The sequence below is a fragment of the Lissotriton helveticus genome, chromosome 7, assembly GCF_964261635.1.
Source record: "Lissotriton helveticus chromosome 7, aLisHel1.1, whole genome shotgun sequence".
Lineage (NCBI taxonomy): Eukaryota > Metazoa > Chordata > Amphibia > Caudata > Salamandridae > Lissotriton > Lissotriton helveticus.
The window spans coordinates 669,363,707-670,517,139 of NC_136068.1; the positions used below are offsets into that span (position 1 = coordinate 669,363,707).

The 1,153,433-nt window shown below is 44.6% G+C and overlaps 1 protein-coding gene across 1 annotated transcript; it reads right to left on the bottom strand.

Annotated features, from left to right (window-relative positions):
- Positions 1-329,673: 329,673 nt before the first annotated feature.
- Positions 329,674-899,481, bottom strand: HTR4 (5-hydroxytryptamine receptor 4). The gene is made up of 5 exons (XM_078652966.1): positions 899,399-899,481; positions 611,060-611,185; positions 597,750-597,950; positions 387,771-387,924; positions 329,674-330,246 (listed from the first exon to the last, which is right to left on the bottom strand). The coding sequence occupies exons 1-5, from the start codon at positions 899,422-899,424 to the stop codon at positions 329,674-329,676; spliced, it is 1,080 nt and encodes a 359-aa protein (XP_078509092.1). The 5' UTR covers positions 899,425-899,481.
- Positions 899,482-1,153,433: the final 253,952 nt, after the last annotated feature.

The window sequence follows — 1,153,433 nt, forward strand, 5'->3', positions numbered from 1 at the left end:
AAGAATCTTGGAGTCTAAATATATAATAGACTTTGAGACTCTTATGCCGGTAGGCCTGAATTCCAGTGAGGAACTAGCAGTTCATCTTGGATAAAGTGTATGATAGTATGTCAGTAACATGAAGTAGTGGTCCGTTGGAGACTCCTTGTACATAATTATCAAGTATAATGTTTTAATTGTATGATATATTTAAGAGTTTTATCCTTTTTGCAAATATTGTTTTGCACTTGTACTTAGAGCACGTTTTTCATTTTTTCTTTTTTTCGGACTTCGAATCAGGTTTCTGATAAGAAATAATGTTGTTAAGAACGTCAACCCGGATCTTCTGATACATGGAAAATCTGTATTGAATATGAAACAATATGTAATGTACATTTAAATTATGGAGGCTAAACAGCAATCAAATGTAATAATATGTGATACTATTTATGCCCACTTGGGCGAGACACATAGATATTGATATTGTTTAAATCAATGAATTATACATTTATCGGATTCATTTCAAAGATATAACAACATTAGCCACTACAAGATGGCGATTATATGTTTTAATCTCTTGAAACCGTGTGAGTCCTATGTTTATGTCTATCACTGGGTGTATGTAAACGGAAGTACGATGTGTAAGCCTCACCGTGACCAAGCCTTACGGCGAAACGCGTCGGTTTGTGACCATTTGTTGCAAATAAAGTTATTTTGAAGCATCCCGGAGTGTCCCAATTACTTTCTGAACTTAGGAAGTTTGGTTCGAGATATATATATATATATATATATATTCAAAATCAATTTCGCCGATCTCCCAGCCACTCAATGGCGGCGGGCTCGAGCGAGGGCGATCCTCCGAAAATGTTATTAGTGCGCAAACCTTTCAAATCCAGAAAAGGAGCAGACTCAAGCCCAGCTTCGTGGTGCACGAAGATTTTATTCACAAGAAAATTGTCAAAACACCCGACGCGCTTCGTTCGGTGCAGCCGCACCTTGGTCACGGGTCCATATGTATATATATATATATAAATATATATATATAAATTTGTGTGTGTGTCTATAAATATTTATATAAAGTGAGGTGACTCTCCTCCATTGCTCCATTGCAGAGGAGCCGTCCCTGCTCACATACCCATGCACAAACCCATAAAAGTATTCACACAACAACTCACTCACTCATAGAGCCACTCACACAACAATTCTCTCACCCATACAGCCACTCAAGTAGCCACACAATCACTCACTTAACCAAACATCCACTCAAACAGCCACTCACTTACCCATACACCCACTTACACACCTAATCACTCACTCATACAGCCATTTCAGACACCCACTCACTCAGGGGCACAAGTTACAGCTAGCTTAGCTAACTATAACTGCTGAATTTTAAAGGTTTTGTACGAGTAAAACCTGAGCCTAACTATACCCTCTCTGTCACCTTTGTTTTTTCTGTGAATGCCAAAGGTTTTTTTTAATTCCAATTCTTACTATAATGTCCCTGTAACCAATGGGTTTTCCAGTAAATTTCCATGTTTTTTAAGTAATAGTCGTGTTTGCAGAGTAGTGGCAAAAGGGGGCTGGGCCTCCCACCAGCACTCAGAAATCCAGCTGTGTAGGACTTACAGGAGGTACCAGGAGGGCTTCTTGGCCCCCAACGTCCCTCAGGAGTAAAGTAAACTTCATCCCTCAACCAGTAGGGCACCAGAAGGTGCGTTTGCAGAGTGGTGCAGAAAGGGAGTGTGGCCGCCAAGGACCTCTTAGCCATCCTATTTTGTGGGACTTACTGGAGGTAACAGGAGGGGTAGTTGGCCCCCAAGGACATCCTTGTGAATCAGGTTCTAAACCTTCTCACTGATCGGCAAGACAATCAGTTATTCTCTAGGTAAGAGATTTCAGCAAAATTGGCTAAACTGTTGTGCCTTGTATCTTGTAAGAGAGCTTCTGATGTCAGAACTTTGGATCACAGCGAGAGTTTTCATCCCAGAGAGAGTTACCTTTACTATATCTAGAAGAAATAAAACGAATACCAGGTTGGAAATGTATCCAATGTTTGAGGGTCATCCCCAGTTTATTGTGGTGCAATGCCTTAAAGTATACGAGGAGACAATGGCAGAGGTAAGGCCGCAATTGTTATTTGCGATCAAGAAACAGTTCAAGGCTGTTTCGTCTCTTTCCATTGCCAGGCAGATAAGATTAATTATGGTAGAGGCTGAGATCAATACTCCCCATTTTGGAGCCCACTTGACCAGGGGCGCAATGACATCGAAGGTCATTCAGGTAGTTGGCAGGCTGAAAGATATTATGGATGTGGTGGATTGGTCTTCAGAATCCATGTTCAAAACGTTTTATTTCAGTTCAACTCGATAAAAAAAACCAGGGTAGCAAATCATTTTAAAGTACTTTGTCACTATTTGAGAGCTCGGAAAATATGTCCTCATTTTTGTTTTTTAGAGCACTAACCATAATTTCTATGGGAACAAGATCCCTTTAATTTTATAATTTCTAATGGAAATGCTTTGGGTATTACAGTTTCGATTACATCAAGATGGTGTCAGGCATGCCGCACATTGGAAATAATTATAGAATGTTAGGAATCCAGTTGTTCATTCGAGTACTGTGGGGAGGCAGATGTCAGGCACAAAGACTCAGATAATTGAGGGCCACTCTGGGCAGACAGGAGGGCCAGTGGCAATACATTGTACCATGGAGGACACATGAAAGGGGAGTAGAGGCAACAAACTAACCATGCAGGACAAGCAAGAGAGGCTGTTGCATTATAAAAGACCATTGAGGGCAGAAGAAATAGGCAGTGGCAGTACAAACACATACAAACTGACCTGATTAAGGCAGTCGACTCCTGATGTTTTTAAGGCCAAAAGGGATTCCTTTTAATCTGTCTCCTGCCTAAAATCTCATCTTTTTCAATGTAAGTCAATGAGAAAAATAAATTCCCCAGGTTTGTTCCAAAATCTCCCTCTTACCAAGTTCAAAATGTTGGCAAGTATGGTACAATGGATCACGTAGGGCAGAAGGAATGAGGCAGGGACATGGACTTGGATAACAGAGGTCAAGAGGTAGATGGGCAGGGGCACCAAAGTGACCTTACAGGGCAGGTGTCAGGGGTTGCAGCAGCACAATACACCACACAGGGCAAGAGGGATGGCAGAGCAGCACAACAGACCATAGAAAGCAATAGATAGGGGACAGGGCCATGCACATGGAGAATAGAGAGCCGAGGGAAAGGAGGCAAGCGCAGCAAGCTGACCATACCAGACAGACAGGAGGGACAGTTGCACCATAACCAACTAAGGAGGGCAGGAGGGAGGGGGTAGGGTCCCGATAATGGACCATAGAAGGCAGGAGGTAGGGGATAGGGACCTGCACATGGAAAATGGAGGGCAGGGGAAAGGGGCAAGTTTGGAGCTGCAAGCTGACAATGGAGGGCATGCAGGATGGGTACTGGAAGCACATCATGGAGGGCAACATTGAGACTATGATGGCATACACACAGACAATGGAGTGAAGGTGAGAGGGTGGGAGGGGGTCAGGTGCAGCAAGCTGACCACACAGGGCAGGTAGGAGGGGATGTGGAACCACAGAAGGCCATGCATGGCATGTGGGAGGGTTAGCGGCAGCACAACTGCCACAGTCGGCAAGCGGTAGGGGGCAGTGGCATGCACAAAGATCCATGGAGGATGGATGGGATGGGTAGGGGCTGGACATAGGCAAGAGAGCGGAAGGAAAGGGGCTTCACAACAAACCACGTGGGGTATGCAAGAGAAGCAGTTGCAGCACAACAGAGCATGTAGGCCAGAAGGCAGTGGCAGCAAAATGAACCATGGAAGACAGGAGGGAGGGGATTGGGACATGGAACTCGGACAGGCAGTGTGGAGGTGGCAGAGACAGGCGGCAGTCCTCTGACCATGCTAGGCAGGTGGGAGGGGTAGTAGCAGCTTGACAGACCACTCATAGTCAATAGGAGTGGCAGTGGCAGATCCATGGAACATGTGAGCAAAAAGGAAGGAGGAGGGGCAAGAACACAGACATCAGAGGGCAGGCAAAGGAGTGTAGGGGCAGCAAGCTAAGCACAGAGGTAAAGCAGAAGGGCAATGAGGAGTGGGCAGGGACATCAAGCTAAATGGAGGTCAGTAGCAACACATCAAACATTGTAAGGCAGGAGGGTGGGGGATGGTGCATGGACAGATGATATGGAGGAGGTGGTTGGGGCAGCAAGCTAACTGTTCATGGTAGACAGGAAGGGTAGTGGCAGAACAACTGCCACACAAGTATGTAATGAGGGTACAGGGGTATGGACTAGCAGGTTTGGGTGGGGTAAGCACAATGACAGGCCAGGACCAGCGTTTAACACCCCACAGATGCAGTGCAATTGGTATGTTACTTAATGTTAAACAAAAAAACTAAAAATTTACTGAAAAAGCAAAGGTTACAGGGACGTTATAACTAAGAAAAAGAATTAAAAAACAACCTTAGAAATTCACAAAAAAAAACTAAAGTTACCGTAACGTTATAGTTAGGTTTAGATTTTACACCAACAAAACCAAAGAAATTCAGCTGTTAGAGTTATTTCAAGTAACTATAATGTATGCCCTAAGGCAGTGTTTCCCAAACTGTGGTCTGCGGACCCCCAGGGGTCCGTGACACATTCCCAGGGGGTCCGCAAGCAGCAGTTTTAAAAGCACTTAAAAGTTCCTTGTATAATCTGTTGTTTTTGGGCAACAATTAAAGTGTCAAGATAACTCCAGTGATTAATGTACCTGCTGGGGAGAGATGCCGGTTTTGTTCAGTAGCAGGTTTAACTCATCTAAGATAGCTCAGAGGGTTAATATGCCTGCTGCAAAGAACGTGTACCATGCATGTAAAAAAAACAGTTGTATATGTGCATAACTCAGTGGGTTAATGCTTTTGTCACAGAGATTCGTATGTTATTGTGCAGTCTATCAGTTACAATCATAATTCAGCACCTTCAGCTATGACCTGCCATCAAACAGCAGCATGCAGACTGCATGGTACATGTTGGTATGCTATCTTTTTCCCCCAGCATTTCACAATTCTCTCATTGCCAAAAAGGTTTGTTTGGGTAGAATTACATTGGTATAATTAAAGTAAAAACTAACCACTATGTTACATTCTGAATCAAGATTTTGTGCTTTTCCAGACCAAGCACTCTGAAAAAATGCTCACCTGTATGGATGACATGTGAATGTCTCCTTTGCATTATGTAACAAAACATTTTCTATACACTGATTTACACACGTACGATTTATTGTCACTGTATGTGTGTGATATAAAGTGCTCTGACACCTACACTTGTATGAGAGATGCTATAAAACAAATGAAATACATGTGACAGCGGGGCTATTGAGAGAAGAGAGGCACTGTTGGAGGGTGATAGTGAGGATTCATAGAAGAGCCCCAAAAAGATTGTTCTATTGGTGCATAGTGAGGTCATCATTTACTATGCTTTAAAAGCAAATACAATTCAATATATAATGACAAATGTGTTGCAGAATGCACCATTTTCCCCCAAATTTTCTTGGTGGGGGCGCCCCTCAAGGTTTGCTTTGCAGTAGCAAGGCTCACTCACTGCACTCAGGGGCTGATTAGGATGGCGGATGGATCGCCACCGCCATGCAGGCGGTGGCGATCCGCCCGACATCCGTGACCGTCCGCCACCTATTTCCCCCCCGCCATATTACAATGGCGGGGGGACCACGGCAGACAGAAACACCGTCCGCCGCTTTTCCGCCCCAGGGTTCATATGGCTGGCGGTGTCTTCCAGACACCGTCAGCCATATTAGGATGGCCTCATGCAGATGCCTTTCCCGCCACGGAAAGGCATGCGGTCTTTACTTTGGGGGCCCCCTGCGGGCCCCCATGGTGAAAGCGAGAGGGGGGGTGGACATGGGGGGTACCTGTGGTACCCCCCTGCATTTGCATACACAAAGCGGCAGGCACCGCGCGGTGCCTGCCACTTTGTGTATGCAAATGCATGCCTGCATTTTTAACGTTGCGGCGGGCGGTGTTTTCAGCACCACCCGCTGCAATGTTAAAAATGCATGATGCGCCCGCCAGTGTGGCGGGCGCATCATAATTGGCATGGCGGGACCGCCGCTCACGTGGCAGACGGTCCTGTTTTCCACAGAGATGGCGGGCGGGCAAAGTCCGTCCGCCATCCTAATCAGCCCCTTAGTACTGGGACTGGCCTGACAACATTTGCCAGGGCTGCATTGGATTTCCAGTCTAGCCCTGGCAGGAGCCTCATTCTACGAATTAGAACCAAATATTGAAAAGATAGTCGCCGAGGTGCAGCACTAATCATTCCATTAAATGTTTTCGATTTTGCTAATTCTTTCTATATACAATATTAAGATCTTTAGAGATTCGAGTATTTGTTTGGTGTGCACAAGTGTGTTTTCTTTTTTCAAACTACTGTTTTAATGTTTGAAATTTAAATCGTACAAATTGTTTGGGGGTCCTCGGCTTCCAGTAGTGACTCAATAGGGGTCCTCAGGAGTAAAAAGTTTGGGAACCACTGCCCTAAGGTAACTATAACTCGCACAAGTACATCCCAAAGTGCTGAATTCCTGGTTGCTCCCCTTGGAAAGTGTGACATGACCCACAGGGCCGTTGACTGACATGCCCGGAAAGAGGGCCCAGTGTGGCTCCAGTGTCTTTGGCCTGTTTTATTATCACTTGGAATCGAGCGTGGGAATTGTAGGGGTCAGAACTCTGCCAATTTCATTTGGGAATCTTTGAGCATTTTCTCACCACTGCAACATAGAAGGTTATTTTTATGAATGCTACGCTCCTGGCCTCTGCCTTGACCTGAGTACTTAGAGGAGACTGGTCTCCAAACTGCTTCTCTTTTCTAAGAGATGTCTTTAGTGGTGAATCTGTAGATCAGCAGGTGGTCTCGCTGTATGATGTCTTTATGAATGGGACACGCAGGGCCGGATTGGGAATACAAACCAGCCTTGGCAATTCTGCCGGACCGGTCCCTGGGGGGTGGGGATGGGTTGGGGGGAGAGGTTAGTGCTAGCGAGAAGCAGCGCTTCTTACGCTTTAAAACTGCTGCTGGTTTTGTTACACTGGGTTCATATTGCAGCAGTGCTGCAAAACTGGCCCCCAGAAACAAAACCGGCCCCCACCCTTCCGGCCCACCGGGAAAACGCCTTGTAATCAACGAACTATTGTCCGATTTCCCTATTGCCATGGATAAGCAAAATTGCGGAAAAATGCGTAAACCACTCCCTCACAAATTTCCTGGAAACGAACAATTTACTGGATGTATCACAGACTGGATTCCGTCCCATGCACGGAACAGAATCTGCGCTCCTCGCTGTGATGGAGGGAGCAAGAATGATTGTGGATCAGGGTGGCACTGCGGCCATTATTTTATTGCACCTCAGTGCCGCTTTTGACACCGTAAACCACAACATTTTATTGCACAGAATCCTAGAACTAGGAAATACCTCCAAAGCAGCAGCCTGGCTCCAGTCATTTCTCTTAGATCGCTCGTTCCTGGTATGTAAGGGAAATGTCACCTCATCCAGTAAACCACTCAGTTGTGGGGTTCCTCAGGGCTCCTCCCTGAGCCCCACACTGTTCAATATATATATGCGCCCCCTTGCTGAGATAGTTCGCCCTTTTGGCGTACAAATTGTGTCCTACGCTGATGATACTCAGCTGGTGGTAACCCTGAATCATCCCTCCTCTCAATCAAGTGATTTAAGGGGATGTATGGAGGCAATATGTGTTTGGATGACCCAGTCTTATCTCAAATTAAACGGAGATAAGACAGAGCTAATGGTACTGGGTAACCCCCTACAGAAATCCATTGACTCCATATGGCCACCAGCTCTAGGCCCGGCACCTCCAGCAAAAAATACCATCAAGAGCCTAGGAATCTGGCTGGATAGTACACTGACTTTCAGCTACCAGGCGACCAAACTATCTTTCACCTGCATGGGCATCCTGAGACTTATTCGGAAGATCCTTCTGCTCTTACCGTTCAAAGCCAGACATTTCATGGTTCAGGGCCTAATCCTTTCCCGGCTTGATTTCGGGAATGCCCTCTACCTAGGAGCCCCTCAACTAACCCTAAAAAAGCTCCAGCTGATTCAAAATTGTGCAGCCCGAACTCTGCTGTGCATCCCCCGCCGCCAATCCGTGAAATCTGAACTTAAACATCTCCACTGGTTACCAGTGAGGGAAAGAATCAACTTCAAAAGCATGTGTATTGCCCACCGTGCCTACTGGAGGAAAGGAGCAAGTCTTAACCACACTCTGATCACCCCCTATCTTCCTAACGGACAGCTTAGATCAGCCCATACTTTTCAAGCCACCATTCCCAGGATCAGAAGAGAGAGGAGTGGATGTTTTCAGTAAATGCGGCAAAATTCTGGAACTCCCTCCCAATCTCCCTCCGATCGGAACCCAACCATCTGCTCTTCCTGAAAAAATTAAAAACCCTTCTTTTTAGCAGATAAACCAGACCCCGCCACAGACATCTGTGAAACAGTAATTTTCTCTAGCGCTAGGACTCCTGTGGGTAGCTATCGCCCTATACAAATACTAATCCAATCCAATCCAATCCTAATCCTGTGCTGCTGCCTCGAGAGGATGGCGGTACAGGGGAACACAATGAAAGAGCACAAGATGATGAAGAATGGAACATAGAGAGAAGAAGAGCATGAATGAGGAGGAAGAGAATAGGAAGAAAGGAGAAAGAGAGAGAGAGAGTCATTAGAGGAAGACAGTGAAATGCAATGAATGAGTAAAGTAGGAGCCGATGATGACACCAAGGTCAAAGATTTAAGAGGAGGAAAGTGAGCAGTACATAATGAGAGAGGACGGCATTAGAGAGAACAGGTAAGAGAGAAAAAGGCTACTATTAAAGAAAGAGGAGAGAGGGGTGGGGAACGAGATATGTGGGTAAGCTTCAAGGATAGAGGGAAGGGTAATAAGAGAGAGGAACAGAGTCGAAGAGCAAGAGTGAAGAAAGAGGTGAAATGGGAGGCGTTGATGAAGAGTACAAATCGAGGAGAAGAAAACTAAAGAGAACAAAATAGGAGAGAATAAAGACGTAAAGGGAAAGGGGGTGAGAATAAGGAATAATGATAGACAGAGGAAGTTAACGAGAGTGAGAGCAGATACGGCGAGAGCTTCACTATGAGACAGATAAGCCGATGGACGGAACAGAGACACATGGCCGCCTTTAGAGGACCTCACCTCTTCCTGGACCTGGCTCAGGTAAATGTGAGACCCCGCTCTGTCCATCGTCGTCCCAAACGATGACTGAGTCAGGGGGAGGTCTAATCTAGTAATTGTAGGTCATTACCCCATGCCAAAGATGGGGGTATGCCGTATGTCTCAATGATCAAGAGACAGAATACCCTGGCAGGATTACCAAATGAAAACATTGATCCATACAAGTTATTGATGGGAATCCATAATGGGGTTTGATTAGCAATTACAGGTGGCCCTTTTCTTGGCGATCTGGTCTGTTGTTCATAACTGTTAGCCACTTCTTTATCTTGATGTACTTTTTAGACATGAAGGTATTTTGAAAGATATTCAGATCAGGTTTCTGATTTAGACCTCTAAGTTTGTTTGTTGTTCATGTTGTTCCTTCAGGGGGATAGAACTTAGACGGGTCTTTAAATGTCCCTTTAGCCCTCCGATACCGTTTTGTTAGTTATACGCCTTTAGAGTTTGGCAGATGCAGGACACCTGCCAAATATTGGTGGATGGCCTGCCCAACTTATTTTGAATGTATCAAAACTTAGTAAATGGTCTTTCTGCCTTATTTAGAAAGTATCCATACATCCACTCTAAATAGGGCAGAAGGGGCATCCATCTTACTTTGGAAGATAGCCTCCATCCATCAAACTCCAAATGACCTCATAGACGTAAAATAAATGCATCACTAGCAAGTTTAACATCACATTCACTATTACTGTGCAGTGTGGGTCCTTCTATCACTAATGGCTATTTACATCACTCACATGTAAGCATTAACTGTATATGAGGCAGTCCACTGGTGCAAGGTTTGCTAATGAGTGTGGAGACTTCCCCATAACAAGCATTTACAATGCAACGGTTTCGCCTTTGGAGAAGTTTACATTGCCAATAGTTTAACCTCTCGCAAATGTGAGAACTATTGTACCCTACGGACGACCTCAGCAGACAGCAATTACTACCACACACACACACACACACACACAGACCCAGCCCCACACACCCAGAGCCAGCCACACCCAAAGCCCCCCCCCCACACACACACACTGGAGCAGTCACACACACACACACACACTGGAGCAGTCACACACACACTGGAGCAGTCACACACACACTGGAGCAGTCACACACACACACACTGGAGCAGTCACACACACACACACACACACACACACACTGGAGCAGTCACACACACACACACACTGGAGCAGTCACATATACACACACACACACACACACTCTGGAGCAGTCACATACACACGCACATACTCTGGAGCAGTCACATACACACACACCCAGGAGCAGTCACACACACACACCCCCAGGAGCAGTCACACACACACACACCCAGGAGCAGTCACACACACACACACACACCCAGGAGCAGTCACACACACACACACCCAGGAGCAGTCACACACACACACAGGCGAAACCTAAAAACCTCCCGCCCATGCTCATTACTTGATAAACAGTACCACCTCCGCCCTCCTACTTGCATTGACAGAATATCACGATATATTTTTTCATACCATGTTACATGTATCCCCAAGTTTTGGTTCATCCACATGAATCTCGTGAACCTACCAGGCACTTTAAGAGAACGGATTTACACCGGACACCAGGGTTGGGGGGAGATTCATTTCTATTTAAAGGAGTCCGGAGCACCAACCCAGCAGTATTTCTTCCTCCTGTGACTGCCTGTTTACACCCCGAGGCTCGTGCTACGGTGAGAACACAGGGCAGCACATAGTATTAAACCTAGGCAGTGCACACTTAAAAAACGCCAGAATAAGGGACACCGGGCCTTTAAATTCATACCAGTTTCTTGCACATTTCTGTATACAATTCCATACAAGTAAGGCAAGAAAATGCCCACGCATGGGAATTTTGAAGGTCTGGTTTGATTACAAACGCATCTAAGTGCTGCACATAAAAATAACGTTTCAGTAAGACTCGGAAAACAACGAGGGGACCAGGAGATCTGAAAAACAGGCATGTTAAACGTTAATAAAAACAGAATGCACAAGTTCCAATAGCTTTACCATCTAAGACTGGCCAAAAGACAGTCACCCGAGAAATCCCCAGAGAGACCTGCTTCAAAGGAGGATGAAAACACAGCACAGCAGCGAGGGAAGCGGGCAACACTCCCACTGGGGGAGGCAGCCTCTGGAGTAAAAAAAAAAGTGAGGACAAATTCAGACGCTATGTTTTCAAGTAGTTTGAAAACTGATACTAAAAGGTCCTGTCGTGCATTTTCTGAGCACCAGAATTTCCCTTAAACCAGCTACCAACACTAGCCTCCCCGTTACAGAAATGTGCTTTGAGGGGAAAAAACGAACAGACAAAACATTTTGCACTGCCCACACATCCGAACACAGAATCAACTTCTTACATTAGAAAGCAAAGAGCACAAAAGGTAAGGCAGTTTTAGACAGCTCCGAGCAACTCTCTCCATAAACGTGAATCAGACTGGAGACCACTGTTTTGTAAGTGTCCAGCAACAACTGGCCGTGGGTGAAAAACTGTCCATTGAATAGGTGCAACCAGTTCGCCGCACATAAACCGCATGTGCTGCTTTAAGACTTCCACCCAAACGAAACCTACAAACTAAAGATGGTCTTAATTAACAAGAATCACCAATTACAAACACATTTCTTAGATTGGAAGTTACCATTAGTTTGTCATTTCCCATGTTCTTGTGTAGTGCTACCCATGTTAGTACACTCCTCCTTTGCATCACCAGAGGTACAGGCGAAAACAAAGACACGGACAGCGGGCGGAAGGGGGGCAAAGACACGGACAGCGGGCGGGAGGGGGGTGAAAAAGACACGGACAGCGGGCGGGAGGGGGGTGAAAAAGACACAGACAGCGGGCGGGAGGGGGGTGAAAAAGACACGGACAGTGGGCGGGAGGGGGGTGAAAAAGACACGGACAGCGGGCAGGAGGGGGGTGAAAAAGACACGGACAGCAGGCTGATTATGGTTTTTTTTTTTTTTCGATGGTGCAAAATGTTAGCTTTATTTCAGAAATGCTGAAATGTTTGCTGCTTTATGATGCTTGCCATCCCTGAAGATAGCGCAGAGAGGGCCAAGGCAGACTTTGACAGCGCTACTCGAATCTACACCTAAATGTGGGTTTGATTTGAACAAATGCACCGGATAAACCGGTCGAAGCATAGACACAGCTCTTCGTATCCTTCCAGAAAACGCGGCCTCATTTCTACCGTCCCAGCTGCTCACAAAAGCTCCCCCGAAGCAAACAAAAGTGAGGGCAGATTAGGGAAATCTGATGGCGTTATCTGTCCGGTGGGCCCGCAGACCTCATAAGAAACGGTAAAAGTCCTTTCCAGCCGGAGGATTACACACAATTAGCCCGGGCAGCCTCCAAGTAGATAGGGCAGCTGTCTAGGAGGCAGTAAACCAGTAATTTGGTTAGGGCGATAAGAATTGGCCTCCATTTATTTGGCATAAAACGTGTTAGCCCCAAATTTATTGCGCATTTATCCCTCACTCATCTCTCGACCCACTTATTCCCCAATCAGTCAATTCAATGGGGAATCGCTCCCCAACAAAGGGGGCTCGATGCACAACTGTCGCAGGCTGATTATATGGAGGAGCTGCGGACCTGCGCGGGAGCTCCAAGCGCCCTCCCTGTGAGGCGGGAGAGCCCGGCCCGCCCTCTGCAGGGAGCGGGGGCTGGAGAGGCCGTTGCCGTTTGAAAAAGAGCGGGCTCCCAGCCCGCCTTTGTCATGGGATGGCTCAACAGCTGCCGCCGGTGCACAGACCACAGTCAAACACACGCACACGCCTCCCTTCCCGGCCCCCACTTGTGACCGCAGCCCGCCTAACCCTCTCGTTCCGTGCCCCCTCCCAGTATGAACAGAAACCTCGGACATGTTTTAATGGAGCCCACACACGTTAACGGCCTCACCGGCACCACCCCGCTGTGTGTGGCCGCCTGCAACACCGTAACACTGTCCACGTCTGGCGCCCAAGGCACCTCCCTTCCCAATATGAACAGGAGCCTCGGACATGTTTTAATGGAGCCAACACCCGTTAACGGCCTCTCCGCGCTGTGTGTGGCCTGTCCGCACCCCAGTAGCACTGTCCACGTCTCGCGCTTTAGGCACCTCCCTTCCCGGCCCCCACTTGTGACCGCGGTTCACCTATCCCCCTCGTTCGGTGCCCCCTCCCAAATCTGAGCAGAAGGCTCCGAAATGTTTTAATGGAGCCAACACGTTAACGGCCTCACCCCGCTGCGTTTGGCCGCCTGCGACCTCATAACACTGCCCACATCTCACGCCCGGCTGGGGCAAGCCTGCAAAATGTGTCCCCCCGCCCCCCTAATTTAAAAATATATATGTATATATTGTTTGAAAAAAGAGCGCGCTCCCTGCCCACATCATTGTCAGGGGCTCCCGATCGGACTCAGCAGCTGCCGCCGGTGCACTGATCACAGTCAAACACACACACTCCTCCCTTCCAGGCCCCCCACTTGTCACCGCGGCCCGCCTAACCCTCGCGTTCGGTGCCCGCTCGGCTGGGGCAAGTCTGCAAAATGTGTCCCATAAAATTAAAATGCTATACGTATATATATATAAAACGAAACAAAAAAAACATTAATATGGTCGGCCTCATGCTAGGCTTTGGGACGTGGCAACACGTATGTGTACGGCCGAGAGCTTGGGCATGCCCTCCCCTACGAAGCTACGGTGCGGGCGCTGCCGCATCGATGAAGCCGCCAGAGTAACACCTCGGCACGGATACGCTCTTTGATGGAGTCTGTGGATGGCCCTGAAAGAGCCTTTGCCAGGCGAAAACAAAGACACGGAGAGCGGGCGGGAGGGGGCGAAAAGAAAGACACGGACGGCGGGTGGGAGGGGGGCAAAGACACGGACAGCGGGCGGGAGGGGGGCAAAGACACGGACAGTGGGCGGGAGGGGGGTGAAAAAGACACGGACAGCAGGCGGGAGGGTGGTGAAAAAGACACGGACAGCAGGCAGGAGGGGGCACAACTTACCTCATGAAGGGGAGAACAAACAAACAAGTCAGGTCCCGGGCCGGCAGCCAATCACAGCGCGGCCCGGGAATGATGTCACGGGGGTGTCCCGCCAGCAGATTCGGGGGCGTGTTTTTCGCGCTCTCCCCTTCCCATTGGCTGGAAGGTAAAATTCCAGCCAATGGGAAGAGGAGTGGGCGGTACTTAAAAAAAGACACAGAAACGCCCCCGAATCGCGTTTTCACGAGAAAGCGTGATTGACAGCCTCTGTCTCCCAATGGCTAGCGTCCATTTATGGAGCTAGCCAATTGGAAACAGAGGCGGTCCAAACATCCCTACTGAAGACAAAAGTTTTCGATCTGGGAGTGGCACTACGTGCCCCTCGCCAGGTCGAAACCTAAAAACGGAGTTGCTGCAAGACTTTTGAAAAAAAACCTTCGTCATCACTTGTTGTGACTATACAGTGCTCTCCTGACCACGGTTTTAAATTTCTTTCCTTCAGTTGTTAAAACTCCGAGCACTTCCTCGAAGAGTGAACTAATATACTTAAGGTTGCACATTGTCATTTTTATTTCATAGACTTTCGATGCACTCTATGGAAGATTATTTTTCCATTTGATTTTTTTTTATCACTTTTAATGGGCGTCTGCAAACGTACGTCTTTTAAAGGTAGCCTGTGTGTGCAACAAACCTCACACCTGGACTTCCAGGTGTTTTACAAAATTCCAACTTCCTTGAAAATATACCGATGCGATCTGCAAAGTACTATAAATATGAAAACAAGATAGGAGACCTAGATAATGACGACTGGAGAGAGGCATGCAGAGCCCCATGGGAACTGGCATTACTGCGCGACTCCGTATCATACAGATCAGCTACCTTCATGCAACCTATCTATCCCCATCACATATACAGCAGATGTTTCCTGATGCCCATTCTCTATGTGCGCGCTGTAGACGACCAGCTGCGGATCTCTTCCATATAGCATGGGACTGATCCGGGTTTAGACCCCTCTGGGATGGGGTGGAACGGGAGATTGCGGAGGTCCTGGGACACCCGATCGAGTTAACTCCCAAGATAGCATTGCTGGGACTGGTAGAGGAGCTGGGAGACTCCCGTGCTGAGTGAACCTTCATGGGCGTGGCCAGGCGGGCAACTAGAGCCAAATTTCGGGGGGAGCTGAAAAATATTTGAGGGGGGCTAATTCTTCCAACCACAGACAAAGTGGCTGTAAGAATGAGCGAACATACAACAAAAGCCTCATTTACAAGTAATGATCTTTTAAAGACCTGTTAAGTACTCGGGTACGGCTGCAATTAGATGCTCGCCAGCCCGCAAAGACATGTCAGCCCGGGCTGACAAACACGACGGGGGGCTGAAGCCCCGTGAGCCCAATGGGTGTTGCGCGCCTGGGCGTGGCCTGCCTAGTGTCCAAGCAAGACATAGCGCATCTTTTGAAACAGCCCTCGCTTCCCTCGTTATCCACCTGGCGCACTGGAGCCGACTGGTGTGCGCAGCAAGAAAAACCCATAAATTGGGCTCATGGATGTCCTCAAAAGCATGAGAAAGTGTGTGGGAAGCGGTAGGTTTACCACGGTCTATCTTTGTAAGTGGGTTGGCCCTTGCTTGGGCTGCTATCAATGTTATTGCGGATCTGAACAGTCACATCTTCTCTTTTTCTCCCTTCACAATACCTGTAATGTATGGCTGATACTTGCTGTATCTATAAACAAAATAAAGTTGATTAAAAAAATATATGAAAACAAGAAGAAAAAGATAAAAAGGGTGAAAATAATTAAAAGACTGAGATATTTGATAGTAGGTGCTTCAAACTGCTGGTACTAGAACGACTTTCTTCTGAGAACTGTGCATGGTTTTGCATGATTTAGTAAATAGAAAGTAAAGTAAAGCAGCGCATAGCAAAGCTTTGAGTTACTTTGCATGGGTAGGCATTGCATGGGTGGTGCATAGGCTTTCCCCTGCATCCAACTATGTATTTTTATGTAAACCCATATGTACAAATACTTGGAAATCTGAGTTTGCACCAAAATGGTGGTCCTACCTGACAGAGGCGAAACAAGGTGAAACATTTAATTCTCATTGTTAGTTATTCATTCCATGTGTGCTTGAAACTAAGGATTGTTTTTGTGAAGTAAGTTACGCCTTTCTACACAAAAACAATCCTGCCTGTAATGCAGGCGTCCCTGAAATATGGTGTAAGTGTGTCTGCGTTGGTGCTAGAAATCATATAGTTCGCCAACGCAAGGAGAGAGCAGACATGCTCCAAATCTTTGTAATAAGGAGCATCTCTGCTAGCTCCCTTTCATGCAACGCAATGCTGCACATTCCCTCCTTATGCTCAACCTTCCAGCCCTTAAGCCAGGTCATGTTGGTGTTGGGCTCCAGCATGTTGTCCCCATGCCAGCCAGAGATTGGCACAAATGTCACTGTAGCTGGAATGTAACTGATTTTCTTAATGTAGTTGCTGACTTCCTTGGTGATTTCTTCAAAACGCTTCTGACTGTAGGGGGGCCCTGTGAAGTCCATCTTGTTCATACCGATGATCAGTTGCTTAACCCCCAGGGTGTAGGCCAGAAAGGCATGCTTGCATGTCTGTTCGTTCTTGGAAATACCAGCTTCAAACTCACCCATGCCACCAGCAACAATCAGCACCACACAGCCAGCCTGTGAGGAGCCAGTGATCATGTTCTTGATTAAATCTTTGTGCCCAGGGGCATCAATGATAGTAATGTAATACTTGGGAGTCTCAAACTTCCAGAGGGAGATGCCGATGGTGATACCACATTCCCTCTCCACCTTGAGTTTGTCTAGTCCCCAAGAGTACTTGAAAGATCCTTTGCCTAACTTGTCTGCCTCCTTCTTGAACTTCTCGATGGATCTCTTATAGATGCCTCTCACTTGTAGATGAGGTTTCCGGTGATGGTTGAGTTGCCGCAGTCCTCATGGCCGATAATCATGATGTCAATGTGGATCTTTTCCTTTCCCATTACGGCAGAGCACTGTGCTGGTGTCTCCTGTACCAAGCTGCACTGCTCTCAGGTATGGTGGCACCACGGGCATATGTGCAATGGTCATTTTTTAAACATTTTATTTTATACATTTCCAGGATGACAGACTCCCATTTTGTAGTGTTAAATTAAAAACATAAAATAATGTGCAAATGCACAATGAAGAGAAAAGAGCAGCCAGCAGCAAATTGTAGTTACTGAGCCCGCCGGCAAAAAATACAAATAAAAAAGAAGAAACACGTGAAGGAGAGGGGCAGGTGAGCAAAACAGTAGCTGAGTGTGAGGTAGGAGCCAGGCAATGCTGCATAATTGCGGGGACAATGGACAAATGAAAGGGCTGGGGAAGAAACAGGGGAAAACAGAGGATCCTAGGAAATAAGTGCAAAAGAAATCTGAGCTGGAGAGGGAGGTGTGGGGGAAGACACAGGTAAACTGCCGGGAGGAACACAGAGACCACTGGGTGGTGGGCATGTGACATTGGGAGCAGCAAACTTGGGAGAGAGAAAGAAAACACATGCTCTACCAAGGAGTATAGAAAGAAAAAAGTAGTTCCCTGATGTCATCTGTGGAAGAATACAGGCCATAAAATTATGAGTCTGCCAGAATCGTGCTGCCACAGGAGTGGCGGTCCACCATTTTCCCGATTACGACTTTGTAAGTTGTATCAACCGTGGACCGCCAGCTGCGCCAGGGAACAGTCATTCTCTGGCGGTGATGTAGAAGCGTCCCGCTCAGCAGATTTTGAGTTCCTGGACCACCAGCCTTTCATGGAGGGGCCCCGCCATTAAAAGGCAGGCGGTGCATGATCATGTTAAGCCCCCATGTCCCCTCCACCATGTGGATACTTTCAGGGGGGCACAACATGTGCCCCCTCTCTGTATTCCCCCCAGTTCCAGCACGGCTTGGACATCACCATCTATGCTGTGCTGGAACGTTTTGGCCATTCCCATTGCTGTGCCTATTTTCAAGGCACCGCCATGGGAAAGGCCAAAGGACCACCAATAGTATTCAGAGTTGTAATTTTACAGCTGAAAATACGGGCGGCTGTCCATGCCCCAAACATGTAATCAGACCATATGCTCTGTGTGGGGGGTGGGGGGTAGTCAAACAGAGGCAACGCTATGAAATAGGAAGCAAGGAAGTAAGAGTGACAAACAAGCCAAGCAATGATAAGAATGGGCTGACCTAAAGCCCTCTTAAAGTATTAGTATTGTATACAAAAGTCTTTCGCAATAAAAGACAGCTAAAGCTATTATTAGGTGAGACCCAGAAACAAAGTCCCATATGTCACCACCAACAGCCAGACCTGCTGCCCTTTAGAAAGTAGGGCAAGGCTTTTGTGTTTTCTGAAATAATCTGCTAGCCTTCACAGAACAACTTAAGAACCGTTTGTTCTCCCCAAAACCTACAGTTACCTCAGAGGGGATTTTGAGCTAAATAAATGTACACAGCTTCATCTCCTCACTGTCGCCTTTAATATACGAGTCTAGGGCCCTAATGCTGACCCTCACAAATTATTTGCCTCGTTCTGGTAATTTTTATTTTAATATTTGTGACTTGCAGCAGGGCTCACTAAACATCATCACAACCACCGAAAGCACTTTATATTTGTGAGAGAGAGACAGACAGGTCTTTGTGAAATAATATAGTTTGTGAATTTTACCAAAGTTGAAAAGTGTGTGAAAGAGTTCATTCCACAATTTAGAATGAGTACTCTGAATATTTGGTCACATCTCTATTTATATGTAAAGGTTATTTCCGTCAGTACAGAAGATCAGACCTATTGCTAAGACATGCGAGTACATTTTTGCTACCCTTCTAAAGAGATACTTGGCCACCATCATCCTATAGATGTGGGTCAACAGTTACTTCTGTGCAGTGGTGTTCTGAGCATTTTGTACTCACTGGAATATAGGCTATTCATCTTGGTAGCATGTCCATTTAGTCCAACCGAGCCTACGCTACTACAGAGCTCTGTCGACAAGGATATGCATTGAAATGCCTCTAGCATCTAGAGGTTGGAAACAAATTATTCTGAGATCAACATTCAAGAGTGTTTGCTATTTCACCTTTCACATGTTTACAATGGGGAGAGTGTCCTGTCAGAGCAGGTGGGCCAGGCAACAATTGAACACTGAAGGAAAAGGCTTAGCATCCTTACCACCATTTTGATGAGGTTGAGTGACAGTCATTGGTCAGTAACGTAGCAAGGAAGCCATGGGCCCTGGTGCAAGCAAGGAAAACAAACCCTTTGACTGCTGTTAGCACAGTAAACACAGCATTGTTAGGGCTCAATGGGCCCTTTGGGGATCTGGGCTCCTGTGCCACAGCAACTGCTGCAACAAGTTAGCTATGCCCCTGTCACTGGTTCCCCTCCACTCCTCCATGGGCTGCTTCCTACTGGTATGGCTGCCTTGCTACCACACTTGGTGCCACATATTATTTCAAACAGCGTTTACCTAATTCCGATTCTCTGCGAATTGCAATTAGGTAATCGTTATTTGAATGTATGAAACTCCATGAGATTCATTTAGGGTTTCCTAATGGGTCGCAAATCGACCTCCTCATTAATATTATTGAGGCAGGTCGCAATTTGCGACCCATTAGGAAACCCTAAAAATGCAGGGATGGTCACATGCGTGGCTCAGCAGACCACCATGTCTGTGATTTCTTTGCAATAAAGCAATCATTTTCTTTTTTTAATAGAACCCGTTTTCCTTATATTAAAATGGGTTGCATTTTAAAAACAAAAATGACGTTTTCTTTTCATTTTTTAGGGCAGGCAGTGGTCCATGGAAACATTGTCTGCTCTTAAAAACATTGTGACAAACATTCACAAAGAAGAAGTAGTCCATAGGGGCCCCCTTTCCATTTGCGAATAGGTTACCACTTACATGAAGTAGGTGATAAAATGTGAATGTTTTGCGACCACATTTCAGTCACAAAACATTCCTACATACTGCTGCGATTCAGTATTAGGAAGGGATACCCTAAACACACCCCTTCCTAATATCAAATCGGTATGCTTTCGCAATTTCAAATTGCGTTTCAGCAACATGTTACCGAATCGCAAATTGGAATTCATACATACCAAAAAGCATTTTACCGGTCGCAAACGGCACGTTAAACTATAACCCGGAAGTGCTCGTCACAGCCTGGCCATTTTCTATCCGCATCGCGGCATGACAGATGGCTCACGACTCCATACGTCTTTCCACTTAAGCAATTTTTCAAGAGAAATTTATAGACATAATAAAAGGAAAGAAAACTTCGCCTCTATCATTACATTGAAGCCATCGGTCATCGCCCAATCAGAGTCACAAATCTAGTCACTCAGGATGGCAAGGCCAGTGGATACAGAGACGACGTAGGCAGCTTAAGCGATGCGGAGGAGAGTTATGCCTAATGCGTCCCGATGGGTGGTTTTATGCCCTCATTATAGGTTTTAAAGAGTTCTATTCAAATTGCAGGCTTATTAGAGGGGCATTATTTTTCCATTACTGCTAAACGGATTGGCAGGCCAGCTATCTGCATGCTTTTGAGTCACATCAGCGAGTAAGGCGGCTTAAGCAGGCTTCCTTCTGTGCGCTCCACGCCTCCGTGGACCTAAGAACAATGGATCCCTCTGGCTGTAGTGGAGCAAACAGATATGAGGACCTCGGACAGGAGGAACTAAAACATTATAGCATCGACTAAGCGGCAACTGGTTAAAGTGCTAATATATGCTTTTTAAGCAGTCCTCTATTTTCTTCATTTTACCCCCAATTACTATTTTTTTAAAATCAGATGTTTATTGCCCATAGGATTTTGCGAAATAAAAGGTATCGCCTCATTATTTTGAAAACTGCTTTGCTCCTAAAAAGGTCAATGGGGACCAATTATCTTTTGTTTATGTTGCAAGTGAGTGAGGAGATTTGGGTAGTGTTGCGCTGCAAACTAAAAGGTCTCTCACCTACTGAGGGAGATAAAACTGACGAGCAGCTAAATAGAATTTTTATGAACCTTTTGCAGCCATACCTTTGCTAATTTGCCACCCGGTAAAATGTCTAGTGCTACTGCTACCACTACTCTGCACACCTGTCAGTCTAATTATCTCTCTATAAGTCTAACTGCGTGTGTGTGTCTACATCCATCCATCTTCTCATAGCTTTCTTGAGTGAGCGCTAAACAACAACTCTGCCATAACTTGCACTGGTCAGGTGGACTGCGGCAAGACTCAACATGCCCTCCACCCCGCTTCCCCCTTACCCTTGCAGCGCGTCTCGGATAGCTATATGACTCACTTTCAGACAAGAAGGGCTTAAAGCCTGTCCCCACCCTGTAGAACACCATGGATGGGAAGGCCCTCATCTTATGGACACCTCTTCCATGTTTACACACACCAGATTGAAATATCTCCTCCCTTCGGTACGTAAGCCTCAATCAGATAAATCCACCATCGCAGAGATGATTATGCTCACAAGAATGTAATCTACCAAGAGGCCAAGTCGTTGGGCATCGCTGCACTCCAGAAATCCTCCAAAGATTTTAGGAAACCCAGATCCAAGTAAGAGGTGAGATCTGTGAATACTGGATAGATACACTGTCACATTGAGACATGGGAACAGGGGACACAAAGCAAGTACAGACTGCAGTCTCATGCATCCCTGAGCAGATCACAAGTACAAAGAAACATACCTAATTTAACCTACTGAGATAACTAATTAAACAAGCATTGGTAAAACCAATATAGCTGGCAGTTGAACCCATTGGCTTTGCCAGTGCTTTTTGGAGATGCTGTACAGCATCAGGAAGATCTTGTGCAGTATAGCCAAAAGGAAAAAAAACAAACAAAAGAACAGGCTCGAGGATGCGGCTGCAATAATGTGTCCTTTTGTAGGTGCACACATGAGTGGCGACATTTACACGTGCATGTGTCATCAAGCATGCGCGTGTGCGCCTACAAAATGCCAGAGGGTATTTTTTTTTTATTCACTGATCTGCGAGGGAGATGTTACCCAGATACAGTATTCACAGCCTACAAAGTTTGCCATTAGCCTGATGCAAAAATAGCAAAAGAAATACAAATATTTTTATGAACACGTATTCACTTTATACATTTTGAACATTGTAACATACCTAGAAATGGTAGTTGTCCTGTCATTCTTAACTTTGCCTATCTTAAAAACCAACTGTATAGCAATGCATTTCAGTGGGACATTTGGAACCAAAATCTCTATCTTTTTAATATGCCAATGTTCCTTGAAAAAACGATGAGCAGTGTTTAGTTAAAAAAATAACACACATTTGAAGTAAATGTATTTATTGGTTGCTTTATTTTTGCACTTGCTTTTCTGTCAACAAACCACTTACAAATACACATCAACACATATTTGCTTGTGCCAAACTCTGCCCAACCACCTCTGGAAGCACTCTGGGGGCTTCAAATAAATCCCGCAACAGCAGGAGATGGCTCCAGAGTGAGAATGACATTGTTATGAAGGATCTCTTATAATGCAGCAATGGAGCTGATGACGTCGCAGGACATTGCTCCAGACACCCGGCCTTGTGCAGAAGCCTGGGATTGCCAAGGATGTCCAGACAGAACCACCTAGTCAGTAAATAGTCAACGAGACAAAAACTCTAATGGTGGCAGGGTCTTTTCAGCTCATTCCATCCAGGCTTGATCTTCGTCGTCTCTATCTCCGACTGACATCCAGGCAACGTCAGCTCCTGCAGAGAGCATGGAGTGCAGGATTTCAAGTACATATGGCAGTACCATTTAAAGAGCTATGACACTCATACTGTTTATAGCTGTGAAAATGGCGCTGCCATCTGCACCACCAATGCAGCAGCGACTAACTGGGGTGAGGGCGTGATCTGGAAAGCAGCTCCTTCCCACTGGATTCCCAAGGGGTCAGTTGAAGCAGTGATCCATAGGTAGGACATCCGGCGACCACACCACTGGAAGGTCTGCTGCTAAGGTGTATCAGAGTCACTGTTCAGAAATCAGGCAGGATGTTTTCTAGAGGGACGAGTTTTTTTATCCTCCTCAAATTAAGCAGTGGTAGGCGTAGGCAACTCCTCATTTTTGGTCTCGTCAAAACCCAGAGTCAACCTCACGCTCTTCTTTTTGCTTGATACTCAAGTCCCAAAAATACATGGCATTTCCACTTTTTTCACTGTTAGTAGGTACAGCCTTCAAGCAACTTCGGGGAGCCTCGTCCCCAAAATACCTTCTCATTAACACATGTAGCACATTACAGTATTTTATAGAAGACATATGAAGTAGTGATTTTGACAACATTAAGCAATTGAAATATAAAATAATTGGGTTTCATTTTGCCCCTCCCAAACCCTCAAGTTATTCATTACCAAGAGCATCACTCACTGTCTTTTCTCATTTCTCACATTTGTCCTTTGTTTAAAGTTTCGATTCACAATATTGCTCTATTAAAGGACAAGCACGCACATTTTATCCTAAACATACCAAAAATATTCATAAAATTGGCTCCTTTCAGGATATTGTCTAGCTCTGGATGAAGTGCTCATGTTAAGGTTGTATTGTCTGGGGCAAAGCTCCACACCCCTTTAGACCAGGTTCTTTCCACTTACTAAAAGTAAGAGAGGGCACACTGAAGGGGATTTAGGGGACACTCTGTACACACTTTTCTTCATTGCAATATAATATTTGCTGCACAAAAGGTACATTTAAGTTTAATAGGTGGCTGTTTTTAGGTCAAAACAGGAGCACTGGCCAGATGTTAGGAACTCACACTAGAAGTTTGAAGTGGGCTAGACTTTCTGGCTTCACTATGTCACAAGTGCCTGGAAGAGAGTGGACCACAAGTATGATTGTGAATAGTGGGACTAACAGTACATGACCAATAACTATTTTCTGGCCTAAAGAAGCAGTGCACCAATATCCAATATCCCCCCAATATCCATTATCCTGTTTCTGACGATCCACGCAGAAACAGCTACTTGAGGGACGGCTCCTTCATTTGAGCGGAAAAGCGTCGCCCCAAAAGCCATGGAGCTGAAAATAAAACTGTAATAACATTATTTTATTACTGGTTTATTTTTCAGCAACTAAGTGGCAGGACGGGGCGGGGCCAGCACTGCAGAGTGGCAGCAGCAGGGAGCTTTGCGCTTTAAAATGTGCAGGTCTCTTTGGCCGGCAGTCTTAGGCCAGCCAGCGAGAGATGTGCATTTGAAAGTTCTCTAACCTAGCAGTCTTAGACAGCTGAGTTAGAGGAAGCGCAGGACTCCAATGCTCTTAGTACTGCTGGTAAAGGCCGCTCTATCCACTCCTGGCGCTGCTTTCATGCTATGAAAGTGGTACAAAAGGGGGAGGTGATGGACGGAGCATCTGAACCAATCAAACACTCACACCCAGTCAACAGATCTGGGTTTAATCCATCACCGTTCTTTAGCCCACTCTGCCACCCTAGTTCAGACATGGCACACACAAAGAACGGTGATGGCTGGGTGTGAGTGTTTGATTGGTTCAGATGCTCCGTCCATCACCACCCCCTTTTGTACTGCTTTATGCTGTGAAAGCAGCACCAGGATTGGGTAGTGCAGTTTCCTGCATCAGGAGCTTCCATGAGAGGAGAAGACACTCAAAGGTGGAGGACGACACACTACAAAATAAGGGAAGTTTATTTTAATTATTTATTTTTGTGCCCCGCCACCCTCGGTAAAAGCCAGCCGCCATTGTAATTGATCGTTTTAGCACCACTGTATTGCCACTCTGCAACTTATCCCTCTAGATAGCGCCTTATGTGACTATGCTCACCATTGCCTGGTGGGACCTTACGGCACTGAGCGTCTTTCAACCAAAAGGAGCATATCTAAAGTGAGAAAGACACTGCCACAGACCTCAGATGTCTTCCAAACGTTGTGAGTCTGTAGCAGATGTCAGTGCTTGACATGCCCATTTAGATCAGTCATGTGTTAATGACTACAATAATTTATGTCCATATCATCTTAATATAATTTGTGTGTCTAATTTAACTATATTGTCTGGCTGATATTTATGCTGCGTCCTAACTGATTTGAAGGTATTATTTAATTAGAGTCCCAGACCATCTCATCCTGTCTTGTACTGTGCTGTTCCAACCCCTCTAACATGGTGCCCACAATAGCACCTCACACGTCTTCTTTCAGTAATCAAATTTGGCTCTGAATAGGAAATATTGTTTAACTCTTTCTTGGGCCTCCCCAGCTTGGTTCAGCTCACTTCCACTCCTCGGTCACTGCAACCAACCTGAAGCACATCTACCCTTCCATCAGTGAGGAGCTTCAATCACATGCTGTACCACCAAACACAGGTCTCCTTAATCCTGGCCATCCATATTCTAGGTGTCTGGCTGGACCAAGACCTATCAGTCAAAGTACAAGTCAGAAAAACCACCGCACATTGCTTTGGCTTGCTAAGAATGATTCGCAAAGTTGTGCCGCTATTACAATTTCAAGCTAAGAAAACTCTGGTCCAAGCACTCATCTTAGCAAGAATAGACTATATCAATGCCCTCTACCTGGGCGCCCCCTCCATGTAATCTCAAAATTGCAGACCGTGCAGAATTCCGCTACTAGGCTGCTTACGGGAACTCAGAAACGACGTTCTGCTAAACCGGCACTACGCTTGCTCCATTGGATACAGGTACAGGAAAGAATAAACTTCTGCATCACCCATAAATCCCTAGGTGGGGATGGCCCTCCCAACATTAAACCCTTAATCCGCCCTTACAAGACCTCTAGAAGCCTTCGTCCGGACGAGATGCACCTTGCAATCGTACCAAGGGTAAGAAAGGCCAGCAGTGGAGGTCGACGCTTCTCATATAATGCCTCCAAGCTGTGGAACAGCTTGCCGTTGCAGCTGCGTAGTCAATCCAACCACCTAACTTTCCGTAAACAACTTAAAACTTGGCTCTTTCCTTAGAAGGCAGTCCCCACTCTAGTGACCTCACAGCACTGGGATGCTTCCGGGTAGCCATGCGCTATACAAAAAACCCTTCTATTCTATATTTTCAATGTGGGTCAGAGGCAGAAGGCATACTGGTGTCAAAAACTGCCCTTGCACCACTAATGCATGATTGTTGCATTTGCTACTTTTGTCTACTCTGTGCAGGCCTTTCGTTTACTGAACAGCTCCCGCCTGGTGATGCAGATGGGCTGGGCTCTCCTGAGATGTACACTAGAGACATCTGCTCCTGGTTGTGTCCTACCTTGTGGGTCTCCTGCAACTCCTGGACTCACTGATTCCCCTGCCCCAATGCTACTGTACCACGGTCTTTACTGTTGCTAGTAAGGTACTGCACGATGCACTCAGGGCCACCACACATAAGACTCCTTCAACTGTTGCCTGTGGCCAATGCATCAGGACTTGAGGTGAATGCTCCTACTGAATTAGTCATTCACACATAGACAAATTGCTTCCTGTTTTAGGCCTTAATGTCTAAGCACCACGACTGCTTAACTTCTTAGCTGCACCGAACGTTCCGTGCTAGTGCGGAACGTTCTATTGAGCGGGCAGGGCCGCGTCGGCCAACGGACGAGCGCGGCACTACAAATGTAGTGCACCCTACGGCCGTTGGCTGACAGCAGCAGCTATGAGGTTAAGGTAGATTATAAGCACTGCATTTTAGGCACAACATGGTATCCACTGGTTAGGGCCACAGTTGTATTTAATTAGTGCCACTGTACCCAAATAAACATTAATGTTGGCTAACACTGGTGTGTATGCTGCATGGGGCATCTTCATGGGAGCTGCAAGTCCAGCATCTGATAGGCTGTTTAGTATCAGGCTTACATTTCATGGTCAATCTCTAATGCATGGTTAATGCCAGAGGAGCATTTCTTGGTCCACAGGTGATGAGTGGTTTGGGCATAATATAAATGAACATTTATTAGTTAGTGTCGGAGGGGCATTTAATGTTCCATGTTTGATGCACGGTTTAATAATCAGTGTCTGAGGGGAGCTTTATGCACAGTTCTGGTGAGCATTTCATAGTCAGTGCATAGTATGTATTTTAAAGTCAGCCCCTGATAGACATTTATTGATTTATTTCACATGGGCATTTCATTGTCAGAAGATGGCTGCTGTGTTTATATCAGTGTCTACTCTAATGATCATTTCATCGCCATCATCACATGTGCATTTCATTTGTATGTGAGTTGCGGTTCATGGTATATAATTCAGAAGCCAAACCATAATACAGGATGTAACTATTCATGGTCAACTTTGGTCCAAACTTCATGGACAATATCTGATCCGCATTGCAAGGCCAGTTTCTTCAGGGCCTTTCATGGTCAGTGTGTATTGGTCAAATCCCACCTCCATCCTGAAAGACCAGACGCATTTGTAATTTTCTAATTATGGACACACATCTTTAGTACAGAGATCAGTGGTGAGACACAAAACAATGCCCGCGCCCCCCACAGAATGTGAGGAGGGCCCTCTGAGTCTTCCATATCTCACAGATATTCATTGAACTTGGCATGATTGGGGTGGGAGAGGGGGGCTAAAGTGTTGTGGTGTCAGTGAAGGGCTGGTGGCCCTCCTGCTTCGCTTGTGTTACGCTCTGGTTGGGATTATTTTATGAATGCTGAAAAAAAGTTCAAGCTCATTTAGAACTAAGAGCTGTACTAAAAACAAGTCGAAACTTTTTTTTCCAGCTTTTAATTCTTTTTTATACATATTTTACGAATTTAATATAGAAATTTCATAGCATCTATAAGCCTTTCACTGTTAAATTGTAAAAAAAAGTTACACTTCGGCATGAGAATAAGACATGGTATGCCGAATTGTGAGTTATACAACTTTTAAACTTAAACTGTTCACCTTTTGCTGCTAAATAACTACTATGGAGTTTTCGGTGCGCACAATTTCCCTACCTGAAAAAACACAGGGTCGTCAATGGTATCGATTTACAGAAACATTTTTGCACAGCTTGTATGTTGCCTAAGAGAACTGAGGGGCATATTATCAAGGGGGTTTATCTCCGCTTTTTTGGCTTTAAAAGCCAAGAAAGCGGAGATAAAATTATCTCCCTATTACCTAGCTGTCGCTAACACCAGTTAGCGACAGCTAGTAGGAGATAGCGACCATCTTGGGCCCCACTTGGCATGTCAGTGATATTTATCACTAATGACATGCAAAGTGGGCGTGCCAAGATGTTAGCAACTGGAAACAGTCGCTAACATCGCTATCTCCTATTACCAACTTTTGGAGATATTCGCGCTAAGCGCGAATATCTCCAAAAGCTAACACCTGCCCTGAGCAGTTCTTAGCCATGTTATCCAATGGGAGGTGGATAACATGGCTAAGAGCATTAGCTCGGTAATGCATGAATATCGCTGACTTTTCAGCGATATTCATGCATTGCGGCCGTTTTTTATCGCATTTGCGATAAACCTTGATAATAGCAAGGTTTATCTGCGATAATTTTTTGACGATGCTTAGCGTTAAAAAATTCGTTGCTAAGCATCGTTAGCGATAAATATCGCTTAACGTTGGTAATATGCCCCTGAATGTGTACACACGCAAACAAATCCCTCATATCGTTAAACCTTCCGCGTTCTAATTACTCAGACATGTTGTATTCGGAATGACCCTCACACTCCTTGTATTTTAAATGCTCATTGAAATCTGGCGTGTCCTCAATGCTCAAAGACCACTTACGTTCTGAATGAGCTCACATATCTTTTTTTTCTTAATGTCCACTTGCATTCTTTGTGCTCTGAATGAACACAACACAACTTCTTTCTCTGTTCTAAAACTCCTCTTGTGTTCAGAATGATCACACATTCCATATGTATTTTGAACATGCGTGCACACACACTTTGGGGCGTATTTACTAACACTTTGCACTAGGTTTGTGTCACAAAAATGACACACGCCACTTCTAAATGTTTATATTTCATTTTCTTTGTGCAAAATGTGTTTTGCATTGGAAAGTTGCCTGGAAGTAACGTACGGCAGCGGTTTGCACTGCTTTGCCTTTCTTTACATCAAGGGGCCGTTCCATGGGTGGTACAGGGGAACAGCGTTTACAACGCAACTTTTACAACGAAGTACCTTTACGACGCAACCATTACAACGCAACTTTTACAACAACTTGCGCTGGGGGGCGCTGTAGGATAGGGAATAGTTTTAATTTACTATCCAACACCTTCCCTACTATCCACGGGGACTGGAGTTGGAATAGTAGATTAAACTATTCACTATCCAGTGCCCCCAAACGCAAGTCGTTGTAACGACTTGCGTTGTAAAACTTGCGTCGTAAAGGCATGTGTTGTAAAAGCATGCGTTGTAACGACGTACATCTGTGGTACATAGTCGTTCCCATGCAACTACCTATGGTGTCTGTCTCAAAGCCCTATCTACTAACAATAGCAGACAGGGCTTTGCACCCTAAAATATCACCACCTGCAAGCTAACATTAAAAAAATAAGAAATGCTTCTATTTCTCCTAAATTTTCCTGCTCAGCATGTGTGCTGCACTGTACAGCACACTCCAAAGTAGAAAACGCTTTAAAGTTAGTCTAGCCATAATATTTCGTACTGGAAGGATATATTTGCAGTACAAAACCTATGCTAGACATGAGGCAGGTACCTTTGCACTTTGGTGCAAATTTGTGTGCAAGGCGCTAGGCAGCCTAATTGTGTTCCAGCTCCTGAGAGAGAGCAGGACAGTGCCATATCTTAGTAGATATCACACGTTCCTGCACTCTCACACAATGCAGTGCAGCAACTTTGGTATTGGCTTTGTGCTGTGTGACTTCTTTTTTAAATCTGGGACTTTGTTTTCTGAATGCGCATGTCTGTGTGTGTAAACACACACCTACTGTGAAAAGTTAAGTGGTTTCCCATCAAGAACATCTGCACCCTACAAGTCAACCCAAGTCTGGAGTGAGACCCAAAATCTGCCAACCAAAGAAATGTATTGCTAAAATCCTCCAAGTCTCCAGCCATGGTGAAATCAATGTTTTTCCATAAAGGTCCTGGAGAATCTTTTAACAATGGTTAAAAACATCCTTTTCCTACTTCCCATTTTGGAAAAATTAACATGCACAGGAAAAAGAATATCGGAAGATATGGTGGAGAAATGTATTCTTTCAAATATACAATTGTTTATGAGAGTTTACACGATCAACATATAAAGAGTTTCACATACAAAAAAAATCCACAGTTTAGCAAGCAACATAGTTCCAGGAAGCAGAGACTGTGTCAAAATATGAAGATGGAAGAAGCATGAACATATGGGAGAATCTCCAAGTCCTCTTTGTGCCACTCTCCCCAGGCCAGTTCCTGCCGCCATTTCCTTGTACTGTTCTGGCCACGTTGCTTGGCCCACCCTATCGCAGCGCCCACCTTTCTGCACTTTTCACTTTCCTATCTTGACTTATCAAAAACTTTAAGGAAAGCCAAATCAACTGTAGTAATGGCAATGTGCTCAGCTCTCGGCACACACAATGAAGACAAACTGCAAAGGAGAGTCAGGGAAAGAGCACACACAAATGATGCACAAGAACACACACTGCTACGGAAGAAAAGCACCACTTACAGGGAGTGTTGAGAGCTTACACAGGCACTGGTCTATTGCAGAAGAGCAGGAGAAGCTTGGAGACAGTGGGGCAGCCACTTTACACGTAGAGAGCAGAAGGAGGGTCAAAAGAGAGATAGACATAAGGGAAAGGATGGACGGAGGGAAGGAGGAAAAAAGAAAGAAAACAAACACAGAGAGTTAATAGAAAAGTAGCCTTGAGCTGGCAGGTCATACATGTGCTTAGCACTAGTTACAGTGGGTTCTTTTTTGCTAAGTTATTATGGATGTGGGCCATGCCTACAAACGGTTTTCGTAAAAAGTGTCTGCAGCTTTTAAGTCAACCTTCGATACCTCACTAGGACATAATAATAATGAAATTATTAAATCAAAATTTGAAGCTACAGGAACCACAATGCTTAAAATCTAATCGATGATGTGGCACCCCAATACAAATTCAGAATATGTGACCAGCCTCTAATGTCCTTAATTTGAATTCCTATAACTCTTAACTTCAGTTCTTGCTGACTCCGCTTCAATCCAACATTTCAAATAGATCGCTGGTGCAGTTTCAAGGCCTTGTTTGCATTTTAGATCCACAAAAGAATTCAACACCTAATCAAAGTTCCAATGAATCAAAAATAAAGTTTGAGGCATTAAAAGAAGACAATTCTTTCACTGTAATCCATTACAGTATCTGTTAAATTCCCAATTCAATTCCTGGTAACTTAAATAGATTCAGTTCAAGCTAGCAACCTCACTTTAAATTCTGAAAATTATACTTCATTTTCTAAAATATTCCCCTGCAATCTACAGTCTTCCTTCACATTTTACAAATGTCAATTTTTAGGAAACTAAAAACCTTAATGTGAACTGTGATAGATACATTTAAATACCAAGCTATTTTCATTTTAAATCTAAAATCCTCATGCAGAAATGCAACAGTTATAAGTGCACTCAATATAAAAACGCTCTTTTCAATTTAATAAATTTGTAATGAAACCCATTGACAATTTTTAATTTAACCAAACATCCTATTCCAAACCCTTTTTTCAAGCTAAATTTATTCATCATATATGAGTGCCTAATTTGTGATAAAATAAGTGGCAGGGCCCTAAACAGGAGCCCACTGCAGCTTGCACCACCAATTGCACCACCAATTGCCCCAGCTAGCGCTGCGAATAAAAGTACCAACACAACTACTAACCATCGCACTCCTACAAGTGTGACAGTCCACGCTCTTCCAGGCCGCCCAACACTATAACAATGGCTTAGGCGGTAGATATTAGTTGTGTTTAATGTAAACAGCTGTTGTTGGAATTATCTCTAAATTAGAAAAACAGTGCCATCATGTGGCAGACTATCATAGGTGCCAGTGTTGACAATAAGGTGCCAGTGCTGAGCACCGGAAACCACAGGCACATATTAAGCACACTAATATATAGACATTCCTTTTAATTATAAGAAGTATCTTATCACTGACAACACTAACTTTTATGCTAAATTCAATGGCTTAAATTATATTGAAAAATTATTGCCTTTAATTAGAACCTCAAACTCAATCAAATGTTACAAAGTTGTACATAAGAATTCTAACATTTTCAATAAGCTCAGGAGTCACAGATTTTATCTGATGGTAATAACATTCAAATTAAATACGGTCTAACTAGAATTGAAACTCCCTTAAAATAACTACATTTCCAAACATGCATTGTAATTCTAAAAAACAATCTTAGATTTCGTTGTTGTCTGATTTTTTTTTTACGTAATGTATCAATATACCAAGAAAGCACATTATCATCTGAACTGAACGTGCGCACATGATGATCACACCTCTAAAAAAGAGCTACTCATAAACTTTGTGACAAATCTTTGCATATAGACAGTGGAAAGCCACAATTTTACCATATATAGTAATATCCTACCTTTTAGAGGAAAACTGATCTTTGAATGTTCTCAATTTTAAAACAGGCTGGTGCCCCTGAAAACTAGTGCAGCAGGTGAGTCATCAGTCACACGTCTAAGATGTGATTTAGTCTTCCCTAGCCAGACCATCTTTTTAGAGGCCCCTGCCTGCTGACAAACTGTGGGAATGTCCTGTAGATCAGTCTGCCTGCACTTTATATTGTTCATCGAGGAAAGATGCTTATTAATTATATAAATAATGATATTCTGAGATTTTTACCCAATTAAAAAAACGATTATAGGATGATTGGTATAGTATAAAGGGAAGTTTTTGTAAATTATCGGTACAAGGATTTGGAATGACAAGGGAGAACACCGCTTTTGCACCCTCCCCTTCTGAATCAGTAGTCATTGATAAAGTGCAAATTGTGAGTCAGAAAGGTGTTTGCAATATTGCCCCTGATGCTTAGCTTGGCACAAGGTATGTGATGCTTTGGGAGTAGCGCGGAAGGGCACAGGGTGGAGTGTGAAGGGACACAGGGATCTTGGGGGCCCCTTTCAATGGGTTTCTAGGGGTACACAAGTACAAATAGCATTAGTGAAGCAGGGACTCCTCTAACAGGATGTGTATGGGCTCCTTGTGTCTTGGATCTTGAGGATAGCCTTAGGGGCACAGGGGCTTAAATCCATTCCCAGAATGTATCCACACGTGTGTGGGCCTTCAGACATCCCCTCATAATTTGGAAAGGACACAGCACATATACTACCAAAGAGTCAGGTAAACCTGCTGCTCTTTTGTCCAGTGCTGTAAGATCTTCCTCATATAGGCACACAGCACTAGTGTGCAGTGAACAATACCGCCACTATTTATTTGCTTACACATCATGTGGTAGCCCTTTGAGCCTTGTGCTACCCTTTCCACACATTTTGCTCAAGGTAACTATTAGGCGTGGGCGACATTTTAATTACACTGGAGTAAATGTGGTAATTTTGTGTTACTCTTTTGACACAAAATTACTAGAAATTAAAAATGAAGCCTGTTTGCATAATTATGAGCAATTTGGCACACAAATTGTCTCACAAGTGCACTGGATTATCAAATGTAGTGAGCACAAGTGGCTGCTGCTGTTAGTTTTTAGGTCTTACCTAGGCAGCACTTTCACTGCCTCTTCGAGACAGGCTGTATTCAGGATATGGGCATTAATGAACACCCATCTTTGTAATTGGCTCCTTTTACTGTTCTTTGTAAATGGCTGCTATTCATTGGTTAATATGGTCACTAGTCCCTCCTTTTAACTTTTGTAACCTCCCATAAAGACTGCCCCATTTACATGTGGTGATACTCGTCATGTTATTTCTTAGTGTCTGCGCACTCTTTTTAGGGCTCGGGCTCTGCGTACATTGCGCAGCAGTGTCGCGCAGCTCAGAGTCCTAATTCCAGCGTTTTGAAAATGGACCTTGTTTTTATTTAACCTTGCTCCCTGTGCCTTGCCTACTACAGTTACTTTGAAGGTTGCTTTGTTTGACACTTTATATGTACAAAATGTGCTTGCCCGTACGCTGCGACTTCGGACTTTAACTTTCATTATGTGTGTTCCTTCCTTGTTTGACAAAGTTGCTGAGCTGTTCGCCACCTCCAACCCACACCTCAGAGCCATTGCATCCCAGGAATGCCAGCCCCTGCTTTGTGTGAGCAGCGGTGATGCGAGGGGCCGATTGCCATTACTCCTAGAGCTGGCATCTGTACTTGTTTTCAATTTTTGGATACCGATCCAACTTGATCAACAGAAAAAATAAACGCTTTTTGTCCCGGGGATTCAATGCATTCCATTTCGAAAGTTGTTTTTTGGTAATATATCTGGGATTCCTCTGTAAGCACTATCTCAGAGAGGCATTTCAGGCTGGCTGAGCTAAATCCCGCAGACCCGTCTCCCTGCCTGCTGAGCTTGTGCGTCCCCTCCCAGTCCTCCTCCGCAAAGAGGCTCTGCCTGGCTCAGGGCTGAGCTTCCACTCAAGCTGCCGCCGTCGCCTCCTGCACAGTGTGTTGTGGGAAGGAAGTTGTGTATGCACATGATGTATCATGGTCCTATACTTGCTCCTCAGGACTGTGTTGGTTTTTATTTTGGTGCAGTTCAATACATACATTAAGTGCAGTTATTATTAAGGAGTTGAAGTGTGCCCTAATGATTGTTCAACATGCCAGAGCATAAGGAATTTCATATACCGTAGTGCAGAAACGTGTTGCGCCAAATTAGAATTCCAAGTCCTCAGCCAATCTGGTTCACGGGCCATTATTTTGATGCATGCTTGTTTTGGTGTGTGTCTGGTAGATTGGTTAAACCTGGAAGTTTTGTGGACTTCTGCCATATAAACAACGGCTTGATTGAGTACAGTTATTTTAGATAACGGTACTTGGAAGGGCAGAGTGAAGAGCACCTGTTAAGTGCAGCGCAACTAAACAACTGAACGCCTGTTATTTTACATGACCAAGAAACAGAAATACGCCTGCTGTTTACAATGCTACGGAACGACTGACCCCTGATTTTTACAGCGCAACAGCACAGCACTAAACCGCCTATTTACAGCTATATAACAAGCATTTGCTATGCAATAGTTCTCGCATTACTGAAAGTTTGAGCTATTGGCACTGCATTATTGTTTTCAACGCCAATAGCTCAAACTTTCCGTTATGCAAGCCCTATTGCATGGCAAATGCTTGTTTATTGTAGTTAGCACTATTTGCTTAGTGCAAAATGCATCATCTGGTCCATTTTGGATGCAAGGGTGCATTTTGCGCTTAATAAAGTGGTATATGCTGGGTTACACTCCTCATGTAATTCGATGTAATCTCACAGAATTTTGATGCAATTTTGCATAATTACGATACAGGAAATTATGCAAGTTACACCCACCCCATGTGACAATGTAACATAATTGTATTGTATTGTATTGTAATTGCATTTATATAGCGCTTACTACCCCTGACGAGGCGTCGAAGCGCTTTTTCGGCGGGTAGCACGCTACTCCGGGACCCACAGAGGATTAGTATAGTGAAACATGCAAGTACATTTGTGGGTGATAGGTTAATCAGTTATTTGGATTGGAATGATAGCAGAAGGATAGAGTAGGAAAAAGGTTTGTATTTAATTATCGCTCGCTTGTTGATGCATGCTATTCATGGAGCCTATAGAGGATTAGTGCTGAATTAATATGGTGAAAAATGAGGTAATTTCAGTGGTGGATATTAGTCTGTTACTTGGGGTGAGAAGGATAGCGGATGGATAAAAGGGGAAGAAAGATTTGCATTAATATAGCGCTTGTTACCCCTGATGGGCGTTGAAGCGCTTTTCTGGCGAGTAGCACGCCACTCCGGAACCCATAAAGGATTAGTGTTGAAAATTAGTATAGTATAAATATGAAGTAATTTGAGTAGTAGATATGTTATTCAGTTATTTGGGCAGTATATTAGTATAGTTGAATATGGAATTATACCACACCCCCAATGAACTATGATTCGAGTTGATTTAAAAGTTGTTAGGAGTTTCTAATGGTGTTTATTGGTTTCAGTTCGTATTTTTACATAACTAGGATAGGGTCCTAGCTATTCTTAGTGGAGCAAGTAGTTGTTCCAAGAAGTGTGAAGAACCACTTGCAAGGGAAGCTTGTAATAAAACCGCCTGGGCTGTAAGCCTGCCTGGAAAGTGTTTGTTGCTGCTGCCTGTGCTGTACATGTTCCATTCTGTGAGGGATCCTTACACTGCAACTGCAACTGCTAGTGTTGCACCTGTTCCTTTCCACAAGGAAAACTTACACTACAATTGCTAGTGTTGCACCTGCTCCTTTCTGCAAGGAACACTACAACACTACAACTGTTAGTGTTGCACCTGTTCCTTTCTGCAAGGAATACTTACACTACAACTGCTAGTGTTGCACCTGTTCCTTTCTGCAAAGAATACTTACACTACATCTGCTAGTGTTGCACCTGTTCATTTCTGCAAGGAATACTTACATTACAACTGCTAGTGTTGCACCTGTTCCTTTCTGCAAGGAATACTTACACTACAACTGCTAGTGTTGCACCTGTTTCTTTCTGCAAGGAATACTTACACTACAACTGCTAGTGTTGCACCTGATCCTTTCTGCAAGGAATACTTACACTACAACCGCTAGTGTTGCACCTGTTCCTTTCTGCAAGGAATACTTACACTACAACTGCTAGTGTTGCACCTGTTTCTTTCTGCATGGAATACTTACACTACAACTGCTAGTGTTGCACCTGATCCTTTCTGCAAGGAATACTTACATTACAACTGCTAGTGTTGCACCTGTTTCTTTCTGCAAGGAATACTTACACTACAACTGCTAGTGTTGCACCTGATCCTTTCTGCAAGGAATACTTACATTACAACTGCTAGTGTTGCACCTGTTCCTTTCTGCAAGGAATACTTCCATTACAACTGCTAGTGTTGCACCTGTTCCTTTCTGCAAGGAATACTTACACTGCCACTGCCTGTGCCACATCTGGTTTAACTTTTCAAGAAAGTGTTGGACTGCTGCTGATCGTACTGTACAAAGTTTAACTGCTTCTTCCCATTTTGTAAAAAGTATAATGGCAGCTGCCCCTACGTTTGACTGCTACTGCCCCTGATGTGCCAAGTTTGACTGCTGTGGTCCATGCTAAGGTCACTGCCCATTCTGTGTCCATTTTGACTGCTGATGCCCATACAGTAAGAAGCTGTGAGAAGTTTCACTGCTGCTGCCCGTGCTGTTACAAGCTTGTATGTGACAGAGGTTTTCATTGGCCCTCCGTACATGGTACATTTCTGCAAGTGAGGGCAGCAGCTGCCACTTTGGCCAGAGCCCGTTATGTCAATCCTCACAAATATTTTCCATTACAGGAAAGCCACAACCATTCTTTTGGCTGTGGAACCAGGGCACAAGTCCTAAAAAAAGAAGTGGGGGGGACGATGATGTCACAACAGTAAGTGACATCACGAAAGGTGGCTTGCACCATCAGACTCATTGCCTCCCCTCGCTCATCCCTTAGCTGCAATTGCATCAGAGAAGTCAGCGCGTGAACAGCGTTCTTAATGAGCTCCGATCTCGCCCCAGAGAGGCCAAAGAGTGAATGTGTGGCTCCAGTTATCGAGCTTCTGGTAAAATAAGTGGGGGGACGCCGTCCACCCGCGTGGTACCTCGACTCGAGACCTGTGTGGAACGTTCATGTTTTTCCTGCTGCGCCTGATCCTACTTAGTCGAGTGCTACAAACTCCTAATGTTGCATCTTAATCCTGAAGAATCAAGTTAATAATTTTTTTTCAGTGTGCTTTCCCCATAAAGTGGTCTCTGGTTCCAAGAGAATAGTTGAAAGAAAGTGACAGGTATGGCATTTCACAGAATCGGCACATCCCCCAATCTATTCCACCTACATTCTGGAAACTGAAGCCCTAGTGAATTTGTAATTGGCAGATTTGTAGAGAAAATATATGTTACAAGCAGCATACCGAATGGGTTTAGAAATGAATACTGAGTCACAATGTTTAAGGGGCTTCCTCACAGCGTCCCTTCCATGTTGTGATTCAGAAAGCAATGTATCAATAGTTTGTGACTGGACTTTCTGTCGCAAACCGTTAATAGGTTACCGACTCCTAAAAGAAGGTGGTAACTCATTCGCAATGGAGAAGGGATCTACTTGAGACATCTTGCCATTTGTGAATGTGAAAACAATAGTTTATTTGGTAGTGGGCAGTGGTCCTGGAGACACCAGCCAACTCTCAAACAAGTTTTTCAAAATAAAATGTATTATCTATTTTGTAAATGCAGACCCTTTCCTGTAAGGAAACTGGCCTACATTCATAAAATAATTATGCATGTATGTCTGCTGACCCAATCAGGCAACCATCACTGTGATGGCACACAATTTAAGTAAGTCATAATTTGCGACCTACATCATGAATAGCAATGAGAAAAGTCGAATTGCGACTCATTCCGAATGGGGATTTTGTGAACTGATCTAGTAGTACATAGTTCAGTCTGCAAAATCAGAATCGTGTAATTTGTGAACACTTTTTGCGAATCTATTCTTTGCACCTCTGACTCATAGATATTAAAAGGGTTAAAGCCAGAAACTACCCTTTGTGGAACACCACAGGCAAGTTGATTCCATTTTTAAATGGTCAACTGGGGTTTCCACAAGTACATTGAGTTCAGGCTTTCCGAGTTGGGATTGCTCTGCTCCTGCAGACGGCAAACTCCCACGCCTCACTGCTGTTGCCACACACACAGCTCCATCCTCGAGTCTATTATTAATAGGTCTGAAAACAATATGGTGTCTTCGGAAATGTAAGTCCCGGACCTTTGACTGAGCGAGGCCCGTTGTGTTCCTTGGCACCGCTCAGTCGACTGTGCGTGCCCCCCTGACCCCCCCCCTGTCTCCCAGACTACCCGGGAGAGCTGGGATAAGGGTAATTACTTCTCTTTCTTTTTTATGTCCATCCGAGGATGGTAATAAAACCTCCCTGTACAGACAGAAACTTCCCTTCATGAATTATAAAATGCTTCTCCAGCCTTTCGCCTCCGGCCTGAGCAATAAATATGCAGTGCTTCCTTGTATTGTATTATTCGATTTATTGAGCAATTGAATAAAGTGCAGTTGTAGACACTGTTTATAACAAATTAAAATGGCACAATTTATCTATTTGACCATAAGTTCTCATTATTTTGGTTCATAAATGCAGTTACTTAGAGGGCAGAAGGCCACACCCCAATTACATTTTGTAAACAAGAGAGTAGGAGGAGAAAGGAAAAGGACGAGACAGTGGTATGAAAGTACTTCTATGACAAACTATAATTTGCCAGCTTTCTATTTAATTAACAGAGCAGACCTGAGGTGTAGCTCTCAATACTGCAGCAGGTGCTGGGCCCCTGGGACTCATGGTTAGTTGTAAGGAGCCAGTGCCCCACAGCCATGACTGGTTTTTGCTACCCAACTAGTGGTCATGGGGGCTAAGGCGTAAGAGCGTCACCTCACTGCTTTTCAGCAGTGTAATGAAAAATAAAATGATAATACCTCAATGTTATAATTATTTTATTTTTTCCTCTTGCGGGCATGGCAGCTTTGCGAGGCGGGGCTGCTCGAGTGGTTTTCACTCCCTAAGTGCACATGAACGACTTGGGCCGGCCAAACTTTCATGCGCCTTACCCCTTTAAATATGTCTCAGGTCTGCCAGTGCAGCCTGTGTGTGCTGTTATAAACTGCCATTTTGACCTAACAAAATAAACCTTTTCAAAAGAGCAATGATGAGCGTATGTTCCATACCCTGAGGGGTCTATACAATAATGTCCGCTTGGAAGGTGAAGCATGGCCCTAACAAAAACAACAGTGGGTGAGAGACCTTCGAAAAGAAATCTGTTCCAGTGGAGGTGCATAGGGATTTCTTCTCTTCTGCTCGATCAATGCTTTTTAATTTTATATGGCAGGGACGAAGAGCTATTCTCACCAAAATATTTTTGACTCTCCCCAAAGATGACGGAGGCCTGGCACCGCCAGATTTACTTTCTTATTATGGAGCGCCCCAACTCAGAGTTATATCAGAATGGTCTTTTAGAGAGACTGAGAAACATTGGCTACATATGGTGGTGGGAAGGACAATCTGGGGTGTGCTATGGAAACCTAACAAGCAATGTCTATCTTAGCACACCTACGACCGCTAGTCTTAAAATGTGGGACAAGGTAATTAGACCACACAAATTAACAACTCTTCCCTCCCCATATACATCTATGCATTATAATGTGGCTTTTTCTCCAGCATAATCGCGGGCCACTTTGATAACTGGTGGGAGGGATGCGGTTTAATAATTTCTAACTTATTTCACAGAGGGGACATATTGACATTTGAAAATTGTTGTCGCAATGTTATGTTACCTGCCTCGAAAATCTTCCATTACACTCAGCTGAAACACTGTGTACTGCAACTACAGGTACGACTCGCCACTACTAGAGCCCTGCTCCCCATTGAGTGCTTTGCCCGGATGGCCGGGACCACTAGGGGCTGCATTTCCTTTCTCTACGGCCTCTTACTGTCCACTTCAGGTAACCCTAGTCCACGACATGTCCTCTTCTGGTAACAGACATTAGGGATCATTATAGAGCCCGGGCAATGGCACTCACTTTATCAAGATGTCCATAAATGTAGTCGTACTATAGGATTGAGGGAGGACCATTGCAAACTTCTCTATGATTGGTACATATCTCTGGAAAACTTACATAAGATTTATCCGAACACATCAGTTGGGTGCAGGAGGGACTGTGGGATGTTGGGCGACTTCAGGCACATATGACGGGACTTACCATCTATTCAGCCACTTTTTAATGAAATCTTAGTGCAGATAAAAGGGATTTCAGGCTACCAAATTTCATCAGGGCCTGAATTTGTGCCCTTTGGCTTCCAAGACCCTTCTCTTAAATGACAAACTGTAGGCTCAATGGCTGTGTTTGGGGGCAGCTAAAACAGCCCTGGCCACAGCGTGGAAGAAACCTGAAGCCCCATCTATATCACAATGGCATGCTTGGCTCGGGCAGGCTCTTACAATTCGTGCGTTTGACCAATATTCTGACAGATACTATGAGAGCGTTTGATTATATATGGGTACCCTTGGCTCGTTTTCTCTCACAGGGTCTCCCCCTTTTCTTATCTCCCACCCCAGTATGGATGCTCCATCGGTTTGAGAGAAAATGTACCCCATACTGTCCTTTATGAAGAACATTTCAATATGGTTATGCTAGAATAACTTCTGCTTGTCACACAGCACTCACTTTTGGGTTTCTGTGCTTCCACCACAACCTCCATGCTTACTATGCTGTTTGACATTTCTTCATTTTTGTTCCCAGGTGCTGATAGCCTGAATGTTTTCAATTTATAGGAAAGGTACTTTTATTTTTTAAGACAATAACACAGAAGGGTTGTAAATCTGCCTTGGTATTATATGTACGCCTTTCTGGTGTGTCAACCAATGGTTTCTCCTACACGGGAATGGTCGTTAGCGTTCCGATGAGGGGGGCTGGCAATTTATCATCAATTTCATGATGATGAATGTACCTTATAAAATCAGTAAGGAAAGTCTGAGAAAAATAAATAAATCTATCCTGCAGACATTAGAACCCTTCTCCTTTCTCCCACCCCTCTCCTTTTCCCAGTTTGTCTCCCTCTCTGTGTTTTAATACACCCCATTGACCTATGGATGTAAGTGGGGTGAAGGTTCTGTAATGTTTATATTTCTCAAACCAATAAAACAGATATAAACCTACAAATAAATTTCAATTTATTCCTTGCGGACATGATTGAATCGATACTGCTTGGTATAGTGCATATGCTTCCCTTTGACCTTCTGGAAAAGCATATTTGAAAATGAGCACATGGACTCACAATGCTTCTGACTCCCTTTTTTGATGTAAAATTAACTTTTACCAGGCCCAAACCTTCCTTTTTCATACATTCAAGACATCACAAGGGTAGGCCCGAAACCGCCAGGGTGCAGTGCATTTAAGAAGTGGGGCATGTACTTTTAACTTTGACATTTCTTGCAAGTAAAGAACAATTCGTTTTGCACTACTGCAAGGCCTGCCTCCCCCACAGGATAACTTTAGGTTACCTTATTAGTCACAGTTCTGAAAATGCCACTTTTAGAAAGTTGCCATTTTATGTCACAAACATTTGCTGCATGCAGCCTGTGTCCATGGCCACTTGACTAGGTGCAGATTGCAGTTGGTCTTTTTTATTGCTTCCAGACAGTGAGACAAAAAAGAAATAGGTGTTGGCAGGATGGGCCATCTCTGATTTTGGGGAGTAGCTGTCACCCAACACACTTACACATAACAAAGGCTGTGTCTCAGCACACTCACAAGGGGTTCCACACTAGCCTTTTTTGCCCCTTAACAAACTGGGGTCATGGCAGAGAGGAAGGAAATTCCAAACACCTCTCTGGGTGGAACCCTCAAGAAACTTCTCCTACTTCTAAGCTGGCAGCAAGGAGAAGTGGTGGACCTCAGGCCCACTCTTCAGTACACCTCTGGGCCTGTAAGAAGGACTGCTGTGCTATTCTGCTTAAAGAAGGACTGCTACACTGCTACCCTACCACTTTGCTGCCCTACTGCTGAGTGAGGACTGGACCTGTATCTTGAACCCCGGACCACCAGAGTGACTACAAGGGCTAGTTGGCTGGCCTCCCTATCAGAGCCTCTGAGATAGAAAAGGCTCCAACCACCTCAAACCCAGCACCTGGACTCTGCTGTGAGTCTTGCCTTTCCAGTGGTACCACCCTGGTCTTGGACCCTTGGAAGTAGGCCTCAAGGTGCTCTGCCAGTCCAGCTGTGGACTTTTGAGCAGCATGGCGCATCTCCTCGCAAACCCACATTGTAAATGCTGCTGCACGCCACATCTCTGACCCAGCTCATTACAACTATTGCTGCACAACCCATTTCCACTGCAGGAACTCGCATCACCAGCATCGGTCAATGGCATCCTTGACGATGACACAAGACCTCACATTGCAGCCCCTAGCTTCTTCAAAACTGTTGCTGCACAACACATCCTCAACGCATACTCTAGCAACACTCTTCAACCAGGATTTAAGGTACTTTGTTCAGCAGGCCAAACTTGGTCCTTGTATCTGACCCGAACTTCATCGCGATCAGACTGAACTTGTGACTTTTGTCCTCATACGGCACTACCAGATAAACACAGTTGTCATTTTGTGCTTTTAGGCACTATTTCACTTAATTCTTTGAAATTTCATATTTCCGGGTCTAGTGATTGGATTTTTGGCATTTTGGTGTCAAATTATTTATTGAAGTATGCTCTATTTTTCTAAATTGCTGTGGGATGTATCTTGTGTTGTGTTTTCACTTTATTACTGTTTGAAGTGCTGCATAAATACTTTACAGATTGCCTTCTAAGTTAAGCCTGTCTGCTTTGTGCCAAGCTACCAGAGGGTTGAGCACAGATTAACTTGGGGTTTGCTTGTGTATCACCCTGACTGAGTGTGGGTGCTGCTTGGGTACAGTTTCAGCCCTTCAACCAGTAACACAATTTCCTACAGTTACATAACTCACTCTACAGTAAATTATGTGAATTAGATGAACTTAAATTAGGTACTGCTGTTATTCAGCTAAGCAATACTTAATTTGTATGTTAGTATATGGTCTCATGAAGGTCGACACGTGGAATGTAGCTTCAAAAGAAATGTATTTATATGCAAGAAAATATCCCAGCCATCCAACCATTCCACTGCAGGCACTTTTCTCCACTTCCTGCATTCTAACATTCTTCCCCTCACCAACATTCCACATTCTTAGACATCACATTACCTCCCTTTCTACAATGAAAAAGGATCTTAAATAAAGCTTAATCAAAACTAGACAAATGGAAAAATGTATATAATAGAAAAATTAAACAAAAACTTAATGTCAATGAAACAAGATTTGGAAATAACAGGTAAGCGTTTCCAATTTACACTCCTATCAAGGTTGTTCCCTAGCTTTACTCCAATCCTCTTCAATTTGTCACTTCTGGAGCTTACACCTTGAAACCAGGTAGGGAGAGGTGTGGAGCCAGGGCGACTGATGCTGGAATCTGGGGATCACGGTTTGATTCCCGACTCCAGCGCGGCAGGTTAGCCCAGCACCATGTGACTCTGGGCAATAGCTTGCTTAATCTTCCTAGAGGCCCCCAGCGCCTAGAGACTCTTACGGGTGATTGTTCGTGCTTTACAAATGTGAATTATTAATGTAATGCTCGAACCTTCACTTCTTCTTTTCACTTAACTTCTGCACTCACATTATATATCCATACTTCTTCTTGTTTAAATAATACAACTCTGTTTAGATTTCAACACCTCTTTACTAGACACAGGTTTCTTTATCTAACTAAAATCACCTACTTTAACCCTTATTTCTTTTACACCTTTCCTTGCATCAAACCATTCTTTCCTCTGTTTAGCTTGACCTATTTCTCTCCTTCTCTGCACCTTATACCCTCCATCCACATTCGGAATGTTCTCATTCACACAAGACCAGAGAATTAGCTCTCCTACCCCTATAGAGCAGGAAGGGGGGGTCTCTTTGTAGTTAAATGAGGAGTGAGCCTATACTCCGCAGGTTTTGAATGTGGTCATGGGACTAGATGCTCCACTGGAGGCACAATGGCATATCCTGCATGTGACAGGAGAGGAGACATGGCTAAAATACTCTAAGATATGGCTCATGTGGCTGCTGTGGTAGCGGAAAGGAACATAGCTAAGGCTTGGGGGGTAAACTTTACTCCGAGGGTGGAAGACTGGAAAGTCAATCTGGACTGGTGCAGTAGGGCAGAGAAAGTGGTGTACCAGAGTCGGGGTTGCTCACGCAAGTGGGAAAGGATTTGGGGCTTTTGGGAGGCATAGAGAGGGTACTGAAGTGATACTCTTAAGATTCCGTAGATATTTGTATGGGACGGCGTAGCCTGTTGACTGTGTAATGTGTATCAATCTAACATGAATGACATGTAGCCTTGACCTGGCACTGGAGTTACTCAAATAATGGAACGGTATTGCAATCTTACGTTCATTTCTTGAGCTGTTAAGCATATTGCTGGGAAATGTCCAACCAAACTGAGCAAATGTTAAATAAAAATATATATATTTAAAACAATTGTGCTGGATCGAGATACCTCTCTGCACAATTTGCAATTTGCCTCGATTTGTTTATTGCAAACAGTTCTGTAAATGATGAAACCCTATGTTTTGGGAAACTTGGAACGTACCTGAAACAGGAAGCACTCTAAAAGAGTCAATAAAAGCAATACAGCTGTCTTATAATATGGTTCTCAAACAGCTACTGTTTGTGAAGTATGACACATAAGGACAATGTGGCCCAAAATGGAGGATCTTAACTTTACTGGCTGAAACAGGATAGCCCATATCTTTTCTGCTGTTATCCGAGTTTACAAGTTTTGATAGTCCTGCACATAAAAAGCAGATAGAAAGTACAGCAATATTAATTGCAAAAGGTATGGGGACAGTGTCTCGTGTCCAATGGCACACTGACACAGAGAGTGACAAAGGCACACAAGGTGAACAGCTTGGGAGCGCACACTGCTCAGACTGAACAACAAGAGTCCAGTGATGTGTCTGTTTCCTAATCAATAACCTATTGGATGAGTCAGTCCCTCGGGTAACCACTTTCTGTAGCAGGGGGGAGCAGGCAGAGCTCAGCAGATGCTCACAAGCATGTCCAATCCCCAGCAGTCCACAATTATCTTATGGTGAGTGCTAAAGCAGGTTCAGGCTTTCTTCAGGCTCTCAATAGCAGTGCAGGACTGTTTGCGGCTGGCTGGAGGTTTCCACACTAGACTAAGGCAGTAGCAAAGCATGTAAGAGTTTTGGCAGGGCCTTTTATGTCTCTCAGCCTAGAGGAAGAGGGCAGTGTGTCGCTTCACGCTCTTGATCAAGTAAAGTGGCAACGGTACGAGAACATATCAGTGAGTTTATGGTTATAAAGGTGGACAGAGGGAGAAGCCCAATGCCCCATCAATGTTCAGTGGATCTCGAAAATTAGAATTGCCATCCCATCAGGATATGGTCAAAATTCCTACACTGAGAGGAGTCTGAGATAGAAGGACTACTGTTTACGGGCAGTGGCTTGGGACAAACCCTCCTGAGGTTTCCTAAGCTGGAAGTTATGTGGGTTACCTTCATAAAACCTCAAATTAATGAATTCAGGAAGAAGAATTGGGGGAAGCGGTTGTCCTCTGTGGGTCACACTCATGCTTCATCTGGTCAATGCTATTAACATGTATGATAAATGTTTGCGATCACTTACTGGTGACCATAAAATAGAGTGCACTGTTAATGATCACAAACTCTTTAATCATTACTCAGGGAAACAGCAATCACAACTCGGATTTTACACCGAGTTGCCATTACATCGCATGCATTACAACGCATGCGATGTAACTACGCGTACCATTACTACACGTACCATTACATCACATGCGCTGTTACAACACATGCAATGTAATGCCGATCCACCTCGTTGTGAGGAATCTGGGGCTTTTCCGTTTCCTCACAACGACGTGCACCGCCGTGAAGCAGGAAGCAGGACCCGGGAGCAGAGCTGGAGAGGAACCCCGAGGAAAGAGCGGTAAGGGTGATTGTGCTTGGGGTAGTATAGGGGTGGGAGCAGTGTGGGTAGTGGGTGGTTTAGGATAGTGTTGTAGTGTTTTAGGGTTAGGGGTAGTGTAGGGGTGGGATTAGTGTGGGTAGTGGGTGGATTAGGGTAGTGTTGTAGTGTCGTAATGTTTTAGGGTTAGCGGTAGTGTAGGGATGGGAGTAGTGTGGGTAGTGGGTGGTTTAGGGTAGTGTTGTAGTGTTTGTGTACTGGAGTGTTTTAGGGTTTAGGGTAGTGTTGTAGTGTTTGTGTAGTGTAGTGTTTTAGGGTTTAGGATAGTGTTGCAGTGTAGTGTTTTAGGGTTTAGGGTACTGTTGTAGTGTTTGTGTAGTGTTGTGTTTTAGGGTAGTGTTGTAGTGTAGCATTTTAGGGTTTAGGGTAGTGTTACAGTGTAGTGTTTTAGGGTTTAGGGTAATGTTGTAGTGTTTGTGTAGTGTAGTGTTTTAGGGTAGTGTTGTAGTGTAGTTTTTTGGTGTTTAGGGTATTGTTGTAGTGTTTGTGTAGTGTAGTGTTTTATGGTTTAGGGTAGTGTTGTAGTGTAGTGTTTTAGGGTTTAGGGTAGTGTTGTAATGTTTGTGTAGTGCTTTAGGTTTTAGGGTAGTGTAGTGGTTTAGGGTTTAGTGTAGTGTTGTAGTGTTTGTGTAGTGTAGTGTTTTGGGGTTTAGGGTAGTGTTTGTATAGTGTAGCGTTTTAGGGTTTAGGGTAGTGTTTGTGTAGTGTTTTAGGGTTTAGGGTAGTGTTGTAGTGGTTGTGTAGTGAAGTGTTTAGGGTAGTGTCAGGGGGGTCGAGCAGGGTAGTGAAGTGTTATTGTAGGGATTGGACTGGGGTCGGGGGAGGGTTGTGTAGGGGTAAGGTAGTCACTTACCTTGCAAACATTTACCACAACTATAGCTTTAACATGCATGCCTTTGCGTTGTAATGGTATGCGTGGTAAAAGCATAGTTGTGGTAAAAGTATGCGATGTAACGGCATGTCGTTGTCATTACATTGCGTAGTAATACCTGGGTTGTAATGGCATTCATGGTATTAGTATGCGATGTAATGACATACATCCCATTACTCATGTACGCTAATGTTTGTGAGCCTTTATGTGTGCAATGACCACACATTGGGGCCGATTAGGATGGCGGTTTTTCCGCATCCTCCGGGCCGGCGGAAGTGTCCGCCGGCCTGGAGGATGCGGAAAAACCGAGGCGGAGACTCCAAAGACCCACCGCCAAATTAGGATGGCTGGTGGGTCTGGAATTCCGTCCGCCGCTTTTCCGCCGCGGTCGGCTTCCGACCGCGGCGGAAAAGCTATAACATGGCAGGCGGTGTCTATGAGACACCGTCCGCCATATTATGATGTTGGTGTAAATATGCTTTTCCACGGCGGCTTTTCCGCCATGGAAAAGCATACGGACATTCACTTTGGGGGCCCGTTGCGGGCCCCCTGGGTGAATGGGGGGTGGGGGGTGCACATGGGGGGTACCTATGGTACCACCCTGCATTTGCGTACACAAAGCAGCAGGCACCGTGCGGGGCCTGCCGCTTTGTGCATGTAAATGCAACACATGCATTTTTAACATTGCGGCGGGTGCAGCTTGAAGCTGCACCCACCGCAATGTTAAAAATAGAGGATGTGACCGCCACCCTGGCGGTCACATCCTAATTGCCATGGAGGGACCGCCGCTGCCCATGCGGACGGTCCCTCCTACTCAGGGGTGGCGGACGGACGCAAGTCCGTCCGCCATCCTAATCGGCCCCATAATATGTGAGAATATTATATTTAATAAAAATATATATACAAAAATACACACCTGTTGGTCTTAATCCTCTGGACTTGATCTTATAAAAGAAGACCAATAGGCAGCTCCCTCTGTGCTCCAAGACATATCACAAATTTACAGTCAGCTTCCACCTGCTGGGGCTTGGTTGGAGAAAGCTAAGTTGGGCTATCCCCTTGAAGCTTGGATCAATGGGGTTCTCATGCCACCCAAAGGGTGACTATGAAGACACCAGTACTCAATGTGGGTGGGTACTTAGGGCCCGATTACAACTATGGCGGTCCATTAGACACTCTGTAGTCGTGGTCCCACCAGATGGCATTCCTCCGACCGTATTACAGCTTCCGCTGTTGTACCGCCACAAGACCACTGCAACCGCTGGGGATCCATGTTCCTGCAGCAGTGGTGCAGCGATCACATGGAGTAATATGCTGGTGGTGCCGATGCAGGACATAGCCAAGCATATTACAATTTTCCTCACCGCCCTCTTTATCACGGCGGTGAGTCCGCCATTAGAAGGGTGGCGGTCAGGAAAAGTTAGGGCCCCCTACCCCTCCTGGGCCATGGAGTGCATGCTGGTGGCATATGTTGTGCCTCTACATTTGCACCCCCAGTTCCTGTAAGCTGCAGAATGCAGGACATTGTACATTCCATAGCCTGCAGGCACGGGCTGTGGCGGACTCATGGGGGTGCATGTCTGCCTCAGATATGCACCACCATAACACAACTGCAGCACTGCCTGCCAAACCAGGATTAAACTTGTATCAAGACTATGGGTTTGGTGGAGGACTTCCTGCGGGGGGCTGGCATGAGGGGACCGCAGGAAGACCGCCAAACTTGTAATCAGGCCCTTAGTTATTAGGAAGCTGGAACTCCAACAGATGTCAAAAAGGACAAAACATAACACAACATTAGATACAAAAGAGAAAAACAATGGAGGGGATGCCAGCAGCATAGGTTGATGGGGACTTTCGTACTTACAGAGGGCATCAAGCAACATTTTTTTAGACTAAGGGTTTATTTAAAATGCTACTGAAACATAGTTAATAAATATATATCAATATATTTATTTTCAAAACTATCAAACTATACATCATACATCAAAAATAAAACCTAAATTAGAATTTACCATAGATGGACTGGCCTAGTAAACAAGTCTAACTAAAACTAGACCAACCAATAAAACAAAACTATAAAAAACATTAACCACTAAAAACAAACAAGCAATTAAATCAGCAATTTAAATTGCATATTAATTTAAACAACTAAATACTTCACTAATACAAACATGGCAAGATGAGTTAACTATGCAGGATTCTCACCAGACCATTAAAGAAAAAAATGTACACATAGCAAAAACTACTGGACAAAGTAAGAAAATATTATATGTATAGTAAAACGTAATTGTTATTTAACATGAAGACATAAAACAGCAAATAATTAATAAAACACCCTCTAACTTCTATCTATTTACATAGACTTTCTAAAAGAATAAAATACAACTTGAAAAAGTTATAAACTGCCAGTAAATACCTCCCAAAAAACAACTAAAAGATATAAGAACGTAAGAATACATACATTTATACAAAACTATAAAGTCACCCAAATGCGAGCAAAACTAAACCTAACAACCTCAACCTCTACAAACTACCAAGATTACATTTAAAGTGACACTTATGATTTTCTTTTCATCCAGCAGAAAACAAAGCACCTGCTCCACAGAAGAACACACCCATTGGAAGAGTTGTGAAACCATATGAAACAGCTAACCCGAACATATATGTAGGTATGCAAAACTACTTAGTTGCACTTTTTTATATGAAAATAACAAATATAAAAATTCCAAAATATTATACGTATTTATACTTGTACTCTACTTTAAGGTACAATAACCGAGGCTGCAAAAATTATTACTTCACAGAAAGGAAAGCATTTACTAAATCACATGGTCTACACCTACTGCAAATATAAACTGGAAATGCACTAAATATTAATCTAATGCATGCAATGGGAGGGCAACTAACACTAACTTAGCTAGATGAGAAGCAATATGGGTTTTGCTGAGGTTTGGGCACTACAGATCAGTGGCTATAACTACAGCGTATTCGAAGAAATAAGCCAATGCCAAAGGGGGTTGTAAAAAAAATGGTAACCTGAACTAAACTGTGGTCCATTACGGAGAGACCAGGGTTTGACAAAGCCCTGATTAATTTGGTGCACAGAATGCACAGGAACTCTCCTCTGAGATTAGATCCAATATGGGCACAAGTCAAGGTTGCGAGATGGTTGCCCCTGCTTTTTGTAATACATATTAACTGCCTAGAAAAATTTCTGTGCTCAGGAGGGAAAGAGTTGCCATAGATAAAAGTTACATTAATCCCAGTTCTGCTCTGTGCAGATGATACAGTGCTAGTTTTGAGAACTACAATTGGTTTCCAAACATTTTGGACGGTTTAAAATATTTATGGATGATCTAGGCCTAAAAAACAATCTTAGTAAATCATTTACCATGAAAGTGGGGCCTAAGCATACCAAAACAATGACATTACAATTAGGGTGAACAGAGCTAGCCAAGGTGAAAAGCTTTACATACGTAGGGATTGAGTTTGACTCAAATTTGAGCTACAATCTTTTACATAGATCATGCTCACTTCCGTATGAGAGATCCATTGACTCCATTTTTAACTTTTAAGATGACTAGGTCACAAACCAGCAAGGAAAATTGTCCACTATTTATATTACTAAGTGTCTTGTAATTGCATATTAAAATGCCGGAGTCTGGGGATACAAGAACGCAAATGCTCTCCAGAAAGTGAAAAACAAATTTTTGCACAGATTGTTGTCTGTTCTAGAATATTTGCCCATCTATCACTCTGAGTTTGGCATACATTTTTTGGAGGATAGAATCAAACTCAGCGGCCATACTAGTATTTCCACTCCAATCTAAACCAGTTTGGGGAAGGTGTTGGATACTAGCGGGGTGATGTACTGTTCCCACTCAACCTAAACCAATTTCAGAAAGGTGATGGGCACTAAACGGGTGACAGCTACTATTTTCACTCCAATTTAAACCAATTTGAAGAAGTGTTGGGCACTAAAGAGGTAACATTTACTATTCCCACACCAATCTAAATCAATTTGGGGAAGGAATTGGACACTAAAGGAGAGACAATTACTATTCCCACTGCAATCAAATACAAATTGGAGAAGCTGTTGGACACTAACGGGGTGATATTTACTATACCCTCTCCAATCTAAACCAATATGGGGAAAGTGTTGGACACTAAATGGGTGCCATTTACTATTCTTGCTTCAATCTAAATCATTTGGGGAAGGTGTTGGACACAAGAGGGGTAATATTTACTATTCCAATGTGAATCTAATGCAGTTTGGGGAAGGCATTGGAAACCAAAGGGGTTACATTTACTATTTTGACTCTAATCTTACCTATTTGAGGAAGATGTTGGACATTAAAGGGGTGGCATTGACATTTCCCACTACAACCTAAACACATTTGTGAGAAGGTGCTGGACACACTAAGAGTGTGGCTTTTACTATTCCCACTCCAATCTAAACCAATTTGGGAAGGTGATGGAAACCAAAGGGGTGACTTTTATTTTTCCCACTCTAATCTCAACAACTTTGGGAAGTTGTTGGGCACTAATGAGGTAACATTTACTATTCCCATACCAATCTAAATCAATTTGGGGAAGGTATTGGACACTAAAGAAGAGACGATTACTATTCCCACTGCAATCAAATACAATTTGGAGAAGCTGTTGGACACTAACGGGTGATATTTACTATACCCTCTCCAATCTAAACCAATATGGGGAAAGTGTTGGACACTAAATGGGTGCCATTTACTATTCTTGCTCCAATCTAAATCATTTGGGGAAGGTGTTGGACACAAGAGGGGTAATATTTCCTATTCCAATGTGAATCTAATGCAGTTTGGGGACGGCATTGGAAACCAAAGGGGTTATATTTACTATTTTGACTCTAATCTTACCTATTAGAGGAAGATGTTGGACATTAAAGGGGTGGCATTGACGTTTCCCACTACAACCTAAACACATTTGTGAGAAGGTGCTGGACACACTAAGAGGGTGGCTTTTACTATTCCCACTCCAATCTAAACCACTTTGGGAAGGTGATGGAAACCAAAGGGGTGACTTTTATTTTTCCCACTCTAATCTCAACAACTTTGGGAAGTTGTTAGACACTAAAGGGGTGACATGTAGTATTCCCACTCCAACATAAACCAATTTGATGAAGGTGATGGACACTGAAGGGGTGCCATTTCCTATTACCACTCTAATCTAAATTTGAGTAAGTTGTTGGACACTAAAGGGGTGAAATGTACTATTCACATTGCAATCTAAATCAAACTGGGGAAGGTTTTGGACACTAAAGGACTGTGAAGTACTTTTTCCACTCTAATCTAAGGTTATTTGAAAAAGGAATTGGGCACTATAAAAGTGAAATTTACAAAATCCGGTTAAAAATAAAACATTTTAAATAAGGTAATACAAATTAAACACCTTAAATGCACAATAAATGGTCCATACTCATATACTATAAATGTAAATAAAATGTAATCTAAAAACACACTAACTGAAATTACAAACTTACATATGTACACACATTTAAATAATAAAATATAAAAACATATTTTAATTAGTATTAGTAATTAATATTTGTTTAATGTTTTACTACTATTCCTATATGTAAACTAATAATTCAAAATTAAAACAATCATAAAATATAAAAATATTTCAATACATTTCGTATTTTTAAAATAAGATATATAATTTTGTAATTAAAGTACAATTTTAAAACAAAGAAATTAAAATATTTCTTCAATTTAAAATGCATTTTCACAAAAATGATACAATTTTCTAATTTTACATAAACAGGTTTCTAAATATTTTACTATATTTAAAATGATGTTATATATTTTAGAATTTTACATTATTTCTTTTTTTTAAATATATATTTAATACCATTCATATTTATCTAAGTTATTATAAAATTAATGTTGATTAAAAGTAGTATTGTAACAATAACATATATAAAATAGAAAAAAAGATATGCACATCTTTAAAATAATTAGCATACATTTCTATTTAAAATCTACACTTTTAGAAATCTTCCTTTCCTTATCCCCTAAAACCCCAATATCCCGCTACTATCAAAAAGTATTCAACTATTATTTATATACATAATACAACAACAAAATACAAATTTCAACAATATCATGACTAAAAACAATGATCTTACTAAAAATACAAATAAAAAATAATAAACAGATACCATCAAACACATTACAATAAAATACAGACTAATCAACACCTATAAATGATATTACATACAGTGATATTTTCTACATCTATATTTTTTACGATATTAAAAACAATATTTTTACCTTTGATATACCTGTTAACAATATTTTTTATATTCCGATATTCGTGACACAATATTTTTGGATCACAATATTTCTTCCTGATATTTTGTCCAAAGATCATTCAGGATGTAATGCCCCAATGCATATATTTCCCTGTCCTGTTGTACTAGTATCTGTGTTTTCTACCCAAGTGTCTGTTATTCCATTTTTTTGGCTCCTTTGTCACCCTAGAGAGGTGTATTTCTTCCCAGAACTTCCCTTTTTTAGTGTGACAATGTCCCAATGACTGTGTCTCCCTCTTCTATTTCCTCTTTGTGCCACTGTCTCCAAAGCCCAATCGGGGGCATAACGTTTTCCACTGCAGCTCTGGTGATGCAGGGGAGGAAGCCTTCTGACGATGCACCGTCTGCTTTTTAATCTGTGAGTGGAAGAAATCTTAGGGGCCCCATGTGACAACTCACATTATGAGGTATAGGGAAAGGCAGTAATTTTGAATGAAGCCAATGGCCCTTTTATCTGCATACTCTCACTGTTTATTTACCTTATGTTTCATGTCTGCATATCCTAGAATCTCCCTCTTCTTGTGTCTGTCACCTTTCTCTTTGTCTGTTTCTATGTCCCCAAGTATCTCCGTGCCAGAATCCAAACGTCACTGCGACATGTCACTACCTTTTTTTCCTTGTATCCTTGTAACCCTACAGTGCCTAATTTGAGCAGGTGGTTGACGCAGATCTGACATTTTACGAGGGGAAGAGTGAAAGATTAGACAAAACGGAAAGAAGGAGGAAGAGCTATTCAATACAACAGTCACAAAAGGTGAAAGCAGGAACCTGCAAGAGTGAGATAAAGGGGTGGGGAGAGTTTGAAGGTGATTCAAGACTGTGCAGCTTTTGTATTTGGTCGCTGACATTTAATAGCACTGGACACATGCTTCTAAGTGGAGCGTTGGACACCAGCACCTAATACACATGAAGTACTGTATAATCCCTGTAATAGCTTTTTACATCTCTCTGCTGGGCGTAAAATCCGCTCCGCTCGCGGATTTTTCGGATTTTCGGCAAATCCGCAATCCGCGAACGCTCGCGAATTTGTCGAAAATCCGTGAATCCGCTCGCGGCGGATTTTTTGCTTGGTTGCGGCGCGCGGCGTGGTGCACGGCGTTCACTTTCCGTCATTTTAGCGTTTGCCGAGTTGTTTTTCTTTGCGAGTGACGCGCCATTTTAGATCTTGCTGCGTGTTCCCGCGGGAGTTTGTCGCCCGCGAATACGTACTCGCGGCTTGCCACCTTGCACAGCACACCTCGCGAGAGTTCGCAATTGCGAACATGTAGTTGCGGCGGAAAGGAACAATCTCGCACTTGCGAAATAGAGATTTTGCAATTTCGCACAAGAAAATCACCAGCAAACAGGATAAACCTTCAGAAAATTATGATTTTTATCAGAATCACTCCTCAGGTTGACATTTGCATGGCCTTTTTTTTTGCAAGGAGTCCATTTTGGGGGGGGGGGGGAGGAAGGAAGTGCCCCACAGTCTCCAACTTCCTGTTCCTGTCCAGCAGGCTCCTCCCAGTGCTTTGTCCATCTCCTGGTCACTTTCATTTGGATCTGGAGCTGGAAGGATTACTTTTTGTGGGTGCTGCTGGATATTTGGATTTGAGGCCTTTTTGACTGTCTTTGGATCACTTTTGGATTAGAAATCAACTTTCACAAGTAAGTTTGTTTGGGGCATTACAGTTGCTGCAAGTACAATTTTGGAACTTTTTCAGAAAATTAAATAAATTATATTGTGGGTAGCCACAGTATCCAGTAGGACCAGGGTTGGTTATGGGTGCATGATACAACTGTTTTGTTGAATTTAAACACCATTGAGGCCATGGATGGGCTGGGATTGTGCAGATTTTATTGTTTTTTGTCGTTTTTTTGGGCCTGCTGGTGTGGCCCTTTGCCCAGGGGTGGTGAGTGTTGCATGGGCCTAGTCTTTCTGTGGGGTGTCTTCTTGAATTTAAACATAATTGAGGCCATGGATGGGCTGGGATTGTGCTTATTTTATTGTTTTTTGTCGTTTTTGGGGGGCTGCTGGTGTGGCCTTTTGCTTGCCCAGGGGTGGTGGTGGTGCATGGACTGAGTGTGCCTGTGGTGTTGTCTCACTCTCTTTGATGTAAACATCATGGATGGCATTGGATTGTGGTGATTTCTGGCTGTTTTTCTGTTTTTTGGGGGTGTACTGTTGATGTGGTCTGGCCATGTGGGTGGTGGTGGTGGCCATCTTGAGTGCTGGCTGGTACAGGCAACATGTGCTTGGGGTGTAAGGGGGCCATTTTGAGGAGAGGCAGTGTCTGAGGCCTGCACTTATTTTGCCTACTTTTCATCCCTTATGCCCAGGGGTAGTGAGTGTTGCATGGGCCTAGTGTTTCTGAGGGGTGTCTTCTTGAATTTAAACACCATTGAGGCCATGGATGGGCTGGGATTGTGCAGATTTTATTGTTTTTTGTCGTTTTTTTGGGCCTGCTGGTGTGGCCCTTTGCCCAGGGGTGGTGAGTGTTGCATGGGCCTAGTCTTTCTGTGGGGTGTCTTCTTGAATTTAAACACCATTGAGGCCATGGATGGGCTGGGATTGTGCAGATTTTATTGTTTTTTGTCGTTTTTTTGGGCCTGCTGGTGTGGCCCTTTGCCCAGGGGTGGTGAGTGTTGCATGGGCCTAGTCTTTCTGTGGGGTGTCTTCTTGAATTTAAACATAATTGAGGCCATGGATGGGCTGGGATTGTGCTTATTTTATTGTTTTTTGTCGTTTTTGGGGGGCTGCTGGTGTGGCCTTTTGCTTGCCCAGGGGTGGTGGTGGTGCATGGACTGAGTGTGCCTGTGGTGTTGTCTCACTCTCTTTGATGTAAACATCATGGATGGCATTGGATTGTGGTGATTTCTGGCTGTTTTTCTGTTTTTTGGGGGTGTACTGTTGATGTGGACTGGCCATGTGGGTGGTGGTGGTGGCCATCTTGAGTGCTGGCTGGTACAGGCAACATGTGCTTGGGGTGTAAGGGGGCCATTTTGAGGAGAGGCAGTGTCTGAGGCCTGCACTTATTTTGCCTACTTTTCATCCCTTATGCCCAGGGGTAGTGAGTGTTGCATGGGCCTAGTGTTTCTGAGGGGTGTCTTCTTGAATTTAAACACCATTGAGGCCATGGATGGGCTGGGATTGTGCAGATTTTATTGTTTTTTGTCGTTTTTTTGGGCCTGCTGGTGTGGCCCTTTGCCCAGGGGTGGTGAGTGTTGCATGGGCCTAGTCTTTCTGTGGGGTGTCTTCTTGAATTTAAACACCATTGAGGCCATGGATGGGCTGGGATTGTGCAGATTTTATTGTTTTTTGTCGTTTTTTTGGGCCTGCTGGTGTGGCCCTTTGCCCAGGGGTGGTGAGTGTTGCATGGGCCTAGTCTTTCTGTGGGGTGTCTTCTTGAATTTAAACACCATTGAGGCCATGGATGGGCTGGGATTGTGCAGATTTTATTGTTTTTTGTCGTTTTTTTGGGCCTGCTGGTGTGGCCCTTTGCCCAGGGGTGGTGAGTGTTGCATGGGCCTAGTCTTTCTGTGGGGTGTCTTCTTGAATTTAAACATAATTGAGGCCATGGATGGGCTGGGATTGTGCTTATTTTATTGTTTTTTGTCGTTTTTGGGGGGCTGCTGGTGTGGCCTTTTGCTTGCCCAGGGGTGGTGGTGGTGCATGGACTGAGTGTGCCTGTGGTGTTGTCTCACTCTCTTTGATGTAAACATCATGGATGGCATTGGATTGTGGTGATTTCTGGCTGTTTTTCTGTTTTTTGGGGGTGTACTGTTGATGTGGACTGGCCATGTGGGTGGTGGTGGTGGCCATCTTGAGTGCTGGCTGGTACAGGCAACATGTGCTTGGGGTGTAAGGGGGCCATTTTGAGGAGAGGCAGTGTCTGAGGCCTGCACTTATTTTGCCTACTTTTCATCCCTTATGCCCAGGGGTAGTGAGTGTTGCATACTTGCATGTCCCTAGTCTTTCTGTGGGGTGTCTTCAATGTAAACATCATGGATGGCATGGGATTGTGCTCATTTTTCTGTGTTTTGTCGATTTTTTGGGGTGTATAACTGAACTGATGTTCCTCTGTCTTCCATTGCTTTTAGGTGCACAAGAAGACTCAATAGAACCACCAGTGCCAGGAAGAAGTCCTGCAGCGGTGTGTGCAGCATAACGTCACGCGACGTCACGTCTGGACACAGAACCCTCTGCAACTCGTGCAACTGCTGCCTGCTGACCTGCTCTGAAGAAGATGGCCCCAAAAAAAGTAACCCGTAGCTCCTCTAGCAAGAAAGGTGCCAGTAAGGAGCAGAAGAAGCAAGTTACCAAGGACACTGGTGTGCCGCCCGCCCCTTTTTTTGTGAGTAAAAAAAAAAGTATGCCTGCAGCAGCTGCAGCGGGATCTGCTGGGGACCAAGCTGGCAGCAGCACCCCCGCTCCATTGGGCTCAGTGCCACCACCACCACCACGCCAACTTAAGTCCAAGCCCTTGAGTGCTGCAGAGGCAGCCAGTATACTTCTTCAATCACCATCGACCAGTGATGTTGGCTCATCGCAAGAAAGCAGCAGCAATGTCCCTCAATCAACACAGGTTGTTGTAGCTCATCTGACGAGTGTTGAACAACCACAGCGGCAACAACAATCACATGTGCAAGTACAAGCCCAAGTACATGTGGAAGGAGAGGCAGCGCAAGGAGATGCGCATGCAGAGGTGAATGGAGGGTCACAACAAGTGCCCACAATAGTTGTTCCTCCCGAAGTAGGGGCACATCAGGAAATCGACAATCAAGGCGAGGTATCATTTGAGGAAGCCACTCCTCCTGATGATCCTTCATTGTCTTCCACAACCCTAGCAAGGAAGAGATCAAGGGTGGTGTCTACATCCTCTTCAAGCACACCTCCTTCTGATGATACGGATCAAACTTGGGAACCAGCACCACAGCCGTCTGAGAGTGAGGCACACCATGATCCAACAAAGGTACTTAAGCGTAAAAGGAAGCTCGTCCAAAGTCTCAGACTTATGGAGTGTGATGAGGCTCAACAAGAAGTGGCGGATACTGCTGCTGATGAAGACTCTGCCAACGACGACCCAGTCATCATAAAGGTCACTGCAGCCCCAGCGGGCATGCAGCAAACAGACATTTTGACCCTAGCCCGAAGAGCTGCTGCGCGTGATGATGATGATGATGATGTTGTCGATGAGGAGGCAGTGGAAACACCACAATCATTGGAGTTAAGTAGTACACCAACTCGTCCCGCTTCCATATTTCTTTCTGGCAAGAAGAGACCTGCGTCAACCTCGACCTTAATTAGTGGCGGTGAAAGTGGAAAACGTACAAAAGTTGGCCAATCCAGATCCTCCACTTCATCTGGCATTAGCTTCATGACCACCACCACCACCAGTATCGCCGCCTCCTCCAGGTCCCACAGACACTTCAAGTCCCCAGTTTGGGACTTCTTTACTGTTTGTCCCAAAAATCCAAGGTTTGCCATTTGTACCCTTTGTAAGCTTGCAGTTAGTCGTGGTAAGCCAGGTAGCAACTATGGTACCGGCGGCCAGAGTGGTCATCTTGACAGAAAGCACGGTGTCCAATGGTTTGCGCACCTAGCTGCGATCAAGAAAGGCCAAAATCAAGGAAACGTTGATGTTTCATCTGATGTTGACGAGCAGGAAGAAGACGTGTCAAACACTTCCCTTACACCCAGTACCCCTCTCAGCAGCACACCCAATGTGAGGCACACTAAGAGTGTTGGAGCGAGTGAGACACCAACGCACAAAAGTTCACCAGCGAGCAAAATTGGGTCAACGAAGTCATTATCAGCCCGTAAATGCTTGGTCCAGGCCAACATTAGAACAATGCTTACTTCAGACGTGCCATATGAACGCAACCACCCACTGACGCGTCTGTATAACACTAAGCTGGCTAAAATGCTAGCTGTGGACCTTCTACCTTTTTCTTTTGTAGAAGCGGTAGGTTTTCTTGAATTAGTTGCAACGCTCTGCCCTAAATGGAAGGTTCCGAGCCGGTTCTATTTTGCCAGAGTTGCGGTTCCAGCACTACATGAAGATGTGCTGCAGGCGATTGGGGCAGCTTTGCAGAAGAGTGCTGTTCACACAATACATCTGACAACAGACATGTGGACCAGTGGCCCAGGCGATGATTACATGTGCATCACTGCACACTGGGTCTCTTTTTCAGGTGTTATAGCAAAGCTAAACGCAGGTGTTGACCCGGACCAAGTTTTCAAAGCTGCTCGGAAACATGCAACACTAGCCATGTTTGCCTTGGAGAAAAGTCACACAGCAGAAAACCTTTTGGAAGAGTTTGACAAAAAGGTGTTGTCAATGCTATCCCCCCTAAAACGCAAGATTGGTTATGTTTCCACGGATAATGGCGCCAATGTAGTTAAGGCCATGTCACAGGGTCACCATGTTAGAGTGCCGTGTTTGGCGCACTGTATCAACCTGGTAGTTCAAAAATTCTTGAGTGATAAAGAGAGTCCAGCGTTCGAGGTAATGGCCACCTGCCGCAAAATGTGCAACCATTTCAGCCATTCTTTTAAGGCCCGGAAGCATCTGCGGAGACTGCTACTTCAACGTGGAATGCCAGTGAAAGCACTCATCCAGGAGGTGGCAACACGTTGGAACTCAACCTTCTACATGCTTGAGCGTCTGCATGAGCAGTATACGGTACTCGATCACTATTTCTTGACAGAGGCTACATCTCAGAAGGAGGACCTGCGGATGAGTAAGGCGCAATGGGCCATAGTTAAAAGCCTGACAGACATGCTTCGTCCTTTTGAGTTCTTCACGCGTGCAGTCAGCCAGGAGGACTGTAATTTGGGAAAAGCTATCCCATTGTTGTGCATACTGGAGCACCAACTGATGGCGGTTTCTTCTGAGTTTGAAAAAGATGAAAAAAAAAAAAACCATTTCATTTTGTCTGAGAAATTATTACATCGCCTACGTGGTGATGAACGTCTTAAAAACATCAACTCAGATCAGCATTACATTTGTGCTACTATTCTGGATCCACGCTACAAAAAGGCGCTGGCAGACAACGCATTCTTTCCTTTCGCTGATGCAGATGTTCAAAAGTACAAACATTGGTTAGCCTGGTCAGCCAAGAGGTTTGAAAAAGAACGGCAGGTTATTGAAGGAGAAGCCAGTACATCAGCATCAGCATCAGCAGGCCATCCGCAGTCACAAGAATCCACTTCTGCACCTGTGGCTGGGGCACAAGTGACCTCTCAGCCGTTAAAGACACCGGCAACTGGATCATCTGCACCACACACAATGACAACACTAACAGTGGCTGGGGAGGAGGATTGGCTAAGTTTGATGGGGTATGGTTCTCTAAAAAATGTCACAGGCACAGCAAAAAGTAAGCAAAGTGGAGGAACAGTTGATGACCTTGAGTCGATGGTGCAGGACTATCTGAATGACTCAACAGTGGTCTTTCTTAATGAGGAGCCATTGCAGTATTGGCATGGCAAAAAACAATTGTGGCCACAGCTCTACAACCTGGCTATAAACTATTTGTCTTGCCCACTCGCAAGTGTGTCTTCTGAACGTGTTTTCAGTGCTGCTGGTGGCATTGTAACTGCCAAACGGAGCCGCCTATCGCCCAAAAATGTGGAGCGGCTGACAATGATCAAGATGAATCAGCACCTCATACCACCAGATTACAAAGTGCGAGAAAGCACGCCACATGAAGACGATGAGGACAGCAACGTAGATGAGGGGATTTTTTCTCTGTTCGGTGCCACTGACCTCATCCAGCCTGAATTCGCAGAGTATGATGACGAAATCTTGTTCTTATTCCCTGACACCGAGCCCTGAAAATGAGACAATCAATCAAGAACTTTCTTTTTCGTCCTTATTCACTTTTATTCCTGTGTGCTTTGTGTCTCTCTTTCTTTGTTTTGCACAGTTAATTTAATTCAAACTTTAATCACCTAATCCCAAAAACAAGACCATCATCAGAACTGTCTTCACTTGTTTGCTTATTGATTTGAAGGTGCCGCAGTCTACATTCCTCAGGTTCACAAGTTCTGAAGAACATGCTCCTCTATCCTCCTCCTCCAGACTGCGATTTCCCTCCAAGCAGAGTGCTGGATTACGCACAATGAAGAAAGACTCAGCACTTGTGGGGGTGTTGTACTTCTTTGCGGGTGAGTTGACGGTTTTGGGCCCATTGCTGTGAAGCTCTAATAATGGACAAAAGTGTTTTGGACCAAATATGAGGTGGAAATTTCTTGCCGTTTTTGCTGACTTGCTTGCCTTTGAGGTGCTCTTTGGCGGGGTTCCGGGGGTTTGTGTGTAATTTTTGGTGTCTGTCGAAGCACTGCTGCGACAGTCTAATCTTGATTGCATTTGCTTTTCAGGAAATCCGTGGTGGAAAACAGGAGTTATGATGATTGATGATGACCTAGCTGCACAGCGCGTTACTTTGGACCGAAGGCCGAGAGATATTGTAAGTATGAGATTTAGCTTTTTCGCTGTTTGGGGGTGTTGTCGGGTGTTTTTTTGCGGGTGGGTTGGCGCCGGCGGGTCTTGCCTGGGGCATTCCTGGGAAGGTCTAATACCGGATACAAGTGTTTTGGACAAAATCCATAAGGAACAGCCTTTTTTTTGCCATTTCTTCAGACATCTTGCTCAATGTAGCGTTTTGGGGGGCTTCCTGCTGTTCGTGGGTGGGTTGCGGCCGGGGTCTCTGTCGAAGCACTGCTGCGACAGTCTAATCTTGATTGCATTTGCTTTTCAGGAAATCCGTGGTGGAAAACAGGAGTTATGATGATTGATGATGACCTAGCTGCACAGCGCGTTACTTTGGACCGAAGGCCGAGAGATATTGTAAGTATGAGATTTAGCTTTTTCGCTGTTTGGGGGTGTTGTCGGGTGTTTTTTTGCGGGTGGGTTGGCGCCGGCGGGTCTTGCCTGGGGCATTCCTGGGAAGGTCTAATACCGGATACAAGTGTTTTGGACAAAATCCATAAGGAACAGCCTTTTTTTTGCCATTTCTTCAGACATCTTGCTCAATGTAGCGTTTTGGGGGGCTTCCTGCTGTTCGTGGGTGGGTTGCGGCCGCGGTCTCTGTCGAAGCACTGCTGCGACAGTCTAATCTTGATTGCATTTGCTTTTCAGGAAATCCGTGGTGGAAAACAGGAGTTATGATGATTGATGATGACCTAGCTGCACAGCGCGTTACTTTGGACCGAAGGCCGAGAGATATTGTAAGTATGAGATTTAGCTTTTTCGCTGTTTGGGGGTGTTGTCGGGTGTTTTTTTGCGGGTGGGTTGGCGCCGGCGGGTCTTGCCTGGGGCATTCCTGGGAAGGTCTAATACCGGATACAAGTGTTTTGGACAAAATCCATAAGGAACAGCCTTTTTTTTGCCATTTCTTCAGACATCTTGCTCAATGTAGCGTTTTGGGGGGCTTCCTGCTGTTCGTGGGTGGGTTGCGGCCGGGGTCTCTGTCGAAGCACTGCTGCGACAGTCTAATCTTGATTGCATTTGCTTTTCAGGAAATCCGTGGTGGAAAACAGGAGTTATGATGATTGATGATGATGATGACGACCTAGCTGCACAGCGCCGCGTTTGGACCGAAGGCCGAGAGACATTGTAAGTATGAGATTTAGCTTTTTCGCTGTTTGGTGGTGTTGTGTCGGGTGTTTTTTTGCGGGTGGGTTGGCGGGTCTTGCCTGGGGCATTCCTGGGAAGGTCTAATACCGGCTAGAAGTTAGTTGGACAAAATCCATAAGGAAACACCAGTTTTGGCACTTTTTGTAAGTTAGGGTTCGTTAGGGTTAGCCCTAGCAGCAGGATTGCATGTGTTTAGGGGGGTTCTATTGCAACGCGGTTCTGTTGTTGTAGAGCACTGTTGGAGCGATGCTGGCTATGGATACTTTTGCTTGCAGGCAAGTGGTTTGAATACAATCCACGGTCTGTATTTGGGTCTACTGTTACTTTCAAAGTACGTTTTGTAACCATTTTTCTGCTAGGCATCGTTTTTGGAGATATGATTGGGTTCTTCTACATTTTTGCGACTGGCTTTAGTAAGGGTCTTGGTGGGAGCATTGCTGGGAAGGTCAAATTTTGTTCTAAAACACAGTAGTACACCCACCTTGAGGGGAAAGATCCGCTATAATATTTTGGCCATACTTATTGATCCTTAAAAAGGTGACTCAGACAGAGCACGCAATTTCAAAAATATTGTACTGTCTATTAGGGAAATCAAAGTGTGACTTTTTGAACCACACAGCGTACATACCTTTTATTTATTTATCAGTGGTATTGTAATAGCACTTCCTGTTTTCCGTTCAATAATTACAGGCCGGGTTTCAGTCAACATCCGCCAGGCAGGCAGTGGACAGGGTGTCTCTTCTGTCAGTGGTCACCACCACATTGATGGACGAAGCGTCAGCTGGAATGGAGGAGTGCCGCCAATAAGAGGAATTGTTTGCTGCATGCAACTTACTTACCAATTTCAACAGGACAACTCCAACAACATACGCAATACAGATACAGTATCCATTGTTGTCTTTTATTCTATGAGTGTGACTGCATGTGCTTACCTTTACTTTGTAACCAAAGATTGTCTGTAAACTCTGTATCTTCAATTATTGTTTGTCCATGCTCTGCTTTTTTTTTCTTCTCTCAACAAAACCTACCCAAAAAGAAACCCCCATTCCCATCCATTTTACAAACCCTAACCCTCTTCCCCCGGGCTGTGTTGTTTTGCTTGATGTCTGACTAAAATGACATCAATAATTCCACACACTTGCTGGGGAGGATAAGGTGATAGCAGCAACAGGCTGGTGAAGGAATACGAGGATATCTTCTAGACTTACTCAGCTTCAGTACTATATCTTCTAGTAGTAGTAGCCAATGTCAAATAAATTCAACGCAAGTACTAGTTATACTTGCAATACTTTACCATTTGTTAGGCTACATTATGGCACTGTTCTAGTGTACTGTCACCTGCTATTTTCTCGATCGTACCGTAACCGTTGTAATGCTACAGTAAGGAGTACAAACAAGGTTTCGTTTTCTTTTTTTCCATAGGCATGCAACTGCCACTGTGTCACACCACTAGTAACACCGCAATGAGGAAATGTCACCCGCCCAGGAATGACAACGTTAATCCCCATTTCACCTGGAGCCAGCCCTGGGCCTAGCCCTAATTTCTAACACAAATTACAGGTAAGATAAGCGTTTGGTGGGAGGTAGTATAATGGAGTATTATTTCGGAGTAGACAAGAGTTTGACGGTTGTACTACTAAAGTCCTACGACTGTTCAGGAAAACAAAGTTACTGTTACACCCCCGCCCCCCACCCACCAGACTGAAAAGCAGTAAAAAACAGGTATTGGTCAGATAAAGTAGTTGAAAAATATATTTATTTATCCCTAACAAAATAATCTCCCTCACCCACCCTAACCCCAACGATTGTCTCTGAAACGTCCCAAAACGATCCCAACTCCCAAATCCCACCCCCCAAAAGTCTATAAAAAAAGGGCAAGGGACACTCCACTACTGGAGGGTGCTGGTGCTGGTGCATGATGCGGCATGGGCATCATACTCCTTGCGGAGGGTGGCAAGCTCGGAGCGGAGGCCCTTAACCAAGGTCTTATACCTCAGGACCTCCTGCTCCAGGTTGGACATGCGGACTCGTAGGCGGTGTTGGCGTTCCTTGCAGCTCCTGTGGGGGGCAGCTGGTGTTTCGGGTGCTTGGCGGTGGCGGTCGGCTTTCTTAGCCCGGCTCGGTCCCGCTGGTTTAGTCACGGAGGAGGATGCAGTGGTCACAGTCGAAGATGTTGCCCCGCTCGACTGCGTGTCCTCCTCCTCCTCCAGGGCCACCAGCCGCCGATACTCGGCGACTGTGGCCTCCAGCCTCCGTTGCCGGGCCAATCTAGCCTGCTCCCTCCTTGTTGTTGATTTGGAAGGAGCAACTATATGAAGAAAGAAAGACATAGTCTGTAACCAATGCTCCTTATTAATAACACAAAGTGATTGAGCCGAAAGTTGGGTCACAGAGTACAAGTAGCAAATTGAAAGCACAGTACATAACTATTGAGGACAGTATCTATGTAACCCTCCCACTTCTGCATCCTTGCTCTAACAGTAGTGGTAGTTTAATGAACTAATTCTACGACCACTATGGACTTCCATTACAGTCGACTATGACAGTACACCAGTCTTATTCTTCTTCTTCTCTCTTGTTTAGGGAAATGGGTACGTTATCTTATGCAAGCCGGCAGAATGACATGGACACAGCACAGTGAAGTTGCACCCGAGAAAAAAAGTTGCACACCATGATGATGGAGACAGACTTGCGTTACTGTACCGGTCCAGTACATGCAGGTGGTGAAGCTATTACTTTTCTATTACGGGTGGCACTGAGAATACTCTGTTACAAGGGCTACTGCTTAATTAATTTACCTTTCACCCTACAGTGCAAATGAGTACTAGAAAAGGAAACTGAAGAAGCTAACTAATTTGATTATCTATCACTTCACATGGGACGTATTTAATGACAGATGAGATGACTTTAGGTGCTTTGCTTAATATTGAGTGAACACAGTGATACACCCACACATGAATGACGTACTACAAGTAAACTAAAGTTATTAAGAGAGGTACGGAGTGTCCACCGTAATAACCAGATATATGCTGTGAATGCAAACGCAATACAAAGTACTGCTACTATTCATGGTAGTATTGGACACATTTACAATTTCTTTTCCTTGCCTTCCCTGCACTGGGACGGACGTGCGGGTGCGGTGGTACATGCTCTTCAAGGTAACACTTACTTCACCTGGCGACCATCTACTCTCTCTAGATACACATTTGCTATGTAAGAGTCAGAGAATACCATGCTCCAGGCATCCATTCATTCAAAGTATACGCACACATACAGTTTCTGTTTCACCCACCCAGGCTGCTGTCCTTCCACCCATCCTTGCTTCATCATTGACCCAGCCATGCACCATACCATATTCTTTCCTTCCCAGCCACCTCTGGGTCCAAGCAAACACATATCGTTCTTCTTTGCCAGCCATCATACAAGTTCGCGTCCCACTTACTTACACCCTTCTTTCGCTTTTCGTTCATCCCATCCATCACGTTCGTCTAAGAACTTATTGGGATTCTTCTCACCAAAAACTTCACAGCTAAGTCGAAGTACATTTCGAGGAGGCTACTACCTGGTTGATTTGTAATTGTAATACACCCGTGCAGAAAGCACACTATGCAGTCTTCAATCTCAATAAGTAAGGAATATATAGCTTACCTGTTTCCGCCACCACCGTTTGATCCCCCACAGGAACGGCCACCAGCTCTTCTACCGCCGCATCCTCCCCAGAGGCCTCCGAGTCCAAGTCCAACACATCAGCCACCTCCGCGCTGGCCCCGTCACCAGATGTTACACCTACAAAGTACATTTAAGAAAGTTAGAATACACCACTCACTACTATATAATATTTGGTCTAGGAGAAATGTTAAAAAAACAGAATACAATGTAATAATTTGTGACTGTCTACTCCATAGTAAAAATGTCCCATTTTCCAGGGAAGGCTGTTGTCTTGCTGCACTTTTATGCACAACTGATGAATGCTTGCTTTTGATTTTTAACACGCACCACTTTTTCTCCTAACAGAAAGAAGCTTGACTCCTGAGTCCTAAGAACACGACCAGGATCAAGTTCAAAGTAGGTGAGAGTTCGGCTCGACCACAAGAAATGTGTCCAATTAATCGTCAGCACTAACCACTTTTCCGTTTACAGTTAAATAGTTTTATGACAAAGTAGATTTCAATAAATGTGTTTACTTTTAATAAAGCTTTTACACTTAAATAGACTCTGTGGTTTTTGTTCCTCTAGACTAGAGTGGATGAGCTAAAGGTTTTGGAATTTTTGCAAGCATGAGTGCCTCTGACACTTCTTGACTGTGCTGTGACTCCGTACTACTCTCTTGTCCTGCGTACGATAATCTAGAGATCATTGGGGATCTATAATCGGTGACTTCGGGAGCTGAATGACTCTGCCACACTATCTAGTCAGTAAGGAGACAGTGCATAGAGGTATTGCTGAATATAATGGGAGTCCAATGGAATTGCCAAATGTCCAATCTTAGTTAGCTACACAGACAGACTAATAAGAATAGTCTAGTAATACCACAGGGAGTCATCATATTCGAGGCAGGATAAGAATTTATATCCAGTCTACAAGAAGATCAAAGACGATTTAGAAAAAATCGAATGAGGAACGCTAGGAAAAAATAGGTACTGTTTAGTAAAATGTAAACTTACTGGGGCCAGCAAAGGAGCCCTCGCCTGCCCGATCCTGGCCTGCATCCTCAGCACCCTCCTCCTGTGTCCTCTTGCCCTTGGGGGGAGCTGATGTACAACATGAAAGAAAGAAAAACCATAAAACATGGATGAGATTTTTCAACCAAATCAAACATTTCAAAAGAACAATAACAACATATTTTGGAAAAATAGCAAATAGATAGACAACTATTCCACGGGATCTATCTCATGTGGTATACTACGTTATTCGTATTGCCTGATTTGCGGAACGTTGACTTAGAAAGTTCCTATGTAACTCAATAAACAGACTACTAAAGAGGTTTGCCTAGGCCTGGCACTGCAGGCAGTAGTGCACAACACGTGACAGACAAAGTCCATCCTGCTTGCAGATCAGTGAATACTCAAACTATCAATCCACCCGCCACCACCGCCACTATTTCTTCTGATAGCCATGTGACTGTCTAAAGGAAGGACACTGGACTTCAGTCTGTTGGGGCTGATTTATAAGTCCCTTGCGGAAGTTGCGGCTGATTTTCCTCCATTGTTGCGTGCCTTTTCTGACGCAGCGGCAGAACAAAAGACTCGCCATGGTGTTGGTGCGGCGTATATATTAACAAAAAAAACACATATGGGCATATGGGCGATGCATCCCGTTGTAAAGCCCTGCGCCATCAGGGGGCGTTCCGGCGCAAGGGAGGGCGTACCTGCGCAGGAACGAATCCTAAAAGTGGCTGAGGGAAATCTACAAGATGTCAATCAGTCATTTTTATGACAATGATGCATGACTCAAACCCTGCGCGCTTGAAGCCGACGTACGGCTTGATGCAGCATTGGGGAGATAGGGTACCCCAGAGCATTGCTGGAGCTGCGCCATCGTTGGCACGCAACTCCAGCAATGCGCTGCCTTTACGGCACAGATGCGTAAGGCTTCTGTGACGTTTTGGGCCAATGGGTGGTGGTGGCATGGCACACAATTACTGCCGCATCCCTGCTACTTTGCAGGGATGCGCCGGTAATTGAATATATGACCCTTACTGTCTAGCATTACGCAGTTCTTTTCTTTACAGTACACTGATACATAATTTCTCAGGCCAATGAAATGCTTCTGAACACAACATACAAAACAAAGAAGCATAGTAGCAAGCAAGGCTACTGAGAAGGAGAGCAGTGCACCTGAAAATGAAATGCATAGAAGATTTTGAAATATAATTTACCTCAATGTAATCGGCAGCATTATTGCTCTTGGTAAAGAACAAAGATTTGCAAATAACAGAGCAGGATAAAACAGAGTAGTAAATGTACTACTACTACTACTCACCAAGCCCGGGGACCTCTACGCCGAGCGCGTCCAGCAAGTCCCGCTCCCGGTCCATGACATCGGTCCAGCGGTGGGTGGCCTGGTTATATGTGCGCCGGACCCCAGAGATCTTGTACATGGCCCGGCACACCTTCTCCCACCGCTGGCGGCGCTCCCGGATGCCATAGCCGGTCGCGATCTTGCCGCCTCCCAGGATCGTCTTGGGGAGGCGGCGCTGGACATGGAAGATCAGTGCCGCCACTTCCTCCGCGCTAAAGATCTCCCTCGGGACCACTTGCTCCCCCCTTAAACGCCCGCACGGGAGCCGGGCACGGGGTGCGGGACCCTTCCCCTTCTCAGGGTGCTTCCCGGCTCCCTTTACCATGGTCTGGGCAGAAATAAACTTAAATGATAAAGAAGAAATAGAATAGTGAAGAAGAAAATAAAAGAGTTTAAAAAAGTAGTTTAAAAGTAACTAAAAGCTGCAGAAAACACAAAAATATAGAGCTAGAAAAATAGAGGGTTAGATAATAAGTAAAATTAGATCAAAAAAACTTCAAACAAGCAAAGGATGGCAGAGATTGAGAGAGGATAGAGAAAGCATGCCCAGAACCATAGCAATGAATGAGAAACAAGATGGCCGCGCCCGTTCACGACCGCGTGGGTAAGTTCGCGCGAGATTTTCCTTGCGAGTACGCGCGAACTTGTACTCGCGAGCAGCACACTTTGCGAGATTACACATAGCGGGCGGAAACGGAATTACGTCACGCCAACAAGATGGCCGCGCCCGTGTACGACCGATAGGGTAACTTGGCAAACGAATAGCTAGAAGCGCCTCGCGAACACGCGCAAGATCACGCGAACATACACGTCGCAACAAAAACAATTTTGTATTCGCACGTATTCGCGGCTTCCGAAATCGATCTCGCACGGATTCGCGCCCCAAATAACGCGCGAAATTGCAAAAAAAACGATTTTAGCTAAAATGAAAGCAATGAGCAGGTGCAAAAGTTCAAACTTAACATTAGTAACATTCAAGGTAGTGCTTCCTGATGGGCCCCTCCAGAGTTTGCAACAATTCTATGACCCTGCTATGACCCAAACAGCAGGCTCATAGAATAGCACCATAAAGGTCCTGTAAAAAAAAAATTTCACTGCAACAAAAAGCAAATTACAGATAAGGAAGGAAGCAGGTGCCAGCCAGACTGGAACTTTCAAAATTACTGACACATTAATGAAACACAAATTAATTGATGGCAGTTGAAGAAGGGCAGGTGTGCTAGCTTTTTTCAACCACCATAATCTACAGTAATAAATAAACCTAATAGGTGCCTGTGAGGATGTACTAGAGGGTGGCATGGGTGTCCCAGAGGGTGGCAGTGGTGAAACAGAGGGTGCTGTGAACCTGTGATGATAAACCAGACGTAGAAACAACATAGTCGCGGCCGTTGCAAGCCGAAAAGTAAGTTCGCAATTGCGAACTTGTCCCAAAATCGGCGCGAACACGCGCCAACACAAAAAACGGAAAAATCCGCAAGTCCGCTAGAGTTCGCGGATCTTCGCGGATTGCGAATCCGTAAATACGCAAGTTCGCGGATTGCCAATCCGCAAAATCCGCCCATGCTTACGCTCTCATGTGTCTTTTTCACTTTCCATATCTGTGCCTTTCATGAGTATGTGCTTGTCAATCCAGCAATAGAGGAAATACAAGAAGCCTGGAAGGGTGAAAATCGACAGCGGTTTGCATCAGCTATCTTAACTTGTTAACTTTTTTCCCCTGAAATTTCACATTATATTTATTATGTGTCAAGGTGTGCCCTTATCCGTATATATATCTGCTGCATTGCTGTTTATCAGAGTCCTAGGGCCTATTTACAAGTTTGGCGGTCCATAGGACAGTAAAACAGTGGTGGCAAACGCTGGGGATCCGTGATCCCTCTGTGTTGGCACAGCGGTCTGGGGCATCCATATGCTGGTGGTGCAGCTGCGGCTCGACAAGTATATTATTACTATCCTGACTTCCACACTTTTCATTGCAGTGAATCTGCCATGAAAAGTTTTGTGGTCCGGAAAGTAAGGTGGGCTACAGAGCCCCCTTGTGCCCGGGTGCATGGGGGTGCATGCAGGGGGGTGCATGGCGTTCCCCCTGTGTGCATGCACCCCGTTTCTAGCACAGCATGGAACGGTATACAACCTTTACAACGCAACTTTTACAACGCACTACCATTACAACGAAACTTTTACAACGCAAAATCCATTACAACGCATGCATTTACAACGCAGTCATTACAACGCATGACACTACAACGCACACCACTTCAACGCATGCCATTACAACGCAGTCATTACAACGCATACCATTACAACGCATAACTTACCATCCAACACTTACCCTACTGTTGCACCCCCTGGAGTTAGAATAGTAATTGTTATCCCTACACTATCCAACACTTACCCTACTGTTGCACCCCCTGGAGTTAGAATAGTAATTTTTACCCCTACACTATCCAACACTTACCCTACTGTTGCACCCCCTGGAGTTAGAATAGTAATTTTTACCCCTACACTATCCAACACTTACCTTACATGCAATGTAATGTAATGCGTTGTAATGGTATGCGTTGTAAATGTAGTATGCGTTGTAGTGGAATGCGTTGTAAAGGTAGTTTCAAAGAATTTGTTGTAATGGTATGCATTGTAATGGTGTGCGTTGTAATGGATGTTGCGGTGTAAAAAATGCGTTGTAAAGGTAGGCGTTGTAAAAGTATGCGTTGTAACATCATACATCCGCATGGAACCTGTGTGGCCCTCCCTTGACCCTGCAGTTCACAGGGTCACATATGAGCCTTTGAACTGCACCGCAACAGGACTGCCACGCTGGTCCACTCCAAGACAGCTAAACTCATAATCAGGCTCCTAGTTAGCTGCTGGGATGTATGAGGCCAGACAAACTGAAACCTCTTTGAACATTTTTTGTGGGATCAACCCTCTTACAAGGAGGTTACTAACTGATGGCAGACAATTTAGATTTTTGGTCTTTCAGTGTGATTTTATCTCAGGGGCGGCTACAGCAACATACACACATTTACTTGCCAAGGCTGTAAATGCTGGGACTCTTTCACCAGGCCCCATGTCTCCAGGGGGTGTTGCATGTCCATGATTAATTTGAGCCGGTGGTTGCAGATGAGGACCAACGGCATTAATTTTTCCGGGAATTGGCCCTTAATTCTAATCATAAGAGTTTGAACCAGAACAGGAAAAAGAAAGGCAGAAAATTGGGAAAAGGGAGAAAGACAATGACAGTGACAAAGGGAGGAATTTGAAATTAAAAATAACCCACAAACTTGAAATAAATGGACGGGAAATGTAAGGTAGTGGACAAAAAAGGCACTCCGCAGTGCTAGCCGCGGGCTTCTGAGAAAACCTTTGGGCACTGGCAGTCATCATTTTACAAATTAAGCACTGATATGAGTTTGCAACGTGGTCTGTAGAACAAGGCTCTGTGTTAGAAAATGTTGGCCGGATACTTGCAATCACAACCACCCTCCATTCTTTATTGTGGCTCCTTTTTCTGTGGAAATTAGTAGCGGCTGGTGAGGTTTGTGAGTGGTGATGCTGGGCTTGGTCAGTAGGGGGGGTGTTCGTGATGTTACTCACCATTTTCTGTGCAAATCTTATCAAACAGAAATGGGATAACAAGGCCAAATAATAAGAACACAGGACATGTTTGTATTCAGATAATAGGATGGTAGGGGGTAATAATCACAATGACTCTCTGCCGCCAGAATAATAATAAATTGCAGAATAAAGAAGGCTCGCCCAAATGAAAAACGTAATCAGGGAATCAGTTGCATCTTTTGTGCCTAAAATAGAGATGAGTTTGTTCTTTCTTAGCCATGGGATTTATCGAAGGACAGTCTTTTCTGAGAGAAAGAAACAAATGGGGTTTGATGAAAAAAGATTGAATAATACACTTTCACATATTCAAGAAACTTCAATATACTTCAATATATTTCTCAAATTATAGTTTCCAATCCTTTAAGACCTGCCCTCTTCAGCTTGACCTAGTGCTTTAAATGGGGGCAAAAGGGTGTTTTGATACTATTTTTAAATGCCACCTGATATTATCACACCATTTTTAAATGTTTAAAATGACACCGAATGTGTAATGTCGGATTTCCGATCTACTAATATGCTTGCTTTCATGATAATTGTAATAGAAGGAACATCTGTTCCTTGCAGGAAACGCTAGCTCTGTAGTCTGTAATCGATGTGTAAGGCAATTTAATTGGGAACACTTTAGAACTGATTCACAAAGCTATTTGTGCTTACACGTTTTCACTTGTGACTGCCAGCAATTCTCAGAAGGTGACAAAAACCTTTTTACTTTGACACAATATAGTACCTAAAAAATTATATATTTGAAAGGCTTGTGAGGAGCAAGCAGTTACTCTGAAGAAAGAGTAGTTTGCTGTTAAGCTTTGCGAACACCCAAACGTGAGTTTTTCTTTTGGGGCCCATTGGGGAAAGGGAGGGGGGGGGAGAAAAGCACCGACCCGAGACTCAATGTAGGTGTGATAAAGGCCGCTTTATTGGAAGCAGGTGCATCCTACACAATACCATCCTCGGCCTGCGCCGCACAATCTAAACCTCATAAATACGTAATTTCCTGACTCACACTCACCCCTCCCCTAACTGATTCCCACAGTCCACAAACAATAACAATTAGCATAACATAATAGCATAGCATAATTAGCATAACAATTAGCATAACGTCAATTTGCCTCTCCACCTGGCTAAATACTTTATTGTGCTTGACCTACCCCCCGATAATCCCAAAAGGTTTTCTACTCTTCCCCCATATACTAGGAATAACCGCCCCTACATACAGAATGCACCCCACACCTGCTCCAGCGACATGAGAACCCCCCCACCCAATCATAAAACCCCCTTTGCACCAGCCTCCAACAAAACGTCACCCAAAATCCTACGGAACCCCCCAACTACCCCGAAAAAGAAAACTCCCCCAACAAAGGGGGGGGGCCTGCCCTTGGCCCCCCCCCATAACATGTCCCAGGGAGGGAGGGAGGGGAAAAAATTTCTCTCCGCCACCCCCCGCCCGCCGGCCGAGACACCTCACTCAAAATGGTGTCTCTGCCGCGTGGCCAGGCGGATACAAACCCCCAGCCCAAAAGGAGCCCAACCAAGCCCCGCCCCCAGCCCAAAAACTACCAGAAAAACGCCCAACCCGTCCCCAGGCGGCGCCAACTCCACCCCCCCCCTCTCCCCGGCCCCCAAATTCCCCCGGGCGGGGCAGGCCTCCCTTTGGTCGGCCGCCCCCCCCAGATCCCCCATTGGGGCCCATTGGGGAAAGGGAGGGGGGGGAGAAAAGCACCGACCCGAATTTCTCTCCGCCACCCCCCGCCCGCCGGCCGAGACACCTCACTCAAAATGGTGTCTCTGCCGCGTGGCCAGGCGGATACAAACCCCCAGCCCAAAAGGAGCCCAACCAAGCCCCGCCCCCAGCCCAAAAACTACCGGAAAAACGCCCAACCCGTCCCCAGGCGGCGCCAACTCCACCCCCCCCCTCTCCCCGGCCCCCAAATTCCCCCGGGCGGGGCCGGCCTCCCTTTGGTCGGCCGCCCCCCCAGGTCCCCCATTCTCACACTCTCCCCTTCAACCTCTTTCCTCCATGAAACTAGGCAGAGATTTATTTCTGATTCTAAAAAGAACGGTTCATTTGCCCTAAGGTGCTGAAAACACAACGTCCCGGGTATACTTATTACACACAATTACACCAGCATGAATGTCAGTGCTCAGCCAGGGTCAGCAATTCATAATGCAAAAAGTGTGAAACCAGCCGCGTTCGGTAGTGGGAGTACCTGCCGGGGCGGTGACGTGGGAAGGGGGAGTGGCAGGGTGGGGGTTAGTAATGTATGGATAATGGAGGTTTGCAGGTAAGTAAACATTTAAATAAATCAAACAAATTTCGTTGCGCGCACTGCATTGCATTTGGGGATGCAGTGCGCGCACCAAAATTTGTTTTTACTTATTTAAATGTTTACTTACCTGACAACCTCCATTATCCATACATTACTAACCCCCACCCTGCCCCTCCCACTCCCCACGTCACCGCCCCGACAGGTACTCCCCTACCGACCGTGGCTGTGTGAAACTGGTTAAGTTGGTAAAGTTCCTTCTGTGACTTGCAGAAAATCGTAAATAATTACACCTACGCAAGATTACTGTAGGCCTGACCTGCTTCGACATGTATGACTTCCATTTTTAAAAACATAGTTAAAAATGGACCTGCGTCTTTCCGGCTAATGGTGAACTGCTCAAGTTCACATAAACACCATCAGCACACCGTCATGACGTGCACAAGCCCCACTACTGAAAGCAACCTGCTGTGCCTAAGGGACACGCTACTGCTGGCCATGCAGTAAATCAGACTGCTGCCTCAACCGACAAACGTGCAGTCAGTCTCGCAGTCACGCATCAGTATTCATGAAATGGCGTCCAGAAGAATGACCAGGATTATCAGACGCCCGGGAAGCAGCCTCACTCACTACAGGTCGCGCCTGCGCAGACTCGATCATTGGCTTCCTGCCTGCCACACCCTTTCCCAACTCATCACAGGGTGGGGTACTGCGCCCTGCGCCCTGTAACGAGTTCGGAAAAGGTTGGGTGACAAGGCTCCTCACTCTGTGATTGGCGTGGAGGTTTTGCTATCCCGGGCTTTTATTTAAAACACCAGGGGCAAACTTTACCTCCACGCCATCAGTGGGTGGGAACTGGGCTTTGGAGGAAGGCCTTTGCTGAGCTGATGACCTCGCAGGCTTCAGGGCTGTGAGGTTGTCAGCCCGGCAAACACTTAGACTTCTTTGAGCCTGCCCGGGGAGCTAGCAAGCAATCACGTAATGACTGTGTCCATGGACAAAGCCCGTGTCGACGGTGAGTAAGGAAGACAGTGCTCCGTGTTCAACATAACATGATTAATTAGATTACAAGGGGCATTTGTTAAATGAAAACAAAATGAGCACTCAACATTAATATTGCTGAATGCAACGGGCGTTGAGCCCTGACGCCGGGGACAGAAGCCATCACTGGTGGAAATATATGAGACTTCCAATCCATGTTGCCTGATTTTAAAAGTGCAGCAAGAAACCTTGAAGTTTACCCCGCGAAGCTCATGGAAAGATCAGCACTGAAGATGCTTTTTCAGTTTGATTGGAATTGGATTCTAGCAATATTTTCAAACCAGAAAGAAAGAAAAATTACAAATAATCTCTGAGAGGCCTACCCACTAACGTTTGTGCAGACTCTTGTGGCCTTATGTAAAGAGCAGTAAATTGCTGCTTTGTTTTGGGCAGTATGGCACCATGTACTCACCCACCCCGGTAAGCCAGCATGCAAAAGCGTGCACAACCAAACCAATTGATATCAGGCTCAAGATTAGGGTTATAAGGTGGTGCTTATCTCCATCAAATTGAAGACTGGCTAATTAGGCCTGAAATATGGGATTGGGGATCATGAGACTGGAGAAATATGAGATTGTGGGAGTATGAAGCTGGTGATGCACATGTATTGAGGAGCCTTCGAGACTGTGGGGAAGTCCAGAACACCCTTCCACTGAGCTGGGGCTTGTTTAGCAGGTGTTTACAGCTCAATATGCTCCAAACCCCCTCCACCAATCTTGGTAAAGGAATGAGCAGATTGTGCAACAAAATGGATTGATTGCAGCAGAGGATCAATGCATAAAAATGCGTTTCAACCACCTCTTTATTGAGGAGCCTTACAGTAGGGTTGAGTGATACTGGTGAATGACAGTAATAGGCTACAGAAACTGGTGAGGGCAGATTGGCTTAATGGGACCATGATTACCTGCATGGGGCGGTTTAAGACTGAAGAATGAAAGGCTGGAATGAAACTGTAAGGTTGTACACATCAAGGTTGTACACATAAGAATAGGGGCATGAGATCACCAAGTGAATGAGAAATAGAAAGCAATGAAAACACTGTAAACTAAAAGCAGTCCCTAACTTCCTCTTCAAAAGGGTGTCATTACTTTAAATTGGGCAACCAAGAATTTGTGATATCACGCGGAGCACCCATCTGCCTAGGATGTCACTGTTCCATCTGTGTGCTTTTACAACATTATTAACCACATTTTGGGGTCATTTATTCTCCGTATTACACACTGGAATTTTTACAGCAACATATGGCACATTCCAATGTGAGTCATAGTTATAGAAAGACACCACTTTATGTGGATTTTTAATAGGAACTTTGGCGCAATGTTTATTTTTGACTTTACAAGAGGCACAAACTGTTCCATTTTTATATAAACTCACTCAAGCCCTCAACTGTCGTGCTCGTGGATTATTCTAAGGAATGTATTTATTGTGGGAGGATAAAGCAACCTGCAGGGGAGGGTAGTGTGTCAGATCAGATTTATATTTGTCGTCAGATGTTGAGCTTAGAATGTATAAACCTTTCTTATATATCTTCATAACAAATGAACAGTGATCTATATAGATGGATTGGCAGGTCAGTTGTCATGCTAAATGAATTAATGGGTGTTTTATTGAGCACTTGCATTGCTGACGATCTACTAAGGTGTTAACATGGGTGAAAAGTGTAAGAAAGTGCCCCTTTGTGTATCATCACCCCCCCCCCCCAGTTTTTGCTCAAAATTCTGATGGTCATGGCTTTGACAGTGCACTGGAGCCTGCTGTCGAGGCCCCTGTGCTCACTCCCAAAACTGTTATGTTTGACTTGGTAATACTAAATTGGCAAATACTTTACCCCCTTATAAATCCCTAGCATATGGTAGCAGGGGTACAAAGGGCATAGGTGGTAAAGGGGTCTCCAGTGCAAAAGCACTGTTTTGTGCTACCCTGGGAAAACCAAGCATACTACTGACAGCAGGCCTGCCATTGCATACTGCTGGAGCAGTACAAACTGCTTGTACTCGACGGTGCCCTCGCCATGTGCAGCACAGTCAAATGCACTGCCTATAATATGTGTCAGACACCCATAAGGTGCGCCTCCTCAGCCAAGGCGGCAGGGTGCATTATACTAAAGGTGTGGACATAAAAGTGCAAGCCTATATATCCCTATAGTACCATTCCTCAATGCAAACTACTGTGTTAGAGGTCCATAGGATAACATGGGCTGCCAACCGGGCACTCTCAAGATTGCCAGCTCCATTGTGATACCACTAATACATGTCATGTGTGGTATCAAAAACTATACCTTCTGAACCCTGACATGATCCTCATGTCCTGGGTGATGTGGCATGCACCCGGGTGGAGACATTAGACATTGCCCACCTGGTTGCCCCAGCTTCACTGTGTTATGGCTGATCAGCCCGCACTTTCCCACGCCTGCTGCGGCCAAGACAGGATCCTGACCTCCTCCCAGGCAGTGTGATCACTCCCGGGTTCCGTAACAAAAGCTTGGGCAGGAAGAAGGTCACTCCTCCCTCCTCCCAAGCAGGCTTATGAATTTGGCATATCAAGGCAGTGAGCTTCACAGTTTGCACCACCTCTGATTTGCATCTGGACTGTTCCCCCGAGGAGGACACAGCCCTCCCCTTTCCCCAGGCATGCATGCACCCAGGAAAGGCAGGAAATTAGATATGCAAGAGGCGTACACCCCCAGGAAGGCTGGCCACACCTCTAGGGTGGGCAACCTGATCTGTACACCTAAAATAGATTTCTGCCATCTTTAGGAGGGCAGAGATAGTTGGCTCTTGGTTGAAAAGGTGACATACTTCCCCAGATGTAGTCATCAATGGTGCATTGGCTGCAGCGATTAGCTGCTCATTGGCTACTAGCTCCCAAACCCCTAACTCCACTAAATCTAGAATTTAAGGGACCCCCCCAACACCCGAACCTCAGATCTGAACAACTTACTTCCAGGAAGGACCAAGTGGAGATGATGTCGCCGACAACAGGAATTCGCCCACAGCACCAAAGTAAAAGAGGTATATTCTGTCCCTGTGGCAACAGACCTGGAACTGCATGAATGACCCAGTCCTTGGCCAAAATAAAGCACTCTTAAAGAGAGGGACCCTTGTGGAAGTCAGAAGCACCCTCAGTCTTCCCTTGTCTAGTGGCACTAGTCCCATGCAAACCGCAGGTAAAAACACTTGCTGGATCCAAAGAATCGCTGGCCATTGGGCCCTCCGTGGGATTGCTCAAATCCAGGTGGTCCAATGCATTGCATATTATCACCCAACCCAAAGTTTCAGGCCTCTACGTCACCACCCCGGACCCAGTGAAGTTCAAGAAGCTTTTTGCCTTGCTTACCGCTGCAAAGGCTTGTTGGTCACCAGTCCGATAACCAACCCCCATACCCGACGCTGCATCTACAGGGAACGCCATGCAACCAGCACTCGATGTCAACAGCTGTGTATCTGTTGTGTTTTTCCATTATGTTTCTTGAGCACCGTGTAAGCGGTAAAATCAGCATATGCGCGGCTCCCGTTCAGCTTCAAGGACAGTCAGAGCAACTCTGCACCCAGATTCCATGGGCTTAGTAAAATTGATCTGACTGTTGTAGCCTGGTCATGGGGCCCCGTTGCCTTAACACTGCAGGGGTTCCACGTAACTGACCTGCAAGTGACCAATTGTCACTAGTGGTTTTTAACCATTTACCCCAATGTTATTTTGTCTATATATTTGTCTGCACTGATTTAATATTGCTTAAAAATATCTGCTTATATGTATGCTATTCCATTAATTTTGGTGTCTAAAATAAGATAAAAATACACTCTATTGTATAAATTGGTGTTGAATTTCTCTCAAGTTGTGCCAATTACTTATCATCCATGTTGGTACTCTGAAATGCTTAACACATGTTCCTCTATCAGGACTGAGCTAAGATTTATTATTGTGAATCCACGGTCCATCTTTGGGGTATTGTGATAATATTACACGGTAAGGCTACCCAGCCATACCACATAATATTTCGCTTTCCTACCAAAAGTAATACAAATATGTAAAAAAATGAATTGTGACCATTGGTGGTGGGAGTGTGGGAGTCTGGTGGACGTATAGGAGAGGTAAATGGAAAATGGGTATTTTTAATGCCTAGATAATTTACCAGTAATCCTCTAAATGTGCATTTTCCTTTTTTGTCCCAGGTGTCTTGCCAGCTGATTAGACATTCTGAAGAACTTTAATCCCAGAGAAAGTGAGCCTCAAATCCACTATGCTCCTGGTTATACATTACAATGAAACAATTATGGGTAATGGCTCTAATCAGTAAGGCTGAGCCCACGTAATCCAACAAACAACAACCAATACTGATAGCTCATTCAACTAGAACCGGCAGAAAGGGACATACGAAAACAAATCAATAAGACCCTTAGTGAATTATTTCAACCATTTTGAACTGGATATTCATTTAATCTATTTTCCATAGCAAATGACTCAATAATTACAAGCACGTGCAAAAACGAATTGTCACCAGGATTTTTACAAGACACAGGGGGGTTGACTCAACATCAGTGTAAAACTATCATTGCCATACTACCACACATACTTCCACACACTGCAACTCATGCGTACCATGTGAGACAAAGACAAATACAAACATATACAAACAATGAATATTAAATCTTGCCCATGTCAATGGTGCCAAAATAAATTTGAGCTAATATCAACAAGAATATTTTTTGGGCAAGCCCGAACAGTGTAAAGGTAACAATAATTTTACTACTAACCCTTCCAACAATGTGAAAATATATACACATTCAGAAAATAATTCAAACGGGGAGCAGAAAAAAACTCTTTGATACACTTGTTTGGTAAAGGGAAAAGGTTGGCGCGTTCGAACCCGTGTTTGAGGGGTTCTCCTCAGGACCATAGAGCTTTCATACAGGGAACTAGTCCTCTCTAAAAGGAAAACATCACGCTTTCTCTTCTAGGGCATAATAGGGTAGAAGTGGACAACAACACTGAAGGTTTGTTCTAGTTTATGTATTCAGCACGGATTGTCCATTGGAGTCCGTGGACAATCCGTCCACTTCTACCCTCCTGAATTGTTTCGCACCGTCTTGCTTTAGGCCGGATGTAGCATGGCAGCAAGGCTTATAATCGACCATCCCAGAGGGGGCTCTAGAAGCCTCAGCAGGTCTGACATTTCTGTAAAGGGAACTACATGGTTCCTATTCCTGAATAATTTGTGGATCAAATCTTCTAGATGAGGCCCGAACAGACTACATCACAAAAATGACAACGGAACGCAGCAAATATTTGTAGACCCCCACTTTCCACTCACTAATGCAGATATGTTTATGACCCCCTACCACATCACCTATTGCAACAGAAATAGCTTGGGTGAATCAAAATATGTATCAGTCAAAAACTGCCTGTAATTCCATCCTAGTCTGATGATCTGCACAGTCCCCTGCTGCTCGCATAGCTGACGCTAAAGATAGAAAATCTTGAACCTGGTTCTAGAAACCTAAGGCGAAAAAGTAAATGCACTTGTTGCCAGTATCAGGACAGGCTGTCCACAGAGCTACATCTTTTTCATCCACTGGATTCAGAGGTGTTGCATCTTCCACTACAACAGCTGAACATCCCAATAAATTTGAAGGTACCGGGTCTACGACCAACACCTGTAAAAATCCTACGACCAACACCTGTGAAAAATCCTAATCACCCACAGGATACAGCTCAGTTACAAACTTAGACATAGTCGACGTCTCCATTTCCTTTCATTCTGGATAATTGCCTCCTTTACTACTGGAAGCATTCGAACAGATTAAGGGACAAACTGATGAAAATGACTGAATAAATCTAAACCTGCAATTGATAAGTCTGGAAACTCCACAGACAGTCCGAGGTCTCTCTCATACAATTTAACACCAGCTTCCACTCATCCTAGCCTACCAATACACCCCTTGAATAAAGCAGAACACCACTATCACACACCTCCTCATTATAAGGAGAACCAGGAAGATATAGAAGAGACAGAAGAGCTCGGCAAATCCTGTCTCATAACTCTTTCTATAGCCATCAGGGAAGAAAAAGTCTCAGACTATAATTTTTTAGTGCACTATTCAGACAAGTTTGAAACTCCTAATCCGGCTGTAGCAGGTAAATAGTATTTTGGAGGAACATCACGCACCCTCTATCGAGAGAGCTTCTCCTCCAGCACAGTTCTCGGTGGAAAAACACAAAATTTAAAATTGTGGATCAGTATTCATCTGTCCTTATCCCTTGCTCTCCATCAATTCTGAATCTGTGAGGCCAGACACCCTTGTTGCACACAGAGGACGTCATGCACTGCATAATGCCAGATGTAGTCATGTAGTTACACTGCTCTCCCTGATGCAGCGATCACCACGAAGACCAGAAACAGTGTTGGGTGAGAAATACCAATTACCCCCAGCCACCTGAACTGGAAGGAACCAGGAGCAAAATCAGGCACGAGAAGGTGGTATCATCCTCTCCCTTCACTTAAGTCCTGTCAACAGAACTCTCAGGGGAAGGGGGGAGTGAGTGGGGAGGCTGGAAAAGGAAAGCATTGATACTCTTCGAGCTCAAACAATGAGTCATCACACCACCGATTTTTAAAAACCCGAAAGATAAGGATGGTGGATTGGGTGCTCCATTATGTGGGGATTCCGCACTGGAAAAGCTAAGTAAAGAAACATTTAAAGTAGAAGAGAAAGTCTGTAAAAAAAAGTTTGCCCTTCTCAAAATTAAGGATTGGGACAAGGGAGTGAAATGTGGATATCGTGAGGATTTAGGAGGGATGGAATGGGTGGGCTACCTAACGTAAAGTGTGTTGTCCTTTTTTGAGGGGGTGGGGGATTTCGTTGTTTAAGACAATTTAGACTGTAGGTGTGTCTCACCTCATCAAGGTAGTAAACAACGACAGGAGTATAACCCATATACCAGGTTGAGATCTGGGTGAGTAAATAGTAAGTTGAGACATTGTTGTTAGTTTACTATCACCTCATCAGGAGCATTGAAATCATAAAATAATATTGACCATTAAAGAGAGAATAATTACAAATTGATAAGATATATGCTTCAATTACCGCAGAAGAAATAAATAGAAAATGGTCACAGAAATATTGCAACTATTGAATAATAAAGATAAAAAAAATGGGCCTTTATTCTGACTCCCTCACACCCTCATTTTGACCTCTGAATTGCTCATTTTCGAAACTATTTTCGAAAATGTGCAATTTGCAACAATTGGTCCATCTTTCCATCAAAGAATTTCCTCTTTCAGGATCAGCCAGCTTCCTTTACATAGGAATCTCTAGTTCAAATGTAAGTGTCATTTTCATCAGCGTTGCCATGCACGGTGAGCCAACGGACGATTGTCCGAATATAATTGTCCACGTCGAATTTAATTATTTCATTTATTTATTTGCTTTTTGGTTAATTTATTACTTTTTACCAGCTCTGGGTGACACTTTACTTTTCCTGGGCCGTACTACTGGTGCTGGCCAATTTCAAGAACCTTTTACGTGCCCACTGGCCGGACTAGCCATTCTGCCACTGTGGCAAATTCCCAAATGGCTACATGCCAGGATTAGTTTTAGTTTCTAGCCCGGCCTGCGCGGCCGCCCTGGGTGGGAATTGACTGGCATTGCTCCTGAGAGTGTCGCAGCTTTAGAAATGATACTACAGAACACAGGTGCTTCTTTGGGAAAGCGCGTTTCCGCCATCGACTTCTCCATTAACACAGCACAGCAGAGAAGAAAAGCCTCACAGTGGCACGTAAAGTACCTTCTTTCTCAGGGCCTTGTCTCCGTCACTCCCTCGGGCTGTCAGGGAACCAGCGTAGTTAGAGCGATTTAAAAGTACTACTCTTTAAATCTCACAATCCCCCTGGGAGAACAACCTGTTCTTGCTTTCAGCCCTGTATATTTAGTGGTTCGAGGCAACTGTTTACATAAAGCATCCACACAGGATTAGAAACCGCGGAGAACGACGTCTGAATGAAACATTGCCAGCTAAGTGCTGCCGTCGGCCAACGGTCGTCACGGGCACTACCTCCCCAGTGCTGCGCACGACCGTTGGACGTCCAGTTCAGCACCGGATAATGGACAGCGCAGCACTGGGGAGGTTTGTTTACTAGCTTTAAAGGGGTTAATAGTCGACAGGGCTTGCTCACACCGCTCAGCTGTAAACTCAAATGTAAAGGCGGGAAGAAGAAAATGACATCAGCAGACGCCTGCATGGCAAAGGAGAGCGAACCGCTGGTTCTCGTTAACATTCCACCCTGACACATCTGTGCTGAAGAAGAGCTAATGCAAACACAACAATTGATGGACAGAATGCAGAACAATGTCATACATTCACCTCAGTACAGAGCTCTGGGCCTAAATGCATCGTTATTTTTCTCACCACGCCATAGTGCCCACACCGTCATCCGCGCCCCCCAAACATTTTGCATTTGCCCATATAATGATTACACCGTGCAGGTTTATTTACATACAACAAAAGTATGCAGTTTTGTGGGTTATCTTACGGGCGATCCAGGGCAGGCAGCCCCTCGCTGCCCCGCCCGCCTAATGAGCCAGCCGGCACAGTGGGTCGATGCCTGGACAGTGCAGCACCTTTGTAGATCCCCTTCCGGATCACGTGATACTCCCGCCCTTTTCAAGTGGAGCGTGGCATGGCACACCCCCGGTTGGTCAGGTCCCCAACCGCCAAAAGGACTAACAGGGCGCCGTTGCGGTTTTCCCGGAACCTCCCTGCGGCTCCAGGTCTTTGGCTCTGGCACCCCTACTGTGCCAGGCAGAGGTACCCTTACTGTACCAGTCTGCCGCAGAGGTACCCTTACTGTACCCGTCTGCCTCCAGATCGCCCTGTAACTCCGCCTGCAACATAAAAGAAAACATTAAAACCTCCAAAATTGCACGCCGCCTGCCCAGCTGCTGGGTACGAGGATAGGGTGGGTGCAGTGAGGCAGGAAGGCAGCAGGATGACCAGAAAAGAGGTTGACCTGGAGGCGGCAAGGGCATAAGTACCCCGGCCCGCCCCCAGACGTCCCCTCCCCTGGAAGCACATCACTGGTGCACCCCCACGGGGAGGGGCTGGTGAGGCCGCCGAGTGCCACCCCCTCCTAGGGGACGGGGGGGGGCTCTGACTAGTGGGCACTAGAGGGCTGCCTTGCTGATGTCCCCCTGCGGTGGACGCTGGCAGCTGCATAGTGCCCACACCGTCATCCGCTCTCCCCAAACATTTTGCATTTGCCCATATAATGATTACACCGGACACATTGTTTATGGGAAAAGAACTGCTGCAGGTTTATTTACATACAACAAAAGTATGCAGTTTTGTGGGTTATCTTACTGTCGATCCAGGGCAGGCAGCCCCTCGGTGCCCCGCCCGCCTAATGAGCCAGCCAGCACGGTGAGTCGACACCCGGACAGTGCAGTACCTTTGTAGATCCCCTTCCGGATCACGTGATACCCCCACCCTTTTGAAGCGGAGCGTGGTATGGCACACCCCGGGTTGGTCAGGCCCCCAACCGCCCGAAGGACTAACGGGGTGCCTTCGTGGTTTTCCCAGAACCTCCCTGCGGCTCCAGGTCTTTGGCTCTGGCACCCCTACTGTGCCAGGCAGTGGTACCCTTACTGTACTAGTCTGCCGCAGAGGTACCCTTACTGTACCCGTCTGCCTCCAGATCGCCCTGTAACTCCGCCACAGCTCTGGAGGAGGCTGCCGTCGATGACAGAGCCCCCACCTCCGAGTTTACTACTTACATCCAGCAGCTTCCAGTGCCTCTTGTACATCAAGGAGAAACATATCCATCCCGACTTTTGACAAGTGCACACCGTCTTTTTCATAATAACCTTCCACTCTTGCCTGTATCAGTTCATGCCTGATGAACCCCAAGCCTCTCCGTTCCCGTGAACTTCTGCATGGCCATGTTGACCCTTCTGCGTGAATGCTCTACCGCAGCTATGGACCTGGCCCCCCGCCATTCCCTACGTGGAACAATCTCTGACCACCATAGCTCGCATGGCCCTAATCTATTGCTGATTGTCCCGATATCTGTTTGCATGGCCTGTATAAGTGCCCTCCTCCCCATGGTTACTAAGTCATTGCCACCTAAATGGATAATCAGGACATTGGGAGGGGGTCCCCCTAATGAGAGCTGTTGTTCTAGCCTGCTCCTCGCACTCCTCCATCTCATCCCGGGGAAGCCCTTCCATACAAACTGCGTCCGTGCGAAACCCTGGGTCCAATCCCTGTGCGTTGCCCACTGTGCCAACCTGGCAACGTATGAGTGTCCCAGCAGCCACACCTGACAACCTGGTGAGTAGAAGGGGTGCCATCTTGTCACAACTTGTTTAATTGTTTGAAAACACTGCACACATTACAATTATCGCCATCATTACTAATACTCAACGATACACATATGTACCTTTCATAAGTTCTGTACATTTAGGGACGAATGAAACGCTGAAAACAATTTGATTGCCAGCGCCCCATGCTCTTAACGCCTTCCGGCCACATGCCTGCCTTGAATACAGCCGTGGCCGCGCCAATCATAAACGAGTGACTTGAAAACTCCCTACCCGAACCAGCAAGGCCCGCCCGAGACAAGGCGGCCACCATGATGCGGTCCAGCTGAAACCTAGTCAGGGGCACGAGGGGCGCCCGGTCTGCATGTATGAGGAAGTGCCCGGGGGGCACTGGCCTTATTATCAAGTACTCCCTTATCGTGGTGACAGGGAAGTATCTAGGGTCCCCCAAAGCTTGTAGTACTACTGTCATACCCCGCACTGCCTGGTCTGTTTTTGACCTACGAATACGCAGTACTAGTCTGTCCGTCACACGATCATCCTGGATGGACAGGGCCGCCCCCGATGTATAGTGTGACACAAGTACAGACCTTCGGATAAATTCTGGAGAAGACCCCTGGGCACCCCCTAATGAAAATCATACCAGTCTTCTGCCCATCTACCCTTGTGGTTATCCCTCCTGTCACCTATGAGCTGATGCCAGCAGCTGCCTAAAGCACTTGGGCACACTTGGGGCAAATGTCATGGTAATTTGCGCAACCGCTACGCTTAACACTGCTTCTACTCTCCCCTACAAGCAGTCAGAACCTGGTTGTCACCTTACCCCCCTAGAGCCCTTAACCAGGAACAGCATTCAGGCTCCGCACCCGAAGCACGCCCTGGCTATTCCTGCTTACGTTACCACCTGTCCATCTCAGATTTGTGCCTGTGTATTTGATCCGCTTGTCCTGCAATTTAGAAAAAGGTTAAACTCCAATCCTAGACGTTCTGACTCAGCCCCCACACACTGGCCCCAGTGTGTCCTTCCAGTGTACCAGCTCCCAGCTCTGGCATGCCAGCCAGCCATCTCCTACGGGCGCTATTTGATTTCTAGCACACGCTGCCGCTTTGTGAGAACAATATTGATGCATCTCTTCTAAACAGTACAGTCTTGGCCTCTCCCAGGTCTTTCCACCTGGATTTGTCCATTTAACGCCTTCTTAAACAGGCTTCTTTTCGGAACTGTTTCCTGGGGTCACAGGACAGTCAGGGGCTACTGGACGCCAATTGTGCCGAGTAGATCATTTTACCTGTGGTATCCCGGGGTCACCTTACTGTTGGACCCGGAATTGAGCACACAAGTGCTCCTCATTAGTAACTGGACATTGCTTACCGATAGGAGAACAGCCCAAGGCGTACTCTGGGGGCTAGAAACGCAGAACTCAGCAGGAACAACTGTAAAACTCAGTATCATTACTGTGCTTTTACTTTTAAAAAGAGAAAGTACTTCATTCTACAGACAGCCAGATACTGCACGCAAAGGGATAAATGAGCACAGGGAAAAAGCAAGATATTTAATAAAGGCTTGAAACAATAAATAGACCTCTATCAGCATTATCAAGGGTTCTTCGCATCAGTCACACAGCGCCTAAGGGCTTGGACAACAAGATGTATGTGGTACACCAGGCAAGTGAAGTGTTAGTTAGTGTTATCTTCCCTGAAAGGCTGCTCGGAAGCAGGGACTGCGGTTCCCACAAAGCACAGCTTTAAAACCAAACATTTCTGCAATTGTGTGCTTTTTTGTTGGATGCTGTTTGTGGGCATGAAAGCTTGCATTGAGAGTTTATGGGGCAGAGGGGCTTACCACTGATCCCTGTGGACTGATCCTCCCGTTGGGCGTCAGAGAGATAATGTAGAGTTAGTTTCTTGGTCCCTCTGTACAACCTCCTGAAACTACAGGCTACTAGGGTGAGATCTTCTCTTGCAGACTGGATTTCTTGCTGCAGCTTCTATTGCCCCTTGTCTTCCACAAGAGGTACCGTCCACATTTAAGGCAGAGTCGGACAGCAGTTTTAGGAGAATTCAGGCTTTCAAGTCCCATGCACAGGTCCTTGTCTCCAGACGGCTGGGCTGATAACTCAATGAGGCAGATGCGCTCCTGTCGAATGGATCCCTAGATCGGGAACCCAGGCAGTTCTTCCTTCTAGGCCGTCTCCAGCTCTCCTTGTTCTGCTTCGCTTCAGGTATATCTCTAACTTGAAATGAAGTCTGACAATGATAGAGCTCAGCCTTGGCCAGATAAAAGTCTTCTCTTCCACACTGCTGAGTGGGACCTGGCACTGGTCTTAAGATTCATTGGCACACAGAGTAGTGATTAGTATTTAATATTAACCCAACCAATCAGTTCTCTGCTATTTTCAAATTTCGGTTCCTCCTCTAATCAGATCTTTACAAAAGCCCCTCTCTGGAGCTGATGTGGGTCAGTTCATTACTCTCTGTTAATTGGCTCCAGACTGGTATAGCCTGGTGGTAAAACGCCCATTGGGCTCAAAGGGCTTCAGCACCCCCCTGTCGTCTGTGTCAGCCTGGCTGAGACAGCTTCCTGGTCACACACATAGCCGCACCCAAGTACTTCACAGGTCTTTAACAGACCATTTACGTGCTAACGAGGCTTTGTTGTGTTTTCACCCCTTATTAGAGCCCCTGCGTCTCCACTCTGCATATTGGCGGAAGAATCAGCGCCTCCCCCTAAAAAAATTTTTAGCCCCCCCCCGAAATTTGGCTCTAGTTGCGCCTCTGTGTATAGCCATGTTCTTTTTTAACTAAATGCAGCTGAAAGAGAGAGAAAAGACTGATGGGTTTTGAAGGGTGATCCTTTAAAATAAATGGAAATAAAACATATTTTAAAGTGTAGGTGGTGGGTTAAAGTCTAAGAGAGTCATTTTGTTTGTTTACAAGAGTGAAGGTGAGCCTAAGTAATGGGACAGTCACAAAATATTTTCGGCCTTGCATCGATTTGCCCGAGATACAGAGAAAACTGGAAATGTTCTGCTCATGACATAGTCTTGCACCTCATGAACGAATTTATTCACACTTTTATTGGTCAAACTGCAATATATAACTGGGGACATACTGATTATAACAAAAAATGCCTGCTAAACATCATGCCAGGCCGAAAAAAGGCCAAATGTGGAATAAATGTGCAGCTCTAAGAGCAAACTGGCAAAATGGCGCATTGCGATACATTGACTAAGATAGCAGAGTCCACAAACGGAAACCTTGCTTAAACACATGAGGTGAAGATAAAGGAAGGACTAATGTTATGTTATGTTATGTTAATATAATTTATACCGCGCGCAGCTGCCCCAGCAAAGGGGCGTCCCGGCGCTAAGACAGCCAATAAGCCAGCTACCAGATGGAGTGGAGGGTAGCAGTGGCAGGTACAGAGCAGAAATTAGGGCAGATATTAGATCCTAGGTGGAAAAAGGTGCGTCTTAAGCGCCCTTCTGAACAAAAGAAGGTCGTCGATAGCCCGAATGTGGACTGGTAAAGAGTTCCAGAGCTTCGCTGCTAAGTAGCGGAAGGAGCGCCCTCCGGCTCTGCAGCGTTTAAAGTGTGGGACCGTGACCAGACCTTGACCTTTGGACCTCAAGGAACGTAGAGGGACATAAGGGGTCAGTAGATACTCCAGAATTTTGGGAGTGGACTGTTTAAGGATTTTAAAGGATAGACATAATGTCTTGAACTGTATCCTTTGGGCCGTTGGGAGCCAGTGGAGCTTCCGTATGGTTTCCTTCACTGAACAAAACCTAGGTAGGCCAACCAAGGCTCTGGCTGCAGCATTCTGTATGCGCTGCATCCGGATGATTTCCGCCTGATTTGCCCCCAATAAGAGGGAGCTGGCGTAGTCCAGCCGGGACCCAACGGAAGCTTGGATTATGAGTTGCCTGGTAGGTGCATCCAAGAATTTCAGAATAAGTCTGATGGCTCGTAAAAATGCCGAAGCACGTGGCTGCCACTTTTTTGGTGTGGCTGGAGAAGCTGAGGGTGGAGTCTAACCAAACCCCTAGATTTTTTACCTCTGTCACCGGGATGGGAGTCTTACCCAAAACCGTAGGCCACCACTGATCGCCCCATAGCTCGTCATTCTTACCGACGATCAGGACCTCCGTTTTACTGGCATTCAACTGAAGGCAGTTAGTTGTCATCCAGCCAGCCACTGTGGCCAACCCCTCCCTGAACCTGGAGGCCTCAGAGACAGAGTCCCTGGAGAGTGCCACCGCCAGCTGCGTATCGTCGGCATAGGATATCATAGCCATGCCCCACTGCTTAGCGATAGCAGCTAGCGGTTGCACATACAGATTGAATAGCGTAGGGCTCAGTGAGGACCCCTGAGGCACTCTCTGCTCAATAGGATGGACTTGGGATTGAAACGGAGGGGTGGCTACCCGAAATGATCGACCAGTGAGGAATGATCTAAACCATTCCAGGGCCAGGCCGGTGATCCCTGCCTCTTCCAAGCGACGGAGCAGAAGCGTGTGCGAAACCGTGTCAAATGCGGCACTGAGATCAAGGAGAACCAGTGCCGCCGTTTGACCGGAGTAGAGCACGGAACACAGGTGTTCTATCATCGCGAGGAGGGCAGTATCTGTACTATGGCCTGCCCGAAACCCATTCTGGGAAATATCCAGGATGTTATTAGTCTGGAGATGTTTGGTAAGTATGTTATTAGCATGGGCTTCGGCCACTTTAGCCGCCCAGGGGAGAAGGGAGATTGGGCGGTAGTTCTCGGGCTTACTTGGATCCAGCGTGGGTTTCTTAAGAATCGGGGTGATGGAGGCTTGCTTCCATCTGATGGGCACAATACCTGAGGCAAATGAGGCATTGATAAGCTGCCGCAGAGGAGGCAAGCACAGCACGGCAGAGTCTCTAAACTGTGCCGGCCTAAGCGGATCAGCGGGGGAGCCGGATTTTACCTGAGCCGCTAGTTTGTCAAATTTGGCTTCTGACACCTCGGGGAGAATGGTAAGCTCGGGGTTGGTAAGGGGGCTGGCCATCAGCCATACATTTGAGGGACCAGTGTTCGGGAATGAACGGTAGATGTTGCGGACCTTTTCTAAGAAGAAGGTGGCGAGGTCTTCGCAATGTGACTCTGACGAGACCTCAGACACTGGGACTCTTTTGGCGGTTAGATCTTTAAGAATTTTAAAAATCAACTTGGTCGGATGGGAGCTGCGTTTGATCTCACTGGAGTAATAAGCCGCACGGGCCCTGCAGAATAGAGAGCACAAGAGTGGACAGTAGGTTGACCAAGGAGTTAGCTGCTGACCTGGCTATGATTTTACTGAGGTTGTCTGACCCCATGTACACCTGACCTCCTTGAAAAAAAGTGGAATAATATACTCTTAAGGATACGTAAGTGAACATATATGTATTTTAGGCATGATATGGAGCAGGTTGAGATTAAACCCTGTTACCAATAGGTCAAACATCGATCCCTGCAGTGGAGATACAAATTATTAGCATACATTCTGTTTCTTCAATTGATGTCCACTAACGTGTTTAAGTTCAATACTGCTGGGGCCATAATATACATACAGCACATTTTCCTTGATTGCGCCGGGCGCAGCTTTTAAAAAGTGCTTCCGGCACATTCAAGGAAAATGAGCCGCATTACGGTGAATGCACTGCCCCAGGGCAGCCTGAGGCTGCAATCAGGGGCACACCTTTTAGGTGGCGCAATGTCAGTGTGCCTTCTGAGAGCTTCTTAGCTTCTGATCTTGCGTCTCTAATGCCACGCCCCCATGCAAATAAGGAAACGCCCTCTCGAGGAAGCGCTGGCACTGTATGTGCACCAATGCTTTCAGTATTACAGAAGAGGACGCACAGGCGCCTGCGGCCATTTCTGTCATATCAAAGTGCCGCGGGACAAGCAAACGTCTGTTATGCCCCCCCCAGGGCACTTCTATAATGAGGTTCAAGATAGACATTTTTTATGAGGGAATGTACACAGGTTATAATCTTTCTGCTTTGACTTAGAGGCGCTGGCTCAGGTTGATGATCATAACAATAGACGCTAACAGCCTGATGCTTTTCAGCAGTACTCATCCAAGGTTGCATCCTGAGAAGAGAGGAAGCAGTCTTCATAGGCAAAGATTTGTGGGACAACTGTTTGACTCTGAGGTAAGAGATATTTGGGTCTCATTGTGCGCATTGATTTATGTTTTCTGATGTAGTGACAAGAATACATTCTTGTAGTGTACTAAGTAGGCGATACAGGATTACAAGGTGCAAAATCGTTTACTTTTTTCTCACAAAATAGTATAAAATGTCATCAAAATTTTGCAATATTACATGACATTATACTTTCACAGCAAAAGGTGGGCTGCTGGTACCTCGTGAGAGCTTTTTAAGCAAGCCCTCTGTTCCAAAGAAAAAGTCTAGAGAAATGCTAGTAGAAGACTGGTTCAAGCAGAAAATGCCTGCGAGAAAGACATTTTCTGCTCAATGCAGTCTCCCACTGGTATATCACAGGAGCTTTGTACAAAAAAATGTGTGCTTGCTTAAACACTGGCTTCACAAATGTTGTGCAACACAAAATGTAGGAATGTGGCTAAGTTTGCTGCCATCATTTAAATTGTACCCAGGCCTACCACTGATGAACCATACATCTTGCCTTCAAAGCCCTTTGCCATTGTGTTGTCTATGAACTAGAGATAAGTAAGCAGCATACAAGCAATAATGATGTGAAAACTGTAGGGAACAGATGGAATATTAATGGCAGCATTTGAGAAGTGGCGGATCATTACTGCTGTCTGGGAGTAAATATAGATTGAATGCTGACCCGCACCCTTATCTTGGTTGCCAAGAAACCATCTTCTAAAGTATCTGCCACGACTTAAGGAGATTCAATGAGGATATTCCATACTGCCATTAAGACAGCATGCAATACCAAAAAATAGTGCATGTGCTGATATATGAGGCATCAACTCCATGGCACTTGGAAAAGAATGGATTGAGTCTGAATGGGGAGGAGGTCGTGGAAAAGAGTCCTAACATATAAAAAACCAACTCCTTTCCAACAAATGTGGCTCAAACTAAAGGTGATAACAACCACTGCAATGGCTCTGTATCATACTATCTGTCAGGCAATGAACATTTAGGATACTGAAAAGAAGGCACTATTAGGATGGCTATGAATCAAAAGGTGTGTCAAAAAAACATAGGGAAATTGTGCCTACATGAGCTAGTAGGCCTAACAGAGATGTTTAAAGGCATGGGCAAACCAGACAATCGTCCAGGGACCCCACCTTCCAAGGGTCCACTTGGGAAAGTAAACTTTCTATCTATCTCACCATCGTCTATTTCTACATCTCATCTTCTCTACTCTCTGCCTACCTCTACCACTAAGTCTGTGCCTCTATGCCCAGTGAAAACTCATGGATTTTGAAGCATTGTAAATACATATTGCAATTGTGTTTACGTGAACCCTGTTTTTTAAAGTAAGTTTGTCATCATGTGGGCTTCAATTAGCAGAAAATGGGAAACAAAATTCAAAGTTGTGATGGACAGATGGCCGCAAAATATGTCTTGCCTGGATCAGCCACATAATCTTGAGGCGACACAGAGGCCTTTGGAAGGAAGATTTTATGGACCTGCTAAAGGAAAATAGCTCTAAGTCCTCTGGTTCTTGTTGGCAATGAAAAAATACAGCCATTTCAAAAACAAGAATGTTTAAAGGGTCTTTCAAGAACAAAATGCATATTTAAATTCATCATAGTTTCCCAAGCCAAGCCATCAGGTTCTCTCTCTTGTTAAAATAAATCAAATGCAAGCAGCCATAAATTCACGTTGTTAGACATGGGGAAAAGAGAGCAGATTTGTAAGTTGTGTGTAGATAGACTTTAAAGACAAATACTTATGTTAATCCATTTATAAATCACTGCCGTGATAAATTGATCAAATTTCAGTTCACCTAAATAATTTGACTCAAGGACCCCACTTATGACACTGTTTGCTTCTAAACCTGTATTTTGACGATTTAAAGTGCTGGTGCTAAAGTAATTTTTTCTGTGAATTAAAATCGCACTTTTTCGCTATATTAAAATAGATTTACTTTAAGTAAAAAAGAGAGATTATCTTTGAGGCTTTTAGTCATCTGATTTCCACAGATGGAAATGACTGGGTATTCGTCTAACTAGTGGTAACTGGGACGAGGAAAAGATACAAGGAGTCAATGCTTTGATTTCTTGCTGGTAAGCTTCAGATATACAGTCTTTACATTAATTACTTTACCACATTTGACCTTTACCACACAGGTAAGTACAATGTATATGTTTTTACCTTTACTACACAGGTAAGTATTTTTTTTAAATAACATAACCATGTAATGTTAGTTTTAAAAAAGAGTATAAAGGTGCGGGTAGAGATATAGGGGTTAACAGTGATTTTAGGATCATAGGGTTGGTAGAGGAAAGGGGAGGAAAGGGTAATCTTAGGGTTTAGGGATGAGTAGAGATTAATTGAGGTAAGAGTAGTTTTAGGGTTAAGGGGGAGAGGTAAAGTGTCGTATGGATAATTTAAGGTTTATGGGGTGGTTAGTAGTAATAGGAATCAACTGTAATTTTAGGTTGTAGGACTAGGTTGAGGTAAAGGGAGGGTTCAGTAATTTTAGGGTTTAGATGTGGGTAGAGTAAAAGGGAAGTCTGGACAATCTTTGAAATAAGGGGAGGGAAGAGGTAAAAGGCAGTAATGATGAATTCAGGGTTTATGGGTGGGTAAAGATAAAGGGAGGTAAGGGTAAATTTAGGGTCCAGGGAGGGTAGGAGAAAAGGAAGGTTAGGAGTAATAAAAGGGGGAGGTAATGTCTGATATTCAATCTATCTTCCACACTTCCTTCTCACATTCATTTGTATTGGGAGATATCAGCGGTGGAGACGAGTGTGTACCAGGTGAGGGGTAGATTGTTTTGTATACAAGAGAAGTTTGCATTAAACACACAGTGCTATTTTAGTTACGCCCGTCCAAACATACAATTTGAAGAACATTTTACTGCAGGCTGCGAAGGAAGGAAAAGAGAGAGCATCCTACATCTGGTTGCCAGTTCCGGAGCTCTCAAATTTTTCTGGTCTGTGAATAAATAGCTCACCAGTCTAGGTTTATTTTTTGAATACTGCAAACTGTCATCCTTATTATATAATGAGCTCAACAAGGCTACAAGTCCCATATGCAGAGATAAAACTTGGACTGGCCCTTCTCACACATGAAAATGGAGAACGTAAACATTTTTGGGCCATCTCCTCTCTTCCCGACAACCATCGGTGGGGTTGTAGTCAGTCAAAGGGCACTGCTGGCCCCCTGCAAGGGTGCGGGTGGAAATGGGCTTACTTACCTATACTCCAGTGAGGCCACTTGCGCTGAATCCCCATCCCCTGCTCACTGTTCACACATTAGAGTGCCCATAGCCGACCCAAGTCAGCCTCATAGTCTAATGGACCGGCCCATTGTGGGATGAGGATGGCAATTCCCGCCTCCTGTTGGGAATAGGGGTGACATAGGTCCATTTGCTCACTGGTGCAGGACTCTAGCATGGCCACTAATACCCTTACTGGACAGATTACGATAAGAGGAGTCTGATGACATTTTTCGATTACGTATGGAAAGATTTTATGCACAATTGTTAAATTATTTGATTATGTTTGGAAAGATTTTATGCACAATTGTTAAATTAAGGTTCTGGAGAAATTAGAACCGATTGTGTAGCTAAGACTACCTCAGTCTATTCCCTGTATGGAACAGGTGAACACTTTCTTTTCGACAAATTGGGTGGAAGGAACCTATGAATTGTTGTGAATTTATTGTGATTTGTATATAATTGTTGGATGTGTATATATATATATATTCACTGAAAAAACCATAGGTTATAGACCATATATAGTTAGGAATTAGCATTTAAAAAACCTTATTTTACTCACACAAAACCATTGAAATTCCATATATAGTTAGTTGCACTAACTATATATCGCGCACCCGCAATCCACTGCTGATCATGTCACATATTACATCATTCATGACATGGTCAGTGACATCACTGATGACATCTCAAATGACATCACTGATGACATCACTGATGACAACATCCAGTGACTGTATGTTTCTGTAAAGTTAAAATATGTCTTACATATTGAAGAATGAGTGGATGTATAAGTGTCTGGATGAAGGATTTAGTAGGTGCGTGACTGACTGTATGAGTGAGTGATTAAATGTGTCTCACTGAATGCATGGGTTAGTGACTAAACTGTCTTAATTTGTGCATCATTATGTCTGTTGTTCTGTAAACTGCTGCATGTGTTGATCATTAGCTATACGAGAGGCTATATGTGTTATTAATTGGTTGCCCAAGTATTTCTATGGGAGATTGAGTTTGTGTGGGGGTGGCTGGAAGGTGTGTGACTCTATGCATAGATGTGTGAGCAGTTTATTCACTAGGTGTATGAGTTCAAGAGTGCATGTGGAAACAGCTACATGGGCAGTTGACTGTGTGCATGAGTGTATTGATGAGTGAATGGATATCTCAATGCTACATGTCATAGTAAGTACATATGTAAAACACAGTACATGTGAGAGTTGGCATATATAAATAACTGTGCATGAGAGCCACTGAATGAGTGAGTGGTTGTATCGATCATTGTGAACTTGTATCAGGGATTGTATAAGAGAGTAAATATGTGTTAGTATATGTTTCAATAAGTAAGGTGTGTTTAACTGTATAGTTGAAGAAATGGAGGTGAGATTGTTTCTTTGCATGACTGACTGGGTGTGTGAGTAACTCCATGGATGAGTGGCAGTGTGTGAGTGTCTGTATACACTGAGTGTATCTAAGGTTATATTAGAGTCTGAAGAGGTTTATCGTATTAGCACAAGAATGATGTCAAATGAGATGTCATCAGTGATGTCATCAGTGATGTCATTTGAGATGTCATCAGTGATGTCATCAGTGATGTCACTGACCATGTCATGAATGATGTAATATGTGACATGATCAGCAGTGGATTGCGGGTGCGCGATATATAGTTAGTGCAACTAACTATATATGGAATTTCAATGGTTTTGTGTGAGTAAAATAAGGTTTTTTAAATGCTAATTCCTAACTATATATGGTCTATAACCTATGGTTTTTTCAGTGAATTTTCAAGGTTTTGTAAATGCTAATTCCTAACTATATATGGTCTATAACCTATGTTTTTTTCAGTGAATTTCAATGGTTTTTTAATAGCAAATATCATAAGCTGTCGAATGTCAAGTACGTGGTAAGTGAAAACATTTTCGTGTTTATGCACACTGATCTGCTTTGAATGGTGCCCCCCCCCCTCATTTCTATTAGGAGTACTCTCTCTTTGCAGATAGTGAAAGGTAGTTAACGCAGGCCTTTGCCCCCGTTGTAATCCGTCGTGCCTGCTTCTCTCTCCATTTGATTGATTGTTATCCAAGTATTTACTGTTTTAGAATTAGTTCTCTTTGGTTCATTCTCTATTTACAAACAAACACAGAGTCGCAATACTCTGTTTAGTCTTTGCAGATAACGAAAAATCGTGTAAAAAAAAAGAAAAGGAATCGAGCAAAATCAGTAGGCCACTAATGGGATCTCTTTTTGACCTCGCTAAAATAGAAACATTAGGAACAACCCCTCATGACAAATACAAAACTAGTGAGATGAACTGAACTCCACACAATGATGGCTGCAAAACAGCTCGGCTCCGCCACCCACCCCGCCCAAAATAACGATAAAGAACGGCTGCCATGATTGGTTGCGGAATGACCACGACGGAGCTACGAAATGGTGCTGCTCTCATGCTAACCCCAGCTTCAGTCTGAAACAACCAGAAACACTGTAGACTACCAATTCGATCAGTTCCGGTAGCGCCCCAATGTAACCTGGTAGAGAAGAACTAGCCCTCCCCTCTTTGACTGATGGTTCTTGTTGCCTGTCCCTTCTGTTGTCATTTAACAGAACTATTTAGCCTGCTGAAAGGGGTTGTGTTCCGACCGCTGGTTGGTGGAGACATTTTGACTATATTCTGTACCTGCGTTGTCGCGTAATGCGTCATATGACGCGCCGCGTTAGCGCATCCGGAAGTCATCCGGGGCGCGCAGAGCGTAACGTACGCATAACAAGTCATGTGACTTGTTAATAAAACTTTTCATTGGTTCATTTTACTTTTCTTATTGTAATGATGAAAGGCTTGGTCATATGACCTAAAAATTACGCTTTTCATTACTTCCGAACATTATTTTTTCTTAAATATATGTTATAATGTTCCAGGCTAATGTACTTTCCCGGAAATTTTACAACTGTCCTGCAAGTAAAATATATTCTTTTTTCGAGAAAAAGAGCGTTTCTTCGTCCCATGACGGAGCCGTTGAGCAAAAGAGGGTCGACCTGCTGTCTTAGTCGCCGATACGCCTGAATATGAGATCCTTATCGATCACTTTATGTTGCAGGAATAGAAAACACAACAGCCCTTGACCATTTATCTTTACTGCGTTCCTTCGTATTATACCTTTTACCCTTCATGTAATTGGTCTGCTTTATTTCACTTGCCTTTTAATGATTCTAAAACAGTCACTATTATTAAAAACTTTACCAATGTATATACTACTACCATGTTTTCTTTTAAAAACCTTTATTGTGAAAATTTCATTATACAAATACGAGCCTATAACACGTGTGCCTGCCACAGAGCAAACTGTAATCGTATATGATGAATAGACATTTACACTGTAGAGGAACGTAACGGGCGGGCCATTAGGTTGCAAGAACTAAGGTGTCTAACAGTTACGGAATCGGTGGACGTACATTTTATAATTAAAATACGACAGGGCCAGTTACAATAAAATTATCTAGATATACATTTGCGGGCAAGTACCATGGGTGACGTTAATTCGAACTTTCAACAGTACAGTAATCAATAACACATCAGAACTTAATATCAATAGGGATGTCGAAATATTCAATCAATTCTCGTCCCCGCCCGCCATGTGCTTCAAAACTGCATACGTATCTCGTGATTTCAAGGTTCTGCAACCAGTACACAACAAGGAGTTACGAGTCCCATTTATTCCGGCGCTATTTTGGGCGAGGACGGGCAGGTCCAGGATATAGTCAAAATGTCTCTACCAACCATCGACTATGATGATGTTCATATGCTGTATTTATTAGAGTAACACTCATCTGTCCACATGAAATTAATTTGCCACAATCTAAACATGTCATTTTAATCTTTCCAAAGTTCTTCTAAATATTTGGGACCGTTTCCCTTGCCTCTGAAGCTCTCAGTGCCACTTCTTTGATGAATGTACTAGCAGGTCAGGGGTTCTCCTCCAAATCTCTCTTTTATGCAGCACTATAATTAATTGGTGCCACCTCTCCATATGACGATGCATGGTATAGTTACCACAACTATATTTTTTTTCGGTTCCTCTGGAGAGTTCATCGTGGCAGATGAAGCGTGTAACGCACCGGGCATTTACCTTTTTTTGTATGTACAGGAAAGGAAAAAAAAATCGAGCGTCCGAGTTCTAAGGTGTCCCAGGGCCATTTTAGTGGACCAGGCCCAAATCCAAAGAACAGCCATCTCACAGGCTAATGGGGCGACCCACGCCGAGTTTCAGCATTGTAGGATGACCACACCAGTACAGCAACTTGCTAGACATCACCTCGGTGCCATCAGGATCTCGGCGCCCCACTGCAGATTAAGTGCCTCTCAACTATGAAACCACCACGGTGACATCCGGATCTTGGCGCGTTGTGCTGCCTTCGGCCTATTCGCACATCGGTCCGCTACTGACGCCATCTCACAGGCTAATGGGGCGACCCACGCCGAGTTTCAGCATTGTAGGATGACCACACCAGTACAGCAACCTGCTAGACATCACCTCGGTGCCATCCGAATCTTGGCATCTCAACGCCTACTGGTATCTTCCATACAGAAAATATTGTTACGCTGCCTTTGGCCCCATTCGCACATCAGTCCGCAACTTAGACATCACCTCGGTGCCATCCGGATCTTGGCATCTCAGCGCCTTGTGGTGTCAGTCAGAAAATATTGTTGCGCTGCCTTTGGCCCCATTCGCACATCGGTCCGCTACTGACGCCATCTCACAGGCCAACGGGGCGCCCCACGCCGACTTTCAACATTGTAGGATGGCCATAGAAGTGCGACAACTTACTAGACACCACCTCGGTGCCATCCGGATCTTGGCGCGTTGTGCTGCCTTCGGCCTATTCGCACATCGGTCCGCTACTGACGCCATCTCACAGGCCAACGGGGCGCCCCACGCCGACTTTCAGCATTGTTGGATGGCCACACCAGTGCGGCAACTTACTAGACACCACCTCGGTGCCATCCGGATCTTGGCGCGTTGTGCTGCCTTCGGCCTATTCGCACATCGGTCCGCTACTGACGCCATCTCACAGGCCAACGGGGCGCCCCACGCCGACTTTCAGCATTGTTGGATGGCCACACCAGTGCGGCAACTTACTAGACACCACCTCGGTGCCATCCGGATCTTGGCGCGTTGTGCTGCCTTCGGCCTATTCGCACATCGGTCCGCTACTGACGCAAACTCACAGGCCAACGGGGCGCCCCACGCCGACTTTCAGCATTGTAGGATGGCCACACCAGTGCGGCAACTTGCTACACACCACCTCGGTGCCATCCGGATCTTGGCATCTCAGCGCCTAGTGGTGTCTTCTATTCCGAAAATATTGTTGCGCTGCCTTCGGCCCCATTCACACATCGGTCCGCTACTGACGCCATCTCACAGGCCAACGGGGCGCCCCACGCCGACTTTCAGCATTGTAGGATGGCCACACCAGTGCGGCAACTTACTAGACACCACCTCGGTGCCATCCGGATCTTGGCGCGTTGTGCTGCCTTCGGCCTATTCGCACATCGGTCCGCTACTGACGCAAACTCACAGGCCAACGGGGCGCCCCACGCCGACTTTCAGCATTGTAGGATGGCCACACCAGTGCTGCAACTTGCTGGACACCACCTCGGTGCCATCCGGATCTTGGCGCGTTGTATTGCCTTCGGCCTATTCGCACATCGGTCCGCTACTGAAGCCGCCTCACGTGCCAACGTATTTTCTCCGCATTTTATACCCTATGCCGCATAACAGGTCATGTGACTTGTTTATAAAACTTTTCATTGGTTCATTTTACTTTTGGTTTCCTAATGATGGAAGGCTTGATCATATGACCTAAAAACAACACTTTTCATTGGATGAAAACTTTTTTTTTTTCCTAAACGATGAAAGCCCCACCTTGTTTCTGGATGTTTCAAACTAAACTGGCGTCAGCATGAGAGCACCACCATCTCGTAGCTCCGTCGTGGTCATTCCGCGAGCAATCATGGCAGCCGCTCCCTACCAGAAGCCTGCAGGAGTCGGGGCCCCCAAAACTTTTGATGAATTCTCAAGGCGGAGGGGACGCTTTCGAGAATGGGGTCCAAGACCTAGCAGACAAGCGTCCGATTTCCAAGGTGTCCCAGGGCCATTTCAGTGGACCAGGCCCAAAAAGGAAAGAGCCTGCCGCCATTTTGAGAGTCCTGTGACAGCCGCCTATCGCTGCACCGCAAGAGTGGGCGCAACTCAGCTGAATTGCGGCTTTTGACACAGTGGACCAAAAACGGACGGAATGGCAACTGAAACGGTAAAGGGGCGCCCCACTACAACAGATGACACTCCACCTGGAGAGGCCCGTTCACGCCGCCTCCCCCGGGGCGCCCCACGCCGTTATTCGGAGCAGCATTGTAGGATACCAAAACCAGTGCGGCAACTTACTGGACATCACCTTGGTGCCATCGTTCTGCTGCCTTGGAACTATTCGCACAGCAGTTTGCTACTGATGACCCACCCCCCGCGACGCCCCACGCCGTTATTTGCTGGGTGGCAACTTACTAGACATCACTTTCGTGTCATCTAGATTTCGGCGCGTTCTGCTGCCTTGGAACTATTCGCACAACAGTTTGCTACTGATGACCCACCCCCCGCGACGCCCCACGCCGTTATTTGCTGGGTGGCAACTTACTAGACATCACTTTCGTGTCATCTAGATTTCGGCGCGTTCTGCTGCCTTGGAACTATTCGCACAACAGTTTGCTACTGATGACCCACCCCCCGCGACGCCCCACGCCGGAAATCTGGACGTTGTGCTGCGTTGGGACTATTCGCACAGCCGACCGCTACTTCGTTGTTTTTCCCTAAAAATGTTTATATGTTATTACTATTTTTGTTTTCTTGTATATATTTATAAATTATTAAAGTTTTGTAATCTTACTACTTTGTCGGAGTGCTATATATTTTTAATGTGACACATAATTGTAAAAACTTTGATGTACAAAGAGTCATCCCTGGAATCTTCCGCTTCACGCTCGGTCCCCTCCCCAATCACAATACAGGATGGTTTTCAGATAATAGCAACGCTTCTGCTGTGACGGATCTCATCGAGTGTGGGCCTTGATCTACTATAACTCCTTTGAAGAGGGGTGATTCTTTACAGCTGTGGCCATAAACTACATCTGCAGGGCTAGCTGATAGCCTAGGACCGGCCTGGACAATCGGACACAGAGGAAAAGGAGTGTCAGAGGGTGCGGTAGTGAATAGGGCGAAAGGGAGGTGTCGGGCGGGCACAGGGTGTGATTCTCAGGGAAGAGCAGCGCAGATGGGGGGAGGTTTATTACCCATGCATAAGACAGAGAGCGGGGGTGACCACTGCCTGGGTGAGATGCTTGCGAGGGTGGGGAGCCATGCTAAGGATCGACAGCGTGCACAGAGTGGGTCTGGTCAAGGCATCTAAAATGGCTGCCGTGCACGACAAAAGTGTGGCATTTGAAAAAAGACAAGATGGCGCAGACATGGTGTGATTCTCAGGGAAGAGCAGCGCAGATGGGGGGAGGTTTATTACCCATGCATAAGACAGAGAGCGGGGGTGACCACTGCCTGGGTGAGATGCTTGCGAGGGTGGGGAGCCATGCTAAGGATCGACAGCGTGCACAGAGTGGGTCTGGTCAAGGCATCTAAAATGGCTGCCGTGCACGACAAAAGTGTGGCATTTGAAAAAAGACAAGATGGCGCAGACAATGTTTTTCAACACTTCCTGATTCCCTTCGAATCGAACGTTAACAGACGTTGGGGCATATTACCAAAGTTAAGCGATATTTATCCCTAACGATGCATTGCAAAGATTTTTTTACCGTCAGAAATTATCGCAGATAAACCTTGCTATTATCAAGGTTTATCGCAAATACGATAAAAAACGACCGCAATGCATTAATATCGCTGAAAACTCAGCGATATTCATGCATTACCGAGCTAATGCTCTTAGCCATGTTATCCACCTCCCATTGGATAACATGGCTAAGAACTGCTCAGGGCAGCTGTTACTTTTTGGAGATATTCGCGCTTATCTCGAATATTTCCAAAAGTTGATAATAGGAGATAGCGATGTTAGCGACTGTTTCCAGTCGCTAACATCTTGGCATGCCCACTTTGCATGTCATTAGTGATAAATATCACTCACATGCAAAGTGGGGCCCAAGATGGTCGCTATCTCCTACTAGCCGTCGCTAACTGGTGTTAGCAACAGCTAGGTAATACAGATATAATTTTATCTCCGCGAAGCTGAGCGCTGTTACAGATATATATCTTGTTTTTGAACGTTAATTTCTCAAAATGCACTGAAGCACATATATTGAGACCTAGCAAAGGCACATCGGGCTACCAGTCCCTAATATTTTACCAAGTTTCGTGCAAATCCATTCAGCCGTTCGATTATTATTATTATTTTATTTTTTTGCCCCGCGGGGCCCTTTTAAAACCTCCACATCAAACCTAGGGGGTCAGCGAGGATCTACTATGCCCCCTTATGGTCATTTGCCCCTTCGCTTTCGCCTCCTCTTGTCTCTCGATCCTACCGAGAGACAAGATGGCGGCCGCTACGTACTGTTTGGAATGTTTACAGACACCGGAGAGCCAATCAGCTTCGCTTCGCAAAGCTCCGTAACGCGAAAAGTACGCGAAGCGGTGCGCTGTTACAGATATATCTCTTTTTTTGAACGTTAATTTCTCAAAATCCACTGAAGCACATATATTGAGACCTAGCAAAGGCACATCGGGCTACCAGTTCCTACAATTTTGCCAAGTTTCGTGCAAATCCATTCAGCCGTTCGATTATTATTATTATTTTTTTTTTTGCCCCGCGGGGCCCTTTTAAAACCTCCACATCAAACCTAGGGGGTCAGCGAGGATCTACTATTCCCCCTTATGGTCATTTGCCCCTTCGCTTTGGCCTCCTCTTGTCTCTCGATCCTACCGAGAGACAAGATGGCGGCCGCTACGGACTGTTTGGAATGTTGACAGACGCCGGAGAACCAATCAGCTTCGCTTCACAAAGCTCCGTTGCGCGAAAAGTACGCGGCCTGGAGCGCTGCCCGGTCCGCTGTTACAGATATATATCTTTTTTTAAACGTTAATTTCTCAAAATCCACTGTAGCACATATATTGAGACCTACAAAAGGCACATCGGGCTACCAGTCCCTACAATTTTGCCAAGTTTCGTGCAAATCCATTCAGCCGTTCGGGCTAAAAGTGAGGCCAACCGCCCTATGGAAAACTCAATGTTAAAAACACGTTTTGGGACCCCCCTTTTTTCTCGACCCCCCCTGGACGACCCCCCCCAATTTTCAGGGGCTGCTCAGAAACAAAATGTGCCATTTTCCTGAAAATTTCAGCCAATTCCGTCCACAAACGCCAAAGTTATTAGACATAGAATTTTCAAAAAACCCATAGAGAAAAAATCCTAACTATATATACCTACTGGCGACCGCCAGTAGGTAATATATATATATATATATATATATATATATATATATATATATATATATATATATATATATATAGTTTGATGAAAGAATTTAAAAAATGATGATGAGGTGAATAAAGATTACAATAATTAAATTATGTAATCATATGTTTTTGGTACGTGATTGTTCTTTTGTTAAAATGTAATGTAACTAATGACAGGACTATGTACTGATAATAGAGAAATATACAGCCCCCTATTGAAGAGTGAGATTTATATATTCTTTCCTCCTTGCCACTATCGTTTTTCTTGTTGGACTGCCAATGGCAACCAAATGACACAGACAGTCCCCAAATTAGCCACCACACGCAAAAAACAGCCCGCGGTTGGCACTCAGACACCTGCCAATCACATGGTGACTGACTGCCTGCTTTACCAGTTCTACTCTGTCTGGAAAGGAGGGTGGGCTACTCGTGTTTTTTTGACCAGTGACGGGTGTAAATGCGGTGCCTGACAAACAATGAAGACTCACTTCAAATCAATGACTGTAAGGGGAAACCTTTTGCTCAAAGGAACAAATATTACCTGTGAGCAACTGAGGCGTTTCCTCCTCTTTACTACTCCTCGTCCCAGTCCAAATGTTTGAGGCTTCACCCTCTCGTCAGTGCCCTCACATGCCCAGTAATTTTACTGAGTAGTGCTACTTCCAATTGTGACTTCCCTCAAAGCCTCTGCATGCCTCAAAGCCAGTGCTTTAAATGGGCAGTACTCACCGGTACTGAGTACCGGCACTTCTTCGTTTTTATCACTCTGAGTACAGCACTTCTCTACTGCCTGTCCTGATCTGAGCCCCAGCAGAGCCATTCAGCAGGGCTCATTGAATAATGTCGAGGTGCTTACCATCACACTGTTTTTGACAGAACAGGGTCCATTCAGGTCCTGTGCTGTCAATCAAATTAAGCTTTTACCTTTTGATGTGATTTCTTAACTTTTTTTATTTCTTTCTATATTTTAGTACTCTGTGTAGATCCATAAGGTCGTCTTTTTGACACTTCAGAACTCTATGTGGCCTTGGTGTGCAGTGGACCCAGATGGAAAGGTTCCAAGTGCTTTTTTCTTGGGCTTAGAAGCTTGCAGCTTTGACTCGGCTACGACATGAGTGCCGTAATGAACGACGCATGAGCATCAAGATGAATGTGATGACGTACTAAGGATAATCCCGGCAGATCCACTCAGCCTTTCATCCATCTGAGGTCAATAAAATGAGTACCATTGAGTTAGGTAACAATAAATATCTGTTATTCAGCACCACGAGACCTTTGGGTGAACATGCACTTTACAAATACACATGTTATGTTATGTTATGTTATGTTATAATGCCGCAATATGAAGATGGCAGTAAGTATGGCACCATGATGAGATAATAGCAATTTGCATATGGCCATGTCTGAACTGGGGTGGCAGAGTGGGCTAAAGAACGGTGATGGATCAAACCCAGATCTGTTGACTGGGTGTGAGTGTTTGATTGGTTCTGATGCTCCGTCCATCACCACCCCCTTTTGTACCGAGATAATAGCAGTGACATAGCAAAGGGCGTGTGATCAGATAGCGCTGGATCTGGGGTGACACACCAAAGCTCTGAAACATTGTCCACACCATCCATGAATTCTGGGCCGGCTTTAGGGCAGTGCAACTGGTGCAGCTGCACTGGGCGCTGACCAATGGAGATGGGCGCTGCCCTCAGGCGGGGCGCTGTGTTTAGCAATATACTACCATTGGAGAGATGAGGGGCACTTTTGCCCGGTGGTATTGAGAGAATCCGAGGAGGCGGTCGTGGGGCGTGAGGGGCGCCAAAAGTGATTGTAGCACTGGGCGCCACCAGTGCTAAAACCCGCCCTGATTTGAATTTTACAAGAACCGCGGTCCAGGATGTCACAGTTTAGAAAACTGGATTCTATGAGGGTGCATCTTGTTGGGGTTCTGGTTTGTTTCCACCACTTTTACAAAGTCGTGCTGCCGGTGGGAGAGACAAGGGAGTAGACACCAGTACGTGAGATGAGAAAATAAAACATGTCCCACAATAAACAATGAGACATAGCCGAGCCGACTCAACTATTACCACATAACTTTCTTCCTGGATTTGCCATTTAATATATGTTCTTGCTTTACACCTGTTTATAGGCCTGCCAACGCCACTCCTGGAGTTGCGCTTGCCAACACAACAGTAGGCAAGCTGTGAATCAGCCTTATTTGTGAAGTGTTGGGTCGCACAAATGTTTGGCGTCACCCAGGTGATAATCACAAGCACACTCGAGCAACGCTTGAGTTTATACAAATATTCATCAACATGCAAGGTCAGCTGGCCCGAGCAAGTGCAAACTGGAGAAGTGAAAGGAGCTGGAATGCACTTCACAGAAACCATGACGAGACTCATTCTTTGTTAGCGATGGTGTTAAATTGGGCACAGTTACTGTGAAGTGTGGTACAGTGTGTCCCCCTTCAGACCCCCCAGGATATTGCGACATAGATTTGAAAATTTTGCAGCACAAAAACTGAAATTTTCCGGCATCAATACAGCACTTTATTTAACTTGTAATCATTACTTTTTAGCCTTAAATCAATGGAAACTCTTTTAGTATATTTTATGTTTTATAATATGTAAACGCATACTTCCTGATGAAAGCACAGTAAGAAGCCAGCTTTTCTTCCAAAGACAGTGAACGAACTGGTTCTTTGGCAGGCTCTACCCTGCATGTAAACATGGCTGGTCGATGCTCCAGCTAGGAATCCATTTATAGTTTGAGAGCAAACATTTTCCCCAAAACATTTTTTTAAACTTTGCAGTCACAACTTTTTGAGACAAGTTATTGTACTCCTATTTTGCTTTTGGTACTGAGGCCACTGGCAGCTCTCTCTCTCGCCCTCTCCCCTCTTTCTGTCTCTTTCTCGCTCCTCCTCACCTGCTGAAAACTGTGACTTCAAGAAATGATTCTTACCCTCTTTGTCCTCTCTTTTCCAACATTTGCATCCTGTCAAATGGATCCAAAAAGACAAATGAGAACATATTGCTAAAAAATGTCTTTTTTGGACATTGTTCCCCTTCAAAGTGCAGCCTCTGTACAGATCAAAAAAAGGAACGTTGCTTCCAATTCCTTGGAAGACCTAGGTGCAAAGTGCCTCCCTTACAGCACCAGGATTCAAAACTACCCCTGCATCCCACATTAGTCTTCAAACAATGCCTTTATAACAGGTTGCAGACTGCCCTCATGTCCAAAATCCTTGCCGAAAGACAGCCCCCTTTTTGTTCTTTCAAGCTGAAATATGTTGCATAACAAAGATGCAAATCGCCCCCTTAGTAACATATGCAAATTATAGTGACACAGGTTGTAAACTACTTCCTGGACAGACTGCAAGCTTGTCTTGTCCTCTGACTGCCTCCCTATGATGGAACCTTGCCCATTATCCAGTGCAAACCATCACCCCGTCCGACACATGGTGTGGATTACCCACCTGTACATATCAGCCGCGGCCCGTGGAAGGTGGGGCAGGCAGGCGGCCGGGGCGGGGGAGGGGCACGGTGGGGGTGGTGATAAAGACCGTATTATGGATGATTACAGGTAAGTAAACAATTAAATTAATAAAACGAATTTCGTTTGGTGCCCTGCATCGCATCGTTTGGTGCCCTGCATCGCATTGAGCGCGCTACGAAATTCGTTTTATTAATTTAATTGTTTACTTACCTGTAATCATCCATATTCCGGTGTTTATCACCACCCACCCTGCCCCTCCCCTGCCCCGCCTGCCTGCCCCCACTACAACTCCCTCCACGGGCCGCGGCTGGTACATAATACCTAGTCTCACATCTACTTCACCGGCGCACAACGCCTCTTCCTTTACCGCCCTTCCCTATAGCTGGAGAAAGCCCCAAGTAGGCTGTGTTGCCCTGTCACAGCAATCTGAAACCACTCCGCATTTTATTTATTTATTTTATTTATTATTACATTTCTTAAGCGCACAGCTACCCGTAGGTTTCCCGGCGCTAAGCATATAAAACAGTTATACAAAATGGGGGGGGCGTCTAATCAGCAGTCTTACATATTGAAAAGCCAGGTCTTAATTCCCTTACGGAAAGTCAGGAAGCACATTTCAGAACGCAGAGGGGGGGGTAAAAAGTTCCAAAGAGAGGGAGCAAGCAGAGAAAATGAGCGACCTCCCATTTTTGCTCTCTTGATACGCGGTATCCTGAACTTATTCTGGGTGGAAGACCTAAGTGTGCGAGCTGGAAGATATTGCTGCACCAGAACAGATAGGTAATGTGGAGCTTTTCCGGTCATGATTTTATGCATAAAACATAATGCCTTAAATTTGACCCTGCTCTCGATCCGCAGCCAGTGTAGTTTACGCATGTGGGCCGAGGCTGAGGTTCTGGCGGGTAGGTTACAAATAAGGCGAACCGCCATATTTTGTACTACCTAGTACTTCTTGGTTACCTCCTTGCAGGCACCCAGAAGTAAGATGTTACCATAGTCCAGGCGTGAGATGACAAGAGCCTGGACTACAGTTCTCAGGGTGTCAGCAGGCAGCATCCACGAGATTTTCCTTAGCCACCTGATGATGGTGGTACAGGTGGCGGAGACTTTCACGACGTGTTGCCTGAAGGACAATTGATTGTCCAGGAGGACCCCCAGATTACGAGCAGTAGAAGTTGGAGTGGGAAGAGGGCCCATCTCCGGCGGCCAATGTTGTGGGCCCCAGAGCGGGATGTCAGAGCCAAACAGGAGCAATTCTGTTTTCTCCCCGTTCAGTTTTAATTTGTGCTCAAACATCCATGCCGAAATCTGTTTTAGTCCAGCTTGAAGGGAGGAGAAGGGGAGATGCTTGTTGGTGGAAAGTGAGTAGATGACTTGTGTGTCATCAGCATAGGAATAAATACAGAGTCCTGCCTGTTCCGCCAAAAAAGCAAGAGGTCTCACATATAAATTTAAAAAAAGGGGACTGAGGATAGAACCTTGTGGGACACCGTGAATAGAGGGAAAAGTTGATGAGACAGAAGTAGAGGAAAAAACTTGAAACGTGCGATTAGACAGAAAGTTAGAGATCCAGGCCAGGGCGGAACCATCGACACCCGCCTCTCTCAGGGTGGACAACAAGATGGGATGGGAGACGGTGTCGAATGCGGCACTCAGATCAAGCAAAATGAGTGCCACAGTCTCCCCGTTGACCACCTTTTGCCTGATGGATTCTGACACACCAAGGAGAGTGGTTTCAGTCGAGAAACCGGCCCTGAACCCGGATTGAGAACCATGAAGAAGGTTAGAAGTTTCCACGTAAGAATTAAGCAAAAAGTTAACGTGTTTCTCCAAAATTTTAGAAAAACATGAAAGTAAAGAGATAGGGCGAAAATTAGACGGGTTATTAGGATCTGAGTTGGCCTTTTTTAATAATGGGACCACCATAGCGTGCTTCCATTCGTTGGGAACGATAGCTTCAGTAAGGGAGGCATTCAAAACCTTCAAAATAATAAGGAGTAGGGCTGGGTCCAAAGAGCTCAGGACTTGAGGAGGCATAGGGTCAAGAGGGGAACCAGATTTTATGTCCTGTAAATACTTTTTTAGAAGCGTTGGGGAAATGGGGTCCCAAGCGAGGAGTTGAGGAGGCACGGAAGTAGAACAGGGGGAGGTGACAGGTGGGGGAGTACATGCGGTTGGAACAAGGTGAGTGGACACAGCAGGAGAAGAATTGAAAGTGTCATAGATCTTCTCGATCTTTTCAACAAAGAAATTGGCCAAAACTTCACACTGGGAGGTGTCTAGGCTGGGGGCCTTAGGTACAGTAGATGCACCTGACAGCTCCTTCACAATTTTGAACAGGGCCTTAGGTCTATTCTGCGCCGTAAGGAGCGTGGTGTTCGCAAAGGTAGCTCTGGCACTATCACAAGACGTGTGGTAGGTTTTAAGAGCAGCCTTATATTCTGCTTTCTGACCAGCATCATAGTTGGAGCGCCATATGCGTTCCAGTTCTTTACATTTAGATTTTTCTAAGCGTAGGGCGTCAGTAAACCATGGAGCTGGTGGGTGATGGATATGCGATTTATTTTTTTGCATAGGGAGACAGGAATCCAAGGCAGTTGTCAGCCACCGTTTAACAGAAGGTAGCTCCTTGGTAGACATACTACTGGACAACGGGGGGATTGAATTAGTAAGAAACAGGTTTAGTTTGTCTATATCTAAACGTTTCCAATTCCTACTGGCTTTGTGGGGGAGAGTGGGGGTGGGGGGCTTCAAAGTAGCCATTTCAATAGAGAAATTTACAATAAAATGGTCCGACCAGGGGACCTGCAATGAGGATTGGTAAGAGATGCCAGAAAGGTTAGAGAAAATAGGGTCTAAAAGGTTACCGGCCTTATGAGTGGGGTCAAAATTGTGGAGGTGGAGATCTAAAGCTGCAAGATCCTGTAAAAGACGTGTGGAAGTGGCACACGAAGCAGAGTTAAAATGGATGTTTAGATCACCAACAACCATAAAGTTATTTGATTGTGCAAGGAGTGGGGCAATAAGATCAGGGAAGGAGGAAGCCCAGCTACTCGCTGAGCCAGGCGGACGATAAATCAGCGTGCCGGTTAGAGTAAAGTGCGGGGTGAGTAATAGCTTAAACAAACCAGCTTCGCAGTTAGGGAAATCAAGATCTTCCCATTTACAGGAGAATTCTCTTCTGAAAATGATGGCAATTCCCCCGCCATCTTTGAGAGGCCGGTTTCGCCCAACGTAGGTGTAGTCATTGGGGAGAGCCATGGCGATGTCAGGGCCAGAGCTCTCATTTAACCATGTTTCCGTTATAAACATGGCAGCTGGGCTGACTGTCTGTAGAAGGTCAAAAATGTCTCTCTTGTGTTTAGCGAGAGAACGGCAATTAATACTAATACATTTCAAAGAGGGACCAGGATTGGCTAATTTAAAAGGGAGAATGCTGCGCCGGGAGGGAGGGTTCCAAAAGGTAGAGGACGTAGAGTCTATCCGAGAGGTAGAAGATTCCAATGAAAGGTTGCAGGATGGACAAGAAGTTGGAGCATTGTGACAGTTAAAAACAAAATTCGAAGTGCAGGGAGGTCCCCGCAACCGCAATAGAGCAGTACGGGTATACGTGACATAATTAAGGGCATCGGGACTGGGCCCTGGGCACGTGCTGGCGCGGACGGGCACAGACGGGCTTGACTGCAGACTGCAAACTGCCCCCTCCTCTCGCTAGAGAACAAGCCGCCTCTGTTTCAACATAAAGTGCAAACAGCCACCTTGTCCGACATGAAGTCAAAACTTCTCCGTATTTCCAAACCTGCACACAGTATCAAAAGTGGTAAACTGGCCAGTGAAAAACTGCACAGCCATAACCCTTGACGGAGTGAAAACTGCTCTATTATATTCAACACAAACTGTTCACATCCGCCACCACGACCAGGGAAAGCGGCCGCACCCCCACCACAGCCACAAACTGGACTCCCCATTGGTTGCTACCTGTTGCCATCCCACGACTGCACAGTGCTTACCCCCGTCATACATCTTACCTGGGTGCCGTTTACGGGGGTCCTCCTGCCAGGAAGCAAGCTCTACCGTGCTTGCTTCACTCCATGTCCCGTGTGTCCCAAGCAGCGATAGAAGTGCGTTAAAAACAGTATGGCGCTGCGGTGGGCCTGGATTTTGCTGACCCTTTTGTAAAATGCGCAATGTACCGATTTCATGATTTCTTTGCAAATCACAAAATCCTGGACGGCCTGCCCCTTTGACAATGGTCAGGTGCCTTTGGACTGTTCTGACGGTGAGCTGTTTGGACTTGAAGTTCATTTAAAAAGTAGGGGATTTGTGTTCCAGAGTAAGAAGGGGTGGGGCCCAGGCGCAGTTCGTCCATTGGTGCGTGGGGGCGTAGCCCCCCTGCCCGACGCCGCCCGCACCTCCCTCATGACAATCATGTCAATGAATCAACATGACGTCAGACCGCCGGGCGGGCGTCATGTTGATTCATTGACATGATTGTACAGACGGCAACACAAGTACGCATGCGTGGGGACGGAGGGTGAATTTTTACCCGTGCTCACGCATGCGCACTTGTGTTTTGACGGCGTTGCGCATGCCCATCAGGAGCCCTAATGGGCGTGCTGCGGGCGAGAGGGTACCTGTGCCCCTGGCGCCAGGATTTGCCAGGGGCGCTGTGAGCCTGTGACGTGTGCGGCACCGGCAGCAAGGTAAGAGTGTGTGTTTTTCGGTGTTCCAGTAAACTAGCTTGCACAAATGACTTGAAGTAGTTCAGTGTGTTAAAGCATCTGCTGCAGAAATGTGTGCGTCTATTCCAGGTCACCCGTTTATTCAACGGCATGGGGTTTTGGGAATGTAAAAATTCTCAGAATTTCTATTTTGATAGTTGCAACAACAGCCTTCAACAGATTTCATTTTATAAACATTTTCCAGAAAATGAGTTAACAACTTTGTCACCACAAATATAATGTACTCTTTGAACTAAGGTTATAAAATTTCAAAATGTTAACAAACGGTAGAGGCGGAATAGCATGATATATGCATTTATTATTACATGCATGTTGGTGTATGTTTGTATGTGAATTTGTATAGTACATACCTAGGGCTTACAGGATGGCAAATACATGGGCGGTAGAAGGTGTCCAGCATAAAAAGGTAGGGGTGATGTAATATGTAAACTGGCACATCCTTCAACATCGATCCTAAAGGCTTGTTAGAGTCCATAATTTATTTTTATATTGTCATAAAAATACATGAATGATGGATGGATGCAGGGTGGGTGCATTAATGATTGTTTGGTGGATGGGTGGGTGGATGGGTGCATGGATGGATGCATGCATGATGGGTGGATGGATGCATGAATGATGGATGCAGGATGGATGGGTGGGTGGATGGGTGGATGCATGAATGAATGATGTATGGATGCAGGATGGGTGGATGGATGGGTGGATTCATGAATGATGTATGGATGTATGGATGGATGCATGGATGCATGCATGATGGGTGGATGCATGATAGATGGATGGGTGGATGGATGGATGCATGAATGATGTATGGATTGATGCATGGATGCATGCATGATGGGTGGATGCATGATGGATGGATGGGTGGATGGATGGGTGGATGGATGGATGGGTGGGTGCATGAATGAATGATGTATGGATGCAGGATGGGTGGGTGGATGGATGGGTGGATGCATGAATGATGTATGGATGAATGCATGCATGATGGGTGGATGCATGATGGATGGATGGGTGGATTCATGAATGAATGATGTATGGATGCAGGGTGGGTGGGTGGATGGATGGGTGGATGCATGAATGATGTATGGATGTATGGATGGATGCATGGATGCATGCATGATGGGTGGATGCATGATGGATGGATGGTTGATGGATGGATGGGTGGGTGCATGAATGAATGATGTATGGATGCAGGATGGGTGGGTGGATGTATGGGTGGATGTATGAATGATGTATGGATGCAGGGTGGGTGGGTGGATAGATGGGTGGATGCATGAATAATGTATGGATGGATGCAAGGTGGTTCGGGCTCGCTCGCTGCACTCGATCGCTGCGGTGCAATATGCAAATTAGTTTACGCCCACCACTTTCAAATGTCACCAGCCGCCCCTGGGTGGGGGGGCAGCGAGTGTGGGGACAGGGTCAAAGATGTGGCTGAAAAGAACAAAGGTAAATATACACAGTTTAAATGAAAGATAAACGCAAAGTAAAGTAATATATGGAAATGAATTGTCCTAGTGGTAAGCCTCGGCGGAGTTCGCGGAGGATCTCCGTGAAGTGACAAAAAATTCCACCAAGCTATGTTTAGTTCCAGAACGGTGGAGTGGGTTACCTAGTGCCGTTCGCACTGATCTTTAGTGGTGGGCGTTTGCCCCATACTGTAAAATCTGTGTGAATGGCTTCTTGCACAGTGCAAGAGGACGCTGCTTCTTTCTGCCACTCGAGTGGAAGTTCTCCTCGAGTGCAGCTTCCTCAATGCTGACGCAAGGTTTCTCAATGCGATTGGTAGTGACCATCTGCAATCTCCCGCGTTGGGAAATCTCTCAGGTACGTCTCTAGCGTTGGATTTTCCTCACTTGTGCTTGCCAGGTTATCATTGACAAGCTGAGCTGGAAAAACCTCTGCTCCGCTACACAGTGGAGTTTTTTGGAACTCTGCAAGCTCTGCAGAGCATGGAGTGCAAATACTCAGCGAATGGAGCAGAGTTCACCGCCCAGGTTCACCTTTTAGGAAAGCTCAGTTTGGTAATGTGATCACTTTGGATGTCTCTGTGTGTAATCGAAGTTCCTGATTTCAATCCCTGTTGGTGCACAGTATTAATAGTACTATGAAGGTCCAACCTGTGATAGAAGACACTATGAATATGTAATTTATTAGTTTGAATGTGCATTACAGACAGTATAAGGTTAGGCCTGAGCCAGGGCCGGACTGGCTGTAGCGGGCACCAGGCATTTTCCCGGTAGGCCGCCAAGGTGGGGGCAGGTTTTGGGCCCCTGGTGGGCCGTTTTTTTTGTTACAGGGCCGTTTTTGCAGCATAGCTGCAATACCAGCCCCTGTAACAAAATCGTCCAAAACTGGCACTGGCAAACAGCTCAGCCACACACCTAACCCCCGGGGGTAGGGGATGGAGGGGGAGCAGTCAAGCACTTTGCCAGTGCCGGTTTTAGTTTCCAGTCCGGCCCTGGTCTGAGCGAAATGTAAAATACATTGCATAATTGAGAATTTCACGTTAGCTTGGTACGTAAAATTCCAAAAGTGCTGCATTACTTTTTTTGCATTACTTTTTTTCAGTAATTATGCGATATTTGCACTAAAAGTTTTCTGGGAACTCACAATTCCTTATAAGAATTTACCACTAACGCACAGAAACAACAGGATACAAGCTTCTTTTGTTCACAGTTGTTTTATTAAAAGGCATTCTCAAGCCAAAATTGAGGAGAGAACACATTTTACCCTAAAACATAGCACAAAATGACAGATTGGCATTCATGGAATTTCGCCTTAATTTTACGAAATTATTGAAAAGCAAATTACGCAAACTTCCAACACTCCCACATAACATAGACTGTGCACCACATACCATAGACTTCATTTAAAATATGCAAAACAAAATCAGCGTTGACGTGCTAAAATTGCTTTCAAAAGCTATATTTTTAGTAAACACAATTAAACTGTCCCTAGGGAAAACCTTTTTTTAAAAGCAGGCTTTACAGAACTGGCACCACATTTACTGTACCACTTACAAAAAAGAACTCTCACCATGAAGCCTGAAATGATTCTATCAATTAAAGACTACATAGGCTCCCAAGCAGACTTTAGATTTGCTGATTACTAAATTGCACACATTAGCATTTCTTTCAGATAAGCGGCACCCTGCAGAAGTGTTTGTTCTTTGGCAAATGCAACTCAAGGTCGGCATAAAGTGTACAGAAATGGTTGTAAGTTTTTTAACATAATGTGGCCCGGAAAAGGGCAGCAGTACAAGCTGCAATGGAAAAATGCATTTTGCAAACATCCATGCACCGTGTGGTGCCTGGCACACAGTGTATGAATGTTTACGGGTGCACCCCATGTGCCTCCCTGACTCCATAGTGGAGGTCCCCAAAGTCCCTTTCCGTCTGCCTTTACATGGCGGGGGGACCGCAATTTGAAGGCAGAGGGAAAGGGACATCGTAATACCTATGGCGGTGCCTCCGCAGGCTCTGCCCTCATTGTAGGGATTACGCACCGACCGATGCTCCGATGGACTCCTTGAGCCTGTTGGAGGTATCAGTCAGTCCCTCCGCCTGTTGTGCTCCCTCCGACCACATCGTTATGCGATAGTCGGATCGCAGTGCCAGATGTCGGACGGACCACCACCAATTGCCTGTCGGTGGTGATCCGCCCGACAAGTTTTGTCCTTGTGAGCAAGTTGTCAACACTTTTGTCAAATATGTAAGCAGAACTACTTCTTTATATGTTTTCAAGAAGCACACTATTCTTCACACATCAATAAGCAACACATCGAGAACTAATATTATGAGTAGGGCTCCCGGTTTTATGGTATTTATTTTTTTGTCATTTCCGTCTGTATTTATCCATATTTAATTTTTGGGTATTTTTTCTGTATTTATCCACATTTATTTTTGCCGCAAGCAAAAGACGACGCTACAGCTAGTATTTTTCCACATTTATTTAAATTTACAAGGCACACCTGCGCCTATTTTTATTGGTCAACACAATACATTCATCTGAAAATGTTGCCTTTTTTTTTTTAAGTTTCATATAGCGCGAACTAGACCCGAACTGAATCAGGTATCAGAGCGCTTTACACGAGCACCAGTTATGTTACATGAGGACACACATTCATTTTTTTTTTGCTAGGCACGGGAAGATTAAGTGATTTGCCCAGAATCCCAGGATGTTTTGTTTAACGTCGTTACCGAGACTCGAATCCAGGTCCCCAGGTGTCCAGGGTCTAGGCTGTAAACCTTGGAGGGTCGCCAACTGGCAACAAGGGACATTCTGGGCAGTGACTGTAAAAACTCAGGACAAAGCGTCAAAATTCAGGACCAAAGTTACATTTTATGGACACATCTGAGGAGGTTGCACAGTTCTAAAATAGATGGATGGCAGAAGGACTGGTCAAAACCGGCTTCTGGTCTTTCGTATCTATCACATATAGGAGTATTAATTAAACCTGCACATTTTGTCAGACTTAGCTAAAGATGAAAAAAACGAACAACCAGATGCACCCAGGCATCAGGGACCGGAGCCAGAATTCAGCACTCCTACCAGGAATGATGGCAGCTTTAGTATTTGTGGCACACTGAGCAATGTAACCCATGTTTCTGTATACCAAAAAGTGTTGATTGGTATGAAGCAGACTACCTCCCATAATGCATTAGATTGATAAATCAACGCTCAAGACTAGAGTAACAGATTCTTCGTAAAACGGAACAAAGGCTACATATAGACTATTTAGGGGGAGTAAGCGCTATATAAATACAATTACAATACAATTACATTACATGCGAAAACTGTCGCCTAATGTGCCCGAAGCCCCCGTGGGCGTCCTCATAACCCCCTAAACCGTTGGGCAGGGCACCCACCTTAGTACGGCCAACCCCACATGCCTCCTGCCACAGAGGCATGGCCAACTGTCTGTACCCGGGTCAGGAGGAGGCCACCCCCCATACGGGAAAACACCAGGGTTGCGACCACCTCCGTGACCAGGCTGTGGAGGTGATCAAGTCCTGCACAGGGTTGGGTTGGGCGGGGAGGGACGGACGGACTGGCGCCAAACTCACTGTCAATTGCTGCAGCGGCTTAACCCGTCAGGGGGCACCCATTGACCCCAAGACCAATGAAGACTCGGGCCCCTCATCCCATTATTGCAGAGGCCGCCGCACCCGCCCGTAGGGGGGGGGGAGGCTCAAAGGCCGGCGCCATAACCCACGCGGTGCCAACAGTGGAGGGTGAACTGGTTCTGGGCGCCCCGAAGCGGCCAGGAACCAGCGGAAGCAGGGTGCGCCCCAGCCACCCCGACAGGAAGTGACCTTGTGACCTGGCCCCCCACAAGGGGCGACCAATGAGCAAACTGGCTATGTTTGAACCCCCCAATCAGAGGGGGTTCACCTGAGATCCCCTAGGGGTCTCATGAGCATTTAAGCACCGCCGCTCCCCAGCAGAAGCACAACGTCTTCAGGGAGCTGGGAGAGCGGCGCGACAACGACATCGTCTGAAGAGCTGGGGGAGCGGTGCAACGGAATCGACTGAAGAAAGGCGAGACCCTGTCGGCGAGCTACAGGACGATGAGGAAGTGGAGGAAGTCGAGACCCGGTCGGCGAGCTCCAGGTCGCGGACTAACTGAGAAGCTCGGTACAGCACGACGACCGCACTCCCATCTCCTTGGGTCAGCACAAGAGGCTTGAGGCGTCGAACACGGCAACGAGAGGTAACCCGCCCTTGCTTCTCCCCCCCCACCCAACTAGCGCGCATCGAGCCGCTACGATGAGAGGGGAACCAGGATGGCCAGAGAGCGGAAGAGAAGACGATGAAGTGCAGAGCGACCCCCCAGCGCCCCAGGCATCGATGGAAGAAAACTGTCACGGGTGGCATCCAGATTCCGAGGTGGGCAGCGCGCCGGAAGAGACGACGACGAAGTGCAGAGTGACTCCCCCCGGCTCCCCGGACACCGAGGAAAGAAAAATCTCGGCTTCGGCGACGAACAAGGCGGAGCAGGGCAGCTGTAGTAGCGAGGTAAAGTAGCAAGGAGGGGTTAAACGCTAGCTGCAGTGGGGCATGATTAAGTTGCTGACATGAAAATGCATTCAATTGTTAAAGGCCCCGTCTTCCGTCGCACAATAGGCAGGCAGAATGCAACACGTGCGGAGTCCCATAAGTTAGCCCCTGTGTTTGTTGAAAAGCGCGTCCATTTCAATACACCATCGCCCAGCCCGCCCAATGCAAAGCTTTCTTGTTAGTGCGGATCTTAGTGTCGGCCACAGCCGAGGTGTTGAAAATCCTTTGGTACGATACTTTGTATACTTGGGGGCAAGGTGTTACCAAGTGATCGGGTAAACGGGAGTTATAATTTGTTTCTGGCCGACCGGGCGTGTGTAAATGGCCCGCGTCGGGTAGTATTTGACAAGGCCATCAGACTAGCGGCAAAGTGGTAGTATCTAGGAGCTGGAATTACCAAATGTGCCTTCTGGGTGCTCGTAGCTACGGAAAATGCATACCTAATTAAGGGTCCAGGGTGGCACACACTAAAGTCCGCATTTGCCCCCGGAAACCTCCAGAGGCGTGCCGCCCAAGGGCGGGTTTTATCCGCGAGTTGCCCAGGAAAATACTGGGGGGGATTGGGCAGAAGTGTTGCATCCCGCCGACTTCCCCCGTGTACAAAAAATAAATAAATAAATAAGGGGAAAGGGATGTTGCTTCGCGCGATACAACGGGCGCCCGGCGAGGCTATATGAGACTTAAAATTATTCTCAGCCCAATATATATTGGCGACGGATGGTGGTTGCACCAATTCATAATGTGCCTGTGTTATGCAAGGGTTATTGCAGGACCCGCAGTCTGGCCCTGACATGCTAATGCCATTAGGATAAGGGGGCGGGCCCAAGAGGCGGGACGTGAAGCAATCGGCATCCCGACCCCCACCCAGGCCTCCCCCGGGCCGCGGCAGACTCCGCGGAGCCTGCATTAATGACATTTCGCAGTCCTGTGCCTCGTTCGGGACACTGGTATCAGCCAATCGGAGACGTCCTATTCAGCACTGAAGGCATTATCCAACCCTTGCAGCGTGACTGTGGTATACCCCAATCCGAGATGTCTCATGGAGCAAAATAAATATATGCCCCCTTGGGCATGCAAGGGCAAAACAAACCGCGTTTAACAATTAAAGCACACCGACGATGATTGACCGTGTCCCCGTAGCACACCCAGGCGAAATCGTTCAATTAGAAACAATTTACAAAGGATGCGCTGCTAATAAAAAGGGTTACATGCAGGGTTTCTGAGGAACTTGTTCCTAATATGCAGGCAGTGCACAGAGAAATACAAATGATAGGCGAAAGAAGCACGTACTCAGGGCACAGGGAAATGGTCTAGTGCGGGAGATGAGTTGTAACAAGCACAGCTTCCGTTGTATTAGTAAGTTTTTGGAGATCCAGAGGCGCACGTGAAACCCGTGGCACGGTTGGATCTGTGCTTTGCCCGCTTCAAGTCCAGTTAACTAGTTGCAATTGGTGGCTGCGGCCCCAGTTGTGTCATAGTGTTTAACAGTATGGACAATAAATGAGCTGCGCACAGCGGAAACAGGAAAGAGTTAAGTAAAAAGCAACTGCACTACTTCACTTCAGTACCCCGGATCATGGTGCAGGTGTTTCAGACTGGGTTTGTTTGCTACGTAATTAAGAAACGGATAGCACAAAAACGGGAAATCCATATTTTCCATTGCATGCTGGGACTCGTAGTCCTGTTTATGCCTCTTTGAACAGAGGCCTGCAAATAACGAATTAAAAGGAAATCCTGAGTGAGCTAGTCACACAACAACGAGAGCCTTGACTGAGTGGGGTTGCACTGTAAGTAACTTACCTCTGAACGGCCAGAGGTTTACAATCCTCCTCCAAAGTAACAATTTGCACCAGGGTGCTCCAGGCAAGGGGTGCAAAAACCACCGCGCTCAAGGTTATCAGGTCAACACGTGCCTAGTTCATCCTCACCTCGATTTTGCTTTGCATTCTGGGTTGCCTCACTCCCGCACATCCATCGCTTTATTTATCTACAGACGGGCGTGTGCATTCATGGTAAAAAATGCACATCAAGCACTTGTGAGTATCATCAAAGATTCTGATTAGGGTGAGCCCCCAACATCTGCAATGGGCACCACGTTTACACTCCTCCAGGGAACACCCAGGTTTCCAAATCCTTTTGGGCACAGAACGCGTTGAGAAGTTACCCCCACCTGGCAGAATATCCCCACGCTTACAGACCCGCAATGCCCTTATATGTCAGCGGACGCTGGCCCCCTAAATAAAAAAAAATAAAATAAAAAAAAGGCTCTGGGATTTGCGTGGCAGCTGACTTATTTTGCCAAGTGAAGTTTCTCTTGGGGGGTCAAAATTAGCTTATATGTCCCAAAAAATATAAAACACTGCACTCAAATATCTCACACAATTGAAAAACTATTTTAAACTAGTCCACTGGAATTTCCAACATAATCAAAAAAAAAAAAAAAAGAAAACACGAATATCTACTGAGATGGGTTAAAATGCTACATATGAATTGCATCTAAACAATGGCGTAGAATGTAGCGGGTCTACTTGACCTTACCCAGGGCTCCAACGAGAACTGTGGCCTACCAACCCTCTCAATCCAAAGGGAACGGACATTACTCTACTTGGGTCCGCGAGGGCTTGTCTAAATGCCCGGAGCACGATTCCCGGGTAGCTTTTGAGTGAGCTGCATCCCTGGCACCGCTGTGGGTTATTGTATTGTTTGATCAGCAAAATTGGGAATCAACTAGCCTCGAATAGAGCGAGGGGAGGGCAGGCCTTGCGTGTCCGGGACTGGCTGGCCCCATACAAAGACTGAGGTAGGCACTTCAAGAACGTGAGTGCTTCACGAGCGTGAGCCCCTGATGGGGGACATCTGAGACCTCACCACCTGCATTGATTTTCAGTCCACGCGCCCCGGCGGGAAGCAGTCTGCTCCTACAAAGTTGTTTGTCCGAACAGGTCTATTGATAGTAATGATAAAAAGGGGCAACTGGGACCGGGCAGCAACAAAATGCTTGCAAGCGCTGCCCCTTCTTAAAAAAAAAAAAAAAAAAACGCCGGCCCGAGAGCCGCACACAGCAAAACATGGACCAGAGGAGGGATAACTACAGGTATGTGGACCCTGATTACGGCCTCAGTTGACCGCCTACTCCATTAACCGGTGTGGGTAGGTGTAGGTTTTACCAGTGGTAATCCACCTTCATGCCTTCTGGCCCCCTCACTCATTCAGGATCGGGGCTGCAGCCTCGGCATCGCAGCATGGCATGCCAGAGGAGAGGATCCAGGCCATGGGCAGGTGGCGTTCCAGGGCATACAAGTCATACATACAGCCACATCTTGTATAAAAAAAAAAAAATTAAAAAAAGGGGAGCGACCGCCTTGGGATGCCGCACGGCAGGGTGCTTTGTCCCTCAACCTAACCCGGTGCGCAGCAAGCCACCGGGCCCAAAGCGACGTACATCCGCTGGATAGGTCAACAAGGTATATGAGATGGGAGCAGCTGCTGCCAACGCTGGATAACCTCATGGCAGACTCGGCGTGGCTGCCCGACGTCCTGATCATTCACCTTGGGGGCAACGACCTGACGCGACTGGGGCGCAAGGCAGTGGGGCAGGCCATCCAAAAGGACCTCACCGAGGCGGCGACATGGCTGGGTCCAACGACAGTGGTCTGGTCGGAGATGATCAGCAGGAAGCACTAGAGAGGTGCCGACGCCAACAAGGCGGTCGATAATGCAAGGCGAAAAAATTGAACAGCGCAATGCACAAGTTCTGCTCCACCAATGGCCTGGAATCAATCAGGCACGGCCTCATCCACCCGGACTGCCCAGAGCTGTACGCCCAAGATGGGGTCCATCTCTCTGACAAAGGGATGAAGGTGTTCTGGGATAACTTGTGGGGCGCAATGGCACTCGCAGGTTGTCGTTAAAAAAAAAAAAAAAAAGGAAAGGAGGGGTGGGTAGCCGCGAACCAGAGGCAGGGGGGAGCCGCAGAAAGACGTGAGCCTCCCTGCGGCGTGGCGGAAATCCTACAATGGTTGGCTAACCAAACACACCGGCGGGCGGTGTGTAAGAGGAGGGCCACTCACTTTTGAATGCCGCACGGCAGGGTGACGTGGCCGCACAAAGGAGGGGAGTAACAGGTGGAGACGGCACTCGCGGCCCAGACCCGGCCAGACGGCAGGGCGCAAATGGTAGCGAGCTGGGGACCTAACTCCAGACAGATAAGCTCCCCTCCATGACACGCAGAAGGGCGTGGCCAATCAAAACACCGGAACACCAATAGACTAACTAAGAACTGGTTGTATACAAGTGCCATTTACGAACTGTGGAGTGCACAAAAGGACAGACACCTGTTACCATAAGAGGGTGTCATAAGCTGTAAATGTAATGTGCATGATTGATGAATAGAGTTCGCAAATGGAAGATTGGACAACCAGGATGGTATCAATATGTGTTTTGATATTAATAAATCTGCGGCCAACAATGACCACCAATAAGAACTGCTATTGTTGGCTGACATTATTGTATAATGGGAGAGCAAGATGTATGCAGAATGCAGACCGTTGAGTAAGTATGTGTTGGTGCCCACGGAATAGGCACATGCGAGGGTTATTGCAGAGGCCGCCGCACCCGCCCGTAGGGGGGGGGAGGCTCAAAGGCCGGCGCCATATCCCACGCGGTGCCAACAGTGGAGGGTGAACTGGTTCTGGGCGCCCCGAAGCGGCCAGGAACCAGCGGAAGCAGGGTGCGCCCCAGCCACCCCGACAGGAAGTGACCTTGTGACCTGGCCCCCCACAAGGGGCGACCAATGAGCAAACTGGCTATGTTTGAACCCCCCAATCAGAGGGGGTTCACCTGAGATCCCCTAGGGGTCTCATGAGCATTTAAGCACCGCCGCTCCCCAGCAGAAGCACAACGTCTTCAGGGAGCTGGGAGAGCGGCGCGACAACGACATCGTCTGAAGCCCACCCACCCACACCTAAGGAACAGCCGAGTCGCAGTGCTGGACATTGGGGGAAGGCTTTTGGCGGAAATCCTACAATGGTTGGCTAACCAAACACACCGGCGGGCGGTGTGTAAGAGGAGGGCCACTCACTTTTGAATGCCGCACGGCAGGGTGACGTGGCCGCACAAAGGAGGGGAGTAACAGGTGGAGACGGCACTCGCGGCCCAGACCCGGCCGGACGGCAGGGCGCAAATGGTAGCGAGCTGGGGACCTAACTCCAGACAGATAAGCTCCCCTCCATGACACGCAGAAGGGCGTGGCCAATCAAAACACCGGAACACCAATAGACTAACTAAGAACTGGTTGTATACAAGTGCCATTTACGAACTGTGGAGTGCACAAAAGGACAGACACCTGTTACCATAAGAGGGTGTCATAAGCTGTAAATGTAATGTGCATGATTGATGAAGAGAGTTCGCAAATGGAAGATTGGACAACCAGTATGTTATCAATATGTGTTTTGATATTAATAAATCTGCGGCCAACAATGACCACCAATAAGAACTGCTATTGTTGGCTGACATTATTGTATAATGGGAGAGCAAGATGTATGCAGAATGCAGACCGTTGAGTAAGTATGTGTTGGTGCCCACGGAATAGGCACATGCGAGGGTTATGCAAAGGTGTTGGTTGGGAGGAGGAGGGCATAATTGTGTTTTGCTCCACTGTTCAAAAATAACTAACTGGGCGGGGAGAAAGGGGAGGGGACTAAGAAACATGTATCAAGGGCCCCCTCCCCACCTTCCGACCCTCAAAGCGGCTGCACTTAGCACCTAGTGATACGCTTTAGCATTAGTGAGCGCAGGGAAATGCACCATAATTGTAAGCGATCGCTGGAAAGACAGGGCATTATTCCGAGAGAGAGGAGGAGAGCTCACAGGGAGAGGGTGAGAGAAGGGCAAAGGATTGCGGCAGAGAAAGAAGTAACTGCACAGATGAGGGAAGGGAGACGAGAGCGAGGAGGTGATGCGAGGGTAGAGTGAGAAAGATGAAGGCCGGTAGAAGGGAGAGAAGGAAGAGCGGGAGCCAGGAAGACGGGATGTGCGCAGAGAGGACAGTAATAAGTGAGGGCTGATGGACTACAGGGTGCTAAGGCAGGGGTTACGGCGGGCGGGGCAGTCAAGCAGATCACAAGAGAAATGAAAATAAACACAGGGGATGCGAACGGCTGGTGCTACTACTTCATACGTGGGGTGGGGGAGGGAGTGGGGGAGGGAGGGCAGGAGCTCGAGGCTGCAGAGGGACAGAGAGAGAGGCAGGAGCAGCTTCTAAGGCGGATCGATCTGTGCCCTGAGGCCACATAGAGGACACTGTGACGCTTCGAAACAACCAGGATTGGCTCAGGGGCACTTCAAGACCCTGAACCACAGGACGTCACTGGAAGGAATTCCCAGCATGCGGCAACATTTACTCGTATTTTGCCGTTTTTACATATAAATACAGACAAAGGAAAAATACTTTTCCGTCTGTATTTATATGTAAAATCCGTAAAAACGGAAAACTGGGAGCCCTAATTATGAGCAAAGCGAAACCCAAGTCACAAGAATGTCAACTGAGTGGAAGAAGCAGCAGGGCTATGCTTGGGTGGAAGATATCAGTCATGTCAGCTGCTGCCCGGGAACTCTTATTTCGGGTGGAGAAGCATTGCACAATAAATGAGCTGCCATTCCACTCAAAAAAGCATCCTTAGGGTGGGAGACACTTAGGCGTTCCTCCATGGATGTCGTGTGGAAGTAGCCAGAAGTACCAATGGCAAGCCAAAGTTAGCAGCTGGTTTGGTATCCATGATACTACTCGTCCATCATCTAGTCTCACAGGTGAAGAAGGAAGCCACCTAAACATAAAGTAATCTTCACTTTAAGGACTTGACCTCAACCCATCCCATCAGCGACATATAGAAGGCATTTGTAAGACCACATGCAGTGCTTTAAATGGCCCAGTACGGTCCCGTACTGAGTACCAGAATTTCTCAAGAAAAAGGTACTACTTTTAATTAGAGAGTATCGGCACTTCTCAGAAACAAGCAGGTACTCAGGTACAAAGTACGTGCACTTCTATTGTCCCATTTCAAGCACTGACCACGGGTGCTTAGGAGAGTTAAACCTGAAAAGAGACAATGGTTGAAATGGTGACTGATTTCACTTCTGATGCTCTGTCAATTTGCTGAATCACGTTTATATGTTCTTCATTTAGAAGTTTTACACTTTCAAAATCAAATTGTGCTGAATCCTTGGGCCCTCCACAAATCACACTGGGAGACAGGAGCTGTTCGACTCTGGGGAGCGTTATAAATATTTTTTAGGATTGCTGTTTGGTTTCAGAGCTATAAAATTAAATTCTATAATCTGATTGATGTAATCACTGGAAATGTTATCTGCGATACACATTTGATACGTGATCTGTTGCACCAACTGATTGGCTGTTCATCGTTTTTAACCAAAGCATTTTCATTGATGTCCTCTGTTTTTTTGTACAGCCCTTGTACCCACCCTTCTGTGCTACATTAATTAGTAAAAATGTAATTTATGGAGATTAACTAGGGCTGGGAAGCAGCATCTACAGGCATGATGTCCTATTTTTCCATTTGCAAAAGTAGCCCCAAATTGAACACTGACCTATTGCAAATGGAATAGTATTTTACTAACTGACATAGATACTTACAGGTCGGTTCAGTAAATACCAAATTGCAGGGGGTCACCAAATTACCTGCCTAATTATTTATTAGACAGGTAGCAATTTGCAACCAGCCTATGATTGGCTGCAGTCATAGGGATGGAGGTCTGTAAGGGACAGAAGAGTGCCCTCTTTATGACTGAATTTCAAAACGGAAAACTTTAAAGTAGTCCGTGTTCCTCCAAGGAACAGTTACTGCTTTTTAGGTTTCGCCCTGGCCGTAGCACTGCGAAGCAGTGCTCCGCCCAGGACGAAATCTAATGTTATCTCAGTAGTGGGGACTTGAAACCACCCCTTCTTCCATTGGCTAGCTCCATAAATGGAGGCTAGCCATTGGAAGACAGCAGTGTCAATCACTTTTTCTCGGTCAGAACACGAATCGTGGGCGTTTCTGACTCTTTTTTTAAGTCCCGCCCCTTGTTGCCGTGTGTCCCGGGCCCGCTGTGATTGGCTGCCGGCCCGGGACACCCCCGTGACGTCACTTCCCGGGCCGCGCTGTGATTGGCTGCCGGCCCGGGACCTGACTTGTTTAACATGCAACGCACTGGCAAAATAAACAAAAATCCGTTCAATGAAACCCATATTTTGCTAGCTCCATAGGAGAAGCTTTGACCTCTCCAACAAATTCGAGATAATGGAATCCATGGCTGCCTAACGGTGTTTGGTCATCGAAATATAAATTTAGCACTTAATGTCTAATTATGAAAAGTTATTTGGTCAATGCAACGTTTTCTTCCTCTGTGGAGACAGGTCCGCTGGATTCTCTCTTCACTATCTGAACCCGAAGCTCTGAGGCGTCCCATTTGTATGTGTGGGAATTCGCCCAAGTCCCTTTTCTGTGTCGATGCCACAGACTTGCGATGGCGTCTCCATTAAAATGGCGCGGGGCAGGCCCTACACAGTGTAAGGTCCTTTGGCGGCTGGGCAGGCCCAAGTTTACGTGCGGAAGGGCGCCGTGCTCGGCACGTGACACTAAGGAGTGGGGTTTCGGTTTTCCTCTTCGTCCTTGAGTTTGTTTCGGTAAACTTGTTAATTTAATAGCTGCTTACAGTGTACAGCAAGAAGTTTCGGTATGTTTGGGTGGCGCTGTGAAACTTGTATGCCCATTGTTTGCCGCTTTTTAAGCTTTATTATAGGCAGTAAAACAGTGCAGTGCTTAGAGCTGCAGTCTTGCTTGTGTTCGCAGACATGCAGTTAAATGTTTGTAATGAAAATATACAGTAAACGATCTACTCACACCTGAGATGGGACAACTGCACAAGTCAATTTGGAATTCTAGAGTTATCCACTATTTTCTTTGAAGGTTCGACATTCATTTATCTCAGTAATGAAAATTGCATTTCAAGCAAATTCATATCCTGGTACTTTTTCAAGAAACGTATAACACACCTGAACTTGCTCCGTTCCAGGTGTGAGTAGCTCATCTAGTCTCTTTTTGCTCCTTACATGCTTCTATTTATTTTGGTATTCCAAAGAGCTAAAAGTACAACATTACAAACTTGAAACAATGCATCGTGATTTGCTAACAAAAGGCACAGAATACCTTAAGTTCTCTTTAAATACATGGATTGATTTCTGTTTGTGCACAGCTCCTAAGTTTTCAGATTGCTTATGTGTGACATTTCCATGAACTCAGTGTGCTTATGATGACATTCCATAGCCAAAAGAGTGACGTTTCGAGTGACATGTTAACACGAGTAAACCAAAGTATGATGAAGTCTATGTAAACTGATAAATATCACAAATTACCTCCTGTTGGTCAATGTAAGATCTAGAAAAGACCTTGAAGCTTCTGCAACATTCCTGAAATGGAAGGGCACTAACCTAATTTCCCTTTCTAACATGATTTTATACTGTAAAACAATCTGTCACTGTCTAAGGATAGTGACTACACCTTGAGATCTTTACTGAGAGGGTAGTGAATGTGGAATCCACAGCTTCTCACAATAAGGATATTCATAGCACCCAGAAGCCCTTGCAGAGGGGGACAGCTACAGAAACTAAGGCACATTTCCCAGCCTCAGATGCACCTTGAGGTCTTCATTGAGGAGGCAGAGAGTGAACACAGTCAGCTGCCACTTTCACTGAGGACCATCACTGTACCCTGAAGGCTTATTTAACTAATTTGGTTTCTGTTTACCGTGCACCATATTGTTGGGTCAGTGCCCCAAGAAATGCAAATGGGACCCATGTACCTTCTGAGACCTTTACTCACAAGTGGTCACTGAGCATCACCGCCTGCTGGCAGTTCATTGACACTCTATGCTGCCCTCCTCACTCTGCGCCACCAGTCTCCTACCCACAATTTCCCTTCTAGTCATGCTCATATTAATACTGAGTCTAAATGAATATGCTGCACATGCTGAGAGTTAGTCACTGATGGAACTCTCACTGAATTACAGCAAGCTACAATAATTAAATGTAACTTCTGCACAGAGATGTGAGCCACTGAAGGCTTGAGCCAAGCTCGAACCAGATGCATGGTTCTGGCTCAGTACATGGTTCACCTGCACCCTGAAGCCCAAAACGAACTGTGAGTGGCTCCTGCCTGCAACTCACGTTTTAACTCCATGCACTAAGAATTAAAGACAAAACAATAACATTCTATGTAAAATAGGGGAGAGAAAGGGTACCCACTTAGTGACTGAAAAATATAATGTGAAACAAGAAAAGCTGGGATCAATCCCGGCTTCCCCGCTTGATCAAATTGTGTGGTCTTAAGCAAATATTTTATCTCACTGAACCTCCCTTTTTCTTCTTTATCACATATGAGAACTCCATCAAATATGTGATTTCAGGACATGCGTTGTACAAAAAACTCTTGTGTTTGATTTATTAGAATATAATGTTGCTCTATGTATAATAGGAATCTAAGCCACATGTATGGTGCACATGACAAGTCCCCTATGCAAGTGTGGGTCATTTGTGCCTGCAGGTAACTGAACTCCACAAAGCATCCTAGGATTTTAACAGCCAGCGTGGAGACAGAGCACAGGCTCCTCTTTTGCCCCAAGGCTAAAGGAGGCTGAAATGTTTATGAATTCCCGCAGCCAGTGCCATGCAGGAATGAAGTGACAGAGAGGCTGTGCCCAAACAACAGCCAACACTAAATGTGTAATGACAAAGTGTCAGCATATCCATGACAACTTCACCTTTTCTCGACACAGCAGGCTGCCTGTATTCCCAGGAACTGTAGAATGACAGCTCACACAGGGAATCACAGAGCTGTGCTGCGAGAGTCTCAAGCAATTCCGAGGGGCAGAGAGGAGCTGTAAATGTGTGAAAAACATTTCAGTGTAGTGATGCATTAACCAACATTGACAAGCATTAGTCAGACCTGTCATGCGTAGCACTTGGCAGGACTTTTAGGCTTTTTCTTTGTGTCGTGTGGCAGTCAAAAATTATTGGGCTGCTTCAGGCCACAGTGGTGTTCCACTCCAGCAAGAGACTCTCTTTGGGTTCTCTCAGGACGAGAAATCTAGGTGCTCTCTCAGAGGTTGAAAGGCTTTGTTTCTCATAGTGCAGTATAACATAGTAGATAGCACTAGAGCTTAATCCTGACTTCTGCAGTAATCCTGATTAAGGGCTAGAGGAGAGTTTGCACCATAATTGGAATTAAAAGAAGTGCTCCAAGAGCGTATTTTGACACACAAAAACTTGCTTAAATTTGTGCTATTGAAAAGTCACAAGACTTCAGGTTTTGCAGGGCGGGGAAAACGTGAATAACATGACCTTCGGACACCAAACAGCTAAACTGTCTGCAACATGCTATGGCATTATGAGGATGCTTCATATAGTTCTTCCGCTCCTCCAGTTTCTCGCAAGAAGGATAATGGTCCAGGATCGGATTCTTTCAAGCATGGACTACGGGAATGCCATTTATCTAGGAGCTCCTAAGGCCACGACAACTAGACTACAGATCATTCAGAACTGCGCAGCCCGTTTGCTCCTAGGCCTCCCATATCGGCAATCGGCTAAGCCTGCCTTGAGATCACTACACTGGCTACCAATAGTGGAGAGAATCAAATTCAAAGGACCAACAGATAACAACACCAACAGAGGACTCTGGAGAAAAGTAATCCTGAGTAATCGGATCCCTGAGTATCGTGGTCACAAACTGACACCGAAGGGTAGTGGTGCGTTATGGTGTCCCAGCACTGTCCTTTCAGGAGCACAGTGCAAGGTTTACCATTCATTATTTAAATACAAGTTTTGAGTAATTTCATTCCGATGTTTTGTTTTAAACACGAACATAATGAAAGCAGTGACTTTGTTTGCCTTTTCATTGCACTCAGAATAGTAAAATGTCAATTTTCATTAGCAGGCGGCGTTTAAGTGAGGTATTTTAGTTTTACGGTGCTATTTAAACATGCTATTTCATGTACGTCTGGATGACTTTTGCAGTTGCCTTTTCGACTTCAGACTAACTAGGCGACTGTTTGTATGTAGTTGCCGTAAATTGCACAGTATTTGTGATGTTTGTATATTTAGAAGCACTTTTATGCTTAGGTAATACTTTAATAACGAGAGTGTCAGGACAATTATTTGAGTATACACTTTTATTCATGCGAACTAAGGGTTTTGAAAATCTTTTCCATGTGCAATATGCAGCGATAACAGTTCTTGACTATTTGCATTCTCTTGTCATAAATGCACACACACACACAGTTTGTAACCCCCATCCCCTCCCCAACCCTCGTGGTTACCAGCGTGTCCCCAGAACACCAGATGTGCTGCTGTTTTTCACAGCCGAAACGCATAGTTGTCTTCACCTTTTAATGTCAAATAAATTAACCTCACGCCGCTGCTCTGGTGGCCGTAGGTAACGGTTGTCTGTGTCTATGTACGTCCAGAAAGGGAGGGTTTCGGAGACATTATAAACCATACCACAGTGTCAAAGGCTCTTACACAAATTACGTGTAATGTAGTTTTTATAGCACCGTTTTATTTTTTTATTTTGGAAAAGGTGAGCATGTGTTGTTCTTCAAACATTGGACTGTTTTGGAAAACTGTAAGAGAACTACCAAATTATACAGTTTTGTTTGCTTTAGAAGAGAATGCACTTCTTGATAATGTACTTAACAATGTAGAATTTTAGAAATCCCGTTCTTTGCTTTGTTAAAAACACATTGAGTCTGTACTAAGGTCAGATTGTTGGTGATGCTCTCATCGACGTGCAGCCGGCCACATAAATAAAAAGTTTGTCATTTAAAATGCCAATAGCTCTAACTTTTGCAAAGGCGAGACCGTTGCATTGTAAATGCTTGTTTTTAAAAGTTTACTATTTTGGAAAAGTTCAGAGGGAGCAAGAAATGGTCCACTGATCTGGACCAGTGCCTTCTCCCCACCCACAGCTTCCCTAGACCCCCCACCCCAAAGGCTACCAACATCATTTGCTATGGAGAAGTTGTCCTAAAGAGATCCCTTCACCTGTAGGGGGTCAGTAGTTCAACAATGATTTGCAGATGCAATTGTGTTCATGAACTATTGACACATTCATTTCTGAATGGGAAATTGGTGTGGCACACTTCTTTCATGCTGCCTCCTAAAATGGATTCGAAAGGGATATTAAAAGTCCTTTTACGAGTCTGAAAGAATTTTCTGTTTAATAAAAAGAACTCTTGTACTTAAAGAGAAGTCCTTTAGAGGTCTTCAGCTAAGTGATTTTGCGAATTGTAGAGCGAGTGATCACAAAAGGCTTTGTACATGAGGTCCATAATTCTTTAGAATTAGCAAGCTTAATATGACCAAGAATTTGATTTCACATTATTTCAATTGTTAATAACGCTGTTACTTACTATTTGATATACACAGGCCCGGACTGGCCGTTGTGGGCACCGGGCAATCCCCCGGTCGGCCGCAAGGGTGGGGGCCGGTTTTGGGCCCTGGGGGCCGTTTTTGTTGCAGAGCCGTTTTTGCAGCATAGCTGCAAAATCGGCCCTGTAACAAAATCGGCTGAATAGCGGCCCTGGCAAAGCGCTCGCCCCCCTCCCGCAAGGGGGGGGGGCGGCCGAGCATTTTGCCAGGGCCGGTTTTAGTTCCCAGTCCGGCCCTGGATATACAGGTATATATGATAAACAAACTGGGCTAAATAAGTGAATATTTCAAAATAAAAGTAGGGGGTGTGGTGACTAGTTAAAGTTTTGAAGACGTGGGTAATCCACAAACCATAGCGTGTTAAGAAATGTAGGACTTCCACGTGCAAACCCCTATGCCTCTATGGATCAAGATTTGGGATAAAGAAAGGATTCTCAAACAGTCAAAGCAGATAAAAACATCTGGGGAAAGTGCCCGAATCTTGGAACCCTTTGTCAGCCACACTGCTGTGAGCTTTTGACTCTTAGCGACCTGATCGGTTTTTGAAAGCCTTCAGCCTTCCGTGAACCAAAATGTCTGTAGGGTGGAAAGGCTGAAATGTTTTGGGGCACGGATAAAGGTCAAGATGTAAGGGGCGTCATGAGTCAGGAATGTGATTACCGAGCCTCTGCATGCGCGAGCCTGTGATTAAGGACCCCCCACTATTGATTTCAGGGGCAAACAACCAGCACTTTTCAGGTCAAAGGTCTCCTCAGTCCACCACAAGAGAGCATGGGTGCTGCATGTCGCTGTCAAGATATGTTGTACTCTCTTTGTAATACCTTCTGAGTGCCACAAGGCTAAGTGAATTATTTTGAGACAAGAGGTATGCGGCAAATCAGACCTCGGCGCTGTCTGTCATATTTCCTAGCTGATCGATTACCTGCCAGACTCTGAAGCCCTGTAGCCTACAGAAAGAGCTCCGAAGTCAAGCAATAGATGAACGCTATTCCAAACAAATACATAGCAAGAGAACATAACACCGGGGACAGCATTCTCACCTCCTGGCAGAACGGTTTGTAGCAGACAGAGAACTTTGATTCTTGGGAAAAGTGACTCATCATGCAGGGCCGTCTTAACAGCATTATAGGCCCCCGGGCAAAGCAGTGCACTGGGCCCTGCCTATACAACCACTCACAGGAATAAAAAGTTAGTGTTAAATTCTGGTTTACATGGGGCCCCTGTATGCCACTGCCTAGCGTGCCCATGTGTTTAGCACTGTCATCATGAGCAAGGCTCCCAGTTTTCTGTTTTTACCGATTTTTACAGATAAATACAGACAGAAAACAATGTGTTTCCTGGCTGTATTTATATTTAAATGTAGAAAAATACAGAATATTGTGCTTCTTGGGAGTAACTCTCAATGTTGTCCTTCGTGTATCCCAGGCCAACAACTTAACACACAGTTATCATGGGGATGTAAAAAGACGAGATGTCCTTAATTATAGGCATCGCGAAACAAAAATGTGTACATAATGCTAATATTTACCTATGGGTGTAGTGTTTTGTTATTTTTGCCTGCCTAATTTGTTAAACGTGACAGTCATCAAAGTAACAGGGATTTTTTTATCGGTTAAAATAAATGTGGAAATATACCATTTTACAACTCCATTTGCTCTCAAAACACATACTAAGTGTGGATAAACAACAATACATTGAGTAAAAAATAAATACGGATAAATACAGACGGTAATGTTAAAAAAAAATACCATAAAACCAGGAGCCCTAATCATGAGCTACTTCTCACTGCACAGACTAAGTTAAGCAGGCATTCTGAAGGGCACAGAAACAAGGGCAAACATAATCTACATTACCAGTAACTATACCAGTAACTAACTGAACAAAGCTAAACTGAGAGATGCAGGACATCATCTGCTCAGAAATGCTTATGCTAATATAAAACGCACTGGTCAGGCGACAGGAAATGCATGGATGCATAAGTGAGTTTAGTGGTTCTTTCAGAGCAAATGCTAGTGCCCAGAGACCTGTAGTTATAATGCACTGCAGAACCAAGAGCAGAGCTAGCTAATGCACCAAGAGCATGTTGAACTAGGGAACAGGGGAAATGCACTATAAGCATAAGTGCATAAATGCAGAACACAGGGGTCCAGCTCACACTTCAGTGCCTGAAGTAAGGCACCACGTTATAGAGACTGGCTATTGTGTGAACGCAGCAATGCACGCCCGTACGAGATGAAGAACAGTCCATGGCATGGCCAGGAACAGAGCAGGGATTGCCTGAAATGAAGTGTGGACCCATAACAGAGTGCATGGGGTACAGTGACACAGGATCGACAGTGATAATGCGTTGAGGTCAAAGAGTGGGCAATAGTACACAAAAAAAACACCATAACCTACTAGTCAATCTCACACTTCAGTGCCTGCAGTGAAGTACCAGGTGACCAAGTGCAGAGCTCAGGTGCTACACTGATGGCAACAGAGTGACTATAACATGTGTGTGTCGAGGCCAATGACCATGGTGTAATGTTTACTGAAACATAGTGAGGATGCCTACAAGTCTGAAGTGTGGGTCCAGCAGCCGAGCATAGGATCTAAAGACACACAGGAATGTAGGTCATAAAATAATGCAGAAATCAGGACAGTGTAAATGGAGGCAACATAACAGTGACTATAATAAGGTGTTATTGGACTATGAGATGTTTGGTGAAGCATACTATGTCCCCACTCTTGACCTAAGCCAGGTGACCTTGAGGTTCATTTTGCTACTGCTATGACAATTATTTGACAACAGTTGGCCACTGCCTGAAATATGTTTGGGGTCTTCAGCTCCCTGAAGCACCTAAGTAAGACCAAGAGGCTGCAGAGGAGGTATGGACCACCAGGTAGGGAGAAAATCTTACCTCTGAATAGACAGAACAAAGATGCAGCCTCATGGGGATACGAGCTGAAAGGAAGCGTAGGTGGGAAAGGTGCAAGATATGCCAATGTTCGAAGCAAAAAACAAGTTTACCTGCATGAAAACTCACCATATACTGTAATTAATTGCCATCACTAGGCGTATTGCCTCACCTAATGGATGTTCCTGAGTACAGGACGAGGGCAACCATAGAGAACTGAAGAATACTAACCTTGACCTGCAGATTCATAGTTTCTGGGTGCTTTTGTGGTCTGGTTCTCCCAATTCATACCTTGTGTGACCAAAAACACGAGAAGTACCAGTGGTATCAAAATGTTCTGGCTTTCACTGGTATCTACTGAGATATGGGTCCATTTCCATTGTAGGTGTCCTACACCATAATCAGTTAGGCTCCTGGAATCGGGTGAAATCAGATATCACATTCTCAATCAGAGCAAATCCCTGCAACAATTAATCAACCTATGGTCCACCAATGTTTAATCCTAAAGACCTAGGGGCATATTATCAAGGGGGGTTATCTCCACGTTTTTGGCTTCAAAAGCCAAGAAAGCGGAGATAAAATTATCTCCCTATTACCTAGCTGTCGCTAACACCAGTTAGCGACAGCTAGTAGGAGATAGCGACCATCTTGGGCCCCGCTTTGCATGTCAGTGAAATTTATCACTAATGACGTGCAAAGTGGGCGTGCGCTATCTCCTATTACCAACTTTTGGAGATATTCGCGCTTGGCGCGAATATCTCCAAAAGCTAACACCTGCCCCTGAGCAGTACTTAGCCATGTTATCCAATGGTAGGTGGATAACATGGCTAAGAGCATTAGCTCGGTAATGCATGAATATCGCTGACTTTTCAGCGATATTCATGCATTTCGGCCAATTTTTATCGCTTAGGAGATAAACCTTGATAATAGCAAGGTTCCTAAGCGATAAAAATCGCCGCAGCTCGGTGATAAAAATATTGCCGCTAAGCCAACATAGCGATAATTATCGCTAGTTGTTGGTAATATGCCCCCTAGTTTCACTCAGTCCTGTGTTTAAAATAAATCTGTGTTGCTCTCTGGTCCATATAAACTAACTTTATATCAATCCATTACAACCTTGACAGTAATATTGATTCGTTATTCCTGTGAAGACTCCAATCTCAGGCTTTGGAAAGACTTTTGACCAAAGTCTCTTCAAGGTTTTCCAAATATTTCCCAATAGTCAATATTGCTCTATTCATTTTAATAAATGGTAGCCCAAACCTTTGTGTAAAACCTGTTTGATGTCATAACTTTAGAACTTCGTGCACTAGACCACAGACTTCCGGTTTTCAGTACTGTTCTTCATCTTCAGTATTCTATCTATCTAAGAGAATATTAATAATGCATTCTATTTATAGTGAATTGCTGAAATTGGACTTCGACCGTTATTGATTGTGGTAACCTTGTACTAAGTTTGTATTGAGTGCCAAACTTCACTCCACGCCCCATATGTTAAGCCTTGATTAGTAATCTAAATATACAATTGGAAGGTAGCTATGCAGCCCTGTCTGCTCACTGAAAGCATAGATATGACAGAGCGCAAATTGTTCTGGCATTGTAGGTTTGCATCAAAATCAGGGGAAGTCCGCACCCGGTAATCTTTTATATATGTTAGCATCTGTATTATTAGATCATGTATCGTAATAACGTGTAAAGTGAAGTGATAGAGTTATTTTTGTATAACATGGAGAACCTGTATTGCAATCACATATGATTAGACTTAAACTTGAGATGAAGCATTTTATATGTGACTAATGTACATTATAATTCGTATGCTTATGTAACGCATTGGTTTAAACGTGCTCATTAACAAGAATCACGTATATGTGTGTTTATGAATTATGCGTTGTTTCTTATGTGGCCGATTTCTGTAGGCCTAATGTGCATTTCTCCCTTGCACTCTCTAGTTGGGTTTGCTACAGAATTCATTTGTATGCAGAACCCGTTCTTTCTCACATTTTTCATTGCAGGTGGAGAAATGCATCTTTGTTAGTTTGAATAATATCTTTGTTTTAGGTGTTAGGTTTAGGGAGGAGCAGATACATTGAACGGTGATGCTGATAATTTGGGGTGGTGTTCTTTCTCACCGGAGAGAGCCTGGGAATCGAGGTCATCGAGCCAAAGCTTGGGAGCATCGCTGCTGAATGGAAAGTTACCTACGGGGAGGTGTCCTACGTAGATGGGGTGATGCTGCACTGCCCTCTGGGAGTTTGCATTCAATTCTTGTATCAGCGTTAAGGAGAGAGTCCGGCAACTTCTGCCTTGACTTGACAGAAGAGATCATCTTCGAACGAGCTCTGTAGCTTTAGGCTACCTGACCCATTCAACATGAATGGTCTTCTTAGGAAGCCTTCACGAGCTGACACCTTTTCAGAACTTGCCTTGGGAAATGCTAACTAGGGCTGTTATGTTAGTGGAAGAATAGGGACAGACTAATGCTCTTTATCTATGAACCTCCAGTGAGGGGGACTCTGTATGTCGGAGTGGTAATTTTCTGCGTTCTGATTCTCAAAGTATTTATTTTGTGCCTGCTACACTGCCTTAACTTCACTCACAGATTTGGCTTTCAATTAGTTCCAATGTATTTCTACACCCTCATCTTGAGGTATTTGTATGTCCAGCTGTTCTTGGCTTTGTAATAAACTAACTAAACTTATTTGGGAGTCTGTGATTCTTCGGAGTCTTGGGTCTTTGGATTTGTAATGTGTAATTGGCTAACAAAAACTTTCTCACCTCCGTACTTGCAAGCAGACAAAAAGAACCTTCGGCTAGGTGTTGCATAGGAAGTCTAAAATGTGGAACCAGACTTCTTCAGTACCTATAATTCTGGAGCAATAGGAAGAACGTGCAGGATCACCCTGAAAACTAATAGATGTTCCCTACACATGAATGCCAACGATAATAAAGCCAGGTCCGATAATTGTGGATAGGGGTTGCCATCACCAAGGCATGCCTATAATAAGCTACACGGCACATTAGGGCTAAGCGGTATAAAAACATTGAGACATGGCTCAAATCCGCAAGTGATCAATTCGCCCCTCTTAAGGAAATCAGAATGAAGCGACCTCACGATGCCCAACGTTGGTTCTCCAACGACTTAAATTTTTAAAAACTGGCGGTACGGCAAGCCAAACGCTGATGGAGGCAAGATTACTCCCCGGAAAAAAAGTTCTTTATATAACCCAACTAAAAGAATACAAAAAAGCCATTCTCCAAACTAAAGTAGACTACTTCTCCTTAAAGGTTACTAACTCGGACAATAAGTCCAAAGACATCTTCTCCATAGTGGACAAACTCACCAATCCAGATAGAGTCACTATAAAACTTGTTCCTTCACAGGCCCTATGTGATTCTCTTTATTCATATTTCATAGAGAAAATTGCCTCTATTAAGGCCAGTATCTCTCCTCCTATTTCCACACTGCCATCTCCTGACCTATGCAAAAACCCTTCTTCCCTAAACCAAATCCCTTTAATCTCTAAGGAAAACATTTCAGTCTACTTAAAAGGGTCAGTTCTGGCTCCCCCACTGACTGCTGCCCTCCTCATATCTTACGTGAAGCTTTCTTACTTCCACGGACCCCCCTCTTTACTTCTCAACACTTCCCTTGAACTGAGTATTGTCCCCAGCACCTTCAAAATTGCTGAAATTGGCCCCATCCTGAAGAAACCCAATTTAGAGCCTTTGGTCTTTAGCAATTATTGTCCTATCTCTTTGTTGCCTTACTTAGGCAAAATCTTAGAGGCCCACGTAACAGACTGTCTTTGTTCCTTTATCAAACAATCTCTCTTTCTTGACTCTCTCCAGGCAGGATTCCGACCTGCCCATTCAACCGAGTCAGTTATTCTTGCAGTCATGGACGAGCTCAGAAGGGGAGCTGACAAGGGCCTTACCCAAGCTCTGGTACTCCTTGATCTATCAACCGCATTTGACACGGTCGATCATGGTCTCTTGATCAACCTTGTCGTTAATGCTGGGATCCAGGGCCTGGCACTAAGGTGGATCTCTTCCTATCTCAGCGACAGATTTCAAGCTATTCACCTCGCTCGCTTCTCCTCTTATAAAAAGAAAGTGACTTGTGAGGTTCCCAAAGGATCTTTTTTTAAACATTTTTTATTTATTCATTTATAAAATTTCTAAAGCGCGCAAATACCTTCCGGTGTCTCGGCGCTAGGGTTCGCAGATTTCAGAGGATTCTAACGACAGCTTACTGATTGAAAAGCCAGGTATTGAGATGCTTTCGGAATGATAGTAGTGAGGAGTTGAATTTAATATGGGAAGGGACCTGATTCCATAATTTTGAGGCAGCCACTACAAAACGTTTATCTCCCCATGTTACCTTTTTTGTACATGGAATTTGGAGCTGTTGGGCTGAAGATGAACGTAATGTTCGACTAGGATTATATACTTTAATTGCATTTTTGAAAAAATCTGGTCCATTGTTGTTCAAGGCCTTGTGAATAATACACATGGCCTTAAACTTTATCCGGCTTCTTATCGGTAACCAATGAAGCTCCCGAATGATGGGGGAAATGGATGAGTACTTCGGCGTACCCGTAAGAATCCTTGCAGCCGCGTTTTGAACAAGCTGTAATTTGCTCAAAACTTGCTCCTGTGCGTTAAGCAGTAGGCCATTGCAATAGTCCACCTTAGATAGTACCAGGGTGGACATTAGGGTCTTACCTGCAGTTGGGGGAAGAAATGGAAGCAATTTCTTTACCATTCTTAAGGTAAAGAAGGAGGCTGAGACCACTGCATTGGCATGGCTGACAAAGGTTAGCTTATTATCGAAAAGCACACCCAGGTTTCTCACTTTAGCTACTGGTAGTGGGGGAATTCCCAGTTCCGAAGGCCACCAGACTGGGGACTAAGACGGGGTCAGTTCACCAAATACCATCACCTCCGTCTTGTCAGAATTTAGCTTTAAGCAATTCTGTTTCATCCAGATACTGATGGCCTTCCCTTTCGCCCCTTCTGTTTAACTTATATATTTTGCCTCTGATTCCTTCTTTACGTGGAAAAATGGTCGAAACCTTTAACTATGCTGGCGGACTAAAGCTCGTGTATGACATTAACCCTTACACCTCCTCAGTGTCTAACTTCCAATCCGTCATGAGCTTTATCAGTGACTGGATGAATGACAACCATCTGAAATTAAACCCCGATAAAACTAAGCTCATTCTTACAGGTGGAACTCCAACTTCTGGCCCCCTATACTGGGCAATCCTTCTCTCCCTGGTAGCTCTGTCAAGAGCCTGGGGGTTTCGATCAGTAGCGACTTATCCCTGAAGGCACAAAACAGCGCCGTGGTTTCCTCCTGTTTTTACCATCTCTGTAGAATCCGTAAGATCAGTAGATTCTTGACCACTGAGGCCCTGACTCTGGCTGTGCTAGCACTGGTAATCTCACGTGTCGATTATGCCAATTCACTATATGCTGGCATCCCAGCTTAGCAATTACGTCGCTTACAGTTAGTGCAAAACCAGTCAGCAAGACTGATTGCCCGTCAACCTCTACGACATCATGTCACACCCCTTCTGAAGAGTCCACATTGGCTCCTGGTGGCAAAACGATGCACCTTCAAGCTAGGTTGTACCATCTTTAAAGCCTTAGCCGGGAAAGGACCAGACTTTATCACTTCCAGGATCCAACACTATACTCCATCTCGCAATTTACGCTCCTCTAACTCTAATTTTCTGATCACTCCCTCATTTAAATGTAAAAAACACGGAGGGCTCAGATTTGCAGTTCTGACTCCGCAATTTTGGAACTCGCTCCGCACGAAAGTGAGGCTGGCAACCCCTTATGAGTACTTCAGAAAACTGTTAAAGCCCTTTTTATTTTCTCAGTCATACCAGTAAGCCTATTAACGCTGTGAATGCTGCCTTCTCGACTGACCTCAGCGCCATGAAACCGCCCAGTGTACGTGCGCTTTACAAGCACATTTAGCATAACACATATGTGCAAAATATTGCAAGGGTCAAAAGGTTTATTATATCAACTCTCTGCATATCCATCCCTCTGCTCAGGATTTACATCCAAGGACTAGCTTTCTGCACCAACAAAAATGAACAAACAATGACTTACTGAGCAGCGGATGCAATGGCGCCGAGAAAGCTGTCAGGCCAAGGGGCATGGATTTAAGCTCTCCACGCTGCCATCTCAATGGACTGATGTTCGTAGGTTACTCATATTTATATAACAGGATTATCGTTCCCGTAGATCAAGAAGCAGGACTCACGGAGTGCCTCTAATCTGGTCCCCATGTGTACAATAAGAAGACAATCTCATGGTAATGCCGCGCAATTACAAAGGGATTTCATGGGACATTTTCGCAAGCGTGAGCTCAAACCACCTGATGCTCCAGTACAAAGAGCGATTACACATATTGGAGCACCTGAAAATGCTCACTTCATTTCTCTAAACCTCGACAGAAATAACAATACACACCATTGAAACTTCATCTTTAAAAAAAGTGAATCATCTTCAGAAGAAAATGCAAAGTATACGTCATTTCCGTAGCAAATTGATAGATCTCTTCACAATGTGTAATACTTGTTTCACATGTTTCTAGCAGAAAAGCTTTATAAATGGATTTAGTCACACAATAGACCGATTTCATAAGAGTAGAATTTATTTGTGTTTATATATTTTATTTAGATACTTCACACGTTACCAATGTGTCAACATTTATTTTTTTGCACCATACAACTGATACTCTGTACATATGCTACACCGAATTAAGTCAAATGCAAAGAGTATCTATCAAGTGTTAAGTAAAATAAGGTTACCAAGAAAAATACTAAAATAAATAGTTAATAACACTTTTACCCAATTTATAATGTGAGGCTAGGAGACAAGAGGCAACAAAGACTGCTTGTTCTGTCATTAGGGGGTCGATTATGTTGGCGGTGAATACGCATCCTCCGGGCCGGTGGAAGCCACCACCAGCCCAGGGGATGCGGATTCACCGCCGCGGACGTTGTAAACACCCACCGCAACATTAGGATGCCGGTGGGATCATCAGCGGACGGCAAGTCCGTCCACCGCTGATCCGCGGTGTATGCACGGAAATATGGTGGCGGTGTCTGCAAGACACCGCCAGCCATATTAGGTTTCAGGCAGAAACATGCTTTTCCACTGCGGCTTTTCTGCCGTGAAAAAGCATGTGGTCTTTTGTGTTTGGGGGGGCCGTTGCGGGCCCCCAGGTTGTTGGGGGTTGGGGGGTGCACATGGGGGGTACCTATGGTACCCCCCCTGCTTTGGCATGCAGAAGGTGGCAGGCACCACGCGGTGCCTGCCAAGTTGTGCATGCCAAAGTGAAACATGCATATTTTACATTGCGGCAGGTGCTGCTCAAAGCAGCACCCGCCGCAATGTAAAATATACGGGATGTGACCGCCAGGGTGGCGGTCACATCCTAATTGCTACGGAGGGACCACCGCTGCCCGCCATCCTAATCGACCACTAGGTCGGGACTGGGCAGGGCATGCGCTGCTCTGTGAGGCATGCTGTATACAGGTATGGACTTGAAGCTCCGCCGACTTTCCACCCATATTTTACATTGGCTTGTGTCATTGTCCTTTGTAAACTGTAGCTTTTCATTGGTCAATAGGCTTAGTAGTCTTTCCTTAGTACCGCCTTGTCTCATCTTGTAACCTCCAATAATGACTGGCCGTCTTACGTGTGTTGGTACTCGGTAGGCTTTAATTACAACCTCTGTGTACTATTTTGTTCAATTGTTTTCACCTGCCTGCTGTTGCGGGCAAGACAAGCTCTTTCCTAACTTTTATTTGTTTTTTATAGCATGGCACGACACAGTGGCGGTCGCGTCTTTGGTTTTTATGAGGCACCAAACGTGTCTGCATGTTTTTTAAAAACTATTTATTCACTTTTTTTTGTTGTTGATTACAAGAACCCCACGCCGCACTTTCACTTTAATAGAGGCCATGCCCCTTTCTTTAGAAGAGCAGTGTCTAAAGAAAGGTCCCCAGATGCTATTAAAGTGAAACAGTGGGATGGTGCGCTTTTACAAAAAGAAAGAATTTGTGTGTCCACTTGACAAAAAAATGTTTTTTTTTTAGTAAAAGCACCCCCATACCGTGCACTCACTTTAATGACGGCAGCACCTCTTTCTGTAGATGTGGCTCATTTAAAGAAGGGCTCACTGCCTCTTTTAACATGAAAGCGCAGTATGGGGTGCTTGTAAACTACAAAAAATATTTGCAATGCAATAGGTCTCACGTTTACAGCAATTTAAGCTATTGTCATGTGCAATGCCAATAGCTCAAACTCTCGTAAATGCAAGACCTATTGCATTGCAAATGCTTTTTTTTGAGGTAGCGGAAGGTTTAGATAAAAGGGTCCCTATTCTGGTCAAGACTGTAGGGTAACTTGGCTATTCCTTAGTTGAAATAAAATGTTAGGATTGCCTATGTGGGAGTGGGTGTCTAATAAGGGTGTTGAATTGTAATGCAGGCCACTCACCATTTGATCGATTTGGTAAAATAAGTTAGGGAAATAATGTTTGGGAGATACACAATTGAAGATCTGGTTTTCATTTCACTCTTTTCTTGATATTTTGAATTTTTTGTTTTTAAATCAATGCTATTAACTGCATGTTGTTTGGAACAATCTAGTTGTTGTCAGAGTAGTTATTGTTAACTGAATGTAGCTGCTACTCACTGTTTTTTACACAAATTGTAACAAAGCAAAGATTCAAGTTGTAAAATACTGATAGTGTCCAAAAAAAGATCAGATCCTCCCAGATTTAAAGAGACCCCTTACTAGGTCAGATCAAAGAAATTGAACATCAGGACGATCCAAAGTGTGTATGTATTTTTGAATAAACAGGTGTATTTAGAGCAAAACTAACTAGGAAGCAAAGAAATGCTGGCCCGTGGGAACTTAGGGATTTGAGATAAAGTTGTTTACATTGACAAATGCAAAAAGACAAGTTGATGGACAGAATGCATAACAATGTCATACATACAACCACGTACAGAGATCTGGGCCTAAATCCATTATTTTTTGTTCACCATGCCATTCCAGTTTGAACCCAGCCATATGCAAATCAGTCTTGACCCTGTGGCTCATGGGAACAGTCCAGCCCGAACTGCCAAGCCAGGTCATCCCTGGACTGGAAGCAAGCATCCTAGGACTGGTTTCGGGGTTTCACCCATCATCAGCCAGGATAGCTTGACTCCAGTGGCATGGAGAGCACAGGACCCACTTCTGGGCGTATCTGTCCCACTCGGGGTGACAAATGCAAAAAGACGAGTTGATGGACAGAATGCAGAACAATGTCATACATACACCCGGAACAGAGATCTGGGCCTATATCCATTGTTTTTTTGCTCACAATGCCATTCCAGGTTGAACCCAGCAATATGCAAATCAGTCTTGACCCTGTGCCTCATGGGAACAGTCCAGCCCGAACTGCCAAGCCAGGTCATCCCTGTACTGGAAACAAGCATCCTTGGACCGGTTGCGGGGATTCAACCTCATCAGCCAGGATAGCTCGACTCCAGTGGCACGGAGAGAACGGGACCCATGTCTGGGCATACCTGTCCCACTCGGGGTGACAAATGCAAAAAGACAAGCTGATGGACAGAATTCAGAACAATGTCATACATACACCCCAGTACAGAGATCTGGGCCTAAATCCATTGTTTTTTTGCTCACCATGCCATTGCAGTTTGAACCCAGCCATATGCAAATCAGTCTTCACCCTGTGCCTCATGGGAACAGTCCAGCCCGAACTGCCAAGCCAGGTCCTCCATGGACTGGAAACAAGCATCCTAGGACCGGTTTCAGGGTTTCAGCCCTCATCGGCCAGGATAGCTTGACTCCAGTGGCATGGAGAGCTTGGGACCCACTCGGGCAGTTTGGGCTGGACTGTTCCCATGAGGCACAGGGTCAAGACTGATTTGCATATGGCCAGGTCTAAACTGGGGTTGCATGGTGAGCAAAAGAATGATAGATTTTACCCAGATCTCTTGGCTGGGGGTGAATGTATTGATTTGTTCTGCTTTCCATCATTCAATTTTGTGTCTTTTGCTTCCTCGCCCTAAGTGCACGGATGATGGCCAGACGTGGGTCCCGGGCTTACTTTGCCACTGGAATCAATCTATCCTGGCTGACGAGGGGTGAAACCCCGAAACTGGTCCTAGAATGCTTATTTCCGGTCCATGGAGGACCTGGCTTGGCAGTTCGGGCTGGACTGTTCCCATGAGGCACAGGGTCAAGCCTGATTTGCATATGGCCAGGTCGAAACTGGGCGGCATGGTGAGCAAAAGAATGATGGATTTAACCCACATCTCTTGACTGGGGGTGAATATTTTGATTTGGTCTGCATTCCATCCATCAATTGTGTGTCTTTTGCTTCCTCAACCTAAGTGCGCCGGGGATGCCCAGACGTGAGTCCCGGGCTCACTGTGCCACTGGAATCAAGCTATCCTGGCTGATGAGGAGTGAAACCCCGAAACTGGTCCTAGGATGCTTGTTTCCGGTACAGGGAGAACCTGGCTTGGCAGTTCAGGCTGGACTGTTCCCATGAGGCACAGGGTCAAGCCTGATTTGCATATGGCCAGGTCGAAACTGGGGTGGCATGGTGAGCAAACAAATGATGGATTTAACGCAGATCCCTTGACTGGGGGGTGAATATTTTGATTTGTTCTGCATTCCGTCCATCAATTGTGTGTCTGTTGTTTACATTGAGGCAGGTAGCAGATGAGTTGCTTAATGTGTGGGGGAAGAGGTGTGTTGTCAGCTTGTTTTTGAATTGTGAATTGGTGTAGGGCAGTTCTGAAGTCACTTATCTCTGTAGTTTTTTTTCTTCACCAAGAGAAGCATCTAAAAAGTATTACTGTACTCTCTGGTCTTATGACGTAAATGCTCTCACTCACATTGCTCATCCTGAGTTATAAGACTTCTCTCGTTTCTTCTCACCACTCATACTTCGATTTGCATTTAACAAATGGATCCACCTACTGTTTTAAGCCTGAGGAAGGCCAAATCTGAGCAGAGGTCATAGAGCCAGGCACGGGATGCAGTAATCCCTGTATTAAACGGCAGCCACTGATTTCTTTATAATCAGTGACTTGTTACTCACCAAGTCGCTGATTATAAAGAAAAGACATCAGAGCTCGACTATTATAAGGTTATTCCTGATATCACACTGCCTGCTGCCAGAGCCAGTAGCTGAGCTGAAAAGCAGGTCCTTTCACTGAGCATGCTTTAAGCTACTGTTTAAAGCAACAACCGGAACATTGATTTTTTTTCTTCTGCTCTATTTTAATATCTTACATTGATAAGCAGCGAAAATGTTTTTTTTGCACTCATTAAATAGAAAAAGCTATCATTTTCTTCATGTTTCTATTCTTTACGAGCGACTCCAACTTTTTTTTTTTAACAGACTTGTATTGAACTGTTTCTAATATCTGCAACAAATATTTAACAGGTTTTTGATGTGTTTAATTTTGCACTAGAGATGTTATTTTTATTCTTCGTTTTTGCAAACATGCTTGCTCTTTCACATGAAATAGCTATGCACTGAGGTTTTAAGTGGTTTGTGGGAAAGGTGATGGTGTGACCAAATATTATATGATATAAAGTACACCCTAACATACATAATAAGACTATTGCAAGTCACCTGGGAGTTCCATAACCCTCTATATGGTTATGAAACTTCTCAGTGACTTGCAATATCTTTATAATATAGATCAAAGGTACTTTACTCCTTAAATAAAAGTCCTGCAGAAGCCTCCCTGGAGGAACAGACACAGTATGACACCTCTGAAGGCGAACTAAAGTATACTAAAAGGGATGGATGGAATGCTTGAATTAATCACAGTCACTGGTAATTACTCTGTGCCACATCCCAGTCCAAACTCGACTACAGCAACGCACTCTACACCGAAATAAACAAAACCTCACACGCAAGCTACAGAGCATCTAGAACACCGCCGCAAGGCTGGTCCTCAACCTGCCAAGACACTGCCGCATCTCCCAGCATCTGCGCACACTCCACTGGCTCGCCATCGAAGCTAGAGTCACCTTCAAGATGCTCACCGACTCTCACAAGGCCCTCCATGACACCGGACCAGCATATCTGAACAGCCGACTCAAATTCCACGCACCCTAAAGGACCCTACGATCAGTCCAGCTCTCCTACACCGTGGTCGCTCGCACCGAAAGACCAGATCAGGCGGCCACTCCTTCACCTTCTTCGCAGCCAGAACCTGGAACACCCTCCCTCTCCACCTCAGACAGACAACATCTCTCCCCACCTTCACAAGAATCCTCAAAACCTGGCTCTTCGACAGACCCCCTCCTTGATGGAGTGGAATCTGCGAAACCCCCCTCCCCCAGCACCTTGAGACCCTCACAGGTGAGTAGTGGTGTTTAACAAACACGTGATTGGTTCATTGATTGAGTCCATTGTCATTTTGCCCACCATGCCTCCTCAGTTTGGACCCAGCTATATTTAAATCAGTCTTGACCCTGCTCCAATGGGAACTGTCCAGTCTGAACAATATAAAGGATTGTTCACTTTAAAGAGAGACATACACACTTTCTGTATGAATAGAAAACATGGATAACGTTCATACTGTGATTGCTGCTTCAGGCATGTAAAGCCATGATTTGATTTAATTTATAACATTAGGGTGAACAGTAGGAAATGTAATCACTCTTTTCTGAATCTTGAATACATTTTCTGCATTTTATCCTAATCTATACCTTACTTTTATGAGTAACATGCTTCTGTCATTGTCAATTTGTGCATTCATCTATGGTCAGCAAAGGTTGTACAGTTGTTTATATATACATGTACATGTGTTAGTGTCTCTATATCTATATGTGTGTTATATATATTTTAGTGACAATTGCCATTGTGTAGGTCAGAGTTTCCATAGGAGTAGTATTTTTTGCTTCGCTAATAACGTTGGCGCTGTTTGATGAATCTTCACGAAACATTCCAAAAACAACGTTAATCTAGCTCATCTTCTTTCTGCTTTGGCACAGAAGCAAGGGATCGTGTTGACTGAAGTGCAGATGAGGGAGTTAGCAAGGTAGCAAGGTGGTGGAGGATTGCCATGGAGGAGTGAGTGAAAATGACATGACTCTGAAGGGAGGAGAGGTGAATTAGAATACTGGGGAGGTAGTGACTTGGCCTCCATAGAGGTACAGAAGGCAATCAACAGCTCTGAAAAGGCAAGTGAGGGAGGTACAGGAAATTATGAAGTGGAAATCATTTCAGGAGTGGATGAGAAAACTTCCAAACATATGGTATTTAGCCCATTGGGAGGTCATCTTTTGGACAAATTAATACATTGACATCTTTAAACTATTGCACAGAGAGACTAAGTGCAAAAGGGTTCCAAAGTGTAAGAGAGAGAACTGGCCAAATGGCTGAGGATACAAGTGAACATAGATACATGTACAACAGAGCAGTGCTACAGAAATACGTGGATAAAGTAAAGTCACCTAGCATCAGTTTCAGGGGGGGGTTTCATGGCTCCATTATGACATTGAATTTTGCTCAAGGAAGTGCACAACACCTACTTAGTCTTGAGAGGACTTAGATAACAAGCTGTGGCTACAATTTGTGACCTCAACCAGACTGCTCACAACGGTACACACAGGGAGGAGTTCACTTGCCCAAAATGCCATTTAAATAGAGTCTCAGCTTGAGGAAACTGGTAAGTTAATCCATAATAGGAGTTCAGGCAATTTGAGATCCTGCAAGAAAAACGTACAAGTGGTTGTAGTCAAATTGCAAAAGGAAATGGAAAGCAGCAGGATGGAGAGCCCTTCTAGGGGCCCTCCAATTACAAACTTGTTAATTTTGTGCCTGAGTGTAGTACAGATGAAAGAGTCTCATCCAGGACCTTTCCTGGCCAGAGAGAACGTCCATGAATGATTTCATTGAGAACAGTTCATTATGTCAGAATTAACCAGGTAATTGATTTGGTTCAAAAGTGTGGTGCAGGTTCTGAGATGGGAAAAGCCAATGCAAAGTCAGCATTTCGGTTTCTACCAATTCATCTTGACGACTTTGATTCACTGAGCATTTGAGGGCAATACTGTTGGCATGGCAATGCCAACGGGGTGTTTGGGAGCCTGCACGGTATTCAAAATGTTCAGCACATTTGTAGAGTGGGTGGTAAAACAAGCGTCAGAGTAAACATCTGATACACTTCTTCAATGACTTTTTGATGGTGGGCAGAGCAGTTGCATGGGCGATTGTGAGAGATTGGTAGAAGATAGATACACTGGAGTGGGTGGCTGACCAGTTTGGCATACCATTGGCCATCAAGAAGAAAGAGGACCCGTGCACTTGATTGACATTTTTGGGGGTTAAATAATACTAAGCTGTGATGGGATCATGACAACCTGATGACAAGATGAGGGTATTAACTGGGGTGTTGCAAGTGTGGATTAGAAAAGACACGTACAAGATAGAGAAGGTGCAGGAGGTGCTAGGGAACCTGATCTTTGCATACAGGGTGGTAAACCCCTGTAGGAGTGTGGCCTTTGCCATGAGGGGCGCCATAATATCACACCACAGTGTGAGAGTGACAGGAAGGGCGAGGCAAGATTTGCAGATGTGGTTAACTGTTTTGGAACAATACAACAGAATGTCATTGTGGCTGCAGACTGACCTCACGACATGAAAAGTGAAGATGTTCTCCAACACGGTGGGTGCAGAAGGTTTCGATGTATCTTGGAACGGTCAGTGGTGAGCAGAAAAATGGCCACTGGCTTGGAGGTACAAAAGGCACAGCATAGCCTTCTTGGAGTCTTATTCACTGGTGGTGGCAGTAGGATTGTGGGGGAAGAACTGAGAGATAAAAAAGTGAGATTTGTGATTGGTGATGCCTTAGTGATGTACGTGATCGACAAGATGACAAAGAAAGATAAGTATGGTTTGCACTTGCTAAGAGAGCTGGGGCATACTGAGTTTCCAGGGTCAGGAGCAACAAGAAAGAAAAATCCAAGACTGGGAAAGGAAGAGAGGTGGGTGGACACAGTCAATTTGATGATGGAACAAATTGGGAAGGTGCTGACACCAGTGAATACTGGGTGGAAGATGGTGGGGATCGCATTTTATGGGAAATGTTTTTGGGGTGTGATCCATATCTGGGGGATATGGGAAGGTGGATACTGGAAAGCTGACCCAGAGAAAAGGGGAATAGATTAAGGAAGGCAAGGAAGTTGTTCACGATTTTCAGGGTTTTGGTGGCCCAGACAAGACCTCCATGCCATCCACGAGGGAAGGGTTGCTGTTTGGGGCTGTATTTTTGTTTTTGTTATTTTGGGGCACTTCAGATATTGGAAATTGGTTGGGGCGAAAACGTTATCGGGTTTGAGAGTGAAAGATGTGGTTCCGAACAGAAAGGATAATGTGTTTTCAGCTGCAGTGCAGCAAAACAGGTCAGAAAAGGAAAGATAACTTGGTTTAGCTGTGTAAATCTGGAGGGAAAGGAATTTTGCCCAATGAGGATGATGGATCATTTTTGGGGGGTGAGAGAATATGGGCCGGGCCCATTGTTCATACACAAGGATGACTCAAAGGTTACAGACAGACATGTACTGGAGGTTTCCTGGAAGTTCTTGAGGAGGGGTGAAGGGTGGAACGAGAAGGACTTCTTTGCCCATTTGTACTGAATAGACGTGGCAACTGCAGGGTTTTCAGTGGGGATGAGTGTGGATCAGCGGAAGGGTTTGAGGAGGTGGAAGAGTGACTAGATGTGGGGTTATGTGAGGTCAGCAATGATAGGGGAACCAAGAGGTCTTAACAGATGTACTTTCATATTGCAGGTGCAGATGACAAGACGTGTAGGAAGAGGGAGGTTTGGATATGTGGGCTTTCCATTGTGAGATTGGCGGGAAATATGTGGGAAAATAGTTCTACGGCCAACAGCTGGGAGTGGAGTTTGAAAAGTGATACTAAGTTGGTAGGAATTGAGCGAAATTTCATGGAGTCAGTTCATGCAAATGATGTGGGAATTAATGTCAAAGTGTCAGCTTCCAGATATGGTGTTTTTGAACCTCTGGGATAACAATTTGATTCAGTCTACAGGGTTGAAGGTGATCAAAATGATGAAGAAAGATCTGAGTTTTCTGAAGGAGAGGTAGAAGGGTACAGAGTTGTGTTGAGCACAGCTGGTGCCCTGTAGACTGTGGGGAGAGGCTTGGAAACCCCCAGCAATAGACAAAGCTTGCAAGAAGATTAACAGAAAAATGTTGGGGGTTTGCAAGGTGAAGGGGATGACAGTTATTAACCACTGTGAGATTGTTTATGATTTACCTGTGTTTTTTTGTCATGATGGAGTCCATTTGTCACTGCTTTGCAAAAGACGGTAACTTAAGTAATTGATGGAACAGACAGTTGAATGGATGGCATGAAATGAGCCGGTAGCGGTGGCATAAAGAACAGCTCCGTGGAGGGTTTTTCTGGTGGTGGTGGTGGTCGTGATGCCGACTCAAAGAATGGAGAGATGTAGTCTACATCATGTAGAAGTGAGAAAAAGGGGGACAGAGGAAGGCTGGGTAGAAAGAGAAAGAACAAAGATTCTACAGGAGGGCTTAGTCCAGGAGTGGCAGGCTGACAATTGATACATTGGTGAACAATAGAAAAGAGATCACATGAGCAAGTTAAATCAAAAGTATGTCTAAGGTCAGAATTGTTGGGGAGAAAAGGGGTGGATATGTTTGGAAGAAAACTGTCAGAGGTGGGCGATGGATTAGGAGTAAATGTTTACACGATGTGTAGGGCATAATGGCTTGTGTAGCTCAGTATAGGGTTCTATATGTTAGCCCGACTTGTTCCCAATAAAGCAGACTTTGGGACACCTTGAATGAAGTCTCAGTGATTTCCTCCCAAACAAAGTATGAATGGCAGGGGGCTGGCACAAGGGCCCTCAATGTATGAATATGTATGTATGTAGAGCTATTTGTTTATTTACAAGGGACTTGCAGACAAATACATCTGCAGGCACTCCTAAAAGGGTCTAGCAAGGATTATAAAATTGCCAGTTCCAGACGATTTTATTTGGCAATTTGCCATAACAGTTCATAAAAACATCACAGGCCATTGTTAAAATCAAATATATAAATAGCAATATAGTGCGCACAAAAGGGTATATAAAACCATAAACATACACACAACAATTAAATAATACTTTAAAATAATGATACATAGAGAACAAGAGAGTTAAAATAGGCACAGTGAGTGCTAACTGATAAATCATTAGTACTTAACAGCGCAAGTTGGAGTACTTTTTTGTCTAATCCTCCACATGGCCTGCAGAAACCGAAAAACCGCAAAAACTAAACATCGGCTGGTTTTTGATTTTAAAATTCTCAGTGCCTCTTTACATTTTCTGACCCCTATATATAAAAATACTTTGATATACGAGGCAAAAAAAGTAGAACATTCTGAAATGTTTCTTTTGAGTCAATACAAAATGGGCACTGCTTATCTCTCGCCCCCCCCCCCACCCCCCACCACCACCACCACTGGCTGTAAATGAGGAGAGCTGCAGATAGAACTTCCTGGCAGTTATAGGCTCTATTTCAATCAGGAACCTCTCTTCCTCATATCCATCCTTAAACATTAAGACGGTGAACGTGAGGGGGCCCATACTGGACTAGCCTTTCATTAAGCCCAATAGGCTCTCTTGATTTGCTCTTTAGAGATTGCACAAGCCTTCACAGGGGCCTCCCACAAACGCTTAGGTCCAATATTTGTGAGGGTTGTCTTTACATGCCTAGGCCAAGGTAGGTTACCAGCACCTGGCTTGCGTAACACCTCAGCTAAACATGACTGATAAGAGCACAGCTCTGGTGTAGCCCAGCGCCTCCTCCAGTACAAGTTAGACCTTTCACTGACTCTGTCTGAGATATTTCTTAGTCCCATTTCCTACCTTAGAGGGAGCAGCGGTGTGCTGATAGGGAGACCAGTCAATTGACGCATGAAGCGATTTTCAACTGCACCTAACGTAGACACCTCCCTGTAACCCTACAGCTCTACACCGCACGGGGCTGATCCTAGTGCCTGGCAGTTATAAACTTTAAGTGCCTGTGATATTGGGAGCCCTTGTGCATCTTCACTAGTCCCCCTGATGTTTGCTCTAGCACAATGGGTTTGCCAGTCAAACTTCTCAGTTAAAGTGACACCCAGGTAGTCAAAAGTGTGAACGCGCTCCAAGGGGGACCCTCTCAACATTGGATTTGGGTGAGTGGAACAGCATGGGTTGAAAACCATATATTTGGTTTTAGCGATGTTAATGTCTAAGCTCCTTAGCTTACATAAGCAATCAAATCTGTTGAGAATTCTTTGCAGACCCATAGGCATTTTTGAGAGGAGCAGCATGTCATCAGCGTGCATCAAGAGGACATTCTGGTGTTTTAATGGTGTGGTGCATCAGACTCACGTTTTGGTCCACATAGGCTACAAGGTCATTTACGAATAGCGTAAATAGAGTAGGTGTGAGGACGCATCCCTGCCTGATCCCTCTAATTACTGGGAATTAATTTGTCATTTCCCCCATCTGCCCACATCTACCCCTATCTGCCCACATTTTACATGCCCAAAGTTATTATCATGGAGTCTCATAATCATATGCAAAAGATATTGCGGGACCCGTATATCAGCCAAGATATGCCAAACTGAAGGGCGGGATATAAGGTCAAACGATGTCCATAAGTAAACAAACACCACATAAGATGAGCACCTCTATTAAAATGGTCTTCCAGTGCAACAGCTGGAGATGAAATACCTGAACTCTTGTACTCGTGTGAGGTATCTTTTTATGCTTTGCAAAGCAGGGATAGTTGCAGCTGTTATGAGAAAGCAATTTAATTAACATGCGTGCTACTGGCTTTAAAAACGGCATTGTATGTGTGTTCTTACTGCCTCTTCTGTAATTCTCTGCTAAGGAGCCTTGTCATTCTGTGTGCTGGGTTGAAGTAAAATTGTAGTCTTTTTTCTATTTTAGGGCAAGTTTTTGGCTGTAAAATTATTGTCATTCTACAACAGACCCGATTTAGGAATGATGAACCTGTTTTTTAAGCCAATAATTGCTTTATTTTAGCTGTCTCCAGCCTAAAATTGCCTCTGCATCAGTCTATCCCCCAGATGCATCAAAGTTATGTTTTGCGAGTCCTAAATAGCGAATTTTAAGGAATCGCTATTAAAGACTCGCAAAACGGGATGCATGTAGGAATTGCAATATTATTTGCGATTTTTACTGATTCCTTATTTGCGATTCGCTAATTGCTAATCGCAAATAAGGAATGGCTTCTGAAATGATAATGTTCACTGGTGTTGCGCATACACATGTCCCAAGGACATGTGTGTGTATAACATACAACTTAGAAAAATGCACTAAAGTGCATATTTCTAAGTTTTTGCTATTTACCACGTAGTTTGACTTCCCGGTAAATAGCGGCCCCAGATTGCGAATTCGCAATCTTGGAATGGTTCATGCATTGCATTTAAGGAATTGCGATTCCTTAACCGCATGCGTGCGGGCGGAATTCCGCTCGTACGCTGACTTTTTTAAAAGCGCACTTTAAAAGCGCACTTTACGTGACGAGCTGGGCTCGTCATGAGCGTGCGAGGAGGCTACCTCATGACGAGCCCAGCTCGTCATCAGCGTCGAAGGGGTTAAATGCAATCGCAATTTGAGAACTCGCAATTATTTGCGAATTCTTAAATTACGAGTGCAGGAACCCTTGATGCATCTCAAAGGCCATTTTTGCGGGCGCAAACGGACGAATTTTGCGATTCGCACCGTTTGCGCACGCAAAAATGCTTGATGCATATACCAGTTAGTTAGTGGGGAAAATCACCCGCTTTCCTCTTTTAGAATGTTGGCATGTAGGCAACAGTGCGTCTCGGTGCTCTTTCGCTATCAATCCATCCTACAAGTTTTGCTACAGCTGTTCTGTCGAGCCGGTCGTAAAAAGCGTAGCCATTGAAAATACCAGTGATATAAAACCAGAATCAGGCTGGGAAATGGCGGATTCCACGCGCACGTTCGGCTGGTATAGACTTCTCACGGTCGTGCACCTGTGGAAGGGCGAGATTTTGATCGATACCTTATCACTATTGATCTAAACCCCGATCTGGTCGACTGAACCTTTGTTGCCTGTCATTGAAGGAAGAAAGTGCCTCTCTCCCCAAGTTAGTTCACCCAATAAAGGACCCCGCTCCAAAAGATCACAAACAACTTCTAGCTTTCAAAAGTTTATTGTAAGGATAGGATAAGCTGCAAATACAGACATCTCAGAATGAGATTCACGAGATACACAGGTCCAACTACATACATGTGCTCTCTGAAAGCCCTCAGACGAGCAACGGAAATTACTAACACAAGTTCTAAGAATAATAAAGCTATCAGCATTGACGCATATCTCTCCTTCATTTAAGTTGGAGGAAAACACACAGGTTAGGCTGTCCCTACCCTGCTCTAGATGGTATCCCTACTTAACCAAATCTCAACCTAACAAAGGTGTCAGCAGTGAATGACCCCCAAGGGAAGTCACTCACTCTAAGTCTCTTGGTGAAAACCTATAGTTCTCCAGTCATGACCCCTCTCTGCCTACCCATCCGCTCTCTAAAGGGTCCTCAGGTATCTGCTCTAACTCCACCCAGGGGTGCTGTCCCTAATACAAAACAGTCAACAACATTTGAGACGCCCCTCGTGAGACGCCCCTCACGTGGTGTAGCTTCTGGCTTTTTCCATGCTGCTTTGTATTGGGCCTCATACGTTGGAGTTGACCTTGCTTCTCAGACTCTTCTCCGGCCCGCTGATACCCCTTAAACATTCCAGAACCCTCCTCCATGTCTGGGCCGTCTACTGAACAGACCTCTATTCATATTATTTATAATCGGATCCTCCCTTTCTCTTGCAGACAGACATCTGCAGCCAAGAACCCAACTCTCATAGACTTCCAAAAAGGTTTGCAACATTTCTCGGCCCAGACATGTACGTGTAAATCAATGTTAAAACATTTCAGGCCTACAGCATTTCTCATAATGATTATAGCATTCAACTTCTTCATTAATTAAAGCATGTTAATACTCTTATTCTATTATTCAGTAAACACATCTATAAATCATGGCCCATTAATGCAATGACCAAAACATTAGTTCAATCTATGTCGTGAAAAGAAACACCTTCCCCTTCCCTTCTAGCTCTGGCCCTGAGGCCTACCACATTCTGCGTTTAACCACATGCCATCTTACATTTTAGCAGCTACACGACATGGATTCAGGAATAATCACATCTAATAAAATCATATAGTGTCAAACATTTCTGTATTAGTTCCACTTCTACTTAAATCTCTTCATTAGCTATACATTCAGAATATAATTACAGATACTACTAGCACTCATGGCATTTCTCCTCATGATTTGTGCTTACTACAGGTAAGTGTGATGTACTCATACATTTAGGTCAGTTTGCGCTCTCTCAGTTCCCCCCTTTGATGACCTCTCGGGGTCATCACTAACATTTAAACTGTAGTTATTGCTAGCATAACTTGTCTCTGCGTTTCCAGAGCCCTCAGACTCCTGTACTGATTATCTTGTATGGCAGCCAATCTCTGCAGCTGCTCTCTTTGGGCCCTTTCTGACCTTCTTGCTCTGTACCATTTGAATACCCTCACCAATCCCCACAATATGATCCCACAGATCAATATTATGATGATAGGTTTTAGGATATATCACACAAAGCTTTTGCCTAAGGCGGAAATCCACCCTCCAACTTTACTCATTCCGTGGCCCACCTTTTCCCAGACATTTTCTCTACTCAAGTCTTCGATCTCCTTGTGAATATCAGTTATGTTCCTAATAACTTTCTCAAGGGGCTTTGAATTGTCTGGGATGTAAGTACAACATTCCTGGACCTTCAAAGCCTTACAGACTCCGCCCTCTTTTGCTAGTAGGACATCTAACGCAAGACGGTTCTGAAGAACCATAGCCCTTATCGATTGCATCTCTCCTTCTACCAGCATTAAGGACTGAGCAGTGCTGGCAGACAACCTGTCGACGACTGTTGCCAGTCGTCTAATTTTAACATCATTAAGGATTACTCCCAAAAGAGGGAACATAGCTCCAAAAACATCTCCAACCATTTCTGCATCTCCTATATCTCTCCTTCCCCTCGATGATGTCTTGCCCTCGATGATCACTAAGTCTTGTGCATGATATATTTTGGGGAAGACAATTGCTAGGTAACATGATCCATACCAGTTGTCAGGTAGTCTCACGTAGGCATTTCTTCCACATACAAAATACACATTTGGAATCACTTGCATTCCCTTCAGGAAATCTTTAGTATAGTACTCTATATTGAAAGCATGTTCACAGCTGACTTCTCCCACGTATACATTTTCATAATACGTTTTGGCTCGGTGAAGACATAGCTTTCCTTTCTGCGTCTTATCTAAAGCTATTGGACCACTACTACCCTTTCTCTTGTGTGCCTTCTCTTCCTCGGTCCAATCTGTTTTCCATTGTCCTGATTTTTTCAAAATCTTTTGTCTCCTGTAACGATCATCCACCTGCCCTATGAACTTCTTCTCGACTTCTGACACCTTGCATGTCAGGTTATTTCTACGGGCATGTGAAGTATCTAAGGTAATCCAAGGAATGAAGAACTTAGCCAGTCTGTCTTCACTCTTCCAGTAGTCCCATTTGTTCATCTGCTTATAATTTGGGACTTCTGGCAACACTGAAACATAGTTGGAGAAATAGTATTCAAAACTATCTCTCTCATAAAATATACTAAGCAATAAGCTACATGTAATGCCATATGTCAGCGGGAGGTGATGATATCTAATGCCTTCATCTACAGACGCCGGCAACTGCATGCAGACGTAACAGTCCTTAACCTCCATGGCATCCACGTATTCATATAAGAGTTTAGCATAAGCATTTGACCTAAAGTCTCCTTGGGACTCATCTACGTGTAACCTGCGGGCTTCTGCAGCTAATAACGCTTTCTTTTGAGTGTTTTCCCTTTTCTCACCAGCAACAGTGGGTGTAAGCGTTTCTACAGATTTCACATCAGTTACCTTCGCCTCTTCCTCATGTCCCTTTACATAAGAAATTGTTACCACTAAAGCTATTAATATTATCACTCCTACTATTAGTGTACCTATTATACATTTAGCTCTGCGGTTCTGGGTGCCGGCTTCCATTTCGTCAGACAATATGGCTCTCTCTTATCTTAGCAAAAAGTTCTTTTCTTCTCTTTCCTTTACAGTCTCTTTTTAATCCTTTTGTCTTTAGAATCCACACAACTGGAAGCTGACAACCTTTTTCGCAAAAGTCCTTTAACAGTTCAATAAAGACAACCCTAGCCCTTCTCCATCAACTCAAGGGAAGTTCCCTAATATTCTCTGCTTCCTGGGCGCTAGGTAATCTTCTTTGTTTCTGCTCGCTTTATTTACAAAGTCCTTTAAGCATCTACTATCAGGTTTGTACCTGCAGCTTCGATAGCAAAGTTCAGTATTTCCAAACGAAGATTGTGCTCTTCATGGGCTGTTATCGTTGTACCAAAGTCGGGGAATTGCAATTCTGAAAGAAACATATGTTTTAACTTGCTGAGGCGGGGAGGTCTGGGAAGCATGAATGTTAGTGACCCTTCTTGTTCGACTCCGGGTACCAACAGTCTTATTTCCACGGTGACGATGGGCTCAGAACTGGACACCACCACCGCTCGAATCCTCCCTGTCTCCTGTTTCAAAGACATTTGTCGCCAGATATGTCCACTCAGGTGTGGAGTATCTTCTGTTAGGCACACGCACTCTTCTTGACCTTCTTCGGTCCGGTGCTTCAGCGCCCTGAGCACCTTCTTCCGGGTCTGAATCTTCTGATATCGGAGGAAGGGTTACCTCTGGAGTTGACCTCAGGCTAGAGCTCCTTCTGTGCGGCCAATTAGCTTCTCCACGTGCCCTTCTACTCCTTCTCCTTCTTGTCTGCTCTCGCTCTCTGTCAGACCTGTCAGTGTCTGACTCGTACTCCCAGCTACTTTCTCCTTCTGTAGCTTCGTCTGTTTCGCTGTTGTACTGACCGTCCTCAGCTTGGTCAGACTCGTTCCCTGCTTCCGCTGGCACCTCTTCAGCTTGGCTAGCCCCCTCTATGGCTTCTCGGTCCTCTGCTGGACGTCTATCCGAGAGAGGAGCTGTTTCTTCCCGAGGTGCTGGAACCCTTCGCGTATGTGACGCGTGGATCCAATTGGGCAGGCCTCCCACCTTCACAGCCGTATTCGCGATCAGGATGATCTGGAAGGGCCCACGCCAACGAACATCCAAGCAGCTTCTTCTCACATGTTTTTTCACCAGGACCCAGTCCCCAGGATACAGGTCATGGCACGGGCCCTGGCACGATGGAACCTCGGCAGCCTGCACCTGAAGGGACACAGAATGAATGGCGTCAGACAGCCCCTTACAATAGTCCAGGATCATATCATCTGTGATATTTAACAGTGCAGTCGTTGGGACAGATGGCAGCCTCATTGCTCTCCCCATTAACACCTCATGTGGTGACAACCCCGTTCTTCTGTCTGGGGTACTACGAAGGCTCATGAGGACCAATGGCAGGGCGTCAGGCCAACTCAGGGTCGTTGAGGAGCACACCTTTGCAATTCGGGCTTTGATCGTGCCATTGATCTGCTCCACAATTCCTGAGGCTTCTGGTCGGTAACTACAATGCAACTTCTGATCGATATTCAGAGCTGCACAAATCATCTTCACAAGCTCGCTATTGAAATGCGTTCCCCTATCTGATTCCAAAGAGGCCGGCACCCCGAAGCGCGGAATGAGTTCCCTAAGCAGTAACTTAGCCACTGTGAGGGTGTCGCACCTACGTGTAGGGTATGCCTCAACCCATCTGGAGAACACACAAACAACCACCAGGACATAGCGGAGGCGGTTGCATCTCGGCATTTCAATGAAATCTATCTGCATTCGATTGAATGGACCTCCAGACCTTCCTATGTGACTCAGTGCAACTGGTGTTCTTTTCCCTACGTTCAGCTGCTGACAGGTCACACAACGCTGGCACACTGCTTCTGCTGCTATTCTAAACTTAGGATTGTACCAAGTCTGTCTAAACACTCTCAGCATAGCGTCTCTCCCTAGGTGTACGGGACCATGTATGTGTCTGGCCATTGGACTCACCATCTCATTGGGCAACACTGCTCTGCCGTCTGCTGAGACCCAAAAATGGGACTCACCCACTACACATCCTGCCTTTTCCCATGTTTCTTTTTCAAAATCAGGAGCATTTTCTTGCATGTTTGCCAGTTCGTCCCAAGTATCAACAGTTTCCAATATCATGGCTAATTCAGTCCTTACATTTATTCCACCCACTTCCACCTCTGTGAAAGAGTACCCTTGTTCTGCGCAATACCGCGCGACTTCGTCGGCATATCTATTGCCTTTCGAAACGAAGTCCTCATTTCTGGTATGTGCGGTGCACTTTACAACTGCGATACCTGCTGGACATTGCAACGCCTCTAACAACAGGCGCACAAACTCTCCATTGCGAATGGGAGAGCCTGAAGAGGTCATGAACCCTCTTTGAGACCATAACTGCCCGTAATCATGAACCACCCCATAACCATATTGGCTGTCGGTGTATATGGTGACTCGAATTTGATTGCTTGCCAAGCAAGCACGTGTCAAGGCAATAATCTCGGCTACCTGAGCGGAGTGTACTCCTTCCAGGCACCCAGCTTCTACAACTCCAGTAATTGTACAAACAGCGTAAGCTGCTCTCAACTGCCCAACTTCGTCTCTTACACATGAGCCATCGACAAAGAAAATTTCATCTGGGTCGGTCAGTGGCTCATCTACGATGTCGGGTCTGGGTTTGGTGCATAGTTCAGTCACATCGAGGCAGTCATGGTCTGTACATTCATCATCATCCTCGATATCATTTGGGAGTGGCATCAAGGTGGCAGGGTTCAAAACAGAGCATCTCTTGAGGGTCACATTCTCTGCAGCAAGAATAACTTGCTCATAGCGCGTGAGCCTGCTGTTGGTCAGATGCTGTGTTTTGGTCCTGGTCATCAACAGTTCAACAGAATGGGGCACGCACACCTCTAACGGGTGCCCCATGACGATATTTTCACATCTCTCAATGCTGACACCCGTTGCAGCAACGGATTTGAGACATCCGGGCAACGCTGCGGCTACTGGGTCTAAAGTAGCCGAGAAATAAGCAACTGGTCTACGGGCATTCCCATGGATTTGGACTAACACAGACAACGCGCAACCTTCTCTCTCACAACAGTAAAGAAAAAATGGTTTATTGTAATCAGGCATTCCCAATGCCGGAGCACGACACAGGTCCTCTCGCAGCTGTAAGAATGCCATCAAACAGTCTTTGTCCCATGGTACCGGATCGCTCACCTCCTTATGCGTCAGTTTTTGCAAGGGCTTTGCTTTCAGTGAAAAGTTCGCGATCCACTGTCGGCAATAACCCACCATCCCTAGGAACATCCTGACCTCTCTCTGTGTCTTAGGCGCATTCATTTTCATGATCGCCTCTATCCTGTCTGGTGACACCTTTCGTTTGCCTTTCTCTATTCTGTGTCCCAAGTACTGCACTTCTGTCAGGCAGTACTGCAACTTTCCCGGGGACACCTTGTGCCCATTGGCAGCTAGGTGATTTAACAAAGCGATGGAGTCCTCCCTGCAAGCTTCTTCTGTTTCTGACGCCACGAGGAGGTCGTCTATGTACTGGACCAGAACTGACTTCTGGGGCAGCACTAGACTTTCAAGATTTTTCTTCAAAAGCTGGTTAAAGATCGATGGGCTCTCTGTATACCCCTGAGGAATACGACACCATGTTAGGACGCGACCTTCCAGCTTAAATGCGAAAAGAAAATGGCTTTCTTCGTCCAGAGGGATCGAAAAGAAAGCCTGACAAAGATCAATCACAGTGAACCACTCAGCTTGGAATGGAATCTGAAACAGTATCACTGATGGATTCGGTACCACTGGACAACACGAAACGACTATGTTATTAATCTTTCGAAGGTCCTGCACTATCCGAAATTTCCCATTTGGTTTCTGCAGACCCATAATCGGGGAGTTGCATGGACTACCCACGATTTCTTTCAGTATTCCCTGTTTAATCATGGACTCGATCACGGGCTTTATGCCTGCAATCGTTTCTGGAGTCAATTTATATTGGGGTGTTCTTGGGAACTCAGCATGCGGTTTCACTACAATTTTCACTGGGTCCACCCCTTTGACCAATCCAATCTCTTCCCCAGTGAAGTCCCATACTTCTGGTGCCACTGTCTCTCTCAAGTCCCAGGGGAGCTCATCTACTGTCAAAGTAGGGTACAGCTCCACGCATATTCTTGAGTTTGCAACTTTGAAGTCTGCGTCATCATCATTAGTCAATACCTCCACTCCCTGAGGTGTACAGTATATTGTACAATTCAATTTACACAACAGGTCTCTGCCTAGCAGACACACAGGACTTGAATCGCAAACCACAAACTGGTGCTCATCGCTGTACTTCCCTATTTTCACCTGTACCGGTTCTGTCAATTGGCTGGTTATTCTCCTGTTTGCGACCCCCACCACTTGTATGGTCTCTCCAGACATGGGCAGGTCTGGAACTGCAGCTGATCTGATCGTGGACCTAGTGGCTCCTGTGTCCACCAGAAATGTCGTGGGGCACCCTGCTACTTCTGCTTCGACATAGGGTCCCCTCTGGTCCACCTCCAAGGCTGCCCCGAGGGTGCAGTCTTCTCTTTCCACTCTCTGTCCGGTTAATGGGTCCACATAATAGCACTCTTCTCCTTCTACAAACAGGGGCATCTGTCTATAGGTCTTACCCATAGTCCCTACTCGAGGAGGTTGCGGGAACTGGGCTCGGGGAGGAGCCCCCCCCCCTTTGAGCACCTTTCCCTGGTATGGCGTCACCCCTCTCGTAGGCGCTCTCTGGACCTCTTCCTCCTCTATCTCTTGCTCTCCTATCTCTACATTGTAGGGACACTCGCGTTTCCAATGCCCCACCTCGTTACACTGGTGGCACCTAGTCGTTTTCTTCAGGGCAGCTATGTCTATTCTGGGTCTAAAGGTGGAACTCTCCTCATTGCCCTTGTTCTGACTGTACTGCTTCTTTCCTCCTGTACCTATTCCTTGCTGCTGTTGCTGCTGTCCCCCCTTTCCTGCTGCCTGCATCTGTACCACCATCAACTTTTCTTTTAGTTTCCTAGCCTTGGAGTCTATCTCATCACAGCAGTACCTGGCATACCTCAGTATTTCGTCTAGGGGTTTATTTTGCCAACAAATCGAGTGTTGCTGAATCATTAAACTAATATCCGGTCTCAGTCCCAGGACGAACTTGGACACGAATTGCCCTATGTCTTTTGGATCCATTACATCCAGGCCGCTATACTGTTTAAACGCCTTCAGCAATCTCTCGTAATATTCGTGGACGGTCTCTTTGGGTTCCTGTCTGGTTCGGTCTATTCTGACCCAATCTATGTCTTGCATTGGCACTTTCTCTTTCAGCCAAGTCATCACTCTCTCGAATTTTGCCATCACAATCTCGGACGGCCCATTAGTCTTAGCATCTCTCTCCGGCTCCGTTGTGGGCCACTCAGCGCTAACCTTGCATGCTGTCCACAGATCTCCTGGTACTACAATGTCGAACAGCGTGTTCAGATCTATCCATAGGACCTTTGAGATTTTTACAAATCTCTCGACTTGCTTGTACCACTCCACGGGGTTTTCCCGCAATTTGGGGAAGGAGGTGGTAAAAGCAGCTAAATCTCCCCTACTCCAAGGGACATGCACATAGTTCCCATTGGCGACTTCACGCAAAGGGTATGCTTCTATTCCCTGCAGCCTTCCTGGTGTCATACCAAGCGTGCTTCTCCTGACGGTCCCTTTCTTGGACCACCTCTCTTCCCACTTATCTAGTGCCCTCCATGTCCTTATTCCAGTGACCAGTTCCCTTATGTGCGTTTTCAGCCCGATCGTTCTCCTCTCATCTAGGTCTCGATCTGTATAATGTAGCCTGTGGTTACCCTGTAATGCTTTGGTTCTTGACAGGTCCACCATATATTTGCCTGCTAGTTCGACTAACTTCTCATGGATTGCTCTCGCCTTTCGAGTGATGTCCTTTGCCATATACAGTATTTCATCCTGCTCATACATTTCCATTCTTTCTAAAGGCAGGGTACCATCTATCATGTCATCCAGGTCTGACCTTAAGCTGGCGACATCGAGTCTCTTAGCTTTTATCTCAGCTCGCAATATGTCTTTCGAAGGGGGCTCACTGGTCTCCCTACCATCCCAACTCCGAGCTCTACGTTTGGGCTCGGGAGAGTTAATGAGTGCTCTCCCTTGCTCCCATCTCTCCAGGTCCCATGCTCGGCCATCCGATCTTGGAAGGTGATGGAACACGGGCCTGTTACCCCCACTCTCTCCTGCTTCTCTCCTTTCTCCGTACGCCTCTCTGTTATTTTCCCTCTGGTCGCTACTCTCCCTTTGCCTAGTATCGCTCAGTATCCGATACGATCCTTCCTGGTTCCCCATATTCCCTGGGCTGCGCTCATTTCCGTCATCACAGGGACTATGGTGCGACCTCTCACAACTCCCATTCAGTTCTCTGGTGCCGGGCACACAGTGTGGACACTTAAAGCTGTTTCTGTACTCTTGCGCTCTCCTCTCCCCTTCACTGAGTATTGGGCACGCCACCCCTCCACTCCCGGGGCCCCCGTTTTCCAGGTCTGTTCTATTCCCACTCCGGGCCCAATGGGTGACTCCCCTACTATCTCTCTCTCTACAGTCCCACTCCGGGCTGCTCTCCCCAGCCCCGCAGTGAGTCCGAGCTCGGCTGTCCTGACTTTCCCTTTCAGCTTCTGCAGCTATGATGCTCTTATGAGCCTCCACTGCCTCATCCCACTTCTTCATGTACTCATTTAGCTCTTGAAAGGATTTTCGTCCAGTTCCCCTCAGATCCGCTGGCCATCTAGGGCCCCCGGGATCCCCTCCTGGGTCCCCTGCTGTGTGCATCGGGGTGCTCCACTCTCTCGGTATCGGCATCTGACTTGGGGAATTGATCGTATCGTTCCTCCTTGCCGTCTCTGCTCTTTCTCTGTCCTTCCGTACCCGTTCTTCCCCTCTTGCTCTCTCTTGGTCATATATCGATATTATAGGACCTATGGTAACAGGTACCTGTAGTGCATCTGGTAATCCGTAGGATGTGGCGCACTCCGTTTCCGGCGCTCTTTGTACCACAAACCTCCCGACTACCTGTTGCACCTGACTAGGCTGGGACAGCTCTTTCTTTGCCTCAGGATCCCACTCTGAACTGGGAAGCGGTCCATGCTCCCCTGCATTGCCCCCCTTTTCTCTTTCACTATGCTCGACCTCCCCCCCTGCTCTATTATACGGGGGTGGCCTGTCTGTCAATAATCTGTTTATCAGGCTGTCCTCTGTTTCGCTCTCATCATCTTCTTCTAGGGGGCTTTTATTACCGGGCACCTCTAACACTGGGTATAGTTTATTTACTTCCATGTTATGCACTCTCCATCTTTTAGCATCCGCATCCCACCTGGCATCCTGCACTGCCCTTACCGATCGTTTCACCCTTTCTTGTCGTCTGTTCATATTCTTTTCATGCGCTGCCCTAATCCATGCATCAAGGGCTTCAAACTGGGTCGGTCTAGGCAAGGGTCTCATTGAGGTCATGACTGATTTTAATCGATGTAACACCTCTAATCTGAACGTCCCGTACTTCGGGAACGTCAGTTCCTCATTTCCTTCTGTGATCTTACTCCACTCTGATATCCAAAGGATCGTATGCAGCCCAACATTCACTGCCATGTAACGAGCTGGCGTACCCTCCGGCGGGGCTTCTTCCCCCTCATACGATCCCCGCTTCTCTTTTTTAAACACCGCTCTCAGCCATTTAAAACACTTCATAATTATGCGCACAATATCCAGCCTCGCTACTCTGTTTACTTCCTGATGACAATCCACCAATCCTGTCGCGGCTTTGCTAACTTGGCCTATCGCAGCGCGGTCTTTCTCCGGTCGGCCAATCACAGAGCGACACCTTCTGACGTCTTTGCTAGCTGGCCTATCACAGCGCGGTCTTTCTCCGGTCAGCCAATCACTGCGCGACACTTCCTGACGTCACTTTTCTCCGCTTCGCAGCAGCACCCCTCCTTTCTCAACTCGTCTCCCGGTCATGCATGCGTCCCATTCATACACCGAAAAATGACTACTTCCGACCAAGCGGTCACTTCCCTCGACTGTACGTCCACAGTCTATATGTAATTGTCAACACAACTGACGAAATGTCTATCGTCTCTCTGATAGGTTGCTTACACACACAGTAACCTCCGACCAGCGTCCGTTACTCACGCACTCACTCTTACGTTCCCCCTATCTTGGTCTTTCGGGTGATCAATGGTACCTCATGACCCCCTTCACACTATTTGACAATTACTCTGGGTGTCCGATACACCCGAACCACTTAAGCTCTCCTTGAACTTAAGATTTCCACCGGTTGCGCGCGCTCACAACCTGTTCCACAGTCACTCTACAGACATTCAACTCCGCCAGACATTACAACATAGATACAATACAAAAACACCGCAATCTAACACGCATGACCCTTTATACTCACTCTCGACCGATACTGCTGCTTTTTCTGTCTCACGTCATCCGGATCTTCTTCAGCGGGCGGTTCTTCCGATCATCGATTTCTAGGGGCCTTGGGGTAAGCTATCCTGGCCTAGGTCACCGTCCTCAAGAAGGCAACCATCCTCTATAGCTACCAACTGGAAGGGCGAGATTTTGATCGATACCTTATCACTATTGATCTAAACCCCGATCTGGTCGACTGAACCTTTGTTGCCTGTCATTGAAGGAAGAAAGTGCCTCTCTCCCCAAGTTAGTTCACCCAATAAAGGACCCCGCTCCAAAAGATCACAAACAACTTCTAGCTTTCAAAAGTTTATTGTAAGGATAGGATAAGCTGCAAATACAGACATCTCAGAATGAGATTCACGAGATACACAGGTCCAACTACATACATGTGCTCTCTGAAAGCCCTCAGACGAGCAACGGAAATTACTAACACAAGTTCTAAGAATAATAAAGCTATCAGCATTGACGCATATCTCTCCTTCATTTAAGTTGGAGGAAAACACACAGGTTAGGCTGTCCCTACCCTGCTCTAGATGGTATCCCTACTTAACCAAATCTCAACCTAACAAAGGTGTCAGCAGTGAATGACCCCCAAGGGAAGTCACTCACTCTAAGTCTCTTGGTGAAAACCTATAGTTCTCCAGTCATGACCCCTCTCTGCCTACCCATCCGCTCTCTAAAGGGTCCTCAGGTATCTGCTCTAACTCCACCCAGGGGTGCTGTCCCTAATACAAAACAGTCAACAACATTTGAGACGCCCCTCGTGAGACGCCCCTCACGTGGTGTAGCTTCTGGCTTTTTCCATGCTGCTTTGTATTGGGCCTCATACGTTGGAGTTGACCTTGCTTCTCAGACTCTTCTCCGGCCCGCTGATACCCCTTAAACATTCCAGAACCCTCCTCCATGTCTGGGCCGTCTACTGAACAGACCTCTATTCATATTATTTATAATCGGATCCTCCCTTTCTCTTGCAGACAGACATCTGCAGCCAAGAACCCAACTCTCATAGACTTCCAAAAAGGTTTGCAACATTTCTCGGCCCAGACATGTACGTGTAAATCAATGTTAAAACATTTCAGGCCTACAGCATTTCTCATAATGATTATAGCATTCAACTTCTTCATTAATTAAAGCATGTTAATACTCTTATTCTATTATTCAGTAAACACATCTATAAATCATGGCCCATTAATGCAATGACCAAAACATTAGTTCAATCTATGTCGTGAAAAGAAACACCTTCCCCTTCCCTTCTAGCTCTGGCCCTGAGGCCTACCACATTCTGCGTTTAACCACATGCCATCTTACATTTTAGCAGCTACACGACATGGATTCAGGAATAATCACATCTAATAAAATCATATAGTGTCAAACATTTCTGTATTAGTTCCACTTCTACTTAAATCTCTTCATTAGCTATACATTCAGAATATAATTACAGATACTACTAGCACTCATGGCATTTCTCCTCATGATTTGTGCTTACTACAGGTAAGTGTGATGTACTCATACATTTAGGTCAGTTTGCGCTCTCTCACCTGCCTGGCTGTGACGGGCGGTTAAGGTGCCCCAGAGACCTTCCTATCACGAAGCCGGGGGCAGTGGCTGGGGATCAGTGTGAGGACACATTTTACATGTGTGAACTTTGAAGCAAGCTCAACGCGTAGCCCCCGCGAAGCCACACAGTACGACTGTCAGAAGAGCCATAACGAGGACGGAGATTTCTTCAAACAGCTTGCGCTCCCCGAGCAGCTCGGAGTTTCCGTGCTCTTCTCCCACGTGGGGCGCAGAGTCCCCTCGCCTCAAAGAAATGTTAAAAATACGTCTCTGCTTCGGTTCCTTCATCTTTTTTAACCATTTTATTTCTTGCCTCTGTGTTTCGGGATAACTATAAGGGAAAATTGTGATAATGAAGCAGATTACCTCGCTCAAAAAATAAAATCTCTCTGCGCTGGTGAGAAGCATTTAAGAAGCGAATCCACACTGAGAGAAAACAAGCATTGGCAAAACCAAAGGCTATCCTTCCCGGGGACATATTGGGGTAGATTTATCAAGCCTTTTGCAATTCGCAAAGGCCGAATTTTTGCAAATTTCGCCTTTGCGAATCGCAAAAGGCTTTTTTGCATTTTTTAGAATGTATTAAAAAATCGCAAAATAAGGAATCGCAATAATTTGCGATTCCTTATTTTTCTTAAGCATTTAAGGAATCGCAAATTTTGCCCTATTTGGCATTTGTGAAGGTGGCATGTGACGCAGATACATGACCATAGGGCATGTATGTGCGCCATATGCACACACATGTAAATTTCAGGGGTGCAGCAGGGAGTCTTTGAGACACCCCTGCACCCTTGAAATTATTCTCAATTTGCGAATTCGCAAAATGCGATTCGCAAATTGAGAAATATTTCGCAATCATTCCTATGGGCCTCCTGGCCCATAGGAATGCATGGGAAATTATTCCTTATTTGCAAATTCACAAAGTGCGAATTCGCAAATAAGGAAGAATAAGAAATCGCTAAAAAATAGCAATTTTTTACATACATTCCATTTTGCGAATTCTAAATAGGGATTCCTTAAAAATCGCTATTTAGAAATCGCAAAATGGAATTTTGATACAACTACCCCATTGTCTTTGATAATAGATTCAGCTGTGCTGTACAGCAACCTCGATGCTGTGCAGCATGACTAAAAAAAGAGAAAACAAGCCATTTTGTAGCGCTGTGCGCAAAGCATGCATGAGCCTACAAAATGACATGACCACTTTTTTTTCTTTTTGCTCATCAATCTGAGTTGGATCAGTCAACAAAATGAAACAAGCATCTGCAATGCAACAGGTCTCGCATTTACGAGAGTTTGAGATATTGGTATTGTAAATGACAATGCCTTTTATTTATGTGTTGTTTTTAAAACAGATAAAAGGCATTGTCCTTGACAATGCCAATAGCTGAAACTCTCACAAATGAGAGACCTATTGCATTGCAAATGCCAGCGCCCAAGCTATACATTTTTAAAAAAACCATTAGGAGAGAGCGTTTCTGACAAAGCTATTTGTGAAAATAGTGCTCAGAGTCTGTAATTAAAGCCTACAGAGTAACAACACACTTAAAAGGGGGTGTTGCCATTGGAGGTTACAAAACTAAACAAGGCGGTACTTAGGAGAGACCACTAAGCCTATTGACCAATAAACAGCCACAGTTCACAGTGGACAATGACACAAGCCAATTAAAAATATGGGCGGGGAGTGGGCGGAGCTTCAAGTCCCTACCTGAATACAGCAGGCCTCGCAGAGCAGCGCATGCACTGCCCAGGTTCCACCTAAAAACAAATAGCACAAGCGGTTGGGGAAAAACAACATAGAAGGGAGGTTTGAATCTAGAAGGGCTAGCGTGGGTATGCACCTGGAGGGAGGAAGCAAAGGAGGCAGGCAGAAGCAACACAGGAGCACGGGTGAGAGGAACCAACATAAAGGGCACAGGGATTGAAGCAAAAGGAGGTAGAGAGTGCTGGAAGAGCACACGAGTGAGAAAGCAATGCAGGGACAAGGCACACAAGGTCACGTGCACTATGGAGGGTGTGCAGAGAGAAGCATGCCGGTTGAGAAGGAGTAACATGAACCTGGCAGAAGGGGGAGTACAGGAGAGAGACAGATGGAAAACACATACATTCTTGCGGAGTGCATAAACAAAAAGAAAAAATGAGTGTCTGAAAAGTGAGCTATGGAAGGACACAATAAATGCATCCAAGCTCCAAGCGAGGGACAAAAGCATAAAGAAGAAATAATGCCCACAAAAGTTAAAAAAAAATAAGATAGCAAATGAGAGTGACAATCCCCAAACATTAAAAGCCATAACACTCAAAACGGGCCTCATTAAAGCTACCTTTCTTAAATATAGGCATGAATTTAGGATGGAGGACTTGAAGAAATTCACTGTTGTCTTATATATGTCAATTAACCCCAAGGGAGACTGTCAGTATTATCTGCCACTCGTTAATATTTACCATTGATTTGTTTTGCCAAGGCTGCCTGCATGTATAGCTCACCATCTAGTTGCCATCCCTAAGATAGGGGTTCATCCGCTAGACTCTTCCCCTGTCCCTGTGATGGTCAATCGAAACCAAGCACCCAGCACTTTATGTTGTTTTGTGTCTCTTACAAATGTCTAAGGAGCTACTATCTTATACCTGTTCTCCTGGCTCAGAACATTAGAGAGTTTAATACTGCTGTGAAGTATTTACTTCCCTCCAAGACCCTCATGTTTTTTCCCTGTTGCATTTTATGTAAGAGAGGCCTAAAATCTCAGGTAACGTATGGTGTGCTAACTCTGACTCAGATGTTTTTTAAAATTCTTGTTAAGTATCACATTTTATCCTGTGATTCTTTTATATTGTACTTTTGTGATTTCTATATGTACTTTTATGGCTGTTTTATCTTCTGAATAAAGAATCGTTTCGAGAGTAACAATCAAGCCAACCAATGGTAGCAATTGGTAAGCTCATAGCCTACTATAAGCTCACAATGCATCTCACAACAGACAGTGCATGCACCGTTCAAGAGGCGAGACCTAAAACTGCTTTTCCAACTTTAACTACCAGTGCATGAGGTAATGAAGTTATGCCGTGTTTACACTGGACGTGTTCCTACCATCGGGCACTGTATGGTGATCGATCTTGTGTTTTCACAGTCACAACAAGAGGGTTAAGGCAGTATATGCCTAGTGTTTCTTGTTATAGTCGACTCCACTTGGATAAATTGCCATCACAGTTCAAATATTTTTTTATTGTGCTGGTCATTTACCATTCACATTCTTTTAGTGCTGATTTACTTGTGGTGGACAGCTTCATTCAGTCACAGTTCAGCTCAGACAGAGCCACAAGATTCCAGAACATTTTTAGGTCTGGCTTGACAGTGCAGCTGCTGCTGAACTATTGTTACCAATGCTCAAATAGATACATAGAGTGGGCTTTGGCTCCACCAACAGAAGTAGTTCTATCACCCATCATGCTATTGGCTGTTTGTTGTATTATTCTGCCTTTTAGTACATGCTTCCAATTTAAAATGATCATAAAAAAACCTTGTGTCCGATATGCAATGAAGACAGATAGCAATATTTTTTTTCTGCTTTTATTCCAATTCTAATAAGGCCAACAGGTCTGGCTTTGATGTGCCTAATAATATTTGTGCATTCAAAACATGCAATCAGCATTTGAGCATGCCTGTATTTGCATGCAATAGCACTTAACACCAGAACCATTGTCTTATGCAAATGCATGGATTTTATGATGTCACCACAAATCCAGCATATTTTGTCTCACAAAGGCCTACAAGAGTTTACTGGGTAATTTAAATCACGAAGTGCTGCATTTTCTGTTTACAGTTTTGTTCATGTGGTATCATAATGTTGCTGCTAGAACATCATCTATTGCAAATATTTTGTCAAAAATATTGCTCCATTGGAGTTAATAACAGTAAATCTACACCGATAGGGCAATATTTTTGGAATCAATATTTAGGACACATTATTTATGTCAGCCTATTTCTTTGACTATAGTACTCTGGCATACAACCTTTCAGATTATGAATACAGCACATTTACAATGCAGTGATGCAGAAAGGAAGGCCATCAGCTCAATTTGATTCATAGATTGCATGATTTTATGGCATGTTTGCTTATGGAGAGTCAAAGCTTCCAAGCCACGGTTGCCTAATGATGTAACAGACATTCAGCAAGTTACTTATGGCGAAATAAACACTACAGATATTTAAAGTAATGGTGGCCACAAACGTTCTTAGTTTGGCTTATTGGACTTAAAGCATCCAGTAAAGTTTGGCTCATGGCAGGCGATATACCACTAAAATAGGTTCATAAAAGCCATGAGCTACTGAGACAGTTTGGCTCACTAAAGGTTCCTCTCAGCACAGGGTGGTGCAGACTGGTCTTCAAGTCAGCTTCCATCACAGGTTAGCTCATGATTGGCCTCAGGCTTCCAGCACCTTAGGGTTCATCGAGGTGCATCAGTATAGTGTGGCTCACTGAGGACAATGGATCCTCTCTTCCGAGGGATCCCCCAAATTCCACCTTCCCCACTCCCCCAGCAGAGCCCTTGGGTGTTGTTGGCAGTAGAGGAACCCCAAATGTCCTTGTATTTCCCTTTGATGGATTATAACCCACTGAGACGCTAATAATAAAAACTTCATATTTTGCTACAACCCTTTCTGAATAATGCAAATAGTTTCTTTTAGCAAGTTAGCTGGTGAAAGGTTCCTATCGGAGTAGAAAGCTGCTTTAGCCAGGGCTGGACTGGTAACTACAGCCGGCCCTGGCAAAGTGCTCGGCTGGCCCCCCCTCCCCACTCGGGGGTTTGGAGGTGCCGCGGAGTTCTTTGCCGAGGCCGGTTTTCGGCCGATTTTGGTACAGGTTCGATTTTGCAGCTATGCTGCAAAAACGGCCCCCAGGGGCCCAAAACTGGCCCCCACCCGTGCGGCGCACCGGGGAATTGCCAGGTGCCCGCTATGGCCAGTCCGGCCCTGGCTTTAGCTGCTGTAAATTTGTGAGATTTTCAGTCTTAACTCATAGTTTAAACATTGTTTGCTCTTACTCAACTTTCATGCAACTTTCAGCTTACCTGTGTACACCAATCCTAAGCAAGAAAGCTAGGTCATATATTTTTTCCAGCATAACATTTGTGATAGCAGAAGCCATTCAAGTGAAATTAGTAGAAAAACCCATGGTCGAGTAGCACTAAGACAAAAGTTACACAGAAACAACACATTTGGGTCTGCTTCAGGACAATTACAAACTGATGTCTTGGAACCTCCTCTTCATTTATCATAAATGTCCAATATATTAATTAAGACTGTTAAATAATGAGTCTGGATAATATGCAGGATAGTAGTTAACTGTATCCTTTTTAAGGGCACAAAATAAATCCAGCGTTTGGTCTAGATTACGAATAGGGCCAGAAGGAAAATAGCAAGATCGAGAATGTCAAGTTTGGCAAAGGATCCTGAGCTGCTTTTGATCCAATATCCACAAGCCATACATTAATGACCCAAAGAATCACAATGCAAATTGCAAACAGCAATAAAGAAGAATACAGATCCGCCATTCCGCCATATCCCAAAGCATTGTTAGGAATAAATCAATTGAGAGGGCCAAAACATTGCCTTGCAAGACGTTCAGCTGCAATAGAACATGTAATGGACCATATATCTAAGTCACTAATTACTATACCTACATCTCCATCAGAAGTGTTAGTAATTGTGATGCATATCAATGCCAGAATTAAATGCTTATGTTATGGAAAGGTGTGGGACATCTGTAAGCCAATATTCCATAATAGCCCTTACCTCCAGAGAACATCATGCATTTACAAAGACTTAGGTAACGCTGGATGATCATTAACACAAAGCTTTGATCGATGTAGCATTGATAGGTGTAACAATGGAGATGGTGATTGAATCATGTCAGACATCACCTGTGAAGGATACGCCTCGTAAGGGAGCCATCCAATAAAGGAAGCCAGCATGTGTCTCAAAATGCAAACTGTAATCATTAGGCAAAGCTGCATTCTAGAATCCCCTGTGGTACTGCCCCTGTGTCTCAAGGGCTCAAGGGCTCCTTTACCTGTGTTTCTACAGTTGGATTCTATGTTCTAATTCCATGTTCTCAGAGGTTCTTGTGACAGTGGAGAGCTGGTACTTAATGCGCTAGATCGTGATCGTTGGGCTCCTTACCATAGAGCTTATATAGTTTACCTATCCCACCAGCATGTTGCCAGAGTGCTTTTCCTTGACTTGTTCATTACCACAAGGGTTTCTAGAATGCAGTTTTGCTTGCTTGATAATATCTATTTAGATTTTGAGATGTATTGTGGATTGTTTTTCTGGGTGGCCCCTTTAGGAGTAGGATCCTTCACAGGTGGTGTCTGCTTTGAATGGCTATCTCAATTGTTATAGCTATCAATGCTTTGTGTTAATGATCATCCAGTGTTACCTAAATCTTTGTAAATGTATAATGTTCTCTGGAGGTAAGGGCTATCATGGAATGTTGGCTTACGCACCCTCCATCACATAAGCAGTTCATTCTGGCTTTAATATGCATCATAATGCCTAACATTTATGTTGGAGGTGTAGATATAGTAATTAGAGACTTGTTGAGGGAAGATATATGGCCCATTACATATTTGCAGCTGAACCTCTTTCAAGGTGATGTTTTTTAGTCTTCTCTATTCCCTCGTTTAATTTAGTGCTACCAATGCTTTGGGATATGATGGATTCTGGATCTGCATTATTCTTTATTACTGGGCGCAAGTTGTATTGTGATTCTTTGGGACATGAATGCACGACTTGAGGAGATTGAAACAAAAGCAGATCAGGATCTTTTCCCAAACTTGGACATTCTAGATTTTTGCACTTTCCTTCCTGTCCTACTCGTAGTGTAGACTAAACAGATCTAGAATATTTCCTGATTATTGCCTGTGTTGTGTGTTTCCTATATGGCCCATATTAATTTTCCCTATGTTAGCCTAACTATGCATGTTGTAGGCCACACTAGCTTTGCACACTTTACCAAATATTACATTTGTTTTTGTGTCTCATTGTATTTTCACAAATAGGCAGCACACGTTTTTGCATTTCTTCTCTTCCTGGGATTTAGTCGGAACAGCCCATGCAAGGTCAAACCAAATTGCTGCTTGTTATTCTCTGTGGTCTGACACTAGCACCTAGATGTAATAGAGAAACCCAGCTGCTGTTTTTGAATACACATGTTTTGTCATATAATCCAAGACTTGTAATTTTGAGAATACACAGCGCCGAGACTTGCAGGCAGAGCAAAAGTCCTGAGCCCAAAAGACTGCGTTAGCTGAGATGTAGAACTGCCATCTATCTATGCCAAGGTATGGGGTTTGCCACTAGTCCCACGGATCTATAATCACTGTGTTCATTTTGTGGAGGTGGGTTTAGGCAAATCTGTCAGCTAATATGACAAAGCTTTTCATTGTATATGGTCTTTTAATCATGCTGACAGTATTGACCTGCATAGATTTTCCAACTGTGGTGCAGTTATTGCATATTAGAGCATGACAGTTTCAATATATATTGTAAGATTCCTTCGTGTCTCTTTTAAATTTATTGTGGATAAGTATGAGTGAAAGAACTAAAGGGGATGGCCTGCTACCATGATCCCTGAGAGGGTCAAGAGTGTTGTGTTCTGGGGTGCCAAATCAATTGTCTCTCTGGTAAGCATGGGCGGATTTTGCGGATCCACGATTCACGAATTTGCGAATTCACGGATCGTGGATCCGCAAAATCCGCGGATTTTGCGGATCGGCGGATTTGGGGGCGGGGCTTCCTCGAGTGTGTGGGCGGGGCCAAACGGACGGGGCTTCCATGTGAGCGCACATGCCTCTTGTGTGTATAAAAGGTCAGAGACCGATCAGACTGCAAAGGAGAGGGGGGTGATATGGTCGTGAGAGCCCTTCCAATGATGAAATGACATAGATTCACATGGCCTGCTCTAATCTTTCCCCATGTATTTTTTTCTAGGACCTGCACCCTGATTTCAGGTTTCAAGGGATAGCAAGCTTGGATGTGGAGCACTGGTTGGTTGGCACTACACAAAACTGACACATAAATTGCTTCTTTATTGTTTTTAAATGTGGTTGTTTTCTCATTTCCTATCCTTTCCATGGAGCATTGTGCATTTCAGTAATGGCATGCTGCGGGCACGCTCTGCATTCCACTTCCATGGAATTGCTCATTGGACCTCGGCCCCACCAATAATTTGTTACATATGGCTCCAAATTTAATAGCAAATTAAACCCAGACCTACAGATTTTGCCAATGTTTGTTATTAAAGTGATGAATAGGGGTTGAGACAACCCAGCAGGGGAAGGACCTGTTACCTGCAGATTGGAGACTTCTGATCAGATAAAGTAACACACATAGTTACTCTGCAGAAAAGTGGCTTTCCCATCACATCAGGTTGTATAAAAGGTCAGAGACCGATCAGACGAGTGTGTGGGCGGGGCCAAACGGACGGGGCTTCCATGCGAGCGCACATGCCTCTTGTGTGTATAAAAGGTCAGAGACCGATCAGACGAGTGTGTGGGCGGGGCCAAACGGACGGGGCTTCCATGCGAGCGCACATGCCTCTTGTGTGTATAAAAGGTCAGAGACCGATCAGAGCAGCTTGCGGTTGAGGTTTAATTTTTGTGCCAGGACCGTCGTGCCAGAATGAACCCTGCCCTTCATATTTATTCAAGAAGACACCACCGTTTTGTGCCTGCTGTAAATAATTTACGATGGCGCCGGCAAGCTGCCAGCGCCATCCTGAAAAAGTTACTTAATTAGCTTCAACAGGAAGCTCCAATTGGTAAAATAAAGCAGGCGCTCGAGCCCCTGCTTTATCTTATCTGTTAGAGCTTCCTGTTGAAGCTAATTAAGTAACTATTTGAGGATGGCGCTGGCAGCTTGCCGGCGCCATCGTAAATTAGGCTTGAACTTTTGACCGCGGAATCCGCCGCTCGCGGATTGCGGATTTTCGGTAAATTCGCGAGAGTTCGCGGACCGCGAATTTACCGAAAATCCGCAAAATCCGCGATCGGAGCGGATTTTGCGCTCATGCATACTCTCTGGGAAGGTTAGGTGGGCCTAGTTACTGAAGTTCTGTGGTCCCAAGCATAGTTCTTTTCCTGAGCAGAAGCCATGCAACACCTGTCCTGGATAACTTTAAATCTAAGAGCCTTAATGGCATTGACACTGTACCGCTTATTTTGGAATTTTGGTAATTTAACCCTTTAATTTTTTTTTGTTCATCTACAACTCAGTTATCTAGTGAACCCCATTATTTAATGGCTGTTCTACTCAGCTAATTTAATGTTTGGGAGGTCCTGCACAAAGCAATACATTGCCTCATGACATTGAGGTTTAACGTCATCTCTAATCCAGTTAACTGAGGGAGAAAAGAAGAAAAGAAAGAGGTAAGTTATGAGGTGTCTAAATTTTGGGATAGGGTTTTTGTTGGACATGGCCCTTCTTAGGTGAATTCCCCGAAAACGTTATGCTGTTTGTTCTCCTGGTTTTGGCCAACTTTCTTCTCATGACCTTAGGACTCTGGGCACTTTTCCACTGTACTGCAGCGGGAAAGTGTGTATGCCCTTCCTACACATGCCAGGATAGGGTGCTTGCTTGATTGGTTTTGGTATTGTACCTGTGAGTGCCCTGTAAAAAGATGCACCACATACCCAGGGTGGGTACTATACTGTCTAGTAGGGGGACACAGCACTGACTGTGCCACCCACCAGAATAGTGCTTGTCAAAAATGTCTCATACTGATAGTGGCCTGTCTCAGTCAGTAGCCCACCATGAGAGGACTTTCACTACCACCGCACTGGGGTAAGTAACTGGCAGCGGCGGAAGGTTCCTCTGCGTGTGTACTGATTGGGAAGGGACAAATGCCCATGTGGGGTGCCCCTACCTAGGTGTTGCCTCTCCCCCAGTACAGCGCCGAGCCCTGGTGTGGCTGACTCTCTTCTTGTGGCCTTAGGGCCTGGGGCACTTTCCCATTGTAACACACGTTAGGAAGTGGTACTTACCTGAGGTTTCTAAACATAGGTCAGGTCTGCCATGGGAGACCTGGGTGTGCGCACTCGCCCCATTGGTGGTGGTAAACAGGTGCCCAGCCTACCACTGGTCTGGAGTGCACACTTGCACCTATGATGTTTTAAAACCTATGTTCAACTTGCCATTGCAGCCTGGTGTGAGCTTTGCACCAATGGCGTCCCTAAATCTATGTCCAGCCTGCCAATCGCAGACTTGTGCATGCATGTGCACCCATTGTGTCCCTAATGCACGCCTAGCCTGCCATTGCAGGCTGGTGCACACTTTTTTACTGATGGTGTTCCTAAATATGTGTCCAGCCTTCCATTGCAGGCTGATGTGTGCTTTTCATTGATGGTGTTCCTAAATACGTATCCCGCTTGCCTTTGCAGGCTGGTATGCGCAATTAAACCTCTACTCAGACTGGCCTGTTTAACTAATTATCCCTCCTGAGATGCCCTTTCACTACCACCGAGTCCCCAAAGGGGGTGTCCGAATGGAAGAAGCAAGTGGTAGGTGAAAGGCAGGGCAGGTACACATGTGTGTACTCTGCCCAGGTAGTGAGGAATACCCATGTGTATTTTTACTGCCTATAATTGTTGCTCTTCTCATAGGCTAACATGGGGAACTGGTTGAACTTACTTCAGGCTGCAAAATTGGATTGCTGTGGAGCAGACTCATGTTGTTTCCTATCATTAGATACAAAGTGACAATGCATTTCCGGTGGTTAAGGTGTCTTTTGTCATGATTCGGTTAGAAATGTCACTACTAGGAGGTGGGCATTTCTATGCTCTAAAACACTTTTTGTGCTTTTCTGCTTAGCTCCAGTCCACACTGGAGATTGGAGGAACACATCTGGGAATTCCCCAGCGACAGCTATAAAACACTGGGCATGGAACTGGGAAAACAGACCTCTACCATTTGTGAGCCAGCTCAAAAGATTGGAGGAAGAGGTTTTGACACTTGGCCTCTGGAGCCAGATCTTGGCCCCACTAAAGATTAAAATCTGCATTCCATGGCCTCATGAAAGACAGCACAGAAATTTAGGGGAGAAATATGCGGTTCAAAGGGGAAACAGCCATTACAAGGCAACTGTCACAACGCACTACCATTACAACGAAACTTTTACAACGCAGGTTCCATTACAACGCATGCCATTACAACGCATGCCATTGCAACGCAGATGCTATTACAACGCATGCCATTACAATGTAAGTATGGGTAAGTATTTAAATTCATTTTAACCCCTACACTATCCAACACTTGCCCTACTATTACACCCCCTGGAGTTAGAATAGTAATTTTAACCCCTACACTATCCAACACTTACCCTACTATTACACCCCCCCCTGGAGTTATAATAGTAATTTTAACCCCTACACTATCCAACATTTACACTACTATTACATTCCCATGAATTAAAATTAAAAAAAATACTTACCCATACTTACGTTGTAATGACATGCGTTGTAATAGCATCTGCGTTGTAATGGCATGCGTTGTAATGGCATGCGTTGTAATGGATCCTGCATTGTAAAAGTTTTGTTGTAATGGTATGCATTGTGAATGTATGCGTTGTAACGTCATACATTCGGTTCAAAGAGAGACCTTTTGAAGCACCCCAACTTCACACATACACTACAGTATAACTACAGTTAGTATACTGCAGCAGGGGAGACAGGCTTGTGGGGACGTTGGACCATGGAACTGGAACTGCGCGGTGCACACTACCAGAGGAATCTGTTGTGCACAAGGAGGACTGCTGCCATTAAAGCACCTGTGTGCCCTTCCAGAATAGTGTCTGGCGTGGGATGACTACCTTCAAGACTTTGAGTAACGCTGAAGTAAAGTGTGCTCTGCAAGAACTTGTTGAGCTTGCCCCCTGTTCTTTCAGAGGTCTCAGGGACATCAAAGATCTCCTACGAGGGACCAACACCACCTACCTGTGACAGCTGGAGAGCGGTACCCTCTCAAGTTTCCAGATCTTCTGCTGGATCCCAACTGCTAGCGTGGCATGATTGTGGAACCAAGAATTGTTCATGGAGACCGGATTCCCTTGTGCAGTGCCCCAAAGTCTTCCCTGCATCTAAGGCTCGGGCCTGGGTGGTGAGAGTGATTTACTAGGCTGGGGAAATGCTTCTGAGAAAGAGCGTAAGATGGTCAAGTGGCTGCTTGAACCTCCTGTGCTTCACAGAACTGGGTTGGTGCCAGAAGGCCCTGGTGGACTCTTTGGTGTGGCCAACTATTGCCTTCAGCCTGTTTCTGCTCTGCATCCTGTGGACAAACTTGTTGAGTGACTGCCAAACCCCCTTTGACAACTGCCTCATATTAATCCTGCTACCTACCCCCACCTGCTTCCCTGAAACCCTGACTAAGAGTGACTTCTACCACATGGAGCTTGGTGCCCAGGGGGAGGATGAGGTGTCTCCAATCAGTGGGTGTAGGATAGTTGGGGTGAGTTTGAAGGTTGAAGGACGCTTGGGGCCATGGGGTCTACAGAGTGTAATCAATTGACCTGCTGGATATCATTTGCACCTCATTAGGCTGCTGAGTGTGCACATATGTGAGCACGTTTCGTACGGACTTGCCTGATATCTGTTGTGCCGGGTATCAGTGAGGAGTGAGTGTGGGTATGTGTGGGGTGACAGCCTGGGGACTGCCTGTGATTCACGAAACTGGCTGGCAGTTTGCCTTGCATGCTGACTTCTTGCTAGAGGAGCATTACGTTTAACATTGATTTTACGTGTGCGGCCTCAGACCGCAGTGCTGCTAAAAAGTAGTGTTATTTTGTGCATGTACATATTTCTGATATCGTTGTGACCCGGGGCCCCCGCTAACTATGTGATATTGAATTCTAATAATTGCTAGGCTAGGCCTGGGGTGGACAATGTGTTGCACCGCATAAGGGTGCTGGGGTGTAGAACAAGGTCTTTCCCAAGTGTGCATTTTGCTGATGTCATTCATTCGTACACAGTTGGGCCTAGTACTTACTGCTAGTAATAATTCCAAATGTGGCTGGGGTATTGCCTCAGACAACCAGAAAGTGCTAGTTCCAACAGTTGAGCTCCCACACATACAACTCTGTCTTTCACATGGCACTAGCAACTGAGGACAGAGTAAATGAATACTGTGGGTCAGGATCTTACACTCATTCATTCATACTACAAATAAACTGAGGTTTGTATTTAACAGACCTTCAACTGAATATGTCTTCAACGTACATGTGAGCTAAGGCAAATTACATTATCTTTTTAGGTATCAGATTGTTTTCGCCAGCAGTGAAGCTATGCGTTCAATTGAAGACAGGTACATTAAGCAAGTCAGGATATGAACTGGAAGCATCCACAGTCTGTTACAGAAGGAGTTCTCTTTGCCACCCAAGTAAAAGTTTTTTTGAGGGTGACATGCCTTCTACACTATTGCACAGAACAACCACGGGTTCTTGCTTAGTTGGTAAAAAAACAGGAAAATAAGATCAGGAGTCAAACATTCTGTTAGAAGTCTGCCAAAGACACTGCTGAATCGAATGCTGGGGATGCCAAATACCGAAGTTACCTAGCTTTGATTCCACCTCATGCATCTTTCTTCCACCACATGAAAAGGGGGGGCCCTCGGCCCCCCCGCACGCATGGCGGCGCGGCGACCGTCTCCCCCCCATTCTCCTTGGTTGTCTCTCGGTGGTGGGGGCGGGCCCTGGGGGGCGCGACCCACCACCGATTGGCCGGCGGCCTCCCTGACCCGGATGCCAGGTAAAAGGTCCGGGTCAGGGGGGGCGGGCTATAGGAGGGGCGGGCTGGGGGGGGGGCGTGCCCCCTCCCCGCTTGGCCCCTGGAGAATAAAGAGGTGGGGAGCGCCCAGGAGACCCCCTTGTCCCTGGACGCTCTCCCACAGCACCGTGTGCCCCGCGCTCGGGGCTTCTTTGTTTTGTGTAATCCTCTCTGTTTCTCTCCCTGTGTAGCTCGGATGTCCGGTTTCTCGTGCTCGGACGGGTGCCTGGAGACCGCGAGGAGGACGGAAGACCGGCTGTGCGCCGCACGGGGAGGAATGGTCAGAGGCCCGAATTTCTGCCTGGGAGGAGCGCCGGACCGCGCGACGGATCGGGCCAGCCGTTGTCGGAAGGGATAAGTTAAGTGGGAGTTTAGTTTTCCTATTGAAGTTTTTCGAGGCTGGCTACGTTAAAGAAGGTGTGGGTTGGCGGGAATGCAGCACAGTATGGGTAAGGGTAAATACTAATTGAATGGATGCATCCCGCGCCACCGGTCATCTGAGGGGACGTAGCTCAGTGGTCGAGTGCCTGCCGTGCATGTAGCAAGCCCCAGGCCCGCTTCCCGGTATCTCCGCTTCTTTGTTTGCCTTCTGTGCAAGGCGGGCCCAGTCGATTGTTTGTATTCGCTGTAGGCTTGGTCGTTTTCATGCTGCGGGATAGATCTAACAGACTGATGATCTATGGCGCGAACCCGATGGTTGTGAGTTCGAGCCCCGTGTCAGGTTGTGAAAATATGGTGCACGATGCCTTTACAACAACGATGGTTTTGGGATAAGGAAAGAGTCATGTTGTCAGGGTTTTTTCATTTAAGAAAGTTTTGTGGGTTATGCATCCCGGCGCATTTGATAAGAATTGTTGCTGAAAATATGTCATGGGTCCTGGGAGTACGTTTGTTTTACTCATATACAAGCCCAATGCTGGTGAATTTTTGCAGCAGGAGCACGAGTCCCCTAAGCTAGCCTATTGTTTATCGAAGATTACTTGGTCGTTTTCTAATTCTAAGAGGGTTTGTTTAAAGTCAGGTTTCTTGAAAGGGTTTTGACACCCTCTATGAGTAAATACTGCCTTTTTTCCGCTTGAGCAGCCACCGCACAGAGGGCTGTTTTGACTAATGTGCATGAATATCACCTTGTGCTATATTCAAGGTATGTGACTTGTTTACATCTGTACCTCCGAGCAAGCCACTTCCCCATTTGCCAACTTGTTCCCTGCTAATGGAGAGTTCCCTTGTCTGCGAGGCCTCTAGTATGTCTGGGAAATCCGCAATCGAGATAGTGCCATGTGGTGTTTTTGTGCAAGCCATCTATGATCCCCCCATTTGTTATGTTGAACAGTTTAAGGTGTGTCGCTTTCATGGGGGCCTGTTACTGGGTAGGTCTGACAAGACCCACATCAGCCCCACCCATTCCATCAAGTCCTCCCCAGTCTATCATCCCTCCTAACTTGTTGCATGTAAGATTGCTCCGCTGTTGCTCACTCCAGCATATCCCGGATACAAGCATCTTTGGGTGTCACTTTCTAGCACATCTCACTCTTAGTGGCTGCAAAGCTAACCTGTGGTGGCCATTGAAGTAAAACTGGTTCACCTCACCCAAGATGACCTCCGTGGTCTTTCCAGGGCATCACGAAGCACGTCTGCCAAGCATGCTGCGGGGAGGGAGCATAGCCAGAAACAGATTGAACTGCCTGCATGTTAAGCGATAGGCAGATGTCTTCGTGCCATTGAATGGCACTGCACAGTCCTCGTCATTCGGGTCTATAAATTCACCCTCTGCTGTATGGTATGAGGGGCTGGTAGGCTATACACCAGGTGTCTTATGGGCCCCATCATGGAGGCCCTGACTTGCCCACTAAGGATGGGACGGGGCAGGCAAAGGATAATGGACCATTGACCAGGAATGTAACAACATTAATAATCCCTAGCTAAGTGTCAGAGAATTTCACATGCAAGTTTTGTTTGGCAAAACCTCCAACAGCTGTTCTCTAGGGGGATCAAGATGGAATTCAACTGAGGCAGTTTGATTCCCGATCCACTAAGAGGCTTAATTAAGTCCCTGAAATTGTTCCATCTCTGACATAATTTATATGTATTTACTTGTATAATAAATGCAGCAAAATATTGGTAAAATTGCACCCATCATTAAGTCCCTTATCATGGGAAAGGATATTTATTCCTAGAAGGTCAGTATGAATCTTTAAGTATTAACCTGTTTATATAATGCTAATATAACCATTTCGCTTACAAGCTATCCAGAACCAGGCCGCCCGTCTCATCTTTCATTTGCCCAAAACCCATCACATCACTCCCGTCCTCAAATCCCTTCACTGGTTGCCCATTTTGCAGAGATCTCTGTTTAAACTAGGGTGCCTTGTTTACCGGGCCCTTGATCACTCTGCACCGGCTTTCATCAATTCTTTGATTTCCCGTCACACCCCTGCCCGCACTCTCCGTTCATCATCTTCTGCCCTCCTCACTGTTCCCCGCTTTCACAAATCTCGCACTGGTGGAACCCGTTTCTCTGTTCTTGCCCCCCGGTTCTGGAACTCCCTTCCTCTTTCTATGCGTTCGATCCCTATTTTTTCTCATTTCCGTAAAGCGCTGAAAACTTTTCTGTTTGCCCTGGCCTACCCCTGCTAAACCTCCTGGCCCTGTCTGTTCGGTTCTTCAGAGCTCCCAGCGCCAGGAAGCCGTTTGGCCATCGTGCGCTCTATAAATATTTTTCATTCATTCATTCATTCATTCATTCATTCATTCATTATGTCCCTTGAGCATACGATTCTCTCTGAAGCATTTTATGTGGGTTTGTAATAGGCAGATATTGACTTTTTGTTGCGGTGAACAAGATTTATAGACACTGGGCAAACATTCACTGAGGTGAGACAAAGACTATAGTAACTATTTTTAAATGATAAACATTGTTGCATGCAATGGGATCGTCAAATTTGAGGTTGCTACTGCTCAGTGTGTAGGAAGGAGGAATGTAACCCTACTAAAATGGATAAGGCAAAAAATCCAGGCACAGCACAAGTATGGCTGAATTGTCAAACGATTTAAACCTCAAAGGGCCTGAAATAAGACCAGTAAATAGAGAAATTCTAGCGATCTCTTTAAAATGAATTGCAATTATTACATGCATTGGAATTATCTATCAGCACGTTCTCATCAAAGATATTAGTTAAGATGCCGTAACAGTGGAATAGAAACGTTTCTTCAGTTCCTTTTTCATTGTATGTGAGTTATGTCAGTTGGAGATGACCTCTACAGAACGAAATTACTTTACATCACTTACATTTTGATTGTTTTGTGGAACTTCGAGTAAACAAATCCGTCCTATTCTAGAAATTAAAATGTGATGCACCATCATGTTGTTTTGCAATCACCTAAGAAAACTGCAAAACACTTATTTAAAACCACACCCCTTCATTTGAGTAAATCCATAGGAAGAAAACCATCATGAATCCAAAACATCGATGGGTTGTGCCCTGTTAGAAAAATTATAACTTTCTTGTTATATTACTTTGTGTATATTATTGTGTTACATTGTTTACATTAAGGTGAGTGGGGGGGCACGCTGCTGCCTTTCTAGCCGAAATTAGACTTGTACCTTGAAAGTTTCTTTCACCAGTAACCAGTTTAACACAAATATGGTAAAGTAACACTTCTCCAGTTTTTCAAGCATTTAAGAGTCCAGTCAGCCCAAAACTGTGGCACTTACTCTATCTTAAATTAGCACTGGCAGTATTCACTGTATTCAATGTGACCCGATGAACACAAAGTCACCGATGCTCATCAACTGGATCGCATCCACGTGCTGGGGGGGGACTCATCAATATGGAGCTTGGGCGTTTTAAAATGCTCGGGTTGTACTTGGGTAGAATTCACAAGGCAGACGCAGCTCCCTGATGGGACGGGTCCCCACCATGGGTTGTGAGTTAGCCAAAAGAGGGCACTCAAGACCTCAGGTCATTCAGTTGATGAGTTCAGTTTTGGAAAACTCATTGTCTAAATCAGAGCTCACGCTACATGGGTGACATTACATTTCACCGGGAGAATGAGATGGATGTTGACATTCCTGGGCTGCTTTATTGATGTCCTCAAGCACTTGCAATACTTTATCCAAGCCATGGTTGCTGCTTATTTCTCTTACGCAAGGAACAGCCATTGACATAAGTCATAATTTGGACACTCTAGAACGACTATCACTGATGTCTGCTAGGTGATAGTTAGAACAATCATGGAACCATTCACGAATAGGGTATATCACCTTCTCTTGGGGGCTTCCTGGGGATTAACGACATCTAAGGGTAGGGCTTGACGAGACTGAGAAAGCCAGTTTCCCAGGTCCCATTTTCCTTTGCAAGCCAAAGCGGAAAGCCACACAATGGACTTATTTGAGGGTGGAGGTACTCACCATATGAGGTGCTGTTCACTATTCTAGGGGGGACATGGCACTAGTCCAAACAGTGCACCTGTCCAAACGACCCTTCATGGATGATAGGTTAAAGTCAACATTGTTAGTAAGCTATCCTAGGGTTAGCTGTATTGCGTGCAGCCCTCGGGCTAAGTCCTGAGGGAATATAGAGCAGCTTATTTTACCGGTCTTTAATCTCATGAATGAGTAAATGAAAAAGAACAGGTCTATAACAACAAATATATGTATTTGTTCTAAACACACCCCTTTAGTTCCTTTCCGAGGCTAAAAGCAAGAAATTACAGTCAGTAAACTTATTTAACACACAAGTACATTAGAACAATATACGTTGAGCCTATGATGAGATTTGATGGCGAATAATTAAAGTGTGACAACTTATATAGCACACAGTAATTTAGCACCATATACGTTGAGCGCTAGGGGTGTAACAAAGCCATATATTAGTAATATGGTGGAGGAACCACGAATGGCATTGAGACAGGGCCTAGAGCCTGTAGAAAGACTACTTGGGGTCCTGATAATGATACACACCCTGTGGCTGCACTGTTAAGTAGACTGTCTTGTTGTTACACATGGACCCTATGCATAGAGACGTGGGTGGAAAACCAGGATTAAGAGGCGATGTCCTCGCCTGCAGCTCAACTTTCTTGTGTAGCAATGATTGTGAAAATAGGAAGCCAATTTTACAGCCTACCATGGTTAGGGCGGCGCAGATCCTATGCTTAACGACATAGATGCTGCACTAGCAAACAGACAAACTGAGGCTATGCTTAACATTTACTGTCGACGTGTTAATGTGTAGTGATCAGGCACTAAGATTATCTAAAACTTAGCGACTGATGGTAATGTAAGTCTGACGCGTGTACAACAGTTATGGCCGGAAACACTAATGGTGTGTGTCTATCTTTCCAATTTATGTATGACCGGGTCCATGGTGGATACTTGGAGTGCTCGACATCACAACAGCTGCAACAGGTGGACAGCCCAAGGGATGCTTACGTCAGTCACGGCTGGGTCCATGGCGGATATCTGAGGAGTGCTCCACACCGCAACATCTCCAGCTGGTGGACGTCAAAAGGGAAGCATACGTCGAGAAAGAGGACACCAAGGGCCCAGGTATTGCTGGCTGGTGTAAGTGCTACCCATTCCCTAAGGTGGAAGTGGGAATTTGTCACCCAGGTTTTCTTGGTCTTTTTCTGGTTCTTGCAGTTTCTCAAGCCTGTCACGCAGGGGAGGAACCCATCACCAGAAGGTGTGGAGCTACAATGTGCCAGCACAAGCAACAAGCTGGACGCAGGACAGGGTAGAGTTGGTTTGAGGGTCTGTGCCATGGTCGGATCAGGAACTTCTCTCAGGGACTTTGAGCTCAGCAGCCCGACCTCCTGTCAGTGGTGATACTTCACCTAGGGGGGACTGAATTGGCCAAACTGGGGAGGCGAATACTCATTGAGGAGTTCATCTCCACTGTGGGTGGGTATTCAGGACTTACCCGGGTGGCACAGTAGTAGGGTCTCAACTTATCCCGTGGGGGCGGGGACTCGGTCAGGGCGTTGAATCACTCGATAAAGAGGATCAACACACAGTGGGACAAATTATTTCAAGCCCCCCCCCTCGGTTGCAGATGATCCAACATGGGTGTACTTGATCTACCTGGTGAGGGGAGTCCATTTGACGGACGAAGGAAGGGTCCTCTGGTCTGATGATGTCAGGGCCTGGGTGGAAGGTGTTGCTGAAGTGAGAACTTTCTAGGGTAGGGCTAGGCAGGGGGAGGCCAGATCGTCGGTTAACAATGCTGGCCTGTGGCGGTAAGGTCATTATCGGTGAGCACATATTTGAGGTCTGAGGGGGCGGGCATCATCCTATGGAGGTTCCCGCCCAGGGGGAGGGGCCTGCGGGCCACTCCCAGAACTCCAGGGGCAAGGTAATGGATGCTGCAAAGCAAAGGAGCGCGGGTAGGAGTAGTTCACGCTTTCCTTAGGCTGGTAGCCACCCCGCGCGCGTGGACTCATGACGCCACCGGCGCAGAGTAAGGGCCCTCCTTTAGTGGGTAAATGGAGTTCAGGGCGTAGACCGGGCAATTCCCGGGGTAACACTGCGCATGCGCACGTCTCTAGGGGAGGCGCAGCTTGTAGGACCTGACACCGGTGGTGACCTTGCCATATGGCCAGAAATGTACAAAAATCAAGAGGAGGATGTTAGTCTCGGTTAGGAAACAACATGTATTAGAGTTTTTGTTAAGGTCAGGCTCTCAAACTTGTTGACAATATTTTGTACCTAATGTCCTGCTGATTTTTGTATAAATTGTTGATCATGCAATTAAAACCTTTTTTAATTTCATATCTTAATAAATACGGCCGGGCGACTAGCGCCCGCCTTCCAAAAAGTAAAGAAGTCTCGTGTCCACGTTTCTGGGTGTTGGGTGCCGGTTTGGGGGGGAGGCGGCAGCTAGTCGCTGACCATGTCAGAGTTCCTGACACTTGACACTCATGCTGGTTTGTTTGGATCCTTGTTTTATCCATTTCATGTTGTTTTCCTGTGTTTCTCTTCCCACCATTCTTCCTTTGCTGCCTTTCTCCCTCTTGCTTCAAGTCAAAGTCTAATGATGAGATAGATGTCCTGGTCCTCAAAAGTGAGCGCAGTGGGGCCCCAACTGCAACCACTGGCACAAATTAAGCGCTGAATATTAGACTCACTGCCTTTTTCCTCAAGGAACAAAAAACCAGACAAGTGCCATTTTGGCCACCTAGGTATGTAATCATACCTTAGCAAACTCTTTAAAGGGCACTCTGATAATTCCTGAGGCAAGGTAGAAATGCAGCGGCCTGTGTGTTGATGTTAGCTTGCTGTGTGAGCATATATTATCATCCACTGGAAGTCCGCAAACAAGTCGTCATTCCATTTGGCGAGGCATTTTCTCGTACAAGCTGAATACATGTTGCCATGCAGGAGGCTACACCTCGGGGTTAATGCCTCCATTAAACAAATTAAATTACGCTATTGCTCTGCCAAGTCAGACGGGCATTGCCAGAATCAACACATTGAGCACAAAAACGAAAACACAAGTACCAAATAAGAACACTGCAATTTCCTAGCTGTTTTATTGTCATTGCTGTTTTGTGTGCGGTCGCCAGTAGGTAGGTATATTTAGGACCTAGTTTTGATAGGAAAGATGTTTTTTGTTTTGATAATAACTTTGGTGCTGTTTGGCGAATCTTCATGATATTTTCAAAATGTGCCCAGGGAGGAGGACTTGTGCCCACCTCCCTCACAAAAAATGTGCCCGACCCTGGGAGATAGGGTCCCCGGGTCAATATCATCCTGGGGAGAGGGGCTGCATGGCCCTTCCAGCTGAAATAGGCCCCATAGGATGGTGTCCCTAGGGCCACAAATGGCAGCGGAAGGGGTGTTTATGCTCCTCTCCCCAAAAAAATGCACCTTCTCCCAGGGGGTGTGGTCCCTAGGGCTAAAAGTGTCCCAGGGGGCCTGTGGTTTGGCTGCCCGGGGAGGGGATGGCCACATGCTTTGTGGCCAACTCCCCACTGTGCACAGCAAAAGGCCACGTGCAGCATGAGGTTGGCTGCATGCATGGGGTTAACATCAGGATTATCGTAAGGTAATTAAATATTGCTTTGCGTTAAAAACACCTAGAAATTCACTTGAAAAAAAAAAACAAGTGTCAAAGGGACATTATAGTTGGTAAATAGTATTAAAAAATATAAAAAGTCACAAAAAAATTAAAGGTTACAGGGACATTTTAGTGAGGTTCAGGTTTCACACACACAAACCCATAGAAATTCAGCAGGTATAGTTATACTCATCTCAAGAAACTTTAACTCATGCCCCAAGGTAACTATAACTCAAGCCATCATCATGCAATGCTAATTACCCCACGTATTACATCAGTCATGACATCTTCTATGACATCATTGATAATATCACTGCAACATTTGCAATAATATTATGGTTGAGAAATCTGTGTATGGTGGGGGTACTAGTTGGCATGACGTAGTTTCTTGAAATAACTATAACTTTAATTCCCGAATTTCTATGGTTTTATGTGTGTAAAATCTGAGCCTAACCATAATGTCCCTGTAACCTTGGCTTTGATAGTGAATATATATTTATTAACTGAAAAAAACAAAGCTTACCGGGACGTATACGGTTAGATTCAGATTCACTTGTACAAAACCGAAGAAGTTCAGCAGTTATGGTTACCTGAGCTAACTATAACTTATGCCCCTGCAATGCACTACTTAAGGTTTCACATATTACATCACTCATGACATAGTTAGTGACATCACTGATGACATCTCGAATGGCATCACTGATAACATCACTGATGACATCATCAGTGAGTGTAATTGTTTCCTAAGAGCTTATCAGTGTTAAACATACTTACTGAGCTACTACATACAAAAGTGTAATTAGTATACTAGGTGGACTACTAATGAGTGATACTACTTCTAACATATAATATGTCAGTGGCTCTGTGTCTGAGTGGTTGGATTGGTGAGTGAGCAGGTGTGTCAGTGGCTGTATGGGTGAGTGAGTGACTGTGTGAATGGCTATATGGGTGGGTGAGTAGTTGTGTGAGTGGCTGTATGGGTGAATGAGTAGATATTTGAATGACTGTATGAGTGAGTGAATAGGTGTGTAAGTGGCTGTACAGGTGAGTGAGAGACTGAGTAGGAGATTGGTTAAGTGAGTTGGTGTGTGAGTGGCTGTACTGGAGAGTGAGTGTCTTTGTGAATGGCTGTATGAGTGAGTGAGCTGATGTGTGAGTGCTTGTATGGATGTGTGAATGGGTATGTAAGTGGTTGTGCGGGTGAGCAAGTGAGTGTGTGAGTGGTTGTGTGGGTGAGTGCCTGGCTGTGTTGAGAGGCTCTATGGGTGAGGGAGTGGGTGTGTGAGAGGCTGTATAGGCAAATTTGTGGGTGTGTTTAGCTCTATGAGTGAGTGTGTCACTGTGTGAGTGGCTGTATGGGTGAGCAGCTGTTTGCATGAGTAGTTGCATGGGTGAGTGAGTGGGTGTGTGAGTTGCACTATGGATGAGTGTTTGGTTATGTGAGTACTTGTATGGGTCTGTGAGTGGATATTTTAGTGGTTGTGTGGGTGAGTGAGTGGGTGTATAAGAGGTTGCATGAGTGTGAATATTTCTGTGGATGATCTCATCATTGATGTCATCAGTTATGTCATTTGAGATGTCATAAGTGATGTCACTGACCATGTCATGAGTGATGTATATGTGAGGTAATAAGGAGTGGATTGGGCATAAGTTATAGTTAGCTCAGGTAACTATAACTGCTGAATTTCTATGGTTTTGAAATCTGACCCTAGCTATAACGCCCCTTTAACCTTTGTTTTTTTCAGTGAACTTCCAAGACGTTTTAAATTCTATTTCCTAAATATAAGGTCCCTGTAACCTTTGTTTTTTTCAGTGAGTTTCTAAGTTTTTTAAATTCAATTTTTAATAAATGTAACATCCCTGTAACCTTTGTTTTTATTGTATTTCTAGAGTATTTTTAATGTTTTTTCCTAACTGTAACCTGTAACCTTTGAGAGTGAGTGTGAGTGAGTACATGATTGTCCCAGTGGGTGTGTGAGTGGGCCTGTGAATGTCTGAGTGGTTCCTTGAGTGAGTGCATGAGTGTCTCAGTGGGTGTATGAGTAGGACCTGAATGGGTCTGTGAGTAGATGTGAAAGTGTCTGGGTTTGTGAGTACCTCTGTGAGTGAGTCAGTCAGTCTCAGAGTGAGTGCATGAGTATCTGAGTCAGTGAGTAGGTGAGCGAGAGTATGAGTAATTCTATAAGTGGGTGCATAAGTGTCTGACTGGGTCTCTGAAAGGGGTGTACATGTCAGTTCCTCTGTGAGTGGGTGCATGAGTGTCTGAAAGGGTCTGTGAGTGGCTGTGAGAGTATCTTAGTTGTTCTGTGCGTGGGTGAATGAGTTCCAGAGTGGGTTCTGCTAATTCTCTGCTCATTGCTGCCCTTTTTCTGCTCACTTCTGACCTTTTAGTTTGCCTCTTTCTGCTCGGTTCTGTCCTCTATTGTGCCTCTTTCCGCTCATATATGACTTTTATTTTGCCTCTTTCTGCTCGTTTCTGACCTTTATTTTGCCGCTTGGTGTTAGTTTCTGACCTCTATTTTGCCTCTTTCTGCTTGTTTCAGATCTTTATTTTCCCTCTTTTTGCTCATTGCTGACCTTAATTTTGCCTCTGTCTGCTTGTGTCTGGCTTTTTTTTTCCTTCTATCTGCTGGCCTTTATTTTGCCTCCTTCTGCTCGTTGCTGTCCTCTATTTTGCCTCTTCGTGCTCGCTTCTGATCTCTATTTTACCTCTTTCTACTCATTGCTGGCCTTTATTTTGCCTCTTTCTGCTCATTGCTGATCTCTATTTTGCCTCTTTCTACTCATTTCTGACCTTTCGTTATTGCCTCTTGTTGCTAGTTTCTGACCACTATTGTGTCTCTTTCTACTCGCTTCTGACCTTTATTTTGCCTCTTTCTGCTAATTTCTCACCTTTATTTGAGCTCTTTTTGCTCATTCCTGACCTTAATTTTACCTCTTTGTGCTCTTTCCTGCCCTTTATTTCTTCTCCCTGCTGGCCTTTCTTTTGACTCTTTCAGCTCATATCTGACCTTCATTTTGCCTCTTTCTGCTCGTTTCTGTTCTTTATTCTGCCTCTTTCTGTTCATTATTGATATATATTTTGCCTCTTTCTGCTACTTTCTCGCCTTTATTTTTCCCCTTACCAATCATTTATGTCCTTCTACTTTGCCTCTTTTTGCTCAATTCTCACCTTTATTTTGCCTCTTTATGCTTGTTTCCGGCCTTAAATTTCCCTCTTTGTGCCTTCTGCTGACTGTATTGTGCCTCTTTCTGCTAATTTCTGACCTTTATTTTCCCTGATTCTGCTTGTTGCTGATCTCTATTTTGCCTCTTCCTGCTTGATTCTGACCTCTATTTTGCGTCTTCTGCTCACAGTTGGCCTTTATGTGCCTCTTTCTACTCACTGCTGACCTCTATTTTGCTTCTTTTTGTTAGTTTCTGATCTCTATTTTGCCTCTTTCTGCTCATTTCTGGCATTTACTCTGCCTCTTTCTGCTTGTTTCTCACTTTTATTTTGCTTTTTTCAGCGTATTATTGACCTTTATTTTGTCTCATTGTCTAGTTGCTGAGCTTTATTCTGCCTTTAGCTGCTCGTGTCTGACCTTTATTCTGCCTCTTTCTGCTCGTTTCTGACTTTTATTCCTCTCATCTCTTTTCCCTGAGACTGCAGGGGAAGTTTCAAGGCCCCCACAGTCCCTGCTGGCTTCCCGCCTCCTGTGGGAGCCAGCACTGCTGCTGCATGGAGGAAGCAATCTTTTTATCTCTTTCCCTGCCCGCATGTCTGCGGGCAGGAAAACAGATGAAACCTCCGCTTCCAGAGGGAGGAAGCGCTTTGATAGCTCCCCCTGCTGAAACCGAAGTTTTTGCTCTTGCTTGACAGGAGCTGTCAAAGCTTCTGCCAACTAAAAGTTAATAGCTGTGTCCCGGGTGTGGGCACCCCGGGACATAGCAGGAGCCGGCCCTGGGGGTTTGCGGTCCCCAGAGCCATGTATGGCTCCAGGAGGGAGGCCGTGCGGCCCTCCTCATTCTGTTTGGATGGTCCGCCCTGGGAAGGTGGTGGTCTCCGGAGCTCTATGTGACCCAGGAGGGGGGCCGCACGGCCCCACTCCTCCATTAAAAAAAATATTTGGCCCTGGGGTGGTGGTTGTCCCTGGGCAGCCCCCCCCCCCAATTTTTAACTTAAAGCCCTGAGGAGGTGGTCCTAGGGGCCTGGGTCATCCAAGCAGCTCGTCTGCATTTATATAAAAAAGAGCCTGATGAGGTGGTGGTCCCCGTGCGCACACTCCTTATTTTTTAACATAGTAATGCCCTGGGGATCTGGCCCACCCACAGGCTCTTTACAAAACAAACATGGGAGCCGCATTTGGTTATTGGCTTTTTCCACTGATTCGCTGCTCTGTTGTGTTTCTACAGCAAACATTTTTTTAAAGATACTTTTTAGCCCAGTCAGGCTCACAGGAGGACCCCAGGACCATAGTTAGGGGATCAGGGCACTTTGTTCGGGAACATTTTGTGAAGATTCGTCAAAGGGCACTGAAGACATAGCCGAGTCAAAAAATGCTTTTTCAATGGAGACATGAGTCTAACTATAACTTATATTGGTCACCAGTGGGTAGTTATAGTTAGGATCTAGTTTCCATAGGAAAAGCGTTTTTTCTAATAACTTTGGCATTAAATCTTCACAAAATTTTCAAAATTAGTTTTCCACTCACTTCAGCTGCTGTTTGGAAAGTTTTGTGGTGATTATTCCAGAGGGTCAGAGAAAAAGGGGAGGTCCCAAAATGCATTTCCCGCATGCAATTTCCCATAAGGATTTTAGACACGACTATAACCTCAACCGCAGTATGGAATTACAATAAGCTAGTTTTTGGTCCAGAAAGAGCCCTTTTGTAATTTGGTAGAAATCTGTCCAGGAGTTTTGGAGTTAATAAAGAAAAAATATTTACGGATATATCTAGGGACCCAAATCCTCCACTGACCTGACAGATCTCACGGTGAGATGTAATTGCTGCCAACCCTTCAACGAAGAGGTGTTGGCAGCCATCTTGCAACTTGGACTCAGCCAAGTCTCAATAAAAAAACGGAAAACACATAAGGTGGCAGAGTAATAATACCCTGACCCCTTAGTCCTGGTGATGATGTCCAACTTTCCAACATTTAACAAAAAAAAATCTGCAAATCCATGGCAGACCTGCGGAACTGCGGGATGATTTTGGAAAAAAAGCATGTGTGGTTTCTGGCGCCTCTTTGTACATGACCCCTTAGTGGGATTGGTCCCATGGACTGGATTAATATACATAATTCTGGGAGGAGGACACCCCCCCCCCACCTGTCCGATTTTGGCTCCAGGATACAGTTCCCACGGGCTCAGCCTTAATTTAAAGTGGGAGGGGCACACCACCCCGTCCCAGGCAGATTTTGGATCCAGGGACTGCCAGAGCCTAGCTGTGAAAAGTGAATGAGAGGGGCATGTAGCCCCCCTCCTGGGCTGAGTTTGGTTCCAGGGGACCACCACCCCCCCAGGGCCATACTATGAAAAATGAAGGGGAGGGGGCAAACAGTCCTCCTTGCTGGGCTGTCTTCTGCCCAGGGGACTCCAACCCCCAGGGCCCGGCCTTGCAGACAAATGGGTGGGTGGCTGCACACCCCCCCTTGTGGAGCTGTTAATGGCGCTGCTAATCCGATTGCCCAGGACTGGCTCCAACTATGTCTCGGGGTCCCCATCTACAGGACCAATCGGTTTTCCTGCAGTACTGGCAGGGGAAACTTTTTTTTTGCTTGCTTGGCGGAAGCAATTTCAAACTTTCTGCGAAGCGAGAGAAAAGACTAAGTATTCTCCCAACGGGCGAGAGCATGGAAAATGCTCCCACCCGCGGGGAGCGGACTTTCAACTGTTTCCTTGCCCTCACTGAAGAGGGCAGGGTAACGGATGAAAAAATTGCTCCTGCAAGCAAGGAGCAGCATTTTTAGCTGCTTCCTGTGGGCAGGAGGCAGGGAGGCAGGCTGGGGCCACAGGGGCATTGGAGTTCTTCCACGGACCCCCACAATGTTGAAGTGGGTGCCCTGGGTGTGCTGCTGGGCACCCACCTTTTATTGGTTGGCAGCGGGGATGGAGTCCCTGGGGCCGATATTGGCTCAAAGAGGGTGGCTGTGTGACCCCCTCCCCATGTCAAAAGGTGAAGGACCCCGGGGAATAGTGTCCCCAGGGCAAAATTGGTCCCCGTTATCATACGACTGTGCCCAGGGAGGGGCAACATGCCAGGTCTTGCGGCGAAATCCCTGCCGTGTTCAGTGGCGGTTACTTTTAAAAAACCCTGGACATTCACTGAAAAAAACAAAGGTTACAGGGACATTATAGTTAGGAAATACCTTTAAAAACCATAGAAATTCACTGAAAATAAAGAGTTACAGAGACGTTATAGTTAGGGATTATAATTACAAAAACCTTGCAAAATCACTAAAAACAACAAAGGTTACACAGAGGTTAGTTAGGATCAGATTTTGCACGTACGAAACCATAGGATTTCAGCAGTTATAGTTATACTAATCTCAAGTAACTGTAACTCGTGCCCTACACGTATTACCACATATATTGTATCGGTCATGACATCCTCTATGACATCACTGATAATATCACTGCATCATTTGCAGTAAAGTTAATGATGAGAAACTGTGCCTGGTGGGAATGCAAGCAATAGTTACCTTAGGGCACGAGTTATAGTTAGGGCCCTCACCATGCACTGCTAATTACCTCCCATATTACATCACTCATGACATGTTGTTTGACATCACTGATAATGTGGCTGCAACATCCGAAATGACATCATTGATGACAACACAGTGCAGGGTAGGAGTGTGATTTATAGCTACTTTAGGGCACCACTTACAGTTCCTTAAGATAACTATAACTGGTGAATTTCAGTTGTTTTGTTCATTTAAGACAGTATGTTTAACCTGAAATGTTCACCTAACTATAATAGGTTGAGCAAAGGTAATTTTATTTTGTGCGATTGCACAAAAACATCAGATGTTACATTGTTCAATGAGAGCAGTGTTAGAATCTATACGATGACTGGTGGGGTCTGCCATGTTCCTACACACCTTCAACCCACCCCACCCCAATGGAAGTGCACCATACGTCTACAAAAACTGAACATGCAGCAGATATATATATGTGTGTGTATATGTGTGAGTGTATGTTTATATCAATAAGGGTGACAAACTAATTATTTAGTCGCAATATAGGCCTTTTTGTATTTCTTTGAATTGCCAAATATTTCCAAAGATTGCCGAAAAAATACCTTCCTCAGTTTTACCCATAAGGTATTCCTTTTCCTGAATTCTTTTGTGCATGCATTACTATGGGGGAAATACCTCATAGTGAGTACAGCTCTAAAGTTACAGTGGGGTATATTTTGGTCTTTCCAGGCCTTGGGTTTAGGCAAGGCTTTCAGTAGGTGATGTAGGGGATCTCTAAAAAGTCAAAGAGTCTTGTATGGCGCACATATCACCGTTAGGTCTCAGGGCACTTGCAGACAGGTCGACGCACCAAGGTTCTATATCACATCATTTACGGAACAGCCATGTTTTTAGTACTCTGCGAAAGCAATAGACGAGATGTATAATGGAAGCTTATTCCAGAGATGGGGGGCAAGATAGGAAAAAGGAGCAATCGACATTTCGCATAGTGCGAACCCACAGAGGAGTTAAGAGAAGTTTAGAACTTGATCTCAGAGTTCTAGCAGGCTGGTATTTTTTCAGTTTTTTTCCTAGATAACCAGGCCCTGTGTCATGGATGCTTTTGTGTGTGAGGCACAAAATAAATTTTGTATTGGCCTCTCATCATAATTGGCAGTCAATGAGGGGTTTTAAAGTTGGGACAGGACGGCGATATTGAAGGTAGGTCCAGGACTAATCCAGGTCTTCGTTTATGGAGACCAATAAAGCATTTCCGTAGTCCAAGCAACTAACGATTAGGCCCTGTACAAGTGGCTTCCGGGTTTCAATTGGTAACCATTTGAAGATTTTCCATAATTTCCGTAGAATGCCATAGCAGGTGCCTATTACACGGTAAACATACGCTCTCATAGAGAGCTTGTTGTCGATGGTGATCCCCAAGTTGCACATGGTTTGCTTTGGAAAAGGACAGGGGCCCAGTGTCTGGGGCCACCAGTCACTAGACCATTGATCTTCGGCCCTGCCAAACAGAATGATCTCGGTTTTGCTGTTATTCAACTGTAATTTATTTTGCTCCATCCAGCTGTCAAAGAGGGTCATACAGTTTTTGAACCGGATCACAGTATCTGTGGGGTCCGGGCCAAACGAAATCAGCAACTGGGTATCATCAGCATACAATACTGTCTCGAAACCATAAGACCTGATTATCTTGGCCAGGGGGGGACATAGAGATTAAAGAGCATATGGCTCAAGATAGACCCCTGAGGTACTCCAATACATACTGGTCCGCTGCACGCCGCCATCGAGCCAAGATGCACTGTAGTGAAACGGTCCTTTAGATAGTTATTGAACCAGTCCAGGGCCTTCCCCTGGACCCTCATCTCCCAGAGCCGCTGTAACAAAATGTCATGGGAGATGGTGTCAAAAGTGGCCAACAGGTCCAAAAGAACCAGGATAGCTGATTCCTTTTTATCTAAAGCACACCTGATGTTATCTACCATTTCAACTACCGCTGTATCGGTACTATGTGCCGCTCGGAACCCTGACTGAGATTCTAAAAGGGGTGTGGCCTACATAATCGAGGGCATGGCTTAAACATGTAAAATATATTTATTCTGGCACCTCCCTGAGTTTACTGTTATTGCATTTAGCTGTGGCACAGAGCAAACTGTTGCCCCCCTCGCAGAATGTGGAGAGAGTCCCACGAGTGATCAATATGTAGGAGATATTAATTTTCCTACAGGTGAATAGGGGCCCTCAGATGGGTTGCCCCCTCACCCCCATGCTGCAAGGGCTGCAGTGGGCTGCATTACTTCTCTGGCATCCAGGTATATGACATAGCAAACTTGTCATAAACCTAAATCCAGCCAGAACTATTGGTTTTGCCGGAGGTTGTTAGTAGTTTCAGGTAAATGAGTAACAACAATGATTTTGTTATAGATAATATTGAAAATGTTTCACTTCTGCTATTGAAACACTGTTAATTAAGCATTACACAGCCCTGTGGAAGGAATAGTGGTCTTTAGAGTGACTCAATCACTCCTGTTATGTTCACTTAATTTACACCTTTTTTCTCTCCACATATCACCAATTTGCACACCTTACACCTCTTCTCTTCCCATTTCAGCACCATCTTTTCACTCTCTCCTAAATGCACTTCTTTGCCTCTCCTTTACTTCACCATCACCAAAACACAACGCACACACTCACCTGTAGGCAATGCATTTTCTTTTACTTTCTCTTTGACAATAATTTGGCAACTGTGTACCTTTATTGCACTGAATCACAACTGCAGCTGTAATATATGATCCCGGTTCTATGAATTCTGAAGAGTGGGAAAAGATTGGATGACTTTGTATTTTGGGCATCTTTTGACCCAGTGAGAGCTACTGTGAAAAGCTCACAGCCTTCAGCCTCTATACCAGAGCTCTCAATTGTGGCCCCTTACACACACCTGAAGGCGAACCATTTCAAAGTATACCCTATACAAGGGTAATATGCTACTCAAAATAAAATGCTGAAAGACAACACCCTGGACATAGCTAACACTCTCAGGGAATGCAAGATTGAGTAAAATGTGAAATATAAAAGGAAGCTATATCGCTGATGTGGATTACCTTAAAGATTTTACATTCATGTTTCAGAAATCAATCAGCGTTTTTTTCCAGTCAAGTTTAGGACAGGCAATGGCATAGCTGAGGGGGGGGCAATCCGCCCTGGGCGGCACCCTTTTTGTGGGCGGCGGAGGTTGGCAAGTCGTGTCTGTCAACTACTACCACCCCTGCCCCTCGAACACGTCGTCTGTCGTCCACCACCCTCCCCTCGAACAAGTCGTTCTGTCTGTCAGACGCCAACCCATCCCCTCCCCCTGGAACAAATCGTCTGATGGCCACCACCATCTCCCCCTTGCTCTTACCTGCACCGGGCGACAAACTTAGGGGCCGCCCCGGGTGGCAGTAGGTCTAGCTACGCCACTGATGACAGGAATGTATGCCAGATAGGGTCCTGTTTCATTGTCTGTTTTTAATTACTACTTGATATGAGGCTAAGTGGGACCTGACTTACTAAAAGCCGTGGGTTTAAATTAGATATGAGTTATACTGTCTCTTTTTAGATCTCGCATTTGGCAGCGCATGCGCTGCATGCGCTGTCTCAGCGAGACTTAAAGTAATCTGTATATTGGCTTCATCGCCGTATAATTTCTGCTGCCCCTCGTGATTGGTTTAAGTTTGGCATTGCTGTTGTTTTCTTGATTTCTGTGTACTGTTGGCCCTATGGTCACTTCCGTGCAGTCCCGAGGCAGCGGCGCCTACCTACCGTTTTGCTCCGCTTGCAAATAACTTAATTGTGTGCAGTGTGCTATCTGGTTGGGGGTGTGGCCCCCCTCTTCTCCCTCATTCTGCTCGGCCCCTTGTTTTCTTAGCCAGCCTCCCCCGCCCTACACCGAAATGTGGCTCTAGTTGCACCTCTGACATGAACTGGGCATTATAGCACCTGAGAACAATTAACTTGATTCCACTAAGAGCAGGGCCGTCCACTTTAGACCTAAAAAAGAATGACAGAATGGCATTAAAACAAAATTGACTTCGCGACTTATTTTCGCACTTTTACCTCGGAAGAACTAAGTATTTCCACATCTGCCAATCACATTTTTACCTCGTTTGCCCGAGAGAGCAGGTCCTGCATTTCTGGATGCTGCCTTCTACAAGCAGCCCACCTTGCACCCAGTATCTGGCGTGGTCTTCACCGCCTAATGCAGTGCCTATAGTACACAGAAAGGGATGGGTGGAGTGCTTGAATTAATCAGCCACTGGGGATTACTCTGGCGCGTCCCAGTCTGCCGTTACTCTGCACACCCTGCCACATCCGTGTGTCTGTGACCACAGAGCTCTGGATAGCCTTGCGATCTGCTTCCACTGAACACTCCGACATCAGCCAAAAGCCACACACTACTCGGTTTCATTTTTTCAAGAAAGTAGTGGGTGGGAGGAGGGGACGGGCACTCATAAGTGCAGGGAATGAGAAGTGTATATGCGGTCATGCTACCAGTGCGCAAAAATCCGAATTAACCGCTGGACTAGCAGTTCCCACGCTCAACACATAATTGCCAAAGGGAAAGAGCGTACAGACTAACATAGTAACCATTAAGGTAAATGAATCCTCATAGAGGTCACATTAACCCTCTCTTGGCGGTATAGCAATTACATTGTCTACACTATGTAACAGCTATATACTTGTTATTGATAAAGAGGTGACGTAAGGCGTTGCAAACCAGGTGTTAGGTGTGATATTAGAAAATGACATGAAGTAGCAGCAAAAAGCTCGAATTATCAAACGAGTTTGTGAGTCTTCTGTCTGGACACCCAGTGATATATAGTAGGTATGTCCTGCATGACTGTGAGGCCTTCACAGGGGGATAAGGATAATGCACTACTGTCATTAGAGCTGCTAGAGAGAAAGCAGTCTTGAAGGGTCTTCTGCATTTTGGATCCTTTGTTTTTGTTAAATAGGTTTATTGTGGAGACCTCCATGAGCTGCCTTCTTATCCCTGTCCTGAAGGAAACACGAGGATTTAAAGTTATAGCAGGATAGCATAAAGATTGGAAGGGTAGTACACACCGAAGGTTACAATGATAGTAACAAGACTGCTCTACTGTGGTTTTAAGGCCCAAACTCTGAAATGAAATGTCCCACTGCTAGAGAGAAGCTGTTGCGTTGGTGCCGTTAGATAAGTGGCCTTCACACTTTTTAATGCCCCCTGTGTAAAAAATAAATACATCATTGGGCCCCCACCTCAGCAAAGGTATCACAATTGTATTACATTTGCAATGTTTAATTCTGTCTAAACATGTTTAAACATTGCAGTTAAGTTCTGTTACTCTTTTTAACAAGCATTTGCAATGCAACAGGTCTCGCATTTACGCAAGTTTAAGCTATTGGCATTGTAAACGAAAATGCCTATTTTTTAAACATAAATAAAAGGCATTGTCATTTACAATGCCAATAGCTTGAACTCGCGTAAATGCGAGACCTATTGCATTGCAAATGCTTGTTTAAGACTGTCGTCATCAGCTCTGTATTTTAGATGGGCACGTGTGCAGTTTGTTTTGCCCATCACACTGTGCCATTCTTCAAGCGAGAGGTTTTGTGTGGGTAATCTTTAGCATTGTCTTTTTTGGATTGCCCTTCCAGGATCTTTCTGTGCGGAATAATAAATTCGTTTGCTTGATGAACATGACAAAATGACATTTTGAGACCACACTCGAGTATTTACAAAAAATGACAGCCTGTATCTTTTGACAATGTGTTATTTGCAGACAATCTTACTCTCTTTTTGGGAGAGTTGAGCTTATTTGGCTTAAGTGAGCAAATGCCGAAATATGTGTTTATTTAACTTAAATGAACAGTTTGTACTTAGGGCCAAAATGCTTGCATTTAAGGAAGCTGCGAGTAGATGTTTATAGATAAAAAAAGACTGTATTTTCATAACGTTTTGGAAGCTTATGTGTGGGTGACTATTAACAGAGAGTTGGGAAAACATATTGCGGATGCCTTTCCATAGTGCCGTAGGAGACCTGCTGCTATGAAAGATAATTCATGACTCATAGTGATTACATTTGATCATCTATCATTAGAAACGTTTTATGTCATTCTATGGGATTATCACCAATATTGCTGCCTGCAAACTACATCTGTTAACCTGGTGCATCCGAGCAGATATGCCTGCTGCCCAAATGTATAGGGCTCCATAATCCAAGCCCTAGAGTCTGAACTTCTGGTACCTGTTTAATGTGAGTGACAAGTCTTTCAGCAATGTTCAACTGGCAATAGGGAAATGCATTTTCAAATTATTTGAACTGACTGTGAAACCTATGACTTTGTAACCTAATTTGACGGACATTGTGCTTAGAAATCCAGCCTTTAGCACCATTTTTAGAATTATTGTTGTGGGTAGCGAGGCCCTACACTCATGCAGAATGTTGCGCTTGCTTGGCTCACCACCACAGTAATGGGATATTTTATTGGTGGTCTCTAAGAACGTCTAGATATGTAGACAATTTATGAGCACTTTATACCATAAAATACACAATTTGGCCAAGTTTTCTGAAGATTTTTTCAGGTGGGAAAATCCCATAACTCCTGAAAGGGAATCCGGCCTGCTCGCTTCCATGGACTAATTAAAGCAGATATTAATGCCCATCAACATTCAGGAGCTGCCTGCGAGTACACGCATAAGAACACAAGGTGAGAGAGTGCAGTGTAGAAGAGAGGCTAAACTAGTAGTGTTAAGTGTTGCCACGGGTGAGTGGCAGTGAACTCTTGTTCTGAAATGAGGGCACAGGGGATGGACAGTGCTGTAGGGCAGGGCAAGTTCTGTGAGGAAGGAATTTACAGGTGGGGAGTGGAAGAAAATGGAGGCTTGTGTTGTATAAAAGCAATATATGAGGAAAGTATAGTTACTATGCTTTGCAGAAGGATTCAGACAGTGAAGGAGAGGAGACAGCACTCTTCAGCGGGGGATTAGGATAAAGCATGTGCCCTTAAGTAGGGGTTAAGGTCTTTTTTTCATCTTAAATTCTTAGTTAAAGCATCAGAATCCTAGTTCCTGTCACAGCACCATCCTCATGAACCCAGGGTCTCATGACAGATGAGCCTGGAGAATCTCAGAGAATATGTGAGTAATTTGTCCATTTTAGGATCTTAGATACGTCATCATAGCCCATATCAGAGGTCCATCCTCCCTCCTCCTGCAGTTGGCCCCAGGACACAGGCCCCAACAGTCCACGCATCATAAAATTCTCACAACATCCACACTCAACATTTCACAGCGTGTCCACATAGTCCATGCATTCACAGACACTCACAGTACCTACATCATCCCCTTTCCTTAAACACCGGACGAAACAATCCCACCATGTCTCTTCACCCCGATAGAGAAGAGCTGGGGTTCTGTGAGAGGAGGGAGATCACACACTATTGCTGGAAATAGAGGTGCAAAACCTGGCCAACACGAATATCTCAACTGCAGCATGGAAAAGAGCAGTGAACCGACAGGTAAAGCAAAAATCATTCGCAAGAGATCTCGCTAGTCTGCATCATCACCCAAACCTCTCCTCACTGGATGACTCTTATAAAGTGGGTAAAGCACAGCCCTACTTTGAACAAGCTCTTTCCGTTCAAACCCGAAAAAAGATCACTTACATGAGGCTCCTGGCACTACCCATAGTGGAGTTCAACCCAAGCTGGGCCCGTCCGGACAAATCAGTAGCATGCAGACTTTGTGACTACCACCAGGAATCCTGGTATCACTTGTTGTGTTGCTGCCCAAAGTTAGCTAGAGAGAGGCAACGTTTAGTCATCCCAATTTGCAGAGCTCGGGGCCTCAACCGATGCTGCGAAATTTCGGACTTGTGTTTTTTGTCTACAGCAAGTCAAACAGTAGCATGGCTGGGGAAATTTACAGACCTAATTCGCGCGGGACTGTCCGCAAACGCTGAGCTGCAAAAAGGAAACTGGAGGTCTGGATGGAGGAGAGAGGCGGACACACCTCCAATCTAAAAACATTAATGCACTTTGTTTTTAAACTGCATAGTCATAATATGTCATTTTATGAAGGTTTTACGTTTAACTGATTGGAGGAAAAAGTTTAGGAAATATAACTTACATTTCTTTTTTAGATAATTATTTTTATACAGTTAGCATATTGTAATGGTTTTAAATAATTGAACAATAAACGCTTTTTCAGAGTTTCTGTGAGAGGAGGGTGAACATTCAGTGGGAGCTGCACCGAGGTTCAGGAAGAGACATGGAGGGGGCGGGCAGGGCTCTCTCGAGGAAGGTTGGCTCAATAGTGTGAGACCTTTGTGACGGGAAAGTCAGGAGTGGATTGGGGACTCTGGAATAGGACGTTGAGGCTCTGTAGTAGGACATGTATCAAGAGAATGGGAACCCAGTTCTGGAAGCGGGGCGCTTGCCTGGTGCTAGCAGAAGGTGACCTCGGCATAAACCAATTAATTCTGATTTAAAAATAAGAACACTTATGGTCTTCCTCGCTGGAATATAAGCGCGTGTCAAGCTGTGAATGGAAGAAGGCAAAAACATCACGCACATGTGAATTTATTAGCGAGAGATGGACACGTAAAGTAGAAGGTGGCAGGCTCGATCTGAGCCGTCGCTGTCACAACATAATGTCTGCGTCTATCTCACGCTCCTCCCCAGGGTGCTTTCGGGCCTGCTTGCGCTTTTAGAACCTGTTACTGTCATTTATCTATTTTCCGCGCGAGTACAATCTCTTGCAAGGAATTAGCATATATACCGCTGGCTAAAGAGCTCTGAGGGCTGATGGTGCAAGACAGGAAACTGTGTGGCTCACTGGTTAGGGGAGGCAGACCTGGAAGCAGAGGTCAGCCTGGGACCAGGGTTCAATTCCCGGCTCGGCGGGGTCTTGAGTCCTAAAATGTCCATGGACTCGACAATTCCCGCTCCGGTGCCTACTTGATTCACTGGTTCACACTCTGCGACTCTGGGCAATAGCTTGCTTAATCTCCACAACGGCCCCTCGCGGCGGGATGCCTGGCTTTCACCTTGCGGATACCCTGCCGGGGTTATCTCACAGGGGAATACCAGGACGGGTTCCCTAAGCAAGCGCTTAGAAACCGCTTGGTGATTTGCGCTATATAAATTCCTGTACATTTACATTTACATTTACATTCAACTGATGAACGCGCTCGGACTTTGCGACAAGACCGTCCACTCCAAAGAGACAACAAAAACCTGATTGCTTGCCTCAAAAACTGGAAAACTTGATAAAAATGCTATTTCGAAGCACACACCCTAATAATCATGCTGTGCACGTGTGCAAACTCCCGGGCACGTTTCACTCAAAGAGATCTGATTGGTTGAACACCAGGCCTTTAGAAGAGGACGACAGGCATAGATATACCCTGACATGAAAGGTTGGCAACTTTGTCGTGAAGCGATATCGTGTGCGCTATCCCCTCTCCCTATTAGGGCTGGCGTTAGACTGTTGGACTGGCCTGCCGGGCACTCTGGTACTGTGGCACTGCCAGATTGGCAGCTTGATAATCATGTGTTCTGTTGTACCACCTGAAGAGACATGGCCTGGAGACGAGTGAGAAATGATCCCTAAAATAGCTGTCTCTTCTGACGGGACTGGCTACACACGGACCCTTGTGAAGTTTAGATGGAGGAGACCGTTTTGTAAAATCTGTAATTATATGCGACATTTTCTGTCATACCTTTGCTCTCAGTATGAATCAGCGGACCTTGTTATGTGCGTAGCAACTGTGATTTACATTAAAGCAAAACGGAGGTAAATATTAACATACCCTGTTGTATAAATTCACTGATTAATAGTGAATGTGAAAACCACTGCAGTGAAATAACAGCACAAAATACAGCCCTGAAACGTTTGGTGGTAGTTAATTTTGAATTGTACTGTAGCATTTCCATGGCTCTTTCCGACCTCCTAAGGAGGTCTCAAATTACTTTTAAGACAGTAAGACGAGGAAACACTACTTCACTAGTGCTTGGATGAAAGAGGTACAACATTTATTTGTGCTGAGCTTTGGTGTGTGTGAGATCCAGAGGGTGGGCTCTGGACTGGTGCTGTTCCTAGCGGTGAAGTAAGGTTGCCAGCAGCCCTAATGAAAGCAGTGAAAATGGGCAACTCATTCATTAGTGTGATAGTAAATAGCACATATATATACATACATACATACATATATATATATATATATATATATATATTCACTTAAAAAAACGTAGGTTTTACACACGTTATAGTTAGGAATTAGCATTTAAAAAACCTTTGAAATTCACTGAAAAAAACGTAGGTTGGACACATGTTATAGTTAGCTGGACATTTCACTCATATAAAACCATTGAAATGCCCCCGTTATAGTTAGTTCAGCTAACTATAACTCGCGCGCCCACAATGCACTGCTGATGACGTCACATATTACATCACTCATGACATGGTCAGTGACATCACTCATGACATCACTGATGACATCTCAAATGACATCACTGATGACATCCCTGATGAATTCATCCAGTGAATGGGTGTTTTTCTGAAAATTCAATATGGTTTATATATGTATATCTGAAGGTTGATGGAAGAAGAAATGGGTATATAAGTGTATAAATGGCTGCTTTTTTGGTGAAAAATAGATTGTATAACTGACTGATTAAGTGTATCTTAATGAATACATGGGTTAGTGAGTAATGTTTAAATATATACATTTCTGTATCAGTCTCTCACTGTCTGTATAAGTGGCTGCATGTGTTGGTGAGTAGCTATATGAGTGATACATGAGTGTCTATATAGGTTATTGTTTGTTTGATTATCAGTAGGAGTGTCTGAGTGTTTGAGTGTCTGTATGCTTCGTTGGGAGGTCTTACATAGTGCATAGATGCATGAATGAGTGACTTACTGCTTGTATGTGTTGAAGGCAGCATAAGTGCAGGACTGTATGGGTGGATGAGTGTGTGTGGTGAGTAGCTATATAGGTAATTTTTTTTTTCTGTATGGGTGGATGAGTGTATATATGGGTGTGTTAGTGAATGAATGACTGTTTTAATAGTGTATTTGTGAGTAAGTACATATGTTTTAAACTAGTACGTATGAGTTATGTGTGAGTAACTCTATGGATGAGTGTCGGTGGGTTACAGGATGATCAGGATGTATCAGTGTGTGAGTACATATGATGAGTGAGTACATGTATGAGTGACTGTATATGTCTGTTGATGAATGAGTGGATGAGTGTATAGATCTTGGAATTACTAAATAGGTGTGTTGTAAGTGGCATTGGTATGTCTATTGTATTGAAAATGTTATTTTCTATTTTTGAATGTGTGTAATAAAAGTTATATTAGCGTGAGAGAAGATCTGCCACTCTTCCACAAGGATGATGTCATCAGTGATGTCATTTGAGATGTCATCAGTGATGTCATGAGTGATGTCACTGACCATGTCATGAGTGATGTAATATGTGACGTCATCAGCAGTGCATTGCGGGCGCGCGAGTTATAGTTAGCTGAACTAACTATAACGGGGGAATTTCAATGGTTTTATATGAGTGAAATGTCCAGCTAACTATAACATGTGTCCGACCTACGTTTTTTTCAGTGAATTTCAAAGGTTTTTTAAATGCTAATTCCTAACTATAACGTGTGTAAAACCTACGTTTTTTTCAGTGAATTTCAAAGGTTTTTTAAATGCTAATTCCTAACTAAAACGTGGCTGTAACCTATGGTTTTTTCAGTGAATTTCAATGGTTTTGTAAAGGAAATTTTTTTAAAGTAATAATTGTTATATTTTTTATACTGATTTACTATATTATTATACATTTTTTATTTTTAGATATATTATTTTTTTAATTACATTACATATTTTTAATATAAATTGATAAAAAATGTTTGTACACCTCTCTGCAACGCAGCCCCCTGACGCGTTTGCAGAGGGGGAACTAATTCCCTTGCATACTGGGGGTCCCTGGAGGCCAACTAGCCCACCAGGAACCTCCAGTATTCCCCAGGGGGCTGCATTGCAGAGAGGTGTAATGAGTCCACACCCTTTTTTACACCTCTCTGCAGCGCAGCCCACAGGCGCGTTTGCTGAGGGGGAACTAATTCCCCTTGCATACTGGGGGTCCCTGGGAGGCAACTAGCCCACCAGGAGCCTCCAGTATGCGCCAGGGGGCTGCGTTGCTTTGCCCCGGAGAGCGGCGGTCCCCGGGGCAGTGTGGGGGGGATAGGGCACCCCCCACACTTCTTTATCACTATGCCCCCACAATTTGGTCCCCCTGGGGGGTAGTTGTTAAATAAACATACCAGGTTTTTAAAAAAAAACATTTTTGGCCTTGGGGGCCCAAGGGGGACCCCATGTGCACGCCTAGGGGGTCAGGGAGCTTCTACCCTGCCCCCTTTTTGTGTTCTACACGTTTGTTTTTCTGCTTTCCTGTGCCTCGGTCTACCGAGCACAAGATGGCTGCCAACACTTCCTGGTTTGAAGTGTTGAAAGTCAATGAGCATGCAGCTTGTGCTCGAGAAGTTTTAGAACTCAAAAAGGGGGCAAATCACCCCTTGATTTTTTTTCTGCCTTGTCGGTCCCTGTAGGACCCCCTGAGCAGGCCTAGGGGGTCAGGGTGCTTCTACCATGCCCCCTTTTTAAGTTCTACTCTTTTTAGGTCTCGCCTCTCAATGCGCATGCGCATTGAGCGGAGCGAGACTATAGGGGCTTAAACAGACTTTAACTAACTGGCGATTTGATGCTGTGCCCGTGCGCTTTTAGGTCAATATGCAAGCGCATTGACCTAAAATGCGCGTGCACAGCATCAAATTGTCAGCCATCTGTTGCCCACTTGGTGCCGCTCCACCCCCTGCGGCATCAAAGCCTTTCACGGCCGGCCGGCCGTGCTTTCAGTTTCACGGCCAGCCGGCCGTGTCTCCTTTTCTTTTAACTTGTTTCTTGTTTTCTTTTTTCACCCACCCATTCTCACCTGCCCTCCGCAGCACACAGCATGTTTCCTTTCATCAACCGGGCGCCTGCTGTGTTTTATCTTTTCAAATGGCAGCCGCGCATTTTCTCACAGCTCTCGACAGTGCAGGAGTGGATTTGTGCCCTTCACCCTCCTAGCTGTGTCTCTTCCGGGAACCCAACTGCCTGGCAGCGCACCGCAGCTCCCCTTCCCACTTGCTTTTTAAAGTTTGTTGTTTGTTGCACGGGCTTTAAATATGTAGACACAAAAAAAATTCAACGCTGCCTATGTGGAGCTTACACCGGGAAGGCTTTGGCAAGGGGCTGGGAAGATGGTAAAACTCACTTTCATGCCTGACAAACATGGGGGCTCCATAACAGGGAAGTTTCCAGCAACTGATAACAGACGCAATAACATGGCTATCAAGTCAAGCACAAATACCTCATAAATCATATGCTTGTCTCCAGAAAGTGCATACCTTAGCTGCCCTCGAACCAAGGACTGGTTAGAAAGGTGCAAATAAAAAACGGTTGAGAGATTTTTTTAAAAAGCTTTTTGAAAAGTGAAAAATAACTCTCCCCCTCCCATCTTCCCTCTCTCCTCAACCTCCCCTCCCCCCTCTATTCTCACTCACCCCTCATTCTCTCCCCTTTCTCCCCTCGCCTCTCCCCTCTCACCACTCTCCCCTCCCTCTCTCAAATCCCACTCTCTCCTCACTCACTCCTCTCTCCCCTCTCCTCACTCACCCCTCTCCTCACCCACCCCTCTCCCCATCTCCCCTCTCACCACTCACCACTACACTCCCTCTCCAATCCCTCTCTCTCTCCTCACTCACCCCTCTCTCACCTCTCTCCCCTCTCCTCACTCACCCCTCTCCTCACTCTCTCCAGGCCTGACTCTCTCCTCCCCTCTCACCACTCTCCCCCTTCACCACCACTCTCCCCTCTCAACACCACTCTCCTCACCACTCTCCCCACCACTCTCCCCTCTCACCGCCACTCTCCCCTCTCACCACCACTCTCCCCTCTCACCACCACTCTCCCCTCTCACCACCACTCTCCCCTCACCACCACTCTCCCCTCTCCTCACCACTCTCCCCTCTCCACTCTCCCCTCTCCTCACCACTCTGCCCTCTCACCACTCTGCCCTCTCACCACTCTGCCCTCTCACCCCTCTCACCACTCTACCCTCCCACCACTCTCCCCTCTCACCACTCTCCCCTCACCACTCTCCCCTATAACAACTATCTTCTCTCATCCCACCTCACCAGTATGCACTCTCACCACTCTCTCCTCTCACCATCACTCTCCCCTCCCTTCTCTTTTTCCACTCACTCCTCACTCTCCCATCACTTTCCCCTCCCCCTCTATCCCCACTATACCCTACCTCTCACCACTCTCCTCCCTCTCACCACTCTCCACCCTCTCACCACTCTCCACCCTCTCACCACTCTCCACCCTCTCACCACTCTCCCCTCTCACATTTCTCCTCTCTCCTGTCTCCTCTCTCTCCTCTCTCTCCCCCCTCTCCTCACTCTCCCCTCCCTTCTACCATCTCCCATCTCTCTCCACACTCTTCCTTCTCTCTCCTCTACCCTCTCTCCTCTCTCTCCACACTCTCCTCCCTTTCTCCCCTCTTTCCTCACTCTCCCTTCTCTCCCCTCCCCACTCCCATCTCTCCTCAAGGTACACACGATTGTCAATGAGCACTAACACAGCATCATTTATACCATTTCGGCATTAGTCAACACCACTAGTTTTTCCCTGTTGTTCTCATCTTCATCTCCCCCATGGTTACTCCTTTCCCCGGTCTATCTCCATTGCTCTGCCTTCCACCTCTCATGCTCTCTCCCAAACTCATCTTCTCCCTTTCTATACTCAACTCTCTCCCTTTCTATACTCTCAGACTCCCTCTCCTGCTTCTCTCTCTTGCTTCGCTCTTGGGCTCCCTGTCCGTACTTCTCGCCCCTGATACACTCTGTCTCCCTCTCCATGCTTCTGTCCCATGCTGCACTCTCAGGCTCCCTGTCCGTGCATCTCACCCTTGCTTCATCTTGGGCTCCCTCTCCGTGCTTCTCTTCTTTGCTGCACTCTCTGCTCCCTCTCTGTGCTTCTCTCCCCTGCTGCACTCTCGTGCTCTCGAGAGATGTGGCCTAACGACCAGAGCTGCCATCTAAGTCACGTAAATACAAAACATATTGCATTCCAAATGCTATAGGTGTCATATTTGCGAAAGTTATAACTATTGGCATTGTAAATGACAAAGCTATCCATTTAGCTATTTTAAAAACCAACACATAAATAAAATATTTGTCATTTACAAGACCAATAGCTCCAACTTTTCTAATGCGAGATCTATTGCATTTCCAATGCTTGTTTTTTCTGCTTTCTTGTGCCTCAGAGGCACAAGATGGCTGCCATCCATTTCTGTTTTGGAGTGTTGACAGACAGTGGCAGCCAATCAGCATGAAGCTCGTGCACGGCAAGGTGCGCTCACGGTGCGCGCTTATAGATATATAATTGATTTCAACTTTAATTTTCTCAGGCACTACTGGAGGGATTTACACTATTTAACCAAAAGCGTGATCTGCGTACCAGACTCTACCATTTTGCCAAGTGTAATTCCGTTCAGCGATTCGGGCTGTAGCCGTGTCTAAAGGTCCTATGGAAATTAACAAGTGGAAAACACGTTTTGGGACCCCCCTTTTTTCTCGGCCCCCGCTTGACGAATCTACCCGACACTTTCAGGGAAGGAGCGGAGCGGAGCTGGCCAAAATTTTGGAAAATTACACACAAATTCCTCAACCGACGCCAGAGTTATTCCCAATAGAATGTTGCGGATTTCCTATGGAAACTAGGTCCTAACTATAACTACCTACTGGCGACCGCCAGTAGGTAATATATATATATTTGGTGATATATATATATATATATATATAAACTTTTTATTTTGGCACCAGCATATTCTAAAATCTGCATCCACTTTTGTGCATGACTGCACCTGGACTGTTGTATCTCTCTCTCTCCCTCTCTCTCTCTCTCTCTCTCTCTCTCTCTCTCTCTCTCTACCTCTATATATATATATATATATATATATAGACAAACACCGTTTTTCAAAACACTTACTAGAAAAATATGCAATGATGTACTTAGTAATTTGTGCATTGTATTGTAATGTAAAAATTCACTGAAAAAAACTAAGATTACAGGGACATTACAGTTAGGTTGACATTTCACTAATGTAAAACTAGAGATATTAAACAGTTATAGTTATCTGAGCTAACTACAACTCACGCCCCCGCAATGCACTGCTTATGACCTCACATATTACATCACTCATGACATGGTCAGTGACATCACTCATTTTTTTTTTTTGTAGAGTTTTATATAGCGCGAACTAGACCCGAACCGAATCGGGTATCAGAGCGCTTTACATAGCACCAGTTACGTTACATGAGGACGGACACACATTCATTTCAGGCACGGGGAGATTAAGTGATTTGCCCAGAATCACAGGAGGTTTTGGCGTTGTTACCGAGACTCGAACCCAGATCCCCAGGTCCGAGACTCGAACCCAGATCCCCAGCGCCAACAGTTCCAACGGGAGGACATACACATTACCCATGGGCAGGAAGGTCAAGAAAAAATAAAGAATGAATAGCAACAGTGATTTTGTTGTTTATGTCTTGGCATGTGTTTGTGGCGTACAATATGTGGGAAGCACAATCTTCTCGGTTAAGAAAAGGACTCTGAGCACTTGTGTGTCATAAAGAACAAGGATCCAAGCTGCCCAGTTGCACAGCACTGTCATCAAGTGCACGCATCAACTATTCATGAAATTTAATTTTAAGGACTTGCCAGGTTTTTGCTTAATATGAGAGGAGGCTACAGAGAATGCTCATTGAGAAAATTGGAATCAGAATACATAATCTTGCTCAATAGGAAACACTGAGGAGGCCTCAACCAGGACGAGGAGCTTCATGTGCACATTGGCTAGGAGTCTGGACTGTATGAACCTTTCTGAGAATAGTTTGGCTCCTTGTGTGTGGTATCCTGTTTGTGTGATTTGACCTTTATGAGGACTCTGAATGTTTTTCATTTATGTTCCTACTGTTGCTCTCTTTTTGCCACTAGAGAGATTTTGTTAATTTGTTTTGCTCTGCTAGAATTGCCTTATTTGTATAATTTGTAGTGACAAAGCCCGAGCCGAAGGAATATGTGTAGAGTGTGTTTTTTCTTTTTTTGTGTGTATTTAGTTATTGACATATTTGTTTCTTATGCACATATTTGTGTTTTCGCAGTATGTTTCTGTTTGCAAAGTTAACTATTGCACTAGAGACACATTTACACATTGGAGCCCCTTTAAGCCATTCAGCTAGACTATGCATAGACATTTATTGGTTTTGAGATGTTACCTAACTTGAAAACTCCTTTGTTTATTATACCAGGCTTCAGAATCCTTACTCAATCTCCAACAATAATATCATGTGATTTTGCCTTCCATTCCGTAGTTTTACTGTGTTTCTTTTCCACCTTTCCTGCAACCTTTTTCAAGTCACACTTCTACCCTTCTACCCTTCCACACTTTTTCTTGAACCAAAACGGACATAGGCTAGACACTGGATTCCTGCCTTTAAATAACTTAAATGGACTCACCTCAGTGATACAACTACAGCCTTTCTCTCAACACATTTTTCTAATCACCTGCACATTTATTTGCCTCTACAATTTAACCATTCAAGACACTACCGAGGTAGTGCACGCGACGTCCGCTGAACGTGCGCCGCACTGAAGGGGTTAATATTAGTAGTAGTAGTAGTAGTAGTAGTAGTAGTATCATCCTCGCATTCCAGGAGAACTGGCCCTGTACCCGTTAATTAATGTAGGCAGACTCAAAGGAGGCCCTGCCGGCTAAGCTAGCCTTATTTGATTGCTAAAACCTTAAAACCAGTAAGCCCAGGCTTTTATCCATTTACAGAATTGAGAGAAAAAGGGGTGGCTCCTCCACTAGGGCGGAGGAGCGTTGCCCACTGATTTCTCGCACTGCGTCTCGACCAATCACAATGCCGCCATTGCAGCATTGTGATTAGCTTAGGGGAGGGGAGGGAGGCTGCCTGCTTCCTATTCCTGCTGGAGGCAGGACAGCAAGAGAGGAGCAGAGATTACGTGGGAACGGGCTGGCAAAAGTAAGTTCATTGTTTTTAAATTAAACTCCCCACGCGACCCAGTCCCTGAGGGACCCCCCATGCCCACACCCGCGAGTTATGCAGGCTGCGACTGAAAAGAAAACTTTATGGCTCTTATTGTGAGCAGGGTCGGACTTGCCGTAGCACCCATAGGGAATTTCCCTGGGAGGCTAGAAAGGTGGGGGCTGGTTTTGCAGTGGTGGTGGTCGGTTTTGTTTCTCGTGGCCGGTAGTGCAGCAGTGCTGCAATATTGGCCCCTGTTAACAAAAGCAACAGTGCTTCAATCTTGCACTCCCCTTCCTCCCTCCTGGGTGGCTGGTCCGACAAAGTTGTTGTTGGGTTTCCCTTCAATCGGATTTTGTGTCAAGATACACTACAGGCTGGTATCTCCACACCAACGTCTGCAAATTACAAGTTTTTCCCCAAAATAGGGTCTAAATGCTTGGACCCAGAATTACCAGGTACTTTTATCAGGCAATTTTTCATGATTTTGTTAAAAAAAGAACACTAATAATTTTAGTGCTAGCCGGAGAGCCAGTGGAGGTGTGGGAGTTAGGTGAGTGGGGAATAGGCACAGGGCATTTTTGGACCTGTCCAAAAGAGAGCATTGTCTGCTCCCGTCGAACTGCTGCAGGGGATGGGTGGGGGTGTGGCCAAACTGCTATCTATAGGCCCTGCCCTGCCCTACAGCTACTCTGACAAGCCTGGTTGCCCTGGCTCGGATTTATCAGTCCATTATTTTAGAACCTGATACACACGTGGAATAGTGGCTTGAGGTATTTCACCCGAGTTGTTACTGCAGGTGAAATACCCTAACTCATAATACGGTTCAATATTGATGTTTAGAAGGCAATGTCTTCTATTAGATGACAGCCAGCACTTTCAATGAAGTGAGGCCAATTCTGACCTTTTTGGGGTTAGTACAAATAGTTGTTGTGGGTGGGGCCACAGACCGCACCCCAGTGAAGGTGGTCAGTCTTGCAGCTAGTAATTTCATTTGAGCTTGATTGATTGACTTATGGACCCTTAAACTTTATTCCCTTGGGAATCCGGCGCTGTTTTGATTAGACATTTGGCCATAGATCTAAAAAGAAATCATTCGACTGCATTTTGCGCCAGCTGCAAAAGTGTCACATTTTTGGGCCAGGCCTCAATACTGCAGTCGTCAAGTCATTTTTAGGTCTCGCCTGTCGATGCGCATGCGCATCGAGCAAGCGAGACTATAGGGGCTCATCGACTCTTTATCTAACTTGCAAGGAATCGTGGCGATTCCTTGCAGTGCCCGTGACTTTTAAGCTCAATGCGCATGTGCATTGAGCTTAAAAGCGCGTGCACAGCCGCCCGCATTCCTCCGACACCTTTGAAGTGAAGCTTAGCTTCACTTCAAAGGCCCGGCTTCTTCACACCCACATGCCGCTCTGCCCCGCTCCGCCCCCTCCCCTGAGTCATCCTGCCTGCCCAGACTTCTCCTCCCCCCTACTTACATCCCGCTTTCACTTGTTTTTTGTTCCGACTCGACGTTCCCCCCGCCACGCAATGCCGAGAGCTTGTTTGTTTTAACCAAGAGCACCGAGCAGTGTCCCTTTTTTGTTTGTAAATACCTGATCTACGGCCTAACGATTTTCATGCCTACTTTTCACAAATGCTATATTTCTTTGTAGTCTTCCCGAATATAAATATATGAAAAAAGAAAAAGAATCTCATCCCTCCAATGCATGTGAACGGTGGTAGGGATCGCAGCGATGTTTCTTTCAATGTTTCCCTCGTTGGTGTTTTCAAAAGCTCGTCAGCGGTGCCTTTGTCTGATAAGCAGCTGTTAATGATCACAGAGAAAACCCAGCGATCACGTGACTGTGGCAGATCATTAAGCGGCGTTGCCTTTAGCTCCGCAGTTTAGCCTCTCATCAGTGATGCTCCGAAAACATCTTCGTACTCCACAAAACACACAGTGGGGCTTGAAGTACCACCCGTACTGTAAATAACATAAAACGTGCAGGTGTCTTTCAAGCGACGAGAACCGAAGTTAGCATTGCCACAAAGACAGCCTTCCTTAAAATGATCCAAGCCAGTCCACTACAATGCTGCCGGGTCATAGGTCACCACTATTCAAAGCCCGGTATGTATGCTAGTTTAGTACGCAGATTAAAGCTTGCGATTTGCTCGGTTGGCTGGCCCTCGGCTCCCGTTTCCCACCAGTACCGCTAACCAAAAGGCTCCCCACTGAGTCGCTCTCCTTTTTCGAGGGTCATTGTTTCTGTTACACATACCGTGAATACGTTGAAACACACAAACATGGTAGATATGTTTACTGACCACGAGCAGTTAGAAATAATTTTGCAGAGACCAAGCCTAACGCATTGTGCATGAGAATCACGTAAACTGGGCTAAGAATCAGCTGTCACGCCGAGAAAGTCATTGCAACACACAAAGAACCCTTGAAATACAGTCGCAATGAAACTGAATACAGCATGTTGGCAGGCAGAAGGGCTCATTACTCAGTGTAAAGGCTAATATTACAACCAATCAGAGTGGGCTATGACTTTTGGTAAACGTGCTCTTTCGGGACGTTTCCAGGCTCGACGTCATGGGCAGCTGTCGCTCAGGACAAGGGGCTTGAGTTGTCGGAACTGATGCAGCTCGACCGAGGGTGGCGGGGAAGGGAGGACAGTATAACTTCTCTGCCGCGGCCCCTGTACACTGCAACCAGTCCGCTCCCGGTGAGAGAGACTCGGCCTAACACGTGGCTCCAGCAATGCCCTGGATCATATCTGTTACTTCTGAATGCTTTGTTTCACTTTAAGATAACACAATTTGCCTCTACATGGACATCTGAGAAAATGTTTTTAAACATGAACTTTGGCGACCTTCAATAACAACTGCCATAAGTGAATCATATGCAGTGACATGCACCAGAGTCCAGGCGGCACCTCGGCGGCAGTAGTGTGGCGAGGATGCCATGCCCCCTGATACAAGACAGGCAAACAACACCCCTTTGACTGCTGTTCGTGTTGTAAAACAGCAATTATCTGGGTTTGGGTTAGCTACTCAGGGCTCTGGACCCTGGTGCCACTGCCCCAGCTGTACCAATGGTAGTTACGTCCCTGATGAGCAGCACCCTTGCCCAGGCCAACATTTACTCAGGTTATGTTTCTCCACTATTTTTGTAAGCAGTAAGTTTACTTTTATTACATCTTTGACGGTATTTTAAACTTGCCTTGATTTAATCATTTCATTGATGCCCCTCCTTCTCTTGCCATTAATGTAAAATTTTGTGTGCCATCGCCCCCTGTGACATAATCATATTATGCTAATCAATTCTCGCTCCTACATATTCTCCAAGCTTGTTTTAAGAGCTTCCATTTGCTCCCAGAGACTTTGTGCGCGCGCGCCGCGCTCTCCCTCTGTTGCCACGGGCATTAAACTCACCAGGCATCCCACCCCCTCCCTCTCCATATGGCCGCTCGAGTTCACTTCGGAGTGCTCTCCCCGATAGGCTCTTCCCCACTGCCCCATTTGTCTGTGCCTCGCATCAGACTTCAAAGGCTGCCGCTCCTCCGCCTGACTTCCACTGTACCCTCCCTCTTGCTTCAGGCTCCCTGACCCCACCTTGCTTCCCCCACATGCGGTTCTTGTCTTGATTCTGCCCCACCCATTGACCCCCGATAAAAGCTCCTTAATAACTACCGCACGCCCAGATATCTTTATCTGAGACAGTCCTTCTCCTGGACGACCTCATCCCCCCAACCCAGTCCCCTCCCTCCTTTACCCTGTAATCAGACCCTTTGCTATCTCTACCTCAGCTACGTAAATTGCTGCCCCTGGCGCGCTTTTTCCACCTTCTAACCCTAGTCAGCGTGTAAGTGTTTGCTATTTTGATTTACCAGCCTATCCCAGAAGGCTCGTCCCCTCCACTGAGACCCTGCCCACTGTTACCTGCTTCTTCCACCCCTACGTGCTCCCCGACAACCCCCCCCCCCCCAGCCAGCATTCCTATACCGCCATTCAACCTCCCGCTGTCCGGGACACAATCACCTTACAGGTCCCCCCCCTTGCTCCCGAGCATTACGACACTCCCTCACTCATCCAAATTGGAGCCCCACACCCCTCCGCCCCGTGAAACCGCACACCCTCTGCCCGGTTAACCCAGGTCACTCCATCCATGCCACCTCTGAAGGTGACAATCTGCTCGGCAATACCTGCACCCATCACCCTCAGCCCTCCCCACATCCTCCCTTGCAATACCCCCTTCACCCCTCCCAGACAGCGCCTGCATGTCTCTCGAGTGCCCGGAGACACTGTACCCAACTGGCCTCTGAAGGATAAAGGCATTGGCATGATGACTACCCCCTCCCCCCCCTGCCGCAACGGTCCCCTCTGTCTACAGCATCGCCTCCCCATCCGTCCTGCCGCCAGACCCCTTGCTATCTCCTCCCCAGCTGTCCAACTTATTGCCCCTCCCCCACCGCACACCCAGGTGCGCCTCCGTCCCAACCCCCAATCCGTCTCCTCCATCCTAACCACGAACCTCCAGTGGCAAAACAGCAGAAATGCAGCGCTCCCCCTAACTCAGCAATGAAAACTCCTCGCTGCCTCCTCCCCAGGCTGCCTAAACATGGTGTCGTCCCCCCTTGCACCCTTCCACATGAGCCCCAGGACGATAAACCACACCTAGACCCAAACCCAACCCCACCCCCTCCAAAGACGGCAGCTCCGAACCTAAGCCTCACATCCCCCCAAACCCCACCATCCCCCCACTGTCCTGTTACACCACACCCTATGCTCCTGAACCCCATCTCAGCAGCTGCAACACCGTCCTCCTGTCCGTCTGTACTTTTTTCAAGCCCACAAAAAGATGTTAATATTTCACTTCTGTTCTTGGGTTTTCGTCTCAATAAAATACACTGAACATAATCTTCACAAAAGTTAATTACAAAAACTTACGCTAGTGCCATTATAAAATACAATAACTTTTTTTTAAGTATTAATTATAAAAAAAATAAAAGCCATTGTTATGTGTATTAACAATACATCTAAGTCATGTAAATACAACACATATTGCATTACAAATGCTATAGGTGTCACATTTGCGAAAGTTATAACTATTGGCATTGTAAATGACAAAGCTATTCATTTCGCTATTTTCAAAACCAACACATAAATAAAAAATGTGTCATTTACAATACCAATAGCTCAAACTTTCCTAATGCGAGACCTATTGCATTGCAAATGCTTGTTAAGAGTCAATGACTGTTGCAACTTTATGAGGGAAAGAAAAACACTTAACACAAATAGTTGAACAGCAAATTGAAAAAAACAAGACGGTACGAAATTGAGTAATTGTAATCCCTAATATTCGTGAAAGTTTCACAAACTTGCATAAAATGACTGATGTTGTATTAAATGTGGTTTGCCAGTATGATTCGTGCCTTTTTCTCTGCCCACCAGTGTCGCTGAGGTGACAAGTATGTGGAATTGTGCATAATTCAAAAGTCTTTTCTTTTGCATATTTCACTCACGGAATTAAACTTGTGCCCAGGACTGGTGCCAACACTCTAGTTTGTTGGAGTTGGAGACAGGTGGGTAGTAGCCCTGACCCCCAGGCTAGGTAACAACCACAAAGTCTCATTGCCATCTGTGAATCTTTAACCCGAAGCCCCCCTTGGACATTTCTGACGCTTCTAGGAACTGATTGGTTGTACAGCTTAGTGGCATACAAACTGCGTGTATTCCAAGAATTTCATAACTAAATTTCAATCTGCATTATCGCCAACAAGGCGTGAGCTGTTGTGAGCTGAAACATGTTAAGCTTTGTTGTGAGCTGAAACATGTTAAGCTTTTTCCTTGTTTATTATTGTTTGTTTTTCACAAATAGACACTAATTTAAAAAATCAAAAAGTCATTTAAAATAGCGCTTCAGGAACTGTCTGCGTTTAGTTGCGTGATTTTAGTAGGCCTGGGCGGAGTTCTGCTACATGAAACTATGCAAAGTAACAAAAAATCTCCGCCAAGCTTGGCGGAGTTCCCCGAGCGGCAGAGTGCGTTATCTCACTGTTTGCACTGATTTTAAGCACTGGGTGCCTCATTTATGAGGCCTTGCGTCAGTTTTGCGCTTATGATGCGTCACTTTTTGTGACGCATCGGCAGCGTAAAACATGCCTCCTGTTGCACACTATTTACAAAGTTACGCATCTAAGCAGATGCATCACTTTGTAAACCCCTGCCCTACATTATACCTGTGTCAGGTATAATGTATGCAGAAGGGGCGTTCCCCTGCAAAAAGCCTCGTAATAGTGACGCAGTGAAATCTATGAGATTTCACTGCGTCACTTTTAGGACGCTGTTGCGTCAAAATCTTGCGCCTGCCTCACAGCAGGCGTAAGACTGACGCAAGCCCTTTCACATGGGGCTTTCCCCATGTGAAAGGATGCATTTCTGGAGTTGCGTCACTTTTGTGACACACTTCAGCAATGCGTCACTTTTGTGCTTACAGATACGTCAGAAATACTGACGTATCTGTAACTCCTTGCGCAATGATGCGTCATATTGTAAATATGACGCATCATTGGGGTCGCAAGGAGGGCGCAATGAAAAGTGACGCATCGCTGTTTTCTCGCAGCGATGCGGCACTTTTCATAAATGAGGCCCTGGTTGTTTATCCTGTGTTGAAAAATCCGTGCAAACGGCATCACACGCAAGCAGTGTGCTCCTACCCACTTTCAGTAGATTTTAGTTCATACTGCACCTAAAACACATCTAACTATTTGACTGCCTAAAAAAAAAAATAAGCATTGACTGAAGAAAAGCTACGTTTGTGTACGGAGGAAGCTTGCACTGCTGCTGTATATGTTTATCACTGAGTGTGGAAAGCTTTCACTTCTGCTGTTCGTGCTGCATACTTTCTGTTTGTGGGAAACTTGTTTTGCTGGTCGTCATGCTGTCCTTGTTCAGTGACTGAGGATATCACGCACGACTGCCGCCCTTACTCTCAATGTTCGCGGTGTAAGGTAAGCTTGACTTGCAGCTGTCTGTGTTTGTGATGGAATCTTGTGTTTGTGTTTCACGTGCTGTACCTGTTTGTGGGGGTAAAATTGTACCACACCTGGATGCTACTATTCTATATGTGATGAAAGATCAAAATGGTTTTGTCCGTCCTCCACTTCTACTGTGCACAGGCTGGAAATCTGTCCTGCTGCACAACTGATGTATGCATGTAACGCTTGCAATTCTACTTCCTGTGCTGAAAATATGCCATTTATTTCCGAGGTTAGAGCAATGTATTCTTATTTTGCCAACGTAAAAAATTTATAAAAACAACTTCTTCACAGAATGATACATGACACAGTGCGGTACAAGAAGCCCCAGAATGCTTTTCTGCCTCTAACAAGGTCCAGCTCGCTTGTTCACGGAGTGCAGTAGGTTCCGGAAGCACCTTTGCGCTATTCCCTGTTCACCCAATTACAGATCCTGACAAGGTGCATCGAACTAGGGGAGCCCTGGTGCTGCTCCCCACATGCGGCCAAAATGAAACTCTAATTTCCCAGAAGGCTTGTTTCTGCGTGGTGAGGATGTAGCAATACACATCAGGGCAATGTATCAATTCAAGTTCAAAGATGACTACAGCATGCAAGAAATGCCACACTCCGTAGGCGCGGATACCATTAGTACCCTAGGCAGGGGGGTCTCCAAAGTCGCTCCTGGAGTGCCGGATCCATGCCAGATTTTTAAGATAACTACATTTATCTAAATGGGGATATGCTAAAAATCATCTGGCTTTGGAGAATGGAGGATGAAGGGCAGACCCAAATCCTGATTTGGTCTGCTGACCCTTCATAAGACGTCTCTGTTTGTGGCCAGTGGATCACGCACGAGCAGCAGGGGATCATGAACCCGTGTAACTCATCAATTCAACTGCCAAGGGATGTGAGGAGGAGGCTCCCGATAGCATCAATCTTGAGGTATGTCTGATGCATGGGTGACTCATCCCCTATTAGTGCATACCCACTCACACATTGTATGTCTGGTCTGCAGAGCACAACCTACTATCATTGATGAAGGAGTGCAATTTCAAGTGAAGTTGATGCTGAGATGTTCTTTCCAGGCAGGCAGCCTCCAGTCGCCCACCCTGCACATCCTGGCAATCTCACCCTTTGTAAGTGTCAGTTAATCTCGGTCCCGCCTCCTGCATGGACCATGCCTCCTCACATTCTCTTCCGGTATCTATACATCTGCATTTTCCATCTTTCAAAGTCTTCGTATCTTCCTGCTTCCCCTCACGCATCATCACCTCCCAAAATGTCTTAATGTACACAGTGTTTCTCTCGGTTGGTCATTTGTATCTTATTTTCTTTCTCTCTTGTCGCTCGCTCTTGCAGGCTCTCTCTCTCTCTCTCTCTCTCTCTCTCTCTCGTTCTCGCGCTCACGTCTTCCGGCATTGGCTTTATCTCACTTTTGTAATATACTGTAGTTGCATATATACTGCGCATACAACCCTGTTAAAGGTTGGAGTGTTTTACGGTGGGTAGAAGGCCTTTTTCCCTCTCCGTCACCCTCGCCATCCGTACCTCTCCCCTCGTTCCGTCTCAGTTTCTCCTCCCCATCCATGGCCCCTGTCCCATCCTTACAAGCACTGGCTACCTCGTACACCGGGCTGCCTCGGCCTACATCAGCAGCCCCCGGGATTGGCTAGGGCCACGAGAAGCAGTTACATCTTTTACTAAGTTTATCTACTTTGTGCTATTTTGGGGCAGGAATAAACGTAACTGTAATAATGTAATTTCACCACGCAGACGCTAGATAATTAAGGTAACTTCTTTATTTAACGGAGCGCCGGGAGCTACGTCTGTTCTATCTAGCTGTCGGCGCCGATATGCCAAAATGGCCGCCTTCCGCTTCCCGTTCCCGAACTTCCTGTTCCGGGGACGGAACACTAGACCGCTACCACATATCTCCCCCCTTTATGCAAAACAAACAATAATACAATATAGTCCTTACTTCCAGTTCATGTCATAGTCCTTGAACTTCTCAGGTATCCTTACTTTCATTCCCACTCTGGTTCTCACCATTCCCATACTTCCATCTTCTTCCGGTTCCCTTTTCTCCGACCCCTTTCCTGCATATTCTCTTTCTCTGTCTATCACATCCTCATTGCTTTCTTCCTTGCACTTGCTCCTCGTACTCTCACTCGTACCGTCTTCTCCTTCACTGTCTTCCACTTGCTGCACTCCTTCTCCTACATTCTCGACACACCTTCCGCTACGTTCCCCTTCGCCTTCTTCGCCTACATTCTCTGCTCCTTCATTAGTCTCGTCTCCCCACTTCAGTATTTTGCTGCATTTGGCCATCCTGTCCTGTGACGTCACTTTCCCGTCACTGAGCAGGGCTGACCGGGCATAGGGCTCCACTACTTTCAACGGTGGTGAAAATGTGCTTTCTCCCTTTTTCTTGAGGATGGCCAGTTTCACCCTGACCCAGTCGCCCTTCTCCAGTTCTACTCCTCTTGTGTTACGTCTCTTGTTAAAGTGTGTCGTGTATACTTCTTGTGCCTTCTCCAGATTTTTTCTGACCACAGCTGGTGACCATTTACTCTGCACCACTAATTTCCTCCATGCCATGTTTTGTATTTGTATTTTGTATTTGTGGTATACTTATAGAGCGCAAACCTGTCACCCAAAGGGTATCCTGGCGCTTTGAACCATAGACCAACAGATTACAGCAGCTTAGCCTGTCCTGGGGAAGAGATGAGTTTTTAGCGCCTTCCTGAAGGCTGGGAGATCCTCAAGATTCCTTAGAGATATCGGCAGGGAGTTCCAGAGCTTGGCCGCCGCTACTCTAAAGGATCGGCCGCCCATCCTCACTCTCTGGAAACGCGGAACTACAAGTAGCCTAGAAGAAGAGGAGCGTAAGGCTCGAGATGGAAGGTACCAAGCGAACATCTTCCGCAAAGAGACCGGGCCAAGGCCATGGATAGCCCTGAACACGATGCAAGCTGCTTTATAATGCACGCGTAGATGGACCGGCAACCAGTGAAGTTCCTGTAGCGCTGCCGTGGATGAACTGTAGTAGGGACGTGAGAGGGCGAGTTTGGCAGCTATGTTTTGCACCCTTTGTAGCTTACCCAGTAGTGTTATCGGGGCCTCCAGAAGTCGTCCGTTACAGTAGTCGAGTCGACTTAGGATGGTACTCCGTACTACTTCTGGTCTGGCTTGCTCAGGAAGAAAGGGCAAGACTTTGCGCAGCATGCGAATCAGCATCATGCACGTCGAGGTGACCTTATTTACGTGCAGATCTAACTGCAAGTTGGGCCCGAAGCTAACGCCCAAATTGCGTGCTGATGGTGCAGCTGACACCGTCTCAAAAAAAGACGGGGGCCAGAAGTCATCTGGAAGAGACCGAGGGATTCGGTCGTTGGAACAATATAGGACCTCTGTCTTAGTCCCATTAAACTGCAACGAGTTTAATCGGAGCCATTCCGCTGTGGCCTGCATGCAACGATGGAAAGTTTCCAAAGGGACTGCATCCTGTCCCTCCAGTGAAAAGACCAGCTGGGTATCGTCCGCATAGTTAAATGCGGAGATCCCAAATGATTTAATAAGCTGGACCAGAGGGCGGAGGTAGATATTAAAGAGTATAGGGCTGATGGCAGAGCCCTGAGGTACTCCTTGTCCTACTCTCCGCTCCTCTGAGCTGAAGGGGGGGAGCGATACCCGTTGCTGACGATTGTCCAAGTAGGAGATCAGCCAGTCCCTGGCCTTATCTTTAACCCCGCATTCTTCCAGCCTCCTAATCAAGGTTGGATGGCTGACCGTGTCGAACGCGGCCGACATGTCGAGCAGCACCAAGAAGGCTGCCCGACCACTGTCGACTCGCGTCCGAAGATTGTCTAACACGGTCACTAGCGCAGATTCCGTCCCATGAGCTGGGCGGAAACCAAATTGCGTTTCATCCAGCCAGGTGTTCCCTTCTAAGAAGCCGGACAGAGTGCAGGCCTCTCTTCCTCTCAACACCTTAAATGGGCTGTATCCCGTGCTCCCTGGGGTGATCCGATAAGCCCAGATCATCTTCTCCAATTCCTTCTCCCAGTCCAGACCATCATTGATGGCCGCTTGAATGGTGCCTATGATCACCCGATTGAAGCGTTCCACCTGACCGTTTCCAGCAGGATGGTAGATGGGCGAATGTTTTACTTCTATGCCGTTCCTAGCTGCGAAGGCGGTCCACTTCGCAGAGGTAAATTGTGGCCCATTGTCACACATGATGATTTTTGGGATTCCTTCTCTGACAAACGTGGCACGTAAGAAGCGCACCACTGCTTCAGTGTCCACGTTCTCCATTATCTCCACCTCTGGCCACTTGGAATACTTGTCGATGAGAACTACAGCATATTTCTGTGTTCCTGCTTTGTTGAGGATGGGGCCCATAATGTCCACTGAAACCATTTCCCATGGTCCATCAGGTACTGGGAATTTTCCCAGGGGTGGTCTTAACATGCTCTGCGATTTGTCAGCCTTGGCACATGACTCGCAGCTCCGCACATGTCGTTCGATCTGTGCATCAATGGCTGGCCACCAGTACGCTTGCCTGGCAAGAGCTTTGGTCTTGGTGATGCCCTGGTGTCCCTCGTGCAGTAAAGTCATCAGATGATCCAATATGCCTTGTGGAGGGATCACCTTGTCTCCTCTGAGCAGGAATGTGGGGTTCTCCGCCATCGATAGTTCATCCCTTACTTCCCAGTGCCTCCTCAGTTCTTCCTTGAGGTGTCTCTTTTCCGGCCACCCATGGACCACATATCCCTTGATGGCCTCCAAGTCGATGTCTTCCTTGTATGCTTCCTCCCACTCTTGGGCACTAATCACTTCTTCCGTAACCTGGATGGTGGCTACTACATAACCTTCCCAATTTTGTTTCCCACTGCTATCTGCTTCTTCCATAGCCGCCGCTCTGCTCAGGAAGTCAGCCACTTTGTTCTGCGGCCCTGGAATGTGCTCCACCTCGTACACAAAGTCCAACAGTCTAAGAGTCATCTTAGCAATTCTAGGTGTCGCGTGGGCATGGCCACTTGATGTCAGAACTCGTACCAAGGGCTTGTGGTCCGTTCTCACCAAGAATTTCGCTCCCCACAAGTACTGCCTAAATCTCTCCATAGCCCATACCACTGCCAGCATCTCCTTCTCGATGACACTAAACTTCTCCTCGTTGGACGCAAGCGACCTTGACGCAAAGCTGACCGTCGATGTTTCTCCATTTTCCGATCTCTGCATCAGGACCGCCCCTAGGCCGCGGTCACTGGCATCCGTAGTGAGGATGGACTCCGCACTGGGGTCAAATCCTTTCAGGGGAATGGCGGCACCCATCTCCAGTTTAAGAGCTTCAAATTCCGCCTGTTCCTCCTGGCTCCATAGGAATTTGTTCTTTTCCTTCAACAATTGGCGTAGGAGGTGCGTTTTCGTGGCAAAATGAGGAATTAATTTTACTGTAGTATTCGGCCATTCCCAGAAATGACCGAACATCTTCTTTCTTGTTGGGCGTGGGGGCATCCAGGATTGCTTTCATGTTGGCTCTTTTAGGTTTTATCCCGTTTTCGCTCACCTCATGGCCCAGGTACGTGACGGATTGCACTCCGAACCTGCACTTTGTCCATTCCGCCGTTAAACCATTTTCCTGCAGTGTACATAGCACCTCGTGGAGCTTCTCGTTGTGGTCCTGTTTGGTTCTCCCCATTACCAGGATGTCGTCTTGAAAGAACTGTACGTTCTCCACGTTCTTCAGTAACCTGTGCATCAGCTTCTGAAAGACCGCCGCTGCAGATGCTAGGCCAAACGGCATTCTTACAAACTCATAGCAGCCGAAAGGCGTGATGAAAGACGTGAGATGGCTGCATGATGGATGTAGATTTACTTGGTGGTATGCCGACGACAAGTCCACTGTGGAGAACCATTTGATGTCCTTGGTCTTTGCTAACATCTCATTAATTCGAGGCAGGGGAAATTTGTCGATTACAATGTTTTTGTTCAGTTCCCTTAGATCGACACACAACCGTACTTTACCATTCGGCTTCTGGGCTACCACTAGAGGTGAAAGCCATTCCGCACTCTCTATGGCTCTGATCACTCACTCCTTTTCCAGCCTGTCCAGCTCCGTTTGTACTGCTTCCCTACTGCGGAACGGGATGTTCCTCACCTTGTGCACTACGGGCTTGGCTCCTTCCTTTAGCTTTATGAGGTGTTTGTATTTTGCCAGTTCCCCAATTTGTCCATTGAATACTTTGGGGTATGCTCTCTGCCAGGACTCCACGTCGTCCTTCCCTTCCATGTCCATTAACAGGATTTTCTCAATGCCCCCCGGGTTGAGTTGTATACCCAACGCTCCTTGGTCTTTCCAGCTCAGTACTGAGGGACCTTTCTCAGCAATGTACAGTTTGCAGTTTGCGTGGCGGCCCCTGAACTCGAACAGGAGGGGGCAATACCCCAACATGGGAATTCTTTGTCCCGTATAAGTGACCGGCCTCAAATCCATCGGGTGCAGGTTTTCCTCTAGTTTGGGTGCGAACTTTTCTTCCCACACTTGCCTCTGTATGATGGAGATGGGTGCTCCGCTGTCTGCTATCATTTCCAGTGGTATCCCGCCGATGTGCATATTCAGTCTACGCTTGTCCGTTCCCGCTCCTTCCATTTCCAGCACTTGGACATCAATATAGAGGAACTCTTCTAGGTCTTCAGCGTCTTCATGTTCATCTCCTTGCTCTTGGTCCACTTACCTAACCATCACTCCTTTTGGCTTCCGGCGGCACACCTTCTCATAGTGCCCGAATATGTTGCAATGTGAGCATCTTGCCCTGAACGCAGGGCATGCTTTGTCATTGCCCAGATGTGAAGCACTGCCACACCTATAGCAGCTCGGTTTACCACCTTTATTCGTCCTATTGTCCATCTGAGAGTTGTTGGTGTTGTTGTTGTTGTTGGGTCTTCTACCATCTTGATACCTTTGCATGTCTCTCTGCCTCGGTCATTCTCCTCTCGACGGCGTCATTATCTTGCACACCGTTTGTGTCCCACCTGCTTCCTTCTTGGCTGCTTGTGCACAACGCCTTGATAATTCCGCCTTCTTGACCATTGCCCATATCTCTTTGAGAGGAGCGTCTCCATTTACCCACAGTTTCTCCTGGATGTGGGAGCTGGAAGTGTGCATGATAATTTGGTCTCTAATTAGGTCGTCATGTAGCGTGTCAAACTTGCACGTGAGAGCCAGCTTTTGTAAGGCTACGACGTACTCGTCTACCGTTTCTCCACTCCTCTGCTTCCTTTGAAAGAAGTTGTATCTGTCTATCTCGACGCACACGACCGGCAGGTAGTATGCGTCCAGATCCGCAATGGCGTGATTGAAGACATCTGTATCTGTGGCTCCCCTCTCACCTTTGACTATGGTATCGTATACTCTGATCCCTTACGGGCCCAAGTTGTGCAATAGTATTTTTTTTCTCCTCTTGCTCGAGAATGGAGTGTCGCCTTCCTCTTCCAGGGCTTCGAGATAGTTAAGGAAGTACCTTTTCCAGTCTTCCCATTTCATCTCTGGTTCTCCGAACTTGGTCAGGAATGGCACCAATTGGGTGAGGGAGGAAGAATGGGCTGCCATCTTGGGCGTACCTCTTCGGCTCGCAGGAACTGGGATCGTCCGACCAGGCGGGCTCCCCGGCGTATGCTGCTCTGCTGCGCCCCCTTCACTGCGGTCACTGTCGCTGTTGTCGCCCTTCTCACTCTCCGAGGGACCCGGTAACGCCTGTAGGCTGTTCTCTTTGGGACTGTACGACGAGTCGGGCACCTCTTCCCCCGACCGCTGCTCCGCCAGGTTGCCGGGCACGTTTTCCACACAGCTAGTAAAGGGGTGCACCTCAATGTGGCCCAGCGCCTTCTGCCTACGCCCAGTGCTCCACACTGCACAGGAAAATCACTGCCCTCAGCCTCTCCGCGCAGGCTGGTGTCCCTTGGCTCACTCCAGGGTCTGTTAGGAATCGAGGGATGTGCTTACGTATCCTGTGAGCACAGGCACGTTTTTGCGCTCTTTTCAGGTGACCCTTCGGCTCCTCTGCCACGCTCCGAGTTTCGTCCTGCGTCTTGGGTGTGCATGGGGTCTATAGACCAGCCCTCGTCGCCATTGTAATAATGTAATTTCACCACGCAGATGCTAGATAATTAAGGTAACTTCTTTATTTAACGGAGCGCCGGGAGCTACGTCTGTTCTATCTAGCGGTCGGCGCCGATATGCCAAAATGGCCGCCTTCCGCTTCCCGTTCCCGAACTTCCTGTTCCGGGGACGGAACACTAGACCGCTACCACAGTAACTTGTAGCACATCATGAATCAGCTGTGCTCAACCCAGCAGCCAAGAAACTGACTTGGCAGGAATGTCGTGGGCCTTGGGCTGCATGTGTGTGGGTCCTGGGCCGTTTCATGACCCGTCTGTGCCCTTCTATGTCTGTTTTTAGTGTGAAGTTGCCGAATGAGTCTGGCATCCCAGGCAGGAGAGGATGATTGACACGTGAGTAATCCTCTGAATATGAGGATATATCTCTCAACACACCGTAGACACTGCTGGACACAATACACAATGATTTGCCGCACCAAACTGCTCTGTAATTCCACCATCGGTGTATGCCATCATAGTGTGGGCTATGATTCACCAAAATGACAAGCGAAGGGGATGTGACATCATACATTCTTTGACCTCTGATGGCATCACAAGGTTGACCTTTTATCCTACCCTTAAACCCTCAGGCCCTCAGTGGCCTGCCTGCTGTTTGATGCCCCTGAACCTTACCTTCTTCACCCCTGAAAGAAAAGTGGCAGAGTCAATGCCAGGGAACTGTAGTCGGGGGTAGCATTAGCACGTGTTACTCTGGCTGCCCCTAAATCCCAGAACAAGCCGTGAGACTTGTGCATTATTGAGCATGCAGTGCTGTGTTATTTGGAGTAGTTGTGTTTGGTGCTTCTCTGGAATGTGCAGTGTCCGCTTCTCATTTCCTGAGGGAGTTGACCAGAGGGAACACTGTCCAAAGAAAGTTCAAGATATCCAAATATTTAAGTCATATTAAATAACATTTACTAATGTTTTGTCGTGCTTCAACTCTTGACATTTTGTACGATTTCATCGCTAATGAATTGTGATTTCATGATTTGAGGAAATTAATTTCCTAATTAACATTGTTGTCGCTGATTTTTCCGTTGTTATGGTTCAGGAAGTTGGGAGTCGAGCTGTGTCAGCCTAGAAAGGCACGGAAGGGAGACCTGGGAGTCGAAAAAGATGAATGAACTTGGCCCTCCCGGTGAGAAGTTGAGAGAGGGCGTTGGTCCTTTGATGGCAAAGAGCCACGTGTCTCCAATAATTTATTGATGTATTTATTAAAAAAGATTTTAAAATCAGGACATATGACCACAAGGTAGCTTCACACGTGTTGTGGAAACATTGTTGTGATGGTTAGTGGGATGGTAATTCCTTAGCTGCTGGTTTTCTGGTTGTTATGGGGGTTGAAGACACATTTTTCTTGGAAGTTGACGTCTGGAAACATAGGTGTGCTGGGGTGCTATGGGGCTTGGTCCCCAGGAGAGAAAGATTGGGGATGTTATATTTGTGAAGAGCTAGCAGTCAAAATCTTCTCCAGACAAGAATGTTAGATGCGTGGTCTGTAACCTCATTGTCTGTTCCTGTTTTTAACATGGTCACCAGAAGAATGCTCAAGAGTTAGTCACCATGCGTCTTCCTGTGCACATCTTCAGACTTGGCCACTTCAATAAAGGTTTATTGCTGGAAACATGCTAGCATTTGTTCGGTTTAAGTATGTACTCGCTACCTCATAAAGATGCTTCTCAATCAAGATTCAGAATGACCCATTAGCAGAGAAGTGAAGTGATGTAGCCTGGAGAGTAACACCAAACTTGAAAGCCATTTGTGTTGGTGTGAGCTAAGCTGAAACAGAACCTTCTCTAGAAGGTCCTTTAGACCCTAAGGGCTGCCACCAGCCCCCCAGGTCAGCAGTGGCTAATGGCCATCACTCCCTCATGAAAGAACACCAACTTTATGATGAATCCCCACCTGCCTGGCACATATCTGTCTGCCTTCTGTAGAGCCACTGGTGAGGTGCTTTCACAGAAGGCAGAGTGGTCTGCTCAGTAAGTGCCACATGTTGAACCCCCCTTGCACACATTTTTGTTTCTTGTTTTTCAGAATGCGAAAACCGAAAAGCAGGTCTTGAAAAAAAAAATAAGTGAAGTCAAGCCAAGTCTATTGAATTTGTAGCATGCCTAAACCCCAAAAGTATCCATGTGCCAGATTGGACAGTTTTCAGTCTTTCACTAAACTTTTCAGTACATGAGGATGTGGGTACCTTCAAATGATGGCTATTCCACCACTTCATCCCAAGGACTTGTAGCAGCATTCCATCCAGTGACAACCTCTTATAGCTATAAGTCGCTTACAATGCCGATGTTGTGATCTTAGCATCTTTCAGTGTCATTAGAGATTGGTTCTAGGGATGGTGTGCTGACAAGTGAAGTACCACTAAGAATCAGAATTATTTACTTTGGGAGAATATTCAAAAGCTTGCGCGTCTCTATTGAGAAAGAGCTTCCATCCTGGTGACTCTTTTGATAAGGTGGAATTACAGTGCTTGATGCTGAAAAAATACCCTGAGATGCTAAACCGTCGGTGCCAAGGTAGCAGCAGAAAGGTGGTGGAGTTACAAAAGGTGGTGTCATGAAAAGGGAAGCTGTGCATCAATTCATGTGTTTGTTTTTATGGTTCAAATCTCTTATAGAACACATACACTCACCTACATTCATAGGCCAGTGAGGCGATACATTAGCAACGGGGGGGTACTCACGGGTTGGCGGGAGGAGCGGGGTCGGGAAGGGTGGGAATGGGGAGATCATAAACTTGTAAACAGGGGAAGGAGTGGGGAAGGAAGGAAGAGGGGAAAGGTTGCAGGGCCTCGATATCTCGAAGGGATGTATGACGTTACCACGCATACTTTTACAACGCCTACCTTTACAACGCGGTTTTTACAACGCATACCATTACAACGCATAATGCTTTTAGGCGCTGGATAGTGAATAGTTTAATTTACTATTCCAACTCCAGTCCCCGTGGATAGTAAGGAAGGTTATTGGATAGTAAATTAACCTATTCCCTATCCTAGAGCGCCCCCCAGAGCAATGCGTTGTAATAGTTTGCGTTGTAAAAGTTGCGTTGTAATGGTAGGTCGTTGTAAAAGTTTTCTTGTAAAGGTTGTTTACCATCTCGAAGTGTTGAGTCTCGCCAGTAGTCAGTCTTGAAGCACCCTAAGATAATGGGGGCAGGTAAGTTCTCAATAGTTCTGGTCAAGGAGGTGAATACATGGAACCCACATTTTATTGAAGCGGGCAGTTTGTGTTCTAGTGAGGCGTACGTTTTTCCACAGCAACAATGTCCCACAGTATATGCAGCCAGTCTGAGTGGGTTGGTGAGGTGTCTGTGCCCCATTTAGATGTGATGACTTGCCTTGTACAAGGCCCTTGTCATAGCTTTCCCCCGGTCTGACTGGAGTGGATACGTTAGCTGATTGGGTAGACAGAGGCAGGTGAAGCTTTGTAAATGGGGGATATCCGTTAACAATGTCATCAATGTCTTCAAGTACCTCCTCCCAATTTCTCTTGAGTTTATGGCGTCTCCAGAGGCTGTGAGAGAATGTGCTCATTTGGCCACAGTTGTTTCACTAGCAGGTGCGGTTAGCACTGGAATTCCATTTAACAAGTCAAGCTGGGATATAGTACCAACAGGGAGTTATGCGATTTCTGCACAGGATATTGGCCTTTCCTGGTATATGAAGGTGTGCTTCAGCTCCACTTAGTTGAGCTGGTGATTTAGTATAGTCAGCCTTGGTGTTCATGAAATGACAGATGTAGGACAGCATACATTTATGATCAACCTTAGTAATCAGCCCAGCCATTTTTCCAAATTCATCACTGTTCTGTAGGCATGTGGATGAATTGATGGCTGAGTTACGGAGGGGCAGATTTACAACTTCTGGCGCATCTCTGCTAATCAGCAGGGATGCGCCAGAACAGTTGTGACACACCAAACCACCCGTGCGCCACCACTGATGTGCGGCATTTAAAATGCTGTGCACCGTGGCGCACGGATGGGCAGATGCGTGTCGCATCCCCCTGTGGAAAAGCGGCTCATTGCTGGAGTCGCGTCGCAAGCGCGACGCAGCTCCAGCAAGGCTCGGGGTGCCCTATGCCTAACATGCTGGGTCAATCCTTACGCCTGCTTCAAGCAGGCGCAGGGTTTTGATGCAGCATGGCCGTAAAAGTGACTGAGTGAAATCTTGTAGATTTCACTCAGCCACTTTTCCGAGGCATTCATGCGCCGGAACGCCCCCCCATGCCGTAACGCCCGCATGTGGCACAGGGCTTTACAACGTGATGCATCTCCCAGATGCGTCACGTTGTAAATACCCCGCAGAATGGCGCTGGCTTTGCGCCGCCGCTGCGTCACAAAAGTGATGCAATAGCGGCGCAAATGTGGCATCCAGAGCTTGTAAATCTGCCCCCCAGTGTTTAATGTTGGTGCAGTACCAGTGTTCGGTATTAGGTAGATCCTAACCAGCTTGGAGTCTTGGTAAGTCTTGGAGCCAATGTGGTGGCATAGGTTTCCACCTCTTTTACAGTTGGCTGATTGCCAGGCTCAGAATTCTAACCTCATTTGCATGGGGGAATACGCTGGGTTGCCTACGATGGGCACGAGAGGAGAGACAGGGGTCCGCCTGACCTTTTGTCACCATTAATTTGTCCCATGCTGCTACAGTTGGCCGTATTATGGGTGGTATGTAGACCCCAACTGGTCGATGTTCTTTAGACAGCCATTTGATCTTTCAAATATGGACTCCACTTAGGACTGATCAATGCAACATCAATGTTTCTCTGTAAGTGACCTGCTCCATTCCCCCAAGTACCTACGTTGGGCAGCCTAATAGTAATGAGTAAGATCGGGTATACCAAGGCTGCTGCTGTCTATGGGGAGGTATGCTTGTTTCCTGGCCAGGCAGCGACACTTCCCATACCATATATAGGATTCTATTGTCGTAGGAGTATACCAAGAACGGGGGAGGACCAGTGAGAGGGTCTGCATATTGTAGAGAATCTTGAGTAACAATGTAACTTTTACTGCTACTATTCTTCCCACCCATGAGAGATCTCCAGCTCTGTAGATATTTGTATTCTGTGGTGAGAAGATTCTCATAATTTCTCTCTGCTGTCTCTCGAAGTGTAAGGAAAATTGTGCGGTCCAAGTACGGCACCCCTGCTGTTACCCAGGGGAAAGGGAATTCATGTGCAATGGCAGGCTTTTCCATATGTGATAGGGTTATACTTTGGTCGTGGTTTTTTTGGACGTTCACTTTGAATCCTGAGACATTCCCAAAGGAATTGAGTTGTGTCATCAGTGCTGGGAGTGAGGTCTGGGGCTGTGATAAACATCTCATGACATCATCAGCATAAAGGACCATTTTGTGTTCTTGCCCTCCAAAGGTGGTGCCTCTCACCAAAGCATTCACTTGCTTCCTCTTAGTAGATGACTCCATGTATAGTGAAAAGAGGAGGGGTGACGGTGGCAACCCTGGCGGGTACCTCTACAAAGCAAAAGGGTCGGATGTGAGGTACCCGAGCATTAGGATTAGAATAGGCACTTCATATCCATTTCGAAAAATGAGGTGCCAGCCCTGCATTCCCCATAACCTGACAAAGAAACAAAGAAACACCCAATGCACTCAGTTGAAAGACTTCTCGGAGTCTATGGATAGGAATAATGCCGGGGTACGGGAACAAGAGGCTTTATCGATTAGATGGAGCAGGCGTATGGTGTTGGCACAGCAACCCCTTTCGGAAATGGTCCCAGCTTGATCACAATCAATTAATCCCTGTATAAAGTTGTTCAGGTGGGTCACACTGAAGCCAGTGTTGAGCTAGGTGTCTTCATTTTGTAATGATATGGGTCTGTATGATGAGAAGAGTGGGGGGTCTTTCCAAGCTTAGGGATGACCATAATCAATGCTTTCCTCATCTTGGTTTGGAGGGTCCTGATCTCGCTAAGGGTTATGCAAGCGTGCAAGGATAGGTGTGAGTTGAGGGCCAAAAGATAAAAATCGGTAGTAAATCCATTTGTCCCCGGGGCTGTGCCTGGTTGTGGCCCAGAAATGGCAGCCATCACCTCCTCCACACTAATGTCTGTCTCCAAAAAGAGAGCGCCCCTCTCTAGTAGTGTAGGGTGTTGAGGTAAGGAAATTGCGTGTCTCTCTTAGATCCACTGTGCCCTCCTCATAGATGGTTGCATAAAAATGGTGGAACGCTTGGACGATTATATGGCCCCCCTGTACTCTATGTCCTGCCTTGGATAGGATCTCTGAGACCCTGTTTCTTTGGGGCACATGCATCATTGTAAATTGCATTCGCAAATGGTGCGAATCGCAAAATTCGGCCGTTTGCGAATGCAATTTCAACTTTTGGGATGCATCATCATTTTTGTACTTTTCGCAATGCATTTAAGGAATATCAAATTGAGATTCCTTAAATGCAATGCATCAAACTTAAAAAATTAGCGATTTCGCTAATAAGGGGAGCAAATTACCATGAAGTTGACCTTCATGGTAATTTGCGAAAACTTTGAAAAATGCACTAAAGTGCATTTTTAAAAGTTCCATTCTACACACACACATGCCCTTGGGGCATGTGAGTGTGTAAGATGTACTTATAGGCAGATTTCAGGGGTGCAACAGGGTGTCCTTTGGACACCCCTGCACCCTTGAAATTGCATTCTCAATTTGCGATTCTCTACTGGAGAATCGCAAATTGAGAATGTCTTCCCAATCATTCCTATGGGCCTCTAGGCCCATAGGAATGAATGGGGAGGTATTCCTTTATTGCGATTCTCAATTAGAAAATCGCAATTAAGGAATTTTAAGAAATCGCTATTTTTTTAGCGATTTCTTGATGCATTGCAGTTTGCAATTCCTTAATTGCGATTCCTTATTTTTCGCAATTACGGAATCGCAAAAAGCAATATTCATGCATGTGCCCTTTTGGATATGGGCTCATAGTTTAAGGGCAAGTAGGCGCCTCCCTTCTTCCTGGCGATACAGAATTACTTTTTGGTGCAAATTAGGGCGTATTTAAATGTATGACAGTATTCCGCATGAGTTTAGCACCCAGGCCTTCCAAACTGCATCATTAGAATGAAAGTGTCCTTAGCATGCATTCGTTCAGTAAGCAAGTCATTATAACGACTTGCCTTAGGAGGGTGCTGGATTTTGGAATAGTTGCATTTACTATTCTAACTCCAGTCCGCACAACAGTAGGGAAGGTGTTGGACTTTAAATTCATTACCATTCTATCAATACGCCACCCCCTAGAGCAAGTCGCTGAAACAACTTGTGTGCTCAACGAATGCGTGCTAAAGACACATTTGTTCTATTGCTGGCACTGTGAAGGCACAGTGAGATTCCGGCTTCGTCCTATTGAATGTTTCCTCCGTATTCTGCTCTTTCACAATCTAGGACTTTAAGCTGTTTTCTAGCCTAGGTCAGCTGCCTATGCATGCCTACCCCTTGGTGGGCTTTCTCTAGTGTCCTGATACTGGCCTCTAGGGGCCTCCTCTTGTCTCGTCTCTTCCCATTGAGTTTTGCGGAGATAGCCTTAAGGGTCCCCCCTTAATACCACCTTTAGTGTTTCCTAGAGGAAGGCAATAGAAGGGTTGGTGTGTCATTGGAGTGAAGAAAAAGTTGGATGACTTCCTTAATTACCTTTAGTAGTTGATTCATAAGTTAGTAGTTTATTGTTAAGGCACGATTTTCCCTGTTGCCCCGCTTCTGAAAGGGCCACCGAATGGTCTTGTCTGATCGCTGACCGACCATGGACATTGTTGTAGACTAAATTAAAGTTGCCCCATATCACCACATACTGGTCTAGGGTTGCAGCCACTAGGACCAGTGCTTTAAGAATGAAGGCCTCCTGATGGTCATTAGGAATGTGCAGCATGGCAAGTGTGAAGGTGTAAGTGCCCTTTGAAAGTCGCAGGGAAAGGAGTCTCCCCGGGAGCTCTGCTTGAGTATCTGTGATTTGACCATGGAAGGCGCTGGCCAGCAAAATTGCTACTCCTGCATGCTTGCAGGGCCCTGAGGAGAGATACTGTCCATCAAACCAGCAGGACCGTAGTCTCTTCCAGTGTTTCATATGTAGGTGTGTTTCTTGGAGGAGGGTGATGTCACAATTAGAGTCTCATAATAAAAGAAATAACGGCCAAGTGCTTTTCAGAGTCATTGAGACCTCTAACATTAAGGCTCAGGAATTTCAGCATTTGCAGGTGGTGGAGGCAAACTGCATGTGGGTGGTTGGAAACGCTCAGAGCGGCATGTGTCGTAACAGGGAGTCTCTGCTTTGACATGTGATCGATTGCTAAAAATGGGACCCTGAGGGTAAGGCGGAAACTGCGACAAACTGGGAAGAGGAAGCTAGATGGGTAATTTCGTCCACTATAGTGCCTCAGGGAAATTCAGTACAGTATGGCAGTGAGAGTGAAAAATGAGTTGGATGGGTGGCCCCCCTGGTCGACTCCTAAAAGGAGATGTTTATGTTATCGGTCACATCTGCTGGGCTATGCAGTAGGTGATTTCCAAGGCCCCAGCTTACCATCTTATGGATGCCCTCAGGGGCCATCCACTGTAGGCTGCTCATGGGGGATAGTCCAAGTTCCGGTCTTCGATAGCACAAGCCCACTGAGATCCTGTATGAGAGCTTTGCATTCTCTGCAGCACTCATGTTGGGTTGGTTTGGAAGTGCCTCTTTGTGTGCTCTGTTGGCTGTTTCTGCCAGAACACTTGTGAGTGGGATTGGGTCCCTTAGGGGAGTCTCATTTTCAGATTCTGCCCAACAAGGATTACAGAGGCCTCCTCCATGGTGAAAACATCTCATGTTTCTCTGTCTCAGACAAAAATTAGGCAAAAGGGTTGACAACATTTATACTTGATTCCTCCTTTGCATTAAAAGGTTGTTACGTCCTTGAGGGCATAGCACCAATGTATGGTGTGAAAGCCAAACCTTAAGGCTTTCGAAGGCGATTGCTCCTTGCTCTTTAACCTCCTCCATGAAGGCCTCTTTTATGTGGAAGTTGTGGATGCAGGTGAGGATATCCTTGGAATGTCCTGGTGTGCTGAAGGGGTGATCAGGTCTGTGGGTGTGGCCCAAAATGATCTTTTTGACAGTCAGGACTGGAAGGATGTGGAGGAAAAGTGGACAACATAGGCCTCGAGGTCTCTTGTTGCTGCCTGGAGGGGGAGCCCTATTAATCTGTATGTTAGAGCGGCAGGACCTATTTTCTAAATCCTCAAGATGCATCTGTAGTTCCTCATTCTGTTCCTGCAGTTCCAGCAGTTCACGCTGTTGAGCTTCAACTTCTTTATTTCTTGCCATCCTCCACGGTTTCTAAAATGGCCACCCATTGGTCAAGCTCTGCCACGCCCTGCTTGACATCTTTGATTTCTGAGTCTTCCTCTTCCAGGAGCGAGGTTTTATCCTCACTGATCTTGTTGAAACGGATAGTCATCAATACACGGGTGACAGGAGCGTTGCATCCTCATCCTCTGTGGGAGGGCCAGCTGCTAACAGTGATGTGGGACCCAAGGCAGCCACCTCCCCGGGGATCCAGCTTATTGGAGGTTGCTTTTGTGAGCATTTCTTTCACTGCGGTGTATCATTTGGTTTTATGGGCCACCATCCTGTCCCATGTTGCTTGATCATGGTAAGCGTGGGGAGAGGTTTGACGATATGCAGCAACACTGGTGAGAGATGCTTAAAGTGGATCTTTGAGGGATATCCCTGATTGTGCCCCAGCCATCTGGTGTGGTAATTGCAGAAGGGCCTGTGAGCCTCATGGGGTCTTCTCTGGAAGGTGCTGTTTCTATCTGGGACTTCTCAAGGTTGCAGTGTCAAGGGCTACGTTCAGCATGGGCCTACCCTTTCAGCCCAGTCCTTGGGAATGGTTCTCTATTGCAGCTGCCTAGGAAGTGCAGGAGTGTCCCACCGCCCTCCCCTGACATCTTCAGCACAATTCCGCAGGGTAACCAGACAAGTTTCAGGGTGCGGAGGTAATGGCATGGGCCCCCTGGGCGACGCGGTGGTAGCTTTCATCTCCTGCTCCCCTCCTGACCTCTGGGGTCAGCACGCCCAGGCTGTGTCCCAGCTGGTTGAACTACTCTGCTTACCACCTTCCATGCTGGGCCCTGATGTACTATTATAACGGGCCATTGATCTCAAGATGGTGACCGCATGCCAGGTCGGGCCCACTCTGCGATGGCCCAACTGCCCGGGAAACCATACAGGTCTGGGCTTAAGAGCGGCAATCAGCTGGCTCCACTCTCCCTTTCCAGCAGCCCGTGTGTCAGTAAAAGGCAGTGGGACATGACAGAAGGCTCCTTCTCATTTGTGCGGCCCAAACCTGTCTCTGAACCCGAAGCTCAGGCCCCATAGTGCTCCAAACGCGCCGTTGTTGGCGGACGCGCTAACTCCCGCTTTGTCTCCTCGGGTCGCTCGGGCTCTCTCTGTGGTCCCCCTTCACTGGTAGGGACTGCCCCTTGGGCCGGAGGGCTCAATGTGTACAGCAGGACCGGTATCAGTCGATGCAGGTGAAGGAGCTGCATCAGTACAATCCAACCAGGTCACCGTCTTGGCCACCCCTCCATGTATTTTTTTTTTAGAACTCTGCTGTAAAGAAGTTGGCAAGAAGGACAAATGTGACACTAAGTTGGTTCTGATTTGCTTAAATGGCCACAAATCGTCGGCATTTTAAAATATCATATGGGGATGAGGTCCTTTAAGAGATATTTGTATGCCAAGCAGTTTATAGGGTATATTAGCAGTGGTAAAATAACTTTGGTGGTTAATGCATGTGATGGAGAGGTCTGGGTTTTGTCTGGTCAAAGTTTTGACAGCAGGGTGACCAATCATCCTTAAATTTCACGGACCGTCCGTGATTTGGATCTCACGTCCAGAGTCCATGGTGATCCCTTTTACAGATGCCTTTTGTCCGTAATTTTGGGCATTGCAGGGAGCAACGCTGTTCCCCTGCGAGAAGACTCAGCTCCCTGATGGGGCCGCCTCACACTTCTCCTCTAAGCACAAGAGTAGCCCCACCCCGCCCAATGTCATTCTGTATGCCGGCTGATTGTCACATTCAGAATGACAATGGGCCAGTCTGGACTGTTACAGCATATGGTGTGCCTTCTCCTGCCTCGGTCTAGGGCAGGGCATTCTGTTAGATGGAAGAAATGTACAAAACAAATGCACACAAACGCCCATGCTGCTGTGTGCCAGTTCATGAAAAGAAGCCAGTGACAGAAGTTAAATGAAGAGGTTATGGTTCTTTCACAGTCTCATCAATTCAGATCTTAAGAATTGTCAATGTTATATAAAACGAAGCCATAGTTGCTGCCTTTTTTTTCATGCAACTTACAACCACTGGCAAAGCCAATAGTCATGGCTTGTAGTTATAATGTTACTGGATGCAATGACAGAAGCAGAAAAATACCAGTTGGATGGCACACTATCCTAAGCACAGATTCTTTGCTTAGGTGTTTTAATCCACACCCTTCATTACATCGAACACCCCTTTTGGAGAGACCCCCTAGTTTTTTCATACCACTTATAGCCCCGGAAACAACACCATGTAACTGTCACCTCACGTCCTGGCACTGTGCATCATAACTTCCATGTTTTCAGATTACCTATGTGCAGTAAGTGACCCCACACACAAAAACAGCCAAGGGCTTGCTTTAGTGATTATACTCAACATCAAAGTATCAAATCTAAGAGCCAGACCACTTATGGTCCAACTTATCTTCCTAACCTTAAACACGATCCCAGTGCATTGCAAAAAACGCTGAGACAGTCCAATTCCAAACCAAACAGATCAATAAAGTGAATAAAGTTCCCAAAAGACAGTGTGAACACCATCACGAGAACCCTGGGCGTAGTTCGCGTTGTCGCGCTACGCTTAGCTACGTGAAGTGCACTTTGCACTACGCAAGCTGTTCGCACTGATTACACAGTGCCGGATGCTTGTCCACACTGTGCAGTCATTGCAAACGGCATCTTGCACAGTGCAAGCGGTCTTTTTCTGCTGGCCAAGTAGATTTGTATTCGAGCGGCAGTTTTCTCAACGCGGACTGATAGTTTCTCATCGCGAGCGGTCGCGAGCATACGCTACCACTCGCAGTGAGAAACCTGACCTCCCCACGTTGAGAATCTCGCTGGGAGGTTTTTTTTCGACGCTTGCGATCTGCAACTTGATGTCGCTGATCGAGAACGAGGAAAAAGTCTCGCCGGGATGTCATTTTTCTCGCTCACGGTCGACAACTTGACGTTGAGGACCGCGAGCAATAAAAAAAACGCCTGCTACGCATTTTTACACTGTGCTACGTGCAATTCTCATAGTGCGTATTTGCATAAACTACGCAAACTATGCAAGCATAGCGTAGTCCTTTGCCCAGGGTTACACGAGATGCATCTAGAGCAATAGCTCTCTGCTGCCCCATAATCAATACACTCGCTAGAGCTTCTCCAAAATCAAAGTCCTATGACAAAAGAGGCATCTTACACACATGCAGTAACCCTATACCAGAGATCCTCAATCAAGAGAAAATATATATCAACAAAGTAATATTGAACAGAACATTTTATTTTTTAGCAGAAATATTTTGAAGTACAAAATCACATCAGGCTGTTGTCATTTGTGTCTGCCAAACGAACCCTAAGAACATTACTCACAAACATACTTCAATACAGTTTGGTCTTCCGGTTAAACTCAGTGGCTCCATAAGCAGTCGGTCTCATAATAGCTGGCTGTTGATCGTCCAATGATCAAAACTGAATCAGTTATTCCAATCACCCATATCAGAATCCCTCCCCCCACCCTACCCCACCCCACCCCTTGCTTTAGGAAGTTCTAGATGGGCCTCTTCTGTCTGCAACTCTGCAGACCAAGGCGCAGCTCATAATTAATGTGAAAAGGTGGGTGAGTGAGTAAGTGAAGGGATGGGTGGATGGCTGGATGAATGGATCAGTGAAAGGATGAATGGATGACTGAGTGAAAGGGTGAATGGATTGATAATGAGAGAAAGGATGGATGGATGAGTGAGTGAGTGGAAGGATGGATGAGAGAAAGGGTAAATAGATGGATGTATGGGTGTAAGGGTATATGGATGAGTGAAAGGATGGATGGATGAGTGAAAGGGTGGATGATGGGCGAGTGAATGGGTGGATGGATGAGTGAAATTATGGATCGGTTGATGAATTAATAAGTGAAAGGGTGAATGGATGGATGGATGAGTGAGTGAAAGGGTGGCTGTAAGGATGGATGAGTGAGTGAAAGGGAGGGTAGGTGCACAAAAGGATGGATAGATGAGTGAAAGGGTGGATGGATGAGAGGATCGGTGGATGAGTGATGGGGTCAATGTATGGATTCATGAGTAGATGGATGGGTGGGTGGATGCGTGAAGGGCGGATAAAAGGATGGACAGCTAAGTGAAAGGGGGATGGAAAGAGAAAGGTAGGATGGATGAGTGAAAGTATGGATAAATGATTGACAGGATGGATGGGTGAATGGGTGCATGAGTGAGTGAAAAGAAGGATGTAAATATGGATGAGTGAACGAATGCTTAGATGAGTGAAAGGGAGGGTGGAGAGGTGGGAGAAAGGATGGATGAATGAGTGTAAGGGTGAACGGGTGGAAAGATGAGTGACTGGGTGGATGGATGAGTAAGTGAAAGGATGTCTGGATGGGTGGAAGGGTAAATGGTTGGATGGATGAGTAAAAGGATGGATTGGGTGAAAGGGTGGATGGATGAGTGAAAGGGTGGATGAAGGGGTGGATGAGTGAAATGATGGATGGAAGAATAGATGATGGATAGGTTTGCAAATGGTTAAAAAGGTTTGGATATAGATGGGCATACAGATGGAAGGACAGAATGAATGGTATAGGACTGAATGATGGATGCAAGAATGAATGAATGACAGAATGTAAATGTGAAATGGTGGATATCAGTGGTTTGATGGAAGGATGAATTGCTAGATCCTTGGACAAGAGAGCTCTTCTGTGGAGGGCTGTGATGACTTACTTTGCTTTCTTGGTGCCAGAAGAGCTTTATTTCAAAATGGGAGGTATTTTAATTTTCTGGCTACTCCCTTGCCTATGTGTCACTTTTCTGTATTTACTGTGTGCTTATGTGTGGGATCTATACAACATGCATATGACTTTTTGAGTGACACCCAACTACTACTTGAATATTACACTAGTAATTGTAAATGTTTGCATGTTTTGTTTTAGGTGTAAGGTTTTAGGGAGAGCCTCATAGTGCCATGAGCTGTGCTTGAGATGTATATTGTGTTTGTAGCAATACGCAAGGTGTCAAAAATAAACTATGTAATAGTGTATCAACAGAACCTTCTTTAAGAAAGCTGCATGAAAAAAAAACCTTTGTGACTTCCATCAGCCAGTGAAACTCTCTCTGCAAAGCCCCCATAAACAAAGTCTGGTTCCATATTTAAAGTTCCACCTGCCAAAGCACCCATAATTCGTTCCATTTAGTGGGTTCACCACAGCGATCCTCCCTTTAGTTCACCTATGCGTGCCACTTAACATCTCACAATGGCACTCAGATAGGAGATGCTAGCAACAAAGTCTATCCAAGCAGATCTTCCTGACCACTTCTCTCACCAAACATGCCTGCTCAGGACCATGACTTGTAAACAAAATATCAGACTGGCCAACCCAATGCAGTAACCATATAAATAGATTATTATCATATGAAATACCACAAAAAGACCTGCACAGTTGCTCAAAGCTGCGCACATACTGAAAAACTGTGAAGTGCACGATTGTCTCAACCTTATATAAACTTATTTGGACTTGTACTCGAGTGGTTGTCAATTTACTTACTTATATACTATTGCATGATCTCCTCTGATAAGTCTGTAAAACTTACATTTTGTCCCAAAGTTTTGTCCTGAATTGTGACCTTCTGTCCAGAATTTTTGTCCTAATTTTGACACTTTGTCCTGAATTTTTACACTCATCATCCTGGATTTGAACCCATGCCAGTTGCTCACCCTATTTGACAGTAAAGTAAGCTAATGTGCCTCCTGCAAAGAACATGTAATATGCACACTACAGATTTATTCGTTATGGAGATAACTCAGTTGGTTATGGATTTTGTTACAGAGATCATTTTGTTACTTGTTAATATAGCACAGTGAGCTGTGAAACAGCACGTGAGAGCTGCATACAAATTACAAGGTGTAGGTTTATAACTTAATTATATTTTCTAAAAGAAAAAGGAATCCTTTGTGTAATTATACAATCATATTAGTAATGAAAACCCCAACCACTGCACTAGGTTTTAAATCCTGACTTTGTGTTTCTTGAGACCAAGTATTCCTTACATATAATCAGAGCCACAGGAATTATACAATTTTGAGGCCATGGCATTTTACACATAACTCTAGATTTGCTGTATTTTCCACAAAATCCATCAACTGCTACATGATCTGAAGATTTCAGCAAGAAAAGCTCTTTAAAATCAACTCTTATAGTATAAATAATTAACAATGCTGAGTTTGGGATCCCAGCAAATAGATCAAACGTTACTAAAATGCAGCAACACGTGTTGCAGAGCAAAGCCCTTCGCAAGGGTTGACTGGACAGCTTTCTTCTGCTTATGTCTGTATTTGTATGCTCAAGTGGCACTAATGAGGGGAAATCTTTTCCCAGAAAGTGTTATCATGTATAAAAGTGGCAAAATAATGAGATAGAACTTAAAAAAAATGTGTTGCATTAAGCAACATGATTTGCATTTTCTTGCTGCATAATTTAGTCAGTGCTGCTGCTAAAGTTTGGCCTCACCTGTAGCATAATTCCAATACCCTGGCAAATAATTCCCACCGGTATGGATGATGTATGCCTCCTACATCTTGTAACTCTCTTTATCTTATGTAACATTTCCTATATGTTGATTTACACACATGGTTTAAGGTCTCTATACAATATATGTGTGATGTAAAGTGCTCTGACACCCTACATTGGGATGCATAGCAACATAAAATACATTAAATAAAAATAAAAAACTAGTAAGTGCTATCTGAATCATTATTAGTGTAATTCTGCATACAGACAGAATCTATCTGACATTCGTACAGTGGATGCATGTCTTTTACATATAGGGCTTGAACAGAGTTAAAAATCTCCCTCCAAAACATAATTTATCTTAGCACTTGTAAAGTGATGCCAGGATGAGTGCCTTTGTTTCCATCCATTGCACTGGTATCTAGATGATAGGCTCCATAAATATCCCAGCCATGATCAGATTCACCTGGAAGGAGGGGTGATGGCTGCTTAAGTGAGGCCCTGGTGTTGTGCCCAGCTGGAAGTGAAAACAAGAGACACACCTCATCACCTGAAAGTTGTTACTTTGATTGGAAACCAACCAATGTGCAGGTGCTGATAGATATGTCCAGGTGCCGGCAAATTACACCAGGACTGTGGTAACATGCTCTTATTGCCTTGTATTTCTTCCTTTGTATTCTCTGCCCTACTGCTCAGCCAGATTATGTGATGCCATAGAATGTTTATGTGTGCCTGGTGGAGTGAATACCAGTTGGAGTGTGTGGACTGAGCAGCAGGGATTCTGCTCCCGGTGGGGCTGCTACCTTACTACTTACAATAGCTGTAACCTATGACCCCTACTTGAATCTGAAGACTAAACTTTCATCTTGTTTAATCACCTACATTGGCTTCCCTCATTCTTACAATTCTATGGGGAGAAATTCAACATATTTCAGTGAGGCCAGTTGAGATCTCTGATCTGGATAAATAGTCATTTATGGATCCTGGGTCTAGCTGGATCCTCATTTTCTGTACTATGGGATTATCAGTCAAGGGCCTATCCTTGATATGAAGTGTTTGCTTAGGTTGCATAATCTGAGGTTGGAGAATAAGAGGCATGTTCTCATCTCATGGATCACTCCATGTGCAATACAAAGATCAAGCTGTGCTGTGCAATGACCCCTCATGACAGGGTCCACATTACCAGTTCAAGGTCAGCAGATTATCTGTAAAGTTGTTTGCTGCCTTGTGTTTAGAATGAGAAAAATCACCTGAGGTTCCTCTTCTTTGACTCACTATTGGCTGCTGGCGACAGCCAAGATCTTACCCAAAGCTACTGGTTAGATGTATAAATAACTGATACATTCTGTAAATCTTTCTTGCAAATCTGATACAAGAACATCTTGTGTATAACTAAGAACCATGAAGTATAGTAATAGTAACACCAATTATTTACTGTGCTTAGAAACAGCAGAAGTGTGACATGAAGAGCTAAATGAAAAACAAGCTGTGGTCATTAGTGTTGTCATTGTTAGTACAAGAAGTAGTAGTAGTATCATCATCATATTCTGGTCCTGTACCCTTTAATTAATGTAGGCAGACTCAAAGGAGGGCCTGTCGGATAAGCTGTGCTTATTTGATTGCTAAAACCTTAAAACCAGTAAACCCAGGCTTTTACCAGTTTACAGAATTGACTGAGAGAAAACATGATGGCTCTTATTATGAGTTAGCTGGATTTTGTTGCTTAGATACGGGGGTGGGTTGGAATCTATGTTACTAGCTGGTATCTCCATGCCAAAATCAAACCATTACAAGTTGTTTCCCTGAAACAGGTATAAATGCTTGGACCCGGAGTTATCAGGTGCTTTATCAGGCAAATTTTCATGATTTTGATGAAAAAAGACTGACATTTTAAGTGTCAGTTGGAGTGCCGGTGGGGTTGTGAGAGTTGGGTGAGTGGGGGAACGGTGCAGAGCATACCTGTAAAGGTCCAGGGTGAGCACTGTCTGCTCCTGTCAAGCTGCTTCAGAGGGGTGGATAGAAGTGGGGCCACGGTACGGACTTCAGGCCCTGCCCTGCAGTTACTTTGAAAGGCTGATTTTTCTGGTCCCAGAATGTAGGTCTGGTGTTTTCAGACTCAATAACCCCAGGCACTGGACACACTTAGAATTGCAACTTAAGTTATTTCACCCAGAGTTATTGTTGCAGGTGAAATACCCTAACTCATAGTAAGGGCCTACATAGGTGTTTAGAAGACATGGGCCCACTTACGATTGTCGGGCGGACCGCAAACGACCGACCGTTGGTTGTGGTCCACCCGACATCTGCCCCTGCAGTCTGCCCGCCGCATTAAGATGCAGCAGGTGGAGGGACGGTTTGCTGGTGTTTGAGGGGCTAAAGGAGCCAATCAGAGTTTGAGATTCACAATCTCATAATGATGGCAGAGCCAGCCTCAACTCCACCGTCAGGATTATGATGTTACTTTCCGACAGCCTTTCCATTTCGGCAAGTGACTTTGGGGGCCCCTAGCAGGCCCCCCTGATCCTCCGCTATGGAGACTGGGGGGCATCCCTAAACATCCCTGCACGTGGTGCCTGCCACATGGTGCGGGAATTTTAAAAAACATAACCTTTTCAATGGCAGCTTGTGCTGCAGGTCTTTTCCGTCTGCAGCACAAGCTGTTATTGAAAAATTGATGTTTCCGACTGAGCATAAGGCAGTTGCAAACAAATTGTGCAGTTGGAACCACCGACCTATGGTCCCTCGGAAAGCCAGTGCTGTTTTGATTATAGGCATTCAACCAGAGATCTAAAAAGAACTTATTTCACTGTACTTTGCACCAGCTGCAAACAATGTGGCATACCTTTGGGCAAGGCCTCAATACTGCAGTTGTCAAGTCATTTTGATACATAGTCATTGATTGTTTCAACCTTGTAAGGGAAAGAAAAAAGGCAGGCATAGTTGACCAGTATATTGAAAAAGACAAGACTGGGCCAAATTATGTAATGTTTATTCACTAATATTCATGAAGTTTTGCAAAATTACACAGATTTGCTGATGTAGCATTAAATGTGGTTTGCCGGTTTCATGTGTGACTTTTTCTGTACAAACATCTCATGGGCATGACACGTGAAATTTTGCATAATTCAAAAGTTGGTAATTTTTCATATTTCACCCGCTGAAGTTTTTCTCTGGACTGGTGCCAAAATCCTGGTTTGTGGGGAGTGGAGCAGGTGCTGGTAGTCCGCACCCCCAGGCTAGGTAATAATCACAAAGTGCTCACTGCCATCTGTGACTCTTTCTCCGTGGGTTGTTGATGCTTCTATGAACTGATAGGGAGTTTGTGCTGGTTGTACAGTTTAGGGGCACAAACAGCTGTATTCCAAGAATTTCAAAACTAAGGGGCTCGCTTGGTTAGAGACAAAATTTTACCGCTAAGCTGCGGCGATTTTTATCGCAGATAAACCTTGGTATTACCAAGGTTTATCGCAAATGCGATAAAAAACGTCCGCAATGCATGAATATCGCTGAAAAGTCAGCGATATTCATGCATTACCAAGCTAATGCTCTTAGCCATGTTATCCACCTCCCATTGGATAACATGGCTAAGTACTGCTCAGGGCAGGTGTTAGCTTTTGGAGATATTCGCGCTCAGCGCGAATATCTCCAAAAGTTGGTAATAGGAGATAGCGATGTTAGAGACTGTTTCCAGTCGCTAATATCTTGGCACACCCACTTTGCACATCATTAGTGATAAATATCACTGACATGCAAAGTGGGGCCCAAGATGGTCGCTATCTCCTACTAGCTGTCGCTAACTAGTGTTAGCGACAGATAGGTAATAGGGAGATAATTTTATCTCCGCTTTCTTTGCTTTTAAAGCCAAAAAAGCGGAGATAAACCCCCTTGATAATATTCCCCTCAATTCTATAGCACCCTTTGTTATGAGATGAACCATAAACCATGGTCTTTCTCAGTGATTATAATTGTTAAGGATTTTACAAATAGAAGCTTAGTTAGAAACGAAAAAGTCGAAATACAGTGCTGCAGATACTATCTGTGTATAGTTTATTTATTTATTTATTTATAAAGTTGTATATAGCGCGAACAAGAACCTAAGGTTATCAGAGCGCTTTTAGCTCATATTGCACTTCAACCCAGCGGGCGATGTGTATTAATAAAAGTAGAGGAACTGTGATGCTGTGCACTATGGGGGAGGGCAAGTAAATAACTTTTTTCGGTCTTCAAATATGTACATATAAAACAGCGCACAACTTAATTGTAAAATAAATGCAAGATAAGTTAATCAGTGGAAATTCACTATTGTACTTCATGAAACCTCTGTCAGTTAATCAGGGCCGGCTTTAGGGCAGTGCAACCGTTGCTGCTGCACTGGGATCTGAACTGTGGAGGGGGCTCTGACCTCAGGGTAGGGGGGGGGCAGTGTTTAGCAAGATCTTATGATTGGAGAGATAAGGGGCACTTTTGCTGGTGATAGTGAGAGAATCCAGAGAGGAGGCCATGGGGTTTTGGGGCACCAAAATTGATTGTCGTACCGGGCATCATCAGCGCTAAAGCCGGCCCTGCAGTTAATGCACTGCAGAGGTCTGTGTCTGTAACCAGAGAGCGACGGAATTGAATTCTGGTTGAAGCAGTGTACAATAGTTAGGGGCAAACACAGGCCCCTGCATCACCCCTTTAAAAAGCACAGACTTCGCGCTCTGCTGGTAAACTCCTTTTCAATACCACGCAAAAAGAATAAATCTGAGTCATCAGGAAGTGTCAAGTGATTCCATTAATCAAAACCAATATCAGCTTTTGAGCTCCCTTTACATTTGCAGATTGACCTGTTGTGCACATTTGCATTGCTTTCAGGTAAGCAGGCAACCTGTTAAGAAGGCTTGTTGTCCTATTACTTACTGGTAATCTTCATTACTCCTGGGCCCATTGTCCTCATCCCATTCCTCAACATAGTGGAGATGACCATCTCCGCAACAGAAAAAAAGAACAGGAGCATGCTGGGATACTTAACCCACTCCCTCCCACTGGGAATACATAAGCGGCACCAACTCAGTATGCAGCCTGAAACTACCAAGCCAACAACCAGAAGGCCGGCTGCCACCCAGGAGGGAGGGAGGGAAGGGCGTAAGGAATGGGGTGAGAACAAAGGGACCAGGAGTAATGAAGATTACCGGTAAATAATAGGACATTACCCCCAGGTCCCTCCTGTCCTTGTCCTACTCCTGAACATAGTAGAGAATACCAAAGCAAATAAACCGGCCTTCTGTATACCCACCAACACAAGGGGCACCAGATCGAGAAAAAAAACGGCACCCAACCGAAGCAGAAGGGTGCCCACAAGATATCGCAGGCAGTAGCACACAATCAGGCATGCCCCCAACCAAGCTGACAGAGCCAAGACCCTAAAACAAGCGGGGGATGACCGAGAAAGGACCCGCAGGCAATCCCGACGGAGGCCACACCCAAGCCCCAAGGGAACACCCAGAGGGGCAGAAACAAAGACCCCCCCACCCCAAAACCACCAGGGAAAGGCAGCCCCGGAGAAGCTGAAGCACCCCAATGGAGCCACCCAGCCAGGGAGGAAAACCGACCAGGGAGAAAAACCGCCAAGGGCGAAGCCCACAGCACCAGGCACCACAAAGTAACCGCCCCACCAGGGACAAAACAGGCCAACCCGGCCCAACGCCCCAAAGCGCACAAAAGCAGGCCGCACAGGGTGACACCGCCAAAGGCCCAGGAAGGAACACAGCAGGGGCAAGACAGAGAGCAAACCCCCAGAGCAGCGACCCACAGCCAGACCAACCCACAAACGACCACACCAAAAGGCGAAGGGAAGGAATACAAGACCGAAGAGACACGGCAAGCAAGAGAACAACGAATGACACGACCAACCACAGGACCGACCCCAACACCCCAGGGGAAGCCACCAGTGGAGCCACAAAGACCAAAGTGGGAGGAACCAGACAAGAAAACAGGCACCGACCCAGAGCAGCAACCAGGAAGAAAGGGGCCAAGGAACACAAGCAAGGACCGACCCCCCCCCCCCCCCCCCCCCCCCACCCACCAACAGCTGACCTCTGCAGCAACAAGTAACCGGAGGCACAGAAACCCCACAGAAGGCCCAGGCCAAATGGCATGGAAGACAAGCACCCAACCCCAGCAGAGTCACCGGACAGCTGCAGCAAAGGCGGCCACACTGGGAGAAGAACCCACGGCTCAGGAACCTGCCAAGTGGCCAGGCCTGAGGCAACCCCCTAAAAGCAGGAGACACAGGGACACGAACCCAGGAACCCGACCAATCGAGGCAAGGGAGAGCAACAAAGTGCAAACTGAAACAGACCCCACATAAGATCAGGGCACAATCAAGAGAGAACAACCCAGGGCCGAACACGGAACTAGGGAAACAACACCCTAGACCCGGGAGGAAGGAACCGCTGCCAAACAAGAGCCAACCCACCAGCCAGGAGGACAAAAGAGGACACCAAGGAACGACCCAAGGCAAACCCCAAGAAGGGCAAAACAGGAAGGACCAACAAAGAGGCCAACAGCCCAACAACGCAGGTGGCCCAGAAAGAAACACCCAAGAAGCCAACCAGACAACCAACAGGTCAGCCAGCCAGGAGACCCCCAACCTGGCGCCACTAGAACCCGGAGGGAGAGGTAACGGGTCAACTGACCCAACCATAAAAAAAAAAACAACCAAGAAGGGGCACAGGGAAAGGCACCAGAGCCAGCGACCGACGTGTCACCAAGAGAGGAGAAGCAGCACGAAGACAGGGAGGGAGACCGGCAACCCACAACTGCCAACCCATTCGAAGGACCCAGCGTACCAGCCAGGCGCAAAGGAGCGGCACAGGAAAAGAAACAGGAACAACCCATTATCCAGACCACAAAGGCCAGAACCACCGACCACCAAGAGGCTGAAAAAGAATCCCAAAATGCACCAGAGAACTAGCGGCTAGTAAAGGACCCAGACAGGGACCCAAAGGGGACCCTGAAGCAACCAAGGGCCCCACAGCCAAATAAACCTAACACACCCAAGGCGAGAAGGCACAAGTGACCCCCAAGAACAAGAAAAGGGGAGGCCAAACACAGGGACCGCAAAGGCAAAACCCAATAGAGGCAAAACCCAGGCCCCAACATTACCCTGGAGGGTCCCAGGCACCACCAAACCACAGGAGAGGAGCGTGGAGAAACCAAAGGTGCACAACACACCGAGGGGGCCGGGAACAGACCCAAAAAGGGGAGAATGAACCCCGCAGAGCCAGCAAAGAGCGACAACCAGAGACACCATAGGCCAAAAGCATCCCGCACTGGAGCGGAAAAAAATGAACAAGCCCAAGAACAGGTCCACAAGGGGAAGACCACAGCCCCAGAGACGAGGCTAAGCCAACTGCAAGCACAAAACTGACAAAGAGGAGCGGGGAAGCAGCAACGCGGCCCACCCACACAGGGGAGGCCGACACCAGACCCACAACCGGCAGCCTCACCAACAAACCCACTGGCCAGAACCAAGAGCAGGCATGGCGAGAAGGAAAGAGACCGGCACCCACAAAGCAGGGAAAAAGGCACAGGGCAGCCCGAACCCGCAGACAGGGTGGGGCACAGAAGCAGGGCACCCAAGAAACCATGGAGCCACCCAGGCAGAAGCCACAGAAGACCCACAAAACCTAATCACCACAGGCGGCAAGGGGAGCGGCAGCAGAGAGGCAAAGGACCCCAAAGCACACAAAGCCACAAAAAGAAACACAAGAGGGGAGAAGGAAACCACAACCAGAAACCAAACCCCACCAGCCAACAAAGTTCAACACAACCCAGCACCAGGCAGGAGGCAAGTAGCAACGCCAGCCAGAAAGCTCACCAGGCGCCCCATAAGCACTGCCCCGGAGCCAACAGCCAAGAGGGAGGGTACAACAGCCACCCCACCCCCAATAAAACAACGGAACCCAAGAAACAGGGAAGCCTGAAAACCCCAAGGGCCCGACGCAGGACGCAAGAAGCGACCCAGCCACAGCCGAGAAGGGGCCAAGCAAACACCCCTGGAACAACCCAAGGAGCGCTCAGCAACCGGAAGCCCCCGGCAGGCAGCCAAACAGACCCAAACCAAGTCCGAACCTACCCAAGAAACCGAGAGCAGACACGACCAGGCTCAAGCAGGGAGGAAAGGCAGCAGCCAGGAAAACAAACACTGGGAAGCTCAGAGCACCGGAAAAGCAAAGGGGGGCAGGAAGAAATAAGACACCCTGAGCACGGGCCGAGCAAACACCCCCGGAAGGACGCAAGGAGCGCCCAGCACCGGGAGCCACAAGCAGGCACCCAAACATGCACGCACTGGGCCCAAAACCACAAGAACGGGCAGGACCTAACAGGGCCGACAGGCAGCAGGTGGCCTAAGGAAGAGAAAGGCAGAGCAACAGGCAAACAAAGGTGGACACCCAACCAGGCACCAACCAGGCCCGACCAGGCAGAAGTACAGAGGGCAGGACGGCCGGAGGCCCAGTGGCCAGAGGATCAAACCAGGCCATACCTTGCCCAAAAACAAAAAGCCCACTAGAGCAGACGCACGCACATGGGTACGCGGAAGCCCACAGCACCCGACCAGCCCCAGTACACCCCCAGCAGGGGAGAACAGGGAGCCAAGACCGCAGGCCAGAAAAGCATACAGCACCTGGAAACCCCAGGCATTGACCTATCCAGACACTAACCAGGCCAGACGTCGCTGAACTTCGGAAGACACACGAGAACAGAAGCGTTCAAGGGGGCATGGCCCTGGACACAGTACCAGAGCACAGTACAGGGAAGAAAGAAACAGCACCGTGGTACTTACCAGGGGAACAGGCCAACACCACCACACGGAGACCGTCCCCCAACTGCCCCGCCCAGGCGCCATCCTGCATCAAGCGCCAAACAAGCGGAAAGCCAGGAGGCCTAGACACAACCTGTGGAGGAAGCCCCCAAAGGATCCCCCCCATGCAGCACTGGGAAACAAGGCAGAAACACAGCGCAAAAAGCCACGCAAAGCCCCAAACCAGCACACAGGGACAGGGAGCGCCACAAGCCAGCACAAAAAGCCCCCAACAGGACCCAACCGGCACAGAAAGAGACCAGAGGATGCCGGGTCCCCCCCAACCCAATACATGTATTTCCAGATGAATAGTTGGGTACATGTGCTTGCAGTCGGTATGGTGAGGTGTCGGTCGGATTGCACCTGTAATTTTTCCATAGATACACTGACAAAAACACACCCTCACGCTCTCTCTCATCTCTGTATTGAAAGCCTTAGAAAAAATATTTTACAAAATATTGCGCTGCTCTAAATAAGTACTCCTATTAATCAGTATTCCTCTCCCTTTCCACTGCATCTTAAACCCCTCTCATGCTAATCATATAATGTATTTTACCATTATATGCCAACGTGATGGTTTGGAAATCTGATGTTCACCCAGACCCCAATTTTACTGACCAAGCAATGCTCCTGCCCATCAGTGGCCCTAAGAGGGGCGGGCTAGGCTGCAGCAGATGGACCAAGGGTCCCTCTCATCCAGCTTGAAGTCGGAGAGCCATTTTTAAGTTTTACTGGCCTCTGTTTATTTACTTTGTTCACTGCTTCTCGTGGTTTCTCTTTCATAATAATAAACAGTCACATGGGCTACATAAGGTGTCCAGAGGAGTAGGTTTAAAATAGCAGTGGCCCCGAATGTCAAGTAAACAGCAGGTGTAGTCATCCAGGGACTGACCTGTGTATCATGCCTTTTTATTGCCTACTATTGGTGTGAAATTATGGCAAAGAGACCGACGATGATATTCTGTTAAAAGCTTTTCTTTCCAAAGACAACGAAAAGTGCATGTCACCTTAGAAAAGAAATCTTAACAATAGTATGTATGTGTTTTTATTAATGCAAGGGTAATCATAATACGAGGCACTATTTTGACTTGAACTGTACAAAATATATTTTACATTCTGGCATTGGGTTGTACTTAGTAGACGAAGTATGATGTTACACGTGGGTTAGGAGAGGCCATAATTATAAATAACCTTGAATTTTGTAAAGCGCACAGCTACCTCCGAAGTGGTTTCCCGGCACCGAGGAAGATTAACCACTTAAGCGCGTCGCAAAACCCACCACGGTGCGGACGTTCGACTGCGAGAGCGGGGCCGCATCAGCCAACGGACGTGCGCAGCACTACAGAGGTAGTGCTCGCGACGGCCGTTGGCTGACGGAAGCACACAACGGGTTAAGCGAGCTATTGCCCAGAGTCAGAGGGTGCTGGGCTGTCCTGCCGCCGGCGCCAGGGATCGAACCGTGAACCCCATGGTCCAGAGTCAGGCACCCTGCCCGCTGCACCACACCTCTTTCATGTAATAATTGCATTTGTTTTCAAAATGCAAGTAATGTTTGCATATATTTGGCCCTTTACCTTGAGTACAAATTGGACATGAGGACATGTCTTGTATACCACAGCCACACAAGAATCCAGTAGAAGACTGGTTTGAGAACAAATGTATCTCTACTGTGGTTTTGATGTCCCTGTAAGACTTTTTATGCTTAGATTAGTGCTCTGTGGGTTTAAATTAAGAAAAAATCTCCACTCATGAAATGGCAAGACATTTTGCAAAATGTGCTTAAACACTAAATTTGTGAATTTCACAAGAGTTTCTCTATGTAATGAAAATGTTGACAAGGCCTAATGTGGGTATATGGTCCATTATTGTGCCTTTTGCAGAAATCAGTGTATACCCTACAGGGCACAATTTTTATTTTCAGCAGGGACTTCACAGCCTTTCCTCCTTCTCACATTTATATGATGTGTATCAATGAACAGACTGCAGAACTATGCTGGAGCAAGTTCTACATAAAGCACAAGTCACCATAATTGTGCAATCAAGAAACATGTTTCTGTGGAAGTTGAGGTTGCAAGAGGAACAAAGTACAACACATAACGAGTATTGCAAAGTGAATAGGTCTGGGGTTGAGCGCCAGTCTTTTAACTATGTCAATGGTTGTTTTGTTTTGTCTTTTGTTCGGGTGAAACTTTTCTTTGAGAGAGCTGCTGCACAATCTTTAATATATGTAAATGGCACTGAATGGAAAAACTGTGAAAGAGCGCAGTGCCGATGCTCACAGTTAAGTCAGCCAATGGCTTAAGTGGGCTGACCCATTGCTCTATGCTTTAATGAGAGGAAGAAATGAGAATGAAACAACTGGCTAATAGATGAAGAGAGATGTCTGAACGCCCCAGCAAGTAATTATATTGTATATACATTTTAGCAAAATTGTAAGTTGTTGGCTAATGCTGGACCTAAACAAAAACAGAAAATGTTTCATATGAATTGAAATATATCAGATAAAGTCAATTTTAAAAAGTACATGTTCAAGTCATGTTTTTCTCGTGCACTGAAAATGAGGGCTTCAGAGAGCATTATTATAGGGTATATTCAAAATGATTAGCCTAGAAAATGGTAGCAATTGAAAGAAAACAGGTTGAGAGACAGGGAAGAAAGACAGAAGAGGATGATAGAACAAAGAGTTAAAGATACATAGAAAATATAGAAAGAGACCGAAAGATCGAAAAAGAATGATGAAAGGGATGGGATGTGAAGAAATAAAGAGAGCGAGAGAAAGAAATAAGAGGAGGCATACAGAAGAGAGCAGCCAAGGAGATATAACAGAATATGGTAAAGAGAGGGGAAAAGAGGGTAGAAACAGGTAGGCAAGACACAAAATTATAAGTCGAAGAAAGCGGATATAGAGATACAAAGGGATAGAAATATGGAGGATATGCAGAAAGTGTAAGAGAGTGAGAAAAGGAGAGAGAAAAAGGCAGAGAACAAAAAGGCAGCGGAAAGAAAAAAATATAGAGCTACAAGCAAGGATGTTGGAAAGGAAGAAAAGAATGATGAGAACTACAGCCCAGAGGAAGAGGGACAGAAAGAGTGAAGAGAAAATGAAAGCGGAAGGGGAGGGGAGGGCAGGTGTAAGGGAGAAGCAGTAGTTGAAGGCAAAGGAAAAGAAAGAGGAGGAAGAAAATGAAGGAAAGCAGTATTACGGAAACAGTTTTAGCAAGACAGACTGGCTAGAGGAGCAAGCAATAGTGAGAGACAGGAGGCAGAAAGAAGAGGAGAGACTTCGAACAGAGAGAGAATCAGGCAAAGAGAGTTAGATAATTAATTGAGGGACAGCTCGAGAAGGCAGAAAGAGAAGAAAGAGAATGTCAACGACAAATAGTCTGTCCACCTGGTGATAAAGGGACAGCCTTTTTGCCAAGAGGCACTGCAAACTACACCTCTGGATCTACAATGGGTCAATATTTATTACATACAAAAAGTAAGTATCTTAAAGCTCTGTCAGTATTATACTAGCGAGGTATGCCAAAAGTAGTGTAAAATCAAGCATTTTGAACCAACTATGAAATTTTTTGCTTGGGGAGGATCCTCTAATCACTACTGAGTATTCTTTAACCCCTTTGCCGCGATTTCGCGGCAGTGCCGCACTTCTGCAAAATGGGCGTGGCCGCGTCGGCCGCTGGTCCACGGCAGCACTAGGGAGGTAGTGCTCCCGTCGGCCAACGGCCGACGGGAGCACACAAGGGGTTAAGATCTTATGCTATGATTATTAGATTAGTATTACTGACCAAATTTGCTTCAAAGTGACAATCTTCAACTCTTCTTTGGATAATTTTCTTGAACTGTAAACTTTACCTCAGTTTTATATTCGAAGATCTGTGATTTGTTTTTGAAAGTACATATTATCACTCACACAAAACAACACCAGAGTCACACATTTGGCTTAGCACCTCAGCACAACATCCACGTTGTTACCTGAATACCTTGCCCCACAGCAAGTTAACACATTAGAGACACCCCCTGTAGTCATAACGCACAACAAGGCACCAGAGCCTAAGAGTTGTCGCTTCACCTGCATGTTCTCTCATCATCACTCTTTACAATCATTCTCAATAAGACTGCAATGGATAACCTTGTACCCATGCAGAAGATAACAAATGACAGGGTCTACATCTATACTCATAGGAGGCAGGCTAAATGATGAGGGGTGGGGTGAGAGGAAGGGCTATGTGGAAAGAGGGTGAGCAGGGAGGGGGCTTCTGCACATCCCACAAACCATAACCATATTCTCCCCCCAGCTCTTCCGTGATCGAACCCTCCTCATCTCTCCCCCTCTCCACGCTTCTACTGTTGGCCTTCCCTATCCTCCGCCTAATAGCCCTTCCACACACCTTCCCCTCAGGATCTTATTTTCACTTAATCTATTGGTCCTCATCTCTTCCCCTGCCTATCCATGTCCTTTCAGCACTTTCCAAATGAAATGTTATGAGACCCAGAGAGATAGAAAGAGACAGAGAAACCAAGACAAAAAGAGAGGGAGAGGCCCAGCGAGAGAGAGGGGAGAGAAAGAGATGGAGAAGAGCAAGCGAGATGGGAGTGGTAATGGGGAAGTAGTGCTGATCAAGAGCAGAGGAAACAGGAGGGCAAATTACCATGAAGTTGTACTTCATGGTAATTTGCATGCCTTATTAGCGAATTCGCTATTTTTAAAACTTTCATGCATTGCATTTAAGGAATCTCAATTTGAGATTCCTTAAATGCAAATAATCGCAATTTAGCGATTTCTCAATTTGCGATTTTTGCATTTGGGATGATGCATCCCAAATGCAAAAATACTGGTCGCAAAGGGGCAGATTCTGAGAATCTGCCCCTTTGCAAGCGGATTTTTGTTTGATGCATCTAGCTGCAAGTCTCCTATTTATAGCTATGTCTATTCTTAGAGGAGTTATAACCTCCCAATGGATTAGCCCTGACCCCCCCTACATTTGTTCAATGGAGGGCCCGTTTATTGGCCATACACAACATGGAAATATCTGTCTATAAATTGAAAGGTCGCAGAAAGTGTGATATGGGCCGGAAAATCTGGAGCCCAATCACGGAATGGATTGGTTGGAAACTTTTGTTTTGCTTCTTTTTTCTTGTTTTAAGATAGCCCTGTCTGAATATATATATTTTTTCTCCTCATTCTCTCGTCCTTTCTCGTCGTTTCTTTTTTCTTTTCGGACTCTTAGTATTGCTGTTATGATATGTGTAACACTTTGCTTTGCCATAACTAATGTTTGCATTTAAATTTCAAAGTAATAAAAAAAAATCAAATGTGTATAAGATTTCAAGCTGGAGGCACACACCATATAAAAAACAACAATACTGGATGGAATGTGTATTCTATTGCATGTACTTGGATGATCATTCGCACTGAACAGCAAGGAATGTTTCTCCTTCACTAAGAACATATTCTGAAAATATTGTAAAGGTATTATACGCATGTAAGTGCAGTATGAAATGAAAATGATGTAACAAATTTTGCACAAGCTATGCTACCTGTCGCCACTTTTCCAAAACTCCTTTGGGGTAAGGATGCTCAGATATTCTGCAATACTTCTTAAAGTCATATGCAACCGGACTTCTGTATAATAACACTACTTTAGAATAACAAAACATCACTGATAATTCAAGACAATGCAGCTTGCTGAGTGTCCTTAATGGGAAGCCCAGCACCCTCTGTAAATGTTATCAAGTACTATCAAGTACTGTTTGGCTGAGATCATTCCTGGTGGCCTGGTCTGCTTTACCAATACACAGTTCTCCACATATTGTCCAGGTAATTGACTCGACCCCCCCCCCCCACCCCCGACCATTAAACATTGTCCCAGAACAGTGAAAGAAGGCCCCCAAAGTATTTTTTTCAATTAGGTTCTGAAGATGGCTCCGCCAACACAACAAACCAGAAAAAAACAGCAACACAAAAACTATAATACAACACAATTCTGCACAAAAATGCAATGTCACAAAAACAACAGATCACATCACAAGAAATGCAACCAAACAAATATGCAAACATATTCCTTTCACACATTACTACTTCCACAAACTGCTTTCATATCGCAGGGGTAAAAGGTGTTTGCAGCAAGAATTGCCTTACCTAACCATTGTGGACACGTAACAGTGTCATTCAAAGATGTTTTGTGACCAGGCCACAGAACGCACTTTTCTTTTTAGAACTTTTTTTAGGTCGAGCCTACTGGACTGCTCAAGATGTCTGGTTGGGAAAGACCTATTGTGGACTTTCTATGCACGTACAGGGGTTTACAGCCTCCCATTATTTACCACTGTTTGGCTTTATCATCACTCTCATGTACTTGCTTTTTATTTAAAGGCTTTCCTTGTCCATGTTGTATTTGCTCTTTCCTTGGAGCAAATCTATTTACCATCCTCATGACTGGCTGACTTGTGTCCTTTCACTGCTTACTTTTAGGGAATTACCTTTTTGTTTATTGGTGAAGTACTGCATCGGGGTGCATGTTTTTCCACCTCTCTTGTGTCTCTCTCTCTCTCTCACTTGATAACTCTCTCTATGTACTTCGTCACCTAAACCCCTGTGTTCTGTGTTGCTGTTCCCACATGTATCTATCCCCATGTGTTGCTCTCCCAACCCCCTCTATCCACCTGCTCCTCCTTTCCTCACTACCTCCACCATCCTTTTTTAAAGTAGATTTTTTTTTATTGGAGGGCCACGCAGCAAATTGCTGCCCTTCTGCTGACAAGAGCACTGTTGTACACTTAGAATTTCATTTTTAATTGACCAATCTCTTGCCACCTTTGAGCAGTCAATAAAAAATAAATGAAAATGGCCCCCTAGTCATTCAGTAGATGTGAGATTGTGAGATTATTCATGGGCGTACTATCACATAGGGGCCACAGAGGACTATTTAAAGACCCACAATGCATTACTCCCAAAACATTATAGGTACACCAAATTAATACATGAGATCTAATAAGAGCAGCTCGACATCTAGAATGGTTAGCAAGTCACAAGTCTCTTGATTAGAAAACCATGGGGCTTATTTACAAGCCCCTTGCGCCGCTGGTACGTCGCTTTTTCCCATGTTAAAAGTGGCGCACCAGCGGCGCAAGGGGCTTGTAAAAAAAGCCCCCATATGTTTTTAGGATGAAACCCCTGAATCATTCTTCGGTGACATGCTCATCATGTGGTTCATCATCACACCACTTCCCAAAGGGGTAGCGGTAGAGGCTACAACTCACCAAGAAGTGGAGACGATCACTTTTGGTTTGTCTTTAAGAGATGAACACCAAAGTGAACTATTGGGTATGGGTGAGTATTGGTAGTGTGTAGTGATGGGGAAACATTGTTTACATAACATGCGATACATCGCATGCCATTACAACGTGGTCATTACAATGACAGCGTTGTTATATCCCAAACCATCACAACGCAAGTCGTTACAATGACTTGCAGGAGAGGGCAGAAGGTGTTGGAATTAAAATCCAACACCTTCCTTACTGTTCCACATACTGGAGTTGGAATAGTAAATTATACTATTCCAACATCCAGCGCCCCTACAGAAAGTCGTTGTAACGACTTGCATTGTAACGGTATGCGATGTAACAACGCGGTCGTTGTAACTGCTGCGTTGTAATGGCATGCAATGTAGCGCATTTTATTTATTTATGTATAACGTTTTATATAGCACGGACTAGATCCCGAAGGATATCACGTCGCTTTTCAGTTATAGGGAAAGGTAACAATCAAAACATGAGTCTAACATGTCGAGTATAATAATCATTTAAGCAAATAGTGCACACATAACAACTCAATTATAAGTCCTGAATGGACGAGGAGTGGGCTATATGATGGAGCGTAGTGATATAAGGGGAGTAAGTGAAATAATCATATACAGGAATAATAACCAATACAAAAATTTAAATCTAAACATGAGTGAAATGGGGCTTCTAATAGGCATTAACTCAGGTGGTGAGCATCTAATAGATCATTTATACACCTGGGTGAGCGAAGGATGGGCAAAACGATGTAACATAATGATTTATGGGGAGTAAACACAGTAATCATGTACAGGAATAATAATTAAAACCAAAATAATAATCATATACTGTAATAATAAACAATACTATAGTACGTCCGATGCACTTAGAGCAAAAAAAAAATGCCACTCCTGTTAAGGTAAGAACTTCTTTATGAGGAATCTTTTTGCTTCCAAATAGAAAGCAGCATGCGTTGTAACGTGGCCTATTTGTAGGGAAGGAAAGTGAACAGGCTAAAAATGCCACTCTGTGCTGAATCACAACTTTTTTATTTGTCTAGGAGGATCATATTAAAAAAAACAGGGGCTATAACTTCAACCCATTAGTGACATGTTTCTGCCAGTTCCAAAATCCTACAAAGAGGTTATGGCATCGTAAAGGCCTAAATTAGAATTCTATCACTCAGCAGATAGAAGTGTGTCAGTAAGATGGAAAGAAAAAAAAATATATATATATATATACATATATATATATATATATATATATATATATATATACATATATATATATATATATATATGTATATATATATATATATATATTTTCCAAAAGACACACTTGAGTCCTCGCAATTTACGGGACAGCATGAAGCAAGGACTCTGAATAGCGTGTTCAAAAATATTTAATCAGCAGATAGCAAAACAGAAACAATGTCACTCGACGCGTTTCGGGGCTCCTCCCCTTGCTCACGAATAGTTGACAGAGTAGTAGGTTCAACATAAATAAAGTGAAAGTCACATGGTCAGTGTGGAAAATAAATAAACATAAACAAAATACTAGCGCGATTATACACGCTGCAAAAGTAAAACATGAAATAATCACATGAGGGATAATCAAAATTAATTTTCTCATGTTAATGAAGGGGCAAATGAAAACAATATTCATGATATGCCTTTCTGTGACATAACGAATAGCATGCAATGCAAATAATGAATATAAACAATGGACTTGTAATGACATATGCATCTGATAAACAGCATACATGGCCTGCTGAGTGCTTATGCTTTTTGAAGAAGGCTGCCTTAACCAGAATATGAATACAAATGCCGCCCATGTGGGCAAAATTACTTATTGAAAAGTAAATTAATTTAATTTAATTAAATTGTAAGCAGCCAAAACAGTCACTCTCCCCAGTGGGCTGGTGACTAAAGTTCCTTAAGATTCAGCAAAGTACTGCCCTTGTGGGCTGAATCATTCATGCATGTCGATCAGTCAATAATCGGTTCCCAGTCAGTTCATATTCTTGCTATACATATCTGATACTCTCCTTCAAACAAAATTAGATTCTATATGAATAATCCCTAAAAAAAGAGAGAAAAGAAAGAATGTTTTATGAATAATAACATAACGACCAGTGATACATAAAAAGTTACCTTGTACCCTTCACAACTAATGTGAAAGACAAAGAAGTTAAAAACAAATATGGGCAATATATCCTACCGGAAAGAGGGTCTACTGCTGGACAAAAGAATACAGAAAGCTCAATGAAACTATACTGATCACTTAAATCATCCTAAGTGTACTTCCGTTTCTTCATCGCAATTATGACCCAATAGCACGTCATTTTCAGAGCCATCACAACCAGAATGCTAACTTGCTTAGCTTCTGTGTGTTACGCACAGTCAAATTTGATGAGAGAGGTGGCAATCGGGTACAGAACTTACGAAGACTTGAATCCAAAATGATTATTCAATATCAAACCATGGTCCCAAATGGTCATAATTGCGATGAAGAAATGGAAGTACACTTAGGATGATTTAAGTGATCAGTATAGTTTCATTGAGCTTTCTGTATTCTTTTGTCCAGCAGTAGACCCTCTTTCCGGTAAAATGTTTATGATGTTAATGTATTTAGGATATATTGCCCATATTTGTTTTTAACTTCTTTGTCTTTCACATTAGTTGTGAAGGGTGCAAGGTAACTTTTTATGTATCACTGGTCGTTATGTTATTATTCATAAAACATTCTTTCTTTTCTCTCTTTTTTTAGGGATTATTCATATAGAATCTAATTTTGTTTGAAGGAGAGTATCAGATATGTATAGCAAGAATATGAACTGACTGGGAACCGATTATTGACTGATCGACATGCATGAATGATTCAGCCCACAAGGGCAGTACTTTGCTGAATCTTAAGGAACTTTAGTCACCAGCCAACTGGGTAGAGTGACTGTTTTGGCTGCTTACAATTTAATTAAATTAAATTAATTTACTTTTCAATAAGTAATTTTGCCCACATGGGCGGCATTTGTATTCTTATTCTGGTTAAGGCAGCCTTCTTCAAAAAGCATAAGCACTCAGCAGGCCATGTATGCTGCTTATCAGATGCATATGTCATTACAAGTCCATTGTTTATATTCATTATTTGCATTGCATGCTATTCGTTATGTCACAGAAAGGCATATCATGAATATTGTTTTCATTTGCCCCTTCATTAACATGAGAAAATTAATTTTGATTATCCCTCATGTGATTATTTCATGTTTTACTTTTGCAGCGTGTATAATCGCGCTAGTATTTTGTTTATGTTTATTTATTTTCCACACTGACCATGTGACTTTCACTTTATTTATGTTGAACCTACTACTCTGTCAACTACTCGTGAGCAAGGGGAGGAGCCCCGAAACGCGTCGAGTGACATTGTTTCTGTTTTGCTATCTGCTGATTAAATATTTTTGAACACGCTATTCAGAGTCCTTGCTTCATGCTGTCCCGTAAATTGCGATGACTTAAGTGTGTCTTTTGGAAAATTAATGGGCTCGCTGCCCAGCACGGACCACTGTTGACAGAGGAGGGGTCAAAGCGCAGTGCAGCGTTGGCTGCACGTACATGGATATATATATATATATATATATATATATCCATCAGAAATATACATATACTTACAGTGTATAAATTGTTTTTTTAAAATACAACTGGTATCCCACATTCAATGGGGCTGTGTTCCCCATTGTCATCACCTAATAACCGCATGCGCGCTAGCGGTTTTCCCGCTGCGCGCTGCGTTTTTCAAAAAGCAGCGTTACATGACGAGCTGAGCTCGTCATGAGCGTGCGAGCGGCGCAACTCATGACGAGCTCAGCTCGTCATGAGCGCGGAAGGGGTTAAAAAGCAATATTCAAGATGCAAACAGAAAAGCATTATTTGGTTCACGTTGGTTTTTAAGTCTGCATATCTACGCATCTTTCAACAAGCAATGTCAGCACTAAACAAAAGTCGGTGTTATACCTCACCTCGCCAAACCTCAGGCAGAGTGAAATCTGGGCTTTAAGTGAGTAAAAAGGATTCAAGACTGATCAAATGACATTGTCACCTAAACTTCCATGTAAAGAGTCTATGATTTGTTCTCTGTCAAAAATGCCAAGAGGTATTCAAAAGTTCGACCAATCAAATCATAACAAATAAACAGTGAGATAAAGGGTAAATACTGATGCTGTTCAGCATTACCAAAAAGTATTACCAAAACCAGTAGGTTCCACAACACTTGCTAAGTCTGGCATTAGACAATACCTTTTTGATTTTACTAAAATTATACCTATAACATACTTAAAGGGCTTTCAACCACCCATTTCCATCCATTTGTCTATTAATGAGTCATTAACATATTTCTTCTACTCACTACAGTACAGCATACAGCATGGGTCAGTGGATAAGCCAGCATCCACCATTGGCTCACTTCACAGTGAATATTAACATTCTGCTCTTTCACCAAAGCACACCCACACTCAAAGTAGTTCCCTTCAGGGCCAGGACCTGTTTGTTAATGTGCTTTTTGAGTCCAAAAATATTTTTGGTATTGCCCTTTTTATATTGGCCAGGGCACAGCAGCCACCTCCCCAGCAAAATGTTTTGTAAAAAAAACATGACAAAGCATGCATTGGCGAAGCCAAAAAGCAAACAGCTAACGCTTCGCTAATGCTTGGGTTTCACAGATGCGTGTCTGTCAGTCCTCAGAAAATCCCTTTGGCTTATGAGCACTTATTTACACCACAGAGGCATATTTCGTTTTTGATTTAATGTGCATTGTTTTCATAGTTCGCATTTTGCAAAACAGTTAAACAGGAGTTATGAAGGGTGTTAAAAAAAAGGCACAGGCACTGTTTGTAATTCAAATTCCAGCAATTTAATAGGATTAAAAAAAGAAACAAATGACAGAAATAGAACTCGGAAGGAAGGGAAAAAGAATTTGGACGAAAACATTTACAGAAATCTGAAATGCCGTGTTTTCCGGCTCTTTCAAGCGCCAGCGGGTATCTTTTAGGGACACTAATAAAATATGCAGAGCTAGAACACCAACCAAGCAATGCCCGGGAGCGCGCGCGCAGAGGGAGCTCTCCGAGAGATGCCAGCTCAAAGGGCTGCGCTGAAAGCCCGATTTCCATAGAATCTGATGCATCTGTGATTCGCCAATTAAAATCGCGAACGGGTACAAGATGTTCAGAATCCCCTTGAAACAAAATGTTACCAGCCGCGCGGTTCATTTGTGTCTACCAGCGCACTTGTAGCAGCTCTCAGCTCCATAGATACCAGGGGCAATATTTAGACCCCAGGGGTGTGTGTCGATCTGCGAGTGTAGTCACACGTCTCACCGGGGTTGGACCGTGACTCGGAAGAGCTGTGCAGTGAGAAATCCACTCGTGCAGGGAGGGCTGGTCCAATCTGGGGTCACGCCCATGGTGCCCACCTTCACAGTGGCCTTAGAAAATGTCTTCCTACAGGACATGCAAATAGCAGCATGGCGGCGTGGCTTCAGTCATTCACTTGATGCTGCTTTTAATGATTTTTACATGCTTCAGAAGGTAATGTTTTTAACACCCCATCAACCCTCATCTGTCCCCTCCTTTCTCCCTCTGACAACGCCCTGCTTCAGCCCACCCTCCTGCCATCAACAAAGTGGTACCCAAAGTGGTGATGGAGCGAGCCAAGCTGTGGGTGATGCAGGTGAGCTGGTGGAAGAATGGAGATGCAACTGGCCACGTCACCAGCAACGGCAATATAGTGAGGGCAGGATCCTATTATTGTTACCCTGCTAGATAGGATGGGATGTGTGTCGTAAAAGAGTCACCGTAAATATCGTGGGCTCACCCTCAGTTTACCTCACAGAGTCAGGAGTGACTGTGTGGGGGTGAGGCCACAGGTGTCTTGTAAGTGGTCAGCAAGTAAGGCGGGACCTCTTGTCACCCACACACCCTAAAGAAGGAAAATAAAAAAATAGAAAGTTGTTGTAAGTGCTTTATTCTTCAGTGTTGCATGGTGGAGTTAAAGGTGATCTAAAAGCTTTATACAACAACAAAGGCCTCCAAATGGCGGATGTTGAAGCAAAAATGGAGATTCCTTCGATCACCAGGAGTCATTACGGAATATCAGCGCTCCTTGATCCCTCAAGGGACAGTTCGAATACTGAGCAACGGAGGAGACTGGCCTCTCCGATTGGTAGGAGCCTGACATGAAAGAAAAGATAGGGGTGCACCCTTGGTCAAGTGAATGAGTTTTACAGAAGTTATGTACATTGCTGTTGGGACCACCAACAGGACAGCTCCAGCTTTCTAATGATGCATGCCAGCTGTTGGTGCACTCATCATTGTCACCTTATTTATTTATTTGTGTCTTTTATATTGCGCGCAGCTACCCCAATGGGGTGTCCCGGCGCATGTGCTCAAAGTACTAAATCCTGTCAGGGGACGCAGTTAGCAGAAGAGAAACGTTTTGAGCGCTTTGCGGAACGGAAGTTCCTCCTGGATCTTGCGCAGGGAAATGGGAAGTTTGTTCCACTGGGAGGAGGCACACACTTGAAAAGTTCTGCCCCCAGAACGAGCTTTTTGAAATCTGGGAGAGACCAGTTAAAATTTGGAATTAGAACGGCGATTTCTGACGTTGCTGTAGGGACGGAGGCATGATAATAGATAGGCAGATCCATGTCCTTTTGTGGCCGGATAGGCCAAAGTCAGAGCTTTAAACTCGGCCCTTTTGTGGACAGGCAACCAGTGTAACTTACGACGATAAGGTGTTATATGTTCTCGGAGAGAGATGCCACAAACTAGCCGAACAGCGGCATTTTGAACTATTTGCAACCCATGGCACAGGCTTGTGGTTAATCCAAGGTAAAGACCATTGGCATAGTCCAGATGAGATGTAATTAATGCCTGGACTATTGTTTTTCTAGTATTGCTAGGTAAATAGTTAATGAATTTTTTGATCATCCTGATTTTAGAAAAACAGGCGGCGGAGACTGAGTGAACTTGGTTATGGAAGGAGAGACTAGTGTCCCATCTGACCCCAAGGTTTCTTACTGATTCCCTAGGAGAGGGGGCAAGGCTCAGATCCGCCGGCCACCAGATGTTCGAGTCCAGAGGGGAGGATTGATGAAAAAAAGAACCTCGGTCTTTCCTGCGTTCAATCTCAGGAGGATATTATCCATCCACCGAGCTATATATTGATCTCTCGTATTCGAACTCAACCTATGTAATTAGTAAACTTGCTACACACTTCTATCCACAAAAGAGTAGTCAGTGTCATTTATTGTGCTGTTTGCATGGCATTGTAAGATCGCCTTTTTTCCCCTCCTTCAAGGCGTGGGGCTAGCAATGCTATGTCTGTGTGAATATTTAAATTCTCCCACTGGAGGTAAAGAATGTTACTATCAATCTGCCCTCCTCGCAATAAACTTTAGACTCAGGACGTAAGTTCTGACATTGATTCTGCAAAGTGAAGATAATGTCCAACTTATTGCTCCCAGATACAAACTCAAATCTAGGAACCAGAGCTTTCTCAGTAGCAGGACCTGCATTGTGGAACAGTCACTGTCAACACGCTTTGTGACTCAATATATTTACTACTGCTTTGGCGGCTAGAAACTTCTTTGTTCTAGACCTTCCTATAGGACCAGCTAAGAGCCCTTCACTGAGTTGGCGATAGCCTTGTGTGTCTTTATTCATTCATTCCCCTAGATGCAGTCTACAAGCAGGCATAACCTCTCAGCATTCAAGCCCCCACATTGTGCACTAACCTGAATCTCATCAAGAGCCCAGGGGGAAGCAGGCACACCACACCAGGTTGTTCAGGCGTGTTACAACAGCAAGCCACTATATAGACTGGATGGGCAAACAGGAAGTGAATGCAGTCTACAGGTTAATGTCGGCTTACACAGCCACTTGTCTCTGAAGCAAGCTCCTCTTTTAAGTGATACGTGCCTTTAGTTTCACAGAACTCGGAGATAGTATATTTCGGGTGGAAACTGCAGACTATTTAATTGTTATTCATTGCTGTCCTGGGTTATTTATCTCCCCGTCTCTAATTGTCTCTTTTTATGCAAATATACAAAAAAGGCATTTGAGCACGATTTATCTTAAAACCCACCACACATACCAACTCATTTGACGAGGCTGCCAAGAACACACTGGCTGCTGCTGCACAACTGGGCTCTCGGTTCAAAACGTTCTCACACTCAGCTCGGGGCCCGCGGAAGCCCAGTCCGTGCTCCCAGAGCCATCCGGCGCAACCAAGAGTTGAGCCCTGTGGGCTCTGCGGCGTGGCGGCGAGGAGAGCGTTCCCCGGTGCCATAATAAATAAATTACAGAAGCTGGCTGCAGACTCAATACAGGAATCAGTCCAAAAACTCCTCGGTGCAAAATACACGCAGCTAAACAGCTCGACCTAACACGAAATCTGAAATGAAATGGGCAAGACGTCAACTCTTCATTAAATTGTGTTTCTGACAAGTATATTCTTGTGCTTGATGAAGTTTAATTAAGATGTACACATCCTCTTTCTGTATCTCTTTTTCGTGGTATATATTTATTTGCAGTTACATGGTTTATTAATAGAGTATTCATCATTAAAGTATTCATTTAATTTGTTTTGGGTTCCCTGCCAATTTTAGTTCACTGCCATTGTGCTCTTGTTTGGTCTTCCTCTATTTTTAATTGTGCTCGATTTTCTTTGGCACAAAGGAAAGGACCCCTCACCCCCTTTTTTTTTATAGCTTTCCTTTTCAATTTGAACGAATATCAAGAGACCTACTGTTGAGTAAGAGATTGAGGTGAAAGATTTTACAATCGTATCATGTCTGTGGGTTACTTTACATGTAAAACTACGAAAACTCCTACTTAGTATAATGCCACCACTCCAGATCTTCACACAGAACATTGGGTGAAGCATATTCAGTAACTCAGACTTCATCATACTAAGGCCATAGTTGCCAGTTGCAAAGTTGTCTTGAAAGTCCCCAAATTAGAACCTGATTCCAAAGAATCTTGGACAGAATTAAGAAATAAAGCGGCAGACTGCATGGCGAGTTTTGGTCTAAACATTAACCTTCTTTTTCAGGAAATTATCATGGTTAGAAGGGTGAATTGGGCGGTGCCCACTCAAAAATTAGGTAATGGGTACTGAATCATTATTAATTTTTGGCACCCGGATGTCGTAAAGTCCTCCCTCATTAAGATCCAGTATAAACAACATTATTTGATTAGTCTTGAGGAAAGAGTTTTCACCATACATTAGATTTCTTTTGCAAACCATCAATTGGGAATTTAAGATCATCGGAGAGCTTTGTGGCATCATTACAAACATCATTTCAGCCAGGGCCCTTTAGTTACCTGTTCAAATCGTTATGTCCCCCTTTCAAGCCTCAGTGAACAGGATTGACTTAAGGGAGAGAGTGGTGAAGAAGCTACAATTAGAGACATGAGTAACATCATCATGAGACTAATAACCCTGGGCAGGATAAGAATCAAAATGGTACGACCAGCTCAATAAACATTTGATCTTGGAATATAGCAGGGATTAAACACAAACTTAAAGAATGGTTAAGTAGCATAAAGCCAGTGCAACTGTTGTGCCTTCAGGAAACATGGCATACACAACGTTTCTATAGTGATGGTTTTGATACGATATCCACACCAGCCACACTATCACATGAGCAGGCCAAAGTAGGCCTGGCAATATTCCCCCTTGTACAGCACTGTTCTTCCTCGTTCAACCCAGTCCTGATGATGATCCCTACTCACGCGGATCGATACACCGTCGACTACTCAGACTAATAATAGGCGCAACCCACAATATGGCACACGTTATCAACTAAGCTACATCCTGAACAACTTACCTTGAAACCAATTAAAACCATATTGTTGTATATAAACCAATGTATATTATAGACACCAAGTTTCACTGCGCCTTATAAGCTGATCACTTTGTCACTTGCGTCACCTCCTTGCTCACCGTATGCACTTTTCACGCACCAAGTACAATTTGGGTTGTATCATTTGTTTATCTACAGTGCTGCTACAACTGTACTAAACCCTGTTTCTTTTATATTTGATAAACATGATGCCTCTGGCACTTTCTACGGATGTATTGAGTTTCCTTTTTTCCTTGCAGATAATGCTTTTTGCATATCATGTCTAATTGTTCTATTACTTATACCTGTTAGGATACTACATATATGTTGGCAATATTGATAGCCATAACAGTGCCTGTTCTACTAAGGAAGGCTTATAGAGAATCTCCTTTCTTCCAATTTGTCCTCCTGGGAGCGGGAAACAAGCAATTCTGTACAGTAATAAATTTTTATAATAATATTTTATTTTTAATCCCACCCGATATACAGTTGGTAAAGAACTTCCTGACTTCTCAAAGGGACAGGACCCTGACTGTGTTTATATTTGGATGGGGGATTTTAATACTCGCAAGTGTTGTTACTCAGGGATGAGTGTATGTGTTTTTTTTTTACATCTTAGGGAATAATCAATTTCACTGCCCCCATGATAGATATGGGGAACCTATAAATGAGCTTTTGTGTAAATACAACTTAGATACATTAAAATCGAACGCGGAGGAAGGATACAGATCAAAACCTACCTTTCAGGGAAATGGAAGTTTAACATCTATTGACCATATTATAATGTCATTAAATGGTATAAAGTATTTTTAGAATTTACTAATTTTAGTGAACATGCCTCTCTTACGCTGACTATAAGTATTAAAAAAAGGGATGCGAAGATATATTATTGGCACCCAATATTGCTGTAGCTGGGGAAAATGTTATAAGTATCAAATGGACTGGGATTGATAAAAAATCTCTTTTGGAAAAGGTGGTAAAAGCTAACAGGGAAAGGTTCATTGCTTGTACCAACGTTAAATATCCCCCCAAAATGGTTGTGGCAGCGTTTGGAAAAACCACAATGGCCATAGCCTCTAATCTAAAAAGGGTCAATGAGGATATTAAGAAGCAGAACATAGGATGGTTTGACATGAATGTACCCGCAAACCAAAATAAAAAAATAGCCTCACATTTGATCTTAGACATAGAGCAGAAGTTAAGTGGCTAAGACTATTATATAAACAAGTTTTAAAGCAAAGAAAGAATTATATGCAAGAGCAGAATGGAATATTCTGAATCAGGTGGCAGACGCTAGGGATTCCAAACCAATTCACCTTTCCTGAAAGAAGATTCAGGGGGCTCTAAATGTTTATCGATCTTGAACCTGCTCATCACCCTTCCACTCTGGGTCGCTCTTTTACCCAACCCCTCTCCCCCTTCCATCCCACTCTCCCCAACCTCGCCCTCTTCTTTAGCGCTATTTTCAACTCTCCCTGTCCCTCTACTATTCCTCTTTCCTTACCCCTACCACTTACGTATTGCAATGATTTTTTTGTTGTTTTTTTTATATCTCTTTTAATTTTTCCTGTTCACTTTCAACTGTATATTGTACTTAGTATGTTCTTGTGTTATCACTATGTAAAGCGCTCTGATACTCTCGGGTCCAGCAGCGCGATATAAAACCTTCTAAATAAATAAATAAATAAATAAAGGGTAGAAACACTAATTGCTCCAAGTGAGTTGTGAACACATTTTGAGCAAATCTATAATGTCCCATGTAAAAACGCAGGTGAACCTACCCGTAATGTTTTCATCCCCCTGCAACAGGTTAGACTAGAGGAGGCCTCACCTGCAATATATAAAACCGCATCCGCTAAAGCTCAGGACCCGATGGGATCCTTGTAGATGCATATAAAGAAGATATGATGCTTAACTCCGCTCTGTAATGCTGCTGCCCAAGGATGTGTTTCATGCACATGAACGAACAGCATAATTGTCCCAATCTTCAAAAAAGGTGACAAGGTGGATGTTAAATGCTACCGCCCTGTATCCCTCCTGGATACGTCTGTTCAGATAATGGGGAGAATTGTACTAGAGAGTTTGGAGACATGGGGAGTGGATAGTAATGGTTTAGCAGACTGGCAGTACGGATTTAGGAGGGATATAGGGACCGTGGAACAGTGCATTAACTTAAACCTCCTTGTTGGTAAATATACATTCACTAAGAAGGAACTGCATTGCTGACTTAAGTTGTGCTTTCAAGTATGTCAATTATGCGAAATTATGCGGAACCCTTATTTAAATGAGTGGCTCTATTGATATAATATTCCATAAGTCGCAATTGTAATAATCTCTGAATGCACGAGTAAGATATCGGATTGGAGGTGAATGCACTCCAAGCATTGAGGTTTCTAGGGGCATTAGACAAGGCTGTGTCCTTGCGCCCTTTCTTTTTTCACTGTATATTAATGGGATAGATAATAACTCTACAACAGATGAACACTGATGTCCCAAAGAATTGGCTCCCGCCCAATCCCTCTGCTTCTTTATGTGGATGACCTGGCATTGATACCAAGAACTGCAAACGGTCTACAACAGCTGATCTATGCTTTTGTCGCATACATGTAGCAGAGGGATTTAAAATTACATTTGACAAAAACTTTTGTGATTGTCTGTGGGTGCGGGAAAGCCAAGACAAAGAATCACTTTGTGAGGGACTTTAAGTTGGTTGAAGTTCAAAGAATTACATATTTGGGTGTACTTTATTCTCATAATAGCAACTGGGGCCCCCACATAGAATTGGCAAAACTTAAGCTTATTAGATCTGTGGAGGCCATATTCAGATTTTCTATTAAGATAAGTAATAATCCTACACGTAATATGCAAAAACTATACAATAGTAAGTGTATCTCGGCCGCGTCTTACAGGGCAACAGTGTGGGGCATGGCCGATGATGTCTCTTCATTACAATCCGGTGAAAACCTATTTCTTTGCAGACTGTTGGCAGTACCTAGGTCTGCATCTGTATAGATTACACACAGAGAAACACATGTAACCTATACATATTAGAGAAATAACCTCCTTGTATAATATCTGAAGTAAGAAGGGAACAAAGGGGCATATTATCAAGGCGGGCAATATGAAATTATCGCCGCTTTAGCGCCCGTTTTCATCCGCAAAGCGGCGATAATTTAATCGCCCTATTAGCAAGCTGTTGCTAACAGCTGTTAGCGACAGTTTGTAGGCGATAGCGAGTGGTTTGGGGCCTGCTTTGCATGTCAGCAATATTTATCGCTAATGACATGCAAAGTGGGCGTACCCAACCTGCTAGCGACTGAAAGCAGTTGCTAACATCGCTATCGCCTATTATCAATGCAGGCGTAGCGATTTAAAAATGTGCGCTAAGCGCGAATATCGCTGAATACGAACGCCTCCTCAGACCAGTTCTTAGCCATTATATCCAATGGGAGGTGGATATTCTGGCTAAGTCCCCATTGGCGATAATGCCTGAATATCGCTGGATTTCCAGCGATATTCACGCATTTCGCCGCTATCGCCGGAAATGTTATTGCATTTGAGATAAACGTTGCTAATAGCACGTTATCTCTGCGATAAAATCCTGCGATGCACGGCGATAGAAAACATGTCGCTGAGCTTATTTAGCGATAAATATCGCTAGTTGTTGATAATATGCCCCAAAGTTCACCAGGGGTATTATTGAGGAGTGTTTAGCTCTTAAGAATTATAGAAAAATTCCTTGGGTACCTTACATGGATAAGTTACTCAGAGATTTTGACGAAGATTTATCAGTCAAGAACCCTATTAGCATATTGCAGTATGGAAGAAAAAAAACGGAACATTTTATTTTTGGAGAAACAAGGCCATGCTAGAGAAAGCAGAGAAGCGCAAAAAAGCAAGTGTGCTGAGATATATGACCGGACCAATACACTAAGGTATACAAGTTTTTTACAGATATGGATTTTATTTATTGTCTTAATGTTAGAAACTTTGAGGTGTAATTTATGGAAATATTTTTAACGTTTTAAGAAATGTTTCTAGTTATGTACTTTTATGGACTAAATAAAATTTTATTTTGATTTGCGTTGCACAGTTGTGGGGAATTTTAGCACATGGTAAAATTAAATGCAATTTTCTGTGTGGGGATATTACTCCAGTGCAACGCAATTACAAGTAAAATGCCATGGAATCAGGAGTTATTGTATGGGTTGATTTTCCCAGCCATAAAACCACAGGGAACCCTCTTTCCATGCAGTTTCACTGAATACAATTACTTGCTATGAACAGGTAAGTGCATGCAGGGGTCCGGCATGGTTTGGGGTGAGAGAGAGGTTGGGTAAGTAGGAGAGGGAAGGGGTATCTAGGCCCTACGCCTCTGTTGGCAAGTCCATGCCGTCACGTACAAGCCATAAGTGTAAGACCATTGTGAGACTGAAAGCTCCTAGCTGTGAGAACTATGCAGTGCATCTGCCATTTTTTTTGTTCGGACCCCAAGGAATCTTCAGACTCAAAGTATGAGCCATCAATGGATGTGAACTGCAGAAACCTAGGTTCTGGAGGCAAGCCGCACCCTGGTCCCATATTCCTACAAGCAGTAGGCTCATCCTGGTTCATTTATTGACTGCTTAGTTGGTGAAATATCTATTTTTTGAGTTTAGGGGCAATGTAGGCTACTGTGCCCTCTGTATGATGTCTAATTCTATTGATACTACTAAAAAAGGGAGTGCCCCACATAGTAGACACTCTTCCACCACATAGAATGCATGCTGGAATTTTGCATGAACTGAACCTATAAAGAGTTGTAAGTCAGCAAACATGTTGTCTTTTAGTCAGAACATGATTTATTCCTTAGGACTTCTTTTATTAGTCCCATAATTGGGATTGAGCATTTAAGTTTATCGAGAGAGTGAAATAGTTTATATCCAGCCAAAACTACTACCAAAATCCATATAGATGTCACTTTATCCTGTTTTTTACATAATACAGCCATTTTCAGTCATTTACACACATGTTTTTCTTGCAGATATGGCAACCAAACAAGCTTCTACAAGGCACGTTTTACTTCAGGCAGCTTTCCAAAATGTAATCTCAGTACAGTAAAACATTTTAGCTTTCCAAACGTTTCATATGAATTAAGACCTGTCTCACTAGTCCTGATAGGACAACCTGAGCAGAAATCAAGAAAACCAACCCTAACCACTCTTACATTCACAAACAGGTTTGGAATTAAATAATACCCAGTCATGGTATCATAGACCTGATGCGGCAATACCACTGCACCATCAAAATATTACATTTGTCCAAATGTGAGTGTCTCCATACGATAACATTAAGTGCATACTTTGGCCTATCAGGAAATTTGTTTCAGAGTGACAACCACCAGTTCTTCAGACAACCCTACATAGGCAGGAAAGTGAGAAGCTTTTGTGGGGCTAGGAGCCAATAATTTTGTGCAGCTCTTATTGGTTTACCTTCTAACTTGCAACTTGTAAATAAGGAAAAAAATATGTCAACGAATGGAAACAAACACTATTTGGAGCCAACAAGTGGTTCTTCAGCATTAGCTACATCACGAAGAAAGAGGTCAAGGCTGCTTTTCATTTTGACTAAATAGATTGTACCATGAGTACGGGGCCCACATTAGGTATGACACCTGGGAATTAGAGCCACGTCTGGTCTCCACGTGTGATGACCCTGTACGTAGGTCTTCGAATGACCTGCCAGATCTTCACTCATACGGCCTCCAAACTAGAACTTCACAGCTGACAGGAGGGCTCATTTAGATAAACACACTCTGCTGACATCATCTATGATCTGCAGGCCGCAATTGTGAATTACAGACAGGCCAAGGAAGCTTTCCATTGTTTTATAAAAACCCTTGTTACTTGCAGCACTTTGCAATAAAATGAGTCAGTTGTCTGGCAGCTAGACAGTAATCTTCGATCCACATCTCTCCACTCAATAGAGTTCTTTGTCTACAATAACTAGTACCGCTCCCCCTGAACCGCCTCCCCAAAAATCTAGAGGACTCCTGAGATCTGAACACGGTACCATGGAAACAGCACTTAAAATAGATAAAAAAAAGGACACACATTCGGATACAACAGAGCACTAAAACGTCCTGCCTGTAGACTTTAGACTCATATCAGAATTAAAGGCTTGGTTAAGGAATATTTTGAATACAGGCATTTGCCCTCAATAAAGATAAACTCCTAGCTCTAACCTATTCTGGTTTCCTGACTTTACCTTACATCCCATCTTCCTTCCACTCCCTTCCCCTATCCCCGCCATCTTTACATGGACAGCCATTTTGTTAGTTACAAGTGCTTACAACTGAAATCATTATCTCTGTCTTGTCTCAATGTTTTATAAATTAATGCATAATCAGTGCTGGGCAAAAAATACACCCCACGACTTCCCACATAGCTCTAGGTATAAGACTGGCAACGTTTCACACAACACTAAAAGCCTCATCACAAGTGGCATACAATTCCTAATCGGGCACAAATGGGCGCTTGCCCATAAATCCATATTATAAATGGGGAGGTAATAAATAGATCACATCTGGGGGGGGAATACCATGCATACTAGGTCGCACATAATCGGTAGAGGGATAAATACATGTTATTATTGTATTACATCGCATTGTACGACTTGAGATTGTAATGGTGCAATAGTAAACATCATAAGCAATAGTATTGATATTTACCAAGTGTTCTATTACTTCTAGGAATTGTGTTGCACTGATAAAGAGCAACTACATGTATGATCTCACATTCCACACCGTGACCCATATCACTGTATACCAGCACATACCATACTATCATTCATAACACTAAATGTAAGACTGCAGAGTTCCACACAAAACACTGGTTAGACTGCAGCCCAAGACCTGGGCCCATAGGGGTTGGCAGAAGACTCTTATGAAGGTTGCTTCTGATAGGCTGTAACTATGCCACTTTATTGAAGACAGGAGGCTGAATATGCTGGAACTGGCTCTTTATTTAGACCACATCAGCATCACGGATAAACCGCCAATCAGTCTTTGGCAACTCTGTAACGAACACTGAGCACTCACATGCAACAAGAGGAGCACACACACGGGATACACACGTGAGACTATCAAGGAAATGTATTAGGAACAAATGCTAGAATGAACGATAGGCAAATTAGAGAGAGGTAAGATACATAATAGAAGCAATATTGAACACAACACTTAAAAAGAACACGTCTTCATTTTATTGAATAGACAAACAAGAGCTTGAAGAAACGTATGAAAAACGATTTACACAAGCAGATAATTAGGTCATAAATAGGGATGCAAAGTCCTATAAAAAGTTCAGGTCAACACATTTTCTTGAAATAAGCCTAAGTGATCATGGCTTGTGAGTACTAACAATATCATAGAGATGGAAATTTCTTCACACTCTCAGTTTCCTTCGACTATTTCCTCAAATGAAAAAGATGAAAAGCAATTTACCCAACAATTTAACTCACCCAATTCCTCCTGGCATGAATCACTGAGTAGAAGAGAGTTGGACTGCCTATTTAGCTTCATAACTCTGTTAAGTTTCTCTACCAACTCTCAATCTCAATGAAACATGACCGTGCTACATCAAAGGCTGCATGTGGATTAAAACACATAAAACTTCCCTTATGTAAAAATCTGGGAATCCCCTTTCACAACATCAGGATCATTAGTAACTTATACCATTACACTACGTTTTGAATCTCAATTGTTTTACATTTAGCAGCATATTTACAGAACTGACGCATTGGCATCGATACATCAGATTTCTTGCACCTGCCGCAAATGCCCTAATGATACAATGGATGCACTGTATTTACAATACCATGGTGCAAGGATTCACGGATGTGTCCGAAAATCTGAAGCATCTTTTGGTGCTAAAGTGACACACTGCCGGAGTTGGTCGCAAGACTGACGCATCTCCAGCAGTGAGTCAGAACACAGAGGTGAGTCCCATATTAAAAGCCTTGCATCAATTCTTGAACCTGGTTTGAGAAAGCGTAGGGATTTCAACACAGTCAAGTCATAGACTGATGTCGTGAAATGTGATTTGGGCTCAATGTGTTGGTTTGTAAATATGGAGCAGTATGGAGCACTGATTGCGCCGCCGCTGGGTCAAAATAAATGACAATGCAGTGGCGCTAGTTCCTTGTAAATATACCCCTCAGTGTCTCTCTGACTGTCTCTGCCATCTTGAAATTGATTTGGGAATCTTGTATCTTGTCATCCATGAGAGATTTAACTCAGAAATAGGAACTTGATTCACCAAATTTCAAAAGGAGAAATATTAGTGGTCGAGCTTGTGACAACATGACCGCATATCCATTACAACTAGAAACCTTGAGATGGGTATGCATGTGTGTAATAGCACTTTGCTGAAGAAAGTCTTTTAGAGGTAATAGACAATGGTGGCAAATGCAAACCAACTTTACTAAAACTCTACTTGAGAAAGTCCAAAATGCTACATCTAGGAAAAACCTTGAATTATTGTACCTGCCGTCTTTGGTACTTAAGAGGATAGTATCACCTTCCTCGGGGCAGTAAGACACTCTGTCCATATAAACGCCACCCTTGCTTACTCTTTAACATCTCCTTCCTCAAGAACTTACAAAGTAATATAGCTAAGAAATCTACAGATTATTCTGCCATGGATCAGCCAAGTCTCACTCTGATATCACACATCATCACCAACACCCTCTGACCAGCCGAGTGCCCCTCAAGTCACAGTAAGGTTCCTGTAAACAATCTGAGATCCACAGCTAACACACAAACTTCCTTCAAACAACCCACTGTGATGAATTGACAGCTCTGCCACATGTTGTTAGCATTTCGCCTGCTGAGGTATCCTGCTCCATGAGGGTAAAGATATCCAGTGCCAGCCAAAACTGTGCCTCCAGGATCTAGTGGTTGAAAAAGGAATGTGCCATGGTCTACAGGCAAGGCCAGGGGAGATAGTGGAAACAATGGGGTTTCAAGCAGCAACCGAAGGAGCTGAGCTAAAAGATGGTTCAGACTAGTAAAGGAGGCACCATACGCCTTGTCAACTGTGTTACGCACTTGCTGATGCCATTAGATTAAATACTATCAAAGCCTTTTCGCTTGATTTGGAAATTGATAACATTTTTGGGAAACATTTAGCAACATTGCATAATTCTGAAATATTCCCAATGTTTAAGCAATATTTTATATTCATGTATAAATCTTGTTATTCTGTTGACGAAAAACATCAGCTTAATTTACATTTGCCGTTCTTGTTGAACCCCTGAGTAGCAGCAAAATGGTACTCAGACAAAATATCGAAAATAAAATATCGTAAAGACAAAATATCGAAGTTAAAATATCGAAGGTAAAAAATATTGGGAAGCAAAAATATTGGATACAAAAATATCGTAATAGGTAAGTAAGTATAAATATCGATAATAATAATATCGTATGACAAAATATCGACAATACAAAATATCGTGTAGTAATGGAAATAATAAATAGTATAGGAAAAAATATAATAATTGTACATAAAAAATTGATAAAAAGGTCTATATTAAAAAATTAAAATATATTTAATAATTAAAAAAAAAAAAACATATCTAGTTTTAGGAGCGGGTAATTGGGTTTATAGGGGATAAGGGTGGGGAGTGTATTAAAATGTATGTAAAAATACATAAAATAATAAAAAATATGAAAAAAAAGATACAATTAAAAATAATATTTAAATTATTAATATTAATAAATAATAATAGATATCAAGTTTTAGGAGCGGGTTATTGGGTTTATAGGGGCTAAGGGTGGGAAGTAATTTAAAAATAATTAATAAATTAATATATGTTTGTAAAAAAAAATTATTAATAATTAATTGGTAAATAATTAATATTAATTAGTTAATTAATTAATATAATTCTGTACATTATTTTGTATAATAATTAATTGGTAATTAATGAATATTAATTATTTAATTACTAATTATAATTTTGGACATAATTTTAAATAATAAATAATTGGTAATTAAATAATAATAATTAATTGGTAATTAATTAATATTAATTAGTTAATTAATTAATATACATTTTTACATAATTTTAAATAATAATTAATTTGTAATTAATTAATATTAATTAGTTAATTATATTAATTAGCTTCATTTAGTTAAATATATATTTTTTACTTGTAAATTAATTTGGAAAAAATATTATTAATAATTAAATTTATTTATTTACAGCTAATGTGCTAATATATTTACTTTATTGTTATTGTTAATTAATAATTAATTTGTAATTACATAATAATAATTATTTTTGGGTAAAGGAGTATTGTTAGAGTTCAGGGTCAGTTTTCAGTTTTTGGGTAAAGGGGTATATATAGGGTTCAGGGTCAGTTTTGAGTTTTTGGGTAAAGGGGTATTTTTTGGGTTCAGGGTCAGTTTTCAGTTTTTGGGTAAAGGGGTATTTTTTGGGTTCAGGGTCAGTTTTCAGTTTTTGGGTAAAGGGGTATTTTTTGGGTTCAGGGTCAGTTTTCAGTTTTTGGGTAAAGGGGTATATATAGGGTTCAGGGTCAGTTTTGAGTTTTTGGGTAAAGGGGTATTTTTTGGGTTCAGGGTCAGTTTTCAGTTTTTGGGTAAAGGGGTATTTTTAGGGTTCAGGGTCAGTTTTGGGTTTTTGGGTAAAGGGGTATTTTTAGGGTTCAGGGTCAGTTTTCAGTTTTTGGGTAAAGGGGTATTTTTTGGGTTCAGGGTCAGTTTTCAGTTTTTGGGTAAAGGGGTATTTTTAGGGTTCAGGGTCAGTTTTGGGTTTTTGGGTAAAGGGGTATTTTTAGGGTTCAGGGTCAGTTTTCAGTTTTTGGGTAAAGGGGTATTTTTTGGGTTCAGGGTCAGTTTTCAGTTTTTGGGTAAAGAGGTATTTTTAGGGTTCAGGGTCAGTTTTGGGTTTTTAGGTAAAGGGGTATTTTTTGGGTTCAGGGTCAGTTTTCTGTTTTTGGGTAAAGGGGTATTTTTAGGGTTCAGGGTCAGTTTGGGGTTTTTGGGTAAAGGGGTATTTTTAGGGTTCAGGGTCAGTTTTCAGTTTTTGGGTAAAGGGGTATTGTTTGGGTTCAGGGTCAGTTTTAATTTAATGTACGCTGGATTTGGTATAGTAATAATTAAATTATTAGAGTCCAACATATACTCACATTTAATATACAGTGCAAAATTTCTAATAAGATTGTTACATTATAGTAAGATAATGATACAAATTGTTCAACATGTAGTCAGTAGTAATTACTTTGCTATTGGTTCATTTAAAAAATTAGGTTTGTGATTGGTTAGTTAGTATATTTGAATTTCAGTTGTGATTACTTTGTAATAGAAGTGAAAAAACAAAAAAACAAAAAAAATTATACAAAGTAGTATAGAATATTTTTATATGTGTAGGTGATATAATTATACCAATAGGATATTTTTGACAAATTAATAGTGTGTCTATAGTATCAATTTAAGTATTGTGTGTTTATTTAGATGTGAAAACATATAAAACGTTAATTAATTATGCAAACAGATGCATATAAAAAGTCGATATAGCTGATAATCCGATATTGAAGTGCACGATATTTTTGATGTCGATATTATAGTTAATGTCATTATTTTTTGTAGATAGCGATATTTTTGTTTTCCGATGTTAATGTAGTCGATATAAAAGTAAACGATGTTTTTGTATATCGATATTAAAAAATCGATATTTGTGTACATATCTAGTTAAGTATAGGAAGCCGATATATTTGATTTTGATATTTTTGCTCCGATATTTTTGTACGTCGATATTGTGAATGTCGATATTTTGTCAGACATTCCAGCAAAATATGTGGGATATTGTTAAATGTATAGTAATCCATGCATGAATCTAACTGGAATAAAAGATCCCTCTAAAATCTGAATGTGGATCTCCTTCGTGATTCGACTACAACCTGATAAAGGTACTACTTTGTGTTCTGAATTATCATAGTTGATTGGACCATACCAACGAAAGTGTTCATCTACAAAGAATTAATGGGCAAATGTAAAATCCTCACAGGCCCCATTCACAAAGTTAAATTTACACTTTTGTGTAACTTTATGATTGTTTGCTATTCAGAAAAGTATTTTACTAGTAATATCTTTACAACTTTGGAGTCTCCGCACATAAAAAGTTGGGATTTTCCTATTTTTTTATGTGCTGAAACTCCACAATCCATATCCATACTAATATTATAAAGAGAGAGCCCAAACCTTTGAGGCGGGTAATCTCAGGAACCACAGCACCAATCACAACACCCAATACAGCATTGGAAAGGGCAGTTGCAGCAGAAGGACATAGACTATACAGATGCCCACCATATACATTTGAAAGGTAAAAGAACCTTACCAGCAAAGTAGTCCCTTGTGGGCGTGGGCGTGGCGCGGCATGACGACAAAAAAAAAGCGTTCCTTAAACGTGTGCGTTGTGCTGGGGGCGTGGGCTGGGGGCGTGAACAAGGCCAATGGGCGCGGCAATTGCACGGCACCAAGGGGTGTGGCCAATGGGCATGGCAACCGGCAACAATCGCGCAGCACATCCCCCCAAAAAAACACGTGCCTTGAGGGCGAGTGGAAAACAAATGTGTGTGTTGGGCCGGGGCCGTGGCCAAGGCCAATGGTTGCGGCAATTGTGCAGGAGCAAGGGGCGTGGCCAATGGGCGCGGCAATTTCCAGGGCTTAGGTGGGGGCAGACGCGACTGATCGTGCCTGCGGGAACAATAACTGCACAGTATCCTGCGCACTGTCAGCCAGTCAACTCTCTGCATAAAGGACCGTGCCTGCGGGGACACTAACTGCAGCATCTCCTGCGCGCTGTCACACACTCAACTCTCTGCATAAACGAATTGACACCAGGTGCACAACATCAACCAGGGCTCGTAAGAATTGGGACAGTTTTCGAGGAAAAATGAGAAGTCACGTAGAGCCCAGGAGAATCTATTTATCAATGTCTAATCACTGGCGCCAGCTGATCTCACTGACAGCCTCTGAGATACTTCACTCTGCGAGCCTGACGTTTGCGTCACCCGGAACATCAGGGAGGCGGAAGTGTTTAGCACAGGTGGCTTCCCTAATCCCTATCCAATAAAGGCGACCGCACGGCCCCGCTAATAAGAAGCACTTATGCAAAGTATAACTAAGGCATTCGATTCCAGCTCAGGAGCCTCTCGTCCTCAAGCAGCTGTTTCATCCTTGTGAATAAAGAGAGCTGCAGAAGAAGAGCTTTGGTAGTGCGAGGAAAGGCTGTTGAAGTAGGCCTCAGATGGCCACATCACAAGGCCACGAGGAAGCAAGCGCTTCACGCGCCGTCTCTGTGCGCTTCCAGGGGCTTGAGGTTTGCTTGGGAAATATTGTCAGGATAGGAAACTCGTTAATAGGAGCACTGGAAAAAAATGCTATAGGGTATACTACATAGGTTTCAATAGGAAACCTCTTAATTTATCATATGGGGTACCCCAAGACATATATATATATAGGCAGGGCCACTGGAATTATTCACCAGGAAGGGCCAAATTATGTGGCGGGGTTGACTAAATTATGCAGCAAGAAAGGGCAAATTATGTGGCAAAATGCAGCACATTTTGTGATAGTATCACCTCATTATTTGCTAATTTTTATAACCTATGTTAACACTGTCCGGAGAAAGATTTCACCTTATTAGTACTAGTTTAACACCCAACTCTAGCAATAAACAATTGAAAGCTGACTAGTCCACCTTTCAGAAGGACGTTTCATTGTGCAAGGACATGTGTGGCCATGTTTTTAGTAACGTTTAATCCGTTTGAGCTAGAAACAAAGGGGTATATTATCAAAAACGGCGTTAAAATTATCCCCGGTTTAGCGGCAGAAAACTGCAGCTAAAGCGGCGATAATGGCCTTGATAATATGCCCTGGAGAATTCCAATAGAAGACCATGTTCACACCAGAACATGGACTTCTATTAGAATTCTCAAGGGCATATTATCAAGCCCATTATCGCCGCTTTAGCAGCAGTTTTCTGCCACCAAACCGGCGATAATTTTTAACGCCGTTCTTGATAATATGCCCCGAAATTTTGTTTGGTTGCAATCTTCAGGTTATGCAGCAGATGATGAATTATGTGGCAAATGTGGCAAATCCCAAATTATGCAGAAACCACCAAGGTCGCAGAATCGCATAATTCTAGTTGCTCCACTCATAGAGAAAACATACAATGAATTCTAAAGGAAACCTCATAAGCACTTCAACAAGGAAACTTACAATTACTTTTATAGAGTACCCCACAGATACTGCTCTAGGAAGCCTCTCAAATAGTTACTTCAGGAATTGTATAGGTTGTTTTCATAACAAACTCAAAATATATTTCCAGTGGTGATCCTCTGAATGTGGTCCAAGGTATTCTTTGCATCAAATTTGATACAGGAACTGAAAATAATCTGAAAGATTCTTGGACGGTTTTAAGTTAGTGGGAAAGCTTTTCTAGATTCAGACACTGTGGCAAACCTTTCACGAACGAGACCAAGGCAATCCGGCTGGAAGAGGGAAGAATAGTCTAAAAAGTTACAAACTCTGGGGCATATTATCAAGGGGGTTTATCTCCGCTTTTTTGGCTTTAAAAGCCAAGAAAGCGGAGATAAAATTATCTCCCTATTACCTAGCTGTCGCTAACACCAGTTAGCGACAGCTAGTAGGAGATAGCGACCATGCTGGGCCCCACTTTGCATGTCAGTGACATTTATCACTAATGACATGCAAAGTGGGCGTGCCAAGATGTTAGAGACTGGAAACAGTCGCTAACATCGCTATCTCCTGTTACCAACTTTTGGAGATATTCGCGCTAAGCGCGAATATCTTCAAAAGCTAACACCAGCCCCTGAGCAGTTCTTAGCCATGTTATCCAATGGGAGGTGGATAACATGGCTAAGAGCATTAGCTCGGTAATGCATGAATATCGCTGACTTTTCAGCGATATTCATGCATTGCGGCCGTTTTTTATTGCATTTGCGATAAACCTTGGTAATACCAAGGTTTATCTGCGATAAAAATCGCCGCAGCCCAGCGGTAAAATGTTGTCTCTAACCAAGCAATAGCGATAATTATCGCTATTGCTTGGTAATATGCCCCTCTCTTTGTTGTCCACAGAGAGGGCAAAGCGCCTCATCTGAAGTCATTCAGCAGCACCATAACAATGTGGACATCCATACGCTTATATATAAATAGCAAACTACACGTTAAATTATGCTAAAACTTAGATCTTATAATAATTAGGGTCAAGAAAACTGAAAATGACAAATGTACCAGCATAAGAGGGAGGTATTGCTAAACTGCATGGATAAGGTCAGGCACTCCAGCACTGGGTTAGCACACTGAAGCTGAGAAATGGGGCTGCTTGTTGAGTTTTTTCCTGAGCAAAGAAATTGAGGAATAGGTTTTAGCTGCAGCTGCATGTGTATTCCTACTCCCAAGCCAGAGATCTGCTAAATGGAATCTTCACCCCATGGTGGAATGAACAGTTCACCACTTTACAACTGCTTGAAACCCCAAAACAAGAGAATCTCCTTCCATGTACCCAAGAGAAACCGCTGATCCTCCGACCTCGCCGAAACCCCGCGAATCTGCAGAACCAGAACAGGTGGACGATCCTTCTTCTACTTCACGACCAAGGCCGGGAACGAGCTCCCTATCAACATCAGATGTGCCCCCTCCCTGAACATCTTCAGGAAGACACTCAAGACCTGGCTCTTCGACTGAACGGAGCTGCTTGTCCCGACCACCCCCCAGCACCTTGAGACCCTCACGGTGAGTAGCGCACTTTACAATCCCCTGATTAATTGATTGATTGATGGAAAAGAAGTTCCTGCAATTGTATTCTTCTGCAAAGCCTACAAGTGCAGGACTTTTTCACCTACATTTTATAAAAATATAACAGCTTCGCAAATATTATGAAGAAGGCTATGATTAAAAAAAAAAAGAAATTGACAAAGTGGGCTTAAGCAAAGGCCAACAACTTCAACCCTTCCCACACCATAAAAGGAGGTCATTCCAGCGTGTTATGGTCATGTGTTCATCTAGGGCAGGCTTCTTTAATGATTAGCTCGTGAGCTACTGGAAGCTCTCCATCTACCTGGAAGTAGCTCTCCTGCCTACAGCCTAGTCAATTAAATTAGGTGCTTTTGCTTGTTTGAAATAATATATGTATACCGAAATAGAAAAGCAGGTATTCAAGACTAAAATGTGTGCATTTTAGTAACTTATATGATGATGTGTGCCGAAAACTGGTTGAATTTCCAAAATATTTTTAAAGCTTCTATTTGAGTGATAAAAATCAAAAAGTGTTTGGGAGATTTATTACTAATATTATTAACTTGGTGCTAAGGGCATTGCAGCTATCGTTGTTATGTAATATCCATCTAGAAGCATTCCACATAGACAAAGCATTTTTCCATTACTGTTAGCAAACGTGCCTGATGCACTGAAATGATCACTGCTGGTGATTTTTCAACTGGAAGCCCTAATATCATCTTGTCTGATGTGGTATCTAACAATATTAGTAGCTTGGGATGGTTTTCATTGAACATAAGTAGCTCCTCTTGCAGAAAAGGTTGGAGACCCTGATCTTGCAGATGACTCAGTGGCAAGCACTCCAATGACTTCAGTGTGGAGATATCCTTAGAGACACAAACAGAAGGGGGAATGCACCGAACCAATGGAAGCAGACAGACAGAGACTGCTCTTTCGCAGTACGGACCCTATCATGATCGACCGCACTGCCTCAGCGCAGTCGCGCATCTGCTTTATGCGCCTACAATGTGTAAAGTCAATTCATTTAACCCAATAGAATTAGAGCTTCATTTTCAGGTAGGTCAGCTTGGAAACAGTGAGCAAGGTTGGTTTCCTTGTTACTCTCATTTGCCTGCTTCTTAATTGTGTCACAGCTTCTCAATCATGTTTTTGTCTTCCCTTGAAGCATTGCCTCTTTAAAGTCTCTTTGATTGGCTGGCTTCGTTGCCTCCATTGCTTGCTTTCAAACACCTTTCCCTGGTGTTCATCTCTCCTCTGCACTCTTTCAGCCTGATTCATCATTCTCCCGTTTTGCGAGCCTCTAATAGCGATTCATAACGAATCGCTATTAAGAACTTGCAAAACGGGATTCATGTAGGAATTGCAATAAATATTGCGATTCCTACACATTCCTTATTTGCGATTAGCTAATTGCTAATCGCTAATAAGGAATAACTCCCCATGCATTCCTATGGGCCAAAAGGCCCATAGGAATGAATGGGGAGTATTCCTTATTTGCGATTAGCAATTAGCTAATCGCAAATAAGATAGCGATTTAAAGGGTGCCAGGGGTGTCCAAAGGACACCCTGTAGCACCCCTTAAATGCAAATTGAAACAGGTGTTGCGCACACACATGTCCAAAGGACATGTGTGTGTGTAACATGCAACTTAGAAAAATGCATTTAAATGCATTTTTCTAAGTTTTTGCTATTTACTGAGAGGTCTGACCTCTCGGTAAATAGCGGCCCAAAAATGCAATTCTCGCAATTTTAAAATGCTTCATGAATTGCATTTAAGGAATCTCAAATAGAGATTCCTTAAATTCAATTCTTCGCAAATGTGCGAATTCTTAAATAGCGAATTTTGCATTTGGGATGATGAATCCCAAATGCAAAAATTGCACTCGCAAAAGGCAAGATTCTGAGAATCTTGCCCTTTGCGAGTGCAATTTAGCTTGATGAATCAGGCGGTTTGTTGCTGTTCGCTTCCCGACTGCTTTACCCGGCCTCCTCCCTCTTACATTTGCCTGTGTGCTTCTCTCTATTGTTTCTCCCACTCCCTCCCTCTATGTTGATTCTCCAAACCCCTGTGTTGATTTCGCTTCTGCCTGCCCGGTTGCTTTTGTGTCCCTTCCATCACTCCTCCCTGTTGTTTTTGCATTCCCTCCAATGTTGCTTCAGCATTCTACCCCACCTTCACCTGTGTTGCTTCACCATACACACACCACCTTCCTCCATGTTTTCTGCCATTCTCCCCTACCTCCCTGATTTGCTTTGGCTCATCACCCAACCTTATACAAAACGATTTTGCATATTTTATTTTATTTTTAGTTACCAATCCAATGCAGATCTGTAACTAAAAAGAAAAAAGAAATATCTGCATAATTGTGTAGGCCCATTCATGCATGCACACCTAGGAAATGACGTAGATGGCTGCACCATGAGCTACAGTTTTTTTTGTTGGTAATTTTAGCCATGCTACACAGTATTGCCGATGCTGCCCAGCATGGCTAAAAACCATCAGCAAAGTCAATAGGCAGGAGAGCCAAGACCTTTTGGATTTCCAATTGCTTGTTTTTGAAAAGCATGGGATGCTACTGGTACCTCCATCACTCCCTCCAGCTCCCTGGTATTATTGCAGCAGATACATAGGACTTCAGGAGAGAAGGCGAGAGATAGAGAATAAATGGATGGGAAAAGAAAGAAAAAGAAAAGGAGAGACGGAGACAGAGAAGGGATGGAAAGGGAGAGAGAACAAAGTAGAAGGAGAGGACAGAGAATGTGTGGAAAGAGAAAGAGCATAAAAAGAAGGAGAGAGTTTGAGAATGGATGGAGAGAGAAAAAATATGAGATGATAGGAAATAGAATGTGTCTATGAGAGAGACAGAGAGAGAGGAAGATTGACAAAGAACAAAAGGAGGAGAGAAACCATGGTGGTTTGAACATTTTTCCAGGGCTACATTTGGTACTAAGTCTGGCCCATGCTGGGCAAGACAAAATGAGGATGGAGAGTGCTCAGTGTAGGACAGGAGGGGAGGGCGCAAAAAGGCAGTCCAAAGGCAATGCAGGAGGGCAATACTTCAGAGTTGGCCAGTGATGGGTTACTTGTAGCAGTGGGAAGAAACCGCTGCTGAGCAGTGGCAATCACTTTGCCACTGTGAGTGACCAAATTGGTTTCCTGCACCACTGAAGAGCTACTAACCTGGTATGTTTTTGAATTTTACAAGGTTCACACTTAGAAAAGCGTGACAGATTTAAAAATATTGCAAAGTTGAAAGTTGCAAGACTTCACAATTCTGGGCACACTCACATTAAAGCATTTTATTTAGCCCTAACTCTGTCAGAGCAGCTTTAATAAATAGAAAAGAATGTTAATTTCGATGAGTTTAAGTTAAAATCAGTAAGCCACAATTAGAAATAACAAGGCCTTAAGTTAGCATTACTAGGCTTCATCCTGCGTACATTGACGTCTGTATTAAATCTCACAGAGAAAATTTGAGAACTCTAAAGAGACAAAAATATGCCTGACAGATGCGTCGTCAAATATCTGACAACACTTTTATGAATAAAATCTCACCAACTTGTATAGGCTGCACTCTGTCATTTGACGTAACATTCTATTGCAATTTACTGGATTGCCATTCGAGGAGTTTTGCTTACAGCGGGGCTTGGAGGTCAATGTGTCAAAGACAAAACCAAAGGCCTTTAACACGCATAGGGCCTACAAGGGGGGGGGGGGCGTCTGAATGAATGACAAGCCACTAGAACATGTCAAAGAGTTCACCTACCTAGCGTTAACATTCAGGATAACATAAAATGGGATCATCAGATTGATTTGGCATCCCTCAAACATAGGCAATTGTCGGGGGTGCTACACATGGAACATATCTCCTCACACACTAAGCCCATTAGCCCGGCACTAAAAATGTATAATATGAAAATTATCAGCTCAGCCCTCTACGGTTCTGAACTTTGGGGGTGTGAGAACCTATCTACTCTTAAGTCATCAGAAAATAGGTTCCTGAGGAAAATCACTAGGTTACCACAAAGTACTCCAATGTGTCCGTTATTATACGACCTTGGGAGAAAACCCACTGCAGCTATAGCTAAACTTCGACCCCTCCTGTATTGGCAGAGACTTTGGACTACGCCCGAACTTGCAGGATATGCAACAGTCTTTTTAGATATAATAAGGGCTGACACTTCTCAACATGGTTATGGGCAGTTAGAGACACTTTATCTAGCATGGGTATGATTTCACTATGGATCGATCCTGTAAATTCTAATTTCCCCACAAAGAAGATCCTAAAAGATAAATATTGGGAATGGACCCAGTAAAACACATTTAGATCGTGTGAGCCATCTTCCCTAACTTGCCTTTTTTATCCCGAAGTTGGAGCTATACTGGGACCAAATCACAAAACCACTTGACCGGAAACTGTATTTCCAGTTTAGGGTAGGCACACTGCCATTAAGAGCATTCACTGCTAGATGGAACAAACTTAATGTTGATGTATTCCTAGTATGCAAGTCTAGCAATGAATCTTTGGCTCACTTACTCTTTGTTTGTGCTGGATATGTTGTCCCGCGTTGTGTTTGGCTGTTCCCAATTTGCAAGCTTTTGGGTACAAGAAGGGCTAGCGGAGCTAAAAGAATCCTGCGGACTGACACTTCAGCAACGTTTGCTATAGCCATGACAAAATTCTTAGGGTGATCATGGTCAATATGGTCCAACTCCCTATGCTTAGGCGAGGATAAATGATGAAGTGATTAATTACAACCATTAGATTTTCCGTAGTACATGTTAGATTGATTTCCTATGAATAGGCCAGGATAAATAAGTGAGAAATTGATAAAGTAAATCCAATCAAGTTATTATTGCAGAAGGTGGATCGTATCAAGTGTTAAATTTATCCAAAAATGTGATGCGAATTGTAAATATCCTAAATGTTTTATATTATGTCTTTTGTAATGTGATTTTACTAACTGTTACGACAAGTGTACATATTTTATTTTTTAAAGATTACCTTTGCATGCCCTTCTGTCCAGTTTATACGATATGCTATTGCGGATGTTTTACTTAACTAGTTTTTAATCTGTATTTTTGTAAATGCTTTTATGACTTACTCTGTTGAATAACGCTGTTGGAATGGAATGGTTCTAAACTACTCGAGTCTAGGTGCTTTTACCATAGAGATGGTGTCAGAACATTCCAACTTTTGTTCCACACTATATCTTAACCACTTTCCTCAATATGGGCCCATGGAGAAGGGGCGGCAAGCACCCTCTTCACCCCAAAGATCTGGGAAGTTAAAGGGTGACAAGAAATGATGAGGTGGCCAATCAACCACTGTTACTTCTCATCACATCTTTGGTGCCTGCATAATCACCTTTCTAGCTGAGCCAACAGAGAAAGCTTGCCATCTACCATTACCATCTAACCAACCTCCTAGTGATTTCACTTAGTAGTCTACAAAATCTACCCAGGTCTGGCTCTGGGTTTTATGAGCCCCCTTGAATCTGCTCCTATTCTTCTCAGTAGTCAATCCAAAGCCCTCAATTAGGGTACCCGTCATGAGGTCATAGGATTCTGCTTCTTTCTCATTGAGTGTTAGGAGTCTATCTCTGCACTTCCCTGAGAACATTTACCACAGGATAGCACTCCACAGTTTCCAGTGGACATGTTTACTCAGACAGGCTCTTTCAAAAGCAATGAACCACGTGGTGATATCATCACCCTCAAAGTATTTTGGGACAATCCCTTTGGGGATTTTAGGGTCAAACGAATCTACTTGGTCCCTTTTTATTATGTTGCTGCCACCAGAGATGGGTCTAGGCCCATCTCAGCTTTTTCTTTTTCTATGGCCAGGAGTTTAGCTTCTAAGGTTATCCTCTTGGCCAGTTTCCAAAGATCTGCATCTTCACTATCTACCTCATCTGGGACACTGCTGGGGGTCACTCCCATTAATGTAACTAACTGAGGAGGTAGTGATGGAGTCTGAGTCCCCCTCCTGTACCTCTGGGAACTCATCATCCTCTACCCCAATGGGGGAAACGTTATTTTCCAGGGCCTTGCCATTCTCTGCCAGCCACTGTTGTAGATGGGCTTTTGTGGCTTTAGGACCCATGCCATACATTGTACAGGTCTTTAACACTTTGGGTGCTCTTGACGCGCTCAGCTCGTCATGAGGCACAGTGGCGCTGTGCTCATGATGAACTGAGCTCGTCATGACTGCCGCGGAAAGCACACACGGGGATGATTCCCCTCCTGTGCGGGGCGTTCCATTGAGTGGGCGGAGTCATGATGAGCTCAGCTCGTCATGAGCACAGCGCCACCATGCTGCATGACAAACCGAGCTTGTCACAAGCACCGCGGCGCTGCGCGCAGCCCCCCCCCCCGCATCGCAGGGGAATTACCCCCTCGGCGAAGGGGCTAAGTTGTGAAACTTTCAGATGTGCACAAGGGCCCAGTTTGAGCTCGTGGGAGATCCCTGCCTTCTCAGTCATGGTTTTTAAAGTAGTTGGGGTCTTACTAGAGCCTTAAAAAAATGATAAGGACTGCTAAGGGCCTAGCTACTTTACAGACTTTTCATTTCTAAACAATTGGAGCCTTAACCAAGGACCTAACACTATCAAAAATTGGAAAAATATGTTAACTAAAGACAATTTTGGATTTCCTCTTGTGAAATCACTTATAAATCAAGTGGTACAACAAATGTCGAGTCTTGTACCCTACCGCTGCATCGCCAATATAGAAGCTGCTTCATTATATGATATACCAATAGGTGGCAATATCTTGCTAGGAGTTCAGATATTCCCCCAGAAGTGTACAGTGCTCAATGTAAACCCAAAGTTCTGTATTGTGGTGTAGTTGAGCAGCTTTAGGCCTAGCACAGAGAAGTGGAAGACATTTGTTATGACATTTGTTATGCACACAGTGATTAACAAATGACAATCAAACCAAAAAGGAGATCCACACCAATTTTAGAAAAATAAACTTTAGTTTTATTTTTAGACCAAGATATAAGCTTTGCAATGTTAACCTATGGAAAAGAAACAATGATGCTGTTTTACAGGTAAGTATACAACTTACAGTTCCAGTCTTTAAGGTTTCAGGTCAATACCAGGCAAGGTTCAGATTGGCACCAAAACTGCACCACCAGGAGCACAGGGGCGGCCGGGTGCAGAAGTCAGATTTGAGGTCGGACACCCAATGTTAATCAATTGAGACTGGGGGACTCGAAGTTCCGCTGCTCACAGGTGAGTAAAGCAGTGTCAGGGGTCGATCTAATGAAGTTATGGTAAGTACAGGGGGGCCACAAGGCAGCACCAAACTTACACCCTCAGCAGCACAGGGGCGGGCGGGTGCTGAAATCCAGCACAGCTTTGTTAGCCCAATGCAAACCAATGGAGGAACTCGAGTTTGAAGAGGAGCTTCAGGCTCAGGCAAGGAGGCCAAACAAAGAAAACCCCACAGCTGCCAGGTAAGTATAGATACTGGAGGACGTAGGGACTCCATCAGTTAGGCTCCCCAAGGCACAAGGGCTTCAGGCGCAGTTTTGTCATTAGACATTGGAAATATTCTCAGCGGGCAGTTTGTAGTCAGGGAAGTCTTCGGAGTGAGGCTGCAGGCATCAAGGTGGAGCCTGGGAGGGTTGGTCCCCGGTGGACCCCTGCTCAGAAACGCTGGGGAACCTTTACAGGATGAGTGGGCCACTTGCACTCGGGCCAAGGACATCGGGTGCAGAGGTGGGTCTGGAGGTGAGTTTGCGGTTCCTTAGGGCAGAGTTCTTTTCTTTGTAGATGGTTTCTTCTGGACAGCTGTGCTGTCCATGGGAGATTTTGAGTCTTATTGATTGCATGCAGTCCTCCCAGGACTTTGGAGGTTGCTGGGTCTGCACAAGGAGTCATCTTTTTGTAGCAGAGGAGAAAGGCAGCCGACAGTGCTGGTGTAGAGTCAGTCACAGGTCCTTCTTTTCTTGTGCTGGTGCGGCTCTTCGGTGGGCGGCTTCTTAGGTCATTGCAGATCTGATCTCAGGATCTAGGGGAGCCACCTAAATAGTTCAAGTTCAAGTTCAGAAATTTGTATAGCGCACTACTCACCCAGAGGGTCTCAAGGCGCTAAAAATACTATATTTAGGGGAATTACAAGGGAGTAACCGATAGAGAACAATGGGTTCTTTACCTGGGGTGTCTACACCCACTATTATGCCACCCTCCTTTGGGAATGGGACATAGCCCTAGCCCTGATTAAATCAGTCCCACCATCTACAAGGTGGTGGGCTCTGAAATATTTGCTTTATGTCATCTCCTCCACATGAGGGGTGGAGTTGGCGAAGGGCGGCATGCCTCCTATTCTTCCTACGTTTTCCTGCTGGTTCTCCCGCCAAATTTGGGGCAGCCATCTGCTGCTAGCAACGGAGGCTGGGGTCACATTACAAAGGTGGCAGACCTTTGGAGCTTCCCTCTCGAGCATTGGGCCCATCCTGAGGGAGGAGGTGTGACTCCTCTGCCCAGAATGGGCTTTGTTTCTGGCCTCAGAGAGCAGGGGCTCTCAACCTAGGGGTCAAGAAACATGTTTGGTGGTGGCAGGCTGCCTAAAGCCAGTTATAGACCACACCAGGGTTGGCATCAGTGTGACTTTATTAAGAGGAGTTGTTTGGTACGAATCACTCGTGACTGAGTGAAGCCATCATGGTGCTGGGGAACTCGAGTTGTCGAGTTTCCAGCCTATTTACTCTTTATGGCTTCTCTAGCATTTACAATATTAAGGAAAAGACAAATATTGTATGGGCACATTTGCTCATGCAGGCATGCCCACACCTGAGATATAGTGAACCCTGCCTAAGGAATTGTAAGGCCTGCTAGAGGGGTGACTTACCTATACCTTAGGCAGTGCTGCTTGGCATGGCACATAGGCAGTGTGCCATATCGACTTTGAAGTTTTTCACTGCACCAGGGCATGTAAGTTGCTGTAGCAGTGGCATGGCCTTGGTGAGGGGTCCTTAGGGGCCCCTCTTCACTTCACATGCCCTAGATATCAAGGGTACCATTTACTAAGGACTTACAGGGACTGAAGATGCCAATTGCGGAACAGCTTTAGGGAAGAAGCCCTGGCACAGGCGACCTGGTTGGCAGCGACCTTGGGGGCTAACCCTGTCAAAAGAGGCACTTTCTCACAGTGGCCTTTTGCAAAAAATGTAATGGACTCAAGCTCAAGGAACCAAAAGCTGGGGAGTCAAAAGCAGCCCTGGTAAAAATGCTCAAACCAGCCCAGCTAACTTCCTCTTCTCATTTCCTCTCTCTATCCACCCTCTATCGTTTCCCTCTAATCTCTCCCTTTATCCCTCTCCCTCTCTTTCTATCCCTCTTTCTATCTCCCTTTTGAAGCCCCTTGTGCCCAATGCAATTGATCTCAGAGAGCTGGGGAAAGTGACAGATGCACCACCAGCGGCCCTTGGCTTTCACAACCCGCCTCCAATGTTTCCAGCCCACTGGGGAAAATGGAAAAAAGGCCAGTTTGGTCCTGCCCAGCTCATAGATTCATCACATTGAATTTTGGGAGTCTAGTGGAAAAACAAAACCGTGCAGCCTATCTCGTCATGACAGGCTTACAGGAGAGCAGCCGAGCCTGAAGCAGCACTTTACTGCAGAGTGAAGTCATTTGGCACCAGCCAGACAGCCTTTTGATGTGAAATAATGCACCTGTTTCAATATTACGAGCAGACAATCTAAACGCCTGGGACAATGGTTGTAAAAGCACAGGATTTATTACAGCGCGAGGGAGGAAATCTGGCTGTTGGAATGGAGAAGGGCGAGGAAATGGGGCTGCGGTAAGAGAGGAAGCGAGCTAAATGGAGGAAAGAACAAAGGGCTAAGAGGTGACATTATGGAAGCGAAGATGGTGTAAATTAGGGGATATGCATGAAAGAGAAGTGAGAAGAAGTGATTGTGTGGAGAGACAGGAAGGGGAGGAGGCACGCAGAAGAGAGAAGACGAGGGAAGGGAGGGAAAAGGGGATGATGGAGGGGAATGAGAAAAACAAAAAAAGTGAAGGGATGCATAGGGGAGAGAAAGACATAGTGAAGAAGGAATTGAGCTTAGGGGTAGAGCAGAAGCATTGAGGATAGCGGAGAAGAAGGGCGAGGAAATGGTGTGGGGAGAGAAGAGTAGAAGAAGTAAAGAATGGACCAAGGAAAAGAGTGAAGCAGAGGAGAAGAGAAGAATGGAGAAGGAGAGAGTGGCGACTGCACAGGAAAGAGCAAATAATGAGGTTGATAGTGGGAAATGATGGAAGAATGGAAGATAATAATTGAGAGCAGAATGGAGGAGACGGAAAGAAGTGAAGGAGAGAGAAGAGTGGAAGAACAGGAAATTAGATCTGATGAGGAGAGGGAGGTAGGGAAGAAGGGGAGGAGGGAAAGAAACACGAGAGGCCTGTGCAAGTAAGAGCCGTGGGGTGATAGGACGGGTGGGTGGGGGGGTCGACAGTCTCCGACGAGAGAAAAACAAAGAAAACCACCTACCTTGCGCTCGCCGCTTCGCTGACTCGGTGATGTGGCAAGCGCAAGGTAAGTGGTTTTCTTTGTTTTTTGTTTCTTTTTCCTCCTCTTCGTCGTCTGTCGACTAGCCTCTCCGCCACACCACTGCTCTTACCTGCACAGGGTGCTCCTGGAATGAGCAACAAAGAAGAGAAAGGACGGAAATAAAGGAATTTTATATATAAAGAAGCGAAGAATGTGCCCAGGGACAAGAAAAGTTGAGGCCTGCAGTTTACCGCAAACAGTTTACAGAGTAATTCTGTCACAAGCATTCTCACTCTTTTATGTCCTCTGTAATATGTGGAGAGGCAAGGCAGAGGGTAAAATGGCTGACAGAGGGGAGAAAAAGGCTGGAAAAAAAGAGGAGCAGAGAGAAAGCGAGAAGAGTTATTTTACTTTCATAAAGTGAAAAATAACTAAAATTATATGAGTCATTCTAAAGGAGGAATTCTCTGTACTGATGGGGGACCACCCATCTCTTGGTTATTACTCGTTTGAGGCAGGGCCGGACTGGCCGTAGCGGGCACTGGGCAATCCCCCGGTGCGCTGCACGCGTGGGGGCCAGTTTTGGGCCCCTGGGGGCCGTTTTTGCAGCACAGCTGCAAAATCGGCCCTATAACAAAATCGGCTAAAAACCGGCCGTGGCAAAGAGCTCGGCCGCACCCCCAAGAGGGGAAGGGGGGGGGGGGGGGCGAGCACTTTGCCAGGGCCGGTTTTGGTTCCCAGTCCGGCCCTGGTTTGAGGTCCCCCTGCCTCACTGTACAGGATTCCCTTCTTCTAATATACCTTATGGGTACCACTGACATCACCTCTTCCTTTCTGTCTGACAGCCAACTGTCCCAGGCCCTCAAGAGGGGAACAAGTCTTTTGTCCCTGGCTTAAGTCCTCTCTGGAGGGACCACCTGCTCCTTGAAGTTCTGCCAGGTCAGGCAAATCTTTCAAGGGGATGTATGACGTTACAACGCAGGCTATTACAACGCCTGCCTTTACAACACGGTTTTTACATCGCAATCCATTACAATGCATAGCGCTTTGGGGTGCTGGATAGTGAAAAGTTTAATTTACTATTCCAACACCAGTCCCCGTGGACACTAGGGAAGGTGTTGGATAGTAAATTAAACTTATTCCCTATCCTAGAGCGCCCCCCAGCGCAATGCGTTGTAATGGTTTGTGTTGTAATGACCGCGTTGTAATGGTAGTGCGTTGTAAAAGTTTTGTTGTAAAGGTTGTTCACCCTTTCAAGGAACACTCTCCTGCTCAGAGACCAGGTTTTCCCCTGGGGGTTAGGTTCCTTCTGGTCCTTTGGACTTGTGGAAGTGGCTTTGCCTCTCCTCTTGATACTAGGGAATTGGGCCTTACTTTCAGACACCCTTACTCCCTGACTCTCCCTTAAGGCGTTCTGCGCTTTATGGAGAAACAACCCCACTCAGGGAGACCCAACATTGCTGCATGAGTCGTTTCTTCACTTCTGTCCTGGGCAGATGTTTCTAAGTCATTGCCCAACAGCTATTTTCCTAGGGCCAGTAACCCCTCCTAACTCAAAGTCTACCACAGCTATGGGATGTGACTTTGTTATATTGCCAGAGTTGACTGGTTGATGCACTTCATCAGGGTTGATCTGACCTAGGGAAAGCAGCTTGACCATAAATATCTATGGTGATGGCACCTGTATCCCTTTAGGCCTGGACTTCAGTACCATTGATGTTTGGCCACTACCTCTACTTTACCATACTGGCAGGCCAGTGAGCCAAAGGTTAAATATTCTCCCCACCCAGGGAAACTAGTGTGGCATGGGTGTAACCCCTGCTACTTGAAGCCCCATCCTTACACTGGCAATACCCTTGCAAATATCACCAGTGGGTGATTTTGTTATACATGCAGGATCTCCCCTCCTGTGCCCTGGCTGTATACAGTCATAGCATACCCTTTTAATTGGGATGTGGCTCTGGGCTTCCCACCTTTGGCATATTTTGGGTTCTTTTTGGGCTTCTCTATCTCTTTGAACTTGGTCCCATCTTTCCTCTGGAAGGGGCCTGTCCCACCTTTTGTGTTCTCCACCTTGGGACTTCTTGGACACTCTAGTGCATACCAACTCATCAACTATCTTCCCCAGGTCTCTAGGGCTAGATAGCTCAAAGTCTACCAGATGCTGGTGTAACTTCTCTGAGGTACAATTTGTAAGTAGGTGTTCTTTCTTCACTAAATTGTAAAACCCCTCATAGATATCCACAGCTGACGTCATAGAGGCATCTTTAACATCCACCTATGTCTGTGTTGCACCCTTGTGATGCTCCTGAACCTTTGTCTATACTCCTCTGGGGTAAAACCAAAGAGCTCAATGTGTGCCTTCCTCATATGGGTGTGGGACTCTGCTACCTCATCCTCAATTGTCAGTAGCCCATCTCTCCCTACTGTTGCTATCAGTTCTCACCCTAAGAGCTTTCTCATAGGATGCCAGACACTCATCCATGTCATCCCCCTCTGTGTATTTTGAAACAATGCCCCAGGGTAATCTGGGATCATAGGTACTACCTGTGATTACCTCTGCTTCTCTGTTGCTACCACCATGTTCTTGGGGTTTCCTCCCCAGCTTGACCCTTCTCTATTCCAAGGCCAGCTTCTTTTCTTCCAGGGCCAGATTTCTGTCCTGGATCTTTAGGAGGTTAAGCTGGGCTGTAAGGGTCTGAGGCATCCTCACAGAGGAGGAGCTCCTATCACTTCCAGGCCGGGAGTTAACTCTTAATCAAATTGTTTGGACTCCACTTTCATTGTCCCCATCTTTTTCCACAAAATCTCCATCCTCTTCCTCACTGTTATTAGTGGTGATTTCCTCTTCCAGTTGAACATGGGCCCTCCTGGTTTCTTCCCAAGCTTTAAGGGCTTTCTCAAAATCCTCTTAGGATGCTGTATTTCCTGGGAAATATTTCTATCCCTGCACAATGACCTCAGAGTATTCATCTTGAGTGTGGGCAGGGCAGGAAAAGTCGATTCCCCTGCTCTCCATCTTTGAAGACTTTGTAACACAAACGCTTTGCTATGTGTAACTTTTGTTCTAAGGAACAGATACCCTTGGAATTTCAGAACTTGGCAACTTTGTTAAATTTTTTCTCGATATTGACTTATCAAACTCTTTCGGTAGTGCCTCAAAATAGGGGCAAGCCCCAGAGGGGTGGTGGCCCCCTGGGCCATAAATAGCTGGGTGGAGGGCTGTGCATTGGCGTGGCCCTGGGGCCCATATCGGCCATGGGGAAGGGTGCAGCATGGCATCAAAACTAGGTCCTAACTATCACTACCTACTGGCGGGCCATAGGAAAAGCGTTTTTTGACTTGCCCATAACCTTTGTGCCATTTGACAAATCTTCACAACATTGTCTTTAAAAAAGTGCACCGCTCATTCTAGTTGTGCATGGAAAGTTTTGAGGTGATCCATCAAGTCGGGCTGAGAAAGAGGGCATGATAAAACAAGCATTGGAAATGCAATAGGTCTCGCAGCATTAGAGTTAGTGCTTTTAGAATTGTTTATGGGTTTTTTTTGTAAATCTTTAGCATTTTTGTTTCCTGTAGCCAATGCTAAAGAATTACAAATAAAAAAAGCCATAAACAATTCTAAAAGCTCTAACTCAAATGCTCCGAGACCTATTGCACTGTGTGAGGGTGAGGGGTTGAGGGTGAGAGAGGGTGAGTGAGAGTGAGGGTGAGTGAGAGTGAGGGTGAGGGTGGGTGAGGGTGAGGGAGGGTGAGGGTGAGTGAGAGTGAGGGTGAGTGAGGGTGAGTGAGGGTGAGTGAGAGTGAGTGAGAGTGAGGGTGAGTGAGTGAGAGTGAGGGTGAGTGAGGGTGAGTGTGAGTTAGGGTGAGGGGTTGAGGGTGGGTGAGGGGTTGAGGGTGGGTGAGGGTGAGGGGTTGAGGGTGAGTGAGGGTGAGGGGTTGAGGGTGAGTGAGAGTGAGGGTGAGTGAGGGTGGGTGAGGGTGAGTGAGGGTGAGGGTACACTTAAAACGCTGCTATGGGCACTCGGGGTTAATACCTAGGAGTACTTTCACAATTATGCAAAAACAACTTGTTAGTAAATTAAATGGTCTGGATTCTGCCAAAGTATGCCTGCATGCTGCGTCCCTGAGATATCCAGATTTTTAGGATCTATCTCTCTTTGTCAAAGTTTTTACAGCATTACAGGCAGATTAACCAAGAAACCAGAGATTACAATTGGTTAAGCTTTATCAAAAGAGACAAATTCAGTGAACCTTCTGTGGCGGTACCGCCTGTATAGGACATCGGCGATGTTGACATTGGTGGCATCAAAGATATTACTGCCAAGACATCCACTTCTTCATCTTTATTCTGCACAAGGTGCTATTTAAAGCTTGATTCACAAAGATGTTTCTGCAAGTAAGAGGGTTACCCACTCCTGCCTTAGTCCTGAATATACACTAAAAGACACAGTATGCCCATAGGTCGCAGAGTCTTCAGTAAGCTCTGACAGCATGGTCTTGATGTAACTCCTTACATGGTGAATGTTAAAATGTGTATTTTACTATGTGTGGGCAGTTTTACGTGGACTTGTAGAGCTGCACAATGTATATGCACTTTTAATATTAAATGACAATAGAAGGATGAAAAAAGCTACAACCAAATACTGACAAAACGGTGCAATCTAAATTAACGGGATTACTTCTCCATGTAGAGAGAGTGAGCGGTGAGTAAAATAGTGTTAGCTTCTACTCGAGCATTCTACTGGATCGTCGAAACAGAGAATGATATGTTAGTTTGAGAAGGTTGTGTTATGTTATGTTATACTGCGTGGCGTGGTACGTCACTCCTTGTTATTCAATGGAGGTCTCCTAGAGCATTGTCACATTTTTCTTGTGCTCTCAGGGCTAATGATACAATGGCTGAGATGCTCACCGTATGGTTGGGTCCTTAATCTCTTCCTTGTTCATTATAATTTTGAGAAGTTTTAAGTAAGCAATCTTTACATATTCATGTATATTAAGTTCGGATATTTCTTCTGAAAGTATTTCATATTTTTGAAAAAACGTCTACTCGATGAAAATCTATGTGGCTGAGCTGCACGGTTTTGATTATACAGAAGAACACAAAGGCAGTTTATGAAGCGTACCCTCTAATTGGTGTGCTTCTGCTTGCTGGCGGCAGGGAGCCTAGGAGGTGGGAACTGGGTTACAAGAAAAACCCTGCCGACTGCCCATTATCCTGTCTACACAATTCACGGCAATTTTCTTTTCAGCCGCACATTGAAACTGTTTGCAAACAGCTTCTATCTTTAGAACGGGCTGCTCAACATTTGCCAAATTTACTAGTCTGAGGTTTAAGCAAAAGACTGACCGAAAAAAAACACCCACTGATATTTCAGAACAACAAAATGACTATTGAGCATACTACAATCTATATCAGTCTGTTGTCCGCTCACTATATTTGGCTATGGCAAAATACCCGTTGATGACAGGCACATGAACGGGTAACAACACAAAACAACGACATTCTTCGTGAAAACAGGGCAAAGTTACACTCTGTGATTAAAGGAAATGTAACCGTGTCAATACGGGTAAGTGGCAGAACAAATGGTCGCTAAACACAGGCATACCAGGGATGAGAAGAAGTCGTTCAGAGTGGACCCGCCACCAAACACTGCACGAGGAGCAGCAAAACACAGCCAATGCGTCAGATGCAACTTTAAAAGGGTTTGCAGAAGTTTACGTTCTTTTCTGCACACGGTCAGCCCTTTCGCAAGAACACACACACTGCGCAAGACTCGAAAAAAGAAAAAGAAACTTACATGCATGTGGTAGCCACAGCCATTCTGTTCTCGCGTCAGTGGTGACCGAGTTTAATGTTTAGACAGTGGGAATTTATGTATTTATAACATAAAGTCTTGAAATTACACCCAGGGCACAAGTGCTAAAACAAGACGGAGGGAAGAGAGGGGAGGGGGAGGAGAAATGCGACACGGCGGGAAGGGGAGGGGGCGGAGCGGGTAAACAAAGACGGACGTGCACGCGCTTTTAAGGTCAATGCGCATGCGCATAAGCTCAATGCGCATGCGCATTGACCTTAAAAGTCACGGGCACTGCAAGGAATCGCCACGATTCCTTGCAGTGTGGATAAAGAGTGGATAAGTCGCAATACTCTCGCTTGCTCGATGCGCATGCGCATCGACAGGCGAGACCTAAAAAGTGTGCTTCCCATGTTATTCCCCAGAGAGATTTGAGACATGACTACGGCCCGAACTGCTGGACAGAATTACACCAAATTTGGCAAAAAGGTAGATCTTGGTTCAGAAAGCAACCATTTTGTTATTTAATGTAAATCTGTTCAGTAGTTTGAAAAAAAAAATATGTATTTCCAGGGACGCGAATCCTCCTAATCTCGTGCGGAGATCTGACTGGCTGCTAACAATTCAACCAGGAACTGTTGGCAGTCATCTTGGGACTCTGAAGCAGCAGAGTCCCAAACAAAAAGCTGGAAAAAAAATAGAAGGGGGCAGTGTAGGAATACCCTGTCCCCCTAGGCCTGGTGCTTGGTTTCCCCAGAAAGCCTGCCAAGGCAAATAAGCATTTTTTAATTTTTTATGGTGAAAATCGTGACAGATTCACAAATTTGTGGCAATTTTTGTTAAAAAAACAAGCATGTTTCCCGTGCCTGTTTTCACTTTAGCTCCCAGGTGGGCCAGGTCCCGTGGTTATGATGGTGTTTTCTAAAAAAAAAAAAAAAAAAAAGGAAGAGGCGTACAGAGCACAAGGCTATTTTTAACCCCAGGGACCACCACCTCCCCGGGGCTTTATTTAAATATGGGAGGGGGTCATGCAGATCCCTCTCCATTGAGCTCATTGAGCCCCCTGGACCACCCCCCTGGGGCTTTAAAATAATAGTGCGGGGCATGTGGACTCACCTCCTGGTGGGGCTTTAATATGCGGCAGGGACCACCACTTCCCCGGGGCTAATTAAATGATGTGGGTCTGTGCGACACCCTAGGCCCTGGGGACCATTACCTCCCCTGGGCAGAATACACATTTAAAACTGGGAGGTGGAATGCCATATATGGCCCTGGGGACCACCAACTCCCCGGGCTGGTCCATGCATACTAAACAATGGGGTTGCACTGCCATCCTGCTGGAGCCATTAATGGCCCTGGGGACTGCCACCACCCAGGGCTGGCTCCTGCTATCTCATAAAGTTCCCACCCTCGGGAGATAGCAGATTAACAGCTCCAACCAAGTGAGAGCAAACACTAACCCTGCTCCCAGCAAGCAGGAGCTGTCAAACTGCTCCCACTTGCTGGAAAGTGGAGTTTCCATCTTTTCCCTGCCCGCCATCATGTGGGCAGGGAAACAGGCAAAAGATTGCCCCCACATGTTGGGAGCTGCATATTTAGCAGTTCCCTGCGTGCAGGAGTAATGACAGCTTCCCCAGGAGGAGGGGAGCCAACTAGGGCCGTGAGGGTATTAAAGCTCCCGGTGACCCCCATCAAAGCATACTGGGTGCCCCTGGGGGCGCCCAGGTAGACATGGCAGGGCCTGGGGGATAGGCTTCCTGGGGTCAAAATCAGCCGGGTGAATAGGGCTGCATGGCCCCCCTAACCCACTCAATTTTAGCAGGGCCCTGAGGAATGGGGTCCCCAGGGCTGAAATTGGCCCGGGGAGGGAGGCTGCATTGCCCATTCCCCATTAAAATTTGGGTGGGCCATTCTGGCCCTTATTCTCATTTTATCAATCTTCAATCAGTATCTGTAGAGCGCAGCACTGTCACCCCTGGGGGTATCTGGGCGCTGGAATGCAAGTTCTCTGTCGAAAAGCCAGGTCTTGAGGAAACCGCTGGGAGAGGAAAGAAATGAGCAGAAAAGGCAAAACAGAGGGCAGAGAAGCATGCAAGCAGAAAAGGCAAAACAGAGGTCAGAAAAACAAGCAGAAAAGGCCAAACAGAGGACAGAAACATGAGCATAAAAAGCAAAACAAAGGGCAGAAAAATTAGCAGAAAAGGGGACACAAAGCAGAAGAGGGCAAAACGGAGGGCAGAAAAACTAGCAAAAGAAGGCAAAACAGAGGGAAGAAAAAAAGCAGAAACGGCAAAACAGAGCAAGAAATAAGCAGAGGGGGCACAAACAGAGGTAGACATGCAACAGAGGACAGCGGTCTGCGGGTAAGTTCGGCAGAAGAACTGTTGCAGGGGGAGCTGGCACTAAGACCTGCTACATGGGGTCACCATGTGGCCTCCATTATGTAGGTCCTGGGGTGAGGGCGGGGCACTGGGTGACGGGAGGAGGGAAGCAGTGGGAGGAGAGAAACAGCAAGAAGAGGGCAGAATAATGAGCAGAAAAGACAAAAATGAGGGCAGACAAATTACCTGAAAAGGCAAAACAGAGCATGAAATGAGCAGAGGAGGCACACACCGAGGGCAGCAGGTAGCCAGGCAGTAGAGGGCAATAGATTGCGGTAAAGATGGAAAGGAGAACTGTTGGTGGGGACGGAGCTGGCCCAAGGACCTGCTCAATGGGGTCGTGCTATAGCCTCCATTAAGTAGGTCCTGGGGGGGAAGGCAGGGTGCAGGATGAGTGTAAGGGCAGGAAGAGTGAAGAAACTAGCAGAAAAGGGAAAATTAGAGGGCAGAAAAGGCAAAACAGAGCAGAAGAGGGCTAAACAGAGTGCAGAAAAAAGCAGAAGGACAAAACAGAGAGCAGACAAATGAGCAGAAAATGCAATACAGACGGAATAAAAATGAGCAGAAGAGGGCAAAGCAGAGGGCAGAAATACAACTGGAAAAGGCAAAAGAGAGAGTATAAAACAAACAGAAAAGGCAAAACAGAGGGCAGAAAAACAAGCAGAAAAGGGAAAACAGAGCAGAAGAGGGCAAAATGAGGGCAGAAAAACAAGCAGAAAAAAGAAAACAGACCAGAAGAGGGCAAAACAGAGGAAAGAAAAGCAATGTGAGCAGTGGAGGCAAAACAGAAGGCAGTAGAAAAGGCTAAACAAATGGCAGAAAAATTGCAAAAGCAGCAAAACAGGGCAGAAAACTGAGCTGGAAATGCAAAACAGAGGATGGACAAATGAGCAGAAGAGGCACAAACAGAGGGCAGCAAGCAGACAGGCAGCAGAAGGTAGTGGACTTCAGACAAGCTCAACAGGAGAACTGTTGCAGGGGGGGCTTTCAAAAGGACCTGCTTAATTTTTACAGATATTAAGCCTCATGGGAAACACATATATAAAAATAGCACATGCCCTAATTGATGTTCCACTTCTGTAAAGGACAAATGATCATGACCTGCTGGGCTTGACAAAGACAAACCAAGTGTGTTTTCCTGGCAATTCCACATTGATAGATAATCTTAAGTGCTTGGTGGAAGTGAAAATATTATTAATCTCTTGGAGCCCATGTGTAGTGATTGTGATGACTGTGTTCTCTCTTGTCCTTACCTGGTGAGAGCAGACTCCATGGTTCCCCCTTTAAATGACTATGAGAATACAAATGTGCCAAATCACCTGAAGCTCCACCCATTTGGCTCCACCCCGTCCACCTTGGTAGTATGCATTGGTCCTCCCTCCTTTTGCCAGGATGATAGAAAGCTTAGTAAAACACCCTTCAGCGCATTTCCCGCTGGTTTTGGTGATGCGTTCTTGATGCCAGGGAATATAAGGACATCTCCACCAAACAAAAAAGCACTTACCTCATATAGTTGAGAGGAAGGGCCCTTGTTTGGTGAAGATTTACCTCTTTGAATTCTTGTCGTCTTCTCTATAGGAAGATTCATGTTATCACAAGTTTCTGGATAAGGATGTACGAGGAACAATCACATTGCCAATACGCAGACAAGGCTACTGGTGACATTATCCTGTGCTCTATTATGCAGCTGTAGTGTGGAATGTATACTGGACATTTACCAAAGTAGGTAGCGCTTAGTAATTAACCAGTAGAAAGTACTGCACTTGGGTAGATATTTTGTGCAAAACTGTGGATTTTACTTGGATAAAGGGGCAGGTGTCGTTCCCTTGTGGCCCAGTCACTAACACAGCTACTGAAACACCCCCATAGATACTTAGATAACCACTCCCAAACTCAGGCACTCACACACCCACTGATAGACCCACTCAGATACTGGTATACCACTCACATACCCACTCAGACACTCACACACCCACTCACAGACCCACTAACACACCCACTCCCATACCTACCCAGACACTCTCTCAGGCACTCATAGACCCACTCAGATGCTCATTCACCCACTCACAGACCCACTCAGACATGTGCAACCACTCACAGACCTACCCAGAAACTCATGTACCCCCTTACAAAACCACTCATACTCTCTCACACCCATTCATAGACCTATTCGGAGACTCACGCACTGACTCACAGACCTACTCAGAAACTCACAAACCCACTCACAAACCCACTCACAAACTCAGGCACCCACTTACAGGCCCACTGAGACAACCACTCAGATATTCGCACAGCCACTCACAGACCCGCTGCGACACTCACACACCCACTCATACACCCAGTGAGACACTTATGTAGCCACTCCCAGACCCACTCAGACATTCACCCACCCACTCACACACCAATTGAGACACTCACACACTCACTAAAACACCCAATGAGACACTCATGCACCTACTCACACACTCACTCGCATAGGTTACAGGTTACAGTAAGGAAATAAAATTTTAAAAACCTCAGAAAGTCACTTAAAAACAAAGGTTACAGGGATGTTATAGTTAGCAAATAGCATTAGAAAAACGTAGAAATTCACTGAAAAAAACCAAGGGTTACAGGGAAGTTATAGTTAGGAAATGGAATTAAAAAACCTTAGAATTTCACTGAAAAAAACACAGGTTACAGGGATGTTATAGTTAGGCTCAGATTTCACTGGTGCAAAACCAGTGAAATTCAGAAGTTATAGTTATCTGAGCTAACTATAACTTACGCCCCGCAATGCACTGCTTATCACCTCACATATTACATCACTCATGACATGGTCAGTGACCAGCAGCATATCTGTTCAAGCTTGTCAGTGAAATGCTAGCTCTCCAAGGTCACTATTCATCAGTGACCGAGGACTTGTTTTGATTGCACATGTTCACATTTTTACTTGAATTAATAGTCACAGAAAAATGTACCTGTGCCAGCTCTGAAGTCTGCTGAATTAATAATTGTTACTGCACTACAGTGATCTCAACCTAGCTCCATGCGTCTGTCACATAGTGACAACAGTGAAAAAAGCTAAAAAGAGTAACTGTGCAGAGATGCTACTAGAAGACAATTTCACCTGTGCTTCCATACTTCGACCCTTCACATAGGTGAAACCAATAGATAAATAAAATGCACAACAAAGCAACCATGTCATCCCCTAATCACACAAGAGTGATGAATTGTGTGCACTTTTATCATTTTATATACCCAGCCAAGATGGCAGACATCATTTGCATTGGTAAATGAAGAGGCTATATCACTGGTGTGAAAGTGATTTTTTTACACGCTGTAGTACCCAGCTACAAATGGCAGATGTTGGGCCATGTAAAAAAAATAACTTAAATAATGTCCACAATGCGTTTGTGTAGGAGTGGGTGTGAGGAAAGCAACAGCGGTAAGGGGAGAAGGGGCAAAGAAGAACATGGGTAGGAGAGAAATAAGGAGGGCATAGGACAGGAAAGAGAGAAACATGGACTGTGTGGTGCGTTGTAAGGGAAGTACACAAGAAAGGCAGCTGGGGAAAATGTTCGCTCTTAAGGAGTCTTAACTGAGAAGAAAACGTAATGCAGTGAAAAGTGAGCAGTGGACAGACTCAAGTTATTAGGCATTCTCTAGACAAGGGACACACAAATGAAGAGGAAGGAAAGCCCACACAAGCCAACAAATAAAAAAAGACAAAGAGTGTGACCATGAAACCAACTGACGAGAAGCAAAGGGCAGACTTTAAACTCAGTGCAAGTGGATAATAGGACTTTTTGCAAAAAGACAGCTTGCACTGCCTGGCAGGCAAGCCTTAAGAACGCTTTTAGAAGCTGGCTTGCTTTCTGTTACTGCCAGAACTGAGAGCAGGATTTGCAAGGGACGTCGGGAGCCAAAGGTCAAGACAGGGGAGTCAGCAGCTACCCCCCAGAATCCTTCTTATTGATGGCATTGCTTCTTCCTGCACTGTTGCTGACTCTGTGCTACAAAAAACAGACATCCAAGATTTTATTTCTGAGATTTTGACATAGACCAGCGTAATAAGGCACTTTGCATTGCTACCCCAAAGGAAAGAGCAAAAATGCATTGTACTTAAGCAATATTTGGCATTCCTGTCCTTTCTCCCTGCGCTGGTGCTATTTTGGCAGTCTAGCACCAATGTAGGCACCGTTGCACCATGCTGCAAGGGTGCCACCATTGCATGTAGGATTGTTTTTGTGCAGGAAGGGGCACAATTCTGATCTGTTTTCCTCTTTCTATGTGTGCCTCAGAATGAAAGAGGACAAAAAGGGGAAAAAATAAACATATTTCTCCTTGTTACTCCTCCCGTTAGGAGGCCCATGGGTTTGGTGCCACCACAACGCCCATGGAACGTATCCCAGGTGCAGAGTAGGGTGAGGCAGCGATTTGCACTGTGTTGCCTTACTCATGATTTATGAGGCCACTCAAACCCACGCAGGGTGGCTTTGCTTGGCTTCATAAATCGGATTGAGAGCCCTGCATCACACATGCACCACTTTACATGTTGGAAAAGTGATGCAAGGCTCTCATATATAAGCCCCTCGGTGTTTAACGCGTTCCTGTTTCATTTGCAGAAGTAAAAGTGATGCTCCTCATTTAAAGTGTAATCTGGGTTTTCTTGCCTTTATGGGCTCATAAAATAATATTCAGTTGCAGTTCTTGAAAGTGATAATACAGCTGGCAGCTCCAGGCTTTCTGCGAGCTCCATTACTGATACGTTTTTTCAAGTAATGAGAGCGGGAAACCCCGTTCCCTCTGCACTTTATGATAGAATTGAAATTATCCATGATCATTCACACACTGCACTTTTCTAGCGGCCCGTTATAGACAGCTTACGCCACAAAATCAAGTTTTCAAACTGGTTTCAGCCAGAGTTAAACCCCAGGGTGAGAGCTCCTTCTCCAGAGCAGTAGCCTCCCTTGATTTAAAGTGATCCATGATAGAAATGGTAAACAAGCATGTCCAATGCAATAGGTCTCGCATTTGCGAAACTTTAAGCTATTGGCTTTGTAAATGACAATGCCTTTTATTGATCTGTTTTGATAATTACTATATAAATAAAAAGTATTGTCCTCCACAATGCCAATAGCTCAAACTCTTGTAAATGCAAGACCTATTCTATTTCAAAGAAGCGGCCGCCATTGTGCCGGGCTGCTTGGAAAATAAAAGCGCACATGGCTCCCTGAATCTTGCAGGAAAGCATGTCATGCCTGCAGTAGGAGAAACTCATTGAAGAAAATAGTGCTTACAGACTAAATAAGACATACTGTGTAACAACAGAAGTAAAAGGGCCAGTCCTCATGGGAGGTTACAAATGAAGACAAGGCGATACTAAGGAGGGACAAACAAACCTATTAACGAATCAGAAGGGAGAATTTACAAAGGACATTGACACAAGCCAAGGAAAAATATGGGCGGAGAGTGTGCGGAGGTTCAACTCCATACTCAAATACAGCATGTCTCGCGACCTAAAAATTACCCTGGGAACCCATAAACATGTCGGCATGAGAGGAAGGCTAGACCACAGATAGAGAGCGAACAGAGACTGGCCGAACTGGTCCTGCATAATGAAGTGGGAACAGGGACATATCTAAAGCAGGCAAAGGGACATAGGTTGCCAGCCTTGTGTCATTCGTGGCTCATCGCCGGTCTATCTGGTATTCGATACAGCCGGGAGCAGTATAACTGCAGCTGCTAAGGAGTCAGAGAGGCGACACTGGACTGGGAATGGGTGAGTATATGAACTGAATATGCTATAACCGGAGACTGTTGCAATGCATATGTTTGATGTGAAGGGGGGGTCTAGCCTTGTTGGTTCACATCTCCTCCGAAATTGGGATGGGTGGGCGACGGGCGCTCTGGACTGTTGGGGTGGCGGGTAGTTTGAAGTCCGTCTTGCATGGAGGCAGGGTGGGGGGAGGTTGGGGCAAGTTAAGGGGAGTTTATTATTGTTCACAAGCATCACAATGATCATCATTGCATCACTGAATAGAGCTGTTGCTGAACCCCATCCATTTTGTCTGGTGTACACAAGCCGCTGCTTACAAACACATTTCCTACCAAATATGCACACAGAGCGTCTTCAACTCCTCCGTGCCCTAGAGGTGGTGGGACTAGTGGGAACCCCAAATAACCATAATGGCGGCTACCGTTGCCCCCTGTAACATGAGACTCGAGACAACACTAACCCTACTCTCCTGCAATATCAATGAGCTAGGAGATAAAATTAAGAGGGGGTAGTGCTACAATATATCAAACGACAGGCGGCTGACATGTTTCTACTGCAGGAAACCCTCCTCGTCGGGAGCACCTTCAAGGCGCTTGATAGATTGCGATAAAAACTTGTAGTCCATGCAGGATATACTACTGGTCTAGAGGGGTACTGATACTGGAGAAAAATCTCCCATTTGTTGTAACTCAGATGCACACAGATAACTACGGACAGTTTGCTGGGGTGTCGGGGACCTGGGAGGGTAGACCTATGAAAGTCCTCTCAGTGTATATACCTCCTCCTTTACACAAGTTAGCTTTGCCGGAACTGAGTTGGATGATCCTAGCCTTACCAGAAGGTGAAGTGGTGTTGGTTGGTGACCTTTATGACCAAGATGACAGATACACCCGAGGGGCGCTGCAAGAACACAAAACACACTGGCTGAATTCACGGCTGCACTGGGCCTGACAGATATATGGCAGACGGCTCACCCGCAGTCACGGCAGTATACATACTACTCGGCAGCTCACAAAATTCACTCCCGTATTGATCATATACTAACTCTGGCCGACACTGCACACCACTTCACTGAGATTCAACACTTGGCGAGGGGTATCTCCAACCATGCTCCAGTAAAGGCACGATATGCAGTATATGCTACCCCACCCACAGGATATTTACCATTAACCCACGGTGCTTTCAGATCCCCCATATCAAAGATGCACTGATCAAAGACACAAACTTCTACTTCGCTCAAAAAGTGGGGCCGGTTCAGTCGGCGCAGATTCTGTGGGAGGCCTATTAGGCAGTAATTAAGGGTCAAGCACTGTCACTCACAGTAGGACACAGGAAAGAGAGGGACCGACAACTTAATGAACTGGAGCAGGACATCCTGGCAAGGGAACACACATTAGGGAACAGCCAAGACGAGGCCCAGAATCACATTCTTGAACTTAGACTTAAAGAGTACAGAGACCTAGCCAATGAAACTGGCAAGCTCAAACACCATGCCACTCTGTTCAAAATATAAGAGCAGGGAGACAGAGCCAGTAAACTCGTAGCATGGCTGGAAAGGACTGTAAGGGTGGACCGCTGGATCAGATTAATACACCATCAGAATGGGACCTGTCTGCGTGACACACAACATACAGCAGATGAGTTTGTAGAATATTATACGCAACTTTACTCACCGGTTGCAGCAGTTACTATAGAAGAAGTATGGGAGGAAATAACAGATATACAACTCCCTATTCTAACCCCAGACGACCAGCAACTGCTGGAAGACGATATCACTGTTGAGGAGGTCACAGCCGCCATACTCAGCATACATTCAGGAGAAGCCGGGGGTCCCAATGGTCTCACAATAGAACTCCTCAAAGTAACAGCGTCCAAGGTGGCACCACACCTCCTTGGAATGTACCTTAAGAGCAAATCGATTGGCATGCTCCCCAGAGACCAGATGCTGGCGTCCAGAGCTGTAAAACACAAGGTAGGGAAACCAGCTGAAGTTTTGGCCTCATATCGACTGATATCTTTATTGAATGTTGAAGCTAAAATTCTCGCAAAATTGTTAGCCAATAGATTGCTTCCAGCCATCACAAAGTTGGTTCACCCGAACCAGTCTGGATTCATGCCTGGTCGCAACACCGCTATGAATCTATGCCACCTCAATGGTATATTAGCTAGGAAAAACATAGTTGGAGAGGGTGCGGCCATACTTTCCTTGGACGCACGTATGGCCTTCGATACGGTAGAGTGGCCTTATATGTTTGCTGTCCTTGTGCGTATGGGCCTGGGTAAGGAATATCTCAAGTGGGTCAAACTCCTGTATGCTGGACTGCTGGCTCAGGTGGTGGTGAATGTCCACTTCACCATGCGCCATGGAATGAGACAGGACTTCCCTTTATCTCCTCTGATATTCGCTCTCATCCTGGAACCTCTTGCATGTTGGATATGCTGGGACCCATTGATGCGGGGGCTGAAGTGGGCAAATGAGTGGAAGGACAGAATATCGCTTTATGCGGATGATACCTTGCTCTAAGTTGCCTCCCCAGGCGCCTCAATCAGCAGAGTCCTCCAAATCTGCACTAACCACAGCAAATACTCTGGATACACCATGACCCGGTCTAAGTCAGTGATGGATTTACTACTCAGGCCTGCTCCAGCTCTCCCGGGGACCTGTGAAGCCATGGTGGTAGAGGATGGGCTTAAATACCTAGGTGTGTTCGTGACAATGGATCCCTCGCTTTCTACGAGCTCAAGCTTCCAAGCCCATTGACAAAACTACAAAGCGATGTGCGCCATTGGCGTATGCTGCCGGTGTCACTACTGGGATGCACTACTCTTTTAAAAATGATGGCTCTCCCTCAGCTCCTTTATGCATTGCAAAATACCCCATATTGCATTCCCGACGCGAACTTTACATCGATTGAAGGGGAAATCAAGAATTTGCATTGGAACTGGAAGCCTCCGTCGGTGGTATAATGGGGGAATTTCCCTACCGAACATCTGACGTTATTACTGGGCCCCCCACCTGTCAATAATAAACAAGTGGGTATATGATTTACAACAGGACCCAGGACATAGATGGCTGATGGGCCACAGAGAGTACAGAGAGGCACTATGCTCAAAATTACAGCGTTAACAGCTTACTGGGCCCACTGCTCTAACGGTCGCCATATGGCACACTACCACTACAAGATTTGGCTGGAGAAATAAATTGACACTAATGACACCCCTATGGCATGATTCTATACCTGGCAATTTAAGTAGATGTAAAGGGTTCGATAAATGGGACACCATCGGAATATCACAAGTTAGCGACTTAATAAAGAAAGGTAAACTATTGACCTTTGCAGAACTGCAAATAGAGTACAATCCATCCATAGACGAAACACCCCATGCCTTACTAGACGCAACTAAAGAGTTAGATGGGATTCCAGATCCCATCCCCCTGGAAGACAGATTACTGGCAGATCCCATGCAGAGTAAAGTAATCTCCTCATGTACCGGAAAATAATTAATAACTCACCAGACCTGATGCCCCCCGATACACATGCTGGCAGACTGACCTGGGAGACTTAGAGGAAGAGGACTGGTGTGATGCGCTGTCCTCCCCACGCGAGGTAGTCAATAACATCAAGGCTGTGACTTATACAATTGAAAGTTTTACACTGCACATACATTGCATGCACGACATTGGTCAAGTTGGGCCGCAGTAGTTCGACAGACTGTAGAAGGGAATGGGTGGAGGCGGGTGCGTTCAACCACATACTCTGGGAATGTCCCTTGATACAGAGTTACTGGGAGGCAGTTAACCAAGTAGTGAATGTGGTGAGTGGAATTGCCCTATCCCTATCCCCTAAGACATGTCTCCTCAACATCTGGGACGCCACTGACTTCAACCGTATGGATCAATTGTGGGCAGCCAACGGTTTTACACTTGTAAAGCATAATATTGCTCGTAAATGGGGAGTTCCAGACCTACCAACGATTGTAGAATGGAAACGGGATGTGGATTGGTGTTTGGTGGCAGAGCGAGCAGTCTATACGAATAGAGGTTGCCCCAAAAAATGGGATAAGCCATGGGGAAATGGAATGCATATCGTGGTAACATTTGCACCTCCCCATCAGAACAAAGAAGTGGACCGGATACACGCATGATGATCCTGAATGGGGGAAGGGGAGGGGGGCAATAGATGGGATGTTCAGTATTGAATTGTAATCTCCTGTATTTGATCTGAATTGATGCAGAAGATTGAATTGTACTTTATTTATAACATTAAGAAAAAGAGTTAAAAAAAATAATTTCAAAATACAAATTTAATGACGTACTCCAACTACTTTTTGAAATGCTGACTATTGTACCTGTTAATAAGTAAAGCCATCTACTTGAGCAGGAAGAGAACTTCCAGCAATTCGAGGAAATTCACAAAATGCACGGCAGCAGCCTCTGGAGTTATTGACTAACAATAGCACTTATTGCATTCATATGTACACTTTTGAAGATATGTGATAGTGATAGAAAGGCTGGGCACAGTGCCGAAAGGTCATTCATATATTTCTCCACTGGTCATCTTGGTCGCACGCCAGAGCCATTTTCTCTGATCTGTTATGTTATCTTTGTGTCAAAGCCATGTGATGTCATAGCCATGAAGCCATCAATATGCTAATTGAAGTGTTTTAAACCTTTAACAATCCTGTCTCTTTCCGTTCAGAAATTGTAGGCAGTGAATCTGCTCTGACTTACTTCTTCAATTTGTTACACTAAGACTGTCTCTCCTACGCTGCGAAATGCCCCCTTTGTTCGTCATGTTCACCTCAGCTGCAAATTCTCAAAATGGCAAAATGGCATGGTATCTCAGAAAGCCACTAAGGGTCATGTTATCCGTGGAATAGCATATGGAATTATAGATGAGTAACAGTGAATTACAGGGGTGTTTTTCACCTAGGGGTTCTGAGTGACATCAAACAGACAATGAAAGCGAAGCTCGAGCTGTCTATGATGTCACTCAGAACCCCAAGGTGAAAAACATCCCATCTACTATGTTATGTTACGGTTGACCCCTGATATCATCTTCCCCTGCTTACAACTGATACACATGGACAGAGAGGTCATGGGGGAGCCATACATACCATAACTTCTTCTCCCTGGGCCCTAAACAGAAAAATAAATACCTTACCTGCCATCTTTAACCACCCCCCACCACCTTCTCTGCCTTCCTTTCCCTCACCGGCAGTTCTGCTTTCTGACTTAAGTCAAAGCAGAGAAGCAGTCCTGCAATGACAGGCTCTCTGAGAGACTATCTACTTGTCCTAGAAGGCCTTCATGATATAGCAACAGAGGGTAATGGGGTTTGTTATCAACTCTTGCTACATCATAGCAGTGAGTTACCTGTTGGAGGCTTCCTAAGGAAGCCATGTATAACAACATGGGTCTTCATTTTTCTGACTTTTTAAGAGCTACACAATCATCAGGATCAGGCAGGGAGCAGCTGTCATAGAAACCTGCAGATCCTTCTGGCTTGGAAAAGGGTTTCTGTACATGCCCTTTAGTCATGGTTCACTATGAGATGCCAGAATATCCAATGTGCTTGTAGCTTGGATGTAAAACAGCTCAGATGGCCATGCTTCTTGTGCATCTCTTAAAAACAGAACAGAAGAACAACTAGGATTTTTTGTTACTCTCTGTCTTCTGGTTACTGCCTATCCTGGGTCCCCTGGTGTTGGTTCCTGAGACCACTTATGTCATCCAGTTCCATCTGTTCCATACTGCTATTTGGACTTTTTATTCCCCATGTATTTTATGGTTTGTTCAAATTAACAATAGGAGCCATCTGCATACCATACCAAATCAAGTGCTACTAATTCCTCTCTTTAAAAACCCCGTAGCCCCAGAAATGGGGCCCCTCTTGTCCATTAACCTGAGTATATGAGGGTTGTGACCATGTGTTTTGTTACGCCCTTGTCAGTACTCCGTAGTTGTGGCAAGGGGGTGGAAATGTGTGTAGTAGAAGACAATTCCCAACTCCTATCCAGTAACACCTCTAAGCTCTGGTTTTCACCTGCAGACCATCTTGCCCAGATGACTCCAAGTTTTAGAGATACACTTTTCTAAGCAACTCAGGCCTATTCCCACCCACCACTCCTTCTTACTCTGCTGCCTGGATACAATCTGTAATATTTTCAGACTCGGTAGTTGTCCCCAAAAAAGGGAATCGGAAACATGTAAATCTATTCAAAGCAGCAGAAGAACACTCCATATAAGGATTATTGCTGAAGGCTGCTCCATATACAGAGTTGTTTTTCTCACGCCTGTCTTACATGTGAAATACACAAAGAGAATCTAATCCAAACCAGCCTCTCAACCACTGATGTAGAGGAAAAAGACTTCGGATATGCAACTGGCCTGATCAATTGCCACCAGAAATATGAATGTTGCTTTCATACTGTGCAGCAAGTGGCTGATGATGGTATATATGCCTTAATTTTAGGATATACCCTTGTACTTCAAACCATACTAAGGACATTCCAACCAGCTCAATCTACATGGTCATAAGGGACTTCCTGGATGATGAGATGTTGAGCTACATGCTATATGTCTGTCATAGTCTGGGACAACGTCAAAAGCTGTGCTTGTGATCCAGAGGCTGTTATTTTTTATTTTTTATTCATATAGTGCTTCGTACAACACTTCTGCAAGTAACAGATGTTACTACTACCCAGTTACCGGGTAAAATCAATATCTGAGGCGATGAAGTACTTAAAATACTCAACCTAGTTAACTGCTACATGGAAGTACTGCCACAGTAAAGACAAGCAGCAATCCCAAGGTGCCACAGAAGCTGCATCAAGTGCCTTGAACCAGCCAGATGGCAGTGCTGTTATACCAACAGGAACAAAATATGGTTGTGATGACTCCATGGATTTAATTGAGGTGAACTGTGCGCCAAAGACCCAAGTGAGGTGGCAACAGACTATCATGACTGGGGTGCAGAAACCCCCTCATAACCTTGAACCATGGTGCCACCTGTACCTGCTGCTCTAATCATAGCTGCACCTTTAGCTGTCCCCTAAAAGTGGAAACTGTGCCAGTAATTTGTCTTCCTCGTAACCCAGAGTTAACTTTTTACTTAATGCAGGGTCACCTTTTCCCCCTATTTCTGGTATCTCTATCAATCACCCCGCATGGTGTGCGAAGAGGCCAGACAATGATCAAGACTGAATACTGGAGGAGCGCCTAAGCCATACTAAAGGACCCACAGACAGTGGTCTACTGTACAGACGTGCAGCAATCATAAATTGCCCTATTTTGTAAAAGTCTTAAAATATGCCTTGGGGTGGCATTTAAAACACTATTGTATAAAACAATACTATGATTTTACCATCAAATTGCAACACTATGGGGATCATTCAGACACTAGTCGCTTCTGGTCCTCTAGGGTGATGGAGGCCGTAGCCTCTTGCCAGCCTGCTGGAAGACCAGCTACCCTATTTTGAGTTAATTGCCTGGCTGTGTCATGAAAGGAGCATTCGCTGCAGCGGCTCCGTTCACATGACTGCATGTTAGCCAGGTGGGTGACATGTTTAAAGCAACTTTGTTGTTTAGAGAAAGCAGGCTTCTATTAATGGGGTTTGTTTTCTCAGAACAATAATCAAATGGCCATAATGCACAGTAAGTGTTCTCCCTATGCAAGGGAGCCCTTCTGCCGGTGTCAGTTATGCATCATACGGTGGTCATGGACATGGACAATGGGTGATGATCATCCCACCCTCAATAGAGTAGGACGCTCCTCATTGTGACCTGACTGCCCTATGGTGGACAGGCCGTGAGGTCAGAGGTTTACACAGGGGAATGCAATGGAAGCTCTGTCAGTGTAAACCTGGCACCTTCGATGACTCTAACTAGAGCGGCAAAACTGCATGTTTGGTGGGCATGAGCACAGGCGATTTGGTTCTCCGGCTTTGCCACATTCTAAATAAGGCTTCTGTGATTTTTTGCTACAGTAGATGCTTTATCTCCACAGAACCCCATGTTAAAACTTTCAGAAGGTGTCAGAATCAGTCCTGGTGATCAACTCTCTTGGCATGACATTAGTTCATAATAGCTTGTTGATGGTGTACCAGCAAAGCATACCAAAACCCACAAAGGCGCATGCAGACCATTGAATAGTGTCCTAGTGCTATGGTTGTTTTGCTGAATGGGGATGGTTAGAAATACAAGATTCTCACTGTTATTTTGCATTATTTTCTAGTATTATTGAATTGATCAAATAAAGAGTTATAGTTTCTTTAATGTATACCGCTGGCTGGACGTTTATACTTATAATGTGTATTATATTCAAGTATGTTTGTTGCATGTGACTCATACGTCACTTCCACTGTGTTAAACTTTGAATAATTGATCAAGCAAGGCCTGAACGTCAAGGCAGGCCATCGAAGTTTATGGTACCGCGAGGTGGATCTCTACAGCCTACATAACTATCTCTGCCTTTACTGCTGCTGACATCAACAGAAAGGGAGGATGCCTGGCACAGCCCCTTGCCACCTTTATTTGTCACAATATGAGCAGAGCTGATGGTTAACAGTTGTGGGGACCTGGAGCGCCTTCTGAGCATTGTCCACGTAGTTTGGAGGAATCACTGTCTCAACGCCATGCTCATGCACCCCATCCGTCCATTCTAACGCCTTTAAGAAAACTGGTAGCACATGTGCTTGAAGGCATGTCCAGCTTGGTTCTATCTTCACACAATAAGCTAGTTGTGGCACTTCCACAGGGTCTGCTCTCGAGCCTCCTAGGCAGTGTGCTCATGCACACTCAAAATTCTCTCTTACATGTGATCAATAACACTCCAGACCGATCAGAACAAGTGCCCCTTGGTACTTCCAGACAGCCCACACGTGCTAAGAAAACACATCAATAGCAGAAGCAAGCTATACAAAGCAGTGTAGAATGTGACATCTGGAAAATTGTCCATCCTAAGACCTGTGTCAAATCAGAGCAAGGAAAGATAAGGAGTTCCAAATGTGTGGATGCACACTCACTTAAGCATTCGTTACAGAGTCTTAGGTAGCACCCGTGGTGAGTCAGGCGAATTCTTGAGACAATTAAGTCTTCACTTGAGGCGAAACTAACCTGGAATGACTTCTGATTATCAAGCCCTACAATACGGGATACACCCTAAGAGAAGGTGGGTGGCTTATTGGATGACCATGAGTATTCCCTTAAGGCAACCACCTCTGAATTTACAGTGCAACTCAGCAGACCTGCAGATCCCTAAAAATATTTCATTTTGTACCTTGCAGATGCTGTGTCTCTGTTTATAGCATTGTGTGGAAAGCTCTAACTGTGTGTAGGTCATCTCTGTAATGTAGACATCATAGGATTGATAGGATCCTTTTGCAGCCCACAGCAAATTTACAGTTTGCTATGGGACCTGTTAGTAAATAGTCGCTTCGCAAATTGCATTCATATTCACAAACCAGTCAGTGTGTAAATTGACATTAATGGAGTGCAACTATGAATGGCGCATCTGGCTCGAAACAGTTTGTGTCATGCGATGACATTTATCCCTATAGAAACACGCTTACAGGTTGGAAGGTGTAGGCATATCTGCCACTGTAACAAAATAAATATGAAAATTCAGACAGGATCTTTGGACTGCGAACAGTCTCCATTTTGTACGGGGATTGCTGGGTAGAATAAAAGTAAGGCACGTACACCCACTTGGCCCATCACTGGGTCCATGAGAGGAGATGTTCTAACAGCAATTACAAGCAACACTGAAGTGTGATGCACTGGAATAGTTAGTATACCTAAATATTTATATGTGTTAGGATTAAGGAACCCTTTTAAGCTGATGTTCTTTAATTCATAGAAATGTAATTAGGCTAATTACCATTTCTGAGGATTATTTTTAAAGTAAATTACATTACATTTAATGTTATTCTTTTTTAAATGGAATGAATAATAGCATACATCAATATTTGTATTTGTTATTGTTAGAATGAATGTTAAAGTTAGGTTTAGTTCTGAAGTTAGGTTTAGCATTAGCTTTAACATTAGTGTAAGGTCTAATTTGAGGCTGAGATTAGCAAAGAAGTGTTGAGTTTAAGTAGAAGGTGCCTTAAAGGGGCCATCCAGTCTGATGCTTAATTTTAGCCGTGGTTGCCGGTGGGGGCCACCAGCCCTCATTTTTGGGGAACGGCACTTCTTTTTCTGCATCAGATATTTAGCAAGAGAGGAAAAAACAAAAAAAGCGAAAAGATGGAGGAAGCGAAAGACAGAAAAAGAGTCATAAAATTAGAAAGCAGGCACCTGTAAAAATGAAAACAAGCATTGGCAAAGCCAATAGTTCTCGCCTATGGGATCTTATAAGTTTTTAGCTATGTAACAGTTGTTGTTTTTGCATTAAGGATATTGTTTTGGATACTTAAACAATATTTTGGCTTTTATTGTATATGGAAGTAAGTTGCTTTTGGGATATTATATTTAGTTTGTTATGCAGTATAATTATTTTGTTGCAATATTATGAACTGTTGTATCGTGAAACGTTTGTAATGTCCTAAAGGTGAGACCTATTGGCTATGTGAATGTTTTAGAGAGTGTTTGTAATGAATGGTTTTTGTAATGCTAATTTGAATTGTTATAAATGTGAGAGGTTGGCCTGGTATATGTTGACCATAAATGATAGTGTGCAGTTTGCACTTGTTTAAAGAACCCTTATTGATAAATGTGAGAGGTTGGCCTGGTATATGTTGACCACAAATTATAGTGAGCAGGCCAAGGAGGAGGAAACTGGAGGAGCGAATACAAGAGAGAACGAATGGAAGAAGGAATGGCAGATGGAGCTCAAGTGGGAGAGTGAGTGAGAGAAGAGAGAGCGAGAGGAGAGAGAATGAAGGGGAGAGAGAGAAATAAGAGGAGAGAGTGAATGAAGGCGAGAGAAAAATAGGAAGAGAAAGGGGGAGAGAGAGAGAGAGAGAATTAAGGGGGGAGAGAGAGAGAAGAGAAAAAATGAAAGAGAGAGAGAAAGAGAGAGGGAAGAAGTGATGCGAAAAAAGTAACAGCCAATGGAATTAACTTGTGATAGTAATCTCCAAGAAACAATCCCAAATTAAAGTTGGAAAGTTCCTTAAAACCTTGATATTTTTTTTTCTTAAGAATATTTTATGGATCTACAGTAAATACAGTAAATTGGAAACCCACACAAAATAAACATCAGTAAAAATTGAGTCTATTTGTTTTCATATTTGCTTGTACCTTAAAGTAATCATAGTACGTGAGCAAAGAGTGAAAGATCCGATACTAAAGTGTAAGGGCATTTTGTTACAGCAAGGATCTTCAGTAAATGCAGTAAAAAGGAAACCCACACAAAATAAACATCAGTAAAAATGGCGTCCGTTTGTTGTCATATTTGCGTGTACCTTAAAGTAATCATAGTATGCGAGCAAAGAGTGAAATATTCGATACTAAAGTGTAAGGGCATTTTGTTACAGCGATTTCTTGATTGTATGCCTTAGTAATTTTTAGAGAAATGAGAAGAGCTACTGAAACAAAATATTTCAGAGGGAGAAAGCTTTCATGTGAGAGGCACTTCAAATAATAAAATTTAATTCAAAGCACACGAGTGCTTGTCACAGTAAAAGCAAAACACACTGCTGGCAGTGCAAGTGTGTGTTTGCTGGTCCGGGAGTGGTACGTGCGCAGCCTGCTCTTTCTGGAAGCATATACTCGTTGCATGTGGCACGCTCCTGCTCACTCCCGCAAGGTGGATGCCGCCACAAACACGAGTATGTGCTTCCAAAAAGAGCAGAACGGCGGCTAAAGGTCCTCCGATGCACCGCATGCGCGCCGCGTAGGCGAGACGTAAAGATCCGTGGTTTAAATGTCGGGGAGTTGGGGCTCCCATGGGCCGCCTTTCGGGCGTGGTGGTAGGGCTGGCAGTAAACTATGGAGAGAGACAGAGGGACAGGACAAAAGGGAGTCAGGAGGGCTGGGGTCTCAGCACACTTAGAGGGTCTCAGACAAGGGTGGTGCGAGAGCGGCGGCTGTAAGGTGTCGGACACTACAAAACTCACTGGTCTCTGACAATGGTGGGTTGTGGCACGAAGCGCTACGGTCAATCAAATTAACACCACTAACAGGCAGGGTGGCCCCCTTTCCAAGAGAAAAATGCCGGCCATTAGTAGTTGTTTTAAGATTCTACAAAGGCCTGGATTTGACACTAATTAGAACCTTTAAATGAAATCGCAGGTAATTATTCGTAACTTTCGGCCTTTGTTTACTTTCATTATTATTCAGGGATCGTTAATTGAGCTCCAGAACACTTTTATAAGTCCTTTCTACTTATATTAACTGTTGACGTTTATACAGATAAGGGGGTACGTGTCATTATACATGTGCGCCCATAACGTGTATTCGTAAAGCTCACATTCACCTGTAGGTACCTTTGCACTGAAGAACAGATGTTTATTGTTACCCAACTCAATGGCACTCATTTTATCGACCTCAGATAGATGAAAAGTTGAGTGGACCAGCCGGGATTTGAATTTGTGGCTATGAGGTCAAACACAGGCCCCTACACTGGACCCATTACTCCAACAAGTCACCAGACCCGGCACCCCACAAAGTGAAGTGGGGGAGCGGGTAGGGGGTACTCAGGTGTGGGTGGGGTAGGGGTGGGGGGGCTCAGTGGCAGGGTGAGCAACATGCTGGGTGAGCGAGAAGTAAACAGCGAGAAAGCAACAGGGCTCAGGAGATAGTTTGGCGGGGGAGAAGCGCAAGAGAGGCAGCCTGCAGCACTAAGGAGCCAGCGGCAGGCAGGGCGGGTGTTGGTAACTGGTAAGGGGTGGGACAACCACAAGAGTGAAAGCACTAGAAAACAACCGTAGCGTGACGGAGAGCTTAGGCAACACAAAAGAGGAGTTTCCTAAATGTGAGCAGTGGAAGAACAGAAGACTGCCCATCAGAGAGATGGGAAAGATGCTGTGGCTCAGAGGAAGGACACACAAGATGGACGAGGAAAGCTATCTAATAAGAAGCAAGCAAATGAGAGTAACAACTAAGCCAATCAATGGTAAGCAGTGGGGGGGTATGGAAGTTCTTGGTGCGTCCACAATCACTCTTCTGCAACCAGACAGCTTTCACCGGATGGTACGCTCGGCCTAAAAATGGTCTCTGAGGCTTTGTACATTAAGGCTGTCATTGCATGAAGCCAAATCAGATTTTCTGAATGAATGAAACTAGCACAAGAACTCAAGATATCTCAAGTAACCTCGGATTACTGAAAATCCCTAAGGCGACATCCATCAGAGTAAAGGAAGGGTGGCATGGAGGGCACACAGCCAACTCAGAGTTGGACTTCAAGTCAAAAAATCATGCAGGCTGACTCACTGTGACCCTGGGCAACTTATTCAACTGATACGCCAGCATGGTGGCTCAGTGACCTGAAAAGTTACCTATGAGACATGCAGTGATCAGCGGGAAGCAAGTTCGAATACTGGGCAACAAGGACTCACACTTCAATGTGTACAAAGTGGGAAAAAGAAGTCCTAGTGAATCGGGAAAAAAATATCCTCAGTTATCAAGCAGTGTTTAGCACAATATTAAAAAGTTATGTTCGGGCTATTCTTAAACAGTTATATGAAAGGGCCAATGTAACCAAAGTGACAGCTCTGCTGTCTAAAGGCAACACCCATAAGATGTGTGTAACCAGAAGCACAGTTCTCTGAGAAGCCCAAGATAGAAACTTTTAAGTCTGAGGGATATCTCTGCTGTGCGAGTCCGGGAGTCTGTGCGTTCCATGGGAACTATTTACAAAGGAATTTTTTGGCGGCAAACCTATCTTTATAGTTAAAATTCATTGTTACACCTGCTAGGATTTCACAAGAGGATTTCTGGTAGGTGGACATACATTAATTAGTATGGATTTTTCTGGCGCCATGCAGAGAAATCTGCAGTAGTAAATCCCATACACAGAGTGAGAATTAGGCGTTACAAGGCAGGGTTAGCCTTGTAAGTTTGGGAATAGCCACAAACGTACCTCCTGTCTAGCTCCTTCCCACCCTAGAAATAGTCGAACCTACATCAGCCAAAGGGCTGGAGTAAATCCCCTTTTAGGAACGGATCACCCTCAGAATTTCTGGATGTGTAGGTGAAGGACTTTCTCTAGAAGGAAAAATGTTTTACCCTGTGAACGAAAAAAAAGCAAAGTGCAGCTGTGCAGAGGAACCCATTCTCCCTATGCACAATGTTATGGTATGTAGATGTCCGCAAATGCGGAATGGAAGCCGTGGATTTGTCACATGATATTCCCAGAGGTACGCCTGAAAAACCCGGGCCTGGCACAGCTTTCAGGCATCCACACAATAAAAGTCTCAACACCACAATTCCCTTCCTGTCATCAATGTTTTCTAAAGATCCTGGACTTGGCCGGAGTTAGACAAGCATCAAGTTGAGGCTGTTTTAATGAGTACTTATTCGTGTTACTCTGACGTCTTCTAAGGAGTGGCGAGTTACTGAGCATCACGTCTCATCCCAAACTAAGCACCTCCCCCAAGACAGGGTTCAGGAATCCCAAAGACATGACGGAGCTTGGACTGGGGCCCAGCTGCTGACATCTTTGGCACCTGATTACTTTCTTGGCATGACTGCATGTGAAGCAGCAGCTGAAACCAAAACTGGGCTGGGTTACTCACCGCACGTCAAACCTGCTCACATGGCTGGTGTGTACAGAAAGCCAGAGATCCTAAAATTGTACAACTTTGATGTGAAGAGGTCTACTGAGCAAAAAAACAGCCTTGAGGAGACTCAAATATCCATGAATTGCAGGGAGCGCAGCGTGGACCCTTCCTCGCTATGGACAACAAGCCCGGCTTCAAAAGTGGTGCGCGCGCGAGCGAAAGTAAAAGCAGCACATTTGCACATATGTTAGCAATTAACGAGAGACGTGGTGGGGGAGGGGTGGAGGAGCGTTGAGAAAGCAATCAAGTGAGAGGAAAGCCAGATGGCGCCTGATTGGGCGCTGAAAGCTGGTGGTTGCACGCGTCCACGAGCGCGTGAACGCAACTGCTAGGCAAACCAAAGCTTGTGGTAGCACTTTTTAAAGCCCCTACTAAATGTCTCGCAGGGCAGCGCATGCGCTGACTCAGCGAGATCTAAAAAGGAGCGAGGAGTGCCTTGTTCTAGATTAAAGAGACATGAGGCGAATTCAAGACAAAGCAGTCTCTGTATTGGGCGCATCGACTTTTAAGACTTCTATTTGTACCGGCCTCGAGCTTCTAAGCAGAGGTTTGGGCACAACTACTCATTCTTATACACATTAAGCACTGGTCCATTGAATGATGTCACATTAGTTATCAGAACCCAAGCTGACATAATTAAACAAGCGACATTCTAGAATTCCAATTCTTAGTGATTGTTAGTGATTCAGGGCTGGGCTAACAGAACTATTTTCTCTATGCTGGATGACTCCTTTAAGGTGAGTATATTAGTGTGAGGAATACGTTTTAAATATAGGCAGTTTAAGCAACACATTTAAATTACCAGTATTTAGAAATTCTGGTGGTGACAGTAATGAAATGCATCCACCTGCATCTAATTATAACATATGTTCATAAATAAACAAACCAAAGTGATGCATTTACATGCTAAACACTCAATCTGTTGGTGTCTCTCTAATGAAGTACTTAACATTGTAAGCAACCCCATTGACTTACAGCACCCCTTTATCTACTCTCCAAGCAGCATAGACACCGGGAGCTTCTAACGAGAGACCTCATCATGCCCCGCCAACGACTGCCTTTCCGGGGTGACTTACCTCAGCACGTGTGTGGACCCGTTGATGGTGGTCGTGGAACACGGCACCGTCTGGCCCAGGATGGAAGGCCTCCGGTACCGCTCGTCCCCACAGCACAAGATGATCAGAAAGGCACGTCTGAAGGATTTGTTCAAGAAGGCATAGAGGAAAGGGTTCAATCCCGAGTTGATGTAGCCCAGCCACAGGAAGGCGGTCCACAGCTGCTCGGGCACACTGTAGTTTACGAAGGGGTCCACAACATTGGTGACAAAGAAAGGAGCCCAGCACAGGCAGAAGCAGCCCATGATGATGCACAGGGTCTTGGCAGCTTTGGTTTCAGTCTTCATGCGGTGGGTGTTGTGCTGGTCCGGGAGGTGGTGCCGGTGGTCAGCGGGGGCACCAGCCCGCTGGAGCATGCCGATCTGCAGCGCGTGCTCTCGAGCGGTGATGTAAATGCGGTAGTAGGCCAGCACCATGAGAAAGAATGGAATATAGAAGGCCACAACGGAGCAGGTGATAGCGTAGGGCTTGTTGACCATGAAGACGCAGTTCGTCGAGTTGGACTCGTTGTCATGCTTCCTATTGTTTATCTGGAAAGGAGACAGAACAAAAGGAATTGATATACTCTTTACTTAAGAGAATGATTGATAGTTTTGTTAAGATTAGAATTGGCACTGGAGGGCTTGGCACTGAAGTGGGCACTGGAACGCTGTACTTGAAGGAAATTCACTGTCAAAATCTTATTTATTTTGATCGATTACTCTGTGTATCAGATACAGGTCATGTATATAAAATATAGTTTGCAAAAGCATAACAATATACCAAGGCCTTTGTTATGATAAAGGAACCAAGTAAATCTGGTAATATATCCAAGTAAGTTTATTCTTCAAAGGAAGACCTGAACAGCTTCATACCAGACACAGCTGGACCAACTGCTCACTGATGCACAGGCATGACATCACCTTAGAACCATCTAAGCATCATAAGGATGCAACATTCTAATGAGTGGAACAAGTGATAACATATGAATATAACACATCTCCCCCCTTTATCAATACAACACGTATAACAATGACATGTAATAAATAAAGCTTGAAACAAAGCAAATAAACAAACGAAAAAAATAAAGAAACATAAACATACAAATAAGCAGGTAACCGTATCTCACTAGCATCCCTAAAAAATGCGAGAGGCACCAGACCCATCTCCGTGTCATCACTATCAGATGCAACTGCCTCATCACAAAGCAAAGAGCCACCCTCTTCAATTCCACACTTGCCCATTGGTCAATCTAACCCAATTACCTCCAACAGCTTTCACTTTAAATGGTCCTTTGAACTTGTGTACCAAATTGCAATAACCACCAGGTTTTACTTTTTACCCAATCTCCAATTTTATAAAAACATTTCTCAATCACAGACTGTTTGTCACAGGGTGAATCACCCTTTACAGATTGCTTACGTAACCATGAGGGAAACAGTTATGTTCCTGCCTCGTACTCACCACCCCAAAACTCACCACCGTAGGGCACTAACCACCCTAAATACATCACACTGGGGCATTTACTTCCCTAAAACAAACTGCACAGGATACTCACCACCCCAAAAACTGACCAGCATAGGGCACTCACCACCCTAAAACAAACTGCACAGGGTACTCACCACCCCAAAAACTCAGATAATCACCACCCCAAAAACTGACCAGCACAGGGCACTCACCACCCTAAAACAAACTGCACAGGGTACTCACCACCCCAAAAACTCACCAGCATAGGACACTCACCACCCTAAAACAAACTCCACGGGGTACTCACCACCCCAAAACTCACCACAGTAGGGTACTAACCACCCTAAATACACCGCACTGGGGCACTAACTACCCTCAAACAAACTGCATGGGATACTCACCACCCCAAAAACTCACCAGCATAGGGCACTCACCACCCTAAAACAAACTGCACAGGGTACTCACCACCCCAAAACTCACCACCGTAGAGCACTAAGCACCCTAACTACACCGCACTGGGGCACTAACTGCCCTAAAGCAAACTCCACGGGATACTCACCACCCCAAAAACTCACCAGCATAGGGCACTCACCACCTTAAAACAAACTGCACGGGGTACTCACCACCCCACAACTCACCACCGTAGGGCACTAACCACCCTAAATACACCGCACTGGGGCACTCACCACCCTAAACAAACTGCACGGGGTACTCACCACCCCAAAACTCACCACCATAGGGAACTAACCTCCCTAAATACACCGCACTGGGGCACTTGCTACCCCGCAAACTTATAACCATTCCCAAAACTAAACATAAGCTGCACTTGGGCACTCACCAGCCCACAAACATTTCCCTTTTCTTAATAGCTCCCTCAAACATTCAGTTTTTTGTGTCTTGGTTCAAATACACCACTAAACCTATCCAACACATCATTCAGATTGTCAGCATAACTTGCATTCACACTCATGACTGGACATTCCGCTGTGGGGTCTACTTTAATTGCCAAGTCAAATTGGTGCGGCCACCCTAAAATTGGTGGTCCTTCTTGTGCCACATAAACTTTCCCATGAGTTTCTCTTCCATCAAACCTTATCTTTGCCTCCATGTACCCTACCACGTTAATATCATTCCCTTGATATGATTTAAGTTTCGCATCAGACCCAGATAATGTCCCACTCCCCCATGTCCTATCATAGATTTCTTGTGGTATGATGGTGTATAGTGAACCTGTATCCACCATCAATGAAACAATTTTCTCATTTATCTCAAAATTCGCCTCAGGTCGTATTCTTCTTCTCTCTACACCACCTGCCTCCATCACATCCACATCACCATCAACAACGACAACTCTATAAGTGGGTGTTCAATCCTTCACACATGCCACTTTCTCATACTGTTGTTTGCACATGCGTGCCAAGTGTCCCTTTTTACCACACTTAAGACAATCTTTCCCAACTGCATAACATTGTTTTGAATCCGCCAAGTGGTATGTACTCCCACATCTTATACAATGTTTCTATCCCACCCTCGTCACTAAAATTGTTAAGATAAAGGAACCAAGTAAATCTGGTAATATATCCAAGTAAGTTTATTCTTCAAAGGAAGACCTGAACAGATTCATACCAGACACAGCTGGACCAACTGCTCACTGATGCACAGGCATGACATCACCTTAGAACCATCTAAGGCATCATAAGGATGCAACATTCTAATGAGTGGAACAAGTGATAACATATGAATATAACAGCCTTGTACGTTTTTAACACTGTACCTATTCCCTAGGTCATACAAATACAACAGCATACACATTAATTCATTTTACTGTTTAGTTATTGTGTGCCACACATCATAGTACTACATATTAGTGGATCAGGCCGTGTATCCATCCCAGACTGGTTCTGGGTGCATGTTTACATGCAGCTGAGACTAGATAGCTCATATCATTCTTCCTTCTGAGGGGTTTCACAGCGTGATCTGAGAGTAAGTTGGGGTCTTGTTTATCCTTGTGTGGGTATCCTGGATAGGTGTACCTAACTGTAAAAGGTTTTCTTATTTTTAGGGCTGCAAACCTGGCAAATAATTTAAATGGAGGGTCAATTGAGTTTCAAAAGGGCGTCATCGGTATTCTTATATTGTTCCTACAGTGCTGCTTCCTTTTGAATTTGGACTGATTGATTAGTCGTGTGTTGTAGTGTCTGGAAGGGAAGCAGTAGGTGCAACTGAATGTCACATACCAGAAGAAATTTGTGTCTTTACCACCGAAGGCTTTGTAACTTTATCCTTCATTCCATTGGGAGCCAGTGGAGCTCAATGATGTGTGATCTGGTTTCTTCTGGCTCAGACATCAACTCTCCAACTGGAAGCTCTAGCATAAGGTCTGACTATGTCTTTCCTTGTTGCAGCGGTGAACAGTAACATAAAATAGTTTGTGTGACAGCGCAGGCGCTCTTGTGATTTAGGTTATGTAGCTTGTCTGTAGTAATGGGTGAACGCAGGGAGCCGCCTGAAGTGGAAGCTGCTTTTTACCGTTGCATTGATATCCTGAATTAAAGATCAAACTGAATCAAACTGGCACAACACTTTTTCACCCTGTACACTTGTACAAAGCCTGTGAGAAGCTCCTTCAGCCAGACAGCTGAACTGAAATGACGTCTCTGCTGTCTGATCTATTATCCTGGCCAAACATCCAAACAGACATACATAGTTTTTATTCAATCCAAAATAGATGCTGTGCTTTAGACATCTGGTGATCCTGGTTGGCCCCTATGGAATTTTCTCACATTGGATATTAATCTGATTCTCATCAACAAACATTTAGGATTCTCCCTTGTGCTGTGCAAAGATATGATCTGAAGGCTATTTGTGAATGTTGCCTAGCAAGGAAAGAGGATAGATTTGTGTAGGGCTCTGCATATGGTGATCTTGGTTGCTGAAGTGGTGATGCTGATTCTATCTTGTTGACTTAGGTCTGCTAGGACTGCATAACTGTTTTTGTGATTACAGCTCATGTTTGCAATTAGATCGCTTCGTCAGCTGTATCTTATGCAGAAAAGAAGTCGAGCAAGACATTGACTTCTGACTTATGACAAGACGTGTTTCATTAAGTCAACCTAGTGTCATCTCAATGCTGCTGTCAAGTCTGAATCCTGGCCAGTGATCAGAAATATGATGTGATTCTCAAGGAAGTTACAACGTTGTAGTCTGTCCTTAGATGCTCTCGCTTGGGAGCAATAGGTTGGAGAAGGACACTAATAATTGGTATTCTGTCAGTCTGCTATCATTGTTGTTATTGTGGTGTGACTTTGCTTTATTGAAGGGGACGATCAAGCAGCACTGGTTTATCTGCTGCCACGTGGTAGACTGCTGCTTTGAGTGGAAAGTGATGAAAAGGGATCAGCTGGCAAGCAGCCAGCCTGGTTCTTTCTTTTGCTCTGATAACTTGCAATGACTAGCATGATTGGTATGAATGTAACCAGCGAGCTGTGTGTTATCACTGGTTGATTGGGAAAAATGGGAACACACTCTGGTCGTTCTAAATATCCAAGGGTGTTTAGTAACCATAGGTATGAAGAAGTTGAGGAGTTTGCAGCATTTGGAGGTAGCTGTTAGTACTCTTTTCAGTTTTAAAAACTACATTATTTGATTTGCTTCCTCCAAGACTTTTTGCATAGTAGATTGTTTTAGTATTTTGGATAGCACTTTGATAGCCACACAGGTGGATTTTTTTTATGTACAATGTTTGTTTTGCTCTTTAGGGTGTATAACAAAATATAGAGGTAAAATAATTGCACTAGAGTAATAATGTGTCATAAATATCATCAACAAAAATATTGAATTTATGTTAGAGTGTTCTCGCTGTTCTGTAATTACTTTTCAAATGTATGCTCCCATAGAAACACCATTCTCACAAGAATATCTTATGTCATTATCAATGCCAGCATGACAAAGGCAGTTACCCGCATGCCCCTTCACTTGGGTTGTTGTATCAAGCTGCATGAATAGAGCAAGCTAGTTGCATGCAATACTGACAGTTATTATATATCTCATTATCATGTATAATTACTACTGCATATGCAGTTTATGTAAAATATTAACGCAATAACAATTTAAAATTAAAATAACACATATTTTAATTATTATTGTAAAACAAATAAAAAATGAAAAGAGATTACAATTATAATAACGATGCATAACAAAAACATTTATCACATCTAATAAAAAAATAAAGCCAATACAAAACCCTCAAAATTAAAATACGAATAAAAATTACAAATCATTTATTTTCTTAAATAGTTAAAAATATATATATTAACAGATCGACCTAAGCAATTGTAGGGAAAGTGTTGGTCTTTGCTGGGGTCAAATTTACTATCCCCACTCTAACACAAACACAAGCAGAGAAAATACTGAACTTTGGGGGGGTTAGAATTAGTATTCCCATTCCAATCTGAGCAACAGTAGTGACATTGTTGGATCTTCTTCAGGACGTAGAACTGATCCTAAACTCTCTCGGTTTTTCTGTGATGTTTTCTTTATTAGCAAAGTCTGTGTTGAGGGTATAAACAGGTGGTTTTGCAGAGTCTTTCATTTGGGGAGGATTAGTAAACCAGAGTAACTGCATGTTTGCTGGGGTGAGTTTAAGGTAGGTATTTGTCATCCATGTTTTGATTAGCTTGCGGTAGGTGGTGAGTTGTTGATTAGAGGGACTTTAAGGAAGAGTTGAGTGCCTCTGGCATTGTGATGGATCTTAATATTTTCGGTGAGTGAGGATTCAAGAGATTCCTTGTAGAAACGGAAAATGATGAGAGCGAAGGTGGAACCATGGGAGACTCTGCAGGAAACAGGAAGTTCCTGGTATCTTGCAGCTCTTATCTGCACAAATTATTGGTAGCTGGTGAGGCACAAAGTCTATGGAGGACTATGTAAGAGAAGTCCATGGGCTTTTCCGAGGTGTAAATCATGATTGATTTACTGTTACGAAAACAGTAGAAAGGTATAGCAAGATCATACGGCACTGAAGTTTTTGTCACTACTTATGGGAAAGTATTGCAAACTCATGAAGGAGTGGCTGTCTCCATGCTGCTGTGTGATCTGAAGCTGAGTTTGTTGAATTGTAGAAGATTGTTCTTATTGTTGATCTGCTCCTGGAGTTGTTAAGAGCCTGTTTTCTCTATAATTTTCATTATGAAAGGTAGATGAGATTTGGAGTGGGAGTTGACCATCTGAGTTCGAGGTTAATTTCTTCAGCAGGAACGTATTTGACATGTTTTAGAGCATCAGGGAATTAAGGAATTGGGAACATTGAGGAGGGATCTGAGGGAATCTCCTTCAAGAGCTTTACTGATGGATGACAATAGTATGTCGACGGATGTATGACATTACAACGCATGCTTTTACCACGCATGCTGTTACAACACAAGTATTACAACGCAAACCTTTACAACGCATAGCGCTTTGGGGTGCTGGATAGTGAATAGTTTAATTTACTATTCCAACTCCAGTCCCCGTGGACACTAGGGAAGGTGTTGGATAGTAGATTAAATCTATTCCCTATCCTAGAGCGCCCCCAGCGCAATGCGTTGTAATGGTTTTCGTTGTAAAACCTGCGTTGTAAAAGCACTGCGTTGTAAAAGTTTCGTTGTAAAGGATGTTTCCTTATGTCGACTTAATGTGAGGTGACCTTAAGTATGTTCAGGAGGTCGGTGAGATTCATTTGTAAGAAGAAGTTGAAGCCTGTTCACTTGGGTGTTGTGTAGTGGGGATTGTGAGGTAGTTTTGATATAATATTTATGCTATTGTGCATGACTTCATTTTGTTGGTCTTGTTGGTGAAGAAATGATGACTAACCTTTGACGTGAGGGGTAACTGATAATTCATTGATATTAACCGATGGAGAAGGGGAGCTGGTAGTGAATTGATGCAGTGCTTACTGGCTTACTCTTAACTAAGAACGCCTTGCTTCTGTTAGTTGCTACATTCATGCTAGTTCTGTGAAGGGTAGCTTTGGTAGAGATGATGAGGGCTGAACAACAAAAAGCAAGTTGCTTTGTTTTGGGTAAGGCCAGTTTTTAGAAATTCGCCTATCTCCGTTACTTCTCCTGTCTGTGTGTAAATGAATTGTCAGCGCTGCCTTATATATGTCAAGAAGAGTGTTGACATTTGATGGGTTGTATGCCACTGAACTGTCTCCTGAAATTATGATCTACACATCTGCTGTGACAAAAATATTGACTCATGAAATTTCAACAAGATAAGTTTAAAATTACTATTGTAAGTGTTAAGATGTGTATCAAGGGAGCCGTTTGTAACCTTGGCCATAAGGAAGTGTGGTAGTCTCTGAGGCACCTTGACTGAAATGCATTTGGAGTTGGTGAGAGATGAGATTTCTGCGTTGATGTTCTTGTTGGGTTGGGGTTCTGGAGACCAAATTGAATGAATATGGTTAGACACTAATAGATGGAAGTAGCACACACATGATAGTGCAGATGACTTGCTCACTGTTTGATCACCAAGAGGTGCCAGGACAAGAACGATTTGTGGATGGTGGCTGGTCAGTCTGCTGTATTATGCATGTTGTTTGGCTAATGGATGTAAAGACTGCAGGGAAAAAGATGCCCAAGCTGTGCGTGGAAATGGGTGCAAACTTAGGGGCAGATTTACAAGAAACTGACACATCTGTAGGTATGCGTCAGTTTCCCTGCGCCAGCCTGCAATACCTTGCACTACCATGGATGCGCCACATTTACCATACGGCGCACTATGGCCCAAGGATTGACAGATGTGTCAGAAATTCTGACGCATCTGTTGGCCCAAAAGTCACGCATTGCTGGAGTCGTGTCACAAGCATGACGCAACTCTAGCAATGCATGTTGAGGCCTTCAGCTGGAGTTGTGTCGCAAGCACGATGCAACTCCAACAATGCATGTTGAGGCCCATACTTATTGGTTGCTTCACTCCTTATGCCTGTTCCAAGTTGGCGTAAGGTTTTGACGCAGTGGCATCCTAGAATTAGCGCAGTGAAATCTTGTACTTTTCACAGCCTCACTTTTACGAGGTTTTCCTGCGTGGGAATGCCCACCCTGCAGACATTATAACTGATGCAGGCATATTGCGATGCAGGGCTTTACAACGTGGCACATCTCCTTAGAAGCATCACGTTGTAAATAGGCTACAATGTGGTGCATTGTTTACGCCACCGCTGCATCACAAAAAGTGACGCAACAGCGGTGCAACTGTGTCACAAGAGGCTTGTAAATATGCCCCTAAGCACCTGTAATTAGGAGTACATGTAGATTCTGTCAGGAGGCCAGCAATGCTCTATAAAAGTGACTGCAACATGGAATCTATGAAGCTGTAAGCAGTGATTTCTCAAGTTACTCATCTTGTAGCATGGTAATGAAATGGGATTTTTTGGGAACGTTTATTTATTTTGGATGTACGTTGTTACAACGCAGGTTGTAACAACGCATACCTTTACCACGCGGCCGCTACAACGCAAGTCGTTACCACGACTTGCGTTGGAGGGCGCGGATTTAGGATTCTTATAATTTTATATTCCAACACCAGTCCCCGTGGATACTAGGGAAGGTGTTGGAATATAAATTTATAAAATTCCTTATCCCACAGCGCCCTCCAGCGCAAGTTGTGGTAACGACTTGCGTTGTAACGGCCGCGTGGTAAAGGTACCGCGTAGTAGAAACTTCGTGGTAAACGTTGTTTACCATTTATTTTGACTGGCATGACATTAAAATTTCTATATAAATTTATTCCACAACTGTGAAAGTAAATGAGGTCCAATAAAATCATTTATGTGAAGCAAATAGGCTATTAAACTAATATTCTTGCATATACTGGTGCACTGCAGAGGGCAAAACCATGTTATTAGTATAATGGAATACTGGATACTATGAATAGAAATTAGACATAAACACCATAGATATATTGGCTCCTTTCTGGTAGCAAATGTAAGAAATCAAAGTGTAAGCTTTAAGATACGGTTTGAGAATTGGTACTTGTTACTGTGCGCCAAAGGCATCAACAAACATTGGCAAAGCCAATAGGCCCACCCCCTTTAAAAGGCAACCCATTGGCTTTGTCTGTTCTTTGTTTTGCCACGACACACCTATACAAGCAAAGCAAGGCACCAGTGGTTGTATGTTGATGGGCTTTTCTGGTACAGTGCTGAACCAGCACGTTTTATGTCCCTGGAAGGGTGTAAAGTGAATTAATTTAACCTGATAAATCTCTGAGTTAGTGCAATATTTTCCGATAGTACAGCTCAGAAACAGTAAGCAATGTTTGACTCTTGCTGTGTTATTTGAATATAAAGCACTAACTTTTAAATTTACACATTAAAAAAGACACTCTTCTCTGCCTCACGACAGAAATGTCCATTGATAGGTCCCCTGCTTGTATGCTTGATGACAATGTACTCATGTGATTGATACTAGAACCTGTGTAGGTAGTGGAGTATAAAATTGGCTTTTCTTGGGGAGTTTAACTCGATTGCTGATGCATGGGGACCCCTCATTGTTAATCTCTGTCATTCACTGACTATTAGTCTTTGCAACACGTCAATCACTCAGCTGTAACCTTAAACAGAGTTTTCTTCAAATTATATTTTACATCAACTAAAACGTCTTCTAACTCACTAGCCGTCTATTTTTACAGTTATATTCCTGGCAGTTCGTGATAGAGCACATGTTTAAATTTAGGTTTCCTGGTATTAACAGCAAAAAAGTCTCAATCTAGGCAATTAACCTCGGGACTGGTAGGGCTGATAAATTTCAGAAATGCAGATGGTCGCTTTTGCCTCTTAAAGATACCGTTAGCATAATTCATAAAGATAGAGCCCTCACTGAGAATGATTTGCCGAGTTTCCATGCCGTCAGTATTGGGGAGAGGCTTCCGAAGGTTAGTCCCACCTGGATGAATGTAGATACTTTGCTCACTTTGTCACTGGAACCAAGCTACACCTGACTGAAGAGCCCCAATCAAACCCGGTCTTGGGTTGCTTGTGGTCCAGTTCAGGGAGAACCTGTGCTGGCAGTTTGGGCTGGAATGTTCCTATTGGCGCAGGGTCAAGGCTGATTTGCATATGGCTAGGTCCAATCCAGGGACGGCTTTAGTGCTGGTGGCGCCTGGTGCGACGATCGCTTTTGGTGCCCCGATGCCCGCCTCCTCAGACTCTCTCACTACCACCGTGCAAAAGTGCCTCTCATCTCTCCAATCATAAGATATTGGTAAACACCGCGCCCCTCCACAGGTCAGCACCCAGTGCAGCTTCAGCAGTCGCACTGCCCTAAAGCCAGCCCTGGTCCAATCTAAGGTAGCATGGGGGCAAAAGAATGGTGAGTTGGAATGCTCCCATGAGTGATTGCCAGTGGTTAACTCATTGAAGGCATCCTACCATCACATGTTGAGTGTTTGACAAATTAAAGACTGGTCTATGCCCGTGTTGCCTCCTAACAGAGCAGAGTCCCTGCGAGTCGGCTGCATACATATGAGAGAAACCTGTCAGAATGCATGAAGGTAGACAGTGGCTGACAGAAACGTTGGACAAGATAGTGGTGCTGACAACGCGGAGAAAGTCCAATGCAACCAGAGGTAAAGACACTGTTGGGAGGTGTAAGGTGAACAGGATCCAGGCAAAGGCAGTGCCTGAAACCCTGAGTACATTCAAATTCAGCAGTAGAATAGGGTGTCAAGGTGTCAGCAAGGGCTAATAAATCTAGATGGATCAAGGCTAAGGGCCATATGTATCAAAGCAAAATGGGTTCGCAAACGCCGAAATTAGCAGAATTCCGGCGTTTGCGAACCCATTTTCGCTAAATGGTATGTATGAAACATTTTTGGTGAAAAATAAGGAATCCCTAAATTTGCCATTCCTTATTTTGGGATTGCATTTAAGGAATTGCAAATTTTGCGATTCCTTAAATGCAATGTATCAAGGAAAAAAACATTCAAAAATGCCATTAAGGAATCGCAAATTACCACCAACATCTAGTTGGTGGTAAGTTGCAAATTCTTTTAAAAAAGTATTTTTTTAAACATCAAAAGGTGCCTTGTGACGCTCATACATGCCCTTAGGGCATGTATGTGCGCCATATGCGCACACATGTAATTTTCAGGGGTGCAGCAGGGTGTTCTTGAGACACCCCTGCACCCTAGAAAATATTCACAATTTGCGATTAGCAAATTGCGAATCGCAAATTTCCCCTTCATTCCCATGGGCCTCCTGGCCCATAGAAATGAATGGGAAATTATTCCTTTTTTGTGATTAGCAATTTGCTAATCGCAATTAAGGAATTTTAAGGAATCGCTAAAAAGAAGCGATTTCCTACATACATACCATTTTGCGATTTCTAAATAGCGATTCCTTAAAAATCGCTATTTAGGAATCGCAAAACGGAATGTTAATACATATGGCCCTTAGACTCTTCTGCCATCTGCATCCAACTTGAGCCCATTCTGAACTGTCAGGCCACAGCAGATATCCTTCTCACCGTAATGCCTCAATTCCTTTGTGCCTAACTTTTCCAAAACTACAGGTGTCATAAAGAGAGCCCGAGGGGGCGTGGCTTACGCGCCCAAGCGACATGGCGGCTTTCCCGTGAGCTCCGGAGAGCGGCTAACTACCGAGGGGATTCAAGACGGCTTTCAGCACGTTAGAGGCTGAAATTGTGTCTGCTGATGCGGCGGAACCACTACGGCGACGTTTGCTTATAAGGTGGAGGCTCTAAACGGTGTTTCTGCAGTCCTGTGAGCCCTGTCTCCTATGCCGAGGTCGGGACGCCAGCGGCCGCCATTTTGAGCTGCCGCGAACGCGTCTCTCCTCAGATAAATACCGTTTTCCTCAGGCTGCGCCCAGCACTGGCCCTGCTTTATGCCTCAAATTATTGGCTACCACTCACAAGGTATGGCGTTTTCTAGCTAATGGCTTCTCCCTGTCTAACAAACTTTTTTCAACATGTGGCTTTCTACCTGCTTGAGTAAAGACCGCCATTTCCTGAATTGTGTTGCGCAGGCCTTTTGACTACGTACTTCTTTCACCGCCGCTATGTGGCTCCTCAACATTAGTTCCTGCCACACAGTTTTTTCATGAACGCCTTGCGGTTATTATGCTCTCTCATTTCCTTGTGGATTCCTTCATCTTCTCATTTTGCGGAGTCTGACTGCATTGAATTTTTACATTATACTTCATATGAGGATTACCCTGAGTTTCTGAAGTAGGATATCTGAGTTTACCTTTCATTTCTACCGTTTTTTCTTCACGCTTGGTGACTTTTTTGGAATACTTCTTTGAAATTAATATCCGGTTTTCTTCAAATTCATCTGTGTTCTTGGGTGCCCCTATCTTGGAATAATGACGCACGCACCGGCCAGCTTGAAGTCGTCTAACACAGGGACCACAACCAAGCGCCCCAAGAATGACCCCCCTTCTCCGATTCACACCTCTCCGAATCCTATTCTAGACTCCATCTTAGAGGAAGTTCGGGGGCTACAACCCTTTATGTCTGCTACCAATGAGAAACTCAAGCAGATTGAAGAGAGGTGGGTCGTTATGGAAGGCAAGGTCTTGAATCTGGAACAGCGTGTTAGCGATATTCAGGATGTTTCTACTAAGATACCCCTTCTGGAAAAAAAAATACAGCAGCTCAAACTACACACAGAGGACCTTGAAAATCGTAATCGTAGAAACAACCTACGTATTTACGGAGTTCAGGAGAATCTTGAGGGGGCAGACATGGTGTCTTTCATTCGTCGACTCTTGCATGAACTGCTAGACCTTCAACCTAATGCTCATCCACTAAACATCCAGCGTGCTCACCGTCTTGGTCGTCCTACATCTAATTCCTCAAAACCTCGGGGTATCATCCTTCTTTTCCTCGAGTTCACTGAATTAATGACTGTTCTAAAAGCTGCCAGGCTCAAACGTCGCCTTGTATGGTCGGGTCACAACATCTACATCTCTCAAGACCTGTCAAATGCCACCAATGCTCGACGAAAGGAATTCTTGAATCTCCGCCCTCAGATGAGACAGTTAAACATTCAATATGGAATCCTACACCCGTGCTTATGTAAAATAACTCATAATGGTCGTACTCGTACCTTTGATGATCCCCAGAAGCTGCATGAATATCTGCAATTTGCATCTACTCCCACAATGGATGTTACCACCTGATGCCCCCTATAGGCATCTTTTGTTTTTGCCTTTGCTGACATCTCTTGGTTGTAATGTTGTACTGTTTCTAGCCTCGACATGGTTTCCCTCACTCTGTTGAGCCGTCCCTAGCTATTCTTTATTTCTCTCTTGACGCTCTTGGGATTTCGCCTCTCCTTCGGCGTCTCCTCGCTCCAGATGTATTGGTGTTTGCATTCTTCTCAGATCTGGTATTCTTGCCTTGATCTGTCTTCTTTTTCCTTGTCCTTCTTCTATCTCTTTTCTGTCCTCTTCCCAGTATCTCTTTTTTTGTTCTACAAGTATGTATTTTTGTTCATCATCTTTCTGTCTTCCCTTTTTTTCTTGCTTGTTCTATTCCTTTACTTTTGCTTTCTGTTCCTTGCTAGTTCGTATTTGGCATTCTTTGGCATGTTTTTTCGACCTAATGTCCTTTTCTTGAATGTTCTTTTTCTCTCTAATATTTGTATTTCTTATTTCTTTTATTTTAGTCGACCTCCTGCAGTGTGTTCGCCCCGGATGTTTACCCCCCTCCTCACCTCCCTCCATGTGTAATTTTGTCTCAAGGAACGTTCGTGGTCTGGGTCACCCTGTCAAGCGTCAAAAGGTACTGTCTCATTTATCTAAGCTTAATTCACAGGTTGCCTTCCTTCAAGAGACCCACTGTACGGATTCTGAATCCTCCAAACTCAAGAGACAATGGGTGGGTAAGCATGGGCGTAAAATCCGCTCCGATCGCGGATTTTTCGGATTTTCGGCAAATTCGCAATCCGCGAACTCTCGCGAATTTGACGAAAATCCGTGAATCCGCTCGCGGCGGATTTTTTGCTTGGTTGCGGCGCGCGGCGTGGTGCACGGCGTTCACTTTCCGTCATTTTAGCGTTTGCCGAGTTGTTTTTCTTTGCGAGTGACGCGCCATTTTAGATCTTGCTGCGTGTTCCCGCGGGAGTTTGTCGCCCGCGAATACGTACTCGCGGCTTGCCACCTTGCACAGCACACCTCGCGAGAGTTCGCAATTGCGAACACGTAGTTGCGGCGGAAAGGAACAATCTCGCACTTGCGAAATAGAGATTTTGCAATTTCGCACAAGAAAATCACCAGCAAACAGGATAAACCTTCAGAAAATTATGATTTTTATCAGAATCACTCCTCAGGTTGACATTTGCATGGCCTTTTTTTTTGCAAGGAGTCCATTTTGGGGGGTGGGAGGAAGGAAGTGCCCCACAGTCTCCAACTTCCTGTTCCTGTCCAGCAGGCTCCTCCCAGTGCTTTGTCCATCTCCTGGTCACTTTCATTTGGATCTGGAGCTGGAAGGATTACTTTTTGTGGGTGCTGCTGGATATTTGGATTTGAGGCCTTTTTGACTGTCTTTGGATCACTTTTGGATTAGAAATCAACTTTCACAAGTAAGTTTGTTTGGGGCATTACAGTTGCTGCAAGTACAATTTTGGAACTTTTTCAGAAAATTAAATAAATTATATTGTGGGTAGCCACAGTATCCAGTAGGACCAGGGTTGGTTATGGGTGCATGATACAACTGTTTTGTTGAATTTAAACACCATTGAGGCCATGGATGGGCTGGGATTGTGCAGATTTTATAGTTTTTTGTCGTTTTTTTGGGCCTGCTGGTGGGGCCCTTTGCCCAGGGGTGGTGAGTGTTGCATGGGCCTAGTCTTTCTGTGGGGTGTCTTCTTGAATTTAAACATAATTGAGGCCATGGATGGGCTGGGATTGTGCTTATTTTATTGTTTTTTGTCGTTTTTGGGGGGCTGCTGGTGTGGCCTTTTGCTTGCCCAGGGGTGGTGGTGGTGCATGGACTGAGTGTGCCTGTGGTGTGGTCTCACTCTCTTTGATGTAAACATCATGGATGGCATTGGATTGTGGTGATTTCTGGCTGTTTTTCTGTTTTTTGGGGGTGTACTGTTGATGTGGTCTGGCCATGTGGGTGGTGGTGGTGGCCATCTTGAGTGCTGGCTGGTACAGGCAACATGTGCTTGGGGTGTAAGGGGGCCATTTTGAGGAGAGGCAGTGTCTGAGGCCTGCACTTATTTTGCCTACTTTTCATCCCTTATGCCCAGGGGTAGTGAGTGTTGCATGGGCCTAGTGTTTCTGAGGGGTGTCTTCTTGAATTTAAACACCATTGAGGCCATGGATGGGCTGGGATTGTGCAGATTTTATTGTTTTTTGTCGTTTTTTTGGGCCTGCTGGTGTGGCCCTTTGCCCAGGGGTGGTGAGTGTTGCATGGGCCTAGTCTTTCTGTGGGGTGTCTTCTTGAATTTAAACACCATTGAGGCCATGGATGGGCTGGGATTGTGCAGATTTTATTGGTTTTTGTCGTTTTTTTGGGCCTGCTGGTGTGGCCCTTTGCCCAGGGGTGGTGAGTGTTGCATGGGCCTAGTCTTTCTGTGGGGTGTCTTCTTGAATTTAAACATAATTGAGGCCATGGATGGGCTGGGATTGTGCTAATTTTATTGTTTTTTGTCGTTTTTGGGGGGCTGCTGGTGTGGCCTTTTGCTTGCCCAGGGGTGGTGGTGGTGCATGGACTGAGTGTGCCTGTGGTGTGGTCTCACTCTCTTTGATGTAAACATCATGGATGGCATTGGATTGTGGTGATTTCTGGCTGTTTTTCTGTTTTTTGGGGGTGTACTGTTGATGTGGACTGGCCATGTGGGTGGTGGTGGTGGCCATCTTGAGTGCTGGCTGGTACAGGCAACATGTGCTTGGGGTGTAAGGGGGCCATTTTGAGGAGAGGCAGTGTCTGAGGCCTGCACTTATTTTGCCTACTTTTCATCCCTTATGCCCAGGGGTAGTGAGTGTTGCATGGGCCTAGTGTTTCTGAGGGGTGTCTTCTTGAATTTAAACACCATTGAGGCCATGGATGGGCTGGGATTGTGCAGATTTTATTGTTTTTAGTCGTTTTTCTGGGCCTGCTGGTGTGGCCCTTTGCCCAGGGGTGGTGAGTGTTGCATGGGCCTAGTCTTTCTGTGGGGTGTCTTCTTGAATTTAAACATAATTGAGGCCATGGATGGGTTGGGATTGTGCTTATTTTATTGTTTTTTGTCGTTTTTGGGGGGCTGCTGGTGTGGCCTTTTGCTTGCCCAGGGGTGGTGGTGGTGCATGGACTGAGTGTGCCTGTGGTGTGGTCTCACTCTCTTTGATGTAAACATCATGGATGGCATTGGATTGTGGTGATTTCTGGCTGTTTTTCTGTTTTTTGGGGGTGTACTGTTGATGTGGACTGGCCATGTGGGTGGTGGTGGTGGCCATCTTGAGTGCTGGCTGGTACAGGCAACATGTGCTTGGGGTGTAAGGGGGCCATTTTGAGGAGAGGCAGTGTCTGAGGCCTGCACTTATTTTGCCTACTTTTCATCCCTTATGCCCAGGGGTAGTGAGTGTTGCATGGGCCTAGTGTTTCTGAGGGGTGTCTTCTTGAATTTAAACACCATTGAGGCCATGGATGGGCTGGGATTGTGCAGATTTTATTGTTTTTTGTCGTTTTTTTGGGCCTGCTGGTGTGGCCCTTTGCCCAGGGGTGGTGAGTGTTGCATGGGCCTAGTCTTTCGGTGGGGTGTCTTCTTGAATTTAAACACCATTGAGGCCATGGATGGGCTGGGATTGTGCAGATTTTATTGTTTTTTGTCGTTTTTTTGGGCCTGCTGGTGTGGCCCTTTGCCCAGGGGTGGTGAGTGTTGCATGGGCCTAGTCTTTCTGTGGGGTGTCTTCTTGAATTTAAACATAATTGAGGCCATGGATGGGCTGGGATTGTGCTTATTTTATTGTTTTTTGTCGTTTTTGGGGGGCTGCTGGTGTGGCCTTTTGCTTGCCCAGGGGTGGTGGTGGTGCATGGACTGAGTGTGCCTGTGGTGTGGTCTCACTCTCTTTGATGTAAACATCATGGATGGCATTGGATTGTGGTGATTTCTGGCTGTTTTTCTCTTTTTTGGGGGTGTACTGTTGATGTGGACTGGCCATGTGGGTGGTGGTGGTGGCCATCTTGAGTGCTGGCTGGTACAGGCAACATGTGCTTGGGGTGTAAGGGGGCCATTTTGAGGAGAGGCAGTGTCTGAGGCCTGCACTTATTTTGCCTACTTTTCATCCCTTATGCCCAGGGGTAGTGAGTGTTGCATACTTGCATGTCCCTAGTCTTTCTGTGGGGTGTCTTCAATGTAAACATCATGGATGGCATGGGATTGTGCTAATTTTTCTGTGTTTTGTCGATTTTTTGGGGTGTATAACTGAACTGATGTTCCTCTGTCTTCCATTGCTTTTAGGTGCACAAGAAGACTCAATAGAACCACCAGTGCCAGGAAGAAGTCCTGCAGCGGTGTGTGCAGCATAACGTCACGCGACGTCACGTCACTCTGGACACAGAACCCTCTGCAACTCGTGCAACTGCTGCCTGCTGACCTGCTCTGAAGAAGATGGCCCCAAAAAAAGTAACCCGTAGCTCCTCTAGCAAGAAAGGTGCCAGTAAGGAGCAGAAGAAGCAAGTTACCAAGGACACTGGTGTGCCGCCCGCCCCTTTTTTTGGGAGTAAAAAAAAAAGTATGCCTGCAGCAGCTGCAGCGGGATCTGCTGGGGACCAAGCTGGCAGCAGCACCCCCGCTCCATTGGGCTCAGTGCCACCACCACCACCACGCCAACTTAAGTCCAAGCCCTTGAGTGCTGCAGAGGCAGCCAGTATACTTCTTCAATCACCATCGACCAGTGATGTTGGCTCATCGCAAGAAAGCAGCAGCAATGTCCCTCAATCAACACAGGTTGTTGTAGCTCATCTGACGAGTGTTGAACAACCACAGCCGCAACAACAATCACATGTGCAAGTACAAGCCCAAGTACATGTGGAAGGAGAGGCAGCGCAAGGAGATGCGCAAGCAGAGGTGCATGGAGGGTCACAACAAGTGCCCACAATAGTTGTTCCTCCCGAAGTAGGGGCACATCAGGAAATCGACAATCAAGGCGAGGTATCATTTGAGGAAGCCACTCCTCCTGATGATCCTTCATTGTCTTCCACACCCCTAGCAAGGAAGAGATCAAGGGTGGTGTCTACATCCTCTTCAAGCACACCTCCTTCTGATGATACGGATCAAACTTGGGAACAAACAAAGGTAGTTAAGCGTAAAAGGAAGCTCGTCCAAAGTCTCAGAGTTATGGAGTGTGATGAGTCTCAACAAGAAGTGGCGGATACTGCTGCTGATGAAGACTCTGCCAACGACGACCCAGTCATCATAAAGGTCACTGCAGCCCCAGCGGGCATGCAGCAAACAGACATTTTGACCCTAGCCCGAAGAGCTGCTGAGCGTGATGATGATGTTGTCGATGAGGAGGCAGTGGAAACACCACAATCATTGGAGTTAAGTAGTACACCAACTCGTCCCGCTTCCATATTTCTTTCTGGCAAGAAGAGACCTCCGTCAATCTCGACCTTAATTAGTGGCGGTGAAAGTGCAAAACGTACAAAAGTTGGGCAATCCACATCCCCCACTTCATCTGGCATTAGCTTCATGACCACCACCACCAGTATCGCCGCCTCCTCCATGTCCCACAGACACTTCAAGTCCCCAGTTTGGGACTTCTTTACTGTTTGTCCAAAAAATCCAAAGTTTGCCATTTGTACCATTTGTAAGCAAGCAGTTAGTCGTGGTAAGCCAGGTACCAACTATGGTACCGGAGGCCAGAGAGGTCATCTTAGGAGACAGCACACTGTCAAATGGTTTGCGCACCTAGATGCGATCAAGAAAGGCCAAATTCAAGGAAACGTTGATGTTTCATCTGATGATGACGAGCAGGAAGAAGACGTGTCAAACACTTCCCTTACACCCAGTACCCCTGTCAGCAGCACACCCAATGTGAGGCACACTAAGAGTGTTGGAGCGAGTGAGACACCAACGCACAAAAGTTCACCAGCGAGCAAAATTGGGTCAACGAAGTCATTATCAGCCCGTAAATGCTTGGTCCAGGGCAACATTAGAACAATGCTTACTTCAGACGTGCCATATGAACGCAACCACCCACTGACGCGTCTGTATAACACTAAGCTGGCTAAAATGCTAGCTGTGGACCTTCTACCTTTTTCTTTTGTAGAAGCGGTAGGTTTTCTTGAATTAGTGGCAACGCTCTGCCCTAAATGGAAGGTTCCGAGCCGGTTCTATTTTGCCAGAGTTGCGGTTCCAGCACTACATGAAGATGTGCTGCAGGCGATTGGGGCAGCTTTGCAGAAGAGTGCTGTTCACACAATACATCTGACAACAGACATGTGGACCAGTGGCCCAGGCGATGATTACATGTGCATCACTGCACACTGGGTCTCTTTTTCAGGTGTTATAGCAAAGCTAAACGCAGGTGTTGACCCGGACCAAGTTTTCAAAGCTGCTCGGAAACATGCAACACTAGCCATGTTTGGCTTGGAGAAAAGTCACACAGCAGAAAACCTTTTGGAAGAGTTTGACAAAAAGGTCTTGACAATGCTATCCCCCCTAAAACGCAAGATTGGTTATGTTTCCACGGATAATGGCGCCAATGTAGTTAAGGCCATGTTGAAGGGTGACCATGTTAGAGTGCCGTGTTTGGCGCACTGTATCAACCTGGTAGTTCAAAAATTCTTGAGTGATAAAGAGAGTCCAGCGTTCGAGGTAATGGCCACCTGCCGCAAAATGTGCAACCATTTCAGCCATTCTTTTAAGGCCCGGAAGCATCTGCGGAGACTGCTACTTGAACGTGGAATGCCAGTGAAAGCACTCATCCAGGAGGTGGCAACACGTTGGAACTCAACCTTCTACATGCTTGAGCGTCTGTATGAGCAGTATACGGTACTCGATCACTATTTCTTGACAGAGGCTACATCTCAGAAGGAGGACCTGCGGATGAGTAAGGCGCAATGGGCCATAGTTAAAAGCCTGACAGACATGCTTCGTCCTTTTGAGTTCTTCACGCGTGCAGTCAGCCAGGAGGACTGTAATTTGGGAAAAGCTATCCCATTGTTGTGCATACTGGAGCACCAACTGATGGCGGTTTCTTCTGAGTTTCAAAAAGATGAAAAAAAAAAAACCCATTTCATTTTGTCTGAGAAATTATTACATCGCCTACGTGGTGATGAACGTCTTAAAAACATCAACTCAGATCAGCATTACATTTGTGCTACTATTCTGGATCCACGCTACAAAAAGGCGCTGGCAGACAACGCATTCTTTCCTTTCGCTGATGCAGATGTTCAAAAGTACAAACATTGGTTAGCCTGGTCAGCCAAGAGGTTTGAAAAAGAACGGCAGGTTATTGAAGGAGAAGCCAGTACATCAGCATCAGCATCAGCAGGCCATCCGCAGTCACAAGAATCCACTTCTGCACCTGTGGCTGGGGCACAAGTGACCTCTCAGCCGTTAAAGACACCGGCAACTGGATCATCTGCACCACACACAATGACAACACTAACAGTGGCTGGGGAGGAGGATTGGCTAAGTTTGATGGGGTATGGTTCTCGAAAAAATGTCACAGGCACAGCAAAAAGTAAGCAAAGTGGAGGAACAGTTGATGACCTTGAGTCTGAATGACTATCTGAATGACTCAACAGTGGTCTTTCTTAATGAGGAGCCATTGCAGTATTGGCATGGCAAAAAACAATTGTGGCCACAGCTCTACAACCTGGCTATAAACTATTTGTCTTGCCCACTCGCAAGTGTGTCTTCTGAACGTGTTTTCAGTGCTGCTGGTGGCATTGTAACTCCCAAACGGAGCCGCCTCTCGCCCAAAAATGTGGAGCGGCTGACAATGATCAAGATGAATCAGCACCTCATACCACCAGATTACAAAGTACGAGAAAGCACGCCGCATGAAGACGAGGAGGACAGCAACGTAGATGAGGGGATTTTTTCTCTGTTCGGTGCCACTGACCTCATCCAGCCTGAATTCGAAGAGTATGATGACGAAATCTTGTTCTTATTCCCTGACACCGAGCCCTGAAAATGAGACAATCAATCAAGAACTTTCTTTTTCGTCCTTATTCACTTTTATTCCTGTGTGCTTTGTGTCTCTCTTTCTTTGTTTTGCACAGTTAATTTAATTCAAACTTTAATCACCTAATCCCAAAAACAAGACCATCATCAGAACTGTCTTCACTTGTTTGCTTATTGATTTGAAGGTGCCGCAGTCTACATTCCTCAGGTTCATAAGTTCTGAAGAACATGCTCCTCTATCCTCCTCCTCCAGACTGCGATTTCCCTCCAAGCAGAGTGCTGGATTACGCACAATGAAGAAAGACTCAGCACTTGTGGGGGTGTTGTACTTCTTTGCGGGTGAGTTGACGGTTTTGGGCCCATTGCTGTGAAGCTCTAATAATGGACAAAAGTGTTTTGGACCAAATATGAGGTGGAAATTTCTTGCCGTTTTTGCTGACTTGCTTGCCTTTGAGGTGCTCTTTGGCGGGGTTCCGGGGGTTTGTGTGTAATTTTTGGTGTCTGTCGAAGCACTGCTGCGACAGTCTAATCTTGATTGCATTTGCTTTTCAGGAAATCCGTGGTGGAAAACAGGAGTTATGATGATTGATGATGATGACGACCTAGCTGCACAGCGCCGCGTTTGGACCGAAGGCCGAGAGACATTGTAAGTATGAGATTTAGCTTTTCCGCTGTTTGGGGGTGTTGTGTCGGGTGTTTTTTTGCGGGTGGGTTGGCGGGTCTTGCCTGGGGCATTCCTGGGAAGGTCTAATACCGGATACAAGTGTTTTGGACAAAATCCATAAGGAACAGCCTTTTTTTTGCCATTTCTTCAGACATCTTGCTCAATGTAGCGTTTTGGGGGGCTTCCTGCTGTTCATGGGTGGGTTGCGGCCGGGGTCTCTGTCGAAGCACTGCTGCGACAGTCTAATCTTGATTGCATTTGCTTTTCAGGAAATCCGTGGTGGAAAACAGGAGTTATGATGATTGATGATGACCTAGCTGCACAGCGCGTTACTTTGGACCGAAGGCCGAGAGATATTGTAAGTATGAGATTTAGCTTTTTCGCTGTTTGGGGGTGTTGTCGCGTGTTTTTTTGCGGGTGGGTTGGCGGGTCTTGGCTGGGGCATTCCTGGGAAGGTCTAATGCCGGATAGAAGTGTTTTGGACAAAATCCTTAAGGAAAAGCCTTTTTTTTGCCATTTCTTCAGACATCTTGCTCAATGTAGCGTTTTGGGGGGCTTCCTGCTGTTCGTGGGTGGGTTGCGGCCGGGGTCTCTGTCGAAGCACTGCTGCGACAGTCTAATCTTGATTGCATTTGCTTTTCAGGAAATCCGTGGTGGAAAACAGGAGTTATGATGATTGATGATGATGACGACCTAGCTGCACAGCGCCGCGTTTGGACCGAAGGCCGAGAGACATTGTAAGTATGAGATTTAGCTTTTTCGCTGTTTGGTGGTGTTGTGTCGGGTGTTTTTTTGCGGGTGGGTTGGCGGGTCTTGCCTGGGGCATTCCTGGGAAGGTCTAATACCGGCTAGAAGTTTGTTGGACAAAATCCATAAGGAAACACCAGTTTTGGCACTTTTTGTAAGTTAGGGTTCGTTAGGGTTAGCCCTAGCAGCAGGATTGCATGTGTTTAGGGGGGTTCTATTGCAACGCGGTTCTGTTGTTGTAGAGCACTGTTGGAGCGATGCTGGCTATGGATACTTTTGCTTGCAGGCAAGTGGTTTGAATACAATCCACGGTCTGTATTTGGGTCTACTGTTACTTTCAAAGTACGTTTTGTAACCATTTTTCTGCTAGGCATCGTTTTTGGAGATATGATTGGGTTCTTCTACATTTTTGCGACTGGCTTTAGTAAGGGTCTTGGTGGGAGCATTGCTGGGAAGGTCAAATTTTGTTCTAAAACACAGTAGTACACCCACCTTGAGGGGAAAGATCCGCTATAATATTTTGGCCATACTTATTGATCCTTAAAAAGGTGACTCAGACAGAGCACGCAATTTCAAAAATATTGTACTGTCTATTAGGGAAATCAAAGTGTCACTTTTTGAACCACACAGCGTACATACCTTTTATTTATTTATCAGTGGTATTGTAATAGCACTTCCTGTTTTCCGTTCAATAATTACAGGCCGGGTTTCAGTCAACATCCGCCAGGCAGGCAGTGGACAGGGTGTCTCTTCTGTCAGTGGTCACCACCACATTGATGGACGAAGCGTCAGCTGGAATGGAGGAGTGCCGCCAATAAGAGGAATTGTTTGCTGCATGCAACTTACTTACCAATTTCAACAGGACAACTCCAACAACATACGCAATACAGATACAGTATCCATTGTTGTCTTTTATTCTATGAGTGTGACTGCATGTGCTTACCTTTAGTTTGTAACCAAAGATTGTCTGTAAACTCTGTATCTTCAATTATTGTTTGTCCATGCTCTGCTTTTTTTTTCTTCTCTCAACAAAACCTACCCAAAAAGAAACCCCCATTTCCATCCATTTTACAAACCCTAACCCTCTTCCCCCGGGCTGTGTTGTTTTGCTTGATGTCTGACTAAAATGACATCAATAATTCCACACACTTGCTGGGGAGGATAAGGTGATAGCAGCAACAGGCTGGTGAAGGAATACGAGGATATCTTCTAGACTTACTCAGCTTCAGTACTATATCTTCTAGTAGTAGTAGCCAATGTCAAATAAATTCAACGCAAGTACTAGTTATACTTGCAATACTTTACCATTTGTTAGGCTACATTATGGCACTGTTCTAGTGTACTGTCACCTGCTATTTTCTCGATCGTACCGTAACCGTTGTAATGCTACAGTAAGGAGTACAAACAAGGTTTCGTTTTCTTTTTTTCCATAGGCATGCAACTGCCACTGTGTCACACCACTAGTACCACCGCAATGAGGAAATGTCACCCGCCCAGGAATGACAACGTTAATCCCCATTTCACCTGGAGCCAGCCCTGGGCCTAGCCCTAATTTCTAACACAAATTACAGGTAAGATAAGCGTTTGGTGGGAGGTAGTATAATGGAGTATTATTTCGGAGTAGACAAGAGATTGACGGTTGTACTACTAAAGTCCTACGACTGTTCAGGAAAACAAAGTTACTGTTACACCCCCGCCCCCCACCCACCAGACTGAAAAGCAGTAAAAAACAGGTATGGTCAGATAAAGTTGAAAAATATATTTATTTATCCCTAACAAAATAATCTCCCTCACCCACCCTAACCCCAACGATTGTCTCTGAAACGTCCCAAAACGATCCCAACTCCCAAATCCCACCCCCCAAAAGTCTATAAAAAAAGGGCAAGGGACACTCCACTACTGGAGGGTGCTGGTGCTGGTGCATGATGCGGCATGGGCATCATACTCCTTGCGGAGGGTGGCAAGCTCGGAGCGGAGGCCCTTAACCAAGGTCTTATACCTCAGGACCTCCTGCTCCAGGTTGGACATGCGGACTCGTAGGCGGCGTTGGCGTTCCTTGCAGCTCCTGTGGGGGGCAGCTGGTATTTCGGTTGCTTGGCGGTGGCGGTCGGCTTTCTTAGCCCGGCTCGGTCCCGCTGGCTTAGTCACGGAGGAGGATGCAGTGGTCACAGTCGAAGATGTTGCCCCGCTCGACTGCGTGTCCTCCTCCTCCTCCAGGGCCACCAGCCGCCGATACTCGGCGACTGTGGCCTCCAGCCTCCGTTGCCGGGCCAATCTAGCCTGCTCCCTCCTTGTTGTTGATTTGGAAGGAGCAACTATATGAAGAAAGAAAGACATAGTCTGTAACCAATGCTCCTTATTAATAACACAAAGTGATTGAGCCGAAAGTTGGGTCACAGAGTACAAGTAGCAAATTGAAAGCACAGTACATAACTATTGAGGACAGTATCTATGTAACCTCCCACTTCTGCATCCTTGCTCTAACAGTAGTGGTAGTTTAATGAACTAATTCTACGACCACTATGGACTTCCATTACAGTCGACTATGACAGTACACCAGTCTTATTCTTCTTCTTCTCTCTTGTTTAGGGAAATGGGTACGTTATCTTATGCAAGCCGGCAGAATGACATGGACACAGCACAGTGAAGTTGCACCCGAGAAAAAAAGTTGCACACCATGATGATGGAGACAGACTTGCGTTACTGTACCGGTCCAGTACATGCAGGTGGTGAAGCTATTACTTTTCTATTACGGGTGGCACTGAGAATACTCTGTTACAAGGGCTACTGCTTAATTAATTTACCTTTCACCCTACAGTGCAAATGAGTACTAGAAAAGGAAACTGAAGAAGCTAACTAATTTGATTATCTATCACTTCACATGGGACGTATTTAATGACAGATGAGATGACTTTAGGTGCTTTGCTTAATATTGAGTGAACAGTGATACACCCACACATGAATGACGTACTACAAGTAAACTAAAGTTATTAAGAGAGGTACGGAGTGTCCACCGTAATAACCAGATATATGCTGTGAATGCAAACGCAATACAAAGTACTGCTACTATTCATGGTAGTATTGGACACATTTACAATTTCTTTTCCTTGCCTTCCCTGCACTGGGACGGACGTGCGGGTGCGGTGGTACATGCTCTTCAAGGTAACACTTACTTCACCTGGCGACCATCTACTCTCTCTAGATACACATGTGCTATGTAAGAGTCAGAGAATACCATGCTCCAGGCATCCATTCAGTCAAAGTATACGCACACATACAGTTTCTGTTTCACCCACCCAGGCTGCTGTCCTTCCACCCATCCTTGCTTCATCATTGACCCAGCCATGCACCATACCATATTCTTTCCTTCCCAGCCACCTCTGGGTCCAAGCAAACACATATCGTTCTTCTTTGCCAGCCATCATACAAGTTCGCGTCCCACTTACTTACACCCTTCTTTCGCTTTTCGTTCATCCCATCCATCACGTTCGTCTAAGAACTTATTGGGATTCTTCTCACCAAAAACTTCACAGCTAAGTCGAAGTACATTTCGAGGAGGCTACTACCTGGTTGATTTGTAATTGTAATACACCCGTGCAGAAAGCACACTATGCAGTCTTCAATCTCAATAAGTAAGGAATATATAGCTTACCTGTTTCCGCCACCACCGTTTGATCCCCCACAGGAACGGCCACCAGCTCTTCTAACGCCGCCTCCTCCCCAGAGGCCTCCGAGTCCAAGTCCAACACAGCCACCTCCGCGCTGGCCCCGTCACCAGATGTTACACCTACAAAGTACATTTAAGAATGTTAGAATACACCACTCACTACTATATAATATTTGGTCTAGGAGAAATGTTAAAAAAACAGAATACAATGTAATAATTTGTGACTGTCTACTCCATAGTAAAAATGTCCCATTTTCCAGGGAAGGCTGTTGTCTTGCTGCACTTTTATGCACAACTGATGAATGCTTGCTTTTGATTTTTAACACGCACCACTTTTTCTCCTAACAGACAGAAGCTTGACTCCTGAGTCCTAAGAACACGACCAGGATCAAGTTCAAACTAGGTGAGAGTTCGGCTCGACCACAAGAAATGTGTCCAATTAATCGTCAGCACTAACCACTTTTCCGTTTACAGTTAAATAGTTTTATGACAAAGTAGATTTTAATAAATGTGTTTACTTTTAATAAAGCTTTTACACTTAAATAGACTCTGTGGTTTTTGTTCCTCTAGACTAGAGTGGATGAGCTAAAGGTTTTGGAATTTTTGCAAGCATGAGTGCCTCTGACACTTCTTGACTGTGCTGTGACTCCGTAGTACTACTCTCTTGTCCTGCGTACGATAATCTAGAGATCATTGGGGATCTATAATCGGTGACTTCGGGAGCTGAATGACTCTGCCACACTATCTAGTCAGTAAGGAGACAGTGCATAGAGGTATTGCTGAATATAATGGGAGTCCAATGGAATTGCCAAATGTCCAATCTTAGTTAGCTACACAGACAGACTAATAAGAATAGTCTAGTAATACCACAGGGAGTCATATTCGAGGCAGGATAAGAATTTATATCCAGTCTACAAGAAGATCAAAGACGATTTAGAAAAAATCGAATGAGGAACGCTAGGAAAAAATATGTACTGTTTATTAAAATGTAAACTTACTGGGGCCAGCAAAGGAGCCCTCGCCTGCCCGATCCTGGCCTGCATCCTCAGCACCCTCCTCCTGTGTCCTCTTGCCCTTGGGGGGAGCTGATGTACAACATGAAAGAAAGAAAAACCAGAAAACATGGATGAGATTTTTCAACCAAATCAAACATTTCAAAAGAACAATAACAACATATTTTGGAAAAATAGCAAATAGATAGACAACTATTCCACGGGATCTATCTCATGTGGTATACTACGTTATTCGTATTGCCTGATTTGCGGAACGTTGACTTAGAAAGTTCCTATGTAACTCAATAAACAGACTACTAAAGAGGTTTGCCTAGGCCTGGCACTGCAGGCAGCAGTGCGCAACACGTGACAGACAAAGTCCATCCTGCTTGCAGATCAGTGAATACTCAAACTATCAATCCACCCGCCACCACCGCCACTATTTCTTCTGATAGCCATGTGACTGTCTAAAGGAAGGACTGGACTTCAGTCTGTTGGGGCTGATTTATAAGTCCCTTGCGGAAGTTGCGGCTGATTTTCCTCCATTGTTGCGTGCCTTTTCTGACGCAGCGGCAGAACAAAAGACTCGCCATGGTGTTGGTGCGGCGTATATATTAAAAAAAAAAACACATATGGGCATATGGGCGATGCATCACGTTGTAAAGCCCTGCGCCATCAGGGGGCGTTCCGGCGCAAGGGAGGGCGTACCTGCGCAGGAACGAATCCTAAAAGTGGCTGAGGGAAATCTACAAGATGTCAATCAGTCATTTTTAGGACAATGATGCATGACTCAAACCCTGCGCGCTTGAAGCCGACGTACGGCTTGATGCAGCATTGGGGAGATAGGGTACCCCAGAGCATTGCTGGAGCTGCGCCATCGTTGGCACGCAACTCCAGCAATGCGCTGCCTTTACGGCACAGATGCGTAAGGCTTCTGTGACGTTTTGGGCCAATGGGTGGTGGTGGCATGGCACACAATTACTTCCCCATCCCTGCTACTTTGCAGGGATGCGCCGGTAATTGAAAATATGACCCTTACTGTCTAGCATTACGCAGTTCTTTTCTTTACAGTACACTCATACATAATTTCTCAGGCCAATGAAATGCTTCTGAACACAACATACAAAACAAAGAAGCATAGTAGCAAGCAAGGCTACTGAGAAGGAGAGCAGTGCACCTGAAAATGAAATGCATAGAAGATTTTGAAATATAATTTACCTCAATGTAATCGGCAGCATTATTGCTCTTGGTAAAGAACAAAGATTTGCAAATAACAGAGCAGGATAAAACAGAGTAGTAAATGTACTACTACTACTACTCACCAAGCCCGGGGACCTCTACGCCGAGCGCGTCCAGCAAGTCCCGCTCCCGGTCCATGACATCGGTCCAGCGGTGGGTGGCCTGGTTATATGTGCGCCGGACCCCAGAGATCTTGTACATGGCCCGGCACACCTTCTCCCACCGCTGGCGGCGCTCCCGGATGCCATAGCCGGTCGCGATCTTGCCGCCTCCCAGGATCGTCTTGGGGAGGCGGCGCTGGACGTGGAAGATCAGTGCCGCCACTTCCTCCGCGCTGAAGATCTCCCTCGGGACCACTTGCTCCCCCCTTAAACGCCCGCACGGGAGCCGGGCACGGGGTGCGGGACCCTTCCCCTTCTCAGGGTGCTTCCCGGCTCCCTTTACCATGGTCTGGGCAGAAATAAACTTAAATGATAAAGAAGAAATAGAATAGTGAAGAAGAAAAGAAAAGAGTTTAAAAAAGTAGTTTAAAAGTAAATAAAAGCTGCAGAAAACACAAAAATATAGAGCTAGAAAAATAGAGGGTTAGATAATAAGTAAAATTAGATAAAAAAAACTTCAAACAAGCAAAGGATGGCAGAGATTGAGAGAGGATACAGAAAGCATGCCCAGAACCATAGCAATGAATGAGAAACAAGATGGCCGCGCCCGTTCACGACCGCGTGGGTAAGTTCGCGCGAGATTTTCCTTGCGAGTACGCGCGAAATTGTACTAGCGAGCAGCACACTTTGCGAGATTACACATAGCGGGCGGAAACGGAATTACGTCACGCCAACAAGATGGCCGCGCCCGTGTACGACCGATAGGGTAACTTGGCAAACGAATAGCTAGAAGCGCCTCGCGAACACGCGCAAGATCACGCGAACATACACGTCGCGACAAAAACAATTTTGTATTCGCACGTATTCGCGGCTTCCGAAATCGATCTCGCACGGATTCGCGCCCCAAAAAACGCGCGAAATTGCAAAAAAAACGATTTTAGCTAAAATGAAAGCAATGAGCAGGTGCAAAAGTTCAAACTTAACATTAGTAACATTCAAGGTAGTGCTTCCTGATGGGCCCCTCCAGAGTTTGCAACTATTCTATGACCCTGCTATGACCCAAACAGCAGGCTCATAGAATAGCACCATAAAGGTCCTGTAAAAAAAAAATTTCACTGCAACAAAAAGCAAATTACAGATAAGGAAGGAAGCAGGTGCCAGCCAGACTGGAACTTTCAAAATTACTGACACATTAATGAAACACAAATTAATTGATGGCAGTTGAAGAAGGGCAGGTGTGCTTGCTTTTTTCAACCACCATAATCTACAGTGATAAATAAACCTAATAGGTGCCAGTGAGGATGTACTAGAGGGTGGCATGGGTGTCCCAGAGGGTGGCAGTGGTGAAACAGAGGGTGCTGTGAACCTGTGATGATAAACCAGACGTAGAAACAACATAGTCGCGGCCGTTGCAAGCCGAAAAGTAAGTTCGCAATTGCGAACTTGTCCCAAAATCGGCGCGAACACGCGCCAACACAAAAAACGGAAAAATCCGCAAATCCGCTAGAGTTCGCGGATCTTCGCGGATTGCGAATCCGTAAATCCGCAATTTCGCGTACGCGAGATCCGCTAGATCCGCCCATGCTTATGGGTGGGCCAAGTAGTATATTCTCCGGCTGTGAACAACAAGGGAGGTGTTGCAATTTTATTTCACAAAAGTTTATGTGCCCAAATTCTCTCTTCCAAAGCAGATACTGAAGGTCGCTGGGTTATGGCTAAGGTTATTGTCCAAAACAAAACACTGGTTTTTCTTAACATCTATGGCCCTACTCGCCCCTCTCCTGAATTTTGGAATGAAGTCAAAGTTCTCATTTCCTCTAATGACTGTCCCAATATTGTCATTTCTGGTGATTTTAACCAATGGTTGGATCCCTTCTCTGACAGACTCTCCTCTACTAAATTTCGTCCTGACAAAACCCATAAATCTTTCCAATCTGCCATAGCCTCACGTCCCTTATACGATGTGTGGAAAACTTGCAATCCTGATACTTTGGAATACACGTTTTACTCCAATGTGCATCATACTAGATCCAGGATTGATTATATTTTAGTAAGCAAATCCCTCCTCCCCACATTGCATAAATCTGAAATTGGTTCTATTTTTATCTCTGACCATGCCCCCGTTTTTGCAACCCTTGATCTTACTCTCACCTCTTCCAAATTCAGCTGTTGGAAATTCAATAACTTTCTTCTGTCAGATGCTGTCTTTATGAAGGAAGTTCAGAAATTTATAGCTGAATTTTTTACTTTTAATGTTCCTACGGACACATCAATTCCTAACAATTGGGATGCCTTTAAGGCGGCCTTGAGAGCTTTTACAATCTCATATGTCTCCAAAAAGAAAAAACTTAATACATCTAAATACTCGGAACAACTTACCTCCATTAAGAAGCTGGAACATTTGTATTTCTCATCTAAAGATTCTGACTCCCTTCATAATCTTATAAAAGCGAAATCCGAACTGAATAAAATAGCCACGACTGAAGCATGTAATACTTTATTGAAGATTAAGTCTAAGTTCCATGGAGGTCAGAATAAGGCTGGCAAAATGTTGGCAAACTACCTAAAAATTAAATCTGAACGTAAAGCTGTAGGCCCTATCCTGAATGATTCTACAAACTCATTAGTTACCTCTGACGAGGATATTGCAGAGGTCTTTCATACCTATTATCATAATCTCTATACTGACGATACTCACCCCACTGATCAGAATTTATCCTCTTTTTTTACAGCCTCCCTCCACCCCCTACGCTCCCGGATGAATTTGCACTATAAGAAAAGGATATTACATCCCGAGAACTTCTCCTGGCCATCAACTCCCTCAAAAAATCAAAGGCCCCTGGCCCTGATGGTTTGCCAATTGAGTTTTATTCTGCCCTCCATACTATTTTTGTGCCTAAATTGTTGCAATTGTTTAACTCTTTTATTGCTGATGCTAAGGCCTCTGGATCTTTCTTAGATGCCCTCATTGTCATAATTCCTAAACCAGATAAGGATCATTCCCAATGTAAAAACTATCGCCCTATTTCCTTGATTAACTATGATTTAAAAAATTTCGCTAAAATCCTCGCATCCCGCCTTGACTCTGTCATCCCACTTCTAGTTAAAACGGATCAAGTTGGTTTTGTTAAAGGCCGACTTGCAGCTGATAATGCTCGTATGTTTGCTAATGTCATTTCCCATAGTAAACACTTTAAAGCCCCTCTAGCTGCCTTATCCCTAGATGCGGAAAAGGCTTTCGACCGCATTAACTGGCAATTTATGATTCGTACATTGCATTGGTTTGGTTTTGGTCCCTCTTTTATTTCCATGGTCAAACTCCTCTACTCAGCTCCCCGTGCCAGCATTTTTGTCAATAACCAATTTTCTAGATTCTTTCCATTGGGTAGAGGAACGAGACAAGGGTGTCCCCTGTCCCCGTTACTTTTCATACTCTGCCTTGAACCCTTTCTTGAGCGAATTCGTTCAAATCCCCAGATCACTGGTTTTAAAATTTCCTCTGTTGAAACTAAATTATCTGCCTATGCTGATGATATTTTAGTGTACATGTCTAACCCTGTCACGTCCCTTCCCCCTTTTCTAGAAGAAGTCCTCCTTTACTCCTCAATCTCTGGGTATAAACTCAATTTATCTAAAACTGAAGTACTACCATTAAACTCTATCTGTTACCAATACATGTTTGCCTCTACTGACTTTGCGTGGTGTCCCTCAAAAATTAAATACCTGGGCATTTGGTTCTCTCCCTCCCTTACCGATACTCTTAAAGCCACATTCATGTCCCTTACTCAGAAAGTCCAATCTCTTCTTCAAAGTTGGTCCCCTTTATTCTTATCATGGTGGGGTAGACTCGATACCATCAAAATGATGATTACGCCCCATATATTATATACTGTATCAATGCTTCCCATGAAAATTCCAAATATTTATTTTACCCGCTTAAATTCCATTTGCTCCAAATTTTTATGGAACAACAAGCATCCTCGCATTGCCTTACGTAAGCTTATACGCCCTAAATCGGAAGGCGGGGTTCGCTTCCCTAATTTTAAAGTCTACCACTCAGCCTTCCTCATTAAGCAATCCTTTTCTTTAGCTTTTGATTTTCAGGACACTCCGATCCCTAAATGGGTTACCTTTGAACGATCATTGTTACAAGGCTTTTTATTTCAACATACTATCTTCATGTCTAACTGTTCGTTTTTATCAAAGCACACAGTGTTAAAATATTCACAAACTTTATTGCACGATATATTTGCTAAGGATTTATCTCCACTCCAATGTTTTTTGTCCTCATGTGTCTGGTACAACAAATTTCTCAAATATAAGGGCAGGTCTTTCTATTACAAATACTGGAAAGAAAAGGATATTGTTTTTGTGCATCAGTTCTTTGCCAATAATGCCATTATTTCTTTTCCTGAGTTACAAGTTTTATATAACTTACCATTGTCTTTTTTAAGGAATATTTGATTATTACTACTGCTATCTCTTCATACTTATCAACCTTTCCTTCCTTGTCGCTCTACCTACCTTCTCTCCTTCTTCCACTCTTTATCCTATATTTTCCCTTCAACAACCCAAGGCTGCCCTTGTTTATAGAATATTGTCTTCGAATGTTGTGGAGCGGCCTAAATCAGCTACTGAGCTCGCTTGGGAATCTGATTTGTCTGTCTCCTTATCTGTTGATGAATGGGATGGTATTTGGAGTAAATTGTTTAAGACCTCTGTTGCAGCCCGTATTACCCAATCATTATATTTTATTTACCATAGATCCATTCTCACTCCTCTTAGTATTGCCAAATTCTCACCTTCTTCTTCTACTCTATGCTGGTCATGTTCTTCGCTCCCTGGTACCCTCAAACATCAACTTTATGAATGTCCCCCTGTTTTAGCTTTTTGGAACTCAGTTTGGGATACTTGCATGCGTATATTTCAATGCTCTGTTCCCTTATCGTTCTTGACCGTGTTTTTAGGTTCTGTTTCTGTTGACATTGATATTGCTCCTTCTAGTGTTAGATTACTGGATCTTTTTATTGCGGTTGCATTTAAAGTAATTCTATCTTGTTGGAAGGATAATTCTAAACTATCTGTTCTTACATGGTGGAACTTCATATGCGATGAACATAGGATTGCTATCGCTTCCTCCTCTTCTGTCTCTTCTAAAGTTAAAACCGATCTTCTTTGGCTCCCCTTCTCCACTTATCTTTCATCATCCCCCTCTCTTTCATAGCTGCGCCTATATATATACTGTATCTACCCTCTCTTCTTCTGTCTTCTTCTTTCTTCTTTTCTCTTTTCTCTCTCTCCTCTTTTTTTCCTTTCTTCTTTCTCTCTTATTGCTCTACCTTTCTTTTTCATCTACTCTCTTCCAATGAACCGTTCATTTCATAGTTTTTCCTTTACCTCATTTATTTATCTTGGTTCTAATGTACTATTGTATTACCTTTGTATTACATTTTATTTAAACAAAATAAAAAATTCTTAAACTGAAAAAATAAAAAAAATAAAGAGAGCCCGAGCAATCCATACACATTTTTATTTTTTAACAACGCAGACTACATGGTTTGTTTAATCTCTTTTAGGACCTGTTGTACTTGGCTTCTTTACTACTGTCGATAATATGGGACTGACAGATGGGAAGCATTTTTAACTTCTGGGGCGAGGATGTAGCCTTACAGCTAGAGCGGTCGACCTCGAAGCTGGGGAACCGGTTTCAAGTCTCGGCAACCACGCTGAAGATTCTGTGATTCTGGGCAAATCACTTAATCGACCCGCGCAATAACAAAAATTAATGAGTGCTTGTGTAACGAAACTGGTGCTCATGTAACGCGCTCTGATACCCGATATTTTCGCGCTACATAAAACTCTAAACATAAAACCCAGCTTGCAAGACAAGTATTCAAGGACAGCTTCACTTTACTGTAGAAAATACGTCCTCATGCTGATCTAATCGTTAAGCAGGCTCTATGTATATTCCCCTACCTTTCCACCCTGTGGCAGGTTCTCAAAGTGGGTGCCGAAAACGTGGCATCCTTGATATCAAATGTTACGTGATCCAGTTTGTCCTCAGAAAAACCTGCTAGGTTCTCAGCGTTGGAAAGATAATATTATTTCTCATCCAGAAACCAGAGAGACTGTAATTTCACACACCAGACACAATATCTCTCTGACGGCCCCCTGCAGCTGCAATTTGAAGGGAAAATACTGTTTCCTAGCTCTGTAACTGCTATTTATAAATACTCAATTTTTCTTTGTCTACTGAATTCATGCACTGTTGTTTGTATTGACATCACTTGTTATGCTTCGCTCCACAAGCCTGTTCCCAACCCAGCAAATTCCTTTTCTGTCAGAGAAAGACCTTAAGCCTCTTTGCGATTGCTTCCTATTTTTATGGGCAAAACCATCAAGCATGGAATTGATCTACTAGAGTTCAACTGAATAATCCATCTCACAGTCAAAATGGACCTGTCTTTTAATTTAAGATTGTCAGTAACAGTATTGCAGTCAGTCTTGTGATGCGTACGTAGCTGTAAGTTTTGGATGTAACTGAGGAAAAGTCGTAAAGTACTAGATTACAGCTTATTTATATGATCCCACCAAGTTAAAGAGAAAAGTAAGGAGCATAATCTCACACTAGGTGACAGATGGAACAAATCTAGGGTATGGCTATCTTTTGTTTTGGCCCTACCACCAGTCCTTCAAGTTTAATGGTCCTAGGTTTCCACTCTCAGATGGGCTAATGAGGATGCTTTGACTTGGTTCCTCACCCAAAAATCTCCCTGTCATATATCAGAGCAATTTTTCGCAAAGCTAGCTTGAGAGAGGATGCGGCCTAATGGCTAGAGTCTTTGACCTCGAAGCTGGGGAACAGGGTTTGAGTTTTGGCAGAGACACTCAACCTTCTGAGATTCTGGGCAAATCACTTAATCTCCCTGTGCCTAACAAAAATGAACGTGTCTGTCTGTGATGCAACTGGTGCTCATGTAAAGCACTCTGATACCTTCGGGTCGAGTTTGTAAAGCTCCCTCCACCAAAAGAAAAAGTAGCGTTCCATTAGGCACAGGCTTTCATGCATGTAACATACCTCAAGTTTGCACCGTGAAAGAGTTTGTGTGCATGTAGTATAACCATGAGGGAGCTAGGCCGAAAGCAGGCGTCTGTTAAAGTGAGTTTCTTTGCTCCTCCATTTCTTGCTCAAGGTAAACAGAGTCTGTCTGTATTGAATTATCGCAATTTTTCTGCTGTTCACGTTATAATAGCTAGAAAAGACTTAGGGCCAGATGTACAACCCTTTTTTGCAGCTGCAAACGGGAGATCCTCCCGTCTGCGGCCCCAAAAAAAGGGTAATAGCATTTGCGACTCTTGCAATTAGGAAGGAGCGTCCTTTCCTAATTGCGAGTCAACATGCTATGTCTAGTGTTTTGCTGCCGAATTTGCGGCCTCATAGCACTCGCAGTTTACCACCTACTTCAAGTAGGTGGTAAACCAATCGCAGAGGGGAAGGGGTCCTCAGTGGACCCCTTCCCCTTTGTGAGTATGTGGGAAAATATTTTTTAAGAACAGGCCGTGGTCCCAGAGACCACTGCCTTGCCTTAAAAAAATGTAACTGAAAAGTAAAATATTTCTTTTTAAAATGCATCCCTTTTTCCTTTAAGGAAGACGGGCTGCATTTAAAAATAAGCATTGAAAATGCAATAGGTCTCGCCCTCGTTTAAGTTCAAGCAATTTTGTTTATAAGTAGGTGGCTTTTTTAGCTTTGCTTTTATTAGTGTTTTTTAAACTTTCATGTACATAACATGCATATGTATGCATAAATGTATATATATATATATATATATATATATATATATATATATATATATATATATATATATATATATATATATATATGTGTATGCATGCATTTATATTTGTATTTAAATAGATATGCAGATGTATAAATATATACACATACATATATATAAATGAATATGCATATATATATATATATATATACATATTTTTATATATCTAGAAAATACCCTTCCAGGCATGGAGTAACAAATAAATTATGCAAAAAAGAAACAGAAAACTCTGGGTAGTTCTCAAGTTTAGGTGGAAAGCAGCTCCTGTATAGAGCACTCTCAACACCAGCGACACTCTAGATTTGCTCACCTCAAATTTCTGCTTTTCTATCAAAGTCTTAAAGCATAGGATTAGCACAGTGCTATTCACGCCGAGATAGAAAAGGTCAAAGTCTTTTGCTATTTTTACAGCAAAGTCTTGAAGCATAAGACTAGCACAGTGCTGTCCTTGCCGAGCTGTAAAATGACAAAATACTTTGTCCTTTTCTATCTCAGCGTGGATAGCACTGTGCTAATCCTTCTTTTTTGCATATTTATATATATATGTATATGTGCATATGTGTGCGTAGAGCGGTAGAGAGAGGGAGAGAGAGGTAGAGGTAGAGAGAGGTAGAGAAAGGTAGAGAGGTAGAGAGGTAGAGAGGTAGAAAGTGAGTAGTAGAGAGTGAGTAGTAGAGAGTAGTAGAGAGAGAGTGATAGAGAGTGAGTTGTAGAAAGTGAGTAGTAGAGAGTGAGTAGTAGAGAGTAGTGGAGAGAGAGTAGTAGAGAGTGAGTAGTAGAGAGAGAGAGTAGCACAGAGTAGCAGAGAAAGCAGTGGAGAGTAAGTAGTAGAGAGAGTAGTAGAGAGTGAGTAGTAGAGTGAGTAGTAGAGAGTGAGTAGTAGAGAGTAGTAGAGAGTAGAGTAAAGAGTGAGTAGTAGAGAGTGAGTAGTAGATAGTAAGTAGTGGTGAGTGAGTAGTAGTGAGAGAGAGTAGTAGAGAGTGAGTAGTAGAGAGAGAGTAGTAGAGGGTAAGTAGTAGAGAGTAGTAGTGAGAGAGTAGTAGAGAGTGAGTAGTAGAGAGAAGAGAATGAGTAGTAGAGTGAGTAGTAGAGAGTGAGTAGTAGAGAGTAGTAGAGAGAGTAGTGGAGAGTAGTAGAGAGTGAGTAGTAGAGAGTAGTAGAGAGTGAGTAGTAAAGAGTAGTAGAGAGAGTAGTAGAGAGTAGTAGAGAGTGAGAAGTAGAAAGTGAGTAGTAGACAGTAGTAGAGTGAGTAGTAGAGTAGTAGAGAGTGAGTAGTAGAGAGTAGCAAAGAGAGAGTAGTAGAGATATATTTAACAATGACAATAGTGTTTTTACAGAGAGGTTGTTGTCTATCCTCATAATTCTTACCACTTTCCTATTCATTTTAAATGACTTTAGAACAACAAACGACTTAGGGGCATATTATCAAGGACAGGCGATACATTATCGCCGCTTTTATTGGCAGGAAACTGCCGATAAAGCGGCGATAATGGCCTTGATAATATGCTCTATGAATTCCAATCGAAGCCCATGTTAGATGTGTTCACATTTAACATGGGCTTCGATTGGAATTCATAGAGCATATTATCAAGGCCATTATCGCCGCTTTATCGGCAGTTTCCTGCCGATTAAAGCGGCGATAATGTATCGCCTGCCCTTGATAATATGCTCCTTAATTCCCCTGAACATATTGAACTTGTGATGCAATGAGCTAACTTTTAGTTGTAGCACTAAATTCAAGGAAGAATCTCAGTCCTCAAGGTCTTTTTAAAGCCCTAATGATTTTGAGACCTGCACAGTGCCTTATTCTTGTGCAAGGCCACAATCTTCAGACAGATCCTTCCGCTAACCATCCTGTGAAACAAAATTTGCCAACTATCCCATGACGCCCTCTAGAGGTAAACCAAATGGACTTAAACTGTCTTTGGGCAGATATAGGCGAGTTTACTATTCCTGGTGGAAAGGGACTGTACCCTGAGTTGGAGGAGCCTGACCGAAACTGGTAAAAAAGGGAGTACACTATGTTGGCAGAGCGATGCAGTTTGTGTAGGTACCAGCATCTGAGGTATCAGCTACTCTGCGAGTACTACTCATCTAAAAAAGAGACGGTACGCTATACTAAACTGGATTCTTGTCAAAGGCAGAGCCACTATAATGTACAGTTGCAACCCAGCTGCCAAATACTACATAAGAAAGCACAAGTCGTAAGGTGGATGACTTAATGTTATTGGTCTCAAAAGCATACTCCAAATGAATAAAATATTGTAAAACTTTATAACACTGCAGCAGGTTTCACAAAATTACGTTTTCTATTCCTTTAAACTTTGCATGCATATATTTCTCTGACACGTTTCGGTTCCAACATTGGTAGAAAACTTCACATTTCAAGTGGAGACAACATCTACAAAGGAGAAAAAATACATAAAAAGCTACCGGCTTTGGCAAAGGCAGTCACATGTTTATAATTGCATCGCGATTTCACTTAAAGTGAAAGCGCAATGCAATTATAAACACACACTGCCTTTGCCAAAGGGGAATGATCTCATAAATGTGCGAATTGGCTAATTAGGAGACATTGTCTCCAGCTGCAATTAAAAGATCAAATCCCAGTGGGCGTGGTTTAAAGGAGACAGGGTAGCACCAAGCGCCTATTGACATGCCTACAGTGCAATCATTACACTGCCTTTGGCATAATTTGTGACGCAAAACGAGGCGCACAAATCAAAACTTAAGGCAGAGCTGAGAGGAGGCTTCTGGAATCGTATCGATTCCAAGAATCAATCAATCAATCAATGCATTTATATAGCGCACTACTCACCCAGAGGGTCTCAAGGCGCTAGGGGGGGGGGGTCCGCTACTGCTCGAACAGCCAGGTCTTGAGTTGCTTCCTGAAGGAGAGGTGGTCCTGGGTCAGGCGGAGGTGGTTCGGGAGGGAGTTCCATGTCTTGGCGGCGAGGTAGGAGAAGGACCGTCCCCCTGTGGTGGCTCTTCGGATGCGGGGGACGGCGGCGAGGGCGTGGCTGGTCGATCGAAGCTGGCGTTTGGGAGCGTAGAAGTTGAGGCGGCTGTTGAGGTATCCTGGGCCCTCGTAAGACAAGGCAGCGCATGCGCTGCTACGTCAGGCCGAAACCTAAAAACTGCTTTATTAAAAAAGCAGTCACAGACATGTTGGTCTGCTGATCCCAGCAGGCCACCATCCCTGTGAGAGCTAGCCATTCCTAAAGGGGTCCCAATTTGCGCCTGCCTCATAAACATTATTGAGGCATGCAATTTGCAACCCCATTAGGAATCGTAAACAGTGTCTGAGACCCTGTTGTGTATTTCAATTAGCGAGTCCCAAATGCGACGCAATTTGCGACTAGCTAATTGGCGGGTCGTACATGTGGCCCATATTTTCTTCTCTACTGCATCACTACCATGCAGAATCACAATGATACAACATAAGAGCTCTTGAAAGATTCCTCCTAATAAACTAATAGAAACGTCGTCCATATAACAAATGGAAATCAAAGTGGAAAGCCCCCTCCACCTCCTCTATAGAATTTAATGCACAAAGGGGTATTCCCCTCCCTATCAATGGGGGAGGGCTAGCATTCTGACTGGTTGATGGGGAGAGATGTGAGCAAACGGGAGTCTGATTTGAGGCCTGCAGCCAAAAAGGATTTTAGTGAGTTTTCCATGGCTCAGGAAATATGATAAACTAATACATCTAGCTATCCATCCCGCTAAATATATTTAGAGAGTTGTAGTGTATTCAGAATTCAACCTTCTTAATTCTTGGTTGCTCAGCTATTTATTATTATGATAATTCGTGTTCACCCAATCTGTAAAAGGATAATAATTTATTATACACTATAAAACACAATACACTGTAAAATGCCATTTATTTGTAAAACACAATACACTGTAAAATGCCATTATTTGTGCGAGGATTTTGATCTGGCTCTGCTATATCACATGCAAGAAATTCTGTGACATTTTTTGTCAGACACCTAAAGCTCTTACTTTATATCTATACTACTATTATAAAGAGAGAACTTTGAACCTTTGAGGCGGGTAAACTCAGGAACCACAGCACCAATCCAAACACCCGATACATCGTTGTAATTGTCAGGGTCTGCAGATGGACACAGGCTATATAAAAAAATAAAATATAGGTTCTTTAAAATATTTTTACGATAAAAAAAAAATAGTCCCTTGGACGTAGCGCCGGCCGCAGATTGCTCTGAAAGCTGTCAAGGAGCGAGCAGTGAAATGGATGCAAATAAACGTGCTGATCTGAACTTCGTGTGGCTTTGCTTTAATTTGGGGCTTCCTGTTTAGACTATATGGATATCGGCTGTTTGCCCAGTCGAGAAGCGAGGCCCACCTTACGAAGGGTTCGTGCAGGCTCTGAGAAGGGGCTTGCAAAGACGGAACAAAGACAAGAGCAGCTCGAATGCAGGTGGTGCTGCCTTGAGCACGAATTCACTGCTGCAAAGCGCAATCTGAGGGCTTACAGCGCTTTACTTTACTCCACTTGGTGAATACTTGGTTCCAATTGCAAGGACTGTTGAGTGGCCCCACTGTGGGAAGAGGGCCAGCGTACTACAAGGCACAGAAGGCTTTGCGATTTAGCCACGCCCACTGTGGCAGGTGCCAGTGATTATATGAGCAGACGCGGCCAAAAACTGCTCTTCCAGCCCTTCGTGAACAATGCCTCTGAAGAAAGGATTATTTCCTGAAACGCGTCAGGCTTTACATGTTCAAAGATTGCTCTGAAAGCTGTCAAGGAGCGAGCAGTGAAATGGATGCAAATAAACGTGCTGATCTGAACTTCGTGTGGCTTTAATTTGGGGCTTCCTGTTTAGACTTTATATATATATATATATATATATATATATATATATATATATATATATATATATATATATATATATATATATATACTACTATTATAAAGAGAGAACTTTGAACCTTTGAGGCGGGTAAACTCAGGAACCACAGCACCAATCCAAACACCCGATACATCGTTGTAATTGTCAGGGTCTGCAGATGGACATAGGCTATATAAAAAAATAAAATATACGTTCTTTAAAATATTTACGATTAAAAAAAAGTAGTCCCTTGGAAGTAGCGCCGGCCGCGACGTGCATGCTGACATCAGGAGCGCGGGGAGGAGCGGCGTACAGGAGCGCGAGGAGGAGATAAGGCTTTCGAAGGGCTGAGAAAATCTTGCCAGTTTATTGGTGTGCAGGAACTCTACTGAGTGTGACCCCAACAATCTAGAGATACCGACAACCCAGAACAAGAGTCTTACCACTCAGCTCATAAAAGGCAGGCAAAATATGATGTTTCTATTGAGGAAAATACATCATAACCACAAGATCTACACAACATGAAAAAAACAATTGTGCATCTGGCTCAGATCGTGCATTTCACTGCACGAATATTAAATATTTATGGGCATTTCACTCACTCGTTCCTTGTCTAACATGAAGGTAACAATATCCTCAACTTGTACTTCCTGTCTGTTCTGTCTCTGGAGCTGGTATTCTGGTGGGACAACCTGAGCTACTATTGGCCAAGAGCAGACCAATAAACAGCTGGAGTGATGGCTAAAACAGGAAAAAATTGCATTAGTAAGCTACATCCAGTGTCTGTTTACCCACAGTTCGCACACCGAATGCCATACAGGTTAAGTTAGCAATGTGTTTAGTGTCTTATTATTATTATTTTTTTAATGATGCGACTGCGTCTCTGAAACTGACATCGTTCAAATTGATGGGATACAAATCTCAGATATTCGGGCCCTATGGTGTGTTATGCAACCTCTCTATATATGTGTGCTGTATTGACAGCCATTGACGTCAGAGTTGGCCTGTGTTTTCATCTTGTTTTTTTTACCTTCATCGCTCTTTTGGTTGGTGGTTTCTCATTGCGAAGATGCTGGTCGGAGTGGACTAACACTTTATAAACATTAAACAGGCTTTTGGATCATCAGCCAGTTTCATACATCATCTTTGGTGTAGGGGCTATTTAGCATCTCATGACTGTGAGGTTGAAGATGACAATCGCCATTCACTTATCATTATTGGACCTTTTATGGAAAGTAGATGGTGAGGTCCAGGACGCACTAAGATGGGCTTGACTTCTGCATTTATGTGTCAGGATTACAGTGCAGCAGCAGTGTTGTCCCCCTGTGCAAATGCACACATTTGTTTCTTTTAGTGAGAAAACAAAAACCAGGGTAGCATACTTTAGCTACCATTGATTACCTCCTACTCAAGGAGCCCAAAATATTTGTGCCCATATTATTCATTGTGTCATTGGGGTGCAACACTCGTGTGCACCTGCTCTGTGCGGCCCCGGGGCACATTGGTGTTACAGAGGGGGCCTCAGATGCTTGTGCGTTCCCTTCAGCAATACTGGTTGCGCTGGCACACATGTTGCGCCAGCGCTATCTTCAGAGGGCATTCTCTCATTTGCATGGTGGTGTACCCATGCAAACAAGGGAATCACTATAGCAAATATACAGAAGTTGAAGTTATGCAGTCAATGACAGAAGAAGTGGTCTCCAAAGCAGGAAAAATATTTAGCACACATGGGTTCCCAATTAATTCTGCATTAACAATGGAGCACCATTTCAGGGACACGAAGTGGCCTGTTACCTTCATTCTCTAAACATAAAGTACAGAAGGGTGATGCCTCAGTTGACCACAAGCCAATGGAGAGGTCGAACGCTTCACGCAGACAATAAAACAAAGGGCCATATTATCAAGAAAGGGCGATACATTCTCGCCGCTTTTATCGGCAGGAAACTGCCGCTAAAGCGGCGATAATGAGCTTGATAATATGCCCATGTGAATTCCCATAGAAGCCCAGGTTAACACCAGAACCTGGGCTTCTATGGGAATTCACATGGGCATATTATCAAGCCCATTATCGCCGCTTTAGCTGCAGTTTCCTGCCGATAAAAGCGGCGATAATGTATCGCCGTTTATTGATAATATGGCTCAAAGTCATTTGAATAGCTAAGCTGGAACTAGACATCTCAGAGTGGGCTATTTATAAATTCCTCGGAGATTGACAGAACACCCCAAGTGCCAGGAAGCAAAATTCACCAGCAGTGTTGTTATTTAAGCGGCAGTCTGTTGATACCATTCCCACACATTTGCCTTGGACTCCAACCCTTAACACGCACCGGTCCATAAAAGTAAGGAGAAACCAGTATTATTTAAGAATGGGAAAGAGGCAGGGCGAGGGGATGCCTGTGTCATTATTGGCCAGTCGGGCTTAATGGCCATAAAGTTGATGCCAATTTATAGTCCTGTATGAAACTAAGGAGTTAGGTCCTTGTGGGGCATGGGGTAGGCTGGACTATAATATATCAGAACAACAACAAAAATTGCCTCCACCACACTTACTTATTAAGAGAACTTAATGCAAAGACCAAACCCAAAATGATTAAGTTTGACCCGGTATTTTTATTTATACCCTTCTACTTTAAGATTCTTTCAGGTCTATTTTTCATATTTCAAGCAAAAACAGGGAGAAAAGACTGTACATTCAAGTAATTACATTAATATACAATGCTATTTACAAACATATATTACATTCCAAAAAATTAAATTAAATAAACATCACATATCTCAAATAACAATACATCAAACAAACAAACATACATTTATGAAAGAATCTTAAAGTAGAAGGGTATAAATAAAAATACTGGTTCAAACTTAATCATTTTGAGTTTGGTCTTTGCATTAAGTTCTCTTAATAAGTAAGTGTGGTGGAGGCAATTTTTGTTGTTGTTCCAATTTATAGTCCTGAGCAATCCATGAGGTAGCAGCTTCTCAGAGCAAGCAGCTTCTCAGAGCACCATGGAGCCAACCATGCCTTGCCATCATCGGCCCATTGACCAGTTGGGCATGACTTGTCTGCCCTCTGCCAGTTGCAAAGCTGCTGAGCTCTCTCTCAAGAAATAACCCACAATTATCAAGACCGAATCAAACACTGTCCTGGAGATACAAGGACTTCGAAATGTTAACTACAGAAAGCGGAGTGATATCATTTGTGATTGGTCTACTTTAACCTTCCATGTTTTGGGAGGAATGTTACCGTTACAACCAGTGAGGGGGAAGGGGTGTCCCACTGTTACAGCGGCAAAGAAACTCCGAATAGGAACGAGTTGGTCTCTCCCTAGTGCTCTCGTGTTGAGGATAAATAAACGGCTCATGTGTGTCTGACTCCACACCCTAATTAGCACAGAGACCGCTGTGTGTGCCTTTTGTTCCTGGTACTCCTGCATAGCTGTCAATGTTTCAGATTGCTCTGTGTGACATTTTTATAATTTCAGTGTAATTATGAGTGTAATTATGAGTGACATTTCAACAACTATGAGTGACACTTTCTCGTGAGCAAAATCAAGGAATGAAGATGAGGGAAACATAAGTATCAGAAATTATACCCATTTGTACAAAGAGAAACTCTAAGAAGATCTTAAAATTGCTGGAAAGCACCACAAATGGATGGGTACACACATAGCTAGGGGTCACAAACCGGCCGCAGACTGTAATTTATTTAAAAAAGACACTGAGTAATTGAATAAAAATCAGTTAGCTGATTACAGCACGGCGCCATCCGCTATTACTAGCCTGAGGCTCAGGATAAGATGCAAGGCTAGTCTAAACAATTAACATTACAATACAATGAGGCATGGTTGGGTGGTTAGAGCAAGCCTCAGGAGAAGAGACCGACTGTGCTACACATAGCTTAGTTATGTAGGCTGTATTATTTCAAAAAGACACTGACTAAAAGTAATAATCCTTAAGCTGGGAGTCCAAACCCCCTGCCGGGATCCGGTGAGTCGCCCACGCTATGACCTAAGAGTACTTGTACCAGTGCCTGTCATGCAGCAGGCTGTAAGACTGACTAAAATACACAAGTGGCACAGGATTGTTTACTTTAAGACATTCCAGCTATTTAGCAGAACATGTCCAACCACCTCCAGTCCGGGCCAGTAACCCAAGGTACCGGCTAGAAGGGCATCCTTGTGTCCGATGAAGCACCCCCTGGGAGCTCCTATGCCTGAACCAGCTGCGGGGTATGTTGCATTGCTAAAGAACATGCCTGTGTCGTCAAACTGCTTGCTTCTGCCCACTGGATACCACCAATGTTCCCTCTAATTTCTTTCATCCATGTGCAGCAATAATGGTGCTCTGTGCACTGAAGCTAAGGCTGCATGCACTGAAGACAAGTAAAACCTCAATATGCAAGCATGGGCGGTAATCAAGCTACCAAAATTAGTGGCTTAGTAAGGGTGCCATGGGCCCTAAGGCAAACAAGAAAAAATGCTCCCCTTACATCTGGGTTGGTATTAAAAGACACCCATTACAGGGCGCAGTGGGCTCCTTGCGCCCCTGGCCATGGGTGCCACAGCATCTTGTGCCCTAATTGTACTACTTAAAATTATGCAAGGTCGTGGCCCTTTCCGCATAACTATGGATTTGCCACATGTGCCATATAATCCATCATCTACTGTATAATCTTCAGATTTTATATCCAAAAAATTGTTTCTAGCGTGAATGTATCTAAAGGTACTAAAACCATGACTATCTTTATTGCTGCAAAGTGAAAGACCCTTCACAAAGGTTAAACGGTCATCTTTCTGTTGCCAATTGTATTTGGGTGTTATATGGGTACTAATGAGGTGCAACATTTGCCCAGACAGCGTTAGCATGTATAAAAAGGCCAAAATAATATAGTAATTCTATCACAAAATCTGTCACATTACACCGCATAATTAGCATTTTCTTGCCTTATAATTCAACTCTGAGGCATAATTTGGTCCTCACCTGACGCATAATTCCTGCGGCTCTGACTATGGTGCAGGTGGGCGAGTCGACAAATTAACAGGGAATGCTGAGCCAAGGGCCAGCTCTAGCTCTCAATAATAATAATAATCTTTATTTGGATATAAAAAAAAATATATCCTTAAAAGCGCATCTCAGTAATTCCCACAACTCGGCACGTTATTAAATGAGATAAAGAAACACAGTTTAACAACAATTAATAAATGAGGATCATCCGGATCGCGTCTTTCAATTTCTGTTACATATTAAAGATTAAAACATTGTGTGCAAGGTGATAAAACACATAACATTAGGACAAAAGGGGTTTGTTGCACTAACAGTTAACAACATTCAACTTGTAAAAAACAATCCATATTCGGGAAATTACTACTAGTTACGATAAAATGCAGGCGAATTAGAACAGAACGAACTAGTCAGTAACAGGAATTATGATAAGATACTACCGGTTGTAAACAGTTTTAAAAACTTAAAAGTAAAGTTTTAATTTAAACAGTTAGATAAGGGAAGGAAGCATTAGCTGATCCTTCCGGCATTTGCGTAAAATTACGGTGCGCGTGCCGTATATAGGTTATAAGGCCTATGTTTAAAACTGTGTTTTCAGGGCTCAAAGCTGTCATAATTGCCTTTCTGCAGGTCCAAACACCCAGCCTATTCCACTCTGCTTTAAGTTTGCTTCTGCGTTGGAACATAAGGGCGGGGCATAGGCAGACCACGTGCTCCAATGTTTCAGCTGTCTTAGCGCACCCTCTGCACGTTAAGTCTTCCGTGGTGCGCCGCCAAGGGGGCAGATCTTTTAGGAATCGCCAGTCACCCATTCTAATAGCCATAAAGCTGCGTTTTAAATACAGTGAGTAAGTGCAAGAGAGATAGGTAGCGGGAGATATCCGCCCATAGGAATTCATAACTGCCCATGCATGACTGCGTTTAGAGAAATTAGCTTTGTCGATAATGAGGGAGCTCATTCTGACGCATTTTTTAAAACTGCTTTTAAATGCTGTCATGCTAGTGTTAAGGGCCCATAGGTCACCCGCCGACATTTCGCGGATAGAATCCTTAAAAAGGCGACCATACGAGCCCCCTGGGTTTTTCTGAGTGATATCTAACCAAACTAAAGACTCTAATGTGCCTATATCTGCTTGTCTGAGTTTATTTCAGATTTAAGTATGTGCCGATGTTGGAGGGCTCATAATTTAATAAGCCCAGTTCTAGTCTGATCTGGGCCGCAGAGGCAGTTTTAGGCAAATAGAGGACTTTTTTGTAGATTTTGGTCACAAGTTGATATAAGTTGGTGTTTAGTTTACCCCTAAATATCTCGATGCCATACGCCAGGGTGGGCCCAATTTTGGCTCTCAAAACTTCCAATAAGAATGATAAGGTTGGACCAGATAGGTTTTTTGAGAGCTTGGAGATGGTCACCTGTAAGGTCGTGGCTTTTACTGAGATCTTGTTGCGCTGTTTGGCGAAATTGCCCCTAGAGTCAAAATGGACCCCTAAGTATTTATGTGTACTTCATGTTGCTAGGCTTGTATTGTTGTATGACCACCCACCACCGACGTTGCGTTTCCTTCCAAAGGTTACCACTTGGGTTTTCTTTAAGTTAACCTCAAGTTGGTTCATAGTGGTGTAGCTGTGTAGCTTGTCCAAAAGCCTTTGCAACCCAACCCGTGTAAGGCTAAAAAGAACCAAATCGTCGGCGTATAGAAGATTACTTATTGCCGAACCTCCTACCTTAGGGGGGGTGACTGTTTGTTTCATCCAGTGTAACCGACAAATCAGCTATAAACAGGTTAAAGAGAAGTGGGGCCAGCATGCATCCCTGTTTGACACCTCTGGTTGTCATGATTTTCCGAGAGAGATGCGTGCCAGACCCCAACTTCACTTGTACCCATGTGCGTGAATACAGTTGGATAATCGCCTCCAGGAGTTTTTCAGGGATCCCCCATTTGTTTAGCTTTTCTCATAGTGCTGCCCTAGGAACCCGTTTGAAAGCAGCTTTAAAGTCAACAAAACAACAATACACACCCCTAGATGTTGAAAGTGCTTTGTCGACGATTATGGACAATGTCAGTTAGTTGGTCATAGTACCGGAATTAGCGGTGAAACCAGTTTGATTCATTGGGATCAGGTTGTGCTGCTCTGCCCATGACCTCAGCTCCTTCAAAAGAATTCCTGCATAATGCTTGGCCTCGATGTCTAGGAGGGCAATTAGTCTGTAATTGCTTGGAGAGGCGCGGGAACCTGATTTGTAGATTGGGTGGATTATTGCGCCACTCCAAGTGTCCGGAACTATTGAGGTTCTTAGTGCGAAATTAAAGAGGTTGGTTAAGTGCCCCGACCAAAGAGCTATATTTGATTTAAACAGACTCTGTGGTAAGCCGTTTGGGACCGGAACTCCAACTGATCTTGCTTTTGACACAGCTTTGGTAACCATTTCTTGGGTGATCTGGATATCATCACTGCAGAAGTCTAAACAACCTGTAGGCCTGCTCCAGCTATTACTAGGGGTGGTTTCCGTCTCTTTGGGGGCGCAGATTCTTATAGGCGCTATGCTCTCTGGGGACCTAAAGTGGTCAGTCAGGAAGGCAGCCCAATCGGATTCTTGTATATTTGCCGACCCATAGCTTGATGGACACGAGTTAGGGCGGTTGATTAAGCCCCAGAATTTTCTTGCATTGCGGTTTTTACTCTCCCATAGTAGTTTGCACCAAAATTGATTTTGGTGTGTTCGTTTGTCTTTTTGTACGGCCAGTCTGAATGATTTTTGAGCTGTTTGGTACGCATTCAGGAGCTTGTTATTTCCTGGAGATTTTGTAAGAGACCGCAAGGCGTTGTTTCTGGATTTCTTCAGCACACTTGAATGGTTTGAAAGTGAAAACTGACGGATGGAAGTAGCCTTGTGGGAATGCTGTTTAGCTGGAAAGAGGGTTACCAGTTGTGCACAGAGCATCGTCCATACAGCAGTCGGGGAGGCCACCTGATCTGTTCCACCTGTTATGAGAGCCAAACTTGCCTTCATGATGTTGGGACTTATTTCTTCACTCCATCTTAGGCGCTTCAGATTTTCAGTATAGATTCCTGTGCATGTTGTTAGGGCAGATTTATGGTACTCTGGCTTTATGTTGAGGGTAATGACCTGGGGACGGTAGTCACATTCCGTTCGCGGTTGGATGTTAAAACTGTCCAGGTGTTGGAGCAGGACTAAATTGCAGATGGTATAGTCCAGGTAAGATTGTTTATGGCCATTTGTCCAGGACCATTTTGGAGGAGTATCATCCGTCGATCTTCTGTTCATTACCAGATATCCGGCACTGTAGAATTGCAGCACGCAGAGTTCTCCCAGGCCACAGTGAACTTGATTTGGGGGTTTGGATTGTGCCGCTGCCTCAGTTAATATGAATGGGAAAAGCCGTTCGTATTCTGGCATCCTGGATGTTGGTGTTAAAGTCCCCTGAAACAATGCAGTCCGAATCGGGTTGGTCCACGGCCAGATCCCTCATGATTTTTGTTAGACGTGCCAAATGGACCTTTTTTGTACGCGTGCTTGGATTGATGTAAACATTAAGAAGTATAAGTGAGCGTTGTTTGCACCATGAATTGATTTTGACACCAAGTAGCCAGTCTTCGTCAAAGTTTAGTGGCATGATCGGACCTTTTCAGTTATTTGAGACGTAGATCGACAAGCCCCCTTTAGGGTGTCCGTAGCAGCAGTCTCCGATTCCCGGTTTGCATAGTTCAATAAAGCCAATGACAGGACAACTTTGAGTAGCCCACGTTTCTTGCAGGGCTATTACAGTGTGCCCGCATATGAAGGAGAGCGTCTCCGAGTTGATTATTTTCTGCTGCAGACCGCTGATGTTCAATGAACACAATGTAAAAGTAAAATCTGCCTGGGGGTTTGAGACGATTACCAGTGGGGATGATTGGGGTCTTGCTTGTGCCAATGCTTTACAGTTGTGGTCCACAGGGGGAACTTCATGTGGTCAGTCAGTTTTTTTACTAGACAAGACAGCCGGGAGCCATCCCCAGCCTTGGGTTTTATCAGGGTTGAGGTCACAGTTGGAGGAATTGTATTTAATTCTGTTATTCCTAACGCAGTTTTTAGAATTGAGTACGGCCTGGTTTTGAGTCCAGATCTAGGGCTTTCAGCTTTTGTCAGAGTAACTGGCTGGTTTAGTAACACTGTGGGGTAACCTGGGGTGGAGTAGGGGTAGATTCTGATGCCCCAGTCCCGGAAGGTAGCCTTATGATCCAAAAATACTCCTGCCCAGGAGGCCGACCTAAATGACACCAAGGTTACCTCGGATGGTTGTGTGCCTCTTGGTGGAAGGAATTCGATGGACTCTATGTCGTCCGATGTCAGTGCCTCGAAACCCGAGGTGCCATTCACTAATTTTATTATGTTTGACCTGTTAAGGGTGTCATGCTGACCTTTTGATTTATATTCGGGGGCTAGGAGAATATTGGTGTATTGTAAATCGCGTTTAGTCCCCTTGTTACTTGGGCTTGGGTTGGACTGGGTGGTTTTGTCGATTGAGGAACCTGTATCTGGTCCCCGTTGGGATTGGGGCAGATGTCGAGGGCCTTGCCTCTATGTCTGACTATTTATAAGTGAAGTTGATTTATGATTGTAGTTTGTTTTTGAAAGGATATTTCCAGTGTTAGGTTTTCCCAACCGGGGTGGGATTGATGGCAAGGCTGGTTGAAGTTGTACTGTCATGACTGTAGTCCTCGGTGTGATTGGTTCGTTGGGTTTGGGCCTTAGTTTTTCTATGGCAGGCTGTGGCTCTAATGCCACGGTTTCCGCGGATATGATGTTTGAGTCATGACTACAACCAGTGGTCTGTTGACAGGCACTTGGGGGTAAGTCCCCCTTTGGTTGGCTGTAACTGGAGTTTGTTGAGGTTGGTGATGGTTGTGGAGCGCTTAAGACTTGTTTATTAAATGCCGTTGAGAAGAGAGGAAATAATTTCGGAGGGACGGCTGTTGGGTTTGCTCTTAATTTATTTCTTTGTTTGCGCTGGCGTTTGCGCTCTCTCTTACTGCAAGGTGGCAAGGGGGCAGGCAGTGTTTCGAGGTTGGACAGTGCGGGAGCAGCTAGGCTGACAGACAGCCCTGCCACATTGGGGCCGATGGGGTGTGTTTGCCCACTTGCTGACCAAGTTTTTAGGGCCGATGCTTCGATCGACGCTGATGACATTGGAAGTGGTTGGGGTTGGTGGAGTTTTATTTGGTTGTTGGTCTGACTTGATCGGGGGTCTTGTTCCCCACTCAGCTGAGTCCCAATTGCAGGAGTTGTCGGGAGGTTAACTGATTCTGAGATCAGATTTGAGGGTTTTTGGGGTTGCTGGCGGGAGGTTGCAGATGGGCTGCCTCCCTTCAACAGCTTGACCTCGTTTATTACAGTGGATAGAAAGGCTGGCAGCGAGGAGAGTGAGTCAATGATAGGTGAGCAGCAACAGACCGACTGTACTAGTTTTGAAGATGATTGTGCTCCTGTGATTAAGGTGTTCAATGTATCCAGTTTATTGTCGATCCCTGCTGTGAACAATGCTAAAGTGTTCAGTAGGTCGACCTGCGTGTCTAATTTATCAGAGTGGTAATTTAAGGCAGTCAATCAATCAATCAATCAGAGCATTTGTATAGCGCACTACTCACCCGGAGGGTCTCAAGGCGCTGGGGGGAGGGGGTCCCCTATTGCTCGAACAGCCAGGTCTTGAGCTGCTTCCTGAAGGCGAGGTGGTCCTGGGTGAGGCGGAGGTGGGTCGAAAGGGAGTTCCAAGTCTTGGCGGCCAGGTAGGAGAAGAACCTTCCTCCTGTGGTGGCTCTTCGGATGCGGGGGACGGTGGCGAGGGCGTGGCTGGTCGATCGAAGCTTGCGTTTGGGAGCGTAGAAGTTGAGACGGCTGTTGAGGTATCCAGGTCCTTGGTTGTGTAGGGCTTTGTGTGCGTGGGTGAGGAGCCGGAAGGTGATTCTCTTGTTGACCGGGAGCCAGTGCAGGTCTCTCAGGTGTCCGGAGATGTGGCTGCGGCGGGGGATGTCCAGGATGAGTCGTGCTGAGGTGTTCTGGATCCGCTGGAGTCTCTTCTGGAGTTTGGCGGTGGTTCCGGCGTAGAGGGAGTTGCCGTAGTCCAGACGGCTGGTGACGAGGGCCTGGGTGACCGTCTTCCTGGTCTCGGTGGGGATCCAACGGAAGATCTTACGTAGCATGCGCAGGATGTTGAAGCATGACGAGGAGACGGCGTTGACTTGTCTGGTCATGGAGAGGGAGGAGTCCAGGATGAAGCCCAGGTTGCGTGCGTAGTCTGTGGGTTTGGGTGCGCTGCCCAGGGCAGAGGGCCACCAGGAGTCGTCCCAGGCGGAGGGTGAGGATCCCAGGATGAGGACTTCCGTCTTGTCCGAGTTCAGTTTCAGGCGGCTGTTCGACATCCATGTGGCAACGTCTGTCATCCCTTCGTGCAGGTTGGCTCTGGCGGTGGCGGGGTCGTTAGTGAGGGAGATGATCAGCTGGGTGTCGTCGGCGTAGGAGATGATGTTTAGGTTGTGCTGGCGTGCGATGGCTGCGAGGGGGCTCATGTAGACGTTGAAGAGTGTTGGGCTGAGCGAGGAGCCTTGAGAAACGCCGCAGATGACTTCGGTGGCCTCTGATCTGAACGGGGGGAGGCGGACTCTCTGTGTCCTTCCGGCGAGGAAGGAGGTGATCCACTCCAGTGCCTTCTCCTGGATTCCGATGTTGCTGAGGCGCTGTACTAGGGTACGGTGGCAGACAGTGTCGAAGGCCGCGGAGAGGTCCAGGAGGATGTGGGCCGCTGTTTCTCCGTTGTCGAGCAGGGCTCGGATGTCATCTGTAGCTGTGATCAGGGCGGTCTCGGTGCTGTGGTTGACCCGGCAGCCAGACTGCGAGAGGTCGAGGGAGCCGTTCGTCTCGAGGAAGGCGGCCAGTTGCTTGTTGACGGTCTTCTCGATGACTTTGGCCGGAAACGGGAGCAGCGAGATGGGGCGGTAGTTCTTGAGGTCGGTAGGGTCTGCTGATGGTTTCTTGAGTAGGGCGCTGAGTTCGGCGTGCTTCCAGCTCTCCGGGAAGGTGGCGATGTCGAAGGAGGTGTTGATGATGTCCCGCAGGTGGGGTGTGATGACAGCGTCGGCCTTGTTGAAGACGTGGTGAGGGCAGGGGTCTGTCGGAGATCCGGAGTGGATGGAGTTCATCGTGCGGATGGTGTCTTCGGTGCTGATCGGGGTCCAGGCGCGGAGGGTGGTGGAGGGGGGCGGTGGTTCGGTCGTGGCGTGCATCGGTTGAGTGCTGAAGCTGTAGTGTATGTATTGCAGTAAGTGTCAATTGAAAAGTTTGGAGTAATTGAGGCCAGATACTCGATATTGTAGGGGCTTCTTGAAATAACTTCGATTTTGGAGTAAGATTAGGAGAGTTTTGAGAGTTTTTAAAGAAGAAGGACAGGTCCGCTAAAAGTTGATCATTTGAGTCAGGTTTTTTAGGTGATTTTGGTGAAATTGTTATTGCTGCTGGTGGTGAGAATAAGCATTGTTGGAGACTGGTCGAGTCCAAGCTTCCCTTTGGAGAGCTTGGGATATGTAGTAGGGGGGGCTAAGTATGTCATTATTAAGTGCGTGGTTATTTTGCGCGTGAATTTGTGGGAAGATTAGTTGAAGGTGAGGGACTGGGGTAACCTCCTTTAGCGCTGCAGTGTTTTGAGATGGCAATGTTAATGGGGTCTCTGATTGCAATGGTTGCCATGCTAGGGGGCTTAAATTGTGAGTAGGGCTCGCTGGAGGTGGTTGGGTGGGGCTGGCCTCTTGCTTGTGAATGGCATAAGGAGGAAGAAACTGACTCAATGAGGGTTGATAACTTGGTGGGGGATTTTGAGTGGCCCTCCCACTGCCCTCCCGGGCAGTCATCTGGTCGTTAGATGCAGACCCAAAGATGTAAACTTCCGGAGCTGAAGCAGGCTTTTTAGTTGTTGTTAACAGCGTTTGCGGCAGGAGCATGCTTGTCTTTGCTGGTTGATCTGAGACACAGGGCCTGATTGCCTCTAGAGGTTGAGGGAGAGAGGAAGACTTTGCCATGTCCGGGGCTTTCTTAAAGTAGTCCAAGAGGGTCAAGGGTTTTAGTTCGTCCGGAGCTGGTACACAGGGAAGGAGCGTGCTGCTGATGCTAGTGAATTGCCTTCCATTTGGGGGCGATTTTAGAGCCTTAAGTGTATCCTGGAGGGCCAGAGGGCTCGTATGGTTAGCCAGGGGGCGCTCTTCGTCGGTTGCCGACTGTTTTGATTTCTTCCGTTTTAATGCGGTGGCAGCTTTTCTTATTCTCCCAGATCTCATCACTTCTATTGAAGGACGTGGTTGTTCAGAGCCAGCTGGTGTAGGGACCAATGTAGTGGGACCTTCTTCCAGACCTGCGCTGGGATATTTCTTCTAGGTTCTGGAGAATCGTAAGGGTCGTGAGGAACCCTAATGTCTCTCTGGCGAATTTTCTGATCTTGGGTTGTCTTTGGCTTGTCTTCTCGTGGCTGGAGGTCAGATATCAAATGCTGCTGCTATTGCTGGTGCTTTGCATGAAGGCACCCCACTGCTCACTTGTTCCCTGCCCCGGCCCAATGGCTCGCAGCCACCTGTCCACCGAACCAACCATACCGGAGGCCTAGGATCCGTGCTTTGGCTCAGAGACACACACCCCCAGATGTAACACCTCAGCCAGCCAGATGGGGTCACACGTAGGGCGGGGGGAATACGTGAACCGTCACGGTCTGGTCTCCGCCTCGGGCGGCGGGGCCGGCAGGATGTCAACGAGCCTGGGGAGTCGAGGGGGAGGCGGGGGGAGCAGAACCAAAGCTGGGGGGCTTAGCCAAAGCGCCCTAAGCAGCCAACCGGGAGGGGAGGTAGGTAGCGGCAGGTGGGGGGGTAGACCACGCAGAGCAGAGTGGAGCTGGTGCCCGCTGCCCATTGCACCGGACCAAGCCACGGTAATAACCGGGTGCTCGGTAAATGCCCTCTGTAAGTGACCTGTAGAGAGTAACTTGGGGGCAGGTTAGGTTAAGCAGGCAGGGCGAAGCACCATGCGACCGGGGGGGAGCGAGGTCTTGAGGCCTGGGCTTGGCTCACGACCTATCTGCGGCTATGCTGCGCCGCCGCTCACCAACCCTCGCTTGTCGACTTACTTGGTCTTTGCTTCTCCACACCGCCGTCGCCTCGTCCCTAGGTCCCCAGGTCTGCGGTGGTCCCAGTCCCAGTAGCGTAAAAACGGCACCGGCAGTTCCTTGACCTCCACTTGCTCTGTTTGCTCGGCCCAGCTCCTCCCACCTGCCACCAGCTATGCCTCGCCACGTCAGCACGCCATACACGCTCTGCGTTCTCCTCCGTCAGTCAGTGGTACGGCAGCCTCCTCAGTCAGTGGTACGGCAGCCTCTTAGACAAGCACATCATCTGACAAACCTACAGCTCTAGCTCTTAAGAGCCCATGCACAAGCCGAGTATTGTAAATTTGAGGCATGTCAACCTCGCTATGGTGAGGTGTTCCAAAAATTTAAATGTGGAATAGTTTCACCTTAGTCAGGGGCACTAGAATTATTTGATTCTGTAGCAGTGGCATTTTCCAAATAATTAAGGATTTGCCATATTTGCCATATAATCCATCATCTTCTGCATAATCTGCAGATTTTGACCCCAAAAAATTGTTTTAGGTGCACGCGGAAAGCCTACAGGTCACATAGGATACCATGCCCTGCTAGCTGTCCTGGCTGCAGCTGCCTAAGGCCGACGTGGTTTACGGGGCTCCTTGTGAAATTGCCTTGCCACCCGAGTTCCTGGCTAGACTCAAACTTGCCCTGGTTGTGCTGTAGTGCTGCTCTTATTCTCTCCTATGTGAGCACAAAAATGAAATATGCCTGCCATGATCCCCCAACCAGACCCCCTCTTTACACCTGGCTGTTGCCCTGGCTGGAAATAACCTCTTTATCCATGCTCTACGCTTCCCCCTTTCCTGACTGTGCAAAACTGTGTGCTGCTGCCTGTGCTGGGGAGCCTTGCCCGCCTGCTGCTGTCCTCCTTATTCGGCCTCATGGGAGTCATAACTGTAGTATCCGGCTGGATACATTCCAGTGTTCCACCAGGATGTGACACTCTACACCCACCCACCACTGGCGTCACCAGTCAGGTGACCCTGCTAAGAAAAAGGAGGCGGGCGCACGTGCCCTGGGCCAGTTTACGGTATTATACATCTAGTTGTCCGTGTCCCTTACTACCGTCATGAGGGCCTAAGGCCCAACACCACAATAACGAATGCACCGCTTGCTGCAGCATTACGGAATAAATAAATTGGCGCTCGCCTAAAATTAACTTAATTTGATTGTGTTATTCCGACTGACAACTAGTGGCTGGTTAACTTACAGTGTTCGTTCTGGCCTTCTTCGGCAACCAGGCTGAGGCAGTAGGACTCTGCACCGGTGATGAACAGCCCTCAGCCTCTCACCGTGGTCTCGTGACTGCATGTTGCCTCATGTCGGTCCGCCCGGACTGCCCGGAAACAATATTTGCTGGTGGGCAGCTTGACCATTTAGTTTGTGGGCTGGCCCCACAGCGCGGGCGACCCGGCTGGTCAGGACAGGTCTGAGTGAGGTGTGAACAGAAGTGTGCTGCGGGGCCAAGCACCATAATTCCCGGCCGCCCGCAAACCAGTGAGTGAGACTGAGCAGCCAGGCCAGTAGGCAGCAGAGTGAGTCCCCACAACATTTAATAACTCCAGCGCTCTCTGGAAGCAGGATGTGAGGTCACCTCCTCCTGCTGCTCTACGGCTTATCTGAGACTTCGTCACTCACTGAACCTGGGCTGGCCTATGACATCACTCAGGCTGTCTAGTGACTCAGAGCCCCGCTGCACGCCCGCCCCATGGGAATCAAAAAAGATACATTGTAGCAGCATTGGCTGCCACTCTGTGAGGCTGACTCTGAGCTGCTAGGAAGGCGCTGAAGACTACATGAGCAGCTCGCCCAAGCAATGACACGCACTACCAGCTGCCACACACTGCAGTGCGCTTTCTGTGACAGCGATAAAACTGAGCTTCATGTGTGACAATGCATTTCAGCACGGTGATGCGGAGCACCACACTGAAATGCGTTAGTCTAATGCCTGATGCGTGGTACTTGCCAGGACTGCTCGTTGCTGTCCAAATGACGTATTTACATCGAGACAACTAAAATGCAAATGTAAAAACTACACTGATCATAATTAAGAAAAACATGATAACATGGATCAATGTATAGTGCTATTAAACACATGCTTTTTCGCCAAATCGTTCTCATACCTTTAAATAAAAGTTTGTACTTAGCATTACATTGTGTCACTCATTTTTGCAGGCGTCGTGCTTACCAAGTCGACAATGCCGATGCTGTTCCATCCCTGCATGATGGGGAGGAAGGAGATGAAGGTGGGGATGATCCAGCAACCCCCCAGCATCATAGCAATGCGCATTGGCGTCATTTTATTCCTGTAGACCAGGGGCTGGCAGCAGATGGCATAATACCTGGAGAAGGAAGAGAAAAGATGAAATCTCAGAGTGCAACAGAAGGGGGAACAGAATTTACAGGACCAAAACCGTACCTGGTACAGGGGGTGGTTTTAAATGGCATCTAAATGTATCAAAAGATTGTAGACTTTAAAGGAAGTTAATAAATTAACAACATGACGAGTGTAGTCCTCATACTGTGTACAGAGTCCAGTCCAGTATTGCAGGGGACCCAACATTGTTCACAAATATCACAGTTCACAATCAAGGTAAAAAGTCTGTGAACTATGACAGGGACTCAAATGAGGGTCTACCAGGTTCATAATATGAACTCTGTAATGGGTTTGTGAACTTTGGGACATAGTTTGTGGTGGGTGTGCCTTTGGAGATCCACAAACTAGGTGGTGGGGAAATTTTGCAAACACCAACTGAAAAACTGCTTTTTTTCAACTTTGGGGTGCCCGTGGGTGTCTCCTCATCTATGTACGGGAGCAAGGGTGTGCCCATCTTGTCTCTTTAAATGGCTGTTCAGTAATTTTTCAGGACGAGGAGACTGTCCCAATGTGCTGTGATTGGGGTCTCAGTAGAAAACGTTGCCTGTGGCCAGCCATTAGGAGCGTACAAATCCCAATGACTCAGCTTTGAGTTTGAGATTATACCATGTGTTTTTGTATTATTTATTTATGTTATAAACTTTCCAAGCTCACAATGGTTATATATGGTGGCTGCATTATATACCTACCAAGTAGCAAGGGGAACATGTTGGAGATGATCAATTTTCAGAGCCTATACCAATATATTTATAATTTGTATTTCGTGAAGAATTAAAAGGCTACCTTTATAAAATACTGCATTTCTAAAGCAGAGAAATGCATTGAAGAATAAACAAATAGAAACTAGCGATACACGTGTGCAGCTACAGTGGGAAGGGAGCAATCATGTGAAACATAAACCAGCCTCCAGACACCCCACCATCACCAAGAGCAGATCTTCAAGGAAACAACAAATGCTGGTGCCAGAAAGAGGCATAACCTAGGAAAGCAAGTAACGTGAGCCTGTGAGGTGATGTCATTGTTGGCTATATGGGCAGAAATGAGCATATCTCTACCTCGGGAAACTGTGCGTGTGAAAGCGCCCAGATACCCTTGGGGTGACAGTTGTGCTTTACAAATGCTGTTTGATTGATTGATTGACAAGTCTATTATTGGTTACTACTTAAATGATTATCTACCAGAACACTTCACTCCTCTCCCAGCCCCATGAGAAAAATATAGACCCAGACTTAAGAAAAATTCATGCAACGAAGCACAGCAAGCACAGGGAGAGAGCAGAACAGTGCCAAAGGGAGCAAAACAGCACCAAAGGGAGAAATCAGAACAGTGCTGTGTCTATTAAGCGGCTTGCCTCTTTCCCTGCGCTGGAGCACATTTGGCTGCCATGCGCCAATGCACACACCACTGCGACATAATGCATGGGTGCATGCATTCTCTAAGGAATAGTTTTGTATTGGAAGGGGAGCTGTCCAGTACAAAAACTATCCCGAGCAAGGAGAAGCAGAAAAAAATGCTTGTTGTTACACCTGTCTCAAGGAGGCATACGTTTTTAGCGCAAATCCCTATCAACAAATGTTTATAGATGGAGATTTGCATCAAAACCAGAGCTATCGTGTTCGCATTTTTAAAATAATGGGGTAAAAGTTGGAGTTCTTGGTAAAGTTCATTTCTCACATAGTTGTCATTTCAATCAATGTAGGCTCTGTTCTCTACAAATGTAGATGTCCATGCATCACATTGATTTATGGTCCACAAAAAAGGGACCCAGAAAGAATCAATGATTGATAATTTTTGTGCCAAACCATAAGTCTCTGGGCACAGTGGGATTCACAAGACTAAGTAATGGTGTTCTGGTCTCCCTGAACCTTGTGTGATACAAAGCATGGCCCTTTTTGGTACTTTCCTAGATGCCTTTACACGACACTGTAACACAGTGTACAAAGACATATGAGGATTCGTTAATCTAATTCCCCTTAAACTCCTACTGCACATAACACAATACAAGGGAATGATCTGCCACAGAGGTCCATTTTACGATCGAAGATGGTTAGTTGTACACCTTGCAAATAATAACAAAATGTGGGCTGGGAGTCATAAATCCAATACATCCCATGTGATAATTCCATAGTTTGGCTAAATATTACAAATGATTGAGTCACAAGTAATGGGTGGGGAATGGGGAGTTTGTGATCCTCCAGAAACACATCAGTTTATGGTAAGTCACAAACTCATCTTTGACTGTATCTCACATTAGGAATGGTATATGGTCAAGGTCTTACATCAGTCAAGAGCTGGAGTGAATCCAATGCCAGGACACAAGGGCAATCGAATACCCCCAAACTTGACGTGATTTCTCCATAGGGAAAATATTTTCCTGTTTGGAGTAAAACAAAATGTGCAGTTGTACATAGGCACTTGTATCTTCCATGCAGAATTTTAGTGCAAATTTTGCACTAGGACAACACCGACAGGTAAAAATGGCATATGGTTTCCCAGGGGTAAGTCCGGTGAATTTCCTTTGAAATCTACAGCCATAAGTAGGCCCACACGTGCTATTGTAGATTTACGAATTTCCTTTCAGAAGGGTTTCTTGGATTAGGGGGAATATATGGGTTCAAACTAAAGCGTTTTAGTGTCAAAATAACAAATCGCGTTTTCTTTACGGATATAGAAATCACAGATGAATCGCATATAGGAACCAAACAGCACGCCACAAATGTAAATACCTTTGTAAATGGTGTATCACATCTGGTTATAAAAAATGGTATTTAGATCAGATTCTATTTCTGTCAGAAAGATTTATGTAAAAGTAAATACACAGGGCTCAGTGACTTGCCTCATCCGTTTCCTATGGAAAAGGAATTCAATTAAATCCAGAGCAAATGGCTGTGTTTTATTTTATGAAGTTGAAGGAATGTATTCGTTGTCTGCGTTTCTCTAGATACTGCTTTTCTCTCGGTCTTGCTGTTGCATGTTACTAGGAGCTAAAGGCAGGGAATAATTGCTCGATTGATTGGTTGTTGTCTTACAATTTAGTATTTCATATTGACAAGGCATGCTGGAATAATGTAATTGTTTTAATGTGCTTCTAATTGGATCGGTTGTGACGTGAAAGCTGCACGATTGATGTTCCACGTGTGACCTTGTGCTCCTGCCGTTCTTTCTTCTGCCAGAATGGAAACATACTAACCGAATCCACGTTTTCTTTTGTACGGAATCCTTGGCAGATTTAAATGAATACATTACGGGTTCTAAAGCATTGATTTTATGTTTGAATAAAATGCATAACAGCGTAATTCATTTATGTAGAGAGTTTTGCAGTGGTGTACACGACTCGTAGCAAGCTTCAAAGGCAGGTGATTTTAGCTGAATTGAAAAAAAAAGTCTTAATCCTCTGTTAAAATGTTTATTTAACATCGGTTCGGCATAATTTTAATATTTCTGTGGTTTAAAAAAATGAATATACTAAACCTTATTCTGTTTATTGACAGGGGTAAGGCCTAAAGAAATACTACAGAAAGCAATTATCTGTAGATAGAAACTTACAAATGTAAGTTAGTGAGCATATTAGCAGGTTACCAGTAAGCATGTGCACTTAAATTACGCCTGGACACCAGTCCATAGCGTAATCGAGGTGTATGGACAGCTACTCGCTACTAAACGAATACATCCGGAAAAGGAATGATTTTTAAGGGGTAATTATTTCAAATTTGGAATCCTGTATGCATTTAATCTGAAAGCTTGACTATGATTGCTTGGTGCTAGGTAAGAGCAGCTGCTGTAAATGTTATTTTGAAACACAGCTGTGAAACACAAAGGGGCATATTAGCAAGGAACCTCGTTAAAATGATCGCCGTTTTATCGGCAGGAAACTGCCGATAAAACGGCGATAATGGGCTTGCTAATATGCGTTATAGAATTCCTATGGAATCCCAGGTTAGATGTGCAGGACATCTAACCTGGGAGTCTATAGGAATTCTAAAACGCATATTAGCAAGCCCATTATCGCCGTTTTATCGGCAGTTTCCTGCCGAAAAAACGGCGATAATTTTAACGAGGTTCTTTGCTAATATGCCCCAAAAACTTTTGCATCACGAAAGCAGGCTGAGCGTTGTTAGGGATGGCTCTGAGATAGCGCTCCTGGTGGGCTGGCGCTTGTGTGGCGCTAAGGAATGCAGAGTCCCAGAGCACCCCAAACAGCGTCTGGCTCAACTTTTATGGGTAAAAGCTATTTTGTGCTGAGAGTTGACACTGGCACTGCACCCAAACCCCTCTGCTCCACTCCCTGGTAATGTATACAAATGGTGTGCGTCTGGTCGGGCCAGTGCTAAAGCTTTATGTTTTGTTACAAACAGTGCTTACTTTGTTAAATAAAAAAAAATAAAAAAATGAAGTGCCAGGGTATGGGTGGTGCATCAGCCTGCACCACCCATACCGTGCCAGCACTTGCAATGGCAATACCAACATAACACCTACTCATCGCACTCCTACAAGTGTGACAATTCAGAATATTTCAGGCCACACCAAGCTATAATAATGGCATTAGAGGCTGGTATTATTCATTTTCAATGTGTATTGACTAAATAAACTCAGTTGTTGTGCTCATCTCAAAATTAAAAAAAGACAGTGCCACCATGTGGTGGACTGCCTCTAGAGCTGGAGCTGACAATTAAGTGCCGGTGCCGAGCACCAGAAACCACCAGCACAAATTAAGCACTGGTTAAAAAGCTAGATTTACTATAAACAGCTTGACCTGGCTTAGATTTAAGTCCCAGTGCCAAAAATAGCAGATGGAAGCAAGGGGCCAAGCGGTACATCACCTGATATACCTACTAAAGCACACATCTTCCATGCCTGACTTATGTGATGGTGTCTACTTGTAGACATTTTTACTGGAGGTTGTAACTCTAATTCAAAGCCTAAGCTTGACGGCCCCAGGCTCACATTTGCGCCCCACCGCAAGGCTCTCCATTACACATACTAGTCAGATTTAGAACAAGTGCTGTCTATGATGTTGATCCGCAGATTATCGTCTTGAAATTTGGTGATGTACTACTTTCTGTTCTTTTGTGCAATGAACTAGAGTATACAAAAAGTCCTATTTAGGGATCATCAGCTATCAGCTTGATTCAAATGACAGTGTGCAAGGAACCCACATTTGGGCATACCTGTCACACTTATGGCAACACACGAAAGTATTCAAAAAGTGATAGATGGAATGCTTAAATTAATCTCAGCCACTGAACAGGAACACAAGCAACGTGGACCGGTTTTGACCTTGTTATGGGCACAGCATCCAGGTATAGTTAGATTCCAGTAACACAGTGTGAAACTGGTCATAAGTTGTTGGTGTTCGAGCTCAGGGAGTACCTGGCTTGGCCTTTCAGGCTGGACTGTTCCCTTTGGAGCAGGGTAAAGACTGATTTGCATATGGCTGGGTCCAAACTGAGGTGGCATGATGGCCAAAAAATTGATGGACTGGGATGCGACGCGAGCGATTGCCAGTGTCTGAGATGAATTCAAGCATTTCATCCATCACCTTGTTGTTGTTGCCGTCAGGGCAGGGAAGATATGAATGTTTCTAAGTTTATGTTTGAGGACTACCTCTTTTAATAAATGCCAGAGTATTTGAAGAGTATCATATTTTTTCATGATTGTTGAACAATGTCTTTACAAATGATTCCAATGGATCCTTATTTTGTACATCATGGCACCTCATCTTGTACCCAGCCATATATAAACCAATCTTGAGCCTGCTCCAGTGGGAACTCGCCAGCCCAAACTGCCAGGCAAGGTCCTCCCTAAACCAGAATACAAGCAACATAGGCCCGGTTGTGCTCTAGTTAGGGTTCATCAGCCAGGTATAGCTTGATTCCAGGTACACAGTGTGCACAGGGCCCACATCTGGGCATACCCGTCCCACTTAGGGTTCCTTGTGTTCCACATGTCTCTCACACCTAAATTGTGGGAGATTGAGTCTTAAAGTACAGGGCAGTTATAGGTTTCAGTACACTGAGGTTTGGAACCTAAAAGTAATGAAAGGCACTTGACTCTGCTGGGCTTTTGAACAAGGATTTTGGGGAGTTTTTAGAACATGCCATAAGGGACCAGTACAGGTTCAGCTCATGTTTTCTGGATTTCCGGGTGGGTTTGGAAGGTTAAATATCCAACTCACTGCTAAGCCTGGGCGGAGTTCGCAGAGTTCTGCTATGCAGAACTCTGCAAAGTTAAAAAAAACTTTGACGCACTATGTGGAGCTCCGCAAGCAGCAGAGTGAATTAGATAAATGCTGTTCACAGGGATTTTCAGTGATAGGTGCTTGTCTGCACTGAGCAATCATTGCGAACGGCACCATGCACAGCGCAAGCGGGTGCTGCTTCATTTCTGCCGCTCAAGTAGATTTTTACCCGAGCTGCAGCGTTCTCAACGCGAACAGACAGTTTCTCAACGCGAGCGGTCGCGAGCATACGCAACCACTCGCAATGAGAAATCTGACCACCTGGGTTGAGAAATCTTGCAGAACTCCGCGAACTCTGCCCAGGCTTAGTTCACCGCCCAGACTTACTCACTACTTTGTTGGCTGTTGTGTCGAAGTTACCTTATCCTGCATGGATGATCAAACATGTTAGTTTCTGAATTTACAGTATTCTTTCTTTTTCTTTTGAATATCATTTTCCTCAAAGCAATTGGGTTCTCCCCGACAGAACCACTGCAGCTCATTATATTGAGATTTAACATAGCAGCAGGTACATTTGATGTGAGGCACACCACAGAACCACACGTCTTAATTTTGTCTCGAGCTTAAGATGATCAAGAGGAAGAAACCGGTATACAAAGATGGATGTAACTGGATCTCTAACCTCATACATGAAGAAGCCCCCTCTGGTGTGGTGGTGAACTATATCAGAAGCATCTACACATGTCCTATATGCATGCATATTAACAAATATGAAAAATGTATGTGTATATACAGCACCCTCTTATATGGAGCGTGGATCTTAAGGAAATGTCCTCATAAATATGGTGCTGGGCTGCATATCTTAAACAGCGCAGAAGGCAGACAAATTACTTTGTGAGCCTCAATGATCCTGCATGTTTAAACCATCTTGGCCTAATTTTGGTAAACAGATCAGAGAAGAACACACATATGTAATTGCATGACCACATCACTCTATGTTATTTCAGATACAGTGCCCCACTTACAATATTTGGGAATGTGTCTTATCTGTAAGGTATGGTGTATTCCTGTCCATATCCCTTGTGCCGGCGCATAAACCGCAGCCATGCACCAATGCACGCCCTAGCATAATTTTGCAGGTGTCCCTGCGTTGAGGGGATGATTGTTTTCTGCACAAAAACAATCATTAAAGGAAGTTTCATAGAAAAAGGGGAAAAAAGAGGGGAAATTAAAATATTTATCCTCGTTGCACCTCCTAACTCCTCCCCTGGGAGGCGTAGGATTCTGACTCATTCTGACCGTTTATTGAATCAGTGCATGAGGAAGGGATGAGGAGTTGGTTGGAATCCTTCAGCACAGCTACCTTTTGCAGGACCGGCTTACTACGATCAAGGTCACAGAGGAACACAGTCATGGTTCCAACATCTGTCATCACCCTCACCTTTGCGACCTTTGAAGGAACTTCATTTGACCTCTGCATCAAGTCTCCCTCACCTTCCTCCTGGAGGGACAAGTGATCTTTGAAGAAGTGGTGCCGTGCTGCCACCGGTGGTGTCTCAACATGAATTGAGGGATGCCCGGTACACAAAGGGTGAAGACTCTCCTAGCATTTTCGAACATATCTAATTTATTGTCCAAAATGCACATTTCACTAGCCCCTGTACCCCTGCATCCCACACATTCCGTCACCTGCCTAATCTGCACTTACACATTAATTCTTCAGGGAGCCCACTCTGGAACCCAATAACATTACTGTAGACTCTACGTCAGCCATCTTGCTTACCATTGCTTTCCCATTAGTACCCATAGATGAAGTGGATTTTTCCACTTCCTTTCATAGATTCATTATGGTTTCCTATGATCCTATCATCTCTTTCTGCACCCAGGCCAAGTCACTCACAGTTGCACTATCCCTTGCATCTGCATCTTCTGGATCCTTGCCGCATGGGGCGGAAAGATCCTTCATTACTTGCACCTGCGTTTCCTGGATTCTTTCCACATGTGACAGAAAAAAACCTTCTTTGCCTTCCTCAGAGCCTTTAATCAGTGTTTCACCATTTACAGATAAAGTATTCCCCAGAGTGAACAGAGTTCATCACTCTCTCGCATAATGGGTATCAGGCAAACTGGTCATCTTGCTCTGCACAGTACTCCAGGTTCGCACCTCTGTAGCACCTTCCAGTGTCACAGAGAGTTTCTTCACAGCTTTGGTATCTATCCCGATCTCTTCAGTAATTCCCATTAGCAGTGCAAAGACTCCATGGTGCAGCTAGCCATTTCCATTTCCAAATAGCTTTATTCGAGGTATACTCATAAAAGCACAAAACTAAGTACATTTAAATACAGCATTAAAAATTCCTAAAATAAGTGATTAAAAACAATTGATCACACTTTAAATCACAGAGCAAGTGGAGGAAAGAAAAAAACAATTATACAATTTGCCTTTGGATTATAAAATACATATTTAGAAGTTTAAACCATTTTAAAAATGAGCAGTACATTTAATAATCATGGTCAGAAAGTTACAATTAATATTATCCAAGTTTTACCCAATTTTGGATTTCAGCCTAATAGTCCACACCCATCCTAGGTATTTGGCCACCGCAATAGTAATATCAGGTACAGTGGTTTTACGCATGAGCCTTTCCGCCTCAATGCTCCTATCTGTACCCAATAATTTAGACATGGGGTTAGCCAAACTCGTCTACGGAGTACATAGGCAGGACAAACAAAAAACAGATGGCCAATAGTTTCATTACAACTCCCGCAGGCAGGACAGATGTTATCCCCTGTATGGGTCCACTTTGCCTTGAGAGAGTTTAGAGGTAGTGAGCCTGCCCTAAATTGAAAATAAAGCTTCCTATCTCTAGGACTAGTAATATTATCCCAGTAAAATTCTAGCCTAGGAGTAAATTTTGCTTCTAGGAAGACTCCCGCCATGGAAGGAAGATGGGTCGCTTCTACTCCAAACGTTAGAAGCAGTCCACTCCCAATACTTTTCTTTCATAATGTTTTTGGATGGAAAAGAGGCCTCTTCAGGGTTCTCCCACAGCATTCGCAAACCCAAACCTATCAGGCTATTCCTAATGCCTCTCAGCCAACTGATGTTATGAAAGGCATCAGATTTAATTACATCTAAAAAGCCTAGAGCATATGATGAGAGTTCGGATGGCGTCCACAGCCTGCACCAATATAAAATAGGGCGCAGCTTGGCGACATCGGTAATGGCTTTCCTACCCAAATCATATCTAAGTGGTTCGAGAGGAGTACTTTGTGGGAGACTTGTGATATTGCGGAGGAACTTATTTTCAGATAGTGTTAGGGAGGCTGCCTTCTCAAACCCCCAGAGTTCGGCGCCATAAAGCGCTGAGCTAACAGCATTAAATTCATAAACTTGGAGGACTGGTTTCATAGGTTTAGTTAAAGATTTCTTGTGCTCCAAGCTTATGGCTCCCGCGACTTGCCGATGTTTCAAAGCGACCAAATCAATGTGGCAATCCCACTTGAGGTTCCTCTCTATCTATATACCCTGATAAGTAAAAGATCTGACCTGTTCTAAAGGCTGTTTATTCATAAAAACACTCCCCTCAAAACTTCGATGCGGATTAAAAGCCATAAATTTTGTTTTAGACACGTTGACTTCCAGTCCTCGAGTAGCACAAAAATCTTCAAAAATTGATCAAGCTCGCTGGAGGCCACTTGGAGTCTTAGAAATTATAAGCATGTCATCCGCAAACATTCAAATGGGGATTTTTACACCTGCTAGTGATGGAGCATCTGTGTTCACTGGCAGCAAACGGTCCACTATACCATTAATATACAAAGAGAACAGCGTTGGTGCCATGGCACAGCCCTGCCGGACTCCTCTTTCAACTGGAGACTGGGAGGTAACCCTACCCTGTCCCCCCATTGAATACTAGCATAGTTACCCTCGTGTAGCCTCATTACCAATGTTAAAATTTCAGGAGAAAGACCTAATTCCTTCAATGTTCCCCATAACCGTATACCAGGGACAAGGTCAAAGGCTGCACGTAGGTCAACAAAGGCAGCATAAAGGCTGCCCTTGCCCAATGCCACCGTCTTCCAATATAAGACAATAAAAAGAAAGACCTGGTCAATAGTGCTAGTATACTTGTGAAAACCCGCTTGGAAGGGGGACAGTATACTATTGTCATCAATCCAGTCTAGGATTTTATTCAGGATCAACCTCCCGACAACCTTCTGAATCGTGTCGATTAAGTTGATCAGTCTATAGATTCCCGGTTGGGTTTTATCTCCTTTTTTGTAAACTGAGATTATCACTGCCCCTTTCCAGGAGGACGGGACTGGGGCACCCTGGGCCGTGACATTAGCCATTAACTTAATATATCTGCTCCATCGTTCTTTGTCGTGTAAAAACACATCTGCAGGGACACCATCCGGTCCCGGCGCTCTTCCCCCAGCAACTGCCCTAAGAGCCACTAAAACTTCTTCCAAATTAAACGCCTCATCGATATAAAAAACATAATTAACTCCTTCCAATTGGTCATCTGAAGAGTTACGCGCGTATTGGGGCCTAAAATGTTCGACCCATCCATCCTGAGAAACATGATTTAAAGGCTGAACAGGTGCAGCTAGCACATCTGTCCATGGCCACTGGACAAAAACAGAGCGCGGCATCTGGAGCCTCAGAGCAAAGTGTCTATCTTGGTCACCTCCAAACTCTGCCCCATTGCAACGTCTTTAGACAACACTGTCTCTTAAAACAGACACATAACTCTGTTCTGCTTCAGTGTACCCTCTCATGTTGCAATCAGATGTCTCAGTTTCAAATGCTGTGGCAATAAAATTAACATGTGTGCTAGTATAACACATATATGTGCATTTGTTCTCAAGATATCGCTTGAGTTAGTGATTGAGCTGCAGATAAGCTTATAACTAGAGAGATAAGTGCTGCTCTCTGTTTCAATGCTGTGCTTTGTACAGCTCATGCACTAACTCAGAGAATGTCTGAGTTAAGCGAGTAGGCTTTAGAGAAGGCAATGTCTTAATAAATGTTGCACATCTATGTTCTGAACCAGATATGGACCGTGGGGCTTTATCATGAACATGTTTGATATCTGCAAAAGGCACAGAACAGACATTTGCTGTAAGAAAGTACATCTTTTTGCCTGGTCACTCACATTTTTGTAGACTTATGCTGCTGGTTTTTGGCCGCTGCACACTGGGGCACTCCAGTCCAGTCCTCTGTGTATGTGCTATGACCCCTTTAGCATGACAGAATTGGCTAACTTGTAATTTACATATTTAATTTATATGAAGGCCAGAGTATATAGTGGAGGAAAACACCCCAATGCAATGGGGAGTTATAAGTTATCTGACTGACAAAGAAACATGGCTTCAGGCCTACCTGTGCAGTTGACAGCTATAGCTTTTTAACCTTCAGGCAACTATTTCAAAATAACCTTTTTTGACAGAAAAAAACACTCGTTTAAGTAGTAGATAAGTTACTCCTAAGTGACCTTTTAGTCCACAAGGTAACGTGCATAGTATTTAAAAGTGGTACATGCAAGAATTTAGTCTTGGCATGTCCATACTTCAACAACCATCAAATGTTAATTTCACTTTACAGGGCTGCTCTTAGGGGAAAAAACGTATGCTCAGATACAATTATAATAATGCTCATTTCCCTAAATACATCCAAGGCTGGGAATGTTTTGCGCATGGTTAGGAAGTATCCAGGTGTTAACCCCACCCACTAGCTAATGCATACTTCAAAAGAGGCAACTCACTCAAAGCTTATCAGAACACATTCAGATCTAGGAAGAATCAAAGAGGAATGGACCTGCTACCTATATACTATGTTGAGACCTGAGAGGTTGGACCTTCTCCCACTTACACCCAGAAATGAGAAGTGTCATTTGGCTGATATCCTGTGTGTCTACAGCAGCATAATAAGCAGCAATAGGCTTTTTTCTGGGGGGGCTCAGCTGACCAGTAGCTAAGGAAACTAGCCTGGACGATGCTTGTGACCTCTGCTGGAGTAAATGTAAATTGATACTTGTATAGCGCACTACTCACCTGCAAGGGTCTCAAGGCGATTGTACGAATACCGCTGTGGAACCCATCCTGGCTTTCCCTGTGAGGTGTCCACTCCTGGGCAACCCCAAGGTGGAGGCCAGGCATCCTTAGCGTTGTGGGGGGCGTTGTGGAGATTAAGCAAGCTATTGCCCAGAGTTGCAGAGTGGGACTCCATGATTGGAATAGGCACCGAGGCGAGAATTATCAGGTCCGTGGAATTTTTGAGCTCAAGACCCACCGAGGCGGGGAATTGAACCCTGGTCCCGGGCTAGACCTCTGCATCAGGGTCTGCCGCTCTAACCATTGAGCCACACTTCTCCACTGCCTCCTAAGTTCTATCCCTTAGGTTCAAGGAGCCTTACAAGAGACCAAAAGGAACTGCTCCAGCAAGTCTGAAAAGTTGGTACTTAGAAAACCTTTGTACTTCCAAGTCCTCCAGATTATCAGCTCATCACAGGAGTAAAGATGTTCAAGTTAGAGAAGACTTTGTCAGATAGAGGTTTAGACTTACTCTGCTGGAGGATTTTGAGCTCTATAAAAATGCTAAGTCCAAAGTTAGAAATCTTGGCCAGGTGAAGGCGCAAAAAGTATCCGATCGATTAGAAGATTTTGGAGAGCACGAAATATGAATTTTCCCACTTTGAGCTTTACTCGCCAAAACCAACCACTTTAGTGAGACCTCATCCAATGGCTATATAACTTCAAAAAGACTTCACCAGATACAGCCTGAGCCTCGTCCCGCTGGAGGATTTCAACGTCCATTTCAGAGACAGCGTCTGAAGGTACACACTTTGATCAGGACAACCTGCCTGGGGTGTCCAGCCTCGTTTCCATCACAGTTGGCAGGAAATCGGGCCTAGGTTCTGATTAACTGCAAACAGGGACTTCTGCACATTTTGCCTTAAAACTTAAAAGAAAAAGAAGTATTCCCAGTTTCCCTTGATTATTTTCGTTGCTTTTGTGTCATTTTTCTAAATTGTTCTCTATTTTTCGAAACTAGTTATGGGATTTTTATTGTTTTATGTTTTGACGTTATCTTTGTTTTGGTACTGCTAAATACTTTACACACTTTTCCTTATTTTAAATCTGTCTGCTCTGCACCATAGTGACTTCGGGTTGAGCCAACGTTTAATTATTGAACTACTGTCTTGGCCCTGACAAGATTTTGGATTTAATACTTGAGAAGGACACACATCATCCCGAAATAATAACTTATATGCGTGCATCTACTTACTCAGTAACACAGCAATTCCAAGTAAGAACTGCCAGCAACTCATGCATTACCTCATGCCAAGTAAGTTTATGATAGTTTATGCGCCTAAAGACAGCCCATCAAAAGTGATTAATTGCTCTGTCCTGCACCTGTGCTCCCTGTTTATGACGGTGCTAATGTTTCCTTCGAGTCACACAGTTAAAATGCCATTGAACTAGCCACTCGTATGACTCCATTTTCACTGGTCCAATACCAAAAGGGGCTGATTCTTAGAAGAAAGTGTTCATTCCGGCATTTCCTTAAAGTGAACACCTTCAGAGAGCATTGTCTTTGACGTGGAGTAGCGAACACTACATTTTGTCTAAGGATACAAGGATTGGTAAGGATGTTAACTCAATATCCTTAACACTCAATAGAAGTGAGAACACACAGACAGAGCTTGACATCGAAATATACAAGTGCCGGTTCTCACTATCCCACGTTTGCCACTTCAAGGTGCAAATATTCTCTTATTAAAAATATTGTACCATTACAGAGGAGTGTTGGTGCTCTCCCTATCAAGTTAGAGAAGTGTAGGCATGCATTCTTAAAAGTTCTCAAGGATATATCTCAGCAAGGAATATAAGATTTGACTAGGTAAAACTGACAATTTCTCCCAATTTGACTAATCAGTCATATTTTCTTATCTTTCTTCACCAGATTGCAACTTGCATTTGAATGGCAAGTGGTCGGAATTAAACATAGATCCATTAGTCCAGACCCTCCCTAACCTGTTTATTCCAGAATGAACCAAAGAAGACCAAGAGATAATGAAGCCATTATTGCTTAAACTATCTTATCTAGAACTCAAAACAGAGCACAGAGTTTAAATGAAATTGTGCGGTGTTGCAAGTCTTCCCACATTGCAACTTTGAAAACAGTTTCTGTTTCTTCTGCTGCCTTTCTGACAACTAAGACCAAGGGTGCAATGTCAGGGCAAAGACTACCAAAGGTCAAGCTGGGGAAGCCAGGGACAAGCCAGGGGGATCGGCCTCTGGGCGTGGCTACACATAATGGACGCCCATGGCTAGACTGTGCTTTGGCCTTATGCAGTGCTATGTGTAGTACTGCATTACCCACATATTCTAAGCAGTGCTTTGCCAACCTGTGCTATGTGCAAAGCCATGCTAGTCTATATGGCTCTGATGCGCACAGCCATCACTTTGCAATAAACTGAAAGGATTGGGTACATGTGCTGCTTTCACAGGAACAGCCCGGCTCCCACGCAATGTCTCCGCAGGTTAGCGTCCATCCGCAGGACAGCTTCGACATGTCCCTGGGAATGCGGAGTGCCGCTACAGGCGACAGTGCAGCAAATGACCAATTTGCCTGGTTGTGCTATGCCGGCTAATGGCCCGTCAAGTCATCCTGCTGCACTAATGAATTTGAGCAGAGGTGGGGAGAGAAACCGCACACCTGAGACTAATGCTGCACCTGCCACACATCAAGGATTGCAGGATAATCAGTATGAAGCAATTGCAAAGTGAGCACTTTTTGAAAAGAATAGCTCTAATAACTTGTTATTTATAATATAGCGCTTACTGCAAAAACCACATATGACGGATGGATGCCATTATCCCAATCAATGGGATTCATTTTTTTATTAACCTCTAAATGATGAAAGGCTAAGCTAGGCTCCTTGGAATGTGAAGCTCTGTGACATGTCACACACAGCTCACTGAAACTACTAGTACATTAACTCACGGAGCTATATTTCAGATCTGTGAGCGTTGCCACCTTAGTCAGCGACCTGTAGGCAACAAGACATCCATGTGCTCCACAGATGTGCCTGCTCATGACATATTATACTGAATGTAGGAATACTCGCATTTTTCTGCTGCATAAGTTTGAATACTTTCTACCCAAACACATCTGTGGATTTTTGAGTATTATTTTGCAAAAGCACTGGTTTTTTCTTCATTGGGTAAACCTACCCTGCATTAGGGACACTGGTAATACAAACGTTCGGTATTGTGCTTTGTTGCATAATTCAAACTAGTCGTAGCAGTTACTTTCGGTTGCAGGAGTGTTCTATACGGAAATGGGTTGATTTGTCAGCAAAGCAAGGCCTCTAAATGGCAGCAAGGGCTGTGACCGTCAGTTTAGCCTGGCTCTGGACTGGACCGTACCGGGTCTCCAGAGATACCCGTGCATCTGGAAGGGAAGTCGCCATATTTCTCAAGAGATCTGTCTCTTTAGCACTCACGTTAATGTGTGTCATTCACTCTCTTGCAGGGCATGGCCACTTGTCTACTGGTTTCTCTGGTGTGTGGTTGAAGCTAGGGTGCTCTGACTTCCGGTGCTACTTCACTTTAGGGAAGTACTCCTAAAAAGTCAAGCTCTTCACCCAATGCTCAGCTGGGAGTAGGAGCTCAAATCATCTTCAAACTCCTTACTTACCATCCTACACAAACCCAACCAAGGCGACATCCAATAACATATGAAAGAGGGACTGAACCATTCCCAGAGCCTGCAAAATGAAAATGCACTCCAACCCCTAGGTTTACCGAAGTGCACATACAAGCGTCAAGTGCCTAGCTGTTCCTCAAAGAATCCAAGAGGCTAACCTGCGGTAAACAACTCATGTTTCACCAAAACAACAACCTATCACCTCTTAGAAAACACCTCAACTGTTCTTCTAACAGCGAATATTTTGAAAGAGTGATCCCCAGTTACACATCCCTCATCTAGATTTTGTCAGCAATGTAAACAATTTCGATCAATGTGATATACATGGATTTCTGCCTGATGAAAATAAAGTGATATTATCAAATCAAAAATTGATTATTTCACTTACAAAGAAAACAGTGTCTGTTGGGCCAGCCAAAAAAGCTGACTGCATCTTTAAATTAGGCCGTGCTTAATTCTAATAATTTGTGAATTTCGTGATAAGTGAAATTCTTGAAATCCGCATCACACAATTGTATTCTATTTTCGCGCATTGAGAAACTAGTTTAGCCAGATACTGTCATGCAGGCATTGTAAATCTGTGTCAGAGAGACCTCTGCTTTTTAGTCTCAATGCAGTATCTCCCCTGAATTTTGTATTCAAGGTATGGCATTCGGTGCAATCTTCACTTGTAATACACACAAGCTATATTTTGTGTAATTTTGCATAATTTTCATGAAATTCCGAGAAAAAAGTCGCAATTGTGCCCAGTAATTTAAATCTGGAACACACACACAAAGTCCATGCTGCTGGAAAATATTATGGAAAAATTTTGGTTGCATTAACGCAAATACTAGATCAGGGTATTTACTGAATAGTCTGCCTCGGAGGGGGTTTGGTCCTACTTAAATGCAGCAAGATCCCTATACCTGGGGTGATTGTTACATTACCGAGACATGAGTACACATCACTCAGGTTGTATTCTTTGTTTACATACCGAGGTGGACTCCTGCTATCTATCGCAGTGAGGTATCACTCCTCTAATGTCTAATTGTCCCCATCCACTTTATGGTTCCAAACAGTTAATTAAATACTACTGTCTCAATTCACATAGTGTCCAGTATGATGTTCAACAGATGTCTGCCTTCTACACTGACAACACATCTAACCACACTTCACCACTTGTGCGCACACTTTGAAAGGAAAAAATGTGTGGTGGAAAAGAAGGCACCTCACGGGCGAACACCCTCGGGGATGTTGGCAGATGTTACCAACTCAATGCCCCTTTCTCATCATCGGTTGCCTTCCAATCCAGAAAGAAAACAGAATAGATACAACACATAAACTGAAATGTGTGTAAAGGTGCAACATAAAGAGTATAACAACATTAACTCATACAGGACGGAGTGACATAAAATCGACAGCCACACCCACTCAATAACTTTATTCTTCGTATCAGTGTGAGCTGAAGAGTTAAAACAAAGGTTGGTAGCTTAGTGTCGCCTACCAGTACCTGATACCGACATGTTTCACTGCCCCATTGATTTCGGCAGATTCATCAGGGTATTTAAACACTCGGTCACTGCACCAATTTTTTGCACATCCTTTCTGGACACTATTGCATTGAGACAAAGATAAAAACCAAAAACATGCCCAATAGTCAGTATAAATTCATGGGTCTCCACACTCAAGTAATGGTTAAGCGCATATATCTATACTTATAATTACCCCTGACCAGCATGGACCGCTCATACCGGCTGGCCAAATCACGCTTTGACTCGTTTAAAAACGATTGAAGTAGCAATCTATACAAATGAAAGAAGGGGGAGAAAACAGACATTCTAGAGCTGTCGCGACTTAGACAACAACATTGCACCGCAGTGTCAACTTCAATCATTATGAGGACATGCACGCCGTGACACCCCTACTCGCCCTTTCTGGCCCATAATCCATGGATGCATTGCAACTCTGGACACAATTAAACCTGCCAGACCCTTTAATGCAGGATTGTGCGTCAGTGTCGATTTTCGTCGTTTGCCAGCTCTACTCGCATTGTTGATACACACTCTCAATCGGGCATTGCAACTCAGGAAATGATAACACTCACAGTACTTATACTACAGAATTGAGCGTCAGTGTCGGCTTTTATCATTTACAGGGTATAGGGGCCCACATGACCGTATCACCCCTACTCACGTATTTAGTCAAAAGTGCGCGAGCACACTATCCTCCACACCACATACATCGTAATGCCTGGTTCCCCATTGCCAGTACAAGAGGTCAATTAAAAGTGAATCCCCATCAGCAAGGCTTAATGCTTGTGCAACCGCTTACTCTCCCCCACTCCTCACCGTACACTTGGAAACCGGGACTGTATCTCATCCCAGGAACGCCGCGCCCAAGCCGGCGTTTGTTTTTTATTAACTGCCTGGCGAAGTCCGGTCAGGTGGGCGACCGCGCATGCGCCTAAGCAAGTAATCCAGCCACGGACGGAGGCGCCATATTAGAGCGGTACTAGTCCCGTGTCAAATGCTGGAATTCCATTACCCTGGTGTCCACACATATCTCCCAAGTGCCGGGAAATATTCATGTAACATCACAGTGCTGCCTGACAAATTTTATACATGCCCAAAAAGTTTTTTATATTTTGTTTATTTATTTTTGGATATTCACCGCAGGACCCTCAAAGAGGTCGCCTAAGGAACCATTGCCAATAATAGTGGCGCACCCTATAGAATATACCCGCAGCCACGGTAAGAATAAGCGCCAGACACGCTATGTACAACATCCAGCAGATGGTCAACAGATTGCGATCTACTATGGGACTGTACCAATTACCGCAAGTATCCACCATCGGTGTCTGCAAGTATATCCAGGCACATAATTTAACCAATAAGCTGGAATTTTGAGATGTAACTAGAGCTCATCGGAAAAAGGGGGTGTCATTAGGCACGGTCTAGATGGCCTCTCATTATCTCTCATCGCCCCTTAACATAATCAAGTGCCGAGACAGTTCACTCATGACAGAGCATACCAGGCGCATTATATGGGCAACCTCAAAAAGCCTCTAGTTTGACGGTTGATCAACAAGGAGCACCTCCCAAAAAATGTAAATCATTTATGGTCTATTTCACTCGGTTCCACTCCAGAATTTCATTGAGACCTACGCTATCGCTGCGTTCTCCATGTATCCACCTGGCTTCTTTACTGAGCAACGCTGTTTCCATGTTCTGTGGATTGCCTTTTATCACTTCCAACACAGTCCACGTGAAATCATGTTTTTCTTTGTGGCAATGTTGTACCAACTTTGTAGTCAGTTTGCCCGCCTTGATGGTACTAACATGTTCCTGAATGCGCACCTTGATTTTTCGTGTAGTCAGGCCAAAATATTGGAGACCGCAACAACATAGCAATCTATATACCACATGCGTGGTGTTGCAGTTGCTAAAGTGGTTGAGGAACCACACTCTCCCTGTGTTCAAAGTCACACTGTTGCTTTTTGTGGTGAGGGAACAGACTGAACATGTCCCACAGGGGTGGTGTCCTTTGGGCAAAGTCGACAAATCTCTTTTATGTGGTGCCAGAGTGCGGGTATGGACTAATTTGTCTTTAAGGTTAGTTGCTCTCTTAAAGGCAAACCTTGGTGGTGGCATCCGGAAGTCTTTGGTGGATAGTAAGTCCCAGTGTTTTCTGATGGACTGCCTAATTTTTGTAGCCATGGGGTCGAATGTCATAACCACCGGGAGGCAGTCTCTTTTTTCTTTCCTTGTATGTTCCAGCAAGGCACTCCTCGGTGTATTCAGTGCCCTTTTTCTAGCGTTCTTCACGACTCTACTAGGGTAACTACGCTGCATTAGTTTTTTCGTCAGGTCTTGTGATTGCTCCAGAAACCCACTCGTGCTGGAGCAGTTCCTCCTGTACCTCAAAAATTGGCCCACAGGGAGGTTGTCCCGGAGGGCTCTAGGATGGTACGAATTGTATAATAGGAGTGAATTCCTATCAGTAGGTTTCTGATGTACTCTGGTGTTCAGACCACCCTCCAGTCCAGCTTCAATATCAAGGTCCAAATAGACCGCACTGGTGCGGCTGTAGGTCCACGTGAATTTTAGGCTCTCATCTTGACGATTGAGCCATCCCAGGAACTCCCCTAGGGATTCTTCAGTGCCCGCCCAGATGCAGAGCACATCGTCTATATATCGCTTCCAGAGGCAAATGTGCCGCTGGAAGGGGTTGGTATCAGAATAGACGATGTGCTCCTCAAATCTACCTACATAAATACATGCCAGGCTGGGGGCCATTGTGGCCCCCATCGATGTTCCAGAGGTTTGTAGGTAGATCTGGTCCTTGTATCCGAAATAGTTCCTTGTAAGTGCGAGCTCAACGCATTCCATAATGAATGATTGGGGCGCATCATAGGGCCATTCGAGGTCCCCCAGTGCGCGAGCTGCTGCCACCAGCGTTGCGTCCTGGGGGATGCTCGTGTACAAGGACTCAATATCGATGGTAACAAGGAACTGGTTGTTTGAATCATAATGGGTATTACCCAAAACAGTCAGCACGTCGGTAGTGTCCTTAACAAAGGACTGTTGGTTGATCACCGACTCCCGCAGAAAGAAGTCCGCGAATTGAGACAGCGGCTCCAGCACAGATTGAATCCCCGACACGATAGGCCTGCCGGGCGGGGGGCGGGTCGGCTTGTGAATCTTTGGTAAGATATAGAAGGCTGGAGTCCTGGGGGTGTTGTTCAACAGGAACTCCGCTTCTTTTACTGAGATCCATTTGTTGATGTTGGCTTTGTTGACCATTTCCCTTATGGTAACAAGCAATTGATCTACCGGGTCCTTATTCAGGGGTTTGTAATTGGTACGGACACTCAAAAGGCGGAGCACCTCTGTCTCGTAGTCGTGGGTATTGAGTACCACCACCGCACCCCCTTTGTCGGCTGATTTGATTGTCAACGTAGGATTTTTTTCCAGACTTCTTATTGCCTCCCAATCCTCCTTAGTCATGTTAGAGTGTCGAGAATGTTCCTGGGATTTTTCAAAGTTCTCAATGTCACTCAAGACTCTTTCCTCGAAGACCAACACTTCAGGGCCTACAGCGGATCCAACCGGACAAAAAGTAGATGGTCTCTTCAGATTTGTGCCTCGGAACGCATTGGTATCTTGTTCGTTCTCCTTGTGGGCGAAGAATTTCTTGAGCTTAATTTTCCTAAGCGTTTCATGAAATTCCACGCGACATTTAAACGAGTCGTGTTTGGGGGTGGGTACAAACCCCAGTCCTTTGTTTAGTACCCTTTCTTCACTGGGTGTCAAAATATGATCTGATAAATTGACCACAATGCTCTCGTTTAATTGTCCGTTCGTCCCCGGCTGCGGGTCACTCTGGGTGAGAATGTCTGCCATTGGGGTGTCGAGCTGCCTCTCCCTCGGCCTTGCCCTGTGGCACCCCTCCCCCTGTTGTGGTTGGATCTCTGGCCCTGTTCTAAAAAAGCCCGCAATAGTGTACCCAAATCCTCTGTCTGGCGGTTTTGCTGGTTGAACCGCACCCTACTGTTTTGCTGGGGTTCTTCCTCTTCCTCACTCGAGGTGTTATCGAAGGTCCAATTATTTGGTGTCCGTCTCTGCTGTTGTCTCCCTCCCCTCCCTCTGTGTCGGTTGTTGGTGTTCTGTGGGGCAGGTGTTTGTTGGTAGTATTCTTCCTTCACGTAGGGGAAAGCCCACTCGTGGGTGTATCTTTCTAAGTTTTTTGTCAACCCTTTGATCTTCTGGTTGACCATGTAGTTTTTATAATCAACAAGGTCGTCCTGAATTTTTTGCAGGTGCTCCTTGCTGTCCACCAAGGTGGTGTCCCCTGAGATTTTTTCTTCCAAGTCGAGTATCTCCTTCAGGAGCTCCTCGCTCAGTCGCTGGGCAGTACTAATGATGAGGATGAGCCAATCCCTGGTACACTTATTGGCAATGAAACTCCAATCCGTGCGGAATTTTTCGTCATCCAGGAAAATGCGCGGCTCAATCCTGACTATGAGGCTAGGTGGTGCTACCCCCGCCGTGTAATACTCTGTCATCAATGCACCATGCAATGCTATTCGGACTTGTTTTTTCTTTAGAGTGGATAATTTTTCCCACTCCTCTCTCACGGATACAGATCCCCGTAGTGGGGCCCCTAACATCAACGAAGGGCCTGATAAAATGGCCGAGATCTGCTCCTCCGAGAAGGCCAGACAGTTCTTATCCATTTGTACCGATACTATCAAACAAACCAGAGGATCAGGAGAAACCCAACAGTAATCCCTCTGCGTGCGGAAAAGGGAATTATTCTGTCCCTAGGGATATGAAGAGGTAATTCTGTGTATATGCATCCAAACCCAATCACGGGAAACGGCAAGGCCCAAAGGGCCTGCCTACTGACTGTCTCCAAGGCATGTCTCTGCAAATAAAAAGTTTTAATATTCGGCTCTCACGGCTGGGCCGCCGTTCTACACACGCACTACCACAAGGACCCAAGAGGGATATGGAAAGGTATATCAGGGATCGCCCTCCACTCTGAACAGTCAAACAACAACAAGATCCCTATACCTGGGGTGATTGTTACATTACCGAGACATGAGTACACATCACTCAGGTTGTATTCTTTGTTTACATACCGAGGTGGACTCCTGCTATCTATCGCAGTGTGGTATCACTCCTCTAATGTCTAATTGTCCCCATCCACTTTATGGTTCCAAACAGTTAATTAAATACTACTGTCTCAATTCACATAGTGTCCAGTATGATGTTCAACAGATGTCTGCCTTCTATACTGACAACACATCTAACCACACTTCACCACTTGTGCGCACACTTTGAAAGGAAAAAATGTGTGGTGGAAAAGAAGGCACCTCACGGGCGAACACCCTCGGGGATGTTGGCAGATGTTACCAACTCAATGCCCCTTTCTCATCATCGGTTGCCTTCCAATCCAGAAAGAAAACAGAATAGATACAACACATAAACTGAAATGTGTGTAAAGGTGCAACATAAAGAGTATAACAACATTAACTCATACAGGACGGAGTGACATAAAATCGACAGCCACACCCACTCAATAACTTTATTCTTCGTATCAGTGTGAGCTGAAGAGTTAAAACAAAGGTTGGTAGCTTAGTGTCGCCTACCAGTACCTGATACCGACATGTTTCACTGCCCCATTGATTTCGGCAGATTCATCAGGGTATTTAAACACTCGGTCACTGCACCAATTTTTTGCACATCCTTTCTGGACACTATTGCATTGAGACAAAGATAAAAACCAAAAACATGCCCAATAGTCAGTATAAATTCATGGGTCTCCACACTCAAGTAATGGTTAAGCGCATATATCTATACTTATAATTACCCCTGACCAGCATGGACCGCTCATACCGGCTGGCCGAATCACGCTTTGACTCGTTTAAAAACGATTGAAGTAGCAATCTATACAAATGAAAGAAGGGGGAGAAAACAGACATTCTAGAGCTGTCGCGACTTAGACACCAACATTGCACCGCAGTGTCAACTTCAATCATTATGAGGACATGCACGCCGTGACACCCCTACTCGCCCTTTCTGGCCCATAATCCATGGATGCATTGCAACTCTGGACACAATTAAACCTGCCAGACCCTTTAATGCAGGATTGTGCGTCAGTGTCGATTTTCGTCGTTTGCCAGCTCTACTCGCATTGTTGATACACACTCTCAATCGGGCATTGCAACTCAGGAAATGATAACACTGACAGGCCTTATACTACAGAATTGCGCGTCAGTGTCGGCTTTTATCATTTACAGGGTATAGGGGCCCACATGACCGTATCACCCCTACTCACGTATTTAGTCAAAAGTGCGCGAGCACACTATCCTCCACACCACATACATCGTAATGCCTGGTTCCCCATTGCCAGTACAAGAGGTCAATTAAAAGTGAAAGTGAAAGTGAAAGTGAACTGTCTCGGCACTTGATTATGTTAAGGGGCGATGAGAGATAATGAGAGGCCATCTAGACCGTGCCTAATGACACCCCCTTTTTCCGATGAGCTCTAGTTACATCTCAAAATTCCAGCTTATTGGTTAAATTATGTGCCTGGATATACTTGCAGACACCGATGGTGGATACTTGCGGTAATTGGTACAGTCCCATAGTAGATCGCAATCTGTTGACCATCTGCTGGATGTTTTACATAGCGTGTCTGGCGCTTATTCTTACCATGGCTGCGGGTATATTCTATAGGGTGCGCCACTATTATTGGCAATGGTTCCTTAGGCGACCTCTTTGAGGGTCCTGCGGTGAATATCCAAAAATAAATAAACAAAATATAAAAAACTTTTTGGGCATGTATAAAATTTGTCAGGCAGCACTGTGATGTTACATGAATATTTCCCGGCACTTGGGAGATATGTGTGGACACCAGGGTAATGGAATTCCAGCATTTGACACGGGACTAGTACCGCTCTAATATGGCGCCTCCGTCCGTGGCTGGATTACTTGCTTAGGCGCATGCGCGGTCGCCCACCTGACCGGACTTCGCCAGGCAGTTAATAAAAAACAAACGCCGGCTTGGGCGCGGCGTTCCTGGGATGAGATACAGTCCCGGTTTCCAAGTGTACGGTGAGGAGTGGGGGAGAGTAAGCGGTTGCACAAGCATTAAGCCTTGCTGATGGGGATTCACTTTTAATTGACCTCTTGTACTGGCAATGGGGAACCAGGCATTACGATGTATGTGGTGTGGAGGATAGTGTGCTCGCGCACTTTTGACTAAATACGTGAGTAGGGGTGATACGGTCATGTGGGCCCCTATACCCTGTAAATGATAAAAGCCGACACTGACGCGCAATTCTGTAGTATAAGGCCTGTCAGTGTTATCATTTCCTGAGTTGCAATGCCCGATTGAGAGTGTGTATCAACAATGCGAGTAGAGCTGGCAAACGACGAAAATCGACACTGACGCACAATCCTGCATTAAAGGGTCTGGCAGGTTTAATTGTGTCCAGAGTTGCAATGCATCCATGGATTATGGGCCAGAAAGGGCGAGTAGGGGTGTCACGGCGTGCATGTCCTCATAATGATTGAAGTTGACACTGCGGTGCAATGTTGGTGTCTAAGTCGCGACAGCTCTAGAATGTCTGTTTTCTCCCCCTTCTTTCATTTGTATAGATTGCTACTTCAATCGTTTTTAAACGAGTCAAAGCGTGATTCGGCCAGCCGGTATGAGCGGTCCATGCTGGTCAGGGGTAATTATAAGTATAGATATATGCGCTTAACCATTACTTGAGTGTGGAGACCCATGAATTTATACTGACTATTGGGCATGTTTTTGGTTTTTATCTTTGTCTCAATGCAATAGTGTCCAGAAAGGATGTGCAAAAAATTGGTGCAGTGACCGAGTGTTTAAATACCCTGATGAATCTGCCGAAATCAATGGGGCAGTGAAACATGTCGGTATCAGGTACTGGTAAGCGACACTAAGCTACCAACCTTTGTTTTAACTCTTCAGCTCACACTGATACGAAGAATAAAGTTATTGAGTGGGTGTGGCTGTCGATTTTATGTCACTCCGTCCTGTATGAGTTAATGTTGTTATACTCTTTATGTTGCACCTTTACACACATTTCAGTTTATGTGTTGTATCTATTCTGTTTTCTTTCTGGATTGGAAGGCAACCGATGATGAGAAAGGGGCATTGAGTTGGTAACATCTGCCAACATCCCCGAGGGTGTTCGCCCGTGAGGTGCCTTCTTTTCCACCACACATTTTTTCCTTTCAAAGTGTGCGCACAAGTGGTGAAGTGTGGTTAGATGTGTTGTCAGTATAGAAGGCAGACATCTGTTGAACATCATACTGGACACTATGTGAATTGAGACAGTAGTATTTAATTAACTGTTTGGAACCATAAAGTGGATGGGGACAATTAGACATTAGAGGAGTGATACCTCACTGCGATAGATAGCAGGAGTCCACCTCGGTATGTAAACAAAGAATACAACCTGAGTGATGTGTACTCATGTCTCGGTAATGTAACAATCACCCCAGGTATAGGGATCTTATTGTTGTTTGACTGTTCAGAGTGGAGGGCGATCCCTGATATACCTTTCCATATCCCTCTTGGGTCCTTGTGGTAGTGCCTACTTAAATGCACCCAATGCTTAATTTGGGCCGGTGGTTGCTAGTGGAGACCACCAGCCCTCATTTTTTGGACAGGCACTTATTTTTCCTCATCAGATATTGACCGCGAGCACGATAGAGAAAAAACACACAAAGGAAAGACAGAGTAAGAGAAAGAGGTAAATACGGGCCCAAATGGAGAAAGGAGGAACCTTCAAAAGTGAGATACAGGTACAGCAGTGTCTGATAGTGGATTAAAGATGTCTCAGGTGAGTTCAACACTATAAAGGCTTGGTATTCGCTCCCCGATCTTTAGTAGCAGCGCTGGAGCAGAGATTTGGGCGCCAACACTCGATTATAAATTAATGGCTGAATGCATCTAATTGGCCAAAAAATGCATATATGAAAGATCTAGGAACCCTGTGCTTTCCAGAAGAGCAGTCTTTCTGCAGTGGATGGGAAGGCTGGTCTATGTGAGTACAGACCGCAGAGACATCTTTGACAGTCCAGCAGCCCCACAGAGGAACGGAAGGTCTGGGTCATAGGAGTTTGTCTAGCCTCAGAGGTGTGGGAAATGCATCAGGGCAGTGAGAAGAAATTACCTCAGCTCCTGAGTGGGCTTGAGGCCAACACCATTCCTCCTCCATATCCACGCTGGCTAGAAAGTGCATCACAAACAAACACCCTTTCAGGCCCTACAGACCACAGAGTTAGAGACCTTTACTTCATGTTTCCAGATATTCAATATTTGCCAGTTGCATTTTCTGAGCAGGCTATGCTTGTCCTGGAGTGAGGAAAGTCTGTTCTCACTCTGCGAGTGTCTTTGAAGCCCCTGCCTCCTCCCTTTTTATGTTATGTTATGTTATGTTATAATTGTTTATATAGCGCATGGCTACCCCAGCAACAGGGCGTCCCAGCGCTTACGGACATGCCTAATTGTAGTACGGCCATAATGGAGGTGACAGAGTGCCCAATTATAAGGAAATCCTAAGTAGAAGAAAACAGCCAGGTTTTAATGTGTTTTCGAAAGAGTAGATGGTTAGAGGTAGTGCGCATACTTAAGGGAATAGAGTTCCAAAGTTTTGGGGCAAGAGACCTGAATGACCAGCCCCCCGCTCTGCACCTCCGGATCTTGATGGTACAGGCAAGAGAGAGGTCCGCAGGGCGGAGAGCACGCGACGGGACATAAAAGGAACAGAGTCCCTGCAAGATTTGGGGGCCAAGGCGATAGAGCATTTTGTGAATGAGGCAAAGGGTTTTAAATTGTATGCGTTGTTTAACAGGCAGCCAGTGCAGCCTACGCAGAACCTGGGAGGTGTGACAACGTTTTGGCAGTCCGAACAGAATGCGGGCAGCAGCATTCTGAGCCCTTTGCAGTCTGTTGGTGACTGTCAAGTTGGAACCAAGCATGAGGGCATTGCAATAGTCTAGATGGGATAAGACCATGGCTTGGACGATTGTCTGCCGAATGGAAGGTTCAAAGAAGCCAAGAATAGGTTTAAGAGAGCGTAGGCGGCCATAACAAGTGCCAGCCACTCTTTTAGCATGGGATTCAAAAGTAAGTGAGTTGTCTATAATCACACCCAAATTTTTGACTTCTTTCTTGGGGGTAGGAGGCGGGCCCAGTGTGGAGGGCCACCACTGCTCATCCCACTTCTGAGTATCACTACCAATAAGGAGAACCTCTGTTTTAGTTGAATTCAGCTGGAGGCAGTTCTCTGTAAGCCAGCTGGAAATGGCCAAGATGTCTTCTTCAAATTTGGCTCGGTCCCCCACGGTGTCATTAGAGAAGGTAAAGATTAGTTGCGTATCGTCCGCATAGGAAATTAATTTGATGTTACGTTCCCTGGCCAACATGGCCAAGGGGCGGACGTACACGTTAAACAACGTGGGGCTTAGAGCAGTGCCCTGAGGGACCCCGCAGCTTAGAGGGAAGCTGCTGGATGAGTACGGCGGGGCATGAACCTGGAAGTAACGGTCCGATAGAAAAGACACGAACCTGTCCAGAGCTCTGTCTCCAACCCCTATCTCCCACAGTCTCCTAAGAAGGATCCCATGGGAGACCGTGTCGAACGCCGCACTCAAATCCAGCAGGACCACAGCCTAGGTAATGCCCATGTCCTGTGTCGCCCTTATCTGTTCCGTGATGGCCAGTAGGGCCGATTCCGTGCTATGTTTAGCACGGAATCCGTTCTGAGATTCTTCCAGAATCCCATTAGTCTCCAAAAACCCTGTCAAGATGGAATTCACATGAGCTTCCGCCACTTTAGCCAAGTACGGAAGCAGGGAAATGGGTCGGAAACTTTCTGGCTTGGAAGGGTCCAGGGTGGGTTTCTTTAACAAGGGGACGACCTTGGCATGTTTCCAGGTTTTGGGAATAGTGGCTGACTGGAGAGATCTATTAATCAACTCCCGTCCTTCAGTCATAATGGAATCCTGGAAAGATCTAAAAGTCTCTGGTTTAACCGGGTCTTCAGGGGACCCAGACTTGATTTTTTGAGCCAGGGTTTCCATGTCTGTCTGTGAGATGGGTGGAAAGGTAAGGAGTGAATAGGGGAGGTCCGGGGGGGGGTCTATGTTAGATCTAGAAATCATAGGGGAACCACCAGAATTAAATGAGTTATAGATCCCTTGAACTTTATTAACAAAGAAGCAGGCGAGCTCTTCGCACTGCAAGTCAGACACTATTGTGTTATTATTCCCCTCAGGTGACTTAGTCATCTCATTCACTAGCGCAAAGATAGTTTTAGCGCGATTAGTGCTGGAGTTGATCTGCTCAGTGTAGTAGCTGGCTTTGGTCTTTTTTATAAGTCTATGATAGGCTTTAGTGGCAGTTCTAAAGTTAGTCTTAGTACAAGGGTCATAAGATCGCCTCCAAATGCGCTCAAGTACTTTACATTGCTTTTTTTTTATAGTAAGTGCCTCGCAGTACCAGGGATGGGACTGTTCACGATTTGGCCTCGATATTTTCTTAGGGATAAAGTGATCCAAAGACTTGTTGATCCACTCTCTATAGGCTAATTCAGCCTCCTCCACATTATCAGACCAATCCGGATGGGAATTTATTAGCCTGGCCTCAAACAAGGCACCATCAAGTTTATGCCATGGGCGCCTCCAGAGAGGAGGAGGAAGCTTTTCCCTAGAGCTGGCTGGGATCTTAATATAAATCTGTACCAAAAAATGATCTGTCCAGCTAAGGGGGCAGGGGGTAGAAGCACTGGTTCCCTGGATATTCGAGAACACCGGGTCTAACAGATGGCCTGCCAAATGCGAAGGCCCTTCAACCAGCTGACATAGCTGGCAGGCTTCTAGGTCGCCCAGGAACTTCAGTATAGCCGGGGACTCACAAGACTCAAGATGGAGGTTGAGGTCTCCTAGTATACTGAAGTTAGCTGACTGCAAGATCAGTGCTGAAACAGTTGCAACTAGTGACTCATGGAAAACGCTTGCTGGCCCGGGGGGGCGATATATCAAGAGCCCAGTAGTGGTAAAGGTGTCTGAGACCCTTAACTTAAACAGAGCGCTTTCACAGTTAGTTATATTAGAGGGGGAAAGAGTACAGGAATAGATGGTTTTAAAAATCACCGCCAGTCCCCCGCCCCTCCCTTTGGGTCTGTTCTGAGTTAGAATAGAGTAGCCAGAGGGGAGAGCCAAAGCCGAAATAGCCAGCGAGTCACTAGTTAACCACGTCTCTGTAAGAACCAACAGATCAGGAGAATAGTCTGTGAGGAGCTCATAGACATCCTCGTGGTGTTTTGCTAAAGACCTACAGTTGAGGCTCAATATCTGTAAGTTTGCAGTAATTTTTTCCACTAAGGCCGTAGCCGGAGGAGTGAGGGCGGCCTCAGTGGCCTCAAAGCCACAGTGGTCACATCGCAGATATTGTGAGCCTGGGTTCCAGAGTTGCGCTGCACAGTCCGACTGACCGTGAAGAGCAAGCAGCTCCTCACGGGAGAACGGGCCCATTCCGAAAGTCTATCAGACCAGAATTTCTGGCCACTGGCGACGGACTAGCGCGGACGGGCACAGACGGGCTCGGGCTTGCCTTCGGCGAGCCGTCGGCGACCCGCCGGCGGTCCGCCGCGCGCGTCCGCTACGCGTGGGGAGATGGTGTGCCTAAGAAAGCACCGGTCCCGCCTCTGATGAAAGTGCTACGCCCACAGGGGTCGGGCACAAAGGTCGAAAACGCCCTCCACACAACCGGCACCAGCCGTGGTGGACCGAGGCGAAGACCAATTAAAGGTACAATGCGCTCTTTAGAAATATACTGTTAAAATACACAAAGCTGTATCACACATGAATCACAGTTTTAAAATTGCAGTTTGTAAGGCACACACTTGCCGTTACAGCGCCTATTAGATCAGGCGCGTCTGCAGCACGTGGGGAGATGGTGCCTCTGATGAAAGTGCTACGCCCACAAGGGTCGGGCACAAAGGTCGAAAACGCCCTCCACACAACCGGCACCAGCCGTGGTGGACCGAGGCAAAGACCAATTAAAGGTACAATGCGCTCTTTAGAAATATACTGTTAAAATACACGAAGCTGTATCACACATGAATCACAGTTTTAAAATTGCAGTTTGTAAGGCACACACTCGCCGTTACAGCGCCTGTTAGATCAGGCGCGTGCTTTAACGGTTCTCACTCGGAAATCTGTTTTTTCAGAAAATGTGTAAGGGTGGAACTCTTAAACTGTTGGTTAGAATCGAACCACACAGATTTTTTTAAGTTTTTTTCCTCCAAAAGATCTCTTTGCTCACTTCTGCCTGCTCATGGCCCTGCTTGGCCAGCCGTACCTTAGGTGAGTCCAGTTAGGTATCCTACTGGAAAAGTTCATTAGGGTGGCGGACAGCTCCTTTTATTACAAGACTCATTAGAAAATGTTGCAACATGTTTCTGGGGGCCCCAAAGCTTGCCATGGCTGTCAGTAAGGGAAATTACCCTTAAGGGCTGGCATCTTCAAACTGGCCAGTTGTGATTATAATATTTGGGTATCCCTTGGGAACTAGGTCTTCAAAAGATGGTATCTCTCAACGGCCCTTGATGCCACCATAGGGGCCAAAACATGATATTTTTGGGGTAATATACAAGATAGCCTCAGATGCCTTCAGACACTTCAAAGCCCACTTGGACCGTGACACATCACCCTCCATCCTGGTCTAAAGATGCTTTTACAGGTGGCCAAAGGCAAGAACAGGGTGGAGGAGGGGAAGGCTCCCTGGTGAAGGATGAAGTACCTTTCATTGACTGAAGGAAGCGAAAGACTGCCGGACAGGGTCACAACTCACACGTGCTGGTTTTCAGTATGTTTCCTGAGATGCACCTTAGGCGCTTTGTTTGACTCCTTGCACTGTTTCCCCGCTGCTACCACCAGCCATAGTCTACATATTGCTTGTTTACACCTACTTTGTTAGCAGAAGGGACAGGCAGAAGGACTTTACGAATCGCATGCACTTTTTCTGTTGCACTATTCGTTTTCGACTTAGATGAGGAACAGGCAGCGGTGCATTCACACTCTTACTTCCACTGCTCCGACCAGCACATGCTGCTTTTTCTCCTTGTCTTTCTCAAACTAAACCTACACCACCATTCACATCATACCCCACCTTTACTGTACTCAGCTGCATCCTTCTCCTACTACTCATATATCACCACCTACAACCTTCTCTACCCACACCTCAGGACTTCATACAACTTACAGCATTTGTAATTGACTTTACATTACCTCCACTCTGTGCAGCGCCCTACAACAAATAGAAAAACCCACACCCGAAACACTATACCACCATATACTCCTATAACCTCAGCTATATCTTCACTATCAATCCTCACATCAGAATCTGCCAACTACATCTTCCCTAAACACTACCAACTATTCCCTACCTTCCCACTTTACACTATTGGTTGGTTACATGCTACATATCCACCTACTTCTCCAGCTGCGCTCTACACCACCACTTACACAATACACCATCTACACCCTGATCTAATACCTATACTCTCCATACTCCAGCACATATTGTCTTTCTTGGTAGTTTGACCAAAAATCATCGTTCATTCTCCTGCAACCTATCACATTGCCTGCTGTCCCCTTTACTGCCTCAAGCAACTCATGTCCTTGATCAGACAAGTATTTTCTTGTATTGTATTTTATTGATATTTACATAGTGTTTTACATAACTCACTCCAACACCATATATATGGATCAGCCTGTTATATACCTGTACCGCCACCTACATCCTAATCCTACAACAAAACTCATGTGATACCCTAAAATGTACACAGCGCAAATTATCTGTATCCTACAACACATTTTAAACCCTGCAGTAAACATAAACATAACATAAGCATCTTCCGCACGTTAAATCACCAACTACACTTTACATATACACCCTTGCTTCCTACACCAGTATCATATACATCTTCACAACACCATGCACAACTAACTAGATCCTTCCACCAGGCCAAGGGGAACAGCTGCCACTTCCCAGCTACACCTTAATACTCCTGGTACTGCCCTTACTAGACCTGGCCTCATCAACTGTGAAGAAAACCTCAGAATATAAAGTTTACAGGGGTCTAGGAACACTGTTTACAGCTTGCAATGTTTCACCTAAACCCTTAGCAGCAAACAGGAGGCTATTGTGGGGCTAAAAGTGTGACAAGAGGCCAACTCTTTAATTTCATGTGGAGGTTAAAAGATGCGATATCCCACTTTTGATATCCATAACTATGGATGAACCGAATATTCTGTTCCACCAGCTGACTTGGTGACATTTTGGCAAAAGCAGTAATGCGGAATTCTGACCAAATTCCAATAGAGACCGTATGGTGGACTGTTTTCTCTCATCGTATTCCAGAACAGTAAGTTGGTGAATGAGAGTGAGATTTGGTGTCCCCGAGTGTAATTTCTGGTCACTGGGAGGACATTCAGTGAGATTTTTCTAACGTGGGGGTTTCGGGTGGTCACGACCATTTGTGGTCAGCAGGCTGCCTCTCGATTAGAAAATCTACTAGAGCAGCAGCAAAGTCAACTCGAGCACACTGTGTGGTGCCTTTTGCACTAATTTTTCAGTGCGGAACGTGCTACTAGTGCAACATCACAGCACGGGCAGTGCAACATGCCTATTTCTGCCCATTGGGGAAACTCTGCAGAGTCAAATTCCATGGGTTCCGCCCACCGCTATCCACAAACCTGCATCTTACACCAGCACATATACCCTACACTTTCAGCAACATTCCCACTGTTCACTACCATCACCTACATTCCACACCAGAATGTATATAGTATGCCTCTCACGACAATAACATTTACACTGCAGACACAATAATACTGCTTAAGCCTTTCTGCGTACACTATCTATACTCAACACCATCTACCCCTTAGTCAATAGGCAAAATACCCCCACCTAAAGCACGAGCCCTACACCCTGCACCATCTATTTCATCAATACCATTATTATTTTCTATATCACTGCCTAAACTCTTCACCACCTAATCTGGACAACCTTCAGCAGCACCCATACCATAAACCCTGTATACTACAACTCTACCTATATGCCCGGTGTATATTGCATTGTCTCTTTCTCTTTCCCAAATAGCTTCAGTGGAACGATCACCTACATCTCTCCTTCAGCTATTTCTCCTGTTGGTTCCCTCAGTGCATGGTGGTCACTTCCTACACTCCCCAGGTCACAACCTACTATAATAGATGAAGCATAAACCAAACATTACTCTGTACTTCCATTTATACATCAAATGCGTCCCATCCCTCCAACATCCTACATCACCACATACACCCCGCTATTCTCCACCATCGCCATAACCCTTTATTAACAATCACATCTTCACATACACCCTACCTCTTACATTTCAAACTACACCACATATATCCCACACCATCATTATATCCCATGCAATTAAACTGGGCAAACTGCAGGCAAAGTGTAAATGAACTTGGTTAAGCACAACCAAGGCATTATTAATTATGATATAAAGTCAACAGTTGATAATTTCGGCGTATTCTGAGTGAAATACAATAGCAGTGAGCAGAAATGGATGGCGCAAATGAAGAAGGTGGCTTCTTTGTCAATTTCCTGAGCCCTCCGCCCCATACGCTGACTTTCCTTGATCCAGGGGGCGAGGGGGGTGTCATTGTTCCCCTCTATGGCCCTGCATGCCCGGCACACCTACCGACTCTAAGGCGAGAGGTCCTTGGGCCAGCCCGCATGTGTCCTTTAGGGACTCAGCCTCCTCACACTCCCATGTGGTGGCCGATCAGGCCCTCCTGCACTTGTCTACTGCCACCTGATGACCCGGGCGATGCTGATTCTGCCGGTATGCCACTCCAGGTAAGCCGCCCTCTGGATATGTCTTCACAGTATCGCCTCGGGCCTCGGTGGTGCAGTGCTGGTGCTATCAGCTCCTCTACCAAGTAAGCTGCCACCATCAAACGACCACCAGAGGCCTCCTACCCCTCCATGTGATGTCTACAAGAACTAGCGGTGCTGTGAGAACCTCGTAAACAGTACCGAGACCTGACACTGAGTGAGATCCCACAGTTCTGAAGCTGCTCTCTCGAGTATCTCCCTGTGGATCGCAAGGCCTCAGGACCACCTCTTCACCTTCAATGCTCTGCCTCTCCTGGCCTCCTGTGACATGGTGGTTCTGGTGCTGCTGGCAGGCCGCACCAATAAGCAGCCACCTGGGCCCTCCTCGAGGAGCCTCCTTCGGCCCCTGTGGTGTGGTGCTTGTGGTACCGGTGAATGTTGCCCAGTAAGCGGATACCCTGAGTTACCCTCCGCAACCTCCATCCTCACCTGCATGATGTCTTTGGGCTTAACCTACTTGAAGCCAATGAGACCCATGGAGCCCCCAACATACCACTACCGATCCCTATTCCAGTTCTATCTGGTCGAATGGGAAATTATACCAATGAAGGGTGGAAGGCCACCAGTTTGGATTGGACGGTGCCCTTAGGTGCCGGTGATGCCGGTGTGTTTACTATCGATAAGCCGCCTCTCGGGTGTCTCTCTTGTTCTCCCCTGGGCTTGTCCTGCCCATGCATACCTCGGACTCCACTGGAGGTGAACTCCTGTGATCTGTTACGCTCCAGACATCTGGGAGACAGGCTAGAGAACTGCTAAGTGAGGCCCACAATTCCTCCCTGATATCCTCGTACTGCTATTCCTTGCTGACAGATGTGATACTCTTTTCATGTTCTGGCATCGCGGACACCTGGGCCTCATACTTTTCTCATTCTGTAACATCTCACAGCACTTAGCACCTCGGACATCACCCTAGATTCCATAATGAGTGCCTTAAAGGACATACAGGCCTCCATCATCACAGTTGAATTGACCATCATGGAAACAAATGCAGAACTCAAACTCGTGAAAGGTGACTTGAGCCAACTGCAAAATCACCTGAATACTATGGAACAGAAATTGGATTACCTTGATCTACAGGTGATGGAGACTATGGCCTCAGGCACTAAACTCTGGAACACATAGAAGAAACGGACGGACCTAGGAGATTGCCGTTGCAGAAATATTGTTCATATTTTTGGGGTCCTCGAACCGGCAGACACCCAAGATATCCCCCAGTTCCCCTAATCTTTTCTTTCACAGTTGTTGGGCTTGACCCTCTCCTTTCGGCTGGAGTCTGAACGGGCGCATCCCATTCCTCCTCAGCATATCAGGTGCCATGCCTGATTGTGGCCTGCTTACTCTACCACCAGCAGAACATGATGATCCTCTAAGAGGTCCGCAAGCATGGTCTTTATTCTTATAATGACAATAGGATCATTTTCTCACGGACTACTCCTATTACACCTACGTACTGCACAAAATGTTCTGGACCTGTGTCCGACGCTCCAGATATTGGACCTCGGTTTGGACTGATGGAACCGGCCACCATGTTGGTTACTGTTAATGGTATGCTCCCGGAATTCCAGGATCCCACTAAACTGGAGCTTTGGCTGGAGGATATGGAAAGCCAACCTCATTCATTGATTGATAATACCCCTCTTCCTTCTCTTCTGTCACCAGCACTGTGCAGAGATCTGGATAGAGATCCCCCTTTGGATCATCGCCTTGATAGGGATACATTCAGCCTGGTTTTATGACTAACCAGTGCTATGTTTATCTTCTACTTTGATATCCTTATATCTTGTTATGAGTTTAGCCGTTGAGGGAAGGACTTGGATACCATTGCTGTAAAGGTGTTAGAGGCTTTCTGCAGTTTGTGAGAACTTCATTTATCTGGTTCTCACATTGTCTGGTCTTCAGAATTCATATTTAGGACTGGTGGAAGTTGCTGGCCATTGTCCTTTGATAGGGCTATTTGTTTGCATAGATTTAAGAATATGTTTTCCCACTTTTACTTTGATGTCTTCTATTTGGAGGAAACACAGTCTAACTGCACTTCAGGGATATTTCTAAAACTGGTATTTCCAAAAAGTAATTCTAAAAAGCTGTGACTTCTGTAGTTTTATTTTTAAATAATTTGTTCTGATTAATTTCACACTGTGAAATACACAACGCCCTTTTAGAACTTCCTTGACTTGCAGAAATGGAGGAAAAACCTTCTTTGCAAACTACTGTCTACCATCAAGCCAAAGATATCCTGAATTGGTGTAGGTGTCCATTGGAAACAGGATTTTTGAAGCACATGCTTACAGGAATAGAGGACTGCATTTAACAGAATCAGCTCTTCTTTTCCAAGGGAAGTTGTCTGATCTGCAGTAAAAGGCTTGAGAAAATGCAGATATTATTAGCTATGCAACTTGTTGTATTTTTCTGCAAAATAGATATTATCCACTAAACATATTAACGAAACTGGTGAATATTTAAACCGTTTTGCTCAAATTTGCTTTTAAAGTGCTGATGGCCCAGAAAATACAAAAAGTGAACTTGCTTTTTAGTGAATGAAGTACTTCAAGGTTATAAGTTTCCGCTCACTTTTAAATTAAAATAGGAATTGGTCAAAGCCAATAGGTCTGGCTTTGGCAAGCCATGCAATTTTTTTATTGTAAATTTATACCTCAAAAAGAAAAAAAGTTAAATGTGGCTGCCCATGTTTATGTTAAATATTTTACATTTAGAAAATAATCACGGAAGTGACCATTTTTGCTTGGTTTATTTTTAAATAAAAAGCCTTTTACTTTGTACCATACATTTTATTGTCATTGCTATCTGGGAAGGAGACGAGAATAAATCACAACTTAACTAAGCACTACCATTGCAGCTAGGAGACGGAAAATATATCATCATCTACCCCAACACACAAAGTGCAGGCAAAATAAATAGCTTGTATTTAAAGTTAATATGAAAACTAAATCAAATAAAAAGAACACTTTAAACGAGTGTTGCCACCGATGAGAAAAAAATATTTTTAGGCGGAAGTGAACAATGTGCAAAGGCTTTGTGCAGTCATTTAAAGTGAAGGGAGTCAGTGACCTGGGCTGACTCATTGAACCATCATTGGGTGGAAGCAAAATATGATTGACAAAACCAATAGATGACACTCTCTGACCAAAAGACCCGGGGCCTCATTTATGAGGCCTTGCGTCAGATTTGCGCTTCCGATGCATCACTTTTTGTGATGCATCGGCGGCGTAAAACCTGCCTCCTGTTGCGCACTATTTACAAAGTGACGCATCTAAGCAGATGCGTCACTTTGTAAACCCCTGCGCTACATTATACCTGCGTCAGGTATAATGTATGCAGAGGGGGCGTTCCCCCGCAAAAAGCCTCGTAATAGTGACGCAGTGAAATCTATGAGATTTCACTGCGTCACTTTTAGGACGGTGTTGCGTCAAAATCTTGCGCCTGCCTCACAGCTTTCCCCATGTGAAAGGACACATTGCTGGAGTTGCGTCACTTTTGTGACACACTCCAGCAATGCGTGACTTTTGTGCTTACAGATACGTCAGAAATACTGACGTATCTTTAACTCCTTGCGACATGATGCGTCATACTGTAAATATGACGCATCAATCATGTCGCAAGGAGTGCGCACTGAGAAGTGACGCATCGCTGCTTTCACGCAGCGATGCGTCATTTCTCATAAATGAGGCTCCCATTAAATAGGTATATTGAATATGTTTAAAAAAAAAAATAGTCTGGTGAAACAACTAAAGCTGCCTCAAAGCCAAGACCTAACAATAGCTTTTTACGAGTCTAGCACAAACATGAGTGCTAATCATGGGCCCTGTAAATAATGAAACTGAAAAATACAGCCACGGCCCGTGCAGGTAAGAGCGGTGGGCCGGGCTAGGGGGGATTCGACAGATGACCACGAGGGAAAATGTAATAAATAATTAATTTTCCCTCGTCGTCTGTCGAAGTCCCCCCACCCGGCCCCACCTCCCCATCGCTCTTACCTGCACAGGCTGCAGCTGGTAAAATATAGTGTTTACCAGCTGTACAATCTACATATCATTACAAGACCAAGGAATGATGTCCTACCGTGCACAATTTGCATTATACACTACATGGTGGAAATTGTACGATCAAATCCTGCGGATGCACAAATAGTCTCCGAGGAGCAGTCTCAGTTGTATGAAACCTCCTGTTTGTATCTGGATTTGGAATTGTAAGTCTTTTAAAATGAAGCACTTGGGCTTTTTTTTATTATTTGCCACTCTATTGTGGTTCTACTGGTGCCGATGGATTCACTGCAGTCAAAGTTTGTGTTCCATTACAGTTGTCTTCCCAACTCAGTGCAATATTTTAACTTCTTCTGTAAACTAGCCATTTGTTTGCTCGCTTCTGTATTTATGAATTCATGGAACGTAAAGAGGCTTGTTAGAGAGAGCAAATTAAATGCAGCCTCATTCATGTTCATGAGGCAGGATTCCTTCTTTGAATCCCTGTGACCAGCTGTGAATGCAGAGATCTAGAAGAAAGGAGATGAGGCCTTCACAAAATGCTAGTACTGCAGTCTCTACCCCTCAAAGGTATATCGTTTGCAGTGCACATTTAGGAAGGGATATGGACTGGCATGCAGGGGCAAAGGGAACTGCTTCTGCCCCCAATGCCCACATCTTCCATTTGCTCAGTAGAGCAAATGGAAGATGTCCCTAAAATACATCTTTCTCTATACGAATAGTTACTGAGTAACACAGATTATTGATGAAACTTCAGTGATCTGCGATTGTAGATCGAAATCAATTCTCAGGCGGGACCGGTATTCTGCATCCACGCGTTTGAAGTTTTGGGATTCATTTCCCGCACTAATGAGGTTCGTTCAAACTACGCAGACTACCCTCAACACATTGTGAAGATTGGTCGCTTGAAACCATATTAAGATTACACATCAGTATTAACGCGACCAGCCTAGGATTTGACAGCACGGCCACAGGAGCATGTGGACCAGTTTCACTGAGAATTGATTTCAATCAACACCCCGTGGATCAAAGAGGGGGGTACTGTGAAGGCCCATCACCCTACCTTGGGTTGCCCCACCCTGTCCTGAAGAAGACCCGCATGGCCAAGGTCTCACCCATCCTTATGGCCGCAAGATGGGTCGAAACGTCGGCACCATTTTAAAAGGCCTGGACACCAACTCCATACCTAACTTGCCACATGGGAATATATTTCTATGTAAAATTGTAACTAGAAGTTGCTGACTAGTATTGTGGCCAGGCCATAAAGGACGGTTATTCACAACCAGTCTGCCCCTTCAATCGTACTTATTGTTTTCTTATGTCACTACCTAAAATGCAAGTATGAATGGGGTCGGAGTTAATAGGAGGCTCTTGAAATGTCCAAGAGAGAGATTGTTGGAGCACCGTTCTTGAAATCATACATTGTTGGTGAAGAGTGTACTGTGGTAGTGAGTAACAGTAGCATTGGATTGGATGCTGTATCAATGTAGAGAGACAAGAATGAAGAATGAGTGGTATCCTATGCTCCTAGATCATTGAGGGATTTAGAGTGTAATTGTGCCATGCCTGAGAAGGAGCTATGGGCTTGTACTTGGCATGTTAAGCATTTCTGACAATTTTTGGGCGGGTCAAAGTTCATACCAGGAACAGAACACAAGCCTTGGAATTCAGACTGAATATGGGAAACAAAAATATTGTGAATTGAATATTGTGGGACAAAACATGCTGTCAAGAATATCGAGGACAAAAATATTGTGAATGGAATATTGTGGGACAAAACATGTTGTCAAGAATAGTGAGGACAAAAATATTCTGAATGTGAGTTTCTTTAGGTAAGCAAAGTTTTATTACATTACTCCACATATATATCTACCAATATGGATATATACATATATCTTAAAGGTACATAGATGTGGAGTTAAGGATAGTAAATCTATAAATACCTATTTGCACTTACCTTCTCAATATTTGCTATATTAGTTTATGTACAAAATGTTATCCGATGTGCATAGTTTAGTGCATTATTTTTATTGTTAGTTTTGCTGAATTCGTTTATTATAAAACATTTTTTAGGGGGAAAGATGCATTGCATGCTTAATGTAGTTAGTATTACTTTATTGTGTAGAATGCTGGGGTACAATTAGAATGAAGGTTTGAAGCAGCAGGCTGTTGAACCCAGCATGAGGATGTAAACTTGCTCTTCTTTTGTCCTGAATAAACCTTCTTCTTAATTCTTGTGTGGACCAGTTGTTCTACACTTTGTAACAGAAATAAACATAAACTGGTAAAACCATTATGTCTGACACAAAGTTTCAGTTATACATTATATATATCGGATGGTGGAGCTGGAAATTGACCCCTCTTCTGAATTTTTTGCAAGATGGAATTCAGCTACCAGGGATCCGCTGTACGCTCAATGCACCCACAAATCAATAGGGAAATATAAGTACTAAATAATAAAAAATAAAAAAAACTGATGGTCTCACATTCATAGTCAGTGCAATTGTGAGGCCCAATCGTTGCTAATGTACAGAGCACAGTTGAGTTTGACAATATTCATGGTGAACTAACTGGCTTGGACACTGTTTCCAAACACATGTCCTGTCAGGCAGACAATTTACTTAAAGCAAAAAAAAAACATGGAGCTGAGAGCATACATTTCAACCATGGCTCCTCGATTCTTTGCCATCAAGCTACTATGCAGAAGCTACTCGAATGGAATGGGCAATACCATACTGCAGATAGTGGTGCAAGACAGTCAATGACGTGGGACAGAGAGTAGTGCTGCGCAAATGGGACAGGCAATGCTGATGGACAGTCAGTGATGAAAGTCAAGAGTAGTGCATGACCATCAGCATGGAGGACAAGCACTGTTATAAGAATAGAACTGGTGTTAGGCAGTCATAGGTTTCAAACAGTCAACTCCGAGCGAAGGTTCATGATGCAGGCCAGGGCACAGTGCGGGATATAGAAGATGTGATACACAGAGAAGTATGGAGTAGTCAGGCTGCGGGACTGTGAATGTGCAAGACAGTGAGTCCTATGTAGGCAACAGTGATCTTGAGGCATTGTTTGCCAGTCAATGACTCTTGACCGTCGATGCTGAGAGCCAGTTAGTTGGATTGGATAGTGAGGAATACAGGACATTGAGGGGCAGAAGAAGTACTGCGAGTGGTGGAGCCAAATGAGCAGATTACTCCCTGATGTGGGGCAGCGAAGAGTGTTGAACAGTAATTGTTGCTTGACTGTCGATTTAGAGGCTCAGGGTGGACTTTTCATGCTAAGCAAACCTTAAGATAGAATGCAAAAACTCCTGTGTTGGTATAGGGCGTACCTTTTTATGCATTCCCAGGTTTACTACTGGTAGTAAATATGCAAATGAGCCAACATCCATGGGTGGAATGTGGGAGCACCCAAGCTCCAACCATGGAAGACCTTCCCAGGGTAGAAATATGCAAGGCAGTAACTTGCACTGTATTGTGTTACTCTATATTTACTATGCCACGCCGAGCTACACACGGTTGATATGCATGGCATAGTAAATGTCACTTAAGGCTTGCTTGCATTGCCCTTGCATCACCTTGCACGACGCAACGGCAAAGAAAGCCTTTTGTAAATCTGACCCTCAATGACTGCACAACTGTGTACCTGAGCCATTTTTTTTTTTTTAAATCTGTTTATTAGCATAGTGTTTAGAGCACCAGTACAGAGTTGTTACCATATGACAAAGCCAGAAGTAAGTGGGCTCCTCCAGGCTTAATAACAGCAGTTATATTGTACATTTTAATTTTTGTTGTAGTTCCGAGTAAGTGAACAAACCCCTTAAGAATTGAAAAACTCCCTACCCGCCACCCGCAAAAATCCCTCCCAAGACACTCTCACTTTACGTATGTATATACCAGTTAGTACCTGGCTGCACCCACAGAACAGATCTTATCAAATATGCTTTTCCACACAATCAGTCAGTGACATGAGCAATAGTATCACGGGGTATCCCGTATCATAGTCCAGCGCACCACGTTTGTTTACGGTACATGGAAGCCCACTGACAGCAGGACACATTTCAGTTTATGGGTATCGAAACATTAGACTCATCATCACCCCTGCCTCGAACCTCCCCAGAATGGCAAACCAGTCCAATGAAATCAGTGTTTTCCTGAGGCCCCTGGGTTCTTCACGCTGTAGCACTTCACCCTCTGCTTTGCCCCAACGTATCACTTCTGTTTTCCACAATTCGGGATCAGGTGGCTTGGGTGACTTCCACATCATTGTGATTGCACGTTTCGCAAGTAACATGGCTACATCAGTAAAACGCGTTGCTACGCTCCTCTTACGCGCTGCTGGGCCCAGCCCCAAGAGCGCATATTCCAGGGTGAGCGTTTGTATCAAGGCACCTGCTTCCGTGAGCGATTCATTAATAGTGGTCCAGTAATAGCCCAGTTTGGGGCAGTTCCACAACATGTGTGCCAGTGATGCATCGTCCGTAGCGCATCGAGGGCATGTGTCGACTGCGTTAGGGAACATAGCGTGTATACGGTGAGGCGTTAAATACGCTCTATGCATGACCATTAGCTGGATGAACTTAAATTTGGGGTTCCTAGCTACTTTTTTGGGAAATTGAAGGATCCGCTCCCATTCCTTGTCCCTTAATGGCCTCCCTATATCGCCCTCCCACTTGGTCTTGAGAGGCGACAGTGAGACCGCCCGCCCTGTTCTGATGCTAGCAGTGAGCCATTTAGTTAGATGACTTCCCGTCCCCATGAGATACAACATCGTCAGCAAGGGGTTCGTGGGTGGTTCTACTCCCTGAGGCACCCACCTTCCCGTTACATAATGTCGGAGGCCAGCATGCAGGAGGAACGATCCCCCGGGGACACCATGTGTGGTCCTGAAGTCTTCAAAGGACAGCATCTGACCCTCAGCAAAAAGGTCTCCTATGTGCGTCACACCAGCGTTGTGCCATGGCACAAGTTTGTGAGTTGTGAGCGGTCCCGACCCCAGAGGTATACCCAGTAGTGGAATTAGGGGGGCATACGACGACATCAGGCAGTGTATTTCATCGCTTTCCGCCAGTATTGGACCGCAAGCCGGAGGAGCGGTGGGGTGTCTCTCGGCAGTTCCGAGCGGGGTAATAGCAAGACATGGATTTTCCCTCTAGAGCGATCTTCCTCTGTCATGTTAATCTCATGTAGGTTTCGACCCGCTAGCCAATAGGCCAGCCATTGCAGTTGACATGCAAAGTTGTAGGCCCTGAAGTCTGGTACTCCCATACCCCCGGTTTCGGAGGTGAGCTGCAACTTAGCAAGGCCTATGCGCCTTCGCCCTGGTCCCCATATGAGTTCCGTGAGGAGTGTATCTAGTGCCTTGAACGTCGTGGCAGGGATCAGGAACGGCAGGTTAGTGAAATAGTAAATGAGACGGGGAAGCATCACCATCTTGGAGATGGCTACTCTGCCGGCCACCGATAGAGGCAGCGACAAGCAAAATTGTATCTGTGATTTAAGTGCTCTCATAGCTCTTCCGAGGTTGCCGTCAATCATTACTTCGGCATCCCTGTAAACTTGTATCCCGAGGTATCGGAAGGTGGTATCTGCCATTTGAAATGTGCGTGGCGCGAAGCGCAGTGGTGTAGACGAGCCAGTGGCAGCAAAGGTAAACCCGTAGGACTTGGGTTCGCTTATGGTGAGGCCCGATAATTACCTAAATTCCTCAAATATTTTAGGTATAGGATCCAGGTCGCCCCTTAGATCATGTAGGTATAGGATAATATCGTCAGCATAGGCGGACACTATATGAGTTGTCTCACCCCTCCGAATGCCACAGTGGGGAGCCACTGTCCGGAGTTTACAGAGCAGCGGTTCAAGTGCCAGGATGAATAGGAGCGGGGAGAGCGGGCAACCCTGCCTGGTACCTCTTGCTATGGCTAGGGGACCTGAGATGTATCTGGATGTGCGCACCCGAGCTGTGGGGTGGGTGTATAGCAGTTTGACCCATGCAATATATTCGGGAGGTATCCCGAATTTCGTGAACGTAGCAAACATGAAATCCCATCTGAGGGAATCGAAGGCCTGCTTCAGATCCAATGAAATGCATCCCTCAGAGCCCATGTCTGCCGGGTCTCGTAGCATCAGTTGGGCTAGTCTTCTAAGATTCATGGCCGTGCTCCTGCCCGGTACAAATCCGCACTGGTCAGGGTGGATCAGTTGTGGGATGTATTGTGCCAATCTCGTCGCTAGTACCTTGCTCAGTATCTTATAGTCGGTGTTAAGGAGAGATAAGGGTCTGTAGCTAGCTAGGTGCATCCCATCCTTACCCGGTTTTAAGAGGGAAGTTATCAAAGCTTGTAGGGATGACTGTGGTAAGGAGTCAGTCCGCAGCGCTTCTAGATAAATGGTGTGTAAGCGCGGGCTAGTAGGTCTATAAATGTGGCATAAAACTCGGCCGGCAGGCCGGCCGTCCCAGGGGTTTTATTTCTCGGGAGTGCGCGTATTGCCTGTCTAATCTCCGCAACAGTAATGTTACGCTTCAAGTCGTCGCTTTGCCTGTCAGTGAGTTGGGGTAGTTCTAAATCCCTCATAAATCCCTCAAGTGCGGTCTGTGAGAGGCATTGGTGTGGGCTATAGAGTGTGGTGTAATAGTCCTTGAATGCGGTGTTGATTCCTACTTGAGTCGAAGCCAGTATGCCTTCTTGGTCCAGTATTTCCAAGATTGGGTGGTGCACTGGGGAGCCACATATGATACGGGCCAGCATAGGGCCCGACCTGTCTGCCTGCGTGTGCTGTCTATTAGTGTATTCCCTGTAGTATAACAATCTCAAGTCTTCTAGCAGTTCAGCGTGTCTTATATGCGCGTCCTGCAGTGGTGTGAAGTGTGTGTTCGTGCCCGCAGCTTCACTCTCCAGCGTTGCCAATCTACCCTCCACTTCATTCAGATCATCGATCACTGCCCTCCTCCTGCCCACTCGGGTGGCCATCGCTTCCCCTCTGATGAAGACTTTGAAGGTGTCCCATTCTATTTGTCGGGAGCTGGCAATGTCAGCGTTCGTGTCGAAGTAACTCTCAATGGCGTCTGCCACAGACGACCTGAAGACCGTGTCTTCCAGCAGTTCGGTGGGTAATCTCCAAGTTGGGATTGGGGTCATCTGTCGGCCCCATTGCCAAGTTAGCTCGACAGGATTGTGATCGGAGAGGGTCTTCCCCATGTGCTGGGCCTGGATAACCGATCCTAGTATGGAACGGGAGCAAAATATACGGTATATTCTGGTGTGCGCTTTACCCCCAGGAAGGTGGACCTGGCACGCTGCACCGTGGGTGTGAAGTCAGGATACACGGAGATATTCTTGTCTTCATAGCGAATCGGCGCTTTCTCTCGGGCCACGCGCAGCACAGTGTCGCGGTCCTTATAGTGAAGGAGGCGCGCGATCAAAGGACGCGGAGGCGCACCTGTTTGCGGCGGTCTGGACGGCATTCTATGCGCCCGTTCTACGCTGTAGAGGGCAGTAAGATCTTCCGGACCCACCATTTTCCTGAGCCAGTCCTCTACAAATTGAGTAGGATTCCTCCCCTTGCTGCGTTCTGGAATGCCTAAGATGTGGACGTTGTTGCAGCGGGCTCGTCCTTCCGCATCGTCAACCTTGTCCCACAGCTGCTTGAGTTGTTTCTCCATGCCTTCCAGCTTCGTCAAGTGTTCCGTTTGCTGGGGTATGACATCATTCAGCGCAAGTTTTTGTTCTGAGACCCTCTCCGCGAGTTTGTTGTGATCTGCCCGGAGCAATGAGAGGCCCGTCGCCATGCTATCTATACGTGATTCCAGTGCCTCCCGTGTGGCCCGTATTTCGTTGAGGATAAGGTCCAGTTTGGCGTCTTGTGTCCCTTTCCCAGTCGGCGGGATAACGTCCATATTAGAGGAGGCTAGAGGGTCCTCCGAGCCGGTGGACTGCATGTCCGTCGATGCACCGTGGTCCTGGGCCTTGCCCCTGTGCCTCCCCATCGATCTAGTTTGCAGGGTGGCGTTGGGGTAATCGCGCTCCCTGTCTTCAGTCTGTACAGCCTACGATGCACCACGTTGTGGGTCCAGGGTGTCTACACAGCTGCCGGCGCCACAGCGGAGAAGGCAATGGGAGAGTTACACCCTTGGTGCTGGGCAGGGTCAATGTCGCTGCAGTAGTGGCAGCGCTTCTGGCAGGTGTGGCGGCGCCCCGCGGAGGATCCTCTGCGCAGCTGTCGCTCCGGCCACAGCGAGGTGGTGGGTATGGGCAATTGACTGCAGGAGGGGGGGACCGTCAGAGGCAGGACAGAAGAGAAGCGCCGCGTACCTGCTCTAGTGAAAGTGGTCCCGTAGTCAGCGGCCCGCCACGCGGGCCTCTGTGCAGCTGGACCCCACGATGTTGCTCAGGGTCATCACCGGCAATGTGGTTGCAGGGGCCGTGCCGGTGTTGCGTTGTGTCCCCAGGGTCGTGGCACCTTTGTCACCTCCAAGCGTTTCGGGTGTCGCCAGCTTTCGCGCCGTCTCCCTAGGGAGCTCGGGGCCCAGGGTGGAGGCAAGATGGCGCCTGTAGCACCGCCGCGGCGCCAAGGCATGTCGTGCGGCCGCCGAGTGTCCCATGCAGCGGCAACAGTCTTCCGGGCGCTAGTGTTCTCTCCCCAGCTCCCCCGATGCCTCTCTCCCCACTGGCACTCAGGCGGGTGCAGTCACCTCGGCGTCGAACCAGCAGGCGCAGGGCCAGTCCCGGCGCTCCTCCGGGGGGAAACAGTTCGGCGCCGGCAGGAGCAAGCGCCAGACGCTGATTGTAGGCGCGTGGTCAGCTCCGCGTCTTCGCACACCTCCGGCGCCCCCTCCGCAGTCCGCCGGCATCCGTCAGCAACCAGGCCTCCGGGCTAATTGAGGCCGCGGCTCTCCTCGGTGCAGTAGGCCCCAGCAATCGCCGCAGCTCACCAGGGTGTTAGGCGGTGTCCGAAGGAGGCAGCTCACCGCCACTGCTCGCCGCTCGCCTGTTGAAGCTCCGGGTGCAAGATTGAGGTGGGTTGCGTTGCAGGTAGTCAGGATAATCAGCTAGTTTCAAGGGCTATGGACGGAGCTCTTCCACTACACATCCGCCATGATCGGCTCGTGGCCACGCCCCTGTGTACCTGAGCCATAAGGTGTGTGCCTGTGTGGACAGCAATCTGAGGTGTTTACAGTTCAGTCTGCTGCATTTGGAAGCATCCACGAACCAAAAGCTTGGTCACTGGAGTGTGGAGCAGAAACAACTGTTACAGTCATTTGGATAAATAGCAGTCATCTGACAAAGGGCTTTTCATTACCTTCACTGGAAATCCCAATTTGAAAATGGCCTCCATATATTCTTATAACAGTTAACTCACATCAGTAGCCTGTCACCTGCAGCCAATTTCTGCTCAGCCAGCTCTCTCATCATGGTGAGCACTTAATGTCTCTGTTCTGGGTAGTGAGCGTAGTGGTTGGTTTTGGGACAGGTCTGCCTATTGGGTGCTGACCTGAAATTCTGGCAAAGGTGCTGTAGTGAGGCTCGTGGGGCTTTGATCAGTAAACCCAATCAATGACAGGTGCAGGAGGAGACAACAGTAAACTAACAACTCGCTTTTTAAAAAATATTTATTTTACAGAGTTTTATATAGCGCGAACTTGACCCGAATAGGGTATCAGAGTGCCTTACATAGCACCAGTTGCATTACATGAGGACACATTCCTTTGTGTTAGGCATAGAGAGATTAAGTGATTTGCCCAGAATCACAGGATGTTCAGCATCAAATGCTGAGACTCGAATCCAGGTCCCCAGATTCGAGGTCGACCGCCCTAGCAGTTAGGCCAACTCCTCTACACTTGCTTTAGCAAATACCTGTTTGCTTGCACAAAACATGGATATAAATCAAGCTACTGTTGATAAATGCAAAAAGAAGCAGTCGCAAATCAAATCAAAACAAAACCAATATCCAACCACACACCCTACCTGGTTTAGCGTGATATGGAATTCAGCTACCAGGAATCCGCTGTACGCTCAATGCACCCACAAATCAATAGGGAAATATAAGTACTAAATAATAAAAAATAAAAAAAACTGATGGTCTCACATTCATAGTCAGTGCAATTGTGAGGCCCAATCGTTGCTAATGTACAGAGCACAGTTGAGTTTGACAATATTCATGGTGAACTATCTGGCTTGGACACTGTTTCCAAACACATGTCCTGTCAGGCAGACAAGTTACTTAAAGCAAAAAAAAAACATGGAGCTGAGAGCATACATTTCAACCATGGCTCCTCGATTCTTTGCCATCAAGCTACTATGCAGAAGCTACTCGAATGGAATGGGCAATACCATACTGCAGATAGTGGTGCAAGACAGTCAATGACGTGGGACAGAGAGTAGTGCTGCGCAAATGGGACAGGCAATGCTGATGGACAGTCAGTGATGAAAGTCAAGAGTAGTGCATGACCATCAGCATGGAGGACAAGCACTGTTATAAGAATAGAACTGGTGTTAGGCAGTCATAGGTTTCAAACAGTCAACTCCGAGCGAAGGTTCATGATGCAGGCCAGGGCACAGTGCGGGATATTGAAGATGTGATACACAGAGAAGTATGGAGTAGTCAGGCTGCGGGACTGTGAATGTGCAAGACAGTGAGTCCTATGTAGGCAACAGTGATCTTGAGGCATTGTTTGCCAGTCAATGACTCTTGACCGTCGATGCTGAGAGCCAGTTAGTTGGGTTGGATAGTGAGGAATACAGGACATTGAGGGGCAGAAGAAGTACTGCGAGTGGTGGAGCCAAATGAGCAGATTACTCCCTGATGTGGGGCAGCGAAGAGTGTTGAACAGTAATTGTTGCTTGACTGTCGATTTAGAGGCTCAGGGTGGACTTTTCATGCTGAGCAAACCTTAAGATAGAATGCAAAAACTCCTGTGTTGGTATAGGGCGTACCTTTTTTATGCATTCCCAGGTTTACTACTGGTAGTAAATATGAAATGAGCCAACATCCATGGGTGGAATGTGGGAGCACCCAAGCTCCAACCATGGAAGACCTTCCCAGGGTAGAAATATGCAAGGCAGTAACTTGCACTGTATTGTGTTACTCTATATTTACTATGCCACGCCGAGCTACACACGGTTGATATGCATGGCATAGTAAATTTCACTTAAGGCTTGCTTGCATTGCCCTTGCATCACCTTGCACGACGCAACGGCAAAGAAAGCTTTTTGTAAATCTGACCCTCAATGACTGCACAACTGTGTACCTGAGCCATTTTTTTTTTTGAAAATCTGTTTATTAGCATAGTGTTTAGAGCAACAGTACAGAGTTGTTACCATATGACAAAGCCAGAAGTAAGTGGGCTCCTCCAGGCTTAATAACAGCAGTTATATTGTACATTTTAATTTTTGTTGTAGTTCCGAGTAAGTGAACAAACCCCTTAAGAATTGAAAAACTCCCTACCCGCCACCCGCAAAAATCCCACCCAAGACACTCTCACTTTACGTATGTATATACCAGTTAGTACCTGGCTGCACCCACAGAACAGATCTTATCAAATATGCTTTTCCACACAATCAGTCAGTGACATGAGCAATAGTATCACGGGGTATTCCGTATCATAGTCCAGCGCACCACGTTTGTTTACGGTACATGGAAGCCCACTGACAGCAGGACACATTTCAGTTCATGGGTATCGAAACATTAGACTCATCATCACCCCCTGCCTCGAACCTCCCCAGAATGGCAAACCAGTCCAATGAAATCAGTGTTTTCCTGAGGCCCCTGCGTTCTTCACGCTGTAGCACTTCACCCTCTGCTTTGCCCCAACGTATCACTTCAGTTTTCCACAATTCGGGATCAGGTGGCTTGGGTGACTTCCACCTCATTGTGATTGCACGTTTCGCAAGTAACATGGCTACATCAGTAAAACGCGTTGCTACGCTCCTCTTACGCGCTGCTGGGCCCAGCCCCAAGAGGGCATATTCCAGGGTGAGCGTTTGTATCAAGGCACCTGCTTCCGTGAGCGATTCATTAATAGTGGTCCAGTAATAGCCCAGTTTGGGGCAGTTCCACAACATGTGTGCCAGTGATGCATCGTCCGTAACGCATCGAGGGCATGTGTCGACTGCGTTAGGGAACATAGCGTGTATACGGTGAGGCGTTAAATACGCTCTATGCAGGACCATTAGCTGGATGAACTTAAATTTGGGGTTCCTAGCTACTTTTTTGGGAAATTGAAGGATCCGCTCCCATTCCTTGTCCCTTAATGGCCTCCCTATATCGCCCTCCCACTTGGTCTTGAGAGACGACAGTGAGACCGCCCGCCCTGTTCTGATGCTAGCAGTGAGCCATTTAGTTAGATGACTTCCCGTCCCCATGAGATACAACATCATCAGCAAGGGGTTCGTGGGTGGTTCTACTCCCTGAGGCGCCCACCTTCCCGTTACATAATGTCGGAGGCCAGCATGCAGGAGGAACGATCCCCCGGGGACACCATGTGTGGTCCTGAAGTCTTCAAAGGACAGCATCTGACCCTCAGCAAAAAGGTCTCCTATGTGCGTCACACCAGCGTTGTGCCATGGCACAAGTTTGTGAGTTGTGAGCGGTCCCGACCCCAGAGGTATACCCAGTAGTGGAATTGTGGGGGCATATGACGACATCGGGCAGTGTATTTCATCGCTTTCCGCCAGTATTGGACCGCAAGCCGGAGGAGCGGTGGGGTGTCTCTCGGCAGTTCCGAGCGGGGTAATAGCAAGACATGGATTTTCCCTCTAGAGCGATCTTCCTCTGTCATGTTAATCTCATGTAGGTTTCGACCCGCTAGCTAATAGGCCAGCCATTGCAGTTGACATGCAAAGTTGTAGGCCCTGAAGTCTGGTACTCCCATACCCCCGGTTTCGGAGGTGAGCTGCAACTTAGCAAGGCCTATGCGCCTTCGCCCTGGTCCCCATATAAGTTCCGTGAGGAGTGTATCTAGTGCCTTGAACGTCGTGGCAGGGATCAGGAACGGCAGGTTAGTGAAATAGTGAATGAGACGGGGAAGCATCACCATCTTGGAGATGGCTACTCTGAGGGCCACCGATAGAGGCAGCGACAAGCAAAATTGTATCTGTGATTTAAGTGCTCTCATAGCTCTTCCGAGGTTGCCGTCAATCATTACTTCGGCATCCCTGTAAACTTGTATCCCGAGGTATCGGAAGGTGGTATCTGCCATTTGAAATGTGTGTGGCGCGAAGCGCAGTGGTGTAGACGAGCCAGTGGCAGCAAAGGTAAACCCGTAGGACTTGGGTTCGCTTATGGTGAGGCCCGATAATGACCGAAATTCCTCAAATATTTTAGGTATAGGATCCAGGTCGCCCCTTAGATCATGTAGGTATAGGATAATATCGTCAACATAGGCGGAAACTATATGAGTTGTCTCACCCCTCCGAATGCCACAGTGGGGAGCCACTGTCCGGAGTTTAGCAGCGGTTCAAGTGCCAGGATGAATAGGAGCGGGGAGAGCGGGCAACCCTGCCTGGTACCTCTTGCTATGGCTAGGGGACCTGAGATGTATCTGGATGTGCGCACCCGAGCCGTGGGGTGGGTGTATAGCAGTTTGACCCATGCAATATATTCGGGAGGTATCCCGAATTTCGTGAACGTAGCAAACATGAAATCCCATCTGAGGGAATCGAAGGCCTGCTTCAGATCCAATGAGATGCATCCCTCAGAGCCCATGTCTGCCGGGTCTCGTAGCATCAGTTGGGCTAGTCTTCTAAGATTCATGGCCGTGCTCCTGCCCGGTACAAATCCGCACTGGTCAGGGTGGATCAGTTGTGGGATGTATTGTGCCAATCTCGTCGCTAGTACCTTGCTCAGTATCTTATAGTCGGTGTTAAGGAGAGATAAGGGTCTGTAGCTAGCTAGGTGCATCCCATCCTTACCCGGTTTTAAGAGGGAAGTTATCAAAGCTTGTAGGGATGACTGTGGTAAGGAGTCAGTCCGCAGCGCTTCTAGATAAATGGTGTGTAAGCGCGGGGCTAGTAGGTCTATAAATGTGGCATAAAACTCGGCCGGCAGGCCGGCCGTCCCAGGGGTTTTATTTCTCGGGAGTGCGCGTATTGCCTGTCTAATCTCCGCAACAGTAATGTTACGCTTCAAGTCGTCGCTTTGCCTGTCAGTGAGTTGGGGTAGTTCTAAATCCCTCATAAATCCCTCAAGTGCGGTCTGTGAGAGGCATTGGTGTGGGCTATAGAGTGTGGTGTAATAGTCCTTGAATGCGGTGTTGATTCCTACTTGAGTCGAAGCCAGTATGCCTTCTTGATCCAGTATTTCCAAGATTGGGTGGTGCACTGGGGAGTCACATATGATACGGGCCAGCATAGGGCCCGACCTGTCTGCCTGCGTGTGCTGTCTATTAGTGTATTCCCTGTAGTATAACAATCTCAAGTCTTCTAGCAGTTCAGCGTGTCTTATAAGCGCGTCCTGCAGTGGTGTGAAGTGTGTGTTCGTGCCCGCAGCTTCACTCTCCAGCGTTGCCAATCTACCCTCCACTTCATTCAGATCATCGATCACTGCCCTCCTCCTGCCCACTCGGGTGGCCTTCGCTTCCCCTCTGATGAAGACTTTGAAGGTGTCCCATTCTATTTGTCGGGAGCTGGCAATGTCAGCGTTCGTGTCGAAGTAACTCTCAATGGCGTCTGCCACATGCGACCTGAAGACCGTGTCTTCCAGCAGTTCGGTGGGTAATCTCCAAGTTGGGATTGGGGTCATCTGTCGGCCCCATTGCCAAGTTAGCTCGACAGGATTGTGATCGGAGAGGGTCTTCCCCATGTGCTGGGCCTGGATAACCGATCCTAGTATGGAACGGGAGCAAAATATACGGTCTATTCTGGTGTGCGCTTTACTCCCAGGAAGGTGGACCTGGCACGCTGCACCGTGGGTGTGAAGTCAGGATACACGGAGATATTCTTGTCTTCATAGCGAATCGGTGCTTTCTCTCGGGCCACGCGCAGCACAGTGTCGCGGTCCTTATAGTGAAGGAGGCGCGCGATCAAAGGACGCGGAGGCGCACCTGTTTGCGGCGGTCTGGACGGCATTCTATGCGCCCGTTCTACGCTGTATAGGGCAGTAAGATCTTCCGGACCCACCATTTTCCTGAGCCAGTCCTCCACAAATTGAGTAGGATTCCTCCCCTCGCTGCGTTCCGGAATGCCTAAGATGCGGACGTTGTTGCGGCGGGATCGTCCTTCCGCATCGTCAACCTTGTCCCACAGCTGCTTGAGTTGTTTCTCCATGCCTTCCAGCTTCGTCGAGTGTTCCGTTTGCTGGGGTATGACATCATTCAGCGCAAGTTTTTGTTCTGAGACCCTCTCCGCGAGTTTGTTGTGATCTGCCCGGAGCAATGAGAGGCCCGTCGCCATGCTATCTATACGTGATTCCAGTGCCTCCCGTGTGGCCCGTATTTCGTTGAGGATAAGGTCCAGTTTGGCGTCTTGTGTCCCTTTCCCAGTCGGCGGGATATCGTCCATATTAGAGGAGGCTAGAGGGTCCTCCGAGCCGGTGGACTGCATGTCCGTCGATGCACCGTGGTCCTGGGCCTTGCCCCTGTGCCTCCCCATCGATCTAGTTTGCAGGGTGGCGTTGGGGTAATCGCGCTCCCTGTCCTCAGTCTGTACAGCCTACGATGCACCACGTTGTGGGTCCAGGGTGTCTACACAGCTGCCGGCGCCACAGCGGAGAAGGCAATGGGAGAGTTACACCCTTGGTGCTGGGCAGGGTCAATGTCGCTGCAGTAGTGGCAGCGCTTCTGGCTGGTGTGGCGGCGCCCCGCGGAGGATCCTCTGCGCAGCTGTCGCTCCGGCCACAGCGAGGTGGTGGGTATGGGCAATTGACTGCAGGAGGGGGGGACCATCAGAGGCAGGACAGAAGAGAAGCGCCGCGTACCTGCTCTAGTGAAAGTGGTCCCGTAGTCAGCGGCCCGCCACGCGGGCCTCTGTGCAGCTGGACCCCACGATGTTGCTCAGGGTCATCACCGGCAATGTGGTTGCAGGGGCCGTGCCGGTGTTGCGTTGTGTCCCCAGGGTCGCGGCACCTTTGTCACCTCCAAGCGTTTCGGGTGTCGCCAGCTTTCGCGCCGTCTCCCTAGGGAGCTCGGGGGCCCAGGGTGGAGGCAAGATGGCGCCTGTAGCACAGCCGCGGCGCCAAGGCATGTCGTGCGGCCGCCGAGTGTCCCATGCAGCGGCAACAGTCTTCCGGGCGCTAGTGTTCTCTCCCCAGCTCCCCCGATGCCTCTCTCCCCACTGGCACTCAGGCGGGTGCAGTCACCTCCGCGTCGAACCAGCGGGTGCAGGGCCAGTCCCGGCGCTCCTCCGGGGGGAAACAGTTCGGCGCCGGCAGGAGCAAGCGCCAGACGCTGATTGTAGGCGCGTGGTCAGCTCCGCGTCTTCGCACACCTCCGGCGCCCCCTCCGCAGTCCGCCGGCATCCGTCAGCAACCAGGCCTCCGGGCTAATTGAGGCCGCGGCTCTCCTCGGTGCAGTAGGCCCCAGCAATCGCCGCAGCTCACCAGGGTGTTAGGCGGTGTCCGAAGGAGGCAGCTCGCCGCCACTGCTCGCCGCTCGCCTGTTGAAGCTCCGGGTGCAAGATTGAGGTGGGTTGCGTTGCAGGTAGTCAGGATAATCAGCTAGTTTCAAGGGCTATGGACGGAGCTCTTCCACTACACATCCGCCATGATCGGCTCGTGGCCACGCCCCTGTGTACCTGAGCCATAAGGTGTGTGCCTGTGTGGACAGCAATCTGAGGTGTTTACAGTTCAGTCTGCTGCATTTGGAAGCATCCACGAACCAAAAGCTTGGTCACTGGAGTGTGGAGCAGAAACAACTGTTACAGTCATTTGGATAAATAGCAGTCATCTGACAAAGGGCTTTTCATTACCTTCACTGGAAATCCCAATTTGAAAATTGCCTCCATATATTCTTATAACAGTTAACTCACATCAGTAGCCTGTCACCGGCAGCCAATTTCTGCTCAGCCAGCTCTCTCATCATGGTGAGCACTTAATGTCTCTGTTCTGGGTAGTGAGCGTAGTGGTTGGTTTTGGGACAGGTCTGCCTATTGGGTGCTGACCTGAAATTCTGGCAAAGGTGCTGCAGTGAGGCTCGTGGGGCTTTGATCAGTAAACCTAATCAATGACAGGTGCAGGAGGAGACAACAGTAAACTAACAACTCGCTTTTTTAAAAATATTTATTTTACAGAGTTTTATATAGCGCGAACTTGACCCGAATAGGGTATCAGAGTGCCTTACATAGCACCAGTTGCATTACATGAGGACACATTCCTTTGTGTTAGGCATAGAGAGATTAAGTGATTTGCCCAGAATCACAGGATGTTCAGCATCAAATGCTGAGACTCGAATCCAGGTCCCCAGATTCGAGGTCGACCGCCCTAGCAGTTAGGCCAACTCCTCTACACTTGCTTTAGCAAATACCTGTTTGCTTGCACAAAACATGGATATAAATCAAGCTACTGTTGATAAATGCAAAAAGAAGCAGTCGCAAATCAAATCAAAACAAAAACAATATCCAACCACACACCCTACCTGGTTTAGCGTGATACTCATGTAGGCAAGTATGTTGGCACCTCAAAAAAGGGGAGTAAGCAATGGCAAACTTTATGTTGCCTTTGTCGATCTTCGTGCAGCTTTTGATTTAGTGCCTCGAGATAGATTATGGAAGGTTCTTGAAGAGATGGGACTGCCAGCCCCCCTGTTGGACATCATTGTGAAGCTTTATGCTGCTACAGTTGCTCAGTTGAAGTGGGGGCAGGATGGGGCACTGACAGACCCGAGTCATATCAATCGGTGGGTCCGACACGGGTGTGTTTTTGCTCCCAGTCTTTTTACATTATACATAAATGGTGTAATTGGCTTTTTAGACCAAAATGGGTGTGATGCTGAGATAGGTGGGCAGTGGGTTCCTGCACTACAACCCTAGATAAGGTGCCCAGTTTTGACTACTTGGGGCTTAAATTAACCAGGAATCTAAGCTGGGCACCACGGGTGCACAACGCTCACCTATCTCTGATTCAGCAGACAGCATATATAGGGAAAATCCATAGGAAAACGATATCAACAAAAATGGCAGGCCCAGCACTTGAAATCTATAATGTGAAGGCCTCAGGGGTGGTTCTTTACAATGCTGAGCTGTGGGGTTATTCGCATACTGAGGGCTATCCATAGTTGAGCATAGGTTTCTAGGAACCCTACTCATTTTCCCCTTAAGCACACCATATATTTAGACCAAAACAAATTTGCAGACAAGATAGAATGCAGAATGCTAACTTTTTGGTATAGGTATGGCCAACACCTACTCTTGAGTCCAACCGTGAGGGTGTCAAAGATCTTTTGGTTCCACAGTATGCTCGGAAAATAACATGGCACTGTGCTATGAAAGGTCTACTTTATAAATTGAAATTGGATGAATATTAAACCACTCCTAAACGCATGTGCTTGATTGGCTAGGCCAGTATAATAGACGCTTTTGGGAAAATGTGGCAGTCAGTAATGGTAGGCAGTGTAGGGGCTCTCTGTCTGTGTTCTTTATTGACTTGAAAGCCAGGGCGCCTATGAATGCACCATCGAAGCAAATGCCATCCCCCCCAAGCAAACTCAATCTTCAATTTAGGGATGGTACCCTCCCCTTAACGTCATTGACCAGCCTATGGCACCAGGATAAGGGTTGAAGCGGTGATTAGTGTCCAGGCTGTGAGGAGTGTTCTGAAACGCCCATCCATGTTCTATTTTTTTGCCCTTTCTATAAACATATACGTTCAAAATGGATTGTACCTTTGTGCAAAAACTTGGTTTGTAGGGTGCTCTGGGAATCAATTAGAATACTAAAGCGTGATACCATCCAGATAGTTGATTTTTGTGTGACTATGTTTCTTTAGGCTTTTTGGATTAAGGGAACGAAACTTACACAGTCTGTTGCGGATAATTGATAAGTATTTTTAAAATGTAGGTGGTGCTGTGTTGTGGCTTTTAATATTTTTGACACTATATCTCACTTTGATATTGTCATATTTGTATCAGTGATTGTGTAATGAATTCCAGTGCTTTTTATTTGTGTCTATTGTAACGGATATACTTTACTAATTTTACAAATACAGTATTCCCTGACAGGGAATATACATGAGAAAAACAATAAATATATATTGCGTTGGACACAGGATTCTGTCCCACTTTATCCCTGTTTTTGTGATCCGAAACATTATTAAAATCACTCTGTCCGGTTGGACAGCCTTAGAATTGCACTGATTCCAGGTCTATATTTATTGTTTTTCTTATGTATCTACCCTGTCAGGGGCCACTGTATTTGTAATGTACTACTACCCAAGTCCCTGACCATTACAATTGGGTTCCCTTGTTTTTCCAAACATCCTTTAATTATTGACACATTTAAAAACTGTATTTCTATGTATATGTCTAATGTGCATGTTTGTTGTTCATACTTTTATGATCCATTGCGAACAAAATACAATGTTATGATATGGTAAGCAATTTCTAGATGCTACAATACAATACAATAACACAAACGACTGCAAAATTATGTGGGTCAATACCAAAACATGATGTACAACCCAGGAACACAATGCATAAAGGTGACTCAACCAAACAAGCCTGTGATTGAGGAGAGCTGAGTAAAAGCTCTCTTCTAAACATTGTGTGTTACATTTATTTTGGGTTAGTATAAACTCTGCCAGCCAACTAATATTGTTTGTAGGCAGAACTATAAAGTAAACTTTCGTGTCCTTGAGTTTTCTCAACCTGGGCTTGGGAGTTTGTCTCCTGGCAACGGCTTTTGCAGGATGTTTCAAAGAAGTAGCTTAGCAAACAGAGGCAGAAGATTCGTTTTCTCTACTGAACTACATGCCAAGTCTTAGGTGAATATAAATGGTACCAACCCACATTGCCAAGGTCTAGCAGTACAGCAGAGAATAGTCCTATGCAAATACAGATTAGGGAGAGAGATGCCTCCTGGATGCCAACCTGAGGCAGGGCAGTGAAGAGTACAAACTGAGCACACTGCCACCTGTTTAGCATTTATGACATGTCACCTTAATTGAGACAGCCAATGTCCTTTATCCGCACATGGCTGAAATAGTATTTCGGAATTATGTAATGTGTCTTTGTAGAAAGAACATTTCACCTGGGAAGGATACGAATGGAACTGAGCTGGCCGTGTCTGAGGTCTAGATAAAGAGGTATGCCTTCAGTTTCCTGTAAAATCAAAGCCTGAGGAGGTGGCTTAGATGTGCAGGGGGAGGTCATTTCAGACCGTGGGCGAGAGGTAGGAGAAGGCAAAACCATAACTAGACTTTTAGATGACCCAGAATAATATGAGTGAGACTTTGACTCGTCAATGGGGAAATATGTCAGTGAGGGGATGTGCCAGTGATGGGCTATGTCAGTAAGTAGATATGCCATCGAGGGATGTATGATGTTACCAAGTGATCATTTTGATCGCGGTACATTTACATTGCTGTTTTTACAACGCAAGTCGTTACAACAACTTGTGCTGTAGGGTGTGGGACTTAAGAATAGTATGATTTACTATTCCAACTCCAGCCTACGTACAGTAGGGTAGATGTTGGAATAGTAAATCACACTATTCCTTAGTCTAGAGCGCCCGCCGGTGCAAGTCGTGGTAACGACTTGCGTTGTAAAAGCAGCAATGTGAATGTATTTCGGTGTTTTGGCCGCTTTGTTAAGGTTGTTTCTCGCCTTCAAGTGTATATATGAAGGAGTTGATAGGTCAGTGAGGAAAAATGCCAGTGGGAAATTACGTCAGTTATGTCTAGTTATTCTTGTTATTGTCATTTTTATAGTGCACCAGAGGAGATATATCAGTGATACTATATTTATGTAATGATGTCAGTTTTCCATATTGCCGGCTTGTAGGTGCACATTTCGGGTTTCACACAAAACTAGAAGGTACTGTCTATATGCAACAATTATGATGCAGGCCCGCATTTCCTCATGGTTCAAGGTTTTCATTGGGTAAATGAGCCATCGCTAATGAAAGAATTTATTACCACAAGTTATAGGCAACATTCCTTTAATGTGTTTCACCAGCATTTAAGTGATTGTGCACACGTCCTTCACATTGCTTTAACCAACATTTAGGTAATGGAAACACACAGTGGTAAAACGGTTCCTAGAATTACTTTTTGTGTATCACTCAGAAGACCTAAGCATAAGAATGAGCACAAGGCATTAAATGAGCCTCAGTTTCTTCCTTCGGCATTCTGCAATCACTGTTGATCTCATTAGACTCCTAGTGTTAAAACGTAACATCTAGCGTGTGTGACCTCGAGTGTTATCCTCAAATGAAAACATGTCCAATGTTCACGGCACACAAATACTTTTTTGATGCTATTACAGCTGCTCTATGGAGAAGCTTCTAGCAAGCTCTGTGAGCAGATGTTTTTAAACACTATTTGCAAAGGCAACACTTTCTCCATTTCATGCCCTGGTGCTTTAGCTGTGATCGAGGAGACAAGAATCACTCAAAAGAGGTGACACAGAGGTTGGTGTTGGACTCATAATAACACAGGAGTGATCCCAGTTAATAAACCAGAAATAGGAATCTATAATGGAATACATCTATATATTACTCAAAATGCATATAAGACCGGTTAGAATGAATTTCAAGAGTGAAAAAATTGAAATGTCTAGCAATTAGAACCTAAATATAGCCAGCTCATAGTTTAGTATTTCAACTAACCCAAGGTGAAAAACATGTCAAAGCAATATTTATTAAAACAATTTAAAGTAAGGGCATGCAACAATTATCCGGGAGCATGCTTTAGGTACTTTTCAAGATGGCAGTGCCTTGTTAACACTCCTTGACAAGAGGGGACACTTCTTTACTATCGGACCTCATGGGAAGGCTACCAGGAGTGGTCACGAGCAGGTATCATCCCGAAAGAAACCAGTGAGTCATTTGGACAGTATATGACCCGCCACATGCATGCATACTCTTCTGCAGTCTGCGCCGAGGTATTAATGCTCTATTAATGAGTCATGCTCACCATATTGAATGGCATTTGAGTGCGTTTAGCTGAAAGAAGGCTTCCACAATGGAGTCCTTTATAAATTATCCCCTGCACACCACTGGCCTCAAGGTCTTGTGTTCTTTGTTCCCTATCACTGTAATATGAAGGACTGACCTCACCTTTCTTTGAAGCATTCTCGGTTTATGCTCCTCTTCATGTAAGTGGTGATCTGATGTAACAGATTTTATTCACAAAACATCCTTTGTCAAATTTCATGACGGTCACCATATAAAGCACATTTATTTCAATACAACAATATATTCAGCTTTCCTCTGAACTGATGTCCCTCTAAATCAATATATTTCTGCATTCTATTACCCACCGTACATGAACTTTACTTCTTGGAATGCATTTTCAGTTAATGAATGAAACTGCTATTATTCATTTTGACATGTCACTTTGAGGTCTAATTTCTATGCTGGTTTTGCATAACAAACATTTGGAAACCTCTCCAACAGACAGTGTTACATGGTGTATGGGGAAAATATGGAAACAAACTTATTGGAAAGCAAATTACTCTTTCCTTCTTGGATTCAGACTGTGCTCTACAAGACATGGAGAATACTACATTTCAAAATGCAGATACGACCCCGCTGACAATTTCAAAGACCTTGGCAGTAGATAAATTCCCCTGGGTTCTAACAAGAGACCTAAGAAGGATCTGTCCTGCTTGGTTAAATCATCGCCTATCTCAATGAAAGTGATACTTGATTCAATTTGTGCTTTAAAGCCTTTTATGGAGAAAAATAAGAATACTCTACAACCCCTAGACAATAAATGATCCTCTCTGGATACACAAATTTCAATGGACGAGCAAAAGATTGATGTTCTCCAAGACACCCTCTCACATATTGCGCATCTAGGCCGTATTATACAAGCATCACATTTTTATTGTTTTCACCGGGTGCACCTTTAACCCTTTCCGTGCTCATGACGAGTCCAGCCATTTGCTCATGACGAGCTGGACTTATCATGCTGCCGCGGCGCCTCCCACATGCAGCGAATTTCCTGCATGTGCGGGCGTTCTAAAGGAGTGGGTGGAGTCATGACGAGTCCAGCTTGTCATGAGCACAGCTCCACTTTACAGCATGACGAGCTGGACTCGTCATGAGTACCACGGTGCTGCAAGTGGCTCCTTCCCCCCTGCACCACGGGGGAATTAGTCCCGTGTGGAAGGGGTTAAAAAGGTGAGCCCTGTGCAAGCAATGAAAATCCATCTTATTAGCAAACTCGCACTGTCCTGGGGGAGAGCATTCATGTGAAAAACTGAGAGGCTACTTTGAAGCAACCTGCCTGCACTTTTACGGGGATTAGAGTTCCCCTTGCAGGCGGGTGCAGTGAGTGACTGCATCCATCCGCAAAGGGATGTATGGGGGGTCCATAACACCCTATTTCCACCCTCCAGAGGGCAGCCATTGGGGGCGCACTGACAGTGCACCACTTTTTAGGTGGTGCACTGTCAGTGCACCTCCTGACACATTCTTTGCCTCTGTGTCCACATCTGTAATATAGCATGGCACAGAGGCAAAGGGATTCCCTCAGACACATCCTCATGCCAATGAAGGAACACCCTCTAATGACAGTGCTAGTGCTTTACGTGCACCAGCGCTATTGCCATTACAGAAGGGGACACAGAAGTATCTGCCGCCCCTTCTGTAATACCAAAGTGCTCCGGGGGCATACAAAGCAGGCAATAATGCCCATTGCGCCCCCGGGGCACTTCAGTAATACGGCCCCTGGAATCAGATATCTCAATGCTTAAATAAATACACCGAGGACCTTCAAAATCATAACAGCAGGAACAATCTCTGAATTTACAGTCTTCCTGAGGGCTCGAAGGGCTCTCATCCAATAGCCTGCTTTCAATACTTTTTTACCAATATTCTAGATATGCCTTCCTCTACTCTTTTTAACATCCAAAGAACGCACAGACTTGGTCCGAGAATTTCAAACAAACCAAGAGGAGTTATTATTTACTTCTTGCAATGTATTGACCTTATAAAGATAATGACTGATGTCAAATCCAGCAAACAAATAATATGGTTAGGTTGTAAGTTTTATTTCTTCCAAGATGTAGCAAAGGTCTATGCGGATCGTCGGAAGCAGTTTTTGGTTATGTGACCTACTTTAAAGACATGAACTCCATATTTTGTCATCTCAATCATTGTTTGTGTAAGGTGACTTACAAGGATAAAAATACTACTTATGAGGATCCTGCTGCCCTTAAACATTTTTTTCAACAACATGGAAGCGAAATAATGGAGACCTCAAGAACTACATAATTGTTCATCTATTATGCATCTGTTGTCTAATAGTAACATTTTGTTGTTCACGTTTCGTCTGTAGTATATTATGCTACCTTCCTCCCACCTTATGTGATATGCTCCACTTACATATTCTCCTTTACTCAATACAGGTTTGTGCCATTTCATCTTGTTTCCTCATGGCCCGATTCCATATGGTACATCAGTTCACACCCTAACTACTCAGCCCGCCTTTCGGAGGGAAGACGTTGTCACCGTCATCTCGTGGTGTTATCATCCCCCCTTCGTGTTACTTGTATTCTTAAGTATGTTTCTCAGTCGTCATGTGTATGATTTGTCCTGTCTCCTTTTCTCTTTTTTGTGATTCTCTTTTTTATGATCTATTTTTTCTTTTTACCCTGTCCTGCCACTTCCTTTCTATCTCTTTCATGACCCTGTTTAATTCACTTTTATTTCCCTTTTCAATCCAACTCCTATTCGTTTAGCTACTTTATTTGCTGCTACTTATATATTTCAATGTGGTTTTAAAATTTTTACTATAGCCTTACAATATTTTCATGTTCTTCCTCTTGTCTTACATTTTGAATTACTTCATGGAATATTAAGGGTTTAGGTAACCCTATTAAGCAACAGAGGGTTGTGTCTCATTTAGCTAAACTTAAAACAGATGTTGCACTGCTTCAAAAACCTCATCTGTCTGAAATAGAGGATCAGGAATTGAAAAAGTGTAGGGCTGGCAATGTTTTTGTTTACCTTGTTTTGGGGAAAAATAATGATGTATTAATTCTTTGTCATAAGAAGTTACAAATCTCACTCATAAAACAAGAACCAGATGCAGATAGCAGGTGGATTATAGCTAAATTGATGATTGATAACATTCCCATTACAGTTTTTAATGTTTATGGGCCAGTTTCTGTGGATAATATATTCTAGTCTAATATTTTCAACAAACTACACAATTATAATGATGATTATATTATCCTTGGCAGTGACTGTAATCAGGTTAGGAATCCCATTTTATGCTGCTAAATCTCATATAGATGTTTGGAGATTGTCTCATCCAGACCTCCGTGAATGCACTTTTTATTCCCCACCTTGTCCTTCTCAATCACGTATACATTATCTCTTGTTTAGTAAAAATGTTCTTCAACATACTTTCCATACTGAAATAGGACCTATCTTAGTCTTAGACCATGCATGCCCCATCGTACACAGACTTAGACCTTGTAACTTTTTCACCGCACTCAGTTAGATGGCGCCTTAATAATTCCCCACTATTAGATGCTAAATTGGTATCACAATTTCAAGAATTTACTCAACAATTCTTTGTCCTTAATAATTCCTGTGACACTTCATTTCCAATGATATGGGATTCCTATAAGGCAGAGGCCTGCAGTTTTATCATTAATTTTGTCTCGCCTAAAAAGAAACTTATGTACTCTCGATCAAGCCATCTTCTTGATAAAATAAAAAAAACTTGAGTACACATTTTACATCTCCAAGAACGACATTTCTTTGCATGAACTAAAAGATGCTAAACCTACATTTAATCATTCAACTAATAACGTAGCTTCTACATATATGTTAAAAAGTAGAGCAAAGTATTATGGAGGGTAAAATAAGAAGGGGAAACTGCTTGCCTTCTATTTAAAAGTCAGGAAAAGTCACACAAAAATGTAATCTTTGATTAAAAACAATAGTGATATACTTCTTAGAGAAAAAAGCATCTTAAATGAATTTGTTACGTTTTCTACAAACGTATGCACTCCAGAATCACGATCTTCCACAGTCAATATCTCTAACGTTTGTCAATCTACCAAGCCTCCTGAAGCCCCACATATTGACTTTACCTCTTTGGAAAAAGATATTTCACTAGCCGAGATAAATAAAGCAGTCTCCGTCATCAAGAAAGGCCTCCTGGCCCTGATGGCGTCACTACAAATATTCTTCTTCCCAATCTTTTACTTTTATTTCATTTTATTCCGCACAAATTAGACACCTGAAGGCACTTTTCAGGAAGTGATTATTTGTTTAATTCTAAAAGAAACTAGGAATCATAAATACTGTAAGAATTATCATCTTATAGCTTTAGAAAATACTGATTATAAGATTTTTGCTAAATTCATAGGTCTCCATATAGATCCTATTTTACCTGACCTGATTGGCTCAGAACAATCCGTTTTCATCATAGGTTGCCTCAACTCTGACAATGCCTGTGTCTGTTTTTTACATCTCAGGTAATGCATCTATGTTAGATTATCCTTTAGTTGCTATAATTTTAGACGCTGAAAAAGCTTTTGACAAAATACGTTAGGATTTCATGTTTGTAGCACTAAAACAGATTTGTCTATCACCTAAAATATGTATTTTAAGTTCTTTATTATATACTGGTCCACGAGCGGCCGTATTTGTCAATGGTATACTATCAGAATATTTTTCCTCGTCTAGAGGAGTAAGTCAAGGTTGTCCTTTATTTCCCCTTGTATCTGGCATTGCACTAGAACCCCTTTGAACAAAAATCGCAGGATCTGAAATTGAAGGTTAGCATATTAAAATGCCAGTTCTTGCTGATGACATCCTCTTATTCTGCTCGCACCAAACCAAATCTCTTCCAACTATCTTTGAACATGTTTCTATTTTTTCTCAATTGTCAGGTTATCAGTTAAATACTTTCAAATCTGAAATACTACCTTTACATATTCACTGTTCTAAACAACTTTTAGAATGTGTAGACTTCAATAGGCAACCTATTAAAAAAATATCTTGGCTTATGGTTCACAAAGACTATTAAAAACTCCATTGAATTACATTCTGGTCATATTACAAAGTCATTGAATGACATAATATAAGATGGAAACCACTAGTCGTTTCTTGGTGGGGCAGATTGTACTCAATTAAGATGATGTTATCACCTATAATATTATACATTATCTCTATGATTCCAACTTGCATAACAGAGCTCTATTTTAAAAGAATAGTTTCCATACTCTCTAAATTTCTCAAGAAAGGAAAACCTTTGCAAATAGCTTTATCTTACTCACTCCTCTCAGACTCCATTATGGCTCCTCTTGGAAAAATCCATGACTGCTCTTTTTGACTTTTCAGAATTATTATCAATTACAACAAATAGCTTCCAATTACAAAACCCTGTTTTTACACATTCACATTGTATTCCGTGACCTTTACTTCCAGATACTCAAATTTCTGTGACAAACTTTCAACAGCAACCTATTTGGCATAACCGTGTGGTTCAAATCAGCAATGACTCTACATACTGAAAAACTTGGAGGGACAAAGGGATCCACTGGGTATTTCAAAGTCAAAAAGTTCCTTTATTCAATTTTAAAGTAAACCATAAAAGCACATATGTGATATACAGTTACCTAAAAACATAAAAAATCAATTGAACATGACCTTAAAATAAATACATCAGATCTTAAAATTAGAAACCAGCATATTAGTTACACATAGATTTCCTTAACTTTATAACATTGTTCAAAAAAGTTACAACAGGCTTTATAAACATTTCATTATCCAGGATTTGTAGAATCAAAAAAACTGTGCGACATAGTCTTAGACCCAGAGTTTTTAACATGCGCAGTATAAACCTTTTCCTGGGGTTAGAATAAAACTTACAACATAAAACTATATGCAACGTAGACTGGCTTGATACATCATCACAGGGGCATGATTCGAGATTCCTACTCCAGTCATTCAGAACTGGGAAGCTAGTGAGTTTGTAAAATATCCCCAAATGAAAGCGTGTCAATAGCATTCAGTCATAACTTCCCAGCACTTAAACCAAGTATGGTTGAATGCCATCACACGACTATGTGAACTGATTAGCCATAACAGTTGGCTTGGCACTCTCCATGTCCCATCTCTTAGATTGTAAAAATGCAAGACAGTCTTTTTTCAGTAACTTTCTCAAAATGGCTCCCAAACTATCTGATCTCTTTTAGTATTCCATGTGACCCATTTTACTCGATAATTGCTTAATATACCTAAACCAGGGAATGAGAGAGGCTTTCTCAAGCCTTAAGCAATCCTCGATAATATCACGGTTGAAAGTAGTCTTTGTGTTACCCAGACCTTATGCCATAACAGTATGGGTTCAATTTTAATCAGGTCCGACATAAAAGACATACCGAGCTCCGAATGGTAAGTAGAATTAGGAACAGCTAACAAATATCAAAAGAAGGTGTTTTCAATCACTTGTAATTGTTTACATCCGTAAAGCCCCAGATTCCTGAGCCATACAAGGCCGTCGAAAAAGAAACTTTTATTTGTAAATTAGTAACAATTCTGGGGCTGGTCTTCGGCCTAGTTTTCTTGCAAAGTTAATCACTGCTCCTAAGGCCCTTGAATCAATTTCCTAGCCTTTTATTAACCTTTTTAATAGGTTGCCTATTGAAGTCTACACATTCTAAAAGTTGTTTAGAACAGTGAATATGTAAAGGTAGTATTTCAGATTTGAAAGTATTTAACTGATAACCTGACAACGGTACTGGCTATCTCATCTTTTTAAAAATGAACAGATGTTATCCTTTTATGACCTTCAAGCCAGATTTTCCTTACTCTGCAAATCTCTCACTAACTGAATGTTGAACATACACCACACTGTCAACTTCTACACCTGAAACTTCTATGCTATTTCCACTATTATCCACTAATCCCAAGGCCTCTTCTATTTGTAAATATTGAAGAAATCGATCCACCTGAATCTAAAACTGAGTTGGTGTGGCATTCTGCAGCACACATAGAAAGAGGATAACGCCTCTATGCATTGTTTTTGTGCAGGAAGGTGTTTCTGCCCTTTTTCAGTGACACAGGGCAGAACAGTGCAGAGGCAGCAAGGTAACTTACTGCACTGCCGTGCTCCTCATTCTTGTAAATAATCTATGCCCCTTAGACTCCTCTTGTTGGTTCTGCAATGCTATTGAAATGCCATGCTACCTACATATTGTGGATGCAGGTATGCACCAAATGAACAAGATTTTTAAAGTCAATATATGTTTTTCATTTTCTAATATTTTCTTAGGTAGTATCACACCAGAATGGTCTGTACTAACTCAAGACCACAAATTGGTAGATTTATATTAGCTGTCATTTTCCATTTAATAAAATTAAATTTGAAAAATGCACACAATGTTACTTTGCAATTCTGGTGGTTCGCTAAAAGATTCAACCATAGACTTGATGCTAATTATATTTCTCCAATCCCCTTTGCTATAAAAAGAGACCTACTATGGCTTCTAATTAGTAATTTTATGTCTAGTTTGTTCACTAGCTATTAAGAATGCCTTAACTCCTGCTGAGGTACAGGAACCACCTTAAATTAGCACGTATGATATCCCTCTGTCTTTATTTATAGTGTTTATTATTGTATTATAGACTACATCTTCACCTTTACAATTATGTCTACAGTTTAATATTATCTGCTGTAATCATTTATGTAGTAATATATTTTCATGAATTTCCTCTCCCCTTGCGTTTTTAATTTCCACTTTACATTGTCCCTTGCTCTTATATTTCATTACATTTGTTCCAAAGCAGGCAATGTGTACTATTACCAATATTAGTGAGAGCGCTGCTGTCCGGTGGTCCAGACTACTAAAACCAGAAAACAGAGCGGCAGCTTCCCACCAAGAGGCGGTCAGGCTGCTTGCATTGGCCCAGGAGGAGCTTTTCAAGCCTGAAGCACTCCTACAGTGCAGAGAGCAAGAACGCTGTCGTCTGGTGGTCCATCACTGCAGGGAAGACTATAACAACCAGAAGCCAGAACAGCAACTTCCTGGCAAGAGGGGGTCAGGCTGCTCAGATTGGCCCAGGAGGAACTTTTCAAGTCTGCAGCACTCCAGCAGCATGGGGAGTGAGAAAGCTGTTGTCCGGTGGTCCATCACTTCGGGGCAGACTACTACAACCAGAAGCCAGAGCGGCAACTTCCCACCAGGAGGTGGTCAGGCAGCTCGGATTGGCCCAGTAGAAGCTTTTCAAGCCTGCCGCATTTCCGCAGCGTGGGATGCACACAGGTGTGCCTGGGCCAAGGGCGGGCCCATCGGCGCCCTTCCATGGCCGGAAATGGCTCGGCTGCGCCAGCCCTCTGACGTGGATGTTGTCCAAAACTTTGTCGCCCAGCACCACAGCAGCCCTTCCTTCAGGCAAAGCCTGCACCAGTGCATCCGGCAGCCCCAAATGTATCTGAATGTATAGTGACAACTGCAAGTCTGCTTCTCCTGGGAAACTCTTCACCAGCTCGCCCCACTACCGCTAATTGTTCCCCACTTTGAATACTAATCTGGAATGTTGCAGGCATACATACTAAGAGGGTTCTCCTGGATTGGCACTCGTTTTTAAAACTTTATGATATACTGTTATTGCAGGAAAACTGGGATACAAAACCTATAGTATCAGAAGGTTTTCTGTCCTGTACCAGCTATCCCCTCTCGCTCAGGATTAGCATTGAGTGTCCTTACTATATGGATTAGCCTGTGCCTTCACCAACGTGCCTCATCGCACCTTTCCAAGCCTGTTTGACTGTATTTAATCCACTGCGGTAAGAAGATCACTTAAAGACCAACAAACGCATCTATGCCTGGCTGGAGGTTTTAATGCTACATTGTCCAATATCCACAGGGGTAATGGCGTAGAAGTGGACCCAAGAGACAAAGAGCTGGAATCCTTCCTTATCTCCTCTGTCTTGTTTAATGCACTAGATAATGCTGGCATTAGATTTATTTAGCTCCAGAATCATCCCCCATGACGACAGTATCTTTGGTTTCTCCCCTAAAAATATAGGTCTCATTATAGGAAGTGACCATTGCCATACATCAGAGCAAGAGGGGTAAAGCACCGGGGCCAGAAGGCCTTCCAATCAATCTAATCAAAAGTAACTTAGATCTATAGGCACCCCTGCTAACAAATGTTTTTAATAATTAAAGTCTTCAGACTATACCAAGCTCATGGGTAAACTCAGTGATTGTCCAAATCTTTACAAAAGGGGGTCTTTCTAAGCCTCAATGTTACCGCCCCATTTCACTGATAGATATCCCCGGGACAGCATTAACTAGGGACATAATAGAAGACTGATTGGCCTGCAATAAGGGACTCTTAATTCCATTGCTGGTGAATGTCGAAAAATCATTCTAGGAGATTGGCTTAGCTTGTATTTTTTCCAACAGAGCATCCCGCGGTGTCCTTGACAGAAAGCAAGTACACGCTTTACTGCGAGCTTAGTTACAAGTGGATAGGCTGAATGCTGAACGCTTGAAAACAACCATTGCAATGTATTTGTATTTAAATCCTGAAACCTCCCCTACTAGTTATCTATGGAATACTAGAGGGGAGTGCTCACTATTGTTCCCCTTTAGAGCTGACATGATTAAATATCTGTGTTGCTTATTGCTTGGATACCAGCATAATTTAGAAAGTAGAGAATGTCCATGTAATAATGTTTCTAGCCAATCGATGTTACACTTCCTCTTTTCTAGTTATTTTAATAAGATCTATACCAACAGATATGTAGTCCCTTTTTTCAAACTCAGGAATTTCAGGACTGAGGACAGGCCGACTACAGTCTTCAACAACTTTCAACAGCTTTTTGTGTAAGCTTATTTCTCCACTCAGCTGTGCACCTTGATTAATTGAACCTTTTACGTTGTCTTTTAACGTTCATTCTTAGGAAATGTTTTTAATATAGTGTTTGATGAAGTACGTTTTTGCATATTTATGTGCCCATAAATGTAATCGGTGGCATAATAATGTTGCATTTTTTATGCATTTTATGATTGTGTATTTTTTTTAAGGTGTATTCATGAACCGAATAAAGTTTATATTGATTGAGTGACCATAAATATTATGAGAATTTCGAGGAGTTTTACTTATTGTACTTCTATTTCGTCATATTCTCAAATGTTGTTTCTATTTCAGTATTATCTTTTTTTTATTATGTAACTGCTGTTAAATGTTGTAATACATTTAAACTTGAACAAAAGAAATTTGGGTCATTCAAAATTTGCATAATTACTTCAGAAAAATTACGTGATTTAGCACTGCGTTTTAGTAAAAAGTGATTATTCATGTCCATTTTGGACAGAGATTACATTTCAAACTAAAACAAAAATCACAGCACACTAAAGCCACCTCTGTTCTGCTGTTGGGATTTTTCCTTTGTGTTTGCGTTCACCAATAACTCCGCGTAATTATGAAAATTTCACCCAGGCCTATTAAAGATGCTCAAATGTTTACGCACCCTCACAACATAAACCAAAAACATTACTAGGCACCATCTACACGTCATAAATATACCATAATATGGCTGCTTCTGTATGGTTCTCCCACACGTCTGCAGAGACCAATTTACAGAGACAGAAGTCACTCTAATAGCCTAAAACCACCGGAACTGGATGTTTGAGATGAACAGGACTTCACATGTATATGCAAAATATCCCCATTGTACATGAGCGCACAACTGGAGGCAACTGGGACACAAGGACCTGGAAAGTACCTCGAGCAGCGGCAAGTCAAACGAGGGATGCCCCACTCTCTCCCTAACAACAAGCGGCTCAGAAACTGCCACAACCAACTCCATAAGGGAGCAAATACTGCCCAAAGACATCAAAGGCAAGCAGCCTGCTACCATTGGCACCAAACACAAAAAAAGGTATGGAATGAGAGGTCTGCCGAGAGGAAGATGGCCCCACAACAGCTGAGACACAATCGAGGAAGCATCAGAGGACCAAAGACACGAGGGCAAGCGAGGCACACCATAGAACAATAGTAGAGCAAATGATCCTGAAGAACTCTGAATGACCAAATTCACTTGAAATCACACAGAAAGACAATGATTAAGAGAGGAAACAAGGAGGGAGTGCAACAAAGAAAACTCTAATTGTGGGTGGTGATAAGCAGGCGATCTTGACAGGGGGAGTAGACCAAAGCAGAATGTGGTGGTAACAGTCAAGTCAAACCTGTGGGCCAGGACAAAATCGCAGTTTAGACCTAATAGGTGCCTGAGAAGCAACAAGGGCATCGGCTCTTCCATGTAAAATAGAGAATACACAGTGCAATCCACTCAAGAGCACAGAGCTAAATAAGACACCAGAAGAAGCTAATATAACTCACTAGCTTGTAGAATCGATAGATCTCAAAACTAGACGCTGTGATGAACAGGCAATACTTCCACATAAAATACACCAGCAATTAACTACAGAGTATTAATTGAGAGAGGGAACATCAAAAGGAATACTTCTACAGACCTATGACTCCAAAATGTACACTAACACCAACAGTGGGCACTATTGAAACAGTAGATCACGTCATAAAACATGGCAAACAATCATACATCATGAGAACAATCATTTACTGAATCAGTATCAGAAGCCAAATACGCTCATACAACGGAAACCACATAAGCCTCAGAAATTACAACAAGGACAATACTTATCAAGATTACAGCTGTGAACACCACTGCTGTAAATGCCTTTGAAAACAAGCTGGGAGACATGTCGATCGACAAACGATCAATGCTCACACACATAACCTTTTTCAGACACGCCTGAAAGAGTCTGAAAAACAAAAAGAAGCTCTTGAAACCTTTTATTGCAATACTCCTGACAGGGGACAAGACATTGGGCACGTATCACAAATAACAAATGTGAAAGACAGGACACAGCAGGATCTGGGAATCTGTTAAGAGATTGAATAGGGCAATGTGAAGACTTCCTGTGTACCTTCCTCCCAAGCCTCCTTCTCACTGAACTTTTCTAAATTAGAATTTCAGAGATCCCACCGCCTTAGAACACACACAATGGACTGAACAACAGGACCCAGACCAATTGTCAGGAATCAACAGGCTAGACATGTAATCATGGCGGTGACAAAGAATGGACGATATGCCTTTGAAGCCCATAATATACACATTATGGCAAACATCCCTGGAGAAATAAATGTAACATGGAGGATTGTTTTTGCACTGTGCCTCGCTGTCTGCCAAGAGCCTGAGGTGGCCGAGAGGTAAAGTTTTTGTGATGTCATACCCCACAGGTTTCCTACTTTAGGCACAAGTGTAGTGATTTACCCAGAATCACAACGTTTGGCTCAACTACAGAAGCCACGGATTTAAATTCCATGGCCAGCAACTAGGCATGTGGCCATTCAAGGGAGGGTGGGCATGATATCAAATCAGGTGAATGGATGGGCGCGGTCCTCCTGCAGTTGAGTTAGGATTGCATACACCGAGGGTCAGAAGGCAATTGGCTCATGCCAGATAACAGTGGTGGAGGAGTAGCCAATAGGGCACTCTCAAAACTGTGCATACGTTTGCGGCTTATTTAGGCGGAGTAATGAGGTGCATCACGTCTGGGCAATAAATAATTCAGGCATGTATGCAGTAGGAGTTTGTTATCCAGACACATGACCATGTCGGCCTTGAATTTCTTCCATACATGGGAAAAAACAACCATGGGGTCGGCTGCATCACAGTTTGAGCAGATTCAGGTACAAATGTGTCACTAGAGTGACAAGGCAGGGGTTAACTCGAGAGCGGCAGAGCGGGTTCCCTTTCACAGTCCTGCTGGTGTGAGCTTCCCAGCACGGATGTGGACTAAGCTTGTGTACAAGACAGAGTGTACAGTAGCGGTCGGTGGTGGGAGTAGCTGCCGGGCGGTGACGTGGGGAGGGGGGAGGGTGCAGGGTGGGGGGTAGTAATCTATGGATTACGGAGGATTACAGGTAAGTAAACTTATCAATAAATAAAACGAGTTTCGTTGCGTGCACTGCATTGCATTTGGGGATGTGTGCAGCTATTCCAACCATCGACCGCTACTGAGAGTGTATCTGTATTATAAATGCACAGGAGCCGCCTTCATGCTTTGAGGAAGACGTGTCCTTAACATCCAAACCCTACAGATGCACCCTTCAATCTTTTCCCATTCCGTTTCCGTGCCAGTAGGCGGCTTGCTAGCTGCGAAGGGGTACAATGTAGGTTCTAAGTAGCAGTCAGTGACACTAGCGCCATAAGAAAGTATTAGCTTTAAACACCTATCAAGCTCAGAGCGGACAAATAAATGCTTTTGCTATGGATCAGTCCACCAAGTTGCACTCCTGTTACCAAACGTGCGGCTTTTTTCACCAATTATCTTTAAAGGTGAAGTGAAGGAAATGTTCTATGCGATTATATTGACGGGGTGCAAGATCACACCATACAAAGAAAAAAGGGCTTTAGAACTTTGGTCTTTCTCAATAGGAACTTCAGGATGTGAGACACTTCAAAGCCCAGAGGCAGGCTACTTGTAGCGGGAGATAGCTCAGAGTGCAGAGCGCATGCGGAAGACCTGAGTATGTTATCTTTTTGCCATCGAATCAATCATGGCGGACTCATTCGTTTGGAATTGGTATAATGTGGTCCGCATGGTTATGAATTTCATGTATACAGGATATTAAATTAGAGTCCTTCCAGGTTTCTATAACAGGACATAGCATATCGTGTATTCGTAAAGCGCACGTGCCCCTTGAGGGGGTCTCTTGTCACAGCAGGATTGCCCCAGTCATTCTAATGTTGCAAAAAGGGTTCCATTGGGTAGAAACCAATCATGGAAAAGAGACTCCCACAACCATGGTAGTTGGTGTAACTTTTGAGTTAGTACTCTTTCCGAAGAAGCACTCTGAAATTATACTGCCTATCCGGACACGGAGCTTGTGACTACTACACCTTGGAGTAGTCTGTGTTATGTGACATTACCTAAACATTGATTTAAACGCCTCGGATTGATTGCCACAGTGTAACGAGTGTATGGGTAAGTGCATTCACACTCTGAACAAATATGAAGGGAAAAGTGCCTGGGCTCTTGTCAGGGTCACAAGTCCACAGTAGCTTGCACCACCAGTAGCCACTCCCAGCACAGTCAATTAAAATACCCGTGCAGCTACTTCCCGTCACACTGCTACACGCGTGATGATTTAAATCGTTCAACACCCCAAAGATATAAGAATAGCTGTGGTGTCAGGTACCAACTGATAGGTAGTTATATGGCCCTTGTTGCCTTTATCCCATCTGTGAAACCGTCTAACAAACTGATGGATGCATAGCTTAATGCATTAAACGAGCATCACTTCAGGCATGACAAATCAGGTTCCAGTCCCTTCAAAGTTGGAGGTTGGCTTTATCTTAAATGTCATTATAGCATGATGTACTAGCAAACGCTAGATAGAAAATATATCATTTTAAACTCACTTTGTTCATAGAATCAGCGGCAAATGCACATGAACAAGGGAGGCAGGGTAGCCACAGACAGCAACTCTTCATCACTATCTTGGTTGGGATAGTCAATACAGGAGATCATCAGTTGGCTAAACGTCGAAAACTTAATTTGTCAATTGGTGAGCTTGGTTTGGAGCGACCAATTGGCGGGGCCCCCTGGGTGCGCCACAATGTCATAATGGAATTTGAACAATATTTTCAATCTTTTGTTGTTCTAGTTGGTACGAACATTCGATTGACGTACTTCAAGGGAAGGTGGCAGCAACAGTTCGCTGCTCACGTTGAAGAGCAGGTACGCTTGGTGGGAGACTCAGTCTTCTATTTATCAATTATTCGTTAACCGTTTGAAGGAGGGAGCCTGACTCTTACTTTCATTTTCATCAATGTATTCAGGTGCCCGTCCATGGGCACAACTGAGCGAGTGAATGGGATTTGTTTCAAAATTAACAGCAATACTTCAAGAGGAAGTAAGTGACTCTAATTGGCAATAAGGACCGTTTTCCCTTTTGACTTGTGAATGTTCATGATTACAGGACGTTTTTTGTCTGTCTCTTCTTTTGTTTTTAGATTCACAGTACAAACATAAGAATCTAGAAAGTCCACGGCGGTGGCATTGCATTACAGATTTGGTAAGCAGTGGTTTAGGTGGGCGCTGGTGAACGCATACCAAAACGTTTCTAAAATAAGGTCTTGATTATTCCTTTCTTTTTTGTCTCCACAGTGGTGTTTGGTCCTGATGAGAACCCCCAAAATGGGTGGGGTTTGAAACGCGTAGACCTTTTTTGTTTCTCCACTAGCAATCAATTGGTTATATATTAATACTGTGTGTGCACTGTTAATATTTGTTTTGACTTTGAGAAACTAGGGCATACTTTTTAATATCCCAAATAGGATGTTGTTTGTTTAGTGGTGTGGCCCTCATTCAAAAATGTATTTGGGCCTATTAGGACTGTGTGGTATGTGTGAGTTTGTGGAGTGCTTGAGTAGAATGTAAATCTTTGTGATTGTGGGTTTTGTTGAAGTAAATGGGTTATGATTGGCAGTAATATTACGTTGTAAATATTTATGTATTTGTGGTGCATTTTTTTGTATGTATATCCACTACTTGTTATTTGGATAAAAAAAGAAAAAAATCTCCTTTGAAAATTGAAAATAAAAGCAAATAATAATCGCATTGGTGCTTGGTTTGAATGTCCTTGCACTACTCACTGTGTTGAAAGTGTTCTATCAGTATTGGCATTTCTGTTGGTTGCTGACAATGTCATAAGGGCATGGGGGGCTCTTTCCCCAACCTCAGGTTGTTTTCCGGGGATTGAATTGAGGGCAGGGTCATTGGTCCAGCAGACCTTTAGATAGCAGTGGTCCTTTAGATAGCACACATGCCAGGGAGATGCGGGCGGACTGGAGAGGGGCCCACGACAAACACATATTTACTTATTTAAAGAGTTTTAGATAGCGCTGGCTAGACCCGAAGGTATCAGAGCACTTTTCCATAAGGTTCCACATAGTTGCAAACTTACATCATTTACAAGTTCCCAAAGATACCAGTAAAAACATTTAAGGAGCATAAAAGAAAAGGTAAATGGGGTGGGGAAGGGAGAGGGGGTAAGGAAAAAAGGGGTAGGGATTAGATACGATGGAGAGATGAAGGGAAAGTCTGCCCAAGGACCGGCTGGGTAGGTGACGTCTGAGGGGGAATCTGCAGCCCATCTCCTCTACAGCTATCAGGTAGCTCCACCGGGCATCAGTCAAATAGCTAGGTCTCAACAGAAACACATTAAAGGGATAGAAGGCAAGAAGAAGGGAGCATAGAGGGGGAAGAGGGTAGGGTGAAGGGTTAGGAGGGCGGTACGACAGAGATGAAGGAACGTCTGCCCAATGTCCGGCTGGGTAGGTGATGGCCGAGGGGGATCCACAGCCTGTCTCCTCTTCAGCTAACAGGTAGTTCCACCATTGGTCAAATAGCAGGGTCTCAACGGATGAGGAAAAGTTCAAAGCAAACATGTCCTGGAGGGAAAGCAGGATCTAGGTCAGGTGAGGGATGTGGTTAAGATCAGGTCGATAACCATTTCAATTGTCCGGGAGTGGTAGAGCATCATGGAGGGACCAGCTGAGGCGGCCAACTTGAGGTCAGGCAGGGGGGTTGTGGCCTTAGTGTTAAGTTCCGCCTTGAAGTCCGTCAGGTACGCTAACAGGTCTTCCTTGGTCAGCGCCATTCCAGATTCAACACTCTCCGGGTCGCCCACCTGTTTTTTCAGCGCCGGTGTGAAGTAGTTTGACACCTTGGTTACGGCTATTTTAGGAGACATAGATGTGATCACTGCCCACCGCCAGGGAGTCCTGGGCCGATCAGATCTCCGGGGGATCCCTCTCCGTGTTGTGGGGATCAGTCACGCTTGTACAGAGGTGACTCTGGTGTGTGCCTAGGTCCTTCTTGGAGTCTGAAATGGTGGGTCTCCTCGAGGTAGATCTTAGCAGCGGCACATGGTGGCCATCTTAGGGTCAGGCACCGCGGAAGATAACGAGAGCTGGCAGCAGCCAAGTCTGGAACAACACTGAATACCGCTAGTTTGCTGACCAATCTGCAGAGGGCTCTTACATTGCACCACAGGGCAAACAGAGCCCTGCTCAAGAGCCAAGTGTCTTTGCCTCTGGTGTCCCTTGGAGATTACACAAGGCAGGGCTTATATGCCCAGTGGAGTGAGCGGCGTGTTTCCCTTAAACGTTGTGAGGATACTCAAGCCGCTGGTTACTACTCATGGGGGGAGCTATAGGTGGTCGGTAAACCAACTCCAGTGTGGCAGGGAGTTGCGAGGTTTAACAAGTAATATCACACATATGGAGGTAAAAGGACAATTGCCCGAACAAGGCACTAGGGATGCCTTACAGTTGGGACTCTTGAGACTCTTTAGACCAGTGCAATTGCCCAAACAAGGTCCTTGGGATGTCTTATGGATGGGACTCTTGAGACAAGTGCAATTGCCGGACAAGGTCCTTGGGGTGCCTTAGGGAAAGGGATACTTGAGGGCAGACAAAACAGTAAAAGTGGTGAGCGTGGTGTGGACACGGCACTTGCAGCCCAGGCATGGCCAAGGCACCACGAACGCCAGACATTCGGTAGCAAGTTGAAGTCTCGAAGCTGCGGCCTGCTGTGAAAATTAGGTAACAGAGGCAGAGCTGTCAACGCATTTGGAAAGTGATTTGTGACAACCTGGAAGAGACATCATGACTGATGCATTGCAGGAGTAGGCAAATTATGGTTATTCATATGTAATAAAGTATAGAATGTACATTGTATAACCTGTTATGAAAATGCCTAGCATTGTAATTCAAGAGAAGCTAGAAATTAGCATGTTGATGACCACTGCCATCTTGTTAAGTGTGTACCAACTTTTGATGTGAATAAACTGCATCCATTCTAACACCACAAAGGTCTAGGTGTACATAATTAAAGGGAAAGAAGGAATGGCTGGAGGGCCCGTGAGATGCTCGCACAGCTCAGGGGGCTTGTTGGAAGTGCTCAGTAATTTTTCGCTCTGCCCTCTTTTCTCCAGGGCAGCTGATTGCTCTGATTGAGAGCAGTGACACATCAACAGTAGGCCCGCACAACTAACTGTAGCAGGGACTTTGGGCTGGTAGGGTCCTTTGAGGTAATAAGTATCAGGGAGAGTTCCATTTACAGTTCACGTTAAAATTAATATTGCATTCCCTTGCATGCTGACCCCAGCTTTCACCGTTGCTTTCTGAAGAGTGAGCCTTGGTTCCTATAGTGTGCATGATTTAACTTACCCTCAACAACGCAAGACTTAAGGAACAATGAATGAAGTCACCATTACACATAAGGTTGGCATTAACCAAAGGAGTTTCTTTTGAAGTGATCAATGACTGTATTGTACTAACTTTACACCAGTGCAAAGACAACATGACACATCCATTTGCACCACTTGCGCTTTTGTGTAATGTCGAATCTAGCAAGAAGCATGTGCACCAATGCAAACATGTCACACTGTATGCCTTATATGTTTTTCCAATCACTTTTCACCAGATTTGGCCTAGTGCAAATTCTGCCTCAGACATAAGCAAAAGAAGAATCAATTGTTTCCATTCCTATCTCACACAAACACAAAATGTTGTACCAATGCCTCTTCACTGGTTGTTCTCTTTTTGCACCAGTACAAATAATCCAGTCTACGTTCCCCATTTACTTTCAAAAGAGAAATAAACTAACCCACAGCCCGAGTAAATATGTTAGCTCTTATCATGAGTGTTAAACTGACCCCCATTTCAAAGGAAGAAAGGGTGGGCACGGGCAGTTTTTCTTGAGATGAGGCAGCGGGCATGTTGGTAACCTGTGTGGAAGAGTTGGTAGTTGCCTTAGAAAGAATGGCAGAGCGATGGCTCTGAGCTTCTGTCCTGACCAGCCCATCGCACCTAATGATTGTCTTAGGGTACGCCTGGCACAGCTACTAAATGTCCTAAGGATCAGGTATGAGTAGCAGAGCTGGTGGCTGCCCTGGCATGCTGGCAGAGCTGATGCCTTCACTGGGGATTCCTGGTACAGACGGTGGTATAGCGCCAGCGAATGCTTGGCAGAAACATGCCCGTCTGGTGGAGTCCTGGCAGAGGGAAGCATTTCATGAATAACATGGTGGACCATACATTTTAGCCAACTTTGCCATGATGAGATTGGTTCCCCTGTTGGTGTGCTAAATTAAACTAACAATTCCATAAGGCAGCAATGCTGTTGGCTAAAAGGCAAGTTCTGGTTTTGTCTTCCATAACATTTAGCCTTTCTACAGCTATTAGTATCCTAGATTTCACTGAAAGTCCGGACTGCACTGGCTTTATAGTGAAGAAAAATGAAATTGATTAATCTATTGACAGAAGTAATACACATACATTTTAAACATGTAAACAAATAGTCTTTATGTGTTCTATCAAATTTCTTTAGATTCGAATATGCACTAAATTTAGGGAAATGCTTTCTGAATCATGTAGGTGTGTTGCAATGCTCAAGATAGATGTTTGCTGAATGATGAGCTATTACTATTAGCTGGTGATAGTATACTTCATTACTCTGTCTTCTCTTTATTATTATTTATTATTATTATTATTATTATTATTATTATTATTTATTATTATTTATTATTTTGTGCCAGGGTCACCAGGTATGGGATAGGCAGTGGGTGAGGAGTACTCACAGCTGCATGGTATTTGCTGTGTAGAGCAGTGAGTCAATCACTGACCGGTTATGGTTGAATATGGAATACGTTGTGTTTTGTTTGTCAATCTAGGACTTTGTAGGTCTTTTGCATGTTCAGGTCATATGGGCGATGTTTGTGTGACAATAGATGCTGGATGGCTAATCCTTTGACACTGTTTACTCCAAGCAGTCCTGTGGTTCGCATCTTTCTCTGCCCAGACTGAGGCGAGTGTACCAAGTCACACTAATACAGAATTCTTGCCTACGCAGAACTTTCAGAGGTGGCCGAGCAGTGATCTGTAGGCAAGGTAGAATCGGGATGCTTGCTTGATAAGGACAATGACCTTGTCCTGCTAAGTCTGCAGCTCAGAAGCGGCCACTCGTACTGAAAAGTGGTGAGGCGGGGGCCGAAGGAACACAAAAAAAGAACAACTATCAAGAAAGAAAGTTAAACTTGCCTGCTCTGACGGGCGCCACTTTGCGCCCAATCCTTGCATCCTTGTCAGGAGCCTGCTGCCCTCTGCACAGGCTCCCAATCTCAGCTCTGCTCACATGCTGGGAATGCCATTGGTGTGAGCGCCTCGGTTCGGTTCTCAGACATAGACCGGGAGCCTGTGTTGGTTTCTCCACCCAGCTGTACATCACAGCTCTGTGGAAAAAGGCTAAGTGCGCATGACAGGTTTGGCCGGCCTCAGAGAGTCGGTCAAACCGTCATACGCATTTGGCTGTGCCCACCACTCCCCCCTCCTCCTTGGTGCTGCATCTGCAGTGTCAGGATGGGCGGCCACGCCCCTCCCCCAGCTCATAGCCTGCAGGGCTAAAAAAAAACATATATATATATATATATATATATATATATATATTTTATTATCATTTTATTTTTGTCCTTTGCCTCTGCTGGCTTTCAGCAAGGGGGGTGGGTGACACTTCTCTGCCATAACAGAGGTGCCGTCCCTACTGCAGCCCATACTAACTCTGCAGCATATAGGTTTCTGCCCAGCTGCCTCTGACAGCCCAGTATCAGTCGGAGTGCTACATAGAGAGGAGCATGGTTGATGTGTCATTCTGCAGTTATGAAGGTAGCACTGTTGCATAGGTAAATCAACAGAGATTTGGTCCCCTGCCCTTATCTATCATTGCAGAAATGATTCCAGAATGATCAGGGTAAAAATGGTGTAGGATTGTGACATTGATAAGAACTTTAGGTGCATTGTGAGACTTGTGAGAAAGTGTCACACATAAGGCATTGAAATGTCACACATAAACACACTGAATACATGGAAATATAACTCGTAAGCAAACTAAGAAAGCCTTGAATTAAGTGGAATGGTCAACTTTTTACAAGTACTAAAGAAATATGGCTTGGTTGAAAATTACATATCCAAAATCAATGGTTATACACTAATTCTTCAGTTAAGGTAACATGCAAAGGATTCTTATCGCAACCTCAGCCACAGCTCGTGCAGGGCGTTACACCGGGCGGTGACGTCAGGCAGAGGAGGGGCAGGGTGGGGGGTTGTAAAATGCGGGATATGGACGATGTCAGGAAAGTACCGGAAAAAAAATAAACTAATTTCGTTACCCGCGCTGCATCGCCAAAAGTGATGCAGCGCACGCAACAATTTTTTTTTTCCGGTACTTACCTGACATCGTCTTTATCCCGCATTTTACAACCCCCTACCCTGCCCCTCCTCTGCCTGACGTCACCGCCTGGTGTAACGCCCTGCACGAGCCGTGGCTGCGCAACCTATCCCAATTTGCAGAGGAACGCTAAAGGACTGCCTGCTCAACCTGCTATTCTTTTTACTAGCTGTAGAACTCTTAGCAAGAGCCACAAGAGAATCACCTGATATCAAAGTAATCAACTCCACTGTAGGGCAATCAAAGGCTGATTGAAACATTCTAATGCTTACAGATCCTCAAGTCTCACTAGAGGCACTAATATCCTTCATAAAAACATTTACTGGCTTTTTTGGTTATTAGATTAATTGGTCAACATGTTTAACACTCACAATGTCCGATGGTACCACCAGCGCAGATGTAGAAGGATATGATTTCAAATGGGTTACAAACAATCTCAAATACCTGAAAATACTAGTAAATACCGGATTAATCAACATGATTTCAGGCAATATGAACCTACTCATGTGACAGATGACAATGGATTTTCAAAGGTGGAAAGCCCTTAATATGACATTCTGGGGATGTATTCAAGACACCAAAATAGGACAGCATCTAAGTGCAATTATTAAATAAGCATGCTTCTGCTAATAGTTCCCTGTACATTATTACATCAAACAGACCACACTATAAAGTTCTTCACATGGCATGGAGACACTCACCGTGCTAACCATCTAAAATATATGACCTACCACAACAAGTAGACTGAGAGTGCAGCAAATTGAAACATACCACACAGACCAACTTTTATCCCAATTGACTCATCTTAAAAGTGGCTATAACAATATTCTTTTCTGGACAATACTGAAGCTAGAAACACCGATATCCCACTGGGAAAAAAGAATGTCCACAAAGCAGTTATACCATTACCAAAAGAAATGAAGCCAATAACTTTATTTTTGCTACTGTCCTGGCTCTCAGGAATCCAATGGATAGAAATAGATCCATATTTGAGATTAGATCCTCCAAAACCAGATATTAGGACAATGAAACAAGGGAGACGTACTGGAGAAAAGTGGATCGACAAAGGAGTATTAACCATTGAACAAATTATCAACAATGAAAAAAATCTACACATTTGAAGATCTTACAACTCAATATGGGCTACACAACATCCCATTTAGTGCTTTCAACTGTGTCTTTCACAAACTAGAGTTACTGACAGTCACTGACCATATCCCTATCACACACATGAAGTGGGAAATGGGGGATGTACAAGGGAGAAGTAATGAGTACCTACAATAAAATGATAGCAGCACTACATTTGACCCCCTATGCATAAATGTACAAGAGAAAAGTGCCAGAATGGTCTTTCAACTGAATATATGACAGAAGAAAGGGTTGCGCTAATGGAAGCAGACGGCAAAGGCCTTTGGAAAGCAGATTAAAATGACATTATATACAATTGAACATGGTTGGTACTGGATCTCAACTGGCCTAATAAGGGTGGATCTGGCACAACATTAGAGATGATTAGGCAGGAGGAACCCTATGCCATATACTATGGGAGTGTTATGACATCTCCACATATTGAGCAGACATTCTAATCCCTCTCCCCCTTCAACCATCGATTAAATTGGCATTGCTGCATGTCATCTTAGTCACAGCAGAGACCCCTAGTGGTGGAGCAGAGGGATGGCCACTTCATTAGCTGTGCCAAAAGTGTGCCTCTTGCAACACTGTGAATCCTAAAGACCCCCCCACCGCACACCCCTCATGTTTGGGGAATGGCTAACACATTCGCTCCGTTTTGCCGTCTATGAGAAATTGACACATAAAGTACAGGGCTCAACGGAACTGCTTAATAAAATATAAGCTTCCATCCTGAATAATGACACAGGCGAATAATTTGCACTTTACTTAAGAAATGATTGGGATGATAAGATATTTTGCAAGGACTATGAAACTAAATTATTAAAGCAATAGAACTAAACTGAAATTACATGCTGAACAAATATAAATTCAACATAATTTGAAAGGAATAATTACAAGCGACTGACTGTGATCACTAATCATCCTGGTCCCTCTCAAGTCCTATAAAACCCTGTCCTTCAGACTAGCTGCATATCGGAATTCATCTCAGTTGATTTATATTATAAAATATTTAAATGATTACATTCATTTTGATAATCTTGCTTCTTTTCATGACAACTGTCGTGAATGCTGGATTCGAAGTGTAATCTACGAAAACTGTAATGTACTTCTGTTATGAGCAATAGTTGCAAAACTAATATAGAAAGTTTAAAAAACATACTTTATTTTCCAACTACAATTTTTCTTCTTTGACAGTGAGACGCGACATGAGATGCCAAAAGCAGACAGCAGCGCAAGGCAGGCAGGGAGCCAAGCCACACAGAATACTGCGGTGCGGCGAGGAGAACGAGGCAAGCGTCTGTGGCTTCAGTCATGGCTTCGGCTGTGTCTGCCAGTGGCGGTTCCTCTGCTAAGGTGGAGGAGCATCGCCCCACTGCTTTTTGCAGTGAAAAAAAATTATAATAACTCAACGGTATTATAATTTTATTTGTTCCTGCGGTGGCGCCTTGGCAAGTGGGGCGGGTCTGCTCTGCTCTCAGAGCAGGGGGAAGAGTGGTGGACATTATGTGAGTGCGCATCAATTTTTGGCCGGCCCTCTCGGGCCAGCCAAACATTCATACGCACTTTGCATGTTCTCCGCCCAGGCTGCATTACAGCCTAGGCGGAGAACATGCCCAGGCTCCCACTGCCTGTCTGAGCGCCGAACCACAGTGTTCAAACCCATCACACTGCATTGCAACGTTGTGATTGGCTATGGGGAGCCTGGGATCCCGGATGCTTCCTACTTCCTATTAGCAGAGAAGAAGTCAGGAAGAGGATGGAGGATAGCCGGCAGGTAAGTGATTTTCTTTTTTAACCTGGCCTTCCACTCTTCCCCAATCCCCACGCCACTGCTGCTTCTGGGAGCAGCTGCCGCTGGTATCTGTATTTTCTGAGAAAGCCCTGGAATTTTGAGGCATTGTATCTTACACCCTACGCACCCATACATGCCCCTATGTGCCACACATACTTCCTGTATTCTCCAGGTGGGTGGAGTGCGGTGGAAGGAGTGAGTAAACCCCACAAAAGCATCTGACTTGCAGTTGAGCATTGCGGCGGCGCAGAAGCAGCCAATTAGTAGTGGATGTGGGTTGCTCCTCTGTCGATCCCCCGCTCACTTCCACTAGATTCGCCCTGCCCCACCTGCGCTCTTTTTTATACTGCCAGCATCTGCGCCTGCTACAACCACTGTCTTCGTTGCTGCCACTTTGCTCTTGTCGCCCAATTGCTGTATCAGCCTGTCCATCCTGTTAAAACAAAAAACATCAAAAATCCAGCCTCAGCCTTAGCCCACAGTGGAGATACTAATCTGTGAAAAAGCTTAAGTAGCAGGATATAGCAGGGTAGAAAGCGCTAGTAAGCAGCGTGCTAAAAACGCACTAAAGTGACTTAATGATGCTAAATGAATTGGCTCAGGAACTGGGAGGCAAAAAGGCAGAAGATCCTTCCTTGACAAAATCTTCTGACAAGCCTACCAAGGAGCTCAAGAAGGTGGTGTGTGGCTGCCTAATTTGTTTGGACTCCTGCTAAGTGTTACGCTAGTGTTTGTTGACGCTGAATGCTGCAGCCTACCTTAGGTCACCATAGTTCAGCTTTGCTCCAAAATTCACACATGCAGTTTCATGCTATTAAACATAAACAAGGAGAGGTCCAAAAAAACTAAAGTTTACATAAAAAAGCAAAAGCACAAGGCCTTCCTGCATCAAACTTACCAGAGGCCCAAATTACGGAACCATCTGTCATTGCTGAGACACAACCCCCAATCAGGAAACCTGCAAGCTCAGAGGCATAGGCAGGTGAAGATGCTGGCATCAAAAAGTACACCAATCTTAAATATAATGGAGAAAGTGATCTGGGGAGGATACAACCCCTTACCGCACTCATGGACTTCGATTTTGGTGAGGACTCCTACAGAACTTATGCGTGCCAGCCCAACTGCCCCACAAGCTAATCGAAACTACTAGTTCTGCTGCAGACAAATTGTATTTTCATGATAAAAATGCTTCATCCAGGGGCTAGTGGACAAAGAGATACCTCCTACTAAGGATAACTTCTCATTTATGATTTCATTCGATGATGAAAGCATGGTCCTATTACATAAAATCACAGCTAAATCCAGAATCTCTATATGGATGCCAGGATCAGATGTTGCTAGCAGGGTCTCGCTGCCCTTCGAATCAAATCTATTACATCCCTTGGAGTGATGGATGACCACTCCCCAGGGGCATTGAAGCGGGCCGAGCAACTTGGGAAATCTGCCCTGTAACCAGCACTGAATAGATGTACTACCAGTAAATAAGGTTCCACTATCTTCTATAGTGAAGTTCGTCAATGGACACGTTCTCCTGGCTGAACAGGCCAAAAAAAATTAAATTCGAGGTTGCTGCAGTAGACTACAGTGATGATCTTGATGCACTCATGTGCCAAAGCCTTGACACCGATGCATTGTCAGCAATAACGTTTTCTCCAACATCTCTGACTGATGATAATCTTCCACCTCACCCTGGTCCTCAGGCAAATGCTTTGGAGAGGATACTGCTTCACGGAAATTGATGAAATAAAGTTTCCTCAATTGGAAGAGTGGCTGAACTGCATGCGGATAAATTTGATGTACAAATTAAGATTTTGAAAAACCTGGCAGATTATAACAAAGCCATTGATCAAAAATTAGATGACCTAAACTCTGTAATAATTTAAGTGCCACAATCAATGCCAAACAATGAGGTCATATCCTTCTGCTCCTACCTTTTGGAAAAAGTAGCCGACTCCCAGCGGTGATATTATCTTTATTAGCAAATTTGGAACAGGAGATTCAAAACACACAACCTGGCCATTATGTTACTAGGCCACCCTCAGATTATTTAGTTGTGTTTGAATGGATTCTGAGATATATGAAGCCACAATGACAGCATCTAAATCTGCCCAGGATACTCCCTATGTCTAGGAGAGTTTGACAGTGTTAGACAATACTTTCACCTTTAGCATGGAAACACAACTACAAAAAACAATCAATGCAGAAGCACAATTTGCCTCATCTGGGCCTGCCAACCATCACAAAAGAAACAGTTGACTGTTTCAAATTTCTACAACCATGTCAAGAAAAAAAATACTGCCTGCAAAGAACTTACCAAAAAGGCAAGAAAAGGGACCTCATTGCAACAAAATGTGATCACCATAATTAGAGTCAAATATCCTCCAATCTCCGATCTTGCCAGACCGCCCATAAGTGATCGTAATGGTACCAAATTTGTACCTCTTATAATATCAGTCCTGCGTGGCACCAATGGACAATTTGACAGCGCATCCTACTATAAAACGCAAAACGGTTTGATTATGCATAAAGATGTTCGATCAGGCAGAAGAGCTTGTTTTTTAATGAATGCAACTGCAGTCAACTGGGCTGTGTCACCTTTAATCAGCCTTAGCTAAACCAAAGTAAACCCTCATCACTTCTAAACATCTGCTCATGAAACATCACGAGCTATATTAACCTAACCTCCTCGCCTGAACACTTGAATCATTTATTTACTTTCAACATAATTTGTTTACAAGAAACCTGGCAAGTAAGCTGAATTCCCTGGTTAGATTACACTGAGTACTATTCTCCAACAATAAAATCAGCTAAGGGCAACCATCCTTCAGGTGGCATTTCAATATATATCCACAACAAATTAAACATCACTGCCATTACATTGGCCGAATTAAAAGGTGCCGTCATACTCAAACGTAGTAAATCGATTGGACAACATACACCTTCATGGTCCTTGGTTCTTGCAAATATGTATATAAATCCAAATTTGGATGAAAAAAGAGAGACAACATAATATCTAATTGACATTCTGAATGGTCTCAGACCTGATCATTTTAATTCTACACGGTTACTAGTGGGCGACTTTAATGTCAACCTGCTAATGACCACAAATGAGCAGGAATAGCTTAATGGTGAAGACAAACTATGGGACCTTACACCTGTAAATGTTCCTCCACCCACCAGATGCTCAAAACATGGTATCTATTAACATCTGCCTTGACCACCCTAGGTCTGCACACTCTTAATGGTAGGAGCATCACCAGTGCTTAATTTGTAAAATATTAAGTGCAGGTGCTCTAATTTGTTTAGGAGGCCACACCCACTTTCCCGGCTCCATCCACTTCTTCCATTGGTTCCACCCACTTACTCTTTTGGCTCTACCCACATCCTCAACTGGCACTTCTGATAGCCAGATGTAATATCCCGTGATTCCATGATATGTAGTGTCTCATAGAATCACAGATCCTGACTCTGTATACACGTAAAAGGCCCATCAAAGATTGACAACACTAGTTTATTTGTGGATGACGATGCAAGATTGATCATTTCCTCATCAGTGATCATGCCATATTGTCTTGTTTTCTCCATTTGGATGCCGCCCTTCTGTCTAAAGAAATCTTGCTAGGTCCTCAAGTGGATTTGAAACCGGTTAATGGGATCAGGTGGGATGGAAAATCAGCTATTCCGAATATTATGCAAATACAAGCATACTTGCTGACTGTGGATAAAGAATTTCTATTCCCAATTGAAGGATGGTCAGAATTCACTAATGTCTTGTTAAAGTATTTAGCCTCACTGCAGATTAGCCCCCATGCACCCTGCAAATATTGTTCAAGCTTTTCAAACAGCCAAGACCTGTTATTTTCTATATTTCATTATTGCATCAGTGCAGCATACAAGGTCTCCAAAAATGCAGCTCTGAAAGATGAAATTAAATTGCTATGCAGTAATTATGGGCCTCACCTCTATGAAGATATAGAGCATGTGCAGGATACACAATGGAAGGCGTTTTTCCATGCAGTAAAAGCCAGAGACTCTAAAAAATGTTTGCTCACGGTCCACATCTTATCTGAGAATCAGAAAGAAGAGAATTATCCAACATCGCTGCATCTGGATGGTTGACGTATATTTCCTCGATGTATGTCTACCCTCTTCCTTTGTTAGTGGAGACAATAATCAACCAAGACTTGATTAGAGTTTTTGCCCCATGTGCAATTCTAAACATAATTAAGGAGAAGATGGATCTGAATACTTGGGTGACGACATACTTGGCAAATGCCCTTGGCCCAAACAGCATCCTGGTTAGCTTTCTTTAAGCAGCAAACTTATTGCTCTTCTGGGTGTGAAGGGGAAGTGCTTTGCAAAAATCTTGTACAAAGACCTGGAGGCATGGGCCTGGGATAAAACAATTATCCCAGACACTGAGACTGGCTTTAAAAAGGGCAATGGGACAGAGGTCAATGTACTATGCACATCAGCTCTGATCAAATGTGCAACAAAAAAAGGGGGCAGGCTCCCTTTCTAATACATGTATTGACTTTGCCGTAGCCTTCAACAAAGTAGATAAAGACTCAATGTGAACTCCATTATAATTTTGGGGCATTCCTCCACACCTTTTGTCAACCATCACCAGTCTTTACTCGAACACATGGGTCAACGTGAGAAGGTCGAGCAAGTGGTCTACCTTAGCAAAGATCTACACAAATAGAGGTTTTTAAAAAAGTTGCATTTTGGCCCTTTTACCTTTCAACCTACACTTAGCTGAGTGGAATGCCAAACGTTTTCCAGCAAAAATTGCAGGATGTAAATTTACATTTTTTTCAGTATGCTGACAACACAATATTATTGGATCAAACAGCAATCGGGCTACAAAGACCCTTCACCAGTCTGGCTGATTATTGCAAAACCAACAAGCTCAGCATTAACATAACCAAAACCAAGATTTTAGGGGCATATTATCAAGGACGGGCGATACATTATCGCCGCTTTTATCGGCAGGAAACTGCCGATAAAACGGCCGTAATGGGCTTGATAATATGCTCTATAGAATTCTTATCGAAGCCCATGTTAGATGTCTTCACATCTAACATGGGCTTCGATAGGAATTCCATAGAGCACATTATCAAGCCCATTATCGCCGTTTTATCGGCAGTTTCCTGCCGAAAAAAGCGGCGATAATGTATCGCCCGTCCTTGATAATATGCCCCCTAGTCTTTATAAAAAAAAACATTGAATAAGGGGCTTGGTTTATCAATGGCCAAATTGTCGAAAGAGTGTCCAATAACAAATATTTTGGAGAATGGCTAAACGACTGAGCCCTTCCAACTGCTCAATTTGAGGCTGTGGCAACAACAGCAAATGCCCTTACTTTCACCTTTTAGTCAGCGGCGGCCGGCACAGGTAAGCTCAGTGGGGCACAACACGGCAGGGGGAAGCCGACAGATGACTGAATAGGTGTTATTTATTTATTTAATCATACCTATTCTCTCATCTGTCGACTCCCCCCCGCCTTTCAACCTGCCCTGCCCTGCCCCACCTCCCGCCGCGTTTACCTGTGCCGGCCGCCGCTGCAAGTTTTTGGGCCTGCTTAAGAAGTCTCAGGCCCGGATCTTTCTACAATTTGTAAAATCATCAATTGTAAACTGATGCCTACTCTCACATACATCTCCTTTGTTTATAAAAATCGCCTATCAAGCTGCTTGTACCAATGGCAATGCCAATGTTACAGGTGCTTATTTGAGCTACCAGGCTTGTACAGGGATAGCCCAGATTCGCTTGGTGTTGAATCTGGCCCGTCAAGAGTACTTGTTCAAAGCAAGCTTTCTTTCTCTTCGTGTAAGTTATCATCAGCAGATCCAGGGTCCTTAAAGCAGCTCTTGGTGAGCATCGACCAAGATAAATCCTCAGAAATGCACAAGTTTTATCAGCCGGCGATCGATGAACTCGCAGCTAAAGAGCTTTTGCAAACTGCTCTTCCGGCGAAAAAACACACTGCTGAAACAAGTTAGGTTATCGTCAGTTCAATATGATTTACAAACCACCAGCACAAAAAGGAATTCGCATGTAACACTGGGCTTATATTTACCACTGACTTTCCCCGCCAACCTATCGCATCCAACTAAATTGAACATCAAGTCACAACTCCTGCGGCTGCGGCTTGGCCCGATACCTCTTAAAGAGTACAAGTAAGACGTTTAACAGGCGATCAGGATGTCTTGTGTAGGGGCTATCATACTACAAAGGGAACTCTTTTACAAATCCAATGCTTATGCCCCTTCTTGTCTTCTGTTAGACTATACTGGCTTCCACCTATTTTTGGACACTTGAACATAAGAGCCTGCGATCATTCAGTTGAATAATGCTTGAAAGGGGAATAGAGCCAATTAACACAAGGAGGCATATCAGCAACAACCGGCGATAATTATTGCTAAGCGCGCTTAGCGCTAGGATAATTATTGCCGGCAATCGCTGGATTTTATCGCGGAGATAGCGCGCTATCCACGACGCTTATCTCCAAAGTGATAAAAATCCCAGAGTTAGCTTCCAAATGTGCGATTATCGCTTGAAATCCAGCGAAAATCGCACAACAAATGGCAATACGTTGTTGATAGGGCAGGGCAGACTTAGCCATTAAGTCAACCTTCCATTGGATATAATGGCTAAGTCAGATTGAAAACAGGCGTAAGAAATGTAGCGATAAGCGCGGTTAGCCCTACTTTTCTTATCGGCATGCAAGTTAGCGGGAGGTTTGTTGATAGGAGAAATGTCGGCTAGCGACATAACTCACGTTATGTTTGGGCGGAACGCCCACTTTGCATCTCATTAGCAATGCAAAGCTGGGCATTGAGGAAAAGGGGGCTAAGGCAAGGATTCACGCGATAGCGTGCCCTTGTTGATACTGCGATAGAATTATTGCCGCTTTTTGGCCGAAAACAGCCACTAAACTAGCTATAATTCGCTTGATAATATGCCCCAAGATTTGTAAAACTCATGACGGCTGTGTTAGCGATGCTGAAAACCCTGGCACCGCAGAGTTAGCAAGGCATTCCGTTTGCATTCTCTTCTCTCTTTTTGATAAGTTGGTGCTTTCATGGACTATATTTAACTATCTTGTTGAACTCTCTAGACATGCTGTTCCCCCTATTTCATTTTAGGCAGTGGAGGTCACTGATTTCACTTTTCATTATGATGGGAATTGCGCTGAACTGCATTTGCATTTTACACATCATGAGGGATCCCCCTTCTTAGCTAAGTTGCACAGTAGGCTTTGGGATGGATCATTGCATGCAGAATTTGATATAAATTGCACTGAATCAACTAGGCATTTTATGAAGGTAGGTAGCGTAAAAGATGATAAATACTGCGGCACCGTGGACCTAGCAGGGCGCTGCTCTTACATTCTCTTTTTGATTGGGTGGTGCTTTAACGGTCTATATTGATTAACTTTGTCTGACTCTCCAGACATATTGTCCGCCCTATTTTATCTTCGTCAGTGGAGGTCATTGACTGCACCTACGATCATGATGGGATTCGCCCTGAACTGCGTTTGCACTTTAGCCAGTAGGACCTTTGTAGCTAATTTGCCCTGCTGCCTTGGGACAAGATTCGTTGCATGCAGCACCTGATGTGAACTGCACTGAATCACTTTGGCACTTTAGATCCCTTGTGGCATTCCTTTCTTTCCATGCAGATAATTTGCACAGTTACTTTCGGTAAACAAAACAATATGTCTTATTTCACCGCTCTTGTGTGAAGGGTATATACTGGTAAGCAGTTGCACTTTAACTGTTTGCAACATGAGATGGGGCTTTTCACTGTTTATGGAATTATTCAATTAGCCCTCGAATACATAAGGCATTTATTCCTGAGCCTCTGGCGTTAAGACTTATGACCTGTCTTTGGGTTAATCATACATGTTCACACAGACTGCACTCATTGATGAATGACTATTCATATTTCAATTAAGGTTTCGCCTGTAACTGTTCTTAATTAAGGTATCTATGACTCTTTTTTTTACTATAGCTATTATGATATATTTGAACGTATCTGTATTTTTCTCCTAGTTTTTCTTTTGCGTATATTGTATATTGAATGTATGGTTTGCAATGATTTCAATTCATTGTGTAAAGAATAAAAACCTTAAAACTTCAGCCACAATCCCCTTTTTATTGTTTAAAAAAAAAAAAAAAAAAAAAAATATATATATATATATATATATAAAGTCAAACCCTTTTCACCAACGGCAAAAGGACAAAGGACACAGCAGAGGCTTCACAGGTTGTTTATTTGGATGTAAATGCGGCAGACCGGTTTCAGCTCTTCGCCTTTCTCAATGCCAGTAATCCAAACAGTCACGTTCCTCCCACAGCAGTCTTAACATTCGGCCCCTCCCTCACAGTGGAATGAGGCGCACCTGCACTGAGTTTTAACTGGTGCTGCTTCAATACAAAGAACTACTAGTCCCATAATGCAGCTAATCAAAACTCCGTGCATGCAGGAAGATCGTGGCAAGGTCGTTGTTCTTTCACCTTGTGGCCCCTTCTGTCAACCATCACTGCTTGCAGGCACCCAGTCCGAGGGCGCACATTCGTGATGGTGGGTCACAGATAATCCGATACCTCGGCTACCTTCGAAAATTTCCCATGTCTCTGTGACCTTCTTCTTTGACAGGGTCCCTTGTGCGCATCACGGGCAAAAGCGCTAAATAAAGTCAAACCCTTTTCACCAACGGCAAAAGGACAAAGGACACAGCAGAGGCTTCACAGGTTGTTTATTTGGATGTAAATGCGGCAGACCGGTTTCAGCTCTTCGCCTTTCTCAATGCCAGTAATCCAAACAGTCACGTTCCTCCCACAGCAGTCTTAACATTCGGCCCCTCCCTCACAGTGGAATGAGGCGCACCTGCACTGAGTTTTAACTGGCGCTGCTTCAATACAAAGAACTACTAGTCCCATAATGCAGCTAATCAAAACTCCGTGCATGCAGGAAGATCGTGGCAAGGTCGTTGTTCTTTCACCTTGTGGCCCCTTCTGTCAACCATCACTGCTTGCAGGCACCCAGTCCGAGGGCGCACATTCGTGATGGTGGGTCACAGATAATCCGATACCTTGGCTACCTTCGAAAATTTTCCATGTCTCTGTGACCTTCTTCTTTGACAGGGTCCCTTGTGCGCATCACGGGCAAAAGCGCTAAATAAAGTCAAACCCTTTTCACCAACGGCAAAAGGACAAAGGACACAGCAGAGGCTTCACAGGTTGTTTATTTGGATGTAAATGCGGCAGACCGGTTTCAGCTCTTCGCCTTTCTCAATGCCAGTAATCCAAACAGTCACGTTCCTCCCACAGCAGTCTTAACATTCGGCCCCTCCCTCACAGTGGAATGAGGCGCACCTGCACTGAGTTTTAACTGGCGCTGCTTCAATACAAAGAACTACTAGTCCCATAATGCAGCTAATCAAAACTCCGTGCATGCAGGAAGATCGTGGCAAGGTCGTTGTTCTTATATATATATATTATATATATATATATATATATATATATATATATTCACTGAAAAAACCATAGGTTAGAGACCATATATAGTTAGGAATTAGCATTTACAAAACCTTGAAAATTCACTGAAAAAACCATAGGTTATAGACCATATATAGTTAGGGATTAGCATTTACAAAACCTTATTTTACTCGCACAAAACCATTGAAATTCGCATATATAGTTAGTTGCGCTAACTATATATCGCGCACCCGCAATCCACTGCTGATGATGTCACATATTACATCATTCATGACATGGTCAGTGACATCACTGATGACATCACCGATGACATCTCAAATGACATCACTGATGACATCACTAATGACATCACTGATGACATCACTGATGACATCATCCAGTGACTGTGTGTTTCTGTAAAGTTTAAATATGTTTGATATATTGAAGAATGAGTGGATGTATAAGTGTCTGGATGAAGGATTTAGTAGGTGCGTGACTGACTGTATGAGTGAGTGAATAAATGTGTCGTACTAAATGCATGGGTTAGTGACTAAACTGTCTGAATGTGTGCATCAGTATGTCTGTTGTGATGTAAACTGCTGCATGTGTTGATCATTAGCTATACGAGAGGCTATATGTGTTATTGATTGGTTGCCCAAGTATTTGTATGGGAGATTGAGTTTGTGTGGGGGTGGCTGGGAGGTGTGTGACTCTGTGCATAGATGTGTGAGCAGTTGATTCACTAGGTGTATGAGTTCAAGAGTGCATGTGGAAACAGCTACATGGGCGGTTGACTGTGTGCATGAGTGTATTGATGAGTGAATGGATATCTCAATGCTACATGTCATAGTAAGTACATATGTAAAACACAGTACATGTGAGAGTTGGCATATATAAATAACTGTGCATGAGAGCCACTGAATGTGTGAGTGGCTGTATGGATCATTGTGAACTTGTATCAGGGATTGTATAAGAGAGTAAATATGTGTTAGTATATGTTTGAACAAGTAAGGTGTGTATAACTGTATAGTTGAGGAAATGGAGGTGAGATTGTTTCTTTGCATGACTGACTAGGTGTGTGAGTAACTCCATGGATGAGTGACAGTGTGTGAGTGTCTGTATACACTGAGTGTATCTAAGATTATATTAGAGTCTGAAGAGGTTCATCGTATTAGCACAAGAATGATGTCAAATGAGATGTCATCAGTGATGTCATTTGAGATGTCATCAGTGATGTCATTAGTGATGTCACTGACCATGTCATGAATGATGTAATATGTGACATCATCAGCAGTGGATTGCGGGTGCGCGATATATAGTTAGCGCAACTAACTATATATGCGAATTTCAATGGTTTTGTGCGAGTAAAATAAGGTTTTGTAAATGCTAATCCCTAACTATATATGGTCTATAACCTATGGTTTTTTCAGTGAATTTTCAAGGTTTTGTAAATGCTAATTCCTAACTATATATGGTCTCTAACCTATGGTTTTTTCAGTGAATTTCAATGTTTTTTTAATAGCAAATATCATAAGCTGTCAAATGTCAAGTACGTGGTAAGTAAAAACATTTTCGTGTTTATGCACACTGATCTGCTTTGAATGCTGCCCCCCCCCCTCATTTCTATTAGGAGTACTCTCTCTTTGCAGATAGTGAAGGGTAGTTAACGCAGGCCTTTGCCCCCGTTGTAATCCGTCGTGCCTGCTTCTCTCTCCATTTGATTGATTGTTATCCAAGCATTTACTGTTTTAGAATTGGTTCTCTTTGGTTCATTCTCTATTTACAAACAAGCACAGAGTCGCAATACTCTGTTTAGTCTTTGCAGATAGTGAAAAATCGTGTAAAAAAACAAAAGGAATCGAGCAAAATCAGTAGGCCACTAATGGGATCTCTTTTTGACCTCGCTAAAATAGAAACATTAGGAACAACCCCTCATGAGAAATACGAAACTAGTGAGATGAACTGAGCTCCACACCATGATGGCTGCAAGACAGCTCGGCTCCGCCACCCACCCCGCCCAAAATAACGATAAACTCTATGCAAATATTACAAATATATACAACACACCAGCAAAGTAACAGGGTAAAACATTTTATTAAATAACTATTTACATAACTATTTTATACTTTTTGTTGCCCGATCCGGCTAGCTCAATCGATCGAGCATGAAACTCAGGCACTCTGATAGTTCAAAGTTTTGAGGAGTGCTTGTTAGACTGTCTGAAGCTTATTTGCACCTGCTACAGCTTCACTATTCTCAATGTAAGTGGGGGCTGTTTGAGGACGTGACTGCATTTGAAAACAATGTGATGCGGTGCCTCCCTGAACCGCTTGACGGAGGCCCCCGAGGGACGGTGTGATGGCGCGGACTCGGAGGGGGCGCTTGGCTCTGGCCCCCTCCCCAAGTCGTGTTGCCCTGGTGTGGCCTGAGATCGCCCCCGACATAGGTGGCCGGCTCCCGGGGTCAAGCAGAACTTTTTGCCTTTTGGTGACTCTTCCATTCTTGACCTTGTCCCACAATCCGTTTGACCTAAAGACACACTGTAGTGGGGCGCCCCTTTACCGTTTCAGTTGCCATTCCGCCCGCTTTTGCTACACTGTGCCTCTTCCGCTATTCAGCTGTTTACCGCCCGCTCTTGCGACTACAGCGTCTCGCTCACCATGTAGTTGAGTTGCTCCCGCTCTTGCGGTGCAGCGATAGGCGGCTGCCACAGGACTCTCAAAATGGCGGCCGGCTCTTCAGATTTGGGCGTGGTCCACTAAAATGGCCCTGCGACACCTTGGAACTCGGACGCTTGTCTGCTAGGGCTTGGGCTCCATTCTCGAAAGCGTCCCCTCAGCCTTGAAGATTCTACAAAAGTCTTGGGGGCCCCCGACTCCCGCAGGCTTCTGGTGGGGAGCGGCTGCCATGATTGCTCGTGGAATGGCCACAACGGAGCTACGAGATGGTGGTGCTCTCATGCTGACGCCAGCTTCAGTCTGAAACATCCAGAAACACTGTAGACTACCAATTCGATCAGTTCCGGTAGCGCCCCAACGTGACCCGGTAGAGAAGAACTTGCCCTCCCCTCTTTGACTGATGGTTCTTGTTGCCTGTCCCTTCTGTTGTCATTTAACAGAACTATTTAGCCTGCTGAAAGGGGTTGTGTTCCGACCGCTGGTTGGTGGAGACATTTTGACTATATTCTGGGCCTGCGTTGTCGCGTAATGCGTCATATGACGCGCCGCGTTAGCGCATCCGGAAGTGCTCCGGTGCGCGAAGCGCAGCTTCCCGGAAGCGATCCGGGGCGCGGCGCGCAGCGCGTAACGTAAGCATAACAGGTCATGTGACTTGTTAATAAAACTTTTCATTGGTTCATTTTACTTTTCTTATTCTAATGATGAAAGGCTTGGTCATATGACCTAAAAATTACACTTTTTATTACTTTCGAACATTATTTTTTCTTAAACCTATATGTTATAATGTTCCAGGCTAATGTACTTTCCCGGAAAATTTACAACTGTCCTGCAAGTAAAATATATTCCTTTTTCGAGAAAAAGGGCGTTTCTTCGTCCCATGACGGAGCCGTTGAGCAAAAGAGGCTCGGCCTGCTGTCTTAGTCGCCGATACGCCTGAATATCAGATTCTGATCGATCACTTTATGTTGCAGGAGTAGAAAACACAACAGCCCTTGACCATTTATCTTTACTGCGTTCCTGCGTATTATACCTTTTACCCTTCATGTAATTGGACTGCTTTATTTCACTTGCCTTTTACTGATTCGAAAACAGTGACTATTATTAAAAACTTTACCAATGTAAATACTACTACCATGTTTTCTTTTAAAAACCTTTATTGTGAAAATGTCAGTATACAAATACGGGCCTATAACCACGTGGGCCGGCCACGGAGCAAACTGTAATCGTATATGATGAGGAGACATTTACACTGTAGAGGAACGTAACGGGCGGGCCATTAGGTTGCAAGAACTAAGGTGTCTAACAGTTGCGGAATCGGTGGACGTACATTTTATAATTAAAATACGACAGGGCCAGTTACAATAAAATTATCTAGATATACATTTGCGGGCAAGTACCATGGGTGACGTTAATTCGAACTTTCAATAGTACAGTAATCAATACCACATCAGAACTTAATATCAATAGGGATGTCGAAATATTCAATCAATTCTCGTCCCCGCCCGCCATGTGCTTCAAAACTGCATACGTATCTCGTGATATCAAGGTTGTGCAACCAGTACACAACAAGGAGTTACGAGTCCCATTTATTCCGGCGCCATTTTGGGCGAGGACGGGCAGGTCCAGGATATAGTCAAAATGTCTCCACCAACCATCGACTATGATGATGTTCATATGCTGTATTTATTAGAGTAACACTCATCTGTCCACATGAAATTAATTTGCCACAATCTAAACATGTCATTTTAATCTTTCCAAAGTTCTTCTGAATATTTGGGACCGTTTCCCTTGCCTCTGATGCTGTCAGTGCCACTTCTTTGGTGAATGTACTGGCAGGTCGGGGGTTGTCCTCCAAATCTCTCTTTTGTGCAGCACTATATTTAATCGGTGCCACCTCTCCATATGACGATGCATGGTATAATGACCATAACTATATTTTTTTTCGGTTCCTCTGGAGAGTACATCGTGGCAGATGAGGCAGGTAACGTACCGGGCATTTACCTTTTTTGCATGTAGAGGAAAGGAAAAAACATTCGAGCGTCCGAGTTCTAAGGTGTCCCAGGGCCATTTTAGTGGACCAGGCCCAAATCCAAAGAACAGGCCGCCATTTTGAGAGTCCTGTTGCAGCCACCTGTCGCTGTAGCAGCAAGAGCGGGCGAAACTCAGCTAGACGGCGCTCCACTGCAGATGAAGTGCCTCAACCTGGAGAGGCGGGAGAGGCTCGTTTGCGCCGCCTCCCCACCGCCCCTTCGGGCACCCCACGCCGTCTTTCGGCGCAGCATTGTAGGATGGCCACACCAGTGCGGCAACTTGCTAGACACCACCTCGGTGCCATCCGGATCTTGGCGCCCCACTGCAGATGAAGTGCCTCCACATGGAGAAGCGGGAGAGGCTCGTTTGCGCCGCCTCCCCCCCCCCTTCGGGCACCCCACGCCGACTTTCGGCGCAGCATTGTAGGATGGCCACACCAGTGCGGCAACTTGCTGGACACCACCTCGGTGCCAACCGAATCTCAGCGCCTTGTGGTGTCTTCCATTCCGAAAATATTCTTGGCAGCATTTTGAAAGGAAAGATAAACAGCCGTTTGTGGCCCTCACTACACCGTTCTCCTAGTGAGTCTCACATTGTTACATTTAGGAAGAATGTTGAAGAGTAGTATGTTGAAAATCTGAAGCCATTGTTCTACAAACTCTCAACCAGCCTTGGATGGAAAAATCCTGAAGAATGTACAAACTGAAAACCAGTTTTTGTCTGTATAGCATCAGCAGCAACGCTTGAGTCAGCTTTGTGTGAAGCCGCCATTTTGATTCAATCAATAGCGTCCCCCTGCAAACATTCAGGGACCTGGTCGTGTCTTCAGGTCAAACGGATTGTGGGACAAGATGCACAAAGGAAAAGGAAAAGAGTTCCGCCAGACCCCGGGAGGCGGCCGCCTATGTCATGAGCAATCTTAGGCCACACCAGGGCAATAGTGAAGCTGCAGCAGGTGCAAATAAGCTTCAGACAGTGTTACAAGCGCTGCTCAGAACTCTCAACTATGACACCACCTCGGTGCCATCCGGATCTTGGCGCCTTGTGCTGGTTCCGGCCTATTCACACATCGGTCCGCTACTGACGCCACCTCACAGGCCAACGGGGCACCCCACGCCGACTTTCGGCGCAGCATTGTAGGATGGCCACACCAGTGCGGCAACTTGCTGGACACCACCTCGGTGCCATCCAGATCTCGGCGCGTTGTGCTGCCTTCGGCCTATTCGCCGCAAGTGCGCACGCAACTCAGCTGCATAGCGAGTGAAACACCAAGGGGCGCCCCACTGCAGCCGAGGAACCTCCATCTTGGGGGCGACGCACAGCATCACATTGCTTTCCAATGCAGTCAGATCCTCAAACAGCCCCCACTGACTGACGCGAACTCAAAGGCCAACGGGGCGCCCCACGCCGACTTTCGGCGCAGCATTGTAGGATGGCCACACCAGTGCGGCAACTTGCTGGACACCACCTCGGTGCCATCCGGATCTTGGCGCGTTGTGCTGCCTTCGGCCTATTCGCACATCGGTCCGCTACTGACGCCGCCTCACGTGCCAACGGATTTTCTACGCTTTTTATAGCCCTATGCCGCATAACAGGTCATGTGACTTGTTTATAAAACTTTTCATTGGTTCATTTTACTTTTGGTTTCCTAATGATGGAAGGCTTGATCATATGACCTAAAAATAATACTTTTCATTGGATTAAAAAAATTTTTTTTCCCAAACGATGAAAGCCCCACCTTGTTTCTGGATGTTTCAGACTGAAGCTGGCGTCAGCATGAAAGCACCACCATCTCGTGGCTCTGTCGTGGTCATTCCGCGAGCAATCATGGCAGCCGCTCCCCACCGGAAGCCTGCAGGAGTCGGGGGCCCCCAAGACTTTTGTAGAATCTTCAAGGCTGAGGGGACGCTTTCGAGAATGGGGTCCAAGACCTAGCAGACAAGCGTCCGAGTTCCAAGGTGTCCCAGGGCCATTTCAGTGGACCAGGCCCAAAAAGGAAAGAGCCTGCCGCCATTTTGAGAGTCCTGTGGCAGCCGCCTATCGCTGCACCGCAAGAGTGGGCGCAACTCAGCTGAATGGCGGATTTTGGCACAGTGTACCAAAAGTGGGCGGAATGGCAACTGAAACGGTAAAGGGGCGCCACACTACAGCAGACGAGCCTCCACCTGGGGAGGCCCGTTCACGCCGCCTCACCCCCCCCCCCGGGGCGCCCCACGCCGTTATTCGGAGCAGCATTGTAGGATACCAAAACCAGTGCGGCAACTTACTGGACATCACCTGGGTGCCATCCACATCTCAGCGCATTCTGCTGCCTTGGGACTATTCGCACAACAGACCGCTACTGACGAGGCCTTCCCCCGCACCCCCCGGGACGCCCCACGCCGTTTTTCGGAGCTGCATTGTAGGATACCAAAAACCAGTGCGGCACCCAGGTAACATCACCAGGGTGCCGTCCAGAACTCAGCAGGTTGTGCTGCCTTGGGACTATTCGCACAAAACACAGCTACTGACCATTGTTGCTTCTTTTTTCAAAAAAATGTTTAAATGTATTTACTGTTTTTGTTGCGTTGTATATATTTATAAGTTATTAAAGTTTTATAATCCTACTACTTTGTTGGAGTGCTATATATTTTTAATGTGACACATAATTGTAAAAACTTTGATGTACAAAGAGGCATCCCTGGAATCTTCCGCTTCAGGCTCGGTCCCCTCCCCAATCACAATACAGGATGGTTTTCAGATAGTAGGAAGGCGTGTGGTGTGACGGATCTCATCGGGTGGGGGCCTTGATCTACTGTAACTCCTTTGAAGAGGGGTGATTCTTTACAGCTGGGGCCATAAACTACATCTGCAGGGCTAGGTGATAGCCTGGGACCGGCCTGGACAATCGGACACAGAGGAAGAGGAGTGTCAGAGGGTGCAGTAGTGAATAGGGCGAAAGGGAGGTGTCGGGCGGGCACAGGGTGTGATTCTCAAGGAAGAGCAGCGCAGATGGGGGGAGGTTTATTGCCCATGCATAAGACAGAGAGCGGGGGTGACCAGTGCCTGGGGGAGATGCTTGCGAGGGTGGGGAGCCATGCTAAGGATCGACAGCGTGCAGAGAGTGGGTCTGGTCAAGGCATCTAAAATGGCTGCCGTGCACGACAAAAGTGTGGCATTTGAAAAAAGGCAAGATGGCGCAGACAATGTTTATCAACACTTCCTGATTTCCTTCGAATCGAACATTAACAGACGTTATCTCTGCCACACTACCGGTCCCCCTGGGCTTAAACGCCGAGATGGTAGGGACTGCATCCCGTGGAGATAGGCTGAGACGTCACTCGGCAGAAAAAAAAAAAAAAAAAAAGTCTATAAACATACAATAAGTTAAAAGTCAATCATTCTTGTTTCCTTGTAGTACGCTCCCCAGTCCGCTTTCCGTTACGCGTACCGGGCGCACCCCACGAAAAAAAACGATTTTTTTTTTTTTGCCCCGCGGGGCCCTTTTAAAGCCTCCACATCAAACCTAGGGGGTCAGGGAGGATCTACTATGCCCCCTTATGGTCATTTCCCCCTTTGTTTTGGCCTCCTCTTGTCTCTAGATCCTACCGAGAGACAAGATGGCGGCCGCTCCGGACTGTTTAGAATGTTGACAGACACCGGAGAGCCAATCAGCTTCGCTTCGCGAAGTTCCGTTACGCGTCAAGTACGCGAACCGGGGCGCTGCCCGGAGCGCGCTTACAGATATATATCTTTTTTTTAACGTTAATTTCTCAAAATCCACTGGAGCACATATATTGAGACCTAGCAAAGGCACATCGGGCTAACAGTCCCTACAATTTTGCCAAGTTTCGTGCAAATCCATTCAGCCGTTCGGGCTAAAAGTGAGGCCAACCGCCCTATGGAAATTAACATGGGAAAAACGTGTTTTGGGACCCCCCTTTTTTCTCGGCCCCCCCTTGACGAACCCCCCCCCAAATTTTCAGTGGCTGCTCAGAAATAAAATGTTCCATTTTCCTGAAAATTTCAGCCAATTCCGTCCACAAACGCCAAAGTTATTAGACATAGAATTTTCAAAAATCCCATAGAGAAAAAATCCTAACTATATATACCTACTGGCGACCGCAGCTTGAAACGCGTCGCTGGTTCTGTTCTGTAATAAATCCATCTGTTGCTGACTTGGTTGGTCCGTTCCTCATTGATGCTGGCGTGGAGGCGGTGTCTGCGAGCGCAGATCGTGCTGAGGAGGAGCTCTAATTCTATATATATATATATATATATATTCACTGAAAAAACCATAGGTTAGAGACCATATATAGTTAGGAATTAGCATTTAAAAAACCTTGAAAATTCACTGAAAAAACCATAGGTTATAGACCATATATAGTTAGGGATTAGCATTTAAAAAACCTTATTTTACTCACACAAAACCATTGAAATTCCATATATAGTTAGTTGCACTAACTATATATCGCGCACCCGCAATCCACTGCTGATGATGTCACATATTACATCATTCATGACATGGTCAGTGACATCACTGATGACATCACTGATGACATCTCAAATGACATCACTGATGACATCTCAAATGACATCACTGATGACATCACTGATGACATCTCAAATGACATCACTGATAACATCTCAAATTACATCACTGATGACATCTCAAATGACATCACTGATGACATCACTGATGACATCTCATTTGACATCAATGACCACATCACTGATGATATCATTCATGTGACAATACAATGCATCTCCTCACACTTTAATATAACCTCTGTTACACCCAGTGTTAAATACAGAGTATAATTTTTGAAACCATTGACACACCAATACTAGTTACTACATACGCACTCAGTGATTCCTATGTTTACACACACATTTACTCATTTACCCATACAATCATTCATACATACAATCACTCATCTTCACAACACCATCATATGCACTCATACACCTATACAGACTCTCACACTCTGTCACTCATCCATGGAGTTACTCACACACCTAGTCAGTCCTGTAAAGAATCAATCACACTTCCATTTTCTAATCTATACAGTTAAACATAGAGCACCTTACATTTTGAAACATATACTAACACATACTTACTCTCTTATACAATCATTGATACAAGTACACATTGATCTGCACAGAGTCACACACCTCCCAGCCAGCCACACACACACTCAGTCTCCCATACAAATACTTGGGCAATCAATCAATAACCCATATAGTTACTCATATAGCTACTGATCAACACATGCAGCAGTTTACAGAACAACAGACATAATGATGCACAAATTAAGACAGTTTAGTCACTAACCCATGCACTCAGTGAGACACATTTAATCACTCACTCATACAGTCAGTCACGCACCTACTAAATCCTTCATCCAGACACTTCTACATCTACTCATTCTTCAATATGTAAAACATATTTAAACTTTACAGAAACACACAGTCACTGGATGATGTCATCAGTGATGTCATTTGAGATGTCATCAGTGATGTCACTGACCATGTCATGAATGATGTAATATGTGACATCATCAGCAGTGGATTGCGGGTGCGCGATATATAGTTAGTGCAACTAACTATATATGGAATTTCAATGGTTTTGTGTGAGTAAAATAAGTTTTTTTAAATGCTAATCCCTAACTATATATGGTCTATAACCTATGGTTTTTTCAGTGAATATATATATATATATATATATATATATATATATATATATATATATAACATTTCTATGGCAAAATGAAACCCCTTATTTTGTTCCTTTTCAAATTAAATGTATTAAGTGTTACCACTTTATTCCAATCAAGATGACTTCAGGTGTGCCATACTTTTGTCATAAGTAAGACTGTTAGCGTTCTAGTTGTTCTTTAGAACACTCTGGGACATTCTGGCATTGGGCTATAGTTGGGCTACATCTGGCTGATATTTGGGCTACATTTGGGCTCTTTTGTCTCTGGTGGCCATCTTGGGAGACTGCATATCAGAATTTTTTTAATGAAATATAAGAGGATTTGAGAAGTCACTCAAAATGTGCCCTAATTTTTCTTTCTTCAGCACTAATCATAATTTCTATGGCAATATGAACCCCCTCATTTTGTTCCTTTGCAAATTCAATGTTTTAAGTGTTAACACTTTATTCCAATAAAGATGACTTCAGGTGTGCCATACTTTTGTCATAAGTAAGACTGTTAGCGCTCTAGTTGTTCTTTAGAACACTCTGGGCCATTCTGTCACTGGGCTATAGTTGGGCTACATCTGGCTGATATTTGGGCTACATTTGGTTTTTTTTGTCTCTGGTGGCCATCTTTGGGCTACATTGGGCTTCATTGGGCTACATTGGGCTACATTTGGGCTCTAACATATATATAGCCCAATGTAGCCCAATATATATTTTTCAAAGTTAATTTTCGTAAAAACCACTGGAGCATATATCTTGAGACATAGCAAAGGCACATCGGGCTACCAGTCCCTACAATTTTGCCAAGTTTCGTGGAAATCCATTCAGCCGTTCGAGCTAAAAGTGAGTCCAACCGCCCTATGGAAAACTCAATGTTAAAAACACGTTTTGGGACCCCCCTTTTTTCTCGGCCCCCGCTTGACGAAACACCCCCAAATTTTTAGGGGCTGCTCAGAAACAAAATGTTCCATTTTCCTGAAATTTTCAGCCAATTCCGTCCTCAAACACCAAAGTTATTCGACATAGAATTTTCAAAAATCCCATAGGAAAAAAATCCTAACTATATATACCTACTGGCGACCGCCAGTAGGTAATATATATATATATATATATATATATATATATATATATATATATATATATATATATATATATATATATATATATATATATATATTTACATATACCATACTATCTCATCCAAGTGTTTCTGGATACAATGTCATGTATCCAGTTTCTCGTATCCCAATGCCCTCTGGACTACTATGAGGTCCTTCATCAACAGGGAAACTGCCTAAGATACACACAGCTTGTTATTGTATATTGCAAGCGGGAAGGATTATTTTGGAAAATTCCAAAATGGCGTTTGTTTTAAATGCTGACCTTTGATAACCCATTTGCCCATCTGATGATTTGCCAATAAGCAATAACAAGCTGCAAGTATCTTAAGTCGCAGTTCTGAATATCTGGCCTCAGAGCATTATCTTTTAATATATCCTCCTACAAGACCAACCAAGGAGATCAATGGAGACCTATCAAGGAAAGAGAGGTTTATTAGACAATGCCTTCCATGCCAGGGCACCACAAGCACTGATCCCAAATTCAAGTCTCAGCAGAGCTAGCGGAGAAACCTGGTGTAAACGAAATAATTGCCTAATGACATTCCCTTAAAAGATATCCAGCTTGGCATCTGGCTTACCAAGAAACACATGCAGGCACTGCAGGAGTGTATGAGGTCACAGGCGTTGGATTTATTAGCACCAAAAAAGGAGTACGAGAAAGGCCACCAAACTGTCTAATGATATTTTAACCGACTACATACAGAAAGTACTCTGGTTCTATGACATAAGAAATATACTGGCCACCACCAATATCTTCAGTGGGACACGCATCCTATGAAACCAACTTAATGAGAAGTCTGGAATACTTATATCATCTGGGATTACTACTGTATTTACAACGAGATAGTCAATCAGCAGAGGAGACAAAGTGTTAAACAGATCTGGAACAGGGTCAAGACTGATTTGCATATGGCTGCGTTTAAACTGCAATGGCATGGCGAGCAAATAATCAATGGATTCAACCTAGATCTGTGACTGGGGGTGAAACTTTGATTGATTCAGCATTCCGTCCATCATCTATTCTTTATAGATAGATAAGGAACAGCAGACTCTGTGCATCTGGACATCCCAGGTTGCTCAGCAGGTTTGACAACTGCTGTGATGTTTTCAGCCAAAGTTCCAATACACAAGATATCACAAAGTTTAACGCCTTAACCGCGGTGGTTTTTCCACCACGGTGCCAGCATTCTAAAGGGTGGGCGGGGCTGCAACGGCCGTTGGCGATGGCAGCACTGGGGAGGTAGTGCTCCAGTCGGCCAACGGCCGACGGCAGCACGGAAGGGGTTAAGAGACTTGGCTACTTGAAGACAACTGTTCACAATGTCTATCACTGCACAAAATCCTGCCTCATAGCCCGAGGGTTCTTGGAGCTTGTGGGCCGGTTTACAGTACAGTCACCTTTGCAGGTCTGCTTTTAATAACTGATAAGATGCTTTCAACAATGTTATGTGTTGCCTATGAATCTGGGTTCCCATGGACCTAGATGATAAAGTTAGGGATATCAAGGAAATTTCAAGTGGCATTATCTATGAAATGACCAGTATGAAAACAAATGGCCTGTTGCTGGTGAGTCCTTAGCAGCCTGATACAGTTTTTAGGTCGAGGCTCATAGGCAGGACATTCACTATCTGTTGAGAGACATACTGAGGGGTTCCAAGACTAATTATTTCCTTGGAGCTTTCCCATTGCTTACCATTCAATGGTTTTCTGTTGCTCTTATTTGCCTGCTTTTTATTCATGTCTCAGCTTCTCAGACTTGTGTTTGTCTTTGTCATCAAGCATAGCCTCTTTTCCATCTCTTTTTATTGTCTGGCTTCAATCCTAACGATGTTTGCTTTTCAAGCACTACTTTTTAATTTTAAGATAAGCACTCCCTGGGAGTGAATTTGTTTTCCAGCTGTTTCCATCATGTACTTCTCTCACCCTGCACGCGGTGTTGCCCTTCCTGCCCCCTCCATGTTGAATGCACTCTTGTGTGCGCCCCTCATTGTTTTCTTGCCTGTGTGGTTCTCCCTCGCCCTCTCCATGTTGCTCTCTTGCCCACTGCTTCGCCTTCCCACCCCTGCCCCCATGTGACTTCCGTTTCCCCAACCACCATGTTGCTTCTCCCCAAACGTGTCCTCTTGCTCTGTCACCCATTTCTTTTTCCCCCCACCCCCACTTTGCTGCTTCACCTTACTCCCTCCATGTTGTTCTCTCCCCCCCCACTTAAAGAAAAACAAGTTTTGCACGTTTTTCTTTTCATTGTCCAACTCAGATCGGCAATAAAAAAATACAAAAGCCGCATGCATGCCCTTCGTGCCACAAAATGATGCGGCTGGTCGCACAAAGGACATGTATTTTATTATTTAGCCATGCTGCACAGCACTGGGGCTGCTTGAAACCATTGACAAAGTCAATAGGTTTGAAAGGTGGTTTCTTAGGGTTAAAAGCCATAGGCACTAACAAAGCTAAATAAGGCTTTAGTTCACCTTCAATTGAGGCCACAGTGTTGACCATTCAACTGGGGGCAGATATAATGACAAAGCACCATGTGTTCTCAGACACTATTACTAACTATTACTAAAGATGCTGAACGTATATTGAGGACCAATACCACACAGGTGGTGGTGTTCTGTATATCTAGGTTCCTATATAACGATTTCTTGATCAGAAAGAAGGCTGGGCTAAAATTATAGTGCAATTGAACTGTTTATTAATTTCTGCTTTGTAAATATTAAGTGTTGCTAACATATTTTAATTACTGGCTTTTAGATACATTTTACTATATTTATGAAAGTAGCTTGTATGTTTTTAGGGCATAATTTATAAAGCTGATAAATTGTATATCATTTTTGCCCCAAATTTTTGTAAATGGACTATGGAGTTAATAATAACATGTAATGTTTTATTTTGTGCTTTTATGGCTAATGTTAGCCGAAATAAAGTTGAAACAAGCAAACAAACTATTACTAACCATCAGGGAATTTGGACCCAGGATCCATATCTAACTAGTGTTCAAGAACTTCCCGAGGAGAGGGTTTAACAAATATGTCTCATTGGTGGATGGTCCTATCCACAGCACTGAGAATCATTACACCTACACTATTCACCTGAGCTTTGACTTTTTGGGCAATTCTTCTCCCAATCCGATGACTCCTCTCTTCCTCTTCCACTGTCAATTATTTCTACTGAGTCACAGGCTATGCGGACAAGAGGAATTTAGGCTATGACTGGTCACTGCCATGTTGTACTTTGTGCAGCCCAGGTTTGATGTCTCTTATGTACACGGCCTCTAAGACCAACAATTATTTAATTGTTAAAAAAGCTTGATATGGATCCAGCTCCAATCATGCAAAGTTGGTTGTTTAAATTGCAGACAGGATGGTGATCTCTTTGATTACCGTCACTGAGGTGTGCAAGCACAAACCTTGTTGCCGCGGAAGTCCTTCTCTATATGTTCCCCTATTTCTTCTGGCATGGTTTGCAGCAGAGTCCCAATACCTCAAAGAATGTGGCTTCCAATCCATTCTTAGATCTTACTGCCTGGAAACAGCAACACAGGGATAGCACCCGGCTATTCTGTTATATTGCCACAAACCCTTCCTCTTAAGGTGCATTGAACTACATTTTAGACTTTGTCAAACTCCGGCCCTTTTATAACATGATCTATGTTGACCTCATCAGCTCTCATTCAATGAGTGTTGCAAACACTGCTCCAGCACCTCTATGAAGACACTAGAAAGGGTAAAAAGGAACATTCTAGGCAAAGGATATATAAGGTGAGACTGGGGTCCCATAGAAAAAACACTTTTCACTTGTAAACCATATCAGACATCCACACCCATAGATCAGTTACATATGAGGTAAAAGGTTAAGCTTACTGGCGGCATCCTGAGTGTTTCATTTGACATATGGTGAGACCGGAACCCCAATAATCTTCTTGACCCCAAAAATCCAGACACCCCAAAATATACCTCTGGCAGTTCGGATCTGGGGTTCCCTATTAATCTAGCGGCAAGAGATGCCACCCACCAGTCATTAAACCCACTGAATAGCAGGGTAGAAATCAAATGGAAACTGGGACCACTCAATAGCAGAGTTGCAGATCAAAAATAGGTTTATTATAGAATTCTTAATATAAGTGATACAGAAAAAGGCATTAATTGCCATGAAGGCTCAAATACAGAATACAAAATCAGAATATTAATCCCAGTTGAATCTCTTCAGATTTTAAGTGTCAAACTCATATGGAATACTGACAATATTATAAGGGAGTAGAACAAAGTCTCAAGTAAATCGTACAAAGTTTTGGGAGAAAAATTAGAAGTTGCCACAAACCTTTAAAATCAGGGTTTTTTATACACATTTTGTGTGTTACCAATTCTAACAAGTGCAGATTCAGCATGACATGATCATGGCTAGCTCACATTAGGCCCATAGAAATAGTTAAAGAGGCTTAGTACTAAACCATTTCTTAAGGTGAAAGAAATCTTCTGTTTGCTTCCTCAACAACTGTACGGCAGAGATGTTGAATACAATATGAAACGTTACTTAACTAAAGACTCATACAATTATTTTCTTCTGCAGGCCTACATTTGAACTTCCGGTGGAAATCCTTCTAAATGATATAAAGAGAACAAGGTGGAATGTTTTATTCACAATGCACGCTTTCGAAGGACAGTTGCCATCTATGTCATTGGATGGGAATGAGCAGGAGCAAGATGAGCATAACACCAGAAACGGCTTATATTTTAGTAAAATGGTGTCTCTCATGAAAATGTGGCATAACTATACTACAGTATTCTCACTCCTAAACAATATAATTAAGTTGTTTCAAGTGCAACATCATTAATTAATCAGTTAAGATTATATGCATACTCAAAATAATTAATTTCTACAAATTATTTGTCAGCCAAAATTGCACATCATAAAAAGCTTCTACAGTATTAGGGAGTGCCATCTCTGGTGATAACGGAAGATATGGATGTTGTACAACATTAGTAAAAGGCCATGTCTAGAGACCTCCTACCATTATTTCTGGTGCCCACTTTCACTAAACCAAGGAGGTTTCTTTATTTTCCTCATTACACGTACTGCCAGTAGTTTCATAAAGGAATAGATGTGATCATAGAAGCCAGTGCATAATTCTGGAGTCCAATGAGAGTATGGGAACTATCCGACACAATGATGAGATAATTAATAGGGTCACAACACTCTGTAGAGAGGGGGGGCGGAGAGCTATTAGAAAGAAAACAGGTCCATTACCATTGCTCCCAAGAACTGACGTGGTATACACTGAGGGGTCAATCAATCAATCAATAACATTTGTAAAGCGTGCTACTCACCCGCTAGGGTCTCAAGGCGCTGTGGGGGTGGCTGCTACTGTTCGAAAAGCCAGGTCTTGAGTTGCTTCCTGAAGGAGAGATGGTCCTGGGTGAGTCGTAGGTGGGTGGGGAGGGTGTTCCAGGTCTTGGCCGCCAGGTAGGTGAAGGATCTTCCTCCGGTGGTGGTTCTGTGGATCCGTGGGACGGTGGCGAGGGCGAGGCTGGCGGAGCGGAGCTGGCGAGTTGGTGTGTAGAACGTGAGGCGGTTGTTGAGGTATTCGGGGCCCAAGTCGTGGAGAGCCTTGTGTGCGTGGGTGAGGAGTCTGAACATGATCCTCTTGCTGACGGGGAGCCAGTGCAGGTCCCTCAGGGGTAACTGTTCCTAAAGAAAAAGAAACTGGCAACTTATTCTGGTTTGCACATAGGTGTTAGAGTTGTCTGTCTCAGTAGAGTTGGGATGTTCTAGAGTGAGAGGGAATTCCTCCTTTTGAATACAGTGCCCTCACACACCCTTGCGAGTGTCATGCTTCATCATTGGCGCGTTGCTCCTCTTGGGGGTGCCGCTGCTGGGGGTTCGCCTCTCCGTGAATTAACCGGTAGAAGCACGTCTGTTTTCGACCTCAGTGAAGAGACGAACAAATATTCTAGAGATCCTCCACGAATATAACGTTGATCTAGAGACATAGAATCTTGATCCAGAAACCCCATTGAAGTCATTCAGTGAAATCCTGCCACCAATGAAATCTAATTTATGAAATCTTTCAAACGTGACTGTTGGCTATAACGGGTTTCTCTTCTATCCTTTACAAGGGTCATCGGCTCATACCTATAAATTCGTCCTGATGATGGTCTTGTAATTAATCTTGATAAGACCGAAACGTCGACCTTCACGTCCACTCCTGCTAGTATTGACATCTTGCGTTCAGTGCCTTACTGCGAATTTAGCAGTAGTCATTGCATCATATGTAACAGCTGGGACGTATTCTTTTGTACTGTTGGACCAATGAATGTTTTCCTTGTACATTTGAATTTTTTATGTTTCATTCTATCAACTGATGAATACCCCTTATAATTGTTTCAAAAAAATAAAAACAATTGTGATACATAATTCCTTTGTGTTGCTTCTTCTTCTTTTCTTTTGGTTTGGCTAGTGTGGTAGCCTTACATTGTGATTTTTGCGCCGTCCTAAATAGTTGGACTTTTTAAATACAATACAGCAACTGATGTGTACAGTTAGGATTTAAAACTCTTTTCATTAGAAATCCCGAATGCTGCATATAAGAGTGTGAAACAAATCCCTTGCTGGTAATTTTTTGTGATATATTATCTGCCCAAGCTCGCAAGGGTTTATTGGGTTATCCCCCCTTCTTTACTCATTTTACCTCAGGAGCGCTCCTCAAACACCAAAGAAGTCATTTTTATAAGTCAGTTGTATTACGTGGCACCACCAGTAGATGGCACTGTACGACTGGTTCTGTACCTACTTTTTAGAAGCACTGGCCCGTCCCAGAGCACAGACTTGAAAAGTCCTGTCCTCAAACGACTTTGACATATTGGAAAGATGGTGTTACCTGGTCAGTGCCAATCTGTGTTTGGCCAATCATTTGACACAATGAAGACACAAAGGGTGAGGCCTACAGAGCTGATCCGAGGAAGGACCATTTAACAAAAGGGTCCAAGCATGGGGTGAATGAGTGAAAGAACCAGAGTAAAACTATGCATATAGCTACGAGTGGAGAATGCCGCAGGGACCCAAGATATCGGCTTACTCCCACAATGCTACCTGGAGCAGAACTCCGAGCAGGAGCAAATAAAGTGTGTTTATGAGATGGACCCACCTCACCAGCAGGCGCTATCCTTGTACTGTGAATTCATTTAACAACGCAGTGCTTTCTGGAAGATGTAGTCCTGCTTCCCCTCAATTGGAATAAAGTTTTGGTTTGCAATTGTTTGACAAAAGAAAACTTGCACCAGAGAGGATGATAATGAAAAATGTCCAGTAGTTAAGTGAATAACGCATGGAATGCTGAGCCCTTGACCTCTGTGGAGAGTGTCGACAATAGGTTTGACCTGGGGCACAAATGGAATCTTTAGCATGAAGCAATGTCATGTTTGGAGACTCTGATGGTGGCGGGTTGCTGGGGTGCTGAGGCCCCTGACCCCTACTGCTGTAGTGTCCAAGCTAGGAATGGAGTACACGGCACACGACATGCAAATGGTGCCCACTGCATTCAGTGCAGATGAAGAGCTTCACAGGTGCTGAGCTTCACCCTCATACCCCATCCACGGCCCCAAGGTGATCCTGCAGGGGTGTACCCCAGGGCACTCCCTGGTGATGCGGGACCCAGATATGCCACCCACGTGCAGCATGCCATGTCTGCTGCACCCCTGGACTTTGCCAGGACACAACCCAGGTGGACAGATATAATGGGGGTCACCAGGGAAGAGAGCTGGCATTTAACCTGTTTCCAAGCGCCCCCAGTTGTGGCAGATGAAGCAACTTTAGCACAGAGCGTCAGGGGTAGGGGAGGTTACACCATGCATCATTTGATCTCTGAAATCACACAGTTCATACCATTGCCCCATCCTTACCCACACAAACTCCTCCTACTGGTTGCCTAGGGCTTACCACAAGACCAAGCCGAGCAAAGCAAAGCAACATGTGTCCTTCTGTTCTACACCACCACAACAACTGCACAACTTGCATCCATGATGCGTTTACGTGAATCTTACTTTTTAGGTCTCGCCTACGCAGCACACAAGCGCTGCTTAGAGAGACCTCTTGGCATCCCTCAGCACTTTTTCTAAAACTCATGCATGTTTGCACTGCTCTCTATGGGCACTCGTGCACATTTGGCATTTCCCTTGTGGGAGCGAGCAGCAGGGTCATCTGTTAGCAATGATCGCGCCTTGCTGCTCGCTCCCACAAGAGAAATGCCAGACATGCCCTTAGGCGAGAGCTGCCACTTGGTTCCGCAGAGTCAGGGCTGTCTGTGTGCACATATGGGGGGCACAGGGGCAGTCAACCCCGCTGCTTTGCCTCGGTTGGGCATTTCTTCAGTGTTGCTGCCTCTTGCAAAGGTACAAATGCAGATAATATGGAAAAGCAGTAGTAGCAGCGAGGGGAGGGTTTGCAGCTGGGCCCCAGGAGTCGGTTTAAGTGATCTGCAGCAGTGTGTGTGTGTTTGGAAGGTTTTAATGAGCCATTTGATCTCCTCTCTTCCACCTGCCAACCTGCCCGTCTCTTCGAACTGATCTTGCAATGAGGGGAGGGGTTGAGGGGGAGGGTTGTGACAGAATGGGATGGCGGAGGATAAGGATGCATTACTGTGAAATCTGCCGGGTTTTTTAGGTCACTGTGGAGACTGGCACTCTTAAAGGAGATATTTGAAGGGCAAGCACTTAAAATGCTATCTGTTTTTAGCATTTATTGCGGTACCTGCTGTGGCATTCTCTGTGGTGTTTTTTGTAAATAATGATGCTGTATTTGCACAGTCGTTACATTTACTCCATTTTTTCTGAAATTCTGTACATGAGATCAACTAAAACACGAGCCTAGAGCCGAAGGAGGCATTGGCTTTGCTCCCCCAGCGTCCCATGCAAAGCCCACTTTGCCATCCTCTGCTCCCGCCCACCTTCCATTGAAAACATTTCTTGTACCCTTTACTTGATTTGATAGTGATGCTGTCTTACAGCACCCTTCCTCCTAGAGACTGTAGGCAGAATTAACATGCTGACAGGCTACACTAAAACTCTTTGGACCTATCTTTGCACCAACATCAGATGCAGACTGTTGCATGACCTATACAGACAGCTCTAGCTGCCCTCCAATATGTCAGCGCCATGGCCTGGTCCCTGTTTTCCGAAGTTAATGGCTTCCATCACTGGCCTTACAGGTGGAGACTCGGACGCTGAGTGGACCAGTAAACCGAGCAGTCAGGACCTATTTGGCCAGCGGGGGGATTGCAGAGTACCAAGTACAAGGAGGTGCCAGTTCAGTGCTTGTTGGAAAGTTTGCAGTAAGCTAGTTATCCAAGGGTGCAAGGACTCGCATAGTAGTGCCGGGGCTACATGGAGAGTAAACGACCCCAATTTGGACATGTTGCAGGGTGGAAATGAGTGCCAAGCAGTGTTGGAAGTGAGAATGAATGAATCGGCTAGGCATGGGTTTGAGCTTGGTAAGGATAAGACATGTACAGGGCCCTGTTTTTTTGTCAACTGACCTCCCTGAAAGAGGCATGGAGGCTTGCAGGAAAAACAAGCATTGGCATAGCCAATAGGTTTCGCCTTTGGGACCTTATAAGTGTTAAGCCATGCAATAGTTGGTGTTGCACCAAGGATATTGTGCTGCATAACTAAATACTTATAAGGTCCCAAAGTGAGACCTATTGGCTATTCAAATGCTTGTTACTATAGCGTTGTGTTTTTGTTTATAATTGCAGGCTGTAAAGCACAGTGAGGCAATTACGGTTTTGAAGAGCGCTATATAAAATCATACAATTACATTTACAATGCTTATGGTTCTAGATATGACATGTAAGTATGTATATGCAAATAAACAAAACCTGAACAGCATGTGCCCAAAAAATGGCAAATGATTCGCTCTTTTCCTCTCTGCAGATAATCGAACATGGAGCATGAAAAAACAATGTAAACTGGTAATTTCCATTTGTACCATGCCTGCAGGATACAATCATAATTAGAGATTCTACAGTCCTCTTTAAGTAGACTGCATCGGCCGGTATTTGATCTAGCACAGATCTGGCTTCAAGGAGCAGCTGCGCACTTTACAGACGACATTTGTATTGTAGCAGGAACATCTCAACATAGAACAGAATGGTGCACAGGGCGGGCTGAGAGCCAATTAACAACTCGAAAGTCTGGCTTCATAGCATGCATTTTATTAAAGCTTAAATTTTGCAGTCTATACATAATAAAAAGCGTAACTTTCCAGATGGGACTTGGATTTTTCTAATCCGAATCCAGAAAAAGGTGTCATAGGTCACGAGCAATTTAGCACTTATGCTACCGTTAAAAGCAAACATGTGCTGCATTGCGAATGGGCAAAAGGACAGAGTACCCGGGCACTGGCACATTGTACATGGTACGTGCTTTGCTGAAAGTTTTACCATATGTTCCATGTTGTTAATTGCTTTAAAAAGGCGTCAGTCACGCAGGCACTAATTCCCACACATTTATGTGGATTGTAAGTAAAAATTTTGAAATGCGATTAACAACATGGACTATACAGGAAAACTTACAACAAAACACGCGCCGTTAAAAGAAGAGCATTTGCTTTAAAACATGCAAAACGTACATATGCTTAAATGCAGTTGATTTTCCACCCCTATAACACATCTTTCCAAAATCCCATGGTAAGCAAACTATCAGAAGAGTCCGTCAAAAACAACATAAATGAACACAGGAGAAAGAAAACATGTGAAAGGGCCTGTCGCCATGGGTGGAAACAAAAACAGCAAAGGCGGGACAATTGGGCCAGTTTGAGCACCCAAAAGGCATGGAGTTTAAAAGACACACAAATGCACCAATTAAAAGCAAAGGGTGTGGGAGGGGCATGATGGAACCCACCAGAGTAGAAACAGCATGTCTTGGTATGAGACAGCGTATGCGTGCCGTCTAGAGACAAAACCTAAAAAGAACAGTTTCATCAACTTAAACAATAATTGAGGAAGAGTACCTTACATTCTAAGGGAGATGTTTGCAAATGATAGGAGCTACAGTACACACCAAGTTAAGGGGGTGCTGCTAGGAGCCTCAATGTGAAAGACTGCAGGGAGGGAGGCACCTGACAAGGGTCATGGAGTGGGATAGCAGTGCAGGACAGGAGTGTAGGACATCCATGCAGATAACAGTGCTGGGTAGGGTTAAATGGTAGGGGTGAAACGTTGGCATTTAGTGTAGTGTAGGGATGCTACGCAGGGAAGCCTGGTAGTTAAGACAGCAGGAGTGCATGGTGGGATGCAGCTTGGTAGATCAGGACAATGTTTCAGGGCAATGGTGTAGGAAAGGAGCATGAGATATGATTGCAGGGTAATAGTATAAAGTAGGGGGTGTAGTGCATAGAGTAAAAGTGCAAGAAAAATACTGAGAGTATGTGTGATATAGAGAGAGAGCAGGGATGTGAGGCAGCAATGAAGGATAGTACTGCAGAGTAGGAGGAAAGGGTAGGAGATGCAGGGGGCTGCAGTTTTCCACTTTAGAGAAGTGTGCAGGTCTCAGTGCTTAATTTGAGCCGGTGGGTTGCGGTGCTCAGCACCGGTACTTAATCCTCAGCACCGGTGCTTTTCATGAGTACCAGTTAAAGACACATTAATTTATGGGACGATTAAGTAATTTACCCAGAATCACAGGATGTTGAGCCAGCACCAAAGCTCGAACCTGGTTCCCCAGCTCCGGAGTCAACAGCTCTGGCCATTACACCACATCCTCCACTTTCATGATTTGTAGCTGGTTCTGTTTTAGGTGGCGCTAGCAGGAGAAATTGGCTGGTGCAAACTGCCTCCTAATGTGAGCCCCAGCACTTATTGTTTTACAAATAATCCACTGGCAGGACTGGAGTGAAGAATTAGTATGACTGGAATGTAACCATGATTGAAGATTGGAATTGTGGGTATGAGAGAAGTGCTGGGTTGAATGGCAAGGCAGAAAAGAGTGCAGGGCAAGGATACAGGGCAGCAATGGAGGGTATATCTTCAGAGCAAAGGTGAAAGGCAGAGTGGCAACACTGGAATGAGATAAGTGCACATTGCCAAATATGCCTGGTTGCCAGGAATCCTTTCACAATGTCTCATGGCACCTCCACCAGTGTTATCGAAGGGAAAAGCGAGTTGTCCATGGCAACCGAGGTTCACATGGCTAAAAATATTTACTGAACACTTAAAACATTTTTCATTTAATGGCTCCTTACAGTATTGAAGGAACAGAGATGAAGAGCTTTGATGTAGGGGTGAGTCGACCGTTCAGCTTCAAGAGCTGAGGTAACTGGATGGGTCCCGGCCCGGAACAAGAACTTGCTTGTTAACATGGCGATAACAGTCACAGAAAAATCTTTACCTCCATTACTCACCACCGTATTTTGAAGCTGGCTGGAAAAGATAAGGAAAATCCATAAAATTGTGAGCACCAACAATTTCTGCATTAGCACTAGTGGTGCGGGAAACTCAAGTACTTTGCTTTATTGTAATTATGCAAAACTTATAATTAGGGCTCCCGATTTTATGGTATTTATTTCTTTAACATTTCCATCTGTATTTATCCATATTTATTTTTCAGCCATCTTATTGGTATTTAGTCATATTTATTTTGTGTTTTGTGAACAGATGAGTTGATAACTGGTACCTTTCTGCATTTATTTAATGGAAAAATGTGCACTCATACTTTGATGCCAGTCAGGTTTTAGCACATTACACAGCCCAAAAAGATAAAATAACATACACACGGTACAAAAATTTTATAATTGCACATATACATGTTGAGATATGCAAGAATTTAAGCAAATTTGATTGAGCATTGTAACTTCCATGCTGACAATATGTGCAGCTATTGTCCTGAATGTCATTAATCTCAGCATGGCGAGTCACTCAAAAAAGCCACATTATCTGTATTTTTCCCCTTTAGAAAACAAATACAGACAGAAAACACAATGTTTTCTGTCTGTATTTATTTGTCAAAATCAGTACAAATGGAAAACAGGGAGCCCTACTATAATCATTGTAGGAAATTGTGTTACTGGTTGAGGGGGTGAAATCCTACTCAGGCAGCAACCAAACTTTTTCTCACGTTGAAACACAAGCAAATTCCAAATTAACCTGTGCTCAACCCTCTGGTAGCTTGGCACAAAGCAATCAGGCTTAACTTAGAGGCCTTATGCAGCACTTCAAACAGTAATAAAGTGAAAAGACAATACAGGAAGAATCCAACAATTTAGAAAAATAAAGTAAATGTTAGTAAATTATTCAACACAGAAATTATAAAAATCGAATCAGTAGAACAGGAGAAATGTAATGTTAAAGATTTAAGGTAAGTATAGTGCCTAAAAACACAGAACGCTACTTGTGATTATCTGGTCATGCTAGACCAGGTGAAAATCACAAGTTCAGGCTGACCGTGATGGAGTGTGAGACCGAAACAGAGGCCACGTTAGTCCCAATGAAAAAGTTACCATCTAATGTCCTACGCAAAGATTTCCATTCACGTTGGTGGATGCACGAGAAGCACGGAGAGCATTGCAGATGGTCTTCGCTGTAGGGCGAAGAGCAGCCTAGGCATCTTTGATGGTTGGCGCTGTAGCACAAAATCGTGCCGGGTGTCGCGGACGGTCATTGCTGAAGGTTGGCAGTCACTGCAAGCTGTCCTGACTGAAGCATGAAGTGCTGATTTTGCACTGACAGTCTTCGGTACCGGACACTGTAGCGCAAAACTTCAGGTTCTATGGAGCTTCACGATAGCAGCCTGCATGGGGGCCAGCATGGGGGCAAGACCTTGGTGCAAACTGGCCTGATCAGAGTTGTGAAGATCCCAATACTTCTGAATTTCTCTTTTGTTTGGGTGGAAGCTCAACTGATGCCACACTGAGGCTTAATGCCCTGAGGGGCGCCTCTTGTAGGCCAGGAACTCCAGCAGAGGCCAACAGGGCTCAGGCAGTTCCAGTTGCAGGTACAGGTAGCAAGTCAGCTGGGCAGATGTAAGGAGGTCTCTGGAGCGTTTTATGTAGTTCCGAATAGGAGGTCAGTCAACTGACCCTTGGAGTCACTTCAGCCTGGAATGAAGGGTGCAGGTCCAGTCTTCCTTCTCAACAAGCAGGGCAGGCCTTGGGCAGCAGGGCAGCAGGGTGTCCTTCTTCTGTAGTATCCACAGATCCAGGAGTGTACTGAAGAATTGGGTCAGAGGGTACATTATTTATTCTTGTTGCCGACTTTGAAGTGGGAGAAGATTCTAGAGTCCTCCCCTTACAGAGGTGTCTGGAATTTCCTGCCTCCCTGCCCTGGTCCCAGCTTGCCTGGGGGCCCAAAAGACTAGTGTGAAACCCTTTGTGAGTGTGCTGAGGCAGAATCTTTGTGATTTGCAAGTGTGATAGGTGAGAGCTCTGCCCACTTATCAAGTCAGAGATGGACTTTCCTATCAACACCTGTTCCCTCTTTGTCTCATTGTCTGGGCCTGGGGATCTGGGTTCGAGTCTCGGTAACAACGCCAAAAACCTCCTTGGATTCTGGGCAAATCACTTAATCTCCCCGTGCCTAAAATGTATGTGTGTCCTCATGTAACGTAACTGGTGCTATGTAAAGCGCTCTGATACCTGATTCGGTTCAAGTCTAGTTCGCGCTATATAAAACTCTGCCAAAAAAAAAAAAGACCAAATGCAAGCTACACCTGGTCATGTCACTCAGGATAGAGATGGTAGGTATCAAATGGTTAGGACAAGAAAATGCCAACATTCTAAACGTGGCATTTTCAGAATTGTGATTTAAAATCCAACGTTACCATTTAAGAGGGTTTTTAATTATAATTCTTTAGAGACCAAACTCAACTTTCCTACCTGCGCCCAATTGAAAGTTAGTACTTTTTAAATGTAATAAGGTAACCCAAAGTTATCCTAGGGGAAAGGCAGGGTTTGCAGTACTGAAAAATGAATTTCAGCGATTTATACTTCCGGGACATGCAAAAGTTAAAAGTGAATGTACAACTTTTTAAATGCATTGCAACCTGCCTTGTGATTGTTTAGAGCCTACCCAAGGGGTGACATGTATTAAAAGGAAAGGTTTAAGCCTGGTAACAGGTTTATTTTGCCAGGTTAAAAAGACAGTTTAAAATTGCACAAACAGGCTGCAATAGCAGCCCTGAGGTTTGTTTAAAAGGCTACTTAAGTGAATGGCACAATTCGTGCTGCAGGCCACTAGTAGCAATTGTTTTAAAGGCCCTGGGTACAAGTAGTACCACTTTACTAATGAGAGAGCGCAAACTGACCTAAATGTATGAGTGCATCACACTTACCTGTAGTAAGCACAAATAATGAGGAGAAATGCCATGAGTGCTAGTAGTATCTGCAATTATATTCTGAATGTATAGCTAATGTAAAGATTTAAGTAGAAGTGGAACAAATATAGAAATGTGTGACACTATATGATTTTATTAGATGGGATTATTCCTGAATCCATGTCATGTTAGCTGCTAAAATGTAAGATGGCATGTGGTTAAACGCAGAATGTGGTAGGCCTCAGGGCCAGAGCTAGAAGGGAAGGTGTTTCTTTTCACGACATAGATGAACTAATGTTTTGGTCATTGCATTAATGGGCCATGATTCATAGATGTGTTTACTGAATAATAGAATAAGAGTATTAACATGCTTTAATTAATGAAGAAGTTGAATGCTATAATTATTATGAGAAATGTTGCGAACCTTTTTGGAAGCCTATGAGAGTTGGGATCTTGGCTGCAGATGTCTGTCTGCAAGGGAAAAGGGGGGATCCAATTATAAATGAATGAATAGAGGTCTGTTCAGTAGACGGCCCAGACATGGAGGAGGGTTCCGGAATGTTTAAGGGGTATCAGCGGGCCGGAGAAGAGTCTGAGAAGCAAGGTCAACTCCAACGTATGAGGCCCAATACAAAGCAGCATGGAAAAAGCCAGAAGCTACACCACGTGAGGGGCGTCTCATGAGGGGCGTCTCAAATGTTGTTGACTGTTTTGTATTAGGGACAGCACCCCTGGGTGGAGTTAGAGCAGATGCCTGAGGACCCTTTAGAGAGCGGATGGGTAGGCAGAGAGGGGTCATGACTGGAGAACTATAGGTTTTCACCAAGAGACTAAGAGTGAGTGACTTCCCTTGGGGGTCATTCACTGCTGACACCTTTGTTAGGTTGAGACTTGGTTAAGTAGGGATACCACCTAGAGCAGGGTAGGGACATCCTAACCTGTGTGTTTTCCTCCAACTTAAATGAAGGAGAGATCTCAATATGCGTCAATGCTGATAGCTTTATTATTCTTAGAACTTGTACTGGTAATTTCCGTTGCTCGTCTGAGGGCTTTCAGAGAGCACATGTATGTAGTTGGACCTGTGTATCTCGTGAATCTCATTCTGAGATGCCTGTATTTGCAGCTTATCATATCTTTACAATAAACTTTTGAAAGCTAGAAGTTGTTTGTGATCTTTTGGAGCGGAGTCCTTTATTGGGTGAACTAACTTGGTAGGAGAGGCACTTTCTTCCTTCAATGACAGGCAACAAAGGTTCAGTCGACCAGATCGGGGTTTAGATCAATAGTGATAAGGTATCGATCAAAATCTCGCCCTTCCAGTTGGTAGCAGAGGATGGTTGCCTTCTTGAGGACGGTGACCTAGGCCAGGTTAGCTTACCCCAAGGCCCCTAGAGATCGATGATCGGAAGAACCGCCCGATGAAGAAGATCCGGATGACGTGAGACAGAAAAAGCAGCAGTATCGGTCGAGAGTGAGTATAAAGGGTCATGCGTGTTAGATTGCGGTGTTTTTGTATTGTATCTATGTTGTAATGTCTGGCGGAGTTGAATGTCTGTAGAGTGACTGTGGAACAGGTTGTGAGCGCGCGCAACCGGTGGAAATCTTAAGTTCAAGGAGAGCTTAAGTGGTTCGGGTGTATCGGACACCCAGAGTAATTGTCAAATAGTGTGAAGGGGGTCATGAGGTACCATTGATCACCCGAAAGACCGAGATAGGGGGAACGTAAGAGTGAGTGCGTGAGTAACGGACGCTGGTCGGAGGTTACTGTGTGTGTAAGCAACCTATCAGAGAGACGATAGACATTTCGTCAGTTGTGTTGACAATTACATATAGACTGTGGACGTACAGTCGAGGGAAGTGACCGCTTGGTCGGAAGTAGTCATTTTTCGGTGTATGAATGGGACGCATGCATGACCGGGAGACGAGTTGAGAAAGGAGGGGTGCTGCTGCGAAGCGGAGAAAAGTGACGTCAGGAAGTGTCGCGCAGTGATTGGCTGACCGGAGAAAGACCGCGCTGTGATAGGCCAGCTAGCAAAGACGTCAGAAAGTGTCGAGCTGGGATTGGCCGACCGGAGAAAGACCGCGCTGCGATAGGCCAAGTTAGCAAAGCCGCGACAGGATTGGTGGATTGTCATCAGGAAGTAAACAGAGTAGCGAGGCTGGATATTGTGCGCATAATTATGAAGTGTTTTAAATGGCTGAGAGCGGCGTTTAAAAAAGAGAAGCGGGGATCGGATGAAGGGGAAGAAGCCCCGCCGGAGGGTACGCCAGCTCGTTACATGGCAGTGAATGTTGGGTTGCATACGATCCTTTGGATATCAGAGTGGAGTAAGATTACTGAAGGAAATGAGGAACTGACGTTCCCGAAGTACGGGACGTTCAGATTAGAGGTGTTACATCGATTAAAATCAGTCATGACCTCAATGAGACCCTTGCCTAGACCGACCCAGTTTGAAGCCCTTGATGCATGGATTAGGGCAGCGCATGAAAAGAATATGAACAGACGACAAGAAAGGGTGAAACGATCGGTAAGGGCAGTGCAGGATGCCAGGTGGGATGCGGATGCTAAAAGATGGAGAGTGCATAACATGGAAGTAAATAAACTGTACCCAGTGTTAGAGGTGCCTGGAAATAAAAGCCCCCTAGAAGAAGATGATGAGAGCGAAACAGAGGACAGCCTGATAAACAGATTATTGACAGACAGGCCACCCCCGTATAATAGAGCAGGGGGAGAGGTCGAGCATAGTGAAGGAGAAAAGGGGGGCAATGCAGGAGAGCATAGACCGCTTCCCAGTTCAGAGTGGGATCCTGAGGCAAAGAAAGAGCTGTCCCAGCCTAGTCAGGTGCAACAGGTAGTCGGGAGGTTTGTGGTACAAAGAGCGCCGGAAACGGAGTGCGCCACATCCTACGGATTACCAGATGCACTACAGGTACCTGTTACCATAGGTCCTATAATATCGATATATGACCAAGAGAGAGCAAGAGGGGAAGAACGGGTACGGAAGGACAGAGAAAGAGCAGAGACGGCAAGGAGGAACGATACGATCAATTCCCCAAGTCAGATGCCGATACCGAGAGAGTGGAGCACCCCGATGCACACAGCAGGGGATCCAGGAGGGGATCCTGGGGGCCCTAGATGGCCAGCGGATCTGAGGGGAACTGGACGAAAATCCTTTCAAGAGCTAAATGAGTACATGAAGAAGTGGGATGAGGCAGTGGAGGCTCACAAGAGCATCATAGCTGCAGAAGCTGAAAGGGAAAGTCAGGACAGCAGAGCTCGGACTCACTGCGGGGCTGGGGAGAGCAGCCCGGAGTGGGACTGTAGAGAGAGAGATAGTAGGGGAGTCACCCATTGGGCCCGGAGTGGAGATAGAACAGACCTGGAAAACGGGGGCCCCGGGAGTGGAGGGGTGGCGCGCCCAATACTCAGTGAAGGGGAGAGGAGAGCGCAAGAGTACAGAAACAGCTTTAAGTGTCCACACTGTGTGCCCGGCACCAGAGAACTGAATGGGAGTTGTGAGAGGTCGCACCATAGTCCCTGTGATGACGGAAATGAGCGCAGCCCAGGGAATATGGGGAACCAGGAAGGATCGTATCGGATACTGAGCGATACTAGGCAAAGGGAGAGTAGCGACCAGAGGGAAAATAACAGAGAGGCGTACGGCGAAAGGAGAGAAGCAGGAGAGAGTGGGCAGAGCAAGAGTGGGGGTAACAGGCCCGTGTTCCATCACCTTCCAAGATCGGATGGCCGAGCATGGGACCTGGAGAGATGGGAGCAAGGGAGAGCGCTCATTAACTCTCCCGAGCCCAAACGTAGAGCTCGAAGTTGGGATGGTAGGGAGACCAGTGAGCCCCCTTCGAAAGACATATTGCGAGCTGAGATAAAAGCCAAGAGACTCGATGTCGCCAGCTTAAGGTCAGACCTGGATGACATGATAGATGGTACCCTGCCTTTAGAAAGAATGGAAATGTATGAGCAGGATGAAATACTGTATATGGCAAAGGACATCACTCGAAAAGCGAGAGCAATCCATGAGAAGTTAGTCGAACTAGCAGGCAAATATATGGTGGACCTGTCAAGAACCAAAGCATTACAGGGTAACCACAGGCTACATTATACAGATCGAGACCTAGATGAGAGGAGAACGATCGGGCTGAAAACGCACATAAGGGAACTGATCATTGGAATAAGGACATGGAGGGCACTAGATAAGTGGGAAGAGAGGTGGTCCAAGAAAGGGACCGTCAGGAGAAGCCCGCTTGGTACGACACCAGGAAGGCTGCAGGGAATAGAAGCATACCCTTTGCGTGAAGTCGCCAATGGGAATTATGTACATGTCCCTTGGAGTAGGGGAGATTTAGCTGCTTTTACCACCTCCTTCCCCAAATTGCGGGAAAACCCAGTGGAGTGGTACAAGCAAGTTGAGAGATTTGTAAAAATCTCAAAGGTCCAATGGATAGACCTGAACACGCTGTTTGACATTGTAGTACCAGGAGATCTGTGGACAGCATGCAAGGTTAGCGCTGAGTGGCCCACAACGGAGCCAGAGAGAGATGCTAAGACTAATGGGCCGTCTGAGATTGTGATGGCAAAATTCGAGAGAGTGATGACTTGGCTAAAAGAGAAAGTGCCAATGCAAGACATAGATTGGGTCAGAATAGACCGAACCAGACAGGAACCCAAAGAGACAGTCCACGAATATTACGAGAGATTGCTGAAGGCGTTTAAACAGTATAGCGGCTTGGATGTAATGGATCCAAAAGACATAGGGCAATTTGTGTCCAAGTTCGTCCTGGGACTGAGACCGGATATTAGTTTAATGATTCAGCAACACTTGATTTGTTGGCAAAATAAACCCCTAGACGAAATACTGAGATATGCTAGGTACTGCTGTGATGAGATAGACTCCAAGGCTAAGAAACTAAAAGAAAAATTGATGGTGGTACAGATGCAGGCAGCAGGGAAGGGGGGACAGCAGCAACAGCAGCAAGGAACAGGTACAGGAGGAAAGAAGCAGTACAGTCAGAACAAGGGCAATGAGGAGAGTTCCACCTTTAGACCCAGAATAGACATAGCTGCCTTGAAGAAAACGACTAGGTGCCACCAGTGTAACGAGGTGGGGCATTGGAAACGCGAGTGTCCCTACAATGTAGAGATAGGAGAACAAGAGGAAGAGGAGGAAGAGGTCCAGAACGCGCCTACGAGAGGGGTGACGCCATACCAGGGAAAGGTGCTCAAAGGGGGGGGGGCTCCTCCCCGAGCCCAGTTCCCGCAACCTCCCCGAGTAGGGAATATGGGTAAGACCTATAGACAGATGCCCCTGTTTGTAGAAGGAGAAGAGTGCTATTATGTGGACCCATTAACCGGACAGAGAGTGGAAAGAGAAGACTGCACCCTCGGGCAAGCCTTGGAGGTGGACCAGAGGGGACCCTATGTCGAAGCAGAAGTAGCAGGGTGCCCCACGACATTTCTGGTGGACACAGGAGCCACTAGGTCCACGATCAGATCAGCTGCAGTTCCAGACCTGCCCATGTCTGGAGAGACCATACAAGTGGTGGGGGTCGCAAACAGGAGAATAACCAGCCAATTGACAGAACCGGTACAGGTGAAAATAGGGAAGTACAGCGATGAGCACCAGTTTGTGGTTTGCGATTCAAGTCCTGTGTGTCTGCTAGGCAGAGACCTGTTGTGTAAATTGAATTGTACAATATACTGTACACCTCAGGGAGTGGAGGTATTGACCAATGATGATGACGCAGACTTCAAAGTTGCAAACTCAAGAATATGCGTGGAGCTGTACCCTACTTTGACAGTAGATGACCTCCCCTGGGACTTGAGAGAGACAGTGGCACCAGAAGTATGGGACTTCACTGGGGAAGAGATTGGATTGGTCAAAGGGGTGGACCCAGTGAAAATTGTAGTGAAACCGCATGCTGAGTTCCCAAGAACACCCCAATATAAATTGACTCCAGAAACGATTGCAGGCATAAAACCCGTGATCGAGTCCATGATTAAACAGGGAATACTGAAAGAAATCGTGGGTAGTCCATGCAACTCCCCGATTATGGGTCTGCAGAAACCAAATGGGAAATTCAGGATAGTGCAGGACCTTCGAAAGATTAATAACATAGTCGTTTCGTGTTGTCCAGTGGTACCGAATCCATCAGTGATACTGTTTCAGATTCCATTCCAAGCTGAGTGGTTCACTGTGATTGATCTTTGTCAGGCTTTCTTTTCGATCCCTCTGGACGAAGAAAGCCATTTTCTTTTCGCATTTAAGCTGGAAGGTCGCGTCCTAACATGGTGTCGTATTCCTCAGGGGTATACAGAGAGCCCATCGATCTTTAACCAGCTTTTGAAGAAAAATCTTGAAAGTCTAGTGCTGCCCCAGAAGTCAGTTCTGGTCCAGTACATAGACGACCTCCTCGTGGGTCAGAAACAGAAGAAGCTTGCAGGGAGGACTCTATTGCTTTGTTAAATCACCTAGCTGCCAATGGGCACAAGGTGTCCCCGGGAAAGTTGCAGTACTGCCTGACAGAAGTGCAGTACTTAGGACACCGAATAGAGAAAGGCAAACGAAAGGTGTCACCAGACAGGATAGAGGCGATCATGAAAATGAATGCGCCTAAGACACAGAGAGAGGTCAGGATGTTCCTAGGGATGGTGGGTTATTGCCGACAGTGGATCGCGAACTTTTCACTGAAAGCAAAGCCCTTGCAAAAACTGACGCATAAGGAGGTGAGCGATCCGGTACCATGGGACAAAGACTGTTTGATGGCATTCCTGCAGCTGCGAGAGGACCTGTGTCGTGCTCCGGCATTGGGAATGCCTGATTACAATAAACCATTTTTGCTTTACTGTTGTGAGAGAGAAGGTTGCGCGTTGTCTGTGTTAGTCCAAATCCATGGGAATGCCCGTAGACCAGTTGCTTATTTCTCGGCTACTTTAGACCCAGTAGCCGCAGCGTTGCCCGGATGTCTCAAATCCGTTGCTGCAACGGGTGTCAGCATTGAGAGATGTGAAAATATCGTTATGGGGCACCCGTTAGAGGTGTGCGTGCCCCATTCTGTTGAACTATTGATGACCAGGACCAAAACACAGCATCTGACCAACAGCAGGCTCACACGCTATGAGCAAGTTATTCTTGCTGCAGAGAATGTGACCCTCAAGAGATGCTCTGTTTTGAACCCTGCCACCTTGATGCCACTCCCAAATGATATCGAGGATGATGATGAATGTACAGACCATGACTGCCTCGATGTGACTGAACTATGCACCAAACCCAGACCCGACATCGTAGATGAGCCACTGACCGACCCAGATGAAATTTTCTTTGTCGATGGCTCATGTGTAAGAGACGAAGTTGGGCAATTGAGAGCAGCTTACGCTGTTTGTACAATTACCGGAGTTGTGGAAGCTGGGTGCCTGGAAGGAGTACACTCCGCTCAGGTAGCCGAGATTATTGCCTTGACACGTGCTTGCTTGGCAAGCAATCAAATTCGAGTCACCATATACACCGACAGCCAATATGGTTATGGGGTGGTTCATGATTACGGGCAGTTATGGTCTCAAAGAGGGTTCATGACCTCTTCAGGCTCTCCCATTCGCAATGGAGAGTTTGTGCGCCTGTTGTTAGAGGCGTTGCAATGTCCAGCAGGTATCGCAGTTGTAAAGTGCACCGCACATACCAGAAATGAGGACTTCGTCTCGAAAGGCAATAGATATGCCGACGAAGTCGCGCGGTATTGCGCAGAACAAGGGTACTCTTTCACAGAGGTGGAAGTGGGTGGAATAAATGTAAGGACTGAATTAGCCATGATATTGGAAACTGTTGATACTTGGGACGAATTGGCAAACATGCAAGAAAATGCTCCTGATTTTGAAAAAGAAACATGGGAAAAGGCAGGATGTGTAGTGGGTGAGTCCCATTTTTGGGTCTCAGCAGACGGCAGAGCAGTGTTGCCCAATGAGATGGTGAGCCCAATGGCCAGACACATACATGGTCCCGTACACCTAGGGAGAGACGCTATGCTGAGAGTGTTTAGACAGACTTGGTACAATCCTAAGTTTAGAATAGCAGCAGAAGCAGTGTGCCAGCGTTGTGTGACCTGTCAGCAGCTGAACGTAGGGAAAAGAACACCAGTTGCACTGAGTCACATAGGAAGGTCTGGAGGTCCATTCAATCGAATGCAGATAGATTTCATTGAAATGCCGAGATGCAACCGCCTCCGCTATGTCCTGGTGGTTGTTTGTGTGTTCTCCAGATGGGTTGAGGCATACCCTACACGTAGGTGCGACACCCTCACAGTGGCCAAGTTACTGCTTAGGGAACTCATTCCGCGCTTCGGGGTGCCGGCCTCTTTGGAATCAGATAGGGGAACGCATTTCAACAGCGAGCTTGTGAAGATGATTTGTGCAGCTCTGAATATCGATCAGAAGTTGCATTGTAGTTACCGACCAGAAGCCTCAGGAATTGTGGAGCAGATCAATGGCACGATCAAAGCCCGAATTGCAAAAGTGTGCTCCTCAACGACCCTGAGTTGGCCTGACGCCCTGCCATTGGTCCTCATGAGCCTTCGTAGTACCCCAGACAGAAGAACGGGGTTGTCACCACATGAGGTGTTAATGGGGAGAGCAATGAGGCTGCCATCTGTCCCAACTACTGCACTGTTAAATATCACAGATGATATGATCCTGGACTATTGTAAGGGGCTGTCTGACGCCATTCATTCTGTGTCCCTTCAGGTGCAGGCTGCCGAGGTTCCATCGTGCCAGGGCCCGTGCCATGACCTGTACCCTGGGGACTGGGTCCTGGTGAAAAAACATGTGAGAAGAAGCTGCTTGGATGTTCGTTGGCGTGGGCCCTTCCAGATCATCTTGATTGCGAATACGGCTGTGAAGGTGGGAGGCCTGCCCAATTGGATCCACGCGTCACATACGCGAAGGGTTCCAGCACCTCGGGAAGAAACAGCTCCTCTCTCGGACAGACGTCCAGCAGAGGACCGAGAAGCCATAGAGGGGGCTAGCCAAGCTGTAGAGGTGCCAGCGGAAGCAGGGAATGAGTCTGACCAAGCTGAGGACGGTCAGTACAACAGCGAAACAGACGACGCTACAGAAGGAGAAAGTAGCTGGGAGTACGAGTCAGACACTGACAGGTCTGACAGGGAGCGAGAACAGACAAGAAGGAGAAGGAGTAGAAGGGCACGTGGAGAAGCTAATTGGCCGCAAAGAAGGAGCTCTAGCCTGAGGTCAACTCCAGAGGTAACCCTTCCTCCGATATCAGAAGACTCAGACCCAGAAGAAGGTGCTCAGGGCGCTGAAGCACCGGACCGAAGAAGGTCAAGAAGAGTGCGTGTGCCTAACAGAAGATACTCCACACCTGAGTGGACATATCTGGCGACAAATGTCTTTGAAGCAGGAGACAGGGAGGATTCGAGCGGTGGTGGTGTCCAGTTCTGAGCCCATCGTCACCGTGGAAATACGACTGTTGGTACCCGGAGTCGAACAAGAAGGGTCACTAACATTCATGCTCCCCAGACCTCCCCGCCTCAGCAAGTTAAAACACATGTTTCTCTCAGAATTGCAATTCCCCGACTTTGGTACAACGATAACAGCCCATGAAGAGCACAATCTTCGTTTGGAAATACTGAACTTTGCTATCGAAGCTGCAGGCACAAACTTGATAGTAGATGCTTAAAGGACTTTGTAAATAAAGCGAGCAGAAAAAGAAGATTACCTAGCGCCCAGGAAGCAGAGAATATTAGGGAACTTCCCTTGAGTTGATGGAGAAGGGCTAGGGTTGTCTTTATTGAACTGTTAAAGAACTTTTGCGGAGAAGGTTGTCAGCTTCCAGTTGTGTGGATTCTAAGGACAAAAGGAGTAAAAAGAGACTGTAAAGGAACGAGAAGAAAGGAACTTTGTGCCAAGATAAGAGAGCTATATTGTCTGACGAAATGGAAGCCGGCACCCAGAACCGCAGAGCTAAATGTATAATAGGTACACTAATAGTAGGAGTGATAATATTAATAGCTTTAGTGGTAACAATTTCTTATGTACAGGGACATGAGGAAGAGGCGAAGGTAACTGATGTGAAATCTGTAGAAACGCTTACACCCACTGTTGCTGGTGAGAAAAGGGAAAACACTCAAAAGAAAGCGTTATTAGCTGCAGAAGCCCGCAGGTTACACGTGGATGAGTCCCAAGGAGACTTTAGGTCAAATGCTTATGCTAAACTCTTATATGAATACGTGGATGCCATGGAAGTTAAGGACTGTTACGTCTGCATGCAGTTGCCGGCGTCTGTAGATGAAGGCATTAGATATCATCACCTCCCGCTGACATATGGCATTACATGTAGCTTATTGCTTAGTATATTTTATGGGAGGGATAGTTTTGAGTACTATTTCTCCAACTATGATTCAGTGTTGCCAGAAGTCCCAAATTATAAGCAGATGAACAAATGGGACTACTGGAAGAGTGAAGACAGACTGGCCAAGTTCTTCATTCCTTGGATTACCTTAGATACTTCACATGCCCGTAGAAATAACCTGACATGCAAAGTGTCAGAAGTCGAGAAGAAGTTCATAGGGCAGGTGGATGATCGTTACAGGAGACAAAAGATTTTGAAAAAATCAGGACAATGGAAAACAGATTGGACCGAGGAAGAGAAGGCACACAAGAGAAAGGGTAGTAGTGGTCCAATAGCTTTAGATAAGGCGCAGAGAGGAAAGCTATGTCTTCACCGAGCCAAAACGTATTATGAAAATGTATACGTGGGAGAAGTCGACTGTGAACATGCTTTCAATATAGAGTACTATACTAAAGATTTCCTGAAGGGAATGCAAGTGATTCCAAATGTGTATTTTGTATGTGGAAGAAATGCTTACGTGAGACTACCTGACAACTGGTATGGATCATGTTACCTAGCAATTGTCTTCCCCAAAATATATCATGCACAAGACTTAGAGATCATCGAGGGCAAGACATCATCGAGGGGAAGGAGAGATATAGGAGATGCAGAAATGGTTGGAGATGTCTTTGGAGCTGTGTTCCCTCTTTTGGGAGTAATCCTTAATGATGTTAAAATTAGACGACTGGCAACAGTCGTCGACAGGTTGTCTGCCAGCACTGCTCAGTCCTTAATGCTGGTAGAAGGAGAGATGCAATCGATAAGGGCTATGGTTCTTCAGAACCGTCTTGCGTTAGATGTCCTACTAGCAAAAGAGGGCGGAGTCTGTAAGGCTTTGAAGGTCCAGGAATGTTGTACTTACATTCCAGACAATTCAAAGCCCCTTGAGAAAGTTATTAGGAACATAACTGATATTCACAAGGAGATCGAAGACTTGAGTAGAGAAAATGTCTGGGAAAAGGTGGGCCACGGAATGAGTGAAGTTGGAGGGTGGATCTCCACCTTAGGCAAAAGCTTTGTGTGGTATATACTAAAACCTATCATCATAATATTGATCTGTGGGATCATATTGTGGGGATTGGTGAGGGTATTCAAATGGTACAGAGCAAAAAGGTCAGAAAGGGCCCAAAGAGAGCAGCTGCAGAGATTGGCTGCCATACAAGATAATCAGTACAGGAGTCTGAGGGCTCTGGAAACGCAGAGACAAGTTATGCTAGCAATAACTGCAGTTTAAATGTTAGTGATGACCCCGAGAGGTCATCAAAGGGGGGAACTGAGAGAGCGCAAACTGACCTAAATGTATGAGTGCATCACACTTACCTGTAGTAAGCACAAATAATGAGGAGAAATGCCATGAGTGCTAGTAGTATCTGCAATTATATTCTGAATGTATAGCTAATGTAAAGATTTAAGTAGAAGTGGAACAAATATAGAAATGTGTGACACTATATGATTTTATTAGATGGGATTATTCCTGAATCCATGTCATGTTAGCTGCTAAAATGTAAGATGGCATGTGGTTAAACGCAGAATGTGGTAGGCCTCAGGGCCAGAGCTAGAAGGGAAGGTGTTTCTTTTCACGACATAGATGAACTAATGTTTTGGTCATTGCATTAATGGGCCATGATTCATAGATGTGTTTACTGAATAATAGAATAAGAGTATTAACATGCTTTAATTAATGAAGAAGTTGAATGCTATAATTATTATGAGAAATGTTGCGAACCTTTTTGGAAGCCTATGAGAGTTGGGATCTTGGCTGCAGATGTCTGTCTGCAAGGGAAAAGGGGGGATCCAATTATAAATGAATGAATAGAGGTCTGTTCAGTAGACGGCCCAGACATGGAGGAGGGTTCCGGAATGTTTAAGGGGTATCAGCGGGCCGGAGAAGAGTCTGAGAAGCAAGGTCAACTCCAACGTATGAGGCCCAATACAAAGCAGCATGGAAAAAGCCAGAAGCTACACCACGTGAGGGGCGTCTCATGAGGGGCGTCTCAAATGTTGTTGACTGTTTTGTATTAGGGACAGCACCCCTGGGTGGAGTTAGAGCAGATGCCTGAGGACCCTTTAGAGAGCGGATGGGTAGGCAGAGAGGGGTCATGACTGGAGAACTATAGGTTTTCACCAAGAGACTAAGAGTGAGTGACTTCCCTTGGGGGTCATTCACTGCTGACACCTTTGTTAGGTTGAGACTTGGTTAAGTAGGGATACCATCTAGAGCAGGGTAGGGACATCCTAACCTGTGTGTTTTCCTCCAACTTAAATGAAGGAGAGATCTCAATATGCGTCAATGCTGATAGCTTTATTATTCTTAGAACTTGTACTGGTAATTTCCGTTGCTCGTCTGAGGGCTTTCAGAGAGCACATGTATGTAGTTGGACCTGTGTATCTCGTGAATCTCATTCTGAGATGCCTGTATTTGCAGCTTATCATATCTTTACAATAAACTTTTGAAAGCTAGAAGTTGTTTGTGATCTTTTGGAGCGGAGTCCTTTATTGGGTGAACTAACTTGGTAGGAGAGGCACTTTCTTCCTTCAATGACAGGCAACAAAGGTTCAGTCGACCAGATCGGGGTTTAGATCAATAGTGATAAGGTATCGATCAAAATCTCGCCCTTCCACTAAGGACTTATAAGTAAATTAAATGTGAAATTGGGCGTAAGCCAATTTCACCATGTTTAAGTGAGAGAGCACAAGCTCTTTAGCAATGGGTAACAGTGTTAAGGTGTGCATGGCCCTAAAGGCCAATAAAATGGGATCAGAAAACAGGAGGGGGATATTTTGGGGAGACCCTAAAGAAATAGCCAAGTCCAACAGCACTCGACACTGGAGCTTTTGCGTAGCACATTAAAGGGTGAATTGCAATGCAGCACAGCATCAAAAGACGCTGTGCTGGGCAGTGCCATATCTAACAAGATATGGTGCAATAGTTCTATCCCAATGAGCTTGCACACTTTTAGCTGCACTATAGTGCAAGGGTGTGTGCATGATGTCTAGCATGGGTTGTGCACTGAAAGTTTATCCTTTCTGTATGAAATACTAAGCTTAGACCAGTAGCATATCTAGTGTGTCATGTATCGTAGTACAAGAAGGTAAATGTCCAATCTGGCTACTGTTTGAATGATAAAATACAGCAATACACAGGATTCAGTGGGTACCTCAGGCGTCTGGAGCCCAATGCCACTGCACCTGCTGTACCAATGGAAGCTACCCCTCTGGTTAGACATAGTTTAATGCGTTTTTCAAGTTTGTATGTCCTTGGTACAGTAAAGCACACACGCAAAGTTAGAAACGTTTAGAGAAAAGAAAGCTTTACTCGAATATTACGCTTGCCTCAGGGAGGCATAGATGTTTGGAGCCAAAGCACTAACCACCTTTTTTATTAGATAGGGTTTTGCATCAAAAACCATGGGTGGTTGTATAGGAACACCAATGTACAAACCACAGGATGTCTCCTTGGGGAAAATAGCACAGAAACTACTGACACTTTCCAACGGCCTCATTCTTGGCTTGGGATTAACTTCAACTCCCTTCTATCAGACAGATCCAGAACTCACTATATTGAATGTTCAGAATACAGTTTCTCTCATTTGTCCTCAGGATCGAATGTTGATTACTGCATTGAAACTACATACGATTTTATTGATCCTACAAATATCATCTGCTGAAGTTCCAAAGATCCCCTGTTAATGGAAAAACACATGTGCTGGCCAGAAGTCTGTAATTATGCGGATAACAAATTAAAATATTGGAAGCGTGTAGTTTGTTAGATACTGAATAGAGAGATGAAGAATCTTGTGATTACATGACTGTGGTTTGACAAACTTTCTCCATTTTTTAACAGTGGCCATTAATAATGGAAGAATACACCTCTGAGATAGCAGGTGAGCAAATGGATGAAGGCTGTTCTGCCAGTCTTCCAGCCAATACCATACTGCTATTGATCGACTCACCTTCAGGATCCTCCCCAAATCTGTAGTTGTGACTATAATGTCCTGTCACCCTAACATAGTATAGTGTGACAACTCCCTCTTCTGTTCCTTCACAATAGCGTAACCCTACAAAGCACCCTAATTATTTTCTCCACAGCATATAGACATTAGACGGTTTCTTTGGCTGAGTCTCTGTCCTTCTTTCTACAACCACAGACCTGAAATCCTCCGTCCTGATGTACAGGCATGGGATCATTGTCCCAAGTCTTGACTGCACCTTGTTTTTGTGTCCCTGCAAGCCGATTATTCTCTCTTCCCCTCCAGTCCCCTTTGGGTGTCATTACCAGAATCTTGATCCAGAATCTTCATTTATATTAACACGAGATTCAGTTTTTCGGTCAAAATACATTTTGTACGACAATGAAAAATAAAATCCAAACAAAAATCCAACCTCCAATGTCCCAGTTAGGACCAGGGTAAATCTAGTTTAATAGAAATGCAATCTTGTTTAAATCCAGATAATTGGGTTTCAGATATTTTGCATAGTTTTAGGTTTTCTTCCAAGTATGCTTTGCATAATTCCCACTGTGTGTGTGTAGGGAGGGGCTGGCTGGTGATGGTTAAAGCAAACAATGGCTTTCAGGAACTGTGAAGCTGCATGTACGCTGCAGTGTTCATGGGGTGACTTTACAACATACACTAGTAGGCATTTGCGTGACTTCTGTGCGTGAGAGCACACCATGCATCCAGTTTTCATCCAGGTGACCACAGGGGCGCATTTTGCTTAATAATTGAATTTCACGAAAATGTGCACAATCTTAATGTAACACTTCTCCTTCCTCTTTCCATCAATTAAGATCAACACCACAGAAAATCTATGGAAAGAGCTTCTGAAACTTGGACTGAGGATTCACTTGGACTGAGGATTCCCCATTGACCGTGCTAAAATTAAGGTTTTTCCCCAGGGGGATGAACTTGCGCACTAATGAACTTGCACACAGATATCAACAGCCCTCCCCACATACAACCCCGGTGCTTCCTGTTGTTGATTGTTTTTGATTTGGAATTTAACTTAATAAAGTTATAGAATCAAATGTACAGTTTTGCTCAATGTGCTTGTTTTTACTGAATACCTTTTTTGGGTAGTGATCAGTCGGGATATATCATTTATATAGTACCAAGTGCGTGCCTTTAAGTGACTCCTCATATATTGACTGGCTATAACTGTGCTGCACTGTGCCTCATGCAAATCTGCAAGCCACCACCAGTAGAACTCAGGTCTTACTTGCTCGAACTGCTCTTATGTGTCACTTAGCAACTTTAGAGCACTTGATTAATCTATGCTTGCATAGGGCCTTGAACCAATGTTATAAGGGATTACATCAATTATGCCCTTTGGGTCTCAAGGTGCATACTGAGTCTCTTGCATTTGTCTTCTGTGCACTAGAAACTTGCATCTATGCTGCAGATGCTTCCTGTGCTGGTTCAGCAGAGAATGTTTTAGACTTAAAAAAAGTCTACGCTGAGCAAGGTCTAGCAAACACAACAAGATGATGGACGGATTGGTGAAACTTTTCAACCACTGATCCCCAGTCAAGAGATCTGGGTTTATTACATTGTTCTTTTGCTCACTGTGCATAAGAACAAACAGTGGTCTAGGAATCTAAGTAACATTCATGCAATGGACCTAAACTCTCTTAGTAACAACCTACTCCCTCCAACCCCTAACATGACCAATTTATACGACCTCACTGAAAACTATATACAGACCATGACTAATTTACTCAACATGATTGCTCAGATTAAACTCAAAAGGATTTCGGTCAAAGACTCCAAACCATGGTTAAATGGCTCCCTCAATGAGGAATGTCAAAACTAAGGCTCTCGGAAAGATTATGGAGAAACTCTCCGTCCATAACTGACCTGAAATAGTTGAAGAGAACAAGACGCTCTTACAATAAACATATCTGCAGCAGGAAAGCCACACACTTTAGACCTCTACTAGACAATGCTATAAACAGACCTAAAAAGCTATTCGAAATTATAAAACCACAAGCTAACCATCCAACCGACCAACAATCTGCTCCCAAGATATCTCTCCCCAGTGAAGAGGTCTTCTCCGCATATTGTATCGAAACGTCTAGAAAGATTGAACTAGAACTCAAACATGCATCACAAAAAAGGCTTCATCGGGCTCAGTCCATTACATAGACATGCCTAACCTCAGAGAGTGCTCTGTCCTACAGTGGCATAGGCATTACTCCCAAAAATAACACATCATGGAATAATTTCAGACTGCCTGACGATGCCGAGCTTCAAATAATCATAATGTCACTAAAACCCTCTAATCATTTCCATGATCCCTTGCAGGTCAAATTCTTCAAAGACTTTAGATCCACCATCCTTCGTCTCATGAATATCCATGAATCACTCTTACAGGGTATGATTCCTGATTGCCTAAAGATAGGACAAGTCACTCCCTTTCCAAAAAAGCCCAATGTAGACTTATTTGATCCCAATAATTTCCACCCAATTTCCAACATCATGACTCTAGCTAAACTTCTTGAGAAATTCATGCACCTACAACTCTGCCATCACACTAAAGAGTTTCAGCTGCTTGACCAATATCAGTCTCGTTTCAGAGTGAGACATAGTAATGAAACGGCTCTAACCCACATTTTTGATGCCGCCTTGAGTCTACTTGACCAAAATGTGCCATGTCTTCTTATCCTTCTTGATCTATCCTCAGCGTTTGACACAGTCAAATACGAAAACAAATTGATATTCTGGAAAAAAGGATGGGGTTAACGGGCCTGGTCGTAAATTGGTTTAACTCATTCCTACAGAACAGAACGCAAAGAATAAAAGTAAATCAATCTCTCGCTAAGAGTACACCAGTTTCAATTGGAGTGCCTCAAGGTTCCACACTCTCTCCAAAACTCTTCAACTTGTTCATGGAACCCCTCACAGAAATCCTGATATGTTCAAACATTCAATACCACATGTATGATGGTGATACACCACTTTATATGAAATTGGCCTCTCTGGAAGACCAAAAATGATGAACTGTGTTCTTCTGAAAACTCAACAATGGCTAACTCACAATCACCTTTTGCTTAATACTCTCAAGACCGAATTCCTCCTGATCACACCGCACACCCACACCATACCCATTCCAGACTGGCTCAAACATCTTACGGCCCTCAACTGCAATCCTCATGTGCGGAATTCCACTAGATCATTAGGCATCACACTAGACAAACACCTCAATATGCAAGAGCATATCAGCGCTACAATTAGGTGAGCCAACTACCATCTCAACACTCTTAGGAAAATCAAGCCGATCCTACATCCTGTGGATCTCTAACTTGCAGTCCAATCCCTAGTGATCTCCCATGTGGAATACGGAATTGTGACCTTGGCTGTGCTGCCCAAGCTAGTCTGACCCCCTAAAGGCCATTCTGAACTCTGCTGCCAGACTTGTCTGGGCTCTCATAAACATGATCACATCACACCTGACTTAATTCGGCCCAACTGGCTATCGCTCGATGATCGGATTAGGTTCAAGATTGTTTGCCTGACACACAAAGCGCTTTGCCATAATACTCTCTCTAACTTTCCAAATAAGCTCAAACTCTCTGGTATGTCTCAGTCCCTTAGAAGCTCCAGCACTCTCCTGCTGAAACCATACAAATTCAAAAAGAAAAGAGCATACACCGCACCTTCTCGGGTCTGGCCCCAAGAATTTGGAACGCTCTTCCACCTGACATCCGTTCAAACCCTTCGACCTACTCATTCAAAATACAAGTCAAAGAACTTCTCTTGAATAACCAGCTGCAACAATTGTCTCGAAGTCAATATAACAATTGTTTTATGCCCTAAAGAAAACATGGCTATCTCCTTTGTTTGAGACATTTTCGGGATGCAACTTATGTTCCTCATGTTTGTTTTCGCTCTTATTGTATTGGGGTTGGTTCACTACAAATGTTTAGGATGTTTACTTGCTTAGTGACTAATTGTATCCTTTTTTCCTGATGTGAAGCACTCTGATACCCTTTTTTGGGTCATGTTTGCGCTTTATAAAACTTTTTAAGTGAAAGAAAAATGGCACCCCAGTTTGGACCCAGCCATATGCATATCAGTCTTGACCCTGCTCCTCATGGAAACAGTCAAGCCCGAACTGCGCAGCCAGGTCCTCCCTGGACTGGATACAAACATCCTGGGACCAGTGGCGTAACGATACTTGAGGGGGCCCCCCTGCAATGTACATGGAGGGGGCCCCCCATACTCCGGACCCCAAGCCCCGCCCTGACCCTCAGTGGACTCAGACCCTCAACCATCAGCCAGACCCCAGGCCTAGCCCCGCCCTGACCCTCACTGGACTCAGATCCCTCAGCCAGAACCCCAGGGCCTAGCCCCGCCCTGACCCTCACTGGACTCAGACCCCTCATCCATCAGCCAGACCCCACGCCCCGCCCTGACCCTCACTGGACTCGGACCCTCATCTCTCAGCCAGACCCCGCCCCCCGCCCTGACCCTCACTGGACTCGGACCCCAAGCCCCGCCCTGACCCTCACTGGACTCAGACCTCTCATCCCTCAGCCAGACCCCCGGCCTAGCCCCACCCTGACCCTCACTGGACTCAGACCTCTCATCCCTCAGACCCCAGGCCTAGCCCCGCCCTGACCCTCACTGGACTCAGACCCCTTATCCATCAGCCAGACCCCAAGCCCCGCCCTGACCCTCACTGGACTCAGACCCTCATCTCTCAGCCAGACCCCGACCCCCACCCTGACCCTCACTGGACTCAGACCCCTCATCCAGACCCCAAATCCCCGCCCTGACCCTCACCGTACTCATACCCCTCATCCAGACCCCAAGCCACGCCCTGACCCTCACTGGACTTGGACCCTCATCTATCAGCCAGACCCCGACCCCCGCCCTGACCCTCACTGGACTCGGACCCCAAGCCCCGCCCTGACCCTCACTGGACTCCGACCTCTTATCCCTCAGCCAGACCCCCGGCCTAGCCCCACCCTGACCCTCACTGGACTCAGACCTCTCATCTCTCAGACCCCAGGCCCCGCCCTGACCCTCACTGGTCTCAGACCTCTCATCCCTCAGCAAGAGCCTGGCCTAGCCCCACCCTGACCCTCACTGGACTCAGACCCTCATCCCTCAGCCAGACCCCAAGCCCCGCCCTGACCCTCGCTGGACTCAGACCCTCATCCCTCAGGCCCCACCCTGACCCTCACTGGACTCAGACCCTCATCCCTCAGACCCCAGGCCCCGCCCTGACCCTCACTGGACTCAGACCTCTCATCCCTCAGGCCTTAGGCCCCGCCCTGACCCTCACTGGACTGTGACCCTCATCCCTCAGACCCCAGGCCCCGCCCTGACCCTCACTGGACTAAGACCTCTCATCCCTCAGACCCCAGGCCTAGCCCCACCCTGACCCTCACTGGACTCAGACCTCTCATCCCTCAGACCCCAGGCCCCGTTCTGACCCTCACTGGACTCAGACCTCTCATCCCTCAGACCCCAGGCCTAGCCCCACCCTGACCCTCACTGGACTCAGACCTCTCATCCCTCAGACCCCAGTCCTAGCCCCGCCCTGACCCTCACTGGACTCAGACCCTCATCCCTCAGACCCCAGGCCCCGCACTGACCCTCACTGGACTCAGACCTCTCATGCCTCAGACCCCAGGCCTAGCCCCATCCTGACCCTCACTGGACTCAGACCTCTCATCCCTCAGACCCCAGGCTCCGCCCTGACCCTCACTGGACTCAGACCTCTCATCCCTCAGACCCCGCCCTGACCCTCACTGGACTCAGACCCTCAACCCCTTAGACGCCAAGCCCGGCCCTGACCCTCACTGGACTCAGACCTCTCATCCCTCAGCCAGACCCCCGGCCTAGCCCCGCCCTGACACTCACTGGACTCAGACCTCTCATCCCTCAGCCAGACCCCCGGCCTAGCCCCACCCTGACCCTCACTGGACTCAGACCCCTCATCCAGACCCCAAGCCCCGCCCTGACCCTCACTGGACTCAGACCCCTCATCCAGACCCCAAGCCCCGCCATGACCCTCACTGGACTCGGCGGACCCTCAACTCTCAGCCAGACCCCGACCCCCGCCCTGACCCTCACTGGACTCGGACCCCAAGCCCCGCCCTGACCCTCACTGGACTCAGACCTCTCATCCCTCAGACCCCAGGCCTAGCCCCACCCTGACCCTCACTGGACTCAGACCCCTCATCCAGACCCCAAGCCCCGCCCTGACCCTCACTGGACTCAGACCCCTCATCCAGACCCCAAGCCCCGCCATGACCCTCACTGGACTCGGACCCTCAACTCTCAGCCAGACCCCGACCCCCGCCCTGACCCTCACTGGACTCGGACCCCAAGCCCCGCCCTGACCCTCACTGGACTCAGACCTCTCATCCCTCAGCCAGACCCCCGGCCTAGCCCCACCGTGACCCTCACTAGACTCAGACCTTTCATCCCTCAGACCCCAGGCCCCGCCCTGACCCTCACTGGACTCAGAACTCTCATTCGTCAGCAAAACCCCCGGCCTAGCCCCACCCTGACCCTCACTGAACTCAGAGCCCTCATCCCTCAGCTAGAACCCAAGCCCCGCCCTGACCCTCACTGGACTCAGACCCTCATCCCTCTGGCCCCACCCTGACCCTCACTGGACTCAAACCTCTCATCCCTCAGGCCCCGCCCTGACCCTCACTGGACTCAGACCTCTCATCCCTCAGACCTTAGGCCCGCCCTGACCCTCACTGGACTGTGACCCTCATCCCTCAGACCCCAGGCCCCGCCCTGACCCTCACTGGACTAAGACCTCTCATCCCTCAGACCCCAGGCCTAGCCCCACCCTGACCCTCACTGGACTCAGACCTCTCATCCCTCAGACCCCAGTCCTAGCCCCGCCCTGACCCTCACTGGACTCAGACCCTCATCCCTCAGACCCCAGGCCCCGCACTGACCCTCACTGGACTCAGACCTCTCATGCCTCAGACCCCAGGCCTAGCCCCATCCTGACCCTCACTGGACTCAGACCTCTCATCCCTCAGACCCCAGGCTCCGCCCTGACCCTCACTGGACTCAGACCTCTCATCCCTCAGACCCCTCCCTGACCCTCACTGGACTCAGACCCTCAACCCCTTAGACGCCAAGCCCGGCCCTGACCCTCACTGGACTCAGACCTCTCATCCCTCAGCCAGACCCCCGGCCTAGCCCCGCCCTGACACTCACTGGACTCAGACCTCTCATCCCTCAGCCAGACCCCCGGCCTAGCCCCACCCTGACCCTCACTGGACTCAGACCCCTCATCTAGACCCCAAGCCCCGCCCTGACCCTCACTGGACTCAGACCCCTCATCCAGACCCCAAGCCCCGCCATGACCCTCACTGGACTCGGACCCTCAACTCTCAGCCAGACCCCGACCCCCGCCCTGACCCTCAATGGACTCGGACCCCAAGCCCCGCCCTGACCCTCACTGGACTCAGACCTCTCATCCCTCAGCCAGAGCCCCGGCCTAGCCCCACCGTGACCCTCACTAGACTCAGACCTTTCATCCCTCAGACCCCAGGCCCCGCCCTGACCCTCACTGGACTCAGAACTCTCATTCGTCAGCAAAACCCCCGGCCTAGCCCCACCCTGACCCTCACTGAACTCAGAGCCCTCATCCCTCAGCCAGACCCCAAGCCCCGCCCTGACCCTCACTGGACTCAGACCCTCATCCCTCTGGCCCCACCCTGACCCTCACTGGACTCAAACCTCTCATCCCTCAGGCCCCGCCCTGACCCTCACTGGACTCAGACCCTCATCCCTCAGACCCCGCCCTGACCCTCATTGGACTCAGACCTCTCATCCTTCAGACCCCAGGCCTAGCCCCACCCTGACCCTCACTGGACTCAGACCTCTCATCCCTCAGACCCCAGGCCTAGCCCCACCCTGACCCTCACTGGACTCAGACCTCTCATCCCTCAGACCCCAGGTCCCGTTCTGACCCTCACTGGACTCAGACCTCTCATCCCTCAGACCCCAGGCCTAGCCCCACCCTGACCCTCACTGGACTCAGACCTCTCATCCCTCAGACCCCAGGCCCCGCCCTGACCCTCACTGGACTCAGACCTCTCATCCCTCGGACCCCAGGCCCCGCCCTGACCCTCACTGGACTCAGACCCTCATCCCTCAGACCCCAAGCCCGGCCCTGACCCTCACTGGACTCAGATCTCCAATCCCTCAGACCCCACCCTGACCCTCACTGGACTCAGACCCTCATCCCTCAGACCCCAAGCCCGGCCCTGACCCTCACTGGACTCAGACCTCTCATCCCTCAGACCCCAGGCCTAGCTCCGCCCTGACCCTCACTGGACTCAGACCCTCATCCCTCAGACCCCACGCCCCGCCCTGACCCTCACTGGACTCAGACCCTCATCCCTCAGACCCCAGGCCCCGTCCTGACCCTCACTGGACTCGGACCCCAAGCCCCGCCCTGACCCTCACTGGACTCAGACCTCTCATCCCTCAGACCCCAGGCCCCGCCCTGACCCTCACTGGACTCAGACCCTCATCCCTCAGACCCCAAGCCCGGCCCTGACCCTCACTGGACTCAGACCCTCATCCCTCAGACCCCAAGCCCGGCCCTGACCCTCACTGGACTCAGACCCTCATCCCTCAGACCCCAGGCCCCGCCCTGACCCTCACTGAACTCAGACCCTCATCCCTCAGACCCCAGGCCCCGCCCTGACCCTCACTGGACTCAGAGCCTCATCCCTCTGACCCCAGGCCCCGCCCTGACCCTCACTGGACTCAGAGCCTCATCCCTCTGACCCCAGGCCCCGCCCTGACATGCTAAGAGACTGCAATTATCTGTTTAAACTATCTGTTAAAACATGAAAACAAAACACAAATCTTTTTCTTTTTTTTTTTAAACGGCTATAATTTGCCAGGTTCGCATGATTTTATTTTAATGCGAACGTTTTAGTAGAAAACTTCTCACCCTTTCCCGGTATTCGGTGTAATGCACAAGGGCAAGAGGACGTGTGTAACCTGATGTACTGGGCAATATATAGGCACAGAAAGCCCAGAAGGATTACCTGACATTTCAGACTGTCTTTGTTGCTCAGCTACTTGTTTCCAAACGCAGTCCATTCATTGAATTTCGAAAACCAACTTACGTGTAACATCAGTCTGAAAGTCGGCAAACTTCTTTGGAGTAGGCACCTGGGCAAGGCTAAATTATGCCCGCCGACCGCACAGTGATAGTCCTTCTCAGTACGGAGTCTCTGGCTGGCCGGGTCCTGGGATGCCTCACAAGTCGCGCTGCACACGCACTTTTAATTGAGCTGCTCAATGGTCACAAGGCCCCCACCAGAATGCCCGGCCCACACTGAAGAACGTGCAGACGTGCCTGCAGAGACAAATGCGCGCCACTACTCACTTATTTAATTATGAAGAGGCCTGGCTGGGGCCCAGGGGTGCGCATGCGCAACCAAGAAGACTTGGAGAGGCTTGTTTGCTGGCTCGCTGAGGGGCCCCCTGGAGGCCAGGGGCCCCCGCTTCAGGCTAGAGCGCGGGCCCCCGGGCTGCGGGGGCCTGTGTTACGCCCCAGGCCGTGTGCAGTGCCAGTGTGCAGTGCACCAATTAATTTATTAAGAGGCGAGGCCGGGCGTGTTTTAAATCTTCTTCTTTATGAAGTGAGGGGGCCCGAGGGGCCCCCTGGAGCACGAGGCCCCCCCGCAACGCGGGGACTGCGGGGGCCTGTGTTACGCCCCTGCCTGGGACCTGTTTCGGGGTATCACCCCTCATCAGCCAGGCTAGCTCGAACTTATTTTGTAATATTGCTATGAACAAGGACTAGGCCAACTCAGGCTTAACCCCTTCCATGCTCATGACGAGCTCAGCTCGTCATGCAGTACAGTGCTCCTGTGCTCATGACGAGCTGAGCTCGTCATGACCACACCCGTTTTTATTGCTGTCTAGCACAGCAGGGGAATCGCTCTAGCAGCGATGCGGTTAAATAATCATGCACAAATAGGCAGTGATGCCCAAAAAGAGTATGGAAAAAGTACATCCAGCTGCTCACATTTCCCATTTTACCTGAGATACTTGCACCATGCCTGTCTCTTTTCTTATGGACCAAAGAAATGGGAAGCTGGGCCACTGGGTGTTGTCGTGTCCATATGCAACACTCAAGGGCGTTCCCCACATGATTCATTCTCTGGCAGTCGGTATCCTAGTAGGTCAGACCTCCTCAATAGTATAGAGCCTTCAGTGCACATTACACTATAATGTTCTCCTTTAACATACTCATTTTTCAGCACAACTTCAAGGACAGCCGTCATGCAAGACTATGGCATCAGTGGGAAATGGGAAAACTAGTGAAATATTTACAGTTCCAAAAGGGTCGATATCATTCTCAATGAAATAGTATTATTCAGCTGACACCACTGCCTTGGTCTAGGTACCATGCTGAATCCTTCAACACTGTGATGGGTAAATTTAAATCTGACATTCGAGTCAGTATCCACAGTTTAAGTAAAGACACCCCAGCCATGATTTAGAGTTTGGCAGATGAGAGACATCCACGAAAGAGCAGCAGTTGTTGGCCTCCACCAAGGGCTGATGTTCTGTCCTCGCTATTTAGAGTGCGTAGACTGCTCTGCTGCTCTCCATAGTGTGCTTGATCTGTGTGTGAAGGAAGCATGCACTGGCACTGCCCATGGTTTCTGTGAAGAACCCATGCAGTGTTGCTGACTTTGATGTGCTGCTTCTGTCTGTGTAAGAGAAGCCTGCACCGCTGCTGTGTGGACCACACCTATGTATGCGACGGAAGCTCACACTGCTCTTCTCTGCTGGATATGGTGTCAGTGGGCAACCGCTGCCTGATCTGCCCTTGATCTGTGTGTGCGCGAAGAGAGCCTCCATGGTTGCTGCCTGTAAGATCCAGCGCAAACATCTACTGAAAATTCATTGGCTAAAACGAAGGTTTCTGTGTCTTGTGCTATGACGTCCAACAGGAGAGCCCATGAGTATTCATTTGGCAATAATTCTTCTTGCACTTAGAAATTCTTCTGTGAATGCAATGGCAATCTACCGCTCTCTATTGCTGAAGGATTCCTGTGACATCACTAAAAGTTGACCATATTAACAACCAAAGCCCTTGGCATGGTTCTAGTCCTAAGATGCCATTGTGTGGTCAATTCTGAAGAATTCTGAAGCCTCTGTTTCTCTCCTTGGTCTCCCCTTCACCTTTTACCTTATGTGGGAGGTAAACTTGGAATTAAATCACAGCAATGCTCTGCTGAATCAGGTGGCAGCGGATTGGGAAATTAAGCTGATTTTATAATTAGCGAGGAGTTATAAAAATAGAAGGCATTTTTTAGGCTGCCAGATTGATTCTTTAACAAAACAACAAACACATTAGGGAGAAACAATGGGTCTGAAGAGAGGACATAATTCAGAATGCATTGCTAACACATCTGGTGGATGGGTACTTTGGAGAGACGCTTTGCGACTGTGCTATCAGCTAAATATGACAGATAGCTTATATTATCACATAGAAATGAGCTGTTCCATCATCTTAGAGACAGAGTCTCGCGATACTAGCTGGGGGCTGTAATGTGACTCTTCCTTAATCAGATAAAGTGTTCTCTCAGTCCAACAGTAAAATCGTTCCCATCATAAATATATTCTAGAATTGAAGAGATCACCGCCAGACGGCCCGACAACCTTCTGTATTGGTTGCTAAAGGTTGAGGGGGGGGGCTATTAGGCAGATCTTGAATACCCTCATATGGTGGTAATAGTTTAATCAAAAATAGAGTTCCAAATGTGTTCCTCTTTGTAGCCAGTAGTGAAATCCTGAATAGGGCCCCACGTGTCCCATTTCAGGACCCTCCTCCCAAGTCTGTCTTGCTGACATTGGCTTAGGTCTTCTTTGTTTCGCACTAGGATTGGTCATCACCCTAGAACGGAGAAGCATCAATTGGACAAAGATGGCAGAAACATTGTAATATGGGTTTCTGGAATTGTATTGATCACACGGACAAGCGATCAGTGTCCAACGAAATCCCTAATGAACAATACCTACTTAATTGTGATTCAAATATGATCTACACTTCGATAAAACATTTCAAACAAAACCCTAAATCGAAATCTCTTTCACAACTATCTTTAGTGGAATGAATACTAACAGGCCCCATTGTACCTGTATTCAGTTATCAGTTAGGAGAGCAACTAAACATGTAAGCAAACTATTTTATCTTTTTTCATATGCATATTATATATTATTGTAAAACATATATAAAATGGCACAGAAATGTCATAGCGCCCAATCCAGCATTTCATCATCTATATTGCAAAATCCATTTTGTCACCTCACAGAAGCAAAAGGGCAGAAGGTCGAGAGGGACTGTTCCAGGAAGCCAATGCATCATTTGTGTTAGGTGTTGAAGTTGTGGGACACTGACAGCCACTTTTATGGACCAGACCATATTTTTCAACATTAGAGTTTGACCCAGAGAAAGTCTAAAGAAAGTGAAAAATAAGAAATATTGACAAATGGAGAAAGCTGGGGTGAAAAAGGACCTCCAAGGGTGAGATACTGAGATAGGAAGTGTAGTGTGGAGGAAGAAGGAGATATTAGGTGTAACCGAGGCTAAGCCACAGTGTAAATGTAAATGTAAATGTGCTGGATTTGTAAAGCGCACAGCTGCCCGTGAGCGTCCCGGCGCTTGCTTAGGGAACCCGTCCTGGTATTCCCCTGTGAGAAACCCCGGCAGGGTGTCCACAAGGTGAAAGCCAGGCATCCCGCCGCGAGGGGCCGTAGTGGAGATTAAGCAAGCTATTGCCCAGAGTCGCAGAGTGTGACCCCGTGAGTTGAGTAGGCACCAGAGCAAGAATTGTCGAGTCTGTGGAATTTTTTGAGCCCGAGACCCGCCGAGGCGGGGAATCGAACCCTGGTCCACGGTCAATCTCAGCTTCCGGGTCTGCCGCCTCTAACCACTGAGCCACGCTTCTCCACAGTGGCCCCAATACAATGTTAAACCTTGACATCTCTTATTAATCAACAGTTGGATCAATAGACTAATTAAACCTCCTTTCTGGAATCATACATCTTTTCAGGTCCAGTCGATAATGTGGCTTCTCCTACTGGACAACAGACCTTTTTAAGAATTCATGAGGTTGATTGATCACACTCATGTTTTGCGATACCCAATCTACCAAGTGCAGGGGCTGTATCCCATGCCATCCTTTTGAATATTGAGGTTAAAACACCTAATAGATTATCTATCATCAACAAGATTCATATCCCCTAAAACTCTTCCTCCTATAGGCTCCCTTATTATTTAAAAGAGAGTTCACAAAATGACTATCTATCATTTTTTTCATTATTTTTAGTGTGAAATACACCCCTGTGCAGATTTTGGTCGCAAGGACGCATTTTGCACTTAATAAAGACAGCAAAATCGGATGAGACATGAGCAACAGCTGCTCACAACCTGTTTGTTCATGTTGTTTTCGAGCTCCAGCTTTAGGATTTTTACCCAAATGCGATCTCAATTACACAATATGGTGCAAGGGCAAAAACATCAGGTATTTCTTGCATACCAACCGTAATATAAAATGTCAGTAATTATGTGAGATTGCACCACCAAAATCGAAATTTCACTCGGCCCTACTGCAATCCAATTGTGCAAGACCATCATTTCACAATGACATATTTTACTCATTTTACGCAAAAGAAATAGCACCAAAAAACGCAAGTGCTGAGAACAACAGGCTCCACGTTGTGGTCATTGATGTTTTTATCATGCTCCTGTATTAAAATTTTGCAGTGGACGTGGCGTAACAGCATAATTTTGGGAATTTTGCATTCTAGATGGCCCTGGGTTGACACACTTCACCTTGAGAGTTCCTGAAGACCAAGGGTGTAGGCATCTCACCATCAGAGTTGCAGGAGATCCATGGTCTGAGCACCTCACCTTGAGATATCTTGGAAGCTTAGTGAGTGATCTCTTCCAGGAGACACGCGGTGTACACAACATCACCTCGCGCCCAGGTTACAGCACGAGTCCTCATCAGGTCCAGAAGGTCCCCTGATCAGCCTAATGCCGAACTTAGGTGGAGCCCACACCATTCTATTGGTAGTCATGGTGATTGGCGCTCTATAAATATATTCCTCCCAAGCCAGAGACACAAGTCTCCCTTCAGCTGAACTACCAAAGATGTCCTCCATGTTGAATTCCAGAGTTTTCTGCTTCCGCTTACAAAACGAAAGCAGTTTTCCAGGAGTTGAATGTTTCAGGCTGAGGAGGAGCAGAAGAGATCAACGGGGGGGGGGGGGAGGTGTTTGGGATGGGGGGAAGTGGTGTGTGTGAAAAAAAAGGTAATTTCTCCTCCAGGCAGTGGAACAATGAAACGGTCGTGTCTATGAACGCTGCTGCAGTGGAGTCATCGATTCATTACAGCAACACGAGTCTCCCGCTGTCACCTTAGAGCCAGTTCAATTAACAGGCAGAAATAAAAGTAGGAGGAAGAGGGTTGAGAAAGCTGACTTACTCCTCACTGGGAAGGTCACTTCATTGTCTGGGAATTTTCAACTAATCCATATCCAGTTGTACGTCAAAATATTCACTACAGAAACATCGTACCACCAAAATCTCATGGTCAAAATATTGCAGACTTAAATAACGGGTAGGTATGTGCACATAGGAAACTTCAGATCTACCTACTATTCTTAACTCCACATCTACATATGTGCATGCGCACGTGCATACACACATTATCAAAGTACATATAGGTGAAATTAAGGGCCTGATTACGACTTTGGCAGTGTGGGAATGGGCCGCACATACATCTGTTTACACAGAGACCCTACAATTCCAGAAACACAGCATTGCTCAAACAAACCCTAGCAAATACAAAGTGCCTTTGAAACCTCGTAGTGACTTTTGAGAGTCAGCAAAGGTGCATTTACTGGACCTCGTTTGGTGAAACGATAGCTGGTTTGCTAAAGACTGATGTCCTGTTTTTACCAAAGTTTTTCACTCAAGGTACTGCATTATAACTTTGAAAAAACGTAAAAACCTAACAATAAGGTGGAGTGGCTGCATTGTTTTCCATTCACCTCAAATGTTCACCTCGCCTAATCACTCTGCTTTAGAAGAACTTATTCCTTTTAGATGATCCCCAGCACTCACTTTGCTTTCATTGGTCAGCTGTATACCATAAAAAGCCTGTTTGACTAACCTTACCAGCCACAATCTTTGTCATGACCAAGGACTATGGTGTCTGTGTAGGTGAACTCAGTCATCAATACATGCAAAAGTTTCCATGATAACCTACTTCTGTGCTATAAATCTCTCATAGTTGGTGATGGCCTGTACCATAAGGCAGGAGACACTTTGACGGTGATGCATCAGGCCCAGGGAACTGTCCCCAAAGGTTCCCTCATCTGATTATACCTTCAGCAATTTTGGTTTCAACATCCATCCGCCTATTTCTATTCAAGATGCCTCTGCGTTGTGTCTCCGCTTCAAAGAATCACTCCATACTAGCTAACGATGTACCTCTTTTGTAGGCCTGGGCGAAATGCTCTGTACGTCAGCATAATTTTGCGTAATTCGAAGCATTTTGCATTATGATTGTAATGACTGAGATTATGCCATTATGCCAAGTCACATAATCACGACTTGAAATTGGTAAATATCCTATCCTAAGAGCACAGAATGTACGCGAACAAACTGATCATAAGCGGCTGTTTTTCGGATCACGTTATTTTTAGCATATAATGCGTCATCTTGCCAAAATGAACAAGAGGACACGTTTTGTGCGGAAAAAATAGTGCAGAATGCCAAAGCCACATTTTGCATAGCAAAGTGTAGCTTGGTGTAATAATTTGGGCATTTGCTAAATTTCTGAAAATGTTACCTAGTCCCACACTTTTGTCAAATCATTTAACTTTGGATGATTAAGACATGGACCATGATACTCTGTGTCTGGTTGACGTAAGCAAAGTGAAGGCCTGGTGAAAAATTCAGAACACAATGCAAATTAATCCTCTGTTGGATTGAACACTGAAGTATAAAGCCAGGATTCTAGAGAACAAATGCGTGTTGGGACATAGGGGTCTCCAACCAGTAGCTCGTGAACTACTGTAGCTCTCCAGCTACGTCTGAGTAGCTCACCTGTGTGCAGCCCTGCTTATTAAATTAGAAAGCTTTTGCTTGTTTGAATTAATATACATACAAAAAAAAATTAGATTATCTCTGTATCTTTGGACACCTATCGGATCCTGACCAGGCCAGATTTATCAAGGGCTTGCATCGCCCAAACGCCACACAATGTGACACAGGGGCAACGCATGCCCTTTAGTGAGGTTTACCATGCCAAGCAGAGCCAACTTTGCAAGGCTCTGCATGGCATAGTAATTCTGGAGTACAAGTCGCTGCCTTGTGTTACTCTGTAGTGGGAAGACATTCCGCGGGCGGAGAGTGGGTGCTCCCACACAGCCACCCATGTTTTTTTTTGTACGTTCCCAGATTTACTAACACGAGTACACCTGGGAATGTGTCAAAATGGTATGCCTCCCCAAGGAAGGCATAACAAAAAGAAATATGTTTATTCCTACTCATGTTTGCCTCCTACTACTACGCAGGCTGCATTCTGAATTCTGGAGCACACTTAGAAAGAGGAAAAAACCTTCAGAGGATTGTTTTTGTTTAGGAAGGTATCCCTTCCTAAACAAAGCAATCCTGGCTGTAACAAAGGCACCATTGCATCATGGTGCAAGGGTGCCTGCGTTGGCCCTAGGCAGTCCTATGTGCACAGTGTAGAGAGACAACAGGAATGCGCCATATCTTAGTAGAAATGCTCTCTCCATTTGATGCAGAGAGCTAGCTGTCTTGCTGCACTGTGCAAATAGTCAGAGACGTCTTAATGCACAAGATCGCTGGGCAATTACCCAGCTATCCCACAGGCATAGGGGCCCAATGCAGACCAGAATTGAACACTAATTTTCCGTTAAACATTTTTATTCCTTTGAGCGGTTGTGTATGCGGGGCCTAGTGCACTGTTTTTACCGGGGACCTACAATGCTGTTACGACGGTCTTGAAAATAGTTTCTTCTATTCAGGCAATCATTGCCACAGGCTTGCGACTCATGACATCAAGAAGTCCTTTGAAACTGTGTGGGTCGTTCGACGTGACTGATGTACATTGAGGCAATTATTTAATTACTACAACATGCCCAGTGGGCAAGACCAGTAAGCGATACATGGCCTCCCAGGTTGTGTAAGGATCTCGCTTTTAGAACTGATACTCCATTGTGGCAGTGTCACAGAGGCATCCCTTCTTCACCTTAAATTTGCAGTGATTCATCGAATGTGGAAAAAGTTGTCATTGGTGACCTGAATCCATGTCAATTCTTAACCGAATCTAAATTTGTTTCAACCAGACTCCCCGACTGGCCTGGTACTGGCCAAACTTGGCTTATCTCTAGAAAGACCATTCATGCGACTCCTACCAGTCCGGTTTTTGCAGCATCAATGGGCAGGAGACGCTTTAATCTCCAGAGAGCTTTGAAAGACGGAAGTGTTATCTTAGTAATGTTCCTGTACATACTCATGACATTTCACATTGAGGATAATAAGGTGCTGCTCTATCTTTTGGTCAGGAAGTTGTAGAGACAGTGGATGCCAATTGAGTCACTCTTTTTCCCCAAACCAGCAGCAAGTAGCTGCTCTTCACCTTCCCATTGGGATAAGTCCCCACATCTTGCAGGGTTCCTCAAGAACAATCCCTGTCAGCTGTTTTAGTAGATGCATATACACAACAATGGCAATCTTATGCATACGTCATTCGGGTTCTGCTGCAAATGTCAGGTGGTATGATGTCTTCAGCCGCTCATCCACAGTAGTGCCTTGAGATGGTCATGAGGCAGATGAGTTTAAAATGAATGCCACCAAAATGGAGATCCCGGATAGGAGTGGGAGGAAACACTCTTCGAGCCCAAGGTTTCGTGCCACCGCCTTGGTGTCTGGTCCTTGGCCAACTTTCAGGCTTGAACCTCCGTTATTTTTATGTAACTGTGCATTAGCACTTGCAGTCCAACTGGCTTTATCGGCCAGGTACATTTTTCATCTCTTTTCCAACAAGGTCAAGGCAATGGTTATGATGTGACTGTTTATTTTCTACTTGATTATAATAAGTGTAGAAACTCAAGAGCAGCATAAAGGTGGTCCTTCCGTGCAGAGAATCCAGGCCGGGGAGAAGCTGCATCAGTGATAGCTTTGATTCTCCACTCTTTTCAATTACCTATGTTCAGGAGAAGGAGACCTCCATTTGCTTTTCTAGACATGTGCTTTTTTCTCAATACTTTGCCAGCATTAAATGTTTCAAGTTTGTATCTTAGGGCAATAGATCCCAAAGGCTAGTGCTTATGTTGGGGCGTACAAAACAACCTTAAATACGGTACAATTTAAGAAAAGAAGGATTAGGGGTTATGAGAAAGACCTTGTAATGCCTAAGCAGAATATATGCAAAAGTAAAGATATGTTCAGCAGAACAGGATTTGTTTATAAAGATGTCAGTGTTTGAGAAAGGAAGGGTAAAGCTGGACATCTTATACAGCACTTTGGTCTCGACCAGAGCTAACTAGTGTGTGTTCAAGAGGAACAGATCCAAGCCAAATTCTCAATATAACGATATAAGTTAAATTTATGTACAATTAGTCGAAATCTGTATTATTTACTGGGCCAGTGGTTATCATGGAAAAGTGGCATGGATCTGGCTTTCCTGTATCTATCTTGGACACCATTGCTATAGGAAATGCAAGGATATGGAGAAACTGAATATTTCTGACAGTCTTTATTTGAAAAGTAGCAATCATGCTGCAACGTGGCAGAGATGGAACATTAAAGGCAGTGATTTAAGAGCCAGGAGAGAGGTGGGGAAATTAGAGCTGGTCAGAAAGCATCCTTGAGGGGGCCTCTACACAGCACCAAGACCCCCAGCCCAGCCGCATGTGGATTTCGAGCTCCGAAGTATGGCTTACGCAGCGTAGTGAGACTTGCAATTATTGCGGTAATCGGTTGATTGTGGCTTCAATCATTAGACACAATCGATATTCTTTTTTACTTGAAAATAAGGACAAAAAATAGGTCGAGCATCATTGAGTCAATGGCAGCCGTTAATTTATAAAAGAATGAGCGCCGATGTCTAAAGCGCTGCTCGGAAGCCTGCGGCAGGAGCTATTACTTGTAATTGGCGGCAGGGCCAGAGTCGAGGGTAGACGACGTCTACCCACTTTTTAGGTTTTGCCTGGCGAAAAGATGCGCTCTGCGCATCTTTTTCGCGCAGGCGAAATCCTGATGAGATCTGTAGTGTGGCTTTGGGTCGGCCCTCGTCATTCATTGGCTGGCTCCATAAATGGAGCCTAGCCATTGGACGAGGGGCCTGTCCGTCAATGCCGGACCAGATTCGGGGGCGTTCCCGACATTCTTTGGCTTTTGCCGACGTCACGCGATGCCGGGAACGCCCCCGATTCTGTTCCGGCATTGCCGGCACCTCCCTTGCTCCCCCTCCCGCTTGTTTCCTGGTGCCCGCCTTCGTGCTCCGGCCGGCCGTCGTCAGCGTCTCTCCTCCCCCTTTCCCGCCCCCTCCCGCTTGTTTTGGTGCCCGTCTTCTGCTCCGGCCGGCCGTCGTCAGCTCTCTCCTCCCCCTTTCCCGCCCCCTCCCGCTTCTCTCTGATGCCCGCCTTCCGGTGAGACACTGTGATGAATGCCACTGAAAGCCCTGGATGGACTGGGCTGGGTCCGGGTCAGTCTGCTCGGTAGTGGGCTGACTAGTGACTGTCAATGACCTCCTGCAGCGCGAAGTGCTGTTCGAAACTCGGAAGCCACCGCCTCTTAACACTAGTGAGTACGAGGAAAGCACGGGCGGCCATGCGTTGCTTTGTTAATATTGCATACAGATCTGAAATCACCGTTTGAGGAGTGGAGCCGGGGAGGGGGCGGAGCTTCGTGGCGAGAGCTCCGTAACAGACACTTGCCACCAACAGACACCAAGCCCTCCGCCCCCTTACCACTCACACAAACAAAACGGAAGTTGTCGGAACCAAGAAGAAAAGCGAAAGGAGGTAGGTAGGGGAAAAGAAGCTGCCAGGGCTGCCATGAATATTAAAGTAAAGCTGGGTCATAAGCTTCCAGCCATGGGAGTCTGTGACTTGTAAACGGCTGATAACCCATGACCTCTCATGGGAACGTTCACAGAGCAGCAGAACAACAGACATCCTTAGTATCGGCACAAAGCCATCGCTGGCACAGTGATTCAAGCAAGTGTATTTTGAGGGAAGGGCTGTGATAATAGCAAATATGCATTAGGCGGAGTGACCCTTGGCTTGGCTGCGGTCTTACCAGGCGCACTTACCTCCGTATCCGGCTCCACTCACGGACCCTCGACATGCCGAAACGGTGAACTAGCAGGAAGTGAAACTTATCGCACTAAGCAGCAATGCCCCTCCCCCGCAGCGCCCGCGAGCAAACAAGACAAGCATTTAGTGCAATAGGTCCTGCATTTGCGAGAGGTTAAGCTATTAGCATTGTAAATTACAATGTCTTTTATTTAGATTTAAAAAAACAAAACAAAGGCATTGTCATTTACAATGCCAAGAGCTCAGACCCAGCAAATGCGAGACCTACTGCATTGCAAATGCTTGTTTATTCTGAAAGCATGACCAGTGTACCGCACAGATGAGCCGCACAGGGTATAATGTGTCTATGATTGCTGAACGTGACTGACAGATCGGCGTGGGCTGCAAAATGTTGTTGAACCTACCTTACGATTATGCCTCCACGTTGAACCTTGTTGGCATCTGTGAACCTAAAATCTCAAATTCGTCCCTTTCTAAGTGTTGGAAAATAACTGCACACATTAGCAGCACATTACCAGCACTCAGTTTATCGACCTCAGAAGATTGAACAGCCGTGTCGGCCCAGTCCGGATATGAAATAACGACCTGTGCAAACAAAAAATGTTAGCAGCGACTATTTTGGTTACTTGAGTCTTCCAGACAGCTCAGTTATTTCGTGGAGAGCACAGACGGGGCTGCTCTGCCACATTCAATAAACAGAAGCGCCACTGGCAATTGATGATCACTGTGACACTCCCCCATATTGAGCGCTGAAAAGTCCAGGTCAAGAAAAGATGCCTTAGTACTTGATTAACTGTGTAGTCAGAAACCTTCGAATAGCACGGCTATTTGCAAATGAAGGGTTGGCCTCTAAATGATGGATTTATGACTAGCTGAGGACTGCCGGTCAATCAAAATCGACTGACTCAAAAAACATAGTGCTTACCGACTTATCAAGGACACTGTGTAACGCCGCAAGTAAAAGTGAAACAAAAACAAGCATTGGAAATGCAATAGGTCTCGCATCAGGAAAGTTTGAGCTATTGGTCTTATAAATGGCATTTTTATTTATTTATGTGTTTGTTAAAAAAGCTAAATTAATAGCTTTGTCATTTACAATGCCAATAGTTATAACTTTCGCAAATGTGACACCTATAGCATTTGTAATGCAACATGTTTTTTATTTACGTGATTTAGATGTATTGATATTACAAATAACAATGGCTTTTATTTTTTTTGTTAAATTATTTGTTAAATAATGTATTTAATTTGTAATGGCAATAGCTTAAACTTTTGTAAATAACTTTTGTGAAGATTATATTCAGAGTTTTATATTGTGACGAAAATCCAAGAACAGAAGTGAAATATTAACATCTTTTTGTGATTTGTAATAAAGCGTGAACGCTTGAAAACAGCTTGAAACATTGAAAGAACATATTTGAACCAGCCTTTGACAATAAATTATGACGTAATGCAGCTAACACAAATGTAACGTGTGAAACTGCAGACTGTTATGTTCAGCCAGAGTGGAGCTTCAGAGTGGAGCTTCAGAGTGCAGAGTGGAGCTTCAGAGTGGAGCTTCAGAGTGCAGAGTGGAGCTTCAGAGTGGAGCTTCAGAGTGCAGAGTGGAGCTTCAGAGTGGAGCTTCAGAGTGGAGCTTCAGAGTGCAGAGTGGAGCTTCAGAGTGGAGCTTCAGAGTGCAGAGTGGAGCTTCAGAGTGGAGCTTCAGAGTGCAGAGTGGAGCTTCAGAGTGGAGCTTCAGAGTGCAGAGTGGAGCTTCAGAGTGCAGAGTGGAGCTTCAGAGTGCAGAGTGGAGCTTCAGAGTGCAGAGTGGAGCTTCAGAGTGGGGCTTCAGAGTGCAGAGTGGAGCTTCAGAGTGGAGCTTCAGAGTGCAGAGTGGAGCTTCAGAGTGGAGCTTCAGAGTGCAGAGTGGAGCTTCAGAGTGGAGCTTCAGAGTGCAGAGTGGAGCTTCAGAGTGGAGCTTCAGAGTGCAGAGTGGAGCTTCAGAGTGCAGAGTGGAGCTTCAGAGTGCAGAGTGGAGCTTCAGAGTGCAGAGTGGAGCTTCAGAGTGGAGCTTCAGAGTGGAGCTTCAGAGTGGAGATTCAGAGTGGAGCTTCAGAGTGGAGCTTCAGAGTGGAGCTTCAGAAAGGAGCTTCAGAGTGGAGCTTCAGAGTGGAGCTTCAGAGTGGAGCTTCAGAGTGGAGCTTCAGAGTGGAGCTGCAGAGTGGAGCTGCAGATTCAGAGTGGAGCTGCAGATTCAGAGTGGAGCTGCAGATTCAGAGTGGAGCTTCAGAGTGGAGCTTCAGAGTGGAGCTTCAGAGTGGAGCTTCAGAGTGGAGCTTCAGAGTGGAGCTTCAGAGTGGCGCTTCAGAGTGGAGCTTCAGAGTGCAGAGTGGAGCTTCAGAGTGCAGAGTGGAGCTTCAGAGTGCAGAGTGGAGCTTCAGAGTGCAGAGTGGAGCTTCAGAGTGCAGAGTGGAGCTTCAGAGTGGAGCTTCAGAGTGGAGCTTCAGAGTGGAGCTTCAGAGTGGAGCTTCAGAGTGCAGCTTCAGAGTGCAGCTTCAGAGTGCAGCTTCAGAGTGCAGATTCAGAGTGCAGATTCAGAGTGGAGCTTCAGAGTGCAGCTTCAGAGTGGAGCTTCAGAGTGCAGAGTGGAGCTTCAGAGTGCAGATTCAGAGTGGAGCTTCAGAGTGCAGATTCAGAGTGGAGCTTCAGAGTGCAGATTCAGAGTGGAGCTTCAGAGTGCAGATTCAGAGTGGAGCTTCAGAGTGCAGATTCAGAGTGGAGCTTCAGAGTGCAGATTCAGAGTGGAGCTTCAGAGTGCAGATTCAGAGTGGAGCTTCAGAGTGCAGATTCAGAGTGGAGATTCAGAGTGCAGATTCAGAGTGGAGATTCAGAGTGGAGCTTCAGAGTGCAGAGTGGAGCTGCAGAGTGCAGATTCAGAGTGCAGAGTGGAGCTTCAGAGTGCAGAGTGGAGCTTCAGAGTGCAGATTCAGAGTGGAGCTTCAGAGTGCAGAGTGGAGCTTCAGAGTGCAGATTCAGAGTGGAGCTTCAGAGTGCAGAGTGGAGCTTCAGAGTGCAGATTCAGAGTGGAGCTTCAGAGTGCAGAGTGGAGCTTCAGAGTGCAGATTCAGAGTGGAGCTTCAGAGTGCAGAGTGGAGCTTCAGAGTGCAGAGTGGAGCTTCAGAGTGCAGATTCAGAGTGCAGAGTGGAGCTTCAGAGTGCAGAGTGGAGCTTCAGAGTGCAGATTCAGAGTGCAGAGTGGAGCTTCAGAGTGCAGAGTGGAGCTTCAGAGTGGAGCTTCAGAGTGGAGCTTCAGAGTGGAGCTTCAGAGTGCAGCTTCAGAGTGCAGAGTGGAGCTTCAGAGTGCAGCTTCAGAGTGCAGAGTGGAGCTTCAGAGTGGAGCTTCAGAGTGGAGCTTCAGAGTGGAGCTTCAGAGTGGAGCTTCAGAGTGGAGCTTCAGAGTGTCAAGAGCAATGCCAATAGCTCTAACTTTAACAAAGGCAAAACCATTGCATTGTAAATGCTTGTTTCAGAGGGTAGCCGACGTCTACTGCAAAGCTGGTCACTTTCAGAGGAGTGCCATGTTCCTTTCTAACTTCTCCCGGAATTCACAGAAATATGCTGAACTCGTGCTGGTGTAATTTTCTGACGTCGCACCTGCACGTTGTCTGCTTTTGTTCTGATCAGCAACCTACAGGTGGGGAAGCATTTTATTAAATTCCACCTTCGCCGATAACAAAAGTTAAAGCGCCATTAGGCCTTTTCTGTTGGAGTATCTTATTCCTAATTGGGAGCTATCGGAGCCTCATACCTAGGTGCAAAGGATGGGAAACTAAGGCTCACGTCTTATCACTTCATATGTACTTAAGAGAGAAATGCTTTAGAATTTGTTCAGTCCCTGTACATAAGAGAAATGCATACGTTGTAATGTGTCGGATGCGTTGGTCACCCCAGTATTTACCCAAAGAATAATTTAAATACCACTAATTTGTTTTATTTGTTTTATATCATTTTATCACTGCTCGTCCCAATGCACAGTCAGAGCACTCTACATCACATGTACAGATTATACATTGACAATAAATCACATGTGTTTACATCAATACAAAGGATATGTTACATAAGACAGTGGGGATTACAAGGTGTAGGAGCCACGTGTCCAGCCGCGGCCTGTGGACGGAGTTACGGTGGGGCAGAGAGGCGGGCGGGGGAGGGGCAGGGTGGGGGGGTGCTAAAAACCGGAACATGGTTAATTAGAGGTTAGTAAACGATTTAATAAATAAAACGAATTTCATAGCGCGCCATGCATCGCATTTTGTGATGCAGGGCGCGCTACGAAAATCGTTTTTATTAATTACATTGTTTACTTACCTCCAATTATCCATATTCCAGTTTTTAGCACCCCCCACCCTGCCCCTCTCCCGCCCGCCTCTCTGCCCCAGCGTAACTCCCTCCATGGGCCACGGCTGCATGTGTCCTTCATACCTCACTGTGCTTTATTAGGAAGGATTACAATTTATGAACGGCAAGTAACGAAAAGTTATCTGTCTTAAAAGCAGCAACACACTTACCCATCTATATAAAATAAAAATCTGTCATCTGTGTGTCATATGATGTGCTTTGCAAGAGACATATTAACCCTCTTTCAATCTGAACTAGGACTAGGCAAAAAACAGAGCTCTGCAGCAAGTACATTATCCTCCAGAGTTACCTTACCATTGTTATCATTCCATGAGAGTTAGCAGGCACACAAAGATCTCTGCAGCAAGTGAATTAACCCCATAAGATATAAAATGCAGACATTGCAACCAATTAAGCAGAACAGACTTACTGCCACAGTTTATCTGCGTTGCCAATTGGTTTGTGTCAGGGTTTTTTTTAAAAAATGCATACGTTGAAGCTCAGAATTTGCATTGGGATTGTGTAAATATTTTGGCACAACCCCAATGTAAAATCCAATTTGTTAAATATTGTATGGAGCTCGAATGTACTCATGACAGTTCTGCTAAACATATGTGAGGTCTTAAAATCTGATGTCCCTTCCTGTGAGGTCATGGGTTGTGATCAGGGCCGGACTGGCCGTAGCGGGCACCGGGCAATCACCCGGTGCGCCGCACGGGTGGGGGGCGGTTTTGGGCCCCTGGGGGCTGTTTTTGTTACAGGGCCGTTTTTGCAGCACAATCGGCCCTGTAACAAAATCGGCCGAAAACCAGCCCTGGTAAAGAGCTCGGCGGCACCCACAACGCTCCCCCCCCCCCGGGAGTTTGCCAGGGCCGGTTTTGGTTCCCAGTCCGGCCCTGGTTGTGATGCCACTTCCTGTGATGCCAAATGTGATGTTGCACGCCTTGATGTCACACACAGTGATGTCACACCCTGTGATGTCATGCACGATTATGGCCCATGCCGTGAAGTCACACCCATTCTTCCTAACTTGGTGACCCCCCCACTTCTGTTTTTAGGACTTGAGCCCTGAGTGGCGCTGAATTCCAAGGCTGCCCAACCTTGAATCCACCTCACCCACTACAAGCACCAAATGCTCCTTTGTCTCACTCTTACAGGTTCCTACTTTCTCCCTATGTGGCGTTTTTTTTGTCCTTCGCTTTCAATGTCTTTCTGATTTGTGTGCTTTCCCTCCCTTGTTCCTGGGAAATGTCTGAAGGGTAAAAGTATGTACCTGCCCACAAAAATAAGTGCTGCTGCCCAAAAATGAGTGGTCACACCGGCAATCACCAGCTCAAATTAAAGCACTGGTCTGTGGTCATCATTAAACTGCCTGGAGATCATCACAAATCACTTCAACACCCAGCTAATGCAATGGGGAAGATGTTCATAGTGCCCCTTTTCGGGTCTAGCTTGATAGCACATCATGTCTATGTCTATGTGATCAACAGAAAAGGGGCTTAAGCAATACTGTGAAAGTAGATTTTGCTCTCCCCATACACTAGTTCCATTGAGCACAGAAAGCACTCTTCGCCATGAAAAAAGAGTTAATGTATTTAACTTTTTACTATTTGGGAAAGGTTATGTTCAATACAACACTTTTTTAATGTAACATAATTATCAACGAGGCAGGGGGCCTGGGCTGCTTATTATGAAAGGTCCAGCAAAGGCAAGAGGCATGACGTGCTTATTGTGAAAAGCATATGTTAAAGTAAATAGGGCTTTAGGACAGATTAGATTTTATAGCCTTATAGCCCGCCGTAGAGGGCTATACCGGCTATTAAAGGCCCTCTCCAGCATTAAAGGGCCCGAGCCGAAGGCGAGGGCCTTTAACAAGGGAGAGGGACTTTAATAGCGGTATAGCCCATCTACGAAGGGCTATAAGGCTATTAGAACATTCTGTCACTAGAGGGCAGAATGTTCTAACAAAAAAAACAAAGCCTTTTGGGAGCGTGAGGGGATTGGAATCCCCTCAGGCTCCCTGAACCCTTTGTTCACAAACAGAGCTGTGAACAAAGAAAGATTGGATTGTTGGAGCTCCAGGCTTATATCAGCCATTATAAGCCCGGAGCACTCCATTGTTTTCAATGGAGCTCCCAACTTTCCAATGTTCTAATTTATGTTAAAGCCTGCAGACAAGTATTTTGTTGCATGGAATCTCAAAGATTACTGTAGAAGGTAAGGCTTTTGATTTGGTTAATCTGTCTGACCCACCCTTACAGTAGTTGAATCCATTGTAATAGTGCTTGCTAGGCCCTCTTAGGCAGCATTCAATATTGTTTTGCCAACTGTAATTTTGTATTGATTTATAATGTTATGATTGTATACTCAAATGATTACCTTGTGGTAAAGCTTATGCATGGTACAGTTGGACTAGGTTACATACAGTGAAAAGCAAATGTTAAAGGTAGTAAGTAGCCTGAGAAACATGATGTCAGATGTCATAGGTCTACTCTGTTTATAATGAAATCTCTGTTTATAATGAAATGTCACAACAAAGGCAGTAAGCCTGGCCTTAAATATAACATACGTTTCAATAACTAGGGCGGTAGTGTTAACCCCTTCGCCGCAGGGGTAATCCCCCTGCTGTGCTGGGGGAGGGGGGCCGCGCGCAGTGCCCCGGTGCTCATGACGAGCTCGGCTCGTCATGCAGCACAGTGGCGCTGTGCTCATGGCGAGCTGAGCTCGTCATGACCACACCCGTTTTCGTGGAACGTTGAGCACAGCAGGGGAATTATCCCAGTGTGTGAGCGCCACGGCGGTCATGACGATCTCAGCTCGTCATGAGCACAGCGCAACCGTGGCTCATGATGAGCTGAGCTCGTCATGAGCATGGGAGGGGTTAAATTGTTATTACATTGTGTTAAAGCCAATAGACAGATTTTTTGTTACATGGCATCTAACCAAATATTTTAGTAGTGTAGCGTGACGCAGGGATTACACAATGACCATAGGTAGTCTACCGTTCTCTTTATTGGTTTACTTGTAGACCAAGCTGGTACGTAAAGCAAAATGACAAAATGATACAAAGGCTGGACGTGGGCTTCAGGGAATTTCTTCCCTTTCAGGGGGTTGTGCTTTGGAGGGAGGATCGTCTAACCCAAAACAAACAAGGACAATGCACATCCGTTAGTGCAAGGTACAAGAATGCTGCAATGGAGAGGGAGTGAGGGATGTAACATCCGTTCAAGCTCAGTAAAGGGTGCAGCGGACAGGAATACCATCACCGTGAGACAGGGAGAGTGCAAACAACACCCACAACCTCTCCTGGGGAGCCCTATGAGGGATGGTGCATCCACTTGCCTCCCAGCTCCTAGGAACCTTGCACGTACCTGTGCAAGCCACGTCCCTCTGGGAACGTGGCAGTGTGGCTCATAGAAACGGTGGCCTCCTGGCTTTCGTTCCCGGATTTCGGCACATCTCTTGGGTCTCCTAGCTCCTCTTTGGTTCGGCTCAATGGCAGGGTTCTTCTCGGCTTCTCTTCACTGCTCTGTCTCCAGACCTCCTCCTTTTGATACTGGACAATTTCTTCTTCTGCTTCCTGGTCTTTAACATCCTCTGATGCAGGGCATTCCCACCTCCATGGGGCAGGACTTCTCGCCTCTTCCTGTCGTGATTTAAAGGGCCAGCGTACAATGTTTCATCATCGCCCAGAGTGTTACGGCTGACATCGACTCCTGGAAGCTGTAAATTAAAGAGAGGGGTGGGCCATTGAGGCCGTGTCACTCGCTCTGCATCTGGGTACAAGGGGGCCAGTTCCTGACACACCCCACCCTAGAGTCTTCCCGCTCAAAGAGGAATGGAATGCGGGAGAGAAAGTCAGCGTTAGAATTAAAGATGCCACTTCTGTGCCTAACTTCAAAGACATATGGTTGGAGGGATAGAAACCAATGCATCACTCTGGGATTGTTGCCCTTGTTCTGACTTAACCACACTAAAGGAGCATGGTCGGTATACAGTACGAACTGCCTCCCCTCCAAGTAGTATCTGAGCTTTTTGATTGCCCACTTGACAGCAAAACATTCCTTCTCAATCACAGGGTAGTGCTGTTCCCAAGGGAAGAGTTTCTGACTTATAAACAGGACTGGCCGTTCCAACCCGTCCGTGATTACTTGAGAAAGCACTGCCCCTATGCCTACCTCGGAGACATCGGTTTGGAGAATGAATGGCTGGGTGTGATCAGGGCAGATGAAGACTGCACTACTGGTTATAGCAATCTTTAGTAGCTGGAATGCTTCCTGGACGGAGGCAGAGGGATTCAGAAGCTTCTTCTTTGAGGTGTTCTCTGTTAGCAGGTCCGTAGGGGGTATGGCTATTTCAGAGTATCTGGAAATAAACCTCCTGTAGAAGCCCAGGAGGCCCAAGAAGGCTCTCACTTCTTTTTTTGTTGTGGGGAGAGGTGTGTGTGATAGATTTTATCTTCTCCTCCTGGGGTTCTATGCACCCAATACCTAAGAGGTACCGCATATATTTCACTTTGTGGAACCCTACATGGGATTTCTTTGCATTGATATGCAGTCCTGCGTTTTTCAGTTCCTGGAGTATCTGGCGTAAATGGTCACGGTGACTTTCCCACGTAGGACTGTAGACTATGTCATCCAGATACGCCGAGGAATATGCCTAATGGGACCAAAGGACTGTATTCATCCACCTTAGAAATGTTGCAGGAGCCCCATGGAGACCAAAAGGGAGGACAGTAAATTAAAAAAGACTGTCAGGGGTAGGAAAAGCAGTCTTTTCTTGATTGGCTCAGTGCAATGGGACTTGCCAATCTCCCTTTGTAAGGTCTAGGATGATGATGAATCGGGCATCCCCCAACCTTTCAATGAGCTTGTCTACGCGGGGAAGCGGGTACGCATATAGTTTGGAGATAGAGTTTACCTGTCGGAAATCAATGCAAAAGTGGACAGACCAACACAATGGGGGAAGTCCACTCACTTCGGGATGTACGGATCACTCCCATGTGCAACATTTTCTGGAATTCTTCTGAAATGGCCTCCCGTCGAGCAGCTGGTATTCTATAGGGGCGCTGTTTGACTATTTTCCCCGGGATCGTCTTGATTCGTGTTCCACCAGGGAAGTCCTTCCTGGTAGGTCAGAAAAGAGGGGAGAGAAGGACTTCAGTAGGACCAATAGACCAGCCTTTTGCTCTTTTGTTAGTGTCTCATTGACAACCAGATATTTTAGGGTACATGGATCAGCCATAATGAGTAAAGCTAGGTGGTTACTCTGGGGCAGTGGACCCAGCCATTTCTTTATTAAGTTTATATGGTAGGTTTGGTATTTGGTTGGAGCGAGTTGGACTCGTTATGTGGTTTTACCTATGGTGGCTTCCATCTTGAATGGGCCTTTCCATTCGGTTTTGACCTTGGCAAGTGAAGTGGGTTGAAGGACAAGCACCCAGTCATTCAACTGTAGGGTCCTCCATTTTTTCCTTTATCATAGAAGCGTTTCTGGGCTTTTTGGCTTTTTTCCAGATTTTCTATTCTGGACTGAAGGTTTCTGGCAAACTCAAGGAGTTCGCTGGTATTATCGCTTCCTTTCTCCCAAGCTTCCCTCGTCATCTCCAACAGGGTCCGGGGCTGCCAGCCATATAGCAGCTCAAAGGAGGAACAGCCCAGACTGCTCTGAACTTGTCCTCGTATGACGAAAAGAGCGAGGGGGAGAAGTCAATCCCAGTTTCTTCCTTCTCCCAAGAGCATCTTCTTCAGAGTTAACTTAAGGGTCCCGTTGTATCTTTTGACCAGTCCTTCGGTCTGTGGATGATAGACGGAGGTTTTTATATGTTGTACGCCTAGCAACCTACAAACCTGGGACATGAGCTTAGACACAAAGGGAGTGCCCTGGTAAGTGAGAATTTGGTGGGGAACCCTACCCGGGAGAAGTACTCTATGAGCTTATCTGCGATGTTGGAGGTGTTAGGAGCTCAGAAGGAAAAAAGCCTCAGGGAACTGAGTAGAGTAATCCACCAGTACAAGGACATATTGGAATCCCTTGGTAGATTTGGGTAAGAGGCCAATCGGGTCCATGCCTATTCGCTCGAACGGTTTTCCTATGATGGGTAAGGGCTGCAGAGTAACAGGAGGGGGCCGTTATGGGTTTTTCTTGGCAATACTTTTTTTCATGTGGGCATAAATGCCAGGCCAATTAAAATGTCTTAGGAGATTCGGTGTTGTTTTTAGAGCACCTGAATGACCTGCTAACAAGTTGGAGTGGGCAAAAAAGAGTATTTGCTCGCGGATGTCCCTAGGGACCAACAGCTGGGGGTTGTCGTTACGTCCTCCTAGTCTATATAAAAGACCATTAGTCACTTGAAAAGTGGGGTAGGATAGGGTGACTCTGGTTTGGGGGAGGCGTGCTTCTTGTGAATCATGGGACAGAGTGGCGTCATTGCTTTGGGTCCAATGGAAGCTCCTATCCGACTGCCAAGGTTCTTGGGAGAGAAGGGCACGTGAGACAGTGGTTATAGGGCTATTGGGAGCGACTTCTTCTGGGCGTATCTTATTCAACAGCAAGGACAGGAAGTTTGAGTTATCAGTCCATGCTATCAGCTCCTCTTGTAGGGTTATGTTATGTTATATTATTTAAAATTTATAAAGCGCACATACGCCCAAAAGCTTCTTGGCGCTAAAGAGAGGTAAAAAAAACCATAACAAAAGGGATACCAATAAAAGTCACTATTTCAAATAGGCCTGTGTAAAGAGGAAAGTCTTAAATGCCTTTCTAAAGGCAAGGAGATCCTTACTCTGTCTGAGAGACAAAGGTAGAGAGTTCCACAAGGAGGCAGCTAGAAAATGAAAACAGCTACCTCCCTGTCGTTTTTTCTTAAACCGGGGTACCTCAAGTAGATCTTTGTGAGCTGATCTCAAGCTACGTGAGGGAATGTATCTCCCGATCAATTGTCTGATAAATAGGGGACCCTTGCCTTGCAAAGCCTTGAAAATAATACATCCAGCTTTAAATGTGGCTCTCTGCGCCACAGGTAGCCAGTGTAAATTCTCTAGCCCTGATTTAATCGATTCCCATTTAGGTACCTTACAGATCAGTCTGGCAGCTTGATTCTGCAAGTATTGCAGTCTTCTAAGTTGACCAACCGGTAAACCCAGGTAAAGACTGTTAGAGAAATCGATATGGGAAAGAACTAGGGCAGTGACTACCTGAATTAAAGCAGAGTAAGTAAGGAGGTGTGCAATTTTTCTTATTTTCCTTAATTGAAAAAATCCAGAAGAAACTACAGTTCCAATCTGAGATTTTAAGGCAAGGTCCTCGTTGATGGTCACTCCAAAACTCTTTACTGTTTAAGATTTTTTTTGGGGGAGACCCATATCAGAAGGCCAGAAGTGTGGGCTCCAACTAATCTCGCTCTTCCCAGGCAAGATCAGTTCAGTTTTCCCCGGGTTTAATTTAAGGTGATTTAAAGACATCCAGCTCTGAATTAAGGTCATGGTTGCCTGGAAATTCTCTACAGCATTAGGTGAGTTTAATACAAAAACGAACTGCAAGTCATCTGCATAGTTATATACAGTGACTTTGTGCTCTCTTAGAGAGAACAAAAGAGGCCGCATACATAAATTAAATAATAAAGGGGACAAGGAAGAGCCTTGAGGGACCCCGCAAAAGGAATTAATTTTAGGGGCTGTAAAAGAACCTAGCCGAACAGACTGGGTGCGTTCAGATATGAAAGATTTAAGCCAGGCCAAGGCAGAATCTCTGAGGCCGGCCTGTTCGACACGGTTGACCAGAATGGTATAGTCAACCGTGTCGAATGCTGCGGACAGATCAAGAAGCACCAAAGCTTGATGTAAGTTTTTGTCGGCGTTAGACCTCAAGGTGTTCTGAACGGCCAATATTACTGCCTCAGTGGAGTGACCAGGCCGAAAGCCTGCCTGGTTAGGTTGTAAATAACCAGAATCTTCAACAAAGTTTGAGAGGCTGTTGGTAACATGAGCCTCCAAAATCTTAGATAGATAGGGCAGAAGGGATATAGGCCGATAATTAGTGAGGTCGAGAGGATCGATACCAGATTTTTTTGTAAGGGGGATCAATAAGGCCTGCTTGAAGCTACTGGGGACTGTCCCAGATGTAAGGGAGTTGTTAAGCAATGATATCATGCTATCGGGGATAGCCCGGCCAATTTCCCTCATTATTTGAGGGGGACAAACGTCCTCAGGAGATCCTGATTTGACTCTGGTCAATAAGTCTAAAAAAACTTTTAAATCAATTGGAGGAAAAGAGTGTAATTTTGATGGATTAAAAAAAATATCATCCAAAGGGGCGCAAACTGGAAGTTTGGATATATTCTGTTTAATCAGTAATATCTTTTCGCTAAAAAAAGCATTCAAGGAATTACAGAGTGTTTGTGAAGGGACTACCGGAGGAGAGGTTCTGTCATCATTACATTATTCATTCACAATCCTGAAAATTTCTTTCGACTTGTTGGTAGAGCTTAGAATTTTTGTGGAAAAATAAGCAGTCTTGTGATTATGTAAAATTTTTTGGTATGCTTTCCTAGTTAGGCAATAAGCAGCCCTGGCTTGAGGGCAATAATTAGTTCGCCAAGTTCTCTCTTGTTGCCTCACTTCCAATTTTATTTTTTTTAGCTCAGGTGTAAACCATTTGTGTGCGTCCGTGCTTCGAGAGCTACAAAGACGAGTAAAAGGGGCGTAAATATTAATGGCAGTGGTTAGCCATTCTTTAACAGGACACCAACAGTTACCATGGTCTGAGGGCCACCCGGACACTGAAGGAGTATACGGGCTACAGTGTAAGAGCGAACATCACCATGTACACAGCGTATCTGTACCTATCTGCCCTGGAGCACCTGACTGGACCGGACTAGCTTACTACTTACTACAGACTGATGACATCCCGAGTCTAGGAGAGCTGTGACCTGCGAACCATTAACAGTTAGACTCACGTAAAAGTAGGCTCCCATCTCTTCGGTATACATGAGACTCTTAGGGGAGTAGGTGATGTCCATGGGTTCCTCTGGGCCTTTCTTGTGGGGGCAGGCCCTCGCTGTGTGGCCCCATTCCCCGCAGTCAAAGCACTGTGGCCTTCGGGACACAGGTATTTCAGGTTTTGTAATGCGGGCTTTCTCTGGTTCCCGAATTGGCCTATGGGCCTTCATAGGTATAGGGGTTCCTCTGGCGACTCTCTCCATTTCCCATGGAGCGATGCGAAGCCGAGCCAGAGAAAAGGAGGTCGTCATCTCCACCGCCTACTCTATAGTGGGGTTGGAGTGCTGGCTGAGCCATTGTTGTGTAGAAAAAGGCAAGGCTTCCAGGAACTGTTCCAAGTATATGAGATTAATGATCTCCTCCTTGGTTCGGTTGGTGGGTTTGAACCATTTATCGGATGTGAGCTTAAGTTTTTAAAAAAAGGGTCTTTGGGTTGTCTCCTGCTGTGCCTTTCTCTTTTCTGAAATGGAATCAATATGACTCATAGTCCATCCCTAGGTGGTCTAATATTACAGCTTTCACTTCTTCATAGGGAGTGACACCTCCACCATTGGCAACTTGATAGGCCGCCTGACCTTCCCCAGACAGAAGAGGGGCAAGGAAAAACTGCAATTTTCCAATGGGCCAACCAGGAGCCCTGGTCGCCCTCTCAACATTGAGCAAAAAGGCGTCTGGGTCTTCCCCAGGTATATGCTTTTGTAGGGATACATTTGGGGCTACTACAGTGCTTCCTTTCATGGTTTTATGTCCGCTAGGGTCTGAGGTGGATCTATCGCCACCCTCTTTAGGGTATCCATCTGGGACTTCACAATCTCCTTAAAGTTATCTTGGTCCGCCTGGGCGGAAGTCATCTGGCGTTCAAGCATCCATTCAAGTTTCTTTTGTCCTTCCACAACGTGTTGGATGAGGGCTTCCATTTCGGGCTCACAATGGAGGTCAACCTGCCTGCATTCTCCGCCATATGTAGTGTGACGCAGGGATTGCACAACGACCATATGTAGTCTACCGTTCGCTTTATTGGTTTACTCTTAGACCAAGCGGGTACGTAAAGCAAAATTACAAAATGAAACAAAGGCTGGAAGTGTGCTTCAGGGAATTTCTTGTTCTCCTTGACGTCTCTTTCAGGGGGTTGTGCTTCGGAGGGAGGATAGTCGAACCCAAAACAAACAAGGAAAATGCACATCCGTTAGTGCAAGGTACAACAATACGGCAATGGGGAGGGCGTGAGGGATGTAACACCCGTTCAAGCGCAGTAAAGGGTGCAGGGAACAGGGATACCGTCACCATCAGACGGGGAGAGCGCAAACAACACGCAAACCTCTCCCGGGGATCCCTATGTGGAATCCTCCTCGCCTCCCAGCGATGGTGCATCCACCTGCCTCCCAACTCCTAGGAGCCTTGCACATACCTGTGCAAGCCACGTCCCTCCGGGAACGTGGTAGGGTGGCTCATAGAATCGCTGGCCCCCTGGCTTTCCTTCCCGGATTTCGGCACCACCTCGTGGGTCTCCCAGATCCTCTTCGGTTCAGCTCAATGGCAGGGTTCTTCTCGGCTTCTCTTCACGGTTCTCTCTCCGGACCTCCTCCTTCCGATACTGGAGAACGTCTTCTTCCGCTTCCTGGTCTTTATCATCCTCTGACGCAGGGCAATCCCACCTTCAGGGGCGTAGCTTGTCACTTCTTCCTGTCGTGAGTTAAGAGGCCAGCGGTACAGTGTTTCTTCATTGCCCAGAGTGTTACGGCTGACATCGACTCCTGGAGGCTGTAAAGTGAAGAGAGGGTTGGGCCATTGAGGCGGTGTCACACGCACTGGATTGGGTTCCAAGGGGGCCAGTTCTGACAATTAGGCACAGGTTTTTGGTGTTGGTCATTGCCCTCAGAACGTCTTGAGGTAGAAGGTTTGCACTGCGATCAGCCGCGGGCCGTGGAGGGAGTAACGGTGGGGCAGGGAGGCGGGGAGGGGGAGGGGCGGGGTGGAGTGTGCTAAAAACAGGCATATGGATCATTGCAGGTAAGTACACAATTTAATTAATAAAACGAAATTGGTAGCGCGCACAGCATTGCTTTTTGCCATGCAGTGCGCGCTACGAATTTCGTTTTATTAATTAAATTGTGTACTTACCTGCAATGATCCATATGCCTGTTTTTAGCACACTCCACCCCGCCCCTCCCCCTCCCCGCCTCCCTGCCCCACCGTTACTCCCTCCACGGCCCGCGGCTGACTGCGATCAACTTTGTGTGATCCTCTTTGCATGAAGGTTGTACATTGTTTTACCAACTGTAATTTTGTTCATAGATGTAATTTCATGACTTTGTGCATGATGGTTGTCTTGTGGGAAATCCAATGCTCAATAAAGTAGACAGGAGTTGAATATGATAATCTCATGATAAAGGTTAATACCTTGATTGGATCTTTGGAAAAAATGATGTCACATGCCATAGGGCCTCTTTATTATGAGAGGCATACATTAAAGTCAGAAGCCTTAAAGGCAAATTGGTAATAAATAGTGTTACTAAAGGTATTTTTTTTACATGGAACATCACAGAATACTTTGGTAGACAAGGGTTTTTTCTGTTGATTAACACCGTTGGCAAATCCGGGGAGTGAATTTGTGCGCAGTGATAATCCTTGCTAGAAGCTACTAGACCCCCAGGAGTACCTGGCTCGATTAGTTGTCAGTCAGGCTCCTGTACTAAAGAAATCCCTAAAAGATATGTATTCAAATGATTATATACATAGAGGGTTTTGGGTCAGCCTTCCTATGCCAGCGACCTGTTTAAAATTCATTCATGCATTGCTTCCATCAACGACAGCATGGAGCAACGGGTCACCCATTTCATAAACTGGATCTTTTGAGCTGTGAATTATGGCATTTTGCCTGATCAGATATATAAACCTAACTGACAATGTGAGTGCGCTTCATTGCCAAAGCAAACGGACTAGACATAAAGTTTTGCATTTCTACTATAATATGCACCCTTTTATTTATTTCCTTCTTTGTTTATTTTTGTTTGTGTATTAGACTGTACTGCAGCCCCCAGACAGTGCTGCCTTGCCATTTATCTGCAGCTCACAGCATCCCATGTGGCCATTGTGTCTAAACCAGTTAGACCCCTTGGAATGCAATAGTCTACAGTGCATCATCGATTTACTATTTCAAGATTGTCAAAATTTGGGGTTTGTTTGAGCCTTACCCTGACATGGATGTGGTTTCTGCTTGACCAGGGCTGACAGCCCAGCCAATCAACAACCCAATTTACTCCTCACACATGCATTTATTCAAATCCCTTTTTTGTTCAGTATCCAGAGACAGTTAATCTAACTCTTATTTTACAAAGGAGGACACAGTCAGGTTAACTTATTGCGTCACATCATGTAATTCCATATCTCTTGACACCACTGTTTGTTCTGTAAGTCCCACCCAAAATAATAGTTCTTAATTTGTGATCAGTGGCAACAGCATGAATTGCCACAGTCTGATCAAAATCACAAAATGTATTGTTTGCAAAGACTGTGTCCAGCAGCCGCGGCCCGTGCAAGTAAGAGGGGCGGGGCGTGGTGGGGCCAAGTAGGGGGGAGAGGGGGGTTGATAGATGACAACAAGGGAAAATGTATTATTTATTTAATTTTCCCTTGCGTTTGTCTTTCGAGTCCCCCCAAACCGGCCCACTGCCCCACCACTCTTATCTGCAGGGCCCGCGGCTGGTGTCCAGCCGTCGTGTGGCTGTTCCTCGTGCACCTCTATGGTCCTGTATGAGAAGCAGGGCGAAGCACGCTTCTTGGCACAGTCTGACCATCCTTGAGAGCCCAGTCTCTCTGCACCACACATCCTCTCAACTGAACTACTGAACTAAGCGTGTCGAAGAAGAGGCTTCCCTATTATTTCTCCACCAGTTGTCCCTTCAAAGCTCTCAAGTGCACACTTCCACAAAGTATATGTATGTCCCTTGAGTATCAATCCTCCCAATCATACGGAGGCTAAGCCCAACCACACACATATGAAAAGGAGTACCCCAAAGCGAGGCAAAGATCCTGCGAGGTCTGCCCGGCCTTGGAAGGCGGCGCCTGACATGGATGAGAGAAGACCTGGATGAAAGCCGACCACAAATAGCATGAAAGTTCTGCTGCCGCTGGCGCCTCTGGGCTTTGTGCCTGCAGGATCTAAGACATCTTCCAATATAAGCCCTGGATTCTCTGTGCAGAGCTCATCTCCAAATAAAAGGGAGCTCTCATTATAACTTCTCAGGGGTCACAGGTATGGCGGAAAGCCAAGCCTGCGAACCGGAAGACTCCCTCAAGAGCAGTGCGAAATACAGCTGAGCAGCAAATGCAAGCCAAGCCAGGGATATGAAAACAGACAAACTTTCCTCAGCAAATACAAGACTATCGCGAGACTTTCCTTTTAGATACAGTTATAGGGAATGTTCTATTACTTTCACACTTTTACATCGAATGCTTGATTTTCTTAAAATTCATTGGAACACCCCAGGAAAAAAACTGTACATTTTCATAACCACAAGAAAAGGAAAACTATACAACAATGAAGATCCATGGCAGTGTGACCGACAGACAGTAGCAGAAAAACAAAGTGTGACCACTGTGCAATTTGTAGATTTGCAACCAAAGCTATTTCACCTTTAATGTCATGGTGACAGAACACTGGTAATCCACTGATGTCACTTCCTTTAATAATGATGTCACTTCCTGTTATGCAGATCATATTAAAATGTGTCTTGAAATTCTTCACAATCAAACAAAGTAAGATTATAAGCATGGTGGCTAGTGGTCACGACCATCCATTTAGCCTTGCATTCTGGGATACCTACTTAATGAACTGAAGGAACGAATTTCAAACATCACCTGCTAAGATAGCCCCCACCAGGATTCAAACCTAAAATGTTAAAAACGTTATTCATGTCTCTTAAGACTCTGAGTTGATGGACCAGTGCCCTTTCAAAGTTTAACTCTTTCAAGCTGGATTCCGCTATTATAATAATACAAGATAAAACCCCTATTTGATTGAGTAAGTGACACTCTTAACAGCATTGGATGCTCCTGTCAGCATTCTTTATGATTTCCTGATTATTCTGCCTACCTGCAGCAAATATTCAACAATAATTGCAATTAAGCTCCTATCAGGATTCAGCCCTACTACAAAGTTATACTCGGAAAACGTCAGCATGCACGAGGGCTAGGCCACTGCATAAGTTATTTAGCAATGAAAATGTAGCTGTTTTAAGGTACAACACCAGGCAAACTGCTTCTCATGATAAAACACTACATAACATAAACATAACCTAATCAGTAACATGAACCAACTCCACATAATACAAAAAATTCCATAGCATTATGCAGATAGGAAGATTTAAGGGGCTCTAACAGGTATTTTCTTTATTTAAATAATAAAAAGGGTAAATCTCTGAGTGGAGTCTGCCAAGATGCAAGCCTAGGTAACCTGTAGTGTGGGAACTGAGCTTCCAGGACTGGGTACCCATCATGGAGCTATTTTCCAACAACATGAGTCATCTCCGATGAAATTGTCACAGATTGAGACATTTTGGGGGATACAATGTGTATCGACAATGAAGGATGCTTCACATCTCCCTGTTTTTTGGGGTCTTTGCTGGTAGACTGACACAGCATGAAAACGGTGCATTGTTAAACTTTTTTTTAATGGAAATCGATAGTTATAGGGAAACCAACCCCCTAAAAAGTGAGAAATATTCACTCGTGTTTTTCAGTCGTAGATTAATTCAAATTTTAGCCACTGTCACAAATGCATCTGCATGTAATGATTCTCCCATCTCGTGCAAGCGAATGTAAAATCGGGGTTTTAACAAATTATTCTTTTTCTGTGTTATTTCTGAATAATCAATGTGAAAAGCTTCTAAAAGCAAATTATTATCAAGAGCACAAAGCAGCTTAGAGGGAGACGCCGATTATGTATCACTTACACATGCTGGCTAAAGCAACACTAACATATGCTAATGTGTTGAATGAAATAGAGTGAATCTCCTGAGGACACCATCAGATCGTAGCATTAATGTTAGTCTAGTTTCAGGCTGTATGCTTTTGAAAATCTGAGTATTTCCTGGGAAAGGAAAAAACTGCTCGACTATGGGTTCATTAGCCTTGCTTTTTTTACATAAAGTTTTTAGCAGTAAAACAATTCAGAAATGTCAACATCCAATAAGATTGTTGTAACATCTGATATCTTATTTTGCCATTTATATAATACACCAAACTCATGCACAAACGTTCTATAAGATTAGGACCATTCTTACAGCATTCCTGGCAGGCTTGTGAAATGATGCTCGTGTTGAAGAGAAAAATAAAAAACATTGATGTATATGTCACGCTATTTATGTGCAAATAGGTTGTTTACAGAAGACATAAAGCCCCGTGTGATGTGTTGGGAAAATGTTGCATGACATCTCAGTAAAGTATACTGATCTGAGCTCAAATGAAAAGCTAAATGCTCATGAGGGAACCTGCACATGTCCCAACATGATAGTGCTTTTCAAGCCAGTAGCACTGAGTTAAGAGTCAGTTATATCTCATATAAATAAATCTGCTCTTTTCTTGCCGGCCTTTCTAAGTCAACTGAAAACCCACCTATCAATCAATCAATCAATAAAGACTTTGTTTCGGTTTTTTGCACAAACCATAAAAGTACAGATAAACAATTTAAAAACACATTAATTGTAAACACATATCAGATAAAGTGCCAGAGGTGCAAAAGTACGGTATCATCTTTACAATGGGGAAAAAGGACTAATACATTCGTTACAAAAAAGGGAAAAAGAAAGAAACCATTACTTGTCCATACAATTTCTCAGCCTAACAGTCAATTTTAAAAATTCAGTGATATGGAGAATACTGTCATTGTGCAAAAGTTTTAAGTACATTAAAGCCGGTCTGATCTGAGTAAAATTGAGTTTTTTTAAAAGAGTTGCCAGATAGCGCTTGCGTGGGTATTCATAAAATCTACATAAAAATATAAAAACCCACCTATACTTTAGAAGGGGTGGGCGATAATCTTTGTTCTGCCAGAGGAGTTTGAGGAGTTTTGCCCACTGTGCGTTACGCTTGTAGGCATGCATTTTCGCGGGACTCTGCATCCCTGAAATCTTGAGAGTCGCAAAGGTCCATCGAAGCATAACCGTCATAAGTGTTTACATGAGGCTGCTACAGGACTACAGCCTGCAGAACCGCTTCCTCCAGAAACCCAATATCCTCATAGACCAATGAGTTAGGAGGAGCTATAGATTCTTCACTAACTTCCATGTCGATGAAATTGTTTCCAACATTTATGTAATCAACTCAAAGCTTCCCTGCCGCTCGTGGCAACCTTAATAGTGGATATCAGTTGAGGCAGATCCTGGAGGTTGAGCGCTCCCACCCGACAGGCAGAAGTACTCGTGAAAACCTGTGACGTCGCAAACCCCATCTTTAGGGGTGCTCTGCTGCGCATTCTCATCCATGACCTCTGGTGTCAGGCTCACTAAGATAATATCTATCAATAGTGTTCATCATCGGAGGAAGCCTTTTTGTTGAGGTGGTTATATCTCTTCATAATGACAGAGCAATTTATTTCTGCAGGACAGCTCTCGGCTGTTGCATAGACCCCTAGGAGCTCCTTATAATTATTCTAAACACCGCTCAAGAGAGGCGTACACCTCTACATCTCAGCGTGGTCACCTGATCTCCAAGGGTTCTGCTTTGCTGACCTCTGCCGCATAGCCTCAACCCTAATGCAGGACCATGGTCACGTGCCGAACACATGACCAGGGTGATGTCACAGCACACTGATCCCATTCCCACCCCTCAGGGCACGTGACCCACCTTCACCTACATCAGTTCCAGGGCGGCACCCCAGGGGGTCAGTAGTCCCAGACAATGATGACGTCACTTCCAGGGCAAGACAACTTACTCTTTCTGAATGACTAGTAAAGGTATCCCAGTATTCTACAGCTACGCCACAGAGAGGCAGGAACCAGGGGCCTTATTTATGAAGGCCTTGCGCCACCGGTGCGTCACTTTTTCCCATTTTGAAAGTGACGCACCGGTGGCGCAAGGCCTTCATAAATAAGGCCCCAAGAGAGGGGCTACATGGTGTTCCCGCTTGAGGACTTGGCTGTTTCATGTTATGTTTTGAGGCACATTTTACAGAGATGGCTGTGGGGCCTAGCAGCACTATATGATGCTAGAGGAGGCTGTGAGTAGGCGCCTGTGCTGGACAAATAGCGCGGAGCTGGTGGCAAGGTTTAAAGTGAGTCACCAGAAACAATTCACACCCACCTGCCCCAATAACCAACTACAACAGCTCACCCTCCCTCCCACCTCCTTCTCCGTTGGCGTATGTTTGAAAAGAAATGCAGAGACCTGATGTTGCTGGTAGCAAAAAATAAATAGCTTGACTAACCTGCTAGAATGTGGCTTCTGTGCACACAAATTATAACCCTGCCCAGATTCTGTTTCTGTTCAAACACTTCTGCTGCCAGGGACTTTAATTTCCCGGCAAGGCCCACATTGCGTCGGTCCTCGAAAGCCTCTGAGCCGAGCTGCCTGTGGAACTGGCAGCCGCCCTAGACAGATGGCCTGGCACTTACCGCCCCTGCTGACTGCCATGACACGTCCACCCACGGAGCCACGCGGGATTCTGGGAGCCCAGAGAGTCCACGCCACGCTCCTCCCAGGGAGGCTTTAACCCTCTCCATCACCTGAGCAGGATCGTCCCGCGCTTCAGAACTGGCGGGAAAACACACGGGCCTCGGGTGGGGCCCCCAGCCTGCTGCAAACGCAGAGAAGGCATGGCTGCTATGATTATAATGGTAAATAGCAATGCCTAGCAGGATGGCTTGGTCTGTCTGAAATGCACTTCCTCTCGGTTTACTCGTTCTCAGGCCCTCCTTACACTCAATATTTTGCCTTTCTTACTCAATGCTAAGCATGCGTGTGATGTCATCACCGGGCCACGTATTTTAAATGAACTCTCTCCTTTCCCCTCCGTTTTGATTACAACAACTTTGCTTGTCCGCAGGGGTCCAAGCGGCGCACCAAGACATCTCAATATCTGTATTACAATTTTATATGCAGGAGGTGATAATCTTTTTTCCCCTTCTGTCTGTGTTCCTCAGTCATGCAGTGGTAGAGAGATCAACGGTGTAAGGCAGGATTAGGCACTCTTTTCAAGTCTAAAAACTGCGCCATTTCCTCCGTCAGTGTATTGTATTGAGAAAGCACAAGTTTGAAAAAAATGTATAAGTACGCCATATTTACAAGCACGTAGTTAGTTTAAACATGTTTTGCACACGAGTGTTTTATATCTAGGAGTGAAAATATACAGAGTGTTTTATATTCAGTAGCGAAAGGTATAGAATGTTAAGTAGAGTAACTATAATTATAACGGTGTGAGATTAATGTAGAAATGTTGGAATATATGTGAAAACCTCATGTTCTCATGTTAAAAGAATCATGTCCGAATTAAATGTAACTTTGGAATCCAGTATAATGTGTAGGCCTTAGGGCAATTCACAGCAAACCTAAACGTGCTGCTAAATTAATGTGAGATAAGGTTGACATGGTTCTTCCAAATGTACTATTGAACTTAGGGTTAAAAGTATATGCTTTATAGATGTGTTATTTTAGAAACGTATGCTAGTTAAGAATGTTTGCTGTTTAAATCAAGTTAACGTTTTAAGAGTGCAGGGACCTGCTGCATGTAAATCAAGTAGGCCAGAGAAGATAATGTCATGTCGTGTAAATCGTCATGTGCTCGTTAGAGAAGAGGTCGCGAGGTGTCCAGCACAGAGCTTTGAGAGTGTTTTACGACTTAAGATATGGTGGAGTCTGGAATTTGAGGCCCACTGCAGGACGAGCTGTATGCAGGTGCGAGGGTCCTAATCAGCTCGAATGAAAGGGACTTTGTTCAGTGGCGCCTTGCGCAGGCCTGTAGGAGTTTCCAGGAATTTAGGGGGTATCGGCGCATTGGAGAAGAAGCCTGGGAACCAAGGTCAACTTTAACGAGGGTCTTCAAGAGTACCATCATGGAGTTTGCCGCGCACAGAGGTACCACGTGAGGGGCGTCCCAAGGGGCGTTTCTATTGGAAATGTGATTTTGTATTAGGGAAAGAGACCCGGGAGGAGAGCAGAGCAGATGATTTTGGGAGCCTAAGGAAGCGGATGGGTAGGCAGATAGGCTGATCAGGAGAGACCCATTATCAGAGAAGAGACAAAGAGAAGTGCGTGATCTTCTTAGGAAGTCACCACGGCTGACACCTAGAGGGTTAAGATCTTGCTAAGTAGGGATGTCACTTAATATAGTGTAGGGACAGACTAACCTTAAATTTCTTTTCTGTAATGACTTTGAGATTGCAACTTATATCTATTTTGACAACCCTTATGGTTTTTGAGCTTGTACTTATTATTTTGTTCTTCAGACTTAGATTATTCAAGAAGTTCATGTTTATAGTGATACCAATTTACCTTTTGAATCTCATTTTGAGAAGTTTGTATCTTCAGTTATCTTTGACTTTATATTAAATCTTTAAAACTTAAATTTGGTCAGTGGTCATTTAGAGTGGTGTAAGTTCTTAAATTGATTGACTTATTGCGAGATTACCTTTTACTCAACGACAGGTACCAACGATTCAGTCGACATAGTTTGGGATTTGGTAAGATAATTAGTAACCAGTAATCCCGCGTTAGCAGTTGGTAGCAGAGTGAGGATGGTTATCTTCTTGAGGAAGGTAATCTAGAGAGGTTAGTTTACCCCAAGGCCCGAGACGTCGAGAGACGAGCAGCGGAAGAAGCGTGTGCCGAAAGGTGCAGACGGTGCGAGAAAAGCAGCAGTATCGGAGAGTGAGTATAAAAAGGGTCATGCGTGAACAGATTGCGGTGTTTTGTGTTGTATTTGTATTGTAATGTCTTGCGGAGTTGAATGCCTGTAGTGTGAATGAGAGAAGGTTGTGAGCGCGCGCAACCTGGTAAGCTGGTTACCTGGTAAACGGGTGAACTGGTGAAATCTTAAGTTCAGGCCAGAGCTTAAGTGGTTTTGGGTGTATCGAACATCCAGGGTAGTTGTCGACCATAGTACGGAGGTCACGAGGTACCATTGACCGCCGTGGATCCAAGATAGGGGGAGTGTAAGAGTGAGTGTATGAGTAACGGACGCTGGTCAAAAGTTACTGTGTGTGAGTAACCTATCGGAGAAGGCGATTGTCTGGAAGTAAACGGAAAGACATTTCGCCAAGTTAAGGTGACAACTACAGAAAGACTGTGGGCGTACAGTCAAAGAAAGGTGATCGCTTGGACGGAAGTAATCATTTTTCAGAGTATGAATGGGATGCGTGCATGACCGAGGAGACGAGCTGAGAAAGGAGGGGAACTGCTGCGAAGGGGGACGGGTGACGTCGGCTAGAGCCGCGCTGTGATTGAGCGGTTGGTGTGACGTTAGCTAGAGCCGCGCTCTGGTTGGGCGGCTAGAGTGACGTCGGAGGAAAGTCGCGTACGGATAGGCCAGTTAGTGAGAACGGCGCTGAGATTGGTGGAGTGTCATCAGGAAGTAAACAAACGCGGAGAAAAGAGAAATCATGAAGTGTTTTAAGTGTTTGAAAGGGATTTTTAAACGTAAACGAAGTGAACATTATTACGGGGAAGAGGCTCCGCCGGAGGGTACGCCAGCTCATTATATGGCAACGAATGTGGGGCTGCATACGATATTATGGATTGGGGCTTGGAATAAGCTTACGGAAGGGAATGAGGAAATGCAGTTCCCGAAGTACGGAACGTTTAAGCTAGAGGTGTTACATCGGCTAAAAGCAACCATGTCCTCATTGAAACCCTCACCCAGACCAACACAGTTTGAGGCCCTTAATGCATGGATTAAGGCTGCACACAACCGAAATTTGAACAGGCGTCAACAAAGGCTGACGCGATCGGTAAGGGCAGTGCGAGATTCCAAATGGGATGAGGAGGAAAAGCGTTGGAGAGTACAGACTATTGAGGTGGAGAAAATGTATCCGATGAGGGAGGTGTCAGGAGGAGGAAACCTCATGGAAGAAGACGAGGAAAGCGAGTCGGAGGACAATCTGATAAACAGATTGTTAATGGATAGACCACCTCCGAGAGTGGGGTTAATAGAAGATAGAGGGCTCGCAAGGGAAGATGGAAATGACATAGAGGGATATACACCACTCCCTATATCGGAATGGACACCTATCAAAGGCGGAGAAACACCTCCAAACAACACTGTACAGAGTGTAGTGGGAAGGTTTGTGGTGCAGAAAACGCCAACCACAGAAAGGGTTGAGTCTGTGGGATTGCCAGACGCTCTTCAAGTGCCTGTTACCATAGGACCCATAGTTTCGATCTATAATTCTGAGAGAGATAGAGGGGAACAACAAAGGCAATTGGATAGGGAAAGGATTGAGATGGAAAGGAGGAATAATGTGACAAATGCATGGAAACAATTGCCAGGTTCGGTAACATGGAACACCCCATTAGACACAACTGTCGGTCCCAATTCAGAACAGGGAGGTCCGAGAGGACCAATGGATCTAAGGGGACCACGGCCAAGATCCTTTTCAGAGTTAAGAGCTGATTTGAGGGAATGGGACGGGTCCATAGTATCTCCGAGTAACAGGACAAGAACGGAACCAGAGTGGGAAAGCAGGGGTAACGGGACTGTATCTCATTGTGGGGCCAGCGAAAGCAGTCAGGGCCGGGAAGGCCAAAGTCAAGAGAATAGAGGGGATGCATGTCCTACAAATCAGAGAGAACAGCCGGAACAAAATACTAGGATTGTAGAATGTGAGGAAATGTCCCGTCTCTGGGGGAAAGGAGGAGATGAGGCGGTACGGGCTTTTCAGAATAGGTTTAGGTGCCTTCATCATACACTTGGGGAAGACGTTCAACATTGGAGAAAGGAGAACAGCGATAGGTCCCGCCATGCCTCGAATAATCAGGAATCACAGGGAAGTAGGGAAGAAAGAGGGAGTAATGGAACATCTTACCCTGCATCCCGTGAAACTAGCCAGGATGGGGAGAGAGGGGCTATGAGGCATGAAGGAGTGTTTCACCACCCACCCCGAGAAGATGGAAAGGCATGGGACCTAGAGAGATGGGAACAGGGGAGGACTCCCTATAACTCACCAATACCTAAACGTAGATCTCGGAGCTGGGATGGGAGAGATGCGGATGGAGGAGCTAAATTGAGTGTCTTAAAAGCTGAAATTAAGGCAAAAAGGCTTGATGTTACTAGTTTAAAATCAGATGTTGATGAGATAATAGATGGAACATTGCCCTTGGAAAGGATAGAATTGTATGAACAGGATGAGTTATTGTTTATGGCAAAGGATATTACTAGGAAAGCTAGAGCGTTTCATGAAAAACTGACTGATTTGGCAGATAGATATGCCGTGGATTTGTCTAGGACAAGGGCATTGCAGAGTAACCACAGATTACAGTACGCAGACCAGGATCTAGATGAGAAGAGAACTACTGGATTAAAAACACACATAAGAGAGCTGGTAACAGGGATAAGAGTGTGGAGGGAACTGGATAAATGGGAAGAAAGGTGGTCGAAAAAGGGCACGGTTAGACGAAGTACAAATGTGATGACCCCCGAGGGAAGGGTAATGCATATGGAGGCATTCCCTTTGCGAGAAATATCAAATGGAAATTATGTACATGTGCCCTGGAGTAGAGGAGACTTAGCTGCATTTACCAACTCATTTCCGAAGTTGCGGGACAATCCAGTAGAATGGTATAAGCAGGTAGAGAGGTTTGTTAAAATTTCGAAGGTATTGTGGATTGATTTGAACACGTTGTTTGACATCGTGGTCCCATCTGATCTGTGGACCCCTTGTAAGACTAGTGTTGAATGGCCAAATACTGAACCAGTGAGGGATGCTCGGACTAATGGACCGTCCGAGATTGTCATGCGAAAGTATGAAAGGGTAATAGCATGGCTGAAAGATAAGGTACCACCACAGGACATAGATTGGGTAAAAATAGACCGAACAAGGCAGGAACCCAAGGAGACAGTTCACGAGTTTTATGAAAGATTATTGAAAACATTCAAGCAATACAGTGGACTAGATGTAATGGATCCCAAAGATATAGGACAATTTGTGTCAAAGTTTGTCTTGGGGTTGAGACCTGATATTTGTTTGATGATACAGCAACATTTAATCTGTTGGCAGAACAAACCACTAGATGAGATTTTACGTTATGCGAGGTACTGCAGTGACGAGATAGATTCAAAAGCCAAGAATCTAAAGGAGAAATTGATGGTGGTGCAAATGCAGTCCGCTGGGAAGGGTGGTCAGCAGAAGCAGGGGATGGGACGAAAACCAAACGGTCAGAATAAGGACAATGAGGAAGGGCAGAGACCTAGGATAGACTTTGCCACTTTAAAGAAAACGACAAAGTGCCATCAGTGTCACCAGGTGGGGCATTGGCGACGCGAGTGTCCCTTTAACCCTGAAAATGGAGAGCTAGAAGTAGAAGAGCAGGTCCAAGAAGTCCCAGTGCAAAAGGTGACAGTCCCAAGTAGTAAGGTGGCCAAAGGGGGGACTTCGGCTCCACGGGCCCAATTCCCACAGCCACCGAAGATAGCAGCTGGGGGAAAGATCTTTAAACAAATGCCTCTGTTTATCGAGGAAGAAAAGTGTTATTACATTGATCCATTGACAGGACAACGGGTGAGCAGTGAAGAGGATTGTACCCTCGGGGCAGTTCTAGAAGTGGATCAGAGAGGGCCATTTGTTGAGGCAGAAGTGGCAGGGTGTCCCACTACGTTCTTAGTGGATACTGGGGCTACTCGTTCGACTCTGAGATCAGCGGTGGTTCCAGACTTGCCAATGTCAGGGGAAACAATTCAGGTGGTAGGAGTCGCAAATAAAAGAATGACTAGTCCTTTGACAGAACCAGTGTCTGTGAAAATTGGAAACCACATGAACGAACATCAGTTTGTGGTTTGTGACTCAAGTCCGGTATGTCTGTTGGGAAGGGATTTGTTATGCAAATTGAATTGCACCATATACTGCACCCCGCAAGGAGTGGAGGTACAGACTACCGACGAAGATGCTACTTTTAAGGTGGCCAATTCAAAATCTTGTGTAGAACTATATCCTACTCTGACTGTAGAAGATCTTCCCCAAGATTTAAGAGATGCAGTGGCGTCAGAGGTATGGGATTTCACAGGAGAAGAAATAGGATTGATTAAGGGGGTAGAGCCGGTAAAAATTTTGGTAAAACCAAATGTTGAGTTTCCAAGAACGCCTCAATACAAATTGTCCCAGGAAACGATTGCGGGAATAAAACCTGTGATCGAGTCAATGATACAACAGGGAATACTGAAAGAAATCGTGGGTAGTCCTTGTAACTCCCCGATTATGGGTTTGCAGAAACCTAGCGGGAAATTCAGGATAGTGCAGGATTTACGAAAAATTAACAACATAGTCGTTTCATGTTGTCCTGTGGTACCGAATCTATCAGTGATACTGTTTCAAATACCATGTCAAGCAGAATGGTTCCCAGTGATAGATCTTTGTCAGGCTTTCTTTTCAATTCCATTGGATGAAGAGAGCAGGTATCTTTTTGCTTTTAAAATGGAAGATCGCGTTTTAACATGGTGTCGAATCCCACAAGGATTCACAGACAGCCCATCCATCTTTAATCAGTTGTTGAAGAAGAATCTTGAGAATCTAGTACTGCCACAGAACTCGGTTCTGGTACAGTACATAGATGACCTACTTGTTGCGTCAGAGACAGAGGAAGCTTGTAAAGCAGATTCAATTGCCTTACTGAATCATTTAGCTGAAAATGGACATAAGGTATCTCCGAGCAAGTTGCAGTATTGTCTGACAGAAGTACAGTATCTAGGGCACAGGTTAGAAAAAGGGAAACGTAAGGTGTCCCCAGAGAGGATTGAGGCGATAATGAAAATGAATGCGCCTACAACACAGAGAGAAGTTAGAATGTTCCTAGGAATGGTGGGTTACTGCCGACAGTGGATAGTTAACTTCTCACTGAAAGCAAAGCCCTTACAGAAACTGACGCACAAGGAGGTGAGTGATCCGGTACCATGGGATGAAGAATGTCTGGTGGCGTTTTTACAGCTGAGAGACGATTTATGTCGTGCTCCGGCTCTGGGAATGCCAGATTACGAAAAGTCATTTTCACTCTATTGCTGTGAGAGAGAGGGATGTGCTTTGTCAGTCTTGGCACAGACCCACGGAAATGCCCGTAGACCAGTTGCATATTTTTCGGCTACATTAGATCCAGTAGCCGCAGCGTTGCCCGGATGTCTCAAATCCGTTGCTGCAACAGGTGTCAGCATTGAAAGGAGCGAAAGTATTGTGATGGGACATCCAGTGGTGGTGTATGTACCACATTCAGTTGAATTGTTAATGACCAGGACGAAGACGCAGCATCTGACCAATAGTAGGCTCACGCGCTACGAGCAAGTTATACTTGCCGCGGAGAACGTGACCCTTAGGAGATGCTCTGTCTTGAATCCTGCTACTTTGATGCCATTACCCACTGTAATAGAAGGCGAAGGATGTGAAGACCACGATTGCCTTGATGTGACTGAACTATGCACGAAACCCAGACCAGATATTGTGGATGAGCCATTGTCTGACCCCGATGAAATTTACTTTGTTGATGGCTCATGTTTAAGAGACGATACTGGTCGGTTGAGAGCAGCTTATGCTGTTTGTACCATTACTGGAGTTGTGGAAGCCGCTTGCCTGGAAGGAGTACATTCCACACAGGTAGCAGAAATGATTGCCCTAACTCGTGCCTGCATAGCAGGAAACGGAAAGAGAGTCACCATCTACACGGACAGCCAATATGGTTTCGGTGTGGTTCATGATTTCGGGCAGTTGTGGTCTCAGAGGGGTTACATGACCTCCTCTGGTTCGCCCATTCGAAATGGAGAATTTGTGCGGCTGTTGTTAGAAGCATTGCAAGGTCCAGTTGATATCGCAATAGTAAAATGTGTAGCTCATACTAAGAATACAGATTTTGTGTCACAAGGTAACAGATACGCTGATGAAGTCGCACGCTATTGTGCGGAACAAAATTATTCTTTCTCAAAGGTGGAAATAGAAGGTGCAGAAGAAAAGACTGAATTAAGTATGATGTTAGAAACTGTAGACACTTGGGAGGATTTAAGAATAATGCAGGAGAACGCACCTGAAACAGAGAAAAAGGCATGGGAAATAGCAGGTTGCGTGCGAAGTGAAATGGATTTTTGGGTTTCAGCAGATGGGAGAGCTGTGTTACCTGAAGAATTAGCTAATCCCATGGCGAGAGAAATACATGGTCCAGTACATCTAGGAAGGGATGCTATGATGAGAGTGTTTAGGCAAACTTGGTATTGCCCTAAATTTAGAATAGCAGCAGAATCAGTATGTAAGCGATGTGTTACCTGCCAACAACTGAACGTAGGCAAACGAACACCAGTCACACTGAGTCACATTGGGAGGTCGGGGGGGCCTTTCAATAGAATGCAATTAGATTTCATCGAGATGCCAAGAGTCAATCGCCTTAGGTATGTGTTGGTGATTGTATGCGTATTTTCCAGATGGGTTGAAGCGTACCCTACACGTAGGTGCGATACACTCACAGTGGCAAAATTGTTGCTCAGGGAGTTGATACCGCGCTTCGGGGTGCCTGCCTCTCTGGAATCGGACAGAGGAAAACATTTTAACAGCGAAATAGTGAAGATGTTGTGCTCCACACTGAATATCGACCAAAAGCTGCATTGTAGTTATCGACCAGAAGCTTCAGGAATTGTGGAACAAGTGAACGGCACGTTGAAGAATAGATTGGCTAAAGTAGTGGCATCCACATCTTTGAGTTGGCCAGATGCTCTTCCTCTAGTGCTCATGAGCATGCGCAGCACACCTGATAGGAGGACAGGTCTCTCTCCCCACGAGATCCTGATGGGGAGGGCCATGAGACTTCCTACAGTTCCAACTACTGCCCTATTGAATATTACAGATGATCTGATCTTGGATTATTGTAAAGGACTGTCTGACGCCATCCATTCTGTGTCCCTTCAGGTGCATGCGGCTGAAGTTCCAGCATCGAGGAACCTGTGTCATGATCTGAACCCAGGGGACTGGGTCTTGGTTAAAAAACACGTCCGGAAGAACTGCCTAGATGTTCGCTGGCGTGGGCCCTTTCAGGTAATCCTGATAACGAACACCGCGGTGAAGTGCGGGGGGCTGCCAAATTGGATCCATGCTTCCCATACTCGAAGAGTTCCAGCACCTCTAGAAGGAACAGCTCCCATCCCAGACGAAAGCCCGGAAGTGGAAGAAGAGTTGCAAGAAGGGATTGAGGCAGCTGAGGGGGTGTCGGAAGAAGTTGGGAACGCAACGGATTCAGAAGAAGAGCGAAGGCAGGACGGCAGTGAGACGGAAGACGCAACTGAAGGAGAGAGCAGAAGTGAACACGACTCAGACTCAGATCCGTATCAGAGCGACCAAGAACCAAGTGAGAGGACAAGGAATAGGAGAATAAGGCTTGGAGCTGCCACTTGGCCAGCAAGGAGAAGAAGGCTAAGTTTGAGGTCGGCCCAAGAAGAAACGCTTGCTCCTATATCCGAAGACTCAGATCCAGAAGAAGATATCCAGGATCAAGCCGAGGAGGGTCTTAGAAGATCAAGAAGGGTGCGAGTGCCTAGCAGAAGATACTCTACTCCCGACTGGACCTACCTTGTTGCAGATGTCTGGGAGACACAGAACAGGGAGGATCAGGGAAGTGGAACTGATCAGAACTGACCCGATCATCACAGTGCAAATAAGGTTTCTACTGCCAGGAGCGGAGACCGAAAGGTTGCTGACACTCAACATCGTTCATCCTGCTCTCCTAAGTGGAATAAGAAAATTGATTTTAGAGACAGTTGAGTTTCCAGTTTGCTGTTATATCATGTTGAGAATTTAGACACGCCTAAGAAAGAAATATCAACTAGATGGAAGCGAGGGCTGGGTGCAGCAGAAGTAGTTGGAGATGTACTCGGTGCTGCATTCCCTTTCTTAGGATTGATAATGAATGACATCAAAATTAGGAGGTTAGCTACAGTCGTAGATAGGCTATCTGCTAGTACTGCAAGATCATTGATGCTGATAGAAGGTGAGATGCAATCGATTAGGGCAATGGTTCTTCAGAACCGACTTGCTCTAGACGTTCTGTTAGCAAAAGAGGGAGGAGTCTGTAAGGCTTTGAAGGTCCAGGAATGCTGTACTTACATTCCAGACAATTCAAAACCTCTAGAGAAGTATATACAAAATATCACTGCCATACACTACGAAATTGAGGACCTAGCAAAGGTAAATGTGTGGGAAAAAGTAGGTCATGGAATGGGTAAAGTTGGAAGTTGGTTTGCCAACTTAGGAAAGGGTATCGTTTGGTACATACTGAAACCCATCATCATAATAGTGATTTGTGTAATCACTTTGTGGGGATTGGTGCGTTTGTATCAATGTTATAGAGCAAATAGGTTACAGAGAGCTATGAAGAAACAGGAAGAAGAGTTGACAGCGATGCAGGACACTCAATATAAGAGTCTGAAAGCATTAGAGAGTATGAAAAGAGGTGGAACTGCCCTGTCTTCTCTTTGAAGGGTTCTACATTTTTTGGTGTCTTGGTGATGATGACCCCTGAAGGTCATCAAAGGGGGGACTGAGAGAGCACAAGTTTGAAAAAAATTTATAAGTACGCCATATTTACAAGCACGTAGTTAGTTTAAACATGTTTTGCACACGAGTGTTTTATATCTAGGAGTGAAAATATACAGAGTGTTTTATATTCAGTAGCGAAAGGTATAGAATGTTAAGTAGAGTAACTATAATTATAACGGTGTGAGATTAATGTAGAAATGTTGGAATATATGTGAAAACCTCATGTTCTCATGTTAAAAGAATCATGTCCGAATTAAATGTAACTTTGGAATCCAGTATAATGTGTAGGCCTTAGGGCAATTCACTGCAAACCTAAACGTGCTGCTAAATTAATGTGAGATAAGGTTGACATGGTTCTTCCAAATGTACTATTGAACTTAGGGTTAAAAGTATATGCTTTATAGATGTGTTATTTTAGAAACGTATGCTAGTTAAGAATGTTTGCTGTTTAAATCAAGTTAACGTTTTAAGAGTGCAGGGACCTGCTGCATGTAAAATCAAGTAGGCCAGAGAAGATAATGTCATGTCGTGTAAATCGTCATGTGCTCGTTAGAGAAGAGGTCGCGAGGTGTCCAGCACAGAGCTTTGAGAGTGTTTTACGACTTAAGATATGGTGGAGTCTGGAATTTGAGGCCCACTGCAGGACGAGCTGTATGCAGGTGCGAGGGTCCTAATCAGCTCGAATGAAAGGGACTTTGTTCAGTGGCGCCTTGCGCAGGCCTGTAGGAGTTTCCAGGAATTTAGGGGGTATCGGCGCATTGGAGAAGAAGCCTGGGAACCAAGGTCAACTTTAACGAGGGTCTTCAAGAGTACCATCATGGAGTTTGCCGCGCACAGAGGTACCACGTGAGGGGCGTCCCAAGGGGCGTTTCTATTGGAAATGTGATTTTGTATTAGGGAAAGAGACCCGGGAGGAGAGCAGAGCAGATGATTTTGGGAGCCTAAGGAAGCGGATGGGTAGGCAGATAGGCTGATCAGGAGAGACCCATTATCAGAGAAGAGACAAAGAGAAGTGCGTGATCTTCTTAGGAAGTCACCACGGCTGACACCTAGAGGGTTAAGATCTTGCTAAGTAGGGATGTCACTTAATATAGTGTAGGGACAGACTAACCTTAAATTTCTTTTCTGTAATGACTTTGAGATTGCAACTTATATCTATTTTGACAACCCTTATGGTTTTTGAGCTTGTACTTATTATTTTGTTCTTCAGACTTAGATTATTCAAGAAGTTCATGTTTATAGTGATACCAATTTACCTTTTGAATCTCATTTTGAGAAGTTTGTATCTTCAGTTATCTTTGACTTTATATTAAATCTTTAAAACTTAAATTTGGTCAGTGGTCATTTAGAGTGGTGTAAGTTCTTAAATTGATTGACTTATTGCGAGATTACCTTTTACTCAACGACAGGTACCAACGATTCAGTCGACATAGTTTGGGATTTGGTAAGATAATTAGTAACCAGTAATCCCGCGTTAGCAGTATGACTGGTGTCTGTGCAGGTGTGCATGGTTTTTGGAAAACAAAAATTGACTCGGATTTCTTTTGTGAAATATTCCTTTTCTTGTATTAGTTTTCAAATCATAGTTCTAAAAATGTTGACTGGGCCGTGCTTGTCAGAGAATAAACGTGCAGAAAACGCCAAAAAATAGAAATTATACTGTGGAAATCATTAGCGACGTTCCTATCCGCGCATGGGATTGTTGGAAACCATTCGGCAAACACCACTCCTTTCTTCCTCGCGCTTGTCCCAGCGGACATCAACAGTGACAGACGGCAGATTTGAACCAAAGGCGCGCGGCAGCAGTAACCTGATGATTTGTGTGTAATAAGGAAAGGGGCCAGAAATCGACTTGAAACGTTATCTTTTATTTGCGATTACCACTACAAAGTATATTAACACCATCAAAGTGGCTGGCTTTAGAGCTGTGAAAATTTTAATTCGTGGAATATGTTTGAGGCAATTAAGTTGAGTTATTAGATTTGAGTTGGCAATGCTGTTTAAAGGATGTCTTTTTAACTCAATATACAGCCTATTGTCAGCATTACTCAGTTGAATCCGTGCCCGGACCTTTTACATTTCTTTAGCTCAGTGGTAAATATATATCACTTTAACAAGAATTAGCTAAGCTAATGAATCTGGTGGTGGTGGCCAGCAGTTTTGCTTAGTCAATACTATTTTAGATTTTGTCATATGGTGTGCACATCTTTATTGTCGAGGAACTGCAGGGTTCTCACCAACCTTAACCTCTTGTGTGCTGATGAGGAGCTGTGCTCGTCATGCAGCACGGTGGCGCTGTGCTGATTACGAGCTGAGCTCGTCATGACCTCCAAGGAACGCCCACGCAGGGATAATTCCCCCGCTGTGCTGGGTGTTCCAATGAGCGGGCGTGGCACAGCGCAACCGTGCTGCATGACGAGCCGAGCTCGTCATCAGCAGCGCAACGCCGCGCGCTGCCCCCTCCCCCCGGCCCCGCGGCGATGGGGTTAAAAAAAGCAATCATTTTTTTTGTCCTAAAAAAAGCGCACATTGCCATAGTGGTCCCTGGGTCTGAAGGGAACTATCTTGTTTGTGGATGTGCTCTGTGTGAAAAGGAAGAAAACCACTAATCACAGTGAATTTTACCAGCAGCGAAGTATCTCATGATATTTATTGTAATGAGCAGAAGAAAATGGAAATAGTATAATAAAAGATCAATGGATGATAACGGGCCAGCTGAGAGCCCTTATAAGTAAGTATACTATACATATAATTTTAGTAAACCTGAAGGCCTTGTCTAACATCAGACCTAAAAATGACAAAAAGGTGTGTGCCAGATACTGAGATGGTCGACAGTCATTTTTTACATCACATCATTCATTTTGGTTTCTGTTGGAATGGACCCTTCCTGCACGGTCACTTCAGGTTTTTGCCTTTCTTTGCTGAACCCATTTCTGCTGGTCTTAGGACTCTGGGCACTTTTCCCCTGCTAACTGGTAGTAAAAGTGATTGTGCTCTCTCCCTTGAACCCGGGTAAAATGTGTGCCAAACTGATTGGTCCATTTAATTTACTTATAAGTGTCTAGTAAATGGTACGACATGTACCCAATGCCTGTAAATGAAATGTTACTAGTGGGCCTCGACACTCCTTGTGTCATCCATTAAAGTAGTCCTGTAAAATATGTTTCAAGCATTCCACATCAGGCTGTAGTTCAGTTTTAAACTGCCATTTTGACCTGGCAAAATAACCCTTTAGCCAGGCCTAAACCTTCCCTTTTAATACTTGTAAGTCACCTTAAGGTAGGCCCTAAAGGCGCACAGGACAGGGTTCATGGTATTTAAAGAGTAGTAAGTGTGTGTTTATGTTTTGCATGTCCTGGCTGTGCAAATGTTGTATTTTACTGTCGTAAGGCAATCTCTCCCATAGACTAACAATGGGTTACCAAATTACCATTAATTATTATAACATCCGTATCGGAACAGAGAGATAAACACTTCTTCCACTTATGAATTGTAATTTAAAATCCTCTTTAATAGTAAAGTCTGATTTTAAGCTACTATTTTGACACTGCCACTTGCATTTTTCTTCCAAATCTAAATATGAACTGGCCCCATGATTATGAATGACCCTCCAGGGCTGTGGTGTGCCTTCCCTCCAGACATGGAGACAAAAGTTGGGATGACCATGGAGGAGTTGTGCCCTGCCCTGATTACAATTAAAAGGACACTGCCTGCAGCACACACAAAGGAACCTGATACCAGGCCCGCTCTTTCCATCTCTCCCTAGACAGTTTGGAGACAAACCCTGGGGCAGGGGAAGAACAGACCAGAACCAATTTGAGAGTAGGCCAGGGATTGATCCCACACAATAGCTGGCACTGGGTATAAATGTGGCACTTTCACAACCTCTCATCAAAACATTCCTGGACCTGTAGAAGATTCAGAAGAATGCCTGCCCTACTGTCTGAAGAAGGAGGTGTGGACCTGCTTGTTTTGAACCAGGATCCACAGAAATGACTTCAAAAGTCAGTTGGCTGCCCTATTTGACCTACAGGGACATAACAAGCTTCTGACGTCCTTCCCTGCAACTCCCACCTGACTGGAACCAACTGGCTCTGCTGGAATGAGTAAGTAACACAACAAGTTAGGAAGGGTCCAAGGGGAATTATATTTAAAGACCACTAGAACCAGTCTACACCCCCAGTTCACATGTAGCAAAAAAACAAAAGACTAGTAGTGGTCTAAACTGAGCAATGAAGACTGAGCAAAAAGACAGAAGCAAGATACTATGTGTCGGAATAGCTATGTGTGTGAAAAAAAGGAAATGAATCCCATCAGCCCACCCAAATGGCGGAGCCTCATCATCTGGGATTGTAGCACGTCATGGTCTAGATAAGGAGACACACCTGATGATAATGTGTGTATTTCTCCACTTCTCCAAGACCTCCAGCGATGGATCCGACCAAAAATGTTATGTGTGGGTAAGATAGTGTGGAAAAAATTAAATTGCAGTGAAAAAAGATTGAAAAAAAAAAAAAAAAGTGCTATTTGATATCCATCCCCTCGTGTGTTAATCTCTTCTGCTGCAGTCTCCGACAATATCTAACCAATACAATTGGTCAAAACGTCCTGCGCCTTGTGTTGTGGGCCTACATTCTCTCTCATATATGTCTTTTGTGGGACATGTGCCTGCTATGGTTGTATGTGCTCAGGATCTTTTTTGAGATACAGACTTATGGGGTATCTCTTGTGCGTGGAGAAGCCACGCCACCGTGGCCATGTATTCATGTCGATTTCACGACGTGCTGGTATTGTCTCTATCCAGATCGGTGTGCAGTCATAATATCGAGTCTTTTATTTCGATTGGACAGAATATCGAGTAAAAAATATAGAACGGATATAATATCGACTAGACATAATATAGACAACAAAAATATCGACTAATTTTTTTTTACATCGAATAGAATGGACATAATATCGAATCAAAAATATAGAATGGACATAATATCGACTAGACATAATATAGACAACAAAAATATCGAATTTAAGGTAAGTTAATAATATTTTTAATTTTTTGTGTAATATTATTCTGTAGCGGGTTGTGGGTTTATAGGGGAATAGGGTGGGAAGTAATTTAATTATAATTAATTAAATATGTTAATTTATGTATTGATATTTATTTAGAATTAATTGGTAAATAATTAATAATTGGTAATTAATTAAAATATAATTGGTAATTAATTATAATTGATTAATTTATAAATATGTTAATTTTATTAAATTATTTTCTGTAGCGGGTGGTGGGTTTATAGGGGAATAGGGTGGGAAGTAATTTAAATTTAATTAATTAAATATGTAAATTAATAATAATTGTTAATTAATTATTATTTGGTAAATAATTAAAATATAATTGGTAATTATAAATATTTAAAGAATAAATAAATAATAATTAGTAAATTTATTTCTGTAGTGGGTTGTGAGTTTATAGGGGGATAGGGTGGGGAGTAATTTAATAATAACTAATTAAATATGTTAATTAATTACATTTGTTAATTAATTAATAATTGACCATTAAATAAAATTTACTTCGTAAATAAAAGTAATTGGTTTTGGAAATTAAATTTAAGTTTTGGGTTTTTGGGTAAAGGGGTATTTTTAGGGTTCAGGGTCAGTTTTGGGTTTTTGGGTAAAGGGGTATTTTTAGGGTTCAGGGTCAGTTTTGGGTTTTTGGGTAAAGGGGTATTTTTAGGGTTCAGGGTCAGTTTTTAGTTTTTGGGTAAAGGGGTATTTTTAGGGTTCAGGGTCAGTTTTTAGTTTTTGGGTAAAGGGGTATTTTTAGGGTTCAGGGTCAGTTTTTAGTTTTTGGGTAAAGGGGTATTTTTAGGGTTCAGGGTCAGTTTTTAGTTTTTGGGTAAAGGGGTATTTTTAGTGTTCAGGGTCAGTTTTTAGTTTTTGGGTAAAGGGGTATTTTTAGGGTTCAGGGTCAGTTTTTAGTTTTTGGGTAAAGGGGTATTTTTAGGGTTCAGGGTCAGTTTTTAGTTTTTGGGTAAAGGGGTATTTTTAGGGTTCATGGTCAGTTTTTAGTTTTTGGCTAAAGGGGTATTTTTAGGGTTCAGGGTCAGTTTTCAGTTTTTGGGTAAAGGGGTATTTTTAGGGTTCAGGGTCAGTTTTTAGTTTTTGGGTAAAGGGGTATTTTTAGGGTTCAGGGTCAGTTTTTAGTTTTTGGATAAAGGGGTATTTTTAGGGTTCAGGGTCAGTTTTTAGTTTTTGGATAAAGGGGTATTTTTAGGGTTCAGGGTCAGTTTTTAGTTTTTGGGTAAAGGGGCATTTTTAGGGTTCAGGGTCAGTTTTGGGTTTTTGGGGTACAGGGGTACAGTGTAAAAATAAAGTAAAATTAAATTTAAATTAAATTAATTTAATGAAATGAAATTAAATTAAATTATATTATATTAATATGTTTATTTAATAATATGTTTATATATATATATATATATATATATATATATATATATATATATATATATATGTATTCTTTTTGGTGATATAATTTTTTAATTTATATTAATTATTTATTAATATTACATTTATTTAATAATTATTTCTAAGTTTATATGAAATATATTTATATATATTATTTTTAACTTAATTTTAAGACATTTAAAAAAATCGATATTTTGACAGTCTACGTTTTTGTAAGTCGATATTTTGGAGTCGATATTTTAGTACTTACCTGTTTGAAGATAGGCAGTCGATATTTTGTCCCTCGATATTTTAACCTCGATATTTTGGTATCTCGATATTTTTGGCGTCGATATTATGTCAGTGATCCATCTAGATCCATTAAGAGATCTGAGAACTCCGGGTTTGGGATACCCCTATTCAACAATAGGCTGTTTGACATATGGGAAAATTCCCCACATGTTCTGTGTCCTTTGGGTGCTGTGCTAACTCATTTACATAAGTTCGGCTTTCAGTTTGAGACCAATACCGCAGGTCTGAGCACGCTGCCAGTGTAATTTTTCTTTGAGCTGAACGATGTGGTCCTCTCAGCGAGTGACCAGTTTGCTCATAACTTGGCCGCACGAAATATTTCTAATTATTATAGAGACACGGAGGTGGTCTGTTTATTTATTTTTGATCACTACGTCACTAAAAGGGTCCCACGTGACCTGTTTTGCTTTGTTCTATTGGCCGCTGGTTCTACCAATCAATTATGATCGGTCTTTAGAACGCGACCGAGCTGTGGGATAATATTCCCGTTCTCCCCAGTATTACGGTATCAGAACACAGTGGTTTTTGTAGTAAAATGATCAGCATGCCAGCAAAGTTTAGAAACATACTGTAATTACGCCATCTTTTGACCGAACTTCACTTAGACCCTCTCTTTCAGTTCAGGATCACCATTGGCCGTGAGAGGGCAAATCAGCAGCTCCCTTTGGCGAGCTGCACCAATCCACGTGCCCCTTATGAAACGGCAAGTCTAGCTACTGCTTCCAATCATGTCTGCGGGCCGTGTGACATACGGCGCTCCTACTATTGGTTATGAACCGGCTTATTAGGAGCAGAGCACTGTCACGTCGGTACCTCCCCCCTTGGCTTAGGACGAAGCCAGAGGTACCGACGGACAGGTGAGGTGCAGGAGGGCGTCTTTCGCTGCTCCTGTCTTGTGCATGTTTTGACAGAACTCTGCTTTATTCAGTAAGGCCCTTAACAACATTTGTATCTTAAGAAAAAGTTGAATGTATAAGTTGAATGTATGGGATGTGCTGGGACTTCTCTAAGCAGTGCTTTTTCAACTTTTAGCCATTTACTGGTCCATGTTACATAGTTTTAATATCAGAAACACTTACAAGAACTGTACTTAGTACACCACAACTCTGTGTTTTTATTAACAACATTTAATTTCACGTTTTTTTGACAGCCCATGGTAATTTGAGCCATTTCTATCTCTAAGTGTCTTAATACCAACGTTTTTGAGTGCTTTCTTAAGGAGAGCACATGTAATAGATACTTACAAGTTGGGTTTTACTTTAACAGGAAACCCCACATATATGTGAATAAATACTTTCTATTACTACAGAGCGGGGCCTCTATTTCCTGAGCGGTGGCCAGGAGAGGTGAGGTTTACTCCCAAGAATATTTGGGTGAGAAAAATAAAAATTTAAACAATCCTTTTTCTAGCACTATCTCTGTGAAGGTTGACTTAGAAGCAACTTGATAAATTCTAAAATATTTGACAGTTAGCACGCGGTGTATGTGTCGGATCCCTTAGAAACTCTGGAAATACCGACGCAGAAGGTAGTTCGCGGATGGTAGAGTATCCAGTATTTTGTGGTAACATTAATTAATTTTGATTTCTTGTACGTTATTGCAGTAGTGTATTTTCATGGTGCTGATGAAAGCCTGGTATAGGAGATGCCCCTGCATGGCAGAAACATGTTGACCACCACACCACCGAGTTTGGACAGTCATTATTTCAGACTGTCATACACTTCTTTTTAATCTTGACACCATGATTCATCCCCAGTAAAGTTTCCCTTGATATTATGGTAGCCAATTTTAAATAGCACTTTTTGATTTTTGTTTACAATCTTTTTTCACTGCAATTTAATTTTTTCCACACCATCTTACCCACACATAACATTTGGGGTCGGATCCATCGCTGGAGGCCTTGGAGAAGTGGAGAAATACACACATTATCATCAGGTGTGTCTCCTTATCTAGACCATGACCTGCTACAATCCCAGATGATGAGGCTCCGCCATTTGGGTGGGCTGATGGGATTCATTTCCTTTTTTTCACACACATAGCTATTCCGACACATAGTATCTTGCTTCTGTCTTTTTGCTCAGTCTTCATTGCTCAGTTTAGACCACTACTAGTCTGCTGGAATGAGACCAGATCCCCAAGACATGCTCCTCAGGTCCTGAACCTTGACTGGTGTCATAGAGTACTCCCCTTTCCTCAAAACAAAACTCCAGGTGGGGAGGGCTGACCTACATCAGGATTTGAAATGGCAGCACAGGGAAAGGGTTCCGGCACCCAGGATTTTTCGAGACAAACATCTGAGAATGGACAAGGTGGTCCGACTGCCTCAGCATGTGGATGAGGGTATACCCAGCTGAGCAGTTTAGTGATAGCCTGTACACAGTGATACCCATGCAGTGCCTACCGATCCTTCTCCCACCTTCTCCTTAAAGACAAAGGCCTGAGACGGCATGGGCCCTTTCGTGACCAGAGCAGCAATGGAGAGATCTAACCCCGGGCGGAGCTGGTGTAGTGCCACTACGAGGAGTTCCACAGAGTTGAAAAAAAACTCCTTGGAACTCCGCTCCGCTCCCCTCCACCCTACATACAACATAGGGGTTTCCATGGACGAGGACAGTGAGGACGAAGAAGGAGAGAGACCATGGCAAGGAGGAGTCAGCCACAGAAGGTAAGTGCCTTTTTTTCTTATACTTAAATTAGGGAGGGTGCAGGGGCCGAATAACTCCGCTCCGCCACGGAGTCTGAGTTTTGCCTGAACTCCACATTCTCAACGGAGCGCGGAGTAGGCAAAACTCCATAAACTCCACTGGCAGAGCGGAGTTACCCGACCTGGTTTAGTGAGATCCACTTCCTGAGCACCCGGAGTAAAAAGTAACTTAAGGAGGTCCCTGAACATACAAGGACTGCTGGTGTGTGTGGAATGCTTAGCCTCTGCTGGCCACAGCCAACCTGATGACTTTCTTCGGCAACAACAACATGCCTCCCATCTTCCTGCCAGCCCCTCTTAGATATTCCCTATGGCTCCCAGAACCTGGGGGCTTCTCTCGCAGAGGTCAGCAAGGCCCATATGTGCAACTATGCTACCTCCACTAACTAACGCGTGGGTCTGATTGCTGGAAAACACCTCTGCTGTCAGGCCATACACCTAGGACCTGGAAGCTTTCGGCTGGGTCCAGCTCTTCTGATCTGGAGGCCCGAAAGGGGACTCTTCTCCGCTGTGTGCACAAGAGTGGCTCAGTCCTCACCATCTCTGAAGATTGTACTAAGCCACACTGGTGATAGCTGGCCGTACCCCAGAATATGCTACTGCTGCCCGCGGCCATGGACAGCGGTTGACGGGCACCCTTCATAAACGATGCCCTAGTACTCACAGACCCCCTATCAAGGGCCAGGGAGTATAACCACCAGCACTACTTGAGTGGGCCCTCTCGTGACTATGGGGTAACCCGCCTCCTAAATTCGTCATCCACTTCGGGTTTGAAGGTGACCCACAAACTGTAATTTGCAGACGTCTTATCTGGAGTGTCTTCGCACACGCCCGCCAAAACTCACTCCATTGCTGAAAGTACCTTAGCAGCTATTCTCGAAGAGGTTACTATCGTGAACTCTAAAATAACTGCCCTTGACTACAACATCACAGACATGGCAGCTGACATAAAATCTCTAAGGATCGATCTGTCGCACATACACTTGCACCTTCACTCGAAGAAAAAGTGGGTGGATGACCTCAAAAGATTTTACAATCCGCAGCCAGACTGGTGGACCGACATTCAGAGACTGTAGAGGAAAGTTTTATACTTAGAAGACCGCTTGTGGAGAGACAATATTCACCTGAATGGGGCACCAGAGGACATGAAAAAGGATGAGATGCTCAGATTCCTAAATAGCCTTTTACTTTCCTTGCTTTGGGAAACATCCATTAAACGAAGCCGGAATCCCACTGTGCCGTCACAGCACCTGCAATAGAACGAATGTGTCTTAAGTATGCATTTGTTCAGCATGCAAGTCGTTATAACGACTTGCTTTAGGGGGCACATTGGTAGAATGGTGTTGGATCTAAACTCTAACACCTTCCCTACTGTTGCGCTGACTGGAGTTGGAATAGTAAATTAACTAATTCCAAAATCCAGCACCCCCCCTAAGGCAAGTCATTTTAACGATTCACATGCAGAACATATGTATACTAAAGACCCTTTTGTTCTAATGACTGCGCTGTGAAGGCAAAGAATGATTCCGGCTTACGGAAAACCGTCATACATTCCCTTGCTTTACCTGACCTTTCATAGAGCACTCAAGCTGAAAAAAGGATTGACACATCAAGTCAATGTCTCCAGAGCAACCATAGTGTGTCTTCTACACCACCAGCATACTAAAGCTACCTCGCAGGCAGCGATAAGGAGTGGAGGTCCATTTCAATATGAAGGGCAAGCAATACATGGTATGGTGGGCTTCTCTCACAACACGGTGATCAAATGAAAAAAAATCTGTCCATTCACCCTCTTCTATGGAAGCAAGGGATCAAATTTGGGCTATTGATCCAGCAGTGATGATCATATCAGTACACAGCCGCACCTCAGAATTTGACAAGCTAGGACTGCTCTCTGCCTACTTGGACAACCTGGGAGATGCCATGGACTTGCACCCAGCCCATGACTCTCCCACCCCAGGCATCTGATGGCTCTTGCACCCACCAGCCTCACAAAAGGAAACATACTACACCCAGTCATTGATCAACCCAGCACAGACGTTCCGACAGAGAGAGCCTGGGTTAGATGATAGACGCCCTGTTCCAAGAACAGAACATAGACAAATCCAGGACTCTAGTGAAGGACCTTCCTGCTGCTCCTCCAGAGAACTAACCTCTGCACATGAGTAGGTGTTTATAGTGCAGATAACCTTGGATCTGCTCCGAGCTGTTTCACTGAGACAGATGGAACTGCACCTGATCTATATCCTTTGAAATAAGTTCAAGGTTGGGCTATTGCTGCCACAGAAGAATCTGCCAGTATTCTGCTCTTTTAGGATGCTGTTTTTTTATTGCCTTTTCACATTATGCAGAGACTCTCCCTGCTTGCTGGCTGGCCCTATTCTTCTCTCTTCTACGGTGGCAAGCTACTTATCCATTGGGGTGTGGGCGGGCAAGGAGACAAAGCGGCGGTTAGGAGCTATCACAAGATATGTCATACACCAGACACAAGACAGATGTTTATACCTTTCTCCCCATCACTATTTGTCAATAGCTCCTGCTTAGACTGCCTCCAACAATTACCTCTGTTACTTCACTGGCTGACAGGGACCCTTGCCAACAGAATATCAGAGCTTGTACCACAGATCACAGTTTGCAAGGTTCTAATGTACATGTTGGTACACATTAATGAAGGTCACGCTTACCTCACCATCCTGTCCACCCACATTAGAAGGTAACACATTATTTCCATACCTGTTTGGAAGGATAGATACACTACTACAGGGTTTCCCTTGTTTGGTGACCATCCCCGAGAAGGTGCATATCCACTCCCTCACCTTGTGCCTGGTACCGCTTCCAGACCTCTGACAATATCCTCCCCACCACACCAAGATCAACCTCTTTGTGCCTGTCCAGCTTTGCCAAATGCAAAAAGAGTCTCACTTATCTCCGTCACCAGAAGATGCACATTGAAATTCTACAGAAATTGCACATGCCCACTAGCAAAATCGATAAGCTACAGAGGGACTGGGCAAGAATGGTGGTGAGGAGCAGTCATACGGCCCCTCTGGGCACTTGACCTTCAGACCCCTCAACCACCTCCCTACCACGTAGAAATTATGGGTTGACCATTCTGATACATGTATCTTTCCCCCACAGGTCCTTCTCCTGGGCAGGTCGCAACACCTTTTTTTAATTTCAACAATGGACCTGTCAGCCACACCCAGAGCACTGATGCCCAGCTGGATCTCCCTTCAAATTCTTTGCTTCTGAGACTCAGGGACATTCTGAGATGCATATCAAAAAAGCTGCTCATGATTGTTGCATTATTCTTCAATGAGGTTGTCCAGCTCCCTCTCTGAAAATTTCAGCTTGTAGCAACGCTCCCTTGCTGCCTTCTCACTCTGCATGCTAGCCATTTTGGTAGCATGTTTCGAGCCTGCCTGCAGTGTTGGTCTGTGCTGCTGCACCTTATCATGTGCTCTGCCTTCTGATCAGGATCCTCCAGGGAAACCACTTCTTGTTCTGAGATCCTTCTGCTGTCCCTGATAGTGTTTCTGCTATTTTTGAAATTTCTGTCACTATTTTCAACCGCAAATTGCTATTTGCTGGTACTATATAGACCGGTTACTAACTCGCAAATTGTGTTAATAGCCATGTGAGTCATTTGTGACTCACAATTTAGTGGCCAGTTTTCTGTGTACATTAGATTTAGTGACTCGCAATTTGAGAGTCGCAATTGTGCACAAATTGTGAATACCTAATTCTAGGGGTCGTACATATGGCCCCTGGTCCCTGCATCCGACCCTTACTCCATCACAGTTAGCCTGAAATTGTGACTTTCACCTCATCCTGTGTGACCAGATATCTGCATGTGGCACTTTGTGCTTTCTGGTGCTATTTTCGCCTAGTACTCTAAAAACTCATAACTCTGGTTCTACAGAGTGGATTTTTGTTGTTTTGATGTCATTTTATTTATTGAAACAAATTCTATTTTTCTAAGTTAGGTTTGGATACGTCTTGTGTTGTGTTGTCACTTTATTACTTTTCGAGTGCTGCATGAATACTTTACACATTGCCTCTAGTTAAAACTGACTGCTTTTGTGACAAGCTACCAGAGGGTTAAGCATAGGGTTAGTTAGTGACTTTTGTGGTTAACCATGAAAAGGATGGTATTTATTATTTCAGTGGGGCTTACATATTTCTCAATTAATAAGCCAACTTTTTACAATTTCTTCCACCTTGGCAAAGGAAGTCAATCTCATCCTCTTGCCACTTATTGGGCAAAAGAACGGAGGAACTGTCGCAATTGGTTTGCATTTGCAAAAAGCTGCTAGGGAAAGGTCTCGGCTGCTCAAACCTCATTTTAACCCGTTTACCGCGGCTGTTATTTTGGCGCAGTACGGGCGTTCTGAGGAGCGGGCGGGGCCGCGTCGGCCGTTCGCAGCACCAGCCAGGTAGTGCTTACGACAGCCAATGGCCGACAGGAGCACGGAAGGGGTTAACTAAAGAGAAATTCATGCCCGTAGACAGGTAGTACTGTCCTGCTTAAAGCTTGGGGACCTGCAGTTAAACCACTGGCTAGTACATTTTCTTGCGTTGGTGGAAAAGAAAATGGCACAAACCAGTCTGCACACTGTTGCCCGTGCACCAGATGCCATAATGAAATTGACCAGCCGAAGCACAGCATCCTCATTCTCCCATGTTCCTCTGATATCAGGTCCATATGCTTTGCTCTTATGGGCAAGCACTGACACTGAAGTTTATCGCAAATAGATGCACTGCACTTTGCACTTTATGAACTTGGCCCACAAGTATCGTCCTTCTCAAGGACACTGCTGACACTGAGGATTGTCCTCTTCTCAGTAGAAGCGCTGCACTTTGCACATTCTGTACCATTCTCCCAGGTGATTAATGGCCCATCACCAGAAGGACAGTTGGAATACTGATAATACGGTACATCTGGCTCAAATAATTGCATTGTTTACACATATGCTTTTTTAGCAGACTGGTCAGCGTTTTAAATATGTTTTAAAGTAATCCTAATTGATGCAAAGTTGTTTTATTTATCTAGTTTTTATTCAATTTAACCATGCACTATTATGAATTCTTATGATTTCTGTACTGAACTGGTTTTAATTAACTATGCCCCACATGCATCAAAGCAAAAACCGGTTGCAAACAGGCAGATTCTCAGAATCTGCCCCTTTGCGACTGGTATTTTTTTGCATTTGGGATGCATCATCCCAAATGCAAAAATCGCAATTTCAGTAATTTCTAAATTGCGATTACTTAAATTGCCATTGCATTTAAGGAATCGCAAATTGAGGTTCTTTAAATGCAATGCATTAAAGTTAAAAAAACGAGTAGTTTCGCTAATAGGGGGAGCAAATTACCATGAAGTTGAGCTTCATGGTAATTTGCAAAAACTTTGAAAAATGCACTAGAATGCATTTTTTAAAGTTCCATTTTACACACACACGTGCCCTTGGGGCATGTGTGTGTACAAGATGTACTCATGTGCAGATGTCAGGGGTGCAACAGGGTATCCTTTTGACATCCTGGCACCCTTGAAATTGCATTCTCAATTTGCGATTCTCTAATTGAGAATCGCAAATTGAGAATGTCTTCCAATTCATTCCTATGGGCCTCTAGGCCCATAGGAATGAATGGAGAGGTATTCCTTAATTGCGACTCGCAATTTGCGAGTCGCAAGAATGTTTAGAAATCGCTATTTTTTAGCGATTTCTACATGCATAGGCTTTTGCTATTCGTTATTAGCGAATCCTCATTTTTCGCTAATAAGGAATCGCAAATGGCATTGTTGATGCATATGCCAGTATGTATATAAAATTACGTACTTACTAGTGTCTTTTGTGGTTCACCCTAAAAAGGATAGTATTTATTATTTGAGTGGGGTTTCCATATTTCTCAATAAATAGACCAACGTTTTATAATTTCGGAGAACAAAAAAAAACAAAAAATAAACTGCTGCCATCTCCTCACTCTATAAAAACCAGTCTGTCACTCAGTTCCCATTCTTAACAAAAACGTTTGAGCATTTAGTGGTCAATCAACTCAAAATTTAGCCATCACAATTCTCTTCAATCTGGTTTCTACGCCCTCCACGCTGAGAAACGGTGCAATCACATGTACTGAAATTCCTCACCTCAACAAAAAAGATCCACCAGTACCCCTTCCTTTGAACAATTTACTATAAACTGCAGTCACCATGCTTGCAACACATAACCCTCTCTGCATGATTGGCTAAGCACTTGATTTATTTTCATCTTAACTCTCTGTGGGGATATTCACCTTTTTTTCAAGGTCTCTCCAGACATTTCCCTTTTATGAGGCAGGATTTACTGTCCTAGTTTGACACTGGGAACTAGGAAACTGCCAAGCAGTTCCCAATTTTGTGCTCTGACCATTAACCATGGTGAAACATTGCCTAACTCCAACTGGCATATTTAATATTGGCAAAAGTAACTGGTGTAAAAAGAAGCCCTGTGGAAAAATAGTAAAAGTCACATGTGGACTGTCGTGTAGCTTCACACCACCCACATCTGTTACTTTATAGGCACGACCTTGTGCGTAGCACTGTAACTGTGAGCAAAACGTCATCAAGCACATTTCAAAGGACATGTTTCAAAACCTAATTCAGTTAAATTACATGGAATTAGAGCTTTGAAGTAAGCAAAGGTCTGGGATTATAATGTGCGAACATTTAACATGCGCTCTTTCACTATATTTGGAAGTGGTAGCTCTTTCCCATATTAAAAGCCGACTAATGAATAGAAATCATAATTTACATATGTTGGATTACTAAATAGCTACAGAAATCATTCACACACCATTTTAGTAATTAAAAATGAAATCAATTGTGCTAATCGTGGATTAAAAAAATACACAAATATTATTTTATTAAAAATTGATTTTCTATTCCTTGGAAAGACATTAATTTGGTTCTGACGAGGCTCTCTTTTCTTCGGTGTACCAATTTAGTTCTTTGATGAGGTGTTACCCACCTTTCCTGGGAGAGAACAATACTCTAGGCTTATTTGAAGGAAGACTGGAAAGAGTTAATAACAAGCTATCCACTGCTACATATCTTGGAATACAGCACAGGACAATACACGGAAACAGGATGTGGCATCACAAAGACCAGTTTGGTCCTGGACATTTCGCAAGTTTATGGTAAACAGAGACCTACTGTGGGTAAATCCTTTGATGGAGATTGGTTCCCAGCTAACCTGCCTCTTTTCTCATCGGGAAGAGACCTTGCCTGACAAGCAACCAGGATTGGTTCTCAAGGGCAGTTCCCTCATTTCAATAATGCAACCCTAGGGTATGGATTACGAACTCCACAAACTGCCACTGGAGTTTTGCCATCCTGAAAGACCACCAGTTACAGAAAAACAATAGGATGTGCTGGAGAAAAGGCTGTTTTAGCTCTAAGATTGTTCATAGAATTGAAGCAGGAGTTATCACCAGTCTCTGGCTACTGACTCTTTTCAGAAAAGCTGCCAGCACCAACTCATCAGAATACAACTAAATTTGGAAGAAGTGCAGAAGAGGACAAACAATTTGTTGTGTCCGCCCGGGTAATTTCTTGTGCCTAGGATCCAGCTTCCCTTGTACCCAGTCTTTGGAAGTACTTATCAAGGGTCTTCCCAGTTGGCCTCCTGTACCCTCAGGGAGATGAACGGCAAAGCATGGGCTTCCTAGAAGAAGAACCAGCAAACCAATTGGGACAGATCGTGATTATTCTTCCCATTAGGGTCCCTCCACTGGAACTCACTCCAAACTGAGGAGCAAGGATCCTCTAAATCCTGCTCTCCGTTCAAGGCAGCACGTAAGACTCATTTTGATGATTCTTGAGCCCCAACACATCCAAACTGGTAAAACTGCTTTCCATTTCCAGCAATCACTTTCTGCTAAATTCCAGGTTACTTGATGCAAATATATTATATACTCGACACTTAATCCTTACATTGTCATTGTCATTGTCACTGCTTAACTAGCCATGCATAAATGTTTCACTATTGTTTGTTCATGTGTTCATGTAAACCAATGTAGTCTCTTGCATCATATCAATTCTGTATAAAAACATCCATTTTTGAAGTGCTACCAGCCATTTTAAACACAAACACAAACTAAGACAGAATGCAATATTCCAATGGACAACAACTGAGCTCATAAATTAGAAAGTTGCAAGTTAAAGTTGAGATAGTGAAACTAAGGGTCAGCCCTGATGAAGACATTAGAAGTGGGAGAAATGACCACAAACGTAAAAAACGACTTACTCACCTCTCGAGAATTGCACTTAGAATGCTTTTTAAATTTTGTAAAAATGTTAATGTTGGAAATGATTCGTCGAAAAAAAAATGCATAATATTTAGAACACTTGTAAATTAAACTGTGAAAAGACAGTAACTAAATATATGTATATTAATGTGCGTTTTCAGAGAATGTTTTTTTCCACTAAGCAACCATTTCTTAACGTGTATATTAACATGCCCAAAAGTCTTCCCACTTGGCTCTTGCTCACGGTTACTTGAATAGGAGATTTAGAAAACCGCTTAGCATTAGTGTCATATTTCAGAAATGAGCTGACTGTAACATCGTGTTTCTTCAGTTCCTCACCCCATGTTGGATCATGTGTTAGAATACAACGAGCCTTTAAACCGTTTATGTAAAATGATTACTTAAAAACTTCATGAATGATGTTTCCCAATAACATTGATAGATGCTTTCATATTAATGACTAGCTATTGTTTATGCGTCGAGTTCATAGAGCATCCTTTAGCTTAAGGAAGAGGGTCCTCATGAGAACCTCCCTTCATGTAACAAGTATTAAATAAATTGTATCAACTAATGGCAACAAGGGTACAGACTGTGGAAATCAGAAGAAGGAGCATCGTGTGACCGATGACACCACCTTGTGAACTATTCCTATTGGATATCAACAGAGGACGCCTACTGAAATGTTATAAAAGTATAAATCTGTAATAATGAGTGTTCCTAGGTAGTTAGACAGAAATTCACTGATTTCTCCAACTTAGACTCAGACCTCTATTCCCGTGGTCTCGCTGCTGGATCTCTCTCCTTATTCTGAAATTCTTCTTTATGGAGAGTTGGTTTCTTTAGCTATTCTTCTAAGGTGAGTACTATTGGATTCTTGGTGATTAATGCTACTGCAAATATCACATTCTTATTTATAGTTGTTACTGCAGCTGAAGGGAACTCGGTTGAGTTTCCAGAACTACTCTGTATGTGGTATTCTTTTCTGATTCGCTCTTTCTAGAGGAATTCTTGAAGGGTTCAATTTAGAATATATCCTTTAGTTAGTTTACGGGGTTTATTCACGGAACAAGGTGTATAATTTTCTAATGCTGACTCTTAACAAATTCTATGTTATATTTCTGTAAAGTGCTAATCTGAATAAAGGGACCTAGATACTCTAACCTTAAGACAAATAAAGGTGTTGAAACGTTCACATCCTCTCATCATTGACTGATTGCAAACTCTAAATGTCACTGATGTTTGAATTGATTTGAAAAGCTTTATTTTGTCTACGGTGGAAAAGGTCCATCGACCCCTCGAAAGCCACAAGGATTCTCTACGATTTGTAAGTGAGTGTAAATTAAGATAGAACCATCCTGGTGAGTCCGTGAGCTCCCGCAAAAGCACTTTTTTAAAATATTAAAACAAATTTTCTTTTTAAATTCTTTCAGTTATGGAATATTGATCCTACAGGATACAATGTTATGAGTAAGATATTTTACATATCTTTAAAAGTAAGAAGCACAGCACTGATGAAAAAATACACATCAAGTGTTTTATCTAAAGAATATCAATTAGATTCATTACTGACCAGATGGTATTCGTGTTTGCATAGTTCTTTGGCCTTTTGTAAAGTCAAAGGGGGGCACCTTAACTTCACTGAACCAAGCCAGTTAGTGATTAATAAGCTGTCCCATCACTACATATTACACCAAACCTGATGATCGAGGTCGCGCATCATGTTACCATTTTCCTCAAATCAATGGCAGCAATTCATAGGACCAAAGTTTCCTACACCATTCCCCCAAAACCCCGGTTGAAGTCTTGCAGTTCACCAAATCAATCCCTACATTTCTAGCAAACATCCTGTGCATTTATTGACACCTTTGCTACCACTTCTATTTTAGCTGTCTTGATGGTGACACCTAAAACTCACCTGGGAGGTGTCAAAACATCAACAAATATTTCAGTGTTGGTCAAAATCCATCAAAATGAGGAGTCAGTTGAACAAGGACTAGCAACAACTCATCTTCAGCTCATCATAAAAAATATAAAGCCCCAAATTGTTTTTGCCCTACATTGCTACACATTATCACACAAGCACCCCACTGCCACTGATTCAACATTGTAGCACCTCAATTGATTAATGTGTATATATGTTCTTCAAATTAAGCAGAGATAAATTAGCGGGTGTGTTTTCAATGGTTTATTTGCTCTACTGTCTAACTCCTGAAGGCCAGAATTTATGTGGTCTCAATGCTTGACAGTATTAATAAGTTGACCCTGAAAGAACCAATGTTGCTGTCACATTGAAGTAAAGCAGTGAGAAGCTGACCCCTTCCAATTGACTGCTGTCCTCAGCAGATGTATCATAAACCAGAGTTCATAAATAGTGGTCCATTCCATACATAGCAGTGATCAATGGCGAGACTCAATTGCTCAAGACACAATCAGAATGTTGATCAACTAAATGTTATGCACACTTCAACCTGCAATATTTTACATTGGTTACAGATTGTATAAAAGCATTTGCACGCAAATATGTGTATAATCAGCAGCATTGGTGACCTATAGGAATCTACTAGTAATATTGGCAGCAGACATAAGCACAACAAGAACCAGTGATCACACCACATAGGATTTAATCCAAATTATCCCTCGCCTGTATGTCTATCAACATACAGCTGAATGGAGAGCATGCTATGTGTGATTTGGTCTCATTTGTATTTTTCAATCTAGATATTTATTTGGTATTAAACTACAACATAGTCTATTACAAACGTATTACATGTTTGTGATCCACTCCTGTTCACACATTTTGTTATACATCCCATGCATCATCTTTCCATTAATCCTTAAATAAGTGTATTCTTTAAAATATAATTTTCTTTAAAAATGTACAAGTTGTGCAATATTTATCAGCCAGAGTTTTAAATATCTAAAATACCAAACGTGAGTAGGGAAAGATCTGTACTAGTGGAGGTTTGGATAGAGTAACTGAAAGTAATCCCAAGAGCCATTAGGATAGCCCCTACTCATTGTTTCATCAATCTAAATAGAAACATTACCTTTCCCAAAAGAGTTTATGGTATTTCATAGTTGGAAGGGTTGTGGATGCTCATGCCCTCACCTGTCCAGTGAGATGCAGCACAGATGTAGAATAGACGCGGTTGTCAGCAGGACATCAAGAGAGGTTCGGACCAGGCAGAACATTTCCCCGTAGACCCATTTCTCCTCAACCAGCTCGATGGCTGCAAAAGGCATCACCACCACAGACACCAGTAGGTCAGCGAATGCGAGTGACACTATGAAGTAGTTTGTCTTGATCCTCCTAGAAAACACATACACATACAACAAATCAGTTCACATATGCATTGAGGCGGGTGTCAGGATATTATTTCTGGGGATAGAGTGAAGGAGTGATAGCTTTGTTTAATGGGGGTCGCTGGTAAACATATTTCCATGTTTGTGAGGCAGGGGCAATGGAAGGATTATTGTCTTTAGGGAAGAAAACAAATTGGAATGTTACAGTTGAAGATGCAGCAATTCCTGATCATCGCTTTGGTGAACACCTGGATCTAGAACCATACTGCCATGGAGGGGAAAGGAAGGCTGCAGAAACATGAAGAGTGTAGACTTGTGGTTCATCCTGTGTGGTTGATAAGGGACTGATGATGCCTGAACTGGTTCTGTGGGAAACAAAGGAATGTGGATGAGCTGGGTGAGAGCTGCTTGAGCTGAGATTGTAGCAGCACATATATTGTTTTGTAATGTTAGATTGTGTGTGTGCATGTGTAGAGTGGCTTGTACGTTATAACCATAATTGAATTGTCAGTAGAGGATTGATGTAAGAGCCAGGAAGTGGGCAAACACATTTTTCCATCAAAATCATGCATAGGATACCGTTTTTGGAGAGTAGATAAAGGAGGTAATACAACATTAAAACGTGGCAGTTGTGATTTTTAGACTGCACAGGTCAAAATCTCAATCGATTCTCAATATGACTGCCCATAAAACTCAATATAAAACCACAATGTTTTTCTATAGGAGGGCAAAATCTTATTTCTTTGTTAATCAAAAATCCAGGCTTCTATTATTTGTAGCCTTTGGCAGACTCTGCCATAAGAAATGTTTGGAAACTGAAAAATGAAAAATGTAGTATGAAATAAGTACAAGAAAGACTTTACACAGGAAAATTTGGATCAAAATTGATTACAGCTATAAATAATAGAAGCCTGGATTTTGGATGAAGAGAGAGATAAGATGGCGCCCTTCTATAAAAAAACTGATATGAGATAATAGTTAGCCTATTACACTGGAAAGTGCAGCAAAGGACTGTAAAGTTGCTTTCAGTCTCTGATCTGGGTATACTCATTGATAAGCATACCTATACATCTTAGATATGGAGTCCATATTGTCCATGCTCTCTGTTTCTCTGACAACCATGTAACAACATTGGAAGTGTATCTAATAATGTCATGCTTTTAGTGGCAGCTCTGGATGTGATCAGAAGATATAGGGCTAAATCTTGCTAGAACCCGTAAAGGGAAGCAATCACTGGCACTCAATAAAAAATCATCTATATCTATACATTTATGCATGTGTTGGTATTTGTATTGCACAACTGTAACCAGAGAGCAACAGAGCACTGAACAGGAGGCAGAAAGCCTTGCAAGACACATTGAGAGTGGGAGGTTAGGGATAGAAAAGGTTGTGTCAGAGGTAGTGTTCTTGAAGAGGTGCATCTTCAGTTTTTGCCTGAATTGAAGAGAGCTTCAAGGTTCGGTTCATTACGAATAAGCAACTGCTCTTCTGTGTGTTGATTGCAGAGACCAGCACTACTCATAAACACACATTAATTTGTAACTTGAACTCCATACTGTTGCAGGCTGAGTGAATGATCAGGGTTTTGAGTATATTTCTTGAACATGTTGGGGGTAGGCCTTGCTGTTTGAGAGTTGGTCAAACTGTTCATCATGTAGCCATGCCTCATACAGTGGACTTGCCCTATGAAATGCTCTTGAGCCTATAGCTGTAAATGTCCATATGTGCCATGGCAGACCCAAAGGGAAAGCTGCCATGCTATTATATTGTCAGAAGTTATTCTGAGTCTTACAAATGCATGTGATAGATAAGCAGCCTAACCAATAATATACTGTAACAGACTGCAGAAGTCTAAGATCTGACGTTAGCAAATTTGCACATTTCACCTCCCATCCTCAATGTGACTGCCTCTACAGGAAGAGCCATGTTGGGGAAAATATTTCAGGACAAAAATTCCACTGTGACCTTTCTGCACGCTGAAATTACCCAATATATTTGTGGGCACTGAGAACTGACTGGTAAGTGGGGTTAAATTGATAGTAACCACATGTCAAGTGTTTGGGTTGTATTACAGGTTTTCCTCCATCCCCCCAGGCCCTCTTGGAAGCACTAACTGGCAAAGACGGCCATGCATTGCAAGGCAGCCTTTCTTTTAGAGGTGTGGACTTCATTTCCAAAAATGTCAACACAAACACATGGCACACTAAATTGCAGATCGGGTGGAGGCTCCACTAATGGTCCTATCAACTTCTGCTTCTCTCTTGATAAAGTGGAGGAAAGCTAACGATGGTTGATGGGACTAAAAGGGCGGTGGATTGCTGGGGTAGAAAGATGTGACTTCTGTTTTTATACCAAAGTTACAACACCATCAACCACGAAATGAAGCTGTAGGCACTTAATTACACTTGGCCCACCACTGGCCCCCAAGTACAGGACCAGCATTGAGAGAGCCTCTTCAGCACACTGGCAGTTGTGCTACATACAGAAGCGAGTCTGAGAAGATGGTGCATTGGGAGGGGTAGACTGAGAATCCCTGAAAGAATGACACTATTCTATCAGAATATCTGGAAATGTATTGATAGTTCAGTTTCTCTGGCAAAATAGACACTGGGTAAAATGGAGTTGGGTTCATGGAAGTGTTGTGTTATACTCTTCCCTGAATCCTCCCAAATTTGAAAAAGTGCCAGCCCTTTTTGACAATAGTCATGCAGCAGATAGCGCTGAATTAACCTGATATTCATGGGCAAGTACCAGTCCTAAACCTGTAATAAGAGGGTGTCATGGGATGAATTCTGCAAGTTGAGGATGTCTCATGAGCCTGACAAGTGTAACTGGCTTCATATGTACACACCAGCAATGAATTTCGCAACCCTCCCAGTTCTGGGATCAAGGTATTCACCTCCTGTTCATGGTGCAGATGTGTTTAGATTAGAGGCAGGCGAGCCAACAAATGTACAGGTAGAGCCGAAGTAGGGATGAAGCAGGGATCTGACTTGACTCTACAAGCTCATGCAGATGCCTTGAAAATAATTGTCAGGTAGATCATGCAGCACACATTATGAAGAATAAGAGGAAGTATCTTCAAAATACAAAAAAGTGTATTTATTTAACATGCAGCGAGTGTTTCACCCTATTATATCAGATAATAGCACTCCATTAAGAGACATTTATAAAAAGAAATAGCTCTTAAACATGAACTTGGAAACATTTATGCCACCCTGCCTTGCCAACAATCGTATTATCATTAGTGAACTAAGACATCAAGTCAGTTGTCATGTGCACTCTACTTGTGGCCTAGATTCTTATTATACATTGAGCAACAAACATAGGAGTTTTTTGTGCAGCGCACTTACAGATCTTACCTATTTCAAGTTGTTTGCATATTTAGTAATAAGGAAAAAGGAAGCTTGGTGAAAATCAATGTTTGCCTAGGGCATTGGTGTAGGGCTAAATGATGGGGCTCCCTGCAGAATGTGATGAGGGAAACCTGAGCCTCCTATATCTAACAGATATTCATTGGCCATGGGCTGAGTTGGGCCTCTTGAACGGTTGGGAGGGCTCCCTGAATGGGGTGGAGGCAGCCCTCTGCCTAAGGGGCTGCAAGGATCTGCGTTAAACCCAGGTGTGGTGTGGACGCACTGGGCGCTGACCTGTGGAGGGGGCGCCGACCTCATGGGAGGTGGGCACTAATTTGGCAAACACAATAAGATGATGGACGAAGTGCTGAAACTTTTCAGACACTCACCCCCGTCACAGATCTGGGTTTAATCCATCATCATTCTTCTGCTCGCTAAGCCACCCCAGTTTGGACGCAGCCATATGTAAATCAGTCTTGGCCCTGTGCCTCATGGGAACAGTCCAGCCAAAACTGCCAGGCCAGGTCTGGACTGTTCCCATGAGGCACAGGGTCAAGACTGATTTGCACATAGCTGGGACTGAACTGAGGTGGCGAAGTGAGCTAAAGAATGATGATGGATTCAACCCAGATCTGTGACTTGGGGTGAGTGTCTGAAAAGTTTCAGTGCTCCGTCCATCATCTCCTTGTGTTTGCTTGTTTAGCATTAACTTATCATTGGAGAGATGAGGGGATCTTATGCCTGGAGGGAGAGAGAGAGAATCGAGGAGGCTGTCACGGCCTGTGGGTGCACCAAAAATTATTCTCACACCGGGCGCCTCCAGCACTAAAGCCCGCCCTGGTGGCATGTGCAGGTAGGAGTAGTGGGGGGGAGTCAACAGAGGGCAAAGAGGGATACGCAAATAAAAAAAATTAAAAAAACACATTTTTTTATTTACGTTTTTCTTGTTGTCTGTCAACTCCCACCCACCCCCCCCACACCAATGCTCTTACCTGCACAGGCCACGCCTGGTTACACCCCTGTCTAGAATTACGCAATTTGATTCAGAGTGGAAGCTGGAATCAATCCCTGGTTTTCTAGTTTCACTTTGAGCAATTCAACCGCTAGATGGATGTCCCTTTCAAGCTCGTTTTTTTTTGTTGCGTCAATGCATAGGCAATGGATTCCAAGGGTATTGCAGCATTCCCAGAATAACCATGCTGGAGTTCAGACGGTGACTGAGCAATAAAAAAGCCTTTACATTTTGGTTTCACAATGTCACATTTGCTGTGGGGTCAAAGACAGAGTCATATGTGAGGATATGTCTTTGTCAAATTGCTCCTTATTCTGTTAAAATGAGATTAGTTATTTCTTTACTTTATCTGACTATAAAATGTGAGCATTTTGTGAAGTGAACTTTGAGATAATGTTGCTGGTGCACAGGGAGTGTGAAAGGAAAGACTGCAGTATGTCAATTTTTTTGAAACATACAACAAAATGTAAATACTTGTATATAAACTGTACAAAGTATTTAAAATATTTTATCAGTTCGGAAAGCACAAATGAAGCACCCTTTTTGTAATTCTGAAGCATGGTTGAAATATTGCTTTTAATATGATCAAAACAAATCAAGGCCTATTACTTGGTGATACGCAAATGATAAATATTGTGGAACCCAATTTCTACACATTATCTTTTGTGTGCATTATCGTTTTATCAGTAAAACTGCATGCCCTTGAATATTTGTGGCATATTTGTGAAGGGTTTTGCCTCATCCTTGCACCACGCAAGAGGGCACAGGTCGACAGAAAACCTATAATGAGATTTACCAGGCCATGCAAGGCCACCTTGTGGGGCCCTGTGCGGCTTGGCAAATATGGAGTAACTCAAGACAGTGGAAGTCGCTGCATTGTGTTACTCTGCCCCAGGGAGGCATTCCATGGTTGGAGTGTGGATGTTCCCACGCTCCCATCCATGAATTCTGAAGCATTCCCACATTTACCAATACTGGTAGACCTGGGAATGTGTCAGGATGATACACCTTACCTGTGGAGGCATATTTTTCTACTTGTTTTTTCCTCTTTCTATGTGAGCTGCATTATGCAGCCCAAAAAGAAAGAAGGAAAAGCCTTAGAGGATAGTTTTTGTGCAAGAAGGTGAGCCTGCCTGCACAAAAACAATCCTGCACCATGGTGCAAGGGTGCCTGCGTTGGCGTAAGACAGCAGTTGATGCACCAGCCCTGGCAGAGAGATGGAATGTGTCATATCTTGATATATATGGCACATTCCTGGCCTCTCCCTTTCACACAGCACAGTTCAGCAAGGTACCTTGCTGTGTTGTGTTGCATGAAATATTGATAAATATGGCGCTGGCTTAGTAGCCCTTTCAATGGAAAATGTGCTGTCTGTAAATGACTGTGTGCTGCCACATGACGTTTTAGCAATAAATAAGTCCTCCAAATTGCACCACCAGCAAAATACCACACCCATACCACTGTCCTGCTGAAGGGGTGTGGCTCAATTGCTACGCTTGTTTCTAAACTGACTCTTGAATTCTTCACCTTTCTGTGACTCCAGTCACACAAATTGATGGCAGCACCCACACTCTGAACTTTGTTCCAGCACCTCTTCATCAGAGGCCACTGATTTGCCTTTAATTCTCGGTGTACAAGGTTAGCGCGTGGGTGGTAGATAGAAACCACACAAACTCTGGGCTCCATCTGGGGTCGAAGGTCCAAGAGGACCTCGATCTCAGCGACAGCCAGGCTTCTAAGGCTTGAGCTATAGTGGCTCTCCACTGCTATTAAATATAGGGTGACCAGACATCCTGGATCTCCCCGGACAGTCCCGGTTTTTGGTTGACTGTCCCGGTGTTTAGACACTTTACTTAATTTCAATTAGATATTCAGGTTTTCTGCACAAGCGTCAGCTCATCCTACAAAACAGAACTGTAACATGTGCTCAGCTCCTCTGACAAGTAAAATACCTCATGTAATTTATCTTTTTGATTCAGAAAGCACACGAGGAGGTCAGCTACATACACACTGCAGAGAGGAGGCAAATTAGGGGAGGGGGAGGTGGGGGCGCTTAGGGGGAAGGTCTTGCCTGCCAAGACTAATGTTTTGTAAAGGTAGCCTACACACATCTACAAGGCTACATTTACTTCTGGCTTCTTCCTGCCATGCCTGAAAGAAAAAAAGATAAATGACGCTAATTTCAGACTTCACACACACACACAATGGGGACAGGCCAAATATTCAGTGGTCATTGGCACCATTTAGTCCTACATCTATGGCTGGCCTGTCCCGGTTTTTGCTTCTCAAAATCTGGTCACCCTAATTAAATATGAAATATTGAACACTATATATGTGTCAAGAAGAGCCAGCTTTAATTTTTCCTGAGAGATTTCTCGTATTCAAGGCTGTAAAGAGGGGTCGGGACTTCACCACAAGGCTCTTCCAAGCTGGCGGCGAGTCGTGACTGGCTGTAGTCATTAACCAAAGGCCCTGCACGACAGCAGTGCAGGGAGCTCTCAGTCTGGCTAGAGCTGGAGGCGTCGGCGAAGAGGTAACGTAATTGAAATTAATGCACAACGCATGTGGAGATAAGCATTGGAAGATGGAGGGGCTTATTAGACTAGTACAGGTGCATCTGCAGGCGGAGTGTGGTAGTGTAAACATTAATAGAAGAAGAATAGCAGAAACATGAATAGAAAAAAGAAGAGACGGAGGAAACTGCAAATATGGAAATAACACTGCAGAAGTAGAAAGAACACGACAAAAAGATGGTGGCACTTCACATGTGAAACAAAGACTGCTTATCTGGAGGGAAACTCAAGAACTTGGAGTAACCAAGAAGATGTGTAATAAACACTATATGGGACGAGGGTACACTACAAAGGTGAAGGGGATATGGCAGGGGTGGAGGCAACATAAAGAAGTGAAAGTCCCACCGCACAGATGGATCGGCACTGCAGATAAGGATCGGACACTGCAGAGGTGCAGAGAACACTACGGAGGTGGAGAGAACACTGCAGAGGTGGAGGGAACACTGCAGAGATAGACCAAACACTGCGGAGGTGCAGAGAACAGGGTAGAGGTGGAAAGAACACTGCAGAGGTGGAGGGAACACTGCAGAGATGATCGAACAATGCAGAGGTAGGGGGGAACACTGCAGAGATGGATCGAACAATGCAGAGGTGGAGGGAACACTGCAGAGATGGATCGAACAATGCAGAGGTGGAGGGAACGCTGCAGAGATGGATCGAACAATGCAGAGGTGGAGGGAACACTGCAGAGATGGATCGAACAATGCAGAGGTGGAGGGAACACTGCAGAGATGGATCGAACAATGCAGAGGTAGGGGGAACACTGCAGAGATGGATCGAACAATGCAGAGGTGGAGGGAACACTGCAGAGATGGATCGAACACTGCAGAGGTGGAGGGAACACTGCAGAGATGATCGAACAATGCAGAGGTGGGGGAACACTGCAGAAATGGATCGAACACTGCAGAGGTGGAGGGAACACTGCAGAGATGATCGAACAATGCAGAGGTGGGGGGAACACTGCAGAGATGGATCGAACAATGCAGAGGTGGATCGAACAATGCTGCCGGGGGGGAACACTGCAGAGATGGATCGAACAATGCAGAGGTGGAGGGAACACTGCAGAGATGGATCGAACACTGCAGAGGTGGAGGGAACACTGCAGAGATGATCGAACAATGCAGAGGTGGGGGAACACTGCAGAGATGGATCGAACAATGCAGAGGTGGGGGGAACACTGTAGAGATGGATTGAACAATGCCGAGGTGGAGGGAACACTGCAGAGATGATCGAACATTGCAGAGGTGGGGGGACACTGCAGAGATGGATCGAAGAATGCAGAGGTGGGGGAACACTGCAGGGATAGATCAAACGCTGCAGAGATGGATCAAACACTGCAGAGGTGGAGGGGTCACTGCAGAGATGGATTGAACACTGCAGATGTGGAGGGAACACTGCAGAGATGGACCAAACACTGCAGAGGTGCAGAGAACACTGCGGAGGTGGAGAGAACACTGCAGAGGTGCAGAGAACACTGCGGAGGTGGAGAGAACGCTGCAGAGGTGCAGGGAAAACTGCAGAGATGGATCGAACACTGCATACGTGGAGGGAACACTGCAGAGATGGACCAAACACTGCAGAGATGGATCGAACACTACAGAGATGGATCGGATGTTGCAGAGGTGGAGGGGACACTGAAAAGGTGCAGAGAACACTGCAGAGATGGAGGGAACACTGCAGAGGTGCAGGGAACACTGTGGAGATGGAGAGAACACAGCAGAGGTGGAGGGAGCACTGCAGCGCTGGATTAAACACTGCAGAGGTGGAGGGGACACTGCAGAGGTGCAGAGAACACTGCGGAGGTGGAGAGAACACTGCAAAGGTGGAGGGTACACTGCAGAGATGGACTAAACACTGCAGAGGTTGAGGGAACACTGCAGAGATGGACCAAACACTGCAGAGGTGCAGAGAACAGGGTAGAGGTGGAAAGAACGCTGCAGAGGTGGAGGGAACACTGTAGAAATGGATAAAACACTGCAGGTGTGGAGGGAACACTGCAGAGATGATCGAACAATGCAGAGGTAGGGGGGAACACTGCAGAGATGGATCAAACAATGCAGAGGTGGAGGGAACACTGCAGAGATTGATCGAACAATGCAGAGGTGGAGGGAACACTGCAGAGATGGAACAAACACTGCAGGGGGGGGACACTGCAGTGATGATTGAACAATGCAGAGGTGGGGGAACACTGCAGAGAAGGATCGAACAATGCAGAGGTGGATCAAACAATGCAGAGGTAGGGGGAACACTGCAGAGATGAATCGAACAATGCAGAGGTGGGGGGAACACTGCAGAGATGGATCGAACAATGCAGAGGTGGGGGAACACTGCAGAGATGCATCGACAATGCAGAGGTGGAGGGAACACTGCAGAGATGATCGAACAATGCAGAGGTGGGGGGAACACTGCAGAGATGGATCAAACACTGCAGAGATGGATCAAACACTGCAGAGGTGGAGGGGACACTGCAGAGATGGATTGAACACTGCAGAGGTGGAGGGAACACTGCAGAGATGGACCAAACACTGCAGAGGTGCAGAGAACAATGCGGAGGTGAAGGGAACACTGCAGAGGTGCAGAGGACACTGCAGAGGTGTAGAGAACACTGCGGAGGTGGAGAGAACACTGCAGAGGTGCAGGGAAAATGGCAGAGATGGATCGAATACTGCAGACGTGGAGGGAACACTGCAGAGATGGACCAAACACTGCAGAGATGGATCAAACACTGCAGAGATGGATCGAATGTTGCAGAGGTGGAGGGGACACTGAAAAGGTGCAGGGAACACTGCGGAGGTGGAGAGAACACTGCAGAGGTGGAGGGAGCACTGCAGCGATGGATCAAACACTGCAGAGGTGGAGGGGACACTGCAGAGGTGCAGAGAACACTGCGGAGGTGGACAGAACACTGCAGAGGTGGAGGGGAAACTGCAGAGATGGACCAAACACTGCAGATGTGGAGGGAACACTGCAGAGAGGACCAAACACTGCAGAGGTGCAGAGAACAAGGTAGAGGTGGAAAGAACACTGCAAAGGTGGAGGGAACACTGCAGAAATGGATAAAACACTGCAGATGTGGAGCAAACACTGCAGAGATGATCGAACAATGCAGAGGTAGGGGGAACACTGCAGAGATGGATCGAACAATGCAGAGGTGGGGGAACACTGCAGAGATGGATCGAACAATGCAGAGGTGGAGGGAACACTGCAGAGATGGATCGAACCCTGCAGAGGTGGAGGGAACACTGCAGAGATGATCGAACAATGCAGAGGTGGGGGGAACACTGCAGAGATGGATCGAACAATGCAGAGGTGGGGGGAACACTGCAGAGATGGATCAAACACTGCAGAGGTGTAGGGGACACTGCAGAGATGGATTGAACACTGCAGAGGCTGAGAGTACACTGCAGAGGTGCAGAGAACACTGCGGAGGTGGAGAGTACACTGCAGAGGTGTAGAGAACACAGCAGAGGTGCAGCGAACACTACGGAGGTGGAGAGAACACTGCAGAGGTGAAGGTAAAACTGCAAAGATGGATCGAACACTGCAGACGTGGAGGGAACACTGCAGAGCTGGACCAAACACTGCAGAGATGGATCAAATGCTGCAGAGGTGGAGGGGACACTGCAGAGATGGACCAAACACTGCAGAGATAGATCAAACACTGCAGAGGTGGAGGGGACACTGCAGAGGTGCAGAGAACACTGTGGAGGTGGCTTGAACACTGCAGAGGTGGAGATAACACTGCAGGGGTGGAAGGAACACTGCAGAGATGGATCGAAAACTGCAGAGGTGGAGGGAACACTGCAGAGGTGGAGGGAACACTGCAGAGATGGACCAAACACTGCAGAGATGGATCAAACACTGCAGAGGTGGAGGGGACACTGTGGAGGCGGAGAAAACACTGCAGAGGTGGAGGGAACACTGTAGAGATGGATCGAACACTGCAGAGGTGGAGGGAGCACTGCAGTGATGGATCAAACACTGCAGAGGTGGAGGGGGACACTGCAGAGGTGCAGAGAACACTGTGGAGGTGGAGAGAACACTGCAGAGGTGGAGGGAACACTGTAGTGAGGGATCGAATAATGCAGAGGTGGAGGGAGCACAGCATAGATGGATCGAACACTGCAGAGGTGGAGGTGGACACTGCAGATGTGCAGAGAACACTGTGGAGGTGGAGAGAACACTGCAGAGGTGGTGAGAACACTGCAGGGGTGGAAGGGCCACTGCAGAGATGGATCAAACACTGCAGATGTGGAGGCAACACTTCAGAGATGGGTTGAACACTGCAGAGGTGGAGGGGACACTGCAGAGATGGACCAAACACTGCAGAGATGGATCGAACAATGCAGAGGTGGAAAGAACACTGCAGAGATGGATCGAACACTGCAGAGGTGCAGAGAACACTGGGTAGATGGACGGGGACACTACAGAGGTGGTGGGAACACTCCAGAGATGGATCAAACACTGCAGAGGTGGAGGGAACACTGCAGAGAAGGATCGAACACTGCAGATGTGAAGTGAACACTGCATAGATGGATCAAACACTGCAGAGGTGGTGAGAACACTGCAGAGATGGATCAAACACTGGACAGATGGGTCAAACACTGCAGAGGGGCAGAGAACACTGTTGGAGGTGAAGACAACACTGCAGAGATGGGGTGAACACTGCAGAGATGGATTGATCAGTGCAAAGGTGAAGGGAGCACTGCAGAGATGGATCGAACACCGCAGAGATGGATTGAACACTGCAGAGGTGCAGAGAACACTGTGGGGGTAGAGAGAACACTGCAGAGATGGAGGGAACACTGCAGAGATGGCTCTAACACTGTGAATGTGGAGTGAACACTGCAGAGATGGATCGAACACTGCAGAGGTGGAGGGAACACTGCAGAGATGGATCAAGCACTGCAGAGATGGATCGAGCACAGCAGAGGTGGAAGGAACACTGCAGAGATGGATCGGACACTGCAGAGATGGATTGAACACTGAAGAGGTGCAGAGAACACTGTGGGGGTGGAGAGAACACTGCAGAGGTGGAGGGAACACTGCCGAGATGGATCAAACACTGCAGAGATGGATCAAACATTGCAGTGGTGGAGGGGACACTGCAGAGGTGCAGAGAACACCGTGGAGGTGGAGAGAACACTGCAGAGATGGAAGGAACACTGCAGAGATGGATTGAACACTGCAGAGGTGGAAGGAACACTGCAGAGATGGATCGAACACTTCAGAGGTGGAGGGAACACTGCAGAGATGGATCGAACACTGCAGAGGTGGCCCGAACACTGCAGAGGTTGAGATAACACTGCATAGGTGGAGGAAAAACTACAGGGATGGAATACTGCAGAGATGGAGAGAACACTGCAGAAGTGAAGTGAAGAGAGCACTGCAGATGTGGAGGGAACAGGGTGAGAGTGAAACAATGTTAAAGTAGAACTACACTACTGAGAAGGTTGGAAGGCTTTAGAAATCATGTAACTACTTAAGGGCGGGGAACATTGCAGAGAAGGAGGGAACAGTACATGGGGTAGGGAACCCGGCAGAGTACATGGAGAACACTTCATTAGTGTACACTGCAGAGAAAAAGGGAACACTGTAGAGGTGGAAACTGCACCACAGTTAGCCAGGACCCAGACACCAGCTTCACAATATGACACACATTCATGCTCATACATGTGATTCATACACATGCACACATATGCAAAACATTTTACCAAAAAGTGCTGTTGATATAACTCATTGCTCCGGTGCTAGGGGACAGAACACTGGCTTGAGCGATAACCATTTGGGCTTTATTCTAGGATGCGTTTGATAATCCCAGATTTTTGTTGTTGGCATTCTTAAGGGCGGGGGCAGGTCCCTCTCTGGAGTCCAGGTTCAGGCTTCTTTTTGTTGTGCAAGCCTCTCTCTCTGGGGAGCAGGATTGTCATTGCATTGATGGCATGTCTCTCTTTGCAGGTTCCTCTTTGAGGCTAGGCTGCTTGTGGAAAGTAGGTGTCTCTCTGTGGTACATTCCCCTCTCCAAGGTCAGATTTCTGCTTGGGATGTAAGCCTCTCATTAGGAAGTAAAACAAAGGGGCACAGCTCTTGTTTTCAGAGTCATACTAGAACAAAGAACAATAACCCATAAGAGTCTCAGGCTCCCTCCATACCCGAACACCATGATGTCCTCACCTGAGTTGCCGGTCCCGGCACACCGCGACCATCACCAGCAGATTTCCCAGGATCGCCATAAGGATCACTGCAGACAGGAAGAAAATGAGGACACCTCTCTGGGCCACCCCTAATCCCTCATTCGGGCTGCAACGACAAGAGAAGGCAGAGAAATGTCAAACTCATGGAGATCATCTCTGACACCATAACAGAGCAATACCAGCAACACAGACGAAAGATCTGACCATTGAGTGTGAGCTGAGAGCAAAGCGGCAGCCATATTGCTGCAGTATGAGGCAGAGAGCACTGAAGTGACAGGGGGGACGAGAAACGTTCAGACGATAGAGTGTTGCTCTGTCACAATACTGCAGTAGGTCTACCTTCCCACCCACTACATCAGCAACACAACAGTGTAAACATTAGCAGCAGCGGCGCACTAAACCCCCGCTCCAGCAGCTTAAGCGGAGGTGCCACTTGGCCCCATGGGCTGGATAATTCACTTCCTCTTAGTCATTAATTGGTAATTTACGGTCCTCAGGTGTCTGCAGGCTTGCAGACAAATGTTCATAAATAACTATTAGGAAATATTATGTCAGAGGACTGTGATCCTTGGGCTGATATGCACAGTGAAAAGAAAATAGGAATTAAACAGAGAGATAGAGACATGTATAGAGTAAGCTAGAGAGATACAAATAATGCAAGAATAAGGAGGGGGAGAAAAGAGATGAGTAGATGCATTCAAAAGGGAAATAAAGAAAGAGAGGAAGGGTGAAACAAAGGAGGAAAACAGAAAAGCAAAGAAGGAAGGAAAGTTGAAAGGACGGAAGGATGAATGAATGGATGGAATGTTGAAACGATGGACAGAATGCAAGGGTAAAAGGATGGATGGCAGAGTGAAAGGAAGATTAGAGGAAACGCGGACAAGTGTATTGTAGACTGAAAAGACCAATAAGTGAAAGCATGAGTGGATGAAAAATAATATAGATATGTGAAAAGATGGAGGGAGGAAGAGAGAAAGGATTGATGGGTTGAAAATGAATAGAAACAGGGATATATTGATGGGTGAAAAGATAAATGAATATATGAAGTGGTGAAAGGATGGATGACTGAAGAATCTATATTTAGGTGAGTGAGTGGATGCAAAGGTGAAAGGAAGAAAAGATGGATGGACGGATGGCAGAGAGAGAGTATGGATGGATTGATGATTGGAAGCAGGAAGAAAATGTGAATGGAACTTTTCCAAGAGAGGTCAGGTTTACTGGCTTGGTTTAAAGTGGTAGTTATTTTAATATTCTAGCTACTCCCTTTTATAGCAGCACCAACCTCTCTCCATACCACAGGTACCAACCGAACAATAGCATCATAATTAAGGAAAGCTTCAAAAAATGGAATAACATCGCCCCGCATCCCAAGTGGAGCAGTACCACCCTACTCCCATGCTACAACAGTACTAACGCAGCACTTATCTGCTACCATGTTACAGTTATACTATGCTGCCAGTACACTACAAAACTACAACTCTGCTAACATTACACAGTGGTAGCAGACAGATAGTGTGAAGTTAGGAAAATACACAAATCATATGCAATAGTAGCAGCACTGACCTAACAGGAGAATGGAAAAAGCAGCGTATGTTCAATCTTGATCAATGGGTTCCTCAGGGCTCTGCCCTGAGCCCCACCCTGTTTAACCTTTATGCTTCCCCTGTAGCCACCATTGTGGAAAGTCATGGCATCCAACTAGTGTCATATGCCGATGACACACAGCTGGTCATCTCGCTGTCACGGGCACCTGATGTTGCGGCAGTCAGCTTCAGTGCTTGCATGCAGGAGCATGCATCCTGGATGTCTAACAACTGCCTGAAGCTGAATGGGTCCAAAACCGAAGTGCTCGTGGTGGGAGGTGGTTCGGATATGTGGTCCTCGGCATGGTGGCCTGCATGCATGGGCTCCACTCCAGTGCCCTGTCAACAGGCGAAAAATCTTGGGGTGATGTTTGACTCTGACCTGTCATTTGCTCCCCAGATAGATTGTGTAGTTGGGATGTGCTTCGGTATACTCAAGAGTCTACGGAAGATCCTGGACCTACTTCCTGTGGGTGCCAGGCAGACTCTGGTGCATGCCTTGGTTACATCAAGACTTGATTACTCCAACCTCCTCTATCTGGGAATAACAGCTAGAAGCCTCAATCGTCTCCAGGTACTCCAAAATGCCACAGCCCGGCTGGTGCTGAGGTTCCCTAGGAGAACGGCCTCTAGAGCTGCTCTGAAGTCCCTACACTGGCTTCCGGTCAAAGAAAGGATTACCTTTAAAGCACTATGTATGTGTCACCGCATCATCGGGGGCAAGGCGCCCTATCCCCTACACTGCCTTATCACTCCTTACAGACCGGAACGGATGCTCAGATCCTATGGCACCGGACTAGTAGTTGTCCCCAAAATTCATAAAGCCCGAATGGGGGGCAGATCCTTCAGGCTACTCGCAGCCAAGAGCTGGAATATGCTTCCGATGGAGCTGCGCCTCGAACCTTCTGAGGCCAAGTTCCGCAGAGCTCTTAAAACCCACCTCTTCCGCTCAGTATTGATGTAATCTCCCTGTTCTGGCCACTTCATACTTCTCTCTCAGCGCGGGGACACGCCGGGGCGCGTAACCAGGCGCTTTATAAAATTCCATAATAAATAATAATAACAGTGAGTCAATAGAATATCATGCCACCCTCCAGTCATACTACAAGACACCTCCATGACGCCATTCTATATTCGGACTACATAGAGAGATCTGACCTAAAAGGAGAAGAGAAGAAAATCTCAGATATTAGAGCATTATCATGGACTCAACCTTCCAGCTTAGTTCAGTTGTACCTTCCAGTCAACATTCTATAGGAGCAGCATCCAGTTGCTACTTTGTAGTACAATCAGATGCCAGGCCACAACGGTGCCATGTAGACATTGACTACCTAGTTGAAGAACATACATTCTTGGAGGGCTCAGAAATGTGACCTTCACACCCAGTTATTGGACTGCAGAGAAGGTGTGGGCAGCAGAATCTTATATCCACATCTGTCAAGCATAGGTTTTTCCATTAAAGAAATGTATCTTTAGGGCCTGCATCGAGAAGAAATTTGCCCCAACATCATTACAGAGGTATCAGATAGTATTGCAGTTCTTCTCCAACTTCTCCGGTCTCTTTCTGTCACTTTTGATTCTAATAATTTCGGGTGAGATGATTGTTCTGTTTAACGGGGTTCTCCCACATAACTTCCTTGGGCTTGCTGGCTGACTTCTCTGGCCTATATTTGCTAATGTTTCACAGCATGGCCCAACAGATAGCATTGGTTTGCTTACCATTGTAAAGGTATGCTTGCACAGCGCTAAACTGTTTTGCACCACTCGAGCGCAGCACATACTTAGTAAAATGTGGGACCATGTGTTGGTTGGGAAAGCTCATTAATTCAAATATTAAAAGAAGCCTCATTTTCTGTACTTGCAAGGATCATAACTGCCTGGTCCACCCATTGTCATGCAGAATATCTGACAACTTTGACTTTTTCCCCACAATGCTTTGGTTTCTAGGATTTTTGGGGGCAGCACTTATGAGTAAAGCTACAGGTGCCACAATGAAAAGTGCTACGGTACAAAGCCAGAATCGGCTGAAGGTTTCACACAGGTTTAGAAGTCCATTGGCAGGTATGAAAGTCTTCCTGCTGGACCCCAACCATAAACTTCATAGAAACCCCTTGGCCTTCATGATCAGGTCTTTAATATATATTTTTCAAGGGAACCTCTTCTCCCTGCAAATTAGTTTTGGTCTTAGACGTAAATCCTAAACACCGATGTTGCACTTTGTAAATGTAAAACACAGCCGGAATTGTGGCACTTAAAGAAACAGGTCCAGTTCAGAAGGGTAAGTTAATATAGGGCTCAATGGTAGTGCGATATTTTTCTGAGAGGCCAGTGGGGCAGTACAACAGGGCCCCCCTCAAGAATATTTTGCCCCGACACCACAAAAGCTGCTGACCAGGGTGCAAAGCGGTACAAAAGGGGGTGGTGATAGACGGAGCATCTGAACCAATCAAACACTCACACCCAGTCAACAGATCTGGGTTTAATCCATCACCGTTCTTTAGCCCACTCTGCCACCCCAGTTCAGACATGGCCATATCCAAATCAGTCTGACCCTGTGCCTCATGGGATCAGTCCAGCCCGAACTGCCAAGCCATGCCTTCCCTGGACAGGATTCAAGCTTCCTAGGACCGGTTTCTGGCATTACAGCCGTCTTCAGCCAGGCTTGCTTGAATCCAGTGGCAAAGTGAGCAAGGGGCTCACGTCTGAGCATATCCTGCCAACTTATGGCGAACAAAGCGGTACAAAAGGGGGTGGTGATGGACGGAGCATCTGAACCAATCAAACACTCACACCCAGTCAACAGATCTGGGTTTAATCCATCACCGTTCTTTAGCCCACTCTGCCACCCCAGACCAGGAGCAAACACACACCGTGTATTCTTTTGCAAAGAGCAGGCCCTTCAGAATAAAAGAACTGGAAAAGAAGGCAAGTACACACAAAAGAAACTAGGGGCCAGATTTAGATTACCCTGGTCACAAAAACACGTAATTTGCAATCAGTATTTTTGCGACCACTGTGGAATCTTGCGAAGTAATCTATGCACTAACAAGTGAAAATTCAAAATCGGAGTGAGTTACAGTCCAACCTACCTCATTAATATCCATGAAGTAGGTCGCAAATTGCGACTCAGTCCTTTGGGAATGATATGAATGGTGGCCTGCAAGAGTCAGCCAGCCACTATGTCTGTCATTGCTTTTAAATAAGGGATTATCACTGCATTCTCCTTCAAGCAATCAGCACTGTGTTTAAAAAATGTTTTAAACAATTTCAGGGCGAGGTGGTAGAAAGAGATAGCCTCCCAAAAAGACCACTTTTCTTTTCTCCTTTGGGAATGGGTTTCCACCTAACTTGCGGGTCAGCAATTTTTTTATTGGTTTACAACAGAAAGAAATTCCAGTTATAATCCATTGATACATTGGATATTGATTTAGGATTTGGAAAGGACACCCGAAACGCACCTCTACCAAATACAGAATAATGATCCCATTACAATCTCATTTCAGGAGTTGATAAAATGTTACTGACTCCTAAAACTGGATTTGTACATTCCAAACCTATTTTTGCAGTCACATGTTTTTGACCACAAAAAGTGACGGTACTGCTGACCCCACATCTAATATTGCTCAGCTAAGTGTTAATATATAAAAAAAAATACCACTACACCTTCAAATACGAAAGTCAAAGGCTCAGAAGGGGCAACATGGGGAGGTATATCTTTCGAAAACCAGAAGGAGAAATAACCATTCAATGCAGAAGCACATGTTGCACTCTTATCGTGTTCGTTATTCTGATATGATAAACAGACCTTCAAGTAAATGCACATGCAAACATTTTTCCAGGTACACTGGTCGCCATTTATTTCTTTGCCTTGCATGTACAACAAAAGCCGAACAGAAGAAATTTGCAAAGTACACCACCTCTAATAGAGCTGCAGGCTATCTGCAAACATTCCACCTGCAGCACGTCCGACAGCCAGGCACGAAGCACAAACCAAACCTCTCTTTGGGCAGCATAGGGAAATCCTGATGGAAATTAGGCAAGGAATAAAACGTTGGAATAATTCATGGAAACTAGGCCCTGGTGACATTTCATTTACACCAGCATACCTTGCGTTATTTTCAAAAAATTGCGTTATGCTTTGAAAATGAAATTCCATACATTATCCCATTACGCCACAATACGTAATTCCATGATTTTCGCAGCAAAATTATACCAGATTCATCTTTGGTAATATTCTGCTTTCTTATGGAATTTTTCAATCTGATAAATTTAGGAAATTGCAAAAAGTTTTTGTGATATGGTTCTAAACAGTGTAGTATAAAACCTTGTTCCACTGTGAATGTTTTCTAGAAACTGTAAATACATTATTTTGTTTCTCATTATGTGCACTATTTTTAAAATAGTCTACATGTAATTTTATCTGTACCTGCTATTTGTACCAGAAGAAAAATTGAATATTTTTTCTAAACTGGGCCTACTTGTAACTTGTTACTCTCACTGGATTCTCCAACATTTGTATTTCGAACCTCTTACTTCCCAAATGTCGCATAGCATTGCTAGCAAACAGCAAAAGATCATTTTTTATGACACATTTGCCCCAATATAAAGAAAATTACCGGCGAGTTCCTAAGTGTTCAGAGAAAAGGCACGTCTCCCAACGAACAAACCGTGAAAGATCTGACAGGCCAGCACATTTACACGTGTGTGCGTTTCACTAAATGTACACACGTCATTGCTCAGACGAGTAAAAGGAACATTCTTCAATCCAGTCACTGACATTACGAGCAAAAGATATTGGTTATAGATAGGGGCCTATAATCAGTCACAGTGGCGGGTGGCATTTACAGAGGATGGCGGGCGGTGTCAGGTGGCAAAAAAAGAACACACAAAAAACCAGACACCTTCCTACGCGACACGATGTCCTCCTTTGTTCTTCCGGCATTCTACAACACAGGACCCAGGCAACTCCCCTAACCAATCCTGACGCTAATCCAGAGGTGTAGCTAGAGCTTCTGGCGCCCGGGACTATCCCCCAGATTGCCGCCCATGGCAGGTAGCGGCGGGGAGGGTGGATCTGGGGAAAAATTCTGGCGAGCAGCAGGGGTGGATTGGCAGGGTTTAAGTTACGACGCAACTCTCTACTCCATTGCATAAGAAAGGGTGTGAAACTGCGGCGTAAGCCTAGAGCAAACCTCGAAGGTCAAGTCTAAGTTGATGAAGTCCCACCAGCACTAAAATGGTAACTAAATGCATAAGTAAATGTATCCCTTCCTTCCCTTCCTCCTCTTACACCTCTCCATACTGAACTGCTGCTACAAGACCACAGCAGTAAAACCACCCGCTAGACATCAAGCACAACACTAAAAACAACGCCCACATAGGTCACACTCTACACCCACACTCTACCAAATAACAACAGTATTTAGAAACATAAGCAAAGCTATAGCAATAGAACAGCTTCATTATCTCTTCCATCCATGCATCTATCTAGTCATTCTTTCACCCTTCCATCCACCTACTGGCATCCTCTATTTCACCTTTAGATTCTGTCATCCATTCATTCTTTCATCCATCATTCAATATTTCCCCATTCTATCCATTTATCTATCTATCCATCCATCCAATTTGCCATCCATCTATTATGCCATCCATCTGCCCATCCATACAGTCTAGAAACCAACCATCCACTCTGCCACCCATTGATCTATTCACTCTGCCATCCATTCTCTCTGCATCCATCCTCCACTCCTTTATCTTACCATCACCTCTGCCATTCATCGACCAACTGACATCCTTTCATCAATTCATTAACTCTTCCATTTATCCACTCAGCCATCCATCATCCTACTCTGCCATCCATCCATCCTCCTATCCTCTCTTCCATCCATCCATCAATCCACTCTGTCATTCACCCTCTCTGCCATCCACTCTGCCATCCATTCACCATCCATCCACTCTGCCACCCATCCATTCATCAACTCTTCTATCTATTCATTCAACCACCCATCCACTTTGCCATTCATTCATCCATCAATCCACCCACTCTGCTATTCAACCACCCATTCATCCACTCTGCCATGCATCAATCCCCTCCACCATCCATCCATTCTTCCATTCATCTGCTCATCCATCCATCCATTTATCCACTCTGCCATCCATCCTGCCATTCATTCATCAATCCATCCACTCTGCTAACCAATCATGCATTCAGTCACTTTGCCTTTAATCCATTCACGCTGCCACGCATCCATTCATTTACTTTGCCATCCATCCAATCTGCCATCCATCCATACATTCATTCACTTTGCCACCCATCTATTCACCCTGCCATCCATTCATCATCCATCCACTATGACTGGCATTCACAAATCTTTCGCCCACTCATCCAGCCCTTTACTCTATCCTCCTTTCAGCTGTCCCTCCACCTATTCATTCACTCAACTATTCATCCATTTGTTCTGCCATCCTTTCACTTGTCCATCCACCTAGCCATTCACGCACTCACCCATCCACCCATCCCTTTTCTATACTTTCATGTGTCCATCCTTCATCATTCACCACTTCTTTCACCCACTCATTCATCCACATATCCATTCATCCTCCTACTCCATCATCCCTACTTCCTTTTTTTCACCCTTTTCTTCCAACATTCCTTCTTTCTTTCCCTGTTCTATTTACCCAGCAGTCAGTTTTCCTCTGTGGCTGTGGGAGTGCTTCCGGTTTCCACGTGAGACATGTTTGGGGTCCTTCTTGCTAGTCCACAAAATGTATTGAACAGTGAATTTTTGCTTATTGCGGCGCTGGGAGTGAGCCTCGCATACCAGAGCACACGAGGATGGAGACGAGAGCAGAGAGACGGGCGGGGCGAACATAGGAGGATATTTGACTTTTTGGAAGCACTGCAGTTAACGTCGGGCATCGGAAAGCTTAAGAGAAACTGAATGAACAAGTGCAGTCCTATCCTAACTTGCACAGTGCACTTACATACACGTGACGTGTGCGATGCTGCTCGAATATGTGCCTAAGTAAATCCTGAAAAGGGGGTGGTGATGAACAGAGTGTCTGAATTAAGCAGACCACTCTTACCCAGTCCAAAGATCAGGGCTTGATCCATCACCGTTATTTATCTCACTGCCCCATCCCAGCTCAGAACCTGGCTATATGCAAATTAGTCTGTCCCTGGCCCAGTGCATCATGGGAACAGGGCAGACCAAACTACCAAGCCAATTCTTCACCAGAAAGGAGACAAGCTACCGGGGACCGTTTTCTGGCATTTCAGCCTCTTCGGCCCGGCTTGCTTGAATCCTGATGGAGCAGTGAGAAAGGGACTCATGTCTGAGTATACCCTGCCACACCTATAGTGGCCAAAAACGATACAGAAAAGGGGGTGGTGATGAACAGAGTGTCTGAATTAAGCAGACCACTCTTACCCAGTCCAAAGATCAGGGCTTGATCCATCACCGTTATTTATCTCACTGCCCCATCCCAGCTCAGAACCTGGCTATATGCAAATTAGTCTGTCCCTGGCCCAGTGCATCATGGGAACAGGGCAGACCAAACTACCAAGCCAATTCTTCACCAGAAAGGAGACAAGCTACCGGGGACCGGTTTCTGGCATTTCAGCCTCTTCGGCCCGGCTTGCTTGAATCCTGATGGAGCAGTGAGAAAGGGACTCATGTCTGAGTATACCCTGCCACACCTATAGTGGCCAAAAACGATACAGAAAAGGGGGTGGTGATGAACAGAGTGTCTGAATTAAGCAGACCACTCTTACCCAGTCCAAAGATCAGGGCTTGATCCATCACCGTTATTTATCTCACTGCCCCATCCCAGCTCAGAACCTGGCTATATGCAAATTAGTCTGTCCCTGGCCCAGTGCATCATGGGAAAAGGGCAGACCAAACTACCAAGCCAATTCTTCACCAGAAAGGAGACAAGCTACCGGGGACCGGTTTCTGGCATTTCAGCCTCTTCGGCCCGGCTTGCTTGAATCCTGATGGAGCAGTGAGAAAGGGCCTCATGTCTGAGTATACCCTGCCACACCTATAGTGGCCAAAAACGATACAGAAAAGGGGGTGGTGATGAACAGAGTGTCTGAATTAAGCAGACCACTCCTACCCAGTCCAAAGATCAGGGCTTGATCCATCACCGTTATTTATCTCACTGCCCCATCCCAGCTCAGAACCTGGCTATATGCAAATTAGTCTGTCCCTGGCCCAGTGCATCATGGGAACAGGGCAGACCAAACTACCAAGCCAATTCTTCACCAGAAAGGAGACAAGCTACCGGGGACCGGTTTCTGGCATTTCAGCCTCTTCGGCCCGGCTTGCGTGAATCCTGATGGAGCAGTGAGAAAGGGACTCATGTCTGAGTATACCCTGCCACACCTATAGTGGCCAAAAACGATACAGAAAAGGGGGTGGTGATGAACAGAGTGTCTGAATTAAGCAGACCACTCTTACCCAGTCCAAAGATCAGGGCTTGATCCATCACCGTTATTTATCTCACTGCCCCATCCCAGCTCAGAACCTGGCTATATGCAAATTAGTCTGTCCCTGGCCCAGTGCATCATGGGAACAGGGCAGACCAAACTACCAAGCCAATTCTTCACCAGAAAGGAGACAAGCTACCGGGGACCGGTTTCTGGCATTTCAGCCTCTTCGGCCCGGCTTGCTTGAATCCTGATGGAGCAGTGAGAAAGGGACTCATGTCTGAGTATACCCTGCCACACCTATAGTGGCCAAAAACGATACAGAAAAGGGGGTGGTGATGAACAGAGTGTCTGAATTAAGCAGACCACTCTTACCCAGTCCAAAGATCAGGGCTTGATCCATCACCGTTATTTATCTCACTGCCCCATCCCAGCTCAGAACCTGGCTGTATGCAAATTAGTCTGTCCCTGGCCCAGTGCATCATGGGAACAGGGCAGACCAAACTACCAAGCCAATTCTTCACCAGAAAGGAGACAAGCTACCGGGGACCGGTTTCTGGCATTTCAGCCTCTTCGGCCCGGCTTGCTTGAATCCTGATGGAGCAGTGAGAAAGGGACTCATGTCTGAGTATACCCTGCCACACCTATAGTGACCAAAAACGATACAGAAAAGGGGGTGGTGATGAACAGAGTGTCTGAATTAAGCAGACCACTCTTACCCAGTCCAAAGATCAGGGCTTGATCCATCACCGTTATTTATCTCACTGCCCCATCCCAGCTCAGAACCTGGCTATATGCAAATTAGTCTGTCCCTGGCCCAGTGCATCATGGGAACAGGGCAGACCAAACTACCAAGCCAATTCTTCACCAGAAAGGAGACAAGCTACCGGGGACCGGTTTCTGGCATTTCAGCCTCTTCGGCCCGGCTTGCTTGAATCCTGATGGAGCAGTGAGAAAGGGACTCATGTCTGAGTATACCCTGCCACACCTATAGTGGCCAAAAACGATACAGAAAAGGGGGTGGTGATGAACAGAGTGTCTGAATTAAGCAGACCACTCTTACCCAGTCCAAAGATCAGGGCTTGATCCATCACCGTTATTTATCTCACTGCCCCATCCCAGCTCAGAACCTGGCTATATGCAAATTAGTCTGTCCCTGGCCCAGTGCATCATGGGAACAGGGCAGACCAAACTACCAAGCCAATTCTTCACCAGAAAGGAGACAAGCTACCGGGGACCGGTTTCTGGCATTTCAGCCTCTTCGGCCCGGCTTGCTTGAATCCTGATGGAGCAGTGAGAAAGGGCCTCATGTCTGAGTATACCCTGCCACACCTATAGTGGCCAAAAACGATACAGAAAAGGGGGTGGTGATGAACAGAGTGTCTGAATTAAGCAGACCACTCTTACCCAGTCCAAAGATCAGGGCTTGATCCATCACCGTTATTTATCTCACTGCCCCATCCCAGCTCAGAACCTGGCTATATGCAAATTAGTCTGTCCCTGGCCCAGTGCATCATGGGAACAGGGCAGACCAAACTACCAAGCCAATTCTTCACCAGAAAGGAGACAAGCTACCGGGGACCGGTTTCTGGCATTTCAGCCTCTTCGGCCCGGCTTGCTTGAATCCTGATGGAGCAGTGAGAAAGGGACTCATGTCTGAGTATACCCTGCCACACCTATAGTGGCCAAAAACGATACAGAAAAGGGGGTGGTGATGAACAGAGTGTCTGAATTAAGCAGACCACTCTTACCCAGTCCAAAGATCAGGGCTTGATCCATCACCGTTATTTATCTCACTGCCCCATCCCAGCTCAGAACCTGGCTATATGCAAATTAGTCTGTCCCTGGCCCAGTGCATCATGGGAACAGGGCAGACCAAACTACCAAGCCAATTCTTCACCAGAAAGGAGACAAGCTACCGGGGACCGGTTTCTGGCATTTCAGCCTCTTCGGCCCGGCTTGCTTGAATCCTGATGGAGCAGTGAGAAAGGGACTCATGTCTGAGTATACCCTGCCACACCCATAGTGGCCAAAAACGATACAGAAAAGGGGGTGGTGATGAACAGAGTGTCTGAATTAAGCAGACCACTCTTACCCAGTCCAAAGATCAGGGCTGGAAGGGTGGAAGGGTATACTCAGATGTGAGTCCCTTGCTCGTTGCACCATCAGGATTCAAGCAAGCCGGGCCGACGACGGCTGAAATGCCAGAAACCGGTCCCCGGAAGCTTGTTTCCTTCCCAGTGTAAGAATTGGCTTGGTAGTTTGGTTTGCCCTGTTCCCATCATGCACTGGGACAGGAACAGACTAATTTACATATAGCCAGGTTCTGAACTGGGATGGTGCAGTGAGCTAAAAAACGGTGTTGGATCTAGCCCTGATCTCTTGACTGGGTGAGAGTATTCTGCTTAATTCAGAAACTCTGTCCATCACCACCCCTTGTTGTTAAATATTTTGTCCACCCTAAGCGTGGAAGGGTATACTCAGATGTGAGTCCCTTGCTCATTGCACCATCAGGATTCAAGCAAGCCGGGCCGACGACGGCTGAAATGCCAGAAACCGGTCCCCGGAAGCTTGTTTCCTTCCCAGTGTAAGAATTGGCTTGGTAGTTTGGTTTGCCCTGTTCCCATCATGCACTGGGACAGGAACAGACTAATTTACATATAGCCAGGTTCTGAACTGGGATGGTGCAGTGAGCTAAAAAACGGTGTTGGATCTAGCCCTGATCTCTTGACTGGGTGAGAGTATTCTGCTTAATTCAGAAACTCTGTCCATCACCACCCCTTGTTGTTAAATATTTTGTCCACCCTAAGCGTGGAAGGGTATACTCAGATGTGAGTCCCTTGCTCATTGCACCATCAGGATTCAAGCAAGCCGGGCCGACGACGGCTGAAATGCCAGAAACCGGTCCCCGGAAGCTTGTTTCCTTCCCAGTGTAAGAATTGGCTTGGTAGTTTGGTTTGCCCTGTTCCCATCATGCACTGGGACAGGAACAGACTAATTTACATATAGCCAGGTTCTGAACTGGGATGGTGCAGTGATCTAAAAAACGGTGTTGGATCTAGCCCTGATCTCTTGACTGGGTGAGAGTATTCTGCTTAATTCAGAAACTCTGTCCATCACCACCCCTTGTTGTTAAATATTTTGTCCACCCTAAGCGTGGAAGGGTATACTCAGATGTGAGTCCCTTGCTCATTGCACCATCAGGATTCAAGCAAGCCGGGCCGACGACGGCTGAAATGCCAGAAACCGGTCCCCGGAAGCTTGTTTCCTTCCCAGTGTAAGAATTGGCTTGGTAGTTTGGTTTGCCCTGTTCCCATCATGCACTGGGACAGGAACAGACTAATTTACATATAGCCAGGTTCTGAACTGGGATGGTGCAGTGAGCTAAAAAACGGTGTTGGATCTAGCCCTGATCTCTTGACTGGGTGAGAGTATTCTGCTTAATTCAGAAACTCTGTCCATCACCACCCCTTGTTGTTAAATAAGTAAATCCTGGGCTGGCCACCAGTACCACACAGCTGCCGCCCCCAAAATAGTGCCGCCTGGGGCGGACCGCCCCCACCGCACCCCCTAGCTATGCCAGTGCACTGCTCTCACCAGCATGAGAGCAGCGCTAGGATTGGAGGCAGTGGCCTCACTCAGTGCTCTCAAGAGCACTGGAGACCTGCACTTTCTCTAACCCAGTTGTCTAAGACAGCTAGGTTAAAGAAGTTTAAAATGTGCATGTCTGGCTGACCGCCGCAACACACCAGCCAAAGGGACATGCACTTTTGAAACTTAAGCCCACAGACTGCCCCTCGGCAGCACTGGCCCCGCCACATCCTGACAATCAATTCTGGACGGGTTGGTGCTGAAAAATAAAATGACAATAAATAAACTTTATTACCATTTTATTTTTCAACTCTGGCCTGGGGCTTTTCTTGATGGGGTGACGCTCCACCAATCAAATGCAGGAGCCATCCCTGCTCAGTCCAGTCTTCAAGTGACAAGAGAAGTGATTCTCAACTAGATATTTGGAAGAGGTGTATAATATCTTGCGACTCTGGGCAATGGTGTGGGTGACATCAGTTTGGTTCTACTATCAGAGAGAAGACTGATATGGTAATAGGCAGCCAATAAAAGAAGAGGGTGAGGTTATGAAAAGAGTGAAATATTGAAGGCAGATGAGGTTAGAAAAGGACCTGACAAGAGTGAAATATTATAGGACAGCAAAGGTAGCAAAGACGCACGGAAACATCAAAGATGAGTCAGCAGTGAAATAGAAGAAGACATTGTGAACTAGAAGAGGAGATCAAGTGGTGATCAAGTGATATTTCCTATTATGACCTTGGCTATAAATGGCGATTTAAAAAAATTGGAAGGGCTTTAAATAACCCTTGTTTTAAGATGTACAGGAATGGTGCATAGCAAGCGTATTGGAAGTTGGGCGAGTAGGACAAATGTTTATTAAGGGATGCGGTGTCTCCAAACATGATTTTTGGGAGGCACAGAAGAGATCACATAAGAAAACAAACATTGGCATTGCCAAGAGGTCTCGCCTTTGGGACCGTAAAAGTGGTTAGCCATGCAGCATATTAACTTGGAGCTGTGCTGCCAGGGATTTAATAGCTATACAATTGCTACACACTGGGTCATGCAGTCAGATCCAGGAACGCATGCTTGCCTTTGCCGCATGCTTCTTTTTCCGGGGTAAAAAGAACAAATGATGGACAGAATACTGCACAATGTTAAACATTCACCCCCAGTACAGAGATCTGGGCCAATTCCATCGTTTTTTTCCACACCATGCCATTTCAGTTCAGATCCAGCCCTATGCAAATCATACTTGACCCTGCTCTCTATGGTAACAGTCGATCCTGAACTGCTAGGCCAGGTCCTCCCTGGACCGGAAACAAGCATCCTGGGACCGGGTTAGGGGTATCACCCCTCATTAGCTAGAATAGTTTGAATCCAGTGGCATGGTGAGTATGGGCTGGACTGTTCCCATGAGGGAGCAGTGTCGAGACTGATTTGCATATAACTGTGTCTAAACTGGGGTAGCAAGGTGAGGAAAAGAACAATGGATTTAACCCAGATCTCTTGACTGGGGTGGATGTTTGATTTGCTCCTCATTCTGTCCATCATTTGTGTGTCTTTTTCTTTTATGGACCAAGTGCGCCAGGTATTCCCAGACATTGGTCCCGGGCTCACCATGCCACTGGAGTCAAGCTAGCCTAGCTGATGAGGGGGTTTTCCCTTAAATCAGTCCCAGGATGCTTGTTGCCGGTGCAGGGACGGCCTGGCTTAGCAGCTCGGGTTGGACTGTTCCCATGAGGAGACGGGTCAAAGACTGATTTGTATATGCTGAGTCTAAACTGGGGTGGCATGGTAAGCAAAAGAACAATGGATTTAACCCAGATCTCTTGACTGAAGGTGAATGTTTGATTTTACGAGAGGGTGGGCGAGAACTAAAGGCAGCGATGGGGAATGAGGGAAATTGAAAGCAGCGAAGGAGGGTGGGAGGGATAAAAAAACAACTATGCAAATGTGGGACGGTTTGAAAACATGGTTCTTATAACTATTGGTTCCAGCCTGCAACAGATCACAAGCGCATCAGGGCAATCTCATGAATTGCAGATACTGCATTAGCAAATAGGGCGGCATCTATACAATGAAAGATGACACTCTCTTCCGTTCTACTGTCCCGAGCGCTGGCCTCATGGTGTACCAGAAAGCATGTTTCTGCAACTGGAACCAAGCACAACCACTGCGTTGTGAAGCTCTCAACAGCCTTCCCGAACTCCAGGCAACAATTCTGACAAGAGAGCTACTGCTAGGCTACTCATAATGGCTGGTGCTCCGACTTTCTTGCGCAGTGATTAAACAAATTACCTTTTTACAAGTGTTGGTATCAAAGATAAAACTTTTAACTATACAGAAATCACACTCTTGAGTCTGTGCTGAAGTCATGCTTTGTGAGTATATCCTGTCCAGTGATTCAGCTTCAGAGATCGAAGTCAGTAGTATTGGGTTAAAATCGCCATATTCTCACATAAGCAACCTGTTATTCATTAGGCACAAAGAGTACTCTTCACATGGCTAACAATTATTAGAGCCTGCCATCAGGGTTATTGGAATTATGAGGCAGTGTAGAGCCAAATTATGCAACACGTTGACTATATTATGCAGCGAGAAAACGCAAATTATGTTGCGTAATGCTGTACATTTTCTGATAGTATTACTTCATCAGTTTGTTATTTTTACTTGTGCCAACACTGTCTGAGAAAAAGGTTTCACCTCATTAGTACCAGGGTAACACCTATACACAACAATAAGCAACTGACAAGCGAACAGCCAACCTTTGTGAAGTAACTTCCACTGCACAGCTGCACGTGTCACTGCATTGATAGCAACGTTTGACCAGTTTCAGCTTGAAGCAAACGTTTTTGTTACAATCTGCAAATTATGCATTGTATGATGTATTATGGGGCAAATCCATAATTATCCTGAAATGCTGCTGTGCAAAACTGCATAATTCCAATGGCCCTGCCTATAGTTCATTTCGCTTGATTTTTAAAATAAAGGTATTGCTGATAAAATGCTCTGTAATGATGAACAGCACAATTTCAACATCATTTATTTGAGTCATGGGAAGGAGAGCGGATGTTGCGAGAAGTACGCCAACCCTGCATGGTTGCTTCTCTTTAAAAAAGATAACATATGTGAAAGTGAAAGGGTGATGTTTATTGAGACTCAGATCGGGGGTGAGGCATCTCCAGTTCCTGAAAGAAATAGTAGCTAAAACTTGCAGGGTGGAGAGGCTTAACATGAGACGGAAGCTCATCCTTCTTCTGTGTTTTGCTTTACGCGCTGCAACCCAATCCCTGAGCAGAAAAACATCTACAGTCCAGTTACGCAAGCCTTATGATCCCAACTAGCAGAAAGCAGGCCTCCAAGCCCTTGAAAGTTAGAAGTTTGTGTGTACTGAATGAGGCAGAAACACAACTCTACAAAATCTGACACTGCATTCAGTGTGGTCCACCTGCCTCAATCGGGATCATCCATCTCGCTTTTGCATTCCCCTATAAAGTTCTCTGTATTAGTGTTCTTTGTGAAAGCTTTATTTTTTACTGTGAAGTTTTACAACAGTGTTTCCATCAACAACTCGGAACAAAGAAATGGACAGGTATTACACAAACTGAGTTGCTACTAAGTCAACTGTCCTGAAAGTTCTGTGAACCTTGCAATGGATTGGCAAGCACTCACCAAATGCCAACACCACAAATGTCATCAGCAACACAGAGTTCCAGTGAGGGCTTTTCATTTATCGATGTGATGCAGCCTGGGAGCAGTAGTCCAAGATCACCAGAATTAGAACAGAGGGATGAGGGATGAATAAGGGAGCACCAGGCACAAGAGGGAGTTGGAGGAGCATGTAGTGATATGGAAGGCGGTTTAGGGACGAATTGTGCATTAAAATACGGGCACCGAAGCTGAACACAAGCAAACAGTAACACAAGCAGGAACCCAAAAACAAATAGTCCCCAAACAAACATATAAAGCAAAGCATAAAGATACAGTACTTGGTCCCTGCTCCATGGGACGAAGCAAAAGACAAAAAGGAGGAACAAAGAGGAAGTAAGCATTTTGGAAGGACAATCCAAGTAACAAATTAAAAGCAATGGATGCAATGTAAGCCCACAAAGCGTTTACAACAGGTTTTGGAGGCTCGACCTTAATTGTAGGGCCATCTACAATGGGAAATTGTGATCATGCACAAACTCACACACGGGCCTACATGACCCATCATGCAAACACTATACCTGGCTTTTATAACCATTGATATAAGGCCACTTGGCAACCATACATTTATCATTATCTATGCTGTATATGGTTGTGTATCAAGTTAATGAAAATAAGCTTGTGTTAGCCTAACATGTGAATGATTTTAATGAACGAAGCAAGATGAAATCACCTGTTAAAACTGGGATTTCCGGTTGGCTAAGGCTTGCGCCAAAGCCAGGCAGAAACCACCACTCTAGTCAGGGGAAGGGAGTTACATGCCAAAGATAACCCCTGCTCACCCCCTTGGTAGCATGGCACGAGCAGTCAGGCTTATCCCGGAGGCAATGTGTAAAGCATTTGCGCATGCACACAGCAACAACATCCCAGGCACACTACAAAAGGAACTCCACACAAGGTTATATAAAAATAGCCTTTGTATTCTCAAAACACATTAGATAGCAATCACACAATATACATTGTGCCAACTGGCACGGGCAATATTCACAAGGGATTATTTACAAAGGACAGGGCCACGTGGGCCACTGTCAGGATCAACACTTAGCATAAATTGGTACAAGTAAAAATAGATCATAAACCTACAACCAGTAGCCACTGGTAATCACTGTACTCCACCTCAACCTGTAACATAACTTTACATTATGCGCAGTCACATCAAGCACGAATTATATCCTGCGCCAACCTCACCAGCATAAACAAATTATGCAATCTCTCACTTAGTCTAAACACATTAGACCCTACCTTCTAAGTATAACTCACATTTAGGGGCCTAAATCACAGTGTAGTAAAATCTCACTAACACAAACCTAAATAGGTAAAACAACCTCTTAAGCCTAAACCATATCTAGAGGTATCAAACACAGGGTGCGTAACACATACTAAACGCATTACATTTTCTAGCACCACATTTAGAGCATATAATCACATTAGGACCTTGCACCCTATCCATATACCAGCCCCCCTAGGCCAACTGGCCATGTAAGAAGGGGCTCAAATGCACTGTGTCCAGATTGTCAGGGTGCGATGCCAAGGCAGCGCCAGTCAGTGGTGCGCCATCTGTGCAAATGTAAACGTTGCAGCAGCCCACTAGTTGCTGAGCAGCTGAGGACAATAACAGGGCCTAAACGCTGCAGCTGGCACTAAGTGCTGCACAGCTGTGGAAGGCCTGGCACCTCTGTGCCATTTCTGACCTCCTCAGGGACTCTTTCTCAAATGGCGCCTAAAAGGTGCAGCTGCCCACTACTTGCTGGGCAGCTGCAAATGAGCAACTGGGGCACGGGCTCTCAGTAGCCCTTAAAGCAAATTGCGCCACATGTTGGAGCCACTTAGGCTCTACAACTAACCATGTCTCCTGTAGCACACTGGCTCCTGAAATAACTAGGCGCCACTAGGGGGAGAACTGACCCCTAAGCACTGGGGAGCATGCTGGCGCTTTAAATAAATGTGCCCATGGTGGAGCCACCTGGCTCTGCAAATGAACAGGTCCCATGGAGCACCCTGGCTCCTCCACTAATGAGCGTGGGCCCCTCTGGGCACAGGTAAATGGGTATGGCCCGATGTTGGAGCCCGCAGGCTCAAACCGAACATGCCCCACGCTGGAGCCACCGGGGGCTCTGGAAATAGGTATGCACCCTTGCTCTGGAGCCCTCTGGCTCTTAGAATGAATAGGCCCACAATGGGGGCAACAACGGGCCCCTCTGGCCCATGAAACAAGTCTCGCCACATTGGAGCGGCCCACTGAGCACCCGGGGCCGCTCTGACGCCATCTCCCCCCCACAGCCGTCTAAACTTACCGGCTCTCTCATGGGTCATGGGCTGCTCCTCTCCCACCGGGCGCCATCGCAGGGCTCTCCCTTCCGCCTGGGAGCCCCGCAGCACAGCTCACATCGGCCTCTTCACCCGGTCCCTCATCTCGGGACCGGGGCTAGTCACCGGCACTCGAGGAGGCGGGGTAGGCTCCCGACCTCCTCTCTCGCGCACAACTTCCTTCAACGCCGGGCTGGGCTTCCTCGCCAAGGCGGAAGTCCCGTCCAGCATTAGGCGCCACATTGCCTGACTTCCTGTTTTGGGGACGGGCCGCGCCGGTGATCAGGTTAAAGGGGCAAAACAAGGGGAAGGCTCCCTCGAGGGAAAAAAAAACCAGTGGGGTGGGCACCCGCTGTGATTACGGCCAAAGTCGCGGGGTGGGCACCCACGCACTAAAATAGACATAAACGGCCACAATGCAGGGTGGGCACCTGCTTAACAACACTAAAAATAAGCGGGGTGGCACCTGTGAATGCATAAAAAATCGCGGGGTGGACACCCGCGAAGCAGGTATCACGGGGAATCCCTCACCAGGGAATTCCCTCTTTAAGGGACAAAAAACAGGATGAGCACAGCGCTCCCAGGGCGCTAAAAGATGCAGCAAGGTCCTGGGCAAAGAAATGGAGCAACCAGCTCCTTAGCAAAGGGAAGTCCTTCAGTCCCCCAGGCAAGGCAGAGGGGTCCCAGAGAAACAAGGTCTCCAAGGCATCCAGGGGCTGGGCAGGGCCCAGGGAGGCAGGCCTTCCCCTGGGCCCCAGCAGCAGCATGCCCCTGGTAGATTCAAGTCAGGAACAAGAACAAAATCATGGGGTTACACCCCCTCTTTTATACACAAAACCCCTTTGTTTCCAAAGGTGCAGGCAAGGGGCGAACCAGATGTAACTGGTTCTTGAGCACTTTGTTTTGCTCAGCCCCTCTGCCTATTCACAGGATGGATCAGGGACATCAGACACACCACAGGAGGTGGAGCCAGCATTGTGGAGGGAAGGCACAGCCTTATTCGGGTCCGCGGTGCACTCCCCCCCTTGCAGTCAATTTTTTTATATTACTAACCAGGCCCCTGTTCACTTCATCACTCTACAAACCCAGCATCTCTTTCCTGCTTCCTCTTTCTACACCCACTGTATCGAAGCATTGTAACATCTCACTACATCCTGTGAAACTCTTCACTGTCTCATTTCTCAACAGAACTCGCATGCCTTCACTGTCAATTCTCTTTATATTTTTAGCACCTCTTCTCTGTCCCATTGCTCAACAAACCCTGCATCTTTTCACTGTCACATCTGTCTACAGCTCACATATACTCAGATTAGCGGACAGTGCACATAGAGAGTTGATTTGCCCAAAATCAAACAGATTGTTAATGTCAGCGACACAGTACTACCTGCTCTAAAGGTTATAGTTTTACCACACAAATAGACTGAGCCGTGCACCCCTCATTAAGCGCAGTTTTATTTTTTTAACAGCACATTTACAGCCAGCTTTTATGTTAACTGTAACTGATACACATTTTTCCAAAAAGGAGGCATATGAATGATTTCACAATGTGATTACCCAGGAGCAGCAGACAGTTGGGCCAAATGGAGATGCTAGGATTAAAAACCATGTATTCTGGTACCACAGTCAACTAGACCATAACTGCAGTGGAATACTCAACCCAGCTTTAGAATAGACTGTTTATATCCAACATATTTATGTGAATTGGATAAAGGAAGGAAGGGCATATAGAGTCTAAATGACACACCACTGAAATACCAGACTCTAAAGAACATAAGTCAACATATATTGCCACCACAAACACCATTGGCTTGGGGAAGGCTACGGAATTCTTTAAAAAACTCACCAGAGGGCATCCCACTGAAAACAATGCCCGATTCAAGAAGACAAGGCAGCAGTAGCCCTGGACTAAATGGTGTTTTCTTCAGTAAGTAGTAGCTAAACACAAACAATTTATTTGACAAACGTCATACTTTAAGGGGGTCAGATGCTGTAGATGGAAATGGCAAACTACATACATGTTTATTTCTTTTTTTCTTAAGTAATTTATAACCCTCTCATAGTGCCCAACAACTAGCACATCAGGTGCACATCAGGTGCACATACAACAATTCTGAATACATGAATGCAGCATAAAATGATTATTAATCAATTAGTATCCAGATACAAAGTTTTTAAAAAACAAAACTAATTTACCAAGTGCCATAAATGTGTTCCTGTTTATTTTTAAAGAAAAGTTTGAAGTAGTTTGGATGCAAACTGTCACAAAGCTTGGTATCAGCCAGACTAAGGAATTTCCAACCAAAGCACAACTTGGGTGTGTAATTTTTAAATAGAGACCAGGAATTTAAATAACTAGACTGAGACCAAATCAGATCCAAAACTTTAAAGTGAGCCTGCCGCTTGAGGGGTAGCAGCCAAGACATCTTTGGGTCTCTGACAAATGGACGCATTTTCTTAAAGCTGCCACAATCCCAGGTGCGTGATTCTGAACTGTCTGCAACATATGTGCAAACTTCATTCAAAATAATACAAAGGATGACATAAAGCGGGGAGGCTCCTGGATAATAAACTGAGAGAATAACAGGTCAAATATTTTATTGCAAAGAGAAGGAACAATTAAGAGGTGTGTCTTCAGTGAGGGAAAAAGAGACATCAGAGTGCCGCAAGAAATGTTACCATTATTTGTACACAAATAACCTCATACAAACAAGTGAAAGATGAACTCATCTCGACTTAATTACCTTCCTAGTGTTAATAGTACTAGTCCATCTGGCCCAGATGGCTTCATATCAAGTTTTTAACACTTTTAAATGTTTTCGCTATGAAGAACTTTGTGTTGTAGTGAAGGGATAATCTTTTCAATTCTTAATACAACAAGAGCCCCCACTCTATGGACATCTATAGGCCACTTTCGCTCCTTAAACATGAAGTGTAAATAGAAATGTTAGATGCTGGCTTTATTACTGGATGACCACTCTGGCACACCAGGGCCAGGTTGATTTTAGGCATGGGAGTAGGCTGGATAGCAAATATTATTTTATTTGATTGTTATGTCAAGATGGAGATCCGGAGTGCGGTTCTTCTGCTGTTGGGGGTTGAAATGAGGTTGGCTGGGAATTTATGGAAGGCTCATTGCGGACATTCAGTTGTGGGGAGAGTTTTTATTAAGGTGGCTTAATGTTAATCACCATAGTCCTTCAGCAAGGATTAGAGTGAATATACTGCTTCCAGGTTGGGGGGCTATCAACAGAGGAAAGGTGCAACTATGCCCACTCTCTCCAATCTTGTATGATTTCACACCGGAACCTCGACTGGAGACAACACACAGATTCAGGGCATCAGATTAGAACCAGAACTATTTAAGATCCTAGCGTTGCCTGGATTTCTCGATGATCTCCAAAGGTATGGATTAATTTCCAAATTGAAAAATTAATATGTCATAATCTGAGGGCTTAATCTAGCCTTTAATTTTTATAAGCAAAATTAACCTACAACTATGTAGGTATAATAGGGAATTGACTAGCTGGGAGTCAGTAGCTTGGCATTATTCTCTCACCCAAACTACAGTACACCCAGCTGAGAAGCATACTCAATCCCTACATGAAAGCCAAAATCATCTCATCTGCGGATGAAACCACATATAAACGCTGTCATATGAATGCTTATTCTACTAGGCCATATATCTTCCATCCCCTAAATCTATGTGTTAGAAGGGAAGATATTAACAATTATCATGATGGGTGTCATGTTTATTTTTGGGTTGGGAAGAGGGCCAGATTAGTAGGCAACAGGGCAGCAGGGCTAGTGAACATGAGAGAGTAAAGGGTCCCACATCTGCTACATATCTATTACCAAGTAGCTCACTCTAGATATTTAATGCAAGGGCACAGACTGATAGTACTGTTCTAGAGGCTAAACTCTATTGAAGTCCACCTTGTAGGATGTGTAGAATATACTGAAAGAACAGAAATGTGAGAAGCTGTATTTGCTCCGGTGCTTAGGGCAACGCTAGAAGTAAGGGACAGTGTAGGAACTAGACAAAGGATGACAAGCTACCCTTTATCATTTGCCCCACAGATATCTAATTTAACTCTAACTTCAGTGGAGGCAAGCTTATCAAGTGGAAGGTGGTACAATGGGTGTGTTAGTTCAAAGTGAAGTGCTCAAGCCCTTTCAAAAGGTCAGATAACATTTTAATCTGACAGAAAGAGAAGGTTCCTTATTTTCAAATGACACACAAAGCTTTCAACCACATGTAAAACGGATACCAATAGAGTACTGACCGGTTTTGAAAAGCTTGCACAAGAACAGACTAATAATTTTCAAACGATTTCACGGATCTAAAAAAACTGAACACATCACAGAAGAAACGCAAGCCATCTTTTCAGTCACAATGAGTAAAGTAATTAAGCTTGTCATTTGGTGAGGACCAATGGGAAAATAGCTCTAGAATAAACAAATCTGCAAAACAGTCTGAAGGTCATTCATAAACAAGGTCTGGCAAAGCCAATAAGTCTGATGTAGGCTGCCAGTCTTTCGGCATTGTCAATATTTGCTTTCATCATGGTGTTAATGAATCTTTATCATTAGAGAAGCGGCTGGGACCTCGACAATATAAAGGAAAATTGAATGAAAATAAAAATATTTTTGATTTTAGAAACCACACAAGGCTAAAATACTCCCTGGCACTAAAGTGAATAACTTTATGATGTAATGTGTTTACTATGGGAACTGTATCGATACTCCTATTTCTGACCCTTGTCCGGTTAATAAATCACTAGTAGCCATACAACGGCACAGAAACCCGTTTTCTGATTAGGTCATAGCGCATGCTATCACATTAGGCAAGCACTATTCCTCCAGCCCCCCTAGCAAGCATACCGAGTTCTCAAAACAAATCAAACCTCCAGCAGACCTGGGAAATCCCCCGCAGCTATTGTTTTGATTCAGCCAAGAACTCCAGTAAAGAATGTAAGAACGACAAGTTCTTATGACATCCTTATTGACGTATTTATGTCCATCCTTACGTCAACCTCGGCACCTTTCAGGTATAAATAATACCGATATTGCCCTAAGCACACACACGGTGGTGACGAGTTTGGAGCAGCGCGACTTGCCGAGGATCCCAGCTGATGCAGAAAGCCCACGGACGCTGCCCCTCCCTTTTGACGCGCTGAGAGAGACGCTGTCTTTTCTCCTGCTGAGAAATCCTGCTCCGGCGTTTCCAGCCGCCCTCGCGGGTAACTGGGATATCGAGTCCTGAGACAGAGATACCAACCCTCCAGCCTTCTAAATCCCAGGTACAGAGCTGACTAACCCTTCACAGAGAATTCTTGAGTCAGATCCTTGGCAAAAAAAAACTTAAGTTAAACTGCTACTTATCTACTCCCGCCCACGTATTAGGCTTAGGTCAGGTACACCGGGGTAGGCGTAGTTAGAAGCACCAGTTGAGTACGATTAGTCAATGTATATATGTATGTGTCTATTTTATCCATTTTAAGTATCATATGGCTAAGAAACCATATCAATGCTTTTACAGTATTATTTTATAATTCTGCTTTTACTGTATGCACTGTACTTAACTATAAGTATTGCAATAATAGTGATTCATTTCTCTTGTATGAGAAAAGAGACTGATCAATAAATAACACCTTTTTATTGAACACGCCCGTCTCTTCTTTTCTCTACAATCTGGTGAAACTAAGAATGCACGTATTGACTGAGTAAAATAGCTGTCTTTTGTTTTCACACGACTCTAGAGATATACTCTTGATTAGGGGGAGCAAAATTGTCATGTTCTATGGTTGTCAGAAACTAAATCCCTTCTTGTCTATCCAGGGAGGTTAAACTCCTCCTTGCCTATTCGAGAAAGTTTCTAGTGAACTCTGAGCTAGCTGGCACACATAACTTTAAGTCTAATATCGTTAGTAGAAGACCTAGTTAACCTCAGTCCTACGTCTATACTATTGAAGATAGTATTCCAATGCGCAGAGCCTATTGGGATAATAGGATCTACACTACAATGAGGAGGTGTGTTCTTTGTGAAAGAGCAGAGTGCCGTCGCTCATGTAAAATTAGCCAATGGGGAAAATGGGATAACCTTCTGACCCATGCTGTATATTCTAGTGTGGGAAAGAAAATATGAACCGCAGAACAGCAGACCAATGGATACAATTCTTATAAGTATGTCAAAGATATAATTTTAGTAAAATCAAAAGTTCTTGGCCTAAAAAATCATAACGTGCAGGTGCCATTTTAGGCTGGCGCATCTTCATACCTCTGACCAATCACATAATTTATTTATTTTTAGTTTTATATAGCACAAACTTGACACTAAGGTATTAGAGCGCTTTACATGAGTACCTGTTGGGTTACATAAAGACACATTCATTTTTTTTGTTAGGTATGGGGAGATTACGTGATTTTCCCAGAATCACAGGATGTTGAGCGTCATTGCTGAGACATGAGACCGGTTCCCCAGATTTGAAGTTGACCACCTTAGCCGTTAGGCCACATCCGCTCCCATTTAAGATGTATACAGAGGGGGTTTTGTGAACACAAGGCCACCATCGTGCACCTCTACTGGACACGTTCTGCACTGAATACTACAAAAGTATTAGAGAGCAATCAGGTGATAATGGGCGAGACACTTGTGAAATGTACAGTATTATATCTACTGGGCAGCTATTCAGAGGCAGAATATCATCTATGCACAACATTTGGAAAGACCATTTCACACTGACTGTTAACAATGAAACAAGTCACTTTTGTTTTCTTGAGTAATGCACACATTCTAAACACAGAATGTGGCTGCAGTCTGCAGAAACTAGGGCACTACTTGGAATGGTGAAGCCAGCATGCAATACATACAGAAGGACACCTTTTCAGGAACATGTGAAACTGAGTGGGTCCAAATCTTGCTCAAAACTGTAGGGATTAAGCACCCTTAAGAAACTCAAGATGCCCATCATTTTGGAATATGCAGCATTTTTGTACAAAAGAAATTTGGGAATGCCATGCCCTTTTCAGGTCTCGCCTGCATTCAGCATGCATGCGCTCTCACTCGGCATGGGACAACTTCTTGTTCGCGTAAGGAATAATTCCAACCAATTCAATTAAAATCTTGTTAAATATTTATATTTAGACTCCATTTCCCAACCTCTTGTCTGAGCAGCTTTTCATTATTTAATAATGTTAATGCATAGACATTAAACTCCCATTTAATGATGATCTGTAAGCTGCTTCTTATCCACTTATTTGCTGATTGTTTGCTCCTCTCCCCAAAGAGGGCATTTAGAAGTTTCAGAATTAAAACAAGAACTCCAAAAGCTTTTTACATAGAGTCTGGTTACAATGTTTATTATTTTAAATCCTCATATATGAAAAATATTACGTTAATCATGACACAGCTCCCCCTGCGTAGAGCTCATTAGATGAAAATATTGTTATTGACTGCATATACTCATCTGAGTAGCACAGCAACATGAGCACGTTTGTAGAAACAGCGTTTACAACAATGCCTTCACCAGGCAATGGCTTTACCTCACAGCCTTTACAATGCAAACCTTTACCATGCATATGACTATACCATGCATGCCTTTACTGTTTGGTTAGTATAGGTAAGGTAAGTAGATATATATGTATATATATATATATATATTCACTGAAACAAATAGAGGTTAAAGGGAAGTTATAATTAGGTGAAATGTCAGTTCAGTAAAAAACAATACCTTCTGAAATTAACAAAACCACTGAAATGTACCAGTTATACTTATCTCAAGTAACTGTAACTTGTGCTCTAAAGTGACTATAACTCACACACCCACTATGGACTGCTAATTGTCTACCACATTTCATCACTCATAACATGATCTATGGCATCAATGATAACATCATTGTAACATATGAAATTACATCATTGAAGACCACACTGTGCATGTTCAGGAGTTATAGTTACTTTAGAGAATGAGAGCACAACTTGGGGTAGGGTGCCGACTGTCAAATCCTCACCATGCACAACCAAAGGCTGCAGAGCAGACACTCAGACCTAGCCCCATTTTTTATATTTTCAATCCTGCGAGTGCCCCACAGGAGCCAGCAAGACCCATCAATGCCGTGGGACTTCTGTGGGAGTTGAGAGGATCTCTGTGACACCCCCCAAAAGAATATTTTCTTTAAATTTGGGCATGGGCGGGTGGAGTCAACTTGGACTCCTCCAAATGGTCTAGAGGGTCAGGTTACCCCTACACAGCCAATTATGCTTCATTGTATTTATTTTTAATTTTCAGGACACAGGGACTGAGTCCCTGGGTCCTCCAACGGCGGCTGATACATTACTCTTCATTTGAATTATATTTTGGGACCTAACTCCTTCTAAGGCTACAGAAAATAGAGCACTATTTGGACAGTTTTGTGAAGATTTGTCAAACAACGCCAAAGTTGTTAGCAACCCAAAAAATGAATTTCCTATGGAAATGTAGTTCTAACCACTCTGTAAAATGTAGATATATTATATATGCATATAATATATATACCTTTAAGATACATGCCTTTACCGTGCATTGGCATGGAGATGCCTTTACCATATGTTCCATATTTTTGTTATATATGTATATTGATTGTTATTTAGCCTGTAAGCATCTATTCATGCTGTAAATTCACATGCTTAGCAGACTACCACCATCTAGTGTTGGGTTTGGGCGTGTGTTATAACCAAAATTAATACACACCACATTCAAATTACTATAAGTAGTGCACCTCTGTACCCAGTTGTAATAAAGGTGTAAGCTTCTGTTAATTCTACATAGGGTATTTATGAAAGAACATCCCATCCATAGGTCAGCTAGCCTCCAGGTTCAGCATCAACTGACCACAATGGTGGTCTAGTCATGTGTCATCACTGACCTAGAATGTACCAACACTCTACTTGTTGAAGATTCTAGTCAAAACATACTTTGGATACCACACCACCTCCTACTCCTTTAAAAATAAATAAATAAAAAACAATGGTAGAAAAAAAAGTAAGAAAAAAGTACATAACATGAATAAATATATACATACTGAACAAAATGCAATAACAGAAGAAACTATTATCAAGCTGATACATTTCCTTTGCATGCAACCACTCTGTTGAGGTTCCAAACTCTCCCATCTTCCACTTTGACAGCATTACAGAAAAGTTTGACAATTCTTTTGAGGACCTGTAAACTTAAAACCATCTCTTGATTTTACAGATCTTTTTATCATTACTATCTGATCTTTCTGATGTCATAGTTCAACTTTTGCTTCTCTACACTCTTCAACTCATTTGCAACATTTCCCTCTAGCGACTCCCAGTGCAACTACCCAGGAGATAACTCCATGTTAGCATTCCTCCTCTTGATTAATTAAAAGGGTACCTTTCCAGTCGTTGACAAATCTTGCTATGTGGTGGTGTGCTCCACTTGTAAGAGCTGTGCTCCAAATGCAAATGTGCAAGCAGACGCACAGCCATCATCACGTGTGGGGGCATTGAGGATTTGACAATACTGAAACCCTTGTGGTGATGCTTAGGGGTGCATCACACTCGCCCGCTGTGGCTGCAGGATGGATCTGATTCACACGCAGCAGAGTCCAGCTCCAATGACGTGAGGAGTCTACCGAACATGGACAGGAAGTTGAAAAATGCCAAGCTGCTGACAGCCTAATGTAGATGCATAGGCTCGAACTCCTCAAATGCTTACAAGTACGTAAGATGTGCTCAAGCAATAATGATCCATACAGCTTTTATAGCACAGTAGAGTACCTTTAAAATCCATGAAGAAAGTAACAATAAGGAATTTCCTTCTTAGGACTGTAATAACATGATTCCTTCACAGGATATTGGTTAAAATCTTTATTAACTGCAGATCAGCATATTCTCAGCAAAATTAATGTGTAGTGAAGAAAACTCCTTAGTAGAAATGTGGATGTTGAGATGCCTGTGTGCATATGAACATTTCTTCAGAACTTCATTCCAGTTCCTTCATGCAGTTACTTAACTCCAAATGGATGCATTCCTTCATTGCTCTATTAAACCTTTCAACAGTTCAATTACCTTCAGGATGATGAAGTGAGCATTTTCTATGCTTGATCCCTTTCTGGAGCATAAACTCTCAATTGAAACAAATTGCGGACTATTATCATTCAGAGTAGTATTGGGCAAACCTGCACGAATAAAAATTTCATTCAAGAAATCTGTGATTCTTCTGCTTTCAATACCACTCACAATGTCAATGTTAGCCCAAAAGTAGAATTGGTCCACCAAAACAAGAAGATAGTGGGCTGCTCCTCTGCAGGGCAATTGTCTAACAATATTAACAGCCACTACATCCCATGCCTTTGTTGGTAGGTGCCTACAAACCATTTGGTTCAGTCACTATTATTTCAATCATGATATTCATTCCAGGCCACTAATAGCTCAACTGTATTCTTGCTTTGGTTTTGCTCATTCACTGAAGCTCTTCATGTTCCAGTCTCAAAATCTTCTCTCCCAACTCATTAGGAATACTAACGTTAAACCACGCAAAATGATTCCATCCTTACAAGAAAATGTGACTTTTACTTTCCAATTTCCTTCCAATATAGACATTTTTCTCAATTCTGACCTCCAATCATTTTACATAGTATCCACAACTTTCTGGAAACAGGATCCCTAGAAATGGCACTTAGCCAATCTTCCTGTGACACAGTGCCTTCCGAGACACTACACACTGTTATGCTTTCATATTCATTGGAACCCTCCTCTTCAAATAAAGTACTAAGGGCCAGATGTAGGTAGGCTTTTACAGGTCGGTAACGGCCGAAATCGGCCGTTACCGACCGGTAAAAGGATTTTGGGATGTAGGGGACATATTCTTACAGAATCGGTAAATTTACGGATCGGTAAATTTACCAATTCTGTAAATTACCGAATCGGTATTTTTACCGATTCGGTAAATTTGATATGTAGGTGGGACTCTTCTGAGTCCCACAAGCCTTACAGAATCGGTATTTTACCATCAAATTCAATTTGATGGTAAAATACCGATTCCGGTGTGCACGCACATGTGTGCATGCACACCTATGCCATATGACAGGCAGACCTGCCCTTAGGGCAGGTATGCCTGCCACATGGCACCCGAGCCTCTTTTGGGGGTGCCAGAGGGTGTCAAAGTGACACCCCCTGCACCCTTGTGACATTCGGTATTTACCGATTCGGTAAATACCGAATCGGTAATGCCCATTCATTCCTATGGGCTTCAAAGCTTAAATACCGATTTTTACCGATTCGGTAAAAAAACATCTGGATGTACCTACATCTCCCTGCTTCTATTTTACCGATTCATAAATACCGAATCGGTAAAATTCGGTATTTATGAGTCGTAAAATAGAATTACCTACATCTGGCCCTAAGTCTGGAAAGACAATCCACAACTTTGTTTCTTTATCCAGGAATATAACAAACGTCAAAACTGAACACTTGCAATACAACAATACACGTGCAAAACCACATGGAAATCATATCCAATACATTTTTTTGTCAAAACCTCTACTAAAGGCTTATGGGCTGCCAAAATGGTGAATTGTTTTTGCGACTCAAAATTCTAAACTTTCTCACAACCCACAATTCACTCAGAGCCTCACTCTCAAAAGTACAGTAATTTGTTTCTGCTCCCCGCAAAGACCTCAAGATATAGGCAATGAGTTTTAAATAATTTTTCCTATTAATCCTTCTGCATTAACAAAGCTCATAGACTATATTACTAGCATCTGTCATCATGTAACATCACTTGGAAGGATCAAAACATCTCAAGTTATCAGCACTTTAAAACTCCTTTTTATGTTTACAAATTCTTTTTCACATTCTTTACTCCACACAAAATCTTTTCCTTTCTTGCGTTATTTTCTCATACCAAGTGTCTTGGTTGCTAAATCGGGTCAGAAATTGGCATGAAATTCCAACATCCTCAAGAAAGAAATTAGTTATTCCTTTTTCCCTGTACTATGTAAACTCAAAACATTAGCTATCAAATCTAAGATTGGATGCAGCCCTTTAGAGTTAACACAGTGACCCAGGAATTCAGTTTTTTGCTTACCAAAAGCACATTTACTCAATTTCAGCATCAACCATTTCTCTTGTAGTATGTTCAACACTTTCTTCACTCTTTCATCATGAATTTGTAACGACTCACCATAGATCAAAATCTCATCTTGAAAGCACTTCACCCCACAGAGGCCCCCAAACAAATTGAACACCACATGTTGAAAGACAGCAGCTGCTGACACTAAGCCAAAAGGGATACATACATACCAGTATGTACCAAAAGAAGTTATGCATGTGGCAAGATCCTTTGAGTCAGGATGTTACCTTATTTGGTGGTACACTGGCGGGATCACTGCCATAATATCGACCTCACAAAAATCGAGATACAAAAATATCGAGTCAAAAATATCGAGAGACAAAATATCGACTCCCTATCTTCAAACAGGTAAGTACCAAAATATCGACTCCAAAATATCGACTTACAAAAATATAGACTGTCAAAATATCGATTTTTTTAAATGTCTTAAAATTAAGTTAAAACTAATATAGTAATAAATATATTTAATATAAACTTAGAAATAATTATAATTTTTTTTTAATTTTAATAAATAATTTATATAATTGAAAAAATTATATCACCAAAAATAATACATACATATATATATATATATATATATATATATATATATATATATATATATATATATATATATATAAACATATTATTAAATAAACATATATAACATTTTTAGCGTAGCATAGAAAATGGTTAAAATTTATTGTTACAACTATAGTGAGTTCAACATTAGCAAAAGTGTTGGATAGCGTAGAGGTAAAATTTACTATTCCCACTCCAGTGGGTGCAACAGTTGGGAAAGCGCTGGATAGCGTAGGGGTTAAAATTACTATTCCCACTCCAGGGATGTATGATGTTACAACGCATACTTTTACAACGCCTACCATTACAACAAAACTTTTACAACGCAAAAACGTTTACAACGCATACATTTACAACGCAAGATTTTACAACGCATATACCTTTACAACGCATACCATTACAACGTAAGTATTGGTAAGTATATAATAATTTTTTTAATATAAATTAATGAAAAATATTATAATATAATTTAATTGTATTTAATTTTATTTAATTAATTTAATTTAAATGTAATTTTACTTTATTTTTAGAAAGTACCCCTGTACCCCAAAAACCCAAAACTGACCCTGAACCCTAAAAATACCCCTTTACCCAAAAACTGAAAACTGACCCTGAACCCTAAAAATACCCCTTTACCCAAAAACTGAAAACTGACCCTGAACCCTAAAAATACCCCTTTACCCAAAAACTGAAAACTGACCCTGAACCCTAAAAATACCCCTTTACCCAAAAACTGAAAACTGACCCTGAACCCTAAAAATACCCCTTTACCCCAGAAACTGAAAACTGACCCTGAACCCTAAAAATACCCCTTTACCCAAAAACTGAAAACTGACCCTGAACCCTAAAAATACCCCTTTACCCAAAAACCCAAACATATAACATTTTTTAAAAAATGATATACTTACCAATACTTATGTTGTAATGGTATGCGTTGTAAAGGTATCTGCGTTGTAAAAACATGCTTTGTAAATGTATGCGTTGTAAAAGATTTTGCGTTGTAAAAGTTTCGTTGTAATGGTAGTGCGTAGTAAAAGTTGCGTTGTAAACGTTGCATACCCACTCCAGTGGGTGTAACAGTAGGGAAAGCGTTGGATAGCGTAGGGGTTAAAATTACTATTCCAACTTCAGAGAGTGCAATAGTAGGGAAAGTAAATACTTCACAAATAGATATAAATAACATAAATAGTAATACCAATTACAAATAATTAAAATATTTTACAAGTGTATAAAATATATTAAATATTTATTTATAAATACAAATTAAAATTATTTAATTATAAAAATTGCCTACTCATACTAATTAATTACCTATTAACAATAAATTAATTTACAATTTAAAAATTAATCAATTAATTTTAATTACAAATTATATTTTAATTAATTTCCTATTAATAATTAATTAACAATTAATTCTAAATAAATACCAATAAATTAAATGACATATTTAATTAATCAGAATTAAATTACTTCCCACCCTATTCCCCTATAAACCAACAACCCGCTACAGAAAATAAATTAATGAAATTAATATATTTATCAAGTAATCAATTAAAATTATTTACCAATTATATTTTAATTAATTACCAATTATTATTTAAGTAACAATTAATTCTAAATAATTAACAATGAATTAATTAACATATTTAATTAATTATAATTAAATTACTTCCCACCCTATTCCCCTATAAACCCACCACCCGCTACAGAAAATAATTTAATAAAATTAACATATTTATAAATTAATCAATTTTAATTAATTACCAATTATATTTTAATTAATTACCAATTATTAATTAATTACAAATTATTTCTAAATAACTATCAGTAAATAAATAAACTGAATTCCCACCCTATTCCCCTATAAACCCACAGCCCGCTTCAGAAAATAAATTACCAAAATTAAAATATTTATCAATTAATCAATTATAATTAATTACCAATTATATTTTAATTAATTACCAATTAATAATTATTTAACAATTAATTATAAATAAATATCAATACATAAATTAACATGTTTAATTAATTATAATTAAATTGCTTCCCACCCTATTCCCCTATAAACCCACAACCCGCTACAGAATAATATTACACAAAAAATTAAAAATATTATTAACTTACCTTAAATTCGATATTTTTATTGTCTATATTATGTCTAGTCGATATTATGTCCATTCTATATTTTTGATTCGATATTATGTCCATTCTATTCGATATACATTTTTTCTAGTCGATATTTTTGTTGTCTATATTATGTCTGGTCGATATTATGTCCATTCTATATTTTTTACTCGATATTGTGTCTAGTCGATATTATGAACTCGATATTATGACTCTATACCACACTGGCGATATGCCTAGCGTGGTAAACATGTTTGCTCCACATAACATAGAGACCATTTGTGTAATGTTTGGCAGAGGAAAATGATCTATAATTGCAAACTTATTAAGGACTCTTAACTCTATACAGAACCTGATATCTCCTGAATGTTTACAAGCCACAACAGTGGACGCCACCTATTCTGAGCTTTCAAGCAGCTCAATGATAGCTTCCTCACAATCTCTTCAGTTCAATCTCATCAGAGTCCCTCATGGAAATGGGTATTGATCGTACCTTTGCAACCAAAGAATTGACCCTCTGTCGCAACATTATCTAGTGAGCATAACCTTTTAAGCATCCCATCTCACTTTTGAACACACCAGGACATTTTTCAACAAATTTGACACTCTCTATCCCTGTTGTCCTTGAAGTTTCTATACAGTACTTAATTGTAATTCTTCAAAATCATCTTCCCTTATTGTAATTGGAGATGAAGAATTGGGATCTAGTATAATCCCAAGATCTCCTTCACAGGAACATAAACTTTCCCATTAATAATGTTGGTTTTAAATCTTATTTTAGCCTCAAAATATGCCGTGCCTGACAAAAGGATAACAACATACAATAATAAATGATACATTGTGCCACAGTATAGCAGGGTACATTAATGGGGCACCATGGTACATGTCGTGGGAAGGCATTATATAATTTTTCCCACACTTTGGTTGTTGTGAGCGGGTGCGAGATATCAGAGGACACAGGGAGTTTAGTCAAGTGTGGCTTTATTTCTTTCAACAATTTCTTCTTGCGGGGGCTAGCACGATAGTACGGGAGGGAGGTCTCTTTCTCGCTCTCTGGGGATTCGCTCCCTTTTACTCCTCAGTGTCGCCTCTCCAGGGTGTCTCAGGCTCGTCGGCAAGGTTGCCCAGTACAAGGAAAAGAAAATAAAGAACAAAAAGGAGCCTGGTTTAGTATGAACTGTTCTCGTGTTTCACGATCGGAAAAGGGGGTGAGGAGTCACTCGGTGCTCTACCACGCTAGGGATAAGTGTCAAGAGTGCTCAGGGAGGGGGTGCACAGGTGATACGGTGAGGCACTTGGGGTATTTACAGTTTCCGCCCAGCCCAACCCGCAAACCGGGCACGCACCTGTGAGAGCCACACTTCTCCTGAAGTATGGCTGGGCGGAGCGAGGGGTCGTTGGCCTCCTGGCTCGTCCAGATCCCGGCTCGATGTCTCCTCGGGTCTTCCTGCTTTGTCATTGGCATGTACCGCAGTAATTTCGCAAAATTATTGTGAAATAACAGTGGCAAGAGGTGTCAATAGATTGACACCCTATAACTTACAGAATGCTTACCCTACTTACCTGTAACCCCAGAAAGGATCATCTGCCACTGTAATCTATAATTGTGCCAACTTTGATTCAAATACTACGGTCTGTTTGGATGCTACATCCAATACAAAAAGTCTATCCAAAATGCACTGAGGCAAAAACATGTTTTGTTACCCCCTCTTTTTTACTTTGTGCCCCTTTGACCAATCACCATATGTACATATAGATAAACACACACACATACACACACACACACACACACACACACATATGTATGATTAGAGTGATTAAGGCATGTGCGTGGCAAAGGATGTATGGTAAGGGCATATCATACATTCACAAATTTGATCGCAGTAGAGGCTGATGTGGGGGCAGAGTGGTGGGTGGGAGACGACGGGATTGAAAACAAACATTAAAGAAACCAATTACAAATAACTAACCTTCCGCCTGCTGTTCGACTCTCTTTTCTGTGTCCTCGCTACTGTGCAGGCTCCAGATGCTGTCTCCTTCTTCCTCTCTGCGCTGACTCGGGCGGAAAGGGAAGGACTTCTGCACAGGTAGGACATGAAACCAACCAATCCTGGAGCTACACCACAGCTCTTGGATTGGTTGGAGCAGGCTAACCCAGTGCTCATTTTAGGGGTTGGAACTTGTGGCTGCAATCCCTTGGCTATTTTTCAGCCTTGGGATTGTAAGCTCTTAAGTGCGCAGGTCAGATTGGTAGGCTGTAGGCAGCCGACCAATCTGACCTGAGCACTGCCAGGGGGCTGCGTTAATAGTGCAATTGCACCAATCAGCCCTGCCCCTTGCCATCGAGCTCTAACAGCGCAAGCCTGGGGCTAATTAATAAAAATGGAATTTATTGCCTTTTTATTAATGTGTGCACCTGCTGCACTCGCAGCAGACGGGGCGACACATCTCCGCCATAACAGAGGAGACTCTGCTGATTCCTCATAAAAGTGCCTAGAATATATGTGCGCACACATATGTAAGTTCTCACATTTCACCTATCCAATAAATTAATTAACGCAAAACTCAGGGACTAGTGAACAAGTCTGCTGAGGCATGTGAAAAAAAAATTATATCTGTGTCTAATCAGCAGCTCCTGAAAGTAATTGAATCTCTGGACCTCTGACCAATCAGCTGATCCCATATGCCATTTGATCTTAATACCTCTGTCCAATCAAAGTCTAAGACTCCTCAGGAATCACCTTTCACATTTTTAAAATCTGAACTACCTGTTTAGTTAATTGGTAGAATCTGACATGTTGACACAGTAAAGCACACACTGCTTTCTATGGTTCTATACGGACTGTAATGGCATCACTCATACATTCCGTTGGACAGATACAGAAAGTAGGCCCCGGGACCAAAATAAAAGTGGTCCCCATTAGTGAACTGGATACCTAAAGAAGTATCCTAGGTTTCCAAATTGAGGCAGTTTTTAACTTGTAAAGACAAGCTGTATAAGTGTTTTGCAATGTATGGAATACTGGGTGGGAAATTGCTACTGGCAATGCTTGTTTTACTATTAGGGAAATCATCAGTAAAAACCAGCCCAGCAGACCAACAAACAGCCAAAAAACGGCCATCCCAGACCAGCCCACGAGGCACTGCCTGATTGTCCAATAGGCCACTCTGACACTGGCCCAACTAGTCATCATTTGGATTGACACATTTACTTGAGAAAGATTGCTCTCAGCCCTTAACATTGCATTTCATTCTGATTAAAGTTAAAGTTGTGAAAAGGCCTTGCACTTTACTGGTCCTTGTAGGCTAAGAAGGACATGAGAATGGAAAATTAATATACAGCTTAAATTCCAAGAGGTTTATGATTTTAAACATCGCGCACAGGTTTCCATTTATGTAGTATGGGTCACAGAATATATTTTTTCAAGCAATAGTTTTTTTTAACATTTTCACAAATGTTCAACAGTGATAAAATTCACGTGTGCAAAACTAGGAATAAAGGTTTGACCTTTAATGCCATGGGAATTTTCCCCCTCTTTACCTCGAAGAGATTTCAATTACAATTACACAATGCCCCAATGTTCAACACTGATGCGTCAAGAGATTCCCACTATCAATAAAATGCCACATCATAGGCCCCCAATGTTGAAAATGAAAGAGATATTGTATCCCTAACTGGGAGAACTGGAGAGATAACAAATGAGGAGCAATTAACATCAAATAGAAATGTTCGTTAGGAGTACAACAATATCAGGATTAGAAGTGGAAGGTTCCACAAGCAACTTCAACTCTATTATTAAGTATAAAATAAACCAAAATCAGTCACCATAAAGTCAGGCACAGTAACATTATCAGTGGGCAAAGCCCTCCTCCATCACACCCAGTTGTCCAGCCAGCCAAATTACCACTCCCAACTCAGCATTTTATATGCAAATGTTGCCCTTATACCCTTGAACAATTCCTATAGACGAAACATGTGTTGGATGTTAATGATGCGAACTGGTCTGGGTTAACGAAGTCACTGTCAATAAAAGATAACAGGACAAATATATTTGCCTCTATGGACACTCTGTATATGAACAATTCTCACAGACTTAATTCTAGTGTATTCCTGTTGTTTTGCTTCTGTGTCAGAATGTAGCAATTTTGCTATGAACATATTTTACAGGATATGATTCTCTTTAGTGTTGTCTAAGGAAGGGAACCAGATATGACTGTATATTTCAATCTAGTTTTGCAAACTTTATAAGACCTTGTCTCAGAGTTAATAATTCTTTGCACTGGCATAACACAAAGCAGCGTGGGCTACTGAATATTTAGTGCAAAAGAATGTTTAATGCTGCAAAGGTTCACTTTTCACAGTGCAAATACTACCGTGGGCAACTTCACGTCAACGGAGTGCAATTGAAGTGGATCAGCACAAACACCTATGGGTTTTGATGCAAAGCCATATAGGTCGATCGGGATTTGTTTCAAAATTATCCAGCCTACTTCAAACAGGTGCAAACAAGGAGAAATGTGTTTATTTCTCAAAAACGCAGCACATTGCATGTGCGATGCAGTTTACTGCAAAACTAATACATCTAATAAATGGAAAAAATCTGGGTATTTATATACATAAGTATTTGTACCAGAATAGTAAACCTGTACTATGAATTCTATGCTAGACAACATACACTCACCTCTCTCTGCACCATGGATTGGAAATGTGTCTGATTTCCATTGCCACACTTTAGCTACTGGTAAGATAGTGGAAAGGCAGAGTATTACATAATAATCTTTGTATGAAATCGGACACATTCATTTCAAGGTCGAGTTCCTGTTGAATATAGTGTTTTCTTTGCACAAATACAGTTACAAGTGGTGTTGTTTCCAATGTCATCACTCATCCGCTGATGCAAAGTGCTTGCTCCATTGTGGCTTTAAAAAAGAAAAAAAAGCAAGTGCACATATGCAAATTCCGAAAACATTTGATTCGCTATTATTCTCTACCATTCAGAAGTTATAAATGCTTCTCATCAGCCAACTGTGGAACTGTTGATTCAGCTGATTAGACACTTCCAGTTTTCAGAGGTTATGACTTAGAATTACTGCGCCGCCGCTGGGATTCAGGTAGGCAAGAGTCACAAGGAAGTGTTTTATGTTTGCAGATTGTTGGCTATTCTGTTTTATTGGACTAATAAAACAAAGAGATAAACATCAAATGGTGCGTTAGCTTTCAGGACCTCACAGCTCCGTTCCCAGCTAGGCCAGCAAGTCATAAAAAGAGAGAACTGATAATGGAACCAGCGCCTTTCTTCTGTCCCCACACGAGGAATAACACCAAGGCAGATGAATGGGAACTCACGTGAATGGTAACACTACAGCCTTAAATGCATGATCACTCACTCATTCACTCATTCACTCACACTCATTCACTCACTCACTCACACTTATTCATTCACTCGCTCGCTCACTCACTCACTTCCAGGAATTAAAGTCATATCCAGTTTAATGATGAAAGAGCCCTATTTATTTATTTATTTTATTTATTTAATGCGATTTTATATAGCGCAAACTTTACCCGAAGGTGTCGGAGCGCTTTACATAAGAACCAGTTGCAGAACATAAGGACTCAGGATTACATGCGTTACATTTAAGATACAAACAGAAAACAATTGCAAATGTCCAAGATGTAAAGTCACACAATCAAGATATACAAACAGAAAGAAAAATTGCAAATGTACAAATAGTAAAGTCACTCAAGGAAGATATACGAGTGGATATACTCAAGGCTAAATGTATATGGCTAAATGTCTGTGCCTGGCAATGTATCCCTAGCACGTGTACCAGTTTGTACTTGTAGCTGCCCTTCACATTTTTTTTTTCTGCAGTTTCGGTTCCCTCAGTTTCCCTGTTAGTTCCTTACTGGTTCCCTTTTTGCTTTGCCTCCGTCTGATGGTGTGTCTTTGAGCCTTGCATGCCCTGTTGTTCTCTCTGGTGTGTTTTCAGCAGCGTCCAGGGGCTCATGGTTGTATTGCCGGCCGGCGGCCCAAGGCTCTTCCCAGCAGCACCTACTACTGAAGCCAGTAAGCCTTGCAAACCTATTTGTACCTTATTTTTCTAACTCGACCGGACAATTATACTTACCTACCATTCTCTGGTTTCTAGCTGGTATCCTTTTGACCTGTTTCCACAACATCAATGTAGCATGGGCGGTCCCTGTACTAAGATGATTCTTGAGCTAGGAGTGAGCTCCAGATTGGCATGTCTGTCTCAATCCATTTCCATGTTTTTCTCCAAATTGAAATTCCTGTCACTGCAGCACGTCCACTTTGCTCGCCAGGGTAGGTTTCAGGGACACTGTTTTAGAAAGTCTGTACCTCCAGAACCTGACAGTTTGAAACTAACCTGTCTGAAAACCTTGGTGAGGCTGTGGGACAGGCTATCACAAAAAGTCATGAAGAGTTAGAGGCTGCTCGTCGGGGTGAAGTGTTTTTTTATTTATTTATTTTAATCTGGCATAGTTTGCGTACATAGCGTTTTTATAACGCCATTACACCTTTGGTAGCAGATTGATAACATTGCATCGTTTAATAATAGCGCACCGGAAAGTAGTAGTGGAGCTACAGAGGTGAAAATAAACCTTTTAACCTATACCAGTTTGGTTTTGGCACCTCCTGAAAATTTAGTGGGGTTCCACCTAAATCTCAGACTTTTATAGTGCAATGTCACTTCTATTTCTTGGCGAAACTATAGTTATTTGGTAATGATACCTCCAAAATCACCTTTGAGTTTCTTAATAAGGATGCTTTAGTTTGAGTTCACGCCCCTTATTTTTAAACAAAGCCCTTGGCTGACTAATTGGGCTCAATTACAACATTCTTCATCAATTTTTGCCCATGTTTGACAAAAGACATACCTTCTAATCTGCTCATGAGGGTTTTTTAACATTTAACACTGCGGCAGGGAAATCAATATCTCGTTAAGGAATATCAGTCAATACGAACAACTGGAAGCTGAAGCCACATGGACAGATCAATCTGCAGCTGCTGCCTTTTATCAGGGGCTGCAACAGGAGTTAAACAATCTTTAGTGGGGAATCCTCCTACTACCTCTTCAGCATTAACAGCGGCGTACCTAGGGGTGTGCGGGGGGGGGGGGTCTGTCTGCCCCGGGCGGCACTCGTATTGGTGGCGGCTGAGGTGAGCTTGTCCGATGGGAGATCAAAACGATGGTACACCGGCACTCCAAACCCCTCTCTTTCCTGCCCTGAAAGAAGAGCCCAGGACGAGTTCATGGATTACAAAATTGTCCATCAACAAGAGAGCTGCATTTCTTGCAAAGAATGATTGCACCAAAGAGGCGGCAACTCCGTTACAGCAGAGGAGTGTCGATACACTGAAATTCCCCCAAGACGAAAAATAAAATGGTAATGAAGTTCATTCATTACCATTTTATTTTTTGTCCCCCCTCTCACAAACGGAGTGTCAGGACTGGGCGAGCCTGCTGAATGGCAGCAGCAGCAGGGAGGAGGATGGGCTGCCTTTGCATTTGTTTAAAGTACGCATGTCTCTTTGGCCGGATGTGTCTTGCGACGGCCAGCCACAGATGCGCACTTTAAACCTCTCTAAGCCAGCTCTCTTGGGACAACTGGGTTAGAGAAAGCAAAAGCCTCCAGTGCTCTTCTGAGTGGTGATAGAGGCTTGCTCCCTCCAATCCTGGCACTGCTTTCATGCTGGTTAACAGCATGAGAGCAGCCAGGATGAGCCGCGGCCCGTGAAGGGAGTTCCGTGGGGCAGACAGGCGGGGCGGGTGAGGGACAGGGTGGGGGTTGTAACACCGGAATATGGATGATTGCAGATAAGTAAACGATTAAATTAATAAAACGAATTTCGTAGCGCTCCCTGCATCGCATTTTGCGATGCAGGGGAGGTGTCAGATACCTTTTGTATCTGACAACGATGTAAAATGTAGAAAATCTAGACATGGAGGTTGAACATTTTTATGTCCCTTTTTGACTATAACATCACCTACTAACCAGGGGTTAGGCAAGAAAAAGCTGACACCTTCTTCCATCAACCGAATCAGAAGAATTACAATTAACTGAGTCAGTACAATGTATTTTAGCTATTTCTACTACACCTTGTAATCATTTTCTTAACCCACTCTAAAGATAATTTCACACACTCATGGATACAGTTGGAACCTAAGAAGAAGTCATTGTAGGACAAAGTTCGAGGAAAAACCTTGTATCTCCCTTGTCAATAACTCTAGTCCAAGGTGATGGAGCCATGACGCTCCAGTGGCAGGTGACCCTGGACAATAAAAAAGGATTGACTTGATAAATCAGAACATTTGGTGGCGTTGGTTAAAGACATTGGTTAGGAAATATGAAGAAAATGTGTGGTGTGTGCACAGGTCAAAGACTCTCATAAGGCAACAGTATCAGGTCTAGAACAACGTTCTGCCCGCCAACTGTGGTATATGGTTTCAATGAATTTTATGGTTGAATTTGGTTGAATTACTTCTTTCTAATGGTTATACAACTTGATTAGGAGTCATGGACTATTTCACGAAGATGGGGCATTATATTCCCCTCAAAAGACTCAACACCACTGTTGAATTAGCTTGCATCTTTATCATCCACTTTTTCCATTTTCATGACTTCCTTGAAGCCTTAGACACAGAAAGAATTCAAATCTCTGCACTCTCTTTTGCGAAGAAATGAAAGGGTACCAGGATTTAAATTCTACCAGGTACCACCCGCAGACTGATGAACAAATGGAATTACTCAATAAATCTTGGAACAGTATTTAGGATGCTTCTTCGTGGTCCACTCGAATGCTTGATATAAATGGATTGTGTGTGACCTTACATCCTTTGTATGGTTTTCCTAGAACTTTTTGCCTTCCAGCTTGTTTTTGTTAGATTAGTTTTTGCTGGATTTAGGATTCTGCACAACTTCCCACTGCTAACTAGTGCCAAAGTGATTGCACTCTCTCCTTTCAACATGGTAACATTGGTTTACACCCAATTGTCACATTTAATTTCCTTGTAATCCCCAGATAAAGTGGTACCTCATGTATCCAGGGCCCAGTTAAGTAGCCTTTTAAACAAGGTTCAGGCTCGTTTTTGCAGCCTGTGTGTGCAGTTTTAAACTGCCATGTCAACATGGCAAAGTGAACCTTTTTCCATGCTTAAACCTTCAAATATATATTTAAGTCACCCCTAGGGTAGGCTCTAAACAGCACAAAGGGCAGGGTGCAGTGTGTTTAACAAATTTGCCATGCACTTTTAAGCTTTTCATGTCCTGATAGTGAAAAAACTCTTCAATTTATTTTTCACTACTATAAGGCCTACCACTCCCATAGGATAACATTGGGTTACTTTATTACATTTGATAACTGTTAACTTTCAAATGGGAGCAAGTAGGAATGTTGAGTTTGAGCTCTAAAGAAGTATAATTTAAAATCCTCCGTAATGGTAAAGTTAGAATTATGAAAAAGACACTTTTTAGAAAGTTGGCATTTTCTTGTCCCAAGCATTTGGTACCTGTTACCTGTATCACATGACCAAGTGTAGTTAACAGTTGGTGTTTGCGTATTGCAGACAGTGAGACAAAGGGAAATAGTAGCTGGCAGGATCGGCCATCTCTGGCTTGAGGAGAGGGAGGAGGTTTCACATACCTGCCTGAGCATACTCACAAAGAATTTGAAGACTAGTTTGGGACCCCAAAGGTAGGGAGGCAGGAAATTCCAAACAACTCTGGTGTTGAAAACCTCCCAAACATTCTCATACTTCAAATAGGGCACCAGGTATAACAATGGACCCTCAGAATCAACTCTTCAGCACACCTATGGACCTGTGCAAGAAGGACTATTACTCTGCTACCCTGCTGCCTGAGTATGAAGGACTGGACCTGAACATTGAACCCAGGGGCAACAGAATGACCCCAATAACTAGTTGGCTGGCCTCCTGATCAGAGTCTCAGGAACAGAAAGGCCGCAACCACCTTGAACCTGCTAGACTCTGTCTGTCTGCTGTGTGTCCTTCTCCCCACTTGGTGCCACCCCAGTCCTGAACCCTTGTAAATGGGCCTGAAGGTTCTCTACCAGCGTAAATGAGATCCTGTGGACAGCACCCTCAAAGCACTATGCATATCCGATGCTGAAACTTGCAACGCAGACAAACAGTCTTCCTGAAACAGTCGCTACACCACCCATACTTGACACCAGACTTTGCCTCATCAATGGCATCCTCGATGATGACAAAGGACTCTGCATCTTAGCCCCGTAACTCTTCTGAACTGTTGCTGCATGATGCATCCGCAATGCAGAATCTCACAAAGTTCCGCAAACCAGGATTTAAGGTACTATATTCAGCGGGTCTAACTTGATGCCAGTATCCGGCCCAAGCTCTATCACAGTCGGCCTGAACTTTTGGCTTTGTCCCAGTCTAAGTTAAGCCTGACTGCTTTTGTGCCAAACTACAACATGGTTAAGCACAGGTTAATTTGGGGTTTGCTAGTTGTTCACTCTGACAGAGGTTGTGGTTGCTGTTTGAGTAGAGTTTCACTCCCTCAACCAGAAACCCAATTTCATATAGACTGCTTTAGCACAATTTACGTATAATAACTTCCCTTACATTCATCGTTTGGAAGGCCACCTTTCTTCTGCTTCTACAGATATCATCCTAGATTTTACAAAGAAATGTGGCTTCTTCTTCCATTTGCATTGTGACTGCTATTCTATCCTAACTAAACAACGTACAGGAGGCTACACAACATAGCTTGGTGCAGACAAAAGCAGAATATTAATGCTTTGCTGAAAAACATCATAAAGAGGCACCACATTACCAGAAGGAGGATAGATTTTTGTTTTCTATCAAATATCAAACCGTTCCTGGATCACATACCAAATCCACACCCTGTTTTGATGGTCTATTTATAGCCTGAGGAAATGTGGGAAGTTCAGTCAATCACTTGTCACTACCCACACATTGCAGATCCTCCCCATAATTAATGTTTATAGGGTTAAACTAGCTTTGCCTGATGCAGGTAGTAAATCACCCCCAATATTAATAAATAGTATCAAGAATATGAAGTGGAGGAGATAAGGATTTCGATATCCACCAAGGCCAATTATGTTTCTCCTAATAACATGACAAGAGAATCTGGATTACATTAAAGACAATAACAATATGCATATTTCTTTTTATGATAACTCCAAGCAGCCACTTAGCCTCCCTAACAGAACCTTCCTGATGTATAATAGTCATGCATATAGAGTAGTCTGCCTCTTTTAAATGCAAAATCTTATGGTAATTATTTTTCTTTATAACTGATTCTTTTCATCTTCTTTTTTATGTTGCACATTCCAAATGTAGAAAACAAGAAATTAATGGTAGAGTCAAGGGATGAATTATTTCTGAATGTCTTCCTTCCAGTCTGAGGAATATTGGAAAATGATCCAGTTATGTTGAAGTATCTAAAATAAGAAATAGTGTAAATGCCCTGGTGTCATGTAAATGTGAAAGAGCATAACAGTGAATTACATGCTGTATGAAATGGAATACCAATTCTAAGAGAAATTAAGGTTGTATTATAAACAGTGCACGGAATAAAGGATGTATTATAAATAGTGCATCTCATTTGTACAATAATTAATTTATCAACCCATGGGATGGGTGGGAAAATGTTAGTCTCCATGTATTTAATGAAATCCATATTCTCTTCTTATTTTATTTGGAGAATCGCAATTGCATTACAAGATTCGAGGCTACCATTATGCATGTTGGTAGTTTTGTAACATGACATCTAACATGCGTTCAATTGGTTTACAATAGTGTTTTGCAAAAGTATTAAAATTAGACTGGTCAGCCACTTTAAGGATGTCATTTATTTTACCACCTTTCCAGAAGGATTTACTAGCCATAGCTCCTCTCATTGAGTGTGCTTGAAATTTCTTGAGCTCAATACCAGCTAGCTGCATTGCACATTTAACCCATCTTGCAATCAAGGCTGACATTATGGGTTTAAAATATTTCGCAAAAAAAATAAGTAATTAATTGACACCATTCGCACAATGTTCACTCATTATGGAATTACATTCTTTCATGCAATCTACATGCGTCGAACTTTGGGTCGAAAGTTTTATCCAACATAGTTTTACTTCTTCTCGTAATTTCAAATTTGACACCAAAAGCAGCATAAACGTTATTTCGTACTTCTAGTGCTTTAGCATCTGATACTCTACGTCAGGAAATTAGGTAGACGAGTGAGGCTGATTTTATGGATAGTCTCTTCTTATCTAGATATCTATTAGGCCAACTTGTGAATAAACCTAGCATTAGTTTAACATCCCATAAGGTCTCATATTTAGGTTAGGGGATCTCCTTAGCCATATACTTTTGAGAATTCTGCATACTATGACATTTTTACCTATGATTTTACCATTCATTAATGCGTGGCCTGCTGAAATAGCTGATCTGTAACAATTAATTGATCTGTATCTAAGGCCCCTTTCACATTTTTTTTACTAAAGAATTGACTGTGTGTACTATAGGAGCCTCCACGGGATTCGGGTTCCTCTCCTACCACCAGCGTACCCATGTTCTCTAAATGTTGTTGCATCTATAGTGGGTGCCAGGAGCACATGATTCTCTGAGGAGTAGTGCAGCTCCTCTCAAAAGGCCTCTGATTTTGTCTCCTGACACCTTCCAGTGCACCAGTGCAAGACGGTTCAAAGTCCCTGTCTGGACTAGGGGATGTTCTGTTCCTTATATGTCCCTTAAAAGGCCTTCCTTGGCTGGAAGTAGCAAGGGAATGCTGCAGGCTAATTCCGAGGTTATCGGGAACCATGCCTGGGAGGGCCAGAATGGTGTCACTATTACTCAGGAGCATTGTTCCATTCTCAGTTTCTCGGGGACTATCTAGTTCATTGCAAAGGGAGGAAAGGTGTATGCTCGAATTCCTTTCCAGGGTTGAAGGAAAGCATTGACTGCTTGAGCACCTAGGTCTAGTATCCATCTAAAATAGTTCTTATGTTGGAATGTCAGTCTGCTTGTGAACTGATCTATCTCCAGTGGGCTCCAGAGATGATGGAGAGCTCTGAAGGCATTCTCGTTGAGTTTCCAGTCGCTGTGGTCTAAAACGGATCGCGAGTTCCAATCTGCAGTAATGCTCCTTTTTCTTGGTAAGTATTCTGCTTTCAGGACTATCTTGTGCTCTAGACAGAACACCCAGAGTCTTTTGGCTAGATTTGATAGTTTTGAGGATTGTGTATCCCCAAGACAAATTATGTATGCGGCAACTGATATATTGTCCATTTTTAGTATAACCAATCTGCCTTGAAGAGATTGGTTGAAGCTCATCTAAGCATACAGGCCTTCTGTTAACTCTAGACAGTGTATGTGAGGTGAGCTCTCTGCGTAGGACTATACACTTCCTGTTCTCTGGTTGTGCAGACAAGCTCTCCAGCCATAAAGGCTTGCATCTGATTCTTGGATGAATTCTAGAGAACTCCCGAAAATGGTTTTGCCAATCCAGGCATCTAGATTCTCTAGCCAGCAGCTGAATTCTGATTTGACCTCCTGATCTAGGGTTACTAGGTCTCCGTACCATAGTCCAGCTCGAAGGGCTTTTGCCTTTACCCTTAGAAGGGCTCGGTAATGTAATGGACCCCGAAAGATAGCTAGGATAGAGGAAGAAAAGAGACTCAGGAATCTGACCAGTTCCCTTAGGGTTAAGAGGTCTTGTTTTACTACAAATCATATTTGTTTTCGTATTTTGGTTATTTTCTTCTTGGGTAGTAAGAGGAGGGACTTTATTGTGTCTACAGTGAATCTCAAAAATTCCAGTGATCTGGAGGGAATCAGGATAGAATTTCCCTTGTTTATTATGAACCCTAAGACTGCTATGAGATGTACTACTATATTCAGATCCCCTGTAAAATCTGAGAGTGGTGTTGGGACATAATGAGAATGTTGTAGAGATAGACAATCAGTCGTTTCACTCTTTCTACAGCTCTCATTACCTTGGTGAAGTACCAAGAGCAGAAAATAAGCTGAAGGTGAAAGCCTGAAATTGAAATAGGCGATGATTCCATATGAATTGGGGGTAGGGTTGATATTCTATAGCCATGGGGATGTTAAAGTAGGCATCTTTCATGTTCAACTTCACTAGCCAATCTTTCTCTAGTAGCATATCCCTCAATAGGTGGATTGCCTCCATTTTGAAAAGTCTGTAGATGAGGGGCTTGTTCACTTCTCTGAAATTTACAACTGGTCTCCATCCCCTATCTTTTTTCTCAACAAGGAAGAGTGTACATACAAATTTCATGCATTCCCATGGTACCTCTATAATTGCTCACTTGTCTAACATGGATATTGCCTCTTCCTCCACAATTTTCTGCTGTTCTATGATATGTATTAGGTCTCTTGGGAGTGAAGTTTGTACCAGTGGTTCGGAAAATTATATTTTGAAACCTTGAAAGGTTTATAGGAGCCAGGGGTCTTGTGTAATTGTGTTCCAAGGCTGTGAAAAAAATCTGCGTCGACCTCCCACCTTTCCCAGGGAAAAAGAAGAAGGAGGGATGTTGCTACTCACTGTGAAAATTGCTGGACCCTTGTTCACACAATCTGAATTCTCTGGAGTAGGAGGATCTTCCTCGCTGGGGGGGTAGAATGGTAGGGGGTTATTCACTTGGTAACCTCTTCCGAATCCTCTCTGTCTATAGTAGGGCCTTTGGCTAGCTCACCTGGTAGAAAGGCCTCTTCTACCGGCCTGTCCAAAAACACTAGGGTTTAAGACTCGTCTTATGCTGTTCTGTGCCTTATTGAGGGATGTAAAGGTTGCGACATATTTACCTAAGCTTTTAATCTTATCTTCCCCGAATAAGAGGCCATTGGGGTTTTCCGAAGGCTCTTTGTCGGCCATGCCGCCTAATTTTTGGTTTGTTCTTAGTAAGGACTACTCTCTGTTGTTCTGCATTCATGCCTGCATTTGTGTTACCTAGAAGGATCAGGGATCTCTGGCTCCACACTCTGAGAAGGTTTATGTCTAGTGGTGTGCGCTTGACGCAGCTTTATTCTGCCAGGTCAATTATTCTTGCCAGGGCACCTGATATTTCAAGAAGGTGATCCTGGCAGGCCTTGAGTGACCTTTCTATGCCTTTTCTGGGGTCTCTCCTAAGTTTAAATAGCAATTTGATCAATTCTGGGTCGAGGTTAGGTGTTAAGAATACCTTCTCTTGAATTGACCGGTCTGGAGCATTCAGTTCTTAGGACATTGTGTGCTTCTCTCTCTAGGGGGTTTCTAATCTATCTGTTTTATGAATTTGCCCACGTGTCCCCACGATTCTGCGCTCTCCGGATGCCTGATGTTATATGGGGAGAACATCTGTTCGCCTAGAGGGTTGGTTATAATTGCTTTGGAGGAAGAATAGAGTTCTTCTTCTGATAGGGGGATTTCAAAGTCTAAGTCATCCTGATCCAGGTCAAGGATATATTAACCTCTTCGATGCTCATGACGGCTCCCGGCCGTCATGAGTCACGGTGGGCGCCCGCGATTGGAATGTTCAGCACTGCGGCGGAATTCGCGCCGCAGGGATGAGGTTAATCCATTAAGTCTGCGTTTTGGTCCCCTTGTTCCTCCATGTCAACAGTTTGTGCATCATAAGAAGCTCTTAGATGATGTGTGCCACTTTGGACACCTTGATAAGTTGTGCCGCTTAGGACACCAGATACTTTTGCAGTGCATAGACCTCCCTTATAGTTTGAGGTGCTTAGACCTCCTTTATAAGTTGAGGTTCTTAGACCTCCCATATTACTTGAGGTGCTTGGACCTCCCAATGTGCTCATAGGGCTTATTCCTTCCATATTGTTTTTTTTTTAAGTCTTTTGCCCCCCTTTTTACTGTAGTCATGTTTTCGGACTTTCGGGCTCTAGATAAAGCCATCTTCTTTGTCAGTTAAAGCCTTTTTAGGTCTCGCCTGAGATAGCACATGCACTGTCTCTTCGAGACACTTATTAAGTGGCATTTAAAAGTGCTTTTGCTGGCCTACAGCATGCGTTCATGAGCTTGTGCACGTGCACAGCTGCCATCTGTGTTTTTATTGCTGTAATCAGGCTCCTCTGCTTGCACTACCCCCCTCCCTTTTCCCCCTCCCTCCTGGTCAGTTTCATTTGTGTCTTCTAGCTGTGAATCATGTTCCGCTGCTCGTACACCCCCTCCCTTATCCCCCTCCTCCCCCTCCTCTTCATCAGTTTCATTTGTGTCTTCTATCACTGTGAATGCTCCTGCTTCCACCAGGCACACACACCACCAGCCGTCAGTGCACACTTCCACCAGGCACACACCACCAGCCGTCAGTGTACGCTTTCACCACCGGGCACACACACCACCAGCTGTCAGTGCATGCTTCCACCAGGCACACACACCACCAGCCGTTAATGCACGCTTCCAACAGGCACACACACCACCAGCCGTCAGTGCAAGCTTCCACCAGGCACACACACCACCAGCCGTAAGTGCACGCTTCCACCAGGCACACACACCACCAGCCGTCAGTGCTTCCATCAGGCACACACCACCAGCCGCCAGTGCACGCTTCCACCAGGCACCCCCACCACCTGCCTTCAGTGCACACTTCCACCAGGCACACACACCGCCAGCCATCAGTGCAAGCTTACACCAGGCACGCACACTACCAGCCTTCAGTGCACGCTTTCACCGGGCACACTCACCACCAGCTGTCAGTGCTCACTTTCACCGGGCACACACACCACCAGCCGTCAGTGCATGCTTCCACCAGGCACACACACCACCGGCTGCCAGTGCACGCTTCCACCAGGCACACACACACTGCCAGCCGTCAGACACTACCAGCCGTCGTTGCATGCTTCCACCAGGTACACACCACCAGCCGTCAGTGCCCACTTTCACCAGGCACACACATAGCACTAGCCGTCAGTGCACGCTTTCACCGGGCACACACACCACCAGCCGTTGCACGCTTTCACCAGGCGTCAGTGCATGCTTCCACCAGGCACACACACCACCAGCCATCAGTACACGCTTCCATCAGGCACACACACCACCAGCCGTCAGTGCACGCTTCCACCAGGCACACACACCACCAGCTGTCAGTGCACGCTTCCACCAGGCACACACACCACCAGCCATCAGTGCACGCTTTCACCGGGCACACACACCACCAGCCGTGTGTAGGCAGGCTCTTCCCAGAGATTCTTGGTAAATATGTGTTCGATGCCTGGAAGGGAGTGGGTCGAGTTTCCATAAACCATGCTGAGTATGCAGGTGCAGTGCATGAACTCCTGTGTGAGTAAGTCATGCTGCCTGGGGCTCACTCACTCCACACTTGTAAATTGTGCCTGCACCAGACTTTTTCTCATTTGCAAAGTTCGGCGCAGGCGCACATCTAGGCAGCCCCCACACCCCCGGGAATGACTGCTTCCTACAACCAGAATGGAAACAACATACAGAGCAATGAAAACAAGTTCATTTGATGCAAAGAACTGTTAACAAAAACCATGTCCAGCTATTGTAGATCTGGCAACTTAAACAAAACAACAACAAAAAACAAACAAGCACTGGCATAGCCAATAGGTCTCGCTTTTTGGACCCTATAAGTATTTAGGTATACAGCAGAATATCCTTTGTGCAACAACACCAACTGTTACATGGCTAAACGCTTATAAGGCCCAAAATGCTAGCCCTATTGGCTATCCAATGCTTGTTGGCTAATATAACCTGGTTTAGCGTTTCACGCATGCAGAAGCACATTTCTTGCTGAATAATATTTGTAATCTCTTCGCTATTTGTGTTAGGGGCAGGTACATCCATGTCATCAGATTCCTTATCAGACATGAAGGGGTTTATGTAGTGTATAGTGAGAGTATTATCCTCTGTTTTTGCAGGATTATTATACTTAATTTCAATAAATATATATATAAATGGCTGTTAATGAGCCAGTAATGCCAGTAAAAATATAAGTATAGTGTCTTGCAAAGAAGGAAGGTCTTATAAAAGTACTTGCGATCGTGCGTTAATCAAGCAGCTGATCACCGAGGAGTTGTCTCTGTCAGGAGTTCCTTGACATCACGTTAGCTCTTGAGTGATCAGCTCCTGGGTCGTGTATTGTGTAGGCACCCTTGTAATTGTAAAGGCATTGCTTAGGTAGTGTCATGGTTGCCGCAGTCTTACTGTATCCAGGGCTCATTTCTTGGCTGCTCAGGTGGTATCACATGCCGTCGAGGCCCTTGCCACTGGCGTAACGAAAAGTGAGGAAGTGAGGGGGCCTCCCTGCACGGTACTTAGGGGGGCCCCCTCCGGGCTCAGTCTGGAGCTCTCCCAGGGGGACCCATTGGAGCTAGGGGCCCCCGCACCGCGTGGGCTGCGGGGGCCTGTGTTACGCCCCTGGCCCTTGCCAAGGGTCATTCCTCAAGTTTTCTTCCCGAAGCGCCCTTGAAGAGGACATTGGGGAAGGTCGAGTACAGGGCCTTGGTTGTGTGGATGATGTTTTCCCATCTGTATATAAAGCCAGAAGACAGAGAGCGTCTTGCTAATGAGGATCGCACCGGAGGTAACCAAGAGAGCAATTGAGAATGTGGGACCACGTGGCAGTAAGGGTGAGTCCCTGTAGCCAATTGTGTTAATAAACAGTTCTGCAATTCGGGAGTGGGCAAGCCCTAGGGCTGATGACACAAGACGTCATATCGACGGCGCCACACAAGATTCAAAGCGAGGGGGAGGGAGGGCTAAGGTGGTTTCCGTAAATTGTAAACCAGTTAAATCAAGGTACACATTTAACCAGAAGCTACTGCTATATCATGACACAACAAAATAGTTGAGAAAAAAACACAGTACACATCAAACAACTCTAAAAAAGGCAACACACATCAAAGAATAATGAAAAGTAAGGTATATTTATCTGCCTGGAGCCGCATTTAAAAGAGGCAGACTACTCTATGTGCATGACTATTATACATCAGTAAGGTTCTGTCCTAGGACTGTTTGTTTTATGATGTATTGGGTCTAAGTGGCTGCTTGGAATTAGCATTAAAAGAAATATGCATAATGGTAGCCTCCGGTCTTGTAATAAAACTACAATATCTTGTGGCCTGGAATGGATACAGTATCGGAGAGGTCTTGGAAACCTACAGATTTTGTCCATTCTCCCACATTATTTGGAGCATTTCAAGAGAAACCTCTATCAGGGATAGAGTGCGTCGTCCCTCTACTAAAACAATTCTGCAAAAGGGGACGAATACCAGTTTGATTGTTCTATCTCACCCCCTTTTGCTGTTTTCCTCAAATTATTGTTGGTGGCAGAAAGGCTACCTTTGCTTGTGTTTGTAGGTTTTCATGGATGGCAGAGGCTTTCAGCTGCTCTATACCTTCCTACCCAGAGAAAGCCTAGCTGCCAAGTGGTCCTTCATCACTGTGAAATCTTCAGCCAAAACCTGTTTTTTTTACATGGCGTTGGGTAAAAAGCTAGAAAAGGCAGAACATGCCACAACTTAAACATGTCTACTTGGCAGCTGAGCGAATAGATAATTTAATGCATGGTCAATCCTTGCTTCAATCCTTTCATAACTCAATCTTCATCCTCCCATTGGAGTATTGTAACTCTTAGATATAAGTATGAATAATCATAGTTATATCAGTGAACAATATTAAGGGTGGACTGGTAGTAACAGGCATCAGCCGTTTCTACGGGAGGCTGGAATGGTAGGTGGGCGGTTTTGTTACCTCAGGGCTGGTTTTGTAGTTTTGAAAGCAACCTTTGCAGATTTGCATTTTTTATCCAGTAGTTTGCAGGCACAATAAAAGTGTCAAGAGAAATCTCTAGTGATTAATGTACCTGCTGGAGAGAGATCTGGGTGTTGTCTACTGGCAGTTTGACTCGTCTAAGGTAGAGCAGAGGGTTCATATGCCTACTGCAAAGAAAGTGTACCATGCAGATCACAGGATAGTATTTCATGCACATAGCTTAGTGGGTCACTGCTTTTATCACAGTGGCACTTTTGGTACTATGAAGTTACAATCATAATCTAGCAGAGTGAGCTATGAAGTGTAATCAAAGAGCAACATGCAAACTACATGGTACAGGTTAGAAAGTTATATTTTTTTGAGTCTTTCATTATCCCAATATTGCTAAAAAGGGTTTGTTTGTGTAGAAAAAAAATATTTTTAATAAAGCCAACCCTAACCATTGTGTAACGTTCTGAATCCTGGGTTTGTGCTACTCCACATCAAACACTCCTAAAGAAATGCCTACCAATATCGGTGACGTGAATCCTACACCACGTGTTTCCCTTTGTCTGTGTAACATTTTCTTTGCACTGATTTACACAAATATTATTCACTGTCTCTGTATTTGTGTGTGATGTAAAGTGCCCCCACACCCTACACTGGTATGTGAGGCGCTAAGCAACTAATGAAATACATGTGAGAAAGGGACTATGGAGAGATGAGAGGCACTTTTGATGGGTGATAGCGAGGGAATCATTGATGAGCCCCAACAAAGATTGTTGTATCCTGGTGCACTGTACATTCATAATTTATTATGCTTTAAAAATAAAACAACTGATTAAGTAATTAAAAGTGTGTTGTACAATTCACCATTTTTTCCCACATTTTCTTGAAGGGAGAGCCACCCAAAACCATCCTTGTAGTTTTCGAGCTCACTCCCTGCACTCACTATGCACTGTAAGGGGGCTGGTCTGACACAATTTGCCAGAGCTGCTTTGGATTCTCAGTCCAGCCCTGAACAATATACACAACAATATCACTCAAAATAGGGACTGAATGACAAAGAACCAACTAAAACTGATGCATAAAAAGTGACTATCTCATCATCAGCTTAGACCATAACAACTGCAAAACAATTTGCGGTTAAGAATTATTCATTGCACTAAATCATTGGGTTTCACCCTCAGTAAATTGTTGGCCTACATAGCAAAGGCATGGCAAACATTACACCCTACTGGCTACTCCTAAAATCCATCAAGCAGTTTACCCAAAAGGGTGACCTCAATAAACGTGTCCAGATGTTTGGATTCTCTTAGCTAGGTTATAGCATGTCTCTTCTTAATGGTCTCCATGAAATAAGAAAAGTGCCTAATACCACAGCCTTTCAGGGAACAGTCTAAATGAACATTTTGCCATGGGAAGTAAGCCATATAACTTCTGCACTAAACATTTCAGATGCATTTTCTGATCAGCACGCATTTTCTTCATAGCCGTGAAAGCAAACATGCCACAATATCTACATAAGAAACTCAAAATCCCAAGTAGTTGAAGAAAGCTCCAAAACGGTGACTCACACTGTCTAGAACTCTGAAATGTACCTTCACTCAGTGTAGCTCCTTCTCAGTATTTACATCAGGATATACAACTACTTTAGATAAAAAAAACATCTACCATCCTTCAAAAGCAGACTGAAAGATCATCTGCTTCACAAGCACTTCCACACCAAACTATACAAAAAATTTATAAAACTTTTGGTTTTATGGGGTACCCTTGTGCTCTCCTGCTTTTTAATGCTTTTTCTCTTCACCTTTGCCGCCTCCACACGTATCTCTAAACATTTCCTAACTCAAGTCACATTAGGTGTTGAGCTGGGGCAACACTGCAATTGTATTAGCCCCTAGATGCAGCCCAAGACCCTTGTTTCTAAATGTTGACTCTATGACAGTCAGATAGACAAGTTCCCTGTTGTACTGAATATGTTACATACATATAGATTACACTGCAATCTCATCAAGTTCCTGATGCTCCTTTATATAGTACGTTCCTTCCAATGATCAACTCTTCATCAGGATCAACAACTTGGCGTGTTGTTCTTTATATTTTGTTTGCTGTAAGGTGCTTCCGTGTTTATCTGGGTTACGTTTCCGCTATTGAATAACTGAAAGAAATAACCATGACCTGCATTTTAGTGCGAGGTGGAGGAGGAAGATTAAACAGAGCTCCACTCTTATGGAAAAAGAAGCTAGCTAAAGGTATGAGAAGAATGAGCCCAAAAGTCGTCCAGGGTCAGTACCAACAACGCTGAGAGAACGCCAAGCAGCTGAATGAAGAAGATGGAAAAGACTATGAGAAAAGAGGGAGTAAGGACTGTGTTGAACAGGAGGGTGGCTTACAGAGCTCCCATCATGCTCTGTGGCTGAGACGTCTGATGGCAGCCAAAACGCATTCAAGATGGCGAATTGACGCACTGCGGCACTTGCGGTTGCCCGTTGCCTAATTGACCATGAGTTAATGGCGTACCATAACCGGCGTGGAGCCCATGGAGCGGTGATGAGCCGCTGAGGGTCGTAACGGTCTCACTAGCTGTGAAACTGGGACCCACAACAGTGCCACAATGAGCCAGGCCTCTCTACTCCTAGCAGCATTTTCGGACTTTCTGCACCGCTCATTGCCTCCGGCCACAGTATGTTCACTCACACAGGCTGTATGCCATTTGGACAAGGTTGGGTGAATCAAAAACACTGTTTTGATGGGCAACATCAGCAGCTTGAGCATTAATTCACAGTGGATGAGTTTGAAACTATGTAATCCTAAATGGGAGGCAGAAAGTGGCCCTCCCCCAGTGGGAACCTTTCTTTTCTCTGGATAAATTTCACTGAGAGGGGGAGTGAAAGAGACTATCCCTTGGTATTAGCCACCCGCACTGAAGAACAAGGAAAAGGGTTGCTGCTGGAGCACACCTTTGGGAGAACACATTAGGGTTCTCCAGGGCAGGGAGGACTCTTGGGAGCTACAGAAGCAGCCTGTGTAGTCACTCGTGTGGTTTGTGGCTTCCAGGAGGAACGCCAAGTGTGATTGCCACAAGTATAAGTATGTATGATGAAGCTCAACTCTCTTGATTCCCTGATTAATCCCCGCAACTCCACCTCTACCAAACAACCACGAAATCAACACGCAAGCAACAAAATAACTTTGAGGAGAAGGTACAGGGAATCCCCTCCATAGCAACATAAATGCAACCACCCTCTCCCTTACCCAATCACTCATGCTCTCCAGCTAAGCAGGGAAACATCGGACTCCTGGCTGATTCAGCTGCTGGTCTTGGTATGACAAACTCAACCCTGGTGGAGGTAAAATAAAAATAAAATAAACCCTTTATCCCTGTAATAAGGCCACCCAGTCCCAGCTCCGCCTTCAAGTCTGTAACCGAATTAGTATGCCTTGGCATAGCAAACGAAGCAGAGATGAAAAAGACAGTGAACAGTTCATGGGGGGCCATGAAGTGTCAGACATACTCTTTGCTTGCAGTGTCCAGGCTGAAGTACCCCTCCCCCCCCCAACACCCCCCCAAGGACACGGCTCATTTGGGGTCTGAAAATAATTGCTCTATGGCGGGGACAAATCATAAACAATACTGCTCCTCAGAAACTGACATTAGAGATATTTAACATTAGCAGATATTAAGGGCAGATCTACCCCCAACATTGCGAATGATGAGGGAGAATCAGCGGGGAACTAACATAGCAATTCCGTAAACAACGATGACTCTCTCTGATGGCGGCGGCCTCCAGAAAAAAACACAAGCCAACAAAATAGAAGACAGAAGCACTTCTTCTACAGTCACTTTTTCAAATATTATGCAAACTTAAAACAATGAAGGTCTCTCAGGATGAGGCTAACAAAAAGCCAAACAACAGTTGAATCTCATTTATCATAATATGCTAAATGTAACTACATGTTTGTCTGAGGTTGAGCACCGAGTGTCAGGTTTAGAGGATGCAAGGTCTTAGCAAGACCCTTCTACTGTTAAACTTCCCGTGCATTGGCTGACTTGCAGTCCAAAATCTGCAAAGCTGAAAACAGATCGAGCCGCACAAACTTATGGTTTACTGGCATTCCGGAACGGTGTGAAAATGGACAAACTGTTGCTAGCCTCATCTCCGATCTAGTGCAAAAATGTATTAATCCAGAAGCGGAGTCTCATAAACTGGACTTAACCATCATGCAGGCATTCCTTGTCCCTGCAGCACAGTTTCCCAGCACCAAGTACCCTCGAATGATACTTGTACATTTTGGGAAATATCGGATTAAGGAGAAGATTCTCTTCAATGCCATAAAAGACAAACTCTATGAGATTCCAGGGGATTTTTCATTTAATATCTTCTACAATATGTCCGCCATGCCAACTTACGGCAAAAAAGAATGTAAGATTTTTTTTCGTAATTTCCAGCATGTTGGCGCTCCTGCCGGCATCGTCTAGCAATCAAAGCAAACATTTCTTTTTAAGGGTCGTTTCTAAACTTTTCACTCTGTAGAACAAGTGTGAGATTTTCTGTGGTCATTCCAACAGTCTAGGTGGAGAGAGTGTGGAGATAGGAATGCCACTTCTAGAGCCAGCGCTGGGAGTAGCAATCAGTGAAATGTCAGTAATGTCGATAATGTCGATAATGTCGGTATAACAATGCCAAATTACCAGCTCTGATAGTATTCAGTTACTGCAGTAAAACTATATGTACATTTTCATGCAATGAACTATATTCATTCAATGTAACTCATGTTATTTCTCATTGTTTTCCATATTGTTCTTCTTTTGGGGATTATATTTGGTTATTATTTTGTAATTTTTCTCTTTTTGCTTTTTCTGCTCAATGCAGTAGGAGGCCTTAGAGGATCTCCTGGTGTCATGTCAAGGCAGCATTATGAGGGTAGGGGTGGTGGGGGGATGACATGGGGACGTTGACGGGAGGGGGGCGGTGGGACAGGAGGGAGCCTAGGATGGGTTGGCCTCCAGGGAGGTCAAAGAGGTTAGGGCGGGGACGGGGGGGAGGTGGCAGGTAGTAGTGGGTAGGGATCAGAGGAGACAGAAAACCAGAAAACCTGCAGCAGACAGTGGGACACAGAAATATTTCTCACAATATCTCACAACAAGTTGAGGATTGTAGCAGGCAATGTGAATGGTCTAAATAACAGATTGAAGTGTCAAGACATGTTAGCCTGGTTTAGTTCTTTAAATGCAGATAAATATTTTTGCATGTGACACACCTAAAAGATAAAGGCAGCCACCTCAGTCTGTATTCCCTCGTGCATCCAACATGCAATTTCTGCCTCATGACAGGCATCGCATCGAGGGGTGAATGTGTTAATTACGAGCGCAGTCAAGGCAGAGATTCTCAATGTAGTGTGTGATCTGGGGGCTAGATGGATTTTGGTTAGAATTTTTATGTGGAAGGAAACATAGGGCCTCATTTATGAAAAGTGACGCATCGCTGCGTGAAAACAGCGATGCGTCACTTTTCACTGCGCCCTCCTTGTGAGACCAATGATGCGTCATATTTACAGTATGACGCATCATGGCGCAAGGAGTTACAGATACGTCAGTATTTCTGACGTATCTGTATGGCGCAAAAGTGACGCATTGCTGGAATGTGTCACAAAAGTGACACAACTCCAGCAATGCGTCCTTTCACATGGGGCAAGACCCATGTGAAAGGGCCTGAGTCAGTCTTACGCCTGCTGTGAGGCAGGCATAAGAAATTGACGCATTTGTGTCCTAGAAGTGGCGCAATGAAATCTTATAGATTTCACTGCGTCATTTCTATGACCCTGTTATGCGTCAGAACGCCCCCGCATACATTATACCTGGCATAGGTATAATGTAGCGTAGGGGTGTACAAAGTGACGCATCTACCTAGATGCGTGACTTTGTAAATGTGGTGCAACAAGGCACATTTTTTACGCTGCTGGTGCGTCACAAAAAGTGACGCAAGGCCTCATAAATGAGGCCCCAACAACCTAATAATCTATTATGGGCCAATCAAGGGCATACCCTTCCCCCTATATGATCTTCATTCCTTTCTACAACTAGAGACGGGTCATTTAATGGTAGGTAGGGATTTGAGTTTAATTAAAGATTTGCTTTTAGACACTTCACGCTTAAACTTCAAAACAAGCCCAAATCTATATATGCTTTTCAAACTCTGACCCACAACGTTGCTCTCATCGATCCATAGTGGGCTCAAAATGGTTCGAAGCGCCATTATATGTGCCACTCAAAACGATATGGCACGGCAACACATACAGATTTTTCTCTAACATTACATTTCGTTTCGTGGGAAGATGCTGTTAAACAAAACATTGCATTCCCTGGTCCTTCACTGATTAGTTTAGTCGTATCATCAATTACATTATTAGCTCAGGAACCAAGATGGTGTTTTAATAAAACACTTCTTACAGATGACACCTGGGTCATGCAGATGAAGAGTAACTTAGAGGAATTTTAAATTTAAATTTAGATTCGGCTTCCGATTTCTCAGTAAGGGAAGCTCCCTAAGGTGTTTTTCAGAGGTCAGGCAATTTCCTACCTGGCTGCCCAAAGACATAAGGAGAACAGACAGCACGGTAAATTACGTGAGAGTTTAGACAAAGCCATAAAAAAGGTATGCTCAGACTTCAAATAAAAATACACAGATGGCTTCAGCAAATGCTAATTGTACTTTTCATGAATTTTTTACTGCTAAAAAAATAGTAAGTCACACATCATATTTCGTGATAATCATTTTATTTCATGGCAAACACTCATTCAGGAGAATTCATCAATCACTCAAACCCTTTTTTTAGTTTCACTCAAATACAGCATTTATGTGGGGGGAATCCGGTTGAGACGAATGAAGCAGCAGAAAGAATATGGCAGGCTTTTTCATCTCTCGCCTGTCCGGGACTGGATATTGGTGTAGAGTTTTATGCCAGAACGTAGGACCAAAGTTAGTATCCGACATATCAGTAAATTAAAGACAAATATGGGCTGTACTTCACAGCCAGCAATAGTCTCTCTTTTGCATTATAAGTATTATAAGTAGATAAGCGGAAATGCTATCCAGATGACCATGTTTGAGCGCAGGGCTTTCTATTGTAAATGGAAGGTATATTGCACTCCAGAAAACATTAAAAAGATGTATAACGGAGAAGGCACCAGATGTTTTAGATGCGGGTTAGATTCTGAGGACTGGATCCATATAATTTTTCCTTGCCCTTAATTGAGCGTGTTTTGGACTAGTCAGTGAGTCAGTCAATACTTTATTAGATTTTAAAAATTAAATCATACGAGTGCAGCAAAAAATACAACACAGTTATACAGCAAAGCAAAAATATAAATATTTTTATACAATTTCAAGAAAACATCAACAGCGAGATCAATAATGGCTACCCCTATCGAACTGATCTGTAAACCTCCATAAGAAACATTGACACATTATAACAGATTTCATGAGAAGATGGATTAATTCATCTTCAGGCCTAGCCTGATAAAAATCTAAGGATAAAAAAAGAGGTTTTAAAAAGTTATATCGAAGAGATTTACAAAAAGGACATATCAGTATAATGTGCAAGGTAACACATTTAGAGATAAGATCGCAAGTACACGTAGGTAGATCAGAATAAAATTACAAGGTACATTCAGATTAGAGCAGCTGATAAACAGACCCAATCTAAAAAAGTCAAAAGACGCGCTGATGAAAAGGCATTTGAAAAAGAAGATAAGGCTCTTTCCCAGGTACTGTTTTGACCAATACATATTTTCAGTAGTGGGACTTGGCTAGTTCAAAAGAGTCCCTTTCCGCTGTCGTTCTTTGATAAAAGGACTCTTTTAGCCTTACAATGTCTTTTTTGGTAATGCTAATGAGATTAAAATATAACTCCGGCCTCCCTAAAATTCTAAAATTCTCTCTGATATACACCAGCCAGGGAATATAACACGTTATCCAATTTTATTCAATCTAAAATGATTACACTATTCAAACTTAAAGCAGCCTTTAGCCAAACAGAACACTATAATACAAGGGGTCGCAACTGGATATAATCCACAATGTAACTCAAACCAGGCTCTTCATGTATTATTTCATTTGGGGTATATTGCTCCACCCCTAAACGACTCCTAGAGTATTTATTCTCTGCTACCCTTAGGGGATCTACATTTGTATATCCCCAAATCTCACACCCAAAGGTAGAGATGGGGATACATTTGGCTTTATAAACCTCCAACATGATTTTTATTGGCTTGTGACCCAATGGAGCAGAAAGGTTATAAACTCTGGCGTAAGATCTTGAGATATTACAGGTGTCTTTTTTATCAAGGGTTTCCAGCTGTATCTCAAATCTATAAAAATACCTAAATATGTAAAATTATCAACCTTGCTCATAATATGTCCCTGAACTGTGGTAAATAAATAAATAATACCTCTCTTTTTGACTAGACATATATCATAACAGATAGCTCAATAAATAAGAGTCAAGATTCGAGGTAGTAGGAGTTTCGCAGGTTTATTACAGCATAAGGACAGGAACAGGACAACCTGCATAGGAATAGGATGACAGGGCCCAGCAGCTGCTGGGGCTGGATCTGGGATGAGCGCGCTAGGAAGGATAACCTTTTAATAACAGTACATGAGCATATATATATAACGCAAACACATAGCATTACATTGCAATAGGCGTAGCAGTGGGTGGAGCAGAAGGCGTGACGCGTAGCAGTCGCGAAAGATAAGGGCGAAAGTAGGTGTAACTGGGCGTATACATAGACATGTGATGCAAACGTAACAGAATATGTCATGAATAGGGCGGAAACCATGGAGGGGGCTACCTAAGGAGCCGGGACCTCTAACCTGATGGTGCGCGCAAACTGGCAATGACGTATCACTAGGAGAAGCTGGGGGCTATGAACTCTGTGCTAGGAGCAGAGACTGAAGTCTGGAGAGTCAGGGCGACATGTACCTAAACAGTATCTAGTATCTGATGTTTAGAGAACATGTTGATATAAACTAGAAGTCAGGAGGGGAAAGGCTGACTTGATTCTAAGACTGGACCATGCATTATTCTACATGTAGTGCGTGATGAAGAATATTAAATGACCATTAAATGCAGTATTTCTCTAACGTGGAGACGTGAAGGCTAGACAATGACGGAAACTATTGATGCAGTTCAGTAGCTTAGGAATGCAGAGAAGGAGGACTGAACTGATAACTGGAATCATAACATATTCTTGGCAGACTCAGAGACTGAGCCAGGCTGAGCCGGGCACTGCGAGGCAGGAAGTAAGTGAAGGGTCGAGGATACAGGTGGGGGCTGTATCGCTCCTCAGCGAAGTTTCAGGAGACAGGAGCTGAATCTGGTGTCCGGGCCCTTTTGAGGCCTAGAAACGGGGACTTTATAATAGAATAACGTGCACACTGAGAAACGTGGCAACGTAGCTTTACATAGGCCTGATATTCGTAGTATTCACGAGGACTGGAAACTGGCATACTAGAGGTGGACACAACTGTAATTGCGTCATTAATCGAACATGGGGAATAACATATGCATATTTAATCATGCACACATAACATATGATGGATGACACGTAGGGACACAGAACATGGCAAAATTTACTTTTCCACATTCCCTCCTTGTCACTACGTTTCCATCAGGAAACATCAATATTCATGATACCATCTATCATTTCATACAGTATCATTTGCTCGTCTCGAATTATCCTGGAACGGGATGTAGAACGGGGCTTGGGACTAGGAATACAAGAGGTAGCACAAATGCCGCAAATCGCAGGGCCACATTGTATACAGAGGCAGCAGCTGAATATGATCGCTACTGCAATACCTAGAAAGGACAAGACTTTCCATCCCCATGCGGAAATTATATTCCAGAACCAACCGGACCATGTCCAGGTGCCTGGATCTTGGTGTATCAGATGGGCAATTTTATGGAGTCTGGTTATAGCTGAATAAACAGACGGCGCGTTATTTGGAATGAAAATGCAGCAACTAGATCCGATGACTCTACAGGCCCCGCCCCTATCGGCCAGTATGACGTCAAGGACGAGACGATTCTGTAAAACGACAAATCTCATAGCAGATTGCTCTTCGGTTAAGTTACCTAGAGCAGAGGCAGTCTCATTTACTACAGCTTCGAGGGTTCTGGTTAACCTACGGATCAGTTTACTATTCTGGATAGGTCCTATAAAGAAGAAGAAACCTCTATTGAAATCTGTATACTGTTCTAGAGCAGTTTCAGTATAATCGACAATTGGGGACTCCCTTCTATGTCTAATGTGTACTAGATGTGTATTTCTATGATAATCAGGTGGGGCTAGAAAAACTGGTGGCAGTAGGAAGGCAATGTAACAGGTTCCCTCCCAATCGAGGGGCAGACGAACATATGCGGTTTGACCACAAATAAAATAAGAATGACGTGAAGCTTTGAAGATAGATTTCCCACTGTCACTATACTTGACAATAGTAGTACAATCACTATGTCCTACGTGTATGGAACCCTTATTTCGGACACATAATTCGCCTTTGACTGGTAGTACTGAAATAGCAGGTAAGTCTGGAGTAGTATCAGACTGAACATTCAGGACCATGAAATTCGAAGAATAGTTTCCTAGATTATATACTTCATTTTCTAGATCTAAACCTGTTCGGTGGGGAAGACCTTGCTTGTCTGGAAAACATGTACTGTTAAGAAAAGACATATCTGTTGAGGATGACGTTAACGTGGACCATGCTCCACACGAACCATTATGTGAAAACGGATAAGGAAAAAGTGGCAGGACTCCCTTCGGTATCTGGAAAGGGGGGAGTCGACCACACACCCAACAATTAGTGGTATTGCTGGACTGGTGTGAGTAATGTAACATGCGGATAAAGGAATTATTTCGCATGGCGAGGCGGTAAGAGAGTTCATGAGGGGGCAGGTCACTAAACGTGTGCTCTACTGTAGCATTAGCAGACTTATTTACATGAAGAACTGGGAAATACAAGAAAAATGCATAACTGGTGCAGGAAATCATAAGGCTGAGAAACAATATGAAACATAGAAAAACGATACATCGGATTGAGTTTTGACTAACTCTCTCACTATGGGGGTCTATTTTATACATGTCAGAAACAGTCTAACCGTTTCACCTAGGGGAGGACTTAGACAATCAAACTGACTGACTTATTTTACTAGACCGGAGTTTTAGCTTGTACTCCTGTTGTGGAGTTTTCTCTAACAGGGGAGGGGTTGTAGCAATGTCTTTTGCGGGACAGTCCTTGAGAACAATGCTTTGGCAATCCTTCAAATCCTGGGAAATGTTCTTTAAGACGGGTTTCAGTCCATTAAAAAGTTTGACATGAGAAAGGTGTACCCAGCCTTTGCGTCCTTCCAACTTCACGGCTGTACGGGTGGTGAGGAGGACCTGTCGGGGCTCTTTCCAACGAGGCTCCAGCGGACTTGATCTGTCAAAGTTGCGGACCATCACCATGGATCCTGGAACGATTTCGTGCGGTGCCACCTCGGTATTGTCTGGAAATGCGGCAGCAACCTGTGAACGACATGAGTTGAGGGCAGACATCAAGGAAGCTAGGTAATCTGTCAGCATATTACTTGAAACATCGGTAATACTTCGGGGTCTAGGAGTACCCCACATATTAGGGGGGCGGCCGAAAACGACCTCATACGGGGACAGACCTGATCTGGAATGTGCGACCATGTGCATATAAAACAAAGCGACTGGCAGAGCTACTAGCCAGTCCACACCTTTTTCTTTACACACTTTTGCAATACGGATTTTCAGGGTCTGGTTATGTCTCTCTACGAGACCGGCTGCTTCAGGATGGCGTACACAATGGAACTTCCACTGGTACCCTAGCAAAAGGGAAACATGCTTCATGAGTTCAGATGAGAATGGCTGGCCGTTGTCAGAATATACGACTCTAGGGAGTCCATAACGAGGGAAGAACTCACGAACCAACTGCTTGGCAGTGGTCGCGGCTGTGTAATCTGGGACTGGATATGCTTCTGTCCACCTGGACAAAGCGCATACAACTACAAGGACATACTTGAAACCTCGACATCGCTCCATCTGAATATAATCCATCTGGAGGACTTCAAAAGGGTGGTCAGGGGGCTGGAATCCACCTTGTTCCACCGGGACACTTTTACCTGGATTAAACTGACAACATATCATACAGGTACGGACTTTCTGCTTGGCTGTAGCTCGTAAATGCTTGTTGAACCAAATGTTCTGGATACTGTCTAACATAGCTTTTTCTCCTAAATGTGCTGGACTATGTGCGGTATTAATAATGACTTGAACCATAGAGTCGGGGAGAAACCATGTGGCTCTACCCTTCGTTAACCATCCTTGATCTGTCTGGACCCCTCCTTGTTCGGACCATTTCTTGATTTCTTCAGGAGTAGCATGTAACTGGATATCTATGACATCTTGTGTAGGGTCCTTAACTGTCATACATGTGGTCGGATCTGGAGTATGTGTCTGATTAACTGGAATGTCTAGAGTCTGTGCTGTAAGCTTGGCTGTGCGATCTGCTAGATCATTACCTTGGGAAATAATGTCAGTAACTTTCGTATGTGCTTTGCACTTCATGATAGCGATAGATGTCGGCAAATGTATGGCATCTAACAGAGCTTGAATAAGGAGACCATGCTGAATCTTGGTTCCATGAGACGTCATGAAACCTCTCTCCTGCCAGAGCACTCCGAAGTCGTGTACAACTCCGAATGCGTAGCGTGAATCTGTGTAAACATTAACTCTCTGGTTCTTGGCATGTATACAGGCTTGTGTCAGAGCAACTAGCTCTGCTGCTTGAGCGGACAGGGTGTCAATACGGTGTGTCTCTATAACTTTAGTGTCAGTAGTCACTGCATACGCAGCGACTAGTTCTCCTGTACTTGTTCTCATACATGAACCATCCACATAAAGTGTCAGGTCGGGGTCTGGTAACGGAATATCTGTCAGATCTTGTCTTGGCTTTGTCGTAATGTTAACTACTTCCACACAGTCATGTGTGGCAGAATTTGAATTAACTGATGGTAACAGTGTAGCAGGATTTAAAATGTTGCAGCGTCTGATTTCTATGTGTGGCTGGAACAGTGTCAATTCATAACCTGTTAAACGTGCAATTGTCAAGTGCTGAGTTTGTGTTCGGTTTAAAAGAACTTCCACAGAGTGTGGAACTTGTACTGTCAAGGTATGTCCTAAGACTATGGAATCACTTTGTCTGATAGCTAGTGCTGTGGCTGCAACTGACTTGAGGCACGCAGGCAGAGCCTGGGCTACAGGATCTAATGTGCTCGAAAAATAAGCACAGGGCTTGTATTGTCCTGCTTGATCTTGTGTGAGAACAGATAATGCTGTACCTTCGCGTTCAGTAACGAAAAGTGTAAAAGGCTTACTGTAGTTCGGTGTCGCTAGAACTGGAGCTTGGCATAGGGCTTTCTTTAACTCATTGAAACTAAGTGTATGTTCAGATGTCCAAGGGAGGACAGTCGATACGGCTGCCTCCTGTGTCGTTAACTGTATCAGTGGTTTGGCTAGAAATGCATACTGGGGAATCCATTGTCTACAGTAAGAAGTAAGGCCGATAAAAGCACGTACCTCCTTCTGGGTCTTGGGCTGAGGAAGACTCGCTATTAACTGGATACGGTCTGGTGTCAACTGCCTACCCCTCTTGGACAGTAAGTGTCCTAAGTAGACCACTTGCTGGACACAGAATTGAAGCTTAGAAGGGGACACCTTGTGCCCCATCTCGGCTAGGAAATACAAAACTGTAAGTGATGCTCGCTCGCAAGCACGTTCAGAACGGGCTGTGATCAGTAGATCATCGACATACTGGAGCAGGGCAGTGTCAGTTGGCATGTGAATGTTGTCTAGTTGTCTCTTGAGTGCTTGACTGTAAATACTAGGACTTTCTGTGAAACCTTGAGGAGCTCGTGTGAACATATAGCTCCTTCCATTTAAACAAAATCCGAAAAGGAACTGGCTGTCTGGATGAATAGGAACACTGAAAAATGCGTTCTTGAGGTCTATGACAGTGAAGAACGTGGCTTCGGAATCAATGGCCGTTAATAGGGAAGAGATGTCTGGGACAACTGGGTACTGCGGAATAATACATTTATTAAGCTCTCGTAGGTCAATCACTAATCGATATACTGGGGGTGCATTTGGATCAGTACGTTTCATGACTGGAATGATCGGAGAATTACATACATTGGAGTCAGTTTCTACAACCACTCCTTGAGCCATGAGCTCGTCAATAATTTTGGATAAGGCTGCTACAGCCTCAGGTGGCAATCTGTACTGTCTGATTCGTGGTAACACTACACCTGGCTTGAGAGTCACACGATAGGGTGTGATTTGCATGTAACCTACATCAGTTGGACCTTGCGCCCATAAGTGCTGCGGAACATTAGACAGTCTTGAATCAAAATCTCGTAATACATAGTGACCCTTGAAGTCACGTAGGAACAATCGTATTCCCTCTGGGGAACAGCATATAACTGCACCTAACTCTTTCAGTGTCTTAATACCTAATAGATTTTCTGGACATGACTTAGTAAGTAACAGATCAGTAGTGCGGGACAATGGACCTACTTCTAGAGAAACTGGTTTTGAAATCTCATTTACGATAGGTTTTCCTGAAAATCCAAGGGAAACATTTCTTGAGCCTGAGAGCGGAGCCCCTGGAACTTCGGCGTGACTAATTGTGGTCCTACTTGCCCCTGTATCAATCAAAAACTTTCTGTCTTTCCCTAATACTTGACTATGAACATAGGGACCTTCTTGATCTACAGGTATCTCGATGAGAGGCAAGCCTACCTCCCTCTCTAGGCTGTTTCATGAGTACTGCTGGTACTCTGGATACTCAGACTGTGCATACTGGTACATCTGCGATGTAACATGCTGTGTTGCAGCAATAGGCTGCGGTGCGGTAACTGTCTGTGGCGCATTCTGTGGCTGAGGAATCTGCGAAACTTGTCCTTGTCTAGGCGGACGTGGTCTTTCTTTAGTCTTACCAGTAGCTATGTTGTGTTTCAGAACTGCACACTCATTTATGAAATGACCTGGCTGTTTACAATAATTGCAGTTCCCTTTAACGGGAGCTGCGGGATGACTGGCTTGATTCGGACCCCTCTTCTGACTGTCTTGAGGAACAGATTGTGCAACTAGTACTTTCATTTTCGTGTCTTTCATACGTTTTCTTTCGTGTTCTTGCTCTTCTCTGATTCTATTCTGATGATACTGAAGCATTTGCAACATCTGGGACGGGGTATTAGCTTGCCAGGTACTTTCGACTTTCAAAACTCGATTTTTAATTTGTGGACTTGAATTCTCGACTAATTTAGTAACAAAAAGGTGAGGGTATGACTCACTACTTGTCTTGAGGCCACTGTTGATGCTAAAACATTTTTCAAATCTAGAATAAAAATCACTAATATCCTCATCTTGCTTTTGTTTACAGGCTGAGATTGCATCCCAGTCTTCTTTTCTAGTTGTCAATAATCTGGGTAAAACTTGTATCAATAATTCTGGTAATTCTTTACATTTATCTCCAAGGCCGGTACCTGGTACTCGTGCCTTGTCTTCAGCTTCTAGGACTGCCCAATCGATCTTTTTCTCTCCCACCTCCCATTCTTTTTCCTTGAGCTTTTCATACACCCCTGCGGGCAACAGAACCTTTAACATTTTAATTATATCTGGGTATGTGTATTCTCCCATACGGAGCATGTCTTTTAGTTCTCTATGGAACCCTGCTGGATCTTTGTCATGACAGGGAATTAATTTCTTCATCTCGAGGAGTTCCATCTTTGTAATCGGAGTGTATACAAACACTCGCTGCATTTCGCCACCCGTTCCTTTAACTGGGTGGACTTCTCGTAACGGATTCTGTCTCTCCATGTAAAATGGTTTACCTTCTGGAGGTGAGGCATGAACAAAATGCGGGTTCAAAAACGTCCTATATTTGTGACGTTGTTCTAGAATGACACTAATTAAATCGGTACCTAAACCTTTCCATCTATACTGGAGTAACTCGTTCAGGATATCATGTAACGGGCCTGGATCAGAGTGCTGACCCTCATACAAAGTAATGAGGTGCTGAATCATATACATACCCACCAGTCGTTGTTCGGCTGGGGGCATTTTCAGAAACATTTGTGCCACTATTTCGTCTGGAAAAGTGGTAGAATCAGTAATCCATCGGACTGCTGATCGGGCTAGTTCTTGTTCATGCATGGTACTTAACTCACTGTAACCGATTCGTGATTTCAGAATGTGATCGGTAGCTTGAAACACTTGTTCTAGTGAACCTTGTTCTGGTGCTGGATGATGGAAAGTAGACTTGTGTTCTAGGCGTAAATGGCGATCTGGAAATCTAGATTTTCCTACATACGCTATTCTGGCGGGATTCTCGTCCTCTACCTCTTCAGTATCAGAGTTACTTTCTTTCTCGCTTACTTGTGCTGCTTTACGCTGTTCGTGTCATTTTATTATTTCTCTACGGATTTTCTTGTACATACTCTCCATAGCACCGACGGTCTTGTGCTTACCCTCGGCTATATTATCACTCCACCTTGTCAGGGTTTTCATTTCGGCCGGATCTTTAGACGGGTAATCTTGTTCTCTTATTAGACAATTGATCAGAAACTTTAATATCATGAGCTGGATCTCGGCTTTCCTTTGAGACATGGCCTCGCTAATACTTTCTGGATCATCTCCTGTACGGATGAAACGATATATTCTGTCTAGATCTTCTTTCATATTCGGTAAGGTGACTAGATACTCGGCCACCTTTCTTACGCGGAATGAATATAAAACCATATTATCCTCGCCTGGGACTGGATCATAGCCGCATTCGGCAAGGGACTTTCTTATTTCTGCTACAGTCTGATGTCTAGGCGTACGCTGTGACGCTTGTGCATGTAATTCGGATAACGTTAAACGCTTGTGTGGCGGCGGGGTTTGAGGAGGACCTCCTCCTGCGGCCCCTAAACTAGAGTCTAGGTCTACTGAGGCTCTTCGTCCTGGCAGAGTGGGAAATGGAAATGCAGGCTGGACTTGTATGACGGACTGGACCGGGGGTACCGTGACAGGTACTCCGGTGTCTGGAGGAGCGGGAAGTGCCTGATTTACAGGGACTGGCGGGGCGCGAACAGGATTTGCATATTCTGGGACTGTGTCGTCCAAATAGGACGAAATAAAAATATCAGCTGCGGTCTGTTTGTGACGTAGCTTGGTCGGAACTAATGGTGGCGGGAAATTACTGGATGCCTCTGGGGTCGCTTTTGGCAAACCCTCGGCAAGGAGAGGATACATACCCCTAATAAGGGCATGCCTCTGTCTGTCTGACTGTTCGGCTTTGACTTGTTCACCAATCTCGATTAGTTCTTTTTCTTGTGCTCGTTCTAAGGATTCTCTACTTAATTCTGACTTTCTGATTTCTTTTTCCGTTCTTTTATGAGCTTCTTTACGCCATAACTCGATGGCATCTTTCTGTGATTGTCTGGCTTTCTTTTTCCATAATGCCTCTTCTACTCGCATGATGCACTCGGCATCCCATGTACCCGATACGGGCCATCTATACTTTTCTTCTAACTGTTTGGTATACTCTACCCATAAATCTAGATACAATATGGCGCTTATGCCATGTTTCTGATACATAAAATGACCTGGACTGTCCCTCGGCGGAACAGGAACTGCTTCTTCTAACAAACCTTTTCTAGTTTTTAGCTGACGTAATCTCGAAAAGAGAGACATTGTAAACTTGAATCGGAACACAATACAATACACGAGAAACAATAACAATTTGGAGAACAATTCAGGCATACCACGACATTGGAAATACATTGAACAACATCATAACATAACAGTTCGGACAGAATATTACCTGGAATACTGAGAACAGAAACACAAGAATTTCTCGAGAACGGAACAGACTAGAGTTACTGGATGCACTGCTGAAACAGTACGGAACATACCGGTCCCATAAAGGGACGCATCAAGACCCGTATCCACCTAGGTGAACACTTCGTTTGTGAGTCTGTGTACCACCAACCCACGGACCAGAGTCAATTTAGATTGACCCTGTCTAGATACTCCCCCAGTAATGGTACTCACCGGGCAGCAAGAACGGAAAGCCTCGGACTGGACTGGACTGCTACGACGACGGACGACGAACTTCGGACTTCAGTTACGGGTGGGCCTCCGGATACCTCGGACCTTGGACTCTTGGCTTGGGCTCTGGTCGGGACTCGCCGCGTTCCTCCACCGTCTCGTTTGGATGCTGGACCGCCTCCTCCGTCTCCTCCGTGGGCCTGAGGGATACTTGAAGCAGAAATATCTGCCGGTGCACAGAAGAGTTCCGTCACGACTGCAGAGGGTCAGGGGGTCGGCGTGGCTTCACCGACGCGTGGGGAAAGGGCAAGTCCCTGTTCGGGCGCCATTATGTGGTAAATAAATAAATAATACCTCTCTTTTTGACTAGACATATATCATAACAGATAGCTCAATAAATAAGAGTCAAGATTCGAGGTAGTAGGAGTTTCGCAGGTTTATTACAGCATAAGGACTGGAACAGGACAACCTGCATAGGAATAGGATGACAGGGCCCAGCAGCTGCTGGGGCTGGATCTGGGATGAGCGCGCTAGGAAGGATAACCTTTTAATAACAGTACATGAGCATATATATATAACGCAAACACATAGCATTACATTGCAATAGGCGTAGCAGTGGGTGGAGCAGAAGGCGTGACGCGTAGCAGTCGCGAAAGATAAGGGCGAAAGTAGGTGTAACTGGGCGTATACATAGACATGTGATGCAAACGTAACAGAATATGTCATGAATAGGGCGGAAACCATGGAGGGGGCTACCTAAGGAGCCGGGACCTCTAACCTGATGGTGCGCGCAAACTGGCAATGACGTATCACTAGGAGAAGCTGGGGGCTATGAACTCTGTGCTAGGAGCAGAGACTGAAGTCTGGAGAGTCAGGGCGACATGTACCTAAACAGTATCTAGTATCTGATGTTTAGAGAACATGTTGATATAAACTAGAAGTCAGGAGGGGAAAGGCTGACTTGATTCTAAGACTGGACCATGCATTATTCTACATGTAGTGCGTGATGAAGAATATTAAATGACCATTAAATGCAGTATTTCTCTAACGTGGAGACGTGAAGGCTAGACAATGACGGAAACTATTGATGCAGTTCAGTAGCTTAGGAATGCAGAGAAGGAGGACTGAACTGATAACTGGAATCATAACATATTCTTGGCAGACTCAGAGACTGAGCCAGGCTGAGCCGGGCACTGCGAGGCAGGAAGTAAGTGAAGGGTCGAGGATACAGGTGGGGGCTGTATCGCTCCTCAGCGAAGTTTCAGGAGACAGGAGCTGAATCTGGTGTCCGGGCCCTTTTGAGGCCTAGAAACGGGGACTTTATAATAGAATAACGTGCACACTGAGAAACGTGGCAACGTAGCTTTACATAGGCCTGATATTCGTAGTATTCACGAGGACTGGAAACTGGCATACTAGAGGTGGACACAACTGTAATTGCGTCATTAATCGAACATGGGGAATAACATATGCATATTTAATCATGCACACATAACATATGATGGATGACACGTAGGGACACAGAACATGGCAAAATTTACTTTTCCACAGAACAGAGAACATATCACTTTCTGTGTTTTTAGGCCCCAAGACCATCATATGTGATTTAATAAAATTAGTACACAAATCCAGGCTACTCATGAAATCATTAAAAGCATCGAAAACCCCCTGCAAGCTCCTAGAAGTGCCTGCAATTAAAACAACATCAACAGCATACATAATGGCCGGGAGCAATCTGCCCCAGGCTCTTGTCACATCAAAGCCCAAAAAAGGAATGGATAGTTCCCCAGATATATAGTGAAAAAATGGTCTTTCCATGCCTGAGCAGAAATCAGCGCAGCTTGGTCATCCACCTTGTCCTCCCTAAAATCAGGGTGGTTAACCACTTTCCAAAAGTGGGTGCTATCTTTAACTGTGCTTGCCAAAAGATGGTCCTCCCACAGCTCTATCTTTAGTTCCTTCTTCCTATTTTTAACAGTTGCTTTATACAATGCCCTGTGTTCCCTTACCTCCCCTCTTTCCTAGGCTTTTGTTTTAGCTTTGCTAAAAGTGCCTTACATGCATTAGTGCAGTTATTGTCAAACCAGCGACAGTGTGCCAAGATACCCCTCCTAGTTGGCCTTAAAAAGGCAGTAACAATATAAGACCCAATCTTGTCTTGGGCTAACAGTATGCTATGATAGGGGGCCTCTGGAATCAAACAGGTCTGAATTTCTAAAAGACAGGATGTGACTAACTGAGTAAGAAAGGTCTCAGGAATAATTTTACACCACTTTAGTCTACGCCTGTGATTTAAAATCCATACTAATATAATAAAGAGCGAGCCCAAACGTTTGAGGCGGGTAATCTCAGGAACCACAGCAGCAATCACAACACCCAATACAGCGTTGGAAAGGGCAGTTGCAGCAGAAGGACATAGGCTATGCAGACGCCTACCATATACATTTAAAAGGTAAAAGAACCGTGCCAGCAAAGTAGTCCCTTGTGGGCGTGCCTGCGTTGTGCTGTGGGCGTGACAAACGCTGGGGGCGTGTGATACGTTCTGCCCTTCATGCCATGTCTCATATCGTGTGCTAATCCCACCCTGCTCCCTTTAAATACCCCTGCACGCCATAATCATAACCCACCCTTACTCCTTAAAATACCCCAACACCATTAAACACTAACCCATCTTAACCCTATAAATATACCCTGTACCCTGTACCCCAAAACCCAAACCTATCCCTAAACCCTAAAAATACCCCTGTACCCCAAAACCCAAACCTAGCCCTGAACCCTATAAATACCCCTGTACCTCAAAACCCAAACCTACCCCTGAACCCTAAAAATACCCCTGTACCCCAAAACCAAAACCTAGCCCTGAACCCTAAAAATAGCCCTGTACCCCAAAACCCAAACCTACCCCTGAACCCTGAAATACCGCTGGACCCCAAAAACCCAAACCTAGCCCTGAACCCTTAAAATACCCCTGTACCCCAAAACCCAAACCTAGCCCTGAACCCTAAAAATACCCCTGTACCCCAAAACCCAAACCTAGCCCTGAACCCAAAAAATAACCCTGTACCCCAAAACCCAAACCTACCCCATAACCCTAAAATACCCCTGTACCCCAAAACCCAAACCTAGCCCTGAACCCTAAAAATACCCTTGTACCCCAAAACCCAAACCTAGCCCTGAACCCTTAAAATACCCCTGTACCCCAAAACCCAAACCTACCCCATAACCCTAAAAATACCCCTATACCCCAAAACCCAAACCTAGCCCTGAACCCTAAAAATACCCCTCTACCCCATAACCCAAAACTATATCTGAACCCTTAAAATACCCAAACACCCCAAAACATATACCTCAGTACCCCAAAACATATACCCCTAGACCCATACTTACCTTATCCAAACATTTTTTAAAAACATGCTTTTGCTTTTACCATTTATGCATTTACAACGAATTTCGTTGTAAATGTATGCGTGGTAAAAGCATATAAAATGTAATGCCATGCGTTATAATGGCATTGCGGAGTCATGGTACTTTCGTAATGAAAGTATGCGGAGTGATGGTCGCAGAAAGAAAGTTGCGGAATAATGGGTGTTTACCCTCCCCCGGTAAGTACATAGGTGGCAAGGCGGCCCACATCTCCAGCAACATACTCATATTTTTTCACCACCCATTTGAAAAATGCACAGGTCTCTCTCATCGATGGCCAGCACCGACATACATTTTTAGACACACCTCCCGCCACAAGTTCTAGAATTGCGAACTTTAGAGCTGGGGAGCTCCGTTCGAATCTCGGTATCAGCTCAACATCCTGTGATTCCAGGCAAATCGTTTTGTCTCCCCGTGCCTACCACAAATGAATGTGTTCTTCTGTAATGTAAATTGTGCTCATGCCATGTTGTCGAGTTCGCGCTATATAATATTGCAAGGAAAAATAAAGTAGGGAAACTCGAGTTCACACACTGCTGAACGCGCACTCTTAAGTGCATCAGCAGTGCACTGTGAATCGGAGCGTTTCACAGGCCTGTCACAGATAAGAAATGCTATATAAACGAAATCCTACCAAACAATATACTACTGGCTGGCAGCAATTCATACCTGGACAACATCGGGACGGGCTGCTAGTAACCAATAAATTTGAACTGTCCTGTTTCACAGTTGAAGCCAGCAACTAGTGGGTTATGGTCACTGTCTACATTCCAGTCTACTGAGAAAAAATTAAGGGAAGAAAACAGATCTGCTGATACATATATGTGGTCAATATAAGATCCCTTACCAGAGCCCTTAAATGTAGGGACACTATTGCCTGTGCTCAGACTCTCTAGGCTCAAAAAGTTCACCATATTAAATTCCGCCGACAGATCAGTTATGAAATCCCCCTGATGGGTATGCTTAAGATAAATTTGCTCCTGAGGATCATCTTTCTCAATATCCCCTCCCCATAAAAATAACAACCACAATAGGGGTGTAATTTTAAATCCCCAAGGATCTATAAATCAATGTGAAACCTTGGACAACCTGCAGAAAAGGAGTGCAAAATCTATTTAAATATCATCACATCCTCAGGCCCCCTCCCGTGGGTTGCATTATAAACATTTAGACACAGAATTCTTGCTTTTTTTGGACTCATATTTTTAATGAGAAAGAGGTTTGTACGGGACAAGAGATCGTCCCTGATCCACTGGGGTTCTTTTCGGTATCCCATTGGTTGTAAACAGTCTTTGTACTGAACTCAATCAGCTCAATTTCACAGCCACTTTAGTGGAAAAGTCCTTATTACTAGAAAACTGGAAGTCAATTAACATACCCACTATGGCCTAATTGTATATTGAAATGTCGGGTGAAGAATAATGAAAATCCGTATGCAAAGAGAGTTGGATCAATAAGCAATTTAATAAAATGTGGTCAAATTAGGAAGGCGTAGGAGAGGCAAATCTATCCGATGGTTGATGTTGTTAGCTAAATGTGGGATGTAAGAAAAGCCTCCTTCAATTATTGGTGACGAGTATAGTAACAACCTTTATGATTATGGTACTTGATATATTAAAGAATTGTTATTTTTTCCTTTTTTTCTCTCAAATTTTTAGCTAGTCAATTAGAGGTCATAAGCAATGCTATTCACAATTATTGTTAGACTATTTGCTATTAATTTTTCTTGACTATTGTGTTTCATTTTTCGTGTAATTGGTCAACTGCTGATCTGAAGTGTTATTTTTGAAGTATGGAACAACTTATCTGCTGTATATGTGATAAATTCAATTTTTATTTTTTAAAAAGACTGTGTTCAACAGGCTTTGGACGGTCGATTTTAGGACGCATGTAGAGGTGGAAAGCTCCAGGAAAATGACTTTGTTTGCTAATAATTCCTGGCCAAAAGGCAGGGGCACTATGCAAAATGCTAGAGCCCCCTGCAGAATGCAAAGAAGGACCCGCGGGTATCCCATATCTCACAGAGATTCATTGGACTGGGGGTGCAATGGTTCAGGCCCCTGAAAGGTTGGGGACCTCTCCCTGTAGGGGCCTTTGTTTACTCCCCTACCAAAAGGCTGTTGCCCAAAATGGAAACAAATGAGGCTATGATGGAAACAATTTGTCCATCCGTGGAGGAAGAATAAGGGAATGTCACAAATTAAAATCAATTATGAATTTAAAGACAAAGTAGTAGTCCCAATTCTGGCCTCGATTTGGTCAGTGCACCTTGTTTGTGAGGCCGCAGATGAATTAAACCATCTTTCTTTTCCTAATGGACTTGGGGAAAGAACATAATTATCTTGCCATATGTTAATGAGGGAGTGGCCTGGCATCAGGGGCTCTGGTTTGGCTGGCAGTGATGACACTGACAGTTGCTGAACTATTTTAGAAATGAATACATGGCAGAAAAATAATCAAATTAAGGTGTGTCCCACCCAATTCATCTGTGCTTTGTCGGAATGGTGTTCAAATGATCCTATTGTACCCCATGCTCCAATAGTGGTGGGGACCAAAGTGGCAAAAACATTATTGGGTCGCACATGAAATCACACATGGAACGTTCCCTGCAGAACATCTACATTTAAGCCTTTGAACACCGGTCATCTCTGATTTGCCTTGGCCATGCTCAACAGCTGTGAAGGAATCCATTCACCTGTGAACATGTTCCATAGTTAGCTGGGGATGAATGTGAGTGTGCCACCCAAGAGGTAAGGCACATGTAGGGCCAGATTACGAATCTGGAAGTCCGAGGACCACCAGACTCGCGTGGGAGTGGGGGTGGCGGTCCAGCCACAGTCTCACTGGTTGTCTGACTGCCCCATTACAAGTTGGGCAGTTAGACTGCCCTGGGACCACCGCCGCCGCCAGGGAACCACCTTTCCCTGGAGGAGCTGCCGAAGTCAGAGGCAGCAATATGCTTGGTGGGACCACCGCAGTCTCGCGAAGCATATTACGAATTTCCTCTCCGCCGGTGTCGACATTGAAGTTTCTACCCCATGTCAACACTGGCGGAGAGGAGACAAATGAGGCCCTACAGGGCCCCCTGTTCCTCCTCCTCTTGTGCATGCACAGAGGGGGGGATAACATGTGCCCCGCCTTGTGTGCATGCACAAGAGTTCCTGCATGGCATGGACTTTTCAGTCCATGCCGTGCAGGAGCCATATGAGGCGTTCCCATTGCATGGTAAAACATGGTTAAGCAAGGAATTGATTAAAACAAACAACCACACACATTAATCAAAACAAATTCTTGCTTGCCACAACTGGCTTGTGACAAGGTTCAGCGGTTGGAATCATGGGACAATGGAATTGTCAACCGGAGCCAGTTTATGAACATTATACCTATTTATGGTAAAGTAACTGAATATGCATCTTCCTAGGCAAAATGAGCCACTGAATGACTATCCACACAGAGAATGGAGCCTTTGAATAAATATGGTCATTGGTAAATGTAGGCAATGATTAATCGACGATTAATCATCTTCATTAGATAAAGGCAGACTTTAAAACAGACATTGTACCAAAGACCACTGAATAACATCCAATTTGTGAATAAAGCTATTGAATATGAATCTACACTGGACACTAGAATATTTAATAATCATCCTTGTTTGACAGTGCAGCTGTTTAATATTTATCTTAATTGATAGGTCATCTCTCGTTTTCCACACTCTCTCTTTGTCCTTATCCATTAATTTCTTTCTCTTGCTTTGTCACTTGCTTTCTTTATCACATCAGCAAGTTATCCCTTATTGTATCTCTCCACCAGGCCCCGATTCCTTTTCAGATGCCCTGTCTCATGTTTCTAGCTCTTAGTTTCTTCCACTGCTTCGTTCTAGGTTGTCTTCCCCTGTTTGCCCCTCCTCTCTACCTCTTCTCCCCCTATATTCTCGCTCAGCTGAACAACACCTAAGGTTGGCGATCCATTGTGCTTTTTCTCCAGGCAGCCAATGTAACATGAGCATTGAGTGAAAGGCCATAGTAGTTGCATCGGTACCCTTGCCCCACAACCCTCTACCCAAATGATACACAGACAAGTATGTTTGGGAATAAAAAGTTGCAGGTTTATTTGTGGTACAAATAACAAACGGGTTAACTGACAGGCGACCCCTCCACCCCGCAACCCCTTGTTGCAGGGCGCCTGAAGTTGAGCCAAAGAAGCAGACACTAGTGGCCCTGGCCACGTGTCGACCGGGGAGGCACGCCTCCCGATGGACCTATCGTCCATCTGCCCCGCCCACCTCTGAACAAGGGAGAGTCAACTCACACCTTGCCCAGCTAGGAGGGGCGTTATTAGCAAACCCCCGGTTGCTCAGGTTTCAACCGCCCGAAGGACTAACGGGGTGCCGTTGAACCAAGTCCCCAAGAAGGGCCCCTTGGCTATGTATGACTCAGTATTGTGCCTCTCGCACTGTGGCTTCAGGTCCTGTTCCTGCGCCTGTCCTGTATGGGGGTCGCCCTGTAACTCCTCCTGCAACCTGGAAGACAAAAACATCATTACTATTCCCCCCTCCCGACTTCCCCCCTTCCATCGGGTGAGCGGTAGGGAGGGGAGAGAAATTGCGGGCCTCGCGTCCAGCTTGTCGGGGGGAAGTGAGGGAGAAGGAGGGGGCTCGGGGGCCTGTACTAGGCTGGCGAGGACAGCCGGAGCGACCGACGGGGACAAGGGGGCAGCAGCAAAGAGGGCACCAGGAGGAAGTGCGCCCCCTATAATCCCAGCCAGAAGGGGGGGGGGTGGCCTAGATGTCCGGCCCCGCCCACCCACCCTCCCCAAGGCGGGCCTGCGGTTCCCTGCGCACTACTACGGGGTTTGCCCTCCTATGGGGTCCCCTGCAGGGACCGCGGGCCTCCCGCATAGTAGTTGCATCGGTACCCTTGCCCCACAACCCTCTACCCAAATGATACACAGACAAGTATGTTTGGGAATAAAAAGTTGCAGGTTTATTTGTGGTACAAATAACAAACGGGTTAACTGACAGGCGACCCCTCCACCCCGCAACCCCTTGTTGCAGGGCGTCTGAAGTTGAGCCAAAGAAGCAGACACTAGTGGCCTGGCCACGTATCGACCGGGGAGGCACGCCTCCCGATGAACAAGGGAGAGTCAACTCACACCTTGCCCAGCTAGGAGGGGCGTTATTAGCAAACCCCCGGTTGCTCAGGTTTCAACCGCCCGAAGGACTAACGGGGTGCCGTTGAACCAAGTCCCCAAGAAGGGCCCCTTGGCTATGTATGACTCAGTATTGTGCCTCTCGCACTGTGGCTTCAGGTCCTGTTCCTGCGCCTGTCCTGTATGGGGGTCGCCTTCTCTTTTTCCACAGCCCTGGGCGTGGCACCCGCTGCGCCCAGAGCCCCCACTACCTAGCCTACAGTTCCCTTCCTTATCTACATCCGGCTCTATCTAGCGCTTCCCCCAAGTCTAAGAGGAAAATCGCCATCCCAACTTTGGACAAGTGCACCCCATCGGATTCCCAGCAACCAATAGACTTGGCATGCAGCAAGCCATGCCTAATAAAACCTATGCCTCTTTGTTCGCTGAATTTGCGCATTGCCGCGTTTACGCGCCTGCGGGATATTTCTATTGCTTCCCGTGATATTGCCCCATGCCAAATTGGTCTGGGGGAAATCTCTGACCAGTAGATGTTACACTGTCCTAGCTCGCCGCTCAAGGTGCTCAAGTCTTTCCTCATTGCATCTAACAGACGCCTTTTGCCTAATGCGACCAGGTCGTTCCCTCCCACGTGCACCACTAGGATGCTCGGCCTCTGCTTCTGTTCCCTCACTAATCTACGCAGCGTCCCTAACATTGCAACCCAGTGCATCCCCGGGAAGCCGAACCATGATATCTTGGTGTTGGTAAGCCCGTGCATCCATGTGGTGGCATTCACCCATCTCGCCAGTCTCGTGACATAAGAGTGCCCCAAAACCCACACCTCTTTCCCTGCAATAAAACACAGTGTGTTGTAAATTGTATTTTATTGACATACTTAAAAGGCACTGCACTGCAAACACACATCACGTGGCTACCAAATTGTGAACCACCATGTTACTTGGCATAATTATTATTATGTACATTATTTACACATCATTGCCCAACTGTCTGCTCACTGGGAGTATCACACTCAGTGGTCTGACATACCTCCTGTAGCAGTTGGAGTCCCAACGACCCACTTTTTTAATTGTTTCATCAGGGAGGCCTGCCCTGAAAGCCGTAGTGGCTGCGCCTATCCTGAAGGAGTGCGTGCTAAACTTGGCCCCTTCAATTATGTATCCTGCCAAAAACAAGCACCCCTGCATCACGTGGTCTACTTGATACTTTGTGACTGGGGAACAATCAGAGTGGATAAGTAGCAAGCCATCTGCCTGAGGGCGCCGAGGCAGGAACGCGGCCAGCAGCGCCACCGGGCAATAACTGTCATTCCCCAAACGCTGTAAAGTGATGGTCCTGCCCTTGCCTGATTGGTCTGTCTTGGAGGACTGTAGGAAGATCTCAACTGATTCTGCTGATGCGCGGGTGTTCCTGAACGAGATGGCCCTGGAGTTGGAATCTTTTTTAGACCGTGCCACTAATTCGCTAATCCTAAATGCTCCGAAGAATGCTAGACTAAACGTTACTGCAAAGAGGGCTGCCTCATAAGCGGAGCTCGTAACTGCCGTTAAGGCGTCTATCATGCCCTTCAGGGTGTCATAATCAATGGGGGCCCTCTGGTCTGCCAATGTGGGCATCACTCTCGCCCAGCCTCTGAGTGCCGCCCTTGTTGTGAACTCTGTCGTGGGGTCCCTCTGACCTGACAATCGAGCATGGTGCCCGATGGCGGACAAATGCCCCGCCATCCATGAGTGGCTCTTCCCCTCATCTTTTGCCCAGACCATGAACGCCTGCACTTTTTCAAACTGCCTAGATTCCTCCCGCTCCCAAGGGCCCATGACTTCGCAGAATGTCCTCACACAACTTTGGTATCTCCTCATCGTTCTAGGTGCTACTGACATCTCGCCTAGTTCTCTGATGCGCTGCGCCACCGCAGCAGGAACCATAGCCGAGCCGGGAAAGGCGTCATCTCTTCCCTCGCCCTGGGCCACGCCTCTCGGAACCTCTGCCAATGGAAACGGGAAAGTGCGTCAGCAGCCGTGTTTAAGGCTCCCGGAATGTGCTTAGCCTTGCATTCCACATTGTTATATAGACACACTTTGACCAGTTCCCTTAATAGACATAAGACGAGTGCACAAGATGCTGACTGAGTATTGATGGCTTGCACTACCGCCATATTATCTGACCATAAAACCACTCTTTTCGCAGACAGTAAGGCCGGCCAAAGGTGAAAAGCCACCACAATCGGGAATAGTTCTAAAACTGTTATGTTAGAGGTAATCTTCTTCTTCCTCCAAGCATTAGGCCACCCCGCCGCGCACCATTCTGTGTCCAGGATTGCCCCGAAGCCCTCCCTTCCTGACGCGTCAGTAAACAACGTCAGTTCCTGGCTGGTAGTCCAGGGTTCCCTCCATATCACTGATCCGTTGAAGTTGTCGAGGAAATCCCCCCAAACCTTAAGGTCCTCCCTGACCCCAAAACTCAACCTCACTTGGTGGTGCCTGCGCTTGATCTTTGCTGCTGTCCTAGCCAACCTGCGCGCGAAGGCCCTGCCCGCAGGTATCACTTTTGTAGCGAAGCTTAATCTCCCGTGCAGGCTCTGGATGTCGTCTAGTGATACCTTGTCCTGCCCTAGCACCTGTTTAATTTGGGCCGCTAGCTCTGTGACCTTATCTGCTGGGAGCCTGGCCTCGCCTGATAGCGTGTCAATTTCTATCCCCAGAAACACTAAGGCCTGCGCTGGACCCACTGTCTTCCCTGGAGCCAAGGGCACTCCCAGATACCTTGTCATTCTCTGGAATTTCGCCAATGCCTCTGCGCAATCCTCTGACTCTGCCTCGCCTACAAACAGGAAGTCATCCAGGTAATGGGTGACGCCAAGTACACCTTCCACGCTTTGCAGTACCCATTGTAAGAACGTGCTGAAGGCCTCAAAGAAAGCGCAGGAAATGGAGCAACCCATAGGCATGCATCTGTCGTAATAGTACTCATTGCCCAGCCGGAAGCCCAGTAAGTTCTGGCTGCTGGGGTGCACTGGCATTAGCCGGAACGCAGATTCAATATCAGCCTTTGCTAACCAGGCCCCTTTCCCGGCCCTACGCACAAGGTCCATGGCCACATCGAATGAACAATATGATACAGAGCATACCCCTTCCTCAAGGTTGTGATTAATTGACTCCCCCTCTGGGTATGACAGGTGGTGTATCAGCCTGAATGCTCCTGGCTCTTTCTTTGGAACTATCCCCAGCGGTGATACCACGAAGTTGTCTAGTGGAGGTAGCGGGAACGGGCCAGCAACCCTCCCCAGCTCCAGTTCCTTGCTAACTTTGGCTCTTACTACCTCCGGGTTGTCCCTGGCCGACTTCAAGTTGTCTGCATCTCTGGCGGCCGGGGGACCTACGTATGGGATAATGAAACCTTCAGCAAAACCCCCCAGGAGCAATCTCCCATCAATTTTGTTGGGGTATCTGTTCAGTAAGGGCATCATTCGATCCAGTTTGATCGGTGAGGGGCCTTTCGCAGCGCTTAATTCTGGTAAAACTAGCGGACATCCTAGGGATGCGCTTGCCGTGGGTGTTTCGTTACGCCGCAGACTGACGGAAGGGGGGGGGAGAGGGGGGGTGCCAGGGGAGGAAGATGGGCGCGCTGGGGTTGGGAGGGGATTACTTGCGTTGCCCACCCCTGACCCCGTGGTGATTGCCTTGTCTCTGCCCTTTGTTGGACCTACATGACCCCGCTTGGTGCTGCCCTCCGCAATTGCTACACGTGTGCGTGAATCTACATGAACTCCCCCAATGGCAGTGTCCACCGTTGAATAATCTACATGACCCTGTGGATGACCCTGTGGATGACCCTGTGGATGACCCTGATGGAAGTTTCCCGCTTCCCCTCCTCTGACCTCTCCCCCTGTGGCCCCCTCGAAAGGGCGGTAACTTGTGTTCCTGCTGGGTTGAGTAGCTGGTTTTGTCAGTGGGTGACGCCTGGCTTTCCTGTGTCTTACTGTTAGTCGTCACCCCTTGAAGCGCCCTGGACCCCATATGGTCCATCCACAACTGGACCTCTTTATGGTCCCAACGCATGTTGGGGGATCTAGACATCTTTTTTCTGAACTCCCTATCATACTCTAACCAGCCTACACCTCCCCACTTTTTTGCCTCGTTGTGTATGAGCCTCCCATACTGTACCAGCGCTGGTCCTTGTTCGCTAAACCTCTCCATGATGACCGAGGACAATATTGCAAAGGCCTCCAACCAATTATCAATGCTCTTTTCTGGCCATGGCTGGTATCTCACTTTCTTCTCATCTTCTTTCACACCTGCCTTGCGCGCATCTGCCCCTTGCTGACCCAGCATCAGTAAAGAGAAGATATCTAAAAATTCTCGCCTCCATATTAATTCCTTTGCTGCCTGTGGTACTTCCCAGGACAAGCAAGAGCGCCCTGATAGTAAGGGGGCGTCGAATTGCACCTCATCGTCATCAAGCAACGCTGGGGAGGGGGGTGGTGGCGTGGAATCAGGTGTCGCTGTATTTGAAAGGGGGGCTGGCGCAGCTGGTGGTGGGGCTAACGGGTCTGGTACCTGTGGTGGCAGGGTCGCGGGCACTGCCGGAGTTGCTGGCGTGACTAGCGGACCCGGAGGGTCAACAGGGTATGTCGGAGGAGCGGGTGAGAAGCTGGGTATGCCGGTGCCCTCTCGCCCCCCCCCAGTATCTCCTGATGCATTATGTTCAACAGCACCGACTCCCCACACATTGGATGGTAGACCCCCTCCCCCGCTAGGGCCAGGCCTCACACTTTCCCTCATTTCTTTCATGAATATTTCCAGTGTGGACATCATCTTACCCAGATCGCTTCTGGTAGCATATTCCGCCGCCGGGGAAACGTTAGAAGGCAAGCTTGATGGGCCAGGGGACTCCTGGGCCCTGGTTGTCACGTACGAGGTGCTCGGTACGTCATGCACCACAGCGACTGCGGAGCTAACAGTGGCCTTCTTTTTAGGCGGTGGCGGGAAGTCTTTATTCGTGGGCACCTTAGCTCTTTTGGACGCTCTAACGTGTCCTGCACTATTGGTATCCTCGTCTCCGACAGCAATAATGTCATTGTTCACACATGAATTTGCCGGGTTGGCCTTCAGTAAATTGGTGGCCCACGCCACCCCGTTCGTCTCAACTAACTGAAGGAAAATTGCCGCGTGTGCCGCCTGCGCTTCGGTAACGGCCGTCCCTGCTCCCGACATCGTGCCGCTTCTTCAGTTAGAACTGTTAAACAAAGAGGAGGGCCCCGCTGTTCTTTGAATGCGACGCAGCGATGTGATATCTGTCAGGCAGGTGTCCTGGCCCTGTAAATATTGAATATAAACCATTTACGTTAGCCCAAACTTTGTTTGGAGCTGGGAGCCTGTCGGTAAGGCCAACGCACCGGTCCCGGCACGCCACAGTTACACAAGACTAGGAGGTCCGGACAATGAACACCGGCCCCCTAGGATGCATATCCCTACCCCTGCAATGGCCAACCCCCGATGTGACTCTTACCTTCCGCTTGAGGGGGGGGGGGGCACTGTACTCCCGTCGCGGTATGTGACGCTCTTTAGTTGCCTGGAATTAGGGAACACGCAATTATGACATGCAGCAGGAATATACAATTCAATCATGACTTCCTTCCCTTTCCAGCGGGAATATACAATTTATCATGACATTACTTCCTTTTCCGCACACATTTTGAAGTAATTAACTTGACGTGCGCCCTCTGCCACAAGACTAAACAATCTACGTCCTTACCTATTGACTGTGTTGACACTACATGACGTAGCATGACATGGAGAGCACCTTGCACTTATTTCTACAACCTATTGCGACCTTGTACCGTGAAGATTGCTAGTGCACGGAGAGCAGTGCCTACATGACTACCTTGGTAGGTGGGAGCCTCTGCTAGGTTGGGGGGGGGGGGCTCTGGGGCCTCTGCTAGTGCTAGTGCACTTATTTCAAACCTTTTGCATTCCTCTATGCCTGCACGCAATCCACGCCTGCTCTGTGCCCTGCCTGTAATTTACACAGGCCAAACCGGCCCTTTGCCCACCTTTCCCGCGGCTCTCCCCCATGCAACTCCGTGCCCTCCCCGTGATTCACACGCAATTGCCCCCTTGTTCGCCCCATGACAGCAGGCGATAGCGGCGTGAAAGCGGCCACCACCCTGCCCGCATCTAGGGCCGCGTGGGGCTGTTGCGCCTGCAAACGGCGCATACACTGCAAACGGCGCATACACTGCCACTCCGGTCGTGGGTGCGGTACAGACTGCCACCAGTGCTGCCAACGCTGAGCCGCATTGTCGGTGTGGTTGTGCCTGAAAAGAGGCGCTTTACACTGCGTGTTCACTTATCCATTGGCTAATCTGCCCCGCCTTGAAGATGGCGCCTGAAAGCGGCGCACCACCGGGCTGCTAGCGCCGAGCCGCATCGTCGGTGTGGTGGCACCTGAAAAGCGGCGCGTCACACTGCGTGTTTACTTATCCGGGGCTAATCTGCCCCGCCTTGCAGATGGCGCCTGAAAGCGGCGCACCACCGGGCTGCTAGCGCCGAGCTGCATTGTCGGTGTGGTGGCGCCTGAAAAGCGGCGCACCACACTGCGTGTCTACCTATCCGGGGCTAATCAGCCCCGCCTTGAAGATGGCGCCGGGGTGACGGCGCCCGAAAGCGGCACACCACACGGCCGAGGCGAGTAGGCGATGGCGCCCAAGGCGGCAACTTGCAAGCACTGAACGCACAAAGGGGCCCCGTAACTACCCGACATGGGGGGGGGTGAAGGCACCTGAAGTGGCGCCTTTACACGGCCGGGGGGGGGGGGGGGGGGGGGGGGGAGAGCGGGCGATGGAAGGCCCGGGACATTATACCATAATACGACATTAACGTCGACATTAACATTACCCGCTCCCAAGGCCAAGCGCTGGCGCCTAAAGGCGGCACCCGTAAGCTACCCTGCATGGTGATAAATTTATATCGACATTAACATTACCCGCTCCCCAGGCCAAGCGCTGGCGCCTAAAGGCGGCACCCGTAAACTACCCTGCATGGTGTGGTGCGGCGGCTTTACACGGCCGGGGGGCGGGGCACGGCCGACGCGATGGAAGGCCCGGGACATTATACAATCAAACATAATCAATTCATTGGCCTTATTAGACCACCTCGTTTCTTTTTCTCCCATGCTTGTTTCGTTAAGTCGTCACTCTATGGCCAATGGCGGCGGATCCACACGCCGATCCCCGCCACTGCCGCCCTTCTTGCTGCTGCTTCGCTCCGGAGACACACGCGTGGAAGCGCCACGTGGTGACTTAATTTACACAATTTACAACTAGTGGTGACTTAATTTACACAATTTACAACTATTTTCCCAACCGTAGCCAGTGGCGGCGGACCCACAAGCCGATCCCCGCCACTGCAGACCCTTTCCCTGCCTCGAGCCCAAAACAACAACACTTCCCCCGCAAAGGCACCAATCCGGCGCCTTACACGACGCAAGCCCGACCTTACAACAAACGCGGATCATGGACTCCCCCGTGGTAAAACCACGGAGCCCTGTCGACTCGGATAGTTCCGAGGACTGGGCTCAGGGGGGAGGCTTAAATGATCCCTTACCTCTAACTCGGAGAGAAATTGCGGGCCTCGCGTCCAGCTTGTCGGGGGGAAGTGAGGGAGAAGGAGGGGGCTCGGGGGCCTGTACTAGGCTGGCGAGGACAGCCGGAGCGACCGACGGGGACAAGGGGGCAGCAGCAAAGATCCAACGAGAGATGACCTATCAATTAAGATAAATATTAAACAGCTGCACTGTCAAACAAGGATGATTATTAAATATTCTAGTGTCCAGTGTAGATTCATATTCAATAGCTTTATTCACAAATTGGATGTTATTGCGGGCCTCGCGTCCAGCTTGTCGGGGGGGAAGTGAGGGAGAAGGAGGGGGCTCGGGGGCCTGTACTAGGCTGGCGAGGACAGCCGGAGCGACCGACGGGGACAAGGGGGCAGCAGCAAAGAGGGCGCCAGGAGGAAGTGCGCCCCCTATAATCCCAGCCAGAAGGGGGGGGTGGCCTAGATGTCCGGCCCCGCCCACCCACCCTCCCCAAGGCGGGCCTGCGGTTCCCTGCGCACTACTACGGGGTTTGCCCTCCTATGGGGTCCCCTGCAGGGACCGCGGGCCTCCCGCATTCTATTCAGAAAGTTCTCTCCTCATTCTCTTTAACTTGATCCAACCTTCCTGCCCCCTTCAAGTGCTTTGTGGAGGGTAAGGGCTAAATTAAGTGCATCTCAAAGAAAAAACATAACCTAGCAGTCATGCATTAAAAAGGCATGCAGCTTTGTGACTACTATCAGAATCCTGCCTTGAATGCTATCCTCGATTCATGCTGCAAATATGCTATAATTTTTCATATAGGGATCTTTGTGGACTTTTGAAGGCACCGTGGCACAGACTGTCAATGGGGATCATGGTATTGGCTTCCAAATGAGAGGTCATGATTCATGCATGGCCGTAAAGGCCAAGGCCCTGAACCACTGTGCAAAAGAGCCCGGTCTTACATGTTTATGGACATTGAGAGTCTGTGCACACAGAAGATAGCTCTGCAGAGAGACACAGAGAGCAGGAGATCTGCTAATTTGTGTTAGTGTGTAGCTGGTGCCCTAAACCTTGAAGGCCTTACCCGGGTGTGTGCATTCCTAGGCTACACCTACTCATCTTTAGATGCTTCTGTGCCCATCCTTAGGGCCATGAGGACTTCTTTCTTGTATTGACAAAGAGTTCACAAACAATTCCACCATTCGCCAGCAACGGCTTTTGGCTCCTGACACAAACTGTGGGTCTCTGCACCTCTGTTTCTTTACAAAGTAGGTACAGGGCCCACTGTTTCTCAATTATAAAACTGTATTTTACCATAAAATTAAGGGATTTGAGGCCCATTTTTCTTACTACAATCCTACGTCCCAGATAGAGACGTGACGTCACATCAATTCGTCACGGACCAGGAAGTCAGCCATGCTGGAAAGGATGGAACATTTCTCCCCAGGACATGACTGGAAATAGTCACTGATCAAGATGAGGACATGTAGCAGCGCTTGCTAAAGAGGTGGTTAATAATAATTTTTTAAAAAAAGAGCAGCTGATGCACGCATGGCCTAGACCCGCGCTGGCTCAGGCTGTGTATGTTAATTGACTTGTAAACGGAATGTGTTTAATTAAGTGGATATGTCAGGCAGGAAGGATGCGGAACAACATCAACTCGAGAAATTAATACCGAGCGGGCGGCTGTGTTTCTCAGCCTCTGACAGCGTCTCCTGGGCTCGACCCACACTCTTCCCCGAGACACGCGGGTGAAATGCCGACAAGAAAGCAAGGCTCATTGTTTATAGCCGGACTGGGATTACACGCCATGTTTTGACAAACCGCTGCCTCGGAAAGGCTGAAGGGGTTGGGGCAGGGTCATTCACAAGTTAGTAGAAGGATGTGGCCTGTCGAGAAACTTCCTGATTTCTGTACACCTCAGTTGACCTCTGTGTGAGCACATGCATCCAGCAGTCAGTTATTAGAGTTAATAAACACAGCCTCGAGGGTGCTAACGTGCTTGAAGTGCTGGTTAGCACCAGATCACAAAAGCATATAATGTATGGGCGTTCTGTTCAGCTTTATTTCTGTTTGTGGCCTTCAGATGTATTAATTGGCAGCACAAATTAATGTTCCTATGATGTCTATGCCCAATTTTAGTGCTACACAATACCGTTGTCTAGGTAACGTCTCTGTCTCATCAAAGTTCCACTCAGCCAACCATATTAACTACACCTTCTGTGAATGGTTGCAAATGTGTGATCTTTTGAGAAGAAACAGTACCATCACAGACAAAGGTGATGCTGGGCTTCTTGTGAGAGGTAAGGAATCCTGTGCAGCGTCAGTCTTTAGCTGTCAATCATTAGCAAGGGCTGACTCTCCAGCGGTAGCTGGGACTGAGTACTTAGGTTCCTAGGTTGCTATCAATCCCCTCAGCAAGAAAGGGACCCTCTTCACATCCAAGAAAGGAGTTTGTTTCTCTCATATGAATGAACAATCACATATGATGTGGACCGTGATCTCACTGAGAGGTCTTGGCTCTGTAGGAGTTCATAACATCAGAAAAAGGGAATGCAGGACTGAGCAAGTACGTTTTCATGCTTTACCAACAGCAGGATGAGAAGAAAGTGACCTTAAAGCATCAGATAAATAATTCTATTATTTTGGAGTACCAACGGAGAAAAAGTGACTGTCAAGTCCTATTCAGAGAAAATGCCGAACGGACAGCAGATCATCTCAAAGTATAAGAAAGGATGTAATGCTGAAAGCAAGAGACAACCAATGGAATCACTGACTTCAATATCAAGGTAAACAATATCTTTGACAAAAATATTGTGTTGAAAATATAATTTACCATAATATGTGCTCCTATACGTAAAATGGTATGTACACAAATATTGGATAATATATCTCTGGCACTAATATCATCATAAAATAGACAAACATATCGACTTTTTAAAAATATAAATGGAGTTGAAAGTAGCAAATGTTAAATATTTGAATATGTAAATGTAATATAATATATATTAAATATATCCCAATACCCAATAATATTTAATACTATATATAATATATATACTTATATTAACCCACAAACACACACACACACATATATATATATACATATACATTGCATATGTACATACATGTATGTATATTTAATTATATTTCAAATATATTACTAAAACTTTTCTTATTCAATTGTTTATATTCTGGTTTTAATGTGTATTTATGTTTTATATATATATATATATATATATTCACTGAAAAAACCATAGGTTATAGACCATATATAGTTAGGTATTAGCATTTAAAAAACCTTATTTTACTCACACAAAACCATTGAAATTCCATATATAGTTAGTTGCACTAACTATATATCGCGCACCCGCAATCCACTGCTGATCATGTCACATATTACATCATTCATGACATGGTCAGTGACATCACTGATGACATCACTGATGACATCTCAAATGACATCACTGATGACATCACTGATGACAACATCCAGTGACTGTATGTTTCTGTAAAGTTAAAATATGTCTTACATATTGAAGAATGAGTGGATGTATAAGTGTCTGGATGAAGGATTTAGTAGGTGCGTGACTGACTGTATGAGTGAGTGATTAAATGTGTCTCACTGAATGCATGGGTTTGTGACTAAACTGTCTTAATTTGTGCATCATTATGTCTGTTGTGATGTAAACTGCTGCATGTGTTGATCATTAGCTATACGAGAGGCTATATGTGTTATTAATTGGTTGCCCAAGTATTTCTATGGGAGATTGAGTTTGTGTGGGGGTGGCTGGAAGGTGTGTGACTCTATGCATAGATGTGTGAGCAGTTTATTCACTAGGTGTATGAGTTCAAGAGTGCATGTGGAAACAGCTACATGGGCAGTTGACTGTGTGCATGAGTGTATTGATGAGTGAATGGATATCTCAATGCTACATGTCATAGTAAGTACATATGTAAAACACAGTACATGTGAGAGTTGGCATATATACATAACTGTGCATGAGAGCCACTGAATGAGTGAGTGGTTGTATCGATCATTGTGAACTTGTATCAGGGATTGTATAAGAGAGTAAATATGTGTTAGTATATGTTTCAATAAGTAAGGTGTGTTTAACTGTATAGTTGAAGAAATGGAGGTGAGATTGTTTCTTTGCATGACTGACTGGGTGTGTGAGTAACTCCATGGATGAGTGGCAGTGTGTGAGTGTCTGTATACACTGAGTGTATCTAAGGTTATATTAGAGTCTGAAGAGGTTTATCGTATTAGCACAAGAATGATGTCAAATGAGATATCATCAGTGATGTCATCAGTGATGTCATTTGAGATGTCATCAGTGATGTCATCAGTGATGTCACTGACCATGTCATGAATGATGTAATATGTGACATGATCAGCAGTGGATTGCGGGTGCGCGATATATAGTTAGTGCAACTAACTATATATGGAATTTCAATGGTTTTGTGTGAGTAAAATAAGGTTTTTTAAATGCTAATTCCTAACTATATATGGTCTATAACCTATGGTTTTTTCAGTGAATTTCAATGGTTTTTTAATAGCAAATATCATAAGCTGTCGAATGTCAAGTACGTGGTAAGTAAAAACATTTTCGTGTTTATGCACACTGATCTGCTTTGAATGCTGCCCCCCACCCCTCATTTCTATTAGGAGTACTCTCTCTTTGCAGATAGTGAAGGGTAGTTAACGCAGGCCTTTGCCCCCGTTGTAATCCGTCGTGCCTGCTTCTCTCTCCATTTGATTGATTGTTCTCTTTGGTTCATTCTCTATTTACAAACAAGCACAGAGTCGCAATACTCTGTTTAGTCTTTGCAGATAGCGAAAAATCGTGTAAAAAAACAAAAGGAATCGAGCAAAATCAGGAGGCCACTAATGGGATCTCTTTTTGACCTCCCTAAAATAGAAACATTAGGAACAACCTGTTGATAATACCAATGTGTATGTACATAAGCGGCGTTCATTTGTGTTCACAGTACCCCTTGTTGATTGTTTGAATCGAGCATTGAATTGTTCGAAGTTGGTTCTCTTAAGAATCTTCTCTGCCTGCAAACGAGGAAGAATAGGAATATTCTCTCTCCCTTTGCAGATAGTGAAGGGTAGGTAACGCAAACCTTTAACACGTCGTGCCTATTTCGTTCCTCATTGATTGATTGTTTCCCCAAACATTGACTGTTTGGGAATTGGTTCTTTTTGGAGGTATTCCCTGTTTGCAAATATACGTAGGAAAATCTTTGCAAATAGTGAAAGGGTACGTAATGCGGACCTTTCTCCCCCGTTGTAATCTGTCATGCCTATCTACTCCCCACTGATTGATGCACCTGTTTCACCCGGACCATTTACTAGAGATACGTCATCTGGCCCGAACAGAGAGCACCCCTAGTGAAAAGGACATATGCAATAATAACGAAGTGATCACTGTATCCTGTTAACAGAAACTTTAGCATGAAACAACCTGGAAAGAAAAGAATAGGAAAACGAAAATCAGTAGGCCACTGATGAACATGAACTTTTATTAAACAACGAACAAAGAAACGATAACATAACGTAATGATAAAACCTATTAATGTCCTAGAAACAAGAAAACGTTAAAATATGCCAGTGGTGAGAGACCAGAAAAACAGTAAGAGAAACCAAATCACCCCTCGCTGTCCCACCGCCTGCCACGCCAAAAAAATCGATAGACTAGGGAAAATGCAAGTCAGTAGAACATCCGCCCCCACTCTGGAAACTTCCAAGGTGGGGCAGGGTTGCGGCTACGCCCAGCCGGGAGCAGCCCATATAAGGGGGTCCTGCTGCCACGCCTCGGCCAGGAGATCCTAACGTAGGGTGTAGCCGGAGGAGAGGCCGAGGCCAGCGGGACCCGGCCAGGGGATTGCTTTACAACGCTGAAGAGTTGCAGGGGGGGGAATATCTCCTCGACCCTCCCCTCTCTCTCCCAGTCCGGCCGCGGTGGCCCTTGACAGTTTCAGGGTAGTCCCGCCACATGCTCTTCGGTCCGGCCACCAACGGTCGGGGTGCCGAGGCCGACGGGATCCGGCTGCAGCCGATAAACCAAGGAACCCGTTCATGGGGCCAGAGCCAGGGGCGTCCGGCCGACATCCACCGGAAGCCCGGCCCGAAGACAGACGGGACACTTCTTCTTTCTTGAATAATGGCTGCGACAACACTGGGGGGGGATGTCTGCACATGCCTCCGACCCCCCCCCCCTCATCCTCATCGCCTGGTCCGGCCATAACAAATCTCAAGCGAGACGCCGTGGGGTGCACTGGGAGGGAGAGACGGTGCGAACAGGCCTCTCCCGCCTCCCCAGGTGGAGGCTTCCAGCTGCACCCTCAGCGCTCCAGGCGCCCGGGAAAAGGGTTCTTCCACTGTGGCCATGCTGCAACGTCTCGCCCGGCAGGGTGGAGCCCGTCCGCTCATTTGACCCCGCGATCGCCAGTAGCTACCGAACTCTCAAAATGGCGGTCGACCTGGCAAGAGCCGGGCCCAGCATAAAGAATGGCCCGGTCACTGGTTGACTCCACCACCTAGTCCTCCACGACCTTGAAGATTCTAGAGGAGCCGCGGGAGTCTCCGACCCCCGATGGGGAATGACTGCCATGATCGCCCGTGGAGTGACGAAACTATCCGCGGGACGTCGGCGCTCCCATGCTGGCGCCAGCCTCACTTTGAATTACTAGAATCCTGCAGACCTCAGTTCCGGTGAAAGCACATTGTGACCCGGTAGGAAAAATTGTTGCACCCCCTCCCTTTTTGACTGATAGTTCAAACCACCGATCCTTTCCTTTGCCCTTTTAACGGAACTTTGGACTGCCTCCCCCTCTTTTACATTTTCTAGAGAAAACAAAACATTAACCACTACATTAGCATAGCAGTTGACACCAGAACTGTTTTCAAATTGAAAACCAACAACATCTTCAACAGAATCCTTTTTGTTTCTGCTGTGACCCTGCTACAGCACAGGCATTGTCCCCAGCAGTAATTCTGCAATGGCGGTAAGAATAGCTGTGGTGCCTACTGGACTCACTCACCCCCGCGGCGCCCCACGCCGTTATTTGCTGGGCGGCAACTTACTAGACATCACTTTCGTGCCATCTAGATTTCAGCGCGTTCTGCTGCCTTGGAACTATTCGCACAACAGACTGCTACTGACGACCCACCCCCAGGCAACATCTTCTGAATTTTCATAATTTGAAAGAACTAGTAACATGTCCTCATCAGGAATTCAAAAGAAATTGCCACGGTCTCTTCGTTGTTTAAATGTTTTTACTGTTTTTGTTTTGTTGTATATATTTTTATGTTATTAAAGTTTTATATTCCTACTACTTTGTTGGAGTGCTATATATTTTTAATGTGACACATAATTGTAAAAACTTTGATGTACAAAGAGTCATTCCTGGAATCTTCCGCTTCAGGCTCGGTCCCCTCCCCAATCACAATACAGGATGGTTTTCAGATAGTAGGAACACGTGTGGTGTGACGGATCTCATCGGGTGTGGGCCTTGATCTACTATAACTCCTTTGAAGAGGGGTGATTCTTTACAGCTGGAGCCATAAACTACATCTGCAGGGCTAGCTGATAGCCTGGACAATCGGACACAGAGGAAGAGGAGTGTCAGAGGGTGCGGTAGTGAATAGGGCGAAAGGGAGGTGTCGGGCGGGCACAGAGTGTGATTCTCAGGGAAGAGCAGCACAGATGGGGGGAGGTTTATTGCCTATGCATAAGACAGAGAGCGGGGGTGACCAGTGCCTGGGGAAGATGCTTGCGAGGGTGGGGAGCCATGCTACGAATGGACAGCGTGCAGAGAGTGGGTATGGTCAAGGCATCTAAAATGGCTGCCGTGCACGACAAAAGTGTGGCATTTCAAAAAAGGCAAGATGGCGCAAACAATGTTTTTCAACACTTCCTCATTTCCTTCGAATCGAACGTTAACAGACGTTGGTGCATATTACCAAAGTTAAGCGATATTTATCGCTAACGATGCTTACCAACAAATTTTTTACCGCTAAGCATCGTCAGAAATTATCGAAGATAAACCTTGCTATTATCAAGGTTTATCGCAAATGCGATAATAAACGGCCGCAATGCATGAATATCGCTAAAAAGTCAGCGATATTCATGCATTACCGAGCTAATGCTCTTAGCCATGTTATCCACCTCCCATTGGATAACATGGCTAAGAACTGCTCAGGGCAGGTGTTACTTTTTGGAGATATTCGCGCTTAGCGCGAATATCTCCAAAAGTTGGTAATAGGAGATAGATATCTTGCATGTTGTAATGCAAATTATTGTGGTATATGGAACTCATACCATAATCTCTCAGGAAAGCAGAAACTGATCCTTTTGGGACCGCCTGAAAAGGCCTAGGGGGTGAGGGGTACTTTACTTTGCCCCCTTTTCACGTTCCGAACTATTTTATTTTACTCTCTTCTGTAATTACACAAAATAGCAGCGATAAGATGCATCGGAGACACACAGTGAGAGAAAGGAGGCCGGAGATGAAGAAGAGATGTCAAATACACATTGGAGATAATATAGTGGCAGAAGGGAAGTAAATATGAGTAAACTTACCATGTAACATAAAAATGTTGCACTCTATACTATAAGTCTCATTTTATACTACAATCACTTCGCTACAACCTCATAAATTAAAAATAAAAATGAATAATGTCTCAAACAATTTTTGATTTCTAAATATAAATTTATTCTTCAGAATTTTCTAAATTTGAAAGAACTAGTAACATGTCCTCATCAGCAATTTCCTCATGAAAAGTCTGCAATGATGATTCTTGTAACTCTATGGTCTCCAAACATTCGATAAATTCGCCATCAACAGATTGATCAAAAAAATCATTCAAGTCATCTCCTCCTTGTGACAATATTTCATTATTGGTGCTGTCAATTTCAATCAATGTAGTGGAATCATTCAAGTCATCTCCTCCTTGTGACAATATTTCATTATTGGTGCTGTCAATTTCAATCAATGTAGTGGAATCATTCAAGTCATCTCCTCGTGACAATATTTCATTATTGGTGCTCTCAATTTCAATCAATGTAGTGGAATCATTCAAGTCATCTCCTCCTTGTGACAATATTTCATTATTGGTGCTGTCAATTTCAATCAATCTAATGAAATCATACACGTCATCTCCTCCTTGTGACAATATTTCATTATTGGTGCTCTCAATTTCAATCAATGTAGTGGACAATTCAAAAGAAATTGCCACGGTCTCTTCATTGTGAGCCATTTTATTTTGAAATTGCTTGCTGTAAATTGCAGAAAAAAATAATCACTTTCATTTATCGTTTTTAGTAATACATAATATAAAACTAACTTTATCAAGTATTTAGTATAACAGAAGGACTGCAAATAAATAACAGAAAACATTTTTCAAATTATCTTCAAGTGTACAACATAGTTCCCCTTACAAATTAACAACTCACCTTTTTAAAAGTAGGAGAAGTGTTAGTACTGTGTAAATCAAACACCAGAAATTCACCACCAAAAATTCCTCACAAATGTACCTCAGACAGTAGTATCACAAAATGGCTGTGGTTACCTCTCATTTGACATATATACATAACCAATTAACTTTCATCACACACAAATACAAAACCAAAGTAACATTTTAATTGGTTCTAAATTTCAACACTTTCAAATGTGTTTTCCCCATGCAATTTTCCATAGGACATTTACATACGTCTACAGCCTGAATGGCTGAACGGAATTACACTAAACTTGGCAAAATGGTACATCAAACCTAAGAGGTCAGGAAGGATCTACTATGCCCCCTTATGGTCATTTGCCCCTTCGCTTTGGCCTCCTCTTGTCTCTCGATCCTACCGAGAGACAAGATGGCGGCCGCTACGGACTGTTTGGAATGTTGACAGACGCCGGAGAACCAATCAGCTTCGCAAAGCTCCGTAACGTGAAAAGTACGCGAAGCGGAGCGCTGTTACAGATATATATCTTTTTTTGAACGTTAATTTCTCAAAATCCACTGGAGCACATATATTGAGACCTAGCAAAGGCACATCGGGCTACCAGTCCCTAATATTTTGCCAAGTTTCGTGCAAATCCATTCAGCCGTTCGATTATTGACATTTAGATACGTCTACAGCCTGAATGGCTGAACGGAATTACACCAAACTTGGCAAAATGGTACATCAAACCTAAGAGGTCAGGGAGGATCTACTATGCCCCCTTATGGTCATTTGCCCCTTCGCCTCCTCTTGTCTCTCGATCCTACCGAGCAAGATGGCGGCCGCTACGGACTGTTTGGAATGTTGACAGACGCCGGAGAAGCAATCAGCTTCGCTTCACAAAGCTCCGTTGCGCGAAAAGTCCGCGAACCGGAGCGCTGCCCGGTCCGCTGTTACAGATATATATCTTTTTTTAAACGTTAATTTCTCAAAATCCACTGAAGCACATATATTGAGACCTACAAAAGGCACATCGGGCTACCAGTCCCTACAATTTTGCCAAGTTTCGTGCAAATCCATTCAGCCGTTCGGGCTAAAAGTGAGGCCAACCGCCCTATGGAAAACTCAATGTTAAAAACACGTTTTGGGACCCCCCTTTTTTCTCGACCCCCCCTGGACGAACCCCCCCCCCAATTTTCAGGGGCTGCTCAGAAACAAAATGTGCCATTTTCCTGAAAATTTCAGCCAATTCCGTCCACAAACGCCAAAGTTATTAGACATAGAATTTTCAAAAATCCCATAGAGAAAAAATCCTAACTATATATACCTACTGGCGACCGCCAGTAGGTAATATATATATATATATATATAACGCTGGGTGAGGCTTTCCATGTGTTGTAGCAGTTACTTTTGGATATTACATCTCAAGGCCTTGGGCTACAAGGGTTTTTCCCTTGCAGTCACTGCAAGGCGTGTAAAAACAGCACCCTGGTCAAGAGAGTAGACTACAACGGTATTAAAAGAGAGATTACCCAATTTCTCAATTGCATTACCATGTTTGTTATCTACGTGATAGTTTGCCCTTGTGGACTTTGGTACATTGGGAGCACAACTGCCCAGGCCAAAAAACGCATTTTGGAACACTATCGTGCCATAGTCCATTGTGATGCTAGGTATCCTGTGGCTAGACACTTTAGTGAGTACCATTTCTCCAATCCTGCACTCATGAAATTTTTCATCTTAGAACAGATCAACAAGAACCCCAGGGGTGGAAACAGAGTTCTCAAGTTGAGACAGGAGGAATCTAAACATATCATCAATTTCCAGACCAAGACCCCGGGGGGGCTTAACTTTGATGAGGAACTCTCGGTTCACCTAAGAGATAATTAACCCCATTGATTTGTTTATCCTGTTGATACTGTTCTTTTGCCTGTATTCATGCTATTTATTTCTCTCGTCTTCTGTACCTTTCATGGCTGTTTGTTTATTATAGTGCATACATACTTGTTATCATGTTATCTTACATCTTGTTCCTTTTCCCTATAGGTGTAAAGGTGGGGACTGGGTCACGTCACAGCACTTCTGCTCCAGCCCCTTGATTGTTATTTCTTCACTTAAGAGCACGCCCATTCCGGGCTTTCATCTAGAAGGTTTTTGGACTGCTTTGTGGGTTTTGGGACATTACATACAAGTAAGAACAGTCTTTCACGCGTCTGCACTGTAGTTCCTCTTCAGTGTATTGCACTTTTGATTTCTACATTTATTGGCCATCGTGGTATTTTACCTGGTTACTGCGTCACTTTCTCTCCAACCGGGCAGGTTGCTTGGCTGGTAGGGATTCGTGTCTCCTGGCATTTTATTCGCCCTTTCCTTTTCCCCTCCCATTCTTTGTGAGGCATATTCCGGAGTTGGACTTGTTCAGCCATTCTTGCTGTGTTTGATTTTTCAGGTGTATTGCACTTGTAATTCTCTGGTTGATATTATTTTGCTTATAGCCTTTTGCCAATATTATTATATATATATATTTTTTGTGGCATATTATTAACTTTGGATTGACACGAATTTGACATCTTCCTGTTTAATTTCACATGTATTTTATTTTCATACAGAATGCCTGATGTCTGTTGTGCAACGCGTTTTTGCAAGCATGCTATTGCAACTGTTTTGATTTCTTGACTATGTGCTTTCTCAATTACTGTTCCAACATGTCTGCCGTTTTTACCTTATTTTGATCCCAGTCCACTTTCGATGTCCATACCTTCTTGTGATACGCCTATTTATTTTGTATGCACGAACATTGGCACTAACGTGAGCAAGGCCTGTCAGGCCGAAACATGTAGTTTGTGTTAGTAAACACCCTTGGACTCGGCGTACGGTGTTTGTGTTGGACTCTGAGAGCGTGTTTGACGTCTTTTGAACTCTGTTGATATATATATATATATATATAACAAAACAAACATACTCAAAAAAACAACTAATAACCTATATAGACACTCATGTAGCTACTCACCAACCCATGCAGCCACTTATACACAAAGTGAGGCACTGATACAGATATTTACATATTTAAACATTACTTGCTAATACATGTATTCACTAAGATACACGTAATAAGTCAGTTATACCATCAATTTTACAAAAAACCCCATTTAGACAGTTATTTACCCATTTATTCTTCCATCGACCTTTAGATATAGATATATAAAAAATATTTATTTTTGAGAAAGACACACATTCACTGGATGATTTCATCAGTGATGTCATTTGAGATGTCATCAGTGATGTAATAAGTGATGTCACTGACCATGTCATGAGTGATGTAATGTGTGACGTCATCAGCAGTGCATTGCGGGCGCGTGAGTTATAGTTAGCTGAACTAACAATAAGGGGGGAATTTCAATGGTTTTGTATGAGTGAAATGTCCAACTAACTATAACATATCGGGTACCTACGTTTTTTTCAGTGAATTTCAAAGTTTTTGTAAATGATAATTTTTAAATGTATTAATTGTTATATTTTTTTATACTGCTTTACTACATTGTTTTAAACTATTTATGTTTAGATATTTATTTTTTTAAATTACATTACATATTTTTAATATAAATTGAAAAACATTTTTTTTAAATATTGAAATTGTAATATTTGTTTTTTAAAATGTTATATATTTTTTTAATTTATATAAATTTTATATAGCAGGCAATGATATCCTATGGAAGGAAATTCAAGTTACTGGTAAGTACGGTTAAAATTACTTTTCAGGATCAGTACTGGGCTGAAAGCTGCAGCACTAAGGTCTCTCCTGATAACAGGTGAGTAAATCGGAATTCGTAGTTCGGCTGATTTTATATGAATATTTTAAAGTTCCAAAACTCCACACTTAGAAGAATTTCCAAGTGAAACCAGTCAATGTTAGCCCATGGAAGGAAGTTCAAGTTAATGTAAGTAAGGTTAGACTTATTTTTCAGGATCAGTAATGGGCTGAAAGATGCAGCACTGAGGTCTCTCCTGATAACAGGTGAGTAAATCGGAATTTGTAGTTCGGCTGATTTTATAGAAATATGTTAAAGTTCCAAAACTCCACACTTAGAAGAATTTCCAAATGAAACCAGTCAATGTTAGCCTATGGAAGGAAATTGAAGTTACTGGTAAGTACGGTTAGAATTACTTTTCAGGATCAGTACTGGGCTCAAGATGCAGCACTGAGGTCTCTCCTGATAACAGGTGAGTAAATCGAAATTTGTAGTTGGGCGGATTTTAGAGGAATATTTGTAAGTTTCAAAAATCAACACAGAATCTTTTTCAGCAAAAAGCAGGCAATGATATCCTATGGAAGGAAATTCAAGTTACTGGTAAGTACGGTTAAAATTACTTTGCAGGATCAGTACTGGGCTCAAAGATGCAGCACTGATGTCTCTCCTGATAACAGGTGAGTAAATCGGAATTCGTAGTTCGGCTGATTTTAGAGGAATATTTGTAAGTTTCAAAAATCAACACTTGGAAACTTTGTCAGCAAAATGCAGGCAATGATATCCTATGGCATGAAATTCAAGTTACTGGTAAGTATGGTTAAAATAATTTTTCAGGATCAGTGGGGAAATAATTCCTCTTCAATCCTGAGGGTCTCTAGGGTTCAACTAGCCCACTCGGTACATCCAGTAAGCGCCACAGAGCTGCGTAGCAGAGAGATGTAAAAAAGGGCACGGCCTAGACCACCTCTCTGCAACGCAGTGCAGTGGCGCTTACTGGAATCACCTCGTGGGCTAGTTGGCCACCCGGAGCCCTCATGATTGAAAGGGAATTTTTTTCCCAACTTAAAACGCGCCATGGGCGTGTTTGCACAGTAGTGAAGGAAGGGGGCGTGGCCTGAGGTGACATGTCTGCAAACACGCCCTGTGGTGCGTTTTAAGTTAGAGAATGAATTCCTCCTCAATCCTGTAGGTCCCTCGGGGCCAACTAGCCCACCAGGTACCTCCAGTATGCCCCAGGAGGCTATGTTGCAGAGAAGTGTTGAGAGGTCATGCCTCTTTTTACAACACTCTGCAACACATCTCCATGGCGCTTACTGAAGATACCTGGTGGGCTAGTTGGCCCCCAGGGACCCTCAGGATTGACAAGGAATTAATTTGCCAACTTAAACCACGCCACAGGGTGTGTTTGCGCAGGTGTGAACTCAGTCCCCGCCCCTCCCTTCACCAGTGCGCAAACGCGGCCCATGGCACGTTTTAAGTTGGGGGATTAACTTCCCTTGAATTCTGACGGTCCCTGGGGAGCAACTAGCCCACCACCTACCTCCAGTAAGGGCCAGAGAGCTGCGTTGCAGAAAGGTGTAAAAAGGGGCATGGCCTCAGAACACCTCTCTGCAAAGCAGCCCCCTGGTGCATACTGGAGGTTCCTGGTGGGCTAGTTGGCCCCCAGGGCCCCCAGTATTCAACGGGAATTCTTTCCCCCTCTGCAAACGCGCCAGGGGGCGCGTTTGCAGAGTGGTGCAATGAGGGGGCATGGCCTCCGGCGCGATGCCGGTCTTTTTTTAATTTTATTTTTTTAAGAAGGGGGGCTGTGTATCCCCCCTACTTTTATGATTTTTTGGGCCCTGGGGACCCCATCCCCCAGGGCCTGCCCCCTAATTCTTTTCTTTTTATTAAGAAATTAAGGAAGGGGGCCGCGTGGCCCCCCTCCAGAGGCCATTATCGGCCCTGGGGACCCCATCCCCGGGGCATGGTCTTTTATTTTATAATGTATTTTTATAGGAGGGGGGCTGCCTTGCCCCCCTCCATAGGCCATTTATGGCCCCGGGGACCCCATCTCTCGGGGCCGGCCTTTTTTTATTTTTTTGGGGAGGGGGCTGCGTTGCCCCCCTCACGGGCCACTAGTAGCCCCGGGGACCCCATCCCCCAGGCTGACTCTCTCCGCTGGGGACCATGGAGGGGTCCCCAATCCCCCCCCCAGTCCCAGCTGGCTCCCTGCGTCCTGCAGGAGCCGGCATTGCTTTTCCACATGGGGAGCAGCTAACATGCTGCTCCCCATGTGGAAAAGCAATCAGCTTTGCTTCATTGAAGCGAGAGCAGAAGCAAAGCAGTTTGCTATGGCAGGGTGGGAGCCGCGAGGCTCCCCCCCTCCCATAGCAAACTACAGTGGGCACCCCGGGACACTGCAGGAGCCGGCCCTGGGGGGTGGTGGTCCCCAGGGCCCTCGAGGGCTCCAGGAGGGGGGCTGCGTGTTTTTTTTTTTGATTGGCAGGATCCATGCTCCCTGCGCGCATCCTGCGATTTTTTTTTTGAGGCCTTGGGGGTCCTTGTGGGAGCCCCTGAGCAGGCCTAGGGGGTCAGGGTGTTTCTACCCTACCCCCTTTGCGTCTTTTGCGCGCTTGTTTTTCAATTTTCTTGTGCCTCGGTTCTACCGAGACACGAGATGACTGCCAACACTTCCTGGTTTGGAGTGTTGACAGACAGTAGACAGCCAATTAGCATGCAGCTCATGCTCGTAATGGTACACCATGATCCTCGGAGGATACGCGTACCCTACGCGCCCATAGATAAATCTATAATTTTAATTTTGATTTTCTCAGGAACTACCGCACGGATTTAACCCATTTAACAAAAAGCGTGAACTGTGAACCAAACTCTACCTTTTTGCCTAATTTGGTGTAATTCTGTTCAGCAGTTCGTGCAGTAGCCGCGGCTAAATATCCCTATGGAAAATTGCATGGGGAAAACACGTTTTGGGACCCCCCTTTTTTCTCGGCCCCCTCTTGACGAATCACCCCGAAACTTTCAGGATAGAAGCGGAGCGGAGCGCCTCATCTTCTTTGAGAATTTCGCGAAGATTCGCCGACCGGCGCCAAAGTTATTCCAAATAGGATGTTGCGGATTTCCTATGGAAACTAGGTCCTAATGTATATATATATCCAAAAGTACCTGCTACAACACTTGAAAAGCCTCACGCAGCGTTCAACTTCTTTATTGGCAGCTGCAGACTAACAACTTCGCAGTACAAGGGTGATTATCGCCCTACATGCCATACGCGTTTCTGCACATCCGGTCCCTTGTTCACTGGCAAGGCATAGTGGAAAACAGGGAGGCAGGAAGTGATTTCAATTTTGTAGCCTTGTGTAGTGGGCGTATTTCGTACGGGGCATTCTGGTTAGTGCAGTCCCCTTTGTTTGTCCATAGTGAAAGCCTCACCTTCCAATCCACAATTACTTCTTACACCCCACTGGGTTCCCTTGAAACATGCAGATAGGTAATCCGCCTTCTGTAATGCCGTCAATTTTGTCACGCTGCTCACCTCATGCGCCACTTTCACACTGGCGCTGGTGATTCGCTGAATCAGCAATGGGGCTTTCCGCGACCCGAGCCGGCCGCTTAATATCCAAAAGTAACTGCTACAACACATGGAAAGCCTCACCCAGCGTTATTTATATATATATATATATATATTCACTGAAAAAACCATAGGTTATAGACCATATATAGTTAGGAATTAGCATTTAAAAAACCTTATTTTACTCACACAAAACCATTGAAATTCCATATATAGTTAGTTGCACTAACTATATATCGCGCACCCGCAATCCACTGCTGATCATGTCACATATTACATCATTCATGACATGGTCAGTGACATCACTGATGACATCACTGATGACATCTCAAATGACATCACTGATGACATCTCAAATGACATCACTGATGACTACATCCAGTGACTGTATAATTCTGTAAAGTTAAAATATGTCTTACATATTGAAGAATGAGTGGATGTATAAGTGTCTTGATGAAGGATTTAGTAGGGGCATGGCTGACTGTATGAGTGACTGATTAAATGTGTCTCACTGAGTGCATGGGTTAGTGACTAAACTGTCTTAATTTGTGCATCATTATGTCTGTTGTTCTGTAAACTGCTGCATGTGTTGATCATTAGCTATATGATTAACTGTATGGGTTATTGATTGGTTGCCCAAGCATTTGTATGGGAGCTTGAGTGTGTGTCTGGGTGGCTGGGAGGTGTATGACTCTCTGCATATATGTGTGAGCAGTTGATTGACTAGATGTATGGGCTCAAAAGTGCATGTGGAAACAGCTGTATGGGCGGTTGACTGTGTGCATGAGTGTATTGGTGAGTGAATGGATATCTCAGTGCTACATGTCAAAGTAAGTACATATGTAAAACACAGTACATGTGAGAGTTGACATATATAAATAACTGTGCATAAGAGCCAGTGAATGTGTGAGTGGCTGTATGGATCATTGTGAACTTGTATCCAGGATTGTATAAGTGAGTAAATATGTTTTAGTATATGTTTGAATAAGTAAGGTGTGTATAACTGTATAGTTGAGGAAATGGAGGTGTGATTGATTCTTTGCATGACTGACTAAGTGTCTGAGTAACTCCATGGATGAGTGACAGTCTATGAGTGTCTGTTTACACTGAGTGTATCTAAGGTTATATTAGAGTCTGAAGAGGTTCATCGTATTATCACATGAATGATGTCATCAGTGATGTGATCAGTAATGTCAAATGAGATGTCATCAGTGATGTCATTTGAGATGTCATCAGTGATGTCATCAGTGATGTCATTTGAGATGTCATCAGTGATGTCATCAGTGATGTCATTTGAGATGTCATCAGTGATGTCATCAGTGATGTCACTGACCATGTCATGAATGATGTAATATGTGACATGATCAGCAGTGGATTGCGGGTGCGCGATATATAGTTAGTGCAACTAACTATATATGGAATTTCAATGGTTTTGTGTGAGTAAAATAAGGTTTTTAAATGCTAATTCCTAACTATATATGGTCTATAACCTATGGTTTTTTCAGTGAATTTTCAAGGTTTTGTAAATGCTAATTCCTAACTATATATGGTCTATAACCTATGGTTTTTTCAGTGAATTTCAATGGTTTTTTAATAGCAAATATCATAAGCTGTCGAATGTCAAGTACGTGGTAAGTGAAAACATTTTCGTGTTTATGCACACTGATCTGCTTTGAATGGTGCCCCCCCCCTCATTTCTATTAGGAGTACTCTCTCTTTGCAGATAGTGAAAGGTAGTTAACGCAGGCCTTTGCCCCCGTTGTAATCCGTCGTGCCTGCTTCTCTCTCCATTTGATTGATTGTTATCCAAGTATTTACTGTTTTAGAATTAGTTCTCTTTGGTTCATTCTCTATTTACAAACAAACACAGAGTCGCAATACTCTGTTTAGTCTTTGCAGATAACGAAAAATCGTGTAAAAAAAAAGAAAAGGAATCGAGCAAAATCAGTAGGCCACTAATGGGATCTCTTTTTGACCTCGCTAAAATAGAAACATTCGGAACAACCCCTCATGAAAAATACAAAACTAGTGAGATGAACTGAACTCCACACAATGATGGCTGCAAAACAGCTCGGCTCCGCCACCCACCCCGCCCAAAATAACGATAAAGAGCGGCTGCCATGATTGGTTGCGGAATGGCCACGACGGAGCTACGAAATGGTGCTGCTCTCATGCTAACCCCAGCTTCAGTCTGAAACATCCAGAAACACTGTAGACTACCAATTCGATCAGTTCCGGTAGCGCCCCAATGTAACCCGGTAGAGAAGAACTAGCCCTCCCCTCTTTGACTGATGGTTCTTGTTGCCTGTCCCTTCTGTTGTCATTTAACAGAACTATTTAGCCTGCTGAAAGGGGTTGTGTTCCGACCGCTGGTTGGTGGAAACATTTTGACTATATTCTGGACCTGCGTTGTCGCGTAATGCGTCATATGACGCGCCGCGTTAGCGCATCCGGAAGTCATCCGGGGTGCGCAGCGCGTAACGTAAGCATAACAAGTCATGTGACTTGTTAATAAAACTTTTCATTGGTTCATTTTACTTTTCTTATTGTAATGATGAAAGGCTTGGTCATATGACCTAAAAATTACGCTTTTCATTACTTCCGAACATTATTTTTTCTTAAATATATGTTATAATGTTCCAGGCTAATGTACTTTCCCGGAAATTTTACAACTGTCCTGCAAGTAAAATATATTCTTTTTTCGAGAAAAAGAGCGTTTCTTCGTCCCATGACGGAGCCGTTGAGCAAAAGAGGGTCGACCTGCTGTCTTAGTCGCCGATACGCCTGAATATGAGATTCTTATCGATCACTTTATGTTGCAGGAATAGAAAACACAACAGCCCTTGACCATTTATCTTTACTGCGTTCCTTCGTATTATACCTTTTACCCTTCATGTAATTGGTCTGCTTTATTTCACTTGCCTTTTAATGATTCTAAAACAGTGACTATTATTAAAAACTTTACCAATGTATATACTACTACCATGTTTTCTTTTAAAAACCTTTATTGTGAAAATTTCATTATACAAATACGAGCCTATAACCACGTGGGCCTGCCACGGAGCAAACTGTAATCGTATATGATGAATAGACATTTACACTGTAGAGGAACGTAACGGGCGGGCCATTAGGTTGCAAGAACTAAGGTGTCTAACAGTTACGGAATCGGTGGACGTACATTTTATAATTAAAATACGACAGGGCCAGTTACAATAAAATTATCTAGATATACATTTGCGGGAAAGTACCATGGGTGACGTTAATTCGAACTTTCAACAGTACAGTAATCAATAACACATCAGAACTTAATATCAATAGGGATGTCGAAATATTCAATCAATTCTCGTCCCCGCCCGCCATGTGCTTCAAAACTGCATACGTATCTCGTGATTTCAAGGTTCTGCAACCAGTACACAACAAGGAGTTACGAGTCCCATTTATTCCGGCGCCATTTTGGGCGAGGACGGGCAGGTCCAGGATATAGTCAAAATGTCTCTACCAACCATCGACTATGATGATGTTCATATGCTGTATTTATTAGAGTAACACTCATCTGTCCAAATGAAATTAATTTGCCACAATCTAAACATGTCATTTTAATCTTTCCAAAGTTCTTCTAAATATTTGGGACCGTTTCCCTTGCCTCTGAAGCTCTCAGTGCCACTTCTTTGATGAATGTACTAGCAGGTCAGGGGTTCTCCTCCAAATCTCTCTTTTATGCAGCACTATAATTAATTGGTGCCACCTCTCCATATGACGATGCATGGTATAGTTACCACAACTATATTTTTTTTCGGTTCCTCTGGAGAGTTCATCGTGGCAGATGAAGCGTGTAACGTACCGGGCATTTACCTTTTTTTGCATGTATAGGAAAGGAAAAAAAAATCGAGCGTCCGAGTTCTAAGGTGTCCCAGGGCCATTTTAGTGGACCAGGCCCAAATCCAAAGAACAGGCCGCCATTTTGAGAGTCCTCTTGCAGCCGCCTGTCGCTGTAGCATCAAGAGCAGCCGAAACTCAGCTGAATGGCAACTGAAACGGTAAAGGGGCACCCCACTACAGCAGACGAGCCTCCACCTAGGAAGGCCCATTCACGCCGGCTCCCCCCCCCCCCCCTTCGGGCACCCCACGCCGTTATTCGGAGCAGTATTGTAGGATGGCCACACCAGTGCGGCAACTTGCTAGACATCACCTCGGTGGTAACCGAATCTCAACGCCTTGTGGTGTCTTCTATTCAGAAAACATTGTTATGCTGCCTTCGACCTATTCGCCGCAAGTGCGCACACAACTCAACTGCATAGCTTACTAGACACCACCTCGGTGCCATCCGGATCTTGGAATGTCAGCGCCTTTTGGTGTCTTCTCTTCAGAAAATATTGTTGCGCTGCCTTTGGCCCCATTCGCACATCAGTCCGCTACTGACGCCATCTCACAGGCTAATGGGGCGCCCCACGCCGACTTTCAGCATTGTAGGATGACCACACCAGTACAGCAACTTGCTAGACATCACCTCGGTGCCATCCGGATCTCGGCGCCCCACTGCAGATGAAGTGCCTCTCAACTATGAAACCACCACGGTGACATCCGGATCTTGGCGCGTTGTGCTGCCTTCGGCCTATTCGCACATCGGTCCGCTACTGACGCCATCTCACAGGCTAATGGGGCGACCCACGCCGAGTTTCAGCATTGTAGGATGACCACACCAGTACAGCAACTTGCTAGACATCACCTCGGTGCCATCCGAATCTTGGCATCTCAACGCCTAGTGGTATCTTCCATACAGAAAATATTGTTACGCTGCCTTTGGCCCCATTCGCACATCAGTCCGCAACTTAGACATCACCTCGGTGCCATCCGGATCTTGGCATCTCAGCGCCTTGTGGTGTCAGTCAGAAAATATTGTTGCGCTGCCTTTGGCCCCATTCGCACATCAGTCCGCTACTGACACCATCTCACAGGCCAACAGGGCGCCCCACGCCGACTTTTACCATTGTACGATGGCCACACCAGTGCCACAACTTGCTAGACACCACCTCGGTGCCATCCGGATCTTGGCATCTCAGCGCCTTGTGGTGTCTTCAAATCAGAAAATATTGTTGCGCTGCCTTTGGCCCCATTCGCACATCGGTCCGCTACTGACGCCATCTCACAGGCCAACGGGGCGCCCCACGCCGACTTTCAACATTGTAGGATGGCCACAGAAGTGCGACAACTTACTAGACACCACCTCGGTGCCATCCGGATCTTGGCGCGTTGTGCTGCCTTCGGCCTATTCGCACATCGGTCCGCTACTGACGCAAACTCACAGGCCAACGGGGCGCCCCACGCCGACTTTCAGCATTGTAGGATGGCCACACCAGTGCACCTTACTAGACACCACCTCGGTGCCATCCGGATCTTGACGCGTAGTGAAGCTGCAGCAGCTGCAAATAAGCTTCAGACAGTGTTACAACCGCTGCTCAGAACTCTCAACTATGACACCACCTCGGTGCCATCCGGATCTTGGCATCTCAGCGCCTTGTGGTGTCAGTCAGAAACTATTGTTGCGCTGCCTTTGGCCCCATTCGCACATCGGTCCGCTACTGACGCAAACTCACAGGCCAACGGGGCGCCCCACGCCGACTTTCAGCATTGTAGGATGGCCACACCAGTGCGGCAACTTGCTACACACCACCTCGGTGCCATCCGGATCTTGGCATCTCAGCGCCTAGTGGTGTCTTCTATTCCGAAAATATTGTTGCGCTGGCTTCGGCCCCATTCACACATCGGTCCGCTACTGACGCCATCTCACAGGCCAACGGGGCGCCCCACGCCGACTTTCAGCATTGTAGGATGGCCACACCAGTGCGGCAACTTACTAGACACCACCTCGGTGCCATCCGGATCTTGGCGCGTTGTGCTGCCTTCGGCCTATTCGCACATCGGTCCGCTACTGACGCAAACTCACAGGCCAACGGGGCGCCCCACGCCGACTTTCAGCATTGTTGGATGGCCACACCAGTGCGGCAACTTACTAGACACCACCTCGGTGCCATCCGGATCATGGCGCGTTGTGCTGCCTTCGGCCTATTCGCACATCGGTCCGCTACTGACGCAAACTCACAGGCCAACGGGGCGCCCCACGCCGACTTTCAGCATTGTAGGATGGCCACACCAGTGCTGCAACTTGCTGGACACCACCTCGGTGCCATCCGGATCTTGGCGCGTTGTATTGCCTTCGGCCTATTCGCACATCGGTCCGCTACTGACGCCGCCTCACGTGCCAACGTATTTTCTCCGCATTTTATACCCTATGCCGCATAACAGGTCATGTGACTTGTTTATAAAACTTTTCATTGGTTCATTTTACTTTTGGTTTCCTAATGATGGAAGGCTTGATCATATGACCTAAAAACAACACTTTTCATTGGATGAAAACTTTTTTTTTTTCCCAAACGATGAAAGCCCCACCTTGTTTCTGGATGTTTCAGACTGAAGCTGGCGTCAGCATGAGAGCACCACCATCTCGTAGCTCCGTCGTGGTCATTCCGCGAGCAATCATGGCAGCCGCTCCCCACCAGAAGCCTGCAGGAGTCGGGGCTCCCAAAACTTTTGATGAATTCTCAAGGCGGAGGGGACGCTTTCGAGAATGGGGTCCAAGACCTAGCAGACAAGCGTCCGATTTCCAAGGTGTCCCAGGGCCATTTCAGTGGACCAGGCCCAAAAAGGAAACAGCCTGCCGCCATTTTGAGAGTCCTGTGACAGCCGCCTATCGCTGCACCGCAAGAGTGGGCGCAACTCAGCTGAATTGCGGCTTTTGACACAGTGGACCAAAAACGGACGGAATGGCAACTGAAACGGTAAAGGGGCGCCCCACTACAACAGATGACACTCCACCTGGAGAGGCCCGTTCACGCCGCCTCCCCCGGGGCGCCCCACGCCGTTATTCGGAGCAGCATTGTAGGATACCAAAACCAGTGCGGCAACTTACTGGACATCACCTTGGTGCCATCGTTCTGCTGCCTTGGAACTATTCGCACAACAGTTTGCTACTGATGACCCACCCCCGCGACGCCCCACGCCGTTATTTGCTGGGTGGCAACTTACTAGACATCATTTTCGTGTCATCTAGATTTCAACGCGTTCTGCTGCCTTGGAACTATTCGCACAACAGTTTGCTACTGATGACCCACCCCCCGCGACGCCCCACGCCGGAAATCTGTACGTTGTGCTGCGTTGGGACTATTCGCACAGCCGACCGCTACTTCGTTGTTTTTCCCTAAAAATGTTTATATATTATTACTATTTTTGTTTTCTTGTATATATTTATAAATTATTAAAGTTTTATAATCTTACTACTTTGTCGGAGTGCTATATATTCTTAATGTGACACATAATTGTAAAAACTTTGATGTACAAAGAGTCATCCCTGGAATCTTCCGCTTCAGGCTCGGTCCCCTCCCCAATCACAATACAGGATGGTTTTCAGATAATAGCAACGCTTCTGCTGTGACGGATCTCATCGAGTGTGGGCCTTGATCTACTATAACTCCTTTGAAGAGGGGTGATTCTTTACAGCTGTGGCCATAAACTACATCTGCAGGGCTAGCTGATACCCTAGGACCAGCCTGGACAATCGGACACAGAGGAAAAGGAGTGTCAGAGGGTGCGGTAGTGAATAGGGCGAAAGGGAGGTGTCGGGCGGGCACAGGGTGTGATTCTCAGGGAAGAGCAGCGCAGATGGGGGGAGGTTTATTACCCATGCATAAGACAGAGAGCGAGGGTGACCACTGCCTGGGGGAGATGCTTGCGAGGGTGGGGAGCCATGCTAAGGATCGACAGCGTGCACAGAGTGGGTCTGGTCAAGGCATCTAAAATGGCTGCCGTGCACGACAAAAGTGTGGCATTTGAAAAAAGACAAGATGGCGCAGACAATGTTTTTCAACACTTCCTGATTTCCTTCGAATCGAACGTTAACAGACGTTGGGGCATATTACCAAAGTTAAGCGATATTTATCCCTAACGATGCATTGCAAAGATTTTTTTACCGTCAGAAATTATCGCACATAAACCTTGCTATTATCAAGGTTTATCGCAAATACGATAAAAAACGACCGCAATGCATTAATATCGCTGAAAACTCAGCGATATTCATGCATTACCGAGCTAATGCTCTTAGCCATGTTATCCACCTCCCATTGGATAACATGGCTAAGAACTGCTCAGGGCAGCTGTTACTTTTTGGAGATATTCGCGCTTATCTCGAATATTTCCAAAAGTTGATAATAGGAGATAGCGATGTTAGCGACTGTTTCCAGTCGCTAACATCTTGGCATGCCCACTTTGCATGTCATTAGTGATAAATATCACTCACATGCAAAGTGGGGCCCAAGATGGTCGCTATCTCCTACTAGCCGTCGCTAACTGGTGTTAGCAACAGCTAGGTAATACAGATATAATTTTATCTCCGCGAAGCGGAGCGCTGTTACAGATATATATCTTGTTTTTGAACGTTAATTTCTCAAAATGCACTGAAGCACATATATTGAGACCTAGCAAAGGCACATCGGGCTACCAGTCCCTAATATTTTACCAAGTTTCGTGCAAATCCATTCAGCCGTTCGATTATTATTATTATTATTTTTTTTTGCCCCGCGGGGCCCTTTTAAAACCTCCACATCAAACCTAGGGGGTCAGCGAGGATCTACTATGCCCCCTTATGGTCATTTGCCCCTTCGCTTTGGCCTCCTCTTGTCTCTCGATCCTACCGAGAGACAAGATGGCGGCCGCTACGTACTGTTCGGAATGTTTACAGACACCGGAGAGCCAATCAGCTTCGCTTCGCAAAGCTCCGTAACGCGAAAAGTACGCGAAGCGGTGCGCTGTTACAGATATATATCTTTTTTTGAACGTTAATTTCTCAAAATCCACTGAAGCACATATATTGAGACCTAGCAAAGGCACATCGGGCTACCAGTCCCTACAATTTTGCCAAGTTTCGTGCAAATCCATTCAGCCGTTCGATTATTATTATTATTTTTTTTTTTGCCCCGCGGGGCCCTTTTAAAACCTCCACATCAAACCTAGGGGGTCAGCGAGGATCTACTATTCCCCCTTATGGTCATTTGCCCCTTCACTTTGGCCTCCTCTTGTCTCTCGATCCTACCGAGAGACAAGATGGCGGCCGCTACGGACTGTTTGGAATGTTGACAGACGCCGGAGAACCAATCAGCTTCGCTTCACAAAGCTCCGTTGCGCGAAAAGTACGCGTCCTGGGACGCTGCCCGGTCCGCTGTTACAGATATATATCTTTTTTTAAACGTTAATTTCTCAAAATCCACTGGAGCACATATATTGAGACCTACAAAAGGCACATCGGGCTACCAGTCCCTACAATTTTGCCAAGTTTCGTGCAAATCCATTCAGCCGTTCGGGCTAAAAGTGAGGCCAACCGCCCTATGGAAAACTCAATGTTAAAAACACGTTTTGGGACCCCCCTTTTTTCTCGACCCCCCCTGGACGAACCCCCCCCAATTTTCAGGGGCTGCTCAGAAACAAAATGTGCCATTTTCCTGAAAATTTCAGCCAATTCCGTCCACAAACGCCAAAGTTATTAGACATAGAATTTTCAGAAAACCCATAGAGAAAAAATCCTAACTATATATACCTACTGGCGACCGCCAGTAGGTAATATATATATATATATATATATATATATATATATATATGTATATATATATACATATATATACACACACACCGGTGGTATGTAAGTGCTCATGGTGAGCTGAATGTGATAAATAGCCATCCTTTTTTGTACTGCTTTACATCCAGTTTGGAGAAAATCTGCATAAATTGAGTTTGTGGGTTTAATCGAAGCCACGGGCCCCATGATTTAAAGGCAGCACTTGCTGCAGAATTCAATTGTGTTTCAGTGTATTTATTCATGATCAAAGGATTTAATGAAATAGATTCTGCTGTTGCAGTTCGGGACAATCCGGTCCAAGTTTTTATTGGAGCTTTTTTGAATTGTGTGGATACTAGGATTAACAGTGGATTCGTCAATAAAAAGAAAAGTGTGGTTATGGCGGTGTCTTAATGTTGATTGCATTGCGTACTGAGGGCTGTAACTTTGATTAATTATTGTCCCACACATCGGCAGCAAGTAGAATAGTAGAACGTTTTGAATTGGGTCAGACTGCAGCAGGGATGAAGCAAGAGCAGTGCAAACTCCTCATTGTATCCTACGGGACAGTTAGCCTTTCAATAGTGAAAAACAAATTTGGCAGTATTTCATTATCAGGACATGCTACACACATGAGGTCATGCCCTACCTTTCACATACACTGCACCCTGCCCATAGGGCTACCATGGGCCTATCTTAGGGGTGTCTTACATGTAAGAAAAGGGTAGATTAGGGCCTGGCAAGTGGGTGCACTTGCCAGGTCAACATGGCAGTACCAAACTGCGCCCAGACGCTGAAGTGGCATGTCCGAGTTACATTTACAGGCTGCTCATGTGGGTGGCACAATCCGTGCAGCAGGCCCACTAACAGCATTTGATTTACACGCCCGGGGCACACACAGTGCAGTGTGCTAGAGACTTACCAGTAAATCAAATATGCCAATCATCGAATCACCAATCCATAAATAAAATTTACAGGGAGAGCATATGCACTTTAGCACTGATCAGCAGTGGTAAAGTGCCCAGAGTCATAAAACCAACAAAAACAGGGTCCAAAACAGGAGGCCAAAAAAGTCTGGGGATAAACCCACTGGAAAAGCCAGGTCTAACAGTCCAAAAATAGGAGTGTGCAAAATTTGTATAATTTCCTACTGTAAATTACCAGAAATGTTTGTAAAATTACGCAAACCTATGCAAACCTCAAATTGTTCACATTGTTCCAGTGCTCCTGGGGTAGGATGTTTTATGCAACTGACTCCCCATTACACCATGTGGCTTAATTGTGTAATTTCACATCATTTAATGCAAAAAGCATATGTTTTAATGCCGTTAAGTATGCAAATTACTCTGACATAATTGAAATGTCACTTAAAATATGCTCTCTCATGCAGAATAAGCACCTGCTGAGTTGCCCTTTTTTGTAATGCCTGCAATAGATGAAGTTATTGGATAGCCACAGATAAACTACATTTCTGTGGTCTAATCTAGAAGATATCAAGTGCTGAGTGATAGCTTTCCTGCATGAAATAGGCAGTGGAAGGCTAGATTTTTGGAAGTTTTTTCAAGACCAGATAGTAGCAAGAGGACAGCTTAGTAAGCTGCTGATCAAACGTAATACCGAAATTGTATGGCTTATGAGAAGATACCAGCCAGTGGGCCATAATACAAGAAGACCATACATCAAACCAGATAGATGCAGATATCACATAAATGGGTCCCTCAGTTATGTTAATGTTATGCTTTAGATATTTGGTATGCTTTCACACAGCTATGTCTTTGCGGCAGTTTGAAAGAGCTTCATGAAGTTGGTATGTTTCAGAGAAAACATGCAAGACCAGTTGGGCATCAGTTGTGTTGCAGGAAATTGGAAGCCATGTAGTTTCTTAAAAGAGGCCAATTGTCCCCGACAGTGAACAATGTAGAGTTAAGCAAAGTTCCCCTGGGAACACTACAAGATATGGGGTGGACGCATGTCTAAAAGATAGGTAGAGAATCTGCACTGAGAAGGTTTCCGTTCCTGAAGAGATGGTCTTCAAGGAAGCATTGACGAGTTTGATAATAGCCTGAAGGAATAAAATTGGGTCTTCACTCTGCTAAATTGAAGCAAAAATGGTCAGGATGATACAGCAGATATTGAACAATTCCATTACATGGGTATGATACACTACTGTCTTTACGTATTCCAGTTTGTGTCTCTTTTGTCCCAGAAAATGTTGAGAATTTCAATTAGTGACCAATGTTGTTCTCTCCATCTAGCATCATTGTGTTTATTTGCATTCCTATATGATTTGCTCCATGTCTGATTTTGAAATACCTGACCCGAGGGCGCTTCTTGGTAGAAGCATGTTTACATTCAGGTTCCACTGAATCCATTAGTTCATGATCCAATGACTAAATATTGTCTTGGTTTTTTAAACCCTTCGCCTTGGGGCAAATTCTGCCACGGTGCGAGGGGGGGCGGGGTTGGGCGTGGGACTCCGGTACTCAGGACGGCTCCCGGTCGTCATAAATCACGGTGGGCGTGTGATCATGACGGCCGGGAGCCGTCTGCACTTCGCCCACTGATTAATTCTCCCGCACAGGCGGGGAATTAACACCGTGTGGGCGGAGCGGCAACGTTCGGATGGCTCCTGGCTGTCATGAGCACACGCCTACCGTGACTCATAACGGCCGGGAGCCGTCATGAGCATGGAAGGAGTTAAAATCAAAATGCAAGACAGGGTTAAGAAGAGCCTGACAAAGAATCAAGGATGTGATAGTAGCCCACCTTCATTTGACCCGAGTCCGTTTACGTGTTCTCATAGAAAATAGTAAGATTCAGTCTAATTGGCAAAATGGCATGATCCGTCCAGGGTATAATATAAATAGCTGGCTTAATAATTTGCAGATTGGGGAGGCATTGATTTGATCAACAATATTCCTTGTTGAATAGCTAGCATGCTATAACTGCAATGGTATAAGCCACCAGTAAACTGACCATATCATAATATATTAAATCACAATCCTAAGTCTTTAATGATATAAATGGGAATGACCTCAATAAAATCAATACTGCATGAAAAGTATTCTGCTTTTTAGCCAATATATTTAGAAAATTACACTGAAAAATGAATTAATAAAAAAAGTGTTAAAGTGAGCAGAAAACTCTATAACCCTTCCTGGGTGGTCTGCCTGACTCACTGTGGTCAATCAGTGCAATATGGGGCTGGTAGCAAAAGAGAATTTACAGAGTAGATTTTATATCCAAATTTGGTCCTAGTAGTACAGTAATGGGTCGGAGACAATGGGCTGTGACTTAATGGTAGCTAAACAGAGACGTTCTCCTTAGGTGCCTTTTGCCGGGGTCAGGACCTTTCATGTGGCTAGAGTCTTTCAGTCCTGTACAGAACCTAATAGATCAGCACAAAGCCAGAATCATATTATTAATGGCTAATTTCAAGCACGTGTGGCAGCCAAGGCCAGCACAAAGCACAATGTTGGTCAGTTCACTACTATGGGGCCGATTCCGATGTCGGACGGACCTGAGTCTGTCTGACGTCGGTGAAGGAACCGTGACCAACCGACAGACTGTCGTCGGTTATGGCCCTGCAAGTACGATGTGACCAAACCCTGTTCGGTCGCAATCGTATGTCACACAAAGGGAGCATGCATTCCAGGTGGAATGCATGCCCACATTGTGAAATGGAGGGGTGCAGTTCATCCCTGCACCCTGTGGCCGGCATCCCAAGGTGCCTGCCACCGGGTTCAGGGATCTACCCCCTTGCTGCCATTTGGCGGCCTAGCACCCATGGGGGCCCTACTGGGGACCCCCACAGACAGTTTCCGACTGCCTTTTTGTGTCAGAAACACCGACACGAAAAGGCAGTGAAAAACTGACATCATACTCCCTCGGTCGTAAAGAGGAGACCGGGGTAGTACTGAAGGATTTCCGGACGGTGAACAGGCTCTCCGAGCCTGTCGTAAGCCCTCCGGAAATCCGAGTCAGATCCCTTTCCGACCGAGGCCATCGGAATGGCTCGGTCGGAAAGGAATCAGACCCACACATTCTGATGCGGGCTGAAGGGCTCCAAACGTCTTTCAGAGCCCTTCCGTCCGAAATCAGAATTGGCCCCTTAATTTTGCCGAATATCTTTCTTCTGTTCCTCAAAAACGCTCAAATCTCTAAGCATTCATGCATTGATAAGTCTACTACCATCAATTTGGAGGTGTGCTGTTCCTAGCAGAGGGTTGCAAAAAACACAGTTGATGGACAGAATGTAGAACAATGTCATACATTCACCCCAGTACAAGGATCTGGGCCTAAATCCATCGTTTTTTGCACTCCACACCACCCTGGGTTAGACACTGGCTATATGCAAATCAGCTCTGACCCTGTGCCTCATGGGAACAGTCCAGTCCGAACTACCAAGCCATGTCTTTCCCAGACCGGAATCAAGCATCCAAGGACCGGTTTCTGGCTATCAGCCTTCATACAAAAACGTTGGATTTAGGCCCAGATCCTTGTACTGGGGTGAATGTATGACATTGTTCTACATTCTGTCCATCAACTGTGTTTTTTGCAATTTTCACCCCGAGTGGGCTGGGTATGCTCAGACGTGAGTCCCAGGCTCTCCACACCACTGGAGTCAAGCTATCCAGGCTCAATGAAGGCTGATAGCCAGAAACCGGTCCTTGGATGCTTGATTCCGGTCTGGGAAAGACATGGCTTGGTAGTTCGGACTAGACTGTTCCCATGAGGCACAGGGTCAGAGCTGATTTGCATATAGCCAGTGTCTAACCCAGGGCGGTGTGGAGTGCAAAAAAACGATGGATTTAGGCCCAGATCCTTGTACTGGGGTGAATGTATGACATTGTTCTACATTCTGTCCATCAACTGTGTTTTTTGCAATTTTCACCCCGAGTGGGCTGGGTATGCTCAGACGTGAGTCCCAGGCTCTCCACACCACTGGAGTCAAGCTATCCAGGCTGAATGAAGGCTGATAGCCAGAAACCGGTCCTTGGATGCTTGATTCCGGTCTGGGAAAGACATGGCTTGGTAGTTCGTACTGGACTGTTCCCATGAGGCACAGGGTCAGAGTTGATTTGCATATAGCCAGTGTCTAACCCAGGGCGGTGTGGAGTGCAAAAAAACGATGGATTTAGGCCCAGATCCTTGTACTGGGGTGAATGTATGACATTGTTCTACATTCTGTCCATCAACTGTGTTTTTTGCAATTTTCACCCCGAGTGGGCTGGGTATGCTCAGACGTGAGTCCCAGGCTCTCCACACCACTGGAGTCAAGCTATCCAGGCTGAATGAAGGCTGATAGCCAGAAACCGGTCCTTGGATGCTTGATTCCGGTCTGGGAAAGACATGGCTTGGTAGTTCGGACTGGACTGTTCCCATGAGGCACAGGGTCAGAGCTGATTTGCATATAGCCAGTGTCTAACCCAGGGCGTTGTGGAGTGCAAAAAAACGATGGATTTAGGCCCAGATCCTTGTACTGGGGTGAATGTATGACATTGTTCTACATTCTGTCCATCAACTGTGTTTTTTGCAATTTTCACCCCGAGTGGGCTGGGTATGCTCAGACGTGAGTCCCAGGCTCTCCACACCACTGGAGTCAAGCTATCCAGGCTGAATGAAGGCTGATAGCCAGAAACCGGTCCTTGGATGCTTGATTCCGGTCTGGGAAAGACATGGCTTGGTAGTTCGGACTGGACTGTTCCCATGAGGCACAGGGTCAGAGCTGATTTGCATATAGCCAGTGTCTAACCCAGGGCGGTGTGGAGTGCAAAAAACGATGGATTTAGGCCCAGATCCTTGTACTGGGGTGAATGTATGACATTGTTCTACATTCTGTCCATCAACTGTGTTTTTTGCAATTTTCACCCCGAGTGGGCTGGGTATGCTCAGACGTGAGTCCCAGGCTCTCCACACCACTGGAGTCAAGCTATCCAGGCTGAATGAAGGCTGATAGCCAGAAACCGGTCCTTGGATGCTTGATTCCGGTCTGGGAAAGACATGGCTTGGTAGTTCGGACTGGACTGTTCCCATGAGGCACAGGGTCAGAGCTGATTTGCATATAGCCAGTGTCTAACCCAGGGCGGTGTGGAGTGCAAAAAAACGATGGATTTAGGCCCAGATCCTTGTACTGGGGTGAATGTATGACATTGTTCTACATTCTGTCCATCAACTGTGTTTTTTGCAATTTTCACCCCGAGTGGGCTGGGTATACTCAGACGTGAGTCCCAGGCTCTCCACACCACTAGAGTCAAGCTATCCAGGCTGAAGGAAGGCTGATAGCCAGAAACCGGTCCTTGGATGCTTGATTCCGGTCTGGGAAAGACATGGCTTGGTAGTTCGGACTGGACTGTTCCCATGAGGCACAGGGTCAGAGCTGATTTGCATATAGCCAGTGTCTAACCCAGGGCGGTGTGGAGTGCAAAAAAACGATGGATTTAGGCCAAGATCCTTGTACTGGGGTGAATGTATGACATTGTTCTACATTCTGTCCATCAACTGTTTTTTGCAATTTTCACCCCGAGTGGGCTGGGTATGCTCAGATGTGAGTCCTAGGCTCTCCACACCACTGGAGTCAAGCTATCCAGGCTGAATGAGGGCTGATAGCCAGAAACCGGTCCTTGGATGCTTGATTCCGGTCTGGGAAAGACATGGCTTGGTAGTTCGGACTGGACTGTTCCCATGAGGCACAGGGTCAGAGCTGATTTGCATATAGCCAGTGTCTAACCCAGGGCGGTGTGGAGTGCAAAAAAACGATGGATTTAGGCCCAGATCCTTGTACTGGGGTGAATGTATGACATTGTTCTACATTCTGTCCATCAACTGTGTTTTTTGCAATTTTCACCCCGAGTGGGCTGGGTATGCTCAGACGTGAGTCCCAGGCTCTCCACACCACTGGAGTCAAGCTATCCAGGCTGAATGAAGGCTGATAGCCAGAAACCGGTCCTTGGATGCTTGATTCTGGTCTGGGAAAGACATGGCTTGGTAGTTCGGACTGGACTGTTCCCATGAGGCACAGGGTCAGAGCTGATTTGCATATAGCCAGTGTCTAACCCAGGGCGGTGTGGAGTGCAAAAAAACGATGGATTTAGGCCCAGATCCTTGTACTGGGGTGAATGTATGACATTGTTCTACACTCTGTCCATCAACTGTGTTTTTTGCAATTTTCACCCCGAGTGGGCTGGGTATGCTCAGACGTGAGTCCCAGGCTCTCCACACCACTGGAGTCAAGCTATCCAGGCTGAATGAAGGCTGATAGCCAGAAACCGGTCCTTGGATGCTTGATTCCGGTCTGGGAAAGACATGGCTTGGTAGTTCGGACTGGACTGTTCCCACGAGGCACAGGGTCAGAGCTGATTTGCACATAGCCAGTGTCTAACCCAGGGCGGTGTGGAGTGCAAAAAAACGATGGATTTAGGCCCAGATCCTTGTACTGGGGTGAATGTATGACATTGTTCTACATTCTGTCCATCAACTGTGTTTTTTGCAATGTTCCTAGCAGAGGGAGCAGGATCAGTACAGAAGGGGGGGATAGTTCCCATAATGAGCAAGGGCCCTCACACACCCTGGGGGTGTCATGTTTTATTGTACTTCCCCATGCATGATGCTCTCTGTCAGGGTTGTGTCTGAACCGTGTGGATTCTGAACATCGAGAAGGGACTGTCATACTACCTTAATATTGTAGACAAAATATTCAAGACAAAAAGATCGACAGGTAAGTATGTATAGATTTTGTTTCTGTAACTCCATACCTCTGTTCTACAATGATCTGTACTTTGGTGGTATGTAGATGGAGTGTCAAGAATAATAAATCCATACTTGCCCATATGCACTTACTTTTGACTATTTTGGTCCTCAATATTTTGGCTATCATACTAAGGTATCCTGATATTCCTGTGCTCGATGATCCAGACAAACACAACAAGATAATTCACTGAGTGCTGAAATGTTTCAACCAGTCGCCCCCAAACAAGAGATCTGGGTTTAATCCACAGTTCTTTTGCTCACCATGCCACCCCAGTTTGGACCCAGCCATATGCAGATAGAAGTGTTGACCCTGCTCCTCGTGGGGGCTGTCCAGCCCGAATTGCCAGGCCAGGTCCTTCCTGGACTGGAAACAAGTATACTGGGAACAGTTCCAGAGTATCACCCCTGATCAGCCAGTCTAGCTTGAATCCAGTGGCACAGCAAGCAAGGGACCCACGTCTTGGTGTACCCTTGGCCACTAGGACGAACATCGCAAACACAACCAGAGGATAGACAGAGTGCTGAAACTTTTCAACCACTCACCCCCAGTCAAGAGATCTGGGTTTAATCCATTGTTCTTTTGCTCACTACGTGACCCCAGTTTGAACCCAGCCATATGCAAATCAGTCTTGACCTAGCTCCTCATTCAATTCAATTCAATTCAATTAATTTATATAGCGCGCTACATACCCAGAGGGTCTCAAGGCGCTTGGAGAAGGGTGGGGAATTACTTGTCGAATATCCAGGTTTTAAGTTGCTTTCTGAATGCTAGGTGGTTCTGAGTGAGGCGAAGGTGAATGGGAAGTGAGTTCCAGGTTTTTGCCGCCAGGTAGGAGAAGGATCTTCCTCCCATGGTGGTTTTGTTGATGCGAGGTACAGCAGCAAGGGCTTGGTGGGAGGAGCATAGCTGGCGGGAGGGGGTGTAGAAGGAAAGTCGTCTGTTGAGGCATTCGGGTCCAAGTTCGTAAAGTGCTTTGTGTGCGTGGGTTAGAAGGCGGAATGTTATCCTCTTATTGACGGGGAGCCAGTGGAGGTTTTTCAGGTGATCAAAAATGTGGTCTTTACGCGGGATATCTAGTATGAGTCTGGCTGATGCGTTCTGGATGCGTTGGAGTTTTTTCTGAAGTTTTGCGGTGGTACCGGCATATAGGGTGTTTCCGTAGTCCAGGCGGCTTGTAACCAGTGCGTGGGGGTCCGTTTTTCTAGTTTCGGTGGGGATCCAGCGAAATGTTTTTTTGAGCATGCGAAGAATGTTGAAGCAGGATGATGAAACGGCGTTGACTTGTCTGGTCATCGAGAGTGAGGAGTCCAGAATGACGCCCAGGTTTCGTGCGTGGTCTGTCGGGATGGGTGCTTTTCCAAGGGACTCTGGCCACCACGAGTCGTCCCAGGCGGAGGGGGAGGTGCCTAAGATAAGGACTTCTGTTTTGTCGGAATTCAGTTTCAGACGGCTCTGCCTCATCCACTCGGCTACTTCTCTCATTCCTTTATGTAGGTTGGCCTTGGCGGTGTTAGGGTCCTTGGTGAGTGAGAGGATCAGTTGAGTGTCATCAGCGTAGGAGATGATGTTGAGGTTATGCTGGCGTGCGATGGCCGCGAGGGGGCTCATGTATACGTTGAAGAGGGTGGGACTGAGTGAGGATCCTTGTGGCACGCCGCAAATGACTTCAGTGGCCTCAGATTTGAATGGTGGGAGGCGGACTCTCTGGGTCCTTCCGGAAAGGAACGAGGTGATCCATTCCAGTGCTTTTCCTTGGATTCCGATGTTTCTGAGGCGTTGTAACAGGGTGCTATGACAGACTGTGTCGAAGGCTGCGGAAAGGTCGAGGAGGATTAGGGCGACTGTGTCTCCATTGTCCAGTAGAGTTCGAATGTCGTCTGTTGCTGAGATGAGTGCGGTCTCAGTGCTGTGTTTGGCTCGGAAACCGGACTGAGAGGAGTCGAGGGATTTGTTGGTTTCGAGGAAGGCGGCGAGCTGGTTGTTGACAGCTTTCTCGATGACTTTGGCCGGGAATGGAAGGAGCGAGATGGGGCGGTAGTTTTTGAGTTCGGTGGGGTCAGCTGTGGGTTTTTTTAGAAGGGCGCTGAGTTCGGCGTGTTTCCAGCTTTCCGGGAAGGTGGCGGAGTTGAGGGAGCAGTTGATGACGTCTCGGAGGTGTGGTGCTATGATGGAATCTGTTTTGTTGAAGATGTGGTGAGGGCATGGGTCTGTGGGGGATCCTGAGTGGATGGAGTTCATCAGACGGATGGTGTCCTCAGTGGAGATTGGGTTCCAGTCATTAAGGATGCTCAAGGGGGGTGACGGTACGGCAGAAGGTTGGGTGGGTTGGCCTCCGGGTTGGTTGTCAAAGCTGTTGTGGATGTCTGCGATTTTGTCGTGGAAGAACGAAGCTAGGGAGTCGCAAAGGGCTTGAGAGGAAGTGATGTCGTTGGAGTTGGCAGTGGGGTTGGTAAACTCTTTGACAATGTTGAATAATTCCTTGCTGTTGTGGGCGTTGTTGTCAAGTCGGTCTTTGAAAGCGGCTTTCTTGGCAGTCCGGATCAGTTGGTGGTGTATGCGGGTGGCGTTTTTGAAGGCGTCCCTGGTGCTGGTGTTTGGGTCTTTTTTCCATGCCTTCTCAAGGGAGCGACAGAGTTTCTTGGATTTCCTAAGATCATCGTTGAACCAGGGGGCGTTTTTGCTGCCTATTTTGATTTGACGTTTTTTCAGGGGAGCTAGGTTGTCGGCGCTGTTGGTTAGCCATTGAGTGAGGTTAATGGCTGCTTGGTTGGGGTTCGAAGAATGGGCAGGGGGGGTGTTGAAGAAGCGATGAGGAGATCTGGTCGAAGGTGATTTTGTTCCAGTTTCTTTGCAGAGTAGGTTGAGGATGGTTGTGGACTGTGGTCTTTTTGTAGATAAAGTGAACGCAGCTGTGGTCCGTCCAATGGAGAGCTGTGGTGTGACTGAAGAAGATATGTTTGCTGGAGGTGAAGATAGGGTCGAGTGTGTGGCCTGCGTAGTGAGTGGGGGAGTTAACACGTTTGAGTCCGAGGTTGGCGAGATTGTCCAGAAGGGCAGTGGTGTTGCTGTCGTTGCTTTTTTCCAGGTGAAAATTGAGGTCTCCCAATAGAATGTAGTCCTCGGAGGGGAGGGCGTGTGGGGTGATAAAGTCAGTGATATCTTCACTGAATTGTGCACGGGGTCCTGGTGGCCTGTAGAGGAGGGTGCCTCTGAGTGTGGTCTTGGGGTCGGTGTGGATCTGGAAGTGAAGGTGCTCGGCGCTAGCGAGGTTGACGTCTGAGCTGGTTGAGATGCGGATGGAGTTCTTATGGACGATGGCGATGCCTCCTCCTGTTTGCTTGGTGCGGTCTTTCCGGGTGATCTTGTAGCCTTCCGGGATGGCAATGGTGATGTCTGGGGCTGAGGAGGCGTTCATCCATGTTTCTGTTAGGAAGGCGACGTCCAGAGAGATGGTGTCTAGTAGATTCCAAAGGTCGATGGCGTGTCTGTGGACTGAGCGGGTGTTGAGCAGGATGCATTTAAGGTGGTTGGTGTCAGGTCTCTGTTTGGTGTTAGTGGATGAAGAGTTGGTCTTGGTGCCGTCATACTTGCAGGAGTTGCATGTGAAGGGTCCATGGGTGTGTCCAGGGGCGGCTTGGGCGCATTTGGGGAGTCGACCGGGGTTAAGGGCTAAGAGGGTGGAGGCGGCGTATGTAATGCGGGTGGGGTGGGTAGTACGGGGGCCAGGGGGTCTGGCGCTGGGCGCGGGCTTGGCGCGGACGGGCGTAGACGGGCTTACCTTTGGCGCGCCTTCGGCGCGGATGGGGCGCGATCACTGCGCGTGATCGCTGCGCGTAGGTCCTACTGACATAAGTGGAGAAGTGGAGGGGGGCAGAGCGTGGGAGGGGGAGCTGGGAGGCGGTAGCGAAGGGGGAGGGACGGGCTGCAGGCACAACAAAATGGTGGGATCAACAACAACAACAGGACGCTATGAGAGGGCAATGCGAAGTGACAATCAGCAGCGCTGTGCACACAGGTCGGATGCAAATATAATGAAACAAATGCGAGGTCACAAACAGCAGCGCTATGAACACAGGTCGATAAATAATATGATAAAACCCTGAAAGCAATGGGAATTGACAATAGGCGGCGCAATGCACACAGGTCCAATAAACACCAATAAACTACGCAATGCGGAGCGCTACTCTGGATACTGGGCGCTGAATCAAAATGATTAATGGCAGTGGACAGGCAGCGCTACGATACCACAATAGCGCTTGTAGGTCGGGAGGTAGGCAGGAGCGACCGCTTCACACGGAGTTAGGCTGGTCACAGAGGCTCCCCAGCCGGGCTGTTCCTGGTGATTCGTGGGTGGGAGGGAGAGCTGGGAGGCGGTAGCGAAGGGGGAGGGACGGGCTGCAGGCACAACAAAATGGTGGGATCAACAACAACAACAGGACGCTATGAGAGGGCAATGCGAAGTGACAATCAGCAGCGCTGTGCACACAGGTCGGATGCAGATATAATGAAACAAATGCGAGGTCACAAACAGCAGCGCTATGAACACAGGTCGATAAATAATATGATAAAACCCTGAAAGCAATGGGAATTGACAATAGGCGGCGCAATGCACACAGGTCCAATAAACACCAATAAACTACGCAATGCGGAGCGCTACTCTGGATACTGGGCGCTGAATCAAAATGATTAATGGCAGTGGACAGGCAGCGCTACGATACCACAATAGCGCTTGTAGGTCGGGAGGTAGGCAGGAGCGACCGCTTCACACGGAGTTAGGCTGGTCACTCATGGGAACAGTCCAGCCCGAACTGCCACGCCAGGTCCTTCCTGGTACGGAAACAAGCACCCTGGTACCGGTTTCAGAGTATCGCCGCTCATCAGCCAGGCTAACTTGAATCCAGTGGCAGAGCGAACTAGCGACCCACGTCTGGGCATACTCTTGGTCACTTAAGGTGAACATAGCAAACATGACAGGAATGGCATGGGGAGCAAAAAAACTGATGGATTTAGGCCCAGGTCTCTATACTGGGGTGAATGTTTGCCATTGTTCAACATTCTGCCCATCAATTGTTCTTTTTTGCATTTGTCAACCTGAGTGGGACGTTTATGTCCAAGCGTGGATCCCGTGCTCTCCATGCCACTGGAGTTAAACTAGCCTAGCTGATGAGCGGTGAAACCCCAAAACCAGTTCCAGGATGCTTGTTTCTGGTCCAGGGAAAGCCTGAACTGGCAGTTCGGGCTGGACTGTAGTCCTGAAGAGTAGGGTCAAGACTGATTTGCACACTGCTGGGTTTAAATTGGAATGGCATGGGGAGAAAACAAACGATGGACTTAGACCCAGATCTCTGTACTGGGGTGAACTTTTGACATTGCTCAATATTCTCTCCATCAATTGTTCTTCTTGCATTTGATAAACCAGACTACAACATTTTCGATCAGCTGCCAGTTTCACCTTAATTGAAGAAGCCCTGAGTCCAGCCCTGCGAGGTCTTGGCTGGTGCATCTGAAAACTGTTTGTACCACGTGGAAAATGTATAAAGTGTCACATGACAAGTGTTCCCCTGCCTTCTGGCCCCCTATTCTTGGCCCCCCTCCCACTCCGGTTCCCTCCGTCAAAACATTGGGCATCAAGGTCAGTCAGGACCTGTCCATGCATGGCCAGGTCAGTGCCGTGGTGTCCTCCTGCTTCCTCTCCCTCCGGATCATCCGGAAAATCTCCCGCTTTTTCTCTCTGGACTCTCTCAAAATCATCATCTCTGCCCTCATCACTTTCCGCCTTGATTATGGCAATAGCTTGTTCGCAGGCATTCCTGCCTACGAAACCCGCCGCCTTCAAGCTATCCAAAATCAGGCTGCCCGTCTCATTTTTCACTTACCCAAAACCCATCACATCACTCCTGTCCTCAAATCCCTCCACTGGTTACCCATTCTGCAGAGATCTTTGTTCAAGCTAGGGTGCCTTGTTTATCGGGCCCTTGATCACTCTGCACCGGCTTTCATCAATTCTCTGATTTCCCGTCACACCCCTGCCCGCACTCTCCGTTCATCTTCTTCTGCCCTCCTCACTGTTCCCCGTTTCCACAAATCTCGCACTGGTGGAACTAGATTTTCTGTTCTTGCTCCCCGGTTCTGGAACTCCCTTCCTCTCTCTTTGCGTTCTATCCCCATTTTTTCACACTTTCGTAAAGCGCTTAAAACTTTTCTGTTTGCCCTGGCCTACCCCCGCTAAACCTCCTGGCCCTGTCTTTTCTGTTCTTTAGAGCTCTCAGCGCCAGGAAGCCGCTTTGGCCATCGTGCGCTCTACAAATAATTTCATTCATTCATTCATGATCAATCAGTTTCAACTTTCTGCAAAGAGAGCCATCTCGGGGTTGTACCAGACAAATCCCAAATACTGAAAGTAGGATTACAAGGGCTCAAAGGGAGAATTAACCGGACGTCATTGATTGATAACGAACTCCAGACATTAGTAACAGTTAACCCCTGTTACGCATGTGCGTGAAGATGCATTTCAATACAAATGAAAAATACCAATAAATCAAAGCGTTCATTGTAAATTATTAATTATATGTTTTATTATTGTAGATGTTATTAACATTATTATTTCCAATATAATGATCACCATCGTTGCAGTTTCAATGGAATGATTATTTTCAATTACACTACCAGTATATTTATCACCATCATCACCTCCAAATTAGAATTATTGTTATCCTCATTCCTATGCTTGTTATCTCCCGGAAGGAATGGTCCGGATGGGGGGACTCTCTGCTTGTTATCTCCCGGATGGAATGTTCCAGATGGGGGGACTCTCAGCCGCGGCCGCGGGCGGCACCGTGGGCGGCCGCGTGGCCCTCGCCGCGTGTAATGAACGCTTGTCTTCTGGAGTAAATCAAAGGGCACAGATCGATAAAGCCTGCTGCTGGCTTATCTGTACCGCTGTTCTAGGCCAAGTACACGACTGTGGGTTGTGAGATAATGCCAGCTAGACAACCCCTAGCGCTGCTGCAGAGCAGCCGTGTCGGGGGACGGGAGGGGGGCTGGAGGGGTGTGGAATGGATCGTTCCGGGATATTACAAAACATTTTGAGCTCACCACCCTGTGACCTATCATAAACGCCCGAGGTGGCTCTTATTAAAAGAGATCTGAAACCTTACACACACCTACTGATCAAAGCCACACGAAAATGAGGTAGTGTTACAACATTAAGGCATGTCCAAGTAAAAAAGTGTAAACAAAATTAAAAGCACAATGCATGCATAGGTGTGCGCACACACATTCACATACAATTTCTCACACATGTAAAGTGCTATTCCTAGCAAAATAGTGGTAATTCTTGGGCTCTTGTATGCCCATCCTTAGTAAAAGATTGGCCCTTGCACAATGGTGCTAATTCTTGCCAGCACGTAGGCACCTATGGCATTTTCCCATGCCCACCGTGGAAAATTGTTGCCATCCACAATAATAGTATTTTTTTTTGGTCCATGTGGGCGTCTTCGGAAAGATACCCGTTGCCCGCCCACAGTAACTTGATGGCCCTTGCATAATAGTGATTTTCTAGGAATCTTATAAGCATCTGTGGAAAACTGTAGCCTGGTCATAATGGTGGTAATTCTCGGCAACTTGTGGGCATACGCTGCACCATGGCAAAATGGCTGTGTTATACTGTTCACTCTTGCACAACAATGGTAATTCATATACCTTTGTGGGCACCTATACATAGTGAAGTTTTTAGTAGTATAGTGGTAATTCTTGCCAATACTATAGACATCAATGGTACAGCGGTGGTAAATATTGGCGTATTGTGAGCATCCTTGGCACCAAGAGTGGTAATCATGACATACTGTAACTTTGCATGACATCATTGTACTCACCCTAGCGTCCTCGCTCAATGGTGGCAATCCTTGGCATACGGTGAGCAACCACTGTAGGGTGGTGCCGAGGCCCAAATGTATATAATTCTGAATCCATTACCGTTTATGCAAATACATAAAAAGAGAGAATGCAGTGCAAGTGTACATATATAACATGTATACTGGTGTACATAACTAATCAACCCTATCTCCAAAACCCATGACACAGATGTCTTTCTAATGCCTGGCACTTGTGGACATAATTGGATTAGGCAGAGACTACTCCATTTGTAAATGTTTAATACAATTATATCCATGATATTTCCCATAATGTAGCTGCAAATTTAAAATCAGCATTTAGTACAACATGAGAGGCAACTGAGGACCCAGCATGGGCCAATCAGTGTCCAACGTCAGTAGAAATACCTAAACTGAGATTTCAGATATTGAAATTTGACAATATTTAATTCAAACCTATTTACTAGCATCCAATGTATAAATGCATTTTTGGTGGTTTGGTGCTGACGATATTTCATGCTTTTTGCTAAAAAGAAAGTAACCGGGTAAGACCTTCTCCTTTTCAAAATAATGCATCAGTGATGGGTATGTCCCAAATCATTCTCCCTGTGCCACATAACTCAAGCGGCATGTTTACATGGAGCAAGAACAAAGCTGATTTGTATAAGGTTGGTCCCTGTCTTGTGCAGAACTATGATAAAAAAAAATGATCGACCCGAATAAGACCTTAAGTAAAACCCACTGGTTGAGATCAATTTGATCATTCAACCCATCAATTTTTTTTTTTTCCCAGTAGAACATCACCAGCATATCCTTGGTTCCTCTGATGATGAGAGAACACTCAATGGCATCTGTTATAGGCTAAATAAATTCAGCGTTCCGAGCTTGTCTCCTATGATCGGGTCATCTATTTACTAGTCCTGGCTTCTTAGTCAAAAACATTTTGTAGGCTTGGAAATTATGGCATTTGCCCAGCTAACAAGTTTGTGTTTGCCCTCAAAGAGATAAGGAATGGTGCCTACTCATATGTGCAAAAAATGTGTGTAGTCCGAAAGGATTAAATGTGTGTATGCCAATCAAAAGATAGAGGCCTGCAGTTTTGAACAATGTTGTGGCTCTTGTTTCGCTGAAGAAGAAAAAAGACTACCGACCGGAAAATTAACGTTTGCACAAATCCCCGGTTCAGCCTTTCATCCTGGTTTCAACATAAACTTGCCATGTAGCAACACCAGCATTGAGAAACCACCCGGGAACTGCAGCCGCTTAATGACACAGATATATTGAATCATAAAAAGAACCTAGGGGCAGATTTACGAGTCCCTTGCAAAACTTTTACGCCGCCGTTGCGTCACTTTTGTGACGCAGCGGCGGCGTAAACAATGCGCCATGTTGCGACTTATTTACAACGTAACGCATCTAGGCAGATGTGTCACGTTGTAAAGCCCTGCGCCACATGAAACCTGCGTCAGGTTTCATGTGGGCGTTCTGTCGCACGGTTCACTGAGTCAGTTTTACGACGCTGCTGCTTCAAATCCTTACGCCTGCTTGAAGCATGCATAAGGAGTGACGCACCATGTTATGTATGGGTGGCCCCTGTGCATTGCAGGAGTTGCGTCGCGCTTGCGACGCGACTCCAGCAATGCGCCGCTCGTACGCCACAAGATGCGTCACGCATCTGCAATTCCTTGCACCATGGTGCGCCGCATTATAAAGTTAAACACTGTTTCGTAAATATAAAGAACATTGTTATGACCTCAAATGGGTGCATTGATATTCAAAATAGAATGTGATATATGGTCTTTTTACTGGTCCATATAAAGGAGCGAAAAGTGTTTTTGTACTACCGATAATTAAGTGCAAATATTGGAGTAGTATATACGTTGCCATATTTCATCTTTTTTAAATTATGAATAAACAACACAACAATTTGTATTTCCTGCATTTTGTTGATTGAAGATCACTGTTTGGTGACTGAATTGTAGTAACTGAAGTATTATGAAACAAATCCTGTGAGGGCACATTGTGTTTTTGTAACGCATTATAAATGCGGCGCATCTGTGGTGGCGCAAGGAGGAAATTGCATGATGCATCGGTTCTGGCGCATCCCTGCTGATTTGCAGAGATGCGCCAGAACTTGTAAATATGCCCCCTAATCTTTCAGATCAAAATGTGTAACAGTTTGGAGATAATTACAGGCACTACTGTGACAAACATGGATTAGAATTTACTCCAAGCATCACTGACCTATGAAACCTCAAATGTTCTACAAATCTGTACATATTTTGACAGATAGTGTGAATGAGTAGATAGATGAATGTGGTATGTATGTGGTTGCGTCAATTTTCTCTTATGCCGATGATTATTATTTAGAATATCATGAATTAAAAAAACTGTGTATTCTTTTATCCTTATGGTGTCTGTCTCTCCTATATATATCTGTTTGAGTATATTCAAGAACTTGCCCTAGGAACGTTACAATAAGCAACACCAGCATAATTACTGACACAGGGTTGACACATCAAAAGTGATGCACCAGCAGTGCAGGGGCTTTCAAAGTTCTTGTATCTTCTTCACTGACCAAGACATGTATTTGCAAAAGTTATCTTCGGTGTGACCCATTCTTGAAACTCGCACTTGAGGAATTGCGGCAATTCAAATAATTGATTTGCAGAAGCTATCAGCCACCGCGAAAACCGCAGCGCATCTTAATTCAAAATTCCATTTCAAATACCCGATCTAATTAAACATATCCCAAGTAAATGATCTAATAAATGTAAAGGGTGTACTTTACATATTAGCACTGGAAACACGTGGTTTCCACATATTTTACCAGCCAGTGTCTCTCCCCAGGACTCATCTACTCTGGAGAGCACAGGAAATGTAGAAGCCACCCGCACTAATTCAGGCCGAGCTTCTGAAGCTAATCTGCTCCTCAATTAGTTTTTGTTCAAAGCACAGCAACAGGAAAAACCATTGCAGTTATGCATATTTCCATAATTATGACCCAAGCCATATAATTATAACAGGAACAGCTAAGCATGAAAGAAGAGCCGCTTTCAAACGATGATATGTTAAACTGATTAAATTAGATTTAAAAAAATGTGGGGGGGGGGGCGTGGAGAAGAAAGAAGAGAAACAAAAACGCCACCGGGGGGGGGTGGGGGGATGGGTAGTTGGTAGGCGCGCGGGCTAAATGTCCAGTCGTCCGCATTTCCTCTTGTGGCTTCTCTCGGCTTTGCCCCACCTGTTCGATTGTCTCTCGCGTGGCCCCACTCCCCTGGTGGCTTAGAAAGAGAGGATAGAGAGTGAAGAAGCACAGGGTAGGTCGGAATGGGCAGAGGTCGGTGTGTGCTGTGTAGTGGTCTCTGGCTCAGTGGTGTCGCTTATGGTCCACTGCTGTGATTACGGTGGCTTGTGTGAGGACAGGTAGTTGTCTAGTGAGAGCCACATTTCGCACTTTTTCTGTGCCTTCGATGTGTGGTTGGTAGTTATGGTGTCTGCTGCCCTTAGGAAGGTAACCCCAGTTCAACCAGGCTTTAAAGGTGGCGTCTTGACCGCCGCTGTCAGCAGGAGGTCAATCAGGTCCCTGTCCTCTCTGGATTTGATTGATGGATCCGTATACCCTGGGGCTAGGTAGTGGAAGTCAAGTAGTAGTGTAGCTCCTGTTATATCGTTGATTAGTGTGTTTATCGTGTTCCAGAATTTTTTGACCTTGGTACAGTGGAAGAGGAGGTGTGCAAGGTCTCCTTTTTGTTTGTTACAGTTCCAGCAGGAGTCGTTTTCTTGGATACCCATGGAGGCAAGGCGGGCGGGGGTCCAGTATGCCTTGTGTATCAACTAAAATTTTGTTTGGTCTAGGGTAGTGGATACCTTCCTTCTTGACGCGGAAGACCAGAGGTCGGTCTTTTCGTTGATCCGCAATTTGTACATGAAAGATCTCGATTTGGGATGTTGTTAAAATATCATAGTCAGAAATATCATCTGAAATTAATATTCTGTCCTGCGGTGGGGCTGCCCATCATGACATGGCCATGTCCCACCCTAACAAAGAATTATTCTGGCAGCATTTCTGCCCCCCCCTCCCGGGACAGATGGGGGATGGATTACACCCAAACAGCTCCAACTGAGGGGCAGAAAGCCCACTTGGCACAAGGCAAAAAAAATAATATATATATGCCCATGCTCAAGAAATAAAGCTCCCTCTTTAAAGTACCCCATGGTGTCTCTCCGTTCTTTTTGAACTAAAAGGACCTTCCCCTGCATATATATATATATATATATACATATATATATATATATATATATATATATATATATATATATATATATATATATATATATATATATATCCAAACAGAAAGGTTGCCCTCAAGTGAACACGCCACTGATGGGAAGTTAAAACCTTTAATTGAAGACTCAGTGTTACAGTCTTCCTCTCCATACCACATTCTTTAAAATCGCCATATATATATGGGGTGGGGCTGCCAATTATGGGCATGCCCCCACCCCCCCAGAAGATATGGTGGAAGTCATTCTGCAGCCCCTAGGGGACAGATGGGGGGGTGATTACCCCAATCTGGCCCATGGGGGAGGGGGGCAGAAGGCCAATATGACACCAGCCAGGGACACTTAAAATAAATATAGGGGTGGGGGCTGCCCACTGTGAGCATGGCTATGCCCTCCCCCCAAATTATGCTGGCAGTCTTTCTGCCCCCAGGGGGTGGATTGGGGTAATCACCCCCATCTTCCCCCTCGAGGGGGTCAGAAATTCATCTAGACTGCAGAAGTGTTTAAAAAAGAAATATCAGGGTGAAGGCATGACTGTGCCCATGATGGAGACATAATGTGCACGGTCATGCCTCCACCATGATAAAATGTGCTGGTAGTCTTTCTGCCCTTCTGGTGGGGGACGGTTTGGGATGATTACGCTAATCTTACCTAGGGGATAAAGCTCATTAGACAGCAGAGACTGCATTTATGCAGAATTTGTTTGGAGTGGGGCTTCCCTGTCCAAGCATGGGCTTGAGATCTCTCCCACCCGCACCCCGCTTTAGACTTTCTGCCTCCATGGGGGGAGAGAATGGTATTCACCCCAATCTGCCCCCTAAGGGCAGAAAGCCGAGTGAACACATGGGATTTCAAAACAGTGCCACATCAAACAAAAGGAGGGAGTCTCCTACACTGGAATCGAGCCATACTCCTGCCCATTAAAGGTCAATTGTGTATTTCTGTCCCCCTGGGGATAGATAGGTTTGTCTCAATTGGGGAGATTGCCCCCAAATCTGGACCTGGGGGTAGAAAGTTCACCTGACACCACGGATTTCGCCTTTGGGGTAAAATAAAGTGGTGTGGGTGTTGTACTCTGGCATTGGCCACACGTTCACCCCAAAAAGCACAAACCAGTCTTTTTATCTTTCCCTGGGCATAAAGGAGGTTTGCCACCAATTTGCCCCTATGGGGGCAAAAATTCCATTGTATGGCAGGAATATTTTTTGTTATAAAATATTGAGGTGGGTCTGACCCATCCTAACATCAGGACCCACCCTCGACCCCAAAGCATCCGTTTTTCTGCTCTTCTGTAGACAAAAGAATCCAATACTAATAGAAATCAAGAGGACATTTGATTTTTTTTCGGTGTTTTCTTACATATGGAACAGGAGATTTCATCTAACTCCCAATAACGTCCCACTTGCAATGGTGAATACCTTCACTTTTTGTGCTTGGGTGGGTTGCCACCTGCAAAAACCTACTAGACCCAGACAGTTCTGAAAACCAAACACCCGGGGGAGTAAAGAGTGGTATGCTTGCGTGGATCTCTCAACATTTTCTTACCCACAATGCCCTGTAAGCCTCAAACCTTGACTAAAAACATATGTTTTCTTCATATTTCAGTTAGGAAAAATCTGGAATCTGCAGGGAGCTACAACTTTCATACTACCCTGAGTTCCCTCATATATCTCGATAAGAACGGTACCCCACATGTGTGGGTGGGTCAGGAGACCACAACACAAAAGTCCCTAAAACGCTGCGTGAAGTGATCAGTGATAGGGGTAGCTGTGGGATTTGTGACCTTGCTCAGCTGCCATTCATAGAAACCTACCAACTGAAGACATTGTTTAAAACTAGACAACCAGAGGATTGCAGGATAGTGTGCCTTGAGTGGATCCCATGATGTTTTCTTACCCCCAATACCCTGCAAATCTCAAACTTGGCCTGAAATCACACATTTTAAAAACATTTCTGTGATGGAAACTTCTGGGATCCGCAGGAATCCACAAGATTCCTACCACCCAGTGTTACCACACTTGTGCCAATAAAACGTTTCCCCCACTTTTTGCTGGTCCTAGTGCTCACGACAGGAACGGATCAAACCTAGGTCAATAGAGCTCCCATTCCAGAACTGTCCATCACAGAAATGTGAGCAAAATGTGTGTTTTTTGTCAGAGGTCGCAGTTTGCAAGGAATTCTGGGTAAAAACACCTGGTGAGAGCCACATAAGTCACCCCACCCAGGCTTTCCACAGGTGTCTAGTTTTTAAAATGGTGCACGTTTACTAGGCTTTTCTAGGGCCCAAAATCCACAGCTACCCACTTTGCAAGAAAATTGTCAGTTTGTGTGGAAAAATATGATGTATATGTATTCATTATGTGTTTCGGGCCGTTTCCTATCGCAGACAATAGGCTTACCCATGCAAGTGAGGTACAGTTTTTATCAGGATACATGCGAGAATGCTGGGAGGAAGCAAGTTTGTGGCTGCTAACAGATTTCAGGACTTGTCATCACAGCAACGTGAGGAAAATATGTTTGTTTAGTCTAAGTTTGAGGTTAGCAAGGAATTCTGGGTAACAAAATGTGGTGAGAGCAATGCAAGTCACCCCACCCTGGAATCCCCTAGGGGCCTAGTTTCAAAAAAGGTGCAAGTTTGCTAGGTGCCGACTGAGTTAAGACCAAAACCGACAGTTACCCACTTTGAAAAACAAAAGGGTCAGTTTTAAGTGGATAAATTTGATGTATCCATGTTGCATTCTGGGCTATTTCCTATCTCAGGCATTAGGCCTATCAATGTAAGTGAGGTACCATTTTTATCGAGTGACTTGGGGGAATTATCGGTGGAAGGAAGCTTGTGGTTCCCCACAGATTCCAGTACTTTCTATCACGAAACATGAGGATAGTTAGTTTTTTAAGTCAAAATTTGAGGCTTGAGGGACTCAGTGTAAAAGAAATCTGGTGAGAGCCATGCAAGTCACCTCACCAGGGATTCCCCCAGTATCCTAGTTTAAAAAAAGGTGCTAGTTATCTAGGTCTCCCTAGGTGCCGACTGAGTTAAGGTCCAAAACCCACAGTTACCCACTTTGCAAAAAAAGGGTCAATTTTGAGTGGACAAATGTGATGTATCCATGTTGTGTTTCGGGCCATTTCCAATCGCAGGCTCTAGACTTGCAAGTGAGGTACCATTTTTATCAAGAGACATTGGGAATTCTGGGGGGACGGAAGTTTGTGGCTACCCAAAGATTCCAGTATTTTCCATCACAGAAATGTAAGGAAAATGTGTTTCTTTAGTCAAATTTGAAGTTTGCAAGGGATTCTGGGTAACAAGATCTGGTGAGTGCCATGCAAGTCACCCTTCCCTGGAATCCACCAGGGGCCTAGTTTAAAAAAAGGTGCATATTTGCTAGGTTTTCTTCGATGCCGGCCGAGCTAAGGCCCAAAATCCGCAGCTACCCACTTTGCAAGAAAAGATGAGTTTTGAGTGGAAGTAAGTGATGTGTCCATGTTGTGTTTTGGGCCATTTCCTGTCTAAGGCGCTGGGTCTACCAATTCAAAGTGTGGTGCCATTTTTATTGGGATACTTGCAGGAATGCTGGGTGGAGGAAGTTTGTGGCTCCCCGCAGATTCCAGAACTTTTCATCAGAGAAATGTGTAGAAAATGTATTTTTTACTCAAAATTTGGGGTTTGCAAGGCATTCTGTGTAAACAAAAAAACAACAATTGAGAGTCACACAAATCACCCCACCCTAGATTCCTCCAGGTGTCTAGTTTTAACAAATGTGAAAGTTTGCTAGGATTCCCTAGGTGCCTGCTGAGCTAGGGCCCAAAATCCAGAGTTACCTACTTTGTGAAAAAAGGGTGAGTTTTGAGTGGGTAAATGTGATGCATTTATTTTGCGATTTGGGCCATTTCCAGTTGCAGGCACTAGGCCTACACACGCAAGTAAGTTATCATTTTTATTGGGAGACTTGGGAAAATGATAGGTGAATGGATGTTTGTGGCTCACTGCAGATTCCAGAACGTTCCATCACAGAAATGTGAGGGAAATGTGTTTTTTTAGTTGAAGTTTGAGGTTTGCAAGGGATTGTGGGTAAAAAAAAAACTATTGAAAGCCATGCAAGTCACCACACCCTGGATTCTAGCAGATATCTAGTTTTAAAAAAAATTCTCATTTGCTAGATTTTCCTAGGTGCTGGCTGAGCTAGGGCCCAAAATCCACATGTACCCATCTTGTAAAAAAGGGTAATTTTTAAGTGGAAAAAGGTGATATGTCCTTGTTGCATTTTGGGCCCTTTCCTCCCTCAAACACTAGGCCTGCCAACACAAGTGTGGTACCATTTTTATTGTAAGATATGTGGGAGCATAGAAAGTAGAATATTTGTGATTATCAATTATATGTTGCTGCATTTGTGCCTTCCAAAAGTAAGCCAGTGTGCAAGAAAGAAGACATTTTCAAATATACCCTCTAAATGGTATGCTGAAACGCATACCCATAAATTCAGAAATGTACAAATAACCACTGCACCCAAGCTCCAACTCTTGTGCCCATTTCAGAAGTACATAGGTTTCCTTGATGGTGTGGTGCAGCTCAGTTGTTGGCTAATGGCACCCTGGATTCTTGGAGTACTACAAACCATATATATCCCCTGAATCAGAAGGGTCAGCATTTGTAATGGTATATTGCTTTCGTAAATCAACTGTTGTGACAAAAAGTTACAGATTGAAACGTTGTCACCCATGGATGTTTTTTTCCTACTCATTTTCAATATTTTTTATTTCAACATTTTATTTCTTTGGGAAGACTTTTAGGGATCTACATATATGACCCCATGCTGAATTAGAATGTTGTCAACTTTTCAGAAATTCATAGCTTTTCCTGATCTCCCATGGTTTTCACGCTGGATTCCACCACAAACTGAAACTAGGTTGAGAGCACAAAAAATAGAAGAAAAGGAGTACCTCTTTGAAAACTGCCAAAGCAGTGGTACAAAATGAGTTTTTGATTAAGCTCTGCATGTTCCTGAAAGCTGGGAATATGGTGACTTTAGCAGAACAAACCGTTTGTTTATGCTATTTTTAGCAGAAAAAAACCAGACACTTTTATCCAGGGTACTTGTTTCCTATTTTTCCCCAAAACCTCAAAATGTAGTTATATTTTGCCTCCTTTCTTGGACCCCTCGAGGGGAATCCACCAACCAAGGAAAATTTTAGAATCCCCAGGATATTGAAAAAAAGGAAGCAACATTGGTATGGATATCTTATGTGGAAAATAAGTTATGGAGCCCCGACTGCGAACTTCCCCAAATAGCCAAAAAAGGGATCAGCACTCAAGTGGGAAAGACCCAGCAGGTAATAGGGTTAATAAACAACCACAAGCACCTACATAATTACATTTGTGAATAATAAAGGGAATGTTATTGTTCTGTGATTAGTGATTACTTCAACTAATTGCACATACCATCTCAAAACACTTTTTCCAAAGTTACCCCTATTACTAAGATGTTGTAGCTATCATACAAGTTTTCATACCTGTGATGCAGTTTAGAACCTATAGAAGGATCCCAAATATCTATCTCTTTAGTATTATGATTAGCTTTTCCAACATGACACTCTCCCAAAACAATATGCTTTACAAAGCTTAAAACATTTTTACAAACAGCACTCAGCAACATGTTGAATTCATATGTGTTGTTTACCTGCTTAAAACAAACTGCCATACCTTTAATGTGTGCCATACACTATAATGCACAAGGCAAGTCAGTGCTGTTGTGTGATGTAAGGAAATCTGCTTTTATCTTCTGTGTAAATGATATTTGTGATGTTTTCTGAAGACTAATCATTTTTTCATTGATCTACAGGTGTTTATGGATCCATTTTTTTCATAAACATCAGTGTGTTTAGTTATTGCTACACACAGCTTTATCTGAGTGGGACCTTCCTTGACCTATAGTTAAAAAAAACACTGGTAAGAAGTAGTACAGAGGAAGTGAACTTTAGGTCAATCCACTTCATCTATTGGTTTCCATGTGTTTTTCTTGGTTTGCTATTGCTTGGATGGACTGCCTATCAAGGCCAAGGCATTTTGTTGATTGTTCCCATATCCCATTTGTATTTCCATTGGCAACAGTGCTCAAACAGTCCTTTTGGTACTCTAAAGAAGCAACATTACACAAATGTAATTCAGAATCAGTGTTTATTCTTTGAAACATTTGCATTACTGAAATTATGAAATTTTATTTGCTGGTTTATAACTTTTTTTAGTTCAGGAAGCATATCCTATGGCAGACTAAGGCTACTTACAAATCAGCCATACACATTAATTTGTTTTCATTTTCTATCTTGATAATATACTTTTAGATTCAGAGCATTCTCACTTTTTATGAAGTAAGGACATGCACAAAAATAAGCTTTATTTTAGGTGCTGTGAAAAGACTGGCCCATTGTCAAGAATATCCACTGCGCAGTGTCTTGCTTTTTATGTTTTTTAAGTACACCACATAGTATGGCAACTCCATCTCATGATTCCTTTTGATAACATTCATCTTTGTGGGTGAGATACACTTTGCTAATGGAGTCAGTTAAACAAGGTAATCCTAGTCCAGGCTTCACATTATCGTTGCCTAGGAGGTTACTTTACTGTAGTATTTGCTTTGGCGGAGAGCTGGTGGAAACACGCACATAGTTAACCAACTATTATCAAATACTTCCCCTAACAGAAAAGTAAACCTGGTGATATCTGTCTGAGGTCTGACTTATTGCATACAGAAAGTAGCCAGTATTACACATGTTTCCTTGTAAAATAGGGAATTACATGCAGGTTTTTGTTGCTGTCACACCATAATCTGAATATATCAGCATTTCCCAGGCGTATTTTCTCCTGGTTCCTTTTGAAAGATGTGTCCTCTTGAAATTAACCAGGGAAAAATCAAGGGATACTGTAATTATCGCACAACTTGTAATTCTAATCTCTGTGAAAAGAACAGATTGCACAGGGATCAGTCAAAGATGGGCCAATTTTAATGAGGGTCTTTGCCTGAATGATTATATGTATTATTTTGTGGAACTGCCACCATAACCTTTCATTGAACACTTCAACTGAAAGTTGAATCCACTTCCGGTTTCTGGTGATTTTAATCTATGAGGTGATGTGCTACCATCCTCACCCTTTCTTTTTCTGAATGATCTGAAAGCTTTAACTTCACTCAAATACCCTGTCATAAAACTAACCTCAAAGGACGCAGCTCCAGCTGAGTAACAGTGTGATGATGAAGTGTTGAGTTTTAAGATTTTCCAGTATGCTGGTAGCTTTGAACAGCTCTGTATGTCTCTTTATGATATAGTCTGCTTAACTGATTACTGCACAGGGTTGTCAAATCTGAGAACGTGTGAATGGTTGTGGTGCTGAGCTAGCATGGCTGGAGGGAAAGATATAATGAGATGGGCATTTGTATTATTATCCCTTATCTGAGTGTCCTTGTGAGATTATTTAGATATTTGGGACCTGCAGTGGTGGACTATATTCAAGTCTTCTAAATTGTTCAACAATGGGTGGCAGATCTCTTCAGTCATTCTATGCTTGTTCATTTGGTGATGGCTGATTTTTTGGTGGAACTGTGATGGACATCTGACGAGCAGATTAGTCTTATGTGAATTTAAGAGTTGCAGTTACATTTTGTTGCTGATCACTGCATAATTCTGTTTTGACAGTATGATGATAACAGGTGCAAGCCTAGAGATCTGTGTTCCATTTGGTTTTGTATTGCTTGACATTCAACTTGTGGGAATATGGGTCATTTTCCTTGGTAGACTCTGTGGAAAATGATTAGTGCCTTGAACGTCGCCCTCCTAGCTATAGGTGGCCACTGGAGCAACTGCAGGGCTGGAGTCATGCTTTCTCTTGGTTGAAGGAGAAGAAGAAGCTTGTGACAGCATTTGGATGAGCTGTAATTTACCTATAATGAATGTGGGTTCGCCAAGGGATAGGTTGTTGGCATAGTCAAACTTGGAGATTATCAGTGTGAGGATGGCTTGCAGTTTATGCTGTTATGGAAGGTATGGAAAGATGTGATGGAGGGGGATGTGTACAAGGAAGTGGGGGAGCGTGTCGTTAGCCTCCTAGGCTTAACTAAATGCTCCACCACTTCTGAAACGCAAGGTTCCAACATATTTACAAGAATGTGGTGCAGCCTTGCGTTTCCCCCTGCGAATGCGTAAAGTTTAACAACTAAGCGCCAACACAGTCACCCTTGAACCAAAGTGCAAGGGTGTCTGTATGCAGGGGAGGATTGGTTATGTGTAGGACGGTGTCCCTTTCGGCACATAAACAATCTTAAAATGTCATTTTGTAACTTTCATGTGTACTGCTTTCTGCAGCACACATGAAAGTTACAAAATGGCATTTTTTAAAAGGTTTGTCTATGTACAGGAAGAGACATATTCCTGTACATAAACAAACCATGGCATTTTGCTTTTTCATGTGTGCTGCACAAAGCAAAACACATGAAAAAAGCAAAAACGAGGAGAAATAATGCGTTTCTCCTCGTTTCACCAAGTTAAGACCAGGATTTTGCTGGTCTTAATTTTGGTGCCGACTCCTATGTACGCCACCCTTGTACATAGGAGTCAGTGTCAAATACAATGGGTGTTGCGGTGGAATGCCCACAACAACACCCACTGCACGCCCCTTTCACCCTAACCCTAGTGTGAAAGGGTGCCTTATGTACAAGGCAATATAATAATATAATCACCAATATGCCAATGCTGCCAACACTATTTCACCAATAGCTTAGTTTCCTTACCTCACTTTCAACTAAAACATAAAGCGAGCGGCTCTTATTTCCTTGAATCAATCTGAATTATTTATTTTTCTTTTACTTCATAGAATTTGTTTGTTCAACTTTTTACGAAAAACTTTTGACAGTTTAAATATAATACATAACATACAAAAACATTATTTATGAAAACATTTTCATATCTTAAAACACTCCCTTTCTCTCATTCATACAACAACTTGTGAGTGAACCACTTACATACACTATCATACACTCCAATAGACACCACAATATTTACAATAAATCAACAAACTTTTTTGGAAAAATCATGCATTGTGATTACAATGCTGCCATAGATATAAAGCTCATGTGTTTTTTAGTTCATTTATACAAAATCTTATTCATTACTAATCTTATGGCATATTATACATCCGGTCTATGCGTTTCGAACTCTATTTATTCTTGAGTTCTCATCAGGACCAAACTGTAAGATAAAGAAGGGGAAACCTTAATTAGGATGGGGTTTGCTACCATAACAAAAACCACTCTGCAGCTCAACAGCCACCGTAAGCAGCTTACCTCGTTTGTTTATCACCGTTAATTGTAAGCTATATGTGAGAGAGACGACGCTGGACAACCTAAATGACATCGAAAAAACACTCCTTTAGTTCTAGTACAGACCATGCATCATATCACAAAATGTTCAGCCTAACTTATTCTGAGTTACTCACCACTATTACTTGGTTTCAATGTACCACCCTGTAAGTGAATAATATAAGGTGTCAGTTTATGTTTCTTTCCTGGATGCTCTATTTACAAAAACCAGGTTTGAGGATGTTTTTTTCTCTCACCTATTTTAATCCTTTAGGGGCTTCCCGATTCTTTAAAATGATATATGTCTTAGCGGGGTCTCTGTGGGGGCAACCAAAATTAGTGCGTGTTGGTTAATTGTTCGAGACACTTTTGTGTGGAACAACGCAAGAGAACGGCGTGTGTTTACCTTTTTAAGGAGACGCCATGACTTGGAGCCGGCTCGAAGACCTGTAACAGTAAAACATTACGTCTATGTTTTTTCGCTCAGTCCATGTTGAAAATCAGTGTGTTCATTTAAAAATCATGCGGCCGGGCTTATTAGTTTCAAGTTTACCTTGTTCTTCGCGGTATTGAATTGTACGCCGGCTCCTTGGGATCCGTGTGCACACTGGCCGACGTCCGATCGGGTGCGCATGCGTTCTGGTAATGTATTTTCGTTCAGAGGAACGTTCCTTCGGACACCAATGTTAGAGTGATTCAAACACCAGCGCCATTTTGGAAGGTGGTGGCGCTCATGTTAATCAATGGTTTTCTCTATGTGACTTTTAGATTTTTCTCATTATGCATGGGTTTATTTTGAGAGTGTTGTGTTCTCATGAGTTATTTAGATTTTTTAAATATTGTCCTCATGCTTACAGCTTGTACATTTCAGATAATTCGTTCAATCCTTCCATCGCAGAATTGAATCTCACAATCATCATTGCTTCATAGCGGGATAGTTTTGCATCCAAATCCCCGCCTCTCTTATCATTCTCCACCTGTTGAGCTGCAGAGTGGTTTTTGTTATGGTAGCAAACCCCATCCTAATTAAGGTTTCCCCTTCTTTATCTTACAGTTTGGTCCTGATGAGAACTCAAGAATAAATAGAGTTCGAAACGCGTAGACCGGATGTATAATATGCCATAAGATTAGTAATGAATAAGATTTTGTATAAATGAACTAAAAAACACATGAGCTTTATATCTATGGCAGCATTGTAATCACAATGCATGATTTTTCCAAAAAAGTTTGTTGATTTATTGTAAATATTGTGGTGTCTATTGGAGTGTATGATAGTGTATGTAAGTGGTTCACTCACAAGTTGTTGTATGAATGAGAGAAAGGGAGTGTTTTAAGATATGAAAATGTTTTCATAAATAATGTTTTTGTATGTTATGTATTATATTTGAACTGTCAAAAGTTTTTCGTAAAAAGTTGAACAAACAAATTCTATGAAGTAAAAGAAAAATAAATAATTCAGATTGATTCAAGGAAATAAGAGCCGCTCGCTTTATGTTTTAGTTGACAGTGAGGTAAGGAAACTAAGTTATTGGTGAAATAGTGTTGGCAGCATTGGCATATTGGTGATTATATTACTTTAGGCTGTGGCTTGGCCTTGCTGCTTGGGAGCCCGTACCCAGTGGTGTTTTTGCAGTTATGTACAAGGCAGCGTTACGCCATGTTAAGTGGCTTAACGCTCCTTTGTACATAAGGCGCATTCCCTATCGCCACCACAACGTCGTTGAAAGTGATGTTAAGGTGGCGATAGGGGCTTGTACATGTGCCCCGTAGCGTCTTAATTGTGATATGACTGCAGTGACCCTCTGGTCCTTATGCGTAATATGAAATGCATCCAACACAGAACACATGCAACCATGCACTTTACCAGCCGTGTATGCAAGCTGCAGCTTGCAGAAAAATGGTAAGGAACTGCACTATGCTTTGGGACAACAACTGCAGCAAAAACAAGCTTTATATTTGATGAATATTATGCAATATAACATTACACAATTTTTACATTTCTATAGGACTCATCGAATTATTAATGTTTACATTCCAAGAGGTTCTACAAAATATATTCCCATAATTGCTAGATAGAAACATGACATCATGTTTATAGAGAAAGTGACGTTACAGGAGATCATCATAGTATTAAAGGGACAAAGTCCCCTTTTCACTGACTGAGCTGTGAAAGATCGGCCACAGGGGCAGGGCGTTGGAAATCATGCTTTTTAAAAAGCCTTTGCTTTCAAAGCTTTTGGTGAGTTTCCCCGCCTGTGGACACATGGCACTTAGATCAATCTCTGAGCCGGGTTAAGAACATTAAAAGCGGCCTTTTAACCAACCCACCGGTCTTTCTATTAGAGGCACAAACACAGCGGCACTCTATTAACAGGCACCTAATGAAATAATGAAAACAAATTCACAGCCATGTTCCAATAATCAACACTAATCTCTCTCTGTTGCCCGCTGGGAGCCAGCTCTGCAAAGAATCTGGCCCTTGATGTAAGTTAACAGAGCCCAGGCAGTGCAGGCAATAGGCTGTGTGAGCAAATAACTGTGAGGTATGCAGTGAGCCACCTGGCCACTGTGTGGGGACCTGTGCCCCGGATGTAGATGCTCATGTCACCCTCCGGCTGGCTGTGGCTGGAGGCTATAAATAAAAGGTTTGGAGACCGCCCAAGGTCAACCACCTGTACCAGTGACACTGTGTGCATGTGTCATTATTAGTTACTTGCCTGGGCCAGACATGGTGCACAGACCTCCGGTTGCCATGGTACAAGGTACACATAGCCTACTGGGAGCTGCGGGCATGCATACATTTCCCACATGCACACACATGCACACACTCGTGCATCAGTACTACTCACCAGGAGCAGTACAGCGAAAGACGGCCACAAACAGATGTTGCTTAGGGTGACCAACTGGCATGGGTTCAAATTCAGAACAGTGAGTGTAAAAATTCAGGACAAAGGGTCAAAGCTCTATGATAATCCACTGTACACCACTCAAATCTACCCCACTCCATTCGATGCCACGCCACTCTACACTAATACACTGTAGGCAATTAGACTCTGCGCCACTCCACTTTATGACACTCCAGATTAAGCCAATACACTGTAGACCCTTCCACTGTACTATACTCCACTGTACGCTATTCCACTGCACGCAACTGCCCTCCATGACACTACACTCTACTCTATTCCACTTTATGGCACTCTACTGTATGTCACTTTAGCTTTCACCAGTGCATTGTACACTATTCCTCTGTACGCCACTGCACTTCACGAAACTCTACAGTACGCCACTAAACTATACAACAATCTCGATTACTCTAGTACTTTATTGCATTGTACATCACTCCATTATATGGTACTGTACTCTATGCCACTCTACTCTAAGCCACTCCATTCAACTGCACTACACTCTACACTTTTCCACTGTAGGACATTCTATTCGACGCTTCTATGCTATTACGCTATGCCACTCCAGTCTACTTGACTACACAGTATTGGAGTAACACTCAACGTTATTCCAGTCTGCACCACTTCACTGTATGCTACTCCACTGTATGCCACTACAGTCTACCCCACGACCCTGTACCCCGCTACACTACTACACTGTATGCCACTTCAGTCTATGCCACTCCAATCTATGCTTTTCGATTGTATTCCACTACATTGTAACTCACTCCACTGTATGTCACTCTATGCTATTCTATTGTATGCCACTCCAATCTATGGTATTCTACTCCACACCACTCGACTCTAAACCACTCCAGTGTACACTATTCCACGTAATGGCACTCCACTCTACATTATGCCCCAGTACACCACCACACTGTACCTCACTCCACTCTACACCACTCCACTCTACAACACTCTATCATATGCCTCTCCACGCTAAGCCATTCCACTGTAATCTAGTCCATTCTAACACACTCCAATGTACGCCACTGCATTGCACACCACTTCACTGTATGCTATTCCACTGTATGCTGCTCAGATGTATGACACTCCTGTCCACGCCACTCCACTGTATGCTACTACACTATATAGCAATACACTCTACACTATTCCACTGTACTCAACTCAACTCCACTGTGCAACACTCCACTCTATGTTATTTTACTCTATGCCACTCCACAGTACGCCACTCCACCTTACGCCACTTTACTCTACCTCTCTCCAATCTATGCTACTCCACTCTATGCCACTCTACAGGGAAATTACTATGTCCCAGGAGTGGGCTCCCTGTGACATAGTCAGTGAGTTGGCACATGAGCTTTTAAAGGCCCCCTCCCTTTTAATTAATGTGACGTCCCCAGGGATGGAGTCCCTGGGACTTTTTTAAGGATTGGAGCAGGGGGCCGCTCAGCCCCCTTCCTCTTTTATTGGAATAGTCCCCAGGGGATGGAGGCCTTGGAGCATTCACAAGCTCAGGAAGGGGCCCTGTGGCCCCACCCTTTAAAAAAAAATTTGTCCTCGGTATCGGGTCCCTGGGGCCTTCTCATGCTCTGGGGGGGCATTAAATCCCTTTTTTAGTATTTGGGCCATGGGCAGTGACCAGTTATAGGCAATGTAGTGTGGCGAGTGAGGTGACGAGACTGTGTACGGAGGTAATGGAAGGTAGTATGCAAATTACAAATGTAAGTTATAATTGGTGGTTCATAAAATACAAATTTAAGTTGTTTCTATAACTTTAGAATTTTAATTGTTTGTATAGAGAGAATAAATAACTCTTTCCTAACTGTTATGTTATAAGGACTTATAAAGCACAACTAATCACTCGAGGGGTATACAGGTGCTGAAGCAGGTGTGACGGTCATCTGCAAGGTCTTAGTTGAAGGGCCAGGTCTTCAGCTTCCTGTGGAATTCGGGAAGTGAGGAGTAGGTGACCCTTGGGTGTAGCAGGAGGTTGTTCCATGATTAGAATGAAATGTATGAGAAGGCTTTCCTGTTCTGCAGATGCAGGGTGTGTGTGAGAGAGGGAGAGGCAGAGCATGGGTATCTGTTGACCCGGTGGAAGTGGAAGCTGGAGTTGAAGTCTGGTGGTCCAATATTGTGCAATGCCTTGTATGCATGTGTGAAGAATTTTAACTGGCAGCGTTTCTGTATCTGCAACCAACGTAGATATCTGAGGTGAAGCATGATGAGGGTACATCAGAGAAGGTCCAAGACAAGTCTGACAGCGGTGTTCTGGTTGGTCTAAAGATGGTACAGGAGGTGTTTGGGGATTCTGGCATTGAGTGCGTTGCCATAGTCAAGTCTGCTGGTGATTAGGGGTTGAGTGAAGGTACGTCTGATGCTTTTGGAAATCCATCTGAGGTTTTTTTTAAGGATGCATTGCACGTGGAAGAAGGAGGAGCTGAATGCGTTCACCTGAGTGGCCATGTTAAGTTTGTCATCTAATGTGATCCCCAGGTTCCGTGCATGGTTGGTGGGTGATGGAGTAGGACCGAGCTCTGATGGCTACCTGGAGGAGTACCAGGGGGAGCTTTATCCAGAAGATCAGCAATTGAGTCCATGCTGAGTTTCAGGCAGTTGGTTCTCATCAATTCTGATACATGGATCATGCATTTGGTGAAGTTAAATCTGGTTGTGGAGGATTTGTTTGGCAAGTAGAGGATGAGCTGGGTGTCATCGGCATAGTAGATAGGTGACGGCTGAGGGATGATCCTTGAGGGACTCCGCACATCTGGCTTTTAGGCTCCAAATGTGTAGGGGGAAGTCTGACTCACGGTGATCTTGTGAGGAAGGAGCATATTCATTAGAGCGCAGGGCCTTGGATATCTTGGTTGTGCTATCATTTGATGAGACTGGAGAATGACATAGTGTTGAATGTTGTTGAGAGGCCAGCAGCACGAAGGTGGTAGTTTCTCCTCTGTCTACAAGGGTGCGGATCTCATCTGTGGTGGCGATACGTGCTGCCTCTGTGCTATGACTCTGGATTGGAAGTGGTCAAAAAGATTGTGGAGTTCCAGATAGTTGGTGAATTGTTGGTTGATTGCTTTCTCTATCACCTTTGCTGGGTACAGTAGTAGGGACATGGGTTGGAATGCATCACTAACCTTTGCTTTTTCATTGGATAAATAGATAGACAGATCAACAGACAGACAAACAGACAGACAGACAGATGGACGGACGGACGGGCGGACGGACAGACGGACAGACGGACGGACGGACAGACGGACGGGCAGGCAGATGGATAGATAGATAGATAGATAGATAGATAGATAGATAGATAGATAGATAGATAGATAGATAGATAGATAGATAGATAGATAGATAGATAGATAGATAGATAGATAGATAGATAGATAGATAGATAGATAGATAGATAGATAGATAGATAGATAGATAGATAGATAGATAGATAGATAGATAGATAGATGGATAGATAGATAGATGCTATCAGCTCTCTCCTTCCGACTGACCACTAGCTGTAGATTTCTGGTCTTCTATGCTACTTGCTGCTTCTTTGAACAGCTCATTACAAAAAGAAAACTTTCATGATATGCCTGGGAGCTGAACTGACATGAATTCAATGAATTTTCAATGCACCGACAAGCAAAATATAACGCTATCAATGCACAAAGCAGCATGAGTTAAGAAAGCAAGTATAGCCAATGGTGCTCTGCGTGTCCAATAGACCGGCTTAAGACGGGTAGAAAATCACTGCTGGAATACAAGCTTATACCGTTATACGTGATAAAACCCTTACACACTACATGAGGCTGCCATGCCTGCAGGGAAATCAAAATGGTTTCTAAAAGGTAGGTAGGCCTTAGGCAGTCAGTCACCCGTGAGGGTCCTGGTTTAAAAAGGGCAGCCAGATAAAGGGCAGAATCTATTCTGCGCCACGTTTCTGAATATGAAACACCGTTTGGAATGGGGAAAAGTCAGTGAAAGGGAAAAACTCCTCAGCTGTTTGTTCCAGTTGTCCCACTGTCTGATCTTCTGTCAGCGCTTTCAGGTTATAACAATTTGGCTAGGGCCAAGCTTTTAAAAATCGCCTCACGTGTTACATTATACTTTCTCTGAACATCACTGTTCAGCGACTCTCTCTCTCTGAGGATCCAACCTTCTGTCACGAATCATCAATTCTGGGGTCTTAGAACTATGTGCAGTGCATGTTTGAAGACCATACCTTACACCTCGAGCATGTAGCACTCGGTCAGAGGTCATGCACAGATACTGGAAGCACTGGAAGCACTCAATGTATGGCATGAGTGACGGTGACTCTCTGTCCAGTACCTGCTGAGTGGGCTATTGTGTAACAAGTTCTTGGTAGGGCAAAAGTATGGCAAAAAGTACAAAAAGTCACTGGAAAAAATACTTTGCACAGGGAAAGTTATACTTTTTATTCAAATTGGAAATTAATGTCTGTTATAAAAAAAACTATAAATTCCCCCAAAAATCTTCAGTTAAACAGAAATCATGATAGAAAACTAAAAAGAAGTCATTGAGATTTTGCTGTTTTGGTGAGCTGTAAATCATAGACCAACACCAACACACTGCTTCAGACATCACACATGATGTAATAGCTGATATCACAAGTAATTTTCTCAGTGATATCACTGTAACATCATACATCATATCAACATTGACATAATCAGTGGAAAAATTAAAGCCACTATGGTACCTGTAGCCAGTTTCTGCTCCCTGAGCCCTGTAGGCACCGCTAAAGGGAATATACACCACCCTTTACCACTCACAGACTGGAATGGCCCTTCACCCAGAGGCTTCTGGGTATGAGCAATGTGGAGTCTGGTCAACACTACTTCTCACTCAGCACAAGCCCTGGACATAAACAAAAGATTGATCCACAGGTACGCTAAGGTGAAGGGGGGCCAAGCACATCCAGAGATCATTTAATCAACACTGATGTCAACAGTGATGTCACCAGTGATATAATTTGGTGATTTTATCTGTCACATCATGTATGAAATCAGATGCAGTGCATTGGAAGTAATTATGATTACTAGATTTTGGATCAGAAATAATACATGGGGCTATATTTGGATAATAAATAAAAACCTGAGGCTGCCTTATACAGGGTGCCCTGGGAGTGTAATGGTCATGAGCACCCGCTTTCTGCACCCCTGGGGCACATTGTTATTACAAAAGGGGCTGCAGTCGCATGTGCAGGCCTTTTTGTAATACAGATAATTCTGATACACAGGAATGCCAGCATGATCTCAAAAGAGTGAACCCTCGTGCTCCCTCATATGCATAGGGGCACGGACCCATGTACATGAGAAAACACTTTGCCACCGCGCTGTATTGCATAAGTGGGAGCAGAAACAAGGGAGCTGCTGAGAGACACAGTGACTGCACCACAAAGTAGTGTTCCCAAGGATGACCCTTGTAGGGGGGCACAGGTATCCCTTGAACCCACAGACGTTTGCCCTGGTGATGAGTGCCCTCATACACTGCATCTGCTGCAGGGGAACTTTTTCCCCCTTTAAAAAGTAGGACACAATGCCAGCTGTGCTTTGATAGCTGGACATGCTCCTTCAAACCACAGCTCCACATTTCACTACTATGCTGGCCAGACGACAGGTGTGAGTTTGCAGCAGCACTTCAACTGTAATAGAGTGCACTGACCTGGTTTGCAAATGGTGCACACATTTAACCCCTCCCATGCTTGTGACGGAACCGCTCCGTCACAAGCTGATTGCGCACCTGCGCGGCGCGTTCTATTGAGCGGGCGGGGCCGTGACGGAACCGGTCCGTCACAAGCACAGCCCACCCGAGGCTCGTGACGGAGCGGTTCTGTCACGAGCATGTCAGCGCCGCTCAGCCCCCCTCCCCCCTAGCGCTGCGGCGGAATTGTCGCCGCAGCGAAGGGGTTAAAGATGTTCCGCTGACTTGGGCAATGTGCCCTTTACATATTACAGCCTTTGAATTTTATTTTTGGAGAATATATGTAACAACTGTGTAATCATAGGTGAGTTAACCTAGGAAGACCTTTTTATGGCTAATGCCATTTAGTCAATAGCAGTGTAGAAACAGCTAGACACATTGGGCCTGATTCACAAAGGTAAACATGTGCTTCAGTGTAAGTTTACGTTTTTTACCATTTCACAAAGCACTTTTACTAGTAGCATCTTTACCACTGCCTACCTTTTTATGTGCAGAGCCTCTACCATGAGTGTGGCGACTCTGCAGTCATAAAGATACTACTTATAAAATAAGTTTACGAATTGCAAAAAATTGGACACTTACACTAAAGTGTAAGTTTACCTTTGTGACTCAGGCCCATTAATACCAAATGTGCAATGAAAAGACAACGTAAACTGTGGAGTGGGCCTTTTTACGTCTCGCCTAGGCAGTGCTTCCGCTGTCTCATCGAGATATGCCGTATTCAGGATATGTGCATAACGCTCCACCCACTTTCCCCCCATCTTTTTAATTGGCTCCTGTCCCTATCCTTTGTAAATGGTGGCTTTTCATTGGTCAATAGGCTTAGTAGTCCTTCCTTAGTACCGCCTTGTCTCTTCTTGTAACCTCCCATGAGGACACCCACTGTTACATGTGTTGTTACTCCCTAGGTTTTAATTAAAGCCTCAAGGCACTATTTTCTTAAAGGCCTCAGGCAAGACACACACTTGGTCCTAAGATAGGCTGGCAGTGGTTACTTCGCTCACTAGAACATCTCACCTTTATATGAGACCGTCTATAAATTTCCTTTCATCAGCTCCACACAGAGTACAGCCTAATCCTAAATTAATGTAGTAATTCTTTTGTCACATTTTAAAGCTACTAATTGTTTATATGGACTTATCTATTTGAATGTGCTTGTAGTATTGTCTGGCATGCAATGCATTATGGGTAGGGTGGATTTACCATATCTTCTGCAGGGTGTGTTACCATATGTGAACATAAGAGGTCCGCAGTGCTGGTACCTTGCTCACTAGGGACCTCTAGGAGCAGTTTGTGGTATTGCACCTAAATATACAGTGCTGGTGCCTTGCTCGCTAAGGATCTCTAGGGGCAGCTTGCGGTACTGCACTGAGACATGCAGTGCTGGTGCCTTGCTCACTAGGAACCTGTAGGAGCAGCTTGCAGTGCTGCACCTAGACATGCAGTGCTGGTGCTTTTCTCACTAGGGACGTCTAGGAGCAGGTTGCGGTACTGCACCTAGACATGCAGTGCTGGTGCCTTGCTCACTAGGGACCTCTAGGAGCAGCTTGCTGTACTGCACCGAGACATATAATGCTGGTGCCTTGCTCACTAGGGACCTCTAGGAGCAGCTTGCGGTATTGCACTGAGACATACAATGTTGGTTCATGGCTCACTATGAAAGCATTTGCAATGCACTAGGTCTTGAATTAGTGAAAGTATGAGCTATTGGCATTGCATTATTATTTGCAATGCCAATACCTCAAACTATCAGTAACGCGAGACCAATTGCATCGCAAATGCTTGTTCAGAATGTTGTCATAGCAGATTTAGTAGTGATTTGCGTAATCCTTGATTTTCGGTATCAAAACTTTGTAATAATGTGATGTCAGTGGCTTACTGCATCCTCATTCTACATGTCCCTCTCCATCATTGCCCATTTCAGACTCAAACCATTTGCAGACATGAAGAGGTGATGTTCTCTTTCCCGTTCTGGTCTGTTGCACACATATTTTCTGCAACATGATTATAGCTGTGACAAGGCGGTGCTAATCACATAAGCCAATGGCTTGTGAAAATGGAATTATACCCCTATTTTTATAGTTAATTCTTTGTATGCGACTATGCGTGGCGGTCACAGACCTCAGGTCCATAAAACACCCATAATGCTATCTGGTTTTATCACCTTGAAGACAGAAGGCCATGTCCTTGAGCCTGCATTCATGTCTGATCACTAAATTCATGTACATCTGCCAAACGACAAGTCTTGAAGGGGGAATTTCTGATTCTTTTCTCCCTCGAAGTACTCTGGCTTATTATTTCTACTCTTTTCTACATGTGCCGCTCCATTGTACCTCTAAAAAACACCGAAGATCATATTATTAAATGTGCATCCTTCCCCCCCCACCCCCGCCCCCCTCCCCAGGCCAGCTTACTCTCTACTAGATGAGAAAAATTGAATCACTTGGTTCTTGAGGAACCATACCTCTGAATCCCATAAAAACTTAGCCAACAAGAAGCAAAAGGGAACTAACAGGGGACTGAATAACTTTTTAGCTACACATTCCCTCACTTAACACACCATTTCACCTCACATGAGCTGTTGGTCTTTTTTGTTCTCTTTGTGTATGAGTATCCATCTCTGCTGGGGTATGTGTGTGTTTGTGAGTAGAAAACAGTCGATTAGATTCTGCTGAGGTAAAATGTGCTGACCTGTGTAACACTTGGTGCAGGGCACGTGGGCTCAAAGTATAGGTGTGTATGAAAGAGAGAGAAGTCAGGGACCAGGCTGAGCCACCATTATGCTTAAGACTATGGACCAGATTTACAAAGGTATGATTCGAGTGGGAAACAACCTTTACAACGCAACTTTTACCACGCAGTGCCTTTACGACGCAACTTTTACAACGCAAACCATTACAACGCATTGCGCTGGGGGGCGCTCTAGGATAGGGAATAGGTTTAATTTACTGTCCAACACCTTCCCTACTATCCACGGGGACTGGAGTTGGAATACTAAATTAAACTATTCACTATCCAGCGCCCCAAAGCACTATGCGTTGTAATGGTATGCGTTGTAAAACTCGCGTTGTAAAAGCATGCGATGTAAAAGCATGCGTTGTAATGTCATACATCCGATTCGAGTTAGTGTTGCTTTTTTAATGCAGAGCATTGAAAGATCACAAGATACAAAAATGTAACACAACACAGCACAGCACAATGCACTACCTTGTGTGACTTTGCACCAGGGGGGACATTCCATGGGTGGCGCATGAGCATCCCTGTGTATCCACCCATCACTATTGATGCAAATCCATTCATACAAAGACTTCTAGACATTTATTTATACGAAATTACTGCACCAACCTGAGACTGGCGTAACAAGACAAAATATCTTTATTACTCTTCATTTTTTCCTATTTGCATGTGTGCTGCATTTGCAGCACACATACATTGTGAGAACAGATTTAAAACATAGGGCCTGATTATGATAGTGGTGGAACCTCCACTGTCAGGCCGTCAGTGGTGGTCGCACAGCCATCCAGACTATTGGTCCGACCACCGCATTAGGATGCAGGTGGTTGGAGCTGAGCTGTTGGGGTTAAAGACCATTGTGTCCGACAGGATGAAGGATTCATTCAGTGCAGTGGTCGGACTCTCATTCCCCGTATTGAGGGGGGTGCCTGTTCAGGCTCCGTCGTAGGGATTACAATGTCCCTTTCCACCTGCCCTTCCAAGGCACCTCTACTGCCATGAAAAAGCTGGTGGAAAGTGATTTTGGGGGTCCCTAGCAGGGCTTCCCTTCCCACCTGGCCCTCCTCGATGGGGTCTGGGGAATACCTATGGTGCCCTCGTAAACATCCCTGCACCACGTTGCAGACATCGCATGGTGCCTGCCGCATAGTGCAGGGATGTTTTAAATGTATATATTTTGTAATGTGGCATGTGCTGCAGCCCGCAGCACACACTGCAATACACAATATACACATTGCAACCGCTGTGAAGGCAGTCGCATTGTAATGCAGGCAGCAGGAGCGCTGACTTCTAGTCGGGCCGTCCTACTCCCGCCATGGTGCCGGTTGAATGAGAGCCCGACCGGCATCGTAATCAGGCCCATAGTTTTTTGTGCATGAAGTCACCCCTTCCTGTACAAAAACTAAACAAACCACAATGCAGACACCCTTGCACTATGGTGCAAGGGTGCCTGTGTTGGCAAATAGCTGCCCAAAGCATGGAGAGACCAGAACTGCACCTCTTTGTTATGGATACAGCACAGTTCTTCTCTCTCCAGTTCACGAAGTGCTGTAACTTTGCTTGCTGCCCTCCCTGCATTGTGTGAACTCTTAACACACATATGCCTCTGTTTTTGCACACAGCACAGTTGCATGAGGAAAGAGGTCTTGATCTCATTCTGTTTTCACCTCCGGATGCCCAGACTTTTCCTAAGCGGCTCCTTCTTCGTGTCACTGAACCAGACTGCTGCCAGCTCTCTTAGGGCCAACTTAGTCCACGATAGGTTGAATGGAACATTGGGAATGTATCCCAAAGGAGCATTATCCACGAGAAGTGACACTGCGTGGCCAAGCTTGTGTGCTTACATGACATATATGCATGGCGTCTGGTTTTCAGACCCACACAGTAGATAGTGGTTGGTTGTCAATGGGTAGTTTTCTAGTCCTGTATTCATACTTCCCAAAAACTATAGCCAAGACTACGAACTATGGACGCCAGCATCCCAACTCCATCCTATGTCCCATCTCCATCAACCCCAGCAAGATCCCAGTTCATGGGAAGGAGAAATGTTATGCATGACTGTCCTGGCTTATTTGGGCTGGTTTGTCTTCGAGGTCGGTGGTCCTCTGTGAGGCTGGACAGTTCACAAGAGCCAAAATATATAAGTATACTGATTTCATGGCTCTGAAAATAAATGGAGCCTAATAAGAATATTAAAAAAGCAGATTCGGAGGAGCTTCGCGCGCAACCAAGATGGCCGCGTGAGCTTAGGGCTCCCGAGACCCTCGTAGCCCCCGAATATATCCTGTTATTTATCCTGACTACTGTGGAGTGCTTCTTGCAAAGGAACCGAAGGAGACTAGAACGCTGAAAACCGTGTTTCGATCGCTACCCGGAAACCGGAGTTATACGACTATGGAGTTTTGAGGCCTGTTCCCCTCGGATGACCGGTGATTTCGTTGGCACTGTGCCCGAGTGGTAATGCAACAACATCGGACTTGGGCGCCGGAAGTGACTGGCTTGGCTCCGCTTCTCCTGTTGGTTTCACTTTCGATTTCGCCTCGGATTCGCTTGGGTCCACACTAGACCACCACAGACCCTTATCGGTGACATATCTGCCTTGCTCTGTCGTAGTTGCAGCAAACGTCCGCGCTCTGTAGTGGCATTTGTTGAGTATTGGCTGATTACTGCGCAACATCGAATACTGACTGTTTTGTAGCCACGAGAGCCGGAAGTACTTTATCAGATTGAACAACGAAAGACGTGTTGCTGGCCGGATTACTGGGTGTTTCGCTCGCTATCTCCCCTGAACCGGACGGTTAACGTTGATTTGTCACGCGATGGCGACCAAGCCGGCGGGAGATAAGCGGCAAGCGAGAACCGTTAGAGGGGGTAGATACACCCAATCCAATAACATGGACCGCTATGCTCAGTCGAAGGGGTCGCCGAGTGGACTGGGCAAATCTCAGGAAGGACTTAAAGACACCTCTGTCCTAGAACCCGAGCAGACGTTGCAAGATGTTATGGCCGCCATTGATGGAGTGAAGTCCACTCTTGGACTAAAGATGGAGACGCTTGCGCATAAGTTGGACACCGTATCGATTGAAGTGAATTTGATTCGGGCAGACCTCACGAAAACTAGTGAGAGAGTGAAATCTCTGAACATAAAGACTGCTAGTCTCACGACAGATGTTACTGAACTGCAAACGGAAGTCCGAAATTTGATGGCCTCGAATGATCTGGCTCATAGTTAACTAGAGGATTTTGAAGGACAGGCCCGGAGAAATAATGTACGCATTATTGGCGTACCGGAAAAAGCAGAGGGACAGTCCGTGGACCTCTTTGTTGAGGAGTTGGTACTAAAACATCTTCTGCCCAGGGTTTTCGGAAACTTTTTTACTGTCGAAAGAGCACACAGGATTCCCGGTGGCAGGCCTCGTGTTGGTGGGCCAGCTCGACCTTTGATAGCGAGGATATTTAACTTCAGAGACAGAGACACAATCCTTCAAGCCTCTAGATCTAGAGGACCTTTGCAATACGAAAACTCATCCATCAGGTTGTTTTCCGGACTTCACACAAGCAGTCCAGAAGCAGAGAATGAGCTTCATGGGGATCAAATGGAAGCTTCGTGACAACGGACTCAAAAACACGATGATGTACCCTGCCAAGTCGAGGATCGAACATTGCGAGAAGGTCTATTTCTTTGATAAGCCGGAAATCGTGGCAGACTGATTGGACACTCTAGTCATACAAGAAGAACCTGGCAGACAGAGTGGCGCTGATGGAGGGGATGTACAGGAACAAGAATAAGTACTGTTGCAGTGTGAACTCTGAACTTGGGGAACGAACTATGGTTCTACTTTTTTCTAACATCATGTTCTACCACAGTAACTTAGGGGAGTTAACGGGCTGTCCGTGGGTCACTTTCCTCCTCGTATTTAGTCTTTTTGTAGTGTAGTTTAGATGTCGGGGCGACAGGCACACTGCGAGTTGGGGTGGCTGGATAGTCGTGAGCAGGGGTGCAGGGTGGGGGGTGGCGTAACTGTTCGTTCGATGGGGGAGTAGGGGGGACTGTTGTTTCTTTGTTTTGTTTTTGTGTTTTTTGTATTTTTTCAAGGCACTATATATCAGACTTGTCTTATGATTGTGCGAGGACTGGAGGAGGGTTGGGCCTTTTTTATGTTTTTTGATGGGGGGTAAGGGGCTGAGAGTGTTGAGTTGGAATGTGAATGGGCTGGGGATAAAATCAAACGCAGTGTGGTCCTCCAATTCCTCAAAAGGCACTCTCCGGATGTGGTTCTACTTCAGGAGACTCATTTGGTGGGAAATGCCTGTAATGCGATGCATAGAAAGGGCTACCGTTTGGTGGCACACGCCGGATTTACTTCAAGGTCGAGGGGAGTTGGAATCCTCCTTAGGAAATCCCTTCCGTTTGTGGTTGACTCCGTCACGACAGATGATAGTGGTCGGTATGTCGCAGTATCGGGGCGGTGGGAGGGATATACTCTTTCCCTTGTGTCGGTTTATGTCCCCCCGGGCCTACAAAACACGACCTATGCGGAGCTGGGTAAGCTCGTTCTGGATCTCCCAAGAGGGTTGCTGATTCTGGCTGGAGATTTCAATGCTGTAGTCTCTGGCACCATGGACAGATCCCCGCCCCGAGACACGGGACGGACACATAGATGGCTTCCTGATTTTCTAGAGGCTTTGGGCTTAATAGATAGCTGGAGATTGTTCCATCCAACTCAGCGACAGTATACCTTTCACTCCGGCGCACATGGTAGTCTCTCGCACATTGATTATAGTTTAGTACCGGCTGCCCAGGCATCGTATATTGTTGAGGTTAAACATCTGGCTAGAGGAATTTCGGATCACTCGCCGCTTTGGATTAGATTTGAAATGACACCGGTTACTGGTGGTAGGATCGCCCCTATAAATCCATGGTACTTGCGTAATCCTAAGGTTCGCAAGGAACTTTTGAAAGGGTTGGAAAATTATTTTCAGGACAATGAGGGTTCGGTCTCTTCGTCGGTCTCGTTGTGGGAAGCCTTCAAAATAGTGATTCGAGGTCAAGCCCTGTCCCTGATTTCGGGGGTTAAAAAACAGACGGAGGAAGAGGTGGTTGGGATTGAATCCGACATTGCCAATATTGAATTGGAACTGGAGCAGGGAACTACCCGTGCTAGACTACATGCCTTGCAACTTAAACAGCTTGAATATAGGACGTTGGTCACTGATAGTGCGAAGGCTCTGAGTCGAGAACAACAGGGGTGCTTGTATGATGTAGGTGATAAGGCAGGTAAATTGATTGCTTGGCTGGACAGGAGAGAGGGTGCAGATCGGGTAGTTCTGGAGATTGAGAATGAGGAGGGTGATCGTATAACCGATCCACAAGGGATAGTTGATGGTTTTGCGAATTATTTCCGTAAGGTGTATACCTCTGTCTCGGATAGGCCGGAGGCAGACTCGTGCCACCTACTTAGGGACATCCAACTTCCCTGTTTGACTGAGGAGGACCGCAATTTTCTGGACAGTAAGCTTACGGTGGATGAGATTGCTTTAGCAGTGCGCTCCCTGAACTCTGGGAAGGCGATGGGTCCCAATAGTCTACCGATTGAGCTGTATAAGCTTCGACCGGACAGGATTGCCCTGTATCTGAGGGATATGTTTCTGGAGGCTCTAGAACTTGGAGTCCTACCCCACGATCAGAGAGTGGCCTCGATAGTGGTTATACCCAAGGATGGGAAGCCTAAATCTTGTTGTGCCTCGTACAGGCCGATATCGTTGCTGAATTCGGAACCTAAGATACTAGCTAAAGTGTTGTCCAATAGGTTGATTAAGGTTATTAGTGAACTGGTGCATCCCAATCAGTCTGGATTTATTCCCCATAGGAATACGGCATTGAATCTGCGCAGATTACACGGAGTCCGTGCTAGGGCGCATACTTTAAGAGAACTGGCCATATTAGCGTCACTTGATGCTATGATGGCTTTCGACACGTTGGAGTGGCCATATTTTTGGGCTGTCTTAGCTAAGTTCGGTTTTGGTACTGGGTTTATTGGCTGGGTTTGTCTCCTGTATACTGAGCCTCTGGCTGAAGTTGTTGTGAACAATCGGGCCTCAGCGCCATTTTGCCTTGGGCGCGGCACTAGACAGGGATGTCCGTTATCCCCCCTCCTGTTCTCACTGGCTCTAGAGCCCCTGGCGGCTTGGATCCGTTGGGAGCCCTCGATAAAGGGTATCCGTTGGTCCCCGCAGTTCGAAGATCGAATTTCTCTATATGCTGACGACATATTGCTTTATCTGACCTCGCCCAAGAAATCCCTTAACGTAGTCTGCGACGTTTTACTCTCTTATGGTCGGAACTCGGGATTGAAGATAAACTGGACAAAATCCTATTTGTACGTATTGTGCGGTGAAGTCCCCATCCTCCCTCGTAACTGTCCTATACAGAGAGCTAGGGACGGATTTAAATATCTTGGGATCTATGTCTCACTTGACCCCGTAGTTCGATATGATAAGAACCTTCTTCCTCCACTGGCCCGATTGAAGAGTGACGTGGCGAGTTGGAAGAAGCTCCCGCTGTCGCTGTTGGGACGAGCGGCCCTGTTTAAAATTATGTCTTTGCCCCAGTTCTTATATGCCCTTCAAAACACTCTGGATGTAGTACCAGCTACTTACTTTCGTGAGGTAGAGGGATTGTGGCGTACTCTGCTTTGGGAGGGTCGCTCACATATAGCGCTTGCCAAGCTGACGCTCCCGTGGTACGACGGGGGAATTGCCCTCCCCGATATTAAACTATACTACTGGGCGTCTCAGTTGGGGGCTATAAATCACGGAACATATGGGTCCACTACGGATCCGGGCTATGCAATGGATAGATGGCTCCTCAATGGTGGTAATTACAATAGAGCGCTGTATGCTAGCTCTGTGGAGAAGAGTTTAACGGGCCCTACTAGAGTGGCGGTTTGTATATGGCATGATGTTACATGTTCATTGGGATGGAAGGACCGTTTGACGATGGCCACTACTTTATTTGGCTCGGATAGATTGGGCAGGTTGTGGAACCCGAAAGGTTTCGACAGATGGGACTTGATAGGGATTTCTACTGTGGGAGATGTTTGGGTGAAGGGGAAAATGAAGTTGTTTATGGAACTACAGACTGAATATGAGTTGAATGACACGGAATATTATCGCTATGCACAGGTGCGGCATGCTCTGAAATCGATAGCCCCCAAGGGGGAAATTATACCAAAGTCATCCCCATTGGAAGAGCGAATACTAGATGGGCATTTACCAGAAAGGACCATCTCACTCATTTACAAAAAATTGATAAATGTCAGAACTGATTTATTGGGGGAACTACGAAACAAATGGACGCAGGAGGGTATTGAAATAGATGATGAAGACTTGCAATCTGCGGTTTCTTCCCCTAAGGAAGCCGCGATTCCGGCGAGATTGAGACTCGTCCAATTAAAGATTTTACATAGGATTCATGTTACCGGTCCTCGTCTGATTATGATGGGGTTCTCGGACGATGGCTTGTGTAAATGTGGGTGTAGCCAGGTGGGAACGTTCTTCCATATACTGTGGGAATGTCGACATATGGTGGATTACTGGAATGGGGTCCATGCTGTTATGCAAGAAGTGACGGGGGTACAGCTCCTGCCAGAAGATAGGAGATGTTTATTAAATATTTGGGAGCCTACAGACCAAAACGCTGCACAAATTAGATGGGTCACGCTTGGGATCATGATTGCAAAGCGAAATATTGCACAGCTGTGGGGTTCAGCAAGGCCGCCTACGATGGACGGATGGAAAGAGAGTATGGATTGGTGTATGATCCGTGAAAAAACTGTCTACCTGGCTAGGGGTCGCCCTCGATAATGGAACAGTATTTGGGGGCCCTGGAACCAATATAGGGGGGATATATGTACACCGCCTGCTATTGTTGAACTTGACGTTCCTCTTTCCCCATGATCTTGGACTGTGAATTTATACATCATTTGTACCATGCGCTTCCTCCCCCCCCCCCATCGCTAATATTTTTGCACTATATGTATTGCATTGGTGAACTGCCCTCTTCTATCATATGCACAGCTGTATTTTGTTGATGCCTTGTGTTAATAAAAAGAAATATAAAAAAAAAAGCAGATTCACCCATTTGTCACTGCAGTGAAAAGGTCAAATTAAATGTTGAGTACAGGAAAACGATTTTAACATACCCTTGAAAAATCACTTCTCCCTTTCCCAGATTCCATGTTATGAGCTGGTTCTCGCTAAAGATATTCAATTAAAGAGGGCCACGCTACTTGATGCAAATGTTTCACAGGAATTCCAGCAAATCTCCTGAGATGTTTGTGAACTTTGGAAAAAATCAAACAAATAGAACTCATCCTTAGATTTCGAAATCTTACTGATGTTCACGGGTAATAAAAAATATTCAAACCCGGTGGGCTATCAGTTGATTTATACACAGGTTATTAAAAATACACCAAACCATAAAGAGGCAACAAGTATGGCATGTTTTTATTCTGCCACTTTTATTAATCACAATTAAAGTTAACTACGTGTATTTCAGTAGTAAATAAATGTAAAAAAAACACTTCTTGAGGGCCCCCTTACCCACCTCCCAACAATCTGTATTTAAATTGTCAGGAAGGAAACCTGAACTATGCACTGTATTTTGTTCCAAAGTTTAGTGCAAATTAGTGAAGGGGGCAAAGTTATCAGGAATTCAAAAATATCTCAACTACAGAGTAGCAAATGCCATCTGTGAAATAACACATTGTGCTCTTCCCTGCGGAGCTGACTCCAACGAGAGTGGAGATTCTGTGCTAGGTTCTGATTGGTGGCTTGCCTTCCAGCGTTTAATGCTGACCCTTAATTTATCCGTGAATAGTCATACACTTCAAGATCTCATTTAGGATCTAATTTGGCATTGTAAATGAGTTGAGATATTTTAGCATTTTAATACTCTTGCTTTTTATAAATGGTGTCATCGTTTCTCTGCATTTGTTTTCATTAAGAACCTTGTAATTGTTAACATTTGTAAACCCAAGAGGTGAGATTCATCTCTCACTATTGGAGGACTAACAATTTGAGGGAAGGAGTGCACATTAGGTTGTTTCATGCTAAGTGGATCCATTTAACAACTGGTAGCAAGGGCTTGGAATTGGGAAGTCACTCCCAGATTCGGTTGTCAACTCAATTTTCACAAGTAATTCACATTTGAATATGGCAGATTACAACAATTACTCAAATTGAGGCTAGAACCATGGAAGGCTGGTCATTCCATTCCTTGCTGGTTTGGAGCACTGGGCCACTAAAATAAAATTGCATACGAGACAACATACCTACAGCATTAGATTACCATGGGATATGCCTGAAACTAGCCTGACAAATGAGTCAATGGCTCGGGACTTCATTATGGTTTTTCCCTTCTCCCTTATAACTTTTTCAGCTGAGCCCTCCTTAACAGGCGCTGTAATTCTCACTGCCAATCTTGTACTTTCTTGGGACCAGCAGGCGTGGCCCACCCTTTCGGTGCTTTTCACCTCACGACCATTTCTGGCAATCTCTCATAACCTGGCCAAGGGTTCAATGATTCTCCAGTCCTGCCATCAAGCGTTAATCTTTCTTGACAGTGGCAATTTGACAGCACTCCATGTGACATCCTGGCAACTAACAATGACCATGCCATGACATTATAAATGAGTACCATAGTTTTGGCACACCTGCAGAAGGTACCGTGTTCACTGCACTTGACAAATCTGATGACATTCCCTTCACCAGGGTGACATCCAGGTATGTGCGAAATTCGCGCAATTAGGCAAAATTCTTCAGAAATTGTGTAAAACGAAACACTAGCATTATACACTACTAAAAAACACAAAGAATAATAATTCCCAAACAGCAGCTACTTACGTTCTGATCGTTCACTCTGGGCCTTACGATGGCAGGGAGGCCGCAACTCACAGGCTGTTGATGGTGGTCTCCTCGCCATCGTAACCAGGTTTAACGCTCAACATATTATAATGTCGGGCGGAATGACCGACTGCCATGGGTCCCGCGATCCGAAGCATTTTTCCCGCCTGGCGGACCGCCCTGCATCCCCAGAATGGCAGTGGGGATTACAATATCCCTTTCCACTGGTCGTTCTGCGACAGTCAACCTGCTGTAAAACGGCTGGAGGAAATTGATTTGGGGGCCCATAATGATCCCCCTTACCCCTTGGGGCTGGTACATGAGCCCAGGGGGCACCTAGGGTGCCCCCCTACATATCAATGTACCATGTGGCAGGCACCGCATGGTGCCTGCCATGTAGTGCAGGGATATGTAAACACCCTATTTTTTTAAATTGTGCTGAACACATCCCCGCCTCAATACATAATATAGGCAATGTGACCGCCATGGTGGCGGTCGCATAGTAATTCGGAGTGCAGGTTTGCCGCCTCGTGGGCGGTCGGTTTGTCCACCATCGTAACGAGGCCCTTTTCTCCCACACTCCCACATGCTGTAAAGCAAAGAGAGGAAGTTGAATTGGTGTTCGTGCACATGTAATGTAAATGAAAGTGACACCAGCCCCAAGGACTCTGCTCCAGCCATTAGCAGGGTTCCTGGAAAATCCCTAATGTTCCTTATGCCAGTCTGCCTCTATCACACTGCAGCTTGGTACCTGCTCTTTTTCCGAGCGCAGAAGGCATACGCGCCCTCACAGCCCCCCTTGCCTCAGTAAACCCTGCACCCCGCAGAGCATCACCTCTCAGTGCCAGCGGCGCTAATGGAAGAGCTGGCATCGAGCAGGGAAACACTCCTCTTCACATGTGAGGCAGGATGGCAGGCCCGCAATGCCCAGCAGCAGATCTATTATCTGCCAGTCAGGCAAGCAGCGCTGCCTTCCTGTGCCCGAGGATGCCACTGGGCACAGATCAAATACATAGTCAAGATGTCTAGCCCGAGGCCATCCCTGGAATACATTTATAAACTATTGACAAACAAGTTTTCACAAGAGACATAAAAACAGGCAAAGTAAACTGTTGTCAGCACTCGAACTTTCACAGCAGCTGTACTGCAGTAGTATATGACAAGTTATTCTGTTGATTTGTTCATTCGAATTGTACAATTTCAGCCAGTCAACATGTGTTCTTGTCATAAGAGATGTTCACTGTGGACTTCATCAGGGCTTTAATGGCATGTAGCCATCTCCTGTACTGGTATTTAAAAATAATATTAATTAAAAAAAATACAAAATGTACAAATATCTACGGAATGGCATCCCATTCATGTATTCCTATCTTGTGTTCTTGGTGCCAGCAGGCCAGTCCGGGCTTCAACCGATAGAGGTCACACAGTCAAGTTATTCGCTCTGTCCAAAGTAGCTGTCACTCTTTGAAAAAAAATAAAGTCAAACCTACTCTTTGGGTATTGTATGGTATTGTATTTGCATTTATATAGCGCTTACTACCCTGACAAGGCGTCAAAGAGCTTTTTCGGCAAGTAGCACGCTACTCCGAGACCCATAAAGGATTAGTGTTGAATTAGTATAGTGAAATATGTGAATAATATAAGTGGTGGATAGGTTAGTCAGTTATTTGGATTCGGAAGGATAGCAGAAAGATAGAAGAAGAAAAAGTTTTGTATTTATAACGCGCTTGTTAACCCTGATGGGGTGTTAAAGCACTTTTTCGGCGAGTAGCACGCTACTCTGGAACCCATATAGGATTAGTGTTGAATTAGTATAGTGAAATATGTGAATAATATAAGTGGTGGATAGGTTAGTCAGTTATTTGGATTCGGAAGGATAGCAGAAAGATAGAAGAAGAAAAAGTTTTGTATTTATAAAGCGCTTGTTAACCCTGATGGGGTGTTAAAGCACTTTTTCGGCGAGTAGCACGCTACTCCGGAAACCCATAAAGGATTAGTGGTGAATTTGTATGGTGAAAAATGAAACTAATTCAAGTGGTGGATATTAGTCAGTTATTTGGCGTGAGAAGGATACCGTAGGGATGGAAGGGGAAGAAAGGTTTGCATTCATATAGCACCTGTTACCCTTGATGGGTGATAAAGCGCTTTTCTCCAGAACCCATAAAGGATTAGGGTTGAAAATTAGTATAGTGAAATATGAAGTAATTTTAGTGGTAGATATGTTATTCAGTTATTTGGATAGAGAAGGGTAGGTGGCGGGAGAGAAGAGGGAAAGAGGTTTGTATTTATATAGTGCTTGCTACCCCTGATGGGGTGTTGAATCACTTTATTTTGTTGAGTAGCACACTACTCTGGAACCCATAAGGATTAGTGTTGCATTAGTATAGTGTAATGTGAAGGTTTCTCACAAAGCCAATGTGGCATTGCGGAGTATATAACCTAACACTTACTGTACTGTACTATACAACATAATACTATAACAAAGCAGGCTGTCAAAACATAACAATTATAAATCTATATAATTCCGCAAAATCATAAATAAACGAGTGGCCTTGTTAGGAGTGCCCTGGACTCACATCAGGCAAGTCCACAAAGCTGGAGTTAACATTACAGGTGGTCCAAATATCTCCAGGTTGCATAATTAGGAGATATTCTTCGGGAAACTCCAAGATTCTAATGAGAAATGGGGGATTAGGACCTAAATCTGTGATTCAAGGTTTACTACACCCGGTAATGCCTCATCGCTTCCTGCAGTTTCCTCTGGAGTTTCACCCGCTTTAACAGCCGAAACCTCCGGGGGAAATAAGACAGGTCCATGGTGAGTCGGTGGACTTCATAATTGCTGGCGTGGCCGGCAAGAGAGTGACCAGTCCCATCAACAATTCCAGGTCACTTGTGATGAGACCCAAACATCATCATCATAAGCTTTATTTCGGTAAAACCATAAAAGCATCTAGAAGAGTTCAAATCAATCATGCTGTGGTAGAATTTGACTTAGATTAATATCGATATAGTGTATGTCAACCCCACAGAGCAGCTTGGCATGTTACAATCGACCACATCAACGCAGGAGTCAGCCAGTCACTGCTTTCAACACACAAAGTTAGTGGTGCTAAAGCACTGAAAAACCACCTATTGAATAGACAGATCCCATGGGGGCTGCATTGCTTTTAAATTGCTTGATTGTACCTTGGCGACACAGAGATACATTTGATTGCCTAATTAAATTGATTGAAAAGAGATAGTAAAGAACATTGACAAAGCCAATAGGTCTGGTGTTGGCTTGTCCAATCTTCTGAATTTGTCAATGCTTGTTTTGTTCATTAATTTGCTAAACTTTGTTGTTGGGGAAAGTTTGGGCCCTTGTTTGCCTAAAAAAATGACTAAAAGTACAAATATGTTTTTGGTCCTAAAAAGCACATATTGCCATAGTAGTCCCTGTAATTGGCGGAATCTACGTGCTCTTTCTGAAGAGGAGAGTGCTGCCATTCACAGTGAAGTTAGCCAGTGATTGAAGTGAGCTGACCTACTACCCCCATCCTGTATGCTGCATAGGCCTGGGCGGAGTTCTTGGAATTCCACTTAAGTGACAAAAAACTCTACCGCCATACGTGGAGTTACACAAGCATCGAATGCATTAGGTCATACCGCTCACGCTGATTTTTAGCGCCAGGTGCTTGTCCCACTCTGAAAAGTCAGCGCAAAGAGCACCATGCGCAGCGCAAGAGGGCTCTGCTTCTTTCTTCCACTCAAATAGATTTTCTACTCGAACGGCAGCTTCCTCAACACGAATGGATGGTTTCTCAACTCAAGCGGTCGCGACCATCCACGACTGCCCGCTTTGAGAAATCTCACTGGGAGTTGGTCTAGCGTTGGATTTTCCCCACTCGCGCTTGGCAGCTTAACGTTGGCAAGCGAAGAAAAACTCTGCTCCTTTTTGGAACTCCGCATGCTCAACAGAGCGCGGAGTGCAGAAAACTCTGCATACTCCGCAAACAAAGCAGAGTTCACTGCCCAGGCCCAATGCTGCGGTGGAAGGACGGTAGATATGAATGAAGCAAACACAAACCAATGAATGATGAGGGCATATACTATACATATCATTTTAGTATAAACAAAAAGTCTTGGCAAACCTCAGACCTAAAAAGATGACACAAGTCCATAGCCAATGTACTACTGCATAGAGCAACATATCTTTACAGGGAGACCAAATGATTCATCACAACCCAGGTCTTCTCAGCAGGCCGCCTGAGATACGGTTGCCCAATTCACAAAATGGCTTGTTCGAAAGACCCATTAAAGCGATGAGCAGGCAGGTGTGAGGGGAAAATAGTGCAACTCCTAAAAATATTTTATGTAATTGTGGATGCGAAATTGCAAACATTTACACATTTTGGAGATACTGACACAATTCTAAAAGTTAAAGTTTGAGTTTAAGAATGTGTAAATTATGCTTACCTGTGGTGGTAGATTGCTATTTCACGGGTATTGGCTGGCATTAATTCCCTTTTAATTCTGGCTAATTAATGAATATTGAAACTTATGTTTATGAATAGTTGGTATTCGTGCAATTTGTTAACTTACTCCCTACTTCCTAATTCAATGCATTAAATGTAAGCACTTCATATATTACATAAGACAAACGTTAGGAAAAATGTGAAATTACTTTTTTAGACACTACCTTTTCCTGCATTGAAATCAATGTTATCATTTGTGGATACCATTCGCACACATGAATCGGTGGCCTTTAATGGTTTCTGGGAGCACCAGCAGAGGTTTGCGATCCCTGGTTGGCGACTGCGATGGACAGCGCACTTGAGACTTCATGACGCCTTTTGAAGGTTCAACACCCGTACTCCATCTCTCAAAGAGGAAGTCATATGAATTTGTGCTGAGATACCCAGAAGTGAGCCGGGAGCTAGCCCTATGGGTCTTCACATATGTTTGCGTGTAAGGGATTGGGTCTAGCAGTGAGGTATCAAAGTCTCTAGTACTCGCTGCCTTCGCACCTCATTGCGTCAAGCGACTTCACACAGAATGAATGAATGAATTAATTAATTTTTTTGTAGAGTGCAGATCCTCAACCTGCTTTACCGCAAAGCACTCATATTGCTCCTGAAGTCATATCTCCAGTCAATCAATCAATAGATACTTTATTTGGTTAAATAAAAAACACAAAAGTATCTTCAGTCACCAATTCGGCCATCCTGATGAATGACACCAGTTGCAGCGCCTGCCGCAAGGAGGTGCAGGCCTGCTTCTGGAGCCCTTGCTCCTTAGCAGGTAGGCGCGGAAGAGAGATGGGTGGAGTGAGGCTGCGGGGAATGGTGGCAGCGATGCTGTAGCAGGGCAAGAGGAGGAGAGGACTGTAGGGAGAGGAGGGAGGGAGCCTGGTTGCTAAGCAGCTAAAGGACCTGAAAACCAGTGATGTTCAGCAAGAACAAAGAAAACCCAACACGGATCTAGCCCAAATTACATTGTATCATTGTGATTTAGTTACAAAATTGAGGCGCTTAAGAATGCATATTGATGTCAAATGAATATCTCGACATGACCTTATTTTACATTCACTTCTGTATTGATAGCTGCTGCAGCGACCAATGAGGATGGAACGGACAGCGCCAATGATGCATCATTTCAGTGTGTTCAAGTCACCATTGGCAGTCACACTTTCAAGAACCCATATTGGAAGGGGGTTTGCTATATTCTGTAAGTGGTTCTAGATTTGTTTCTGTAGACTTCCATGTTAGGAGTTCATTTCGGAAGGCAGTGCCTTTTAAAAAACTCCCTTTTGAAAATGAGGAGAATGAATCTTTCCTCATGACACTGTTCTTTCGCCATTTGTCAACCCTTTGGTGTAGGCCAAACGCCAGGGCTTACTTACAAGCCCCTTGCGCCGCCGGTGCGTCACTTTTATTATGGGAAAAAGTGACGTACCGGCGGCCCAAGAGGCTTGTAAATAAGCCCAGTCATTTGTAATATAAACAGATACCGTTCAATATATTTGCTTCTAACAGCTAAACCATCCTGCCACGTTTCTCAAAGTTCCTTAGAATTTGTCTTACATGTCTGGGTGACTTCTAATCTCACAACCAAGGCATTGACGTAATTGCCCCACCCCCCTGCCCCAGGCAGGCTACGTTGGATATTTGGGGTTTGCCGCCTGGTACTTCTCAAGGTTGTATGTCAATACAACCCGGTGTTTACACCGCACTACCATTACAACACTGGTTTTAAAATGCAAGTCGTTACCACGACTTGCGCTGTAGGGTGCTGGACTTAGGAATAGTAACATTTACTATTCCAACACCAGCCTACGTACAGTAGGGAAGGTGTTGGAATAGTAAATCTACTATTCCTTGGCCTAGAGCGCCCTCCAGCGCAAGTCGTGGTAACGCTTTTCGTTGTACAACCATCGTTGTAATGGTAGTGCGGTGTAAATATAGCATCGTAAAGGATGTTCCCCACTTCTCAACACCTTTACTGTAAGGATGTTGAAAGGTTGAGGTCATTATGATTTTATGATTTTTCAGGGTACCCCATTAGAGTGGTCGACAACTCTGCCATGTAAAAGCCCAGCGAACAAAATAAGGATGACACCTTCGCCCCTCACGTTGAGGGTGTGTGGGTCGTGTTGCTATGTGTTCCACTATGACCTATGGTCAAGGATGACTGGGGTAAAATGGTGGTCAACCCATGCCCCATTCCTTCTTCCTTTGTCACTGTCTGGAACAAATCCAAAACCCTCCCCGGTCAGACAGGCCACCTGAAGGAAGCCAGAACACCGTCCAGCAACAGCGCCCAGCACCGTGCTAGGTGTAGACCAAGCTTGTTTCTGGTCAGGAACCTAATACCCTCAGCAGGATGTTCTGGCGCTGCTTCTGCAGCCAGATCAAGCATCTCAAGGGTGGGAAAATGACTACAAACAGGCAGTCAGCCTAAGCGTCTGGTGCCAAATATCTGAATACTTGGCTGAGGGCTTGCACGACAACAGCCGCAAACTGGAAATGCAACCAGGAGCCCTACTCCTGCTAGGAATACTGAAATGTACCTGCGTGGATGGTTGGAGCCTCCTGTACAGACATTTTTTCTACTAACGTTAAATGCTTCAATGCCTTGTTAGGGGTAGTAAACACTATGAATATGCAATTGCAATAGAATACAATGTGAGCACCCGCTCCCTTGCATCAGACATGCCAGTACTTAGCTTCCATCCAGCAAAGCCTCCAACATGCCTCACCCCACAGAAACCTCGGGCCTGGGTGCCAGAAGAGTCCCGGTAAGCCAAATGAGAGGTAATTCTTGACCGTCTGGTGCCCAGCAGTTGACAGCATGTGTGCCACGGTTCTCTTTGCTTATGACTTTAGGATGCAAGACCATCTTGGGCAGCCTAGGCGAGAACTACGCAATCAGTTGCTTCTGTTGGAGACTAATCTGCACCATCATTAGAAGGTCCCTGCAGACCTCCTGGTCTTGGGAACATTGACTCCATGTATCTGACACCAGCAGGCCAGAACATATTGTCTCCTAAAGCCTCATACGGCCTCCACCTCAAAAGAGATAGGACACCCTGCTGCAAGGCCTTCTTCGACGCTTTGGGCAGGTGAGCTGTTGCAAAGCCTTGCCAATCGCAGTTTTCAGTGACAACAAACCCTTCAGGAGGCTAGCTTGGTAAGCCATCAGCCCAGGGTAGCTGTGATATTACACTTTTGACCTGGTAGCCTTACAGCAGGGTCTTCATATTGGGTGGCGGACCCTACTAGGGGGCCCTTAAGTGATCCCAGGGAGCCAGGCTCTGGCCAAAAGAAGCATTATGCTGATAACAGTGCTTTGTTTTAGGAGGAAAGAAACAAGCGTCATTAAGCCGTTCTATAACGGGCCATCATTAGCATATTTTCTCATTTATATCATGGCTGGCAGAAGGTATGAAAAGGGAATTGATCCTAAAAATTATTTAAATTTCCAACCCCCATTTCTAATATTCACACTGTGGATACTTTTACGCGTAAATGAGGCCTGCCTGAACAGAATAATGTGTTTGGCAATCATGTATTTGATTTGATTTTTAAAATGCTAACAGAACTTAATTGAAATGTTAAGAAGGTCTAGACATGTTTAAACATTGCCAATTTAATAGAGTAAGGGTGAAAAATTGTGAGGGGCGCCCAATTATTTTTTCCCCCACTGTGGTCCGCAGCATTAAATAGTTTGAAGACCTTACAGTGGCCTTACAGTGATCATTGCCCGCGAAAACGAGGAAACAAGAAGCACTAGTAACCCAGAGAAATCGAAACTTTCTCCGGTTGACCCTGTCATAACAGGCATGTGATCATGCTCTGGGTATCTTTGATTTCACTTGTTAGAGACGTCAGGTGCAAAATATCAATAAAAAGTTATCGTTTTGTGAAGAATCTTGGTAGTGAGCCCCGCAGAGATGTTTAAAACAGCGAAACCTTCCTTTCAGAGCATCCAATTGCATCATCATTGACCTCATTGTTCAGAGTTTCAGCACTCTGGACAGCACTGCATTGTGCTGCACACTCATAAGACAACATTTCCCAATTGCTTCTTAAGAAAGCTGTTCCGCCAAGATGATGACAAGTACACCGCAGAGCAGGGACCCTTACTACACATAGTATTTTACAATATCTAAGGATACTTGAGGTTACTAATAATCCTGACTAGTAATTTGTATTTATTGTGTGTGTAATATTTGTGTTACACATTTATTGATCAACTAAAAACCCAGGAGGGTCAATTTCGGGATGGAGGATCTGCTTCCCATTTCAGACCCAGTACCCAGAATCCTGAGGTACCCAAAACGCCTGGATCTGAGAAATGCCTAACAAATCACTTGCTAGGTTTTGCAACTTGCGTTGTGTGTGTGTTTTATTGCTGCTAGTAATGCCCACAGCAAGACACATTTTGTAAAAAAACAAAAAAACAGCACTTATTTAATCTCACGTGGTTCTCCTTCTAACCAAATGAATCAACATGAAGTGGCCAATCGGACAAATATGATATTTGATTGACTCTTACTTGCCCTATCTGTCTTTCGGAGGCACTGATATGAGGTATCGCTAATGGTTCCCCATCCTACTCCAGAATCTTTGAATAAATTGTCTGACATGTATCTGATTTGTCTTAGCCCAACCATTTTTTCTGAAGTGCAAGCCTAGCATGTGACTGACCTTCCCCCCAACCCTACCAGCATTGCTATGTTATGTTGATTTGTATAGAGCACTCTTCACCCAAAAGGGTATTCAGGCTCTCGGGCAAGGTGTGTGGTCCCGTGGTGCTTAGGTGGTGAGCCAGGTCTTCAGCTTCTTGTGGAACTCAAAAAGTGAGGTGGAGGCTCGGATATGTAAAGGGGAGTTGTTCCATGTCTTGGGTGTGACGTAGGAGAATGAGCGACCTCTAGTTTTTCTTTTTGCGGATGCGAGCAGTAGGTGTCTGGTGGGTTAGTGAAAGTGTATGTGGCTGTTCAGGTAATCTGGTACTGTGCTGTGTAGGGCTTTGTATGTGTGTGTGAGAAGTTTAAATTGGCTGCGCTTATGAATGGGGAGCCAGTGAAGCTTCCTGGAGAAGTAGTCAACATGTAACTTACTATGTCTCTGCCCTGCTAGACTTTCTGAGGGTCAACTGACAAATGTCTGCATAAGTACTACCCTCACCATCTTTTCTGAGAGACTGCTGCTTTAAGAAATCATTAGGAGTGTGCAAACTTTGCACAATTACGCAATACTATGTGAATAAGCATGATATTTCACATAATTGTATACAAAATACAAATATGGCATTTAGCACTATATTTTAGTGTGAAGTGCATCCTCCCGTCCAAGTATTTTGTGCTTAATTACATCAAAAACATAAGCACTTGGAATGACAGATGCTCGCTTTACTGTCATATGTGTTGTTCCTGTGTTCTTGTGCAATAATCTTGCTGTGAACATGTTGTAATTACACGACAAGTTGCAATGGTGTCATTTTGGGAATTTTGCGTAACAAGTGTAATGCAAATATCCAGAAATTATGAAAATCAGAATGGCATAAACGGAATTTCACACAAACCTATTCCCTTGTAGCCATGCACACTTATGTTCTTGAGCTGCATCAGACGCTGACATTTCTAATGGAATGTGTGACAAGGGACTCTGATTTTGGGATGCGGCCCAGGGATGTTTTAGAATCTAAATATTTTTATTTTCTGAAATTGATGATATTGTTCTCTAAAGAAACTGGCAGATAGGAACACTTTTCATTAGAGCAACATGTGTCACTTGGAACCAAGCTACACCCGGGTTAAGAGGCCTAATCAGGCCAAGAGCATTCTTGGGTTGCTGGTGTTCCAGCTCAGAGAGGACCTAGCAGAACTGTTCCTATTGGAGCAGGACCAAGACTGATTTGCATACGGCCAGATCTAATTGAGGTGGTAGGGCGGGCAAAGAAAACAATGGACTGGAATGCTACTCTGAGCCATTGCTAGTGGTTAGACCTATTGCAAGTGTTCCTCCCATCACCCTTTGTGTGTTTATTCTAATTTTTTTTTTAAACAGCTGTTAAAGTCAGTTTTTCAGCCACAAAAAAATTGTTTTCTGGCATTTAGTGTTCTTTTTTTGCAACCTGCAGGCAAGCTGAAAAGGTGGGCGGATGATCGAGTTCTAGGCGATGGAGTGCTAGTGCTTGCTGTGTCATTATTAGTAAGTGCATGGGCTTTTATTCCTTTTTAGTTTGACTGGTACTGGTGCAGAAGCTGAGACATGGAGATGTAAATTGCTTCACCCAGGTTCACACATCGTGATCAAGTGGGAAAGGCGCATTTAAAATGCATGTCTCCTAGCTCTGAAGCTGACAACTTAACCGCATTTCCATCCCATTATTAAACCTGGTGGACAAAAAAACATAAAACGGTGACTCATAAGAGGAATGAGGAATGACTCATAGGGCGTGTGAGACATGGTTTAATAAAAGGCTAACAGTTGTATTTGGTAGGCAAAGCAGGGTGCCTGTCTATGCCCCTGTGGAGTGATTGGATTGTTTTTAACAAAATATGTCCAAGAATAAATTGCTCTTGCTATCAGCTAGGCCCTTGAACTCCACAATGATGAAGAAGTTAACTTTCTCCTGCAAGCATCTGTTTTCTAAGTGATTTCCCTGTCAACTTATTCGTCTACTTCTAGAGAGGGGTTGTCTCCCAACAAAATGTGGTAAATAGGGTCATCTGTTCTACCCTACATTGCCTGCTTCATGTCCATCCCCTCAGACAGGAAGGAGCAATCAGTGTACATTATTCAGACATGTCTTGAGGGTGCTACACCCCTAAGGTATATGTGTCTAAGACAATTCAGTTATCTGAAACTGGGTTGCCTCACTGTATTTGTTTGTGGATTTATATTTGGGCTCCTGTTTGGTACTATATATAAGTGCAGTGGCGGCTCCTTTGCTAAGGTGGAGGAGCGTCACCCCACCGTGGAGGAGCGTCACCCCACTGCTCTCAATAACACATTGTTATTATTATTTTCTTTTTCTGCACGGAGCCAGGTTGAGGTGGGAAGGGGAGGGGCTGGTTCACAGGCGGAGGAGTGGTATGGGCACTACTAAGTGTGCATGACGGTTTAGCCGTCCGCCTTGAGCCGGCCAAACCGTCATTCACACTTAGCATTTCTCCATCCAGCTGTGTTGCACAGCTGGGTGGAGAACTGTCCAAAGGCTCCAAGGCACTGGTCCAAAGGCTCCAAGGCACTGCCTGAGGGGCCAAACGGGACACTCAGACCAGTCACGACCCTGCTGTCATGCTTGTGAGTTGTTTTTTTCAACCGCCCTGCCTGCCATCCCCATGCCCCACCACCCCCGTTCCTTAGCAGCCACCACTGCATAGGTGTGCTGCAGAAGTTCTAAAACTACACACTCTAAAGGGGATCTTGGGCACATCTAGAGCTGTTGAGCTTCAGCCTTTGCCAAGTGAGTGCCAACATCGCTAGAAAAGATAGAAAGGATAGATGTCCACCACTGATGAGATAGCAGGGTGCTCATGTATGGTTTGAGAGCAAATCCAGGAAGGCAGTGGTGTAATGCAAAATGATGCTCTCACCTCATAGAATGTGATGAGGAGCCCCTGAGTCTCCCATAATCCACAGAGATCCATTACCTTGGGCTGAAAGGGAGTCCCATGGAGGCCCACCTGCACCGAAGACGGAACAGTGTCACACCCCTGCAGGAAGGCATTTCTGCGGCTTGCCCATTAGGTGTCAGCTCGTTGCTATCAGGCTTTGCTTCCCTGGCTCTGAATGGTACCCAGCTGTGGAAAGGGGAGTGTGTAAATTTGCTTACAGAGGAAGCTGCCTGTCTAATTCACATGGATCTACTCCTGTGTGGTATCTGTACTCCTGATTGGTTGATGCAGTACGAAGAGCAACGCGGAGTAGAGGGGAACTTGATCTGCTACATAAGCATATCAGTCACTTAACCAGAAGCAAAGCAAAGCTCAAGGCTTCCTGTTTAGTTACACACCATCAAGAGTTGTACCCACAGCTGGGGATCTCAGACTCCAAAATCTTTCATCCCAACATCAGGCTGACAATATTATGCGGAAAAGCACTAAGCTAAACTCCAAATAAGCTGTTATCCCTGTCTGTTTTTCAACCTACTTTCAGACGTTTTGACCAGTGACACTGAACGCCTGTGCCTGGATTAGGATTTCATGCTTCAGCTGTATCCCCATCCTTACGTACCTGTATGACAGCAGACTGGGCAATAACAGCAAGGGAACCAAAAGGGATCCCATATCACATGCCTCAGGCCAGCAAGTGACAGATGCCAAGGTGTGAAAATGTTTAGCCATTGCACTCAAAAAGGCCCCTTCTCTCACACTCCAGATAAAGAAGAGAGACCTCACTGACATGGAACAAAAATAACTCTGTGTAGAATTCTCTGCTGCAAACTCCCCAAAGGTTTTGTTTTCTGTTGTGCCTGTTCCTGAATTTCATTGACGTCTGAGACCTCAAGGTTTCAGCCTCATGCATCGCTGTAAAATGGCTCAGTCTTTTATCTACATCTTTTTAAGTACAACTATCTAGTCTGGCTGGATTTGAGGACATATGGAAGTTATATAGACTACAAGGGGGGCTGCAATCCCTGCAAAATCTTGTCTATAATTTTCTTATTGCATCTTTTTGCAGAAAATATATATCTTTTTTCGGTGTGTTTCATTTTTCACTACATATTCTAGTTTTATTCTTCATGTTTAAAAACATCCTATCTCATATACTTGAAAGAGCAAAACAGCGCAGATTTTAGCATTTTGTGGGAAGGGTTGTGGTGGGGCCATCTGTTATGAGCACTAAAGATTCAGGTACTGTATTTATAATGATATAGCAAGTCACCTCATTCCTCTACATGGTCTAAGAACTCCTCAGAGTCTTGCAATTTCCTTATAATAAACAACAGGATGTACTTTATCCCATATATATGGTTTAGTTGGGCCTACTGACTCTCTTCTCGTCTGCATCTTAGAGACCTTTCTTATTCCTGAGCAAGAACTAGAAGACGATTCTCCCTTCGGACCAGAAACCATAATACAGTGGATTTTAACAGCAGGGCTGATGAAGTGAATGAAGAACCTGGGACTGGCAACGGTGGGAGTGGTCAGACTGCCGATTCATGTGGCTCGCATGTAGTCTGCGGCAGAACCATGGTCTTGGAAGCCAGTGGGTCTTTGTAGCTACGATGACCCAAGAAGATCAGAGAAAATGGGACTGAAGCTTGAGAGCCTATGTGCCCCCCGCGATGTGTCTTGCTATGGACAAAGTGAAGCAGTCTTGTGTGGCATTCGATCAGCTGGTGGTGGTGTCTGGGCTCAGTTATATGACATAACCTCTATACTGAATACCAAAGTTAGAATTTAACCTGTATTGTATTGACCTTTACATGGAGCTTTCCAGTCCCTCGCGAAGCCCAAAGGGCGTTCTGGGCAGTAGAGTATCTATTCTGTTTGATTTATCTAGTGCTTAATAGCCATGACGAGTTGATTGAGCGCTTTGATTTTCACTGAGGGGCATATTTATGAGGAAGTCACATGACCCAGAGCAGCAAGTCATTTGCCACACTGCACGACAGAAAAAGGGCAGGAAAGCACCATATTTAACATAATATAGAGAATTCCTCTCTTTTCCCAGCACTGGCACACAATGTGCTGCCTAAAGCCAATGCAGACACTCTTCCACCATGGTGCAAGAGTGCCTGCATTACAGGCAGGATTATGTTTGAGCAGGAATGGACATCTTCCTTCACAAAAAGAAAAACACCCTTAGAGGCATATTCCTCTTTCTATGTGCGCTGTAAAAATCTAGCACACATAGAAAGAGGAAAAAAAACGAGGAGAAATAAGGGGCATATTTACCAATATGTCACGCAGCACAGCGCAGCAAGTCACCTTGCTGCACTGTGTGACAGGGTGAGGGTAGGAATGCACTGTATTTAACATAATATAGTGCATTCCTGCCTTTTCCCAGCTCTGGTGCACAATGTGCTGCCTAGTGTCAATGCAGGCACTCAATCACCATGGTGCAAGAGTGCCTGTATTATAAGAAGAACGTTTTTGTGAACGAAGGAACACCTTCCTGCACAAAAATAATCCCCTGTGTGATTTTCCTCTTTCCATGGGTGCTGCAGGATGCAGCGCTAAAGGAAAAATATAAAAATGAGGAGAAATAAAGATATTTCTCCTTGTGATTCCTCACCTGTGGAGGCATAGCAGTTTTGGTGCATTCCCAGGTCTAACACTTACGGTAAATGTAGGAATGCGTCAAAACAAATGGGTTTTGCTTGGTAACACCCATGCTCCAACCATGGAACGCCTCCCTGAGGAAGGGTAACACAACACAATGATTTGCGCTACATTGCATTACTCTGGACTTATCAAGTCATTCAGGCCTACGCATGGGGGGCTTTGCGTGGCGTGATAAATCGCATCTTAAGTGGTGTGTCGCTTTTGCACCCTTATGTGCGGTGCAAAAGCTACACAACCCTTTGATAAATATTGCCCGGAACTTCTAAGGACCTCAGAGTGCTGAGTTAATAGGAGGTTGTGGCCTTCCACTGAGCGTGAACACTTTATGTCTCACTGTAAAGACCAGAAAGTATTGCTTTCTGACAGTGGCTTCTAAAGCAGGAATACATCTGTTTATAAACAGGGACTTATAACGTTGATGTGAGCAATTATGGCAGTAAACACTACTGATCGCGTGTGCAACCTCTTTGAATTTGGCAGGCTGTCCGTTTTCATTTTCATTGCAGCACATTGTAATTATAATTAAAACAGGAATGTGAAATATAGCGATTAAATACACAAACACACCGACCTTTAAATATGAACTTTTTATTACACTTACCGTACGAGAAACTGGATAGATACGTGCTCACACTGACTTGGAGTGGGCGGGAAGCAGCTGGGAACTGAATAAATTGGTTTTTACATGTATTTATATAGAAGCGAACTGACTCGTGTGGGGGTATTTCTTGAATAAATAAAAAAAGCATTTTGAAAAGAAATTTTATACACTGTGTGTGTTTTTTGGAATATGCTTTTTTTTGCAGTTTTATATAGCACAAATTCGGCCAGACGGTATCACCGCGCTTTACATGAGCACCAGTTGCATTACAGATGGAAATATGAATTTGTACGCACAGGGAGATCAAAGGCCAGGCGTATGATCCTTTTTAGCAGGCGCAAAAAGGAAATCAGCCCGGTACGACTGCTAAAAAGGGTTGTGGTATGGACATACCCTATTTTGCTAGTCTGTAACCTATTACCGACTCGCAAGAGTTTGTGAGTCGCTATTTGGAAGCGGCGTGCCAAAGGTGTCCCTTCCTAATAGTGAGTGGCACTTGTATGTGCGACTGTTTTGCAACCACTAGTGCGGTTGCAAAACAATCACAGTTACCACTTACTTCATTACTTCAAGTAGGCGCTAAGTCAGTCGCAAATGCGAAGGGTGTCCCCAGAAGGCAATTTTCCCTTTGTGAATGTATGCAAAATATTTTTTAAGAGCAGGCAGTGGTGGTCATGCCCTTAAAAAATGAAAAGAAAACATGTCTTTTTTTTTCTTTTAAACACATCCCATTTTCGTTTAAGGAAAATGGGCTGCATTTGAAAAAAAGATGTTACTTTATTTTAAAAAGCAAACACAGACTTAGAGGTCTACTGTCCTACAGCGCTACGGAAGCATGCATCTCACAGTCCATAGAGCCCTGCTATGGAGACATGTGAGTGGCAGTGCCAACAGTAGAACTACTGGAGTACAGAACTGGCACTGTGTGGAACACTTCTAAGTAGTAGCTGCCAGTCCCCCGCAAAAGTGACATGGTGGGACGGAGGAGGGAAGTGGGGGGGGGGGGGTGGTTCAGTGATAAAAATTAAAATGTAAAAACCTTACCTGAACGCCGCCACGCAAACACCCCACCTCCTGCTGCATCGTGCTCTTCCTGCTTCTATGAACAGGCTCCCAGACTGCACTTCGGCCAAACCTGCCGCTGCATGAAAGCAGCATCAGGATTGGTCTGAGCGCTGGCAACTTGCACTCCCAGGCAGACTGGGAGCCGGTGCCTCCTCTCCAGCCCCAGCAACGCAGCTGTGGCGAAGAGATCTTCACTGCACATGAGCGTTTGGCCAGCCTGAGGCGGCCAACAAAACCCTCATGCGCAGTGAAGGGAGTGCACTACCTCTCCCCACCAGAAGTTTCAACCTCTGAACCCGCCCTCCAGACTCGTTAGAGTCCGGAGGGCGGGTCCATGGAAATAAAACAAAACAATATGAAAACAGGTTTAAAATCCATTTTTTTATTGTTTTATTTGAGCGTGGTGGCAGGGGGTGGTGCTCCTGCGCCCTCATGGAGGGGCCAATGCTGCTTCTATGGATGTCCACAACTGGATTTACAAACTGCGCTATAATATAGAGACAAGAAAATGGCATTGCATGAGCTCTGCTATGGATGTACAGGACAGCCACTGCTTACTACAGTGCTTTGAAGTACAGAACTTGCATAGTATGTAGCACTTCCACCGATGCCCAGAGCTAGTGTCACTATAGAGAGAAGTGCCTGGCATTGCATGACCTCTACTATAGAGGTTCGGGAATGGCATCGTACAGGCAGTATTATGAAGTACAGAGCTGGCTCAGCATTTAGCACTTCCATGGATGGGCACAGCAGGCATTACATTCAGCACTCCTTCCGAGGCAGTGTGCTGGCATTGCCTACATCAGTACTGTAGAACAAATGCCTACAGCTGGCAGTGCCAGTGGTCTCCCTCTGGGATTTCCACTTTTTTCCTTGAAAGTTCTCATTTTACATCTGTATTGACCCTTAATCTAATTCCCCCAAACACCTGCCACAATCGAGCCAAAGCAGTGCCCTGGGCAGCTACTGGAAAAAGGGCCCTTAAAAGTGTTGGCCACTTTACCGTATCACTCCGTTCACTTATGTGGGGACTGCTGGTTGGGTAGTGGTTGGTAAGATTTTTGGGGTACCATCTTGTTTTGCTGCACCTCTAGGGGGGGTTTTAGCCCCCCAGGTAAACGACTGCCAGGTATTTTCCCCTTTGTGTGTGTATATATGAAACACTTGTGTTTGCTTTGAATGCACTTTTGCAAAAGGGGTGATTTTGCGACTCTTGTGACGGTAGGAAACAGAAATTGTGATCGACTGAAGAATCAATGGCTGATTCCAAGTGATTCAGTGGCTGGCCCACGCATGGTCTGAGCCACATTTTTAAATCTATGGTAGCCAGTATCCTAAATATGCTGTGGTACATTGAAACTCTGTGAGGAAATAACTTAGAGAAAGAAAGGGCTAAAGACAATACAATTTCTCCATTCATTATTTAAACGCTCCTTTTAATATCAAAGTACATTAAGGACAAATTAGGTTATTTTGGGTTTGACCTAGCACAAGTACCTTGGAAAATCCTGCCCCACCAATCTCACGGTTACCCTATCTAATTAGAGTCGCTGAAATATAACCTGGGGCCTTATTTATAGGAAGTCATGCAGTGGAGTGCAGTGCAGCAAAGTATCTTGCTGCGCTGCCCTGCGTCACAGGGAAAGAGCAGTAATGTGCCGTATTTAGGACAATACAGTGCATTCCTGTCTTTCCCTTGGACCCTTTTGGCAACCTAGCACCAACACAGGCTCCCTTACAGCGTAGTGCAAAGGTGCCTGCATTGGAAGCAGCATTGTTTTGGGGCAGGAAGGTACAGTTTCCAGCACAAAAAGAATCCCGGGAGGCATATTGCTCTTTCTCTGTGTGTGGCAGAATTCAGCACACATAGAAAGAGGAAGAAGCTAGGAAAAATAGAGATTTGTCTAATTGTTACTCCTCCCCTGGGAAGGTGTAAGATTTTGGTGCATCCCCAGGTTTACATGTTCTTTTAGATTTGGGGATGCATCAAAAGCAATTGGAGATGCATAGGAATTACCATGCAATGCCTTCCCATTCCAGAGTAACACAACGCAGAGATTTGCACTGCGTTGCATTACTCCAAATTATTGAAGCCACTTAGAGCTGCATAATGTGGCTTTGCATAGCTTAAAAAAATCTCACTTAGAGGTTTGCGTAATGCAAGTACCATGTTGCGTGCTGCAATTGAGATGCCACCCTCTCACAAATAAGTCCCTTGTTTCCAATGGTGAAGCCTAAGCTGGCCCCACTTTCAGAAGCCTCTAACCCAATGACCCGTCCACCACAGGGCCATCAAGTCATAGCAATCGCTGTCCTGTCCTCTTTAGGGCATGGAGACCTCAATGGGATGCCTTGCATGATAGTCTCAGGCAGGGAAATAGCTCAATGCACCCCACACACACATAGGATACTTCCTGGGCTTCAGCTTCATTGGTGATTTATTTTCCAAGAATAAACTCTCATCTTGGAAGGTTATTCCTGAAAAGTAAAAAATGCTGCCAATGGGGCACATCAATCATGCCTCCTGGTAGGCAAAGATTCTCGGTCTTCAATGGGGCCGTTGCAGTGGTTGATTCATTGAAGACCAGAAGACCCTTGCCTGGGCGGAGGGGGTCTTTAAATACAGCTGGTGGTTCATAGTCTTCGTTGACCTGGTGGGTCGGCCGCCAGCTCACTATACTCTAATCAGGCCTCTTGTCTAGCTGAAATCACTGTATCTGGCTCGGCGCTAACATATAATGATTGTGATCAGTTGCATTATACAGCATTTAATTCAATCTCATTCACATAGCCTCCTATGAGGAAGCCCTAACTAATGGATCACGAGAAACTCGGGGTGAGTATTACATTTCGACTACTCCTGAATGCTCCATACAGGCCATAGGATGCGGAGATACACACCCTACAACACACAAGAGTAGGTATTGCAGCATCTGCATAGGGAAGGGGTGCACTTTGTGTAACTAGAAAATGTGTGGCTTCCAGAAGCTTTCTGCCTCAGGCTCCACCCTGCTCGTACCTATGTCACCGTTTCCTCATAATGACACTACAGCATTGTAGTCAAAGTAACAAGCCCACTCATCTTTGGTGCTGGGTTCCTGAGTCCACCTGTTCCTGCACATGGAGCTGGCCTCACCTGGCGCCAAGGCACCTCATCGCCTCTGCTTGCACATGCTAGCTGTCTGAGCATCCTTTGGGACCTTGTTTCAGTGGGATGTCTCTGGATCTATGGGGCTTTGGAGCACAAACACCCAGCTCTGTACTTACAGAGAGAGGGAAATGTTGCTTTAATGGGGGCATTGGGTGTTGGGATAGAAGACTGTGCTGGACCGGTGGATTTGTGTTTCATTGCCATGATGATGCCACAGCAGGACAAGCTTTGAGGGAAGGGCATTATTAGATCTAGGAAAGTGGGCCTCGTGGATGAACATTGTGGACATGGAGGCAGAGGGGAAAATGATTCACCCAGACAGGAAAAGTCACTTGCTAAAGTTACTAATGGTGGGAGGGAAGTCTCAGCACTAAACCCTAACCTTGAGAACACCGACGCACCAGGAATGGCTGGCCAGATTCGACAATAGTAGGAATTGGGCCTGGACAAGGGGGGCACACGACAATCCAAGGGCTCTGGGCTCCACTGGTTTCAATTAGGGTATTTTATCTCTATTCTCCTGCGGCCACCTTACTACTGGACCCAAAACTTAGCATCAAGTGCTCCCATTTAGCACTTGAACTCGGCAGAGCCGCCCAAGGCTTAGTTAGCAAGGCGGTATGGACTAGAACATAGAACTCACTTGGTGCAATAATATGTGTGAATATTTCTGCCAGGCCAGCTAGCACTTGTACAGCTGGAAAACAAGAGGAGGGTTTTAGGCTCATTGTAAAGATCTCTGCACATTGCGAGGGAAAACATCTATTACAAAGCAGGCATTACATCGTAGAGCCTTGACAACACAGTCAGTTCCACGACTGTGATGTTACCACGAGTTCCAATACAGCTCAAGTCATTACAACAACTTACTTTAGGGGATGCAGTGTTGGACTGATGTTGAATTTTAAGTCCAACACCTTCCCTACTGGTACACCGGCTGGAGTTGGAATAGTAACTTAAACTATTCCAAAGTCCAGCGCGTTCCTAAAGCAAGTCATTGTAATGACTTGCATTGTAATGGAACATGGTAACGACACAGTTGTGGTGTTGACTGCGTTGTTGAACCAGGCGTAGTTTTGGCATGTGAGGCAACAGATGCTAGTCCATTGCGAGTTCTGTCGGTGCTGCAGTCTTTGTGCACAGAGGTCTCTCACTGCTCCCTAAGAAAGGTGTTGCCTTTGGTATGCAGCCTCAATCCTTCCTTCGTTCCTGCTCTGCCACGTGTGCACACCACAATGGTGGCAGGCAGTGCAAGGTGGTCGCTGACTCCATTGTACCAAGATGGCCGCGCATGGCATTGATAAGGCCAGTAAACCCACAGGATGCAACTAAAGGAGGTATTAATGCTACCCAGGGTCAAACATTGCATTCCTTCTTTTCATGTGCAACACATTTTAGGCCACTTTTTCTTGGGAGTTGCCAGATGCTGACAGGTTCTCTTCTGCCGAAATCAGCCACTACCATATGGGTGGAACGATCAGTCAATCACGGGCCTCGTAAAACTGGGGCCTAGTTTATACCACACTGTATGTTATTGAATTTTGTATAGCGTGCGATTACCCTAGAGCGTCTTGGCACTAGTGTCTCTTCTAATAATGATAGAGCAAAAGACTGATTATAAACAGAGCATATCTATTAAGGTGGATCACTAAAAAGGTGGGGTTTCAGTTCTTTCTTAAATATCAGGAGACTGGATTGCTCTCTGAGATGAGAGGGGAGGGAGTTCCACCATTTAAAGGCAGAGTAAAGAAATTGTCTTCCTCCCCATTGAGGTCCTTTGATTCTTGGCACACATACCTGCCTGGCAGTGCTCGGCCCAAGGGTGCACAGTAGGGGGGGTGCTGAGCAAGAGGTGACCTGGGACGCACCATGAGGTTCATGGATAGAGGAGTCTAGTCTCTGGTCCTCAAAGAGCTGCTCCACCTCCTGGGCCTTGCAGTAATGATGCTCTCAGTTTCCTCAGACTGCCGGCCTCGGGCTGTGACCAGCCGCAGTCCGTGCAGGTAACAGCGGTGGGGCCCCGTTGGGGGGGATTTCGAGGAACGATGCAGAGGAAAGATTAAATAAGTAAGTAATGTTCCCTCTGCATCGTCCTTCGAAATCCCCAATGCCGCCCCACCGCTGTTACCCCCACGGACCGCAGCTGGCTGTGACCTCCTATTATGGACACTGTCGTCTCCTGGAAGGATACCTCCACCACCCCATCTCCACAGAGGTTGTCTCTAACCCCTAAATACAAGATGAGGCCAGCCAGGGCACGTATAGGGAATGCCACTGGGCGGTGATGTGGGGCGGGGGATGAATTTTGTTCCGCGTGCTGCATCGCCAAATGCAAAATTCTGTATTTTTTTTCGTTACTTATCTGAAATCGTCTGTTTGCCGCATTTTACAACCCCCGACCCTGTCCTTACCCCGCCCCACATCACCGCCCGGTGGCACAGCCTATATGGGCCATGGCTGGATGAGGCAGCCCTTTGATCAGAGCTCAGGAGCCTCAAGTCTTGTGACAGGCATGGTAGGGAGATTGGCAGTCAATTCCCACAGCGCTGGAGCCCCGAATCCAACTCTATGCAAACCGCAGTGTGTTTTCTTCTTCTAAACTGATCTGGGAATTGCACCGAGTGTGTATTCCTGGCTGGCAGACGAGGGTGTGGATTCTGGAGCCCTGTTCTCTTTTGGGGGGTGTTTTATTTCCAGGGAGTGGACATCTTTCAAACAGTCTCCCCAGCCTTATGTCTGTTGATTCTTCCGGCATTTTAATAACATCCGGTTTGTTCAGGATAGGTTTTAGAGAGCTATATAAACAAATAAAAGAGACTCCAATATGTGACATTTCTTGAGAGAAGGGCATGAAGATATCTTGTAAAAAATGTTATTAACCGTTTTATTAATTACAATCATTACAGTAACACATAGAGAGAAAAACAAGTTTTTGTTACCTTCTAAAATTCTACTTTTTCTTGCGGATAAAACCATCCTCCATTAATGATGGTATCCAAACCATACAGCATTGCAAGGCCGTACTAATGGCAATAAAGTGCTAAACAAACCTTTTTGAACCAAATAATGCTATCAATATTATTGTTGTTATTGTTGTGCTACAACGCAGATCACGTTTTGAAATTTGCACGGACAAAGAGCAGAGGTTAGTTTTTTATTATGTAAAATCCTTCTACCTATTCTGCTAATCTAGGGGCCAGATGTAGGACCCTACCAATTTGCGAGTCCCAAATTGCGTTGTTTGATGACTCGCAATTTGCGACTCGCAAATTTGAATGTACAACAGTGTCTCAGACACTCCTTGCAATTCCAAATGGGGTCACAAATTGTATGCCTCATTAGTATTCATGAGGCAGGTGCAATTTGCAACCCCATTAGGAATGGCTGGCACTCCCAGGGATGGTAGCCTGCTGGGGTTAGTCACTGACTCGCAAAATAGAGTTTGGACATGCCAGGAACCTTTTTTGCTGTCACAAACGGGATGATTTCCTGTTTGCAACTGCAAAAAACAGTCATACATCTGGCCCTAAGTGTTTAATAATAGACATAGGGTCAGATGTAAGACCCTTTTTTGCAGCTACAAATGGGAGATTCTCCCGTTTGCGACCGCAAAAAAGGGTAATGGCATGTACTAATGCTATTTTGCGAGTCACTGACTTGCAAAATAGCATTTGCGACTACCACTATTAGGAAACTGTGTCCCTTCCTAATAGCGAGTCACCATGCCATTTACAATTGTTTTTGCGACCGCATTTCCAGCCGCAAAACCCTTGAGTTTATCACCTACTTCAAGAGGTGGTAAACCCTTCGCAATTGGGAGGGGTCCCCAGGGGACTCCTTCCCCTGGGGTCCTGCACTTAAAAAAATGAAACTGAAAAGTTTAATTTTTCTTTTATAAATGCATCCCGTTTTCCTTTAAGGAGAACAGGCTGCATAAAAAAAAGACTGCTTTATTTGAAAGCAGTCCCCGACATGGTGGTCTGCTGAGCCCAGCAGGCCACCATCCCTGGCAGTGCTAGCAATTCCTAATGGGGTCACAAATTGCGACAGCCTCATATTCATGAGGCATGCAATGTGCGATCCTATTAGGAATCACTACCAGTGTCTGAGACACTGTTATATGTCCCAATTTGCGAGTCGCAAATTGCAAGTCGCAAATGCGATGCAATTTGCAAGTCGCAAATTGGAGGGTGGTACATCTGGCCCATAATTCTTTAAGTGCAATAATTTAGCCAGCACTTTGGCCTTTATGACTTGATCACTTTGTGTAACACTGTCTTTGTTAGCAGCCTTCAGTAAACGCCCACAGTGACAGGTGGATAAGAATAATTATCCTAAAAATCACAATCCTATAGGGAGAAAGATCAGTGTCACCTTTGACCCTCCGTGTTCTCCCTACAGCCACCATGTTCTAGAGCAAAGCCTTGAATCGGGACCAGATCAGCTATTTTCTCACTAATGTTTATTTTTAAACCTGTGAAGAAGGAAGAATGTATTTTCGAGTGTAATAGCCTTGGTACGGGGTTTGTCTCGCGCTGCTGCTTACGCACACCATCTAAACCTGGCAACAGGGGTAATCAGCAAGATGGCGGAGTAAGTCGAACACTACAACTGAACTGACATCAGCCAAGACCAGCAGGTCATGAGTTTGAATGTATTACTTTAAAGAAAAATCACCCCTCTGGGGGCCGGTAAACTCAGTATTATTAAATGACAAATGGCAACACCGGTTATTTGCGCGGGCTGTTGACAGCAAAACTGCTGTATGACGCTCAGTATAAAAGTACACGCTATTATTGTCAAGGCATGTGTGCTGGAAACGTGGCTGTGTTCTATTTCTCTGGAGTTTGGAAATTCCAAATCTGTGTTTACCTCACAGGGGGGCTAAAGTCACAGGCCCTTTCATCCTAAAAAGCCAATTTGGCACTAGCGAACGATGGCTCTAATGAAATAGTCCTAATAACAGGCCGGCCGGCTCATATTTAGCACATTAGTCATCATTTTCCACTGAGCTGGTCCATTAGCGCTCCATACCTGGGCCTTCCAAGGCGGCTTGTGCACAGGCTTCAAGACGTACAGACGGCAGGAAGATCAGAGGCAGGCGCTGTGCGGGGGCGACCCGGAGCGCTTCGGCTGCCAGTCACCCGTGTGAGCGGCAGAAACCACAGGCCCCGCCGTTCGTGCTCCTCTGTGGGTGCCCCTCCCCCCCTCCTCCTGTGCAGAATGGATGCGCCTGTGTATTGAGCCAGTATTACTACACACTGCTAATGAACAGTGAGCACGTGCCCGTGTGTCGTGCGGGTGTTACTGTACTTAAAAACTAACAATCAGGCCAACTGGAATTATGCGTCAGAGGAGGACCAAATTATGCGGCAAAAAAAAGTTATGCTGCGTAATTTGGCAGATTTTGTGCCAGTATTACTGTATTGGTATTATGATGCTATTTTTACACTTGGTGGAACTACCTGGGCAAAGATTTCACCCTTTCACTATCAATTTAACACACAAATGGAGCAATAAGTAGTTGAAAGATGGCTAGTCAACCTTTGCAAAGATCTTTCCACTACACGGAGACGGGTGCTGCCACGCTTTTAGTAACTATGGATCCGAAATCGACACAATTCCCAGATTATGCAGCAGATGATGGATTATGTGACAAACACAACAAATCCATAATGTATGCAAAAAAGCCAGAGCCACATACATATTTCCACTGGCACTGCTAATGATATCCGTGTGACGTGCAGATATTGTGTGTGTGTGGGATGCCATGCTGCATGCGTTAACAGAAGGGTATATGGGTATACAGCATGTGTCCTTCTGGATCAGGCATGAATTACTCCATGCTGTTACAGGGCAATGCACATGTGACATGCAAAAATGTGTACCCCTGCGTGTGGTACTTGAATTACTCAGTACTCTTGCAGACTGCTTCACATGTGAAGTGTAGAAGATGTGTGCTTGGGGATGCAATCTTTTTACTGTAAGCTATTATACTTTATTCAAGGCTGATGGAAATATATGGCAAGGGAGGCCTAATTTATGCTGCAAGAAAATGCAAATTATGCAGTATAGTGATAAATTGTGATTTGTTTTGAATTGGAAATTGCATCACAACATTTACCTCAGGTTTGCGTTAAAAAAGTAATACAAATGCAACACATAGTGTTGGCACATCTGGGCAAAGGCTTTTGCTTGGCTATGTCCTCTTAGTGTGTGCTGCTGCACTGGGTTGTATGACCAAACAACACAGGTAAAAACATTGCATGCCTTATGCACACATTTTTTTACAACATATGGCATTACCACATATTGTTTATATATATGTATATTTATATATAAACACAGTATATGTCGGGGGAGACCCCCCATGCTGTCCAATTTACCTTAAATGCGTGGTATAGGCATGCGTTGTAAAAACATATACGTGGTAAAAACATGCCTGCTAAAAAATGCGTGGTAAGGCATAACGTGGGGAGACGCAGTGCCCTGGGACATTGAACTTACTGCTAGCGGCAGTCAAGCAGGCATCAGGACACCCGAGAGGCAGAGAGAGGGAGAGCGGCGGGCAAATAGCGCGAGGGACTCGGTGTCCCGTGAGGCACCAGCGCTGCACAGCCCCGCCCCCTCCTACCGGGCAGAGTTAATTGACCTCGCGTCTCCCGCTCCGCGGGAGACACAGCGCCCTGGGACATTGAACTTACTGCTAGCGGCAGTCAAGCAGGCATCAGGACACCCGAGAGGCAGAGAGAGGCAGAGCGGCGGGCAAATAGCGCGAGGGACTCGGTGTCCCGTGAGGCACCAGCGCTGCACAGCTCCGCCCCCTCCTACCGGGCAGAGTTAATTGACCTCGCGTCTCCCACTCCGCGGGAGACGCAGCGCCCTGGGACATTGAACTTACTGCTAGCGGCAGTCAAGCAGGCATCCGGACACCCGAGAGGCAGAGAGAGGCAGAGCGGCGGGCAAATAGCGCGAGGGACTCGGTGTCCCATGAGGCACCAGCGCTGCACAGCCCCGCCCCCTCCTACCGGATATCCCTAGCTGGCCATTCCCGCCCCGCGGGACGCGCGCGGGCGAAGCCCAGGCCAAGGGCGGGCCCGTTTATGCCCGTTCAAGACCGGACTAGGCCGGGTCGGGCCACCCCCCTGATATTTAACACACGGACTACCCCTGTGAGTACTCTGTTTATGGTTATTATCGTATTATATTAGAGTTTTATGTAATGCCCCCTAAGGAGAAGGAAGAGTGGACACAGCTAATTTCACAGGAGCCATGGATCAATTCATTACAAGGATGAACTGTGTTGTTGACGAGGGGATTTCCATAATGGAGCGACGTGTCTCACAGGAACGGGCTATTGCAAGAAGATCCTCTATGGGACATATTGCGAATGCACATACTCCAGTCAATTTAGGCGTAAATGTAGGTAGAGACGCCTCACCAATCTTAGAACTCCTCATTCCACAGCTCCCCTTATGTGACTTATCACTGCCTCACTTGATAGTCATTCTACGGCCTCTGAATCCTTGCTGCTATCCCCCCAAAGGTTGCCCATTGTGCCTAATACAGCAAAGGTGCATAACACTAGACAACAGCGTGGGAAAGACCCGGGGGCAATCCCAAAAAATAAGCAAGGACAAGTAAAAAACACTGGTGGGAGAAAAAAGAATGCTTCTAAAATTATAAAAGAAAATCCTATTACCCTTGAGCAGCCGATTGTAAACCCTGGCCAGGGTCCAGTAGGTCTTTTAATGCCTAGTGTGGCGCACCTGGTAACAAGTGCCGCTCCAATTCAAGGTGACGGGGAAGGGGTGATGGTGAATGAGCCGAATGTTATTTATGAGACCCTTAGAGCTCTTTTAGCCCCTCTAGGGGCTAGGTTGACTAATATTGAGGTCAATTTAAAAAGGATTGAACGTGACCTCAAGGGAATAGTAGAACCCCCTCTAAAGGATAGTACAACCAGAACTACTAAGCTACCAGCTAAAACACGTGAGGATAGGGTTCCAGCTGTAGCTGTCCAGAAGGACGCAGTAGCATCGAACATAGCCCATAAGGCTTTGCTACCACTTCCAGTTGTACCCCCCAGTAATGACATAGAACCAGTTAAGATAAATAGATCTCAAGGACATAGCACACCGCAAGATAGCACAGGTGGTGAGATTGCAACCGTCCATTCTAATATAGGGAAAAACATCTTTAACTTACCACCACAGGTCTGCCCACTTGTGGTAATCCTAGCCGGGGTTCCGGAGTTGCATAAACGTGAAGTGGAAACACCTATTAAATTATACAACAGGGTTGTACACTGGTTAAATTCGAACAGACCATTGCCTCCCCACCTTGCTGGTCAAATACTCATGACCCGGAAGGTTCCATGGGTTGGCCACCTGGCAAAGAACATAAAGGGGGATTGCATTGTGATCAATTTTAATAACCCGAGAATTGTTGAGCATATTTGTAATTGGAATCATCCTAGTGCAGGTGCATCTATTCATTCCCTTCCATTGACTTATTTTTACCCTCCTGGTCATTTTGCCTCACAACCAGATGGTTGGTCACTGGTACAGCGGAAAAGGAGGGGACCACTACAGGGGGGATGGCTTATGCCTACATTTTATTTGGACCCTATTCCCAGTAACAACCGGTTTGACTGTCTGGAGGAGGTTGATTGACTTGATGCTGAAGTACAAGTACTGGATAGCCCCTCTTCTGCTTTGGGTGGTTGCTCTGCCCACTCATCTGTGTTTCCACTAAGTCCTGAGCCCTTAACCTCAGTCCTAGAAGCTTCAGGGGTTACTAACATTGTAACTAGTCAAAATTTAAGTGTCATTACATGTGTCCCAAATCCCGACAATGTCCACATTAACAACCTCAAGCTTGTTTCGTGGAATGTGGCAGGTCTGCGAAACAAGCTTTTATTGCCAGACTGGAATAATTTTATTGAAGGGTATGACATATGTATGTTTCAAGAAACATGGTTCCTTGAACCCTTATACAAACAGGGATTCTCGTGTTTTCATATACCTGCTACCACGGTTGGACGAGGACGTCCCTCTGGAGGGCTTATGGTATGGGTAAGGGCTGATCTCAACCTTAAGATTATCCATCATATATGCACCTCCTTGGACATTATGAGACTCTCCATTAGGGACCCGAATGGTGCCACCACATGAGAATTCTTTAATGTATATGCGAGAGGCACCCAAGGGGGGGCCAAATCGTCCACCATCGTCCTACTCTATCGGATTTGCTTAAATTGTGTTCTCCTGACTCCTTAGTTCTGGTTGCTGGGGACTTTAATTGTTCATTTGAGCCTCTGGCTGTAGATGACATCCTTGGAGTGTATGAGGATGATGCTCGGTGGGGTATCCCGCCACTCCAGCTTACGCCCATAAGGAGATGGTCCCCAGTTGTCATCCAGTTGAATGCCCTTATGTTAGAAGCAGGACTAAGAGCTCTAAATGGTCGTACCACCTCCGATGTTCAGGGGGCAAACACATATAACAGAGTATCGCACAAAAGCAGAATTGATTATATAATGGTGGATGGGAGAGCATGGAAGTTAATGGTGGACATGGTTATTATACCGTCAGAGGAGACTGACCACAACCCTCTATCCCTTACATTAGTGGATGTATGGCAGAGAAATAAGAGTATTGTGCCAGATAATGCGAGGTTAATAACCAAGAGAGTGGTACCATCTAACTGTAAGAGATTCCTCAAGTGGCCCAAGTTCAGCATGGATGAAACTAGATTAAGTGCACTAGATGGAATCCTCTGTGAGCAGTCCTCAAGGCTTGCAGCAGCCTGTAATGGTGCAGCTGGGCCTGCGGAGGTAGAAATTACTTACACTGACACTATGGATCAGATTGGCAAACTCTTCATAGTTTCAGGTAATAAGTGCTCGACAACTGTCAAGCCACTGCAAAAATGGTTTGACAGCAACTGTAGAATGAGGAAGAACAACTTGATCCTTGCTATTAAATTGAGCAATCCAGTTGCTGTTCGAATGGCCAGATCGAACTATAAACAAGCAATAATATCAGCTAAAAGGGAGTGGGAAGAATCCCATTGGGAAAGCCTCAGAGCTGCAAGCCATGCTAAGAACGGTGAGCAATTTTGGGCCCTAGTTAGAAGATCTAATGGGTGTGACCCGGACCTAATCCCCAACCACATCTCAGACACTGAATGGTTTGAGCACTTCTGCAAACACTATGGGGGTGGTGAACCGTCCGGAGCTCCAGGGCATTTGAGCGGTGCCCTGGCTGTTGATTCCGGAGGGATCCCCCTAACTAGAGTTGACAAGAAAGAGGTGCTGGTGGCAATATCTAAGATAGTATCTTCTAAAGCCCCAGGGCAGGATGGTGTACCGGGCGATCTTTTTAAAGCTAATCCTGAAGGCTGGGCCTCTTACTTTGTAAATTTAACGAATGCTCTGTTGGAAAGCGCACCTGTTCCCAGTTCATGGAAGGGGGCTGAAGTGATCCCTATCTATAAATAGGGCCCCAGGGAGGACCCTGCTAACTATCGTCCAATCAGTCTTATAGATGCAGGACAGAAACTGGTTGGCAGGGTACTCCTGGAGAGGATCATTTCCTGGGCTGACGAGAATAATATCATCTCACCCTTTCAGGCGGGTTTTAGGGCCTGCACGGGCACAATAGATCAAGCTTTTAGGCTGGTGCTCCTACACGGGAAGGTGGTTACCATTGGCAAAGGCGGTCTTTATTTGGCATTTATTGACTTAAAGACCGCCTTTGACTTGGTTCCTCGAGACCGCCTTTGGATGATACTGGAGGAGATGGGGATTCCCATACCCATAGTGAATCTCCTGGCACGCATTCTGTGGTACTGAAAATTTTGGACCTGTGTCATAAACATCGTCCTATCATGACAATTGTGATATCAGCAGACCGAGAATGGCTAGTACACTTTGCACAAGCATTTTCGTCATATTCAAATGACAGAATCACCCTGAAATCAGAGTTTTCGTCCTGAGGCCCTCAGGTTCCATTTTGTGAACGGCAGCCATTTTGTGGATTGCCCTTACAGTAGGCCCTCACTGTGGCAGAACAAGTATTAAGGACATAACCTTAGCATGGGTTTGTGCTGACTCCTGCAAGACCTGGCGAAAGCTGACTCCCTTGCCCGAGGCTGACCTCGTTGAGCCAGTCCCATGTTAGGCAGCTGGTCAGATAGAGATCAAAGAGCAGGACATTGCAATGTTTATTGTACACGCACACACCCCTTTATCTTGCTCCTATCTGTTCCTGTGCCTTCTTTATGGTCTATTTATGATGTGGGCTGCGGGCCTTTTCATTATGGGTCTTGTCCAGCTTGTCTAAAGAAGAATGTTTATTATGGGTTTGTTTGATGATTAATTATGGCCTGGACTTATCTTGAAAGTGGGTTTGTACAGTGCTTTGTGTGCACGTCCTGGGAGTGACCAACAATAATGTACTTCAAAGAGAAAATGTGTGCCTAGGGCATAATAAATGGTATAAAAGGTCTGTGCTGAGACCATTCAGGAGGCTGCCTCATTCAGTTGCTTTAGATGTGACTGGGCGACGTAGCCTCACAATTAATTGTAATAAAGATGTCTTTTCATATTTCAGATTCTCTGTTGATTCCTTTGCTGCTTTTGAATGGACTACTTATTGGTAAGACCCCTGAGTAGGAGTGCGAATTATTAGGTACTTCAATTGGCACCCAATGTTGGGCCTCATCAAGAAGTGACTATCTGGAGGAGTAATCTTGCCAGAGGACGGAAATCTACTGGGGCAGCCAAGACAGAAATCTACTAAAAGAGGTACTCTGTGCACAGAGGTTCTGGGGGATTCTTTGTCTCTGCGGCCCAGTATATTTTTGATTTTTCTGACTTAAACTCTCCAAAAGATGTCACTCCTGACTGAGGAACCTTTTTGGCGTAAGTTTTTTTAAAGAGACTGTTAGTGCAGTTAGAACTTGGCAGTTAGAATTTGGACAACTATTTGTTTGGTATAGCTTTGATAGGTTTGTATAGGTTTGTATATGCAAATTGCAATTTGTGTAGGCAGGTAATGATGAGACTTTTCTCCATCTGCTTTAGTTGAAGTATAAGTGGGTCGCTCCCAGTCCTTAGTTCTTAGTTATTTGGTCCTTAGTTTATTTGAACATTGCAATATTCAAAGACTGAGGGTCTCGTACATTTGCGAGTGTATTGATAGAGATAGCCCCTTGAAGTTTGAAGCTTGGTTAGTGAGCGCAGATGCCTAATCATAGCAAATTTGGTATTTGGTTTTGTTTAAGATGCAACAGGGATTCCTGATTGGAGGGTTCATGTCTCATACCTCCGGTTAGAACTCCAACTTATGAGCTCTATTTAGCTAAAGCGCGCTGTATTGTGTGTCCTGACTGTTTGACCCCCTTTCTGTTTGTGTATGGAGTGGGCCCAATGTGTGTTTGTTGGTTTTCTTGATGTTCTCAGTCTGTTAAGTAAAAAGCTGGTTGGTTAATGTTGAGTAGAAACTTGAGTAAAAGATACAGAAATGAAACATGTAATGTGCTAAGATGGGTATGTGTTGCTCTTTAGTTTGTAGAATGAGCAATTGTGCACATATACAAAACTGCTGTTACACGCTTAAAGGATAAAATTAGGAAAAACATTCAATGGATATAAAAAAAGGCCCCAAAAGAAAAAAACGAAATTGTCTATTTTTGCAGAAATAAATAAATTTACAGCATTTTCCTTAGATGCACTGTATTAGATGTTCACAGGCAAACATCTCAGCTGCAGTATATTTGGTAGGAATGTTCATTCAGCCAGCACTTTTCCAGTTAAACACGGGTGGAATTTTGCATAACCGTCCTTTTAAATAAATGTGGGCAAAATTGTGACGCAGGAATGTGACGCGTTTTAAGTTAGGCATATGCATTTAGGTTTGTGAGTTAATGCATCTAAATTATAGGCAAGGGATGCAACGGGCTCTTATATGTAGAACAATCACAAAAAGGAATAATTGGTTTTATTAGAAGAAGAAAATTATGAAAAATAATTATTAAAAATAAGTGCTACAAAAATCGTTTTTTAATATTTATAAAGCTTAACACTCATACTATGACCTCCTAGCATTAAAATTTGATTTAAGTTATGTTGCATCACTAAAATGACAAGCATTCGTGTGTATAATTTCCCCTTGGCATAGGCGCAAGCAAGCTCATTTTTATAAAGTATAAGTTATTATTTTCAAATGCCTGACTCAAGGGTTATGTAATAGACATTCTAGTAATACATATTATGCAAAAAAATTGTAGGATATTCATTTTTTAATGCCCAAAATATGAAAGTCGATTTTGAGTAAAAGCACTGTTTAAACTGCATTTTGCTTTCATTTAGAGTACTTTTTAAAGTGTCTCAGGCCTCAGTAAATGCATACATTTAGGTTTTGATATATATTTGTAGGTTGTGCCTTCTTATGATTCAATGGGTAATGTGCCAGTCCAAACGCTTGTTTTAATATCAGGGTTGAAGGTTCTAAATTTAGCGGGGCCCATTTCAGACGTTCATCAATGTTAGGTTGCTAAAATGAGTACCATTGTAGAGGGTGGTAGCAAACATTTGTTCTAAAAACTGGTATGTGTGAACCCTTCACAGTAAATGTAATAGGCCTTCTGTCTTTGTCATGTTGACATTGTGACCTTTTAAATTCGAGCCTTGTCTCTGTGAAATGCAGAATAACATTGCTAACAGGCCTCTGAAAGGTGGAATTTCAGGTTTAAAGTTAAAGATTTAATTCCAAAGGGAAATATAAAAAAGGTTTCTTGAAAGGTTTCTTTAAAAGTCCCAACATCATGACATTTGTATTTCTGCTCTAAAAAAATAATGTCTGCTACTACAGAAAACGAAGTGTTGCATTACGTCTTAGACAAAAAAAATAATAAGATGCAGCCTTTTACTAAAATTTGAAGCCTACATCAATAAGTAAGAACGATTTGCTAATTAAGAAGTTTTTTTTATCATGGAGATTGTGGCACAAGACTAATTCTAGGTGTCAGGGAAAGGATTTTACATCTAAAAGTTAAAAATGTTGCACGGTGACTGACAAGATGGTAACAGTTAAGTAATGGAAATTTATTTTTGTGTTTGTTAATGGTTATCATGTTTTGTCTTCTGCTTAAATGTTACAATTGATGTCTGTTTTATTATAAGAAATGTCTCTCTTTTGTGTGCTGTGTATTTTTTTCCTTTTCGCTTCTGCTCACAGATCATTCATAGATTGCTCTGGGGAATTTTATGCCAAGACACGTGAGTTTGGTTGGTTGAAATGAGATCATGAATTGTTCTTATTGGTTCTGTGTGTCCGAAAGTTGTATTTGACAGCAGATACCCACTATTGGTGATCTACTGTCAAACAGGAGGGTATCCTTACACGGTATTATGCGTCACCGCTCATTTATATATGCTATCGTTTTACAGGAAGTATATGATGGCTTGACGTCCGTTTTGTGAGTTTTTGCATGTTTTATGTTGTATGTTGCCGCTTAAGAAATTAGTACAAATTCACCCGTGTTGTTGTGAGGGACATGTATGACGATATGTGTCGCTGTCAACAGTTGGGTAAAATTTTCGCTGATACTAAAATTCACAGATATGATTTTTTTTTTACATATTGTGAACCAGACAGACAACACTTCACCAGTGTATGTCAAATTTGGCTATAAGTATTGAAGAAAAATAAGCAGCAAATTGTGTCATTTGTAGTCACGATACTGCCCTTTCCTGTAAAGAACTGGCAGCCCTAAAATTATATATCCTGATTGGACGTAAGGATAAATTATAGATTTGTGAGTCTTGTACATGGTGACCTAATTTCTATTTCACATTAGTCAGTTTTATTCTGCTTCCTAAGTGGCCTTCCTATGGCTCTGGACCATAAAAGAAACCAGGTTTCATTTTTTCCTAAAGGAGGAACTGGAACATTAGCTGAGATTACCGTATATGGTGTAGTGGCCAACGGTAGAGTTAAATTTGTAGACTATTGTGATTCTTTTTTTGTGTATCACCCATACTCTTGGTATTGTGTCACATGCCTGACTATCACCCAAGCACATCAGGCCTAGTTATTGGGGATTTTAGCTGTGTCCTATTCTCTTTTCCGTATCCCTTTCACCAGTCACCTTTTATTTATTATTAGTGTATTGTTCAGGTGCGCACTTTCAGATTGCAGTAATGTGCCATGGACCCCCATTTTATGTATAATTCCCTGTTGCATAACTAGACTGGTTTCTAAGAATTTTCTTTAGGCCTATTCTGATGTTTTTCCAGTCTAACTGTTAGGACTGTTAGGACTGATTAACTGACTCAATACTATAGTAAGATAAGCGTTCCACCTCAATAGGAGACACATTATGTTTTTTTTTTTATATGACAAATTCAATGCCTATTCTAAAATTGGTTTTTAGTTCCTTTTTACTGCTTTAATTTTTGATGGACCAGATGTATTTTAAATAATGGAAATACCAGGACTCTCTAGTTTTTGTCTTTTGTTTCCACTACTTGACCATTAGCTTTTGCATTGCATAGTCCCACCGGATGCACAATTATTATGATAATATGTATGTGATCCTGCTTTTGAGATGTTCTAGATGAGGAATTTATGTACACCTATAATGCAATCATTGAGATAAAATGTGTTTGCCCCATTAGACATGCCACTATGTGTGAGGACATCCATTCAGATAGAATTCCCATGTCAATGTTTACTCTTAGATGGTGAAGGATATGCTCTCACACGGAAACCCAATTGAAGAGCCTAGAGACACTGTTTTGCCTATTGCCTTTGTTTTTGTATTGCCTTTGAGAATGACAGTGTATTTCAACGCAGAATTGTCCCATGGCGTGTGGCCACCCCTTTGAAGATCGCAGGCCACCTGTTTGCAGTCCCCTTGTTGTACAGTGAACTGTTTAAAGCATCGCACTTGCTTCATCAGAAGGCGTTCAACATCAGAAAAGAAGAAGGAGCTGGTTTTGCCACAGTCCCTTGAGATTTCAGTGCAAAAGAGCGCCTGTTATGTGCTGGTTAACCCCTGACAGTGTGCAGTCCCTTGAGATTTCAGTTCAAAAGAGCGCCTGTTATGTGCTGGTTAACCTCTGACAGTGTGCAGTCCCTTGAGCCCCTTGGCCTGAGTTTTGGCCACGCACCCCTTTTTTTCCTTGCTTCAACGGAAGTGCAGTGCACCGGAGGATCCAAGAGTGGCAAAAGGCACTCCATTCTGGTGCCCATGAAAGAGCAGCCTGAGCGTTCTCTGACACTGAATGACGAGTGTTGGAGTCTGAGAATGGTCCCGGGTCTGCACAAGATGATCTGTGCCCATATCTGTAGTGTCTGCCGCAGAGGAGAGATACGGTGCACTGCCTTGAGACATTAAGACTTTTTGAATGAGCTATGAGTGTTTGCCAGGAGGGCACTCCAACAGATACTGAGGATCAGAGCATGGGAGGCCTGAATCCAAAGGCCCATGCAACAACGGGAGCAGACTTGATTGGACAGCCTGCCAGAGAGGCTTTTTGAACAGACTCTGGGCATAGTTGGTTTCACAGGAGGTTTCCGTGTGATTGTATAGACTAAGTGTTAGGAGAATGATTTTATTGTTCAACTGGCATTATTTTTAAGTAGTATTCTGTTTAGTAAAAGCAGAATAAAGTCCATTTTCTGTGAAAGAGTATCCCCTTTTCACCTCAGAGCATTAATGAGGGTCACCACTGTTTCATTTGAACATATAATGAATTACAGAAATGCATAGGAAGACCTACAATGTTACTAGATAATTTTAGGATTTACCTTTTGCTTAGGGTTGTGAAAAATTATGACTTCATTTGTAAATAGCGGTCACTACTTTGTCTATATGTTCTTAATGACGTGTTTTCTAGTGTTTTATAAACATGGCATTGTCTTTTATGGGTGGGATTGTTTTTGCTGCCCAATTCACATCTGTACCCACCTCCGAACCTATGTCTCTTCCTACTTCTACTTCTTTGCATACTTTCCAGATTTTACCTGAACATGGACTAGTTAGGAGGTCAGAGTTTACTGATAATTCTTTTTGTACAGTTTCTGCATCGACACCAGTTAGTAGTGAACATCACTAATTGTTGGGTGTGTGGTCTTATACCACATACTACAGATAGAGGCATTCCCTATTTGGTCTTGCCATATATGGCCTTTGTGCTACTGCGTGTGTAAGGAGACCTGTCCCGAGAGAGTCGCTAATAATAGGATTATGCTTCAGCAACATCTTGGTGATTTGATAAATATAGACCTGGACTCAGACTAGCGTGAGTATAGGTTATTGCCTATGTAAGGGCAAAAGGAGCGTCTGTGGTACTGAAAATTTTGGACCTGTGTCATAAACATCGTCCTATCATGACGATTTTGATATCAGCAGACCGAGAATGGCTAGTACACTTTGCACAAGCATTTTCGTCATATTCAAATGCCAGAATCACCCTGAAATCAGAGTTTTCGTTCTGAGGCCCTCAGGTTCCATTTTGTGAACGGCAGCCAATCGGGAATTGCCCTTACAGTAGGCCCTCACTGTGGCAGAACAAGTATTAAGGACATAACCTTAGCATGGGTTTGTGCTGACTCCTGCATGACCTGGCGAAAGCTGACTCCCTTGCCCGAGGCTGACCTCGTTGAGCCAGTTCCTTGTTAGGCAGCTGGTCAGATAGAGATCAAAGAGCAGGACATTGCAATGTTTATTGTACACGCACACACCCCTTTATCTTGCTCCTATCTGTTCCTGTTCCTTCTTTATGGTCTATTTATGATGTGGGCTGCGGGCCTTTTCATTATGGGTCTTGTCCAGCTTGTCTAAAGAAGAATGTTTATTATGGGTTTGTTTGATGATTAATTATGGCCTGGACTTATCTTGAAAGTGGGTTTGTACAGTGCTTTGTGTGCACTTCCTGGGAGTGACCAACAATAATGTACTTCAAAGAGAAAATGTGTGCCTAGGGCATAATAAATGGTATAAAAGGTCTGTGCTGAGACCATTCAGGAGGCTGCCTCATTCAGTTGCTTTAGGTGTGACTGGGCGACGTAGCCTCACAATTAATTGTAATAAAGATGTCTTTTCATATTTCAGATTCTCTGTTGATTCCTTTGCTGCTTTTGAATGGACTACTTATTGGTAAGACCCCTGAGTAGGAGTGCGAATTATTAGGTACTTCAATGCATGATGGCACCTACGCCCGTATTAGATGGGGTACACAGGAGCAAAAAACTAACAGAATCCCTGTGAATCGTGGGGTACGTCAGGGCTGCGTGTTAGCCCCAATACTCTTCACGCTATTCGTGAATGGTGTAGTCTCTTTTCTGCTTGATATCAATGCTGATGCTCCGGCATTGGCGGGTGATAAAGTCCCCGCACTTCTCTTTGCGGATGATACACTGTTGGTATCAAAACCCCCGCAGGGTTGCAGAAGTTGCTGGACCATTTCTGTCTGTTCTGTAAGCTTAGGGGCCTTGTAATTAACACCTCAAAAACTAAGCTCCTTTGCATCAACCCGAGTAGGTCGTTAAGATCCACCCTTTCCTTGGATGGGGTGCCATTGGAATGTGTACAGGAATTTGATTATCTGGGAATTAGAATTTCTGATAAAATGAAATGACAGCCACACATAGATAAAATGACTTTAAGCCACAAAAGGGTAGTTGGAGTGTTAGGGAGGGAACACCGTGCGTCTACGTCTAAGCCCATTGCTCCTGCTCTTGATATCTATGCAGCGAAAGCTGTAGGCTGCGCTCTTTATGGCGCAGAGCTCTGGGGCTTCGATTGTATGGATGCCCTTGTTACTTCAGAGAACAAGTTTTTTAAGGAACTAGTTTTGCTCCTGAAGGGTACACCTACTAAACCACTACTGAGCGATCTGGGTCGGCGTTCTATTAAGCATTTAGCCACTCTACGTCCTCTTTTATATTGGGCTCGGCTATGGAGGACCCCGGAGCTCTCAAGGTATGTAGATGGTTTAAGAGAGGGTATGAATCTTTGTGGTGCCCACAAAATTAGTTGGATTAGAAACATAAAAAAGCTCTTAATTGTAACGGGCCTACCAACAGAGTGGGAGCCTGGGGCATCGCTACCCAAGGCCGTAATCAAGCGAGCTTATTGGTCATGGGTTGACGACCAAGAACAGAGGAACCCAAATCTAGGAAGGCTGACTGAGGCATTTTACCAGCATAAATCAAAGCCTCGTCTGGAGCCCTACCTAGATTTTATCAAGAAACCAAGGGATAGATCCCTCTTTATCCAGTTTAGGCTGGGAACACTCCCCCTCCGTGACCATACTAGTAAGTGGAAGCCCCCGCACCAAACCTCTTCTGACTGCCCCTTTTGTGAAGGCACCATTGAAAATATCCCGCATGTCTTCTTTGTATGCCCAGCCTATGCTAAACCTAGACAAAAGTGGCTTAAACCGGTGTGCCTATTGCTTGGAATCAGGGACCACTCCACTGCACTAAGAATACTTATGGCAGATGTTAGCACAACCATAGTGTGTGGGGTGGCCAAATTTCTGAGCTGGGCCTGGTTGATTAGGCTTAAGGCTACTTGATGATCCAACTTCTGGTTGATTTTTTATATTTATAAATCCTCACAAAGCTGCTAAAGTTGAATACATTTTTAAATGATTTATTATAACATAACTGAATTTTATTGTAACTTTTGTCAAAAAATGTATTGTTATGAATTGTGATTTTATATTTTTATGTGCTTTTATGATATCCTGTATATCGAAATAATGCTTTGATGATGATGGCATAACGTGGTTAAAACCTCGTTGTAAAGGCTGTTTCCCGCTGTACTGTAGGGAATATATGGCATGCTGATTGTGACTACATTGTTTTTAATGTTGAATGCATGTAATTAAGATGTGAATTGTATAAGGTGTGAACCTTTGCCATGTTCACACTGTTTGCATTGTGTTGCTGCATTTCCCCTGGATAGCTCAATTCAATAGCCTCCAGTTTGGCGGGGAGAGTCTATGCAATTAAACATAACAAATGTGCACGTTTATGTAACATGTACCAATCGAGAGCCAATAAATCGTGCCTGACAAATGAAGTTTTGTCTCAAGTCCTTGCTCTTTTGTCGAACAGATTTCTATTAATTTGGATCGATCAAATATCCATTAGGTCACTCTAAAGATGAAATAGAAGTGGTAGAAGCAAAAAAGGCTTTTAATACTTTTTATCTCACCGGGAGGAGACAGCAAGGTGCATTTGAAGAGATGAGAGAGGTGCAAGGAAGGCAATCAGGGGAGGAAAGGGGTGGGCGGACGGAAATGTCTCGCTGACACCCAAGCATTTTATTTTTTTAGATTCTTGAGAGATGGGGTAAGCAAAGATAGTGCTGCAAGTCTGAAGAACAGAATAAATAAATGTAAATAAAAATAAATGCAAGGGCTTTCCACTGGTGCTTCTGAATGCTGAATACCAACGGCGTGAAATCTTGACTCCACCTCATGCCTCTTTCTTCCACCACCTACACTTCCTGTCTCATATTTTTCTCCCTTGCTGGTTCTTTTTGATCTGTGCTTTCTACTTTTTTTTCATTTTTTTCCTATATTTCTCTTCCTTTCTCTCTTTTCTGCCTTCCTCTTGCTCTTGGTCAGAAAACACCACCACATGCACCCACCAGCACACATGGCTGCCAAGCTGGCTCTCTCGCGGGCTAGATTTAGCTCTTCCACTTTGGCTCTAAGAGACCTGCACTGGCTTCCGGTGCATCTGCGAGTGATGTATAAGGCCGCGTGTTTGGTGTTTAAGGCCGTACACCAACAGGGCCCAATACCACTTCGCGACATGTTTGCTTGGTATGCTGCCTCGCGGCCCCTCCGCTCATCCTCAGCCAGCTTGTTGGTGGTCCCGAGGTTCCAGAGAGTCAGGATGGGTGGCCGCTCATTCAGTGTTGCGGCGGCCAGACTCTGGAACTCCCTTCCTCTCTCTCTGAGAAGCCACAAGGACTACCTACCATTTAGGAAAGCGCTGAAAACACATTTGTTCCCGAAAATTGTTTGAGCAGTGAGTTGTGTGCCTGCCGAAGTTCAAAGCGCCAGGATGCCCTCTGGGTGATAGGTTGCGCTTTATAAGTACACAAATAAAATAAATAAAATAAAAATTAAGCTGTGTTCACATTGCAAACCGTTACCTATAGGAAAGAGGGCTCAGCTCATGGAACTCGAAGGCTCCACCTCTTCATCACCACAACCCTTCATGCACTCCAAAGGGACTAACGTCACCAACCCTATCCCCAGAGCACCAACCACAAGCATGTAAATAAGCGTTGTTTATAAAATATCGTTTTTTTGTCTGTAACTCGACCTTCCTGCTGTCTAGCCCCTGTGTCATCTACTACTGCAGTGAAATTGAAAAGAAAGTAGACCCTCCTGAGATTCTATGGTTTTACATACTATGACACATCTGAACCCTTTCATAATGGCAGATAACTCTACTCTTTCATAAACAAAACACATACATTTCACTTTGGCATTATTCCTCAAAACCAATAGCTGAAAGTGGTAGTTAAGTGCACCGTGATTCAGTAATATGTTCCAACCACTTGAACAGCGATGACTTGAAAGAAACATTTCCTGTAAGATTTAATCAGTCTCTGGCCATGTGAGAGGAATTCTGCCCATTCCTTACAACACTGCTCTTGAATGTTGGCTGGCTTTTTTGTTTAATACACAATGGTGAATGAAAGATTGTGTGCGTTATTTGTCACAGGAGGTTAAATGTATCTGCTTGTGAGGGCGGGATGAAGGCCAGATACATTATAATATTAACGTAATATAGTCTTTAAAAGGGCATACTTTCTTTCTTCACATAGCTGTCTGTAAGGCACCTCTGTCAGAAGGGCTCCAAACCCCAATGAACAAATAAGAATGGAATAAATTGTTGGATGCCAAAAATAGAAATAAAAGGAGGTGAGGTGGATATGAGTACTAATAAATGAAAGGCTCTTACTGAAATTAGGAATAAACCGTAGTGCAAGGGAGCGAATATTCTAGCTAAGGAGATGGATGAGAATGCTGTAGTCGCTGGAGCACTACTAACAACACTACCTACTTATTCAGTGGAGAGAGATATATATACTTTTTCGACTGCAGAGAAGCAGCGGTAATAATACTTCACAATAGTGTATACCAGGATGAGTGCTACAACCATCAGCCCATATCATTGACTTCCATGGTGGGACCCATAATGGAGATAGTGATGGAAGAGCAGCCGGTGGTGGCTCTCCGGGCCACAGCACCGTAGTTTCACTGTTGAGATGGGGGTGCGGGGGAGTGCTACACAAATAATAGGAATTACTTTTCGCTGTTTAAAACTAGGACAAAATTAAATAATGATATGGATGAACTAACTGAACTGTGACATAGCCACCGATACGTTTCGACATGGAAGATGCACAGTGGGCAGAAAATGGACATCGATTCACCAAATGGTCGCCTACTATGTCCTTTTGAGTGGTTATTGGAAGGAGAACCTATTGAAATTATAGGAATTATAGGAAGTAAACAGAGCCATCAGACTTCCTTTTACCTTCTTCTTCTGCCATTGCCTTCATGATGCCTGAGTCTAGGGGGAGCGGGAGGCGGGCAAGGGATGGGAAAGGGACAGTGAGGGCGGTATAAAAGGGAAATCCAGCTATCAGCAATTGGCATCCACGTCACTGAGTGACTTCAGTGGTGGATCCATTTTGAGTACACTGGAAGCAATGGTTACCTGAGTGTGCAGGTAAAAGAGTGAATTCTGGGGCACATGAAAGGGACTTAGAGTGGAACAATAACCAGCTCTATGCCCTGTCCATCGAATACTTTTATTATAAAAGAAGACCCCACATCCATCGGGAGTGCCACAACCCATCAAGACACAGCTCTGCAGGGAACACTACATCATAATAGAAATAGAGCACCTGCCCTTTCAGAATCTGGCAACTCCTGCTAACCTCTGCTCTCTTTATCCGCGCTTCAACCCTGTGCAGCCCTCTGCTGCCTTAAGGCTATGGTCACACTATGCAAGCATCCATACATAAAATTACAGAGCAGCTGCAAAGAACTGCAGTAGGACTCAAAGATCTGCAGCAGTTGATACCTTCAGAGAGTGGGAAACATGAGGAGTGTGTAAAAAAAAACCTGAGAGATGACAGTTAAGATTCAGTGAAGCTAAGTACAAAGCCAGGCACGTTGAGGGTTAAAAAGCACTAGTGAACGACAGAAAACACAGGAGCGGGCATCTTAAATGTGAGGGACTGGAGGAGGTCATTGCACACCAGAGAGAACAGAAGGCATCACAAAGAAGCAGGAGTAGAGATCAGAAAACAGTGATGGACTCAGAGAATATCACACAGGAAAGGGGTTTAAAGATAATACAAGAAGAGATGCTCAAGAGCCTCGCACAGGAGAGCAGCCTGAGGGAGTTATACAAACAAGGACTGAGATATCACACAGGACAGAACCAAAAGGGAATTACACAAGAGAGTGTCCAGAGGACATCACACATGAATGAGACCAGAGAGCATCAAACAGGAGAAGGGCCTGTGGGTACCACAGTGGAGAGGGGCCAGCGGGGATTGCATACATGAGGATTCAGGGGCATAACATCCCACAGGGATGGGTGTTTTCCGTCTGTAATGACACATATATGCTAAAGAGAGATTAAATGGAATGTGCCTGAAATTATTACCATTGGCTGACACTACATTCAAGCATTCCATAGATCAGTGTTTAAGCTGTCTAAGTGAGTCTCACTGAGTAGAAGTGGTATGCCCAGACAAAGCTATACCTTGCTGATGACGATCAGCCAGGTTGAAACCGGTCTGTGGTTGCTTGCGTTCCCTTTCAGTAGGGAGGTGGTTTGAAGTTCTGGCTTGACGGTCACCTATAAGGTGAGATCAGGACTGACATGGATATGGTTTGTCCTTATGTGTAACGGTGTAGCTAAGCTAATAAAACAATGGAATGGAAATGCAGCCCAGAGTAATTACCAAAAGCAGCTGTGATTGATTCAGTTCTTCATCCACCACTTTCATGCTGCCTATGGGATCAAAACTTATCACATAAGAGAAGGACTACAGGTCATTGAGCAAGGGCGCGATCCTAGGGCTTGAGGCGGGCTGGAATCCAAGAGCGTCACAATGGAGCAAGGCCACAGTGCTATGCACAGAAGCGGGTCAGCAGAGCAAGGCACAGCAAAATAAATGCTTTGTCATTTCATAGGAAATTGATTGGAGGTCATCAGACAGCCGAGGGTTCAGAGGGCAACTGTTATGTTCTTATCTCTTTAATGCTCGTGCTTAGAATATAGAGCGTTAGACAACAGTTCCATGTGGAACTCCTACCATCAGGTAATGTTGGATCCGAACTCTAAGAACCTCACGGCGTTTATAACACCGTTTGGTTGTTATCAATTCAGGCGTATGCCTTTTGGGTTGGCCTCAGCCGCTGCTGTATTTCAGCGGCTGATGCATAGACTGTTTGGAGACATGGAAAATGTCTCATTTTTTCAAGATGATATTCTGGTGGCAGCTAAAGACAAGGAAAGTCATGATTCCAAATTGAAACAAGTTTTAGAAACCTTACAGTCAGCTGGTCTGACTGTAGAGTTGTCAAAGTGCAAATTCAGCCAAAGAAGTGTTTCATACTTGGGGCATATCATAAGTGAGGAAGGTGTCCAACCCAAGCCTACCTTGGTGGAGAATATTGTTAAGTTCTCGGCGCCTATATCGAAAGATGAAGTGAGAGCTTTTCTCGGAATGGCTGAATACTGTGCCAAATTCATAAGAAATTTTGCAGCAAAAGTTCACAATATGCGTGCATTGCTGAAGAAGAACTCTAAGTTCTTTTGGAGTGATTTGTGTGAGGAAGAATTTAATTTGATCAAAAGGGAGTTGCAAAAAGTAAATGCTCTTGCCAGTTTTGACCCTAATGCTGACTGTTTGCTCACAACTGACGCAAGTGATAAGGGTTTGGGCGCTGTGTTATCTCAGTATGATGACTGTGGTAAAGAAAAGGTAATTCTTTTTGCCTCTAGGGCCCTTTCCCCTGCTGAAAGTAGATACCCTATCATCGAGAGGGAGGCCCTAGCGTGTGCGTGGGCGTTGGAGCATTTCCGAGCATTTGTTTGGGGCAAACCTGTGACCATTCGTACAGACCATAAACCAGAGTATTTCGACAGATGTGGGGTTAAACACAAAACCACTGCTTTATATAACCCTAGTGGCAACGGCACTGTCGAAAGGTTTAACAGAGTGATCAAGGGCGTCATTCAAGCCTCTGTGCACAGTGGGCTTGATTGGAAGATACAGGTACAAAAAGCAGTATGGTCATATAGAATTACTGTACAGAACAGCACTGGTTTGTCTCCGTTTACCATGATGAGAGGCAGAACGGCTAGATGTAAATTTAATCCTGGATGGCTGGTTGATGGAAAGGTGGCATGTTGGTCTCCTGTTGAGGTCAAGGACAAATTAATATCCAGTCATGAGAAAAGCAAAGAATTTTATGACTCTCACCATAATACTAAAGATGTTTCCATCAAGGTTGGAGACTGGGTGAGAGTGAAAAAACCTTTTAAGGTTCCCAAAGGTATGAGCCGTTTTGAACCACCTTGTAAAATTGCTGAGGTTTTAAGGAATTCCGTAAGACTGGATGATGGTAGAGTATGGAATCTTAAGAATATTGCATTCAACCCAGATCAAAATTGCGTAGAAGTACTTCCTGATTCATGTGTCAACAATTTTGATTGGGTAGAAGATCATTTTGAAAATAGCCAAGTTCAGTCTCAACTGGGTAAGGATTTGACGACCATTTCTGGTGAATCCAGGCAATCCTACCTTCCCTTGTGTTTTGAGGGGGGAGTGGGTGAAGGTTGTAGTCATGAGCATGATGTTCAAACTGATGTCAATGATTTTACAGACTTGGACGCAGGTGTCACACAGAACAAGACTAATATGCTACCTGACAAAAGAACAAGAGTTATACCCAGATGGCTGAAGGACTATGCTTTGTAATTTTATTCCTCCTGTTGTTCTTTTTCTCTTTGCTCCCTATTCACCTTCTCTTTTCTTTTTGTTTCACCTTTCCGGGTTGCTTAAATGTATGGGGGGGGGATGTGTTATGTTCTTATCTCTTTAATGCTCGTGCTTAGAATATAGAGCGTTGGACAACAGTTCCATGTGGAACATTGATGTTACCGAGCCGGTTGGAGAAGGACGTCGCTTCCCTGGCTCTCACCTGTTATATATATATATTTATCTTAATAAATATACTTGTTCCACATACTTCATAGTCTTCTACATCACTTCAGCAACGCACAGGAAAATGGACCTTGGGACCTTCCATAATGACCATCAGTATTCCAAGCAGTTTATAGAGGCCGAGCTGAGAGACATGGCTTGTGGGGCAGACATAAAAAGCCTTAAGGAACAAAAACCCCAATGATGTATTTACTCTGCATACATCATTGGTGAGGCCATAAGTGGACTATTGTGTTCAGTGTGAACCCTGCATCATATGTGAGATAAAGCATGTTAGAAACAGCCCACAGGAGTGTAAAGCAAATGTACAAGGCCTGCCTCAGAACTCTTAACAGCATCGACGCGTGGACTTACAGTGCCATCGTTTGATGATATGCGGAGAAGGTGTGAGAGTCAATATGATATGTATTTTAACAGTCTTTAGGGAATATAAAAGTGACCACGACCCATAGGAACACATGATACATCTTTGGGGAGTTGGTTCAATAGTGACAGAATTCAGGACAATCCTGAAAGGTTGTAAGAGAGAGACCACAGTGCAAGGACAAGGATGAAGCCGGAAACTGCAACCAAAATCCTGAGACTAGAAAAAGGTGATTTTTTAGGTCTCAAACTCCTCAAAAAGCATGATGATGGCATCGAAATGAAATTGCGGGAGACCCGATCATCACAGTGGAGAAGTGTGGCTCAGTGGTTAGAGGCGGCAGACCCGGAATTTGAGATCGACCGTGGACCAGGGTTCAATTCCCCGCCTCGGCGGGTCTCGGGCTCATAAATTCCACAGTCTCGACAATTCTCGCTCCGGTGCCTACTTGACTCACGGGGTCACACTCTGCGACTCTGGGCAATAGCTTGCTTAATCTCCACATCGGCCCCTCGCGGCGGGATGCCTGGCTTTCACCTTGTGGATACCCTGCCGGGGTTTCTCACAGGGGAATACCAGGACGGGTTCCCTAAGCAAGCGCGGAGATGCCCCAGGGTAAGTCCTGCGCTATATAAGTTTCATACATTTACATTTACATTTACAGTCCAGCGCTGCATGGCATGAATGTCACGTTCAGTGAGTGCGTTTGTGCTCCAAAGTGTGAAACGCGCTCCGTGAGTTAGATGGGGTTCCACGCTGTGGAAGTCTGAAGTATCCAATGAGGCCCCTATTCAAGGATTTAGCGACCAAAACGTGCTTCTCAGGTGGGCTTCTAAAGATGTGTGAGCCTGTGCTGCTAAGACGGCTCCATGGTGTGGATCAGCTAGGCACACATTGCTCCTAAGTGTAAGGCTCACAATCAATTCGTCAAACACTATCAAGTGACAAGACTGTGCTTCACGAAGTAAACTTTCTGGCCCCTAGTGAGACTTTGCTCAAAGGCACAAGGGTGACATTCAAATAAGATGAGACTGTAAGACTCTCCATCACTCAGGGATAGTGTACTGCCAGATGGGAAAATACTATAACCAGGGCCTCTGGAATTTTGTGATTGTGCAGCCACAGCGATTTTCGCACAATTATAGATTTGCCGCAGTTGCCACATAATTCATCACCTGTCACATAATCTGTACATTTATACAAAAAAAAAAATTGTTTCTGGCTCAAACGGTTCAAAAGTTACTAAAAATGCAGCGATATGTTGCCGGACAGTGGAAGGCCCTTTGCAAAGCTGGACTGATCACCTTTCTGTTGCTTACTGCTATTTTTGGGCATCAAACTGGTACTAGTGAGGGGCAACCAATATCCAGACAGTTTTACCAAGTTTAAAAATGACAACAAACTGAAGTAATATTATTACAAAATGTGCTGCATTATATCACATAATTCGCATTTTCTTGCTGCTTAATATATTCAACCATGCCATATAATTTGTCCCTCTCCTGCCGCATAATTCCGGTGACCCTGACTATAACCAATGCGTTAACTAGTAGAGAGGTTTCCGGCCCCAGGAATGTACTTTGTGGGCCTGTGGTGGTTTCTAATGCCCACACTGCTGGTAGAAGACGCATACAAGGCTGTATCAGGATGTGGTGGTGAGATAGGGGCAGGGAAAGATGGGAATTTGCATGTAGGCAGATACATTAGTAAGGGACAAAGAAACATTTATCAAACAGTGAAAAAATATAAGAAAGATTGCAAGTACCACAGTAGTGCTACTGTTCAGTATCAGTGCAGGTATTAGGTGGCAGCTTCCTCGACTCATCTTCAATTGCAGGGACTCGTGAGCTTGAGAAGACACAGGCCATTATTTATTTTCATTAGGAAGCCCTTGTTCCATAACCTTTCTTTTCCTGCATCTCTTGGGGGTACAAGCAGTGGCCGGCATGGGCTGTAGCTGGTTGATCTATCCCTCCCCTAGGCTTCATCATTTCACCATCCCTTGTACAGAGAAACTCATAAAAGCAATGCCAGAGCAAGCAGCCATTGGTTGAATTCAGATCAGGTCTCTGGAGAGCCAGGGATCTCTGTTCTGCTTCCAGCCCTGCTCTGATGTTATTTGGCCCCAGCCTAGTCCACCGAAAGGGAAGAAACACAGTACATATATTTTCATTTATTAGTTATTGCTTACTGTGTCGTCACTTTACCAAACAGCTCCCTATTCTGTACTTAAATCTGAAATGATGTGAACTAGAAGTCAATTAATTTTCTAATTCACTGTATAGATGAGGTTTTATCCATTCCAAGTATGTTCAAGATTAGGGGAGAGTATGGTAATCCTTTTTGCCCCAAAATGAACCTGTTGGAATTGTAGTGTCACACCGGGTTATACACACGATTTGTCTTACAGTAGAAAAAAAATGTACCAGCAGACTACAAAGGACTGCAAATGACGTAGAACTGCTATGCATTTATGGCCCAACAAAGTTCAGCACATTGATCATTAAAATGTGTGAAAATAATAAGTTAAACATCACATACATATGTTGTTTAGGAAGTAAGGTAAAGACACACATTGCAGTCTTTCACTAATGACAATAAGTGATAAGAAGGCTAGACAAAGTAGGCAAACAATCAAATTGTATCTTTTTCAGTATGAAGTTCACAAACTTTCAAACAACCACAAAACACGTTAAAGAGTAAATTAGGCTATGAGAAAGATCACAGTGAACTCATGACAGCCTAACTCAAAACTCACGTCTACCTATGTGGTTAACACTAATGTACATGAACTTACTGTCTCTCTGCCGCTCAAACTCTTCCAGCTGAGAATGAAGAGTGGGTCGTGCAGCATTAGGGACTCTCTGGTACAGTGGTACCTTGCGGTGGTACCATAATGTCCTGGGTCTTAATGAGGGCCCAGAGACATAGGGCCTCCCTGCGTTGACAGCACAGCTTCACTTGTCAGATGTAGTTACCTATTCCACTGCAGCGCATGGTGATGTCCCTCCATATTTGGGTCTGTGCTGCAAAGCTCAACTGGGTGTCTGGGCACACATAAAGGTAAGGGGGCTATGAGCCACTTACTGATGATTTTTAATTCAGTTTCTCTAAAAGAGAGGACTTTACCTCAAGTCCCTCAGCCATGTTGGGGGCAAGCTTTGCTACAGAAGCAACAGCATGGAGGAGGATGCTTCTCTGAGAATGAAAACAGAAACAAAATGCTGAACTTCCTCTTCGTATAGGTTAATCTATGTAGGCACATATCACAGCCAAAGTGTGGAGTCACTGCCCCAAGAGCTGAGACTTCATCCTGAATGCAGAAGTAAAGGTCCGCACAGAGGGTGGAGATTCTGGATGGAGGAAGGCGAGACAGTACATGTAGTAGAAAACCCAGAAATGTTATATAGTGATAAAATATGAGCAGTGATGGCTTATGGACATATTGTGTTGTAATATGGGTCAGGATAAATGAGCTAATGATTTTGAGAAGATGAAGTACATTTTTATTCATCTAAGCATTTACCTGAGCATACCATGTTAGTTACATACATTTTGCAATATAAACAGAGTTGTCTTATGATGGTAGGTTTGGACAGTGTATTAGATGTCCAACATTTGCCATTGACAACACACAGTCCAACCACATAAATGCAGTAGCCAAACTAGCAGCTAAAATAACAAGCATTTACAATGCAATAGGTCTCGCAGCATTAAAGTTTGAGCTATTGGCATTGTATATTACAATGTGTTGCATTAATTTGTTATCAAACTCTGAATTGTTTTATAAAGATTGATTGCAAACTGTCAAATGTTGCTGAATAGTAAGCAACGTTGTGAATAATATTGTTTGCTAGTCATCCTTGGGTACCAGAGTACTTCACTTGAGGCAGAGGTATTATCTTTAGACTACAGGTGCCGGTGCCGCTTGAGCTAGAAACAGGGCCAGCCACTCACTACTCTGCACTCACTACTCACCACTCACTACTCACTACTCACCACTCACTACTCACTACTCTGCACTCACTACTCTACTCACTACTCACTACTCACCACTCACTACTCACCACTCTCTACTCACCACTCTGCACTCACTACTCTGCACTCACTACTCTGCACTCACTTCACTACTCACTACTCACCACTCACTACTCACCACTCACTACTCTGCACTCACTACTCTGCACTCACTACTCTGCACTCACTACTCTGCACTCACTACTCACTACTCTGCACTCACTACTCACTACTCTGCACTCACTACTCACTACTCTGCACTCACTACTCTACTCACTACTTTACTCACTACTCTACTCACTACTCTGTACTCACTACTCACTACTCTGCACTCACTACTCTGCACTCACTACTCTGCACTCACTACTCACTCGGCACTCACTACTCTGCACACTCACTCTGCACTCACTACTCTGCACACTCACTGTGCACTCACTACTCTGCACACTCACTGTGCACTCACTACTCTGCACTCACTACTCACTACTCTGCACACTCACTCTGCACTCACTACTCTGCACACTCACTCTGCACTCACTACTCTGCACTCACTACTCTGCACTCACTACTCACTCGGCACTCACTTCTCTGCACACTCACTCTGCACTCACTACTCTGCACACTCACTCTGTACTCACTACTCTGCACACTCACTCTGCACTCACTACTCACTACTCTGCACACTCACTCTGCACTCACTACTCTGCACACTCACTCTGCACTCACTACTCACTACTCTGCACACTCACTCTGCACTCACTACTCACTACTCTGCACTCACTACTCACTCGGCACTCACTACTCTGCACACTCACTCTGCACTCACTACTCTGCACACTCACTCTGCACTCACTACTCTGCACACTCACTCTGCACTCACTACTCACTACTCTGCACACTCACTCTGCACTCACTACTCTGCACACTCACTCTGCACTCACTACTCACTACTCTGCACACTCACTCTGCACTCACTACTCTGCACACTCACTCTGCACTCACTACTCTGCACACTCACTCTGCACTCACTACTCTGCACACTCACTCTGCACTCACTACTCACTACTCTGCACACTCACTCCGCACTCACTACTCTGCACACTCACTCTGCACTCACTACTCTGCACACTCACTCTACACTCACTACTCTGCACAAGGGTAAGAACACCGCCTTCATTCTTTGAGTCAGGCTAACCTTAAAACTTTAAGAGCCTGAGCTCCTAACATATCTTCACTAAAGGGTCGGGTGTGGTATATCACAAGCTGAGGGGTCTGTTTTCTAGAGGTACGCGTGGTGGCTTGGGTACCATTTGCGATGGGCAACATTTTATTAACTTACGAGAGTATCGTCACCAAGCTTTAAAATGTAAATACCCCCAGGGCGAGACGTTTCTACTCCTCCACGCCGACAACTCTTTGGTACCCCGGGGGTGTCAACTAGAGCTCAATTCTGTTTTACGTGAGAAGTCCTGCCTCCTCGTGCTTCTGTCAGTCAGGCCATCGAGCGCGCTCTCGTTTCTCCTCCCTCCTCTCCTTACCTCCTCCCGCAAGCTCGGCCCCTGCCTCCCACCGCTTTCCTCGGCAAGCCGCTCGGTGACGCCCCCATGCAGTCGGTGGAAGCGCACTGCAGCTGCCCCACTCCCCGCGCCTCTCGATGTCAGCCTCCCGGCGGAGCTCGCTCGCTCTCCCGGTTACATTTCCGTGGATCTGAGCGCGCATCCGGCTCGGCGCCGCTGCAAAGGTAAAGCCACAGCCGGAGCTTGGGAGGGAGCTGGGCTGGTGTTCGGGGAGCAAGGATAGACGAGGGATTTCCCCAGGGGTGGAGGCGGGAAAAGAAGACACACGCAATGTGAATACATCCAGTTACCGTCATCTGCAATTTCACGAAGCACTTGATGTGTGCTTCACAGGAGACAGCGCCTGGCCGCAGCGCTCGTTCGCGTGCGCGTGTCACTTTCAAATCGCCTCCAAGGCGATGCGCGCGGCCAGGACTGTCTCCTGGGAAGCACACATGCCGACAAAAGGGGCTCGGCGGAGATGCGCTTCGCGCGGCTAGCCGAGACCTAAAAATGAGTTCACCAGCTGATCCCGCACCTGCATACCCTGACCTCTGTTCTGGGCTCCATGCTGGTTCCCCTGATGTGCACATAGGTCATGGTGAACATCTATCTATCTATAAGCCTGTTGTATGCCAATGTTGTGCAAAACACAAGCTACAATATTCTTGCACACAAATTACATCAACCCCTTGCACAATTGAGACATCTGAATCATGAGTTGAGGAGGCCTAAAGAGCGTTCAATAACTGCCTATGTACGCATGTATACCACGTTGTACCTCTGCTGAGATGCTGTGGTTGGATGTCTGTAGGGTGTGAGGAGATGGGCATCGAAAGTATCACCTGAAATCTTTTCTTTTTGTCATAAAGGAAACTCTATTCTAATTGAATTACATTATGCACTCCTATGTACATACAGTTTGAGTCAGGGTCATGCATGTTGATTGTGGTGTAGTCATGTGGGTGCAGACAATGGCACATAGCACATGAGAGGAGTGGGCAAACATACTACATTCTCTTCACCCTTTGCCTTTTCATTAGTGAGAGTGGCATGGCAATACACTGATGCACTCTTGTGTTGATGCATCTTAGGACCTGATACAAACATCAGTACTGGTGTGCCACTGAGGTGCCAAATTGTCTCAGGAGACTCTCTGAAAAGATCCAAGGGCCATAAAACTAGTGCAGCTGGTATTTTCACATAGTGAAGGCTAGAACAGAGTGGTGATGCATGCCTTCCATTGTTATGTGGTCAGGGTGGTTGTGATAGGTGGTTGTGTTCTGCTGGAGATGGGTTGTGTATTTGAGAACAATCACTACCTTCATTACCAAGTGTGTTGCAAGTGATGAAATAATTGTTAAATATATCACCAACATTTGACATATACGTTTCAGGAAGTTACATTTCAAAACACATTATTTTTATGAATACTTATTTTAATGCTTATTAATAATTTTAGCTGTGGTATACACTTCAATGAATCAACTGAATTTACATTATTTTTATAATTATGAAGTCATTTTAATTACAGTTTCATTTGTGGTGTTAGATTATTAAAAATGTAATATTTAAATATTTTTGTAAAATGCATTTTTAACAAGTCAGTATATTTACCAGTACATTTTTACATACATTTATTTTTACCAATATTTGCTATGTGATTTTTGTAAGTCCCTGCCTCCATTACTTTCTGTTTGAGGGTGTTGCAGTATCAGTTTGTGACCATGTATGATGCTTGACTTATAACACTTTTGTAGTTTTGCCTGTAGTAACTTTAGAGGCGCAATTTGTGATCTTAATGGTCTTACTCTTTTGTGGATGGGTGTTGTCCCTCTCTAAGCTCCTCCCTGCTCCTCCCTAAACCTCTTCTTACATCTTATATACACTACACCCGAGCACACCCAATCATTATTTCTGTAATCCAGTTGTGGCATGTATCACATATTAACATATAGCAAAGAGAATCCTTTTATAACACAATACAGCTCCAAAAAGTACTCCAATCACACTTTCCTATCAGGTCTTGTGTACTTTATTTCAAATACATATATGTTGACACGGCAGCAGCCGACGCGCGTTTCGCCCACAGGGCTTTTTCAAGGCTCAAAATGAGTATTATATCAAGGATTGTGGTTTTGACTGCCAAATACAGTTCGATAAAGTGTTGATACGTTTTCTCTAAAAAACCACTTTCCCATGTAAAAGCAGAAGTTTATCTTCAATGTTGAAGTATAGGTATGAGTATATGCGGTCGAGGCAGTATGGAGTAATACACAATCCAACGGTACATCACAATTGGCCCACCGGACCTTGATAAGTCCAGAAGCCTGTAATATAACAGGCGGTCTCTCAGGCGCGTTCACTCTCTCGAGAATCAGAGAGAGTGAACGCGCCTGAGAGAACCAGAACCTAGATATATAAAAATTGATTCTAGAAAAACGCATAATGTGAAGCATAATGGAAAACAGTGCACTTTATTTTACATCAGTTAACATAGGTTCTTTGTCTTAAAAGAACAACCATTATGAGCTACCAAATATGTAAGTGACAGCAGTTGAAAAGATTAGCAAAACAAGGTAGCCCACAGATGATTTTAACAGAGTTGGCCCATCTGGTGGCTTAGTGGACTGATTCCTTCATTATGGGGGCCTGTGTTTTTTTTCATGGTCACAGATCCAAATCCTGATGGGTCCACTCAGCCTTTCATCCTCCTGAAGTCAATAAAATGAGTACTGTTGGGTAACAATAAACATCTGCTATTCAGCATACCCTTGGTTGAAAGTTCACCCTACAAATACACGTGTTATGCAGGTAACAGCTGTGAAAAACAGCTCAGCTGGCCATGGAAGGCATTTAATACAAAAAATGGACTAAAGCAAGGACAGGCATACCTCCCATGTGCTCTTTACTCACAGACCCCATGTCTGTAACCTTCCAGTGTTTTAAAAAGTTCACAGTGATATTGGGGCCCTAGATGCTTTAAATGGCGTCAGAAGGCTAAGCTCTAGTAACCTGTATTCCCTGTGCAATCTTCATTCACATCAGCTGTTCCCTGTGCTTGGTGGTCTCAACTGCACTGGAAAACCTTTCATAGTAGAGGGAAAAGGGCCGAGAGACAGCGGCTGACATCTTACATTAGTCAGAACATCTCTGTACAGACACATCATTTGTTGTGTTTTATGAAGTATAAAAGCCTCCTGCACTGCCTCCTGTAGGTGAGGCGAGGGAGTGCAGGTCAACGCTGTGAGAGAGCAAGGGGCGGCATGGAAGACCGAAAGGAGAAGACACTGAAAAGCTCAGCTCGTTTTGGGCTTCAGCTTCCAAGAGGACCTTGAGATGAGCCAGGCTGGATCAAACATTCATTGACTTGCAGGTTCTACTTAGCTGTTTAAGACAAATGAGTAAAAATTATAATTTAGTTATAAAAAACTAATATTGAAAATGGTACATTTCTGAAATATACAAGACTGTGATTTAAATATTACTACTGCCTGTGAAAGGGATAATGGTCTTCAGAGTGTCTCAGTCACTCATGTTCTTCCCTTCTCACCATAGCTTATGATCGCATGCAATGGAGCTGAAACAATTTTCAGAGTAGAGATGCTGGCACCAATGTTGCATCACTGAAGCCAAAGGAACAGTGAAAAATCCAAGTGTCACACAAAGAAAAAGTATAAGCAAATGAGTCACACCCATTTACCAGGAGAGGGCTGAGGGTGTGGTATATAGCCGGTGGTACATTTTGGAGCACGTTCTCAAAAAAGATTTACTAAAGCATGGTGGGGCAGTGCCCTGTCATGTAAGGACGGCTCATTTTCCATTGAAATGGCCATAACATTTGCACCGACATACAATTTTACCAATACAACTATATAGTGCACAAATGATAATGTGTGGGGATTGGTTTTCAGCAAATCTTCATCATTTGTACATCACCACGTGTCTTGATTAGTTTTAATCCTTTTAAAATCTTTGTTTCCATCACACTTGAGAATTACAAAAAAATATATACTTCATTTGTGTTTTCCTACCTACTAATGCATTTTGAAATAGTTGTAGAACTATTTACCAATATTTAAAAAACTGGTGGAAAAAAAGTCAACACCCTATATCCTATCCTTTCACACTTCCTCTATCCCACCAAGATTGTCAGATACTTGACTTTACCAAATCCTCTCAATGTCCAGTGTGAGAAACATAAACACCAATCTCCATGTTAAAAGAACAAGCAGCTATTTATCAGAGCACAAAGCCTGCCATTTGATCTCTGCCTTTGAAAGCACAGCAAATGTGACAACATGAAAATAAATGTAAAGGCATCTTTATTGCTCGTTCACCTTCTGAATTCCAGCATGGTTATTTTTGGGTGCTGCAGCACCTCCACATCCCTGCTTCCAGTGGGAAAGAAAAAGAAATAAAAGAAACTGTTCTTAATGCCAAGCTGCGTCCTTTTCAGAGGTGATACTTATCACCCGCCCTAAGAACACATTGTTCTTGTTCCACTCTTTGTGTCTGCCTGCCTGTGATTTATTTCAAGCTGAAAGCCTCAGGCATATAATTTTTATCAAGAACAAACTGGAATTGAAAGTCAAGGTTCGGGCACAACTGGTGCAATATTCGAGCTGCGACGTGGCCCAGGGCAGCCACACCAACCAGTTTTTTGGTTTTTTTAGAGCTTCATTCCACACCTGACATTTTTTATGCTGTAACAGCATAAAGTACTCACAAGGATGAAGACTTAGGGCCTCATTATGAGTTTGGCAGTGTGGGAGTGGGACCGCCCAGTTCCCACACCTCCGAAACCGTGTACGAACCACCTGCCAGATCAGGAGTTTTCTCCTGGTCTGGCGGGTGGTTCTTCAGCAATCCCAGGGTGGTGAATATGACACAACCACCGCAATGGGAAAGTCAAAGGCAGTACCTGCACAACATAAACTGGGTTGCATGCAAACAGGGGGGCACTCCTGTGTGCATCCAAATGGCGTGAGGCACAAGGGGACCCAGGAGGGTCCTGTTTGTTTCCTCTCTGCCATAGCCATGGTTTTATGGTGGGCTCACCACCATGAAAACCGTAGCGGAGAGGAAACTCCTAATATGTGTATCAGGATTTATATAGTGACTACCAGTCACGGATGACCTGGACTATAGGGCAATCAGGCAGTACCCGGTGGGCTGGTCCAACAGGTCAGTTTATGGGCCAATTTTTGGGGCTGGTGTAGGCCTATTTTAGGTCTGCTGGGCTGCTCTTTCCCTGATACCAAAACAAGCAGTGCCTGCAACAAACTCAAATCCATGCAGTTGTCCAAACTTTGCAAAAAATAGCTTGTCTTTGCAAGTTCAATACTGCCCAATTTGCTGGCATTAGCCTTCTTATTCAGTGATCTAATTTAGTAATTGAGGACTTTTTATTTATTTGCTGACCGGGCTTATTTTCTGTCCCAATCCTTGCAGTTTACTCCAACTGTTTAACTAACTTAGCTGTCCTGCCACATTGCAGTCCAATTATTTTTTCACAGTGAGCACAACCTTCAAAGACAGAGATTCAGACACTGGGAGGGACAACTTACTTTCATTTTCGGAAGCCCAGCAAAATAAGAACAACTGTGTGTCACTTCTTGTGCTAACAAGGAGTTCGGTATCAGGCACTATTAGAAATATATATTATTACATAGAATCCCTTTCCTTTTTCTGATCACATTTCATATTGTAGATAAAACATACATTTTTACTCATTTGTGCCTTTGAAGGAGCCTAAAACATGCCTCCTCTTAAAGAACTGTAGGAAGAAATAATTGGGAACCCAGTCGCTTTTTGATTCTGCCACTTTTTTTTATTTTGAGCAGATTTTTACACACCACTGTATTTAGTCCGTGGGTGTTATAGTTATTTTTTTATAATATACAAGTTGCGTCACTTGTGTGGATTATTGTGATTGTCTGGGGACTTGCCTTGTCATACACAAGTGGGTATTTGCTATGTACACAATTTACATTAAACACCATAAACAAACAATTATGTTACACATATACAAAACATTTATATTATGCAATTCTCACAAATTACTTTTACGTGAGGAAAATTACGAACTATACCCTACTAACTGGTTTCAACACTAGACCTTTGTCATGTAGCTTTTGTGTGTTTGTGGTCTAGTAACGCAAAGGCAAAATTTACAACAGTTATTTTTTGATCATAACTTGCAGCATAGTGTCAAAGGTCCTTTGCGTTAATTAAAGTTCGTTTTTTTGGGTGAACCAAGGAAAGCCGACGCGTTTCCAAGCCTGTGTGTATGATCGTCAGGCTCTTCTTCAGGGCGTTGGTTAGTTGGGTACCTATGTGAAGATAACATGAAATGCATTTAAAAGTAGGGCCTCTCTCTAATTCTGAGTCGGTGTTAGTTGGTGAATTGCACTTGGTTTTACCTTTCTGCGAAAGGCAGGTTGAGTCTGTCTGTTAAGGGGCGCTTCTGGCTGGCAGGTCGTCCTGCAGAGGTAAAGGGCACATTGTATGTATGTTTTCTTTGTATTAACAGCAAAACTCTTCGCGTTTTTGATCTGATTAGATGTGAAAAAGGGGGGGGGCAGGACTCACATTTACCTATTTTCTCTGTAAGTGCGGACCGTGATTGGGATTCTGGTTTTCTTTATTCTTTGGTCCCACTTTGTTTGGGCGGTGGCGGCAGGGTCTATATTAATGACAAAGTATGACAAGAAAAGATTTTGAGTATTCAAATCTTAAAGGGAGTTGTTAGCTCTGTTTACCCATTTCTTGCCTTTACTTACTTCGAATTTCAGCCCGCAGGCTGACCGCTGCTCGGGCACTGTTAGCGGCGTCTTTTTTTGCTCTGCTACAGTTTTGTTGCTTAAGCTGGGAAAAACGAACAAATTCGTTTTAGATTTCAGTCCTACCGCATTGCTACTGCTATCCCCTCGTTTGTTATCTTACCTGGGGAGTTGATTATGGTTTCCACAGTCTTCCTGCTTTCTTCTGTGTTGAAAGATTCGTTACACAGAGCAGGTCACATGACTATTTAAGTTTTACTCGTGTCATGTGATTTGGGGGTTATGGGATATGTAGTCCTGACAAGTATGGATCGCTATGCGACTTTTACTCCTGTATGGATGGCTACGCGACTTTTACTGGCACAACACCGCTCCAGGATTAAACAAAAAGTATTAACTGCTCCCATGGTGCAACACTTCATTGATGAAAACCACACAGAAAAAGATCTAAGGTGGTCGGTTCTCTCTGGAATAAAAGCTCCATTAAGAGGAGGAAATGTGGAAACCCTTTTACTCAGGAGAGAAGCGTATCTAATTATGAAATTCAACTGCGTGACCACAGGACTCAATGAACAATTTGAAACTTGAATATATGGCTGCGTCCTCTGTATAAGAGCACTCCATCTAAACATGTCAGGACCACATATCCCATAATCTCTAAAACACATGACATGAGTAAAAGTCGCATAGCCATCCATACTTGTCAGGACTACATATCCCATAACCCCCAAATCACATGACACGAGTAAAACTTAAATAGTCATGTGACCTGCTCTGTGTAACGAATCTTTCAACACAGAAGAAAGCAAGAAGACTGTGGAAACCATAATCAACTCCCCAGGTAAGATAACAAACGAGGGGATAGCAGTAGCAATGCGGTAGGACTGAAATCTAAAACGAATTTGTTCGTTTTTCCCAGCTTAAGCAACAAAACTGTAGCAGAGCAAAAAAAGACGCCGCTAACAGTGCCCGAGCAGCGGTCAGCCTGCGGGCTGAAATTCGAAGTAAGTAAAGGCAAGAAATGGGTAAACAGAGCTAACAACTCCCGGTAAGACTTGAATACTCAAAATCTTTTCTTGTCATACTTTGTCATTAATATAGACCCTGCCGCCACCGCCCAAACAAAGTGGGACCAAAGAATAAAGAAAACCAGAATCCCATTCACGGTCCGCACTTACAGAGAAAATAGGTAAATGTGAGTCCTGCCCCCCCCTTTTCACATCTAATCAGATCAAAAACGCAAAGAGTTTTGCTGTTAATACAAAGAAAACATACATACAATGTGCCCTTTACCTCTGCAGGACGACCTGCCAGCCAGAAGCGCCCCTTAACAGACAGACTCAACCTGCCTTTCGCAGAAAGGTAAAACCAAGTGCAATTAACCAACTAGCACCGACTCAGAATTAGAGAGAGGCTCTACTTTTAAATGCATTGCATGTTATCTTCACATAGGTACCCAACTAACCAACGCCCTGAAGAAGAACCTGACGATCATACACACAGGCTTGGAAACGCGTCGGCTTCCCTTGGTTCACCCAAAAAAATGAACTTTAATTAAGGCAAAGGACTTTTGACACTATGCTGCAAGTTATGATCAAAAATAACTGTTGTAAATTTTGCCTTTGCGTTACTAGACCACAAACACACAAAAGCTCTATGACAAAGGTCTAGTCTTGAAACCAGTTAGTAGGATATAGTTCGTAATTTTCCTCACGTAAAAGTAATTTGTGAGAATTGTATAATATACATGTTTTGTATATGTGGTAACATACTTGTTTGTTTATGGTGTTTAATGTAAATTGTGTACATAGCAAATACCCACTTGTGTATGACAAGGCAAGTCCCCAGACAATCACAATAATTCACACAAGTGACGCAACTTGTATATTATAAAAAAATAACTATAACACCCATGGACTAAATACGGTGGTGTGTAAAAATATGCTCAAAATAAAAAAAAGTGGCAGAATCAAAAAGTGACTGGGTTCCCAATTATTTCTTCCTACAGTTTTGTGTCCTACCCAGGGCTAATTAGGGCACGACCCCCCTCTGATCCTCTTAAAGAACAGCATCATTCATTTTAAATACAAGTTTGAGTTATAATAAATCATAACAATAAAACTAAAGGCACGCTGACTTAAGTGGCACAATGGCTGAATTGTAAAGGCATAAGCAACAAGCATTGGCAAAACCAAAAATACATGGCTTTAATGTTTTACTTAGCATGTTTAAACATGGGCAAACAAAAGAGCACATATTCATGCTTGTGCTTGCATACATTGGCATATTAAATCCAGTCCTTATGAAGTGCAACTTGAGTCTTTGTTTCATATATAAATGAAAGCAGGGCTATACTGAAGGCTCCCTAGTCGTCATTATAGTCTTGCTTGGGCATGTTGAAGGGCTGATGGTAAGAAGGCCTCCATTACAGCCCTGCTTTCATTTACATTAACATATTTAAACTATAAAAACAATTTGCATATGTAATGACTGAATATATTACTTAGACATAAACTAGTCCCTCATGCATTGCATTGAAATTGATATGCCATTCCTTACATTTGTAGGTCTGCAATACTTAATATTACTACTATTTTGACATATACCTAGAGTGAGCGCTGGCGCAACCCACAGCAGGATTCCTCACCCATCTCATGCTGTTTATTTTTTTGATGCATCCTTACACATTTCAATGAAATTGTTTTGATGAATCCTTCCACATTTCAATGCAATGCATGAGGGACTAGTTTATGTCTAAGTAATGTATTCAATCATTACATATGCAAGTTGTTTTTATAGTTTAAATATGTTTAACTAAAACTATGCCGTATAATATATGTGGGTCACAACACTGGATTCATAATAGACACTTTTGTTATTTCCTATTTCAACTGTTCTATCTTTCCAACTATATATCAAAGGAATTTTCCTGTTTTAAAGAAATACATCTGACTGCACATTGTTATTTATTATGTTTGGAAACTTATTTCTTAGAGTGAATCTCAAACGTCCTCACACTACCTCCACTGAGCAAGCCATTAGTGGTTTTCCCATTACTTTTACATTCTTGTACATTATTTATTTTATGTTTTGGGATATCTGCCGACCACTGTCTGCCCCGCCCTCAGTTGCTTCACTATTGAAATGTGGAAGGAAACATCAAAACAATCAACAGCATGAGATGGGTGAGGAATCCTGTGTTGGGTTGCGCCAGAGCTCACTCTAGGTATATGTCAAAATAGTAGTAATATTAAGTATTGCAGACTTAAAAATGAAAGGAATAGCATATCAATTGGCAATTGTCTATTATGAATCCAGAGTTGTGACCCACATATTTTATACTGCATAGTTTTAGCTAATATAAAGCTAAATGGAGAATACATCTGCATGTTGACCTGATCTGTGCTAGAGCTGGCTTCCTGATCAGTCAGAAGCCCTTAGGTCACATACTTTAGGAAGTGTTGTGGCTGCAGCTCTTCAAAAAATTACCATTTTTTTTCTCAAAAATACAGACAGTGATTAAGCTATGGTTCTAGGGGCCTGTGCAATGCATCCCAGAGTTCCAGATCTGTTTAGCACACGTGCCCTTTGAAATCTCTGTTTCATATGCAGGTGTTTTCTTCTTTTTGCCAAAAATCTAATATGATTCAACAAAATAAAAAAAAATAAAAAACAAGTGGATGCATGGGGTTTTATGCAGTTGTGGTTGACGTTGGTCAGTGCTCACTGGTTACCTGGAGTCAAACATGGTTCATGGATTTCTGGTTGGGCTAAACGCTGGATAAGATAGGAAATGCCTCAAAATTGTTGCTCCAAAGTAATGCTGGCATCTTTGTGGGACTACCACACAGACAGGCGTTATCAGAGTGGGTAGAAATACTGGGCTCATATAAGATCGATATTGTCAGGATGTTGCTCATCACTTAAACACCAAACACATTTTTTTATAGATCCAAGTACAGTGCTTTTCTACAGGTTGTGAGGAGGGCCAATTAAATAGTGTGGCCATGGAGGAAACACAATATCAAGTGTCCAACCACCTCCCTTGTAGTTCACAAACATACATAAAACAGTTTCACTGAATATATTTAAGTGAATGTAAAGATCCCAATATCGGAAACTAGAGAAATCTTTAAGAGTGTTCAGTAGAGGGATGCGAAGACCCCTATGATGGAGCATGACACCAAGAGCCCTTTTGGTGTGTGAGGGGTATTTAAGAAACACAGTGTGCTTCCCACCAATGTAGGAAACACCCTTGACCCATGATCAGACCTCATGTTCATTGGGTGGATCTTTTTGTTTATTAATAATTACAAGGGGAGAATGCATCCACCCCAGGTGTTCGTGTAGGATACCGATTCTCCACTCCCTCCTTTATTTTCTTCTCTACTCCCACTTTTTGTCAAGTGCTATGCTGTTTCTGACTAGTCTAACTGGGATCCTGCTAATCAGGAGCCCAGTCTCTGTGCTTTCATACCTAAATTGGTTATGGTGAGTTCCTAGGTACACCCCAGATTGGCTACTGGTGTACACTTATAAGTCCCTAGTATATGCTTCTAAGGTATTCAGGGCATAGGTACACCAGGGGTTCCCCAATGGGCTGACGCATGTATTGTGCCACCCATGGGAGACCCCTCAAACTATAACTACAGGCTTACCAAGCCAGCTTCTCACACTATGCCCAGCCATTCTGGGCCAAATTTAAGACCGTTTTTAGGTTGAGGACTGAAAGGCTGCGCTTGCGCAGTCTCCGGTCGGAGATTTAATGTTTTTTAGTACGGGCTTGAACCCGCCTCTCTCCTCCATCTCTCCTCCATTGGCTGGCTTCCTAAACGGAGGCCAGCCATTAGAGGAGAGGGGCATCACTCCAATCGAGCCCCGTCTCTTTCAGATTCGGGGGCGTGTTTTTTGCGTTCTTTTCACCTGTGACGTCATCCGTCACTCAGAATGCCAAAACACGCCCCCGAATCCGAAAATGTTCAGAGCTTTGCGGCCGCCAATTTTTTTTCACCAGCCAAAAGCCTGGTCCTCCTCGCCGCTTTGTCTTGTAAGCCATACTCAAGTTAGGGAACCAAGCCGTGACTGCACGGGCAGCCGCCGCCCCCACAGCCCTCAGCAGAGCGCAGGGGGCCCGGGCCGCCCGCCGCCACTCTCGCCGTGCTTCCTGCTGCGGGTCTCTCCCTCGGCCGGCCTCCTCCTCCCTGTGCCCCCCTCTGACAGCCCGGGGGACAGTGGCAAGGATTCTGGCTGAGACCGAGGGGTGCTGCTGGCAACACATGCTGCCCTGAGAGGAGACTCACACCGACAGGAGGGCACCCCAGAGACCTGGCAGCGGGCACCTGCTGCCCTCAACCCTTCCAAAGCCAGGCGGATTCCAGCGCCTCAACTTTGTCCCCGCTGCTTCTATGTTCTTTTCACGACCGGGGAAAGTTTTGAAGTGCGGACCAGGATGAAAGCTAAGCAAGGTGAGTTGTGTTTGAGTGCCAGGGAGTGGGTTCGAGGCTGGTTACTATGCCAGGAAGCGTTCACGGTGTGCTTAGAGAACATATGGGGGGTCGGGTGCCAAGTTTTGTAAACTTTAAGATGCACAAGCTGAGGTAATACAAAAAGTGGACTGAACCGTGGCAAGAGGCTTTTGGTTTCATCCGGTGGAAAAAGCTACACAAAGGGGTGCTGTGTGAGAGTTTCGGGCTCAGACAAAACATCCACAGTTGTCCTGTTTCGGGCTCAGACAAAACATCCACAGTTGTCCTGTTGTGTGCCCCTGCACGTTTCCATGCTGCTGGCGCGCTGTCAAAAACAACGTGTTCAACTGCCTCCCTCCTAAACTGTCGTTTTGTTTTCTTACTTCATGCACCTTATTTTGTCTACTGAAGCCCACCTTTTAGTATCGCGACTTGGCGCTCCTTTTACCTTATTTCAACTTGCGAGATTGGGTATGTGTGAGAGAGGGGGGTGCATGTGTGAGTGGGATGTGTGAGAGCGAGAGGGGCCAGACTGTGCATGAGACTGCGTGTTTACAAGAGAGGGGGCTTGCGTCTGGGAGAGGCTGTGTGTTTGAGAGAAAGTGTGCGTGTGAGGGTATGAGCATGAGAAATTGGTTTTGGGTGTGTGTGAGAAACTATGCCCAGGTGATGGAGGGGTGTGCGTGTATAAGAGAGTATGTGCGAGCGAGAGTCTTTTCATAGTGAGATATTGTTCTGTCAGCTCATTTCATTAATCCCCTGTGTGATCCTGTGCAAAGCTTCTTGGACGTCTCGTTTACCGCGTGTCCAGGATGCTTTTGGGCGTTGAGATGATGCAGTCGTAGTGTGAGCGCTTTAATCATGCCTGGCTGAAATCTATATGGGCAGAGGTGACACCCACTGCATGCCTCGGTGTAAATGTAGCCCACCCACCCCCCTGCCAGGGTCTGCACTTCCCCCTTGTAAAGAAGATGTGGCCTCACACAGAGCCGAGCAGAGCTACTGAAACAGGAAGAGACCTATCTACGCACACCCGAAAGTTGGGCCATGGTGTAATCCTGTTCTAGCAAGCCGCGGGTATTTAATTCATTATAAATACATTTATGTGAGAATAGTCACTGAGCCCTGCCTCCTCAGAGTCCCATGAGGCCATTTTGTTTTGAGGTGTCTGACATAGTCAACAAATAGTCCAGGAGCTCTAATGGTCGACGGTAGCCCTCCACTGGCAGCTCGAAGTTTCCGCAAACATCGGTCACACTTGTAAATTTCCCACCACCTACAGTTAGGTTTAGGGAGGTGCCCCCTGATTGTGCCGTTTTTTCTTGCCTTCTGCCACCTGATTGTGCAGTTTTTCTTGCCTTCTGCCCCCTTGCTGTGCTTGCTCCCCTGCCCCCTGGCTGTGCTTGCTCCCCTGCCCCCTGGCTGTGCTTGCTCCCCTGCCCCCTGGTTCTCCTGCCCCATGCCTGTGCTTGTTCTCCTGCCCCCTGGCTGTGCTTGCTCTCCTGCCCCCTCGCTGTGCTTGCTCTCCTGTGTGTGTGTGTGTGTGGCTCTGGATGTGGCTCTGGGTGTGTATTGCTCCCCTGCCCCCTGGTTCTCCTGCCCCCTAGCTGTGCTTGTTCTCATGCCCCCTAGCTGTGCTTGCTCCCCTGCCCCATGGCTGTGCTTGCTCCCCTGCCCCCTGGTTCTCCTGCCCTCCTCGCTGTGCTTGCTCTCCTGCCCCCTCGCTGTGCTTGCTCTCCTGCCCCTCCTGGCTGTGCTTGCTCTCCTGTGTGTGTGTATGTGGCTCTGGATGTGCATTGCTCCCCTGCCCCCTGGCTGTGCTTGCTCCCCTGCCCCCTGGCTGTGCTTGCTCCCCTGGCTGTGCCTGCTCCCCTGCCCACTGGCTGTGCTTGCTCCCCTGCCCCCTGGCTGTGCTTGTTCTCCTGCCCCCTGTCTGTGCTTGCTCTCCTGCCCCCTGGTTGTGCTTGCTCTCCTGCCCCCTGGTTGTGCTTGCTCGCCTGCCCCCTCGCTGTGCTTGCTCTACAGTGTGTATGTGGCTCTGGGTGTGTATGTGGCTCTGGGTGTGTATGTGGGTCTGGGTGTGTATGTGGCTCTGGGTGCGTGTGTGTGTGTGTGTGGCTCTGTGTGTGTGTGGCTCTGGGTGTGTGTTTGGCTCTGTGTGTGTGTAAATGCAATAGGTCATGCATTTGCGAGCGATTAAGCAATTGGCATTGAAAATGACAATGCCATTTATTTAACGATTAAGCTATTGGCAATGCAAATGACAATGCCATGTATTTATGATTTTAAAAAAAAATGTCATGTGCAATGCCAATAGCTCTACCTTTAATAATGCCGAGACCGTTGCATTGTAAATGCTTGTTTGTGGTAGCAAACAGGAAATTGGCCTGTTTGCAATTACAAAAAAGGGTGTTGCTATGTACAAACACTAATTTGTGAGTCGGTGACTAGCAAAACAGTGTTTGTGAGTCGCTATTAGAAAGGGACGTGCCAAGGATATCCCTTCCTAATTGCGAGTCAGAAGGGTATATACCATTGTTTTGCAACCGCATTTGCAGGCGCAAAGCACTTGCAGCTTACCACCTACTTCAAGTAGGGGGTAAGCCACTTGCAAACGGGAAGGGGTCCCCTGGTGACCCCTTTCCCTTTGTGAATGGATGCAAAAATATTTTTTAAGAGCAAGCATTGGTCCCAAGGACCACTGTCTACTCTTGAAAAATGAAATAGAAACATTACATTTTTCTTTTTTAAATGCATCCCATTTTTCTTTAAGGAAAACGGACTGCATTTAAAAAAAAAACTGCTTTATTGAAAAAGCAATCAGAGACATGGTGGTCTGCTGACCCCAGCAGGTCTCCTTCTCTGCGAGTGTTGGCCACTGCCAATGGGTCGCAAATTGCGACCTGCCTCATGAATAGTGATGAGGCAGGTCATTTGCGACCCCATTAGGAATCGCAAACAGTGTCTGAAACACTGTTGCACATTCCATTTTGTGACTCACAAACCGCAAGTCACAAAACGTTGCAATTTGCAACTCACAAAATGTAATGGTCGTACATCTGGCCCTCTGAGCGCAACTTGTTTCTCAGTCAAACAGTGGCCACATATTCTGGAAGGTTTGACCCATTGGCCATCATACTGTCTTTATATCTCTCATAAGTATGTTAGGTTAATAAAATTGAATATCAAGCTAAAGTTACTCCTACAGAGAGAAACTCCTGTATAACATAACAGACGAAAATAGCACAAACATGGAAAAAAGACGACCTCAATTATATCTGTATGCTATTCAGTAGTTCTTAAATACCACTCTCCGTAATTATGTTGCGCTGGTTTTGCAAGCACTTCTCACACGGTTCATGTCTTTGTAGTTACTGTTGTGTTTACAGTTCAAAGTCACAGTCAATGGACTGACACACATTAACGAGAAGTGCGAGGTGTGTTTAGCACATTCTTGATTTACATTATTGATAGTTCAACAGGTCTGGGCTCCTAATGCTGTGCACTGGTAAAAAAATACCAGCCCGGTACCCAACAGTCAAAGTTTGTGTAGATCAGTGGACTTGGGATGTTTTCAAAATGGTTTGACGGCCAACATTCTTCAAACGTCAACCAGTGCTGCGGAGCTTCCCTGGGCTCCCAGTTAATACCAGGGGCTAGAATCTTAAAAATGGTTGGTCACTGTTAACATTTTCTTGTATAAACAACAAAGAAACCTAGGGGACTAAAGAAGAGAAATTATCTCAAACAGTCATAAATGGTATTGACTACACTAATGACTTACAACTAAATTCATTGAGTGGGAAAAAAAATGTGAAATACAGTGTCTACAATGATTTGTGAGTAGAACCCAAGAGGTATTCGTAGGATTCCCATCAAAAACTTGCGATGATCAATGTTATCATTTGGTCATCCAACCAAGGTAATAAAGTCTCTTGATCATTGAGACCGTATTCTTACCTTGTACCATGGTCGGGTCACTGCCCACAAATACTTATGGACCAAGTGATATCAAATTGATGGGTAAGAGTGCAGTGCAAAAATCATAAGCGTGGTGAGTGTTAAAAAAGGATAGAGGACAAGAGGAATACATTTATTAGAGATCTGGCCTCTTCCTAATTAAAAACAAGAACAGTGCAGGAAGGCAGTGTTAAACAAATAACTGCATAGGGGCCAACATGTTTCAGCCTAAGTGGGAAAGACCCAAGGCTTTCTTCAGGGCCTCTGTTCGAAACGTTGATACTGCAATGTGGTTTTGTCACACAAAAGAAAATGAGGCGACAAAAGAAACAATAAGGTGAAAGATCAACAAAAGGATACAATAATCCAGTAGCATATCCTCCTGGTCATTGGATGATTAAATGCATCCAGCTTGACCGGGGATTAAGCCTCACCTCACCTGGACACGTACTCTGGAATAATGAGGCCACGCTCTGTCCGTCGTTACCTCTGGCAGACCCCTGAACTCGGGATCTGCCAGAGGTAACGACGGACAGAGCGTGGCCTCATTATTCCTGAGTACGTGTCCAGGTGAGGTGAGGCTTAATCCCCGGTCAAGCTGGATGCATTTAATCATCCAATGACCAGGAGGATATGCTACTGGATTATTGTATCCTTTTGTTGATCTTTCACCTTATTGTTTCTTTTGTCGCCTCATTTTCTTTTGTGTGACAAAACCACATTGCAGTAGCAACGTTTCGAACAGAGGCCCTGAAGAAAGCCTTGGGTCTTTCCCACTTAGGCTGAAACATGTTGGCCCCTATGCAGTTATTTGTTTAACACTGCCTTCCTGCACTGTTCTTGTTTTTAATTAGGAAAAGGCCAGATCTCTAATAAATGTATTCCTCTTGTCCTCTATCCTTTTTTAACACTCACCACGCTTATGATTTTTGCACTGCACTCTTACCCATCAATTTGATATCACTTGGTCCATAAGTATTTGTGGGCAGTGACCCGACCATGGTACAAGGTAAGAATACGGTCTCAATGATCAAGAGACTTTATTACCTTGGTTGGATGACCAAATGATAACATTGATCATCGCCAGTTTTTGGTGGGAATCCTACGAATACCTCTTGGGTTCTACTCACAAATCATTGTAGACACTGTATTTCACATTTTTTGTCCCACTCAATGAATTTAGTTGTAAGTCATTAGTGTATTCAATACCATTTATGACTGTTTGAGATAATTTCTCTTCTTTAGACCCCTAGGTTTCTTTGTTGTTTATATACTGTTTAAGGGGGTGTTAACCTAGGCCAGGTCTTTAAATTCCCTCAGACCCTTCCTTCATCGGTACGTTTTGATAACATTTTCTTGTACCCCAGGGGCATTGGTTCTTTGCTGTTGTGGAATGTGGCAAATATTGTAACAAATGATGTGGCAAATACATTAAATCCATAGATATTCAGTAAACACTGCAGCCACAGAATCATACAAACCCACCATACCTCGCCATTAACCACCACGCTTCGTGACCAATTTGTGTGGTGTAGTGTTAAATGCACATTTAGAACGCCATAGCATAACTTGGAGGTGCCTTGGTCTTTGAGACCTGTCCATCTGGGACATTTTAGTTCATACCTATGAGCTTTTTTCCTTTCTGGATATGTCTCCTCAGGATGACAGATATGCGGCCTAGCAGAGGAACATTGAGCCATGGGCAGAGCTTTCGAACCATGCATGCAGAAGGCTGAATACTAGCATCAAAGATCATCCTATACAAAAATGAGGCACCCCATTTTCGCAGTCATAGGAGCTATCGGCTGGATGTGGGTAAAATCAAGTGCACCCACCACATTTGAGAAATTTACTATGGCAAAAAGAAAATTACCGCTGCCCTGCATTTAAAGTCTACTTGTATGCAGGAATTCAAAGTGGTGTCCCCCTAGGTTCAATTAGTTATCCATGACCTGCTCTAATATTTGGAAGGACATGGGCCGTAAATTACCAAGTGTAAAGGCGATCTTACCCTCATAGGCTGCATTGGCGCAGTAGTGAGACAGCAAGCAGCTTTGCAACCAGGGACATTGCATCTCTCATATGAATGGTAGGCTGCAGACCTGTCTCAATGAGGGCCGCAGTATATTTTAGGCAATCAAAGCGGTATTACATGAGCATGTGTGCTGCACTATCAGTATTTGGGTTGATCCCTGGATGGATGGATGGATGGATGGATGGATGGATGGATGGATCCCTGGTGCACTCTATGATCCACTCTCTTCCCCCTTCCTCTGTGTAAGCATTTTGTGTTTGCAGCTGCTCCTCTGTTTCCTGCTGGCTTGTGTGTTGTTGTCATGGGGGCATCACTGGCAGTGAAGTGGGCTACTGCTGCACCCATGGCCCAGAGTGTGTTGGTTGTGGTGTACTCAGTGTTATATAGTTTGATATATGCTGCACCGGATCCAAAAAGGTTCACTCTTCTTACCACTTGTTTTCGAGTGTGCTACATTTCTGTGAACTTTGCAGTCCTTCTTATCTACGCTATTGCTCTCCGATCGGCGTAAATTCCACTATTTAATATACAGTTTATTTCTCAGTGGCACGTGTATTATTCCTTCATTTCCACTGCAGTTGGACAGTCGTATCCGTGCTCCACATTACCCAGAATCTGCAGCAGTGAGAGTAATTCTGTTAAATTTGGTGCCGCTATGTTTCTTGCTTCTCCGGTTGTAAATGAGCCTTTGGTGTTAAATAAGTAATGAATGCAAATGTTAAAGTACTCTTTTTTTCTTACTGCTCTATTCGGAGCCCGTCAGATTTAATTTAGTAAAGGGAAAGGCCGTAAAGTACGTCCTCTCCTCAGAAAAAAAAATCCGTAAGATCTCTGGATGTAAAAACATCCTCGTGCGCGAGTTCCTCTCTGAATAAACCGCTTCCTCCTTCCCCCGAGAGGCACTAAATCTGACTTTATTCACCCGAGCCTGTGCTTAATTGACTTTCAAAGTAGCTTCGGATATCTCTGAAAAGAGGATTTATTTCATCTCATCAGACGGTCTGCAAAGGAAGCTTTTCATAAACTCCGAGCTGAAAAGCGACACGGGAAAAAAACCTGTTTGATTGCTGCAGGGCGAAAACATGGCGATAACGGCGGTGCCTAATGGATTCTGAGAGTGGTAGGGGTGGGGGTGGAGAATCCATGCCTAGACAGAGAAATGGGCGCACGGGGGGTGGGGGGGGGGGTCGGTGGATGGGGGCTTCAGTTTGCACCAGACAGACAAACTTCGAATTAGGTAGCGAGTGGGGGCATTTTAAGAGAACAGGAGCAAGCCTCCAGTTGAAAAAGCTTTGGCAAAACTGATACATCTGGTTTTCTTGTTATTGAGGGTGACCAGATTTTGAAATGCAATAATTGGAACAGGTGAGAAATAGAGGTAGGACAAGTAACTAAATATAGGGAGGGAGGAGCGTGAACTCCATCCCAATCAATCAATCAATCAATCAATCAATCAGGGGTTTATATAGTGCACTACTCATCCGTGAGAGTCTCAAGGCGCTGGGGGGGGGGTACGGGGGGCAGCTCCGGATCAGTCGAAGAGCCTTGAGCAGGGTTTGCGAGCATCTGATGTTCACGGGGTGCTCGTTCCAGGTCTTGACTGCGATGAAGGAGTAAGCTCTCGCGCCAGTTCTGTTTCTGCGGATGCGGGGCACCTCTACCAGGGCGAGGTCGGCGGAGTGGAGGTTTCTCTTGGGTACGCAAAAGGATACTCTCTTGTTGAGGTATTTGGGTCCGATGTTTAGAGGGATTTGTAGGCGTGGGTGAGGAGTTTAAATGTGACCCTTTTCTCGACGGGGAGCCAGTGGAGGTCTAGCAGGTGTTGGGTCATGTGTTTGTGGCGCTGGGTTCCGAGGACGAGTCTGGCAGCGGCGTTCTGGGTGGTCCGGAATCTGTGTAGTAGGTTTTTGTTGATTCCGGTATATAGGGCATTGCCGTAGTCCAGTCTGCTGGTTATGAGTGCATGGTCTTTCTGCAGTCAGGGATGATCCACTTTAAGTTTTTGCGTAGGATGCGCAGGCAGATGAAGCTGGTGGAGGGGACAGCGTTGATCTGGAGCTCCATGGAGAGAGAGGAGTCGAGGATGATGCTGAGGTTGCATCCGTGGTCAGTAGGAGTGGGTGGAGTCCCAAGGGAGGAGGGCCACCAGGTGTTGAAAGCCAACTTAGGCCCGGGTACCCAATCCCCAGGGGTTAGCACGTATCAAAAAGGGGGATGGGGGCTGTGTGGCCCCCACCACCCGTGCTCTAATAAGACCTGTGCGGCCACATCCCCCAGGGCCTTAAGTTGAATTTAAAAGGGATGGGGCACCCTTTCCTGATTCCTTTAATGGCCCGGGAACCCTATCCTCCAGAGCCAGCTCACTTGCAATGATGCCCACCCCCACGACCCAGTGGTATCCCTGTCCGTACCGGTGTGGCCAGGAAAACTTGTGTTTGCTTCCATCTTGGGGGAGCATTTTCAAATCTACCAAACGGGAGGAAACACCAAGTCTGCTCTCAGCCAACGGGAGCTTTCTAGAGCATCTCGATTTATTATGTCACCAGAACACCTTGATGACAATACAGGACAATATATCACAGTGTTATTTTTATGTGCGCTTTGTACATCTATATAACGACACAGGCACGGTAACAAGACAAAATATCGAATTCAAAATATAGAATTACCAAAATATCGAAGTCAAAATATAGAATGAACAAAATATCGAATGGACAGAATATAGTGGTGAAAAATATCGAATTGAATGTATGTAATTTAATATCGAATAGTAATTTTTACCCCTACGCTATCCAACGCTTTCCCTACTGTTGAACTCTCTGGAGTGGGAATAGTAATTTTTACCCCTACGCTATCCAACGCTTTCCCTACTGTTGCACTCTCTGGAGTGGGAATAGTAATTTTTACCCCTACGCTATCCAGCGCTTTCCCTACTGTTGCACTCACTGGAGTGGTAATAGTAAATGTTATATTTATTATTTCATCAAATTTAAATTACTTTTAAGACATTTAAAAAAATTCGATATTTTGACTAACTATATTTTTTAAAACTATATTTTTGATTCGATATTTTTGTACTTACTTGTTTGTAGATAGGAATTCGATATTTTTGCATTCTATATTTTTTGTTCGATATTTTGGTAATTCTATATTTGTGAATTCGATATTATGTCAGAGATCCGAACAAAGAGAAACTGCAGAAGCAATTATCTGAATGCTCTAGGAAGGAGCAAGGAATACCTCTGCTAGACCTGTTAAGATAAATTCCACTTCACTTGAGAGAAATGTACTCGCAGATTTTTTTATGTGCACATATTTGTAGCATTAGCGGCCCGGAGCTGTCATGGGTTGAGTGCTGCATTACCTTTCCTTTCCCTGGCACAAAGCCTTAAGAAGACCATTAATTAGGTGTTGGTACGAGATTTCTGAAAGGAAGAATTGAGAAGAAGTGCTATTAAAATGTTACCCTGGTAACCAAGGCAAAAGTTCAAGAACCTGCGGCACATGTTTCCGTTCGGTCGACAGGTGTACGCAGCTGTCGCTTTGCCTCGCCTGAGGCCTGTAGGCGTCACAGGGCCTCACCATCCCACTAACCGTATGCAGACAACTGGGTCAGAAACAAGGAGGTGCCCTGCCCAGCGACCATTCAGAAAGTACGCTGCATGCTCGGAGTTCTGCCAGAGTTGTGGGTACTTATCTGCTGGGCACAGAAGGAAGAGTACGAGAAAATCATGCAACGTGTCCTCTTCCTCTGGAGTGAAACTGATTTTTGTGCAACATGGACACCGCATGGGCAGTGACAGTCAGTGGTTAATTTGTAAACAAATAAGTGCCAGGGTTCTCGTCAGGAGGCGGTTCACATCAACTGTTAGCACCGCCTAAAACAGAACCAACTACTAAACATGAAACCTTTCAAGTGGGGAGAGGATGTGGTGTAAGGGCCAGAGCTTCTGACCTCAGAGTTAGGGACCGAGGTTCTGGTCTCAATGTCAATTCAACAACCTGTGAGTCTAGGCAAATCACTTAATCTTCCCGTGCCTACCAAAAATGAATGGGTCGAGTTCACACTATAAGGGTCGGTGTTGATGATTAAGTGACGGTGCTGAGCACTGGAAACCATTGGCTCAAATTAAGCAATGTTCACAGCATACCACTGGCTCAAGTGTAGGAAGGAGCAGATAGACCCTGGTTCACACTGACACCCACTGACCAGTCGAGTTCTGCCTGCACAGGGCCAGTAGTTCAAAAAAGTGCGGTAATACCAACTGCAGGAATACAGAGGAATGTCCCTCTTTCTGTGGGGAGTGATCCATCGGCAAAAAGGAATTATTCCTCTAGTGCTAAAATTATATAAAATATAAATCCCATCATCATAATGACAGCCCTCAAATCACTCTGCAGAGCATCAACTTTGTCCAGTCTGCTAGGATTATGTTGCATGGAGTACCAAACTATGCAGCAAAATTATGAAAATTATGTTGCAAAAACACAAATTATGCAGCAGATTATCTGACAGTGTTATTTTCATTTATTTGAGATAGAATTACATTTTGTGGCTAAATTGCAACATTTTGCAAATTATTTGGAAGTTATATGACAAATTATGTAGCAAAGTATGTGGCAAATACCATAAATCTATAATTAAGTAGTAAAAGCTACAGTCACAGACTCATACAAATCTACTGAATTCACCATTGTCCATTGTTTTATTACCTATTTATTCAAGAAAAATACACATAACCTGAACATTCTAATTAGCCCGTTATTAGATCCACGTTGAATTATACAGATTTTTTAAGCTAACTACTAGGGGTGTGTGAAATTTGCATCATTTGCAATTTTGCATTTGCATGACATTTTGGGAAAATTATTCAAAATTCATCATTTAGCGCTCTTCGGGGGAGATTAATAAGATTTTGCACCGAGCTTGCATCACAAAAGTAACGCAAATTGGTGTAAAATCTTTTTTTCCCAACTTACTTTCCAGTGCTAAATTTGGCCTTTGGCCCTGTTCATTTTCACCTTTGGTGCTGACTACTGCACTAGAAAAAATTATTTTTGTCCACTTCAGCTTTTTATATGACAGTTAAGGGGCTTTATGGGAATGGTAGTCCTGTTGGATTCTGGGCGCATACTCGGAGGCTGACATTCAAGTCGAAAGTTCACACATGGTGTATAATTCGGTCCGGGGTGCAGATGGCATCAATTTGTTTCCCTGCCCCTTGATGACTGACTCGGTACCATGGTATTTACATCACGACAGGAGTTCACATTATTTTCGGAGCAGAGGTCATGGAGACTCTAGAATGGTGAAATCGTTATCAGCTTGGGCAAGCATTTTGGGTCAGAGGCTGCCTCTATTCGGACAAGTTAGCGGAATAGCAGCACTGTTGTTTTAATATATTTAACAATTGTTGTTTTTATGAAGGCAAATTGTGATGAGACTCTGGCGGCACATTTCTAAATATTCACAATACTCCCTCTATGGCGGGTGACATTTTTTATATGCTAAATTAATTTACCGATGCAAAAGTAACAATGGTAAATTATGTAGACTGCTGATCTGCACTGTGCAATTGATATTATACATATTGTTTTACCTGTAACATTGCTGATACTCAATTGGAGAGAGCATGTATTTACCTCATAGGGTTGAATATGCGGTTGCGTACTGATGAGTATGTTGTTTATGTCTACTCTTGCCTTAAGTGGGAAGGGCTATATATACTGTGATAACAATGGCGCCAACCAGATTGATAAAGGCTTCTAGTAAGCCGAAACGCGTCTCTCTTATATCAGGGGTTCAGGGAGGACCTGTGAGAATAAATATTTGCTGTATCTTCACTACCTCGTGTCTATGCCTTCTTCCATCGATGTTTCTGTGGGAGCTGAATATTTTGTTCATATATATGGTCCAGTAAAAGGCTAGTGGTAGCCGAAACGCGTAGACCGTCCTATTTTTGCTCACTTTGCACAATGGTGTGGAAATAAATCAATTTTAAAAACAAGTACCTTGCTGTGGTGCCGTGACTTTCGCCATGACTGAAAAGCTCCACACGGAGGTGAGGGAATCCCAGGAGTAATATATGTATATATATGTATATATATATATATATATATATATATATATATATATATATATATATATATATATATATATATATATATATATATATATATATATATATATATATATATATATTTATTTATTTATTTATAAAGTTTTATATAGCGCGAACAAGGTCCCGAAGGATATCAGAGGGCTTTACAATAAATTGGTGGAGAGGTCAACATGAAATAAACATAGTAATTGAGAAAAGGAGAAAAACAGGGGAACAAAATGCTAAACAGTAAACAATGGTACAAATATAAGGTATAATATTATGCAGAGGATACATCCGTCACTGTTGGTGTGCCATGGAGCGTGGAACAAAGAGACGGGATGTAGAAGGTATTCTATGTACTAACCCAAGAGCAGTAGCCTAGGCTTTTACAACATAATATGCAAACCTATGCGCGAAAAGGTAAACCTTATCTTCTGATCAAATCAGGGAATTTTTGAGGGATATACCACCAAAACCAGTACCCAACAGTGTATGGGAACCGCTAGACGTACCTATTACAATAGAAGAACTCACGAATGCCATACTGGGCATGTGCCCGAGCCAGGTTCCAGGCACAAATGGGTTCCAAGGAGAATTCCTAAGACTACACATACCCCGATTAGGCCCCCACTTACTCAGGGGACTTCTGGAAGCCCTTGATCAACAGATATTCCAACTGGACTGGCGACATGCAGGGATTATGGTATTTCTTAAGCCTGGACGCCCTCCAGAGGAACCTTCATCATATCGCCCCATCTCATTGTCTGAACCTGAAAGCCAAACTCTTGAGTAAAATTTTAGCAAACTGCCTTCTCCCACACATATTAGATCTGGTTCACCCGGACCAGGCCAGCTTTATGCCACGATACACATGCCACAATATCAGGCGGGTCCACAATGCCTTGGCCATAGAGCAGAAACTCGGGCGACCAGAAGCCATTTTACTTGCTGATAATGATAAAGAATTTGATCTCAATTGGGAGTATCTATTCTTCCTGCTAAAAGCCCTTAATTTTGGTCAGAAATTCCTATTGTATATCCGCCTTTTATGAACAGATTCTTCAGTGACACAGAAAGGTTGGGGCATGATAATCCACAAACAAATGTGTTTCAGAACAATGCCTTTATCAATATTATGAATTACGACAAGCATCAGTGGATTTCACAATTTGAAAGGTATCGGATGTTGCTCCCATTGGAGAATTCAATATGCGGCAATGAAAAAAGGACTCACAATGTTATTACTTTGTTAATCAAATGTAGTCACCATATTTACATTGTAATTTTCACTGTTCTCCAAATGGCAGTGTTGGCGCTTTGTCTATGTACAGATAATTACTGATTTCCTCCCAAGTACGCACAAAGTCAACAAACATTGACTCTTTCCTCAACTATGGTTGTATAGCCAAATGCTTAGCAAAGTCCTTTTACAGGGATTTATCCTGCATGGATTCTCCACTTTCCGATCACTTTCAAAGCATGCCTGTCACTGACATGTATTACCTCGCCAACCTCTGATTTAATAATCTGCCGTACGAGAAAGTAGAATTACTTAACATCCTCAAACTTGAATAGTTTGCACCTCACTGTCAACAGTATATCTTATATAGAGGTGGTTACGGCCGTTCGAATTGACATAATCCTCCAAGTCCCACCTGTTTGCTGAACTCTTATGGTGAGTGCCTCCGAATTGTGAAGGAGGGATTCATGAAGGAATATAGGAGCTGCACAGAAAAGAATAAGATATACCATTGACAGTGCATTGTAAACTATTCAAGTTTGAAGATGTTGAGTAATACTATTTTCTCCTACGGCAGATCGTTAAATTACTAGCAGCGAAATACTCAATGTGTTTCGAGAACCCAAGTGCTCATGATCTAGGGAAGTTTGGTTCTTGAAACAGATTGAGTGTTTCTGTGCCAGCGCAATAAAAACTTGAAGATACTAGCATCTGGAGAGCGTGTGCGACTCTTTGTTATTTGCAAGGATTTGGATTCTGAATAGTAGAGGTTCCCCATACCTGTGTCACAACCATTAGGGACAGATGTATATATACACACACATACATTCAAATATATAGGTCTGTTTTTCAGGCAAAGTTTTAAAAACTTTTTAAGTATAGGATTAGCACAGTGCCATCCACACTGAGCTAGAAAGGGACACGGCCTACATTTGGAAACCACCCAGAGATCTCAGCCTCCTATTTTGCATAATTTATTTGGCACTCTAAGCCTGAAAGGGTATGGTTTTGTTAAACATATATATATATTTAAAACATGCCGCTTTTGGTTGAATATATATATATATTACCTGTTGGCGGTCGCCAGTAGGTATTTATAGTTAGGACCTAGTTTCCATAGGAAAGGCATTTTACTTATTTGCCTATAACTTTTGCGCCATTCAACGAATCCTCGCGAAATTTGCAAAACTAATGGCCTACTCACCGAATGGGCCACTCACGTCAGCTGCTGTATTGAAAGTTTCGGGGTGATCCGTCAAGCGGGGGCTGAGAAAAAGAAGCGGTCCCAAAACACTTTTTCTCCATGTTAATTTCCATAGGAAAATTTCGACACGAATACAGCCTGTACTTGTGAGCGAAATTACACCAAATTTGGCAAAAAGGTAGCTCTTGGTTCAGAAAGCACTCTTTTTGTTAAATGGTGTAAATCCGTTCTGTGGTTCCTGAGAAATTTAAAGATTTCTCAGATATACAACCATGGTCGTGGTGGATCCACGAACCCTCCCGATCTCGTGCATGAGATCTGATTGGCTGCCAACACTTCAAACTGGAAAGTTTTAGCAGCCATCTTGTGACTCAGTTTCTCAGAGTCACAAGAAAAAAGGTTAAAAAACAAGAAAAGGGGAAAGGTAGAAACACCCTGACCCCCTAGGCCTGTTCATGGGGTCCCACAAGGACACTAAGGGCCAAAAAAACATGTTTTATTTCAGCAGGATTCGCGAATCTGTCAGAATTTTTTTTTTAAAGTAAAGCATGGCCTCCCATGCTTCGTTTCCTTTAGGCCCCCGGATGTGTCAGGTTGCGGGGGATATTAAAAATAGTGATCCAGGCCCAGGTGGGCCCCGCAGCCCTGGGGACCACCACCTCCCCGGGGCAATAGGTCTAAAAAATTGCATGGGGGCACCAGCCCCCCCACACAGTCCCGCGGACCGCCACCTCCCTGTGGCTCATAGTGTGAAATGCGAGGGTACCACATGGCCTCCCACGGATCTGGGGATTGCCCCCTCTGTTTACAATACTGCATGGGGGCCTCCTGCCACCACGCAGCCCTGGAGACCGTCACCTCCCTGGGGCTATTTCAAAGATGGAAGGGCCCTCCTGGAGCCGTAAATTGCCCTGCAGGCCACCACATCCCAGAGCCGGCACCAGCAATGTCCTGGGGTGCCTATCCCCAGGACATTACAGTTTACTATTTCACTATTACAGTTTCATGGAAGCGAGAGCATTGAAAAATGAACTCACTTCTATGACGCAGAGCAGAATTGCTTTTGGACAGAGGGAGCTGCATGTATGCATCTCCCTCTGTCAAAAATCATTGCCAGCTCCCACAGGAGGCTTGGAGCCAGCATGGTCTGCAGGGGCCTTGATGCTACCCCCGCCGACCCAAAAGACCTGGCAAAGCCCCAGGGAATGGGGTTCCCAGGGCTGAAAATGGCCCGGCAGGGGTTCTGCACAGCCCCTTCCCTTAAAATAAAAAAATGTAAAAAAAAGAAATGGGCAAGCCTCAGGGGGAATGGGTTCCCCGGGGCCGAAATAAAATAAAAAAATTGGTCAGGCACCTTTTTCCATTATTTAGCAAACGCGCCTCCTGGCGTGCTCTTGGTTGGGGGATAAGTCCCCTTCGCTGCTCCGGGTATGTTGTAAAGAGGAATATACCATGTGAGGGAGCCATTGCAGCAGTTAAATGGTTCATAGATGTGTACAACATCAAATGCAATACCAACTTTATCATTGACTGCCTACGAATCATTCTAGAGGAAAATGTATTTGAATTTCGAGGAGACCTATATAGACAAATAAAAGGAGTAAGTATGGGTGCATCTTGCGCCTCTAATATAGCTAATATCTATGTGGCTCACTTCGAACAATAATTCATTTTCAATGAAGTGGCACCATTTTTCGAATCCATTCTACACTGGTCACGTTATACAGATGACATTGTGTTTATATGGGACGATAATGAAGACATATTGATTGAGTCCATCACATGGTTGAATATCTGTGATACTAATCTAACATTTACATCTCATGTTAGCAACAGGCAAATGGAGTTTTTGGATATATTAATCAAACACAAATGTGGTCAATTACTTGTAGATCTTTTTGCCAAACCCACCGCTCACAATACCCTTTTGCACTAGAACAGCTTTCATCCTACCACCCAAAAAGATAGTATTCCATTTGGACAATTTTTAACCTGAGGCGTAATTGTACAAAGTTGGAAGACTATGATATTAGATCAATAGAAATGAAGAAAAAGTTTCTAGATAGAGGTTACCCTCCTAGATTGATTAGAGAGTCGCATAAATGTAAAAGGTTTTACGATCGGCAACATCTTCTACAAAGTACTAACCAAAAACAAGAAGCTAAACTAGTTTTTGTGACACGTCATTCACTTCTGAATGAACAAATTCGTCAAATTATCTGATCCAAATGGCATTTGCTCAACATAAATAGAGAATATTCTGACATATTTCAGAAACCCCCTTTTGCTTACTGCAAAAATAGAAACCACTGGGACCTCATTGTTAGATCACGCATGCCACCACAAAAAGAGCCAATACAGAGAAGTATGGAAGGCATAAATCGGATTGAAGGTAACTATAAGTGCGGTACATGTAAGGTTTGCCCCCTGGAGATAGAAACCAAAGAATTGTCCTTCAAAGGACAAAAAATTTTGTCGAAAGGCTTAAATAACTGTAAAACCAAGAATATTGTCTATTTGTTTATCTGTCCCTGCAGTAAGGGTTACGTGGGTGAGACATCACGAGAGCTGAACGCTGAATGTTAGGTTGACCGAACATAGATCGGCAATCAGGACTAAAAAGTTGGCTGCACCTATGGTCTCCCACTTTGTAGCGAGTAATCATACCCCTGACGACTTACGCTGGTATATTCTTGAAAGAATTCTAACAAGAGATGGCCAATGTCCAGAGACAATAAGAAAAAAACGTGATAAGGGATTACATTTGGAAATACCCTGGGAACAGGCTATTACTTAAATCGCATGGTTTCCAAGAAGATTTACTATTGCCTTTGTAGCAAAAAAATTACCTTCGATTCAGTGTGATGGGCTAAAATAAACCCGGATGAGTTAGAGTCCATTATTGATTACCCAATTTAAGGGTAGTCTATCAATCTCTTCTTTCTTTTATCCTTTTACCATGTATTGTTTGTAGTATATGTACATTGGCTTTTGTGACATGGAACATTGCTTCTAACAGTCGCTAGGAATAAACTCTATGCCCGCACATTAGTATTAAAGAATTTCTTACAAGCACGGCTCTTTACGCTCTAAACAGTAATATAGGATTTTTTTTCTGCCGTTTTTCCTTGTTTTCACAGGTTTGTTTTTTCCTTTTTTATCCGTTACAAGATGGCGCTGACTAAAAATAGTGTTGGTTTTAGAGTGATCCTTTTTCTATCTCTATGGTTGGGAATATGTACTCTCTTTGAGATGGCACCGAAAGAAACGAGTAGTTTTTGCTTGGGAGCAGTCCATCTTTTGTTTCTATAACCTGAAATATGTTCACCTCCAATATGGTGCCCATACTAAATACTATCGGCTGGTCTCAAATTTTCCAATTAAGCCCCCGTTAGCACAGGTTTTTGAACAATAGGGCACCACATCCTCTAGCGTTCTCATGAGGGTAGCCCCTGATGGCGGACGCTGCCCGACGGTATCGGCATCTAACGTTGTTGAAGTTTAAACTATCAAAAATTAGAGGTAAGACCTATATCGAGAGAGTAGTTATATACCTATTTGCGAAGTTGCTTCATATTGAGGCATTTAAATAAGACAACGTACAGACTATAACTAAATATAATCTTATACTCCCATGTTATAGAGTCCTAAGATGAAGTGGAGGATACCCTGAATGGGAGGTTGAACCAAGACGCTATTATTGAGCTGCCCAGGCACCCTTTCATGTTACGTTGCATCTTCCACGTCTAACAGTAAGCGCTTTTGCGTTTTCTTCATTTCTACAACGTGAGATATCTATTGCTAATCGGTTTGGGAATAGTAAATTCTTTCTCTTTTTCAGTAGTTCAGGACCTGCATGAACCCGACACTGATTTTGATTTATGTTTCCACTTCTAGTGGAGCTCATTTACTTGATCTTTGTATCGTAGTAAGTCTATACTTTACGATTGTTAACACTATTTAAGCAGGGTACATTTATATATGTCTATTTGAAATTTCATGGTTGATTTTGTTGTTCATTTATAGAGACCCACCCAATATTTATTTAGCATATATCCGCCTGAAAGCTGAGGTCTTACTTCAAGTTTAAGCCATACGCCAATTCGAAGTAGCTTCCTCTCCCTTATTCTATTTATATACAGGTTTTCTGCATATTCTAATAAGGCTGAGTGTTAGGCCATTCTTAATATGATTACCGTATCATGTAGGACATCAAATATTACATGATTAATTATCCTCTTTTATGTGTGACGACAAGCTGTTTTGGGCCATGTAGATTTATAATTTTACAATTCTCTTTCTTTGTCTTCTTCTTTTTTTCTATTATCTTTTTCAATATTATTTCTCCATATGATGTCCAGTTTGAAATTGTGTATATTTGTAATAACATTGTTGTGTGATCATATATATATTAAGTCCTTTGGTTAGAATTGTATTTTGTATAAAGATATTAGTATAAGGTCTAGTAATGATTGATGAACAAAGTTTCTATCAATGTATGTTTTGATTATACATTTGGAATTAGCCGTTTAGCTATATATGATGTTTAGATTTATATCATGGATCAAGTTTCTAGGTGCATATGTATATTTTATGAAATTGTAACCACTATATATATTTTTTTTCTTTTTCTTTTGTTTCAAATAGTTATATTGCAATAGACGGTCCCCTGATGTAGACATTTTAGCCGAAACAAACATAGGTCACATCTACCGCTTTGCCCTTATCAACTATAGATCGACCGTAGAATACACTTTATTTGATCAAACCGTTAAATTGAATATGACAATTAATTTGATAATCTTTTTTTGTATTTTCTATTTATTGTCACTGTAGATTCCATTGAACTATATGTATTGAAATGAATTTCAGAAAAAATCTATAAAAAGTAGAGGTAAAATAAATAAAAACCATATAATTGTTGTATAACTTGGTTTGTTGTATTTAAGTGTAAGCATATTTAGTGGTTGTCTGTTGCAATACACCTAGAATATTTATTGAAGCTTGCTATAGCTACTTTACCTACTGTGTTTTGTCCCTGTGTATAGCAAGTATATTAGTTATGTAGGGGTCCCCTTCTTTAAAAAAAATATATATATATATGTTGTAAAGATGCTACAGGAAACAACAGGTAGATTAAGGAGTATTTTATTAAAAATCATAAGAAGGGACAAGAGCGGACTCTTCACCACGGAGGCTACAAGCAACTGTCGTGGAACAGAACCCTCACATGAGGAGAAACATAGAACATAAACATAAGAGCATTCTGTAAGCAATGTAATGACATTCCATAAAGACTAGAGATAAAACCTAAGAGTTATGTACTACACATGTTCTTCCTTTCTATTGTTAACAACAATAAAGGAAAATAAAAACCCAACAAGTTAAAATGGATGAACATAGTCTAGCAGATAAAGTCGTGTAAATAGGTTGGTGGTCTGCAGTACCTCAAGGCACGTGTCGGGGCAACCCCAACAGAAGCAGAGTCTGACACACGCACTGAGTGATCATCAGACATGAGAGAATCACCACCACCACGATGTTCACCCAAAGGGCAGAAGAAGTGATTTCCTAAGGGATTTGAGCTAAAAGATAACCACTACTACTCAAAGAAGAGGTGAGGTTGTCCTTTCGTGAAGTTGCAACCCCTCTTTGATATAAAGCAACTTGTCTAAAGTTCCAACACTCACTGTTATTGAGAATAACACAATGACCAAGTACCTTTTTTTACAGTGAAAGGCCCCTTGAACTTTGACAACCCTCTTCCCACTCTACCACTTCTGATCCTACCCAGATCACCCACCATAAAAGGACGAGACACCTTTGGAGAAGACGGGAGGTTAGGACATCTCCCCTGCAAAGTAACCACTTGCGTCATACAAGAGGGAACAAGTTTCAAGCCAGGAGCCCGCCCTCTCATTTCATTGACCATTTTACGTACCACAGACCCAGTAGCTGAGGCCATTCGTATAATTCCTTTAACTACTTTGTTAGCTCTCTCACACATTCCATTGCCTTGGGGATTATATATTGAAGTGCGATGATGAAAAACACCACAACTCTTGAGAAAAGTTTGCATCTCTTTGGAGACAAGTTGAGTACCGTCTGTGATAAGAACCGAAGGAATGCCCTCACCCTTGAATAAGTTGCCCAAGAACGTAATGGTACTCTCAGTGGTGACACTATTGGTGAACTCAACTATTAACCATTTGGAAAAAACACCAACTACAACGATTGCAAATCTGTATTTTTCGTGTAGCTCCCCCATAGGACCAATACAATCAAGACAGATGCTATGCCAGGGTGAGCCTGGATTCTGTATATGTGCATCATTGGTTTTGGGACCAACCTCAAGTCTTTTCTCACCCTCTTTGCAAATGGAACAATTTTCCACCTACTCAACCACTTGAGTATCAATGCCTGGCCACCAAAAGTGATTCTTAAGACGGCGTTGTGTGAGCGTCTGACCAAGATGGCCTTCATGAGCTAAAGCAAGCAGTTTGTTCCTGCTGTCAAAAGGAGGAATGAACTTTTCCTCTTTGACTAAAATGCTGTTATTAACAAGGGAAAGCTCATCAAGAACTTTAACATAAAGTCGGACAGAAACTAGAACACTACTTTCCCTCCTGGAACCATATCTTAAAAGTTTGACAACTTCTTACAGAGTGTGATCAGTACTAATTTCACGTTCCCAATCACAGACCTCAAAAGCACCCTCACCTACAAACACAGCATCTTCTATAGAAGCTACAGCAATGTCATCAGCACATCCAGCAACACATGGGTCAAGAATAGTTCTCCAATCCAGAGACATTCTAGAAAGACAATCAGCCTGAACATTCTTCCACCTCAGAATATATTCAATAAAGTATTGAAACTCTTGAAGTAAGTTTTGGCAAGTCTTGCTGACCCCTTTTCAGTACCACCAGGAGAAATAACTTTGATGAGTGGCTTATGATCAGTTCTTAAGAGAAATTTCATGCCCACAAATATGTTCTAAAATAGTCTACAGCCCAAGATGCAGCCAACGCTTCCCTCTCGATTACTGAGTAGTTTTTCAAAGGCAACAGTGCGTTCAGACCCACCTTTGGACTGAGATAACATAGCTCCCAAGCCTGTAGCGCTTGCATCCACTGTTAAAATAGACTTGTTATTGACATCAAAAGGAGCTAAAACATTCGCATTGCAAATCTCTTTTTTGATACAATCAAAACACTCTTGATGTTGAGCATCCATGAAAAGCTCACCCCCCGTTTGAGTAAAGAACGCATACAGGATGTTTTGTCTGAGAATTTTTTTACAAACTAATGGGAAATACTGAATGAGTCCCATAAAGGAACGTAGCTGGTCTTTATTCTTGGGGTGAGGCACTGATTGAATGGCATTGCACAAGTCTCTCTTGGGTTTGATGCCAGAAGCACTAATAGTATAACCTAAATAATAAATATGATCAACTAAAAACTTACATTTCTCCTTTCGGAGTGGGAGACCTGCTGCAGACAACTTGTCTAGAACAACCTTGAGAGTAACATTGTGTTGTTCGACTGACTGACCATATACTAATATGTCTTCTTGAAAATAAATAGTATTACCCACACATTCAAAGATGTTGGATACCATTCTTTGAAAAACACTGGCCACAGAATTGAGGCCAAATGAAAGACGTGTAAATTGGTAAGTACCTTGAGGTGTAATAAAAGCAGTCAGATGCTTAGAATCTTTATGCAAATTGATCTGGTGGTACGCACTCCTAAGGTCCAGTTTTGAGAACACATTAGTGCTCTTTAAAGTAGTGACAAATTCTGTAATATTCGGTAGGGGAAAGGTGTCTGCGACCACACATTGATTTAGAGACCTCAAGTCCACACAAAAACGGAGCTTGCCATCAGCCTTCTTGGTGACGACGATGGGCGAAATCCATGGAGAAGCCTCACCAGGTTCTATGACTCCCGTTGTAAACAATAGGGACACGCCTAACCTTGTGCTTCACAGGAATGGAACCTTTTTTTATTAAAATGCGATGAGAGTAACCTTTAAGTTGACCCAAACCTTCTCTAAAAACACTGCTGGCTCCAGCAAGTATTTTATCTAAACCCTCATCTTTAATGACCATGACTTGAGTGGTAGCTCGAGGGTTGACAATAGTCCTAAGGTAGTACTGATTAACCCACCCAAGAATGGCTGGCCCCCATTTAGACACATAAACCTTTCCTTGAATGTGTCTATGAGAAAATGTGATGTGTGTATCTAAGTATCCCAGAATGTGAAAAGACTCCCCTTGATAACACCCTGGGGAATTATCCTTATGAAGAAGTGGTCTATCACCCCACTTCCCTTCAAATAGAACATTGGGAATTATAGCGTACTTTGAGCCAGTATTGACCATGAGAGAAACATCTTGACCATCAATTGTGAACATGGCTTTGGGTCTATTCCTATGCTTGTCTTCTTCTTACTCAGATGCAAGATCTGACTCAACAACCAATATTTTGTCATTCTCACCAACTACATGTGAGGAACACTGCACACTGGTTACTCTAGAGCGAGATTTGCCTTGACAGACACTAGCATAGTGACCCATACCACCACATTTCAAAAACTCTTGTTTAGATGCGAAGCAGAACTTAAAATCTGAGGTATGTACTGTACTTCCACACATATTACACTTCCTGACATTAGCAGACTTCAGGTTGCTTGTAGATCTAGAGGGAAATGTTTTCTTTGAAAACTTCTTATTTTTGACCGCCACAATTTTACTAGGATCATTGTCATTCTAAACATAATCTGATGACTCTTGAGTTGACACTTCATTGACATCATTAGTTGTTGACCTTTATTCTAATTCTTTCATGCATCCTTCAGACTGTTCTACCCCTTTGGCTAAGTGAATTGCAGTCTGGAGATTGGGATTCTTCGCTGCCCAGAGACGCTCTTTATATTTAATAGACATTTCTCTTCGTCTAGAAACAAAATCATTGATTGATTCTCCCGTTTCTTGGCTTTGAGTCTAAAATGTATACCTATTCATGACTAAATTTTCTTCTTCAGAGTATCTAACTTCTAAACGACAGACTGCTTCTTTATACTCATCTGGAAGTGCTTGTCCATTGGCCTGGAGGGCTTGAAGAAGAAAGCAAAAAACTTGTTGGCCTTCTATACCCAGAGTACTTAAAAGCAAATCCTTTTTCCTTTTTGCAAAAAATCTTGACAATCTAGTGCGTCAAGGTAATTGTCAAACATAGGAAACCAATCTTCCCAAGATATACTTGGTTGTCCAGGGTGAGGCAAGAAATTAGGTGGAAAAACAACAGAGATATTTTGCGAAGCCTTGTTAATAAGCAATAAAAGAAAATTAGAAATGATAAGAGTCCCAGAAACAGAGTTAATAACTGAGTGAAAATACAAGAAATTGAAAAACTTGAAGATTTCCGAAGTCTCAAAGGCTAAAACTCAACAGCAGTGACATTCAGAACGATATACAGGCGTGTATATCACCGCAGAAACAACCAACAAATAAAGAACCTGACATGTGTGAACACACTGTAGGCGTGTGTATCGCCAAATAAATGGAAGAAGCATCAGACTGTAAGCAGCATTTACAGCTAAAACAGGGCTTCGTAGAAATAGAAGAAGCATCAGACTGTAAGCGGCATTGGAGCTGAAACGGGGCTTCGTGAGTATGGTTACCACAGTAACCAAAAAAAAAAACAAAGGAAAATGGCTGTCAGCGTGGGGACGCTATTTCAAAGAGTGAGGACGTAAGAGCAACATGAGAAGACTGGGAAGAATATTGATGTTTCACTGAGAAGTGAAGTGCGTCAGCAAAGCGTGGACTAACAGTTATCAAGCAACCACTGGCTCGAATACTTGGTATACGTCACCTTCCAACGTGGAGTTGCTCCACCAATACTCACGGGAATTCTACGATGTCATCAGAGAGTGAACGGCAGTCCGATAAGAGGGATCCTTCTTACAAATAACGGTGAGTGAGACACAGTGAGTCAAATGTGCCAAGCTTCTCTCATGAGCAGTCACAACAAAGTTGGGCTTGTTCGCTGTAAGATGCGGAGAGTCAGACATGCCGAGCTTCTTTCCTCACAGGTTACCTCAATGCTGGGTCTGTTCACTGTAAGACACCACGAATATACCAACTTCACTCGTCCTATGTCGCCGATGTCAAGCTGTGTCGCAGCTTGTCTTCACTGCACACTACACGCTCTGATCGTAACTCCTTTCAGAGTTCACCTCCGCTGTTCGAGTCGATCCCAGTTATGAAACGTGTGCGCCATCAGTGATGTAATTTGAGATGTAATCAACGATGTCATCAGTGATGTTACTGACCATGTCATGAGTGATGTAATATGTGAGGTCAAAAGCAGTGCATTACGGGGGCACAAGTTATAGTTAACTCAGCTAACAATAACGGCTGAATTTCTCTGGTTTTGTATGAGTAAAATCTGACTCTAACCATAACATCTCTGTAACCTGTGTTTTTTTAGTGAATTTCTAAGGCTGTTAAATTCTATTTACTAACTATAACGTCATTGTAACCTTTGTTGTTTTTAGTGAATATATATATCTATCTATTTTCCACTGAAAACTCCAAAGACACTGGCGAGTGCACGGGTTATAGTAAACTTCGGGCACAAGTTACAGTTACTTGAGAAAACTCTAACTGTTAAATTTCTATGGTTTTGTGTGTGTAAAATGTGAGCCTAACTATAAGGTCCTAGTAACCTTCGTTTTTTTAGTGAATTTATAAGGATTTTTTAAATTCTATTTCCTAACTATAACGTTCCTGTAACCTTTGTGTTTTTAGTGAATTTCTATGTTTTTTAATGCTATTTCCTCACTATAATGTCCTTGTAACCTGGGTGTGTGAGTGGTTGTGGGGGGATGTAAGTGGGTGTGTCAGTGTGAGGTGGGTGTGTCCATGCATGTGTGACTGGCTGTGTGGGTCTGTGAGTGGGTATGTCAGTGTCTGTGAGTGGGTGTGTGAATGGTTATGTGAGAGTTATGTTATGTTATGTTATGCGTTTTATAAAGCGCATGGCTGAACCAGCAAAGGGACATCTCAGCGCTAGAGAACCGGAGAGAGAAGAAATTAGAGGAATAAGCTACTGAAATAACTATGTCTTTACTGTCTTTCTGAACACCAAGAGATTGGGGATGCTCCTAATAGCGAGAGACATCAAGTTCCATAAAATGGGAGTCAACACCTTGAAAGAACGGCCTCTGGCTCTACGGAAACGCGGCACCCGCATCAGATGTAAATCCGCAGAGCGCACAGAACATAGTGGTGGCCCAGGTTTCTGAAAATTGGCGGGCCAGAGCTAGTCAAAACTTTATGAATGACACACAGTGCTTTGACCCTGACTCTGCTCCACGGGAAGCCAGTGGAGTCGACGCAGCACCCCTGAGACCAAGCTATACTTAGGCAGTGCAAACAAAATGCGGGCTGCCTCATTCATGGTGCGTTGGAGCCTATTGATATCGTATTTGTTAGTCCTTAACAGAGGATGTTATAATAATCCAGCCTTGCTAGGATTGTGGCTTGCACAACCAGCTGGCATGTATGAGGGTCAAACAAACCCAAGATGGGTTTAAGTCTATGCAGGTTACCAAAACAGGTCCCTGCCACCGACTTAGCATGCTCCTCAAAGGAGACTGCAGTATCCAACCGTATGCCAAGATTTTAACCACGACTTTGGGCATAGGGGGATTGCCCAGCACTGATGCCTGCCAGTTGTTACCCCACTGGTGTGAGTCTCTAATAAGCCAGAGGATCTCGGTTTTGGATGAATTAAGCTGAAGACAGTTTGCCTCCATTCAGCCCGCTACGGCTACCAGATCCTCCTGAAATTTAAACATATCCTGGCTGGAGTCTTTGGTTCAAGAAAAAATCAGTTGCCTATCGTCCGCCTATGATACCAACTGTATATTGCGAGTATTGGCCAACAAGGCCAGCGGACAGACAGAGATATTAAATAGGGTCGGACTCAATGCCGACCCCTGCGGGACTCCACAGCAAACAGAGTGCGTCAGGGAATGGAATGGAGGAGCAATGACCTGGAATGACCTATCACATAGAAAGGAGGTGAGCCAATCGAGGGCACTGCCTGAGACACCGATCTCACACAGCCAATGGATCAAGTACTGTGTGAGACTGTATCAAAGGCCACGCTAAGATCGAGCAGAATAAGCGCGGTCAATTTTCCCTCGTCCATGGAGGCTCTAAGTTATTCCGTTACAACTAATAGAGCTGACTTCGTGATATATTTAGGACGGAAACCATTCTGGGACGGGTCCAGTATGTGATGAGACTCCAAGTACTGCGTCAAAATGGCATTCACATAAGATTCTGTGATTTTGGACAAAAATGGCAAGAGTGAAATCGGGCGATAATTCTCTGGTTTGGAGGCATCCAGAGAAGGTTTCTTCAAGCGAGGGATTGCGTTTGCATGCTTCCAGGTCTGGGAAACTTCAGAATTGGACAGACAGAGATTAATGAGATCCAAACAGCCAGGTAGAAGGCAGTCATGATGTTTGACAACAAGATCACGCTTAATGGAATCAGCAGGGGACCCTGATTTAATCTTCGTAATCAAAGCCTTAAGGCCGTCTAAAGTCATTGAAGAGAGGATGTACAGAGAGATAGCCTCCGTTCCTGCAGACTCAGCCACTAGCATCACAGAGGTTTTACATTCCCCATTGAAGCTATCATAACTGCCTGCTACTTTATTAATAAAGTAGGTGGCCAACACCGCACATTGGTCATTCAAAGTGATAGAATTGTCACTAGTATCTGGAGATTTCATCATATCCTTTAGTATGGAAAAGATCGTTTTGGAGGGATTGTTGCTCGTTTTGATATTACCGGCAAAAAAAGCGGCACAGGTTTTCCAAATCAATTTCTGGTAGGTTTTCCTAGTACCTATATACTCAGAATTGGCAATGGGACAGTAGGAGAGTCTCCAACGATGCTCAAACTTTTTACAGTTTTTTCTGACCTTAACCAGAGACTCATCAAACCACTCCTGGGAATGGCCTTTCTTAGGGCGAGTCCATTTAGGCTGGAATGCACCTATCTAGTGGCTGATTAATCCAGTTTTCAAAGTCAGCACTGGCCATCTCAATGTTCGAGGAGAGAGTAGGCTGAGATGTGACAAGCATATTATGGAAGATGGGGTGATCCAATTTCTAGTGGGTCACTAGAAACATCCCCTTGGGCACTCCTTTTGTACCTCACTACATGAAATGAGGATATTCAACACAGTTTTGTACTTCAAAAGTTTTCTTTTTCTGTTTATTTTACTTTTTCACAATCATTATCCATGTTTCGTTCATCATTTTATTTTAGCGTGAAGGCATTATTATGATTGAATCCAATGCATTTCGGGCCATTCCTTGCGGCCCTTCGTCAGGGAATAACACTGTCAACAATAAATAATAACAAAATATCATGAGTATACGATCTTTGTGAACTCCTATCCTACTGTCTAGCGGATACGTCTAAGGCGTGTGTTGGTTTATGTGGATCACCACTTGCTACCTTATATCCCCGTGGTCACTGAAAACATAATCTGATCGGCGGATCACTCACATGCCTGCTTTGTCACTTCCCGTTGAGTGTTTGAAAAAAACGATCTTAGTTCAGAAAGCGATGAGCTACGAAAAAAGTTTGTAGTCTCACGTTAAAATCTTCATATATTATTCCTCGTCTCTACTACAACACAACTTTTAGTCCCCGTTATCCCACATATAAACTAACCTTAAAACGGTATGAACCTGGATGGTTACTCGTCTCAGCATATCGCTCTCTCGCATTTAGTGTCTAACGTGGGTTGGCGCCAATAAATCTAAACCTGTGTTCCGATCACGTGATGTAATGAAGACTGAAAAAAGACTACAATCCGGGCTGTGTATAGCCGTATACTAACTATATTGCTAAAAAACTGAGGTTATATTTTGATGAAATGTTAACGGGAAAAAATAGAGTAATTTATGGAATAAAGTGGTGAATTGGACAAATAAGAAATCCTAATGTTAAAGTGTAATAAACATCGTATTAAATGACTGTCTGAATTAAATATAATTCTGGCAGTACGTATCTCTCAGTTCTACAATTTATCTCCAAGAAACAGTTACAATGGTTCATAAGAAGCATGACAGTTCAATCCGGTCGTTAAGACCATTCGGCTTCTGTGTGCATAATTTCTGAATCCAAACATTTTCTCTTTGGAGAAGGCATTTGGTGTTGTCTCTGCCCTCTACTCTCTCAACTGTCTCCAGTATTGTAAATTTCAGTTGCGATATATTATGTTTCATCTCATTAAAATGTGAAGCCACTGTTGATTTGATGTTGTTAAGTCTGATGTTTGACTTATGTTCAATCAGTCTCGTCTTTATGCGTCTCTCAGTTTTTCCGACATATAGTTTGCCACAGGGACATTTCAATGCATAAATTACGTTGGCTGTGTCACATGTAGCATTCACTCTTAGTTTAATGCTGTAACCTTTCATTGGGTGGTTGATGGTGTTGCCTTTCATTATGCTATTACAGTTTCCACAATTGAAACAAGCTTTGGTACCTTTAAATATCTCGTTTTTCGGTGGTCTACGTTGTATGATCTCTCCAATATTTTTTGCCCTGGTGTGGGCAAACAAAGGTAGGTTTTCGAAGGATTTATTGAAATCTGGCTCCAAATTCAACATTGGCCAATGTTTTCTGATGATTTTTTTAAACTTGTGACTAGACGTCGAGAACTTAGAGACTACTACCAGTCTTTTTTGGTCTGGTTTCTTTGTTGGTTTAAGTAAGTCCTTTCTTTGCATTGAATCAACCTTTTTTCTTGATTCTTCGATGACAAATGCTGGGTAACCTCTTTTTGCAAATTTGTTTGCCATTTCTTCCATTCTCAAGGTCATTTGAGGTTCCGTAGAGATTATTCTTTTAATTCTCATCATCTGTGATGTAGGGAGATTTCTTTTTAAACTTGGTTCATGAAAACTTGAAAAGTGTAGCATGTTGTTTCTGTCTGTTTTTTTGGTGTATAGGTCTGTTTCAAACCCATTGCTTGTGATTGATACGTTGACATCTAGAAATGTAACTGATGTTGCCGAAATGTCCCAGGTCAATTGTATACGTTCATCTATGGCATTAAAGCTGGTGAGAAGGGTGTGTAGACTTTCTTCAGAAGCTTTCCAAACGATGAATATATCGTCTATATACCTAATGAAAAGTTTTAGATTCTCTTGCCAGTCCGGTATTTCAAGAATGTGTTTTTCTTCATAGTTATGCATAAAGATATTCGCATATGCAGGCGCCGCAGAATTACCCATAGCCATTCCCACTAGTTGTTGATACCAAGTGTCATGATAACGAAAGTAGCTGTGGTATAGCGTGAATAACATGAGTTCCATTAAAAACATCTGAAAAGAAGGTTCCAACTCAGAATTGAGTAAAGCTCTTTCTATTGCTTCTATTCCCAGGGAATGAGGTATAGATGTGTACAGTGAGCGCACGTCAGCCGTGCATAGAATCAATTGTTCATCCGGGTTGATGGTAAGAGTATCCAATTTAAGCAAGAAGTCCGTCGTGTCTTTTATGTATGTTCTCATTTTTATGACCGTTGGTTGCAGGTATTTGTCTAGGAGTTGACCTATCGGTTCGTGTAAACTGTCGCATGTAGATACAATGGGCCTTAGTGGTGGATTTTTAAGATTTTTGTGAATTTTAGGTGTCATATGTAGTATCTTTATGCATAACTATGAAGAAAAACACATTCTTGAAATACCGGACTGGCAAGAGAATCTAAAACTTTTCATTAGGTATATAGACGATATATTCATCGTTTGGAAAGCTTCTGAAGAAAGTCTACACACCCTTCTCACCAGCTTTAATGCCATAGATGAACGTATACAATTGACCTGGGACATTTCGGCAACATCAGTTACATTTCTAGATGTCAACGTATCAATCACAAGCAATGGGTTTGAAACAGACCTATACACCAAAAAAACAGACAGAAACAACATGCTACACTTTTCAAGTTTTCATGAACCAAGTTTAAAAAGAAATCTCCCTACATCACAGATGATGAGAATTAAAAGAATAATCTCTACGGAACCTCAAATGACCTTGAGAATGGAAGAAATGGCAAACAAATTTGCAAAAAGAGGTTACCCAGCATTTGTCATCGAAGAATCAAGAAAAAAGGTTGATTCAATGCAAAGAAAGGACTTACTTAAACCAACAAAGAAACCAGACCAAAAAAGACTGGTATTAGTCTCTAAGTTCTCGACGTCTAGTCACAAGTTTAAAAAAATCATCAGAAAACATTGGCCAATGTTGAATTTGGAGCCAGATTTCAATAAATCCTTCGAAAATCTACCTTTGTTTGCCCACACCAGGGCAAAAAATATTGGAGAGATCATACAACGTAGACCACCGAAAAACGAGATATTTAAAGGTACCAAAGCTTGTTTCAATTGTGGAAACTGTAATAGCATAATGAAAGGCAACACCATCAACCACCCAATGAAAGGTTACAGCATTAAACTAAGAGTGAATGCTACATGTGACACAGCCAACGTAATTTATGCATTGAAATGTCCCTGTGGCAAACTATATGTCGGAAAAACTGAGAGACGCATAAAGACGAGACTGATTGAACATAAGTCAGACTTAACAACATCAAATCAACAGTGGCTTCACATTTTAATGAGATGAAACATAATATATTGCAACTGAAATTTACAATACTGGAGACAGTTGAGAGAGTAGAGGGCAGAGACAACACCAAATACCTTCTCCAAAGAGAAAATGTTTGGATTCAGAAATTATGCACACAGAAGCCGAATGGTCTTAACGACCGGATTGAACTGTCATGCTTCTTATGAACCATTGTAACTGTTTCTTGGAGATAAATTGTAGAACTGAGAGATACGTACTGCCAGAATGATATTTAATTCAGACAGTCATTTAATACGATGTTTATTACACTTTAACATTAGGATTTCTTATTTGTCCAATTCACCACTTTATTCCATAAATTACTCTATTTTTTCCCGTTAACATTTCATCAAAATATAACCTCCGTTTTTTAGCAATATAGTTAGTATACGGCTATACACAGCCCGGATTGTAGTATTTTTTCAGTCTTCATTACATCACGTGATCGGAACACAGGTTTAGATTTATTGGCGCCAACCCACGTTAGACACTAAATGCGAGAGAGCGATATGCTGAGACGAGTTACCATCCAGGTTCATACCGTTTTAAGGTTAGTTTATATGTGGGATAACGGGGACTAAAAGTTGTGTTGTAGTAGAGACGAGGAATAATATATGAAGAGTTTAACGTGAGACTACAAACTTTTTTCGTAGCTCATCGCTTTCTGAACTAAGATCGTTTTTTTCAAACACTCAACGGGAAGTGACAAAGCAGGCATGTGCGTGATCCGCCGATCAGATTATGTTTTCAGTGACCACGGGGATATAAGGTAGCAAGTGGTGATCCACATAAACCAACACACGCCTTAGACGTATCCGCTAGACAGTAGGATAGGAGTTCACAAAGATCGTATACTCATGATATTTTGTTATTATTTATTGTTGACAGTGTTATTCCCTGACGAAGGGCCGCAAGGAATGGCCCGAAATGCATTGGATTCAATCATAATAATGCCTTCACGCTAAAATAAAATGATGAACGAAATATGGATAATGATTGTGAAAAAGTAAAATAAACAGAAAAAGAAAACTTTTGAAGTACAAAACTGTGTTGAATATCCTCATTTCATGTAGTGAGGTACAAAAGGAGTGCCCAAGGGGATGTTTCTAGTGACCCACTAGGAACACAATCAATGTTCTAATTTTGACGTCTTGGGATGACAGACGTTACCCAAGGAGCACCCACTAATAACGATAAAAACCAGTGAACAAATTCGAGAACAACAGTGTTGTGCACTAATCTCATATCTGGAGTGATCCAATTTCTGCCAGGGATGGGTGTGTGAGTGTATGTGTCTAAGTGACGGTGCAAGCGAGTGGATGTGAAAGTGGCTGTATGGGTAATTGAGTGGGTCTATGAGTGGCTGTGTGGGTGAGTGAGTGGGTGTAAGAGTGACTGTATGGGTCTGTGAGTGGGTGTGTGAGAGGCTATGTCAGTGTGTGAGTGGATGTGTGAGGGGCTTTATGTGTCCATGAGTGGGTGTGTCAGTTGCTGTATGGGTACGTAAGTAGGACTATGAGTGAATGTGTGGGTCTGTCACTGGGTGTGTGAGTGCTGTATAGGTATGTGGATGGGTATGGCAGTGGCTGTATGGGTCTGTGAGTGGGGTTGAGAGTTGCTGTACGGTCCTGTGAGTAGATGTGTTAGTGATTAATGTGGGTGTATGATTGGATGTGTGAGTGGCTGTTTGTGTCAGTGATTGGGTTTGCCAGTTGCTGTATGATGTGTGTCTGTGGGAGTGGCTGTATCGGTATGTGAATGGGTGTGGGAATGGCTGTATGGGTATGCGAGTGGGTGTATGAGTGGCTGTATGGGTCAATGAGTGTGTGTGTTAGTGGGTGTATGGGCTTGTGAGTGTATCTGTGAGTGTCTGTGTGTCTGTGAATGATTGTCTGAGTGGTTTTGTGTGAGTCTCTGGATGTGTGAGTATGTTTAAGTGTATGTGAGTGTTAGTGGCTCTGTGGGTCTGTGAGTGGGCATGTGAGTGTATAAAAGTTGTATGTATGTAAAAAGCTGAACACGTACTTTAAAGTTTTACATGTTCCAGTAGTGAAATAAATCTTTGTTTTTTTACTACTGCAAGGCCTTCTATTCCCATGGGATAACTTTAGGTTACCTTATTACAGTTAATAAGTGACAACCTCTGAGTGGGAGCAGGTGGGAAAGCCATGTTTGGTATATGAGGAAGTGTAATTTAAAACCCTCTTTAATGGTAAAATCTAAGTTTAAGTCACAATTCTGAAAATGTCACTTTTAGAAAGTTGTACACAGAGACACAATTGCCAATACTGACTTCCATTCACCAATACTACTTTAGTCTGTGGTCACACAACCTTATTGATGTGAACACCATTTATTTACAGATTTTTTTTAATTCTTTGCAAATTTCAACACGTTACATTCTATTCTTTCTTCAGAGCAAACAACAGTCTAGCAAATGATTTCTTCAATTTTGCTATTAAATGCCAGCTGTTTTTGATTATCCGTTTGAGCTGATACGTTGATACACAGACCATACGTTCAGACTTTATTTTATCCTTTTTTGTCAAATCAGAATGTGGGTTCAATTGTTATTGTTTTTCACAAAAAAGAGTTCCATTTGTCATGATTTAATATAGTTCATAATATGGTATTGATAATCATCGCATTCCATATGGTATGGCAGGGGTTATCTGTACATGTTAATGTGAGAGGTCTATGTAAGGTATGTTATATATATATGCTGTGAATGAGTTTATGATTATGAGAATTTGATGAACAGAATTAAGTTTTAAAAGTCTGAAAATAAATGGTGTTCACATCAATTTGATTGTCTGATGACAGACTAAAGTAGTCTTGGTGAATAGAAGTTAGTATTGTCAATTGTGTTGTTGTGCACATTGTTTAGTGACCAAGCCTTGTTGACAAGGATACACCCCTCAGCGGTTTGTTGTGACTTTTAGAAAGTTAGCATTTTCTTGTCCGAAACATATGCTGCTTACAGTGTGTTCCATGTTCACAGGTTGGCAGTTGGCCTTTGTGCATTCCTCCCAGACAGTGTCACAATAGAGGGCCTGGGTATTGGCAGGATGGGCCATCCTGGCTTCATGTGCAATCCGCAACTTTTTGATGGACGTTCTGCATCTGCTCAACTCTAAATAAAGTATTCTTTGTCATCAGGGTAGATCAAGCTGGGAAAAACGTTGTCCAACTAGATTAGAATTTTGGCATTAATGTTGTTATTTCAGTGTATTACTGACATGGGGCTATCATTTCTAAATATAACAAGGCCTTTCTCTGGCCTCAGCAAGGAGGGTGTGCTTATGCTCTCTATGGAGTGACCCATGGCTGTACTCTGTTTGATGATCTAATGCGGACAATTTCCAGGAACAAAGGGCCTTCTTGACTGGCATAGAGACTGGACTAGAGACTCAAAGTCCATATACAAACATTATAGGCTACTGGGATTCCAATGTTTTCCCTGCCTACTACTATCTAGAATGTCACTTCCATAGTGGGGTGATATATAATGAATATTAGGAAGTCAAATGTGACACATACGATTCACAGTGACCTAGTAAGAACAGCAAGACCTGGTACTATGTGCTCACACTGCTAAATATCACTCCCTAGGCTCTAATCACGATGGCAAACATCCTTTACAACGCAACTTTTACCACGCAGTGCCTTTACAACGCAGGTTTTTCAACGCAAGTCATTACAATGAATTGCGCTGGGGGGCGCTCTAGGATAGGTAATAGTTTAATTTACTATCCAACATCTTCCCTACTATCCACGGGGACTGGAGTTGGAATAGTAAATTAAACTATTCACTATCCAGCACCCCCCAACGCAAGTCGTTCTAACGACTTGCGTTGAAAAACCTGCGTTGTAAAGGCATGCGTAGTAAAAGCATGCGTTGTAGCAACGTACATCCAATCACGATATGCTTAATGATATCGGCACAAGATGGTGTGCTCTGGATGAGAACATATCAGACAGTACTATTACCAAAGAGAAAACCCTTTAACTGAGAGCCATTTATACATTCTCCAAAAGCAATATAGCCACTGACTAGAGGTATGATCCCAAGGGGGGGTGAACAGACTTACAAGCTGCATAGCAAAGAATGGGAAAGGCGGCCTATGGGATAATTTACTGCGGATTTACATGCCTATGCCTAATACAATGAACAGACACCTCAACAAGTTGCTTGACAAATTAAAAAAATGAATAATCTGCAATAAGAGCGCACTTAGTGAAGTGTGCAGCATCTTCAATGCCATATTGTAGAATTTGCTGGCTGTGATCCCCAAGTGGCGTTTCCACTATCCTTGAAGGTTCTCCAGAAGTGGGCATTCTTCTTCGGGCTTGCTCAAGATGATTCAAGTCGCCCTTTCTCAGCTTTATCCCAATGTGACTTAGAGTTTAGATACAGCTTTGTAGAGTACAATATTTTGTACGTTCCTTTTCCCTTATTTGACTTAAGATGATTGCAAATACATCCCTTTGACAAGTTTTAAGAACCTGCAGAATTTTTTTTACAGTTTCTTCGTCTGGAATTAATTGAATTCTTGTGACTCAAGAAAGGAGTGTGTCATGTTATGTTTCTAACTAACTTCATTTCTGAGTAAAATTGTATTTGTTACATCTTAGAGCGGGAATCTTTCCAGCCTTGTTACTAAAAGAAACTGGAGGTTAGGGTACCATTCAAAGCCCCACTTCAGATATAATGTGTAGACAATTTGATGTCCAGATGAGTAGAAACTCAGATGTTTGGATGCAAGCAACAACAGGGTTGAGCGTTAGGGTTCATCAAGCTTTCTGTCCTAGTGCAAAAGCTTGGCAATAAACACAGTGACACTTGCTCATCAATCAGCTTCGGGTGTCTGGCAAACGAACTACAACGATGATGAATGCTTTGGTAGTTTGCCTAAGTGACCTTAAATACTTCTTTTAAAGTTGAAGGCATCCAGGTTGAGTTACATCTTGGAATCCTTGGGAAAAAGGTCAAAATGATTGTGGTCATTTCTGGAAAAAAGGGTAGGTATAAGGGGCTTTACATTCCAAGGCCCTACTTCCTAACTATTTTTTTTCTTAACAGTAGAAAAAATACATGTAATTGTATCAATATATTTGAATTTCATGCATTTGTCAACAAAGAATTGTCAAGCACCTTTTTATTTCACACATGCATTACAGAATGTCAGGATTGGATCTTGGTGATGTGTTCTTATTTACTACGGCGCAGTGCTAAAAGTGTCAGAAACTTTATCACAATGAGATATGTCTCGATGTCATTAACAAGAATTACAAAACAAACAGGCCTGGGTTTAATATGCCAACGCATGAAGTGTTAGCATACTTCAGTCAAACAAGAGAAGGAACCAGCAGGAGCAGACAGAAAGGACTATAGTCAGGGCCACTGGAATTATGTAGCTGGGGAGAACCAAATCATGAGGCAGGATTGGCAGGATTGACTAAACTATGGGGCAAGGAAACCAATTATGTGGCATAATATGGCACATTTTTTGATAGTATGACTTTTGATTTTTTGAAATTTGTACACATAGTAATACTGTCTGGGCAAAGATTGCACCTCATTAGTATCAGTTTAACAACCAAATACACAAATAACCAACTGAAAATGACCAGCTAACCTCTGCAAAGGGTTTTCCAATGCATGCAAACATATATTGCCATGTTTTAATCAACATTGAATCCGTTTGAGCTAGAAATTTTTTTTTTTTGTCAAAATATGCAGATTATGTAGCAGATGATGGATTACGTAACAAATGTGGCAAATTCTTAACTATGCAAAAAATGCCACAACCGCAGAATCGCCTAACTCCTGTGGCCCTGACTATAGTTATAAAGTAGTCGTTTCTCCAGTTCTATGCACTCAAGTGCAGATTGAAGGATAAACCCAAACAATAACATTAGAGGGAGAGAAATACTTCCTTGGTTAAGTCACAACATGATTAACAAAGACTGTGATTAACAAAGACTCAAGTCAAAGGCTCAAAGATGTTAGAAGAATGCCATTGGTTGAAAGGGACAGACCCAAAGCCCATTCTAAGCATATTGCTCGCAATGTTTGTTTAGACGACTGCACTGTCAATACCTCGACTTAAAAAAGGCAGAATGACACTGTTGAAGGAAATGAGCATACACTCAACTGAGACAAGATATGGTCTTACTCTTTAGTGGCTCTTTGGATCAGATCTGAAATTTGACCCAACAGTAATCATAGTGCAATTAGTGCACTTCATCTGGTTTGAGGATTCCTATTAGGGGCTGTAAGCAAACATTAATTAATGACCTTGCCAGCAATCTACAAGTTTACTTCTGCACATGTTAGATGAGTGTTAGATTTTCTGCACCATTATGAATAAAATCGTCAAAATTGTATATTTGGCTATAGGCAGGGGTGTGCGAGGTTTGCATAATTTTCATAGTTGGCATACAATGGGCTATTCATCTCCCCTCTCCAAGCACCCCCTAGAGTGTGGTTAAGACCCAGTGAAACACGCGGGACAGTGGTTGGTCTTCACAGCGTAGTCTTTATTAACTTAAGATAACGCCAATTTCAGCATTGGCTTACTACTGTTAATCTCTCTTGACCAACTTCAATCTTGCTTTATTTATTACACCACAACACGCAAAGAAGATATCAGGGTTACACATCTGCAATTTGCATTAGTACTTACATTTGTTTTTCCACAGGTCCTTTGCTTCGGTTTGTGCCAGCAGGCCACAACCAAGATGTCCTGCTCTCTTTGTGTTGGCCGCCCACCGGCCAACAGAGCCTCAGGTAAATTCACCACTACTATTGACTAGCGCCGGCTTCCTGGGTAGGGCTAGAGAGTCCAGGGCCACCAGCAGTTCAGCCCCCTCTCCCGCCAGCCCGGAGCCCCCATTAGACTACACACCCTGTTCTGGGGCTAAGCAGCCGCCTCCAAACGGAGTCCCTGTCATTTCTCTTACCCAGGACCCCGCCCCGCCTAGCCAACAATCTACAAGTTCACTTCTGCACATGTTAGATGAATGTTAGATTTTCTGCATCGTTATGAACAAAATCGTAAAAATTGTATATTTGGCTATAGGCAGGGGTGTGCGAGGTTTGCGTAATTTGCATTTGCATGATTGTGAGATTTTCGGAAAACTTTGCGAAAACGCGCATAATTTAGTGAAAAGCAAACTGACATTTGGAGTTATATTTTAGCAGGAAATGTATCCTTGAGCCTGTTTCGGATGCAAAAGCACATTTCGTGCAAAACAATGCAAAGAAAAGAAACCCAAATGCTGCAAACAGCAGCCTCTTCCGTTCGGGGCATTTGTATGGTTCTGGGCAAATGAGCTTTTGCCAAAAATGTTGTTGCAAACGGCTCATACTTATGTGATGTGGTATAATATAATTTCGGGAACGTTCTGTAACAGATGTGACACAAATTAGGGAGATTTCACTAGTGTAAGAGATTTTACCTGGGCCTATGTGCAACAAGCCAAAGCCTTGGCATCATTGAGTGGTGCATTACCACCTGCAAAATAACATTATCCGGAGAGAATGGAGATCAAAGTAATGTCTGCATTCCAGCCACTGGCTTAAGAATCTCCTAAACAGTATTTTGAGAAAATGCAGGTTGTACTATTCGAAAACTCTGGGGAATCTACGATTGGAATGGCATAGCTCATTGAATGAAACTCGTTGGCGCTCTGTCGCCTCACCTTTGTTGCTAAGTATTTTTGTCTACGCCTGTGTGTTGTCTGAGAAGAAAATGGACCTACAGTAATTACCAAATGAGAAAACATATTTAGTTTTGTGTTCTAATCATGTAAACGTTATTAAGCTTGGTTAGCAACCTAATTTGACATTAGGCTATATTTACGTTAATGACTAATTACTGAGAGTACAGTGCTGCAAAAATCTGACATCATTCAAAGTGCTGTTGGTAATCATTATTTTTTGTAAATACAGGAAATAAATAAAATAAAACAAATGGAGCGTGGAATGAGTTCACGTTGTTAACTGGAGAGCAATCAGGAAACGTACAGTTTCGCTGACAGATGGATATCTGGGATTTTGAACAGACTTGATATTCTTTTAGGTTGCATTTAAACGCACCGGCAGAACTTCGGGCACCGGCGCTCATTCTTTTACAAATTAAGCACTGGACGCCTGCCTGCACTGGTACATAACCTGCGCATAAGGAAACAAGGGAATGTCAAGCTTGTCAATAGATATGTATAAAGCCCAGTGTGGTGAAACACTGGGACTCTAGTACGCACAAAACAAGCAGTATTCCATTATACCATTTTAATTATTTTTTCATTTCATGATACCAAAAATTTTTGAATTAGTTGTGATATTCATCAAACATATCATTGATAAACTGATGTAATATTTTTTCACAATAACATAAATTTCATGATACAATATTATGACAACACAGGATTACAAACATAAGATTTAAGAAAAAACAACCCAATGCATTTCGGGGCGTGAAAGCCCCTTCGTCAGGGGTCTATAAAAAAGGAAATAAACAAGGAGAATGTTATTCATGTAAGCTGAACTATATTGAAATCTAAGTCGTCACCAATATGAGTTGATTACTCTTACCTAAATCATAAGGGACAATGCTTATCCTGCGGTCTATTTGCTTATATGTTTTGGACAAATTATCTATGGAAGAAACCGAATAGCAGCATGTAAGATGGGCCAGTGTTATGCTCAATGATAACCTGTTAAATATTTTATTAAATTCGTAAGTGATAGTGAAGCTTTACCTGCAAGAGCGTATTCTGGTTGCAATTCTGCATATTAAAGAACAAAAGATGAATAAATAAACAAACGATCGGCGAAATTAAGCCAACCATTACAAAAATGCAAGTTAGTTTGTTTACGTAAGAGAAACCAGCGGAGAGGCAAATGGCTCACCTGTGTGAAATACGAGTCTTGTTATCACAGGGAAACAACCTGTACCGAACAAATGGTTGGTGTCAGTACTCTATTATATTTGTATGCTTCCGCATAGTAATAGAAAAAATAGAGGCTTGTTTACCTGCGAGTCTACCGAATGAGCTTCGATCTCGCTGGCGTTTTTCCCACAGCAATACTAAAAAACGAAAGAATATCAAAAACTAATAAATTCCCTCTCACGTTTCAAAGAGAATCCAAAGATTCTACTTAGAACAAACGTCAAACTGAAGCTTACCGTCTTTAAAGTATAGGGTTCTTATCTGGTATTTCCTCCGTCGCCTAGCTTACACGCTAAAAACCTCCGGCGGGCGTCTGAGTCCTACCTCACTTTTTCATACTCTCGAGATAATAGAGAGTGAAGATAGACAGTGGCTTGTGTTTGTTGTCCAAAACAAACTCTAAATGTAAACTTATGATTGCTAAAGTCATCTCGTCATTTTATTATGACAAGCAGTTGAATAATTAACATTTTAGGTAGATGGACGCGAAAGTCACAAAAGCGGTTGTTATAGACGTACCTACTCTATGAACGGTGTCTCCCTCAATAAAGCATTTGATTAGAAAAAAACGTAAAACAAAAAGATATTGTTGCTAGTTTCTGTTTGTGAATTGTTACTGAGTTAAAGTGTTATGTAAAAATACGTGAACATTTGTATGTTTAATCAGCCTGACCTACATCATTACGAGCATATAACATGAAGTAATTTTATACAACTTCAACATAATGCGAGCATTAAATTTCCTGCCTATTTACAATCTATATGACAATGATCTTTTGAACTTTATTATCAAACCATAAAAACAAAGCCTGTATGAACATTCCCATGATCATTTTATTTACATGTAATGTGTGTATCAAATGTGTTAAATAACTGTAAGACTTCTATGCACATACAGATATTTTCAATGATAATCTTATAGGAAACACGACATCTCCATTTTATCATTTAATCCTAACGGGACCATCGTTTGTAATTTCCGGATCCAAAATGTTTCTCTTTGTAAGAGTATCTTTGCATTATCCATGCCAAGTCTCTGGGGTACTATTTCAATGATTTGGAAACGTAGTTGTGCAATGTTATGATTTTTTTCAATCCAATGTTGTGTGAGAGGTGACGTTAAGTTTTTGTTGCGAATCCGACTTTTATGCTCACTGAGCCTTGTTTTCAGTTTTCTGTCAGTTTTGCCGATGTATAGCAGCCCACATGGGCACTTGATCGAATACACAACGTGCTCAGAGTCACAACTGGAAGTGTGTCTAAGTGAAATCTTTTCGCCAGTCCTGGGATGTAATAAGATGTTGCCTGTGATCACGTTATTGCAGTTCTTACAATTGAAACATCTCGATGTTCCTTTATGGACCGATTCTTGTTGTGATAAAGTTGATGTATTGGATCAGGGTTGTAGCATGCAGGCGTTGGTTCAACTCGCGTCTGGTTAGATATTCAAGTTGTTTTAACTTTTGTTCAACTGATCCTCCTTGTGTATCAAAAGTTTTTGATTCTTTGATGAGTTTATAGATTTGACTTGCCTCATCTGCTGTATAGGCCTTAATGTTAGCTCGATTGTCAGTGATTGAAGCAATTGAATCGAACGACATTTTAATTTAGGTGCTAGTACCCTTTGTGGCAGTGGAAGTAAAATATGAATGAAGAAGGGTTCTGCACTCTTATGTTTATAAACATAAGAGTGCAGAACCCTTCTTCATTCATATAAGCTTGTCAATAGAGGCAGGCCTCTTGTACACAGTGCTCTAGTGTACTATCTCCCCAAATTCCCCAGGTAGACCCTGGCATTATATCTTTAAGGTATGAAATGCACTATTTATTCATCATCAAACTGGTTTTTACTTGCAGAAGGCAGAACTGATGTAGTACATTTTTTGTATTCAGCAGAGAGGTTTGAGTGTGTTTCATTGGCTGTGGCACAAGTCAACTATTTGGCAGAGGTCACAAAGAATATCACTGTTCTAAAGAAGTCTCAATTTTGCTAATTTGTGAAGTTCTACAAAGCCAGCAAATCTCACATTTACTGGATAACTCAAGCTGCGTATAAACTGTAGCAAACAAAAACAAAAACGGGTTTCAGTGGAAGGACCGCGGAGACTGACCTCCTGAACGATGCAGTAGGTTTGAAAAAAGTCTGGACCAATACCACTCAGTTTCCTACTTAATAATGCTAGTATCCATCAATTAATTAACCCCAGTGTTAAACAATAACATTGTAAACACACAGAGCCCTGTCAGAATAATGTGACACCGTCCCACATCACACTTTATGTTCTTTTTGATACAATGACAAATCTATTCTGCAATGTCAATGTCCTATGAAAGAAATGCATGTTTTAAAATGCATGTTTTTAATATCCTTACAATGTGCTTCGCATTTAAAATTTGATTTATACTAATACACATATTTGATACGTAAAACACATTTTGAATGTTCGCACATCAACAAAAAAAAACACATTTCTCAAAACATTGAAGACTTATTTGTAGTCTCAAGCAAACAATGAATAGTGAACGGATACTATCTAAATGCTACAAATCCTTTTAAACAGTGCTAAAATCAATCATCTAATACACAAAATGTACAAAGAGTAACATGTGAAATCAGGTCCTATATTGCCATCTTCGAATTCAGGTGACATTTACAAACCATGAGCCCATTGGCGTTGAAGGTTTGTAAATGTCATCAGAGCCATGAGATGGCAATACAGGACCATATCACACAGTTACTATGTATTCTCTTGTTCTCTCTCTCTCTCTCTCTCTCTCTCTCTATATATATATATATATATATATATATATATATATATATATATATATAAACAGATCCTGCCCGTCCCCGTCCGGGAACAGCAGCAAACAGCTTGCAGGCACGGACCTCTTGATTCCAAGCGAATTAATAACGACCTCCACACAAATAGTAGTTTCAAAGCAGGAAAGACAGTTTATTACGGCATAAAATATCTCAGGCAACTGCCTTCTATAACGCGTTTCACTCCTCTAGGGAGCTTTTTCACATATATGCCCACTCAGACACTAACACACGCTCTCACAGACCCATTTAGACACTGACCAAGCCACTCAAAGATCTAGTCAGACACTGATGCACCTGCTAAGAGATCCACTCACTCAGACAGTGACACACCCACCCACAGATCCACTCAGACACTGATACACTCACTCCCAAACCCTTTGAGAGACTGATGCACCCCACTCACAAACCCTTTGAGACACTGATGCACCCACTTACAGACCCACTCAGAAATTTACAACGACAAGAAGATAAAAATAACGACATAAATATTATAGCTATGAAACACATTTTAACAAAACCTTTGAAATTCAGTGAAAAAGGCAACAGTTACAGGGATGTTGCAGTTAGGAATTAGCATTTAAAAACCTTAGAAATTCACTGAAAAAACAAAGATTACAGGGACGGTGTAGTTAGGCTCAAGACTCATTTGTACAAAACCAGTGAAATTCAGTCGTTATAGTTAGTAAGCTAAGTGTAACTCGCCTCCACATTGCACTGCTTATGACCTCACATATTACATCACTCATGACATGTTCTATGACATAATTTATGGCATCACTGATGACATCCTAAATTACATTATTGATGACATCACTGATGACATCATCCAAGCTTTTTTTGCACACATTACCCTACAAACTAGTATGGCATTAGAGGCCAGAAAGTAAGAACAAAATAGCTCAGAATAATATGAAGCATCATTCATGTCATCACAGATGCAAATCCTTTAGGTGTAGTAAGCATGTGTTATCAGGGCTAGACTGGGACCTGAAACCGGCCCTGTCAAAGAGCTACCCGGCCTCATGGAGGGGTGGGGGGGGGGGGGGTTGCGGAAAGCTTTGTGCCGCTTTTGTTGCTGGGGGCTGATATTGCAGCTAAGCTGTAAAAATGGCCCTCTGTAACAAAAACGGTCCGGGGTCTAAAACTGGCCCCCACTCTGGTTGCCCACCAGGGAAACCCCGGTGCCTGCTATGGTTAGTCCGGCCCTGTGTGTTATGTGCAACATTGACCTTGTAACATGCACTTCATGGGTAGCTGACTTCACATTATCTTTCTACTGTTCAGAGAAAACCAAATACTTCAAGTTACTCAATGTCTGTACCAAAATGAATGCTCTATTATTGACAGCTTTTATCTGTATCAAACCCCTCACAGTCACCAGACCTACATTGAGAAATTAATCCATCCCCCTGGGTCACCTGTTTTTAAAATGGGTGGGAGACCTCATGAACCCCCCAAGCCTTATTGGGTCCTGCAGAACACATCTCCTCAGGGTGCATTAAATTAGAAAGGGGTGGGAGGCCACATGCCCCTCCTCAAGCCTTTTTTGGTCCTTTGGACCCCATTCCCTGGGGCCGTATTTTATTAAAATATCCAGTCCCTTATATCCTTTAACCCTGCCAGTCCTGTATTGGCTACCAGCACATTTTTCTCATGTTGCTGGTAGCCAGTCAGAGCGCTCACTCCCGCCAGAGTCTGACTCCCGCAGGAGCAAGATGGCCCAAAGGAAAAAAGCATCCTGAGTCAATCAGAGTGCTCTGTTTTAAAAAAAGCCTACCTGCACGATTCTTGCCAGGCTCTTGCAGGCCCAACTGTCCAGATATGCAATTATTATTTCAAAACCTTAATTTCTCAATAATTACTGAACAAATTTACACCAAATCCCAAAAAGAACAATTTAGGGAACAAAATCTAGTTTCCTGCCAAATTTGGCGTAATTCCATTCAGCCTTTTTTTGCGGTAGTGATTCTTACAGCAGTACATATATATATATATATATATATATATATATCAAGTTTCACAAGTTACCCACAAGGCAGGGCGCACTCACAATTCGGCGTGTCATCTGGTAAGGAAATGTCAGGCACATCCAGCGTCTTGCAGTAACCTGACGCGTTTCGAGTAAACCACTCTTAATCATAGGTTTTCACTGCCACACACAAACTGCCAACAAAATGGTTTCCAGCAATCTCCCTTTAATAATACGCCATCAATCACAGTCAGGTGAGTTCAGCTTCAAATGCATCATGGGACTGGAAGTCCATAACATAAATCCCAAGTGGGCTGTAGGCAGTTCTGCATGAAATAAATTGTTCATCACGGGTGTGCCAGCCCGAACATTCCCCAAGTGCACCTTTCGCCTGTTTGTTCCGCTCCGCTGAAAACGAGTCCAGCAGCAGAACCGCCTGCTACGCGGCGGTGCACCCCTCGGCCGGGTCGGCCGAAATAAATCAAGTTTCACAAGTTACCCACAAGGCAGGGCGCACTCACAATTCGGCGTGTCATCTGGTAAGGAAATGTCAGGCACATCCAGCGTCTTGCAGTAACCTGACGCGTTTCGAGTAAACCACTCTTAATCATAGGTTTTCACTGCCACACACAAACTGCCAACAAAATGGTTTCCAGCAATCTCCCTTTAATAATACGCCATCAATCACAGTCAGGTGAGTTCAGCTTCAAATGCATCATGGGACTGGAAGTCCATAACATAAATCCCAAGTGGGCTGTAGGCAGTTCTGCATGAAATAAATTGTTCATCACGGGTGTGCCAGCCCGAACATTCCCCAAGTGCACCTTTCGCCTGTTTGTTCTGCTCCGCTGAAAACGAGTCCAGCAGCAGAACCGCCTGCTACGCGGCGGTGCACCCCTCGGCCGGGTCGGCCGAAATAAATCAAGTTTCACAAGTTACCCACAAGGCAGGGCGCACTCACAATTCGGCGTGTCATCTGGTAAGGAAATGTCAGGCACATCCAGCGTCTTGCAGTAACCTGACGCGTTTCGAGTAAACCACTCTTAATCATAGGTTTTCACTGCCACACACAAACTGCCAACAAAATGGTTTCCAGCAATCTCCCTTTAATAATACGCCATCAATCACAGTCAGGTGAGTTCAGCTTCAAATGCATCATGGGACTGGAAGTCCATAACATAAATCCCAAGTGGGCTGTAGGCAGTTCTGCATGAAATAAATTGTTCATCACGGGTGTGCCAGCCCGAACATTCCCCAAGTGCACCTTTCGCCTGTTTGTTCCGCTCCGCTGAAAACGAGTCCAGCAGCAGAACCGCCTGCTACGCGGCGGTGCACCCCTCGGCCGGGTCGGCCGAAATAAATCAAGTTTCACAAGTTACCCACAAGGCAGGGCGCACTCACAATTCGGCGTGTCATCTGGTAAGGAAATGTCAGGCACATCCAGCGTCTTGCAGTAACCTGACGCGTTTCGAGTAAACCACTCTTAATCATAGGTTTTCACTGCCACACACAAACTGCCAACAAAATGGTTTCCAGCAATCTCCCTTTAATAATACGCCATTAATCACAGTCAGGTGAGTTCAGCTTCAAATGCATCATGGGACTGGAAGTCCATAACATAAATCCCAAGTGGGCTGTAGGCAGTTCTGCATGAAATAAATTGTTCATCACGGGTGTGCCAGCCCGAACATTCCCCAAGTGCACCTTTCGCCTGTTTGTTCCGCTCCGCTGAAAACGAGTCCAGCAGCAGAACCGCCTGCTACGCGGCGGTGCACCCCTCGGCCGGGTCGGCCGAAATAAATCAAGTTTCACAAGTTACCCACAAGGCAGGGCGCACTCACAATTCGGCGTGTCATCTGGTAAGGAAATGTCAGGCACATCCAGCGTCTTGCAGTAACCTGACGCGTTTCGAGTAAACCACTCTTAATCATAGGTTTTCACTGCCACACACAAACTGCCAACAAAATGGTTTCCAGCAATCTCCCTTTAATAATACGCCATCAATCACAGTCAGGTGAGTTCAGCTTCAAATGCATCATGGGACTGGAAGTCCATAACATAAATCCCAAGTGGGCTGTAGGCAGTTCTGCATGAAATGAATTGTTCATCACGGGTGTGCCAGCCCGAACATTCCCCAAGTGCACCTTTCGCCTGTTTGTTCCGCTCCGCTGAAAACGAGTCCAGCAGCAGAACCGCCTGCTACGCCGCGGTGCACCCCTCGGCCGACTGTGATTGATGGCGTATCATTAAAGGGAGATTGCTGGAAACCATTTTGTTGGCAGTTTGTGTGTGGCAGTGAAAACCTATGATTAAGAGTGGTTTACTCGAAACGCGTCAGGTTACTGCAAGACGCTGGATGTGCCTGACATTTCCTTACCAGATGATACGCCGTATTGTGAGTGCGCCCTGCCTTGTGGGTAACTTGTGAAACTTGATTTATTTCGGCCGACCCGGCCGAGGGGTGCACCGCCGCGTAGCAGGCGGTTCTGCTGCTGGACTCGTTTTCAGCGGAGCGGAACAAACAGGCGAAAGGTGCACTTGGGGAATGTTCGGGCTGGCACACCCGTGATGAACAATTTATTTCATGCAGAACTGCCTACAGCCCACTTGGGATTTATGTTATGGACTTCCAGTCCCATGATGCATTTGAAGCTGAACTCACCTGACTGTGATTGATGGCGTATCATTAAAGGGAGATTGCTGGAAACCATTTTGTTGGCAGTTTGTGTGTGGCAGTGAAAACCTATGATTAAGAGTGGTTTACTCAAAACGCGTCAGGTTACTGCAAGACGCTGGATGTGCCTGACATTTCCTTACCAGATGATACGCCGAATTGTGAGTGCGCCCTGCCTTGTGGGTAACTTGTGAAACTTGATTTATTTCGGCCGACCCGGCCGAGGGGTGCACCGCCGCGTAGCAGGCGGTTCTGCTGCTGGACTCGTTTTCAGCGGAGCGGAACAAACAGGCGAAAGGTGCACTTGGGGAATGTTCGGGCTGGCACACCCGTGATGAACAATTTATTTCATGCAGAACTGCCTACAGCCCACTTGGGATTTATGTTATGGACTTCCAGTCCCATGATGCATTTGAAGCTGAACTCACCTGACTGTGATTGATGGCGTATCATTAAAGGGAGATTGCTGGAAACCATTTTGTTGGCAGTTTGTGTGTGGCAGTGAAAACCTATGATTAAGAGTGGTTTACTCGAAACGCGTCAGGTTACTGCAAGACGCTGGATGTGCCTGACATTTCCTTACCAGATGATACGCTGAATTGTGAGTGCGCCCTGCCTTGTGGGTAACTTGTGAAACTTGATTTATTTCGGCCGACCCGGCCGAGGGGTGCACCGCCGCGTAGCAGGCGGTTCTGCTGCTGGACTCGTTTTCAGCGGAGCGGAACAAACAGGCGAAAGGTGCACTTGGGGAATGTTCGGGCTGGCACACCCGTGATGAACAATTTATTTCATGCAGAACTGCCTACAGCCCACTTGGGATTTATGTTATGGACTTCCAGTCCCATGATGCATTTGAAGCTGAACTCACCTGACTGTGATTGATGGCGTATCATTAAAGGGAGATTGCTGGAAACCATTTTGTTGGCAGTTTGTGTGTGGCAGTGAAAACCTATGATTAGGAGTGGTTTACTCGAAATGCGTCAGGTTACTGCAAGACGCTGGATGTGCCTGACATTTCCTTACCAGATGATACGCCGAATTGTGAGTGCGCCCTGCCTTGTGGGTAACTTGTGAAACTTGATTTATTTCGGCCGACCCGGCCGAGGGGTGCACCGCCGCGTAGCAGGCGGTTCTGCTGCTGGACTCGTTTTCAGCGGAGCGGAACAAACAGGCGAAAGGTGCACTTGGGGAATGTTCGGGCTGGCACACCCGTGATGAACAATTTATTTCATGCAGAACTGCCTACAGCCCACTTGGGATTTATGTTATGGACTTCCAGTCCCACGATGCATTTGAAGCTGAACTCACCTGACTGTGATTGATGGCGTATAATTAAAGGGAGATTGCTGGAAACCATTTTGTTGGCAGTTTGTGTGTGGCAGTGAAAACCTATGATTAAGAGTGGTTTACTCGAAACGTGTCAGGTTACTGCAAGACGCTGGATGTGCCTGACATTTCCTTACCAGATGATACGCCGAATTGTGAGTGCGCCCTGCCTTGTGGGTAACTTGTGAAACTTGATTTATTTCGGCCGACCCGGCCGAGGGGTGCACCGCCGCGTAGCAGGCGGTTCTGCTGCTGGACTCGTTTTCAGCGGAGCGGAACAAACAGGCGAAAGGTGCACTTGGGGAATGTTCGGGCTGGCACACCCGTGATGAACAATTTATTTCATGCAGAACTGCCTACAGCTCACTTGGGATTTATGTTATGGACTTCCAGTCCCATGATGCATTTGAAGCTGAACTCACCTGACTGTGATTGATGGCGTATCATTAAAGGGAGATTGCTGGAAACCATTTTGTTGGCAGTTTGTGTGTGGCAGTGAAAACCTATGATTAAGAGTGGTTTACTCGAAACGCGTCAGGTTACTGCAAGACGCTGGATGTGCCTGACATTTCCTTACCAGATGATACGCCGAATTGTGAGTGCGCCCTGCCTTGTGGGTAACTTGTGAAACTTGATTTATTTCGGCCGACCCGGCCGAGGGGTGCACCGCCGCGTAGCAGGCGGTTCTGCTGCTGGACTCGTTTTCAGCGGAGCGGAACAAACAGGCGAAAGGTGCACTTGGGGAATGTTCGGGCTGGCACACCCGTGATGAACAATTTATTTCATGCAGAACTGCCTACAGCCCACTTGGGATTTATGTTATGGACTTCCAGTCCCATGATGCATTTGAAGCTGAACTCACCTGACTGTGATTGATGGCGTATCATTAAAGGGAGATTGCTGGAAACCATTTTGTTGGCAGTTTGTGTGTGGCAGTGAAAACCTATGATTAAGAGTGGTTTACTCGAAACGCGTCAGGTTACTGCAAGACGCTGGATGTGCCTGACATTTCCTTACCAGATGATACGCCGAATTGTGAGTGCGCCCTGCCTTGTGGGTAACTTGTGAAACTTGATTTATTTCGGCCGACCCGGCCGAGGGGTGCACCGCCGCGTAGCAGGCGGTTCTGCTGCTGGACTCGTTTTCAGCGTAGCGGAACAAACAGGCGAAAGGTGCACTTGGGGAATGTTTGGGCTGGCACACCCGTGATGAACAATTTATTTCATGCAGAACTGCCTACAGCCCACTTGGGATTTATGTTATGGACTTCCAGTCCCATGATGCATTTGAAGCTGAACTCACCTGACTGTGATTGATGGCGTATCATTAAAGGGAGATTGCTGGAAACCATTTTGTTGGCAGTTTGTGTGTGGCAGTGAAAACCTATGATTAAGAGTGGTTTACTCGAAACGCGTCAGGTTACTGCAAGACGCTGGACGTGCCTGACATTTCCTTACCAGATGATACGCCGAATTGTGAGTGCGCCCTGCCTTGTGGGTAACTTGTGAAACTTGATATATATATATATATATATATATATATATATATATATATATATATATATATATATATATATATATATCAAACAGCAACTCCGGTATGAGGGTAATGCCAGGCTAGCTCATGGACGGTTCAGGATGGGGCCACCGGCAGCCCTAAAAGTATGTCCCACAACGCCTTCGTTATCAGAAAAACGTACCCGGACACAACAGGATTGCTGGTGCAAAAAGTGAAGTTAAATGGCAGGAAACAACGCATTTCACCTATCGGCTTGTGAGCAAGCCGATAGGTGAAACGCGTTGTTTCCTGTGTTCTTACCCTTCTAGGTCCTGCATGCAGTGGGAAAGACATAGTGAATCTCACTACTTCTTCTTGATTTTTTTGGGGACTCCATTTTACTGCATGACACGTTTTGCTTTACTAGTCTATGGTGGGTATGGGGTATATTTGTGCCTTTCTCTCCTCTTTAGTTCCGTATCTCTGTATAGTTTTCTCTTTCTGACCCTAATCTGACCCTTCACCTTCCTTCTCGTAAGAGACCTCATTTCCTGGCTCTCCCTAGTCATTCATTTCCTTTGCATATGAAGGTTACTGTTCCCTGGTGACCATTCACCAGTGTCTCTAATCTCTTTTGCTCATTCATCTCTGCTTTGCTGCTGGTATCTCTGTCCTTGGCTCACCACCTTTAGATTGCTCATCCTAGCTCCATCAGAAATGCGCCTTATTTCTCTGACGCATGATTTGAAGCAAATGATCTCCCGCGATTGAAGCAAGTGTCTCAAGTGCAGAGCAACTAAAGATAGTTATGCTCTGGGAAGCGCCCACTACAATCAGAGGCTATGATGGAGGCTCTGTCCATCAGAACATATTCTCTGGAAAATTTTCTGAATGAGGCAGCGTGCTGATGCTGCAGGCACCGTCTCCAGGCAGTGCATCACTAAGTGATCAATTTCTCTATACAGCCAGAGGTCATTGGCACACAAGGGAACTAATCCTCCATTTTCACAGTTCGGTGGCTCATCCGAAGTGACACTATTTCCGGAAGTAGAAGAGTTCAGTGGCATGATGCGAAGGACTCACCATGTAAGAAAGTCTCCCTGGTCTAACCCAAAAGGAGCACTTCTCTTTTTGTGAAAGAGGGGGCTGCCTTTCCCTGATATTTTGCTATAACTTGGAAAGTGAGTCAACTCCCTAAAAGACTTCTAGGGCCCTGGTCACAGAACTAACTTAAGACAAAATCCTAAACTTACTACCATTTTGGTATTCACAGAAGGCACTTACTCATTTTGGTATTCACAGAAGGTACTTACTCATTTCGGTATTCACAGAAGTTAGGAGTCCTAACTTTAGGACTCCTAAATGCCTTCTGTGAATACCGAAAGTCTTAAAGTTAGGATTTTTCTCAGTTTAGGAGGAGTAAAGTTAGGAGTCCTAATTTTAGGACTCCTAAACTGAGAAAAATCCTAACTTTAAGACTTTTGGTATTCACAGAAGGCATTTAGGAGTCCTTAAGTTAGGAGTCCTAACTTTACCACTCCCAAACTGAGAAGAATCCTAACTTTAAGACTTTCGGTATTCACAGAAGGCATTTAAGTAAGATATTCCGTTGAACATGCTGCAATATTAGGTAACAATAATAACTAAAACATCTTATTAAAATTCGGGAGTTTAACTGGGGCTAACTGTTGCAGAGTTGACAAATATAGAAGTATTTGGAAAGTGGTCCTCAGCTCTTACCCTCTGAACTCAGACATATAATTATGCATTGCTTTCTCCTGGATTCTTGGGTTGGGTTCATTTAACAGAAAATTGGAAATGATGCATATATTACTCCGTGACCATTTACCTTCATTCTGCTCCTGTCATTTTGTCTTTCTTTCTACCACGTCTAGGCAATCGGATAAAAATTAAGGGGCAGATTTATCATTATTTGAGGCAGCTCAGCAAGCCACCTTGCTGTTCTGCATGAAAGGGAAAGTATTTTTTTAAACAATGGTCCCTCACAACATACAATAATCACTGTAATTCACATAGAGCTACAAGGATGTCTATGTTTATATGTCGAACTGGACGTAATCATTAATGTGAACAATTACAAAAACAACATATAAGTGGGACATATTACAACATAAACTTGGGAAAATTAAAGAGCTCAGCCATTGAGGTAGAGTGGCTTGGAATATACATTGTGGCAGCATAGCACATATTAATAAAAAAAGAATAAGATTGTGTCAAGATGCGAGAAGTCGATGACTTTTTGATCCCTTTAGCAAAATATTGGGATCATCATCAGGGCATATCAATTGATGCCTGAGACAGAAGCCAAGCCAACGTAGCGAGCTCAATCAGGCAAGAAAGAGTGGAGTTAATTGCCTGACACGGAATATCTGAATGGCTCTGAGGTGGTGCCCAGTGAATAACGGGAGATCAAAGCTGGGTTGCTGCCGAGATCAAATGGTGAACCGCGGCATGTCCAATCGGATGCGACCTTTGAAATTCCAACAGTGCTGTTTTGTGAGAATTCACGTTATTGAGGATCTGTGGAGAATGGCATGAAAGGGAAAGGGCAGGAATGCACTGTATTTAACATAATATGGCAAATTCTTGACCTTCCCTTGCACTGGCGCACAATGTGCTCCCTAGCCCCAACATATGCACCCTTGTGCCGTGGTGCAAGGGCATCTGCGTTGCAGACACGATTGTTTTTGTGAGGCATTTTCCTATTTCTATGTGTACTGCAGAATGCAGCACATATAGAAAGAGGGTAAAACAAGGAGAAATAAAGATATTTCTCTTTGTTACGCCTCACCTGGGGAGGCCTAGCATTCTGATGCAATCCCAGGTCTACCAGTAATGGTAAATCTGGGAATGCGCCAAAATCTAAGGGTGGATGAGTGGGAACACCCATGCTCTACCCATGAAACTCGTCCCTGTGGCAGAGTAATACAACACAGAGATTTGTGCTGTGTACGTTACTCTACATGTATCGAGCCATGCAGGGCTATGCAAGGTGGCCTTGCATGGCTTAATAAATCTGACTTAGTTGTACATCACGCTTGCGCCCCCTTGCGCCCCCTTGCGCGATGCATGGACTGCACAACTCAGTGATAAATCTGCCCCTAATTTTTAGGGGCTGTAGTAGTTTTCTTTTTATGGACAAAGAGTAGACTTCTTTGATGTCGAAAGCAGTCAAACTCTACTCGCACTTATCATTGTCAGCAGCCAATTTGGACTTTCTCTCATTATTGTGAAATTTTGATGTAGGGTGGGGTCTCTTTTAGTTTTTTCTCTCTATTTTCACATTTTTCTTTGTAAGAAACCGCTTTTAACTCCCAAGACTATTTTCCCAGCATTTCCTCCATTCCATCTCTTCCACTTACTCTCTCATTTTTTCCTTTGGTTTGGTTTTTGCATGCCTTCATTTTGCTCTCTTTCTGATCCTCCCCAGCATCCTGCCTCTCTCTGTTTCCTCTATGTCCTTGGCATCCTACCTGGATTACCCACTCTTCTACGTGTTAGTACCCTGGCCCTCTCAATCAATTCTCGAGTACTCTCTAGGTTGAGCTTAATTGGAATGTGTCTGTTTTTATTGAGCACTGTAGTCAAAGAGGAAGACATCATTTTTCTAAAATTCAATATGTGGGCGTTGAGGACCCTAGGAAATCTGCATTACAGCGGCACGCTCAAACACTGGGTGGAAGGGGGATGGTATTCATCTCAAATTTATCATGCAATGTGTCCCTCAAGATGTTTCAAAACAGGATTTGAAAAAGCAGTCAATAAGAAATGACTGGCTCAAAAAGGGAGTTTGAGGTTAGAATTTAGGAACACCAAGACGTTTTATTACAATTTCAAAGGCACAATACCGAAATATCAGATTCAGATGCACCAGTATTCCCATTGAATTATATAAAAAAATGGGAATGGGGAGATATAATAGGTATGTTAGGCTCTACAAAAACAAATCGTTCCCGGCAGAAATATTTGCAGATTCAATAATGCTGGGTTGGACGCAGAAAGGGATAGAACAGATTGGAGATGTAATGGATGGGGACGGGACAATCCAGTTTTCAGACCTTATTGCTAAGTATGGGATTGAGAGGAAGGACTTCTTTAAATACCTACAGGTAAGGAGCTTCCTCTGTTATAAGCAAGGTGGTAGGGTGGGGTTTAACAGTAATGAAGTATTGGAAAAGATAAAAGTAGGAGGGGACTGTACAATTAGATCTTTTTATGCAATTCTAACAAAAGGGAAGGTGGACGACTTGGAAAAAGTTAGCAACAAATGGGTTGGAAAATTGGGAGTGGATCCCGGAAGTTTTCAAGAATCCTTGAATTTGGGATGTAATATCTTGTGCTCTGGTCCCCTGCAATCACAGCATTATAAGACGCTATTCTCGCTGTATTATACCCCCGCTAGAATAGCCAAGTGGGGAGGCACCACTGGTATTACCTGTCCACGCTGTAATGCAGGAGATGCAGATATCATTCATATGTTTGCTACCTGCCCTCAGCTATATACCTTGCTCAGAAGCATAGAAGATTTTCTTAGTAATACTCTTGATATAAGAATTAAACTAACACCTAGGATGATATTGTTTGGAATAGACAATCAAGATGGATTGGACCAGAAAGAATTCATGTTTATAGCCACTGCAGTATTGAGACTGTCAATAGCAAGAGTATGGTTAGACAAGGTACCCCCGGGTATTCAAGTTTGGCTGGCAAATCTAATTGCTAGCTATAACCTCGAGAAAGCTATATATGCACGGAAGGGAAAAAAGGGAAGGAGACTCGGGTTGAAAATTTGGGAACCAATAACCAAATGGAAAGAAAGGATGGCATTGTAAGATAATGTAAAAAAATAGTGAACGTTAGAATTATGATTTATGATATTGATATATAATTATATTGTGTATATTTGTTTCGAAAAACTGCAAACCGGAGATACATAATGGATGTAATTTGTAAAATGTATAAAAGTATGACGTGTAAATCAATGTGCAAGTTAATATGAAAAAATTAAAATAAAAATATAAAAAAAAAAAAATGAATTATATAGAATAATTTGCCATAAAAGCCGTCATATGCAGAATACTATATTAATAGGCAATAATCTGGAAAATGCTTAGTCTCAAATGTGCAGCCAAATCAGTAAGAGGTAAACAAATCAGACAACATCCCTAGTAGAGGTCAAAAGAATGGCTGGATCATTCCCAAGTTCTTGAGTTTAAATATAGTTTCCTTGTATATAAATTGCTAGGAGCTGCAAAGTCAGCATAGTATGATTATTGCTCCAAAAACTCATATTTTCACAATTCTAATCCGTCACACCTTAGCACTAATAGAGTACATGAATATTGATTCACCCCTTCTGGCCTAAAATCATCCATAGATAGAACAACTTAGTTATGTAGACAACAGTGAAACATTGGGAATTCACATCTAGCTGCATGTACTATCAAGCGAGAAATATAAACGACATACAAACGTTATGATATTATTATTATTATTATTAAATCGGTTTTGTATAGCGCCCGGTTACCCTGGAGCATCCCTGCGCTTTTGCCAACTGCCGACATCAGAGATAGCAGAGACGAAGAAAAATTAACAGAAGAGAAGGGTCTTAAGTTGTTTTCGGAAGCGCAATTTTGAAAAAGATGGCATCAAGGGCTAACTGAGGACTAGTTAACCTTAGCCAGAAAAACACATTTTACCATTACATAACAAGATAATTTCAATTGCACTAGCTTCATGTCAATGTGTATGTGCAAATTGAGTTGCATACCAAGTAGGGTTAACATACATTTTTATTTAAACATACAAAAATTCCAACAAATGCAAACACAGTTCCAAGTAAAAAGGAAGGGAGACACAGTTGCACCAGACTAGAATAAAACATAAAGGGTTAACATAAATTAAAAAACACAAAATATTTGTAGTTCAGACAATGCATAATTTTAGTCGGAGGTGAGGCCCACTGGCACTCATTTATGGCGACCAGACTTTATTTATCAAGATCAGACTTTTACACAGAACAAGCAAAGTGGAGGCAGAGAGGTGGGGAAAAAGGAGGAACAAAAGGACAGAAAAACAGTTACAAAGAGAGAAAGCAGGGATGAAAAAACACTGCCAGCGGGATATAAAGTGTCGGGCAGAGTACGATGGTGAATGAAAGGGGGATGAACTTGAATCAACACTAGACAGTTTTAGTATCTGGCAACCCTGACATTCAAGAGTATTAGCAATGGACATCTGAAAAAATGCGTGCACTGGTACTTATTCGTTTATAAAATATTTTTCTTAATGCCAATGTTCATTGTCAAGGTAAATTTGATCAGTTGTCTTTCTATGCCTTGGCATTTATACATCAGTGGCAGGTGCACGTAAGCACGGTGGGGTGGTGGGCGCTATGGGGGGGGGGGATGTCGACAGACGACGGAATAGGATTTATTTATTTATTTAATTTTCTCTTTTCCGTCATCTGTCAACATCCCCCCTACCCAACCCCGCCCCACTGCCCTTACCTGCACTGCCGCTGATGCATTAATAGTATTGTATTGTAATATAATTGCATTTGTATAGTGCTTACTACCCCTGACAAGGCGTTGAAGTGTCACCGTGAGTTGTGCATCACATATCATTGAGTGGAAGCTGGTTGTGCTGTCATGATAAAGGTGTGAGCCGTCCTCTTCTGAGCTGTGTTTGATGATGCCTCAACAAAATGCTCCTCTGCACCTCCTGCCAGCCTGATATCTCTGCCACAATAATACTAACCCGGGGCTACTCCCCACCAGGCTGAGCAACTACTGTGCAGTGATGCCGCAGTCCCACTTACAGAAGGCTGCCACCTGAACCCACCATACTGTCACCAGCTGGAACCCATGCAGCTCCAAATGAAACATAAAGACTGGCATGAAGCAGAGAGGCTTGTCACTCTCTGCCCTCTAGGTAGCTTGCACCTGGCAGACATTAGGAGCTCTGCAGCGAGGGAAGAGGACAGGACAAAAAGATACCACTTTGCTGATCTACTTAATACTTGTTTTGTAAAATGATGTGATATGTGAAGAAGCTCACCATGATGTTGGAAAGCATCTTCAAGCAGGAACAATACCTTTGTTGGCCTTAGAACAGATAAACTTGGCCTGTGGAGCCATCAGGCAGTGCCTGAGGGGAGAGTCTGACAGGTCAGTATGTGGGCTCGTTCTGGCGCTGTTTGTGGACATGTTTAGGGGTCTGCTGGGCTCGTTTTTATTGTGGATTTCCTTGAGATTAAAACAAACATTGCCTGCCGCAAGTTCTAGGCCACATACTCTTCCATGCGTTGCAAAACATTCATACAACATGTCTTTAAAAGTGCAAAACTGCCCCAAAATACAAATATAGACTACTTTTTCATCTTGCTAATTCACTAACGAGGGTGGCACTTTTATTTTGGTGCCCGGGCCTATTTTCTGTCCCAGTCTGGTCCTGCTGATTATTGGTCTCCATAGCCCAGCATAGTGCCATGTTTGGTGGTTTACAAACCAGCACGCTTCTGCGTGATGTACACCCTGGATAAATGCACAAATATTCGGCCCTGGTAGCAAAGCACAGTGGGTATCCACGGATGGCTTTATCATAGAATGCCCTTTAATTCGCCTGGAATGGCGTCGTGTTGAAATTACTTTTACTGCTTAACTGAAACGGTAACTGACCAGATCCACGAAAGCGCGCGCTCAGAACTGCAGCACAATTAGAAGGCGCATCGTTTTCCGCGTTAACGCCATGTTGCTAGGCAACCAGTGGTAGCCTAGAAAGACTGAAATATCCGAGAGCGTCGTATGCATGTCTTCTGCAAGCGTTTAAGCTCAGTTAGTCCATGACCTCTTTATGGTACCAGGATAAACAATTGGTTGGCTATTGGAGATTTACTTAAGTGCTTTCGTCTGCATCCAGAGTTTGTTATCATTGCTGTAAACAAAACATGGGATCGATGGCTGAACAATAGAATGGCTCAGGAATAACATAAAAAAGCAGACAAAGTTTTGCAAAAAGAAAGAGAATGTACAATATGGGATCACAGCCAGGCTGGTTAAGGGTTACACTGCTCAACAAAAAAGAAGACAAATTGTGGAATTTGGAAACAATTGGCAGTCATAAGTATTCTTCCATTGGTTAAAGCCCATAGGCCCACAATGGCGGCTCTATAAACCCACTTATGAACAAAGAAACAGTAGCTTCCTCAGCACACTTAGCAGGATTGCTCTCTTACCTCACATTGATATCAAGTTCCGCCATCACAGGCGATCAGCGCGGAGAGCGGGGATGTTGAAACCCATAGAAGACAGCTTGTTCTGCAAGGAAGAGAAGGTGGGTTAGAACCTCTCAGCATTGTTTATGTGCTGCACTCAACATTGACTGGCTGGCCACCATGCAACACTTAGTAACCACAATTCCCCTGCAAAGAGGAATAACATTCTTCCCACTCATCCCTCTAGACGGAGCATGGGGTAAATCCCGGATGTAATTGAGGGGTTAATTTCATTAACCAGAACTTTCCTTGACAATGGAAAATCGATGTACCTCAGTGTAGCACTTACTATTAGATATACTGGGGTGTGGGTGTGAACCATTACATTCCAAGTATCGCTTTGAAAACTAGACTTGGCTACTCCTCAAATTCCATCGTATTGTACCTATTCGTTAAACCCCACCCCCTACATATAGTGATTATGTTATTTATTGGTGAGTTTTGATATACCGTTGGCAACGCCCAGTGCGGGGGAAGTCAAGTGAAAAACAAAGGTTAAATGCAAACAATGACATTGTTAAACACATTTGCACATAGATCACACACAATTGCAGAGCTAGTCACGGAATTCAAGTGGTTGCCAAGCTACAGTGCAACAAAGTAACAACGGGGGACTGCGTTGGCAGGTTGGCCTGATGCAGAGATATAATTGCAGTCAATTCTGCAAGAAGTTCTTCAGGGGTGGGTAACGTGAAGAATGACTGGGCTGATCTGAAATGCTAACAAAGGGATCATGGGTAAGCCTAAATTTGCATATTGCTTTACATATAAATCTGCTTAATTTCTAGTGTGAGACGAAGTAACCAAGCTGCTCTATGCAAATTTCAGTCTTCGAAAGACGTTGTGAAGTAAGAATTGTCTTCTGTAATGGTGTAGACCTATCACACTGGTTTTGCCAAGGATCCCAGCACTGAGATGGTCGAAAGAAGAAATGGAAAAATAGCAAAGCCTATACAAGGTTGAGTGAAATTAGAATGTTTCATATTGTGTGATCATGTGAAATTTCAGAAAAATTGCTTGATATTACATGAAATGCAAAACCGTCTTTTGGATCTATATTTTAGCGAGAAAAGCACCGGTGTGTCCATTATGAGCCATTATGAGAATATATGTTGTGCTACAAAGATTAAGGAAAAAACACAAGTGTGGCAAATAACAGCCACTTGTATTCTTGTCATTCACATTGTTCTCATGCTAAATTTTTGCCGCAAGTGGTGCATATTGATGGAGCAAGGTTTCAGAGGTAACAAAATTTGTTTGGAATCAATCCTCTCGAAATAACATGTAATAAAGTTAACCAACATATTTTGTGAGTACTAATAATGCACAACACAACATTTCTGTATCTAGGGGAAGCTTGTCTATGAGATTTACTAACCTGTAACCTGAGTGTCTTAATATGGCTGCCGAAAACGCGGGAACTCTTCTGCGCATGCGTCAACTGCATCTATGTAGTGTGACGTCCTTTTGCTTTTGGAGGGAATTCTTTGCAGCTGCGCAGGAGTGCCAGAAATGGCCGCTTTGAATCTGACATGCTAATGCATATGCTTCTGCCTAAACTAAACCTTGTCTGTTTTGCTTAACTACTAATGCAATAGATAAAATACATTAATGGGATTAGAGTAGGAATAAGTGGTATATAGTGCATTCATTTATTTTCATATTCTAACGTGTCCTTTTTAGGTCTCGTAACCTGCATTGCACTGCGCAGCAGTGCTTGCGCAGGTCGCGAGACCGTTAGTAAGTGAAAAACAGGGAAATCAAGCTGACCTAGGAATTGCACACGCTCATGCGTTTCCTTTTCAGATCCCCATTGGCCTTTGCGTGCGTCTTATTCTAAAAGACTGCACGCAATTGGCCCGAGGCACGCGCATAGCTCCTCCCATGGCCTATTGGTGTCTTTTACGCGCACCATGCGCGTAATAGACACCAATAGACCGTGGGAGGAGCTATCATCGTGCCCAGTGATGCGCGCGCCACTTGTTTTTCTTTACTTGGTATAAGCACGGCACCCGCGCTTTACTTGTGATGGTATAAGTAAAGCGCGGGTGCCGCAATTATACCAAAGGTAAAGAAATAGAAAAAATATCTAGTTCTTTACTTTTGGTATAATTGCGGCACCCGCGCTTTACTTACAACATTAGAAGTAAAGCGTGGGTGCCGCGATTATACCAAAGGTAAAAAATAGATTTTTTTCTATTTCTTTACTTTTGGTATAATCGCGGCACCCATGCTTTACTTTTAATGTTATAAGTAAAGCGCGGGCGCCGCGATTATACCAAAAGTAAAGGAATAGAAAAAACATCCATTTCTTTACTTTTGGTATAATCGCGGCACCCGCGATTTACTTATAAAATTAAAAGTAAAGCGCGGGTGCCGCGATTATACCAAAGGTAAAGAAATAGATTTATTTTCTATTTCTTTACTTTTGGTATAATCGCGGCACCCGTGCTTTACTTTTAATGTTATAAGTAAAGTGAGGATGCCGCGATTATACCAAAAGTAAAGGAATAGAAAAAACATCTATTTCTTTACTTTTGGTATAATCGCGGCACCCACGCTTTACTTATAACATTAAAAATGAAGCGCAGGTGCCTCGGGTGTGGAGCTTGACAGTTTTGCTTGTAGCCGCCCCCTTGCACCCACTCTGGTACCCCTTCTCTCCGCCCCTAGCTCTGTCCAGTTGCAGCACTTTTCCCCATGGCTTGGTATTTGCAGTCTACCCCACCTTGTGACACAGACGACAGTCTTCTCCCTCCTACCCAGGCTTGCCCTCCTCACATCCTCACCTCAGCATCTGCACTGCAAGCAAACACGGGGCACCTACCTACTCCTTTTCTGCTGCCTCCTAGGTCGACACTTCAAAAGGGCGGCCGCACTGCTTGTGCTGAGTAAGTGTCATAGACCATTACACTATGATTAACGGTCGTCGAAGTCCAGTACAGAGCAACGGGCGAAATGCAGGATACCAGGTGTTCGTTACTGACACTCACCCCTACACCCCAGCCACTTCGCCCCCCTTTCCCCCTCACTCCGCTGCTCCCCATCCTTCCTCCCCCCACATGTTTCCTTCATTATACACCATTCCATGTTGTGGTTCACTGTTGTATTCCATATGCATTTGAAAAAAAAGAAGGTATTACAAATCAAAGAGCATGAATCATCTGTGATCAGAAAAGGTGTTTGGATTATTTTATATTATTTAGTCATTATTCAACTTAGCACTAACATAAAGAAACACTTATAAGAACATATTCAAACAAGCATTTGCAATGCAATAGGTCTCACAGGGACATCACTGAGGGGGTACCTTGACGCCGCCGTGAGGGGAACGACCAGATACCTGAAAGCGCCGTGAGGGCAACGGCAGTAGTTCCGTCGGGAACTACATTTCCCAGCAACCCCGGGCACCCCGCACACCTGCCACGAGACCAGCGCGCCTGGAGGCGCTACAAAAGGCAGAGGCTGAACGAGCTTGTGTGGGGGACATCACTGAGGGGGTACCTTGACGCCGCCGTGAGGGGAACGGCCAGATACCTGAAAGCGCCGTGAGGGCAACGGCAGTAGTTCCGTCGGGAACTACATTTCCCAGCAACCCCGGGCACCCCGCACACCTGCCACGAGACCAGCGAGCCTGGAGGCGCTACAAAAGGCAGAGGCTGAACGAGCTTGTGTGGGGGACATCACTGAGGGGGTACCTTGACGCCGCCGTGAGGGGAACGGCCAGATACCTGAAAGCGCCGTGAGGGCAACGGCAGTAGTTACGTCGGGAACTACATTTCCCAGCAACCCCGGGCACCCCGCACACCTGCCACGAGACCAGCGCGCCTGGAGGCGCTACAAAAGGCAGAGGCTGAACGAGCTTGTGTGGGGGACATCACTGAGGGGGTACCTTGACGCCACCGTGAGGGGAACGGCCAGATACCTGAAAGCGCCGTGAGGGCAACGGCAGTAGTTCCGTCGGGAACTACATTTCCCAGCAACCCCGGGCACCCCGCACACCTGCCACGAGACCAGCGCGCCTGGAGGCGCTACAAAAGGCAGAGGCTGAACGAGCTTGTGTGGGGGACATCACTGAGGGGGTACCTTGACGCCGCCGTGAGGGGAACGGCCAGATACCTGAAAGCGCCGTGAGGGCAACGGCAGTAGTTCCGTTGGGAACTACATTTCCCAGCAACCCCGGGCACCCCGCACACCTGCCACGAGACCAGCGCGCCTGGAGGCGCTACAAAAGGCAGAGGCTGAACGAGCTTGTGTGGGGGACATCACTGAGGGGGTACCTTGACGCCGCAGTGAGGGGAACGGCCAGATACCTGAAAGAGCCGTGAGGGCAACGGCAGTAGTTCCGTCGGGAACTACATTTCCCAGCAACCCCGGGCACCCCGCACACCTGCCACGAGACCAGCGCGCCTGGAGGCGCTACAAAAGGCAGAGGCTGAACAAGCTTGTGTGGGGACATCACTGAGGGGGTACCTTGACGCCGCCGAGAGGGGAACGGCCAGATACCTGAAAGCGCCGTGAGGGCAACGGCAGTAGTTCCGTCGGGAACTACAATTCCCAGCAACCCCGGGCACCCCGCACACCTGCCCCAAGACCAGCGCGCCTGGAGGCGCTACAAAAGGCAGAGGCTACTCTCGCCACGCGAGTCGCGCGCGGGAGCTGCCCGGGAGAAGCCCGGGACAAGGGCGGGACAGTCTACGGCAGTCCAAGGCAGGATCAGGCAGGGCTGGGCCACCCATCGTACATCTGCTGACAAGATGGGTAAGCGAAAAAATGGTGCGACTGTGGATGAAGGGGGAAAAAAGGCTAAAGTTGCTAAACAGTCAGACTCTATCATATCTTACCTCACCACTGCGGTTGGGGCGCTGTCTAAAGAAATCGCGACGGCACAGCAAGAACTGGGCTTATTAGCCGTTTCTCCCACCACATCACAACTAACCCAAGCTCATGTCATCCCCTTAGAGCCTGACGTTATTATAATGAAACCCACTCCTACCCCTAGCGTGACACAACCATGTGCCCCACAAGCTCCGCAACCCATAGTGACTCTAGATCCACCTGCAACTTCCGAACCGACATTGATAAAGAGGAAGAGGAAGAAGGGAGAAGGAGAGGGGGACACTGAAGCCAGAAAAGTGGAGGAGGAAACTTTGAGGGACCATCTTGATGCTCTTTTTGAGGAACGGATTGAACCTTTATTAGTGGGCATTGCGAAGGATATTGTTGACACTATGAACACATGCCTTGAAGGTTTGCTAAAAAAATGTGTTTTGATAGACGAATTAGTCAAAAAATTTGACAATGCACACAAAGGACCCACTGTGGGACCTGAAGGCCCCCCAAATTTGTTGGCAAAACCATTGTTACCATCACCCACTAACAACATCATGGCTGTAAATAGCGTAGGGCTAGTTACAAATGAGAAACCCCAATCACCTATACCTAACATATTACAAGGGGTTCCTCTCTTGGCAAAGGAGCACACGCACTTAGAAAGTAGGTTCCATCTAAACCTGCCCTCAGCTGTAGCACCTTTTGTGGCAGTTTTTATAGGGGTTCCCCCGTTAAGAAAAGGAGAGGTTGAATCGACCGCTAATCTTATGAGAAAGACTAAAAAATGGTGTGATGACTCCAGCAGTGGAGGAGTAAATATCTCCTCCAGCATTATTTTGGCGAGAAGGGTGGGTTGGTGGGGAAGCGAGCCAAAGCTGTGAAAGGGGACTGTGTGGTGATAAATTTTGACAACGCTTACTGCCCAAATAGCTTGTTTTGGGATGGGTCTGATATCCGAGATAACGATACCCTTAGAGCAGTCCCTTTAGGGTTCTTCTATCCCCCAGCAAGGGGGTATGCTCGACCTAACATACATACGATTACAATCCCTAACATAGGGACAATGGGAAATGGGTGGCAAACAATACCTAGTAAGGCAAGGCAAAATAGACCTGTACCCAATAGTGAAGGCCCAAACCTGGATCTAGTAAATAGATTTGATCCATTAACCGATTTAGACACTAACGACTGACAACCAGGCTCAATATCGCCTCTAACATCAGTACCCCCCGAGGCGGCTACTCCCTCTTTATGCACATTCCTGACTTGGAATGTCGCAGGGACGAGAGCTAAAAGATTAGATTCAACATGGATTAATTATATCTCTAGACACCAGGTGATAGCCATCCAAGAAACCTGGGACACTTCACCAACCTTTCTATTAGATGGTTTTTCAAGCTTTACAGTACCAGCAACTCCAAGTGGTGCGGGGAGAGCGAAAGGGGGGGCTTGTTTTACTATTTTCTTTGGAGTTAGCGGGGTCTTTTAATCAGTTGGACTCAGGTTCACCAAATATCCTGATAATAGAATGGACTGTCTCCCCAGGGTGCACCCTACTTGTTATTAATTTTTATAATGCATGGGGAGGACAAAGAGAAACGGATCATGTGGAACATCTGGAGAATTTCTTGAACAATTATAGTCAAAATACACTTATTCCCCTTGAGATTTTCTTGATGGGGGATTTTAACACTCATAAATGTAAAATGCTGTGTCATTCAGGTGTTTCAGAGGGCCCTAACGGAGCAGACACCCCCCACTTTGAACACACCAAAACAGGAGAGGCGCTCGAATTACTGCTAGCTAATTTTAACTTGTATGAACCAGTTAACACAGTAAGAAATGAGATGGTACCCACTTATAAAGGCTCGCCAAATGGGTCGGTTATTGATTACATATTCATTTCCCCAGGCATTATTTTTAGGGTGAAAGATTACAAGGTATCTGTCTCACCACACAGTGACCACAACCCCCTGTCAGTGTAGTTACACTTGAGTGACTTATGGCGCAAGCAAGTAGGACAAACACGGGTTTGCACCATGGCGTTGCCCAGTGACCAGGGCAGACGACTTAAATGGGGCAGGGTTGTGGAGGATACGTTTATGAACAACTTACTGCCTAAAATTGAGGGCTCACTCGAAATTTGCATGGATCTTACCATCACGAACCCCCAAATTATAGTAGCTTTTGATTTTATCTGTGCACAAATTGCTAAGGACCTTACAAAACCCTCACTACAATTCCCTCCAAAACCCCATAAATGGTTTGACACTAAATGCTCACGGTCCTATAGAGCTCTGAAACAGGCCTTAAAAACCGAGAGATAAGGTGTTAATTTCAAAGCTGAGACAGGATTATAAAGCAAATATTAAGGCAAGAAAAAATGAGATCAAAAACAATGCCTGGAATGATCTCCTTAACATAGATGTCCTTAGAGATAGTAAACAATTTTGGGACATCATAAATCATTCATTCTTTTCGGGGGATGATAACACAGCCATAGATTGTGTGATCCCTGATGAGAAATGGGTGCAGCATTTTAGCAACATATATGGTGGTAACTGTAATGATACAGTTAGAATAATGGAGGGGGTTCATTGTTTATCTGCAGTAGAGTTTACTGAGGAGGAGGTTCATAAAGCTATAATGGAGTCCTCAAAAAACAAGGCGCCTGGCCCCGACGGTGTGCCGGCGGATCTTTTTAAATATTGTCCGACACTTTGGTCTAAAGTACTAGCTAGAGTCTTTAGGGTAATAAATGAAGGATTCTTTCCTGAAACATGGGCAATGTCTATCATTGTACCCATTTTTAAAATGGGTAATCGGGAGGACCCAGGGTGCTATCGTCCCATTTCCCTCATCGACTCTGCCTTCAAGATCTTGGGCAGAGTCTTATTGACCAAATTGAGGGAAAATTTAGAACTATGTGGGGGGCTCTCGAATATCCAATATGGGTTCCGTGAAAAAAGGGGCACCCTGGAACAATGTTCCAACCTGCACCTCTTGGTCTCTAAATACACGGTGGCCGGGGAGGGGTCAGTATATCTGGCCTTTATGGACCTCTCCTCGGCCTTTGACCTGGTGAATAGGACCAAGTTATGGTCTCTTTTACGTGAGATAGGGATAGAAGAACATCTAGTGGCTCTTATTGCTAGTTTGCACCAGGACCTCTCTGCTAAAATAAGGGTCACTAGGGACGGTAGGTGCACGGAGAGTTTTAGGTCGGAGAAAGGGGTGCGCCAGGGCTGTATCCTGGACCCCCTTCTCTTCACCATTTATATAAATGGGCTAGGGAAATACTTAGAAGCAGGTATGGCTGATGTGCCGCGTATAGGAGGAGAACAGGTGCCAGCTCTCCTGTACGCGGACGATGCTGTGTTAATCGCCCGTACTGGCATTGGTTTACAGGCCCTTTTAGATCGTTTTGGCTCCTTTATGGAGAACCTTGACTTAAAAATTAATGTTACAAAGTCACATACTATGATCATAGGCCATAAAGGAAATAAGTTGCATGCCAAAACTTTTACCTGCAAGGGTGAGGTCCTCTCTAGGGTTCCTGTCTTCCCTTATCTGGGGGTCCTTTTTGACCAGAGAGGTTCTTGGGCGCCCCAGATAAAGGCAAAGAGTATAAGTCTAGCACGAAGTTCATCAGCCCTATTAGCGTTCACAAGAAGATTAGGGGCTAAACCAATGGAGGCAGTGATAAAAGTATATAACAGCAAGTGTATCCCCATTGCCATGTATGGGTCTGCTATGTGGGGCTATGCAAACCTGGATAAAATCCAGAGGGTGGAAAATGGGCTTATTAGAAAATTTTTATCCATTCCCAATTCCACGCCTACCTTTACGATCCATGAGGAAATGGGTTTGCCTTACATTACTGACAAACTGAAATTAGCACCACTTCTTTTTTGGACCAAAACATGGTTGAACTCCGAGCTAACACTAAATCATGCAATCCTTAAGGATGTAACCTCAAGGGATAATGCCATAAGAATACCATGGCTGAAATACATTAGATCTGCTTTTGCCGCGCTTGGGAGACCGGAACTCTTTAATGACCCAACTAACATCAAGAGGGAAGACATTAAATGGATTAAGCAAGAGTTTCTGGAGAGGGCACGTTTCGCGAGAGAGGAGATGGAACTGAGGAAACCCTCGGTACGGGCTCACATAGTTTTAACCACCACTCCCTCCGTGCAACCATATTTAAAAATCGTCACTAACCCACTCCACAGACTCCTGCTAACTAAATTTAGGCTGAATTTAATTCATTTTACACTGGGCAAATTCCCTGTGTGGTCAAAACCTGAAGATGGACCACCCTGTGACTGTGATCAATTTTCAACCCAGGATACCCTCCATTTTATTAGGTTTCGCCTGCCGAAGGCTGCGCTCTGCGCAGCTTTTCGGCGCAGGCGAAATCTAATGTTTACTATATGGGCTACAGGAACGTCCCCTGGCTCCCATTGGCTAGCTCCATAAATGGAGGCTAGCCATTGGGAGCCGGATCTGTCCATCAAGGCCGGACCAGATTCGGGGGCGTTCCCGAGATTTTTTCGCTCTCCGCCTCTGCGATGTCGTCATAGCGGCGGTGGGCGGAGTTTCGTTTTTTTTTTTATGGGTTTGTTTTTGTCATACGGCCGCCGGAGGAAGCCCAGGTGAGTGCTTGTTCCTCATGATATCGATTGTTTTCACTGAAAGAACACTGCTCTGAAAACTGGGTAGATACTTGCTTCCGCAAAAAGGGCCAGTGTTGGATTTGGGAGCAGGTAGGTAGATGGTGGTTTGCTACGGAAAAAGTTACAGGGACGTAGTTGGTTCTTTATTTAGAGTTTGCGTTATGTGGTGAGTAAGTGCTTTTCTGCCTATGTCAGCGTGCGCCCGGGTCCCAAGGTCCGTGGCGTGTTGTGCCAGTTCCCACGATTACGTTCTTGCTATGAATGAGTGTCGGGTTCTTGGACAGAGACGACTCTGCGGCCAAGACCCATTTTGGTGTTCTTTCTGGTGGGATCAGCCAACTGGTGTGGGATGCTTGTTAATTTTACATGTGATCATGTTCGTTAACTCCAAGCTAGGGATGCATGTACAGGTTACCTCCCTGTGCAAAGTTCATGACGCTCACAAGACTCCTTCGTCTACATTCCTGCCATACAGGCGCGGTCTTCGGGTCCGTATTGCCATTCCCCCTTTTGTTTGTCGAACTCGCAGCATTCCACCGCGCTTTCCATTCAGCAACCGTAGGGTGCAGATGCCAATGTCTTGGTGAACTATTCGGGTGGGGGGTGGGGTGGAGCCGGGGATATGCACGCGCATTCCATCATCCTCTCAGACAGACCAGGCTACTATACATGTCTGCTAGGGCCTTCGTTGTTCTTTTGGTCTGCTCGCAAGCCTCGGCTCTCCCTTTTAAGGGGACGGACCCTCTCCCTGCACGTAGCCTAGTCAGAAAGACTTTTCCATGCAGTGGGCTGTGGACCCTTTCACATTGGATCGAGGCTCATTCCACACGGAGAAGGAAAGCCGCAACAGAGCTCGCTTTGGAGCATGTTACTTAACTGTGCAGGGTGTTTGCGGAGCTCTGCGATCTTTTTCAGTGCGTCACTACTGGAGGTAGCTCAGACTCCCAGGCAAACCCCTCTCTGTGCCTGTATGTTCAAGTGCTTGTGCAGCGGTGTATTGATCCGTGGTACAAGCAGGGGCATAAGAAGGTAACTTTGTAGGAGATGGTAATTGACTATTTCATCCATTGACCTGTTTGCATGGCCTAGTTCTTTTGCATCGGTCTTGCTATTAACGTCATTGCCACTTGCCCTCTTTTTGTTATTTTCCATTCCTGCTGCTCCTGCATTATTTGTATTCGTGCACACGACCTTGTGTGACTTTCCTGCTGACCACAGAGTACATTTATTTGTCTAAGAACGTGTTGCTTTGAACTTTGGGAAATTCTCTAGGCCGGAAACTTGTGAGACAATTTTCTGTGACCCATTTCTGACCTCTTGCGTGTGTATTTATTTTATATTTGCCGAAACAGCATAGCCAAGAGTTGTCATTTGTGTATAGTTTTACTTAGGCTATAGCACGGGTCTTGGATCTCTCTATCTTACATCGCACAGCAACGAGGCTCGCAACGTTGCCCAATGTAGTTTTCATAATCGTCATCTTCAATAAAGTTTATTTTGGATAAAATAAATCAATAAAACTTACATAATAAACAGACATCATTTAAATATCTCGTTTACAGTTACCGAATATTTTCCATCTTTAACAAATAACCAGGAATTCTAAATGTATATGAAAAGAGGCTAAAAGTATTTTAAAACTTGAAAGAAAAGTTAACTTTTAGCTCTACTTTATTTATGATATAAAAATGAAATTTCACATCAAGGACTTGCGTCTCCTATTAAGTTATTTACTCCTTCTCCGCGTAAGGACCACTAATATTCAGAGGCTAATATCCTAAAGCCCTAAATACTGAATTCATATTTAAGGGCTAACAATTTGACCTTACAATATGAGACTGCAAGCCGTTTATTTAGAATTAAGGACTAACTCCTTATCCTTACAGCTAAGGGGCCACCAAACATTTATTACGGCTTAGCCATGTAACCTGCAGATATTTAGCCATGCTACCACAGTCACCTCCTTTGTGTCAGATTTCGAAATTCGAAGTGCAATCTCGCATCTTCTCACCTCCAGGAGATGGCACACTGGAATTATCCATCTTTTGCAAGGGGCCGTATAGGCTGGGCAAAAAAATTATGAAATGAAAAATGTATTCAGGTGATAGGGAGTATGCGGAGCGCACACACATCATTGGAGCTATTCCCATCGCTCCACCTTGAGGTACACCCAAAGATCAGAAGTGTGCCATATTTGAATTTCAGATAAAGTTGTCCGGCTGGAGAGCCTTGTATAGCTTCAAGAGATGTTTCATACCTTGGAAAATTCTTATGATCTAAGAATTTCTCAGTGATATTTCCTGGCCTGCAGTTCTTAATCTTTTCTCCCCAGAGAAATTCTCTGCATTTATCTTTTATCTGTTGTCTAGGTAGCTTAATGGCTTCTTCCGGGTTGGCCCAAAGGGAATCCAGACCAAGATGGTAAAGGTTATTCTTTGTATTCGCTAGCCAATGGAATTCTTAAATGGTCACTCTGGCCTAATAGTTCTTTGATAGATTGTTTGTAGGGTTCCAGCCCCCGGATGGACCAAAGCCTATGCCAATGTAACAGAGGTCCCATTTTAGAATACAAGGAGATGAGAAATAATCCCATATCTTACGCTAAAGGCAACAAAGGTCTACTAGTGGGAAGATTAGTCAGACTCCATAGGAATTTGTTTTCTTCGTATGTCAACTCCTTTATATCCACATGGCCCCAAAATTCGGTTCCTTATAATACAGAGTTTTTAGCTTTGACCCTGTGAACCTCAAGAGCTGGTAGCCAATTTTTATGTTTTGTTTTTGCCATTTGAAAGGATCGCTCCTGTCTCTTGGGTCAGCATAAGCGCACTCCTACTCAGTGCTTCCGCACGCCACCTGAGCTTAATAGCAACACTCATTGTAAAACACTATTTATAATCTGCAGGCTTCAAGTTTAAAATCTGGCAAACGCATTGTTTCTTTATACTTGGCAATATGTATCATTATCAAAAGTGTATTGGCAAGGCTGCTCGATTTCTGTTCGATGTTGTGCGCTGCTTTTCCAATTGACAGTGTTTTCACATGAATGTTGGATTTCAAGCAGTGGAGGCCTTTCTCATTTAGGCAACATTCTGCATTGGACGAGTTGTCAAGGGTCTACCTCCCCATTTTCTCCTCACTCTCTATCCTGCACTCCTTAGCTTTTCTTTTCACACTCTCTCGCTTCTGCCCTCCTTCCTGCTCTCTTCTTCTTTCCTGTCCTCCCTATCCCTTCTGCCTTCTCTCACTCTATTCCCTCTGCCCTCCTTCTTGCTCTCTCTCTTCTACCATCCCTCTCTTTTCTGCCTTCTTACTCCCTCCTGCCCTCCCTTTCCACCTCTCTCTTCTGCTCTCTTTCACCTTCTTGTCCTCCATCTCTCTCTTGTTCTCTCTCCTTCCTGTCCTCTCCTCCTCTAGCCCTCCTTCTCCCTCCGGCCCTCCCTCTCGTACCTGCCCTCCTCTCCTTTCTGCCCTCTCTCACACTCCTACCTTCCCTCCTGCCCTCCCACTCCTTCTTGCCCTCCCTCTCCTTTCTGCCTCTTGTCCTTCCTACCCTCCCTCTCTCTCCTGCCCTCTTTTCCTTTTGACCTCTCTTCCTTCTTCCTTCTTACTCCTGCTCTCCTTAACTTCTATATCTATCACTTCTTCTCTTGCACTCAGTCTCCATCTCTCTCCCTCTCGTCCTCTCTCTTTATCTTACACTCTCTCCTTCTTGCCCTCTCTCTCCTGTCTTCTCTCACACTCCTGGCTTCACTAACATGCTATATGAAATAACTTGTATTCTAATTCACTGTGCATCTGCAACTAATTGCATTATAAATGCAATCCATATTTCTGTGTAAAGTAAAACACATCAACGTGTTACACATAATTCAAAGAAGTTAGAAAAGACCATTTGTCAAAAGCAATACCAAAAGCTCAAACTTTAACAAAGGCGAAACCATTGCATTGTAAATGCTTGTATTTTTTTGTGGGTTGTATACCACCGAGAGGGCAAAATATTTACTACCCGTTTTAAAGGCTGCTGGATTCATCCAAGTAAGGCCAGCTTTAATTTTTCTTCAATTGCTAGCAGACACTCAAACCATCTTTAGCGTTGCATGTTACTTAACAGCTGCCTTCAGATCAAGGAAGAAAAGAATATCTGGAAAAACTCTATTTTAATCTAAATCTTAAATCTGGTTTTATTTGTAATTTTAATCATTGTAAGTATGAGGACAAATGAAATTAATAATTTATGCCATAATTAGCAATCAAATCTTTTGCTGTTTTAAAAAATTTGTATTGTATTGTATATTGTCCTTTTATGATTTTAACAAAAATCGAATAAAGTGTATTTTGACTGACTGCAATAGGTCTCGCATTATTAAACTTTGAGCTATTGATGTTGCATTATTTAGCAATGCCACTAGTTTAACTTTATTATCAGCTTGAATTTGGGCCTGAAGGGTGTCTGAATCTCCATCTTGGATTTTCTGCACTTGCGCACTTGAACTTTGAAAACCTTGAAGTCATGGCATTGAAAGACTGCCAAGTCCCATCTTACCAGCGATGCGCCTGAGAACCTCACCTCTTGACCCAAAAAGAGGAAGACGATGCGAATAAAAATGTTATACATTGTTTATTAAATAATGTGAATGTTGTTGGGAGGATTAAAAGCATGGGAAATAAAATTATGGGTGGGAACATAGAACAATTAAGTCAACAAAGAGGATTTCATACTAGTATGGGGTGATTACCTCTGCCCCTGTCCCACTGTCCAATCAAATGAAGAGAATACACAAATATTGACACATTGGGGGTGGTACATACCCTGGAAATTGGAATAACTAAGGTAAGCTTAGTCAGTTAGATTGTCCGAATTGTCACAGACCTGTCACTGACCCAACGTAAGCACAGTCCATACAAAACAGTCTTATACACATATACACTCAGCCAGTGGCGGCTCCTCTATAGGGGCGTTTGGGCACCGCCCCCCTGCTTTCTAGCAGTGCGCGAAGGCAGAAACATAAATGGTAATAACTGCCATTTGTGTTTCTGCCTTCTCGCACGGCGAGAAAGCAGAAGTTCCTGGTTGGGGGTGGGCGGTCCTGCTCGAGGGCAGGGGTGAGTGGCTTGGCCACTGTTGTTCATACTGACTGTTTGAAACAGGCAGTATGAACAACAGTGGCCAAGCCACTCCCCCTGCCCTCGAGCAAAACCACCCACTCTCCCTGTTCTCTATGCATGCTGCAGCATACGTAGAGAAAATGACCCAAGTGGGGCAGCAGCCTCACCAATCACAACGCTGCCATAGTGCCATGGCAGTGTTGTGATTGGTGGAGGGGAGGGAGGCTGCCTTCCTGATGACGCGCGCTGCAGCTTCAACGCAGGACGGCGGGAGTCGGGAGTCTCGGGACGGTAAGTTTTACTTTTATTTTATATGCATATATTTTTTCCACCTCCCCCATCCCCTCCGCGGCGTGACAATCCCATTTCCACCCCCCCACCCGCAATGCCGGCCGTGACTGATTATTTGTTCATTGTTTGCTTTCTTGGTGCTAGTGGGAGACAACAGCAGGTAGGGATCGCACCAGCCTAGACAAAATGCACCATGCATGGGAGGGAGGGGGAGGGGAAGGGGTGCTTGAAAGAATGATGCACCGAGACGGCTGCCGTGTCAGAGCTGTGTGCAAGGCGTAGGTACCAGTCAGTGCGCGTAGTTAGCCATGCATGGGTAATCTTTACACAATGTAGGTGTGCCCCAATGTCAGGATCACTGCGCCCCTCAGAGAAACTTAAAACCAATGACGTGTGACCCACCTGGAGGGCACAGGACGTACCGGTTCCGCAGGACTGCTCGGATGTTTACACCCCTCCCCCAAGAGACATCGTTATTTACATCAAGGTTCCATGCTCATGTTAAAATGTAAAGTGCCCGAGGCCCTGCTGAGAGGTTGGCGCTATAATATATCTGTACTACTATAATAAAGGAAGTACTTTCAGCCTTTGAGGCGGGTAAACTCGGGAACCACAGCGCCAATCCACACACCCGATACACCGTTGAAATCATCAGGGTGTGTAGATGGTTATAGGCTATATACATTTTTTTTAAAAAGTTATTTAAAAAATGTACAGAAAAAAAAAAGAAGTCCCTCCGAAGTAGCGCCGGCCGCGACGTGCGTGCTCACGTCAGGAGCGCGGGGAAGAGCCGCGACCAGGAGCGCGACCAGGAGCAGCGGACATGACACAGGGGAGGAGCAGTGATGTGAGGAGCAGCGGACAGGCCAGCGGCGGCGCAAGCAGCGGACAGGCTGGAGGAGCGGCGGCTGAGGTAAGGGAGCGGCGGACATGGAGCGGGGGAGGAGCGCTGACGTGAGGAGCAGCGGACAGGCCAGTGGCGGTGCGAGCAGCGGACATGCGGGAGGAGCGGCGGCTGAGGTAAGGGGACCCATGTCGGGGCAGGCGGGGGACGGGCTGGGCGGGGGCCCGGACTGCAGGAGAAAAGAGAATGATCCCGTGTTTTTATGGTGAAACAGCAATCATTAACACACCTCTAGGCCAAAAAGATTAGCTATGATGTAAGCTTTCCTAGCCAATGTACACTCTGTAGAACGAATTGGTCAGCTGTACACCTCTGCAAAGAAGAACAGACATATTTAAAGCAGTATATCAGCCGCGGACAGGCGGGAGGAGCGGCGGCTGAGGTAAGGGGACCCATGTCGGGGCCGGCGAGGGTCGGGGCAGGCGGTGGTCGGGGCAGGGGGGGGACGGGCCGGGCGGGGGCCGGGCTGCTGGACAATGTCGGGGCGGGCGGGGGTCGGGGAAGCCTGTTGCTCCAGGACAACGTTGGGACGGGCTGCTAGTGTATAATATATGTATAGAAGTAGAAGGAGCACTGGGGAAGGCACACATACACATAGCATTAGAGATTGTTGGCAGGCTAGGGTGTAAACACTTGTTTTAAGTAGGTAGTAGTAGGCCTTACATGATGTGAAGAGAAAGTCATTGGCAGCGACTTCATGCTCAATTAGTGTTTAAAAAGCCGATTTAGTGAGCTTTCGAACGACTAAGATATCATAGTTGTACGAGGTTGTGCATGCATTTTCCTCACAATACAATCTACATTTCAAAATTGGCACTTTTATAGTCAGAATAGATTTGATCGTAGCAGTTGTTGGACTCCTCTTTCCATGGATGTTGCTCTGCTACAGATGTCTAGAGCAATGTATGAGAACCCTACAACTGGACTGAGGCATAACTATATAGCTTAAAAGCCACTGAGTCAATGTACGGACAGACGTAAAACCAGCTGAGTACAGACATGACGTGAATGTGCATATTCATTCTGTTACCCGCCGCACCTGAACCACAGGACTCACTTGCTCACAGCTCATTACAGTTTATAAAGATGATTTGCACACCACAAAAACCTAACTGTTGAACATATTTAATGCAGAAGGATATGGGGTCTTTTGAAATGTGTTTAACTCTTTCAAGTCTACAGATTCATATTTGCTTTATAAACCACCTGGCTCTCAATTTTTCCTTAAATGCTCTATTTGCCCTTTCTTTTATTTCTAAAAAAGTATTGTGACTAGCACTTGGCCACGACCTTCACGCCCTACCACTTTCAAATGTCATCAGTAGCCACTGCACTCAGCACCCTAATGCGATGTCTCTGGTACCCAGCAGGTCAATAGGAGCCACGCTGCAGACTCTGTGGCCCCAGCCTCCCTCCAGTTTACCGCGATTGTCCTATTTACCCAGACAGAAGATAACCAAGCCCGTGGCTGAAGTCACTTAGACTGGGTCCTTGGGAAGCAGATGGGAATATGTAGCAACTTTTAATTAAGAGGTAGACATAAACAAGTGGAGTTTAGCAGCCACTCTGGAAGTTCACCCACAGGTTTCAAAACACAATAGAGTCACGCAGTCTCTCAAACTGCTTCTGAACTGTCTCGCAATTGTACCTTCAACCCAGTCATTCTCCCTCTCTACTACCTGGCACCAAGATGTCTTCGGAAGGGGCCAGGTGTGGAGAGGGTTGTTGGTCCGCCACAATGAGATCGTTGATGTCCCTGAGAGAACACGAGGCCCACTGATGGGGCCCTTGGAGAGCACACTTCAGGGCGCCACACTTCAGCAGGTCTTCAGCCCAGGCCAGCAACTATTTAGAACGGGTACACTGTCCTCTTCAAGGGCAGTACTCCTCCATGGACACAACAGAGTCCTCTGGCAGTGTGTCCCATGCAGTCCAGTTCTCCAGTCCCACGTCCCCACAAGCATGTCTCCCCCTTTGCTGAAGGATGGCACCTGTAGATATGCCACCATGTGTCTTTGGTGTTAGGGGCAGTTTAGAGGTTTCCCTTTGAACCATTAATGTCTCCGCTAAATTGTAGGTGTGTCTGCCATGGGGTCTTGGAATGTAGATCTAAATCTTTAGTGGGCGATGATCCGGCTCCGAGAGACCAAGTGTCGGAACCTCTCTAAATCTAAATCCGGTATTTATAAAGTGAGAATTACTCACCCCTAAGGGTTTCACGGTGCTTGGGGTCATCAGAGAGATTAAGCGAGCTATTGCCCAGAGTCACATAATACTGAGCTGAGCTGACAACAGCACCGGGGATCGAACCATTAGCCCTGCGCTCCGGAGTCATCTCCCCTGGCCGCTGCGCTTCACTTCTCCCTTTCTCTCTCCTATCCATTCCATCCGACCCTCAAGTGGCAGAGGTCTGTCAATCCCATTGTATGGCCATGGTTTATGGGTGTTGCTGGGTAATGCAGAGATGTGCTCCATCAAACCCAGGTATCTACTGGAGCCAGGAATCACAGTACACTGATCTATGAGTATAGAAATACCCATATTCTATAAGTGGCATTTCTATGCGAATTATGCGAACATCGCCCTTACCACTTGAAAGGAGATGGCACAGCAATTCCATTGACAGGAAACATCACAAGGCTTCTCCACTGCAATCTACTATTGCAGTCTGAAGTAGTGTCAACCACCTCCTCATGTTAACCTATGGGAAGAGCAACCCTCATAGGTAGGGAAAACACACACTTACTCCTCACTACCTGGGCGCATGTACAATATTGTGCACATTTTCCTGCACTGGCAGGTCGAACACATAGTCCCCAGCCCAGAGGTGCAAGTGCACTCACACCAGTCTGCAACAACAGACTGGACACGGGTTAAACTAACAAGGGGGTCAATGCGCACGCATGGCCTGCGACGGTAGGCTGCCCATACAATCATGGGCACCATAGGTGCGGGTGTGTACACACAGTGGCTTGCACTAGCAGGCTGCTCATGAGAATCGTTATTATATATGCCAGTGTGCACACTTTATCATGGGTTGGTCTGCAATGGCTGACCAACCCATGTTAAAGAACATCGAGTCATTGCCACTTCCCAACATGGGTAGCCAGGACGCACCGACTTCCCTACTGCATTTACAGTGGGAAACTTCCCAGCGCCCAGAGGCCACACAAATGAATCAGCAAAACCCCAGCGGAAAAAGCAAAATGTTTAGGGAAACCTTTCCTGGTGAATATCAGTGCCTACACAGTTCCATAGGCTAAGGTGCCTGATAACTTCTTTACATAATCAATTAGATCTGAGATTTAAAAGTATTATTTTTTTGTTAGCCAATGTCTCTTAACCGGTGGCAGAGCTGATGACGGACTCTTTCACAGCCCTTCCATACTGATCAGACATAGCCACAGCAGAAAGTTTCAGTGTATTTTGTATCCGTAGGTAATACATTTGGGATGCCCCTACGACCTCTATTTTATGCTCATGCAATCAGAACACAACAGGATTACAAGCCGGCGATGCAGGGTACCGCCCACCACTAGACGGTGGTACATGTGACTGCCTATATGGTCATGCAAAAAACAAAGGTCTGAGCCACTGACCTCTTAGAAAATCAGTCATTTTGCATGCAGAGCAGGCCACACCTGGGTTAACACTTGACATATTCCTCGAGTTTTCGGAGGTAAAAAAAAATGAGTTTCATTAACTTGAGTTGGGGTAAGTTGTAAAACGTTGGCCCTCGAAGCTCACTTTGGATAATGTAATTTTAACTCATGTGGAAATCCTAAACATCTGGCAAGGCTCTGCCCTTGAAGGTCAATAGAATACAATACCTGGATGGGTAACAGACCTGTCATGAACTTCACTAGGCAACTCATTTTGTAAATTGTAATATTGCCAACTCAGAAATGATTTCCGCAGCAGAATCCCCAGAGAGCTGTATGAGTAATGGCGACGAGGATGTGTCCTCTGTTCGCCCCCTTTGTACCTCCGGCAGAGGACTGCGCTGAATTTTGGAATCCACCTTGTTTTAGGGCACGCGCATGATGAGCATTATCTGAAGAGTCAGCGTACATTCAAAGACAATGAACGCACGTCACTCTCAACCCACTTCCCGCGCAATCCTGTCAGGGCCCTGTTTAGAAACTCTTCAGCAGTCACTGACAAGGCCCCATGATAATTAACTCCAACGTAGAGCACGAGTTATTTCGGTATTCTTCCGACGACGATGCTATTCTGGTGTCGAGAGGGGGGGGGGGGGGTAGAAAGATGGGGAGTTGCAGAAGTGTAGCGCCCCTTGGATACGCATTTTAGGGGGTGCCTTCCCACAGCTCACGTTTCACTTGCTGGATGTAAACCTCGCCCTTTGGAGTACTGGCTTACCATTGTATTCCCTCAAATATGGGATCAATTCATAATTACAGAGCCTCGTACCTGGAATTCGAATCTTTTCTTGTTAAAATAGCTAAAATGAGGACCAAAGTTTTAAAAGTGGAATTTGCTCAGGTAAAATTGTATTTCTGACTTTTTGTAGCACGTTAAATTGTCATGTATATTGCATTGTTTTAAGGAAATAAATTGCCCTTCTTCGCAGGGTTGGCAGTTGGTATGGGCATGATTTAAATTACGCCGGCGTAATTCACATATTTCCAGGAATTTTGCATTACACTTGTTGTGGAAATTGCTAAATGTTTCCCATTATGCCACGTTGCACAATTACGGTGCTGTTCATGGCAAAATTATAGTGCAGCAGTGTATGAACAATGCAAACAAACAGAACATGAGCAGCTGTTGCTCATGACACTTGTGTTTTTTGAGGGTTTTTTTAAGCATCAAAGGAGCCCTTCCATCAGCAATTGAAACAAAGTCGCATTTCATGTTAAAATATGCAGTTAAATGACAAATTTTGAGTTTGCATATTTGCATGTAAGTTAACATTACTTCCTCGAATCTCGCACACTCCTTTCGCACCGAAGCTTGTAAATTTGCTCAAAGCCAGAGATCGAAATAAACGTTTGGTGACATTATTGTCAGGACTCTGGGACAGAGGAAATGATGTAGGTGACTTCTCCCTCCCCAAAGTTCTCCTGTTTTGTCTTACCTTCCAGCATGCAATCCAAGGACACACTGGATTCAATCTCCAGTGCTACTAGAGCAGTAGTTAAATTGTAAAACATTAAGTGCCAGGGCCCTTCTCTGAAGGTCACTGCAGCGTGCACCATGCATTGCCCATGCCAGCACTGCCAACAAGAATACCAACATAACACCCAATCATCTCACTCCTACATGTGTGACAATCATACTATTTCAGGTCACACAAAGCTATAATAATGATTGAGAGCCTGGTGTTATTCATTTTCAAAGCCATTTGACTTAATAAACATGGCTGTTGTGCACATCTCAAACAGTGCCACCATGTGGTGGACATTCACTAGAGCCGGTGCTGACAATTAAGTGCTGGTGCCGAGCACCGGAAAGCAGGGGCTCAAATTAAGCACTGTACCTGCACTGTACTGTGCATAATCGTAGGCTACAGTTAGGAGAAGGAAGATCACAAAAGAATCTGCTTGTTTGATGTCGATTAAAACCCTTATGAACCACCACTCCCATTGGCTCATGGGTGAATGTGCATGGTATGTTTTAAAGGTACAATCTTTTGCTTCTCTGAAAGGGCAAGTTCAACTGAATACGTTATCATGCAAAATACATACAAGCAATTTAGAGACTCTTTAGAAGTAGTAAAAATGTAGGGCAAATTAAATAAATAAATAACTCCTATTTAATGTCTGTCAACATCCCCCGCAGCGCTACACCCCACCTCACCGCGCTTACCTGCACCGCCCGCTGCTGATTAAAATATTTTTAATAGAGCTACTGTTACTTGCCTAATTGAAATTACAGATTTACCACAGGTCCCATAAGCTTAATCGGGGGCTGTGACTGCTGACATCTTTAGGTGAAACTACGGTGGAGAATGAGGAATAACTGGGGAAGACATACCTGTAGTTACTGATTCCCATAGTAATTCATCATTTCTCAGGAAACCAGAAGCACCAGTAAAGGGGGCACACAATGTGGTTTGGCAGTTTATTCTGGACTGTTCCCATGGGGCACAGGGTTAAGAGTGATTTGCATATAGCTGGGTCTGAACTGAGGTGGCGAAGTGAGCTAAAGAATGATGATGGATTCAATCCAGATCAGTGACTGGGGTGAGTGTCTGAAAAGTGTCAGCGCTGCTCCGATCATCATCTCCTTGTGTTTGCTTTGTTCACCCTAAGTTGGCAGGATATGCCCTGACGTGGGCCCCTTGCTCACTTTGCCACTGGATTCAAGTTAGCCTGGCTGATGAAGGGTGTTACCCAGAAACTGGTCCCAGGATGCTTGTTTCTGGTTCAGGAAAGAACTGGCTTTGCAGTTCAGGCTGGATTGTTCCCATGAGGCACAGGGTCAAGACTGATTTGCATATAGCTGGTTCTGAACTGATGCGGCGAAGTGAGCTAAAGAATGATGATGGATTAAACCCAGATCTGTGACAGGAGTTGAGTGTCTGAAAAGTTTCAGCGCTCCGTCTATCATCTCTTTATGTTTACCCACAATGTGAACCATATTGGCCCCACTTCCATTGTGTAGTGCGAGTGAGCTGAATATGAATGTTCCTTTTGAGAAAGAGTGTGGGTATGCAATAGTGAGTTGTGTGCCTGTGCTCACAGTCGGCGCCGCAGATGACATCATTCCCCACCGCAGTAGCTTCCAGCTTCTTGATGTTGTTCTGTTTGGTTTGGGTTGCGGAATCCGCATAACTTCCATCAGAGCGATCTCTCAACAAAAAGTGTAGCAAGAAGCCTATACAGTTTCTTTCTCAGATGAACAAAGGTACTAATTTGGTTTTCTTGCATTTAGCAGAGAGATGCAATGTATGCATACATGACAGGATCTGCGTCAAAGGAGCACAAAAGTGCCAGCCTGCCTGCCATGCCAAGATGACCTGATGTAACCATTGTTGATTGGGTGAGTGCTGGACATAGACCCTTAAAGTGGGAGTCTGCTTCCAAGCAGTAGATCACTAATGACATATAAAATGTTTTTCAGTTCAGGACCACCATTATTTTGATAGCTGTTTGTACAGAAGGGACACTAAAACACATTATGTTGATTAGTTCGATAAACATTGCTTCACCAAATCCAAGACTCACATTTTATGACCTCACATGACTTTGAAAACTTCATTCCTAGTCCTAACCTAAGCCATTAAACAGCCACCTTTAATCTCCCTGTTCATACTGCTGTCTTCAGAGGGATTTACACCAGGAGGAGTACTGGCAATGCCACTGATATTAAAGGGCAAACCACGGATTCCAGTTGCTACTTCTGGCGACCCCTATTGATGTCCATGTGTAGCCGTTATTTCTGTTAATAGTTTGTTCCTAGTGGGCCAGGACTAAGCACCTCTGCCATTGGAGCACAGCAACTGTCAACCTTTAAGGGTAGAAATTCAAAGAACCTGTGTGGATGGGATTTCTGTCAATTTTTGATTAAATTATCAGCCTTTCTCAAAATAAAGCTCTAATTATATTCAAGATTGCGCAGTATTATGCCAGACAAGACAAGCTCCCATGGCATATGGCTAGCTAGCACTTGAGGCTTGACTGGAAGGTAGAAAGCCAAAGTTACTGGATCCTTTAAGGTTTGGCAGAAGCAGGAGGTCAGCAGCCAATTGGATGATAGCCGGCTTCCGCCAAACCAGAATTTTTACTTCCTGGGTGGGAGAAGATTTTCAGACAGACGGACTTCCCAATAGGAATGTGTCAATCTACATTTTTCGGAGCTAAACAATGCCAACATAAAATGTCATTTTCTGCTCATTCCCCTCTATGATTTCATTTAGCTACAAAACCTCACAGATTTATTCTCAAAAAGAAGGGTGGATTTGCGTGGTTTTTCAATTCTCCCTAAGGAAGTGACAAAGATATAAATCCCACACTAAAATAATCCCTGGGTTTAACTAAATTTCCTACTCTTCACTCCTGCATTCTTTTATTCATCTTCTGTCCTTCTCTTGCTTTAGGCCAAAGGCTGATGATGAAAAATAACTTCCGGTCCCCAGAACTGAGTGCCCATGTGCACCACCTGCACACAGCCAGCAATGGACAGGTCTCTCTTTTGCAGGTAGACGTTGTATTACGGACTCTGCCCCAGACCTTTCTGCCTCAGAACCCCCCGTCAGAATTATGTATTGTTGCTGCTGCTGCTCTCTCATATTCCCTGCTTAAGTCTTAAAATGAAGGGGCGGACAGGACATAAACACTGACTCACCCCTTACATTTGCACACATACGAACACACACATATATCCATTCACAACATTCACTCCATTATATTCATGCATGCATGCACCAAACCTTGAAAAAAATCACACTTACCTGCGCAGCTTTGCCTTGGACGTTCCAGGAGAGTTGGGACTGCTGCTTTCCTTCATTGGCTAAGGTCAGCCAATGAGGTAAGGCTGCAGCCCCAACACATCACAGAGTTTGATAGGGTCAGTGAGAGTTGCTGACCTCATCCTACTCTGCGACGAGGTGTCAGTGTTTGACACTCAGCCCTGGGCACTTCAGGGTGTAGAACTCAAGCGCCAGGTCTGAGGCAATAAGTGACGCTCCCCCTCATCCCAAGGGGGAGGGCCACGAGGTGCGTTGCCAGACTGAAGAAGTCACACACATAGGAGCTGTGACATCTTCAGCCTGGCAAAGTTCAGCTCAGGCAGCCAGGAGCCTGTGCATTTTGCGCATGTCTAGCTTCTAGCTACCTGACCTGAAAATAGAGTGTCTGTCAGCCTGGCAGACACTTTATTTTGGGCAAAGGGTGAAAGTGTGTGGCTACTTTGCCCATTAGGATGGGCCGCGGCAAATAAACTGTTTACCTTCCTAGTGGATCCATGTAACCCCTCATGCCTACCTGTCCACTCCTGTTGACTTTCTTTTTAACCTTCTACAGTGTGAACCCACCTCAAACCATGAAACCTGCCTGGTGCTCCAGCAGAAGGGTCGGACTGGAAACCTAAAATGTTAGCAAAACCATGGCAAAAATGTTCAAACCACGCAAAAATGTTCAAACCAACCCTGCCTTTGTCTTTTTATGTTGAGCTTGGGCAGCACATATGCTGCTCTGGGAGGCATGCTGTATTGGAGCATGGACTTAAAGCCCCACCCACTCCCAGCCCATATTTTTCCCTCGCCTGTGTCATGGTCCTTCATAAACACTGGCTTCTGATTCGTTAATAGGGTTGCTAGTCCCTCCTTAGTACTGCCTTGTCTTCATTTGTAACCTCCCATGAGAACTGGCCCTTTTACTTCGGTTGTTAAACTGTATGTCTTCTTTAGTCTGTAAGCACTATTTTCTATAATGAGTTTCTCCTACTGCAGGCACGACATGCTTTCCTGCAGCATTTAGCGCGTCATGCGCGATTTCACTTTCCAAGCAGCCCGGGACAATGCCAGACTCTTCTTTGAAGTGAAATAGGTCTTGCATGTACAAGAGTTTGAGCTATTTGCATTGTAAATGACAATGCCTTTTATTTATGTGTTAATTATCAAAACACATAAATAAAAGGCATTGTCATTTACAATGCCAGTAGCTTAAACTCTTGCAAATGCAAGACCTATTGCATTGCAAATGCTTGTTTAGGTCTAGCCTTCCAGACAGAGAAAGTTGTCTGGTTGCAAAACACCTGTTGTGAACTTACCTGTGAACACTCTCAAGGAGTGTATGTGTTTCCCAGCTCTCCTGTTTGCGTGCATCACTCCCTTTTAAACACCTGCGCCCAGCACCCAATATTGTTCTCTCCCATATTTGATGCTTGCTGTCTTTTATGTGCTTCTCCCCCAAAGTCCCTCACGGCCCATGTTGCTTTCTCCATGGTACTCTTCTTTTTGCATTGCAGCCTCCCTCATCTGTGTCTTACTCTGTTGTATGCTTCTCCCCTGCCAAGCTCCATGTCCCACACTCCATGTTGCTCTCTCCATCGTGTGCTTCCCCTCTGCCTCAGAGTGTCAGTCTCTCTCATTTGCTACTTTTCCTTCCTTCTCTCACCCGCTTCTCCCGCCGTTACCCACCATACCCCGGGTCTTTTTAAATTTTATTTTGCACTGATGCGCTAAATATGTTTTTTCATTTATGGAACCAAGATTCTGCCATTTTGAATCAGTGAATAAAAAAAGAATGCCGCTGTGTTATCCTGTAGGTGTGGGAGAGTGTAGGATGCATGCATGCGCCAACAGAAAGACAAGACTGGCAACAATGGTGCATTATTCCTGCTTTGTTTTCTGCTTTTTTTGCCGATGCTCTGATGCACTGAGAAAGTCAATGGGTTCGAAAGGTAAGACCTATTGGCTTTGATATTAGTTGCTGTCCTCTTTTTCTTTCTCTGTCTCTCTCTCTCTCTCTCTCTCTCTCTCTCTCCTTGTCTTCACTGTGCCTGACGCAATAAGTTGGACGCAATGACGCAGCAATCTGGCCCCGAGTGCCATTTTAAGTGTTTTCCGCCGCTGCGGGCCCGCCTGCTTTACAGGCCCGCACACTTTCTGTTTACGAGCCTCTGCCAAGACAAATCCATTTAATGGGCTATTAGAGTTCCCAGATGCAGAGTTTGTACAGAACCTCCACGTTTGCGGCCAGGTCAGGGGTTAGACGAGTTTGATGTTCGGTTATATTAAAGGGATTTGCAAGGCGCCTATGTCACAGGAGGGAAGTGAGGCTCAGGGCTTCAGAATAAACAAAGGTCGAAAACTGAGTCAATACCTAGATTTTTTTTAATGGTTTTTCGGCCTGTAAGAGATTTTTTATTTCTCCCAAGGTGAGAGTTAGAGGGCTGGCAGAGTGTAGACCAATCGTTGCCTGTCTCTAAGCTGCTGTTTCTGATCTGGATTCGAAGCAGTCGGCTGCCTCCTCCGTCCATCTTTGCTGGCGCCGAACATTCGAACTAGGGTGGCCAACTTTCCATTATCACTTTGCAGGACTCTTTATGCGTGCCGAGAATCTTTCAAGCTTGGACAAGCCACAAACACGCTCAGCCATCGGAAAATGTTAATTCAGGGTACCCTGAGTGCATTTTTGGGATCTTATTCCATATCTTTTTTCTCTAAGTGAATTCCTCAGTCTCTTTAAAAGTAGGCCAGGGTGACATTTCCATTACATGGTCGGAATCTTGCATAATTTCAGTAAATTTGTGTTATTGTTATGCGATATTCCCAAAATGATGCCATTATGCCACTTGGTGCACGAGTATGGGAACAACCAGAATGTGCGTGCCTGTTAGTTGTGGCAGTGTTTTTTTTTTATAACCAAAATGCATCCTTTATTTTTTTGGTAAAATATTATTGCAAAACGAAATTTCACAAATGTATGCAAACGAAAATGATGTGTTTTTTATATCCGTATATAAAATACACCATTTTGACGATGCATTGAGTTTATTGAGGGTGATTACTGTGCCATACCTTACCTGAGTTCCAATCCTTCTACCATCTCTTAGAATCCATCTACCATCTCTTAGAGTAAGGGCCTGATTTAGAGTATGGTGGCTATTCCTCCCACCTTATTACAAGTGCATTTTATCCTGTGGCACTTGTACTAGGGCAGACGAAATATCTGTTGCTTTTGTGAAGGAGTAACCCATGCATCAAGCTTAAAATCAGGCCCTAAGCCTTGTCTGCTCATAGTCTTTATCCTTGGACACTTAAGTGTACAAAGAAATACCTTGATTAAACAAGTGGAATGAAATAGTATCTTAGGCCTTGGACACAATGGTAAACAACAGAATCTACTATACGTGCTGCCCTGTAACCACAAAAAAGGCTTCACGATTTTCTTCTGCTTTTATTCCCTTGTCTATAAACACTGGAAGTGCTTAGAAACAGGCACCAATCTGGAAGTGAGAGCAATAAAGAAAAAACCTTGCCAAAATCCTCAACAAGGTTGGGAGTACTTTGGGGTATGCTGTCACCACCACCTCACTACTAGATAAAACAGAAAATTGTGGATATGTTTTAGCCATGGAACTAGAAAACCTGAAATCTAATCCTGGTATATTCCACTTCACCAAGGTATTCTGGTGACAAAAGCTATTAAAAATCCAGACACGGTCCCTAATTCAGTGTCATTTTCCTGGGCATGGCAGGACCTGGGTCATTTAAAAAAAAGAAAATGTTTTAGAGTTTTATATAGCGCTTACTAGACCCGAGGCATTGGGTATCAGAGCACTATACATGAGCACCAGTTTTTTTACAGATGGACATATTCATTTTTGTTAGGCAAGGAGAGATTAAGTGGTTTGCGCAGAATCACAGGATGTTGAGACTTGTTGAATGGACTCGAACCCGGTTCCCCAGCTTCGAGGTCGAACGCTCTAACCGTAAGGCTACGTCCTCTCCTCATGTTATCAGAACCAACCCCTTGACATTTGTGGTGTAGTTAATAAATTAGGAAAGAAATCAAGGACACATGGTTTTCAGCCACAGCATACCTTGTATCCAATGGCATAGTGAGCATGGGACCCGGGTCTAGGCATATCCTTACCACTCAGGGCAACTATAGCAAAACCCAAGATGATGGACGGAATGCTGAACATTATCAAACACTCACCGATCTGGTGAAATCCATAATTCACCATGCCACCCCAGTTTGAATCCAGCCATGTACAAATCAGTCTTAACTCTGTTCTTCATGGAAACAGACCAGCCCAAATTGCCAGGTCAAGTCCTCCCTGGACCTGAAAACATGCATCCTTATACCAGTTTTGGGTTATCGCCCTCACCAGTCAGCCTAGCTTTAATCCAGTGGTATAGTGAGCTCAAAACCCACATCTAGGCTTACCCTTCGCACTAAGAGTGACTATAGCATCACAAAAAGATGATGGACAAAATGCTGTACATTGACAAATGCTCACCACCAGCCAGTCACAGTCCAGCCCAAACTGTCATGTCAGGTGCACACATAAATGATGGAAATAGGTCCAGATCTATGTACTGGGGTCAAGCTAGCCTGGCTGACAAGGGGGTGACACTCCGAAACCAGTCCCAGGATGCTTGTTTTCAGTGTAGGAAGGACCAAGTCTGGCAGTTCGGACTGGACCATTCCCATGGGGAGTAGGGTTAAGACTGATTTGCATATTGGTGGGTCCAAACCGAAATGACATGGTGAGCAAAATAATTATGGCTTGAATGTTTGACATTGTTCATCATTCTGTCCATCGATTGTTCTTTTTGCACTTTTAGAAAGTTGCCATTTACTTAGTTAAGCCATTTGGTGCCTGCTGCCTGTCTCTGTTCAGTCTGGGATGGGACACAGCTCGGCTCTATGTATTCCTTCTACACAGCCACACACAAAGGGAGCTTAGATGTGTCTTGTTGGGCCATCCTGGGAGATAGGAGGGATGAGCAGGCTATAGTTTCACACTTACACCTGATTTGGGTGTGTCCTGTTCACATACAAAGGGCTGCATACACCCCTGTAGTGAGCCTGGTGTCAGGGACGGAAGGGAAGACCTCTGTGCACTTCAAAGCTTTCTCTGAAGTCTCATCCATTTCAAAGGCACAGCTGGAGTTCAAATACTGGACTTCTGACACCATGACTTTAGTCAACTTATGGACCTGTGACCACTCTACGAGGAAGAGGAGCTGCTGTGCTGCTGGAAGGACTGCTACTCTGCAGGACTGCTGCTTTGCTGGACTCTTACCTTTCTGTACTCCTGCCTTGCTGAGCTGCCCTGTTGCCTGCTGTTCTCCTGCCTGGGTGAGCAGGACTGGACCTGCATCACTTGAACCCAGAGTGACTCCAAGGGCTTGCTGGCTAGCCTCCTGATTGAAGTCTTAGAGATACACAAGACTTCCAACTACCTACATCTGGACTCTGAAATCTGTGAGTCTGCCCTGCCAAGTGTTGCTAACACAGTCCTATACCAAAGTAAAATGAGGCCTAAGGCTCTTTCTCAAGCCCACCCACACATCCTCATCAGACCATGTGCATCTTTGCCTTTGCACGGGTCAGAACCAGCACATGCTGACAGAAGCATGGGCGGAGCAAGCACATAGCACTTGGAACCAGTGCACCGCCTTCGGTATTGATGCATCCAATGCCACAGGAGCCATAGCCATGCATCGCATTTGCATCCAGTGTCTCTCACTCTGAGGCATCACTTTGCCTCCATTGCATGGAGAACCATGACGCATCTCGCCCACAGTGTGGCTCGACACTGACGCATCACTTCGGCTGCACCTCGCATCTTCTTTGACGTAGTCCTGGATAGAGGTGCTGTTGTTCAGTGGGCCTAACCGGGTCCCTATAACCAGCCGTGCTCCAACGTGGTCAGCCTGAACCTTTGACTTTGCCGCGTTCCAGTGCGACGACATATCCTATTTAAGCATTTATTGCTTCTAAGTTCTATTTTACAGTTTATTCTTTGAAAATGTAAATCTTAACTTCCACTTATTGGATTTTTGTCGTTTAGTCATTTATAAAATTATTCTCTATTTTTCTAACCTGGTATGGAGTCTTTTTGTGGTGTTTTCACTGTGTTACTGTTTGTAGTGTTTCAGAAATACTTTACACATTGCCTCTTGAGTTAAATCTGACCGCTCTATGCCAAGCTAACAGAGAGTGAGCACAGGATAAGTTAGGGTGTGTTGTGACTTACTCTGACTAGGATTGTGGTTCTTGTTTGGACAGGGTGCATTTCTCTGCCCACCAGAAACCCAATTTCTAACAGTAAGGAGTTCCAAAGTTTAGGGGTCAGATAGACGAAGGAGCGGCCTCTACTTCTTGCCTTCTGAGCATTTTGTGATAACCATACACAATGAAGTTGCAGACCTCAAAGCCCTTATAGGAATATAGGGTTGCAAAAAAGGTTAAACCAATAGATGCACTTTTTGTGTTGCACCCTCTGTGCAATACAAAGGGCCTTACACTGGATCCTTTGTTTAATGGGTAGCATGTGCAATGCGGCCAATGAACTAGAGACTGAGTGATGCCTTGAGACCTTCAAAAGGAGATGGGAGCAGCATTTTACACTTGACTCATATAATGGAGATCCAAAATAAAGGGAGTTCCTGAAGTTGAGGAGTGACAGGACAAGAGCCTGCACAACATACTTTCCAGATAAGAGAAGTAGGAGGTCCAATATCTTTCTAAGCATCCTCAGCATGCCCTAGCAATTCACTGCAACTTTCCTAATTTGACTCTCAATGGAAGGTTTGCAGTCCAACCAAATAAAATCAACCAATAAACTTTATTCCATCTAATTTAAAAGCATAGATCATCAAAATAAACAGAATAAAAATACAATATCCATCTTCTTAATACACTAAAAGTTAATAAAAATTACCAATAAAAATAACACAATTCAGGTCACAAACCTCCAAACAGTCGAGGTATAGGGTTATAAGGTTAAAGTGTGCAAAAAGGCGCGGTTCAATACCTATGGTCTAAGCAATTTACGCATAAAAAGTCAAATAAAGTACTATATAATCCCAATTACCAAATTAATTTGTAGATAAATTATTAAAAGAAGTTAATTTAGATAGAAAATATACCCTTTAAGAATTATATAACAGTTTAAAAGGATCAAATGTATTATACAAATCTTGTCGCATTGGGCCTGATTCAGATCATTTTTATAATGGTTCCATGAGATTAAATAAATATAATGCTAAAGGTTAGCAAGACTTTTGAAATCGAATGCATGTCTCTTCGGCTAACAAGACCAAAGGAATGAAGCTACACAGAAACATACAAAAGGGTCATGGAGCTTCTTCATAAGGAACAGGGCGACACGACATTGTTTAAAATTGTTCCGTCTTAAAAGAGGTATAATATATTTTGCGCTCTGTTCACTGTAAAAATGACAAAAGAAAAGAAGGTGAAGATCAGACTGGGCAGATAAGTTATCGCACGGGCAAGTAATGAGATCACCAAGAACATACTTTTTCAAAGGGAAGCCCAGCATCAGGGAAATTAGGTTTAGGTGGAACCTTAAAAGGATAAACTATGCTGCAGGTTCTTTACCCCATCCAAATACAAATATTCACCCTCTGTCAAAGGTGGAATCAAGTAATAACATTTTACAGTTTTTTTGCCTTCTGAGATTCCTTCCTTCCATAAGGTAGCTGTGCTAAGAATAATGCCTTTAGCCTCTTTTTTGGGAATCCAGAGCATGAGATAGGATTTACATACATTTCAGGTACTCCTATCGTGTAGAGGGTCATTTTAGCATACTCTAGCCAGGGGATTTTATGTACCTTATCCAATAAAAGACAATTTTGTATAATAATCTGGTTATGGTCCACTGTATCCCTGCTCCATATTAAGTGCCAGAGCATGATCGGGCTACTCATGCTATGTCAGACACAAAGGGCAAGTCCAGCTCTAAGTAAGTGACATAGTTTGAGAATGAAGGAGGGAGGGAGACGATCATCTTAAACAACCCCTTCTCTATGTTCTGTAGGGAGTCGGTTGGTACTATGCCCCAGACCCCAGCCCCATATTTTGTTGCCGAGATTGTTTTGGCAATGTGAATCTTTTTCATTGTTGCTAGGGGGTTTGAGCCCATATTCTTAGTGAAACTGGTAAGTGCTGCCAGAGTGCAATCCATTGTTTGTGACCTGCTACCCACCATGTGTGACCAGGTTTGTTTAGTGTCAAGAACGACTTCTAAATATGAAAAGGTCTCCACAACGACTAGTTTGCGAGTCCTTATATAGAATGATGGAATGTTTTTAGGGAGAGGTAGACCTGAAACTAAGATGAAGGTTTTTGACTCGTTTACTTTGAGATCGATGGATGACATAAAACTCACATAGTTGTCAATTAGGCGTTAAAGTGCTATGCCTGTCCATGCTATCATTACGGCGTCAACCGCATAGGCCAGGATTGGCAATGCACCTGAAAGAAAAGATGGAACATCAGGCGTGCATCTTTTTCAAGGCGGCTTTCACCCCATTTGCATACAATGAAAAAAAGAATGGGATGACAACACAGCCTTGCCTGACTCCTCCCATGATCTTAAAAGGTCTGGTGCATTCCCCATCTCTTCTGTAGCGGACTGACCCCGTCGCCTGTGAGTATATTTGGCATTCAAGGGAAATCAACCTAGGATCTATGCCCATCTCATCCATGTTTGCCCACAGTTTTTGGTGGGCCACGCAGTCAAAAGCCGCAGAGAGGTCCATAAAGGCCATGTATATATTTCCTCCCTTTGTTCTGGTGTATTTAGAGACAATCAAACTTAGGTTTAGGCATTGATCATTTGTACCTCTACCCTTCTGAAATTCATATTGAGTTGTTATCAGGATGTTATTTTCTCTTGCCAATTAAGGGCTGCAAATGGTCGGTCTTCGTCCGATAGGAAGGGGAAAAATACTTATGATAATGGTACAAGATCAAGTAAAATTGACGTTATACTTGTCCTTTTGAAATTCTGGCACAATTTGGTGGATATGGAGGTGAAGATGCGTGCCGAGAGTGATCATAACCCTTTGACAGCATTATTTAGGTTAGGCCAGGAGGGAGTGGTAAATAAGCTAGAAGATCTATCAGTCCCCGAAACCATTTTAACAAACGATGAGCGCCATCTTAAGTGGTGTAAAGTGATTAACCAACCAGAAACACTTCATGCCATTACAAACAGCCTCCAAACTGTACTTGGTAGAATTGGAGCAGCTACAAACAATGGAACCAAGTATAGTCCATTTGAAGAAGATCATATTGAATTGTTTAACAATCTTAAAGACCACTTCTGTAAACCTCTATGGACCTTCTGATATTATACATGCCCTGACGAAGTTCACCCTGATGAACGAAACGCGTTGGCTGAGACTCTTTGCAACATTTTGGAATATTTGAATAAAGGATATATATTTTTTCTCCAAAAGAACTTGACTACTTGTTGTTACTTGGAACAGAAGACTAGGGTAGCGCACCGCTCCATTCTTTCCCTGATTTCTGATCATCTGCTTGGCAGTTTGCACCTCACAATGGCAGGTGCAGGAGCAGTCAGTGCACACCACATGTGAATAGCTTGGTAAAAAAGTTGTATAACTGGAACACAGCTAAGAGGTGTGGCCACTGGAGTCCGCCGTTGACCATCGCCTTTCCCAGGCTTCTTACAACATACTGGTTATTAAAATTAATGACAAAACAGTCACTGTTAATGTTTTTGATGGAATTGCCCACACATCCAACCCTCCTGGCCATAATAATATGCTTTTCCAAGCTATTACCCCAGAGACCGTGACCTTTGAGATGGAGGATAAACCAATGTAAGACTTTGTTCATTAACTGGTCCGCAGATTCCCTTTGGGCCAAACTTAGCAGGGGTATATTAGCCAGGACCAAAACATAAAGAATTGCTGTTGGGGAGGTCTAATGTGTGAGCATAGCTTGTTGCTGCAGGGGGAAATTCTGAAATCAGGGTTGCCTCCCGCCCGCCCTTCTCTTCCTCCCATTGTTTGTGCGTTGGCTTGAATGGCCCGGGTAGAGGTTGCATTTTGCCCCTGGATGGTGTTAGCTATGCTAACCAATGGTGGGAGTGGTGGAGAGAGGGAAGTATACTGGGGAGGTATGGGCAATATCTTGGGGAGAGTAGTTAGACTAACGGCTAGGGCGGTCGACCTCAAATCTGGGGAACAGGGTTCGAGTCTTGGCAAGGACACGCCACATCCTGTGATTCTGGGCAAACACTTAATCTCCCCGTGCCTAACAAATATTGATGTGTCCTCATGTAACGCAACTGGTGCTCGTGTAAAGCGCTCCGATACCCGATTCCTTTGGGTCAAGTTCGCGTGATATAAAACTCTGTTAAAAAAGTGTTGTGGTATCTGGGGGCTTAACCTGGTTTGCCTGCCTTAAGCTTTTGTCCCTCCCAGCTAAGTCCCCTACTAGTTCTCCCAAGTTACCATGGGGATGTTCTGCATTGGGAGGGTAAATCAGACTCTTAGGGAGACCACATGAAGTAGAAGGGCACCCATTATTAAGGAGCTCTATTTTCTCCTCAATCTTCCCCAGTCTACTATTTAAGGGCTTAAGTAAGGAGTGGACCACCTGTTCCAGTTTTAATGCCATATCCTTAGATGTCCCCATCACAAAGTCTCTTTCCACTGGCAGTGTTGTCAGGGCCGGTGGGTTTTGGGCAGTTTTTCTGGCTCTTGCCACCCTCATAGTTTTGGCTTGCTGTTTCCCTGCATTGCGGTTCCTTTTCACAGCTGGGGCGATTACAGACTTGTTAGACACAATTGAGTCCCCTTGGGGTGGAATGGGCACAGTCACAGTCAGGGCAAGCTCGGGTAGCACTAGGATCAGCATCCTCAATCAATGATGTCAGAGGAGGTAAAATGGGCTGTAACAATGGGCCGTTTCTTCTCCCTTCCTCCAAGGAGAGACTGCGCTCTGTAATATCAATATCCTGGGACAGCAGCTTTAAACAGGAACAAATAAAGAGTGTTCACTATTTCACCCCCCATTGTTTGCGCTACTGCTTTGCGCTTACCCATCTTTTGATGTCCACTTCACCAGCAGTTACTTGAAGGAGTTCCAAGTCCTTGCTGAAAACGACCCCAAGTGAGAGGAGTTAGAGGGGTAGCCCAGACTCCTCCGGGCTCTGACGGGCGTGGACGGACCCGCCCTTGGCCATGTGTCCTGTACTACGGCAGGCCTGCACTGCTTACAAGCGCCTCCAGGCGCAGAGTAACGTAGGTCCCATGGGTGTTGCTGGGAGTTGTAGGCTCCCGAGGCTCCTGCCTCACCACAGACACAAAAAGAAAGAATCGGGCTCCCCAGCCTGCGGGAGGCCCATGCTGCTTACAAGCGCCTCAGGGCACAGAGTAACGTAGGCTCCAGAGGCTCCTGCCTAACCACGGCAGGTGCATAACACAGACCCCTGCAGTCCCAACGGTGCAGGGGGGACTCAAGTTCCAGGGGGCCGCCTCAGCATTGCACTCTGGCCAGAGAGCTCCTGATTGAGCCTGGAGGGGCCCCTATTCGTACCATGCAGGGAGGCCCCCTCAATTTTAGTTACGCTAGTGCACCACATACACAAAAAGGAAGAAAAGTCAAAAGAGCTACTATGGCAGAAACAAGCAAGAAACAAGCAGCAAAGTGAGCAGGCGCTGCAGTCCGGAGAGAGCACTCCTGCAGGTGTACCAGCCGCAGCCTCACTCGCAGATTTACTGAATGGTCTCCCTAGAGGTGATACGGGCCAGCAGAATGATAACCAAGATAAAGAAAGAGGCAGGAATCTGATAGCGGTCAATAAGGCACAGAGAGGTGAAACACGGAGAGAAGCGCTCAACACTCACATCACTTCTGTGAGCTTACTGGACTTGAAACCAGGTTCAATAGTTCAATGGCTCAACAGCAGACTGCACCACCTCAGTGCGGGTGGCCACACAGTCCTCGCCTACCCTCGAGGTTGTTGCAGGACTTATAACCAGGCTTGATGGGCTCGATGATGGGCAACGCCGCCACAGCGCGAACAGCGCAGGCGGCCTCACGATCCTCGTCTCAGTTCACCTTCCCATGCCCAAAGACGAGCACTGCAAGGCTTCCGCCTTCTACTACTTCTCAGCAGGGTCTCCAACCAAATACCTAGATTTGGTACCACTGTATTTCCTAGAGAATCTGGCCACCAGACCAAAGGCTAGCAGATACATTCTTTGCCAACCACCATAATTGTTAGGCAACAACTTGCCATACAATCATCTACTTCCTACAAACAGGTCCGAGCTGATGTGCTTTCGAGCAGTTCCCTGTTGTAAGAGACATTATTATTTGAGTGACATCAGCATTGGAAATTCTTGAAAGACCGTACGATTGCACAATAGCGGTAAAAGGGCACACATAAAGAATAAATAACGTTAAGCTTATTGAGGAGCCCTGAGGCACTCCACACTTCATTGAACATTACTTCAAACGGGAAACAACGTTTACAACGCTGTAAACACAACGCGGTAGTTTACAATGCCGTTGTTACAACGACACGGTGTAACCACGGGTGCCATTACATCGCAAGTCGTATCAACAACTTGCTGTAGGGGGCATGCAACACCAGGTAATGTGATAAAAGGAAGGGCAGTAGGGGTAATTAGGCTGCGCACGGTGCTATGACTGTAAGTAAAACAAAAAACTTCTGTCTGTTGCATTTACGATAGTGCTCTAAGGAATTTGAACAACGACTGCCCCTTGTTGTTAAATGGGTGTAAAAATGTCCACACTCATATAGCACAAAACAAATTCAAAGTCCTGAGCCACAGTCGTAGCGTTAGTATCACAGTCAATCCAAGAAATAGTCCTCTCAAGTGATTCTTCTTGATGTTTATTCTCCTTTTTTGATAAAATTGTACTTCGATCCTTCAATATTACAGGTAGCCATAGGTTGAGTCAACACATGTTTTGTCTCTAGGTATTAGCCTAAGACTTCATCAGGGCTACAACAAATAAACACATAAATTATCAATGTAACACAAAGAGTAATTTATTGCATTAGAGTGATAGAACCTGCCACCAAGTCGGGTTCAGAAATGAGAAACCTCTCCTGTGCCTCACCCATCAATTCAACGACATTTAGAGAAGGGTGTAAAGAAAAGTGTTATATAAAGGGATGGGAAAATGAGAAATATGGTCACCAAAGTAATGAAAAGATAAGTGCCAAAGTGCAACCCATAAAAAGCCACCAAAGAAAATATAAAAAATCTAAAGGTGGCAGAGCAACTAGACATTAGTAATACTAGATCTGACATAAAACCTCACTGCATTCGACAGGTATCCGTGGGCAAATCAAACAAGTAAAGTGTCCTGCCACACTTATAAGAATTACCATCCTCAAAGTCAACAGATTATCCTATGCTCCAACATATATACAATAGCTAAAAAAGAAATACCAATCAAAGTTCAATATATCAGTATAATTATTTGCTAAAACAGAACTCAGCGTGAGGAAACAATACAATCCAGACTCACCACTGAGTAGCGAAAACACTAGTCCAAGCAGTACGACCTCCAGATTAAAAAAAGACAACACACGATCTTCTAGACACCAATTAGCGGTCTACAAAGAAAAAACACAAGAAGCCGGAGGGCTCATATTACTAGCCCAATCGCCAAATTCCCATAAAGTAGGTAAATCCATGCAAACAGTCTATCAATCTCATAATTTAGATTGCCATTCCTATACAGTGCACAATGTAATTCCAATAAACAAATAACAAGAAACAAAAAGCAATAAACCAAAGATACATATTCAGCATAGTATCACTCCAGTAATTATATAACAATTATAAGTCTTGTGTTAATATGTTGGATTTTAAATTCAGCACCTTCCCTGCTGTTGCACAAACTGGAATAGGAATAGTAATTAATACTATTCCTAAGTCCAGCCCGCCCCCTACAGGAAGTCGTTGATACAACGTGCGATGTAATGACACACGTGGTAACAACACAGTCATTGTAACAACCGTGTTGTAAACTACCGCGTTGTGAATGCGCGCGTTGTAACGTGCTAAATTCCTCTAAACATCATGGTGTGTCAAATTCCTGAATGCTCCTGTCTTCAAGAAATGATGAAAGCCAATTTAGGAATCATTTACAGCATACTCTCAAGTATCTGCATTAAGATGAAGTGGGCTACGGTATCAAAGAGAGTACTTGGGTCCAGTAGTATAACTTCTGCTGAACCCCCCTCGATCAAGGATCATTTTAAGATCCTCCACGACTGAAGAAGTGCAGCTTCAGTAATGTGCCCTGGTCTAAAGACCGCTTCTGTAGGGTGCAAGATGCCAATATTTTCCAGGAATTATGATAAAGGCTGATTGACATGTTTTTCCAACATTCCCCAACTCTTGATAGTAGGGATACTGGTTTATAATTTTCAGCTAATATCAGGTCCAAGGTAAAAAAAATTCACAATGGTTTTACCACTTCATGTTTCCAGGGGGCAGGACTACTCCATGCCCTCAAGACAGAGTAAGTAACTCTTGTAGTACTGAATACATGATTTGGCCTCTTGCTTCAAAATATACAATGGAGTAGACTCAAGCAGTGAGCCTGATTTGACCATATTGATTAATGCCAATAAGTCTTCTTCACTAACGGGTCGAAAGAATGAGAGCAGCTCCGTAGGTAACCTGAGCTGTCAAGGCGAGATAAGCAACTGTGTCTGCTTAACCTTGTCAGAAAGCGCTAAATATATATATGTGACTTTTTTTTAGGAAGATATTAGTCATCATTGCAAAGTGCCACTGAAGGTGTAGGTACAGAACATCTTGACAAAGGATCTGTAAGAGATTTGACTATTCCAAAAAATCTCCCTAGCTGAATGTCTATTTTAGATGCATAATAAGTGGACTGAGCACTTCTAATTTTGTAATGGTAATTTTTATAGCCTTTATATAACCCAGTTTACTCCTAGAGTCATGGGACTTTGCCCAGTTCCTTTCTAACATTTTAGAATCCTTTTTTAACTCCAGTAGAGGTGATTTAAACTAGGAAAACTGTCTATCATGTTATGCCGATTTGTGATTCCTAAATGGAATTATATGGTCCAGGGCCGGCGCTAGGCATGGGCAGTGTGCGCAGCTGCCCAGGGCCCCCAGCTCACCTCAAAAACATGGGGCCCCGCTTCCATATGAAAGGCAGGGATCACTGAAATAATATCGACTACCAAAATATCGACTACCCAAAATATCGAGGAAAAAATATCTACAACCAAAATATCGAGTTTGTATGTACAAACAGGTAAGTACAAAAATATCGAGTACAAAATATCGTTTACAAAAATATAGTTGTAAAAAATATCGACTTTAATAAAAACAATGTTTAATTACATTAATATAAAAAATTAATTACTAAAATATAATTAACAATACTTAAAATAACTTTTAATAATTAAATAATTAATGAAAGTAAAAAAATAATATTTTTTTAATCATATTTCTTAAAACATATATATATAGTAACAAAATTTAATTAAATAATAGCCAATATTATTAACGTACAAATACAAAAGAGTAAAAATTACTATTCCCACTGCAAAGAGTGCAACAGTGGATATATGACGTTACAACGCAACTTTTACAACGCACTACCATTACAACGTAAGTATTGGTAAGTATATCATATTTTTTTTTAATTTAAATTATTTAAAATTATTAAAATATAATTTAATTTAATTTAATTTCATTAAATTAAATTAATGTAAATTTAATTTTACTTTATTTTTACACTGTACCCCTGTACCCCAAAACTGACCCTGAACCATAAAAAAAACCTTTACCCAAAAACTCAAAACTGACCCTGAACCCTAAAAATACCCCTTTACCCAAAAACTAAAAACTGACCCTGAACCCTAAAAATACCCCTTTACCCAAAAACTAAAAACTGACCCTGAACCCTAAAAATACCCCTTTACCCAAAAACCCAAAACTGACCCTGAACCCTAAAAATACCCCTTTACCCAAAAACTAAAAACTGACCCTGAACCCTAAAAATACCCCTTTACCCAAAAACTAAAAACTGACCCTGAACCCTAAAAATACCCCTTTACCCAAAAACTAAAAACTGACCCTGAACCCTAAAAATACCCCTTTACCCAAAAACCCAAAACTGGCCCTGAACCCTAAAAATACCCCTTTACCCAAAAACTAAAAACTGACCCTGAACCCTAAAAATACCCCTTTACCCAAAAACTAAAAACTGACCCTGAACCCTAAAAATACCCCTTTACCCAAAAACTAAAAACTGACCCTGAACCCTAAAAATACCCCTTTACCCAAAAACTAAAAACTGGCCCTGAACCCTAAAAATACCCCTTTACCCAAAAACTAAAAACTGACCCTGAACCCTAAAAATACCCCTTTACCCAAAAACTAAAAACTGACACTGAACCCTAAAAATACCCCTTTAATTTAACATAATTAGCAATTAATCAATCAAATTAAATTAATTACCAATTACATTTTAATTAATTAACAAATATTATTTAATTACCAATTGATTAAATATTACTACCAATTAATACATTTACATATTTAATAAATAATAATTTAATTACTTCCCACCCTATTCCCCTATAAACCCACAACCCGCTACAGGAAATACATTATTTTAATTTACATAATTAGCAATTAATAAATTAAATTAAATTAATTAGCAATTAAATTTTAAATAATTAACATATATTATTTAATTACCAATTAATTAGTTATTACTACCAATTAATAAATTTACATATTTAATTAATTATAATTAAATTACTTCCCACCCTATTCCCCTATAAACCCACAACCCGCTACAGAATAAAATTACACAATAATTTAAAAAAAAATCATTAATTAAAAATAATTATAACATAAAATGACACTTTTCACACATATTATAACATAAAAACACTATAAATAATTACATATTATATAAAAAACGATATTTTTTACTTTCTATATTATTTACAGTCGATATTACTTCACTTACCTTACAAACGATATTTTGGCTGTCGATATTCTGTTCTGTCGATATTTTCTCCAAACGATATTTAAAACTCGATATTCTGTCCAAACGATATTTTGGGGTCGATATTATGTCTGTGCACCGAAAGGCAGCATTGTAGTCAGTTGGCAGGCCACCTGCTCCTCCGGTGTCCCCCACTCCCCACCCATCACTGCAATTTTACATTGTGCAAACGGGGTGCCTTGACATCAGCAGTTCTAAAGGCGTGGTGTCATTACTGGGATTACGGGGGTGGGGGGTGGAAAGAATGGGCAGGGTCTTGGGCAGCAGCAAAGACAATTGTGTTTGTGTGAGCAGGTCAAGGGCGGGGCTGTGCTCTGTTGAAAAGGTGCCATTTGCTGTTTCTTAGCAACAAATGGCCCTTTCATTTTCAGGATCAGCTGAACATTAATGGGTGAGCTGGGCAATGTTTATAGGCAAAGCACCACACTTCTTCTAAGTCCAGGGGAGGTAGTCACCACTTCCTTGAACTTCGAAGCACTGGATCAGGGCCCAAGTGTGGGGCCCCCTTCTCTTGACCTTGCATCCATTATCCAGTGCTGTGAGGCACAGGGCAGGAGAGGGATCAGGGCTCAAGGTCCAAGTGTGGTGGCCCCTGCCCTGGGCCGTACTGTCATTATTCAGTACTGTGTGGCCCAGGGTAGGGCACCCCCCATCTCCTGAACTTTGTAGTTCTTCAGTATGACTGAAGCCCATGGGATAAAACACTTTCCCCTGGGCTTTGCACGTATTGAGCAGCTTAATGGAACTGAGGAACAAGGTTAGTGTCTCAGCGTCTGCTGAACATTCTGTGATTCTGGGCATATCGCTATTTCCACATGCCTCTAAAAAATTAATATATCCTTTTGTAATGTAACTGGTGATCATGTAAATATATTAGGGCTGAATTTGCATTATATAAAACTGAAAATCCCCTCATTTTCTGGAACTGTGTGTCATGCCTGACTTTGCTTCCACAGTCCATGAAATGCAGCAGCGTTTTTAATTTGTGGGTGCATTTGCTGTGTGGGCAGTCCAGAGAATTTATACATGTGCTGGAAGTAGGGGTGAGTGGGGTGTTACAGCACCCTGAGAGAGAGGGGTGGGACCGGGAGCCAATGTTTAAGCAGGTCCTGCACAAGTGGCTCCAAGGAGAACGTGATGTGAAGGAGAGTGCAGTTCCTAAAGGGGGGTTGAGGGGGAAAGGGGAAAAGACAAAGCTTTTGTCATGTTGCCCTCACAAACCCCAAAAGGTGTCATGCTTCATCACTGGGCCTTGCTCCTCGTCAGGCCGGCGCTGCAATACTCGACCGGCTCACCGTTTCCAGGGCTCTTTGTCGGAGATCTTTTTTAGGAAGGGTCGTGCAGATGTGGGGACCGTGGGAGGTTGTGTGCATGCACGTGGGTAGTGGTTTAAAATAGGTCAGGGTCAGTCCTATACTCAATAATTTTTAATGGTTAAGGTAGATCCTGCCTAATTAAAAGTAGGAATGGACGCCCTACTGGAATATAATGTTCCTAGTGGGCAGTCTCTAAAGTGGGCTCGACATGTTTCGTGCCTGATTGTTCGGAAAGAATCGGGTGGCACTTCTTCAGGACCTATGTGAAGTGTGGTGCACACTACAGACAGGCTCAAAGATTATTGAAGGTAGCCTGTTGTGGGGCCCTAGTAGTCCTATACTGGGTGTTTTTAGAAACCTGTGGAAAGAATGAAAAGGGGACAAGGGAGGAGAAATTAGATGGGGGGAAGGGAATGTGGAGAAAACTGCAATGAGTTAGAGAAAAAGCTGTAGATCTTACATTAGCGGGGCAAGGTATCCTCAGCCGATAATAGGAGCTGATGGATGCATGCATCTCATAGATTAAAAACAAAGGAAAACAAGGGCACCCACTGTGAGTGCGTCATGGTGCCAGCAGTGTACTCACACAATATGTTTATTCAGCTGTCCAGTTTAGCAAGGCATAGAAAATATTGTGTCAAGTCCGTGCTGATTGTCACCAAGAAAGGGGGTAGAATGCCAGGAGGTCATGTGTGGACGGTGTCGGCGTCAGGAAATTATCTGTGGTTCAAAATTAGAAAGCGCTACAGCTACGCATCTATATGTAAGCACTGTTGATATGCCAGTGAATTAGAATACATCACTGCCACATGGACGTCTCCTGCCTTGGCAAGATGTCATATCATATGGTGGTAATTAAAACTGTATACGTTTATGACATGCAGATGAGTGCGCATGCCTCGGCTTCATTTAAACTTACAGGGTCAAATGAATAGTGCCCCCGGAGAGTAAACGAGCGGCACACAAAAAACCACACAAAACAATTACTGTGTTCGGGGTGATGGAAGCTCATGCTGATTGAGCTGCCCGTTGTACAAGTGTAATTGCGTACAGTTGGCAGAATGATGTACCCCCCGCAAAAATAAACAATTACAGAGATTGCATACAGTAAAACAACATGTAGTGCCCCCCGCAAGATTAAACAGTTACAGAGGTTTTAGATGGGGGAGATTGGTGCTCCCGCGCTTCAACTCACCTGTTACTATAGGAGCGACGGCCAGACGGGGGTGTAAGGGAGCACGATATTGCTCCACTCCTTGAAGGAAAAAAGGTTGATGCTCTAGCTATTACACGAATTTCTTCCCAAATACGCCGCTTCCGGGACAACAGTTCACGGGGATCCGGAGCGAGGGTAAGCTCAGAAGCAAGTTGCTGCCACCCTCCTGTGACTATCCTACAGGTCGTAGACACCACGGTAAGCCTTGTCAACGGTCGCCAACTCATCTACTTTAACCTAGCTCTCCCCTTTTTTCCTTCAAGGAGTGGAGCAACATCGTGCTCCCTTACACCCCCATCTGTAGCCTGTCTGTAGTTGTGCACCACACTTCACATAGGTCCTGAAGAAGTGCCACCTGATTCTTTCCGAACAATCAGGCACGAAAACCCACTTTAGAGACTGCCCGCTAGGAACATTATAGTCCCATAGGACGTCCATCCCTACTTTTAATTAGGCAGGATAATAATAAATAATACTACCACAAAATGTGCTGCATAATTTGTCTTTTACTTCATTAGTACAGCACCAGCATCCATTATGGTCCTCAACGCCAAGGCCCTGGAGTTAGCTGGGCATTGGTTAACAGCATCTCTCAAGGTATAGAACAGGAGACAACTGCCCCGCATTGGTAGCTGCAGGAGGACTGCAGGAATTGGGGGTTCCCACTACTGCACCCATCTGTTACTACACAGACCATTACAGGCACGCGTAAACTTGTCCCTATTCTACTGTCCAAAGTCACACACACAAGACAACAAAGGCATCAGGGGAGTGTCCCAACCCTGCACAGGAAATACGTTTAGGTTGTCTCAGCCGCCCGTCCTTGCGCTGGATTGTATCATGTTATTATTATGTACCATGACTAACTTGAACAGAAACCCACCCTTTCTGGCACACATCACACCGGAACAGTTTAGCAGCGAGGGGGTGGCAAGAGGGAAGATGCTCACACTGCACTCATGTGACCGACCCACACCATCAGCAGGTGTGCATGAGAACCATGATTGGGCGATTGGGGAGGATGCACCCACAGGTTTCAACAAGCACGAGCAACAAGTTCGCAGGGCGCTACACTGCTCAATTTTGAAATCTTGCTCAAGTGGCAAAATACTTCACTAGGTTAGTATCTATTGCTTAGATTATTAAAATCTGTAATTCACAGAGTTTAACAATTTACTGTCCACGTAGCAGAAAACAAGAATGGTAATGCCAATAGGTCTGGGCAAATACAATTTTTTTTACTTCAGACCGACATACCAAGTCTCTTCTGCAAATTTAAAAAATAAAGCTTTATCCAGTGTTCTGGTGCAAACTAGAATCGTGTTCCACAAAAACAGGCAGAGATACATCTTAAGATGAAATACAAATGACACCATGCACACAGCCATCCAGAAACATAGATGTGACCCATCGTCCCAACCTGTAAAAGGCACTGCGCTTACTTTTGAGGACAAACACTAGACTGTGTAAACCCACCCTCCCCCCCCCCCCAAGCACACACACACTCCTCCTCCCCGCCATAAGAAACGGAGGATGTGGTGTTCGACAGTTTTAGGCACATGGAGATCTTGCTATATCTCATATATGGTGTGCTAGTGGTTGGCACATGTGTACTCTGATTGGTGGTTGTATCTGGTGTTTCTATTGGGTTAGGGTTAATGTCCTCATTGGTTGGGTATTTGAGGCTTCAGATTGGTTTCTCGGTCTGTGATTCAATCATTGCAGGGTTGGGACTAGGGCTAGGGTTAGGATTTCTATTGGAAGTAGGGACTAGGGTTTCCTGTGTTATTGGTTGTTGGGAGTAGGGTGGGACTAGTGCTAGGGTTAAACCTTTAATTGGAAGTAGCTATTTAGGGCTTCTGGTGTGATTGGTTGTTCGACCAGTTGTGGGACTAAGAGTAGGGTTAGGCTTTCTATTGGAAGTAGGGACTAGGTCTACCTGCACCATTGGCTGCTTGGAATTGTGTTGGTACTAGTGGTAGGGCTAAGGCATTTATTGGATGTTGAGAGCAGGGTTTTTTTAACTGATTGGGTGCTTGGACTAGGGCTAAGATTGGCTGTAAGGTCCTGGTCTCCTATTGGTTCTAGATGTTAGGGCTAGTGTTGTGATTGGATGGTGTTAGGGCTAGGGTTCCCATTGGCTGAAGAGGTCACCTGATTACTAGGGCTACAAGAAAGGCCAGGCTTAGGGCGTCTCTGCCCGGGCGTCGAGGCTAAGGGTGGAGAGGACAAGGGTAGTTGCCTGTTTGGGCCTGTTTGAGACTGGTTGGGACTAGGGCCAGAAATGCTGCCCTCTGACTCCTTCCCACTAAAACTCCTTTTTACTCATCCATAAGCCTCTTCCTACTGCTAAGACTTATAAAAAATAAAATAATCCTTCACTCTTTTATCCCTCCACTATCCTTTTTCAATCAAAATTAACAGACTAACATGTTCACTTCTCAAATTCCATATTCCATATTCAGCTATACTAATAACTGAATAACATATCTACTACTCAAATTACCTCATATTTATACTATACTAATTTTCAACAGAAATCCTTTATGGGTTCCGGAGTGGCATGCTACTCGCCAGAAAAGCGCTTCAACACCCATCAGGGGTAACAAGTGCTATATGAATGCTAATCTTTCTTACCCTTTTATCTATCCGCTATCCTTCTTTCTCCAAGTAACAGACTAATATCCACCACTGAAATTACCTCATATTTCACCATATTAATTCACCACTAATCCTTTATAGGCTCCCTGAATAGCATGCGTCAACAAGCGAGCGATAAATAAATACAAACCTTTATCCTACTCTATCCTTCTGCTATAATTCCAAATCCGAATAACTGACTAACCTATCTACCACTTAAAATGTACTTGCATGTTTCACTATACTAATTCAACACTAATCCTCTGTGGGTCCCGGAGTAGCGTGCTACCCGCCGAAAAAGCGCTTCGACGCCTCGTCAGGGGTAGTAAGCGCTATATAAATGCAATTACAATACAATACAATACAATAAGTAAAACCTAGGTAATCGGGGTCACTGTCAAGGCGCTGCTACTCCGCGAAAAAAAAAAGACTAATTTTGTTTGTAAATAAAAAGATGAGACACATCAAACACTACTTTTCACTAACGTTGTAACACTAACATCCTCGGAAAGCACACAGCTTACATTTCTCACTCAGTTTGTATTTTTTTCCAACATTGTAGTTATTTAGCATGCACAAAGTAACCCCTGAAAAAAAACTTCAATGAAACTCGTCAAAACGTATTAGAAGACAAGCTACAGAATCTGATACTAAAGAAAACATGCATTAATCTATGTTAGGTAGATTTGATGGTCAACTTTGAATGGTACAGTTTCTCTTGATGCAATTAAAAGATGTCCAGCCAACGCTGGGAAAACAGACACTATTTAGAAAACTGAAAAGCATTGCAACTCAAACATTCCGACAACTGCTGGAAAAGCTCTGCTCTTTGATGGAATCATTGCAAGTGAAGAAGCAGATAAGAACTTGGTAAAACAATTTGGACCGGGCACTGGGGTTTCAGAGTAAAAACGGTGCTACAAAACTGCCCGCTCAGCCCAACACTCACCTTGATCCATTTCTGTGCCTTGCTGGAGGCTGCCTCAGGAGCCGGCTCCTGCGGATTGCTTTAAAGTGAAATAGATCCAAAGAAAAACAGAAGCTCGCGAGTGGTGCGCACGCCACTGCGAGCCATGGCCTATTGGTGTCTATTACGCGCACCAAGCGCATAATAGACACCAATAGGCCAATTGTGTGCAGTCTATTATAAAAATACGCAGGCAAAGGCCAATAGCTGCCCACAAAATGAAAAGCACACTCACAAGCGTGTGCGATTCCTAGGGCAGCTTCCAAACCCCGTTTTTCACCTACTAAAGGACTCACGCTGCGTGAGCTCTGCTGCGCCGTGCAATGCAGGGCGCGAGCCCTAAAAAGCATTACAATAACCAATGTCAATCATGACAATAATGTTGCTCCTATTTGAATTTAACACGTTTTGCCTAATTTACTTCCCTAAGAATGCTCGTTCTTTCCTGAATTTTCTTTTTCAGTATTTTTGCTATACAACACATCAACCTATTGTTCCGCATGCTATCAACTTGCTTAAAGGTGTTTGCACTAATTCAGGTTGTGGTTGAGTGAGTAAAATGAGTCATGAAATGTGCCTGACAGTAGTTCACAAAGGTGTTTAGAATACCTGTTCAACCAATCTTGTTTGGCTCCTCTGTGCAGGGCAGAGGGGAATGGTGGCATGTACTAATTGTACTTGTAATTGAGTGTAAAAGCCTGCAAAGGAGGTACAAAGCGCCTGTTGAAAATTGACTGGCCAAAAATAAATACAGTGTTCATAAGTGAATGGCTGTGTTGTGGGTTTGTGTTGGAGAATGGTAAAGTGTAGCAGATGCAAGAAAATATGTGCATCAGGAGAAAGTGAAAAGAGTGTTCAGAAAAGAAAGAGGGCTGAAATATGTACGGCCGGGGAAAAGGGATTTGAGCTGCCCCCGCTGTAGTTTTTCGATTTGCAATCCCGAGAAGTCAGAGCTAAAATACCTGGGCTCAGAAAATGGAACCTTGCACTTAACAATTGTAGATCCCTGTACCGTCATAAGTTTGAGCTACTAACACCAATGGATGATGAACAACCGGATGTCTTGTTCCTAAAAGAAATGTGGTTACATGACATCTCTACCCTAGACATCAATCAAGTGCTCTCCCCGGGACATTATATATGTAGGAAAAACTGCACGCACAAAAGCTGTGGTAGGTTCTTTCTTTTATCCTTTATTATTGTTTGCCGTCTCTCCCCCTGGCCCTTCCCCTATCCTCTGACAGCGGCCACTACTGCAATAAGACCATAATCAGCCAATGACGACGATGGTCAAAACTGAATAAAGAAATAAGAATGACCTCCTTAGCCTCAAAAGAAACGGCCATAGGTAAACATCCCTCTATAGCAAAGTCCGTCATAGAAGAGCAGATTACACATCTCCTTTCTTCAAGCCATGGGGAAGGTACTAGTAAAACATATCAATCAAGACCTCTCCCTGTTCCAGCAGGAGAACTCTCTTCTCAACACGACTCAGATTGGTTTCCATCCACAACATAGCATGGAAACCGCATTATTAGCAATAACTGAGGAGCTGAAAATATTGCTGGATAAAGGAGGTTCCACGGCCATTATCCTTCTCTACCTGAGCGCAGCGTTCAACACCGTTGACCACGAGACTCTGGTGCTCAGGATGAGTGAAATAGAAATAAAAAATGTTGCTCTGACCTGGCTTTTCATGTTCCTAAAAGAAAAGTTGCGAACCTCCCTGCTATTCAGATGTTTTCTCTTTGAAGTGTGGGGTTCCGCAGGGCTTTGCATTGAGACCTATACTTTTTTAACATTTATTTGAGTCCAGTGGCAGACATCGTTAAGGAATGTTGGGTGTTGATGGTCTCCTATGCTGACGACATCTAACTGATAGTCTCCATTTATCTGGGAATACATTTACAACAACAGCTAGCCCCTTGTCTAGAGAAAGTTGCATGGTGGATGGCTAACTGCCCACTTAAAATTGAAGGGAAACAAAACCAGGCTGATGATTATGGGAAACAAGCCAACACCACAAACAACCCTCGGATGGCCAGAGTTCCTGGGGACACCGCCAATCCCTTACTTCGCATTACAAGCTTAGGTATGTGGTTGGATAGCTCCCTATCTATGGAGGCCCAAGTAACATAATTTACAGCATCCTGCTGTGGCCTTATCAGAACCCTACAGAAAATCATAGAACTCCTACCTAAAGAAATTTAGAAGAATAGTGGTCCAAGTGTTCATTCTTTCCCGCTTGGACTATGGGAATTCCCTGTATATGGGCTCACCCAAATATATTATCAAGAGACTCAAGTTAGTCGAAAGTGTTGCAGCAAGTACTATCCTCAAGCTTTCCAAACATACCTCAGCAAAAATTGCACTGGCTTCCTTGCACTGGCTTGAGTGGAGGAAATGTTCAAATTAAAGGCACTTTACTTGCCGAATAGGGGAATCAACCATAATTGACCTTCCTTGATAGTGGCTCTTCAGGTACCTTACACTCCTTGCAGGACGTTAAGATCCTGCAATGCTTGATTGCTAAAGGTCCAAGGGATCAGATTGGGGGGGGGTGTATTCTTCTCGCATTAGACCCCTAAGCTTTGGAATGCTATGCCTGAGCTCAGAAACTAAATGAATGAGACCCGATTCAGACAAATGCTTAAAACATGGTTTAACCCCCACTAGCCCAAGACATGTGCCACCTCAGAATCCCGCTAGTGTGCACGATGTCTCGCGCAGAACTGGGAAGCCCTCCGGTAGCTATGCGCTTTATGAATCTACATAGCATAAATCCACATAGCATAACTTAAGGAGCATTGTTAAAGGGTGGTAGTGAGGGAATTCGTAGCGAAGGAGCTCATTGGCGAGGCGCCAACAAACATTGTCGCACCGAGGGCCGCCTGCCCTAATGCTTGGATGTTGCAAGTTAGAGGGGCCTTAAATCTTCCTTTTCACCCAGCGCCCCAATAGTCCTAGGACCGGCCCTGATATGATCTAAGGAGACCTTGATCCATTCAGTAACTTTAATGAAGCATTAGGAATATTGTTGCCTAGTTCAGGTCTGGAATTACAGAGAATGTGCTCCCCTTCTATGGGATCTAGTTTAGTCCAGCTGTGATCTGTCCTCGAGATCTGTGCTGGTGGGCTGCTGATAGGCTGTCCCCACAAGGTGATCGGTGTCAGGTAATGATCAAACCATGTAACCGGAAGTGGTTCCATTACAAGCATATTTGAGAGATTACTAAAAGTTCAATCGAGAAGAAGTCCTTTCTTGTGCCTTGGGCCATCAACGCATAGTGTCAATTGTAAACACGCTGGAACATGTAATAGATTGGTTGCCGAAGTGCAATTCAGATCGTCAAAATTAATATTAATCCCACCCACCCCAAATTAGCCTTCTTTTACTCAAAACTTCCCGCCTTGTATCCCCTCAAAAGTAGGTAACTTGAGTCTGAAGAGTGCGCAATATTACCGTCAGTCCTTTACAGCGCTTAGTAATAGCATAAGTGCGTTATGAGACGTTCTATAACCACACGTTTTTAAAATACGGATCTCTTGCACGTAGCAGCAAAACCCAGCGAGTTGCTCGGAAACAGGCGAAATGAGAGCCGTAGGTCGGGCCAGATGTGGCCACCTGCCTCGCCCTTCATCAGCTGGCCGGGGTGGGGGTGCACAGCAGCCCATTCAATCACGCCGCTGACGCGCTTTCTTCCTATGACAGATTAATTTAGATCTCAGGCCCAGATAATCGTCTAATCTCGGCAATCCTGCGCGGAGCGGGAGATTGTTTGACTTGACCGTGGTTGACGACAGAGAGAGCCGAAAAAACACGGGGCTGAAGGGAGGCCCCAGTGCGCGCGTACGTCACTGTCACTGGGGGAGACACGTGACCGAGGCATTTGTGAATGGAAGCTGGCTGGCCTGTGGGGGAATGAGGCGACCCCCGCCTTCTGTTGTAGTGCGAGCCACGTGCCATTCACTCAATCCCAACTCCATCAGCCTCTCGGAGGCAGCAGTCTCGCTGGATGTCCCTCAGGCTCATATAGGCCAGTCCATAAACATTTGGTGCAAGGACTTGAGGTGTTTGCCTGTGTGTAGGCGAGTGAAATCTGTGCACTTGGGAATGCCGGTCACCTGAATAATAATCAGGGACACTGGAATTATATGATTGTGCGGCCGTGGCCATGCTCGCATAATTATAGATTTGCCGCATTTGCCACATAATACATTATCTGCCACATAATCTCCAGATTTTGCCCCCCCCCCAAATTGTTTATCGATCAAATGGTTCAAAAGTTACCAGAAACGCAGTGACAGATGTTGCTGCTAAGTGGAAGGTCCTTTGTAAAGCTGGGCTGGCCAACTTTATGTTGCTTATTGCTATATTTGGGTGCTAAATTGATACTAAGGAGGTGCAACGAATGCCCTAACAGTGTTACAAGTTTAAAAATGACGAAATAATGAAGTAATACTGTTACAAAATATGCCACAGTGTTTTTTTTTCCTGCATAATTTACTCAACCCAGCTGCATAATTTATCTCTCTCGGGCTGCATAATTCCAGTAGCCCTGATAATAATGTATTGGGCATGCTTAATGTGTATGTGTGCATCTCTGTTTCATCTTTTCAGTAGCGGTCGGTGGTGGGAGTAGCTGCTGGGCGGTGACGTGGGGAGGGGCAGGGTGGGGGGTAGTCATCTATGGATTACGGAGGATTGCAGGTAAGTAAACATATAAATAAATAAAACGAATTTTGTTGCATGCACTGCATCCTCTAATGCGCTGCAGTGCATGCAACGAAGTTCGTTTTATTACTTTCTATTTACTTACCTGTAATCCTCTGTAATCCAGATTACTGCCCCCCAACCTGCCCCTCCCCCGCCCCACGTCACCGCCCGGCAGCTACTCCCACCACCGACCGCTACTGCTTTATGTGAGTTTCGTCGTTTCTTGCAATTCATGTGTGTTTGTGGCTGTGTAATAGTTGGTCTGCATGGTCTGGTAGCTCTGTCTTTGCATCGTTTTCATGAAGCGGTGGCTCTCTGTGTTTCAGTGATTTTTATGTTAAATGTGTCATCTTGTTGTAGGAACTGCATATGTGCTGTATGGGTAATTTCTGCTGGCATACCCAGGTTAGATGCACGAATGACTATTTGAGGCCCACTACAGACCTGGGTGAAATACAAGTTAACCCAGCATGATTTGCGAAATGTAGGAAATTCCAGGTTACTCTTATTTTGTGAAATTGCTGAAATTATGCTTTTTTGCCACTTTGCGAAATGACACGTGATTCGTGGTGAAAATTTACTGCGAATAAGCAATTAGCAGTAAAAATGTACCCGAAGTCGAGCAACTGCTGTTTGCGGCACCTTCGTTTAAAATCTGTTTCCAAATACAGAATATGAAAGTATGTATGTTGCACACCCACAGTCTGGAGAATGATAGTCGATTGCCACAAACCATCGAATGAAACATGAGTTTTAGTAGCTAATGTATACAGAAAATAACATAACCTCCTATTGCCTCTAACTAAGTCCCAATGCATGACCTCGGATCTCCAAACTTACCCTAGACTTGAGTGAAAGCATCTTAGTGCTAACATGACGCAGGCTGCAGCATGAACACCCATTGCTGACACATGATAGGCAGGACAACTGAAATTAAGTGATTGTGCGGCCGCAACGTTCTCCGCATAATTATGGATCTGCCACGTTTGGCACATAACTCCTCATCTGCTGAATGATCTGCAGATTTTAACAAAATACAGAATTGTTTCTAGTTAAAAGGATTCAAAGTTACTAAAAACGAACTGGTATGTGTTGCTGCAAAGTGAAAGGTCCTTTGCAAAGGTTGACAGGTCAACTTTCTGGTGCTTATTGCTTTTTTTGGGTATTAAACTGGTACTAATGAGGTGCAACTTATACCCAGACGGTGATAAGTCAATCAATTCAATTCAAAAAGTGCTTTATTCGAGTAATTACTCATAAAAGCATGACACACACAGTTATTTACAGAATTAAGATAGAATTAAATTTACAAACAATACCAAAGCACTAATTTGATCCATAAAAATATTTTCAGATAAAAAGATTCTCACAGTATGATAAAATATTTTAGAAACATGAAATTTAGTTAATACATTAAAAAAGATAATTACAATTCAGAAAAGCTGCAATATAATTTTCCATGATACAAAGGATTACATACAGAGAATAGTCAGTAAACTAGCAGTCTTTATAAAACTACCAGGTTTCTCATTTAGACAAAAAACGGTAAAAGCAAGGTAATAAGAGCCAATTTTACAAACAGAGAATAATCAAGTGACTAGCAGTCTCTGTGATGGTATCAATTGCACAAAAACAAAAGCTACATAGAGAGAATAGTTAACTAACTAGCAGTCCCTGTATGATTACCAAACTCATTAGAGAACAATTTCATAGAAATAGATTTTTCATACAGAGAATAGTCAATTAACTAGCAGTCTCTGCCGTATCACCCAAGCCCAAGAAATATATTTTGCTGTGGCTATCATTATCCATAAAAGAGGGCTTGAGCAGATAATGCGCAATGCAACAGAACTGCAAGTAGTTCCCAGATTCCTACACATAGGTGCTAACCAGACACGTCTTGGGGCGCAGTATGCTTTGCAGGAAAACAAAAAATGACCAAGAGTTTCCTTCCCAGTTCCACATGAGGGGCAGATGTCACACCCCCCAGAGCCCCATTTGGCTGTCAATGTTCTTAAGGGAAGGGCTCCAGCTCTTAATTGAAATAAGAGCTTCCTGGCACCCGGTTTAGGGATGACATCCCAATATAACTCCAAAACCGGGTACATTTTTACCTCAAGGAAACCCTCAGACATGGACCCATTGCTAACATTTCATAAGCTCCTGCTCGCAACGTATTCCCAAAATATATTTTTAAGAACTGTTTTAGAGGGAAATAATGCACCTAGAGGGTCAAACCATAGGGAACTTAACCCAAGCTCGAACAATGTAGCCTTTAATGACTTGAGCCAGCTAATTTTGTGGAAGCAGTCCGCTTTGATGACATCGATAAAGCCTTCAGCATAGTGCGCGAGCTCTAGGGTGGTCCAGAGTCTACGCCAATATAAGATTGGTCGTAATCTGGCTATATCCTTGATTTGTTTCCTACCGAGCTCATATCTTAATGGTAGAAGTGGGGTACTTTTCGGGGTACCAGTAAGTAACCTTAAAAATTTGTTCTCTGACCCTTGTAACGAGTTCAAATTTTCATTACCCCACATCTCAGCTCCATATAGTGCAGACCCTATAGCCTTAGCTTCATATACCAGCAGGGCTGGCTTAACGGGTTTGGTCAAAGACTTCCTATGTTCCAAATTAATGGCACCCGATATTTGCTTCTTGTCGCAGGGTAGCAATATTTATATGCTGACTCCACCTACTATTGTCTGCAATAAGAATTCCCAAGTATGTGAATGAGTTTACCACCTCAAGGGGTCGTCCACTCATTAGAATCTTACATTTAAAGCTTAAATGAGGCTTAAAGGTCATAAGCTTAGTTTTAGTGGCATTCACCTCCAAACCATGGTCCCCGCAGAAGGACTCAAAAATGGTCAAGGCACGTTGTAAACCACTAGGAGTTTTGGACAGGATTAGCGTATTGTCCGCAAACATTAGTATGGGGATTTTTAAACCTGCAAGGGATGGAGCGTCTACTTGGGCTGCTAACATAGGTGGGACAACACCATTTATGAATAAAGTAAACAGGGTTGGAGCCATTGAACATCCCTGTCGCACCCCTCTTTCTACAGGAAACTCCTCTGTGACCTTATCGTGACCGCCCCACTGTATTTTAGCAAAAGTAGACTCATGCAGTCGCATTACTATAGTCATTAGATCCTCAGGGACCCCCAGACAATGTAGAACTTGCCACAATTTTGCCCGAGGCACCAGGTCGAATGCAGCCCTCAAATCGACAAATGTCGCATAAAGGCTGCCACCTCCCAGGACCGCAGTCTTCCATTAGAGCAATTGGAATCTAAAGACTTGATCCACCGTGCTTGTTGCCCTTCTAAATCCCGCTTGATAGGGTGATAAAATATTATTTTCTTCCGCCCAATCAAGGAGCCTATTTACCACCACTCGACCGACTATTTTTTGTACGGTGTCGATCAGGCTTATTGGCCTATAGTTGCTCGGCTGTGCTCGATCGCCCTTTTTGTACACCGGAATAATCACTGCTCCTCTCCAGGAAACCGGGACCTCAGCACCCTTAGCAATGGAATTAATAAGTAGGTAGATATATTTACCCCACCGCTCCTTATCGTTTAAAAAAATGTCTGCAGGGACGCCATCTGAACCTGGGGCACGTCCTCTATTCACAGCTTTTATAGCAATCATAATTTCTTTATCAGTAAAAAGATTACCCTGGGGAAAAGACATAGTAATACTGTCCTCACCAGCAATCTGAGTATTAAAAGCATACTGTGAGCTGAAAAATTTTACCCAGGCCTCCTGGGGCACATTATTGTTTGGCGATTCATCTACTCTTTCACAGCCCCATTTAACAATATTCCAAAACGCTTTTGAGTCCTTTCTATCACTGGCTTTCTTCAATTTACACCAGTGAGCCTCATCCCACGCTCTTTTCGCTTTCACAATGCAGGCTTTGTAGCTCTTTCTGGCTATACGAATAGTTTCAACCTCCCTCTTTTTAATGGCCTGGCCCAATAATAAACGTGATGCCCTACATTCTGCATTGAACCATTTTGCATCTTTTTTAACTCCAACTACATTACTCCTTGCTGGTTTCAGAAAGAATGTTTTAATTTTAGCAAAAAGGGTATCATGTATATCGACCACCTCACCCAAACCAGAGGGGGAAGCACTCATTGTTTCCAAGGCTAAAATAGCTTTATCAGTTTCATAGTTGATGTTATCAATAGCCTGTTGGTTAGATAATACACTGGCCCATTTAAGCCGACGCATGTTATTTTCAGGGATGACCAAAGGCGGAACAAGAGCGTTCGAACAAATTATGTCTGATCCCCCAGACCACCATTTGTGCTCTACACATAGGGGGTTATGATCGCTCTCAGGTCTCGTGACAACCTCCATATCACAGATAGATGGCCACAGAAGTAGGCTACAAATAACATAATCTATCCTACTTTTGTGTCTTCCATTGTCAAAGGTCATAGAGCCGTTTTTATCCGAGGCTGTCCGGCCATTCAAGGCTCTTAGACCTTTTTCTAGGCACATAGCATGTAGATCTATGATGTCCTCAGACCAGCGTGTGACTGGCTTCAGATCTAACACCGGAATACCCCATTGGGAGTCCTCTTCCGAGCCAACAGATAACTCACACCTAACCAGAGGCTCAAAAGTCCTGTTAAGATCGCCTGCTATCACAATTTTATTACCAATGGAAAATGTGTCAAGGAAGTTGGACAAAGCAGTTATAACATCAGATCGACCACCTTTAGCACTTCTAACATATACGTTGTATATATCAAGTGCCCCCTCTGTAGCACCGGTTACCCTGATCAGCTGGAAATCATTATGGCTAGTCTCTATAGTTCTAATGGTAAGTTTAAGGGTCTGTCGAACCCAGATTGTAAGACCCCCCATTGGTCTACCCTTTAACCCCTTTATTGCTGGTACAGAAAAATTTAAATAACCTAGCACAAAAACAGGTTCACAGGCCCAAGTCTCTTGGAATAAACAAACATCATATAAATTGACAAAGCCAAGCCATTCCCCACAATCTAATTTAGAGCACAGCCCAGCCAAATTCCAAGAAATTAAATTTCCCACCCCAAACGAGCACTGTTCCGCTATATGGGCTGCTGGGTTTATCTGGGCTACAACACTTGTAAGGAACAATTGATCATCTTCATTCACATTACCATGGACAGGCAAGGCACATAGGTTTTGGTCTGTTTCAGGTGGTAGCAAAGGGCTTTCACCCCCAGGGAGTCAATCACAGTCATTCAGGTTGGAGAGGGCCGCGTACCTATTCTCAAGGTCTAGACCCCATTCAGTAGATTTGGCAGCACTTCTCCCCTTAGCAAAAACCACATTCCATTTAGTTCTTAATGTGCACCGATTGGGCCCCTTCCCTCTCCGGTAATAGAAGAAGTCTAGGGTAAGTGGAATAATGTCGGCGGATTTTCGTTGTGGTGGTAGGAGGTTGGGCAATATGTTAATTAAAACCTCAGGGTCTGAAAGGTTCAGAATGACACAATCACCGCTAAATTTTTTTGGACTGCTTCCAATCCACTCCACCCGCCTGGCCATGACTAATTCCTTTGCTAGCTGTTGCCTACCCCTGGGGGTGATCACCATATTATTAGTTAGCCAGTGTAGGGCCTTGGACATTAATGATGTAGAGGATTCGTCCTGACCATAGGCCAATTTAGGAACGTTAGCCAAGACAAGGATTAGGGGAGAAGCCTCAACAATAAGCTCAACCAATCCTTGCTCGGGTCCTTGTGCCAGGGGGACAACTGGAGGGTGTACAGCCCCATGCTCACCTTCTACCTCAACTAACTGTGGTGCCTCAAGATGATTAGGCAATGTACCTACACCTCCACGATCCTCGGATCTAGGGATTATCATCTTTAATTCAGCCCTGTTCACAACCTCTTCAGGCAGTTTCTCCACTTTTTCCAAAGTTTTGCTCAAAAGACCTCCTAATTGATTAACCTCGTTAGTAAGCTTATCAATCCTGCTAACCAACGGCTTTACAATTCCCTTGATCTTAATATCTATCAAACCCAACAGATTCTCAAATTGCTCATTGGTTAAAGACATACAAGCGTCATCTATTGTCCCAGCTTCCTCAACCACAGTGTTACTGACTGGAGAGGCAGGCTTCTTCCGACTTGAACGGAGCCCGCCACGCTTTGGTTGGCCCCTCCTAGCCCCTTTAACTCCTCTAGTAGCTCGTGGTGCAGGCGCTGGAGAAGGGGATTTTTCTTCTTGTAGGTGTATTTCCATCTCTTCTTCACTGCCACTAACTTCCATTACACAGTTTGCTTGGTCCACAATAGTGTTGCCATCAGGGTCAATTAGTACAGTAGAGCAATTACCATTGTCTGGGTCAGGGGTTTGGGCTGGGTCTGATGGTGGCACAATAGGAGAAGGTAGTTTAGGAGGTGAACCCACCCCAAGTGAGGATCTCCTCTCACTATTAATTTTAGCAACCACCTGGACTAGGTAATTGTCCATTGTATTCTTTATCGGAGATTGCTTTCTACTGGACATGGCGCACCAATACAGTAAACACTTAGGAGCTATGCGCAGACTCCAAACCAACGTATCCCAATACCAATAACCCACCAGCAACTTAGCCTCTTGTCATACACAGTTAGTGGAAAAAGATATCCAGAGGCGACCTTTAACAATGAGGAAGTCTCACCTAAAATTTAGAGTTACGGGCAGAATATCTGGCCCAAACCAGTCTCTGACAGTCACGGACTGTCGCAGACTGTCCGCCCTTAGTCCGGGCTTCGTCCGGCGCGTCCCGCGCGCGTCCTCGTGGGACGAAGGCTCTGTCGGAGCTTTAAGCGCCTCCTGGCGCGCTCGTCGCAACCGTCGTCGCTGACCCCAAAGGCTGCTGGGGGTTGTGGTCCGGCCGGCGGAGCCAAGCCCGGCCGGTCGGATTCAGAGCAGGAATGGCGGAGCCAAGCCCGGCCACAGTTCAGGAGCCCAGGAAGCAAAACGGAACTGCAGGTAAGAGGAAGACGGTGATAAGTGTAAAAAGGCCAAACTAATGACGTAATACTATCAGAAAATGTGCCATATTATGCTGCATAAATTGCTTTTTCTTGCTGTGTAATTTAGTTAACAGTGCCGCATAATTTTGCCCTCTCCTGCTGCATTATTCCATTGGCCCTGATGATAGGGTATTCATTATTCCAGATACGTAAAAAGTGACTTATCACCCCTAAGGGTATCCAGGCGCTGGGGATCGTCCCGGAGATTAAGTGAGCTATTGCACAGAATCACATGATGCTGAGCTGAGCTGCCGCCAGTGCCGGAGATTGAACCACGAGCCCCGCACTCCGGAGTCAGCCGCTCTGACTGTTGCGCCACACCTCTCCCTTATGAGCGCTGTGCACCGTTACACCACACACACACACACACACACACACGCGCACGCGCGCACGCACGCACGCACACACACACACACACACACACACACACACACACAATTCTACCAGCTGTCTCTTAGCCGCTTTCCAACACCAATAACGCGTGTCATTATCCTAAATAAAAGTACAGTATTCAGTGTTCTAATTAGTTGACAAATGCTCGCTAATCAACCGCAAGTGGCACGTGTTTTCCAAAACACAGATGTTCACGCTTCAGCCCGCTTCACAGTAACAAGGAAACTTTAATTATGAACTGCGGTATCAGCTGAAAATAACTTGTGACTGTTTGTTGTAAGCTTTAAATGCTCTCAGCCCCTTCAAGAAATGAATCTTGGTTCGTGGATCTACAAGCTTCCTTCTTTCTGCCTCATTCATAGCTCTCTTTGGTGGGTTTGTATCTAGGGTGTTTGTATCTAGGGTGTTTGTATCTAGGGGGTTTGTATCTAGGGGGTTTGTATCTAGATCCTCAGTGTTTAGGCCTCGGCTCCTCCCAAAAGGTGTGGTGGAGCACCTACCTCTGTCCTGGTGATGACGTCTTGATAAGTTCAATTTCACCAGTGACACTTACTGGCCATTTTTCTAAGATAGCTTGGTACACTTCACTGGGATATGGTCCTCAGAATGTTTTGAGCTGTGATGTGATTGGGTGAATAAAGCCCCCTGATTTGATTTGGGTCTGCAGCTCCCTAGATGATTGTATCTACACCTGGGGCGTGGCCAGAGCCGGCCTTTCCTTAGACAGCTTCCTGGGCGGAACCACATTTTGCACTGTCTCTCACTCCTCTTTAATTATCTGTGTATTAAAAACATCGGAGGTTTAAGGGGGTTGAGGGAGGATAATGGGCTCCACCAGAGGCAAATCAGACCAAATGAGGATACGGGTACCCGCTGACTTCCTAAAAAGTGTTGAAGCACAATGTTCTTTTGAGCTAGTGTGAAGGGAGAATATGGCAGGCAGCTCCTGTGCCCCATTGAGGGGCAGTGTCCTGGGCGTGGGCCCAGAACACCACTGCTAAAGGCTGGTCCTGGACGTAGCTACCATGGTATAGAGTCAAAATATCGAGTTTTTATTATCGACTAGACACAATATCGAGTCAAAAATATAGAATGGACATAATATCGACTAGACATAATATAGACAACAAAAATATCGACTAGAAAAAATTAATATAGATTAGAATGGACATAATATCGAATCGAAAATATAGAATGGACATAATATCGAATCAAAAATATAGAATGGACATAATATCGACTAGACATAATATAGACAACAAAAATATCGAATTTAAGGTAAGTTAATATTATTTTTAATTTTTGTGTGTAATATAATTCTGTAGCGGGTTGTGGGTTTATAGGGGAATAGGGTGGGAAGTAATTTAATTATAATTAATTAAGTATGTTAATTTTTTATTGATATTTATTTAGAATGAATAGTTTATTAATTGGTAATTAATTAAAATATAATTGGTAATTAATTATGATTGAATAATTGATAAATATTTTAATTTTAGTCATTTATTTTCTGTAGCGGGTTGTGGGTTTATAGGGGAATAGGGTGGGAAGTAATTTAATTATAATTAATTAAATTTGTTAATTTATTTATTGATATTTATTTAGAATTATTTGTTAATTAATCATTAATTGGTAATTAATTAAAATATAATTGGTAAATAATTATAATTGATTAATTGCTAAATATGTTAATTTTATTAAATTATTTTCTGTAGCGGGTTGTGGGTTTATAGGGGAATAGGGTGGGAAGTATTTTAATTCTAATTAATTAAATATTTAAATTTATTTATTGATATTTATTTAGAATTAATTGTTAATTAATTATTAATTGGTAATTAAATAAAATATAATTGGTAATTAATTATAATTTATTTATTGATAATATGTTAATTTTATTAAATTATTTTCTGTAGCGGGTTGCGGGTTTATAGGGGAATAGGGTGGGAAGTAATTTAATTATAATTTATTAAATATGTCATTTAATTTATTGGTATTTATTTTGAATGAATTGTTAATTAATTATTAATAGGTAATTAATTAAAATATAATTGGTAATTAAAAATAATTGATTAATTTTTAAATTGTAAATTAAATTATTGTTAATAGGTAATTAATTAGTATTAGTAGGTAATTTTTATAATAAAATAATTGTACAATGTATTTATAAATCATTATTTAATATATTTTATACAATTGTAAAATATTTTAATTATTTTGTAATTGGTATTACTATTTATGTAATTTATATTTATATATGAAGTATTTACTTTCCCTACTATTGCACTCACTGGAGTTGGAATAGTAATTTTAACCTCTATGCTATCCAACTCTTTCCCTACTGTTGCACTCTCTGAAGTTGGAATAGTAATTTTAACACCTACGCTATCCAACTCTTTCCCTACTGTTGCACTCTCTGGAGTTGGAATAGTACATTTAACCCCTACGCTATCCAACGCTTTCCCTACTGTTGCACTCTCTGGAGTGGGAATAGTAATGTTTACCCCTACGCTATCCAACGCTTTCCCTACTGTTGCACTCTCTGGAGTTGGAATAGTAATTTTAACCCCTACGCTATCCAACGTTTTCCCTACTGTTGCACTCTCTGGAGTGGGAATAGTAATTTTTACCCCTACGCTATCCAACGCTTTCCCTATTGTTGCACTCTCTGGAGTGGGAATAGTAATTTTTACCCTTACGCTATCCAACGCTTTCCCTACTGTTGCACTCTCTGGAGTTGGAATAGTAATTTTAACCCCTACGCTATCCAACGCTTTCCCTACTGTTGCATTCTCTGGAGTGGGAATAGTAATTTTTACCCCTACGATATCCAACTCTTTCCCTACTGTTGCACTCTCTGGAGTTGGAATAGTAATTTTTACTCCTACGCTATCCAACTATTTCCCTACTGTTGCACTCTCTGGAGTTGGAATAGTAATTTTAACCCCTACGCTATCCAACGCTTTCCCTACTGTTGCACTCGCTGGAGTGCGAATAGTAATTTTTACCCCTACACTATCCAATGCTTTCCCTACTGTTGCACTCTCTGGAGTGGGAATAGTAATTTTTACCCCTACGCTATCCAACGCTTTCCCTAATGGTGCACTCTGTGGAGTGGGAATAGTAATTTTTACCCCTACGCTATCCGACTCTTTCCCTACTGTTGCACTCTCTGGAGTTTGAATAGTAATTTTAACCCCTACGCTATCCAACGCTTTCACTACTGTTGCACTCTCTGGAGTGGGAATAGTAACTTTAACCCCTACACTATCCAACGCTTTCCCTACTGTTGCACTCTGGAGTGGGAATAGTAATTTTTACTCCTACGCTATCCAACTCTTTCCCTACTGTTGCACTCTCTGGAGTTGGAATAGTAATTTTAACTCCTACGCTATCCAACGCTTTCCCTACTGTTGCACTCTCTGGAGTGGGAATAGTAATTTTTACCCCTACGCTATCATATGCTTTTCCTACTGTTGCACTCTCTGGAGTGGGAATAGTAATTTTTACCCCTACGCTATCCTACGCTTTTCCTACTGTTGCACTCTCTGGAGTGGGAATAGTAATTTTTACCCCTACGCTATCCAACGCTTTCCCTACTGTTGCACTCTCTGGAGTGGGAATAGTAATTTTTACCCTTACACTATCCAACGCTTTCCCTTCTGTTGTACTCAGTGGAGTTGTTACAGTAAATTTAAACCTATTGCTATCCTACGGTAAAAATATTATATAGGTTTTGTTAATAATATATATATATATATATATATTCACTGAAAAAACCATAGGTTATGGACCATATATAGTTAGGAATTAGCATTTACAAAACCTTGAAAATTCACTGAAAAAAACATAGGTTATAGACCATATATAGTTAGGAATTAGCATTTAGAAAACCTTATTTTACTCACACAAAACCATCGAAATTCCATATATAGTTAGTTGCACTAACTATATATCGCGCACCCGCAATCCACTGCTGATGATGTCACATATTACATCATTCATGACATGGTCAGTGACATCACTGATGACAACATCCAGTGATTATGTGTTTCTGTAAAGTTTAAATATGTTTTACATATTGAAGAATGAGTGGATGTATAAGTGTCTGAATGAAGGTTTTAGTAGGTGCGTGATTGACTGTATGAGTGAGTGATTAAATGCGTCTTACTGAATGCACGGGTTAGTGACTAAACTGTCTGAAAGTGTGCATCAGTATGTCTGTTGTTGTGCAAGCTGCTGCATGTGTTGATCAGTAGCTATATAAGTAGCTATATGGGTTATTGATTGGTTGCACAAGTATTTGTATGGGAGACTGAGTGTGTGTATGGCTGGCTGGGAGGTGTGTGACTCTGTGCAGATCAATGTGTACTTGTATCAGTGATTCTATAAGAGAGTAAGTATGTGTTAGTATATGTTTCAAAAATGTAAGGTGTTCTGTGTTTAACTGTATAGATGAGAAAATGGAAGTGTGATTGATTCTTTTCAGGACTGACTAGGTGTGTGAGTTACTCCATGGATGAGTGGCAGAGTGTGAGTGTCTGTATAGGTGTATGAGTGCATATGATAGTGTTGTAAAGATGAGTGATTGTATGTATGAATGATTGTATGAGTGAATGTGTGTGTAGACATAGGAAAAAGTGAGTGCGTATGTAGTAACTAGTATTGGTGTGTCAATGGTTTCAAAAATTATACTCTCTATTTAACACTGGGTGTAACGGAGGTTATATTAGAGTGTGAGGAGATGCATTGTATTATCACATGAATGATATCATCAGTGATGTGATCATTGATCTCAAGTGAGATGTCATCAGTGATGTCATTTGAGATGTCATCAGTGATGTCATCAGTGATGTCACTGACCATGTCATGAATGATGTAATATGTGACATCATCAGCAGTGGATTGCGGGTGCGCGATATATAGTTAGTGCAACTAACTATATATGGAATTTCAATGGTTTTGTGTGAGTAAAATAAGGTTTTCTAAATGCTAATTCCTAACTATATATGGTCTATAACCTATGGTTTTTTCAGTGAATTTTCAAGGTTTTGTAAATGCTAATTCCTAACTATATATGGTCTATAACCTATGGTTTTTTCAGTGAATTTCATTGGTTTTTTAACAGCTAATATCTGTAGCTGTAAAATGTATTCTTCTTTAAATCCAAAAATATATTTTATATGTTTATTAATAATTTTTTTTTTAAATATTTTTTTTTCTTCGTTCCCGCTTCGCGAATCGGGAAGCTTCCCGTTAGCTGACCTTGATGCCGCGAAATAGACCGCGAGCCGGTAAACGTTTCTTTACCGCAACTGCCGCGTTAGAAAACAACATCGTGACGCCTCCCGTCCGCATGACGTTTCGCGTTGTCGCGTGATACGTCATATGACGTGCTACGTTAGCGAACTGGTACGCTTACCGAGTCGCAAAGCACAGGTTTCTGGAAGCAAACCTGGAGGCCCTGCAAAGCGTTTAACGTAAACACAGCAGGTCATGTGACTTGGTAATAACACTTTTCATTGGTTCATTTCGCTTTTGGTTTCCTAATGATGTAAGACTAGGTCATATAATCTAAAATGAACACTTTTCATTGGTTGAGAACTATTGTTTTTCCCAAATGATGAAAACCCCTCCTTCTTTCCTCACTCTGACTTTCATCTTTGTGAGAGAAAGACCCTTTGTTACCAGTGAGCAATGGCTTCTTTAGTAGCTTCAGCTGGTGCTTCCCCACCACCTCCACCACATCCAAGGAAGAGTGGACCACCTGCTCAAGTTATAATTCAGCAAGAAGAGGAAGAAGAAGAACAGGACGACGAGCACGAAGAGAGGCACTTTTTGCCTGAGGAGCCCAGGACGTCTCACCGGAAAGAAAACTTCATTTGGCAATTTTTTAAAATTCCCAAAGGTCAGAAAAAAGTAAATGCAAGATACGTAACTTGCCTTATATGTCAAGATAGACTGTCCAGAGGGACCGACAAAAAATACAGTTTCGGAAACTACACAATGCATCGCCATATGACTAGGTGGCATCCTAACAACTACAGTGCTGCACAGTTTCGTAACGACCTAGATAATCTCCCTATTATGGCCAGAAGATCTGTTGTACCGGAAGTAACGGGACCAGAGGGCAGGGAGATGGTGCCAAATATTCAAACGAGATTTCATGAAGTAAAACACGTCTGCGTACATTGCAATGGATTCATTTGCTACGGAGAAAGAAGCATCACTCTGATCAACAGAGCTATTGACTATCATATGCAAGTTTGTACGAAACGCCCCAAATAATAAATACTTTTTTTTTGTTTTGTTGCTCCTGTTGAGCCCTTTACAATGAATGGTTTTCATTGCCCCCTGCAAGAAAAACCCCAAAAAATATAAAACTGTTCAGAAACATTCAAAAAAAGTAAAAAAATGTTCAGAAAAATAATAAAAAAAATATAAAACAACAAAAACAATAAAAAAAGTTCTTTTCAGAACTACCTCCCCGTTATTAAAAAATTGGTACAATATTTGGAACTGTGCCAACCTCTATTTCTCGTAGTTCGCTTCCCAGTTTGCTCGCCGGTACGCGAACCAAAAGTGAACCAAAAATTTTTTTTTTTTTAAAAAACAGTAAGTATAAGGGAAGGAAACAGACACTTATGTTAAAAGAAAGACAGCTATAGGGGAGTATACTAGAGATACTATTACCCGTAATCCACTGCTGATGATGTCACATATTACATCATTCATGACATGCTCAGTGACATCATCAGCAGAGGATTGCGGGTTTTTTGGCAACGTGCCTTATCCACGGTTTAATAACGCTGCCTTTTGCTTTATATAAGTTTTCAAATTGTATGAAATATATACCAATAGGTCGTTATGAACCTTTAGGTAGTGCTTTTCTTCATGAGGTCTGGTCGCTTCCATACACATACAGATGTTTCAAAGATGATCAAGAAGTTTATCTGAATGGAGAGGAATGCACTGAGACGCCAGATCATTCACTAATGTGTAGGCACATACAGTTACACGGTTCATGCAACAAACACCGACCAAATATGGCTTGCGTGTTGCAAGGCACGCCAGTTCCTGCTATCATCCCCACGTTCAAGTTGTTGGAAAATGGTAGTTATTTGATGCTCAATAATGAAGATTGTTCTGGGTTAATTAAAAGTATTCCTTTTATCGTAACAGTAAGTGAACGGGTTATTTGCTGCAGAAATGTTCTATTTCCTCCCACACATGAACATAGGGAGTTTTCAATCTGGCCACAAATACCAACCTTGGGAGCACATTTCAACGGCATGGCAAGAATAAGAGCTCTTTTGTCTCAGAGAGAGGTGGCCTTGAGTTCGGCCCGTGAAACTTTCGTGCTTCACATAGCGAACACCCGTACAGAGGTGCAGACCCTTTTAAATACTGATTCGCCTTTGCATTTCAGCGACATGGTTCGGACTATCTTTGACGCGTCCTCCACAAAGGCCCTGGCGCACTTTTTTAAAGTTGTTACCAGTGGTCTCGTGACTTCATTTGAGAAAATCTTTGGAGTCATCCCTGCTTTCTTTCATTCTATTTTTTCCACTCTGCTTCGTGGATTCCCATTTTTACTTGCATTACCAGCGGACGCTCTTGTGCTTTTTTACATTTTTAATAATGGATGTCCCTCCTGTGCAAGCTCCCGCCCTGCAGCTGCTGACACTGTTCCGCAATCGCATGCTAGAATATTATGGCACAATGCCGTTGGCGATATTAAGCACGGCATATGGATTATCGTTTCGATTCTCCTACTTCACCTGTGTCCAGCCTGTATTTCACTGCCTGACCTGTGATTTCGATTGGGCCATTGATTTGTGTCTCTGCGGACCGGTTTCTCCTGATGTCGACTTTAATCAGCTGATGACTCCTATCATTACTCACGAGTTGGTTTGTCCTGGCGAAAGGATTATGGCTGTGGCATTGATGCATGGACTAATTGGTCCCTGGAATTTACTGGCGGCAACACAGTCTTTCTTGGAACAGAGCTTTCTTGAAAACCCACCGAGCTGTCCTCTGATGGTGATAGAGGATCCGGTGCTGGGAGAGCACGTATGTTCTTTTCCGCTTTTAAATTGGATGGCTGAACTCTTTTCGGATGAAGACGGTGACTTCCTATTGGAGGCTGTTGCAGCTTATTTTGCATACACAGTTATGTCATAGACCTTTTTCATGTTTGATATGCTGAGTACTAGCATTTCATTGACAATTCATTGACTTATTTGTCAAGTTTTTATTATTTAGCTTGCCTATTGGCTTAAGACTCGATAAAGTACTTGGCTGTTTTATTTTTCTTTAGCATTAAATTTTCCTAGTTTTTAATGTTTTACCTTGCGGACCGTCCACATATAAAGTTGCAATCTGCTCTCATGAGATGGCACTTCTATTATCTTATTCAGTTCGTTTCCGGATCATGGGGAGGTGTCATCTAGGTCCTGGATATCTTTACACCGTGTTAAGTTAGCATGGGCTCATTACCGGTTTAAACGCCATTTTTCCTTTTTTGCAACTTCTGCACACGACACTTAGTTGTTGCTTTAGCTTTCAACCTAGTAGTTCATCGTGGTTTACATGAGAATAATATGTTATTGCTCTACTATCTGCTTTGCTTGTTAAACTATATCTGTACAGCGAGTGCTAAAGTTTCAAGAACAACACGATACAGAATTGTTATGAGGTCTGATCTCCACGACTTCATACTCATAACATAAGTGCAGCTTCTGCCAATTCTGGGCATGAGGCGGGTTTTATATTGCTTTGCCGAACACACATACACAACAGTTGATGCGGTTCACATGAAGAGAGAGCTGGTGTATGCTGATGTGATTCCTTCAAATCTAAGACACTAAAGTATGGGCACGCCCTAAACCAACACAAACAGACCTTCTTAGCAAATAATATAATATGTGTATTAGGGAGGGTGAGATATAAGCAGCCGCGGGCCGTGGAGGGAGTTACGGTGGGGCAGGGAGGCGGGGAGGGGGAGGGGCAGGGTGGAGCCCTCTCCACCCTGCCCCTCCCCCTCCCCGCCTCCCTGCCCCACCGTAACTCCCTCCACGGCCCGTGGCTGCTTATAAGTGTTGCTAACTCTTATTCATTTACAGCATGTTAACATACTGTCACCATTCGCTTTTTATGTACTAGTAACTATGCTGGTAATTTTGCTACTGATAATATGTGTACTTGTATTATCTAAGATACTACGCCTGAGAAGACGGCATTAGTAAATAAACATTTCAAATACACATGTGTTCTTCTTAACTCCATGTTCTGGTTTCTAAGAAATATATAACGACCGACTGTTCATGAGTTCCACGTATCCTGAGGTACTATAAGTTCATATTCTGGATTGTCTAAACATTGAGAGTTTGTTATATCCAATGTGACACTGTACCTAGCTTGCTAAGGGGTTTTTGATTACTAAGGTGAGTTTTGGGACACCCTAATTCGCCGAGGTTCCAATCCTCTGTCCACAGTTCTGTGTGAGAACAGAAACCCTGCGACAGGGGCACCCCCGACCCTTGCTGGAGCTTCATCACACTTGCGATACAACTCCAGTAATGCGCCACCTTTACGGCACAGATACATCACGCATCTGTGCTGTTTTTGCCCCATGATGCGCCGCATTGTAAATGCAGCACACCATAGGTGACGGAACAGCGGCACAGAATGACTAACACATCCCTGGTGATGCACCAGTCATCATAAATCTATCCCTATGCTTCTTATCTTGTTAGAGATGAACCGCCATATGTATCATCAAAGTTTTTTGCATTTCCTAAATAGCGAACTTTAAGGAATAAATAGCGATTCTTTACCATTCCTAGTTTGCGATGAGCTATTTGCTAATTACAAATTACCCATTCATTTCCTTCATTTCCATAGGGCGGTTGGACTCACTTTTAGCTCGAACGGCTGAATGGATTTCCACGAAACTTGGCAAAATTGTAGGGACTGGTGCCTTTGCTATGTCTCAAGATATATGCTCCAGTGGTTTTTACGAAAATTAACTTTGAAAAATATATATTGGGCTACATTGGCCTATATATATGTTGGAGCCCAAATGTAGCCCAATGTAGCCCAATGAAGCCCAATGAAGCCCAATGTAGCCCAATGTAGCCCAAAGATGGCCGCCAGAGACAAAAAAAACAAATGTAGCCCAAATATCAGCCAGATGTAGCCCAACTATAGCCCAGTGACAGAATGACCAATCAGCTTCGCAAACCTCCGTTACGCGAAGCGGAGCGCTGTTACAGATATATATCTTTTTTTGAACGTTAATTTCTCAAAATCCACTGGAGCACATATATTGAGACCTAGCAAAGGCACATCGGGCTACCAGTCCCTAATATTTTACCAAGTTTCGTGCAAATCCATTCAGCCGTTCGATTATTATTATTTTTTTTTTTTTTTGCCCCGCGGGGCCCTTTTAAAACCTCCACATCAAACCTAGGGGGTCAGCGAGGATCTACTATGCCCCCTTATGGTCATTTGCCCCTTCGCTTTGGCCTCCTCTTGTCTCTGGATCCTACCGAGAGACAAGATGGTGGCCGCTACGGACTGTTTGGAATGTTTACAGACGCCGGAGAACCAATCAGCTTCGCTTCACAAAGCTCCGTTGCGCGAAAAGTACGCGTACTGGAGCGCTGCCCGGTCCGCTGTTACAGATATATATCTTTTTTTAAACGTTAATTTCTCAAAATCCACTGTAGCACATATATTGAGACCTACAAAAGGCACATCGGGCTACCAGTCCCTACAATTTTGCCAAGTTTCGTGCAAATCCATTCAGCCGTTCGGGCTAAAAGTGAGGCCAACCGCCCTATGGAAAACTCAATGTTAAAAACACGTTTTGGGACCCCCCTTTTTTCTCGACCCCCCCTGGACGAACCCCCCTCCAATTTTCAGGGGCTGCTCAGAAACAAAATGTGCCCTTTTCCTGAAAATTTCAGCCAATTCCGTCCACAAACGCCAAAGTTATTAGACATAGAATTTTCAAAAATCCCATAGAGAAAAAATCCTAACTATATATACCTACTGGCGACCGCCAGTAGGTAATATATATATGTATTAAAATTAAATTAATTTTTTTAAAGTTATATTAATTATTTTTTAATGTTAAGTATTTTAAATATGTTAAAAATAATTTTATTTATTATTATATTACTTTTAAATTACTTTTAAGACATTTAAAAAATTCGATATTTTGACAGTCTATATTTTTTACACTCGATATTTTGGAGTCGATATTTTTGTACTTACCTGTTTGAAGATAGGAAGTCGATATTTTTACCTCGATATTTTGGCATCTCGATATTGTGACTGTCGATATTCTGTCAGTGATCCAGCTACCATTGATGCAGTAGGTGCAGTGGCACCCGGACACAGAGCCTGAGGGGCTCATTGAACCCTGACAATGCTTTGTTTTACTACAGCAACATCAGTCAAAGGGACCATTTTCCTGGCTTGCAGCAGGGCCCAGGGCATCCTTGACAGGCTACTGATCTACACAGTTGACACATTGGCTGGGTCACCACTCTGTCTACACCAGTGGAAAATATCTCACCTGAAATGAGTAGATATACAGTCAACAACACCCCAGCTCCGGTTTTCTTGCGTTAGTAATTAAACACTTGATCTCTTTCTTCATAGGCTTCACTCACGGTAAAGTTGATGGTAACTACTCATCCTTCAAAATTTCCTCGCTCCTTTGAACTGGCAGAGGCATTGATCTCTGGCCCACTTTTCCTTGGTCCTTTTATACTGATATGTCCTTTAATATTGTCATGCCCCGGCCTCAGTACTGGTGATGGCAGTTAAGTCTGGGAAACAGCGTTTACAACGCTGTTATAACATTGCAGTGCTTTTACAACGCGGTCGTTACCGCATTGTAAAAGCACGCAATGTAATAGCATGTGTTGTAACATGCTAAATTCACTATGTCTATCTGTCTTGAGTTGTCTTGGGAGCAGAGATTACCAGTGGTCATGCTGAGATGCTTGTACCGGAAGTAGTGCATAAGGCTAACAGTGTCATGACTTTTTTTTTTACTTTCCGGTGTAACAATGACAGAATTGATCCAATCGGCTTTTCCCCTTCGGTGTGACACTGGATCTAGTATGACTCCTCCCTCTAAGTAGTCCCTCCGGCATCAATGCATACTCTCGCAGCACTTGCAACTGATAAAGTGCTCAAGGGTGGCACAGGCACCAGGTGGCATATGACAGCAGCTGGTACTCTCTTCAGTTGTTGTACTGTTGCATGCCTGTCTGCTAGCTTTAATACGTTGGGGTGCCCATCACAGTTTCTAACAAAGTCTTCCCACCACAACCCAACACTGGTTTAGACATGTCAATTTCCAAGGCTACTGGCCGTTCTGCCACTCTGGCTTTTACCCGGCTTGAGGCAGGTCCTACGGGCAGCTTTGATTGGGCAATAGGCTGCCATGAGCCATCCATGCCCCCATTATTCCATTCAACTTGTGGGCCCCTACAGTGTGGGGCTGGTTTAAATATTTTTGTCAGGGCTGATTTTGGTTTCCAGTTTGGCTTTGCAGTAACCAGTGGTGGCCCGTGCAGGTAAACGCGGTGGCGCAGGGTGGGGGCAAGTGGAAGTGACAAATGACAGAACTCGCAAAATAAAACAAATAAATAAATAAAACCCCTTACCTCGCGCTCGCCTCATCGCCAACTCAGCAATGCGGCGGGCGCAAGATAAGTGGTTCTATTTATTTATTTTATTTTCCGGATTCCGTTGTTTGTCACTTCTACCCCATGCCGCAACCCACATCGCCCGCCACACCGCGATTACCTGCACGGTCCGCCACTGGCAGTAACAATGAGTAGTTAATGCAAATATTCCTGATGTAATTGTATTTATATAACACTTACTACCCCTGGGAAGGCATCGAAACACTGTTCGGTGAGTAGCACGCTACTCTATTGTAACTTTATTCTGAGGACATAAAAATAATGGCCAAAGTACCGATGCCTGTAAATTGCTCCACGTGTTCTTCTTTTAAAGGCAATCTACATTGTCTTCAGTGTATACTTGGTATATGGTGATGCATGTGAAGGACCCTAAAAACATTAAAGGGCTTATTCTTTAATGCATCATAGTTGCTAGCCGAATTTGAGTAATGCTTTGAGTGATGGGCAATCTATATACACACACACACACACACACACACACACAATCTTCATGTAATGAGTCATGCTAAGAGTGCACAACAGTCGGGGTGACTGAAAGAAAGAGCCTTTGGGGCCTTATTTACATTATTTTCCATTGTGAACAAAGTACAGCACTTTGAGAACTTTAGCCTTATTTTTTTGTGAACACATACAACACTCTCAGTTTTTTTTCAACCTTTCATGCCCAGCTCTTTGCTGCCTTTTAGTATGAAAAAGTATTGACACAAACTGCCAACCTGGCATAAGAAAGCCTGATCAATAGTGTGAATGTGTGACATTTGGATGTGTGCACGCACACATATGTGCCTGTGTGTATTTAACAATCATTGGAATTCCTGCACTCCTCCACAGAACAAACTGCTGAACAACTTTGCACCAATGTAGCCACAAAAGAAGAACTTTACATGGCACAGACACTGTTACAATTTGGTGTAAATCCCCTTTGTTATTTTTTATAACACTTTTATTATAAAAATGTGTTGGATGGTTTTGAAAGGCTAATTTTGTATATCTTGACTGTTTAGTTTGTGAACCATCAGGCCTATTTTGCAGGGTATTTTTTTCTGAATTCTGCAACGTGGTATCATATAATGAGTGTCCAGCTCGACCTTTGCCCGAGCCCTAATGTGACGCAGTTTCCAAGATCCTTGAAGTTGCACTGACCGGCTTCCTGCAGTGGTATGTGCCACCCACCGACCAGAATATTGGGTCATCAGTCTGTGACGGAAAATTGGAACACCACAGTCACCCCGACTGTCCTCTGTAGACACACTGAGCAGTCAAGCCTAGCTCTTGGGGGTTGGTGTAAAGGCTGAAACTTGACACAGTATAACACAGTTATCAGTTACAAGAATAGCTGGCATCTTGAGCCAGAACATTGACTTGCTAGTAAGAAGCAAGCCTTTAAGGACATCTTGGAAACCAAACACATTAAAAAATAAATAGTATGTTAAGAAATTATACAGCACATTAACAGTAATAGAGCATCATTAATGAAAAATCGATGCTGAATGCAAAATTTACCTTGAAAATGTTAATTAAGTGATCACTTCAACGGTTGTGATCTCTGTGCTGTTCATAATCAAATGTTAAAAATGATTAATGTTCATTATTAATTTTACTCAACGGAAGCAGAATTGATGAATAATTGTCCCGCCAAATATTAGGAGCTCCGTAATAATGTTCATGATGAGTAGCTGTGATCACAATTACAAGTAAATTTATGACGCAAAACACAATAAGTTGAATGCAGACTGGTAATAGTTAAAGCATTGTCCCATAAATACCAACTTCTCAGTATTCACGCTCAAAAGGTTTAGGGTTAAGGTTTTTACAGTACCTTTAAAGTGGGCTGTCTCATGAAACACAAGTGCCAGTGGCTCTAGGTCATTGGACCAGTGATCTGGAAGACACGCGCTTGAAAAAGGTGGGGATCAGATAAGGTTTTGGCCCTCAGAGGACGGTAGAGTGTGAGATGTTAGGGACAAACCCAGAGTTCAGTGGATAGCGCAGGTCCTTCTTTAACTCTGAGCCCTGAATATCTGCCCAGCTCGGCAGAATCAAGGGATCCCCAACAGTGTCTAAAGATAACTTCTTGTAGAACTCATGACATTAATGGTGGTAAAGGGCCTGTGCTCAACATCTCACTCTATGAGGCTAGTGGATAGCAGGAAATCTAAGGTTACGGGGAAGTCTCACACTCCAAGCTGCGGTATGCCGTAAGCATAGCGTCCACTCATATCTTTTGCTTTTGCAGGGTAGATTCTGCTTCTCGGAGATCAGTCAGCTTTCTCTGCCCACCTTGCACTCCGGGGCTCCCACAACAAAGAAGATAGCAGGAGAATGTGAAAGAACCTCTACAACGCAACTTTTACATTGCACTACCATTACAATGCAGTCATTACATCGCAACATCCCTTACATCGCATACCATTACAACACAACCATTACATCGCATGTCACTACAACGCATACCATTACAACGCATGTCATTACAATGCAGTCATTACAACACATAACCATTACAACGCATACCATTACAACGCATAGTACCCTTACACTACCCAACACTTACCCTACTGTTGCACCCCCTGGAGTTAGAATAGTAATTTTTACCCCTACACTATCCAACACTTACCCTACTGTTGCACCCCCTGGAGTTAGAATAGTCATTTTTACCCCTACACTATCCAACACTTACCCTACTATTGCACCTCCTGGAGTTAGAATAGTAATTTTTAGCCCTATACTATCCAATACTTACCATAAATGCAATGTAATGGTATGCGTTGTAATGGTATGCGTTGTAAAGGTAGTATGCGATGTAATGGAATACATTGTAAAAGTAGTTTCTTAAAATGTGATGTTTTGTCATGCGATGTAATGGAATGCGTTGTAAAGGATGTTGCGAAGTAAAAAATGCATTGTAAAGGCATGCGTTGTAAAAGTATGCGTTGTAACGTCATACAACCCAGGAGACATTTCACACGGCTCATCAAGTTCTTCCGACCACTCCAAAACAAAGAGCTTCAACGCTTCTTCAGGGGTAGTACGTGCTATATAAATGCAATTACAATTACAATGCAGGTGATCTACATATAGAAAGTATCTCAACAGGGTCGAAATCCCTGCAAATTTAAAAAGCAGAAGAGCGCTCTAGTATATATTTCAGTCCTTGGCAGTTGGCTAACAGCCTACTGCCAATCACAGCTGGACAACTACTCTCCCAGAAGAGCACAGAACTTGCCCACCACAAGGTGCACCCGGCAGTGGATTGGCCAAGAAGGGGAACAAGAGTCCTTCTGTAGATGCAACAGGTTTTGGAAAAGGCCCCAGCCACTCCAGGTAGTGGGTCAGAAGGTAGGCACAGTAACCCTGAAGTGATCATTGCGTGGGCTTATCCTCCACAAAGCAGAACACTAAAGACAGAAAAACAGTAAGCTTGACACCCCAGGCAGAGAGCCCCAGTCTCTCCCAAAAACTGGGCAGAGAAAGCATCAGCAAAAAAGTACCTGTGAGGAGAGAGTAGAGGGGCAACCAGAAAAAGTAATAGCAAGCATGACTTCAGTAGAGGGCTTAGGACAGAGCCTCACACACCACAGAACACCGCCGGAACGGAAACCTAATACCACTAGCCTATCAACAGCCCATGGTGAGCCACTGACGCGCAGTACAGTCTGTGAAAGAAGACCAAAAAAGCAAGACATGATGAGGGTTTGTTGCCACTTAATAGTTCCTTATGATGAGGAGGGTCCTTGAGGATAGGACTGAAGAAAAGGATATGGAAGTCTATTTTTAATTTCTTTCTAGGTCCCATGGTGCCTGTAGTGAGGTGGACAAATTTGGTAGAATAAGCACTTGGACAAGGAAGGCTGAGAAGGTAATTTCTCGAGGTCTCATCAGCCTGCCAAACAGAACAGGACAGTAATCCTCCATCTTTAATGGATTCTGAGTGACAGGCTCTCTCCTCTCCAATCCTCCATCTTTAATGGATTCTGAGTGACAGGCTCTCTCCTCTCCACTCCTTGTCACAGAGAAGTGCTACCCCCTTCTTCTGCTTCATCAAGAGTCCCAGGCGAAGGGGATCAAAGCAGATATCAGGAGTTTGGCGGATTTGATGTCAAACGGTTATGAAATGAAATGAACAGGCCCTGGACCATCAATTTGGATCATTTGTATGGGAAGGAAATTTAATTTGATGGATCACCTGGGAGAGAGGTTGAAACAAATCCCGCCACAAACCTGTTTTATTGCTTCGCTTATGATTGGTGGCAGACATCTGCTTCATTACAGCTTTTATGAGTCTATAATATGATTCTTATATCTATCACAGCTAGAGATCAATACCTTTATCGCCTCATTTAAAGTCTTCTCCAAGGAGCATGCTTTTTATCAGCATGACATGCTTCGGCATTCACAATGCATTGGGCACAAAGATGTATTTCACACAACATTCAAGAAGGACTGCTTGCCTTGTGCTCCAACCCCATCAGCCTTTCTGAATGACTGATATGCGTTAACGCGGCTCTCGCAAGTCCCACCTTTTAAACAAGCACTGGCAAAGCCACTAGGTATGGCCCTGGGAACCTGATGCAGTGGACATTTTTATTTTTCATTGCACACATATGCCGCAAAAAGAAATAGGAAAAAACAAAAACATGTCCTCTTAGTATGGCTGCTCTTTGCTTCCAATAAACATTTTAAATGTACATATAATGCACTGAAGCAGCTGTATTACTGGAGGCTGCTTTTTAAAATAAAGACCCTGTTATTGCCCTATGAATTGTATTATTATTATTATTTGTAAAGGATGCAAGAATAAATTGCCACTTCACCAAGAACTCAAACTGTAGGCAGCCACTTTTTTCGGAGGCCATTTAAGACCTTTATAAAAGCAACTTTAAAAAGCAACATAATTCACCATCAAAATGGGCAGCTGAATTGCTGGGAAAATAAATAGCTAGTATTAAAAGTTAATAAAAAAAGCACACTTTGAACCAACTGTGCAAATGGAAAAAGGGATTATTTTTAGGCAGGTTGAACAATTTGGACAGGATTTGTGCAGGTTCTGAAAGTGAATGGAACCAATGGGTAAAGTTGACTGACCAATTGCCCCATTCGTAGCTGTGGAGTGTGAAGCAAAATGTGAAAGACGATTTAACAGGCCAGTCAGTAAAGCTAGGTTATCAAAAGCCCCTCTATGTATTTTAGGTTTGTATGATTTTTTTCTGTAAACAATAGTCTGACAAGACAGCTAAAGTAGTCTCAAAGGCAGGACCTAAAAAATGGAATGCTGTCCACTGATGCAGAGTGACAGGGGTGCTATGTGCCCTAATGTTCTCAAGGTTGGGCCTCCTTGCCCCCTGTATTTTACAAACAGGAGCCTAATTTGGGTTCAGTGAACCCCTCACACGTGTGGACTCAGGTTTCACTGCACCTCCTGTATTAATGCTGGCGCGATACCTGCACCATTTCTCACCGTCTTCGAAATTTCTTTATATGCCTTCTGAAATGTGTGTTGGGCACTCTTAGTAGATAGAGGCCACACTATTGCTAATCAAGTAATATACACAGGGGCTTATTTATGAGAGCCCTGCCTTACTTTTGCACCACATAAAGTGGTACATGCGTGACGCAGAGCTCTATATCTGATTTATGAAGCCGTGAAAAGCCACGCAGCACAAATTGGTGTGTCACCTTACTCTGTGCCCGGAAGGCATACGTGGGCATTGTGATGGGTTTTCCTATGCCATATCCAAGGATTTTGATGCTGCACCAGATTTACAAAATCATGTAAACCTGGGGAAGCTCCAAGTCCATAGGTCTTCTGAGGTGAGGAGTGACAAAGAGAAATATCTCTATTTCTGCTTGTTTTTCCTCTTTTTTGTGTGCTGCATTCTATGGGCCTCATTTATGAGGCCGTGCGTCACTTTTACGCCGCCGGTGCTTCACTTTTTGTGACGCACCAGCAGCGTAAATAATGTGCCTTCTTGCACCATATTTACAAAGTGACGCATCTAGGTAGAGGCATCACCTTGTAAACCCCTGCGCCACATTATACCTGCGCCAGGTATAATGTATGCAAGGTGGGCGTATTGACGCAAGGAAGGGTCGTAGAAGTGACGCAGTGAAATCTATGAGATTTCACTGTGTCACTTTTAGGACGCCGTTGCGTCAAAATCTTGCGCCTGCCTCACAGCAGGCGTAAGACTGACGCAGGCCCTTTCACATGTGAAAGGAAGCATTGCTGGAGTTGCGTCACTTTTGTGACACACTCCAGCAATGCGTCACTTTTGCGCTTACAGATACGTCAGAAATACTGATGTATCTGTAACTCCTTGCGACATGATGAGTCATACATTAAATGCATCATTGGTGTCGCAAGGAGTGCGCAGTGAAAAGTGACGCATCGCTGTATTCACGCAGCGATGCGTCACTTTTCATAAATGAGGCCCTATGTGTGCTGCATTTATGTGCGCATGTGTGCTGCATTCTGAAGCACATATAGAATGAAGAAACACCTCAGATTGTTTTGCGCAGGAAGGTGTCCCTTCTTGCACAAAACAATCCTGCATGCAACGGAGGCACCCTTACACCATGGTGCAAGGGTGCCTACACTGTCCTTAGGCTGCCGAAACAGTGCCAGTGCAGGGAGAAAGGACAGGAATGCACCGTATTTATGCAATATTGTGCATTCCTGCCCTTCACTGTGCCGTAGGGCAGCGCAGCAAGGTGCATTGCTCCGCTGCCTTACGCCAAAATCCCATACATGAGGGCCACTGTAACCAGCACAGGTAACCAACCGTATGTTGTATGATGTCATTGGTGGGTCCCGATAGGCTAGCATGTCAGACAGCGGGGTTAAGACCCACATGTAGTAAAAACATTTTCCCATAGACACAGAATGGAAAACCCCTTTGAAACATCAGGCCCTAAGCTCTGAGGAGATTAGAAGCCTTGAAAATGAAATTACGAGGCTATGATAAATGGCCATCCATAATGTGCATTTCTAAATTGCAGGCCTTTTTTTATTTTATTTTTATTTTTTTAACTTTTGTAAGTTCTTCCATATTCATACGGCACTAGATGACATAATCGCCATGAACTAGGGGTCGCACGTGAAGAGGATGACTAGAATGTCATGAATTAAGGGTTTTCTAACCATGGCTAGGCACATGCAAAACTTTAGATAAAATACCTCCAAACATAACATACTATCAATTACGCAATGTTCTCTTTGTGCTAGACAGTAGCACACAGATAAAAGATTGCTCTTTAAAAGCTGATTATCAAATAACAGACAAAATATCAAATGAAGTATTTCATTAATGGAGCCTCCCATCTTGGGAGCCCCCACAGTCAAGAAACTAGTGTAAGATGGCGGGCTGCTTTGTTGAGTTAATAAAAAAAGCATTAGACGGATACAAGGAGTAAAGAGAATCACCTCTGATACCCCAGAGGCCGGTTTGAACCTCCAGCAGCTAGTAATATATGCTTTGCATAGTGCGACGCTTGACTGATAGTTAGGTGCTTCTGTCCTTGCATCCAGATATATAATACAACAAGTAACATAACACCTACAACAAGCCTGGAGTTTTGTCTTGTCAATAGTTGTTAGTTCAATAAGATAAATAAGCAACAACTGTGGCTTCGTTGTATAGAATATTAAAAATGTTTCAGTTCTGAAATGATGAGACACTGAAATAACAAATCTCTTTGAAGTTACATGTAAGGCATTGAAGGGTGGTACTGCTGCAGAGTTAAAAAAAAAAAAAACTCCCAACCTGATGGTGAGAGCAAAAATGTAGAGCCTGATAGATTACGTCTCAGAACCTGCTTTTTAGAACTGCGGGTGCTGAGCACTGGCATGACCTGGCCCACTTAAAGCCCTGCCTACAGGTCAACACCGTGCAGCCATTAATGACAAAAAATTTGAAAAGTAAAGAGGCTAACTGACAAGGCTGGACTGGGGACCATAGCAGTCAATAATCATAATGTTTAAATAATAATAATAATACCGAGCTTATAAAGCGCCTGGTTACACTAGCCAGTGTGTCCCCGCGCTGTGCTGCTGAGGAACCCGTCCTGGCCTGTTCCTGTGAGGTGCCCACTCCTGGGCACCCCAAGGTGAAAAGTAGCTCTCCCGCCTAGGGAGAGGACGCCCCTGTGCACAACTGCGGGTGGACCAAAAGGTCTGATTCAATAAATCCAATGTTCAATAAATAGTGTTCATAACGAAAATATTTTCATCTTTCCAGTTTTATTGGAATATCTTTTTTTGATGCGTTCATGTATATGATGCAAATCAAACTTGGTAATCCAAAACAACGTGCATGATTCAAGGTGTGTTCATTATCACACAACCCAATGCATTTCGGGCGGAGCCCATCGTCAGGGGGTTACTCTACAACAAAAAACAGAATGGCTAGCTATAATCACACTGTAAAAACAATGGCGGTATGCAAAAAGAAAGAAAACTCAGTGCATGCAGCATGGTATACACAGAGACACTGTAATCATGCAGGGAGAGACGGGTCGGGGTATAAATATTCCAATCAGCAAAAAGAAATGCCTAAAGCTGGTGAACAAAGTAAAAAACAAACTCTGTGCCTTGAAGAGTAAAAGCCTTCACCAAGAAGCGGTCATGTTTCAAAACGGAGATACACCGTGTCTAAAACCGAGCGGGTTGCCCCACGTTAGTGAAAGTCTAAAGAAATCATAACCATGATAGAGCATAATAGCAAGCGTCCCGAGGCAGGGTACTTACTCGTGTGATAATTACAAGCGGACTCAGCGGAGTTCCGTGGAGTTGACAGAGCGGCGTGCAAAGATAGGAGATCAAGTAGCATGTGCTGAACAGTGAGAAGGGACTTGAGAGAGGCTAAACGACCCGAAGGGTCAGAAAAGGAGGATAACGTGAGCGCCATGTTGTAAAGGACAGTGTCACAGACGGAAGACATGGAAAAATAAATACAATCGGAGTCACATCCGAGTATGCAAGCATGAAAACGAAAACATAAGATTATAGGTAGCACAAGAATTCAATACGATCATTAAGCCCCAAGGGCGCCATCGTGGACAAATAACGAATCCAGAAATTCTCCCTTTTAAGTAGAAAGTTCTTATTGTTCAAGGTGATGGGTACTTGTTCGAGTATCTGATATTTTAGTTGGGCCACTGAATGTCTATTTTCCAGAAAGTGGGTAGCTACCGTGGATTTCAAATTCCCAGTGCGAATATTGCTCTTATGTTCTAAGATCCTGGTGCGGATCTTGCGCTCCGTGTGTCCCACATAGCATTTGCCGCAAGGGCATTTCAATACATATATGATATTCTTGCTATTACATGTGGCATTGACTCTCAATTTTATGGAATTGCCTTTCATAGGATGGTTAATCAGGTTCCCTGGGATACAGTTATTGCAATTGCTGCAATTGTGACAAGGTTTGAGACCGGTATATGTGACATTAGACTTAGGTCCACTGGTGTTATTCAAAAACTCTTTGAGATTCTTGCCCCTGGTAAATGCGAAGATAGGAGTTTCTGTGAATAGACCTTTGAAATCTGCTTCCATTGTCAAAATGGGCCAATGTTTTCGGATGATTTTTTGAAATTGTGCCGATGCTTTGGAGTACTTGGAGACGACCACTAGCCGGTCGGAGGGTGTCTTCTGTTTGGGAAGAAGCAAAGAGGCTCTGGAGCATTTATCACTTCTCTTCATAGCCAAGTCTAGTATCGGGGTAGGATATCCACGAGCTCTCAATCGTTCCAAGACTGTTTGGATTTGGACTTTGCTTTCATCAGGTTTAGAAACTATTCGTTTGACCCGCAGAATCTGGGCATACGGTAGATTGTTTTTTAATCCCATGCGGTGAAAGCTCTGGTAGTGTAGTGTCGAGTTTCTATCCGTCGGTTTTCTGAAGATGGAGGTGGACCAATCACCCGGTTCTCTTGATATTTTCACGTCCAAATAATGGACGCAGGATGTGCTGTAATCCCATGTAAATTGTATCCGTGGTGTGACATGATTCCAGGTATTGAGAAAGGTGACAAGGGTTTCAGCGGTGCCAACCCATAAGAGAAAAATGTCATCAATATACCGGAGATATAACCGGCCGTGTTCTCGCAAGAAAAAACTCCACCTCCAAAAAACAAGAAACCGAAAGGAAGACGCTGACCACCGACGAGAATCTGGTCATCAATATCTCTTCTATAACCATGTCAAAAGAAGAAATTAACATACTACAGAAAGGTCAATCATTCGTCCCCACCACGGGCACCAATACACTGGAACTCGAAGTGAGCACATTCAAATTGATCCGCAACATCCGCTTGAAACATTACTTCCAAAACATCTGTCCCAATACCATCCAGGAGGAAGATATGCTCAGAGGCCTACGACCCCACAGCACCTTTTTGGCCCCGCAAAGCCATAAAATCATCGATGCCTTTGAGAACCTGGTTAAGCAAGACATATTGAACCTTCCTTTTTTACAACCAGCTACACGTGGTAACCTCACTCGCAAGGAGAGAAACATTTTGCAAAAAATCGCGGACAATCCCAACATCATTTGTCATAATGCCGACAAAGGAGGTGCCCTGGTGATCATGGACACCTCCTTCTATGAACAAAAGGTCACTGAACACATTGGAGACACCAATACCTATGGTATACTCTCGGGGGATCCCACCCGGGAATACACCAACGATTTGATTACCATCATCAATAAAGCCTTCGACAATGGGACCATCAATGAGAGAACGAAGAGGTACCTCACACCCATCAATCCTAAACCACCGATACTGTACATGTTGCCAAAACTTCATAAACACCCAACTAATCCTCCCTTTCGACCCATCGTGTCGACAAGAACAAGCATCCATGAGAACGTTGGGAAATTTTTGGATAAATATTTCCAACCATTTGTTTCAACATCAGACTCTTTCGTAAAAGACACCACCGATTTTTTACTTAAATTGGAACCAGTCATGAACCAACTTAAAGACTCCAACCTCATCATGTGTACTGTGGATGTCAGTGCCCTATACACTTCAATCCCTCATGACGAAGGGATAGAAGCCATCGAAAAAACATTGGCTCAATCGGACATTGACCATGATCTAAAAATATTCCTGATGGAACTCACCTTATTCACATTGTACCATAGCTACTTTACGATCTTTGACAAATGGTATTTACAGCTCAACGGCACGGCCATGGGAAATTTGGCGGCTCCTTGCTACGCCAATATTTTCATGCGAATATTCGAAGAAACCCACATTCTAAGCAAAACAAATTGTGCGAGAACACGGCCGGTTATATCTCCGGTATATTGATGACATTTTTCTCTTATGGGTTGGCACCGCTGAAACCCTTGTCACCTTTCTCAATACCTGGAATCATGTCACACCACGGATACAATTTACATGGGATTACAGCACATCCTGCGTCCATTATTTGGACGTGAAAATATCAAGAGAACCGGGTGATTGGTCCACCTCCATCTTCAGAAAACCGACGGATAGAAACTCGACACTACACTACCAGAGCTTTCACCGCATGGGATTAAAAAACAATCTACCGTATGCCCAGATTCTGCGGGTCAAACGAATAGTTTCTAAACCTGATGAAAGCAAAGTCCAAATCCAAACAGTCTTGGAACGATTGAGAGCTCGTGGACATCCTACCCCGATACTAGACTTGGCTATGAAGAGAAGTGATAAATGCTCCAGAGCCTCTTTGCTTCTTCCCAAACAGAAGACACCCTCCGACCGGCTAGTGGTCGTCTCCAAGTACTCCAAAGCATCGGCACAATTTCAAAAAATCATCCGAAAACATTGGCCCATTTTGACAATGGAAGCAGATTTCAAAGGTCTATTCACAGAAACTCCTATCTTCGCATTTACCAGGGGCAAGAATCTCAAAGAGTTTTTGAATAACACCAGTGGACCTAAGTCTAATGTCACATATACCGGTCTCAAACCTTGTCACAATTGCAGCAATTGCAATAACTGTATCCCAGGGAACCTGATTAACCATCCTATGAAAGGCAATTCCATAAAATTGAGAGTCAATGCCACATGTAATAGCAAGAATGTCATATATGTATTGAAATGCCCTTGCGGCAAATGCTATGTGGGACACACGGAGCGCAAGATCCGCACCAGGATCTTAGAACATAAGAGCAATATTCGCACTGGGAATTTGAAATCCACGGTAGCTACCCACTTTCTGGAAAATAGACATTCAGTTGCCCAACTAAAATATCAGATACTCGAACAAGTACCCATCACCTTGAACAATAAGAACTTTCTACTTAAAAGGGAGAATTTCTGGATTCGTTATTTGTCCACGATGGCGCCCTTGGGGCTTAATGATCGTATTGAATTCTTGTGCTACCTATAATCTTATGTTTTCGTTTTCATGCTTGCATACTCGGATGTGACTCCGATTGTATTTATTTTTCCATGTCTTCCGTCTGTGACACTGTCCTTTACAACATGGCGCTCACGTTATCCTCCTTTTCTGACCCTTCGGGTCGTTTAGCCTCTCTCAAGTCCCTTCTCACTGTTCAGCACATGCTACTTGATCTCCTATCTTTGCACGCCGCTCTGTCAACTCCACGGAACTCCGCTGAGTCCGCTTGTAATTATCACACGAGTAAGTACCCTGCCCCGGGACGCTTGCTATTATGCTCTATCATGGTTATGATTTCTTTAGACTTTCACTAACGTGGGGCAACCCGCTCGGTTTTAGACACGGTGTATCTCCGTTTTGAAACATGACCGCTTCTTGGTGAAGGCTTTTACTCTTCAAGGCACAGAGTTTGTTTTTTACTTTGTTCACCAGCTTTAGGCATTTCTTTTTGCTGATTGGAATATTTATACCCCGACCCGTCTCTCCCTGCATGATTACAGTTTCTCTGTGTATACCATGCTGCATGCACTGAGCTTTCTTTCTTTTTGCATACCGCCATTGTTTTTACAGTGTGATTATAGCTAGCCATTCTGTTTTTTGTTGTAGAGTAACCCCCTGACGATGGGCTCCGCCCGAAATGCATTGGGTTGTGTGATAATGAACACACCTTGAATCATGCACGTTGTTTTGGATTACCAAGTTTGATTTGCATCATATACATGAACGCATCAAAAAAAGATATTCCAATAAAACTGGAAAGATGAAAATATTTTCGTTATGAACACTATTTATTGAACATTGGATTTATTGAATCAGACCTTTTGGTCCACCCGCAGTTGTGCACAGGGGCGTCCTCTCCCTAGGCGGGAGAGCTACTTTTCAGTGCTCACTCTTCAACACTGCCTGGCCAGACAGTGTTTCCCCGACTGCACACTACAATCCCTTAGAAAATACTACCATTGGGTTCAGATCAGCTGTGCGAGATCCCTTTCATTAGTACACCCCAAGGTGAAGCCAGGCATCCTAGCGGTAGGGCCGGTGTGGAGATTAAGCAAGCTATTGCCCAGAGTTGCAGAGTGGGACCCATGATTAGAGTAGGCACCGAGGCGAGAGAATTATCGGGTCCGAGGACATTGAGCCCAAGACCCTGCCGCGATGGGAATTGAACCCTGGTCCAGGCCAAACCTCTGCATCAGAGTCTGCCGCTCTAACCAGTGAGCCACACTTCTAAAGAGCCCCACGTTGCTTGATGAGAACAGGCATGCGTGTAGGGAGTGGTCTCTCAAGATATTTTTTGTCCAAATCCACCCAAGTTATGAAATTAAAGCTCAGCTTTACAAATGTTTCAGTTAACACTTTCAAGGTTAGATCATGGAAGCCCATCCAATCCAGAAAATAGCACCTTGCTGCTCCACAGGTGAAAATGCAGAGTGCCCAAATGGCCACTCCGGTTCTCCTATCTGAACCCCTGCGCGGACTTTTGCGCTTTTACTGGACGCACAAAGCATCTAACCATTTGACAATTACTGTGAAACAAATGAGAAACAAGAACTGGAAAATCCACTGAATCTGGACTGCATTTTGTGTAAAGTATTCAAAAAAATAAAAGCTTGCTCCAGTGCAGAAACAAAACAAAAAAGATTGCTTTCTGCAATCATTGCTTCTATGAGATGCAGAATTTCATGTGTCATGATTCTGTGTACTTTTGAGATGTAAAACAGTCTGTCATGCATTGCAATGCAGGCACGCCCCAGAAGATGGAATGCATACCTGCCAACTCATACAGTGCCCCCGTATGAAACGCGATATCAGCTTCCATCACAGGTACCCCGGTGAGGAGCAGATATCACACTGTGGCAGGGAAATTGAGCTGAAAAGCACTGCAAATAGTGTTTTTCCGGGTCAATAGCTGAGGCTTTGAACTGTCAACGGCGATTAAGCGGTATGAAAACACCCAGGACATTGGCACCAGCCTCAGCAAGCTTTTTTTTTGGGGGGGGGTTCAAAAGAGGTATTTCTCGGCGCAAGGCCCCGCCCCCTCCTCACACTGTGAGATTGTTCTTCAAGTTGGCAGGTTTGGGAATGAGACACCAAACAGCCAATAATAAGAGGTGATTAAAAAATACTACTTCGGCGAGAGCTGACGCCCACTCTTTTTATATTTGAAATACTTCATTTCATTAGGTCAGTAGACAGTAATGTCCTATTACTTACTGGTAATCTTCATTACTCCTGGTCCCGTTGACCTCGTCCCAATCTTTAAAATATGGAGATGACCATCTCCACGACAGAAAAAAAGAAAAGGAGCATGCTGGGATACCCTACCTGCTCCCTCCCACTGGAAGTACATAAGCGGTACCAGCCCAGCATGCAGCCTGAAAACACCAAGCCAACAACAGGAAGGCCGGCCGCAAGGGAGGGAGGGAAGTAAGGAATGGGACGAGGTCAACGGGACCAGGAGTAATGAAGATTACCGGTAAGTAATAGGACATTACCCCCAGGTCCCTCCTGACCTAGTCCCATTCCTTAAAATATGGAGAATACCAAAGCAGAGAACCCGGCCTTCCGGAACCCCACCAACAAAAAGGGCACCAGACCAAAAAACAGCACCCCACAGGCCCGAACCAAGACCCCAAAGGCCAGAAGGGGACAGCCACGGAAACAAGAACGACCAACCAGGCAAGCCAGAGGGAGGCACAGAAGCAGAGCCAAGCCTCCAAGGGAGCAAGCAGAGGGCCAAAGCCAAGGCCCCCCCCCACGACCAAAGGAAGCCCAGGAGAAGCCCGTGCGCCCCAACAGAGAACGGAGCCAGGAAAGGGCAACCAACCAGCGAGAAACCCCCAAGGGCAAAGCCCCCGGACCCAGGCCGCCAACCAACCAGGGACCAACAGGACAACCCAGCCGAACAGGAAGGAACAAAGCAGAGGGACGACCCCAACACAGCAGGGGAAGCTCCCAGCAGAACCGAAAAGAGGGCAGCAACAGGGAACCACAGAGGAACCAGGCCATAGGGCAGGACCGACCAAAGGCCAACCCCCGCAGAGACACCGAAGAGCAGCAACACCCAAAAGGCCACCAACCGGGAGAAGAACGGCCCAGAAACGACCAAGACCGGGGCAAACCCCCAAAGTAGGAGGCACCCGGACAAAAAAACAGCAACCTCCACAACAGAGGTCAGGGAGAGCAAAAAGCCCAACCCAAAAACAGACCCGGCAAAAACCAGGGCGCAGCCAAGAAAGACAACAAAGGCCCACACGGAACCAGGGAAACCAAATTCCCAGAACTGGAAAGGAGGAACGGACCCCCAGGAGGAAAAAGGGAGACACAACGGAACCACCGAAGGCGAAACCCCAAAGGCAGAAGGCCAACAACAAGGCCCACAGCCCAACCCCAAGAAACCAGCCGTAGAACAGGCAGGCCAGCCACCCAGGAGGCACACAACACCGCACCACAAGGACCCGGAAGGATAGGCAAAAAGGAACCCCCAACCAGGAAGGGGCACAGGAAAGGCACAACGGCCAACCACAGCCAGGCCTCCCCGAGAAAGGAGAACCAGAGGAAGGAAGCCCAGAGCCCACACAACGGACCCAGCGCCACAGCCAATGGAAGGGAGCGGACCCAGAAAGGACCGAAAACCAACCCAGGACCGTGACAAAGCCCAAGAGAAGGAGCAGCCAGGAAAGGACCCCAGCAGGGACCATAAAAAGGACCCGAAGCAAAGAAGGGCCCCACAGCACAAAGCCCAACAGAAGCAAACCAAGAGGCGCACCAGCGACCCAAACGCAAAGCGAACGGGATGCCAAAACAGGGACCAGAAACGCAAAACCAACAGAGGCAGAGCCCCGGCCCCCAGAGCACACGGGAAAAAAAACCCGGCACCAAAAGCAAAGAAGAGGAGCCCGAAGAAGCCCAAGGTGCACCACTCAACAAGGGAACGGGAAGGGACACCCCAGCACCAACGAGAGAGCAAAGGGCACATGCCGAAAACAGCCCGCGCGGGAGCACAGGGCCAACGCCAGGCCCCCCTAAGCCCCCAACCGCAACCCAAGGCAAAACGAGAGGGACGGGAAGCAGAAACCCGGCCACACACCAGGTGAGGCAGACACCCAAACCCCATAAGGAGCGAAAAGGCACGGCCAACAGGGCAGGGCACAAGAGGGGAAACAGGGCAGCAGGCAAGAAGAAACCCGAGCCAACACCACCAAAAAGGCCAAGGCCCACCAGCACGGAGGAAGGGCACAACAAACCCAACCCCCCCCCCCCCCCCGAAACCAGGGGGAGACACCACCAGAAGGCAGAAACCCCAAGCACGGGGCAAGCAAAAGCACCCGAAGGGAGCAAGAAGCGCCCAACAGCGAAAACCACAGGCAGGCAGGCAGGCAGGCAGGCAGGCCGGCACCCAGACAGGCACCCACCCCTTTCGAACCAACAGAAGGGCAGGAACCAAGGGGCGAAAGGAAGGCACAGAGAGGCCACACACCCGGGGAGACCGACACCCAAAACCCACCAGCAGGGAAAGGGCACAGCTCAGCCAGGACCGGCAGAGAGGGCGGGGCACAGGAGCCAGGCACACGAAGAACAAGTGCCCACCCAAGGCAGAGCCAACGACCCAGCCACCACCGGAGGCAACAGCGGCCAGCGAAGCAAAGCCCCTAAGCACAAACACCATCCAGAGAAACAAGAGGGGAGAAGGAAACCTCAACAGGAAACCAAACCCCACCAGGCAGAAGGCGAGAAACAAATCCCACAACAATAGGACCCACCAGGAGCAGAACCAGCCCGGCCCAGAGCCAACCCGAACCAGGACAAGGCGCCACCAGGACAGAGGAAGGGCCGAACAGCCCCCCCCCCCCAACAAGGAAACAAGGGGAGGACACAGGAACCCGCCGAAAGCCAGAAGGCCCGAGCAGGGCCCAAGCAAAGCACCCGAGAGGAAGCAAGAAGCGACCAGCAGCGGATACCCGAGGAACCCGACAGGCACGTACCAGGGCCGAACCCACAGGAACGCCAGGAACCAAAGGGCAGAAGGCCGTAGAAAGCGAGCCATGGCCCAGCAGGAAGATACCCCACCAGGGACGGCCAGGCAGCAGGAGGACCAGAAGCCAAAGCCACAGGGAAACACAGCCGCAGAGCACAGCACAAGCGGCAAACAACCCACTCCAAGCGGCAAGCACCAGAGGGAGAGGCCAGGCGGTAACAGCAAAGAAATCCAGCAAGAACCCCGGAACCAGAAAGCACAGGGAGCCGCAGCAGCAGGAGAAGGTAGAACACGAGCCCGTCAAGGCCCAACCGGAACCCCCAAAACAGCACTCAGGCCAGGGGAACAGGAAGAAAAAGCCCAATCCAAGGCACAAGGGCAAGCCAACCAAAGGGGCACGCCAAAGGCACACAAGAGAAAACAGAAGCGTCCCCGGAACACAAAAGAACACAGGGAAACAGGGAAGCGAGAACAGCCCAACCCCAAAAGAAAAAAGGGGGAACGCACACCGCTCCAAGGGCACAAGCGCACCCACCAGGGACGGAGCAACTGCAGAGCAGGGGTGCCCGAGCAACAGGGGACCCCCCCCCCAGCAAAAAAGTCGGGCCGGAGAACTCCTGAGAGAGCCAAAAGGAGGGGGCCAACCCGAACGAAGCAGGGGGCCCCCACCACAGGAGAAGAGGAGGCACGGGGAAGGCAAACCAAGGCAGCAAGCACGCAACAGCAACCCCAGCAGCAGAAGAGCCAAGGCAGCACAGGAGACCAAGCGACCTGCGCACACGAGCGGATGAAACAGTGCAGGAAAACAGCACACACCCCACTCAGCCGGCAGGGAGACACCCAGAGGACGACACCCACCAGCAACAGTCACGGACAACAGCAGGCCAAAAGACGGAACCATGTCCAGCAAGGCCAAACCGCCCATACACAGCCCGAACCGCCACACAGTGCACAAGGACAGCGAACAGGAAAGAAACAGGGACAGCCAATACACGGCACTCACCAGGGAGGCAGGAAGAGGACCACAACAGCACCTCTCCCCCACCCCCAACAGACAGGCCAGGCGCCCACCAGAACACCAGCGCCGGGCAGAGAAGTCCGCCCCGCCGAGGCCAAGGCAAGACCCACACCGGCCACAGGCAGGGAGCCAAGGACCAGGCCCAGGAGGAACCTGCAAAAGAAAGACAGCAGGAAAGCCGGACAACAAAAAAGAAAGAAACAGGGACCGCTACGCGTTACTCACCAGGAGGGCAGGAGGAGCGCCCCAACAGCTCATCGCCCCCCAAGAAACGGCCCACGAGCCCTCCAGGACATCAGCGCCAGGCAGAGCAGACCACACCAGCGCGACATCAGGGGAAGACACGACAGTTGGCAGCCAGGCAAACACACCCATCGGAAGCGGGGCACAGTGGCCGACATTGCTGAGGACTAAATGGAAAGCACTGACCAAACAAGGCGCCGAGCGAGGCTGAACCAGGAAAGAACACTCGGCGCCCGTGAATGTGGCCGACATCGAGAACCCATGACCCGGGACACCAGAGAACCGAACCCCAGTCTGCCCGTAACTAACGGTGAAGTGCCGGCCCCCACAACCCCGCAAAGCACAGCCATCAATGCGAGCGAGGGCAGCGACTAAGCGGAAGAAATGGACAGTGTGTCAACATCAGCCCAGCACACACATCGGAATCAGCACGTAGGGCACAGAGAGAGCCAACACCGCAAAGCGGGACTCTCCCGGAGTGGGGGCCGCAGCACCACAAACCAGGCCCAACACACCCAGCTGGCACCGGAATCCATCCAGCACCGCGGCACCAACAACAGGAGCAGCGCGTCTCCCACCCAGCCAAGCTCGGGGAGACGTGCACAGGCGACCCGGAAGTTCCATCGGGAGACGGCGCACCCGCCGCAAAGGGCCGGCAATCCGGAACAGCAGCCAGGAAGAAGCCACGCAAGCCAGGCAGGCCGGGAGGCAGACACACCAGGAAACAGCACCCCTGCCCGCGAAACCAGGCAGCCCGGCAAGGGGAGCAGAGAAGGACCAGCACGCCACCCCAGCCCAGCGGGAGCAGGAGCAGGTACAGCAACATCACAGCACACAACAACCTTTCTGTCTGAGACAGAAAAAAAGAACAGGCTGCATGCTGGGCTGGTACTGCTTATGTACTCCCAGTGGGAGGGAGAAGGTAGGGTATCCCAGCATGCTCCTTTTCTTTTTTTCTGTCGTGGAGATGGTCATCTCCATATTTTAAGGAATGGGACGAGGTCAGGAGGGACCTGGGGGTAATGTCCTATAGCCAGATCTAAAAACACACCCACCGTGGTGTGCAGTGGGTGAATTCCATTCCCGATGGAAATACGTGAGCAGCACTTCAGCTTGTTTTCCCTGATGAATGTATGTTTGCTGCAGCAGCCTTGGATAACAGCATTGCCCTATGCATTCTCTGGGAGCTATTGAAGTGAAATATTCTCGACCGTGAGTGTAAATATACAGTAAGTGCTTAACCTTAAACAACTTAACAATGTGTGAAGCCCCTGCCTATTTTGTAATGTTTAGTTGATTGATGAAAACACTTTCATTCCTGCATGTCCACACCAAGAACGCACAATATCATTCTAGAAAACTCGCACTGTAATAAAATACTGCAGTTTAAACGTTTAGCCTTTAGCAAGATGTCAACTGTGCCTTATGTATACATTTTATTGCTTTAGTTTCATGAACAACAAGCAGAGTAAAGTGTAATAAAGGCTGGTAACATTATCTGAACTCACACAAGCCACAGTGTAAAAAGTTTAAATGATTGTTAAGTATTTAACATCCCCCCAAATTCACATCATCAGCGTAAACACTGAGAGAAATAATAAATCCCCAGGCTCTTAAATATTTATATGTTTACTTCTCTCTTAGAAGCCTGCTGCTGGTGAATTAGTTCTAGGGTGAAAACTCTAGAAAAAGAACACTGAAAGGGCATGTGGATATGTGGAAGTTTTTCTGAGATGTAATTCCCACTCTCATATATTAAACCATTCCTCCTTCTGTGCATTGTGGTAGAAGCAGTTCAAATGTTTTCGCAGTTCGGTTGTTTGCAGTTCACTTTACTGGCATTTCCATTGTTTTAACAGTTAACTACTTCATCGGTCTCTAATGGAAATACCCTGAAACAATGTTCTTGGTGTTTGCCATTCTTCAGAGAAAATTATTCCTTCTATTTAGTGGTGCTTATATAAGGGGCGTAAAAATATTTTATGTGTGCTCACAAAATTTGCTATGTATGTTTAGTCTAGTGTACTATAGAACATGAAATGCTTCCTCACATTTTGTTTTCAATTGAGATATCAAAAAGTTAATGTTCCTAAATGTTGCACACATTTGCATAATTTAAAAAAGTACACAAAAATTGCAGTTTTGCACACCATTAGCTTACATGTTTCTTCACTAAGATAACACACCAAACAAAGGGTGTGTGGTCCCATCAGCTCATACAAGTGGTTGACTTTCCTCCTGCTCAGAAGTAGCTCTTAGAAAATCACCAGTGTTATTCCCTGTTGATGGGGAAAGATCCACTTCATGGCTCTTGAGAGCATGGACTCCTGCCTCAAGTTCATTATAGCAAGCTGTACCTTTATTTGCACCCCTCAGCATATATGCATGTTTGCTGCAGGCATTTCTTTGTCTTGAATTGAGATCCACAGCAAGGCCCTGTAGTCTTGAGCCATACACTATATTCGCCATCCTTTCCAGGTGTTTCTACTGACAGCTTGCAGGGCTGTAGACGGTGCACAGTGGTAGAAGTGATCCCATTTATAGTGACAAAATGGCCTTCTTACCTGCCATTGGCCGGGGGAGTCGCCTACCAGCCCTCCCACCTTTTTAAATATGCCTGTCAGTTCCCCGTAACTGGGTCCTTCATCCATCCATGTGGGACATGGATGCTGGGTATTTGCATGTGCAAGTGTGCGGGATACACAGGCCATAGCTACTCTAGAATCCATTTGTATTTGTTACATCCAAGTGGTATCTAAGATGGTGGGTTGGAGAGAGTCCTGACAGCAGATGTTTACATCAGAGCTTTTCCAGGACATTCCAGTGACACTGGTTAGTGTGAAACAGAGGGTAGTGAGTTCCCTCTGCTCTGTTATGACCCACTCTTCATTGGAAGGGCTACTCCCACCACAATATTAACAAGCTGTTAAGTAGGGCAGCTTCCTTTGCTTTTTGTCCTGTGTTTTGGGTGCCCCTCAAACAATCAATCACTAGGTTATAGAGTGCTACTTGTCACTCCTGGGGGTATCCAGGTCCTGGAGATTTACCAAGCCATGCAAGGCCATCTTGCGTGGCCCTGCATGACTTGATAAATCTAGAGTATTTCAAAGCAGTGGCAATTGCGTTACTCTGCGGCAGGGAGGTGTTCCGTGGTTGGAGCGCGGGTGTTCCCATGCATCCACCCATGGATTTTGGTGCATTCCCAGAGTTATCATTAGTTATAGACCTGGGAATGCCCAAAAATGCTATGCCTGCCCAGGTGAGGCCTAACAAGGAAAAATATCTTTATTTCTCCTAGTTTTTTCCCCTTTCCACATTTTGCAGCACATGTAGCAGTAGGAAAATGCCTCCCAGGATTGCTTTTGTGCAGGAAGGTGTTCCTTCCTGCATAAAAACAATCCTGCATATAACTCAGACACCCTGCATTGGCGTTTGGCAGCCAAAAGTCCGCCAGAGCTAGTAAAGTACAGCAATGTGCCGTATAATGGTAAATTCTGCATATTCTTGTCCTTTCACACAGCGCAGCACGGTGGCCTGCTGCATTGCACTGCATAGATCTGCCCCTATGTACTTTAAATGCCAGTATTATAACCATCTAACTCCATGGCACTCATTTTATCGACCTCTGACTGATGAATCTTGAGTTAGCCCCACAAAATGCACATCAGTATACAGCTCCTAAAAATAATCACAGGAATGACATCACAGTCCTTGACAACCCCTTCTGTGTATTGCAAGTCATTCTATTTTCCTGGATAGTAATCTGAATATTCAGCCTACTCCTTTAAGTAGGAATATTTGAATGCTTTATATTGTTTTCTTCCTCATATCTTTATGTGTTATGTCTACACATTAAAACTCTACACGTCGTGTGAAAATCCACTGATGTACACATTCCCAGCTGAGATCTATGTGTGAATAGCAGGTCACAGCTTCAGAGCCTTCAAGGTGGCCCCATCAGAGTCAGTGAAAACAGCCCCTGCTAGATGGACTAAAAATAATGGCATGAAACACGAACTGGAAAAGCACTTATGATGAAAGCGCCACATAAAGAACAAATCCGAGCCTGAGAAGATAACGAGTGCTTCCATCTTGCATGCAAGAGCGATGCATTTGTTTTCTAGTGTTTTATTAACCACTCAAAGCAAAGCCCCACCTCCAGGTAGAGAAACAGTCCCACTGCCGTGATTCCGAATACAGAGTTCAAAGGGTAACAGTGCAGAGCCCGATACAAGCAGTTAATGTCTTCAGAGGCGCCTGTTCATCTGCCCTTCTTAGAGGTAAGATGGCCCATGGGAGGGAGGGGAAGGGAGTGGAGTGGGGATGAGCTTCCTTTGCTGATATTGATTTCATGTCAACAGTTGCGCAACCCTGACAAGCTTCCCAGGTCCATGTGTGAAGTGCTGCTCCAGTCCAGGTTTTTTCTTTGAATTCTGGGACTTGTAGTCTTGTTTAGCCATTATAGAACATGGCTACAAGTCCTAGGATTCAAAGGAAAATTTGGACTGGAGCAAAACATCACTCATGGTCCTGGGAAACTTGGCAGTTATGGCTGCGGTGGTGTGGGACACGTCTTGGTTCATAGCTGAGACTTCCCGGTCCTTCTTCAGCCTGGGGCTACAAGGGCTGGTGTCTCCGCTTAAAATGTTTTAGGATGCATGGGCATAGTGCAGGAGTTGGCAGACCTGCGAGGCAAGGGAACACCAACCCTTCAGGGAGCCCCCGTTCAGCCCAAGGCAAATAAATATTTGTTAGATATGGGAGACTCAGGGGCCCATCATCACATTCGTCACGTTCCGGAACCGGCAACACTGGTTAGGTCTTCCGCTGAGTGGGCGCGAGCTTTAAAACCACCCGTTGATTAAACGTGCTCATTCGTTTGCCGCTGACCGATGAGGCCATTCACAAACACAATTTAGATTGCTTACAGCACCGACGGACACCTTACACCGATGGTGCTCACAAACTGGTAATACTTAGGTCATTGTCCCATACCACCAGCCATCAGTGAAGATTTCAATTTAATTTCATTGTTTTTTCGGTCCTGAAGAATTACCGCTTGATTCCATTTTTTGGGACTATAAGGTAAGAAACATGTTGACCACATAAGAGCAACTACCTACAACATTATTGTAGAGAGTCACCATCACCTTTTTAATCTGGGTAGGAGGCAGGATAATTTATTTATTTATTTATTTATTTTTTAATTTTCAAAAAACCTTTATTGTACATTACTGGTAACATACACAGCTCGTAGCCTACAACCCGGGTGCCGGCAGCATTGGTATCGCAAGCCTGGATCGCAAACATTCAAAATTGACACAGCCTTGTGGCCGACAGCCCTGGGGTCCGGCGGCGTGATGTCACAATCTCTTACTCCTCTGAGCATGCTTGTTCTGTTCACAGTTCGACCTATTACCCCCTCCTAAGGGAAGCAACATTGCCCCTAATCCCAATCTACGACTCTGCATCACCATGCTCCCCCCTGCGGTGGCCATTTATTCCCACTTTAAAAAAAACAAACCAAAGAACAAACCCAACCCACCCCTCCCCCCAATTGCTGTGCACACCTATCCTCCCCGGATTCCCTCATAGCAATTACTCTGCTGAGATTCCCTGTGTCCAATCCTTCTGCCTATTGCATTCTGTGTATTCCCTACTCTGTATAACCCTGTCTACCGCTTCCTATAAAAGGCCCCTGGCTCGCCTATTGCCCATCCATCGGGTTGATACCTTCCCCTCCAATGTCGCACTCCCCTCGCTGGGCGCATCCTGATCTGCCTTCTCTCTTTCTGCGTTGTCTGCGTCTCTGGTTCTCAAGTGCGTTTGGTATAAGCCCCAGAAATTCTTTGGCCGGCTTGTAGGGGGTAGCATTTCGCTATAGTGTTCGGTTTGCGTGCAGCAGTAAAGCATGTCCTGTGCCCATCTCTTGGCCGTAGGTAGTGGGCCTCTCATCCAGCATAGGGTTACCACACGCCTAGCCAGTAACAGTCCCATGTCAGCGAGTCGCCTGACCGCAGCCGGCAACCCTCTGGAATAGCCAATTAGTGCTAACGTCAGATCCGGAGCGATCTCCAACTCCAGTATCTTATTTAGCTCTTCGAATATGCTGCCCCAGTATTTCTGGACGCCCGGGCACCACCAAGCCAGATGCATGAAATCCGTCGTTGGTTCTTGGCACCTCTCGCATTCTGCCGTCTGTCTGAGTCAATACCTGTGTAGCCTCTCTGGTGTGTAGTACACTCTGTGGAGGAACTTGAAATGCACCAACCTGTGCCACCCGTTTAGTGATATCTTTTTCGTGCTTACGCAGCAGTATCTCCACATGCCGTCATCTATCGTGACCTGTAGGTCTCTCTGCCATGCCAGTCTGGCTTTCACTAGCTGTTGCTCTCTATGCGCCATTGCCGTCTTGCATAAGTTCGTGATCAGACTGCGCAGGGTTTCTGTTTTGACAACATACGTGAGTTCCGGTACTTCCGGCGGCTCCGCCAGGTCCGGGCCCAAAAGATCCAGTAGCGCGCTGCGCACTCTGTGATATTGGAATCGGAGTAGTAGCGATGTTTCACCACGCTCCGAGGAGGCAGGATTATTAAAGTAGTGGGCCTGACCACCGCCCCCTGTTTTGATTCACCTAGTTCTTACCATACACCACACTTCTACACTTTAGGGCCCCTCACACGCACTCACCATATGGCAAGGATAAAAGATCTCCGCCAAAGAGCCCCCACTGAAGGTGCCCGTCGGGTATTGCACCGCCGACCCGACGAGGAGCACGCCCAATAATGAAGCATGACACCCAGCGGGCTGGGTGTGTGAGGGCACTCTATCCAAAAGGAGGAATTCCCCATCTCCTTCTTGGTCAAATCACCCTGTGGTTTCCCACATTTTAGTCACTCCATCAACCCTTTAGGAACTGCATACTACTTTCTTTTGTTCTGAGCATTTGGGCACGTATGCTGGACCTGTATTAAAAATAGCCCTCGTTTTCTCCTTTTTGTTAACACATGAGAGCGATGCCCATGAAGCCAGCTGGTTATCCAATAACAATGCAAAGAGCTGCATAAAATACTCATATCATGCAGTAACAATATTGTGGGCACTAACACAGCAGATATTATACGTTTCATGTGCAGAAATACAAAGTACAAACGCTGATATTGGTGTATGCCGCACACTTGATGACACGCTGAGGGTGCCCTCCTGGCACCAGTTAGCGACAGATGTACGGTCAAATACAGCGCCTCGAACGGATGGAGAGGGAGTGAGCGACATGCTGCGCATAAAGCACCTCGAAAGGAAGGGGGGCAAGAAAGGGAACTGCTGCCACATACAGCGCCTGAAAAGGAAGGTGAGAGCTGGAGAGAGAGAGGGGGGGTGAAAGGAAGGAGAGAGAAAGAGAGGTGCTGGCACAGACAGCACCTTGAAATTAAGAAGAAGTAGAAAGGTGGAGGCAGTAAAGTGGTAGGATGAGGAGAGAAAGATGGGGAGAGAGATGGGGATGTAGCCACATAAAGCACTCCGAAAGGAAGGTGAGAGGAGGAAGGAAGGAGAGCGGAGGAGCAAGAGAGCTGCTGCAACATACAGCGCCTCGGAAGAAAGGAGAGAGGCGCTGTCACATATAGAGCTTTGCAAGAAAGGAGACGGAGAAAGTTGCAGGGGCAATGGTCCTGGCACTACAGTATATTAAGCAAAGAAGTGGAGGGGTAGGCTGGGAGAGAGGTGTTGACACCGACAGGGCCTGAGGAAGACAGAGGGGGCAGGGAGAGTGACTCGCTGTCATATTCAACAAACGGCCGCCGTTGTCCCAGGTCAATAATGAAATAGCATCGATCTCTTGTCTTTATGGGGCCATGTGTTTCTAATTAGCATGGAGGCGCACACTGCCTCCGACCTCTCAAAGGCAAAAAATCTTGACAAAACCAAGATTTTTTTCCTTTGACAGTGAGCTCCTCCACGCTAATTAGAAACACATGGCCACATGAAGATAAGAAAGTGCTGTGGGACAGCAGCAAAGCAGGCGACCCAGTCCAGATCAGAGGCGAAAGGGCGTCAACATAAAACCCTAATTTTCAATGGCAGGCCACCATTTAGCATAAACGGTCATGCAAGCCAATGGAAATGAAGGGTGGGGCTTCGAGTCCCTTTCTGAAAACCCCTCATCCACAAAATCTCTCGTAGAGCGAGCAGCGCTTTGAGCTGCAACGCCAGGCGAGACCTAAAAATTGAAGAGGAACCCAAAGCAAACAATCCAGAATGCTTTCCTTTGTCAAGGAACAAACATTTATTTTCATATTAAATAAAAAGAATTATTAGTTTTGGAAAGAGTATTTTGTATCCTAATTCTCATAAAACAGCAACTTGTATTATAAAAACATAGCTCAAATATGGAGTAGTAAGATAATAATGACATGATAGTGAGACTGAACAGATTTCCAATAGAGAATTTGTAATAGGTAAGCATAAAAGAAAGATAAAAGTGCAGCCAACATGTGTTTTGCAACACTTGTCACTTTTTCAAGGCAATATAATGTATCACCAGGGCTTTAAGAGGGCCAGGTCCTGTTTGTGCTCAGCACCGGCTGCTCTAAATATCAGGTGCTGAGACGGGTCCCTATCAGGCTCTCTGTTTGCCCTCACCCTCACCCTCAGCCTGAACACAAAATCTTAACTCGGGCGACGGTACCACCCATCACGGGTCTTTGAGGAAACTTCAAACAGACTCCTTAGTTAAGCATGTAGCCATGATCAGGAGCTAATTGGAAGATATGATCACCTGACAGTGATCTGAAAACACACGCCATGGACTTTGCAAATGGGCAGGAGGAGCAAAGGGCAGAGCTCCAGATTCAAATGTAAAATGTCTACATCAATACAACTGCAAAGTCTGGTGCTGTCACCTATAAGCAGATTCTATACATTTTTCAAGCCCACAATAAATAAAATAAATACTTCACATAGATTTTGATTTAACGTTCTTAATGGAGTGTTGTAGTTTTTCACAATCTCATATTTTCAGAATTAAAGTGTTTTCAAATTATTTACAACAAAGTCATTGTTTTTACTCAATTTATGCAGCTAAAAAACATTGACAATACCAATAGTCCTGGCTTGTTTTAGGTGCAATGCAAGTTTTTGTATTATATCTAGATGCAATAACAGAAAGATGAAGCAAAATGGCAGATGTGTAAGTCGCAGCCTTAATTACATAGGCAACGCCCCTTTGAGAACCCCCTCAGTTTTTTCATCCCACCTAAAGTGTGTGCATCGCCACTGTCTGTGATGAAGATTCAAATGACTTCAAATGAGGCGAAGAAAGGGGACATTCTTCTTTAGTTGTCACTATCCACAACAGGTAACCAATCAGGTCTGTTGAAACTAGAAGAAAACAATGTTAAATTGTGAAGATAAGTGCAGTGGAATGTAGGCGTTCCAATTGTTCGTTTGGTCCTTATATAGCTGTGTGCGGTGGAGGGATAACTATATCATTCTAAAAAGTACCTAGCGCTTGACTCTGTGCTTGATTATTGCCAATTTTATCTTACATTTAAAGAAGTCATAAAACCCCCAGCCGAAACTACAGGCATTTCATTTTTGGGGAAGTCTGAATACTTTAATGCATTATAAACAACTTCCATTAAAAATCGATTCCACGTCAATACCTCAGCAACTGCCAGATAGATTACTCCAGAAATACATTTAAAATTTTGAGGGGAAAAAAAAAGCAGAGGCCAGTGAGTAAGACCCTCAACTTAAGTGCAGAGAGCAGCGGGAGGACGTTAAGGATACACACAAGGGACAAGAACAGAACATCCACCATTTTAAGTGTTCCACAAGAATCTCCATCTAGAAGTTACTATGGGAACACAATGCCACCTTTGGAAGTCATTTCCTTTATATTGATGAAAATATATGGGCTTTTACTGACCTTTAAAGTGCTCATCAAAGGGTGATCTGAAGCAGTGCTTTAACATTGCACCCCATAATTCCCAAACGTACTTACATAACTGCCTTTACACCTTTTTTGTATATTCAACACTGCACTAGAAATGTATGTGCAAAATGAAAAAGATTTACAATCAAGATTTCTATGTTGTCCTCCTGACATTGAGACACCAAACTTAGGACCTCGTCTACTAAAAAGGGTTTTTAGCTTTCGGCAAAATTTGAGGGTTTGGGAACACTAAAACCCTTTTTCAAATGTATTAAACACATTCAGCGATTAGGAAAAGGTTTTCCGAATGACTAAATGGGTTTAGAAAGGGTGTCAGAATCACTACTTGAAAGGGGTGGGTTTGGGGCGTTACTTTCAAATACTAATTCTGACTCTGATATAGCAATGTTTTGTGACCATAATAGGTTGCAGAACACTGAAAACGTACCAACTCTTATGTTGGGGTAGTAAGTGATTCTCAAATGAGAAGGTGACCCCTTTGTACACCTGCCCTTAATGAATCTTAAAAAAAAAGTTTCAGGGACACTGTAAACTTCCAGTGAATTTTTCTGGAGAAAAAAAACGCAGTCCTGTTTCCTTTAAGGAAAATGGATGCATTTATAAAAAAAATAACATGGAACTGTCTTCCACCCGACATCAGATCAGTACCGAACTGCGCGAGGTTCAGGCAACTCCTAAAAATATGGATGTTTAAACACGCATATGGCTAATTCCCCTGACATATTGCCTTGGTGCCAAGAAACGTATCTGAAAATTCATAGTAACACAACATAACAAGAACACATTTTTTTTAACACAGTCCTGTTTTCTTAATGAAAACGGATGCATAAATACAAAAAGCATTTTTTTTTCATTTAAAACACAATCACAAACATGGCGCTCTGCTGAATGTTGCAGGCCACGGACAGTCGCAGGGGGGTTCAAAGGGCGAGCTGCCTATATTGATGACCTCACCAGAGGCCTGGTTCGTGGGCCCACATTTGGAAAACGCAGGCTCAATATAAGGAAACTCCGTGTACAACAGCGGGTGACGGATCTCGCCGTCCCCAGACGATGGAATCTCGTCACGACTCAGCGTTATCGAGAATTTACCCGACAGAAAGGACCACACTCTGCGCACCGAATGATCGAGAAAACTATTACCTGCAGCGCGCTGCTGATACTCCTAATCTCATCCCCACACCGTGTACTGATAAGGGAAGCCTCCTACGCCTCGGTAACCCTTATCGGCTCCAGGTCCCAGTATACGCAGCCGGGTGATTGACAGCGGCATGCCACCACTTGCTCAGGCACGAGGGTTCCTTTGGAATGTTGTTGTCATGCAGCTGAAAGGGGACCCAACATTAGACAAGTATGACAATAAAACTGCGTGTTTGCTAGCTGGCCCCACAACTCTGTTTTGGCTAATGTCAGCAGGACTCTTTTGCCACGCTTATAAATATTATCTCAAAAGAATGAGAAAGCAGAGATCAGCTTAGGTGTGCACGCTAGGATAAGATGCATCTTGTTTCCCAGGAGAGGCCTTGCTTCTCACTGCTCTGGTACATAATGCTGTTATGTGCTCAAAATGGCCCTCAGCGCCTGTATACACTGAATAAATCATATGACAAGATGTTAAACTGGCCACACCAGTCAAGAGATGTTCCTTCTAGTGTTCGGAGGGTCTTTCGGGCCTGGTCCTTTGCTTTCAAACTTTCCTTGCAAATCTGATGTACAAATGCGATCTGCAAAATGCAGTATAATGGAAGCCCCCCTGGTCAGTCTAGGAAATCATCACATGGGAAGGACTAACCTATAGATACATCTGAAGGGTAACAAGACAAAATATAGAATTCAAAATATAGAATTACCAAAATATCGTAGTCAAAATATAGAATGGACAAAATATCGAATGGACAGAATATAGTGGTGAAAAATATCGAATTGAAGGTAAGTAATTTAATATCGAATAGTCATTTTTACCCCTACGCTATCCAACGCTTTTCCTACTGTTGCACTCTCTGGAGTGGGAATAGTAATTTTTACCCCTACGCTATCCAACGCTTTACCTACTGTTGCACTCACTGGAGTGGTAATAGTAAATGTTATATTTATTATTTCATTAATTTTAAATTACTTTTAAGACATTTAAAAAAAATGGTATTTTGACTAACTATATTTTTTTAAACTATATTTTTGATTCGATATTTTTGTACTTACCTGTTTGTAGATAGGAATTCGATATTTTTGCATTCTATATTTTTTCTTCGATATTTTGGTAATTCTATATTTGTGAATTCGATATTATGTCAGTGATGCATCCGAAGACTCACTTACGTGCATATGGGACCCAGCTCACCTTCACTGACAATGTCGCAAATTAACATACATGATAAAAGTACCATCTCACTTTACAAATATGTTTGCATACTTCATAAATACATTGAATGTGCAATCAATGTTCTTAACTGACTGTTAGGTAATCTTTATAGACATAGCCACATACGGGCCACCATTTCTCTGTTTATTCTACTTTTTATATTTAGAATTGAACCTCTTGCAGGGTCCTTAGCATGCTTTTTCTATCCATATATTTTTCAGCCATGGACTATCTAGCATTCACCACTTACTCAGTTAAGTCATCTGCCCTACCTCTGGTCTGGGCCGGGACATGCATCACTCTCGCCTATTGCTGTCCCATGACTTAAATGACTACCTTTATCTTACATGAAAATCTGAATTACACTTTGCGCTGTTTCACAGAATAGTTCAACAGCACTCTTAGACTAGAACAATATCTAAGCATACACAGAGATCCGATGTTTCTTTAAATGTCAATTAATTGGGCCCCAACAGCTCTCACCTAGGTGCCTGGGTGAAACTATAGAGATACATGATTACCAGGACCACTTCAGGGCCCAAACCCAATGAAAACACGAAAGGCACAAAGCAATCATCCTTAAACTGCTACGGCCTGGATGGATAACCCAACCAAGAAATGGCAGATCATGAAACACACATGCAAGTCACTGTCTGAAAATGGTTCAACTAACAACCTCTCACTCTTAATAAGTACCTTTTCTTCCTTTAGTTTAGTGAAGAACTGATGACAAGTGGTTAACAGATAGCTAAAGCTGTCTGTAGCCGGACATAAGAGAGACATTTAGTGCTGTAGTAGCCCTGGATCCAGCTAGAATCTGAGTCTGGCAGGTATTCTTGAGTAGGACCAGGAACCAGTTCTGATCCCAGATCCTGCCCTGGTGGAGTGTGCCAATACTGGTACAGGGCAGCTGGGGCAGTGCACAGTTTCTGGGTACTTTGCTGTTAGGATCAGCAGCCTGGAAGGGTAATTCACATTCCTCACTTGACGAATGATCAACCTCTGCCTTTGTCCAAGTTCTGTCCTGCCTAAGAAGAGTGGGAGCTCAAACCGAGCACACCTGGAACCTAATACAGGGTCCATCAGGGGAAACTGAGATACACTCAGCAGTTCACGTCATAAGATGCCAATAGATAAACTTCACTCTGAATGTTTTGTAGAGTCTTTCATGCCAAGACCGTAATTTAGATTGGCCCATAAAGGCTTTTAGTAGCCAAAATCTCATTGTGAAATCCTGTGGAAAAACATGTGGAAATCGGAGCGGAAACACCTATTCCCCACATGTTATTCTCCTAAAACATGTTACTTCCCTGACCCTAGAATTAGTGGAATTCCCAGTAATGATAATTTGGCGTTCTGGAAATAGTGAGCCAATCCCAATAAGGGTGCACATATGTAAAAAAAAGTCTATGCAGGTATGTCTGTGTGTAGGTACACTCATAATAACCTTTAGTGTATCACAGAATATAAACTGAATTCTTGTGCATTTAACAATAAGCGTTTAGCTCTACCTGCAGTAACCCATGTTATCAAGCTTCGAATAATAAAAGACTGAGTTAGTACCTGCAAAGCTCCACGTGGAACTGGTTGGCACATTACTCATTCAGCTCTTACACCAGGATTGTACATTTAGGCTTCTATGTAACACAAGGATCTCTTCAACAATCTCATCAACGCACTGCATTATATTACATAAAACAGAAGGAGGAGGCAGAACAGCAGAAGGACCCGGATCACCATCAGGACCAGACCCACAGGTAGACTGGGTGATTGCAACCAGAGGACCGGAACCAAGAGGATAAACAGGACAAAGTTGAGGAGCACCAGGACCAAGAGGAAAATGATACTGTGCCAGGAAGGCCAGAATAAGGAGGGTCAGAGCCAGGTGGGCCAAACCCAAGCAGACTAAGACGACCACAGTAACTAGGACAAGAACCAGAGGGCCATGGTTAGAAGGGCTAAGACCAGGAGGATTGGTCAGATGGACCAAGGCAAGGAGAACAGGACCAGGCAGTCCAGGAGATGGGAGACCAGGACCATGGGAACCGAGACTAGAGGTTCTGGGGAACCAGTTCCTTGGGGTCAGTAGGACATGGAGCAGCAGTATCAGAAGCACTAGAATAAGAATGGTTATGATAAGGAAGACCAGAGTTAGGTGAACCAGTGGCATCAGGTCTAGGAAAATCAGGACCATTACTGCAAGAAGCAGGGCTAGAAGGACCAAGAACAAGATGTGGACCTAGGTGAGAATTTAGAGCTAAAGGGCCAATACTGAGAAGGTTAGGAGGACAAGTACCAGGAAGAGCAAAAGGACCAGAAGCTGGGGAAAAGCACCAGGATCAAAAAGGCTAGAAAGACTAGCGCAGGACTAGACCTGGAAGGAGGATTTTCACTGATGAAGGAGAGCGGCGGGTGGAGGATCAGAAGCACACCTGCCAACTTACAAATTAATGCCACTGTGTGAGGAGGGGGTGGGGCCTTGGAGGGGCAGGGCTTCCTGTCAAGAGCTACCTAAGAGGCACTTTGCCCCTCAACAAGCCCCAGCCTCTTCCAGAAAAATAAAAACAAGGGCTAATTGAGGCTGTTGCCGGTGTCTTGGGTGTTTTCACACCTCTTAATGGACATTGCCTGTTTATAGACACCAAAAACTAGCTGAAAATCCAGTTTACAGTGGTTTTCAGCTCCTTTACCCTGCCACCATGCGATTTCGCCTCCTCGCTGGGTGACTGTGTGAAGGTAGCCTAAATTGTGACACATGGTGGCACCATGTGAGTTGGTAGAATTGCAGAAGGAAGATATGAAGGGCCACTAGGAAGCCCAAGAGCATGAGGAAGAGGAAATTGCCCAATAATAGGAGGAACAGGATGAGGAGGATTAAGAGGAGGAGGAGGGGCGAACCAAAATGAAGAGCACCAGGATCAGAAAGGCCAGAAGGATTAGGAGGACCAAGACCATGAGGCTCAGGACCAAGTGGAACAGGACAAGGGCCCATCAGGGGGTCAGGAAAAAGTGGAGGCCTAGGGGGACAAGTACAAGTCCAGGACTCGATAAAGGGCCAGGACCAACCGGATATTAGGAGAAAAGTAAAAAGAAGGAGGAGAATGGCCAGGATTAAGAGTCAGAGAAGGAGGACATAACTGGGAGGAGATGTTCCAGGGTGATAATGATGAGGAGGAGAACACAAAGGATGAGGATTGAGAGGACAATCAGGGAAAGGATGAGAAGGAGAAACAGGAGGACTAGAGGGAGGAACAGAAGCGGACAGACCATGAGGATGAAAAGGAGTATGAGGAACTGAATGTGATTCCACACTACATGTATTATGACATACTCTCAGACACGGATTCCATGCCACTTATAAATGCCTCTCAGTTACTTTTCTTATACCATAGCCCCTATAGAGTCCTCTCATCTTTTTGAGCCTACTTAAAGCACTGCTAACCTCTACCCCACCAGCTATCTTAAAATATTGTCTTTTTTAACTCCATTAAGCAAACAAGAACAATGCCCTACCTTATTATTCCATGTTGCCCATTTTTTGGAGCAGAAATTGCCAAAAATAATGCATACGCTGAATGTCATAGGTTCTGTTCCTCAGGATGACTTCATGCATTTACGCAGCATTCACTTTGAGGGATCATGGAATATACCTTGTTCATTCCCAACAATGGAGGCAGGCATGCAATAAGGTCTGCCAATTGGATATGGGGGGTGTTGTTGGTGCATTGTTAGTGGTGAAACGAGGAGTAATAGTTTTTTTTCTTCAGTTTTATATATTTCGAACCCGATCGGAGGGTATTGGAGCGCTTTACATGGGCACCAGCTACATTACACAAGGGCACATTCATTTTTAGTAGGCACGGGGAGAGTAAGTGATTTGTCTAGAATCACAGGATGTTGAGCCAAGAGACTCGAATCTGGTTTCCCAGCTCCAGAGTCAGCAGCTCTGACCATTACGCCACATCACAAAAGGTACTTTGCATTCCTACAGCTAGCGCAGGTGACTTTGCAAATGCAAAGCACCAATATGCAATGCTCAGCCTGTCATTTGCAATTTACACTGCGAATCGCAGTGCATAATGTAGGAACCTTCGTAAATTGCAAACAGGAAGAGGAGGCTAAGGGTGCACACTCCCTCTGGCGAATCTGTGGATCTTTCACTGTGCAAAGGACTAGGATGCCAAACATTGCATCTCGCTTAGTCCCATCCATAATCATGCTCTTGAGCTTCTATAAGGGCTTTCTCACTTGTGTGATCTTGGGCAAATCACTTTTTCTTGCTTTGCTTAGGTCCCATTTCTGAAAGATCTTTCCTTGGAAAGCCGTTAAGCGTCGGTAATCTACGCTCTATAAAAAGGTTTTTAGCAATTAAGAAATGCTGACAACTGAAGAGCAAAGCAGAGAAGGGCAGGGAGAGATTGATAGAGCTGGACACCTTTTGTGCAAACCTCCCCCGAGTTTTCCGCGCAGGCACCTCTGGCCGACTTTAAGAAAAGCCAGCGGTTCTTAAAGAGCATAGTGTTTACATTCTGGCCATCCAGAGGGGCTCATAAACCAGCGAGACGGCAGGCGTCTCTCCCTTAATAACCTTAGCTCAGCTTCGCCTTAAACTGAAGCCCCGCGAGCTTTAACCGTTAGCTCTAAAGTGCAGTTTAATTACCGCCCGCGAGCCAAGAGCAAACAGCTGCATGCTGGGAAGGCCAGGGGTCAAGCGGGCGGCGGCCCTGTGTGGTAGACTAGACCTGGGCCACTGAAAGACCGAGAACTGTGTTGAAATTAGAGCCAGGAACAGCTCGAGGTGATCTTTTAGGCTTGTGGGTCGGGTGGCAGCAGATTGTCAGAGCAACAGGGTCTGTTTGTGCAGCAAAGGCCCTGAGGAGACAAGTGGCACAGAGATCAAGACAGAGAGGACAGACAGTTAGAGCACACGAGGCCCTGGCAGGGGCAGGAATAGAGGAGCCAACTATCAATAGATGATACAAAGGGATGGTAATAGTGGCAATGGGCAGGTTGGTGTCCAGATAGGGAGGTGTAAAGATGGAAGCATGGGCAAGGGTGGATGGGAAACATCCTTTACAACGCAACTTTTACCACGCAGTGCTTTCACATCGCAACTTTTATGACGCAAACCGTTTCAACGCATTGCGCTGGGGGCGCTCTAGGATAGGGAATAGATTTAATTTACTATCCAACACCTTCCCTAGTGTCCACGGGGACTGGAGTTGGAATAGTAAATTAAACTATTCACTATCCAGCACCCAAAAGCGCTATGCGTTGTAATGGTATGCTTTGTAAAAACTGCGATGTAATAGCATGCGATGTAAAAGCATGCGTTGTAATGTCATACATCCGGGTGGATATGCGGCACAAAACAAGGATAGGAGGAAGCATGGAGTAATGCAAATAATAATGGCAGACAGTCCAGTGGGTGGAAAGAGGTTTCATGGGGCGAACTGAGGGACAGGTATAAGGTCCGTAATATAGCAGGAGTATCAAAAGGTAGATCCGAGGTTGGATAAAGGGCAGGGCACAAATCCTAAAAAAAGAAGTGAGGGGACGCTGACGTCACAACAGGAAGTGACGTCAGGAAAGGTGGCTTGCACTCAGTTGCAGTTTATAGTTATTGAGCTCCCGGTAAAATAAGTAGGGGACGCCGTCCACCTGCGTGGTACCTCGACTCAAGCACTTATAAAGGGTCTATGAGATTGAAGGATGGTCCCCGCGATGAAAGCAAGGTCAACGGAATGGAGAGGTGGTCCAGGGGACTGGAAAGGGGCTTCACAGGAAATATAATTTGTCAGGAGTATTAGTGGAGAGTCCACAGCATCGACAGCTTTTCCGAAGAATGGATAATGTGTGTGTTAGATTGATAGGTGTCTGAGGATGGGTGGAGACTCTGCAGGAGGAATAGGGGGGCACAGATGTATTTGGGGTCCAAATGATGAATTGAAGATCCAAATGAAGTAATTTGTTGAAAGTATAACAAAGAGCCTGCAGGATTATTAGAGGGTAAGAAATTGGATGAATAATCCAGAAGAAAGATGTAGAGACAACACGATGAGTTGATGCTTCTGAGTATGCAGAGACTGATTACAGAACAGATAAACATTCCAGACAAGGGAAGATTGATAGGTGGCCCAGAGAATGGGTAGATGCAATATTAATTGGATAGATTTGTAATAGATGTCATGTCCACGGGATGCATACACAATCCATGGGATGGATAGATGGTTCAGGTGATGGATTAGTAGTCCAGAATGTGGATAGATAATCCAGTGATGGACAGATAGCGCAATGGATAGAAACATGGTTTATGAAATGCATGAATAGTTCAGAGAATGGAAACAGGATACCCAATGCATTGACAGCATTAAAAAAATGAAAAGAAAGACTACTCATTTGAATAGATAATTAGGGGATAGGCATGGATAGACAGCTTAGACATTGGCCAACTAGTCTAGAAGATTAATAGATTGTCTACACCATTTCAGTAAATGTGGATGTTAGTTTTATGGAGAAACATTTGGAACCGTTTACTTTCGAGGTTCTAAACTTCAATTTTTTCACTTTGCTCTCCCAATGATCCAGTATGTCAGATTATTTGCCATGTTTAAGTGGTTCTAATCCAAGGAGGCACCCAAAGACCTTGGTGAATGATAGGATAGGGCAGTCCTCCCCATATATTCTGTTGAAAAGGCGCCCTTTAGACCCTGGTGGCAGCATAGCTAAATTTGAAGGTGCATCAAAGCAGCGTACCTGGTGTGAGGCCTAGAGGCACTCCATAAGAGGTGGGTGCATGGATTAGAATGCGCGAGAGAGAAAAAGAGAGGCAGAGGGAGGGAGAGAGAGTGGGATTGGGCAGAAAGACAGAGAGGAAAAGAGAGCAAGGCAAAACAGAAGGTGGTTGCCTGACAATTGGGGAACAGATTTAGCCCACCCAAAGTCCAACATCTTTGACTGGCACAAGCCCCAATATCTATGAAGAAACTTGAACCCATTGCTTCGTCTGGAATTAATCCGCAGGCCCATCCATAGTGTTTTTATTTTTGTTTTAGGGTGTTCAAGGGTTTTATCTTTCTATATTTGAATGGTGGGTTCCCATTGTTATTTTTGGAACATCTTTTAATGTAATACTCCTTAACATCTTTACAGATTGTTGAGTGGAGTGGAATGAAGTGGAGCAGCATCCTCTCCCACAGCCCTCCAACCTGCCTTCATCCCTGTCATAAACTACACCTAGGACAGAGTGTGTCTCTTGTGTGGACAGGATGTCTGTGGAAACAGTGTCTTCCTTCGTACCTCTGTCTGGGGAGGCATCATTAGAGGACAATGAGCTGGAGATTTCTGGAAGTTTTAGTAACTCCCAGTCTCTTTGCTCTGTGAGCCTCTGCCCACAGGGTGCACCAGGCTTACAGGGTCCAGGAAAATGTTTGTCAAACACAACTGGTTGTTCCTGCATTATCAGTCTGTTGGAATTTCCAATAGCCCTAATTATAAACCCTCAGGGCATCAACATATCACAACCCCAACCAACCAAAGAGAATTACAACCCATCCACAACCCCCACCATTATATTGGTGTTCGAAAATAGCTAAACCACTGCTCAGTATTGTCAATATGCTTGTCTCTTATGTAGCTCCAGGATAGTGTGAGACATCACAAAATCATTGACTCTGAACTCTGCCCAACAAGCTTCAGTAGCCTCCTTCATTTTTTCATTCTGATTTGGAAGATTTTTAAGGACATTTGGCCTTACTGACACAACCTAGCTTGCTAGGAGACTCTAAAATCACCTGAGATGGCTAGTACATTGGTATCATCTATTTACTTTGCCTCTGTTGCCTTCAGACGCGCCGATAGTTCAGTCCCTATATAGCTTCACTATATAACATGCAATATATTGAATAGCGATAATATAACATTATCACATCTACAACATAGACCTACCTCTACACTGTAAGGTACATACATAGTTACTATTCCTAAATCTACTTATGCTTCCTTCCCAAGGTAAGCACAGGTCAAGTTAAGGAAAGTAACTGTAGACTGAATTACTCCACATTATAGATATAGGTTGATATAGCATTAATATTGTAGGTTGATGTTAACAATCTCAATATAAAATGTTATTTAACCTTCACCCATGGCCAGTGCTAGTTGTTTCATTATTTCACCATTGTGCATGTTTTTAATCTTCTGTTTCTGAAAAAATAAAAAAAATAAAACATTAAAGGAAATTTCCAAAACCAAGCACTACCCCTATCAAGATATTCATCTTTGCTAAGTCTCATGCCCAATGTATGGAGTGTTTCCGAACATATACCTCCAACCCTCTCCTAGAGTGTGCTTTTATGGCGATATACCTTTAAGAGCTTTCATTAGTAGTGTAAGCTCGCTTACAAGATGGCAATGTTGTACAACATTGTCCGGTGTGACAAGGCGCCAGCTGCAAACGAGTGAATAGCGCCTTGGGGGAGGCCAATCCACAAGTCATTCATGACTGAACATCTGTAATTACAAGGAGAAAGGCGACAGCCCGTGGTGGCTTACATTAGAGAAAAGGGCACCAGAAGAGATTTGATTACACTAAATCATTCTATGAATGGGCTATTTCCAGACGTGTCAGGGTTCGTGTTCATTCACAGAAAAGCAGAAAGAAAATCTGAACAAGCAGTAAATCTCCAGGAATGAAATGCAACTATTGTCAAAGGAACTTTTTTATTAAAGTGCAGAAGCTGAAGGAACAAGTTAGCAATCGAGTTTCATGCCGACGCTGCCGTTTCACCTTCCATCTACTACGGTACTGTATATATCTATATAATCTTCAATAAAATACTTTGAAATAAAAAAAATTAAAAAAAATAAAAAATTTAAAAATCAGAGTTTAGTGGATGCGGGTCATCAGCGAAAAAAAGATGCCCAGATCCCCAACCACGTGGCTCCCCCACCCCACTCTGGGATGTAGGAAACTTTGGTTTTCTTCCGGTGCAGCCGGACGCAGCTCTGGCAATTGTAACCCTTGACTCTCAGGTCTGTCCAGCAAAGCAGCCTCAGTCCCTTTTGCTAGCTGAGACAGCCATACAGGCATTACAGACTGTGAAAAGTATGTGTTTTCTGAAACAAACTATGTTTTTTCGGGGGGAAAAACAGAAAGAATTCTGATTTGGGTCAAAAAAATATGGTAAGCACTCTGCATTCTCCTCTTCCTTCACTGCTCTTCCCACTCCAGCAGATACACCGGATACACCAGAGGCATAGATTTTCCGCCCGGGCAGGCATCTCTGACTGGGAGGGGTGGTCCTCCTACACGCACTGCTGGACTGGGAACAGCAACTAGCCCTGGCAATCTGCCCGACCGGGGTGGTTGGGGGGGATACTAGCTCCCGCTTTTGTTACAGTTGGCCAATATTGCAGAACTGATGGAAAACCAGCCGCCGGTAACAAAACCGGACCCCACAGCTCCAAAACCGGGCCCTACCGTTCCAGCCCACTGGGAAAATGCCCAATTTGTTATGTTATGTTATGTTATGTTATGTTATGGGGGTTTGTATAGCGCTCGGCTGCCCCAGCCAAGGGGCGTCCCGGCACTGTATGGATGACTGGAGGCAGAAGGGAAGGACACAGAAGAGGGAAAGAGAAAGGTCATTGAAAGAGGTGAGTTTTGATGGCTTTCCTGAAGGCCAGAAGGTCCTGCATGCCACGGATGGGTTCCGCTACGACCAATCCGGCTCGACTCCTACACAAGGAATAGAGCCAAGGGCCTCTGCTCACCTGGTGGGCTGAAAGGTAACCCCCCAAACTGTAAATGAGACCTTAAGTTGGCTACGTTCAGGAGTGCGAGGATCCTGTTGGGTCATTTGTGTCCAGTACTCTGATGCTGATGGTCTTGCCTCTCGTCTACTTCTTAACCAGTCCCTAATGCACAAGTCCATCTGTCGCTATGTGCATCACTGGGGCAGCACCTGCAGCATGTGCTGCACTTGTTCTGCGCAAGGCGCATCACAGTCGTGCAGTAAACGCGCCAGGTGAATCATACAAACCCAGAGCATGGACTTAAGAAGCTGTGGTGACAGGTCATTAATTCTGCTTTTTTCTGTGACTCTAGGCATGTCTAATTGCTGATGCTCTCACTGTTTATATAAATCAGATCTTTTAGCACGCCAGTGTGCAAATTTTCAAAGGAGTGTTAATGTTAGCCCATTAGCAGGAGATGCTTTCATTTGCATCTGAAAGGCTTTATCTGTTCTCCCACCCCCTGGGCTGTTTATCTCGTGACTGCCTCCAAGAAAAAAGGGAGAAAGCGAGATACTACATTTTATTTTGCATTTTACAACTCTGTGCTTTGGCACTATGGCACAGGATATCAATAAGGAAATCCCACTGAATGAAGATAGTTGAAGGAGAAGCTATAACAGCCAAAAGGCGACAAACGTTCAAACGTTGATACTCTGAGACCATTGTTATTATAACCAATATATCAAATGTATTGTAACGATTCTCAATTCATAAAAATAAACAATTAATACATCTTCAATAAATATTCCACAAAATACAACATATGTATAGTCACCTGGAAGAGGTGTGGCGCCGCGGCCAGGGCGACTGACTCCAGAATCTGGGGATCACGGTTCAATTCCCGGTGCCGGCAGCAGATTAGCCCAGCACCATGTGACTCTGGGCAATAGCTTGCTTAATCTTCCCGACGGCCCCCAGCGCCTAGAGACCCTTGCGGGTGATTGTTCGCGCTTTACAAATGTGGATTATTATAGTCCGACACATTGTTAAATGTATAATGTAACCCAGGCGCAGCACACATACTCATAACCAACTCATACTCTCAACAGAATCATGCTTAATTATTCATGCAATCACAATATTCACAAAGGGTCCATTGGTTCGAAATTAGTACTCTCCCCAGGTAGTTCTTTGAGGATGTTGTACATAGAGTGAACCACAAAGTGCTTTATAGTTCTTCCCTTGTGTCAAACAGTCAACAGTTCGACATATATTTCAATTTGGTGAAGATAGTGATTTTTCAAGACTTCATGTGAACCTCAAAGGAGGCCATGACATGATGGTATAAGAGGAGACATAAAATCAGGAGACACCAGTGCCGACACGCGTTTCGGTGAAACGACCCAGCATGTGGGTCACACCTTCTTCAGGGTGCAGAGGGACAGGAAGCAAAGCAAACTGCGGGCGCCTGGGATTCCTGACCAGGGCATCAAATAGGTGCAGGGATCAGATAATCCATGTGCAGCTGCCAGGGCAGATCCAACACAAAGTCAAGAAAGTGGGTGGTGAGCCACCAAAGGCAAGGGTGGAAGGTCTTCCGTATCTCTCGGAGGGTTAATACGATTCCGGAGGACTCAGGCCTGGTGGAGCTCCCCCGAAAAGGATGCAGGATACCAACATGTATTGTTTTATCAGTCAACAGATGTTGCTTTGTAGGGTTTGCAGTTTTGCTTTTAACAGTTTCATTATAGGCTCAAATCCACAGCATGCAAAGTGCTGTTCACTAAAACACCAAAATTAGCTGACGTTGTTATACGTGACATGGAGCCACCTGTCAGCTTGATTCTAAAATGTTGCCAAGTTGGTTGTCTACTCCATTCCAAAAACAGTTTGTTTGACGTGTAAAACCAAATTAAACCTTGCTCACATATTTTTGTAGGGTTCACTCACATCATGCATTTAAACAAGCCCTGGCAAAGTGGATCATTGTTTCTCATGTGTAGTGGAAAGTTTTACACCGAGCTTCACAACACAATAATGGTAGAACATGGACAGCTGCAGTGTAGCCTTCCCTATCACAAAGTATAACTGAAGCATGGGTGGCAGTAGCAGAAGAAACATCACACCATTATCTCACATATACAGGAGAGGTACACAGACAATACCGGTAACTAATACACCAAAGAGAGAGTGAGAGGCGTTAAAGGACTGTTGTATGATTTCAATAAGGGACATAAGCATAGAAGATGCACAAAACCCCTGCAAGAAACAGCCAAACCTCTTATGGAATTACCATACATTAATTTACTCATATAGGAAGATGAACGCTCATCTAACTATTATGGGATGCTTCAGCAATGGGTTACACATTTTGTACTGGAAGCATACATGAATACTAATGCTTACTGGTTGTACACTTTGCCAGCTTGGCTTCTTTAGGTAGGATAAGGATACATCTCTTATGTCAACATTTATCATCTATTTTTAAATTGTCAGACCTATATTTAAATTGAATGTGGGTGAGCTAATAATGTGTTTCACTGGTGTCTCCCTACCACAAGAATAAATACAGGAGAACCAAACAACAGACCCTAGTTCTCGTTTCCATCAACATGTTTTTGTGTTCAAATATGCCCCAAGGGGTCAGGGGCCTTCCTTATGAATACCAATATTTTGAATTAAAGGAAAGCTGGGATTGAAACTAGAATTCCTGATTAGACATTCTGCAATTCAGCTACTGGATAAATATCACATTCTCACCATCTTCAGTCCTGACGACAATTTGATTAGTGACGAAAAAGGCAAGTTGGTTGTCTTGTACCTCCTGTACAAGGCATATATTGTTATAGATGTGGCATCATTATAGTATATTAAACTGTATACATGAGAGTTTTTGTACAGTGCATATTTTGAACTGAATTATTTGTTGGTGCTCTCAGATGTGATGATCACTAAAAAGGAGACAGGGGGAAGAAAAGTAATTGCCCAGGGTCACACAGTTTGGTGAAGCTGGGAAGCTGCGAATCCAACCAGGCTCCATGTGTCAAGGTCCCACAACTGATGTTGCGCTGGATCCAATATACGTTTCTGACTGGTCTGAGCAGGTAATGTAAGCTCATTGAAAAAGTTCCTTGTTTTTTATGAGATGGGGCAACAGCAGTGGAAACACCCCTCTTTGTGAAGCAGCTACACCTTGGGCTGAAACAGGGCAAGTTTCCCTCCTTCAGAGAACAGGTGCAGCTAGGTTAGCATCAGCAAAAGCTTTTCCCATCATAGGACAGGTGCAAATCAGGTGGCAGCAGCACAAGCTTCACTGTGTCACAGAATAGGGACAGTGTGGCAGTAGCAACACAAACGTTCCTCTCTCACAGAAGGCAGTCGGTGAAATCTTCCATTTCCTGCAGATCAGATCCAACAGGGTAGGGTTGTGGAAGCTTTCATTGCTCACAGAACATGAACAGTTAAGGCACAGTGACATGTACCTTAAATATTTATCTCTAGACCGGGTGCTTAACTCACTCAGAGGAATGTGTTGAAGAATAAGTAAGTGAATATGCAATATCTTACACAATTCTTACTTAGGTGATATTCCATGTCAGCACCCTGAAACTCCTGTTGCCATCCCCCAGAGACCTTCTGTTTGTGCTGATTCCTTAGTTTTCCATGTATTGAGAAATTAAAATAGACCAATGGGTCAGGGTTATTTGGAGCAGCCTTGCCACAGCCTAAGTATCTAAGGTCTAAACAGGCTCAAAGGTGCCAACCTTTTCGGAAAGGTTTTGATTGCATGAGCATCAAGCTGTAGGCTATCCCAGCATTGGTGCTGGACCTGTTCAATATGTTGAGGGCCAACAGTGAGTCTTCTCTCAACAGTGAAATGAGCCTCATAACTGGCACAAAACTGGCACTCCAGTTGGTAGTCTATTCAGAGAGGATAATAAATCAAGATAATAAATCAAGATAATAAATCAAGACTCTGAAAGATGAACGTTCCTCAACAGCCTGACAAGCTTATAGTGCACTGGTTGGCTGCATGAGAGGAGGGCTCCAGGAGGGGCAGTGTGAGAAATCTACACTGATGGGCTATGTGAGAAGCTGGTACTGGTGGGCAGTGTGAAACATTTGCACAAATGCACAGTTGGGAAAATATACAACTAGTGGGCAGAGTGACAGTGTCAGCCTGGTGGCCCCTGTGAATGTGCACTGATGGCGTATGTAAAAACTTTATTGTTGGTAAATAAAAAACCTTACAATATAAAAGCACGCATCGTGTTTATAAAAAGTATACATTTCTTAAAATTGGTGGAATAACATTTTGGTTAAAACTCTACTTGGGTTCCTAACTGCCGTTATAAGTCTCGCGGACCAGGATCGAATCAACAACTTGTTAATAGCTGACAAGGCGGTGGTGTGTCCAATGATGGAGTTTCCTTCAGCTCTAATGGGACAGGGTTGGCGTCCCGATAACTTCCAACTGGCTTAATACTTTAGTTGGCATATGTGAGAAGCTAGTACTTGGGGGCAGTGTGATAAAATGGCACTCACAGGAAGTGTAAAGAGCTTTGCTAGTACTCTTTTATTAGAAGGTGGAAGTGGTGAGCAGTGTGAGGAGCTGACACCTTTGGGTAGATTGAAAACCACACACTGGTGGCTAGTGCTACAGTATTGCATTGGAGTTGTGCGAGAAGTTGGCACTGTTGGACCGTGTGACAAATAGGCACAGGTGGGCAGTGTGAGAAACTGTAACTAATGATCTGTGTGAGAGACTACCCTTGGGGCCTGTGTGAGAACTGTACAGTGGCACACAATGTGAGAACTGCCCCTTGCAGATATTGTGATAAACTATCACCAGAACGCATTGTGAGAAGCTGGCACTTATGGGCAGTATGAGAAGCTTGCCCTTGTGGGTACTGTCATGGGTGGACAGTTTAGGAAACACGCGTTGTTGGGCAGCATGAGAAATGTGCAGTGATGGGCAAACACATAACTCAGAGAGAGAGAACTCTGTTTATTTAGACCATAGTCTTTAAACACAAAAAGATCTCGTAAGCAATAAAACCATACACAAAAAGATCTTATAAACAAATAAAACATTACATTGTTAAAAGGGTCCGGTATCCACCTTCTCCCCTAGTAGCATCAACGTTTTCAATATAATATACACAATGAAATAAATAAAATAGCATTCAAAAAATTAGGCAGCAGTACCATTGATGCTCTAATTTAAAAGGGTACATTATCAACATATTTCCTCATTAGCAGCAGTTGATTAAAACCATTGGATCTATAACTGTTCTTTAAGCTTCGATGTTTATATACTCAAGTGAGAAGTTGGCCTGGTATATGATGTCCATAGTTCTGTGGGCACCTTGTATCAGTCCAAACAATCCCTTATGGTGGTGGTTGTAAGTCAACCTTATAGACAAGCTATCCTAGGGGTAGCATGGACTAAGCAGCCTTAAAGGCTTAACTCCAAAGGACATGTGAAGCCAGCTGTTTTACCATATGCAATCCTGTAATATCAAATTAAAGGACACCACACAAGTTATATATTATCAAAATATATGTATTTATTCTTAGAATAATCCCCACTACTCTTTATGAGCAATGAAGCACAAGCGTTTAAATAAAAGCACAGTTAAACATAGACAAGTTGCACGTTTTTGGATGAGGCCGGTGGCCACTCAAACCATATATCAAAAAAGTGGTATAACAATCACTCATCGATCTGGGGTAAAGCCTAGGGCCTTGGGAATCGCTGGGACTATGATGCACTAACAGCAGTTAGGGCGGGAGTAGCCCGCGGGATTCGGGTGCAGTGCGGGAAGCACGGCTTTCACCAATGTAAAGTCAATGGTGCGTAAAAGTTACAATATTATTGCAAAAGGAGTCTTCCGAATGGACTAGGACTACCAAACTTTAGACTTAGGCACTAGAGGTGTGTACCAGTGTGGGAACACCGGCGCTAGTAAGTTACCTCACCCACAGGACGCGGGTGCACAGGTGCCAACCTGTGTCGGGTTTCGTCACGCAGTTCGATGGTGCCTGAGGATGAAGATGCTGCAGGCGTCCAGAAGAGAAGTGTCCGGTGCGATCCAAGGGTAGATCGAAGTTGAAGGGTACCTGAAAGCAGAGGGGACAGAGTCTGGGTCACTAGCCAGTGACCAGGAAGGAACCAGGCAATGTCGGGCGCAGTCAGGTCGATGTCGGGTGCCTTGTCTCCGCTGCCACGTGGACTCTGGGTCACCGAGGATGTCCTGGAGTGGATCACGAGCTCAATCAATCAATCATTTGCATTTGTAAAGTGCGCTACTCACCCGTGGGGGTCTCAAGGCGCTGGGGGGGGGTCAGTGCTCAAAAAGCCAGGTCTTGAGCTGCCTTCTGAAGGAGAGGTGGTCCTGTGTGGCGCGCAGGTGGCTCGGAAGAGAGTTCCAGGTCTTTGCTGCCAGGTAGGAGAAGGACCTGCCCCCGGCGGTGGCCCTGCAGATGTGGGGCACGGCTGCTAGGGCTTGTCCTGTCCAGCGTAGGGTGCGAGGGGGGCAGTAGAAGGAGAGGCGGTGGTTGATGAGTTTTGGTCCGAGGTTGTGAAGGGCTTTGTGTGCGTGGATGAGGAGCCTGAAGGTGATCCTCTTGCTGACTGGGAGCCAGTGAAGTTTCTTCAGGTGTCCGGAGATTTGGTGGTGGCGGGGGATGTTCAGGATGAGTCGTGTGGCTGCGTTCTGGATTCGTTGAAGTTTCTTCTGTAGTTTGGTAGTGATGCCGGCGTACAGAGAGTACGAGCTGTCCCACGAAGGCTCTCACTGTCGGCGGTGTCGGGCCTCGGCTTCCGGATCGGAGTCAACAAGCCTTGGCAAAGGCAACCCACGCAGGATTCGAAGAAGGCTTAACACTCGGACCAGCAAGGTCTGAGCGGGTGCTCCTTTTCAGGGGAGCTGGTGCCAATATGGAGCAACCAGATCAGCTGTGTAAATTTGTAGGTTCGTCGGTTCTAGGGCCACTAGCCAAGGGGCAAGCGACCGGACCAACGCATCGAGCAGGAAAATGCAAAACGGCCCCACGCAGCACTCTTCAAGTGTGTTGGTAAGCTTAGGTGCACAAGCTTCTCGGGGCTGGAGCTTCTCAGACTCCAATGCACAGCTTCGAGGGAGCCTCGAGTGCTGCACGGTCAGCGCTTCGTTGTTCCTCCAAGATGGCCGCTCCCACGCTTCAGGTCGCCTCCACGGGTCTCAGTTCTGCATAGACTGTGGATCGGGCTGTTAGAAGGCAGGCACGCTGGGTCTTGTCGATCTCTGTCGCTCGAGTGCCGGCAGGAACTGCAACAAAGCAAACGTCAAGGTGCTGGATGGTGCCTGTTTGCACAGGGTGGTCACTCCTTGACCACAAGGGAGATTCTTCAGTCTTCCATGTCGAGTGGGATGTCGAAGGGTCCAGAGTTTCGTTTCAAAGGTTCAGTCAGGATAATCTGATGTGCATTGGCACTGCTCCCACCTATATTCCAAATCTGGGGGCTGGATTACCTGCTAGGTCCCTCCTATGGGTGGGATCCAGGAAGGGGGTGGTTACACCCCTTTCCTTTGTCCAGTTTCGCGCCAGGACTGGGGCAGGATGGCCCCATAACCGGCTTGACTGGAATCTGCCCAGGGACTCCTTGTGCGCCCCAGGCAGTGTCTAGTTTCTTTCAACCCTCCCTGCTACAATCCACTATCTCCTGTCTGGGGTGGTGTAACACCTCCCTGTGACAGGAAACTCTTTGTCCAGGCGTCCTCTGCCAGGTTTCGGCCAGCAGCAGGAGGTCACATATGTGTCTGTGGCAGCAGCATTCATTTTGTGATGCTGGGGCTCTGGTTAGGATTAACCGTGTTTTCAGTAAAGTAACATGTTTTCTCCCTCCAGAAAGGGTGGAATGCTACCCACGTCGCCAGAACTGGCGAGGGGGTAGTATTCCAAAATGTATGACACCAAACACGACATGTTTTGATAAAGCCAAACCAAAGTTAGCAATATCCGCGCGGATTATAATTAGGCTGTGGGGGTTTTAGGTTTAAACCTATAATAACTGATAAAACCCCACTGAAAGAAAAATAGCCCTCACCGGTGAAAACATATAAACACTGAAAAAACACCTCGACAATCAAAAACTAAATGCCATTCAAAGAAAGGAAAAAGAGACAGAAAGACATTTTTTTCTTCCTGAAGGGGTCAATACAATGTAACTTTGTTATACAAGCTAGCAGTAAGAAAGACTGACTCTGCTTGAGTTTTGTTCTTTAGGGATGCCACTAAAATATTGTTTCTTCTTCCTTTTACTTTTTTCAGTTTTGTGGCCTTTGGTCTAAAGATGCAGGGTTTAGTTTCATGTTTTATGTCTAGTTTAAGTATTTTATAAACTACAGAGAATCAGGAAATATCAAACTCATATTTGATATTTTGGCTGCATTTGATTCTTTCAGCGATAGGTAAAATGGCTAGTTTCATAAACATCTTTCCTAATATGTGTAATCAAATTTACCCACAGAGAATGGGTTTAAATCCTTAATATATCAGAACATAGTTTCTGTTGGGTCAGTATTGATAGTAGGTGAATTGCCAACACCTCAGGTTTTAAACATTCAATGCAAGGTATAGTGACAAGTATATATATCACCAAGCATCTGGGATAGTGGTGAAAACATGACACCAGACTTTTCGAAAACATGGAAAGCAGTGTCACTTGTAATGCTCTGCAAAAAAGGTTCTTTCCAAGTTCAACAAAGATTGGAGTGATATTATTTGTATTTGCAGTGATTCAGCTACGTATATAAAAAAGTTGTGTGATAACCTGTCAAAATTGATACCTGAGCTGAAGTGATTCCCTGTAGGAGATCCTTGACACTTGTTAGATGGTATGCTGAAAGCATCTTTACAATCTTCAGAGTTAATGAGGGATGCTATTGACTTTTTAGTCCATTCTGGTGCACTGTTTTCTTATGCACAGGAACTAAAACACAAATATTTATCATTTTGTGCTTTATGTGGCATCAAAGAAAGAGTCATCCCAACTGTGTCCCTTAGCTGATGGTTCTCAGCCCAAGGGACTTTGAATTCTGAGACGGCCTTTTCACAGATGTTTACATGGGAAGGAAAGAGCGAGTGCACATGACCCAAAGACTCACTGAAGAAGTATTGTATGGTGTACTACAATAGGATTAATTTGCAAAAATATATTTTGACCTTATATACAATATAGGTACACTGTCTATATACCATGTTCTTTCAGTGCAGAAAGCAAGCAATAATAAAAGCAAAATGTTTCATAAACACCAGAAAAACACTTTTTCGGTTGTTTTTAGTGGCGTGAAAATGTGTAACCACTGATAACAACTGTTTTTTAAGATATTGAAAACACTGAAAAAAAAACACCAGAATATACCAAAAATAGAAACTGAAAACAGGAAAGCCTAATTATAATGCACTTAAGAGTATATGGTATGGCAGTATCACTGGAACAGCAGTAAGGAAATGGTTCCGAACACTGCAGACAGGCACAGCTCATGCTAGAGCACCATCTCACATAAAACCAAGCACTCTGCCTCCAGGATTGGAAAGGCCTGCCATAGGAGTGACTTATAGGTATATATGTGTCCAGATATAGGTTTAGACATAGGTATACTATATCCCCAGCTGTGTGAACAGCCAGTTGTGTCGATTTAAGTACCAGCCAGGGGTGGCAAAAGATATGCTGCAGCCCCTGATAGGCCTTGGATGCACCTATGCCCATGGCACCTATAGTGCACTGTATAGGGGCTGACAAGGTGTCCAGTACCAAATTGGTTATGTACCTATAGTACATGGAGTCCATTTAAAGAGAAAGCAGATAGCCTGGGGCCCTGGTTAGCAGGATCCCAGGCCAACTAAGTCAAAAACCAGCTAAACACAAGGCAAAAAATCAGGGGTAACCATAGTCAGGTATCCACCTTCCAACAACTCAGAATTGGGAGATTTCAAGAATAAATACAATTTCTACCCTTGCTTATGTTTATCCCATACAAACAGTTTATGCCTTTCATGTAGCTTCCTAGTGCAATAGCAATATCATGACTTATCATTTCTGTCAATAACACAATAGCTTGGGCTTGTGACCTTATTCCATATTTTAAAAATACTGGGCGTAATTTTTTTTTTCTCAAGTCTAAAACTGCAAGGCAATCTAGCAATATATGCAACATTTCAGATCTGGTCCCAAGACCACATATGCCTGTTCCATCTGGGTATAACATTTCTGACTTTATTTTTCCCTCTGTTAACCATGGGTTAATGCCAATTCGTATCCTTAGGATTTCGCACCTAAGCCCGTGGTTTGGCAGAGTTTCTTAGTATGGATACCATGCAGAATTTACCCAGGAGTTTATTATGCATTGGACCGATTTTGTCTTCCTCAGGTACTCTAGGTCATTATTCCTTGACTGCTCCATGCCTTGGTACCTGAGAGATGTCTTTGTAAATTCTACATCCAGGGGGTGCTGTATTGAACTGACATTTAAACTCCCTGTTATTACCTGGATTTTCCTTCTCGTTTCCTTTGCCCATTTTAAACTACTGTGTCAGATCTTCTCACTACACCAATGTGAGACTTTCTGCGCTCCCCCTGGATTATGGCATTTCCAGAATCTTACCAAAGACATTTGGACCTGGCTGTTCCATGCTATTGTTCCTAACTCCATTCTAATTGCCTGGATCATTGCGGAACTTGATAGGGACAATAGCCGTTTTAGGGCCTTACCCTCATCCCGATCCCACACATAACTCACAGTGGTATGCAGTGAGGGATGCCAGCACTGGTTGGCAGTGTGAACAGCTGGTGCTGACGGCAGGTGAGAGTAGATAAGACCGTGAGAAGTAAGCAACTTCAACTGGTAGCGTGAGAAACTGGCAGTGACGTAAAGGCATTTTAAGGCATGGGCAAAGATGGCAGTTGTCCAAGGCCCCCGCCTTTCAAGGGGTCACCTTTTTCCCTGTCATGACATTTCTTACTCTTCTCTGCCTACTCCTACCCTGATTCGGTGGTTCTCTACTCGGTGTCATTTGAAGATTTTTTGAGTCCTGGTAAGACATAATTTACCTGTTTTTGTGTGGCCCTTTCACTGAATGTTTAGGGTTTATTAAGCATTTTTTGGCATCATGTAGTCTTGATTTAGGAGAAAACTGGTAATAAAATTCAAAGTTGTTCTGAACAGGGTCCTCCAAAATATGGGTGCCTAGGGTCCCAAAATTCTTCATGATATCACTGCAGTGATGGGAAGGGTGGGTATCGTGCACTGACTTTATTGTGACAAGCTCTCATTGCTGGGCCTTTTGCAGTAATATTTGCGTTGACAATGCCTCTCTCTTGTCATTATTTAGAACAAGGTCGGGCAAGGCTTTGCAGTGCAATGGCCTTACATCGCGGAGGGATCACACCAGTGGATTAGCTAGACCTGCGGCTACCCGTGGTGGCCACTAAGCTTGCCACCCGCAGCAGCCGTACAAAAGAGCGGGGGAGCGGATGATTCCTGCTGCAGCCGCCCCCATTACGCCCACAGGTTAGAGTGGGGGTTAGGGGAAGGCTGCGTCCCCAAAACTCTTGCCACTTGTGGCCACCTCCCCCCGCCCCCCCCTTGCTACGCCACCGAGGCACACAAAAGTGAGCCTTTTCAGTTGCTTTTTTTTACAATCTCACTAAGAAAAAGCAAAAAGGCTTGCATCTACTGAAAAAACATGTATAACGCTGTGTGTCCATCCATTCGTTCATATATGATGATGAGCAGGCGCTGGGGTAAGTACAGACAGCAACGCAATGAGTTACAAGTCATCCGTGCGCATTTATCATTAAGATATGCACCTCTGAGCCCAGTGTCTTGCTTAAATTTACATAGATATTACCTCATGCCTCTGCGGCGACCATTTCATCGCCTCTTTAGCTTCTCATTGATGTGAACTGAGCCAGAAGTACATCAGAACACAGGAATGGAAGTCAATGAGCGCTTAATTTGTAAAAAAAATAAATGTGTTCAGCCCAACATTTTTTGAAGGAGCCTACCCATCCCAGGCACTGCTGAATGCTAAGGTTTCCTCAAAAAAATCAATGGGGGAACGGATCACTTGTCCTGGGTCACCAGAGTTTATTAGTTTTTCGTTTCTTGTACCAATAAAAAACCCTCAATCACATGTCAAGGCTCGGGTGGCGGTATATCTTGGTTCTCCGCCTCTCTTTTAGGTACGTGACAGCATCATCATTGGGCTAGTTTTTATGCTTCCTCCAACTGGAGGTAAACCACTGTTTGGTACTGTAGTGATCAGTGATGATGGATAACAATGTGAGTGAGAAAATGTTGTGATAAAACAGCTCGAGTGGCCAGACCGAAGAAAATTTTATTAGGTCTGGGCTCAGACTTATTTAAAAACATTGGCGTGTGTAGGAAGGTGACTTAGGAGTCTTCCGCACAATTTTTTGTCCATAAAAAGGTCGACATGTTTCAGCCTTTAATTTACCCAGGAGGGGTCAAGCAGGCTTTCTTCAGGACCTAGAAAAAAATAGTGAAAAAGTAATGGAACCCTGTATTTTGAGGGTCTGGATGGGTCTAGGTATTATAGCCTGACTCTGATCAAGCCTGGTAATACCTTAAAGGTGTTAAGATTAAGGCATCATCGGGCGATCCGGAGAAGTTGGTTCCTGCTCTTGTGTGGGAGTTGCAAAACTTGTGCTGGCTCTGCCTCTCAGTACCCGGTTAGTGCTAAGGTTTCCTACCATCTTACTCTTGTAGCGTCTTTTTTATCCCTTTTTTAGGTCTTGGCTCTAGACTGCGTGCATGCGCTGTCTTGAACCGAGACATGCTGTATGTACATTGGAAGCTTGCAGCATGCTCATTGGCTTCTCATTTGCTGACACCATCGTCACTCCATTTTTCATTCTCCCCACTTGTAAAGGGCATGTATACGTCATGCCTTTTCTGATATTTAACCCTTCCGAGCGCACCGTCTAGGTACATTTAAACCTACGCAGAGGTCCGTTTTTTTCGATTGCTTCATGACTTCTTTATTATTTTGTTAATGGCTGACTCGGCCCGCCACACTTAAGAGCACTGTTTTCTTAATTAGTGCCAAGCTGCAATTTAAAACATTTTTTTTTCATGCTGCTGAATACAGCCACCGCTTCCTCCTCTTTTGTCAACTGCGACATGAAGCCCCCAGCGCTGGCCCCTCCCTACATCCCAGCACAACACCTCCGCTGGGCTGCTGTCAGGAAAGGCACTGCATTTGCTCTGGGGCATTCAGTTATCCCGCTGTCACCCATTGATTTCATCTCAACCGCGCTGCTAAGTGTTCACTCTTGTCTGATATTTTGCACTTGTAGCATGTGACATATACAAGCTTACAATGTCACTTTACAGCGGCAGCCGGCACAGGTAAGCGTGGTGGGCGGGGCAGTGCGCGGAGGGGGGAATCGGACAGACGATGGCGTAGGTATTCTTTATTTATTTGATTATACCGATTCGGGCGTCTGTTGTCTTCCACCCTCCCACCCAGCCTCGCCCGACCACGTTTATTTGTGCCAGGCACCACTGTCACTTTAGTGTGACCCAATAAAAGCATTTTATATATATTGTTACTTCTGAAATGTACACCCTCTTGTACAGTGCAGCCGCTCGTGGCAGGGACGGCATGTTTCCTAGGACATCTACAGTGAAGGACTCCTGCATGTCACCCCTAGTGGCACATTTCTCCTAAGTTTTTATCAAAGGCTACGCTAACTTAGATAAGTCTATAGATACTGATTTAGAGAACAAGAACTCTACTGCTGAAATTGTCCCTAGATTTCCCACAGAGAATAACAATTTTAAGAAGCAGCAAGAATGGATAAGCCTTTAGCAAACACAACAAATATCTATCGGCCAATATGGTCCACGCAAAGCATGCCCTTCTTTTTCTTTCTTTCTTTCTTCATAGTCTGAGAGAAAAGTTAAAGTTAAAATGAACATTTCTTGATGGGAGCGTGCAATAAAGCAAGATAAATATATCGCGTGAGTGAATGCATTTGTGATGATCGGTGGAAACAAAAAACGTGTTTAAATAAAACACATCAATTGGAAACTATCACAAATATTAGAAACTAAATAAAAAGCCTTTCCTATTCCAACTGGGGTTCTACTTATAGTGAAATGTGTGGGATTTTTACAGGGACTAGTAAACCATTGACCATATGCATCCATTTCCTAAGCAATAAATCTTTGGTTATTTATACGCTCCTATTCAAGAAAAAACGGCGATAATGGGCTTGATAATATGCCCTTGTGAATTCCCATAGCAGCTCAGGTTAACACCAGAACCTGGGCTGCTGTGGGAACTCACAAGAACATATTATCAAGCCCATTATCGGCATTATAGCGGCAGTTTCCTGCTGCTAAAGCGGTGATAATTTTATCGCAGTTCTTGATTATATGCCCGCTTTGGGTTTTTTTTTCCATTAATTGTTGGTTCATGATGAATGGTCCCTCCCTACACTGATGCTACCTTTAACACGCCAGTGTTTGTACCAAAAAATGTGACAATACTTTCAGTGGGTTCATCCATTCACTTCCTTATCCTGCCAGGCAATGCTTTCGTTTGTGATTTTCATGTTGTGTACCATTACAAAGGAATGCTGACTTTGTAATACACGTTAATTCCAGTATCGCAATTGTCGATTTCATCGCATGGTTTCCAATATTCGAAAGCGCACTTTATAATATTGTGCCAAAACACACATTTGCCTCACTACCTCTTCACAATTATTTGTTTGATTCTCTAACATTTGCCCTCGTTCTCAGTAGGTATCTATCTGTCTCTTGCACCAGATTCTGCTGGTTGTCATTGAACTGCTCGTGTGAGAATACAGCGCACTGTTTAAACTGTGGAGGGCAGCAAGTAAGCCTAGGCCTATTTTTAGCTGCACAGTAGAAGATATATAATTAGTTCATAATTCTTGTGCAAGGTCTTCTTCAAAACAAATTAGTGTTTTACTGGTTTCTTCAATATTAATCTGAACGATATGCCAATGTCTTATTCACATCCAGACCTGAAACACCATGTTTGCTAGGCTTGCAAGATCAGCCTCCTTGTTGGCATCTGGCCTTGTGTTGTTCAGATGTTAAAGTGTAGAATGAGGGTGGTTTCTAGGGTTGAGAGTAAAAAAGGGACAGGTGCTTTCTGCTGGGCATGCTCAGTCTGCTTTTTAAAACCAAGTCACAAACCAGGGTCCAACTTTATGGACGGAGGCAGCTGTTAAAACAACTAGTGACTGACCACTGACTAGGCTGTGATGTCATCTCAGCTCGCCCCTCCCATCTGTTCCCTGTCGTCCACTCAGCTTAATTTTCTGCAAGACTTCAGCACTCCCTTTTAGCTAAACCCACTCCCCTATGACCACATCTCATTCACCCAATAAAAAAAGTTGCTCTTGCGCTGTCTTGAATAGAGACATGTTGTATCTACATAATGGGCCTATAGCCCGCTCATTGGCTTCCCCTTCGGTGGCACCATCATCGCTCCATTTCTCATTCTCCCCATTTGTGAAGGACATGCATACATTGTGCCTCTTCCAGTGTTTAACCCTCGCCAAGAATACCACCCTCCTACTTATAAACCTACGCAGAGGCCACTTTTTCAATTTTTTCTGAACTTCTTTATTTTTTATTTTATTGGGTGACTCGTCATGCCACACATTAGGAGCGCTGTTTAAATTAGTGCTAAGTGCCAATTTTAATATTTTTCAAATCCCATGCCATAGGCTGCAGCAACCCTTCCTCTTCATGTGTCTGCCACAACATGCAGCCTTCAGCGCTGCCCCTCCCATTGTCCCAGCACCGCAACTCCGCAGGGCTGCTGCAAGCAAGGATGCTGCTGTTACTCGGTTTGTAGTCCTGGAAGTAAACCCGCAGCAGCCAATAGGAGGCTGTTGAGTAGGTAAGGATGGGGCAAGGGACTCAACTCTGTGACGTCAGAGGTCAAATGATGCGTGATGTAACTTCTGCTACCCCTGATGCTCTTTGTCAAAGTTGCTTCATCTGCCAAAACTGAGGGCTCTCAGAAACAGGTTAAAGGCCAGTTTGTCTGTTAATTATACATTTCTATAGATAAAGGCTTCCTTACCACATGCCAGCTCTCTTCCCTGGTGACACCCATTACCTAACTTAACCCGGGTTGTTTCCAGTAACTCCAAGGGTGCAGCAGACATGGCATGCTGTGCGTGGCTGGCGTACATGAGCCCAGCATCACCAGGGAGTGCCCTGGGGTGAACCCCTGCTGGGATCACCTTGGGGTTGTGGGCGTTGGGGACCTGGGTGAAGCGAAGCTCCACTGAAGCTCTGCATCTGCACTGAATACGGTGGGCAGCGTCTGCCTGTTTTGTGCTTTGTACTTCGTGCCTAGCCTGGAAACTAGTGCAGTGGGAGTCAGGGGCATCATCACCGCAGCAACCCGCTGAGGTTCCGTAAAAATCGTTACGACGTTTTGGGCACTGCCGAATATGGAAAAATGTGGTATCAATGAACCGTAAATGACGAGTTGTGTAAGTGTACGCATCTTCGCCATACTACTCAGAAGAGTTCCTCACATTTCCAGGTTTCTTCAATGGACGCTCGGGTTCCATTTTAGATACGGCATCCATTTTGTTTCTTGCCCTCACGTAGTCAGCGAACAGGCAACTGTCCGCATCGTGACCCCTTTGTTCCCAAGCTTCACGAAAGAAGCATATGCCTTCTCATGCGTCTTTTATGAGTAGGGGGAGGACACTGTTAAAGCAGTTGCCTCCGCTCGGAGGTGATCCTGCCGTGCCGGTCTATTGTTTCAGCCGTGCATACGCAAGGATCAAATCCTTTTGACCCTGTGATCATGCTTCCGATATTGCCCTCACACTCTTTTCTCTACTGTTGTCTGACTTCCTTGCAGCTGTTCTTGTCTCTTTCTCTTGTTTATTTACAACTCAAGTGGAATGTACCTAATGGTGGGAAGATGTGCTTTTACAGTTGGAACTGGTGATGTTAATGTAATTATGTTCCGGTGCTCTGAATACATGAAAGCGATCCTTTGAATTTTACTGTGGGAAATGAGTTGTAACCTTTTGCTTACATATTGTGCAATGACAAAATCCTGTATAAAAGAGAGCGACTCACATATGCTAGGGGTAGCAGACTCGCAGAACCTACATGATGTTGTACTTCTTGTGACTTTTGCCTCCCTGCAGTAATAAACGCTGATCTTTGACGCCGAAGGAAGTCTCCCGTGTCTCTGTCTTTAGTGCGGGTTTATGACGGGATATGTTATTTACAAATTTCATAACACTGAGCCCGCTGGGGGTCGCGTAACTAGTTAGCATGGAGGAGTTACGCGACCCCCAGCGGGCTCAGTTGTAAATTTATGTGGATGTATTGAAATAATGCCAAAGTATTGTACATGCTGTTAATGTATAAGATATCAATGTTTATGTGATTAATGAACAAATCATATGCTTGTGTTATGAAATTTGTAAATAACATATGAGCACATACATTGACAAACAAAATACAACAATCAAAAGAAGTAAGAGAAATAAAAAGATTATCATAAGAGCAAAAGAGTAATGAGTAATTAAGGTGCATAGCACTACGTGAACAGTGCACGATTGGGTGGGTCCAACAACCCGCCATAAACCCATTTTGATACACCAGGATTGACTACCCTGATCAATCGTTGCACCATTGGAAAAATTGGAAAAAATTTTAACAAAGCAACGGAGTGCTCCTCACGCCCCCTATTTTTTCATATCTGTCTTTAGTGCGCCAGAACAGGTATCCCACGAAGGTTTTAGGTGTTGTTCCCTGGCACCGCTGGGCCTTAAATAGCCCAGTCCTTCAGTTTGGCGCCCAACGCGGGGCGACATCGGCGGTACCGGTCCAAAGCCTGACGATTGTGAGGAACTTCGTGTGAAATCTCCGAGGAAAAGGTGCACCCCGCTTCATCGATCCTGTTGTCGAAATAAGTGGTCCGAAGATTTTTCCCGCGAAGATTCCCGCCTCCTGACGGCTGCGACAGACCGATGCCCTGACTGTCGACCTGTTTTCGACGTCTGGCGTAGACCTTTCGTACAAGCGAGACGATAGACGGGCCTTCCTGGTGACGCCATTGTATTTTCAGTTAAGTATTTGTGGGTCGCTCCCAGTCCTTAGTGGTTGTTGCAGCTTATTAAAGCTTTGTTGTATTACATGGTTCCATAGCATTTGTGGTTCTTAGTTGTTGGTCCTTAGTTGTTATTTGACAATTGCAATTGCCAAAAACCGAGGGTTTTGTTTTTCACGAAGAATTAGCACTTCGGTAACCCTTGAAGTTTGATACTAGGTTAGTGTACACAATGCCTAGCCATAGTGGTTTTCTTGGTTTCTTTAAATGTTGCAAGAAGGATTCCCGGTTGGAGGACTCGTGTCCGATACCTCCGGTTGGAACTCCGATATATGAGCTCTATAGTCGACATGGTGTGGGCCCTATTATATATAATAAATATTGGGTCCGTTACACGAAAAAAGATGGTGTCCTTAGTTGGCCACCGCACGGAAGTTTCGACCTCACGATCTTAGATAATCTAGAAGCTAAGTTGTTTAAAAAAAAAGCTAGGCCAACTATGTTTGATTCCTTTCGGTTATGGCGTAAAGAGGCCAAGCAGAAAGAAATCAAACAGCTTAAAAGGGATCGAAGAGAAGGTATCGTTCCGATAATGCAAGTTGTACAACAATGTCAGCGAGATAAAGAAGAAAAAGAAATAGAAGTTTCCACTAGATTGCATCACATGAGGGTAGACAAATGTTACCCGGTTTTACCAACTAGTCTAGATAAGAAGAAAGAGGATTCAGAGGAGGATCCCCTGTTAGCATATTTGATGAAATCGCCACCTCCTTATGCACAGGGTGCTACAGCCCCTGTAGTTCCTCCTGTGGTACCACCTGTAATTCCTCCTGTTGTCCCTCCTGTTGCTCCAGCGGCTGCGGGTCAGTCCGTTGTTGGTCCTACGTTTGTCCCACCACCTGTCTCTATTCCTACTGCTCCTTTGCCTGTACCTTCTCAGCCTCTTGTCTCTGCCACCCCGACTATCTTGCCTGCTTCTGCTGTGTCTGCCTTCACTCCAAACGTTGTGGCTCCTGTTCTCCTTTCTCCCTCTGTTCGTAATCGTATCCCTAACACTGTTGCTACCCTTTATTCACCGCTTTCTGGTCAGTTATTTCCATCCGATACTTCTGAAACTCCCCAAAGACGGAGTCAGATCCCTAGTGGAAGGGAGAAAGAGACGTTAGTGACAATGGCACATAGGTGGATAAGACATCCTGCCAACTACCCTCCACGCATGGTTTTCGAGACGTTTTCTCAGTTTAATGAGCCTACACAGAGATTCGTGTTCGAAGAAATGTGTAACTTTTTGAGGGAACAATGGTATAATGACAATTTAGAAAGCGTATCGCCCGATATGATTGAACTTCAGAGTCAATTTTCGAATGGTATGATTGTAGGTGGCGATGTACGACGTGCCTTAGAGCGACTGTTATCCTTTAGATCTACAGTGCCTTCTCGTGTGTCATTTAATGATGACGACTCAGAAACTTGGAAAGCGGCTCCTGGTCAGTATCCTATGAGAGAAGTTCCGCCAGTATGGATGCCAGGTGATGCTAATGCTGCTCCTCCGGTCCTTCCACATTTCCAGAGAGTTTGGATACACCTCCCATGGAAGCGATCAGAAGTATTGCAGGTCAAACAGTCCTTGCCTGATCCACGCAAGAATCCAGCGGGTTACTGTAAGGAGTTGTCTCAATTGGTAGATGCTACTATTATGAACCTTGCCTACATCGACATGCTGTTCGGCAATGTTGTACCACAGCCGGTTTGGGCGAAAATCCGTCAGGAAAATCATGCGAATGAGTTAGGCGGTGATTGGGCTGCAATAATAGCGGCTGATGGCCGACAAGTCGGTGGGGCTAAGCCTGAGCAGGTAATTTCGGATCTGCCCCAGAGAATAATTACGTTCATGAAAACGCTTTTGGCGGCGATGAGGGTAAACTGGGATAAATTAGCAGCTTGTAAGCAGAAGAAGGATGAGAGTGTCTCTGATTTCTTTACTAGATTCGAAGAGGCATTTGTTGATCATAGTGGTCAGGATATGGGCACTGAGGGAGGTCAACGGTTGTTTGTTGATAAATTTGTGTTGAATTTGTTGCCAGAACTATGCAACAAATTGAAAAATTCAGAAAGTGCATGGGCTGTTTCAACCACTGCACAGATGTTAGCGACGGCTCAATATTATGAGAATAGGGAAAAAGAAGAAAGTGATCGTGTAGATAAGAAAACGAAGGAGCTCAAAACGAAGGTTTTGTTGCAGCAAGCGTATCCTCCGTGTTCAAATCACACTGAATTGCAACAACAGTATAGACCACCATCGCAATCCTCCAGAATACAGCCACGTCCTGACTCCTCTGACTTTAGATCTATTCTTGGGTATAACCAGTGTGCATATTGTAGAAGAGAGGGACATATAAAATACGATTGTCCCGCTTTGCGTGACCGCCTTAATGGTGTGTCGGCACGAGGGGGTCGTGGTGGTCCTCAACAAGCATCTCGAGGTAGAGGTCGCGGTGCCTTTCAAAATCAGACTGAGCGCCCTAATACGTCCTCGGACGCGAATAATTGTTTTGACCAGCGAAATGTAAGGTCCGATAAATCAGCGCAGTACTATGCGGACGACTATTACATTGAACATGAAACTGTTATAAACGACCGTTACTAGGACAGCCACCGACAGAGAGAGGGAGTAGTATCAGTTCCGGTTGATCAGAGTGGGCCTTACGTCGCAGTTGCTACATCTGGCGTAGTTGAGCCTTTTCTGCTAGACACTGGTGCAACGAAAAGTTCCATCATGCATTCGAAACTCCCTGGCGCACCTTTGTCCGGCTTAACAAATGTTTCCGTTGGATTCTCTGGCGCCCCGGTTAGCAATCCTGTCTCCAGCCCTTTGCCCCTTACTATTGGTCCTCGTGAGTTAGAGGCTCCATTGATTCTGTCTACTGGTTGTGGTGAGAATCTTTTGGGTCTGGATTTGTTGAAACGGTTATATGCGACTTTGTATTGCTCTCCCGAGGGAGTGGAGCTTACATTAGGTCGGAGAGTAATCTCTCCCATGTACTTGTCGATCAATAAATTCCCGCCGGAATTGAGCTCCCTTCCTGCGTCTCTATGGGCCACAGGTCCCAATGACGTGGGTCTCTTGGACATCCCACCTTATGTAATCAAGCTGAAACCAAATGTACGATTGCCACGTATACCACAGTATCGTATCTCCATTGAGGGAGAACGGGCGATATTAGCGATTGTACACGACCTGATCAAAAAGGATGTCGTTGAAGAAACTCGAGGAAATGTGTGTAATAGTCCTGTACTACCAATTTTAAAATGCACTGATCCATCTAAACCTCCTGTGTATCGTTTCATAATTGATTTGAGAGAAGTGAATAAAATCGTGATCCCACAGTTTCCCGTGGTCCCTGATATAACGGCTTTGTTGACCCTGATTCCAGCTTCTGCCTCCTGGTTCACGGTGATCGATCTAAAGAATGCTTTCTTTAGTATCCCGATTGCAGAGGAAAGCAGAGACCTATTTGGATTCTCATTAAGTGGTCGCAGTTTTAGACTGAAACGCGCACCTCAGGGCTATTGTGAGAGCCCGTCGATCTACAGTCAAGCCCTTAAAAGTCAACTTGATTCATTTATATTACCGGCAGGCGCAGCCTTGATTCAGTACGTTGACGACCTGTTGGTCGCCGCTGATACCGAAGATATTTGTAGAACTGCTACAGTATCATTGTTGCGGCATTTATGTGACTTACATCACAAGGTGTCACCTTCCAAGCTGCAATATTGTTGCCAAAAAGTAACCTACTTAGGTCACTTATTATCAAAAGAAGGGAGAAGGTTGACCCCAGAGAGAATTGCAGCGATTACTCGAATGACTGTGCCAAAAACTTAGAGAGATGTACGTGCCTTTCTAGGTATCACGTCATACTGCAGGCAATGGATCCCAAATTTTTCTCTATTGGCGAAACCATTGTTAGCTCTCACGTGCAAGGATGTTCCGACTCCTTTGCCATGGACTGAAGAGTGTCAAAAAGGTTTTTCTGAATTACGTGATGCGTTGTGTTCGGCTCCTGTGTTAGGTACTCCTGATTACAGTAAGCCGTTTACAATGTACGTTCACGAGAGGGATGGGTGTGCGTTGAGTGTTCTGACGCAACACTTTGGCGACAAACAGCGTCCATGCGCCTATTTTTCTTCGACCTTAGACCCAGTAGCTAGAGCTTTGCCGAGTTGTTTAAGAGCAACAGCGGCAGCTGCGGCGTCCATTCGACAGTCCGCAGGTCTGGTCATGGATAATATGCTTACGGTGATGGTTCCGCATGCAGTTGACACTCTCTTGAACCGAACGAAAACTCAACATTTGATGAGCGCAAGGTTGTCTGGGTATGAGCTGACGTTACTGGCAAGTCACATACGGATAAAACGATGTAATGTGCTGAATCCAGCAACATTGTTGCCGATCAACACGGAGTCAAGTGATGTAGCACCACATGACTGTTATCTAAAAACTGAAGAAGAGACGAAGGGTCGTATTGACCTAAAAGATACTCCGTTGGTAGATCCCGATGGTACTTTGTATGTTGATGGTTCCTGTTTTAAGTTACCGAATGGTGATGTGACGACTGCGTATGCTGTGGTGACGTTGAGAACGGTTGTGGAATCTACGAGATTAAGTCAGAACTCGGCTCAGGCAGCTGAGTTGATCGCCTTGACGAGAGCGTGTGTGTTGTCCAGAGGAAAGCGGGTGAATGTGTTCACAGACAGCCAGTATGCTTTTGGTGTGGCACATAGTTTTGGGCGATTGTGGAAAGAAAGAGGATTCTTAACGTCGCATGGCACAAAGATTCAGCATGGACAGCTTGTGAATGACCTTTTTGATGCACTCACATTGCCCAAACAGGTGGCCATAATTAAATGTAGTGCGCATCGAAAAGTGACAGATAATGTTGGTTGTGGTAATGCTTTTGCAGATGAGACTGCTAAGGAGACAGCGAAAGATCTGACAAATCGAATGTATGTTACAAGTTCAGTGAGATGGCCTGCGGAAACTAGTATGTGTGAGGACACAGTGGAGAGTGTGAAGGAAATACAGAATGAGGCCACTGAAATGGAGAAGACTAAGTGGAAAGAAAGCACGGGAAAATTAGATGAGGATGGATGTTGGGTTGATTTGTCAGAGAAACAGAGATGGATGTTACCGGATGCATATGTGCTTGCTGTTGTTACAATGGCCCATGGCACAGCACATATTAGCTCGAAGGGCATATGCAAGTCGTTGTCTCCTTTATGGAAGAATGATGGGATTACTAAATGTGCAGAGAGAGTGATTAAGAATTGCATGGTATGTTTCATGCATAATCCCAGTAAGGGCACCCACACTCCACCTGGTCATTTTGCCCCTCCTACATGTCCTTTCGAAGTTATCCAATTGGACTTCATCCACATGGAGAGATGCAATAATTTAAAGTATGTGCTGGTTGTGGTTTGTGCGTTCTTCAGATGGGTTGAGGCTTATCCTCTTAAAGATAATACTGCCCTATCCACAGCTAAAATTCTGCTAAAAGAGTATTTCCCCAGGTATGGCATGCCTCGGATTGTATGGTCGGACAACGGAAGTGAGTTTGTGGGGAGCGTGATGAAGAGTGTGTGTCGTGGTTTAGGAATATCCCAGAAATTTCATAGTGCTAATCATCCTCAGTCAGCGGGTTTGGTGGAAGGATACAATGGCACCCTGAAACTAAAACTTGCTAAAATTCAGGCAACAACTGGTTTATCATGGCCTGACGCTTTGCCTCTAGCTCTCTTATCGACCAGGGCTACTGTACACTCTCGAGTAGGGCTTAGCCCATATGAGATTGTGTTCGGCCGCCATGCGAACATTTGGGGGGTTCCGAGACCTAAAGAATTGAACAGACTTGAATATACGATGTTAATTGATTATCTATATGATCTGACTGCTAAATTGAGTTTGATTCATCAACAGGTCTTTGAGGCTCTGCCGTCACAAACAGAGGGTCCTGGTCATCGGCTCCAACCAGGGGACTGGGTCCTCACTAGAAATTTCGGACGAAAACGCCATCTTGAGCCGAGATTTGTGGGACCCTTCCAGGTGCTACTAGCAACGAGAACGGCGGTTCGACTGGAGGGACGGAAACACTGGGTGCATGCCACCCACACCAAGAAGGTTCCGCTTCCTCTGCCGGCAGACACATGGATACGTAAAGGGTTTTCCTCGTCTGAAACTGACGTTCCCCAGCGCTTTGTTCCATTTAGCGAAGCTCAGACCATAGGGAACACTTCAGTGTTATCTGACATCCCTGTTGATTCCTCTCTTCCTTCAACGTTGAGGAATACCAGTACTGAACAATTGCCTGGACAATCGAACACTCTTTCGCCATCCAATCCACTGTTTGAAGAGCAGACTCAACCCGGGAGAAGTCGATACTTTCTTCGACCGCGCGTTAGGGACAAATAAAAGAGTTCTTTTTTTATTCCCTTTTTGAATTTACAGTACCCCTTACTGTTGTCATGAACATTGTGGACATTATATATTGTGTTTCCCTTTTCTTTTCACGCAGCTAAGAGACTATTATTGGATTGATTCTTATTCATTTAACCTATCATCCGGGTTGGCCGTAGGGCCGTGCGGGTACTTCCTTCTGTTTAGCAGCTATCGACACTAGGTCGGTTTCTTTTGTCGATTTCTGGGAACTCCTGGGAATTGGCAATCGCTACTCAGAACAAAGTGCGTCAAGAACGTCACGGACGGTTTTTTAGAGGATGGACTTCTCGAAGCTGTCGGAAAGAGAGAAAATGTTGGCGCAAAGATCAAAAGTGTTTTGTACAAAATGTTTTCTATTTCAGATCTTTATGTTGTTCCTAACCGTTTCAATGCTACTGGTGGGTGGAGTATATTTTGCAATTCAATTATTATTACCTTCCATTTCACCTACTCCTCCTTCCTATACTCTGAATTTCGCTTCCACTGTTTCTCCTCATTCCTTTCACCTACTGCCTCCACATGAACAAGTCAGACGTGCGGAATTTAGAAACAATTCCTTTGTGCAACTTTTGCATCAGCATCAGTTGGTGGTAAATACTACAAACTGTTGGGTGTGTGGGCTAATGCCACATACCATGGACAGGGGTATCCCATATTTGGTCCTTCCGTACAGCCCCCAAGGGTCAGTTCGGGCATTCCAAACCATGTTCCGTAGTGCACTAGATTCCTACCCCCATCGAGAGCCACGCTCAGCAAACTTTGGTCCTGGTCCGTATCACAAGTCTCTAATGATAGCTATTGCCGATCTAGATAGAGATATCTTCGATACGTCACTTATCCCAGAAGAGGAGGTGCAAACCTATAAGTACCTTAGTGAGGCTGAGTATAGTATATCAGTGGGTGAGAGGCAGCTTAAAAGCTTGTCTCCAATCTGGATTGTACCTCACCTAGGCCACTTTTGTCTGCAAGGTCGTGGCCGAAATCCGAGAGCACAGCTTGGGAAGAGTGCTTTTGTGGATACTTACGTTCTACCGATGCTCTCTTCCCCTGTCTTTCTGACTGCCAAGGGTACCTATTTTGTATGTTATGACCGAGCATATACGTGGTTACCGCATGACTTCTCAGGTACCTGCTATATTGCAAATCTCTTGCCCCCGACTTTCACTGTTGCTGCCGACTATCACAAAACCAGAGTTGTGAGAGGTGTCATTAGTAAAGAGGATACTTCCGGTCAAGAAGCAGGAGACTTCTTCAAGGGTTTTCTACCGTTCTGGGGCCCCATGGTCAATAGCAGAAATCTGAGACAGTTAACTCGTGTAGTAGAGTCTACTGCTAACATAACTGCAAGCGCCCTTGGTAATCTGACAGCAGAGCTTCAAGCGGATAGGCTCATGACGTTACAGAACCGTATGGTTCTAGACGTTGTTCTAGCAGATAGAGGTGGTGTGTGCAAGGTCATCCATTCAAGCTGCTGCATATTCATACCTGATAACGCTCCAACGGTTTATCAAGCCATCTCCAAGTTGCACAAAATCTCGGAGTCCATACACGAGGACGAAGGAGATTGGACGCTGCTAGGATGGTTTTGGGATCTAATGTCAACTTGGGGTTGGAAGATTCTGATGATCATAGGGGTTGTCGTGACATTTGTTTTGTACAAAATGTTTTCTATTTCAGATCTTTATGTTGTTCCTAACCGTTTCAATGCTACTGGTGGGTGGAGTATATTTTGCAATTCAATTATTATTACCTTCCATTTCACCTACTCCTCCTTCCTATACTCTGAATTTCGCTTCCACTGTTTCTCCTCATTCCTTTCACCTACTGCCTCCACATGAACAAGTCAGACGTGCGGAATTTAGAAACAATTCCTTTGTGCAACTTTTGCATCAGCATCAGTTGGTGGTAAATACTACAAACTGTTGGGTGTGTGGGCTAATGCCACATACCATGGACAGGGGTATCCCATATTTGGTCCTTCCGTACAGCCCCCAAGGGTCAGTTCGGGCATTCCAAACCATGTTCCGTAGTGCACTAGATTCCTACCCCCATCGAGAGCCACGCTCAGCAAACTTTGGTCCTGGTCCGTATCACAAGTCTCTAATGATAGCTATTGCCGATCTAGATAGAGATATCTTCGATACGTCACTTATCCCAGAAGAGGAGGTGCAAACCTATAAGTACCTTAGTGAGGCTGAGTATAGTATATCAGTGGGTGAGAGGCAGCTTAAAAGCTCGTCTCCAATCTGGATTGTACCTCACCTAGGCCACTTTTGTCTGCAAGGTCGTGGCCGAAATCCGAGAGCACAGCTTGGGAAGAGTGCTTGTGTGGATACTTACGTTCTACCGATGCTCTCTTCCCCTGTCTTTCTGACTGCCAAGGGTACCTATTTTGTATGTTATGACCGAGCATATACGTGGTTACCGCATGACTTCTCAGGTACCTGCTATATTGCAAATCTCTTGCCCCCGACTTTCACTGTTGCTGCCGACTATCACAAAACCAGAGTTGTGAGAGGTGTCATTAGTAAAGAGGATACTTCCGGTCAAGAAGCAGGAGACTTCTTCAAGGGTTTTCTACCGTTCTGGGGCCCCATGGTCAATAGCAGAAATCTGAGACAGTTAACTCGTGTAGTAGAGTCTACTGCTAACATAACTGCAAGCGCCCTTGGTAATCTGACAGCAGAGCTTCAAGCGGATAGGCTCATGACGTTACAGAACCGTATGGTTCTAGACGTTGTTCTAGCAGATAGAGGTGGTGTGTGCAAGGTCATCCATTCAAGCTGCTGCATATTCATACCTGATAACGCTCCAACGGTTTATCAAGCCATCTCCAAGTTGCACAAAATCTCGGAGTCCATACACGAGGACGAAGGAGATTGGACGCTGCTAGGATGGTTTTGGGATCTAATGTCAACTTGGGGTTGGAAGATTCTGATGATCATAGGGGTTGTCGTGACATTTCTGTTCACGTGTTGTCTTTGTGTACAGTGTGGTCCTGCCTTATGTGGCCTTTGTGCTACAACGTGTATAAGAAGGCCACCCGTTTCCAAGGAGACATTGATGGATAGAAGTATGTTCCAACAACATCTGAATGATCTGATGAATATCGAGATCGACTCCGACTTCGACTAGTTCTTGCCTACATGAGGGCAAAAGGAGCGTCTGAGGTTCCGTAAAAATCGTTACGACGTTTTGGGCACTGCCGAATATGGACAAATGTGGTATCAATGAACCGTAAATGACGAGTTGTGTAAGTGTACGCATCTTCGCCATACTACTCAGAAGAGTTCCTCACATTTCCAGGTTTCTTCAATGGACGCTCGGGTTCCATTTTAGATACGGCATCCATTTTGTTTCTTGCCCTCACGTAGTCAGCGAACAGGCAACTGTCCGCATCGTGACCCTTTTGTTCCCAAGCTTCACGAAAGAAGCATATGCCTTCTCATGCGTCTTTTATGAGTAGGGGGAGGACACTGTTAAAGCAGTTGCCTCCGCTCGGAGGTGATCCTGCCGTGCCGGTCTATTGTTTCAGCCGTGCATACGCAAGGATCAAATCCTTTTGACCCTGTGATCATGCTTCCGATATTGCCCTCACACTCTTTTCTCTACTGTTGTCTGACTTCCTTGCAGCTGTTCTTGTCTCTTTCTCTTGTTTATTTACAACTCAAGTGGAATGTACCTAATGGTGGGAAGATGTGCTTTTACAGTTGGAACTGGTGATGTTAATGTAATTATGTTCCGGTGCTCTGAATACATGAAAGCGATCCTTTGAATTTTACTGTGGGAAATGAGTTGTAACCTTTTGCTTACATATTGTGCAATGACAAAATCCTGTATAAAAGAGAGCGACTCACATATGCTAGGGGTAGCAGACTCGCAGAACCTAAATGATGTTGTACTTCTTGTGACTTTTGCCTCCCTGCAGTAATAAACGCTGATCTTTGACGCCGAAGGAAGTCTCCCGTGTCTCTGTCTTTAGTGCGCCAGAACAGGTATCCCACGAAGGTTTTAGGTGTTGTTCCCTGGCACCGCTGGGCCTTAAATAGCCCAGTCCTTCACCGCTGCCACCAGAATTTGTGGTAAAGACGCCAGATGTGCCCCAGTCACACCTGTTGTCCCCACTCAAATGCTCGGCACTATGGTGGGTTATTCACTTAACTACTCGAAATTGTTCATTATAGTCCTCTCCGGTGAAATTTGTCATTTGTCAAACAATCGCAGTCCAGAACTTTGATCCAAGTAAGGAGAAGCAGGACTACATCTCCCAGAAAGGATTGTGTTGTTAAATGAATTGTCAGGACAAAGATAGTGCCCCCTGGTGATGTGGGGCCATCTGGTAAACACAATGAAAGTAGCTCCTTCTCAGAGTTCTGCTCCAGGTAGCATTGTGGGAGTAAGCCGATATCTTGGGCTCCTGTGACGTTCCCTACCTGAAGCTATCTGCATAGTGTCTCTTTGGTTTCATCACTCCTTCACTCCATGCTTGGACCCTTTTGTTAAATGGTCCGTCCCTAGTTCAGGTCTGTTGCCTCATCCTTGGTGTCATCATTGTGCCACATGGTTGGCCAAGCACAGCTTGGCACAGACCGGTCAACACCATCTTTCGAAGTTACCATGGTCATTTGAGGGTGGGACTTTTGAAGTCTGTGCTCTGGGGAGGGACAGCGCTTTTCAACAAGATTGGTACCAAACCAGTTGTATAGTGCAGCCTAGTGGGAGTGCCAAATATTACAAGTGACTTATAAATGTGACTATTTTTGGTGTTTGAGGAGCGCCCCAGAGGTAAAATAAAGTTTTAGTTAGATCACTGAAAGTCCCCACACCATTCCTGGCTCAGGTTTTCACCAGTCCACTCCAAAGCCGGATGTACGGCATTACGACACGTACTTTTACAACGCGTGCCGTTACAACGTGTTTTTTTCTACGCAAGTCGTTACCACGACTTGAGTTGGAGGGGGTGCGGACTTAGGAATTTTTTTATTTACTATTCCAACACCATCCTACGTACAGTAGGGAAAGTGTTGGATAGTAAATTACAAAATTCCTTGTCCTGCAGCGCCCTCCAGCGCAAGTCGTGGTAACGACTTGCGTTGAAAAGACCGCATTGTATCGGCACGGCGGTGTAACAGCCGCGTCGTAAAGGCTGTTCACCTCCAAAGCCACATCGTTGAAGTTGATGGTGTCTGCAAAACGACCTCTTGCAGTATCACTTATGCAGGCTTTGCTTTCTGTCGCCTCAACAGGATTGGCTGCACCTCGGGGCTTCTGAAGCTGGGATCTCAATTCAACAACTCTTAGGATGGTGGCTGCCTTAGACTTTTGCAGTCCCAAAGTACTGTTTAACAAGTCAATGTCCTGATTTTAAGAAAATTACACTACACAGCCACATACATTCAATCCACACCACAGAATTCCACATCTTGCCACAAAATGCAACACCACACCACATAATCCCACTCCACTACATGCCATTCCACAACACAAAATTCCACTACACATAAATACGCTCCATGACACATAATCACACTCAAGATAACTTCACTCAACACCACACAATTCCTCAACAAACTATTCCAATCCAACCCACATAATTCCACTCCACACCACATACAACCAATCCAGCCATAACACATGACTAAAAGATATTGTCATTGACAACGCCAATAGCTCTCGGATTGCCGAGACCTATTGGCTTTGCCGATGCTTGGTTTCCTCCTCTCTCTGTTTCCCTAAATTTTTCTTCCCCAATTGCACATTTTTAATTCCTTTTTTACACACCTGGAAAACATAATTATGTGTATAGAAACCTCATCACCTACACATCATCAAATCAGGGTAATTTCCTTCCCCTTGCCAACCTGGATGGGACGTTCGTCCGGCCCTTGGCGGGAGTAAGTTTACACCAATCAGGATTCACTTTGTGGAATTCCTGGCAGGCCTACGTGGAGGCATTTTTGGCTATAAACGTCTCTATCTGTGTAAATAAATGCCTTTGTGAACTGAGCCCTATGAGAAGTAGATCATTAGTGAGTCTGCCCAGTAGAACCTTTTGACCGTACCTTCTGATACCTCTCTCCAGAGTATCTCCCTTTGCACTTTCAATGATAAAAGCTTTCAGCCCCCTGGAAAGCTTTAGGTCTTTAGTATCTTAGGATAACATTGATCTACTATATTTTTATGAGCCAAACTGAACCATTCAATAGTTACAAAAACCATCTGTGGCCCAGGGACACTGTACCGGTCTAGATCTTATATTTCATCATATCTCTCAAAATGTTATATCTACAGACAACGGTCAAGTCAACTTTATCTGGTTTTATGAAAAAAAACATAAAAGCATTGCAATGCATAATTAGTGACATCATCAATCATACAGGAAAAATGTTTTCCACTGCATCATAAAATAATAAAGTGCATAATATAACATCTCAAAGCCCTAAAGAGAGGGCACTAAACTTCTACTTGGCCTAGTCATATTCCACCAGTCTGTTTTCCCATTTCTGCATCATTATGGAAATAGGAATTGGCCAAATAGATGTTCAGTCCTGTATGATTGATGCTGTCACAAATGTTATATTCTAATGCTTTTGTGGGTGTTTGCCCTAAAACCGAATAAAGTTGCTTTGACTTGACTTGAACACAGACAATGGACGATCTCCAATCTTCACTTTTATTACAGTACTGTAATGATGATATTTTTATTTGAAGCATTATTTCTCTATGGATAATAACCTTGTAATTTTTGTATGTTTGATAATTAAATTGTACGGTATCAGGTTCAAACTTCACACAGCCTTAGATGAGCTATGCGTCACTTCTCGGCCAGGATACCTGAAGGGCCAAGGGGACACTCCAGGTCCAGTTTTCCATCTCAGACCAAGTGTCCAGCATCCTGATCAGCAGGGAAGACATTGTGACTGACCTTTGATATAGCTAGATGTCCCCTACAATCTCAGTGAGGAGCATCAACACCGGACACATTCCATTACATCATTTCTAGCTTGTCTGCGCAATTTTCAGTACTTGGCCATTCATATGGAAATCAAATTGGCCTGCTTCAAAAGCAGGGCCAGATTGAACTGTGCTAGACAAACAGCCCTCTTTACATGAGCACACTTTGCTTATCTTCTGTAGGAATGAGCAGGCCTGAGAATTTCAGACACCCAAAAAAGTAAAGGAATTCTGGTGCAGGACAGCGGCAGTATTCTAACAAATCAGTATGCAGAGCACTGATTTCCAAGGATAAGACAGCAGCAAAGTGGCTCGTGCCAGGATGAGAAACTGCATGATCTGCAGCGTGGATTTAATCAAACCTTCTTTCTAAGAACCATCGGACTAAGCACTTCCGGAGCAGCCGGGTCAAACATCCTCCTCACAGGATGAAACTTCCGTTTGGTTGGACCGCTTCCATAATCTCCCTTGGCTTAAATACCGGATCAGTTCCACTGCCTGTGTATTGGCTACATTCCACTCAGCTGTGTTTATCCCTCTATGTCTTCCGCGTTCGATAGCTGAATGTATTTTGATTTGAATCTTGGTTACATTGTCTACTTTCTAGCTCTCCTCCCCGTAGAACTTCTTCCGGGTTCTCCTAGATACCTTCTGACTGAAAAACAGTACGCTATTGTACTCCAACTTTTTATTGCTATGCCAGCTCCGGGCGACATCTGTCACTTCACAGCTGCCGGATCACCTGTGAAGTTCTTGGCAATATTTTTGGCTTTGCTTCTTCCTGGTTCCTCTCTCTGTTTCAACCTCCAACTCTTGGCTTAGCCGCTGTCTGAAGTTGGCGCAAAACAGCCTTACCGAGTCGGCCTGCGGATAGGCTTGTATTACGACCTTGCGCCTCTCCCCTCTCCCCCATTGGAAGATTTGTTTGTGTTGGATACCACTTCCCCATTGAAGCGGTCGCTGCTGCTCCTTTTGGTTGCGATGGGGCTGTATACAATCCTTGCCTCGATCTGAGATAAAACTGTACAACCTCAAACAAGCGCCTTTGTGAAATACAAAGTACTAAGTGCATATATTTCTATTTTAACACTCCCAAAATACCTTGAGACACTTCAGTGCACTGAAAAACATTGGTAACTCTCAACGGATAGGATACTTATGTTCTGCACCACAGGAGGATGAAATGCTGAGTCGACCTTGCTGGATTTCGAACCTTCCAACTGAAAACCAAATATAGATGTTAGAACTGAAACCACGTGGATCCCTTCCAACAAATGTATTTATTTATTTTGCCATGTAGCAGCTGATCAATATTGAGAAGTACATAAATATAAGAGCGAATAAGTACACTCTTGCCGAATTTCAGCACCACTTTGCTTGTATCAACGGTATGCGATGCACAGTGCAAACTGGACGAGTTGTTACCTAACTTGTTTCGGTGGTACTCATTCTGTCAAGCCTAGGAAGATAGCAACCCGAATTGGTCCTACCAACATCTTGAAAACACTACTATTAGGTATTTTATGATGCATACTTTTTCGATAAAAGTATACTTATTTATTGTTATTGCCTTCTTTTTAGGCTACTGCAAATGTAGGCAGGGCTGAGGAAAATTCATTCCATTGCTCCTTTTTTATGTTTTTATTTTTACATCTCTTGTTTATCTATGAATAAGAAGTTTACCTACATAATGCCTCCTCTCACATACTTTGTGTTTCCGGCTACAGGTAGTTATCACTTTAACACTCACAGATACACAACGTGCGGCATCTGGGGCATTCACCCACTGAGCTAGCTATCTTATATGCAAGAGAGAAGCATCAATGACTAAAGAGGATTCTGTGATTCGGCTGCGTTTCCTGAGGTAGTGATGAGGTTACAGTGCACTTCATTACTGGCTATACAGCATACTCGAAGTCATCAGAGGCCCTGCCGCGCGCTACAAAGACCTATCTCTCCTCGGCAAGGACATCCTTTCAATTGATGAATTTGTGAAGATTCCACGATTTCCCCGTGACGTCAGTTTTCTACGCTGAACCCATGCAGGCCAGAACGGTAAGCCGATTACACCGCGGTGACCCGTCGCTGCCCTGGGAGGATTAGAACAGTGTTTTCCTTCTAGGTACGTACGTCCGGATGTGCACGCACACGTAGGCGTGCCGTGTAGCCGGATGCCTTGGTGTGACTCAATCGATGTGCTCTTTGATCCCAGTATCACGCTTCTCTGACCAAGCGCCTATGAAATCCGATGGGAGCCTCGGTCGTGACTAGGCTTAAATCAAGCCTTCCTTGTGGGCGTGCTTGCGAGAGATGTTTCCACGTTTGTGTGCAGGTGGAGGGTGATAGGCAGCCCATATTGTACTGGCGTTTATACAGTACTATCTAACCCGCAGTAAATTTCAGTGCAAAATATGAGTGCCAGAATCCATACATCTGCTCCAGCAATGCTATTAAAAATCGAACCGCCGAATGCCACGGCTGTAGTTCTGAATTCACATCAGGCTTCGTAAATCTTCTACTAGACCCTAGTGTCAGACATTTTAATGCATGGGCAAAGTGGGCTGTGGCCCAAGGCCCTAGCCTTTCAGGCCCCCTCCTGATAGAGCCAGCTCTGTTCTGCAGAGAATCTTGTCCTGATGACCTTGACTAATTCTTAAATAGATGGTTTTCAATACCATTTTCCTAATTTTTTTAAAATGTGGGTGATGTGTGAGACACTATTACAGATATTTTGCAGAGAAATGTTGTGTTTATGTTTCATGGAAAATTCATGAAAATAGTTTATTTTAGATCACAACAGGACCTCACATATGAGAAATGGGAGGGTGTCACAGAGACTATTTGCAGTAACATTAGTGAGTTGCTACTGTCATACAATATTGAAAACACACATCACTATCACCAGGGCACAAGTCCTATAAAAAGAAGTGGGGGGGACTGACAATATGCAAAGGACCTCATGAAGTCACGTGCTCAACATGTCCCGGTGTCTGAAAATTACACCGGGACACGTTCAGCTTATTTCTGTGGGCCCAGCTTCTTGGCAGGGGAGACAGCGTCCACCCTGTGAAAAGAGTCGGGGATGTCGTCCACCCGCGAGTACCCCCGACTGAGCCCTGACTATCCCTTTATATTAGATGTGGACACAATTAGAATTTCGAGGAGTGTGCCTGTGCACTGTCAGCGACCTCCCCAAAGAGGGCAGGAAAGAGCTGAAATTGGATAAAAAATTCAAAACTGTTCGCAACAGGGCCCACAAAATACATTTGGACCAGGGCCCCCAAAATCCTTAAGATGTCCCTGATATAAAGTGTTCCTTTATAACACTCTTAACAGTCCCTGCTGCTTTCTGCCTTTGTGCCAGTTTAGCCACCTGTCTCTTCTACCATTTTTTCACTTAATGTGTTTTTCCCTCTCTTTTGCTGTCAATATCTGATGAGAAGAAATTAGTGCAAGGCCCAAAAAAATGAGCGCCACTCACATTTGGCACTCTATGAGGTAAAAACACTATCATGATGGATAAGGAGTTATCCGCTGAGTTCGTTTCGAGGGTGCTGTCCAGGATGTTACCATTGAAGCCTTGTGACATGCGTGAACAGTGGAAGTATTCTCCATTCCTAATATGAGAAACAGACCTGTAGATTGTTTGTACAGACCAGCACTTAGATGTTCTGTCCAGCTGTTATTATGTTTCAGGAAACAATCATGCTTTTATAGCTGTTTAAAAATTGCAACTGGTTGCTGATTACTGCCTGTGTTCCAAACATAGCTTTTCTATATAGAGAACCCACGCTGTCATATATATATTTTTTTTTTAAAAAGCATCTAAGAGCAAATATGCAGCCATTTTGGATCCAAGTTTCTTCTTTTGGCAGCATGGCCCGAGTTTTAATTGTAGAATGTGTGTATGTGAGAATGTTATTAACAAAAATAGCTTAATATGAAACATGGTCTGTGAATATCTGGCCCAGAAATTGTTTACACAAATATCACTCCACTGGGTGTAGATTTTCTATTATTAACTACAATGAAGGGACTTTTTTAAAAAAAATATACAATATTTAGGACACAATAGTTTTGTCAGACAATTTCCAGGAAATTATTTTCAGGTATCATTCCACAGAATGATGAGTCCTGTTCTATGGATCCCCGGTTAGGTAATACAGATCGCTTTGAATGAGATTCCTTCCTGTAGTCGCAGGGAGCCAGTGTAGGGCTTGGAGGGCGGGGGGTCATAGCCTGATGTCTGAGCAAGGTTGCATTAGTGTTTATTACTTTCTTTTTTCTTACTGGCACAGCATCCTGGATAGAGTTGGCTTCAATTGTGAGCTAGGACTCTGGAATTTTGCTAAAGTCAGTGATAGCTGTGGTCTAGAACCCATCACTTACTCCCGTAGAGGATTAATGGTTTGGCCTCAGATTGAATATAACTCAATGGTTTTTATAGGTAGCAAAGATTCATGTTTAGTCTAAAATACGGCTTTAAAAAAGGATATGATTTTAGTCTAGTAGTAGAATAATAGACTAGAGAAGCTTAACACAATTGTAAAAACCTGAAGTGCCTGGCAGTTACCGCTCAGTAGACATGGTCCTAAGTGTATACAAATATTGTTGTATGGAGCCAAAACATAACTCAATTACTTCCAGGTTACTTAGGAATTTGGATTATTATGATGTTGTTTCCAGGTCACACCAGATGACAGGATACACAGTAGTTGATGTGACAACCCAGTCTAGAACAATAGTCTTCTCTTCACTTATTTTGGTTCAGGGCATCATTTTATGAGTTAGGTTCCTAAATAGAAAAGTGATACTGGAGAGGGCACGAGCATTTTCTCAACAGGTTTCCAGGTCAACATTTTTAAAAGGTACACCAGTGCCATGGACCTTCCCTGTGATGCATTATTTGTTGTAGCTATCAGGTTTATTTCAATGACCAGATTTGCGTTTCTTTACCTGGCACCCTCACGGTTCGCGCATCTATGTGTGACTATCTTGAGATGGACCAACCACAGTCAAAATGTCTTGGTGCTTCTATAGTGTAAACAGTCCAGGTAGTCTGGGTGGTGAAGGGAAGGTTTACAGGCAAAACTGTAAATCCTAACAACTCCATCAACATCAATGAGGTTAAAAATAATTTCTCTGGTTGCTCTCTACATGCTCCAGGAATCACATGGAGAAGGTGTAAGGATTGCAGGCGCAAGGGGGCAATGGAATTACCAAAAGAACCACAGAGTCTTAAGATCACGATTCAATGATACCACTAGGCTATGGTTTCGGAAAGCCCCAGATGTCTCCAGTTTTTTACTGTCTGCCAGAAGAAGAACTAAATCCCAATTCCCAGGGTCCATGGCAAGTGGTGCCACAAGCAGGCCAGAAGATGCAGCAAAGGCTGGGGGTCCATTTACACAAGGCCTGTGTTCAGTTAGTGCAGGGGTGTGAGCCCCACATGCATGTTTACTTCTTGAGGGCTTCTCCTCTTCACATTTATAAAGGTTCAATGGGGCTCTCTCTGGATCTCCTTCTTCCACTGGACCTTGTTCTTCACCCAGACAACCATAGTCTTTAGAGGGCGGTGTGATGTTCGGGAACTCTTAACTGGTTCCTCCTGCACAGACTGCTTCTATCATTTAGTGACTCTCTTCTGCAGGCAGGAAGACATTACTTCAAGCAAAACCAAGTCCAAACGTGTTGTCAGTTTTACAGAAGCGGGCCACACCCTAGTCCACGGTAAGAAAAAATCCAATCAGGATGTAGCTCTTTACTGGGCACAAATGTGTGTGTCTGTGCCACACAAAGGAGCAAGATGCTTTTTGTATTTTATTTTTTTAGCTAAGAAAAAATCAAAACACTGTCCAGCTTCTTGCAGGGTACATATGTGCGTGTCTGTGCCCCAGAAAAAAGCCAGATGCTGGTTTGATTTTTCATAGGCTAAGAAAAATCTAAACAGAGTCTGGCTCCTTGGGCTAGACACCCAAGCTCTGGCCCAGCAAGGAGCTTGTTGATGTGTGATGGTGCAAATGGTCAGTGCTAACTCCACCAAAATCTTCAGTTCCCGTGCTTACCTGTCATTTTTCTCTGGTAAATAACAGGGTTGTCGTATTAGCCGCAAAAAACTCATAATACTGGTATATGCGGTAACCGGAGTTGCCACACATACTGGAATGTCAAAGCCAACTCAAAATAAGGGCCATACTGTAGCGTTGACCATCTGTGCGAATGCCACATTACATGAAGACAGTAGTGTTTACAGTCTGTGGGCTCTTTTTCACAATGGTAATTTGCATGTGCCGATTTAGTCACTTGTAAATTTACTCTTGCACCTAGGTGTAAATCTATACTTTTTTGTTATTCACCATAGATTTACACCTAAGTGTAGACTGACATGTCCCCATTCCCCTGAAATAGGGGTGGAGACACCTACAGCTGAATTTATGAGAATATAGTTACTACTAGTAACATTTCACACATAGGCAGAGATCTTCATCACCAGGCTAGAGATCTCCATCCCTGGTGCAGCGATCTCTCTATGATAAGCTACAGGGAAAAGTGTTACAGTTAATTAATTGGTAAAAATAATATGGAAAATATTTTAACGTAAAATGATATGTTAATGAATGTAAACTGATTAATATTAAGCTAGAACTATTAAAATAAATTGTCACCACTCATCCCCCAGCAGATTAAATGTTTAGTAAATATTTATCAAATTAAAATATAGCGATATTGTTTAAAAAACCTTTATTAAACAAAAGTAAAAAAATCACATTGTCACTCACATTTTAATATTTAATTAATATTTAGTGAACTTATTTAAAAGGTGTGTGTTCAGTTAATTTAAATTATGTTTAATTAGCATTACTTTAATTTAATTATTTTTTCATTTCAATTTTTTTACATTTAAATTTACATTTTGAATGCAATACATTTTTTGACTATCTATCTATCTATTTATCTATATATATATATCTATCTTTCTATCTATTGCTCTCTCTTGATATATATGCATATAAATATATTCTCAATCCCTGCAGCTCCTACTGGAAGAACCGCTCGTGGTTCAGTGGCACGACATGCCGGTAGAGCTAAATCAGCATCAATACCAGAAAAGCTACAATAATTTGCGCTCTCAGGTACCGTTTGAAAGGAAAGATTTATTGCTCAAGGTAACTTTTCATAGAGCTCATTGTGTGATCAAGAAAGTTTTGTCTTTCTAAATGCGTTACCCTCAGCAACAATTGCTCTCTCTCGATATATATGCATATAAATATATTCTCAATCCCTGCAGCTCCTACTGGAAGAACCGCTCGTGGTTCAGTGGCACGACATGCAGGTAGAGCTAAACCAGCATCAATACCAGAAAAGCTACAATAATTTGCGCTCTCAGGTACCGTTTGAAAGGAAAGATTTATTGCTCAAGGTAACTTTTCATAGAGCTCATTGTGTGATGAAGAAAGTTTTGTCTTTCTAAATGCGTTACCTTCAGCAATAAATCTTTCCTTTCAAATGGAACCTTGTAGCTATTCTGGTGGATATAGATAGATAGATAGATAGATAGATAGATAGATAGATAGATAGATAGATAGATATTTAAATATAGATATAGATATATATATATATATATATATATATATATATATATATATATATATATATATATATATATATATATATATATATAGATATAGATATAGTGTAGTTTGTAAAGTAGCACTACGTACTTACTGCTAAATGCAGCTCTCAAACCTATGAGTTGAAATCCCCACCTCCATCTAAGCTATTTTTTCTATTGGGAGATCTCCACCTATTTAAGTTTAGTACTTAGAAATAAAGCTGGGGTGGGGGAGGCAGAGAGAGTGGATGGAAATTGGGGAATATTTACCAAAAAATAGGAAGACTTTAGGGAGGGGTATGGAAGGATTTTTGGTGGGACTTGCTAATACAAACACCTATCCACAAAAAGTAAGACCACTGCTGTTTGCAAACATCTGTTTGCACAGGAATGTTAATTATACGCTTTGTAATATTTAACACACCCAGTAATTACTTGGTTGAATAAAGTAAGCACCCCTGGATACATTTTGGTAGGTCAAATCTGCTGGAAATTAAAGAGTAAAAAGAACCTTGAAAATACCGGGACATGCAAATTTTTGTAGAGTCAGAAAAATCTACTTTTTATGCCTCAATTTGAGGGACCTAAAATGCGGTGATAATTATCTCTCCTGACAAATTCCTGATAATTGTCCCATCTGACACCGAGGGCATCATTAGGATGGTAAAAGGGACCTCCCACCATATGTGCGGGGTTCCCGTGGGTGACATTACGATGCGCCCGCAACACTGGCGGGCGCATCCTGCATTTTTAACATTGCGGCGGGCGGTGCTTTCAGCACCGCCCGCCGCAATGCTAAAAATGCATGTCGTGCATGCACAACGTGGCATGTACCGAGCGGTGCCTGCCGTGTTGTGCATGCACATGTAGGGGCATGTGGCCCCACCCCTTAACATCCTGGGGCCCCCAACGGGCTCCGAACCTAGAAGACTGCATGCCAATCCGTTGTGTCAACGCCGCCATGGAAAGGCTCCCTCCCGCCTGCATCCTAATATGGATGGCGGTGTCTAGCAGACACCACCAGCATATGAAACCCTTTTCTGCCCGGTTGACTTGTCGACTGGGCTGAAAAGTGGCGGATGGTCTTCCAGTCCGCCGCGCTCCCTCACCATACGAATATGGTGGGGGAAATGGGTGGCTGACAGGCTAGGATGTAGGGCGGATCGCCACCGCCCGCATGGCGGTGGCAATCCGCCCTACATCCTAATGGGCCCCAAGTGTCAGACTTCAGAAGGGTCAATCTGCAGTGTGTGGCAAAAAACCTGGAAATTGTGAAAAATGGAAAGAAGGTGCCTTAGGCATAGGTTAGCAGTCTAGCATCTCTGTGCACATTTTTCTGGATGTGTGTCCACACCTGCATAAATATGCCTATAGAGCACTATGTTAATGTGTGGCACATTGTGTATTTTGCTAAGGTTTACTCGCGATCACTCCTGCCGCTCTGCATTCCATTCCTTCACATTTATTTTGTTCTCAAATCAAATCAAATCAAATCAGGACATTTGTAATGCCCACATATCACGTCCACAGAGTCTCATGGCGCTTGCACACGGCTCTGACAATGGAGGGGTAGCTGAAATTTAGCAAAAAAGCCAGGTCTTGAGTTTCTTGCGGAAACTGGTGTGTTCAGAGGTCACCCACAAGCTCAAGGGCATTTTATTACAGAGGGTCGGTGCTATAAAAGAAAAAGCACGACCCCCGTTCCTGGCGGTTTGAATTCTCAGCGGGGTGAGCAGTGACTCAGTGCTTGATCTCAGTTGCCTCCTCGGCACGTACCATGTGAGTTTCTTGGTCCAATATTTTGGGCCATTCCCATACATATGTTTGTGCGCCAGACACAAAGTTTTGAACATGATCCGCTTCTTTACAGGAAGCCAGTGTAGGCTCCTAAGGCAGGGAGCGGATGACGATCTTCGTGGTAGGTCTAAAACAAGGCGCGCCGCAGTATTCTGCAGAACCTGCAGTTTTTTCAGGTGGTACTCATTTGTTGCAAGTAATAGCGAGTTTCCATAGTCCAGCCTATTTATAATAAGGCCCTGTACCAAGGGTTTTCGTGCTTCGGCTGGTATCCACTTGAAAACGTAGTGCAAACTGCGTATAATTCCAAAGCAGGTACCAACAATATGATTTATTTGGGTTTTCATGGAAAGCTTATTGTCCATGTGGAAGCCCAAATTGCGTACCGATTCTTTAGTGGCTGGACAATCGCCCAACTGTATAGGCCACCAGTCTTGGGTCCAGTGTTCAGCCGCTTTGCCGAACAATATGACCTCGGACTTGTTGCCATTCAACTGCAAGTAGTTTCGATCCATCCAGTTTTTCACCTCAATCAGACAGTTCTTGAAGCACACTTTAGTCTCATTTATGTCGGGGCCAAGAGTGACCAGAATTTTAGTTTCGTCTGCATAGGATAGAACATCAAAGCCGAACGCTCTGATCACCTTGGCCAAGGGAGCCATATAAACATTAAAGAGCGTAGGGCTCAAAATCGAGCCCTGCCGCACCCCCCTTTTGACAGGTTGAGTACTTGCTATGGTCTTGCCTACTTGCACAGTGGTGGTCCGAGTGGATAGGTAGCTGTTGAACCATTCCAATACCTGCCCTCTGACACCAATCTCCCATAGCCTTTGGATCAGAATGCGATAGGAGATGGTGTCAAAGGCCGCAGACAGATCCAGGAGGAAAAGGATGGTTGGTTGATGTTTGTCCGGAGCGAGTCTAATGTCGACCAGAGCCGTCTCCATACTATGGGCAGTACGAAAGCCCGACTGTGAAGGGTCAAGTAACTCCTTGCTTTCCAGATAATTTACCAATTGTCCATTGACAAATGATTCTAATATCTTTCCAAAGTATGGCAGTAGGGAGATAGGTCGATAGTTTAGAAGAGTGTTGACACCTGCTCCCGTTTTTTTCAATATCGGCCTTACTCTCGCCGCCTTCCATATTCTAGGGAAGTCGGCTTCCGAAAGAGATTTATTAAGGAGGCTAGTGAGACAGTCCACCAAAGCCGGGGCAAGTATGGTAAACAGTTTCGGGGATAGTTGATCGTTTGGGGATCCCGATTTGATCTTTAGCCCTACTGTTACAGTCTTATCATTGTCAAACATTTCAAAAGTAGACCATCTATGAGGGGAAACATCTGAAGTTGGATCGTGGTCTTGATACTGTATGGGAGCAAGATCTGGGCCGAAGGATTCGTATATGGTAGTGATTTTGTCCTCAAAAATTTTTGAGAGACTTTCTGCTCAGGCTCCCTTCCCTTCTGCTCTGCCAATACCTGTTCACTTAGTTGCTGTTACATTTGATTTGCTTCCTCCCACTATAGCTGCCTACTTTTGCATCTTTGCCTTTCGCCTGGTTGTTGGGAATGTCTCCTGATCTCCCACAACCACCACCACAGCACCATTTGTGACAGTTGAGGTAAGGGCAATAGCAGCTGTGAATTGTTTTGAATCTTGCTATTTTGTGAGGATTCTGTTGATGTACTACTTCTGTTGCTTGAAGGTGTGGTTGTAGCTAACTCTGAACCATCCTGCACTGGAGGGGTTGTTGAGTATACAGATGAATAGTTACCTGATGAACAAGCTGGACCAATTGGGAGAGATCTGCAATCACCCTCAGACGTGATGCCACTACACCTCTCTCTCTCTCTTAGAGATTCTGCAGCTCAAATAGAAAGAGGAAACAACAAGTACAAATAAAGATGTTTTTCCTTGTTACACCTCCCTTGGGAAGGGGTAGTCTTTTGATGCATTCCAAGGTCTAGCACTCATGGTAAATATGAGAATGTGCCAAAATTCATGAGCGGATGCTCCATCCATGAAATGCCTCCCTGTGGCAGAGTAATGCAAGGCAGCAACTTGCATTGCCTTGTGTAACCACTGATTTATTCAGCACCACAGGGCCACAAGGTAACGTTGTGTTGCTTGGTAAATATGACTTTAGTGTTGTGTGCCTCTGCATTACCTTGCTTGACCCAAGGGCAATGCAACACTTTAATAAATCTGGCACAAGTGTTTAATACATATGGTGCAGTAAATATTATTTGTCTGTGTGTCCAAATACTTGAAATATCTTGTACACGGTTTTATTTTTGTTGTTTTTCAGCTACTGATTCGATTGACTATTTGCATTTGTTTTTGGTGGCTTTTGTTTTTTCTGTTCATTTATCATTGCATTAGTGTGATGTATTTTGTCAGCTTTCAATAAATCAAGGAATAATTTAAATGAGAAAGCACTAAATTAGATCTGCCACCAAAGACGTGTTAAAAAATAACCAACGCGGCCCAAAATAAGTTTTCTTCTTTTTTTTCGAAAAGTGGGTGGTACAGTAAAAAACATACAAGATGAACACAGAAAAAACACAATAAAACAATGCAATAATCTCCAGCAAGTGGAGCGTTTCCAAAAATACATCACAGTCTAGGAATTAACCTATTCAGGCAATGTGCCAGAAAAGTCTCAGCAATGGTTTAAATTAAATTCTGCCGCTGTTCTTGTCTCCCTCAGGGATTTTTCAAAAATGAGAAGGCCAGCGATTAAGATGCTGCCCTTAGACCTAATCGGTCGAGGATCATATTAAGGGTGTGCAAAAGTTGCAAAATTTGCTTTCACATATTTAGCAAAAGTTTGGCAAAGTTATGTATAATTACGCATATTTACATGAAATGCGAATCCGTAATTTGACGTTATATTTTTAGTGTTAAATACATTCTTGAGATTTTTAATAGTGCAATGCATTTCACACTAGAAAATGGTATAAAACATATAACAGCTGCTTGCATTCAGTTGTTTCAATGCATTTGTGGTAACTTTTTACAGCATACGGTGCATTCACAGTATATTTTTACAGCAAATGGCACATAATTACGTACAGTGGCGTACTAGCATTATTTCAAGAATTTTGCATAACAATCATAACGCAAAATATCCAATATTAGCCAAATTCCTCCAGCGCAATTTACATTTTGCCCAGGTCTAGTTCACATCCTGGTTTTAGTACCTGAGAAATAATTTGTGTCATTCTGGTCACTTCCTTTAAGTCTAACCATGACATTATATCTTGGTTTCTGAAATCGGTTTCTGTAATCGGTCCAAACTGGTGGACACATTCAGTATTGCATATGGAACAAACAAAGTAGGCATGTCCACACACAATTACTTGGAACAGAAACTTAAGGTGAATGGTTGTCTCCGCTCTCCCAAGATCAAATGTACGCTGTACCTAAGGAACAGAAATGTATGGAATACAAGTCCTCGAAAACGGATTTATCTGGAGCTGTTTTTTAATTCTGGGACGCCTTGACCTGCTTGCTCAGAAAGATATCTGTGCTCAGAATCTTTCAGTTTGAGCTCAAATACTTTCTAAAGTCGTTACTACAGAAACACATGAAACATGTAGAAACACAAGGAACTGCTGCCAAGTCCCAGTTCTTCCCAGCAGGCCCGATGCCCTGGATGCAGAGGAAGATTCAGTGCGGAGAACCTCATATCACCACAGATATTTCTACAGCCCCCTCACCCTGAAGCTGGACCACCGGGATCACTGTGGGAACCCTGCAGACGAGGCACCCTTGATCAACCGCCAGTCCATCACTGAGGTCACCACTTTGCTTCCCCCCAGGAGCAGCTCCTCTGTTGGAGCGGAGGAGCGTCGCCCCAATTAAAAGCCCCCTAAAGCCCCAGAGATTAAAAATAAAATGTAATTTATTACCATTTAATTTTTCATGCCCGGTCGCATACAGAGCATAAGAATGGGGGCGGGGCCGCTGCTGAGTGAAAGCATTAGGGAGGCGGGTGGCAGGCTGTGCACTGTTTAAAGTAACCCCTTGCATGCTGATGACGGCCCCAGCCGTCATGCACTACGGCGCTCGTGTGCTGAACATGAACCCGCCCACTCTTTAAAAGTGCCGCACAGGCGCAGAATCGCGGCAGCATGCAAGGGGTTAACATGTTTTTTTGGCAGGCCTCCTTGTGACGGCCAGCCACACGTGCACTTCAAATATCTCTAACCCAGCGCTGTGTTAAGACAGCTGGGTTTGAACAAACCAAATCCTCCAGAGTGCAGTGGACTGCTGACTGAGGCCACACCCACCAATCATAGAGCTGCTCTCATGCTGGTGAGAGCAGTGTCAGGATTGGCCAAGAGAGTTCCATCATCCTGTTCCATTTCTTGCGAAAGAGGAGGATCAGATCGGAGGACAAAGGGTTCCATGTCCACCTCAGCTTAGTGGACTTTTTGTATAGTATTTGCTCACGCATTTTTCTTATATATTATTTTCATGCCCACACCGCAACCCCACAGATGCCAGCAGCTACTGCTCTCCCAAAGACCTTTCATAGCGTTCAGCTTCTTGAACCCCACTCAGCCTTGAAGCATGTACTAGACATATACGAACTCCCTTGGAATTGGATTTAGTAGGACCTACTGAAACATTGTTTTGAAAAGTCTCCATAAAAGCCCTGAACAAACTCCTCCCCCCAAGTAATGTAAAGATCATAAAGAACTGAGAGGGCAGGAGAGAGTGTGTGTGTGTGTCCATAGCATACACTAATACTTTAACCTGTACCACCACCCTTGACATATCTCATTCAACGTTTCAGTGCATAGTTGTCCACTCCTCCATCAATCTCAACATTTCTCTCTTCACAGCAGTTGCCACATAACATAAGACGTTATGTTAGAAGCATTTGTAATGCACACAGTAGAATGCTAAATGCTAAATGATGTGCAGTATATAGTAGACAGACAACATCACAATGTTGACATTTCGGTCCCATGAAGGCTACATTTACACAGGACCATCTTCAGGATGATGGTTTCTTGAACCGCATATTGACATAGCAATAATATTGCTGACGATCCTACTCCAGACTAAGGGGCATATTTACAAAAAGAATTCAGATGTCCGATCTTCACCAAAATCAGCAGTGCCGCGCGCCAACATTTTTAAAATGCAGGGATGCACCGTATTCACAAGAATAAGCCACACTCCTGTGTGTACCCTAGTTCTGGTGCAAAAAAAGCTGTCTAGCGCAAGCGCAGGCACCTGTTGCAAGGGTGCGGTGGAAAGCCCACGGCAAAACCCATTGCACGGCCCTTTGCCGCAGAGGAATGCACGGAAAGGAGCATATTTACAAAGTGGCATTAAGTCACAGTAAGTGGCTTAGCACCGCCTTGTAAATATGAGAAATGGTGCTACGCTACCGGAGCATAAATAAAAGTGACTCTCCGGTGCCGATAGGTGCTTCTACATATCCCCCTAAGAATTTCATTGAAAAGGTGCACTGTACAATATGAATCATGTGCAAACCCTCTCTTATTGAGTCCAACGCATATGAACAAGCATCCAAGGGTCAACTGATCCCAGCAAATCACATCCACTTTGTTGTGATTTCAAAATCAAGGCTCACTTCATATCTACTGCACTCAACTAGATATCATTTTGCCATGCCATGTTTTTTTGATTACTTAAGCAGTATTTGTATCAAACACATTCTGCAAATACTACAGATGTGATGTAATCCTTTCTTTATCTGCTTTAAAATCCCTATTGCATTTTTTATATTCATATTTTGTATTGCATTTTTTTGTAATTATAACACAATGCTGCATTTAAATTCGTTTGTTTTACACAAATATGGGGTTTTATGTTTGCTTCAGTGTGAATTGAAAGATCAGCAATTAATTGCTATGCACAACTGAAGTGTTCACGGCTGCTTCATATTGTTTAATATTAATTTGTAGTACTGTTCATAGCTGCATTACAACAGTGAAGAATTAAAAATGTTTCACAACTCCAGTAAGTAAGTGAAAGGTCATGTTGATTCTTGTTCTCTGTAACATTCAATACGAGCTAACACATTGATTTTAATCCTTAACAAAAATTAAGTAGAAGAGACTCCAAAATGTATAAAAACCCAATGTAAACAAAAAATAAGGAGGGCGGGACTGCGAGAGATCCGAGGATCAAAATTTTACACAGAAAGCGTAAACATTCTTTCTTTGGACAGGGGGCATAGTTTAAGGGGGATGATTGTAGTGTTACACCCCCCTAATAAACTGATTTTCTGGTAAATAGTTTGATATAAGTGTTTTCAGTCGGGTATTGTGAGGTGTGTGTCAGATTTCACCAGTAATTTTTACATAAACACAAAAAAACACACAAACACGCTCTCTCTATCTGTTGTGAAAGTCTCAAATATTCAGAAAATATTGTTTTCTCTCTCCTAGCCCTACCAATCTGCATTTGTCCCCCTTTCTGTTGCCCCTTAAGCCCCTCTTGTGCGCCCTGCTTGTTGTATAATGTATTTTAACATTATATGCCAGCGTGATTGTTGGAAAATCTAAAGCTCCCCCCACAACCCAGTTTAATTAACCAACATATGCCCCTGTCTTTGAAGACAAGGACACTGGCTGTCCCTTTGAGAAATAAAGACAGCCCTATTGCTGTTTGCTGGAATACCCTGCAGGAAGAGAGCAGTGGGGGAGACACTAGCTCCCTTTGTACGGATCTGCATCTTCGTTGTCCCACTGAGGTATGCTGGGGAAAAACGAGGTCACCTAATATTTCCTAATGACTCCCCTTTTTTTAGGTCTCGCTTGGGCAGTGCATGTGCTGCTCTGCGAGGCTTGCTGTACTTGGGAATGGATTTGAAGCTTCGCCCACTCTCCACCCAACTTTTTAATTGGCTCTTGTAGCTTTACTGATTGAAAGGATGCCTCTGATTTGTTAATAGGCTTGTTAGTCCCTCGCTAGTAACGCTTTGTCTGCATTTGTAACCTCCCATAAGGACTGGATTTTTTACTTGTGTGGTGACAAAGTATGTTTATTTAGTCCATGAACACTATTTTCTTTAATTATTTTGTCCTGCTGCAGACACAAGTTTCCTGCAAGACTTTTAAGATGTGTGCGAGACACCTTCAGGTCCAAGAACGGCAGCCACTAAAGTCTTTTGTTATGTGCCCCACACATTGATTGGTATTTGAAGGCGGCATGCATTGTAAAAGTTATGAGAAAAAAATATATAATTATGCACTGCTATAAATAAGACATTCATTACTAACGTCTTAATTGTAGCAGTGCATAACTGTAGTTTTATTTTCTCATAACTTTATCTGATTCCATGGTCGTGACAACATTGCAGCCTGCATGGGGTGCAAATCCACTCACACCTTGCTTAATAGGTCTCACATTTGCGAGAGTCTAAGCTATTGGCATTGTAAATAACCATGCCTTTAATTTATCTGATTTTGAAGACCAACAAAAAAAAGGCATTGTAATTTACAATGCCAATAGCTGAAACCCTCACAAATGCAAGACCTATTGCATTGCAAATGCTATTTACTAGTAAAGCAGTTAGCTGGAGAAAAGAAGCGAGGCGTTGGAAGACAAATACACTGAAGTGTTGAATGAACATAATGTTGCAATGTTTCCTTTATTTTGATGGATCACCACTGTTAATTCCGCTATTTGGTTTGTTCTTTTAATTGCTGCAATGCACATGTTATGCACTTGGATAGGAATTTGATTTTGTTTGATCTGTTAAGTAAAGACCTCGAAGACATATACTTAGTGCATATTCATGAGGTTATCTATTCATGATGGAAGAAAGTGAAGCGTACTAACCACAAACACTTCTGTGAGTCTCACAGGACTGATTGTTATCCAGAATGCACTATCTCAATTTAGTATGCAGTAGGTTCGTGCTTATACTGCACCAGTTTCTGTCTCATGTTCGGTGCATTGACTAAGTCCAAGCTATCAGAGAGGGAGGGCCCCAGGTCAAGCCATATACTGGATACATCTAGATAGTATACCACTTGAAGGGCTTACAGAGACGCAAGCTTGCAGCATCGTCCGCCGCGGCCGGCAGTGGGAGTATTGGCAGGGCGGTGACGTGGGAGGGGGAGGGGCAGGGTGGGAGGTAGTAATGTATGGATTGGGGAGCTTTCCAGGTAAGTAAACATTTAAATAAATAAAACGAATTTTGTTGCGTGCACTGCATTCCCAAATGCGATGCAGTGCGCGCAACGAAATTCGTTTTATTTTTTTAGATGTTTACTTACCTGTAAAACTCCGTAATCCATACATTACTACCCCCCACCCTGCCCCTCCCCACGTCACCGCCCTGCAGGAACTCCCACTCCTGGCCGTGGCTGAGCATGGTTGAGGATTCCATTTCAGATACATGTCTGGTGTGGTGTGTGAAGTTGTACCATAAGTGATAGGTTTGTGGTTCTACTATTGACTGCAATAGGTTGAAGTTGTACCATAAGTGATATGTTTATAGTTCTACTATTGTTTCCAATATGTGTGTCTAATCGACGATATGTCAGTAAGGTTCAATGTTTCACTGGTCTCGCCTGAGACGTTGCCATAGCAGCGGTGTGCCATTATTTGCTTCTACGGGGTGCAGGTATGTGGCTGATGTTGGGGAGTGATGATATCAGTTTCTGGGCTATGTATCTGAAATGTGATGGGTGTGTGTTGGCAAATCTGTCTTGTAAGTTCTGATTCTCAACAGTTTGGTCGTTCATGTGCTATGTGTAGTTATATTATATTGTCATTTTGAAAGTTTGGATGAGCGGAGAAGGAAACACGGGTACAGACAAGCAGAAAGAGTGCATGATTGTGTATAAAATAAATGAATGTTGCACATGCTTATCACTGCTCTGTAATTTGATTCACCTGAAGGTGCTATTTGACTGTATAGGTGTATCTGAAAAGATATGTTTTCAGTTTTATTGAACCTAGGTGGTTGGACAACATGTGGATGTGCAGAGGAATAGTATTCATTGCAAGAGGCCTTTGGACTGCAACATACATGCTGCCTGTTAAGCTGCAGTAAGTTCAGGTAACAGGAAGGATTTTGCCAGAAGATCAAAGAGGGTGTGCGGGGACCTTGTGCTGTATTTTGTTGCTCAAGTAAGTATGGCATTTGATACAATGATTTTTATTGGTTAGTTTGAGGGATTCTATTGTGAGCCAGGGCCCTAGAAGCCAGTGCACAGACTGTGGGATCAGCTGATTGAGTCCCAGGACTTCTTTCTGGCTTTTGGTCTTAGTGAAGTGTTCTGGATCAGGAGATTTTCTGGTAGGGCAGGCCAAGACAGCGATGGTATAGAAATGGCTGGAGTTGATGGTAGCTTCTGTTAATTCTTAGCATTGCTTGGGGTGGTGACAAAAGGATGCATCTGAGTGGCAGCAGGTTATAATGGAATGCTCAGACCACCTATCCAACCTGTGTGCCAACGGGCACTGTCGGGTCAAGGATGGTGCCTAGGCCCTACATCTTGTATATGGGTAGTCGAATGGCGTAAGGCAAGTGATTGTATTTGAGTTAAGGGAGGTGAGTGGTGCATTTTAAAGCAAGGAATGAGGGTTACATATCACTTCTCTTGACTTTCAGTAGGCTCCTTGTCATTGGAGAGTTAATTTCAGTGCGGTAGTATTTCAGGATCTGGTGTTGGATTGAAGTGTGTGTCACATTAGTAAGCTTGAGTGTAAGTGACATTTTAATGGAGTCACTTGCTATTTTCAGTAGATGTTAAAGAGTACTAGTCACAGGAGAAAGTCCTATGAGGCACTACAGAACACTTGACCAGATTCTGAGAGTAAGGGGTTCAATCTGAGATTGTCACTAACGACTGGACGGAGAAGATGCCATAAAAAGGCTGTGCTGAGGTTCAAAAGTACTAACAATTATGTCTGTATTGTAACTGCTTTGTTCACCCTAAGTTGGCAGGGTATGCCCAGACGCTGGTCCCTTGCTCACTTTGCCCCTGGACTCAGTCTAGCCTAGCTGCTGAGGGCTGTTAGCCCGAAACCGGTCTCAGGATGCTTGTTACTGGTCCAGGGAAGACATGCCTTGGCAGTTCGGGCTGGACTGTTCTCATGTGGCACACGTTCAAGACTGATTTGCGTATATCTGTGTCTGGACTAGGGTGGCGAAGTGAGCTAAAGAACGATGATGGATTCAACCCATATCTGTGACTGGAGGTGAGTGTTTGAAAAGTTTCAGTGGTCCGTCCATCATCTCCTTGTGTTTGCTTTGTTCACCCTAAGTTGGCAGGTTATGCCCAGATGTGGGTCCCTTGCTCACTTTGCCATTTTGACATGGCTTCGCAGTTCTGGCTGGACTGTTCCCATGAGGCACAAGGTCAAGATTTGCATATAGCTGTGTCTGAAATGGGGTGGTGAAGTGAGATAAAGAACGATGATGGATTCAACCCAGATATGTGAAGGGGTGAGTGTCTGAAAAGTTTCAGCACTCCGTCCATCATCTCCTTGTGTTTGCTCTGTCTTGTAACTGCTCCTTCAAGTGTGTTACCCCCAGCTTTTGGGAGAATGGCATTGGTGATGCATATTGCTTGGACCCAAACTGTACAGAATGGAGAAGGCTTTGCCTGTAATGGTGAACCTTGACTTGGGCAACAGCAGAGTTTCTGAGGACTTGGTGAGCTGAAGAGAGGCAAGCAATGAGCCTGAAAGTCTTTGAGGTATTGAACTGTTGAGCAGACTCATAGCAATGGCATGTTTTATTTTACTTGAAGACATTTTTTTCTTTCTTTGAAACACCGCTATATTAGATAAGTAGGGTGTAGTGCCAAAATATCTTAGCATTCTTTGTGGGGTTCAGTGGTCAAAATTATCCTGAGAGGAGACTAGAGGTAATGTCTACAGAGTACTACACATTTAAGAACAAATTTGAAGGAACCCCCAAGGGAAGAAGCTGACTAAAGAACCCCAAAACGTCATGAATAGAAACTCAAGCTGTAATTTGCAGCAGTATCAGTTTAGCTCAGCATTTGAGATTAAGCGCCTTATTATGACTTTGGTGGACCTCCAGTGGTGCCGCCACCACGCTATCTGCTGAAGGACCGCCAAGGCCATAGTGCGCCCGCCAGATTATGATTATAATCCATGGCGGGCAGGCAGTGCAGCTGTAGTCTGACGGTGGTGGCCTGTTAGGCTCATGAGAGTGCATAACATGCAGACCACTGCTGTGAGGGTGCTGACTGCACGCTCCTGCAGGGTATGGCATGAATGTCACACTGTACGAGAACTGGGGGTTCAAATCCAAGGGGCACAACAGGTGCACCCTGCATGCACCCCCAGAGGCAGGGGGCCGTTCTACGGCCTCCTTTGCTGGCTCTCCACCACCTTTTTCATGGCAGGCTCACCTTCATGAAAGGGCGATGTATAAGTACCTCATAATATGCTCAGTGGTGCCGCAGCTGCACCGCCAACATTTTACAGCTCCCTGACTGCTGCATGATGCAAATGATCCCCAAATGTCACAGCACTTCTGTGGCAGTCCGACTGCCGCACTCGTAATACTTACTGCAGAAAGACCCACAGTGTAGCGGTGGTCGGACCACTACCACAAGTATGGCAGTCCTATGAACTGCCATACTCGTATTAAGGCCCTAAGTGTGCAGAATAAACTATTGAAAAGAGGAATTAATGCATGAGTGAAAACATAAATGCTCAATGTGGTAAGCCAAAATTAATTAATTTTATTTAATATCAATGCAACAACGAAACTCAATGGAAGTTCTGGAAAGTTACCCACAATGAGGGTCAGAAGGAAGGTTGGGGGGATGCACCAAATCTACACAGCAGTGGAATTACTAAAATTAACGACATGGGGCTCAAAGGAGGGTCAGAAACTGTCCAGTTATGTGCAGGGCCACTAGAATTCTAAGCAGTGGAGGATCAAATTATGAGGCAATGCTGATTAGATTCCATGTCAAAGAAGGGAAATTATGCTGCGTAATGTGGCACATTTTGTGATAGTATTACTTCATTATTTTGACACAGGTTATCACTGTCCAGGAAAATGTTTCACCTCATTAGTACCAGTGTAACACTCAAACGCATCAATAAGAATGGCAAATGCGGTAGATTCATTATAAAGTGAAAATACCTCGGATGCAAAATTGCATCATTCGATATACTCGAAGATAAGAGAAATTCCAACTGTTGCTGCAATGCTCTCAATCGCCTTCTACCACTCACCTCCGCACCTCCAGTCATAACACAAACACCGCATAATCCGACAAGTTCGCACAAGCCAATGGCAGGGACGTTTCACAATGTATACACAATAAAGATGATACCAATTCATCATAAAGGAACATCGTAAATTACTTTGAAAAGATAGATAGCAGCGGCTGATTTCCCGTGTTTATGACTATTTTCTAGCCCATTAGTTTGACAGTTATTGCAGACGCAGGGCCTGTGTTGTTGGTGACACTGGGCACTCACAGAGGTATGTGGTGTTTGCGCCCGCGATCTCGGTAACCATGGGTATGAGCAGGCTCGAGGGGAATGGCAGAACGGGAAGGGGGGGGGGCACTGAGGACACGGCGAGGGGAAGTAAGAAAGGGGAAGTATCGATAATTCAGACAGGTACTATGATCTCAAAAGGCAACAAAAGCAAGCTATTAAAATGACTGAGGTTTGTAGACATGACTACATGTGAGATACACATATAATGGTAATTGTGTTTATAAGGTGCTTCATACCCCAGACAAGGGAAGGACGCGCATGAGTAGCGGTCGGTAGGGGGGAGAATTTCAGGGTTGAACACGTTGGAAGCCTTTTACCTGCGTTTACTTCTTGAAAATGAGTATGAATGAGCATGTGCTTGTGTTTTTTGGTGCCTGCCTTTCAATTCCATGGCAGAGCAGACGCATACGTTTTCAACCAGTTTTATTTGCACGAGTTCAGTTTGACCTTCAGCACCATGGACAGAGTACAACAGACGAATCTCGCAATAAACAAGGGGGTGGGAATTTATCGTACTTGCTTGCTTCATCCAAAGGTTACTTCATGGGTTGGCTATGACCCCCTCTCACTTTTGTAAACCTCCCAGGTAGTTCAGCGAGTTCAAGATGTTGTGTTAAGTTCTGTGTGTGAGCTGCACGTTAGAGTCAACTCGCCTTTCATCCTTAAGAGGTTGATCGATCGCCCACAACTAAGTTAAACAATAGTAATATCAGTGATTCGCTGCTTTACAAAATCTCAATATTGGTTTAGAAGAAGCATCTCAAAAAGTTATTATTAGTACTACCCTGTGTCAGATTTCCTGTTGAGCTTTATAGCGGGCTACCAACCCTAGGTAGCCTGGATTATTGGACACCATTTTTTGTGCCTGGCGCAGAAGACTTTTGACGTGATGCTTTGTGTAACTGGAATCCAGTGTAGTATTTTTATTGTAGGGTTTTAGTGTAGATCTCCATTTTAGTGAAAGCTCATTTTTGAGTCTTAGGTTTATCCTTCAGCACCACGGACAGTACACGTTTACGTGCATCTAAGCAGGTCTGTCTCAAAAAAGCCCCAGAGAAGCCATTCCAAATTTCCTCACTAGATTAAAATATAAGAAAAAAGGGTACATCCTAACGAAAGCATCAATAACCCAGAGAAAAGGTGAGTTGGGTGTGTGGAAAAGAAAGAGGGGTTGATCTCTACGGTAAGTGATTGCCTCCAACATCCCAGACCATTGGGCAGAACCAGAGCCAGGGCATTTTACCCCGAAGAAATCATTGGCGGCCACCAATGCTGGTTTGAGATTCTCTTTTCTTGCCCCTTGCCTTTGGAACTCACTCCCCCTAGGTATAAGACTTGCTTCCTCCTATACTTATTTTAGGTCCCTTCTTAAAACTCATTTGTTCTGTAATGTTTATCACTAACACCCTCTGTTCTGTGGACTGTCTTCCCCCCTGTGCTCGAGCGCCAAGAAACCGTCTGGTGTTAGTTGCGCTTTAGAATTTTTTTTTACATTACATTACAATGCTAAACCTAAAGATGAGATAGACACAGGTACAACATTGTGTAAAGTTCCAGAATGTACCCCGAACCAGGCACGTTGCTTCCCATGTGGAGAGGTCGCCTATACTGAGAAAGGTGAATGCCATGTTATGTAATGTAATGTTATGTTATGTTATGTTATGTTATGCTATGTCATGTTTTGTTATGTTATGTTATGTCATGTCATGTTATCTTATGTCATGTCATGTTATGTTATGTTATGTTATGGTGACTTTAAAACACGCTAATTCCAGGCAAAGCTAGGGCGTCCCGACGCTGTCAGTAAACGTTGTCAAATGCAAGGCTGACGGCGGAAGTAAAAGGTTAGATCTGAGAGAAGAGCCACGTCTTGAGCTACTTCCATGCTAAATACGTGTTTTTGCTTCATTATATGCATTTCAGTACCATGGAGAGGGCACGTGCTGTATATTCGAGCAGTTACATTTGTGTATACATTTACATCGGAAAATCAGCACCAGAGAACGCACTCCCTTTTAGTTGTACTGTACCTTAGTTGTGTGCACTTGTGCGTTTGTCTGTGCTTCTATGTTGGAATAATATTTGACTTTCAGCAACTGTGTACAATGTATTTTCCAGCGCTTAAATCAGGATTACTCAAAATTTGTACTATAATCACCTTTAATGCGCCAAAGGAGCCCCACGCGAAAGAAGCCATTGTCTACCAAAAGGCCCAGACACGCCTCCACCCGTGAGCACACAGGCTTCCGTAACCGCCCGAACCTGCCTAAGTGCCTGCATGTTGTCTGCATTTCTGGCAGTGTTTGCAGTCCTGAATTAATTCACAAGCAGAGATGACTTTGTAGATATTCTCTGTAGGCTTTTGTTAAAAAGAACAAATAGAACATGATAACATCTCCTACCCTGCAATCAAATATAATGTACAAATATGTACTTATTTCTTTCCATAGAATCCTAGCTGCAGGCTCAGAGGATTGTCTGTTTCAAATGTAATGTGGATATAATTATCAAAAATACTATTTTTGTTGATACTATGTTTATTTTAACATAGGTAAATATACTTAAGAATGTGCTTCATGCAGTCACCAGCTTCCCATCTGTCCTGTTCTGCCAAGGAACTGTGCCTCTACTCACTACCCATAACCAATTTATATCATCCTCCTGCTCCGAAGAAAGATGCGCACAGTGTAGGTCTGGCGCAGGGAGCTTTTTATTTTTTGAATGAGCCTGCAACTGGCTCAACGTCTATCAACTCGGAATTCAAGCCTTGGTCGCAGTTCTTATGAATGTACATAATATAAATGCAATTGTCTCTCCTTTTGGGGAGGCATATTTTGCTATATTGTGGTATAATGCAAAGTGTTTACCGACTGCAACAAGGGCCCTGAGATTAAATTGTATATTATTTTAATTTCAATGTCACATGTTTACGTGTTAGTCGTGGCTAGGCCGGGGGTTTATTAAAAAAGCGAGATCTTCAACTTTTTATGAAACTCGTGAAGAGAGAGTGAAAATTCCACTGAAAATTCTGGAACAGGTGCTATTTACCGCACCCGACAAATACCTCATCCCAGGGTGATGGTATTTACTGGGTGCTGAGACTACGTCCGCCCATGGGCGTCCGCAGAAATTTTTCCAGGGGGGGGCAACATTTTTACTTCATCACCATCCTCCGACATAATTGAGCACAAGTATTAAATAAACAAATAAAAAATCTAATAAAACAAAAGAGCTTAAATAACAAAAGAAACCCATGGGGTGGGAGAAATATCATGTAAGGCTTCACAGCAGATTACCTGGCAACCACAATGAAACAGGAAAAAATAAACAAGCAATGGCATAGCCAATAGGTCTCGCCTTTGGGACCTTATAAGTGTTTAGCCATGCAACACTTGATGTTGTTGCACCAAGGATATTGTACTGGACAACTAAACTCTTATAAGGTCCCAAAGGAGAGACCTATTGGCTATGTCAATGCTGTTTTTTTTTAATGACAAGCAGTGCTATAGGGCTCCGGCTGCCACTTAGTCCACCACATCCCACGTGGATGCTGCAGCCATCTTTGAATGGTTTTAAAGCCAATTTAAAAGCTGTCACCAGTGTATGTTAATCCCTATCTCAACTGTGAGACTGCTCTCCTGCTTCCCAATTCTATTAAATACAAATTATGTAAAAAGAGCATCCCATTCTGAGATACACAGCTCATCCTACCCACGTTTCATGCGCAGATTTGAAATACCGATGGTTTGGGCTTCCCGTAATTCAACTGGTTGAGAGGTGGACAGGTGTAGAGAGGTAGAGAGAGAGAGGTGTAGTGAGGTAGAGACACAGAGGTAGAGAGAGGTAGAGGGAGAGGTAGAGAGAGAGAGGTAGAGAGGTAGAGGTAGGGAGAGAGAGATAGGTAGAGAGAGAGGTAGAGGTGTAAAGGTAGAGAGAGAGGGAGGGGTAGAGAGAGAGAGAGAGAGAGGTAAAGGAGGAGAGGTAGAGAAAGAGGTCGAGAGGTAGAGGTAGAGAGAGAGTGGTAGAGGGAGAGGTAGAGAGAGGTAAAGAGGTAGAGAGAGGTAAAGAGGTAGAGAGAAAGAGGTAGAGAGGGAGAGGAAAAGAGAAAGGTAGAGAGAGAGGTAGAGAGGGGTTGAGAGAGAGGTAGAGCGAGGTAGAGGTAGAGAGAGAGAGAGAGGTAGAGAGAGAGAGGTAGCGAGAGAGAGGTAGAGAGAGAGAGAGGTAGAGAGAGAGGTAGAGAGAGAGAGAGTGGTAGAGAGAGATGTAGACAGAGAGGTAGAGGTAGGGAGAGAGAGGTAGAGGGAGAGAGGTAGAGAGGGAGTGGTAGAGGGAGAGGTAGAGAGGGAGAGAGAGGTAAAGAGGTAGAGAGAGAGGTAGAGAGAGAGGGAGGAAGAGAGAGAGGTAGAAAGAGAGGTAGAGAGAGAGGAAGAGAGGGGTAGAGAGAGGTAGAGAGGGAGGTAGAGAAATAAGTAAAGAGAGAGGTAGAGAGAGAGAGGTAGAGGTAGAGGTAGAGGTAAAGGTAGAGGTAGGGAGAGAGAGAGGTAGAGAGAGAGGTAGAGAGAGAGGGGTAGAGAGAGAGAGAGGTAGAGAGAGAGAGGTAGAGAGGAAGAGAGAGAGGTAGAGAGGTAGAGAGAGTGAGAGAGAGAGAGAGAGGGGAAGAGAGAGAGGTAGAGAGAGAGGTAGAGAGGGGTAGAGAGGTAGAGAGAGAGGTAGAGAGAGAGAGGTAGAGAGAGAGGTAGAGGCAGGGAGAGAGAGAGGTAGAGAGAGAGAGGTAGAGAGAGAGGTAGAGGGAGGTAGAGGTAGAGATGTAAAGGTAGAGAGAGAGTGGTAGAGGGAGAGGTAGAGAGGGAGAGAGAGGTAAAGAGGTAGAGAGAGGTAGAGAGAGAGGAAGAGAGAGGTAGAAAGAGTGGTAGAGAGAGAGGTAGAGAGGGGTAGAGGGGGGTAGGGAGAGAGGTAGAGAGAGAGGTAGAGAGAGAGCGGTAGAGAGAGAGAGGTAGGGAGAGGTAGAGAGAGAGGTAGAGGTAGAGAGATGTAGAGAGGTAGAGAGATGTAGAGAGGTAGAGAGAGAGAGGTAGAGAGAGAGAGCGCTAGAGAGAGAGGGAGGTAGGGAGAGAGAGAGGTAGGGAGAGAGAGAGGTAGGGAGAGAGAGAGGTAGAGAGAGAGAGAGGTAGAGAGAGAGAGAGAGGTAGAGATAGAGGTAGAGAGGTAGAGAGAGAGAGGTAGAGAGAGAGAGGTAGAGAGAGAGAGGTAGAGAGAGAGAGGTGGAGAGAGAGAGGTGGAGAGAGAGGTAGAGAGCGGGAGGTAGAGCGAGAGAGATAGAGAGAGAGAGGTAGAGAGGGAGAGGTAGAGAGGGAGAGGTAGAGAGAGAGAGGTAGAGAGAGAGAGAGGTGTAGAGAGACAGGTAGAAGTAGAGAGGTAGAGAGAGAGAGGTAGAGAGAGGTAGAGAGGGGTAGAGAGAGGGGTAGAGAGAGGGGTAGAGAGAGGGGTAGAGAGAGAGGTAGAGAGAGGTAGAGAGAGAGGTAGAGAGAGAGAGAGAGTGGTAGAGAGAGAGAGAGGAAGAGAGAGAGAGGTAGAGAGAGAGGTAGAGAGAGAGAGAGGTAGAGAGAGAGAGGTAGAGAGAAAGAGGTAGAGGTAGAGAGGTGTAGAGAGGTAGAGAGAGAGGTAGAGAGAGAGAGATATAGAGAGAGAGGTAGAGAGAGAGAGGTATGGAGAGAGAGGTAGAGAGAGAGAGAGGTAGAGAGAGAGAGGTAGAGAGATAGAGAGAGAGAGCGGTAGAGAGAGAGAGGTAGGGAGAGAGAGGTAGAGAGAGAGAGAGGTAGAGAGAGGTAGAGGTAGAGAGCTGTAGAGAGGTAGAGAGAGGTAGAGAGAGAGAGGTAGAGAGAGAGAGGTAGAGAGAGGTGGAGAGAGAGGTAGAGCGAGAGGTAGAGAGAGAGAGATAGAGAGAGGTAGAGAGGGAGAGGTAGAGAGGTAGAGAGAGAGAGGTAGAGAGAGAGAGGTAGAGAGACAGGTAGAGGTAGAGAGGTAGAGAGAGAGAGGTAGAGAGAGAGGTAGAGAGAGAGAGGTAGAGAGAGAGAGAGAGAGGTGTAGAGAGAATGGTGTAGAGAGGTAGGTAGAGATAGAGAGGTAAAGAGAAAGACGTAGAGAGAGAGGTAGAGAGAGGTAGAGCCACGTAGAGAGAGAGGTAGAGAGACGTAGAGAGAGAGGTAGAGAAGTAAGAGAGGTAGAGAGGTAGAGAGAGGTAGAGAGGTAGAGAGAGAGGTAGAGAGAGAGAGAGGTAGAGAAAGAGGTAGAGAGAGAGGTAGATTGGAGAACCTAGCATTTCCAGAGCATTAAAGGCTCTACTCATTTGTAACGTCATTCCTTTCACTGCACATCCTGCTTTATCTAAATAACTAGACCCCTTATATACAAAAGGATGTTGTGGTCATAAAGCTTACAATTTGCAGCATCACAGTGGTTGCTACTGATGGTTTTTACCCCTTCCTAGGGCCCCTGCAGCTCCACTCTTCCTTAGCTTGAAAAATGTGCCCCCCCCCCGAAATTTGACTCTAGGTGCGCCTCTGCTTCAAGCTGTGGGAGCAGCCAGGCCCGGACCTTCTCTCTTGCCCCTCAGCAGCAGTTTTACCGCTCATCAAGCAGGACCGTCATTGCAAGCGCTTTCTCACGCTTTTAAAATTGACGGCCCTGCAGACAAACACCACTGTCTGTGGGGGCTGTCAATAGTGACGGACCGGTGTTCCAGGGGGGGGCAAGTGCCCCCTCTTGCCCTCCCCTGCGGACGCCCATGCGTCCGCCCTGTACCACGCGCTTGTATTCGAGGCAGAGTGTTGGAAGTTAAGTGGTGGACTGGTCAAGGTGCCAGGTGATGATTCTTTAGGCTCTTTCTGATTTTAGTGACACCCTCCATTGTGAAGAATATTCAGGTCTTATGAACCAGCACTAGAAGTTTTTTCAGAAATGCATGGAATTATTTTTTTTAATGGGTGGCATTCTTTCAGAGAGTGTGCAGAATTAAATGTATATCTTTTAAAAAGTGCATATTAATTTTATCACAAGACAAAGGGCGTGAAATTCCGCTCTGCTCATAGAGTTTGTGGAGTTTTTCCCTCTCTGCATAGTACGCGGAGTTCCGAAAAACTCCACGAAGCAGAGTTTTTTCTTTGCTGACGTTCGCCAACGTTGAGTTGGCGAGTGAGGAAAATCTTACTTCAGATCACCTCCCTGTAATATTTCCAAACGGCAGCAGTCGCACACGGTCGCTACCATTCGTGTTGAGAAACCTTCTGTTTGCATTGAGGAAGCTGCCGCTCGAATAGAAAATCTACCAGAGCAGCAAAAAGAAGCAGCACCCTCTTGCTCTGTACGTGGTACCATTCACACTGATTTTACAGCAAAGGACAAATACCCGGTGCTAAAAATCACTGCACACGGTGTAACGGAACACACTCTGTTGCTTGTGGGTCTCCACGCAGCACGGCAGAGTTTTTGGGTCACTTCAGGGAGTTGACTATTGAGCAACTCCACCCAAGCCAAGTTATTATGCAGTCTCTTTTCCTGCTGTTTGTCTAAATAGCACCTTTAAAGCACAGTACATTTCCAACAACCCAGCTCTGCGGGGCAGGAAGTGACGACAAAGAAGAAGCATGACGTCGAGACAGGAGGGCTCTCGTTGAGCTCCTGAGGGTCGGGATCACCACTAGTGAAAATCCCTGTGTTACCCTGCCATCTCACCCTCATCCTTATCCCCCTGCATTACCTCTCTCTTCGGGGTCTGGAGAGACATCGCCGATGAGCCGAACAGCCAAATTGAAGCAAGGCGGAGCAACCAAAGCTCCCTCAATGGGGACGGTCGGTTAAACAACAACTCCACTCCCTCTCTGAAGGAGCCCTGAAAGCCGCCACATGGTCCGGTACCAACTTGCAGCGAGGCGACAGCGTGTGGGCTGACGAGAGGAGGGCTACGAGACCGGACAGCCTGTCCAGAGAGACTGCCCGGCAGCAGTGAAACCTGCACCCGCCATTCTTTCACCCAGAGAATTTGACGGTGAGAGGGGTGGCGTGAGGTGATGCTGGCGACCCCACTGAGAACCGGGGGTCCTGAGACGCAACCACCGCAAGCTTTAGGGGTGAAGGTTTTTGCCTCTGAAGGGCAGTAAACAACGTGGGTTGCCTGGCCCGGGCCGCCTGACTTCATAATGGCGGCTATCACAGACAGGCGCGGGGTGCCGGTCCGGGCTGCCTGACCCCTTAATGGTAGCTATCACCACCTCACTTCAATATCACAAGGCTGTACTGAACAGAGGATCACCACAGATCCAACATCCACTGGTGGCCCAAAACCGAAGGTACTGCTGAGTCCCTGTATCCTCAACCTCAGGCTTGCACGTCTGACTTAGAGTTGGTCCATTTAACACCATGGACCCTCACCACTAAGGCAGACAGTACCAAGATGGTCGCTGAACTGAAGCTGGACAAGAAGCTCCTGTGGCCGGGACTATTAGCAGCATTTAAATATCCAGCTGATATCCTACCATCCACCTACCTTTTAACGAACAGCACCTCGCTCGTCCTCATTTTTGCTGAGGCTAATTTATCTTCAAGAGAAGAGTAAGAGGGATATAGGAGGCACCCCGCCTGATCCTAAAATGGTGGCCGTTTTTCCTGCTTGTTGCTATAATACAGCTATACTCTCCTACTCCTTGGGAGGCGAGCGGTCACTAGCACTGGCCTCTAGCTGCCCCATTGCTCAGCAAACACCCCCTTTCGAGCAAAAGATATCTTTGGGACCGGCCGAATGTATCACCATTGGCAAAATTCCCTTGCCTAACCTCAAAACGGCTCCCACTGTAGTCCCTACCATTTTGTGTCTCTACTCTGGGACATAAACTGAACTTCGACCTGACCTTAAACCTATCCCCATCATGATAAACCATCAGGACTTAGACCTTGTCATTCTCTCCTCCGACAGTGCAGACCTAGCTTTCTGGCTGATGCCCGGTGGAGCTACTGGATAGCTAAAGAGGAGATGGGTTGTGGTTTTCCCCTCTTCACCTACCCAGCCGGTCCTTGGATAGACCTTCCTTCGTCTCTCTGTCGTACCTCCCTCCTTCCCCTTCACCCTACTCCTTACCCCTCTGTGCTCCATTCATCCTGTCTTGTTTGATTTTAAATATTACTCTGTGGAGACCCAGCTTTCTGGCAGTTGCCAGGTGGAGCTATTGGATAGCTAAAGAGGAGTTGGGTTGTGGACTTCCCCCTCAGTCATCACCTACCCAGCCGGTCCTTGGACAGTCTTTCCTTCGTCTCTCTGTCGTACCTACCTGCCTCCCCTTCACCCTATCCCTCTATGCTCCATTCATCCTGTACTCTATGATCTCTAAATGTTGTTCTGTGGAGAACTAGGTATTTGGCTGATGCCTGGTGGAGCTACCTGATAGCTATTGAGGTGATGGGCTGTCGGCCTCCCCCTCGTACATCACCTACCCAGCCGGACCTTGGGCTGATTTTTCCCTTTGTCTCTCCGTCATATCTCCCCCTACCCTGTTACCCTACCCCTTACCCTTCTACGCTCAAAGATCTTTATATGTTTCCTGCCACTGATGTAACCTGTAACTGATGTAATTTTGGAACTCTGGAATTCATGTGAAGTGCTCTGATACCTTAGGGTCTAATCTGTTTTTATTCCTGAACGCTGAGACCTGAGCAACATGGCTGATGCCCGGTGGAGCCGCTAGACAGCTAAAGAGGAGATTGGCCCTGGTATTCCCCTCGACCGTCACCTACCCAGCCAGACATTGGACATAGTTCCCCCTCGTCTCCCTGCTTTTGGCTCCTTCCTCCTCCCCCTCCCTCCCACAAACTCTCACAACATGATTTGTTTACTGTACTTTGCTATGCTCTTGTAACTGGTGTAACTTGTAACGCAATGATCCTAAATGTAAAGCGCTCTGATACCACTTGGGGTTTGGTTCGCTCTATATAAAACATTAAACAATACAATACAATGACCAACAATGCAAAAAGGAACAGTCTGTAATCAACTTCCTCTGAACTTGCAGCTACAAGCTAAGTACACGTTTAGTCTTCTGTTTGAATTTCTATGTGCTATCAGATATTACACGTTTTGTTGTTCTGAAGTATTTAAATGCTTTTGGACAGTCTTCACTAATCATGCATAATATACTTACATTGTTGTGTTTTATTTATTTAATATTTTTTTCATCAGAAGAGGTTTTTGGTCAGAATGCAGCAGTGTTTATATAGTTTTGCAATTAATTGATCTGAAAAACCTACCTTGAGCATTAATATACACATATATATCCACCAGGATTAGTTACACTGATATCCCAAAGTTTTGACAGTTCGTAAGTTGTATGCTTGTGAAATCAGCACTTTTGAACCTAAGAGATTTTTTCATATCTCTAACTTCCCTGTACAATTATTTTTTTACAGGTTGTGTCCCTGCTTGAAATCGAGCTAACATGCATTTAATTGACAATCAAGAGACACTTCATAGCATGTATCCTTGTCCCCCCTACGGTTTATAATAGATACATGTATTGTTACACTTATTTTAGGATCTATTTTGGGTGATCTGTCTCATGCAGTATGTGAAGGGGGAAATGGCCGGAGCAATGCAGGCAGAGCCACACACGCCCTGCCAACGCAAGCTCAACCACGCTTGCCTGAACCACGCATCTGCCTTAAGCACGCATATGCATGGTTATGGAAGACACCGGTCTAGTGTTCAGGATGGGCGAAATAGGAAGCTCCAGGCATGAACAGGTATGTGGAGCCGGGTTTGGGGGAGTAGTTAGGGTTGGGGTTTCATTTAGGACTCAGGGCAAGGGTGGGCAGGGCAGGGTAGTTTTGCGAAGTGTTTTAGGACTCAGGGTAGGGGTCAGGCTAGTTTACAGGGCTGGGGCTGGGTTTGTTGGGGGAGATTTTAGGAATGGGGGAGGTTTTAGGGATCAGGGCGGGTGGTTGGGTTGATTTTTAAATTGAGGGCAGGACTTTAGGCCTCAGGGCAGTGGAAGTGGTCGGGGTAGTTTTATGGACAGTGTGGGGGTAAGTTTTAGGGCTCAGGGTGGGGAAGTGGCTGGGGTTGGGGTTGTTTATGGTAGGGGGCAGGCTTTAAGGCCTCAGGGCATGGAGGGGTAGGGGAAGGAGTTGTTTTAAGGACAGGACAAGTTTTAGGCCTCAGGGCGAGTAGAAGGGATAGAATTTTAGGGCTTAGGGTGGGCAGACGAGGGTCAGGGTAGTGGTGATCTTAACCACGCATACCCCTTACCAATCATGCCTTTACAACAAAATTGCATGGTAAAACCTTGCATGGTATAGGAATGCGTGGTTAATACACATTCATGGTTCGGGCTACGTGGTAGAGGCTTGCATAGTTTAGCCAAGCATGCGCGTCTCTGTTGTACACCCATGTGAAGGCAACCTAGATCTAAGAACACCAGCCAACAATTATTTTAATCACACAAACCATTTGCTCTTGTGACTTAAGCTACTTTGAGTACATGGGTCAAAGGGGTAATGGTTTTGGCAGAGGTGGACACAAGATGTTTTTGGGCTCATTCAGCAAGTGGGCTATGGCTTCAAAAGTCTTTTGGGCTGGGGCTAGATGAGAGCGCCTCCTAAAATCAGTGGACTGCCCCACATTTTCAACGTTTAAGACTTCTTTTTAAAGTAAAGCAATGCCGCATGCACCAACGACAGTTGTGGACATTCTTTGAACTTGCATAATAAGACTCTCGTATTTTAATAACATTGCATATTCCCCTGGCCTGTTGCCGAAGGAGAGTCCTGAAAGAGGCTAATGTTATCCACCGCTGATATCTACCCGCCCTGGTAATGAATGGGTCATAACAGTTCCTTTTCGTTATTCGCAGTACCAATCTCAAGAAATCGGGCGCAATGCCTAGAATGAAGCCTTCATCCCAGACAGACACAATGGTTTCTTATGGAGGGTTCACATAAGAAAAGAAGTCATGTGATTACTTCTTGTTTTTTGTTGCTATTTTTGCTGTTTCGGTTTTCACATAATGATAGACTTTTGATCATCAAGAAAAGAGGAAGTTAACAACAGACTTTTCATGTTTTTAGTATTGCTCATGTTTCTTCTTTGTTGTTACTTCCTACCCACTGGAGAAGGATTATGGGAAAATTAGTGTACTTTACAGGTGCTAAATAAATTAACAGTAGGAAAAGAGACTGCCTAATATTTACCTCTTTTATCTTCAATAAAATCAGGACTCTCCATCACCAACTGTCTTGGAGAATCTGAATTTTGTGACACTACCTTTAATTTCAATGTATATGTCTCATCACTTTACCCTGGCTTGTTGGATAAATTGCTTATTAAAATCTAGAGCGTCATGAAATCTGTCATTGCCTCTAGATACTTACCTTCGCTCCATACTTGAAATAATTTGTGGTTCTTTAAATTGATAAAAAGCCTACATTGGAAATTATTTTTAGAGGAGTGTAGGGTTGTTTTAAAGTGAGTGCAGAGGTTCTTTAGTTTTGTATAATAATTGTGTTCAAAATTCTTGGACGAGGTGTTCAGAATACTTCCAAAAATGTTACCCCATTTTTGTAAACTGTAGGAAGAGTCATTTTTTAAGAAAAACAATTCTTTGAAAAAACGGACATAATGCTTTACAAAGTGGCCAGAAGTCTTAAACAACAGGGGAAATGTATTAAAAAAAATACTGGATTATTTGGAAACTTTGGGAAAATGACTTCAAAAGATCAAATTCATGATTAAAAAAAGTGAGCAGATGCCCCCTAAAAATATGCAAGTTTTATTTAAAAAGTAGTGTTGCAGGTTACTTCTATTCCGATGCGAGGCGGTCCGTAAACAGCGCTCTTTTGTCCTGCCCTATGATCCTCTATACTACACCATGCCCTCCCACAGAAAGGCAGCCCGGTATGATGAGGTAACACCTCTAGCCAAGCTGGAGTAAGAATGAGGGGCCTCCTTTATAATAAAATGACGTGGCGCTGCAAGCCATTTTGCTGCGCTGAGCAGCGTCATTTTAAAAGCACAGGGATGTGTAGTATTAACAACAATATGGCTGGGATGCCGTAGGGTAGCTATGCACTTTATAAGTGTTTCTTTCATTCATTCCTTTCATTCATGACACATCCCTGTGCTTTCCCTTGCACTGGCGCACAACTGGCTGCCATTCACTAGCGCAGGCACCCTGGCGTCATGTTGCAAGGGCGCCTGCATTGCGGGGATGACTGTTTTTGTGCAGGAAGGGGTACCTTCCCGCACAAAAACAATAATTGATGACATTTTCTTCTTTCTATGCGTGCTGCACATAGAGAGGAATAAATGAGGAGAAATAAAAGTATTTCTCCTCATTGTGCCCCTTCTACGCCTTCCCTGCGGAGGCATAGGATTCGGACGTATTCCCAGCTTTACAAAACGTTGTAAATCTGGGTATGTGTCAGGTTCCATGATTGTTGTGTGGGGGCATCCACAGCAACACCCATGGAACGCCCTATTTACGCAGAGTAATGCCTGAAAGGGGCCCATATTTAAGAAAAAAAAATATTTTTTTTTTTATTTATTTATTTTTTACAGAGTTTTATATAGCGCGAACTTGACCAGAATCGGGTATCAGAGCGCTTTACATAGTACCAGTTGCATTACATGAGGACACATTCATTTTTTGGTAGGCACGGGGAGATTAACCCCTTCCAGGCTGATGCCGAGCTCAGCTCGTCATGAGCGTAACCTGCCGTGCGCTCATGACGAGCTGAGCTCGTCATGTAACGCGGTATTTTTAAAATTACCGCGCACAGCGGGAAAAGCCGCCGCAGCGATGCGGTTAAGTGATTTAAAAGGTTATGAAAAGTCACCAGGGTAACTTTAAGTGGGCTTCTAAATATGGGCAAGCCCGTTGCACCCTTGTGCATAAAAAAATGTTGCACTGGCGATACAATGGGCTTGTAAATGAGGACCGTGGTCTTCATAAACAGTAGAGAGAACAGTACAGACTTCCTTAAAGTTGGCAACAGCCCCCATCAGTCCATAGGGACATTTTCCACACATACTTCAGAGTCATACCAGGATAACCCCAGGCCCAAGAAGGAGCACGTGGGTTGTTGGCACCCCAGGGCGCCTTTCGTCCATGGCACTCTCTTCACGCAGATGCTTGCAAGCGCGACCAAGTGACTGGCAGCCGCAGTCAGTCCCTAGAGGCCTACAGTGCGGCCTGCATCAACTATGCCCTGTGAAGCTGCGTCTAGCCTTTAAATAAATTATCAGACCTCTTTATTTCAATTGGCCCGGGAGCCCACTGTGACAGCAAAATGAGTCAAGTGTCATGGCGCCCCAGCTCGCTTCCCAGCTGGATATATCGAGGCCCATAATTGGTTCTAAGAAGACAGCGACTGATCCAGTGCACGCGCCACTTCTCCGCTGTACCAACCCCTCCTGGTTTGGAAAGGTGACATATGCTCGACTCTTACTTTTATTTTAGAGCGCCCACTGCAAATACAGTAGTTTCTAAGCGCTTTACCGCGTCAGACGCTGACTGCACCAGGATGCGCTTGTTGCATTACACAATATGTTGAGGGCCTTCTGCAACATTTAGCAAGGGCTCCTAAAAGTTGGCCGGCTCTGCATGAATATACAATTGACCTGGGTAGAGTGGTTGCCTCCAGGCTTCTCAAAAGCCTGATTCATTGCCAGTGTCACTGTCACTGCTCTCTGTTGTTGTCAACCGTGGGAGATCTCGCCTCCATCTGAGCCCTCTCCAAAGATGCTGCTTGAACCCTCCAGCACCACAGGACATAACCCATCCCATAGGCAAGATACCACACTCAACACCCTTGTTATACAGGGCCCACCTAGGCACTGCCCTCACCTGCAACTGTGCCTGTCTTACACATGTGTTTGGTATGACCACTTGCATGCTTGTGTAACCAGTCACTCAGCCCTGACATGACAGAGCATCAACCAGAGGACCTCTTTATATCCAAGCGCTAGGCATAGACATGGCACTGTATCTGGTAGAAAGGCATCAGTGGCCAGAATTCCTAATAGCCAATATAGCTCTGGAGCTTTTTCATGTGGCTTCAATCTATATAAATGTGTTGGACTGTCATTCGGACTATTCCGGGGCAGTGGCGTAAGCCAAATGATGCAGTCCCCCTCCCTCCAACCCCCCCCCCCCCCGCTCAAAATGTGCTTTTGGACCCTGCAGACTCCCTTATCTAACAGATATTGAATGGTCTTGGGTTCAATGATGGCCCCCTGAAGGGTTGCCCCTGCTGAAAGAGTGAGGGCAGCAGAGTCAAATGCCTGTTGCTGTTTCTCTACCAGCGCTGCTGGCCTTTCAGAGGTACCAGTCTGTCAAAAAAGAGTCACCTTCCCTTATATGTCATTCTCTCTCTGGTGTTCGCTCACCCCAAAATGACTGTAGTTAGGGCCACAGGAATTATGGGGCATGGGAGGACCAAATTATGAGGCAGGGAAGACTAAATTATGCCGCAACAAAAGGCAAATTATGCCACATAATGTGGTACATTTTGTGATAGTATTACTTAATTCGCTTGTGCTTTTTACACTTTAACACTGTTTTGGCAAAGGTTTCCGCTCATTAGTATCAGTCTAACACTCAAATGCATCAATAACCAACAAATAGGGGATCATCATCCTTTGCAAAGGGCCCTCCACTGAACGGCAACACATGTTGCTGCATTTTTAGTTAACTGTTGATCCGTTTAAGTGGGAAACAACATTTTTTGTTTAAAAATGCAGATTGTGCAGCAGATGTTGAATTATCTGGCAAGCGTGGCAAACCGTAATTATGTGGAAAATGCCACCACCACCAAATCACATAATTCCAGTGACCCAGAGTATAGTCAATCACAGATTATGTCACAGTGAATAATCATGCACATATGGTAGTAATGCCTCTTAATGGCGCGACATAAGATGCACAGCATGGAAATAAATACATTTGGACAAATAATGAATGGGTAAGCAAGAGACCTAGGAACAGCTCGACTATAGAGGAGCAGGTAGTGAACTGGGCAGAGAAGATGCTCCCTCTAGATCTTCTCCCCAGTGAAATGTGCCATTCCTATCATCTATGCAGAATTAGAACAGTGGAATGGTGAGAGCGCCATTGGATACAATAGAGTGGCTCAGGGCCGGTAATATCAGGTACAGACCTTCTGCTCAGTGGATTGCTCTAGCTGCGTTATAGTACTGCGGCCTTGGGCTATACTGGTTGTTAAATGCCCTCTGCTTCATTAAATAACTCCAGAAGGGGACCTTTATCAACTGGCATAGCCCTCAGGAGCAAGCTATAATGTTGAACTTTATGGGTTTTGTACTGTTATATTGCAGCAAGTAAGCGAGTTATTCTCTGCTTCACAGCAACAAAATAAATAAGTTAGTAAATTCAGCCCTGTTGGACTTAGTTCCTCCACCAAAAACAAGCATTAATTAAGTAGTATTAGAACATGGAGTCCTTGGGCTAAACAATTTAAATGTTCACTGGAGGGCTCTAACTGTTAATAAATGCATGTATTCCCCAACTTTAAAGTTAGTGATGTGGTACTGTTACCCATCCTATAAGAAAGTGATCCTCACAGCTTGTTTCCAGGGGTGGGCATAACTGTAGCATAATTACATGGAATTATTGCAAAATGATAAAAGATTCCATATAATTATGTGAGAGTTATTCAGCATTTAGCGCTATTTTCATAGCGCATAAATGTCCCCTCACATCCAAAATTGGCACAAAAATGCATTTTGTACTAAGAAATAACGCCAAATGGATCAGAACATGAACAGCAGTATCCAAAATGGTTGCAAGGATGATTTTTGCGCTTTATACTAAACAGAAGAGGGCTCATTTATGAGCCCTTGCGTCACTTTTGCACCACTAGCGCGTCACTTTTTGTGACGCACCAGCAGTGTAAAAAAATGCGCCTAGTTACGCCATATTTACAAAGTGACGAATCTAGGTAGAGGCGTCACTTTATAAACCCCTGCGCCACATTATACCTGCGGCAGGTATAATGTATGCAAGGGGGGCGTTTTGACGCAAGAAAGAGTCATAGAAGTGACACAGTGAAATCTATAAGATTTCACTGCACCATTTCTTGGCTTCTAATGCGTCAACATCTTACGCCTGCTTCATGGCAGGCGTAAGACTGACGCAGGCACTAACAACATGGGACTTGCCCATGTGAAAGGACACATTGCTGGAGTTGCGTCACTTTGGTGACACACTCCAGCAATGCGTCACTTTTGCGCCATACATATATGTCAGAAATACTGACGTATCTGTAACTCCTTGTGCCATGATGCGTCATACTGTAAATATGACGCATCATTGGTGTTGCAAGGAGGGCGCAGTGAAAAGTGACGCATCGCTGTTTTCACGCAGCGATGCCTCACTTTTCATAAATGAGGCCCAAGGAGTTTTCTAAACAACCCCCCTCTCAGTTAGCTTTTTAAAGGTTCTGGGAACGTTGGTTATGGGAATGTTCAGGTCAAAGGTTCTGTTTATAAGAGACGTCGGAAGCCCATCCTTAACGCAGACACTTTCAACGCTGCTGACCACAGACACTCATAAAAGATAAAAGGTGGTGTTAGAAGATCTACTTTTATGCCAGACGTAGGCGAGTAAACTGGAAGATAACATGTTCTAATATTTACTTATTTATCTGAGCATTTATTTATTGTGTAAGTTCATTTTACAGACAATAAACGTATTTATTAATAGACATGTTACTAAATTTTCACTGAATAAATGAGGTAAAGAAAATGACTAAAAACGTCTTTCTGTAATTTTACATTTTTCACACTACTTTGTTGACGATAAAAGTTCCAAAATTGAAAGCATAATTGATGCACATTAAATTAACCCCACACTCCCTTCTTCACACACACCATTCCTCTCAAACAAATGATCAATGATAACAATACCCCTGCCCTACGATCATTTAACTAACATGATCTGTAAACCAGGATGCGTGTTTCGGATCCTAGTTTTGCACATTTACAAATTCGACACCCCCTTGTTCCCGCGGTATTCCACACCAAGCGCCCCCTGTGTTTTACACGCCCTGTCGTAGCCAAGATACAGAATCGTTTTGCTAGAGTTTTTGTAGAATCCACGTATGTGAGAAATTGCCACACACCTTAGTTATAAAAAAACTTGTGAGATCATTTGGTTTAGACTGTTCTTTTCTAGTAAAACACACGTGCTATGGGTTGCAGAGTCATCCTTTGATATAGCTCCACAGTTCTTATCGATTTACAACTGAATGCAGTGTAGGCATCGGATCCAGTCTATGCTGTTTCACAAATTCTTCATAAATCTGCTTGGTGAGACCAATCTTATTTGAATAAATCGAAAACCAAACTCAAAAGAAATACACCCGAGAATGTGTTGCAGAAGCACCATGAGGTGTGCAAGGGGCATTTGGGCCTGCCTTGTATGTCCCTGGGAGACTTTGCTAAAACAGAAGAAGCCACACATGCTTGAACAGCCCATTCTGTATTATGGATCGAGCAAGTGTTTCTTTTTTTAACCCGCTGATCCCAAAGGGATATTCTTTGCATCAGATGCGGCATCTTGCAATTGGAGGACCACCTTAGGTCCTGCACCACATTATATTGCGGATGCAGGCACAGTAGAAAATAGTGCGCCCAAAAAAAGGCTCTCTTTGGGAGGCATGGGGGCCAGAGGGACAGGAAGTAGTAGTCACACACTGTATGTGAGAGATCACTACAGAATGTTGAAAATAAAGAAAAATCTGTGGTTTCATTTCACATGCCATCTTTCACTGATGCACTCTCCCCAGGTCAAGCATGAAATGTCAGACTTGCTCATGTGCTGAAGCAACAGTATTTTATCCTGTAATCAAGCTGAGACCAGGACATTATGCCGGCCCCAGGGCGACCGTAGGCTTAATTTGGCATGAACAACATCAGCTGACGTAGATCTTCGCAGCTGAAAAATACTTGAAAGTGATTTTAATTTCTGGGCACCATGGGATGGAAGCAAACCAAGCGGTCCTTATGCAATCAATGATACTAATTTCGGTGAATAAACTTTCCTGACTGGTCTTGGTGAATATATGCAGAGCCTGGTATTATATCACACCTGTGCTATTCATACTAGCTGTAGTCCTATATTACTTTATGTCCCAAAACACCAGCTTTGTTTACTAAAGTGCCAATATACTTACAACCTTTTCACAGACTCAAATGTCTGACCACTCAATGTCCATGGTATTCTACATCATGCTTTACCAAGATGCATTACTTGGGTGTTAGACCTGCCATCTTTGGTGTGATCTTTCCTCAAAGATTTTGCCTTCAAATCTCCTGTATTCCTAGTTGTGTTTTGCTGACATTAGGACTCTGTGCACTTTACCACTGCACACCAGTGCTAAAGTGCTTGTACTCTTTCCCTAAAAGAAGGAGCAATTGGCGTATACCTGATTGCCATATTTAGTTTGCAATTAAGTCTCTAGTATTTGGATCTATGTGTACCAATGGCCTGTATATTAAATGCAACTAGTGGACCGGCATCACTCATCGTTCTATCCAGTTAAGTAGCGCTTTACAACATGTACCAGGCCTGCCAATGCACCATGTGGTTCAGTTTTAAATTCGACCTGAAAAAATTAACCTTTTGCCAAGCCTAAAACTTCCTTTCTCATATATATATTACCAGAAAGGTAGGCTTTAACCCTTTGCGTGCGTCGGACGTCCGGGGGACCGTCATGGTGGGCGTGTGCAAAGGACGACCTGGGGCAGTCCGAACCACGTCCTGTCATAAATCACACGCACCACAGCTGAATTTCCGCAGCGGTCACGGGTTAAAGAGCCCATAGGGCAGGATGCAATGTATTTTAAAAGTAGAACATGTGTGTTTAAGTTTTAGATGTCTTGGTAGTGAAAAACTCCTAATTTTGTTTTTCACTACTGTAAGGCCTAGCCCTGCCATTGGATAGCATTGGGTTACCTTATTTCAGTCAATAAGTGCTAACTTTGGATTGGGAGCAGGTAGAAATATCATGGGTGGACTCTAATCAATTGTAATTTAAAATCCTCTTTAATTATAAAGTCAGATTTGAAGTCACTGATCAGCTACATCATTTAACATGGTTAAAAACTGAAGAGCAAAAGGAGTTTTACACGCACTTGTCTACCTTCTTTCTTTGCCATACTATCTTCATGGCTCTTTATCAACCATTTTGATTGACACACAAATATTCAAACAAGATTGCTTATATTTTATACAAGTCTCTTGGGGGACCCGTCTACATGAGCTTTTTCCATAGAAATTGTTGGACTTGGCTCTCTTGGCAGGGTCATCCCCAAATGTTTTGCCTTTAATCTCCTGTCTTCTGAACCCATTTTTGCTGGCTTGTAGGTATCTATGCACTTAACTACTGCTAATCAGTGCTTACGTGCTTGAGATCTCTCCTTTTACACAAGTGAAATTGGTATATACCCACTTGGCACATTTCATTTACTTGTAAGTCCCTAGTAAAGTATTACTACATTCATCCAGAGCCTGTAAATTAAATGCTACAAGTGGGCCTGCAGCAGTTATTTTGTGACCAACTTAAGGAGCCTCTTTAAAAATGCCTGAAGCCTGCCATGGCTGCCTTTGTTTACAGATTCAAACTGCCTTTTCAACCTAAAAAATAAACCTTTGACCAGGCCAAATCCTTCCTTTTTAAAATATATAAATCACCCAGACACAACAGATATGGCAGTGTACAATGTATTGAAAATGTTTGACATTTACTTTTAACTTTTACATGTCCTGGTAGTGTAAAACCCTTAAATTCAGTTTTCACTACTCCAATGCCTGCCACTCCCATGGGATAACAATGAGTTGCCTTATTACATTTATTAAGCGATAAGTTGCATTTGAGACCAGGTAGGAACTTTGAGTTTGGTCTTTAAATATTTGTAATTTAAAACTCTCTTTAATGGTAAAATTGGATTTTAAATCACAATTCTGAAAAAACCACTTTTGGAAAGTTGGCATTTTCTTGTCCCAACCCTTTTGTGCCTGCAGCTTGTGTCTTGGGTCGCATGACTAGGTACAGCTGAAAGTTGGTCTTTGTGTATTGCACCCAGAGAGTGAGACAACGGGGGAATAGGTGTTGGCAGGATGACTAATCTCTGACTTGATAGGGTGGCAGAGCTGTCACCTACCACACATGCACATCACAAAGACTCTACCTCAGCACCTTCACAAAGTGTATCACACTGGTCTTTTGTGCCCCCAGGCAAGCTGCGGCCATGGCACGGAGGTAGGAAATTCCAGACACTTCTGCAGGGGGAGTGCTCTAGAAGCTTCTCCACTTCAAAGTGTGAACTAGTATAAGTTGTGGCCCCTAAGAAACAACTCTGCAGTGGTCATCAGGGCAGACTTCTGGAAGACTCAGAAGAAGGACTGCTGAGCTGTTCTGCTGCAAGGACTGCTATCCTGCTGGCCTGCTGTTTGAGGGAGAAGGACTGAATCTGCATCTTGAACCCAAGACCACCAGAGAAACTCCAAGGGCTAGTTGGCTGGCTTCCAGATCAGAGCATCAAGCATAGAAAAGGCTTCAACCACCCTGAACCAAACACCTGGACTCCGCCTGCTGTGAGTCCTGCCCCCTTAAACTGTGCAACCCTAGTCGAGGACACCAGGAAGTGGGCCTGAGAATGCTCTGCCAGCACAACTGTGGTCCTAGCTGAACCTAACTAGCACAACGCATCACCTTGCAGCTCCATATTGGAACCGCGGCTGTGTAACACATTCCCGACACAGACCTCTCTTTGCAGACACATAGATCCTTGTAAGTGCTGTTACTCAACACATCCTCTGCGCTGGTCCTCTCAACGCTCCGTAACCAGGATCTAAGATTCTTTGCTCAGTGGGTCTAACTGGGTCCCTGTATCTGGCCCTTCCTCCATCGTGGTCTGTCTGAGCTTGTGACTTTGTCCTGGTCCAGCACCTCCAGATAACTACTGTCATGCTTTGTGCTTTTAAGCATTGTGTTGATCCTAAATCTTTATAAAATTGAATGTCCATTAATTGGATTTTTGATGTTTTGGTGACAAATAATGCATTCAATAATTTTTTTTGTTTGTTTTTTGTTAGTCCTCATCTTCACCAAGACTTTCACAGATTTAACAAGCCAATTTACTCTCTTTGCTTCTGGGGGGCCCCTTGGCTCAATGTTTACGTCTAGGCCCCTTGGCCTTCCTCACGTGGTTGAGGATTGGTATAATCTTAGGACCATTGTACCAAGATGGATTATTAAAACTTTAAATAATTAATCAAGAACATTAGTCGTGCCCATCTTGTAAAGGGTTGCCGGATGTTGGGAGGGCCGTCATTTCCAGTATCTACTCTTGACGTATTAACTGCGGCTCTAAGCCAGTCTTCCCTACCTGGAGGGGTAGCATATTTCCATTTAATACTGATCTCTCTTCTTGCTAAGAGTATTAAGTATAATAGGAGAGCTTTTTGATTCTGTGAGCATACCCTCTTGGTTAGATCGTTCATACCAAAGAAGACTAAAGGTAGGCCAACTTCCAAATCGATGTCAAGAATAGATGTTAACATGTCTCCCATGCCTTTCCAAAAGATATCAAGACTTGTGCATTGGAAAACAATGTGCAAGTCATTGGCATGGATTAGGGCAAACGTGGGACAGCTTGGAGGCGGATCTTGGGCAAATTTTGCTATTTATCGGGTGTATAGTATAGCCTGTTTATTACAAAGAAATGGGTTTTTTTCAGGGTGGCCGGTTTTACATATTTATATAGGATCCTCAAAGATGTTTCGAATAATTCCTGCATTCAATTTTACTCTATTTTTCGAAATGGTTTGGGATTTTTCTTGTGTTGGGTTTTCACATTATTACTGTCTGTGTGCTGCATAAATACTTTACACATTGCCTTTACGTTAAGCCTGACTGGTTTTGTACTAAGCTACCAGAAGGTTGCGCACAGGTTAATTTGGGAGTTTGCTTGTGTTTCACCCTGACAAGAATCTCAACTAGTAACCTAATTTCCTACAGCAATAATCTATTAACGGTGTAAAATTGTGTGGTATCATTTACACAAGCACAGTGTAGTGGAACAATACCTACCTATAGAGTCCTAAAAGCCAATAAAGTTAGAGCACTAATACAATGCATGGGGAATACCATATCAGAATCCCATCTGCCAGGCAACAAGTCTATGTCTAGAAGGAGTAGATTCACTACCCTCTGAGAAGATTTGGTGAATCCACACACTTGTCGATAAATCTGGATTCATGAATGTTTGAAATGTTTGAAATATTTTTTTTTTATTTAGTTATAGCTCTTGTTTTGTGACACTAACCAGCACTCGTTAGACTCAGAGGACGTGCGGCCAGGTATACAATTAGCAGTCAAGGCAAACAGATTAAAGAAGAACTAGGAGCCATGTAAACTGATTGTGGGTGGTGAAGGCTTGTCGCGAGCTAATAGTCAGGAGTTGAACTTGATTAGCATCTGCTGGTTTTAGGTGTCTACAAAGTAGGAGTTGCTCCTCCACTAGAGCAGAAGAGTGTCACCCTACTAATAAAGTGCCCACAGAGCTGATAAACAAAATGATAATATAGTTTATTTTTTACCATTTTATTTTTAAGCAACCCATCCTGAACCGGGTGCTGAGTGGCAGCAGGGAGCTTGTGACAGCCAGCCAGACATGCGCATTTTAAACTTCTCTAACCTAGATATCTTAGACAACAAGGTTAGAGAAAGCACATACCTCCAGTGCTCTTAGGAGCACTGGGAGAGGCTTTCTCCCTCCAATCCTGATGCTTCTCTCATGCTGTGAGAGCAGCACCAGGATTTGGTAGTGCTGTTTCTTGGGTCATCACCATTCAGGTATTACCAAGAGGTACTCTTCTTTCGAGTTCATTCAATTTTCAGTTGAATCCACAGCCTTTCTCCTGGTGAAACCCTCTTACTTACAGAATACTCACCATGCATTCTACCCCTCACTAGGAAGCTACTATTGACAAAGTAAGCATACAATGCATAGACACCACACACACTCCTTCTCACAAAAAGAATAGAAACACCTCACATCACTGTGCTGAGACTCTATTGTTAATGTATTATACCTCCAGTAACTCTTAAAAATACAATATCATTTAAATGCTGCGAGTTGGTATATTTACATGCCTGGTCTCTATATAGCATGCTAAAAACCAGATGCTGGCCAATCAGAATAAAGATAAGCTCCCTATTTGGAATGTTGAAATCAGGAACAGCAAATCGGTTTGCTTCGAATGCATGGGATAGATACTGACTCAGGCACACAGCTGAATGAAGCTCTCTCATAGGAACAATTGCACACTAGTGCCCAGCTCAGTTGTACTAACTTTTTCTACACTGGAAAGGCGAGAAGCGTAGTAGGCCTTAATGTTTGGTCTCCAGAATACGTCCAAACCTTGCATCGAGAACACGAACAAGCTATTACAATTACAACACACACCCGCACATAAATACTCATATAACACATCAGCAACTTCTTTTTACAGGATTACTTTATCTGTGCAAATCTGAACCTAAATACACACTCTAAGGCATATAAACAGGCGCAGGCCTGTTCACATATATGTGTTAAGTATGTATGCAGCCAAGCAAAGGCACAAAGAAGCAAGCGCTCTCTCTCTCTCTCTCTCTCTCTCTCTCTCTCTCTTTCTCTCAATTCATGTACACCCAGGTACATTATAGATTTAAAGCACACACAGACACGTACACACACACATAATGCCGTGGTACGACCCATTCCCTTCACCCCTCCTTATCCCCATAAACTGCTTCTCCAGCATTATCCCTCAAGTTCTCTCAACAGCTCTTCCTGTATGGATTTAAATACATCTAATATAAAATGAATACTCTGTGCAAAACTCACATTAGATGCTCTCTTTCTGGGACGCGGAGAACAAAGCAAGATCATGTATTTAATTGTAGTGGAAGAATTAAAGGCACCGTGGGATAAAAGGGTTTAGATAATTATGACATTTTATCTATCCTCCACCCCCTCGTTCACCATTCACCAGAATCTAAATAATTAAAAATAAAGCTTTTATCCTCTTATGACAAGAAGAGCTGGCGGCTGTCCCCAACCCCGCACCCTTTGGCACGTGACTGCGTCCCTTTCACGAGGCAGAAAATACTGTCTGTAGATGGCACAAAAAAACCTGACCTGCAACCTAACAACCCAATGGAACACTTGAAACAAATGAGAAAGTAGACGAAAAAGGTCAAGGGGTCAGGCCCCGTCAGGCCCTGTGTGTTCTTTCTGCTATGTCCCCATTGGTGGCTAATTGTGGTTCATGACGACCCCAAACTCTGTGCACTGCAATATTTAACATGTCCATTAAGTTACCACCCACAACCGCCCATAAAGGCACCACCCACAACCACCCTTAAAAGTACCACCCACAACCGCCCATAAAGGCACCACTCACAACTTCCCATAAAGGTACAACCCACAACCCATCATTCTAAACCTTCTCTTCTGATTCCTCTGCTCCTATCACATTCCAGAATCACGCATTGGGTTTAGGTTATGCTATCTAGTGCCAAATATTAATGTTTTATGTTACATGTTATTAGGCTACGCTTACGCTTTAGGATGTTATTTGCTGTTATGCCACGTTATGTAATGGTACACTTATAGTGACATGTTTTACAATGTTATATCTTGGTATGCTATGATTTTATACTAAATTCTTTTGGGTCGTGTTATATTTTATGTGACAACGTCTTGCATATTATGAAACGTATTATAGTGTTAAAATGAACAGTTTTGTGTTCTTTGATTACATGATTTGACACGTATATTTCAGGTGTTAGCTTTTAGATGACTTTAAATTATGACATTCTTAATTGTGAGCGAAGTTGCAAAAAAAACAGGCCCCCATCTGAATACTTTATTTGAAAAAAACTTTCACAGCTTTGCAAAGATGAAAAATAAAGAAATATGAGCCCTGCCTGAGTGTGGGATTATCCCTTCTTTCACTCATGGCTGGCTGCATGCTTCCACCATCAGCAGCTGCTTATCTTCTGGTGCTGAGGTCTATCACGGGGTATCCCTCACTGCAGAAGTCCTTCAGTGGGACTTCCGGGACTGGAGAATAAGATGTATCTGGCTGCTGAGTTGCTTGCTTTGCCACTCTGAAGCCATGTTGGATTGGTTAAAGTCCCGTTGCCACTCTCTGCCATTTTGGGATGTGAAAGACCGACTGCCACTCTTCCGCCATGTTGGGATGGTGAATGACCTGTTGCCACTCTTCCGCCATGTTGTGATGGTGAAAGACCCACTGTATGACTCTGGATAGCACTCACCTCTGGCAGGAAGTTCTACCAAGCCAGCTGTAACGTCTTTGACCCTACTATGAGGACAAATGACTATCTTGCGTGGGTGCTGATGCTTTTCCATGATGTGGAATGACACCCTGAGTGTGGCAACTTCCAGTCTTGGGAGTGTGGCTCCCCTCATCTCCCCAGGCTTGAAAGGTTTGACAGTGTTGGTAGTGAAGTGATCATAGTGCATGAGAGTCCCCCACCCTGCTTTGGGAGAGAAGAATACTGACCTCTGCTGCATTTGAAACTGTTCTGATCGCCAACCTCGCCAACCTCGGCCTCAGACAACTCGTCACCGCACCCACCCACGCCGCCGGCCACACGCTGGACCCCATCTTCTCCACAGGCTCCCACTTCGCCTTCGACCACACCACTGAACTCCACTGGACCGACCACCACTGCATCCATTTCACATTCAAGAAACCAACCAGGCACCACTGCACCCAACAGCTGCCTCGCCGCTGCTGGAGCAAAGTCACCGAAGATCAGCTGATCACCTCCCTCGCCAAGAACCCACCCACCGACCCCTCCAACTCAGACGCGCAGCCCGCAACCTCAGACAGTGGATCGACGACTGCGCCAACACCCTCGCCCCGCTCAAGAAACCCTCCAACAGACACACCAACAAGAGAGCCACCTAGTTCACCAACCAGCTCCAGGCCTCCAAACGCGTATGCCAGAAACTGGAGAAGACATGGCTCCACGAACGCACACTGGACAACCATGCAGCCCACAAGGACGCCACCTGCAGACACCACCACCTCATCAGACTAGCCAAGAGATCCTCCTTCAAAGACCGCTTCGACAACAATGCACACGACAGCAAAGAGCTCTTCAGCATCGTAAAAGAACTCTCCAATCTCAGCGCCAACGATGTCTCACCCTCACAAGAACTGTGCGACTCACTAGCCATCTTCTTCCACCGCAAGATCGCTAACATCCATGACAGCTTCAACACCACGACCGCCCCGACAACGCCAGACTCCACCCAACCTGCGAACACCACCAGTGCCAACCGCCTGACCTTCTGGTTCAACGTCAACGACGACGAGACACGCATGGTCATGAACGCCATCTACTCAGAATCTCCGTCTGACCTGTGCCCTCACCACGTATTCAACAAAGCAGGCGCTGCCATCTCACCCCAACTACGGAAGGTCATCAACATCTCCTTCGAAACAGCGACATTCTCGGAAAGCTGGAAGCATGCCAAAATCAACACCCTTCTTAAGAAGCCCAAAGCGGACCCCAAAGACCTCAAGAACTTCCAGCCCATCTCCCTGCTCCCCTTCCTGGCAAAGGTCATCGAGAAAATCGTCAACATGCAACAGGCCCACCACCTGCAAGACAACAACATCTTGGACCCGTCCCAATCCGGATTCAGACGAAACCACAGCACCGAGACAGCCCTCATCGGCGCCACAGACAACATCAGGCGCCAACTAGACAATAGCGAAACATCAGCCCTCATCCTCCTGGACCTGTCAGTCACCTTCGACACGGTCTGCCATCGCACTCTAAAGACATGCCTCCTAGAAGCCGGAATCCAAGAGAAGGCTCTCGACTGGACCACGTCCTTCTTCACCGGCAGAACCCAGAGTGTCCGCCTCCCACCCTTCTGATCCGAAGCCACCGACATCATCTGCGGCGGCCCCCAGGGCTCATCCCTCAGCCTGACGCTGTTCAACGTCTACATGGCCCCCCTCGCACAAGTGGCCCGCCATCACGACCTCAACATCATCTCCTACGCCGACGACACCCATCTCATCCTCTCCCTCACCAAGGATCCCCACACCGCCAAAACCAACCTCCATGAGGGAATGAAGGCTGTTGCCGTCTGGATGAGGAGCAGCCGTCTGAAGCTGAACTCGGACAAGATGGATGTCCTTATCCTCGGACCCACCCCCTCAGCCTGGGACGACTCCTGGTGGCCGACCACACTGGGAACAGCACCAACACCCACCGACCACGCACACAACCTAGGTTTCATCCTCGACTCCTCCCTCTCCATGTCTAAGCAGGTCAACGCCGTCTCCTCCTTCTGCTACAACACCCTCCGCATGCTCCGCATGATCTACAAGTGGATCCCGACCGAAACAAGAAGAACAGTGACACAACCTCGTCAGCAGCAGACTGGACTACGGCAATGCACTCTATGCAGGAATCCCAGCCAAAAACCTACGACGACTACAACGCATCGAAAACGCCTCCGCCCGACTGATCGTCAACGTCCCCCGCCGCAACCACATCACCCCCCACCCGAGAGACCTACACTGGCTCCCCATCGACAAGAGGATCACCTTCAGCTTCCACACCCCCACCCGCCAGCTCCGCTCCGCCAGCCTCGCCCTCGCCGCTGTCCCCCGCATCCAACGGATGACCTCCGGCTGCAGATCCTTCTCCTACCTCGCCGCCAAGACCTGGAACACCCTCCCTACCCACATACGGCAGACCCAAGACCTACTCGCCTTCATAAGGCTCCTCAAGACCAGGGTCTTCGAACAGTAGCAGCACCCCCTCCCCTCAGCGCCTTGAGACCCTCACGAGTAAGTAGCGCGCTTTACAAGTACTCGGATTGATTCTGCCAGTCGCCTATAACTGGGTCCTTCACTCATTCATTGTGTGTGTGTGCCCTACAGACATATAGACATTGCATTTGTAAAGAATGCGTGTTGAGGCTGAGATGTAGATGTGGCTGTGGGCTCAGTGTGTTCCCTTTTGTATCCAGCATACTCTGTAAGATCCCTATGAGAGAGTGAGAGGAAGAGCCCAGATGGCAAATGTATGCTGTAGGGCTTCCACCACGTCTCTCCAGGGATCAGATTCAGTAGCTCAAGCAGTGCAGTGTTGCTGATATTAAGAAAGGACAGAAAGGATCCATTTGAAACTGGGGAGTTCCCCCTGTCCCAACATGCCCCCTTGATCCACTGGAGAGGGTAGCCCCTAACAGGAGAACGGGTGAATTCATGGGGCAGCCGCCTTTGCCTCTGTGCACCTGCTTTAGGGGGCGTGTGACAGGTGGCTCTCGGTTCCCTTTGCCTTCCTTCCCACACTCGTCACAGAGACCATAGCTCGGCCACTTGCCTTCAAAGTGCAAAAGAGCAGAATTGCCAAGAACAGTCACAGAATGGAACTGCTGAAATATAGTGGATGGTCTGAAACTTAGAGAGGAGAAAGAAACAGTATCAGATTTTTATAACAGAAGTTGAAGCAAATCAAACAGTTACTTGATGTATAGGTAGAGATGGAGACATCTACATTGGGAGCTCTGGAACTGCAATCCCCACTCGGAGGGGTTGATTGCGCCTGAGCGACCTCAGCGCCTGGGGTGTGCCCATAAGGGACAGCATCTCTAAGGCATGGCGCCAAATGCTGGGTACCCCAGGACAGCACGACGAAGCTGGAAGCTACTAGCTACTAACAGATAGTTTTCCTGGGGCCAATCGAGTCCTGTACCATCTCTGCAGCTATAGGGGATCGAGGAAGGCAGGAAGTGGCTTGCAGGAGGTCGGTCTTCACATCACGGCCTTCAACCCAAACGGATGAGAACGAGCAGAAGTGGGATCCTACCGCCAAGACCAAAAGGAGGGGTTGCCTATGACCTTACACGCAGCCCTATAGTAGGCCAAAATACTGCAATATCCATTCATTCACAGGACCCACGAGAGATGTAAAAAGCTTATCCCCCCGTGCTTCCAGAGAGTGCCCCTATTAGGGTCCCGCGGCCCTATTAGGGCAGGTGAGAGAACCCCCTATGATACACTTCGAAGAAGGTAAGGATGCCAGTGCCAAGCCAGAAATGTGTCCTCTTCTACAACGTAACACTGAAGTGCAAGAGAGACAATAGGGTTGAAACTGAAATTGAGCCAGGTGGGTTTTTCCACTTGCAAGAGCTATGTGTTGCCTTTGACTCGGCCATCTTAAGGGCCTTGGTTACTGCTGTTGTGTATATTTGATTGGATCATTTATTTCTTAGAAGTGTTTTTTAGGTGGAGGCGGACCATGCTGTCCTAGGGCCCCCACTACTGTGACAATAAGGACCAACGCCTGCTGAGTGCTTTTGAACCTAAGCTTATCTAAGGCTCCTGGAAATCAGGTGGGCACCCTTACATATATGTCCATGTAGTTTGGTAATTTTTGAGAGTTACTAGGGATCTGACCCCGCCCCCCATCACCCCCTCCCAACACACCATGCTGAAATATGCTGCCTTCAGTAGGGATACAGGCAGGCAAGAGGCTCATGTTTATATGGCAATTTTCAGTGTTACTTAGTAAATGTATGCATCACATATAGTCTGTGTGCTGATATAAGGGCAAAATGAGCCTACAAATAGGAAAGAGCCACAAACAGCCTCGGAGGGTCTACGTAAAACTATTTGCTTTATGTAGGTTTTTGGTCAAGTAAAAGCTGTGAAGCCCTCCAGCCATAGGAGCTGTCTTTTGTGGAAATCATTGAGAAGAGCGAATTGGGAAATTAGAGTGGCAGTGAAAATCAAACTGGTATATACCCAGCCAGGGCATGTTTGGCATTCCATGTCCCTGCCAATTAAGCAAGAACTGAACATGTGGCACAGAAAAACATGATTTTAACACGATTTCAGTGAGACAATCTTTTTTCCCTAAACCTCAGTGGTTCATAACTAGCAAACATTAACCAGATGGTATATTGTTGCACAAAATATAAAAAGGGACAGACGGGTCTGACTAGCGGCCCTCCCAAAACCTAACAGATAAAATGCATTACCAGTGATGCCAACTGCAGACAGGGAAAGTTAGGTTTCACAGCCTGCTCTAACACCAACATCTGATTTTACTCAGCCACCGAAAATGCCAAGAGGGTGAATACACAGGACATCAACGATGGGTACAAAAACTAGTAAATAATGAAAATAACTTGGTGATCTGAACTCGTTGTAAATCAGGCTTTCTTTGCCTATATACAAGAGTCGAGTACTAATACTGGCAGAATGGCCTTCATATGTGGAGAAAATATGACAGAAAGCAGGAAGCAGTTCCAGTTCACTCAAAGTACCTTACCCAGAGAGGCACAGAGAGAATATTAAAAAGCGAGTGTTTCTTTATGACAATGCAATGTACAATCCTGAGTAATTTTGAGCAAACACATTTAATGGCAATTGCTTTTAAACAGCAGTTCCTGCTGTGTTTTATTGGCAACAAGGCACAATATTGCAGTGTGAATATGATACTACTGCTATTCAAAAATCTGCGCAATAACTGAAGCAGCACTTAAAATAAAGGATTTGTTGTATAGGAAAAAATACTATGACTTAACACTCACTCATTCTGCCACAACATCCAGGCTTTTGGAGTCCCTGGTCAGTCACAAAATCTCCCAATTTCGATGAAGGCCAATATGTTTCTGTTCATCGTATTTTTGTAACAATGTTTTTTTGTAACCAATGTAACTTTCCTCATGTAAAGTGCTCTGATACCTCCGGGTCTAGCCCGCGCTATACAGCCGCGGCCCGTGGAGGGAGTTACGGTGGGGCAGGACGACGGGGAGGGTGCTAAAAACCGGCATATGGATAATTGCAGGTAAGTAAACAATTTAATAATTAAAACGAATTTCGTAAAGCGCCTTGCATCGCAAAATGCAATGCAGCCCGCACTACGAAATTCGTTTTTATTAATTAAATTGTTTACTTACCTGCAATTATCCGTATGCCGGTTTTTAGCAACCCCCACCCTGCCCCTCCCCCTCCCCACCTTCCTGCCCCACCTCAACTCCCTCCATGGGCCGCGGCTGGCGCTATATAAAACTCAAGTAAATAAGTAAATAAATCTCAACATGTTATGTGTGGCTTGTCAGCGCAGCTGTCGCCAGACCATATGTGATCAGAAAAAGAGTTTCCAGGATCCCTACAAAGAGGGACTTTGGCTCCGCCCAGAATGTTGGTTTATTTAAGTACAGCTTTTGATTTGTCAAAAACTGTGTGTTTCCCCCAGAAAGATGTTTACATCCAACTAGCTGTGATCATGTGTTCATCCAGATACTCGACTCAGGCTCTTTATCAAGCAAAGTTATTGTGTTTGACCTTTTGGTCTCTCACATGCCACTGTGATGCTATCAAACAACTTATCATGACAATTACATATTTATGATGTTTATTCTTCTGTGGTTGCCATGTGTGAAAGATAATGCCGAGTACAGCAGGGCTTTATTGATTTTGGTGGAGTCAATGACCAAGATTCTAAGGTAGATCTCTTCGTTATGAAAAATTACAATAAAATCAGTGGACCAGACTTATTTATTGTGAAATGTATATGTTAAAGTCAAGAGGCACTTAAGGGAAGATTGTTTCTACTAATTAAAATCTGCAGAAAATTATTTTGTTAGCTGGAATCTCACAGTTGATAGTAGTAGGCAAGGGTTTTAGTGTTGGATTCCCCCTTTGGTAAACCATCGGGACAGGGGGATAGAAGATTTGCACTGTGATAATCCTTGTTAGGCCCTCTTAGGAGACCTAGGGGCGGATTTAGACTTTGATGGACAGAGTACTCCATCGCAAATGCAATGAAGTACCCTTTCCACCACTCTCTCGGCCCGCCTGCCTCATTTAGAGTCAGGCAGACCATCTGCTTTCCAACAGCAGAACCCCCATTGGCTCCCTCGACGGAAAGCTTACCCCGATGGAATAGAAGCTGAGTAAAGCTATCACACTGCCCATTTTATTTACAGCAGATCATGTGATATTTGTATTTTCTGTCCATCGCCACCAGGAAACGCCTGGTGGCGAGAGACAGAAAAAAACAATAATGACCCGTACCCTGGGAGAAAGTTCCCAGGGCCCACAAATACATTTGTTGGAAAGGGTTTGGTGTTGATTACTCCATCCGACAAATACTAGGTGGTAGAAAATTTGGAGGGAGAGAGATAGAGAAGGAAGTAAAAAAATAAAAAGAGTAGAGAAGGTTGACATCGGTTGAGGAAAAGGGTGTCCCTCACAGTGTAATGAAGTCAATGCAGTAAATGGCTGAGGCACTCTGATTTAATCTCTGATGACATTCACAATAAAAATAAGGCAATGGGTACGCTACTTCTGACACTGGCTTTATTTCCCCATTATTGGTGACATTTTCCTGATTATATGCACATCCACTTGAAAATGAGTTCACCTCAGTGTCAAGACGGGTGGACCAGTGCTTTAATTTCTCTTTTTTTCATTCCTTCTCATGCTTATATTGTCAATATTTTAGAGCATACTGATGCTTCCTGGAAAGCACTAACAGAGCTTGCTTGCCTTTCATTTTATCTGAGGGTGAATCTAGGAGGCCACAGCCTCTAGCCCAAGCATCTGTCCTGGAATGGTATTGTCCATAGTTTTACTATGTTACCATTCCAAGAAGACCTACACGTTGATTCTAAATGAGATGGCCATACTGGAACGTCAAAGCACAGCAGTACGTACAATACCACTGCAAGACAGCCAACTGCTAATATGGTTCATTTTATTTGTTTTTGCAAGTATATGCCTGATATGTTTAGATGACAGCCTGCTTTCATTTTCTACTATTGTTCTTTTATCTTGCAAAAGTTGTTCAGTTTGTGTGTGAGATTATTATAGTTGTGTGAGAGTATGAATGCAAGAATGAGGTCTGTGGGTGGATGAATGGATGCAAGAGTACTACGATGGGTCAAGGACTGAACTACTGATATCTTATTGAATGCCTAAACCCATCATTCACTGAGAAGGCACTTTACTTTGAAAGCCAGGCTTATTGGCATTGCCAATGTTTGCTGTGTATCGTGAGGAGACGTTCAAGTTATTTCATCCTTAGTTTTTTTGTAAGAAATGCACTAGCACACAGGCCGTCTTTCTGTGACCTGACATGCACTTAAGAAGCAAGGCAATGACGCTAATCCGTTTTACTCATTTTCCTGAAACAAACAGCTGGAGTGATGTTGTGCAGAAAGACACAGAGGGGCATATTTATTTTAAAAATCGCACAGCGAAGCAAGTCACCTTGCTGCAATGCATGATAGGGAAAGGGTAGGAGTGTGCCAAAATAACATAATACAAAAAGTACAATTGATGGACAGAATGCAGAACAATGTCATACATTCACTCCAGTGCAGAGATCTGGGCCTAAATCCATTGTTTTTTTGCTCACCATGCCATTCCAGTTTGAACCCAGCCATATGCATATCAGTCCTGACCCTGCACCCAAGGAGAACAGTCCAGCCTGAAATGCCAGGCCATGTCCTCCCTGGACTGGAAACAAGCATCCTAGGACCAGTTTTGGGCTTTCAGCCCTCATTGGCCAGGATAGCTTGACTCCAGTGGCATGGAGAGCACGGGACCCACGTCTGGGCTTACCCCTCCCACTCGGGGTGACAAATGCAAAAAGAACAATTGATGGCCAGAATGCAGAACAATGTCATACATTCACCCCAATACAGAGATCTGGGCCTAAATCAATAGTTTTTTGCTCACCATGCCATTCCAGTTTGCACCCAGCCATATGCAAATCAGTCTTGACCCTGCACCAAATGGGAACAGTTCAGCCTGAACTGCCAGGCCAGGTCCTCACTGGACTGGAAACAAGCATCCTAGGACCGATTTCGGGCTTTCAGCCCTCATCAGCCAGGATAGCTTGACTCCAGTGCCATGGAGAGCAAGGGATCCACGTCTGGGCATATGTACCAGTCTGGGTGACAAATGCAAAATGAAAAATTGATGGACAGAATGCAGAACAATGTCAAACATTCACCCCAGTACAGCGATGTGGGCCTAAATCCATTGTTTTTTTGCTCACCATGCCATTCCAGTTTGGACACAGCCATATGGAAATCAGTCATGACCCTGCACCCAATGGGAACAGTCCAGCCTGAACTGCCAGGCCAGGTCCACCCTGGACTGGGTACAAGCATCCTAGGACCGGGTTCCAGCTTTCAGCCCTCATCAGCCAGGATAGCTTGACTCCAGTGGCATGGAGAGCACGGGACCCATGTCTGGGCACACCCGTCCCTCTCGGGGTGTCAAATGGAAAAAGAACAATTGATGGACAGAATGCAGAACAATGTCATGCATTTAGCCCAGTACAGCCTCTGGGCCTAAATCCATATTTTTTTTGCTCACCATGCCATTCCAGTTTGGAGCCAGCCATATGCATATCAGTCTTGACCCTGCACCCAATGGGAACAGTCCAGCCCGAACTGCCAGGCCAGGTCCACCCTGGACTGGAAACAAGCATCCTAGGACCGGTTTCCAGCTTTCTGCACTCATCAGCCAGGATAGCTTGACTCCAGTGGCATGGAGAGCACTGGGCATACCCGCGCCACTCGGGGTGTCAAATGGAAAAAGAACAATTGATGGACAGAATGCAGAACAATGTCATGCATTCAGCCCAGTACAGCCTCTGGGCCTAAATCCATAGTTTTTTTGCTCACCATGCCATTCCAGTTTGGACCCAGCCATATGCAAATCAGTCTTGACCCTGCACCAAATGGGAACAGTTCAGCCTGAACTGCCAGGCCAGGTCCTCACTGGACTGGAAACAAGCATCCTAGGACCGATTTCGGGCTTTCAGCCCTCATCAGCCAGGATAGCTTGACTCCAGTGCCATGGAGAGCACGGGATCCACGTCTGGGCATATGTACCAGTCCGGGTGACAAATGCAAAATGAAAAATTGATGGACAGAATGCAGAAAAATGTCAAACATTCACCCCAGTACAGCGATGTGGGCCTAAATCCATTGTTTTTTTGCTCACCATGCCATTCCAGTTTGGACCCGGCCATATGGAAATCAGTCATGACCCTGCACCCAATGGGAACAGTCCAGCCCGAACTGCCAGGCCAGGTCCGCCCTGGACTGGGTACAAGCATCCTAGGACCGGTTTCCAGCTTTCAGCCCTCATCAGCCAGGATAGCTTGGCTCCAGTGGCATGGAGAGCACGGGACCCATGTCTGGGCACACCCGTCCCACTTGGGGTGTCAAATGGAAAAAGAACAATTGATGGACAGAATGCAGAACAATGTCATGCATTTAGCCCAGTACAGCCTCTGGGCCTAAATCCATATTTTTTTTGCTCACCATGCCATTCCAGGTTGGAGCCAGCCATATGCAAATCAGTCTTGACCCTGCACCCAATGGGAACAGTCCAGCCCGAACTGCCAGGCCAGGTCCACCCTGGACTGGAAACAAGCATCCTAGGACCGGTTTCCAGCTTTCTGCACTCATCAGCCAGGATAGCTTGACTCCAGTGGCATGGAGAGCACTGGGCATACCCGCGCCACTCGGGGTGTCAAATGGAAAAAGAACAATTGATGGACAGAATGCAGAACAATGTCATGCATTCAGCCCAGTACAGCCTCTGGGCCTAAATCCATAGTTTTTTTGCTCACCATGCCATTCCAGTTTGGACACAGCCATATGCATATCAGTCTTGACCCTGCACCCAAAGGGAACAGTCCAGCCTGAACTGCCAGGGCAAGTCCTCCCTAGACTGGAAACAAGCATCCTAGAATTGGTTTCGGGCTTTCAGCTTCTTTTTGCAAAAATAACATTATACAGCTCATTCCTGTCTTTTCCCTGGGTTGGCGCACCATGTACCACCTAGTGTCGATGCAAACATCCTTGTACAAGGATGCCTGTGTTGTAAGCAGGATTTTTTTCTGCAGGAAGAGTCACCTTCCTACACAAAAACAATCCTGAGAGGCAACTTCCCCTTTCCAAGTGTGCTGCGGGATGCAGCTAGCTTAGAAAGAGGAAATAACAAGGAGAAAGTAAGACATTTCCCCTTGTAACACCTCACCTGGGGAGGCGTAGCCTTTTGACACGTTCCCAGGTCTACCAGCAATGGTAAATCTGGGAATGCACCAAAATACTGGAAACATCCTTTACAACGCAACTTTTACCACGCAGTGCCTTTACGACGCAACTATTACAACGCATGTCATTACAATGCATAGCGCTGGGGGGCGCTCTAGGGTAGGGAATAGATTGAATTTACTATCCAACACCTACCCTACTATCCACGGGAACTGGAGTTGGAATAGTAAATTAAACTATTCACTATCCAGCACCCCTAAGCGCTATGCGTTGTATCAGCATGCGATGTAAAAACTGCGTTGTAAAGGCATGCGTAGTAAAGCATGCGTTGTAATGTCATACATCCCCAAAATACATGGGCAGATAAGTGAAAACACCCACACTCTACCCATGGAACGTCTCCCTGGGTCAGAGTAACGCAACCCAGCGATCTGCTCACCATTGCGTTAATCTAGATTTATTCAAGCTACTCAAGGTGGCCGTGCGTGGCTTGATAAATCTACCTTAAGATTTGCGTCGCTCTTGAGCCCCATTGCGTGGCGCAAGGGCAATGCAAGCTTTCGATAAATTTGGCCCTGAATTTCTCTTGCCCATGTGAGTGCAATAACACAAGGGTAGAGGGGGGCAGGCAGTTGTGTGAGGCGAGAAGCAGTAAGCAGCAGTGTACCCACTGAAGAGAGAGATGTGGTGGAAAGTACCTAAGGATAAACCAGCCCCCTTCTCTGGTTTCTCTTTTTTTGACAGATGTTTGTTTTAATTATCTGATGTACTTCTCAGTACATTGTAAACAGCGCATAGAGTTTTACGCCTAACATGTAATAAATTTTTTATAGACTGATTTGCCAAAAAACAGCTCTGACACCAAAGCCCTGCAACGCAAGAGTCAGTAAACCCTCTCTCGACCATACATTAACAGCACTGAAGCCACAGAGGGAAGACAGGGTGCCCCTTTGAGGATGCAAAGAACTGAAATAAAGGCGCATTTCACACAATAACAAACTATCAAGGTTTAACATAAATTACAAAACAACGGAATAATACTGTACGCTAATAAAATAAACCTGGGAGAAAAAAGACAGAAAAGAAATGTATAGAACATTTTGAAAGCAGGGGCACAAAATGCACCTGTTATGGAATTTTCCTGATAGCAAAGAAAAACACAATACTCCAGACATTATAGGGCACATGTCCCCAAAATACCCACCGAGAAAAAACCAGGCTTATGAAAGTTAAAGAGTGCCAGTTTGCAAATCCGCGCTCAGTGTTTGAATCAACGGGGGAGGGAAGGGGCGCGAGCGGGAGACGAGGGACAGGACCTGGAAAAGAGGATTTGCACACTGACCAAGGACGAAGACTTTCAGCTAGATGCAGCAAGCGAATTATCGTTCGCAAAGGGGCAGATTTGCAGATTCTCAGAATCTGCCCCTCTGCGACCGGTATTTATGCATTTGGGATGCATCATCCCAAATGCATAAATCGCTATTTGCGATTGCATTTAAGGAATCTCAAATTGAGATTCCTTAAAGGCAATGCATGAATGTAAAATAGCTACCGATTTCGCTGATAGGGGTCGCTATTTACCGTGAAATCAAACTTCATGGTAAATAGCGAAAACTGTAAAAAATGCACTAAAGTGCATCTTTCAAAGTTGTATGTTACACACACACATGTCCTTGGGACATGTGTGTGCGCAATACCAGTGTCCAGGTCAATTTAAGGGGTGCAACAGGGTGTCCTTTGGACACCCGTCACCCTTGAAATCGCATTCTCAAATTGCGATTAGCTAATTGCTAATCGCAAATTGAGAATTCCTCCCCATTCATTCCTATGGGCCTCTTGGCCCATAGGAATCAATGAGATGTCATTCCTTATTTGCGAATCGCACTCTGCGTATCGCAGATAAGGAATATTTAGGAATTGCTAATATTTTAGCAAATCCTACATGCGTCTGATTTTGTGAGTCCCTAAATGTGAATCCTTAAACTTCGCAATTAAGGACTCGCAAAATCGAACGTTGATGCATCTAGCAGTTAATCTTTTTTCTAGAAAGTTCCAAGTAACGTGCAAGGTTCAACAGACACTAATCTAATGCCGGACGTGAGCAGTTCCCAGCAGCGCCGGCAAACACACAACCTCAAGAGGCAAAGCGCTTCCAGAGCAGCGTTTCCTCCGCCAGCAAGGAATCGTGGGAATACTAAATCACATTAATTTCATAACAGCAGAGGAATAAAGAGAAACATTAGGCGCTCTGGCGAGAGTCCCAGCGAATACCGCCACTCTTCTCCAGAGGTTCATCCTGCCCTTGAGACTGTTCGCTCTTTTTGTTTTGATGATCCCTGTACATGCCAACATTTCTGAAGAGGAAAGTGGGAGATTTAAAAATATAATCGGGAGCTTGTTTTCTCCTATTGACTTCTATCGAGGCCTGAATAGGGGCCATTGTCGTGTATGGGGCTTGAAAGTAGGATCGGATATCAGTAATACAAAAACATGTTTTTGTTTCCCTTTCCTGACAGAGACATGGAGAAAGTGCTCTTTTGCGTTACAAACTGTTGAGCACTGGCCAGCAGGAGCAGGTTACTGCCAGTGAATACTACGAGTCTCACTAAACCAGGCCCGGCTGAAGTTCTACAAGGAATCAGGGGGCATATTATCAAGAACGGTGATAAAATTATCGCCGCTTTAGCGGCAGGAAACTGCCGCTAAAACGGCGATAATGGGCTTGATAATATGCCCTTGTGAATTCCCATAGCAGCCCAGGTTAACACCAGAACCTGGGCTGCTATGGGAATTCACAAGGACATATTATCAAGCCCATTTTCACCGTTTTAGCTGCAGTTTCCAGCCGCTAAAGCGGCAATCATTTTATCGCCGTTCTTGATAATATGCCCCCAGGTTTTTGAATGCAGGAGTCGGGAGTCAGGAAACTAGCCTTGAAATCGGGAGTCTCCCGACTGAATCGAGAGAGTTGGTATGTACCATATTTTAAGGCTCCTTCCTGTCTCTGCGCTTCCGCAACCCCTGTATACATGCGTGTTTCCTCAGAAGTGATGATCTCATGTGCACACTGCTCACCTAACGATCCCTGTGCACACCCATTAAGCTTATATGTTTTATAACATGGGCAACAAGATGGCTCAGTGAGTTGACCACTTAATCATACAGTGATCTGCAGGTTACAAGTTTGAATCCCAGCAAGACCGACTCAACCTTCTATCTATCTGAAGGTCAGCTAATTGAGTACAACTTCATAAAAGTGTAGCAATGCTTGCTATTTACAGTGCCTGGAAGTAGTCAAAGTATGGTATGCAGCAAATACATTATTATTCCCATAAGTCAATGTTCTCCCCTTCCCACATTATATTTTCCCTTTCTGGTAATTTCTTTCTTCGACTTAAACTACAAGGGCTTGAGCACAATTTGAGAGGTAATTCTGTTCTAGACAAGAACTGGGGAATTACAAATTGGTGTATTTTACTGCACCTGGAATTACCAAGTGCAGTAAAGCCAGAGCACATTTCCACCTTCCTTATTTATCTGCCCAGCAATTAGGATAAATATTCGGGTACAAGTTAGAAGATACCACATCTGGCAAGTTATTCCTCATTGCGGGACAAAAACTCATAATTGCACAGGAACGTTGAAGTGATAATGCACGGAAATGGTCATTTCAAGTGCAGATTGACAACACGCACCATCATGTTCAACGCGAGATGGGCCCTACGTAGGTTTAAAGTTCACACTCAGCTCCCAGGTGTGAACCTCACTCAAAGATACCCAAATACAGCCTGCCCAATGACACAGGGGTTTTTCTTTACAGTATAGAAACACTTAGGATTGTTAAACCATGAATAAAAAGCACAATCAATAACATAATAGCACACGGATACAGGTTCACTCGTTGCACTACAGGGTTTGTGGCAGAGTTCTGAACCATCCACCTGCTGTCCGGATTCCCTCTCTTTTTTTCCATTTTGTCTCTCAGTCTTGCTGGTCCATACGGCCTCTGTGGAGATAGTGGTATACGAGGTGGAACTCAATTTCTATAAAAAGAACAGCTGACAATCATCTTAATTTTAGGGGAGCGTTAGAAACCCGGCTCTTTCTACTCACATATTAGAATGACTCATACCATTCCTAAAAAAGTATACGCATGAGCAATTGTGTATATTCTCACACTTTTCTGTGACAGTCCATGATGATACTGAGCTATCGGCTCACTGCGCCAAATTTAAAGTATGGCTCCAAACCTCCATTATCTAACCACAAATGCCAACAGTTTAGAAGAGGAAAGAGTGAGATTTAAAGCAAAATAATCAGGAGAATGTCTTTTTCCCCATTGAATTCTATTGAAGAAGGGGCAATTTCAGGCGTGAGACAGCCAAAATAAAGCCATTTATTTTGCTTCAAAAACTGGGGGCCTCATTTATGAAAAGTGACACATCGCTGCGTGAAAACAGTGATGCGTCACTTTTCACTGCGCTCTCCCTGCGACATGATTGATGCGTCATATTTATAATATGACGCATCATGTCGCAAGGAGTTACAGATACGTCAGTATTTCTGACATATCTGTAGGCGCAAAAGTGACGCATTGCTGGAGTGTGTCACAAAAGTGATGCAACTCCAGCAATGCTTCCTTTCACATGGGGAAAGCCCCATGTGAAAGGGCTCGCGTCAGTCTTACGCCTGCTCTGAGGCAGGCGCAAGATTTTGACGCAACAGCGTCCTAAAAGTGACGCAGTGAAATCTCATAGATTTCACTGCGTCACTATTACGAGGCTTTTTGCGGGTGAACGCCCCCTCTGCATACATTATACCTGACGCAGGTATAATGTAGCGCAGGGGTTTACAAAGTGACGCATCTGCTTAGATGCGTCACTTTGTAAATAGTGCGCATCAGGAGGCATGTTTTACGCCGCCGATGCGTCACAAAAAGTGACACATCGGAAGCGCAAAACTCACGCAAGGCCTCATAAATGAGGCCCCGGGAGTCTGCAGCCTGAATCTGGTCTATTTCCATGTAACAAACAAAACACTACGGTAGGGGGGGACCTAGGGGAAGTTTACAGACCTTGCTCTGGGTACAATCCCCAACAAGCATATCAACAACAAAAGGTACCAGAGGGTCTCGAGGAGTGTGCCCAAAAGAAACAGAGAGCCAACCTTTCCCAGCAGACCAAAGTGATACAACACAGAAAATTCTCAACAGGATGAGGAGAGTACCCATCAGTCACCATACGGATCCGCCCTTCATCATTTGGGATTTTATCCGTACCACCCGTCTGAGAAGCTCGGTGCCACACTGTGAGGTTAACCCGGTGGTAAGGGGGTTCCTCAACTTGAAAAAAAGTTTATTCCGTGTTTGCATAAGGTAGACTGCTCTAGGTCAGAGTAGGTGACCTACTCTGACCTAGAGCAGTCTACCTTATGAGAAGGCCTTAGGTTATATTGTTTTTATACTGTTGGTATGTTAGGCAAACACGGAATAAACTTTTTTTCAAGTGCCTATTCAAACCAATTTTAAACATACACTTTATGGGTTTCTTTCACTCTATCACCTTTTCTAGCACTGCACACCCCAGTCCCACATCCAGGGCCACTTACCTATATCGAGTGGTCTACCACACTGTCACTGCCATTCCCCTTTGAGGAACCCCCTTACCACCGGGTTAACCTCACAGTGTGGCACCGAGCTTCTCAGACGGGTGGTACGGATAAAATCCCAAATGATGTTGTTGATACTATTTCCATGTAAGCCTATCACCTCAGTATAGGCCTAATCACTAACCGACATCCTATCAACCATGACTATCGAATATATTGACACTAATTTGAACCGTAGCGCTTAATTGTGTCTACTGGTATGAAGTGCTATATAAATAAGACAATACAATGCACCTAGCTCTGCAGAGAAATGCAACATACTGTGGCAAAAACCAGAACACTTTTCCTATATTGGGAGATCTCCACTCAATGTGGAGGGATCTTCCTTGCTGGAGGTACACCAAGGCCAAATCCAATTAAATTTTCCGGCAAATGGAATGTTTCCCTCACCTCTGAGATTCCTGTTTGGTGAAGAGTGCAGAGCAGACAACTGTGCATTAAACAGAGAATATAGATGTAACAGAACTTGGTGCTCATCGCTTGAACTTGACACTGGTGGGGTCCATTGTAGCACTTTACAGGTCCTGCCTCACATTCACTGAGAGACAGATCTACAATACAGAGAGGGACAGACAAACACATGCATGTTGAGGGACACAGGTTCCTCTAGGAACTGCTCTGCAAACACTCTCAGAAGAAAAGTATATGATAAAACTCTAGAAACAAGCTCTTGTTATCAGTTTCGAAACCAGGGATGCCCCTGAACATTGGTTTCTGGAACCTGTTGTGTTATCCTATAGTCGTGAATACGTTGGACCGGTGCCATTCCTCACTGGATGATCTCTCGATCCCAGGAACGTACCATAAATGTAATATCACAAACATTAAGGAAGGTATGCCATCCTTAAGAGCCTTGGTTTGAAGTCGACCATACAGTCTCCACTTATGCCAAAGGCCGAACGTCCAAAGGACCTCCTTACAAATCGGCTGATAGCTAAAGATATAGGGCCCGATTCACAAAGGTAAAGTTAGATGGAAAGTCTAACTTTACAACTTTCAGTATTCACAAAGCTCATTTACTAATCGTAAATGCCCTTTGTGAATACTAAAAGTCGTAAAATGCGACTTTCCGTCTAACTTTACCTTTGTGAATCGGGCTCATAGCAATCTAATGGTGAACTTGAAGCCCATTGTGGGGTCAGACTCTAGCCATTGACGAATGTATGACGTTACAACGCATACTTTTACATCGCATGCCTTTACAACGCATTTTTTACATCGCATACCTTTACAACGCATAGCGCTTTGGGGTGCTGGATAGTGAATAGTTTAATTTACTATTCCAACTCCAGTCCCCGTGGACACTAGGGAAGGTGTTGGACAGTAAATTAAACTTATTCTCTATCCTAGAGCGCCCCCCAGCGCAATGCGTTGTAATGGTTTGCGTTGTAAAATTTGCATCGTAAAGGCACTGCGTGGTAAAAGTTGCGTTGTAAAGGATGGTTCCCGCCACTGACTCATATGAAAAAACATTATCACTCATGCCACAGACCTGTCATAAATTTCAGCCGAAAAAAAGGCTCAGTGCTCCCTGATGTTGCATTTGCAGGCACAGTTTGATGTGTAGTCTATTGAAATATCTGTCACATTTTTGCCCAATTATTAAATAATATTGCCCTAATGGGGACTGACAAGTCCTGAACAAACCATAAGGGATTGTTCATGGAAAACGTTGCTTCCCATAAGCATGTCGTCACAAGGAAACAGAATGGAGGGAATATTTAGACCAATTTTGCAAACAACTCTCCTGAGGCTATTTTCAAAGTAAAGCAGAAATATTTTTGCTGATCACAATCCCAGCTGTTTTAAATGATCCCCAAGAATTTTTTTGAGAAATGAGTGCATGTATATTTCCCATATGTTTAGCTAGCTATGTATAGCATCTAAACTCCCATGCTTAGAGTTTTAAGAAATAAGTTAATGTTCTTTTTCGAGGGACGTGGAGGAGTCCTCTAAACATTTCCCACGATCCTGAACCGTATGCTGCCATTCAGTGGGGATCTCTCAGATAATAAGTTTGATTCACTACCGCATCGCTTTGCATTTACTCACACGAGTCGGCTGTAATTGACTCTCCGGTCCAAGAACTCATCACTTCTGAGGGAAAGGTAAAATGCACCCAGCAATGCTGTCTGTGGAAACTTGAAGGTGCAACTAGATATCAAGCTCACCAGTCTTTCTCTGCAAGACAGGGTAATCTCTGGCATCAAAGAAAATCCCATTAGAATCCCATTGGATTCAGAAAATTGTTTACTTATCTCAGCTCTAACCTAGTTTACTCATAGAGAAAAAGTGGCAGGTCTCATCTGCAAACTCACTTGATGGTTTTGCCCTATCAGATCTGTTCTCACCTCGATTTAGCCCAATCTGCTGAGCCAGGGTTTCTCAGTGCTTCCCAGGATGTGCTGCTATGATGTCTTCAAACTCCTCATCCATGGGTATCCCCCTTGAGCTGCGGTCTTCACCACTGTGTGTCCTATGATTCCCTTAGTGCTTTTCAGGGGACAAGATTTGGAGGCTGTAAAGCGCTTCTTTTGATGGATCGGGAGTGATGGTAATCCCCTAAGGCTGTTGGTGCGCCTAATCATAGCCCGGTCAACAAATCAAATACACTCAATAATATGTGAAGCACATTAGGCCCCACAAGAAGGACACGGAATATTCAGTCAGTCAGTCACACAGCTTTATTTGATCTTTGTAAACAGACCATAAAAGCACAAATATACATATCACGTTTGCAAGTCAATAAATATACATATATACATTGGTTAAACCGAGTATTAAACAAGTTTGCTGTGATCCAAATAAGACCTTTAAAATCATTTATATAAAAAAGAAGTATAATTCATAATTAAAATCACAGAATACTACTGAAATGTGTGCCCACCTTTTTCCTCTTCTGAAAACAGGCCCATAAATATGAATCGACACAAAAACAAATAAATGGGTCCCGTAAGGCTTTTAAAAAATATGTGGCGACCTGACATTACCTAAATTTATGATGCCTCAGAATTGGAAGTGTAAATATTTTCCTTTCCTCTGAATAATTTTTACAACATAATAGTTTATGCAGATCTGACTGCACAGCATGGTTATTACAAGGGCAGGGGGTGAGATCTGCTAACCTATATTTATTTTGTGGGTATCCCAGGAGTAACGGTATCATGTTCAATCTGAAGCGCAATAATATATATCTGTGCTGCACATTATTTATACAAGCTAGATAATGGAAACCATCTCCTGATATTAGTGGGACCAGGTTGTCCGCAATGGAAGATTGATGTATCCGTTTTTTTTTTCCCCTACGAGTGTGTTCTGCTGTTTGGGAGTATAGATCTATTAACCATTTCTTCTTGACCGCTTTACAGAAATCAGGGTCCTGAAAAAGTGTTACCATCCCTAGAGCTTTCAGTACAGTTTCTACATGATTTAACCACCCAATCCTTTTGTAGTGATCTAAATTACAGAATTCTCCTATGATGGTTTGTGTCAAGTCGACCGTAGTTCTCTTCCATATTGATAGCCACAAGTGGGCCGGGGGCAACCCAATGGTGTCACTCAAGAAAGGAAGGCCCAGTTCAAGATGTAAAATATGATTTGTGGCTGATTGAGGTAAATACACACGATTTTTAAAAAAGGAGTCTTCCATTTGCTGTAACGGGCCAGGGTTGACCATCCCCCCAAAACCTGCTCCATATATTACGGCTGATTTTATTTTAGCTAGGTAAATATTTTTAGTTACATCCAATGTGCTTCCACCCAACTTTTTTTGCAAATCTCTTGACAGCATTGAGGCTTCTTTGCATTCCCTGGCCTCTTGTTTTTACTAATTTGGACCAGGAGTGATCCTTATCAAAGAGCACTCCTAGGTATGTAAATGAGTCAACCACCTTGATTTCGTTGCCAGACATCTGAAAGTGGGGATGTTTCTCACCTCTAGTCTCTCCGGCCACAATTATAAATGATTTTGTTTCATTGACTTTTAAGTCAAGGGAAGCCATGAAGATGGCATAAGCTTTAATTAGTTTTTTAAGGGCCAGCCTCGTTCTTGCCATCAGTACCGCGTCATCAGCGTATGCCAAGATCGGAAGGGAGGTTTGACCGAATTTGGGCACATCCAATAAGACGGGCAGACAGGGAGGACTTGACTCCATTCGTATAGATTGAAAAAAGAAACAGGGCGAGCACACATCCCTGTCTTACTCCCTTTTCAATTTTAAAGTGACAAGTGCACTCCCGCTTTCTACCATACCTTAAGCAGGTAGTAGCGTTGGCATACAGCTGGCGGATAAACACCATGATCGGCGGGTCTATGCCCATATCCTCCATCATGGACCATAGCCTAGAGTGTGACACACAATCAAAGGCTGATGTTAAGAACATGAAGGCCATATATAGCTTCCCGTTTCTAGCCTTTGAGTATTTCCCCATGGTTAGGGAGAGGATCTCATTGCTTCCCAGGATGTGCTTGCTATGATGTCTTCAAACTCCCCATCCATGGGTATCCTCCTCGAGCTGTGGTCATCAACACCGTATGTCCTATGATTCCCTTAGTGCTTTTCTAGGGGACAAGATTTGGAGGCTGTAAACTGCTTCTTTTGATGGCTCAAGAGTGATGGTAATCCCCTAAGGATTTTGGTGCGCCAAACCATAGCCTGGCCAACAAAGCAAATACACTCAATAATATGTGAAGCACATTAGGCTCCACAAGAAGGACAGGGAATATTCAGTTTTAAATCTTGAAGGTTTATTAAAGGTTAGTAGTTTACAGCAGGCAAAATCAGATTAGTAGCAAATTATCATCAGAATGTGTATGTTTCAAAAAATGTGCAAATCAGACTGCATCAAAGTCATTTAAATCAGAGGACTATCCAGCAGGTGGGCTCCTCGAAAGGAAAGTCAAGTCCTGAGGATTTCTCAAGGCCACTAAGTGAGGGAGAAAAATACAAGATGACAGGAAAATATCAGATATCGTGCTATTACTACAGGCAAGACTGTGTGCAAGCACAAAGTGAATGGTAGCAGACATTAGGTTTTATGTTGAGTTGCTTGAGAAACACCAAGCCTGCGTGCCGATAAGGAGTGAAGCAAATGTTAGATAACCACAAGAATGGAAACTGACTAATTGTCAACTGAAATTAAAAAGGTGTATCACTTGCATTAATGTATCCAGCTCTGATATTATTTGTGAACCTTATAATTCAAACAAGAAGCACACTATGGGAGAGATTTATGAAAAATGAATGCAGCGCAGCCCCTCGCGACACAGAGGGTGCAGGAGAGCACCATATTTTCAAAGATATGGCTCTCTCCTTCCCTTTCCTTTGTGCCGGCACTGATTACAACTGCTGTGTGCCACCCACACACCTTAGCGCCATAGCGCTAGGGTGTGTGTGAGTCCAGCATAGGTTCTGTACAGAAAGGGTATCCTTCCTGTACAAAATACTATGCCTAGACACGAGGGAAAGCTTCTCCCTCTTTGTAGTGTGCTGCACAGTGCATCATGCATGTAAAGTCGGAATAAGAAAGAGAAATTAAAGCATTTCTCCTTCATTGCGCCTAGTTTAAAAGGGTGCAGTTTTCTCACACAAAACCCAATCTACTGTGATTAGTAAATTGTGTTTAGCGTGAGAAACCTTGGGTGGTTGCAAGGGAATGCCCATGCACCACCATTGGCACGCCCCCATGGCACAAATTATTGCACACATTACTTTAACGTTATTTCCAGCGCTAAACAAGTTTAGAGCTGGAAAGTAAATAAGGAAAAAAAGATTATGCGCTGTTTTGTGTCACAAACACAGCACAAAAGCTTAGTAAATCCCCCCTTAGTGTTTTGACAAATATTGTCTACATTTTATTTGGGATGTTCATCCATCCATGATATACAATGTGGATTACCACTTCTACTAGGGGTTGTTGAGCCTCCAGCACTTATGGTGCAAACAACTCTGCACAGTGATGCAGCTGTATTAATCCCTGCCCATAGGTTGTATGCCATCCCTATGCCACGCCCACAGAGGACTGGAAGGCAAATCTGCCATTTTTGGGCAGATTTATTGTTTCCACCTTCTAAATCGGGCCTTTATTCTTATAGTATCTCTCTTTCTTCCACTCCCTTGCTCATCCACCTATACTCAAACTCATACCCTTGAGTCTTCGTACACCGTCTCGGATATCAGTTTAGAAGTTAAGCTCACCTTCTTGTTTTTGCTGGAATTCGTCCATTTTCTTCCTCTTTATTCCGGCGAAACCTGGTGGGAAAGCATTATACCCTACTCTATCCAAACCCTTGCACTAGGAAAGGTACGTTTAATGAACAGAAGTTTGAACGGAAGTTGATGAGATTACAGGGTATTCATCAGTTATCTCTAAATACAACAGAATAACTGTGTTCCAACCTGTAATAGTGTGAGTAGGTGTGTGTGTGTGTTGTTCTCACTGATATGTACTTCTTGCAGAATTTTCAAAGTATATTGTTGCACTGGGGCATGTTTTGCTGCCCTATAGCCATGCAGCATGCCGCTCCGCGTCCCGGTCGCGAGGCTGAAGAACTATCACCCAACAGGCTCAACATCGTCCTAGACTAGCTTGAGGGCAGTTCTGTTGGCATAAGTGTGCACCTTTATGATCTGCTGCCACTGACCTCTGACACCAATCACAATTCAATCAGTCCTGGATATTGAGGTGTTGAATTAATGCTATAGATTAAATAAAGTGACGTAATGGATACATTGACAGGAAAACCATTACTGTAAATCAATTTAAATAGAAACGGGGCTGGCCGGATCCCTGGAAGTATTCTGAGATACCATACTGATCCTTGCAAGTAGATCCAATTGGGTAAGATGTCTGTAACCTTAGGACAGGTGCCGGATTATGGAAAACATTGCTGTTTGAAACCTGTAAGATGTCACTCATGGAGAGTTCTTCTGTCTTCATCTTAACCTGTAAGATCTCTGTAACCCGGTTGGCTGGTTTTTTGTGTACAGGTCTGAATGTGTAGGTCTGTGCAACCTAAGTGTCAGCTTTGCTGCTAGCTCTGAGAGCATTTAGGATCCCTGTAACATAAAGCACAGCTCTTCTGTTATGGGAGAGGCCTTAGTCTGTAAGGGGTGTGTAACCTGAGGGATAGTGGTACTGAAATATGTCAGATGCTGTGATAAGTAGAGTACTAGATGTGCTGTTGTAAACTTGAGACTGTAAGATGTGAGCAACATCAGGAATAGCTTTGCTGTCAGAAGTGGGAGTGTATAAGTTCTCGGAAACCTCAGAAATAGCTCTGCTGTATGGGGCCTGAGCAGGAAAAATCTCTAGAACCCAAGATCAACTCTGCTGTCAGGTCCCAAAGCCTGTAACATCACTGTGACCTAGGTGATGGGCCTTTTATCAACGACCCGAGCCTGTTAGATTATTGCAAACTAAGCCCTATATTTGCTTTTAGATGACTGAGTCTAAAATCTCTTTAACCTGAGTAATAAGCCTGATCTTGTAGGGTATGTGTAAACTAAGGCATAGCTTAGTGGTTTGAAGCCTGGATCAATGAGATTTGAGTAGCTTAGTGAATACATTTTATAACACTACAATTGCAAACTCTCTCTCATATGAAGCATATGCATAATGTTCAAAGCATGATGGATATGTGTAAGGTGTGGGTGACTCTGAGTCTGAACCTTTACTATCCCTGCAAATGTCTCTGAGTTTCTCAGGTGTGTGTAAATGAGGGACAGCTGCCTGACACTGCATGCGTAATAAAGGGGATACCACTGCTACCCAAAACTTGAGCTTGCAAGATCTGCGAATTGTCCTTCAGTATTAGAAATTAAACTGAGCCATTTGTGTGTCCTGAAGAATTGTCACAAAACCTGAGAGACGTGTGTGACACATGTGAGACTGCTCTCCAGCCTCATGTCTGAGCATGCACAATCTCTGCAGCCTGAGGACTAGCCCTGATTCCAAAGCTTATGATTCCTGTAACCTGCAAGATGAGCCTGAGAATCTGTAGCCCATGCAGTAAATTTGCTGGCCCAAGCTTGAGAGTTCATTTTAACCTGATGTCTAATTCTTCTTTTTGAGACTATAAAGCTGCTGACCTGTTGAAGACCAAGAGATCCGTGTGTGATGTTGGAGAGCTCTTCTGCATGAAGTCATACTATTTACAACATCTGTAACCCAAGGGATAGCTACGAAGCCAGACCTTATCGCTGTGTCCTGAGGTGTGTCTGCCACACTCTTACAGAGATGGCTTTCACACATGGAGCATGATTATTTGTTTCAATCAATTTAACTTAAGATACTATTCTTTATAAAGAATAAAGGTGTATGATGTGTCTTACACTAGGTATTGCTTCATTCTATAAAGTCACGCCCAATCTTTGTTAAATATTAATGTCCCTGCTCCCACTGCCCAGAGGTGACAAATTGGAAATTAAGCACTATGAAGACCTTTAATGCACCTTCCACTGCTAGGGATCATCAAAACCCATGTCTGTATGTCTACAATCACAATATGTACAAAAAGAGAAATGTGTAGTCTGCATGATCTGTATAGTTGAGAATAAAAGGAACATTTGTTTTTCTTTTAATTATATTTTTTAAATAGTGTAAGAAGTGTGCATAAGTATAATGATCAACATCACTACAGTGGTGAAAAGAACAATTTGGTGATGACTGCAGAAAGCATTCACAGACGTATAAGTCTGCAGTGTCTAGTCGGCAGTGGTTTGCACCCTGTTCAAGTAGGGACACTCGCTCTAGTCAGGGTGAGTAAGTTACACACCAAAGATAACCTGTGCTCATCCCCTTGGTAGCTTGGCAATAGATGTCAGGCTTATCCCAGGAGGCAATGTGCAAAGTATTTGTACGCGAACACACAGTAACACGGTGAAAACAACTCAAAAGTATTTATTTATTTATTTATTTATTTATTCAAAGTTTTATATAGCGCGAACAAGATCTTTACAGATATCAGAGCGCTTCACAATGACAAGGTAGGGGCAGTAGGAATGAACAGAGGTAGTGGGAGCAATGTAGTAGTCACTAACATGAAAGGATAATAATAACATACATAAAACATATCAATATACAGTCAGGTAAACAAGTAATAGGAGACGGCACAAGTCATTGATCCCACTACAGAGGTGTTCAGGTACAACTTGGGTGTGTGGAAGGCTTATACCAGTGTTTTAGTATAGTCATCAAGTAGAGGTATAGTGCCAAAGGACAAGGTGACACCAGTTTAGAAAAATAGCCAATATGTATCTGATTAAAAGATGACAAGACCAAAAATAAAAAAATCCAACATGCACAAATCATGTTATGGAGTTTTCGCTATTAAAGAAATGTTTACTTCAATCAATGATGGTGAAAGGTGCAGGAGAGGTGAGGTGTAGCGGAATCAATTGATGCGTCTGTTCCTTACTGCTGTGCAGGGTCGCTAGCACGTTGATTCTCTGGGATGGTGGGTTGCACAAATGAGGTGAAGCATCACTGTAGCAAGTGAGGCGTGGGTTCCTGGAGCGAGTGCAGGGTTGTTGAGCCGCTAACACCCGGGAACGATGAGAGGCACAGGGGAGGTTGGTTACAAGTGCGACATCTCAGCTCCATACTGTTGTGCAGTGTCGATTATGAAGTTGGCAGTCAAGCCGCGAGGCCCCTGTTTTGCGGCATCAAGGTCGAACCATTAGGCAACTACTACGATGGTGGATTTGGAGCAGTGCATCACAGATGTCGGTGGCACGGTGCTCAGAACTCCTGCAGTTGCGACTCTTTGGAGGCACTGTGGCGTTGTCGAAACCTGCATTCAAAGTCACGGTCATTGCATTGAGCGGGGACCACGGCTTCAGTGCAGGCAGGGGCAAGGCATCTGAATTGCAGACAGGCGCTGGTTCCGAATTTGCTTGGCTTCCGTTTCTTCTTGTAGCACAGATCTCACTTCCAAGGACCCAGGAAATAGAATTGCCACCACTTGGCAAACAGGGCTTTCAGAGGACGATCCCAGGTACTACAGGTGAAGTCTTTGATGGCCCTGAGACTTCCAACACAAGGCAAGCACAAATTAAGCCATTGGAGAAACTTTAAAAAGCAGGATGTAGAGATCAAAGTCCAGTCCTCATACTCCCAGTACAGAAGCAGCAGGACAACACAGCAAAGCAAACAGCAAAGTGGCAGTCCCTCCCGGCAGCCCAACAACTCTTCTTCCTGGCAGAATACTAAGGAGGCTAACAAATCAGATTTGTTAAAATGCTGAAATGTACACTGATTTGCAGAATACAACAGAAGACATATATAGAAGAGTAACTTTTCCAAGTATGGATTGTCAATTTTTTAAATGTTAGTATTTTCTAAAATACTGAAATATGCACCAAACCATAACCACCACGAATTCTGGAAAATGTTCTCTCTTCGTGTCTGATGTGCTGTAATGCTGTCCAATTGATGAGACTGGATCAAAGAGAAAGGGTTTTCATGGAGCTTGTGAATTACACTTTCTATCCTGCTCTTCTAAAATACATTTTCACGTCCTTGACTGTTCTTTAACTGATTTTTAGATGGGCTTAACCACCAGAAGACCCATACTCTTTAGGGCAGGATTTACAAGTCATGGCAATCCTGGACAGAAAAAAAAATTCTGTGCCACACACACACCCTCACGCGCAGGGAGCATATCCCGAGGACATCAGGGTAATTGTTTTTCTTAGTTTTTAGTAGTAAACTTCTACTTTGGGGATTTGTTACCACAAAACAAAAACGAATGCTGATCAGACCCCCATGATATGGCAGCCTGACAACGCTTCAGTTTTGGCTGAAATGCTTCTCCCGATCTGTCAAAAGCAGTACAGCCAAAATCATACTCAGTGACACTACGGTTATATCTACAAACTCATAAGTTATTAGCGTAAAGGCAATAGTATTTCTTGCATTCAGCCTGACTCAACCGTTTTTCAGAGGCGTGATAATGCCATGTGTGTACACATTCTGTTCATTAATTGCACCTGAACGCCTCTGACCGGCTGCGTCAGGGAAGGCCGGGCCCTGTCTGCTGCCGGCAGCTGTGGCCAACAGCTGCCCCGGCTGCGCGGATATCACACAGCGCCTAAGAGCCAAAGACTGGTCATGTGGCGCAGTGGCTGCAAGCAGCTGCACCGCGACAGCAGAACACACAATATTAGACATGCGTCTATTTTTAGTCCTTAGAGGCGACTCTCCATTTCCTCCCTCGCCAGTCAACTGCCTGCCAGCTCGGTTCTCTCCTCTGGTTGTTTATCTAAGTACAAAGGCGCAGCGGAGGAGCCCAGCGAACGCGCGTCTTCCTCGCAGCGGGGCGCCGGTCTACACAGAAAGTAAAGTATTTCCAAATTCATTCTACATCGACGGAGTCATACAACTTCCGGTGTAAATCGTGTCCTCCACAGCACGCCTCGCATGCCCTCAGTGGTGCTCAGACAGCGCACGACCAGGCGCCTCGACGCCGCACGACCAGGCGCCTCAGGTTCCCTCCCCAGACTCATAGGGCACACGCGTTTTGATGGGAAGATTAGTTCATTCTTTAAACTAATCCCGGTAGAACCCCTCAAACGCCCCATCTCGAGTCTGAATTCAGAAAGTGCTTCGAAGACCTAAAAACAGTTCTCTTCTGCAACGCTTTTCACCCCCAGCTCCCCACCCCCAACCCCAGCTTGGACAACTAGCCTAGGTACCACTGATTTCTCTTCAGGTTTCTGCCCACTACCCACTGTTTTTAAAAACGTGTCCCCCCCCTATAATAACAATATTACCCTAAATCATGATTCAGCTGCTGGTGCTGTTCTGGCAGATGGGGGTGTATCCAAGGACCGTAATTCTGCCAGCCGGCCGCACTCCGCAGCAGGCCACGCCCCATAAGGCTTCAATAACGACAGCAGGTTTTTTGCAGGAAGCTGTGAATTTGACAGCAGATCATACTCTGATAGTCCTTCATGCTGACAGCTGAAGACCTTAAGGTGGACAGCAGAGTCCACACACAAAGCTTTAATGATGGCAGCAGCCCATACCCCTAACAGTTGTTAAGATGGCAGCAGGATATATCCCTTAAGGTTCTCAAGATGGCAGCAGGATATACCCCTACAGGCAGTAATGATGGTGGCAGGATATACCCCTAAAAGTTGTCAAAACGGAAGCATGATGTGGTACATAAACAATGATGCGTAGTCCAGGTGTAGTAGTAGATCCTTCTTTATTAGCAGGTAGATAGGTGGCAGGTTACAAGATAGGAAGATACAAGGAGAAAACCCCACCAGGAGCGAGCTACCAGCTCCTCAGCCTGAGATGACCAACTGACTCTCTAGCCACAGTCAGGCACTTCAACATTCTATGATGTCACAGGACATTCTGATGCAGTGGTAAAGGGGAATAGATATAGAAAGCATTTACCACACATCCTCTTCCGTTAGTGAACAACAGCAAGTAATAAGTTAAGACAGAGCAGAGGAATCCAGAGGAGACTGTAGACATAAGAGCAAATCAAAGAGACAGTTTGAAAAGCAAGAAACACAAGCGTGGAAGCAGAAACATAGGAAATTTTAAAAGAGGCATGTAGAGAGATATTCATAAGATGCACAAATGGTTATGGTTGAACAAAAACACAAGAATGCAAATTACATAACATGCCCATCCACCCTCCTTCATAAAACAAGGTAGCGATCCCGGTAAACCAAGTAGGGTGTAACAACTAAATGACAAAATATGTGCAGATGGAAGAAAGCACAATAAGATGAATTAGCAACTTACACAGAAAAAGTGTATGCCTTGCAATAAAGACTAGCGCATGACGTGCACTAACAACCTCCCCTCCAAGGGTACACCTAGAAAGGCAACCTTTAAACTGTGGAACAAGACAACTCCCCAGAAAAGGGTACACCAGAGGAAAATAACACCCCTGGAACAAAGTACACAGTAGCTACACACTGACAATAGTGGCACAATTACACCAAGAGATAGCGCTGACAACGCACCTCAACTACCCACATAGAGTGATGCAACTTAGACCAACACAGACAACCTCCCCTAACAAAAGGGTACACAATTGAACAATGTAGAAATTGTTCAACGCAACATCACTTAATGGCGGCGCTGACAACGCACACCACCTTCCCCAGAAAAGGGTACACAAAGGATACTAATCCTTGAACCTTTCGAACAAAATAGTTACATGCAGACAACCTCCCCTAATAAAAGGGTACACCACTTTAAAAGTGTGCAACGTAACTTCTCCAGAGGGTTACAACATGACACTTGGAAACAAAATTTTGGGACTGACTGGCACCAAAACTTCCCCACAACCTCCCCTAAGTAAGGGTACACCATAGGGTACTAACCTTAAGAACATGAATGGGGCACTAATTAGACACAAACGCCCTAGCTGCCCAAGCAGGAAACACAAGATACACACACTGTGAGACCAAGACTACAACATCCCCTATATAAATATATAGGGTACCCCATAAGGTACAACATCACCCTAGTTTCAAAATAAGGCACTGACTAGCCCCACACCCTCCCCTAAATAAGGGTACACCGTAGGGTTAAGATGTCGCCTTAGGAAACCAAATCCCCACAGAAGGGAACAACATAAAGTACTAAACCACCTAGAGAGAGTTCTCTGTAACACCAGGTGAAGGTCAATGCAACTACCACGGCAAGAGACACAAAATGCAAAATACACAATGGGAAAAAAAAACACATGAAGAACTTCCCAAAGAAAGAAGGAACAATCCAATATGCTCACCACACACACCAACCCACAACATGCACTGAGATACAAATCTCGTCGCCAAAATGTGGTACATAAACAATGATGCGTAGTCCAGGTGTAGTAGTAGATCCTTCTTTATTAGCAGGTAGATAGGTGGCAGGTTACAAGATAGGAAGATACAAGGAGAAAACCCCACCAGGAGCGAGCTACCAGCTCCTCAGCCTGAGATGACCAACTGACTCTCTAGCCACAGTCAGGCACTTCAACATTCTATGATGTCACAGGACATTCTGATGCAGTGGTAAAGGGGAATAGATATAGAAAGCATTTACCACACATGACATACCTCTAAAGGCTATAATGATGGCAGTGGGATATACCCCTACAGACTGTAATGATGGTGGCAGGATATACTCCTACAGGCTGTAATGATGGCGGCAGGATATACTCCTACGGGCTGTAATGATGGCGGCAGGATATACCCCTACAGGCTGTAATGATAGCGGCAGGATATGCCCCTACAGGCTGTAATGATGGCGGCAGGATATACTCCTACAGGCTGTAATGATGGCGGCAGGATATACTCCTACAGGCTGTAATGATGGCGGCAAGATATACCGCTACAGGCAGTAATGATGACAACAGGATATACTCCAACAGGCTGTAATGATGACGACAGGATCTACTCTTACAGGCTTTAATGATGGCGGCAGGATATACTCCTACAGGCTGTAATGATGGCGGCAGGATATACTCCTACAGGCTGTAGTGATGGCGGCAAGATATACCACTACAGGCTGTAATGATGGCAGCTGGATATACCCCTATATGCTGTAATGATGGCAGCAGGATATACCCCTAAATGCCTTAATGATGGCAGCAAGATGTTAATCAATCAATCAGGGATTTATAAACCATGCTACTCACTCGTGAGGGTCTCAAGGCGCTAGGGAGCAGGGGCTGGGGGCAGCTCCAGTTCAGTCGAAGAGCCAGATCTTGAGGCTCCTCCTGAAGGCGTGCAGGGTGGGGGCGCGTCTGGTGTTGACTGGGAGCTCGTTCCAGGCTTTGGCTCTGACGTAGGTGAAGGCTCTTCCCCCTGCTCTGGTTCTGCGGATGCGGGGGGTCTCTGCGAGGGCCAGGTCGGCAGAGCAGAGGTTCCTCTTGGATACGTGGATAGAGACTCTCATTGAGGTGTTTGGGTCCGATGTTGTGGAGGGATTTGTAGGTGTGGGTGAGCAGTTTAAAGGTTACTCTCTTCTCGACAGGGAGCCAGTGGAGGTCTTGTAGGTGTTGGGTCATGTGTTTGTGTTGTGGGGTTCTGAGGACGAGTCTGGCTGCGGTGTTCTGAATGGGTTGGAGCTTGTGTCGGAGAGTTCTGGGAAACATTTTTCTGCATTCGGGGGTATCCATTTGAAGGTCTTGCGGAGGATCCAAAGGCAGTTGAAGCTGGTGGAGACTATGAAGTTGATCTGTTGGGTTATGGTGAGGGAGGAGTAGAGGATGTTGCTGAGGTTTTGTGCGTGGTCTGTAGGGGTGGGTGGACTCCCAAGGGCGGAGGGCCACCAGGAGTTGCTCCAGGCGGAGTTGGAGGGTCCGAGGATGAGGACGTCAGTCTTCTCAGAGTTGAGCTTCAGGCAGCTGTTTTTCATCCAGGTGGCTATGTCCCTCATTCCTTCCTGTAAACACAGTCTGGTGTCTTCGGGGTTCTTCGTGAGGGAGAGGATGAGTTGTGTGTCATCGGCGTATGATACTATGCTGAGCCTGTGCTCTCTGACGATGGCGGCAAGGGGGGCCATGTAGATGTTGAAGAAACGTGGAGCTGAACGATGATCCTTAAGGTACTCCGCAGTTGATCTCTGTGGGTTCGGAGATGAAAGGATGGAGTCTGATTCTCTGGGTTCTTTTGGAGAGAAAGGAACAGGCCCAGGTGAGGGCGGTTCCTCATATCCCAGCATCGAGGAGTCTGGCTGCGAGAGTGCGAGGTGAGAAGGTATTGAAGGCTGCGGTGAGGTCTAGTAGGATGAGGGCTGCGGTGTGTCCCTGGTCGAGTAGCATGCGGATGTCATCGGTAGCGGCGAGGAGGGCAGTCTCGGTGCTGTGGTTGCTGTGGAATCCGGACTGGGAGGCATCTAGGATGGAGTTTTCTTTGACGAAGGTGGTCAGCTGCGAGTTTACGAGTCTCTTGGTGACTTTGGCAGTCAAGGGGAGGAGAGAGATGGGCCAGTAGTTTTTCAGGTCCGTCGGGTCGGCCGTGGGTTTCTTGAGTTGGGGTTTGGCATTGATGGTTGGTCCTAGTTTGGATGCGATCACGGCAGCTGCCCTGTGGTAGATGTTTGGTGGGCAGGGATCAGTGAGGGCTCCTGAGTCGGTGTTCTTCATGGTTGTGGTGGTGTGTTCGGCTGTGGCAGGATTCCAGTTTGTGATGGTTGGCTCTTTGTAGGTGGTGGTGGGTGGTGGTGTCTGGCATCTGTTCACTGAAGTTGTCGTAGAGGGCCTTGATATTCAGATGGAAGTAGGAGCTGAGCTTGTTGCAGAGTGCCTGGGATGGTGTGACATCTGTGGCTTCACTAGGGGGTTTGGTGAATTGCTGTATGACATTGAAGAGTTCTTTAGCATTGGTTGCGTTGGTGTGGATTTTGCTCCTGATGAAAGTCCGCTTGGTGTCTCATATACGCTGGTGACATTCCTACAGTGCGCTTCGGTAGCTGTTCTGGTCTTCCGTGGTTTTCTGGTTTTGCCAAGTTTTCTCGAGGCGTCTGCAGGAGTGCCTGGCTTCTTGGAGTTTGATGGTAAACCAGGCGGCTTTCGGGGGAGGGGGTGTTGTTTGCCGGGGTGGCGGAAGGGGGCGAGCTTGTCGGCGCAGCTGGAAATCCAGCTGTGAAATTCCTTGGCTGCGGAGTTGGCGTTGGACTTGGCTGTAAGAATGGCAGCAGGATATGCCTCTAAAGGCTTTTTATCATGACAAGGGCACTTAGTTGAAGGGAAAAATTGTGCTCCATAGATATTTGGTTTGGTTGCTAGGACTATTTCGGATGAAGTGGTGCTACTCGGAAAGGGGTGACCCTAACAACCCCTTGACAATGTATTCCTAAGCATACATTTACAAATTGTAGAACAAGAACCTGTGCACACACATACTAAATACAAACAATTTGATAATTTTTTTGTGTTATTTGAAACAACGAAGACGGGCAGTTGGTATATGTTGCACTTTTATTTATTGCGCCAGCCATAACGTGTTTCATTGAAGGGGGGTACACTCCAAATCTTCAGGGCTGGAGAAAAAACAGAGAGAAAAGAACTTAACTGGCTAATCCAGCCAGAATGTCAGTTACAACTCCAATCCATATGGATGTAGAGTGAAAGCCACATACAAGTGCTCTTGGTTAAAAACAATCTGATACACATCAACTAATTATTAATTAGACTTCAAAGCTTAAGAGAAAGACCGTGATTATGCGAGAAAGAGAACCATTTTGTGAGTGTCAAGAAGAGAAATTATTAGTGACTCAAAATGCGGCGAGGCAGAGAGACCCACAAAAGCCTGTTTATGAACAATCATCTATTATGGAGTCAAATAAATTCCCTTATGATCAACCATATGGGAGAAAGAAGTAAAAGCGGGACACATTACGATCACGGACTGGGTTGGAATTATCACCAGTCGTGGGGTAAGCTTGACATCAATTTTTCTGAATCTTCCTCAACACTGTATTCGGTTTAGTAGTCTTTCAGGGTAGCTCATAGTCACTACCAGTTCTTCTCTGTTTTGTTTCCCTCCGTAGGGATTACCCACCTTATCCATTTGGATTTAGGTATGTATACTGCATGCCATATTATGGTGTGGTTGAAGAAACCTTTCTTTTACTTCTTTCTCCCATGTGGTTGATCATAAGGGAATTGATTTGACTCCATAATAGATGATTCTTCATAAACGGGCTATTGTGGGTCTCTCTTTGTATCTTTTCCCTTCTCACGCGTGTGGGTGTTTATTCTCATAGCTTATGATTAAATCACTTCATTGCGATTATTTATTTTTTGATTTTATAAATTGTTCAGTTTAAAATGTAAGCATGAAATTAGATTTAGTATAAATCAGTATATTATACCGAACAAATTATGGGTGGTTCTCATATGATCAATTGATCCTACCATCCTTCATTTCATCTCTGCCGCGCCACATTTTTAGTCACTAATAATTTCTCTTCTTGGCACTCACAAAATGGTTCTCTTTCTCGCATAATCACGGTCTTTCTCTTAAGTTTTCAAATCTAATTAATAAGTAGTTGATGTGTATCGGATTGTTTTTAACCAAGAGCACTTGTATGTGGCTTTCACTCTACATCCCTATGGATTGGAGTTGTAACTGACATTCTGGCTGGATTAGCCAGTTAAATTCTTTTCTCCCTGTTTTTTCTCCAGCCCTGAAGATTTGGAGTGTACCCCACTTTAATGAAACACGTGTCGGCTGGCGCAATAAATACAAGTGCAACATATACCAACTGCCCGTCTTCGTTGTTTCAAATAACACAAAAAAATTATCACATTGTTTGTATTTAGTATGTGTGTGCACAGGTTTTTGTCCTACAATGCCTCTAAAGGCTGTAATGATGGCAGCAGGATATGCCTCTAAAGGCTGTACTGATGGTTGCAGGATATACCCCTACCGGCTATAATGATGGCAGCAGGATATGCCTCTAAAGGCTGTAATGTTGACAGCAGGACATTCTATAAAGGAGTCATGATGGCAGCAGGACATACCTCTATTCTAAAGGCTTTCATGATGACTCTAAAGCCATTAATGCAGTCAGTAATTCTAACATCTTAAGGGCTAGCCGCAGGTCACACCTCTTTCTGAAGTTTATAGCCATTGGCAGCCGATTTAAACAAAGGGTGGTGAGGCGGGTGGTGTTGCGCGGGGAGGGGGGCATTGAATATAAAAAAAAGTACGTATTGCCGCGGGTCGCTCAAGGGTCCCGTCTCCTCTTCCTGTCTGCAGGCTCTAGCAGCCCCTGGGAGAGACTCCCTGTCCATCCCCGCACTGCATAGCAGTGCAGGGATTGGTCTGAGAAGGCAGAAAAGATGCCCTGCTCAGACCAGGGAGTTTGTGGTGTTTCTCCAGCCCGACCGTTCAATGCAGCTGGGCTGGAGAAAACCTAAGTGCGCATGTGTGTTTTGGTTGGCCTGACATGGCCGGCCAAAACACATATGCGCACTTAGGGAGTGGAGTACACTATTACTCCTCCTATCCAGTCCCATACCTCAGCCCCATCCCTCCCTACAGCCATAGCTAAGAGCCGGCAAATGTAAACTAAAATGATGCAAGAACATCGTTTTAATTTAGATTTACTGGCTGTGAGCCAGGCTGTGGGGCGATGCTCCTCCACCATGCAGAGGAGCCGCCACAATATTTATGGCCTGCGTAGGCTTAGCTGACAAGTGATTTGCATGTGTCTGTTGTTTCATACAGATGACAGGCTCAATCTTGGAAAAAAAGGACAGCCGGCCCTTCTGTACTCTGAACATCTTAGCGAGCGTCTTAGTGCTGTCAGCGGCCGTGGCTCGCGAGGCTTTCGTGCTGACAGCGGCCATGCCTCAGAAGACTCCTAAAAGCGCCTAATTACAGACTGAGACAAACGGTTTGTCAGCGGAGCAGGACTCTCCCAGTCGGCCAGTTCCAGTGGGATGGCTTGAGCGGATTTGTATTCACAGCTAATTATCTTTGAAAGCGGAACGCTTCAGTCAGTTGAGGCCTACACGGCTCAGTGGCAGGCCCACAGGGAGAGGGTTTGGATACCAAGGGTAGAACAAAGCCATTTTGCAACATTCCAGGCAGGAGAGGGTTGGTGTTATACAGAGCAAAGTTGCAGACTGTCTGAAGCAGTTGCCCTCCCCTCCATTTTTTTTCTTGAACGTCACTGGGCCTGAGGATTGAATGTGCCAAGTACGCGTGTGAAACAGTGAATGCTGATGGGGTTGTGATGAAAAAAGGCAGAGCAAGTGAAGTTGCAATTTACCTTGAAAACTCCAAGCTTCCAAAAGCTAACCTGCTCCCCAGCTGCAGCCAAGTTTGAAGAGTTTCGCATGGGTTCTCAACCGACCTTCGTACCTTTGCAGGCCAGAGATTTTCTGTTGCCAGGAACCGTTTCAGCATGCAGATTACTCTGGAAACCTGACCCAGGTGGTCCATCTTTTTCCTGACCCAGTTATGCCAGATCAAGTAAGGATCACCTCCTTGGGAACCTGCCCAGGGCGTCCATCTTTGTCCTGACCCAGTGATGCCAGACCAAGTGAGGATCAACAGGAACAGTGGGGAGCAGCAGGCCCAGTGGGCCAGGATGATGACTGACTCTGAAGATAAAGGGTGGCTTGAATGGCTAGAGTTATTATTCTGCCTGGTGAATTTATTCCTCTGAACCAACATTGAATTTCAATTATACCTTTCCACTGCCAGTTTCACACTGCCACCCTCCATCTTTCTAGCCTGAATCCTAAGACCAAGACCAACATGCTCTGGGCTTGGGAAATGTCTGAAAATAGGCAATGCACACTTTGACCTTCTAACAAACTACTTTATACCCTAGACATCAGTTGTCATATTCTGGATCCAGGTTGGGACCTCCTTTGTCACCCCTGAATATAGGGCCTTCCATACCTCTAGATCACCCAAGCCTTGCCCAAAAAATTGCCACATGCCAGCAAGTCCTACTGTTATACGGAGATACATTGCCATTTGAAGTTTCACTTGTAGCCGTAATCCTTACTTGTGAGGCACATGGGATCCAGGTACCCTAGGGCAGCAAAGTATGACAGACAGCCCCAGATGCCAGTCCATTAAGTATGCTTAATATATCTAGTCTTGACTGCAATGTCCAGTAAAACATGCATGCGACCAGCCAGTTGTAAAATATGGTAGACCCAACCACAAACTATATGCCACTTGAGGTTCCAAAGCAAACACAAGGAGATGATGGACGGAGTGCTGAAACTTTTCAGACACACACCCCCAATCACAGATCTGGGTTACATCCATCATCATTCTTTAGCTCAGTTTGCCACCCCAGTTCAGACACAGCTATATGCAAACCAGTCTTGACCCTGTGCCTAATGGGAGCAGTCCAGCCAAAACTGCCAAGCCATGTCTTTACTGGACCGGAAGCAAGCATCCTGGGACCGGTTTCTGGGTAACAACCTTCATAAGCCAGGCTAGCTTGAATCCAGTGGCAAAGGGAGCAAGGGACCCACGTCTGGGGATACCCTGCCAACTTAAGGGACCCACATCTGGGCATATCCTGCCAACTTAGGGCGAACAAAGCAAACACAAGGAGATTATGGACAGAGTGCTGAAACTTTTCAGACGCTCACCCCCAGTCACAGATCTGGGTTAAATACATCATCATTCTTTAGCTCACTTTGCTACCCCAGGTCAGACACCGCTATATGCAAATCAGTCTTGACCCTGTGCCTCATGGGAACAGTCCAGCCCGAACTGCCAAGCCATGTCTTCACTGGACCGGAAACAAGCATCCTGGGACCAGTTATTGGGTAACACCATTCATCAGCCAGGCTAGTTTGAATCCAGTGGCAAAGTGAGCAAGGGACCCACGTCTGGGCATACCCTGCCAACTTAGGGTGAACAAAGCAAACACAAGGCGATGATGGACGGAGTGCTGAAACTTTTCAGACACACACCCTAGTCACAGATCTGGGTTAAATCCATCATCATTCTTTAGCTCACTTTGCCACCCTAGTTCAGACACAGCTATATGCAAATCAGTCATGACCCCGTGCCTCATGGGAACAGTCTAGCCCAAACTGCCAAACCATGTCTTCACTGGACTGGAAACAAGCATCTTGGGACAGGTTTCTGAGTAACACCCTTCATCAGCCAGGCTAGCTTGAATCCAGTGGCAAAGTAAGCAAGGGACCCACGTCTGGGCATACCTTGCCAACTTAGGGTGATCAAAGTAAACACAAGGAGATGGTGGATGAAGTGCTGAAACTGTTCAGACACTCACCCCCAGCCAATAGAGTCAAGCTATCCTGGCTGATGAGGGCTGAAAGCCCAAACCCAGTCCTAGGGTGCTTGTTTCCAGTCCTGGGAGGACCTGGCCTGGCAGTTTGGACTGGATTGTTCCCATTGGGCGCAGGGTCAAAACTGATTTGCATATGGCTGTTTCCAAACTGGAATGGCATGGCGAGCAACAAAACTATGGATTTAGGCCCAGATCTCTGTACTGGGGTGAATATATGACATTGTTCTGCATTCTGTCCATCCATTGTTCTTTTTGCATTTGTCACCCAGAGTGGGATGGGTATGCCCAGACGTGGGTCCGATTCTCTCCATGCCACTGGAGTCAAGCTATCCTGTGTGATAAGGGTGGAAGACCAAAACCTGTCCTAGGATGCTTGTTTCCAGTCCAGGGAGAACCTGTCAGTTTGGGTTGGACTGTTCCCAATTGGTGCAGGGTCAAAACTGATTTGCAAATGGCTGGGTCCAAACAGGAAAGGCATGGTGAGCAAAAAAACAATGTATTTAGGCCCGGATCTCAGCCCTGGGGTGAATGTATGACATTGCTCTGCATTCTGTCCATCAATTGTTCTTTTTGCATTTGTCACCCTGTGTGGGACGGGTATGCCCAAAGGTGGGTCCGGTGGTCTCCATGCCACTGGGGTCAAGCTATCCTGGCTGATGAGGGCTGAAAGTCCGAAACCGGTCCTAGGATTCATGTTTCCAGTCCAGGTGGGACCTGGCCTGGCAGTTCGGGCTGGACTGATCTCATTGGGTGCAGGGTCAAGGCTGATTTTCATGTGGCTGGGTCCAAACTGGAATGGGATGGTGAGCAAAAAAACAATGGATTTAGATCTCTGTACTGGGGTGAATGTATGACATTGTTCTGCATTCTGTCTATCAATTGTTCGTTTTGCGCTTGAGGTTCCAAGGCACAGGTCAACAGTGAAAAACTTAAAACAGCAAAGTTGAAAGGTGTTTGACTTTAATGAACTTATGCCCCAAAAATAACACCTCATCAGCAAAACCACTAACTTGTATTATATTGTATTGTAATTGTAATTGCATTTATATAGCGCCTACTAACCCTGATGAGGCGTCAAATCGCTTTTTCGGCGAGTAGCATGTTACTGTGGAACCCAAGAAGGATTAGTGTTGGATTAATTTAGTGAAATATGAAAGTAATTTGCTAGCCCCTATGGCACTCTACGACATTCTGAATGTGGGCAAACAAAGTTGTTGTACCCAAAAACCCATCTGGCTCTAAGTGATCGCTAAGCCTGCCCCACAGAGAAGACTGGTTCTTCTACAGCTGGACATCAGGAACCTTAGGCTACTTTGACTAACCTTAGAAATCATCTGCTGTCATTCCCTTTTGTATCGCATTCTCACCAGCAGGCAGAGAATGCAGTTTCTGGGCAGGCTTGGCTATTAATCTTACCATACGAAGACCAGTTGGCCAGCTGCATTAATGGCCCATGGGCGCAGCATTGGCTAGTTAGTGCCACCGCACTGTTTCTGATCACTTTAGTTTTTATTGATATCCCAACTTATTTCTCCTTCTTTGTTGTGTGAGACTTATTTGACCTGAAACTCTTACCTCCCATGTTAACAAATGCGGGTGGCATGCACTGATACAGCCCTACACAGTGTGCAATAGGTGACCACCCATACATTTTACGGACCATCTGTAATTTGGGCCTCACGTCCCTTTTCCATGATGATACATTTTACAGACACCTTTTGTCCAGCATTCTGGGGATTGCAGCAAGATGTGCCTCTAAGTTCTGCAGAACTCCCTGTTGGGGTGGCTCACACTCCTCCTCTCATCACAAGAGCAGCCCCACCCCAACCTCACACTTAGGGCCTCATTAGGATGACGGGCGGACGTTGCCCGCCTGTCATCCCATCGTAAATCGGGACCGCCCGCCATAAGGGCGGGGGTCCCGGGGGTGCAATTAGGATGTGCCTGCCACAGTGGTGGGCACGACCTGTATTTGCAGCATTGTGGCGGGCGGTGCTCTCTGCACCGCCCGCCACAATGCTGAAAATGCACTTTCACATTGTCATTTACAAAGCGGCAGGCACCGCGGGTGCCTGCCGCTTTGTAAATGACAATGAAGGGGGGTACCACAGGTACCCCCATGTGCACCCCCCACCTGTACTTCACTCTGGGGGCCGGCAAGGGGCCCCCAGAGTGAAGACCGCATGCCTTTCCATGGCGGCATCGCCGTCGCGGAAAGGCACTGAAAACCTGACATAATAATATGTCTGGCGGTGTCTATTAGACACCGCCACCATATTATTGCCGGGTGGAAAAGCGGCGGACGGTCTTTCCGTCCGCCGTGGTCCCCCCGCCATCCTAATATGGCGGGGGAGAAATCTGGTTATGATATCGGGCGGATTGCCTCCGCCAGGCTGAGGCAATCCGCCCGATATCATAATGGAATATCATTCTGTCTGCTGGATGATTATCACATGGGCCAGTCTCAGCATATAGCATATAGTGGGCCTCCTCCTGCCCCGGCCTAGGGCAGGGCATTCTGCGTTTATCCGGGGGCTCGAGCCACCGCTCCAGGGGCCACGCTCTGGGCGGATGATTGGGGTACTGACGCCTTTTAAAATATCTTCCACAGACTCAGATTTCCTTGTGCCCCAGCAATTTTTAGGCGATAATAAAAATGTCAGTTGAACTATGGTGATTACATTTAATGTATCAGTTAGAGGGATCTGAGTTTTGACTAGTCCCGATTTTGACTGGTAAAGTCGCACAGTATGATAATGTGCCTCCTGCAAAGCAAAAGGCGTGACAGGCATGTTTTCGTATGCTTTGCTCAGTGGGTTACTGCTGTTGTCACGGAGTTCCTTCTGCTATTTCCAGTTGTTTTCTTTCTCAATATTTCATTATTCTAAGATTGCTAAATAGGATTCCTTAGGATAATAATAAATACTTATTAGTAAAAACTACCCCAATCACTAGGTTATGTTTTAATTCCTGAGTTTGCATTTCTCCAGACCAGGCATTCTTAACATAGAATGCCTACCGTATGGATGACAGGTGAGTCCTATGCCTTGACGTCCTCATTGTCTTAAGGAACATTTCCTGTATATTGACTTAGACCCTCATATAAGTCATTGTCTCTGTATAATATGTTGCAGTGGGATGCACTTCAACACCCTGCCCTCTGGGCCGTCTGTATCACTAGTGGCGCGCAGTGCGTCAATTTTTTTGGGTGCCCCCCCAAAGATCACCTTCTCCACGTACACCCTCACTACCACTTTTTAACAGTGCCCCTTAAGTCTCCATAACCACTCTCTCTCACATGCATTTCTTTTGATTTCTAGTGCCTCTCATGCTAATGTAGGGTGTCAGAGCACCTTATGTCACATGCACATTACACCGAGACAATGAATCATAAGTTTGTGAATCTGTGTATAGAAAGTGTTACATAAGACAAAGGACTACAAGGTGTTCGTCGAAAGGTGGAAGGTACACTCGTTGGAATCAGACGCGAACTCACATAGTCCGCTAAAACAATTTTTTTCTTTATTCAGGTAATCTTTAACAAGAACGGCACACAACCAACGCGTTTCGTTCCCAGTAGGAACTTCGTCAGGGCTCCACATATCAATCGGCCAATTAAGCATTAAAAGCAATCCAGATCATAACACATAATTAGTTCTCAAAGAGCAGAAGTATGCAGAAATAATTCCAAAAGAATAATCTTTTGTGTCAATACAAAGGATGACCAAAAAGCAGTATTACTATCCACGTGTAACCACGTCTACCCAGGAGCGAAGTCATAGGAGGGTATATTCCTATAATTAATCCATATGAAACCTCACAATATCAAAAACGGGAAGCAAATGTGATGAGAATTTATACCAGATAAATGGTATGTGTAAGTATCTTACAATTATATTCGAAGGTAGATGTGTGGACAAAAAGGCACTTTTGAATTCCCGGTGGAAATAAACACAAGGAATGTCGAGACGGCCGGTGATTAGCAGGTATTACTCTGCATATCGGACGGTGAATCCCGGCATGGTAACAGGAGAACCTCAGGCGCAAGCCCTTCCTTATTTAAACCCCAAATGTATTCCAGTGTCTGTATGTAGACATCAGTCACGTGGAGGAAGTCTCTGTATAATATGTTGCAGTGGGATGCACTTCAACACCCTGCCCTCAGGGCCGTCTTTATCGCTAGTGGCGCGCAGTGCGTCAATTTTTTTGGGTGCCCCCCCAAAGATCACCTTCTCCACGAATACCCTCACTACCACTTTTTGACAGTGCCCCTTAAGTCTCCATAACCACTCTCTCTCACATGCATTTCTTTTGATTTCTAGTGCCTCTCATGGTAATGTAGGGTGTCAGAGCACCTTACGTCACATGCACATTACACTGAGAAAATGAATCATACGTTTGTGAATCTGTGTATAGAAAGTGTTACATAAGACAAAGGACTACAAGGTGTAGGAGTCACATGTCATCCACAGTGGTAGACAGTATACCCTGAGTGTTTGGTCTGGAGAAGCACAAACTCAGAATTTGAAACCTAATACCATGGTTAGGGGTTGACTTTACTAATAAGAATTTATTTTCTAGTCAAGTGAACCCTTTTTGCAACATTAGGATAATGAAAGATTGAGGGTAAAAATCATAACGCTCTAATCTATAACTTGCAGTTTGCATGCAGCTCTTTGATGATAGTTAATAGCTCACGGTTCTATTTTAGGATTGAAACCTATAAACTGCAAGTAGCAAAAGGGTCTCTCTGACAGAAGACGTAACCCACTGACCTATTTAGATTGCATGCACTTTGTGATCTGCATGATACATGTGCTTTGCAGCAGGCATTTTAACCTCCTGCACTACTTGATGATGAGCCAAAATGTCCACTAGACAAACTCCATCTCTCTGCATCAGGACCATTAATCAACAGACTTATCTTGAAATGTTTACGATTGCCTGAAAATTACTGGAGGCAAGGAGGGTGGCAGCATGTGCTTCTAAAACCATATTCTACTTGAAGGCGCCCCCACAAAGTCAGTCCTCGGTGTGCTGGCACCAATCGCACCGCCCTAGAGCTGGCCCTGCTTGCTCTACATACTTGGGATGAGTGGCGCTATAAAAGAAATTGAATACACATAATGAGAGACGCCATTGTGGTGGTGTTAAGGGAATCCATGGAGAAGTGGGTCTTTGAAGGAGTGCCAACAAAGATTGCCATGCCAGCTGCCATCAGCACTAAAGTTGGCCCCGTCAGGGGCGTACCTAGAGGTGGGCGAGCCAATGATAACTTGAGCCTGAAGTCTGGCTCTGGCTCAGCTCAAGGTCCCCTTGGAACCACATGCCCATAACAAGCCAAACTTTCATATGACTTCATGCACAAAGAGATAAACACTAATCATTAGCATCTGAGGTAAAAAGGAGAAACAAATGAATACTCATTTAGTGACTAATTTGTACAAACTGAAACCTGCGTAAAGGGAGCCTCTCGCAACGGAGATGTGGGATTGATACCATTTCCCCTGGGATCACAGCTTAACGGACCTTGGACGCGGCTTTTACTTGTCTACTGGTTTGTGCCCCCTCCACCCTCCCCCTTCTCTTTCATGCTTTGTCTTTCATCCTCCCCTACCTCTTTCCCTCTTTCATTCTTTGTCAACTTTCCCTGCTCCTAGCCCCTCTCCCCTGAATCTCTCCCCTTGCCTGCTTCATAACATGTGTCTATGCCGCCTAGCCACCTGTCCCTTGTGTCCTTTGTCTAAGCATTGCTTCTCCCCTTGTTGGGGAAAGATCCCATATTCATACTCTGGAGTCTCAGTTACTCCTCTGAGAGATTCCACAGCGTCAAGGGAGCTACTCACAGTTGAGGTTATGCTATGACCCCCCTTGCCAAAGCACTACCTCCCCCTTGTTGGGGAAGGATCCAGTATGTGGGCCTTGGAGTCTCGGAGACCCCTCTGAGAGAGTCCACTGCGTCAAGGGAGCCTCATGCAACGGAGATATAGGAATGATTCCACTTCTCCAGGGATCACAGCTTACCGGACTTAGGATGCAGCTTTTACTCGTCCTCCGGTGTGTGCCCCCATCACCCTCCCATCCTCTTTCATACTCTGTCTCTCTCCCTCCCCCACCTCTTTCCCTCCTTCATTCTTTGTCTACTTCCCCTGCTCCTACCCCCACTCCCCTGAATCTCCCCCCATGCCTGCTCTTTCCCTTACGTATATGTCCTTATTGTTTTTCTCGACCTAACATGTAGCTATGTAACTATGCTCTGAAACTGTGTAATCATGTAACGATATAACCTGCAACTTTGGTCTGCTACTCAGGTAATGTTGTATCAATAACATGAGCAAGAACCCGTCAACCTTGTTGGGATTGGGGAAGAAAGTATGGTACAAACATATGGTATCCCAACTGGTATAATTCAAAGGCAATTAGGAAGGATATGAATACAACATTAACAAAAGGAAATAAGGAGACTCTGTTTGATTATTGCATGTGCTTATGGCATCCTTTATATAGAAAACTTAGGAAAAGGGAAAACAGGGCAATTGGCAGTTATGACAGCACTGCGATATACAAATAAAACGATTGATAACAACCCGAATTGTAACTGGTGCTCAAGGTGTGTGAGTGAAAAACACGGTAGCGACATAGGTGATAATGTGATCAGCAAGGACGAGCATAGTGACTAGTGCAAAGATCTGTACAAGGAATGAATGATACAATGTGGTTCCAGATAGCTTGAAGAGTTTGTTTCAATTTGATTGTATTGTATTGTAAAGCACTCTGATACCTTCGGGTCTAGCCAGAGCTATATAAAACCTTTCAAATAAAATAAATAAATAAATCGCAGCTTCCCCTTAACCAAATTATGTGATATTAAGGCAAATATTGTACTTTACCAATACTCTTTTTTCTTCACATTCACATATGAAGGCACCTTCAAATACATGAGTTCAGAATACCAGCTGTACAAAAACCTATTGTGTTTGGTTTAATAGACTATAATCAGGGCCACTGGAACTATGCAGCAGGGGAGGGTCACATTATGCGCCAGCGTTGACTAAATTATGCGGCAAGAAAAGGCAAATTATGCAGCTTATTGTGGTACATTTTGCGATAATATGACTTCATTATTTTGTGATTCTTCACTTGTTAGCAATCTCTGGGTATAGATTTCCCCTCTTTTGTACCAGTTTAACACCCAAATATAGCGATAAGCAACAGAAGGGTCACAAGTCAGCCTTTTCAAAGGACCTTCTACTGCATGGCAACAAGTGTAGTGAGTTTTTATTAACTTTTGAACTGTTTGAGCTAGAAATATTTCTTTTGTTAAAATATGCAGATTATGCAGCAGATGATGGATTATGAAGAAAATGTGGCAAATACATAATTATGCAAAAATGCAGCAGCCGAATAATTGCATAATTCCAATGGCACTGACTATAATGTTGATTTCCATAATAATCTGGACCACATACGGGCTTCACATAATAACTGTCTTGAATTTACTTCACTAATGGTCGTGTCGCCAAAGTTGGGCAGGGAAAGAGTGGTTCTAAGTTCACATTTAACAACTAACACTTTCAATAAGTACTTCCCAATGCAATGCTATAATGTGATGTATTCATGTGAAAGCTTCCACATTAAAGAAATTCACTTTTTTGAATAATGAAGAGACTTCATATATTGTGTTATATTTGTTGTTTGATTTAAATGGCAAACATTTCCGAGGCTCGGCGTGTGCACGGGCAATAAGAGCCAAGCCAGATCCTTGTCTCGGCTCTAGCTTGGCTCACCCTGTTAATTTGTTGGCCTGCCCACTTCTTGGTGTAGATTCCATTCCTGCAGTCTGTGCAGTGTGCAGGCTTGAGGCAAAAGTACTTCAAGAGCTGATTGTAGGACAAACTGATGTGAAAGCATTGCCTACAAACAGAGGGATTATATTTTATTGTAACTCCTGTTTCTGTGAAGTTTTTATTGAATCTTTCCAGTTAATGGGGAATAAAGAGTGTTAGACTTGGCCCTTTTTGCAGGGTCATCCCAGAACTTTTGCCTTCCTCCTGGTGTTTTTTCTGACCTGTTGTTGGTGATTTTAGGACTCTGGGCACTTTATCACTGTTGTTCAGTGTTAAAGTGCATGTGCTCTCTATGGTAAACGTGGTAAGATTGGTCTACACCTGTTTAGCGTATTTAATTTACCTATCAGTCCCTTGTAAAGTGGTATCTCATATACCCAGGGTCAGTAAATTAAATGCTACTGGTGAAATTGCAACGCTGCTTGCGCCACCCACCAAAGTAGCCTTTCAAACCTGTCTCAGCCCTCTGCCATTGCAGGGCCTGCACGCGCAGTTCACTGCCGCTGTGACGTGGCTCATAAAGTGGTTGCCACGTCTGTGACTCCCCTTTTACTACATATCAGTCACCCCTAAGGTAGGCCCTAGATAGCATATGGGCAGGGTGCACTATAGGTAAAAGTTAAGGCATGTGCCTTAACTGTGTGGCATGTCCTGGTAGTGACAAACAGCCTATTTGGTTTCTCACTGCTGTGAGGCTACCCTCTTATAAGAATGCATTGGGGATTCTCTGATATGTGTTTCAGTGGTAATTCCTAATATGAGAGGGGTGGCGTGATCAAGTTTGGTATCTTTGTAATAGTGGTAATAAATGCTGCGTAATGGTGTTCGCAGATTTATTATCACTATTTTAGAGATGCCGTAGTACCAGTGGTACAGAGCTGTGAGACAGTTTCAATGCGGCCCAGGGGAGGGGCCCACACGAGGCAATCCTGGGCTTCTCAGACATGGTGTACTGAGCAGAGGATTAGTTGACCCATGGACCTCGCAGCACATAAGCATGACTGCAAGTCCCAGGATAGAGGGGTCCTCCCCATGGCGTGGCAATGCTACACCATGGCTAAGAAGCATAGGATAGGGGTCTCCACTCCCCTAGGCCTCGCAACCATAGTCTAGTGCTGCGAGGCCCAGGAGAAGGGACCTGGGATAGGGGAGCCCTCTACAATTGTCCTTATAACAATAAAGTAGCACTGCAAGCCCAGTGGAAGGGTGTTCCCTCCCATTGACAAGCCCACCATGATCCACAGCTGGGATGCCCATGTTGTTCCATCGCCTGGCCTTACAGCTATGATGTATTGCTTCAAGGCTCATGGGATGTGGCCCCACTGCTCTGGACTTCACATCCATGTTCTGGGACTGCAAGACCAAGGGAAGGAGAGTACCCTTCCCTGGGCCGCACACCCATGATCCCGAGCCATCATTGCAAGAGCCAAGTAGGGTGGCCAATTTTCCATCATCACATCATTGGCCAATCAACAGTTTTGGAGATACATTGCACATGTGGAGACACATTTTTGATTCAATGTAAAAACCGCTTGTCACCTACATTAAAAAAAATACTGAATATTTCCTGAGAGAAGGGAGGTGCCCACTCATATGCAATAGTCACCTAAATGCAGCACAGTAGTAAATATATAGCCTTTGTGCCAAGTAGCGGTGCACTGCAGTCCTGGGTCTAGTAATTTAACAAATGGTTTGATACTGAGCAAATAACACTCTCCCTCTGCCTCGTCCACTGATCTGACAAGACAGTAGCCCTTTGAAACAGGCGTAATGTGAGAAATAGACACCAATGGCTTACTCCCTGGCTCCAGCTCAGCTCAATGTCCAGTTTGAACCACAATTCCATAAAGGGCCGTTTGGCTTCTGCCTGCCACCCTCTGTCTAACCAGGGTGTTGCATTGCGGCTAGAGCTGCCGACTTTGTAATTGGACCCCTCCTGTGCAGACGATGCCAAGCTTCTCTTTCACAGCTCATCAAGGGCTGTAAGAGGGAGAGTTGCTTGTCCTTCGAAGGGCCTTCTGTTCTGAGGCCCAGGAGAGAAGTGTCCCTTCCTTGGGCCTGACAATGCTGGGGCATAGGTACGAGGCCCAGGTAAGGGGGGACACTAGCGCGAGGTCCAATGTTGGAGGGCTGAGCGCGTGGACCTGGGCAGCTGCCCATGCGGCCCATGCCTAGCACCGGCCCTCATTATGTGAAAGGGAAAGAGCAGAACTGCACCAGATTTCCAAAGATATAGGGCATTTAAATTGATATTGAAAGCTCTGGCATCCAAGTTACAATGTTAACCCTCACATCTTCTCTCTGTTCGCTCTCTATTAAACCTCTTCCTCTCTCCGTCGCCTTTTCTCTGCCTGTTCCTTCCACTATCCGAACTTTGCATTCTTCTCTGCCTCTCTACCTCTGCCACATGCTTTCTCGCAAATCCCCTCTACCTCACCATTTATATCCCCCCCTACCTTTTGCTTCTTTTCAACTTTCTCTTCGTTAACCTTAGAATCGTTGTGTATCTGTTGTTGCTCCTTTCTCTGCTCCATCTTCATCCGTGATCCTCTTTTCTCTTTTCTCCATCCATTCTTTTTCTCTCTCATCAGGCAGATCCTAGCTTGCTTTTCTCTTCTCTCATAGTTCACTCTCATTGGTCCAAACTTCTCTCTCTCCCTCCCTGTATCGATCGCTCTCACCTCCTTTCTCACCATCATTTCTGTTCACATTCTTTAGTAGTGCTACTGCCTGTGAACTCGTAATACAGCACTGCTTCTGTCACTATCATTCGTGGTACGGGGTAGAAATGGCAAAACTGCCCAATATGTCAGCTGTTAAATTTTGCTTGGATTGTATATCTTTGCTAGTTTTTTCGTCTTTCAATAGTCCAGCTATGTGTGAATGTTTGCTCAATATTCCAAAGTGTGACATCAACTAACGACCATAAACCAATTGTAGCTTTTCCCTCTGCCAGCTGTCTATTTTAAAATGGTGTGATGCTCTCAGGTGTGTCGAAAAAATGGCCTTTTGCCTGAATATTTGTCCTGAATTTTGGCCCTTTATCCTGAATTTTTATTTTCACTTTCCAGAGCTTGCCTTCTTGCCAGGAGGCCATCCTAGTGAGAAAGGGGCGCACGATCAGATCATCTCCACCGGTCACACGAGGCATCCTAGTTCACTCCTGGGCAGATTCTGAGGTCTGTGCTCTCTACATACCCATGGGTGGCAGAAAACAGCATTAGACCCTCCAGAGGGTCTCATGCACGATTTGAAGCCCTCGGTATAAGAGCACAGGGGGTGGGTAGTAGCCCTGAAGAGTTACTACATGTTTAGAAATGGGGAGATCTGTCGCCAGGCGGTTAGGCAGGGACAGACTCAGACCCGTCAGGCTTTGCCTCAAGGTAATTTTCTTCACCCCATTCTACAGGCCTATCAGGGGCATTGAGTTATCAAGAAATGTCATGCTCTGAGTCGCAGAAAACAGCAGTGTCGTGTAGTCTTACTTTGTGGTGCAGCGCAGACGTTTCAGGATTTTTTTCAGTTTGAACAATTCACCTTCTTTGCGTGTTTAAGGATCAATACAGGCCTCATCATAAGCTGAAATTGACTAAAATACTGAAGTTCAAGTGAAAATGGGTACACATAGGTACAGAGACTTAACAATGATACTAGACTAAATGAGACCACACCAGTTTCTGGTGGAAGAAATTAGGATTATTAGACAAGGCAATGGGTTAACTTAAAATCGATCCGAGACCATCCAGCTATGATTCTCCCTAAGCTGACTGCTCACCTGATTTGCTAAACACCTACCAAGAAGACACACTATTGTTTAATATTTCTGAACCCTGTAGAGAAAAATGCAGCACCGGTGGTGGTTGGAGCCAAACAAAAGGGCTTTCCTGGCATGTGATTTAGACGTCCACCTGGGGGGACAGGGGGGGGGGAGGGGGGGCAGGAGATGGGTGCATCACCAGATCTCTGTGATTTCCTGGATTCCCCCATGCCCAACAAGGCTGTGGAGGATTTTCCTTTTGCTTGGGGAAATAACACAAAAATACCACCCGCTGAGTTGTTGCCATTTGTGGGATGTGGCACACGCACATCGAACATCAATGGCATCAAGAATGACGTCTACAAGACCTGTTCAAGAAATCGATGCAGTGGTCTGCTAAATAGAATCTGACAATTCCATCACAGAAATCCATTTTCTGTGCTTTTTGCAGCCTGGATCATGCGTACTTGTCACTAGACAGGCCCTGCGGTGTGCCTTTCCCTGCCTGTCAGCTGCAAGGTTCCTCTGAGGACTTCCATCCTCTGACAGAAGACCTCTGTACTTAATGATCATAAGAATCCATGTCATCCATGTTAAAGCAGGCGCGTGTGAAGAGCTCAGGCAGCCCCTCCCCCCCTACCCCCCTTGAGACAAGCGGGGTCCGGAAAGGGAGAGTGCTCAGGAGGTAAGTGTCTTCCTTTATGGTAGGATAGCATAGTGCAGTTTGGAATCAGCCTGCCATGCTCTGACACCCAGCTCAGAGATGGAATAGTCGCCATGGTAACAGGTAACAAGCCTGCAAAGCCTCGACCACTCAATGCAAACGATTCATAAATTTGAAATTTGAGGCAAACTCAGTGGCTCCTTAGTTATCATGTTACGGATTGGCGCATCTGTAGCGCTTCTCAGTAATGGAATGATCTCTCGGAGCAAAAATATAAAAAATTGCCAAGTAAATGCTACTCTTTTAAGGATTTAGGTACAGGAGAATGGTTGAGGAGATTCCTCCCACTCACAGTGCTCGTCAAACAAGAACAGCTCCTGTGTCGGGCGCATACAAGGCGCAGAGGCGAGGCGCGCTGCTGCCGAGCAGTACCTTCAGAAACACTTCCTGACAGGTGCCTCGCGCTGCCTGTGATCTTCCTGTTCTGGGGGCGGCCTGGATCGTATATCTCTCACTCAGCAGGTGGAGATCAGAGCTGGCAGCTCTGTGTTTCAGACAGTGCTTAGTTTGTAAAAGAACGAGTGGCGGTGCCCAAAGCTTGGCTCAAAAGCCCGTGGCTGGGGCTTGTGTACTACTAAAAATCGGCGCCCGAATGCGAAATCTGGAATCCACTGGCACTGCTTGCTTGCCCTTTTATCTCTCTCTTGCAGGTTCCGACTTCCTAGTTTTGTGACGCTTTTTTGCATTCTTCTCCTCCTCCTTTTCCCCGTGTTTGTTTTTCTCTCTCTTGCTCTTCTTTGTCAATGTTTGATGAGGAAAGATAAGGGCAGGTCCCCTAAAACGAGTGCCTGTGGCCCCCACCAGTAATAAAGGCTCAAATTAAGCACTGGTACTGTACCGAGCATGGCGTGGAGGGGAGACGAAAGTGCAGCAGTCACCGAGAGGCGAAAGTACAGCAGTCAGCTTCATGTTAACTCAAAGCGTGGTAAAATATATTAGCATGTGTCTGATCTGACCGACATTAAAGCTGTAGCCAGTGCCTAATTTGTGCCGGTGGTTGCGGGTGCCAAAGGCACTCATTTTTAGAACAAGGACTTCTTCTTCATCAAGCAGAAAAAAAGATTAAGAAGGAGGAGGCTAATTATAGTAAGCAACAAATGGAGAAGGCAGAGGTGAAAAAGAACTTTCAAGAGTGAGATTAAGAGAGATGAAGTGTTAAGTGGTGGAAGAAATAGGCATGAGGTGGAACCAAGACTAGGCAGCCTTGGTATTTAGTGCGCTCCCGATGAAAACTTTAGTCCCGTAAAAGTATTAGGCCTGTGCGGAGTTTGCAGAGTTCCGCATTCCGCTGATTTTTAGCACTGATTTTTACCGCTGGGTGTTTGTCCCATGTTGGAAATTCAGCAAAAATGGCACCATGCACAGCGCAAGAGGGCGCTGCTACTTTCTGCCCCTTGAGTAGTTGTTCTATTCGAGCGGCAGCTTCCTCAACATGAACAGAAGGTTTCCCAATGCGAGGGGTAGTGGCCATCCGTGACTGCCCCCGTTGAGAACGCTCGCCGGGAGGTGGGATGGAGAAAGATTTTGCTTGCTCGCGCTTGCCAACTTAATGTTGGCGATAACAAGCACGGAAAAACTCTGTTTTTCAGAACTCTGCACTCTGTGTGGAGTGGGAAAATCTCCGCAAGTGGAGCGGAATTTCACGGCCAGGCCTAAAATAAAATATGAAAACAATGACCCTAAGAGCTTAACTATTGAGAAGGTCATTGATGGCCACTGGTTATTGCCACCCCCTTAGTTTTCGGTACAATACTAAAGCTGCTAGCTGCTTTACACCTTAGGGCTTTCACCCACAGAAGGATGCCTCACTCATTGAGGAGCCCTTCTAATCTCAAATCCCCAAAAACTGGGCATTTGTGAGTTCTGTGAGCTGGAAAGTGAAGGCATTATTCATTTGCACTTTAATGGCACTTCCAGAGCCTTGGTCCAGCCTCCCTTTCAGCTGCCAGAGCAGGAATGATTCAGGACTTTGGAACCAAATCATTGCATTGCTTATGGCATGATTTCAAAAAAGAGGAACGGCTTCTTCAACTATCACGTTTTCATGCTTCGGAAGACCAGAAACTGAGGCACACTGCTCATGCCCTAGCCTTTGACTCCACCATTGAGCCCAATTTCCCACCAGTTCAGTGCCCATCGGACTACTACCACTCTGATGCTGGTGATCTACCCACTGTCATAAAGCCGATTGTAACAAGCATTGTCAAAGCCAATAGTTCTGGCATCAGCTGTCAGCCTTTTAGTTTTGTCACAGTTATTCATCTTCTTGTGTTCTCATAGTTTTTGTAATAGTTGATTCTGGGGGAAGCGTCTGGGCTCTTGGCAATATGAAAAAAGTATTGGCTAGAAGCAAAAATCTGTTTTTAGAAAAAGTACACATTGCAATAATAGTCCCTAACACTGAAGGGATCTACTGTGTGTGTGTAAGCGCTCCTTGTAAACGAGCAATACGTCGTTACTCATAAAGACGTTATACACTGGCTAACGTGAGCTGAACCACTGTACCATGCTGTATACTGCTTTTAACATAAGAAATAGGCGAATGACACAACAGACCAAAAGATGAAGAGGGCTGGCGGAAAGCACCTATAAGTAAGTATATTACGCATGTCCTCATGTCATTTTTGTAAAAATGAAAAAGTCTTGGCTAAGACCCAAACATCAAGTATCAATCGATCAATCTTTATAAAGTGCAGCTAATCACCCAATAGAGTATTCAGGTGTTTGCAGGTCCCGGAGGCTTATTCAAATAGCCATGTCCTGAGGGCCATTCAGAATTCCAGAAGTGAGGTGATGGTCTGGAGGTGCGGGGGGATGCTGTTCTAGGTCTTTGCTGTCATGTGGGAGAAGGAGTTTCCTCCAGTTCTGCTTCGGTAGATTTGGGGAGTATGAGCAAGTGAAAGGGAGGTGGAACATAGTCTTCTTGATGGTTGGTGGAAATTCAGGAGCTCGTTAAGGTTTGCAGGCCCTTGTTTGTATAGAGCCGTGTGTGCGTTGGTTAGCAGCTTGAATTGGCATCTATTCTGTACGGGGAGCCAGTGGGGTTGTCTGAGGTGGGGTGTGGGCTCATCAGGAAAGGCAGAGGATAAGACTAGCTGCAGCATTCTGTATGGTCTGAAGTCTCTTTAGGAGGTGTGTGGTGATTCCCACATAGAGGGCGTTGCCATAGTCCAGTCTGCTGATGATGAGGGCGGATGTATGACATACCAACGCATGCTTTTACCACGCATGCTGTTACAACGCAGTTTTTACAACGCATGCTGTTACAACGCATAGCGCTTTGGGGTGCTGGATAGTGAATAGTTTAATTTACTATTCCAACTCCAGTCCCCGTGGATAGTAGGGAAGGTGTTGGATAGTAAATTAGATCTGATCCCTATCCTAGAGCGCCCCCCAGTGCAATGAGTTGTAATGGTTTTCGTTGTAAAACCTGCGTTGTAAAAGCACTGCGTTGTAAAAGTTTCGCTGTAAAGGATGTTTCCCGATGAGGGCTTGTGTCACAGTGCATCTTGTGTGTTGGAGTAGCCACTTGATGATCTTACGTAGCATTCACAGAATGAAGAAGCAGGCAAAGGAGACATTGTTTATCTGTGATTTCATGGTGAACTTATTAATAATGATTCTGAGGTTTCTGCCGTGCTCAGAGGGAGTGGGTGCGGGTCCTAAGTCTGGTGGTCACCAAGAGCCGTTCCATGTGTTGCTGTTGTTTCCAAAGATTAGTACTTCCATCTTGTCTGTGTTCAGCTACAGGCAGTAGTTCTTCATTAAGTAGGTGATGTATGTCATGCACCTGTGGAAGTTGGTTCTGGTGGCAGGGTAGTCGTGAGTGAGAGGATGAGTTGAGTGTCGTCTGCGTTGGAAATTATGTTGAGACTGTGAGATATGATGATGTTGGCCAGCCGGGTTTTATATGGATTGAAGAGCGTGGGGCAGAGGGATGAGCCCTGGGGGATACCGCAGGTGATCTTCTTGGGTTCAGACATGAAAGCTGTTTCCACCCGATGCTCTTTCCTCCCCTGGTCTATAATCATTGATCATCGTCTGGACCTCGACTAGCCTTCACCCAACCCTGTTCCCACCCACCCACCAGGACCTTTACTCTCCGAACTTCCCTCGACAGCTGAGACCTAGCCATTTTGACTGATGCCCTGTGGAGCTACCTCGCAAGCTAAAGGGGAGATGGACTTTGGATTCCCTCCTTAAGCATCACCTACCCAGCCGGATTTTGGGCAAACTCTCCTGCGTCTCTCCTGACCTTATCTCCCCCCCACCCCTCTCCTCTCTACTCTTCCCCTCTTTCCAGCTACTGACCTTTGCCCTCACCTGTCCTTGCCCTTAGTCCCCACCCTGTTTTTCTGTGACCCTCGCCACTTGAGACCTAGCTATTTTGACCGATGCCCGAGGGAATTAACTTGTTTAGATAAAGGGGAGACGGGCCATGGATTCCCTCCTTGGACGTCACCTACCCAGTCGGTCTTTAGACAGACTTTCTTTTGTCTCTACTGTCATCTCTTCCCTCATCTTCCCTCTTCTCGCCTCCCCTTTCCCCCTCCACTATTTTTCTCTCTCCTTTCTCACCTCTCTCAATGTATTGCTTTTTTTTTGGCGGTATGTGTAATTGTGATCATTTTCTGTTACATTGTGGAACCTAATGTAAAGCGCTCCGATACCTTTGGGTCTAGCCAGCGCTATATAAAACTCTTTAAATAACTAAATAAATAAATAAAGCTGTTAGGTGGATCCTCTGGGTGCTTCTGGTGAGGAAGGTGGTAATCAATATGAGTGCATCCCCTTGGATGCCGATGTGGTTGAGTCTTTCGATCAGATTGTGGTGAAGTACAGTGTTGAAGGCTGCCGAGAGATCAAGGAGGAGCAAAGCTGCTGTTTTTCCTCAGTCGAGAAGGGTTTGGATATCGTCAGTGACTGGGATCAAGGCGGTGTTGGTGTTGTGATTGCTGCGGAAGCCGGATTGGGAGGTGTGGAGTAGATGGTTCTGCTCCAGATGTGTCATAAGTTGATTGTTGAACTATGCATCATACAAGGTGGGCACTCACACATCCTCACATGCATTTGAAAAAAACACAGACATTTGCATACAAGTATATAAGTTTAACATGCACATAAAAGTGGAGAACATACTCATTTGTGCAGATGTATATGTATACACCATCTCACATTGTGACCTGTACACATGTTCTCAGACATGCTCTCTCATACTGTTACACCTACAAACTCTCACATGTATGCATACTCACATTGGCACATGCACGGACTCACATACATGTGAAGACTCACTCTGGCACCACCTATACAAGTGATCATGTGCACAATCAGATGGGCACCCAACACATACACTCTCATATTTGTGTACTGACAGGCTGCTGTGCAAGCTTTTCAAAACATATGCAGCCTCCTATTTCACCAGCCGCCATGCAGTCTCCTATTTACTTCTGATCTGAAAGTGCACAGAACAGATGGCAAGCATACTGCCATGTGATAGTGAAGTTATCTTTATTTTATTGGTGTCAGGTGAGAAAGGGAAAAGTGTTGCACAATATCGTCAGCCATCTTGATGCTGCTCAGACTAACTCATGATGCAATGTGTGATTGAGATTTGAGAATATGTGATACAGACATGGCATCTAGGAACTGTCTAGTACTGTTTTTCTGCTTGGCTCTGACGAGTTATATGTTTTTTTAAGCTAATGTAGGAAACAAGTAAAATAAATGCTATTTAAAAGTGCTCAGTCTACTGGCCCCTAGTTAGAAATGGGGTTTCTGGTTGGCTAGGGTATGCACCTCAGCCATGCACAACCCAGCACTCTCGTCAGGGCAAGTAAGTTATACACTAAAGATAACTAGTGCTTACCCTCTGGTAGCCTGACCTGGTGGCTTGACCCAGAGCAGGCAGGCTTATCCAGGAGGCAACTATTTGTGCAGCACATTAAGTACAGTAACCCAGTCAAAACACCACAAAAGGGATCCTACATATAGTTAGAAAAATAAGTAATCTTTATCCCAATAAAAAAAGACCATAACAACAAAATCAATCAATCAATCAATATATTGCCAGTCACACTTATTTGAAGAAGGTACGCATGTGTCGTGCTTTCAAAACAAATGTGGCTCTTCCTGGGTTATGAAGGTAATTTTGGTTCAAAGAGTTCTAGAATAGCAGTGGGTGGTTTAGGGTTCGATTTTCCTCGCTTGTGCTCACCGTCTTAAAGTTGGCGAGCTTAGTGAGAAGAAAAACCCTGCTCCATGCTGCTACATGAAGTTTTTTGGAACCCTGCGCTCTAGGTGGACATCAAGGAATTTCAAGGGCCTTTAATTATAAAGAGAAAGGAGGTTTTAGGGTCCCATGAGATTTAACGTCCTGCAAGAGTTAGCTCCCCATCCTAAGTACATATCCCAAACAAGAACCCCTCGGGTCTATTAAAAAAGAGGAACTGTCGCAAGAGGTGACCTAGCCGTGCAGGGGTATCCCTTTAAAAGGAAGGAATCCCTCACCCACCAAAGGTAGCATACTTCATCATTGGGATTCTCCTCATGTCGTGATGCCTAGTCACGGCACAGGCTACAACCCCCTCACTGAGAGGGAGGAGCTTCTGGATAGGCCATCTGTTTAAAGAATAAGAGGGCTCCAGGGCAAGACCTATGGCCCCCCCCATTGTTTTTAAAACAATGTCATTAACCCCCTGCTCATTGAGGTTCCAGTAGTAGCACTATGAGTTTAAAAAACTGCATTGTCCTAAATCATGTGATCAAGCGACAGTGCAGCATAGTCTACCCTCTATTTACATTTTTCTAACTAGAGAGATATACACACAGCCTTGAGGCCCTCCCGTGCCTACATGCGCATATTACACTCCTCCGTGTTTTATAGGAAATTAAAAAAACAATCGTTTCAAGGCATGCTTTAATTTTTCGATCTCTATTCAGGTCTCCCATGTGGGTCCAGAGGCGTAACGAACCTTGAGGGGGCCCCCCTGCAGGGTACGTGAAGGGGCCCCCTCCGGACTCAATCTAGAGCTCCCCAGCAGAAGTGCAGTGCTGACGGGGCCCCCTGGAGGGTGAGGGCCCCCCCGCACCGCGGGGGCTGCAGGGGCCTGTATTACGCCCCTGTGTGGGTCCACATTTCCCATGACAGTGTCAAGTTATGTGACCACATGCAGCTTGACTGTGTCTTAACACAGTCACTCTTCAACCTATACACACACTGGTTCCAACTTAGAGCAAAGCAGGAACGGACTTTAAAACTGCGCCCTATTGAGACATCCCTCCCCTCCTGATGTGGTCAAAGAAGCTCAGTTGCTGCACGGATGGGCAACATTTATGTTCTTTTAGCCCACCTCTCTTTATTTAACATGGGCGAGTGTTGAAATGAAGGGTTTGTCGCAAATCCAAAGTTTAGCCCTTACACTAGATTAACCATAATACCACACTTCTTTCTGACACCGCAAGCAATCAACATATTGGTTCCGGCTCCAGGTGGCACTGGATTGCTTTGTGACAAGTCAGCTGTGATAGGGTGATTTCCCCCTACCCCTGTGGATAGCAATGACCCAAATGTCAAGTAATACCTATATATTTACTCTTAACAGCACGATTGGTATATATGGTATACATTTCTTCACTGAATGTGATATATGGGCAGGTGGAGACATCATTGGGGCCCTACCCTCTCAAGCACTTGTCTTTGTGGAAACATCCAATGTATGATGAGCCATGGTAATATTTTCCACACTTGGCTAATATAACATGGTTTTAAGTCCTTAACCGCGGCATTAATTCTGCCGCGGTGCAGGAGTTTTAATGAGTGGGCGGGGCCGCGTTGGCCAACGGACGTGCAGGTAGTGCTCGCGACGGCCATTGGCTGATGCGCGCACAGAAAGGGTTAAGGCATGAGAATCCCAGTGCATATAATTGACAGTAATTGACATATAACACCAGGAACCTGTGCCTTCCTTCCCTATGAAGTTCAGAAGGCTGGTTATCTGTTCACCTTTTTTCTCCTTTCAAATAGACAAGGTTCCAGTGCGCAGACTATGTTGAAATCTCCATGCAAGTGCATACTCTCGACTTCTTTGTCTAGTTTCTTCTATAAACAATGAATGCCCCGACGAGTACTCCAGGGACTACTAGCTACCTTTCACCTTCCATGTATCTTTCAGGGTAGTGATTTTTCCTAAGACACATGCCAGGTTAAGGTGCGGCTTCTTTACCGACCCCAACGTTTAAGCCCTAATCATTACAAACTTTGCAAGCATTAAGCTTTAACTAAATGACGCTTATGGGTATTTCTGACCTATAGCCTTGGTATAGTGTAAGTTTGCCTGTTGTTTTGCCTTGATTAGTTGAAATCATAATGGAGCTACTTTAACTGTCCTATGTTTTGACCTAGACTTTGAACAAATGCGTGTAAACCTTTTTTTTGTGTACACATTTATTTACGGTGTAAGAACAAAAGAGGGACCCTGAAGCCTAAACAGGATAAAGGGAGGGGGAACAACCCACCAGTGCAAAATATATCAAGAACAACATGAAAAGGGGAGTTCCAAATCTTTAAGAGGACCCAAAAAGGTTCCAGCGGCAAGTAAAGAGCGCCAAAGAACAGCTCGAGATTCTGAAGTTATTTATTCACTTATTTATTTTCATAGAAAAATATAAAACATTTTAAATACCATAGTAAGACATACATTATTTCATAAATAAGAATCAAAGAATGGTACAACATCAGCCCAGGGACACAAAGAGCAATAAAAATTGGCACACAAATCACTCACTCATTCTATCAAACACCGACTCATTCCCAAACCGTAAACAGTCATACCCAACTCAATCAGCTACCACATGTAATCAGGCAAGCACAGAAAGCGCCGACGCGCGTTTCGGAACAGTGCCAATATGGTAAATTCCTTCATCAGGGTGCATATCATCAAAAACACAGGTTGTTCAGGTCTCAATAGAGATCCTATGACGGCACAATGTAGAGCAAGTCCCAATAGTGCATAAGGGCAGGAGAAGCATATCTGTGGGCGAAAAGGACAGTTCAATAAGGGCATTTAGAACATACAAAACAGTGCCAAAAAATGGTCACAAAAAGGAGCAAGACAAGGTTCATACATGCACAATCATGCCGTACATCCAAATAGATGTGGGGGAAACTGGAAGGGAGTTCAGAACACGTTTTACTGAACATAAATCGTGTATCAGGAACTCGCGCATGGGTGCACCATTGGTGGCACACTGGAAAGCCTTGAGACACTCTGTTGAGGATCTCAAATGGCTTATTCTTGAACGCATCCACAATCCTAAGGACGGGAACAGCGATGCCCTTCGAGGCAAAAGAGAAGTCTTTTGGATTTTCACCCTGGAGACGGCTGTCACGGGGTTGAATGAGCAGATTCCGTGGGAAAATGCCATTCTTTGATCATGCCTCCTTGTACCCTGTTTTATTTATTGACCTGTTTCCGTTATATTCTTCCCTTTGTATGTCATTATTCTAGCACTGTATTTTCGGTTGCGTTTTTTTTTTTATATAGTTTGTGGTATTGTTCCACTGGATGCATCTAGCAGGTTCTCTTTCGCCCTGCCAGTCTTTCTGCTATTTTTTCTATTTTCTCTAGTCGTGTCGATGTTTTCTTTAATTTAGCCACTGGCCTTCTTTAATTATTTCCTTGGACTACTCGACCTTTCGTGAGATTTATTAGCCTCGCGTGTCACGCCTGGCCATGTTCCCCGGGTGTGGTTCGGACTTTTCTCCGCGTCCGGAGCCCCTCCGTTTTTGCAACATGGCCGCCAATTTTCTACCCTGTTGTGCGATCTGGGTTAGCGGTCTAGTGTTCCTGCTCTAACATCAGGCACCGACCCGGGACAACCCACTCATGTGTGCCGCGTTGTTATGTTGTGCCGAGAGTATTTAAAATTGCCGATCTGCCTAGGTGATCGTCATTGCTTGTACCCGGCGTGCTGGGCGGCAGACCCTAGCGTTATCCATAGGAGGATTGCTGACTACTTAGCTAGGTAAGCGGGCGCGGCTCCTTTCTATTCCGCCTTCTACCATTTTGCCTGCTCTTAACGAGACTTCTGAGCCGATATCTTTTTCTTTTTCTTTCAATATTATCTCGGAATTAATTACTGCTCACCTTTCATTCCTTGGCTCGATTGACGATTCATGAATAGGTATGCATACTGTGTTTTATTCTGTCTGCGTTACCTAGTCAGCCACTTACCACGGACTTTTGAGGAGCCCCATACCGCGAATAACTCTGGTCCTTGGATGGTTGTTGGTACTTATAGTTTCACACATGTGCAGACTTTGTGCTACTGTTTCGAGGTAGACCCCCTCTCTTTCTTTATACGGCCTTATGCCTGTTTTTTTCCGATTTTTAGGAGAAAATGTTTGAGCCATGATGCCTTTGTTTTCTACCTCGCGTCCTTTTACTCTCTGGACGAGGTTCACCTAGA

Excerpts from the sequence above, each read along its gene's own strand:
- HTR4 (XM_078652966.1), bottom strand. The coding sequence starts at position 899,424 with ATGGCGGAACTTGATATCAATGTGAG. Across the intron at positions 597,951-611,059 it reads TGCCGGGACCGGCAACTCAG|GAGGATCAAGACAAACTACT; the intron begins GTGAGGACATCA and ends TGTGTTTTCTAG. Across the intron at positions 330,247-387,770 it reads GCATCGGCATTGTCGACTTG|ATAAACAATAGGAAGCATGA; the intron begins GTAAGCACGACG and ends TCTCCTTTCCAG.